Raw genomic sequence first — 1153433 nt, 5'->3', positions numbered from 1 at the left:
GGGCTCCGACATCACACAATCGCACAATTACCGTGGCCCCTCTTTACAAAGGGGTAACTGTGCCTCACCTAAAGGCACGTTGCACATGTCGAGTAATTTAGTGCTTGACCCATTCGGACACACTAGTCCAGTTGTAAATTAAGTGGAACTGCTTAGAGTGTACATTCAAGTGCATAATTTAACAGTTTTTCCACTTCTTGCATCCATATCACTCGACCTGTTCAGACATGATTATTTAGCAGAATGCATCAGTACTAAGCATCTGTTCATTTATTGGCTCATCTATTTTTAAGAGTGCTTTGTGTTGTGTAAAAATGGCAAGGTGGTTGAAAGGCACAGCTATTAAATTCACGCAGGAGTACACTAAGAACATCTGAGAGAGGTTCGTGATAAATCGTACAAAAACAAGTTGAAACAGTTGAAAATTCCATGGACATTGAATGTTTTGGACATCAAGAAATTATTTAAAAAATAAAATAAAAATTGATTCACCTATAGCTAGAGAAATGAATGACTGGCCGTTGTGAAGACATGGTGTTCACTAATGAACTAAATCGACTCATACACCCACTAAATTGCTAAATCACTCGACAGACTATTCCACTAAACTACTTGACAAGTTCATACGGGCCTTTATATTTTCTCTCCACCCACAGGTACCTACAAGCACTGAGGACATCTGTGGATCATTTGGAATGTATCTCTCTCTGACTGGTCACTTGGGCAATTTCTGTTGCTGTTCTGTAACTTGGAAGTACCTCTGTTTTCATGGTCTGAACTGCATACTGTTAATTTGTGTGATTTTGTAATGTTGCCCTAAATTCCTGTTGTTTGGATGTTTCTTTATCTCTACAAGTCCGGTTACATGGCTAAATGGTTAGCGGGCTAGCCTTTGGTCACAGGGATTCCGGGTTCGATTCCCGTCAGGGTCAGGAATTTTAACCATCATTGGGTGTAGGCCTATGGGACATCTTCATCACGACACGCAGGTCGTCAAATCGAAAGACCTGCACCTGACAAGCCGAACATGTCCCTGGACACTCCTGGCACTAAAAGGCATACGCCATTTCATTTAATTTATTTCTAGTTGGATTGAATTATCTATTCCCTTCATTATCATTCTTCAACATAAGACTGAGTAACCAAATGTAGGCTATATAGGTTCTTCATCTCTAGCAAGAACAGAATTCAAAATATTTTACTAACATGAGAGCTCAAATCAAATTAAATGTGTACAAATTTCCTTAAACCGAAACTTTATGGTTTGGTTGCTGGTAAGGATTCAGTTATTGGGTAATGATATAGTTTAACATGAATTTCCTTTTCTTTATAAATTTTCAATATATATATTTCTAATAAAGATTATTAATAGACCACAATGGATGTTCTTTCACTGTGGTGCTACCAGTGATTAGTGTGTGTAACAAAGTAGATTCTGACTTGTAGTGAATATTATGTCCCAGTAATGTATTTGTAACCTGACAGGATAGGCCTGCATATTTTCACAAAAGGAAAGACAATTGGTCAATTAAGATCCACAAGAAGAAGAAAAATTTTACAATCCTGTAATATCATATTTTAAAGACATCTACACGAATCCTTATTAGAGCCAGCAAAACAATTCAAAAATGCGTTCTTTAAATTATTGGGATTTACAAAGTGTTCCATACAGACTTGGTGGTTCTAACAAATATGGTTTAGTCCAAATAGCAAGGAATCACTTTTAGAGTATCTAATTTCAGCTAATATTAATCTCGTAAATACCTTACATAATATTTTTAAACCCCACGCATTCCTTTCTTTTTAAATATCAGCACGGTATTTTTTTTAAACTAACATTTTTAGGAATAAATAAATAAATAAATAAATAAATAAATAAATACAGTGAAACTTTGATAACAGACACCTCTAAATAACAGATATATTTTAATTCTCCAGCAGAAATACTCGATATATGGTTCTAAATGATACAGTCCTTCTAAATAATGAACATTCTCAATAACAGACACGGACATAAAAAACTATACCCCGACGTTAATTTAAAATTTCTACAGAACAGACAGAATGAAAGAAAACTCTTACAATTTCTATAATTCCAAGGTAACAGTGATGGTATGGTGGAGATTATCAGCATTGTCGCAGAGTAGTTGTTATGATTTGGTGGCAGATTTATCTATTGTCTCCCAAGAGGAGTATCTAAGAGCTGCAGCTCATTTTTTAGCACGTTGCTTTCTGTACTGCATCTTGAGAAGTGGATTAAAAATGGCACAGAAACACAAACAACATTAAATGAAAAAAGAAAAAAAAAAAAACTGAAATTATTAATGTGCACTTCAAGCCATCTGGATCCATCCAAGAATAAATAAGGAAACATTTTGTAAAATTTGGGTTTAGGGCATTTCGCTACAAACCAGGTCGTCACCAGTATAATCATAATTTATAACTTTCATTTCTATTTTGATGTGTAACTCGTCATATGTATGACTGGTCACGCGGTATATTTAGCTATAGTTCCTAACTCGTAACACGCTTTCATTCATCACACAGATGACTCGTAACATGAGGTAAATTCAGACAGAGTTATTAAAGAACTAGTGTAAATGTCATGTTGGAAATATTTCATAAAATTTTAAACCCTATGCCTCATAAAATCAGAAATTTTAACTGAAATTCACTGCCAGGTTGTGACCTATTGTTCAAAGAGAGTCCGGAACATTATAGCATTCTTTATACCTTGAGACTATCCATCGTATCCTATTATCCATCTCTCTGCAATTTTTTTTTTTTTTGTGAATGTCCAGCTTCCAGTATTTCAATTTCTTGTTGTACTCTTGCCTCCTCAGTTTGCAGAAGTTCTAGAACATGGCATATACTGGGCGAGTTGGCCATGCGGTCAGAGGCGCACAGCTGTGAGCTTGCATCCGGGAGATAGTGGGTTCGAACCCAACTGTCGGCAGCCCTGAAGCCCATTTTCACACCAGGCAAATGCTGGGGCTGTACCTTAATTAAGGCCACGGCCGCTTCCTTTTGACTTGTCAGCCTTTCCTATCCCATCGTTGCCATAAGACCTATCTGTGTCGGTGCAACGTAAAGCAAATTTTAAAAAAACATGCTACAGAGAAGGATGAGGTTTTCCTGTTAAGATAATGAGCCTCCTGTGCCAAGCTCGCAACTATTAATAGTTCTTGGAAGGTTTTGTAAATTTTGCTGATAACAATTCCAAGTAGTAGGAGGAAACATTGGTCATTGTCTTCTTCTCACACGTCTTCTTCCTTTAACTCGGTTATCTTCAACGTAGTCTAATACAGACAAAAGGTCATCAACAGTCTCTTGAAGATCTTTCAAGGCCTCTACGATGTCTTCCTCTGGAACAAAAGCTAGTACTATTAAGAAATGGAACTTTGCCCCCATATCTGTATTTTCTTCAACTAAATATTCTTCATCAAGTCCCTCAGCCTGCAGAAGTCTACAAAACGCTAGGCCCAGATGAAAAAGACAACATGTGATATTTGCTCTTGTAAATGTAGAGGAGACAGTGTTCATTACCATTCTCATAATCCACGGAAATTGTAGACGGGTCCAATACTCGCTCAACATGTTCCAAAACCTCAGCCTTCAAAACACTGAAGAGCAACCAATAACAGTGTGTGCTTTTTCTGTGCGTAAGAGCCAACACATTTGGAAACCGCTGGCCTTGTGTGTTGCAAAATTTCTAGCTGTTTGTTACTTGCCAATATTAGCATCTTCTTATCTCCTTTGGGATCGAAATGTAAAAGCCGTCTCAGTCCATCTACAGTTACTTTGTATTTTTCATCAATATCTCGCAGGTCGTGCATGGATTTTGGTTCTGGTAGCAAATGGGATCTACAGACTTTACATAATGTCCTTTTCATAGATTCTCCTTTGGGTAAGTTGACATTTGTCTCACTAGATACACGTTGACAATTTTGCAGTATCACAAATGTTGCTTCCCTAGAAGTAGTGGCAATCTGCTTCATATTTTCAACACATTCTGTAGCATGCACTCTTGCCCAATATGGAATATGATTTATGTGCTCTGAAGGTTGTTTAATCACCATGAGCCTGTCGTGGGACAATGACACTGTGATGTTACACTCACCATGCATATTGCATTGCCAAACTAAACCTGTTTTTTTGTGTTTGATGTTTTGTGTACATAAATCACTAATCTATTAACTTTTCTGCATTCTGTTGGGTTCTTGTAAAACAAAAATTTCTTCACCCATCACTCTTGATTTTGACTTTGTAGATGTGCTGTGAATTTCAAAAAAATTTCCAAATCCATAGCAACGCAACTACAATGCAGTGGCAATGACACGATTAATTAATCGTGAAGAGTTGTACCGGTTATTAATGTGTGGCTACTGCGGTCAGTTATTAATGTGTAACGACTGTGGATGGTGACCAGTTTGTAATGTGCGATGAGTATTCCGTCTGATTAATAATCGGTAACAACTATTCCAGATAAAATAAAATTTTACAGTATCTTTTTTTTTTTTAAAGTGAGAAAAACTGTGAAATTCTACAATTGAAAAATGTATGCTTCAATTAGAAAAATTTGAAAACTTCCATTTTCACAAAAGAAAATTGCTTAGCCACGGGTTTTTTAAATATTTATGTCATTATTGCTGTAAAACATTTCATAACAACATTTTGCTATGGAAAAATAGACTTACACTATGTTACCTAGCAACCATGCAGGCCGTGATGTGAAGTGTTTCTTTTGTTTTTTTGCTAGAGGCTTTACGTCTTATGATGACGATGGGATAGGGAAGGGCTAGGAGTTGGAAGGAAGCGGTTGTGGCCTCAATTAAGGTACAGCCCCAGCATTTGCCTGGTGTGAAAAATGGGAAACCATCTTCAAGGCTGCCGACAGAGGGATTTGAATCCACATCTCCCGGCTGCAAGCTCATAGTTGTGCGCCACTAACCGCACGGCCAACTCACTCGGTGAAAAATAGATTTTATAGCATTCTTAGGTTTCTACCAATTGCGGACATTTCTTAATAGCAGACATTTTACATTCTCCATCGGTGTCCTTTTTTTTTTTAAATGCTATTGTTCGGGGCATCGACCCATGTGGATCTTTTGTCCCTACTGGCACCATATTGTATGAACCCGCATGTAAGTGGAATGGCGGAGGTGTGGAATGTTGTGTGTGAGGAAAGGAAGATTAAGGATGTCACAAACAGCCAGTCCCCAGGCCAGGTATATTAATCATTATAATTAAAAACCCCTGCCCCGGCTGAGAATCGAACCCGGGGCCGCCGGGTGACAGGTGGACGCGTTGCTCCCTAAACCGCGGGGCCGACGGTGTCCATTATACGGAAGTTCCACAGTACCAGTCATAAAAATATCAAAAAGCAATACAGGTGTATTATTTAAATGCAAAAACAAGACAGTAATTCCCGCAGTAGCAACACTGACGTTTCGTGCTGCCTCCACACTTCCACCCAAACATCCTACAGTACGGAGCATAGTCAGGGCAGCCAGCTAGTGGCGATACTCCTTGCACGAGCCACAGGTTGCTCCTAACTGAACTCTTACCTAACCTGTAACTAACTGTGCTTTCTGGTAAACTAGAAATCTAAACAATCACAGATACTAAATCCTCTCTACCACAAATTTTGATACTGACAGTAAGACGTAGGAAGGTTGCTGTGTAACCTAATCCTGTTACCAACGGTGCATTTCAAAGAACCAGAATCTAACCTATCAACAATAGTAATCATCAGTGGTCATTAGGGGTCTATGGCTAGAGCCCTGCATAGATGCAGATACTTGCAGATTTATCCGCCAAGTTAGCGTCTTGGTGGATGCAAGCTGTATGGCTGTATGGATAATTTTGCTGATAATTTCTAAAAAAATGAAGTTTATTGATTTTCACTCAAGTAGGCTATACTCTTATTTTTGCTTGCAATTAGGTGACCTTTGACACTGATATGGGAGAATGGTGATTTATAAAGAGCCTTGAATTCACATAACTGTAAACCTGACCTAAGCTCCCCCTATGGGTGGGCACAGTAGAATAACACCCATGGTATCCCCTACCTGTCGTAAGAGGCGACTTAAAGGGTCCCAAGGGTCTCTCAACTTGGAAACGTGGGTTGGCGACCACAGGGCCCCAAGCTGAGTCCTAACATTGCTTCCACTTATTTGTGCCAGGATCCTCACTTTCATCTATCCTATCCGACCTCCTTTGGCCGACTCTTGTTCCTTTTCTGACCCCGACGGTATTAGGTTCCTGAGGCCTAGGGAGTCTTTCATCTCCACGCCCTTTGTGGCCCTTGTCTTCAGTTTTCAAAGTGTATGATCCCTTCTATTTCCCCCCCCCCCCTCCGTTAGTGTTATGTAGAGAATGGACAGATCTGTCCGTTCCAATACCTTGGGTGTAACATAGTAAACAGTTGTAATATCCGCGGATAACCATTCACGGATGAAGGAAGTGCGAATGAGGATAGTATTTTTGTACATCTGCGCAGGGCTCTATCTATGGCCCCCTGAAAGTGTTATGATTAATAGTAATACTTGTCCAGTGAGTGCACTATGCATTCAGTATAATGGCAGCCAGGTAAAAACATTGTCCATCAGTGTGCCAGGCGAAGAACAGCAGAGTGGGGAGAGAACACAAGGGAAGACTGTGAGACATAAATCATTTTACAATGACAACTACCCCCCTTGTCAACAGTTAGAACTAAGGAAGCCCTTAACAACAAAACATCATCGAACAGCAGGAGAATCTTGCATCTGTCATGGCTAGAGAGTGTATACTCAAGTTTTACTCAATAATTAGTGAAATTAAACACCAGACAGAAATGTAAAGAAAAAAAAAAAAAGAAGTCAAAATGTAATGGTTGTAACAGAGATGATGTGATATTTACTCATTATGGTAAGTTTTAGATGTAAGGTTTTCTATTTTTCTTTCTTTTTTAACCACAACTTAATACAATTCAGGGACTTAAGTTTCGAATTTAGTTGAAGTCATACTCAGCCTACAAGTACAACAGAAAAACATGGTAAGATTTGGTTATGTAAGAATGGACTCCATATACAATATCTGATCTTACAAACTAAAGGTAAGGGTGTATTCTGCACGAAGGCAGGTCCGAACCTCCACTGAGGTGTGCCTGAGCCGGAGTTTACGTACAGTAGGGTGGCCAGTTCCTTTCCGCTCCTCCATTCCCTTACCCCCACCAACAGCGCAAGGCAAGCCATCCAAATCTTTACCATGCCCAGTGTTGCTTAACTTCGGAGATCTCACGGGATCCGGTGTTTCAACACCCTACGGCCATTGGCTTACAAACAAAGGTACATTAAAATATCAAAAACATAAACTCTACAGTTCCATCCCGTAGCCTACTTCTGCTGTCTGATTTTGCTTTGTCGGTATTTCGTGTTGACGTCAAACCTTCACTCTGCAGAAGATATGCATAATGTGTTTTAACTGTATGTTTATAATATTTTAATGTACTTTAGTTTCTAAGATTAGATACTGTATATGGAGTCCGTATGTATATAACAAAAAATTAGCATGTTTTTCTGTTGCATTTGTAGGCTAAGGATGACTTTGGATAAAGTTGAAACTTAAGTACCTGAATTGGGTTAATTTATGCTAAAAAAACTACCTCTAAAACTCAACAAAAAACATTATGCTCATAGTCTACAGAAAATATGAGTATAGCAGGTTTATTAAGTTTGTGAACTTGGCAAACTTTGTTTCAGCAAAGAAAAACAAGATCTACACAAAACTGTGCGGCCCTGACTTAAACTCATTTTCGATTTTCTCATAGAAAGCAAGGTCACTGCATGTATTTAGGATGTATTCTTCGAAGATTGAATGACCTGTATAAGCAGAAATGTATCAGGATGAAGAAGAAAAAGATATTTCGAAAATGATGGTAGCCTACACGAAGTGAAATTGAATCAAGGTGCAGCAAAGTTAATGGAGTGAACTCACAGTTGTGATCAATGGTCTTTTGTAAGAAAAAAGGTTTCAGACCAACTCTGCAGTACTGGAGTGAAAACTGGGTGGGCACAGGATATCTTATTCATAAGCAGAAAGTAATGGACATGAAAGTAGCGAGAATTATTTCAGGCAAAAACAGATGGGAACAGCAGCCATAGGGTACCCAGAATGAGGATATAAGGCCAAGTGATGGTGGGGACATGTGAGGCAAGTGGAGGATGATAGGTTAGCAAGGAGAATAATGGACTTGGCCATGTAAGATAAGAGAAGCCATGGGAGACCATCGCAATAATGATTAATCCATTTTTAATGATCTAATCATAAAAGGTGTGGAACTAACCAAGGCCACAAAGCTAGTAGGAAACATTGGGCTGTGGAGATGCACAGTTAATTCACGGAGGCTTGCAGCCTGAATACTGGAAGGCGTAAGCAAGACTTACAGGTACAACGGTATCTCTGACAAGCTTATGGTCAAAAGAAGGTGATCCAAAAATGGCAGCCATCTACAGCCCTGTCCTCAAGAATTCCTTTGATCAATATTATATTACAAGTAATCTTCATCTATAAATTTCAGTCATTTCTCGTTTCATAAAATAATCTGAATGTGTCATCTTTAAATAAAACTTGTACGACATGAGAATTTCCTTTAGTTCTACTACTGCTTTCCTTGCTTCCTCTAACAAGTAATAAGGTAGTTTAATTTAAAAAAACCTACAGTATGTACAGTTGATGGTGCATTCACACCATATTCCAGGGTGTCCCTACAATGAATTTGAAGCTTCGCTGTCACTTGCAGTAAAAGTGATATCATAAAGTAATGGAATTAACCCATCATCATCTCACTCAGCTAACAAAACAAGAAAAACAAACAACCTTTACACAGATATCAAAATACAGTTGAAGTCCAAACACATACATACAATATATACACAAATATTCACACAAACACACGTGTATATATACATAAACATAATTCCTTTTAAATAATGCCACCAACAGAATAGAAAGGAAATGCTCCGAATTGAGAATTGATAGGAGTTTTGGGTGAAGCACACATATAGAGAAAATCATCGGATTGGAGTTGGGTTCGATTGAGTGTCGGTTCTGATGCCGATCGATGGATTTTGGGTAGAAGACGTAAAGCACTTTCTAACGAAGCAAGAATCTGTCTGAAGAGAGGACGCTCATCTCTTTTCATCTTAATACAGTCTTCTGTAAGTCTACGGAGAGCTTTTGGAGTGTCAGAGCGCAGGTTATTAAGATCTGGTCTTAAGTAACCTCGTCCAACCATAAACAGGATTTGATCTTTATTATTGATGTTTGAATATGGCAACTGTCCTGCTAATAATTCATACAGCACAATCCCAAATGCATATACATCAGACTGGAAACTGTACGGACTTTCCTCCTGCATGCGAATTACTTCTGGTGCCATCCACAGAATTGAGCCAGTAGGTTGTTGAAACTGCTGTGAACCAGACCAGCGTGTTTTCACAGTTGCTAGGCCAAAGTCTCCTATCTTAACTGTGAGATCGTCATGAAGAAAAATATTATTACTCTTCAAATCTCTGTGAATTATATTCTTCGCATGAAGGTAATCCATACCCTGGGCAGTCTGTCTACCAATCTCGATGAGGGTAAGCAATTCAAATTTGGTTTCAGAGACATGTAGATGTTTGTACAAACTAGAACCTTCACACCACTGAGTAACAATTGCCAATTGTGGTTTGCTAACACAGCCCATAAACAACAAAATATTTACATGCCGGGTCTTTCTCAGGACTGCAACTTCATTTTTGAATGCTTGCAGCTGAGTAGGTGTTGGATCTTTCACGTTCAATGTCTTAACAGCTACAGGTCCATGCCAGTGTCCTTTATAAACAGTTCCAAATGACCCTGACCCAATTCTAGGTCCAATAAGAATTTCATCAGCAGGTATTTCCCAATCCTCTATGGATTCTCTAGGAGTACGTACCTTATTGCTACTTTCATCTGCACTGCGTGCACGAGGACGCCAAGGTCGCAGCGTATTTGTGGGAGATGCCTGCGCACTCTGGCTGTGAGATGGTTTGGTAGGACTGCTACCCGGACTGCACATGACGAGTGTTCCTGCCGGTCCTGGTGGAACGGGACTACAGCGTGTCATCCGGCTGGCAAAGTCATCCAAAGTAGATGCATCTCCTGCATGGCTGACTAGGTTATAACACACATTAGGTGCAGAACTTGATCGTTCCCGGGTTCCAAGTGTAGGGGGATGATGTCTTCGGGGAATGGCCTGTGCTTGACTTGGTGATGAAGTATGTGTCGATGCAAATCCTGAAGGAGTGTGGAGGATCCCAGCAGAAGATATTGGATTCTGAGCCAGCAGAATCTGATAATAAGTATCCTGCATGCGAACCTGCTGACACAGAGCAGGAACTCCTGATGCACAGCGCTGATGGAAACGGTACCCACAAGTTCTGCAGTAGAATCCTTGGAATAGTAGACGGCTACAACACTCACAAAATGCTAATGAAAAAAATGTCTTCCGTACAAAGTTATGGGAAATGCTTGTAGTGATCGAGAACTTGTCCAAGATCTCAACACTTATCTCCTCACCTTCTAAAGAAGATATATCTGCTTCCCATGGTATATGGACTTTCGTCCCTACTTTATACACTACACACATTTCAGGAGTAAGCTTCCGTAATTTCATAGCTTTGGCTAAAGCTTCCCGCAAAGTCTGACCTGGCCTCACTTGAACACTAGTCCTTTGCTGATTGGGTAAGTGTGCTCGAACCACAGATTTCAGAGGAGATCTAGGGACCAGCTTGGGTGAACTATCACCACCACTTCCATGATCATGAACCTGACTGATTTCTTCAGGGCTCTCATGTCCATTGCTTATTAACTCTATCAGTTCTTGCTCTTTCACTTTGAAGTCATGAAGTTTACTAGTTAATTCATGGTATTCTGCTAAGTACATAGATGGTGGATGTTGGAACCCTGCAAATTTGGCATTCAATGCGTCAATATTTTTCCTTGTCAAACGAATCATACTTTGAATGTTGTGCAGTTCATCGTGTAAGGGATCTATGTCTTCAGCCTCAGCTGTCTGTGTTGGTGAATTTAGTGATAGCGTAGGAACTGTTCCGTTAAATCTCGCTTCTCTGATGACTGCCATTTCCGTTCCACAAACACTGCCTTGGAGATATGACTACTGTCTACTTACGATCTCACGAGATATGACTAGATTTTCAATTTATTTCATGCACGAAAATAATAATTGTTCACCATTTTCATTTCGCCAAAGAATAACTGGTACAATCCAAATCTATAGTCAAATTATGTCTTTATTTCTTAAAGTACCCCCTTGTAAATACGGCCAATCTGTATCGAAGTATCATTAATGAAAAAGAAAATTAATTATATTATTTTAAAAACATATACAATAGTATGTTCTAACTAATCCATGTTAAAGCCATACTTCATGAAACAAGTATCAGGTGTTCAGGTAGGTAAGAGAGTAAAAGTAGAACACTTGTTACTGCAATCCAGAGCATAAATTTTTGATTTCTGCGGTCTAATTTTATAAATAAATTGTATTTAGGATTAACAGAAAGGGAAAGGAAAGAATTTATTACAGACGCCTCTGCATGAGGAAATTACTTTCCAATTCGCATATTGTGGAAACAACATATCTAAAGTGGAGGGTGTTAGTTAAATGGATATTTGCTAAAGAAGCGCATCAACCTTACTAGGAACATTTTCAATGTTTGTTCTTAAAGTTATCGTGACTAGATAATTATTGTACAAGTTGAACTCCAATCATTAACCCCAGAATATCATTAGACGATGCCAGCAGTCTCTAGCGGTGTAATACTGTATTTTAGATATTGCCAGAGGATTCTGCAATTTCTCTTCTTGCAATAACATCGTTGAAAATAGGGAAGGGGTGGAGTTGCAAGTAAAACACTACCTTGTTGTGAAGTTATATGGCTTGTTTTGTGGTGCAGAGAAATCTGATTGATTCTGTTACTACTGTGTGTATTGTCGTACGGTACCATCGATTGTGTAAGGTAAGAAATATTGCTCGCCAAAATTCTTGGGCGTCTGTAGAAACATGGATGGTGTTTACTTTCATGAATTGGAATGTAATGACAAGTTAAAACACAATGGTACTTATGAGAATATTATCCGTCTAGAAAATAAATGGATTGCATCGAGCTGCTTTTCTTCCAGTGTAACCGTGTTAAATTAATGGAACTATTATATCATATCAAGTGCTACTCTTTTAGGCATACTTTTTCAGTTTATGGATTAGTAAGCTGTTTTTAAGGCGTAAGATTTCCACCTTTTGCTACGACTCCATATGAAATACATTTAAGTTTATTGCTTTGTATCTTTGTATCGACATTAATCGCCAATATTTTGCGAAGTTTTGGTTTTCATTGCAAATCATTAATCCTGTCAATATAACGATTGTGTAGAAGTTGCCGCTCTTTGGTTGTTACGTCAGGCGCATTAGGATCCTGGGCTCAATGGGATCCTGGGAATGGAGCTTTAAACAGCTGTTCCCGTGCGTCACATACAAATACAGAAGTTTAAAGTTGTCTGACGCAACTATTACTCACTTCCCGCAACAAAAAATTATTCATTTTTACGAAAATTTATACATGTTTATCTAATGTGCTCATAAAGCATTTCGAACGTAATCATTGTTTGTAAACAATAGCCCAGGATATTGTTGATTCGTTGTTGAAAGATTACACTATTTTGCTCTGGAAGAGGGAACGCTTCAGTTCAATCATTCCTCCAGCATATTTACGTCGTGATGAAAAAACGAAATTTCTGGAAGGAAGATCAGATAGCAAAAGAATTATTTGCAGGAACAAGCTGTAATGAGCGACTTGACCGTATTTTTACTGTACTTTAAATAGCGCCGTGTACTGTTTGTTTTTTGTTTTTCATTCTATTTGTGGTGATCTATAATTTGTCAAATAGAATATGTCGTCAGAAAGTATATTAAAAACAACTTATGTTTCCGATTGCGATTATTGACCTACATTGAATATACTCTTAACCTTGAACTTCTGTGGGTCTGACGAACCAAATAGAATCAATGTACTCATAACCTTGAACTGCTCATGTGGGTATGACAACCAAGTCGGATTGTCATCGACAAAATCTATAATTATTCGGCAATTCTGTCGAGTAGGCTTTACTTTTCGATATTTTCAGTTTTAATAAACGTAATCATTGTTTGCAAACAATAGCCCAGGATATTGTCGCTTCGTTGAAAGATTACACTATTTTGCTGTGGAAGAGGGAACGCTTCAGTTCAGTCTTTCAGCCAGCATATTTACGTCCTGAGGCTCTCATTCTGAGAAGCGTTTTGTAGCGTAAGTCAGAGTGAAACCCGGTGTCGGCACATAGCCTCCTCCTGTCGAATAACACCAAGGGGTCTGTTCGCGGCTTAACGTGTCCATCCAACGGGCGAATCGCAATCAACAGCGTCATATGCCCTCACTTAATAATATATGAACACTGCTGAGAGGTTTAGAATTGGATCCAGACTTTTGGCACGCAATCTAGTTATTAGAAATTGTATGATATCACCTTTCGTACCCTGCTGGGCAGCATCATGATAGTGATTTTTTTCTGTCTCTACAACTTGATCAAGTTGACCAGGAACCTGTTTCAAAAAAGTTACAATTTTAGAGATGAAATGTGACAGGAAATTACGAGATAGGTTTATATTTTAACAAATTAGTGTTTCATAAAAACTTACAAGTAATTTTGTAATATTTTTACGATTATTTTGCAAATATGTCTTTCATAAAACTTTTGAACTGACAGGTAAAAAGTTAAATTTGTCAAATTGTAGACTACATATAGTGTTATGAAAAATATATATGTCATTAGTTATTGACATGTTTACAAATTTGTCTTGTCATTGTGGAGGTGACAGGTATTAATAATCCTTCATATGTAGCCTGTAATGTGTAAGGGAGTTTATATTCGCGAATGTTTTGCAATGTAAAATCTCTTGTGGATAATGAACTCTAGTAACAGCAGTAATGGCAGTAATGAAGAAATTGAAATGAGACCATGCCGGGTTTTTAGGCAACAGATTTAACCTAACCTTCAATTTCAGTGACTTTGGGTGTATTTCATCATAGCAAGACATCAGCTGAATTCATTATACAGTAAATCATACAGGACAGCAATTGCATTCACAAACACAAAAGTTATTCATTTACACCTCAAGAACAAAGTTTGTTTCCTCGGCATTGGCTGTTTAGTATCGTAATCTTATCAAAATCACTTGTTATTCTGTCTGAATATGAACAAACTGTATTTTACATTTCAGTCTTGGATTTTACTGCTTTGTCGATCGTTTGTGCATCGCATTCAATGATCGATATCGCTCTTCAGAGCCATCTAGAGCGAAATAGGCTACATTCAACTTCGGATATTCCATGGCTAAATGGTTAGCTTGCTGGCCTTTGGTCCAGAGGGTCCCGGGTTCGATTCCCGGCCGGGCCGGGGATTTTAACCTTAATTGGTTAATTCCAGTGGCTCGGGGGCTGGGTGTGTGAGGCGTTTTCAGCATTTCATCCTCATTACGACGCGCAGGTCGCCTACGGGTGTCAAATCAAAAGACCTGCACCTGGCGAGACGAACATGTCCTCGGACACTCCCGGTGCTAAAAGCCATACGCCATTTCCTTTTTTTTTTTTTTTTTTTTCTAACGGCACCATTTATTGTCCATGTTGATTACCATAAGTTTCAATGATATTATTAACTATTCTTCCACTAAGTAACAATACTCATTTACCTCTTTTCTTACTCCGATATCTCGTGACATAATGTGACACAACTTCATTTGACTCCATTCCATTACTTCTGTTAAGCATTTATGTTCTCGTATGTACTTCTGAACATCAGTAGTTTCTCAAAGTCTATGCAGGCTTATATAAAATAGCAAGGCAGGGTCCATAAGTTCTGATTATTAGGGTTGTATTACTCATATAATAATTATGATAATAATATAATTCGTACGGTTATTGTTAGCCTGGTGCAGTCCTTAAAACAGGCCCTTTGACGAGAAAGTTTGTGTGGTGAAGTATAATGTTAACAAGAACATTGGGGACAGCACAAATACCCAGTCCCCGAGCTAGGGGAATTAACAGTATAAGATTAAAATCCATGGACCTAGCTGGGAACGGAACCCGGTGACCGAAGGCAAAGACGCTGATCATTCAGCCGTGGGCCTGACATTAGGGTTGTAATATCTAAGGAGAAGCATATTTGACCTGATATAATTGCTGTGTTATGATAAAAAATATCTTGACATGAGACACTTTGACCGGTGACTATTTGAAGGCGCTCAAATACGCCAGTTTAGCGTCACTAGATTTACCGGGACGCAACTCCCCGTAGTCCTTCAGTTATTCGAGTCAAGTTGGTTGGCAAAAATGGAAGATGATGATTAATGTATTGTTTCAACAACATACGAAATCGTATAAGTGAGAACAGATGCTGAACTCCTCCGTGCAGCTTCTGAACGCATGAAATTTCGATCCGTGATCGCCAACATGCAGTACATCTTTCGGGACAAAATTCCGGCCCCTCAGCTACTCCGATAACCGCAAAAATAGTTGGTGTGGTGAAAACCAATATTATTATTGTTATTATGAGATTTACACCCTCTCTCAACCACACAGTATAATGGGTGTGATAGAATCCAACAGACTGTGCTGGGCTGGACATGTACTGAGGATGCAGGATAACAGAGCACCAATAGATCTATACAAGGGATCTCTTAATGGGAAAAGACCTTCAAGATCACGAAGCGCCTGGAAGAAGGAGATCAGCAAGGTATGCCGGACCCTCCAGATTGATAACTGGAAAGAGCAGGCTCAAGATCGAAAAGGATGGACGAGGAATGTGAGATCGGCGCGGGAACTTCACGTCCCTCAGAAACCTAGTGAATTATTATTATTATTATTATTATTATTATTATTATTATTATTATTATTATTATTATTATTATTATTATTATTAGCGGTAGCGTGACTGCTTCTTACCCGGAGGCCCGGGTTCGATTCCGGGCCAGGTCAGGTTTTTTTACTGGTATCTGAAGGCTGATTCGAGGTCTACTCAGCCTACATGATTACAATTGAGGAGCTATCTGACGGTGAGATGGCAGCTCCGCTCTAGAAAGCCAAGAATAACGACCGAGAAGATTCACCGTGCTGACCACACGGCACTTCATAATGTGCAGGCCTTCGGTCTGAGCAGCGGTCGCTTGGTAGGCCATGGCCCTTATGCGACACACAGTTCGCACGCGCGACCCCACAATGTGAAAAAGCGGAGGAAGAAGAAGAAGATTACGAATTTCTGCAGTAAGAACTACCTTTATTATTCGAATGCCCGACTCTTTGGCTGAATGATCAGCATTGCAGTCTTCAGTTCAGAGGGGCCTCGATCGTATTGGGGATTTTAGCCACGTCTTGTTTAGTCTTCTGGCATGAAGACTGGGTATTTTTGCTTGCCTGAAGGCTATTTTTTAAACTGATCGGCTAGCCTCAGCTGCCGTGGTGCAGGCTTTCTGAAGTGGCAAAATCGTGTCCTCATCAAGAGGTGGTACGGCTATTTTCAGGCACACCACCCATATAGGCAAACTGAATGTATCATTTTACCCACATACCAGCTTTCCTGAAATGTTTAAATCTCTGGCAGTAGAGTTCTTTCAGTTTCCTATTCCCTCGTTAACGATCGGCACGCTTTTGAAGTCTACCCTGGACACCATGTGGAGTGTGTCATTGGCAAAGCAGGCATGCTATTGGTCGAGAGCGGGGGTGACTCCAGACAGTCGTAAATCTGGTTTTGGTTTGTGGGTTTTACTCCTTAACGTTTGAGTCGCCGGTCGTTTATTGAGACATGATGGTGGTGATTATCTTCTTGAGAGGAGTTATACCGTGCTCGATAGCTGCAGTCGCTTAAGTGCGGCCAGTATTCGGGAGATAATGGGTTCGAACCCCACTGTCGGCAGTCCTGAATATGATTATCCGTGGTTTCCTGTTTTCACACCAGGCAAATGCTGGGGCTGTTCCTTAATTAAGGCCACGGCCGTTTCCTTCCCACTCCTAGGCCTTTCCTACCCCATCATCACCATACGACCTATCTGTGTCGGTGCGACATAGAGCAAAATTGTAAAAATTAACTGCGAATGTTCCGAACTGTCAGTGGAGAGATCGCTTGAATTGACATTAGTAGAAGAATAAACTTGAGTGGAGCTTTTTAAGTAGGAAAGATGAAGATAAAATTGGAATTCAAGAGGAAAAAATGTTCGATAAATTACTAATTTCTTCGAAATCATTTCGAAAAGACGGAAGTAAACAGTGGTAGGGAATCTGCCACCTGGGCCCTAAATGCAATTTAGGAGCTAGGGTTGGTGACCACGGCTCCCCTAGCCCAGTCTTACATTGACCGGGCGAGTTGGCCGTGCGGTTAGGGGCGCGCAGCTCTGAGCTTGCATCCGGGAGATAGTGGGTTCGAACCCCGCTGTTGGCAGACCTGAAGATGGTTTTCACACCAGGTAAATGCTGAGGCTGTACCTGAATTAAGGCCACGGCCGCTTCCTTCCCGTTCCTAAGCCTTTCCTATCCCATCGTCGCCATAAGACCTATCTGTGTTGGTGCGATGTAAAGCAAATAGCAAAAAAAAAAAAAAAAAAAGTCTGACATTATTTCCAGTTACTTGCGTCGCGGGCTCCTCACTTTCATCTTTGCTATCCGATATCTCTTGTTCTCTTTCGACTCTACAAGGCCTAGGGAGTCCTCATTTTCACGCCCCTTGTGACTCTTCTCCTTCTTTTGCCGATATATTTATATATCGAACAGTCGGAACTCCGCCCCCCCCCCCCCGTCTGCCTCTGATCAGTGCTGATAGAGGATGTTTGCCCTGATTGCTTCCTCCTAAAACAATATCCACCACACCATCTTAACGTCCCCATCCGACGGCCGAATCGCCATCTGCAGGGATTCACTCACTCCGTATGAACACTGCGGGGAAGTTTGGAATTGAATGCAGGCTTTTGGCACGCAATCTAGTGATTAGAAATTGTATACTACCACCTCTCCTACCCTACCAGCCAAGATTCTGATAGTGAAAATCAATGGTCTTTCCCCAAGGCAGTATTAGGGTAAATATTTCGGAATTTCTACCTTTTTTTCCCATGCGCGTCTAACTTTGGTACTCTCCTTTGCTTGTTTATATATATACAGTGCAAGTGGCTCTGCGGTTTGAGTCACGGAGCTATCAGCTTGCATTCGGGAGATAGTGGGTTCGAACCCCCACTGTCGGCAGCTCTGAATATGGTTTTCCGTGGTTTCCTATTTTCACACCAGACAAATGCTGGGGCTGTACCTTAATTAAGGCCACGGCCGCTTCCTTCCAACTCCTAGCCCTTTCCTATTCCATCGTCGCCATAAGACCTATCTGTGACGGTGTGACGTAAAGTGGATTGTAATCATCATCCATGTATTCTGCCTTATGGCAGGTCTTGTCATGGGATGAACCTCTTCCGCTTTTGCCTGTTCTCCGCCAAGTTTTTCATGTCCGAGTATTTCTTTCCTTTCATATTGTCCAACATTTGATACCTTTTCCTTCCTCTTCCTCGTTTGCCTTTCACCATTCCTTCTAATCCTTCTTTCAGTAAATAGTCCCTCCGCAGACAATGTCCGATCCAGTTCATTTTTCTCCTGATGATTTGCAACATACTTCGTTCTTCTCCAACTTTTCGTAATGCCTCGTCATTCCTTACCCGTTCTTCCCATTTCACTTGTTCTGTTCTACTCCATACCTACATCTCTAGTGCATCCAAACTTATCTCATCTCCGGATTGTAAAAAATAAAAAAATAAAAAAAAGGTAAAAAATCTATATGTGATGTATACTTATTTCCCAGACACGCCTCGTAGTAATTCTTAGCACTCGGTAACTCGATTAACATAACTGAAACGATTAGTAGCGTAGAAGACTACCGGCGTTAGACATTTTTTCTCAGAATATTTTTCTCTTCTCTACAATGAGGGCGAGTTCAGGTAAATACAGTATCTTGTTTTACGAGGACATTTAATTCTGTTTATTTTGTTTTTATAGAGTGAACAGTCTGTTATGGCCATTATCAAAATGTTTGTATAATAGTGAATAAAAAGTCTCTTCTAAGCAATTTCTGGACAATTTTGAATTTATGTCTTATTTTAGGGGTTGGTGGCGGCGATTATTGTTTTAAGAGGAAGTACAACTGGGCAACCATCCTCTATATAACACTAATCAGAGGGAAACATGGAAGGTATCGGCCATAGAAAGGTAAGGGTCACGAAGGGCATGAATGGAAGATTCCCTCCCTAATGCTCTAATACCGTCGGGGTCGGAAAAGTTCAAGAGTTGATCAAGGGAGGTCGGATAGGATAGATAAAAGTGAGGAACCTGGCACAAGTAAGTGGAAGCAATGCCAGGATTCGGCTAAGGGTCCCGTGGTCGCCAATCCACGCTTCAAAGTTCCAGAGCTCCTGGGCCCCTTTTAGTCGCCTCTTACGACAGGCAGAGGATACCGTGGGTGTTATTCTACCGCCCCCATCCACAGGGGTCGGAAAAGAACACGAGTTGACGAAGGGAAGTTGAATAGGAAAGATGGAAGCGGGGAGCCTGGCACAAGTAAGTGGAAACAACTCCCGGACACAGCTAAGACCCCCGTGGTTGCCAACACACGCTTCCAAGTTACGGGCCCCTAGAGCCCCTTTTAGTCACCTCTTAGGACAGACAGCCTGTTTCCAGTTACAACCTGGTCAGAAATGGAATGAATGATGTTCCCAACTAGCGGCTAGAATCGGAATTGTGCCCGCTGCCGAAGTCTGTCGCACTCCTCTGGGGGAGTGATTAATTAATGGCACATAAAATAAAATTATATTGGAGAGTGTTGCTGGAGTGAAATATGATAGGGAAAACCGGATTACCCGGAGAAAAACCTGTACCGCCTCCGCTTTGTCCAGCACAAATCTCACATGGATTGACCGGGATTTGAACCCACGGAACCCAGCGGTGAGAGGCCGGCGCGCTGCCGTCACGGGGGCTCTAGACCAGGGATAACGAACCGGTGACACGCGTGCCGCTAGGCGACATGCGAACACGACTTTCGTGGCACGCCGCACAACATACTAACATATTTTAATGTTTTTAACATGTAATAAATAGGTCGCAAATCTAGCAACATAGAATATTTCAGCATTATGCTTTAATAAAGAAGTATGTCAAATCAAATCAAAATAATTTATTTGCAAATAAGGTGTCTACCTCGGTGGCAAGTGGTACACAAAAATACATTATTATCAAGCACTACATTTTCAGTTAATAATAATAATAATAATAATAATAATAATAATAATAATGTTAGTTGCTTTACATCCCACTAACTACTTTTACGGTTTTCGGAGACGCCGATGTGCCGGAATTTAGTCCCTGAGGAGTTACTTTACGTGCCAGTAAATCTACCGACACGGGGCTGACATACCTTGAGCACTTTCAAATACCACCGGACTGAGCCAGGATCGAACCTGCCAAGTTGGCAGCCACTCAGCCCGGCAATTAACAAGAGAAGAAGACAGTAAAATACAGTATTATATAATTTACACTAACAATTTTGATGTTGAACACACAGCTCATCCGTAATAAATTTATATTGTTTATAAAATTCTACTCATAATGTCTTCTGTACTTACAAATGTAATCAACTCATATGCAGTATGTAGAATCTGCTATAAGATTAACATTTTCATTGCATTTATTTATTTTCCCATTTTGGAACCTAACGATCAGTCTAGTGGAAAGCGATGCAGGTACTGGTTGAACCGCGTACCCTCCACTTTCCTCAGGAACTGCTCATGCCGGAGCCTCTTTTGATTTGCCAATTGCAAAATAACGCGACTCAACACGCACATGAGTGTTTTGTCACATCAATTTTTGATCGGCCGGGGTGACCCACACCTGTACCTTCGCACCTCGCCGAGCTAATAAGCATATCGGCTGGCACCAAGTTAGAGGCCGGCCTTCCCCAGCCATGTTTACTTGTATAATCCATGACGTTGACCCAGCGATCTCGGACGAGGACATTTACAGTGCCCTTCGCACACACGGTGTCTCTGGTGTCACCAGACTTTACGACGGCCCCGATCTCGCACCAGAGGTGCTTCTCTCTTTCTACACTTTGGATGCCTGCAACCATGTCCAGACTAATGGAGTGTTTCTTCATCGCAGTCTCTACCGAGTGATATCTACACCTTCACACGTCATCGTCCAGATCTTGGATGTTGGAGACCCTGTTACGCCTGCTGCAAGTACGCCTCCTCCGTATTTCTTACCCCCACCCCCTCCATCATCCTGCCCCACAACTACTACCATCACCTTCACTGTATCCGCTTACCCATCCCTCAGTATGCCTCTTACCATACCTGTCCTCACTACTACCACCATCATCACTACTTCTGCTCACTTCTCTCCCATCCTTCCTATTACTAATACCACTACGTCCCATCCTTTTCCCCTATTGACGTCCGAAATGGGGGAGGAGCTTACGGTCAGCTGTTTCCAATATGGCAGCGAGATAGTGACGGGAAGTAAACACGACAGTGATCGGATGTGCGTCTGTAGGATTTATTAATTGTTCAAAATGTCTTTGGTGTCGTATGCGCAATTGTTGAGAGTTGTCGGAGATTTCACGCGTTCATTAGTGGAAGGGGAAGAAAGCGTAATTACTTGATATGTGTAGGTAAAAAGTTTGAAACAGAAGATGAAACAGGTGTTGTAGCGTTGTGTTTACAATAATCCCACATCGATTCAAAACCGCACAAAGTTAATGTTGTCATGAACAAGAGGGTGAAAATATGGTGCAACTGTATATGTAAAGCGGGTTTGTCAGAGAAATGTTACCGTTGACACGCTAATTCACCTTAACAGTTAAGCTACTGTAATTTTCCACTGTTAGAGGTTATGGAGTAATTTCTTGTTGATTTGGCCCATGCCAAAGCCTTAGCCAGGTGACGGGGGAGTTACCTGTTTTGTAAACTGTAATTTTGGGGAAGAAAGAAAATAATAATTCTACTAAGTAAATGTTGTAAAGCAAATAAATCCTAGGCTTTATACAGGCTTGTGTTGGAACAGCCCACATAAACATAATGTTCTTCCATTTACGATCAGCACAAACTTTAGAACTTAGAACCGACAATAATAAGTATAAAAATTATAACTACCTACAGAACATGCAGAGCAAAGTTGAAAAATTATAATTTAAGAGTACTATAACCTCTACAGTCACAGCTGTTTGAAGTTGAAGAATACTTGGTTTGTCCAATTCTACCAAATAATTAGGTTATGGCTTCTAATTTAAGATGACCGGGCGAGTTGGCCGTGCGATTAGGAGCGTGTAGCTGTGAGCTCGCATCCTGGAGATAGTGGGTTCGAACCCCACTGTCGGCAGCCCTGAAGGTGGTTTTCCGAGGTTTCCCATTTTCACACCAGGCAAATGCTGGGGCTGTACCTTAAGGTCACGGCCGCTTCCTTCCCATTCCTAGACCTTTCCTGTCCCATCGTCGCCATAAGACCTATCTGTGTCGGTGTGACGTAAAACAAATAGCAAAAAAGTGAATTTATGATGGCAAAATACCACATATTTTCTTTCATTGATAGAAGTATTGTATAGGCAATTTAAATTCAGCGCTTAATTACTACCAGTTAAAGATATTATTCACATGTAGATAGTTAATTTACTGTCTGCTGTTACACATATGAAGTAGTTTACAAATAGCGGATTACATTCTAGGTGCGGCACAGAAGTATTAGGCTACAAGTTTATCAGTATTGTTGATGTAGCTAAATCTTTGTGAATACAAATTAGAGACAATAAGTATCAATGAGTACAATAAACAGTACCGATACCTACGCTGTGGAAAGAAGTCGTCTTCAAAAGAATGCAGACTGCACACTGTCATATATCGTGTAACGCGTTTTCCAGTTGACAGTGCGGAAACCCATCTTTCTCTCTAGACTTTTTGTACAGGAAAGTAGTGAACAGATTTCGCATCCGTTTTATACGATTTGCAACCGTATACAGAGCAGTACCTCCTCAAATTTGACAATTTTCTTTCTGTTTCCATCACGACGTCAATGCTTCGCCATGTAAATAAACCTCACCAGTCACTATGTTGCAGCTTCAACATTCTACCGCGTGGCTGCGCCATCCAACTTTTCTGACGTCAATTGATAACCTCTCTTCCCACCCCTCCCTCCCCTGATCCCCTAAATCGCCAGCCTACTTCTGTTCAGCCGTCTGCCGAGGGACCTACCACCGCTCCTCCTACGAACGTGGTACGTTCACCGCCACCTGAACATTCTTCCACCTACAGTTATGTTATTCGCGGTGTGGATCCAAGCATAGCGCCTGCAGCCATTGTTGATTATCTTCGCCAATCAGGCCTCCCTCTACGACGAGCTTCTCGCACCTACAATGCCGACGGTCCAACGTTCCTGGTGCGCATCGCAACTTCAGAATCCCGACGACATCCAGCGCCTCATCGCTCAGGGACTCTACGGTCACTATCATCGGGTCGAACCCTCTTATTCACCTCCACAACCCTTGCACCGTCCTCCCTCGCACCCGCAGTCGTCCCCGGCCTGTCCCTCCTCCTCACTCACCACGTCTACGATCTTCTACAGTCCCTTTTTTTGCAAGTTGCTTTACGTCGCACCGACACAGATAGGTCTTATGGCGACGATGGGATAGGAATGGGAAGGAGGCGGTCATGGCCTTAAATAAGGTACAGCCCCGGCATTTGCCTGGTGTGAATGTGGGAAACCACGGGCATCTTCGGGGCTGCCGACAGTGGGGCTCGAACCCACTATCTCCCGATTACTGGATAATGGCCGCACTTAAGCGACTGCAGCTATCGAGCTCGGTTTTTTATCTTCTACAGTCCCACCCCCGCCAAACTACCTCCCCCAACCACCACCTTACCTTGCCCTCCTCCACCTTCTCCTCACTTCCCTAGTTAACTTCTCCTCTTTCTAGCACATCCTAGCTTCCCATCTTCTCCCTAGCACCTTCGTCTAACTCTTCACTCATTTCTGTTTTTGAATGTACACGACATTGTATCTCTTTCAATAACGTTTCATCTCTACTCTACTCCTTAGCCCAGAAGCCATTTCTTCACATCTCCTTTTTCTTTATCTCCATTTATCCATCTCCTTCATCCCACACTTCTCCACTTTCCCGTCACCTCTCCTAGCCAGAGAGAGGGCGTAACCCTCTAGGTGGCCCGCCCCACCCCTTCAGGGCGGGGAATGAAAGCATTAGCAGATAGATAGATAGATAGATAGATAGATAGATGCAAAATAAAACCATGAAACATCCGGTGGAATGTACTGCAGTCTAATACCTAAACCATCTGGACATAGTTTTGTGAATAATTTTATGAACTTGAGAGAGTGTGTGTGTATATGTTTGTATTCTTGTACATATTTTGTAAATAGCTGATATTCCTCCTTTCATCATACGATAAATAATTAATAAATAATACCTAAACGAATCAAATGAGGGGGTTCATGATGATTTTAAATGAATATAGCCCCTGGCACTCTGGACAGTAAAAAGTAGTAAACAAGACCTTAACTGACACACTAGTTGGAAAAGGTTTGCCACCCCTGCTTTAGACAGCGGTTACCGTGGGCGTTATTCTACCGCCCTCACACACAGGGGGAGCTTATATTGGAAGTTTTAGGACATAACAGTACATGTATGCATATTTCCAGAGTTTATAGGTCACAGAAATCTGAGCCCTGTTTGCCTTAGGACAATAATCACAATCACTAACAGTATTTAACCCTCGAGCGCTCGCGTTCTTTGTTCTTTTTCATCACTCGAGCACTCGCGAGGCGCACTGAGTGCTCCATTAAGTATGTTAACGTTTTTATCGAAGTTAAGTAAATTGAGAGCCTGTATTCTATGTTTTATCGTTCATCAATTAATTCTTGAAATATTGTTGATAATATTAGTCTTTATTTTACCTCCCTAATTACATTACAATATAATATTGTTATCCCAACCTGGTAGCTATGTACAAATTCGTGAAGTTTACAATATATTTACGTCAATAATTTTGTGAAAAGCAGACAGTTCACTTGTTACACCCCGAGCTTCACCCTTGGGTCCTGGAAATATTTTGACAATTTTTTTTTTTTTTTAGCCTTAGAGGATCCACTAGAACATTGTTTCTTCCATACACAAACTTATATCTTCCTATGAAACAATCACTTTTGACTAACACAACTTCACCAAAACTTTCATCACTTGTACCCGAGTCATAATTCTGTTCACTTTCCGAGTTATGCTCATTGAAAATTATTTCCTCATTTTCAATTTAAGAATTGTCTTCCTCATTTTCACAGTCATCTGCTTTGTCGAAATCAGGATCATCATTCAGTAACCAGTTCAGCTGTGGACTTGACGGATATCTTGCAGCCCTAAATAAACGGAACGATTATTGGAGCCTCACGTAGAAATCAACAAACAGCCCACGAAAAACTAATGCAAGACAATTCTAGTGAATATAGAAGTAATTTGTAAATAAAAATATACTTACATGATGACGCGCGTGGCGCACTGAGTGCGCCAGTTCTGACGCGGTGAACTTAAAACGCAGTTTAATTCGCTTCTGTTGGAGAAATATTTATTTGACTTCTCATACAAATAGCTAAAACTGTACTGTAGGAATACCTAACAACACAGGTCAGCAGATTCTTGGTGTGACAGTGGACATCCGTTTATTTAAACGTGGCGCACTCAGTGCGCCAGCGCGAGTGCTCGAGGGTTAAATCCTTCATGACTAACCCAGGAATGGAACTTTATTATTTTCACTAGAAACTGCTATGAAACTATTCGATGCGAAAATTGCGCCAATTGCCACACATGGACTAGACATTATATGGAATAAATTGGGTCTGGCTGAGCTGAAGACAATTGAAGCAGTCAAGTCGCGCTTCCTGAAAGTTACACTGGGAATATCAAAATACACAAAATCAAGGCTTGCATATGAGCTTGCAAAGGAAAACTTATTCATCGAGGACCTCCGAATGAAGCGAGGGTTTCCATCCACAGATGCTTGGGAAAAATTAATGCAGGACAGAGTGAAGAAGAGGGAAGAAATCTGGCTCGATTGCTACTCAACGGAGGCGATGATGAATAGAACATGGACAAAGACCAATCAAGACATGCGACATTTCGTTAACTCGATGGCGGTCCATGGGTATCACCATAAACTGTGCAACACCGAATACTTCCATGACCCCGACGAAACCTGTGTTTGTAAGCTGTGCAATGAGCATTGCAGACGATATCACGTAATCACATGCAAAAACCGCGGATTATCTATTGTGAACTTTTGTAATAGTGAGAAGTGACAGTACATATGACAAACTTTGTTTATACAATGCACAATTTATGTGCTGTATCTTTATTAATTATGATGATTAATAAAGTGTTTATTATTATTTATTTATTTATTTATTTGGGAAACCAAAACAGCGAGAAGCCGAATTACAGAGTTCCGCAATGAAAAACATGTTTACAATAGAGTAGCACAAGGGAAACAAAAAATAAATGGAAGAACAATGACGAAAAACATCTAACGATAAAAATAGAGGAACAAATTAAAAACTAACAAAATAATTGTGGAGAGACAACAAATAACAACAAAACATAAAGGTTAAAGAAACAATGAGAAAAATTGAAGATTGAACGTAAAACGAAGAGAAGAACTTACAGCTAGGCACAGTAAGATAAATACAGATATAACACTTAAGTAACGGTATAGTACAGTAAAAAATAAATAAATATTATGTACAAAAGAGAGGACAGCAATGCGAAGAGAAAATAGGAATATGAGGAAAATGAACTAGGTTAAGTTAAGGAAGAATCGATTAAAGGAGGCATACGAAGAAAAAACGTCCAAGTTCCCGTCAGAAGATAAAGAGTTAAGGAGGGTTGGTGTGCGGATAAATAAACTTCTTTGAACGCGAGAGAGGCGGGAATACGGAATATGAAGGGGCGGATTAATCCTGGTTTTGCGAGTTGGAACACGTAAGGAAAAGAAGGATGCAGGTTCAGGAGAACGAAATAAACCGTTAACAGCGTTATGTAGGAATCTAAGGTCGGCTACTTTCCTGCGACTAGATAACGGGTTGGTTTTAGGTCAAACCCATAACTGAAAGTAGATTTGTGATTTCGAAGACGCCATGATTTCTGTTCAGATGGTGATCGACTTTCCTTCTCTTCGGGGTTTTAAAAAAAAGCAGCAGCTATCCTATCTTGAAATGTTGACCTTGCTCCCGAACTGACCTGTGTTCTGTCAACAATCGAAGGCTTACAGATAGTTGTTTATCGCGCTTTAGTGCGATAATGCGTAGCTCATACTAGAGTGTCTTTGACATAAGTTGGAGGAGGACGTATGTTCATCGAGATAGGCTTTTCTGTACATACCCAGATACGCCAAAGTGTACTTTTTCACCAGTATGAATGCAGGAGTTATATTGTCAGTAATAATAATGTTATTTGAAATACGTTCCATTGCTGCTTCTACTAGTAACGATAAGATCAGTATGGTGTATTGGATCTATTCTCAGAGCATAAACGAAGGGAAAATTTGTGACAGAAATGGATCATGTTCATATCTTCTCCATCAAGGACCATGTCAAGACACTGAGTGGTGGGTTTTACAGCTGAATGCCAGTTCCGAACTTGAAGCTGGCTGTCGTGCTAAACCATGTTCAGAAACACAACGTTATATGGCTATCGATAAACAGTGTCACAACATAAGTGAAGTGAACTCTGTACTGTGTCCAAACAATACTTTTTTCTACAATTTCTTCGGTGAGACAGAGTGCAATTGCTCTAATAACAATGCCGGGAATAGCAGTGGCCCCTTAATGCAGTTAAAACCTTGTGACGGATCCGAATTAGAAGTTGTACCTTCTATACGCATGGACGTTTTGAGCTTTGATTTCGTCAGACCGATTGGCTGCGCTGTAAACAACGAAGGGGATTGTGTTAAGTCTTTGTCTGGTCCTACTGATAAAGGGGATGAGTTGCTGTTTGATTTCATCTGATAGTGTTGCTAATATAGGGTGACCAGATTTTCAAAACCGAAAAACGGGACATTTCAAGATTTTCTTGACTAAACGAAGGGACAAGTGTGATTGGCTATAAACATTGATATATAACTTGCAGAAATACAGTGGACTTTATCATACAGTTGGTAATTGCACTACCATTTATGATTGCCATCATTCACATAATTTTCTGAAGAAACTACTACCTCCAAACCTTTTTGATCTTTCAACGGGATATTTTTATAATCACTGGAATAGAACCAGCTTTTGGGTGGTTAGGCCGTGTGCATTTTGCAGAGTTTCGCCCAGACGTGCCAGTTGGGCTCATCAGCTGGAATGACACGCCCCTCCAAGACTCTGCTTAGCAGTGGCAGACCAAACTGTGTGGCCCCGTCGTGTTATCAAATGGAGATACGTATTTTTGAACGGAGAATTCACTTCTCCTTTAGCAGGTTAGCAATCCCGGGAAATACGTATTTTTGAACGAAGAATTCACTTCTCCTTTAGCAGGTTAGCAATCCCTATTTGCTAACACGGCGGGGCCACACAGTTTGGTCTGCCACTGCTAAGCAGAGTCCTGGAGGGGCGTGTCATTCCAGCTGATGAGCCCAAATGGCACGTCTGGGCGAAACTGCAAAATGCACACGGCCTAACCACCCAAAAGCTGGTTGTATTCCCGTGATTATAAGATCTGCGGTCGTGAAAGCCATTTTTGGGATATTTTTACTTGTTGTTGTTACGACAGCTAATACAGCTTTGCTGGCACAAGTTGCAGCATCAGGTTTCGACTTATCGAAGAGAGAGTGTTTAGTATACCCAAATACAGTAGAGACAATACGCGACACTCAGCGAGATATCGAGGGACAGCTATTAGAGCTCTCTCTAGCGGATTGACCTGAGAACTACTGATTCTGTCATAAGAGCACGTGTATTTGTGTGTGAAGTTTTTGGTGTTATTTATGCCTTTTCAGTGAGATGACATAATTAAATAGCGTGTGTCATTCCTTGATATCTCCTCTCAACATGAGAGGAAAGGTATGTGCTGTGTTTGGCTGCAGTAACTATGAAGTAGAGAAGAATGCGCGGTCTTTCTCCCGTTTCCCTCGTGACAAGAAAATGTAAGTAAATACAGTGTTTGCATATATATTCTTCCAGTTACAAATATATTTTTATAGAAGGCCTACTTCCTAAACTTCTGACCTGCGGACCCATACTTTAATTGGGTTAAAATATAATAAGCTTATTTTATTGTATTAGTGCAGCAGTTAACCTTCAATACCGATGTGTTGTAGGTGCGATCTGTGGGTTTTTATTTAATTCAGAAGATATTTGAGGTGAAAAAGCTGTAATTGGCTGGAAAATATGTAGTGTATCTTCTCACGATAATTGAATCGATTTTTCTAAAACAGCACATGTCAGAAATCCGGAGTTTCGAGATATACAAAGATAACTATTTAAAACCAATATGTGAAGGGGTAAAGGTAATTTAATGTTATTGGCTTTACGTCCCACTAACTACTTTCACGGTTTTCGGAGAGACGCAGAGGTGCCACAATTTAGTTCCGCAGGAGTTCTTTTACGTGCCAGTAAATCTACCGACACGAGGCTGACGTATTTGAGCACCTTCAAATACTTCGGAACTGATCCAGGATCGAACCTACCAACGAGGGGTCGGAAGGCCAGCGGCTCAACCGTCTGAGCCACTCAGTCCGGCAAAGGAGTAGCAAAGTCCCTAACTAAGGGTTAGAAAATATTAATGTTAGCTTTTTTCTGTTTATGAAAACAAACTCTTGGTTTTCAATATTTTGACTTAGATTAAGGTTTTTGCTACCGAGACGTGTTGTTTTTCAAAATAGTGGGAAATTAATTTTAATTTATTCTAGTCCACTACATTATCTGACCTAAAATTATTTGTCTTGTCTTCTCTTCGCTTCTCTTCTCTTGTCTTGTCTTGAAGTAGGCCAGTTGAGAATCTCACTATAAAATTCTCTTTATTTTTACAGTTCGTTTTACGTCACACCGACACAGATAGGTCTTATAGCGACAGCAGGATAGGAAAGACCTAGGAGTGGGAAGGAAGCGGCCGTGGCCTTGTAAAAATCACTATACTCTGCTGGAATGCACTGCATTATTTTCCTTATGTCTTGCAATTTATTTTGATCAATCGGCACTCTTCCTTCTGGAGATGAAAATTGTGTAGGATGACTTGCGATATTTGAATTACTAGTTCCAACTTTGAAAGTATTGTACCACCATACCATCTATGAAGGATCAAATCGCATTCAACGGGTAGAGGCAGACATGTTAGAAATACATTGACATGTGTACTTTAGTCTGGAAACTAGCAGTTTCCCGCTGGCTCCGCCCGCAATGTACAAAGTATGGTGTTGTTCGTTACTATCCTCACGGATGTACGGTATTTGCAAAGTTTTGAGCTAATGAAATAAAACTCATGATCTGTTGTGGAAATAGAATGTAATATTATGTCAACAAAACACTTGAAAATACATCACACATAGAAATTGACACTACGCGCCGAACTCTTAAAAGTCCTTCAAAGATCTTCGTCACGGAGACAAATGTACTCATAACGTTTCTCAGAATCTACCAGTTTAAGTAGTTATTACCTCAAAAGAAAGCGCTTGTTTCACTGAGTGTTTTTAGGCCAAAAAGGACTGCGTACCTCAATAATAATATAATTTCGCGTGGCTATTTCTAGCCGAGTGCAGCCCTTGTAAGGCAGACCCTCCGATGAGGGTGGGCGGCATCTGCCATGTGTAGGTAACTGCGTATTATTGTAGTGGAGGATAGTGTTATGTGTGGTATGTGAGTTGCAGGGATGTTGGAGACAGCACAAACACCCAGCCCGCGGGCCATTGGATTTAACCAATGAAGGTTAAAATCGCCGACCCAGCCGTGAATCGAACCCGAGACCCTCTGAACCGAAGGCCAGTACGCTGACCATTCAGCCAACGAGTCGGACCGTACCTCAATTAGAACGAAAAATATGATTGCTTCAATGAGAAAAATGTTGAAGAAATGAGACGTCAAATTGAATGTGCACTCATAACTTTCCTCAGTTGCATCCGGGAGGTAGTAGGTTCGAATCCCACTATCGGCAGCCCTGAAGATGGTTTTCCGTGGTTTCCCATTTTCACACCAGGCAAATGCTGGGGCTGTACCTTAATTAAGGCCACGGCCGCTTCCTTCCAACTCTTAGGCCTTTCCTCTCCCATCGTCGCCATAAGACCTATCTGTGTCGGTGCGACGTAAAGCCCCTAGCAAAAAAAAAAAAACTTTCCTCAGAATCAACCAATTTGAATAGTTAAGAGCTGAAATAAAAGAGCCTGATCCACTGAGTGTATTTAGGTCAAAACGAACTCCGTAACTCAATTAGAACCAAAGATATGATTGCTTCAGAGAGACAAAAAATTCAAAAAATCAAATAATTTGAGGAAGGCGGAAGTTAAGTGATTTATAGTACCTGATGACAAATCTGTGCATGAATACCTTTCAGTTAAAAGAAAATGAAGGAAGTCGACTGGATAGAATGGCCGGACGGATTGATTTTAGTTTTCATTAAAAAAATTAATATAAAATAGTACTTAAAAGAAATGAACATCACAGAAGATATCATCAGGGATCGCAAGGCTTTTGGGAATCTGGTTGCAAAGCACACGTTCACGGAAAAGGCCACTGGGAAACAATGGATGAAAGAACGCAAGAAACAGCATAGCGAGTTCATGAAGAGATTTTGGGAGGAGAAGAAGAAAGGAAAACTATCATCAAGCTAACAAGTTCCAACGCGCTCTGTAAACGGGCATAACGAAGAAAGAAGATGATGATGACAGCTCCACACTTAATAAACGGCTTCCTGACCATAACTCCATTTTGGAAAACATGTGACGTGCAGTTTCAGTAAAAAAAAAATTCAAATACGCTTCACTTGGTGATCAGGTCTTCCCGAATGTTATACACTAGTTCAACTTGGAAGACCTTGAATTCATCTTATAAAGACTGGTGCGTTTTGACTAATGGTCCGTTTCATTTAACACGAATCAACTTCTGAAGCGTCTGATTTTCACACCATACAGCACAAAGGTTTACGCAAACAGGGGAGAGCTGGAAGAAAATAAACATGGTATTCTATAAATACTGGACATTGTGTTGGAAGCGACCAGATGCGGGAAATAATTGCGTAAAAGTAGTCGATTCCACTTTTAGTAATTTTTACTTGTAATCGTTACTTTCTAGTAACGGGGGGGGGGGGGGATGATAACTATTTCAGTTCTGCTACAGCAAAACAAATAACTTCACCCAGTTCCGGGTGGGGGTACTTTCTTACCTCTCCAATACTTCCAGAGACATCATACTGTCCGCCTCCATAGCGTAACGGTTAGTGTTATTAGCTACCGTCCTCGGGGGCCTGGGTTCGATTCCCGGTACTGCTAGAAATTTAAGAATGGCAGGAGGGCTGGTATGTGGTTGAAATGGTACATGCAGCTCACCTTCAATGGGGGTGTGCCTGAAAAGAGCTGCACCACCTCGGGATGAGGACACGAGTTTTTTTTTTGAGACATCATACTTATCCCAACGATGTTCTTAAAATACAGTGGAACCTCGATATCTCGAATCGCCTCGGTAGCTAATTTTATTTCGAGTTATCGAAATTTCGAGATACAGAGAACACTGTTTTTGAGCATGTTTAGCACATGATTGAATCATATGTATCTACGGGCGTATGCTGAATAAATTCATTTTAACAGTATTTAAAAATATACAAACAAACGTTTTTTTACGTCAACACTTTAATTTTAACCCTTATTATAGTAACTTTTTAGAGTAGCCTGCGTGACTCAGGCGGCAGCGCGCCGGCCTCTCACCGCTGGGTTCCGTGGTTCAAATCCCGGTCATTCCATGTGAGATTTGTGCTGGACAAAGCGGAGGCAGGACAGGTTTTTCTTCGGGTACTCCGAATTTCCCTGTCATATTTTGTTTTTCTTTACGAGTTGCTTTACGTCGCACCGACACAGATATGTCTTATGGCGACGATGGGACAGGAGAGGGCAAGGTGTGGGAAGGAAGCGGCCGTGGTCTTAATTAAGGTACAGCCCCAGCATCGCCTGGTGTGAAAATGGGAAACCACGGAAAGCCATCGTCAGGGCTGCCTACAGTGGGGTTCGAACCCACTATCTCCCGAATACTGGAAACTGGCCGCATTTAAGCGACTGCAGCTATCGAGCTTGGTGTCATATTTCATTCCAGCAACACTCTCCTATATCATTTCATTTCATCTATCATTCATTAGTCATTGCCCCAGAGGAGTGTGACAGGCTTCGGCAGCCGACACAATTCCTATTCTTGCCGCTAGATGGGGTCTTCATTCATTCCATTCCTGAACTGGTCGAATGACTGGAAACAGGCTGTGGATTTTCATTATAGTAACTGTTCAGAAGACAGGATACAGTACATACAGTAGTCCGTTAACATCTTTGAAAAAAAAAAAAAGAAACATAAGTCTCTTCTGTTTGTTACTGTTAAGCTTTTCTCCGTTCACGTTGAAACTTTTCGTCAATGTCACGCAGCCCAGATTCGTAAATGGAGCTTGTCATCCGCGACTTGGTGGGGGTTGCTTTCGTACGTGAACCATAATTAATTCACATCCGAGAAACAGCGAGGCTTCGCCGATGTTCCGATCACTAGAAGTTTTCGTTCTTCGGTTCCCGTCTTATTAGCTCCCAGCAACACTGTAACCCTTTCTTTACTTGTTAACTGCTCCTCACAAACCACAAATGCCGTATTGCACAGTTAATGTTACACAAAATTTGAGTTACAGAGTATGTTTTGCTTCAAGGGGGGAAAATGTTTGCTTCGAGAAATTCGTGTAACCGCATTTCGAGTAACAGAGAAATAAATACACGCGAAGAATAGGACAAACGGCCGGGAAATTTAAGTTACTTCGAGATAATGAAAATTCGAGTAATGGAGGTTCGAGATATCGAGGTTCGACTGTATAACACAAGCATTCCTTCAAGTGTTCCTGTACGGCGTCTTTTCAGTAAATTATCTTCATGGTCATCTAGAAAAAAACCGCTGTGTGAATATATTTCAGCTTAGAACTTTGACCTAAAAGGTTTGTAATCTAAGGTTCCGTAATTGCATGAACTACTAGCTTTAATACTCGTCGTTAACGGGCAGTCACATACAGGATGGTCGGAAACAACGTGAACAGATTATATGAGTAATCTAATTGGATGTTGGTATGTTTTAAGCTAATAGACTCAAAAATTACTGGACCGATTTCGCTGAAATTTTCACAACTTGTTCTTATTGCATCTGAGAGGGATTATGAAGTGGTTTGAACGAAATCTGATTGGTACTTCGGCACTAAGTGGTAAAAAATAAAATAGGGGAAGATAAGCAAACCGCAAGACAAATCCGATCAGCGGGTTGCCTACCCAATCGTATGTGAAGATTATAATATGTTCCATAAAACTTATTTCTGTTTTTATCTTCTATATAATTATATAAAAATGAAAAGTCCAAGTTCTGTCCCCATGGCACAGGGGGTGAGAAGGTGAGAAAATGTCGCAAATTACAGAGATTACGGGTGAATGTGTGTATGTTCCAGCATAACTCTCGACCAAATTTGATACTCATGTAACTTACTATCCGGAAAAATTACTGTAGGGGCACCAAACCCCTAGCACCCCTAAAGGAAGGGGGTGAAACTTAAAAATCCGAAAATGACGATATTAGTGACGAATTCATAGTCTTTGGGGTAACTGAGATGAACTGTGACACTCTGAATGCCGTTTAAGTCAAAGTTCGTTCCCAATCGGTACGGTAAACATATTAATGTTATTTGTTTTACGTCCCACTAACTACTCTTATACGGTTTTCGGAGACGCCGAGGTGCCGGAATTTAGTCCCGCAGGAGTTCTTTTACGTGCCACTAAATCTACAGACACGAGGCTGACGTATTTGAGTACCTTCAAATACCACCGGACTGAGCCAGGATCGAACGTGCTAAGTTGGGGTCAGAAGGCCAGCTCCTTAACCATCTGAGCCACTCAGCCCGGCAGGTAAACATATTATGACTTACTGTTTGGGAAAGAAAACTGTAGGGTTTTTAATTTCGTGTGGCTATTTCTAGCCGAGTGCAGCCCTTGTAAGGCAGACCCTCCGACGAGGGTGGGCGGCATCTGCCATGTGTAGGTAACTGCGTGTTAGTTGTGGTGGAGGATAGTGTTATGTGTGGTGTGTGAGTTGCAGGGATGTTGGGGACAGCACAAACATCCAGTCCCCGAGCCATTGGAATTAACCAATGAAGGTTAAAATCCGCGATCCGGCCGGGAATCGAACCCGGGACCCTCTGAACCGAAGGCCAGTACGCTGACCATTCAGCCAACGAGTCGTACAACTGAAGATGTTACCGACGTTAAAGCTGGTATTTGGAATCTTCTTTAAAAATAAACACATTTTTTTTATTTTTGGAAAATCCACTTTAATAGGGGTGAACGGCATTGACAAAGGGGGTGAGTTTTTTTAAAAGACTATACATATCTACAGTATTTCTCAGGAAGGTAACATTCTACACACGTGAAAATTGGTATTGGAATGTCCTGTGAAAGTAAAGAAACACAGGTAATTTGTTTTCGGAAAATCCGCTTAAAGTGAACTGAAAAGAGGGATGAATTTTTAAAATGAGCGTATCGATAGCACATATCAACACTTAACATGTTACAGAAGTGAAAATTGGTATTTTTTATCTGTTTTATAAAAATATAGAACCACATATTTTTTGTTTCCGAAAAAAAAAAACACTTATGAGAGGGGGGGAAAAAAAGGACTGAAAAGGGAGTGGAATTCTCTCAAAAACTGAAGATTTTACAGACGTGAAAATTGGTATTTGGAGTCTTCTTTAAAACTAATGAAGTACGTATTTTTTGTTTTTGTTTTTCGGAAAATCCACATAAGGGGATGAAAATTGAAAAATTAGTTGAATTTTTTTGTATGAGGATACTTATATTTCAAAAATTAAAGGTGTTGCAGACGTGAAAATTGGTACTTGGAATCTCCTTTAGAAATAAAGAAACACGATTCTTTTGTTTTTGGAAAACCCACATAGGGGGGAATAACTGAGACATTAGCTGAATTATTTTTACGAGGATACTTGCATCTCAGAAACTGAAGATGTTACTGACGTGGAAATATATATTTGGAATCTCCTTTAAAAATAAACATTTTTTCGACGTGAGAGAAGACTATTTCTCACACCTACAGTTCTAAGTCGCATCTTAGAACCCAAAAGGCAATAGAACAAACGTGGTTTACAAAGACTTTCTGGGGTAAATGAAACTCAATTCTTCGGTGAGTTTTTATACTAGGGATTTTCAGATAATGTCTTAGTACAGTACCGAGGAACGATTACTTTTATCAGATGACGAAATCCACGTGAGCGAAGCCACGGGTAACTGCTAGTAGTATATAATAGTATATGACTAATAGGTAAATTGAAAAAAAAACGTCGATATCTCGCGCCGTTGTAATTTTATCAGCTGCTGAAGAAGTTAGCCAATCAGATCACTTCACGGGCGAATTCAAATGGGCTTTACGAGGCAGTGTTGCTAAATCTCCACGTGGCTTGGTTGGGCTCGAAAGCCATGCCGAGAAATGAGCATCAAACACTAACACACCGTGGGTTTCAGCCATTGACACAGTAGCGTGCCTGCTGTGGGCCAAGCCTATCAGCAGGAAGGTCCTTGTTCAAGTAGCTCCCCTGGAGAAGTTTATTTCTTCTATTTTCTGATACTACTGGTACGTAACGCACTGGTTCATCATAGTATTCCAGCTATTCGATCTCTGTGGCTCTGATTGGAATGAGCAGTGTGCGCACTTACTGGAATAATGGCAGAGGAGTGTTCACGGCTGTCTGCGACCCGGTGATTCTCGCTCTGGAACTTTGGACTGTTAGATCGGCAGCCTGGTACTGTTCGTTAAAAGTGATTAAATGTGCTATTTTTCATTTGATCGAGTATTTCGTTTGATAGCATTGCTTTTAATCGCGACATTCCTACTGGTGTCATTGTAATGACCTATGTTGATTTCAGCTGGGACCAGCAAGACTGGGTGAAGTGATGCTGCTCCATAATAACGCCCAACCACACTATGTTAACCTGAAAAAAATTAAAGAAACACCCACTAAACAGCAGTTGGGTTGGGAAGTCATTCCGCACCTACCTTATTCACCTCATCTTGTCTCCTCAGATTTTCACCTTTTGCTCTAATTGTCCTTAGGTTGGCTCTATGGCTTTGTGTGCTCACCAGCCGCTAGATGGCGGCAGTGAGCTTGCATCCGGGAGATAGCGAGTTCGAATCCCACTGTCGACAGTCCTGAAGATGTTTTTCCGTTGTTTTCCATTTTCACACCAGGCAAATGCTGGGGCTGTACCTTAATAAAGGCCACGGCCGCTTCCTTCCAACTCCCAGGCATTTCCTATCCCATCGTCGCCGGCTGTCTGCGACCCGGTGATTCTCGCTCTGGAACTTTAGACTGTTAGATCGGCAGCCTGGTACTGTTCGTTAAAAGTGATTAAATGTGCGGTTTTTCATTTGATCGAGTATTTCGTTTGATAGCATTACTTTTAATCGCGACATTCTTACTGATGTCATTGTAATGACCTATGTTGATTTCAGCTGGGAAAACCACAAAGACAGTCTTTCTGAGGATGTAAAAAGGCAGGTGGTGAGCGAGCGTCTGCCATTATAATGAAAACTGCCCAACTTGATTGTGACTGTCAGTAGGCAAGTGGACCTGCCATTACAATGAAAATTCCGTATCCCAGTATTCACATTAATAAAGACTTCTACGTCGCATTTTTGGGGTAACGTTAAGAGCTATGCAGTTTGATACAATCTTACTCACAGCGTGTACACTACTTAACTTAGAATTCTGTATACAGTGTAGAATTCCGTAGCATTATACGGGTACATTAGCTAGTAATTTATATGTATACACACTGCCTGACAAAAAGTGAATCACCTAGAATGAGTGGTTGAAAGTGAATGAAACTACATATGCTGAAAGGCTGTGTGACTTTATTGAACTGATTACAATATGGGATGAAAGAGAAAGGCCGTTGGCAGTTAAAAGTGGAATGTTGGCGCCAGTTCAGTAGAGTGTCGCACCTCCCCTGGTTGCAATGCATGCCCTTATGCGGTTCGGAATGGTGACAAACAGCCTTTGGATCCTCTCCTGAGGCAAGGTCCCCCACAGTTGTAGCTGTCCCTCCAGATCCCGCAGGTTGGTACTGGGACGGAGTCCCCTTCCAATGTCATCCCACGCGTGTTCAGTGATGGAGAGGCCCGCTAATCTTGCTGGCCACCGGGGGAGCTCAGCATGCTCTAGGCAGTTGATAGACACACTGCTGTGTGTGGACGTGCATTATCTTTTTGGTACACTGTCCAGGATGTTGTACCATAAGGGGTAGGACGTGTGGACGCAGACTGTCTGTGACGTATCGCTGTGCCGCCAAAGTCTGCCGAAGCACTATTGAAGTGACCTTGACGGATATCCTATGGCCCCCCACACAATGATGCTAGGGATTACGCCTGTGTGTCTTTCCAAAGTATGGAAAGGATCTACCCTCGACGCCGCCAAATCCGCACACGATGGTCATCGGAGGTTATGGAGAAGCGGGACTCATCACTGAACATGATGCGACGCCAGTCGTCCTCTGTCCATGCCTTCCGGGCAAGACACCATCCCAAAAGCAAGCGTTGGTGTTCTGATGTCAGTGGCAACCGACGCATGGGGCGGTAGGACCCCAATTTGGGTGATGCGAGTCGTCGAGACACTGCGGGAACTCTCAGGATGTTGTCGAGTCGCGAATGGCGGGTGCCGAAGTTGTGGGATCCCGCAATGCTTGGCGCACCATACGACGAACCTCCCTCGGAGTGGCGTTTCTTGCTCGACCAGAACCTGCACGACGTGATTGAGTGCCCTCATGTACCCATTGACTCCAACATCGGGCCACTGTGACATCTGAATGGCCCACGTGCCTGGCAATTGCACGATACGCCCAACCAGCCTCTTGCTGTCCCACCATGAGGCCTCTGTCAAATGCTGCCAATTGGTGGATTGTCAGTAGCGGCGATTGGGAATTAGAAGTGGGTGGGGTGGGGTGGAGTGGAGTGGAGTGTATACACCAAAACAGAAAAAAATTAGCTACAAACTGGTAAGTTTCTTGAAGCTCTCTAAGCGAATTTCGACAGGGGTAAATGTTGACAGTTAACAGACTTAAGTGGGGGTAATAAAACAATAGTTTTTAATATTCTGATTCAGTATTATACAATAAAACTTCCACCAAAAGAACAGTATTACACATGCGTTACAAGTAAATGGAAGTACGGCGTGATTATACAATTAAAATCATTTAGTATTTGACTACACAGTAAGAAACGAAACTAAACCAGACTGACGAATAGGCGCGGCAAGTGGGTGAATCATACCTCAGTGTCCATAACCTCGGCTACCCTTCCTCACAGCACATGCAACGTGTCCACTACTTGCTGTGGCGCTATACAAATCGGTTAGCCGCGACGAACGACATTTTTGCGTATTTCTGCGAATAATTTTTTAAAAGATATAAAGAAAATAATTAGCTGATAAGACAACAGGGCTTGTACAAATTGCTTGCTATAATAATTCCTAGTTTCAGCCGGCTAAAATGGAGTAAAAATGTAATGTTTTCTGCACAAAGTGAGGAGGGGGTGGGGGAGCGAGGGGACAGTAGCCCCCTTCCCCAAATCGCCGCTACTGGATAGGCTGTCCATCGCGGAAACGTAGTCCTCTCTGCTTTCTTTTCCGTTCCGCTTCTTCCCACACCTGTGGGGTCGCGAGTGCGAACTGCGTCGCACATGCGATTTGGCCCTGTTTTACGACCGGATGCCCTTCCTGACGCCAAACCTATGTGGAGGGATGTAATCACTATTGTGTGTTTCTGTGGTGGTTGGTAGTGTGGTATGTTGTCTGAATATGAAGAGGAGAGTGTTGGGACGGACACAAACACCCAGTCTCCGCGCCAGAAGAATCAGTCAGAAGCGATTAAAATCCTCGACCCGGCCGGGAATCAAACCCGGGACCCTCCGAATGAAAGGCCAGTACGCTGACCATTCAGCCAACGAGTCGGACTGGGGGGGGGATTAACCAATTATGATTAACATTCCCCACCCTGCCGGGAATCGAACCGGGGACCCCTGTGACCAAAGGCCAGCACGCTAACCATTTAGCCATGGAGTTCTCTCTGAATGTCTTGCTTAACTGTCTGACTCAAAGCAGTTGACTGGTAACAAGTTATCAACAACAGGACGGTGCCATCACAAATGCACTCTGGTGGGTTTTCTACACATTACAGATCCTTGTAAATCTAATCATTTACTCATACACCAATGGTATGCTTGTATACCGAAATGGGATAATATTGGACCACTCCTTCTGGGTGCTGAACTTTTTGTCATGCAGTCTGTATACGAGATATCAACGAATTTTCATTCGAAATAGTGATGGGTAGTTCGCGAACGAACTAGTTCTCGGGAACTACTTCACTCCCACGAACTAAGAAGTGTTTACTCGTCTCTCGAGAACTACTTCGCGAACTGTAGAACTTCACGAGTGTGAAGGGAATGGGAAGGAACTTGTTGGCGGACGAACTACTTCAGCGGTTGCAGAGTGCTCTGGCGGGAAAATTACACATTTTAAAGTAGTTCGTGAAGTAGTTCGTAAAGTAGTTCTTTCTTGGGAGCGAGAGTGTTGGAGTCTGACGTTTAGCGCCACCGGCGAGAAAAAGTTCACCAACGCTCAGATGTTCTAAATTTGTTTGTCAGGGGATGAAATCACCACCAAGAAAAGGGTGCTCTTGCGATAACAGATCAGCGTTTAAAACATCTCATTTTCAAGTCGACAAAATTTCACAGACATTTTTATTATCTTTGAAAAGAAATAGATTTTTTCTATACATTCCTGAGGGTTTGGGGGCGGGGGAAGAGAGTGTGAACTGACATTACCGGTAATAGGAACGTTCATTTCTGTAGCATCTACGAATGTTATAGAGAAGTGCACCTGCGTGCTACCTGTTGTCCACTTCGTGTACTTCCTCGTTCTGGACAGCTCGCGAAGCGATGAAGCCTTGTATGAGGGGAATGAGAAGGAACTTGTTCGCGGACGAACTACTTCAGCGGTTGCAGAGTGCTCTAGCGGGAAAGTTAAACATTTTGAAGTAGTTCGCGAAGTAGTTCGTGAAGTAGTTCTTTCTTGGGAGCGAGAGTGAATGAACTAGTTCCCACAGGTGAACTGCTTCTTCCCATTACTAATTCGAAGTGATTCATCTGCTGCGGGTTATTATTTCTCCCTCTGTATTTCGAGAAGCAACGACGAAATGCAAAAGTATTCCCCCCCCCCCCCCGAAGAGATCAAAATTTAGCGATGAGAAGTTTAAGAACCAATTATTTTATTTGTAAAGTAAACGCTACAAGTCATTAACTAAAATAAAAATGATGGTAAAATATACATTCGAAAGTTCCAAGCTATCATATTTAGTCTCTTCTAGTGATGATAACCACTTAATGTCTCTAAATTAAAAAGAAAACACGCACAGAATAATATCCTTTCCTGGCAAACTTTGGTATTGTTACAGCCCCGTGCGGAAAAAAAAAAGGCCGTGATTTCCTAAAGACTGGCGTTCTGTAAAGTACGAGGGCAAGTCAATAGGTATCTGCAGTTTTGCTCTAATTGTCCTTAGGTTGGCTCTATGGCTTTATGTGCTCACCAGCCACTAGATGGCGGCAGTGAGCTTGCATCCGGGAGATAGCGAGTTCGAATCCCACTGTCGGCAGCCCTGAAGATGTTTTTTCGTGGTTTCCCACTTTCACACCAGGCAAATGCTGGGACTGTACCTTAATAAAGGCCACGGCCGCTTCCTTCCAACTCCCAGGCATTTCCTATCCCATCGTCGCCGTAAGACCTGTCGGTGCGACGTAAAGCCACTAGCATAAAAAAAAGAGAGAGAGAAAGAAAGAAAGAAATTACTAAAAACATTAGTGGGCTTACGGCCCAAAGATACAGAGGTTAATCTCATACTACAAGAGGGTGACTAAAGGAGGAACCTTTAAAGCCATGACGAGATTTATAAAATTTAGGGTTAGAAAACTTTAGTCACCCAATTGCAAGGTTGAATGGGAGACGGCAGAGGGTCACCACTCTCCTTTCCTTTACATTACATATTTCCCGGCAGGGAATGGAAACAAGAGTCGTCAGACTTCACCGAAAATCCTACATTTAAACCACCAGTTAACAAAATTACATTTTAAAAAACGGCTAAAAATTTCCTATCATACTACCCGCAGGTGCTATCACATGTTTAGGAAAATTCTGCCATTACCTTGTATCGCTGGATATTCTTCAAGCAGGCCGCGTCCCTGCCTCCTAGGCCTCCGTCAAGTCAGACTCCCAGGCACTGGAGCAATTTAGACATGACGGCCCTAAAGTGCCTTGCTTATGTAGTTCCGAAAGTGGAAGCTTCCCGATTAAATTGAACCACACTTTGCTGATAGGTTGGATTCCTGTACACGACCCCGGTTTTGATTGGCTAGAGAACATATTTACAAGCATCTGATAGTTAGGAGGAGGAACCACCTGAAGTGTTGACAACTTAGGTACATTAAAAAGAAAACAGTCTTCAGAAAAAGGTTTACTAATAACAAAAATGAAATTTCCGAAGTTCTAGGTTCGTTTTTAGTGCGTAAGTGTGAGCTAGCAAATCGATGTTAGAGCCATCTAACTGTAGAAGACGAAATTCTTTGGGAGTTTACAAGTTCAAGTCCGTTGGCATAGATGACCATAGACAAGGCGTGCAGTTTAAATGGCCGGGAACCCCTGGTATTATTATTATTATTATTATTATTATTATTATTATTATTATTATCGTCCGGCTCCATGGCTAAATGGTCAGCGTGCTGGCCTTTGGTCACAGGGGTCCCGGGTTCGATTCCCGACAGGGTCGGGAATTTTAACCATAATTGGTTAATTCTCCTGGCACGGGGACTTGGGTTATGTGTCGTCTTCATCATCATTTCATCATCACGACGCGCAGGTCGCCTACGGGAGTCAAATCAAAAGACCTGGCGAGCCGAAGTCTTCGGACACATCCCGGCACTAAAAGCCATACGCCATTTCATTTCATTATTATTATTATTATTATTATTATTATTATTATTATTATTATTATTATCTATGGCAGCTGTTGGTAGAGCTGTAGAGGATCAAACCAGCCTTCGGGCTGAATACCCAACATACAACACACACTTCATACACTTCTACAAAACACATCACACTGCCATCCACCACAGGAACACGTAATAGGGATGACGTCCCACCACATAGCGTTGACGTTAGGAAGAATATTCAGCCGTAAAATAAGATCTAACTACGGTACGGGCTGACTAATGAATTTAGTAATAGAACAGGTATAATAATGCTACTTTCTTCCTGTGTGTGAGGCTGGTAGAATACACTCACGGTATCTCCAGCCTGCCGTAAAAGGCGACTAAAAGGAGTCCCAGAGGCTTTCATTTTTGTAGCATTTTTGAGCCTGACATTGCTTCCAGTTATTTGTGTCAGGCTACTCGCTTTCGTATATCATATCAGAACTCCCTTGGTCAATTGTTTTATTTCGTCCCGACGGTATTAGGTTTCTGAGGCCTGGGGAGTCTTTCATTTTCAAGCCCTTTATGGTGCTTGTATTTCTTTGGCCAGTACATTCATTCTAAGCATTGTTGGAACTTTTCATATTTTGCTTAGGATGGTTGCCCAGTTATACTTTGCCTTGAGTCAATAGAAACTTGATAAACCGAATTCCTTCAGACCATTTATAAATGAAACTGACCAATTAAAGGGTGATGTACATGAAATACACGCATTAGTGTAAGTAACCACCAAACACACACTTTCCTTGAAATAAAGTATACTGGTGATTCAAATTTTGCACAGTGAATGATGATATTACATAGATAATAATAGTTTGTATTGAACCATTTTGGTCCATATTTAGGGATACCCACCTTTCTTACCTATCAGCAAAGTTCATGAAATCTGTCTCTTGGGTCGTATCGGGTTCTTCGTCACTTGCTGAGGTAAAGGTAGGGTTCAGTAATTCTAATCTATCTACTTGAATGAAAGGCATGTTTAAAAGATGCCTATTTATTCAGGAAATTCTGAAGCATTGTGATATGTCAACGGTATCACTGAAATCAATCGTGTCCTCTGGACACCACAATCATTTTATTACATAGAAGGTTAGAACACTGGTGAGCCTTTGACGTGTCTGCCTGATGGGCATTCTTACTAGAAACCATTGTCTCATTTTTTTATTAAAGAAAGGAAAGTCTGGAAATCCTTAAATTCGGCTTCCATGTGAGACCACATGTACCATCATTGTGATTCGTTATGGTCCAGCCCTCGTGTAACACGAACTCTGGACTCTGGGTATAATTAAGGCAGTCCAATCGGTGTGTGCCACACAGTGGTTCTACGGCATGGACCCTTAATTGAATCCATGTGACCTGCGTCTATGTCATGGACCGACATCTAAACTTCTAAGTTACTTTAAAGTCATTGTGGATGATGACCGCAAGGAAAATGATGCTACAGTGGCATATGGCCCTAATAAGTCACTGAGGTTGATGACCCTAAGACCGTCCAAGTTTCTAAGCTGAAGGCTAAACACAATTAAGTTACATCGGTTGATGACCAAAGTTTCCACTTTACTATCCCCAGCACATTCACCGCTCAATCAATCAAAGTTAAATAATACAACAATAGCAATGCTCACGAACTTTGTGGCAGTAAAATCCATTTCCTTCGGATATGTCCCCTTAATCGTTACGTTACCATTTACATATTTCCCAGAAAACAAACTAAGATTTCCAGAATGCGTCTCCAAGTTATTCGCTTGATTTAAAGTTATTTCAAAATGCGGTTTCGCTGAATTTAATAATTAAATAAGTTTAAATGATTTAATGAAATCTTAAAGGGCAACAAATTTTATCTCCGCGGACTCTGGTTTCTTCACAAATTCCTACGCAATTGTGTTCTCACAATTTTAAAATCCTATCGATGTTTATTTGTTGCTTCCTATTGTCTGGAAAAGAACTACATCATTCATGTCCAGTTTATATATCTCGTTTCATGACCTCACACTTTAAATCTAATCTAACCCTAGCCATTATTAACACTTGAATATCCTAATAATCTACGTACAAACCAAAAGCAACTCGCCATATAATTACGATGTCATATCTCGTTATAACATTTTATAAAGTTTGCGCACCCCTCACAGACAAACCATCATCACTACCATCGCTCTATATTTTGGACAACCCTGAATTTGGCTTGTCTTGTTCATTATACTCCAAGTCCGTCGTATCAAATGCACATTGCGTCCCCAATTAAACAAATTTTACAGTATCTAATAACACTCAGGTTATTACCGGATGAAAATTTCAACTAAATCCAACTTTTAACGTTCTCCCCGGCCGAGAAATACAATCTCAATTCCACGCGTGTCCCGTTATCTTGCGGTGAACCCGTATCAGCTGCCGGCCTCTCGCCCCCAAGCTTGCTTGTCAGTGATACGATACATCTGTTTCTACCTAACTGGCCTCTCTCTTTAAATCTTTAAACTCTGCCGACATAATTAAACAAATACGATGTTCTTACCAACAAATGCACATAGATTATACTTCAAGATGCCCACAATAATTATACGCGTCGCAAATTAATACCGCCATGGATTCCTATATATTGCTTTCCATTCTCAACATTATAAAATATTCCTCGGGCTTCCATGTCCCGGCTTCATTTGACAGGTCTCTAACCTGATTCACAAATCTCATCTCGACTCACACGACAACTAACCTCTGTTTCCCAACTCGCAACTATCACCGACAAAGAACTGGAATAAAATCCTTACTAGAATTCATGACGTCTAATACGCACAATGCATTAATAATGAACAACTTCGCATAAAATGATATCGTATTTTTAATAACTTCATTTCCACGAAAAATGACTGGAAAATTCTACTAGATCTTTTTATTGCCAGTCAGACGCAGTTTAAAATGGGCTTAGAAAAACGTTTCACTCCGTGACCAAATTTATCACACTATACTCTCACCCGACAGCGCGCTCCCACTCGATTGAAAATGGGTAACTATGGATTTCTTATATTATTTACGTCAAAATTTCAGACAAAAAATTTACGTCGAATGAACATCTTAATTTGACATCACAAATTATAGGCAGTAAACACACGAAAATGACTATCTACATTGGACGTGATATCACTTCGAAACCCTATTCAATAACTTTTTACAACATTATACGGCACTCGCAAGACTTCAAAAATTTATCCAAGTGGAAATAAAACAAATGACTCCTTTTTTTTAGTCGTATTCTAACATTTACAAAAAAACACATAGGGGTGACCACTGCGTCGTATATCCCCATTCAAATACACATTTAGAGATCATGAAACAAGATATAGTAGGTAGTAAGATGGAAAGTCACATACCTTATGTAGTTACGCCAGTACTCGTCATAGGGCTCACCTGCGACTCTGGCATTTTTATTTAGCCATTTTTACATTTCTGGCTTTACAAATCATTATATTTCTTCAGGTTTCCTGGAATAAAGCATAAAAAAAAGAAATGCCCTTCACTTTTCTTTTTGTTGAGCGCACACGATGGACTGTAATTACTTCCGCACACGAATTACTTTATTTATCACATGAGAATTTATTCAGTACTCTGACCGTCCTATCTGGTACAATTACTTCCACTCCACAGGGAGTCAAGACCCCAGCCATAATGGCTAAAATCTGCGGTTGAACTTAGTCTACTTTTGTTGTTTGGTTTCGCAGAGCAGCTCAACCCTCTTTCGTCTTCGTAACACAAAATGCAGGAGAAGGAGACTTCGTCATGGCGTCCCTTCATATTTATAGCAGTTACCCCCTCTCTTCGGGTATCTCCCTTTGCCGCCAAGAAAATTTCTATAAATTTTCTGACTTAACTAAACTGTAATTACAAGAGTTTTGAAGGTGGCTACATATTCGCTACATTTCCAGCAGTAGTGTTCATGGACATTTAAAATGTAAACGTGTTCGATTTGTGGGATAGGCACTATAGTTTTGACTTGGCTTTGGCACGCCATATACACGCGCTTTGAAATAGTTCACAAAAATGACTTAAGATTCTTCCGCCGTTGACACGTGCGACTGCCGTCACGTATCCCAGAGCGTGGGACCGAAGGTAATCACCCCCTCGTCACGTGTCAATTCCATGCTATCAAGAATCGAACTTCTCATCCCATTGATAATTTAATGCATAATATTCTTAGGGCACAAAGGTCATGGGTTCAGTATGTAGATACGATAATAAGCTTTCGGGCTTCTTTTTCACAGAGAACTTTGCTCTGCGTCTTGAAAAGATAATCTCGTCTGTTCACGAGCAAGACTTCTCTAAAAATGAATGAAGGTTTGAATCACTTGAACTTAAGAATGCGTTACCGTTGTCTATAGTAAGTGGTACTCTCGTTCGCCACTAGGTGGCTCCCTGTGCGCAGTGTGAACCATCTCGTGATAAGGAGAATACGAATTTGGAAAAAAATGGGAAAGAAATAATAATAGTGAAAGGACACCTATATAAATCCTTAATGGCTGGCAACCACGTAGGGCTATATACGTAAGTGACAGAGAGTGTCCCTGTTGAAATACGTATTTCCACAGCTTCCCGTATAATCCCAGACCTGTAGTGTTTAGTGTAAGAGCTCGAACATCGGATCGGCGGATGCAGGGTGAATCTGGGCCCACACGTGGGCACCGCTGGTCCGTGGTCCGACAGCTCTGCACTCTGACCGCCCAACCGAGCAGAGGAGTGTATTCGGGAGACGGATAGGGACTGGTCCCCACCTTCGGCTGTCTTGAAAATTATTTTCCGTGGTTTTCCATTCTTCTGCACTAAGGTGAATGCCGAGACAGTTCCTAGTATAGGCAACGAACGCCTATCCCCTCACTTTCTCCAAGCATCTCCTGGTCTGAGAGACGGCGTGACCGCCTAAGAGGCTCATCTCCTCCTTCAAGGAAGGAATGAAAACATGTTAGTAGAAGTCGCACATCTTGGAACGCGAGATAGATAGGGCGTGCTCAGCTATTGCTGATTTGTCTGGCAGGTTGAGACGGATATTACGTTGGTGTTCCTTGATACGAGTACCAATGGAACCAGAATGTTTGGTCAATGTATACCTTGCCGCAAGTACGGGGAATTTTGTACACCCTAGGGTGTATTTTCTATGCCTTATTACTAGGAGTGGTGCAGCCTTTGTAAGGCAGACCCTTCAAGGATGACGGGAACCATGTGTTATAAGTAAAAAAATAAGGAAACAAGATTTTGCACGGGGAAACTTTATTTTACAGGCACATCAAATAATACATAGTACTACATATTGCTATTCAACATACTCACTATTCTTATCCAAGCTCTTGTTCCTCTACATCAAGACATCGATGTTGGCAAGACAGAAATCCGCTTCCAGTTTCTGAAGCCACTTCATGACGTTCATCCTCGTGCTTCATCAACGATCCGAAGAGAGAGTATGTGTCCTTTTGCGGGGGGGGGGGGGGGTGCCGTGAGGCTCCGCCCCGCCTCACAGCCCGTGGTGACCTACCTGTTTGGACAAATGACCGACAAGCGAGTACTAACGCAGGAACATAGCCTAGTACAAGAGTACAGAATAACTTGAGGTGCAAAGGCTAGTCTTCTGCCAGCTACTTCCACCCCTCCGTAAAGGAGAAGTTATGAGAAACCTCCCTAAACCCACCAGGCAATCCCATATCTCCTTTCGGCACTGGTTACCCTGTCGCGGTCGTACCAAGACATCCCCGGCGCTAGACCACTGCCGCTCAAGAGCCACTGTCACCCCCGGTCCATGGCCGCCTGCAAGGCTTTCAAGGTAGAAAATGGAGAAGATAATAAAATAAAAAAGAAATTTTGACGCGCGGTCGAGAGAGAATAAGTAAAATGTAGTCTTGCAAACGACCATGCGGATGGCCAGTAATGCGAAAGCTCTTCCCAAAGGAGCTACTTTGCATACCCCCTTCAAATTAGGATATTATTGCAGCCACCACTTGTAACATTAAGGACGGACCGCATAGAGAATGTGGTGCCGCATCATTGTTGTCATATCGGTGGTGGTGAATATTGTTTTAAGTGCACGTACAACTGGGCAATCATCCTCCGATAACATTAATCAGAGGGGGGAGTGGAGGGGATCCGAAAATTAGAAAAATTAAGGTATCAGCCAAAGAAAGACAAAATCCACTACGGGCATGAAAATGAAAAACTCCCTAGGCTTCGTGACCTAATACCATCGGGGTCTGAAATGAACAAGAGTTGGTCAATTCAGGTCGGGTAGAACGATGAAAGTGAGGAGCCTGGCAAAAGCTAAAGACCCCGTGTTCGCCAACCCACGCTCCCATGTCGAGTCCCTAGAGCCCCGTTTAGTCGCCTCTTATAACAGGCAGGAGATATCGCAGGCGTTATTATACTGCCCCCACCCACAAGGCAACTTAACGTATATTAAAGCTCTCCCACAAACTTTACGTCTGGAAGAAGAGAAGTAACTGGCATGGCGAGCATCACATCTCGACTAGCATTCATCTCTGGTCTTCTGGAGGTAATTCCCCTAATATTGACGTTGTTACTACTGATTGTTTGACTAGAGACTAACGAATAGTACAGGGCAAGGTATATTGCGGAAATCATATTAAGGAGGTTGTCAAGAAAGGTTACAAATCTCTTTACATGGTTATGAGAGTATTTTCGGGGTGTAGTAAGGATGTAAAGGAGAGGTCAAGACCCCAACTAAAGTATGGTTTCAGTGTGTGGGATTCTCACCAGGACTACTTGATACGAGAATTGGAAATGATTCAAAGGAAAGCAGAACGATTAGTTCTGGGTGTTTTCCGACAAAGGAGTAGTATTACGAAAATGTAACGAACTTTGGGCTGGGAAGACTTGGAAGTAAGGGGACGAGATGCTCGACTATGTGGTATGTTTCGAACTGTCAGTGGAGAGTTCGCGTGGAATTATGCAAGTAGACGGAAAAGCTTGAGTGGTGTTTTTAAAAGTAGGAAAGAGTATGAAGATAAAGTTGGAATTCAAGAGGAACTTGGGGCAAATATTCGTTTATAGGAGGAGGAGTTAGGGATTGGAATAATTTACTAAGGGAGATGTTCAATAAATTTCCAAATTCTTTGCAATTATTTAAGAAAAGACTACGGGATATGCCACCTGGACGACTACCTTAAATGCAGATCAGTGGTGAATGATTGATTGACAGGTAGGATATATCGTGGGTGTTATTCTACTGCACCCACACAGGAGATTGATTGATTGATTGATTGATTGATTGATTGATTGATTGATTGATTGATTGATTGATTGATTGATTGATTGATTGATTGATTGATTGATTGATTGATTGATCAGTGGCTTATGCTGGGATCAAGACATGGGCTACCAGTAGGCTTGGGTTACCCCTTTTCGATGGTAGGTTTAGTGAACGCCAAGCCTTCACCGTTTTGAGCTGCAGCCAATAGCCAACGGAGAAGCCTGTTGTGTTGTCAAATCTGCTTCACAAGCTACTGCCGTGGCTTCTGCTGCTGCCAATGCTCAACCTCTGATCAGTGGAGACGGTAGCCGAAGGTTTAGCAAATTAAAATCCGGCTTGCCTTGGGTCCGATGGATCCGGTTCAATTCTCAGAATCAACTCCCTCGTACTCTTAATTCCCCTGGCTTGGGGACTGAGTGTTTATGTCGTCTTCGTCATTCATTTGATCGTCATTAGGTCACCACCAAGCCTTTACAGATGCCATGCATCATCATCATCATCATCATTATTATTATTATTATTATTATTATTATTATTATTATTATTATTGTTATTATTATTATCATTAAAGTAACATTTTGAAATTTACGGCATTACCAACAGTCGTACCCATCGTTCACTGGTTTATTAGCTTTCTCCATAGATCAGTGGTGGTGCCCGACCCATGACCAGGGGTTCGATTCCAACCAACCAAAAAGAACACTAAACCTGAAAGATAGCCGTTCATTTCAGCAGATCTACCTATAAAAATAAAACTGTATTACTCCTATAACAGCAGCCCTGCAGTGTCTTCTTAAAGGGAGTGAAATGCCAGCACTCTGTTATTTGTATAATTAAGTCAGGAATATGAGGTGAGGAAGTATATATGATGAGGAACGCATGTGTCAATTCGGAAATTTCCGGAGAACTCAAGAGTCTTTGAGCTATCTCTCCTCCGATAGTGGCGTAAGTCTAGTGATAGTCCATGTCTTGATTCCAGTATTCGCCACTCCACTCCACTCCACTCCACTCCACTCCACTCCACTTACTGCCATCCGTCCTGCAACAGTGTCAGAATTCAAATGCGGTCAGTAGCAGAAATGGGTACTTTTTCCATGTTAACCTCAATCTTACACTTGCTATCTATACACTACTGATTTTTACAAGTGATGTTTCACCGAGCAAGTGGCTGCGAGGTTTGGGCCACGTAGCTATCAGGTTGCATTCGGGAGATAATAGATTCGAATCCGACTGTCGGCACCCCTGAGGATGGTTTTCCATGGTTTCCCATTTTCACACCAGGCAAATGCAGACATTTCTAAACTGTGTGATCGAATACAGTGCTGCAGCAGGTTTGCGTTTAAACACGAAAAAGACCAAAGTAATGGTCATAAGCTAACGTGTCATTCAACATGTTAACTTGTCAATAGCTGGCACATCACTGGAGCGAGTCCAACGCTTTAAGTATTTCGGCAGTGTACTTGACCGCAGCTGGAACAGTGCTGTTGAAATTAGGTCCCGTATTAATAATAATAATAATCGTATGACCCCAGCTACCGTGTGCAGACATTTCGATTTGACGCCATCTGGCTGTCTGCTCGTCAATTTTGACGTTCTGTTTTACTCTAGGTCCACTAGATGGCAGACCGAGTAAACCGAAACTCTCTTGGGTGTCTATGGCTGATATTTAATGAATTTTGTCGGGTAAACACCAAACGTGTCACCAGAGATCTTTCACATGCCGACATGGTACGACATGGAGTGTCGAATGGACTTTTTTCCGCCCCTCAAAAATCCGACGTCCTCTGCCGGGTTTGAACCTGCTATCTTGGGATCCGGAGGCCGACACTCTACCACTGATTCACAGAGGCGGTCATTAGCAGAAATGGGCACTTTTGCCATGTTAGCCTCAATCCTACACTTGCTATCTATACACTAATGATTTTTACAAATGGTGTTTTTACCGAGGTCCCGTATTGAAAAGGCAAGAACTGCATTCAAGAGAATGAGCAAACTTCTCTATAACAGGGACTTAAAGATCAATCTCCGTATCTGTTTACTTCGGTGCTATGTATTTTCTGCCGAGACTTGGACCCTGACAGAGAACACCACCAAAAATCTTCGATCGTTTGAAAAATACGTAACACTGAAGTACTCTAACGCGTGAACAAAAAACTAGAGGTCCTGCACAACATCAAAAAGAAGAAACTTGAGTACTTTGGCCATACCAATCGAAATGATAAACATATACTCCTTCAGCTTATCTTACGAGGTAAAATTTATTGAAGGAGAAGTAGGGGAAGAAGGAGAACATCTTGGCTACGGAATCTATGAGAATGACTCAGTACCCCCACTCTTTTTCGAGTTGCTGGGAACAACAATCAGATCGCCCTGATGACAGGCGACATCCAATGAGGATATGGTATAAGAAGTAGAAGAAGAAGAAGAAGAAGAAGGAAAGCTTCCTTCCCAATTCTAGCCCTTTCCTCTCCCATCGTCGTCATAAGACCTATCTGTGTCGGTGCGACGTAAATCTAATAGTGAAAAAAAAAATGCTGAGAAAAACAAGTGATGTTGAACTGACAAATGCATCCCATCAGACTAATATTGAAATTTATATAGGTTTAAAGTCACTGTGTATCTTGGACATTGGCTTACAGTGCATACTGTAAACATGTTTGAGGTACCGTGGCATAGGCCTAGTAAACTGGTAATATGCAAGACTGTTTTAACCTTGTTATTTGTAACTTTCAGTTTGACTATACGATGGATCGCTTGCAGCCCGCGGACCGCCAGTTGACACAGCTGATCTATGCATGATGTTTTTTATTCACATCTAATTGCTTGTTGCCAGAAACCTACCTACGCTGTCATAGCAGGCGGAGGGATGATACTGCCACGTGGCGCGGCCCAGGTGGTGGATAGGAAGGGGTCCTAACCGGCCTGCCGACGGACTTGAGCGAAATAAAATAGCTTTCGCGGACCAAACACACATCCACCTGTGGGTGGGGGACGCAGGCGAAGAATACACTAATGGTGCCCCTGCCTGTCGTAAGGGGCGACTAAGGGATGCTGAATTTAGAACTATGAGCTTATAAGTGATTAGTACCACCACGCGAGGAATAACACGAGTCGACTTTTCTTGCGATTAGTACCACTATGTGAGGAATACCATGGGGCTGTAGGTGGATAACAATAGGTTTACAGTACCCGTGTGTAGTATCTGCCACTATGACGGAGGCTCCCCTCTGTCCAGGTTCTGTTGGAACACCCCCAGGAGATAAAAAGAGGCCAACGTCGCTGGGGTTGTAGACATTGTTACCGTGGTTTGGTGGATCAGCAGAGGTGAAAGAAGGTGCTGGGATGAATAGGTCTCAATATGCGAAATGAAAGTTAATTTAAAATTTAACAAGGTTATATTTTCTTTTCAAGATCAAGAAATAACAAATATAACAGGTACTTAGTAGCCTAGCAACAAATCGAGAATGTACAATTACAGTTGTTACAGGATTTGGGCTCCGAGAGCCAGACACACAATTCTTGAGCAATTAGCCCAACATTAGCCACATACCAGGTTTGACAAAGGGGCAGAAAACCCCAATCATGCCCAGGAGCACTTGCTCCCTATTACTCAGTAAAGCCTGCTCGAGGCACACATAAACCGCTTTAAGAAAGAGCAACCCGCTCTCAAAGTTCAAGCCTATCAAAGGCCACACCAAACTCCACCTTCAAGCTGACCTCCAAGCACATGAAAACAGGGGTAAAAATACCCAACCTACTGAGGCCTACACAATAAAGAAACAGGACAATTACATGGCCTCCAAAATACCAACTTCAAAGGAGGCGTACTTGCACTCCTAATACACTTTATTAAAACCTAATTTGGCCCTAGGCCGCTTATGCAAGGGCTAATCCCATTCTACGGAGGTGACACGATAGAAAACTTTATGACATTACGAGTAGAAGGGAAACTGTTATGAAAATGTAGTCACCTCAAAACAAAATGAATGGGAGCTCGAGAGGGTTAGGCACTCTCTATCCCAATTTGTAGTTTAAATAGACAGAATCTATACCCAGAGTCTATTACATTTTAGAGGAAAGTTACATGGTAAAAGGTATCGAACCTGCCCCGAGAGTTAAACTGCTGAGCTAGCAAGAAAAGAAGTTATTAAAAGGCCATTACCTTATTGATGAACTGCTGCCCGACGAAAGAGGCGCTTCCCGCCCCCTGCTACATAATTTACACAATGATCGATGTTACTGAAGTGGCCCGGAGACCCAAAAATCAGCAGTTTATATACCCTCGTGGAACATTCGAGACCTTTCATGAATGATAACACCCGCCCACGAGCTTTTATTGGTTACCGAACACAGTTACCGAGTAGGTTGGGGAAGAAAGCCCCGATTGGTCGAAAATTAATTTAAGAAATTCGGGATTGGCTAATTTCAAAACTGGCGGAACGAACGGATTAACATTGCCAACTCAAACAATGACAGAAAGAAATTTAACAAAGAGCAAACTTATGACTACAAAATTTCTTCAAAGAAAAGTTCCTTCACTTTGCACTAGCGTGCACAATTGTAGTTCTTAAGTGGTGCCATCTAGAAGAGAATGTTCACACTTCTTGCTACCGAGAAAACAAATATAAATCGAAAAAGACACAGTTCAGAACACTTCAAAATTTATAGTAATGACATCTTCTGATAAACTTTAGAATTAACATGGTTGTTAGAGTTCAGGCTTCCTCCAGTAGACGAGTTTCAACTGGCGCAGTTTGAATTAGCGGAGCGGAGGTGTACCGCCCGGTACAGACATCATGGGTCTGCGTTTCGAGGAACACCACGGGTCAGGATGTTGCCTATGAGTGGCGACATTATGTGAGAAACACTAAGTCTACGGTATTGTTAGGTGATCAAAAGAATGCACATTCCCGGAGAGGCGCGGGGCGAAGGGGTTTTCACCAGCAGAGCCAGTGACGCAATGGTTACCATCGCAACTCCGCTACTACCCAGGCGACTTTGTATTATCTTCTATTGGCAGCTCTTCGCTCTTGTCAGTTGTAATCCTTCAAACTGCAAAGTGTGAGTCAATATATTCGTGTAGCAGATAAGAGCCGATCTGTCTGGGGAGAGCAGGAAGTTCGTGCTTGCAGGCCACGTTCCTCATTCTTGCATTCTTCCCATCTCTACACAGTAATTGTGATTAGTACCGCTACATGAGAATTACGGTGGTTCTACTTTACTAGCGATAAGTACCATTATGAGGGGCCGTTGACCTGGATTTTGGACCCCTTTAGACAACAAGTATCATCGATTCAGGATTGTGCTTTGGAAGCAGCCCCTTAGTCAGTATATACCATTGTTTTAATATAGTTTCTGGGAAGGTGGGACATTGCGGGTCGAATCCACTGCTTGTTTTAAGTTCATAATCATTGTCCATCGTCGTCTTTTTGAATTCTAGTCAGTGGATCGATTTTGGAATTATGTTTAGCTTTCAATATTGTGAGTCGGATCGCCGTTATTTAACATTCATATTCATATAAACATTCTTCATCATCGTTTTGAATTCTGGGTTTGTGGTTGAATTTTGGAATTTTAAATTGTCATTACATTTCGTACCATTAGGGACCGATGACCTAGATGTTAATCCCCTTTAAACAAGAAGCATCGTCGTCATCATTAATTTCTTGTTGCTGTGGACGATTGGTAACTGTAGATGATAGTTATTCAAAATGTGTCATTTTCCTCTATTACTAGATGCTTTAAGAAAAATAGAAAACTGTTTAAATTACGAAAAATATCGGGTTAATTCATTTTAATTTTTAAGGCAGATGATATTCGTGCAGTTGACATGTGTTATTTTCTTTTCAGGAACGTTAGACCAGAGGAAGAGTGAAAATGGAGGCTGGGGCTACGCCTATGGACGATGAAGCTAATGTAACAACCGAAGAAGACGTCGAGATGGGTGAATCAACGTCGGACGTTGTGAAAGAAGAGGAGCAGAGACAGCTGCCAAAGCAACCAACACCAGAGAAATCTGCTCCTGAAGACAAAGCACCACAGTCTCATGATGTTGACGGTCAAGGCACTAAGAGGAAATCGCTCGCCAGTCGCGATCCGTGTGGCACTCCTAAACAGTTCAAAGTTCTTTTCGAGAAGAAGGTAGCCGAGCTTGATACAGGAGGTACGCGAATCGTGCCGTCAACATGGCAGGCAACAGACGATGGCGATGACGAAGATGAACAGTTAATTCCTCAAGAGCGTGCACCGGAAGTTGAAAAACCCCCGATTGTGGAAAGGCGTTTCGAGGAAGAGATTAAACATCTCCTTAAATGTATTGAAACTAAGTTCCCTACACGGAATAATAAGAAAGAGGCTGATGAAATTAACATCATGGACAGATCTTCCAAGCTTTTCGAAGTAGCAGATACAAGTGTTCCTTACGACCCCGATGTCTTGTTCCAGTTTGATACTCCAAAATCCGGAATTCTCGTTGATGATTACCTCACAGATTTCGACAAAGTGCTTGAAAGACTCAAGGAGCCAAACTTACGAAGGGCTGACAATATTGACGAGCGTATGATGGATTTTTCCGATCTTTTTGAAAGAAAAGACAGGCCGACTACTCTCAATTTGACTCCCAGAGATCAAGCTGGGCCATCTACACGGCCTGATAATATTGTTCAATCTGCCCGAACAATTGATAAAATGGAGGTTTCGGAAATGCCGGATGATGATAAACAGGAATCAATACCGCACGTGCCGACTGATTTGGATGATAAAGAATCAGTGCCGCGCGTACCGACTGATATGGATGATAAACAGGAATCAGTTCCGTACGTAGCTACAGATTTGGATGATAAACAGGAATCAGTGCCGCACGTACCGACAGATTTAGATGAAATGCTGATCCTTCCATCACTGGATTCTGAGGATGATAGGATATTGGTAGATATTGACAATGAAATAAAAGCATTACCGTTGTCACAGCCATCGCAGGATGAAACTGAATTCGCTGTGCCATCAACAGTGTCAGAGGATGGTGTTGTGTTACCAGTGGTACCAACTCTTTTTGATGACGACACGTCAGCGGTACCTGGAACGTTAGGTGATGAAACAACATTGTCAGGTACATTTTATGAAGAGGCATTCTTGCCTGAAGTTTCGGAAGAAAACAACCAGCCGGGATCTTTGAGTGACATTGGAATTGTGTCGTCAGATTTGAATCGTGAAGACGAATCAATCGAACCAAGGACATTTGAAAAAAGTGCAACGCAACGGGAGGATATTCTTGGAGGAAATCAAACCGTTTCGTCATTGGGCCACGTTGAAAGCAATACTTCATATATATTTCGGGGTAGAAGTGAGTCTGCGTTGTCACCGGTGTCGCTTATTGACGAAGCTCTGCCGGTTGCTGATGACCTGTTGTCTCCAGTTGACGGTGCATTTGCTGAAGATGGGGAAGAGGGTGGTTCAGTAGTGCCATCTAGTGTACAATTACCAAATCGTATACCTTCTTCATCGCCTTTGATGAATGGTAGTACAAGTCAGGAGGGTGAGGTGGATCTCCGTAGTGAACTGAGATTACCCGTAGTTCCCGATGAAGACACTGAGGAGCTGTTAAGGAACTTAGGGGCTTTGCCGAAAGCGGGAACTGTGAGTTTACCTGGCCAGAGAAGGTACGACAGCGAGTCCTTGGTCAAGTGGGAGGAAGATCAACTGAGAGAGTTCAAAGGGCACCGCAACGTAAGTGCAGAAGAGGTACCACCGTGGTGCTTGGTCGAACCCAGAACTCGAAGTCCCATATCCAGGTAGGTAAATCATTACCTCTCATTAAGAATACAAAGTGTTTGAGTTGGACCTGACAGATTGCAATTACAGGCAGGTGTTCTATCTCGTGGTTGTAGATGGAAGTAATGTCGTTGCATACGCCAGAATGGTGAAGCTCCACTGATTTCACTGATTGAAGGTACTTTCTCGGAGCTGTTCAGATATAACGGCCATCGTGGTATTGCTTTATACTGTTATCAAATAGAGAGCATGGAGGTGTAACACTTAGAGTTTTTTGTACCGGTCTGTACCTAGCTTCAGGTACTACTTGAATAGCTTGTTAGATTGTGCTGGTAGACTTCACAATCATCACAGACTTGACACACAACTTCATAGATAACAGGGACGTGTTATTGAAGTTGAGGAATATTTAATGGGTGGCTGACCATATATTGTACATTAGCGAGTAGCACCTCCACTTTTATGCCCATAAAATATTAAATTAGGCCCCCAGAAGCCAATTTTGCGAATATAAAAGGAGTTACTTGATCAGTAGGGCCCGGATTTTTAGGTTCTTAAAAACCACGTTTTAGTTTTTTAATAGCTCAAAATAGTTTTTATCCTCCTGAACTAGTTTTTAATGATCATTTCAATCATTACTAAAGTTATACTATTCATTCAAACTTTTTTTGCAGTCGCTTAAGTGCGGGCTGTACCTTAATTAAGGCCACGGCCGCTTCCTTCCCATTCCTAGGCCTTTCCTATCCCATCGTCGCCATAAGACAAATCTGCGTCGGTGCGACGTAAAGCAAATGATGACTTGCCTTTAGGCATCGCTACTTCTGAGATGCGCAAGCTTCTTAAACTACCTTCAATAATAACTTGATTTATAGGGAAAATTAATTTTAGTTTGTGGCATAATAGTGTGTATAGAGCTAAACAGCCGTAGCTGGCGGTAGTCGACTGTACACAATGAGAGATGCAGTGAAGCTGGCAAGTTAGGCGGGCTTGTACCTGCTAGATACAGGTCAGTGAACGCCAGGGGGTTGTCTCTTGTTTTGTGCTGTACCCTAGTGGAATAGTATCGTATCACGTTGTTTCACTCTCACGAGTTATACTTACAAACCACTTCCAGTTCCAAACCATGAAGTCATTTCAAAAAGTCGTGCATAATGTTTATTTTTTTAAAAATCATTCAGTTTCATTAATATTTGGTACTTCTATTTCAAAATAACGTAATACTGTCTGGAATAGCCCACTTAGTTTTTTTAGGTTTGAACGTCTTATTTAGTTATTTTTAGGTTTTATAAGATTCGAGTAATTTACTCCAATGATAATGAAATGGATAAGTAAATTAAAATACTGCAGTTAGCTTGCAAGGAATAAAATAGTTTAAAACCTAAAAATCCGGGCCCTATTCATCAGACACCAACATCGATTGACTTATGCTCGAACTTCCTACGGTCGATTTCAAGCTAGTGGTATTCCCCATGGTATCGTTCTCAACATACATGCTTATTCACTCTTTGTTTTGAATTTTTGTTCGTGCTGAAATTGTGTGTTGTTAATTTATTGTTTTTAGTGAATTACTGCCCAGTTAATAATAATAATTGTTTTTGACATTACTTTACCCTTATATTTACAGTCTTAGTTACCAGGCTACATTCCCGGTTTGTGCAACACTTGAAGGGCTGAAATTATATTGATTTAATATGTGTACTTTAGTGTATTCTCTAACACAGTGCTTTATAATTTCGGTAGGTATTCTCATGTGATATGTAATCTGATACGTGGGCAATTATGTGATGCCTTTCACTTCGTATGGGAAATTCTGCAGTCTGGCTCATAGTAGAAGCTGTGTATTATTTGACATAACATGTGCATCATTTTTTTTTTTTTTAATGTTTTAGTTGTTTGGTTTTGCGTGGTTAAACATTTTAAGGCAAAATGTAAAATAAAATAGAGGATTGATCAAAGTTTGTGAGTGGGGTCAGAACCTCGCTCTGCGGCATTCCCTATTTGATAACAGTATACTGTTTTTGTGGCAGCAAATCGTTAACGTCGTTGTTCGACTAGAGTGGATAGGAACGTAAATCCCTGGTCATTAACAACATTGTCGTAGATGGCAGGGCGAATATGATTAATACTTTGTCCGGGCAATTTCGCATTTTCCCAAACCTCCTTGGCCAACGTTGTAACGAATGTTCTCTTTGGAGTCGGCAAAAAGTAGAGAAATATTTCGGATAAGTGGTTTCCACTAACAGTCCTGGGCGATTCTAAATTATGTTCCCGATTTCAGTATGAATGCAAACAGGATTTTCACATAGGATACATAGAACAACTGAACAAGTTTTTATCTATCCCGCTCCAAACGATCTCGGTGAGACCCACGTGCAACGCGACAAACATCAAACCGATATTCCAGTTCCTAGCACACTGCATTAGGGATCAAATACGAATGCTGCTGTAATGCGCGCACTTAGGCCAGCCACTATTTTCGCAAGTGGTGGTACAACAACACGGTCCTTTACGAAACCCCACACAAATCGGTCACATGGATTGATATCCGGTGACTGCGCTGGCCAACGCAGAGTGCATTATCGTCCTCAGTTGTTCGACCAAACCATTGTTGAGGTTGAGTGACGTTCGGATAGTCCCGAACAGCTCGGTGGTAATTCGATGGTGCACCATCTTGCTGGAAAGTGAAGTCTGGAATGCCTTCCCTTGTTCTGGAAAAGGTCATTGCGTCAGTATGTCCAGATCGTTCCAGTCATAGTGGCTTCCGAAAAAAAAGGTCCATATATCTTGCGACGTGCAGTGGCACAGAACACATTCATTTTAGGGTACGCACGTTCATGTTGCGCAACTACACCGGGGTTGTCAGTGCTGCATATGATAATGTCTATTCGGTGTCGTGAATGTTCCGTTCGGTGAGATATCCGTTCACACTTTGTCACGCATACACATTCGTCGTTTAGCTGACCTTTTATTCCTCCCTTATGAAACGTATGAAGTTAAGGACTTCATTCCTGACCCGGTCGAAAGACTGGAAAGTAGGCTATAGATCTTCATTTATTTTGTTTCCCATCAGACTTTTCCTAGGCTTTGGACTTGCTAAATAATTGAAATACTTATAAAAATCGCCATTATTTTCTTAATAGAAAGTTTTTCTCCAAGTCAGTTATTTACATTTTATTTACAAAATAGACAGTATATTCAGCACAAGCATCAGGCCATACGACATGGGATGGGACTACGTTTCATCGAGTTTAGTCCATCCTTTGTAATTATGAGATAGCTTTGAGACACGCTATAATGTTGCCTGTATCTTCGTACCTTTTTACTGAGTTCTCAGTTCTTTCATCCAACTTTCAGTATGCAGTTTTCCTTCTCTTAGCATCAAAATTTAACTGAGATATCATGTACGCGAAGGCTGAGTTTTCAGTTTCTTTCTTCAAAGCAAAGCACGACGTCTCAGATTCTTCAGTCGTCCTTGCATATTGTTTAGGCGATTATGTTGTCCTTCAAGAGCATTCGTAGGTCGGTGTCGTCTCTTTTAGAATGGCAAATGTCGACAGGAATATCTGTTTTCCAGCCATCTCTCGAGACAATAATTTAGAAAAAACTCAAATTAGTTTTGCATTGACGGGAACATACGATTGGATCTCTTCTATCTTCAGGTTTTAGGAAAGCCAATGCTGGGCATATTTGAATATGATGACGAATTTCTTGGTTTTGTCGGTATTCTGTTGTTAAACAAAGCTCTTGGTCCTTCTGCCATAGTAATTTCTTCACTGGAAGTAGCAGCCATTCAGTGCGACGGAAGGAAACACTTCCTTCAGAGCTGAAATCGCCCCGCTTTAAAATCGATTTTTGCTTGGATTTCCATGCTGGCACAGTTTCTTTAATGTCCCGAAAAAATCTTTCATAAGTATCTTTATTTTTGTGCGCCAACAAAGCAAACACGAGCGGGTGTATATTCGTCTCCTCGTTGCTGCTCCCAAAATAACCTTGAATTGTGAAAATTTTGCAAGAACTGTTTGCTTGAAATTTCAAACGTTCTGTCCACGAAACAGTTGTCATGAACCTGTAAGCTCTGCCTTCATTTTTCACCGCTCGGAATAGTAATTCTTTCTCCTGAAATATATTTTAAAAGAAAACCCCGTCTGTAATTTTTAACAATTCTTCGTCAAATATATTTTCCTCGCGAGCCCTCGGCTCCTTCTGCTTGCCTTGTGCTGTTTAAAATACTAGTGTGTGTTTGGTATTTACCTCAGAGTTATAACCACTTTTTCTTCTTGGGGTATACTGGTTCTCAGACGAGTATTTTTCTTTATTATTTTTGTTTTTAGCAAATCACGTAACTCGTCGAAACAAGCGATTAACATCCGTGTGAAATTAAATAACTTTTCTTCATCTCTCGTTGCGTTTAAAATAAAAAGTGACCTTTTGTTACTCATTCACAATAAGATGGATTCACATTCCTCGATTCTTCCTTTTATTATTTGTTCTCATCCAAGATAAATGACACTGTGACAAAATAATTATAAACTCTTCCCCGCCAATAAATAATCTGTCAGTGTCTATATTCCGTCGCGTCAGCAATCACACTGCAGCTCGTTCACAGCCACGTGTGTTTTATAAAGTGTTACCGACTCGGCGAAAACCGCCTTTGTGCGTCATCGCCCTAATTCTCGGCTATAGCTCATACCATATTAAGAAAACAGTATTGCTCTTACCAAATACAGTAGAGACAATACGCGACACTTCCAGATTTAGCCTTGTTAAAATGGGAGAAAATTCGCAAGTGGCGCTCCTAGTGGCGTGACCTGAAAATTCGCGCCAAATTCAACTATCAATGGAAATGTATAAATAAATTACGTCTAGAAAGAAAGTGTTGCTAAAATATTAACTTCAAAGTTGCTAAAGCAATTCTGGATACATGAATGAATTATTTAACAGATTATTATTTAAAGACTGAAATTAGACATATAATCAAGATGTGAAATGGACTGCTGTGAAAGGCTTGATCTTTCATTTATGCATTACTTTTTTTAGCTTTAGCATACCTGCCTGAACTTTCACGGCTAGATTTGTCTTTTTTTTTCTCATTTAAAAGCATTGTACATCACATTAGGACACTTGTCAATAAAAATATCGGCACATTCCTTACACACATGATCCAATGAATTTACATTTAAGAGCTGGACAATTTTCCTTTTAACTTGAAGCCTACTAACAGAAAAAAATCTATAAATTAAGCCGCAAAAACATTCATAATTTCTCTATAAGCAATACTTGCCTTTACATTAGGGTAAAGCAAATTTGCCGTCATCATTACATTTGTTATATCACCCATATTTTCTTCAGTGCTTGACAACGCATTACGGCGTTCCAAATGGGGTAACTTGGAGCACAATCTGCCACACACATATGCATATGCATTTTCCCGAATTAAATCAAAACCCACAGATCACACCTACAACAACACATCGGCATTGAAGGTTAACTGCTGCACTAATACAATAAAATAAGCTTATTATATTTTAAGCCAATTAAAATATGGGTCCGCAGGTCAGAAGTTTAGGAAGTAGGCCTTCTATAAAAATATCTTAGTAACTGGAAGAATATATATGCAAACACAGTATTTACTTACATTTTCTTGTCACGAGGGAAACGGGAGAAAGGCCGCGAATCCTTCTGCACTTCATAGTTATTGCAGCCAAACGCAGCACTTATCTTTCCACTCATATTGACAGGAGATATAAAGGAATGACACAAGCTACTATTTACTTATGTCATCTTAATACCAACGCATAAATAACCCCAAAAACTTCACAAACAAATACACGTGCTCTTATGACAGAATCAGTAACTCTCAGGTCACTCCGCTAGATAAAGCTCTAATCGCTGCCCCTCGATTCCTCGCAGAGTGTCGCGTATTGTCACTACTGCATTTGTTCTTACGGACCTACAAGGAGTGAACACACCCCCTTTTAAGACACTCAATATTCCTTGTGATCAAGGAATATTACATTGTACTTTATATTGTATTATGAAAGAAAGAAAATGGATGGGGCATGTTTGTGCCCGTGAGTTATTAAAATAACTACTGCAACTTTTCTATTTCATAAATACATTCGCAAGGAGGAAGCACAATGGCGGAAACAGCCATCGCTTTGTTGGCTTCCTTTATTTTCCTTATGAGTTGATCTGGTGCGTGTAACGCGTAATCCGTTACTCTGTGAATCGCCGGCAGCTCATCACTGTTGTAGAGAAGTCATCTATTTATTTGTGTGTGTGTTCTAATATCCTTGTACTATACAGCAGTTGTTACTGAAGATTTTGATGGTGTGGTGTGTAGCGATACATCATGGCATGACTTGTACTGATCCAGAAATTCGCTACGATTTTTATCTTTGCTTGGTTTTGTTATTTAGTTTTTTTTTTCTTAAGCGCATTTTATTTTTGCCATATATTTACCACTTTTTCACGAGTGCACCCTAATTGTTACCTTTTTTTTTTTTGTGGGGCGATATGACGGCACAGTAGTACACGACGTTGCCCGGGCAAATGTATTAAATGCAATTAACTGCATCCCCCACCCCGAGCCTATAAAAACTATCTGTTGTCTATTTTCTCCCAGTTTGCCTTGAACTTCAATCCTGAAGTAGTGTAGTAGTTTACCCATGCTGCTATAAAATCCGTAAATAAGCCCCCCTCCCCTCCATTTACAACCCGTGTACCTTTGCTTTAAAAAATTGCAGGTTAGTTTCTTCCTTCTTATGCCACGGTTTTCCCGCGATGCTGTTGAGCAGAGCCGTTCGATATGGCAACCCTGTTGTCATAAGAGCAGTACTGTTTTCTTTACATGGAATGACATATAGCAGGGCCTCTCAAACGCCCAAAATATCACGCGTGCAGACTGACCAACGCTTCATCTCTGAGCTACTCTGGTAAACTCGGCTCAACTCGGCTCGGATTTGGAGCACTACAGAGCAGGTGAGGAAGAAGGAGACAGGCGTGGGGAAAGAGAGAGAGACAGCTCTATTGCTCCAAATCGAGGAGTGGGGGTCTGCACTCTGGTCAGCCAAGCGAAGTCATCTTTTGCACCGTGCACAGTGCAGTGCACTGGTGCATACACTCTGACAAGGGAACATCCACAATGGCGAAGTCGCCGATCGCGATGTAACTTAGCAAACACATTGAGGTACATGTAAAAACAATGCCAGCATCAATTTTAGGCGCCAACATTCATTAGCGCGTTAACTAAGGGGCCTAAAAGTTGCGACATTTCAAGTTCCGCGCGATCAGCGATGAATACCTGCTGGCCAATGCTAAGCCGGCACACACACTTTCCGTCTGGAGACACACCCTCTGCACCGCCTTTTACCCTCCAAGTGGTTCTCTCCGGCACGTTCCCCTCCCTTCTCCTCGCGCGTGCGAGGAGAAATAAAACAAATAACTAAAATACATGTTATTATGTGTATATGTATTGACAGGAATAACGGAGAACACAACTGTTCGTTTAAAAACAACGAGAGTGTTATAGGTAATGAAATGAAATGTCGTATGGCTTTTAGTGCCGGGACATCCCAGGACGGGTTCGGCTCGCCAAGTGCAGGTCTTTCTACTTGACACCCATAGGCGACCTGCACGTCGTGATGAGGATGAAATGATGATGAAGACAACACATACACCCAGCCCCAGTGCCGTAGGAATCAACCAATTAAGGTTACAATCCCCGACCCGGCCGGGAATCGAACCCGGGACCCTCTGAACCGAAGGCCAGTACGCTGACTGTTCAGCCAGCGAGTCGGACAGAGTTATCGGTATCAACATATCATAAACCTACAATTTCGCATGCAGCGCAAAAGACCACGCTTCAATCTACGTTATTACGGCCTATGTCCGCAGTGTGACATCTCCCCGTGAGCGTCAAAACCTGTTTGACAACACTTGACTGCTTAACACTCACCCTCAATCGCGTCATAAAGCTGCAGCTCCCGAAAGTTCAGCGGACCTTCTTCACCGTGACTTCCGTGCTTTGCTTGAAGATGAAAAATAATTTTTGACACGCGCAGTGACATTGCCCTTAAGGACTCGTCGCAAACGTTTTCATAAATATTTCATAAAATGTAAACTGCCTATACAATGTGGAAATTCCAAGGGAGAGCTATGAGGAAGGCTGATAGCGTACGCTTTGTAGCACAGGTTCTGTTCGACAGCTGAGCAGAAGGCAGCGTGGAGAGAGGGAAACGAGTGGTGCTGAACCAGGCCGGGTGGAGGGGAGGAGGAGCAGAGGTGTGGCACAAAGCAGTGTTCCGGCTAAGCATTGGTCAGGAGGAATTCATCGCTGTTCGCGCGGAACTTGAAATGTCGCAACTTTTAGGCCCCTTAGTTAACGCGCTAATGAATGTTGGCGCCTAAAATTGATGCTGGCATTGTTTTTACATGTACCTCAATGTGTTTGCTAAGTTTCATCGCGATCGGCGACTTCACCATTGTGGATGTTCCCTTGTGAGAGGCCCTGACCTATAGTATGGTGCGTAGACTTCTGCGGGCTCCTTGCAAACGAGTCACGCATGCGCTCCGCCGCCACATCCTCGACGGAAGGCCCGCTGACCTTCCCTTAGGGATGGGCTGCGAACGGAGTCGCGAAGAGTCGAGACTGCTACCTCTGGAACCGACACTCCCGACTCCAGTGTCGACTCCACTGATGCACTAACGCCATCTAACAAGTATTGTCGGAATTGCTTGGAATTATAGTTCCACGTTCGTCTCTTGGTAACTTGTGATACGATGAATACAAGATGATTTTATTAGCCAGCAAACATTAAATATTGTTTCGGGATTTTATCACCGTTGGTGTTAATGTTGTAGGTCTATTTTGGTGACGATGATGATAAAGATGACGATAATAGCAGTGGTAATAATAATCTGACAGTATACGTTTACATATTCGCCAATATTATCTTCAGTCAGTTCAGCCCTGCGGTGTAGGGAGCAAAGCGTCAGCCTGTCACCCGGCGGCCGCGGGCTCGATTCTCGGCCGGGTTGGATTTTTTAATTGTAAATGATTAATATCCCTAGCCTGGGGCATAAAACAGAAAAAAAAGCGAGTGCTTAGAGTATGATTTTACAACAAATATTTTACCAAACATTGTGCGTCATAACAGCCACCTCCGCAGTCTAGGGAGGCCCCGGGATCGATTCCGGCCAGGTCAGGGATTTTTACCTGTATCTCAGGTTTCGAGATGACGGTGAGGTAGAGACCGGGTCCAGAAAGCCAAGAATAACGGTCGAGAGGATTCGTCGTGCTGAACACACGTCACCTCGTAATCTACTGGCCTTCGAGCTGGGCAGGGGTCACTTGATAGGCCGTCGCGAAAAAGGGCTTTTGTGTATAGTAGTAATAATAATAATAATAATAATAATAATAATAATAATAATGCAACAAGACTTCACGTGGTCCTTGAATTATAACGAAAACCTACAACCCGTTTTCCAGTCACTGACCGGGTCAGGGATGGAGTGAATGAAGCCCCCATCCTGCGGCGAGGATAGGAATTGTACCGGCTGCCGAGGCCTGCTGCACTCCTCTGGGGCAATGATGAATGACTGATGGATGAAATGAATTATTGGAGAGTATTGCTAGAATGAAAGATGACAGGGAAAACCGGAGTACCCGGAGAAAAACGAATTTCACCTGGAGTGACTGGGATTTGAACCACGGAATCCAGCGGTGAGAGGCCAACGCGCTGCCACCTGAGCCATGGAGGCTTTAGATGGCTTGATCTATATTCGAATTATGTTAGTGGATTTACCCATATTAGATTTGTTTTCATCGTTCATGTGGAATTCATAATGATTTACCATCGATATCTGTTTATCAATTTCCTGATCACGACAAAGAAAGACGTGAAATTAAATGTCCGTGGTCTGTTATGACGGTACTTTCTGACTTGACACGTTTAGTTTTATTTCAACTACACCATTACGCTCGTCGTCTTCGTTAACGATACCGTACCTCACTCTACAATACTCTTAAAAAACCCAATGGGCAAATGAGCAGCAACACGTACGATATTTTCCGCGCCTCGACACGCAAGCGGCCCCGAAATGAGAGTCAAGTTCGCTTGGAGTCGTGAGGCTTCATGCGAAGCGACCGTGCAGCCCCGCAATGCGCATCAGGGTAACTTGGAGTCGAGAGGCTTCATGCGAACAGAGACCGGTGTTCGGAATCGATGGAGTCGACACTCTCTATTCCAGGCTTCAGTCGCGCCCATCCCTACCTTCCCTTACAAATAAATGCAGCCTGTGGCTTGAAATTCAGCATACCACTTTCAAATAGACTTACCAGAGGGTGCGTCCAGTCCCCAAGCCTCGTTCGCAAATGCCGTTGAACAATTACAACAAACTTGTTCAAATGGTAACCAAAGACACAGAAAGCTTTCTGCTGCCCGCTACTCGCCATTTTCCGCTATGCCATTGGACCACCGCTTGACGGAAGCCTGCGTAAGTAACACGGAACGATGGCGCGGAGATTGAAGTTTCTGTGATGCTTGGTCAATTACCGTCAGTCTCGTTACAGCTGATGTACTGCATCTCTGGTAATAATGACTTCAAATCTCGAACAAAATTTAGAATCGCCCTGTATATCAGGGTCATAAGAACCGACCACGTGGCTGCGTGATTTAGGTCACGTAGCTGTCAGCTTGCATTCGAGAGGTAGTTGGTTCGAACTCCACTGCCGGCAGCCCTGAAGATGCTTTTCTGTGGTTTTCCATTTTCACACCGGACAAATGCTGGGGCTGTACCGTAATTAAGGCCACGTTCGCTTCCTTCCTACTCCTGGCCTTTTCCTATTCCATCGGTGTCATAGGACCTATCTGTATCGGTGTGATGTAAAGCAAATTACAGAGTATGGTCATAGGATTATCAGAGATGTCACTGTAATGTAATATCAGCAAGTGTAAGTCCCAGATGTACACACACTTTAAGCCAGTTAGATGTTCCATGGGCGTTTATGCTGTGAAAGCAAGTGTTAAATGTTTATTCCATACAAAAGGAGATACATAACTAGTCTTTTTTTCTTTTTTACGAAATCACGACTTTAATTCCTTAATTTATCAGCATTGCTCAGTTGCAACTAACCATTAGCTTCATTGTTCGGGCAATGTTTTGTAATATTTTAATTTGATTTGATTTGTTCTGAATGTTGTGAGGTAGACAGTAGGCAATGGTATGGTGATAAACGGGGTTAAAAGTCAGGTTGTGAGTTTCACAAATAGGAAAAGTCCTCTCGGTTTTAATTACTGCATTGATGGGGTGAAAGTTTCTTTTGAGGATCATTGTAAGTGCCCAGGTGTTAATATAAGGAAATATCTTCATTGGGGTAATCACATAAATATGATTGAAAATAAATAGAACAGATCTCTGCTCATGGTTACGAGGGTATGTAGGGGCTATAGTAAGGATGTAAAGGAGAGAGCATATAAGTGTCTGGTAAGACCCCAACCAGAGTATGGTTCCAATGTATGGGACCCTCAGCAGGATTACTTGATTCAAGAACTTGAAAAAACAAAACAAAGAAAAGCAGCTCGTTTTGTTCTGGGTGAATTCCGACAAAATAGTAGCGTTACAAAAATATTGCAAAGTTTGTCCTGGGAAGATTGAGAGAAAAGAGACCAGCTGCTTGACTAAGTGGTATGTTCCGAGCTGTCGGTGGAGAGATGGCGTGGAAAGAAAGACATTAGTAGACGAATAAGTTTGAGTGGTGTTTTTAAAAATAGGAAAGATAACAATGTGAAGATAAAGCTGGAATTTAAGAGGACAAATTGGGACAAATATTCGTTTATAGGAAGGAGAGTTAGGGATTGGAATAACTTACTAAGGGAGATGTTCAATAAATTTCCAATTTCTTTGCAATAGTTTAAGAAAAGTCTAGGAAAACTGCAGAAGGGAACCTGCCACCTGGGCGACTGCCCTAAATGCAGATCAGGATTGATTGATTGATTTCTTTGATAATTTATAACTGTTATAAATTAATAACTGAGTCGAAATTGAAAAGAAATGACTTCCACGATTAAAATCAATTTTTTAAGTTACATAAATTCCGGCCATTGACGTTATTGGCAAGACGTAATCTGCACTATCTGCTTTTGACGAGAAGTCGCGGCAGCTTGTAGGTACGGCACTAGTAATAGATAATACACTCTTAGCTACAAACATCAGTCGTGACAATAAATCAATGTATATTCATTATCAAACTGTTCATTATGCAGTACATACAGAAAATGTGTAACTAAGGCACAATTGACCTTCCACTTTGAAACTTCTTGGTTCGCAAGAATCACCGCGGACGGAACGGATGTTTATTGCCAGACCTTGAGACTTGAGATAGGCACATGCGTGGCAGCCGTGCTTATCCCTCGCACATCTGGGAAATACTGTTAATGTCCGGTCAATAACCTTAATTATTTATTTCATTACTGTCACTACTGTTACTGGTCGGCGCTACATTGCATGTAGGTCCTTGGCCTCCTTAATCACTTGCCCCTATTCATGCCGGTCCTCGACTTTCTTTCTCCTGCGTTTAACTCCCATCTTTCTAAGGTTGTCCTCAACATCATCAGTCCATCTCTTCCTGGGCCTTCCTCTCCCCCTCCTTCCTTCCGGTTTTCCTATAAAAGGTTTTTTGACAGTACCGGCTTCTGACATTCTCTGAACATGACCAGTCCACCTAATTCTTCCCTGCTTTATTTTAACAATAATATCTGTCTGGCCAAACAATCCTTGCAGCTCTGCATTTGTCCTCATTCTCCATCCATCCTGATCCCTAACTTCTCCAAATATCTGTCTCAGTATCTTCTTTTCCCACCGTAACAGCCACTCTTCTTCTCTAGTAGTCATCACCCAGCATTTTGAGCCATACATCACTATAGGTCCTAGTACTGTTTATTTATTTCATTGCTCGTGGTCTATACTATATTGATTTCCTCACTTATTCCATTCATTACTGGTGATGCTAACTTTTTAACTGGAGTGCTCTCCGTCACCATTGACACCCGAGATGGAACATTTGACGTTTTCAGTTTGTTCTTGGAAAGCTACATTTTACATGGTAAAAAAAACAGTTCCAGCATGGAATTCTAGTGTACAGTGCAATATAGCTTGATGTTTCCAACAATATGTCAGTTATATTAGGCCAAAAATACCATTGTCAAAATTTAATTATTAATTATAGTGTTTCTCTTTTCGGCATATTAAGAAGACATATTTGCAGTCTTTTCTGCACAGAGACTTGAAACTACTTATATTCTGCCTTGATCTATTTCAGAACAAGGTTAATTCAGCCATTGTGACATAATGCCTGAAGTGACCTTTCTCTGTAGGATGTGTTGTGATTTACCTCGAGAAATTGGGCAAAAATAAGTTATTGATGCATGGATGCCACATTGATAGTATACAGTTGATGTGCGAGATTTTTGTGCTTCATATGCTGTTCTTTTTTCGATGTGTGTATGTGTGTTATGACGCAGGGAATCTTCAACCATCTCCAGAACTGAAAAGACACTCCGGCACCCTGGCGGTGGATTTGTGGATTAAGTGTAAGATATAATCCAAGAAGCAAGTCTCTCAACATCGAAGCAGAGGCCTTCTTCATCACCTTGTTCCTGTTCCAAGGCGTCTTTTCCACGTACAATTTTAGAAGAAACTTACTTCTTAGTTCTGTCCGACTGTAGTCTCAGCCGCTGTCTGCAATATAAACTGTGTCTCGTTAGAGAGAACGAAAAGACTGATTCTATTGTGTTCCTAGTGCTGTAGGTTTTATGACTTCTCGAATTTCGCATCGTGTATTATTTTGACTGTGATTGATAATAATTTTTAAATATGAAATCATTTTAAATAATGTGTTCCTTCAACCAATGATCCGACGCTTTGTTGAACTGTGAGCTACTAAAAAACTCCTTTTGTCGTGAATAAAGTGTACAGTGTTATTGTTGTACATGAGTGTGTGTTTAATCCCCTTTCTCCATAACGGCATAACTGAAAACTTTTTCACTGCTCATTTTTAGTTTGTAGTAGAAAAAACAGGTAAAATCAGGGATTCGTTGTGAATTATTCGGTTGTTTGACGACGCCACCGCTCCTTTTCCAGTCTTGATATAGAGGTGGTAAAGTTGCGCTAACTTTTGGGTCAAAAATATCACAACTTTGCTCGAAAGCTCGCCTGACTTCATCCCCTTGCCAAGCACATTGAATTCATATCATTTGTGTAGAGTTCTTTACCTTACTTTTTGTAAGTCCATGGTACGTTGGTTCTTAAAATTCTGTGCCAATATTTCGATCCCCTTTTCTTACCCTTTGACCGCCAGCCTCATACGCGGTGTCCATGTCCTATACCGCCAAGCCCTAATGAGCACTTTTACCTTGCAGTAAATAATTCGTAATAGCTTCTGTTCAATTTATGTAAATTGGATGGGCATTATTGATGTAAATTAATGCACCTTTATTTTATGAAGTGATAATTCAAATATTTCCTTTCTTTGAAAAAAAAGTATTCATGTTCAAAAAACGTTAAGAAAAAATATTTTTACTATCAAAAGCTGCATTATTTTAGAGAGGTGGTGTTTCCTATGCTACATATAAAAAAATAGAGCTTTATGTACAATATTACAGTTACAATATTTTTATTATTACATTAACGTGAAATTTTCTAATCTTAGATTATATGCAAACGTTGCAGTTCCTGGTTCGTTTTAAGTAAAAATATGATACAAGAAATTATTTTCTAATATTTACACATGTTTATAATGTGTTCTAGCAAATGTGCTTAGGGAGGCACAAATGACGTACACCCTTCTTACACTGTTTACAAATGTATCTGGTCTTTTTTCCATTTACCACCTTGACTAGTACTAATCTCTCTGAATACGGAAAAGTTGCATTCCTTTCTTTTTTCGGTAAAATAGTAAGGGTTCGTTACCCACCCGCGGGAGCTGAATTGCCGCTTGGCCACCAAGCCACTCGGCAGCAAGTTCCTCAACTAAACTTGTTGTATATAGTCTTATTTAATCCAATGCTAGTCGAAAACATGTATTATACATTATTAAAACGAAAAAATACTTGGAAAGTATTTTTTCCGGAACGTCCGATCACTTGGACGTTGGCGGTTAAAGGGTTAAATATAACCAGGGATTAAAAAACCCGGGCGCCAAATCGCCATGGTTACTGGAGATACGATTCTGGCCCCTGGATATTTTTGACATTGGTACTGTTAGTTTTTACCTGCCAGTAGATTTGATTGTTAGTGAGTTGACGGACGGACCAGTTCTTTCCTTCAAAGTCACAAAGAGGATTTGGTGCAAGATGGAGAAAAACGCCTAGAGGAAAGGTTTCTGAAGAGCGAACGTAGCACTGAAAGTGTACTAGGGTATTTGATACTTTTACCTGGCCAGAAGTGAAAGAACTAGACGTTTTGGAGAAAAAGATAGAAACATTGGTGCAGAATTTTAAGAATCAACTTGTTTCGATCTATTTTTTTTTTTTTTTTATAGTAAAATAACCAAGGTTTGAAAAATCCAGGGTGTCAGATCACCATGGCGATCGAACTTAGAAAAACTAAAGCAATAACTCAACACGAATGAGATGAGGGGGTGAAGTTAAGTGATTTATTGAGCAAAGTTGTGTTTAAAAGTAGGACAGATTTCCGATTTCAGTGAAGTTGTTTCGTATTGAATTATTATCTGCTTCGTGAGTGAGTGTTCAGTTTCATGAACCTAAGAAATAACAATATGAAATCATTAATTGGGTCAGACAGCTTTAATAATTTAATGTTTATTAACATTAATGGCCCATCATTACAGAATTTTGATCCAACTAGAATTTTCAGTGTTCAAGCTATAAGACATGTGCATAGTCATAAAGCACACACAGAACACACTCTCCTGTTTTGTAAAACTTCACTTACAATATATTGCCTTCAAGGGATGGCCTGCACAGTACTTTTAAAACTTGTATCTGTAATTTAAGGCCAAAACATGTAGGCCTATGCATCACACTGTATCCAGAAATTGGTCATTTTGTTTCGGAGATCAGTTACGGCAAGAAGCGAAGCGGTGGCCTGGGCTCAGATAGGATAATTGAGTGAATACAGTACCTTAGCACAGGATAGGATATCAAATCAATCAATGGACAACAAGATTTCATTCTTTTTAGACATCCATGTACTACTTTGAATGTTTGGTTTTATTTACTTCTTGCAAGAATGCCCGCAAGTTAACTGCTGTATGGGCATACATTTCCTTGGTGATCTACACGACTTCAGGTGCATTCCTCATGAACTGGAATTCATTTCCAGGAAATCTCAACGGTGATTTTTCAGGTACTTAAAACTGTGTTTTTAGTCCCGAACCCGCACTGCTATTGCATGTTGCTCAACTGTGCTTACCTAAGAATGTAAGATGTGGCATGCTTTTTCTCTCACTCTACGTATACAGTGGCACTGACACATTTCCTGCGCTGTTCCCCGATAATAATTTCTAATTTTTCTGTTAAATGAGAGTTCATGATTATGTTTGTTTTAGAATATGAAGGCTTTTCTGTGCGAAAGCCACAAATATCTTATATGAATATGTAAAACAGATCTTTCTGAACAGTTTTGATGTGGTTTTTTAATGTATTTTTATTTTGATGAAGAATGCTTGTGTAGTTTCGGAACAGTATTTGGGTCGGTGAGCGTTACAAAATTATTGACATCTTAAAATGTCCAGAGAATACGTGAGACGACATCTCATTGTCAAGAGGAAAGGACCAATGTACTGTATATAGTCACAATAGTCTGATCTCCGTATGACACCATCGTTTGCGAAATTACCATCTGGTTTGATAGAAGGCAGTTCCGGTTTCGGAAAGGTTATTCCAGTGAGGCTCAACTTTTAGGATTCCAGCAAGATATAGCAGATACTGTAGGTTCAAGAGGTCAAATGGACTATATCGTTATTGACATATCAAAGGCTTTGGTGGGGTAGATCATGGGAAACTGCTGATAAAAAGTGAGGGATACTGGATTAGACAAGAGTGGTTGAATGGATGGCTACAATTCTAGAAAACAGAACTCATAGAATTAGAATAGGTAACGCATGTTTGATCCTGTTACGATTATAGAGGGAGAGTTCCTCGACGCACTATTATTGGTCTCCGAAGACCAAAAAGTAGTTAGTGGGACGTAAAGCAAATAACATTATTATTAAACACTATTATTGGACCTTGATGTTTTTTATGTATGCAAATCAATCCGTTAATACTGATCTGCATTTAGGGCAGTCGCCCTGGTGGCAGATTCCCTGTCTGTTGTTTTCCTTGCCTTTTCTAAAATGATATCAAAGAAACTCGAAATTTATTGAACATCTCCCTTGGTCAGTTATTCCAATCCCTAACTCCCCTTCCTATAAACAAATATTTGCCCCAATTTATCCACTTGCTCATATCATAGAACTGGAATCATTGATAAGGCTATTTGCAGATGATGTTATACTGTATAGAGTTGTAAATAAGTTACAGACCTCGACGATGTAGGGAGCTGGACAAAATACAGTGGTATGATGGTAAACTGGGGGGAAAGTCAGGTTATAAGTTCCACCAAGAGGAAAAATCCTCTCAGTTTTAATTATTGCGTTGATGGGATGATAGTGCCTCCTGGAGATCGCTGTAAGAACCTAGGTGTTAATATGAGGGATTATCTTCATTGGGGTAATCACCTTAACGGGATTAAATTTAAGGTTACAGATCTCTTCACATGGTTATAAATTGATATAAGAAACGCGCACAGTTGTGCATACAAATGTAGCTAAGATCTACAAAGCTGGCTAATTAAAATTCTTCTCTTTGAGCACTTAATTGTATGGTACCTGTCACATATTCATTGTGACATCACACACACTTTCACGACTTGGTTCATGGAATGTCTTAGTCCTACATATTTTGTGATGATAGCCATGTAGAGCTAAACCTGTGATCATGTATCGAATTGGTTGATTAGGTTGCATCCATGTTTGGTCCATCATTGCATTTGTAACGTAGAATTCCGGCCATATTTCTTCTCTATTCTGTTTCCTTCCAGTAATTTTGACCAGTTTACTGTTGATGGGATTGAGAATCTTAGTCGTAGGTCCTCCATTAGAAAGGTTTCCCTTGCGAGTTCATATGCGAGCCTCGATGGGGCAAATTTTGATAGTCCAAGTCCAATCGTGATTTCATTCTTTCCATTGTCTTGAGATCTAACAACCTGAGGTTTTCCCAGGTCAGTTCTATGCCATAACACAATATTGGGGTAATTTTGACTTCTAGAAGTTTTATAGCGGTGCTTAAACTTAATTGTCTGAGATTATTAATATCAAATATTGCTTGGTCGCTGCTACAGCTCTCTCAGTATGCATAAGGAATTATTGAGATGTTGGTTGTAGGGTCATTTCTAGGTATCTGAAAGCATTGACAATTTTCAAAGGTTCTCCTTCGAAAAGAATAGTGTCATTCATTCTCTGTAGTTCTTCCACCTTTCCTGAATGCCATCTGGACTGTTTTCTCTAGATTTATGCTAATTTTGATTCATGTGACCCAATTTATTAAGAGATTGAATGAATCTTGAAGGGCGTTTTTGTTTGTTGATCCTAAAGCCACATGGCTATGAGGGTATGTAACGGTAGTATTAAGGATGTAAAGGAGAGAGTGTACAAGTCTCTGGCAAGACCCAATAGAGTATGGTTCAAGTGAGATCCACGCCAGGATTACTTGATACGAGAAAGGGCAAAGATCCAAAGGAAAGTAGCACGCTGTTTTCTGGGTAACAAAAGAGTAGTGTTAAGAAAACTTCGCAAACTTTGGGCTGGGAAGACTTAGGAACAAGGATACTAAGCGGTATGTTCCGAGCTGTCCGTGGAGAGAAGGCAGTGGTTGACGAACAAGCTTATGTAGAGATTTTAAAGGAAAGATAAAGTTGGAATTCAAGAAGACAAATATTCACTTGTAGGAAGAGAAATTGAAGACATCCCCGGAATAAAGATGTAACCAGCATTTTTTTTAAAACTGAGATTTCAGTGGAAATATGGTGTATCATCACGCCTGCATGGTATGTTGTCATCTTATGCCTTACATTTCAATTTCAAGCTGGTTTATAGCCAGCAAAACTTGTCCTCCGTGGCGTAACGATGGAACATCAGTGTTGGTTCATCACCAGGTGTAGGGTAAAGGTACGTAAGTTGGTGACATTTTCAGTTGATGCTTGTTTTAAGGCACATACATATGTTTGAAAACCCCGTAATTGATGTATATACATGATGCATGCAAGATTTGCCCCACAAGATCTAATCATTGAAAATAATTAAAGCCTACTCTAACATAGGTTTATTAAAATGTAATTTCCTAACAACTAAACAAACTTATTTGGTGATAAGGGACCCAGTTTGTTGATAGGGTACACCTAATTTGGTGACAGTACAATATTAACATTGTAAAGTAGAAAACATTAATTTACAAATCATGTACTACATTGATCACATATGAAAACAAGATCAAATTCTGTTTCATTCTGGGAAAATTACAATGAGCAGAAACTACTGTGGACATATCGAGCAGCTCGGAAATTCGGCAGTTCAAATGACTTGCTCATTCGTACACTGTTGCCACACGCGTTGGTTCTTTGTACATCATTTTTGTACAGCCACTGCATATGACACGCGTGAAACAGAAACTCAACTCCCAGTTTGATCACTCATTCCGTGACTGATCAACTGAGTGGGCTGTTGACACACACAGCTCGCTTTTTAGTATCGTCCATTTTGACTGAGCAGCAATCAATCTGGTTCGGGTCTGTCCAGACTCGTTCATTTATGAGTCTAGCAGCAGGCTCGTTTTCTGACCAAACGACCTGAGTAGGGCTATAACGTGATGTTTCGCTGATTGCACGGCTCTAGTCTGAGGTGGATAGCACAATCTGTCCTTTAATTCGAGTTGAACTGTGGTCCCAGAAGTTGAAATGGAATGTAATAGTTGTTCCCGGTATATTAGTTCTGAAAGTCGAAATCTATCGGGCACAATAATTAGTCATTTGAAGAGCTATGAGTCATTTCAAGACAGTCAAGCGTCGACTAGCAGATGTTTTACTTTATAGGTTGCTTTTGTAGCTTAAACTGTTCATTTCTATTTATATTTTTACAGTTAAATATAAAACTGATAATAATGAAAAAAAAATGGCGTATGGCTTTTAGTGCCGGGAGTGTCCGAGGACAAGTTCGGCTCGCCAGATGCAGGTCTTTTGATTTGACTCCCGTAGGCGATCTGCGCGTCTTGATGAGGATGAAATGATGATGAAGACGACACATACACCCAGCCCCTGTGCCATCGAAATTAACCAGTTAAGGTTAAAATACCCGACACTGCCGGAAATCGAACCCGGGACCCCTGTGATCAAAGGCCAGCACGCTAACCATTTAGCCATGGAACCGAACAATAATAATATAATAATTTCGTGTGGCTATTTCTAGCCGAGTGCAGCCCTTGTAAGGCAGACCCTCCGATGAGGGTGGGCGGCATCTGCCATGTGTAGGTAACTGCGTGTTATTGTGGTGTGAGTTGCAGGGATGTTGGGGATAGCACAAACGCCCAGCCCCCGGGCCATTGGTATTAACCAATGAAGGTTAAAATCCCCAACCCGAATGTATTAGCCATACCGAATATGATGGTAACTTGTGCATTTGCCTGAGGTCATTAGTTTAGTTGGTAGAAAGTTCAACACGTAGAGCCACAGTCCAGTGTGCCCAGCTGAGTTTGGTGGGGAAGGGTGAATGTGCCAGCGTCTCGCGCTGCAATTCTTCTGTGCTGTTCAATGTGTCAGTGTGCTATCACTCATGTATTTTCTAATTTCTGAGCCACTTAGTTAAGGAAATGAAAGTTATGTTTACATACCTGCCAACTTTCCCCATTTAGGCGGGAGACTCCCGATTTTCGACAGTTTTTCCCGCCTCCCGATTACTTTATTACTTCTCCCGATTTGAGCTTTTTTTTGTAAACTTCAAAAATATGTTTCAAATCCCGCCATTTCAGATTTCTACGCAAGTGGCAAATCGTTCTCGTATTCTCTGGATAATTTCCACTTCTCCTGATGCGAGTCGCATACACTGGAGTCATACCTCTAATTAGGATCTTACCAGAGAATGTTAAACTAGTAGTTTTTCTTTCATACCTGCCAACTTTCCCGATTTGAGTTTTTTTTTTTTTTTTTTTTTTTTTTTTTTTTTTTTTTTTTTTAAACTTCAAAACTATGTTTCAAATCCCGCCATTTCAGCTTTCTACGCAAGTGGCCGGAAGTCCTTCGTTCATTGCCGCCTTCATTTGAAATATCGACGTTTATTAATGCGAGAAATGTCCGACTCGTTGGCTGAACGGTCAGCGTACTGGCCTTCGGTTCAAAGGGTCCCGGGTTCGATTCCTGGCCGGGACGGGGATTTTAACCTTAATTGGTCGATTCCAATGGCCCGGGGGCTGGGTGTATTTGTTGTCTTCATCATCATTTCATCCTCATCGCGACGCGCAGGTCGCCTACAGGAGTCAAATAGAAAGACCTGCACCTGGCGAGCCGAACCCGTCCTGGGATATCCCGGCACTAAAAGCCATACGACATTTCATTTCAGTGCGAGAAATGCGCGCTAATGTGCGATGTTTATTGAAACTAGTGACTTTTTTTTTTTACCAAATATCTTGGATTCAGGAGGATGGACTGTATCGCGATCGACCTGTCTAAAGCATTTGATAGGGTGGATCATGGGAGATTACTCCGGTTCCATGGCAAAATGGTTAGCGTGCTGGCCTTTGGTCACAGGGGTCCCGGGTTCGATTCCCGGTAGGGTCGGGAATTTTAACCTTAATTGGTTAATTTCACTGGCACGAGGCTGGGTGTTTGTGTCGTCTTCATCATCATTTCATCCTCATCAAGACGCGCAGGTCCCCTACGGGAGTCAAATCAAAAGACCTGCATCTGGCGAGCCGAACATGTCCTCGGACACTCCCGGCACTAAAAGCCATACGCCATTGGTGAAGCTTTATCTGATCCTCAAGGCAGTATTATCGGACTTTCATGTTTTCTTTTATTTATATATATGAGTAAAGGAGTGGAATCAGAGGTAAGGCTTTTTGCGGATGATGTTATTCTCTATAGAGTAATAAATAAGTTACAAGATTGTGAGTAACTGCAACGTGACCTCGATAATGTCGTGAGATGGACAATAGGCAAATGGTATGTTGATAAACGGGGTTAAAAGTCAGGTTGTGAGTTTCACAAATAGGAAAAGTCCTCTCAGTTTTAATTACTGCGTTGATGGGGTGAAAGTTTCTTTTGGGGATCATTGTAAGTATGTAGGTGTTAATATAAGGAAAGATTTTCATTGGTGTAATCACATAAATGGGATTGTAAATAAAGGGCACAGATATCTGCAGATGGTTATGAGGGTGTTTAGGGGTTGTAGTAAGGATGTAAAGGAGAGGACATATAAGTCTCTGGTAAGACCCCAACTAGAGTATGGTTCCAGTGTATGGGACCATCACCAGGATCACCTGATGCAAGAACTGGAAAAAAACCAAAGAAAGCAGCTCGATTAGTTCTGGGTGATTTCCGACAAAAGAGTACCGTTACAAAAATGTTGCAAAGCTTGGGCTGGGAAGAATTGAGAGAAAGAAGGAGAGCTGCTCGACTAAGTGGTATGTTCCGAGCTGTCAGCGGAGAGATGGCGTGGAATGACATTAGAGGACGAATAAGTTTGAGTGGCGTTTATAAAAGTAGGAAAGATCACAATATGAAGATAAAGTTGGAATTCAAGAGGACAAACTGGGGCAAATATTCATTTATAGGAAGGGGAGTTAGGGATTGAAATAACTTACCAAGGGAGATGTTCAATAAATTTCCAATTTCTTTGAAATCATTTAGGAAAAGGCTAGGAAAACAACAGATAGGGAATCTGCCACCTGGGCGACTACCCTTAATGCAGATCTTGATTGATTGATTGATATCGCGTCGCGTATATCGATTGTCAATCTCTCGTTCTCGCGTGCTATGTTCGTGTTCGTTCACATCTGTCTAGTCGATTCTAGAGACTATCGCTAGGTTTGGAGTCTTTTTTTAAATTTAGTGACAGAATTTCAAATATAGCGAGTAGTGACTTTTCTATAGATTTTAGGAGTCATTCGGAGACGATGAATGTACTACTTGATAAAAAATAGTATTGCGCTTGGCATAATCGCGCGGGTGCGTGATGCAGTATATTCTATGCAATTGCTAAGTAATGGCATCTGATTCACACGTGTGGAGCATGAGTTCATACTATTTTAGGAAAACTTATCAAAGACCGATCATTTCACACATACTTCCTGTGACGGAATAGAGATGTGTAATTTTTAACCTAGTAGCATATAACAAAGAGTTGGGTTTTCAGACAGTAAGTGTTATCATTATACCATAGTACTCCTGTATTGCGCAAGACAAGTAGAACAAGCAGTTGTGACCAACTGTATCTCCTGACTCTTCCCGATTTTTCCTGATTTTTCATATCTAAATCTCCTGATATTTGGTTTTATAAAGTTGGCAGGTATGTTGTTATGTAATTATATAAGTAAATGTATTGGATGTAGTATACTTGCACTTCAAAGGCCGTAGGTAATAATTAATTCCTGGTCTCCTTTGGTACAGAAGGCTGAAAGTGCCAGTTTACTCGAAAACACGGTTCTGGCACTTTCACCAATTTCCATCTGTGGTCGTCAATTTACGAACGGTACTTACATCTGAAAAGTAGTAGTATTAAACTTCTAAATTCTATGTTGAGAGCCATGTAGCGAGTGAGGCATGAACTATGTGCCAATATGCGGGAAAAAGAAAGCAGCAGTTCAAGTGCCACTATTTTTTTTTTTTTCAAAAAGATCGACTAGCCTAGCAGCAGTCGTTAAGCAGACATCATGGCGTCCACTTTAAGTGACGTCACTTCCTTCAATATCGCCGATGCTTTACTTCAAGACTTGGACGTAGATGATCCTAGTAATTAACTGTTGTTAATTAAATTAATTTATCGGCCTATAAGAATATATGGTAATGTACCCTGTTTATAAAGCATTGGCTAATAAGTCATTGAAATTTTTCATTGCATTATTAAACAGTATTTTGAATACGTGTTTGCGATCTAGGTTATTATAAGACATTCGATTTGTGCAAAGAACCCTATTTACGTAAGTCGAGGACTGTCTATACCCTTGCGTGGGGTCTGTACAACTGGACAACCATTCTCTCTTAACGCTCTAAGTTGTTATACTTAGCCCGAAGGCTGGGTCGGATCGTCAACAACTCTGCCATCATCTGTCATAAATGGCCTCCCCGTAGAGTGCTAGATAAGGCATTCGGGCGTTCCCTGGGCAACGGTCGTACACCGGCTGATTCTTCCACGAAGGCGCTGCTACACAGCAACAAGCAGATGATAGCAAGTACTATGTCCACTAACGGTCCTTTTCAGGACCAACCGGAACACATACCGATCAGACTTGGTAACAATCTCCGCATTTGTCACTTAAATATCGAATCCATATCACCACCAAAGAGTCAGTATCTGTCTCGCCTTATGCTGGAGAACAACGTGGATTTGATAGCGCTACAGGAAACACATACCAGTGACAGTGAAGATCTCTACAGAAGAGGAAAAATAGGTGGTTACAATCTCGTTGGGGCAATCAATGATGAACGTTATGGGATCGCAACTTACATCAGATCCCAGTTAACTGATTTTAAAGTTGTTTATGAAGACAACTCAACAGATATCTGTTTTGTACATCGGAGATTTCAATAGTCACAGCCCAGCATGGGGATACGAATTCGAAGATGATAATGGGTCCAACTTAAATAACTGGATTGAAGCAATCTCCCTACAACTCGTCCACAATGCTTAACATCCTGGCACATTTCATACTGGCAGATGGCTAAAGGATTATTCTCCTGACCTTTGCATAGTGTCACAGTCAACTCCTGAGAATCAACACATGGTACAACGAAAGGTCATCAGTTCCTTTCCTCACAGTCAACACAGACCAGTTATTATTTACTATGGCACTGAGATCCCTCTTGTGTCTTCAGTACCATAACCTCGTTGGAATTTTCGACTAGCAAAGTGGGATAAATTTGCAAAAGGTCTTGATATAACTGTACAGTGGATACCATCAGTTCCTGAAAATTACAATAGATTTGTCAACGCCATAAAAGCTAATGCTAGGAAGTTCATTCCCCGGGGATATCGTAAGACGTATATACCAGGATGGGCAGAAGAATGTAATCAGCTCTACACCGAATATCAGAATTATCCTAATAAAACGACAGCTGATGAGTTGCTAAGGGCTCTAAATAAATCTAGGAGAGAGAAGTGGCACAGAACTACAGCAGAGATGGACTTCACACACTCCAGTCGTAAAGTCTGGAACCTCATAAGAAAACTTGGTAGTGACCCTACAATGAAACGTAGGAGTTTGCCAATAAACCCAAACACCATTGCCTCCAGACTGACACAGATCTCTAGAGCGAAGATGGACATGGTACACGCAAGGGGTGTTAAGAAGCAACTAAGAACGAGAAGATCACAGTTGACATCCCATCCGGAGTATTCCTGTGATTTCAGTACTGAAGAACTGGACAAGGCTCTATCCAAGATAAAGATAAATAAAGCTGCTGGTCTGGATGAAATCTATCCTGAGTTTCTGAAGGCCATAGGCCCTGGTACAAAACAATGGCGAGTTAACTTCTTCAGTGAAATTCTACGAACTGGTAAATTACCTAAGTTGTTAAAACAAGCCAAAGTAATTGCAGTCTTGAAACCAGGAAAGGAAGGAACTGATGCTTCACATTATCGACCAATTTCACTCCTTAGCGTAATCTACAAGATGCTCGAAAGAATGATACTTAACCATATCCAGGAAGCAATAGAAAGTCATCCCAGTTGAGCAAGGGGGTTTCGGAAAGAATCGTAGTTCTTGTGATCAGGTGTTAACACCGACAACAGAGATTGAAGCAGGATTCCAGAAAAGACTGAAGACTGCTGCAGCTTTTGTCGATCTTCCATCAGCCTATGACACGGTCTGGAGAGAGGGACTGTTGCTCAAGTTTGTTTAAGTCATCCCTTGTCAGAAGCTAGCATGCTTACTAAACAACATGTTATTCAACCGTCGACTTGCTGTTTTTCTGAACGGTGAAAAAAGCAGGTGGAAATCTCTAAATAATGGTTTACCCCAAGGGTCAGTTTTATCTCCCATTCTATTCAATCTTTACATCCACGACCTGCCAAGAACAACCTCAAAGAAGATGCAGTTTGCAGACGATCTAGCTTTAATTACTCAGAGTACGGATTTGGCACACTGTGAGGATGTACTTACAGTGGACCTAGCTACCATGTGTGACTATTGTCACAAATGGAGACTCCAGCCACATCCTAGTAAAACGGAAGTAACAGCATTCCACTTGCGTAACATGGAAGCTAATCGGAAGCTACATGTGGTTTTTAATGGAACAGAAGTCTCCCACAACTTCTTCCCAAAATATCTAGGTGTCACACTGGATCGATCCTTGTTGTTCAAACAGCATTGCTCGAATCTGTCAAAGAAGCTGAGCACAAGAGTAAATCTACTGCATAAACTAGCGGGCAGCAACTGGGGTGCAGATGCAAACACTCTCGCACTACTTCACTTTCTCTAGCATACTCGGCTGGTGAGTACTGCGCTCCTGTGTGGGAAAACAGCGTACATTCGAGCAAGATTGACGTACAGCTCAATGAAACCATGAGAGTTGTTACTGGTACAGTGGGGTCCCCTCCTACTCAGTGGCTGCCTGTTTTAGCAAACATTGCTCCTCCAGATCTGAGGAGAAAAGCAGCGAAAGTACAGTTGCTCAAGAAGACCTTTGCACACAGGAACTCACTTTTGTTCAATACCTTACGAGATCCACCTGTGATGAGGTTAAAATCCAGGAATCCACTCTGGACTGATCTACACTCCTATGAAAAATTCAGTGTAACAGCTGAATGGAAAAAGCGATGGGAACAATGTCCACCCACCGACGCCTTTCTGATTAAAGACCCAACGAAGAAAGTGCCAAGTTTCGATCTTCCTCGACATGAGTGGTCAAAACTCAACCGTTTCAGAACAGACCACGGCAGGTGCCGATATATGATGAAAAAGTGGGGATATTGTGAAAGTGCTGCGTGTGAGTGTGGTGCTGTGAAGCAGACATTGCTTCATGTTGTTGAGAGCTGTCCACTGTCAGCATTTAAGGACGGTTTACGGACTCTGCATGAATTGACACCAAGTGCAGTGGACTGGTTGTCGAAGCTGGACATTATAGTTTAATTACCTCTATATTTTAATTTGTATGTTAATTGTATATTTTTACACATTATGCTTGTAAATGCCATCCGATAATAATAATAATAATGGCCTAAGCGATACTGAAGAGGCGTTCGAGGGAAATGACGAGTACGCCTCTTCAGAGATGCCTAAGCCATCATTGACAGCTAAGGGTGAAGCTGTTGAGGATCCAGCCAGCCTTCGGGCTGAAAACTGTACGTACGTACGTACGTACATACATACAAACAATCGGTCATATGATAAACTAAAAATGTGTCGATTGAATAGCAGATTTTTCTTCTTAATCGATGGTGTGATTGGTTCTTTCTATACATATTGTTATTATTGAAAAATGAATGTCCACTGCCTGTTTCCACTCATTTGACCGGGTCAGGAATGGAATGAATGAAGCCCTATCTAGCGGCGAGGGTAGGAAATGTGCCGGCTGCCGACGCCTGTCGCACTCCTCTGGGGCAATGATAAGTGACTGACAGATGAAATGAAGTGTTAATGGAGAGTAATCGAAACCGACTTTCAACCTATTAGGTCGTGTTACTTACATTTAGTACGTGTTGAAGAGATGTTAAGTACAGAACAAAAATGGTCAACCGGACACCAGTGGGATCCGAACCCACAACCTCCCGATTTCGCGTCGGTTGCTCAACCAATTGACTGTGGTGGCTTAGGCCATTTTTGTTCTGTTGGAAAGGATCTAAGCTACAGGTCTGGCACAATGCGGTCGTGAAAATTCAATATTCATTAATGGAGAGTGTTGCTAGAATGAAAGATGGCAGGGAAAACTGGAGTACCTGGAGAAAAACCTCTCCCGTCTCCGCTTTATCCAGCACAAATCTCACATGGAGTGACCGGGATTTGATCGACGCTATTCAGCGGTGAGGGGCCGGCGCCCTGCCGCCTGAGCCACGGAGGATTATTATTATTATTATTATTATTATTATTATTATTATTATTATTATTATTATTATTGTTGTTGTTGTTGTTGTTTCGTATGGGCCGGCTAAAGGCTATGATATTCAACTGTTGCATTTGGGGAGGGTTTTGATGCTGGTCCAGTAATTCCGCATCCTCTGGCTGTTTTGTTCCTCCCTCTCCTTTGCGCAGAGGGTACCTGTCTTCCTTTCTTGGTGGCTTGTTCTGAAACCTCATTTGTTTAAGCATCCTCCTGAGAGATGTCCGGTCTTTTAAGTTTCTTTCTGATGTCCCAGTTCCTGCAGATCTTTGTTTACTTCCATCAACCATAGCGACTTTATCTTTATCTTCCTCGCTTGCCAGTAAGCGAGAAGCTGGTTGGTCAACATGGCATGATGCATCCTGTAGACGTGTCCATAAAATGCTAGGCGTCTCTTCCTGGCCATGTCCGTGATTTTTCACAGTATTTGTAGAATTATTATTATTATTAATATTATTATTAAAATTATTATTGCTTGACTTAGAATAGAATAGAGAATAGAATATCTATGTTCTAATTCCTGTTTCACAAAGGATTATGAATTCATCGATTCTTGCATACTTACTCTTGCTCTTTCTTGTCCACAGTAGTCGCACGGAATGTTAGTAGAGCATGCGGCAACTCACGGTAATTCCGAAGTCTAACAAAATTTTACCATCTTGGTGTAGGAGTTGAATTTCTTTTACTGCACTGTAGACTTCTTTGCATGCGAATGTCCTTCTCTTGGTGAAGGAAAAGACTTCTTGCTGTTTTCTAGCTGCATGCTGCCTATGGGATAGTGTTTTGCTTTTTGTTTTCAGGAACATCTGCGGCTTTCTCAACACCGGTATGGGTGGTACCGTATACGTGGGCATCCTCAACAATGGCACCGTACGTGGAGAGCCAATGACACTCTACCAACAAGATCACCTGCTTCTAAGCCTGAAGGACACCTTACTACGTTTCAGACCTCCTGTTCCCTTGCATCTAGTGAAGGCAACGTTTGTGCCTGTCCTGGAGCCATGGGACCGCTGTCCTGCCGAAGAGTAAGTCCACATGTTACACTTCCTTCTTACCTTACATTCATTAGCATAATGGACAGAAATTGTAGGGTCAGGCAGAAACAGTCTGCCATTTTCAATGGTTGAGGATGAATCCGAGGAGAGCCGTAACCATCGATATTGGGCAAACGAACGCGGAACAGGAGCTACAGAGTGTCATCAACAAGGTTTATTTCAAAATTGAAGACATGGATGGAAGACGGGCGTAACTCAAAAAACACTCTTTTGAGATAAATGAGTTTAAAGAATTACAACATCAAACACTTTTCTCAGAAATACAAAATTGTGGTATATTATACTTAACTACATTCTTGATTATTTCATAATATGTACATCAAAAATATTTATACATTTTTTGGTTTGTTGTCAATTTTGTATTTTGGAGTTACGCCTTTATTCCATTTTCAAGAAACATTTTCATTGAAAATTAATGTTTTTTACATTGTTGGAAGCATGTAGACAAGTTTTACAGGTTAGAACATTTGACAAGGCACAACATATTATTAGGGGAGTCACTACATCGAGAATTTCCTACTCCCACAGATTCAGCTCCCCGGAAAATATTTTCAAACCATGCACGTGCGCCTGCGCATAGAAAGCTTACTAAATCTTTAACAACTTTTAATTTTCTGGGTTCAGTACCTACACAAGGGACTGAAAAGCTATCCAAATTATCTTACAGACCTTATATCCTTCAATAACTGAAACTTGTCATGAAACGTAATATTATTATTCTGGCTTCCTGATACAGTTCCTTCAGGAGAGTGACATAATATGACATACTTTGGAATTGAGAACTGAAGTCCTTTAGTTTGTGGTGTTGCAAATGACAGTGGGCTGAGAACGGCAGATCATTCTGATAGTAAGGATTTAGTATCCGAATCATCTGAGGTTTCATTTGGTAAATATTCACTGTCATCTGCTGAAATATCAGATGTTTCTCCTCCTGACATTACTCCTGCGTCAGCTGTTTCGAGTCTGATGAGTGATGATTGCTGGCTCGCCCTAAGTCAGCATTGGAGCGTATTTTAAGTCGGACATGAGTAATATTTGGAAGAACAGCGCAACTCAATATAGCACATCACACGCCATCTATTGACATTACCGATAAGCCATTTAGGTAGTATCTAGAAGAGCCTCCAAGGAACGTATATATGCAATTAACCGAATAACGCCACAACCTGACTTAAGCCCTTCTTCCATCCATGACTTCAATTAATCCTACAGCCAACTGTCCCCCTGTTTCATTAAGTGGTCAATACCCTGGTCGTAGAACTTTTTGGCTGCTATTGGAACCAGTTGCGAACATTGTCCACGACTTCACTATCCGAGTAGAAGCGCCAACAATTCAAAAGCTTTTTTCGACGGAACAAACATATACTGGGTTGACAAAATAAAACTGGCCGGAATAGGACTGATGTGGGATTGACCCTTGTTAATGAACATCATAGGAGATGTTGAAAATGGTCTCGTCTGAAGAAATGTAAAGCTGAGGATCCAAAAGTCCTGACTCCTCTTCACTCAGAAACCACCGGCAGAACTCGACACGCGAAGGTTCGTCTGGACACTTTAACGCATGCACGACAGTAAATTTATAAGGATATAGCTGCAGGTCGTTTTTGATAATGTTTCGACATGACAATCTCTTAATTTTCCCACTTGCACAGATAAACGGCTTTGAGGTTTTGTCGGACTTCGTTTCAAGCTTTCCTTCACTCGAGCAATATTTTCTGGTTTTCGAACTCTTTTCGGATAATTACGGTTTTTAATTAATGAACGTAGGTTTTCGTGATTCATTGTATTAAAATAAAGAAATAAATACACGAATTGGATTAAAGCCACTCATATATATTTAATGAAGCCAAGCTTTCTGCCACATTGCATTCGCCTTCATCTGGGCATGCGAAGATTTCCCTCCGACAGCGAGCAAAGAAATTCTTCGAAGGAACGCGGAAGTCACGACCATACTACCTTCGAAGAACTTCTTTGCTCACCGTCGGAGGGAGACCTTCGCATGCCCAGATAATTCCTTCGAAGAATTTCTTTGCTCACTGTCGGAGGGAAACCTTCGCATGCCCAGATGAAGGCTAATGCAATTTGGCAGAAACCTAGGCTTTGTTAAATATATAAGTGGCTTTAATCCAGTTCGCATATTTATTTCTTTATTTTAATTGCGGTTTTTATTCGGTACAGAGACCGTTTCATGCCATTTTGCCACTAAGTTTTGTACTGCAGACTTTACTGGATGTTTTGCCCAAACAGTTCCAGTCTTTAACTATTGCACTAACAGTTCTGCACAACTATTGCACTAACAGTTCTGCACAGGTTTCCCCGAATCGTGCTTCGCACAAACACTCGACAAAGAACACGCAGTGTTTTATCGTGAGTACCATTTTGTGTTGCATTCAACTGGTCACTATAAAAACATCTACTCTTCTCATTCACACTTAATGACACAGAGACGTACTCGGGAGATGTGCACGCGTAGACACGTGACAGCAACCGATTGCTGCATCGAAATCTCGGTTTCCAGCATTTCCTGTGATGGGCTGTTCTGTTCATTGACAAGAGTCAATTCCACGCCAGTCTCATATAATATTTTTTCGGGCCAGTTTTATTTCGCCCACCCTGTAGAAGTCTCGTGGCGGTAGATCAGGGCTATACGGTGGCTGGTTCATTAAAAACAGGGCATTGGAGGTTCGGTATTTCTACCCGGAAAGTGAAGTATTTTAATACTATAATACTTGAGGGTAGCCATTGTAACAATATCAAAGCAATTCATCTGACTTTAAACTACTCAAACACAACCACAAAATACACAAATGGTCGTTTACTAAATTATTTAAAGGTAACCAGTGTAACAATAATAAAATAATTCGCCCAGGGGGTAACTGAAACAGGAGGGAAATGAAAATTAATGTAATGGCTGGTAAAATAATTGATATAACTTACCATTTGACCTAATACGTAGCTCCTGATGTTTCGAAAAGGTGTTTAAATTTCAGTCGGTTAATAACAAACGAAGAACGAGAATCAAGGACGACTTCTCCAACAGGTGTAACAGTCCCCAACCCGGGGAAGCCACTTTACCTTCTGCAACGACACTTTGGAGATCCATTCAATCAATCAATCAATCAATCAGTCAGTCACCACTGATCTGCATTTAGGGCAGTCGCCCAGGTGGCAGATTCCCTAACTGTTGTTTACCTAGTCTTTTCTTAAATAATTGCAAATAATTTGGAAAGGTGTTGAATATCTCCCTTGGTAAATTATTCCAATCCCTAACTCCTCTTTCTATAAACCAGAGGTGCTCACGCTGGGTATTCCATCCAGCGGGCGCCCAGGACAGGGATGGTTCACACTATGGGTACGATCACGGTCTGCTCACGCCACGGTCACAGTCCGATCACAAACAGTCGGTATTCACATTAGGACGAGCAGCCTAAGGGCAAGCTCCGGTCTTGACCACTCAGTTGAGATCAGGCCCTTGTTGCTGTACAATGTCACTTTACGAGAGAGTTAGCAATTATTGCGATTGCGCTGGATGATGAAGAAGAAGAAGAAATGTGAACAAAAAATGTAAAAGGAGGACATGTTGGATACATCCAAGTTTAATTCATAGGAAAAATGAAGGGGAATATTATACTCTCTTTCCCCATTTGATGGACGATGAAAGTAATATTTTTACAGTACTTTAGAATGAACATTGGTACCTTCGAAGTGATCCTGTCAAAAATTGCTCCCGAACTACAGAAAACAAACTCAACATTTAGAGAAGCCATAACTCCAAGGCAGAAGCTGGGGTGGGGACTGAAAAGCGCAGGCACTACTGTACGCTCGCATGTGCGTTGCTTGCACGTGGTGTATTCACACTGCCGGTCCGCTCATGGAACGGTACGATCACGCTCCGGTTAAATATTCTTTGGGAAGATCATTGCTTGCTCGTGACCGTACTGCGATCGCTAGAGTGTACAGTTCCCATCAAATCAGTTCAATAATACACTGACTGACAAAGCAAATGCAACACCAAGGAGGTGTGGTTCCAAAGGGATGAAAGTTGGGGAAAAAACAGAGTCGGCACGGAAGAATAATTGATGTTTATTTCAAACCGATATCCAGGTTACACAATGCGCACGGCATCGACTCAGTAGGATGTAGGACCACCGCGAGCGGCGATGCACGCAGAAACACGTCGAGGTACAGAGTCAATAAGAGTGCGGATGGTGTCCTGAGGGATGGTTCTCCATTCTCTGTCAACCATTTGCCACAGTTGGTCGTCCGTACGAGGCTGGCGCAGAGTTTGCAAACGGCGTCCAATGAGATCCCACACGTGTTCGATTGGTGAGGGATCCGGAGAGTACGCTGGCCACGGAAGCATCTGTACACCTCGTAGAGCCTGTTGGGAGATGCGAGCAGTGTGTGGGCGGGAATTATCCTGCTGAAACAGAGCATTGGGCAGCCCCTGAAGGTACGGGAGTGCCACCGGCTGCAGCACATGCTGCACGTAGCGGTGGGCATTTAACGTGCCTTGAATACGCACTAGAGGTGACGTGGAATCATACGCAATAGCGCCCCAAACCATGATGCCGCGTTGTCTAGCGGTAGGGCGCTCCACAGTTACTGCCGGATTTGACCTTTCTCCACGCCGACGCCACACTCGTCTGCGGTGACTATCACTGACAGAACAGAAGCGTGACTCATCGGAGAACACGACGTTCCGCCATTCCCTCATCCAAGTCGCTCTAGCCCGGCACCATGTCAGGCGTGCACGTCTATGCTGTGGAGTCAATGGTAGTCTTCTGAGCGGACGCCGGGAGTGCAGGCCTCCTTCAACCAATCGACGGGAAATTGTTCTGGTCGATATTGGAACAGCCAGGGTGTCTTGCACATGCTGAAGAATGGCGGTTGACGTGGCGTGCGGGGCTGCCACCGCTTGGCGGCGGATGCGCCGATCCTCGCGTGCTGACGTCACTCGGGCTGCGCCTGGACCCCTCGCACGTGCCACATGTCCCTGCGCCAACCATCTTCGCCACAGGCGCTGCACCGTGGACACATCCCTATGGGTATCGGCTGCGATTTGACGAAGCGACCAACCTGCCCTTCTCAGCCCGATCACCACACCCCTCGTAACGTCGTCTGTCTGCCGGAAATACCTCCGTTGACGGCGGCCTGGCATTCTTAGCTTGGCACACGACAACACGTTCTACAATGACTGTCGGCTGAGAAATCACGGTACGAAGTGGGCCATTCGCCAACGCCGTGTCCCATTTATCGTTCGCTACGTGCGCAGCACAGCGGCGCATTTCACATCATGAGCATACCTCAGTGACGTCAGTCTACCCTGCAATTGGCATAAAGTTCTGACCACTCCTTCTTGGTGTTGCATTTGCTCTGTCAGTCAGTGTATCTGACTGGACCGCGACCGTGGCGTGAGCGTACCGTGATCGTACTCATAGTGTGAATCATCCCTAAGCGGGCGGATTGGCAGGCGATAAGCGCAGCGTGTGCTATTCGGCCACAGTGACATTGTGGCTACGTCACAGACCGTGAAGGTTGGGCGAAGTTCTCCCAGTCACTCCATCACTGCTGCGATACACGAGTTTGAAAAGGAGGCAGAAAGTAATAAAATAAAAAGAGAGAGCAGATATCCACGTCATTTTCATTTTACGTTGTAAGAAATAAGTTATTTATGTTCATTGTAGTTCGTGTATTTTGACCGGATACAATAAAGAGCTAGGCCTACAGTCTGAAATATGTACGTACTGAATTACAATTTTCACTATTCAAATTTAAGAGGTGCTTTAGAAGCATTTTAATTTAATGCGGAGTTAAGGTGGATAAACTTTGGCTTGTGGTTGTTTGGGTTTAAATTATCTGATAAACTCGCCAACAATCCAATCATGCTTACCGTGAATAACATCAGTTAGGTTATTTCTTTGAAGGCATACTGTACATCTATCTGGTAGATATATTCACATTGTTGTACTTCAATCTTGGATAGTAAATATCTATGTCCTCACTCGTTATGAAACTCCCTCTGCCCATTTAGAGGCTAGCTATTATCATCGGACGCCTGTTAAATTTTAAATACTATTTTCAGAAATTCAGTGCACAGAGAAAATCACACAACAATACAACACAGTGCAAAATCAAGCAGTAAAATTGTAGAATTATGTAATTATATCACTTTTTGTTTAACGAATAACAGGAACTTTGAAATACTGTCATGTCCATCCAAGAAATTGTAAATCGTAGCATGTACGCTTAAACCCTGTACGTTTGTAGATTGTAACAAAAATATTATAATCGAGCACAGTATAAATCAATCCCGAATATCTTGATAAGGTCAGGGTTTTTTTTGGGGGGGGGATTATAGCGCTTTGTTCTAAATCCTCCACCCAATCAGCATTACGCTGAATAGTGGAGGAGAGCTTCGTAATCACCTCAATGCCCCCTCCCTTCCCTGCAAAGTGTGTTCGTTCTCTCGTTTCACTGTAACGTGTGCTTGCTACGTAAGCTGCCCGCATTTACGTCACGCCAGCCCGGCCGCACTGGGCTAGCCTCAGCGGGCGCCCAGCTAAGCACCTCTGCTGTACACGAATATTTGCCCCAATTTGTCCTCTTGAATTTCAACTTTATTTTCATATTGTGATCATTCCTACTTTCAAAAATACCACTCAGACATATTCGTCTACTAGTGTCATTCCACGCCGTCTCTCCACTGACAGCTCGGAACATACCATTTAGTCGAGCAGCTCGTATCCTTTCTCCTAAGTCTTCCCAGCCCAAACTTTGCAACATTTTTGTAACGCTACTCTTTTGCTGGAAATTACCAAGAACGGATCGAATTGCTTTTGTTTGGATTTTTTCCAGTTCTCGAATCAAGTAACCATACTCTAATTGGGATCGTATTAGTCTGTCCTTTACATCCTCACTACATCTTCTAAATACCCCGATAACCCTGTGCAGAGATCTGCCCCGTTTATTTACAATCCCGTTTTTTGTGATTACCCCAATAAAGATCTTTCCTTATATTAACACCTAGATACTTACAGTGATTACTATAAGGAACTTTCACCCCATCAACGCAGTAATTAAAACTGAGAGGACATTTCCTATTTGTGAAACTCACAACCTGACTTCTAACCCAGTTTATCATCATACCATTGCCTGCTGTCCATCTCACAACATTGTCGAGATCTTTTTTTGTTTTTTTGTTTTTTGCAGTTGCTCACAATCTTGTAACTTACTTATTACTCTATACAGAATAACGTAATCCGCATAAAGCCTTATTTCTGATTCCAGTTATTTACTCATATTATTTATATATTTAAGAAAACATAAAGGTCCAATAGCCTCCGTGGCTCAGGCGGCAGCGCGTCGGCCTCTCACCGCTGGATACCGTGGTTCAAATCCCGGTCATTCCATGTGAGATTTGTGCTGGACAAAGCGGAGGCGGGACAGGTTTTTCTCCGGGTACTCCGGTTTTCCCTGTCGTCTTTCATTCCAGCAACACTCTCCATTCTCATTTCGTAGCATCTATCATTCATTAATATATCACTTTGGGAGTGGCGACCCCATCGTAATAACAGCCTATATATGATTCATTCATTACATCCCTGACCCGGTCACTGACTGGAAAACAGGTTGTAGGTTTTCATTTTCAAAGGTCCAATAATACTGCCTTCAGGAATTCCCCTCTTGATGATCCGCGGATCTCACGGCTCCAGATGTCTCCATATGCGGCATGTTGAAAGAATCTGCTTTCAAGCTAATTAATGTTAATGGGTATATTTAAATTGTAAAAAAAGAGTTTAAAAACCTAACCTTACGTCATAAACATAACAAATTATAAGTTAACTGTTTATTCTTGATATGAAGGAAAGATTTCCTTATCGGTGAGTGGACTTTCGTTCCTTGATGGTTCACATTGTTTATCAGCTGTGTGGATACAAGGAAAGGGACTGCAAAATGCTTGCAGTACATCTCATCACAAACAGTTTGTATAGGAGTGTTTGCTGCTCACATTTCGGAGATATATTTAAACTAGCTCAAACCAGAAAGTGCGACTAACTTTCCGGGTAAAAGCAATGTTGTGAGATGGACAACAGAAAATGATATGATGGTATAAGGGGTGGAAAGTCAGGTTGTAATTTTCACAAAGAATCCTCTCAGTTTTAATGACTGCATTGATGGGTTGAAAGTACCTTACAGAGATCACTCTAAGTACCTAGCTGTTAATATAACGAAATATCTTCCTTGGCGTTATCACATTAACGAAGTTTTAAATAAAGGTTACACATCTCTTCATATACTTATGAGGGTATTTAGGGATTGTAGTAAGAATGTAAACGAGAGGGCATATCAGTCTCTGATAAGACCACAATTAGAGTACGGTTCACCCTCTCCCCCCCTACCCGTGGGTGGGGTGACGCATACGAAGAATACATCCACGGTATCCCCTGACTGTCGTAAGAGGTGACTAAAAGGGGCGACGATGAAATTAAAACCATGAGACTACTTGCGATTAGTACCACCATGTCCGGCTCCTTGGCTAAATGGTTAGCGTGCTGGCCTTTGGTCACAGGGGTCCCGGGTTCGATTCCCGGCAGGGTCAGAAATTTTAACCATCATTGGTTAATTTCTCTGGCATGGGGCTGGGTGTATGTGTCGTCTTCATCATCATTTCATCCTCATCATGACGCGCAGGTCGCCTAAGGGTGTCAAATCGAAAGACCTGCACCTGGCGAGCCGAACATGTCCGGCACTAAAAGCCATACGCCATTTCATTTCAGTACCACCGTGTGAGGAATACCATGGATCTACGTCACCTAGGAGTAGTACCCTTTTTATGTGAGGAACACCACGGATGCGGGCGTTGCCTGTCGTTAGTACCATCGTGTATATCCCACCGTGGCGGGAGGAAGTCGGGCGCTCTACTGTGCCGTACGCTGCGCTGGAATGTGTCGGTTCCTTTGTGTTCAAAATGGATCTGCGTTACCTATGAGTAGTACCGCTTTATGAGAAACACCATAGGTCTACGTTGCCTGTGATTAGTACCAGTGTGTGAGAAACGCCACGGGTTTGGTTGGCGCCCGTGATTAGTACCACAACGCAGTAGCGGCGATTGGGAATTAAAAGTGCGGGGGCAAAAAAATAAACAGACAACAAACAGTACCCGGGTTTGTGGGATATAGGTGGGAAGGGGGTATATACATCAAAACTAAAATAAGGCCACACAGTGGTAAGTTTTATATCTTCTCTCAGCGAACTTGGACAGAGAGGTAAAGATTGACAGTTTCCCGACTTAAATGCGGTAATAATAGGTTGTTTTTTAGATTTTGATTCAATACTGTACAACTTTCGCCAAAGGAACAATATTACACATTTATTCCCATTAGAAGGAATGCGGCTTGATTATACAACTAAAATCGTTTAGTATTTGACTATACACTAAAAAAAACTAAGAGACACTGAAGAGACCGCCAGACTGACGAATGCACGCGGCAAGGTGGTGTGAATCATACCTCATATCCCTAGTACCCTTCTTCATAGCACAGACAAAGTCTCCACTATTTGCTGTGGCACTATAAAATCGGTTAGCTGGGACGAAGGGCATTTTGTGGGTATTTCCGCTAATAATTTTGGTAATTATTTAAAAAAAAAGAATTATCTGATAAGACAACATGGCTTATACAAATGGCGTTTTTTATAATTCCTAGTTTCAGCCGGCTAAAATGGAATAAAAATATAATATTTTCTCCAAAAAGTTGTTGTTGTTGATGATGATGATGATGATGATGATGATGATGATGATGATGATGATGATGCTTGTTGTTTAAAGGGGCCTAACTACTAAGGTCATCGGCCCTCTCCAAAAAGTGGGGGGCTGCCTCCCTGCCGCTACTGCTAAGTGAGGAAAACCATGCGTCTGCATTACCTGAGAGTAGTACCGCTATGTGAGGAAAACCATGGGTCTGCGTCACCTGTGATTAGTACCGCTATGTGAGGAAAACCCTGGGTCTGCGTTACCTGTGATTAGTACCACTATGTGAGGAACACCTTGGGTCTACGTTACCTGTGATTAGTACCACTATGTGAGGAAAACCATGACTCTGCGTCACCTGTGATTAGTACCGCCATGTGAGGAAAATCCTGGGTCTGCGTCACCTGTGATTAGTAGGCCCTACCATTATGTGAGGAAAACTATGGGTCTGCGTTACCTCTGATTAGTACCACTATGTGAGGAATACCTTGGATCTGCGTCACCTGTGATTAGTACCGCCATGTGAGGAAAACCCTGGGTCTGCGTCACCTGTGATTAGTACCACTATGTGAGGAAAATCCTGTGTCTGCGTTACCTGTGATTAGTACCACTATGTGAGGAACACCATGGGTTTGCGTTACCTGTGATTAGTACCACTATGTGAGGAAAATCATGGGTCTACGTTACCTGTGATTAGTACCACTATGTGAGGAAAACCATGGGTCTGCGTTACCTGTGATTAGTACCGCTATGTGAAGAAAACCATGGGTCTGCATTACGTGAGAGTAGTACCATTATGTGAGGAATACCATGGGTCTGCGTTACCTGAGAGTAGTACCGCTATGTGAGAAAAACCATGGGTCTACGTTACCTGTGATTAGTACCACTATGTGAGGAAAACCATGGGTCTGCGTTACCTGTGATTAGTACCGCTATGTGAAGAAAACCATGGGTCTGCATTACGTGAGAGTAGTACCATTATGTGAGGAATACCATGGGTCTGCGTTACCTCTGATTAGTACCACTATGTGAGGAATACCATGGATCTGCGTCACCTGTGATTAGTACCGCCATGTGAGGAAAACCCTGGGTCTGCGTCACCTGTGATTAGTACCACTATGTGAGGAAAATCCTGTGTCTGCGTTACCTGTGATTAGTACCACTATGTGAGGAACACCATGGGTTTGCGTTATCTGTGATTAGTACCACTATGTGAGGAAAACCATGGGTCTACGTTACCTGTGATTAGTACCACTATGTGAGGAAAACCATGGGTCTGCGTTACCTGTGATTAGTACCGCTATGTGAAGAAAACCATGGGTCTGCATTACGTGAGAGTAGTACCATTATGTGAGGAATACCATGGGTCTACGTTACCTGTGATTAGTACCACTGTGTGAGGAAAACCATGGGTCTGCGTTACCTGTGATTAGTACCACTATGTGAAGAAAACCATGGGTCTGCATTACGTGAGAGTAGTACCATTATGTGAGGAACACCATGGGTCTGCGTTACCTGAGAGTAGTACCGCTATGTGAGGAAAACCATGGGTCTACGTTGCCTGTGATTAGTACCACTGCGTGAGGAAAGCCATGGGTCTGCATTACCTGTTATTAGTACCACTGTGTGAGGAAAACCATGGGTCTGCATTACCTGTGATTAGTGCCATTATGTGAGGAACACCATGGGTCTACGTTGCCTATGATTAGTACAACTATGTGAGGAAAACCATGGGCCTGCGTTGCCTGAGAGTAGTACCATTATGTGAGGAACACCATGGGTCTACGTTGCCTGTGATTAGTACTACTATGTGAGGAAAACCATGGGTCTACGTTACCTGTGATTAGTACCACTATGTGAGGAAAACCATTGGTCTACGTTGTCTGTGATTACTGTAGTACCGCTATGTGAGAAACACCATGGGTCTACGTTGTCTGTGATTACTGTAGCACCACTGTGTGAGGAAAACCACGGGTTTGGTTGGCGCCCGTAATTAGTACCACTATGTGAGGAATACCATGGGTGCGTTGCTTGTGAGTAGTACCCTAATGTGCGAAACAGAATGGGTTTGTGTTACCTGTCAATGGTGCCATTGTGTTTGACATACCATGGGTCTACATTACCTGTGATTAGTAACACCATGAGTCTACGTTACGCGTGATAGTACCACTATAGGAAGAGCACCATGGTTCTGGTTTAGCAGTGATAATTACCATTACGGGGGGCCGATGACCTGGATTTTTGGACCGCTTTAGATAATAAATATCCTCCCAGTAATTAAGGCATTGCGAATTGGATCCACTGATTGTTTTTGTTTCACGATTTTTTTTTTCATCATCTTTCGTTTTAGATTTTAGTCAGTGGATACTTTTTGAAGTTATTATTTTCATTCCGTTGCACCTTGTACCATTAGGGGCTGATAACCTAGCTGTTAGCCCCCTTTAAATAACAATCATCATCAGAGTACGGTTCCAGTGTATGGGGCTCTCATCAGAATTACTTGATTCGGGAACCGGAAAAAATCCAAAGAAAAGCAGCTCAATTTGTTCTGGGTGATTTTCGACAAAAGAGTAGCATTACGAAAATATTGCAGACTTCGGGTTGGGAAGACTTAGGAGAAAGACGAGCTGCTCGACTGAACGGGATGTTCACAGCTGTCAGTAAAGAGATGGCATGGAATGACATTAGTAGACGAATAAGTTTGAGTGGTGTTTTTAAAAGTAGGAAGGCTCACAATATGAAGATCAAGTTGGAATGCAAGAGGGAACGTCAGCCTCGTGTCGGTAGATTTACTGACACGTAAAAGAACTGCGGAACAAAATTTCGGCACCTCGGCGTCTCCGAAAAAATGTAAACGTAGGTAAAGTAGTTAATGGGACGTAACATTATTAGGACAAACTGCGGCAAATATGTATTTACGTCCTTTGCCGATCTCACGCTGTCTGATGCGGCACGCAAAAGCCTAAATGCGGTTTTTATTGATATCTCAAAAAGTAACTTTCCGATTTTGAAAAACTTACTCAGTTGAACTTTTAGGCCAGCTGTATGTATTCGTGCCGTTCTATTTTAAAAATAATATGGAGTTAGTATCAATATCTTCTTTTTCTACCGCTTTTCTCACACCTGTGGGGTCGCGGGTGCGAACTGTGTTGCACGTGTGGATTTGGCCCTGTTTGACGGCCGGATGCCCTTCCTGACGCCAACCCTATATGGAGGGATGTAATCACTATCGCGTGTTTCTGTGGTGGTTGGTAGTGTGTTGTCTGAATATGAAGAGGAAGGTGTTGAGACAAACACAAACACCCTGTCTCCGAGTCAGAAGAATTAATCAGTGGGGATTAAAATCCCTTACCGGCGGGAATCGAACTCGGGACCCTCTGAACCTTAGGCCTCAACGGTGACCATTCAGCCAATGAGTTGGGCGGAGTTAGTATCAATATCTAGGTTATGAATCACCCCATGAGAATAAGTAGTACATATTTTACAAGCCTCTGGGTATCATTTACGAATGTGAAAACAGAATACCGATATCTTTAATGGTTAATTCTGTGTAACATCTTAAGTGAATAACCCTGTATAGAAGAAGAAGATACCATGACCATAGGTCATAATGAAAGGAATATACGCATTTAATTACATATTTAACTACATAGTTCACTGATATTTACTATCTTCTTATGTACATATTTTGCACTGCGATATTACATAAAAATGCGAGCCCTAGTGATGAGTAACAGTCATGGTGTAGACTATCAGTTGACCATGGCGGGCTGATAATTTAGGAGTAGCATGGAAGACAACGTAAACAAAAGCTTCCACTGGTTTGTACACACGGTAGCGTCCGACTGGTGCTGTTGTCCATTGTTGAGTACGTCCACTCGGATATCCAGCATTCGGGCATTTGAATGTTATTAATTACACAGGTAACAGCATGCATCGATGATTTATTTATGTATTTATTTCTTTGGTGTCCGACTCGTTGGCTGAATGGTCGGTTCAGAGGGTCCCGGGTTCGATTCCCCGCCGAGTCGGGGATTTTAACCTTAATTGGTTAATTCCAGTGACTCGGGGGCTGGGTGTTTGTTCTGTTCCCAACATCCCTGCAACTCACACACAACACAGTCTTTCACCACAATAACACGCAGTTACCTACAAATGGCAGATGCCGCCCACTCTCATCGGATGGTTTGCCTTACAAGGGCTGCCTGTACCCGGCTAGAAATAGCCACACGAAATTAATAAATAATTTATTTGGTTTTCCGTGGTTTCTCATTTTCACACCAGCCTGTACCTCAGTTAAGGCCACGGCCACTTCGTTCCCACTCCTAGCCCTTTCCTATCCCATCGTCGCCATAAGACCTATAGATAGATAAATAGATAAATGTCTTTATTGGCGTAGTTAAGGCCATTAGGCCTTCTCTTACACTAAACCAATTAGTATACATTAAAGTCATAAGTAATACTACCGTAATTAATACTAGAAGACACAATTAAAACACAATCAAAATACAACTGAAATAAAATTCCACCACAGTAGGACATACATACAACAGCAATAATGATAATAATAATAATAATAATAGCTAGTAATGATATTGTAGTAGCACGATCACTGAAAGGCCAGAAATTCACAGGTCACTCGCATCCTGTTGCACCTCTTAACGCTCTCTTAAATGACACTGTAGTTGTTATTCCCCTGACGTCGTCCGGTAAACGATTCCATTCTCGTGCGGCAAACACCGAGAATGAGCTGTTATATGCGGCAGTTCGATGGTGAGGGATGATGAGCAGGTTGGATGTTTGAGCCCTTGTATGTCTGTCATGAACATTTGAGAAGTAATGGAAACGTGAAGAAAGGAAGGATGGGGAAGATGTAGTAAGAACTCGGTGGAGAAGAGACAAAGTATGATGGTTACGACGAACATGGAGTCGCGACCACTCTAATTTTAGGAAAGATGGTGACACGTGGTTATATTTTCTTAAGCTGCATATATATCTCACACACGCATTTTGAGCGCGCTGTAGCCTTAGGGAAAATTGTGGCCTGACGTCATTGAAGACAACATCACAATAGTCAAAATGTGGCATTACAAGGGCTTCAATTAATCTCTTTTTAAGCTTTATTGGAAATATATGTTTGTATTTATATAAAGAATGTAAAGATGAGTAAACTTTTTGACAGATATGTAAGACATGTGCAGACCAAGTCATGCGTTCGTCCATGATAACACCGAGATTCTTCACTTGAGATACAAAAGGAATTGGAACATCCTGCAGGATTACTCATGGCAACGGACGTTTAGTTATACTTGTTATTTGACTTTGATGGCCAAGAAGGATTACTTGCGACTTTGTAGGGTTCAATTTCAGGCCGTGCGCCGTTTATTTAGTTTGTTGTCAGTTTATGATAATTTAATTTTTGTAAAATTTCTATGGGGAGTTCTAGCCCCCCTCCCCCCCCCCTCCTGCTACGCCCACGAGTTGGAGCGTAACGTCTGGACAGTTTCCCTTGTCGGCCTGAGTTCCTGGGGGTAGAGGGGAGGAAATTTTAGGGATGACTTCGATACCTATATTGGTGGTTTATTTTCTTACTCTGTTTCAGCTCCCCGTCCTGTCTGCAATACGACGAAGAGGCTCGCCGCAGACCTCACAGGCTACGAACCTACGTCAGCTGCTGGTGTGACTGGGAGGCTACAGCTCGCCTCAAACAGGTTAGTGCAAATCAGTTCACAGATCGAGCTCCTAGCATTCCTAAACCAGAAATCGCACTCCACATTAACGTGGATATGTTTTTGGGGCTGCGAGACTATCAAGAATTAGCGTGGACAGTTTTGCGTCAGGAAAATATTTACTGACGCCGGATTGTAAATGCAGGAAATGGCTTCATCCGAAGAAATGAGAAACTGAGGATCCAAAAGTCCCGAGTCCACTTCACTCAGAAACCACCGGCAGAACTCAACACGCGAAGGTTCGTGTGGACGCTTTAACCAGTGGCTGCGATAACGACACCACAGACCCCGCGGGATGAGGAGCATGGCTTGTAAGGGGCCCATGACTGTTTCTTAATTCAGTAGCTGAAGAGTGATTTTACATATTGATAAAGCTACAGAACACAGTCCATATTTATTTGCATTATAGAGGGTTATTCCAAACTTTGGCCGTCCTAGTGCAGAGTTCCTTTTCGTTAATAAGATTACGGTACGGTAGTTATTTCTCAACGAATGTGGGTTTCCCAACCTGTTCCAAAAATAACCATCCTTTGTTGCCACTCATAACAATCAGAAAGGCTTTTGAAGTAATTAGCCCGTTCTGAGAACCCAGTAGTCAGCGAAGATACGACAACAAAGACATCCTCTTATCTAAACACTGAAGTTTGGAGCCTGTTTATAACTCTCGGCAGTCGGTGTATTAAGTAGGTCTACGATTATTAATATTGTGATGATCAGCGTGTTTTGATTACTATAATTGGAATATGCATTTCTTGTGTGTGTGTGTGTGTGTGTGTGTGTTCGTAGCATGTAAGTGTACTATTTTAATTCCTTCGGAATTGAAAACTAAATTGTGTAACTTATTTTATTATTATTATTATTATGTTCGGCTCCATGGTTAAATGGTTAGCGTGCTGGCCTTTGGTCACAGGGGTCTCGGGTTTGATTCCCGGCAGGGTGGGGAATTTTAACCATCATTGGTTAATCCTCAGCACGACGCGCAGGTCGCCTACGGGCATCAAATCAAAAGACCCGCACCAGGCGAGCCGAACTTGTCCTCGGACACCCGGCACTAAAAGCCGTACGCCAATTCATTTTTTCATTATTATTATTATTATTATTATTATTATTATTATTATTATTATTATTATTGACATGATGCTGTATAGGCTTTTGGGCTTATGCCGTGTCAAGAAAATAAGGTGAAATTCTTTACGTTTCGCAGAGAAGGTTTAGGAAGCCTTTCGCGCGGACAGTCGAGATTTCTTCTGAGGACGCAGGGCACAGTTCCCTGCGAAACATAAAGAATTTCACCTTACTTTGTATTTTCTTGACACGGCATAAGCCCAAAAGCCTCCTATACAGCATCATGTCTATAAGTACGGGCCGTGAAAGCATCAATGGCATTATTATTATTATTATTATTATTATTATTATTATTATTATTATTACCGATGTTGTTCATTGTAATAATATACAACCTTGTACTACAAAATAAACTTCCGTATCAAGAAATGAGGGGCCCATTTTTAATTATTGCAGTGGGGTGGGGGGGGGGGGGGCGAGCGAGCTTCTTAGCGCTGCTACTGGCTTTAACGCACGACAGTAAATTTGTAAGAATACAGATGCAGGTCCTTTTTGATAACGTTTCAACATGACGATCTCTTAATTCCCACTTGCACAAATAAACGGTGTTATGATTTCGTCGGACTGCGTTACAGGATTTCCTTCACTCGAGCAATGTTTTGCGTTGTTCGAACTCTTTTTGGATGGTTGCAGTTTTATTCACTACAAAGCGCGTTTCAAGCCATTTTGCCACTACATTTTGCACTGCAGACTTTGATGGAGATTTTACCGAAACAACAGATAGTTTGTAACAGTAGAGTTGTCTGGAATAATAAGCCGACTGATCACTTAATTTTGGCAAAGCAAGGTTCTTTTGGCAATCATAGGACATTAAAAGATAGTCCTCCTCTTTTTCCTTCAGATGTCGATAACAAATTTCTGCTTTTTTTTTTTTAAATTTATAGTTCTCTTCAAAATTAAGGTTGATCTTTCCTCTTCATTCTTTTCAAACTTAATACATTGCTCTAGTTCCAAGCATGTAGTGAACTCATCTGTGACTGGAGAAGAAAACCCTAAATTTAATCTGGTATTAAAAATGTGCCCAAAGTAAGCTTCCTTTACTTGCAATTCCACTTCTCTACCTTCATTATACATATGCAATTTCAGGTGGACGCTCCAAAACATTGTCTTCCATATGAAACAAAAGTGTTTTCCCAAATACTTACATTACAAGTAAAACACTGAAAAAACATGAGCACTAAACTTCCAAGCATGCACCGACAAGAGAATGTAAACAAATGGTCGTCTTGCCAGTTCGATGTCACTTGTAGCAATCTGATTGGCTGAAATGGTCATGTCCATTTTTGATAGAAACTTTGTTGGAAGTGTCCAATTATGAAAGAAACTGCATATTTCTTTGTTAAAAATAAAGTATAAATATTCGTTTATGAAAGACATGGGCCACTAATTCAGAGAGAGAAAAATACTATAATGATCTAGTGTTAACTCAATTTTGATATAGGTGGCGCATGTCCGTGTTTGATATTAGGCACCTCATGTATCCTTGGTAATTATGTAATAAGCCTAAACACATGTAGCTGAAGATGTCTACAAGGTATCGATCAGGTGGAACTGTTGTGTTTTTTACTTCTTTTAACAGTGTATAACATTGATATGGAAAATGTGGAAGATTGCTTGCAATGATGAATCCTCTTGGCCATTATTTTTGGCATTCGAGACCATGGCCACTAGCTCACTGTCAGATAGCTCTTCAATTGTAATCAGTTAGGCTGAGTGGATATCGAACCAATCCTCAGATGCAGGTAAAACTCCCGGAGTCTCTGAGTACGAGGCAGATTTTCTACCCCTACATCTTTGTGCCTTCTTGCATTGGTACAGTATGTGTTCAAAATTTGTGCTATTTATTCATAACGTTTCTGAAGATTATTGAACATGTTGATGAGCAAAAGATTGCTGTAAGGACATAAAAAATGATGTTATCTTCTTGCCTAATTCAGGAGCATTTCTAGGTGGGTCATCTGCCCTGAAAACTGATTCCTTCAACATGTCTTTTATGTATACATTTGCCTCACTTTTGTTATGGTCAAGTTTTTGAGCATGCATTCAATACTTCAGATCAACTTTAAGGGGGGATGTCAATGAGAATGGTTGAAAATTTCGATTTTTTGAAAATGGTGTTTTTTGAATATTTGGGATGTTGTTTTCATCTTGTGAAATTTTCATGGTAATATCTTTTCTAGAAGTGGCTGAAAGAATTAATTTTTATGTGGGTGCGCGAATGTATCGCACCAAGTTTCAACCTACTCTGTTGCTTTTGGATGCCCCAAGGATGACTGGTGTAAGTACAATATTAATCAGTGGCGGTGCGTTACTTTCATCACTGGGGGTTCAAAAGAAGAAAAAATTGCCTCCCCCCCAACCTCTCCTCTTCCCATCTCCGCCAGCTTCTCTTCCATCGTGGGCCGTAACCTCCTAAACTAAGATGACATAAGTTCTAGAAAGTGATCAAATACAAGAGGAGCAGAAAATACGGTAGGCCTACATGCCGAGTTTTACCACATGCAAAATAAGAAATAACTGCTTCATTGAAGTCCGCAGAGTCTCGAACAAAGTTCATTTCAATTGACAACATAGCAAGAGCAATAAGTCTATCCTCGGTCATTGTGCTGCGCTAGAAAGTTTTTATTCTCTTCAGGGTAGAGAAACACCTTTCTGCTTCCGATGTCATGCGAATAGTAACAACTATATTTAAAAGTTTTCATTGGTATTACCTTGCCGCTATTCTTTGCCTCAATGATTTTTGAGTTAAGTTTCTCTCCAAAAGGTAATTATTCCAAAGAAGGCAAATTAATAGGTATTTAGTAAGTAATGATATATTTGGGACAAGATATTAATTGGAATTTGACAGTTTAATGTGACTTTTGGTAGTAACGATGCTTTTCGACACTAGCGCTAGTTACGTGTTCTATTCTCTGTTGCCTAGTCAAATTCCCGTAAGGCCAACAGATGGCAGGCACATACCCCAACCCCAACAACACGACTAGCTAGTCTTGAGACAGTGGCCTATTGCGCATGCGTAAAGAACAGAGATCCGTTTCTGCGATATCCTGGTCTTGCCTTAGTGCTGGCTTTCGTCCCCCCGCACCTCGCCACTCCCTTCGCCTATGTACGGACGGAGAGATCGTCTTTGCAAGGGGGTTCATTCCAGACAAGTATCCAGCCACAGACCTTGCGCAGCTCACATGAATTGAAAGCCAGTGCGAGTATATTACGGATAGAGGGACTTAGCAAGAGCTTCGAGATTGACAAGGGAGTTATGAGAATCACGTAGTTGAGTACAATTTGATATAAACTGGAGGTTCATTGCTCCATTGCGCTATACCAGAAACCGCCACTGATATTAATAGAACTACTTACAAACAAACATTCACTCCCTGAGGCATTATGAATGAAATAAAGCCAACATTCAAAGTTCTGGCTGACCCAGAATTACTAAAAAAGTGTATTCATGGGAAGACACAAAATATTAATGAAAGTTTTGATAACCTAGTGTGGGGTCGGTGTCCAAAAACTACATTCTGTGGACTGAAAGTGTTATCTATTGCTGTTTATGATGCTCTGTTGGGGTTTAATGAGGGAAATAAAGGCAGAATTGAAGTTCAAAGGCAGGTAGGAATGGAACCAGGAGTACATACTATCTGGATATTGAATGAAATAGATCAGAAGAGGATTCCAAAAACTGAAGCCAGTCTACCGAAATTACAGCAGACTGCAATACAACACAGAAGATCAGAGAAGAGAAGGCAAGAGGATGATGAAGAACACTATTCTTATGGAGGACATTAATTCTCTGGCTTTAAGAAACAAGTATTTTCATACTGAATGCATAGAAAATATTTTAAACCTTCATTTCTCACAATCACATTTTTCAAACTATTTTGTACCTTTTCTCAGCAGCTATTAGAGCCAGAGTAATGTAATTTTCAGTACTTGCTTATAGCAACACAAAATCCCTTAGGAACTAGAATAAAGAGACTACAGTTATTAGAAACCAAATTATGGGGTTATTATGAACTAAAAAATGGGGTTGAAAAAATTTTGGAAATTAAAAATTTAATTTCTACCCAATCATTTCACTCAAATACAAAATTCTAGTTCCCAAAACTAACATATGTTTGTAAATTATGCACAACAAATTTCATAGTGATATGTCCATTGTCTTGGGAGAAAAGTGCACTTTTGTTACAATGGATTTTCTAAAAATGATATCAACTTTTTGACCACACTGTATAATATTTCTAACTGTAATAAAGCATTCAGACTCACTAAGACCATTTTATTACATATGCAAAATATGAAAATTCTATCTTGATAAACAAGCCCACAGTGATTTTTTTTTTAACAAACACTGAATTATTGTTGACATCTCCCCTTAAAGATGTATTGAAAAATCAGATTTGAGTAGCACAAGACAAAATGAAAATGAGTACATTTAACGATTCATTTCTTCAAGCAAGTGCCGACACTTTGACAACCTGCAGATGTAGTATTACTTACACTGGTTGCCTAATTGTCCTTATTGTAGCAACAAGCCTGCCATGTCGGCTGATACTCAGTTGTTGCTTTTCTGTCTATTTTTTATGACCAAGGTGCCAGTTAGAAAATAGCTCTTTAGGAATAACAATATTTTGCACATTTTGTGAAATAGATTCTTGAGGTGGAATTTGTTTTGTGTTTAGGGTATCCAGTCTCGAAGGTACGTCATAGAAATCACCGTTCTCCCAGTGGACCCTGATGATCCCCTTCTGAGCCACATGAAGCCCAATTCACTCATCAGGACTAGGCCCACCTTCCAGGCGGACGATGCTCAGATCTACTTCCGTAAGCATGCCAGTACTATCAAAGTGAGTATCTAGAAGATTTCTTTTCGCTGCTGGTGATTATTGTTTTAAAAGTAATTAGACAGCTAACCTCTGTTAATACTAAAGTCACAAAGTGTTTGGAAATGAAAACTTCCCTCGAGCTCACAAAGCTAATACCTGCTGAGCTGAATAGCTCAGGCCTTCTGAGCCCAAGTTGATGGGTTCGATCTCAGCTCAGTCCAGTGAGATTTAAAGGAGCTCAGATATGTCAGCTTCACGTAGGCAGATTGCCTAAGCATATAAAAGAACTCCTACACAATAAAATTACAGCACTTCGGCATCTCTGAAAAAACATAAGAGTTGTTAGTGGGATGTGAATCGTTATAGTCGTGCATTTTCCCCTATGTGGAGTACATAGAACCATTTAGTTAGCAATGGTCTTCTTATTCTTCATATCTTCCTTAAACATCCTCATCCTCTCGCTATGAGTCTGTCGTCTTTCTTATCTCCATATATTTTTGAGTTTCAGATTTTTTGCTGTTGGTTCCTTGGGTGTGAAATTGTGTGGGTAGATTTTCTGTATGTATGTATGTATGTATGTATGTATGTATGTATGTATGTATGTATGTATGTATGTATCAGTGGTGTGCGCTGAACCCCATCTACCCCAGCGCTGCTGGGGTAAATAACTTCGTATTTACATTTTCTTATTATTCCTTAGAACTTTTTTTATTAAAGTTTAAAAGGGTGCGAACATCTAAGCCAAGCCAAGCACAGCTGTCTTGACAGTCTGCTCGCACTACCACAGTTCAGCTTCTCCAGCGAACTGGGTTTCCTTGCCAGCGCGAAAGAGAGCTACCCCAACGAAATGTAAGGTCGCTTGGGTGACGCATGCACTTGAAGCTTCCTTGTCCTGGCAGCGGGGCAGAGCTGTGCGCAGTCCCCCGACAGCAATTTACGGCGACAGGCCAGCTAGCTTAGGCATGTTAGTTCTAATACTTGACACTCAAAGTGTTCAGCACCACATACTGGAGACTACAAGACAAATATCAACATGTTAACAGTATAGCCACTTGCACATCGTCTTGCTAATAAAAACAGAGCCAGTTTATGAAATCAATTGTAATATAGAAGAATATATTTTATTTTTGGATTTCGGCATGTATAAAGTTTTTCGAGCAATTCGTTGCTGGCACGTGTAGAATGTGTTTTCCGATAGCTTCAGAAAAATATTTAGGTTGCCCAGCACAAACAGAGAGCTAACCGCGAAGTAAAATAATTTTGTATTTGGTTGTCTGTAATGGTGATATATAGTGAATTTTTATAGTGTTTCTCTTGGATTATACGTGTTTTTGTGAGTTCTGTGCCATTCTTCAGAATATAACGTGTGTTATACGTCATGATGAATATTTTCCCTCGTTTGTCGTTGATGCACGTACACTCAGCGAGTGAAACTATAAAAGTTCGGCAATGGTAAAATACCAGTTAAAATTTGCTGATTCAGTTTAGGCTAGGCTTTTTAAGAAAAAACAAATAGTTAGTCCCCAGTGTATTTTTGTGGAAACCATGACTGTACTATCTCGAAGCATCACTGAATGAAACTGTAAGTACATTGTATTGTTTTGTTTTTTCCTAATTGCTTTACATCGCACCGACACAGATAGGTCTTATGGCGACGATGGGATAGGAAACAGCCAGGAGTGGGAAGGAAGTGTACAATTAAAGTACAGCCTGGTGTGAAAATAGGAAACCACGGAAAACCATTTTCAGTGCTGCCGACAGCGGGGTTCTAACCCACTATCTCCTGGATGCAAGCTCACCACTGCACGGCCAACTCTGCTGTAGATGAAGTTATCATGGTGTTGTCACTGCCATGAATATCAATTTGGAAATATCTGCGAGTGTGTGGTTGAAAATATTATTGAGAGACCTTTCTCAGGTAGACATTTCCACGAAAAATGCAGCCTTATAAAATGGTAATGTTGACTTTAGAGAGTGTAGTGGGGCTACGTTTGCTTATATTAAAAAAAAAAAAAATTTTGCAGCTGGGGTAACGAATGTGTTCACCGCACGCCACTGGCATGTATGTATGTATGTATGTATGTATGTATGTATGTATGTATCTATCTATGTATGTATGTATGTATGTATGTATGTATGTATGTATGTATGTATGTATATATGTATGTATGCATGTATGTATGGTATTCAGCCTGAAGGCTGGTTTGATCCTTCACTGCTCCTCCAACAGCTGTCATAGATAGCCTAGGCGTCACTGAAGAGGCATACTAGGGAAATGAGGAGTGAAGTAGCTCCGTTGCTCTGCTCACCAAGCCAGAAGTTGCTATTACATATTGTTCTGCCAAGCCCACTGAAATGCATGCACCAACCAACCTTATGAGTGACATTTTCGTACTATTCATGGCAGGGACTGGCTGAATAAGGAATGGTATTGCTAGTATCACACATACCTCAGTCACTTTCGTATTGCCAAAGCCATGGACGAGACTGAGACAGGTCATTGAAAGTAACTAATTTATTCTAGCCCATACCAGAAGTCATAGTGCACAGTAAACATTTCACCTCGCCAGCAAAGGCATTTTCTGTGTATATGTGTGTATGTAGTCTGTGTGGTTTATCTCGGTCAACCTTTAGTGTGATTTTTGTCTGTCTGTAGAGCAATTGACATAAAGGTTGGGATCTGAGTGGAAGGCATACAGAAAAGAAAACTTGGCTACAAATTATTACAAGCAGAGTAGGAGGCATTCAATGGGCGTTGCGGGTTAGGCCACTGATTGTTTTAAGTTCATGCTCATTGTTGATTTTAATCTTTTTTGAATTCTAGTCAGTGGACTGTCCCTCTGGCAAGCATCACTGCTGTAAAGATGTAAAAATCTACCCACTCCCAAGGGGATGGAAAAGGTCAATCTTTATCCCATTGCCAGAGAAAGGAGATGTCAGTGACCCCCCAAATTATTGTACTATAATTTTGATTCCATATATCAGCAAAGTGCTTTGAAAGATCATACAGAAATATCTTGCACCCATCCTTGAAGCTCAGTTACCTGATATTCAAGGTGGCTTCTGTCAAGATTATGGCACCCGTGATCATATTGCTAATATGCATATATCATGGAAGAAAGCACATGAACTCCAAAAAACGGTCTTAATGTGTTTCATTATTGACTACGGAAAAGCTTTTGACTGTATTGACCTTGACAAATTATGGGCAGCCTTGCTTGAATTGGTTGTACCCACACATTTGATTCAGCTAATACAATTGCTTTATGCAGATCAAGAGGCAACAGATCTTACACCATATGATGACACTGAATGGTTCAAAATTGAAAAGGGTGTCCATCAAAACTGAATTTTTTTCTTCATTCTTTTCAACTTATATACAGAAATAATGATACCGAAGCCCGATTTCCAGTGGTGTAAAGGTGGAGAAAGAACTATCAATAATTCTTTATATGCTAACGATAAAATCCTGTTGACAGAAACTGGAGATGTTCTAAAGCCCACCTTAAAAATGACTGAGAAAAAATGGTATTCTACTTCAGTATTAAAAAGACCAAAGTTATGTAATGGATGAATGTGGTACAGTTTGTATAAAGCTGAATGAAGAGGAAATACAGAGTGCAGAGGGCTTCACTTGTCTAAGAGTCAAAACCAAACAGAGTGGAGACTGTGGTCCTGAAATTAAAAGACAAATTTTGCTTGGTCAAAGCGTTACGATGATTATGTCCCCAATCTGGAAGAGCAGAGATATCAGATTACTGTAGCTAGGGTACATATTAATCCATGTGATCATCTTCCCATATATTCATGTATAAATGCGAGAGCTGGATCTGAAACAAGCAGACGAAAGAAACGTCAATGCTTTTGAGCTCTGGTTGGCAAAGGCTCTTACGAATACCATGGACTGTGAAAGGTACCAGGAAGGCAGTTTAGAGTGTGTCAAGCTACAGGCCCCGGTTAGTAAGATTATGAAGTTCAGACTTGCACATTTGACCATGTTTATGTGATCTGGTTTCTTGGAAAAAGCGCAATCATGCTTGGAATGACCAGCGGAACAAGAAGACGTGGCGACCAGACAACGCGTTGAATAGACACCATTAAAATGTGACATATTTAGTGTCTGTGTTTTCAAAACCCAGAGGAGGTTTTAATTGTAATTTATTTTCACGGGGTCAGTAGACTAGAAACTTTGGGAAACACTGTAATTAGCTGACTCATCCTGTGTATTAGTATACCTAGATAACATTTTCGACCATCTGTATTCCCCTTACCCAGTATTTGTAAATGTGAAGGTTATGCAAACAATGGGATACCACAATGAAGGGAAGTGCTGTCAGTTTGTTGTAAGATAATTGCTGTTTCTTGTAGGTACTTTGATCCCTCTGCCGCTCTGGATGACGCAATCCTCTCCTCGGGAGGAAGCTGTGCATAATATTACCAAACAATGTATACACATGATAATGGAAGTCAAACATTCCTTCTTGACTACGTATGAAAATCTTATCTGTCTGATGTTCAACATTAACCCTGCAAACAGAATCTCAGTGTACTGAGCAAGTGGCTGTGTGGTTTGGGTCACGTAGCTGTCAGCTTGCATTCGGGAGATAGTGGGCTTGAACCCTACTGTCGGCAACCCTGAAGATCAGTTTCCATGGTTTCCCATTTTCTCACCAGGCAAATGCTGGGTTTGTACTTTAATTAAGGCCATGGTCACTTCCTTCCCACTACTAGACCTTTCCTATCCCATCATCACCATAAGACCTATCTGTGTCAGTGTGACGTAAAGCAGACTGTTAAAAAGAAAAAAAGAAGAACTGTCTGGTAGAAAGCTTTGTTAGAGCGCTATTCTTTGTAAAACTTTGAAAATTATTATACCATCATCATGCATGGGTAGTGTTGTATGCAAAATTGTATTGGTGGAATGGGATGATATACTGTAAACACTGGCTTCTCACTGAAGTGATCGTGGTTTGAATCCCGGCCAATGAATGTGAGATTTTTGAAATGATTTCAATTCTGTATATTCATGATAGGTCCCAACAAACAAAACTAATTTAAAGGGACTGTCTACGTTTGACATACATACACGTGAACTACATCTGATAATGTCGTATCTCGCTCAGAAAAGGCCACATACAAGGTCTCTCATATAAACCCAGACCGAACTAACGGTGTTTGTACTCTGCGCTGCGGCAGCTGCAGTATGGAAGGCGCGTGCATAGTTCTTGACCTTGCAAGCATGAGTTGCCAGTCTGAATCTCATCTCTTAACATGGTGAGACATCATTCCAACAGAGTATTTTCATATGTAAAAGTTATTTTAAGTGCGAGTCTGCTCGATGGGTACGCGATGCATTTGTTCAGCAATTTCCTGGTGAAGTGCCACCTTCACGAGCACGAGTAAATAAATTTGAAACTACTGGCTCAGTGATCTATTAAAAAAAAAAAAAAAAAAAAAAAACTTGCATGCACACGGATAGTTCTAACAGAGGAAAAGCTAGATGACATTGGTGCGAGTCTTGAACGGTCACCGAATAAATCGCTCACAAAATTAGCACAACAAGTAGAGGTTTTGGTTTCTTCTGCACACAGAGCTACAAAGCTGTTACACATCAAACTGTACAGGTTTACATGGGTCCATTGTTTAAAACCTGTGGATCCAGCCATGAGAGTGAGATAAGATATTGTGAGTGGTGTCCTGTAGCATTGAATGATCGTTTATTTGACCCACAGCTTGTGTTCTTTTCGGATGAAGCCTGGTTTCATCTTAATGGTCATGTGAACAGTCATAACTCTTGCTGTTGGTGTGCAGAAAATCTTAATGGTGTTTATGAAGTCCCTCATTATGATAGGAAGATTGGTGTTTGGCGTAGTGATGGGACATTCGATTAATTTGATTCCGTTCACGTAACTGAATCGATACAGTGATCCAATTCGCGGCACATTAGAGTCACCGCTCCTACTGCATCTGTGTAGTATGTAATGGTAAGACAGCAGCAACAGCATTCATTGTTCGCTGCTGTCATCTGGTCTTCATACTATGAACTCCTTTCTTAGAAAAAAAAATGCTAGTCTCACTAATACATCGAAGGTTTCTGGTGATGCAGGATAGGAAGGGTCCTGGATTAGGAAGGTAGCACCCATCCTTAATTAAGGTACAGTCCCAGGATTTCCTGGTGTAAAAATGGGGGAACTACGGAAAACCATCTTAACAGCTGCCGACGGTGGGATTCGAACCCACCATTTTTTTAAATCGTCATATTTTGTATAGGCTACCCGAGATGTACAGTAGCCCGCTGGTTTTCTGATTCAACATACTGTTGGTTAAGTTATTGCATCAGTCGGCTCACTTACTGTCCACATATTATTGAAGCCTTGTGCAATGATGTGACATACGAACTGAGACAATATTGAGCCATTCTTCCCAATATAAAACAGGTACTTTTGAGTGGTCATGAGCATGACTCATAGTCATAGGGCAGGCTAGAGTCGAGTTTAATTAATTGTCAAATGTCCACTAAGTTATAATACTAAGATTCATTAAACTAATACGAGTAGTATAACCTAATAGCCTACCTACTTAATAGCTACTTTAGAATTATGTTTTGACTACCTTTTTAACACTGAAAATAAATCCATCTATTATTTAAACCTCCCTGTAAGAAGAGGACAGTGAATGCAAGTGGGTATTATTTTCAAATGAGCTGAGCTCGAGAGTCCATTATAGCATACGATTCTTTCAGTGTACTGCTTCAGAGGAAGCCCGGCTCTCCGCCAGTGTCCACTGTCCAGTGTGCCGATAAGGAGCCATGTGTATCTTGTGTCTCACTGAGCCACGCTCGTTCACGATTCTTTCAATGTGCCATGATGTCAACGTCCAGTGAGTGCGCCACTCAGCACTGTCCGCTGGGAGTAAGCTGAATCGTGTGCCGTGAGCTCGCCGTTCCTGTGAATCGATTCACTCGGACACTTGAATGAATCGATACACTGCTTCGAATCATGCATTCAGTAGCCAACACTAGTTTGGTGTGCTGTTAGTGCAAATTGATAAGTGTTTTTTTTTTTTTTTTTTACGACAGTAAATGCAGAGAGGTACCAAGATGACATTTTGATGCCGTTCTTCCATCAGTTAACGAAAGAAGAAAAATCACGTGGGTGGTTTCAACAAGATTCAGCCCCTGCTCATACAGCAGAAGATTCCCTTCTGACAGTCTCGGAAGTGTTTGCAGACAGAGCGATCCGTGCTGGTCTGTTTCCACCTCGTTCTCCAGATCTAACGGTGTGTGATTTTTACTTGTGGGGTAAACTGAAGGAAAAAGAGTGTCGAACAAATCCTCGCACATTGGAAGAACTGAAAGAAAACATTACGAATGAAATCAGAAACATTACACTGGCAGAACTCACTCACGTCAGCCAGAATGTGGTTACCTGTATAACCCAGGAAGGACGTCACTTCCAGCATCTTTTATAAGGTATGATTTCATATAAGATTGTATACATGCACACGATATAAAATCGCCTGAGGCAACTGCAATAGAGTACAAACACCGTGCATTCGGTCTGGCTTCATATGAGAGACCTTGTATGTGGCCTTTTTTGAGAGAGATACTACATTATCAGATGTCAAAAAAAAAAAAAAAAAAGAAAGAAATAAACCAGTTATCCATTTTAATCAAAGATTAAAACTGTAATAATGTACTCAAATAGTTTGTGAACATTTCATTAAAAATAATAACCCTCTTATTGTAGGAAATTTTGCATTTGGGAAATCGTATACTTTTAATTCAGCGCTCTCTTTTTCCTCCTCCTTTACTTTCATTTGCCTCATGCTTCTTTTGACCATAGCTAGGTTATGCCTTAAAAACCTTAAATTATTATGATAGTCTGACTCCTTGCTCGAATGGTCAGCGTTGAGGCCTTCGATTCAGAGGGTCCTGGGTGTGATTCCCGGCCACGTCGGAGATTTTAATCGCGTTTGATTAATTCTTCTGGCTTGTGGAATGGTTTGTTCATGTTTGTTCCAACACCCAGACTAAGTTGGTTGAAAACGATCAAGAACAGTATAATTAGAAGAAATTTGGATTGGAACACAGTTAAGGAGGAAGAATGGTGGTTGGATAGAGGAAGATGGAAAATTTCCATAAACATCAGTGTTCTCCCTAGGACCTTTTTTAGTGGGCCATGCCGTTTATACGGCCACCCAGCTAACATAACCTACATATGTGCTAGTTACATAATATTAATACATATTTGAGTCACTGGGTACTCCAACTTAAAATATAAATACTGTAAAACCTTCATTATTGTCAGCATAATTGCAACCATTATATTGGAGTTTAAATGTTTAGCTAGACTATCACGTAGTGACCTACACGAGCAGTGTCTGGATGGGCATGGAATCGCATGCGAGCACTCGATTCCGCAGGACATCACAAACCGGTATGGCAGTACACAGCAACCGAATGGTGAGCCCCAGCGTTACATGATTATGAACAAGCTGTAGAACACTAGAAATTCAAAATACTCTGTTATGTCTTGTTCGTGATAACACTAAAATAGTTCAGTTTAGCAGGTAATGTTTACCTATCCGATATTGTTAATGCCCTAAGGGGAATAAATTGAAATTTTATCATATTCATTTTTATGTAGTATTCCCCGCCTGGCTACTGATCCCTGGCACCTGACTGACAAAAATTTCTGGGAAGAACACTGAACATGCCAACCCAGAGGGAGCTGGATGAGGAAAATTGATGATGATGATGATTTTTTGTGTGCATGAAATGAATTTTACTCACTGCAAATCAGAAAATCTTCTTTTGGAATAGCGCGAGTGGTCAGTGTTGAGAATATGGAATGTCCTATTTTGGCTGTCTCTGCTTCTGAGCATTCAGTCTGTATTTGATGAGATGGTATGATGGTTTGTTGCAGTGCTCGATGCGAGACATTGAGGAACGTGCCAAAGACGAGGTGCTGCTGTACAAGATGCCACAGTTGATGTCCGCATGGAGGGAGTATCTCACTCACAAGAAATTGACCGAGGTGGTGGAAGAAGCCTTGGTCCAACACGGAGACGACGAGTTGGTGGAAATGATCCGCCAGCTGGAGAAGAAGGCTGACAACTGCACGTACCGGCTAGTTCAGGAGCGTCATCCATTGTACAGATACTGAAACATGTTGTCTGTGTACCCGAAGTATCTACGTCGATCTGGATTTAGGAATCTCCCTTTATTTCTGTCCAGGGTGTTTCAAGAACATGGCAAAATTTCAGGGATGGATTCCTCGTATGCAAAGGAGACAAAAAAATGGGTGAACTGTGTCAGGACTCAGCTGCAAGTTTTTAATGTAAATACGTCTTGTGAACAGAGACAGTTCAAATGAAGATAGTAATTTCAATCAATTGTTTATTATTTCAATATCACTTTTGTTTCAGTTTTAATATGTATTTATTACAATACATGAAAAAAATACAGTAGTTCTATACTATAATGCTATTCCTAAACATTTTTTTTTAAAGTCGCCAAGTGAACATAACAACTACACCCTCTCCCTGTAGATCCTGTTCCGCTGTTCTGTTTGGTACTGGTAAGGAGCACCTTTCTGGAATTGCCACAAGCTACTCCTTCTTCTAACTACCGTTTCCTGAAATTCCACTTGTATAAATTTGCCATATCTTCTTCTTCTGGTCCCTATCCGTTCCGGATGTCGGCAACCATCTTGGCTGTGTCTTCTCTTTTGTGAGCTGCCTGGAGTAACTCTGCCAATGTCTTGAGAGTCCAGTCTCTGAGGTTTTTTAGCCAGGAGATTTGTATCCTGCCAACACCTTTCTTTCCAGGTATCTTTCCTTGTAGGATTTCTTGCAGCAGATGGTACCTGCTTCTGTTTCTTATGATGTGACCGAGGTATTGTAGCTTTCTCATTTTTACAGTGGTCTGTACTTCCTTATCTCTTCTCATTCTTCGAAGAATCTCTGCATGTGTGACATGATCTGTCCATGACACACTTAACATCCTTCTTTATAGCCACATCTCAAAGGCCTGTAATATTTTACTGAGCGACTTTGTTAAAGTCCATGTTTCAAGACCGTAATAGAGAACAGAAAATACATAGCAGCGAAGGAGTCTCATTTTTGTAACTAGTGTTAAGTCACGACTTTTAAACAGTTTTCCCATTTTTTTAACACAGTCCTTGCTTTTTCAATGCAGGACTTCACTTCAGCCGAATTATCCCATTGATCCTTAATGATGGTGCCGAGATAAGTGTATTTCCGGACTCATTCAACAGGTTTATGGTCAATTACTAGATGACATGCAGGGATAACGTTTTTACTTATGACCATAACTTTGGTTTTCTTTATATTAATGTCAAGACCGTATTCATGGCTAGTGAATGCTACTCTTTCAATGAGGTAATGAGGTATTGTAAAACTTTGCCATATACTGCGACATTTTCATTCCTTTAAACTATATTTTTGTAATTTTATCCCACATTCGTTATAGAGTAATGGTGTTATTACTCTTTGAAAGTATTTTGTGCAGTTCACTCACTATATTCTACACAAAATGAATTTTATTTCGCTTAAATTGGTTAACACATGTTTCTCGAAATACTCTCAGCGCAGACTGGCTGCCCGGAACCGAACACTTGAAGTGTGTCAGTTCGTCGTCTTGACTTTTCAAGAACCGTTCTTATTGGCGGATGTGTAAACACTTGATCTACAGTATGTATCTATGCAACTTGACTGTACTGTTCCCTGTTTAGTATCACATTCTTCCCCATTTTCATCTCACTCAACGATTCAAAAAGGCATTCCAATTTACAAGACGCATTCACGTCAAAAGGATATATAAATATGGGTCAGGAAATTCATAATTAATTACTGAAATATCCGACTCTCAAGTATTGTAAACTGGAATGTTATTTGCTAGAATTTAGTTTGAATTTCCTGTAATGATGCACTCTGTTGATTACCAATAAAAAAGTGCCATATTACAGGTTTCTGCCCATCGTCCCTTTGCGTTATAAACACGCTCAAAAATGGCTGGTGTTTTACGTATCATGTGTCAAGCCTGCACAGTTCTTGCATGAAGTGTTGCTTGATTTCCACAGCAGCCGTCTACATCAACGACTTTCAGTACCCACACCCCAAAAAGTCCAAAGATCAGGTGAGTGTGGAGGCTAAGCGATTAGCCCATTTCTGCCTATCCAGTGACGAGTATGATGAGCATTGATGTTCACATAGACAAAAGGTTGCCATCGTGTATGATGTACTTCCCTTGACGGAGAGTTTAATAGTCTTTCAGAAATTATGAATTTCTGGACCTATGTTTATCTTTTTATCCGCATTACATATGAAGTATCCAGCCTTGCAATTTTGCCATGTATTTTTGAAAAACCCTGCATTTCTGTGAGGTGTTAATTTCTTTAGATTATATGATCAGTTTGTACTCTCATAGATCTGCACCCAACAAGCTTTACTGGTCTGTTTAAGACATCTGAGAATCTTCCATTAGTTATTTTATTTCACTTCAGTTTCAGCCTTGGGGCTTTATGTTCTCACTATGCACCTGAAGAATTTGTGTCCATCAGGGTTAACTTATCAATTTTTGACCTCTTTGAGAATCTGCAGTTTGTTCATTTCTTTTTCCTTTTTTGATCCATTTGTACTATCAACAATATGTGTCGAAGAAAATGAACTGATTCATTTGAAATTGATTCAAGGATCAGTTTTTATTTCAGGAGATTATGTAATCACTTTGCACCCCCAAAATATGTGTCCATATGGATTAACTAACAATTTTGTTACAATTACAAATGTCTAAAGGTTCCATAATGTACGTTTAACATCACATCAGAATCCATTCAGTGATTTTCGAGGTCAACCCACACAAACATGGATGCCAAACAGTAACTTTATTTTATAATACGTATAGATCAGACTGTGATATCTGACAGAGAAAGATCGTCCAGCCATATCTCACGCATGTGAGACGTCATTAACATCATTCTGAGTATATAAAGTGTTTTCCCTCTGGTGTTTATTGTGTGTAATATGCCCAACTAGTAGTTCTGTAAAAGCTGTCTAGAGCATAGCACGATAGCTGGATCATTTCGGGAAGCTTGCGGAAGACTCGAACTATCGTGAGACTACTTCTCTTCCCTTTTCCAGGCTTAGAATTTCTGGCTCTCACAGAAAACATCCCTTGTTAGAGGCAAAGTCTATCTTGCACTATCTTAGCACTGTTAAACATTAAATAAGGTAGACTGGTAATGTGTTGAAGGATAGGGGCCAAACTCGATGCAAACAGATCGTGTAACCCCAGTGGATGTCAACCATGGACTTAGTCCAACAAATACGATAACCTAATCTAGTCCAGCAACAAGACTTGTATATTAATAGTGACAATAAATATCTCATACTTGTACTCTTTGTATACACATCATTTGAAACCTCCTATTATGTGTTCCTGCAAGAATTATGAAAATCGAAAGTCTAAAGACTAATTTATGCACATAGAGAATGTTCTGAGGATTCAAGTGACAAGTTGTTCCCAAGCTTCCCCATGTAAAAAGGGGAGAACAGTCAATGGTGTACTTTCTTTCAAGGGATTAGGAAATTGACGAGCTGTCTACTTTTGTGTCCTCTTTTCTGTCACGTGACTAACGTCTGTCTCCGTGTAAAAGAACTCTTTACCAAGCTCGATAGCTGCAGTCGCTTAAGTGCGACCAGTGTCCAGTATTCAGGAGATAGTAGGTTCGAACCCCACTGTCGGCAGCCCTGAAAATGGTTTTCCGTGGTTTCCCATTTTCACACCAGGCAAATGCTGGGGCTGTACCTTAATTAAGGCCACGGCCGCTTCCTTCCCACTCCTAGCCCTTCCCTGTCCCATCGTCGCCATAAGACCTATCTGTGTCGGTGCGACGTAAAGCAAGTAGCAAAAAAAAAAAAAAAAAAAAAAAAGAACTCTTACTTACCCTTCACCTCACTTGACGTCAACTCGTTTTTTTAAGGCTTAACACATTCGCTCCGTATTTGTAGAGCATGACATACCCACCAACCTCAGCAAGATATATCTGTGGAACTCTTTAAAAGTTGTAATCTTTTGAATTTTTGAACATTGGTACGACAAGTTATATCAAACTCGTGGAGTTACCCCACTCGCATGCCTGGTACGTGATGTGTGCTGTCGTTGAAATCGAAAGGTAGCACTGGTCATCGGGCGGTTTACGTGCCAGGCGTGTGAGTAGATTACTCTGCATTATTTACCGTGGATAACAAACATTTGCATAAGTATAATTTCAAACATAAATATATTCATATTTACACTTCTCTATTATACAATTTTAGTCACAATGTCTTTATCATTGCAAAATTGTGAACTGCCGAGGCGTTACCTCTTCTGTCAAAGCGTGCCATTTGTTGGGTGGACTTCGTGATGTTGAAGGAACTGCATTGTCGGCCATCTGAACAAAATATAAATAAAATGATAGCTTATGTATCAAGACTCAGGCTCAGTTCTTTCATGTTACTCATAAATATGATGCAAGAATAAATGATAGTTACAAGTTCAGTCCTTTCACTGAATTATTGCAGTATGGTAGTGGAATTTATTTCCAAAGGGGATCACTCGTAATTCTCTTGAAGTAATAATAAACAGAAAATATAGTGTCGTACCTCACATGGAAGTTGCCGTGCTGCTCAAAGATCCCGAAAAGATTGATGGCATATGACAAAATCTGCAGAGAGGAAATACGTGGGAAACAGAACACACATGCGCAAATCTGGCTATGGATGAACTTGCTACTAAATTGGACTTGCACGATGTGCAGGATGATAAGGAGAGTCTTTCTTACCATGCAGAAAACCTGTAATTCACGTATTCTAGGACCCATCCCATGACACGCAAGGCGCACGATCCGCACATGCTTATAAAGTAGCATCATGCACCCAGTGTGTGATCCGTACAGAATGTGTTATTCTTGCAAAAACTATCAAATAGAATTCAAACAAATTTATTAACTTCTTAGCAGTGTGAGACTTTGTGGAATGTGCGGCATGGTGACTAAGTAAATAACTAGGCAATTACCTGCTGAAACATAAGAACACAGCGCAGTGCTTCGTTCCAAGAAACATTGCACTCAAATTTCTTCATATTTATGTAGCCAAAACTTACAGCTTTCACCTCTTTCAAGAGGCTTGTCAACCCAGTCCAATCTGAGTCCAACAAGAGCAATGGAACGCCACACAGCTTTCTGTGCATCTTCCCCTGTGTAAATTAGCCTTGTTGTGTTTGGGTCATCTGTCCATAGACTAGTTTGATGCAGTGTCGCATGCTACCCTATCTTGTGCTAATCTTTTCATTTCTACATAACTCCTACATCCTACATCTTCTCTAATCTGTTTGACATATTCATACCGTGGTCTACCCCTGCCGTTCTTACTGCCCACACTTCCCTCAAAAACCAACTGAACAAGTCCTACGTGTCTTACACATGTTCTGTCATTCTGTCTCTTCTTATGGTCAAACATAGTTCTCCTCTCACCAATTCTATTCAGTATCTCTTCATTCGTGATCCTATTCTCTTTCTTTCTGAGCAGTTGCGTATACTGAGGGCTACCAAGGCTATCGGCGAAGCCCAAACATCAAATGAGACAATGGAAATCTTAAAGCACATTGTAATGTAAGCACCTGACACATTGTTCCATTTACAAAACTTGAAAGCATTGAGAAAAAACGTCGCTTGTAATTCTGAGTGCAAGGCATCGGAGACCAACATTGCAGTACTGGCGATACATTCCTCTCCCCTCGACTCACCTCGAGCGGCTTGCTGTTGTATATCAGATAGGTGAGGGGACCGAGGGGATAGGTATGCAAAGCTTCGGTCCGTCAGATCGCCACTGCTAACCAGGGAGAGAGAGCAAACATGTGTTCCTTATCACATATACTTTTTAACCTCATACTTCTGACTTAATTAAATAGATAACAGAGTGCTAGTATTTCACTCCCGTGTACTTTTACATCCTTGTAGGAAGACACTGCAATGTCTGCTGTTGTAGGAGTGATACAATTTTCCTTCATACATACTGGAGATCTACTAAAATGAAATGTAATATTTCAGGTTTAGTATTCTCTTTTGTTGTTTGGAATCGAACCCATGATCATGGGTCGGACACCACCACTGATCTACCAAGAAAGTTAATAAACCTGTGAACGACGCGTAGGACCACTTGTAACGTTGTAAAATTCCACATATTCATTTGATAATAATAACAACAATAATAATGTGGTGCATAGCCTCTGGAAAGGCTTGGTGATGACTCAATGAAGATGTCATAAACACCCAGTTCCGAAGCGAGGGGAATTAAGAGTACTAGGAGGTTGATTCCGAGAATTGAACCAGGGCCATCGGACCAAATGCAAACATTCTACCCATTTATCCATAAAGAAGGACTTTAATTTGTTAAACCCGAAGCTACCATTTCCACTGATCAGGTGTTGAGTATTGGCAGAGGCCAGGGCAGTAAGTTTTGAAACAGCATTGACAGCGCAGCAAGCTACAGTACTCCGGTGGCTTGAAACACTTGAGGCTTGACATTCACTAAACCAACTATCGAAAAGGAGTAATCTAAGTTAGTGGTTGCCCACGTCTTGATCGCAGCATACGCCACTGTTTCTGAGCTACCTATCGTCTTATGTTTCACTTCCATACGATGCCATGCTCCAGATGAAAGTCTTCAATGTTTGAATGTCTTTTCTTAAGAAAGGTCTTCCCTGCCTGCATTTTACTTCTGCCATCTTAACAATATTCATCTACTTCCTTTAAGACTTAATTTCCTAATCTAATATTTTCTGCATCACTTGACTTCATTCGACTGCGGTCCATTGCTTTAATTTTGAACTTATTAATTTTCATCTTGTACTCCTTCCCCTAGACTCTGTCCATATCATTCAGCAATTTCTCCAGATCTTCTGCAGCCTCGGATAAAATAACAATATCATCGGCAAATCTCAAGAGTTTTGATTCCCTTTCCATGGATTGTGATGCCTTTACCAAATTCCTCTTTGATTGCCTTTACAGCCTGTTCTGTGTAAACAATGAAAAGGAGAGGGAAAAATCTGCAGTCTTGTCTCACTCCTTTCTGGATTGCTGCTTCTTTTTCATAGCCTTCGATTCTTATCACTGAAGACTGATTTTTGTACAACTAGTAGATATTCTTCTTTCTTGCTTTCTGATCCTGATCACCTTCAGAATCTCAAATAGCTTGGTCCAATCAACATTAGCAAATGCCTTTTCTAGATCTACAAATGCCATGTACGCAGGCTTGTCTTTCTTAATTCAAACCTCTAAGATCAGACGTAAAGTCAGAATTGCTTCATGTGTTCCTACATTTGTCCTGAAGCCGAAGCCAATCTGATCTCCCAACTCAGCTTCAACTTGTTTTTCCATTCTTCTGTGAAATTAACCTTAAGACTGTACTTGTTGTTATTGAAAATGTTCTTCATTTGGAGGTTGCCAAAAGGAAAAATGAACAAATAAAAAAAATACAGTAATACAACGCATATTGTCAGTTTGATGCAACTTGATGCCCGATGTAAACAGAGTGAATGAGCGAGCTGGCTGCATAGTATAAGTTGCGTAGCTGTGAGCTTGCATTTGGGAGATGGTGGGTTCAAACCCCACTATTGGCAGGCTTGAAGATGGTTTTCCATGCTTTCCCCATTTTTCACACCAGACAAATGCTGGGATTACCCAAATTAATGTGATTTAAGGAAATCTGAGTTTTATCTCTCGCTCCTGTCACAGTCTAAAAGCATTTAGTAGAAAGGTGACTCTTATAGTTTTAAGGGAAGTGCAACTAGATAACTAATCACTCACAAAGGAAAGTGACCATTCTAAGAATGAAGGAATCTGCAAAAGAAAAGAAACATCCATTAAGGATGTGGCAAAGAAAGACTCTCTAGGCCTCGCAAACGTAAAGCCTTCAGGGAGGAAGAGTTCAAGGGTTGACCAAAGGTGGTGAATAGGAAAGTTGAAAACAAAGAGGCTGGCATAGGTAAGTAGAAACAATACTAAACACATATAGACATGATATGGGCTTTTGGGGTTATGTCATGTCTTCTTTACGTTTCATGACAACTATGCTCTGCATGTTCAGAAGAAAATCCTGACTGTTTATGAGGTAGTCTTGTACAATAATGAGGGTTTGAATTTAAGAATACCTTACTGTTGGAGCCAGGGGCGTATTCTCCTTGAATGCAAGGCATTCATTGCATGCGTTATGATAACACAAAGAACTGTCTGATGTACGATTTAAGGTTGTTTCAAGTCAAATATTAACGATTTCATCTCTCAGAAGTTCAAAAGGTCCGCGCAACTGTACTAGTTCCGTTGGTTGACTACGTGTGGTGCTGGTGTAGTCTCGCCGTCTACTCCACTCTCGGAAGAAAGAGACAGCAAATGGAGGAGTTTAGGATGTAAGGCGCCGGGCTGAGTGGCTCAGACGGTTAAGGCGCTGGCCTTCTAACCCCAACTTGGCAGGTTCGATCCTGGCTCAGTCCGGTGGTATTTGAAGGTGCTCAAATACGACAGCCCCGTGTCGGTAGATTTACTGGCACGTTAAAGAACTCCTGCGGGACTAAATTCCGGCACCTCGGCGTCTCTGAAGACCTTAAAAAGTAGTTAGTGGGACGTAAAACAAATAACATTATTATTATTATTATTAAGGATGTAAGGCATTCAATCTTAAAATTGCATTCAGTGGCAGACGTAGTTCTGAAACCCTCCGAACGATGTCGCTGCAATTGAAACTTGGTCAGAATTTGTCACCCCATACCCGTGCTACCCTCTGCCATCTGTTAGCAACTTGGAGAAAATCGGCATGTTTACAGCGAACGGGAGACACAGATAACCCCCCCAGCGAGAACCCAACGTGACGAAACTGACCAATGCTACTGGGGTGACTTACATCCCGTGCTTGAGTTGTGGCTAACTGATTAGTGAGTTCATTCTGTGTGTGCTGTTCCTGTGCTATTCGTCGTTTTCGGTGTTTTATTATATTTTGGGCACATGCGGTATTGACGATGGATGAGTCTAAAACGGATATAATTGTAAATCAATTTGAAAAGCCAATTACTGGCCGTTCGTTTGATGAAAAGGGATCCCACCTCTACCGCCTCAAGGGCAGTGTCCTGGAGCTTCAGACTCTGGGTCGGGGGATACAACTGGGGAGGATGACCAGTACCTCACCCAGGCTGCATCACCTGCTATGCTGAACAGGGGCCTTGCGGGGGATAGGAAGATTGGAAGGGATAAACAAGGAAGAGGGAAGGAAGCGGCCGTGGCCTGAAGTTAGGTACCATCCCGGCATTTGCCTGGAGGAGAAGTGGGAAACCACGGAAAAACACTTCGAGGATGGCTGAGGTGGGAATCGAACCCACATTTACTCAGTTGACCTCCCGAGGCTGAGTGGACCTCGATCCCGCCCTCGTACCACTTTTCAAATTTCGTGGCAGAGCCGGGAAGCGAACCCGGGCCTCCGGGGGTGGCAGCTAATTACACTAACTACTACACCACAGAGGCGGTCCCTCGTAAATTTAAAAACAGAAACAAGAATTATGTACGCACGTTCAATCCAGAAACTTACAGTAAAACTGTTTGGCCTGAGTTCACCTACATGTAATTAGGGTGAGTAGAATTGAAATTTACTTAATACATTGTGTTAACTGCATGGTTACTAGTTGCATGCCTCAGTGGAGATTCCAGGATACGCCACTGGTTGGAGCTGTAGTGTTACGCTCATTCATCACCACATGGTTCGCTGTATGCTGGTACAGCGTTCCAAGCGGTAGCTGACGACACATTAAGCTCCAATTAAGATGTTCTATCACACTGTGCGTGCGTGTGTGTGTGTCAAAGAGGACATCAGGCAAATCAGGAACAAATGTGGTAGAAGAAATGAATACAAACTAACAAAATGAAATAAAATCAAGAAAAGACACCAGGATAGATTAGAACAGAGCTGAAGAACAGAAAGAATGTATGTGGAGAAAACCAGAGGATGATAATGATGTGAGACGGTGTAAGAGAGGGGGGGCACACGTTATGAAAGTATGACCTTAACACAGAACACAGCTTCGAATGAACCAACTGGTGATGACGAACATACAAATTTGAAAGACACCGAAATTAAATAACAATATAGAAAGGACCTACATAAATCCTTAATGGTTGGCAACCATGTATTACTTAATTGATAGCCAGTGTCCTTGTTGGAAACTGTTAGGATTTTTACGTATTACATGTCTATAAGTATAGGCCATGAAAGCATCAATGCTAACAATACTAAAGACAGCTAGGGATCTCATGGTTGCCAGCCCACACACGAGTGCCCAGAAACGTAATCTGTTCCACGAGGAACCTCTTTACGATCAGAAAACAGGAGTTTGGTGAGCAGTTACCGATGACAGAATAATAGGCCCAGTCATTGGCTTGCGACTCGTTAAAGAACTACTATGTGACAAAATACTGCCACATTGGAGACTCTTAAATACTACAGCAATTAAAGGGATGTTACAATAATACTAATAATAAAAATATGGTATTTGCAGGCATTTAAAAGAAAGAGAGGATGGTCAATGGTGTTGAGTAATTTGGATCAAAACCAGTGTGGTTTCAGACTAGATCACAAGAGAGAACTTCCTGTCGGTAAGTTAAACATAGGAAATCAAGTATGGTAAGTTTTATATTTCGGTACACTATTTTCAGGTAAGTAATAGTTAAATATTTTTTTTATTTTCAGCATTATTATTATCCAAGTATTAGTCTTAATGATGATACTATATTTTTCTTACATAATAAACAGAGAGTACATGTGAAATCTTACTTTTCCAGATGTTTCTCATCCATTATGTTTTGTCAGTCGCAAAGAGTCAATCAGGAATCTGGTCAGACTGTTTCGAAATTCAGCCAGCTTTATTTTTTTCCAAGCTGTCAGTGGAGAGATGGTGTTGAATGACTTCAGTAGATGAATAAGCTTGAATAGATTGTTTTAAAGTAGGAAGGATCATAAAACGAAGATATAAATTCAAGAGGGTAAATTGGAGCAAATATTTGTTTATAACCGAGTAAGTGGCTGCGCAGTTTGGGTCATGTAGCTATCAGCTTGCATCCAGGAAATAGTGGGTTTGAACCCCACCATTGGCAATCCTGAAAATGATTTTCTGTGGTTTCCCATTTTCACACCAGGCTTTAATCAAGGCCACTGTTGCTTCCTTCCCATTCCTAGCACTTTCCTATCCCATTGTTGCCATAAGAACTGTCTATATCGGTGCAACATAAAGCAAATTGCAAAAACCAAATACCGTATTTACGCAAATAATCCCCGCATCGTTTTTAAAAAAATTTGGATGCGGGTTTTATTTGCATCAATGCTAGCATTTATTTTTTTTCAAAATGAGCCTTGCTAAAGTTAGAGTGTAGGATTATTCGCATAAATACGATATATATAAGCAGACCCAGCCAACAGCTGGAAACTGCAGATGATGAAATATATATAAAGGAAGAGGAATTAGTGATTGGCCCAATTTACCAAGGGAAGGGAGATCTTCGAGAAATTTCCAACGTCTTTGAAATGATTTAATAAAAGACTAGGTGAAAAACTGAGAGGGGAATCTACCACCTGGGTGACAGCCCTAATTGCAGATCAGTGGTGATTGATTAATTGATTACAGAGGGTCTTCCAAGTCCAGATTTTCAGTATGCACCATGTAATTTAAAAAATTGCTACGAGAGGAAAGCATATGATAAAGTATCAATTGAGGGATTATGGGGTTTGGAGATGTTGTTATTGGCCATCAAAGCCATTTTTATTGATAATCAGGCCACAGTCAGAGTTGATGGTAGAATGATTTCCTGGTTCAAAGTAGTTACAGGGGTTAGATAAGGCTGTAACCATTCATCCTTATTGTACATGGTGCGTATGTATGTTGAGTGCTCAGCCCAGAGGCTGGCTTGGACCTCAACAGCTCTGCTATCAGCCAAATTTGTTAAATCCCATATCCGATGATATAGTGCACTGCAAACACTAGGTCTTGCCAGCAAAGACAACGTTGTTCACAGTATGCACAGATTATTTGATGAAAGGTACAAATGGCCAGGAGGGATTTAGTTGAGTGGAATTGTAGTAAATAGCAAGGGGCGCCATGGTTGCCAGCCCACATGGGAGTGTCAAGAAACTTAATCTGTTCCATGAGGAACCCCTTCATGATCAGAAAACATGAGTGTGATAGGCAGTCAGCGGTGGCACAATTTCATGTTATTAAAAGATTGTGCTGAAAGCTTGCAATGTAATATCTTAGAGCTTGAAAAGAATGTAATAAATGTGATATGAGTATGTGCTTTTTTAAGATTAAAGTAATAATAATAACAACGGCGAGGCGACCTGCACGTCTGTGAGGATGGGGCCCTACCTAGGATGATTTTTAATGCTTGAGACAAACACACACCCAACCCCCAAGCCATCAGAATTAACCTATTAAGGTTATAATCCCCGACCTACTAAGAATTGAACCTGGGACTGCCTGGACAGAAGGCCAGCACGCTAACCATTTAGCCATGGAGCCGGACTAAGACTAAAGTGATGTATGTTGAGAAGAGACGTAAGAGGACTGTACTGTATGCTAGCTGTATGCTGTATGCTAGTAGATCATTTCAGGTGTTTAGGAGATCGAATTAAAGTGTAATAAACCTAGTTCAGGGTGTTAGTGCTGTTCTGCAAGAAAGAACTGAGCTCTCAGGACGATTTTGCCAAAACGTGTGCACCTAGGTCGGCTCAGAATATCTTATTCATACTGTGGAAGCAACGAGAATGAACACTGGCACTAACAAGCGGGAACATCGGCAGATAGGCACTTACGAAAATGTTATGGAGGCTAAATTAGGAATGAGCTGTATGGATGAAGATGTGCGTTTGAACAGGCCTCAAGGGTTGGGTGTTGTGTGAGGTGAATGGAGGATAGGTCACCTAGGAGAATACTGGAGTTGGCCGTAGAGGACAAGAGAAACAAAGAGAAACCAAGGCGACATTGTTTAGACTCTGTTTTTAATTTTCCAAAGATAAGAATTTGGAATGAAATGAGGCTACAGATCTAATTGTTAACACGTTCACTCCCAGCCATTTCCTAGCAACTTCCATATATAATGTTTTCTGTGGACATTCTTCACACAATCAATCAGACACATATATCAATGATGCCTTGTTTTTTTTGGCGGGGGGTTTATTACATAACCGACTTCCACCCTGTCAACATGCACGCGTACCAGCCACCGTTTATTTACTGTAGGCCCTCCCCATCACGTTACCAAAGGCTTTAGGAGTACCTTTGGCTCAACCCCAAAGACATTATTGACCTACGGCCATGGAAGTATACTTGCGCCTTGCAATATGTAACCATGGCCAGTAGGCAGTAATGATCGATCTTTGAATGTTAATAGCTTAGCGTAGTAATGGCAAAAATTTGTATGTACATTGCATTATGGCAAACTACATCACATATGAGTGTTAATGTATTAGCTCCAAATAGGAATTATTGGTAAACCTAAGATTCTAAATGCATACTGAACTTTGAAACTTGATATTTTTCTCACCAAACGCCTTAAGGAACTGGTGAATTGTTATCCGCCTTAAGTCAGATATGGGAGTGAATGTGTTAATGGAGGATTGTGGAGATGCCTAGTTCATACACAGAGCTTGCAGATTGAATGTTAAAAGTCTATAAAGAAGATTTACGGTATTAACATTTTATGAGCGAAAATTTTTCTACACCACCGTCCCACATTTATGAAAAGTCAGCAGAGCACCATTCATGTTAATTTAGGACTTAGCCGTCCAGCTCCTTGGCTAAATGGTTAGCGTGCTGGCCTTTGGCTACAGGAGTCCCGGGTTCGATTCCCAGCGGGGTTGGGAATTTTAACCATAATTGGTTAATTTTGCTGACACGGGGGCTGGGTATACATGTCGTCTTCATCATCATTACATCCTCATCACGACGCACAGGTCGCCTATGGGGAATCAAATCAAAAAACCTGCACCTAGCAAGCCAAAGTTGTCCTCGGACACTCCCGGCACTAAAAGCCATACGCCATTTCATTTTTTAGGACTTACCATGAGTTTAAGGCCATGTGCCCAGGGGAGATATTTTTTGCAATAACAGTATTACATAAAATGCTCTGCTTTACGTCACACCGACACAGATAGGTCTCATGGTCACGATGAGATAGGAAAGGGCAAGGAATGATAAGAAAGTGACCCTGGCCTTAACCCTTAAATGCACAATTTATTACTTCTTTTAAATATGATTGCTTTTTGTTCCAAAAATGATTGTTACCAGAAAAATATTTTAAAATTATTCATCAAAATTTATTTGAATCAGTCAAAATGTTAAAAGTTTTGAATGTTTTACGCATTGGTATATGCAAAGCTGTACGATTACTGTAGCTACTGCCAGACGTCAATCTTAGGGATATCCTGGCTCACGAATTCTCTGTGGTAAACAACGTTTTATTTATTTTACCTTAACTATTTAAAGTTTACACCACTCCAGTTAGTTAGTCAGAAAGTCATAAAATAAAAGATTGTTGATTTTTTAATACACAAGCAACCCCTAGTGAGTTTGTCTGCAAGGCAGAAGTAAATGCACACCTGTAAACTCTAACCGTATAGCCATGGAGCCGGACCTGTTTGGTGATGAGAGAAATAGAATCACTTTACATATATGTATTTATATCCGCCATTGGCTGTATCATCCCTGATATTTATATCAATAAATAGACCAACTTTAGAAGATTTTCCAGCAAATTTGATTGCAACTGACTAGGCAACTGGTGGTGGTGATTATTTTTTTAAGAGGAAGTACAACTAGGCAGTCATCCTCTAAATAACATTAATCAGAGGGTAAAAATGGAAGTGATCTGACACTTCAAAAAATTAAGATATCAGGGCCAGGAAGGGCGTGAAAATGAAAGACCTAGCCGTCGAATGCTCTAATAGTGTTGGGGTTCAAAAAACACTAAGAGTTGACCAAGGGAGGTCAAAAAAAGAAAATAAGGATAAATGAAAGTGAGTAGAATGGCACAAGTAAGTTGAAAGCAATGCCGGGACTCAGCTAAGGGCCCCGTAGTCGCCAACCCACAATCCTCCCAAGTTGAGAGCCCCTGGGGTCCCTTTTAGTTGCCTCTTATGACAGGCAGGAAATACTGTGGATGTTATTCTACCACCCTCACCCACAGGAGGAAGACTAGGTGAAAGAAGGCCCAGCACTGCTAAAGACCTACGGTACCTCATAGAGAGGCAACTTCAAGAACATGAACTCATGCAAGCAAGTTATTGCACTTTGTAATGTACCTACTAAGTTTTTCTTCGTGATTTGTTTTCATAATTTCAGAAATCTACATCTTGAAAAGAGAAATTAAGTGTTTGCATGATAAAGTAAGAGAGTTTAAAATGGTCTATTTTATGTAACCGAAATAACGTTTAACAGAAGCTTGACTCGTTCTCAGCATAAACATAAGGGGGGGTATCACTTTCTTACAAAAATTCCTCAGCGATATACAACAGCATACGGACAATATATTGCATAAATAATCCTGAAAAACGACTTCTCCACAAAGAAAATATGAGGGCCGCGCTGCGAATTTAACGTAGATATTTGCAAAATTTAAATTTTTGACATAAATATACCCCATGGGTTTTGAGGGTGGTTCAGGGCAATTGCGCCTCTCCCATTTCAAGACGCAACTAGCAACAAAGATATATTTTCTGTACACAATGACGATTTTTCATAGCCAAATTAACGTACGTACCGGTACATCCAAGCTCGAGATATTACCCGTATTTTGTTTGATGTGTGTCACAAAATCGCGGTTTATTAAGACTTAAAAACATAGTCGAAATGGAGTATTTTGCATTTCCCTAAGTTAACCGACGTATCTGCTAAAATGTCAGTAACGGTGTCTCAAAACAAGTATTGTGCACATACGCTGAATTCGCTTAGGGCGCCAGCGCATAGCATAGTTCATCGTATTTTCATTATCGACAGTACAGGGCTACTTCTCTGGACTACAGCGCTGACAAAGATCAAAAGATGCTGGGCTGGTGCGCTGTGTATCTTGATCAGCTGATCTGTCGAACGGAGCGCCGGATTGTGATGTTGGGCACTAGCGCCAGCCAATCCTGGACCTGGCCATTTGACAACAGTACTGCACGTGAGTTTGAGTAGGTTATGGGGGGAAGAACGATCTAAATTGTCAACAAAATCTGAGGAAATGTTTTCCGAGGTCAGTTGCAGTCAGTAGGTGATCAGGTTCTGGAGCATTCATAACTAGAATTTTCTTATAAGACAGGGAGGGTATTGTATTGTGGTCGTTCTCTGCTTAAACTTTAATTTACAACATGTCTTTCGGAACTTGTATTTTGTGTTGTATATTTGTAGTGTTGTTCGTCTGTAAATCTCAGTCTAATGTAATTATACATAATGAAATCGACACTTCATCGGCGGAGTGCACAGGAGCTGTTGCTCCAGTTATGAGGAAAGAAATCCAGGGCTATTCTCCTGTGGTTAACAAAATTATCCGGTCTGTAATTAATGGAAGATTTAAAGGTAGAACATGGAAAAGTTTAGCTTATTTTGTAGATAAATTTGGCTCTAGAATAGCAGGCTCACAAAATTTGGAAAATGCAATTGATTTTATGCTGAACGAATCCAAACGATACGGTCTGGAGAACGTGCATGGAGAAGATGTGCTGGTACCTCATTGGGTTAGGTAAGTAAGATTTTTGTAAGCTTATTTGACTTATTTTAAAATGTATAGGCCTATAGCTTATGTCGTTCGGCTTTCTGAGCCTGAGTTGGCAGGTATGATCTTGCTCAGTACGGTGATATTTGAAGGTGCTGAAATACGTCAGCGCCGTTTCGGTATATTTATTGGCACGTAAAAAGAACTCCTGCGGGACAAAATTCAGGCACCTCTGCGCCTTTAAGCATTCAGTCTGTAAACTTCTGTGAATCCCTATCCTCCTCCATTTGTCTCGCACGAGATCGTAGGTTCGAATCCCACCATCGGCAGCTCAGAATATGGTTTTTGTGGTTTCTCATTATCACACCAGGCAAATGCTGGGGCTGTACCTTAATCAAGGCCATGGTCGCTACCTTCCCAATCCTAGCACTTTTCTATGCCTCCGTCGCCAAAAACCTTCGATGTGTTAGTGCGACGTAAAACATGATCAAATAATCATCTCACATGGCCCCACCCCACCAGAGTCTGTTAATTCCCACAGCTTCATCCATTGAGTCCTACCTAACTTAGTCTTCATTTTACTCGTTCTGAGGACCTCCTGACGTTGTTTCTACTTGTTTGTACCTCCTGTGGGTGGGGAACGCTGACAAAGAATATACCCATGGTATCACCTGCCGGTCGTAAGAGGCAACTAAAAGGGGCGACGAAAGGATGATGAAATTAGAACCATGAGACTACTTGATTAGTACCATTAGGTGCGGAACACCATGGGTCACCTTTACTTGCGATTAGTACCATAATGTGAGGAACATCATGGATCTATGGTATGCAGGAATGTACCTTTACGTGAAGAACAGCACAGGTCTCGGCGTGAGCCTATGCTTAGCACCATCGTGTGTATCCCACCAAGGTGGGCACTTGGCTGCGCGGACTAATGCCCATGTGAGAAAAGTTGCCGTATGCTGTGCTGGAATGTGTTGGTTCCACTGTGTTCAGAATGGGTCTGCATTACCTATGACTAGTACCACTAGGGCCTATATGAGAAACACCATGGGTCTACGTTGCCTCTGTGATTAGTATCACTACAGGACGAACACCATGGTTCTGCTTTACTAGTGATTAGTAGCCTACTCTACTATTATGAGGGGCCAGTGACCAGGATTTTGGACCACTTTTTATAATGAGCATCATCTCAGAAAAGAAGGCATTTTGAATTGGATCCACTGATTGTTTTGGATTCATGATCATTTTTTCATCATCTGTTTTAGATTCTAGGCCTGGTCAGTGAATTCATTTTGAAGTTTTAATTATCATTTCATTTCGTTCACCTTGTACCATTAGGGGCTGATAACCTAGCTCTTAGGCACTTTCTTTTGTTATTTGCTTTACGTCGCACCGACATAGATAGTTCTTATGGCGACAATGGGGCAGGAAGGGGCTAGGAGTGGGAAGGAAGCAGCCGTGGCCTTAATTAAGGTACAGCCCCAGCATTTGCCCAGTGTGAAAATGGAAAACCATGGAAAACCATCTTCAGAGTTGCCGACAGTGGGGTTCGAACCCACAATCTCCCGAATACTGGATACTGGCCGCACTTAAGCGACTGCAGCTAACAAGCTCATTTTAGGCTCCTGTAAACAACAAACATCATCATCATCATCATCATCATCATGATCATCATCATCTCCACTTGTTTGTACCAGCAATCGTTCTCATTACTTTGTCTGTTACTTACAACTTTTGAATAAGATAGCCTGAGTCCATATAGGCCTAACAAAGTAGGTCTGAAAACAGACAGATTCCCAATATCTTGAATTCATGGAACTCACATACCCGTACCCACTTCAGTGGAAATAAGGAGAAGAGGATCTACAAATCCATCACGGATAGGTTGCAGCATTACAGACAGAAATTTACGTGGGCAGGTGCATCCCATCATGTTAACTAATGTACCAGTGACACTCTGTAAGGATAAAAGTGTAGCATTTTCAACCCCCATAATGCCGATCTCTGTGAAATGCAACACTCCTTGGCCACTCAGCATGAACATTTCCTTGGGTTGATATCCATTTTCTTGCTTGAATATTTGGGGAAGCTTCTCCTCTGCTAATACCCTCTTGTGTGGTTCTCTCTTTTTGTTTGAAACAGACCTTGTTTCTTGCGATTTGCAGAATAACTTGACCAAAATAGGTCGTCTTTTTTGTTTGTTTGTTTGTTTGTTTGTTTGTTTGTTTGTTTGTTTGTTTGTAATATCTGAAGCCCTCTCTTTTCAGTTTCGACTCAGTCTGCTGAAACGAATTTTGAGTAATAATTTTATAAACTACCTGAAAAAGAAAACAGTGAAATGTCCTACTGGGTGAGATGGCTGTGCGGTTAGGGGCGCGCAGCTGTGAGCTTGCATGTGGGAGATAGTGGGTACGAACCCCACTGTCGGCAGCCCTGAAGGTGGTTTTCCATTTTCACAGCAGGCAAATGCTTGGGCTGTACCTTAATTGAGGCCATGGCCACTTCCTTCCCATTCCTAGGCCTTTCGTGTTCCATTGTGGCCATAAGGCCTATCTGTGTCAGTGCGACGTAAAGCAAATAGCAATAAATAAATTCCTGCCGAAGTTAATTGATAACATACCTATATGTTTACGTCGTCGTGGTTGTGGTTGCAGGAAATAAATTCTGAGGTACATTTCAGAGGACAACTCTGATTCTCTCCTCTAATTCGTCCAGAGTGTGTGGCTTTGTTTGGTCACTTCTTCTTTGGCCCAAACCCACAAAAAGAAGTCACTAGGGGTTAGGTCGGGATTTGTAGCAGGCCGCTCATGCGGTCCTTGCCGTCCTAGCCAACGTCCTGGAAAGTGTTCATCCAGCCAGTCACGAACGAATAAGGAAAAATGAGGTGGTGCTCCGTCTTGCTGAAAAATGCAACTTCTTTTTGTGGGGTTGGACCAAAGAAGAAGTGTACCGAACAAAGCCACGCACTCTGGACGAATTAGAGGAGAAAAACAGAGTTATCCTTGGAAATGTACCTCAGAATTTCCTGCAGAAGTCAATTGATAACATTCCTATATGTTTACGTCATTTGTTTGACAACATAGGACCATATATGAAATAAACAGCTCTTCATGACACCATCCAGTGTCCTTTTCCTGGCTGCAATATCAGTCTTGACCATATACATCCAGGCACGTCTAGGTCTTCCAACCTGGCATTTTCCTTTTTCATCTCCTTCATCCACTCAGACTGTTTTTGTAGGCTCCATTCTCTTCCTGTAGTTGGACTGTTCTGACTCTGTCTAGTAGAGATGTCATAGTCACAGTTTCCTGCCTCATCTCCTCATTTCTTAATTTCTCCATTCTGATATTCTGGATCTGCATCTCTGATGTGTGCAGTCTTTCATGTTTCAAAACTGTAGGTCAAGGTTGGTATGAAGAAGCCGTTAAACATTGCTGGAATCTTACATCCCAAAGAAGGGTTCTCACTTGTTGATAGAAGAGGGAACTGTTTTGCACCCTGTTGTTGTTAGGCTCTTGTGGCTAAGTTGTCTCTCGAGACTATACTGCTGAGGTAAATGAAACCGTTCACACTCTCCAACTGGTGGTCTGTTAGTTTGATGGTTGCCAGTCAGCCATTTCTGTTCACTGCCACCACCATCATACCAGCATCTTAGTCTTGCTGATCTTGAGGTTGAGCTCCTGGAACTTGGCTTTCCACATGCCCGCGTTTATTATTTTAACCATTATGGTTTGATTTTGATGCTTATTAACTTAAATCTAATACACCACTGAAAATCACTGGTAAAGATCAAATAGTATTGACAAGGCGGACATAGATCTTATCATCAGCAAAGGCAACTGTATTGAGTTCACTTGATATTTCCGTAATGCTCTTCATTATATCATCCATTATTATTGAGTTAAAAACATACATATTTACAGTTAACCTCTCAGTGTGGGAGGACTGTCACTACCTGGCTACCCTGTGCTGTGGGAGGAGTATAGCACCAAGCATGCTATGAATGCATGCTTTTAGTTAATCAAGCATAACTGACAAAACGGTTCAAACAGAATAATTTACCAGAATTACCTAAGGTCAGTGCAGTGGAAAAATCTTGTAATGCTTTCAAATCGAACAAGGAATATGGCTGAACCAAATATAGGAGTAGCTAGTTCCCAGTTTTTTGAGAAATAACGTCTCAATATAGGTTTCTATACTATGCTTATTAACATATAAACTACAAAAACCATGTACATTTCCTACACAGTACCTGGCACCCATTAATTTACCCTCTATCAGAACAGAAATAACATACCCTGTGACCGCATATGATGTTGAGCATAAATGTCTGCCTGTTCTATACCATCTTTACAAACTCGACAGTAAAAAAAGTACTGAAAATTTTTCATAGGATATAAGCAATTCTTTGCAGTATTCCGAGGTCCATAATCTGTTGTGATTTTTCCTCTTTGCCCTCTGTAATTATCCATGTCTTCCCAAATGAACCCACTATTGATAACATTATGGACAATATTTTCCCGCATATCACAAGCAACATCGCTGTCATGATCACTGCTTTTACCCTCATATTCTATATCCTAGTCCTTGTTTAACAAAACAAAACTTTCTGTATCATCATTTGCTAAAATATCATTAATTTTTGCATCCACGATCATGAAAAATATTGAGCTGGAATGGTGTCAACAACAGAACTTGTTGCTTTTTCAGACGCAATATATCATACATAATCGATAAAGACTCAATAGATATACACATGAAATGAAGCTCGATGCTTTGTCTAGGTGTATGTCATTTCATTTGTAGTAGTTCAAGAACTGTTTGCTAGATAGAAGCACAAAGCAGAAGCTGCTACGCACATTCAATGCACGTCACTCTGCAACAGAAAGCGTTAGGGGGTTGACGTGAAGTGTACGGCACTCCACATTGAGCGGTTCATGTATAAGTCAGTTTGAAGTATACCTAACATAACATGCGAGATCTTCATATGCCAGTATTTTGCAATGTCCAATGCACTCGGAGTGGCTTGTAGGAGATCATCCTATGTGCAAGATGTTGGCACAGAGGACACTGAAGCATGTGGCTCGTGGTTTGTTCTTGTCTGCATGTATCACTTGTGCTTGAACCCCCATTTCTTCAAGTTATCCCTGGATCTTCCCACTCCTGATCGTATTCTGTTCAGGGACTTCCACACCAGCCAGCTTTCATTATATCGAGGTGGTAACTGCTCAGCTTCTGACATCCGTTCCCCGAGCCTTCTTCTTCCACAGCTCCGACCTTGCCTTCTCTGGTGAGATGGTAAGTACCTCGGATGTCCTCAGGAAGCTCTTCTGAGATCTCGGCCATTGCTGAGGAGGACTGTGTGATGATCAATAGTGGGGGCAGTGCACTGCTCTGTTGGACTCCACTCTTGGTCCATTCCAACTTCTACACTTCTACACAGCTTGTACAGTCCCTGTACAGCATCTGGACTTTCTAAAGCATGCCATTTCAGTATCCAGAAATAACATGAACAGGTTGTTGCCTTTCTTCTTTCAGTCTGTGTTTACTGTATTGTGATTTTTATTTTTTTTTTTCTCAGAGGAAGAGAGAGTGCTACTCTCATGCATCCACGAGTCTACAAGCTGGCCATGCTTGGTCTAGGAGGAAGCATTGGAACACTACCAGAAGGCATTACTGCACAGGTCGTTGTCGTTCGCAGCTTTGATGAGCTCAAGGCTAAAGCTGATCAGGTGAGATAGCACAAACACCAGTTGCATGCAGATTTCTTCCTTTCTCATCTTCCTAATCTGAAAATTGCATAACTAAATCTTCTACATTGTTTCTTATACCTTAATTTTTTATGATCTAGGTCACTTCTTCCACTAGAAGGACTCAGTGGTGGTAATAATGATGATGATAGTAATAATGATGATGATGATAATGATGATAATAATGACAATAATAATAATTAAAAAAACCGGGCGAGTTGGCCGTGCGCGTAGAGGCGCGCGGCTGTGAGCTTGTATCCGGGAGATAGTAGGTTCGAATCCCACTATCGGCAGCCCTGAAAATGGTTTTCCGTGGTTTCCCATTTTCACACCAGGCAAATGCTGGGGCTGTACCTTAATTAAGGCCACGGCCGCTTCCTTCCAACTCCTAGGCCTTTCCTATCCCATCGTCGCCATAAGACCTATCTGTGTCGGTGCGACGTAAAGCCCCTAGCAAAAAATAAAAAATAAAAAACACATCATACATCTTCATTATAGACTGTTATGCCTTCCAGCGTTCGGTCTGCTAGCCTCTTTGAATTTACTAACTGCTACCACAATTCTCAATTTGTAACTAGTTCATTGGCCTCGATTAGTTCTATACCTCTTATCTTTAAATCTGTAGAAACTGAGTCTAACCATCGTTGACTGGGTCTCCCTCCACTTCTCTTACCACCCATAACAGAGTCCATTATTCTCCTAGGTAACCTGTCCTTCTCCATTCGCCTCACATGACCCCACCACCGAAGATGGTTTACGTGTACAATTTCATCCATAGAGTTCATTCCCAACTTAGCCTTTATCTCCTCATTCTGAACACCCTCCTGCCATTGTTCCCACTTCTTTGTACCCACAATTTTTCTTGCTACTTTCATGTCAGTTACTTCTAGCTTATGAATAGGATATCCTGAGTCCGCCCAGCTTTCACTCCCGTAAAGCTAAGTTGGTCAGAAATATAGTTTTGTCCTTCTTACAGCTTTACTGCACCTAATTCAATCTCGCTTACTATATTACCATCCTGGGAGAACACACATCTTAAATACTTGAAATTCTCTACCTGTTACAGCTTTGTATCCCCAATATGACATCCAGTTCCCTTGTATTTCTTGCCTACAGACATCAACATAGTCTTCAAAAAGCTAATTTTCGTACCATACTTATTGCACCTATTTCCAAGTTCCAAGATACTAGACTGCAAACTTTCAACAGAGTCTGCCATTAAGACCACGTTATCAGCGTAGGTCAAACTGCTTACTACATTTCCACCTAACTGAATCTCTCCCTGCCACTTAATACCTTTCAGTAGATGATCCGTGTAAACTATGAACAACAGTGAAATAATAATAACAACAACAACCACCACTTTTACAAACATAACCTGATTTCCGTAAAGGTCAACGATACATTATCAGAGTGGAAAACAGTAAACACAGGAGTAAGACAGGGTTGTAGTCTTTCCCCTCTCCTGTTCATAATCTATATGAACGCTCTCATATGAGAATTTAGAGAAACAAGACATGGTTCCATCCGCATTAACAGAAATCTACAGCTGGACACAATATTATTTGCAGATGACTTAATGTTGGTCGCCACCTCAGGAGATGATTTACAGCGTTCAATGTATAACCTAAACCTAGTCTCAGAAAAGTACTCAGTGGAAATGTCCCCTGAGAAAACTAAGATAATGGCTTTCTTTGGCAAGGAACCAGTAAGAAGCAAGATCTGCTTAAATAACAATATTTTGGAAAGAGTAAATGATTTTAAATACCTCAGCTACAAACTGTCTTTCTTTGATGAAATGGACATAACAATGTTAAAAAAGGAAAAATGTTCCACCTTTTCAATACAATAACACTGTTGCACGAATCAATGTAGCAACATATTTAATTTATTAAGGGACCGGTTTTGACATCTGTCCATGTCATCATCAGTCTACACATCTTTTTAACCTCCAGATCAGCAAGAGTAGCAAGAGTGCTCAAGAACCTCTACATGAACTTCTATTTGTAATTCAAGAAAAGTGTCATAGGTGCTACCATTGTGTTAACTTCTTGCCATTTTTTGTGTAGGCTGACGATGACATGGACAGATGTCGAAACCGGTCCCTTAATAAATTAAATTAAATATGTTGCTACATTGATTCGTGCAACAGTGTTATTGTATTGAAAAGGTGGAACATTTTTCCTTTTTTAACATTGTTACTATTTGTTCAATACGGATCAGTTATGAAGTTTTTAACTTTAAATGAAATGGACATACCCGAGAAAATCTCCAAATTCAACAGATGTTGGGAATCATCAATAAAGTTTTTAGACCATCATTACTTAAAAAACACACCCATACAAGAATCTACAAAACCTTGGCAAGACCTGTACTTTGCTATGGAAGTAAAGCGTGGACCCTGAGGAAATGCGATGAGAGAAGAATAACTACAGCTGAAATGAAATACATGCGGCGAACAGCAGGAGTCACTAAGTTACGGGAACACAAGAAATACAGAAGTACTGAATGACCTTCAAAGCAGACCTGTATTGGAATACATCTATGAATACCAGAGAAATTGGTTAGAACACCTAAACAGGATGGACAGAAGCAGGATCCCCAAAGCAGTCATAAACTACTGCCCTGGTGGGAAGAGATCTCTGGGACGCCCCAGGAAGAGACGGCGTGAAAACGCAAATCTTTTGTATAGACCGTAACAGTTCTTTTATAGGACTGATATATGAAAGGATGAGGATGATGATGATGATGATGATGATGATAATAATAATAATAATAATAATAATAATAATAATAATTAGAAGATAGTGAGGTCGAAGTCCACAGTCATCAGCCCTGAAGATGGTTTTCCATGTTTTCCCATTTTCACACAAGGCAGATGCTGGAGCTGTACCTTCCCTATCCTATCGTCAACATAAGAGACCTATCTGTGTCGGTGCAAGGTAAAGCATATTTTAAAAAATAAGTAAATAACCATATGGCCCCATGTACCATGTGGCTGCATTTAAATTTGATGCCATTTAGGTTGAGTTGGACATCCTTTGTCATCTAGCGGAATAAATAAGATCTCTGTTGGTTGATCTATGGTTGAGTTTTAACTAGATGTGTCAGTACAGATTTTGTACATCACGACATCGTATGACACGAGTGTCGAATGCATTTTTTTCTGCCCTTCAAAAATTCGGGTACATTTGCCGGGTTTGAACCCGAAGGCAGACACACTACCTATTGGTCCATAGAGGGAGCTGTAGTTCCCTTGGTTGTCATGGCAACTAGCAACTTCTGTGGATAGATTTTCAAATTCAAATTAATCAGTTATCAGGAAATCGAAAGTTTTATACCTCCTACCTTCTCTCTACAGTACAATCTCGATAATTCGGCGGTTGGTTAGTCTGGCACGTTTGGTAATCCGGTGCTCTCGGGAAACACGTATCATATTGTCTTCCCTCCCTCTTCCATTCACCATCTTTTCATTCTGTACGCCGCTTTCCCGCCATTAGCTCTTTCGCCATTGTTATCAAGTTTACAACTTAGTGTATACAGTAGTATGTACTGTATGTATGTGTAGGTACTGTATTTTGTAGTGTGTTTATCTAGTGTATTACCTGCAATGTCGACCAAAAGAAAGCACGTGACTTTAAGTTTGTGTCAAAAACAAGAGATAATAATTAAACTTGACAAAGGAAAAACCACGGCAAACCTAGCATGGACTTACAGCGTTGGACGATCTACAATCTACGACATCAAAGTCAACCGTGTTAAAATCCTGGAGTACGTTAGGACTGCTGAGGGAGACTTGAAGGGAAGATAGACAGCGAAAACAGGTGAGTGTCCTGAAATGGAAAATGCTTTATTCACTTGGTTTATGCAAGAGTGTGCCAGGCACACGCCATTATCAGGTGACATTCTTCGTGACAAGGCAAAATATTTTTACGAAAATTAACGAAAAAGGACGATTTTCAGGCTAGTGATGGCTGGCTTGATAATTTGAAGAAAATATTTGGGATTCGTTTCTTAACTGTCATGGGAGAAAAACTGTCTAGTGATGTTTCGGCCATTGACTCCTTTCAGAAGAAATTTGAATTAAAAATCCAAGAATTAGGTCTTCTGCCAGAGCAAGTTTACAACGTGGATGAAAGTGGTTTATTCTGGAGGATGTTACCGTGTAAGACCTTCGTACACTCTTCCGAAGAAAGTGTCCCAGGAAGAAAAATGTCAAAAGACAGATTGACATTCATGCCTTGTGCAAATTCCACTGGCACACACAAACTTCTGTTACTGGTTGTAGGAAAAGCCAAGCATCTGATGGCTTTTCAAAACGTATCTCATTCACCAGTCACCTATAAAAACCAAACCAAAGGATGGGTTACCCGAGTTGTTTTTACCGAATGGTTCAAGCAAGATTTTCAAAAGACCACAATTTACCTCCTAAAGCTTTGCTGCTTCTGGATAACGCTCCTGGACACCCTAAAGAAGAGGATCTACATTCCGAAGACAGGCAAATTCACAAGTCCTCTACATGCCTGCGAACACGACACTACTCTTGCAGCCCATGGACCAAAATGTAATCCAGCAAATAAGTTAATTACAAAAAATCACTCCTTTCTGATACAGTGGAACCTTGGGTTGTGAGCATAATTCGTTCCGGCAACATGTTCGTAATCCAAATCGCTCGTATATCAAAGCAAATTTTCCCATAAGAAACTATTGAAACTCGGATGATTCGTCCACAACACAAAAACATTTATTCGCATAACATTTCTAAAACAAAATATAACATAAAACAATTAAACTGCACTTTACCTTACAATAGAATCATTGTTGGTGTGAGGGAGACGAGAGATGACATGAGAAGAGTTACTGTGAAGCACGAATTTCACTAACGGAATCACCGCTATCGGTTGGCTCATTGGAAGTGTTTTCTTTTCGTGCAACTTTAACGAGGAACCTGTCCAATGACTGTAGCTTTTGCCTCTTTTTGAGGATTTCATGAAAATGTGACATTGCATTGTCATTGAACAGATCCATCCACTGTAATCATCTCCTTCTTCCGACCGAATTCCTTTTTAGCCTTCTTTTCGTTCACAGGGCCCATCGTTGCAGAACAGTTATATCACAGATGACAGAAACAAAACATGTACACTCGTACGGTGTTGACTATGCGAGCAAGGCACGCCAACTGAAGTCTAGCACGGGAAATGATTACACACACTTTCCCAGGAAAGAGAGTGGCATGGGGAGGGGAAAACAAAGGCACAGGGGAGGTGAAAACGTACGTAATCGTGACGCTCATATTGCGAAACCTCACTCTCTTATCAAGTCACAATTTATTTAAAATATTTGCTCGTCTTGCAAAACACTCGTAGACCAAGTTACTCGCAATCCGAGGTTCCACTGTATAATAAAACAAACTGACGGAGTAATACATTTTTTGAAAAAAAACCCATTAGAGATGTCATTTTCAATCTAGCTCACAGCTGGAGCAAAGTTAAAAGTGACACTATCCAGTGTTCATGGGAAAAAGTTTGGCCAACGCACCCTGCTTTCAAAACATGGTTGACCATTCTGAAGATGATAATTCTTCCTTACAATTGACCTCCCAATTTTTGCATGAGTTTTCTAACAAATGTAAAGTGGATGTTACCCTGACAAACGAGGATATCACTGATTGGCTTCAAGGGACAAGCGAGGAAAATTTTCAGTCCCTGTCTGACGAAGAAATCCTGAGCCAAATTCGATCCCCAGATGACGAATCTAATGACGACTTTGAGGTTTCGACTCGGTGAACTGTGACCAACAGTGACACATTGAATGCTCTCAAGGTCTGCACTCGATGGGCAGAAGAAAATGGCATCGCATGTGATGATGTCTTGGTGCTTAAACGGTTACAAGAATGTGTTTTTGATAAAATGTATAAATCGAAGGAACAAAAAACAATCAATGATTATTTTTCATAGCCAAAATCTGTGCAAGTATTATACTTTCCAGAAATACAAATGTACTGTACTTAACTGTAAATTTTTTTTTTTTTACTCCTGATAATCCAGAATTTGAGCCTCCGTGGCTCAGACGGCAGCGCGTCGGCCTCTCACCGTTGGATACCGTGGTTCAAATCCCGGTCACTCCATGTGAGATTTGTGCTGGACAAAGCGGAGGCAGGACAGGTTTTTCTCCGGGTACTCCGGTTTTCCCTGTCATCTTTCATTCCAGCAACACTCTCCATAAAAATTTCATTGCATTTATCAGTCATAAATAAATCACCTTGGGAGTGGCAACCCCATTGTAACAACAGCCTATATATGTTTCATTCATTGCATCCCTGACCCGGTCAAAGACTGGAAAACAGGTTGTGGGTTTTCATTTCATTTTCAATCCAGAATTTTTCGATAATCCGGCGGTTGCTCGGTCCCATATATGTCTGATTATCAAGATTGTACTGTATTTTATAAGAAAATATTAATTTGAAGTACAGTCAAAACCATTTATTCTGACATCACTTTTAATGACGTATTGGATATAATGAATCTAACAGTTCATATAAATCCTATACAAATGTAAAAAATTGCTTAGTATGACATCGCTTATTATGACATATCGTATAAAACAGCGCATTTTTATCAGGTTTACAGAGAAATGCATCTGCTATAAATCCAATATTGAATAATAATAAAAATAACCAGCACAAAATTAATAAATCGGGAATAAATAAAAGAAATCAGGTGTATATAAGTTGAATTGCAACCAGTGTTCTGCGAGCTACATTGGAAAAACCGGAAGAAGCTTTTTAATTAGATATAAAGAACACGTCAATGCCGCCAAACACAAAAATATTCCACCATGAGCAGTCATATAACCGAGTCCAATCATTCCTTCACCTCCATGGAGCAGGACTTAAAAATTCTTTATTTTTATGACAAGGGCAATTTATTCAACGTTTTAGAAAACATCTTTATTAATATAGACCAAAAATCCAATCCTGCTTACATTTTAAGTGAAATTTCAGAAACTGTGTACGTAATTTTCGAGGCATTAATCAACAGTTCCTATTTGAACAAGCCTCCACGCAGTCGCTCCCAGCTTATTGGTTCCAGCCTTCCCCTATTCACCCCTCATACCGGCTTCCATCACACACGGCCTCCACAGTTCACCTCCAGTCAACCATAAACATCTTTACACGCTGAGCTAGCCATGTGCCGCATTTTATTTTCATTTCATTCTTTTGTATTACAAGATGGTTCAAAAACTTGCCTACTTTTAATGCTAATAATAGCCGTCATTCTCGTTCTAGGGCACTCTACTGCACATTCCACTTCTGAAATCACGATCAGATATTCTGCCTACTTTTTTATCAAGAATTCTTAACATCATCACACCAACAAAACAAACTCGATACCATTTTACTGGAACCCTCACTCATGTTTAACATATGTTTAACTATTATCTTCATTCTAATGGAACTAAACATTGTGCTCCATATCACCAAGTTTCTACCGACGCATCGGCAAACTGTATGTCAACACAGCATCATCACGTTAAGGACTCTATTACCAATTTTATTGAACCATCTCATATGTTCAATATTTTAATTTTCATTTTTAACAGTATTCAAGTGCTCAGAACATTCCAGCATATTCTTCAACATTTGAACTGATGCATTCGGCAGCCCAAATTATTTTCAGTGTGTATTTGTCCTTGTCCTTTGTTCTTAATCTTAAAACTTTTCGGCTGATGATGTCTACAAGATAGATGAAACATGTTCAGTTATTTTTTAAATGTTATTTAAATAATTAAATTAAAAAAATTTTAGTATTGTAAAGGTGGAACATTTGACCATACCTTTTAAGTCTCCAGATTTTCAGCGAAGAACACTAAGTCGTCTGCAAATGCGAGATATTCATGTTTAAGTCCAGCCTTTTTGTGTCCTATCTTGATTCCATTTGGGATATTTTGCTGACTCGTTTCTTTTCGCCATTCCCTTATCACCTTCTCCAAGACGCATTTGAAAAGGACTGGGGAAATGTCATCTCCTTGCCTCACACCTGTCTTGATTTCAAACCGTTCCGATAGCTATACCTTTATTGGTTTGTATTTTGTTTTAAGTCTCAGATTCATCCCCCTCCTCCCTCCATGACACAGCTTGCAAGCTGATAGATGCTTTTGCTTCGTTATTAAAATTACACCTGTGTTTTCAGATTCGTGGAAAGATCGTCGTGTACAATCAGGCATATGTGAGCTACGGAGATACAGTTGTGTACCGCTCAAAGGGAGCCATCGAGGCCGCCAAGTTCGGGGCTGTGGCCACTCTGATACGCTCCATCACTCCCTTCTCTATATCCAGCCCTCATACAGGATGGCAGCATTACGAAGCCAATGTCACTAAAATCCCAACTGCTTGCATCACCGTGGAAGATGCCGAGATGCTGTACAGGATGTACTCTCGAGGTAAGCTATTTTTTGTTTTCCAGATATCGGTGGTTCTTTCCGTGGAACATTTGTCTGTTGATGTCTCTTCACAGAAGGTTGGCGACCGTTGTGGAACAATTTTTTCCTATTATCGTAGATGAATAATGAATAACTGTAAGTTTTTTCAGTCTGTCAAAACAAATTGAGGAGAGAGAAGAGAATACCTGAAACTTTGCAACATCTGTTCCCTGCTACTTGTGGCAACTCCCCTCTTGAAAATACCGTTCTTGCAGTTCTTGGCTCTTCTTTTGAAATGTGTTGGAAGTGGTTCTGAGTGACTGTTAGCAAAACTCCATTTCATCATAGAAGTCCACAAGTTTGTCCACTGCTAAAGCTTTTCATCTATGTGATAGAGAGAAATGCTGATGATAATTCTTGAAAATTATTTTCTCAGATATATTGTATCCTAAATATCTGATTTTCTCTTCTGGTCCTAAAGTCTTTATTATCCTCCCATTACAGCAATAGAAATATCCTCTTGATGAAGTGCTCCTTTTTGAAATTTGTAACATCTGAAGCCATCTCTTTTCAGTTTCTACTCGGTTAATTTATAACTGTTAGGTTCTTCTGTCTGCTGAAATTAATTTTGAGTAATAAATTTATAAACTGCCTGAAAACGAAAACGTATGGTAACAGAATTACACCTGATAAAGAAACAACTTAAATAAAATAGAACGACATGTTTTGTTCTTAAAAAAACATCACCAGATGCTATCAAATCACACTCAAAAAATACAGGGCCAATTGCAGAAACGATGACTAGTTTTAAGCCTTAGACAACGTCTTCCTAAACAACGTCTAAAACGAGCATGATCTTCCATTGCATAAACAATGTTTAGCCAATGTTTAACTAGACATTGTTTAAAGTTTCAATATTGGTTTGAAAATGGAGATCGAAGTATCTTTCATGCAGCTCTTTGCTTGTCGCAACCAATGAAATTCGTCACTGCGCCCGCCGAACGCCAGTCAGCTGTTTGTCTTCCTACACATTACTCAAATATGTCTGAGCATGAGCATTGGCCACAGTTAAGAATACCGCTTTCGGTGGAAATTAAATCTCATAATATTATCAACACTAAAGCAACACGCCACCGTATGGGGAAGTGTAGCTTTCATTATAGCCTTGTTACAGTGAGTGTAATCTACTCGTAAATACAGTAGCTTTGACGAAGAGAAGATGAAACAATAGTAATGTGTAACCGAGTGTATTGTACGGGCCATATAGATGTAGCTTGCATTCTGGAGATCATAGGTTCGAAATTCATCGGCGGCAGCCCTGAAGATTGTTTTCCATAGTTTCATTTTTTACACCAGGCAAATACTACGGCTGTTATTATGGCCACAGCTCTTCTTCCCCAGTCCTCTTTAAACAATAATCACCACCACTTGCCTTTTCCTATCTGATAGTTACCAAAAACGTATACGATTTTATATATATATATATATATATATATATAAACTACATACAACCTACTTTTTAGTTTTCACTGTTATGTGTGTTTACTTGGCAGTAAATATAAGTGAATCCCTCCCGGTTGATGTATGTGACAGCCCTCTGACGATCGGGACACGTAATTCTGATATGTATGTAGTCGAAGTGACCTATAATTCCATGGAAATTACCCCATGTATATAATAAAATATATCGCTTGCCAAGAATTGTATTCAAGTTGACAGTTCCCGGACTCTCCCTTTGTCAGTCTCAAGAAGCAAGTCTCTTGAAAAGCGAAACCTTATTTTAAGACCTATCTCCCCGTACATGTCAAATGAATTACAGCGATTTAGCGGACTAACCTTTCTTCCCTGAATCGTCTCAACATGATATTAAAAATTACATGTTTTATGGTACATAACCTCTGATTGTGATTCACTCCTCTCATTTGAGGTTAAACAGTGCTCTCGGCAGTGTTTAAACATGACCGGTTGAACATCGGTTTTAGACTGTGTCTAAGTGATAAATAACATCTCAATTAAGAGATGACAGTATATGATTTTCCACCTGTTCAATACAAATTCAAATGTGATATACACTGAAATGTCACATTTTATTCATAAATATTAGGGACCGGTTTCGGCATATTTATGCCATCATCAGCCTAAAGTTAGATACACAAGGACATAAGTAAATTACATACGTGTCATTACACAAATAAACTTTCTACCATATTGGCAATTCATAATGGCATTGATATATACAAAGTTTGGATGTATAAAAACTCTCAAATATACCTGTTATAAAATTTACGATAAAGGTAAAATGATCTATTTACAGTTCTGTGATATCTATTACCTAGTGATGTTTTGTGTTACAGTTGTGTATGAAATAACAAAAGACGTCTTTTAAAATACTCTTGTCTGAACAGCTTATACATTTAATAAAATTTTGAGTATTGACATTCTTATAGTATTAAAATTTTAGACGTTCTATCACGTAAAAATACTCATGTAAATAAAATTAGTAACAGTGTCTAGTATTGTTATATTGTAAAAGAAAACAGCTGTTCGTTTTTTAAATATAACAATACTGGACACTGTTACTAATTTTATTTAGATGAGTATTTTTACGTGATAGAACGTCTAAAATTTTAATACTATAAGAATGTCAATACTCAAAATTTTCTTAAATGTATAAGCTGTTCATACAAGAGTATTTTAAAAGACGTCTTTTGTTATTTCACACACAATTGTAACACAAAACATCACTAGATAATAGATATCACAGAACTGTAAATAGATCATTTTACCTTTATCGTAAATTTTATAACAGGTATATTTGAGGGTTTTTATACATCCAAACTTTGTATATATCAACGCCATTATGAATTGCCAATATGGTAGAAAGTTTATTTGTGTAATGACACGTATGTAATTTACTTATGTCCTTGTGTATCTAACTTTAGGCTGATGATGGCATAAATATGCCGAAACCGGTCCCTAATATTTATGAATAAAATGTGACATTTCAGTGTATATCACATTTGAATTTGTATTGAACAGGTGGAAAATCATATACTGTCATCTCTTAATTGTAAATCTTTTTTCAATACGGACCATTTATGAAATTTTTAACATTAAATAACATCTCAGCAATGTGGCAGCCATACTTAGGCATTGGTTAACCGTAAACATCGTCTAAACACCGTTTCTGCAATCGGCCCATAGTATTTAGGAATGTATAAACATTTTATGTTCATTTTTATTTAAAACCTTAAAAGCTTGAAATTTGAAAACTCATCTTAATGAAGTCCTCACTTCTCTCCACTCTAGTATAGAGGAGATGGTGGTGATTGTTTTAAGAGGAAGCCAAAGAAAGACAAGGGCCATGAAGGGCTTAGAAAAGAAAGACTCCCTAGGTGTCGTAAACCTAATACCGTTGGAAAGGAAGAGTTGACCAAGGGAGGTCAGATAGGATAGATGAAAGTGAGGAGCCTGGCACAGGTAATTGGAAGCAATGCTTGGACTCGGCTAATGGACCCATGGTTGCCAGCCCACACTCCCAAGTTAAGAGCCCCTGGGCCCCTTTTAGTTACCTCTTACAACAGGCAGGGACTACCGTGAGTGTTATTTGCAATGCCTTTCACCCACAGGGGAGACTCCTGCATAGAATGCAAGTTATTGCAATACTGGTACTCTGTCCTTGGTGCGAGTCCAGCTGGCTAGTCAGTCCGTTAACCTTCCCGCACGCCGCACCCCTCTCCCTGGCTAGGTCAGTGACATGCTGAAACTTTACTTTTAGATGTTTAATTTTAGTGCTCCCCTTATAATAATAATAATAATAATAATAATAATAATAATAATAATAATAATAATAATAATAATAATAATAATCATTTATATTATTATTCACTGTATTAATAAAATATTGCTTATTTTGTCGTGCATTGGACAGGCTACCTTACAGGGGCAGGCATGTACTCATATTCTAATGTCCTACTTGGGCATCCTACCAATTTTCATTGCAACCGGTGCCTTTTTTACACCATGGTTCATTTAAAATTGGAGTAACAAATTACTATTTTAAGTACCTAAATATTATTTTATCACTAAGTTCACTTCTCAGTGGTGATGAAACATGGTCCTTATACCACCGTGACATCAGAAAACTGGAGCATTTTCACCAGCAAAAACCACGCTCCATCAACAACATCAAGTGAAAGAACTACGTATCCAATGTTGAAGTTCTCAAGAAAGCATGTGTTAAGAGTGTAGAAGCATTAATCGTTAGCCATCACTTTAGATGCGCAGGGCACGTGTGCCGTATGAATGACACAAGAATGCCGAGTCAGATTCTCTGTGATGTATTTGACTCCAGCTCAAGACCATAGGGTACCCCTTCTAGATGCTTCAAAGACCAACTGAAGCAAAACTTTAAAGATGACAGAAATAAGCCCACAAACCTGGAAAGCTGGGAACTATCTGCACCTCAGTTCAACTCTTCAAACAAGAACACAGCAGACATGAAGAAATGAATCCAAACTTCGCCAAATCCAGCGAAGATCTCTCCCATCCTTAAGCTGCACTGTGTGTGGTTGTACTTTCTACTCAAGAATTGGCCTGTACAGCCACCAGAAATTTAAACACAGACAGCTTTAATTTTAAGCAAGCTTTTGGCCAGGAAAATGGTTTGCTCGGAAATGGGTAACTGCCGATGATGACGACAACTAAGTTTATGATGTCTTAATTGATCATCGTACCAAATTTCTTTGTAGTCGGTCTGACCCAGCCCAAACAGTTCACTTGTAAGCAATTCATTGAGATTGTTCATACCCTGTTCTGTTCTAGGAGACAAGCTGGTGATCCAGCTTAAGATGGAAGCCCAGAACTTACCTCCCGTTACATCCCGGAACACAGTGGCAGAGATAGTCGGACACAGCGAGCCAGAGAAGGTGGTCGTGGTGTCTGGTCACCTGGACAGTTGGGACGTGGGCCAGGGAGCCATGGATGATGGAGGCGGTGCTTTCATCTCGTGGAACAGCCTAGTCATTCTCAAGAAGCTTGGACTCAGGCCCAGGAGGACAATGAGGTATGTGCTCCTAGTCATTTATTTTATTACCCAAGTAACAGTATTAATCTACAGGGTTTCTCATGTAAACTTAAGACTGAACCCATGGTGTTAGTACTTTGCGCTACGGCAGCTGCCTCAGTCGAACGTACCGTATTCACGCGAATAATCCCCGCACCCTAACTTTAGGAAGGCTGGTTTTTGAAAAAAATGCTTCAAAAAATGATTCAAATAAAACCCGCACCCCAATTTTGTGCCTCAATTTTTTAAAAAAGTTATGCGGGTATTATTCGCGTAAATACGGTATTTCGCGGCCAAACGCCACATGACCCTGCTTTAAGCCGGTATAAATCTTTTGTGAAATATTACCTTATAAAAGATGCTCGAAGTGTTGTCCTTCCTGAGTTATACAGGCGTTGTATCTGGTAACCACATTTTGGCTGACGGAGTGAGTTCTGCCATTGTAACGTTTCTGATTATATTTGTAATGTTTTCTGTCAGTTCCTTCAGTGTGTAAGGATTTGTTTGATACACCTTTTCTTTCAGCTTACCCCACAAGTAAAAATCACACACTGTTAGATCTGCAGAACGAGGGAGAAATAGACCAACACTGGTCACTCTGTCTGCAAACACTTCTGAGAATGTAGGAAGGGAATTTTCTGCTGAATGAGCAGGGGCTGAACTTATTGAAACTACCCATTGTCAAAATGCCATCTTGGTACCTCTCTGCATTTACTGTCATCTTGAAAAAAATAGGCCCAGTTATTCATCTTGCACTAACAGCACACCAGTAGCAAGAGTTATCACTTTTCACACGACCATTAAGATGAAACCTGAAATTTTACATATGAAAATATAGTGTTACAATGTTAACTGTCTCACCGTGTTAACAGCTGGGATTCAGACTGGCAACTGATGCTTGCACAGTCGAACACGTGTAGGCTGCTTGCAAGGTCAAGAATTATGCGCACGCCTCCCATACTGTAGCTTACGTTTCGGAGAGTAAAAGCGCTGCTACGGTGGTCTTAATTTATATGAGAGACCCTGTACTTCCTTTACAACTTCATTTCGTAATGCCGGGCTGAGTGGTTCAGGCTGGCCTTCTGACCCCAACCTGGCAAGGTTGATTCTGGTGCAGTCCTGTGGTATTAGAAGGTACTCAAATATGTCAATCTCATGTCATGGCACGTAAAAGAACCCCTGTGGGACTAAATTCTGGCACCTCTGCATCTCCGGAAATCATAAAAGTACAGTAGTGAGTGGGACGTAAAATCAATATTATAGTAATTATTAATTTCCTAATCTAATACGTCCTGCATCACCTGACTTCGTTCGACTACACACCATTACTTTTGTTTTGGACTTACTTATTACGTACTTACTTGTACTCCTTGTCCAAGACTCTGCTTGTACCATTTAGCAATTATTGATGAGGAGAGAGCCGATATATTTGAAGACTGCAGTGTATGAAGATGTGGAGATTGCCCTTGTCCAACTGTTCTCATGTTTGTTCTCATCTCCTGTCATTGTGTTTATCCTGTTGTGTGTTCCTTTTTATGTTCTGTATAACTTGACCTTTCATTTTTGTATATAATTTTGTTTGTGTACTCTAAATGGGACTCTGCTGATATAGGCTAAGAGCAGTGAAGCTCCTACAGCATTAGGAACATTGTTGTAATTCGCTTTTAAATTTTATTTTTCAGAGCTATTCTGTGGACTGCCGAAGAAGAAGGTTTGGTAGGATCTCAAGCATACGTTAAGGCTCACGCTAACGAGACCAAGAACCTGGACTTTGTCATGGAGTCAGATGAAGGAACTTTCAAACCAATGGGGCTGTCCTTCAGTGGGTCAAAAGATGCCGGCTGTGTTCTGAAAGAGATTCTCAAGTAAGATCAGTTGAACTCTTTGTTTCTTGCTCATGTTCATTCACAGTTTCATCACCTTGTTCACATTTTGTTCCTTCCCATTCTTCCTCCTCTTCCTCATCATTTTGCATGGTTTCCACCCACTTGTGATTGGTGTTGATTATTTCAAGAGGAAGGAAGGGAACAGTACATGGAGGGCGGTCCGCGGACGACCAGAACCATTCATATAGATGGAAAAAAAAAAGCAATAAAGTAGAATAGTTTGTACCTTGGTCCTTTGGTCAACACTGAGTGACACTATGCCAGAAATTGGTGGCGATTAGGAGGGGCGAAGTGGGGTAGTGGAGAAAAAATTAAATTTATATTTCATTTTAGCCACCTGAAACTAGAAATTATAAAAAACGCAATTAGTACAAACCCTTTTGTATTTTCAGCTAAATGATGTCAAGAACAAAACATACAAAATTAAGAATCTCAATGTCTCGCATGTGAGACAAGAATCTCAACGTCTCACATGTGAGACTGCAAACCAAATTTAACCCATTCACTGCCGAACCCATATATACCGTATAATCTTGAATACCACCCACACTGTTTTTTTTTTTTTTCGAAAATATTGCTTCCAAAATTGGGTGAGGGTCTTATTTAAAATTTTTTGGGAAATTTATCTTTTCGAATGCGTGTAAATCGGGCATCACCGTCGGCACGGTTTGGCAATAATGCTCTCTCCGCCCTCAGTATACGCTACTTCCGTGCTTGGCGTCAGACTCTCGCACGTTCTTGTAGTATCAACATGAATTCCACAAAGCGTTTGTGATCTTTTACTGCGAGTGAGAAACTGAAAGTAGTTTGGGAAGCCAAAATTATTGGAAATCGTGCTGCCGGTAGGAAATACGATATTGACGAGTCGTGTATTCGCGATTGGAGAAAGAAGAAAAATGTGCTATTAACATGTAGTGGTGATCGTAGAGCTTTTCGTGGACTTGAGTGTACAGTTTCCAGAAAAAAAAAAGAAAAAAAACTTTATAAATATGTGACAGAACGTTGGGAATTGGGATATGGTGTGTCAACCGAAATGTGTCAACTAACGGCATTAGAGATCGCAAAGGAACTTTCATCGAAAGGGTTTAAAGTAAGCTGAGGATGAGTTAGTAATTTTTATAAAAGAAATGGGTTGAGCATACGAAGGCGTACCTCAATTTCACAGTGTCTTCCTGGTGCCTACAATGAGAAGTTATTGTCGTTTCAGCATCACATAATTCGATTGCGGAAGGAAAATGCATATTTGCTTTCCCAAATTGGCAGTGCAGATCAGACGCCAGTCTACTTTAAAATGCCAGTGGACAGGACTGTGAATGTTAAGGGTGCGAAAAGTGTTACCATTAGAACAGGTGGTAATGAAAAACAACGGTGTATGGTAATGTTGTGTATTCTCGCCGACAGAACCAAATTGCCGCCGTACAAGACCCTTCCTAAAAACCTACCCACTGGTGTTATCGTCAGATCTGAGAACTCCGGCTGGATGGACAGTTTACTTGTGGACTGGGTAGTGTGTGTCTGGCAACATCGCCCTGATGCATTATTGGGACAAAAGAGCTTGCTTGTTCTCGACAGTTACCGCGGCCACACAACAGACGCTGTGAAGAAACATATCAAGGATGGGAAAACCGACCTAGCAGTCATTCTGGGCAGGATGATGTCTATGCTACAGCCGCTGGATGTCTGCGTGAACCGTCCATTTAAAGCAGCCTTGAAACAGCTCTATACAGAATAGATGGCGGCTGATAATCACACACTGACGCCAACTGGTCGCATTCAGCGCCCGGAAGTTTAGCTGCTGTGTTCGTGGATTTTGATGGCATGCAATTGTATCCCTGGAGACCTCATACGGAAGAGCTTCAGGAAATGTAGCATTTCCAACGCTATGGATGGCAGCGATGACGACATTTTGTGGGATGGTGATGAAAGTTCCGAAGTTGGTACTGATGATGATGATGATGATCATGAGTGAACTCGTTGGATATCATTCTGGAAATGTTTGTTTACTTTTATTTGTATTTTCTAATCATTTGATGTGTGTTAGTAAAGATTGTAAGTAATTTTGACTTCACTTTTTTAAAATTTTGTTCTTTCAAAATAAGGGTGCAGGTCTTATTCGGTGGCGGGTGGTATTCGAGATATATGGTATACGTTATTGAATGCCGTGCCACGTCTGCCAAACCCGTATATATTTAAAGTTAAAAATTTCATTGTTCCGTATTGAAGAATATTAAGTTAAAATTGAAATAATTGATAATCTTTTCCTTTTCCTATGCATTGTTTTTCATGTTTTAATCGGCTGACGATGACCTGGACTAGGGTCGAAACTGGTACCATTTCTACTTGTTATTAAATGGGAATGTAATTTACTACATTTCTTATTCTTTTGTATTGAATAGGTTGAATCTATTTATCAGTTATTTCAGTTTTAACTGTAAACCCGTATATATACATTGTGGTGCAGTGTGTACTTCACCAATCTTACAAATGTACGCGATATAGTGTCGTGCTTTGAGATTCCGTGGAAATGCTCAAAGAAGTTCTGTACGGCTGATATACCACTCCATTTCGCATGTTTTGAAAGTGATCTGGTGTTATTTCAGCTTCGTTGGAGTGGAACATCTTTCCTGCTAACGTGTAGCCATCATGGCGTCTTGAAGTATACATTCATCTCTTGTTGATGAAGAAATTGAATGTTTCCTCATAAATAGTGATTCTGGAGAGCGGTAGTTCGATAATGAATATGGAGAATATCTAAGTGGCGATATTGAACTGTAAGAAAGTGCGAGACAAAGTAGTAATGATGAGTCTCATGCGGAATTGTCACCCCTTCCTCAGATAAATTATTTTTTCCTGGAATGTAAATGATTTTGATAATACCAGTTCTTGGATCAACAATTTTATGTTATATTTCAGTAATAGCATCACCGAGCGGTGTAGCCATGCGTATTAACATGCCACGTCTGTGGAGCCAAGGTTTGCTGTCAGCAGCGAGTGGGTTTCGAACCCCACCATCAGCATTCCTAAAAATTTTTTTTGCACTCCCAAGCAAATGTCACGACATTTCCTATTCATAAACCACAGCTGATTCCTTCCACTTCCTTATCCATTTTCATTCACCATCATTCATTTCATATTCATTATCTACTCAACTGAGGTTTGCATCGAGAAGGGCATCCAGTCGTAAAAATATGGTGTAAAATATAATCTCACTTCATCCCCATCCCCATATTGGGCTGCCGGGCCAAGGGGACGATATGCATTCCATTAATAGTATCAGTAAATATGTATCTGTCAAAGTGCTTCTTCCTTAAAAAAAGAACCCGGTCCACAGGGCTGGGCTGGTCATCAAAACTCGGCAGTGAAAAGGTTAGTAAACAGGTAAAAGGTAGTGTTCTCATCTGAAGAAAAGATGTCGGCTTGTCAAAAGTATCTATTATTACTGCACTTAAGTTGGTCATTTGTCAACCTTTACGTCTCTATTGAAATTTGCTCAGAGAGAATCAAAAACTTACCATTTTGTAGCTATTTTTAAAAATTTTGATGTCTTACCTGCCCTCCCATCGCTATATCAGTCAGACCCAGGTACTTTTTTGTTGTCTATAAATTTTTGTGCCCCCTACTTCTAATTCCCAGTCGCCACTAGTGGTTCCAGATACTTGTGTACGAGTTAATACGGCCTGGATGAATTGGCGGCAAACCACTGTGGTATTCTCTGTGATCGTTGGATATCAATCCGCCTGAAGTCCAAGGTTTACCGGACTGTTGTTCGCCCAATCACTCTGAAAGCTGGCCAGTAACAGTCAAGTTCGAACAAGCATTTCGTGTCATGGAGATGTGCATGCTTCGCTGGTCACTGACAGCTAGATCATGTCACCAACATAGAAACCTGGAAAATCGTGGTAGTTGCCTCGATTGTAGACAAGATGCGCGAGACCTGACTTCGGTGGTACAGCCACGTAATGCGTAGAGTAGGTACATCTAATATACAGATGGCACTTCGCATCACGACATCTGGAAATGGGACTTGTAGTCAGGCCAAGAAACGCTGTCTTGATCGCCTTCAAGAAGACATGTGCTATGTCATCTTGCTCCAAACGGTGCGCTTAATAGAACCAAAACAGCGATAATGGACCAACTATATTGGTGTTAAGGATGTCACCACTCATATCCTTGAAAGTCGCCAGAAGTCGCTAAACTATTTATCATATTTTGTAATATTTATAATTTACTATAATGATGTTTTTATTTTAAAAGCTGATTTAACCGAGGACCAAGCACCTTCCTAACAATTCCTGTGCTTTTTGTTCGATGCAGTTGCTTGGGAATCCCAAAATACAGTCTTACACATCTCACTTCAGTGGTATGTTGTTATGTTGTTAGCATGAACAATGTTCAGCAACAACAGTGACAAACTTCCCTTGGCAACTCAATCAATCAATCAATCAATCAATCAATCACTACTGATCTGCATTTAGGGCAGTCGCCCAAGTGGCAGATTGCCTATCTGTTGTTTTCCTAGCCTTTTCTTAAATGATCGCAAAGATATTGGAAAATTATTGAACATTTCCCTTGGTAAGTTATTCCAATCCCTAACTCCCTTCCTATAAATGAATATTTGCCCCAATTTGTCCTCTTGAATTCCAACTTTATCTTCATATTGTGATCTTTCCTACTTTTAAAGACACCACTCAAACTTATTCGTCTACTGATGTCCTCCCACGCCATCTCTTCTCTGACAGCGCGGAACATACCATTTAATCAAGCAGCTCGTCTCCTTTCTCCCAAATCTTCCCAGCCCAAACTTTGCAACATTTTTGTAACACTACTCTTTTGTCGGAAATCGCCCAGAACAAATCGAGCTGCTTTTCATTGGATTTTTTCCAGTTTTTGAATCAAGTAATCCTGGAACTATGCTCTAGTTGGGGTCTTTCCAGAGACTTATATGCCCTCTCCTTTACATCCTTACTACAACCCCTAAATACCCTCATAACCATGTGCAGAGATCTGTACCGCTTATTAACAATCATATTTATGTGATTACCCCATTGAAGGTCTTTTCTTATATTAACACCTAGGTAGTGACAATGATCCCCAAAAGGAACTTTCACCCCATCAACGCAGTAATTAAAACTGAGAGGACTTTTCCTATTTGTGAAACTCACAACCTGACTTTTAACCCCGTTTATCATCAACTCATGATGGATCTTCTACGAAAGCCTTACAACTAAGCTTATGTTACATTGGAGTAATCGATTTAACATGTATAACTGCACAACAGTGTTTGCAAAAGACCTGTGTTGAGTCTCCAGCCACGCTAGCAAGCCTTCCGTGATAATTATTTGGATCAGATGCCCATTCTTTTTGGAAACTATAAAACGCTTTAGAACATCACCATATGCAAGAAACTACAAATCACAAATGTCACTGGGCACTGACTGGCTGCAGCCTGCAGTTTGCTGATAAGATGTAATATAAATACAAGAAAATACACTACTGGCTAGGTCATTAATTCCTACGTACCAATGACAGCATTCGTCACAACCGCAACTTATTACCCTTCTCAGTTTTGTAATCGGGAAAGTACCTTTGTTTCTGTGTCGAAGGTGAATGCAATTTTTAAAAAAATCCTGGTCATCCAGCTAGACAAAATATTTGATAAAATGGTTTCCTGAAACTCAAAAATTCAAATTTCAACATTAGATTCTGTGAATAGATAGAGCTTGCCAGTTAAGTAGCTGGTCATTAAAGCTTAAATTTGATCATTTCCAACGATCACAAGTCGCTAGATTTAGTGACGGTCGCCAACTTGGCAACACATCTCCAGCCACCACCAAAGTCTGTTTGGAACATAAGCCTCACCGTCATTTCGTCATTCCACCAGCTCTCCCTAGACACTTTGTTCCAGTCCTCTTCTAACAGTCCTGCACCCCTTTAGCTATCTGTCTCTTGGTCTTCTTTACCTACTTCCATCTTGTACAATTTGTGAAGTAGTGATGGTGCACCTACAGAGAAATTCCACATAGAAATAATCAGTAACAGCTCATGTCTTGTGTGTAAAGAGATATCCTAGAACTTGCAAATCACACAAAGGTAACTTCCCCACAGTAGGGTATAGCATTAGGTGGTCTTGATATAAACATTCCCCGTTGGTTTACGGTTCCAGTTACCGAGCGAGTTGGCCATGCGGTTAGGGGTGCGCAGTTATGAGCCTGCATTCAGGAGATCATGTGTTTGAACCCCACTGTCGGCAGCCCTGAAGATGGTGTGAAAATGGGAAACCATGGAAAACCAGGCAAATGCTGGGGCTTTACCTTAAGCCCTTTCCTATTCCATCGTCACCATAAGACATATCTTTGTCCACATGATATAAAGCAACTTGTAAAAAAAACGGTTCTAGTTTCCCAGGTACTGTTGATTAGCCTCTTCCATTCCCCTTTATTCAATGTCATGTTCTTCATGACACCCAGTGTCTTTCCACTAGCTGCAGTGTTAGTATTGACTAAATCCATCCAGCAGGTTCTAGGCCTTCCAACCTGGTGTTTTCCCTCTGTCTCTCTTTCCTAGTGCACTCAGGTTTTTCTCGGAGTCTTCATTCTTTTCACATACCTTTGTCTTGATAAACTTAAGCATAATAGGTGTTGTATTTGATTCTGTATTGACTTGTCTAACTACTTTTGTCTTGACGTACTGAGTCTATCTAGTAGAGATGTCTTAATCCCAGCTTCGTGTGTCACCTCCTCTATGCTGTCCTCTGGCTAGTGAACCTCAGGAACGTCATCTCTGATACTGTACTTGCCGTCTTGAATTTCTCTTTGTGAGGGTGCATGTTTCAATACCATAGGTCGAATAGTTGTTAAACCTTGTTAATTTTGCTTTCTTTGCGATCTTAACATCTCAAAGAATGGTCCTCACTTGTTGGTGCTGATATCTCTCATTTGTTAATTTGTCTCTGGAGGCAATACCAACACGCTTTGTTGACCCATTCAAATTCCTCATTATGGTTGAAGCTGTTGGTATGCTTCAGGATTTCAATGGATTCCCTTTGTAGCCAGACGTGATAAGGTACACTAGTTGACAGTGCTTTGGTGTTGCTGTACAGGTGTGTCATGACCTGCTAGCAGCGAGTGTTCAATGACTGATGACCTTTCAGCATGTCCCAGTCGGTTTTGCCAGTTCTGCTCCTTCAGTCGGGTGACAATACTGCGTTTTGTAGTTCCTATACATACCTGTCCACAGCTGCATGGGAGTTACTTGACACCTACTGTGGAGAGAGGATGGTGCAGACCTCAGCAGTTCCTGGATTTTTTTCGTTCGCCTATATATGGTTTTTACTCTATGAGACTCCAGTAATCTTCCCAATGTACTGCTGAAAGTCTTCAGCTGTCAACTGCTCATCTTCTTTCTCCCTGGTTGGTGGAATGCAGTCTTCGGTGAAACGTCAGGACCATTATGTGCTCCTAGACCACGGCCTACTACTACTCAGGAGAAGGAGGTATGCGGAGAAGGTGAGAGGGTTGTTGGCAGTGGCCTATACTAGGAACTGTCCCGGCATTGGCCTTGGTGGAGGAGAATGGAAAACCATTTTTAGGACAGCCAACAATGCGAACCCTCTGCTCGGTTGAATGGTCAAGAGTGCAGAGCTATCGGAACATGGGCTTGCCGTGGCCACTTGTGGGCCTAGATCCACTCTGCATTCGCCTACAAGCCTGGAAAATAGACATTGGTCATGTGAAGTTTTCTTTCCCATGCTGAAACATTGTCTTTTTAATCAGTTCATTTTTGTCCAGGATTTGTATTCTTTGTTGTCTGAGTTTTCCTATTTTTATTCCCGGAGTTCGCTCACATTGTGACGTTTTGTGCAAGGTTGCTGGCTCCAGTGAATGCGACACAGTTCTCTACGCCGGAGGATGGTGGACCCGACATCCGCTTTTGGACGCAACTTGGTGTTCCTGGTTCCAGTCTGATCAACGCCAACGATAGATACTTCTGGTTCCACCACAGTAACGGAGACATGATGACAGTGGAGGATCCAAGAATGTTAGACCTGTGCACTGCCGTGTGGACGGCTGCAGCATACGTCGTAGCAGACTTGAAGGAAGACATCCCTCGATAATCTTATTTGCTCTCACGCTCTATTCTTTGTCCATTCAGACATTAAAGAAGAGTTGACAAGTATGAATAGAGAAGTGATGCGTCGCTAAGGTTTGAGGGGTACTGTATAGTGTATTTGTTCTTTAGATGTGTTCACTTATGGACACTTTGATGTTGTAATTTTTTCTGTATATAGTTGTTTCCCATGTGGCTAAAAATAACAACACAGTAGAACCTTGATAATTCAAAATCCCGCCTAATTCGAAGAAGCGCTCGATACCGGAAACATGAGATACGGTTTTGCATGTTATTTAAATTGTTTAATTCGAAATACGGGTAATTCGTAATTCGAAGAATAATGTCGGTCCCATTGCCGGTATTCAGACTTTTAATTCAAAACTGCCTTTACATTTATAAAATATTATTTTACAGTGTAATTTAAATTCAAAATCAATCCGTGTCATGATAGAACGCGTCCGGAATGTGGAGGGGTACCTTTCCGCACTTTCACCTCTCACTTCAGTGTGTCTGCAGTGTGCTTGCTAATTTAAAATTAAATCGTAATTATTTTGTATTATTTTGTATTCAGCATTTTTAGGAACGCCACAATATCATGTAGCAGGCAGTGTGTGGAGAAGCAGAATCTGCGTGAACACTGGCAATACCAACATCTGACAAAAAAATGTGGCTTATATAATCAATTCACATGCACCGAACAGTATTATCAATGCCGATCAAAAAGAATTGTTTTTTAATGCAGAGCCCAAATGGACTTTAGGTTTAAATGAGAGAAGTGCCAGCCAGGAAATCGTACAAGAGTGGAGGTCATTGTACTGTGTTGCAATAAACACGGAAGCTAGAGACTTCCTCCCCTCATCATAGAAAAGTTCTATAAGCTATGATGTTTTAAGGGCATCGGACACTTTCCGTGCAAGTACAAGGCATCTAAGAAATGCAAACAGTACAGTAATCCAAGAAATAAAGCATTTGCACAGGGGAGCCAGCATAATTTGTCCTCGTATTTGAATTGTGTTTTTTTTCTTTCGTTGTGTGAGGTTATGTTTGCCAGTGATTTATCCAAGTGCATTTATTTTTCCATGGCATTTGAAAAGTTTTTTAGTGGACCAAATAGATGGAAGTCGCAGGACTGTAGGGTGGATGCTCAAGCTGCTCACACTTGAACCTGGTCAGTATACTTTGTATGACCTTTGAGACGTGTTGACGAACGTTATCGTGGAGCAGAATCGCTCCCTCCATGAGCAGCCCAGGCCGTTTGCTCTTGATAGACTTGCGTAGGCTACGGAGTGGTCTCGGTGCATGTCACTGTTAATGGTATTTTTGTGCTCGAGGAATTCGATGAGTATTGGACCTCGGACGTTGTAAAAGATGGTGATCATCACCTTGTGTCATGTGAGAGCCCCGCGCAATACGCACTACCACGTTGGACACTACATTGGCTTCCCTAGATGTTTGCACTGTGTTATCCCAAAGCGGAATATTCAAATTTGGTTTTTATGATGCTTCATCATTTGAACACCCCTCATATTGTATTGAACATGTGGATACTTTTGAAAATTAATAAATGTTATGTAAGACATATAATAGATATCAAAGAGGTGTTTAGTACAGAAGAAAAATATCCTACCGGACACTTACTTAACATCTCTTCAGTATGTACGTAACACGACCTAATACGTTGAAAGTTTATTTCTAGTACAGTGCGGTCGTGAAAATTCAGTATCCATTAACTTGGCTCACAACGGGCAACTTGCATGCAGTCTACAGTTGTGATTTCAGTAGTGTCAGACCTGTAACTCAGTTCCTTACCAACAGAACAAATATGACCTGGCCCACCATAGCTCAACTGATAAGAGCATCCAACGTGAAATTAGAAGATCATGGGTTCAGATCCCGCTGATATCCTGTTGGCCATTTTTGTTCTGTACTTAACATCTCTTTGATAATTACTATATGTACTGATCATGACCTTATATGTTAAATGTTTATTTCTAATTGATATAACATATTTTACAAAAGACGCTAATTTAATTGCCAGATGTAATCATAAAAAGGTTGATGTACAGGATGGTCAGAAACAACGTGAACTGGATATAAGCTGGTTAGAGGGTTAGTCATACTGATGATTAATTTGAAAAAAAAAATTTGATATCTCATGCCGTTGTCATTTTATCGTCTGCTGAATTTAGCCAATCACATTGCTTCACGGGCCGATTCAAATGGGCTTTGCTACGTGGCATTGTTAAATCTGCATGTGGCTTATCACCGGCTTGAGAGCCATGTTGAGAAACCAGCATCAAACACAAATACACCGTGGGTTTCAGCTGGTGTCACCGTAGCGTACTTGCTATGGCACGATCCTGTCATCTCGGAGTCCATGTTCAAATCTCTACCCTGGCAAAGTTATTCTTCTTCGATTTGTGCTCTCATGTCGGTGTTAACCTTTTCATTGCTGAGATAAATTTTCTTTTGTAAAAGCCCTGTGCTGAATTATTTTTAATAATTAACTTCAATACATAAAAGTCGCATGTATTTTTTCGTCAAAAAATTGCATTAATTACGCGAGAAAATACGGTATTATGCATTTTGTTGCGTGTGTCGGTGTGGCATAAATATTATTATTCGCTTAAGTGTCATAAATGAGATTGATTAGGTACATTTTCTTGTAACCATTTTTATGTTTTGGTAGTTTAAGATTTTAAATTTATTGGTCAGTTCACATTGTAACTGTAGATATGTATGCCTTTTATCTTGACCTTTTTTCACCTAGACCGTGGTGGAATATATGTGATGAAATCCAAGAATTTAAAAATCGTCCTATTTTTGGTTTCTAAAAGTTGGCAGGTGTGAGAAGCTTTTGAAATGTGGTATTACAGAAGAATGCTGAAGGTGAGAAGGATAGATCGAATCACGAATGAAGAGATACTGAATCGAATTGGTGAGAGGAGATTGGTTTGACTAAATTTGACCAGAAGATGAGACAGAATGAGGTTGGTTTTTGAGGTGGTAAGAACAGTAGGGGTAGACCAAGGTATGAACATGACAAGCAGATTAGAGCAGATGTAGGAAGCAGTGGTTGTGTAGAAATGAAAAATTTAGCCCAGGATAGGGTGGCACGGAGAGCTGCATCAAACCAGTCTATGGACTGATGACTCAAACAACCTAATAAAGAGCAGCACATGCCATTTCTCCTAGCATTGCTGTCGGCTAACATAAGATGGGATGTGACGTCATTCCCGGCAATGATGAGAATTTTATTCCATTACCAGAATAAAACCACAAGTAAATAGCACTTGTAAAGGATTATACTGTCCACACGGCAAGAAAGCAAGGTAATTTAATAGCTGTAACGTATCTTTGCACTCATCTTAGTTCCTAAGTAGACAGGTTGGCAGCCTTATGCACCGTCTGATCACGTCGCCCACAAGAAAGAAACAAACAACGGTCATTCCACGCCTAGATGTTTGCAGTGCAAGTCGTGACTCATGCTACTACTGTTGCGCAGTGCAGGGTAAAGTTGTAATATGAACAGACCTGGCTCTTCACTATATTATGCACAGTATTCCTGTTTGCAAGATGGACACAAGGAAGTCTGTGTATGAATTGAAACCAGCATTCCTTGACAGATGAATACTTCATGTAACACATATTATTTTAATGTAAATGTTGCTTTTTAAGCAACGCTATCCTAAAAAAGAAAACATTCATACAGAAACAACTGTGTTAAAAAAAATGTATTAACACTAGAGCAATGGTAACAATACTAAACTCTTGCCGAATTTAGTAAGGTGACTTCATATATCAGTCTTGCATATTGACATCACATTACCGTGCTCAGCTGCTGGTGGTGGTGGTGGTGGTGGTGGTGGTGGTGGTGGTGGTGGTGGTGGTGGTGGTGGTGATTATTGCTTAAAGAGAAAGTACATCTGGGCAACCATCTCACTCACTCACTCCGTAAGCTTGTGAGGGACGTGGAGTTCCCGTGCCGATCTCACAATCCTCTTCCATCCTTTTCGATCTTGAGCCTGCTCTTCCCAGTTATCAATATGGAGGGTCCGGCATACCTTGTCGATCTCCTTCTACCAGGTGCTTCGGGGTCTTCCTGAAAGTCTTTTCCCAACCATCTATTAACAATAATTGCAGGTGAAAAGTGGAAAGGGTCTGACAAAAAATGAAGGTACTGACCAAGGAAAGACAAGGGTCACGAAAGGCATGAAAATGAAAGATTACCTAGGATTCGCAAACCTAATACTTTCAGGGTCAGAAAAGAACAAGAGTTGATCAAGGGAGGTTGTCAACCGCTGGCTTGAGGCTGCAGAGAACAGCAGTACCATAGCTCCATGTGGTGAGGTCACCCTTTAACTCGCGTCACGCTTTCCACGAAAAGCACCCTTTCGTATTCTTTTATTGTAATTTTGATTTTTAAAATCTTTTCTTGAGATGTTGATTTGAATGTTTTTGAAATATTTATATGATAACATTATCTCATTGTATTTACCTGTGATCTTGTTATCATTGTGTGTGCTCAAATAATGATGTCTCTCTTGTTTTACATGGTAACTATTTTAAGTTAAAAGCTATATTTTGTTGCTGTTTGTAATGTACAATTTTATTTTATGAGCCTCTAAAGAAGAAATACCCAACAGAGATTGAAACATATAGGATAAATGTGCAATTTTGATTAATAAATTATACCCTTTTATTAATAAATAAAACATTTTGTCCTTGTATTCCTTCCCTCTACCTATTCTGTATTCTGTAAATATTTCTCGTATGATTACCTGCAAGGTTCATAGCGTAATGGTGAGCACTATTACCTGTCATTCAATTCCTGATGCTGCCAGAGATTTAAGAATAGCAGGAGGGCTGCTATGTGGTTGAAATTATATATGCAGCTTATCTCCATTGCAGGGTGTGCCTAAAAGAGCTCAGGATGAGGATGCAAGTTTATCCGGCTCTGTGGCTAAATGGTTAGGAACCTGGCCTTTCGTCCAAGGGGGCCCCGGGTTGGGGATTTTAAGTTTCATTGGTTCAAGGGGAGTAGATAGAAATGTGTCAACTACCCTGAAATTACGCTTCTCTCTCATGGTCTAAAACGTCTGGAATAAAATCATAGAGAGTAAAGGAATTGTAGAGCCTTTATTGGAAGAGGAACAATATGGTTTTAGGCCCAGAACAACAACAACAACAGCCCTTTCTTTGTTGTTGGGATGTTTATGGAAGAGCATTGGGGGAAAGGGAAACCACTTTTCCTACTATTCCTAGACATCAGAAAGGTTTACGACAGTGTACCAAGAGAGTGTATCTGGGAATGCGTAAAAGAGTTAGGGGTTCATGGCACATTGCAAAAGTAAAGATACTGTAGGATAAAACAAAGTCTTATGCAAGTGGGTTGCGGGCTGTCCAAATAGTTTGAAACTGAGAGAAGAACAGCAAGGCAGTGCTTTATCACTCCTCCTATTTATCACTGTGATGGATGCCGTAATAAAGGAGCAGCAGGACTTGCAAGCTTTCATCTTTGCATATGTTGTGATCTGGGGTGAAACTGAAAATGTGTAGGAAAGGCTGCAGAAATGGAATAGAGAGTTTAAGAGATGGTTGAAATATCAGCAAGGCTAAGACTGGTGATGAAGAAAGCTGACGAGCTACAAATCAGACTAAAAGACAACACCAAACTGGACAGTGTTCCAAAGTTTAAGTACTTGGGTAGTACAGTGTCCAAAGATAGCCTTGCAAAATATGAGGTGGACAATCAAATTAGCAAGGCAACTCTATTTTACCACCAAGTAAGACAACTGCTGTAGAATAAACAAGTACCATTGAAAGCTAAGATGAAATTATAAATCCTATTACATTTCATCCTCACATATAGCCTGGAAACCGTCGTGTAACGAGACAAGACAACTCGAAACTTCAAGCTGCATAAATGAAGTTCTTATGCACCATGATACAGAAGAACAGGAAGGACAAGATCAGGAACAAAGAAGTCTGGGAGGAAGTGGGAATAGGAGGCTCTTGCTACAAAGGATCCAGAAGACAAGACTAAAATGGTTTGGCCGTGTAAAAAAAGATGAGTGCAAGCAGGACTACAAGAAGGGAATATGAAAGAAAAGTAAAAGGAAAAAGACTAGCGGACAGATCCAGAGAAAAATGGACTGATCTAGTAAAGAAAGATGTCGAGGAGAAGGGACAAGATTGGGAGAAGATTATGAGAGGACTGCAGTTCATGGACAGACAAAGATGGAGGGCGTTTGTACACCACACCCATGGCAACTTGAAATGGTCAACAATGATAATGATTGGTTCAAGGCAGAGAGGAGTGCAACAGATTGCTCACTGTCCCCATTAAGTTTTATCGCACTTACAGATGTGATTTTGAAGGAAATCAAAGAGGTTGGAAATGGGGATCCCACTGCTTCGGTATTTGTTGATTATATAGCTATGTGGGGGGAGATGGAGAAGATTAGATGAATGGAACTCCAAGTTTAAAGAGTTCTGGCTGACAAATAAGAACAGGTCATCTGCCTAGTGCAACCTTATGCTCGAGGGGAGAAAATTGTATACGTGGAAGCCTTCAATTATTACGTGGGAAGTACAATCTAAAGTGATGGTGGAAATGCAGAATAGAATAAGAAAGGGATACGAGTGTGAGACAAGGGAGTTCCTGTGAAAGCCAAACAAACCCTGTTTAAAACATCTACAACCTGGAGTGCGGTATATTAATCAAGGAGAACTGAGTAAATTAAAAGCGTCTAGTCCTCTCCAGAGCCCACGTGCCATTATTATTACCTGGAAGTTTGAGGTTCAAAACCACTAACAGAAAGATTTTGTTGTACTGTCTGTTATTCCTTCTTACCATTAATTTCTTGCATGTTATGATAATGCTACGTATACAACATTCCTTAAATAGCTTGATCAAAATTTAATTCTTTTATGACCCCTCTGTGGATGGGAGATGCAGACGAAGAATACACTCAAGGTATTCCCTGCCTGTCGTAAGAACTGACCAAGGGACGATGGCTTTTGAACCATGAGATTACCTGTGGATCAGTGGTAGAGTGTCGGCCTCCGGATCCCAAGATAGCGGGTTCAAACCCGGCAGAGGTAGTCGGATTTTTGAAGGGCGGAAAAAAGTCCATTCGACACTCCATGTCGTACGATGTCGGCATGTAAAAGATCTCTGGTGATACATTTCGTGACAAAATTCATTAAATCTCAGCCGTAGACGCCCAAGAGAGATCCGGTTTACTCTGTCTGCCATCTAGTGGGCCTAGAGTAAAACGGAACGTCGAAATTGACGAGCAGACAGCCAGATGGCGTCAAATTGAAATGTCTGCACACGGTAGCTGAGGCCATACGATTATTATTATTATTATTACCTGTGATTAGCACCATCATGCGAGGAACACCATGAGTCAATTTTTGTTGCAATTAGTACCATTATGTGAGGAATACCATGGTTCCGTGGGTGGATCACTATGGGTTGACAGTACTCGTGTATAGTATCTGCCACTATGACGGAGGCTTCCCTCTGTCCAGGTTCGGTTGGAACACTCCAAGGAGATAAAAAGAGGCTAACCTCGCTGGGGTGTTTCAGCATCTGGTTGTGGACATCATGGGTCTGCGTTTCGAGAACATCACTGGTCTGGGAGTTGCCTGTGATTAGTACCCACTATGTGAGGAACATCATGGGTTTGCGTTGCCTATGAGTGGCACCAGTATGTGAGGAACACTGTGAGTCTACATTACTTGTGATTAGTACCGCTACATAAGAAATACCATGGTTCTACTTTACTAGCGATAAATACCATTATGAGGTGTCGTTGACCTGGATTTTATCTTATCAGAACACCTGACACCAGAATTAGCAGAAGAATAATTGAAAAATTATGGAATAGCAAGACCAAGATTAAATGGATCACGAAAATTAAGGAGGATATTAAAGAGCTCCAAATAACAATAGACGACCTCAAAAACAAAACAAAAAATTAAGATACTTCAAGACAGGGTACCAGGGTACAAAAGTCTAATGGGAGGTATTTTCAACAGAACAAAGGAAGGCAGCATCACTCAGAATGAAAAAATATTGGGCTGATAGGAAATCAAGAAATCCTTTTGTATAATTGACTAGAGTGGTCCAATGTAGGCCATAAAATGTAAAATAAAAATAAACCTACAGAGTCCAGCTGAAAATAGTGTTTTTTGAAAAGCTGGAATATGGTTTGAGACTTTTCCTTTTCCTTTTACTATTTATGGATAAATAAATTACCCACTATTTGCACCAGCTAGTCTTCAAATTGTTGGAGTCTCTTTGGCCAGTCAGCAATCACAGAACAGACAGTATCACCGCCAAGAAAGTCTTCACCACTGAATAGATCTGTAACCACCAGAACGACCGTGTACATGTGGCAAATTGTAAAGCTTGTGAGAGATTTTCTAAAGTCCAGAGGAGCCATGGTTTGGTGGAGGGTGAGCTGTTAGGGCCCCACCAGGCTTCTTTTTTGCAAGAAAGGCATAGCATATGTGGAAACTGTTCTGGACTCCTCATGATGGACTTGATTCACGCCATGTTCAAGAATGAGCCCTGCACCTGCTCAGAAGACAAGGTGGTTGCAGGCCAACGTACGGGACATCATCTCCACTGCTGAGTGGCCTTCTGGTAGCCCCGATCTCAACCTTCTCGATTTCAAAGTATGGTCAGTGCAAGAAAAGACACCCTCTGCCTGAAAGTTTGAAGCGTTCCTTGGTGGCAGCAGTGACGTATTTCCCGATTGATACTATCCGTTCTGCAATAGATGAATGGCCAAAGAGACTCCAAGGCTGTGTGGATGCTAACGGTGAACATTTTGAAAACTGAATGTTGAAAATTGTGTTTAATATATGTCTATTACATATAAAAAAGAAACTTTAAAAATCTCAAACCGTATTTCGGTTATTCAACAAAATAGTTCATGGCAATATTTATGGCTAAACTAGGTGCATAATTTTTCTACAAAAACATACTAAATGGCTGCATTACCAAATTGAAATTTTTTAGTTTTTTATTATCTCTGTAAGACCTGACCATGTCAGTGCGATGTAAAGCAACTTGAAGAAAAAGAAGAAGAAGCAGAAAAAATCTTCTATTTTTCCCTCAGATTATAAAAATTCACTTCAGTAAATAAGGCAACAAGAGCTCGCACAGAGAAACTTTATTTTACTAGTATATATAAGGATACAAAGTTAAAAGGGCACTGATACGCATCAGTGTTCAACATTGTCACCATTCTTGTCCAAGCACTCGTTCTATTGGTTCATCAGGATGTCGTCGTTGGCAAGGGAGAAATCTGTGTCCAGTCTCAAAGCCTTGTCATGACACCATGCTGTCTTACACTTTCAGAATGTCCTGGACACAGATGAGTGCCATTTCAAGCACATGCTACATCCACAAAAACCAGGCATATTATGTGATATGTCAGTGTATTAAAAGTGTTTCATTAAAATTGCTTTACAAAAGAAAATATTTATAAAATCCTCCTATCAATACAATTCAAGTCATCTGTTAGATGAAGCAAAGCCCTCTCGAACTGGTGCCGTACTTAGAAACTTATCCCCAATCCACAAAAATGCAGCCACATGACCATAACACTACGTAAATCTCCTCTACCGACATCATATCCTACTCGACAAGCCCATCACCATAGTTACGCAACAGCGTGACCTAGGTGTAATATTCGATACAAAATTACAATGTAAGACCCATATAGAAACATATACAACCAAGGCTATGAAATTACTAGGCATTCTCTATCGCTTCACAGAAATTTCTGACCCCATTGCTCTTCGTCACTTCTTCCTCACGATCATTCAACCTCTCTTAAACTACTGCTCTCCTATTTGGACAACAGCCTCCCCCTCCAATACTAAGCAGTTAGACAGAGCAGTGTCCTTCTTTGCTGCAATTGTAAGGAACAGAAACCCCAAGCTCAGATTTCTGTCTACACAGCAGGTATTAATGGCAATTAATATGTCATCACTGCACATCAGGCGACAGGTAGCTGACCTGAGTTTCCTCCACGATATCTTAAATGGGCATTACCGCTCAGAACATCTTGTCTCACTCTTCTCTCTCCGTGTTCCTTCCCGCTCCACCTGAACCAAAGACCTTCTCCACATTCCCCACACTCAGCACTCAATACTTCAACGATCTTTCCTAATCCGCCTATCAACACTCTTTAACAATATTAATAGGAGAGAAGAGCTTGATATAGCATCAAATAAAAGTGTATTTGAGAGGTGTGTAAATAGTCTCTTAAAGATAAGTTGATGTGAAGGGATTATACCGCCATCTTGACCCACGACGACTTGGCTATGAACATGGATATTCTCATGGTTTTCGATTTGGACAGTTGTTATTAGTAGGCTGTGTACCTGATCTTGTTATATTTTGTTATGTTTGTTATATTTTATTATGAAAGTTTACGTTTGTTAAATAGTCTGTTGACAGTGCAAGTGAAATTTGCTCAGTGTAGCTGTATCTTGTGCTTCGTGAATAAATAAATAAATAAATAAACAAATAAATAAATTTCCATCCATCACATCCTTGGCAATGTTCACATTTTGTTTCATGTTCGTGCGACTGCTAATTTTCCACATAGAAACAGATAAATAGCGAAAGTTTTCATTGTAACCAGCCGGAACTAAGCACAAACTGATGTTTTCTTGTTGCTAGACTGTTGGCTCCACTGAACGCGACGCAGTTTGCTACGCCGCAGGACGGTGGGCCCGACATCCAGCAGTGGAACCAAATGGGTGTCCCCGGCTCCAGTCTGCTGAATGACAACGGTCGTTATTACTGGTTCCACCACTCTAACGGTGACACGATGAGCCTGGAAGATCCACGAGCTTTAGACTTCTGCACTGCCGTGTGGACTGCAGCGGCGTACGTTATAGCGGACTTGAAGGAAGATATACCTCGTTAAAAAATCTCCTCTCGGACACAAATATTTTTCAGCTAACTTCAAAATCTCTTAACTTAATTTTGGTAAAATTCAAATTATTTTTATAACTTTGCAACTAGAAACGTTACTTTAACCACATTTTGCACACTTAACATACCTTCCTTACTAGGGCCCATTACGTATTCCATTCCTTTACTTGTAGACAACTGAAAATGTCAACAAATTGTGGTTCTGACATGGTTATACCTGTTTTATTTTACATATTCTCAGTAATATTACATATTTTTACATATTATGTGAAGAAGGTAAATTTTTGTACATATCTAGGTAATCTATATATTAAAAGAGTTTACTAAAAGCAGCTTTGGCAAATTCGTACGTCCGTTCTACTGGACCGATTTGCTTCGTTTTTGTTTTATTCTCTCCAGAATTATCTGCCGGTGAATCATGAGACACTGACAGGTCTCTAAATTCAGCCAACATTGAGTGATCATAAAATCAAATCATTAAATGATCACTCCAATAACTGCGACTAACACTTTCATTAATATTCTGATATACAGTATGTGATTTTCATCCTTAGTAACGTCATTGCATGCAGCCATGTTTGATTACTACCTGTCAAGCCAGAGAGTATACACTTCTCTGATCACGGAATAATACTGTTCCCTGCTAGACACTCTTTGATTCTCTAACCTTTCCCAGCTTCCAGACATATTCAACAGATGGCAGAGCATTCCTAATAACTTACATGCTGCTAAGAGAAAAAGTCTACGTACAAACAGACGCCATCATGACATACGCCTTAGACATTATCTGGAATCACTTACGGACGGGTAACCTAACTACACTAGAAATATTCTCTGCCTCGTAAAACACGCTCCTTCGAGACTAAGCTATAAGTTCACAAGACAACTGTTCTATATGGAACTGCAATTAAAAATACCGTTGCCTTTTACGACACAATACCATGCTTTACATCAAGAAATGCAGGATAAAAAAGGCGAATATATGGATAGATTTTTACCAAACACACAGCATGATGACATCAAAATGGATGAATTCTGACGACGAACTGCGGCATACCATAACACGCTTCTTATTAAATCTTCATAAAACCATTGAAAAGGGCAGGCAAAACAATGCGACTATGACAGCCATATCAAGACGAGTTATCTGACCTATTTATAAAGAATGCTGCAGAGCAACACGGGTCCTTTAGCTATTTTAAAAAATGATAAATTGTGTCAATCTGTTTAATTTTCAGACTATAGTAAAATAATTGGTGAATTTCATGTCATTTAGAATATATTTCAATTACTAAAGTTGGCTTTAAAATTCCTTTAAAATTGGGATGTCCAACCCTTTGTCTGTGAAATACATCAGGTCCGAGTACTTCAACTGCAAATATAAAGACAGGAACTTTCCACCTAATCAATACATTTATTCTATTATAAAGTACTTAAAACATGCTAATGTGTCAGTACCTGTTTCGACCCTTTTAGTGGGTCATCTTCAGCTGAAGAACCTATTGTCTTAATAATAACAACTTATAATTCTAAAACACAGCTTGTCCTAATTATGAATGACTCATGCTAACTTAAGGTGATGTATTGTGGTAATAAAATTTGATTGGAAAAATGGTTTCTAAAAGTCTGCGAAGTTCTCAAGTTTGTTTTGATGCTGATCGTGATGTTCACTCATTTAAACCAGTGTTACGTTGTTGACACTTATTTGAAAACGTCTCAATGTTGAGCTGGTAAAATATTACTATGTTAATTGCGAATGACTAATGTTAAAATAATGATATGTTATTGTGATAATAAAACGTGCTTGAAGGAGTAACTTTGACAGTCTGGAAAGTTCACCACTCCATTAAAACACCGGTCTTGGTGTTTGTACAGTGTTATCTAAAACATAGAATAAAGATGATCTCATAGAATCAAAGTACATCATCCTCCTCCTCCTTTCCCCTTATCCAGCTCCTATCAGGTCGTGGCATTTATGACACTTCTCCACCTTCCTCTCTCCTTCCACCATTCCTCTTCCATCTTTTTGTTGCAGTCCAAGTTTCTTCTTCTTGCACTCCTCTTAATCGAATCGATCCACCTTGTTCTAGATCTCTCTCTCCCTCCCTTTCCCTTGAAACTTCATCTCCATCATCTGTTTTGGTATTCTTTTCTCTTCTATCCTCTTTACAGTCCAAACCATCTTAGTTTACTCCTATCAATTCTCTCATTTAGGTTTTCCATTCTGACCTCCTTTTTCAAACCTTCGTTTCACAATCTGTCTTTCCTATCATACTTCTTAGGTATTTAAGTTTGCTGGCTTGAATTCCACCCTCCTCCCTACTTGTTGTTGTCCAGATCTCAGCCGCAAAGTCAATATAGGTGCATGATACATGTTGTACATTATCTCTTTACACTTCCTTGGTACTTCCTTGTTCCAGACAACGTTTCTTACACTCTGGTAGAATACACTGCCCTGTTGCAGCTTCTTGCTAATCTCCATATCCAGCCTTGTATTCTGCATTAATTCACTTCCTAGGTATTTGAAACTGTCAACAATTTCAAGGCTATGACCACCAATTTTCACACTACTTTTCCCTTGTCTTTCTCCTCTTAACATCACCATGGTTGCTTTTCACTGCGCTAATTTTCATGTAAACAAAATACATCTTCTTCTTTAAACAAAGTGCTTGGAGGAACTCAAGGATCCATCAGAGCAAGGCCGTACCCCCTCCAAAGTGAACTTGGCACATTTAAACAGCATATATGAGTTTTGAAATAGCCTAGAATAAAGTAGAAATATTATTTAAAAAAAGAATTTGTAAAATAAACAATTGAATTTAACCCTATAAAATTGGTGCCATCTTCAAATATTTTTCTATGAATATATTTAAGAAATTTACTGAAAACATAAATGGAAATTTTAATTTGGTGAGATATATGGAGTGTTTCATTTTTATTTATTTTATTTATTGCTAGTTGCTTTACGTCGCACCGACACAGATAGGTCTTATGGTGACGATGGGACAGGGAAGGGCTAGGAGTGGGAAGGAAGCGGCTGTGGCCTTACTTAAGGTACAGCCCCAGCATTTGCCTGGTGTGAAAATGGGAAACCACGGAAAACCATCTTCAGGGCTCCCGACAATGGGGTTCAAACCTACTATCTCCCGAATACTTTTTAAAAATTTTTTATTACATTTCTCTTTATACATTTTGCACCATAAAAATAAATGTCAATAAACATGGAAATGTTTTCATGTTATCAGGCCGCTACAAGACTTTTTTCTTTTAATAAAAGAATCAAACCTCAAGCATTTTTCATATTTTCTATTTTTTTTTACACAAATAACAGAAATTTTTTGTGTTGCAAAAGGTAGTGCTCTAAAACTATTCCAAACTTTTCTTTCTGTAAAACCTATTTGAAAGTTTAAAAAAATTGTTACTATAGATTTTTTTTTTTTTCGGAAGGCCCCCCCCCAAATCATAATCTCCTCCGAAAAAATTTCCTGGGTACGGCCTTGCTTCAGAGTAACAGGAAATTAGTGATGAATGATGTACATCCGTGTGGTTGCATCAAGTAAAAGAAAAAAGTGATATGCTTTATCATGTAATGAGTTGAGTTTTGAGGTCACTGTGTTATGTAAGAAGACACTGGATAACTTTTTATCTCTGTGTCAGTTTGCAGCTGTGGCCTCTGCACCACACACATTAGGTAGGCATGTCATCTTTTACATGCTAGTGGAATTCAGGTATGGATGTGCTTCTGCTTTCTTCTTTGAGTGATTGCTTAAAATGATTAAGATTTTGTTTTAGAATACGAAGACAGGAGAATATATCATGCACAAAGGTAAAAAGGAGGAAATCAGGCATTGGTGGTAAAGAAAACTGGTGGTGTTATTGTTTGTTGTTTTTGTTCTTCTTCTTCTTAATTTTCTTCTGCAAAATTACTTAACCCTTGTCTAGTCGCGCAAAAATTATTACGTTACTAGTCGCGCACAGAGGTAACCTCCGGGGTTAAAAATGCGCATCATCTTCATCCTTTGAGATGTTTTTTGGCATGTTCGTTTGCAGTAGTCTTCGGTATAATTAAAAGAAACCCTTTTAAATACTTGTAGGATTTTTTACACAGTTTGTTTGATTGAAAAGCAGAATATTGTAGACTTTAAATATGTTGAATGATCTTATGATATTAAATTCGTGAGACTCGCCATTACCTACAACGATCACATCATATGAAGTATGAAATAATATTTTTCTAAAATAAGATTAGAAGAACAAACCAACAAGGTCATCGACCTCCAACATCAAATATTATGCACTAAAATATAAGATAATTTACTTAATTGAACACGGAAGAAACGTCCAGGCGATGTCACTCGTCAAAACAATGATCCCACACTCGCACACAGGATGCATGATCGAACCGGAATGCTGACAGGACGAGTCCAAATGAACAAGGAGAAAGGTATAGGGATGGGGAGACCCACAGTTCAACGGGGAAGTTCAGTACCGTGCAAAATGTAATCGGCCCGGAGGAAATGTCCGTGAGCGACTAATTAAGGGTTAATGAATGATGTGATGATATACACACAGCAAGCTAGAAAAAGAACCCACAAAATTCAAAATGCCCTTTGTTCTGAAATACATAGACATAAAATCCATAATATCAGAGTTTAAATTAACACCAGGAGGACTGGAATTAGAAGCATTCCTAGACGGAACATCACCCATCCTTTTGACAGGTGTGTAACAAGTGTAGGTTATGGTTTTGCAAATCACTAATAATAATAATATAATAATAATACAGTAGTTTATGCATCTGAAACTATTATGATTGGTGATAGATCTCGAATAAAGATGATCATGAAACAATAAAGTAAAATCATCACGAAAATCTTAGGACCAAAATGCAAAAAGTGGAATTTGCATGAAAAAGAAATCACATGAGATCTATCAAGTTACAGGAAAAAAAATTAGAGATACAATCAGGAAACAGTGATTACAATTTGATGGTCACTTATATAGAATGTATAATAAGAGGCTCACAAAGAAAATTTTAAACTTAGCCTTATCAATGAAAAATCACAATAATTGGCTAAAAGAAATCAGTGAAGACCTGAATGAAACTGTCATTAATGAAGAAACCATTCAAGATAGAATAAAATTCAGAACCTTAATTCAGAAACACAAATTTTCCATGAAGCCTGCCTGACTAAATAAGGATGGACTGAACAGCATAAAAAGGAACACAGCGAGAGGATTAAGAGACAAAGTAAGGAATGAGAAAATCCAGGAAGAAATTGGAGAGGAAAAAATGAATGATAGACTAGAGAAGAACCGATTAAGATGGTTTGGGCACATAAAGCGAATGAGTGATGAAAGAATGCCAAAAAAAAGGTGATGGAAATGCAAATGCAAGGAAGGAGAGGCCGCGGACAACCGCGATTGAGATGGAAGGACACAATCCAGTCCGGTATTAGAGAAAGAAACCTGGACAGGGACACAGTGTTGGAGGAGGAGTGATGGAAAGACCAAAGAAAGTGGAGAGGAACCATATTTGCCCCTACCCGGCTATAGCTGGATAATGGGAAATGATGATGATGAACAACATTCAAACCATACATTATGGGTAATATTTAAAATAAAATGTTAAATTATGTAAATGTGAGTTTTCCTTGACATATACTAAAGCCGGAAATACAGACAGAAATGTTTTTAATCACTCCAAATATCCTAATTCATAAACAAATGACAACATTTTAACTGTAGCTGATGAAAAAGCAAATACAATGGCTTTTTTTTTTTTTTTTAAGAAAGGTCAGTTTATCAATAAAAACAAAAGTAATAATGATTTTGCCAAACTTTTTTACAGAAGATCACTCAGGATCACTGGTGGCGAGTTTGAAGGCCGCTGGCAGTGCTGTTATCTACTTGAGCAAGTTAAAACGGGGAGCGATGATTCACGTCAGTACTGAGAACGTGTTTGGGACATTAGCTGTAACAATTCCAAAATGGATTGACCCTTACTGGGAGGGCTACATAACAGACCTTTCCTATGCTAAGTATAGGTATTCTGCAATCCAGGAAATGAGAAAAAAGCGTGATTTCTTGATATCAAAGAACGGGATCAGTGCTGTATTGGATAAAAAGGGCAGAGGATGACTGGGCTTAATTCCAGAGTGGAAAAACAGGCAAATCCACGACCAGCCACCAGCCGTACACCAGAAAAGGTGAGGAAAGTGAAGGCCCTTATCTCAGGTGATAACTCCCCAACAAAGGACTATTGCACATAAGTTGGGGATGTCTGTTTCAACAGTTAACATCATAATCAACAAGGACCAGTAATTAGAAGAGCAGCAGAAGAGCTGAGTTCACAAGCTGTTGCCTCGTCACATTTTGGAGCGTCGCACTAACGCAAGAAAGCTGTATGAGGGATATCTGGCTGGGGACAGATGGAAAAATGTGGTGACATTAGATGAAGCTTGTGTGTACCTTAGTAATTGTAAGGAACCCTGCCCAATGTACTACCACCCTAGAGACAAAAGAAATTATCAAACATTGTATAAAGAATGCCAGGAAAGTTTTCCAAGGGGTTTCATGATTGTCGCTCGATACTGCTAGAATGGCAAGTTAACCATTCGCTGTGTCTCTAATAATGTGAAGGTGAACTCTATGTACTATCAGCAAGAGGTTTTAACACCCATTTACAACCCAACACTGTATAGGTAGGTAAGGGTTATTCTGCCCGAAGGCAGGTCCGAACCTCTGCAGAGGTGTTCCTGAGCCGGAGTTTACATGTGGTAGGGTGGCCAGTTTCTTTCCGCTCCTCCATTCCCTTACCCCCCACCAACAGCGCGTGGCAACCCATCCAACTCCTGACCACGCCCAATGTTGCTTAACTTCGGAGATCTCACGGGATCCGGTGTTTCAGCATGGCTACGGCCGTTGGCCAACACTGTATGGGAGAGCGAAAAATCATGTATGGGTACATCAAGATAAAGCATCCAGCCACACCTCTCCTTCAACTCATCTGTTCTTAGAGCGAATGGAGGTAAAAACTGGAATCCATGCAATTCCTTTTACTGACATTCCGGTGAAGGCACTCGATGGGTCAGCCATTGCCTTCTGTGTATTTGGACTGCTAAAGAGGGCCTTAGGAAACAGATGTCCACGCCCTATCAATGGCCTCTGGAAAGCCCGTCAAGAGGAGTGGGATAAGATAGACATGCTAGCTCTGTGAAAAAGTCTGCTGCATTGGAAATTACATTGTCGGGCTATAGCTGGAAATGCTGGCTTTCCAAATAAGCATGATCGTTGGTGGAGACATGGCTTTGCATAAGCTAATTACCCTTCAAACATCGTCCCCAGACTTCCTGAATGACCTTCTGTATTATATCCTCTTTGCACATTAAGCTATTATTCTACATAGTTACTGTGTTTGTTTAAACATTTATCATAGCGTTCCATCAAATTTTTTTATCCCCTCGTCGTAGAACCTGCCGCCTGTGACTGAAGCCGATCTTCAACAATTGTTTTCACTTCTTCGTCGGTGTCAAACCACTGACCGGCGAGGAACTGCTGTAATGAAAAAAAAAAAAAAAACTATATTGCAGCCATATGACCATATATAAGTTATATTAAACTACCTCTTCTTCTTCTTTTGAATAAGCCATTTGGAGAGTACGATGAATCAACTTTTGCTACTTTTCATTGTGTTCGCTTTCCTTTGCTTCCAAATTTCCTTCATCCTTCGAGAGTGTCGTTCCTTCTCTTCTTGAGTCCACTTTCTTCTAGCTGTTGGTTTCTTCCACTCCTGAAATGCTTCTCTAAAAAGTGTTCTGTTTTTGATTGTCATCATCATCATCATCATCCTAAACCGTCTCCAGTTTCCCGGTTGTGGTATATGAGCCTTCTCCATCTCATCGCGTCCTTGTACCATTCCTCCTCCACCAACTTGTCCCAATCATGACCTCTCACCAGTACATCATTCTTAACTAAATCTATCCATTTCCTTCGTGGCCTTCCCATGGGTCGTCTTCCTTCTACCTTTCTGTCAAATTCCTTCCCTGCAGTTCTGTTTACTGACATCCTCTTCATGTGAACAAACCACTTCACTCTTGATATCTGAATCACTGAGGAGAGAATCATCTATTCCTACTTCTTCTCTAATTTTCTCATTCCTAATCTTGTCTTTCCTGGTTTTCTGGATCATAGTGTGTAGGAATTTCATTTCAGCTGCCTGGAGTTTGGAGTTATCTCTATTGGTCAGTGTTGTGGTTTCGAGACTGTTTGTAAGAATTGGTGTATAATAGGACTTGTACAATGTCATTTCTGTTTTCATAGGTATTTGCTCATCCCACAGCAGGTGTCTTACCTGGTGGTAAAATTGTGTTGCCTTATTGATTCGATTGTTCACCTCATGTTTTGCTAGGTTGTCATTTGATAGAACACTGTCCAAGTATTTGAAAACTGGAACGCTGTCCAGTTGGACTTCATTTAACATGACTATTGGTTCTGCTCCTTCCCCATACACTTTCGTCACCACCGCCTTGTTCTTAAACTCCTCATTCCAGCTTTGCATTCTCTCTCCCAATTCCTCTTCTGAGTCGCTCCAGATCGCAATGTCATCTGCAAATGTGAAGGCTTTGATATCGCCATGTTTTTTCCTTTTAATAGATTTCATGACTACATCCATCACAATAATAAATAGAAGTGGTGACAATGAGCTGCCCTGCTGCACTCATCTCTTTGTTTCAAACCAGTCCGACAAACCACGTATCGCATAGATATCAAGGATAATTAAATAAAAAACCACCTATTCAATACTTTCCACGTTTAATGTGGTTATTATCTACATGATTTTATGTAGACTTATTTGGTCAGGTACATGTTTCACCCATTATTTTGGGCATCTTCAGCCTGTAAACAACCTTTAGGTCAAGGTTTGGGACCTTTTTAACCAATATAAACATACTAATATATACACTATATACAACATATACATTATATACAATATATACAAACATAAGTCAATACAGTAAAGTTTTTTTTTGGTCCTAATCTATCTAATATGGAAAATGTCCAAAACTAAAATGGATCTTCTTTTCGGTGAAGAGGATTGCATATCGGGGTTTATGTGACCCCTATATCATATTAAGTACTTGACGTATCGTGTCTGGTGACAGGATGTGTCGTCAACAATAAGTGGAGATTTGAACTGATTGTAGGTTGGTCAAGATTGAAAATATAAATTTAAATTGAATGTGTTTTAACTTGGCAGTTCTGGTTAACTTAAAATGTTCAAAACTAAAAATAAAATGAAACGGATCTTCTTTTTTCTTGAGAAGGGGTGATATTAAAACTGGAGCTTGTTTGACCCACGATTTTCATTTTCATGTTCTTGACGTAACTAATATTTAAATGTGTTGTCGTGCACAAGTGGAGATTCAAAAGCCGATTGTTGTAGGTAGACTGGTCAAAAACGTTGTGAATGAAACTGTTAGCGTCTTGACTTTGGGTCTCATGTAACGTCAAGGAATTGACAAGAGTACAATATTTAGCTTGTTTCATAGTTTTAGGCTGCTGCTTAATTGGGAAGAGACATCCTAGACACTTGATACAGTCTTGTGTGAAAATTGTTCCCGTTGATGTGTTGCTTGGTCTTTGGGAGGGATCTTAAGAATATCTGTAATGAAGTAGAAAATAATTTTGAATTAATTTTTCTTTTTTTTTTTTTTAGCACGCGTTGTGATAAAATGTATTAAAATTAACACCTCTTAACTGTAAAATGACTTACTTGTTCAGTTAATACTAGATGGATCTGTCTGTTCCGGCAGCGCCTGTCTTGTCACCATTTCTACTCCTGGTGTTGTACTGGTGCGGTAATGGAGGGGCGGGGCATGGAGGGAGAGTGGGGGTAGGCTGGTCTATGGGCGTGTGTGCTGTTGCTGGAGGGGAGTTTCTAGAAGCAATATGGGCGGGTTTAACTTTTGGCATGATGGATGAAGCATTTGAGTGTGGAGATTTAAATAATTGAGGGATTTTGTTTTGATCTGAATTCACGATATTAATTAATCTAGGTGTTAATTCGTACAAAGGATTTTTAATTTCATTGACGTCGTTGAGATTTTTATTTTTATTGTAGGTTTGGTCTAAAAAGATGTGTAGGTTTTCCAGTTCATTCATTAATTTCCCTTTACCTATGCTTCTAATGATGGTAAGATCTTTCTCTATGGATGTAAAGTGATGGCCCGTTTCTCTCATATGTTGGCTCATCGCTGAGTACTTATTGTGTTTTTGAGCGTTATAATGTTCCAGATATCTCGTGTTAAAGCTGCGGCCAGTCTGTCCGATATAAGAAAAACCACATTGTGTACATGTTAGTTTATATATGCCGGACCTTGAATAATGGTTGCTATTGTGATTGACCTTGTTGTGGTTAAAAAACATGTTTCGATTAGTGTTAACTGTCCTGAAGGCTATATTGATATTGTGCTTCTTTAAAGTATTTGCGATCTGATGGACGGCTGGGTTGTTATATGTAAATGTGGCGAAACTAGTTTTTTTAGGTTTTTCTGGGATGAGGTTAGTGGACAATTTAATTTTGATTTTATTAATCAACAAACGGTTGACCATATCTATTTTAAACCCGTTCAGTTGAGCAAGATTCCTTATGTACTTCAGTTCAATTTTTAAATTGTTGGGAGAAAGAGGAATTTTTAAAGCTCTATAAATTAAATTATAGAAAGAGGCTTGTTTTTGGGACTTGGGGTGTATGGATGAATTCATAATAGTTAAGGGAGAGTGTGTAGGTTTCCTGTATATTCGAAAATCGAAGGTATTATGTCCGCGTGTAATAGTTAAGTCCAAAAAGTTTAATGAGTTCCTAACCTCATCCTCTTTAGTAAACTTAACATTGGGGTCAATTTTGTTTAGGGACTCCAAGATCTCGTCACTATTAGTGACATTTTTGTCGAAAATTATGAAGGTATCGTCTACAAATCTCAGCCATAAACATACGCCTTTTATTTGTGTTATAATTTTTGTGTGTTCTATTGTGTCCATATAAATGTCTGCTAAGATGCCAGAAAGAGGGTCGCCCATCGCTAAGCCTTTTTGTTGGTAAAACTTTCCATTGAAAGAGAAAAAGTTGTTGCTTAAGACAAAATTTAATATCTTCATGAATTCTTCAATTTCCATCTTACTAAGGCCGCTGTGTTTATTGATATTATCACTGATAATTCTTACAGTTTCTTTGGTAGGGATGTTTGGGTACATATTTACGACGTCATAGGAGCACATTGAGTGATTGGGGCGCAGCTTAAACTTGTTTAAAATTTCGCAAAAAGTGAATGAATTTTTTTAAAGGGTGTTTATTATTGAATACGTCATGTTTTTTTAGAAAGCCGTGAATGAATTTTGATACTTTATAGGTGGGGCTGTTTCTACAGTTTATGATAGGGCGTATTGGAATGTCCTTCTTATGAATCTTTGGTAAGGCTCTGGCTATAATACCAATATAAATGGTCCGTTATTGGACATTATAAATTTTCCAGCTAGCTCATTCTTGGTTGCCAGCGTTTCGCCCTCGTGTGCTAGGGTGGGCTCATCAGTTGGTACTTAGCACACCCACCAATACGCCGGCTAGTGCATACCGTGGAGGCCACTGCGTAGGCTAACTGGAGCCACCGGCAGTGCCAATGCACTAAGAGACTTTGTCTCATCACTAAAAATTGATGCCTGCTTGGCCATCAGATGATATAGATGTTGATTCCCATAAGGAATCTGAAATATTTGTCCTGAATGAGCAAATTTATAATACCAATATAAATGGTCCGTTATTGGACATTATAAATTTTCCAGCTAGCTCATTCTTGGTTGCCAGCGTTTCACCCTCGTGTGCTAGGGTGGGCTCATCAGTTGGTACCTAGCACACCCACCAATACGCCGGCTAGTGCATACCGTGGAGGCCACTGCGTAGGCTAACTGGAGCCACCGGCAGTGCCAATGCACTAAGAGACTTTGTCTCATCACTAAAAATTGATGCCTGCTTGGCCATCAGATGATATAGATGTTGATTCCCATAAGGAATCTGAAATATTTGTCCTGAATGAGCAAATTTATAATACCAATATAAATGGTCCGTTATTGGACATTATAAATTTTCCAATAACGGACCATTTATATTGGTATTATAAATTTGCTCATTCAGGACAAATATTTCAGATTCCTTATGGGAATCAACATCTATATCATCTGATGGCCAAGCAGGCATCAATTTTTAGTGATGAGACAAAGTCTCTTAGTGCATTGGCACTGCCGGTGGCTCCAGTTAGCCTACGCAGTGGCCTCCACGGTATGCACTAGCCGGCGTATTGGTGGGTGTGCTAGGTACCAACTGATGAGCCCACCCTAGCACACGAGGGCGAAACGCTGGCAACCAAGAATGAGCTAGCTGGAAAATTTATAATGTCCAATAACGGACCATTTATATTGGTATTATAAATTTGCTCATTCAGGACAAATATTTCAGATTCCTTATGGGAATCAACATCTATGTCAAGGCTCTGGCTGTCGGAATACTAGGGTTCATGTTAAAAAGTTTTTGTTGTTCTTGTTCATTGAAAAGAAAGTTAGAACTTCTTATTAGAGTTTTTAGATTTCGCTGAATTCTCGTGGTTGGATCTTTGTTGACTATTGTGTATCACTTTACATCCATAGAGAAAGATCTTACCATCATTAGAAGCATAGGTAAAGGGAAATTAATGAATGAACTGGAAAACCTACACATCTTTTTAGACCAAACCTACAATAAAAATAAAAATCTCAACGACGTCAATGAAATTAAAAATCCTTTGTACGAATTAACACCTAGATTAATTAATATCGTGAATTCAGATCAAAACAAAATCCCTCAATTATTTAAATCTCCACACTCAAATGCTTCATCCATCATGCCAAAAGTTAAACCCGCCCATATTGCTTCTAGAAACTCCCCTCCAGCAACAGCACACACGCCCATAGACCAGCCTACCCCCACTCTCCCTCCATGCCCCGCCCCTCCATTACCGCACCAGTACAACACCAGGAGTAGAAATGGTGACAAGACAGGCGCTGCCGGAACAGACAGATCCATCTAGTATTAACTGAACAAGTAAGTCATTTTACAGTTAAGAGGTGTTAATTTTAATACATTTTATCACAACGCGTGCTAAAAAAAAAAAAAAAAAATTAATTCAAAATTATTTTCTACTTCATTACAGATGTTCTTAAGATCCCTCCCAAAGACCAAGCAACACATCAACGGGAACAATTTTCACACAAGACTGTATCAAGTGTCTAGGATGTCTCTTCCCAATTAAGCAGCAGCCTAAAACTATGAAACAGCTAAATATTGTACTCTTGTCAATTCCTTGACGTTACATGAGACCCAAAGTCAAGACGCTAACAGTTTCATTCACAACGTTTTTGACCAGTCTACCTACAACAATCGGCTTTTGAATCTCCACTTGTGCACGACAACACATTTAAATATTAGTTACGTCAAGAACATGAAAATGAAAATCGTGGGTCAAACAAGCTCCAGTTTTAATATCACCCCTTCTCAAGAAAAAAGAAGATCCGTTTCATTTTATTTTTAGTTTTGAACATTTTAAGTTAACCAGAACTGCCAAGTTAAAACACATTCAATTTAAATTTATATTTTCAATCTTGACCAACCTACAATCAGTTCAAATCTCCACTTATTGTTGACGACACATCCTGTCACCAGACACGATACGTCAAGTACTTAATATGATATAGGGGTCACATAAACCCCGATATGCAATCCTCTTCACCGAAAAGAAGATCCATTTTAGTTTTGGACATTTTCCATATTAGATAGATTAGGACCAAAAAAAAACTTTACTGTATTGACTTATGTTTGTATATATTGTATATAATGTATATGTTGTATATAGTGTATATATTAGTATGTTTATATTGGTTAAAAAGGTCCCAAACCTTGACCTAAAGGTTGTTTACAGGCTGAAGATGCCCAAAATAATGGGTGAAACATGTACCTGACCAAATAAGTCTACATAAAATCATGTAGATAATAACCACATTAAACGTGGAAAGTATTGAATAGGTGGTTTTTTATTTAATTATCCTTGATATCTATGCCTAACGTCATCTTCAATACGGAACAATAATGAGAGTTGTTACTTGTAATAAACCACGTATCTGTTTTAATTCCAGCATTTTTCATGTCTTTCTCAATTTCAGTGAACCATGTGGGTTTTGATTTGTAACTATTCAGAAGGTTGAAGATGTGCTTGATTTGTCTGTTGCCATCGATTCTGTAAACATGTCCAAAAAATGGTAGTCTTCTTCTCCTCATTACGTCAGTAAGTTTTTTAATTTTCAAATATAGCTCTCTGTTTGGTCTTAACCTGTACTCTGCATTATTTTTTCGTCTAGATCTCAGTATTTTTCTTAAAATTCTTCTTTCAAACTTTTCTAGTTTTTCGAGATCTCCAGTTCTTGTTAGTTTAAGTGTTTCTGCCGCATATAAATGTTCAGGTCTGACTACTGTTTGGTAGTGTCTCAATTTTGTGTTCCAGGATAAGGATTTTTTTGTTATGTGAAACATCCATTCCATTTTGTGCACTCTAGTTTCTATAGCCGTTTTTTCTTTTGTGTCATTCGTTATCCACTCTCCTAAGTATTTAAAGCAATCTGTTTTACATATTGTGTTGTAATGAATTGTCATATTTTGCGGAGCATCGCTGATGTTTGTCATGAACTTTGTTTTTCAAATGATATTTGTAGTCCTATTTTAGTTGCTTGTTTTTGTAATTCTCTGAACTATTGTAATTATACTATTGTATTATTGTAAGTAAGCAGCGCATAATTAATATTATTTTAATTTTACAATAATCCATAAGGGATTTATGATAAGACTAAGAATCTATGTTAGACGGGAATTACTCATTCACATTTTTTTTTCACAGTCTGTTTTACATCGCACCGACACATGTAGGCCTTATGGTAACGATGGGACAGGAAAGGGCTAGGGGTGGGATGGAAGCAACTATGGCCTTAATTAAGGTACAGCCCCAGAATTTCCCTGGTGTGAAAATGGGGAAAACACGGAAAACCCTCTTCAGGGCTGGGGATGGTGGGGTTGGAACCCATGATCTCCTGAATGCAAGCTCATAGCTACGTGACCCAAACTGCGCAGCCACTTGCTTGATGACTGAAATTACTCCTCCAGGCAAAGTTTTCTTTTCTTTTTGAATTTTTTTTTGCTTGTGGTTTTATGTTGCTCCGACGCAGATAGGTCTTATGGCGACAATGGAATAGGAAAGGCCTAGGAGTTGGAAGGAAGCGGTCGTGGCCTTAATTAAGGTACAGCCCCAGCATTTGCCTGGTGTGAAAATGGGAAACCACGGAAACAAAATTTCTTTAAGAGTTACAGAGGTCCCTCTTTTATAGCATTTTCCTGTGATATCTCTCACGGGTAGGTTGAACGGTCGCATACACAGTCTTTCAGGTACACTATAGGTTTTCCTTCTGTATAACCACTGGTGGAAACCATACCACATTTGAAGAGAAAGCTCCTTCTGATCTCCAACACCAGATCAAAGTTTCAAGTCTTTCTCAACAAGCACCAAATTACAAATAAACAGAAGCCACTATGGTGGGAACTGAATTCAGGTACAACATTCTACTTACCACTGTTAGGTGTAGCAGCACTACATGTAACAAAGAGATTATAGCTGTAAATGTGAATAACCTATTTGTGAAACTACCTTCTAACACCTACTCATCACAAAGTAACCCCTGCAACCAGAAAGCCACCCCAGTTTACTGATAATACACTTACATATGATTATTATATTTAAGAAATAAAGGCACTGAACTATTTTTAATTATTTTTAATGGCTTCTGTAGAAAATTCTTGGGATCAGCCAAAAAGTGCATATTACCTGGGAGAAGTATTCGAAAGGAAGAAACAAAAACATATCAGATGTAAGGCTTTTCAGGCATTTGCTCTATTATTATTATTCGGAATTGCTAGGCGGGCAATAATTCCATTGTGGCTACATGTTGAAGAAATGGGGTTTCCGTTCGTCTGCTGACTGCGACTGTGGAGCGGAGGAGAAGACAATGGAACACATCGTTAAGGAGTGCACACTTCGAGCATTTAACGGTGATCTGTGGCTTCTACATCAAGTGACTCCGAGTGCTCTGGACTGGTTGTCAAATTTGGACATTTCCATTTGATATTTTTTTTTTTTTGTGTACTTGTAAAGCCATACGATATATATATCTCCCATATGCAGTTATCAGACTGTGCCTAAGACGAAACGCTGGTTAATAGAGCAAACGCCTGAAAAGCCTTACATCTGATATGTTTTTGACATGCTCTATTGGTGAAAAATATCTAATTACCTCCACGGGAATTTAGAATTTTCCATTAGGAAGAAGCAAATGTCAAATCAAGTCGTATATAGAGTAATAAACTAAAGCGTCTTATCAAGGTTTTACTGTACGTGTTTGTGGTAATATTTTTGATGTTTTCTGCTGTTAGTGAGACTCAGCAGGACTCATGGTGTTGTCGGAAGAGTTGGTGCGTCAGTTCCAGGAGGATGGAGCTGTGGTCCTCCGGGGGGTCTTCTCAAACCACTGGGTCGATGTGGTACGGCGAGGAATTCAGCATAATCTGGAGAAACCCAGCCTGAATGGCCAGTGGCTGAGGGTAAGTCTGAATGACCGGTTGTTAGAACACTGTTCGTGAGTTAGAAAGGGTTAGGAACACAAAAAGTACCACTTAATAGGATTGGCACATTGTCGTCATCATTTTCCAGCTTCAGTTCCCCAGCGCTCACCACTTCTTCCTGTCAAAGTATAGTTTTTGTTCCTCTATGTCCTACCCCTTGACATTCCTCCTGACCTCTGGTTTCACAGTGTCTGTCCATCGATTCCTCAGCCTCCTTACTGGCCCTCCCCTTTCACTTCTCGGTCAAAGTAATTCCTTGCTGCCAGGCTAAGTGGCTCAGGCGCTGGCCTTCTGACCCCAACTTGGCAGGTTTGATCCTGGCTCAGTCCGGTGGTATTTGGAGGTACTCAAATACGTCAGCCTCGTGTCGGTAGATTTACTAGCACGTTAAAGAACTCCTGAGCGACTAAATTCCGGCACCTCGGCGTCCCCAAAAACTGTAAAAGTAGTTAGTGGGACGTAAAACGAATAACATTATTATTATTAATTCCTTGCTGTTCTCGTTCTGTCCATCCTCATAACATCTCCAAACCATTATAGGCTGCCTCTTTCTAAAAACTTGGTAACAGGTATTTTGATGCTCTCTGAGCGAATTTCAACGGAGAGGTAAAGGTTGACTGTTTACCAATCTAAGTGTGACAATAATAGTTTTTTGAGATTTTGATTCAATGTTATACAATAAAACTTTCACCAAAAAAAACAATATTACGTATGTCATCATCATCATCATCATCAATGTCCCACTCCAGTCACTCGGGTGTGGTTAACAAGCCTCCTCCACTGCTTTCTGTCCTTCCACTTTTCCTGCTCCATTATTTCTGCCACATCAAATCTAGCTTCTCTAATGTCCTTCCAAATCTGATCCATCCACCTTCTTCTCGGTCTTCCAACTGGTCTCTTTCGCTTAACTTCTCTTTCAAATTCCCTTCTTGCTACCCGTTCCTTTCCCATTCTTTAACATGCACGTATGTATTACAGTTAAATATAAGTACGGCATGAATATACAATTAAAAATAATTTAGTATTTGACTACACACTAAGAAACTAACACACACTCAAGAGACTGCCAGACTGACGAATGCGTGCGGTAAGCGGGATAATCATACCTCAGTGTCCATGACCTTGGCAAAAACGATACCCCTGTTACCCTGGCTCACAGCACATGCAAAGTCTCCACTACCTGCTGTGGCGCTATACAAATTGCTAAGCCGGGACGAAGAACATTTTGTGCGTATTTCCATGAATATTGTTTTAATACTTATATAAAATAAAGGGAAGAATCAGTTGATAAGACAACAGGGCTTGCAAACATTTAAAAAAAAAAAATTCCTCTCTTAGTTTCAGCTGGCTAAAATGGAATAAAAATGTAATGATTTCTCTACATGGGGGGGAGGGGTAACTGGCCACTCTCGCCCCCCCTTCATTGCCTCTACTGGACAAATACACTACAGAGATGGGCAGAAGAAGAAGTAGAGTAGGAAAAATGTGAAAACACAAAAGGAAAAGACAATCTCCACATCTTCATGCACTGTAGTCTTCGTATAGATTAGACTTTTCCTAATCAATCTCAGTTGTATTTTGTATCCATTTCTAAGAGGGACATGGAGAGATCACATCACAAATGCAGAGATCGTTCAAAGAATGAGAAAAGATAAGGAAGTACTGACCAGTGTAATAATGAGAAAGCTACAATACCTTGGTCAAATCATTAGTAACGGAAGCAGGTACCATCTACTGCAAGAAAAGATACCTGGAAAGAGAGGTGTTGGAAGGAGACAAATCTCCTGGCTAAAAAACCTCAGAGACTGGACTCTCAAGACATCAGCAGAGTTACTCCAGGCAGCTCACAACAGAGAAGACACAGCCAAGATGGTTGCTGACATCCAGAATGGATAGGGACCAGAAGAAGAAGAATCCATTTCTTCTCAGCGCTTGACAAGCTCGTTCCTGCTTCCCAGCTTCATCAGGAAGTCAGGCTTCAACGCTCATTGAGAGACCATCTTGATAGATCTTCCCTCTTGATGTGGGAAGTGCGAGATAAGAAGAAGGTTGGATAAAGACAGAAAAAGGGAAGAGAGAAGAGATAAGTATAAATACAGATGAAACAGGACTGGAAATACAGGACTCATCAATTAATCAACCAGTCAGTCATCTGCATTTAGAGCTGTCATCCATGTGACCATCTTCCCTATCGGCTGTTTACTTAGTCTTTTCTTAAATGATTTCAAAGAACTTGGAAATTCATCAAACATTTCCCTTGATAAGTTATTCCAATACCTATTCTTATTTCTTCGATTTCGACCTACTTTGAACCACGGCAAACAATTGACTTGCTGGTTTGTCCTTTCTTCTTCTCCCTGAACTTCTTCATCATTTTGCAGTGGTTCCTCTTCCTCTCTTCTGACCGCATGCTCTTTGACTTTTCACTTTGTTTTTCCTGGAACCCCTTGAATTTATCAATTTTAGCTTGAAACATATCTCTATTAAATATTGATAACAACTTCCTCTATGTTTTTACTTGTTTCCTTTACCCATTTAATAGTCGCTTTTAATTTGATGATGTAGTTAAAGTTTTTTCTTTGTTAGTCAACTCTCGTTCATTCTTGTGATGTGCCCAAAAAACTTCAGTCTCGTCTATGACCTTCTCTGTCTCTCCGTATAGATCTTTTCTCCTATTCCTCTATGTACCATCCTTTCTTTTTTTGGGTCCTAAGATCTTTCTCAAGATTTTTCTTTCTTTCTTCTCTAGCACATCCATTTCTCCTTTCTTATTGAGTATCAGACATTCTGAACTGTAAAGTCCCTCTGGCCTGATAGCCGTGATATAGTGTCTGATCTTTGCTCTGTAAGATATAATTCTTTTATTGTATCTATTCTGTGCTATTCTATAGGTTAACTCCATCTTTCTGGTGGATGGTCCAATCTTACGAACCTGAGGGTCCTGAGAAGGACCTACTCGGGTATTTTTTCTCCTTAATCTTCTACCTGCGGAACAAACATGCAAATTACAATCCTACAGTCAGTTTCAGAGATGAGATTCTCCAATACTGCAGTAACCCTAAATACCTCTGGGTGACCCTGGACAGATCACTCATCTCAAGAATGTAGCAGCTAAAATTACAGAAGTTAACAGGGTGCCAATACATCAGTCCTTAGATCCACAGCTCTGGCTCTTTTGTACTCAGTTGCAGAATACTGCTGTTCTACATGGTTAAACAGTGCTCACACTAAAATAATTGACATGCAGCTCAACCAAGCAATGCGCCTCATCATAGGGTGTATTCGATCTACTAACACACACTGGCTATCGGTTCTAAGTAACATTCCACCCCCACCCCTAAGTAGATCTCAGTCATTGCTGAACACATGGAAGGGACTAAAATAATTGACACGCAGCTCAATCAAGCAATGCGTCTCATCACAGGGTGTATTCAATCTACTAACACACACTGGCTATCGGTTCTAAGTAACATTCCACCCCCACCCCTAAGAAGATCTCAGTCATTGCTGAACACATGGAAGAAAATTGAAAACAACCCACTGTTACCAATACATTCAGACTGTCCAGTATTATTACTGCAGCGATTAAAGTCCAGACAACCATGGTGGTGAACAGCAATCAATCTGAAAGACAATCACTTCAAAATACTAGATGCATGGAACAATTAATGGCAGAGCCAAAACTCCCTGACACATCATTACTTAATTAAAACTCCTTGGGAGCAGCCCGCAGGTTTTCATTCACCTAGACAACAGTGGTGTGTACTGAATAGGATAAGGACTGGCCACGGAAGATGCGGAGCAATACTGAACAAGCGGGGATGGAAGTCCTCTCTTCATTGCGACTGTGGTGAAGAACAGCAAACCATGGATCATATAGTGTTCGAATGTCCCCTCATAGCGTTTAGAGGGTCAATGAAAGATCTCCACAACCTAACACAAGAAGCCGTTGAGTGGATTAACCATCTGGACATAGTATTGTGAATATTCTTATGAACTTGAGAGTATGTGTATATATGTGTATTTTTGTACATATTTTATAAATAGCTGATATTCCTCCTTTAATCATACGATAAATAAAATAAAAAATCTTTCTGGTTCTTCCTTATTTGCTTCTTTATCAAGCCCATACCTATTATTTATTTACCTTAATCCAAACAGTTTTGGTTGTCAACTAGTACAAAGTATGCCAATATACATTCAAATTTTTTTTTTTAACTTGCTTAACGTTGCACTAACACATCGAAGGTTTTCGGTAGCGGAGGGATGGGAAAGGGCTAAGATTGGGAAGGTAGCAGTCTTAGCCTTAATTAAGGTGCAGCCCCAGCATTTGCCTGGTGTAAAAATGGGAAACCATGGAAATCCATCTTGAGGGCTGCCGACAGTGGGATTCGAACCCACTATCTCCTGAAAGCAAGCTCACAGCTGCGCACCCCTAACCACGTAGCCATTCTCTCGGTCATTTGACCTTAATTTGTGGCACAATTTCATATAAATTAATTTCATTGTTTAACATTTGTTCATTATTCACAGACTCTGCAAATCCTCTTGTTTTGCATTTTAGAATGTTGAGTTTTTCTTATTGCTGTATCTTCCAGTGACCCCTTGTACAAGACTGTTTGTCTAACATAATATGTGATCTCTCTGTAGGCTTCGGAAACCAGTGGTATATACTTCAATGACTACTGCAACTGGAGAAGAATTCCTGAGTTTGAAGAATATGTCCGATCATCACCAGTGGCTGAGATTGCAGGGATACTCACTAAATCAAAGGTACGCAATGTGTGGTTTGCTGTTTCTTCCTTCTGCTTGATTTTTGTTTCTTTTTGTTTGCTGCCTGCTTGTTTTTTAGTGGGTTTTTTTGCTAGATATTGTTTGTTGTCATTTGATTTTTTTCTGTTTATTATTTGCTTCTTTTTGGTTGTTTGATACTTTTTTTTTAAATCGAGCTCGATAGCTGCAGTCACTTAAATGTGGCCAGTACCCAGTATTCGGGAGATAGTGGGTTCGAATCCCACTGTCGGCAGCCTTGAAGATGATTTTCTGTGGTTTTTCATTTTCACACCATGTAAATGCTGGGGCTGTACCTTTATTAAGGCCACGGCCGCTTCCTTCCCACTCCTAGCCCTTTACAATCCCATCGTCGCCATAAGACCTATCTGTCAGTGTGATGTAAAGCAACTTGTAAAAAAATAATAAAGATACTTATTTTCATGTGTTTGCTCATTTATTTTTGTTTCATATCAATTTCATTGGTTTGCTTTTTTGTTTGTACATACAGTATATATATATTCGGTGTTTGTTTTCTTTTTCCTTAGTTTATTTGTTATTTCTTTGTTTTGTTTTATCTCTGGATTACTTGCTATTTCCTTACTTGTTTGATCTTTATTTATTTGCTTTGGTGTACTTTTAGTTTCTTCCTGATTTCCTTGTGTACTTAAATTTGTTTGTAGATTCATTTGATATGGTTCATTTTTTGTTTTGGTTCTTTGTTTTAGTTTATTTGTTTACTCTTTTCTTTCTTTCTTTCTTTCTTCCTCTTTCATACTTCCCTTTTCTTTCCTGCTTCCCTTCTTTCTTTTTTCTTTCTTTCTTTCTTTCTTTCTTTCTTTCTTTCTTTCTTTCTTTCTTTCGTACTTCCCTTTTCTTTCCTTTTTCCCCCCTTTCTTTCTTTCTTTCTTTTACACTACCAATATAATGGTCCGTTATTGGACATTATAAATTTTCCAGCTAACTCATTCTTGGTTGCCTGCGTTTCACCCTCATGTGCTAAGTTGGGCTCATCAGTTGGTCCTTAGCACACCTACCAAGACGCAAGGCTAGTGCATACCGTGGAGGCCACTGCATAGGCTACTTGAAGCCACCAGCAGTGCCAATGCACTATGAGAGACTTTGTCTCACTTCCAAAAATTGATGCCTGCCTGGCCATCAGATGATATAGATGTTGATTCCCATAGGGAAGAGTGAGTTAGCTGGAAAATTTATAATGTCCAATAACGGACCATTATATTGGTATTATAAATTTACTCATTCAGGACAAATATTTCATGTTCCCTATGGGAATCAACATCCATATCTTCTTTTACACTTCCCTTTACTTTTGTTCTTCCCTCCCTCCTTTCTTTCTTTCTTTCTTTCTTTCTTTTTTTTGTACTTCCCTTTTCTTTCATTCTTCTCTCTTTCCTTCTCCCCTCCTTTCTTTCTTCAGAACATTTAAGAATATCAGCAGCTTATCTACTTGAACACTTTCTAACTCAAATGTGATCAGGTGAAATTTTCTTAGTTCCTCTTGAGTACAAGCACGATTGAAACGATGGAGCATATTGTCACAGAGATTCCTTGCCTGGTTAATTCTTGGAAGTTTAAGTACATTTTATCAATAAAACGATCCACATCTTTGCTTTTAGAATTTTAAATGTTAAAATAACCTTTGCTTCAAATCACCTCAAACACTGCTTACCACTTTCCTAATGTAATAGAACTACACAAGTTTTCTGTCAAACTGTGTATTGGATAAATGTGTATTAAAGAGTATATACAAAGGTAATCCTTAAAATAAGGTCTCCTATTTTTTATAAATACGTAGACCTGTTTATTTCTACAATGGTTTATATCATTTTACAGCTTGAACATTTAGCTATTTTTCTACATAATCACCATTTTGGTCGATGCACTTTCTACCTTTGACAGTTTCCGTATGCCCATGTCATACCAGCTCGCCGCCATGCTGTTCAGGAATTTTTGAGCGGTGCTTTGGGAAACCTCAAGAACCAAAGTGCAGAGATCATCCAGGGTGATCCGCCGATCTTCACGCATGATTTGCTCAAACTTCACGACTGTCTCGACGGAAATTGACGGTCTCCCGCTCCTTTATTCGTTCGTCGTGAATTTCAATCCGAGAGGCTGCAAACTCTCTACACCACTTACGAACATTTTTGACATCCATACACGACTCACCATACACTTCCGTCAGTTGGCGATAAATTTCAATCCGTTCAGTATCTTTCACGTTCAAAAACCGAATAACTGTGCTCACTTCGCACTTGGCGGTAACATCCAACGGGAGCTCCATTCTCAACGGCTGCCAAGCCAAGACTGAGTGTCTCAGCGTGGCGTGCGCGTGTTTATATACGAGCGCAGGAAACACTCTTCACAATATTGTGACCAACAGCCACACAAACACAGTTCTATATTTATAAAAAAAATAGGAGACCTTATTTTTGGTATTACCCTCGTATATATATGATGTGTGGCGTTTGGAGAGGCCTGGTGCAGGTCTCTCATATTGATACCTATAGGCAACCTTCATGTCTGTGAAGCTGAGGCCCTACGTGTGACGAATTCTAATGTTGAAGACGGAACACACAGCCATTCCCCAAGTCAAAAGAATTAACCAATTAAGGTTGAAATCCCCGGCCTGGTCAGGAATTAAAGGCCAGCATGCTAAACATTTAGCCATGGAGTGGGATATACACCATGTATAATGTGTATAAATCATGTACATAATGATCAAAGGAAGTGGTTCTTTTTGTTGCAGAAAATAAGATTCTACCATGAACACGTTCTGAACAAGGAGCCTGGCACAGAGAAGCCCACCCCATGGCACCATGATCAGCCTTACTACCCTATAGATGGCGACCAGGTGAGACCTAACAGTGTGAAGCCTTGCCACTGATGCTTTCACGGCCCATACTTACAGACATGATGCTGTATAGGCTTTTGGGCTTATGCCGTGTCAAGAAAATAAGGTGAAATTCTTTACGTTTCGCAGAGAACTGTGCTCTGCGTCATCAGAAGCAAATCTCGACTGTCCACGAGAAAGGCTTCTTAAACAATGACATTTTGAAATTTAGACGTTATAATAGAAGTGGAAATGGTACGTTCATTCATCACCAGATGGCTCCCCGGACGTGGCACAGCACTAGCGCTCGTAGTAGAAGCTGACCGAACCATCAGAATCAACCTAAGAGGGTCACATAACATGCGTACGTAACATAAGACATTGACAGGTGTATGACATTGACACAAGCCTGGAATGAAACATCTGGTGATGAGGAACGTACGAATTTGGAAAACACCGAGACGAAATAACAATAGTGAAGGAACAGGGAAGGGAACTACCTACGTAAATTTTATAATTGCTAGCAACCTTCATTGGTCATAAAGAACAGAAGCACTCACTGGCCCTCTTCTTACAGGCCATGCCAGACACTGGAGGAGACAAGGTAAATAAAGACGTCCACTATTCATAACCTGGGATCGACCAGACATCATCATTTTCATTTTTCCCTTGTCCAGCTCCTGCCAGTTCGTGGTATTGATAGTACTTCCACTGTTGCCTCTCCTTCCACCACTCCCCTTCAGTAATAGTATTTCAGTCTAGTCTTCTTTTTCTCATACAGGGGGGTCCAGAAAAATGTAGACACTCTTAGTATTAATGGAACAAAATGACATACTGTTACAATTCTTGCACGGGTGGGGGGAAGGTTATTTTGTGTGTTCAAAGTGATCCCCTTTATCAGCTAAACAATGTCGATGCCGCTGAACTACTGACCGAACTATGGCTATCAATGTTGCCGGTGTGTTAGCCGCACAGGATGCCTCGATGGTTTCTCATAGCTCGTTCAGTGTAGCTGGCTTCTGTTGATAAACTTCATTTTTCAAGGTTCCCCATAAGAGAAGTCAAGAGGTGTAAGGTCTGATAACCGTGGTGGGTACTCAGCAGCCCCTCATCGACCTATCCATTGTCCAGGTAGATTTTCCTCCAAGTAGGCTCTGACACCTCTGTGGTAGTGAGGCAGAGCACCATCTTGTTGTAGGTAAAACCTTTCATTTCCAAACACCTCTTGGATGGCAGATAAAATCGATGTTTGCAGCACATGAAGATAGACCTCGCCATTTACTGTACCTTCAAAGAAGAATGGGCCAATCAAACCGCACGATGACAGAACACACCACACATTAACACCGGGTTTATCCACATGAACGTGAGGGTTTTCAGGAGCCCAGTACACGCAGTTGTGGTGGTTTACAGCACCGCTCAGTTTGAATTACACCTCGTCAGACCAGATAACCATCCCTGCAAACCGATCATCCTCGCGAAGCATGCCCTCAAACCATCCTTCGATCCGGGTTGTCCTCGTTCATAGCGTGCAGCGATCTTGGAATGTACACTTTCCGCTTTGCAGCCTTCAGAATTTGTTGTACAGTTGATGGGCTTACGCTGCTTTCGACGTGCACCCTGATTCACAGATTTTTGACTTGACCTACTACAATGTTGCAACACAGCAGCGCTGGAAGCTGGACTTTTTGATGTTTTTTTGGTTGGCCAGACGTTTTCTTACTATCAAAGGGTAGAGAAGGGTCCACCTATTCAGTGCTATTAACTTGTATGATGTCCTATATAATTGGCACTAGTTTCTACCCCATATACACTGGGTCATCTTCAGCCACTATCTGACTGGAAAAATATACGCTCACATACAACCAATAACAAAGTAAACAATCTGGTATGTCTCAATTTACAGTCCAAATTTAAAACATTTATGAAGTCCGACAACACATCCAAAATTGAAATCAAATTACACATTAAAACTGCTGCGGTTGGTGCAATGACGTGCAAGGGTCCACAAACATAGGCAATGGACCATGGAACAGTGGCGGCGTATGGTATGGTCCGGTGAATCACGGTTCCAGTTGTACTAAAGTGATCGACAAATGAGAGTGTGGTGTATGCCCCATGAAGCTATGGATCCTGCTTGTCAACAAGGTTGTGTCCAGGCGGGAGGTGGCTCAGTTCTGGTCTGGACAGTGTTCTCGTGGTCGCAATTAGGCCCCATTGTCTGGCTGCAGGGAGCTCTGAGAGGTGCACATTATATTGACATTCTTTCAGACCATCTGCATCCCTCTCTGACCCTAGAGTACCCTGATGGAGATACCATGTTTCAGCAGGACAATGCGCCATGTCACAGCTCTGTGGTGGCATGCAGGTGGTTGGAGGAACACTCCGGTGAAGTTACGACTATGGATTGGCCCTCCAGATCCCCCAATCCCAATCTTAATCCAATCAAGCATTCATGGGATGCTGTTGATGCTGGTGTATGCTCCATGTACCCCACACCAACTATACAAGACCAGTTGTGGATAGCTGTGCAAGGTACGCGAGTCCAGATCCTTCCAGAACAATTCCAACACCTTTTAGAGTCGATGCCTTGTCGTATTGCTGCCGTTTTGAGGGATCGCAGAGGAGCAACTCATCATTAACATCACATTCAGTGTCTTCCCACGACTTTTGGCCACTCAATGTATCAATTACAAAGCTCCAAGTATTAACAGCATAAGTCCAAAAACAGCCAAAATGAGTTATGATAATTACTTCAGTATTTTTTCCCCTGTATATAAAAACATATCTCCTGCGCCCCAAAGTTAGCAGCAATAATAGGTCTTAACATCATCTCCTAGGAGAAAGATAGCACAAATATAATTGTAACTGTAGTTATGATGTTTGAACAGGGAAAAGGTTATGATGTTAATACTTGGGGCCGTCATCATGAAAGTGATCATGCCCTGTCAAGAGTAGAGGATTGAGAGGAGGAGCTCGTCCCATTCCAAGACGCACCTTGACATCCTCAGATATTACTTTTCCCATTTATTCGAGTATTTCACTACAGCAGGCATTTTTTATCGTCTTTAGCACTTAGTGGGGGCCTGTTTTCAGGGAGGAGGTGGTGGTCACTTTGAACATTTCATCTGATATGTGAGAAATCCATTCCTGAAGTTTTGCTGTTGAGTTTTGATGCACCTGTACAATTTGATGGCACGAGCATGAAGAATTAGCATAAAGAATTACTTGAAGTGACAACTTATAACCTTATTAACAATTTTAGGTCCAGATTGGAGTGTATTTGTACTTATTTTAGTTCTGTTGTGCAAAAATATGTTGCACTACAACAAGGGTTTCCAAATGGTGGCCCACCAGCTGCATGTGGGCCGTGAGGGCTTAAAAAATTATTTAAAGAAATGTTAAGAAAATTTACAAAAACTATTTCTTAGCTCATTCAATCAAATATTCATTTTTATACTCTTTATAGACACAAGTAAGAACTAATTCTTTAATGTTATTTCCTATTTTTAAGTATTCGCTTGGGCTGAATAGATTATTTTTTATTTAAAAAATTGAACTCAGAACTCCGGCGGAAGATGAGCCCTGACAATTGCCACTGCTAGGTCTTAACTGTTATAAAAATGGCTATGGGATCCATACCAATTCATGAACTTCATGCCATCCTCATTGTGGACATTTTATGCAACGTAGCATGCAATGAATACCAAGAAATGCTTCAATTGCTATTGGTGTAAGAAGCAGTTGCAATTCTTCTCTCATTGGTAGTATCCCCCTGTGGGTGGGGGCGGTAGAATAACACCCACGGTATCCCCTGCCTGTCGAAAAAGGTGACTAAAAGGGGCCCCAGGGGCTCTGAACTTTGGAGTGTGGGTTGGCAACCACGGGGCCCTTAGCTGAGTCCTGACATTACTTCCACTTACTTGTGCCAGGCTCCTCACCTTCATCTATCCTATCCGACCTCTCTTGGTCAACTCTTGTTCTTTTCCGACCCCGACGCTATTAGGTTTGCGAGGGCTAGGGAGTCTTTCATTTTTATACCCTTCGTGGCCCTTGTCTTCCTTTGGCCGATACCTTCATTTTTTGAAGTGTCAGACCCCTTCCATTTTTCTCTCTGATTAGTGTTATATAGCTCGGCATCAGAACAAGACTATCGACTCTTATCAACCAGAAACAACTCAGATATTTTGGTCATATTGCCAGAAGACAGGAGGCAATGGAAATACTTATCATAGAGGGAAAAGTCGAGGGCCGAAGACGTAGAGGACGTGCGCCGTTACTATGGATGGACCAGATCAAGAACTTGACCAGGATAAGCCTACAGCAAGCAAGTCACCATGCCCAAAGCAGAGACTCCTGGAGGAAAATCACCAAAAAGATTGTCGCATGATGCCACTACACCCTTCCGAAGGGTTGGACTAAGAGAGAGAGAGAGAGAGAGAGAGAGAGAGAGTTATATAGAGGATGGTTACCTAGTTGTACTTCCTCTTAAAACAATAATCACCACCACCACCACCACCACCACCATTGGTAGTACTGGCTGCTACACAGCACTGCACACTCAAAGATATTTTCAGGGATGTACTCCTGCAAGTACATTGCTGGGATTTTAGGCTCTTACAACTGTATATCTTGTTCCCTTCACACTTCTCCCACGAAATTGTCCTTTTTTTAAGTTTTGTTTTGACTGCATTATTAATTTCAGTTTGTCTTTTGGTAATTTTTCTTTCTTTTTTTTTAAATTTATTTTTTGCCATTTGCCAAATATTAATTCAAATGAACTGACATTGTTGTGCGCTCTTCTTCAAAATTCAATAGTGTTTATTTTTCATTTTTTATGCAATTGTAAAATAGTGTTTTAAGCAATTAAAATTATTAAACCTTAATTTCGATTCTGTTTCTCTTCTATTTGTGGAATTTTATGAAAATTGGCCTATTATTAAAGTGTGGCCCGCGAACATGCCTGAGGTTTCCAACATGGCCCTCGAGCTCTTACAAATTGAAAATTCTAAGATCCCATGGAGGGAATTAGATATTTTTCACCAATAGAGCATGTCAAAAACAGATCAGATGTATGGCTTTTCAGGCGTTTGCTCTATTAACCAGTGTTTCATCTTAGGTCTGACACTAGACTCATCAGAGTGGGATGTGTCAGTCTCTACCCACTGAGGCTAGGGTCTGACACATCCCACTCTGATGAGTCTAGTGTCAGACCTAAGATGAAACGCTGGTTATTAGAGCAAATGCCTGAAAAGCCATACATCTGATCTGCTCTTACAAATTGGAAATCCCTGCACTCAAGAACAATGCCATTTTGGTGGATGAAAAAACTGCACAAGGAAGAATGAAATGGCGTATGGCTCTTAGTGCTGGGAATGTCCGACGACAAGTTTGGCTCGCCAGGTACAGGTCTTTTGATTTGACGCCTGTAGGCGATCTGCGCATTGTGATAAGGATGAAATGATAATGAAAACGACACACACACCCAGCCCCGTGCCAGTGGAATTAACCAATGGTGGTTAAAATTCCCGACCCTGCCGGGACCCCTGTGACCAAAGACCAGCATGCTAACCATTTAGCCACGGAGCTGGACTGCAGAAGGAAGAGAAAATGGTTTATTGGACATATAATCATGTGCCGTGGATCAATGGCAGGTCTTGTTTTAATTTCTCATAATGTCATAGTTATTAGAAAGTCCCTACTCTTTTGGAATATTAAATGGTAGCGATTTTCAATGTAAGCACTTATTGGCAACTTTTTCAGTACTTTTCTAAAGATGGACCTTGCTCCTTCATATATACTCTTTATTCTCGGATACACCCTTTATTTCTTGATGATCTTTTTACCAAGCGAGTTTGCCATGTGTTTAGCTTGCATTCAGTAGATAGTGGGTTCGAACTTCACTGTCGCCATAATACCTATCTGTGTTGGTGCGACATAAAGCAACTTGTAAAAAAATCTCTTTGCCATACATTCTTTTCCTCATTGCCTTTGTAATGGCCACCATTCTTCACTGCTCAATGACTTGCATGTGTATTTAATAGTATATATCACCTAAAATATCATCAAGAATATCACAATCCTGACCTGTACCCATGCAGGACATTACTATCTCTCAAAGGGAAAGCAATATCACCTCGTAAACATTCATAGAAACACTTGACTCTTGTACACCCCACACATTTTGATTTCTGACTGGTTTGTTTCTTTTCAATATTTATATTACACTATATGCAGGAAACTGAGTCAATAATAGACACTATGTGGAAAAGGAGGGTTGCATTTTCCTGTCACATATCAAGACTACCAGAAACCATGGTACTGAAACACCTTTTAAACTACTTTTGGAAAAGTAAAACCAAGAATAATTGGTTCAAAGAAGATCAAGATGATTTAGATGAGTTAGACTTGACAATGCAGCAAATTGAAGACCAAGAAGAGAAGAGGATCTTGAGAAATAGAGACTTGAGACTTAAACCAAAAAATTTTACACGCAAACAGTACACTATAACTGACGAAGAAAGGGCAGCCAGGTCGGAAGGTATGAAGAAGTTCTGGGAGCAGAACATGAAACATAAGCCAAATTTGTAGCTAATACTCTTAAGACTTAAATGTATATGGATTTATTAAAGTGCTCCAGTGTGGACATAAAATAATTTTTAGAAAACCACTATGGAGTATAGACTTGTGTTATGACACTCTTTTTATGTTCCTACAGGTTTGTTCTGTGTGGATGCCGGTGGACCCCATCTCTCTTAGCTCCTCTTTGAGGCTGGTGAAGGGTTCCCACCGCTGGGGTCGCCTGTTCAAACCTCGCCTGTTTGCTACTAGTGAGGACTATGACCTGATGAACCCTGACAACAAAGATGATTATGAGACCCTGTCTGATGAAGAAATGGACACCAAGCACCAGATATTGGAGTGGGCTGTTGATGTAAGTTAGCGAGTATGTATTTTTCCTGCTGGAATCTTCTAAACTTTGAAAGTTTATTTTTTAGATCTGTTGTAACTAAAACAAGTTTCACAAACTTATAATAATTATAATGTTAATAATGTTATTTAATTTACATCCCACTAAGTACTTTTATGGTTTTTGGAGACGCCGAGGTGCCAGAAATGAGTCCTGCATGAGTTCTTTTGCGTGCCAGTAAATCTACCGACACAAGGCTGATGTATTTGACCACCTTCAAATACCACGGGACTGAGCTAGGATCGAATGTGCCAAGTCGGGGTCAGAAGGCCAGCGCCTCACCGTCTGAGCCACTCGGCTTGGCATCACAAATTTATGAAGCATTCTTTGCAACCACAACATCCAGACAAGTCTGATGTTGCTTCCACGTTTTTGTGCAGGCTCTTGACTTTCATCTGTCCTATCTGACTTCTCTTGGTCAACTCTAGTTCTCATCCAACCCCTTCTTCTTCTTCTTCTTCTTCTTCTTCTTCTTCTTCTTCTTCTTCTTCTTCTTCTTCTTCTTCTTCTTCTTCTTCTTCTTCTTCTTCTTCTTCTTCCCTGTAGTTTCTTCATTCTCAGTCTGGTTTATATCCTTTATTCAATTCTTCTTTGTAACATACTTCACAGAAATTTCATTCCAATTCCCTATGTTTTGCTCTCCTCTCTGGCAGTTCCAAACAGTTTTTTTGTTCCGTATGTCAAAACCGGGACAAAATAGGTCTGTCACACTCTGGTAGAATCTTCCTACAAGTTGTACTCTGAGTCTTGACCTCCTGAATTATTGTAATTTTTCCTGTGGCTTTGTTCATGAATCACTTTATTTGCAAATGAGGTGTCCACATCGGTGGTAAATGATAAACAAAAATACATTATTATCAAGCACTAAATTTCAAATTAACAAAAGAAGAAGACATTTTCCTAAAATATGGTATTATACAATTTACACTAATGATTTTTCTATTAAACACACAGCTCATCCATAATTAATTTAAATTATTTACAAAATTTTACTCATAATATCTTCTGTACTTACAAACATAATCAACTTATATACAGTATTTGGAATTACTTCAAATAATGCTGTACAACTACTAGAAGATTAAAATTTACGTTGCATTTTTTCAAACCATTTTGGTAGTTAACAAGGTGCCTCTTAACCAGAGCCCCTTTTGCCACTACTTTTCAGAGTTCCTGAAGGGCCTTCACAGCTACCGTTGTGGTCCCAGGGCCCTCAAAGTCCCTACTGTACTTCACGCCTACAGGCAGTCCCCTACTTCGGCTGTCCAAACTCCATAGACCAGGGGATGGAATTAATTTATTTACAGTTCACAAAAATTCTTAATTTACAATAACCTGCACAGGTCGAATGCCCTTTAACATTTCTTTTCTTTGTTGCTGTTTATTCTTTTCTTGAATATCTGTTCAGATTTTGGAAAAGGATCAAACACTCCCCCTAGCAAACTGTTCCACTCGTTGATGCCCTTCCCAATTAATGAAAATTTATGTTATCAATTAATCATCTCCCCTGATCTGCATTTAGGACTGTCGCCTGGGTGGCAGATTCCCTAACAATGTTGTTTATCTAGTGTTTTTCTTAAAATGATTTCAAAGAATTTAGAAATTTATTGAACATCTCCCTTGGTCAATTATTTCAGTCTCTAACTCCTTTTCCTATAAATGAATACTTGCCCCAATTTGTCCTCTTGAATTCCAACTTTATCTTCATATTGTGATCTTTCCTACTTTTAAAGACACCTCTCAAACTTAGTCGTCTACTAATGTCATTCTACGCCATTTCTCCGCTGACAGCTCGGAACATACCACTTAGTCAAGCAGCTCGTCTCCTTACGCTCAAGTCTTTCCAGCCCAAAATTTACAATATTTTTGTAATATTACTTTCTTTTTGAAAAATCACCCAGAACAATCTGTGCTGCTTTCCTTGGGATAGGTCTTATGGCGATGATGGGACAGGAAAGGGCTAGGAGTGGGAAGGAAGCGGCCGTGGCCTTAATTAAGGTACAGCCCCAGCATTTGCCTGGTGTTAAAAATGGGAAACCACGGAAAAACCATTTTCAGGGCTGCCGACAGTGGGGTTCGAACCTACTATCTCCCGAATACTGGATACTGGCCACACTTAAGCGACTGCAGCTATCGAGCTTGGTATTTTTTCAAATCAAGTTATGTCATGAGAACTGTTAATTTTGACATGAATATGTCTTACGGCTGGAAATCACCCGAAAATTTGTATTACACGACAAAATGTGTGACGGAAGTGATGTCACATTAGTCGTCTAAGGCTACAAGTTATGTTCCTTTGACGTAGAGTTGCTGTTCAGTATTTGAGTTTCATTCATTGAAAGACGTATTCATGATCATTAGCTTTTTGTAAAGGATTTTTTTTTTTTTTTTCAGAAAGGCTGGAATGAAATGCAGAAATGAATTAATACAAAAGGATAGTATATGGTTATATGGAATGTGTGAACAATGCTGATTATGTGCAGTAGCAGCGATTCGGAGGGTCCAGGGGGGCACTCGCCCCCCTACTTTCTGAAGAAAATATTACGTTTTTATTCCATTTTAGCCAGCTGAAACTGGGAATTATTAACTTAATTCCTGTTCTCTTTGTGGAACATACGGCATCAACAAAGCATAAGGAATTATAGGAATGATTAAAAAAAACAATTGTACAAGTCCTGTTGTCTTATCAGCTAATTCTTTGCTTTAATTTCTTTAATTATTTAAAGAATTATTTGCAGAAATACACAGAAAATACCGTTCGTCCCGGCTAACCGATTTCTATAGCACCACATCAAGTAGTGGACAACCCAGCTTAATACCACAATGCGCATCATATCTGGCGCAATCACATCTACTCCAGTTTATTGGCTTTCACTGCTAACTGGTGTAATGCCACCTGATCTACGCCGATCTAATGCCCTTATGAAGGAATTCCACAAGATCTCAAGAAATCCTAGTTTACCCATGTATAGTGACCTGCCACTTCTGAATCTTAATAGACTGAAATCACGCCATCCAACTCTGTGTGATGCTGCTAACATGGATTTTAAGGATTTTAAATCTCTTGATGAGTGGAAAAGTAGATGGGAAGCAGCAGCAGATGTGCGCCTTCATACCTTCTTCTCAGGTCCCGAACTTCCAAGTGGATCCCACCTACCATGCAAGACCTGGACTGTCCTGAATAGAATCAGAACAGGACATGGCCGGTGCAGAGCCGCTCTCCATAAGTGGAAAAAACTACCTAATCCAGACTGTGACTGCGGAGCTCCACACCAGACTATTCATCATATCGTCAGGGAATGAAAGATTCGAGTGTATCACGGTGACGAAGATAACTTCCTGCTGGTATCTCCAGAAGCTGTACGTTGGATTGAAAAACTTGATATTCAATTGTGAAGCACAAATTAATTTGTTTCTCAGCTGTAAATATGTATATATATTACTGATATTGTCTGTATAAGCCATATGCTAAATAAATAAAGTAGTGGACATTTTGTATGTGCTGTGAGGAATTGTATAATCACACCACATTTCTATTTATTTGTAATAAATGTGTTAATATTGTTCCTTTGGTGAAAGTTTCATTGTATAGTATTGAATCAAAATCTTCAAAATCAATTATTACCACACTTAAATTGCCTCTCTGTCGAGCATAAAAACTTACCATTTTGTAGCTTTTCTTCTTCAGTTTTGATGCGTATAAACCCAGGGATACTGTTTGTTGTCTGTATATCTTTTTGCTCCTGCACTTGTAATTCCCAATCGCTGCTACTGATTATGTGTGAAAGATGGCAGGTCTGATCCCAGCCCAGCCTTTAGGAGTTTGAAGAAATGGGTGTAGAAAAACTGGGTTTGATGAGGAAAGAGTCCATCTATTTGAAGATGCCTGTGTATTAAGATATGGGTTACATGTGATACAAGTGTAATGGAGTAATATAACTTTGAAACAATTCACTAACCTATAGGTAAATAATGGCAATATCGAGCATTATTATTATTATTATTATTACCGTAAAGTGGGGTGACTTTGAACGGCGAGGTGACTTTGAACAGTAACTTAGCGTTTTTCTAAATTTAATGCTGCGCTCTACTGTGTAGACAAGTAACTGTAGTTACAAGTGTTAAAAATCGCCAATAATCTATACTTTCAGATGATTTAACAATCGATATGAAATAACGTAGTATACCAACTCCAGAAAATAATATACATTCTGGAAATGTCGTTCTTTTTTCTAACCTCAAATACATTTGCCTAATATTAGAAGTATTTTATGTTTCAGAATTCAAAACGAGTCTTTGTGGGCAAGGTAAACATCTTAAATGGACATTTACAGAAAGCAAAACATTTTATATTTATTCTTTGGTGACGTAAAAAAATAAAATATGAAGACTTGTCTTTTAAGGGGCGACTTTGAACCAAGCTTTGAACAGCAGTTCCGATGTCCTTTGACACTGACAGATCAGCTGTTCAGTGATGGCTGATGGTTTGTTATGATTAAAGTCATTCAATTTGTTTTCAAAAGGCCTGTTTTTATATAATTTTCTTATTTCATAAGTAGGTTAGCACTCATTTCCATTATTAGCAAAATTTATCCATAATTGTATGAAAAGATTTGAGGTCGTTAAAGAAAACTCATAAATAATACTCAAATTTTTAAAATAAGTTACTTTCAAAACTACATTTATATACAAAATACTATGCTCTTTCATATGATAGGGGTGTCATTGACCAGTACTTGGTATGACTTCCACAGAGTAGACAAATGTCTCTATGTTCAAAGTGACCCCGAACCATGGGGTGAAATTGAACAGTCAAAAATATTTTAAAATAAAAAAAGTGGGGGGGATAAAAATATATAGTTTGCTTTGTCACATTCAGTAACACCTCTTGCAACTTCCCAAAAAGTCTATTGTCAATATCTTGAGAAGTTTTGGTTTTATTTACAAAAATAATTTTAAAATGTTCAAAGTCACCCCACTTTACGGTATTATTATTATTATTATTATTATTATTATTATTATTATTATTATTATTATTATTATTATTATTATTATTATTATTATTATTATTATTATTATTATTATTATTATTATTATTATTATTATTATTATTATTATTATTATTATTTACGTAGTTATGTACGGACTTTACTTAGTATAAATTAGTATAAATTGTGATCATATTATTTGTGAGGTTATGTCATGAAATATCTGCTGTATGTATATTAATATAAGTTTATTTATGTAAGAACATGTAATTAATAGTATATAATTTATTAATACCTGTAAATATGATGTATAAATCCAGCATAAAGTTGTGCAGCACACTGTAATAGTGCAGAACAATGCATCTTGCCACAGGAATTGTGTAGAAAATTCCTTTCATTGCAAGTAGGCTATTGGAGACTCTCACAATTATGAGAAAACATGTTATGTCATATTCTTCTGCAAGCCTGGCCAGCCAATGTACAACCTGTGAAAATAAAGTTCGGTGAATGAAGTCAGCGTGCTTGATTCGGCAACACTGGCGACACACAACGCTGCACCTGCATAGTAGCAGGTTTTGACCACCTGCTCCCAACGTTGTTCAGTTGAGCATCGTGTGTGTGCCGTGTAAGACCTGTTTGACACAGTGCATGTTTAGTGCGTTGGTTCTGAACTGCAAACAGGAACATGAACAACCAAAAGATCAATGTACAGTTTTGTTTTAAGCTTGGCAAGACACCAAAAGAAATGCATGCGATGCTGGTATGTGTTTATGAAGATCAAGCACTGTCCTTGAAGTATGTGTACGAGTGGTTCGCCCGTTTTCAAGGAGGCTGGGAAAGTGTTTCTGACAACCCCCGTAGCGTAAGACCGGCGACCGCCGTCAGTGACGAAAACATTGAGAAGGTGAGGACATTAATCACAAACGATCGGCGATTAACTGTGCGCATGATAGCAGATGAACTGCAGATTAACCGTGAATCCGTGCGACAAAGCGTTACCCAGAAGTTAGGGGAGAAGAAAACGTGTTCTCGTCTTGTGCCACATCACTTGACTGACGATCAGAAGCAGGCACGTTTAGAGGCTTCACAGGATTTTGTCAAAACTGTGGATGCGACACCAAATTTCTTGAACTGTATCGTCACTGAGGATGAAACCTGGTGTCTCAGGTACGACTCTGAAACGAAATGGCAAAGCATGGAATGGCATTCTCCGGGATCCCCTCGTCAAAAAAAGGTCAGAGCCGAAAAGTCACGCATCAAACGATGCTCATCACCTTTTTCGATAGTCAAGGCATTATCCACAAGGAATTTCTACCTGAGGGAACGACATTGAATGCTGCACGGTATATTGAAATTTTGACCCGTTTCATGAAACATCTATGCAGGGTACGACCGCAGTATGCACACAATGTTCATGGTTTTTGGTCCATGACAACGCTCGCCCACACACAGCCAATATCATCAAACAGTTCATGGCAAGAAAGGGGGTGGTGCAACTTGAACATCCCCAATACTCGCCAGATCTCAATCGTCCAGGCTTCTTCCTATTCCCACGACTCAAACTCGCTTTGAAAGGAAAGAGATTTGAAATATTCCTGACATCCAGCGAAATGTGATGAGGCTTTTGAACACCATCCCAAAGGAAGCCTTCTTGCAAAGTTTCCAGGACATGTATCGCCGATCTCATCAGTGCATAGTTATGGGAGAGGACTATTTTGAAGGACAGTAAGATCACTGTCATGCATTGTTCATCTATGTTGATAGTACAGGACTATTCACCGAAGAGGCAGTCTTGGGAGTTGAGTTGAGTTGAGTTGTTTAGTGAGACTTGTAGTGGAAGTCGTTAGTCAAGTATTGAACTTTGTTGGGTTGGTAGTTGGTTGACATGCAAGTGTTGCAGTCTTCTTCTTATCCTTCGTAGCAGTGTTTTCTTCAAAAGGGCAGTTATTATTGTGTTTGTGTGTGTATATATCTTGTAAATAAAACTGTGCACAATTGACAGCATTTCATGTGTGCGTCTTTGTAGTTACAACACATGTTTGTCCTTGTATCATCTTTCTGCTGCTCCCTCTTTCCACACTAACGTGTCATTGTGCTTATTGTGTGTTACAGCCAGGAGACTGTGTGGTGTTCCATATGAAGACCGTACATGGCGCTGCAGGAAACAGCTCCATGTGTTCACACCGCAGAGTGCTTGCCACACGATGGCTAGGTAAGTACAGAACTTTTTAGGATCGTTATAATCATAATATTTAAAGAAGTTGGACAGAAGGAAGTAGGGGTATGATTGCCCTGGAAATGTGGGCGGACCCACTGCGATCACCATGGAGACGGTCCTGCTGCCCGCCTGGAGATGCTTGGAGTTGCCAAATCTTTCACTTTTCATTTAGATCTTGTCGCATGCTACAACAGAGTACAACACATGAACACAAGAGTGAGAAGGAGAAAGAAATGCTTGATTGTGGTAACACCACTCAACGGCACCACAGTAGGCTCTGCGTTAGCTCTCAGGACACTTCTTTTAATATTTGCTATTTGCTTTAAGTCGCACCAACACCGATAGGTCTTATGGCGACGAACGGACAGGGAAGGCCTGGGAATGGGAAGGAAGTGGCCGTAGCCTTAATTAAGGTATAGCCCCAGCATTTGCCTGGTGTGAAAATGGGAAACCACAGAAAACCATCTTCAGGGCTTCTGACAGTGGGGTTCGAACCCACTATCTCCCAGATGCGAGCTCTCTGCTGTGCACTCCTAGCTGCACGACCAACTGCCCAGTCTTTTAATATTACCACTATACTAATTCATTCAGGTATTACCATGAAGGAAGTCATTTTCATCAGTATCAAGGGTAAGGATCAATTTGTTTCCTCTCCATTTGCTCTCTCTGTCCACCACTTCTCATTCCATCACCATGCTCTTCGAAACCAAGTTAATTTATTGTAATCCCAGTCCCCTCTGACCACTCTTTCCTGTCATTTGTAATTCCACTGTTTTGGCATTCTTTGTCCATGGTCTACTTACTAGAGGCACTTCATATGTCTGGAAAAATATTAGAAGAATACTGACTAAGGGGGGATCACAGCTATGAGTTCACCAGATTTGGTCAAACTTTGGGAGGTTAATATCATCATGATCAATGGAAATCACTCGCAAGCAAGTATGATAGTCTTCCTAGACTTCCTACTCATTGATGTGTCTTCAGACGCCTGTTCAGTCCAATCCGTAAGCTACATACTCTGCTACAATGGTGACAAACATATGTTGAGGAAGCTGCTAGTAGTTAGCCATTTCTCCTCAAGACAACTCTGGGTTTTCTCCAAGTGTGCTGTTCCAATACAATAAGAAGTCTCTGTTCTTCTAAAACCACTACTCCTTGATGGAACGTGTTTCACAAGGCCGAAAGTTCCAGAGCCCGCACTTCCCAGTTGTCAGTATCGATGTTATATTTCTTCAACGTGTCTTTGATGCAGTCTTCATAACTCTTTCTCTGGTCTCCAATACGGCAGTGACCCTTCCTTAATTCAGAGTAAAGTAGGCTACTTGTTTTGGGATACGATGATTGGGCATTCAAACCCATTGTAGCTGTTGTTCGGCTAAAATCACCTCTTTACTCATATTTTCAGCTTCCTCCAGAACGTTGATATTCATGCGTTTATCCTGCCAGTTAATTTTCAAGATGTTTCAGAGACAAGTATTTTATGTGTCACCTGTACACTGTCCACATCTCGCAACCATATAAGAGGGCTGATTCTACAACATGTATGTGTACAACATGCATTGTTAGAGCCACTATTGTCATGAATATTGAAGACTCTTTGACAGTCTCCTAAAAACTGTACCAGCACATTTAAGATGGCAATGAACTTCTACATCAATATTGTCTTTTGCAAAGAGATGGCTTCCAAGATACAGTATATTGAACAGACTATCTACCTTTATTATTAAACTGCATAGCTATTCCACAGTTTCTTTGCACTGTAGTACTCATAAACTTCTCCAAAATTGATATTCATGCATTTATCCTGCCAGTTAATTTATGAGACATCTTTGATGGAACTTTTCAAGTATTTTTATGTGTCACCTGTACATTGTCCACATCTCGCATCCATATAAGGGCAAAGCAAAAATTCCACTACTTTATACATAAAAGCATGGCCTGCATGTTGAGAGAGTACACAACTTGCAACGTAAACATGCGCTGTTGACGTGAATTGAGAAATGAAGTGTTTCATCATCATTTTAACAGTTCCATTTTCCCGGGTACTGTTGGTGAACCTCTTCACTCTGTCTTATTGAGACACATTCTGTTGTTAAAGACGTCCTCCAGTGTCCTTCCTCGATCTACAGTGTCCATCTTTATGATGTCTATCCAGTGGGTTCTTGGTCTTCCCACCATCCGCTTCCCTGCCACATGTCTCTCCAAGTTGGATCCATCCTCATCACATGCCCAAACCACCTCAGTCTGAGCATGCTGATCCGGTCTAACAATGATGTAACAATCCCAGCTTCCTTCCTAACCACATCATTCCTTTGCGTGGTTACAGAGGCTCTATAGAGGACTTAAACTGTGTCTCGAATGAAGCTCTTCTCTGGCTATTAAATTTTGACATGGAACTTTAGTTATGAACTTGAGATGTTAGTTGTATATATTGTATATAATATTGCATTCATCATTCGCTAAATAAATAATAAATAAATTCCTTAATTTGTCCAGTTTGGTTTTTTTTTTTAATGTGGACCTCAGGAACTTCATCTTAGATGCCTGCAACCTTCTTAGTGAGGGTGCAGGTTTCGATACCATAGGTTAAGATTGGTATGAAGTACACCGTACTCAATAGCTACAGTCGCTTAAGTGCGGCCAGTATCCAGTATTCGGGTGATAGTAGGTCCGAACCCCACTGTCGGCAGCCCTGAAAGTGGTTTTCCGTGGTTTCCCATTTTTACACCAGGCAAATGCTGGGGCTGTACCTTAATTAAGGCCATGGCCGCTTCCTTCCCACTCTTAGCCCTTTCCTGTCCCATTGTTGCCATAAGACGTATCTATGTTGATGCGACGTAAATAACTAGCAAAAAAAAAAAAAAAAAATAGGTATGAAGTACTGATGGAACATCACCAGCTTTGATTTTGTTCGTACTTTGGGATCCCAGGGGAGTGTTCGTACTTGCTGGTAAAAGTGAGAGCTCTTCTGCACTCCATTTGCCATCGCCTTTGTGGCTAGTGTATCTCGAGATATTACACTGCCAAGGTATGCAAAATTTTCCAAAATTCCTAGTGGATGGTTTCCTAGCATGATGTTTGCTGGTCATTTGCATTTATCCTGCCAGTTAATTTTCAAGATATTTATGAGACATCTTTGATGGAACTTTTCAAGTATTTTTATGTGTCACCTGTACATTGTCCACATTTTGTTTAACCCCAGCTAAAGTTTTCATCGAGTTTATTCCCCATGTAACATTAAAATAATGTACAGTACCATTTTCATCAGTCACCTTTGATCGGCATTTAGGGCAGTTGCCCAGGTGGCAGATTACCCAATTGTTGTTTGTTAGTATTTTCTTAAATAATTTTGAAGAATTTGGGAATTTATCAAACATTTCCTTTGCTAAATTATTGCAGTCCCTAACTCCTCTTCCTATAAATTAATATTTGTGCCAGTTTTTCCTCTTATATTCAAAAATATCTTTCCACTGACAGCTCAGAACATACCACTTAATTGAGCAGTTTGTCCCCTTTCTCCCAAGTCTTCCTAACCCAAACTTCGCAACATTTTTGTAATGCTACTTCTTTTGTCTGAAATCACCCAGAACAAATTGAGCTGTTTTTCTTTGAATTGTTTTCCAGTTCTTGAATCAAGTAATCCTGGTGAGGGTCCCATACACTGGAACCATACTCTAGTTGGAGTCTTACGAGAGACTTGTATGCCCTCTCTTTTACATCCTTACTACAATCCCTAAACACCCTCATAACCATGTGCAGAGATCTGTACCCTTTATTTACAATTCTATTTATATGATTACCCCATTACAGTGATCCCCGTAAGAAACTTCCACCTCATCAACGTAGTAATTAAAACTGAGAGGACTTTTTCTTGTGGTGAAACTTTCAACCTGACTTTTCACCCCGTTTATTATCATACCTGTAGTCCATCTCACAACATTGTTGAGGTATATTTGCAGTTGCTTATAATCTTGTAACTTATTTTGTTCCAGGAGATGATGCTCGTCTTGCCACCAGGCCCTGGCAGGTCTCGCCACCCTTAAAAGAGACCTTTAAGGAAGGAGAAGAACCCTCACTTGATCAGCTGCCTATTTTGTGGGAGCAGAAATTATGAAACATTTCTTGATATTTAGTTTATCTAGGAATTTTCTTCTCTGTATAGTTTGATACTTCACTCTGTGATGGATGTTCCTCATAAATAGTTCTCTTACTACTAGTTTTTGGCCAGTACTAGTAGTACCACTCACCTATATGCTGAGCAGGCTATTGTATGATGTAATAATCCCTTGCTGAACTCATCCTGCATTGAGTTTCATCTTGTTCAAGTTCTTCACAAGTACCATATTTCTCCAAATCCAAGACAACGTTTTTTTTTTTCTCTCTCAGAATCTCATGTGAAAAATTGAGAGTCAAATTTCATATTTGGTCCGTATTGAAATGTACATCAATTCAAGATATTACCAAAATTTATTAGGATCAACCTATTCAATACAATAGAATTTACAAAATTAGGACTTACATCCTATTAAATTAAAATTTGAAGGGACATGTTTCGCACTTTAAAAGGGCATCATCAGCCTTTTTACACTCATACTTCACTCGAACTTTGATACGGCAACTTTAGCCATAGACCTTCTTGTTATTATGTGGTTAAGGCCTAGTTTGTCTTCTTCTTCTTCTTCTTCTTTTATGACCACATAGGATCACTTTAGTCAGTCCGTCGTTCAGGTCTCTTTGAAGGGATTGTTCGGGCTTTGCGGTCCTCCCAGTACTTCTTCAGACGCTCCGATCTTCGTGCCCTTTCCTCAGTTGAAAATGTGCGTGTTGTTGGTTTGTTTTGTGTAAGGGTAAAGCGGAGGTTTGTATTCTTGAGTTTTGTATTCAATTTTATCTTATTTTTGGTGTCTTCTGTTGTAAGGCCTATTTCCTAGTTTGTCTAATTTATAAAATCATTTTTTAAATTACTAATGTAATATCATACCAACTTAAAATTTTTCTTCACAAACATTTTAAATGAAGTTTCAATTGTAAATTATTATTTAAGAACTCATAACAATTTCTCACATTGTATAATTTCACTCTAATCTTATATTCTCATTTTATATTTTTTACCATGACAATCAGAATCCTGATTTTTATCTTTAAGTATGAGTGTAAAAAGGCTGATGATGCCCTTTTAAAGGGCGAAACATGTCCCTTCAAATTTTAATTTAATAGGATGTAAGTCCTAATTTTGTAAATTCTATTGTATTGAATAGGTTGATCCTAATAAATTTTGGTAATATCTTAAATTGAGAGTCATCGTGCATTCACGACCTAACAGTAACGAACACCACTGGCAGCTACCACAGCAACCATGCTGCTTCTTTTCACCCCCCGCGCCCGCACACACAAAACTCGTTGACAATTAATGTGCCTCTGTGTAACGTCACTGGATCTTGGGAAATAGTGAAGAGAGAATGGCATTCTATCAGCCTGTACAAAAACATTTCTCAAATCCACAGAATGGCATCGAAACACGCGAGCCTTCGAATTCTTAGAAAGGCCATGGCTACTCAGTGGGAGAGTTATAATACGTCTACTGTACCTGATACTTAGTAAAATTAAGTTTTATAGGCAGGTAGAATATTTTCGTGATGGATTGTCGTATTGTAAAGAAACGTGGAACAGATATTGCCGGCAAATTTTCAAGGGGTTCTCGTCAATATTATGATGTCAGTTTTAAGTTAATGGTCATTAAACATGCAGAAATGAAGAATAATTGTGCTGTCGCTAGAAAATATGGCATAGGCCTAACTAAAGCAAATTTTTGGTGTTAGTGTGAAGACAAAGATTGCTTAAAAATACGTACTGTACAAACAATACATTCAGTGGCTCGCAGCAAGGACGCTTTAAAGTGGTCGAAGATGAAATTGTGAGGTATGTGCGTGAAAAATGCAAGGGCAGAATGGCCATACCATGGCGCAATAAACTTGTTCGTTGACCTACAACATTTGCGTAATTATTAGGCCTATACATTGCTAGCCGCTGAAGTCGGCCAAACCCGGCTTGCGAGACGTGCGTGTAGTGGCAGCTGGTTGTACCTGACGCTGAGTAAAAGTAACAGTTTTATAGACAGCACGAAAATTTTCCTGATGGATCATCGTATGGTAGAGACATGTGGAACAGGTCTTTTGGCAAATTTTCAATGCGTTCTCTTTGATATTATGATGACAATTTTAAGTTAATGGTTATTAATAAAGAATAATTTGTGCAGCCGCAAAAAAAAAAAAAAAGGCATAACTAAAGCCAATGTGAAGACAAAGTTAGTCTAAAAATGTGTACTTTAATAGATCTGTACAAGAAAGGCGTTCATATGATTTTACAAAGCACTTTTTAAGCCTCATTTAATTTTTTTGAAGGAAAAAGCAGGGGTCATCTTGCATTCAGGATTGTCTTGGATTCAGAGGAATACGGTAATATTTTGTACTGCTTTCAGTGGGCATAAACTCAAGTAGTTCATGATCTGTAGTCGCCATAGCCAACAGATCCCTAACCAGCATCTAAGCGAGTGGAAGATCTTTGAACTAATGAATCTCATATTTGGTTCCGTAATGACTTAAATTTTTTAAATAAAATTCCTTAAAATTATTTGTAGTGGTCCACCTGTTCAATACAATGTTGATACAAGCCATTTAAAACTAAATGGTATGTACACTCATAAAACTAGGACATGTTTCAGTATTTTTTTTGGGGGTCATCTTCAGCTTGTATACATAGGTAAATGAAGACATCTTAAAATTCCCGAAGTGAAATATGTGGATAAAGAAATGTGAGTAACGGAACGGTTTAGCGTTGACACATTGCATTGTTTTTCAGTCTTGATAAAATTCTAATGTGAGAAAAGGGGCTAGTGTTGACCATTGTATAGGTCTGTCTAGATGAATGCAATCCAATGCTAATTGTGCAACATGCGACATGACCAGGCGAGTTGGCCGTGCGGTTAGGGGTGCGCAGCTGTGAGCTCACATCCGGGAGATAGTGGGTTCGAATCCCACTGTCGGCAGCCCTGAAGATGGTTTTCCGTGGTTTCCCATTTTCACACCAGGCAAATGCTGGGGATGTACCTTAATTAAGGCCACGGCCGCTTCCTTTCTATTCCTACTTCCTGTCCCATCATCGCCATAAGACCTATCTGTGTCAGTGTGACATAAAGCAAATAGCAAAAAAATATATATAGCAAAATAGAACATGTGACATGGACCTGTTATCATACAAAGTTTTTTAACTTGTCTATCCACAGATGCTCTTCCGCAGAAGTAATCAGTCAGAGTGTAACAATATGCTACTAGAAGCCCAGGCATGCACCATTAACAGATTTCAAGGATGTTAACAATTTGAACATGGTGGGCTCCCTTATTTACTGCCATATACGGTGCCGGTTTTCTCAACTAGTAAATCATCACATGCTGGAAATACATCTGTCTCTTTTCTGGTAAACATGAATGGCAGTGTTACAGTTATACTGCTTCTAGATTTGACCACTATCCTTGTTTTGAACAATAACAAATATATGTTCTTTATGCTATTTGCTTTACATCGCACTGACACAGATAGGTCTTATGGCGACGATGGGATAGGAAAGGCCTAGGAGTTGGAAGGAAACGGCCGTGGCTTTAATTATGGTACAGCCCCGGCATTTGCCTGGTGTGAAAATGGGAAACCACGGAAAACCATCTTCAAGGCTGCCGACAGTGTTCTTTATGCTTTGTTTTTTCGCTCATTCCTACAATGGGATCATGGTGTCTTGATTCTTTCAGTGATAGAGTGATAGAAACCCTCAGACTGGAATTCAGGATCTGAATTGGGTGACAGCGATGATGATGATGATGATGATGATGATGATGATGATGATGATGATGATGATGAATGATGAATGATCTCTACCTTCATTCAGTAATTCAGGTAAAGAAATATACCCAATAATGATGATAACAGCAGTAGACCTCACTGTTTACCCAAATGTTTAGAACTTTATCACATGGAATAAAAATTTTCTAAATTGTAATGTAGAGAAAAAGGATTACCTTCACCAATCACATTTTGCCTTTTAGACAGCATGAAGAATGAAAACCTACAACCTGTTTTCCAGTCAATGACCAGATCAGGGATGGAACGAATGAAGCCCCAATCTTGTGGCGAGGATAGAAATTGTGCCGGCTGCTGAAGCTTGTCACACTCCTCTGGGGCAATGATTAATGACTGACAGATGAAATGAAATGAAATGATAGTGGAGAATGTTGCTGGAATGAAAGATGACATGGAAAACCAGATTACCTGGAAAAAAACCTCTCCCGCCTCTGCTTTGTCAGAACAAAGCTCACATGGAGTGACCAGGATTTGAACCACGGAACCCAGCGGTGAGAGGCCGATGTGCTGCCATCTGAGCCACGGAAGCTTCCTTTTAGACAGCATGTTAATACTAATGTAACAGTATTAGATATGAATATGAAGAGCAATTAATTACCATACCCTACATGATTTGAAATAAATGAAAAAAAGAAGCTCAAAAACATGATTAGTGTGTTGGTCCCTTCAGGGACAAAAATAAAAGAACCAAATGATTTCAGAGCTCAGACAGATAATTATGTCCAAGTTATAAAGTCTCAAAAGAATGCTCTGATACAGCAGTTAGCTTGTTACAAATATGCCAGTGTTCAGTGAGTTAAGGAACAAAACCTAATGTTGCACCACGACTCAAAGGCTGCTGGCTGAGGTTCCATTGGCAGGTGTTGCTGTGGTCACTGTACCAACAGGTCTTTTCTCTTATTGTGATTCCTTATAAGCATTCTCATTATTCTTCAGACTCAGATGATGTCCAGTCCTCTAGAGTCTCTTGATATTTTTAATACTGAATGCTTATGCTTACTCTCAGCACTTTTCCTGATTTTATGACACTGTGACCAAATATGGCAGAGAAATTTATCTATAAACATTATATTGTAAAAGGTGTAATTGATTTTCATGATATTTCACATTTCTGCTCCATAAATTGTAATAAAACAGATAATTGGTGTTGTATACCTATAGCTTGGTATCCTGTATAAGATATTTAATCCAGAAAATGTATTATCACATGCTGAAGTTAGCCAATCAAATCTCTTCATGGGCAAATTCAAATGGGCTTTGTGAGGCAATGTTACTAAATCCTTCCCCTGGCAAAGTTTCCTTCCATTGGTGCTCTCAATCGTAGGATATGAATTTCATTATGATCTGTATTGACAAATATTCACAATTATAGGAATTGAATTCAAATTCAATTCAAATTAATATTTGATGCAAGTTATATTTACATTAAATACATCACAACTGGTTTCGACCCTTTAAGAGTTATCCTCAGCCATTACAACTTAAAACTGACTACAGTCAAATCTCGATATTTGGAACCATTTCCAGTATCTCAAAATCACTAAAATTTCCCAGCTGTTTCTTCTATTTTTCAAGTGTATTTATTTCTCTATTGCTCAAAATTCGGTTACACTAATGTCTCAATTTCTCAAATCAATCGTTTCTTCCCTTGAAGCCAAAAATACTCTAATTTTGTACAACATCAACTGTGCAATATAGCATTTGTGGTTTGAGAGGAAGAGTTAACAAGCAAGAAAAGGGTCACACTGATGCTGGCAGCTAATATGACGGGAGGCAAAAAACTAACAAGTAACATTTTGAGGCTTACGTAAATGTGGACTCTGGTATTGTAGTGGCAGAGCCTCCTATGGATACGGTCAATGCTGCTGATGAGCAACAACAACAACAACAACAACAAGAATAGCTGGAGCTGGCTTCTCCTGTACTGTCAGCAGACCAGGCGTTAAGTGCAGTGGCTATTCGTCAATCCTACATACAGAGTCAGTCGAATAAAAATGACAGATGATACAGATGTTGATTCCCATGGGGAACCTGAAATATTTGTCTCGAATGAGTAAATTTATAATACCAATATAAATGGTTCGTTATTTGACATTATAAATTATCCAGTTAACTCATTCCTGGTTGACAGCGTTTCGCCCCAGTGTGCTAAGTTGGGCTCATCAGTTGGTAAATAGCACACCCACCAAGACACACGGCTAGTGCATACCGTGGAGGCCACTGCGTAGGCTGCTTGATACCACCGGAAGTGCCAATGCACTATGAGAGACTTTGCCTCATATCCAAAAATTGATGCCTGCCTGGCCATCAGATGATGTAGATGTTGATTCCCATAGGGAAATATTTCATTCGGGACAAAAATATTTCAGGTTCCCTGTGGAAAAAAAGAACCATTGCGCAACAGCCCCAAAGGGCCATGGCTTACCAAGCAACCGCTACTCAGCCCGAAGGCCTACAGATTACAAGGCGTCGTGTGGTCAGCACGACGGATCCTCTCAGCTGTTATGGGCCGCTATCTCACCGTCAGATAGCACCTCAATTGTAATCATGTAGGCTGAGTGGACCTCCAACCAGCACTCAGATGCCGGTAAAAATCCCTGACCTGGCCGGGAATTGAACCCGGGACCTCCAGGTAAGAGGCAGTAACGCTACCCCTACATCACGGGGTCGGCTTTTGAGATTGACAAAAGGACTTAATTTTCTGGATGGAAGGATCTCCTACAGAACTTCTGACATCCAGAATCAAGCAAAGACTTTGTATTGTTAAAACAGATCTTTTTGATGATAACATAATTATTGCTCCACTGAGTAATCATTTGGCGTTAACGTCACGACTGAGGAAAAATATGAAAGTTCCCAGTTCGATTGAAAAGTATTTTTGGAAGTCTTTGCTTTCTTCAAAGCAGGTTGCTCCATTATTATGTTGTCTTGCGCTTATCTATTTCCCTGATAAACAAGCCGTCTATACCGAACGCTTCGTTGCTCTCAGCACACTACACTATCCGAGTCAAGCCGAGTTGAGCCGACTCAGACCGATGCACAGTGCACGGAGTCTCCGCACCTCGGTTTGCACGCGTGAGATTTTGGGCATTTGAGAGGCCCTGGGTTAGACCCTACTATGAAATCCAAAACAATGCTGGAGCACTTGCTGTGTGCCTTACTGTTGAGGAGATATTCTGATGTATTTACCTCTGCGACAGTTTTCCAATTCAACAAGTGCGTGACCCTGGAAGTAAATGTTAGTTTCTCGTTCATTGATCTGCTTTTGGGAATATGATAGGCCTATGTTAATTATTTTAGTATTATGCTTAGTGACAAAATAATATCACAAAAGACGAGGCTGTACGTAAGATCATCATCAGATTCTGTCGCTGTCATGACTTTGTTCCAAATAATGAGCAATTTGTCCGGGATCCAGTGCCGTCCTAAACCTGTTTCTTTTCCGTGCCACTGGTGTGTCAGAATGTAAAGGACGTGAACTTGCTTGTAAATATTATCTACGGATGATAAACATTTCAATCATTTCTTCAGTAAATAAGAATCTGAAAAGTTGAGATGTCAGAAGGGTGGTACCAGTACTCCTCGTATTAAACAACAATCTGCCATCTGAAGGCAGAATCATTGTAAGCTTCATTCACCGTAACCACGCAAGCGATTCCCGCATAAAAATATAGGTTAGACAACAATCTGAACACAAGGTGACCTGAAGTGATGTGAATGGAAGATGCAAAAAAATTCCTTTGGGTCACCGGTGGGCCGATCAAAACTAACAGTGTGCTTCTGTCCTTTATTTCAATAGGAACACTATGTTGCCATTAGTTATCGGAAATTTGTAACTAGGACGTAATTACTTACTCCACAATTTTGGGAAGTTCACACCGACGGATAAGAGTAACATGCTTCGGAACACATGGTGACCCGAAACCGTAAGGAACGTGTTGAGTACGTTTGAAACATGATCCACAAACTAATAACAAATGAGTCAAAAACTGAAGAAAAAAATGATCATAAATTTTAGGCATATAACAATTCAGTGCAATGAGTTGCTTTCCGTCTCACCGACACAGATAGGTCTTATGGCGACGATGGGAGAGGAAAGAGCTAGGGGTGGAAAGGAAGTGGCCATGGCCTTAATTAAGGTACAGCCTCAGCATTTGCCTGTGGGAAAATGGGAAACCACGGAAAACCATCTTCAGGGCTGCCGACAGTTGGGTTCGAACCCACTATCTCCTGGATGCAAGCTCATGGCTGCACGCCCCTAACCACACTGCCAACTCGCTCGGTATATAACAATTCAAATTTATAAGTAAGTTATTTCAACATCTATAGAGAGACAAGGATGTACAACTAGGCAACCATCCCCTGTTAAAATTAATCAGAGGGAAAAAATGGAAGGCATCCAGCATTAAAAAATGAAGGTATCGGCCAGAGAAATACAAGGGCCATGAAGGGCGTGAAAATGAAAGAAGACTCCCTAGACCTCGAGTGCTCTAATACATTCGGGTTCAGAAAAGAACAAACGTTGGCCAAGGGAGGTCGGATAGGATAGATGAAAGTGAGGAGCCTGGCACAAGTAAGTGGATGCAATGCCAGCTAAGGGCCCCGTGGTTGCAGACCCACGCTCCCAAGTCGACAGGCTGTGGAGTCCCTATTATTCGCCTCTTACGACAGGCAGTGGGATACCGTGGGTGTTATTCTACCACCCCCACCCACACAGGGAACCAAAATTAAAGTTTATATTTATGTTTTCAATTAATTTGTTAACTACAGTATATTCAGAGAAAATATATATTTTTTAAGAAAATAGAGTTTTTATAGGTCAAATTAAATTGTTTCATTCAACAAATACTTGTTCTCGTAATAGTTTTAATTTATTGTATTTCAAAACCCGTATATGCTGTTTAAATTATTTGTCAATTTAATTTTTGTTTGTTGAGGTGGGGTTGGGGTGTATCCCCCTCCTCCTCACTCATCCCTGCGGGCACGGCCATGACAAAAGGTATCTGTGAAGAGTGAGAAGGGTTACCAGATCATACGTTTTCTCCAGTATTTTTCTACGTACTCTTACGTTGTACGCTTTTATTTTCTTGTTTCATTCAGCAAATACTTGTTCTCGTAATAGTTTTAATTTATTGTATTTCAAAACCCGTATATGCTGTTTAAATTATTTGTCAATTTAATTTTTGTTTGCTGAGATGGGGTTGGGGTGTATCCCCCTCCTCCTCACTCATCCCTGCGGGCACGGCCATGGCAAAAGGTATCTGTGAAGAGTGAGAAGGGTTTTCTCCAGTATTTTTTCTACGTAGGCTACTCTTTCGTTGTACGCTTTTATTTTCTCCGCAAGACGGTGTTTATTAAACCCATTGATTGAACGTCTACTTCAAAAGAGTGAATCTATTAAACGCGGTTAAGTTTACTGTGCGAACAGGCCAGTAAATGGGAGGAATTTCTCTCTTTATGCTGGCTACAAGAATTTCAAAAAACCGCACGACGTGTTGCTGTTGTTCACGTCTCGCTTACTCTCGCCAGGTCTCGTTTAATCTCATTTCCGTCTCGGTTGTAAACATTGTGCAGTGCCAACGCGTGTTGTCGCCAGTTGCCGCGTACTTTTGAATCCTGTCCAGATATTACACCGGCTAGACACCGGTAAACTACTATTAAAAGGTAACTGATCAATTCATTTCAAGTTGTTCTGACTGACCACTTCATTAGGTGTGAGAATGCTTTTCTTGCAACAACCCGTTGCTGTATTGTACACGTATTATTTGGTACAGATTTGTGTTCCCTAATTTCTGTATATGAATACATACAGTGACTCCAAAACTCTTTCTTTTATCAGAGATAAAATCTGGCATATCTTCTCTTTTTTTCTTTGAAAAATCTGTCAAACGGGAGGGCGACGAAGTTGAGTAATGGGAAGAGTGTCAAGCTGAACATAGGACAGGCTGTCAAACATGCTATAAAGATACCCATTATATATATGTATATCAGTATTAATATGAGAACAGAAATAATATCTTAGGTTATTTAAATGACACCCCCTACTAAAACAAGTTGTGTAATCTAACTGTAATCAAATACAGTCTCTACTGTATTTGCTGTAATGTAGGCTATTGTACGATTGGTAGATTGGAACAACTGTTACAAGTAAGTTGCAAACAACTTTACGTTCGTCAGGAACTTGTTTTATTTCTTCCTCTTCTTTACGTATCGTACCCGTTACTCCGAACATTGGCGGTAAGTATGGTTAAAATAAGTTATATTGTTTGGTTGAAATAATGATTGGGAAGCGACTAATGTTTCATTCATTATTTTTTAACGTCGACCGACCATGTTCCTCGTCCATGCCTAAACACCGCGCCGCCTATCAGTCTTACCTCGCTAAGTATGATAAATGCTTCCTCGCGAGCAATGGAGTGCACTGAACCCCTGGGGTGCAGAACTTTGTATTAACATTTTCTAATTAGGCCTATTCCTTAGAACGCTTTTTATAATGTTTAAAAAAATTGCGAACATCTAAGCCAAGCCAAGTACAGCTGTCCCGACAATCCGTTCGCACTACCGCATTTCAACTTCTCCAGCGAGCTCGGTTTCCTTGCCCGCGCGATAGAGCTAACCCCAGTGAAATTTAAGGTCGCTTGGGTGACGCATGCACTTGAAGCTTCCTCGAGGCGGAGCTGTAGCTCCTCTCACGACAGCATTTACGGCGACAGGACAGCTAGCTTAGGTAAGGGGTGTTAGTTTTAATACTTGACACTCGAAGTCTTCAGCGCCACACACTAGAGACGGCAAGAAAACTATCAACATCTTAACAGTATAGCCACTTGCACATTGTCTTGCTAATAAAAATAGAGCGAGTATATGAAATCATTTGTAATATAGAAGAATATATTTTAGTCTTGGGTTTCGGCATGTATACAGTTTTTTCGAGCAATTCATTGATGGCACGTGTAGAGTAGGCTATGTGTTCCGATAGCCGCAGAAAAATATTTAAGTTGCCCAGCATGAACACAGAGTTAAGGGCGAATGGCCGTCTGTGATGGTGGAATATAGTGATTTTTTGTACTGTTCCTCTTGGATTATAGGTGAAGGTTTCGTGAGTTCTCTGGCATTCTTCATGAATATAACGTGTGTTATACGCCGTGACGAATATTTTCCCTCATTTGTCGTTGCACGTGCACTCGGTATGCGAGTGAAACTATACAACTTCAACGACGGTAAAATACCTGTTAAATTTTGCTGATTAGTTTAGATTAGCCTTTTTAAGTAAAAAAAAGAAGTCCCAGTGTACTGTATTTTTGTGAAAACCATGACTGTACTATCACGAAGCGTCACCGGATGAAACTGTAAGTACATTGTTTAAAATCTGTTATAGATTAAGTTGCCGGCCCCGTGGTGTAAGGTTAGCGTGCCTGTCTCTCACCTGGAGGCCCCGGTTTCGATTCCCGGCCAGGTCAGGGATTTTTACCTGGACCTGAGGGCTGGTTTGAGGTCGACTCAGCCTACGTGATTAGAATTGAGGAGCTAACTGGCGGTGAGATAGCGACCCCGGTCTAGAAAGCCAAGAATAACGGCCGAGAGGATCCGTCATGCTAACCACACGACACCTCGTAATCTGCAAGTCTTCGGGCTGAGCAGCGGTCGCTTGGTAGGCCAAGGCCCTTCAAGGGCTGTAGTGCCATGGGGTTTGGTTTATAGATTAAGTTATGATGGTGTCGTCACTGCCTTGAATATTAATTTGGAAGTATGTGCGAGCGTGTGGTTGAAAATCTTTCTCAGGTAGACCTTTCCACGAAAAATGCAGCCTTATAAAATAGTAAAGTTGACTTTAGAGAGTGTGGTGGGGCTACGATTGTTTACATTTAAACAACTTTTTTGCAGCTGGGGTAATGAATATGTTCACCGCACGCCATTGCCACCACCTTTCTTACTCTTCGGCTTCGAGAAGTTTCATTATACATTCTAACGTTTATTCAGTTTTCGCTTGATCCAGTAGGTTTTCATTACATCGCTGTGTCGAACACGGCATTCATCCGACAACATTGCACGTTCTGTCCATTGTCATGTCGGAAAGTCCCAAAATTCACGATGCTTGGTGTGAAAAGTTCTCGTTTGTGCGCGTCTTCTGGTCGTAGACCCATTTCTTCGAGACATCTCTTCACGTTAAAGTACCAGGGAATTGTTTTTTGTTTTAAGTCAATATGGTTTATTATTATTATTATTATTTAATTACACATGAGTGTGTCGTCAAAATGAGTTAAATTAAATTTAAATTTTAGCACTGATGATGGACCTTAGTGTCCGAAAACCGGTTATGTTTTAAAAGAAGTGTGTGTGTGTTGATACGACTATATATAATTAATAATAATAATAATACAATAACTACATCAGCACTGTTAATAAGAAATGGCTTTGATATTTTATAATGATTATAATTCAGTACGGTTGAAAATACCATCAGTCATAAGAAAGCATTATCACTCAGGACAACAGGTTCACCACAGAAATCAGGAGGATTGCTCTAGCTAAACAAGCCTTCAGTAACAAGAAACAGCTTTTGACAAGCAGGAACATTAAAATTAGGAGAGAATTTGCCAAAATGTTTGTGTGGAGTGTTTTGTTGTATGGTTGCGAAACATGGGTCTTAGCAAAACAGGATATAAAACGTCTGGAAGCAATGGAAATGTGGATATGGAGGAGGATGCTGAAAATTAGTTGGCCAGAGAAAAAGTCAAACAATAGGGTCCTTAAGGAAATAAACGAAACAAGGGAATTGATCAACACTGTAGAAAAGAGGAAAACCAAATTCCTTGGCCATACACTTCGACATAACACATTCCTCACGACTATGCTGGAAGGAAAAGTTCTGGGTAAGAAGGGGAGAGGAAGGCCGAGGAAGAAGTATCTGGATTCCGTAATGGACAGGCTGAATTTGAAAAAATATGTTGACCTGAAACGCTCAGCAGAGGAGAGGCAAATGTGGTTGCAGCGACAAGGCCTTGCCTTTAGGATATGCATAGATGAATGAATGAATGAATGAATGAATGAATGAATGAATGAATGAATAAGAAAACTAACCCCATGACACTACAGCCCTGAAGGACCTTGGTCTACCAAGTGACCGCTGCTCAACTCGAAGGCCTGCAGATTACAAGATGTCGTGTGGTCAGCACGACGAATCCTCTCGGCCGTTACTCTTGGTTTTCTAGACCGGACCATCAGTCATAGGTGATCGTTGAAGCGAGCCCTGCGTTGCGCAATGTGTCCGTGATTTCTCTTAGAGTAGACTTCTTGTGTGAATTTTCGTATGTAGATCCCGTTTTAGTAGTTTTGGCCAAGTATGTTGTGGAGAATCTTTCTCTCTTTTTACTCTAACCTAACGAGCGCACATTTATGAGACAGAGTATTATTATTACTACATTATATAAACCATATTATCCACCCATCCTCACGTATAGCTTGGAAACTATCACGTTAACGAAACAAGACAACTCAAAACTCCAGGTTGCAGAAATGAAGTTCCTACGCACCATGATACAGAAGACCAGGAAGGATAAGTTCAGGAATGAAACAGTCCAAGAGGAGGTGAGAATATGAGACGACTCCCTAATACAGAGGATCCAGAAAGCAAGACTGAAGTGGTTTGGCCATGTAAGAAGGATGAGTGCAAGCAGGACTGCAAGAATATAATATGAAAGAGAAGAAAAGGAAAAGGATCACTGGCAGACCCAGAGCAAAATGAACTGATCTGGTGATTTTTTCAATCTGTTTTACGTCGCACCGACACAGATAGGTCTTATGGAGACGATCGATTTGACGATGTCTAGGAGAGAGGAAAAGAATGGAAGATTACGAGAACACAACGGTTCATGAACAAATATGGAGGGGGCTCGTACACCACACCCGGGCAACTGGAGATGATCAGTGATGATGTATTATTATTATTATTATTATTATTATTATTATTATTATTATTACGGTGTTTCCGTGGCTCACAGAGGAATATGAAGCACCTGGGTTGAATGGGCAGACAAACAATATTCAAAATATAAGTTAAACTAGCAAAATTCCAGAAATATTATTTCCTTCTTCTCTAATAGACTTTGGTTTCATCATAGTAATTTTTCATTTCTTATAAGAGCAAGGTTGCTCGATAAACCCGCAACTCCTTGAAACAAAACTGGAGCTAATCTGCTCACAAAAGTAAAATGAGCCCATTGGCTCCTAACAGGTACAATTATCAAGATTTTTAGCTCCCATTTACATGAACTTGATCATGATAAGGTCGGGTTGATTAATTCTAAATTCAAGTAAAGGCTTGAGGAAGAGACCATGTCTCCATTATTACACTTCCGAATATGAGTGAGAACTCATTTCACAAACAAGATCAGCCCCATAATGGGCTATTGTTATAGTCCTTCAGTTTATTTAGTGACAACCAATTCACCTATTAGGTTGAAGAACACAGATCTAGCTTACTTGCTAAGGTTACCCTTCTAGAAACTTATATACAGAGGCCAAAGGCCTATGCTACTTGGCCACAGCCAAACAAATTTAGAAAAGGAAAACTTTACGATAGGCCACTGCATTACCGGTACTAGAAAGGAGGTGAACACCAAGCCCACCAAAATGAAAAGGTTGGAACCTTAAATGGGCTGATAGCCCGATGAAGTAGAGGCTAATCCCGTACTACGTGGTGAAACGTTTAAAGCCGAAAAAATTAAGTTCAATTTTAGAGTTACAAAGACTTTGTCACCCAATTTTATTTGAATGGGAGAATTACGAGGGTAACCACTCGTGCTCCCTTACATTCAAACAATTTCCCATAAGGTAAATAATTATTTAAGTTTGGAGACCACCCTACATTACGATGAGAAAGGAATGCCCTAACGGTTACATTTTAAATGAAAGTTGCGAAAATCTTCCCTACACTTCACACGCAGTTAAGTACACTTAGATAACTTTATTCCGCTATACCTTGTTAGTTGGAACTTCGTTCAGGCCGTAATTCGCGCCTCCAGCGATTCCCCGAGGAGAACTCTCTCTCTCTCTCTCTCTCTCTCTCTCTCTCTCTCTTTCACGACGCCCACGTAATTACAACAACAATGCAAGCTACTGAGGGTGAAAATGGCTCAACTTATTATATATATAGAGAGTCCGAAATGTGTAGATGTTTACAGTCCAACGATTGGATTGGACGGCTTCCATTAACCAAGAAAGACTCAGACTGGTCAGAAATATTACATTCTAGGTTAAGAAAGGTTGATAGAATTAGAGGAGGTGGTAGAGGAAGTATGTGCAACTTCGAAGTAAAAATAGTAACAACAGCATGAAAAACATTTTACCAACCTCTAAATACAAACTTAGGGGTTTTACCCTCAAGAGGTCGCTTGTATATCGATAGCAGAGCCGTCTTACAATAGAAGAAAAACTATTACAATATCTCAAAGTTCAGAGTCTTTAATAGAGATTGACATAGTAGAGAACAGCTCATGGAATACATAGAGAGAGACACTTTACGCCCGGTACAATTATTATTATTATTATTATTATTATTATTATTATTATTATTATTATTATTATTATTATTATTATGAAAATTAAATGGCGTATGTCTTTTAGTGCCGGGAGTGCCCAAGGATAAGTTCGGCTCGCCATATGCAGGTCTTTCGTTTTTACTCCCATAGGCGACCTGCGCGTCGTTATGAGGATGAAATGATGATGAAGACAACCACATACACCCAGCCCCCGTGCCAGCGAAATTAACCAATTAAGGTTAAAATTCCCGACCCTGCCGGGAATCGAACCCGGGACCTCTGTGACCAAAGGCCAGCACCCTAACCATTTAGCCATGGAGCCGAAGATTATTATTATTATTATTATTATTATTATTATTATTATTATTATTATTATTATTATTATTATTATTGATCAATAACAGGTCTAATTGGGGGGGGGGGTGTTTTCGGTTGAAGAAAGGAAGACAACATCTCTCAGAATGAAGAAATATTGGGATGATTTGAATTTTAAAAATTCCTTGTATAATTGACTGGAGTGGTCCATTGTAGGCCATACGATGTCAAATAAATAAATAAATAAATAAATAAATAAATAAATAAATAAATAAATAAATAAATAAATATTGAGATAGTAGTCACGGTCTTGAAAGCCAAGAGTAACGGTGGAGAGAAAATTCGTCGGGCTAGACACGTATCACCTCATAATCTGGAGGCGTTCGGGCTGAACACGAGCAGTGGTTGCTTGGTAGGCCACGGCCTATCCCACTAACTACATTTTTTATTTATTTACAGTTTTCAAACTTACCGTGTCGGAATTGTATCCCGCAGGAGTCAATCTATCGATAGGAGGCTGGCGTATTCTAGCACGTTCAGATACCACCGCACTGAACCAGGATCCAATACGCCAGCGGGCCCAGAAAGCCAACACATTATAATCATCTGAGCCACTCAGTCGACAATTTGTAATTAAATATGACTGTACGCCTTGTTTGTCGTAGGAAATCTCAATCATTAATCACCACTGATCTGCATTTAGGTCAGTCGCCCAGGTGGCAGATTCCCTAGCCTTTTCTTAAACAACTGCAAAGAATTTGGAAATTTAACGAACATTTCCCTAGGTAAATTATTCCACTCCCTTACTCCTCTTCCTATAAACGAATATTTGCCCCGATTTGTCCTCTTGAATCCCAACTTTGTCTTCATATTGTGATCTTTCCTGCTTTTAAAAGCACCACTCACACTTATTCGTCTACTGTTGTCATTCCACGTCATCTCACTACTGACAGCTCGGAACATACCACTTAGTCGAACAGCTCGTCTCCGTACTCCCAAGTCTTCCCAGCCCAAACTTTGCAATATTTTCGTAACGCTACTCTTTTGTCGGAAATCACCCAGAACAAATCAAGCTGCTTTTCTTTGGATTCTTTCCAGTTCTTGAATCAAGTAATATTAACCATTTTTAGCGGTAACAATATTACCTTTCATCACCAGTAGAAAAAAAAAATCTAGAACTTACTACGGTATCATAGTCTATTTAAATAATTTCGTGTGGCTATTTCTAGCTGAGTGCAGCCTTTGTAAGGCAGACCGTCCCATGAGGGTGGGCGGCATCTGCCATGTGTAGGTAACTGCGTGTTACTGTGGTGGAGGGTAGTGTTATGTGTGGTGTGTGAGTTGCATGGATGTTGAGGACAGCACAAACACCCAACCCCCGCAGCCAATTAACCAATGAAGGTCGGAAATCGAACCCGGGACCTCTGAACCGAAGCCCAGTATGCTAGCCATTCAGCCAACGAGTCGGACATAGTCTAGTTAATACCGTTGTATTTGAAGTTACGCTGCATACTACCACTCGTTTTCTAGACCAGCTCTGGCCCACAGCCTGAGTCAGAATTTGTTGCAGTCGTTACTGTAGTCTTGATGAGCCGGGTATTGTGTTTGATATCGTGTTTCTTTTGACATTTTTTTTGTTTGGTACGGTACGTCAATATGCCGAAAGAAAACGTTGAAAAGTACAGTCTGATATTTCGCAAAGACTGGTTAAATAATAACACTTTAAAAGACTAGTTAGTTGAGCTTCCCAGCGATCGCAACCACGGACGATGCATCTACTGGCAGCGCCATAAAAATGCTAAAATATTTGACATTATTTCTTTCCGCACTTATCATAAAAAATGAAAACAGTAATTAAAGTGAAAATAACTTTCGAAATAGATTTGAAAATTTTCGTATGTGCTTTGCTACTGTGAACTCTCAGCATGTATTTTGAAAAGGAATAGTACCATGTGGCTTCATATGAAACCACAGGACCTCAACCCAGCACGTCTACTTCAGAGGACACAGTGCTAGGAGGAAAAGATGATGACCTCCTGTTGTGAAACTGGCGAGTGTTGAGATAATCTCCTCTGTTAAAACAGCTGGTATATGCTATTTTACTTCAGTTCGAAATTTAGTGGAATTAAGCGGATTTTCATCTAAAATTTAGCGGAGAAAAGATTTGTGCGTTGGCAACACTAATACCACGTGCACTTGTTTACATCGGGGTTCAGCTGCACAGACAGGAGCATCGCTTAACTTCACACTATCGCAGCCAAGGCTGAGGTTGAGGCAGATCAATGAAAATAGCAAACTTGAGAAAGCGCGTAAGAGAGGAGATGGTTTTCTTGTTCTTGGGTATCGGAGGTTCAGTATCCAGGATAATATTCCCCGCCCACGTCCACATTTCCCTTCCATCTTGTTTCCGTCATTTTGAGAAATGTGACAGAAATAGGCTGTTTTCCTGCGTGAGTTAGGACTTCCCATTATTTCGCGACAGCCCGGCTGAGTGGCTCAGATGGTTGAGGCGCTGGCCTTCTGACCGCAATTTGGCAGGTTCCATCCTGGCTCAGTCCGGTGGTATTTGAAGGTGCTCAAATTTGTATATGATGGTGCTGGATTTAGAATGTTAAACCAGTAGAATTTCTTGTAAAAATACGTGGAATTGCTTGTTGTTGTTGTTGTTGGGTAATTATGTTTAAACTAGTAGTATTCTTCCTTTCTTTCGTTCTTTCTTTCTTTCTTTCTTTCTTTCTTTCTTTCTTAATCCATTTACCATCCAGGATTGGGTTTTCCCTCGGACTCGGCGAAGGATCCCACCCCTACCGCCTCAAGGACAGTGTCCTGGAGCGTTAGACTTTGGGTCGGGGATACAACTAGGGAGAATGCCCAGTACCTCGCCCAGGCGGCCTCACCTGCTATGCTGAGCAGGGGCCTTGTGGTGGGGGATGGGAAGATTGGAAGAGATAGACAAGGAAGAGGGAAGGAAGCGGCTGTGACCTTAAATTAGGTACAATCCCGGCATTTGCCTGGAGGAGAATGTGGGAAACTACGGAAAACCACTTCGAGGATGGCTGAGGTAAGAAGCGAACCTCCTCTACTCAGTTGACCTGCCGAGGCAGAGTGGACCCCGTTCCAGCCCTCGCACCACTTTTCAAATTTCGTGGCAGAGCCGGGAATCGAACCTGGGCCTCCGGAAGGGGGGGGGGCAGCTAATCACACTAACCACTACACCACAGACGCTGACATTATTATTATTATTATTATTATTATTATTATTATTATTATTATTATTATTATTATTATTATTATTATTATTATTATTATAAATTCATTAATATCTCTTTTATCATAGCCGGTATGGTAAAACTGTAGAAGACATACATGATCGGGAATTGTATTCTCTACAACTTTTGTTATGTTTTATTTGTCGATGGGAGCAATAGTAGCTTAGATATTTGAAAATTACATTTAAGGTCTCTCTCTAAACTACCATTTCACCCAGCGTGATTAAAAATTACTTATAGCCTATTATTATTATTATTCGCCGACTTTACATACCAATCTTTATTAACTTCTATTCTGCCATTTTCTCGTGATGTAAGAGGCGACTAAAAGGGAGCCCCAGGGGCTCTTAACTGGAGAGCGTGGGTTGGCGACCATGGGGCCCTTAGCTGAGTCCTGGTATTGTTTCCACTTGTGCTAGGCTTCTAGCTTTCATCTATCCTATGTGACCTCCCTTGGTCAACTCTTGATCTTTTCCAACCCCGACGGTATTATGTTTTCGAGACCTAGGAAGTCTTCCATTTTCAGGCCCTTCGTATCTTTCTTTGGCCGATTCCTTCATTTTTCGAATTACTGGACCCCTTCCATTTTTTCTCTCTGATTAATGTTAATAGATGATATTTGCCCAGTTGTACTTCCTCTTCAAACCGTAATCACCACCACCACTTTCCCGTGATGCGCGTATTGTATTGTAGTCCACGTTGCTCACATTGTATAAAACATGCTGAGACCGAACGGCTGTGATAATTTTCTCCACTATTTGTCTACAAACTACATGACACATGCGTGGGGTAAGCGGAAGTAGGTGCAGAACTATCCTCTCCAGTCTTGCCTCTGAACTTGCGATGATACAATGAATTGTGTGGATTACAAAAATTTGCTCTGCCTGCGTCCCATGTGTGTCCGGCCTCAACCTCCTCTACTGCCGCCTTACAACTGGTATCAGGATTGCCAGACGTCCCGGATTTTACCAGACAGTACCGTATTCAGTACTACCCGGGACGTCAGTTGTCCCGTATTTTGAACCTCGAGAGAAATACGCCGGTGTTTCCACCTCTTATAAGTACCAAGAGCTTTTGTTCTTTCTTTCAAAGAGGATGGATTTCTTCACTATTTGGTTCCTTTATCTGGTGTGAGTTCGTAGACGTTTACAATATTTTTTGCTTATTGTTTGCAGTTCTCCGGTTGTCCATCCTGGCAAATAGGACGCGTGATAGTGGACAGATACCTGAGGTAGTCCGAGTCCACCGCATGTTCGTGCGAAATTGTCACGTGTGAGGAATGTTATGTTCTGTTGACTTGATTATGTCTGAGCTGTTCTTTCTGTAAATTTTTCCTCAATGTCAAGAATGACAAGAATGACAAAAAACTGCCACTTCAGAGAAATGAAAATATACTGAAATTCAAAGAACAGGATAGTGTGATTAGCTGCCACCCCCGGAGGCCCGGGTTCGATTCCCGGCTCTGCCACGAAATTTGAAAAGTGGTACGAGGGCTGGAACGGGGTCCACTCAGCCTCGGGAGGTCATCTGAGTACAGGAGGGTTTGATTTCCTCCTCAGCCATGCTCGAAGTGGTTTTCCATAGTTTCCGACATCTCATCCAGGCAAATGCCGGAATGGTACATAACTTAAGGCCACGGCCGCTTCCTTCCCTCTTCCTTGTCTATCCCTTCCAATCTTACCATCCTCCCACAAGACCCTTGTTCAGCATAGCAGGTGAGGCCGCCTGGGCAAGTTACTGGTCCTCCTTCCCAGTTTCATCGCCAGACCCAAAGTCACACGGTCTAGTAGGACACTGCCCTTGAGGCGGTAGAGGTGGGATCCCTCGATGAGTCCGAGGGAAAAAACAACCCTGGAGGGTAAACAGATTAAGAAAGAAAGAAAAAAGAAAGAACAAGTATGAATAATTAAATAAACTAAGTTTTCTCCTATTTGTTTTACGTCATACCGACAGAGGCAGGTCTTACGGTGACGATGGAATAGAAAAGGGCTAGGATTGGAATCGGCGTGGCCTTAAGACAGGTCACAGCCCGAGCATCTGCCTGGTATGAAATGGGAAATCACGGAAAATCATCTTTAGGGCTACCGACAGTAGGGTTCGAACCCACCGTCTCCCGAATACAAGCTCATGGCTACATGACCCAAACAGGCAGCCAACTGCTCGGTATTGTAAGTTTGTCTGTGTATAAATGTTAAGGCATGTATTAACAAACTGCACTATGATGACAAAATAATAAACGTATCATTGTGAAACGAAGTTCATAACTTGTAGAATACGAGCCCGCTGATTTCCTCGATCGCACGTCTGTCCCGTATTTTGATTTCAGGCATCTGACAACCCTGACTGGTGTGGCGAGAAGACTGAGCTCCGACCTCAGGGTCGTGGTAAAACGAGAGTAAAAGTGAACAAAAGCCACCACCAGTGACACTAAAGCGAATGCCGGGACATTTCGTACTATAGGCCATGGCCGCCAACACCTTCTCCGAATATCTTCACCGTTACCGTCTAGGAGGCCCGCCGCCCCCATCAGGGATGGATTGAACACGTTGTTAGTAATAGTACCACCAGTGGCAGTTTATGGCGACACTGGTGTAGAATGAAAGAGCTGTTACTCAGTTCTGCTTGACGATGACACACCATTATTTGTAATGCGTTCTGATATCATCTCTACTCAACTGTGTCAAACGTTTGTTTGTCCACTTTATTAAGCAATAAGGAGAAGAAATTTCCTTCAGTTGTGACGTAGCTTTGAGTTGCGTTAAGTGAAGGGGACGTGTCACTTTCATGTCCTTCAATAAGTTAATACCTCGCACAACAAGAAGTCGTTTTCAAGAGCCACCACGCCCCCGTGAGCAATCGTCTCGTACAGTTGCCTTCATTTCTTTTCCTTTCACGTGCCGCGAAATATTTCTCTTAAATTCTCAAAGTTGGAGATGTATAATTCTCTTTGGCATACGGTAAAACTGCAAACATATTATTTTCTTTTCAAGAGAGAGCGATAAACATTCAAATACTTCAAAAAGGCCAGGGAATTGCAGTGTGAAGATACTTAATGCAAATATCTGAAATTGATATATATATAGTGAAACATCTCATTAGCGGTCACCGGTTAGGATTTACAATATGTCCATTATGTCTCCTATTCGGAAAAACTAAAACACGTTTGGTAACACGTATTCTATGTGAACACTCACAGCTGTAGTTCAAGAATGAAAATGTTGCCGGGCTGAGTGGCTCAGACGGTTGAAGCTCTGGTCTTCTGACCCCAATTTGGCAGATTCGATTCTGGCTCAGTCCGGTGGTATTTGGAGGTGCTCAAATACGTCAGCCTCGTGTCGCTAGATTTACTAGCACGTAAAAGAACTCCCGCGGAATTAAATTCCGGCACCTCGGCGTCTCCGAAAACCGTAAAAGTGGTTAGTGGGGCGTAAAGCCTATAACATTATTTATTAACATGCCCTCCAGAAGGGGTGACATCAGGAAGAAGGGCATTCGGCCGTAACACAGGGCCAAATTCACATCCAACTGCCACGAACCTGCTACGCTGGCGAAGCAGGGGGGAGAGGTGATACTCCCACGTGGTGGATAGGGGGGTCCTAACCGGCTTGCCGGCAGACTTGAACGAAATAAAATACCTCTCGCGGGCCAAACACACACCCCCTGTGGGTGGAGGAGGCAGACGAAGAATTCACCCATGGTATCCCCTGCCTGTCGTAAGAGGCGACTAAAAGGGGCGACCAAGGAATGATCCAATTAGAACTATGAGACTACTAGTAATTAGTACCATCACGCAGGGAACACCATGGGTCGCATTTACTTACGTGTAGTACCACTATGTTAGGTCCGCAATAGGTTTGTGATTAATAGCGACAGTGTGTGAATCAGGATGTGGGTCTTACAGTACCTGTGATTCGTACCCCTATATGAGCAAAACCATGGGATAAGCGACACCATGGTTCTGCCTTCCCTATGCTTAGTTCCTACTATGTGAGGAATTCCACGGGATAGTACGGGTCCCTGTGGTTAGTCCACTTATATGAGGAACGCCATAGGTTTGCGTTGCCCGTAAATAGCGCCGCAATGTGCGAAACACCATAGGTCTGTGTTGCATGTGCGCATTACTCTACCTGTGAGTAGTACCATAATGTGTGGAATACCGCGAGTCTCCGCTACTTTTGATTAGTACCGCAACATGACAAATAGCATGGTTCTACTTTCCTAGCGAAAAATACCATTATGAAGGGCCGATGACCTGGATTTTGGACCCGTTTCGCTATAAGCATAATCGATTCAGCATCGTGCTGTAAAAACAGCCCCTTGGTCAGTAATACCATTGTTTTGTGCCAGCTTCTGTGCATGTGAGGCACTGTGGGTTGGCTCCACTGATCGTTTTAAATTCATATCCGTCCATCCATTCATTCTTCGTCCTCACGCTTTGAATTCTGGTCAGTGGAGGATTTTGTACTTTTACGTTGTCATTTCATTTCGTCTCATTTCGTACCATTAGGGGCCGATGACCTCGATGTTAGACCCCTTTAAACAACAAACATCAATCAATCAATCAATCAATCAATCAATCAATCAATCAATCAATCAATCAATCAATCAATCAATCAATCAACTGTCGACCCCAGTCAACATCTTGGGGGTGGGAGCAACTGGTGAGTCCAAATGGGGCACCCTGGGTAAAACTCTGCTCTACACACACGCGGTCTGATAACACATTTTTTTCCTTACTTTTTAAGAAGCTTAATTGAGGAAAGTTCTTATAAAAACGTTGAAAAGCTTCATTTATTTGTGTCGATTACCTTGCTCTAATTCCAGTTAAACAAAAACTGTTATATCCTTTTATTTCGATGTCAAGCTGGAAGTTATTTACTTTTTTTTTACGCAGTTAACATCGACGTACTTTGGTGCATCATACGTCGATGGTCACGATTTTCTGGAGTTCTATGAGAATTAAGGCGATCTCTGAAGTGTCGTTGCAGAAGCGAAAGAGACTACCGCGCGATGTGGGCTATAACTCCACTTACTGCGTCCAACGGGGTAAGTTCATGGCGCGACAAAAACGGCGATCTCTGTGCTACCTGGTCCACTAGAATACGGTATGCAAATCCACACAGCACTTTAAACATCGCTCAAACCGTAGGTTACGCTTTGAGAACTGTAACACCTTCGCAAATATAAAGATAAGAACTTCCCACCTGGTCAATACATTTATTCTTTATAAAGTACTTAAAACATTCTAATGTAACAGTACCGGTTTCAACCCTCTTAGTGGGCCATCTTCAGCTGCTGAAGAACCTATCGTCTTAATAATAACAACATATAATGCCAAAACACAGCTTGTCCTAATTATGAATGACTAACGTCAACTTAAGGTGAAGTATTGTGGTAATAACACTCCATAGACATTCTCTATTAGTAAAATTATTTTTTCTTTGGTCACAGGGGTCCCGGGCTCGATTCCCGGCAGGGTCGGGAATTTTAAGCATAATTGGTTAATTTTCCTGACCCAGGGGCTGGGTGAATGTGTCGTCTTCATCATCATTTCATCTTCATCACGACGCGCAGGTCGCCTACGGGTGTCGAATCAAAAGATCTGCATCTGGGGAGCCGAACTTGTCCTCGGACACTCCCGGCACTAGAAGCCATACGCTATTTCATTTCATTTTTTCTTTTTTCTTTTTGCACCCAGATCTTTTGACACAATACAACGGACGCGAGTATGAAGAAGGGAACATTTGCACATTAACTTATAGAACTTCAAAGCCCAACAAATTGATTCTGAGATGAGCTTATGAAGACTATACAAGCTCATCAACATACATTTATACAATAATAAATCTCCTACTGACGCGGAATTTATAAATACAGCACTACACAACTTAACAATAAGATATTTTATATTTTAAAATAAGTATATAACATCAAAATAATGGATTGAATGAGTGAGAATATGTACAAACTTCAAGAACAGTGTTTTAATGGATTGGTGAACTTTCTAACTGTCAAAGTTACTCCTTCAAGCACGTTTTATTATCATAACGTATTATTATTTTCACATCAGTCACTCGCAATCAGTATAGTAACATTTTACTAACTCAACATTAAAACGTTTTTAAATAATTGTGTCAACAAAGCAAACACTGGATTAAATTAGTTAACATCAAGATTATTATCAAAATGAACTTGTGAACTTTGCAGACTTTTAAAAACTATTTTTCCAGTCATATTTTATTACCACAATACTTCACCTTAAGTTAGCGTTAGTCATTCATAATTAGGACAAGCTGTCTTGGCATTATAGGTTGTTGTTATTAAGACGATAGGTTCATCAGGCACCATATCTGCTTTGTCCATATAGGCTATTGTTACGATGGGCTCGCCACACCCAAAGGCATTTTATACCTACTGCCAGGTTCAAAATTAGGCCGCCCCTAACATGGAGACAGACACCTTTCGTAGCCGCCCCTCTGGAGTACAGACGCTACGGATATGCCCCTTCCGCCATCTCCGCCGTACCGAAGTCCACCTTCTCCGCCGTAGTTGCCATTGAGGTCTTCACTCGTAACCCTGAGCTGGGACCCATACCAGATGTTACACACCGGGTCAGTGTGCTCTGGGACTCACATAGGCAGGGGCGCCACTCCCTGGGTAGGGCTGCCTCCGAAGAGGGTCCCTACCTGCTACAGGAGGAGTGGTGGAAAGACCGAAGAAAGTGGAGAGGAACCATATTTGCCCCTACCCGGCTACAGCTGGATAAAGGGAAATGATGATGATGATGATGAGGTTCATCAGCAGCTGAAGATGACCCACATTAGAATGTTTTAAGTACTGTATAAAGAATAAATGTATTAATCAGGTTGGAAGTCCCTATCTTTATATTTGAGAATACTTTAATCATCAATACACACAATGAAGTCAAATAGATTACAACTGTAACACCTGTTGGAGGAGTCGTCGATGACGAGCGCTCGGAAGTTGAGGAAAAGTCTTTTTTTTTTTCCTCGAGTGCCTGAACACGAGGCCCAAAATAATATATGTTCATTCTGGGTCATTGTAGACCAGAAAGTAGCGTGTTTTGCTTGTCCCTTTTTTTTTTGCATTGTTCAACATGTTTTGGCTTATAGATCCTTGTCTAGCCTTTTTTTAAAGGCCTTTTAGCAACTTTGCATTCTTTTCACTATATCTTGCACTGCCCATTATCAGTTCGAATAATCATTAGTTCATCCTTTCTCTAGTAAGAAAGAAAATGCAATTTAACTAATGCTCGGAAAAAAAAAAACCCAGGGGTATCAAATTATGTGCAAGATAAGTGAAATATTAAAAGGAGAAAATGTTGTGTTTCTGACGAGGAAGATCTCACTTGCTTCAAGTATGAACCCTTAACATCCTTTGATGTTTTGCAACGTGCTGTCAGAAAACCAACGATCCTTTACACCTAAGAACCTGGAGATGACTATTGTGATACATTGCAAAGCCACCTGTGGTAAGGTTTTCGAATTCCAATTTCTCTAATCCTAGTGTGGTTAAGTCAAATATGATTCCAGTTATACTAATTTCAATTTCTTTCTCCAGGATGTCCATTGCAGGTTCGCTGAATTCATTCTAGGTGTTTAAAAAAAAAAAATTCATTTTAAATTCTGCAAGTACTGATTTGAACAAACACGAAATTCCTTTTTATTAAATTAACAATATATGATGTCTGAAAGAAGACGTATTTTCCTCATATATTTTTGCACAGTTTGTTGCATATCGCCAGAATTTTGCATTTTGAAACATTCTATTCCTTCATTAAATATGTAATTACAACTAAATTTATGAGAAGCCTCCGTGGCTCAGACGACAGCGCGTCGGCCTCTCACCGCTGGATACCGTGGTTCAAATCCCGGTCACTCCATGTGAGATTTGTGCTGGACAAAGCGGAGGAGGGGCAGGTTTTTCTCCGGGTACTCCGGTTTTCCCTGTCATCTTTCATTCCAGCAACACTCTCCATTCTCATTTCATAGCATCTATCATTCATTAATAAATCACTTTGGGAGTGGCGACCCCATCGTACTAATAGCCTATATCTGCTTCATTCATTACATCCCTGACCCGGTCAATGACTGGAAAACAGGTTGTAGGTTTTCATTTTCAACTAAAATTATGAATGAATTTGGATCGCATTTTGGAACCTTTTTTTTTTTTTTTTTTGCCAGTTGTAGGTCCTTTTCTGTATATTTTAGATACTTTTACAGGTCTGAGTGGTAGTTAAATTAAATGGCGTATGGCTTTTAGTGCCGGGAGTGCCGAAGGACATGTGCGGCTCGCCAGGTGCAGGTCTTTTGATTTGACTCCCGTAGGCGATCTGCGCATCGTAATGAAGATGAAATGATGATGAAGACGATACATATACCCAGCCCCCGTGTCAGTGAATTTAACCAATTATCGTTAAAATTCCCGACCCTACCGGGAATCGAACCCGGGACCCCTGTGACCAAAGGCCAGCATGCTAACCATCCAGCCTAGTAATGACGCATGACCATTCAGTCAAGAATCTAGACAATAATAATAATAATAATAATAATAATAATAATAATAATAATAATAATAATAATAATAATAATAATAATAATAATAATCAGAAAAAGACGGGCACGATTTTACGGTCATCTGAAACGAATGGACGGTAGAAAGTTAACTAAAGAAATCTTTCACTTTTTTTATTCAAACCCCAAAACCACAATTCCCTGGTTTAGAAAAACCAAAGAAGAGCTGCAAATGCTACATATCTCAGCTGAAGATGCCCTTAACAGAGATCGCTTCCGCAAGAAAATATTGACGAACGGGCTAAACCGAGGCGAGCAACCGAAGAGAAGACACGGTGCTCCTTGGACAGAGGAGCGTAAGCAGGCCCACTCACAAAGAATGAGGGACTCTAAAGAAGGTCAAGTTCAGTGTCAAATGCAACAAGACATAACGCGGTCCTTGATGGCCCCAGCGAATTATATATATAAAAAATAATAATGCCCGGCTCCATGGTTAAATGGTTAGATTGATGCTGTTTGGTCCAAGAGGTCGTAGGTTCGATCCCCGACCGTCTTCAGAACTATAATATTCTCATAGGTAGCGCCCCGTCCTCCCAGTCGCAAATCTGTACCAGGCCTCTCCGGAGGCCACATGCCATTAATAATAAGAAAAATAAGGTTTTATATAGCACGAACTACTTTTATAGTTTTCGGAGACACCGTATGTTTTCCCCGCAGGGTATCCACCGACACGAGACTGACTTATTTGAGCACCTTCAGATACCACCAGACTGAGTCGGAATCGAACCCACTAATTTGAGCACGGAAGACCAGTGCCTCTACTATCTTGAGTCGCTCAGCCCGACCGGAAATCGAACCCGGGCCCCTCCGAACCGAAGGTCGCTAAGCTGACCATCAGCTAAGGAGCCAGACTGTACTGAAGTTCACACGGATCTAATCAAACGCATTCCAACCTGCTAACAACAGGTCACATCTCCACTCAGATCGGCTTATCCATTTGCTTCCCGTATAGGTGCGAGCGGCACAGTACCCCAGGGACTCTCAACTTGGGAGTTTGAGTTGGCGACCACGGGGTCCCCAGCTCAGTCTGAAATTGCTTCCACTTGTGTCAGACTCCTCACTTTCACCTTTCCTATCTGACCTTCCTTGGTCAAATCTTGTTCTCTTCAGACTCCGACGATATTAAGTTCGCGAGGCCTAGGGAAACTTTACGCCCTTCGAGGTACTTTCCTTCCTTTAGCCGATACCTGCATTCTTTGAAAGGCAAGTCTCTTCTTCTTCTCCCCCACCCCCTTTTTTTGCTAGTTGTTTTACGTCGCACCGACACAGATAGGTCTTATGGCGACGGTGGAATAGGAAAGGCCTAGGAGTTGGAAGGAAACGGCCCTGTCGTAATTAAGGTACAGCCCCAGCATTTGCCTGGTGAGAAAATGGGAAACCACGGAAAACCATCTTCAGGGCTGCCGACAGTGGGACTCGAACCCCCTATCTCCCGGATGCAAGCTCACAGCCGCATGTCCCTGACCGCACGGCCAACTCGCCCGGTCCCTAATTGTTAAGAGAAGATGGTTGCCCATTTTTACTCGCTGTTAAAATAATAATCACCACCACCATTCTTTAATGTTGTGAACTCCTTGGAGACACTGAACTAAACGGCTACTGTCATTCTGGCATTTGCGTGTGGAGAATAAAGTTGGTGGACGCGAAAACCTTACGATGCGTATCTGAATTAGCAGGATTCCATATTCACATGAAATAATGGGTCGAACCAGATAAAAAGGAAAAAATATATTGGCTGGATGCAATAAAACAACCTGTGGACATTACTGGTCGATTTTCAGTGTGAGCGTGTCTCTTCAGACGACTCTACTGTAGAATTAAACATGTATTCTAGATATTTGTTCGTGAATATGAGAAACGTTACCAGACTTAATAAAGGAAGTCGTGTTATTTAGCAATACTTTATTAGAGAGAAGTGACAGAGCCAATATCACGTTCAAGATTCGTTCTTTTATGCAGGAAATGTAACAAGAAATTGAGTCAATAGCATGACCCCTGAAGGCATCAGTGTACTTCCTTTCATCATATATTTAGAATATGTATTTATTTACCTAATATACTTCTACATATCTCAATAATATTCTTTACAATTATAAGATTAAGAATTAGTACCTTCGTCGTGTAGAGAAAATAATTTAATGAGTGCGTAATTCAGTCTCTCGCTTGACTAGCTTCCCATGTGATCGATATCTGAGCATTCCCTGCTGGAGTGTAGGTCGGCTCGGAGCTGTTCCCCACCGCTTGACATTTGCAGACATGGCGGAGGAAGAGAATGTTGTTGACGATGCCCCCGGTTCGGGGGATATGAATACAGTATTTGGCCTGAGACTTCGTGGTCGAAAAGGTGCTTTGAAGAAAAAGAACGTGTACAACGTCAAGGATCACAAGTTCATTCCGCGCTTCTTTAAGCAACCAACCTTCTGCAGTCACTGTAAGGATTTTATATGGTGAGTTAACATTACAATTCTGTCGATATATACATAGACAATAAATGTCACCATAGTGACAGGTCGGTAAATAATGTGTTTTTAATCGCACTCTGCATATTACTGTTTACGTATCTCAGTGCCTGATTCAAGTGACCGATTGCCAGAATTAAATGACGAAGCTGTCAGAGGAATATACGTATTTTGTACACATGAATGTCACATATTTTGACAGACTGTCAAACGTACATTCCGATTTTGAATTTCTAGAATGCGCCAATTTATTTAACGTGTCCTTTTCTCGTGTAGTATATTATTTTCAGTTTCTACTGAGGAGGGAATTGTGAGTTTAATTGGATAAATGTGATACCAGTCGTGTCCTAGGGGATTATATTCCACCAATGAAAGCATCGGGAGACGTAACATCCCACCCCCCTTTCCCTTAACTTTTATCTTGGAATAACCTTGCTCTTTGGGGAAAGGGTGGGGGTGGGGGGGGGGGCGGTTTATTATATTGTCTGTGTCGTAATAATTACGCTTACAGACTCATTTAATTAAGAGAAAGTACTTTCTGTTTCATTTAAATTAAGGCTGCTATTTAAAACACGCCTAGTACTTATAGTTTTTGAAAGTTAAAATTTCTTTGCGTAAAACGTTAAGGTTATTATCCGTTCTTTAACAGGTTTTTCTTAGAGGTACTTGGATGAATATTTTTGTACTTGCACCCTGTCAACTTCAGTTATTTAAAAGCTTATCGCGTACCGGTGACTTCTGTCTTCAGAGAGAACTGTTTCACCCTTAAGGAAAACAAAGAAACAAAAAAACAACAACATAATCTTGCTTTCTGGAGAAACATATTTTTAATACTGAGATTGACGTTACCCGAGAGGGAAGTTTTACTGTTGATCATGGACTTAAAGTAATTGTGCGTATAGACATTTTCTGCCTGCTTACTGCCCATTTTTTATTATTATAGATGTAGTATTGTGATCAGGTGTTACTAGATCTTTAAAATAACAGATATTTTCCAAGACGTGTTGTTATATTGGGGCGGTGTAGTTTTTTACTGTTGCTTGCGTTAACGTGAGTGTTGTTGCCCGTTCATTTTACCAAGTACTTTTGTGATCGTGTTATTTTGTTTTGATAACCTGTGTAGGTTCTTTTTTGGGTTTGCTCTTAATTAGGGTTATGGTTGACATTCGTCATAAACTGGAGTACAAGAAAACGTTCTGTAATTCATTCATAACTGTGGATTGGTTGTGTGTACAGGAAGGCTATACAATTTCACATGCTGATGTAGAATACAAACTGACGCAGGAGATAATCAAAAGGTAAATGAATAGTAAGTTAGACAAGTAGACCCTACCGTACTACGTAAAGTAGAAAACGAGTAGATACTATTCAATCTCTAACAGGAATATGTAGGCGCATAAGAATATGACTTATAAAAAAAAAAAATCTTCCATAGTGTAAATACTGTACGTTATCTTATAATTATCGTGCAAGTTGTAATGTACACTTACCGGCAAAATTAATAGATCACTTGAATTTTCAAAGGAAAAAAGCATGTTTAATTGTGAAACATCTGTTTTATTATTTACATGAATTATTTTCATTAACAATTATGTAAGTAACTAAGGGTACAATAACAGACAGATAACATTACATTGGTCGGTGTTTATTCATCTTTTTTTTAGCCAAAGCGGCTAATTCTAAACGAAGATATGTGGGATTTTATAAATGAAAAGTCGCGATCATGTGGTCAATGAAGAACAAACTAGTGATCCTGTGATAACGATATGAACAGTCACGTGAAACTACAGTACTTTTTTCTTTTCACAATTTGCTTTTCGTCGCATCGACACAGATAGGTCTCATGGCGGCGATGGGATAGGAAAGGGCTAGGAGAAGGAAGGAAGCGACCGTGGCCTTAATTAAGAGATAGCCCTAGAATTTACCTGGTGTGAACATGGGAAACCACGAAAACCATCTTCAGGGCTGCCGACAGTGGGGTTCGAACCCACTAACTCCCGAATGCAAATTCACAACTGCGCGCCTCTAACCGCACGCCAACTTCCTCGGTACTTACCTTGTTTCTAAACAAGGATGTTTTGATAATGTACTACGAATTTCTAGGAATCAATCAACACTGATCTGCAGTCGCCCAGATGGCAGATTCCCTATCTAGTCTTTTCATAAATAATTGCAAAGAATTTGGAGATTTATTGAACATCTCCCTTGTTAAATTATTCCAACCCCTAACTCCTCTTCCTATAAACGAATATTTACCCCAATTTGTTCTCTTGAATTCCAACTTTATCTTCATATTGTGATCTTTCCTACTTTTAAAAACACTACGCAAACTTATTCGTCTATTAATGTCATTCCACGCCATCTTTCCATGACAGCTAGCAACATACCACTTAGTCGAGCAGCTCGTCTCCTTTTTTTCAAGTCTTCCCAGCCTAAACTGTGCAACATTTTCGTAATGCTGCTCTTTCAACAGAAATCACCCAGAGTAGTAGGTACCGTACCGAAGCGCTTATCAATGGTTCTAGTCTATTGGTATTTTAAACTTTTCCTCTTCTCTGTTGTCTCCCAGGACTTTCCGACAGTTATGAGTATAACACGGGAAGTTGCAATACTTAGACTGGTGGAAGGCAAAATGTCATATTATGTTTTAAATTTCATTTCGTTTGCAGTTCTCTGTACAGTGAATCCAGGCAGGAAGTTCTCTTTCTGAGCCTGTCAGTGAATAGAACACAGTGTAGGTGGATTATTGCACGTACTGAGTGAGGGGAGGTAACCGGTTTTTTTCTTCATTAATTTAGTTTTGGGCTCCAAGAAGCCATGCAGCCATAATCCGCTTTCATGTATAATGGCATAACAGCTGATATAACAAAACTGAAAAACACATAAATGAAAACAACTTTGAAAAAAAAAAGCAACGTATGAAACATTGATCAAATTAAAATCTTCTGTCAGAAATAGTCCTTGCGACTTTCTGATAACATTAAATTAAAACATTTCTCACAAAATTGATTTACAAATCTAAAATAAAACGCAACCGTATAACATTCCTCACTGAAACAGACTTAACAATATTGAACAAAATTGATTTTACAAGTGTAAATTGGACTGCCTTCGAAAATAAGCCACACACGCAGACTGAAAGAAAAAACCCAACTTGTTGCCGATAGAGGTCACACGCAAAGAAAATATGATTTGAGTCTTGAATTGATTGATTATCGCATAAACAGCAGGGAGAATCAGTGCGACGTAAGTGGCTTCTTAAATTAAAACTTCCATGATTGAACCGCTTACGCTTATTTTCCGTCGGCGTTCCATCGTCATAGTCATGGATAAGTGGCTGATCATAGTAGTAAAAAGTGATCCCATGAAAGTAATATGTCGAATGCCTGTTCTCCTCGATAAGAAACAACCAAAATAAATAAATAATGATATGTGAATTTAGTTGAAGTACGATCACCTTCCACGTTTGCTTTTGGTGTCGCCAGTAATGTTAAGTGTAAAACAAAAACCAATGTGTGTAAATATCAAACCAGGCTTTACCAGCATTCTTGTGGACAACCAGGCAAGACCACAGTGTTTGGAAACTTAGATCCGTAACATGTAACCATTAACATTTCCAAGTTAGCTGTAATCTTAAAATCTTCAATACCGTTGAGTAATCTAAATTCAGGATTAGTTTGCATAAAACCGTTTAAGTTAGGCGTCCTTTAAGGGTATTATTCAGTTTTAGTACAAGTAAAAGTCCTGAGTTTGCTATTTTGTTGTATGATCATGCATAAATATACATTCATTTAAAAAAATATTTCCTTTTTATTTTTTTATTTTTTTATTTTTGCTGTCGGGCTCAGACGCTTGAGGCGCTAGCCTTCTGACCGCAACTTGGCGGGTTCGATCCTGGCTGAGTGCGGTGGTATTTGAAAGTGCGTAAAAGAACTCCTGCGGGACAACATTCCAGCACCTCGACATCTCCGAAAACCGTCAAAAATAGTTAGTGGGACGTAAAGAAAAACAATAACATTATCTTTTTTGCTTTTTTGTACGTCTCATCGACACAGACCCCCTTCTGGTGACGATGATATGGGAAAGGGCTATGGCTGGGAAGGAAGTGAACATGTGACCTTATTTAAGGCACAGACTAGTGTGAAAATGGGAAAAAACGGAAACCCATCTTCAGGGCTGCTAACTGTGGGTTTTGAACTCACTGTCTCTCAAATTCAAGCTGACAGCTCCACGATTCAAACTACGTAGTCGGCTTATTATTATTATTATTATTATTATTGTCCGACTCGTTGGCTGAATGGTCAGCGTACTGGCCTTCGGTTCTGAGGGTCCCGGGTTCGATTCCCGGCCGGGTCGGGGATTTTAATCCCTTGTGATTAATTCTTCTGGCTCAGGGACTGGGTGTATGTGTCCGTCCCAACACTCTCCTCATCATATTCAGACAACATACTACACTACCAACCACCACAGAAACACGCAATAGCGATTACATCCCTCCATAGCGGGTTGGCGTCAGGAAGGGCATCCGGCCTTAAAACAGGGCCAAATCCACATGTGCGACGCAGTTCGCACCCGCTACCCCACAGGTGTGGGAAAAAGCGGTAGAAAAAGAAGAAGATTATTATTATTATTATTATTATTATTATTATTATTATTATTATTATTATTGAACATAAATTGTCTACCGCTATTCTCGGCTATTTCTAAGGCGGGTGCAGGTAATCATACTCGGTTTGGGGTTAGCCAGCAATTTAAAGCTGGGTGCTCTTCCTAAGGTCGGGTGCTTTTTCACGTAAAAATCTCAACCCCGTGGCACTCGAGGTCTATGGAAACCGGTTTTTGTGTAAAAAGGCGTGTAGTGCGAAGGAAGGAATAATAAACGGGACGCAAGACATTTTATGTTATAGGAGGGCGCGACATAAGTTTGCGGACCATTGCCGGCGGCTGCTGCTGTAACGATTTGATCCAGTATGAGTATCGGAAATAACGATAAGCCGTGATTTGAGGAACACACATTTATCTTGTGTAATCATTAGTGAAGAGTCATTTTTCATGTAAAGCTCTTAGCTGATTAGCTGATAATGCCGTCGTATTACTGCATACGACAACAATCAAGTGTGTTAGCTCGACTACAACGCGGCATCAGTAGTGTTTTAAGACAAATACGTGTTGTATTTTTCTTGATGGCTGCATTATTGAAAATATCTATACGATTAAAATATTGTGTTTTCTAGAAGAAGAGAGTTGTTATTCAATTACGTATGTGTAGATCGTTAAAAATGAGGTATAGACCTAGTGCTGTGTTTCTGTGGATTCGTAGTGTAGTAGATATTACTTTTTCCACAAAAGTATATATACTAAGAAAGTGACCTAATTTAAGATATAAGAGAATTTTGTAGAAGTGAGAATTAAGGTCTTCATATTTTATTTGGAACACTGGTTTCCGGAAAGGTGTACATAAGATAAATACAAAGTAAATAAGATAAATACATATTTCTAAAAGGCAGCGATCTGTGCTTTTTTTTTGTCGTGGTCAGACTAGTATAATTTGTTGATACAAACAGCATTAGAACATTTTAAAGTTTTTAGTCACAGTCTAAATAATTCGCTTGCAAAATAATGGATTCTGGCGATGAGATTGAGGGTGAAAACAGCGAACAAACAATAATTTATGCTTTATTGTAATGGTATTTCATTACAACATCATTATTAATAACTTGTTACAAATGTTCTAATATAACTGCGCTTTTTTTTTAAGGAAGCGTTGCGGGGGAAAAGTACACTCTAATTGTTGGAAAACAAACTTTCAGTAGCTCTCTTTCCGCACTATAATTTTTCTTATAAAAAATTAGCAACATAATATTTTAATGTTACATTTGTAGACTTCGCAAAAGCCTACGATTCAATAGACAGGAACACACTACTGAACATCCTACGCGACAGAGGATTGGATTCTACGACACATGGATTGGTGGGGAAGGATACAACTGCTAGAGTAAGATACCGGAGTATGTTGTCAGACAGCTTTGAAATTAAGACAGGAGTCCGACAAGGGGATGGGCTGTCGCCAATATTATTTAACCTAGTTTTGGATGAAGTGGTGAAGCAGTGGAGACAGTTGAATAGAACCATGGGAATTGAATGTGTACATATTGGATATAAGATCAAAAACAATGTCATAGTGGATTGCCTTGCCTTCGCAGATGATATGGTGTTGTTACATGAGAAGGAAGAAGCAAAGTTGGCACTAGCAAATCTAGCAGAAACTGCAGCAAAGGTTGGTCTGAAAATAGCCTACAACAAGACGAAGGTACTGAATACGAAGACCGATTGGAATGTAAAAGGCCAAGTGGTAGAGAGAGTCAACAGCTTCCGGTACCTAGGTGAGAACATCACGGGTAAAGTACAAAGCAACAAAAGTACCACAGACAGAGCTCAACTGCTGCTGAAACTACGATATGCAGCCATGACTACATATGGAAAGAAGAACCTCTCGAGGAACGCCAAACTGCGACACTACATGATAACCATCAGGAATGCTGCATTATATGCAACTGAAACGCTGACATTAGGCAAGAGAGCTTGCATACAATTGGAGAAGGAGGAAAGAAGAATCTTGAGACATATATGAGGCACCAAAAAGCAAGGTGAAATTTGGGTACACAGATCAAGGCCGGAACTATATGCGAGTATAGAACCAATCTCGAGTGTGATAAGAAAGAGAAGGTTAGGATTTGTTGGACATCTCATGAGGATGGATGACAGTAGGCTGACGAAGAAGATATGGAATGCAACCTGCTTAACTGGAAATAAGTGGATGAAGGAAGTCAGAGAAGATTGGGAGACTATTGGCATAAAGGAAAAATATCCACTGATGACAGTAAAGGATAGGTCCAAATACAAAAAGCTTGTGGAAGGTCACAGATGGACAGACACCAGGGTCCAGATTCAGATCACGGAAGTCGAGAGAAAGAGGAGGAGTGAGAGAATGAAGAGGTATTGGGAAAAAAGAAGACGTACCGACCAAGTCACTCGTGATCCTCAGGGGTCGTAACGAACCTAATAATAATAATAATAATAATAATAATAATAATAATAATGTTATTTGCTTTGGTATGGTAGGAAAATTAGCCTCTCGAAGACTAAATTGATGTCAGTAGGTAAGAAATTCAACAGAACTGAATGTCAGATTGGTGATACAAAGCTTGAACAGGTAGATAATTTCAAATATTTAGGTTATGTGTTCTCCCAGGATGATAATATAGTGAGATTGAATCAAGGTGTAGTAAAGCTAATGCAGTGAGCTCGCAGTTGCGATCAGCGGTATTCTGTAAGAAGGAAGTGAGCTCCCAGATGAAACTATCTTTACATCGGTCTGTTTTCAGACCAACTTTGCTTTACTGGAGCGAAAGTTGGGTGGACTCAGAATATCTTATTTATAAGTTAGAAGTAACAGAGCCGGGCTGAGTGGCTCAGACGGTTAAGGCGCTGGCCTTCTAACCCCAACTTGACAGGTTCGATCCTGGCTCAGTCCGGTGGTATTTGAAGGTGCTCAAGTACGACAGCCCCGTGTCGGTAGATTTACTGGCACATAAAAGAACTCCTGCGGGACTAAATTCCGGCACCTTGGCGTCTCCGAAGACCTTAAAATGTAGTTAGTGGGACGTAAAACAAATAACATAATTATTATTAGAAGTAACAGACATGAAAGTAACATGAATGATTGCTGGTACAAACAGGTGGGAATAATGGCAGGAGGGTACTCGGAATGAAGAGATAAAGGCTAATTTAGGGATGAACTCGATGGATGAAGCTGTACGCATAAACCGTCTTCGGTGGTGGGGTCATGTGAGGCGAATGGAGGAGGGTAGGTTACCTAAGTGAATAATGAACTCTGCTATGGAGGGTAAGAGAAGTAGAGGGAGACCAAGACGACGATGGTTAGACTCGGTTTCTAACGATTTAAATATAAGAGGTATAGAACTAAATGAGGCCACAACACTAGTTGCAAATCGAGGATTGTGGCGACGTTTAGTAAATTCTCAGAGGCTTGCAGACTGAACGCTGAAAGGCGTAACAGTCTATAATGATAATGTACGTATGTATGTATGTATGTATGTATGTATGTATGTATGTATGGATGGATGGATGGATGGATGTATTATGTATGTATGTATGTATGTATGTATTTGCTTTACGTCCCACTAACTACTTTTACGGTTTTCTGAGACATAATATTTTAATGGTGGGAAAATTAATGCGAGAGTTGCAACCGAGGATGAAAATTTTCACGAAATTTTAAATATATTTAAATCTCGTGTGCCATACTATAATTTATTCATTACCAATGACTAATTCAGAGTAAATATGTAGATTTGTAATTGCTTACATGGACGACGATGGGAGGAATGCTGGTTGTCTGGAAGATAAAAGGATATAAAGAAATTCAAATAGATCGCACATATAAGTGGAGTAAATCCAAATGTCTACAGAAAAGGAGGATATACTCGTATTTATTCCTGAAAATGTTTTGATCGATACTCATATTCCTGTGACATCATTGGTTCTGAAGAAGTCTGCTTCTTTATCTTATTTCTTTTAATTATCATTGATTGGAAGTGTTGATGGAGGAGTGAATTAAAATCTTTTCATTTACTTCTAAGAATAAACCCGTTGTTGCTAAGGACGATGAATTGAAGCGTATTTTGGGATATAGTTAGAAATAAATACAATGTATGTGCCAAGTGTTAGCATTACAAATAATCCGAATTGTAGTGATGATGATGGTGGTGGTGCTTGTTGTTTAAAGGGGGCTAACATCGAGGTCATCGGCTCCTGGTAAATTATATCAAGTGCACAAAGAGAAATTCTCAACTTACACAGCATTTGGCTGAAATAATTCGTCTTAAGCGTTCCTTGTTAACATTATCTAATTTTTATTCTATTTCTCCCGAACTGTGACATTTCTGTTTCGAGATATCTGGCATTCGCCAGTAGACTACTTTGCCATTTATTTTTTTCAGTTTGCTTTACGTCGCACCGAAACACATAGGTCTTATGGCGACGATGGGATAAGAAAGAGTTAGGAGAGGGAAGGAAGCGGTCGTGGCCTTAATTAAGGTACAGCCTCAGCAGCATTCGCCTGATGTGAAAATGGGAAATCACGGAAAACCATCTTCAGAGCTGCCGATAGTGGGATTTGAGCCCGCTAACTCCTGGATGCAAGACGACTTTGCTAATGGTTACGTCTCAAAACTCACGAGTTTCAAAACTCACGGGCTAAAATTAGTTACGAAATAGTATCAAAACTCGCGACTAAAAGTAAACAGTCTAATGAGTCTCAAAATTCACGACTCCGGACAGCAGGTGCTTGCGATGACCGCAGGAGGGACTAACGCTTCCCTTACGACAGGCAGAGGATATTGCGGATGTTATTCTGCCACGCCAAACCACAGGGGAAAAATAATGGTTGGTGAATGAAAGAGACGGAGGTGTATTATTAATATTATTATTAAAATATTTTGCTGTTGTCTTAAAGCTAATATCATGCATTTTTTCCCTTTCACATACATTTATAATAATGGCGTGTCGCCCCCGGGGAGGTCTGGTGCAGGTCTTTAGAGTTGACACCATACAGGTGACCTGCACGTCTGTGAGGATGAGGCCCTACCTAAGATGAAGTCTAATGCTCAAGACGGCACGAACACCCAGTCCCCGAGCCATAGGAATTAAGTAATGAAAGTTAAAATCTCCGACCCGACCGGAAATCCAACCCTGGACCCCTTGGACCAAAGGCCAGCGTGCTAACAGTTTATGCATGCAGCAGCCGGACGACGTACAATAAAACTAGGTATATTGCCCGCTGCTAGTTAAAAGAAACTGTCAGTTGGTAGTACTGGGGCTTAGTTCCATTATGCGGCCAGAAAGGGGCATTTACTTGAATAAGTAATCTCATTTATAGATACAGGTATTAAATATCAATACAGTTAATTCAGTCATTCAGTTTCAACACTTGGAGATTCGTTTGGGAAAAAAAAGGCGTATTTCTATTTTTCGTAAGAGTTCATCTATTCGCTTATTTCAATGGATTGTCTACCCGACATACTTAAACCGAAAAAAAAAAAGAAATCATGACGCATCCGATTATTCTGTGCAATATAACGGAATGATATTTGAAACTCATTCGATTATTTAAATTGATTATTCATTAGACTGTTTAAATAAACGGATGAAAGTTATTCGATTATCAAAAGTATCCCATTATCCCATCACTAATAGGGTGGACATTTATCCATTGAAAGAAAAACTGGCCCTGCTCGTGAGTTTTGAGACTGGCCCAGGTAGAGAAATCTGTTCTTACTATTCCTCTTCCTGGAATTCGTGAGTTTTGAGACGACACATTACTAATAGGCTATAGTCTACTAATACGTTGCAAACTGAATCTTCCCTATATTTACCATATTTGAGAGAGAGAGAGAGAGAGAGAGAGAGAGAGAATGTCTCCATCGCTCTATGGGTGGGGGTGGTAGAATACAACGGGTGTATCCCCTGCCTGTCGTACGATGCCACTGAAAGGCGACTCCAGCGTCTCTCGGACTGGGTGCGTGGACTGGAGACCTTGCTTCCACTCGTGCCAGTCTACTCTCTTTCATCTTTCCTGTCCGACCTTTGGACAACTCTTGTTCTCTTCCGATCCCGACGGTATCAGGTTTGCGAGGCCAAGGGAGTCTCATTTTCAGCCCTTCTTTTGTCACTGTCTTTATTCTTTTATTTTTTGAAAGATTTGGACCTTTCCCTTTAAGAGAGGATGGCTGTCTGGTTGTACTTCCTCTTAAAACAGTAATCAGCACTAACTCCACTGGAATTTCTTCTAGAATGGTTGCAACTAAGTGTTTTGACCGAGATTCGAACCATGGATTAATAATTGATAATAATAATACTGGTCTTGGTTTTACGTCCCACTAACTACTACGGTTTTCAGACACGCCGGGCTGTCAGAATTTTGTCTGTCAGGCGTTCTTTTACGTGCCAGTAAATCTACCAACACGACCCTGGCTATTATTATTATTATTATTATTATTATTATTATTATTCTATTTCTTGTTTCCGAATTTGGCCACATATGGACCGCGTTGAACCTGAGGCTTTCTCTTCTTATTCTTCGTCTTCTTCTTCTCCTCCTCACAGAATCTCTTCATCCTTTCACTTCTAATCTCCCTTTCTTTCTCAGATATGACCAATTATGGTCTACATTTTGATGATTTCTCCTGGAATGTTTTGATGCTGTCCATTCGGCTTCTAAACTATTTTCTGTTGTGAATTATATCCATTGTAAGTCCACTTTCTATTGCATCTCTTTTTACCTCTTCTACCCACTTCGTCGAAGCTTTCAGTCCAGTGATGTGCTTGAATATTTACTTAGCCGTTTCTCATCCATTCTTTCTAGATGCCCATAGAATTTTAGACTTCGTTTTCGATGGTGACAGTGATTTTTTCGGTGTATTTGTAGAGGTCATCATTTTTTCTATTCCTCCACTCTCTATCAGCATTTTTCTGTGGTCCTAAAATTTTCCTTAAGGTTCTCCTCTCCTTTTTTTTTTCGAGATCTGATTCATTTATTCATTATCAGGCTTTCTGAAGCGTAGGGACCCATCTGGCTTTACCACTGTGCTGTTGTGTCTAAGTTTCGCCTTGTAAGATATTGCTCTTTTTTGTATCTGTCATTATTATTATTATTATTATTATTATTATTATTATTATTATTATTATTATTATTATTATTATTGACCTTTTTTCCAATTATTCAGGGTCTGCACTAATGTGTATTGAGCCAAGTTTTTCCTGACGTCAACTTTATGAGGGTGGGGGTGGGGATATATGCTCTGTTGCATGTTTCTGTGGTGGTTGGTAACGTAGTACGTTGTACTGCATGCGAAGTAAGACGATCAAAAACACTCAGCCCCCGAGCTAGAAGAATTAACCAAACCCTTTTAAAATCCCTGATCCGGTCGGGAATCAAACCCGGGTCCCTTTAATCCAAAGGTCACGACGCTGACCATTCAGTCTGGAGCCGGACATTATTATTATTATTATTATTATTATTATTATTATTATTATTATTATTATTATTATTATTATTATTATTATTATTATTGGCCATGATAGCTGAAAAACATCGTCACAGTCTCAGAACTCGCAAATGTAATATTGTATACCGTTCTAGGCTTGCTAACCATTTATCCATTAATAATAATAATAATAATAATAATAACTAATCAGAAGAGAAAGAGATAGGGGTTCGACCCTTCAAACAATGAAGGGATCGGCAAAAGAAAAGAAAGGGAAAAAAGGTGCGAAGAGCGTAAACATTAAAGATACCTATCCGGCTCCATGGCTAAATGGTTAGCGTGCTGGCCTTTGGTCACAGGGGTCCCGGGTTCGATTCCTGGCTGGGTCGGGGATTTTAACCTTAATTGGTTAATTCCAGTGGCACGGGGGCTGGGTGTATGTGTTGTCTTCATCATAATTTCATCCTCATCAAGACGCGCAGGTCACCTACGGGAGTCAAATCAAAAGACCTGCCCCTGGTAAGCCGAACACGTCCTGGGATCTCCCGGCACTAAAAAGCCATACGCCATTTCATTTCATTAAAGATACCCTGGGCCTCACAAATTGAATACCATCGAAGTCTGATGCGAACAAGAGCTGACCAAGGAAGGTCGGATAGGAAAGATGAAAGTGATGAGCCTTGACACAAGTAAGTGGAAACAATGTCAGACTCCCGTGTAGTCACTGGCGTTCCATCAGGGCAAACATGCTTCGAAACCCGGCCAATGCTTGTTGGTTTGTTGAAATGAAAACTTCATCCTGTGGTTCACGGTGGACTGGAGGACCTGCAGCAATGATCTTGATATCAACAGTCACGTACAAGCTTAATTTTCATATTCATCTTAATAATAATAATAATAATAATAATAATAATAATAATAATAATAATAATAATAATAATAATAATGCATCTGACGCAATTAAGTGTTTGAAATGTGAAGACACAGCTAGAGATATTTGAATGCCACTCCTCAAGAGAAATATGAGTGGATCGTCCTTGTAGAATTAGTAATGTTTGTTTACAGTACTTCCATTATGGTGAAATTTCGGCGGGGGCGGGAAGAAGTAAGTGTTTTCCATGCCAAGCTTTTAAATCTTAACCAAGGTTCAGGAATCCCAGTTGGAAATACGAAGGCAGCCTGTATTGACTTAGCCAGCTCTTACATAACCGTACAGTAGAAGTTCTCCGACTTTCATTCCGCACCGACTGAAAAGGAAGGCATTATTAATTCAAGCCAACTGGGGGAAACGTGCAGCTAAGACAAATTTAAGTAATGAATTGCATGTTCTGGTCTCCCTGTACAGTCACAAAGGCTGATCATAAGTTACTCAACAGCCTTCTGAAACGAAAACGTTACATAAACCGTTTAGAGATATTATTTCAGGTGGTCGTGATCGAACTACGCGATGTTTGATAATATTATTACAGGCGCCATGATCGAACGGTGCAATGTTCACAGCATATTTTTGAGGTAGCTCCCTTTGTGGATCAGTGGTAGAGTGTCAGCCTCCGAATCCCAAGATAGCAGGTTCAAACCCGGCGGAGGTAGTCAAATTTTTGAAAGGCGGGAAAAAAAAAAGTCTATTCAACACTCCATGTCGTACGATGTCGGCGTGTAAAAGATCTGTGGTGATACATTTGGTGTTTACTCGACAAAAGTCACTCAGCCATTAGACGCCCCAGAGAGATTCGGTTTACTCTGCCATCTAGCAGGCCCTAGAGCAGGACCTCTCAGGGTGCATGCGCCAGTGCTCCGCACGGTGCAAGGTGCAGGAGACGACTTCACTAGGTTGACCAGAGTGCAAACCCCCACTCCTCTTTCCCTACATCTCTCTCACCCGTTCAGCCTGTCTACGCCTTCTTCACCTTCCCCGCTGATTTACCCCTCACTGGGAAATGTTTCTGTACGGTGAGCGGAGACGGTCAGTTGTATGGGACAATATTACCGGTGTTAAAACCTCGCCTACCGGGCGAGTTGGCCGTGCGCGTAGAGGCGCGCGGCTATGAGCTTGTATCCGGGAGATAGTAGGTTCGAATCCCACTATCGGCAGCCCTGAAGATGGTTTTCCGTGGTTTCCCATTTTCACACCAGGCAAATGCTGGGGCTGTACCTTAATTAAGGCCACGGCCGCTTCCTTCCAACTCCTAGGCCTTTCCTATCGCATCGTCGCCATAAGACCTATCTGTGTCGGTGCGACGTAAAAGCCGCTAGCAAAAAAAAAAAGAAAAAAACCTCGTCTTTCAATATGGTTTGAGCAGAAAATGTATCTTCTCTAGCTCTTCTTTTCCTATTTCTTTGCAATTATACCAGTAATAAACTGGAACAAGGGATCGGCTGACAACAATTCTTTAAATTACGATCTGAAATACTCGCACGCAATCTAGTTTTAGTACAAGTCAAAGCAGAAAAAGAAACTTTGACATATGCATGTGGAACCAAACAATAAACTTAGCTGATTCTCGATGCAGCTTAGGAAAATCTTCCTTCGACAAATTTTCGCAGAATTCGAGCAAAGCCTTTGTATTGAAAAATAGATCTTTATAATAATCATGTAATTATTGTCCCACAGATTAAGCATTTGGCTTTATCGTCACAACTGAGAAAAAAAAACCCGAAAGTCTCCATTTCGATTGAAATAGACTTTCGGAAATGTTTGCTTTCTTAGAAACAGGTTGTTCCATTATTATGTTGTCTTGCGCTTGTCTATTATGTGATAAACAAGCCGTCTATCACCGAACGCTTCGTCGCTCTCAGCACACTACACCATCCGAGTCAAGCCGAGTTGAGGTGAGTCGGACCGATGCACAGTCCACGGTGCCCTTGCGCCTCGGTTTGCACGCGTGAGATTTTGGGAGTTTGAGAGGCCCTGAAAAAGGAACGTCGACATTGACGAGCAAGCAGCCAAATGGCGTTCAATTACACTGCTTGCACAGATAGCTGATGGCATATGATGATGATGATGATGATTATTATTATTATGATGATTATTATTATTATTATTATTCATAATTTTACAATTGGGTTTATGTACTTGTTCGGTACAATGTACATAGAAGTACTATTCAGTACATATGCTCTACACGTATATACTTATATACAATATTGAAAAATAAATGTAACAGATATTTATAGGGTGTTTACAATACACAAATAGTCGAAATTATTAGCAGACGATTTTCATTAGTCCTCTGTATATGGTGGATGGTTCATGCCAATCAACTTCCTCATTATTATTCAATGCTCCTGTGTAGTGTCTGTGGTATAATACCATTACATCCAGTCACTACTGGAATGGTGATAATGTTCTCTATTAACCTTGGTGATTACATTGTTGAGTTTCCACATGGCCTTTATTTCTGTGGCCAGATCTGTGTACTTGGTTATCTTCTCTATATGTGGAGATTGAAGGTTGTGAGGATTTGGGCAGGCTACGTCAATTATGAAGCAGATTTTCTTGTTTTTATCTACAAAAGTTATTACAGGTAATATTCTTATCAGTGATGATACTTCTATCCCAGTAAAGTTTGTAATTTTCACTTTCCAAGACTGATTGGGGTTTGTACTTCCAACATGCCGCAGTGCATTGGATTAGGTTATTTTGTCGGGCTAATTTCTTATGAATAATTTTTGCAATTTGGTCATGTCTGTACTTGCCATTAATCGACAACCTGAGATTATGTGCTGGATGGTTTCTGGAGATGTATTACATCGTCGGCACTGATCTGAATAGACAGATGGATCATGCAGTACCGGTATATGCTTTCTGTAGTTCCTTGTGGCAATGACTTGATCTTGTACGGCGAACATGAAGCCCTCTGTTTCTAGGTATATTATTATTACTATTATTATTAGCACGCCTGGTGACCATGATTGTTAAGGCGTTTAAGTCTATACCGTGGTTAGTCGGTTTGAGTCCCGTTGGCCGAAAAAAATTCACCATCAGAATATCGGCCGACAGGGTAGGGGAGGTGGTGGTGTACAATTTATAACCGCTAGATTGCGTGCCAAAAGCCTGGATTAAATTCCAAACCTCTCCGCAGTGCTCATATGGAGTGAGGGTATATGACGCTGTTAGTGGTGATTCGTCCGTTCGGATGGAGACGTTAAGCCTTGAGCAGACCCCTTGGTGCTATTTGACAGGAGTAGGCTATCTGCCGGCACCGGGTTTCACCCTCTCCCTACTATCATGTATCACATCATTCATTTCAACTTATTAACTCCTCTGTTGAGGTTGACGTCAGGAAGGGTATCCCGTCATAAAATCCCTCCACGACAGATTCATCTCACCCCATACCCAAGACAAACGTGATGTCAGTTGGGAAGAAACGTAAGAAGAGTGGAAGTCAAACAAGGAATACGAAAGTGGTACAGGTACCACTTCAAGTACTTACGATGTGTGGTCTCCTACTGTGTTAGTATACGAAGTGAAACCGAATTAAAGTGTAACACAACTAATACACCGAGCTCGCATTTGCGGTCTACGGTTTTCTGTTCGAAAGAAGTCAGCTTTCAGACGAAACTATCTTTGTATCGGTCTCTTTACAGGCTGATTTTGCTGTACGTAGGAGAGAGCTGAGTGGACCCAGGATACCTTATTTTTAATCTGGAAGTAACAGACATGAAAGCAAGGTCAGGCAGGGTCGTACCCGGGGCGGGGGTCAAACCGACTCCGAAATAACAGTGAACTTGACAAATTTAAACAGCATCTACGGGTTTTGAAAAAGCCTTCAATAAATTATAAATATTATAAAAACAAGCATTTTCAAAATTAACAAGTGAATTTAAACTATACTGTAAAATCTGTGTCATCTTCAAATGTTTCTCTATGAACATGCTTAAGAAATTTACTGAAAACATAAATGGAAATTTTTATTTTGGTGAGATATACGGGTTGTTTGCTCTTTATGTTCCTAATACATTTTGCACCATAAAAATAAATTTCAGTAAACATAGCCTATAGAAATACTTTCATACTGTCGAGCTGCTAGAAGATTTTAATAAAATGGATCAAACCTAAAAATATTTTTAATACTTACATATTGTTACCTCCATTTTTAAACAAATGTTTGTGTCACAATGCACGCACTTGTGTTTAAGCGTGTTCTACCTACCAGACCGCTATGAATTTACCTTTCTAGTTCAGCCGTTCAATTGTAAAATGTACTGCTTTAAAACTTTTCTTTCTGTAAAAATTATTTGAAAGTTTAAAAAAATTGGTTACTATAGTTTTTGTTTTCGGAAGCCCCGCAATCTTAACCTCCTTTGAAAAAAATTCCTGGGTACAGCCTTGCATGAAAGTATCAAGAATGAATGCTGATACAGTCAGGAGGGCACAGGCTATGAGGAAATAAAAGACCATCTTACAATATGAATATACTCAATGGATGAAGTACGTATCACATAAACCGGCTTCTGTGTTGTGTCACATTCTCACGCAACTCGCCCAACAATTTTTTTTTTAAGCTGCCGTATCTTTGGCCGTATCCATAAGATCATAAATTACTCAACAGCCTCCTGAAACGAAAACGTTATAGCCTATAAACCGTTTTGAGATATTATTTCAGGTGGCCGTGATCAAACTACGCAATGTTTGATAATATTATTTCTGGCGTCATGATCGAACGGCGATCAGTTTAGTACTGGGTGAGCCTTTCCGAGCGTAGACTAAGGAGATTTTTCACTCATTTAAAAAATGGATTACTAGTGAGAGGAACGGATCAGTTTGGATCCATAAGAGTGTGACTAGCTGCCACCCTCGGAGGTCCCGGTTCGATTCCCGGCTCTGCCACGAAATTTGAAAAGTGATACGAGGACTGGAACGGGGTCCACTCAGCCGGGGGTTCGATTTCCACCTCATCCATCCTGTGGTTTTCCACTTCTTCTCTAGTCAATTACCGAGATGGTACGTAACTTAAGGCCACGGTCGCTTCTTTGCCATTCCATACCTATCCCTTCCAATCTTCCTTCTCCCCATTTGTATCCCCGATCAAATGTGTCACGCTCCAGGACACTGACCTTGAGTCTGTAGAGGTCCGGAGTGAAAACCAAGCTGGAGGGTAAACGGATTAAGAAAGAAAGAAATTTACAGTTTACATTCAAGAACTAAACAATGAACGAGGCCGTATTGCATGCATTTTTTAAAATGCTATTTGTTCGGGGCGTCGACCTATAGAGATCTTTTGCCCCTACTTGCACCATATGATATGAACCTGCGTTTAATTGGAATTGCGGAGGTGTAGTGTTTTGAATGTGAGGAAAGGAACTTTAAGGACGACAAAAACACACAGTCTCGGGATATTAATCATTTACAATGAAAAACCCTGACCCGGCCGGGAATCGAATCCGGGGCCGCTGGGTGACAGACAGACAGACGCGTTGCCCCCTACACCGCGGGGCCGGACTATTGCAAGCATAGTTGGAACCAAATTGTGCACAACGTGCTACTCGTATGAGTGAAAACCCTCATAGCTCTGATGTGGAAGTTCTGAAACCAACAGGAAAGAGTTGCATCTCGGGCGGATGGTTGTACAACTTGTATGTCTACCCTAATACCGTTTTCACAATACAGATTCGGGGATGAGGTGAGATAAAATTAGATGGCATGTTTTACGGCCGGATGCCCTTCCTGACGCCAACTTTACTTGAGCTGATGAAGATGCATGATGGCGAATTAAATTGGGTGAAGAGGTCCACTGAATCGACTGTGCCCTTTAAATAGGGACTGACGTGGCATTTACCTGGCTGTGAAAATGGGAAACCACAGAAATCCATTCTCATGACACCCGACGGTTGGGTTCGAGTGCGGCCACTCTCAGGAAAAAGAAAAAAAAACTTGAACCAAAGACTAATTTAATTTCGTGTGGCTATTTGTAGCCGAGTGTAGCCCTTGTAAGGCAGACCCTCCGATGAGGGTGGGCGGCATCTGCCATGTGTAGGTAACTGCGTGTTATTGTGGTGGAGGATAGTGTTAGGTGTGGTGTGTGAGTTGCAGGGATGTTGGGGACAGCACAAACACCCAGCCCCCGAGCCATTGGAATTAACCAATGAAGGTTAAAATCCCCGACCCGGCCTGGAATCGAACCCGGGACCCTCTGAACCGAAGGCAGTACGCTGACCATTCAGCCAACGAGTCGGACGAACCAAAGACTGCAGACAATAATTTCAAAGAACGACGAATTTAAAGACCGGAGAGAGATATTACAATACCTGCTTGCTTATGCCCATAACATCACAATTTAATATACAAGCATTCGATTTTGTTTTGCATTGTACAAGGCGAATAATATCGTGTAATCAGTTTATATTTTCAAGGAAAAAAAACAGTTTAAAATAATAAACCTGCTGAATGTGCTGACTCGATTATTTAAAATTACTTCTTGTCAAATGTCTTTTGGTGAACCTTCCTGGCAAGAGAGACTGAGGGAGAGCAAGGCGGCTCAGCTTTTCATTATATTATAGGTGTGGAACTAAACGAGGTCACTAAACAAGTTGCAAATGATTGATTGTAGAGGTTCCTACCTAATTCACAGAGGCTTGTGATATTTAGGAGGTAATCCTTACTAATAAATGGAAGTAATGTGTAATGGCAGGTTTAAAAAGATAGACATCCATTACTATTAATAATATTTGATTCGAGTAGAAGTATTCTTCTGAATATCAGCGTCAAATGCAAATAATACATTATTTGTTGCGTAGCAACGTGCTCACTTATTTTCAACGGTGGTTGTGAAGAGTATTCGTCTCTGCTACGTTACCGAATCACTACATTTCGGCGCAGGAAACACTCGATTTAACGGTCTAATTCGAAAATTCGTTAATAGCGAATCTTGGGAATTGTATTGGCGGTAAAAGGCTTTCATTGGTATTCATATTTTTTAAATATGAACCATTGTTTATTCATACCATTTTACAGTGGTTTCAGCTTCAAGTTTCGATTGTTACATTTGTGTATTGTTCCTTGATAATTGTTGATCGAAATTGCTGAAAAATTTCGTAGTAAATTTTCACCTATGGATTTGATGCGGTTCATATGACCGAAATAATATCGTCCATGTGTTAGCTAACCACCGACAGCTTCAGAACAGCTAAAACCGCTTCATTATCATCATCATCATCATCTGTAGGGTCCGGATAGTTATGACCTAAAAATGTTAGAAAAATGCAAGCATTTGTGACCTAGAAATGTATTAAAATATGACCTGATGTCCAACCCTTGTTCAGTGTCATTCTCACTCCAATTATCTCCAGCCAGATTCGAAGTTTCACGCAAGTCAGAGATTTCAAAACCTCATTATTATTTTCGGGTCAGGAATGGAATGAATGAAGCCTCCGTTTAGCGGCGAGGATAGGAAATGTGTCCTCTGCCGAAACCTGTCGTACTCTGTGACAGTGATTAATAACTTGACAGATGAAACAAAACGATATTGGAGAGTGTTGTTGAAATGGAAGATGACAGGGAAAACCGGAGTAACAGGAGAACAATCTGTCCCGCCTCCGCTTTGTCCAGCACAAATCTCGCATGGAGTGACCACAAAACCCAGGGTGGGAGGCCGGCGCGATGCCGCCTGAGCCAATTTTCGTTATCTGTATTTATTTGTCGAATTATGGTCGTTAAATCCGAAGTCCGCTGAATCGAGAGTTAACTTTATTTGTCGTATTAAAATACCAGTCCAATACTCCACCTAATACACGCGAAGTAAATATACTTGCCACTACAGATAATGTTCACTGCTTTATAGCCTACTGGGCCGGGCATTCCCGGCTCCATAACTCACGTGCGCGGAACATGGGCTCGTTATTGCCTACAGCACGTCAACAGGCTGCACCCTGCTTGAACACATTGGTCCCTTAGTACGAAACAGTTGTAACTCCAAGGCTCCACATCACGAGTCAAACAAAAGTATTGTAATATATAAAAATAAATGTCTGATTCTAGGAAGCGAACTCTTACAGAATCATATACTGTATATATATACAATTTGCTTTACATCGCACCGACACAGATAGGTGTTTTGGAGACGATGGGATAGGAAAGGCCTAAGAGTGGGAAGGAAGCACCCGTGTGCATAAAAGGCGCCCGGTGTGAAAGTGGGAAACAAGAGAAAGTCGTCTTCAGGGCTGCCGACAGTGGTATTCGAACCCACTGTCTTCCGGACGCAATCTCACAGCTGCGCACCCCCTAACCGCACGGCAACTCGCCCGGTTAATAAATAAATAAATCATCATCATCAGCGTCTAAAGGCAATGCCTTGTCTATGCAACCAATGTTATCTCTCCTCAACACCTCGTTTCATTTCATAATAGGAACCATAATGAAGACTCTAGGATCCTCCGTGGCTCAGACGGCAGCGCGTCGGGCTCTCACCGCTGGATACCGTGGTTCAAATCCCGGTCACTCCATGTGAGATTTGTGCTGGACAAAGCGGAGGCGGGACAGGTTTTTTCCGGGTACTCCGGTTTTCCCTGTCATCTTTCATTCCAGCAACACTCTCCATTCTCATTTCATAGCATCTATCAGTCATTAATAATCACCTTGGGAGTGGCGACCCCATCGTACTAACAGCCTATATCTGATTCATTCATTACATCCCTGACCCGGTCAATGACTGGAAAACAGGTTGTAGGTTTTAATTTTCAATGAAGACTCTGTGCCAGGCCTTGAAGGAATATTTTCGTCGGTCGGTCGTCCTCGGCCTTTCTTCCCCGTGATTTTCCCTTACAGCAGATTGGTAAGAAAAGTATTATGTGCCCAAGATGTGGCCAGTGAATTTAGCTCTTCTTCTCTGTATCGTTAGCATCAGCTCTCTCTTCCCTTGACTTTCTTGCAAACGCTTTTGTTTGTTCTCTTTTCAATCCATTTAATCCTTAGCATTCGTCTCCAGACCTACATCTGAAACGCTTCCATTTTTTTCCAATCCTGATCCCTGATTGTCTAAGATTCAGAACCATAGAACAGCACGCTCCATACAAAAGAAATCACACATTTCTTCCTAATAATAAATAAATAAATAAATAAATAAATAAATAAATAAATAAATAAATAAATAAATACTGATATGTACACGCATGTACAGAAATGGTGTCCAACATAAACAACCAACACTGCCCCACTCCAGTACTGAAAAGGAGGGGAAGGAAGTGAACGGGTACTGCTGAAGGTACAATGTGTGTATTGCTACTCGTATACGAGTACGAACGAATAAGTGAGCCTGAAGCGAAGGGAAGGAGAAAGGAATGCAGGAATGTGTCAACACCGTGCAATGGCACATGCAATGCTCCGCCCTCCAGCTCTATCTCTCAAACACATACATACATACATTATCATTATAGATTGTTATGCCTTTCAGCGTTCAGTCTGTAAGCCTCTGAGAATTTACTAAACGTCGCCACAATCTTCGATTTGCAACTAGTGTTGTGGCCTCATTTAGTTCTATACCTCTTATCTTTAAATCGTTAGAAACCGAGTCTAACCATCGTCGTCTTGGTCTCCCTCTACTTCTCTTACCCTCCATAAGAGAGTCCATTATTCTCCTAGGTAACCTATCCTCCTCCATTCGCCTCACATGACCCCACCACCGAAGCCGGTTTATGCGTACAGCTTCATCCACCGAGTTCATTCCTAAATTAGCCTTTATCTCCTCATTCCGACTACCATCCTGGCATTGTTCCCACCTACTTGTACCAGCAATCATTCTTGCTACTTTCATGTCTGTTACTTCTAACTTATGAATAAGATATTCTGAGTCCACCCAGCTTTCGCTCCCGTAAAGCAAAGTCGGTCTGAAAACTGACCGATGTAAAGATAGTTTCGTCTGGGAGCTGACTTCCTTCTTACAGAATACTGCTGATCGCAACTGCGAGCTCACTGCATTAGCTTTACTACACCTTGATTCGATCTCACTTACTATATTACCATCCTGGGAGAACACACAACCTAAATACTTGAACTTATCGACGTGTTCTAGCTTTGTATCACCAATCTGGCATTCAATTCTGTTGAATTTCTTACCTACTGACATCAATTTAGTCTTCGAGAGGCTAATTTTCATACCATACTCATTGCACCTATTTTCAAGTTCCAAGATATTCGACTGCAGGCTTTCGGCACAGTCTATCATTAAGACCAAGTCGTCAGCATAGGCCAAAATGTTTACTACATTTCCACCTAACTGAATCCCTCCCTGCCATTTTATACCTTTCAGCAGGTGATCCATGTAAACTACGAACAGCAAAGGTGAAAGATTGCAGCCTTGTCTATATTACTAGTATGAAGCTGTGCACCACTGCGCCCATTTCAATCACAACAGCCTTGTGGCGGGCTGTCTACATTCAGCAATGCGTTAAGTGACGAGATGCGGAGACGCCATGCTATGTTTATTTCAAGACACCATTTCTGTGCATGCGTGTGCACTCAACCGTACACAGAGTGGCCGGTAACGAAATATTTAATTTTATACATTCTGGAAACGCGAGGGTATTCGTAAACTATGAAAAGCCGGTGACCGAAAAGATGGTACTTGGATTCCTACCACCTGCACAATATGAGCATCCTATTTCAAAGAAGAAGATTGTAAAATAAGTTCATCTCAATTTTTGTACTTTTAGTGTACATCTGAATATTGGTCTGCTGTCGTTCTGTCTTTCTTTCACGCAAAATCTACGTGACCGATTGAGTTCAAATTTGGCAAGCTTATAGTTGGTACATTTGGTTTAGATAAAGGCTTGCTGAAATCACGCTGTATCTTAAGGGGGCCATGCAACGAAGGAAAAAAAGAAAACAAGAGTTGACCAAGGGAGGTCGGATATGAAAGTTAAAAGTGAGGCGTCTGACACAAGTGAAAACAACGAAAGATTCAGATAGAGGACCCGCGGTTTCCAGTACACGATCCCAAGACGAGTACAGGGAACCCCCTGGGACGGGGGTCCCTTTTTAGCCGCCACTTACGACAGGCGAGGAATACAGAGGATGGATTCTAGCGCCATCCCACAGCAGTATTTCTTCTGGTTCCGGCACGTCCAGTCTCAAACATTTGTTTTTCCCTTGCGACATTCTTGCGGATCAAGTGGCCAGACTATTTCAGTGACCTCTTATTAATGGCATCCACAACAGTTGTCTCATCAAACTCTTCTTTTACAGCTTTGTTCCGTATTCTATCTCTTAGTCGACATACAATTTCATTTCTGAGCTGTCCGGCTCCGTGGTTAGCGTGCTGGCCTTTGGTCCAGATGGTTCCAGGTTCGATTCTCGGCTGGGTCGGAGATTTTAACCTTAAATGGTTAATTCCCTTGGCTCGGGGACTGGGTGTTTGTGCTGTTCCCAACATCCCTGCAACTCACACACCTCACACAACACTATCCTCCACCACAATATCACGCAGTTACCTACACATGGCAGATGCCACCCACGCTCATCGGAGGGTCTGCCTAACAAGGGCTGCACCCGGCTAGAAATAGCCACACGAAATTATTATTTCTGAGCTTCTCATTCTGCTGTCGTCCTTCTTTGCACTGGAGTCATAATGCTACATTTCTCGGCAGAGTATGTCTAAGTAACAGAGTGAGTTGGCGACGTGTTTTGGGTCTCGTAACTATTCCCTTGCATTCGGAAGATAGCGGCTTCGAACCACACTCTCGGCAGCCCTGAAGACAGTTTTCCGTGGTTTCTCATTTTGACACCGGGCAAATGCTGAGGCTGTAACGTCCTAGCCCTTTCCTATCTTATCATATCCCAAATAATTGTGTCGATGCGGCGTAAAAAAACGTGTTTTGGCTATAGAAGGTACAGGCGCTGGAGTACCGCGCATGAGAAGTCTCTCATGCATTTTCATTAGAAATGATCGAGATTAAATTTTCTCATCGTGGTATTCATTTGTACAATGTTTAGCAATATTATACACATTTTACTGGACAGTGATGAATGATGTGTGTAGCAAGAGATGTATGATTAACAGTATCGTTAGTACGTCAGCCTACTTTTGATGCGCATTAGGTCACCTACTGTGGTCACGTCTTGTATATTCATCCTTCCACTTAAAAATAATATATAATACTGCTTGAGTTATAATTATTTGAAGTGTTTCATGAAGAGCGTTACAGTGTTTTTTCGCTCGTGGACCCTCCTCCCCCAACCGGATTTTTTTTTTGCTAGGGGCTTTACGTCGCACCGACACAGATAGGTCTTATGGCGACGATGGGATAGGAAAGGCCTAGGAGTTGGAAGGAAGCGGCCGTGGCCTTAATTAAGGTACAGCCCCAGCATTTGCCTGGTGTGAAAATGGGAAACCACAGAAAACCATTTTCAGGGCTGCCGATAGTGGGATTCGAACCTACTATCTCCCGGATGCAAGCTCACAGCCGCGCGCCTCTACGCGCACGGCCAACTCGCCCGGTCAACCGGAATTTGAAAGACATTTCACATCAAACCAATTTTTTTAAAAAGTGTCGTTAGTATGTGCGATAAGGTCATGGTCAGGCGTACACTGACCAGGTTTTAGTATCAACCATAACTTAACGAACGGTTTTAGAATGTTAATGACTGACGTCTGAATGACGTGTCGTTACGCGGCACGCCCGCCTCAATCCCCGGTGAAGCTCTTTATTATGCACCTCTGACGTGTTGGACCTACTCCAGTCGAAGTGTCACTACGAATTAGAGTGGGCGCTGACCAGGTTGGGGTTGGGTAAAAGTTTCCATCCTGTATCCGGACATGGTACGGTCCGCCTCCTAGACGGTAATACCGTCTCTCAGGGCAAGAAGATTTGTTTTGGTGAGGTGGGTGCGGCCGTGGCGTCTACTAGGAACTGTCCCGCCATTCGTCTTAGTGCAGGAGAATGGAAAACAACGGAAAACCATTCTCAGGACAGGCGACGGTTGGACCAGCCCTTCTGCCTCCTAAATGTAGAGCCGCAAGGCTAGTAAAACTAGCCGCTGTGCCGGCGGTGTTGACTGACCAGGTTGAGATGTCCATTGCACCTAGCCTTTACTAGACCAGTCAATCAATCAATCAATCAATCAATCAATCAATCAATCAATCAATCAATCAATCAATCAATCAATCAATCAATTAATCAATCAATCACTACTGATCTGCATTTAGGGCAGTCGCCCAGGTGCCAGATTCCCTGTCTCTTGTTTTCCTAGCCTTTTCTTAAATGATTGCCAAGAAATTGGAAATTTATTGAACATCTCCCTTTCCAATCCCTAAGTCCCTTTCCTATAAACGAATATTTGCCCCAATTTGTCCTCTCGAATGCCAGCTTTATCTTCGTATTGTGATCCTTCTTACTTTTAAAGACATCACTCAAACATATTCGTTTACTGATGTCATTCCACGCCATCTCTCCACTGACAGCTCGGAACATACCACGTAGTCGAGCAACTCGTCTCCTTTCTCCCAAGTCCTTCCAGCCCAAACTTTGCAACATTTTTGTAACGCTACTCTTTTGTCGGAAATCGCCCTGAACAAATCGAGCTGCTTTTCTTTGGATTTTTTCCTGTTCTTGAATCAAGTAATCCTGGTGAGGGTCCCATACACTGGAACCATACTCTAGTTGGGGTCTTACCAGAGACTTCTATGCCCTCTCCTTTACATCCTTACTACAACCTCTAAATACCCTCATAACCATGTGCAGAGATCTGTACCCTTTTTTAACAATTATATTTATGTGATCACCCCAATGAAGATCTTTCCTTATATTAAGACCTAGGTACTTACAATGATCCCCAAAAGGAACTTTCGCCCCATCAACGCAGTAATTAAAACTGAGAGGACTTTTCCTATTTGTGAAACTCACAATCTGACTTTTAATCCCGTTTATCATTATACCATGCCTGCTGTCCATCTCACAACATTATCGAGGTCATTTTTCAGTTGCTCACATTCTTATAACTTATTTATTACCTTGTACAGAACATCATCTGCAAACAGCGTTATCTCTAATTCCACTTCTTTACACGTATCATTGATATATATATATAAGAAAACATAAAGGTCCAATAATACTGCTTTGAGGAATTCCCCTCTTATTTATTACAGGGACAGGTAAAGCTTAACGTACTCTAATTCTCTGAGTTCTATTTTCTAGAAACTTAGCCACCCATTCAGTCACTCTTTTGTCAAGTCCAATAGCACTCATTTTTGCCAGTAGTCTCCCATGATCTAACCTATCAAATGTGATCTACCCTATCAACGCCTAGGGGCGTCTATTCGAAAGACCTGCACCTGGCAAGCCGAACTTGTCCTCGGACACTCCTGGCACTAAAAGCCATATGACTTTTTTTTTTTTTTTTACTTAATTCGAAAACTGGAAATCCAAAGGAGGGTTTGTTCTGGCTGATTTCCAACAAAAGAGTAGTGTGACGAAAACGTTGCGAACTTTCGGCTGGGGAGACTTGAGAGCAAGGAGATGAGCTGCTTGACTAAGCGATATGTTCCGAGCTGTCAGTAAAGAGATGGCATAGATAGACATTAATAGACAAATAAGCTCGAATGGACTTTTAAAAGTAGGATAAATCATAATATGAAGTTAAAATTCAAGAGAATGGATTGGGGCAAATATTCCTTTATAGCAAGAGGAATTTGGGATGAGATTAATTTACCAAGGAAGATGTTCGATAAATAATATCCAGATCATTGATGATGATTTAAAAACCGCAGTAAAAGTTAACGGGAAATTTATTTTTAAACACGGGAGTCTTCAAGAAATGAAGTAAAAGTACACGAGAACTCTGGAATGACGGAAGATCTGGCAACCCTGTTATACAGAATACGAAGCCGTGATAAAGTTGATAAGAACATTATGGACCAACCTGCTAACTCACAATTTCCTCACAATCAACTTGGTGGTGGAAGTAAAGTATGCGGTTTCACAACCATAATTTATCAAGTGAGAGCCCCTGCGGTCGTTTCTCCAACGACGATGTGACTGAAGGCGATTGCATTCGTGTAAACATTTGACATCCTCTTTATACGTTTGGGCCGAAGTCCTTGTCTAAGACTACGTTATGTTACTTGCGTCATTCGGATCTGGATGAATCTAGCGAGTTACATGGTTGGTTTCTATCCTCATTTTACTATATCACGGCTTGTTTTTATTATATGGCATTTGTCCTACACCTGTACAATATGTTACTAGTGGTATCTGAGCGCTTCGCTGCACATACAGATCACAAGAAAAAATGTCGACAATAACTACATAATACTACCTAATGCAGTGGAGTATATTACATAATACTATGATCATAGCGTATTGAAAGAGCTCCTGAGGCCCCCTTTAGTCGCTTCTTATGACAGGCAGGGGATGCCATGGATGTATTCTACCACACCCATCTACAGGGGAAGACCCAGAGGCTCTGAACTTCGGAGCTTGGGTTGGCGACCACGGGCCCCTCAGCTGAGTCCTGACATTACTCCCACTTACTTGTGCCAGGCTCCTCACTTTCATAGATCCTACCCGACCTCCCTTGGTCAACTCTTGTTCTTTTCCGATCCCGACGGTATTAGGTATCGAGGCCTAGGTAGTCTTTTATTTTCATGCCCTTCGTGGCCCGTGTCTTCCTTTGGCCGGTATCTTCATTTTTCGAAAAAAAAAAAAACAACAACAGTAATCACCACCACCACCGGAGGAGCCGCGTTCCTCACTGTTACCTTGTAGTGCCGGAGCTTTGTGTCTGCTCATACATTTCTTTTATTGTACACTCATCTGGTCCTCATCTTTTTCACCGTCTCTTTTATCTCCCCCCGCTGCTCCTGTTCTTTCCTGTTACACATTCTCCAAGGTACTTCAACTTCTGGGGCTAACAATCTCAGTCGCAAGACCACTTTTCAGCTCATGGAATAGATCGCAAATGCGTAGTCTAAGTCTACCGCAACTTTCCGAACGCTCTGCAACCCATAATCGACAACTTTGCTGCAATTATTATACTCGCCAGCGAAGGAATACTTACGATACTTTTTTTTTTTTTTGTAGGTAATCATTCACTTTTGATGGCGTCATTGCTACTGCTCGAACAGCAGCTTCGTAGCCTATCATAAATCTTCAACTGTCTGTAACTAGCGAGAGATCCACCCCTAATTGAAGTATCTCGGGCCCCTGTAATTGTTGTTGGGCTCCATCATGTATGGATGAATGCTTGATAAGTTCCTTGTTTAATTATCGGTCGTGCTGTTACATAGCACTGATGATGAATATTAATGATTCAATCGCAACTCAGCCTTAGAACCACGCTCCTTTGTTATTACGAGCACAAGGTATTGCTTCTGGAAGACATGGCGCAGAAACCAGTAGCCTCAAGTTGTTCATTGCATTGCTTAAATACTGCCTAAAAGACTTAGAGTCTCAGACTTGTCATCCCAGGTAGTTCGGCTCCATGGCTGGCCTTTCCTCCAAGATGTTCCGAGTTCGATTCCCAGCCGGGTCGGGAATTTTTACCTTCGTTGGTTAACCCTTGTCAGGCGGATTGCATTTTTGATTGTGAGCATTATTAGTTTCTGTGATGTTATTTTTATTGTTAACAAATACGAACACTCCGAAATATATAAGTAGTTAAGCATAAATAAGCCACTCATACCTAATTTCATCAGAATAGATTGCAGGTATCCATTTAAACTGGAAGAAATAAATATTCAGCTGCCTGTTTTCGTGCGAAATTGGCACAAGGCACGCCACGTAGTAGTTCTGACTAACGTCTCTTCCGGCTCCATGGCTAAATGATTAGCGTGCCGGCCTTTGGTTACAGGGGTCCTGGGTTCGATTCCCCACAGGGTTGGGAATTTTAACCGTAATTGGTTAATTCCGCTGGCACGGGGGCTGGGTGTATGTGTCGTCTTCACCATTCCATCCTCATTACGACGCGCAGGTCGCCTACGGGTGTCAATTCAAAAGACCTGCACCTGGCAAGCCGAACTTGTTCTCGGACACTCCCGGCACTAAAAGCCATACTCCATCAGTGGCGAATTTCCCATACATGCGATTGATGTGCTACATCCCTTGTATTTTCAACGAAAAATAAATAGGCTACTCATTGTTCATATTTTAATGGAAGTTAATGATGATACAAAAACTTGCATCCGGGAGATAGTAGGTTCGTATCCCACTATCGGCAGCCCTGAAGATGGTTTTCCGTGGTTTCCCATTTTCACACCAGGCAAATGCTGGGGCTGTACCTTAATTAAGGCCACGGCCGCTTCCTTCCAACTCCTAGGCCTTTCCTATCCCATCGTCGTCATAAGACCTATCTGTGTCGGTGCGACGTAAAGCCCCTAGCAAAAAAAAAAAAAAGATACAAAATTCAAACGCCCAGTTATCGATACTCAGAGACGGATCAAACGAGCCAAGACCATCTATAAAAAATACAGTATTATTCTAACACAGGTCTTGAACGAGCGTGGCTAGCTAGTGACTGCTACTAATTGCCAAACTACTCCAGAGGTGGCAGAACGTGCTTGTTGATCTCTTTCATGGGGCTGGAATGCGGAACGAACAGCCACATCCTCAAGAGGGTGGTGCGAGGTGGGGAATCCTGTAAGATATTGCGTATGACCGGGATTTATTTGCTATTTCTTAAAATACTGGAGTTCTTACTGGCAGTGGTTCTTTTGTTGTGCTATAAATAATGATATATGACGAATGTGTATTGTAATAATATAAATGATTCAGTTTCGTGTGTTTGTAGTGTAAATATCCAACAAGGAAAATGCGAGAATGATGCGATTTTGAAATGACATCACATGGATATAGGAGCGCCAGGGTCACGCGTTCTACCGCGCAATCCGAATTGAATTCTAACCAGTGTGTAACCGAACGGTTATTTAGAGAACCACTGAGTATACTTTTTTCTTTTACGGAGAAAAGCAGATTTATAAATGTAGGGCAACCGCGTTCAGTTCTGAATGTAACTACACAACTTAAGTCTTGTGTTCGTCATTTCAACAGAAATATTTATGAAACAGACCATTGGATTAGTGGATGTGAGATCTTAAATGCATTTTTCTGTTGGCGTTGTTTGTTGTTTTCTCTTTAAAAATGTGTTTGGAATGACGGTCTGTTTGCGTTGATTTTTGCAATTTTTCCCGGTTACATCCCCTAAACCAGAAGTCAGGAGTCGCCACTGTACGTCATTTCACAAAACTTTGTTGTAATTCACCTTCTTGCCTACTTCATAATTCATTATCACTGATATTACAGTGCAACTATTTAAATTGAAAAAAATCTTTAATAGATGTGCGCAGTACACTGTGTGTGTCGAAAAGGTAAGCAAATTGAAACTTTATTTGTGCTGTAAACTATGGCGATGATGGGGTAGGAAAGGGCTGGGAGTGGGAAGGAAGCGACCGTAGCCTTAATTAAGGTACAATCCCGGCATTTACGTGGTGTAAAAATGGGGAACCACGGGAAAATATTTTCAGGTTTGCTAACAGTGGGGTTCGAAGTCACTATCTCTCGAATGCAGGCTCACAGTTACGTGACTCAAACCGCGCGGCTACTTTCTCATTCTTCTTCTTATTCTACCGTTCTGGAAATACGAGCTCTACCATTCGAAAGAAAAGGATGCAGGTTCGTCGCCTACGTCTAATTTTACAAACAGTGACTTGGACGCCACTTCGTTAGTTGGATGGGACCAGCTAATCATTGCCAATCTCATTTCCGGGAGCTTAATGGCAGACACAGCTATCTCCAGCCGGCACACATTATGAATCTTTGTTCAGGTACGAACACACCTGCACCCATTACGTCCAGCTTCTCTACATTTGCATGCGGAGAGAAATTACATGCTGAAAGTTACGGGAATTGTACGGAGGACAAAATTAATATGAGTTACAAGTAGAGATGAGCTTAAATGATATTTCAGAATATCTATGACCGACGTATCTGTGACACAAAAATATCTGTGTGTTTTATCTGTGATTCAGTCACAGGAAGTACGAGCATATGATTATCGTCATGCTCACTTACGGGTCGCGGGAGGCCAGTATGGAAATACTTCTGCAGTTGATATAATGACAGTATCGGATAGTATTTTTCGGAAGATTCGGGTCATTAGAAAAATAATATTCACCTTTATATAGCCGACTTCGAATTCAGGAAATCTGTTAGGAATGTACGAGTTTTCCGGGGATTTTTCGATGATATAGAGCACTATCTGATCTGTAGTGAACTAAGTATCTCTAGGCCTAGGGTAGAGAAAGTGAAATCTGTCTGCAAACGAATAAGGGTAGAAAATCTCCAGGACGAGGAAATTAGACAGAAGCACTTGGATATGAGTAGTGAGAAGTTTAACAATGGCAGGAGCGTACTCGTAAGTAGGAGATAAAGGCTAAGATAGAAATGAACTCAATGGATGAAGCTGTACGCATAAACCGGCTTCGGTGGTGGGGTCATGCGAGGCGAATGGAGGAGGATAGGTTACCTAGGAGAATAATGGACTCTGTTATGGAGGGTAAGAGAAGTAGAGGGAGACCAAGACGACGATGGTTAGACTCAGTTTCTAACGATTTAAAGATAAGGAGTATAGAACTAAATGAGGCCACAGCACTAGTTGCAAATAGAGGATTGTGGCGACGTTTAGTAAATTCACAGAGACTTGCAGATTGAACGCTGAAAGGCATAACAGTCTATAATGATAATGTATGTATGTATTTATGTATGTATGTATGTATGTATGTATGTATGTATGTATGTATGTATGTATGTATGTTATAACGTGAAGTTTTAATAAGGCATAGGGAGAAGGTTGTTAACATGATGCGCAATAAATTAACAAACGGAGTGACTACCCGTGTCGCGTGTCCGGGTTTCCAATTATTTACAGTACTTAAATGTAGATTTAATAAAGAAATGACCAAAAATAATACATTTCTGAACTTATTACAAAGATTCCTCCCATGTACAGGATTATTCACCAAAGTCGCCCACCTCAAATAACTTTGTTTCCACTTTCAGTAATGGTACCAAATGGCTAACGATCGGACTAAAAGTACCGTGTCATTACGTTAATATTTTCGGAAATCATGGTACTAACTTCGAATTTTTTTAAACGGTACCGCACTATTTTGTACACATAGCCTTAAATCTATAAATATGAAAAAATCAGCACCGTGATTATTTTCAAAATCGGGTAAGTACTTCTCGAAAAATGATTATGTATTCAAACATGCCTCATTTGCCAGCGATTCGCGCTACGTATGAAATATGAGCTAGTTATTGACATATAGAGTTGCTAGATAGGTATTCTCTCTACTCATAAATACACTATGATAAAATGTATGATTGAACACCTTCAATATCGGCAGAGCTACAGCAGATAACCTAGCCCTGTGAACATCCAAGTGATTTATGACTATCTCTAGTTACAGTCTGTCCCTAAAGATCATTCTTTGCGTCTTAGCACCGGATGTTTTGTTAAGCAAAAGCAAATCCTGCCACCATATACTGTAGATAACGCGATACGATGCGCTTGTCTACGCGTACCAATCGCAGTGAAGTTTAAGAAGAAAGTAACAGTATTAATAAAGAAGTGAACCAGATTCAATGTGTAGTAAAACCTTGGATTGCGAGCAACTTGAACTGCGAGTGTTTTGCAAGAGAAGCGAAATATGTAAATTAATTTTAACTTGATAAACGAGCGATGTTTTGCACTACGAATAGTACAGATCTTATTCCTTTGATTCTGGAGGTTTTTAATGTCCGGCAGAGAGGAAACAACAGAACAAGATCGAACAGTTACAAATTTGGACCGAGGCCACTACTCTCGTTCGTAACCTACTCTCATCCATTCTCCATTTCAAATTTAAGGACCAAACTACTTCAGTAAATATGTATGCACTTTACTACTTTCCTTTAGATTTATTTAACATTTCTCTTGTTTTATTTCTTTTCCCACTGGATGGCGAGGTTGCGGGTGCGATCTGTTTCGTTCATGCGGACTAAGCCCACTTTTGTACTGCAGGATGGCCTACTGACGTCAACGCTACGTGGCGGAATGCATTTACTATTGCATCTTTCTGTGGCGTGTTGTGTGAAATAAGAGAAAAACCAGAAATGGTTAAAATCCTTGAATCGGCCTGGAATCGAACCCGGAACCGAATGCCTCAGTGTTGACCATTCAGCCAAATCCAAATATTCACTTAAAATATTTTTGTATTACTTTTAAGTGTCATTGGATAAGTACCGAGTTAAAAAAAAAAAGAAACCTGACATTATTCTTGATACAGATAAAAACATCCCTTCCCATGAATCCAGTTTAATGATGTTTTGCTGTGTACTGTAGGCCTATTTTTAGCAGGCTCTCTCGCCTATGGGATCACTTCAGTAAAGATTCCTTTACTGATCAGAGATGATATTTCCTTACCAGTGTTAGAAAGGTGTCTCCTGGTATGGCCTAACAGATTTGTTACTTTCTTTGACCTGTCTGTCTCAGTCTCATCCTTCGCTTTGTCAGTATGAAGGTGACTGAGTCGCGAATGAGGGATGCTGGTAGTCCCAATCCCTGTTATGAATGATGAGAAACTATTGCCCGTAAAGTCGGTTGATGCATGCATTTCAGTGAGTTTGGCAGACTGATGTGTAATAGCAAATCTGGCTCGGTGAGGAAAGCAACAGGAAACTAACTCACTCCGCATATCCCTCTTCAATGACGACGCCTAAGGCATCTGTGACAGCAGATGGCAGTGCTGTTGAGGATTTAATCAGCTTTCAGGCTGAGTACTCAACAATCAATCAGTCAATCAAACAAACATCTCCTTATTGTCTATAAAATTTCCGACCCGGCTGGGAATCGAACCCGGGACCTCTTGGCGAAAAATGGTAGCTGATGTATTATACGCGAACCTTTTCTTGAGCCCGATTTTTACGGGGTGAGGAGTAAGGAGGGAGTGCTGCCGGTTCCGGTTTTACTGCCAACTGGATGGAAATGAAATCTGAATTGAATCGATAATATGATCGATCGATATGAATTTTCTAAACGTTTATCATCTTACGCCAATAACTATGTCACACATACATTATTTAACATTATATAACATTTCTCGATGTGAATCTTATTCCTAGCATGAATTATATAGTTTGGCTTTGCTGTGTAAACAACAGTACTAGTTCGTAAAGTGTACGCCAGATGTCGCACAGCGATGCATAAGCGATTCATAGTTTGTGTTTCAAAGGTTGCCTGTAACGGATGCCGAAGATAACCGAGGTCTACCGATTCAGCACTAGGGAGCTCAGGGCTCAAGAAAAGGTTCGCGTATAGTAATGCTACTGACGTCATCACAAGATGGCCGCCTAGTTGAGGTAGTATCTGGCGGCCCAAAGCTAGTTACCGCGCGAGGAAATGTGGAAACGTATGTAAGAGAAAACTATACTCGATAAGGGATGGAATAAGGCCGAAAGTGCATCTGTGGGACGAATGAAACTACTACGGAAGCGTCGTAAACCTGAGCCTGTAGTGTTGGCCTTTAGAAAAAAAAATACGACACTGTAAATCATATATTTCTTACTTCTAGCATTTCTCCATTATTCAATAAAACGTTGGCGATTTCTCAGAATTACGCAAATGAATAGGCCTATTTTAATGCTGTTATTGTTTTCCAACTCATGTCCCATTTCTCTGCGGGGTCTGGTATGAAGTGAGATGAATCTTCGTAAGGAGTTTTTACTACCGGGTGCTCTTCTTGACGTCTCAACATCACCAAGGTGTCGATGTGATGAAATGATATATGATAGCAGGAAGGGAGAGGGTGAAGCCCGGTCCCGGCACCAAGCCTACAAATATCAAGGGTTAACGCCTCAACTTACGGACGAATCACCATCAACAGCGTCATACTGTATGTGCTCTCGCTCCATAGGAGCAATGCGGAAATGTTTGGAATTTAATCCAGGCTTTTGGCACGCAGTCTAGTGATTAGAAATTGTATACCACCGCCTCCCCTACCCTGACGGCCAGCATTCGAGATGGTGACATTTTTTTCAACCAACGGGACTCGAACCGACTAACCACTGTGTTAGACCACGTGGACTTGACGCCTTAACGATGATAGCCATCAAGCGGGCTTGCAATTGAAAATTGAAATGAATCCGTAAAATGGTCAGCATTGAGACTTTCGATTCAGTGGGTCCCGGATTCGATGCCCCTATTTTAGTCCAGTCTGGTCAATTCATCCGACTTGGGAACTGGATGTTTGTATTTGCCCCAACACACTCCTCTTCTTGTTCACATAACACACAGCACTTTATTTTTCTTTAGAATTGGCTTAACGTCGCACCGACACAGATAGGTGTTACGGCGACGATGGGATAGGAAAGGCCTAGGAGTGGGAAGGAAACATGTGAAAGTGGAAAACCATCTTCAGGGCTGCCGACAGTGGGGTTCGAACCCACTATCTCCCGGATGCAAGCTCGCAGCTGTGCGCCCCTAACCGCACGGCCAACTCGCCCGGTCACACACCCAACAACACGCAATAGTGGATACATCCCTCCACATAGGGTTGGCGTGAGGAAGGGGATTCGACCGTAAAACTGGGTCAAATTTATATATGCTCCACCTTTTGCACCTACGACAACACGAGCGTGTGGGAGGAGACGACAGTATAAAACGATGTAAAAATTATTCATTATTTCCAATTACGACACACGATAGACGTTTGACCTAGCGACTGTAGCTACTTCGTGCAGCCTACCACGTCTTTTTTCTTCTTTTCCCCCTTTCTTTGTGCAGCACGAATAGTCGCTGTTCTTAAACCCGGCACTGCATAAATGATGTATACCCAGCCGCCTTCGTACCCATGGTGTAGTGGAAAATGAAGGCTTCCACTTTTCTTAATTTTTTGTCAATGGCATGTCCAGAGGTGAGGGGAGGGGGAGGCTGTCGAACTCACTGAATAAAATTTACCTTTTTATTTCTGAAGCCTGTTTTACTTGTTAATAACTGTGAAATCTATTTACGTATAAATTTTACGTGCTAGCAATCTACTCCACCTAAAAATCACACTTTTTTCCTTCAAATGCAATCAACTACCAGTTAATGTGTTACGAGCTGTTAACACATACGGCATGAAACCGTCTTCACACTGTGCTTCGTACTGCAACTAGCACATCTTTGAAAGAGATGTGTACTACACGAGTTTCTTGCTTTTCACTTCTTTCACACATTCATGACAACGACCTCTTCCTTCATCTGGTTCTTCACGCATTTCACACTGTTGACTGAGCTTTTCCTTCAACACGGTTTCCATTGCAAGTACGTTTTCTTTGTGCAAACCATCCAGATGGCAATGGTCTCTCTGTAAGCTACAAGCTGCATTTCCCTGCAACTGACATCTAACATCTGTCTGACGAACATTCCAATTTAGAAAATACTAGGGTAATATTTTTTCTCCCAATGATCATAAAATAATAGAGTATGGTTGCCCAGTTGTACTTCCTTTTAAAACAATAATCGCCTACCACCACTATCATGAAATAAACTTCTCATTCCAGTCTATAAACTCAGACTAGTAGGGTGTGCCTGGAATCGAATCCGGGACTTCAAGGGTGCCAGATAAAACTGCTAATCACTATTCAGCGAGGCGCTCTGTGTGCACATTACCAGTGTTGATACTTCAATAAAATCCGTTTAATGCTTGTCCAAGGAGAGTGCTGCATGATCCCACAACGGGTTTTCGACGCCCTCCTTCAGATTTGTATAAATTATCTGAAACAATACTAGTGTTTCCTTGTCGGAAACAGCCTGACAAATTAAACATATCAGCGTTTCTTACACAATTAGGCCTGATAACTCTAAAATATCATAGCAGTGGGTTTGAGGAGCCTTCCTCCCCCGTTGGACTTTGTAGCGGTTAAACTCGGTATTATATGAAAGAGGATGGCTTTTTTTGCCATCAGAAGTTATCCTGATACTCTTCTTTTTGTGCTAGACTAGTGAACGGTAGGACTGTATGCCTCTGTAGGGAATCTGCTCCGTATTCCTCTGTATATTAACTACGCCTTAACTGTATCCGTTAGACGACGTCCGATTACTGGATAATTCATTGGAAAAAATCCTCTAAGGAATTTTCAATAATTGGTTCTTTATTTCTTCCCTTCTTTCCTGGTCGTATATGTACCCATAAAACGGATACTCCGAACCCACTTATAGTCGGCTAGTCTGACTCTTGCACCAGATCTAACGGCACTTCACTTTTCCTTAAGGCAGTCTCAGCTGTCAGTTTCCTTGTTGCCTTGCGACGCCCTCTTCCTCTCTTTGGCTCTTCGATGGCAAGAGCTTTCTGTACTAAATTCTGTCCATTACGTCTTCTGACCTGACCATACCAGCGGAGCTGTTTTCCCTCAATCATAGACTTGAAACCGGTGACTTATGCTTCTGATGAGTGATGTCATAAAGGAACCCACAAAATTAGTGGGGAAGAAATGTTTGCTCTGAAAGGGACTAGTGGAGAAGCGCATGGCGTGCTATCATGGATATTGTTTACTTACAACATAGCGGATAGGTCGTTATGCTGCGGGGAACATATGAAGGAAGTCACATGAGACAGGAAAACCAATCGATTCAGTGATAACTGAAGCTACAACAGATAATGTGTTATTGCTTAGAAGACAAGAAGAGATAAATTATAATAACTTCATTAAGTAGATTGTCCCATAGTGTAGGAGTATTATACAAACAGTAAATCCCGTCCCATGGAAAAGTATAATGGACTCTAGCGGAAAACATGCTCTTCGCAATTTCTTCAACTGAAAACCGAAAATACGTAATGGGTTGTAGGTTTCTCTAATGCAGAAAGAAGTGTGGATACCTTTGAAACTTTTCCGTTCCATTTTCCAATTTTAAAATAAATTAAACGCCAAAAATGTAAAAAAAAAAAAACCTCTTTCTTAGCTTTATAAACTCAAACGAATGGACATTGCAACATCCTCTAAGTGCAACTCACTGACTGAATAATGCTCCAATACCTCACGTTACGTCACAGTCACGTGATGTTACTTTATAAATACTGTTACTGTATCTGATTTTACGAAGCCTTCGTGGCTCAGGCGGCAACGCGCCGGCCTCTCATCGCTGGATACCGTGGCTCAAATCACGGTCACTCCATGTGAGATTTGTGCTGGCCAAAGTGGAGGCAGGACAGGTTTTTCTCCGGGTACTCCACTCCGTGTTTCCCTGTCATATTTCATTCCAGCAACACTCTCCATTAATATTTCATTTCATCTATCAGTCACTAATCATTGCCTCAGAGGAGTGCGACAGGCTTCGACAGCCGGCACATTTCCTCGCCGGTAGATGGCGGCTTCATTCATTCCATTCCTGACCCGGTCGAATGGCTGGAAACATGCTGTGGATTTTTATTATCTGATTATACGTTACTCGGCATGGCGTTTATGATTCTCGGTTCCGCTTCCACCTGACAACAGAAAGAGCGCTTTATTTAAATCAACCATTATCAATTCAAGATACTTTTGAAAAGTGTACGGAATATACGTTTTGACACAAAATGTCTCTATTTGTAGCGCCTTTGCACTAGAGCCTTATATCTAGTTGAGGGGTCGGCTGCAACAATGAATTTCCTCAATTTCTGTCTGTCTCTCGCATCCTCTTCCCGAAGTTGTTCCTCCTCTAGATCATCCACGATCCGGTCCCTCCTCCTGATCTTTTGTCTTCTCCTCGATCTCTTTCCCGTCATTGGTTTATTCCGTGCTCTTATCACAGTTTGTTTCCTCCTCCTTTACAACAAGTCCATACCATCTCAATATATTTTCCTTTATCTTTTCTGTGATGACAGTCACACTAAATCTTCGCCGAACATCTTCATTTCATTTCTATCAGTGACGCCCCCATCATCCATTTCAACATCCTCATTTCTGTTCATTCTAACATATCCAGTTCTCTTTTCCTTATTGCCCATGTTCCCGCTCCATAGATCAGTGGCGGTCTTACCACCGCTGTATACACTTTTAGTTGCAAAGACATTTTCTTATCACACACGATTCCAGACATGTCTCTCCACTTCCTCCATCCTGCTTTTTCTGAGTCACATCCTTTTCACTTCCTCCTTCCTCCTCATCTACCACAGATCCAAGATATTTCAAACTTTCTACTTGTTGTAGCATGTTTGATCTCCTGTCTAAAATGTGTGTCCTTTCGCCTTGTTAGTTGACTACCATCACTTCCCTCGTTTCTGTATTCACTTTCAGTCCACTTCTTTCCCGTGTCTCTTAACCATATCCACACTCTCTGTTGCAAGTCTTCCATTTTGTCTAGTGGAATGACCAAATAGTCAGAAAAACAATTCCCAGTGATCTTCCCCTCACATGTTCTCATTGAGGATATCTAGAACTACAGTGCGATGAATAAGAATGGGCTCAGTGCAGATTCCTGATGTAATATTGCCTTTATTCCAAAGTTATCTGTGTCTTCAGCTGGTGTACTTGCTCCTGCATACATCTCTTCCACTATTTTTACGATATTTTCTGTCACTCCTCTTTTTTCTCAGGTACCAGTAGACAAGGTATCTTGGAACTCCTATCATATGTTTTTTCTCTCTAAGTCCACGAAGGCACGATTCATCTTTTCATTCCCCACTAATTTCTTTTCTTGCAACTGTCGGGTAATAAACAATAGCCATACTCCAGGTCACTAACCACCTCAACCTATCACCAACTATCCTTTCCCATACCTTCATCAGATGTTTCATTAGTTCTCTACCTCTATAATTTCCACACTGCAGAACATCACCGTTCTGTTTGTAAATGGGGACGATGCTACTTTTCTCATGTTTTCAGGGATCATCTCATAGCTCCAGAGAGTTTCCGGTGACTCCAGTACCCAGACCACTCCTCCTCCATCATTTCAGTGCTAACGCCCGAGGGTCATCCTGCTTTCTCATTTCCCATAGCTTTTAGGTCTTGTCTCTCTTCTTCTGAATTTTGATGTCAGGTCAAGCTATTCTCCACAGTTGTAAATCATCACTCGCGTTTTCTTTATTCATAAGTTATTCGCAGTGCTCCTTTTATGTTCTTATAACTTGATCTCCACCAATAACCCTTTTTTACATCCCTTCCAACCAACCGGGTATTTCCTACCTCTTGCTTCCTTCTGTTTCTTTCCCTCGTTATCCTGCAAATTCATTTCTCTCGATCCTTCTTTCCCAGTGTACCGTAGAATTCCTTTGTTGCTTCATCTTTCGCCTCTTATACTGTTCCCTTTTGCTCCTTTTCTTATATCTCTGCTTGTCATGTTTACTTCCGCCTGTTTTCCAGCTCTTAAACAAGTCTTTCTTCCTCTTCAAAATATCCTTTATTTACTCCTCTGCACCAAGTTTCCATTACCTTGACTTCCCCCTGTTGTGAAACCTACTACATCCTCTTTATCATTATCATTTATCATTGATCATTTATAATTATTTCCTTAATTTGGGCGCATTTATTTTCAACTCCTTGTGCATTCTTCCATTCAGTTATTTTTTATCATATTCTTTTTTTCTCCTCTTTTAGTTCCCTACTGTTATCCTTTTCTTTTTCCAGGTTTCTGTTTGAATTTCCTTCGTCTTCCCGAAGTTCACCAGTGGCAGCCTGCGCTGCCTAACACATGCTTCATCTGGTATAACTTTCTCTTACTCTTTTCACTTTTTGCTTCGAGAATATAGTCTTATTCGACTGGCAGTGTTTCTAATTTTGTTTGTAATTAATGTCCTTTACTCTTTCTGAGCCGAGCTGAGTGGTTCAGACGGTTGAGGCGCTGGCCTTCTGACCCCAACTTGTCAGGTTCGATTCTGGCTCAGTCCTGTAGCATTTGAAGGTGCTCAAATACGTCAGCCTCGTGTCCGTATATTTATTGGCACGTAGAAGAACTGCGGGACTAAATTCCGGCACTTCGGCGTTTCTAATAACCGTAAAAGTAGTTATACTCCGCACGGCCTTACTTCTAAATTGAAGTTTCGCAAAACAAATGAGCATCGCTTTCCCTCTGTTGCCAGCGCGCTACGCCTGCGAGAACAGCTGATGCAATATGGCCGCGGTAAACATCCCTTTTAAATTGTAATACAGTACTCAGATAAAAATGTGAATATGGATTGAAAACAAATTCACAAGAACTAAACTTTCTAACAATATCTGGCACTAAAAGAGATTATATTATTAACAATAAAAGAGAATGAGCAAATAACACATCACTAACGGCTAATGGCTGGCACAGAAAGGTTATGGCCTACAAAGGGAACACACTACTGATCTCAGAGTCACTGGAACCCTCCAACAATATGCACAACACACTAATTACTGAAGGAAAATGCAAAAGATCGCGAACCATACCGAATACCATACACTTTGAGCGAGTTAGGTTAACCACGTGGTGAATGTAAATATTAGAGTTGGCAACTAGGTTTCGAGATCGATATAAATCGATATGAGTGGCAGCTTGGGATTGGTTGGATGTCTATGCTTCAGCGCATAACCACCAGACAGAGCTAAAATCTGCTAAAACGTCAATTTAGAAGTAGAGCCGTACGGAGTATAGTGAGACGTAAGAAAAAAAATAACATTATTACTCTTTTTGAAAGTGGAGTTTAATAATACCAGTTCTAAGCTATGTTCCATTTCCAAGTAATGCAATATACTATATTGTCGAGTTTTATGAACAAAGAGAGCATTCGTTGTTGTAAGATAATGTTAATAGGTTTTATTTGATAGCCTCCGTGATTTAACGGCTAAGTAGCTGAGCTGCCAACCATGAACCACTTAGATGTTCGTACTAATGTATCCACACAGGCGCACACAAGATGCTATCAGTTGGTACAATGAATTTTATTGACATATATACACAAATTAACACGCACATAACCTTGATCACAGTATCACAAAACAAAAACACTTCACTTGTAGAATATCAACAAAGCTGCCATCTTTAAACAGTTGACAACTGACACCGAATACCACCGAGGTTACACTTGGAAACACAGTTGAAAACAGATGACTACCGATCAATTCGACATGGAGACTGCCTTATTCGGCATGTCAGCCACGTGCTACTAAAAATAGCCCTCTTCCAATAGTTTCCAAACCACAACTTCAGTAACTCAACAGTAACTGACTTCACCGTCAAGATTGTCTCTTTAGATATATCTGGTCAGATTTCCAGAAAGATACGTTACAAAAGAACCACTTTCTTAAATATTCCAGAGTGTCCAATACATAAATTACAATGTATAGAATATTCTCAAACGTTTTAGTGCCTTATTACCATTCTGGAAGTGTGTTTCACAATTACGAATTACAATTTATATATACAGGTAAGAATAAATTATAATATTAATTTACAGGTATTTACATGAACTGATATAAATATCTATAGACATTGCCTCTTTCCTGATATAACCTCAAAAAAACAGTGCGATCATATCGTCCGTACATATAACTTAACTACGTAAATAATACTAATACTAAATGGATGTAACACTGCACAGCTATGCATAATATTAATAATAATAATAATAATAATAATAATAATAATAATAATAATAATAATAATAATAACCTGTTCTCGCACTTGCGTCAGTACTTTAATTGTTTTCATTTTTCATTGGCATTATGCACTCTTGTCGAATGACGTGTGACAAATGTGAAATGTCTGCAAAATTTGTATATAATACGATTTCTGATCATTTCTGTGCAGAGTGACATTAGGCTATATTTTTTACTATTTTTTTGAAGAATATGTGGGGCCCATTAAAGGCCCAGGCCCTAACGTTACGACCCTGCTACAATGTGATTGCGCCACAATGCTTGTGCGCCGGTTGGTAACGGTCTATTTGGAGCATAATATTCTGGTCCACTTTCTGCTACGATTAGTACTCACACTAGGCCTATTGTGTTTTGAGGTTTAAATACTAAATCGTGTTTCAGACTGCGGACTGACAAACTAATACACATTAATTTTCTGTATTAATCTGGTATATTAATATGTTCTTAATAATATAATCTAAGTATTACGATCTGCAAACTGTCGTAAAAATATCCCATCCTTGTTAATAGCTTTAGAAATAATTCACGAGGATCTTTCATGTAACTCATCAGCAGCATTTCTTTTGCATGATGCGCGAACTGTTTACGTATTGAGTTTCCCTCGTAAACATGTCTTTTGTTATTGGCCCAATTGTTAAAACTCGTACCAACATAACTTCCCTTTCCTATTGGTTTTACGTCGCACCGACTCAGACGGGTCTTATAGTGACGATGGGATGGAACATAGCTTTAATTAGAAAAATTTGCGTGGTGTGAAAATGAAAAACCACGCAAATCCATCTTTAGAACTGCCGACAGTGGGGGGTTCGAACCCACCATCTCCCGAATACAAGCTAACAGATACTCGGCCCGAAACGCTCCGCCACTCGCTGGGATTTCGTAATTTTCGAGTGGATTGTGATGTAATTCACAGACCAAAGGAAGGAACTATGGAGTGGATCAACATCGACAAGTTGAAAGTGATGAGGATATCGAGAAAAGACGGCCCGGATGAGAATCACGGTGGCAAAGTATGAACTAGAAAAAATCAACCAGTTCAAGTACATGGGAAATCTGTTGACGGAAGGTGCCCACTGCAGCAAGGAAATCAGATGATGAATCGCCATGGCTAAAGCTGCGTTTACAAGAAGAATTCTCTTTTAACCCGTAGACTCAAGTCAGAGTTACGGAAGAAACAGGTCAGTTGCAACGTGTAATTTTCGAGTGGATTGTGATGTAATTCACAGGCCAAAGGAAGGAACTATGGAGTGGATCAACATCGACAAGTTGAAAGTGATAGGATTCGAGAAAAGACGGCCCGGATGAGAATCTCTGGGGCAATAATTAATGAACGACAGATGAAATGAAATGATATTGGAGAGTGTTGCTGGAATGAAATATGACAGGGAAAACCGGAGTACTCGAAGAAAAGCCTGTCCCGCCTCCGCTTTGTCCAGCACAAATCTCAGATGGAGTGACCGGGATTTGAACCACGGAACCGAGCGGTGAGAGGCAGGCGCGCTGCCGCCTGAGCCACGGATGCTAATAAATAAATAAATAAATAAATAAATAAATAAATAAATAAATACGTCTCCTGGCGCAGTCGGCCCCTATGGGCCATTGGCCCACCAAGCGACCAGTTTTCAGCTCGAGGGCCCGCAGATTACGAGGTGTCGTGTGGTCAGCAAGACGAATCCTTTCGGCCGTTATTCTTGGCTTTCTAGACGGTGGCCGCTATCTCACCCTCAGATAGCTTCTCAATTCGAACCAGCCCTCAGATGCAGGTAAAAATCCATGTCCCGGTAAGAGGCAGGCACGCTACCCCTACAACACCGGGCCGCCTGTAATAATAATAATAATAATAATAATAATAATAATAATAATAATAATAATAATAATAATAATAATAATAATGAAAATCCACAGCCTGTTTCCAGTCATTCGACCGGGCCAGTTCTGCAATGAATGAAGCCCCCATCTAGCGGCGAGGATAGGGATTGTGCCGGCTGCCGAAGCCTGTCGCACTCCTCGTCTCGAGCAATGATTAATGACTGACAGATGAAATGAAATGACATTGAAGAGCGTTGCTGGAATTAAAGTTGGCAGGAAAATTGGAGTACCCGGAGAAAAACCTGTCCCGTCTCCGCTTTGTCCAGCAGAAATCTCACGTGGAATGATCGGGATTTGAACCACGGAACCCAGCGGTGAGAGGCTGGCGCGCTGCCGCCTGAGCCATGGTGCTCTAATAATAATAATAATAATAATAATAATAATAATAATAATTTAATTTTGTCTTGAGAGATTACTTAATGTTAAGGAAAGGCATCGACCTCAAGCGACCGGCTCGCACAAACGCGGGAACTAACTGCTGTTCGTGATAAACTTATGGATATTTTCGGTGGGAGGGGCTGAGTTTAGGGGCAACGTGCGCGGATGGGTTGGCAACACTGGTGAAGGCAGATGAATATTTATGACACTGTGAAGTTAGTTCTACTTTACTTTATATTCTGAGCACAGATCTGTGTGAATTGCCTCGCTGACAATGTTTGTACACAGCATTATCGCTAGACCAACAACAAGCGAAAAGGATGAATGGGCTTATCTCCCATTGATATAATCAAGAGAGTTATCTGCTGATAAAATTCCTGGCCGCAGATGCTGTCGCGAGCTTCTAAACAAGGCGGCCAGTCTTCCTCTGTGGATCAGGGGTAGGCCTATACTTCTTGTAACCTAGCATTAGGCCGTGAGGAAGAAACCTTTCTATTTCAAGACTGCGGGTTCAAGCCTGACAGGAGCTTGCATTCGGGAGATAGTAGCTGAAGCTGAACCCCACTGTCGGCAGCCCCGAATATGGTTTTCTGTGCTTTCCCATTTTCACGCCAGTTGTTTTATGTCGCATCGACACAGATAGGTCTTATGGCGACGATGGGACAGGAAAGGGCCAGGAGTGGGAAGGAAGCGACCGTGGCCTTAGTTAAGGTACAGCCCCAGCATTTTCCTGGTGTGGTAATGGCAAACCACGGAAATCCATCTTCAGGACTGCCGACAGTGGGGTTCGAACCCACTATCTCCCGAATACTGGATACTGGCCGCAGTTAAGCGACTGCACCTATCGAGCTCGGTATTATCACTATTATGTCCGACTCCATAGATAAATGGTTAGCGTACTGACCTTTGGTCACAGGGGTCCCGGGTTCGATTCCCGGCAGGGTCGAGAATTTTAACTATAATTGGTTAATTTCACTGGCACGGGGACAGGGTATGTGTGTCGTCTTCATCATCATTTCATCCTCATCACTTCGCACAGGTCGCCTACGGGAGTCAAATCAAAAGACCTGAATCTGGCGAGCCGAACTTGTCCTCGGACACTCCCGGCACTAAAAGCCATACGCCATTTTATTATTATTATTATTATTATTATTATTATTGTTATTAGTATTATTATTATTATTATTATTATTATTATTATTATTATTATTATTATTATTATTATTATTATTATTATTATTATTATTATTATTATAAGATATAATTCACCTCACATGTAGATGTAAACCATGTTGATATCCTATATGTGTAGAACAGCTTATAGAAGAGAAATTGTGATCACTATTTCCGCGAGCCCGTACGCTAGCCATTGTCTGCGGCAGACATCACAACGTCTGACCGAAACTGTGGCGTGGCAGTCGCTGGCTGATTTAGTTGCCGATGCAGTACCTGAAGTTCACTTTACTTTTAACGTTCGTGAATCTGTGAATGTTCATGTGACACTTCTTGATTGAAAATAATGCATCAGAACTCAACACAGAATTTTTTTTTAAAGGCAAACCGAAGATCATAATGTATTGTTTAAATGCATTTTGAACGGCCTACCATTCAAAAAAAAATAGCGCTGCTGTGCACCAGAACCACTGAAAAAGTTGAAGTGAGCACAATTTTTCTTCTATACGCTATGTCTGTTTCTGAGAAAAATGCACGCGAGAGAAACTTATACAATACCATGCGGTCATTTTTTGAGCACTTTACTAATAGCAGTGGATTGAACATCAGTACTGGGGGACCAACTCTTTTCGTGGAAAATACTTTCTGTTGCGTCTGTGTAAGTTTATGCCGGAACTCGGGTAGATTTGAAATATGCCGGAACGCCTTTCCGTCCAACTGCATAATGAATAGCTCTGACACGCTGAAGAAAGTTCATTGCTCTGTTTACTTATACGCAAGAGTTTATTTCCTACTCTCAATTTAATTTCTATAATGACCTAGATTGCATCACAAAAGAGCGTCTTCAAAAGCTGAAAGGCTCTCCCCCATCCCTCTACCAGAGCGGCACCGTATGAGCCGTCGCGGCGGCGCGTACTCCCGCCAGACGCGCATAATCTGGACTGTTCGTTCTGCTATAGTCTACACACACCGACCGCGCTCTCGAAGTAAAACCTAATAGACTTTTATAGTTCTTTCAAATAACTTGTTAACGACCGGCGACTCTACCGTTAATCAGGACCACCCTTCGGCTCAATTGTTCACCAATAGCAGATGGCTCGTGACTAATAGACTATTTTATTATTTTTTGTAAAGAAGGAAGCCATGTTTTCCAGTGTCGTCTTAGTTAAATGTAACATAAAATCTTTCTAGTCTGTCAAACACACAATTTCAATATACATTTTTCCGAAATGTAGGCAAATTATTCACAAAGCTCCATCCAGACCACAAATAAGTGCGAGGCATTTCATGCTAAGCTAAATGGACTGTTCTGTTCCTCTCACCCGCACATATTTCAACTTCTTGAAGTTTTAAAGAACATCCAGTGCTATGCATACATTCCCCCTGTGGGTGGGGGTGGTTGAATAACACCCACGGTATCCACTGCCCGTTGTAAGAGCTGACTAAAAGGGGCTCTTAACTGGGGAGCGTGGGTTGTGACCACGGGGCCCTTTAGCTGACTCCTGGCAGTGTTTCCATTTACTTGTGCCAGGCTCCTCCCTTTCATATATCCTATCCGACTTCCCTTGGTCAATTCTTGTTCCCTTCCGACCCCTGCGGTATTACGTATGGAGGCCTAGGGAGTCTTTCATTTTCACGCTCTTCGTGGCTATAACTTAATTTTTCGAAGTGTCGGATCCCTTCAATATTTTTTTCTCTCTGATTAGTGTTATATAGAGGATGGTTGCCTCGTTGTACTTCCTCTTAAAACAATAATCACCACCACTATGCACACATTTTTATCAGGTCGAAAAGTAAGAAGCAAAACAAGAAAAACCCGCAAAAATGAGACATTTATTTTAAACCAAATAACGGAATATATATAGGTGTACCATAACTTTTGTTACAAGCGTAGTTTTTAAACTTCTCCCGAAATGAAGAAGAACGCTGCTAATATTTCAATTATTCTTTTGGTACATATTCCTTAAAACTTCTTGCTGATGATGATGATGTTGCTTGTTGTTTAAAGGGGCCTAACATCGAGGTCATCGGCCCCTTAAAACTTCTTATAGATACCTTTAGAATATCACATTTGCTGCATTCCCTTTTATATAAAATATTGTAAATATACCTTTCAGATTATTCCATTAAACGAAGTACGTTTTAATTCCTTTTGTCAAGCATGAAGGCAGTCGGTACGTCATGGTACGCCTACTTTAAATTTTTAACCGTACCAGCAATATCGGTACCGACTTTCTTAAGTCGGTTTGAAACAGGAAAGAAAATATTTTTATCTCGACGTCCAGAGGTGAATTCGTGTGTTAAAATGCTATTGCAGTGGAAATTCCGGGGGGCGAATTCATGTATGATAACGGTGCTTGGAATCGAATTCGTGAGACCCCCCACTGCGGCCGATAAAATTTTGAAAAATGGAACTTTAAACAAGAGAAAAAATATTACAAAAGGTTGTCGCCAGAATTGATCAGCATATCACCACCAGGTGTAGGGACGATGTTATTGAATTGGTTACACTGTTAGTGGTGGACTATTGCTGCTAGAGCATACTATTCTGTACGGAACATCTTTTTTCATCGCCATCAACGTATGTGTGTGTGTGTCTCTATGTGTGGGGGCACACTAAACACAATTAGTAGACTGATGGTCATTCAGTAATGCTCGCCTCGTGTTCGCTCGCCTGAAACTAATTAACAACACGTCTCTGACGTAATAATGTGGGCTTGTGTCAGTAGATGTGGGATTAATGTTCTGATTGGCATAAACACCCTGTAAATAGAAACATTTGGTAACCACGAAGTTGATAAATAGCTACATTGATTGAAGATCCCATGGGTAGACCGAATCTGCAAAGAGGAGCTAGTCCAAGATAAAAACGAATTATGAGGCAAAAAGTTTGAAGTGTACTGAGGAAATTATGATTTTTACTAGCTTTTGTCCCCGGCTTCGCTTGCGTGTTAACTAATTTCTTGGTCATTTATAGAACTGATGAATACTGAAAACTGTATCAAAATTCGTTCGGTATTTTTTTTTTTGTAATGTTGGATCATGTTGGTTTCTGTTATTTTGATGTTCTGAGGTCTCTGGAGAGGCCTGTGCAGGTCTTTCTAGTTGACTCCTACAGGCGACCTGCTTGTCTGCGTGTGGTGGTGGTGGTGGTGGTGAGGATAACGAGGTAGGAAGAGGGTGAAACCCGGTGTCCTGTCGAATAATACCAAGGGATATGCTCAAGGCTTGACGTCCCCATCCGACGAACGAATCACCATCAACAGCGTCATATGCCCTCACTCATATGAACACTGTGGAGAGGTTTGTAATTGAACCAGACTTTTGGCACGCAAAGTGGTGATTGGAAATTGTATGCCATCACCTCTCGTACTGTGTCAGCCAGCATTCTGATGGTGATTTTTCCCACTGACTGGACTCGAAGCAGCTAATCACGATGTCAAAGCAGAGACTTAACGCCTTAAGGATCAGGGACACTCGGAGGGTTTCTGTGATTTGGTGACCGAAGTTGATTTTTTTTTTTTTCAAAAATAAAGTAGTAGGAGTGTAGAGAAACCATCAACGCATAGAAAATCATTACAATTTGGCACTTACAGCACGATCGCTAAGGCACACTAGTACTGGTGCCTCCAAGTGGAACAAGGCCTCAAAACATGTGTTGTCCTGGAATAAGGCACTTCGGACGGCTTCATATTCCACTCAGCGTGTAGAAGTCAAAAGTACAAAACACAACCGTTTTTGTTAGCAAGGTGCTGATAGTATATGTTGTATCGGTGGTCTGCGGGGAAAGTCGCTGAATTCATTGTTTCCTTCTCTGTCTAAGACAGGGCCCCTCAAACGCCCGAAATCTCACGCGTGCAAACCGAGGCGCAGAGGTCCTGTGCACAGGGTATCAGTCCCACTCGGCTCGGCTCGGATCAGCGCTTCGTCTCGGGGCGACTCGGCTCGGATTTGGAGCGCGACGGAGCAAGTGAGGAAGAGGGAGACAGGCGTGGGGAAACAGAGAGACAGCGCTATTGCTCCAAATCGAGGAGTGGGGGTCTGCACTCGGGTCAACCAAGCGAAGTCGTCTTTTGCACCTTGCACCATGCAATGCACTGGTGTATGCAACCTGAGAGGCCCTGGTGTAAGAGGTGGTATTCTCAAGGTCAAAAATGTTATTTTTCAGCCCCTATTTAACGGATTGAGATGAAACGAAGTGCAGGGAAATTCCGGATATCTCTACTTTAACTTGGATGAAAAATGTGTTATCTGTTTTTGCCTTCATTCAGTCTAAAACTAATGGCTGACAGATAGGCAGACGAAACTAAAAATCGTAAGCTCCAGAGAAAAGTGACGTAAGTAATTTCTGAGATACGTTCAGCTGTCCCTCTTTTCTCCAATCTAAACCACAACAAAATTACTTAGCCTATATCATAATTTCCCATAAGTATTTCACTATCTTTATACGTAGGTGGATCCAAAAGTTAGTTGTACTAACGCGCCGAAGCAGCGCGCTGTGTGTCGCAAACGTGGGCACAGCGGAGAAAGGGACAGCCACTGCCCACACGTCTATTAGGCAGGTCGCTGAGGTGTCTCGCCTAGTATTGTGTGAACAGCGGTCAAATGCAATGACGCGTCAACTGGACGTTCAATCCAAATATGAGGTGCGTGCGACAATCCGATTCCTATGGGCCAAAAGGAAGAATTGCACGGACATTCATCGTGAAATTAGTGCTGTGTATGGGGAGTGGGCCATTTCCCGGCAAGGTATCGTAAAATGGTGTCAGCCAAACGAGAGAACTGCTGCACCGTTTCAAGTGGGAGGTCTGGCAACATCCACCCTACAGTCCCGACCTAGCGCCATGTGACTTTCATCTGTTCGGTAAGCTCAAAACGGAGCTCGGTGGTCGACGTTTCCAGACCGATGAGGAGGTGAAGACCGCTGTCTCCGAGTGGTTGCAGAACGCTGGAGGAAATTTCTATGCATCCGGCATCGACAAGTTGGTTGTGCCTTTGCAGAAATGTTTGGAGTCTCTTGGAAACTATGTGGAAAAGTGACGTTACAGTGTATGTCGTTATAGTCGTGTTGCTGTTGTATAGGTGGTGTAATAAATGGCCATAACTGGGAAGTGCAACTTATTTTCTGATCTGCCCTGGTATTAACCTTTACTTATATCATTATTCTCACAGCAAGATATAACCTAAACGAATTTAATCGGATAATAATCTAAATTTGGCCAAATATGGACTTACGTCGTTCTTCTCTGGGACTCACGAAATAGAAAATGATGAATATATTTCCTGCATCACATATACAGTACTGTTAACCATCTCAAAATCGCGACATTAAAAAGTGTATTCGGATAGACGCTACATTTTTATTACACGAGGAGATTCGTAAGTCACTATACACATTTCGTGGGTATAATGTAGACGTAGAAATAAGACTAAAATGTTATATGCAACTTCTTCTGAAACTGCTTTACTTCAGAGTCAGAGCAGTTTTCAGAGTTAAGCAACGCAAACAAAACACATTCCCACCAGAGTTTATTAATTTAAGGATCACAAATTCAACTAATGTACGTAGTGTAAACATACAGTAAATGCAATCTACCAAGAATGGAATTCCTCCCAGTGCAACTCAAACAAAACAAAATTAATTGCTCCCAGAATTCAACTAAACAAAGGGATCACAAATTCAACCCAAACTAAACTACGTACAGTACACTGCAGACAGAGACGTGCTTGCCGTTGAACTGCTCTTGGAATGTCACAGACCTTGTTCTGACCTACACAGACGGACATAAGTGTTCAGACAGAGGTCCATTGACCCATTAGTAAGTATAAAATAGGCACGGTAGCAAACTGCGTACGTTGTTCGGTTCATCATGAATTGAAACATTACATATGCATGCGTACGCTAAAATACGTACAGTAAAATCCTGATCATACAGGAAGAGATGAGGAAAGTAAGGCCGGACAGTGGTGGTATGCCTGGACAGAAGTCTACACACACCGATGAAAGCTATGAACAAAACAGAGTAGTACTTATAATTTCTGACTTGAACACAGGAGTGAACACAGTTACGGGCCTTGTGGATACTGGTGATTCACGGCGGAATGGAGAAAATCAGGAAGGAAACTACAATTGAAGAAAGAAAAATAATAGTAACTCTGCATGAAGAAAGCAAATCGTACGCCGAAATTGCACAAATTATTAAACGAATCAAATACACAGTGTGCAGTATCATTTAGAAGTACAAAACTACTAAAACATTGATAAATAAAGTGAGAAGTGGACGTCCTCGTAAGCTCACTCTGAGAGAAGAGAAGACGGTAATTAGGACAGTGCAAAAGACTCCAAAATTTCATCTTCCGAAATTGCAGCAGAACTATGACTGGATCCGTGCTGTGATCCGTGACCTTGTTCCCACTCGTAAAACATCCGCCAGATGCCCACCTTGGAAGAAAAGTGACACCAAAATTGCAGAAATTAATAAAACGAAAGCCTGGAAAGACTGGAAAATGTCACCTTCTGAAGCCAGCTATAAAACTTGTTCTGACCTTCGCAAACGTCATAAACAGCTTCTAAAACGGGATTACCAGGACTACATAAACTCTGCCTGCCTAGAAGTGAGAAGTAATAGCAAAAAATTCTAGTCTCTGATAAACAGCAGGAAAAATAAAAAGCGTGTGCCAGACACAGTGACTTGGGATGATAACTTAGCCAGTGGTAGTAACAGACCGGAAATTTTCAACGATTACTTTGCGTCTAATTTTGTTTCACCTGTTCAGTTCCCAGATTTTCCGTGTATTGATTCTGTTCCTTCTCATAGTCTCAGTAATCTTTCCACCTCTGAGTCAGAAGTCTATTTTTTACTTTCCTCCCTGCCAGAAAATAAACCTACTGGTCCGGATGGTCTCAGTCCTATCTTCCTTAAGAATACCGCTACGACTCTTGCCCATCCCATTGCTGTTATACTTAAACGTTGCTTCTTAGCCGGCTACTTTCCTGACGACTGGAAAATCTCTAACATCACTCCGGTTTTTAAAAGTGGAAAGAGGTCTGATGTCAGAAACGATCGTCCGATTTCTATATTACCCACACTGTCACTCATCTGTGAAAAGATTATTCACCAGCGTCTTCTTTCTTTCACATTTCCTTATATATCATCCCAGCAACATGGTTTTCTTCCTGGTAGCTTCCGCCTAACTAATCTGGCTGTTCTTCTCCATCGTGCAACATCTGCTCTTAATGCCGGTTCTCAGCTGGACGTGTGCTACATTGATATTGCAAAGGCTTTTGATACCGTAGACCACGCACTTCTTTCCTATAAACTCTCAGAACGTTTTAATGTCCGTGGTCGCTTCCTAACTCTCCTGCAGAACTCAGCGTGTGGTTCTTGATGGATTCAGTTCGACTCTTGTTATGGTACATTCTGGCGTCCCACGGGGCAGTGTCCTAGGTCCGCTTCTTTTTGTCTTATTTATTGACGATCTCATTAATACTATATCCTCCGTTTCTTGTGAAATTCTATTATTTGCAGATAACTGTAAAATATTAAAACAAATCTATTCATTATCAGACGTAAACTCATTACAGAGTGGGCTTAACTCACTCTCTGAATGGTGCTCCACATGGCGTCTTAATCCTAATCCTACCAAGTGTTCCTCTATTTCGATCACGCTTCGTAAATCCCCGATTCTCAGTAAATATTCCCTCCTCGGTAACCCGTTTCCAACTCTTAACAGAACAAAATGACTTAGGAGTGTTGTTTGACAGCAAATTGTTATTTGTCCCCCATATACAAAAGATAACCTCACGAGCAATGTCACTTCTCGATTTGTTGTATAGATTTTCTGACATCACCGATGTCCACGCCCTCCGAGCCTACTTTGTATCTTGCATCTTACCGATTAGTGAATTCGCGTCTCCTATTTGGTCTACCTCTTCACCCACTAATCTGAATCACATAGACCGTGTGCAGTCATTCTTCTGTGCTGTTGTTGGAGCCAGAGCATCTGATTTTCGAAACTTGAGCAGTAATCAGATACTAGTTAAGTTAAACCTTCGCCCGTTATCTAGTCGCAGGAAATTAGCCGACCTTAGATTCCTATATAACGCTGTTAACGGTTTATTTCGTTCTCCCGAACTTGCATCCTTCTTTTCCTTACGTGTTCCAACTCGCAAAACCAGGACTAATCCGCCCCTTCATATTCCGTATTCCCGCCTCTCTCTCGTTCATAAAAGTGTATTTATCTGCATACCAACCCTCCTCTTTATCTTCTGACAGGAACTTGGACGTTTTTTCTTCGTATGCCTCCTTTAATCGATTCTTCCTTCTAGTTCATTTTCTTCACATTCCTTTTTTTCTCTTTTCATTGCTGTCTTCTCTTTTGTACATAATGTAATATTCATTTATTTTTTACTGTAGTATACCATTACTTCGTGTTATATCTGTGTTTATCTTACTGTGCCTAGCTATAAGTTCTTCTCTTCGTTTTACGTTCAATCTTCAGTTTTCCTCGTTGTTTCTTTTGCCTTTATATTTTGTTCTTAATTGTTGTGTGTCTATTGTTATTTTGTTAGTTTTTAATTTTTTCCTCAATTTTTATCATTATGTTTTTCCCTCATTGTTCTTTCACTTATTTTTTTATTATGCCTTGTGGTACTCCATTGTAAATATATTTTTCCTTTGCGGAACTCTGTAATTCGGCTTCTCGCTGTTTTGGTTTCCCAAATAAATAAATAAATAAATAAATAAATAAATAAATAAATAAATAAATAAATAAATAAATAAATAAATAAATAAATACATAAATAAATACATAAATAAATAAATAAATACATAAATACATACATACATAAATAAATCCATCCTAAGACCATTCGTAGAAATCTTCATAGTGCTGGATATCATACCCGAAGTCCCAGGAGGAAGGAATTTATCACCCCATTAAACAAAAAGAAGAGGTCGGCATTTGCTCAAGTGTACATAGCCTAATGAAGGATGACGACTTCTGGAAAAAAGCTCTTCTTTTTTTTTTTTTACAGATGAAACAAATTTAACAATTTTTCGCCATCATGGAAGAATGTCGGTGTGGAGGAAAATGAACACAGTTTGAAACAGCCAATCTCCAGGCTACAGTTAAACACGGTGGTGGAGGTGTTATGGTGTGTGGGCGCATGGCGGCTTCAGATGTTGGGGACTTAGTGTTTATAGATGGAACAATGAACCAGTATTCTTACTTGAATATTTTGAAAAACAATTTACGACATAGTGCCCAAAGACTGGGTCTATAGGCTGATTACTACTTGCAGCAGGACAACGACCCGAAGCATACTGCTAATCTTCTTCTTCTTCTTTGTCGTTTAGGCCTACTGAGGACCACGGGGCTCGTATCTACTCTTGGGTAAAGTTGTTGCTTTCTTCTTCTTCCAATACTCCTTCATTTGCTGACTATGAGCCAGCTTTCTCTCCTCGGTCCACTTAGTTTCTGTAGTCTTCTTACTTGTAAGGGACGTTGGGAAAACTCCGTGTTGGATGGCTTGACGGAACAGTAGTCGGTCATGAGTTTGTCCCGGTGGGATATCTAGTTGTTCCATATCTGACTTAACTGACGTGATCCATTTGTTCTTAGAAGCCTTGCCTCTTCCTGTTACTGTGAATATCCTGTTGGTGAGTCTTTCGGAATCCAGACGGGCCAAGTGTCCATAAAAGGTCAGGCGCCTTTTCCTTATAGACGTGACGATGTCCTCCTGGTGTTCATACAGTTCATCATTATGGCGGATTCTGTAAGTGCCTCCTTCCTTTCTGATTGGTCCTAATATCCTCCTCAGGATCTTCCTCTCTTTTAACTCCAGCTTTCTGAGTGGGCCCTTCCTAGCCATTACAAGGCACTCAGAAGCATACAGAACAGATGGTTTGACTACCGAGTTGTAGTGTCTGAGCTTGAGGTTCTTGGAGAGGCACTTAGATGAATAGATACTACGACACGAGTATTAAGCCCTTTCAAACTTGGTACATCTGGCATCTATGGCTGGGTTCTCGCTCTGATTCGCAGAGATCCATTCTCCCAAGTACTTAACCGCAGGTACTTTTCGTATGGTAGCGTCTGTGAGAGAAATTGTAGAAAGGGCCTCCTTGATATTGGTCATAAATTCAGTCTTCAGGATGCTGATTTTCAGACCAGTCTTAACCGCTACACAATAAAGACTCTGTAAGTTGTAGGTAGCCTCCTCTATATTGTTTGCCAGTAGAATGAGGTCATCGGCAAAGGCTAGGCACGGGACAATGAGGTTGTCTCTCTTGTACCCAAGCTTCAGTCCAGCTCCCGGTGGTAGCATAGTTCTCCATTCTCTAATGATCTTTTCCAGGACACAGTTGAAGAGAATGCAGGAGAGACCATCACCCTGTCTAACTCCTGTTCTGATTGGAAAGCTTTCAGATAGTTCACCTCTGAACCTGACCTTGGACGTCGTATTCCTCAGAGTGGCTTGAATCAATCGTAGGGTCTTCCCATCCAGACCAAGTTCCCATAGTATGGAGAAAAGTGTGTCTCTGTCCACAGAGTCATAAGCTTTCTGAAAATCTACTAGGACCACCACCCAGGGATGTCCACCTCGGCTTTTGTAATTGAGAACTGTCTTAAGATTGTGTATCTGTTCTGGACAAGATCTAGTCTTGCGGAAACCAGCTTGGTATTCACCTAACTGTGAGTCTAGCTGTGTAGTGACTCTATTAAGCAGGGCTACAGAGAGGATCTTGTAGGTAATTTGTAACAAGGAAATACCTCTATAATTGTTGAGATCTGTCTTACTTCCCTTCTTGTGGAGGGGGTGAATCACGGCAGACGTCCATCCTTCGGATAGGGACTCTGTTGTCCATATGTCCTTTATGATTTGATGGATGCTCTGCAAAGACTGGTCATCTGCATGTTTCCACATCTCGGCAACTATGCCATCTTCACCTGAAGCCTTGTTGTTCTTGAGACCAGCGATGCTGTCCTTTATTTCTTCTCTCGTAGGTGGTTGAGAATCAGGGTTCCTGTGTGAAGGCTCATGGAAAATAAGCTTTTCTTTAGGTTCCTCTGCGTTTAGTAGCTTCTGGAAATAATCTGCAAGAGTTTTGGTGCAGTCTTTATTGTTCAGTTGAAGTTTTCCATCTGGCCCGTGGAGGATGAGGGTAGGAGCTGTGTACTGGGTCGTTTGCTTCTTAAGTCCTTTGTACAGGTCTCTTGAGTTGTTTCTCTGAAAATTATTTTCAGCCTCTTGCATTAGGCTCCTGAGGTAATTTCTCTTGGCACTGCGGATGGTGTTAGCTGTAGCTTTTCTTTCCATGAGGAAGGCTTCATAATTGGCTTCAGTTTTATGTTGGTTCCACCTAGTCCAGGCTTTACGCCTTTCTTCTATAACCTCATCACACTTTGAACTCCACCATGGGTGTTTGCCTTTGGTTGATGAGGCAGGGATAGTTTCTTGAGCGGCATCCAGCAAGGCCTTTTGTAAGGCAGGCCATCCTTCTTTCTCTGTATTCTTCCTGAGGGTATCCTGAAAATCACAATCCTCACCGTGCAGTCGCAGAATGTTGAACCTGGGTATCTTACGACTACTTTGGAGAGTTGGTGTTTTTCTAAAGGGTTGCATATTAATCTTAACAAGTGAAAGGTAGTGATCAGAATCTATGTTGGCTCCTCGTAATACCTTGACGTTCTGTATGTCCGTATGATGTTGCCGTGCTATAGCAACATGGTCTAACTGGAATTCACCAAGTATAGGATTTGGACTCCTCCAGGTTTTGGCCTTTCTAGGTAGACGTTTGAAGGCTGTTAATTTCAGGACTAAGTTGTACTTGTCACAGAGTTCAATGAGACGTTCTCCATTTCTGTTTGTTCTCTTATGGGCTGGATAATGGCCTACTATCTTCCGGTACTTCCACTCCTTACCGACTTGTGCATTGAAGTCTCCCATGAGTATGATGGAATGGTGGGAAGGGATCATATCTAGAGTTTTTTCTAAGGTGGTCCAGCATTGTTCTACATTTTCCAGGTTTGAACGGTTTGTGTCATTTGTGGGTGAGTGGAAATTTACGATTGTGTATGCTCTATTACGAGACCTGAAGGATAACGCGGAGGTCCTTCCGTTAGGTGAAGTGAAATCTAAAATATGGTCAACCATCTTGTGGTGTACCGCAAACCCAGTACCAAATTGTGGAAGTGTCTTGATAACTCTTTCACCAGGTTTCCCCTTGTAGATTCTGTACACTCCGGAATCTATTGTATCCTCGTCGGTAAACCGAGTCTCTTGTAGCGCTGCTATCATAACCTTGTACTTTTCCAGCACGTCAAGCGTTTGTTTGAGCTTACCTACCTTCAGTAGGGAATTAATATTTATTGTAGCAAAGTACTCGATGTGTCTCTTTGGTTGTCGTTTAGCAGAATTAGATAGAAGTGGGAAGCATGAAGGTGCAGGTTCCCCAGAATCCGATGACCTGCTTGCCCCAGACTGTGTGGGGGTGGATTGTTTACCACCTGGGGTACATTTCTGAATATTCGTTGTCTCCATGTTTCGAGTATTACGAGAGTCGTAATGGTGGTTACCCAAACGGCAACGGGTTTTTAACTATCAAGGTTGTAAGCCTTGAAGCCACCAGCACTGATCGGCTCACCGACACAGTTTCTCGCTGGGATTGGTTACCCAACCTTCCACTGGGTTGCTCGGTTTAACAGGGACACCTCTTGTAGGTTACATGCTGGAGTTGGAGTGAAAGAGGCTAAGTTGGGTTCTCTTGCTGAACCCAATATGTTATAGTTGCAGATGACAAGCAACGACGCGTTTCACTCCCATTTGCCCAGAGCCATGTGATGACAAAAGCCACATGGACTCCTTCCAGGTTAATTCCTGGGACCAGCATACTGCTAATAATGTTCGTTACTGGATTGTTTATAATACACCTCCCAAGTCCCCCGAACTTAATCCCATTCAACATCTGTGGGATGAACTCGAACGGCGAGTCAGAAAACACCACATATCCAGCAAAAACCAGCTGAAAGAATTGCTTTTACAAGAATGGAATACTCTTGATGCAGAAATCACAAGAAAATTAGTAGCTTCAATGTCCAACAGATTAAGAAGTGTTATTCGCAACAAGGGAATGCACACATGTTACTAAACCGTATACAAATGGTGACAAACGTGTAGTTTAAGTTGGTGTGGGAACATTTATGTCCACCCATAAAAAGACTAGAAGACTATCTTTGTTTTTTGTTTTTTAGCAAAACACTTCTTTGAAGTTAGTGCATTCTGTAACTAAATATACAGTTATAAACGAAATATATTTCTATTAAATATCTATTTTAAAAAGCAATTACTATTGCCAGTGTGTGCATATGTCAGATGTCTTCAGGGCTGTGTGAACACTTTACGTCCGACAGTGTATGCTCAGAAAACAAAACTCCTTTCTTGTCAGAATCGGTTGTGAGTAATGGGGTGAACAAACGAGTAAAAAAACATCTGTTGTACTGTATTCGATAGTGAAGAGAACGAACTATTAAGAATTAAACATACATGAAGTGGTCAAACTTAGCAGGGAAGTTTACAAAATTCTGATTGATGTCACATGTCCTGTATTCTGGCCAAAGACTAAATTCCAAAGGGTGTAGAAATTGTATATGGGATAGATCGAGGACTATTCTGTCTTAGCAGACTGCGAGCAAACACTAAGGTACTTACTACTTCTATTCTTGAACTCCAATATGCAGACGATAAGGTTATATTGCCAAACTCAGAAGATGATCTTCAGCATACCCGGGATGCATTTAACGACGCATTTAGGTGTATTGGTCGACATAAACACCAGTAAAACGCAAATTTTATAACAACCTGCACCAACCTGTAACGCTCCTGCTATCACGATTAATGGAAGTGGCTTAAAAAATATTGAACACTTTCCCTATCTGGGCAGTCACCTTTCAACAAATGCGAACACTGACGCTGAAATTCAATATCGTCTCAAATGTGCGAATTAGGGTGTTTGACAACCATAACATTAGTAGGTACTTAAACTAAATTGTATGTATACTATGCTGGTGTTTTTCCAATTCAACTTTATGGTTGTGAAATTTGCGTTACGTACAGAAGGCACTTACTTATCTGGAAAAATACCATCAACACAGCGTTAGGAGAATCCTGGGAATAAAGTGGCAAGACAGACGCACTGACGTATTTTGGAGCAAGCTAATACAACCAGCGTTGAGACTCTCATAATAAAACACCAGCTTCGATGGACAGGTCATGTAATTCGCATGCCTGAGTGACGTCTCCCAAAACAAATAATGTACTGTCAGTTGAAGGTCGGACAGAGAAAACACAGTGGGCAACAAAAACACTATAAAGTCGTTCTGAAAACGAATTTAAAAAATGTCAAATTGACCCTGAAAATTGGGAGGTTGTGGCATCCACTCGTCCAGAATGGCGTCGCCTCCTCCACCAAGGGCATCTATCCTTTGAACTACAGCGGAGAAAGCTTTCTGACCGACAAACGCAATTACCGAGCTCGATAGCTGCAGTCGCTTAAGTGCGGCCAGTATCCAGTAATCGGGAGATAGTGGATTCGAACCCCACTGTCGGCAGCCTTGAAGATGGTTTACCGTGGTTTCCCATTTTCACACCAGGCAAATGCTGGGGCTGTACCTTAATTAAGGCCACGGCTGCTTCCTTCCCATTCCTAGGCCTTTCCTATCCCATCGTCGCCATAAGACCCATCTGTATCAGTGCGACGTAAAGCAAATAGCAAAAAACAAAAACAAAAAAACGCAATTTATTTATTTATTCGTGTCAGAAGCATACATTTTACATAGCATAATGGTACTTTATGACAAACATATCAAATAGTGTCTGGCCATAATTTTGCCAAATCACGGGCATTAGGTGTCGCAGTCATCAAGTCCTCCATTGTACAACTTAAAGGACACTTACTACAGTTCATGAAATAGGCTGTGGTTTGGTCTTCACCACATTCACATTGCTTGTATGTGCCAGGAAAGCCCCACTTTATCATATTGATGCTTGATCTACCAACTCCAGTGCGAAGCCTGTTCAACGATTTCCACGTAGACCAATGTTCCTCGTGTCCTGGAGGGAGATGTTCAGTTGGTAGCATCCAACCAGCAAGTTGAGGATTTCTAGTTCTCCATAATCTCAACCTTGTGGATTGATCAGATTTTTTTAATATCTTAGGTTGTATTCAGGAAACTCCTCCTAGACCTCAGTCTTCGGTGGGCAGGTCCATATCCATACAGTGGGTGTGCACATGAGGCAAGTGCGTTAGTTCTTTCATTTATGGATGAAACTTCTCTTGTTATATCTGGTGGGGCTATTCCAGCCAAACAGTAGATTCTCTCTCGTGGAGTTGGTCTCAAGCAGCCGGTAATGAGTCGACATGTTTCATTTAGAGAAATTTCAACTTCTTTAGTATGACTGGATCTGTACCAAACAGGGCAACGTACTCTGCATCGGAGTAATACAGAGTCAGGCCTGTAGTTCTCAACGTCTTTGGATGTGTACTCCAGCTGGTTCCAGACAACTATTATATAATGACAAACGCAATGCCAGGAAAGAACCTATGAATAACAGAAGTATCGACCCTTAAGGGCCAGTGGCTACCCAAGACACCGTGTGCCAACATTGTGGAAGAGTCTGTGGTTCCAGAATTGGATTATACAGGCATCAAAGAACTCATGTGATTTGAACTTTATTTATGGAAGACAATCATACTTGTTAACGATTGATAGCCTAATAATAATACATTCTGACCGTACAATAATTATTCTACAGGCCACGCGAAGACTTAGTTTTCTCTTAATTCTGGCAATTTTGAATCGCTATGTAGGCGAATATGACACGTCCGAAGGCTTACTTGCCCATGTTTTTATGTTCAGCAAGATAGGACGTTATACATCATAACTCTGAAATGAACACTTTCAGAAAAAAAGTTGTTTATAATATTTTAGTCTTACTTTTACCTCTACATTACATTCACGAAGTTTGTATAGTAGCTTATGAAGCACACTGTATTAGTTAGATTTACATAGGTAACCATGACTAAACCAGGTACTGAACTAATCGAAAGTAAAAATGTAGAGAACTATTCGAAAGAAAAAAAGGAGTAAGTTCCCATTTTTATTAAATCCAGTCGGCTGTTGGAGTTGTCACGAGGCTGGAGTGGGGTCCCGGCGGTACAAGGCCAGTTCATGTTAATAGCATGACCTTCGTCGTTAATACAGTACTGGAGTGTTATCGACGACCTGGGGAATGTGTTGCTGCTCCTTGCCTTCCCTTACTCACTTAATCTCATCGGGGCTGCAAATGAGGCATAGGAAATTTATAATTCGCGAGCTTGTTAGACGAGGAATTACCTTAAATGAACACGATCGAAGGCGAATATTGTAAACGATATCAGATTATGTGAAGATTCCTAGAAAACAAAAATTTGTCGCAAAAATGCTCATATGAAAATAATATGTTTGTGCAAATCGCGAAAAGCTTCTATAACCTACCAAATTATTGTACACAAAGATACAGTGAATGAGGTTTGCCGTAACAAAAGATATGTTATTTGCTGTGTGGAATTGTACTATTTTCAAAGTTACTCGATGACTCCCAAGCTGCTTGCACCCATGTAAACAAGTAATAGAGTATCACTTTCTCACTGAACCTTCACCACTCACACAGGGTTTACGTATGAAGAGAAGAAACGGTGTTGTAACGGTATGCATATACATATATATTACAATTGGCTGTTCGTCGCACCGACACAGATAGGTCTTATGGTGACAATGAGATAGGTAAGGGCTAGGAGTGGGAAGGAAGCGGCTGTGGCCTTAATTAAGGTACAGCCCCAGCATTTGTCTGGTGTGAAAATGGGAAACCACTGGAATTTTTTTGCTAGGAGCTTTACGTCCCACCGACACAGATAGGTCTTATGGCGACGATGGGATAGGAAAGGCCTAGGAGTTGGAAGGAAGCGGCCGTGGTCTTAATTAAGGTACAGTCCCAGCATTTGTCTGGTGTGAAAATGGGAAACCACGGAAAACCATCTTCAAGGCTGCCGAATAATTACCTTAAATTTATAAATTTAACCTACTATCTCCCGTATGCAAGCTCACAGCCGCGCGCCTCTACGCGCACGGCCAACTCGCCCGGTCCACTAGAAACTATCTTCAGGGCTGCCGACAGTGGGATTCGAACCCACTTCCTCCCGAATGCAAGCTCACAGCTCTGCGGCCCTAATCGCACGGCCAACTCGCTCCGTGGTAGGCCTATGTCTATCTGTCTATCTATCTATCTATCTATATCTATCTATCTATCTATGTATCTATCTGTTAGTCCCTTAGTCTGTTAGTCGAGGATGAAGTGATGAAATGACATGTTTTTTACGACCGGATTCCCTTCCTTACGTCAACATCAGTTGAACTAATTAGGATAATAATAACACAGATACAGACACGAAAACAGGGAACAAAACCCATCAAAATTAATCGCGGTGTGCTTCAAGGCTCCCCTTTGTCACCGGCATTATTTAACATCGCTACCAATCATATTGTGGAAGAACTATCTGAAGATTCTTTAGCAAGGAATTACGGTTACTCGATTACAAACGAGGAGCCTAACCTCACTATAATGTGTTTCGCCGACGATACGGTAATATTTGGGAAAAATACTGAATCTGCTGCCGGACTAGCTAGGATCGCCATAGAAAGATTTAAGGAACTCGGCCTGGACACCAGCGCTTCAAAATCAGCTTGTCTTTCTATCAAAAAAGGTCATCTAACGGAGGAGAATATCATCATTAATGACGACTGTGAAATTAAATCACAATGCAACGGAAGTGCCATTCGTTACTTAGGTGTGGATTTCATCAATGAACTTAAACTGGATCCACAAGCCGTACTTGACAAGACGCGAAACAAGATTGACACCCTTGTTAGCTCACCATTGCTGCAATCTGACCAGAAATTTTCAATTTTAAATAGTTCAGTATCACCTACTCTTATTTACCCACTCCAAGTTACTCCCCTAAACAAGATACCTCAAACTTTTCTATCAGATGCGGATAAAATACTGAAGAGTGGAACTAAAGAATTATTACAACTACCAGCAGACGTTCCGGATCACATGATATACACCGAAAGGAAGTATAAAGGCCTCGGTTTGTTTCGCGCCACTTGGGAAGCCAAACTACAGCATATTAACATCTGTAATAAATTATCGCTTGCAAATAATGGCTACATTAATGCAACTAGGAACCTGGAACAAGAACGTACAATTTGTTTGCAAGATCTAGGCATAGAAATGAATGATCGAGTTATGTCCAAATGTAAGGAACGTCCGACAGATATTACGAGACAGAGAATTTCAGTCATGGACGAAGTTGTCGCACAAAGGAAAGGGCGTTGGACTCTTCCAGGAATACACGCCAGGGAACAAATGGATAAGAGATCACCGAGGCTTATCCTGTGCGGAATGGAGAGAGGCCATCAAGATGACAGCGAATGTGTGCGCCGTTCGCTCCGTGCCGGGAAGGTCCCAGGACAACACCCTCCGTCGGCGTTGCCACAGAGAGCACGAAACTCTTGCCCATGTCCTGGGAGCCTGCCCTCACGGGGAGGTATTGAGAAATTCCCTGCCATCATACAATACGACACATGATTGCGACCTCGCTGAGGGATCACGGTTTCACGGTGCACGAAGAGGTCTCTGACCTAGCTTCCGACGGGAGTAACAGGCGTATTGACATGATAGCTTTTCAACCTGCTAGCAAGCAAGGACTAATCTTAGATCCACAATACGCTTCGAGTCGCACGTTGGCCAGGCCGAAGAGGTGGACGCCGAAAGAAGTCAGTTTATCAGCCAACTGTAAACTACTATAAAGATAAATATCACCTAGACAATATTTCCGTCCATTGACTCATGATCGGAGCTCGAGGCACAATCCCTAAATTTCTTGTACAGCTATGGGATTCTCTCGGCCTCAGCCGGACACGACTTCACGACATCGCTATCGCCGCAATACGAGGTTCAGTGACCATACTCCGCAATCATCTATATAGCATTTGAACAACAATATTGCAAATTTATTCCTGAGCCTTGTGATTTTTCTACCTGGCACAGTAGCAAAGTCAACAGTAACTTAGAAAACAAAATACGGTGCAGTCGACATACTTTGTCCTTGTGGCAGCCTCCGCATGGGGGAAGTTTGTAATAATAATAATAATAATAATAATAATAATAATAATAATAATAATAATAATAATAATAATAATCATGGGGTGTGGCCTCCGGAGAGGCCAGGTGCACGTCCTTTGATTTGAGGCCCATAGGCGACCTGCGCGTCGTGACGAGGATGAAATTATGATGAAGGCGGCACATACACCCAGACCCCGTGCCAGGGGAATTAACCAATTATGGTTAAAGTTCCCGACCCTGCCAGTAATCGAACCCGGTACCCCTGTGACCATAGACCAGCACGCTAACCATTTAGCCATGGAGCCGGACCTAATTAAGATGAAATGAGTGATCGGGAATGCAATTGGGTAAGGATGTGGAAGAAATCGGCTGTGGTCTGTGAATAGGAATTGACCCGACATTTGCCTGGGAGTGAAAATGGGAAACCACAGAAACCATTCATAGGGGAGCCGGTGGTGAGGGTTCGAACCCCGCATCTCCCGAATGCAGAGCTTGGCTCCACAGCCTTAACGCGTTAACAGCGCGGCCACTGCGGTCCGTAAACAAACAGTATGGATTCGGCAGAAAATTGGAGCATTTTTTTCCTTTACATTTACCATATTCTAAGTAGTGATTTATGCACAGAAATGAACTTCGCGCTTCTTGGCTTACGACTATCAGTTTGATGAAAGTGCACATTTTCGAGAAACTGGAAAATTGATATCATTTTTCATGCATGCATTTAAAAATAATGTATAATTGAATGCAATCTTTGAAACTATGATTGATGTATTGCATTCTCTGTAGGTATTCTGTGCATTTTTCGTATGTATTGCATTCCGGTTATGTTTCCATGTTTTTAATTACCTAATGCTTGTGTCAATTTGCGTATTTTAATTTTACAATTAATTGTGATGGGGCGCTCCACCCTCAACATCAACTTTATGCCAATGAAAGTAGAGTGCAATCATGTTACGGCAACAGTTACTATTGATGAATCGTGGTGGCAATACCTCGAAAAGTCAATCTTCTAGACCCATCGATACATACAATAAAAATATTGAAAAACAAGACAGAAGACAAAGAAACTATGTACAGTAATGTCTTCATACACATGCAATTCGTGGATATCCTTGGGAGATGTTTATGCGCAGCTCATGTATGGAAAAGTGGTCAAAATGGACCATTACATTGGTGCAGCTCTATATAGGTGTATTTTCGAGAGTTGGAGTTTGACGTAGGCTCTGGTATTGCGAAAGTGGCGTGTTGTTGTCAAATGTGGACTGCGGCGCTAAACCGGGTGTTAGTCATTGACACATGGTATCCTTTCCCTGCAAATTATGTTTTTATCCGTTTTGTGTTATATTATTTCATCATTGTGTGCGTATAGTATTGTATTGTACCGACCGAGTTCGCCGTGCGGTTAGTGGTGCGCAACTGTGAGCTTGCATTGGGGAGATAGTGGGTTCGAACCCCACTATCGGCAGCCCTGAAGATGGTTTTCCGTGGTTTCCCATTTTCACACAAGGCACATGTTGGGGCTATACCTTAATTAAGGCCACGACCGAGCTCGATAGCTGCAGTCGCTTAAATGCGGCCAGTATCCAGTATTCGGGAGATAGTGGGTTCGAACCGCACTGTCGGCAGCCCTGAAGATGGTTTTCCGTGGTTTCCCCATTTTCACACCAGGCGAATGCTGGGGCGGTGCCTTAATTAAGGCCACGGCCGCTTCCTTCCCACTCCTAGCCCTTCCCTGTCCCATCGTCGCCATAAGACCTATCTGTGTCGGTGCGACGTAAAGCAACTAGCAAAAAAAAAAAAAAAAAAAATTAAGGCCACGACCGTTTCCTTCCCATTCCTACCACTTTCCTGTCCCATCGTCGCCATAAGACCTATCTGTATCAGTGCGATGTAAAGCCAATTGTAAACAAAAGTATTTGTATTTTCAAGAGAGTTTTTATTATCTCATTCCACGTGTGCAGTTATCCTTTTTACTATTCATAATTAGCCGACCATTAGTTTTTTCTTAGTCATTAGTTGAAGGTTAAGATAGGATAGGATCATGTGTGTTTTCACACGTGGCTTTAGAATTAATACTTTTAGGTTAGGTTAGTTTTAGATAGTATGGGGTCGTGTGTGTTTTCACCTGTGGATTTAGTGTGAATAGTGTAATATTGAAAATATATAGTTATCTTTGGAGAATGAATCATGACTTTCAAAACAACGAGAGGGGTGTGGCACACACACACATATATATAGGATTACTTGATTCAAGAACTGGAAAAAAATCCAAAGGAAAGCAGATCGATTTGGTCTGGTAGATTTCCGACAAAAGAGTAGCGTTACAAAAATGTTGCAAAGTTTGGGCTGGGAAGAACTGGGAGAAAGGAGACGAGCTGCTCGACTGAGTGGTGTGTTCCGAGCTGTCAGCAGAGAAATGGCGTGGAATGACATTAGTAGACGAATAAGTTTGAGTGGCGTCCTTAAAAGTAAAAGTAGGAAAGATCACAATATGAAGATAAAGTTGGAATACAAGAGGACAAATTGGGGCAAATATTCATTTATAGGAAGGGGAGTTAGGCATGGGAATAACTTACCTAGGGAGATGTTCAATAAATTTCCAATGTCATTGAAATCATTTAAGAAAAGGCTAGGAAAACAACAGATAGGGAATCTGCCACCTGGGCGACTGGCCTAAATGCAGATCAGTATTGATTGATTGATTGATTGCGTATTCTTGGCAACATTATTGGGTGGTGTTTATTTTCTGTAGTTGAGCGCTTTGCCACTCAACTGTCAAGACTCTAACTCTGGAAAAAAGGAGTATAGTAGCTTGGATAAAGAAGAGAATAATAGAACTGTGCGCAATAAATAGTCCGTAACCAAATTTGTGTTTATGTAATATTTAAAAGACACTTGTGAACTAGTTTATATTCAGTACAAAATGCCCTAATTTATAGATGGTCACAGAAGACTCACGCCATTCTAAAGCTACGGGGCTTTGATATCGATCAGACCTGTTGCAAGCCACAACAGAGATTCAGTTGGTGTAGGCATCGTAAATTGCCGTTAGCAATGACAGCAACGCCTCTCGTGGTGAGATTTTCAGCGCTTAAGGGTGTTAGACTGTGTTTTCTGGGGGAAACTAGCATCCCCAGTCACTTCCTGAAAGGTCGTAACGAATTTTAAATTATTCTTCTTCCAGTGCCTCCTCCTCGCAGAAGGTTGACGACTATCTTGGAGTAATTATTCCATTTTGCGACACGCGAGTGGAGGTCATGGTTGCACGCAGTAACTAACACACTTCTTGCAGTGTTGATTCTGCTTTTGATTTTTACATCCGGATCCCATTCTTGAGTTAGCCATCCCCCTAGGTACTTGAAATATGACAGTCTTTCATCGGGTACAGTGGCCTGTTTTATCGTGCGTAAAAGTGTACCTTGTTTGCTTTTAATTTGCATTTATTAAGTACATTTTATTCCATTGATTCTGTGTGAATTACTGTAGTCTTTCTGTATTTTAATGTGTTTTTTAAATTTTAATGTTAAATCATACGGGCTGCCTGGCCGAGGCTGTAAAGATGTGTTCGGTTTGCCCGGAAGGACATGGGTTCGATTCCCTGTTAGGAAGTCGAAAAACTTAAGAAACGAGATGTCCACTTCCGGAGGTGCAGAGCTAACCACTCTATCCTATCAAGTGCCGAGGTTACGGATAGTGAAAGCCTTTACCTTTCACCCGTCCAAGGGTCTTTATAGCCTGTACGGAGATGACTGTTTTTTTTTAAAGTGAATTATATATATGATTTCGCTTCAAGGGTAATACCATCTTCTATTTTATTTTAAACTCAATTTTATGAGAACGTAAGGTATTGAGAATTAGATCCCCTGATTATTCTAAATTCATTTTTCATCATTTTTAAAAATCTGTTCACCGGATAAACTTTAAAATTGTAATTATTATTCCATTTCGTTGCATCTCGTACCATTAGGGGCGGATGACCTAGATGTTAGTCTCCTTTAAACAACAACAACAACAACAACAACAACAATCATCATCATACTCTTTCCATGGTGTTTTCGTCCGGGTAATAACAGCGTCGGTGATTTTTACTTGCTGATAACCCTGGATTTTGTTTTCTGAATATTTATTTTTGAAGACCATACTCCTTTTCCTCGTTGATGCTATCATAAAAGAATTGAAGGGCTTCTAAATTGTCAGCAAGTATCACGGTGATTCTGGATACACTCGGTAAAATTCTTAGACTGCGGATGGCACTTCCGTCTCGAAGGCCGATGAAATTTAAAAGTACAGACACACACGCGAACGAAGTTTAAACCCTCAAGGCCACGTAATAGAAAGCAGACCAATAATAGGACTTTTGCATTTTGCTAGTTGTTTAGCGTCGCAGCGATACCTCGAAGGCTTTCGGCGATGTAAGGATGGGAAAGTGATAGCATTGGGATGTTAGCGGACATGTCCTTAATTAAGGTACAGCCCCAGCATTTGGGTTAAGGTACAGCCCCAGCATTTTCGTGGTGTGAAAATGGGAAAGCATGGAAAACCCGTTTTCAGATCTGTTGACGGTAGGATTCGAACCCACCATCTCCCGAACCGCACGGTCAACTCGCTTGGTAAATGAAATGGCGTATGGCTTTTAGTGCCGGGAGTGTTCGAGGACAAGTTCGGCTCGCCAGAGGCAGGTCTTTTGATTTGACACCCGTAGGTGACTTGCGCGTCGTGATGAAGATGAAATGATGATGAAGACGACACATACACCTAGCCCCCCGTGCCAACGAAATTAACCAATTATGGTTAAAATTCCCGACCCTACCGGTAATCGAACCCGGGACCCCTGTGACAAAGGCCAGCACGCTAACCATTCAACCATGGAGTCGGACACTCGCTTTGTAATAACAGGACATTCGTCACTAATTCACTTGCATAATTTTGACATGTTTTACTCGGCACTCAATGCGAAAATGAAATGGTACTCACAGTCTGGAGGTGTTGCCATTCATTGTATGAAAGAATTTTTTTAAAAAAGGTGACATAAAATAACGAATACATGCACCAGATCTGTACAGGTTATCAGACAGACTTCGCACACAATAAGGACATGGCACTGTTGACCCATTTGTCTAAGGCCCGTTGTCAAAGCTATAATAACAACTGCACCGGCTTGATCTATAGAGAGGTGTCCAGTAAGACAAGTTTCACTGAATTTGATATATTATTAGACTTATTCTCAATCCCCGTGTATAAACAGGTTATGTCTTGTTTTATAATCATTTGATGACATACGTCACACTTTTCTTTTTGTTAAATTGACAGTAAAAATAAATTTCTGTCTCAATGCATCTAATGTTTTTATATCTTGTATAAAGACATATTAATGATGATATTCAACAATTTATTTTGCGTGCACATTTACGATGATGCTAGACAACATTAAAAAGGAGACAGAAATGCCAAGGACGTAATAATTTTGCTTGAGATGACTTCACACTCATGCACAAGACAGTAACAACAAAGACAGTGTGTTTTAAACGAAACTCTTGCGATGAAGATGGACGCATCTAGCGACATTCCACCCGACTGAGCAAAAACCTAAACTAACCTAACCTCATCTCATGTCTGTTAACCTCTAATATAACAGCCATGGCCGCTTGATTCAGTAGTCATGCTCTAGAGCGGCAAGTTTTCAAGGGCGAAACAGGAAGAATAGAATTATATTAGATTTATATTCGTTCTAGCGAAAGTTTGTCCGCTAAATGGTTAGCGTGCTGGCCTTTGGTCACAGGGATTCCCGGCTCGATTCCCGGCAAGGTCGGGAATTTAACCATAATGGGTTAATTTCGCTGTTACAAGGGCTGGGTGTGTGTGTCGTCTTCATCATCATTTCATCCTCATCACGACGCGCAGGTCGCCTGTGGGTGTCAATTCAAAAGACCCTCACCTGACAGGCCGAACTTGTCCTCGGACACTCCCGGCACTAAAAACCATACGCCGTTTCATTTCATTTCTGCGAAAGTTTCACGGTTCTGTTCTCTTTGACAAAGCCGTAACTGTTTCCACCGCTTCACTGCACGTAAAACTCGTAATGAGTTTTAAGAAAAAATAATGACAAATGCGTATTAGCAGTGGAATATGTTACAATATATATATATTTTTTGCTATGGGCTTTACGTCGCACCGACACAGATAGGTCTTATGGCGACGATGGGATAGGAAAGGCCTAGGAGTTGGAAGGAAGCGGCCGTGGCCTTAATTAAGGTACAGCCCCAGCATTTGCCTGGTGTGAAAATGGGAAACCACGGAAAATCATTTTCAGGGCTGCCGATAGTGGGATTCGAACCTACTATCTCCCGGATGCAAGCTCACAGCCGCGCGCCTCTACGCGCACGGCCAACTGGCCCGGTGTTACAATATTTAGACAGTATTCATGCAACTTAAATAAATTGCGTAGAATACTTTAGTTTCAAAAATATCAGAAGCTTAAGTAAGCAAATATAAATTTTCACAGAAACCTAAAAGAAAACGTTGTCAAAATTCCCTTAGGGAAAAATCAAATAATCATATTTATTATGTCTTTCAGAAAATGAAACTGTGATAATAATTGATTCATTTCCATCAAACGAATCGTTTTCGAGAGACATGTGTGTGGAATTCGGAATCGACAAGTGTGTATTAACAAATTGCTTTTACATCCCACCGACACAGATACGGCGACGATGGGACAGTGGGGGAAGGAGCCGGCCGTGGCCATAATTAAGGTGCAGCCCCAGCATTTGCCTGGTGTGAAAATGGGAAACCACGGAAAACCTTCTCCAGGGCTGCCGAATGCAAGTTGGGAGCTACGTGACACAAACCGCGCAACCGTTTGCTCGGTGCTTTTTTTTTTCCCCTCTTGAAAATTGTAAGAATTGAGTTACGGCTTTTGACCTCTATTAATAAATTGGTGAAACAGGCCTATAACATTTTTTCAAATTAAAGCAGTCTCATGTGGATATAGGCACGTAAAAATAACTCTTGACTGACAAAATTTCGGCACCTCGGCGGGTCTGAAAACCGTAAAGGTAGTTAGTGGGACGTAAAACTAATAATCTCGTTGTTCTGCCGCTTTTCCCACAACGTTGGGGTCCAGGATTGTGTAACACTTGTAGAATTCGCACTCATCGAGCTCGATAGCTGCAGTCGCTTAAGTATTCAGTATTCGGGAGATAGTGGGTTCGAACCCCACTGTCGGCAGCCCTGAATATTGTTTTCCGTTCTTTTCCATTTTCACACCAGGCACATGCTGGGGCTGTACCTTAATTAATGCCACGGCTGCTTCCTTCCCACTCCTAGCCCTTTCCTGCCCCATCGTCGCCATGATACCTATCTGTATCGGTGCGACGAAAGGCAACTTGTAAAAAAATCGCACTGTTTTCTTGACACCGGAGGGATGTATTCATTGTTGCGTGTATCTGTGGTGGGTTGCAGTGCGGTGCGGATATGAAGAAGTGTGAACTGAGGCAGACGCAGACACATAGTCGTCGAGCCTGGCTAAAATGCCGGACCGATCGGGAATCGAACCTAGGACACTCTGAATCGAAGGTCGTGACGCTGGCGGTTCAACAGAGGAGCTAAACAAGCTCTGAACTGAAGATGATTTGCTGTCAGTGGCGGTGCGTTCTATATGTTCAGTGGTTCAGCGAACCCCCTAGAAATAGATAAGTCTATGTAAAATGGTTTATTACAGCCTATTCCTTTAATAAGGTCTGTATATCCACGCGCATAGCGGTATTTTTGACATCAACATTCTGTTGCTCTTCGGAACCAGCGAAGAGGTTCAATTTCAGGACTGCAGGAGCGGGGCCGTGAGACGTAAGGAGGATGCACAAGGCGAGGGGCTGTGAGGGGCAGGGAAAACATAGCCCAAGAATCGCTGGCGACTGGACCAGCGATAGACACGAGTTACATCGAGCAGTTCCGAAGTTAGTCGAAGCACTGTCAGAGCGCGCGGTAAAAGTTTGCCGTTTGTGGTAGGTTTTGGAGGGGTTTTAATTTGACGATTTTGCAATTCTGATGTAATTAACCTCAATGAACCAGAATATTTTGGTAACTACGTTTTGTATAACAACAACAGGCGTACGTAGCCTAAGTTTATGTAATTAATGAAACGTAATTAATGAAATGTTTTAAGAGGAAGTACAACTAGGCAACTATATAACACTGATCATAGAGAAAAAATGGAAGGGATCCTACATTTCGAAAATGAAGGTGTCGGCCAAAGAAAGACAAAGGCCAAGGAGGGCGTAAAAATGTAACCCTCCCTGGGACTCGAGTGCTCTAATACTGTCGGGCGGGAGACAGTGGATTCGAATCCCACTGTCAACAGCCCTGAAGATAGTTTTCCGTGGTTTCCCCATTTTCACACCAGGTAAATGCTGGGGCTGTACCTTAATTAAGGCCACGGCCACTTCCTTCCAACTCCTAGGCCTTTCCTATTCCAGTGTCGCCGTATGACCTATCTGTGTCAGTGCGACATAAAGCCACTAGCAAAAAAATACTGTCGGGGTCGGAAAAGAACAAGACTTGTTCAAGGGAGGTCGGATAGGGTAGATGAAAGTGAGGTGCTTGGTGCAAGTAAGTGGACGCAATTTCCAGGACTCAGCTAAGGGCCCCGTGGTCACCAACCCACGCTCCCAAGTTGATAGTCCCTGGAGCTTTTCATTTGTAATACGTATTTTATGAGAAGTAAACAGCAAATTATGGCAATACATAAACAACAGTAGTCTGCCTAACACGTTCTTGAAGAAGTTATTTGTACGCAAGCAACGTCTCCAAAATGAGAGGGAATTGGACAAGCTTTAAGTAATTGCACATCAAGACATCATATTCTCTGTCTTTGATCTTCATTGTGCTGGTAAATTCTTCGAGCTGTAGCCGTGTCCCTTCAAAGGAATGTTGCGTTTCTAATCAAGCAATGTCACTATTTTACATCTATGTAAACACCAAGTAACAATAAATCTCAACACGTTATTTTCAACAGCAGTGAACCCCCAGACGCTTTATCCACGCGCCGCCACTGTTTGCTGTCGTGTCCTTTTTTCACACCAGGTAAACTCTGGGGCTGTACCTTAATCAGAGCCACGGACGCTTCCTTCCCTGCCGGACAGAGTGGCTAGTAGTATAATTGGATGGTTCTGCGGCACCTCCGCCGCCGCACGCCTCCGCCTCCGCCGCCGCCCGCGGGAAATTTGAATTTTGGCGGGAAATTTGAATTTTGGCGCGAGATTTGAATTTGTAAACAAAGCCACGTGCTTTTTGACAGCTGTCATCGACAACAACGCATCGCTAACCTCACTGCTGCCATCTTGACGGGCCTAAACCTCACTAGTGCCAACTTAACCTAACTAGCGTGAGGTAAACAAAGCCACGTGTTTTTTGACAGCCACGTGCTTTTTGACAGACAACAACGCATCGCTAACCTCAGTACTGCCATCTTGACGGGCCTAAACCTCAGTAGTGCCAACTTAACCTAACTAGCGCGAGGTAAACAAAGCCACGTGCTTTTTGACAGCCACGTGCTTTTTGACAGATTTGTAAACAAAGCCACGTGCTTTTTGACAGCTGTCATCGACAACAACGCATCGCTAACCTCAGTACTGCCATCTTGACGGGCCTAAACCTCAGTAGTACCAACTTAACCTCACTAGCGTGTGGTAAACAAAGCCACGTGCTTTTGACAGCCACGTGCTTTTTTGTCAGCTGTCATCCGCCATCTTTAAACTACAGAGCACCGTGCTGCCCTCTTTCATCACCTATCATCGGCAGTGCTGCCATCTTGACAGACCTAAACCTTAGTGCTACCAACTTAACCTCACTAGCTCGAGATAAACAAATCCACGTGCTTTTTGACAGCCACGTGCTTTTTTGATAGCTGTCATCCGCCATCTTTGAGCACAGTGCTGCCCTCTTTAGCTACTTACCTTTGAAATGTGGTGGCGGATAATTTGAAAAATGCTTTTCGACAAGCAGCCATCTTTAATCCAGAGAGAACAGTGCTACCCTCTATGTGGTGGCGGCAAATTGAAAAATTCCACGTGCTCTTGTTTGGAAACAAACTCACGTGCTTTTTCGACAGCTACCATCTGCCATCTTTAATCTATAGAGCACAGTGCTGCCCTCTTTAGCTACTTACCTTTGAAATGTGGTAGCGACAAATTCCACGTGCTCTTGTTTAGTAAACAAACTCACGTGCTTTTTTGTCAGCTGTCATCCGCCATCTTTAATCTATAGAGCACAGTGCTGCCCTCTTTATCGTAGTAGATGTAAATTCGTCACAGCTGTCATCCGCAGTGCTGCTATCTTAACGGGCTTAAACCTTAGTGCTACCAACTTAACCGTACTAGCGCGAGATAAACAAATCCACGTGCTTTTTGACAGCTGTCATCCACCATCTTTAATCTATAGAGCACAGTGGTGCCCTCTTTAGCTACTTACCTTTGAAATGTGGTGGCGGATAATTTGAAAAATGCTTTTTGATAGCAGCCATCTTTGAGCACCGTGCTACCCTCTTTTGTGGTGGCAGGCAATTCCACGTGACAGCAGCCATCTTTAATCATGAGAGCACCGTGCTGCCCTCTATGTGGTGGCGGCAAATTCTACATGCTCTTGTTTGGAAACAAACTCACGTGCTTTTTTCTGACAGCTGTCATCCGCCATCTTGCATCACAAACCTCAGTGCTGCGCTCTTTAGCTAGATACCTTTGAAATGTGGTGGCGGCAATTTGAAAAAATCTATGTGCTCTTGTTTAGTAAACAAAGCCACGTGCTTTTTATGACAGCTATCATCCACCATCTTTAATCAATAGAGCACGGTGCTGCTATCATGCAGGCAATTTCATCACCTGTCATCCGCCATCTTTTAATGAACAGAGCACCGTGCTGCTCTCTGTAGTAGCGGGCAATTTGAAAAGTTCTGTTAGCTGTCATCCGCCATCTTTAATCAAGAGAGCACCGTGCTGCCATCTATGTGGTGGCGGCAAATTCTACGTGCTACGCGCAGCTGTCATCCACCATCTTACATCGCAAACCTCAGTGCTACACTCTATGTGGTGGCGGATAATTTAAAAAGAAAAATTCTACATCAGTCCTCTCTCGACGCTAATTGCACAAGATGGTGACTATACATGACTCCTTAAAGGTGCTTATGCAAGATGATCGCTATACATAGACGCCCTTGGGATGCTTGCGCAAGATGGCGGTTATACAAGGCTCCTTATGAGGGATGCTTGCGCGAGATGGTGGTTGCTCTTATGAGGCGGCTTAAGGATCCATGACTAGAGACGCCCTAAGGATGCTTGCGCAAGATGGCGGATGCAAGATGGCGGCTATACATAGCTCCTTATGAGACAGCCAGTACTCGATACAACATGTGATCAGAACATTGATTGATATGTTCAGAACACTGTACTCGATACAACATGTGATTAAAACATTGTGTGGTGTGTTCAGAACACTACATAAGTAGAATCGAACGCTGTATTAGGGGATACCTTTGTTTAGATTGAAACATAACAAGACTAGAATTGAACACTGCACATTGATTGATTGATGTGTTCAGAACACAAAATAAGTAGAATCGAACACTGTACTCGATGTCGTTAACTTCAACATGTGATTAAAACATTGTCTGGTGTGTTCAGAACACTACATAAGTAGAATCGAACGCTGTACAACATGTTAGGGGATACCTTTGTTTAGATTGAAACATAACAAGACTAGAATTGAACACTGCACTCGATGTCGTTACATGCGATCAGAACAATGATTGATGTGTTCAGATCACGAAACAAGTAGAACCGAACACTGTACAACATGTTAGGGGATACCTTTGTTCTAAGAAGATCAGCTTGAAACATAACAAGACTAGAATTGAACACTGCACTCGATACAACATGTAATCAGAACATTGATTGATGCGTTCAGATCACGAAACAAGTAGAACCGAACACTGTACAACATGTTAAGGGATACCTTTGTTTAGATTGAAACTAACAAGACTAACACTTCAAATGATTTGCTTAGTACGAAAATAAAAAAATATATACCGCGTAGCTAACTCGTTCATCACACTGCTAAGACGCTTAGTAATTGTGAATACACTCATACGAAAATCAAGAAAGCACACTGCGTAGCCAACTCGCTCGGCTCACTCGCTTAGTATTTGCAACACACACGGATAAGAATGTTCCGAGATACTTACATGTTTTTTAAGGGAGGGTGAAAGATCATAAATTATATGTACACATGTTGTCTCCTCCAAGTTGTAAGATGAAATAGACGCAGTACTGCGAGTTTCCGCTCTAGCTGGCGAACGGAAGTAGCATGATATCTCAGCAAAAAATAATACGCGTGAGCTTGCAAGTCAGACACAATGATGGATACCGCGATTCAAATCCTGGTAACTTATGCCGTCGGGAAGGGTATCCGGCGAGCATCTAGCTGTAAATCCTCGATTCTCGACAGATTCTTAATCCGAGTTCTTTGACGTCAGGAAGGGCAACTAGTTGAAAACAATTATCGAACACGCATCGCGAAGGCAAGAGTGTGCAGCGATATGCTTGTTTAGACTTGCAGATTACGAAAAGAAACATAACAAGACTTGAGTCTTAAAACAAATTCTTGCGATTTAAAATCTTAGTCAGGAAGGGCATCCAGCAGTAAAACAATAGTTCGTGATTTAAAATCTAGCAGTAAAACCCCCGATTCTCGACAGATTCTTAATCCGAGTTCTTTGACGTCAGGAAGGGCAACCGGTTGAAAACAATTATCGAACACGCATCGCGAAGGCAAGAGTGTGCAGCGATATGCTTGTTTAGACTTGCAGATTACGAAAAGAAACATAACAAGACTTGAGTCTTAAAACAAATTCTTGCGATTTAAAATCTTAGTCAGGAAGGGCATCCGGTACAAGATTTGAGTCTTAAAACAAATTCTTGCGATTTAAAATCTTAGTCAGGAAGGGCATCCAGCAGTAAAACAATAGTTCGTGATACTGCGATTTAAAATCTAGCTGTATATCCCCCGATTCTCGACAGATTCTTAATCCGAGTTCTTTGACGTCAGGAAGGGCAACTAGTTGAAAACAATTATCGAACACGCATCGCGAAGGCAAGAGTGTGCAGCGATATGCTTGTTTAGACTTGCAGATTACGAAAAGAAACATAACAAGACTTGAGTCTTAAAACAAATTCTTGCGATTTAAAATCTTAGTCAGGAAGGGCATCCAGCAGTAAAACAATAGTTCGTGATTTAAAATCTAGCAGTAAAACCCCCGATTCTCGACAGATTCTTAATCCGAGTTCTTTGACGTCAGGAAGGGCAACCGGTTGAAAACAATTATCGAACACGCATCGCGAAGGCAAGAGTGTGCAGCGATATGCTTGTTTAGACTTGCAGATTACGAAAAGAAACATAACAAGACTTGAGTCTTAAAACAAATTCTTGCGATTTAAAATCTTAGTCAGGAAGGGCATCCAGCAGTAAAACAATAGTTCGTGATTTAAAATCTAGCAGTAAAACCTCCGATTCTCGACAGATTCTTAATCCGAGTTCTTTGACGTCAGGAAGGGCAACCGGTTGAAAACAATTATCGAACACGCATCGCGAAGGCAAGAGTGTGCAGCGATATGCTTGTTTAGACTTGCAGATTACGAAAAGAAACATAACAAGACTTGAGTCTTAAAACAAATTCTTGCGATTTAAAATCTTAGTCAGGAAGGGCATCCAGCAGTAAACCAATAGTTCGTGATTTAAAATCTAGCAGTAAAACCCCCGATTCTCGACAGATTCTTAATCCGAGTTCTTTGACGTCAGGAAGGGCAACCGGTTGAAAACAATTATCGAACACGCATCGCGAAGGCAAGAGTGTGCAGCGATATGCTTGTTTAGACTTGCAGATTACGAAAAGAAACATAACAAGACTTGAGTCTTAAAACAAATTCTTGCGATTTAAAATCTTAGTCAGGAAGGGCATCCGGTACAAGACTTGAGTCTTAAAACAAATTCTTGCGATTTAAAATCTTAGTCAGGAAGGGCATCCAGCAGTAAAACAATAGTTCGTGATACTGCGATTTAAAATCTAGCTGTATATCCCCCGATTCTCGACAGATTCTTAATCCGAGTTCTTTGACGTCAGGAAGGGCAACTAGTTGAAAACAATTATCGAACACGCATCGCGAAGGCAAGAGTGTGCAGCGATATGCTTGTTTAGACTTGCAGATTACGAAAAGAAACATAACAAGACTTGAGTCTTAAAACAAATTCTTGCGATTTAAAATCTTAGTCAGGAAGGGCATCCAGCAGTAAAACAATAGTTCGTGATACTGCGATTTAAAATCTAGCAGTAAAACCCCCGATTCGCGACAGATTCTTAATCCGAGTTCTTTGACGTCAGGAAGGGCAACCGGTCGAAAACAATAGGGTATGATGTAAGAGGTTAGATACTACCAGTTTTGTGTCAGGAAGGGCAACTAGTCTTAAAACAAAACAGATTCTTAATCCGAGTTCTTTGACGTCAGGAAGGGCAACCGGTCGAAAACTATAGTGTATGATGTAAGAGGTTAGATACTGCCAGTTTTGCGTCAGGAAGGGCAACTCAACAAATTCTTGCGATTTAAAATCCTAGTCAGGAAGGGCAGCCGGTCGTAAAACTATGGTGTGAGGCGGGGTGTGCAAAAAAGCCAGCATTAAGTAAGGGCTGTTGATAGGAGGCGTTAAACCATGTGCATGCTCCTTCATCAGGAGAAGCATACATGCCGGTACCGTGCAGGTTCTTTCGATAGGAGTAGGCACTGTGTGTGTTTTAACCTCTCCGTACAATCATGATATTTTACGTTAGGAACTTACATAGGCTAAATGCTACACATTCCGTGGCAAAGCCGGGAATCGAACTCGGACCTCCGAGGGTAGCAGCTAACTACTACACTACAGAGGAGGACTATTTCAGAATATTTTACAACCTTAATTAGTACTGTGTTTTAAGAGCTTGAATGGTACTCAGCTAAGAAGACGTTCGCGAGTTACAAGCCGCTTATCAGTGTCCTCGTTCAAGGCCGAGCCGGAAAATACGTGTACAATTTCAGCTAACACACGCATTCCGCTGCTCGCTCTGCGCTGATACGACTTCATGGACAGTAGAACAAACCCATAGCCTACAGTATGCATGCCTCTCACCCGGTAGTCTCGGGTTCGATTCTCTTGGGAATAAAAATGTGTTTAAATCGCAAGAATTTGTTGAGTTGTCCTTTGCACACTCTTGCCTTCGCGATGCGTGTTCGATAATTGTTTTCAACCGGTTGCCCTTCCTGACGTCAAAGAACTCGGATTAAGAATCTGTCGAGAATCGGGGGTTTTACTGCTAGATTTTAAATCACGAACTATTGTTTTACTGCTGGATGCCCTTCCTGACTAAGATTTTAAATCGCAAGAATTTGTTTTAAGACTCAAGTCTTGTTATGTTTCTTTTCGTAATCTGCAAGTCTAAACAAGCATATCGCTGCACACTCTTGCCTTCGCGATGCGTGTTCGATAATTGTTTTCAACCGGTTGCCCTTCCTGACGTCAAAGAACTCGGATTAAGAATCTGTCGAGAATCGGGGGTTTTACTGCTAGATTTTAAATCACGAACTATTGTTTTACTGCTGGATGCCCTTCCTGACTAAGATTTTAAATCGCAAGAATTTGTTTTAAGACTCAAGTCTTGTTATGTTTCTTTTCGTAATCTGCAAGTCTAAACAAGCATATCGCTGCACACTCTTGCCTTCGCGATGTGTGTTCGATAATTGTTTTCAACTAGTTGCCCTTCCTGACGTCAAAGAACTCGGATTAAGAATCTGTCGAGAATCGAGGATTTACAGCTAGATGCTCGCCGGATACCCTTCCCGACGGCATAAGTTACCAGGATTTGAATCGCGGTATCCATCATTGTGTCTGACTTGCAAGCTCACGCGTATTATTTTTTGCTGAGATATCATGCTACTTCCGTTCGCCAGCTAGAGCGGAAACTCGCAGTACTGCGTCTATTTCATCTTACAACTTGGAGGAGACAACATGTGTACATATAATTTATGATCTTTCACCCTCCCTTAAAAAACATGTAAGTATCTCGGAACATTCTTATCCGTGTGTGTTGCAAATACTAAGCGAGTGAGCCGAGCGAGTTGGCTACGCAGTGTGCTTTCTTGATTTTCGTATGAGTGTATTCACAATTACTAAGCGTCTTAGCAGTGTGATGAACGAGTTAGCTACGCGGTATATATTTTTTTATTTTCTTACTAAGCAAATCATTTGAAGTGTTAGTCTTGTTAGTTTCAATCTAAACAAAGGTATCCCTTAACATGTTGTACAGTGTTCGGTTCTACTTGTTTCGTGATCTGAACGCATCAATCAATGTTCTGATTACATGTTGTATCGAGTGCAGTGTTCAATTCTAGTCTTGTTATGTTTCAAGCTGATCTTCTTAGAACAAAGGTATCCCCTAACATGTTGTACAGTGTTCGGTTCTACTTGTTTCGTGATCTGAACACATCAATCATTGTTCTGATCGCATGTAACGACATCGAGTGCAGTGTTCAATTCTAGTCTTGTTATGTTTCAATCTAAACAAAGGTATCCCCTAACATGTTGTACAGCGTTCGATTCTACTTATGTAGTGTTCTGAACACACCAGACAATGTTTTAATCACATGTTGAAGTTAACGACATCGAGTACAGTGTTCGATTCTACTTATTTTGTGTTCTGAACACATCAATCAATCAATGTGCAGTGTTCAATTCTAGTCTTGTTATGTTTCAATCTAAACAAAGGTATCCCCTAATACAGCGTTCGATTCTACTTATGTAGTGTTCTGAACACACCACACAATGTTTTAATCACATGTTGTATCGAGTACAGTGTTCTGAACATATCAATCAATGTTCTGATCACATGTTGTATCGAGTACTGGCTGTCTCATAAGGAGCTATGTATAGCCGCCATCTTGCATCCGCCATCTTGCGCAAGCATCCTTAGGGCGTCTCTAGTCATGGATCCTTAAGCCGCCTCATAAGAGCAACCACCATCTCGCGCAAGCATCCCTCATAAGGAGCCTTGTATAACCGCCATCTTGCGCAAGCATCCCAAGGGCGTCTATGTATAGCGATCATCTTGCATAAGCACCTTTAAGGAGTCATGTATAGTCACCATCTTGTGCAATTAGCGTTGAGAGAGGACTGATGTAGAATTTTTCTTTTTAAATTATCCGCCACCACATAGAGTGTAGCACTGAGGTTTGCGATGTAAGATGGTGGATGACAGCTGCGCGTAGCACGTAGAATTTGCCGCCACCACATAGATGGCAGCACGGTGCTCTCTTGATTAAAGATGGCGGATGACAGCTAACAGAACTTTTCAAATTGCCCGCTACTACAGAGAGCAGCACGGTGCTCTGTTCATTAAAAGATGGCGGATGACAGGTGATGAAATTGCCTGCATGATAGCAGCACCGTGCTCTATTGATTAAAGATGGTGGATGATAGCTGTCATAAAAAGCACGTGGCTTTGTTTACTAAACAAGAGCACATAGATTTTTTTCAAATTGCCGCCACCACATTTCAAAGGTATCTAGCTAAAGAGCGCAGCACTGAGGTTTGTGATGCAAGATGGCGGATGACAGCTGTCAGAAAAAAGCACGTGAGTTTGTTTCCAAACAAGAGCATGTAGAATTTGCCGCCACCACATAGAGGGCAGCACGGTGCTCTCATGATTAAAGATGGCTGCTGTCACGTGGAATTGCCTGCCACCACAAAAGAGGGTAGCACGGTGCTCAAAGATGGCTGCTATCAAAAAGCATTTTTCAAATTATCCGCCACCACATTTCAAAGGTAAGTAGCTAAAGAGGGCACCACTGTGCTCTATAGATTAAAGATGGTGGATGACAGCTGTCAAAAAGCACGTGGATTTGTTTATCTCGCGCTAGTAAGGTTAAGTTGGTAGCACTAAGGTTTAAGCCCGTTAAGATAGCAGCACTGCGGATGACAGCTGTGACGAATTTACATCTACTACGATAAAGAGGGCAGCACTGTGCTCTATAGATTAAAGATGGCGGATGACAGCTGACAAAAAAGCACGTGAGTTTGTTTACTAAACAAGAGCACGTGGAATTTGTCGCCACCATATTTCAAAGGTAAGTAGCTAAAGAGGGCAGCACTGTGCTCTATAGATTAAAGATGGCAGATGGTAGCTGTCGAAAAAGCACGTGAGTTTGTTTCCAAACAAGAGCACGTGGAATTTTTCAATTTGCCGCCACCACATAGAGGGTAGCACTGTTCTCTCTGGATTAAAGATGGCTGCTTGTCGAAAAGCATTTTTCAAATTATCCGCCACCACATTTCAAAGGTAAGTAGCTAAAGAGGGCAGCACTGTGCTCAAAGATGGCGGATGACAGCTATCAAAAAAGCACGTGGCTGTCAAAAAGCACGTGGATTTGTTTATCTCGAGCTAGTGAGGTTAAGTTGGTAGCACTAAGGTTTAGGTCTGTCAAGATGGCAGCACTGCCGATGATAGGTGATGAAAGAGGGCAGCACGGTGCTCTGTAGTTTAAAGATGGCGGATGACAGCTGTCAAAAAAGCACGTGGCTTTGTTTACCACACGCTAGTGAGGTTAAGTTGGTACTACTGAGGTTTAGGCCCGTCAAGATTGCAGTACTGAGGTTAGCGATGCGTTGTTGTCGATGACAGCTGTCAAAAAGCACGTGGCTTTGTTTACAAATCTGTCAAAAAGCACGTGGCTGTCAAAAAGCACGTGGCTTTGTTTACCTCGCGCTAGTTAGGTTAAGTTGGCACTACTGAGGTTTAGGCCCGTCAAGATGGCAGTACTGAGGTTAGCGATGCGTTGTTGTCTGTCAAAAAGCACGTGGCTGTCAAAAAACACGTGGCTTTGTTTACCTCACGCTAGTTAGGTTAAGTTGGCACTAGTGAGGTTTAGGCCCGTCAAGATGGCAGCAGTGAGGTTAGCGATGCGTTGTTGTCGATGACAGCTGTCAAAAAGCACGTGGCTTTGTTTACAAATTCAAATCTCGCGCCAAAATTCAAATTTCCCGCCAAAATTCAAATTTCCCGCGGGCGGCGGCGGCGGAGGCGGCGGCGGAGGAGGAGGCGGGCGGAGGCGTGCGGCGGCGGAGGTGCCGCAGAACCATCCAATTATACTACTGTGGCTCAGACGATTGAGGCGCTGGCCTTCTGGCCCAAACTTGGCAGGTTCGATCCTGGCTCAGTCCGTTAGTATTTGAAAGAGCTCATATACGCCAGTCTCGTGTCGGTAAATTTACTGGCACGTAAAGGATCTCCTGCGGGACTAAATTCCGGCACCTCGGCGCCTCCGAAAACCGTAAAAGTAGTTAGTGGGACGTAAAGCCAATAACTTATTATTATTATTATTATTATTATTATTATTATGATTATTATTATTATTATTATTATTATTATTATTATTATGCTTTTCCTACTCCTAGCCCTTTCCTATCCCATCGTCACCATTGGACGATAGCGATGGGATGGGAACAACATATCGGTTTTTATGAAATACCTATATTTTTGTTTTAATTTATCGATATATCGATACCGAAATTTAGATTCAGTTTACCGCAGAATGTATAGTTTTATCCAAGAATGTATCGTTTTTCCTTGAATATTACTAATAATAATCATCATAAATCAAGATCTCACAATAGGAAACGAACCGGCAACACTTGGTCACAAGAAAATAAAGAAGCCCATTCCGAAATGATGAAGAAATACTAGCAATTTTGTAAATTTATATGACATTACGGTTTTTACAAAAAACATTATTTTTTAAAATTATTCATATAATAATGCTATAAGTAAATTCTTTTAAAACTGATATCTAGTCAAAGTGTTTAGGATTTATTATTTTTTGTTACTTCATTTAGTAATTGCATTAAAAGTACTAATGCAGTGTTGAGTGGAGATAATTTAAGAAGTTGATGACAGTTATTGCCTCTCATTATGTTGTTCCTTCTGGATATACAATTAAAGAGGAGCTTATGTATCCAAGTTTAAGACTAAAGTAAGAACTTTAGATCATGTTTCATTACCAACAGAAATATGGATGGGCATTCAGATGAAAAGATTTTTACGGGTAACTCTGCACTTTGCAAAGGAGCAGGAATTAAATTCAGTATATACTGGGGTGTATGAACAGAGTGAGTCACACACATCAGAATATATAGGCTTGAAAATGGTTTAAGTTATGAATGAATTTGGAGTTCCGAAAGAAAACCAGCTGCTATCGTTATGGACAATTGTGGAAATATGGCTAAAGCTGTAGTTAATACATTTGGAAAAGATCACCATTTAGGCCTACCATGTTTTGCACATACTTTGAATCTGGTGTGCGAAAGTTCCTTGAAAAATTCAGAAGGCGTTAATGAGGTAATTTCAAAATGCAGTGTATTGTTTTAAACGTCATGTAACTTCAAGTGATGATCTCAGGAAATTGCAACGGAATTCAGGAATTTCTGAGGGGAAGTTATTGAAATCCATTCTGAATGTAAAAACAAGATGGGACTCTACACTCCATATGATGGAGAGGATTTCGAAAGTGATAGGCTTTGTAGGACAAGTTGTTCTTAAATACGTACATGTATCAAAATAATGAAGTGTGAAATTTGTTAAAACTTGTAACATTCCAATTATGTTTCCTTACGTGTAAGTTACCGACAGGACAAATACATTTCTATTTGTCGATATCATTATAAAGAGCATCCTACTAAACTCAAATTATGGTGTAGGTGAGGTGAGCTTAAAAAATATAAAATGGAAAAATAGTTCATTGAACTCTACATGGATCTGTTTGTAGGCTATTGCTACGGGAACAGGATTCAGAAATTTGAATGTTATATAGGATTCAATCTAGGACACAAATACAATGTTTTCTTCTACCTAACATGTTTAAAAAATGCGATATATCGATACCACTTCAATGAAAATGAAAACCTACAACCTGTTATCCAGTCATTGACCGGGTCAGGGATGTAATGAGTGAAACATATATAGGCTGTTATTACAATGGGGTCGCCACTCCCAAGGTGATTTATTAATGAGTGATAAATGCAATGAAATGATAATGGAGAGTGTTGCTGGAATGAAAGATGACAGGGAAAACCGGAGTACCCGGAGAAAAACCTGTCCCGCCTCCGCTTTGTCCAGCACAAATCTCGCATGGAGTCACCGGGATTTGAACCACGGTATCCAGCGGTGAGAGGCCGACGCGCTGCCGTCTGAGCCACGGAGGCTCCTCACCACTTCAGTATACCGATATATTATGTTTTTCAATATATTGTAATATTAATATAGGCCTATCGGTATTTAGATGATTTCCTCCTTCCCTACCTACAGTATGTGTGCCGGTGTGACGTAAAGCAAACTGTTTTTGGACAAACAAAACAACGAATTGCATTATTATTATTATTATTATTATTATTATTATTATTATTATTATTATTATTATTATTATTATTATTATTATTATTATTAGAGATAAAATAATCTCCACAAAATCACACCCCTGTGGTAATGAAGGTGATTTTTTTCAAGGAAAACTCTGAATGAGAGTAGAAAATATATATAATATTTTCACCGGTAGACTATGCTGTAATCGTTGGAACAAACCTCCGAGCTGCGTGACGCAGCAGATTCCAAACGGTAAATTGTATAAGCGTGATGCGTGTCAAACTCTGGATTATACAGAGAAAAAAGGAAAGAAAAACTACTGTAACTCAGAACAGCACTGCCACTGAAGTGTAGGAACACATGCTAAAGGTTTATGTTGATCACACAAGTGTTCCGCTGGTTTTCTATTTTAAGCATTTAAGAGAAAATAGTTGGAGGCTAAATCACGATTCGGATGTCCCGATTCTGTACATGTGACATTGAAGAGAATGTAATAATGGTGCTCCTCGCAGCTAGCGTATAACCACTAAAATGTCTTGTTGTGTCAGGGAAGAATGTTTCCAGAAGAACTTAAGATTCATTTGCACAACAATGCGCCCGTGCATTGTGAGTTGCATGTGAAGCAGTGTTTAGTTCCCAAGTGCACGTTTGCACGGGCTAGATTGACTCCCGCATTTTTTTTACCTACAGTACCTACGTCAATAGTTTCAGAATCGTATTTGAGCTGGGGAACGTTACGAAAACATGACAGTGTTAAGGACGATGGCACACAGCGGTTTTCACCGAGTCGACAGCAGATTCGGCGCTCCCTACTTAGCATTTAAGTCCGTGAAACCACACACATCTCGCGGTGCTTGTGCCTACTCTGCACATCGTACTACCCATGCGTAGCGAGCTGTTTTATTATTCCAAGCGATTCCTCCGTCTATTGAGGTCAATACTACTAATCATACACAGCGGTTTCTGAGTCGGCGTGTGTAATATTTTCATGTAATTTGTAATTTGATTACTGATTGAAATAAATAAATCTAAAAATTCAGTTTAAAATACCAGTATGTGTTTGGTGTCTACCTCAGAGTTATAAATCATTTTCTCCTCTGGGGGTATACTGGTTCCCATGCGAGTACTTTTCTTTGTTATTTTTGTTTTTAGCATTAAGTAACTCGTCGAAACAAGCGATTGACATTAAAGAACTTTTCTTCATCTCTCGTTACTTGTCCGAATATATAAAATAAGAGTTTCGTCTGTACATTGCTCAGAATTAAGAAATAATAATAATGTTGACATGCTATAGGCTTTTGGGCTTATGCCGTGTCAAGAAAATAAGGTGAAGTTCTTTACGTTTCGCAGAGAACTTTGCTCTGCGTCATCAGAAGAAAATCTCGACTGTCCTCATTGTTTGAGAAACCTTTCTCGTGGACAGTCGGGATTTTCTTCTGATGACACAGAGCAAAGTTCTCTGCGAAACGAAAAGAATTTCACCTTGTTTTCTTGACACGACATGAGCTCAAAGGCCCATATTATGTCTATAAGTACGGGCCGTGAAAGCATCAATGCCAATAATAACGTTATTTACTTTACGTCCCACTAACTACTTTTACGGTTTTCGGAGACGCCGAGGTGCCGGAATTTAGTCCCGCAGGAGTTCTTTTACGTGCCTGCAAACCTACCGACACGAGGCTGACGTATTTGAGCACCTTCAAATACCACCGGACTGAGCTAGGATCGAACCTGCGAAGTTGGAATCAGCAGGCCAGCGCCTCAACCGTCTGAGCCACTCAGCCCGGCTCAGAATTAAGAAAGAATGGTATTTCTATATTGGTCGTGTCCACAGTAACAAGGACATGCATCAGGCACCCCGCCTCCTGTCTTAACACATACACTCAGTACTTCGACGATCAATAAGACAAGATAGCTTGAAAAAGCCGCAGCTTATATACCCGAGAGGAGGGGTTCGACAAGGTTCTGGACTAAATCCGGACACACCCTGCCATTTTTATTGGCCGAATAAAAATGTACAAGAAGCCTGTGATAGGCTGAAAAATAAATACAAAAATTTCTAATTGGCCAGATTCAAAAGCTGGCGGGATGAGAAGGAAATGTTGCAAACCTTGAACTAACAAAATAAATGAACGTTGATTTAGTTATGAAAAACGAGAAACACAAAACTTCTTCAAATCACAAATTCTTCCACCTTGCACCAGAGTGCATGACCTCAGTTTTTGTAAGGAAATCTATGGAGAAAAGTTCAGACTACTTGCTGTACACCAAAACAAAACAAATAAATCCAGTCAGCTTAGGAAACTTTAAAATAACACAATACTCTGTTATTTATGAGTGACATCTACTGATTAATTTCCCAACTTCATGCAGTAGCTGTTTAACGTTTTGTTTGATAGATAGAATTCCTTAAGGCGCTTCTTTTAAATGTGCGGGGTTGAGGTGTACCTCCCGGTACAATCTCAATGGTGGTACATTTCAGAGTCTATGTTCCAGCGCCGTACAGAAGCCCTCAATATACATAGCATCTGACGAAGTAGTGACGTGTTTCAAAGCTGAGCCTTCTGTCACACAGTAGATTCCTCATTTTCAGAAAGCTAGTACGAACCTTTAATTCATTCATGTACTAATTTATTTTTTGGAACAACCTGTATAAAGTTCAACCATGTTTCGCAGGTTGGTTAAGGCACATGCAGTCGTTCCTGGTTCTAGTCATGACGAAACAGCTATTTACGATTGTTTAAAAAACAAAACTGTTCTCACGTGTCGTAGCAACTCGAGTCATGGTAGAAGGGAAATGCATATTAGTCAACTTCCTGACTCTTCCTCATGAGAATAAACAACATTGACCAGGCCAAAATGAAAGGCCATGGGCAGGAAACGTCTATTAGAAAAATAAGTGCTCACTTCTGTTGTCTTTTATACACCTTCTAAGGATCGATACAGGAATTGGGTCGCCCTGGAAATACTGCAGTGTCTTTACTTGTGGGGTGCAGACCGACGGCCACAGGACCCCCAGCTGAATCTGGTATTGTTTTCATTTACTCATATCAGGCTCCTTATTTTCATCTTTCCTATCTGACAACTCCCTGTGGGTGGGGGGCGGTAGATAAAACACCCACGGTATCCCCCGCCTGTCGCAAGAGGAGAAAAAAGGCGCCCCACGGGCTCTTTACTTGGGAGCGTGGGTTGGCGACCACGGCTCTCTCAGCTGAGTCCTGTCATTGATTCCACTTTCATCCATCCTATCCGACCTCCCTTGGTACTTTTATTCTTTTCCGACTCTGGCGGTGTTAGAGCATTCGTGGTCCTTGCCTTTCTTTGGCCGTCATCTTCATTTTTCTAAGTGTCGGATCCCTTCCATTTTTTCCTCTCTGATTAGTGTTATGGTTGCCTAGTTGTGCTTTATTTTAAAACAATAATCACCGGGCGAGTTGGCCGTGCGGTTAGGGGCGCTCAGCTTGAGCTTGTATCCGGGAGATAGTGGGTTCGAGCCTCACTGTCGGCAACCCTGAAGATGGTTTTCCGTGCTTTCACATTTTCAAGCCAGGAAAATGCTGGGGTTGTACCGTAATTAAGGCCACGGCCACTTCCTTCCCACTCCTAGGCCTTTCCTAGCCCATCGTCACCATAAGACCTATGTGTGTCGGTGCGATGTAAAGCGAATAATAATAGGCCTAACAATATTATTGCTACGAATAAAACGCACGTTGTTATATCGATAACATTTAATTTAGGTTGGATCAGTTAGTACACGCACATACCAAGCAAGTGACTGCAGGGTTTGGTCACGTAGCTGTCAACTTGCACTGTCGGCAGGCATGGAGATGGTTTTGTGGATCCCAAGATAGCGGATTCAAACTCGGCAGAGGTAATCGGATTTTTTGTAGGGCGTAAAAAATGTCCATATCGTACGGCATCCGCATGTGAAACGTGTTTCTTTGACGCCAGGAAACGCAAACTCTGTGTAATATTTCAATCCCAGTGAACTGAACATTCCACAGCTGATTGCGTTATCGCAGGCAAGTCCTCCTCTGCTTGCCAGTTATCGCGTTCGTCATTGGCAGTAATTATGATAGGTGGCTTGTCTGAAGATAGCCTATCGTCATGGAATAGGAATTGTTGTAGAGAAGTCGATACACATTGTGTAATAGTGTGAGTTCTGTGGCAAAGGAGGAGTGCTGTGACCTTCGTCACTTCAGGGACATTCCGTTTTAATATATTATTTTAACAATCAGGCTGACGTCTGTCCACTAATCTATACATACAGGGTGTATCAGAACTACACCGACAAAAGAAATCAGGGATGCTCTTCATTTTATATTAAGAACGATGCTGCAGTCGGATTGGTGGAGAAAATTTTTCTTTTCAAGAAAATGTGGTTACTTTCCTTTTCTTTTCTTTTCTTTTCTTTTCTTTTCTTTTCTTTGGTTAAAAGCTACAAGACTGGAAGCTTGTGGCTTAATGAAGTACAGAAGGACTTGGATTCGGCTGGGATTTCAGATATTGATATAGAAGATCGTTCCGAATTTTGTGCTATGGTACAGTCTTGGACCCCACCACCTAGAGTTCCTAGAAGTCGGAAGCCCCTTTCACAGGAGAAAAAGGAGAAATTATCAGCAGGGCTCAAGAGATATTGGGAAGAAAGAAGAGCATCGAGGAAGAACAAGTCACCAGCGCTCCTTAGTGGGCTTAAATCAATAATAATAATGTGGTTACTTAATTACTTCCGGGCGCGCGATTCAAATTAACTGCAGTTAATTTGCTCTGCTTTACAATAAATATATGTCTTCCACCATCAAGAGAAATATTTATCAAGCATGTATTAGGTCCATGCTGCTGTATGGTTGCGAGGCCTGGTGCTATATCCCTAAAACTCCCTTTTCAAAATTAGAAACTTTTCAAAACAAATGATTACGGATAATGATACAAGCCCCCATCCTGAGATCTAACAGACGGATACGATCCGAACTTCGTATTCCGACTCTTAGAACTCAGGTAAAGAAGATAGCTAAGATGACCAAGGGTAGAAACCTGCAAACCCAGTCAACCGTACCGGGCATCTCACTCCTCAAACAGGTCATAAGAACCAAGAATCCCATTACTCCGCTCAAACATCGCGGCCCTTGGCTCACAAATGACCTGGTCTGAGTAATATTTCGGACTATTCCAAATTGCACCATCTCTCTCACTAAATAAAATCAAAATTTGACCCTGAAAGGGGCCGTTTGTTAAGAAGCTTGGTCTTCCCTCACCCACACTAAATAATAATTATTAACATTTTCCAAGTTATTAGCGAAGAGGGGTTTTCAGCTCTGATGGAGGTAATTATCACCTCCGTGACAGATTGTTTTATCCCCCGCCAGTGTAGAAGAACAGAGATTTTCCGACTCATCGGGTATCCTTCGGAAACAGATGAGTAAAAGTGCACAATTTTCGCCCTGGGACTCTCCATCTACTCGCCCCCAACACACACACACACACACACACAAAAAAACCAACCAAACAAACAAAAAAAAGCGATTAAAATTGGCGATCTGATGGCTGTAATCCATACCTTACATCACAGTCCTCATGGTTGCTATGGTTACACTTCCGTCATACATTTCGTCCGGTCACGTGACACAAATTTATGTCAGAAACGTCGCACTCAGCTACGAAAATACAAAATAAGTGGTGATTATTGTTTTAAGAGGAAGTACAACTAGGCAGCCATCCTCTATATAACACTAATCAGAGGGAAAACATGGGAGGGATCCGACACTTCGAAAAATGAAGATGTCGGCCAAAGGAAGACAAGGGCCACGAAGGGCGTGAAAATGAAAGACTCCCTAGCCCTCGCAAACCTAATAGCGTCGGGGTCGGAAAAGAACAAGAGTTGACCAAGGGAGGTCGGATAGGATAGATGAAAGTGAGGAGCCTGGCACAAGTAAGTGGAAGCAATGCCAGGACTCAGCTGAGGCCCCCGTGGTCGCCAACCCACGCTCCAAAGTTCAGAGCCCTTGGGGCCCCTTTTAGTCGCCTCTTACGACAGGCAGGGGATACCGTGGGTGTTATTCTACCGCCCCCACCCACAGGGGGATACAAAATAAGGAAAATCAACAAAATGTTGTGTATAAGGAAATCTATGCACTATAAATTCAAAATTGTTGACGTGCCAAGTCGGAACGGGCTGTCTGTTTCCTTATGAACAATGAGCCTATTTTATGTGAGTACTTTTTAATTTTTAGTATGATGTTCTTGTTCCCCACAGACTTGAAAAAAAAAGTTAAAGAAATTTTTCTTTGAACTTAGTTATGATATACATAACAAATAATATTGTCCGTTGCAAGATACCGGTTTATAACACTGTTGCCACGCTCCGAATTATGTTTTTCTTTTTCCTAAGGTGCCGTCAGCTCACAGAAGGTCGACGACCTATCTTACGTTTCACATGTCGGAATTGCTGTGTCTAATTTTTCAAATCCTAGTCAGTGGGTGATTTCAAAATGTATTTTTAAAAATTTCATTACATTTCATCTCGTATATTGGTGGCGCGTGGATAAAACGTCTGGCGGTTCACTGGAAAATAACTTGTCAAATGTATTGTTACTTGATGATTGCATAGATGTAAAATAATGACATTGCTTGACTAGCAACGCGACTTTCCTTTTAAGATACACACGGCTGCAGCTCGAAAATGTTACCAAAACAATAAGGAATGAAAGAGAAAATATACTGTGCAATTACTTTAAGCTGATCCAGTTGCCTGAGTAGAACGTGCTAAGTAGAGTACTGTTATTTACGCTTTGACGTATTTTGCTGTTTACTTTCCATAAAACACGCATTGATAATTAAAAGTTTAATTAATTACATAACCGTAGGTTGCATATGCCTATTGATGCTATTCTAATCGTAGTTACCAAAATCTTCTGGTTTATTGCGGTTAATTACTTTAGAAATGCATAATCGTGAAATTAAAATCCCTTCAAAACATGCGGCAAATATTAAACTCGCGCTCTGAGACAGTGCTTCGGCCAATATCGGGGCTGCTCGAGTAACTCGTGTCTATCTCTGGTTCAGTTGGCAGCGATTCCTGTCCGATTCCGGGACAGTTCCTAGTATAGGCCATGGCCGCCAACCCGCTCAAGTTCTCCGCACATCTCCTGGCCTGAGAGACGGCGACACCTTCTAGGAGGTCCGCCTCCCCATTCAGGGGAGGAATGAGAATACTTAGCAGTAGTGTGGGCTACGTTTTTCCCTGCTCCTCATAGCCCCTTGCCTTGCGTACCCTCCTTACGTCTCATGGCCCCGCGCCTACATTCCTGAAATTGAACCTCTTTGCTGGCTCCTGAGAGCAATCGAGTGTTGATGTCAAAATTATCGCTACCTGCGTGGATATACCATTTTGCTAAGACTTTTCTATTTCTAGGGGTTGACTGAACATATAGAAGGCGCTGTCACTGATCTCGCATCATTAGGGACCGATGACCTAGACAGGCCCCTTTAAACAATCATCATCAGTTCTGTGTCGTGGATGTCGAACCACTGTCGGGGGTTGCGCGCTTGGGATAATCTTCTTCATCCTGTTTACATTTCACTTCTGTAAGCAGTTGTATCAAGCTGCATTTGACATTTCGCAAGATGTGACCAACATCGGCTGCTTGCTTGTGTTTCGTGAGCGTTAGGACTTTGCACGATTTACCAACATGGTGGAATACCCCCTCGTTGGTAACGTTTTCTACCCCTGGGATTTTCAACATTATGCGGCACATTCATATTTAAATGCTTTCGGATCGTTTATGAAGCCTCTAGTCTCATCCTTGAGGATTCACCCCTGTTGTTAAAATGTCTTGGAGTTCACCTTCACCTGTCTCTTACTTTTAGAGAACATTGTTATTCTGTCAGCATGAAGGTCAGAGCCAGGAATAGTTTACTACGCATGCTAACAGGGTCAAGCTGGGGAGCGCATCCCGCAACTGTACGAACTACAGCCTTGTCACTTTTCTTTCTCTACAGCCGAGAATGCTTGTCCTGTACGGGTCCACTCTGTCCATTCCAAGAAAGTGGATATTACTTTGAACGATACGTACCGTGCAATTTCTGGCTGCCTCAAACCGACAAACGTAGAAAAGCTGGCCACACTTGTTGCATAACTCCTTCACTCCGACGGCGAGTACCAGCTGAAACTGAGTAAGTGAAAAACAAGAAGAGGACAACCGTAACAACAGCGTTTCAGGTCATGGGGGAGTTTCATTAATAACACCAGGAAGCTCCAGCTAAACCAAGCGTTCTTAAGAATCAATATTAACAGCAACAGTCCACACGATCCAACTGGAATCGGCCAACTGAAGGAACTCCAGCACATACTTCACAGTCTTGGTCTGTCTGGAAGACCCTTAATAGGATACAGGGGCGTACGCAGAGATGGGGGGAGGGAATTGGGGACATAAATCCGCCCTCAAAATGTTGAAGTTCAGAACTTGTGACTATAGTTGTGTGGTAACCATGTCAATGAAAATTTTAGGTGGTTTATTGTTTTTCTTTTCATATGAACTACGTATTTGCCAATAGTGTACTGATGCTACCATTCGTAAATATTGCAGTGAGCTTGATCTGGCATTTCATCTTCAGTCTGTGTCTTATTCTGCAATTCTTAAAACATCGTAGTTGGCAGGTAATTCCCATACATAATTAGCAAAAGTTGGAAAGTGTTTAATAAGACACCTGCCCATCTTTTGTTTTTAAAGGAGTGGATTTTATCCTCACCTTTACCGTGAAAGAGTTGAGTGAGAGGAAGTGTGGATCTCTGGAGAAAGGGTACAGTTAACTCGGAACTTGAATGACCCACAGCATAGGGCTTTGTGAGCAATGGATGACACGAAGAAGTAAAATATTTTTGATGTGACGAGTTCACAACTTCAGACGGAGAGAGTCAGACAACAGAGAGTACGCCTTCTGAAGTAAACTAGTGATGTCGGTTTCTTCAGAAGGACATAATTTAAAAAAAAAAAAGGTTATTTGCAGAATATGATTGCACAGGAAAGATTGAATGGGCTTGCTCTTTTGTATATACACAAAGAACATGTGACCTTAGAAAATATAATCCATGAGCTAGCCAAAAAACCCAGCAGACATCTGCTATTACAATCAATATGAACAGAAATGTGTCTTAATTAAATAATTGTGTTTCTTTGAAAGTTATAATTCAGTGTTTATAATTTAACAATATGCACCCAACATTATTTTACAGAAGTTCTTAAATTGTAATATTTAATATCCCACCTCCCGAAATTAATTTTCGCGTATGTCCCTGATAGAGTAAGAACTGTATTGCCTAGAAGGAAGGTTGCATTAACAGATGGTGTTATACACAGAAAGCTGATTGTGACTGTAGTGCAATTCAAGATCTAAATCATCTGTTTCACTGTTCAAACCGCCCAGCTTGAAGACTTCATTACAGCCAGTTATCAAGTTATTGCGGCTGCTTCATATTGGAGCGCTTTCAGCACTTGAGGATACTTAGGTATGATCATCAGTCCCATCCTTAGACATCATAAGGCGGGACCGATGACACACAGCACTTGACGACACGCCAGCGAGTTTAGAATTGGAGATCGGGTTGCACAAGAGATGTTTTAATTTTAGTAACTTACTTTTTACAGTGTTGATTATTACAGACTATAAATATCACGTTTGATCCGTATTGTCGGTTGAACTGTTTACAAATTGTCAAATTGTATTTAATTATCCTCCTAAACAATACATAATATACATCTAGTTAACATGGGCTTTCAATTAGACATGTTTCAACCCAAACATAGGGTCATCCTCAGTAAAACACAATATTATAATCGTTACAAAAACATTAGACACACGATATACAATTACAGTTGTGTACCTAATGTTTTTAGATTATTATAATGTATTTTGCTGAGGATGACCCTACGTTTTTGTTGAAACATGTCTAATTGAAAACTCATGTTAACTAGATGTATAACCGGGCGAGTTGGCCGTGCGGTTAGCGACCACGGAGTCCTTAGCTGAGTCCTGGCATTGCTTCCACTTACTTGTGCTAGGCTACTCACTTTCATCTATCCTATCCGACCAGCCTTGGTCAACTCTTGTTCTTTTCCGACCCCGACGGTATTACAGCATTCGAGGCCTAGGGAGTCTTCAATTTTCACGCCCTTCTTGGCCCTTGTCTTTCTTTGGCCGATATCTTCATTTTTAAAAGTGTCGGATCCCTTCCATTTTTTTCTCTCTGATTAGTATTATGTAGAAGATGGTTGACCAGTTGTCCTTCCTCTTAAAACAATAATCACCACCACCACCACCACCACCACCACCACCACCACCACCACTACTACGACTCCCATTCCTGTGTTAGGTAACATTCTAGGTATTTAAAATGTGACAACCTTTCAGTGGCTTTTCCGTCCAATGTGATAACAGCACCGGTGATTTTCTCTTTGATGATTACCATGAATTTGGTTTTCTAAATGTTTGCTTCTTAGCCGAACTCCTTGCTGACTTCGTTAAAGCCGTTCAGAAGGAAGTGAAGGTCTTCTAAATTGTCAGCAAATATTATTTGGCGTTTATTAGCCTCCCATTTATCTTCATACCTTTTATCAACTTCGTCAAGGGCAATTCGGATTGATAACACGAAACTCTCCTGGCCCATTATATCATGTAACAACTTCATGAGAATTAAGCAAAAATGATATTTTCCCGGCAACTGTATGAGGCTCACATAACAAGATACGAATGTGGCAATTTGTTAAACCATTTTCTATATTGGATGTAATTCAGCGGAAGGAATATTGCGAGTTGTGTTCTGTACCAATGCACATATCAGTGATAAAGTATCCCATTTCCCAACCAATATAACGTAATGCAGCTTACAATAAATTATTGTTTTCAGGCTGAAGCTATCCTCATTTCGGCAATTTATACAATGACAGAGAAAATGATATACTGCATCTAGTAAATTGGTGTAATTTTAGGAGAACCACCACTCTCAAGCACTCATTATGCTGAAATTACGAATCGAAATAGGTATTCATAAAATTAATAATAATAATAATAATAATCATTAAAGCCAATTTAGAAAACGTATAGAGTAACACGGTATCACTACAATAAAATAGTGTTGGCGCGTAATGCGAAACTTTGTCATTACAGGACAGTTGTTTTGCCGGAAGCATTATATGCCTCTACATCTCTAGGAGGTCGCTCTGAAACTGGTGAAATTGAAAAGCAAGAACAAAAAAAATTAGGAAAATATTTGGGAATGTATATGGTCTCAATCATATAAATTGCCTATGGATTAAAAGAAAAACTACAGATCTGTACACAGCAACAGGTAAGTTCACTGATACCGTACGCAGGACACGCTTGAAATTCTATGGTCACATCTGTAGAATGCACAGTAATAGATTTACTAAAAATCCTATTAAGTATAATAAATTCAAAGAATTCAACTGGTTGGACGAAATTAAGCAGGATTTACAAGAAGTAAACACTACAGATGACACCGTAAAAAATTGTAAACTTTCCGGTTGCATATCACACATTCGTAGGCAGAGCTAGGGAGACCATTGGAAAGCAGTAAATAGTAGAACAGAAAAACCCGACAGAGAGTTTACGAAGAGATTTGGGAAGAAAAAGAAAGAAAGGTTGAGAAGAAGGGGAAGCTGTTAGACCAAGGTAACAAGTTCATATGCGCTCTTTAATTGTGCATAACGAAGAAAGAAATAATAATAATAATAATAATAATAATAATAATAATAATAATAATAATAATAATAATAATAATAATAATCGGCAGCCCTGAAGATGGTTTTCCGTGGTTTCCCATTTTCGCACCAGGCAAATGCTGGGGCTGTACCTTAATTAAGGTCACGGCCGCTTCCTTCCCAACTCCTAGGCCTTTCCTATCCCATCGTCGCCATAAGACCTATCTGTGTCGGTGTGACGTAAAACCCATAGCAAAAAAAAATAATAACCTGGAAATAAGCATTATTACAGACACCACCGTCATCCTGGAACAACTAAATGAGGCAGTGTGAAACAGGACAACTTGGAGAGCGCTAATTCATTAAATCGTCGATGGTCGGGTTCGAGTGAACGGATGACATCATCTTCACATAAGAGTAGGCAAAAGAGTGAGGCACGTCAAACATTATTTGAGGTCTGCAAGCATGGTCCTTAGATTATGATGGGATTCTTGAGAATAGTAATGGCGATGTTATAGACGAAATCTCTATTCAGCCCAAAGGTATTGGAAAAGTTGACAAGAACACCTAACATCGAGCCGATTACAGAGATGGATGGAAGCTTATACTTGTGCTAAGGGTGCAACCTTACCCTTTCTCCCCTGTAATATTAAGGTATCGATTTATAGTTACTTTTCTTGCTGTTGGGTATTTTGCAGGTCTTTTTCAGTGTCGGTAACCATACAGTTTAGGGACCCTACTTGCCGATACGACGTCTTACATTAACCGTTAATCTTGCACGTTGGCAACGTTCAATCACTGTTCTAGCATGAATTGCGTGTTGCCACCGCATCGCCGTTAAAGTCACTAGTGATACATTTGCGAGAATATTTAAAGCATATTTTCTTTTTCTGTGGGATTGTAAATCTATTTGGCTAATACCAAGTAAGTAGAATTGTGGCATGTTCGGATAATGCATTTATTAACATTGTTTGCGTGAAATGATTAAAGTGCTCAAGTACGTCAGTCTCATGTTTAGATCTACCGGTACACGAAATAACTCTTGCGGGACGAAATTTTGGCAGTAGAACTTATAACATTATTATTTTCAAATCCGCAGTGAACTTGAAACCTGACCTAATTTCCGTTCACGGAGCTTGACACATTAGTATACCTATATGTTTCCTGATAAGCTTGAAGATATAACCAGCCTGCAAAGACTTATTAAATAAATTGCATCGTTTAACACGCCCCCTCTTGTCAAGAATATGGTTATAGTACGCCTAGTGTATATCAAAATAAAGACGGATAATTTGAGTGAGAAAGTGTGTTTATTTCCTTAATTCCTCATTGAGCGTGGAAATCGACGAGATATTCATAATTATCTTGATTTATTTGATCTTATCTTTTATCATTTACTAGGGTAGGGAAACATTGATTATCGGTGTTTCCTACATTGAGGTTAGTTTGTTATGGTTATGTCTGGTGATTTTAATATGTAACCAGGCAGGTTGGCAGCAGTGATCAGCCATTACAAAAAAGAGAAAAGAAGAGCATCGGGTGGCGATATTTACTTTCTGGGGTATTTCCTTACGTGGAAATTACTATATATAAGTCCACCGTTTCTTTATAAATTCTTTTCTTTCCGCATCAACCTCTTCTGGCTGGTTTTCGTTGGTCTCAAATCTAATTGTTGAATCAATGATGAAACCTTCAGAACAGGACGGCTTCTTCTTCTTCTACTTCTTCTTGAAAGGTGTGGTTGGACTCTTGTGTTATCGTCCAAACAGGACGGCTTAAAGCAATAATGTCAATGCGTCGGTTGCTTCTTCTGTTAGAGAGACCATTTATTTCTTCTCAAGGCGTTAGCTAACATTGATCTGGTTACATTATGGCGTGAGGTGCGGAGTAAATCACCATGTCGACATTCAAAATAAAATTGCCAATCTTTAGTACTTACAAGAGTGTTTGTTGTGATAACTAATTTACTAATTCATGGTTATCTTCTTTCAAATTCAAGTACAATAACAGGTACAAATTGAAAACATAAGTTTTTTTCACACAAACAAAGCAAGCGGAAGTTACTAAAACAAAACATTCGCGCCAAGACAAATGAACAGTGTAGACCATGCTATAATTTTAAGTCAGTCACAGCCTTCTGTTAACGTATCTCATAACTCATCATAGGTGTATTCTGCGTGTAAAGGGATGGCCACAGAACCTGGGACAAAATAGTATTCCGAAAGAATTTCCCCAGGACACAAAAAAACGGGAAAATTCCAAATTTTCTGGACTTTTGGTAATCTTAGTCTTAACCATCGCAAATCATAGGAAAACATGATACAGTGCTGTTATTTTATGAGAAACCTCACATCACTCCGCGGCCGGCCGACTTCCCCGCAGTGTGCGAAGCCAGGTGTACAAAATATGTCAATATTTCGTTACTTCTGAGAATTGCACCGGAACGTGCGTGTAACTGTTGCTTGTGTATTATTGTGTGTATTGTTTATATAATAAGTAATCGATTGGAAAATGAAGTACACGTTCAACAGCGAATTTATTTCTTGGATTGTTATACGAAAAAAGATAACTATAGAAGATACATTTGAAGATTTTCTCGAAAATAACTTGACTTAGCATTCCGACAAAATGTTGCGCGTGGAAGTTGATGAAAATGTAGCGTGCAACAGATTCAGTTTGTGATAGCTTATAGACTTTCGTCTGGAACGTGGCATTGTATGGAAGTGAAACTATGGGCAATAACTAGCTCATAAAGAAAGAGAATAGGAGCGTTTGAAATGTGGTATTACGGAAGAATACTGAAGTTGAGATGAGTAGATCGAATCACGAATGAAGAGATACTGAGTCGAATGGGTGAGTAAGAGAAAGATTTGAAGTAATTTGACCTGAAGGAAAGATAGGACACATCTTAGGACACCGAGAACTTGCCCAGTTAGTTTTTGAGGGGAGTGTAGGCGGTAAGAACGATAGGCATGAATGTAACAAACATATTTAGAGCAGATTTAGACTGTTGTAGTTACGTAGAAATGAAAAGGATAGCCCGGGATAGGGTGGCATTGAGAGCTGCATCAAACTAGTTCCTGGACTGATGATCCAAACACAACCATCTTTACTACACATAAAACAGACCGGAGCCACATTATATTTGGTGAATTCCTTATAACTAGGAACTGCAGTGCTTTCTTTTAATTTTCTTCTGTATTTTTTAAAAATAAAACGCTGTGGTTGTCGGCAGAATTACAGACAGGAATGGAATTAATGTTCATTACATGAAATTCTATTTTTGTACATTCACCCGATCAATACAATATCCACTTTTTTAATCCCCGTTTGGTCGTTAATTTCTATATTTACTACTGGCTGCAGAGTAATCAGTTTGCTGGGGATAAAACATCCATTGCAGTAAATGCAGTCTGGCCAATATTTGTGCGAACAGACTGAAACATGTGAACAGAAATAGAGACGTAATGTTTGCGAGACAAATTCCTTCTAGGAAATGTTACTCTCACATTGTGACCAGAATGTATTAGATAAATATTGAATTCTCCTTTTTTTTCTTTCTTTCTTTCTTTCTTTCTTTCTTTCTTTCTTTCTTTTTCAATTTGTTTCACGTTGCACCGACACAGATAAGTCTTATGACGATGATGGGATAGGGAAGGACTAGGAGTGGGAAGGAAGCGGCTGCGGCCTTTATTAAGGTACAACTCCAGCATTTACCTGGTGTAAAAGTAGAAAACCACGGAAAACCATCTTCAGCGCTGCCGATGGTGGGGTTTGAACCCACTATCTCCCGAATGCAAGCTCATAGCTGCGCGACTCTAACCGCATGGCCATCTCGCTCGGTCTTTCTTTCTTTCTTTCTTTCTTTATTGATCTAGTGGCATAGTCATTGGAATCTCACAAAGGCAGCCGCAACCCGAATCTCGGTCCGTGCAAGTGGGATTTTTTAACTAAGAATTAACGTCCCAGTGGTTAGGATTCCATGTAAAAAACAAACAAACAAAACAAAAAACAAGCAAAACGGGAGGTCCCGTGACTGTGATCACAAACCCGAGAGTTTGGATGTCTAATGTCTAGATCACTGCTCGAGAGGGTTACTTCATATATCTTCGAACCCAGGGTAGTAACGTCGAATGTCGGGTGATTAGATGACTGCTCCAGAGCGTCGTTCATTGGGACATCTCATCTTCGAACTCAGGACAGGAAGGCTGGATGTCGATTGGTTAGATCACCACTCCGGAGCATTCTCCATTGAATTACTTCATACTTCTTGGAACATAAGACTTTTTAAAACACCACTCAAACTTATTCGTCTAATTTCATTCTACGCCATCCCTCCACTGACAGCTCGGAACATACCACTTAATGGAGCAGATCGTCTCCTTTCTCCCAAGTCTTCCCAGCCCAAACTGTGCAACATGTTTGTAACGGTACTCTTTTGCCGTGAATCACCCAGAATAAATCGAGGTGCTTTTCTTTGGATTTTTTCCATTTCTCTAATGAAGTAATCCTGGTGAGGGCCCCATACACTGGAACCACACTCTAGTTAGGGTCCTACCAGAGATGTATATGTCCTCTCCTTTACATCCTTACTGCAACCGCTAAACACCCTCATAACCATGTGCAGAGATCTGTACCCTTTATTTAAAATGCCGTTTATGTGATTACCCCAATGAAGATCTTTCCTTATATTAACACCTAGGTGGTTACAATGATCCCCAAAAGGAACTTTCATCCCACCAACGCAGTAATTAAAACAGAGATGACTTTTCCTATTTGTGAAACTCACAACCTGACTTTTAACCCCATTTATCATCATGCCATTGCCCACCGTCCATCTCACAACATTGTCGAGGTTTTTTTGCAGTCTTGTAACTTTTTTTTTTTTTTGCTATGGGCTTTACGTCGCACCGACACAGATAGATCTTATGGCGACGATGGGATAGGAAAGGCCTAGGAGTTGGAAGGAAGCGGCCGTGGCCTTAATTAAGGTACAGCCCCAGCATTTGCCTGGTGTGAAAATGGGAAACCACGGAAAACCATTTTTCAGGGCTACCGATAGTGGGATTCGAACCTACTATCTCCCGGATGCAAGCTCACAGCCGCGCGCCTCTACGCCCACGGCCAACTCGCCCGGTGTCTTGTAACTTACGTATTACTCTGGACAGTATAACATCATCCCCAGAAAGCCTTTTCAAGTCCAAGCACCTCCCAGTTTCGGAATAGTATGTTGTATTTCTCTTCCAGATGTTTGAAGCACGGTTCATAGTTCCTCTTCTTTTCACATCAGCTTCTTATTCTTCTTATTCTTCTTGTTGTATTTCCGCCTTAAATTGATTACAGTTTATTTATTCATGGATAAATCACGTGGAATGGAAACTGTACAGAAGAAGAAGTAAGAAGCAGAATATCTATGCTATAGGAAAATAAGCTTTCAGAACGGTAAGAGGGCTTTTGACATCTAAGGCAATCCCTATTGATTTAAAAAAAGAGGTTCGCAAAGTGTTTTGTGTGGAGTGTGGTGTTATATGGAGTTGAAACATGGACATTAAGAAAGAAACAAACAAAGCATTTGGAAAGTTTTGAACTATTGTTGTAGAGAAGAATGGAAAAAGTGAACTGCACAGATTCAGTGAGAAATGATGAAGTGCTACAAAAAGTAGGAGAGAAGAGAAACCTGATGAAAACTACAAGGGAAAGGAAAATATCCTGGTTGGGTCACATACTACGTAGGAATTGTCTTCAACAGAGGGTGATGGAGGAGAAAAATAGATGGGAAGAAAAGGAAGAGGAAGAAGAAGGTTTGGAATGTTAAGAAATGTCAAACAAGGGAGAAGCTATAAACAACAGAAATAAAAATGATCAGGACAGACAATCATTTGATACCTGTTGATACCTGTCTCAAGACAGATCCACAGAAGAAGAAGGATAAGAATAAGAGAAACCACGTCGCCAGGAAGGAGGTATTCTACAGTGCCGAGAAATCATGCGAAGTGTTAACACTTATAAACAGCTTATTTCGGTTACTTCTTCAGAAATGACAAATACAGTCTAATTCAGCTGAAGGTCGAAGGTACAAAGAAGTTTATCCTGGGCATGGAACCTCCATCAGTGATTTTACTAGTGGTTAAACGACACACTAACACATCGAAGGTTTTTCGGCGACGCAAATGTGGGAAAGAGCAAGGATTGGGAAGGTACCGACCCTGGCCTTAATTAAGGTACAGCCCCAGAATTTGCCTGGTGGTGTAAAAATGAGAAACCACGGAAAACCACCAATAGGACTACCGATGGACGGATTCCATAACCGCACGGATAACTCTTTCAGCACGGCAGTTCTGATACTGGAAACATAAAATAGAAAATTACTCCATGAGGGTCGCCAGCCTTCTGTGAGATGATACAAGGAGGAGAAGGAGGAGGAGGAGGAGGAGGAGAAGAAGAAGAAGAAGAAGAAAAAGTAATTTATTTTATTTAAAGCAGTATAGGAAATGGACCTGATCCAGTTACAGCATAGCAATACAAGTTTATTTTACAAATGCTAATTATCTTGTTTTCTAAAACTTTGTCAAAGCAACAGAACGTACACACTTTTTTCTTTTTGTTTTGTTTCGAGTTCCAAGAAGCCATACAACCAGGCAATTCCATTCATACACAGTTACACGACGACAGATTAAAAAAAAGAAAAAAACAACACTGAAACACAAAGAAGACAGTACCATTGGAGAAACTACTTGTAATCTTCTGATAACATTTTAATCTTCTGTCGAAAATAGTCCTCGTAATGTTCCGGCATCAGAGAGATATAGTTTTCCGTTGCTTTCCTCACCGAGCTAGAAGTTACTATTACTACTATTGCATAGTCTATCAGTTTGCCAAGTCCACTGAAATGCATGCATCAACCGACCCTATCAACAACATTTTTCACACCATTCATAGCAGGGTGAGGCTGCGTAAGGAATGGCATTACTAGCATCGTTCATGCCTCAGTAACTTTCATATTGTCAGAACCAAGGATAAGACTCCGACAGGTCAATGAGAGTAACAAATATGCTCTAGCCTATACCAGAAGACTTGCCAGCAAAGGCATGGCATAACAATACTGAACAAAATTGATTTTACAGGTGTAAATTAAGACGGTCTTGAACGATGCAATGGTGCTATAAACCTAAAGATTGTTTGAGGAAAGTAAACACAGTGTTAAATAGGAACTGGAATCCCAACGCATCCAAACTGTTAAAAAACGCTCGCCGTTGTTTTCGATAGAGGTCACACGCAAAGACAATGTGATTTAAGTCTTGAACTGACTGATTATCAAAATAATTTTGAATGAAGGTAAAAGGAGTTTTTGGTGAAGAAGCGATGTAAAGGAGGACATGTCTTATATCTAAAATAAAATGCATTTCTCTTGCCTGTATATCAGTAGCGTTGTATGTATTAATTATTCTGTTGAGCGGTGATTTACTTGTGTGTTCAGAAGTGGATTTATCTGGTCACGCAAGTCACAATCGCGAAGGACCTCGATTTGTGGAGAGCCTCCAATCACAGTGTAGAGGGAAATAAAATGTGAAAGAGAAGAAGAGGGAAAAAGAGAGAGGAAAAATTTTATTGAATATAATCTTACAATTGCCTGAATTCATTTCTTAGAAAAGTAACCGTGGTTCAAACTTTATTACAGTGCTAGTCATGTGTTCTCTGCTTTAAGACATGAAAATAAGGTAAATCTGCTTGACCGATGGATAAAATCTTATTATTTATTAGTTATAGCTAGTTTCCATTTATGCGTGGTAGAACATTATAAAGTTAACAGCATAAACCTTAGACATCATCCACATTTTTGTAATGAACTTTAGCACTTTCGTCGTTTTGCAGGTCGCTTGGCATGAGATCAGTTCCCAGTTCGGTCAAAAGACTGCTACAAAACTACTTGTAGAAAGTGAAGGTTTGAAAGAGAGATTTTGAAATGTGAAAACCCTTCTCAGTTTTTTCTTACGTTATCAATTATACACGTGGCGAGAGATAATTTATTGATCTAATTAGATTTAAGAACTATCTCCGATCAACACTTCGTCAAAAGCACTTGAATTGCTTTCCGATATTGTACAGTAAAGTAGCTAAAAAAAGTGTTGTATAAATTCTTCCCAGGTACTCTTCTTTCGCAAACAATTGAACCTACAGATATGTTTATTGTCAGTATCGACCGTGTTTGTATCTACCTGGCCGGTGATTATATTTTGCTACTAATTTAAATTAGGTCTGATAAAATATTTAATGTGAGGAACAGACATTTCAGTGCGCTCAATTCCTTTGCTGAGGGACTGTAGCCTACATAGAGAGTAATAGGTTGAATCATGCCAATTATGATGAAGTCATAGACACTTAAAGCTAGGAGGAAGTTGTTGCGAGCATGAAGCTCGGTGTGTAAGCGAACAAAATAGTGTATTTGCTTTATTGGCTATAGAGAATGGTTTGATAATGATGAGCCGGACTGAGTAGCTCGTACGGTAGAGTGCTGGCCTTCCGAGCTCAACTTGGCAGGTCCGATCCTATATATATATTATTTCTCCGTTGGTTAAGAGGTGACTAAAAGGGGCCCCAGGGGCTCTTAACTTCGGAGAGTGACTTGGCGACCATGGGGCCCTTAGCTGAGTCCGGGCATCGCTTCCACTTACTTGTGCCAAGCTCCTCACTTTCATCTGCCCTCTCCGACCTCCCTTGGTCAACTCTTGTTGTTTTCCGATCCCGATGGTATTAGGTTTACCGAGCTCGATAACTGCAGTCGCTTAAGGGCGGCCAGTATCCAGTATTCGGGAGATAGTAGGTTCGAACCCCACTGTCGACAGCCCTGAAGATGGTTTTTCGAGGTTTCCCCATTTTCACACCAGGCAAATGCTGGGGCTGCACACTAATTAAGGCCACAGCCACTTCCTTTACATTCATAGCCCTTTCCTGTCCCATCATCGCCATAAGACCTATCTGTGTCGGTGCGACGTAAAGCAACTTGCAAAAAAAAAAGTATTAGGTTTACGAATCTAGAGAATCTTTCATTTTCACGCCCTTCGTGGCCCTTTTCTTTCTTTGCCCCATACCTTCATTTTTTGAAGAGTCGGATCCCTTCCTTTTTTCCCCCTCTGATTACTGTTAATAGAGGAGGTTTGCCTAGTTGTACTTCCTCTTAAAACAATAATAGAAATATATTTATTTAAATTTAACCACAAGTAGGACCAGAGGCCCCTTTGCTGTAACCAACTGCCACTGTAACTTAAATGTATCAGTTAATATACACAATCTAATAAAAAAAAAGACAATAAGATACAATTTCCTACGGAGGATAAAAAAAATATTATGTTTACCATTTCAGAAAACATTGCCTATACTAACAAGGAAGAGAAGCCTAAGATACATTTTAATGCCGAGGATGAGTTAAGAATAAAACTAAACATCTAAAATGTATCTAGGAGATTACGATTTTTAGTACTATTTAATTCATTTGGTGAAAATTCACATACATGGCTTAGTAAGTGGAAAGTGACACTACTTTGCTGTTGGTATAGTGCGCATTCGTATCCCTGAAATATCACTATAAAATTTATTACAAATGGAACAAAATAATTGCTTTTACACATATCAAGTGAAAAATATGTTCCATTTGTGACAAATTTTATAGCGATATTACAGGGATACGAATGCGCATCGTACCCCTTTGCTGTATTTCATATAGTTGAAGGTCACTGTATAATTGAGAGCCAGTGACGATAAACGACTTACTGCACTTTACCGTGCGATGCTGTGGAACCTGAAGGGTGTTGGCTATAAACTTAACTCATCTGAACAATGGATTTGGTCAAATATGAGCCAGCAGTTGAGTATGGTCGTTTATCCCTGAGTTTCAACCATTCTGCGGCTTTGTAGCAAGAAGTTACATTACAGTCTTTACGAATATTGATGACGAAACGCACACAGGCATTCTGAACTCGCTGGTCAGTTGGTCGTGCTGTGAGCTTGCATCCGGGAGATAGTAGGTTCGAGCCCCACTGTCGGCAGCCCTGAAGATGGTTTTCAGTGGTTTTCCTTTTTCACTCCAGTCAAATACTGGGGCTGTGCCTTAATTAAGGCCACGGCCGCTTCCTTTCCACTCCTAGCCCTTTCCTATCCTATCGTCGCCGTAAGACCTATCAGTGTCGGTGCGACGAAAAATTTTGCTTTCTTTGAACAGCCACCACCATCACCACCGCCTACGATCATCCGAAACTTCTTTCCTTTTAAATGTTCTCTCGCCGTGACTGAATATGTCTGTCCTAATTTTAGAACAAAGCATAGCTACTTGGATTATATGATCCATGTCTCCTATCGTAATACATTCTTTGTCTGTCCCGCCCACCAGGTTACTTGTCTCAAACACTGAACAGACACTGGCCAGCCAGAATGAGGCGTTCCAGGGCAAGTTTGCTCTGTTGGGCTGATTTGAACTACTGTATGTATAGGGTGGTCGTAACGTAATGTGCGTCATTTTATGGATTTATTCCCTGTTGAATTCTGCACAGATGTAACTCAACACACTGTACGTTAGTATACATTCTACGTAATAGTAGTTCGTAATTTAGGGGAGACAAATCTTAAGTTGGATACTTCATACGACGATATCTGCGATAGAAGATGTTTTCTCCTCTTTACTTTCTCACCCCGCGTGGGTGGGGACGCAGTCGAAGAATACACCCACGGTATCCCCTGTCTGTCATAAGAGGTGACTATAAGGGGTTGACCAAGGGATGATCGATGGCATTAGAACTATCAGAATACTTGTCCCAAGCACTGAACAGACACTGGCCAGCCAGAATGAGGCGTGCCAGGGCAAGTAGTCCCCTACTTAGCCCTGCAGGTTCTACCTATAATTTTGAAATACCCTATATATATACATTATACAAAAGTAGAAAGGTATATTTTTTGTCTGCCTATTTGGTTGTTTGTTATAATATAATGAGGTCAGAGCTGGGTGTAGTTTCACGAAATTCAGTGTTTCAATTGAAGGAAAGAGGGGCTTATAACTTAATGCTAAAAATAATTTGAATAGAACAGGAGTCTAAAAATGAATACGCAGATTTATCTTTGAATAATAGTACGTAGTGGAGATGGTGCGTATTCTTGTTTTAAGAGTGAAGTATAACGAGATAATGATTCCTCTTAGATCATTTCAATGCTTGTTGTTATTTCTTGATAAATGGAGTACTTCTGCGTTTGTCAGATCAAAACGTGGTTTCCGCTGAATTCTCCGTCTCATTGACGGCTGTAACAGTTTGGAAGACGCTGAGTAATGACATTCGGAGCGAGTCTGAGTGTTGTGCTGCCCATAGGACCAGTCGTCTGGCCCGGTGAGGAAAGTAACGGGAAACCATCGCACCCCTCATCCTGCCTAGTACACGTTATTATCACGCCGCTATCTGTTTTTATGGTTTCCCTACAATTGCCCGGTTCAAATAAGAGGAAGAAATGACCTTCGTCATTATAAACCTTTCAGACCCTTGCCACACACACATACAGTAAGCCTGTGTAGGCGAAGAATATATTTTTTACTGGGTTCATAATATTATTTTCCACTAGACACCAACCTGTTACAGCTGGTTGTTGTTCTAATAATCGCAAAGAGCTGCAGTGCTGGTTTTGAAATGTTGATGTGTGTCTGACCATATCAAGGGATGGAAAAAGGTTTCAGAAACTTTCGTGAAGTGAAGTAAAATATGAGTCCCGATTATCCGAGTCTCGGTTAACCGAGGTTCCATGTTATCCGAGCCCGATAAAAGAATAACGATCTTGTTTCCATCAGTGGCAAAGAATTCACTTGTTTCATGGCTCGAATCTAATCGGTTTCTTCTACTCGATATCGGACTGAACAAGGAACGACTCCATTGTTTCGCGACTTGATATCTTACTACTGCAATCACTATGTGGGCTGTTAGACAAATGAGTAAAAAAAAAAAAAAAAAACAAAAAAAAAAAAAGAAAACGTGAGAGTTTATTGAGAGTTTATATTAACCTGATTTGTCCCGTTTCTATTCAAAACACAGATTTTCAGTAACCATCCGTTTTATCCGAGTTTTTTGTTATCCGAGGTAGTCTTGGTCCACATTAACTCGGATAATCGAGACTCTGATGTATAGCATTAATGTTTCTTCTACTTGTTTTCGTAGCAACGACGCAGATTGGTCTTAATGGCGACGATGGGATAGGACAGGGCTTGGGCTGGGAAGTGAGTGACCGTGGCCTTAATTAAGGTAGAGTATAGCTCCAAGCATTTGCCTGGTGTGAAAATGGGAAAGTGCGGGAAATCATCTTCAGGGCTGACGACAGTGGGGTTAGAAACCGCTACCTCCCGAATTCAAACTAAGAGTGTAGCGAACTTGCTCTGTAATTAGAAAGTATTCGAGCCTTTAAAACAGTGTCCACCAACTGGCTGACGTGTGACGTCGGAGAGCCCGTGTGATGTAAGAGCGCAGAGTGGTCAGACGCTTCAATCGTAGAGTGGAACGAAGGGACTGCCTAGTAGGCACATGCTGTGGTGTTAGTAGTGGTACAGTACAGTACTCCTCAGCGGCTAGAATTAAACATTCCTTCACGAATTCACCATCATCGAACAATGCAGTGACGGTGCATTAGGAAATCATGTGCCTCCACTTGTATAAATGCCTGCCTTTGGCCTATATCATTGTCCTGCATAGGAGGCTTGCAGTAGTATCTCAACGGCGCACTAGCGCCAGCGTCTTGGAAAGGTGTAGCATTCCAGCTGATGAGCCCACTGCTACACTGGGGCGAAACGCGGGTAATTTCATGATTGAAAAAGCCTAAAGACTTAAGAGCTTAAATGTTTTTAACATTTGCAGTCGATGAAATTTAATTGTGGTTTACTTCTAGGAACCATTTAAAAAAAATCAAATATGTCCACTAAAGTGAGAAAAATATGACGAAAACAATAAAAATGGCCGAAGTATGCCTTTATATGTATCATAAAATTGCTTTAAACGGGGTCAGTGACCCATCATTCGGTTATTTTTTATATATAGAGTAAATGACCTCAGGAATGAAATATGACTCTATATTTTAAACACTATGCTGAGTTTTGTCACCGCGAGTCTGAGAGAACGGCTGAGCCGATTGACATCGTAAAGCATTCTGACAAAAGCTCTTGGCCTGTAGAATTGCAGTGTGTCTGTAAAAGAATGAAAAACTCTTGCCGTATATTCAATTTAAATCATTTTAAAAATTCAGCATTCCGATTGGCCAAAGCGCTCGCCAGTACTTCAAGGCTACCTGGACTGTGGGAGCGTTGAGTACTTACGCATACAAGAGAGGAGGTTGATGGGGACAAGCACGCATGCGCAGTCGAACGTCTTCCTGGTCAGCTGTTTCAGTCTGTGTTGTGTTGCAAATAGTCGCTTAGTCGAGAAAATGTTATTCAGCGCAATGCTACTGTCTCATTGTAGTTCGCTCTATATTTGCTAGCTTGAAGGGATATCGGAGAAATGTAGAAGTCCTTTTCTCCATGTGATTTTAACACTAAGGCTGTGAACGTCTTCCACTCCGGTAGTTAGGAAAGTGAGTCGATCCTCTGTGTCATAAATTACTGTCATGGAAACACGAAGGAGTTTACCTATACTACGAGCAAACTGCTAATGTGCCAATTTTCTATTTTGATTTGGCCGACGTTGTGACACTGTACATTCAAAATAGGCAGCGAGCTATAATGCCTCGAGATGATTTCACTCTGTCAAATAAAACACTTCGATTTTCTTTTAAGTGGCACCAATTCCCAATTCGCTTGGCGTTTTGTGTCACGATCAATAAAGCTCAGGGGGAAACACTGCAGCGTGCAGGTTTCAATTTACCTCAGCAAGTTTCCAGCCGTGCCATATGTTGCAATGCCAAGAGTGTGGACTTCTATATAAAATTTATTGCGCACAAATTGTGCATTACTAGGATACATTAATCAATACAGTGGTCTATGATTGATTTCACACGGTTTTTACACGACAGTACGTGATATCGGTCACAATGTTTACCACAGAGTTCACATATGCACATCGAGTCCGGGTCGTGGTTTGTCTTCGACCTACAGATTTTGTGATGGTAGCCATGGACTGCCATGGAATTTAAAAAATGTCTCAGCTCCTGGTTTGTGCCGGTCCATGCTCTGTTCATCATGGCCTCTGAAGAGTAGAACTCTGGCCATATCTCCTTTTTCTCCCTCTCTAACCGCAGTTTCTTCCAGTTGTCCGTACAGGGCAGATTGAATTTCCATCTCAGGTCCTCTATTAGAAATGTTTCTCTCGCGAGTTCGTACGCTAGTCTTGACTTGGTGTACTTTGAAATTCCGAGGGCTGCTTTCAAGAATCTAGCTTTCACTTTTTCCATTCGTATTAGGTCTTTATAGCTTAACGTTTCCCATGTTATCTTTATTCCGTGTGTTAGAATAGGAACGATTTTGGCTTCAAAGAGGGCTATAGCTGTATCCAGGGAAAGTTTGCTTAATGACATGATGTCGTAGATGGCTTTGGTTGCGGCAGCTGCTCGTTGTGTTGTGTGAATTCTGAATGAGTGTGCTGTTGTCTGGACTGTTACGCCCAGATATTTGAAGCTGTTCGTAGTTTGTAGAGGTTCATGTTTCAGGTAAATTTTGTCCCTTGCGGATAGGCGTCCTCCTTTCCACGTCCTTAAAATTGCAATACTGCCAAAAAGTAATTGTACAAATAATGTTTTATATGTAGAAGTCCTTCAATAAATATTTACCCCTATTGAGCGTCATGTTTAACGGGTTTCGGCTCATTCCATGTTAAGAAAACAGTATTGTTCTTATGACAACAGGGTTGCCATATCGAACAGCTCTGCTCAACGCCATCACGGGAAAACGGCAGCACATAAATTTGTGACATTCAGTATTTAATTTCAAGGCAAAAAGCGGAAGAAACGAAGCTACAGATTATTCTTATGAACTTAAAGGGGACGGGCGGTTTACAGGGGCTGATTTTGGTTTGTACAGAATCAGAGGTAAACTATGGCACATAAAATACCTCAATATTGAGAACATTCTCACCGGGGAGAAAATGGACAAATCATTTTTATGGGCCCGAGGGGTGAGGAGGGATGCATTTAATTACATTTAACAAATTTCTCCACGCAAAAAAAAAAACCCGAAAACCGACGCTACAAATAAATACTGTAGATGACTTCACTACAGAAGTGAGCTGCCCGCGGTTCTCAGAGTGAGAGACTACACGAGGCTTTTACCAGAGCGACATAGAAGAAGGAAAATGAAGGAAAGCAACGAAGCTATGGCTGTTCCCGCTATTGTGCTTTCTCCCTCCAGATGTATTTATGGAAAAGAAAATGTTATGTAGTTATTTTAATAACTCACGAGCAAAAATGCCTCATCCTTTTTTCTTTCATAATACATTACAAATTACATTATAATGACATTATATTACATTATAATATCCCTTAATCACGAGGAATTATGGGTGTCTCAGAGGGGGTGTTTTCACTCCTTGTAGGTCCATAAGAGCAATACTGTTTTCTTAACGAGGAATGAGCTATAGTTAAAATTGAAAATGCATGTATTCTAAAGGCAAGGAAACGCAGAAAAATTAACAGAGTTACGACCCATGTCACACAAATGTGCAGGTCGTACATTTGTGAGGAAGAACAGTGTTATATTTCCCCTGTTACTTGCATCCTTTTCCAGAGTGAAAGAATGTAGAGGTAATATTTATTTTAGCAACCATACCCTTTGTTCTCAAAGGACCGGGCGAGTTGGCCGTGCGGTTAGGGGCGCGCAGCTGTGAGTTCGCATCCGGGAGATAGTGGGTTCGAACCCCACTGTCGGCAGCCCTGAAGATGGGTTTCCGTGGTTTCCCATTTTCACACAAGGCAATTGTTGGGGCTGTACCTTAATTAAGGCCACGGCCGCTTCCTTCCCATTCCTAGGCCTATCCTGTCCCACCGTCGCCATAAAACCTATCTGTGTCGGTGCGACGTAAAGCAAATAGCAAAAAAAAAAAAAAAAGTTCTCAAAGGAATATGGAGTCCATGGGGTTTGATAAATGTACCAACCCATGGCACATGCAGTCCCTTAACCCTTTCAGACCGAGTACGCACAATTGTGCGGGTTCGTATTTTAGTTATCCCTGACCGTATTTGATGTTTTTTCGGCGCTACACCGGACTGCAGTGATTGTGCAGGACACGTGGCGTGTATTTCAATTGATTTTAGTATGCGCTTGACCGCCAGGGCGAAGGAAGAAGAGTTTAAAAAGCACAGTTGATCGGCGAGATGGCAGGAAGCAGTAGTGCCGAAAGTAAGTATTTATTTACTACGTTTATGTTAATCTAGAAGCTTTACTGAATACCGGAATATATTCAATGAAGTGTGTACATTGGTTAGTGAACGTAAATTTTGAAGCTACACCATCGTACGTGATACAACGAGGTTTTGAATTTTGATACGCACAATTGTGTGGGTCCTGTTTTTCGGATGTTAGTTTTTATTTTGTAAAATAAACTATTAATATGTGTATTGAGGAGCATTTTAGTCAGTTCTTGACGTACAAACAAAAATTCACACCTCCAGTTTTCTTTCAGGTCTGAAAGGGTTAACAGACTTGACCTGCCAGAAGGCCTGCAAATATTGGAGTGTCGTGTGGCACTGGTCATTATTACGAACTCCTCAGCCATATTGATTGGCTCCCATAACTGGGTCTGCTGCCTCTCATTAGAGGCGTGCAATGAGCCTGAATGGATGTCCAAACGCAACGCTTGTTCGAGCCCAAACAAATCGGCCCATGAGACGGTAGTGAGCCTCCGTGGGCTCGAGTTCCTTTGAGCTCTGTCTGAGCCTGGCTCACTGGGCAAGGTGACCTGCACTGAGACTCGTGGATCGATTTTACTTCACAGTTGTGGCCCAAACTCAAACGCATGGTGTTGTCAACTCAAGTCACTTCGCGTACATTAGTAGGTTTTCAGCGAACGTCGGAAATAGTCGCCAAGGCAAAGTTATTTGCGCACTGCTTTTTGCATATGTTTTGGAACGTAAGTAGTTTGCACTCATATGCAAAATAATATTCGTATTTTCCAATAACCCATTTATATTGTTGATAGTCCTAAAACTATGAGATATGATAATAATTAATGTTATTGGCTACTAACTACTTCTACTGTTTTCGGAGACGTCGAGGTGCCTGAATTCAATCTTGCAGGAGTTCTCTTGCGTGCCAGTAAATCTACCGACACGAGGTTGACGTATTTGAGCACCTTCAAATACCACCGGACTGAGCCAGGATCGAACCTGCCAAGTTGGGGGTCAGAAGGCCACGACCTCAACCGTCTGAGCCACTCAGCCCGGCTGAGATACGATACATATGATCATTGACAACATTACGCTTTTTCATCACTTCATTATCGGTATAGCCTAAGTGATTAACAGCACACGTATGTCCCACGTTGGTAACTCCCAGACTTGACTCTTGCTCCGACTTAGCCCAAACCCATTCCAAGCTCAGCCGATTCATTCAGACCAACGCACTCGAGTACATGAATTTATCCAGACAAGTCCAGACTGATTAGGCTCACTGGGCTCTGAGCCTGTTGATAACTCAGTTGTAGTTAGGTTCATGAGTTTGTTTAATCTGTCTCGGTTAAGCAGGCTGTTTTTGGGTCGCGACGGTAGGCAAGCAACCACTGTGGAACCCATTCCAGGCTCAGTGTACGTCTCTACCCGCCATATTAAACAGCACCGTAGTTAACTTCGCGAGGCACAATGAACACCCACCAAGTCGGGAATTGAACACGTGACCTACGAGTAAGAGAGAAACAATATCACGGAACTGGATGGTGGTCGATAACCTAATTGATATTTAATGGCTTGAGGAATAATGACAAGAATTAAAAAAAACACATGCAATATTTCACCCTCTCCTCTGCACGACATTCTCAGGTTAAGTCCATTTTTCTGACATTTGAAAATGTGAAACAATTAGTTTGGCTCGTTTGTCGTCGTCGTACTTTACTTCCCTAGATAGCGATTTATTTCGAATGAAGTCAGATGCATGTCAGGGTGTTTAAACACGACAACCTCGTGCCTGCTGCCTGTAAGCTTGCATTCGGGAAGTGGTGGGTTCGAACCTCACCATTGGCAGCCCTGAACGTGGTTTTGCGTAGTGTTACATTCATGCCAGTCCTAGCCCTATCCTATTTCATCCCCTAAAACCTTTGAGTTACTTTGGAAACTCCCACGGAACTAAATTCAGAATTCCTAGCACCTTATAATAATAATTTGATCCAGAACTGGGAGAGTACCAAGGAGGCCCAATTAAAGACAGGAATGGATATAGACGTCGGCATAACTATGAGCTGTACACTAATGTCCAGAAAATCTCTGATTTCATGCGGAGAAGGAGAATTGCAATTTTATGGCCACTTGTTAAGAATGAAACCAACACGATTATCGAACCAGATCTTCACCTATTTCAAAGATAAGAAGACCCAGCCAACGTGGTTCAAGGAGATGGTCAGGGGTCTACAGGAGATGGGGATCGGTTATGAAGATATACCAGAACGCAACCCAGAACGAAAGTGCAAAACCATCAGGGTTTTCAAGAAAAGCAAAAGTTGAAGACGGGAAAGACGGGATTTAGAAAAGGTAGATCTTGTCTACAACAGATTTCAATCTTAGAAAACAATCCTTGGATATCAGAACCTCGACACAATCGCCACTTTCATTGACTACAACAAAGCCTATGATTCAATAGACAGGCAGATGCTATTGATAACACTAAGAGAATTAGGTATGGATAAAAATATTAGAAAGCTGGGTGAATAAATGCTGACAGATACAACCTCAAAAGATATATTTCTGAACGACATTTCGGATCCCTTCAAAATCAAGACCGAAGTTTGGCAAGGTGACTGACGGACTTTCGCCATTTTATTTTTCAATTTGGTATTAAACAAAACCATGAGGGAGTGGGAAAATGCTTTAGATGAGAAAAAACATCGAAGGAATAATAATAATAATAATAATACTAGCGTGTGGCCTTCGGACGACTACTACTACTAAATGTCTTCATTCCTCCCCTGAAGGGGAAGGCGGGCCTCCTAGCCGGTGACGCCGTCTCTCAGGCCAGGAGATGTTCGGAAAAGGTGTTGACGGCCGTGGCCTACACTAGGAACTGTCCCGGCATTCGCCTTAGTGCAGGAGAATGGGAAACCATTCTGAGGAGACCCGACGGTGGGAACCAGTCCTTCTCCGTCTCCTGAATACAGAGGCGTAGAGCCGTGGCCGGTCGGAGTGCAGAGCTGTCGGACGACGGACCAGCCGTGGCCACTTGTGGGCCGAAACCCACTCTACATCCGCCGGCCGGCCTCCAGAGAGGCCTGGTGCAGGTCTTTGGAGTTGACGCCCATGGTCGACGTGTACGTCTGTGAGGAAATCTAATGTAGAGGTTGGCACAGACATGTTATGGCCGAGCCAGTGGATTTAACATCTCCGATCTGGCAGGGAATCGAATTTTGGAATCCCTTGGAATAACCAGTTAGCCATGGAACCGGACTTATGCAACTAATAAAGGGACATCATCATCTTAGCTCGCGACTCGTGTACAAAGACGTTGAAACTTCTTGAGTATGGCTGATATAAACAGTTTGCTTTTCCTCGTCGGATAATTCACCAAATTTGTAAGCTCGGGATTACATTACATTACATAGAAGTGACGCATGTTGCGATTAGTGATATACTGCAGAGCAGGAAAATCCCACATTGTAGAACTCAATCACTGCTCCAGATCAATGCTGTGTTTAAATAAACACGTGTCGGAATTGAAGGAGCCTTTTCCTCCTATTGTTAAATTGTTTGTTATTTACTGGTGCGTTGGCGCTGGGAACTGAAGGTTTCGAGTTCGAGTTCTACCTTGGTCAGCACTTTTTATTTTATGTTACTGATACATCCCTTACTTTTTTCAATAATTTACTTGCTGTGGTCTCTTTTGTTCTAGAGCTATTTGTAGTATTTTAAATTGTTATTCGTCCTTGTCACTTGAATGTGTGTACGTTAGTCAAGTTCAAGCGATTTATTGTCGGACGAACAATGAAAATGTGACAAATATTGTAAATAATTACATAGTAATGTACATATTTATTAATATTGTAAATATCCAGGCTGAACTGTGGGCGATCAAGTCTGCGATCGAATGGTGCAAATCTAACAAGAAATCTCGGTTATTAAGTGATTCGCAAGCTGCGTTGAATGCGATAAATAATAAATATAATCTGAATCCAACAGCTGTAGCTATTAGACACACAGATCAACCAAGTTCGCACATCTGTTTTGACAAGATTCACGGTCATTGTGTAATATGTGGAAACGAGAAAGCTGGTCTTCTGGCAAAAGCAGCGGCTACATCTAATTTGGAAATTACGTATGACAAAACGTCACCTAGCTACGCTAAAAACATCATAAAGAAGCACATAATCCATCAATGGTACAACATTTGGACTTCTTCCACTAGAGGCCAAGTCACCAGAGAAATATTCTTCCCTGAGGTTTTCAACCGCCTACAAAGTAACGTGTTGGTGCCAAGCTTTGAAATTACTAATTTTTGACTGGTCATGGCAAATTTGGTTATTATTTTCATCGATTCAGAATCAATCGTCCTGATGGCTACGTGTGTGTCTGTGGATCCTCACAAACAGTGGACCAGCTACTGTTTGAATGTGCTGCATTTGAAAGAAGGCGGCATGACTTGAACTCTCATTTGAATTATTGCAACATTGCATTATAAAAACCCCTGTATCATTTGTTTAAGAAGCCATGCTGTTACAAATATTTTATTAACTTCATCCACTTCATTTTCCGACGATTAGATACATGAATTAATTTTCATTGGAAAACTGAATATGTATTTTAACTACAACCCTAGTATACTATGTAAAATCGGGTTTCAAACTGCTTTGGATAATCAATAATAATATTGTAAATAAAAACGACAACGAAATATGTGATGCAATCTAAAAGAATTAAATATCGTACCAAAATAGAAAATTAAAATAAATAATGAACGTCGGATTCGAACTCGCGGACTTCAGTTCCTAATGCCAATGCGCTGGCGACTACGCCGCGGAGACAAGTAGGGAATGTCTGCGGGAATAATATTACAAAAGTTTGAGGATAGATTTTAAACGTTAAATTTTGAACAAAATGAGGCCAATTGACAAAAACTCTCGAACAGGCCTAAAATATTTTTAATGAAGGCCAAATCCTCAAAATTTGAACACTTTTGTAGAAAACCACATGGCGACCTCCCTTTGTAATTGGAGAAGACAAGACAACTTCCAATGTTCCGAGGTTCTTGCGGGCATTGCTCGGTTACCGGGCACTGTATGGTTAGATCTGGCCACAAATTGTTGAAAAAGCCACTTTCTTTTCGTAACTTGGGCCATTTCTAGCTGTATTTTCTCTGGACGTTTATATCGCAATTTTCAGTGTAGTAATAGGTTTTAATATTTCTAGTTTTGGCATTTTGTGAAATTCTTTTATCGATGAGATGACAGTAATAGAACATCTCTGCTTCGTAAATAACCTCCAAAATTTCGGATTCGACTTTTCTCACATGTTCGACTCCTTTGTCTTGGTTCGTTGAGAATGAAATAAAAATATCAATTTGTCGCATGACACAAAGGAGAATATAAGAGAAAGTGTATAAATTATATAAAAGAAAATTGAGAAATTGAAAATCGGCTGCCTAACAACTTCGAAATCCTCCGAAAATGTCACTACTCAGTATGAGTGAAATCTTGGAAACAGTTTAAGAGGCCATCCGAGAAGATTTGAAAGGAATGTTGACCAAGAAGAAAGTCAGTGGAAGAATATAAGTTTTCGGAAATGGGTAAACAGGTCCTCCACGACTGAATTCTGGCTAGAATTTAACCAGTATAACAATGCTGCAGTAGAAAATTGTGTGGTCTTTAGTGCTTACATTTGTAGGAACGTGTGCAGCTTACACGTCATCAGAAAAATCGACGGATACTACAAGTGCTTCTGAAAGGGGTGCAGTTGAAGACGGATGAGGATGATGTATGTTTTTATCGGATGAGTTCAGTATCATTTGAAACAAATTGTTCGTTTTATATTGTTCTCTCTGTCTCTCTTTTCGCTGCTACACTTTAAAAAAAATGTGTGAGTGAGTGTATGAAAGAAAGAAAGAAAGAAAGAAAGAAACAAACAAACAAACAAACAAAGAGGGAGAGAACCGACACTGTTTTATGATTTACAGAAGTCGGTATTCCGTGGTTTCCCATTCTCACGCCAGGCAAATGCTCGGGCTGTACCTTAATTAAAGCCACGGTCGCTTCCTTCTCACTCCTAGCACTTCCCTATCTCATCGTCGCCATAAAACCTATGTGTGTCTGTGCGATTCTAATAAATAAATAAATAAATAAATAAATAAATAAATAAATAAATAAATAAATAAATAAATAAATAAATAAATAAATAAATAAATCGACCGACTATTTGCAAGCTACTCCATATATTTAGCCATTTCTGGCCATTTTGGCAAACAGTTTTAGCTACCTACTTTTCGTCATCAGATGTTGGCGACTCTGTACCGACCGATCATCCGCGGTTCGATGTCTGCGGTGAGCAGCTAATTTTATGCTCCGGTACAGCAGTACTGGTAGATATCTGCTGTGTTCTAAATATTATGTTTATTGCATTGTATTCATTATACATTTTGAGAAAACGCTAGTTGTTCCTCGGTGCCACTTAACAACCTGAAACTTTCATTGGTTAAAACAAATTATAATCATTATAAAATATCAAAGCCATTCTGAACAGTGCTGATGTAATTACACTGACTGACAGAGCAAATGCAACACCAAGAAGGAGTGGTTCGAAAGGGATGAAAGTTGGGGAAAAAACAGAGACGGCACGGACGAATAATTGTTGTTTATTTCAAACTGATATGCAGGTTACACAATGCGCACGACATCGACTCAGTAGGATGTAGGACCACCGCGAGCGGCGATGCACGCAGAAACACGTCGAGGTACAGAGTCAATAAGAGTGCGGATGGTGTCCTGAGGGATGGTTCTCCATTCTCTGTCAACCATTTGCCACAGTTGGTCATCCGTACGAGGCTGGGGCAGAGTTTGCAAACGGCGTCCAATGAGATCCCACACGTGTTCGATTGGTGAGAGATCCGGAGAGTACGCTGGCCACGGAAGCATCTGTACACCTCGTAGAGCCTGTTGGGAGATGCGAGCAGTGTGTGTGCTGAAACAGAGCATTGCGCAGCCCCTGAAGGTACGGGAGTGCCACCGGCCGCAGCACATGCTGCACGTAGCGGTGGGCATTTAACGTACCTTGAATACGCACTAGAGGTGACGTGGAATCATACGCAATAGCGCCCCAAACCATGATGCCGCGTTGTCTAGCGGTAGGGCGCTCCACAGTTACTGCCGGATTTGACCTTTCTCCACGCCGACGCCACACTCGTCTGCGGTGACTATCACTGACAGAACAGAAGCGTGACTCATCGGAGAACACGACGTTCCGCCATTCCCTCATCCAAGTCGCTCTAGCCCGGCACCATGCCAGGCGTGCACGTCTATGCTGTGGAGTCAATGGTAGTCTTCTGAGCGGACGCCGGGAGTGCAGGCCTCCTTCAACCAATCGACGGGAAATTGTTCTGGTCGATATTGGAACAGCCAGGGTGTCTTGCACATGCTGAAGAATGGCGGTTGACGTGGCGTGCGGGGCTGCCACCGCTTGGCGGCGGATGCGCCGATCCTCGCGTGCTGACGTCACTCGGGCTGCGCCTGGACCCCTCGCACGTGCCACATGTCCCTGCGCCAACCATCTTGGCCACAGGCGCTGCACCGTGGACACATCCCTATGGGTATCGGCTGCGATTTGACGAAGCGACCAACCTGCCCTTCTCAGCCCGATCACCATACCCCTCGTAAAGTCGTCTGTCTGCTGGAAATGCCTCCGTTGACGGCGGCCTGGCATTCTTAGCTATACACGTGTCCTGTGGCACACGACAACACGTTCTACAATGACTGTCGGCTGAGAAATCACGGTACGAAGTGGGCCATTCGCCAACGCCGTGTCCCATTTATCGTTCGCTACGTGCGCAGCACAGCGGCGCATTTCACATCATGAGCATACCTCAGTGACGTCAGTCTACCCTGCAATTGGCATAAAGTTCTGACCACTCCTTCGTGGTGTTGCATTTGCTCTGTCAGTCAGTGTATTTTATTATTATTATTGATATGTACAGTCGTATCAGCACACACTTTATTAAAACATAACCGGTTTTCGGACACTAAGGTCCATCATCAGTGTTAATATTTAAATTTTAAATTTAATTTCACATAAGTGTGTCGTCAAAATGAGTTAAAAATTGTAGCCCTGTTGACATCGTGCTCAGGCTGTTGGTCGAGTACTAACCAAATATTAACACTGATGATGGACCTTAGTGTCCGAAAACCGGTTATGTTTTAATAAAGTGTGTGCTGATACGACTGTACATATCAATAATAATAATAAAATTGGTTAAAATAAGCAATTGTCATGGTTGATCGTGTGGATAGCGACCAAAGTTCACACAGCGACCAGCGACTCTTCTGCGCAGATTGAACTGCGGTGTTTCTTGTTACTGTCATGTGCCGCAGTTACTTTTCTGTAGCCGCGATACTTGTAACTGTTGTAGTGAAGTAACTCTTCGTCCCATCGTTAATTCAGTATTTATGGGGAGTATGTATAGAATACGGAGTGATGGAATGGAGAAGTAGCATGAGGTGGTCGGAAGTTTCTGTGATCGATCATACTACTGCACTCTCATTGCGGTCGATGAGGGAGATTTAGCTATGTTACTCTTGTTACTTTCATTGATCTGTCGCTGTCTTATCCTTAGCTTTTACAATATGAAAGTGTCTGAGGTATGAGCGATGCTAGCAATGCCATTCCTTCTGCAGCTAGTCCCTGCTATGAATGGTGTGAAAATGTTGCTCATAGGGTGCATGCATTTCAGTGGGCTTGGCAGACTGATGTGTAATAGCAACTTCTGGCTCGGTGAGGAAAGCAACGGGGAAACTACATCACTCCTCATTTCCCTAGTACGCCTATTCAGTGATGCCTCGGCCATCTATGACAGCTGATGGCAGAGCTGTTGAGGATCCAACCAGCCTTACGGCTGAAGACTGAACGTACCCGTTGAAGAAGTAAGCTGCAACTTTGCTCTGGAGATCAACTGCCAGCAAATAAGAATTATGAGAATGCATAGGAGTAACCAACTTGTTTGAAAATGAAATAGCGGATATTAATACCACAGCTCAAAAGTCACATGTAATGGAAAGTGCACCAAGGAATTACAGTAAGAAAGAAGATAATGTCGCAACATTCTTCAGTCTGGATCCGATTAGTTCGAACACTCACCTTTACCGTCTTCCTTTGCGTAGCTGAAACATAGACTGTCAAAACAACTAAAAAGATAAGAAATAAGACGCATTCGAAATGTGGTGTTGGAGACGAACTGTATATCTCTAAGAGTCTTTGGTCACATATTGTAGCCCGTAAAGGAGAAGGAAATATGGAAAACTTGGTTTTCGGCCAGATTCTTTGCATAAGACCTCCCAGTTCTGCTTTCAGGAAAACACAAGGACGTATAACGTGAAGGTCTTGCAGTTTCGCGATCCTCAGAAATGAGGGAGCCAGAGAGAGGTGTGTGTCTGTGGGGGGAGGGGGGGATATGAAGAATGAAGAAGGTATTCAGTAATATACCACATGACGAAAATCTCCACAAACAGGATGTAGCGTGGAAGAAAAAGAAGAGTTCTTCAATGAACTGGAAACACATATTGTTGGAGATGGGATCATGATAATGGGAGATCTGAATGCCCATGTGGGAACTGATAGAATAGGACATGAGAATGTTCTGGGCCCACATGGGTATGGCGATAGAAATGGAGAGAAACTGTTAGACTTCGTATCGGAAATAACCTGATAATAAAGAACACATGGTTTATGAAGAGGAAAAGCCATAAGATCAGCCGATATAATTGGGATGGACAGTATGGAACACTAATCGACTTTATAATAACAGACCGAGAATGGGGAAGATACGTCATGAATACGAAGATAATCCCCAGTGAAAGTATGGCAGGTGATCATAGATTATTGATTGTGGAATTAAAACAAGTAAAAATCCCTAAAATTGTAATGAAGAAGAAACCAAAGATCAGGATTTGGGAATTGGAGGAGAAGGATAAAAGAATGGCATTCCAAGGTTATATGAAAAGGAAGTTGCCTAACACAGAAGTACGAAGTGGAGAAGAATAGTGGGACAATTTAAGACGGACATTTGTGGAAGCAGCAATTGAGGTATGCGGGAAAACAAAAGCAAAGGTTAAGGGAAAGGAGACACGGTGGTGGAGAGACAAAATTAACAAAGAAATAAAAGAAAAGAACAAGGTGAAGAAGGAAATGGATAAAGGAAATCAAAAAACGAATCAGAGAGATGAGAATAAGATAAAAAGATTACATGTGGAATACAACAGATTGAAACTACAAGTAAAGAGGAGTATCAAGGAAGAAAAGGAGAAATGTTGGGGAGAGTTTACCAACAAAATTGAGCGAGATAGTCGAGGAAATCAGAAACTGTTATACAGAGTAATAACATCGAGTAATAACATCAAGAAAAAAAATCAACGCATTAGAGAGAGAAGACTGACCGATAGTACATGAAGGAAAGGGTCTTCAGAAGGTGATGGCAAACTATTTTGAAAAATTTTATAATGAGCATGACTGCTCAGAGGGAGGAGATAAGAAAATGGAAATAATAGATGGAGAAAAAGAAGAGAACCCGATAACATGGTTGGAACTTGAAAGGGCAATGAAAGCAATGACCAGAGGTAAAGCAAGTGGAAAAGACGAATCAATGCTGATATGATTAAGGCAGCAGGAAGCATTGGACTACAGTGACTACACCGAGCCCTCAATGCCATATGGAAGGATGAAAGGATACCTGAAGATTGACAACAAGGAAGCATTGTACCACTGTTCTAAAAAGGAAATAGGAAGAAATGTAAAATTATAGATGTATAACCCTATTATCATATGGGCTAAAAATAATGGAGAAAGTCATAGCCATACATACAGTAGTGAAACAAGAAACATACCTTTGGAAAAAATCCGGGTTTTTTTTACTGTTAACCTTCGTTTCTTCCACATAATTTTCAACAACATTTAGCAAAGCAAAGCAAAGCAAAGCAAAGTCATCTCCGTACAGGCCATGAAGGCCCTTGGAGGTATGGAAGGTAAAGGCTTCCACCATTGTTAACTGCGGCACGTGATGGGGTGGAGTTGCTAGCTCTACGCCCAGCCGCCTTTGCCCCAGGAATTAATCTGGTACTCATTTTTGGTGTAGGCTGAGTGAACCTCAGAGCCATATGCACCTCCGGAAGTGGAAATCTCGTTTCTTAAATTCCTGACTGGGATTCGAACCCACGTCCTTCCGGGCGAACCGAGCACGCCTTTACCGCCTCGGCTACGCAGCCCCTTCAACAACATGTATTGCTGTGAGAAACACTGTCATTTATATTCGACTGACTCTGTATGTAAGTTCGAAACTACGCAGCCAAGATTCTGCTTTCGTACGTGACCCTTAATAAATTCACACCAAAAAAAAAAAAAAAAGGGGCTTCGCCGATTTTCCGATCACTAGAAGTTTTTTTTTCGGTTCCCGTCATATTAACTCCCAGCATCACTGTAACCCTTTCTTCACTTGTTAACTGTTCCTCACAAACTACAAATGCTGTATTGCACGCACAGTCAATGTTGTACAAAATTCGAGTTACAGAGTTTTTTGTTTTTTGTTTTTTCTTCAAGGGAGAAAACGTTTGCTTCGAGAAATCGAGAAATTCTTGCAACCGAATGTCGAGTAAAATAAATACACATGGAGAATAGGACGAACGGTCGGGAAATTGAAGTTACTTCGAGATACTGAAATTTCGAGTAATGGAGGTTCGAGATATCGAGGTTCGACTGTATTGATTTATCTGTATGAAAATAGCTACATTTTTGGAAAGGGGATTCACCTTAAAATCCCATCACTACTAATAATATATAACAATAAAAGTGGAACGAAATTATTACTGTGATGTTTGATATTGTACACAGTTGGTTGAAACACTCTCTCCATTCAGAAGATGTATTCACGTTTTAAAATTTGCAGCCGTGTTGCGACTCAGCCTACTCCAGTATATTTAACCTCTGCTAACTCACCGCAGAGCAGAGTTAATGTCAAGTTTACTTGAGGAATGTATTGGTGTTTTGTTTGCCAGCCACTGCAACCTGTGTATGTTTTCTCCACAAGATCAATGATTCTCCGTTGCCAAGAGCGCTCTCCCACCTACCTGCGGCTGCAAACATCTGCGCGACTGCACATCTAAAATAACGTACGGTATTGGAAGTTGAATCACCAGAGGACCGAGAATGGAGCCTTGCAGACTCCAACTAGAGTATGGTTCCAGTGTATGGGACCCTCACCAGGATTACTTGATTCAGGAACTGGAAAAAATCCAAAGAAAAGCAGCTCGATTTGTTCTGGGCGATTTCCGACAAAAGAGTAGCGTTACAAAAATGTTGCAAAGTTTGGGCTGAGAAGACTGGGGAGAAAGGAGACGAGCTGCTCGACTAAGTGGTATGTTCTGAGCTATCAGTGGAGAGATGGCGTGGGAGGACATCAGTAGACGAATAAGTTTCAGTGGTGTCTTTAAAAGTAAGAAAGATCACAATATGAAGATAAAGTTGGAATTCAAGAGGACAAATTCGGGCAAATATTCGTTTATAGGAAGGGGAGTTAGGGATTGGAATAACTTACCAGGGGGGGATGTTCAATAAATTTCCAATTTCTTTGCAATCATTTAAGAAAAGGCTAGGAAAACAACAGATAGGGAATCTGGCACCTGGGCGACTGCCCTAAATGCAGATCAGTAGTGATTGATTGATTGATTGATTGATTGTTTGATTGATTGATTGATTGATTGATTGATCTTTCAGGTTTAGCGCACCTATTAGTGAAATTAAGTATTCATCTCGTTACGAGTTTAACATCTCGTAATTAGTTAGCTGCGTGCATCAGTGGTAGATTGTCGGCCTACGGATCCCAGGATTGCACTGTACATTCAAACCCGGCAGAAGTAGTCTGTTATTTGAAAGGCAAAATAAAGTTTGTTCGATATTCCATATCACCCTCTCTGGGTGGGGGACGCAGTTGAAGAATACATCCACGGTATCCCCTGCCTGTCATAAGAGGTGACTAAAAGGGGCGATCAAGGGATGGTTGAATTATAACCTGAAACTACTTGTTATTAGTACCATCACGCGGGCTAAACCATGGGTCGCCTTTATTTGCGAGTAGTACCACTATGTTATGTACACAATAGGTTTGTGATTGGCATCAGTAGTGGGTGAGTCACTATGGGTTTACAGTACCCGTGATTAGTACCAGTACATGCGGAACACCACGGGCGTACGTTGCTTGTGATTAGTACCCACTATGTGAGGAACACCACGGGATAGTACGAGTCCCTATGATTAGTACACCTATGTGAGGGACACCATGGGTTTGCGTTGCCTGCGAGTGGCGGCATTATGTGAGAAACACCATAGGTCTGCGTTACCTGTGCGACGTACAGTACTTGTGAGTAGTGCCGTAACGTTTGGAACACCGTGAGTCTACGCTACTCTTGATTAGTACTGCAACTTGAGAAATACCATGGTTCTGCTTTACTAGCGATAAATAGGTACCATTACGAGGGACCGTTGACCTGAATTCAGAATTGTGCTTTGTAAGCAGTCACTTGGTCAGTAATACTACATTTTCAATAGATTTTCTGGGAAGGTGAGACATTGCGGGTCGATCCACTGATTGTTTTAAGTTGATAATCATTGTTCGTCGTCATCTTTTTGAATTCTAGGCAGTGGATCGATTTTGGAATTATTTTTAACTTTCAGTATTGTGTGTTGGCTCCGCTTATTATTTTAAATTGAGAATTATCCTTTCATTCTCCATCATTGCGTTTTAAATTCTAGTCACAGGATGAATTTTGGACTTTTAAATTGTCATTGCATTTCGTCTCATTTCGTACCAGTAGGGGCCTATGACTTAGATGTTAAGCCCCTTTAAACAACAAAGCATCATCATCATTATCATCATCATACCGGGCGAGTTTGCCGTGCGGTCAGGGGCACGCGGCTGTGCGCTTGCATCCGGGAGATAGTGCGTTCGAATCCCACTGTCGGCAGCCCTAAAGATGGTTTTCCGTGGTTTCCCATTTTCACACCAGGCAAATGCTGGGGCTGTACTTTAATTAAGGCCACGGCCGCTTCCTTCCCATTCGTAACTCTTTCCTAATCTGTCGTTGCCATAAGATCTATCGTACGGTGAAGTGCAGTTAAGTCGTTCATCGTCACTGCCTTTCAATTCTACAATGTCCTTAAACTATATGAAATACAGCATAGCAATGTCGGAACTCAGAAAAAATGTCTTAAATACCGCTACCTTTCCACTTCTTAAGCCATGTAGGTGAATTTTCACCAAATTAATTAAACAGTACGAAATATCATAATCTCCTAAATACATTTTAGATGCTCAGTTTTATTCCTAATTCATCCTCGGCATTAATATTCTTAGGTTTCTCTTATGTCTTCTCTCCCTTGTTAGTATAGTCTATGTTTATGAAATGGTAAAAGTAATATTGTAATCTCCTAGATGTTTAGTTTTCAGTTCTATTTTTTTATCCTCAGTAGGAAAACGTACCTTACGTTTGTTTATGTGTTCTTCTTAGAGAATTGATGGTAGAATGAGTTCTTGGTTCAACGTACTTACAGCTGACGACTTGGTCTTAATGACATATTGTGCCGAAAGCCTGCAGTTTAATATCTTGGAACTTGAAAATAGGTGCAATTAGTATGGTATGAAAATTAGCCTTTCGAAGACTAAATTGATGTCAGTAGGTAAGAAATTCAACAGAATTGAATATCGGATTGGTGATACAAAGCTAGAACAGGGCGATAATTTCAAGTATTTAGGATGTGTGTTCTCCCTCGATTGTAATGTAGTAAGTGAGATTGAATCTAGATGCAGTAAAGCTAATGAAGTGACCTCGCAGTTGCGATCAGCAGTATTCTGTAAGAAGGAAGTCAGCTCCCAGACGAAACTATCTTTACATCGGTCTGTTTTCAGACCAACTTTGCTTTACGGGAGCGATAGCTGGGTGGACTCGGGATATCTTATTCATAAGTTAGAAGTAACAGACATGAAAGTAGCGAAAATGATTGCTTGTTCAAACAGGTGGGAACAATGGCAGGAGGGTACTCGGAATGGAGATATAAAGGCTAATTTAGGAATGAACTCTATGGATGAAGCTGTACGCATAAACCGGCTTCGGTGGTGGGGTCATGTGAGGCGAATGGAGGAGGATAGGTTTCCTAGGAGAATAATGGACTCTGTTATGGAGAGTAAGAAAAGTAGAGGCAGACCAAGACGACGATGGTTAGACTCATTTTCTAAAGATTTAAAGATAAAAGGTAGAGAACTAAATGAGGCCACAGCACTAGTTGCAAATCGAGGATTGTGGCGACGTTTAGTAAATTCACAGAGGCTTTCAGACTGAACGCTGAAAGGCATAAGTCTATAATGATAATATAGGTATGTATGTTCTTATTAGATTTCGTATATTAATTGATACATTTAAGTTGAAGTGGCAGTTAGTTACAGACGAAGGGACCTCTGGTCCTACTTGTAATATTAACTTTAAATAAATATATCGCTACCTCTCCTACCGTGTTGGCCAACATTCTGATGTGAGCTTTTTTCGACCAGTGGGACTCGAACGGTGTCAGACCATATAGACTTGACGTCTTAGCGATCATGCGCACCAGGCGGGCTGTACGGGTATCGCTTGGAAATAAATAACATAAATGTACAGGGTGGGTGGGAAGTAGCTCCCTAGTTTTAAATGTCCATAAGATTTTTGTTAACGAATATTTTCACACGGAACAAGTTGTGTTCGGTTCTCAGGACCATGAGAATGTGTATACCACACTAAAATTCCACATATACCCCTGCGTTATCGACCTAACGACGTGAACATACAAGAATGTCATGTTTTTAAACAGATCCGGTCAATCGTCTCCAACGATAACTCCTGAACATAATGGGGCTTCCATGGTCTCCAGACAAGGTCCTTCTTTAACACAACACGCACTGTATTCCACTCTCACGAGCTGCCTGGCGTGTTGATTTACCAGGACTGCGAGTAAATAACTCCCTCACTGCCGCTACGTTTTCTGGCAATCGCGCTACCGAAGATTGTCCTCTTCTTGGTTTATCCACAACTGACCCAGTTGTCATTAGCTTGGTGTAACAATTCCTAATGGTTTTAGCATCAAGTGTCGCATGAGGACCATGAAGACCCCGCCACCATCGCTGAACAAGGGCTACAGATCGCCACACTTCAAAACGCGAAGCGACCTGGGCGCGCTCTTTTAAAGTCAACCTTCCTGCCATCTCGTCGTTCACTGGAAGAAGATGCTACTGCAGGTCAGGGTATTCTCAGGGATACCGTAACAAAACAAAACAAAACAACTTTCATTAATAAATCTCAATAATTATAAAACTTACGGACATTTAAAATTAGGGAGCTACTTCCCACCCATCCTGTATAAACGACGTTTATTCTTACCATTGATGCTTTCACGACCCGTAATTGTAGACGTGATATAGGCTTTTTGGGCTTTTGCCGTGTCAAGAAAATACTGTAAGCCCAACGAGGTTTATTCTTGTTTGTTTTCGATGGACTTCGAGCCTCATCAAACACTACTTTCCTGACGCGGTTGCTTTTCATGTTGTGTGACTTTGGGAACTGGTGTCGGAGTTTGCAGAATATGAGTAGCACGTAGCCGCAGTGACAAACTCGCCCGTCCATTAAGACAGAGAAGCTGTTCGTGAGCGGAGTTCTAGGGCTTGTCAATCTCCATATATCATTGCTGGAGCCGATATTGTGACGGTCCAGCGCCTCCCGCGGGACTGCTTTACTGTCACCTCACACTTCTTCAGCGTAGAGATCTCTATTAGTTAAACTCAATCTCTAGAAAACACCTGTCTATGTCAAGATGAACCATTTATATACAGGGCGAGATGCCTTGGGTGTATGCAAATTCCTAGTAGAAATCGTGCGAGATTGACAGCTTGTGTAATAAAGTGTTCATTAAAATCCTAGAAATGTGCAGCTCTTTTTTAAGCAACAATGGGATGTTGGCAACATCGACTTAATTCCGGTAAGCTTATGTATTTACAGATGTTATTTAAAAAAAGTGCTGTCGGCAGCCCTGAAGATAGTTTTCTGTTGTTTCCCGTTTTCACACCAGTCTGTACCTTAATTCCCACGGTATCCCCTGCCTGTCGTAAGAGGCGACTAAAAGGGGCCCCAGGGACTCTGAACTTTGGAGCGTGGGTTGGTGACCACGGGGACCTCAGCTGAGTCCTGGCATTGCTTCTACTTACTTGTGCCAGGCTCCTCACTTTCATCTATCCTATCCGACCTTTCTTGGTCAACTCTTGTTCTTTTCCGACCCCGACGCTACTAGGTTTGCGAGGGCTAGGGAGTCTTTCATTTTCACGCCCTTCGTGGCCCTTGTCTTCCTTTGGCCGATATCTTCATTTTTCGAAGTGTCGTATCCCTTCATTTTTTTCCTCTGATTATTGTTATATAGAGGATGGTTGCCTAGTTGTACTTCCTCTTAAAACAATAATAATCACCACCACCACCTGTACCTTAATTAATGCTACGGCCGCTTCTTTCCCACTCCTAGCCCTTTCCTATCCCATCGTCGCCATAACACGTAACTGTGTCGGTGCGAAGTAAAGCGAATTCTAAAAAAAAAAGAAATAATAAAAAAGTAAAGTGCAAATTAGTATCTATATTAAAATGAGAACTTTCCTCAGAACGGCTCTTGTTAGATGTTCGTCTCATCTGGAGAAGAATTGCGACATGATTAAACATGGAGTCAGAAAGATATAAGAAGAATCTTATTTCAACAAGCAAAGAGAACTGTCAATTGCAGTTGTATTTGAATAAAAGCAAACCAAACCCCATGGCACTACAGCCCTTGAAGGGCCTTGGCCTACCAGGCCCGAAGGCCTGCAGATTACGAGGTGTCGCGTGGTCAGCACGACGAATCCTTTCGGCCGTTATTGCTGGCTTTCGAGACCGGGGCCGTTATCTCACCGTCAGACAGCTCGTCAATTCTAATCACGTAGGCTGAGTGGACCTCGAACCAGCCCTCAGGTCCAGGTAAAAATCCCTGACCTGGCCGGGAATCGAACCCGGGGCCTCCGGGTAAGAGGCAGGCACGCTACCCCTACACCACGGGGCTGGCTCTTGTATTTGAATGCAATGTTTTAACGACTGAAAAGGACAAATTTTAATTGCACCAGTGTTATATAGAATTTAGTCAGTAGTGACGGAAGAATCATACATGTTTAAACTGTTTTATTGATATTAGAACATATTTCCTTTTTTTAAAAAGCTATTTGTTCGGGACGTCGACCTAGAAATATATTTTGCCCCTACTTGCACCATATGTGAGGAACCTGCGCGTGTTTTGTAAATGGCGGAAGTGTAAAGTGTTGAATGTACTGAAAGGAACGTTAAGGACGACACAAACACCCAGTGCCTAAGCCAGGGATATTAATTATTTACAATTAAAAGCCCCTGACCCAACCGGGAATCGAACCCGGGGCCGCCGCGGGGCCGGACACATATTACCTAATCCACAAAATATGTCACTGGCTGTCTTAAATCTCGAAAAGTTAAGGATACCTTTCTGATAAAGTAAACTCGTGTCCTTTTTTTTTTTTTGCTAGGGGCTTTACGTCGCACCGACACAGATAGGTCTTATGGCGACGATGGGATAGGAAAGGCCTAGGAGTTGGAAGGAAGCGGCCGTGGCCTTAATTAAGGTACAGCCCCAGCATTTGCCTGGTGTGAAAATGGGAAACCACGGAAAACCATTTTCAGGGCTGCCGATAGTGGGATTCGAACCTACTATCTCCCGGATGCAAACTCGTGTCCTCATCCCGAGATGACCCATATGTTAGGCCCCTTTAAACAACAAGCATCATCGTCATCATCGTCATCATCATCATCGATCATTTCAGGAGGAAAGCAACAATAAACTACCTCACTCTTCATTTCCCTAGCACACCTCTTCAGTGATGCGTAGGCCATCTATGACAGCTGATGACAGAGCTGTTGAGGATCCAACCAGCCTTGAGGCTGAGGACTGAACACCTACAGGTATTTAGGATGTGTATTTTCCCAGGATGGTAGTATACTAGACCAAGTGAAACTGATCAACGTGCAGCAAAGTTAATACATTGAGCTCATAATTGCAGTCTACGGTATTCTGTAAGAACGAAGTTATATCTCGGACGAAACTGTCTTTCTGTCTGTTTTTAGACAGACTTTCCTGTACGGGAGTGAAAGATGAGTGGACAGTTATGAAAGTAGCGTGAATGATTGCAGGTACAAACAAGTGGGAACAGTACTCTGGAATGAGGAGATAGATGCTAAGTTAGGAATTAATTCGATGTATGAAGTTGTATGTACTAACTGACCTCGGTGATGGGGTCATAAGAGGCGAAGGAAAGAAGATAGGTTAACTAGGAAAATCCATGGAGGTTAGGAGAAGTACAGGGAGACCAGACGGCGATGGTTTGACTCAGTTTTTAATTATATTGTGATACGAGGTCCGAAACTGAATGAGGCTACAGAACTAGTTGCAAATAAGAGGATTGCCGAGGTGTCTGGTTAAATGACAGATGTTTGTAGACTGAACGTCGAAAATCATAACAGTCTATAATGTATGAAGGAAAATTTTGTGCTAGTAAACCTTGGTGAAAAATTATATTGTAGTGCAGTGTTGCACTTCACCATATTCTTCGGAGATTACATTATAACAACTTTAGGAGTTGACATTACGCCCCTAAGATTGCCAAGTAGATTTTTCAGATAGGTTATGTAGTCATTTTGTTGGCTTACAAAATTCCTCGGTTTTTACCAGCCCGAGATGTCTTTGGTAGAGTGGGAGGTTTAGGCTTCCACTATTCGTAACCCTTGGCACTCAGCAGGATAGAGCGATTAGTTCTATGTCGACGGGGAAATGAACCTACTACATCCAGCTCGTCCTTACCTCCTTTTTCTGACACTAAAAGCGATCGGCTCAAAATGTCGAAGGGCCCGAGTAGAAGCACTTCCGAAGAGAAGGAACATATTCTCGTAGAGATTTCTTGGCTAGTTCATAAATGCGGAGGTTTATCTTCATTTCTGTACATCTTATAAGACATATAGGGCCGATTGCAGAAACGGTATGTATACGATGTCTACGGTTAAACAATGCCTAAGTATGGCTGTCGCATTGCAGAGACGTTATTTATCACTTATACACTGTCTAAAACCGATGTTCAACTGGTCATGTTTAAACACTGGCGAGAGCACTGTTTAACCTCAAATGAGAGGAGTGAATCACAATCAGAGGTTATGTACCATGGAACATGTAATTTGTATTATCATGTTGAGACTATTCCGGGAAGAAAGGTTAGTCCGACGACCTCTCTGTGGGTCGCCCGCTGCTAAATCAAAGCAATTCGTTTGACGTGTACGGGGAGATATATCTTAAAATAAGGTTTTCGCTTATCGAGAGACTTGTTTCTTGAGGCTGACAAAGGGGTAAGGTAAGGGTTATTCTGCCCGAAGGCAGGTCCGAACCTCCGCAGTGGTGTTCCTGGGCCGGAGTTTACGTGCGGTGGGGTGGCCATTTCCTTTCCGCTCCTCCATTCCCTTACTCCCCCCCCCCCCACCAACAGCGCGTGGCAACTCATCCAACTCCTGACCACGCCCAAGGTTGCTAAACTTCGGAGATCTCACGGGATCCGGTGTTTCAACACGGCTACGGCCGTTGGCGCTGACAAAGGAACAGTACGGTAATTTTCAACTTGAATGCAATTCTTGGAAACCGATGTATTTTATTATATACCTGGGGTAATTTCCATGGAATTATAGGTCACTTCGACTACATACATATCAGAGTTACGTATCCCGATCATCAGAGGGCTGTTACATACATCAACCGGGAGGGATTCACTTATATTTACTGCCAAGTAAACACACATAATAGTGAAAACTAAAAAAAAATAGGTTGTATGGGTTTTATATGTATATATAATCGTATAAGTTTTCGGCATCTATCAGATAGGGAAAAGCAAGTGGTGGTGATGGTGGTGATTATTGTTTAAAGAGTACTGGGGAAGAAGAGCCATGGCCGTAATAACAGCCCTAGTATTTGTCTGGTGTAAAAATAGGGAAACTACGTAAAACAATCTTCAGGGCTGCCGATGTTGCGTTTCGAACCTACGATCTCCAGAATGCAAGCTACATCTATATGGCCCGTACAACACACTCGGTTGCATATTACTATTGCTTCTTCTGCCCTTCGTCGAAGCTATCGTATTTATGAGTAGATTACACTCACTGTAACAACGCTATAATCAAAGCTACACTTCCCCGTACGGTGCCGTGTCGAGTTAGTGTCGATAATATTATGAGATTTAATTTCCACCGAAAGCGATACTCTTATCTGAGGGCAAGTCATGTTTATGCTTAGCCATATTTGAGTAATGTGTAGGAAGACAAACAGCTGAATGACGTTCGGCGCGCGCACCGACGAATTTCATTGGTTGCGACAAGCGAAGAGTTGCATGAAAGATACAGTACTTCTATCTCCATTTTCAAACCAATATTGAAAGTTTAAGCAATGTCTAGTTAAACATCGACTGAACATTGTTTTTGCAATGGAAGATCGTGCTCGATTTAGACGTTGTTTAGGTAGACGTTGTCTAAGTCTTAAAACTAATCATCGTTTCTGCAATCGGCCCATAGCCTTTAATTCTCTAATACTATCGAAATTTGTGCAGTTAATAAATACGTACTAGAAAATACCTGAAAAAGAAAACATTTAATTAATAACAGAATGCCATGTCGTTCTTCAAAGAACATCAGCAGATTATATTAAATCATGAAGGTATTTTTAATATTGTCAACAAGTGTAAAAATATAAAATTATCTATTTAAAAATTATTTCTTTAAACCTGGATTGGAAACGTAGGTTTATTAGGACATAAACTGAAACATGGGGCACTAAGTATCCCATATTTTAAATGAAAATTTGCATAAAGCATCCTGCTGTATTACAACTACCGGGTTGAGCGGCACGTACAACTCCTGCGGGACAGCATTGTGGCACCTTGACGTAAAATCAATATTATTATTATTATTATTATTACATTTTAATAAAGATACCTTTTGATCATTAAAACAACATCGCTCAGTATTATGTCATTTGGAAAATTGATCTTGGTCCTTAGCTATCAGTAAGGCATAGGGCTCTATTACCTAAAATCTCTGAAAATATGCATACACTTACGTTCTAAAAGCAACAGTTGATAAACAAAAGAAATGGGATATTGGCCATAAATTTCATGGAAAACCTTTTGATGTTCTGTAGTCCGACTCGTTGGCTGAACGGTCAGCGTACTGGCCTTCGGTTCAGAGGGTCACGGGTTCGATTACCGGCCGGGCTGGGGATTTTAATTTTAATTGGTTAATTCCAATGGCACGGGGGCTGGGTGTATGTGTTGTCTTCATCACCATTTCATCCTCATCACGACGCGCAGGTCGCCTATGACGGGCGTCAAAGAGAAAGACCTGCACCTGGCGAGCCGAACCCGTCCTGGGATATCCCGGCACTAAAAGCCATACGACATTTCATTTTCATTTCATGTTCTGTAGTACTACAATGTTGTTGGATTGCAAAATGTTTCTGAGCTGTAACCCATTACATCGCAAATTTTGCAAAATAAAATTACCCTACCCTATCTGAATTCAAATATTTTTCACTTAATTCTTTTAACTAACTCGCGCAATTTCCCACTATCAGAGTACTTTACTTTCTAGCATCATAAATGTGAAATCGTATTTTGCACAACTGAATTCCTACTTCACTGTAGAGAAGAGAGAAACACGTCCAACGCCTGTCCTCTGTACAAGTAATGACTGCTTTCACTGTTATGTTAACAGTTTCACTGACAGCTCAGAATTACAACATGGTAACAGCGAGTTTGGAACACTTAACAGTGAATGTTTGAGTGTCTGTAAGGAGAGGCCTACCAGCAGCAAATTGACCACATTCTTTTGTCCTTGCTATTTTGACAAGTTACTTTTCGCGAAATCTATTACCTCCAAATTGCGTTAAACTACAAAGTATTTCGAAGGAAAGGAAATTCACAATAACCAAACACAAAGTCACTTTGACATTATGGCAAAAACAAATTAAAAAACGTAACCAATACTTAGAGAACAGTTAAAACAATTATAGTGTGACCAAAAATACGCACTTATACACCATGTTTTTTTCTCAAACATAATTTTTTAAATAAATAAATAATACGCATCATATTCATCTATATTACCAATAAGAACAGTGTCATCTTGTTCATAAAAACTTAATATATGTTTATTTTATACTGAGTTTGTAAAGAGTTACTAAGATAACAGTTCATGTCATTCAATGTCATATGTGATATGTATTTTGAAATTTGTTTCTTGTATTACAGGTAAGTGTTACTCAGTTTCGGCCGCCTGCTTTCACAACTCTCCAATTCTCGTGGGCGAAAGGGTATGTATGTATGCATGTATTTTTTAAATCATTTATTGATAGCATGCTCCATTACTACATGCATGATGAGGATATAGCTTTGTCAACTGTGTAGAGGGTCGTATCGTCCCAGGGAGGGCGGCTCCTTCTTTTTCCTCACCAGGTGGGGGGGGGGGGGGGGGCGGGACGGCAGGCCGGTCAGTAAGGTAGTTATAAGGGTGGCGCTTGTATGTGGCCCGGTTTTCCGCCCATGTGAGTGTCCACATAGTAGACTTAGTTTATGTAGTTATAAGGGTGGCGCTTGCATGTGACCCAGTTTTCTGCCCTGTGAGCGTCCACATGGTAGATTTAGTTTATTTTTTCTTTAACATTTTTTCTTCTTTGTAACGGGAACATGTATTTGGGCCGATAGCCTGTATTGTTCTTTATCAATAAATAATAAATATTACTACATGCTTGTATATAGTCTACATAATGACAGTACTAATTAATACCCTATATACAATGATTTACACATGACTTTTGTCAATATTTCACTTAACTGCTATCTCGTTGTAAGATATCAAAATTTACTTTATTTACAAATTTATAAAAATCCTTTAGGTGTTTGTCCACGAGTTCGTTTTTCTCCACTGGCCATTGGCCCACTGACTTTATAAAACTCCTACAAAGTTCATCTCTTTCGGAGTTGAGTAATTTACACTCCCAAAGAATATGGTCAGCTGTCTGATGATTTGTTTCACCGCACACACATGTAGAGTCATTTGTTATTTTGAACCTAACGAAGTATTTACCAAATTTTCCGTGGCCTGTTGTCATAGCTGTCATATTATGACTTAGGTTTGATTTACTATTCAGTCTACTCTGTACATTAGGAAAGTAGGCTTTTGTTATGTACCGTTTGTAGTGTTTCCCCACTCGCTCTCCCACAATCGAATGGTTTCCTCCCTCAGGTCCTGTTTGATATGTATGTATGTCCGATCCTTCGAAAAATGAAGGTATGTGCTAAAGAAAGGGGAAGGCTATACAATTGTTAAATTATTAAACAGAGTGGATTACACCGAGAAGAATAACAAAAATATTTGTATTTAGAAAAATATGTGGTAAAAGGAAATGAAAAAGAGGATCTCTAACTAAAAGAACGTGGGTACCAGGGCATGCAGGTATAGAAGGAAATGTAAAGGCAGATAAACTGGCCAGGAAAGGGGCAGAAACACATTTTGTAGGCCCAGAACATGTATGCGGGATTTCCTATGGACAAGCCCGACACTACATATGAAAATGTGTACAAAAGAAAGAAATGTAGAACTGGAAAATTACTCCAGGATGCAGGCTTGCAAAGGAACTGATAAAAGGACCAGACAAGAAGCATATTAAAGAACTGTTGAAACTCAGCAGAGAGAATATAAGATGGGTAGTAGGACTGTTGACAGGACACTGCCATCTAAAAAAACACCTACACAGAATTGGAGTAATAAGAGACAATATATGTAGGAATTGCAATGAAGCAGAGGAATCAGCTGAACACATACTTTTCGAATGTGAGGCGCTGGGTAGAATAAGACTCTCCACTCTAGGACTACCAGGTGAAGAGAGAGAAAAAATCCAAGAAGATCCGATAAGAACCACCTGCAGCTTTGTGAAGGGAGCAGGTATATCTAGGTGGGAATGAAGGAAAAACATGGTACCAAAATATCTTAACAGGTCGACGCTAATTAGGAACTAATATTTAGAGGCCACATGAAGAAAAGAAGAAGAAGAACTAATATAATGAAGAGTATGATACATGTGTGTCTTAGAATTAGTACCGTACTACATCTAGGACAAAAAGAAAGTTAAAAGAGAAGAAAAAAGGGATGATAATTTGTGGAATGAATATACGCATTATTAGCTTTAAATACCTAAAAACGGGGCGAGTTGGCCGTGCAGTCAGGGGCGCACAGCTGTGAGCTTGCATCCAGGAGACAGTGGGTTCAAATCCCACTGTCGGCAACCCTGAAGGTGTTTTTCCGTGATTTCCTATTTTCACACCAGGTACCTTAATTAAGGCCACGGCCGCTTCCTTCCCACTCCTAGCCCTTTCGTGTCCCATCGTCGCCATAAGACCTATCTGTGTCGGTGCGACGTAAGGCCACTAGCAAAAAAAATACCTATAATAGTTAGTGAAGTAATAGTCCAAATAATTGCAAGAAGATTAATTTAATGCCTGCATCAGACTTAATGAATTGCAATAAACGAATCTCCCCAGTTTCGAATGATCCGTAACTGGCGGATGGGGGTATTCTGTTCTATTCGAAAGGGGAAGGCCATGAAAGAGTCCCAATGCCTCGCTGACATAATTCTATGAGAGTCAGAAGAGAACAAGAGTCGACCAAGGAAGGTCGGATAGACAAGTTTAAAGTTAAGAGACCGCCGCCATTACGTGGAAGCATTATCAGCTTCAGCTAGTGGCCCTGCGATCACCAAAATTGACAGCCCCTGTAGAGGCTCCTCTTTTAGTTCCTTCTCACAAGAGACGAGGAATACCGAGGATATATGTACTCACAGAAGGAGCTTTACATGCTGGTCTGCCTAAATTCCTCAACACTATTTAAACCGTTTATGGTCCTGCTTAGAGAAGCGTACTTTTCAGTTTCCAGTATGTTTTTAGTCATCTCTATCGCGTCACTGGAATTTAAGAAAGGAAGAGAGTTCAGCTCATACACTCAGTAAACAAAGTATATGATTTTTGCACTGAAATTTAAGATTTCTCGTTGAGTCTCCTGACAATGCGCGCATAACGTTCTTAAACGTCTAAAATTGTGTGTTCCAAAATTCCCCTTATCAAGAAAAGCAATATGTTTCTTTTAAATAATTACAATATTTTGTTATAATTACTTTACAATTTTTGTTACTAACTATTAGTGATATTCTCGAAACTCGAAATGTCCACCATTCACTTCATTACAATTTTCACAACTTTCTTAAAAAAAAAAAAAGACATTCACAAAATTCTAAAGTGAAAAGTCATACATACATACATACATACATACATACATACATACATACATAGGAAATAGTATAATTATACTAATTATATTTATTATAATTAGTATAATTAGTAATAGGCAGCCTCAATATTATTTGTTGTATTGTGGTTGAGTGTAAGAGAGGGCCGGGTGCCCTAACTTCGCCACATGAAAGAAGCCATAATAAATAAATAAATAAATAAATAAATAAATAAATAAATAAATAAATAAATAAATAAATAAATAAATAAATAAATAAATAAATAAATAAATAACATACATACATACATACATACATACATACATACATACATACATACATACATACATACATACAGGGTGGTCGGAAACAACGTGAACAGCGGATATGAGCGTAAGAGAGTTGGTCATACTGATATCATTTAAACATATTCACCGTTATCGTTTTATAAGACACTGAAGTTAGCCAATTAGATCGTTTCGTGGGCGAATTCAAACAAGCTCTACAAGGTGGTGTTCCCAACTTTGCACGTGCCTGAGACGGGCTTGAGAGGTATGCGAAGAAATTATCATCAAGCACAAACACACCGGAGGTTTGAACCGTGTCACTGTAAGCGTACTGTCCGGCTCCGTGGCTAAATGGTTAGCGTGCTGACCTGTGGTCACAGGAGTCCCGGGTTCGGCAGGGTCTGGAATTTTAAAGATCATTGGTTAATTTCGCTGACACGGGGACTGGGTGTATGTGTCTTCATCATCATTTCGTCCTCATCACGACGCGCAGGTCGCCTGCGGGAGTCAAATCAAAAGACCTGCACCTGGCGAGCCGAACATGTCCTCGGACATTCCCGGCACTAAAAGCCATACGCCATTTCATTTTTATCATCGCAGCGCACTTACTTTGGCCCGACCCTGTCTACTCGAAAGTCTGTGTTCAAATCTCTCCTCTGAAGAAGTTCTCTGTGTTCGTTTTTTTTCCTAAAGCTGATCTCGTTTCGTGCAGATTTAGCAACACCGCCTCGCAAACCGGTATCGTAAAAGGGGACTAAAGGGGAGACCAGGGGTTCTCAATTGCGAAGCGTAGGTTGGCGACCACGGTTCCCCCAGCTGAGTCTGGCATTTCTCACTTTCATCTATCCTATCCGACCTCCCTTGGTCAACTCTTGTTCTTTTTCGACCCCGACCGGTATTAAGTTTCAGTTTCACGCCCTTCGTGGCTCTTGTCTTTCTTTTGCCGATACCTTCATTTTTCGAAGTGTTGAACCTCTTCTATTTTCTTTTTGACTAGTGTCAATAGAGGATGGTTGTCCAGATGTACTTCCTCTTAAAACAGTAATCACCACCACTACTGTCAATTTACTGAACGCCTCCACAATCCTCTATTTGTAACGCTCTGTGGCCTCGTTATTTAGTTCCAGAAGATGGTTTTCCGTGGTTTCCCCATTTTTACACCAGGCAAATGCTGGGGCTGTGCCTTAATTAAAGCCACGGCCTCTTCCTTCGCACTCCTAGGCCTTTACTACACTATCATCGCCATAAGACCTATCTATTGGTGCGGCGTAAAACAAATTGTAAAAAATAACAAAATGTTTTAAAAGTATTTAGGGGCTGCCTGGCCGAGGCGGTAAAGGCGTGCTCGGTTCGCCCGGAAGGACGTGAGTTCAAATCCCCGTTACTAAGTCGTAACATTTAAGAAACGAGATTTCCACTTCCGGGTGTGCACATGGTCCTGAGGTTCACTCAGCCTATACCAAAAATGAGTACCAGCTTAATTCCTGGGGGCAAAGGAGGCCGGGCGTAGATCTAACCATCCTACCCCATTAAGTGCCGAGGTTACGGATAGTGGAAGTCTTGACCTTCCACCCCTTCAAGGGCCGTCATGGCCTGTACCGAGATGACTTTGCTTTTAAAAAAAAATATTTAGAGCCACACATCTTGCCATTAAATCATTACACACGGAGTCTAACCATCGTCGCCTTGACCTCCCTCTAACTCTTCTTACCCTTCTCTGCCGAGTCCATTATTCTCATAGGTAATCTATCCTCCTCCATTCGCCTCACATGGCTGGTTTATGCGCACGGCTTCATCCATCGAGTCCATTCCTAACTGAGCATTATCTCCTCATTTCGAAAATTCCCATGTCATTACTCCCAATGGAATTTCTACCTGAAACAACCGGATACTTCTTCACTATTCTCGTTTGTTTTCCACTAACACTATACAACGAACACTTTTTTGCTTTGTTATCCGTTTGCTATTCATGCTTGCTATCCTTAAAGTTCGGCTGATTGCTTTTTCTTTGTATTTGAGCACTGATACCAACAAAAACATGCATGTTTGAGTAAATAACAATTAGCTCGGTGAAGCGACTTTTGGGGCACATTGTATTCTAATTTGTAGTTGAATTTTCTGGGCATAAAATTAGGGAGGCTACTGTGCATAGGATAATCGTCGACTGGTGGCCATGAGTATTAAGGCATCACGTGTATATTATCTTGACTCCGTGGTTAGCCGGTTCGAGTCCCGTTGGTCGAAAAAATATTCACTATAAAAATGGTGACCGTCAAGGTAGGAAATGTGATGGTATTCAATTTAGAACCGCTAGATTATTTTCCAAAACCTGGATTCATTTCCAAACCTTTCCGCTGTGTTCGTATGGACTGAGGATATATGTCGCAGTTCATCGCGATTTGTCTCTTGGATGGGGACGTTAAGCCTTCAGCAGATCCATTGGTGCTATTCGACAGGAGTAGGTTATGTGCCGGCACCACGTTTATCCCTTTCCCTTCCTACTATCATATATCACGTCATTAAAGTAATCCCATTAACTCATCTGAAGAGGTTGACGTCAGGAAGGGCATTCCGTCGTAAAAAATCGCCGTGAAGATCCATCTCCCTTCATACAGGACCTCGTAGATAATCGGGACAAGGGTCGGACTCTCTCTCTCTCTCTCTCTCTCTCTCTCGATATATATATATATGATAATCGCAACCTAGAACTCTGATTAGAAATTTTTCCCGTACTTAAGGTCATCATACCTTTGACCATGCTGCGGTATTCTGTGAATTTGAATTTATTGTCCCTTTCTTTCATTTGTCATGCTGTTTTAACCGCATCCGGCGTCGGTAATATTGTAAGTTCCCAGCTGTTACTGTCAAATAATATATTTCATGGCTGTCTGGAGTCGCTCCAATATTCCTGGTAATGTTGAACATCGCGTTAGTTCGACATTGAAAGTGGTTACGGTATTTCATCTTGCTGGTCGTTATGTGTTCGAATTATCACATTCCATGGCTGGTGATATCACACTTCTCATAGGAAGGAGTTTTCTTACTAACAGTAATTATTCCAGGCCTGTGATGGTGCATGCGTTATGCAGACCGCGACAGTCCAATCAATGTTGCTTGTTACTTTCTGGATTAGGTATAAACTAGATGAATGTCAGTCTGTTGAAGGATGATTTATTTCGAAAATGCGTTTTCCCTAACAACAAGTGTAAATTATATCATATTTTTAGTATTTGTTTTACGTCGCATTGACTCAGAGAGGTCTTATGGCGACGACGATAGCAAGCTGATAGCTACACGCCCGATTCGCGTAGCCAGCTTTATCGATATCGTGTTTTGAAAATCATATTTTATATTCATTTAGACTAATTGGAACAAAAAAATATGAATCCAGAAATTTCAATACTGTTGTACAGTATTTTATTTTGAGAATGTTGTGTCGATGAATCAAAGTTCGTTTTATAAAAATTCACAATTTAATAATGTTATTTGCTTTACGTCCCACTGACAATTTGTACGGTTTTAGGGGGCGCCGAGGTGCCGGAATTTTGTCCCGCAGGAGTTATTTTACGTACCAGTAAATCTACCGACACGAGGCTGACGTATTTGAGCACCTTCAAATACCTCCGGACTGAGCCAGGATCGAACCTGCCAAGTTGGGGTCAGAAGGCCAGCGCCTCAACCGTCTGAGCTACTCAGCCCGGAAAATTAACAATTTAATCATTTGTGATTTAATAATTATAACTTGTCAGAAGCAGTTCACACCATGACTAAAAGTACGGTAAAATTCCTTAAGGGTGAAGGGTGAAGGCACTGGGTCATTGCTGATAGAAATGACAAGTTGTTTTTAAGGGGAAGTACAACGACATTATCATCCTATTTTAACCGTACCCGAACGAGATGGCTGCGCGATATGTGTCGTGGTGTCGTGTAGCTACAAGCTTACATGCAGGAGATGATAGGTTCGAAAGCTATCTGTCGGTACACCCTCACGATGGTTTCCACGCTAGTCAAATCTTAGGGTTGTACCTTAATTAAGGTCACTGCCGGCTCCTTCCAAGGCATAGCCGTATTCTATTCCGCTGTCTCCGCAAACAAAAACAAACAAAAAAGAGCAGAAGAACTATAATCATAAGGATAAGAGAAAGGCTGCGACCCCTTAGAAGAATGAGGAATCGACAGAAGAGAGAAAAGTCTAGAAAGACGTGAAAGATTCTCTACGCTTCTCAATCCGTTTTGCCGTTGGCGTCGGAAGAAATTGGTAGTTGATCAAGGGAGGTTATCGCGGATGGAAGAAAGGAGGATGTTATCTAGAATACGACGTGCCCATTCCACTCTGACCGTCTATCTATCCAACTACAGGGAATTGATTTCCACGGGGGAGGTACGATGGTGAATCAGTTATGGAGGTTGAGTGTTGTAACTGTTGCACATACAGGATATCGTTTGCTAGAAGAATAGTGAGTTATGTGGTGGTGAAGTCAATAGCATGGTAATGTCAGAGGAACATTGCAGTAGGCGGGCAGACCGCCCACGTTCCTGTCCTATCGATTGTGCTACACCACTCACTCACTCCCTTCCCGCTCGCGAACTGCTAGCTAAACCCAAGAAGAGAAAATGATTTCATTTTCTCTACCCCCTTGAGGCTGTAAAGTTGATCAACCCTTGTTGCTTGTTTTCCACTTCACCCCGAAAAGCACTTTATGTAAGGAGGATGGTGTACGGTGGGGTCGGGTCGGAGAAGCGTAAAGCGATTACTTACTTCTACTTAACCAGGAAAACACAAGTGATTCAAGCAGCGCGAAACGTATTATTATTATTATTATTATTATTATTATTATTATTATTATTATTATTACCGTGTTTTTGTGGATCACAGAGAGGTGAAAGAAGGTGCGGGCTTGAATGGGTCTATCTACGATATCAAAATTCATATCAAGCTTTAAAATAAAGGTTATATTTCTTTTCAAATCTCAAAAGTTAACAAAGTCTTCGCTTAGTGAAGGAAAACCAATGTATCAGATACAGTGACAATTTAGATACCTGAATAGAAAACCCCAGAATAGGGAATTTAAGACATTTGGTCTTCAACCCCCTAATTTACAAATTTACAAGGCCGCCAATGTAGCGTTTACATAGATAAGAAGAGAAAACTCCAAAGACAGAGCACTTTGCTCCAACCGATACACATTTACAGCCTTCCAGAGGCACCCCTCAATATTACAGTAAAATTAGCAATCACAGAAAAGAGCTTACATGCTCTCCACTTTAACCAACGAGACTGCGCTCCCAATTCCTTACAGCCCACTCAAGGTAACATTACACCAAAAATCTTACAAATTTGTTGCCTCTCTAGGCCCAACACAATTTGTACACAGGGGTATCTATTACCGAAACTACTGGGCCTTCGTGAGAAAGAAAAACAGGTTAAATTACTGGCCCGAACACAAAATGTATGGAGGCATACACTTGCGCTCCTTGAAAACTCGGTTTTAAAAACCTACTTGGGCTTATGGCCCGACGATGCAGAGGCTAATCCCACATTACTGAGGTGACTAGAAGAACAAGTTACTTGGTAATTTACAGGAGAAAAACGGTTACATAATCGTAGTCAACTCAAGATTAATTGAAGGGAAACTCGAGAGGGTAACGCACTCTCTATTCCCGATTTACAATTTAAGTCTTTATGAAATGTTGCATTAGCCGAAAGAAAGTTTACATTTTAGAAAACAGGTGGTTACACAGTTAGAAATTAGAACTTTCCCCTCGTGTAAGTATGCGGAGATAGCTACAGAGATATAAAACTGGTGGCCATTACCTGGGCTCCCCGCTTCTTGTCTTAAAAAACAAACACACACACACACAGAAATTCGGCGATCAAAGACAAGGTAGCTTGAAAAATCCGCAGCTTATATACCCGAGGGGATGATTCGAGAGGGTTCTGGACTAAATCCGGATACAAATTCAAAAGGTACAAGAAGCCTGTTATTGGCTGAAAAATCATTACAGAAAATTCCTGATTGGCCGGATTCAGAAGCTGGTGGAATGAGAAAGAAGTGTTGCAAACCTTGAAACATAGAAATAAATGAAAGTTAGTTTAGTTGTGAAAACCTATAAACACAAAACTTTAAATCACCAATTCTACCTTGCACCTGAGTGCATTACCTCAGGTTTTTTTGTGATGACATCTATGGACAAAAGTTCAAACTTCTTGACGTAAACCAAAACGAAACAAATAAATCCAGTCAGTTCAGGCAACTTCAAAATATCACATTATTCAATAATTCAATGGTGACATCTTCTGGTCAATGTCCCAACTTCATGCATTAGTTGTTTCACGTTTGGTTTGATAGATAGAGTTCCTTAAGGCGCTTCTTTTAAATGTGCGGAGATGATGTTTACCTCCCGGTGCAGTTATTATTATTATGGCCTAGGCCACCATAGCTCAATTGGTAGAGCAACCGACGCGAAATCGGGAGGTTGTGGGTTCGGATCCCACTGGTGTCTGGTTGGCCATTTTTGTTCTGTACTTAACGTCTCTTCCACATGTACTATATGTACGCAACACGATCTAATAGGTTGAAAGTCGGTTTCGATTATTATTATTATTATTTATTTATTTATTTTTTATACATCGAGTTGAGCCTCTATGGAGTGCGTGGTAACAACCAACTTCATTTCAGTGTCTAGGTCTTGTTCTTGTTCAGGCTTTGACTTCCTGCCAGTATCTTCTGAGCACAGCGACGAGTGCCTGTTTATGCTCATCAGACAAAGGTCCTTTCCGTCTTCTGGAAGTTGATGCCATTTGGAAACCTTGATAGTTGTTCACCAATCTTCTGAATGTGCTCCTGTCATGAATTTCTTGGTCTGAAATACCAATCTGCATCAGATCTTTTTCGCATTCCTGGAACCATCTCGGCCTTGTTGCCTTAGATTGAATAAAATTCCATATTCTTTTTGTTAGCCGACCATCAGTCATCCTCAAGAGATGACCGTAAAATAATAGCCGTCTCTTCTTAATTGAGAGGTTCTGTCTTGCTGTACAAATCCTCATTTGGTCTCATTCGCCATTGTCCATCAACCCACCTATTACCTAGGATTTTTCTTAGTATCCTGCGCTCTCTTTTTTCCAGCCGATCAGCTTGACCTTTACAACTTAAGGTCAAAGTTTCAGATGCAGATAATCCCTCAGGTTTTACAACTGTGTTATAGTGTCGGAACTTGGCCCCTATACTCATAGACTTTTTATTATAGATATTCTTTGTCATTTGGTATGCCTGGTCTAACTTCCTCATCCTGACATTGATTGCTTCCTCTTCTAATCCATTCTGCTGGATGACTTCACCAAGATATCTGAAATTCTTGACCGATTTTTCCAAGATTAGTGATCATCCATTCTGGTCCATCACAGATGTTTGTCATTTATTTTGTCTTTGGAATAGAAATCTGGAGTCCTACCTTTTCAGCAACTTCTGACAGCCTATTGATCTTGTTGACTGCTGAATCTATGTTGTTAGCAAAAATGGCCAGATCATCCGCAAAGGCCAGGCAGTCAACGTACACCCCTTTGTGCTTAGGACCAAGTCTGAACTGATCTTCCTTTGTTTCTTCTTGGTCTAACAACTTCCTCCACTCTCGAATGACTTTTTACAAAACACAGTTGAAGAGGAGTGGGGATAGTCCATCTCCCTGTCTGACACCCGTTCTGATTGTAAACGGTTCTGAGATCTCAGCCATAAATTTTACTTTCGACACTGTGTTGGTTAGAGTTTGTTTGATCAAATTTCTTGACGTATCGTCCACTCCAAACTCTTCCAAAATATTCATTAATGACTCGCGGTCAGGAGAGTCATATGCTTTCTGAAAGTCAACAAACACAACCACGTAACTGTGTCCTCCTGTCTTCTTGTACCTTATGATGCTCTTCAGGTTAAATATCTGTTGTGGGCACGAACGGCTTTTTCTGAAGCCAGCCTGATATTCCCCAATCTGTTGGTCAATGTGAGCTTCAATTCGGTTCTGAACTGCTTTGGAGAAAATCTTATAGGGAACAGATACTAATGAGATGCCCCTATAGTTGTTGACATTCTTTTTATCACCTTTCTTGTGCAAAGGGTGGATTAGTGCCGATAGCCATTCAGTTGGTATCACCCCAGTTCTCCAAATATCTTCAAAAAGCTTGACTAGTACATCTAGAGTTTCATCATTTGCCAGCTTCAGTAGTTCTGCCACTATCGAATCTTCACCAGCTGCCTTATTATTCTTTAAGCTGTTTATAATCTGTTTGATCTCCTCTTTACAAGGAGGGGTTGAGTTGGGTAATTTGTGGATCGGGTCGCACACAGGGAATCTTTCTTTTGGTTCATCACAATTAAGAAGGTTTTCAAAGTACCGAGATATGATCGTACAGTTTTCTTTGTTGGTCAAGCCTAGCTTTCCATTTTCTTCTCTAAAACAAAGGCTGGGGGCTTGGTACCCTCTCAAATTAGTCTTGAATGTTTGATAGAAGTCTCTGAAATTGTTTTTCCGGAAATCCTGATCGATCTGTTCTAACTCCTGTTTCTCATATAGTCGCTTGACCCTTCGGAAGGTTCTGGCTGCTTCTTTTCGAGCTTCACGGAACACATCGAAATCTTCAGATCTTCGGGTCGAGTTCCACTTTTTCCAGGCATTTGTTCTTTGGGTCAGCACTTCATCACACACCTCATTCCACCACCTATGCTTTCTCTTCTTAGCTGTCGGGATTGCAGTATTAGCTGCTTGTTGGATCTTGGAGGCGATGTTCGTCCATTCATGAGATTCAAATGTCAGTTGCTGGTGGTATTGTTCTAAGACATTTTGATTGATTTTTAAGTTTCCAATGTCGTATTTATAAATTCTGTTTCTTGGTTTCAGGGCCTTATTGAGAGGAATGAAGTTAATTTTGATCTTGGAGAGGTAATAACCTGAATCAAACTTGGCACCTCTCTGCACTTTAACGTTCATTATTTCCTTAATCGCTCTCCTGGATATTGCTACATGATCAATCTGTTTCTCTCCACACACATTTCCTGGTGATCGCCAAGTTTTTTGTTTGCTTGGCTTGTGTTTGTAGAATGTTGACATTATCTGAAGATTGAAGACACGACATAGATTGACAAGTCTTATACCATTTCTATTAGTCATTTTGTGAGCAGGATAGTTTCCAATTGTTGACCTGAATTGTGGTTCTATTCCCAGCTGAGCATTAAAGTTGCCTAATAAGATCTTGACGTTCTTAGATGGTATTTTCTCCAACTGTTCTTCAAGAAGGTCCCAAAACTGTTCGACTTTCTCAGGATTACGTCTGTTGTCCTCATTGATCGGTGCATGCACATTGATCAGTGTGTATCCTTTGTTACCGCAGCTGAGAGTTAGAATGGAAAGTCTCTCAGAGGGGCTGAAGAAGTCCACGATTGAACTAACAACCTTCTTATGAACAACAAAAGCTGTGCCAAGTAAAGGCATGTTCTTTCCTATTTTCATAGCCCTTTTGCCTTTATAAATCCTATACCCCTCAATGTCCATTATGTCTTCATCTAGGTATCTTGTTTCTTGGATGGCTAAGATGGTTATGTTGTGCTTGTCCATCATCATCGTCAATTCTTTGTGTTTTCCCACTTTCAGTAGTGAATTGACATTCAGCGTCCCAAAGTAGTATTTCTGTTTCGTCTTGAATTTTGTACGTGTAGTAATGTCCTCAAAGCATCTTGGTTCAGGCTCCCCAGAATCCACAGGCCTGATTGCGCTCTTAGGAGCGGTAGATTCCCTCAACGAGGTACTACCTGGGGTAGTGTCCTTTTTGTGACGACATTCCATGATGCTTGGTTGTTCAAACCAGTATGGGTCGGAAAACTCCTTCCCGGTAGTAGAACCAAGGTTGTAAGCCCTGGAGCTCAACAATAGGCCGCTCCTCTGGAGTCAGACGCCTTTTGCAGCCGCTTCACTGAAGAACAGACGCTTATTATTATTATTACTATTATTATTATTATTATTATTATTATTATTATTATTATTATTATTATTATTATTATTATTATTATTATTATTATTATGTTATGCCTGTTCATAGAGAGAGTTGGAACTTGTTCATTGCCTTGAAGACTCTCGCCTTCCTGTTCTTCCGAAATCTCTTCATGAACTCACTGTGTTGCCTGTTCTGTTCTTCTGACCTCTTTGTACTAGTCCTGCTGATAGTTTTGACCACATATGTGTGTTTATTTACTAAGGTCCTGAAGACTTAACGATTTTCCATGATGTCTTCCCTGATGTTCAATTCATTCAGGTCCATTCTTGTTTTCTCCAACCTGTTTATTCTCCTGTTTTTGGATTTTATTATATTGAATAATTTTTGTGAGTCTATTATTATCCATTCTAAAAATGTGTGTCCAAAAATGTCAAATATCTCCTCCGTACAGCATTGATGAAACTGTCTGTGTAACTATAGAGGTATGCAGTTCGCCTTTTGATCCAAATTCCATTTTCTTGTATGGGGCCGAAAATTTTCTAAGAATTTTACGTTCTGGTTTTTCAATATCTGCAATTTTAGAATTACTTCCTGAAGTTTCCGATGCATATAAAGCTTCTGGTAGAACAACTGTTTTGTAATGTTTCATTACGTGACATTACTCGTTTAGTGTAGTGATCCCATGTTAGTCTAAATGCCCTCTGAAGTGTTGAGTAGTATGTAGTATGTTTTCAGTTATTGTGCCCATCGATAGAGCCCTGCACGGATGCGAATATCCGCGGATTTCCGCTCATTCCGAACTGTATGGCAGTGCGGATAATTTTGCTGATGAAAAATGAAATGTCGTATGGCTTTTAGTGCCGGGATATCCCAGGACGGGTTCGTCTTGCCAGATGCAGGTCTTTCTATTTGACTCCCGTAGGCGACCTGCGCGTCGTGATGAGGATGGCATGATGATGAAGACAACACATACACCCAGCCCCCGTGCCATTGGAATTAACCAATTTAGGTTAAAATTCCCGACCCGGCCGTGAATCGAACCCGGGACCCTCTGAACCTAAGGCCAGTACGCTGACCGTTCAGCCAACGAGTCGGACATTTTGCTGATAATTTCTAAATAATGACGTTTAAAATATTTTCACTCAGCTATACTCTTATTTTTGCTTTTGGTTCGGCAACCCTTGACAGTGGTATGACAGAATGGTGGTATCTTAAGAGCCTTGAGACCATAAAACCGTATATCTGACCTAAGCCTGTCTGTCTCCTGCCCGCATTTAGTGGAAGGAAGGAAGGAAGGAAGGAAGGAAGGAAGGAAGGAAGGAAGGAAGGAAGGAAGGAAGGAAGGAAGGAAGGTCAGTACGTCGGTAGTTGTTGCAAGAGAAAATCCCCCATACACCGGTGACTGTAGGGGTTCTGGTGTCAGGTATCAGCTCTATTGTATTATGTTAACATATCTGTCCGTTTCAGTACCTTGGGTGTAATATATATATACTGTAGTGAAATATTTACAGTATCCGCGGATAACCACCCACGGATAAGGATAACCATTCGCGGATGCGGATATTATTTTGTATATCCGCGCAGGGCTCTTACCCATCGATGGCTCATTAACGAGAGGGTTACAACTTCAAAATAATATCGAATTTTGAGTTATTACCATGGTAATGTCTGCATTACCAAGCGAGTTGTTCGTGCGGTTTGGGTCGCGTATCTGTGAGTGTGCATTCGGAAGATAGTGGGTTCGAATCCCGCAGTAGGCAGTCATGAAGATGGTTTTCCGTGGTTTCTCGTTTTCACCCCAGGCAGATGTACCTTAATTAAGGCCACGGATGCTACCTTCCCAATCCTAGCTCTTTCCCACCCTTGCGTCGTCGAAACATTCGATGACCGGGCGAGTTGGCCGTGCGGTTAGAGGCGCGCGGCTGTGAGCTCACATCCGGGAGATAGTGGGTTCGAATCCCACTGTCGGCAACCCTGAAGATGGTTTTCCGTGCTTTCCCATTTTCACACCAGGCAAATGCTGGGGTTGTGCCTTAATTAAGGGCACGGCCGCTTCCTCCACCTCCTAGACATTTCCTATCCCATCGTCACCATAAGACCTATCTGAGTCGGTGTGACGTAAAACCACAAAAAAAAAACATTCGATGTGTTAGTGCAACGTTAAATCGCTAACAAATAAAACCCCTGCATTATGTAAAGCAATTCAATCACTAAATATATTCTAGTGGAAACACTTATAAAATTACTTTCTTCAATTCAATAGAATTACATTCTGGGTTACAAAAATATTCACTTTTTTACCTTAAACAATCCACAGGTCAACAAGGTTATACCTGGCGTTACAGTCGTCGCAAGCAAAACTTTACCATGTGGCATAACAAAGATCTCTTTGTGGACAGTGCCGACCAACCGCGCTGCCCAATATTGTTGTCACGATTACATCAGTTACCGGGTGCATGCAGTTTCTATATAACAATTCATTCCTTCGTGCAATGTATCTTTTGTGGTACCACCATTGCAAAATTAATCGCCACTGATCTGCATTTAGGGCAGTCGCCCAGGTGGCAGATTCCCTATCTGTTGTTTGCCTAGTCTAGAATTTGTAAATTTATTGAACGTCTCCCTTGGTAAATTATTCCAATCCGTTACTCCCCTTCCTATAAACGAATATTTGCCCCAATTTGTCCTCTTGAATTCCAACTTTATCTTCATATTGTGATCTTTCCTACTTTTAAAAACACCACTGAGACTTATTCGTCTACTAATGTCATTCCACGCCATCTCTTCACTGACAGCTCGGAGCATAACACTTAGTCGAGCAGCTCGTCTCCTTTCTCCCATGTCTTCACAGCCCAAACTTTGCAACATTTTCGTAACGCTACTCTTTCGTCGGAAATCTCCCAGAACAAATCGAGCTGCTTTTCTGTGGACTTTTTTTTATCCCAGTTCTTGAATCAAGTAATCCTGGTTGAGGGCTCCATACCCTGGAACCATACTCTAATTGGGGTCTTACCGGAGACTTATATGCCCTCTCCTTTAAATCCGGAAGACAAGACCTAAATACCCGTTTATGTAATTACCCCAATTAACATCTTCCCTTATATTAACACTGAGATACTTACATCCGGGAGATAGTGGGTTCGAATCCCACTGTCGGCAGCTCTGAAGATAGTGTTCCGTTGTTCCCCATTTTCACACCAGGCAAATGCTGGGGCTGTACCTTAATTAAGGCCACGGCAGCTTCCTTCCAATTTCTAGGTCTTTCCTATTCCCTCGTCGCCATAAGATCTATCTGTGTCAGTGCGACGTAAAGCCACTAACAATGATCCTAGTAAGGAACTTTCACCCCATCAACGCAGTGATTAAAACTGAGAGGACTTTTCTTATTTGTAAAATTCACAACCTGACTTTTAACCCCATGTGTCATCATACCATTCATTGCCTGCTGTCCATCTCACACCTCTTGGTCTTCATCTCGAAGCCACTTTCTCTCAGCTGTATCATGAATTGGCTCTTTTTATCATTTGTTGGCTTCTTTTACGACATTCATGAATGTTACATATAATTCTTTGGAACTACTTGATTAATGGTCCTATATAATTGTGCTGCTTTCATAGCTTTCTTCACCTGCTTCGTCTTCCATATTACAATTTTTCCGTAGTTTACAATTTTTTAAACAGTTAAATGCTCAGGCTGTGTCTTAGTAATAAGCCCGCGGTCGCTTCCTTCCCAGTCCTTGGCCTGTCCTGTCCCATCGTCGTCATAAGACCTGCCTGTGTCGGTGCGTCGTAAAACAAATAAGAAAAAATATTGTTTAAATAAATAAATAAATAAATAAATAAATAAATAAAAAAGATTTGAAACAGTTTAAATAACTGGGAGTTATAACACAATTTGGACAAAAGCTCTAAAATTAACATGGCCTCCGTACAATAAAAGTGTCTATCGATCAAAACAAAATTAAAACATTACAAGACGGTCCTTTAACCAGAGGTGACATACGGAAGCGGAACTCTTTTTAAAGCCACTCTGAGAAACAGAATCGACAAAATCCTAAACGTGCAGAGAATAATAGCTAGAGCATGCATAAATAAATAAAAATATCAAAAAGATGGACAATGGTGGATAGTGCCATTGGAAGTGGTGAACAGAGAACTGGAGCACTTTACAGACACTATACGGAAGAAGTCAGATCATGAGAACACCAGAAACCAGATTGCCAAGAAAAATGATAGAGAAACTCTGGAATATGAAGCAACAAGTAGGATGGATCAAGTAAATTAGAGAGAATATGGAAGAACTAGGAATAACTGTGGACGATTTGCAGAACAAAACAGAAAATTTAAAGAAATTGAAAAACATAAAAATAGGATTTAAACCAACAAACGACATACAATGAAAAGGGTATTTACAGATGAGGAATGACAGAAAAGATCAGAGCAAATGAAACGCTACTGTGCAATACGGAAATAAAACTTACTGAAGAAGATGACCAGAAAATGATTGACTGAAGTGGTCCAAAGAGGCCGTAAAACCAGAAGCAGAAGAAATAAATGAAAGTGCAAGTAATAGTTACAGGACCGGGCGAGTTGGCCGAGCGGTTTGGGGCGCGCAACATGTACTTGCATCCGGGAGATAGTGGGTTCGAAACTCACTGTCGGCAGCCTTGAAGATGGTTTTCTGTGGTTTCCCATTTCACACCAGGCAAATGCTGGAACTGTACCTTAATTAAGGCAACGGCCACTTCCTTCCCACTCCTAGGCCTTTCCTATTCCATCGTCCCCATAAGACCCATCTGTATCGGTGCGACGTAAAGCAAATAGCAAAAAGAAAAAAAAAAGAAATAAACAGAGGGAAAATAAAACCTACAACGTACAGACAAAACCAGACGTTTTGGCAACCCTGTCAGAGACAATAAAAACGCGGTGTCATACAACACAAACTTCACTCACATATAAAGGCACGGAACTACTATAATAATGAAGTGGACTTCCTTATCCATAAAGACAAAAGAAGCCGCAGTTGGTCCACTCCCAAGACTTGTACTGTTGAGCGCTTGGCAGCCAGCAGTAGTGTGTCGTGACCTGTTGTTTAACGGATACATACCTCGCCGATAGCTGAGTATTTCTGGAACGTTATATCCTCGCCATTGATGAGACAGGCTGCTCTCCCTCTGGCATGCCGGGAACGTGCGTTCAGGAAGTTGCTTTAGAATCTCGCCGACACGGAGACCTGGCCTCTGTTTATCTATACAGTGCCATCGAATTGATAATTTGAAAGAAAGAAAAAGTAGTTCCGTTTTGGAAAATTGAAGACACGTGCCCTTGTACCTGTGGCTTTCAATCCTTTTACCTTTGCACCCCTTTTCCCTACGCCATCCGACCAGAGAATCAACTATTAGCCCCCACCTCTTCCCCAATCAATTTTCCTCGCAAAATTCCCGAAGGGCCATGGCCTACCAAGCGACCGCTGCTCATCCTCAACGCCTGCAGATTACGAAGCGTCGTGTGGTCAGTACGACGAATCCTCTCGGCCGTTATTCTTGGCCTGCCATCTGACCGTCAGATAGCTCCTCAATTGTAACCACGTTGGCTGAACGGATCTCGAGCGAGCCCTCAGATCCAAGTAAAAATCGCTGACCTGGCCGGGAATCGAACCCGGGGCTTCCGAGTAAGAAGCAGGTACGCTACCCCTTCACTGCGGGGCCGACATAAAAGTAGATAAGATTAGATATTCCTTTATTGGTGGCGAAGAGTTGCTCTGGATAGGATGACCGGATGGTCACTACTCAAGTGGACAACAGTTTGCCAAAATACAGGACACTTCTGTTTATCCAGCAAAATTTTTTTACCTTGAACGCTATTTGTCGTGATATTGCAGGCCAGTAAATCAGTTGCTGGTTTGTTCTAGAATGGATTACACAAACATTTAAAAATGATATTAGTTTTTACGTTCTACTACTTTTGACTGTTTTTGGAGACGCCGAGGTACCGGAATTTTGTGCCGCAGGAGTTCTTTTACGTGCTAGTAAATCTACCGAAACGAGGCTGACGTTTTTGAGCACCTTCAAATCCCACCGGACTGAGCCAGGATCCAACCTGCCAAGTTGGGGTCAGAAGGGCAGCGCCTCAAACGTCTGAGTCGCTCAGCCCGGTGAAAAGAAATAAATCATACTATAAAAAATAAAAAATAAATCTTACCACCACGTCACATTCTTTTTCTCATATTTGTCCGCCGATGTGATTCTTGTTCAATACATAATTATGAAATTCTGTGCGTTCAAAATATTTCAAATTGCACTTCACAAATAGCAAACCATTCATTGATTCAGTGTCTAAATGATTACGAATATTGGTGCATTGGGCAGACTTTAAAGAAAACATCTTGTCTTCGTTAGCATTATGGCCTGGTACAGAAAATAAAATAATACTCCGCACTCTTCTCGAATTCAGACTACTTTCAAAATTTGCATATTTTTGAAAATAATACCGAATTCTCTTCACTTGATAAATTTGCAATTTCAGTTTTGTTTTCATCTAAATACATAGGGTTAGTCACCTGACGTTACCACCGGTAGTATTTCTTCTTCTTCTTCTTCTTCTTCTTCTTCTTCTTCTTCTTCTTCTCCTTCTTAACCTGTTTACCCTCCAGGGTTGGTATTTCCCTCGGACTCAGCGAGGGATCCCACCTCTACCGCCTCAATGGCAGTGTCCTGGAGCTTCAGACTTTGGGTCGGGGATACAGGTGGGGAGGAGGACCAGTACTTCGCCCAGGCGGCCCTGCGGTGGGGGCGGGGGGGGGAGATTGGAAGGGATAGACAAGGAAGAAGGAAGGAAGGAAGCGGTCGTGACCTTAAGGTCGGTACCGACCCGGCATTTGCCTGAAGGATAAGTGGGAAACCAAGAAAAAACACTTCGAGGATGGCTGAGGTAGGAATCGAACCCACCTCTACTCAGTCGACCTCCCGAGGCTGAGTGGGCCCCGTTCCAGCCCTCGTACCACTTTTCCAATTTCGTGGCAGAGCCGGAAATCGAACCCGGGCCTCCGGGGGTGGCCAGCTAATCACACTAACCACTACACCACAAAGGCGGACGGAAAGCATTTTCACCATTTGAATATCACTAGATCGCGTGCCACAGGCTGGGTTCAATTCCAAACCTCTCCGTAGTGTTCATGTGAGCCGGCTCCTCGGTGTCGGGGTAGCGTGCCTGCCTCTTATCCGGAGGTCTCGGGTTCGATTCCCGGCCAGGTCAGAGATTTTTGCCTGGATCTGACGGCTGGATGGAGCTACGTGATTACAATTGAGGATCTGCCTGACGGGAAGATAGCGACCCTGGTCTAGAAAGGCAAGAATTAACGGCGACCACACGACACCTCGTAATCTGCTGGCCTTCGGATTGAGCAGCAGTCGCTTGGTAGGCCATGGCTCTTCGGAGCTGTTGCGCTATAGCTCTCTTAACCCAAGTTTGAAAACGGTAATTGAGGTAATTAGATTAACCCTTTGAACGGTATTTTAAGTTATTTTCTCGTAGTAATTTCATAAAATATTTACATCGATTTAAATTGGAGTTATCTGATATTTAAACAGAGAATTTTAATTTGCCCATTGTTTCGAAAAGTAAGAAAATGGGGCCACCCTTAGTGATTCGGTCCCCGGGCTTACCTTAACACGGCCCTGCTTACACCGAACATTTTACCTCTTTTCTCGCTCCTCCCGACAAGAGAAAATATTGCCAGATCCCCTTCCCCAGTCTTAAAGGCTTCGAATCCTAGGCTGAATTGTCAGCGCCGGGGACTTCGGTTCAGAGGGTTCCTGGTCGGGTCGGTTTTTGTTCACCGCATCTGGTTAATTCCTCTGATTCGGGGACTGAGTATTTGTGTTTGTCCCAGTACATACCTGTCAATACTCACACATCACATGACAGTACACGTAATGGTGACTAGATCTCTCCACATAGAGTTGGTCAGGAAGAACATCCAGCCTTAAAATAGACTTAATATTAGTGCTGACCCAAATAACTGGAGAAAAGACCAGGGAAAAATTATTATTATTATTATTATTATTATTATTATTATTATTATTATTATTATTATTATTATTATTATTCCGCCTCTGTGGTGTAGTGGTTAGTGTGATTAGCTGCCACCTCCGGAGGCTCGGCTACTATTCCAGGCTCTGCCACGAAATTTGAAAAGTGGTACGAGGGCTGAAACGGGATCCACTCAGCCTCGAGAGGTCAACTGAGTAGGGGGGGTGGTTTCGATTCCCTCCTCAGCAATCATCGAAGTAGTGTTCCGTGGTTTCCCACTTCTTCCCCTGCAAATGCCGGGATGTTACCTAACTTAAGGCCACGGCCGCTTCCTTCCCACTCATAGCCCTTTCCTGTCTCATCGTCGCCATAAGACGTATCGGTGTTGGTGCGACGTAAAGCAACTAGCAAAAGAATCTACCAATACACGACTGGCGTACTTAAGCACCTCCAAATACCACTGGACTTAGCTAGGACTGAACCCCTGTCAACTTAGGTTCAGAAAGCTAGCGCTCTACCATCTGAGCCATTCAGCCCGGCAATGCCATATCTATTAGAAGGCCTAATTTGTCTCCTTTTTAGAGTTCCTTCCACCTCATCAGTTCCGTCCATTTGTCAAGGCGACAGATTTTCGTCAAAAGTGGCGCTTCTGCAATGCGGGTTGGCCTTCCTCTTTGTCTGTCCTGTCGTGACGTGTCATTACGTGGCATGTGACGTAAGATGAGGAGTTTCCCGGAATGGTAATTGGATTGCTGCCATCCCAACTCCCTCAACTCCATTATGTGATAGTTTTAAATGAGAGATTGGATTTCGTTGCCAAGGTACGCTACCGGTGCTTCAATAAACGAACTCTCTTTTAGAATAATGAGTTGCTGACGCAAGCTTGGTAAAGCTTCTAACATATAATGGGCTATAATCTTCTCTCCTTTGGTAACAGTACTTATTATATGCTGTATAAATCGCCGCGGGAGGCTGTGGAAGTCAGTACAGCGACTTGTGATTTTATTCAACGACCTTGGATTTCCGCGAAGGAGCTTCAGTATATCCTTTCACTGGAAGGCCATACTTACATCGTTGACTAAAATAGGAGTCAGCGGTAGGCAGTGAAGGGCGGGAGTGTGGAGGAAAAAGATAAACTGTAGTTACAATTTTTTTCAAATCATACGGTAGAAATAATTTCAGTCTCAGTTTGCTATTTCCCTTTTTTTTTTTACGTCGCACCGACACAGATGGGTCTTATGACGACGATAGGAAAGGAAAGGCCTAGGAATGGGAAGGAAATGGCCGTGGCCTTAATTGAGGTACAGCTCCAGCATTTACCTGGTGTGAAAATTGGGAAACCACGGAAAAACATCTTCAGGGCTGCCGACAGTGGGGTTCGAATCCACTATCTCCCGGATGCGAGCACACACAGTCTCAATTTAGGAATAAGTGCAGTTAAATTCAGAAAAATATCATTTAGACGTTCACGGTCCGTGCAATTATTCATGATGTAATATTTTGGGGTTATGCCGTGTAATAAACTGTATAAGCACACTCAACGCGCGTTTCGAAAGGTACCTTGCCTTTCTTCATCAGGAGAAAACAGAAAACGGAAACACGACACATCAGTGGTTTGTGTCCGGCTCCATGGCTAAATGGTTAGCGTGCTGGCCTTTGGCCACAGGGGTCCCGGGTTCGATTCCCGGCACGGTCGGGAATGTTAACCATCATTGGTTAATTTCGCTGACACGGGGACTGGGTGTATGTGTCGTCTTCATCATCATTTCATCCTCATCACGACGCGCAGGTCGCCTACTGGTGTCCTCTCAAAAGACCTGCACCTGGCGAGCCAAGCATGTCCTCGGACACTCCCGGCACTAAAAGCCATACGCCATCATTTTTCAATGTTTGTTAAGAGAAAGCAACAAAGTTATTTTGGTAACAGTACTTACAGTCATGGGAAAAAGTATATGTACATCTTAAACGTTAAGCAATATTGTCGTTTGTAGTTGGCGCATTGCCCATAAGCCGCTAGAAATGTCATTACTTTTTTATATTTAGTTATTTTGCGAAACATGAATACATAGCGCAAATAACAATAGTACTTTGGGAATGTTTGTTTTAAGAAGCATAACATCCAATAAGTTCGAGATAAAGATGCATAAAAAGTATTCGTACAGGTGGTTTATCTTCACACCAGAGTTCTTGATGACATCCCTTGCAACGCAGGTAAGCAGGTCACGTCTTTTACCAAGTTAGTTGTGCTTCAGTCGTTCTAAACAACAAGTGATACAGCCAATCAGTAAGATGGGCCACAAAATGAAAGAAACAACAGAAGAAGAGAGAATAATTTATTGTAATCCTGCCTCATAATTCCTGTAAATCGCTCTCGGAAATATCGAAACTTGTGAAGAGACCAAGATCTAAAATTCAGGGAATTATTGACAGGTATGGTAAGAGAAAATATTTCAAAAATGCACGTAGATGCAAACTAGACTATCGAACTAAAAGATTAATCCTCAGGAAAGTTAAGAAAAATCCTAGAATCAGTGCAGCAAAACTGAGGTCTGAACTAGGAAATGATTTAAAACTTAATATCTGTGCTTCCACAATTCAAAAGTTTTTATACCGGGTGAGTTGGCCGTGCGGTTAGGAGCGCACAGCTGTGAGCTCGCATCCGGGAGATAGTGGGTGCGAACCCCACTGTCGGCAGCCCTGAAGATGGTTTTCCGTGGTTTCCCATTTTCACACCAGGCAAATGCTGGGGCTGTAACTTAATTAAGGCCAGGGGCGCTTCCTTCCCATTCCTAGGCCTTCCGTGTCCCCTCGTCGCCATAAGACCTATCTGTGTCGGAGTGACGTAAAGCAAATAGCAAAAAAAAAAAAAAAAAAAAAGTTTTATATACGAATGACTATCATTGTAGAAATGCTAGGCGAAAACCTTTAATTACCCCAGCAAATAGGAAGAAAAGACTACAATATGCTACAGACTGTAAACATGATTCTCTAGAATTCTGGTATGGAGCTATATTTACGGATGAAGGAAAAATTCACTATTTTTCAAGAACATGGCAAAAAGGTGTGGAGGAAAAAGAACACACAAGTCGAAGGAAAAAATCTGCTTCCTTCAGACCTATCTGTGTCGATGTGACGTAAAGTTACTAGCAAAAAAATCACTAAAAATAAAATGGCGTAATATCAATACCCTGAAAACGTATTTTAGAATCTTCGACTCAATAACAAATTCAAAAATGTCAACTGAAAATCATCGTAACATTTAGAGTTCAAAACACACACTGATATGAACATTTGTCGTAAACAATATGTAGCCCACGTAACATATCTGTTTGTTAACGCTATTTTCCAGAAATGAACACTATGATTCTCAGTATGCCGAGCAAAATGTAACTTCTAAATAACACTTACAGAAGTTCCAGTCGGGTCAGATTCGTTAGTTTTTATGTCTTTTATCAACAAAGTAACGAGGAGAACTACCTTCATTTGAATAGTCTTTTAATCACCGTAACACTGGAACTGGCATCTTTGATTTCTTCTTCTTCTTCTTCTTCTTCTTCTTCTTCTTCTTCTTCTTCTTCTTCTTCTTCTTCTTCTTCACTCAATTAACTGTTGGATTCATGATCACTGGTTATCACAGAATTCGGGTCGGGTCAGCGTCGGAATCGTCAAATTCATCATCGTATAACATTTCCTCTCTTTCACATGTTGAAATCCTTTCACTTGATGACTGCCATGTTTAAAACTTCATTGAAACACTAATGCTATTGTTTATTTAAGATATGAACCTTCGAAACAAACCACAGAAAATAAGCTTGCCAGCCTGTTGGACAGAATCAGGTACGTCAGCGGTCGCGCCCGCCCCAGAGCCTACTTCGCTCAAGTAAAAAAAAAAAAAAAAAGACTTAACAGATGAATCTCCTAGATAACAACGGCAACGCTTTTCTATGGCCATTACGGGAAGGTGCAGAGAAGACCAACTCTTTGAATGCTGAAACCTTGGGGTAATTGCTAAATGTCATACTGCTGGGGGGTAATTGCTAAATGTCATACTGCTGGGTCTCAGAGGCCCAGTTCAGCCGTTCTAGGGTTAGATGGTTTCTGAGAACTCGAAAGTGTATCGAACATTTTCAGGCCTTACTTCAACTCATGTTCTAGCTACATGTATCGAACAGTGAATTCTGATAAGCATAAGTTATTGAATGCATTATTTTAATTGTTATTACTAGAGATTGGATGATAGGCAAAACAAATATAATGCAGTACAAACGATGTAATATAAGTTAATTTCGGGACCTTAGGGTTGTAGACAACAAATATAATTTTGTCCGTCTCTGTTTAATTTAATGTATAACGGCATAATTGTCTATTTTCTTAATTTATGAAAGTGGCATTGTATTGCATTGAAAACGGCTAAAATTATATTTTTTAATTTTCGAGATTACGCGACACATCCCCACTAAAAATAAAATAAAATAGATTGCCCTGTTCTTAAAGGCTGGGTCGCACTATTACTATTTAAAGTGGCGGTCGGATATCGTTATTGTTGACCTGTAATCCTTCTGAGAGAAAGAGAGACTCAGTCTGTGTATTTCCGTACTCGTTGTTTGAATGCCGGGCCGAGTGACTCAGACGGTTAAGGCGCTGGCTTTCTGAACGCAGGATGGCAGGTTCGATCCTGGCTCAATCAGTTCGTATTTGAAGATGCTCAAATACGTCAGCCCTGTGTCGGTAAAAGGAACTCGCGCGGGACAACATTACGGCACCTCGAAAACCGTAAAAAGTAGTTAGTGGGACGTAAAAACCGTTATTATTATTATTATTATTATTATTATTATTATTATTATTATTATTATTATTATTATTATTATTATTATTATTATTATTATTATTAGCAGGAATAGATGAAATTAGACCTGAAATGGTGAAGTATAGTGGGAAGGCAGGGATGAATTGGCTTCATAGAGTAGTAAAATTAGCGTGGAGTGGTGGTAAGGTACCTTCAGATTGGACAAAAGCAGTAATTGCACCTATCTATAAGCAAGGGAACAGGAAGGATTGCAACAACTATCGAGGTATCTCATTGATTAGTATACCAGGCAAAGTATTCACTGGCATCTTGGAAGGGAGGGTGCGATCAGTGGTTGAGAGGAAGTTGGATGAAAACCAGTGTGGTTTCAGACCACAGAGAGGCTGTCAGGATCAGATTTTCAGTATGCGCCAGGTAATTGAAAAATGCTACGAGAGGAATAGGCAGTTGTGTTTATGTTTCGTAGATCTAGAGAAAGCATATGACAGGGTACCGAGGGAAAAGATGTTTGCCATACTGGGGGACTATGGAATTAAAGGCAGATTATTAAAATCAATCAAAGGCATTTATGTTGACAATTGGGCTTCAGTGAGAATTGATGGTAGAATGAGTTCTTGGTTCAGGGTACTTACAGGAGTTAGACAAGGCTGTAATCTTTCACCTTTGCTGTTCGTAGTTTACATGGATCATCTGCTGAAAGGTATAAAATGGCAGGGAGGGATTCAGTTAGGTGGAAATGTAGTAAGCAGTTTGGCCTATGCTGAAACCAATGGCAGACTGTGCCGAAAGCCTGCAGTCTAATATCTTGGAACTTGAAAATAGGTGCAATGAGTATGGTATGAAAATTAGCCTCTCGAAGACTAAATTGATGTCAGTAGGTAAGAAATTCAACAGAATTGAATGTCAGATTGGTGATACAAAGCTAGAACAGGTCGATAATTTCAAGTATTTAGGTTGTGTGTTCTCACAGGATGGTAATATAGTAAGTGAGATTGAATCAAGGTCTAGTAAAGCTAATGCAGTGAGCTCGCAGTTGCGATCAACAGTATTCTGTAAGAAGGAAGTCAGCTCCCAGACGAAACTATCTTTACATCGGTCTGTTTTCAGACCAACTTTGCTTTATGGGAGCGAAAGCTGGGTGGACTCAGGATATCTTATTCATAAGTTAGAAGTAACAGACATGAAAGTAGCAAGAATGATTGTTGGTACAAACAGGTGGGAACAATGGCAGGAGGGTACTCGGAATGAGGAGATAAAGGCTAATTTAGGAATGAACTCGATGGATGAACCTGTACGCATAAACCGGCTTCGGTGGTGGGGTCATGTGAGGCGAATGGAGGAGGATAGGTTACCTAGGAGAATAATGGACTCTGTTATGGAGGGTAAGAGAAGTAGGGGGAGGCCAAGACGACGATGGTTAGACTCAGTTTCTAACGATTTAAAGATAAGAGGTATAGAACTAAATGAGGCCACAACACTAGTTGCAAATCGAGGATTGTGGCGACGTTTAGTAAATTCTCAAAGGCTTGCAGACTGAACGCTGAAAGGCATAACAGTCTATAATGATAATGTATGTATGTATGTTATTATTATTATTCTTTCTTGCGAACCGGCCAAACTTAGGACCACGGAAGGAGTTTTATATGACCTAGATTTTTTTAGAATTTTGGCAAATAGAGGTAAAGAAATTACATTTTTTTCCAAATCTCCTAACTAAGCACAACAGTAGAACGAACGCCGGCACCCGTAAGAGTAACCGTGTGTTGCGGGAGGCGAGAGCAGCAGGTTGCTATTTTGAGCGTCAACGTTATCTCACCTGAGTCCACGGAACGAGGAGAAGGGAAGCGAACGTGTATATGAATGCGCGTCCTGCTCTGCCGTGCTCTTCACACGCCATTTCCGCCCCAACTGGCAGCAACAGCTCGACGCGATACTAGTTGTTCTGTTTTCCTAACAGGTGGGATTATATCGGCTTCAAGATTCAGCTCTACGAATTTCTCTTTGTTACTCCCGGAGCTCAATAGCTTTCTCTGTTCATCTTCATACATTTCTCTTTGTTATTTCCCTTCGGTTTCGCAGTTTTCATCTCTATACATTTTCTTCGGTTTTTTTCCCCCAGGGCTCAACAGCTTTCTCTATTCGTCTGTATATGTTTCTCTTCGTTATTTCCTTTTAGTTTTTCAGCCATAATCTCTATAAACTTCTCTTCGTTATTCCCCGTGTCTTCAGAGCTTTCTAAATTGATTTCCTTCAATTTCTCTTCTTTAGTTTAGATCCGTATCAGTCAGTTTCTTTTCGATATTCCCCTTGTCTCTTAAACCTCAAAGATCCATCTGTCAGTAGAATAACACCCACGATATCCCCTGCCTGTCGTAAGCCCCGGGAGCTTTTAACTTGGGAGCGTGGGTTGGGGGGTCCTTAGCTGAGTCCTGGCATTGTTTCTACTTACTTGTGCCAGGCTCCTCACTTTCATCTGTTCTATCCGACCTCTCTTGGTCAACTCTTGTTCTTTTCGACCCCGACGGTATTAGGTTGCGAGTCCTAGGGAGTCTTTCCTTTTCACGCCCTTCGTGACCCTTGTCTTTCTTTGGCCGATAACGTCATTTTTTGAAGTGTTGGACCCCTTCCATTTTTCCCCCTCTGATTGATGTTAATAGAGGATGATTGCCCAAGTTATATTTCCTCTTAAAACTGTAATCACCACCATCACCTGTCAATATCTCTTCGATGTTTTCAGAGTCTCCATAGCCTTCTAGATCTATGTTTATACTTTGTTAACCATTATCTCCTTTGTCTCCACAGCCTTCTACATCCATATCAGTTAATTTGTTCTCGATATTTACCATGTCTCCAGGCTTTCTATATCCATCTCTACCGAGTTTCAGTCGATATTTCTTGTGTCTCCAAAGCCTCCTAGACCCATCTCTACCGACGTCTCTTTAATATTGGCGTGGGGATGAGGGTGAAGTTCGGTCTCAGAAGTAAAACAGTATAAGTTTGCAAGTCTAAGCATTTTTCATCCAGTGGCAAACTTTGTCGCTAATGATGTAAAGTACATGTGCTTGAGAAGAAAATACGTTTATTCACAGTCACTTTTTACAATATTTTTCTAGCGTATGACGGCTTTTAGTGCCGGGATTGTCTTTGGACATGTTCGGTTCGCCAGTTCTCTAACTGCTTTACCCGATGAGTTACATGTACCGCTGTGTGATTATTTGGCTGGAGTTGAAATGGGAAACCACTGAAAACCATTTCGAGGGTGACCGACAGGGTATTCGAACCCACCTGTCTCCAGAGTAGACAGCTAGCAATATAACTGGCCATGCCACAACGCAGTCAGCTGACCTGATCGGTAGTTAATGTAATGAAATTGTTAAATAAAACTATGGGAAATAAATGTGTATACAGAGAGCCTTTTTTGCAAAAACGAAAGGTACTTGAAAAAACATTCCAATACCCTGTAAATTATGTGTAAATTTGTATGTGGCGGTACTGTATTTACGATGTTAAGTTTGTTTTTAAATTTGCTTACGTCGCACTGACACAGATAGGTCTTATGGCGACGATAGGACAGTAAAGGGCTTGAAATGGGAAGGAAGCGTCCGTGGCCTTAATTAAGGTACAGCCCCACCATTTTCCTGGTGTGAAAATGGGAGACCACTGATAAACATCTTCAGGCGTGCCGACAGTGGGTTTCGATCCCAGTAGCTCCCGAATGCAAACTCACAGCTGCGCGACCCTAACCTCACGGCTAACTCGATCTGTATACTTCAGTTATCTGTACTTTTGTATGTGATTACTCGGACCCGGATTTTTAGGTTTTAACCTATTTTTTTCCTCGCTATTTAATTCACAAATTTTGATATATTTGTACGTTTCACACTTCCTGGAGCAAAATGTGTGAATTTCATTGCACCTAAAAGAACCTAAATGAGGGGTTGATACCTAAAATAACCTAAATAGCTGTTTTACCTTCTTCAAATAAAGAATGTTATTTTCCCTTCATTGTAAAATTATTTCCACCGCAATTACAAGCAGTAGGACGATGGTAGTTCATGTTACTACCGTTAAATGCAGCACATCCCATGCTTCCCACTACATATGTGATATCTGGTGGCTCCTTGATGCATCTGATAGGTCAGGAGGAACGTAAACACTTTCGTCTCCAGTCGTCCATAGAGAGTACAGCCTGCAGAGTGTGTGGTGACTGCTTCCTGAAATATTTTCTAACCGTAATTGCTGTATAGTTCCAGCTGGGGAACTTGGCTGTCTGCTGCTATTTACTATGCTGAGCACCTAGAAGAAATTAAAAATGTCGTCAATGACTTGGATGAAACAGAAGCTTCCTGAATGGCAAAGGCCAAGAAATCGCTCGAGTGCCCGACACTCGTCGCTTCCCTAGCATATATCAAGACACATTTTTGTTTTATACCAGAAGCTATTCTCCAGTTGGAAGGTGCAACCTTGCCACTCAAAGATTCCCTGGATATCATTGGCAATGTTTCCAGAAGAGAAATACCTGGGCCATTGGGAGTGGCATGTTCTTCGAAGCTGCAGAAGATTCTTTGACGCAATCCTGGTTTTGAAGATATGAAAGTCATCAATTCAGTATTACAGGGTGAAAAGTATTCAGGAAAATTACCCCTACAACCTGCTGCATTAGCATCTATGTACTACGCTGCAATGCCGTCACGTTGCGTTGAAATAACTTTTTCGTCATATAAGAATGTGTTACGTGACAACAGGAAATCATTTAGGCCTGACAATTTGGGTATGTGCGTTGTTATTTACTGCAGTGCCAAAAAAAATAACTTACAAAGGAAATAGTACAGTGTATTCTCTGTGTATTTTTATGAATATGACAATGTAAACTTTTGTGAAATACGTACATATATAAACTTTACAGAACTACGAAAACTAAAAAATATTGCTGCCTGGAGACAAAAACCTAAAATAACCTATTATAAGAATTCAAAAAACCTAAAGTGAAGGTTTATGCCACCTAAAAATCCGGGCCCTAGTGATTACGTTGTAGTCATTATGCAACACGTAATGAAAAAATTTTCCGAAAATTTCGTATAAAAGTCTATGCAGTTGTTTTCAATTATTATATTGCACTATACTGATATGCACATTTTAACTGTCAAGTATTTTTGTGTTTTTTTAATTTTAATGTGTATTTATTTTGTATCTTCTTTCATTCTCATGAAACATCTTGTTTTATGAAATATTTTTTTGTAATAGTCTGACTCTTTGTCTGAATGGTTGCCCGCCCAGAATACCCCTCGTTCGATTCCCGGCCGGGGATTTTAATCGCGTATGTTTAATAACTCTGACTCTTTGGACTGTGTGTTCGAGTTTGTGTTTGTCCGTATACTCTCCTCGTAACACAGAACATAACACACTATGGACCACTGCAGAAAAATACCTAGGATAATAGTGAATACATCCCTCCATATTGGATTGGTGTCGGGAAGAGCAGTGGGTCGTAAAACAGTCCCAAGTGTGACACAGGTTGCACGAGTGGGGAAAGCGGTCGTAGTGGTTTTCATATACTTACTGTTTGTTGTATTTTTTTGCTGTTGTTATGTAATTTGTTTTAATTTAATGTCGTTGTTATACTATTGTATTGTAAGTAAGCTTTGCCACAGGGATATTTCCCTAACATGGGTTTTGTCTCTTCACTTTGAAGAACGTCAGAACTTGGTTCCAGTGATTATGTCTATCTTTGACATTTCTTCTAAACTCATTGCGATTTGTACGTCTAAAATACACGGGAACCACTAGTATTGTGTAGGTGAGGTTTCATTCCACTGGGTTGTTTCGTAGAAATCGTACCGCAGAGCAGGTGCTACCTGTTTCCAGGTATGAATATCATGAGTGGACGGCGAGCGTCAGGACGTAGGCGCGCTAGACCTCGAGTTCATGTGTGGAATCGATATGAAGCCACGTTAAAGCGAAGGCAGGGGTGGCACAGCCGCTGGTCAACACAGCCTGCTTTGTGCTCGGCGACAGCAGAGGCCCAGTGGGACTAGAAATGTAGAGATTTTTCTTTGTATTGGCCTTTATTTGAACAACATTTGTACATCTTCTATGTACAATTGATACAAATCAAAGGTATATAAACATATGCGTTGGCAGCACAAAGCACTTACAACTCCTACGTTCAGCATGTACATAACAAGTGTAGTTGGATTCCATATTTTGGAGGTGAGTGGGAGAGTAAACTATTCGATGCTGGTACAGTGAAAGAAAATTCAGGTTCTCAAGACAGCAGTCTTCAAAAAACTACTGGGTTGTTGTCCTTGCAACACCAGTGTAGCACTGTTCGGGAACAGCATTGGTAGATGCTGCAGTTTAGTTAAAAAGAGATATCAAGAAGCATCGTAGAGACTACACTGAAATAGGATATGGTTGAGATCGCCGGGCTGAGTGGCTCAGATGGTTGAGGCGCTGGCCTTCTCACCCCAGCTTGGCAGGTTCGATCCTCGCTCAGTTCGATGGTATTTGAAGGTGTTCAAATACGTCAGCCTGGTATCGGTGGATTTATTGCCATGTAAAGGAACTCCCGCACCTCGCCGTTTCTGAATACCGTCAAAAGTAGTTAGTGGGACCAAAAACAGTAACTTCAATTTTGGTTGAGATCGACAGCTGGGTAAATTCAAAACTTGTATACGATGTACATGCGAAGTGTATGAACCATGATGAGCAAAACAGTATTAGATCTCGTGATTGATAAAGTTTGAAAAGCCAAAGCATGAGCACTACTTTTGTGAAGCTGACATGTTTCCCCATTCTGAAGACTACTTGCGACAAATTTGCTGTCGAATTACGGGAATAAAATCTACTCATGGGAGTTGCAGCGCTGTAATCATACCACCACATGCACCACGTTTAGGGAGTACATCAGCACTCTCATTGCCAACAATTCCACAGTGTCCTTTGCCTCAAAGAAATGCTATGACGAGTAAATATTTAAAGCACAGTCCACGATGTCGTGCAGGTAATCGTGCATTTTGAAATCCCACTTAAGATTTTGTAATTTTTGCACAGCATTTTGTGACTCCGTCATGATGAGAGTAGAGTTGAATCGCTTGCGTTCACAAAATCGAAGCGCAGCTGGTATGCTAAAATTTCCGCTGTATAAAGAGAAGTTTCAGGCGGTAGTTTGAAGATACCATGTTCTCCCGACTCTGGATAGTAATATGCATATCCGACCGAGTCATCTAATTTGGAACCATCCGTATAGATGTAAGTACTTTTAGGCCACATGAAGCTAATCAGAGCCGGAATGTAGTTCTATGTATGAGTCTTCTTGCTCAGGTAGCAAGGTAAAGTAGATAGTATATATACAGACATTATGCAGAAGACTGGAAACAGAATCGAAACCGGGCATGCTTCCTGTTTTGAGAGTTATTGGGAAAATAGTCTTCAGTTCGCTGTGACAACGTAACGGAAGGTGTGGCCAGTATCGCGAGCACCGTCCATTTCTCTCGGACGGCTGTCAGTCGTTACAATGAAAAAAAAAGAAGGGGATACTGTGAAATAGCCGAACGCTTTAACAGAAATTTCTTGTTTAGCATTTGTCAATGGAAGTGCAAACGCATTTCACCCAAACATATGCGGATCGCTCGAAATTATACGATGTCAAATGTGTTCGTGGTGTACGAAGGAGCATTCGCATACAGAGTACTCCCGTTTTCGGTGATCCACCATATCGTGGAACGGTGGTAGAGTATCTAAAGTTTTACAGGATCAGCTCGCCATCAGGCACGGGTCACAAAACGGAGATCTTAATAGCACGTTCAATTTTTGGAAGAATGTGTGCAGTATGACAACTCGAAGTTGTGCAGACCTAAAAGGTGAATGATTTGGATGGAGACAATTTCAAGTCCTTTATTATGCAGCCATTTTACCAGATCACAAGCCACATGTTGTGTGGGTCCTCCGCGCTCAGCTCCGCGCCTACAAGCTCCGCAACCCGCCGCATCACCGATGTTTCCAGAGCCTACGAGAGGACTGCACTGCGCCTGGCATGCTTGTCTGTGACGTCAGCCCACGATATGCATTCCTCGCCTTACCGAGGACTACCCCTGTGTCCAACAGCCAGCCCACACCGCAAGTCAAACACAGAGGCATTCCTCTTAAAAATGTGTCTTGAACAGGTCGTAAGGTCTCACCTTCGGACATTGCCTCATCTTCCCTGATCCCCGTAGCCACGTCGAGCCCCGAGTCAAGCATTCTGCTACACTCTCAGATCCTCACCAACGCTCCGACGACTATCTTGGCATTCTGCGAATTAAGATATTGATGCAAGTTCCTTGCAAGTCTAAGTCCAATACTAGCATTATACTAACGCGACTCTCTCTACAAGTTACACTTGTTATCCCACAAAAGATAGTTTTCGACTATCCAAGGACATTTCCCAGTGAAATAGACTGTCTCCTCAAGATAGGTGTGAATGTGTATATAGGACTCTCTCTCTGTAAATATATGTTTGTGCCACAGACTTTCAGTCTATAATTTAATGACAGCATTAACTGCGTGCAATCAGTCAAGCTTCAAGATAAGTTTCATTTTATTTCTTGTAAATACTGTATAAAACTATTGAAGCAATAAATTTATGTTGTGTTACTGTATACCAAGTTCCTTGTATACAACACCACATGATTTAAGTGAAGAGATGTGACGTCAACGCTGCTGGATGTAATGTAAATACACACGTCGTCAGCGTTCTTTTTTTCTTTTTGCTACGGGCTTTACGTCGCACCGACACAGATAGGTCTTATGGCGACGATGGGATAGGAAGGGCTAGGAGCGGGAAGGAAGCGGCCGTGGCCTTAATTAAGGTACAGCCCCAGCATTTGCCTGGTGTGAAAATGGGAAACCACGGAAAAGCATCTTCAGGGCTGCCGACAGTGGGATTCGAACCCACGATCTCCCGGATGCAAGCTCACAGCCGCGCCGTCAGCGTTCTGTAAAACGTGCAACTACAGAGGTATCCGAGTGATTGGCTGCATATATCCCTTCCATGGCGCAACAGCCCCGAAGGACCTTGGACTACCAAATGACCGCTGCTCAGCCCGAAGGCCTTCAGATTACGAGGTGTCATGTGGTCAGCACGACGAACCCTCTCGGCCGTTATTATTGGTTTTCTAGACCGGGTCCTCTATCTCACCGTAACACAACTCAATTTTAATCACGTAGGCTGAGTGGTCCTCGAACCAATTCTCGGATGCAGGTAAAAATCCCTGACCTGGCCGGGAATCGAACCCGGGGCCTCCGAGTAAGAGTCAGACATGCTCGCTCTACACTGCAGGGCCGGTGGCTGAATGAAATGCGTATGATTTTGTATGTTTTTCGCATTTAATATTTATCAAATTTACTTTTAATTATAATCAAATATCATTCGCCTCCCATATAGAAACAAACCATGCGAATCAGTGGTGTAACTAATAAAGGACGCCCCCTCCTCCGCAAAGTGCTATTTTGTGCCCCCTTCCTCAAATGCGGACATAGTGCCAGAATGATGTTAACTACATTAATCATACTAGAGTTATAGGCTGCTACTGTGTGCACTTAACTGAAACATATCAGAACTGGTATCCGAAGCTTCGTTGTTCCGTGGATGCTGTTATGACCGGTAAATTGAGATAAAGTCGCAGTACTGTACAGAAATGAGCAATGGCCGAGTTTTCTACTATCAGAAGTTCGGCCAGTTCTTTTACAGTTCATGAGTCTTAGACTTTTATTTCCAAATATCTGACTCATCACTGTTCCGGCCACTATGTTTCAATTATATCTTTCGCACTATCAGTTCCAAAATCAATCTGTTTGTCGAAATGTCACAAACATACATTTCAAAATCATTCTGTACTGAAATGTCACAAACATTGCATGCTTCTGACTTTAGTGCTGCAATCTCACTTATATTTTCAACCGACATGGCGGATTCAGATTTATCATAATACCTAACGCTATTGGTACTGGAACCTTTATAGAATCTCCACCTACACATTTGAAGAGACAATTTTTTTCCAACTTTTTAATAGATTCTTCCTTTTCACGTTCTCTCTTGCGGTTCTGGAAAGCACTTAAATACTTAGATGTACCAGTTCTTCAACTTATAATATAAACTTGTGCCCACGTCAGAAAATCACAAACTGAACTGACTACAACTCACTCTGAATTATCATCCTGATCTGATTAATTGCGGGTCGGAGATTTCCCTTTGAATGATGCAATATGCGAGTTTCGAGTTGAACAGGAGAAGAGAGATGACCTAATCCGAGCCTGCAACTACAATAATTGCGGGAAAGTACCTCGGGAGACCTGGCAATGCTGACTGACAATCAGATTCACTGTGTTGATATTTTTGTGCTTTTGTGTGTGCATATCCCAGCCCAGCTCAGCTGCCAGTTAATACACAGCCCGGGGATTCAACAAATTGCATCGAGCCTGTGCCGCACCAGTATACGCAATGTTCTAAGAGAAAGTTTCAATATCATGTGCAACGTGAATCACATCTGTAAATAGGTGATTTTTAGATATCGCATCAGTACAAAGAAAAACAAGAAAATTACTTTACATCGCATAATTTAATTTGGCATAGAATAGGCTCCCTGGTTTTATTTATTTCGAATATAAACGAAATTACGTACTCATGTATACTGTACTATAGAATGGCGTTGTAGGCCCCCTGAGCCCGTTAGTAATGGCTCCGGTGGCCCCTGCTGCGAATGCCCACAACTAACATATCTATAGGTTGAGTTTTTTCTAAGAAAAGTGTACCTGCGAGGAACTTATACTATACAATGCAGTTTTTTGAGTGACTATACAGGGTGAGTCAGAAATTCGGCTATATGTTTGATAGATTGCTGATGTGGGTGGGGAACGCAGACGAAGAATACACCCACGCTTTCCCCTGCCTGTCGTAAGAAGGGACTAAATGGGGCGACCAAGGGATGATGATATTAGAACCATGGGAATACTTGTGATTAGTATCATTACGTGCGGAACACCATAGGTTGACGTTACTTGCGACTAGTACCACCTTGCGAGGAAAGCCATGGGTCTACGTTACATAGGCGCAGTACCATAATTCGAGAAACACTACGGGTCTGGGCGTTGTTTGTGATAATGTTCATCGTGTGTATTCCACCGGTCGGTTCCACTGTGTTCAGAATGGGTCAGTGGGTCTGCGTTATCTATGAGTAGTACCACTTTATGAGAAACACCATGGGTCTGCGTTGCCTGAGAGTACTTGTACAATTATGTGGGAGCACCATGAGTTTGTGTTTCCTGTGGGCGCTGCCCTAATGTGATGCGCCATGGGTCTACATTGCCTGTGATTAGTAGCACTATGTGAGCAACACCATGAATATACGTGGCCTGTGATTAGTTCCACTATGTGAGGAATACCACGGGAATACCGGTGCCCGTGATTAGTCCCACTATAGGAGGAACACCATGGTTCTGCTTTACTAGTGATTAGTACCATTATGAGAGGCCGGTGACCAGAATTTTGGACCCCTTAAGATAATAAGTAGGTATCATCCCAGTAATGAAAGCATTGTGCATTGGATCCACTGATTGTTTTGTTTCTCATCATTTGTTTTAGGTTCTAGTCAGTGGATATATTTTGAATTTTCGTTTCGTTCACCTCGTTCCATTAGGGGCTGATGACCTAGCTGTATGATTATAAGAGGAAGACAAAGTCACCATGGTTGATGGAAGTAAGCAAAGATCTGCCGGAGCTGGGAGGAACAGAAAGAGTCGTAGAAGGCCGGGCATCTCTCAGGAGGGTCCTTAAACAAATGAAGTTCCAGGGTAAACCGCCAAGAAGGAAGACAGGTACCCTCTGGAAACAGGAGAGGAGGGAACAACTCAGACAGAGGATGCACAATTACTGGGCAAAGATCAAAACCCACCCTAATACCAGAATGCCGTGGTTCTTAGTCGGCCTATGCGAAAGAAGAAGGTATATATAATTTGGTAGATGCTGGGTTCGAACCCCACTATCGACAGCATAAAATGGTTTTCCATTCTTTCCTGTTTTTACGCCGGACTGCTTGTCTACTTGTGCTGTTCTGCTTCTGAGCGCTCCTGCTGGGTTCTTTTGGGGAATTTTGCGAAGTTTCATTTTCTAATGATCTTTGGTTCAGCATTCATGATACCGCAACTCTGATGCAGAAAATAAGTCATAGGCTGGACTAGGTACAGCCGCTAGATTTTTTTTGTTACAATTTTACTTTACGTCGCACCGACACAGATAAGTCTTTTGGCGATGGTGGGATAGGAAAGGGGTAGGAGTGGGAAGGAAGCGAGCATAATCTTAATTAAGGTACAGACCAGGCATTGGCCTGGTGTGAAAATGGGAAACCGTGGAAAACCATCTTCAGGGCTGCCTTTTGTTGGTATAATCGAATACAAAATAATCGATTATTCGATTATATTTCCCATTCGAATATTTTTTCGATTATTCATTCGGAAATGCATTTGAATGAATGAGACAGTTGAATAGTGAATGTTTTCGAAATAAATGAAAAATATGTTATTAAGACAGTTATTTCACTCATTTAGTTCCAACATTTGGAGATACGTTTGGAAAAAGGCGCATTTCTATTTTTCGTAACAGTTTATCTATTCGCTTATTATAATCGATTATCCATCCGACACAAACCGAAAAACTGATTCATGACGCAACCGAATATTCTATGCGATACAACTGAATGATATTTGAAACTCATTCGATTATTTAAATAATCGGATGAAGATTATTCGATTATGAAAAGTATTCGATTATCCCTTCTCTAGTTCGAACTCACTATCTCCCGAATGTAAGCTGACAGCTATGTGATCCAAACCGCGCAGTTGTTCGCTCGGTCTGCTAGATTTATGAACCTGAAACGTCTCTCGTGTGTTGTAAGTAGAAATGGTAAACAAGTTGAGAATTTTTAAATCGTTTTATGTATTCATTTAAATTTTCTTTTGCACAAATTTTTTAGCAACTGTGAACATTTTATTGAACAATGGTAAAAGTTGCGAGAAGTACGAGAAGTGTAGTTTACAATATCGTTTGAGTTTTACAAGAGGCTCAAATTTGAGGCGGTCCCGTAGCCGTATCATTCTTTCAGTAGATGTACTTTCGGTGCCTTATTGAGGCTGTTTCCCTCACCGATACGTTTCGTCAATTTTCAGCCACAAAACCTCTATATTTGAGGCCACATTTTAAAATATCTGGTGTTTTTTTTTATAGATCTCGACGAGAAAAATCAAATTACATCTGACTTGGCACTGCACGACGTCTACGCGCCAAATTACACCGCGCGGTAAGTGATTTCCGACTGCCAAAAACCTTAATTTGGCGCCCATCTTGTGGTAGTGTCGTGTGATTAGGCTAGCTACCGTGATCGCGTCTCGTGCAATTATCTTTTTACTTTAATATTCAACCCGTTCCCATATATACAGCGTGTCCCCAGAAACACCGACAAAGCTTAGCGTATTGCGTGGGATGTCGGACTGATCGGTTTTCACGAAGTGCACGATTTGGGCGCTGGAAAGGATCGAAGTCTGAGGACGGTTGTGACACTTTGTTCCGATTTGGTCTCATAATACGGAAGGTATGCAACCCTTTAACCACCTGTGTACTGCGGATGGACGACTTCAGCCTAATAACATTTGTGCGCATGCGGTACATTCCTCCACACATTCCTTGGTGCGCATCGTACTGCGTTACTTGTGTACTGTAGTATGCCAGTGCAGAATCGTTGTCAACGGCAGTGCGACATAAACCAGTATACAACTGAGGAAATGACTGACATGTTGTTTGCATACGGCAAAGCGGATTGCAGTGGTAGAGCTGCTGCAAGATTGTATGTGGAGGGTTTCCCAAACAGACGTACCTCACATCATTCCACATTCGTGGCCATCGAGAGACGACTAAGAGACTCCTGGAACGATAGCGGAGGACTTCCACGGAACGATTGAAATTCTTCAAAGACAACCGCACGTATTGGGTCATGTGAATGAGGCTCTGCAATGACGAAGGAGGTACAAAATTCGAACGCCGTTTGTAACGAGCCCGATGTGCTACTCATGTTGAGCTTATTGACGACATGTGGAACGCACACCCATCTCACACTTCGAAGCGCTACGGCGTCCAAGCCGTGCGTTTCGGGATATGGGGTCCTTCTTGAAAACGGATTAATTTACCGTCCCGCACAACATACTAAGCGCTGTCGGTGTTTTATTGGGACACCCTATATTATACTTTTTGAGCTATAATACGAGGGCCACCCACAAATTAAGTTTCCTTATTTTTTTCTATAAAAGACAACATGGTTTCATGAAGAATTTTATTGGCACCTGACACAGCAGTATTGGAGCTACTGTATTTTTCAACATAATCACCACCATAATTTGTGGCTGAAAATTGACGAAACGTATCGGTGAAGGAAACAGCCTCAATAAGGCATCGAAAGTACATCTACTGAAAGAATGAGACGGCTACGGGACCGCTTCAAATTTGAGCCTCTTGTAAAACTCAAACGATATTGTAAATCACACTTCTCGTACTTCTCGCAACTTTTACCATTGTTCAATAAAATGTTCATAGTTGCTAAAAAATTTATGCAAAATAAAATTTAAGTGAATACATAAAACGGATACTTGTCATATCGTGGGATCAACTTTTGTATGCCGGTATCGTAGAAGTCTGCCGCCTGGGAATGGAACTAGCGTGTAACATTCGTCTTCAGCTCTTCGTCCCTGTGAAAATACTGACAGAGCAGGCATTACTTGAGGTGAAAGAAAAGATGAAAGTCACTGGGAGTAAGTTTAGGACTGTACGATGGATAATCAAACACATCCCAGCCGAACTCCTGCAGAACAGTTGCTGAGTGCCGAGCCGTATGTGGGCGGGCATTGCCATGGATCAGCACAACACCTGCACCGAGCATTCCACGCCTCTTGTTTTGAATGGCCCATCGCAATTTCCGTAGACACTTTATCACAGACTTAACTTCGCAGGTGGCGGGAGAAATAATACGAGCCGCCATTTCGAGCCATTACTGCTGCACTACTGACACCATGATTGCTACGTCATAGATCTGTCGCGCATGCTCGTATTTCCCGACTAAATACGTTTACAAGAAAAGAAAGAGAGAAACTTAATTTCTGGATGGCCTACGTATTTTGAAGTGTTTCATAAAAAGCGTTTCTGTGTTTTTTGGTTTGAGACACGCCCCCATCGTACTTTGTTGTTGTTGCTAGTGCTTTACGTCGCACCGACACAGATAGATTTTATGGCGACGATGGAATAGGAAAGGCCTAGGAGTTGGAAGGAAGCCAGCCCCAGCATTTGCCAGGTGTGAAAATGGGAAACCACGGAAAACCAGCTTCAGGGCTGCCGACAGTGGGATTCGAACCCACTATCTCCCGGATACAAGCTCACAGCATTCTAGTTTAAAGGAGTTTCACGTCAAAATAGGAAAAAATATTCCAAGGTGGTCGCCAACCTTCTGTGAGGAGAAGGCACCAATAATAATAATAATAATAATAATAATAATAATAATAAGAAGAAGAAGAAGAAGAAGAAGAAGAAGTTGTTCGAATATTATCCTAAAATTTGTCTTGCATTTATTCAGAAGTCCAGCATTTTCTGAAAGAATGCCTTGCATTTCAAATTTTTCTCATCCCAACCGTGCTCTACTGTATTATGCACTTCTCTTCGGTACAATTTAGTACAAATACCACGATATCTCAAGGCTTTAAAATGTAGATTTTCTTTGACTTCTTCTTCCCAGCCGCGTTTGTCCATCTCTCCAATTACTTCACCCGCTTTATTTAATATGATGAATAGAAACCTTATCTCTGAGCATTGTATTAATTTCTTTGATGATTCACTTTTTAAGTACCTCGTCGCGTTTCATGTTGTCTGAGACAATCCCTTTGCGGCGGAGTGTGTCATCTTTGAGGAGCGCTCATCTTTGCCATCCTCTTGAATGAAGATTTATTGAGACGTCTCGTAACTGGGACGTCGTCTATCAATGTTCATTCCTTTTATTGTCGTCGTTATATTGTGCTGACAGCCGTGTCCAGGGACGGAATTTTTATTTCAGAGTTCCCTTCTACTGCTTGCTCTTTGTTGTCATCTGCCACCTGGATTGTTGGTAACACTAACTTAAATGTTTTCAGAAGTTCTTAATGGCTAATTTCATCCCTTCGAAATTGTTCATAAAACAAAAGTTGAATTACATTTTAAGTTAAACCGTTTTGTTTCTTGAACATTCATTTGTAAATACAATATTAAGGCAGATATCGGGAAATTTCCGTATATTTCCTTGTGACTTAATTTTCAGTTTAATTTAATACGCTAGTCAATGATACATACAGCCCTCCAATTTGATCCTGGAGAAGCGATGGTTTGGCTGCACCTTGCGTCTTGTAGGCATCGCTGAAGCTGACACCCTTGATCGCAGGAAGTGGAAGATGGCATGTTTAAAAACGGGACCCTGCACCAGAGCGGGGCTGTTGTTGTTTGAGTCATCAGTCCATAGACTGATTTGATGCAGCTTTCCATGCCACCCTATCCTGTGCTAACCTTTTCATTTCTACGTAACTATTGCATCCTACATCTGCTCTAATCTGCTTGTCATATTCATACCTTGGTCTAGCCCTACCGTTTTTACCATCTACACTTCCTTCGAAAACCAACTGCACAAGTCCTGGGTGTCTTAAGATGTGTCCTATCATTCTATCTCTTCTTCTTGTCAAATTTAGCCAAATCGATCTCCTCTCACTAATTCGATTCAGTATCTCTTCATTCGTGATTCGATCTGTCCATCTCACCTTCAGCATTATTCTGTAACACCACATTTCAGAAGCTTCTATTCTCTTTCTTTCTGAGCTAGTTATCGTCCATATTTCACTTCCATACAATGCCACGCTCCACACGAAAGTCTTCAAAAACATCTTTCTAATTCCTATATCAGTGTTTGAAGTGAGCAAATTTCTTTTCTTAAGAAAGCTCTTCCTTGCTTGTGCTAGTCTGCATCTTATGTCCTCCTTACTTCTGCCATCGTTAGTTATTTTACTACCCAAGTAAAATAATAAGAAGAAGAATGATTGGGAATCTACCCTGGATCGTAGCCTGGATTAGCCTAAAAACCAAGTTTCATAAAAATATCTTGAGTGGTTATGGCGTGGCGGTGGCAGGTCATAGGCAAATTACAATTGGGGTGCTGAGATCCAAAACGGGACATGTCACTGAATAGTAGTTTTGAGATATATATCAATTATTGTATATAATTCTGAGTAATAATATTCCTACACCTTATAGTTAACCCTACATGCTCATTAGGAAGATTAAGGTCATATACGAAAATATATAATAAAGGCACATACTAGGAAATTGACATATTTAAACACTCATTTTACCCAAAATAAAGTGACTCAAAAAATTCGTGCAGTTTTATAGCAAAATGTGCTTTTAATCATTTAAGCATAGTATTAATACGCATTCCAAATAAGTGTATAAACATGAATCATATAACAAAATATACATATCAAAATCGACGCTGTCATGGAAAGACAAGTTAATAACCTTGTAGAATGGAAGGGACAATACAGAAGGATTTTCTTAATAAACATTTAGTCAGACAGCTATGTTCATATTTGATTTGGACGCCACATTTCATTCCTGATCACTGCCCCAAACTTCACTTTCGCACGGCACAAAATTTCAACACTGGTTTAGACAGGGAAAGAGTTGCCGAAGAAGTCCCGTTTTAGCATAAACAGATGCGGAATCATATAAAGATAATCACAGCAATAACTCATATACCACCAAAATAATGAAGCGCCTCAATTACAATTACTTCACAGAATGGCTGTCCTAAATAGATCACTCATATTCTTTCGGAATGGGGCTGGAATGATACCAAAGTTTGCAAAGCAAAACATATTAATTTATTTTGTGCGGTCTTCTTCTTTAACATAGAGACAATAAGTGGCTATCATGACTGAGTGAGAATGAGCATGACATTTTTGAATTTCCTCAATTATTTTGCCCATAATTAATTTTTGCTTGTTAATGGCTTCTAGAATTTCAAATATTTTGTCATTTACTTTACAAAATAGCTGGTTCTTAAAATTCTCTACAGGGGCACATGAAGGAATAACTCTGTTTAGTTTTAAGAAATCCTCAGCAGTGGTGGATATTGTAGTCTTTGGAAGTACTGGAGAGGTGAGAAAGTACCTTATCCAGCATTGGTGAAGCTACTGGTTTTGCTGTAGTTCAATTGAGACAGTTATCCACATCATCACTTAATTTGTTTCAATGTCACCCCTTGTGGGTGGGGGACGCAGACGAAGAATACGTCCACGGCATCCTCTGCCTGTCTTAAGAAGCGACTAATGGATGATTGAATTAGAACCATGAGACTACTTGTAACTAGTACCATCGCGCGAGGAACACCACGGGTCGCCTTTGCGTGCGAGTAGTACCACTATGTTAGGTACACAATAGGTTTGTCATTAGTAACAGCAGAGAGTGGGTCGTTGTACCTTTGATTAGTACCACTAAATGCGGAACACCACGGGCTTACCTTGCCTGTGATTAGTACTATTTTGGGAGGCACCATAGGTCTGCGTTACCTGTGCCTATTACATTACCTGTGAGTAGTACCATAATGTATGGAACATCGTAAGTCTACGTTACTCATGATTAGTACCGCTACATGAGAAATGTCATGGTTCTTACTTTCCTAGCGATAAGTACCATTATGAGGGGCCGTTGACCTGGATTTTGGACCCCTTTAGACAACAAGCACCATCGATTCAGGATTGTGCTTTGGAAGCAGCCCCTTGGGCAGTATATATACCATTGTTTTAAGATAGTTCCTGGGAATGTGGGGCATTGCTGGTCGGTTCCACTGATTGTTTTAACTTCATATCCATCCATTCATTCTTCGTCTCACTTCGTACCATTAGGAGCCGTTGACCTAGATGTTAGGCTCCTTTAAACAACAAGCATCGCCATTATCTCGAGCTAGAAGCCATCGCGCTGAGCTAACCTGGTCGGTGTAATGTTAGTTATGAAAAGGAACAAACAAGTATGAAATTGAGCCATATACGGAAAGAGAGGAATCTGAAAAGGATTGTACATAGTAGGATAAACACCATGTAAGAGGAGGGAGGAATAGAAAGAGGACACAAGCACAAACATGAATACACAAAAGAACAAAAGCTCAACGATGGTCTCCACATCTTTATGGTCCCTCATTGAGTGTTGATGCACGCCCTTCTGATTAAAGTGGGAGCTGGAACGAGCTCGCTGAGGAGAAATTGATGTAGAGCAACTGGAATTGATGAGCGGAGTGTATGAAAGTGTAGCGAATGTCCTTGTAGTTGTGTGTTTATATGTGCTCGCTTGGTTGCCATGATCGTTTATGCCTTAAAGTCTATTTGGTCTAACAGCGTGGTTAGCTGGTTCGAGTCCCGTTGGTCGAAAAAATATCACCATCAGAATATTGACCGGTAGGAGGGGTGGTGGTATACAATTTCTAATCACTAGATCAAATTACAAACCAGATGTTAGATTCAGAAATCAAGTGCTCGCGTATTCTAGTGCACCAAAATACGCCAGATAGAACTCTGACCTTCAAGCAACATCTCTCGTATGTGGCTGCTAAAATCAAAACTAGAAGTAATATTTTTTAAAAAAATTCCTGGTACATCATGGGGAGCTAATACTCACATCCTACGATCCACAGCCTCAGCCCTACCTGTCCAACCTGCATCAATAGTGCTCACTCTCTAAGAAAATACAGTACATGTTCAACTCAACCAACCTATGCGAATAATCACGGGATGTATTCGGAGTACGAACACACTATGACTACCTGTTCTCAGCAATATTCCACCTCTATCGCTAAGAAATTCAGAAGCACTTCTAAAGGTATGGAAAAACATTCAAAAGAATCCAGAGCTAGCCTACTCATTCATCATGATATTGCACGAACAGAACATAGACGCATGAAATCAAGGAAACCACCATGTCGCACAGCAGGTAAACTTGGAAGATCGTCCTTCAAAGTTACCATTTCGTGGAAAATTCAGTGGAAGCAATCTTCATTTGTCAATATACATCAAGCTGAAGACCCTTCTAAGCGAATACAAGGATTCGACCTTCCCAGACGTCAGTGGAGGATCATTAACCGTACCGGAATCGGACAAGGCAGATGTGAATATCTGCTACCAAAATGGGGATGGCCTACCTCTGCAAATTGTGACTGCCCACCGTCGTGCTTTCAGAGGAACGAAAACGGACGTCCATCATACATCAGATGAAGCAATGAAATGGGTCAAAGACTTAGACCTAGATTTGTAAGATTGTACGATCTTGTGACTGCACATTTGCCCACAAACTTTGTATATAAAATGCATATGTAAATAACTTTGATTCATCATACGATAAATAAATAAAATCACTAAATTGCGTGCCAGAAGCTTGGATTAAATTTCAAACCTCTGCTCAGTGCTCATATGGAGTGAGGGCAAAATATGACGCTGTTGATGGTGATTCGTCCGTCGGATGGAGACGTAAAGTTTTGAGCAGAACCCTTGGTGTTATTCGACGGGAGTAAGCTATTTTCCGAGACCGGGTTTCAATCTCTCCCTACATTATCATCATCCCACATCCAGACGCGCAGGTCGCCTATGGGAGTCAAATAGAAAGACCAGCATCAGGCGAGCAGAGCATGTCCTCGGACACTGCCGACACTAAAAGCCATACGATAAATAAAAAAATAAATGTGTTTTTGTGTGTGCCCGTTTCTCCTCTTTCTGTTACTCCCTCTTTCCACTCTGATCTGTAAGCAAAGAAAGCAAAACCACGGCCACGCAGGCCTTTGGAGGAGCGGAAGGAAAAGTCTTCCATTATCCGTGAGCTTGTCATGTTAGCTCAATGCTCCGTCATCTGGTCTGATCGACTTTGTCTTCAAGATTTGTAAATTTGCTTAGAATAAGCAAATAAAATGCGAAGAGTAAAATTTCAGACTCATACTGAATAACTTTAGAATTAGAGCTATGAATTTTAGGTTGAAAATTTTGCTTAAAAGGGTGCAAAAAAGTTGCTTTAATGTAATCGAAAATGGTGCACATTTTAACTGTAAATATTCATACAAACGTCACCAAAACTAATTTTACACCGTATATAAAGACAAAAATTTCACTCATATTATCATCTATTAAAAATCTACCTAAAACAAGTCCCAGAACACAATGTTATTAAAATCACATGTCCAGAAAACTGCCAAAACCGATAACATTTAACATTTCAATGTTATTTTCAGTGAGGTTGCATCTCCGGTCACTAAGTAAATACTTATATATAGAAAAGGTATGTTCAACGTCAACAGACACAAGTGGTCCACATTTTGTTTGCAGACGGTATTAAATGCATGTTTGTTGTAAAGTGCTTAACATGAGGGTTTTTAACTAAGCTCTCTTCTAGTATCTGCTTTGCAATACCATCCAGTGCTCCCTTCACATCCATCACAACAGCCCATCTAAGAAATTCATATAGCCTCCTTTATTATTCAGATGTTTTTCCCTTTATACCACAAACATTGCACCTCAGAACTGACCCGTCGTTCTGAATACCATCAGCACTAAACTGTTTAGCACTATCAGGTATTTTCTCGGCGTTCATTTTCTGTTTCAGCATACTTGATACTGATACTACAGTCATAGCAAATAATGCAATATTGAGCTATTTCCTAATAGGACAATGACAGACACCACACACGGTCAAAGCGTTTTCTAAACAGTCACGTACATAATAACAAGCCCGGCAGATAAGCAGCTGTTGAAGGGCAGCAAGCTAATAGTTCAACAATCACCAGGTTCGTACTTAAGCTAGCGATTAGTGCAGTATAGGGAGCTTTCGATTCTACCGACGAACTGAGAGACTACATAGAACGAAGCTGTACAGACGAAATGTTCGGCTTTTCTTGTTGAATTTCTTCAGGAATAAAATGTAGTACAAGAGCCAAAAAAAAAGTATTAAACAAAATGGAAAAACATGCTGACATTAAGCAAAGTTGCAAAAATAAAATACTAGCAATGAGAAAAGTTACAAAAATGGTGCAACTAAAACACAATTAGGTGTGTTCATTTTATTTTTACATTGCAAGAAAAGCTCATTTGGGCATTTTAATAGTGAAAAAGAATTAACGTGCAGCACCTAAAATTCCTAGCTCTATTTATAATACTGTGCGTATTTTATTTCGACCAGACTTGCGTCCGAGACTACGATACAGCCCCGTTCGTTATTTTTGTGAACCAAGTCTGTCCATAGGAAGTTAAGAGCCTCTGAACTTTGTGTTAATCTAGCGAGGCTGCTGACTCTGCTCTAAATTAATTCCGGACATGGTGGCGCTAAGTGCCCCTATGAAAAGTGATGCGCAGAGCCGCTGCTTGGAGCCCATCACCAACTGATTACATCGATAAATTCTGTACAGCCTCTCCGAGCGGAACCGATATCCATCACTATCGAGCAGCGCCGCGGGAAGCAGCAAACTGTGCAAGGGATATGAACGGACATAAACACACAGTATTTTTATTGCCCTGGCGATGGTGATAATGTTAATGATAACATTCTTCAGCTTATCTCTGATATTTCTACGGTTTCTGGAGCTTCCCACGCTCATTTTGGGTTAGGCTGCGCTGGAGATTAAGGCGGGATACCCCGACGCCACGGGTTATTTCATGTGAAAGTTCCAACCCAGGACCAACTGGAATTTGAATCTCGATACACCCTGTGAGTGGGGGACGCAGACGAAGTGTACACCTGCGGTATCCCCTGCCTGCCGTAAGAGGTGACTAAAAGGGATGACCAAGGGGGGATGAAATTAGAACCATGACACTATTTGCGATTGGTACCACCTTTTGAGGAAAACCAGAGATCTACGTTACATAGGAACAGTACCATAATGCGAGGAACACTACGGGTCTGCGCGTTGCTTGTGATAAATGTCACCGTGTGCATTCCACCGGTCGGTTCCAATGCGTTCAGAATGGGTTTGCGTTGCCTGTGATTAGTACCACAGGGTGAGGAACATCATGGATCTGCGTTGCTTGTAGGTGTTACCCTTATGTGAGAAACACCATAGGTTTGTTTTACCTGTGACTGGTGCCATTATGCCAGCCCCGTGGTGTAGGGGTAGCGTGCCTGCTTCTTACCCGGAGGCCCCGGGTTCGATTCCCGGCCAGGTCAGGAATTTTTACCTGGGCCTGAGGGTTGGTTCGAGGTCTACTCAGCCTGCGTGATTAGAATTGAGGAGCTATCTGACGGTGAGATAGCGGCCCCGGTCTAGAAAGCCAAGAATAACGGCCGAGAGGATTAGTCGTGCTGACCACACGACACCTCGTACTCTGCAGGTCTTCGGGCTGAGCAGCGGTCGCTTGGCAGGCCAAGGCCCTTCAAGGGCTGTAGTGCCATGGGGTCTGGTCTGGTGTCATTATGTGCGACATACCATGCGTCTACATTTCTTGTGATTAGTACATTAGTACTATTATGCTAGAAACACCATGACTCTACGTTACCTGTGATTAGTACCGGTGACCTAGATTTTGGACCCCCTTTAGATAATAAGTATCATCCCAGTAATTAAGGCATTGTGAATTGAATCCACTGATTGTTTTTGTTTCATGATCATTTTTTCACCATCTTTCGTTTTAGTTTCTAGTCAGTGGATCCATTTTGAAGATTTAATTTTAATTTCATTCACCTCGTACCATTAGGGGCGATGACCTAGATGTTAGGCCCTTTAAACAACAAGCAAACATCATCATCATTATCATCATCATCATCGAATCTCTACCGTCGGGGCGAAAAGCCAGCAGCTGAAACACTGCGCTAATCACTTCAATTTATATAAATTATTATTATTATTATTATTATTATTATTATTATTATTATTATTATTATTATCATCCATCCCTGATCCAGGAGAGTATTAAGGGATTCAGAAAAGGACGATCTTATGCTGAACAGGTCTTCAACCGGAAGTCAGTTAATGAGACATATTATGATGGCAGGCAAGAAGTACAGGACGTTAAATTGACATATGACTCAGTGGACAGGGCTACCCGAATGGAAATTCTGTAGGAACTGGATCAGCAAACCCACAGCCTCATACACCAGACCCTGTGTAGAACATCAGATCACGAGTGAAATTGAGAATATCTCTCGGAGAGTTTTGAGAACAAGACAGGAAATGAATTCCCCCTCTTCTCTTCAACTCTGCACTAAATTAAAAAAACCGAGCGAGTTGGCCGTGCGATTAGGGTCGTGCAGCAGTGAGTTTGCATTCGGGAGATAGTGGGTTCGAACCGCACTGTCGGCAGCCCTGATGATGGTTTTCCGTGGTTTCTCATTTTCACACCAAGCAAATGCTTGGGCTGTACCTTATTTAAGGCCACGGCCGCTTCCTTCCCATTCCTAGGCCTTTCATATCCCGTCGTCGCCATAAGACCTATCTGGGTCGGTGCGACGTAAAGCAAAATAGCAACAACAACAACAACAACAACAACAACAACAAAAACAAACCCAATCTCTCAGAAGGGATATGTGCTAACAACCCGGATTTACAAACTAGAGCATCATACACACTGATATATTATCCATGTAAACTATGGACATGGTGGGAGAAAAGTCCGAGCCTTGCTTGACTTCATGGATAAGGTGATCTATCCTGGTACAGTGGTTTATGTAGGGGCCTACACGTTTAAGAGAACTGGTTCGTCCTTTATGTACACATTTGTGAATTATTGTAGCCAATACTGATCTCATTAACACACTGTTGTCACCCATGTCTGTACAGTCCATCACTGTGTGATAGTTTCACAACTCTTCATTTTATCGTGTTGGTCTGGCAAGGCTGTCTCTACTGTACTGACATTGATTGGTGAATATTGTTGGCCAGCCATCTCATGGACAGAAACACTAGAAATTACGCGTAACTGGGTCGAGCTCATACACGATAATTCCATTAACGGCCGACTCACTCACCCCCCTCCCATCCTCACAACAAGAAATCCCACAAGAACGTCTGTTGGCCACCATTGCTTACAAATCCAGCCATGTTATAACACACCGCAGTGCGGAAATTGAATGCCAAGGTCCTGGGTTCATGGGCACTTGGATGACTATATTAGCGAATCGATGTCCATGATCAAAATGGTTTGAAATAAGCTTTTCATTCAGCCTACACGGGTTACCACTTTGAACTATACATCCTTTTTCTATTTGTTTTACGGCGACGTTGTGATAAGGCAGGGTTAGAACTGGGCAGGAAGCGACCGAGGCCTCAATTAAGGTGCAACCCCGTGCATTTGTGTGGTGTGAAATCTATCTTCAGTTCTGCGACAGTGGGGAGTTTCGAGTCCATTATCTCCCGAATGCAAGCTTAGAACTATGTGAACTAAACCGCGCAGTCAAGTCGCTCGGTTTAAAACAAATACTGGATTCTTGTTGGGGCAGTGACTCTAATTTATTGGGAATTTTTAAATATATTTAATTTAAGGGAGAAGACTTGTTTTTCTCTCTGTAGAATACATTCATGGTATTCTCTGCCTGTTGTAAGATGAGATTGATTAAGGGGCTCTCAACTGTGGAACATTAGTTAAGCGACCATGGGGCTCCTGGCTGAGTCTGGCATTGTTTCCACTTACTTGTGGTGCCACTCTCCTCGCTTTCATCTTTCTTATCCGACCTCCCTTGCTCAACTCTTGTTCCTTTCCGACTCTGTATTAGGTTTGTGAGGTATAAACATTCTCAATTTTCACGCCTTTCGTAGCCCTTCCCTTTCTTTTGCCGATGCGTTCATTTATCGCAGGGTCGGACCTCTTTCATTTTCACATCTGATTAGTGATAAGCGAGGGAAATTTTGTCCAGTTGGATTTCCTCTTAAAACGGTCAGAATGGGCCGAATTTGCTTCACGTTAAAGATGAAACAAATGTCATTTTGGATCCGTATTGACAATATGTTGTTTATTATTATTATTATTATTATTATTATTATTATTATTATTATTATTATTATTATTATTATTATGTGAAACTTACTTTTAAAATGGCGATTGAATCCTAACCCTAACGAAACAGAAGTGTCATGTTTTACCTGAATAATCACCAAGCTGGCATTAAACTTCACATACAGTTTTGTCATCGTGAACTTCGGCACAGCTGGTATCCAAAATATTGTGACATTGCACTTGATCGCACACTATCTTACAAACAGCATCTTAAGAATCTGTCCAAAAAGCTCAAAACACGTAATAATATCCCTCAGAAATTGTGTGGCTCAAATTGGTGTTCCTCAGCAAAGACTTCTACTCTGGGACTGCTTTTCTCGTGTGCTGAGTACTGTGTACCAGTTTGGCTGAATAGCCCATATGCAAGACTCATTGATACTCAACTGAATGCTAGCATGCGGTTAAAATCTGGTATTATCCAATCCACAACCCTTTATTGGCTCCCACTTCTGTCAGGTATAATGCCGCCTGATTTAAGAAGATCAAATGCTCTCATTCGAGAGTACAAGGAGATAGAAATGAACCCTCAACTGCCTGTTTTGGATGATATTCCTTTTCTCAAGATAACGAGGCTCAAGTCACTTCATCCATCTTTGCGTGATGCTGTCACATTGGCTGATGGGAATTTTGATCCTTTATAAGAATGGAGAACTCGCTGGAAAGTTACCACAGACAGTTCCTTACTCAACATCTTTTCTGGTCCTGTTGGACATCATCTACTCTGAATCGGGTGAGAACAAATCATGGAAGATGCCCTTTATAAGCGGAAATATATTTCATCACAATAGTGCGACTCTGGTGCCTCTCAGCAGACGATCCCCCCTATTGTAAGTGAATGTATACGATGTTCCTACACAGGTACCCCGACTGACTTTTTGGAACCAACAGAGGAAGCCATACAGTGGATCACCCAACTGGACATTCCACTATAACTAAATCTTGCTCCCAAGAAACATTTTTCTTGTCTGTGTATATTTGTAAATATGTACTTGTATATATGTATCTAACTTGTTGCTATACGCCAATAATAATAATAATAATTATATGTCAGCAAAGGAAGAACTAGTTCGTGGCGCCGACCTAGATTACTTTATATTGAGCTTCCTCAACCGCTTAGGAGTGGACGTCCTTCGATGCAAGACCAGTCTGAAGAAATGGGGTATCCTTCCAGCAAATGCAGACATCTCGTGTGAATCTGGTGCTGAACAAGATCCAAGCCACCTACTTATCTGTCCCATTCTGGACAACCCATGCACCGACATCACAACATTTTATAGAGGAAACAAGACGGCCATCGCAATGAATTTTTTCTTGTAAATACTGACCGAACACGGAAATGAATGAGTTGAAAAGCTAGTATACTGGTTCCACCTAGTCGGTACCTATAGGTTTATTAACAATTCGAAGTTGTAACAACAACAACAACAACAACAACAGTACGTGTTTCGGCCACATTAAGCCATCGTCAGCTGTCTAGAAATAACTTAAAATTAATGTATTGAAAGTTGCAAAACATGAGTAAAATTTACTTTCATGTGAAATACTTTTAAATTAAAATAGGTGCGTGCTGAAACACCATTAGATGAAAGAGTCGCTTAATGTAGTGTGATGAAGTCGGAATGAGTCTGACATTGAGCAATTCTACGTAATATATGACAGTGATGATGTAATTAAAATTTGTTTCACGTAAAAGTATAATAGAAAGCAGTCATCTCCGTACAGGCCATGAAGGCCCTTGGAGGAGTGGAAGGTAAAGGCTTCCACTGTCCGCAACCTCGGCACTTGGTAGGGTAGAGTGGTTAGCTCTACGCCCGGCCGCCTTTGCCCCCAGGAATTAACCTGGTACTTATTTATGGTGTAAGCTGGGTGAACCTCAGGACCATCTGCACCTCCGGAAGTAGAAATCTCGTTGCTTAAATTTCACGATTTCCTGACGTGGATTCGAACCCACGTCCTTCCGGGCGAACCGAGTACGCAACGTGGTGTATTATTTGATCAGTGCAGTTCCATTACGCCCTGGATATAGGGGTACATCGGGCGTCAAGCAACGTGGCGCATTATTTGATCAGTGTAGTTCCATTACGCCTTGGATGTATGGGTTCAATACAATACCATACGCTCATTTTTTAAATATATATTTTTTGAGCGACTTTACCATGTTAGATTCTCCTTCAAAACTTACCTGTTCTTTTTTTTCTGTTGCAGGTAAGTGGCGTCTTCCTTCGATTGCTCCGTCTCTCATAGTGCAGTCTCGACGAAGTGATAAGAATACTCGGCAGGTAATGACAAATAAATCTACCATTTGCTAAGGAGGAAGCCGTATTTTCCAGTGTCGACTTAGTCAAATGAGACTTAAAAACTTTCCAGTCTGTCAAACACACGAAATTTCAATATAAATTATAACACTATAAACATACCTGTAAAAACTAGACACTATTATACAAAGAATGACATGTTTCGTTCTACAAGAACATCGTCAGGTTCTATCAAATCACTTAAATCATGCGTATAGAGTATATATATGCTGTATTGTTTACGTTGCGTAAATTTGTCAGTTGATAGAGAATTAGGTGATAATAGAAACAAGTATTAACAAATAATGATGATTTTATAAGAACTCAACCATCACCGTTTTAACATAATGAAAAAATGTTGTACTTATCTGGATTGCCGAAGCTTAGTTCGTTGTCTCTAAACACTATTTCACCACTCAGTTTTGATAAGAATACTCGATTCAATTTACGCAAATAACGCTTACTCAAGTATAGAAGACGTTCACATCGCCACATGCTTAAAATCCTTGAACTTATCTCTTCTGTTTATCATCCAAATGTGCTGCAATTATTTCTTAGTCACCCTGTATAATGTGAAGGAAACTACTCAGGCTGAGAGTATGAGTGTTGAAAGGGAGTACACTTGAAGAGCAAGTACTCTGTGTTTTATTTGCTCTGCCAAGTCTCTCCATTCCCACCGGAGGTACGCTTCAGAGCGAAAGGTCACACTATTTCTCTGACATTCAACTCACTGGCCAGCCAGCCCATGAAATGTCTTCTATACTTGAGTAAGCGTAATTTGCTGAAGGAGACGGTATAGTTGTGGACTGAGCCATTTTCATGATGAGCATCAAAGACCTAATTAGAATACTTATAGAGTACCTTATGTTATGCTCAAAATTGAATACCTTTGAATATCACAATGATTTAAATAACTCTCAACGATAGTACGAGGTGTGTTCAAAAAAAGACCGAACTGTGGCTAGAAAAACTTTATTATGTAGCTTACATCATTTCACAGACTGTCCCCTTCAAAATAATCCCCTGCGCTATCAACAGCGCGTTGCCAACGTTTCTTCCACTTTTGGAATGCTTCCTGGAATGCACTTTCTTTGATGGCGCGAAGTTGCCTCGTCGCATTCTCCTTGATCTCTTCAATGTCTTGGAAACGATGTCCTTTCAAGGTGGTTTTCAATTTGGGGAATAAGAAAAAGTCTGCTGGAGCCAAGTCGGGAAAATAGGGCGGATGGGGCACAACAGGAATTTGGCGTTTTGCCAGATAACTGCGGACCGTGAGAGAGGCATGTGCTGGCGCATTGTCATGGTGCAACATCCAGGATTTGTTTTCCCACAGTTCAGGCCTCTTCCTGCGCACAGCATCTCTCAAATGCGTTAAAACATTCTGGTACAATTCTTTGTTCACTGTCTGGCCTCGGGGTACAAACTCGTGATGGACAATGCCTTTCCAATCAAAAAACACAATCAGCATCACCTTGATGTTTGAACGACTCATTCGTGCTTTTTTCGGTCGAGGAGAACCTTTCCCCACCCACTGTGATGATTGCCTTTTGGTTTCGACATCGTAACCGTACACCCACGTCTCATCTCCACAAACGTTTTCCCAATTTTGAACCAGAACTTCACGCACACGCGTTGTTCCTCAAGCTGTTTCATTATAGAATTCGACGAACATGTGACACACGCAATCACTTCAGAGGTTCTAACTCAACTGATAATGCAGGCAGTGGAATGCGGAAAGCAGCGGTCTGTTGTCAGAAGTTGCCGCTAGGCGCCGCCACAGTCATAACTCGCTCAATGTTGCGGTTTGCGCGCAATTTACAAAGTTCGGTCTTTTTTTGAACACACTTCGTATTCGAATCCAGAACAATGACACAACTAGAGATATTCAGTCTGACGCTTATTGCTTCTGAGAAGGTACAGTATAAGGTGTGATCAAAAAGGTTTCTGTTTGAGGGCGTTGCTGCAGTGGGCATGGAAAGTAGTGCTGCTCCGATGCGGGTATATAAGCACGGACATGTAGTCAAAGGAATTGGCGTGCCAGTCGTGTCGTACCGAGGTGTGTGCGTTAAATGCGGCCACGTGAACTTTGGTGACGTCCAAACAGGACCAACGTGCTGTTGTTCTGTTCTTGGCTGCCGAAAGACAAACACCGGTGGACATCCATCGGAGAATGTAGACTGTGCATGGGGCAGCATGTCTGTCGAAAACCACCGTTCTGGAACGGTGCACCAAGTTCCGTGTGGGTCGCGTTTCGACACAAGACGCCGGTCGATCTGGGAGGCCAGCCTCATCCATTACGGATTAGCAACAAGCGGACGGTGGATGAGGCGATTAGGGCGGACCGGCGCATAACAGTTCGTGCGCTAGCAATGGATCTCGACATCAGCGTGCAACACATTATTGGACGAGGATGTTCAGCAGGTGGTTGCGGACTTCTTCGAGCAGCAGGAGACGGTGTTTTACTACACGGGGATCTTCAACCTGGTGCGTAGCTGGGATGAGTGCCACAGTGTTCACAGCGATTTCGACTGATTGGCATCCCGACTCAGGGCTGTACGGCCGTCGAACGGAAACTTTTTCATCGCCCCTTTTACGATTAATTTCATGTATGGTACCTGAGGTTCACGGTTAATTACATGTTCTTGTACTTGCTTGTTGAATTTTGAAGTATTGGCTCTAGTACGAATGTTATTAATACGCAAAGAACCGAGCTCGATAGCTGCAGTCGGTTAAGTGCGGCGAGTATCCAGTATTCGGTAGATAGTAGGTTCGAACCCCACTGTCGGCAGCCCTGAAAATGGTTTTCCGTGGTTTCCCATTTTCACACCAGGCCACGGCCGCTTCCTTCCCACTCCTAGCCCTTTCCTGTCCTATCGTCGCCGTAAGACCTATGTGTGTCGGTGCGACGTAAAATAGATTGTAATAATAATAATACGCAAAGAATAATTGAGTAAATATTAACAGAGAAAAGAGGATCAGTATTCATAGTAGGCTACAGGGCCATTATATCTGCCCACACGATATCCGTCATGTTGGTGTTCATGCTCCGTTACAGCCTGCTATAGCTAATCCAACAATTTTATTGTGCTCTGGTCAATGAAACACACTCAGACGTCTTTTTATTGCTATCGGAGTGAAACAATGTGCTTTCTTCTATCCCCATCTCCCCCGTCCTACTGTTTATACAGTGAATACATCATGAGGGAAGTTTTGAAGATCGAATGACATCATAATTGGCGGTAGGAAAATCAACAATCTTAGATACGTGGATGACACTCTGATAATTGGAATAGATGAACATGAACTAGAACCCTCATGCGGAGACTAGACGAACAGATAATGTCTGAAATCAACAATATGAAAGAAAGTGGTCATTGCGGACCTTCTCAATAATAGCACAGATGACAGTATAAAAATTCCCGAATACGAGGTCGTCATTCGCTTCGAATACCTGGGATCGGTTGCCGAGACTGTATACGTATTGTGATAGTGACAAATTCAACAACTTACTCGGATTTTTATCACTACCAAGACGAAATTCAACCTGGCGCGAACTCTCATTCTCCCCATTGCGACCTTTGCGGCGGAAAGTGACGTGGTGATTGCTTTTATTTTTACAGTCGGCTTTACGTCGCACCGACACAGACGGGTCTTACGGTGACGACGGTGTGGGAAATGGCTAGGAGTAGGAAGGAAGTGGTCGTGTTCTTAATTAAGGTACAGCTCCAGCACTTGTCTGGTGTGAAAATGGGAAACCGCGGGGAAAACAATATTTCTTTAAGAGGAAGTACAACTAGGCAACCATCCTCTATTAACACTAAGCGGAGGGAAAAAAATGGAAGGGATCTGACACTTCGAAAAATGAAGGTACTGGCCAGAGAAAGACAAGGGCCACGAAGGATGTGAAAGACTCCCTAGGCATCGAATACTATACTACCGTTGGGATCGGAAAAGTACAGGAGTTGACCAAGGGAGGTCGGATAGGAGAGATGAAAGTGACGAGCCTGGCACAAGTAAGTAGCAGCAATGCCGGGGGCCCGTGGTAGTCAACCCACGCTTCCAAATCAAGAGCCCCTTCGGCTCCTTTTAGTAGCCTCTGTTATTTTGCTGCCCCCACCCGCAGGGGAATTCATACTCGGCGGAAACTTGGACGATGAAGATGACTGATCGCCGAAGACTGGACGTTCTAGAAATGTGGTGCTGTAAGAGAATATTTCGAATTCCTTGGACGGCACGCCGAGCTATAGTGAGGTATGATCTGCGGAGAAACCTGGTGCCGATCTTTCGAATTGACTCCCCTGGGTGGTCTGCGCGTTTGTAATGATGTGGTCCTACCTGGGGTGAAATACTATGTTGAAGACTGCACACACATACACGCACCCAGTTCCAGAGTAAAAAAAAAAGTCACCAATGAAAGTAATAGTAAAATCTCTGATCCGGCCGGGAAGAGAACCTAGGTAGCCAGTATGTTAACCAGTCAACCACACAGCCGGACATACCGAGCTAGCGAATCACTACTGAGCGAGCTAGGCGTCAGAACAAGACTGTCCTTCCTTAACAGCCAAAAAAACAACTCCAGCATTTTGGTCATCATCATAGAGGGCAAAGTCGACGGCCGAAGACCCGGAGGATGTGCACCATCGCGGTGGATGAACCAGGTCAAGAGAAAGACTGGAACGAGCCTACGTGAAGCAAGTCACCGAGCTCGATAGCTGCAGTCGCTTAAGTGCGGCCAGTACCCAGTATTCGGGAAATAGTGGGTTCGAACCCCACTGTCGGCAGCCCTGAAGATGGTTTTCCGTGGTTTCCCATTTTCACACCAGGCAAATGCTGGGGCTGTACCTTAATTAAGGCCACGGCCGCTTCCTTCCCACTCCTAGGCCTTTCCTGCCCCATCGTCGCAATAAGACCTATCTGTGTCAGTGCGACGTAAAGCAACTTGCTTGTGAAGCAAGTCCCATGCCTAAACAGACTCCTGGACAGTGTTGCCAACCCAGTTTTCATTTAATAAGCTAGATTATCATCCAGTATAAGCTAGAGCAGGCTAAATTAGAGCCAGAAAAGGTTTTTTTTAAAATAAGCCAAATATTTATAGCACTGCCCACCGGGTAGAGAATGGAATTGTTCTTTGTTCTGTTCAGTTTTAATTGAGGTACAACTCCAGCATTTGTCTGGTGTGAAAATGGGAAACCGCGGGAAAAACAATATTGTTTTAAGAGGAAGTACATCTAGGCACCATTCTCTATTAACACTAATCAGAGGGGAAAATATGGAAGGGGTCCGATACTTCGAAAAATGAAGGTATCGACCAAATAAAGGCAAGGACCACGAAGGGTGTGAAAATAAAATACTCCCTAGAACTCGTGACCTAATACCGTCGGGGTCGGAAAAGAACAAGAGTTGACCAAGGGAGGTTGGATAGAATAGATAAAAGTGAGGAACCTGGCACATTTAAGGAAGTTTTGTGAGGTCATCGGACGATAGTAAAAACTGAAGGATGAGAAGGGATGTCATAATATTACATCATAAATGGAGATTTCATGCTCCCGCTGGACCATTGGTGAGTCACGTACCATGACTAAGGCATTACACCATACAAGAAGGGGAAGAGAGAGAGAGAGAGTGAGTGTGTGTGTGTACCTTCGTTCATAACTGGCGGAAACACAACGCCACATCGCGTGAGGCACGTTGGATGATAGGTATAAGCTAGATTTAGTGGGGAATATTGTTCTTTTACCGATAAACGTTGGACTAAATAAGCTAGATTTAGCCGGCAGAAAGCTGAGTTGACAACAAACACTGCTCCTGGAGGCAGGTCGTCAGCAGGATTCCACTACACCCTTAGGGAGGGTTGACTGAGAGAGAGTTCTGGAACAGGGCTGTGTTGTTCATGTTACGACTTAAATATTGCGGTTGGTCGCGGAATATGAGGGCATTTCCTGTGATAAGTTACCGACACTGAACGTTGTATCTCTGCAAGGTCGCGCCTGTCCAGGCGATATTTACTGTTGTCAGTGAATCAGTATTGACGTAAACAGCTGTGCAAGAACCTGTTCCTTGTCCTGCTGTGTCACTCTGAAACAGTGTGCTTCTCGGAAAAGACTAAATACCATGGCAGTGTAGTGCTTCCTTATTATTATCCTTCTGTCCGTAAATAAATAATGTACGAAAGTGATAAAAATTGATGTCACATAGATTTTTAAGAAAACGGGAACATTTGATCAGATAAGTCTCTTGATCATACTTTGCATGATCTAGGAGTCGTCTTCATCGTAAAATGAAAATAAAAATCCACAGCCTGTATTCCAGTCATTGACCGGGTCAGGGATAGAATGAATTAAGCCCCCATCTAGCGGCGAGGATAGGAATTGTGCCGGCTGCCGAAACCTGTCGCACTCCTCTGGGGCAATGATTAATGACTGACAGATGAAATTAAATGATATTTGAGAGTGTTGCTGGAATGAATTATGACAGAGAAAACCGGAGTACCCGGAGAAAAACCTGTCCCGCCTCCGCTTTGTCCAGCACAAATCTCACATGGAGTGACCAGGATTTGAACCCCGGAACCCAGCCGTGAGAGGCCGGCGCGCTGCCGCTTGAGCCTGGGAGGCTACCTTCATCTTAAAATTTTGTCGGAATTGAGCTGCCATCTATTCACCTCGTATTTGGCGTCAAATCGCACTACACTATCACATTTTCTACCGGTATTTCTGCCTCTATTTTTGGATTTACATTCTAGTCAAAAGAGGGCGTAGCTCATGTCTGCTTGAATGAATTCTTTGCTGATTATTGAGAATCAGATGAAAATGTAAATTTATTTATTTTATGTGATTTTAATAGCAATTCTTTTTCGCTTTTTCCCACTCGGGTAACGTGGACTTTTCTGGTCGCCTTCTTCGAGTGGATTCTATTTTAGACTTCGTTTATATTGGAATTGGTGTTGTCCAGGTCGTTTCTAACGTAGGCTGTCCATCTTGTAGTGGGTAGTTCCATACCTGATAGACCATGTGCTGCATGCCTGTATGAGCCACATATTCCTCTGGTCATCGTTGAACGTGACGAAAGTATCTTAAACGATGTTGAGACCATCATATGCTCCTAGCCCACGGCCTACAAGCCCGGAAAATACAGACTTTTTTTATGAAGCCGGCCGTGAAACCCTGAACTGCTAGATGTCTTCTCATTTTCTCAGAGATTGCTTTTACTCTTAGAATTTTGGATGGCGCTGTATCAAATTATCGAGCCTGACCTTTCCATTGTTATTTTTTTCATTCCCAATTTTTAATCCTTTGTGACTGGATATTCTCTACTGTAGTATTTTGTTTGTCAGTTCATCCATGACTTAATTTAATAACCTTAATATAAATATATCTATATGGCAGTTCTGTTTTCTTAATGTCGGTTATTTTGTTAAATCTAAATTAAGCATAAATTCGAAAGAGTTATGCGTATTTTGTGAAATACCTGAAGTCCTACAAGAGTCTTGATCTGTTTAAAAGAAATCTATAATTCTCCATTAATATCTATAACAGGAAAAATGTAATATGTTATTTCTGACAGGTGTAATAATACATTACCTATGTTTTGTATAGTTAGTTATAAGTAGAGTCCAGATTTCCATGCAAACGCATGTTTCTCAATAAGCTGGTTACAATTCTGAAATTGTGCAAATATTCGTTTTATGACTAATCAATTCCAAACAACCGTACTTTTTCCGTGCATGTTTGCATGCTTTGTCCTTTTTGGGAGAAAATCCATGCATAATGCATATTTTAAAGCTTTTGGATTTAATAGCGAATAATTGGACATTTTATTGGATTATATGACATTTCTTCTGACTTTGACGCATATAATTATGTTAACTTGCATGATAGTGCATTTTTTGAACATGGGTTTGCAGAATTTAGGACCGCACGTCCACGTTATTTGTCTATTATTGAGAGAGAAAGAAAGAGTATTCCTGATATACTACTTGACAACCAAAGTTACATGCATAGAGGTCCTATAATCCAGTTAGCCAAACACTTTCTTATCTGTTACTCGAGTAAATATTGACGTAAGCGGGAAGCGCGTCGACCGCACTAAATTCTTAGAAATAAGGTGTCCCTGTAAAAATTGAACCTTAAATTTTGCATTACTAAATGCTATTTCATTTTTTTGTTCTATGTTAGACGAAGATATCAAAAATTGAATCACACTACTGTGACGCCGTGTTACTGAGATAGCAGCTTACAAACCTTGGTTTTGCACTGAATCCTGTTTTGTTTTCCTGGAATTTCCTACCCCGAACTCCGAACTCTCACTGTTCACACGTCTGAGGCCAAAATTATTGAGAAAAGAAGGGAGTTGGAAAGTAGCACGTTCACACGCTTCAAATTGTAATTTAGTGTTGGGCTGTGCTGTGAATTGTTGGTGTCATGCCACGTGTTAAGTCTGCGAAGAGACCTCGTGTCTAAACGGATTGAGGAAAGGAATTTCTAAGTTAGTTTTTGAAATGAGATAACTTCAGACACACTTCGTCCTAAATGTCTTCATTTAACTACGAACCTGCCATTTCTTGTGACGTAGAATGTTCATTTTCTTTATTCAGGAATGTTCTGTCAGATAAACGAATGAACTTAAATGAAGGAAATGTGGAGAGATTAGTGTTGTACAATGTTTCAGTAGGAAATGAAAATGTAACAATGTGGAACTGAATTTTGATAGTGCATATTTTCCACTTTATTGTGCATGTTCCGTCATTTGATAGTGCATGGATGCATGCATATTTTGAAATTTGACAGTGCATGGAAATTCGGGCTCTAGTTATAATATTCCATTGAGTGTATCAAGAACCTTTGTTTTGTTGAACGTTTTGCTTTTTATTCACAAGAATAAAGATGCCAGGGATTCAGAATTAGTTAGCATTGTGCAAAAAATGATTATTACTGGTGTGGCCATTTATGAAATCAACAAGAAAATTCGTTGTACTTTAAGACAGCAAGTTGTGGAAATTCTGAAGTTAGTCCAGGTGATTTGTAAGCATGCTTTCATTCTCGTCAACGACACGTCGAAAATTTGCCGAAGCACCGAATGCATTGCACTTTAAAATCCACTCCTGCATCCGCGTTCTCCTTTTCCTTCTTCGTTTTCCAACGTTATTAACTGACTCGACGACTAACATATCAGCAACACGCCATTTTCGTCAGGCGCAAGTGCAGCTCATGAGATGCGAGTACGCTCATTCGTACCATAAGAATCAGCCCGCTTTCAAGTTATACCTAACGATGGTTTACGGTGGCAGAAACCATGCATGCACTAGACGGCTGTTGATAACGCTGTCCATTTGTCGTCTATGACAGCCATCGTCAGTTGAGAGCGAAATGCCTTCGGAGCCAGTTTGCTCCCCGCTCTCGAGGAACGAGAGCAGCTTAGCGAGCAAGTAGGGGAAGTGCATGACGTAGTATGTACTGAAGGCCAGTGGCGCAAGTACAGTACGGCCACGGTATGCAACCCGCCTGACTGCTGCTCTCTTGTCACGTGACAAACACCCGTCCCGAGCGGAGCAAGTAACACCGACTCCCTAGAGCAACTACGTGATGACGCCTGGTCTATGAGAAAGTAGGTCCTCCAAAATTCCTATTCTCCGTTAAAAATTTTATTTTAAGAACACATTAGCATAATTATGGATGTGGTAGCTGGTCTTTCCTCAACCGGCGATTTTGATCCGAAACAGTCAGTGATTGCGTAGATTGGATATAGCTATTTCTTGACCTTAGTATGGTTGGTTTGCATGTTATATCCGAACAGGGGATGGCGCTGGTCAGATGTCTGTTAAGCGCCCTACACAGAAGGGAACCTGGTTCGCCAGTCTCGGTTCGCACGAACAAAGTTTGCAGTTTTTTGCCTGTGTGTGGAGTTTAACGAAGTTTTTGACGATCACGGTCTTACGTCGGGTTACAAAATATTTGTTTGGTTCACCGCCTGGGCTCAAGGCTCAGGGCTCGACAGCATTCAAAGGGAAAAAGACATTCTGGACGAACCGTTGTGGCATTTCCCTCTGCTGTGTGTAGAGAGCGACGCTCACGAACTTGGTTCGCCAAAAAGAGATCGGCGAACCAGGTTCCCTTGTGTGTTAGGGCACTTACGGGCGTTCCGCTTCGTCATGGCTTCTTATTACTGGTGGTGCTGCTCCTATAAAAAGGGTTGTTTATTCAGTGGCAGCTCGTTTTAAGCATTCTGTAATGATGTTTACTTACTTTACATGAGCAGAATTCCTCCATACAGATGCTGCATATTCTGCTGCTAAGAAACTACGCGCAATGGCTGATGTGCCTGTTACTTTCCAAATGATGTTAATTTCTTGCACAGACTTCTTTGGCGACATTGCAATAATGATGATAATAATAATAATAATAATAATAATAATAATCGTATGGCCGAAATGTAAAACTCGGTCCGGCTGGTGCATCACAATGTTCAAGTTCCTGTTGTCTCCATCATCTTTTAATTTCTCCTGGCTTTTCTGTTTCATAAATGAAGAGCACATACCTGGTTTTTACTAGGGTTTTGTTCAAGGTGATTCAAGTAACCCGCAAGTTCCTCAAGGGACTGGTCAGATTTTATTCGATCTCTTCGGATGTGCGTCTGTCTCATCTGGCTGACTTGGCTTCAGATATATCTTGTGCTTCAGTCGGTCAGTATAGTGTGGGGATGTTTATTTGGCACTTGTGTCTCAAACACTAGTTTGTTTATCTGAATTGTAGTAGGCTATTGCTTGCTGGACACAGGTTGAAAGAGCTTCTAATTATTTACACACAGCCAACTGGAGTGCTGCGGTACACTCACCTCTTGTCCTTCGAAATTTCAGAGAAGGTTGATTCTGAAAAGGTAAGATGTTGTTAGTGGTGGTGGTGGTGATTATTGTTTTAAGAGGAAGTACAACTAGGCAACCATCCTCTATATAACACTAATCAGAGGGAAAAAATGGAAGGGATCCGACACTTCGAAAAATGAAGATATCGACCAAAGTAAGACAAGGGCCACGAAGGGCGTGAAAATGAAAGACTCCCTAGCCCTCGCAAACCTAATAGCGTCGGGGTCGGAAAAGAACAAGAGTTGACCAAGAGAGGTCGGATAGGATAGATGAAAGTGAGGAGCCTGGCACAAGTAAGTGGAAGCAATGCCAGGACTCAGCTAAGGGCCCAGTGGTCGCCAACCCACGCTCCAAAGTTCAGAGCCCCTGGGGCCCCTTTTAGTCGCCTCTTACGACAGGCAGGGGATACCGTGGGTGTTATTCTACCGCCCCCACCCACAGGGGGTAAGATGCTGTTACACATGTAGAATTAAAGGCGACATTCCTTCCGAGAATCAGGCGTGTTCCGGAAGTATAATGACTATTAGATCAAGTAACGTTTTACATACCGAGTTCGATAGCTGCAGTCGCTTAAGTGCGGCCAGTATCCAGTATTCGGGATATAGTGGGTTCGAACCCCACTGTCGGCAGCCCTGAAGATGGTTTTCCGTGGTTTTCCATTTTCACACCAGGCAAATGCTGGGGTTGTACCTTAATTAAGGCCACGGCCGCTTCTTTCCCACTCCTAGCCCTTTGCTGTCCAATCGTCGCCATAAGACCTATCTGTGTCGATGCGACGTAAAGCAACTAGCAAAAAAACGTTTTACATGATGAGAAATACAAGCTTCTTCAAAAGTTAGGAGGGAGATGATACAATGAAATGCCGCTTTTATTCTTACTATGTTATTTTGTAATCCGGTCTAAACGGCCTTATCATTTAGATACTCAATAACAGATATTTCCTCCCAACTAATTTAGAAAAAAAGATATTTTCTGCTGTCAGTTTTAGAGATTTTAAACACAAATGATTTCTTATTTCTGCTAATTACGATTTTCCTCCCCTGGTATTTTCTCAGTTACTTGGGGTCGACTCCAGTAATAATAATAATAATAATAATAATAATAATAATAATAATAATGACGGGACGTGTAGCTTAGACGGTAGAAATCTTGCTTTCTTGTTTGAATTTTAGAAAGGGCTATAGGTACAATATATTTAGTCAGTATTGCACATATTCCGCAATTTTTTACTTGTGTTTTGTTAACTGTGAAACACCACAATGGGGTCTGAGAAACTCCACGTGAAATGTAGCATTGCAGACCCTTTTCTTTTTCTACGGGTGGAATTTAGGTTCAACCATGTAAATTAGGTTGGTGCCTCTCGGTACTGTACAATGAGTGTCTCCGATCTGTCATTCTGACGACACAAACAAAAATCCAAGCCAGGGTCCCAGAAACCCCAGTGTGGTATTCTTTCTTTCTTAATCTGTTTACACCAGGGTTGGTTTTTCCCTCGGACTCAGCGACGGATCCCACCTCTACCGCCACAAGGAGCATGAGACATTGGGTCGGGGATACAACTGGAGAGGATGGCCAGTGCCTCGCCCAGGCGACCTCACCTGCTATGCTGAACAGGGGCCTTGTTGGGGGATGGGAAGATTGGAAGGGGCAGACAAGGAAGAGGGAAGGAAGTGGCCGTGGCCTTAAGTTAGGTACCATCCCGGGATTTGCCTGGAGGAGAAATGGGAAACCACGGAAAACCACTTCCAGGATGGCTGAGGTGGGAATCGAACCCACCTCTACTCAGTTGACCTCCCGAGGCTGAGTTGGCCCCGTTCCAGCCCTCGTACCACTTGTCAAATTTCGTGGCAGAGCCGGGAATCGAACCCGGGCCTCCGGGGGTGGCAGCTAATCACATTAACCACTACACGACAGAGGCGGACAGTGTGATATTCACGGTTTTATTTTCCTTATGTATCGGTTGTTTCCTCCTGCATTATTTGTAAATTGTTAATGTGCTGATATAGAATACGTATGAGTGGTGATGATTACTGTGTTAAGAGGAAGTACGACCGGGCAACCAGCATCTATTAACACTAATCGGAGAAAAGAATGGTAGGGGTCCGTAACTTCGAAAAATGAAGGTATCGTCCAAAGAAAGAAAAGGGGCACGAAGGGCATGAAGATGAAACTCCTTAGAATTCGCAAACTTAAGACCGCTGGCGTCGGAAAATAACAAGAGTTGACCAGGTCGGATAGGATAGATGAAAGTGAGGAGCCCGGAAAAAGTAAGTGGAAGCAATACCAGGTGTCAGCTAAGGGTCCCGTGGTCGCCAACCCACGCTCCCAAATTAAGAGCCTCTGGGGGCCCATTTAGTCTTCTCTTACGATAGGCAGGGTGTACGGTGGGTGTTATTCTAGCGCACCCACCCACAGAGGGATCTGGTTTATGATAAGTATAGTGTATATTCTTATATATTCTTATTTGATGTTTCAAATGGCTAGTTTCGGATTAAGACTATCAGAAGAAACATAATGCAGATATTGCAAGAGGCGGTGATTGAGAATTTAGAGTCCGACAGAGTAATCGAGAACATAGAAACCAGCAATGAGCTGATGTGTTCGCAGTGTGGCAAACAATTTGGGCTTAATGACAGAGAACATCCTTAGCTCAAGGGGTAGCGCTCGGTCATTTTGGTTCAAATCTCAGTCACTCCATGTGAGATTTGTGCTGGACAAAGCGGGGGTGGGACAGGTTTTTCTCCGGGTACTCCGGTTTCCCCTCTCATCCTTCATTCATACAACCCATTGTCCTCGTTGATGCGACCCGTGAACAAAGTATGAAACTTCAACGAGCATTGAACTCTGGTCTTCGATTTGTTTTTAACTTGAGTTACGATGTTCACATAACCCCTAGCTACACATTTCTTTCGTGACTGAAATCCGAGAGGTGATGGAAATTACACGTACTTACGTTGATATATTGAACTCAGAAGGAAAATCTACCCAAATACATCTTTTCAAAATTCCATTTATTGTTCTCATTCCATAATTGTAACACAAGATATGGCACTTCCCTCGCTATTCTCGTCAACGACTCTTCAATATATAACAGATCCTTCGTTGTGGCTGGGTCACGACTTTGGAATTCGCTCCCAGCTGCTGTCAGGAACTCAAACTCCATATCAAAATTTAAGACTGCATGTAAAGATTACCTGTTGAATACCTCTGATTGTTTATGATGACGTATAATAGGTTGTGTGATTATTATTATTATTATTATTATTATTATTATTATTATTATTATTATTATTATTATTATTATTATTATTATTATTATTATAGTGTAATGTACATAATATTTATCTTCTTACTCGTGTACATAGAAGAATTTTATGGCCATACTTATATTTCCATTTACTTTATTATTATTGTCTTCTCTTTATTCATTGCTTATTTTTTTCACTTTGTATCTTATTTTTTCATTATGACTTTGTCTCTTTCTTATTATCTTTACGCTCCGAATTTTATTCTATTTTATTTGTTGAACTCTGCTTTCTTTCTTCATTATATGTTGTCCAAATCTGTAATTTTTAGCTTATCTTTGATTTTATAATAGAATAGCACATTTCTTTTATATATGTATTATCTGTAAATTAATTATATGGTTAAGTGTAAGAGAGGGCCACGAACCCTAACTCCGCCACTGCTAAAGTCAATAAATAAATAAATAAATAAATAAATAAATAAATAAATAAATAAATAAATAAATAAATAAATAAATAAATAAATAAATAAATAAATATTATTCAATTTCATCTGTAATTCATTAATCATTGCCCCAGGGGAGTGTGACAGGCTTCGGCAGCTAGCACAGTTCCTATCCTCGCCGCTAGATGGGGACTTTATTCACTTAATTCCTGACCTGGTCGAATGTCTGGAAATAGGCTGTGGGGCTGTGGATTTACAACAGACATATCTTGTGCGTCGAGTTCGAACACTAGCTCAGATGGCTAAATGGTTAGTGTGCTGGGCTTTTGTGCAGGCGGTCCCGAGTTCGATTCCCGGCAGGGTCGGGAATTTTAACAGTAATTGGTTAATTCCGCTGGCACGGGGGCTGGGTATATGTGTCGTCTTCATCATCATTTTAGCCTCATCACGACGCGCAGGTTGCCTTTTCGGAGGCCATATGCCATTATTATTATTATTATTATTATTATTATTATTATTATTATTATTATTATTATTATTATTATTATTATTAATGAGTTGGGGATCAGCGGATACTGTAAATATTTTACTACAGTATATTACACCCAAGGTATTGAAACGGATAGATGTGTTAACGTAATTCAGTAGACCTGATACCTGGCACAAGAACCTCTACAGTCACAGGTTTATGAGGGTCTTTCCCTTGCAACAACTTGCGACGAATTGACCTTTGTTGCTTCCAACCATTAATTGCGGAGAGGAGCCAGTTAGGCTTAGGACAAATTTACGGCTTTATGGTCTCAAGGCTCTTTATATATTTCCATTCTCCCATACTACTGTCAAGGGTTGCCTGACCACAAGCAAAAATAAGGATTTACCTGAGTGAAAATCAATAAACTTCATTATTTATAAATTATCCTCAAAATTATCCGTATTGTCATACAGTTTGCATCCGCCATGACACTAACTTCGCGGATATTTGCGGATAACCGTATCCGTGCAGGGCTCTAAGTATAACTAGCATAATAAGAAAGTGCAAAAAGTCATATGCTGTGATACTAATCACTGCTAGTAAATACTGATGTTTGTTAGGCCTCACTGTGGTATCAATGTATGAGTGTTACAAGTGTGGTGTTCTAGGGTTAAAATCATGTTTGTTTGAATATTTCAGTTCACTATGCAACACTGTACATTATGGCTTCTAGACCAGTCTTTTTTTAAATCAGACAACGCCCCTGTCAAGTACGAGCTAATTTATAACGCTTCGAATACTATCGTTAAAATTCTGTCTTGAGCTTGCATCCGGGAGATCGTGGGTTCGAGCCCCACGGTCGACAGCCCTGAAGATGGTTTTCCGTGGTTTCCCATTTTCACACCAGGCAAATGCTGGGGCTGTACCTTAATTAAGGCCACGGCCGCTTCCTTCCAACTCCTAGGCCTTTCCTGTCCCATCGTCGCCACAAGACCTATCTGTGTCGGTGCGACGTAAAGCAACTAGCAAAAAAAAATTCTGTCTCTTGCCATCCATCAGGCTGTCAGAATATTTGGCGGGGTGAGGTCGACTGCTCGTACTGTTATTGACCGTCGCGTTAAGTCCAATTGGATGGTGCTGTAATTGTATTAGCGAAGGAGGGAAGTCCCTCAGATACAAATCTGCTTAGGCGGCGGCTAGACTGTCCCGGTTCCAGCCGTTAGCAATTTGTCAGCGGAGGAGTAGTAATTGGAAAAAGCTGCCAGCCAATTACAGCCGCTCTTTAAAATATCCCGCGTGCGCAGGCACAGCCTTCTAAATTAAGTGTGGACAGCAGCTTGACCTTCGTGGATCAACATGTTTCGATGTAGCCCAGCCCCCCGAACAGCGTTTCCGAATTGGCTCCGAAACACTGCATCAACACTTCCCAGTTCAACAGACTTGCCGGGGCGAGCCTCGCCGCTTACATGGAGGTAGTGATTCGATTATTTATTTTATTCGATCATTCTATTGTATTTCTCATTCGGTTATTTTTCGATTATTCTTCCGAATGAATGAGACAATCGAATAGTGAATATTTTTCCATCCGAATATTTTTTCGATTGTTAATTCGAATGAATGAGGTAATTGATAGTGAATGCTTTCGAAATAATCAAATGAAAAGTGATGTTATTAATACAGTTAATTCACTCATTTAGTTTTAACATTTGGGGATACGTTTGGAAAAAGGCGTATTTCTATTTTTCGTAACAGTTCATCTATTCGCTTACTTCAATCCATCCGGCACACTTAAACCGAAAAACTCATTCATGACACATCCAAATATTCTATGCCATACAACTGAATGATATTTGAAACTCATTCGATTATTTTTTATTCGAGTATATAAATAATCGGATGGAGGTTATTCGAATATTAAAAGCATTTGATTATCCCATGACTACATGGAGGCCCCGGGTACGATTCATGGCTACGTCAGGGATTTTTACCTGGTTCGGGTTCGAGGTCCATTCATTGAGAATAGTCGAGAAAGCTAGGCGACGGTGAGATAGTGGCCCCGGTCTATAAAGCCAATGTTACCTCGAATCTGCAGATCTTCGGGCCGAGCAGCTGTTGCTTGGTTGCCAGACTTCCTTCAATAATATCAAAACTATACGAGCCGGGCTGAGTGGCTCAGACGGTTAAGGCGCTGGCTTTTTGAGCCCAAGTTGGCAGATTCGATCCTGGCTCAGTCCTGTGGTGTTTGAAGGTGCTCAGACACGTCAGCCCCGTGTAAGTCGATTTACCGGTACGTAGAACAACACCCGCGGGACAAACTTCGGGTAACTTCGGGTACCTCGGCGTCTCCGAAATCCGCAAATGTAGAAACAGGCTCGAAGGCCCAATGCCTATCAAGCGACCGCTGCTCAGCCTAAAGGCCTGCAGATTACGAGGTGTCGTGTGGTCAGCACGACGAATCCTCTCGCCCGTTATTCATGGCTTTCTAGACCGGGGCTGCCATCTCACCGTCAGATAGCTCCTCAATTGTGATCATGTAGCCTGAGTGGACCTCGAACTAGCCCTCAGATCCAGATAAAAATCCCTGACCTTTGCCGGGAATCGAACCCGGGGTCCCCGGGCAAGAGGCAGGCAGGACCGGCCAGTTGTAATATCACACCATGTGGGTGGGGGACGCAGACGAAGAATACGCCCACAATATCCCCTGTCTGTCGTATGAGTCGACTACAAGGGGCCCTAGTGGCTCTTAACTTGGGAGCGTGGGTTGGCGTCCACGGGGCCCTTAACTGATTTCTGGCATTGCTTCCACTTTATTGTGCCAGATTCTTAATTTTAATCTGTCCTGTCCGACCTCTCTTGGTCAACTCTTGTTCTTTTCTGACATTGACGGTACTAGAATATTCAAAGCCTAGGGAATTCATTTTCACGCCCTTCGTGTCTCTTGCCTTTCTTTGTCCGGTACTTCAGTTTGTTAAGTGGCCGACCCTTCTTCTCTCTCACTCTCTGTCTCTTTCTATACGCTGTGGGTGGGGGACGCGGACGAAGACTACATCCACGGTATCCCCTGCTTGTCGTAAGAGGCGACTAAAAGGGGCCACCAAGGGATGATGACTTTAGAACCATGAGGTTACTTGTGTTTAGGAGCATTACGTGTGGAACACCATAGGTCGACGTTGCTTGTGACGAGTACCACCTTACGAGGAAAACCATGGGTCTACGTTATATAGGAAGAGTGCAATTAAGTGAGGAGCACTACGGGACTGAGCGTTGTCATGTACATTCCGCCGGTCGGTTCCACTGTGTTGAGGATAGGTCTTCGTTACCTGTGATTGGTACCACTATGTGATGAAAACCAAGGGTCTGCTTTGCCTGAGAGTAGGCCTAGTACCATTATGTGAGGATCACCATGGGTTTGTGTTCCCTTTGGGCGTTACCGTAATGTGTGATACACCGTGGGCCTACATTGCCTATGATTAGTACTACTATGTGAGCAACACCATGAGTATACGTGGCCTGTGATTACACTAAGCGAGGAACACCGCGCGAATACCGGCGCCCGTGATTAGTCCCACTGTGTGAGGAACACCCTGGGTCTGCGCTGCTTGTTTGTAGTACCCTTATGTGCCAAACAGCATAGGTTTTTGTTACATGTGAGTAATGCCATTGTGTGTGACATACCATGGGTCTACACTACCTGTGATTAGTACCACTATAGGAGGAACACCATGGTTCTGTTTTACCAATGATTACCACCATTATGAGGGCCCGGTGACGTGGATTTTGGACCCCTTTAGATAATTAGCATCATCCCAGCAATTAAGGCATTGTGAATTGGATCCACTGATATTTTTTGTTTCACGACCATTTTTACATCATCATTCGTTTATATTGTAGTCAGTGGATACATTTTGAGTTTTTAAATTTCATTTCGATCACCTCGTACCATTAGGTGCCGATGACCTAGCTGTTCGTCCACTTTAAACAACAAACATTATCAGCATCATCATCAGTTGTAACATCACGTCCTCTATCTTCTTTCTCTTCTTTCTCTACCGCTTTTCCCACATCTGCGGGATCGCGGGTCTGAACTGTGTCGCACATGTGGATTTGGCCCTGTTTTAATAATAATAATGCTATTTGCTTTACGTCCCACTAACTACTCTTGTACGGTTTTTGGAGACGCCGAGGTGCCGGAATATAGTCCCGCAGGAGTTCTTTTACGTGCCAGTAAATCTACCGACACGAGGCTGGCGTATTTGAGCACCTTCAAATACTACCGGACTGAGCCAGGATCGAACCTGCCACGTTGGGGTCAGAAGGCCAGCGCCTCAACCGTCTGAGCCACTCAGGCCGGCAGGCCCTGTTTTACGGCCGGATGCCGTTCCTGATGCCAACTCTATATGGAGGGGAGTTAGGGATTGGAATAACTTACCAAGGGAGATGTTCAATAAATTTCCAATTTCTTTGCAATCATTTAAGAAAAGGCTAGGAAAACAACAGATAGGGAATCTGCCACCTGGGCGGCTACCCTAAATACAGATCAGTATTGATTGATTGATGTTTACGAAATTAATAACTGATTCGATAGAAGGCAGTTGAGATTTACAACTTTCTATTAATAATGTCCCTTTGTTTTGGACAAAGAAAATTAAATATCTCGGACTAACAATGGACAGAAGTATGTCCTGGAGATAGAATATAGAACAAGACTTACAGCGTGCTACGGCACGGATGAACTCTCTAAGACCTCTCCTGGGGAATAAATATATCTCTACAAGTATTAAGAGAAATATTTACCTGGCATGTATCAATCCCATCCTGCTGTATGGCTGTGAGGCCTGGGGATATATTGCTAAAACTCCGCTTTCCAAATTACAAGCTTTTCAAAATAAGACACTCAGAATGATGACTAAAGCACCAATACTGAAATCAAACAAGAAGATACGAACAGAACTCCGCATTCTGACTGTTAGATCTCGGATGAATAAAATTGTAAAGATAACCAAAGCTAGACTCCTCCTTAGCCATTCAACGGACCCTGGCATCCTACTCTTAAAACAGGTCGTAAGAACCAAGAAGCCGAACACACGTTTCAAACATCGCGGCCCTTGGCTCAACTAAGACCTGCTTTATCTTGAAATAGGAATCTTCTTCGGCCTTTTCCAAATTCTTTAAACCTGTCTTTCACTAAATAACTTCAAAATTAAACCTCTGAAAGGATCGTTTGTTAAGAAGGTAAGTTGTAGACATTTCCGACTCATCGGCATTTCTCGGAAGCAGATGAGTAATGGGTAGAGGCATGATTTTTTTGCTTTAACGATAAACGCGACAAAAAATATTTTGAAGCGATTTTGAGATATCCTAAAGAATCATATGATTCTAGTTACGAAATCAGTGATTTTGGTTTCGCGAATTACAGCGAATTAAAGCGATGAGGCCAGTTTAAAGCGAAATGCACTTATTTTGCGATAAGTGTGAAAATGCAGCGAAATTAATTGAAAATAACGATCTTGAAAGTGTATTCGAATATCACGCGTGTGAAGAAAAATAGATGACAGAAGAACGATTTCTCAGTTCGACAGAAGTATCTCTCCGTATTAATTAAAATTTTAAAAACCCTTAATGGTAAGGCGATATAGAGTGACAGCTGGGGCCATATATAGTGAAAATGGCAATTTGTTATTAATCTTGATTAGGCCTATATTATAGTTCTAATCAAGATTAAGTTACATAAGGCATAATGAATGATTAACAATTTTCTTTCTTTTTATCTATCTTTCACATAAATAATTCACAAATCTCACGAATTAAACATTTTGTGAATAATTTTACGAAATACGGAGAGATACTTCTGTCGAATTGAGAAATCGTTCTTCTGTCATCTATTTTTCTTCACACGCGTGATATTCGAATACCCTTTCAAGATCGTTGTTTTCAATTAATTTCGCTGCATTTTCACTCTTATCGCAAAATAAGTGCATTTCGCTTTAAACTGGCCTCATCGCTTTAATTCGCTGTAATTCGCGAACACATAATCACTGATTCTTTAAGATATCTCAGTGAAATTGTTTTCTTTTCGCGAAATCGAATAAAAATTAATGCGAAAAAAATCATGCCTGTAGTAATGGGGCATAGTTTTCGCCCTGAGACTCTCAGGTTCTCGCCCCAACAAAAAAAATGGGTGCTTTTCTACCATTTTCGTAAATGACTGATCGCCTTGGAGCTACCGATGTCGAGAAATCAGCACCAAACACAAACACACCTTGAGTTTCAGCCGTTTCACCGTAGCGCAGTTACTATGGCGCAAGGTTCAAATCACAGATCTCGTCGATTACTTTAAAAAATCAGGCGTCATAAATGTTCTTGCCCGCCATCTTGCTGGACGTATTTCCACGAAACAGACCAGACACAACGAGACTAACATGGCGCGCTGTTCTTTTATGTAGGGTTCATCGAGGTAGACCGGCCGGGCTGACACGTCCAGTTGGCTAACAGAAGTCATCTTTTGCTAGCCAAATAGCGCTCCACGCACGCTATTTACGTGACCAGATTAATGTTGTTTATCCTAGTAAACGGCTCTCTTTAAACATACCGCACCTCACTTTCGGTGATAGTCACTGATTTAAAAATAACTTGCCTTTGAAACATCTACTGTACCCACCGAGGCCGCACTTAACGGCGTGAATTTCTTTTGTAACCATCTTTCATTCATAACACTAGTCATAAAATCGAATGGAAGGTTATATAACTGTCATGGCATGCCAAAGGCACGTCATCGACTTGAGTTCATTCAAACAGTCACCGCTGATCTGCACTTAGGGTGGCAGATTCCCTATCTGTTGTTTACCTAGTATTTTCGTAAATAATTTAAGAGAATTTGGAAATAACGCCTTACTGTAATAATAATAATAATAATAATAATAATAATAATTGTTACTGGGATATCCGTGGTAGGTTAGAGGTGAAAGAAGGTGCGGGCTGGAATAGGTCTCAATTACAAAATTAATGTTAATTTAAAACTTTAACAAAGGTTATATTTTCTTTTCAAAATCAACAAATAACAGAGTATAACAGGTACCAAGTAGCAGATCAACAAATTAACAAATTACAGTTCGTTACAAGATTTGGGCTTCGAGCCCCAAGTTTAATTTCTGAGCTCTCAGCTCACAACCACAATTGCTAAAGGGCAGAAAACCCCTAAGTACAAGGAGCACTTGCTCCTAATTACAATGGTAAGGAGAAGAGCAGACCCGCTCTCAATTTTACAAGCCTATCAAAGGCTACAACAAACTTCACTACTATCTGCCCTTAAGGCACACAAGGAAACAGGGGTAATTAATACCCAACCTATGGGGCCTTCGCATGAAGAAAACAAAACATCAGGTTCAGTTACTGGCCCAAAGTACAGAAGGATTTGGAAGCGTGAACTTGCACTCCTAAATACACTTTTAAAACGTAAGTGGCTCTAGGCCGAAACACAGGGGCTAATCCCAAGCTAAGGAGGTGACCCGTATGAGAAACTTTAATATTTTAAGGAAGAGAAGAAACGGTTATGAAAACGTAGTCACCTCAATTTTCAAATGAAGGGGAGTTCGAGAGGGTAAAGCACTCTCTATCCCCGCTTTACAGTATAAGAAATAGCTGCCTCTGTGGATCAGCGGTAGAGTGTCGGCCTCCGGATCCCAAGATAGCGGGTTCAAACCCGGCAGAGGTAGTCGGATTTTTGAAGGGCGGAAAAAAGTCCATTCGACACTCCATGTCGTACGATGTCGGCATGTAAAAGATCTCTGGTGACACATTTGGTGTTTACCCGACAAAATTAATTAAATCTCAGCCATAGACGCCCAAGAGAGTTTCGGTTTACTCGGCCTGCCATCTAGTGGGGGCCTAGAGTAAAACGGGACGTCGAAATTGACGAGCAGACAGCCAGATGGCGTCAAATTGAAATGTCTGCACACGGTAGCTGAGGCCATACGATTATTATTATTATTATTATTAGTATAAGAAATTTATAGATTTTACATAGACAGAAAAGAATTTACATTTTAAAAAGGTAGGTTACATACTAAAGGTTTCGAACCCTCCCCGAGAGTTAAACTGCTGAGCTAGCAAGAAATGAAGATGTTAACAGGCCATTACCTTGTAGAAGAACTGCTGTTTGAAGAAAGAGGCGCTTCCCGCCCTTGCTACATTTCCACACACACTAAGTTAGATGTTACTGAAGTGGCACCGAGACAAGAAAATCAGCAGTTTTTATACCCTCGTGGAAAATTCGAGACCTTTCAGCAATGAGTAGACACACCCTTTCACTTTTATTGGATAGCTTAGAACAACATATCTATGTCGAAGAAGACGTACATGATTGGTTGGAAATAAATTAAAGAAATTTGCAATTGGCTAAATTCAAAACAGGCGGATAGAAAGGATTAATGTTGCCAACCCAAAGATAACAGAACAAAATATAGTAAAAACAAAACTTATGAATACTAAATTTCTTCAAGAAGGTTCATTCCTTCGCACCAGAGTGCGTAATCATAGTTTTTAGTAGAGACATCTGGTAGAGAACGTCCACACTTCTTGATCAAATATAAACAAAAACACATCAAAATTCACACAGAGCTATCTTCGGAGAAACTGTTGAGTTAATTCAGTTTGTTAAAGTTCAGGCTTTCTCCTGTAGAGGAGTTTCAACGGGCGCAATATTTGAACTAGCGGCGCGGAGGTGTACCGCCCGGTACAATAATAATAATTTTCAACAGTGTTCGGGAGATAGTAGGTTCGAACCCCACTGTCGGCAGCCCTGAAAATGGTTTTCCGTGGTTTCCCATTTTCACGCCAGGCAAATGCTGGGGCTGTACCTTAATTAAGGCCATGGCCGCTTCCTTCCCACCCCTAGCCTTTTCCTGTCCCATCGTCGCCATAAGACCTATCTGTGTCGGTGCGACGTAAAGCACCAGCAAAAAAAAAAAAAAAAAAAAAAATTCAAGACCTTCAAGGTCTTCAAAACACTCCCGAATGCTCTATACGGGCCATAAATGTAAAAGGCTGCAGCCTCATTAGCGAAGAGAATAATGAAGACGTATACAGTAAATTTTTGTAAATTATGATTCAGTTATATTTCATATAATATAATGTTATGTAAAATATAGAAAAACGAGCTATACCAACAAGTGGAAAGTTGTGAAATGAAGGATAATAACAACTCTATTTTTATTTTATTTTTTTCACTTTATGCAATTCAGATGTATTGTAAATATGTCCCGGTAATGTGATGAGTTGTGATTATTCTTTCGTTCTCCGTTAGGGTCTGCTAGGGACCACATGGCAATTTCAATGCTTCATTCTTCGTTGTTCCTTCTCCTCCAAAACTGCTTCATCTGCTCACTATGTCTCCGTTTCCTCTCGTTGGATCATTTTGAGCCTGATTATTACCCTCCCGACCCTGGAATCCTTCTTTCTCCCTCTCTGTTGCTGCTTCTTCATTTATATTGTTTCTTTCCAAATCTTTCTTGACTTCATGAATCCAGGTTGTTGTTGATTTCTTGTTCTACAGATATTTGAAGATCTGTTTGGTTATCCTGTTTTCATCCATTCTGTATAAATATGCAAAAAAATAGCAATCGCCTCTTTCGCTTTGCATCTGTTATGTACCGGTATATTTCATCATTACTTCTTAATTTCCAGAGTTCTGTAGTTCTTAGCGGACCGAGTATTTTCCGTATAATTTTTCTTTCCATAACTTCTAATTTACCGAGCTCGATAGCTGCAGTCGCTCAAATGCGGCCAGTATCCAGTAATCGGGAGATAGTGGGTTCGAGCCCCACTGTCGGCAGCCCTGAAGATGGTTTTCTGTGGTTTTCCATTTTCACACCAGGCAAATGCCGGGGCTGTAACTTAATTAAGGCCACAGCCGCTTCCTTCCAATTCCTAGACCTTTCCTATCCTATCGTCGCCATAAGACATATCTGTGTCGGTACGACGTAAAGCAAATAGCAAAAAAACTTCTAATTTATTCAGCTTATAAATCAGTACTGCTCGCGTTTATGTATTCCGGTGTGTTGTGTTTTGAGGTTTTTAGATAAACACATTTTGTTGTAAATATTCCTAGTTTACCGTATGCTCTTTCCATCTTGTGTGTCCCTTCTTCTACAGCGCACTTTTCCTAATCATTTTCTCGAATTGTTTCTCCCAAATATCTGAATTTCTTTACCTTCCTTATTCGACCAATTTCTGCTATTAAAAAACTAGAGCATTTTTTCTATTTGTGACTATCATCATCATCATCATCATAATCATCTATTTGTTTTTACGTCGCACCGACACAGATGTCTTATGGCGACGAAGGGATAGGAAAGGCCTAAGGGTGGGAAGGAAGCGGCCGTGACCTTAATTAAGGTACAACCCCAGCATTTGCCTGGTGTGAAAATGGGAAATCACGGAAAACCATTTTCAGGGCTGCCGACAGTGGGGTTCGAACTCACAACCTCCCGGATGCAAGCTCACAGCCGCGCGCCCCTAACCACACGACCAACTCGCCCGGTATAATAGTCATCATCATCATCGTCGTCTTGTAGATGGAACCTTTTGCCTATTTTAGTTGATTTTTGTCGCTAGAAATCTTAGTAGAATTATTACAGTATAGCTCTTTACGTACTTCAGATAATTAATTGGACATCTTCTGAAGCATTTAGAAGATTTTCTTCGAGGAGCCTGCGTAATGGATTAAAAATTAAGTATCCCACGTAGCTTGCGTGACTAGAAACGACCTTCAGCTTGTCGTGTTTCGTGTATGTATTGATAAACGTTTCCCTTTTATATGTTCCAAGAAGCAGGTCAGACCTCGTGTGTTTTTTCTTCAATGTAACTTCTGAACTGTGTTGACGTGAATCTGGGCCGAAACTCATCATTAGAGCTCGGTAGTCCAGGCATATATTTTAGTTAAAATGGGCAGGCAAATAAGCACTTACAATTTAGGAAATAGACAATAAAATAATTGAAATAGGAATTTATGACGAAAATGGGCACTAAAATAATAAAGATGGTTTAATGTAAGCTACGTAATGCACGTCTGCACCCCATTTTACTACTTAATCTTACGTCCTCCTGTGGGTAGGGGTGATAGAATAATATCAACGGTATCCGCTGTCTGTCGTAACAAGCGACTAAAAGTGGGACCAGGGCTTTTCAGCTTGGGAGTGTGGGTCGGTGACAACGGTCCCCCTAGTTGAGTCTGGCGTTGGTTCCACTTACTTTTGTCACGTTCCTCGCTCTTACCTTTCATACCCGAACTCCCTTGGTCAACTCCTGTTCTTCTCCGACCCCGATGGTATTCAGTTTTAGAGGCCTAGGGAATCTTTCATTTTCTCGAACTTCTCTTTCTTTGGCCGATACCGTCATTTTTGAAGTGTCAGAGCTCTTCTATTTTCCTTCTGATTATGTTAATTCACATTGTTAATGTTAAGGTGGTTACCAAGTTGTTGTTCCTCTTAAAACAATAACCACCACCACGGGACCTGACAACCCTCTCGATTATTTGGCTTGTGCAGTGAGTTTTCAGTAGAGATTTGTTTAATATTAAAGTACCAAATGAGTTCTGGTGGTTCGTATGAAATATACTGTATTTTGACGCGACTACCTTTTTAGTCACAATAATTTGTATTGTGTTGTTCAGTGGCTGTGTTACAAATTCCGCGGCAATAATGCTGGGAAGTTGCTTCTGTCTGGATTTGTCGCAAATTTGGCGCTGGTAGAAGTGTTTATCTAGCTAACGCAGGACAGTGTGAAAACATGTGATTTCCAGCACATTTTTTGGAATATACGGCACTGCTTTTCTATAAAAAATGTAGATATCATTGTTACAAATGTAATTAAAGGAGAACTGTTGAACTTCTGAGAAATGCAATCCAAACAATCCTTATAATTAACACTTCCTTGCACTGTCCGCACTGTTGTGTGTAGCCACCAATATAAGCTAGACTTCCAGTCTTCACAATTGGCTTTGCTGATACAGAATATATACAGAACTTTTTAAATAATTTGTAGCATCATAGTCATTATAACTTAATATTGTTTACTTCTGATTATATACCAATATTTTAATGTACTGTACCAATATTAGTGTTAGCATATCAGTAACACTTGTCATTTCACTTTGTACTTCTCTGAAAGGGACAAGTGCCCTAGCGGGATTACGGAGAAAATGTTCAATTTCAGCTTTATGATAGGCTTCACAAGCGATTATCTAGGCCAGTGCAAAGAGCGTAGCGTAGATCCGGTTGGCAGTGCTCGTATTGACAAGCTTCACGCACAGTACTGTTCGCATGGAGCGCTGAGACAATCTCCTTTGTACACAGAGAAAGCAGTAAAAAAGCGCAGTTGTTTGGTAAATGGTTAGAGTTACGAAGAAAACGCATTTGGACTATTTTTTGAGGAAATATATTTATACATTCTGTAGATCTGCTCTTTTTTTTGTGAGACTGACAGTTCACCGTTTTTTTTTCGCTGGATAAAACATGCGCGAAAACATAGATACATATTTTTCCTAGAAAACTGTCAAGAGTTGGCAAGAAAAAATGCATTATGACATTTTTTGAAGGATGTTGAATCTAAGTGAAAAGTTAAGGGTGTATTCTGCCCGCAGGCAGGTCCGAACCTCCGCAGAGGTGTGCCTGAGCCGGAGTTTACGTACGGTAGGATGGACAGTTCTCTTCCGCTCCACCTGCAGCGCGTGGTTACCCATCCAAATCTTGACCACGCCCAATGTTGCTTAACTTCGGAGATGTTGCGAGATGCGGTGTGATGTTAAATCTATGTACATGTAATAGGCTCCAGTTTTAATGTGTCTATTCAGGCAACGAATTCACTTTTTTTTCAATTTGCTTTACGTCGCACCGACACAGATAGGTCTTATGGCGACGATGGGCTAGGAATGCCCTAGGAGTGGAAAGGAAACGGCCGTGGCCTTAATTAAAGTACATTCCCAGCATTTGTCTGGTGTGAAAATGTGAAACCACGGAAAACTAGCTATTGTAGGCGTCATTGACGGGACAGTCATTTAACGTGCGCATGATTACATTTCTGTCGACGTCTCATGAAGTTGCTGATGTAGTTGGACAGCCTCTCCCTGTCAGTGGCTTGTTGTGAGGTGCCAAGTTTCATGATAATCCACCAACTCTTACTCCCGTGATGCTGTAACAGACAAACATTAAACATTATTGAATCAGGTATCTGGGATTCATTGCGGCGGCGGGCGGTGCATGAGTCAGTGCTAACGGAGAGCATTTTGAACATTTCATATGTTTTATGTGGTATGTCGGTACGTTCTGTTTCTGTGTGTTTCCCATGATTCGTGCACTGTGTAGAGATGTAGAAAATAAATTCTAACATGGAAATAAAGCGTTTCCAGACCCATGACTTGTAGGATTCCAGCAAGATGTAGCAGATATATTGGATTCAGGAGGTCAAATATACTGTATCGCGATTGACCTGTCTAAAGCATTTGATAGGGTGGATCATGGGAGGCTACTGGCAAAAATGAGTGCAATTGGACTAGACAAAAGAGTGACTGAATCGGTTGCTATATTTCTAGAAAATAGATCTCAGAGAATTAGAGTAGGCGAAGCTTTATCTGACCCTGTAATAATTAAGGGGGAGTTCCTCAAGGGAGTATTATTGGCCCCATATATTTTCTTATATATAAATGATATGAGTAAAGAAGTGGAATCAGAGGTAAGGCTTTTTGCGGATGATGTTATTCTGTACAGAGTAATAAATAAGTTACAAGATTGTGAACAACTGCAAAATAACCTCGATGATGTTGTGAGATGGACAGCAGGCGATGGTGTGATGATAAACGGGGTTAAAAGTCAGGTTGTGAGTTTCACAAATAGGAAAAGTCCTCTGAGTTTTAATTACTGCGTCGATGGGGTGAAAGTTCCTTTTTGGGGATCATTGTAAGTATCTAGGTGTTAAAATAAGGGAAGATATTCATTGGCGTAATCACATAAAAGGGATTGTAAATTAAGGGTACAGATCTCTGCACATGGTTATGAGGGTGTTTAGGGGTTGTAGTAAGGATGTAAAGGAGAGGGCATATAAGTCTCTGGCAAGACCCCAACTAGAGTATGGTTCCAGTGTATGGGACCCGCACCAGGATTACTTGATTCAAGAACTGAAAAAAATGCAAAGAAAAGCAGCTCGATTTGTGCTGGGTGATTTCCGACAAAAGAGTAGCGTTACGAAAATGTTGCAAGGTTCGTGCTCGGAAGACTAGGGAGAAAGGAGACGAGCTGCTCGACTAAGCGGTATGTTCCGAGCTGTCAGTGGATAGATGGCGTGGAATGGCATCAGTAGACAAATAAGTTTGAGTGGTGTCTTGAGGGTAGGATAGATCACAATATGAAGATAAAGCTGGAATTCAAGACGACAAATTGGGGCAAATATTTGTTTATAGGAAGGGGAGTTAGGGACTGGATTAACTGGCCAAGGGAAATATTCAATAAATTTCCAATTTCTTTGCAATCATTTAAGAAAAGGCTAGGAAAAGAACAGAGAGGGAATCTGCCACCTGGGCGACTGCCCTAAATGCAGATCAGTAGTGATTGATTGATTGATTGATTGATTGATTGATTGATTGATTGATTGATTGATTGATTGATTGATTGATTGATTGATTGATTGATTGATTGATTTTCTTCCACTACATGTGAGGAATGTGTCGTGGAAGTTTGGCAATACGTTAGTGATACAACCTGTATATTTATTACTACGAACTAAATAGACAATTATTATTCGACTTATTATTTAAATTACATAAATAGATCAACGAAATATGACATTTTTTCACGCACTGAAATTCTGTTTAACAATGGTTTATGGTGATTATGACCACGACAGAATACACGCATGGGCTATGCGGCTGTTGATATCTCTGTCCGCATGTCGCTTTTGACCAAGTAAGTCCTCTGGAGAAAAAATGAAACTTATTCCAGGTTTCGACGTGTACAGGCAAAATTATAATTGTATTTGTATAGACATTGCTAGCACGCCTGGTTATGACGTCAAGTCTGTATGGTCAGACAGCGTGATTTTTTTTTGGTAGTTGCTTTACGTCGCACCGACACAGATAGGTCTTATGGCGACGATGGGGCAGGGAAAGGCTAGGAGTGGGAAGGAAGCGGCCGTGGCCTTAATTAAGGTACAGCCCCAGCATTTGCCTGGTGTGAAAATGGGAAACCACGGAATACCATTTTCAGGGCTGCCGACAGTAGGGTTCGAACCTACTCTCTCCCGAGTACTGGATACTGGCCGCACTTAAGCGACTGCAGCTGTCGAGGTCGGTGACAGCGTGATTAGCCGGGTCGAATCTCGTTGGCGGAAAATATTTTCACCATCACAATGTTGGCCGGCAGGGTAGGAGAAGTGGTGGTGTACAATTTTAACACTAGATTGCGTGCCAAAAGCCTGAATTTAAATCCAAACCTCTCTGCAGTGTTCACATAGGTTGAGGGCATACGACACTGTTGATGATTCGTACGTCGGATGGAGACCCTTTGGTGCTATTCAATAGGAGCTGGCTATGTGCCGGCACCGGGTTTCACCATTTCCTTTCTTACTATCATATATCGCGTAGTTCATTTTACCTCAATAACTCCTCTGATGAGATCGGCGTCAGGAAGGGCATCCGTTAGTAAAAACTCGCTACTTCATACCCGACGCCGCAAACAAACGGGGCAAGGGTTGGATAACAAAAACAAGAACAATGACATTGCTAAGGTATTTTTTTTTGATCTGGTTTGGTTTGTTAACCTTGGTTTAGTGTAATAGAAAAGTTCATACTTTTAACTACTACTATCCAGATGGGTAATAATAATTCCGGGACCTGTTCGCCAAGATACGCTCTACACACTACCATAAGTACTACTGGACTCTGTTATGATGAGACATCAGGAAACGGAAATGGATTGTCAAAGACCAGGTACAGGAAGTAAGCCTGTTATTTCATTTTCTCTGCTATTGTAACTTGTTAGTGGTGAACAGAACTTTTACCACAGTTCCACTAACGTAACCTAGCAGAAAGTGAAACCAGAACATGCTGAAAGACTTGTAATTTGGTAGAAAGCCACGTAAAATCTTGCCAACATCAGGTCGTAGATGCTGCAAATTTATGGACAAAGAGCTGTGCACTGGTTCATTTAAGACGTTCACTTTCATGGCCCACAAAACCGGCTGTGATAACGTGTGTCTTTATGCCTCGGAAACGACATAAATTGTGCCGAAAACTTGACGTTTCGCAAAGACGATGTTTCATGGTTCACTTTCTCAGATGAAACCACCAGGATTTCATCCTTAAGCGGAAGCGCCAATGCTGTTCAACCATTTGCAAGATGGAGCTTTATTGCTACCAGCTTAATTACCAGTTACTTGACTGTTAAAAACCTGATTGTGCTGATAAATATTCAGATGTATTCCTCATTGAAAACTGTAGAGTGCGGTCGTTTTGCCCTGTTACAACGTCGGTCTCATAACTCCAGCACACTCATTCATAGACTACCGGGCGAGTTGGCCGTGCGGTTAGAGTCGCGCGGCTGTGAGCTTGCATCCGGGAGATAGTGGGTTCGAATTCTACTGTCGACAGCCCTGAAGATGGTTTTCCGTGGTTTCCCATTTTCACACCAGGTAAATGCTGGGGCTGTACCGTAATTCAGGCCACGGCCGCTTCCTTCCCACTCCTAGGCCTTCCCGATCCCATTGTCGCCATAAGACCTATCTGTGTCGGTGCGACGTAAAGCAACTAGCAAAAAAAAAAAAAAAAAAAAAAAAAAAAAGACTATGACATTTACTAACTATACTGCCGTAAGTTATCACAATTAGAGGTACCCATGCGCTTCGCTCATCATCATCATCATCATCATCGACTAACTCCAATTGCCCTCTGCATCTTTGTCCATGAATCACTCTTATAACCTTCTCGTCTCTCTTCGATATCTTTCTTTTCTAGATAGGGTCCTTTTTCTCTGTATGAAATGAAATGGCGAATGGCTTTTAGTGCCGGGAGTGTCCAAGGACATGTTCGGCTCGCCAGGTGCAGGTCTTTTGATTTGACTCCCGTAGGAGACCTGCGTGTCATGATGAGGATGAAATGATGATGAAGACGACACATACACCCAGCCCCCGTGCCGGCGAAATTAACCAATCAAGGTTAAAATTCCCGACCCTGCCCGGGACCCCTGTGGCCAAAGGCCAGCACGCTAACCATTTAGCCATGGAGCCGGACTTTCTCTATATATAACCACTGGTCTTTTTCCTTTTGCTTCCCTTGCAGTCCTGCTGGCATTCATTCTTTTTACGCGGCTTAACCACTTCAGTCATGTCTTCTGGATCACAAGTTCCTCTCGGATTATTATTATTATTATTTTTTTTTTTTCGTTCTTGATCTTGTTCTTCCTGGTCTTCTGGATCAGAACATTTCTGCACCTTGGAGTTTTGAGTTGTTTTGTCTCGTTAACGCGTTAGTTTCCAAGCTATACGCAAGGATGGGGGTGCAATGGGGTTTGTGTCATCTTAGCTTTCAGCGGTTTATCCTAGAGCAGTTGTCTTGGTGGAAAAATGGTGTTGCATTGCTAATTCGATTGTCTACCTCAAAATGTGCAGGATTGTCTTCTGACACTTACTATACTACCCAAATATACTACTTTGGAACACGGTTAAGTTTAGTGCGATTTAGTGTAATTTGTGGTTCGTCATCTCCCGTCTGTATCTTCAACACCCATGCCTGAGCGTTTGATTTATAAATCATGTCTCTCAAGCTCTCGACTCATTTTCTGTAGCCTTTCCTCCACAACCTTTTCGGTTTCACCCCAGATCACCGTGCAGTCTACATTGTAAGTACTTCTGCACTTTCCTTTTCCGTGCCTTAATTATGGCATCCATCACGGTGATAAATAGGAGGGGTGACAAAGCGCTCGTCTCTTTGTTTCAAACCATTTCAAAACACTTGCACACAACTTCTGTTTTTTTTTTTTTTTTTTTCATACAGTATCATGCGCTTCGCTACAGGAAAAAATCACAAAGAGTTTTAATTATAAAGGCATATTACAAATATAATGCACCCGTAAAGATAATCAGGTGGATTAGGTCCTTATCAGTTTTCAAATTAATAATAATGTTATTGGCTTTACGTTCCACTAACTACTTTTACGGTTTTCGGAGCCGCCGATGTGCCGGAATTTAGTCCCGCGGGAGTTCTTTTACGTGCCAGTAAATCTACCGACACGAGGCTGACGTATTTGAGCACCTTCATATACCACCGGACTGAGCCAGGATCGAAAGTTTTCATATTAAAGGGTCAAAATACATTCGGTAAGATGTACGGCCTGTCTATATTTACGTTTTTCTTTTTCGCGACATTTTGTGAAAGTAGATTTCCTGCAGTTCTTTTTGCACCACAGTTATCTCCGATTTGTCATTGTTTGATTTAATTTTACCTGTAGAACTCACTGAGACGAATTAAACGACACCCCACACGGCGAGCTACACTACCTCAATATAGGGGAGCTATTACATCATTCAGTGATGTCATAGGAAAGTCAGACTCTTGTTTCTAGGTCCATTGGCCCTTCCCCTTCATAATAAGGTATTGAACATTGTCGTAGGTCGTGTTGTCCAGAAATGATTTCTGTTTTTTAAAACTTCCATGTTTTGTAAAGCTCACCTGCCCGATCTATAGAAACTATAGACGTATTCTAAAGCACATCAAAACATCTGCTGGATAAAAAATGCGAACCCTTACATACTTATGCTATTTTGATTAGGAATCCCAATTTCGAGCATACCCCAGTTTGCCTGGGAAGTTTTTGGGGAAAATTTATTTTTCTTGGGATCTTGGAGGGTTCGGGTTCTCTGGTACCGACTTTTAATTTTTATGGGCTATCTGGAAGTTCTCATTAATTCATAACTATTTTCTTTTTTATATCTGCCTTTCTACATGGTTTCACTTCGACTTCAAGTAGATAGAAAATATATAGAAATTTGGGCTTCAGTCTTGTGGCGAGTTTGTTGAGGCATGCAGTTCTAGCTGGTGACATTGCTTATTTGGGAAAGGATCTCTCTCCTAGTTCAGCAAATGGAATCTCCCGCTGTGGGTTTGGAAGTTTGCTGAATGAGTTAATGGATCGTAAAGCGATGGAGTTACGAGGTCGTAGCCGTCGTTTCCTCCTCCTTAAATGAGGGGTAGGAGGGTGGATGGGTAGGAGACACTACTATACACGTACAACAGCATTTACCAGAGAATAGGAACGTTTAACGTATTATTATTATTATTATTATTATTATTATTATTATTATTATTATTATTATTATTATTATTATTAGTGTATTCCGCAATTGCTGCAGTAAATCATAGTTTCAGGGTACCTGGACGAAGCTGCAGTTGTTGTTGTTGTTGTTGTTGTTGTTGTTGTTGTTGTTGAAACTCTGTGGGTTCAGATTCTCTGAGATGGGTCCCTGTTTGATTGGCTGCATCTACTGCGACGTCCTGTAGCTGCCAGGAAGTTAATTCAGTAAGTTCTTAACAGTAAAGTTCCAAGCAAACAACTCGTAGCATCTTCATGCTACCGTCTTAACAGTATACTAGCTCGCCACTTCATAAAATTGATTATTTTCTCCCTATAGCGGTAGTAGCGATGGTGCCAGCTGCCATGCGGTACATAGTAGAGGGCCTTGGAGCTACGCTGGCTGCAGTGGTTTTCTCCCTATAACTTATACTATCCCTAGGGGTCTTCTTTTTCTTTCCTGATCTTTTTCCCAGTTATCTGGAGTCACCGCTAATGTGGCTTCAGCCCAGTTTTACGACCGAATCCTCTTCCTGGCGCCAGCCTAATGGGAAGATTTTTACAATTTGCTTTGCGTCGCACCGACCAGACAGGTCTTACGACGATGGTGGATAGAAAAGGGCTCTGAGTGGGAAGGAAGCGACCGTGGCTTTAATTAAGGTACAACCTGGTGTGAAAATGAGAAACCACGGAAAACCATCTTCAGGGCTGCCGAGTGTGGATCTGCCGAATGCAAACGGACAGCTACGCGATTCAAACCGCAGTGCAACTTGCTCGGTGAAGGAATTTATTCACCATTGCGTGTTCTCGGGATGCTTAATACTGTGCTGTATTGTATGTCAAGAATACAGTATGTACCTATTCTATTCGTACGGGCTGTTTCCTTTAGTACTTCAACGCACTGCCAGAAAATAATGAACTGAAAAGGATTTTATTCACTGAACCTGTATTCAACAATGCCTTCAGAAAACATATATCTACTGTATCTGTTTGCAATCATGTTAACAAAACATACAGTTTCTAATAAAGAAAAGCGCGCCCATAATCTTGTATCTTTCCTATTCGTACAAACAAACTGAACACTTGAAATAAACAAAAAACACATGGTTTCTGGAACATGTTAGTATCTAATGGAATGTTCCCTAGCATTTATAACTACCTGACATCATCGTCGCATAGAATACACTAATTTCTTGCACATGTCCGGGCTGATTTTCTGCCATTCTTGAAGAATCACACTTTTAAGTACCTCCTTCGTACGCACACGTTGCCTACGGAGATTCCTCTTCAATGTAGCTTAAATATGTTAGATGGGATTTAAAACCGGGGACTGGGGAGGTGTTCTAAGCTGCTTAGGAATGTTCCAGATCAACCTTGTCTTATTAATATCAGCAGTGTGTTTTGGGTCATTATCATGCTGGAACATATAAACAGGTGGCATCCCCATTTTTTCGGCACTCAGTTTCACGTTCTCACTAAGGATTGCATTATAGCCCTCCTTGTTCATTATTCCGTCAATGAAATGTATGTTGCCCACACCTCTGGCCGACATACAGCCCCAAAGCATTACAGACCCAACAACGTATTTTACAGTTGGTAGTGTATTCGCCACATCATTGTCCGTACTAATTTTTATCCATATTCTGTGGATGCCATCTGACCCAAATAGGTTTATTTTTGTCTCATCAGACCAGATAATATCATTCCAGAATTCGTTATCCTTACTTACATGCTCCTTAGCGAATGTCAGTCTAAGCCTTCTGTTTTTTCCTACTTACATATGGCCTTTTCCGAGGGATTCTTCCATAATACCCATGCCGATACAGGGTCCGATGGATGGTGGAGTTGCTGATCTTCTTTCCAGTTCGTTCCTCCGTGAGTTGTCTCAATAATGGTGCACTTAATTTGGAATCTGACTTCATCAGCCGGATAGCAAACCGTTCTTCCCTTTCAGTTAAACACTTTCTCCTCGGTTTCCTTCGCGTGTTCTTAACAGTGCCTTTGTATTTAAGTTTACCAACCACATATTGCACCCTAGAATGTGTTCTATTAACCGGCTGTCCAATCTTTCGTAATGAAAATCCTTTAAGTGCCAGTTTAAGTATAGTGTTCTTAAGCTCTGTACTTAACTCTGCACTCCTACCCATGTCCACCAAAGATACACTAGGAAGGAAAGTAACGCACTTGACCAGTCGTATGCCATCACTGAGACTTTTCCGTGCATCGCAAAAAAACAGTGGGCATCATCCTGTCCATGTGTACGAATACAACTGGTACACGCATTTGTCGATGCCGGCACATTCATATCAAATATTCTTGCCTGTATGAAAATAAGTATGGTTTTCACTAGCGAATTATCATTGACAAACCATGTTTATACCCGTAAAGTACGTTTTATTTCAATTTTTTAATCGTTAATGTGAATATACGAGACTTTATAAGAAATTGAAGCCTGTACGAATAACAGAGCCACATACTGTATGCATATTAAGACAGACAAAAACACCGAACTCCCAAACTAGTGGGATTAACCAAACGCGGCAAAAATCGAACCTGGGGCCGCTACGCCAACCTTTCAGCCAAGAAGCTGAGTAATGTTCTCAGTTGCCAACAGAGTCACTGCAATTATACTTTAGTTTGGGTTCTCAAAATCTTCCTATAATGAGACGAGCAGTCTTAGAGATGTTGCATAAACATCTGTGGAGTTCACTTAATTCCCTACTGGATCGCTCAAATGGATTTTTACTCTCTACGTTGCAAATGTGGTTCTCGATGCATTTAGAGGGTAATGGAAAATGCCGTGTTCACTGTTTGTAGAAGGTTCGATTTGCTGCAGGAAGAGTCATTAAATTCTGTTTACTTACAGATATCGAGCGTGAAGTCGGCACTGGAGTATTCTGTAAACTAATTACCCGCTCAACTGTCCGGATATTTGCGGTTAACGCCACTCAGCTGAACTATCTGATTTGGTAATTGAATATTAGCGATCCCTCTTGAAATAATGGAACCTGGCTTGGAGTACCCGTGACGGTACGCGAACAAGTACTTCCGATCATTCAAGACACACTGTTGAGGGGATGATGATGATAATAATAATAATAATAATAATAATAATAATAATAATAATAATAATAATCCATCTTACGAAGAACACATACAACAAGAAACCGATCTCAATTAAGACTAAGGGCCTTATTTACCAACGCGAGTAAAAGCTTTTATCTTGATTTAAAGCTAAGGAAACCGAAATAGCAGTTAAATTTGTGTTGGCCAACAACATTATCTCGGTTTAAAATCTTACCGACCGGGTGAGTTGGCCGTGCGGTTAGGGGCGCGCAAATGTGAGCTCGCATCCGGGAAATGATGGGATCGAACCCCACTGTCGGCAGCCCTGAAGATGGTTTTCCGTGGTTTCCCATTTTCACACCAGGCAAGTGCTGGGGCTGTACCTTAATTAAGGCCGTTAGACCACTTTAAACAACAAACATCATCTATAATAATAGTAAAACAATCCCCGTACGACTACGGGCAGTTTGATTAATTGCAAAACGTGACTGCCAAAACTGGAAAGCCGCATGTATGAACTTGGACAAGATGGATTGAAAATAAATTTGGAGAAATCCACTACGTTCATGAATATAAGTAGCCGGGAGAAATTTTCACCCTCGACGGGAATGCAAGGAGAGGTAGGGTACTAAATGAAAAGGGTAAGAAAGTTGGAGATGGCTTTTAGACTCGATTTCTAACAAAAATGTTCCAAATCCATCTCATTGCAATTCAAATTAAGGCATTATTGTACAATGTTCAGAACGGAGTGTGTTGTCTGTGTGGTGGAAACTCTGACAAGAGAGACGGATCAGTCATTGATATAAGAGAAGGAAGATTCCTTCGAAGCATGTCGGGTCCAAAGAAGTCACTAAAGGGGCCACTTTGCTTGCGATTGAGACCAAATCAGGAGCTTAATGGAAGAGTGGGGGGAAATAACTACTATTATCTGGAAAAAGGAGATTGGCTTTCTTTGGACACTTTCAGAGGATGAACCCGGAGAGGCTGGCGGACAAAATACTGACCCTGCGGAAAATCCAACCTCTGTGACTGAGGTGGTGGTGATTATCGTTGTAAGAGGTAGTACACCTGGGTAACCATTCTATATTAACACTTATCAGAGGGGAAACAATGTAAGGGATCAAACATTTCGTAAATGAAGGTATTGGCCAAAGAAAGACAGGGACCACTAAGGGCGTGAAAATGGAAGACTCCCTAGGCCTCCATACTTAATACCATCGCGGTCGGAAAAGAACAAAAGTTGACCAAGGCAGGTCGGATAAGATAGATGAAAGTGAGGATCCTAACACAAGTAAATGTTGACTGAGCGAGGTACATGAAGTGGGTGTCGAAGAGGTTCTGCAATGATTTGTCTTTAGGAAGAAAATTGCAAAAAATGCACTCGAGGAACAACTTGCCAGGGCACGAAACATCTCGACGGGAAAGCCACAAAGAAGAATTCAAAGTCTTGAGGACCTTAGACTGGAGTATAAAGGACTACCCCCTGTGGGCGGGGGGCGCAGACGAAGAATACACCCACGGTATCTCCTGCCTGTCGTAAGAGGCGACTAAAAGGGGTGAGCAAGGGATGATCTTATTAGAACCATGAGAATACTTGTAATTAGTACCACCACGCGGGGAACATCATGGGTCGGTTTTACTTGCGCTTAGTACCACTATGTTGGGTAGAAAATAGGTTTGTGATTAGTAGCAAACGAGTGCGTTGCCGGCTTCTACAGTACCTGTGATTAGTGCCCACTATATGAGGAACACTACGGGATAGTACGAGTCCCTGTGGTTAGTACACTTACGTGATGAACGCCATCGGTTTATGTTGCCTGTCAATGGCGCCGCAATGTGCGAAACACCATAAGTCTGTGTTACATGTGCGTATTTCATTACCTGTGAGTAGTATCATACTGTGTGGAATACCGCGAGTCTACGCTACTTTTGATTAGTGCCGCAACATGCCATATACCATGGTTCTACTTTCCTAGAGATAAGTACCATTATGAGGGGCCGCTGATTTGGATTTTGGGCCTCCTTTATACTACAGGCATCATCGACTCAGTATTGTGCTATAGCAGCAGTCCCTTAGTCAGTAATAATATTGTTTTACGTCAGTTTCTGTGGATGTGAGGCATTGCGGGTCGGATCCACTGATTGTTTTAAATTCATATCCATCCATTATTCTTCGTCCTCACGTTTTGAATTCTGGTCAGTGGAGGATTTTGGACTTTTAATTTGTCATTACATTTCGTCTCATTTCGTACCATTAGGAGCCGATGATCCGACTCGTTGGCTGAACGGTCAGCGTACTGGCCTTCGGTTCAGAAGGTCCCGGGTTCGATTCCCGGCCGGGTCGGGGATTTTAACCTTAATTGGTTAATTTCAATGGCACGGGGCTGGGTGTATGTGTTGTCTTCATCATCATTTCATCCTCATCGCGACGCGCAGGTCACCTACGGGTGTCAAATAGAAAGACCTGCACCTGGCGAGCCGAACCCTTCCTGGGATATCCCGGCACTAAAAGCCATACGACATTTCATTTCATTTCATCTAGATGTTAGGCCCCTTATACAACAAGCATCAGCAGCAGCAGCAGCAGTATAAAGGACTGAAGGACAGGTGGATTGTGTATACATAGCACATTGATGGCCGTAACGATGAATAATAATACCGAGCGAGTTGGCCGTGCGGTTAGGGGCGCGCAGCTGTGAGCTTGCATTTGGGAAATAGTGGGGTTCGAGCCTAACTGTCGGCAGCCTTGAATATGGTTTTCCGTGGTTTCCCGATTTCACATCAAGCAACTGCTGGGGCTATACCTTTAATTAAGGCCACGGCCGCTTCGTGTCGTCTCAAAATTCACGAGCCGAATCAATTCTTCTTTGAATGAGTAAATGCACACCCTACCCACGTAACGACTGTAGATATTTGAAAATATAATTGGAATTGTGCGAAAAGGTCCATTGTTAGTGTCAGCTAGAACTGCGTGCCCTCTTGTAATTGGCACCTCTCTCATCAGGAGCTGGGCCTGTCGTGTAGCCTCGCACGAAGTATACGCGACAGGGGGTTGATAAACCCACGGACGTCAGGTACACATTTCACTTAAAACTCTATTGTCACTTGCAATGTGACTTTACCGGCAGACGCGGATGACAGTCTTTTATGACAAAACCATACTATTTCGCCCTATTTTTTTTTTTTTCGCTGCTTGTAAAACCATAACCGTCGTAAACTAAATTTAGTTTACTCTTTTTGCGAAGTAATGAGTTCTATGTTCTGCACTGCTCGATGATACCAAGCAAAATAATTGAGTGAAGATCAGTGCTATACATGTAGAATTTGGTCTGTGGTAGGGTGATCATTCCTGTTACCGATACATGGGAAGAGTGGGTGGACTGGGTTGAAGGGCAGCGTGAGTCACCGCACACTTCATCCCTGCTGCGGTCCTTGCTGGCACCTGCTGTCCGTAATCGTGAATTTTCAGACTCATTAAAATGTTAAGTTAGCTACTAGTTTGTAGTTGTGAGTTTGGATACTATTTTCTACTAACTTTAGTCCGTGAGTTTGAGACTTAACCGGCTGCTTCCTTCCCACTCCCTTTCCTATCCCATCGTTGATAAGCTTATAATAATAATAATAATAATAATAATAATAATAATAATAATAATAATAATAATAATAATAATAATAATAATAATATTGAGTTCACGTCTCATCAACTATTTAGTTCCCTTTGTGGGTCAGTGGTAGAATGTCGGCCTTCGGATCCGAAGATAGCGGGTTCAAACCCAGCAAAGGGAGTGGGATTTTTGAAGGGCGGAGAACAGTCCATTCGACACTCCATGTCGTACGATGTCGGCGTGTAAAGGATCTCTGGTGACACATTTGGTGTGTACCTGACAAGATTCACTAAAAACGCAGCCATGGGCGCCAACGAGAGATTCCGTTTCCTCTGTCATCTGGTAGGTCCTAGAGTAAAACGGAACATCGATACTAGCAGCCAGATGGCGTCAAATTAAAACGCTCGTACACGGTAGCCGAGGCATTATTATTATTATTATTATTATTATTATTATTATTATTATTATTATTATTATTATTATTCTTTGGGGCCATCTAGGACCACGTTAAGTCGTTACATTTGGCAGTTTGCTTTGCTATGTTTTGAGCCCAGAATTCCCCATTCTCTGTGAGTGAGCAAGCTTGCGTTCCTCTGTCCAGATGGTACCTTGTCTTCTTTTCGGTTGCTTGTCTCGGTTTAGCCCATTCGTCAGCATCTTTTTGCGCAAGAGGTCTCTATTGAAGGCGTCTTCGGGTTTTTTATATACAGCATTTGGAGGTCTTCTTTGGCGTTCATAAACCAGGACATTGTGATTTTGGGTTTGAAGTCAAAAAGTGAAAGATCTGTTTAGTCAGCCTGTTTCCGTCCATTCTTGTGAGACTGGCACGATATTATGGTAGTCTCTTAAGGATTGTTTCTATAATTTTCTTTATTTTACTGTACACTTCTTTTTTGGATTTTTTAATAATGGGTGCCATTCTTGTAATTGGATCCCATGATACTTCTGATTATTTTGCGCTCATTTTTCTCCCGTTCTTCGAGGAGTCCTTTAGTAGCATTTAGGGGTAGGGTTTCGGTTGCATACATAACTACTGGCTTCAGAACAGTTTCATAATGATGTAGTTTAGTATTTTGGGACAGACATTTTTTTGGTTGTAGATTAAACGCTAAGTTTGATAGGCTATTTCAAGTTTGTGTACTCGTTCCGTAAGTGCTTCTTTGTCCAGTCCATTTTTCATTATGATCTCACCCAGATATTTAAATTTTTCTAGTCGTTTTGATCTTCCCGTATTTTATATGCAGTTTTGCTGGGGTATTTTTGTTGTTAGGCATTATTTCGGTTTTTCCATAAGATTATATGCAAGCCAGTTTGTTCAGCGATTTCTTTTAGAAGGTCGATTATTATTATTATTATTATTATTATTATTATTATTATTATTATTCCCGGAATGTTGTCTTTCAGGATGTCTTTTATATGCCGGTAAATCTACCGATGCGAGACTGTCGTATTTGAGCACTTTCGAATACAACAGGGTTGAGCCAACTTGAACTAACTTGTGAGAAAGTGAACGCTCTCCGTCTGATCCAGTCTGTCCGGCACTTTTCATTTCAAATATTCCTCTTGTATTTACCAATATTTTAACCGCGACCAGGTCACGGAGAAGCCAGCCACGGTGTCACCCGGTTATTACGCCCCTCCCAGCAAAATAGTAGCACCATCAATATCTGAGGTAGAAGGGTGACACATTGCGGGACCGCCAAGCCTTAATGTGTTTACCTGGAGCTCTTGCCTTAGACGTAGGTCTGTGTACACTGGCACGTTAAAAGACAGGGGTATAACAGTACATAACTTCAGTGGCGGCACCACCCCGGAATGACCATGAAATTCTCAAACCTTTTTCACTTGCGCTGCGGTGATCGTATCATTCAGGCTGCAACATCAACCAACGCTCATTACAAGAAAGTATACGAGTTCGAACCTGGAATAATGTTTGGTGCTGGACGGTTGGGGGGATTCAGTTATTGAAATTGTGGAGACTTTTATTGGTCTCTATTGGTTGGGAGTAGGGATGATTGACTTTAAGCGGTGGTCATCTGGAGAAGTTCCACTGTATTTGATATATGTAAGCATAAGCTGTCTTTAAATAATAATAATAATAATAATAATAATAATAATAATAATAATAATAATAATAATAATAATAATAATAATCATATTTGGCGTAGGGATGTGGCGAACCCATCGCCCAGTGGGAAACCACTGCAATCAGCCACCCGAGTATTGGGGGGAAAACCATAACTATTCGGGTAAGGAGGAAATGCCTGAGCGCAGCCGGAGAACATATTGAGGCCCTCCAGGGCTTGGTTGTATTCAGAATGAGCAATTTGCTCCAAGCTAAGCTAAAGCTTCTCAAGCATGATGGTAAAACGAAGACATGAAGGTAATACCCCAGGTGGCAACTTTTCAAAGAAATCCACCGTCGCCGACAAGCGACGCATGCATCCCGTTCGGATTCTGGGAGAGGTGATGCAACATCATGCTAAAGACGAGTCGGAGCGTCTTGGAAATCCTGAACAGTTACGAAAGCTGAAACCCATATCTAAGACTTTTTTGGCAACGTTCAACATAAACAGTCTAATACAAACTGGTAAGATGAAACAGCTGACCAATACCCTCCACGAAAATAAAATCGCAGTAATGGCTCTGCAGGAAACTCGATTCACTGACGAAGATACATTTGAGTCTGAAGGGTAAAGAAACTTCAAGAGCAGATCCCGTAAGAGAGTAATGAAAAACACCTCTATCTTCGGTACAGCTTTTGCTGTCAACACCAAAATCCTTAGGTCAGTCTCAAATTTTGAAGCTGTTAATGATAGGTTATGCCTACTATCCCTTCGTTGTGCAAATAAAACATATACGCTAGTCAATGCACATGCTCCAACTAATGAACAAAACAAAAAGACCTGGAAAGCACAGATAGATTCTGGAACGTCCTGGATGCCAGATTAGCGAAAATCCCGAAACACCACGTCAAGATCCTAATGGGTGATTTTAATGCACAGGTAGGACGTGAACGGAAACACAGGAAAGTTGTTGGGCTCTACCCAGCACACACAAGAACCAACAAGAATGGAGAACGCCTCTTTGAACTATGTGATAACCATAACCTCCAACTGATGTCAACACACTTTGTCACTTACCAAGAAAACAGATGACATGGAGATGCCCAAACAAAACAATAGGAGAATTCCAAATAGACCATGTTGCTATATCTTGAAAAGGGGGATAAACATAGAGTCAGATCACTACGTATCAGTAATCAAGTTTCGGCCAATCCCTCTCAACAAAAATAAGAACGAACCTACCATAATTCGCTTTGACACAAAAAAGCTCAGAGAAAGAGAGAATGAATTCAAAGAACTTGCCCAACCAGTGGAAAAAGACTTCAACAGCTCGAGAAAGCAGATGGTACAAGCTGTAAAAGGAGTAGCCGAAATCAAGAAGAGGAAGAAGCACACCTGGTGGAACGACAACTGCGAGAAGACCTTAGGGGATCGTCTGAATGACTGGAACAAGTATTACACCTCGAAAAAAAGAAGAAGATTGGAAGATGTACAAAACACAACAAACACAAACAGCAAAAATAATTCGCAGTGAGAAACGCAAGTATGAAAAGGAACTACTGGACAAGATTGAACAAGACTTTCATAGGGGTGAGACCCGTGAATACTTCAGAAATTTTAAAAAGAAGGTACAAGGATACAAGGCACCTTCCCTTTGCTTTCTAAGAAAAGATGGAACTCTTGCAACATCAAATGAAGAAAACTGCGCAATCTTAGCTAAGTATTTTAACGACCTTCTAAACTGTGAAAAACCAGCCAACCCCATCAAAACAAACAAACCAGTGAGCCAAAACCTGCCAACCTCTCCACCAAATCACGATGAAATCAAACGCCACATAAAGAAACTGAAAAATAACAAGGCTCCTGGTGAAGACTCTATGATTGCGGAACTGTGGAAACATGCCCCGGAAGAAGCAATTGACATCCTATACCAAACCATTGTAGATATATGGGAAAAAGAACAACTACCAGAGGACTGGAAGCTAGCCTTGATCCATCTTTACACAAGAAAGGAAATATAGGAGATGTGAACAATTACCGTGGAATTTCTCTTCTGTCAGTAGCCTACACGATCCTGTAACTATCCATCCTTGAAAGACTAGAACAGCAAGTTGAATGCAAACTCGGGGAATACCAAGCAGGTTTTCGGAAAGGTCGATCAAGTACAGAACAAATACTTAAGGTTAAAACCATAATAAGATACCATATGCTGAGAGGTCGAACCTATGTATCTACATTTGTAGACTTCGGGAAAGCATACGACTCCATCGACCGTGGTGTGTTGCTTAACATCCTTGCAGAAATGGGAGTCAATGAGAAACTGATGGCGATAATAAGGGCAACACTAACTAATACAAAATCCAAAGTAAAATTCCAAGGATGTCTCTCTGAACCCTTTGAGATCAAGACAGGTGTTCGACAGGGAGATGGTCTGTCACCTCTTCTGTTCAACTGCGTACTAGAGAAGATAATACAGGAGTGGCGAAAGACGTTAAAAGAAAGGAACCTTTACAAACCCATAAGGATTGGGACAAAGAAAAACGGAGTGGAAATAGATTGCATAGCGTTCGCTGATGATATAGCCCTTATGACAGAAAATTTCGAAAGTGCAACAGAACAGGTCAATGTGTTGAAGGAAGTAGCAGAACAAACAGGTTTACAAATTTCCTTTCAAAAGACAGAAGTAATGTCAAGTATCAAAGATGATACGGCACAACTAAACAGCAAATATAGAACGATAAACCATGCTAATAAATTTAAATACTTTGGGGAATGGATCCAGCAAAATGGACTTGACAAAGAGGCCATAGCAACAAGAATCAAGAAACTGGAAGTCACTTTCCAAACCACCCGCAATATATACACAAAATGTGCTTTTCTCTGAATACGAAAATTCGTCACTACAACGCTGTTATCAAACCAGTATCACTGTATGCTTCTGAATGCCTTATCCTGTCCGAGAAATGTTTGCTCGCGGGTTTAGAGAGGAAATAAAGAAAGATCATACACACCATACTCGGCCCAAAGTCCAAAAATGGCATCTACATTAGAAAATCTAGGCAAGAAGTATACTCTAAGATAGAGAAGATCACAGACACAATGTGTAAAGGCAGAGTTCGCTTCTACGGTCATATACGACGGATGATTGACTCACGATGGAGGAAACGTATCTTCAGTATATTTGACTCAAAACCTAAATCGGCAAAGCCATGGTACGTAAATGTCAAGAAAGATCACAAAGAACTGGGCCTACAAGCAGAAGATGCACAAAACGGAAGTCTTTTCAGAGCAGCCATGAAGACTTTTGGGACTTTCCGGGACGAAAAACGGGCAACGGGGGCGAAATGGACAGAAAAACGTCGTGCTAAACACAGTGAGCTGATGGAGACGATGTGGATCAAGTGAAAAATGAACAACTGCCAAAATGTAAAAGCGAGGCTTATCGTGGTCCCTAGTTGGCCGATTAGCGAGGCTGAATTAATGAATAATAATAATAATAATAATAATAATAATAATATAGAAATTGGAAACAAGAAAGGAAAATTATGCGGAAAATGTATGGTCCCACGACAGAAAATGGAATGTGGATTAAGAAGAGAGCTGCGGACCTCCAGTCATTAACTGACAGGTTCAGTGATGCCGTACGCAAGAGACGCCTGAATTTCTATGGGCGTATCTATAGAATGGACAGCGACAGACTGACCAAGTAATCAACGCAAAGAAGGCCAAAATAAACCGACTGGAAGAAGCTAAGGCGGGTCTCCAATAAATTAATATCACGAAGACGACATAGAGGATCGTGGAGCCTTTAGTACAATAATAGCCATGCACAAATTCGTAGAGATACCTGGGAAGAATACTGGTAGGAAGTGGTCCACAGAACGCAAGATGCAACACAGTGTACTCATGGAGATTTTGGGAGGATAAGAAGGCGAAAACCATCAGGCTAACGAGCAAGTTCAAACGCGCTCTTTGAATGGACAAAACAAAGAAATAGTAATAATAATAATAATAATAAAAACAACAACGTAAACCATATTCTTTGCTGTATGTGGAACAGAAACATAGAAATAAATGCTGTCGTCTTTATTTATTATTATTATTATTATTAGTATTATTATCAACATCATCATTTAGACTTTAGATGGCCTGTGTAACTATTCATGGTGTATATTTTGGGTTTATGCCATGTATTGAACTATATAAACAAAACGCGTTTCGAAAGGAACCTTGCCGTTCTTCGACAGGTTCCTTTTGAAACGTATTGTGTTTATGTAGTTCAATACACGGCATAAACCCAAAATATACATAATGAATTATTATCATCATCATCATCATCATCATCATACCAATAACAAAAATAAAATCATATTTATAATGTTTAGTGTATGTATGTATGTTGGGTATTCAGCCCGAAGGCTGGTTTGATCCTCTGCAGCTCCGCCAACAGCTGTCATAAATAGCCTAGGCGTCACTGAAGAGGCGTACTAGGGAAATGAGGAGTGAGGTAGTTTCCCGTTGCTTTCCTCACCGAGCCAGCCGCTGCTATTACATATCAGTCTGCCAAGCCCACTGAAATGCATGCACCAACCGACCCTATGAGCGATATCTTCATACCATTCATAACAGGGACTGGCTGCATAAGCAATGGTATTACTAGCATCACTCATACCTCAGTCACTTTCATATTGTCAAAGCCAAGGATGAGACTGAGACAGGTCAATGAAAGTAACAAATTTGATATAGCCCATACCAGAAGACATAGTGCACTGTAAATACTACATCTCGCCAGCACCGAAACAGACGTCCATTATTCACACAGCGTCCATCTCTACTCATTGTCGTCTTAGAACTCGGGGCACGCAGAGATGTGGGTATAGGCTTGTAGCGAAACGAGAACGAAAGTTACTAGTTGACGTTTCTGAAAACTATAATCTAGGCAATCTAGAATTCTGGGGAGAGCAGAATGAAGTTTGTTCGGAATAAAAACAAGACCGAGTACTTGACTGGGATGTCTAACTTGTGAAGTGATGGCGGGCGGCGAGTTGTTTACTTACGCTTTTCAGGTCGACTTTAACGCCCACCAACTAAGTAAGTTTGGAGTGGCTGCTTGAAGGCCCAGGAAGAATGAGAAAAAATTGAGGTATTTTTTTAAATATATAATTTAAGGATATGAAAACTGAATGTTAATATTTAAGGGATCCTGAGATATTTGAGTTGGACGTTACCATAGTCTTTCGTTGTATTCAATAAGCGTTATTTATTTACATTTTTCAAGATATCGTTTTCAAGTCTCATATTACCCGCTGCCTGTGAATAGGAGGGGTGTGTAACCAGAAAATTACGAAGAACTAATCAGCTTCAAGTAACATACAGATGAAGTATACACCCACGGTATCCCCTGCCTGTCGTAAGAGGTGACTAAAATGGGCCCCAGGGGCTCTCAACTTGGCGACCACGGGGCCCTTCGCTGAATCCTGGCATTGCTTCCACTTACTTGTGCAAGGCTCCTCACTTATATCTATCCCCTCCAACCTCCCTTGGTCAACTCTTGTTCTTTTCCGACCCCGACGGTATTAGAGCATTCGAGGCCTAGGGAGTCTTTCATTTTCACGCCCTTCGTGGCCCCTGTCTTTCTTTGACCTGTACTTCATTTTTCGGAGTGTCGGGTCCATTCCTTTTTCTCTCTCTTCCCCCCTGTGGGTGGGGGACGCAGACGAAGAATACACCCACGGTATCCCCTGCTCGTCGTAAGAGGCGACTGAAAGGGCGACCAAGCGATGCTGAATTTTAAACCATGACCTATGGTTAGTACCATCACGCCAGGGACTCCTTGAGTCGACTTTTCTTGCTATTAGTACCACAATGTGAGCAAAACCATGGGTTTGCGTTCCCTATACGTGGCGCCATTATGTGAGAAATACCATAGACCTGCGTTACATGTGCGTAGTACATTACCAGTGAGTAGTACCACAATGTGACGAACACCGTGAGTGTACGTTACTTCTGATCATTACCGCTACATGAGAAATACCATGGTTCTACTTTACTAGCAATAAGTACCATTATGGAGGGGCCGTTGACCTTGATTTTCGACCCCTTCGGACAACGAGCATCATCGATTCAGGACTGTGCTTTGGAAGAAGCCCCTTGGTCAGTATATACTATTGTTTTAAGTTCCTTCCGGGAAAGTGGGGCATTGCGGGTCGGATCCACTGGTTGTTTTAAGTTAATAATCGTTGTTCATCATCGTCTTTTTGAATTCTAGTCAGTGGATTGATTTTGGAATTATTTTTAACTGTGAATAGTGTGTATCGTATCCGCTGATTATATTACATTCATATTCGTCCATTCATTCTTCATCATCAAGTTTCGAGGTAGTCGGATTTTTGAAGGGCGGAAAAAAAGTCCATTCGACACTCCATGTCGTACGATGTAGGCATGTAAAAGATCTCTGGAGACACATTTGGTGTTTACCCGACAAAATTCATTACATCTCAGCCACAGACGCCCAAGAGAGTTTCGGTTTACTCGGTCTGCCATCTAGTGGGCCAAGAGTAAAACGGAACGTCGAAATTGACGAGCAAACAGTCAGATGGCGTCAAATTGAAATGTCTGCACACGATGGCTGAGGCCATACGATTAATAATAATAATAATAATAATAATAATAATAATAATAATAATAATAATAATAATAATAATAATATTTGTTTTACGTCCCACTAACTACTCTTTTACGGTTTTCGGAGACGCCGAGGTGCCGGAATTTTGTCCCGCAGTTCTTTTACGTGCCAGTAAATCTACCGACACGAGGCTGACGTATTTGAGCACCTTCTAATACCACCGGACTGAGCCAGGATCGAACCTGCCAAGTTGGGGTCAGAAGGCCAGCGCCTCAACCGTCTGAGCCACTCAGCCCGGCATACGATTATTATTATTATTATTATTATTATTATTATTATTATTATTATTATTATTTTATCACGTTTCGAATTCTGGTCAGTGGATGAATTTTAGAATCTTAAATTGTCATTACATTTCGTCTCATTTCTTACCATTAGGGGCCGATGATCTAGATATTAGGCCCCTTTAAACAACAAGCTTCATCATAACATACAGAAAAAAAAAATGAATAGCTCCCTTTCAGGCGTCCTTTCAACAGAGAAAAGAAAATCTTATTCGTTTTTACATACGTATGATTTGTAGGGAGAAGAGGATATTCTCTAAATATGTATATTACTTCTCACCTTTTGACGGGTAAGCGTTGCTTGCATAGTTTCCACTGATGCTACCTCCCACGATGATGACGGGGAAGACAGTGAGAAATAACTATGATCCCTGACGTTCCAGAACCGGACTGACTTATGAAATAAACTTGGTGGGTAGACGGAACTTTCGTGGAGGGAGATAAGGCAGTCAGGATGCCATCTTCCGACGCGACGGCTGATCGTACCTCTGAGTGAGAGAGTGCTTGCTTGCTGATTATATTATACAACACCTCCCTAGCCGAAACCTGTCGCAAAACAATCAGACTCTTCTCCACATTTGTACAACCAAGTAGTGCATCAGGTTATGCTTCCTTGGCGACATTTTCGTTGTGATTCCGTTTATCAAATCAGGCTAAACACATTAGAACCTTGGTGTCACAAAATTATGTGCTCATGTTATTGTGTTTATAGCTCCGGAACCGAATATCCGATCTGAATGGTTAAGGTATTATTTGACTGGACATGTGGGTATGAAATGAAATAAGACAGCTTATTCTTGGAGGGATATATAGTGCCTTTTTTTTAAAATGTGTTCGATTTGATTTATTATTAATAACTCCAAAATAGAAGGACATTCGAAGGTGATTAAGATGCTTAATGATAAAGCATTTGACGTCTTACATTTACGAGGGTAGCCCACAAACTAATGCAGTACATTTTTTTCTTCAACAATTATTTATTGAACACTTTGAAACTTACACACAAGAATGATGTTTCTTCTACACTTCATATATTTGAGTTAACGATCAACAGTCATGTCAATAAAATAACAAAGGATGAAAACCGAATGGTAGGATTTTTGTTAAGAAATTAGAGACCTCTTACCCAGCCTTCTGTACTGGATACATTGTTACTTTGGTAAGGAACTTATTGGAATATTCTGCAATTATTTGGAGCTTGTATACAAAGCATCAATTGAATGCTATTGAAATTGTACAAAACAAGTTCCTGCGTTATTTTTTCTACAAAACCTTGAGTGTGTTTTGTCTTTTCGACACATCAACCCGGTTACTGACCAATACATTGCATTCATTGAAAATAAGATGGGTCTTAATTTATATACAAATATAAACCTAATGATACATAACTATGGAACTTTAGTTTTTTGCATGGATAGTGCTTCTTGGCTATAGAGCAATTAAACCTCGAAACTAATAATATTCAAACCAGTTGTCCTAACTGTTCGAAATGTTCTTTAGCCAACTGGCTCGTTTATACACTTTTACTATCGTGTAACGAGCATGGTACATAGTTCTACGCTCACGAAATTATCTTTGTAAATTACTAGAATGTCTTCATCAGCCTTTTGCATACGATCGCATGGGGAGTAAATATGCTACCTTTTAACATTTTATTTAGTGCAGCGCCATTGCATCAGTCCATGTAGTTTTGCACATCATATCCTTCGTATTCTTATTTTGGTCCCTTTTCCTTACAGAAGGTAGGCGACCAACATGGAGTAATTATTTCTATTTTGCGCTTTCCTAGCACAGTTGCTGTGCCATGAATGTCGAACCACTGCTACAAGTTCCTAACCCAGGTTAATCTTCTCTGTCCACGTCCACTTTTTCCTTCTTTCTGTGTTCGCTAGTATTAGGCTGCGCTAGACCTTTCTGAAAGTGTTGCCGAAACAGGCAGCTTTTCTGTGTTTCAAGAGATTTCGCACGATTTTGTGGCAGGACGGAGTATATCCTCGTTGGTTAAGTGGAGTACCCACGGGTTCTTCAACATTCTGCGATACATCCACATTTCCAAAGTGTAATGGATTCATAGACGAAGACAATACAGTCCTGCCTACAACAGCATAAAGCAGCAACGGTAACACACTACACTTTGTACATTCACCTGCCGAAAATAATGGGATAGCAATCTGTTCTACGTCGCACCGACACAGATAGGTGATATGGCGACGATGGGATAGGAAAGGGATAGAAGAGGGAAGGAAGCGGCCGTGGCCTTAATTTACACCCCAACATTTGCCTTGTGTGAATATAGGAAACCACGGAAAACCATCTTCATGGCTGGTGACAGTGGGGTTCGAACCCACTGTCTCCCGGATGCAAGATCACAGCTGCGCACGGCCAACTCGCCAGGTAGTAATGGGATAGGATGGTAGTGTAGACCCTCCTCTAGCCCTTAGAAGTGCAGTAGCTCGTTGTGGCATCGTTTCTACAAGCAGGTGAAACATCTATGGAGAGATTTTGGCCCATGCTCTCTGGATAGCTACCCCGAGCTCCTTGCTGTTTGTGGGTGCAGGATACTGGATGCGAATGGACGTGTTCAGCACGTCCCGTAAGTGCTCGGTAAGGTTCATATCGGGTGAACAAAGTACCCATATCAGTGTTGAGACTCTCGAGAATGTTCTTCGAACAGACAATGTCCATCCTGTTGGAATATCTCATCTTTGTTAGGGGTTCTTGAAGTCCATGAAGGGTTTTAAGTGCTCACCAACAATTCGCTGTGGCGGTCATCGTACAACGACCTGTTCGGGTGGACCAGCAGATCCAGCCAGCTCATGCCTCGTGAACGCATCATACCATTACGGAGCCTTGTTGAAATGAACTGGCATATGGCTTTTAGTGCCGGGTGTGTTCGAGGACATGTTCGGCTCGCCAAATGCAGGTCTTTTGATTTGACACCCATAGGCGACCTGTGATGACGATGAAAGGATGATGAAGACGGCACATACAACCAGCCCCCGTGCCATAGAATTAACCAATTATGGCTAAAATTTCCGACCCTGCCGGGAATCGAAGCCGCAATCCCTGTGACCAAAGGCCAGCACGCCAACCATTTAGCCATGGAGCCGGACACGGAGCCTTGTTGGCAGTTAGGGTCCATGGCTCCATGAGGCTTGAGCCACACCAGAATTAACACCATCAGCTCTAACCAATTGGAACTGTGACTCATCGGAGCGCCAGTCTGCAGAGTCCAATTAGCAACGTGGCGCGTTCAGGTGAGGCGCTGTGCCCGATGTCGTGATGTTAACAAGGACACTCAGGTGCGTCTTCTGCTCCTATACCTCATGGAACACTACATTGACCTGCTGGACGTGCGTCTGGTATATCCTGCGCTGAATGCAAATGTGATTCGAACCACTGTGGATTATCTGTTACCATGGACGGACAATTCTAGCTAGGCGCCGCTGATCACGATCATTAAGCATTCGTGGTCGGCCACTTTGCTGTCCGTCGAGTGATACTAAGATATTCCCGATACACTGCCGACCGACCGAGGAATGTTAAATTTCCGCACAACTTCGGCAATGGAATGCCCCATCCGTCTATCATGCGCTGTTCGATAGCCGATATTACATTGCATTGTCATTAGCAGCACCGACTATGTTTTACACTCACTTTCCAGATATCAGATCACAACTGATTAAGGTCTGTGTACTTTCAAGACGTCACAGTACGATGGCACCACGATTTTCGGCCCGACAGTGTATATAGTTACGGCATAACGGCTTTGTCTATGTTTTAATTAATTCTTTCCATAAAAGTTTGATTATCATTCTACACTGACCAACTAAGTGTTGACACACATATCCGTTCCGATACAGACTAACTCCGGAGACACTGTGCTTCGCCTCTCGATTCATACGGGTTACCACGGTACTGTATGAATCTGGAGGAAGGCCCGCTCACTTTTATTTGACTTGCCCCTATACGTTTGTCATCAATACGTCATGGACATCAACATGAAAGGATTTGGGTAAAAAGAGTGCTATTAAGACAAGCCATCAAAGAGAGAGAAGTTTGTGAGTTATGCCCGCAGCTGTGTCATGCGGGTAGTGACCGACAGAGCTTTGGTTCAGCTAAGAAGGGGGCGGGAGGAGAAATGATAGTGGTATTATCGTCTATACAAATAGTCTTCTCTCTGTCGTGTGTTTGGTTGTCGCATTGTCTTCACCTCAGCATCGAAGTGTGTGGGTATACAACTCCCAGAATAGCCGGCGTATTTATTTATTTATTTATTTATTTATTTATTTATTACGCGCTACATAGTTTCTATGCGACTCTTAGTTAACATCATTACATAATGTTAATACCAATAATATGCTATAATATAATAATAATATTTTAAACTAATAATTACCGGGCGAGTTGGCCGTGCGGTTAGGGACGCGCGGCTGTGAGCTTGCATCCGGGAGATAGTGGGTTCGAATCCCATTGTCAGCAGCCCTGAAGATGGTTTCCGTAGTTTCTCATTTTCACACGAGGCAAATGCTGGGGCTGTACCTTAAGGCCACGGTCGCTTCCTTCCGACTCCTAGCCCTTTTCTATCCCATCGTCGCCATAAGACCTATCTGTGCCAGTGCGACGTAAAGCCACTAGCAAAAACAAAACAAAAACAACGAATAATTACACGTTATATTACTGAGGAGTTGGCCGCGCGGTTAGGCTTGCTGCGTAGCTGTGAGTTTGCATTCGGGAGAAGATTGGTTCGAGTCCAACCTTCCGCAAGCCTGAAGATGGTTTTCCATTGTTCCCTATTTTCACATCAGGCAAAAGCCACGGCCGCTTCCTTCCGACTCCTAGCCCTTTCCTATCCCATCGTCGCCATGAGACCTATCTGAGTCGGTGCGATGTAAATTCTTCTTCTTCTGCCGCTTTTCCCACATCTGTAGGGTCGCACATGTGGATTTGGCACTGTTTCTCGGCCGGATGCCTTTCCTGTTGCCAACCCTATATGGAGGAATGTAATCACTATTGCGTGTTTTTGTGGCGGTTGGTAGTGTAGTGTGTTGTCTGAATATGAACAGGAGAGTGTTGGGACAAACACAAACACCCAGTCCCCGGGCCAGAATAATTAATGAGCCGCGATTAAAAACCCAGACCCGGCCGGGAATCAAACCCGGGACCCTCTGAACCGAAGGCCTCAACGCTGACCATCCAACCAATGAGGCGGACTCGGTGCGACGTAAATCGAATTTAAAAAATCATCTGAAACTCCCTCCATGTTTAATGGTGGACTCAGAAATAGGCATCATATTATATTTTTGGTATTATTTAAATAAAATACAGAAACGGCAGACAGTCTTCTTATTCTTTATCTGTTTACCCTCCAGGGTCGGTTTTTCCGTCGGACTCAGCGAGGGATCCCACCTCTACCGCCTCAAGGGCAGTGTCCTGGAGCTTCAGACTCTGGGTGAGGATACAGCTGGGGAGGATGACCAGTACCTCGCCCAGGTGGCCTCACCTGATTTGCTGAACAGGGGCCTTGCGGGAGGATGGGAAGATTGGAAGGTGTAAACAAGGAAGAGGGAAGGAAGTGGATTTGCCTGGACGAGAAGTGGGAAACCACGAAAAACCACTTCCAGGATGGCTGAGATGGGAATCGAACCCACCTCTACTCAGTTGGCCTCTCGAGGCTGAGTGGACACCGTTCCAGCCCTCGTACCACTTTTCAAATTGCGTGGCAGAGCCGGGAATCGACCCCGGGCATCTGGGGGTGGCAGCTAATCACACTAACCAGTACACCACAGAGGCGGACAACGGCAGACTGCACCGGTATGTTAAAAGAGCGAAAATGTTTCACTTGTCCGTTTCAAATCTCAGCTGTTGTGTAAATCTCACTTTCTTCAGCCCTTGTGCAGTAAATAAATGTTATGGGAAGTTTTCACTTTTACATACTGTAGTTCACGTTCGTTTACAAGCACATAGTTCACACACACACAATTACAAGCGATGATGTAATAACCTGGCTGCTTGTCCAGCGTGGAGTGGGAATTGAGACTCAAGGCCGGCTGTGTGCTACTTCCGTAATGTAAGCAAAACATAGTGCAGGCGCTACCAGCAGACGACAATACGTGTGTGCATTCCTGTGGACAGCAGATTGCGGCTGCACTTGATACTGCTCACTAACACGGGGATGTTCTTTATCTACTCTAACTAGAAGTGTTCGCAAAGAACTCATGAGGTGAAGAACTATTTAAAGTTTGGTGCTGAATATAGGGTTACGTACTCTTCAAAATGAAGGCAAACGGGTCTACTTAATAATAATAATAATAATAATAATAATAATAATAATAATAATAATAATAATAATAATAATACCCTCTGTGGGTGGGGGACGCAAACGAATAATTCACCCACGGCATCCCCTGCCTGTCGTAAGAGGCGACTAAAAGGGGCGACCAAGGGATGATCAAATTAGAAACATTAAACTACTTATGATTTTTACCACCACGCAGGGAACACCATGAGTCGCTTTTACTTGCGCGTAGTACCACTATGTTGGGTACCAAATATGTTTTCGATTAGTAGCAAACGAGAGCGCGACGGCTTTTACAGTATCTGTGATTAGTAGCGCTATATGAGCGACACCGTGGGATGAGGGAACCCATGGTTCTGGCTTGCCTATGATTAGTACCCACTGTATGAGGAACACCACGGGATAGTACGAGTCCCTGTGGTTAGTACACGTATGCGATGAACACCATAGGTTTTGCGTTGCCTGTAAATGGCGCCGCAATGTGCGGAATAGCATAGGTCTGTAATACATGTGCGAATTTCATTACCTGTGAGTAGTACCATAATGTGTGGAATACCGCGAGTCTGCGCTACTCTTGATTAGTACTGCAACATGACAGACACCATGGTTCTACTTTCCTAGCGATAAGTACCATTGTGAGGGGCCGCTGAATTGGATTTTGGACCCCTTTCGACTACAAGTATCATCGATTCAGTATTGTGCTATAAAAGCAGTCCTTTGGTAAGTAATACTGTTGTTCTACGCCAGCTTCTGTGCATGTGAGGCACCGTGGGTCAGTTCCAGTGTTTGTTTTAAATTCATATTCATCCATCCCTTCATTCTTCGTCCTCACGTTTTGAATTGTGATCAGTGGATGTTTTTGTGGCTTTTAATGTGTTATTTCATTTCGTCTCATTTCATACCATTAGGGGCCGATGACCTAGGTGTTAGGCCCCTTTAAACAACAAGCATCATCAATAATAATAATAATAATAATAATAATAATAATAAAGGCGCACCACCAAAATTCCTGGTGAAATACGGGGACACCAGCCGAGTATAAAAATTTAAGTACCTGGGTGAGACGATCATGAAAAATAGACTGTACCAAGTAAGCACTTACAAAACGAATACACAACTTGAAATAGCCTACCAAACGTTACGTACGATCTACAACAACAGCAAAAATGCCTTTCTCACAACGCTAATACACGTCACTAGGAAACGATTTTGAAGCCATTAGTTATGTATGCAGCCGGGACCCTATCTCAACATGCCAATAAAGAATTCCTCGAAGAACTGGAGGAAAAAAATTAGAGGAATCATGGAATCAAATTATGCGTATGGCGTCCACAAATAAATAAATAAATAAATAAATAAATAAATAAATAAATAAATAAATAAGTAAAATGCAACAAGTATTTTTTTTTAATATTCACAACCCAGAGTCACGAGGAAAGACCAGAGTAGAGGACTGGAACAACCTGGTCTGAAGATAGAAAGGAAGCCCACAGTAAAAGAATGAAAGAAATATGGGCACAAAGGAAGATAAATGTACGCCTCTTAAGTACTTTGCGTACCAAAGAAGACCTCCAAATGCTCTATGTCAGAACCGAAGACGTCTTTGACAGAGGTCACTTTCGAGAAAGATAAAGAGGAACGGGCTAAAGCGAGACGAAATTCGGAGCTGAAAACAAAGCAAATGTAACGCGACTGAACATGGTCCTAGACTGCCCCAACGGATAAATAATGATGATAATAATAATAATAATAATAATAATAATAATAATAATAGGCGCAAAACATACCAACGGACAATACCAACTTAGAGACAGACAGGAAATCAAACAATATACAAATATTCTCATTGACATCAGAAAACGCAGGCTAAAATTCTATGGACATATTAAAAGAATGCATCCAAACAGATTTACTAAACAAATAGTTGAAGTCTATGAAAACAGGAATAAAGCTAAAACAGGCACAATGAAATGGACTGGGACACCACGTATGAGCATGCGTGTACAGGCCGATGAGAGAGTAGGAATGCGTCGCCAGGCGCGTGGAGGCAGAGGAGCCCTCTAGCCAGCAGGCTAGATTTCAGACTGCTGGTGGTGGTATTCTCGTATGGGGACTGTTCATATGGGATTAAATGAGGCCCCTGGTATACCTGATCATGTTCGCCTCCGGTATATAAAAGGAGATCTGTACTTACAAGACAGTGCATCGCTCCCGAATTGTGACCTGTTCGTTCGATGAAACCTCCACGCTTGCCTGGCTCCTAGGTTCATTGAACACGAGTGGGATGCTGTCGAGAGGAATATTCGCACCCTGGATTCTCTTCCAACCAATCTCCGTGCATTGTGCGACGACGACGACGAACCCATCTTTCGTCGGCTCTGGGGCGGTGCCCCAGCAGCCGCGAAGTTTATGGCTTGTCGACCTCTAAAAGGTCTTGAATGCCCTGTCTTAAAGATAATTTACTGCAGTTGATGGTGTTGTTGCTCGGGTTTTTCTAGTATCCTCAGTCTTCATTGGTCAGTGTGTGGCCTGGCGCGTGAGCGCTGGGTGTTGTGTTCGTTAGTCGTGGTCGCCATAATTGCCTTGAAGTTAGGAGACATGGCAGGTATTGGTCACCCATCCAGTGAGTGACCACTCCCGATGTTGCTTAACTGTCGATCATTGCTTGTGCTGTTGTTCCAGATCTTTTAATAGTGGGTTTGGGAGGCTGTGCAGTGCGCATGGACTAGCACGTCTCCCCAAAGCTTCCGGTGTGTTGTAAAATCTATGTCACTCCGCATCGCCGCCATCATCCGGTAGAAAGTACACACTACTAATTCAATTGCTCATAGGTGTTCGTAATGCGCCATTTCCATATAAGGTGTCGGGGAGTTTGGTTTCTGTCGCTCTCATTGTCGGCACGAGAAACTATTTTGTACCTATGTGAAGGATTGTGAACATATTTGGTTCCGATGTCGATTTGGATCGAGTATTTCAGTCACGTTCCTGACGCGCTAGGTGTAGTGACTCTTGCTCAAATGGGAAACATTTAAAAAAAAAAATGTATATGCGCTGCATAGCAAGAGACAGACTGTGTTTGATAGCGAACACCCGACTCTCCCATATATGTACAAAATATTGAAAGGGGCTGTGACACAATAGAACGTAATCAAACGGAACACTTATTTCCACTCTTTGATTACCATTCTTGAGAAATACGAGGATCTGTCAGTGTTCATAGAAAATTTCTTGTGTAGTTTGTTTAGAATGAATGCTAATTTGGAAGAAAGCTATGTGTAGTGAAGACAGTATAAAGTCGCCATAGAATGGTGTCCCAGTATCTGCAGTTTTTCCACAATACAAAACAGTTTTAAAAATCTTGTTTCATTACATCGTTGTGGCTATACGAGGACTCCAAATCGTTACGTGGAGACAACGTAACAAAATATCGAATAGAATTGTTTAAACTTACACCGCTATGTCGTATATTACGACACTTGTCTATAGATACGTATCACTTGAAAGTGAAAATCTGAACTAAGTGTATTCTTGTATACTGGAAATCTTTAGTATCTCGTGGCCAGAAATATTCATTTCAGGCAAGAAATCAGTACAGCCCTCAGAACCACCCACTACATGCTTTCACACTCTCTCTTAGTGGTCACATCCATTAGACGCGTTAACACATGCACACATCTGAAGAGTGAGGGGAGGTGGAGGAAACGAAATACGAGGATGTCTAGCATAAACGAAACACACACCTGGAGGGGAAGGTACTTGCTTTCCCGCCTGCCCTCACGTCCCACTGGCTCAACAATGAAGGGAGAGGGGAATGATGGGAGGAACTACATGGCTCCTTCAAGGCAACAGACGTAATGTGTATGTCAACTCATTGAGGGTCAAATTATCCAGTTTCTTTGTGATTCTTGTGTGCGAGGTCTGGCTGAAATGTTAGCGCTCTCGACTATGACTTCATTATCAAATGGCATCGCGCTCAACCACTGTAAGAAAGAATGACCCTTATTTTCGTCAATATAGGCCCTGTTAAATACTACTACTACTACTAATAATAGTAATAATAATAATTTTTATCCTCAAAAACAAAAGTAAAAATAACCTGACATTAAATAATTATGATTATCAGAGACACAATGGCGTTTGGAGAACCGTTCCTATGAAGTTATATTCAGTGCTGATGAAACAATTAAATGCCCTATATTGGGGTGGGATTACATCGTGCACAACTTCATCGCAATTAAATTACAGTTGATTGTTTTCATTGATTAGGAAAAGCTAGCATAGCTAGAATGTTTAACTATAGAAACATCTTAATCAGTTTACGAAAAAATGGAGTTGGGAGTGACCTCTGAGTGCGCAACGTCGCAAGCCACACCTTCTGGAAGATGAACACATGTGGCGTTGTCTTGGTTACTTCTCCTTCATCCTCAGGGTTGGCCAAAATTTCCGCCCATACGTTATCTGTTTCCTTTTCCACCCGGAATTCTTGTGATCGCGATTGTACCAATCAGTATGACTGTTATTTAATTCATAATTCGTAATTGGCACAGTTTGTTTTCCACTTTCAACAGCATAAGGCAGGTTTTCCGCTTCCCCCTAAAACCAGGTTCTTGTGTTTTACGAGGTCTCCAATAGATGATAATAATAATAATAATAATAATAATAATAATAATATATAATTTCGTGTGGCTATTTCTAGCCGAATGCAGCCCTTGTAAGACAGACCCTCCGATGAGGGTGTGGCGGCATCTGCCACGTGTAGGTAACTGCGTGTTATTGTGGTGGAGGATAGTGTTATGTGTGGTGTGTGAGTTGCAGAGATGTTGGGGACAGCACAAACACCCAGCCCCCGGGCCATTGGAATTAACCAATGAAGGTTAAAATCCCCGACCCGGCCGGGAATCGAACCCGGGACCCTCTGAACCGATGGCCAGTACGCTGACCATTCAGCTAACGAGTCGGACAATAATAATAATAATAATAATAATAATAATAATAATAATAATAATAATATCCCCTTGGTGTAGGGGTAGCGTGCCTGCCTCTTACCCGGAGGCCCCGGGATCGATTCCCGACTAGGTCAGGCATTTTTACCTGGACCTGAGAGCTGGTTCGAGGTCCACTCAGCCTACGTGATTAGAATTGAGGAGCTATCTGACGGTGAGATAGCGGCCCCGGTCTAGAAAGCCAAGAATAATGGCCGAGAAGATTCGTCGTGCTGACCACACGACACCTGGCAATCTGCAGGCCTTCTGCCTGAGCAGCGGTCGCTTGGTAGGCCAAGGCCCTTCAAGGGCTGTAGTGCCATGGGGTTTAATAATAATAATAATAATAATAATAATAATAATAATCCTCTGTCGCTTTTCTCACTCTCTGGTAGGGTCGCTGATGCCAACTGTCTGTCACATGTATACTTGCCTCTGCTTTACTGCAGGATGCCCTTCCTAACGCCAATCCAAAGTAGAGGAATGCAGATTTATTCACTATTGCGTGTTGGCAGGAAGGTATGAGAAGGTAAGGGCTATATTAGGAATAAACTTCATGAATGAAGCTGCTCGGCTTTGGAAATGGGGTCATGTGAGGCCATCGGTGGAGGATAGTCTGCCAAGGAGAATAATGGAGTAGGTCATGAAGGGTAAGATAAGTGGCGGGAGACCAAGGTGGCGATGGTTGGACTTTGTAATGGATAAGAGATGTGGAATGAAAATAGGTACACACTAGTTGCAAATACGGGGTTGTCGAGGCCATCGTTAATTCACAGAAGTTTGCAGACTAAGCGCTTCTGGTCGGTAGGTTCCGTCTGGGGGTGTATTTTCTGTCTTACTTTATGGTGTCGTGACTTGGACCCTAATAGAGAACACCACCAAAAAAACTTCGATCCTTTGAGATGTGGTGCTACGGACGCCAGATTACGTACCACTGAAGTTCTCCATCGCCTGAACAAAGAGCTGAACAAAGAGCCTGAACAACATCAAAAAGAAGAAACTTGAGTACAGTGGTCATTGCAAGTGATAAATATCATCTTGAGGAGGTACAGCGACTGATGATGCCTTCTATGAAAGGCGAAACATGTCTCGCATTCTGATGGTAATAATGATAAATTCCGAAGTGTTAGAAATTTTAATGACCGAGCTCGATAGCTGCAGTCGCTTAAGTGCGGTCAGTATACAGTATTCGGGAGATAGTAGGTTCGAACCCCACTATCGGCAGCCCTGAAAATGGTTTTCCGTGGTACCCATTTTCACACCAGGCGAATGCTGGGGCTCTACCTTAATTAAGGCCACGGCCGCTCTGTGTCGGTGTGACGTAAAGCAAGTAGCAAAAAAAAAGTGTTAATGTATTGAATAGGTGATATTATTAATAAACTAAATAGCATCCTCCAATACTGTGGTCATATCATTCAAAATGATAAATATAGACTCTTTCAGCTTATCTTACAAGCTAAAATTGAAGGAAGGAGAAGTAGGAGAATATTTAGATTATGGAATCTAAGAATGGTATGGGCTTTATTTTTATAATAATTAGAATTAATTCGGATAAAAAATTAAATGTGATGAACATACAGTAACGTGCGCTCATTTTTCTTAGTGTCTATACAAACCATTGGATTTCTGCAAATGAAAATACTTTTCTAACAAGCGTCTGATTCCTGTTATATACAGCTCTTCACCCTGAAAAGCCCAGAGTGTGAAGCAGAGGAAGGTCTTACTGGCTAATCCCTATTTAGGAAAAAGCACATTGATCGCCCGCAGCTGCTGCCGGCTCCACGAAGTTGTTCTGGAGTTGCCGTGTTGTGGTAATGTTCTCGCTACCTCTCTCCTGCGGCTTTATTGCGAGCTTCTTATTTCATAAGGATATTGAAAACTCTATAGAGAGGAAGTATTTAGATCTTCGGACAACTAGTGACGACAGAGCGTATACTATACTGGGTTCAGACAGAGCCTTCTTTAACTTGTACAGGGCTCCTGAACCAAAAATTAAACAGGCTGTACCAAAACTCCACGGCAAAAGTTTAGGAATGGATTCCTCACATAGGAAGAAGAAAAAAAGTTAATGACAACATGGGTACATATGTATTTAAACTTTGTGTCATAAATTAATTTTAGTAATAATTTACATGTCCTCATGCAATCATCCAACCGTCTCGTCAACAGAGGTTCGCCATTAACATCTGGGCAGGCATTGTTGGTGATTACTTGTTGAGACCCTACGTTCTTCCGAATAGGCTTACTGGAAAGAAATACACGAATTTTTTGCGTACTGCATTGCCTGGTTACTTGGAAGACATGCCACTTGCATCCCGTCGACAAATATTTTTCATGCATGATGGTGCTCCCGCACTTTTCAGGTACCTGAATACCTATTTTCCTAAGCGCTGGATATGTAGAGGAGGACCGATTGCTTGGCCACCGCCACGCTCTCCTGACTTGAATCCCCTGGACCTTTACCTGTGAGGACACGTTAAGTCTCTCGTGTATGCGACTCCTGTTCCTGATGGAGCAACTTTATGTGAGCGCATTGTGACAACCTCTCAGGCAGTACACACTACACAAGGCATTTTTGATCGCGTGCGTAACTTCATGCGACGACGAGCGGGGGCTTGTACTCAAGCCGAAGGTCGTCACTTTGAACATTTCCTCTGGTACATTCTCAAAGTGTTTCAGCTGACGTTACAGACTACGGTGTAAATGTACAAAAGTTTGAATAAATCTGTAAGTATACGTTTCCGGACCTTTCTTTCTTCTGTGTGAGGAATCCATTGCTAAATTTTTGCCGTCGAGTTTTGGTACATCCTGTATAGAGGGCCCTTGACTCAGTTTTATGAATGTGTATATGAGGGAAGGTTTAAAAAATAAAACAACACAATTGATTGAATTGAATACTCTATATTATGTATTTACTTATTTTACGCCCACACTGGAGCACTCAAATAAAACCATACATCTAAGTCTTCAAAGAATTAACTGGGAATGTAGTCTCCATCATCTTCCTCCTGTCCCAAAACCACCGAGCGAGTTGGCCGTGCGGTTAGAGGCGCGCGGCTGTGAGCTTGCATCAGGGAGATAGTGGGTCACGGCCGCTTCCTTCCCACTCCCAGCCCTTCCCTGTCCCATCGTCGCCATAAGACCTATCTGTGTCGGTGCGACGTAAAGCAACTAGCAAAAAAAAAAAATAATAATAAATCTGCAGTAGAAGAAAGGGTGCACAAGATGGAAAGAGCATATGGTATCACAAATAATTTTTATAACAAAAAGTGTCTATCTAAAAATCTTAAAATAAGGCACTATACTACAACCGGAATGCTTATATGCAAGTGAATACCTGGTACTAAACTATAGATTAGATAAACTTGAGGTACTAGAAAGGAGAATCATGAGAAAAATCTTAGGCCCTGTGAAAACAACAGAAGTATGGAAATTAAAATCTAATGATGAAATATACAGGAACATAGAAATCATAAGAAAAAGGAGATTGCAAATTTTCGGACATATTTACAGAATGGATGATTCCAGATTAACAAAAAGGATTTTCAAGGAGCTTTGGGACAAAAAGGCAACAACTAGCTGGATTCAAGAAGTAAAGAAAGATTTAGAAAGAAATAATATAAGAAAAGAAGAAACTATGGACAGAGACATCTTTAGAAAGAAGGCAGTAAGTATGGAAGGATTCCAAGGAAGATTGAACAAAAAGCCTGGTGCGAAGTGGTCCGAGGACAGAAGGTGGTGGTGGTGATTATTGTTTTAAGAGGAAGTACAACTAGGCAACCATCCTCTATATAACACTAATCAGAGGGAAAAAGGGAAGGGATCCGACACTTCGAAAAATGAAGATATCGGTCAAAGAAAGACAAGGGCCACGAAGGGCGTGAAAATGAAAGACTCCCTAGCCCTCGCAAACCTAATAGCGTCGGGGTCGGAAAAGAACAAGAGTTGACCAAGGGAGGTCGAATAGGATAGATGAAAGTGAGGAACCTGGCACAAGTAAGTGGAAGCAATGCCAGGACTCAGCTGAGGGCCCCGTGGTCGCCAACCCACGCTCCAAAGTTCAGAGCCCCTGGGGCGGAGGACAGAAGGAAACGGCATAGTGAAAGGATGGAAGAATATTGGAATTAGCGGAAGAGAAAACAAAGTATGAAGAATTGAATTGAAATTGGCACGTGGTCCTTAGCAGGCCTCATCGGAAAGAAGAAGAATAAGAAAAATTAAAAATTAAAAATCGTAGCCCGGATGTGCTGATGTATCCCTGCGACGGTGAACATTACATGTGGTACGTTCTGTTCCTGTAAGTTCCCATGATTAATGTACTATGTAGGGTGTAGAAAATGAGTTCTAACATGAAAGTAAAGCGTTTACGGACCCATGTTCATATAACATATTCTTCTTTTTCTACATGTGAGGGATGTGTTTGGTCGTACAGTATTCTTATACCCTGTATAATTCCCAAGAGATAGACTGGGGCCTTGAGAACGAACAGGAAAATTGAAGTAAGTTCTGGTGCACCGTGTATCGACGGACGAAGCACCCAGCTATTTAAAGCTGGAAATGAGTTCAGATACTTTGAGGGGTGGGAATCCTTAACAGATGCTCGTGTGACCAGCAATCCTGAGACAATCAAATAATTTAATATCGTCCTATATATATAATCCTTTATTCAGGAAACTGACCCTTAACGAGTTTACCATAAGACACATTATTGTAAGATTGTTACCTATTACCAGGTGTATGCATAAGTTTTTGCCGCCTTTTGTGGTAAAGAAAACACGTAATTTTCAAGGGAAATTCATTGTTTGTGTATTCAAAATATTGTCCATCGACTTCTACACACTTTGCCCATCTTTCAGGTAAGTTATGAATACCATGCCAGAAAAGTTGCTTGTGTCTTTCGGCAAACCATTCGTCGAACCATTTTCCAACTTCCTCGAAATTGCTGAAGTGCTGCTCTGCGAGCGCGTGCCATATTGGTGCGAAGAGGTGATAGTCAGATGGCGCCAGGTCGGGGCAGTACGGCGGGTGCAGAAGGATGTCCCATCCAAGCGATTTCAAGGTGTCTTTCACTGGTTTTGCTGTGTGAGACGACGCATTGTCGTGTAACAAAATCACTTTGCCATGTATTCTGGCCCATTCCGGTCGTCATTCGATCAATGCGTGATTTAAATTAATCATTTGTTCCGTTGTGCTGTTGATTTTGAGTTAGATCATCATCCAGTAACGCCTGCAATTGCTCGTCTTCGCACTTTAGTGGTCTACCAGAGCGCACTCTTTCACATTGAAATCACCACGTCAAAATTCTCGAAACCATGTCTCAGGTCTTCTAATCGCCGCATGTTTCTACCAGCAAACGATGACTTTCCACGGCCTCTTTTCTTTGGTTAAATAAGAAAAGCAATGCGTGCCGCAGATGTTCTCTTTCAGGCACAAATGTCGACATGATCACTGAACGATACAACACAGACCCTAATGTTTGGCGGACTCAACTTGGAGGATAGTGTTATGCGTCGTGTCTGAGTTGCAGGGATGTTGGGGACAGCACAAACACCCAGTTCCCGTGCCATGGGAATTAACCATTTAAGGTTAAAATCTCCGACCCGGGCGGGAATCGAACCCGGGACCCTTTGGAACAAAGGCCAGCACGCTAACCATTTAGCCATGGAGACGGACGACGATGAGATAGGAAAGGGCTTGGAGTGTGAAGGAAGCGGCCGTGGCATTAATTAAGGTACATCACCAACATTTGCCTGGTGTGAAAATGAGAAACCACGGAAAATCGTCTTCAGGGCTGCCGACAGTGGAGTTCGAACTCGTATGAGATCTATTCCATGTGACTGGGATATTTTACTTCTGTGCTAACACCAGTACCTAACTCTGACAATTATCTTCGAAGCTTCAGGGGGAAAAATGAACTGTTTCGGAGATACTGATTTTTAATCTAAAGATGTACTTCCGTCACGCTAAATATTAGTTCATTTGCCCGTATTTGTTTTGCCTCCGGGAAAGAAAAGAAAAGACAGTGAAGGAGCAAGGCTTTAAATAAATGAAAGGAGAAGTCGGTGTTGAATTAAGCAGAGCCTGCTAATGACCGAGCCGTTGTCAAGGGAAGCGGCCATTCTAAATAAACGACGATTTTGTTCTAACGAAGCCAGAGAGCGCGCGCAACTCACACCTAAGTGACGTGAGTATGACGTAACAAGTGTGCGAGTGAGCGAGAGAATGGGGTCATTCACTGCACTCTAAATCTAAATCAGCCTGACAAGGTCAATAGTGTGTGTTAAAATTTCATACTTTAGTTAACTTCGAGGACAATCGCAAGCGGTACAGATACGAAAAATACTTTAAAACCGAGATACAATATTAAAGCAGGAGTGTAGTAACTTGAAGACTGTATTCTATCGTAGAATACTTTTTTTTAAGGACCGCACAGCTGTGGGTTCGAACCCCACTGTCGACAGCCCTGAAGATTGTTTTCAGTGGTTTCCCATTTTCACTCTACGCAAATGCTGGGACTGTACTTTAATTAAGGCCACGGCCGTTTCCTTCCCACTCCTAGCTCTTTCCTATCCTGTCGTCGTTATAAGACCTCTCCGTGTCGGTGCGACATAAAGCAAGTTGGGGGGAAAAAAATGTTTATTAGAGTAAAAGTAGGCTACTGACTTACTTCTTACAGAATACTGTTGATAGCAACTGCGAGCTCACTGCATTAGCTCTACTGCACCTTGATTAATTCTCACTCATTATATTACCATCCTGGGAGAACACACATCCTAAATACTTGAAATTATCTGCCTGTTCCAGCTTTGTATCACCAATGTGACATTCATTTCTATTGAATTTCTTACCTACTGACATCAGTTTAGTCTTCGAAAGGCTAATTTTCATACTATACTCATTACTCCTATTTTCAAGTTGCAAGATATTAGACTGCACGCTTTCGCCACAATCTGCCATTAGGACCAAGTAGTCAGCATAGGCCTAACTGCTTACTACATTTCCGCCTAATTGAATCCCTCCCTGCCACTTTATACCTTTCAGCAGATAATAATAATAATAATAATAATAATAATAATAATAATAATAATAATAATAATAATAATAATAATAATAAATATATAATTTCGTGTGGCTATTTCTAGCCGATTGCAGCCCTTTTAAGGCAGACCCTCCGATGAGGGTGGGCGGCATCTGCCACGTGCAGGTAACTGCGTGTTATTGTGGTGGAGGATAGCGTTGTGTGTGGTGTATGAGTTGCAGGGATGTTGGGGAAAGCACAAACACCCAGCCCCAGGGTTACTGGAGTTAACCAATGAAGGTTAAAATCCCCGACCCGGCCGGGATTCGAACCCGAGGCCCTCTGAACCTCAGGTCAGTACGCTGACCATTCGGCCAACGAGTCGGGCTTTCAGTAGATGATCCATGTAAACTGCGAACAGCAAAGGTGAAAGATTACAGCCTTGTCTAACCCCTGTAAGTACCTTTAACCAAGAACTCATTCTACCATCAATTCTCACTGCAGCCCAATTGTCAACATAAATGCCTTGGATTGATTTTAATAATCTACCCTTAATCCCATTGTCCCCCAGTATTGTGAACATATTTTCCCTCAGTACTCTGTCATATGCTTTCTGTAGATCTATGAAACATAAACACAACCGTCTATTCCTCTCGTAGCATTTTTCAATTACCTGACGCAAACTGAAAATCTGATCTTGACAGCCCCTCTGCGGTCTGAAACCACACTGCTTTTCATCCAACTTCCTCTCAATTACTGATCGCACCCTTCCTTCCAAGATGCCAATGAATACTTTGCCTGGTACACTAATCAATGAGATGCCTCGATAGTTGTTGCAATCCTTCCTGTTCCCTTGTTTATAGATAGGTGCAATACTGCTTTTGTCCAATTGAAGGTACCTTATCAACACTCCATGCTAATCTTACTACTCTATGAAGCCATTTTATCCCTGCCTTTCCACTATACTTTACCATTTCAGGTCTAATTTCATCTATTCCTGCTGCTTTATGACAATGGAGTTTATTTACCATTCTTTCAACTTCCTCAAGCGTCATTTCACCAACATAATTTTCCTCTTCCCCATGAGCTTCGTTGTTCGCGACACCACCGTGAAGATTTCTTTTTACGGTAAGAACATTTAAAATATTCTCTCCACCTCTCCAGTGATTCCCTGGGATCTATTATGAGTTCACATGAATTACCCAAAACACTGTTCTTTCCTTTTTCTGTCCCTAAGATTCTTTATTACTGTCCATAAGGGTTTCTCTGCTGTTTGACCCTAGCCTTTCCAGGTTATTACCAACCAAAAAAAAAAAAAAAAAATGACACACTACGCTTACTTTCCGTACACTTTTATTTAAAGAGTCTTTGGTCGGTTGAACTCCGGTTCGCTTACAAACGGCTTCTCTGATTGGTTCAAATTTCCCCTCGAGTATTTTTCTGAAATTCTCTCCATGTTTATAATTCATGAACGTACTGTAGTATCGATTGTGTTTGTCTCGGCCGCCTCAATCATGCATGATTTGCGTGGCGACGTGTCTAAATTATATACAATACGCTTCTGTTTTGTGGTGGTTCGTGTGATTAGCTGCCACCCCCGGAGGCCCGGGTCCGATTCCCGGCTCTGTCACGAAATTTGAAAAGTGGTACGAGGACTGGAACGGGGTCCACTCAGCGTCGGGAGGTCAGCTGAGTAGAGGGGAGTTCGATTCCCTCCTAAGCCATCCTCAAAGTGGTTTTCCGTGGTTTCCCACTTCTCCTCCAGGCAAATTCCGGGATGATTCCTTCCATCTTCCTTGTCTATGCCTTCCAATCTTCCTATCCTCTAACAAGGCCCCTGTTCAGGATAGCAGGTGCTGTCGCTGTGGCGAGGTACTGGTTCCTCCTCCCCAGTGCTCTACCCACGACCCAAAGTCTCACGCTCCGGAGCACTGCCCTTGAGGCGATAGAGGTTGGATCCCTCGCTGAGTCCAAGAGAAAAACCAACCCTGGAGAGTAAGCGGATTAAGAAAGAAAGATATTTAATTTAAAGTCAGTTATTTAATAATGTTATTGCTTTTACGGTTACCTGGCGCATACTGAAAATATGATCCTGACAGCCCCTCTGTGGTCTGAAACCACACTTTGCCTGGTATACTAATCAATGAGATACCTCGATAGTTGTTGCAATCCTTCCTGTTCCCTTGCTTATAGACAGGTGCAATTTCTGCCTTTATCCAATCTGAAGGTATCTTACCAAAACCCCATGCTAATTGTATTACTCTATGAAGCCATTCCATCCCTGCCTTCCCACTATACTTCACCATTATTCAGGTCTGGCGTATTTCAGCACCTTCAAATACCACCGGACTGAGCCAGGATCTAACCTGCCCTCCGAGCTACACACACAAAAGAAATCCATATTCCAATTATAGTAACCAACACACGCTGACCGTCACAATATTAAGAAATAATCTCGTTCCTAGGACCAAGTAATTTACTACTATTTACAGCTCAACCGTAAGCTTTAGCTACACTGACTGCCGAGAGTTATAAACAGGCTCGAGACTTCAGTATTTAGAGTTTATATAAGGAGGATGTCTTTGTTACCGCGTATTCGCTGACTACTGCTTTCTCAGAACTGACTAATTACTTGAAAAGCCTTGTTGATTGTTGTGAGTGGCAGCAAGGGATGGTTATTATTGGTACAGGCTGGGAAACCCACATTCTTTCAGAAGTAACTACCGTACTCCTATTGACACGAGAAGCTCTGCACTACGACGGCCTATACTTGGATTAACCCCCTGTAATACAAACAATACTGTGTTGTGTGTTGTAGCTTTATCAATATGTAAAAATCACTCTTCAGCTACTGAAGTAAGAAACAGTCATGGGCCGCTCACAGGCCCCTGTGGGGTCCTTACCGCCACCACTGTCCCGTGGTTATTGTGTAAATAGCTGTTGCAGTCGCTCAACGCGCGATGAAGTTTTAAATTAGAAGTAGTTTGGGCAGGTGGTCTGTTTATTTAACACTGGATCACAGACAGAGTATCCAATTCGTGTCCTAATTATCGGGTTCGATCCCTGTTGAAGTAGCCGATCTTTGATGGCTGGACAGAAATCTTGCCACTCTGCCATAATTGGTGGCATGTTAAAGACCTCTGGTGGTACACTCTGCATCAGAAAACAAAGAAACCAAATCCCAAGCCTACCAAGCGACCGCTGCTCAGCCCGGATACCTGCAGATTACGAGGTTTGTGATGAGTGTGACGAAAACCTCTCGACTGTTGTTCTTGGCTTTGTAGACCGGAGGTGCTATATCACCGTCAGGTAGTTTCTCAGTTGTTTACAGTTACGCTGTGTAGACTTTGCTCCACCCCTCAGATCCAGGTGAAGTGCACTTTTATCGTCTGCACTCTGCTTTCAGTAGAATTTTGCTTTGCTCCTAGACAGCAGCACAAGCGGAATGTCTAAATTGGTATGCAGGCCGTTTATATGGCACCACTTCAGGCGATCTCCAACCCGATACCTGAAACCGCACGAAAATTATTATTTTGATGTGCCGAGGATATTATGCTACATTTCGCCAAAATATTTTAAATACGAAATTCATTTTTATACGTTTTTACTAATTTCCGGAAAATAGCTCTCATATTTCAAGAGAGGCAAAACATCTGTACATGTGTGTGTACCAGGTGTATGCATAAGTATTTTCACCATGCGAGTTGGCCGTGCAGTTAGGGTTCGAATCCCACTGTCGGCAGCCCCGAATATAGCTTTCCGTGATTTTCCATTTTCACACCAGGCAAATGCTGGGGGCTGTACCTTAATTAAGGCCACGGCCGCTTCCTTCCCATTCATAGGCCTTTCCTATCCCATCGTCGCCATATCATCTATCTGTGTCGGTGCGCCGTAAAGCAATTAGCAAAAGTATTTTCCGGTTTACTAAGAGATGACGCCAGCGAACAGTTCGCAGCGTATGGATTTGAAACATAGGTCAGTTTGTTCGTCTGACATTAACCTACCAACACACACAAGTTGAGTCCGCCAAACACTAGCGTCTGTGTTGTATCGTTCAGTGATCATGTCGAAATTTGTGTCTGAAAGAGAACATTTGCGTCACGCATTGCTTTTCTTATTTAATCAAAAGAAAAAGGCTGTGGAAAGTCATCGTTTGCTGGTAGAAACACATGGTGAACACGCTCCATTGATTAGAATATCTGTGACATGGTTTCGACAATTTAAACGCGGTGATTTCGGTGTGAAAGACAGTGCGCGCTCTGGTGGACCACAGAAGTGTATTGTGAACTCTTGAAGCTCGGCGAAACCATTAATGCACAATGCTGTCGTCAACAAAATATTAATTTAAATCACGCATTTATCGAAAGACGACCGGAATGGGCAAGAAGACATGGCAAAGTGATTTTGTTACACGACAATGCGTCGTTTCACACAGCAAAACCAGTGGAAGACACCTTGAAATCGCTTGGATGGGACATCATTCCGCACCCGCCGTACTGCCCTGACCTGGCGCCATCTGACTATCACCTCTTCGCATCAATGGGGCACGCGCTCGCAGAGCAGCACTTAAGCAATTTCGAGAAAATTGGAAAACGGCTCGACGAATGGTTTGCCGCAAAAGACAAGCAGTTTTTCTGGCATGGTATTCGCAAAACTTACCTGAAAGATAGGCGAAGTGTGTAGAAGCCGGTGGCCAATATTTTGAATAAGCAAACAATGAATTTTCCTTGAAAATTACGTGTTTTCTTTACCACAAAAACCGGCAGAAAGGTATACATACACTTGGTATATATCTCTTTGCTTTACATCGCACCAGTCCATTGTGCCCTCAGTGACGTTTTAGGTTTCTTGTTCAACACGTCATATTTAAGGGAAGTTAGGACTGAATTTATAAAAAATAGTAATTATTGATAGAATTTAATGAAATTTGGTTTTTGGTCTCCTAATGGTGGAATAAGGCCATATACTAATTTTCAGGAAAATAGCAACAAAACTTTCTGAGAAATTAACACTTACAATTTAAAATTTTAAAAAATCGGTAAGCATAAAAAATGCTCCGGCTGAACAGTTACTTCAAATATCACATTGAAAACTGGTGTACAGGCACTTCAAGGTATGGAAAGAATTTTTTTTTTTTTTTTTTTTTTTGCTAGGGGCTTTACGTCGCACCGACACAGATAGCTCTTATGGCGACGATGGGATAGGAAAGGCCTAGGAGTTGGAAGGAAGCGGCCGTGGCCTTAATTAAGGTACAGCCCCAGCATTTGCCTGGTGTGAAAATGGGAAACCACGGAAAACCATCTTCAGGGCTGCCGATAGTGGGATTCGAACCTACTATCTCCCGGACGCAAGCTCACAGCCGAGCGCCTCTACGCGCACGGCCAACTCGCCTGGTGGAAAGAATTTTAACAGAGAGAAAGTCTGCATATGTAGTCCATGAATGTGAGGAAAAAATGTGTTTTGTGTGTTTATGTTTTTCTCAAATTATGCTAAAATAATTACCCCGTTGAAGGCTACTATCTTTTAAAGTATCAACATTATAAAAAGTTCCTTCTGTTAATATCAAGACAATACAGGTGTTAAAAACCTATGAAATTCTCATGGAATTTGAAACCAAATTGGTTCAGATGGAACATTTTAAATACCTGAAAATATATATATGAAAAAAACCTACATTTTTGTAAGTAAAAGCTAATGGATGGGGACTCAAACGGACATTTAAATGTCATGCTAGTACTTTAAAAATGGCGGAACCCGAAAAATACCACCGCCAAATGAACCGAAGGAGTCCGGCGTACAATAATATGCACAAATTGAAAAATCGATAATTTTTACTTTTTTTTTCACCAAAAACTCAGTCCCAGCCTCCCTTAAAGAAAGAAGTTAAGACGTGTTGTAATTTAGGAGGCGGAGAGACGGCTGATCTAGCTGGCAGTGCAACCGTGTGACGCGGGCGAGGCTTGTCTGCACGTCCGGTGCGATCAATGGATTAGACACAAAGCTCGCTCGCTGTATCTGTCAGGCGGCTTTATCAGATTGGCTGCCTCCTCAATTTCTCCACGGCTACCACTTGCTCAAAACTCTCTATTATTGTGTTCGCATCGCAATTGGAAAGAGAGCGTGCTCTTGTGGATTCTATTTTCCGTCAATGTATAGGATTGGAAGTTCCTTGAGAACACTACAAAGAATATCCAATTGAAAAAAAAAAAAAAAAAAGAGGAAGAAAAGTATTGAAAAGAACGAGGAAAAATGTACAGAATCATGGTCAGTCTGCACTCAAGGTTACGACACTGGACCTTGGCAAGATGCCTTTAAGTAGCTTCTTCGAATTTACCGGCATCATCACCTTATATTTCTCAACAGCTATCGTACTTGGAAAAACCATGTACAGTCGAGCCTCCATTACTTGAATCTAAGTAAAATAAATTTCCCGGTCGTTTGTCCTATTCTACACGTGTATTTATTTCTCTTCTTCTTCTTTTCCTACCGCTTTTCCCACACCTGTGGGGTCGCGGGTGCGATCTGTGTCGCACAAGTGGATTTGGCCCTGTTTTACGGCCGGATGCCCTTCCTGACGCCAACCCTATATGGAGGGATGTAATCACTATTGCGTGTTTCTGTGGTGGTTGGTAGTGTAGTGTGTTGTGTGAATATGAGGAGGAGAGTGTTGGGACGGACACAAACACCCAGTCCCCAAGCCAGAAGAATTAATCAGAAGCGATTAAAATCCCCGACCCGGCCGGGAATCGAACCCGGGACCCTCTGAACCGAAGGTCAGTACGCTGACCATTCAGCCAACGAGTCGGACACGTGTATTTATTTCTCTATTACTCGAAATTCGGTTACACGAGTTTCTCGAAGCAAACATTTCCTCTTTTGAAACACTGTAACTTGAATTTTTTGCAACATTTTACTGTGCAACACGGCATTTGTGGTTTGAGAGGAAGAGTTAACAAGTAAAGAAAGAGTTACAGTGATGCTGGGAACTAATATGACGGGAACCGAAGAGCTAAAACTTCTAGTGATCGGAAAATCGGCGAAGCCTCGCTGATTCTCGGGTGTGAATTAATTACCGGTCACGTACGAAAGCAACCCCCGAAGTCGCGGATGACAAGCTCCATTTACGAATCTCGGCTGCGTAGTATTGATAAGAAGTTTCAACGTGAAGGGAGGAAAGGTTAACCGTAACTAACAGAAGAGACTAATGAATTTTTTCCAAAGGTGTTAACGGAGGTATGTATCTTGTTTCACTACTGTATGTACTGTATCATGTTTTCTAAAAAGGTACTATAACAGGGTTATTATTAAAGTAATGCCGTAAAATAGAGTTTTTGGGCCAATTGCAGAAACGGTATTTAGACGATGTCTACGGTTAAACAATGCCTAAGCATGGCTGCCGCATTGCAGAGACGTTATTTATCACTTAGACTCTGTCTAAAACCGATGTTCAACCGGTCATGTTTAAACACTGTCGAGAGCACTGTTTAACCTCAAATGAGAGGAGTGAATCACAATCGGAGGTTATGTACCATGAAATATGTAATTTGTATTATCACGTTGAGACTATTCCGGGAAGAAAGGTTAGTCCGACGGCCTCTCTGTGGGTCGGCCGCTACTAAATCAAAGCAATTCGTTTGACGTGTACGGGGAAATAATCATAAAATAAGGTTTCGCTTTACGAGAGACTTGTTTCTTGAGACTGACAAAGTGACAGTCCGGTAACTGTTAACTTGAATACAATTCTTGGCAACCGATATATTTTATTATATACATGGGGTAATTTCCATGGAATTATAGGTCATTTCGACTACATACATATCAGATTTACGTGTACCGATCGTCTGAGGGCTGTCACATACATCAGCCGGGAGGGATTCACTTATATTTACTGCCAAGTAAACACACATAATAGTGAAAACTTTTTCGGCAACTATCAGATAGGAAAAGTCAAGTGGTTGTGATTATCGTTTAAAGAGGACTGGGGAAGAAGAGCCGTGGCCATAATAACAACCCTAGTATTTGCCTGGTGTAAAAATAGGGAAACTAAGGAAAACAATCTTCACGGCTGCCGATGATGCGTTTCGAACCTACGATCTCCAGAATGCAAGCTACGTCTATATGGCCCGTACAACACACTCGGTTACACATTACTATTGCTTCATCTTCCCTTCGTCGAAGCTACTGTATTTATGAGTAGATTACACTCACTGTAACAACGCTATAATGAACGGTGGTGTGTCGCATTATTGTCGTTAATATTATGAGATTTAATTTCCAGCGAAAGCGATACTCTTATCTGTGGGCAAGTCATGCTCAGCCATATTTGAGTAATGTGTAGGAAGATAAACAGCTGACTGGCGTTCGGCGCGCTCACCGACGATTTTCATTGGTTGCGACAAGCAAAGAGTTGCATGAAAGATACTTCTGTCCCCATTTTCAAACCAAAATTGAAACTTTAAGGGATGTCTAGTTAAACATCGACTGAACATTGTTAATGCAATGGAAAATCGTGAAAGATTTAGACGTTGTTTAGGTAAACGATGTCTAAGACTTAAAACTAGTCATCGTTTCTGCAATCGGCCCTTTATATTTTAAAATACTGTTGAAAATAGTGTATAAGCCTGTAGATGCATATGATTCAATTATGCATTCGATAACTCGAAATAAAATTTAGCACCCGAGGTGATTCGAGATATCGAGATATCGAGGTTCCATTGTACTGTATAACCGACAAGACGAGGCCGCCTGTCCTGCGGAAACAACTCATCTAAGTCCGGCTCCATGGCTAAATGGTTAGCGTGCTGGCCTTTGGCCACAGGAGTCCCGGGTTCGATTCCCGGCGGGGTCGGGAATTTTAACCGTAATTGGTTAATTTCGCTGACACGGGGGCTGGGTATATGTGTCGTATTCATCATCATTTCATCCTCATCACGACACGCAGGTCACCTACGGGTGTCAAATCAAAAGACCTGCATCTGGCGAGCCGAACTTGTCCTCGGACACTCCCGGCACTAAAAGCCATACGCCATTTCATTTCAACTCATCTGTATTATAATATAAGAGTTTCGTGTGTACATTGCTCAGAATGTGAAAATAATTGTATTGCTGTATCAGACGTGTCCACAGTAATAAGGAAATGCACTTTATAATTTTCCATCATTTCTGTCTGTCTGTCTGTCTGTCTGTCTGTCTGTCTGTCTGTCTGTCTGTCTGTCTGTCTGTCTGTCTGTCTGTCTGTCTGTAGCCGCATCACGAGAAAACGGCTGAAGAGAATGTTATGAAAATGGGTATGTAAAGTCAGAGAATGAAGCTCTACAATCTAGGGTAAAAAAAAAATTACTCACGCTGGGTGGAATGATAGTTTAGGGGAAGGTATGAAATGTAATTCACCGGGCGAGTTGGCCGTGCGGTTAGGGGCGCGCGGCTGTGAGCTTGCATCCGGGAGATAGTGGGTTCGAATCCCACTGTCGGAAGCCCTAAATGTGGTTTTCCGTGGTTTCCCATTTTCACACCAGGCAAATGCTGGGGCTGTACCTTAATTAAGCCCACGGCCGCTTCCTTCCAACGCCTAGGCCTTTCCTATCCCATCGTCGCCATAAGACCTATCTGTGTCGGTGCTACGTAAAGCCACTAGCAAAAAAAAAATAATGTAAATCTCAAATATCTATGTTATTAGTGGCCCTATCGATAAATAGTACGTAACTAAAGTTATATAGAATTAAATTTGCGATCATTTGCGTCGTATACATTTTTACCGTACTGGGTATAACAAAGATGTTCATTAATTCCGATTTTTGTTGCTAAGTCAATAACAGTGTTGATCGACGAGAAAATGGGTGAACAGAATTTAATGAAAATCGATATGTAAAGTCAGGGAATAAGACAGTACAGTATAGGATATACATAATTTTATTCTCGCTGAATGAAATCGTAGCTTAGGAGAAGGGGCCTAATTTTATTTTTAAATACCTATGTTACTGGTCCTATCGAAAATAACTCCACGGCTATTGTGCTTTCCGCCAATATTCAGGCAGGCTGTTTCCCTCGGGACGAAGCAGTACACCCATCCATCGGAGATGAGTGGCAGCAGAAGAGACAAATCGCATCACAACAGTGGTCAATGTAATGTTATTATCGATCAGTTTTATGAGATTTTGATATTGTAGGCCTTCACATACAGTTTTCTTCCAACTCTGTGATATTAGGACATCTAATGTAAAAAGAGTCCCTGCTTTCTTTCGTGACTCCCTCTTGTTTCATTCTTCATTCTTCATTTATGTTTCATTTTTTATAATCATCTTCACGATTTTCCTCCTCGATATGGACCGATGACCACGCAGTTTTACCATCGCTAGTTAACACAATTGAATAATAATTCCATGTTAGCAGTGCTCGGCGTTAATATGGACTAAGCAACAAAAGTCTAAATTCATGAATTCTATAATCATAGCCGGTAGGGACGTATAGTATTTGGTATTTATTGAACATAACAGGCGTTCAGCCCAAATAGATGTTGACATGAAAACATCTTACAATAAAAGGAAAAAAGAAAAACACGAGACTCCTTGGGCATGCCATGAGGTCCATCAGATACTCCGGAAACGTCACCACAGCAGTCATCCTCACTCCCTACATGGCGCGTCCACCGACTCCGCTGGATATTAAATAAATAAATAAATAAATAAATAAATAAATAAATAAATAAATAAATAAATAAAATAAACTACCGACCCACTGCTGCTGTTGTCCGGCCAAGTCACCCCTGGTGAGAAAAAGGCCACCCTCCCAGTGATGACACGACCGGCCCTATCCGTGGGGCCCGAAAGAAGCCCCCAACAACCTCTACCAGATGACAGCGCAGCTTTCTCACCATTCCATTTGCGGTCGGCCTTGTGAGGCTGAAACCGCTCCCCTCCTGTACCCCGCATCTCTCCTCATTGTTCAGCATTTCTCTCTCTTTTACTTATATGGGATAGGCCCGTCCTACCCCATCTTCTTACGGGTATGCCGGTATGGACATATGGTAAAACTGTATAAGACATACATTTCCGCAAATTGTATTCTCTACAACTATGGCTACGTAGTACGTGTCAATAGGACCATTAACATAGGCATTAACAAATTAAATTTTAGGCGCCTTCCCTTAAACTACCATTTTATCCAGCGTGAATAACATTATTTATAGCCTAGATTGTAGCGCCTTATTCCCCGACTTTACATACCGATTTTCATTAAATTTTCTTCTGGCATTTTCTCATGATGCGCGTACATACAGACATGACGGAAAATTATAATGTGCATTTCCTTGGTTTTTTGTTTTTGCTAGTTGCTTTACGTTGCACCGACACAGATAGATCTTATGGCGACGATGGGGTAGGAAAGGGCTAGGAGTTGGAAGGAAGCGGCCGTGGCCTTAATTAAGGTACATCCCCAGCAATTGCCTAGTGTGAAAATGGGAAACCACGGAAAACCATCTTCAGGGCTGCCGACAGTGGGGTTCGAACCCACTATCTCCCGGATGCAAGCTCACAGTCGCACGTCCCTAACCTCATGGCCAATGCGCCCGGTCATTTCCTCGTTACTGGGGACACGAACAATGCAGAAATACCATTCTTTTTAAATTCTGAGCACTGTACAGACAAAACTCTTATTATATATAGGGCCTATAATGAAGTCGCAGCATGTGTCTGTTTTTATGTTGGCTTATTTTGAGAAGAAGCGAAAATATATAATTCTGCTGGATCGAGGATTTTAACTGCGTACGGAGAATTCCTCTGGACCAATAACTGGGCGCTTGTGTTTGAGCAGCGGTCGCTGGGCCAAAACCCTTTCAAGGGCGTTAAGTGCCGTGGGGTTTGGTTTTGTATTGTAAAGTTAGTCATTCATTCTTCCGTGACTCGCCCGTTACTTCATTAAGGCCACAGCCACTTCCTTCCCACTCCTAAGCCTTTCCCATCCCGTCGTCGTCGCCGTAAGACCTGTCTTTGTCGGTGCGACGTAAAACAAATTGTAAAAAAAGATTATTACATTTTTCATAAACTTCAAAATATCTCAGTTCTGTCTAAAAACTGTATATAAAAAAATTATGGAAAATCTAATTTCCAAACTTATATACACGATAGCTCATTTGATATGGCTTTGCCTTTTTTCGTACACTTAGCCGTATTCAAATGAAATATTTGAAATGCTTTCCATGGCCTGCTGCACAACGACGTAGTCGTTGTAAAGAACTTGCAGTGGCGTTCTGGATAGCTTCAAGTGGAATAGTGTTCTAAGCTTCAGTCAACACATTTTTTAAGCAGTCAGTGTCTGTGATTCCTTGTACTTGAACTTGGTATAACAGTAGACCCCCTGTGCTAAAATGCATTACGTTGAGATCTGAACTTTTTGACGGCCAAGCGTTGGGTTCACTAAAGTTAGGAGTGTTGGCTCTGAGCCATGCCACAGTGTCCCTAGCTGTATGGGCCTTTCCTCTGTCCTGTTGCCACCAGTAACGGCGACTGGTAATTAAAAGTTGTGCGGGTTGGAGGGGGGGGGGGGGGAGTCACAAAAATGTATGGACAACAAAAAAGACCCGGGGGTGAGAGAGGGTGTGTAGACATCATAAATTTTTAAAAAATGCTGTAAAATGATCTTTGATGTTCTCTGAGCGAATTTATATAATAATAATGTTATTCTGCTTTACGTTCCACTAACTACTTTTACGGTTTTCGGAGACGCCGAGGTGCCGGAATTTTGTCCCGCAGGAGTTCTTTTATGTGCCAGTAAATCTACCGACACGAGGCTGACGTATTTGAGCACCTTCAAGTACCACCGGACTGAGGCAGGATCGAACCTGCCAAGTTGGGGTCAGAAGGCCAGCGCCTGAACCGTCTGAGCCACTCAGCCCGGCACGAATTTATATAGAGACGTGAATGTTGACATTCTGCCAACTTAAGTGCGGTAATGATACTACTATACAATAATACTTTCACCAAAGGAACAATAATTATGCATGTATTACAATTAAATAGAAGTTCGGCGTAATTGGGAACATGCATCATTTTCAAAAATATTTTTTTGAAAAGTACACCAATGAAATAGTACGTAAACGTATTACATTGTGGTATGTTGCCTTGTTTTCTACCATTAAAAAAATATTTAATAGTGCCTTTCCGCAAGGCGAGTGAAACGGCCTCTGACGTAAGCGGCGCGCTGTGACGTCACGATCCAGTACCGCATGGAGCTCTGCCAGCCGTTGTGCATCAGCCGTTGCTAAAAGCCGATTGTTTATTATTCATGATCGCGAATAACTTCGAAATGACAGAAGAAAGGTTCAAAACAGCACAGTCAGACAATCTACCATGTATAGATGTCATCATTCTTGAAAAATGTGACTTTTGTGGCCGCAGAAATTAGCGGATAACAAGCAAGTTTGTAAGTGGCGTCCTTTATATACGTGCAATGTACTGTAAACCATAGTATTAGGATAACAAAGAACCTGGGTAGATATCACATCACTTTCAACATTTCCTTCTAGACTGATTCCCCTATTAAAGAATAACATTACATTTTCGGGCTTTCAGCATTAGTAAAGTAAGAAATCGGATTTCAGCACTAACATAAACATATAGGTAGCATTATAGTACTAGTCCGCTTCTGTGGTGTAGTGGTTAATGTGTGCCACTCCCCGAGGCCCGGTTTCGATTCCCGGCTCTGCCATGAAATTTGAAAACAAATAGTACGAGGGCTGGAACGGGGTCTACTCAGCCTCGGGAGGTCAACTGAGTAGAAGGGTTTCGAATCCCACCTCAGCCATCCTCGAAGTGGTTTTTCGTATTTTTCTACTTCTCCTCCAGGCACCTAAGGCCACGGCCGTTTCCTAAATTTCTTCCTTGTCTATCCCTTCCGATCCTCCCATCCTCCCACAAGGCCCCTGTTGAGCATAACAGCTGAGGCCGCCTGGGCGAGGTAATGGCCCTCCTCACCAGTTTCATCACCATACTCAAAGTCTCACGTTCCAGGACACTGCCCTTGAAGTGGTAGAGGTGAAATCCCTCGCTGAGTCCGAGAGAAAACCAACCCTGAAGGATAAACTGATTAAGAAAGAAAGAAAGATCATAGTACTGTAGGTCTATAACCTATCATTTCTGAAAAAAATATATATTTATGGTTGGGGCAACTGGTCTACCCACTTCCGGGGCCCATGAAAGAGAATTAAATATCTTTGTGGAGGGAAAAAGTTAAACATGATAAAGATAAATATGACTTCATCTAGTTTTCACAAGTTGGGCTGAGTGGTTCAGACGGTTGAGGTGCTGGCCTTCTGACCCCAAGTTGGCAGGTTCGATCCTGGTTCAGTCCGGTGGTAGTTGAAGGTGCTTAAATACGTCAGCCTCGTGTCGGTAGATTTACTGGCACGTAAAATAACTCCTGCAGGACTAAATTCCTGCACATCGGCGTCTCCGAAAATCGTAGAAGTAGTTAGCGGGGCGTGAAGCCAATAACATTAATTACATTTGGCTTTTAACAAGCTGAGCATATCAGGAAAGAAAAGTGTCCTGGTGACATTTTAGTCGCTCAATACAGGAATGTCTTTGGGTGCTGTGACTTTTAGTTTTTTTTTTTCTTTTTTCTGTTTGCTTTACGTCACACCGTCACATATAGGTCTTATGGCGACGATGGGACAGGAAAGGCCTAGGAATGGGAACAAAGCGGCCGTGGCCTTAGGTACAGCCTCAGCATTTGCCTGGTGTGAAAATGGGAAACCACGGAAAACCATCTTCAGAGCTGCCGGCAGTGGGGTTCAAAACCTTCTATCTCCCGGATGCGAGCTCACAGCTGCGCGCTCCTAACCGCACGGCCAACTCGCGCGGTATTTTTACCCTTCGGTTTATTGACTTGGCTTGTATAACCTAAAACTTAGGCTAAGTTGGATAATATTTTAAACACCTACATCACTATTTTCACCTGTGTGCAATTATGTTATTTATTTCATTAATATTATGATAATTATTATAATTGAGCATTGTTAACTTATAAGACCCCAACAGACAAGCATTGGTTTTGTGTAGAGTTATACATTTGTTAAATTCACGTTGTTTCCTTTCATGATGTACACGCCTATTCTTTGTTACATTATAGAGTATTTAGATATAGCCTAAATTTACCAATTAAGCTCTCCAATAAAGACATACATAACTGTCCCATGCCAAGATATATTGGTAGAATTAGAGCTGTCAAAATGGTTCATAACCCCTTTGATTTATTATCGTGACATGGATCACCCAAAACATAGCTTAGGTTTGGAGAATACTTTAATAATCAGCATTATTTAATGCACTGTTTATTACTTTCATATTCCAAGATGTAATTGAAGCATTTAAATAAAGCCTCATACATTAAAATTTAAAGTTTTACCACTAGAACAGCTGACATGGAAAAGTGATTTGAAAATTCAAACAAATTCATCTTACGTTAAAATCTTCAAAAAAGTAAACTGTAGACTTTTCCGATATATCACCAGCATTTCTCCGGCTCGCCAAAATCCATTTCTCCCTAGTTTTAGCGTCTTTGAAACATGTATAAACAATTTGTTTGGTATGGTATGCGATGTGCTATTGCACATCGGATCTCTACACCATTTACAAGTTTTCTGCCTCACTGTCTGCGCAGGATTCATTTTAAGTCTAAAATATACCACTCAGATTATTATCCAATGTATAGACCTCGAATTTAACCATACTAGACACTAACGTAAAGAAGAAATACGCGAAGTGTATCCTGCTTCTCACAGCACACTATGTGTTATTTCGTCTGCTAATTCAGTCAACCTGTACGATGACGTCAGACCAATGAGATCGCGTACTTGCGTGACGTGACATTTTCGTAGATTTTTATCATGTTTGGAGTTATTATTTGTACATTCTGATCACATTTTTGAATTCTGCATGAAATTTTGAATCAGATTAGCATATTTTTAATTAAAACCCCGGATCATGCATGTTCCCTATTATACAATTAAATAAAAAGTAATATGGCAGTAGCGGCTCGTGGCACAAATGGCAGATGGGGCTAATGTATGTATTTTTATTATTAATGTAGTTTTTGTTTCTTCTGGTGTTGTATATACACCCATATTAAACCTTGTCATTACGTTTTTATTGACAGTATCAGTACAGTTAAACATGGTTGATTCTAATGCATTTTAATAATAAAATACTCTAAAAGTGGAGGCCTACCTCATTTATAAAGGAACTGCGCTCCTTGATTCTTCTGCGGTGCAAACTATTCACTATTTTAAACGCTACGTCCTAATCACTGTTGAAGAAAAACTGTCCAGAACTTACGCTCTCCACTCCGCAGCTGCTAAAAGCGAACTGTAAACTAAAATTCGAAACGTGTCGAAAGCTTCACTCTGTGAATGATCACCAGAACATTTTACCTGAGGTTAGAAGAATACAAGTGAGTTTGGAATAACATCGCCATAACAGCCGCCGCTACAGCTTCGTCTATATTGTTTTTTTTATTGCGGGAATTAAAAGTTGTGGGGGAAGGGGGAGGGGGCACAAACATGTATGGACAACAAAAAAGACCCGGGGGTAAGGGAGGGTGTGTAGACATCAAAAATTTTAAAAAATGCTATAAAATGATTTTTGATGTTCTCTGAGCGAATGTATATAAAATGCATCGAAATTTTCGCTCCCTCAAAGGTCAGTGAACCTTCAAAACAGTTACCAATACTCACTGTGTGGACTGAAAGCGAATTAGCCCCAGTGACAGGATAAACGTAGAAAACATGCAATACAATCATACTTTTATTTTTTCATATTATTAATTACTTCAAAACAGTGGCCCCTGTAATTAAGTATTTGACTATACACTAACAAGGTTAACAGGCACTATATAGAACTACACACACAAACACATTGAGCGAGATTGCCAGACTCATGAATGCGCGCGGCAAGCGTGCGACCTTGGCAACAATATATCCATTACAAGATATTAGAATCATTCCGTATTGACGGTTTTCACTTTACAAAGGTGAAAAATGAGAATATCCTAATTCAATACAATAAATATTCCGTCATTAGACGGAGTAAACAAATTCAAACATGTTTCGGCTCGTTTGAGCCATCTTCAGTGAAAAATGAGGGGAGAATTGAAATAATTTACATAATATAAGTTGAAAAATGCTAAAGAACATAATGAAGGAGCAAATGAAAAAACAAACAAAAGAGAGCCTAGACGGAAACAAAATTAGCACAAATATACAATATTTACATCAATATGCGGAGCAAATAACAACTCACTGCGATAAAATTCAGTGAAAAGGTGTTAATTTAAAATAATAATTGAAACTAAAAACTGTGTTAACCTAAGAAAACAAAGGAATGAAAAAACAAATGATGCAGACGGAAATGAACAATATATCCGCTCCTGTTGGCTGCTATGAACCAGAAATCTCGAAATTTCACTTGTATACTGAAACCTTTTTTTTTTTTTTTAAAGTTTTAAGGGAATTGTGGAACAGGTTTTTAAGTACAAAATGTTTGATCTGGGGTTGTAACATTTTATTAGTCACGAGGTAAAGCATGAAAAGTGCTATCTATGTTAGGCCTCCAACTACCACTTACACTTACGTGCATGTGATAGTGTAATGCAGTTTTCTGATAAAGCATGAAACGTGACGTCTGTTTAGAGTAAAAGTAACTTAGTCTACCATATATATGTTTTGTTATGCAAATTAATGTTTAGACATAAAAAATGACTGTTACAATTTACATACAGCTGTAGACCATGCAACCTTATTTCCATTCAGTTCCATTATTTTATTGCATTTAGAGATTAGATATGCACAATGACAACTGTGCAATACTATATTATGTAGATCCACATGCGCATTAACATGAAATCACAAAATAATGGGTTATTTTCTGAAATTTGACATTTTTCCTTTCCTGTTGACATGTATAGGAATTATTTCTTTTATTTAAAGAGACTTTGTTGAGGAATTCAAAGTATTTAAAAGAAATAATTTATGACACGTGTCATGTCATGTACAATAACATTTCCTTTTTTTTTTTTTTTTTTTCGGAAATCTGTGTAAAGACTTTGACGCACTTTGCTGTCTGTAATTATTACAAACATATGACGCACATTCTGCCTCTTCCAGCCAGTTTTCCTTAATTAAATATAACTCACACTTGACATTGTATTACTTCATAGCTGTTGATATCCGGTTGTTAGTGCGCACTTTCAGCCACCAGGGTGAGTCACAGTCACGTTTTAACGCCTGCTTTCCGCTATTCATGATTATTATTGCGAAGTCCATTAGCATTTCAGTCGCCATGGTAACGAACTAACTGTCCATGGTAATTGTTTTTGCCATCATTTATTTATTGGCTAGAAGAGCGCATGGTCATTAGCTCCTATTGATCAGGAAGACTACGATGATGACTATTGAAATTAGAAGAAACGCTTAAAGGATGATGATGATGATGGTGATGATTGTTGTTTAAAGGAGCCTAGGTCATCGGCCCGTGCTTCAATGGATGATCACTCGAAGAATTACGAACCAAGGAATCATAAATAGGGGTGGGGTGGGGTGAAAGTTTAGGTTTGAAATACCGTAATATCGCCAAACAAATTGTGATGGCGAGTCGCCTTTGTGGTGTAGTGCTTAGTATGATTAGCTGCCACCGCCGACGGCCCGGGTTCGATTACCGACTCTGTCACAAAATTTGAAAAGTGGTAGGAGAGCTAGAACAGGGTCTACTCAGCATCGAGATGTCAACTGAGTAGAGGGGATTCGATTCCCACCTCAGCCATCCTCAAAGTGGTTTTCCACTTCTCCTCCAGGCAAACGCCAGGATGGTACCTAACTTAAGGCCACGCCGCTTCCTTCCCTCTTCCTTGTCTATCCCTTCCGATCTTTCCATCCCGCCACAAGGCCCCTGTTCAGCACAGCAGTTAATGCAGCCTGGGAGAGATACCGGCCCTTCTCCCCCGTTGTATCCCTCGATCCAAAGTCTCGCGCTTCAGAACATGAGGCGGCAGAGATGGAATCCCTCGCTGAGTCCGAGGGAAAAACCAACCCTGGAGGGTAAACGAATTAAGACCGGGCGAATTGTCTGTGCGGTTAGGGTGCGCTCGGCTGTGAACTTGCATCCGGGAGATAGTGGGTTCGAATCCCATTGTCGGCATCCCTGAAGATGGTTTTCCGTGGTTTCTCACTTTCACACCAGGGAAATGGTGAGGCTGTACCTTAATTAAGACTATGGCCGCTTTCTTCCAACTCCTAGGCCTTCCCTCTCCCATCGGCGCCATAAGACCTATCTGTGTCGGTGCGACGTAAACCAACTAGAAAAGAAAAAGAAAAAACGAATTAAGAAAGAAAAGAAACTTTGATGGCAACAATGTCCCAAGCCTCTAAATGTTAATAACAATAAAATTACACTGACTGATTGTTGCCACTCGTTTCCATTAAATGGCATTACAAAAATGAAAAGTAAAAAGTTAACGAAGATTGTACAGGAATAAGTTACTCAATAAGTTTCAACAAAGGTCATGTGCTTAAAAATAGACACTGATGTCTCATCGAGTTAATCTGCGTCAGGTAATCATTTATCGTCATCGTAATATCCGGCTCCACGGCTAAATGGTTAGTGTTTGGTCACAGGGGTCTCGGGTTCGATTCCCGGCAGGGTCAGGATTTTAATCATAATTAGTTAATTTCGCTGGCATGGGGGCTCATCCTTATCACGACGTGCGGGTTGCCTACGGGCGTCAGATCAAAAGACCTCCACCTGGCGAGCCAAACTTGTCCTCGGACACTCCCGGCACTAAAAACCATACGCCATTTAATTTCATTTTGTTTCGTCGTCATGATCATTTTATTCTTCTTCTTGTCGTGCTCTTCTCTATTTCTTCCCATCGTCGTCGTTTTTAGTAGGACATATAAGCTTGCAGTTAAACCATGTTAATTAAACGATCTGATATCGTTTACGTGTCCCCGAGATATTTTGTGGGGGATACAAAATGCGCCGTGTTTTAAGAGCCTATTGAAAGGGAGAGCTCAGACATGTTGAATCAATAACAAGTCCGTATCTTGTAGGACATAAAACGTGTTTATAAATACATCAGTTGACGGCTGTTTTTATGGCTCTGTCTGCCTTCCCTACAAAAAATTTGTATAGATGTGCTGAGCAGTAAAACGAGTTCCATTCGTTAGCGACGGTAGATGACTTCGTTTCGCTGATGTTGCTAATATCCTCGCAAATTACCCCAACGTCCAACAGGTTTCTCGCCCGACTGTATTAATATCTGGGGACAAACTGCATTGAGTTTAATATACTGGTGGGGCCGATGACCTTCGATGTTAGGCCCCTTAAAACAACAAGCATCATCATCATTAATATACTGGTCGTCTGAGAGTCTTTCTTGAAAAGAAATAGCAAGCTGGTTTGTTAGAGTTCACTGTGTTTGAGATTCGGTCCTATCGTCGCCATAAGACATATCTGTGTCGGTGCGACGTAAAGCAAATAGAAAAAAAAAGAGAGATTCAGTCCTGGAACGTAATGAGCGGGTGTACTCGTCGAGAAAACCGCGCAATACAACGCACCTTGAATATTAAAGCGCCACAAATCAAATAGTGCACCTATTATCTGCTGGAAGGTGATTAAATTATTGGCATTGTGGTTCCTATGGATAGTGGTGACTGTTAAAAACTCACGTCCAATTTGGTGATCAACCATGCATTCATTCTTATTTAGCATAACAATTTCATACTACAGTGCTCAAGAAAAGTTTTTTATATTGCCCTGATTATGTATAGTCCCTAAAAAAATGCATGCATGTTTTTGTTTGTTTTTCGCATTTAATATTTAATCAGACTTAATTTGAATGATCAAAATATAATTCACCTCCCACGTCAATATAAACCTTGTTGATACCCACAACAAACGTTGTATGTAAAGGTTCCCTTATCATCATCATCATCATCATCATACAAAGTTTCCATTCCCCTCCCTGAAGGGGAGGATTGGGCCACGTATAAGGTTACGCCGTCTCTCAGACTTCTTGTCCCATAAGTTACTGTACCTGATTAACAGGTGTAAATATTCCGATCTTTTCGTGTTTCTGAGAGAAGTGTACATGTGAGGAAGTTACACAATATGGGCCGATGACCTATATGCTAGGCCCCTTTAAACAACAGGTAGATAAGCGTGTGTTCTGCCCGAAGGCAGGTCCGAACCTCCGCAGAGGTGTTCCTGAGCCGGATTTTTTTTTTTTTATCGGGGGGGCCCCCGAAGCCCGCTCCCCCCGCGTGACCAACGACTCAATCTACTTGGCCTCCGACATGCTATTATTTCTAAGAAGAAGAAAGAGATAGCAGGGAAGAGTGGGAAGTGATACAAGGAGTATCTGCCTGTTTCCATGTCAGACACGCTACCAGGCGAGATTGTATTAGGTATATGGTGTTGAAGTATGGTATTGAAGGGTCAGGGAAAAACCACATAGGCAGAAAGAAGAAAGAGCCTACATGTAAAACCTGACATCTTGTGATAGCACATGCAAGGATGTGGGCTGGAAAAAGACCAGAGGTTGTGTTAGTTAGGAACAGGTAACATGCACAATACATAAACCAATTCCTTGCCTTTCCATCACCTGGGGATCAGTCCGTCTGGGCACTGCTGTGACTAGCGCGGTCCTTGCCGGCTGCGGAGCCATGCGTCAAGTACCACTAGGGCCTGTCGCACGACTCCACCTCCTTGGGGTACCTCGTACCCAGTCTCCGATCCCGGAGAATGAGGCCAAGCCCGCCGAGGCGGGGGCCTCCTGGAAGGGGGTGGGTCATGGCGCCGGGCCTCCTTCCTCTCTGCCCGCGCCATGGCCCGGTAGACAGGGCAACTGCGATGGGAGGCCGGGTGGCCCCCCGAGCAGTTGGCGCACACCGGCGCGTCTCTAAGTGTTGCGCAGGCCGTGTAGTAGTGATCACCACCACAGCGGTTGCACCTCACCTCGAGCCCACAGCTAACCTGACGGTGGCCCCACCTCAGACAGCGGAAACACTGCAAGAGCTGCTGAGGGGGACGTTTCACTCTCACCTGACTGCCGCTACCCGCTGAGGTCCTCTCCTGATTGGCTCCTCGGTTGGCTGCTGTCCTGGGAGCAGTCCTGGGTTGCTGCTTGGCGGTCCTCTCCTGGTGAGCCAGCGTCGCCTTCTGCTTCCTGGTGCGGCGTCGTCTTCTTCTTCTTCCCGGGGGTTGCTTCTCGGCGGGGGAAGAGGCCTCGTCCTGGTGGCCCTCTTCCCGGCCTGGTGACCCCGGGGTAGTTGGTGGCTCCGCTGCGTCGCCATCTTCTTCTTTCCCCTGGCTGGCGGCGGCGTCGGTCGTTCCCGAGGTTTGCTTCTCGGCGGGGGAAGAGGCCTCGCCCTGGTGGCCCTCCTCCCGGCCTGGTAACCCCGGGGTAGCTGCCGGCCCCTCTGCGTCGCCATCTTCTTCTTTCTCCTGGCTGGCGGCGGCGGTGGCGTCGGTCGGTGCTAACACTCGACTGCGTTCCCTGTCCTGGGGAGCGCACATCGAGGTCTGCAACTCGACAGACGTGCAGGCAGGCTGGACCTGGGCAGCAGTATCAGTACGCCAGGGGGCGTCCTTCTCCACCGCTGTGCTGCTCTCCACCAACACGGGCGCGTTCCTGGTTTGCGCCCGGGTAACAGGCCCTTCCTGGTAGGCCTGCGTCTGCGACCACTTCGCCCTGGTTGTCGCCTTGTTGGTCTGCGTGTACTTCGTGGAGTACAGCTTTCCAACTGGAGTCGCGCCGTCGCGGCGCTCGGGAGCGACGCCGTCGTCCTCGGTCGTTGGCTCCGTCTGCGAGGCTGCCTCCTGGTAGCCCGAGACGTCCAGGTGCTCCCTGAGTCCTGGTAGCCGGGCAACCTGGAACTGCTGGGACGCGCGCTCCTCGTAGACCCTGAAGCTGGCTGCGTCGTTAGGGCGGATGATGATCGCCCAGGAAGCAACCATAATGCCGATGATCGGCAGGAGTGGCTCTCCGATGAACTCCGCAGTCGCATTCAGGTGGTCGAAGACGCTCAGTGTCCCTTGGTAGTCGCTTTCCCCCGGCCGGTTGAACACCACCAGTCCCGGGCGTTCATAGCTGGGGACATCCGCCGTGTCGAGCGCGTCCAGCAGCTTCTCGACGGCTCCCTGGTAGTCGTAGTCGACCAGTCTCACTGGTAGGGTCGGCTTCTCCATCTTGGTCCTCCTGTAAAATAACCTGAAACAGAAGAAAGAGCGAGCACTAAGAAGTGCTACAGCTCAGACAATGCTCCTTCGAAAATGTACTAACAAGTACAGCTGCCTGACTAGTACTGGGAAAGTACAGAGCGCCTGGCAAGGAGAGAGAGAGCGAGCGGGAGGAACACGTCCTTCCACTACGGCTGTCGAACTCGTCCTTCCTGAGCCGGAGTTTACGTGCGGTAGGGTAGCCAGTTCCTTTCCGCTCCTCCATTCCCTTACCCCCCACCAACAGCGTGTGGCAACCCATCCAACTACTGACCACGCCCAATGTTGCTTAACTTCGGAGATCTCACGGGATCCGGTGTTTCAACACGGCTACGGCCGTTGGCTTTTAAACAACAAACTAATACAATACCCTGCGCTCGTTCTTTTTTTTCTTTAGTGACTGCACGTACATTATTTTACTAAGAAGGAAGTCACACTTTCCAGTGCCGACTCAGTTAAATGTAACTTAAAGGATTTTCTGTCTCGAACACACAAGTTCACTATAAATATTCGCCTATTACCTGTAAAAAATAACTAAACAAGGAGTAGAAATACACACTATTAAACAAATAATTGTGTGTTCCGTTCTTAAAAGAACATCATCAGATACTCTGAAGTCACGCTCAGCATTAGGAAATATTTATGTGTATTTCTGTCCAACGCCTCGCATTACATGCTGGAGTGGAGACAAAGCTGGACTTCATTAAGATTAGCTTAAAATTTCAAATTCCTAGGCGTCTGTACAGAAATAAACCTAAATATTTCCAAATATTGAGTGTGACGTGTATAGCCACCTCGAGCCCTGAGGTGTGCTTGAACACGATGAGGCATACTCAGCACCGAGGAGTCCAACTTGTTTTGGGGCAGATTATCCCACTACTGGATAGCAGATTCAATCAACTGCTGAGTGTTAGCTGGAGAGTTAGGACGGCGGACAGTTGTTCTCTTCTGTTCACATCATGTTCATGTCCGTAGATTATGCTGGTCACATCATATGTCTCAAGCAACTGATTGGCCAATCTGGCTCGATAGGCACGAGCATTATCATCGCCTACAATGGCAAATCCTGTAACTACAGGTTGGAGGATGTTCGTTCGAAAAGTCCCTCCTTTCTTACAGAATATTGTTGATTACAATTGCGAGCTCATGGCATAAGCTTTGTTGTTACATCTTGGTTCGATTTTACTTGTTATACACTCATCGTGAGAGAAGAGCTTGAAATGATCCACCTGTTTCAACCTGACATTTAATACTCTTAGGTTTCTTCCCTACTGAAATCAGCCTAGTCTTGGAAATTGTAATTTTCATATCAAGGCCTGCTGTCATTTCTTGATGGCTGCAGTACTTTTGCACCCATATCTTGGCACAGGCCAGAGCAAAGTGTAGCTTCCACCGAAGTCTCAGTCCCATTCATTGCTGTGACAGTGTGGTAGCTGCTCGGGTATGGATGGTACTGAGTAATAACTAGATCTCGGATTTTAGGTTAAAAAAAACTATTTGTTCCTGAAGAGATAAGTTAAAATGAAATTGTATTTACATGTTTCATTTATTTATAAGGTTAAAAACTGTGGTCCTGCAGTGCTTAAATTGACGTTAGAACCTATATTTGCCTATGTTCCTATAATCACTATATTTGTTCCTTAATCGATTGGGGCCGATGACATCAGATGTTAGGACCCTTTAAACAACAAGCATCATCATAACCTTAATCGATTAAAAATGCTTTTAATTTAATCCAATAAACTGTAATATTTGCCGACTCCTTTTCAGTATCTTGAACAGTATGTTCTTGAATGTTTTACAAACAAAATCTTAAAAATCGGAAAGCTATAAACCACACTCTCCGGAAGTCCGTAAGAGCCTCCCGCAGTAAACACGAACGTAGTCTATGTATCACGAGGCGGGGAAGAGTGTCCATTGACCTTCTGGAAACAAACCTCTTCATTTCATTGTCTGAGAACATTTCAGTTGTCCATTTGTACAGTTTTTGTGCATTATTCGGAAAGTATAAACTTCCAAGTCGTCTTTACTTAAACAGTGGTTACAGGATTATTCCCCCCCCCCCCCCTATTTCACACCGTATTGTACAATAATATTGTATAGCGTTCTTGCAAAGAAGTGAATGAAATTTGTTTTATATCTCCCCCAAAGGTTTATTATCAATTTAGCAAAATAAAAATGGTATTTTAATTGATAAATGCGTATTAAAATATGTAAAATTGAATCTGCCTAATATATATATTTGCTAGTGGCTTTACGTCGCACCGACACAGATAGGTCTTATGGCGACGATGGGACAGGAAAGGCCTATGATTTGGAAGGAAGTAGCATTTGCCTGGTGTGATAATGGGAAACCACGGAAAACCATCTTCAGAGCTTCCGACAGTGGGATTCGAACCCACTATCCCCCGGTTGCAAGCACACAGCCGCGCGCCCCTAACCGCACAGCCAACTCGCCCGTTGCCTAAAATATTTATTTATTTATTTATTTATTTATTTATTTATTTATTTATAACTGGCTGTACGTCGTATCGACACATGTACTGTAGGTCTTCTGGCGACGACGGGATAGAAAAGGGCTAAGCGTGGGAAGAAAGTCTGCGCTCTCCTAAATGCACGGCCAACTCGCTGGGTAAAATATATTTTTGAAACCTTTTTTTTTCATATTTGAGAGCCTATTAGCATATTTCAGGCACCTAAAGTAATAATTTTAGCACCAAAAATTCGGAGGTCCAGTAATGACGTTCGGGGTTAGTGGTGCTACACTAGCACTGTCTGGCCCAGTGAGGAAAGCAATGGCAAACTACCTCACTCCTCATCTTGCCTAGTACCCCTTATTTCGATGCTGCCGTTGGTTTTTGTGGTTTATCTATAATTGCATAGCCTCTGGTGGTGATATTTGAGAATCCAAGCAGCCTCTCTGAGCTGATAACCTAACATACACATTCCTTTTCCACCCAACTAAATTCCACCTGTCATTTTATCTTCCTGTAAATGATTCATACAGTATGCCAAAACATGGTTTTATACTAACGTAATTTTTATCTTTGTTTTCAGGTGAGTACAGCTGCTAAATGACTGGAAGTTCAAGAGGCTTTGTCTGATAACTGTGAGTTACTTTTTTTTTCTCGAGCCTAGACTGCTATGTCGATCTCTCATGTTAATCACCAATGGAGGCCTTGTGCCACCGACAAAAGGTACACATGTTAGGAATCATGGCGAATCGTGCATAATTTCAGTTGTAAATACATTTAAACTTGTACACAGTGGAAATGTACGATACCATAATTCGTTTTCCGTTGCGCGCAGGTTTTTTTTTTTTTTTTTTTTTTGTTGAGAACAAGTAAATGTGTGGTCCATGCACATCGGCACGAGTTCATAGCCCGTGGTGACGGACCGTTTGCGATTTCCGTTTATTTATGCACACCATCCTTGGTTGCTTAGTTAGTTACTCCTTGGCTCAGTCGCGAAGACCATTATGGATTTGTTACTAATGTCTGCGTGTTATGTGTTGTGTGATGATGACCCTGATAGGAAGAAGGTAAAACCCAGTGTCGGCGCATAGCCTACTCCTAACGAATCGCACCAAGGTGTCCTCTCAAGCCCCAATTTCGCATCCGATGAGCGAACGACCATCTCCTCATTCCAAGTCTTGACACAATTCCCCTATTTTGTACAGTCTAATAATAGCCCACTCCTGATCAGCATCTCTCTTTCTCCGTAACCTGAACATCAGGGGCCGGTGATACGTAAATCGTGAGAACAAATTGTTGTACATTGCGAGCTTTAAGGAGAAAAAAAGTTTTCCAGAAAAATTCAAAACTCCACGCGGACGCTACGAGAATTTTGTTTTGCGCTTGGCCCTCTCTTGTTTGCGTACGAACAGATTATACAACGGTTGCAAATACTATTTCACTAGTATATGAAAATGAAAACCTTACAACCTGTTTTCCAGTCATTGACCGGGTCAGGGATGTAATGAATGAAGCACATATAGGCTGTTAGTACGATGGGGTCGCCACTCCCAAAGTGGTTTATTAATGAATGATAGATGCTATGAAATGAGAATGGAGAGTGTTGCTGGAATGAAAGATGACAGGGAAAACCGAAGTACCCGGAGAAAAACCTGTCCCGCCTCCGCTTTGTCCAGCACAAATCTCACATGGAGTGACCGGGATTTGAACCACGGTATCCAGCGGTGAGAGGCCGACGCGCTGCCGTCTGAGCCACGGAGGCTTTCACTAGTATACATCTGTTGTATTTGTAACGAGGCTGTACTGAATAACAATTGCCCAATTTATCGGTGCTAAACAAAGGAACAAAAAGCGATGCGTAATGACGAGCAATCTTTTTTTTTTTTTTACAATTTGAATTGATACCGTGATGTCAGTGATTTTAATATGTGACGTCATCACGACTTCTATATCCTGATGTGGCATTAGGTTTCGTGAACTGCACCGCACTAAATGAACCGGTGACACAAGGTCAATCAGCTGCCCCTTACCAATATTTTGTTCTGCAGCCCATCAAACTTGGGAGATCGTCGTGAGGTCGAAATTTCTCTGCTAGCATCTCGTGTGCATATGGTATTGTAAGCGCATCATGCAAACGATTCTGAACGTACGTAATTACAGCAAGTTGAACTAACGCAATATATTGTCTAGTTAAAATTATGAACGAAGGGGTTATTCATTATTGTAATTTTTTAAAATTATGTTTTTATAGGTATTATTTGGCTAAGCTGTCAACGCAACCATACACCACTTAGATATTCGTTCTTAAAATTGGTATCATATTTCAATAAGTACACAACCGTACTCTGTAACCAATACTGAAGTCACAGTTCTAATAATTGTTCATTACAACCTAGAAAAATAATCTGACAAAATTAAATAGAAACTGTTCAAATAAAGTTTGAAAAATAGCAAACCGCACAACTGATAAGCCTGGTGTAAGTACACCTTTGCGCAAAGAGGGGTCGTTCGAAAGTGAGTTAACTGATTGTTGTTTCATCAAGTTATTAGAATTATACATTGTCGAATAAATGTTTGTAGAAAGTTAAATGATAAGCACATTTTGTGCATAATGCGATCTCAGGTACACTACAAATGAGGAAAGTATCATTTTATGACAAAAAATATGATATTTTGATATCGACTTCCATTGCTGTAATTATTTTTTGAATAATTTGGTACAGGTGTTTTGCGAGGCGCGTGTCGCAGTGTTGCTGTGTTACATTCAACACAGTTATAATAACGGCTGGTAGATGCAATCGAATGGGAATTCTTCTACGTACAAATTGTAATAACAAACTATTTCGTCGTGATCTGGTCTTCTGACCATCTCCGTGCAGAGTGAAATTAGGCTAGATAGGTATATTATGTCTAAGGTAATTCCGGTAGAGTTGCCGCACTTTTTATCTCTTTTGTTATATCTCAGTAGAATTACCTTAAAAATGGTTGCAGATTGATAGAGCATAAATTGGACATATATACATTTGATCAGAGATGAGAAAACATTGATAATTGAAAGTAAGTGGGAGAAAGAAGACAATAAAGGAATTGTTGCAACAGCGGCGTCTCTCCCCGGTACCCGGAATAGATGCCGACTTTGCTCGGGAGAGATGCCGCAAATAAAATAATTAATAACAAAATAAAATTTAAGCTAGTTTCTTCAACGTTAATATAACTAAACATTAGAAGATACTACAAGACAATTATATCTATCATTCAGTGGTAAAAGAATCTAACTCATTATTTACAACATTAAATGGATCATATTTTAATTTCAATTTACTATGAATGTTCATGTTATATAAAGAAAACATCAAAATCAAATTCTGTCCCGACACAGTGATTTGAAAACATGCCTGAGACAGGATTCCTGAATCAAAAGCTGATATTTATCCTTTTACAAGTTCATACATATTGTTTCTCACGACTTTGTTCTCTAGCAATTTTGCTGCCACAGTCTACACATCTGTCGTTATATGTTGAGGAAGATTCGTGCAGCCACTGGTTGCAGCTGAAACACTGGATCCAGTCATCCTTTTTAGAATATGAATTTGACTTCGGTGATTATTGAAGTATGTAGGTATACCTGCTGGACCCAGTGAGCCTTCTTTTTTTCCAGATTTGCTGACTCCATTCTTCGTTTCACTGTTCGTGCCGGAATTCTATAGTATCATTCTGCCTCCCTGATCAGTACTTCCTTTGCTTTCAGTCTTTTAACAGCTATGCACACCATACACTCTGCCATCTTAAATTTTTCTCTTTCCATTGAGGCCTTCTAACAGTGCCCTCACATATACCTAGTGGGCATATCATAAATTTTTATTTCTGAAAATAATGAAAGCAATAAACATAAGTTATGCATTTTAAGAATCGCGAGACGATAAAATATTCGAATAAAATACCGGTACACTCTAAATAGTATCGAATGTTTCAAGATAGTAATGAGACACCTCAGCCGGATTGTTCTGCGGCAACTGTCCCAACTATCAGGTAGAGACGCCGCACCCTCCTGTTGTCGTGCCTCAAGGCTATCATGGCCCAAAATAAGCTTACTGTCAACTACAATTATGCTTCTGACTTCTACTGTACTAAAAGCGGCTGATTTAAGCATTTGAAACCAACTTAAATACAATAAATGAACACAAGGAAAAACTTTGTCTGGAGGAAACATGTACACGCCTCAAGATATCGGCTATAAGTGGCGTAATATACGAGCAGTTTTCATCACACCCGCAGACAGTAATCCTGTCTTAGAGACTGAAAAACCACACACACTGCCATCTAGCTGACACGACGGGGACTTTTGACTACAGTGTATGCGGTATCTGTACCGGATTTACCTTATGTTTTTGCGCGGAGTCTACAGTGATTACATCCCTCCACATACCATTGGCGTCTGCAAGGGCATCCGGCCATAAAACCGATTATTTAGTAAAGTAAATGGCAAAGGTTCGCCTCTGTGGTGTAGTGGTTAGTGTGATTAGCTGCCATCTCGCAGGCCCGGGTTTGATTCCCGGCTCTACGAGGGCTGGAACGGGGTCCACTCAGTCTCGGGAGGTCTAGTGAGTAGAGGAGGGTTGGATTCCCACCTCAGCCATCATCGAAGTGATTTTCCGTCATATCCCACTGTTACAGGCAAATGCCGGGATGGTTTTAAGTTAGGGCCACCGCCGCTTCCTTCCCTCTTCCTTGTCTATCCCTTCCAATCTTCCCATCCCTCCACAAGGCCCCTGTTCATCATAGCAGGTGAGGTCGTCTGGACGAAGTACTGGTCTGCTCCCCAGTTTCATCCCCCCGGCCCAAAGTCTCACGCTTCAGAACACTGCCCTTGAGGCAGTAGAGGTGGGATCCCTCGCTGAGTCCGAGGGTAAACGAATTAAGAAAGAAAGAAAGAAAGAAAGAAAGAAAGAAAGAAAGAAAGAAAGAAGGAAATGGCAAATGGTTTGAAATGCTAAAACATTAACTTAAAAAAATTATGGGATTAATTTCTTAAGTTTCAGTGTATCATGTATTGTGCCGCTTAATGTCTCTGTGCCTCCTTCAAACAACACAAAATGAAGTAATATTTTTCTTGCAAACTTTGGTATATATCCTATAATACTCTGGAAGAAATAAGCTTTTTAATAGTGTAAGAATAAAATATAACAAACATAACAAGATCAGGTACACAGCCTACTAATAACAACTGTCCAAATCGAAAACCATAAGAATGACCATGTTCATAGCCAAGTCGTCGTGGGTGAAAATGACGCTGTAATCTCTTCACATCAACTTATCTTTAAGAGACTATTTACACCCCTCTCGAATATGCTTTTATTTGATGCTGTTGTCTCCTATTAATATTGTTAACGAGTGTTGGGAGGCGGATTAGGAAAGACCGTTGAAGTATTGAGTGCTGAGTATGGGGAATGTGGAGAAGGTCTTTGGTTCTGGTGGAGCGGGAAGGAACACGGAGAGTGAAGAGTGTAACAGGGAACTACTTATGAATTCCCCTGTATTTTCGCCTCAGTTCAATATCTGTGACCCGAAGAATTCCGAGATGCACCTTCACAAATAATATTGGCTGCATGCCAAAGCTGTTGAAGCGTCACCAAATAATGATGGGGTTGGTCCTACAGGTTAGCAAGTCAGACATAAACTATCACATGACGTCACTGTTCATAAACGAGCCACAGTTCTAGATGGCTCTGCTCACGCGATCCTCCCTTCACTTGTTTGCCGACACGTTTAACAGGTGGCTCTCTCTGGTCCTATCTCCCCATCGACAAAATGCTATCGGAAGGGACTTCGCATACAATTACATTGTTCCACATGACATGGCACACTGTTTCTCTACGGGCTGGCCGACGGATCAGTTCTTATTGGACCGTTTGGATTTTTAATACCTTTGGGACAGGCACCAACCGTTAATATAAACGATATGACAAATGTTGACGGGTACGCGAAGGCATCTCTGTCGGTAAAACCTGTGTAAGCGGTTCTAATCAAACTTGGTCTAGAAGACGGGTGGTCAAGTCAAACACGGCTTTAATGAACATGCCAGTACACCTTGGAGTACAATACAATGCAACATTTGAGAATTTTTTTTTTTTTTTTTTGCTAGGGGCTTTACGTCGCACCGACACAGATAGGTCTTATGGCGACGATGGGATAGGAAAGGCCTGGGAGTTGGAAGGAAGCGGCCGTGGCCTTAATTAAGGTACAGCCCCAGCATTTGCCTGGTGTGAAAATGGGAAACCACGGAAAACCATCTTCAGGGCTGCCGATAGTGGGATTCGAACCTACTATCTCCCGGATGCAAGCTCACAGCCGCGCGCCTCTACGCGCACGGCCAACTCGCCCGGTATTTGAGAATTTACTCCTCACTTAGAAAACATGTCTTTGATACTGTACGTGTCTGCTTCATGGTCATTTAGGAAATGAAAGGTGGTTTATTTCACCGCACACAGCTTGTTTCTGACCTCTTACAAGTTTTAAAGTAATTAACAGAGCCAGAATACATTGCATCTTGGGAAGAAGAGGGCCAGAGATGTAAAAAATGATACTTCTGACAAAAGTGCAATATATGAATGTAAACATACATTTAAAAACAGGCGTGCCAACTCTCCCGATTTAAACGGGAGACTCCCTATTTTTGGTCCTCCCTCTCTACTGACCACAGACTTATCTCCTGATTTTGAGAGCACATTTAGTATTCGTGTATTTTTTTAATCCCAGGTTTTTCCTCGTTCTTTAGAATCTGGAGAGAATTGATGTTCAATGGGCTCAGGAAAGGCAGAGAGCAATTAGCTGGTGGTGTTCTTAAATATGGCAGAATCTCTAAATGCTTTTTTTGTTATCATTTGCGCAGAGCAATGCCGACTGTGAGACCTTTTTAACCATATTTACAAGCGCAAAAACTCAATTCAGATCAAAACTTACCGAAAAAGAATTCTGGAAATAATTAAACCTTAACCCGTTCAACCAGGCCATTGCTTTGAGGATAAATCTGGTTCAGTTTTTTTTTTTTTTTTTTTTTTGCTATTGGTTTTACGTCGCACCGACACAGATAGGTCTTATGGCGACGATGTGACAGGAAAGGGCTAGAACTGGGAAGGAAGCGGCCGTGGCCAAAAACCATCTTCAGGGCTGCCGACACTGGGGTTCTACCTCACTATCTCCCGAATACTGGCCGCACTTAAGCGACTGCAGCTATCGAGCTCGGTAGTTCAGTAATTTATGAAGAGTCATCATGTGTTCTAAAGCTCAGATACCTACCGTATTTCAGTATTTATAAAATGCAAGCAATATTTCAGTATTTATAAATAAGTAATTTAAATTAATTAATAAATAAGAGAAATTACATAATTGGGTAGTATATTTGAAAGTTGGCACGTCTGAATATAGATAAAATATATATTAAGAACGTAATTTACTAGATCTTTTTAAATCTCACAATTGCAATTATCTCAGAAGTATGATTTTGCACACTTGTGACCCTCTTCTTCTCAAGGTGCGATATATGAAATGAACATTCCTAAATATACATATGGGCTGAAAGATTTCAAAATATGGAGTGAAATATAGACTTTTTTTGTAAACTAGGTGAAAAATAATGTAAAGAATAATATTGTATAACATTTTAATATTTATTTTAAGAAGTACAGTTAAAATGTATTGCTTAAAACATGAAAGCCACTAACATAAGAATTAGTGACAGAACAAGAGTTAGGATATGGGTCACAGCGGCTTGAATGACTAGGCCAAAGCAAACAAGGAAGAACACATGTGTATAGGTTGAATTTTCTTTCCATATTTATTTTTTATTTTCAAAATCTTCCTCCATTGGACGCTGCCTAAGACAAAGAATACACCGAAACAATTTCATTCAAAAATAAGCAATTAAAATAAGTCTCAGTTTGGCGAATACAAGTGGTATCTTAGTATCAAAAGTGAGCCCCTCACTTCTGCGTCGTCCAGCTCGTATTTATTCATATAATACGGAACTGTATGCACTGCACCAGAATCCAGATTTGAATTATTTATGCTAATAAACTAAATGTTAAATTGCTATCTGGGAAGAGACCGACTCGTTGGCTGAATGGTCAGCGTACTGGTCTTCGGTTCAGAAGGTCCCGGGTCCGATTTTAACTTTCATTGGTTAATTCCAGTGGCTCAGGAGCTGGGTGTTTGTGTTGTCCCCAACATCCCTGCAACTCATACACCACACATAACACTATCCCCTACCACAATAACACGCAGTTACCTACATATGGCAGATGCCGCCCACCCTCATCGGAGGATCTACCTTACAAGGGCTGCACCCGGCTAGAAGTAGCCACACGAAATTATTATTATTATTATTATTATTATTATTATTATCTGGGAAGAATAACTTCGAAACCGTGAACTATAGAAGATATTTAAAACAAAATAATAAATTACGTAAATATATGAGAATTTTCCTCAAATATGTAAAAAGATGTGCTAAAGCTGGAAATATCCAAAATAAATAAAATTCGTAAAGTTGTGACAAAATGTTAACTCTTTGTGATGAATAAAAATATATGTATTTACATAGAAATTCCAGCTATGTTAATCATTGTGGCTGATAACATCTTCGAATCTCCCTAGCCCAGACCACTTTTAAGTTGCGAAACTCAGTCATTGTCAGCTTACTTGTACGTCGTGATTTAAAGAGACAGTTAAGAAGAGTGGCAGGATGCTTATTACATTGCGAGTAGAGCACGGATGTTTAGGGAGAAATAGGTTAAAATACAGAAATAAATGACTAGTAATAAGTGTCGTCTACCAGCCTGCATGGCTCAGGCGGCAGCGCGCCGGCCTCTCACCGCTGGGTTCCGTGGTTCAAATCCCGGTCACTCCATGTGAGATTTGTGCTGGACAACGGGGAGTTGGGACAGGTTTTTCTCCGGGTACTCCGGTTTTCCCTGTCATCTTTCATTCCAGCAACACTCTCCAATATCATTTCATTTCATTAATCATTCATTAATCATTGCCCCAGAGGAGTGCGACAGGCCTCGGTAGCCGGCACAATTCCCATTCTCGCCGTCAGAAGGGGGCTTCATTCATTCCATTCCTGACCCGGTCAAATGACTGGAAACAGGCTGTGGATTTTCAAGTGTCGTCTAGCCTACTCTTCCGTCACGTAACGAGAGTAGCATAGCTCGTAGGGGCCCCTAGTGTTTATGCAAATCTCACAGCAGAACTGTTGTCCGGGTAGAGTATACTTGTTACTCACTTCAGCAAGTTTTGCATTCTAACCTGCAGTATAAATGCTATGAGGAAATATATGTGTACACTACCACACCAAGTTCGAACTCCAGTGGTCAACTTACAGTATGTCACTTTCTTATACAGTTTCATATTGTGAAAAGAGCAGTATATTTTTGGACATTCAAATGGATGTTACAGTAATTGTCTTTAAGAAATTTATTATTGGTAGATTTCTTTACAATACCACACAAAAATAAAATGTATAACAACATATAATAAAAATACTGGAGAATATAACAAGACATGACCTTTTCTACGTCACATTGTTATTCATACAGATGCCAGTTCTTCAGCTAAAATATGAATGAAATGAACCATAGAACCAATCCTAGTACTTTGTGGAGTAACCCTTGGCTTTAATGACAGCTTGACACCTACGCTGCATGGAATTTACTAGCCTCGCTCACGTTTCATGGCTGATACTGTACCATTCTTGGGTCACCACTCGTTCTAATTTATCTTTGGATGAAACCTTTCTATTGTGAACCCTATACTTCAAAAACTCCCATAAATGTTCAATAGGTTGTAAGTCAGCAGACTGAGGAGGCGTTTTAATTGTTTTGGAATGTTCCAAATTAACCACTCCTTGTTCAGAGCAGTGGTATGTCTGGGGTCGATTTCCTGGTGAAACGTGATGTAGGTCGGTAGCATTCCCAATTTTTCAGCACTTTGTTTAACATTGTTCTTCAAAATATTATTGTACACTACTTTGTCCATCGTCCCTTCAATAAATCGAACATTCTCTACACCTTGTGCCGACATACACCGCCCACATCATAATTGATCCACCTCCGTGTTTCACTGTGGGAACTGTATTGGCCACATCGTTGTCCGTATTGGTCTTTCTCCACACCCTACGGGCACCATCGGAACCAAACAGGTCGATTTTAGTTTCATGTAACCAGATGCCATGGTTCCAAAACTCCTGGCCCTTGTTTACGTATTCTTTCGCAAAAGAGCAGTCTTGCAGCACGGTTCTTCTTACTAACATAGGGCCTCTTTCGTGGTACACGGCCATGGTAACCGTGTCGATGTAAAACTCGCCGGACCGTGGAGTACATATTTTCTTCCCAGTAGCAGCTTCCAGCACTGCTCGCAGCTTTGGAGTAGTTATGAGAGGGTTGGATATCACTTGCCTCACAATAAATCTTTCTGCTTGTAGGCTTAGTTTCTTTTTTTTTTCTTGGCACATTCTGAATAATAATAATAATAATGATACTTGCTTCACGTCGCACTAACAACGTTTACAGTTTACAGTTTTCGGAGATGCCGAGGTGCCGGAATTTTGTCCCCCAGGAGTTCTTTTACGTGCCAGTAAATCTACCGACACGAGGCTGACATTTGAGCACCTTCAAATGTCACCGGACTGAGCCAGGATCGAACCTGCCAATTTGGGGTCAGAAGGCCAGCGCCTCAACCGTCTGAGCTATTCAGCCCGGCTGGCACATTCTTCACCGACCCTTCGTACTTTTACTTATTCACGATATATTGAATAGTGGCATGACTTTTCTTCACCATGACTCCTATTTTTCGTATGGTGTACCCTGTAAGTGCTAGATTGATAATTGTCTGTTTCAGCTCATATCCAAGCTCTTTACCCTTCCCCATTTCTGCCAGCACTCTCACAGGTTTAAGACGAACACAACCAGCAATAGTTCCCGTTTTTTTGCCGCCAATTTTGGAAACAGGCGTCTCTGCCAGTTAGGCCTACAATGTTAGGGGAAATTACCATCATAGCCTAAGGAGGTTTATTAATAATTCTAAGAAAAAATGTTACAATTAGGTTAACATCTAAATTTCTCGAGTGTATCTATTTATCTTCTAAAGATATACTTTTTTGCAAGCCAGCCTCTGCATGAGAGGAAGTATTTCATAAAATAAAAAATGTATGTATGTTGAGTGCTCAGCCCGGTCTTTGTTTTGAACTTCAACAGCTCTGCCATCAGCCGTCAAAGGTAGCCCAGGTGTCATTGAACAGGCGTACTAGGGAAATGTGGAGTGAGGTCGTTTCCCGCTGCTTTCCCCACTGAGACAGAAGTTTCTGTTACATATCAGTCTACCAATCCCACTAAGATTCCCACACCAACCGATCCTACGAGCAACATTTTCGCACCATTCATAGCAGGGACTGGCTGCATAAGAAGTGGTATTACTAACATGCTCATACTCGGTCGCTTTCATGTTGTCAAAGCCAAGGATGAGACTAAGACAGGTCAATGAAAGTAACACATTTGTTCTAGACCACACCAGAAAACAGAATGCATTCTAAACACCAAGTCCAATTTACAATCTGATTTTGGGCGCAATATCCGGAGAAGCCTGTTGCTGATCTTTCGAGTTGACAATTATAGGTGCGTCTGTAATGAAAACGATACTTTCACTCAGCTTCCGAGCCGTCGGAATTAACTAATTAAAGTTTCAATCCCCGACCCTACCGGTAATCGAATCTAAGACCTCATGCGTCAAAGACCAGCACGCTAACCATTTGGCCATGGACCCGGACAGCTTATTCTCAACACCTAGGCCTACCTACATACATGATGTGGTTTATAGCTTACCAAGAGTGTAAAGTTAATGTTTATTTACAATGTTATATTTTTCTTTCCCATCTATATATAGGTCATCGTTCTCTTCCTTTCCCTGTTTTTCTTGTTTCTTTGCAGTCTTTCACTTTATAGCACTTCCCTATCTTTATTGCATCAAATGCATTTATTTTACTTATCTTGCCTTATTCTCCCATTCTTCTTTATTATTATATTTTTACTTACGTACTTTACGAAAGTTTACTTGTGCTCTCTTGCTGTTATATTATGTCCTTGTTTTTTTATGTCTCTCACTCTTTGTAACACCTCCTGACACACACACGCACGCGCGTTACGTCGCACCGACACGGACAGATCTTATGGCAACGATGGAATAGGAGGGGGCTAGGAGTAGGAAGGAAGTGGCCATGGCTTTAATTAAAGTACAGCTCCAGCATTTGCTTGGTGTGAAATCGGAAAGCCACGACAAACCATCTTCAAGGCTGCCGGCAGTGGGGTCGAACCCATTACTTCCCGAATGCAAGCTCACAGCTGCGCGCTTCTAACCGCACGACCAACTCGCGCGATCAGCCTCCTGTGATCCCTTGATAAATATATTTCTCATTAGTATCCCATTTTTATTGTATCCATTAGTTCCTTCACCCTCTTCAAGAGGGAAATAGTTTGGCATTGCTTTCCTCGCCGTTGAAGTTCTTCTTCTTCTTTTACTTCCTTCCATTTCATTTGGGGTCGGCTCTCCTAGTATAGAGCAACTTCACATGGGATGTATGTCAGGTAAAGCTATTACCAATACTTCCTGTATGAAGATGGAAAGTCAATCGATTGTAAGGTGAAGTTGGGACGGCGAACGCCTTTCCAGGCGGCAGTAGTTGTGCATGGAAAAGCGGCTGTGATAATAGCTTAGAACTGTGACCGGAAAGGTTCTCTCATCTAAGGTTCACTATTGCATAAACTATAGAACAAAAATTCGTCGATGAGTGATAAATGCGCTGCGGGTCAGTATTTCGCCTCTCAACATTGTCACGTAACGGTATTCGAGGCGCAACGAGCTAAGCCTGTTTTAGTTTTTAGCTAAAACGGGGGCACAGTTCGGGGCATAGTCAGGCATGATGTTACGGGCATTGCTGTACTTCGCCAGCGTGTAGAACACGGTTCCATCGAAAGCCTGCACTGTCTGGAGTGTTCGAACGTGTCCGACAGAATGAGGCGGCCTATTCAGGCGCCTGGTGGACATTGAGGACTTCTTATATTAGAATGCAGTGCCCCTGCGGGTGGACCGACATGGCGACTGCAACTCCACATCAGATGTGTGTGAGGTAAAGCTATTACCAATACTTCCTGTATAGAGTCGGAAAGTCAATCGACTGTAGGGTGAAGTTGGGATGCCGAACGTATCACCAGGCTGCAGCTTCTGATCCCAAAACGTGGCCCGACCTTGTGAGAATGAGGTTTGTCATTCGGTTACTTTCCTCTGGACACAAAACGCGCGTATCCTTTGTAAGGCAAGTGAGACCTGTCAAGTGCATGGTTGTCATAATTTGCGTCGATTATTTGAACATGTTAGCATTTAATTTATTCTTAAAGCAAAATATAAATATAAAAACCTATATGTGGTCGCAGATGTTAGAGGAAAGAAAGAATTGGCTAATAAACTCGACAGAAAACTTTCAGATAGCCGTAAATGATCGCCGTGAGTTATTTATACATACAAATAGCAGGTCTCCCAAAATATTAAACTTAAATTCGAATCAAAGTAGGCCTATTAAAATATTACTTTTATGTTGCCAATATCAGTATCTCGCTTTCAGTAAAGAAAGTAAAATCAAGAACTAGGGACTGGGATGATGATAATAATAGTAATTTGGCAGGTTCGATCCTGGCTCAGTCCGGTGGTATTTGAAGGTGCTCAAATACATCAGCCTCGTGTCGGTAGGTTTACTGGCACGTAAAAGAACTCCTGCGGGACAATATCCGGCATCTCTGAAAACCGTACAAGTAGTTAGTTGGACGTAAAGCAAGTAACATTATTATTATTATTATTATTACTATTATTTATAATAAACGTCGGAAAGTGTAGTTCGGGCATAAAATAGCCAATAAAGCTATGTTTAAAAACAAAATGCAGTATTTACCTTACCTATGTCCGTCGTCCTCGTCATTGTCTGCCAGGTGAGTCACAAATCTCTCTTGATTGCATTCCGTGTCATGTTTCATGTACCGGTACTTCTCTTCTAAGATGTGCATTGGTAACAAGAGCTGCGAGGAGGATTTCTGTTGGGGAATGACAACTTGAGTTTCGAAACCCATTATCGTCATAAATCACCCCCTGATGGGGAAGCGAGGGACCAGGGGATCAAAGGTATGCCGTTTTCTTTACTGTCGGCTGTGGATCTGCTGCCATTCTCAACTATGTATGTTCATAGGGGCGTTTTGTGTTGTTTTGTGGGTACTCTCCATCTTTTAATTTTTTAAACTTGCTTTACGTCGCACCGACAGAGATGGGTCTTATGATGAGCGTGGTGTGAAAATGGGAAATAACGGAAAACCATTTGAAGGGCTGCGGACAGTGGGATTCGAACCCACTATCTCCCAAATGCAAGCTGACAACTACGTGACCCAAACCGCGCAACGACTTGCTCGGTACTATCCTCCCTCTCCCGGTTACTTCCCGCAAGTAGCCTATAAGCAGTACTGTACAAAATTGTGAAATTAAAAATCTAATCTACAGTATCTCAAAGGAGGTGTAAATTACAGTAGTCTCTTGAGTTGTCTTCGCTTATCCGCGATAATGTCCGCTAGAGCCCATGGACTTGGCCGTGTGTCTCGACCGTTGGGTTACTATGGCCGATATATTCTGTGTGTTGTAGGAGTTAAGTGCGGAGAATTGATCACCCACCGGTGGAGACAGGTTTAATCGATTGTGGTGATTAAAATACCTTTATTATGCTTTTGGCAAGCAGTTGAGGCGTGACTAGGCATATGAATTGGCTCCGTTTATTACATTATGCAGATGATGCTGGGGACCGTTATGTGTCCGATCGTCATCTTGACTCGCACAGCAAGCTACAAAAGATCAGGCTGAATTTTCTCCTTCTCCAGTCATTTACTTCTTGTTGAACTTATTGCACGCGTTGTCTACCCAGTGGCTTTTTTCATGCCTATGGTTCGAAACCTGATAAAACTCGGCTTGATTCCTACCAGTGGATGGCGTCGTTAGAAAGAGGACCCATAGCTCAGTCTGACATTGCTTCCGCTTACTTGTGCCAGGCTCCTCTCTTTCATCCTTACTACCCAACCTCCCTCCGTCAACTCTTGCTCTCCAACGCCAGCGCATTTAGGTTTGCGAAGCCGCACATGCTCTGGCCATCACGTGACTCACACCTTCAGTGTTGTTATTTCTCGCAGCATTAAATTCTTCCTCGAAGTAATTGTAAACTTTTCCGATAGTTACTCTGGCATCGGAAAGTAAGGTTTTCCCACGACCGACTCCAGCAAAAGTTGTAACGCAGACTAAAAAGTGATTTTCGGTCTCGCGTAGGGACATACCAAGTATTGGTTTCTCGCATGGAGAGGCGTAAATTGAGCTTTATCCAGTCTTTCTCTGACAAATTCGGTATGTTTCTTGTATTAGCCTATGCCCGAGTGTCAAAGGACCAGTTTCAACACTTAACCATAAAACATTGGAATGAAACATCTATACTTTTCCTATTAGGTTATAAAGAACATCTGTGCCAAATGTCAACTCTCTAGCTTCGAGGGAAGTTGTAACTGTTCCACCTCGTCAAAACACTTAGGGAGATGAAAGTTATTATCTTGGGACACATGAATATTAAATAAACTATTCGTGGCTTGCCCGCAAATTGCCACGCAAATAGAAACAATTAACATTCCATGGTTCCCCATTTTTCTATGTAATGTTTGGGCGCCATGGTTACAGTCTTAAATAAAACTGTAAACCAAAATTTATATTTACTAGCATAGAGACTTATACTTAAATCACAGGGGTAGGATTTTAAATAATTAACCATTAAGTATCGCTTAAGAAAGAAAATTAACGCAATATAAAATACAAATGAATTTATTATACAAAAAAATGAGATGAATCGGAAAAGTTTCCTTAAAGCGTGGAGGGATTTAGAATTTACTGAATTTACTATTGCTTGCTTTATCTAATTGAAGCTCACCAATTGCAGCTTTCGTTGAAGTCATCCGGTTTCCGTGGTTACTCGTTCTCTTCTTCTCGATGTAGAATTTGCTCCATGGGCATCCTTCCTTCCTTCTCTGATGTAGTATGGGCTATCTGGACTAACACTCCCTACTTGCCTAGTCTTTAAATTAGACATTGGCCCTATACTTGTAAAAACTGATCAGCGTTGATCGTATGAGGAGAAAATTCAGAGATATGAATTTTTCCATATTAGTAGAAATCTCAATCCAACTGAGCTATACTATTTATACGGTACAGACTTGTACCAAATTTCCGTAGACTTTAACTAAACATAGTTCTTCGTCCACAATATTTACTGAATATAACACAAGCCATAAGCTTGTTTCGTTTCTCGTAGATCCGATAACATAACCGAAGCGACAACACATTGTACAAAAGTAACTATGTCGCGGAGCGACCACACACTGTATCAAAAATCAAATCACGTCGTACAAAGTCGATGTTCACAGTAGAAGTAGTAGTGATGGAGTACACATAGTTAGGTTGTAAGGTCGTAAGGTTCTGTTCTCGTGTTGAGAATCAGTATATATCCGGGCTCACCCCCACTCTTGGTAACAGTTCAATCTCAAAACTCATATACAACGAAGTATCTGATTCGATAGATCGAAGCATCAACTCCCCTTCTCTTCCTCGACAAGTCCAGAAGGCGTGGCGACGATATAGCTGAACAGCTTGCAAGCCTCGCGCACGGGTCGCTGTTTACTAGCCTTGGTCATAAAAGAAACCCATGACGCACACAAAATCCCAAGCTTCAAGAATAACCCTCCGTATACACAAACATGAGATGAAATGAAAACAACTATGTCTCAACATATTGACCGTATTTACAACATAATGAATTCTTATCCTACATAATATAATAATTTAAATAATAAAACGATGTTATCATATATACAATATGATTCCAGAAAGCCTTGATTACAAATGATTGACGTTGAATAAATATGTTATTACAAATAATTGCCGATGGCGGATCAACTTGATATCAAATGATATCGCGTTAAGTGATATTATATTAAATTAGTATGGCTGGAGAAGCCTGGACGGTTACAAAGTGTCAGAAATAAAACGTGAATCGTCCTCGGGGTCTACATTAGCCTTTTGATGATGATGATGATGATGATGATGATGTTGTTGTTGTTTAAAGGGGCCTAACATCTAAGTCATCGGCCCCTAATGGTACGAAATGTTATGACAATTTAAAAATCCTTAAACCTCCAATAACCAGATTCGAAAATGTGAGGACGAAGAATGAATGGATGTATATGAAGTTAAAACAATCAGTGGATCCGACCCGTAATGCCCCACATTCCCAGAAACTAGCGTTAAATAATAGTATTACTGACCAAGGGACTGCTTCTAAAGCACAGTACTGAATCGATGATGCTTGTAGTCTAAAGGGGTCCAAAATCCAGGTCATCGGCCCCTCATAATGGTACTTATCGCTAGGAAAGTAGAACCATGATATTTGTCACGTTGCGGTACTAATCAAAAGTAGCGTAGACTCGCGGTATTCCACACATTATGGTACTATTCACAGGTAATGAAATTCGCACATGTAACACAGACCTATGGTGTTTCGCACATTGCAGCGCTATTCACAGAGAACACAAACCTATACAGATAACGCAAACCTATGGCGTTCCTCACATAAGTGGACTAACCACAAGGACCCGCACTATCCCGTGGTGTTCCTCACATACTGGGTAATAAACTAATAAGCATAGGCAAGGGAGAACCATGGTGTCGCTCATATAGGGGTACGAATCACAGGTACTATAAAATGCATCCTGAGCCACATACTGTCGCTACTAATCACAAACCTATTTGGTACCTAACATAATGGTACTACGCGCAAGTAAAAGCGACCCATGGTGTCCTCCGTGTGGTGGTACTAATCACAAGTAGTTTCATGGTTCTAATGAAATCATCCCTTGGTCGTCCCTTTTAGTCGCCTCTTATGACAGGCAGGGGATACCATGGGTGTATTCTTCGTCTGCGTCCCCCACCCACAGGGGTCGTGTGTCTGGTCCGCGAGAGGTATTTTATTTCCCGTAAGTCCGCCGGCAAGCCGGTTAGGACCCCCCTATCGCCACCTGGGAGTAACACCTCTCCCCCTGCTACGCCAGCATAGTAGGTCCGTGGCGTTAGCCTTTTATATTTAAGGATTACGTAGTTTACGTACTATTCAATGGATGAGAAATATTATCTCTGGTTGGGATGGCTCCTTAATAACTAGAGGGTAAGGAAGTCCCGGACAGAGGGTTACAATACTCGTAACTTTCTTCATATCACACACTGCTTTCATGATAACATACGTTATCCCGTAGCCACCTGCCCTCCAGACTGCCTCCTTATTCTGTTGTTCTGCTAAACGTTTGTCTGTAAGCCACGTGCTGTAAGTGTCGTAAAATTCTCTCGCTCTCTCTTCCACCTATTGTATTTGAGATCGCAACATGAAAGAGTTCACAATAATTAACAGACGGATGTTTAGAATTTGTCGTTCACTATATTGGGCACACGTCCAATAAGATGGCGGAGAGAAGTAGGCGATGGTTCTTTTGCTTAACGGAGAGGAAACAATACTGTGAGCTCTAAACTGTGCGGAGAAACTGTCCCGTTCATAGCTGTCTTAATACTGTGACGTCACAAGGGTGGTGCCATGTACACTAACTCACCCCATACTCATGTGTAGTTCCTTAAAAAAATGATTAAAAATCATAAAATCGTTATGTCAAAAGGATGCAATAATAATATTATGGTTAGAAAATTGAAGATATACTGTACAGTCATTGTATATAGCACATTATACAAAATGTTCGAATTAAGCTTACTAAAATGATTGTCATTAGGCGAGTATCTTTTTCTTTACAAGATGCTTTATGTCGCACCGACACACAAATATGTCTTATGGCGACGATGGGACCGGAGAGGACTAGGAGTGGGAAGGAAACGGCCGTGGCCTTAACGGAGGTGAAAATGGGAAACCACGGAAAACCATATTCAGGGCTGCCGACAGCGGGGTTCGAACCCACTATCTCTCGAATACTGGATACTGGCCGCACTTAAGCGACTGCAGCTATCGAGCTCGCTGAAGCGAATATCTATACAGTACTTGTCATTATTTTGCGCTTGTTTGAGCGCGTGATGGTGTTGATTATTTGTGAATAATTTTATTGTTACCAAAACTACTTCACAATATATGACGAAATTTAAGACAACAACCATTAACTCTACAGTGCGCGCGCGCAACAAAAATTGACAGTTCTTACCATTTTTATTTTAAAATATTGATTAAAAACCTTTGATCTCCATTCCTTAAAAATACACCGTAAAACAAGTAACGTAGATAAATTACTTACGTAACTTTTAACTGAAAACATTTGAACTTTTAAATTGAATGTACGCACCAGAAAATGAAAGTAAAATAAATAATAAATATCTGGTGATAATTTGCTTCTCAACACACACTGAGGTCAAGTTGTTTTTAAAGCTAGAGTTTTTGCATAGGTGGCAATGTGTCATCACAGTCTAGGTTTAGTAACGCACAAGTACAATGATTTAAAATTAAACACAATTTGTTAATTATTTCTAGTGATATAAAATAATTACTGAAAGCATTTAAATAGCTTAGTAAAAATGATATCTTTAGAAGTTATCTTGCAACACTTGCAAACGAAAAAGAAAACATAAAAACAACTCCTCCTTCTCGTCCCGTAAGTCCTCATGATCGTGGTCTTTTAGGTTAATTCTTTGTATCCGCTTCCATCTTTCGCGGTCTTCTGCCGAACGGCTTGTCCTGGTTGTCTGTCCAGCGTGTACAAGCTCGACCATCTTCCCAGGCACATTTACTTATATGATGTCCTTTTCTCCGCGTCGCATGATGTGACTAAAGAATTGTATAATTCTTTGCTGGCACCTGATATTGATGCTCATCTCCTTCAGGACCGATTCCAGGAATGCTAAGCATTCTTCTCCAGCATCCCATCTTAAATGAGTTTATCATCTTCATATCTGCAACATAGAAACATCAATTATTATCCGTTAAAATGCACTTATGTTTATATTGTATCTTTTATCTTACCAAACAAATCATTATAATTTAAATGTTTTACGTTGTTAACACCGAAATTTTAAATTAAATTCTTCCCTCTGCAATATTTCCTTTCTCCTTTCTTTTGCAGATTTTCATTTGGCATTGGTTGTTGAGTGCGGGCTACCCTCGAAATATATTGTTGGGAAGACATCAGCAAATTTTGATTTTCCCCTTGGCACAATTAAAGAAGATCCGTCTCTAGTCCAATGTCTACCGAAGTTGCACGATTTTTCAGAAGTATATCTGAAACAGGGACAAGCACGTTTACTGGGTTGAGAATCAGTTCAGTGTGTAGCGTCTTCTCATTTCACCTTATCTCTAGGAAACGCAAATTTTGAAATGGCTGCTTCCTTATTTGAGCAGTAATTAGACTTAGGACCAGGCACACTACACATTCGCACCATTTTGTAAGGAGGGGTCTATTGTATCTTTCTTTCTTTCTTTCTTTCTTTCTTTCTTCGGAGTAAGCCAGGTATTTCTGTGGTTGCTGGAACCACTCAGCTTTTTTTTTACGAGGTGCTTTACGTCGCACCGACACAGATAGGTCTTATGGCGACAATGGGATAGGAATGGCCTAGGAGTTGGAAGGAAGCGGCCGTGACCTTAATTAAGATACAGCCACACAGCATTTGCCAGGTGTGAAAATGGGAAACCACGAAAAACCGTCTTCAGAACTACCGACAGTAGGGTTCGAACCCACTATCTCCCGGATGCAAGCTCACAGCTGCGTGCCCCTCACCGCACGGCCAACTCGCTCGGTAAATATGTTTTTACAGAAAACAAAAGTTTACTGGCACTTTTACGTAGGCTAATATTACGGTATTTCTTGAAAACATCCAAGCGCGTTCTAGGGGTAGTGAGGCACTGTGGGCGGGAAATCTAGGTCCACTCAGTCTGCGTGAGAACAATTGAGGAGCTATCTGACAATAATAATAATAATAATAATAATAATAATATCACTTGCAACCAAATATGGCAACATCACACTGCTTAAGCACTTCAGGTACTTAGGTGAAATTATCGGGAACACTGGAAGTGACAAAATAGCTAATATAACAAGTCCAAAAAAATAACGTTAAGCCTACACAATCGCTTGGAATATGTACAATAAGAAATCGCTTTCCACCAAAGCCAAATTCCGCCACTACCACACAGTTGTTCTCCCAGAAGCACTCTACGCAATTGAGACGTCATCCTTAACCATCAACATCAAGGACATAGAGAAAATAGGACGGCAGATACTCAGAAAGATATTTGAACCCCAGATTCAAGACGGTATCTGGAAGCGCAAAAGCTCAGAAGAACTGTATTCTGTGACCGAGTCATTCTTCTCAGCTGCACGGAAGAGGCGTATGAAATTTTATGGACACACAGTTCGAATGAACGACTCTCGACTGACCAAAAGAAAAATCTTTTTCATCATTAACGGAAGCCGACAAACCAAATTATGCTGGTTGGTGGACACTCAAAGTGACCTTGCAGAAATTAATATTGACCCACTGGCAACTACACGGACCACAGTCAAAAAGAAAAATCAGTTCAAATAAGTTAACATCTAAGAACCCAGCAGCCAGGAATTTGCTTGGACACAAGAGAGAAGACAAGCCCATAGCGAAAGGATGAGGAAGTTAAGTAGAACAAGAAGTCCAGTGCTAAATAATGGTTCTACGTGCTCCTCAGAGGGCAAAATATATTATATATTATATGATGGCATTTGGCCTCCGGAGAGGCTGGTGTAGGTCTTCGAGGACCGTGCGGTTAGCAGCGTGCAGCTGTGAGCTCGCATTCGGGAGATAGTGGGTTCGAACCCCACTGTCGGCAGCCCTGAAGATTGTTTTCCGTGGTTTCCCATTTTCACACCAGGCAAATGCTGGGGCTGTACCTTAATTAAGGCCACGGTCGCTTCCTTTCCATTCCTAGGCCTTTCCTCTCCCATCGTCGCCATAAGAACTATCTGTGTCGGTGCGACGTAAAACAACTTTAAAAAAAAGGTCTTTGAGGACGGTGCGCTACCCAAGATGAAATCTAATTCTGAAAACGTCACGAACACCCAGCCCATGAGCCATAGGAATTAACTAAATGAAAGTTAAAATCCCCGACCTGACCCACAGGCTAGAACACTGACCATTTAGCCATGGAGCCGGACGAAGTTTACGGTATGATGACGTTTTTGCAATATGAAGCTAAAATGCCCGCCATTTTGTTGAATTTCATGGCCTGATCTAGTTGCCAACACTGGAACGAACTATTTTCACCATTCTTGATTGTACATCGTGCTTGTGCTTCGCTAAATGAGTGAATCTCCCACGGGAATGCACTCTGCTATGATATTAATGGATGTGTGTGCATGTGTATCTTCGCGTGCATCCACAACATTAACACTGAGGCCCGTACCAGCCCCTAGTCCGCCAGATGAATAAAACAATACAACTAGCTTTACTAGTTGTCGGTGTTGGGAACGAATCCAGCCATAACATACCGTGGAACAATGTATTATTAAAAAGAGGCGCAGTCTGTATGATATGGGAATAAGCAGTAGGGAAGAAACCTAAGTGGATTGAGTGTCGGATCGAGAATACAAAACTGGAATAAATAGATCATCTCAGGTATTTAGGATCAGTATTTTCCTAGGATGGTAGTATAGTAAGTGAAATTGAATGAATATGCAGTAAAGCTAACACAGTTTACGTGATTTGAATAATTCATTGTACTTGGGCATTAATGGCGAGAAAGATTGGAGCCCTCAACTTGTCTGACAGATTGCTTGATAAGATGGACAGTTAGTATTAAGAAGATGTTCTTTTTAATTTTCTCCCCATTTGGTGTTGCTTTTAGATCAGTCCATGGCAGTTTACGTGATTGTAATCGGATGCTGTAAAAGTCCTTAAAGTTTTACACCATATTGTTATATATTAATAACAGTCAGATTTCGCAAACGAAGCATTGTGTGGGAGCCTATGTAATACCCTACAAAACGACTTGATAATTTCAATTGGCTAATCCGTTAGCGACGGACCTCTCTTTGAAAAAGACATTTTCGACAAATTCCCATAATGTCCAGCTTTAAACCAGAACAAAGTTAGCAAAAACGTCCGATTCCTTCACCATTGATAAGACGACTAAATTCCGAACGAAGTGAGGCCAGAAACAGCTCTGTAGTAACAAAATTGAGAGTGCAGCGATCAAAACAAGTACAAATTTAATATTTGCTAGAAACATTGATGTAATCACTAAATGTTATGTCCCATACGTCTCGTATCATTACCCTATATTTAATAAACGTTTGTTGAAATAATCTCAGTTAAATAATGAAAGTATATAGACATAAAGCAAACATAGATGCATAATGAAATAAAGAATAAAGTAAATAACGAAATAAAAATATTTGTTTTAAATGTTTTCACACTGCCTCCGCCCGTTTATTGTTTTGTGTATGCTGAACAAGGGCCCATCAGTATTGTTCCGGATGCACTGCAGTCTGTATAGGCTTACTGTACTACCCCGTTTGGAATTAGGACGTCCATAGTTCCTGTGTTCTGAATTATATATATTCCCAGTAGTGAGTCTGCATTTAATTTCTTTTGTTCAGTGATTGTATTCCCAAATACATGGAACCTCTTGCAAGCTATAGTCTCGCATGTACAGATTATATGATAGGTTGTTTTCAACTTTTTCCTGGATAATCTGATTTCTAGTTTCTTTAGAACCTATATTTTATTTAAGTGCTGTTTCACAGGTGCATGCCCTGTGAGGAGTGATACTTTATAAGAATCTTAACTGAGTTCTATTGCGTTTATAGTGTTTCAGACGTTTCCTCACATAGTTATTTAATAAATCGTTTCCCATGTTGTTGTTTTCTACCTTTTAAGGAGTTCATTTCTGGACTTCTACTTGACGGATTGAAATAAAACCAAATGCATGAAATCTCTGTATCGGCAGGTTTCACGAACAACGGATTAGCAGCTTCTGTGTCTGTTCAATTTCAACTGAAAGACAGAATTTTTAGAAATGGCGAGTATCGTCTCCGCATCATGCATATCATCTATCAAGCCTCTGAAAGTTGTGTTCGGACAGACACTATATTCTTATTGTATGAGTAAGATGATGGTCGTTCATCCTAGTCGAATCAGCCAACAGACGGCTGGACAGAGGGACACAAATTTAGATATAGACACCATCCGACATAAAATGAACAAAACACGTGAATAACCTCAAGTTGACGTGCGATTTAGGCTGGTGTTACACTACCAAAGAAATTTGTAAAATATTTCTTTTTAATATATGGCAGTTTAATGGAGGGATATTTTATAAACTGTCCTTTTTATAAAATTTATTTGATAAAAGGTATGAGCATCGTGCTATCTTTTGCAAAAGATTCTATTTTTTATATCCAAAATAGCATCTCGTAAGTACATTTGGAATGTTGCTACAACAAAAGCGCTTATTTCCGAGTATGAAATGTACAACACAAGACATCAGGAATGTAAATATGGAAATTTAAGACAGCAAATGTATTTAAACATAGCGGAGGCGGTAAATACTATACAGGAATGATTGACATTTTTAGACTCAAAAAGGAAATTTAATGTATTACGTAGCCAGTGTTTGGCTGAAAAACTGGAATTGAATATGATGTTTACATTATAAATTATATTTCTCCCATTCATTTAATTTTGATTATTGTAAGCAACTTCTTTTATTGTTCTGATAAGTCACGTAAGGTAACCTAAACTTGTATGAACAAGCACAGACAGATGTAGAACTTGTGGTGCACTCTCTTATGATGGTTTAATTTAAAACATACCGGTTCATTTTATGAGAATTTTTTTTCATTAACAATACCAGTAAAAACGAAATAGCAGCCAGACATGCGCACAACTGTCCATTACCAAATTTTGCTGAAATATGCTAAAATATTTTGTGTAGTGTAATGGTGTAATGGCAGTATGTTATAATTTTTTTTTTAAAGGTAACTTGCAAAAAAAAATTTTACGTAAAATCTTTGACAAATTTCTTTGATAGTGTAAATTCCAGCCTTATAACTGTCCGAATGCGATCCGGCGCTTTGGCTGAATGGTCATGGTTTCGAGTTTGACTCCCGGCCGGACAGGGCATTTTAATCCACTCTGGTTAATTCCTGGAGCTCTGGGGCTGGGTGTTTATGTTCAAATACATACAACATATCATTTTCAACCCACCACAGGGACACCCAATAGTGAATACATCTCAGACGGCTGATGCGCTGACCTTCTGACCCCAACTTGGCAGGTTCGATCCTGGCTCAGTCCGGTGGTATTTGAAGGTGTTCAAATAAGTCAGCTTCGTATTGGTAGACTTAGTGGCACGTAAAGGAACTCCTTAGGGACTAAATTCCGGCACCTCGGCGTCTCCGAAAACCGTAAAAGTAGTTAATGGGACGTCAAACCAATAACATTATTAGTTAATACACCCCTCCACATAGGGTTGGCGGCAGGAAGAGCATCCGGCCGTAAAACTAAGTTAAATCCTTTCAAAGGCCGACTTCATGCAATAGGGAAACGGCCAGGAATAATAATAATAATAATAATAATAATAATAATAATGAAATGGATTTGATTCAAGAAGTGGAAGAAATCCAAAGAAAAGCAGCTCGATTTGTTCTGGGTGATTTCCGGCAAAAGAGTAGGGTTACGAAAATGTTCCAAAGTTTGGGCTGGGAAGACTTGGGAGAAAGGAGACGAGCTGCTCGACTATTGTTTACAAGTTGCTTTACGTCCCACCGACACAGATAGCTCTTGACGATGGGGCAGGAAAGGGCTAAGAGTGAAAAGGTAGCGGCCGTGGCCTCAGTTAAGGCACAGCCCCAGCATTTGCCTGGTGTGAATATGGGAAACCCCGGAAAACCATTTTCAGAGCTGCCGACGGTGGGGCTCGAACCCACTGTCTCCCGAATACTGGATATTGGCCACATTTAAGCGACTGCAGCTATCGAGGTCGGTGCTCGGCTGAGTGATATGTTCCGAGCTGTCAGTGCAGAGATGATGTGGAATGACATTAGTAAGCGAATGAGTTTGAGTGGTGTTTTTAAAGGTAGGATATATCACTATATGAAGATAAAGTTGGAATTCAAGAGGACAAATCGGGGCAAATATTCGTTTATAGGAAGATGAGTTAGGGATTGGAATAATTTACCAAGGGAGATGTTCAATAAAATTTCAAATTTTCTGCCATTATTTAAGAAAAGACTAGGTAAACAACAGATAGGGAATCAGCCAGCTGGGCGACTGCCTTAAATGCATCTTTCATTCCGTGGCTCACCAGTAGGCGGTGAATTGGCTAAATTCTCTGGACATTAAATTATAAGTTATATTACCATCCATTGATCCTTTGTCCGATTGTTGTTCTACATAGTTTTAAGTGTGTGTGTGTATATATATAGTTTCTCTGTACGCCATATGAAATAAATAAGTGGTGATTGATGATGAGGATGATGATTGAATAATAATATATTGTCCGAACACATCGATATGGGTATCAAGGGCGAACGATTGAGGTTAAGGGGACTAATACAATGATAGTATTTAACAATTCAGTCTTATAGCTTCAGAGAAAATTTAGACACAAAGAGAGAATTTATTAACGACGCCTTAGTCTCACACCTGCTCCAGATCAGTACAACCTCGACAATTTGCTAACAATAGTCTCTTCTTTTCTGTGCCATGGAATGTGTGGCCAAAATTGTAATGAGAATTTATGACCATACCTGTCCTTTACAGTCGGTGACACAGCTCACTGGCTGCAATTGGCGACCTTCCAACTATAACAATGTAGTTTCCCCTCCGCTTCATATATTCATAAGGTGAGAATTTATGGACATATTTCACTTAACAGATGACCGCCTGTAATATGCTAAATGGGCCGCTCTTGAATATAAAACAGATCCGGTTAGGTGTCACTAATTATTGTTATTAACTTATTTTTATATTTTCTCAAGGGCTGTCCAGATCTTGGGATTGTGTTTGATTCTGAATACGTTGCCAGATTTCGGAGAAAAATAGGAACTCATGCACGCATACAATGAATCAGCAAACCAAAAATTGCATTGATATTTTAGTTATATTCTTTATTTTCATACTGGGACATAACACAAAGTACATATTATTTTATTACTTTATATCACGATAATTAGTCTTCGGATCTTCGATAGATATAGGCCTATAAACAAATGGCCATTTTTCACTTGAGTGAGCACTTTTCAACACTATACTTTTATGAATCCATCCTTCCGTACATGGGTAAAGAATGCTCTGGCGCAAGGACCCAGACCTACCTACGTTATTGGTGGAAGTAGTTTTGACGGGAGTCACCTTTATGCTCTCCATCTGTTGATTGATGGTTCGTGTTCTTGGCTTATCGGAAACATTAACACTTTACTTGTAATGTCCGGCTCTATCGCTAAATGGTTAGCGTATTGGCCTTTCGTCACAGGGGTCCCAGGTTCGATTCCAGGCAGTTTGGGAAATTTTAACCATAATTAGTTAATTCCCCTGGCACGGGGACTGGGTGTATGTGCTGTCTTCATCATCATTTCATCCTCATCACGACGCGCAGGTCGCCTACGGGAGTCAAATCAAAAGACCTGCTCCAGGCCTCACCGGAGGCCACACGCCATTATTTTATGCTTCTGATGCACTACTACAATCAAGGCTTTATATTTCGTCGGAAATCTTTCGTCTCTTTCTAAAGATGGACAGAATGTTTGTTTGTTATGACAGACCTACCGCTGGTTAATGAAACTAATTCGTTATACGTAATTTCCTAAACAAAGCTCGTAAGTGAGAGGCGGCAGACAACTGTCTACAAACGACGCCATGTCGCCTGCTGGCTTGCACCAGTAGGCGCTCGCTTGTGAACCAGGATTCCTGATGGGGAATATGATGTAGTGTTTGTGACTGATAAAACTACGGCTCCAATTTTTATGTTAGTGCGAAATATGTACATAAAATATAGTAAATATTAGTGAAATATGTAATAGCCTTTGTAAATATGCAAAAATTATCGTTTATTCCTTTCATTATGACTTTGTTATGGTATGAGACAATACAATTGTTTTAAACTCCTCCATATTTTATGACAAAGTCATCATTAAGTAATTAATATTAATTAATATAGTCTACTGTTTACAACAGCTTCCGTGGCTCAGGCGGCAGCGCGCTGGCCTCTCACCACTGGGTTCCGTGGTTCAAATCCCGGTCACTCCATGTGAGATTTGTGCTGGACAAAGCGGAGGCGGGGCAGGTTTTTCTCCGCATCCTCCGGGTTTCCCTGTCATCTTTCATTCCAGCAACGCTATCCGATATCACTTCATTTCATCTGTCAGTCATTAATCATTGCCCCAGAGGAGTACGACAGGCTTCGGCAGCTGGCACAATTCCTATCCTCGCCGCTAGATGGGGGACTTCATTCATGGCATTCCTGACCCGGTCGAATGACTGGAAACAGGCTGTGGATTTTCATAAGTAGTCTACTGTTTTCTAATTTTGACAGTATTAAACAATCGATTTAAGGGCACAATCAATAAACTTCAGATATTTAAAAATAATGTTGTGCAGTGTAAATCGCAGAGTATATTACACATTGTATTGTCATAGCGAATTTGTTGTTGCACTCGTGTCGTGAAATTGAAACAATAAATAGGGGTTTAAAGACTGTTTATTTATTAAGTAACTAAAATAGAACGGTAACTTTTTTAATCGCGATGCGCAGTGTGTCACCAAGTAGTTTTCCATTGTGATATTTTGACGGTTATCCGATAAAATTCTCTTGAGGTTGAGAAAAGAGAAAAGGACCGTTCAGCATCGCAGGAAGTCAGATGAAATTCGCCAATCAGTTGATTGTAGACTGAAAATTAAACGAGCTGAGACAATTTTTAATTTTTTAAATAATTACCTCGATATGTATATAAATGTTACATTCTTCACATAATATGTAAACACATGTACTGTCTCTAAAAATATGTAAAATAAAACAGGTATTACCCTGCCATAACCACAATTCGCCGACACTTTTTATTTTTATTTTGAGTTGTTTACAAGTAAATGAATAATAATGTTATTTGTTTTACGCTCCACTAACTACTTTCACGGTTTTCGGAGACGCCGAGGTGTTGGAATTTTGCCCTGCAGGAGTTCTTTTTACGTGCCAGTAAATCTACCTACACGATGCTGACGTATTTGAGCACCTTCAAATACCATCGGACTGAGTCAGGATCGAACCTGCCAAGTTGGGGTCAGAAGGCCAGTGCCTCTACCTCAGGCTGGCACAAGTAAATGTATGGGGCATGTAATTACGTAAGAATGAATCCCGCCCTACTGATAACATATGTGTATTAGATAGTTCACATCTAATTTGTAGAGTTATAAATGCACAATAGACATCACAAGTTTTAAAAATTCGGAACATTCGTTGTAGAATGTCAGTTTTTCAGCGATTTTCTTTTAAATTCTGTCGCCCACGTTACCGGAATATTTCGGGCCCGTGGAAAATAATTTAGACGCTCGATGCATGTGGGCGTCCGCTTCTTTTCACCCCTACTTTATTCTTCTAAGGGTCGGGCCTCTTCTTCTCTCACCCCCTCCCCTTCTGTTTGGAGTTAATAGACGATGGTTGTTCAGTTGTACTTCCTCTTACAACAATAACCACCAACACTACATGTACAGTGATGATGACAATAATGTCTGCGGGATAAAGGTCATAGCAATAAAAGAAGAAGGTGTTGTCGAGCATAATTTAATGCCTCATCCAAGCCAAGAAAAGAAGGCTGGTTTTGGTGGTGTGAATACTTCTCACCGTCTCTAGTTGAAATAATGTAAAATCGGTCCCTAAAAAAGAAGCAGATATGGTGGACCTTTATAAGATGCGGAGGCTCCGGGTTCGATTCCCAGTTCATTGTTTTTTTACCTTGATCTGATGCTTGGTTCGAAGTCTACTTAGCCTACATGATTACAATTATTGAGGAAGTGTGTGACGGTGAGATAGCCAAGGATAACGGCCGAGAGGATTCGTTGTATGACCACACTGGAGGCCTTCGGGCTGAGCAGCAGTCGCTTGGTAGGCCAAGAACCTTCGGAGCTGTTGCGCCATGCGGGTTTGGTATTGCTGCCAAGTTGAATATTTACTTATGGAAATCACCAAACACTAAAAGAAAAATCACAACAACAAAAAAGATGGAAAATATTCGCGTGTTAATCGTGGAGTTGATAATTAGAATGTTTTACCTGCATTTAAAGTAAACTTTCGGCTTCTTACGTTGTGTAGTGTACAAAATACACACAAAAGAAGTGTTTAGTACAGAACAAAATGTTCTATTGGACATCAGTGGGATCTGAACCCACAACCTTCCATTCAACCTGTACCTCACACGTCTCTTCCAACAGAAGAAATATGACTGGGGCCATCATAGCTCAGTCGGGAGAGCAGCCGATGTAGGCCATTTTTGTTTTGTACCTATCATCTCTTATGTACACAACACGACCTAATTAACTGAAAGTACCGGGCGAGTTGGCCGTGCGCGTAGAGGCGCGCGGCTGTGAGCTTGCATCCGGGAGATAGTAGGTTCGAATCCCACTATCGGCAGCCCTGAAAATGGTTTTCCGTGGTTTCCCATTTTCACACCAGGCAAATGCTGGGGTTGTACCTTAATTAAGGCCACGGCCGCTTCCTTCCAACTCCTAGGCCTTTCCTATCCCATCGTCGCCATAAGACCTATCTGTGTCGGTGCGACGTAAAGCCCCTAGCAAAAAAAAAAAAAAAAAAAAAAAAATTAACTGAAAGTTTCTTTCAAGCACAGTGTGGCCATGAAAGCGAAATATTAACGTTATCTGCATTATTACTCTATACAGTTTAACATTATCCGCAAAAAGCCTCATCTCTGATTCCAGTTTTTTTTTTTTTTCATAAGAAAACGTGTATAGTGACTCACGTAATTATTCGGACATGTTAATTATAGCCTTTACTACACACTGGGATCCTTCGTGGCTCAGACGGCAGCGCGTCGGCCTCTTACCGCTGGATACCGTGGTTCAAATCCCGGTCACTCCATGTGAGATTTGTGCTGGACAAAGCGGAGGCGGGACAGGTTTATCTCCGGGTACTCCGGTTTTCCCTGTCATCTTTCATTCCAGCAACACTCTCCATTCTCATTTCATAGCATCTATCAGTCATTAATATATCACTTTGGGAGTGGCGACCCCATCGTACTAATAGCCTATATATGCTTCATTCATTACATCCCTGACCCGGTCAATGACTGGAAAACAGGTTGTAGGTTTTCACTACACACTGGCCCTATGTTTCAGAGAATATATTGTACACGCAAACTAGTTTCTGATAGAACCCAGTTTGACAGATTCAACACGGCGTTAAAATATGTACTTTTAGAAAATAGGAGAGAACCAGTGACCCTGGAACCTCAGAACTCAGTTAACGTGCTTCAACAAAATTATTCGGACACAAGTCAGTTGCCATTCAGAGATCGTGTGTAGAAGAGCCATGGATAGCATGAACGTAAATATTCAAAGAGTTAGAGTACTGTGTACAACTTAAGAGAAAATGGGCCGCAAAGGAAGAGAGAATACAATCGAACAGCGGCAACTACTCATTTTTCACCATGCTAAAGGTAAAAGTTGTCGTCAAATTGCTGAAATGTTACAAATGAAGAAAATTACAGTCTCTGATATTATCACAAGTTTCAGGAAGGGAGATAGGATTGGACATCTACCGCACACGGGACGTCCAAGAACTTTTTCTATGACGGAAGAGTGTTATCTTATCAGAAAAACAAAAAAGGAACACAAGTTTAGTGCTCCAAAACTCGTTACGGAGATTGCCGCAGACACCGAAAATAAAGTGCATCCCGAAACAATACGGAGAGTTCTCAGAAGAGATTACTTTCACAGTCGTATTGCAAGAAGGAAGCCCTTCATAAATCAAATAAATCGAAGAAAAAGAAAGCTGTTTGCCAAAGACAATGAATGGTGGAATGACGTTATATTTGCTGATGAGAGTAAATTCAACATATTTCACTCTGGTGAGAGGATAACCGTTTGGCGGCGTCCTAATACTGAGCTTCAAGAGAAAAATCTGAAAGCAGCTGTGAAGGATGGCGGTGGACATGTAATAATGTAGTGGTGCATGTCGACGAATGGAGTTGGTGAAGTGGTTTTTATTGAGGGTAAAATGGACTACATTCAATACCTCAGAATACTGACGGACAATATGAAAAGAGTGTCGAAAATATGGGGGTTGGTAAACATTTTAAGTTTTATCAAGATAACGATCCAAAGCATATGGCCTGGAATGTAAGGATGTGGTTATTGTTGAATTGCCCAAAGGTGCTTTCATCCTCCCCCTTAATCACTAGACTTGAATGTGATTGAGAATCTTTGGGACAAACTTGATAAAGAAATTAAGAAAAAATCCCATCTAGAGAACAGCTGAAGAACCGACCTCAAGAAGAGTGGCAGAAGATATCTCCCGATTATACCCCGAAATTAGTGGAGAGCATGCCAAGTCGACTTAGGGAAGTAATTAAAGTGAAAGGAAAGCCCACCATACCCTGAACCAAAAGGATCATAAGGGGAAAGGCAAGTGTCCGAATAATTGTGTGCAATATTGGATTTTGTTTTCTAATTATTCTATTTTCATTGACAGTGTTCATTAGAAGAATGATGGACGTTTAGTTTTTATATTCCTTACAGAAACTTGTATTTAACTTGTATCAGTATTTTATTATTATTGAAATGATTAATACAAAGGAAAATGTAATAAATCATGTCTGTCCGAATAATTATGCGAGTCAATATAGGTCCAATAATATTGCCTTGAATTCCCCTCTTAATCATTACGGGATCAGATAAAGTTTCTCCTACTCTAATTCTCTGAGTTGTATTTTCTAGAAATGTAGCCATTCATTCAGTCACTATTTTGTGTAGTCCAGTTGCACGTATTTTGCCAGTAGTGTCCCTTGATCTATCCTATCAAATGCCTTAGATAGGTCAGTCGCGATACAGTCTATTTGACTTTGTGAATCCAAGATATTTTGCTGCAATCCTACAAGTTGAGCTTCAGTGTATTGATCTTTTCTAAACCCGAACTGTCTTCTATCGAACCAGTTTTGCAAACATGTCTAATATAATCAGAAATAATGTTTTTCCAAAGCTTGCATGGAACACAACCGTCTGTGGTGTACTGCGTGTAGATAAGGACACGTGTACTGAAGCGAACACAAAACCCCAGTCCCTGAGTGGGAGGAATTAACCTTATGAAGATGAAATCCTCGGTCCGGCCGGGAATCGGAATCAGGGCCTTCTGACCCGAAGACGAGTACAATGACCTTCCAGCCACAAGGAGGTGCAGTAAAGCTAACGCAGTGAGCTCGCAGTTGCGATCAAGAAGGAAGTCAGCTCCCGGACGAAACTACCGGTCTGTTTTCAGGCAGACTTTACTGTACGGGAGTGAAAGTTGGGTGGAATCAGGATATATTTTCATAAGTTAAAAGTAACAGGAAGGTACTCGGATTGAGGAGATGAAGGCTAAGTATGTATGGGCTCGTTTTCCTGATGGGGTCATGCGATGCGAACGGAGGAGAATAGGTTACGTAGGATATTAAAGCACCCAGACGTGGAGGGTAAGAGAAGTAGAAGGAGACGAAGACGACGATGGTTTAGACTCGCTTTGTAATGATTCAAAGATGAGAGGTATGGAACTAAACAAGGCTAGAGTTAGTTATAATTACGGGATTGTGGAGGCGTTTAAGCCTTTATAGGACAACATTTTTCTTTTCAAAAAACTTTTTGTTTCGTTTTGATACCTACAAATAGGTCTAGTTTCTAGTAAAAACATTGAGAGGAAGTACAGTTTTAGTGGTCACAAGCAGTCGGAATCAGCTGCCTGTTCATCACTAATGCAATTAATTCATCTTGAGTCATTGATTTATATCTCACCAAAAAGTCCCCAACCCGGCCGGCAACGAACCCAGGACCCTCTAAACCGAAGGACAATGCGCTGACCATTTATTCAACGTGTCCTACATATAACTCTTCGAATTTCACGTGATGTGTCACAAGCGTATAGCTTGTAATACGAGGAATGATTATGGGCTGCAGTACCAAAGTTCAAATGAATCTCGTATATTTATTTACTAGTAACATCATTCTGTTACAAAACTACTGTCACATATGCAGCAGTAGTGCACGTAAGCATAACAGCATAGTTCTCAATTTTAATTCTAATTGTTTTGTTTAGAAACGCTATTCAACAAGAACAAAATCGGACAAAGATCAAATCTGTAGTGAATAGGGGTACTCGTAAGAACCACCTTCGTATTAAAACAGTGCTTCCAACTGTATAATGCAGAGGTGAATGTATATACCACCACAATCCATGTCGGTATATCCGAACTCGTCTGTAATGGCCATCTCACGTTAACTAAAGCATGTATTTTGACGCTTTCGGTAGGTAGTTGCTCTATGAACCACTATCGTATTTAGGGTTATTAAATCCACAGAGGCTTGCAGACTGAAAACAGTCTATAATGAGGATGTATGGATGTGTAATAATCAATTTGACGTTCCCTTTCACTGTACCAGATGGCAGTGGAAACCAGAACTCTTGGGCAATCTGTGGCTGAGTTTTTCATTTGTCGTCGAGTAAAGTCCAGATGTGTCGGCAGAAATCTTTTACACGCAGACATCTTACGACATGGAGTATCCAACTACCTCTACCTGGTTTGAACCCGCTGATACACAGAGGGAGGTACAAAGTAACTGTCTTGTTACTGGCGCGTTCTACTTTTTTCTTGCCTACGGTCTCAATAATTGCTGCTGCGTGCAGAATTGCGCGCGCTTCTTTTGTTGTGCACAAGGCGACATAAGAGCCCTCGTCGTCCCGCGGCGCGGAAGGCAGTAGTTTTGTGATCGCTCTATGATGGGGATGAAATGCTGTTGTAATTACACCCACAGGGCTTATACCACTTCAATATCCGCCTTCAGCTCATCTTCTCGTGTAAAGATTTCGCTTTTGACGTAGAATTCGACTTTAGTTTCGGATCGGTGAGCGTTAAAAAACAAGGACGTTATAAAATAGAATTCATAAGACGTACGACGACGGTGTTCACGTCACTTTGTGTAGTGACAAGTAGAACAGTGCAGACCCGCTCGTAGTAGAACCCGAAAATTCAGACAGTTCAAATCGATCAATCACTACTAGTCTGCATTTCGGGCCGTCGCCCAGGTGGCAGATTCCCTGTCTGTTGTTTTCCTAGCCTTTTCTTAAACTATTTCAAAGAAATTCATTGTGATCTTTCCTACTTTTAAAGACACCTCTCAAACTTATTCGTCCGATAATGTCATTCCACGCCATCTCTCCGCTGACAGCTCGGAACATACCACTTGGTCGAACAGCTCGTCTTCTTTCTCCCAAGTCTTCCCAGCCCAAACTTTGCAACATTTCTTTAACGCTAGTCTTTTGTCGGAAATCATCCAGAACAAATCGAGCTGCTTTTCTTTGGATTTTTTCCAGTTCATGAATCAAGTAATCACGGCGAGGGTCCCATATACTGGAACTATACTCTAGTTGGCGTCTTACCAGAGACTTATATGCCCTCTCCTTTACATCCTTGCTACAACGCCTAAATACCCTCATAACCATATGTAGAGATCTGTACCCTTTATTTACAATGCCATTTATGTGATTACCCCAGTGAAGATCTTCCCTACTATTAACACCTAGGAACACCAAAAGGAACTTCCACCCCATCAACGCAGTACTGTAATTAAAACTGAGAGGACTTTTCCTACTAGTGAAACTCATAACCTGACTTCTAACCCCATTTATCATCATACCATTGCCTGCTGTCCATCTCACAACATTATCGAGGTGTCCGGCTCCATGGCTAAATGGTTAGTGTGCTGGCCTTTGGTCACAGGGGTCCCGGGTTCGATTCCCGGCAGGATCGAGAATTTTAACCGCAATTGGTTAATTCCGCTGGCACGGGGGCTGGCTGGCTGGGTGGGTGTGTGTGTGTGTCGTCTTCATCACTATTCCATCTTCATCACGACGCCTATCTTGGATACTCCCGGCACCAAACGCTACAGTATATGCCATTTCACTAACGTGCTGAGACATGGTGTTCATTGCTTTCTTAAGCATTGAATATTTCATTGAAAACGGGTAGCGAGTGTAGAAAATATATTGACAGAGGAATATATTTAGATAGTTTATTTGGACAGAACAGTGAAGACTATTCTCCGTCAATTTGGACCCCTTCTAGGTGCTGAACTTCAACTTAAACGACATCCGGTGTGTCACTATTCGTCTGAGTGACCCCGAAAATTATGCATTCGACTTTTTTACATGTCACCCATAGAGGTGTTTTACCTCTACAGAGCGTCATATGGATAGCAGAATTTCTCCTTGGCTCTAGCCTAGCTGACGTTGCCATGGTCGTTTCTTCATACGATTCCTAGAGCGGGGTAGTTTGATGGTTGGTTTCCCTTAAAACCGAGTTTTGATCTTCGCGCCGACGTTTAAAGTGAGCTTTGTCTCATCGTTGTACGAGAAATTCGATATTTCGCTTCTTTTACGTTAATGTGTCAAAGGCCCTAAATCTAAATTTCTTGTAGAATCATCATCATAGGTTTTCTGCCATCCGGCAGGTCCAGTCATGGCTGTGACCTCCATATCTCTGAATGTTGTGCCCTTTTCTTCACTTCTTAATAACCTTCCTTTCTTTTTCTAATGCTGTCTAATAACTAGTATTGTCTCCTTCCTCTTCCTCGTTTTCCGTTTATCGTCCCTTCAATTGCTACTCCCTATCTAATTTTTCTTCCTATATTGGATAACGGTCAGCATGCTCCTCACTTCTCCCACTCTCTTCAGAACTTCCTCATTTGATATCTTATCTTCCCACTTTACCCCAATTCTTCGCCAAATCCACATCTCAAATGCCTCTATTCTTCCTTCCTTAACGTCCATGTTTCAGCGCCATATGGAGCTGTACTCCATACGTAACACCTTGCAAGTCTTTTTCTCAGTTTTAATTTTTGTTTGTTGTTTGTTATAATTTATTTTATTTAGCGATTTTTGTTGAGTGGGAAGTATTAAATTAAAGTATTTAAGTATTAAATTTGACATTATGACATTGTCACTTTTTTTATAGGGTTTGTGTTTTTAACTATTAATCGATTTATTATTTTGGTATATGGCTAATTCGAGCTTTTATGTCTGTTGTAGAGTGAAGATAGTTCGAAGATACTTAAATTTATTCAATAATTTCTCCCCTATCTTTTGCGGAGGTAACGAACGAACAGACTTAAATATTCATTTAGTTTTTACTTAAACTACTTTGGTTTCAATTAAAGGTAAAATAAGGATGTAATCATTTTTTTTTTTTTTTTTGCAAAACTCTCTTTCGAGAGAAACCTCTGAGGGTGAACCCAGGGTGAAAGGGGAAGGGGAAAGAAATTACCCCGGGTTCACCGCCCAGAGATTTTTTCACACACACATTCACACAGGCCGATTAAGAAGGTTATACAACGGCGATTTCCATGAAGGATACATGGCCGCTATATCCGACACGGAAATCTGGAGATTCGAACCTCTGAAGTTCTCACTCCCAGTCGTATAACCAACACCTAAACCGCTCGGCCAAAGCAGCTAGGCGATGGGGAGGGGCGAAGCGCAGGTACTTAGCTACAACCTGCGTCACTTCGTAGTAGCGCTACTAGAGGGCGGGCTATGTATTTCTCCGTCAGTTCTGAAGGGTGGTACATTTTATGTTTCAGGGAAACAAGTCGTGGACAAGCAAGCAAGTTACTAATTTTTATCGAGAAGGCTACAACAGCAACATTATGTATATCATATAACCATAATATTAGACTATTATTTTAGTCGTTCGCTCCAGGACACTGTCCTTGAGGCGATAGGATCCCTCGCAGAGTCCGAGGGAAAAACCAACCCTGGAGTGTAAACAGATAAAGAAGTAATAATATTTGAACTTGTGAATTCAAAGACGTCCGAACTCCGGGCTGGAAAATCGTCAGCGGGAATAAGTTATCATGAAATTTATTTAAGCAGTGAAGGATTAAGCTCTCAACGTACCGATTGCATCTAATATTGAATTAAACATATTAGAAATATTTGAGAGCCTCCGTGGCTCAGACGGCAGCGCGTCGGCCTCTCATCGCTGGGTTCCGTGGTTCAAATCCCGGTCACTCCATGTGAGATTTGTGCTGGACAAAGCGGAGGCGGCACAGGTTTTTCTCCGGGTACTCCGGTTTTCCCTGTCATCTTTCATTCCAGCAACACTCTCCATTCTCATTTCATAGCATCTATCACTCATTAATAAATCACCTTGGGAGTGGCGGCCCCATCGTAATAACAGCCTATATCTGATTCATTCATTACATCCCTGACCCGGTCAAAGACTGGAAAACAGGTTGTAGGTTTTCATTTTCAGAAATATTTGACTGGAGTTGGGTCGCTCTTGAAATGTATAAAAAAAAATGCACAGGGAGCCTTGTCTGTTCATGTTCGCTGTTTCCATTCCAAATCTTCAAATTCTACGACTTATCTGTACTTTTCTTCAATTTTCTTCTTCACTCGGATCCACCTCTACTCAGTTGACCTCTCGAGGCTGAGTGGACTCCGTTCCAGCCCTCGTACCACTTTTCAAATTTCGTGCCTATCGAACCCGGGCCTTGGAGGGGGGGGGGTGGTGGCAGCAAATATTTTTTATTCCGGTTACTTTCACTTCTTTTCATGCCGTGCATTTCAGAACAGTTTTCATTCATATTATATAATATCATCACTAGTAGTAGAAACACTCAAACAACCCAGCTTTAGCGATATTTGATGGGAAGCTCTTCAATGAATATTGAATTTTCACGACCGCATTGTAATCGAAACCGACTTTCAACATATTAGGTCGTGTTACGTACATTTAGTACGTGTTGAAGAGATGTTAAGTACAGAAGAAAAATGGCTAACCAGACACCAGTGGGATCCGAACCCACAACCTCCCGATTTCGCGTCGGTTGCTGTGTCGGTAAAGAAAATAGCAAAAAGAAAAAAAAGAAGAGGAGTGAACTAAGTTACAGGGATTGATTAGTAAAGTGAATTTTGTACTTCCAGTTGACTGATGTGGAGTTACTACTAATGTGTTAAGACATTGGTTTGTTAAGCATTGAACATTTGCCTGAAAACGGCTAGAGAGTGTAGAGAAGTAATTAAGTTAAAAACTATTTCTAGAAATGTGTCCTTCAGTGTTTCATTTAATACTTTTGGTTAATTTGACAGAAGAAGATATTTTATTTGGACAAAACAATGAAGAGACAAGGGGAAATTGATGACAGTTCCTTTCTCCACCGACTGATTCAGGTGAGGCCATGGCCGCTCCCTTCCCAATGCTTGACCTTAACCATGTTTGCATCACTTAGAATCCTTCCTGTGTTAGTGCGAAAAAAGAAAGTGGAAAAACTATATATTCGCCTCTGTCTCAGTGGTGTAGTGGTTAGTGTGTTTAGCTGCCACCCCCGGAGGCACGGGTTCGATTCCCAGCTCTGCCACGAAATTTGAAAAAGTAGCACGAGGGCTAGAACGGGGTCCACTCAACCTCGGGAGGTCAACTGACTAGAGGTGGGTTCGATTCCCACCTCAGCCATCCTCGAAGTGGTTTTCCGTGGTTTCCCACTTCTCCTCCAGGCAAATGGTACCTAACTTAAGGCCACGGCCACTTCCTTCCCTCTTCCTTGTCTATGCCTTCCCCCCGCAAGGCCGCTGTTCAGCGAGGCCACCTGGGAGAGGTACTGGTCATCCTCCTCAGTTGTATCCCCCGATCCAGAGTCTGAAGCTCCCGGACACTGCCCTTGACGTGGTGTAGAGGTAGGATCCCTCACTGAGTCCGTGGGAGAAGCCGACCCTGGAGGGTAAACACAAAGAAGAAGAAAAACCATATGCTCTAAGTGTTGTATGTATCTTTTTCTTCTTCTTCATCATCATCATCAATGGCTAAATCATTCCTTGTTTATCTACGTTTCCTCTAAATAAAATACAATACTGAGTTAGTTGAAAGAAAATACGGTTCATGTTTTATTGCTGGCATAGCGAAACCCTGGTATTCCCTACAATTTTAAGTGAATGACATGAATATCAAGCAAAAAAAAATAAACAGACAAGTCTCTGCGTACCGTAGATTTGGCTGGGCATCGCACACATAGACCCAGACACTTCCGGATATCGTGGACTGAATATGGCTTCCTATGCCATGGACTTAAGGTGGCTCCTTGACTTCTATTTATTATCTTATGTACGTTGCCTAGCGACAGTGAATCCATGCATTTAATCCTGGTTGTCATAACCTAACACACGTTTTCCGCTGATTTGTCGTTCATAACTCACCAACGAACGCGAAAATAAAATATCACGCACAGACAGATACTTATTTTTATTATAATAGACTAGCTATATCAACCGGCGTTGCCCGGGCACTTTATTGATTGTTTACTTCTAGGTATTTTATGACATGTTAATTATGTGTGAAGCGAATATTTGTACATTTTTATTGTGGCGTTGACTGATATTTTAAGAACTATTTTGTACTTTGTTATTGTTATGTGTTTAATTACAAGTTTTTATATATTTTTTCGTTAATTAAATTAATTTCGGTCAGTTTAGACATTGTCTTCATCACCACGCCTACACAGCTGAACTAATATTTTAACGGCATCCAGAGTGTCACAGTTCATTTCAGCGACCACAGAATGTATGGTTCCGAGGCTAATATTGGTCGTTTTTGTTTATTCTTGTATGTCAGTCCCTCCCCTAGGATTTCTAGGAGTGTCTTTACACCTCCGGTATCTTTTGGAGATATTCATTAATTCGTATTTGTATTAGAGCCATTCTCGAAGGTACTGTACCTCTACACTCGCGGTCATTTTGGTCATTTTTTCTTTCATACCTTTTAATTTTAGGATTTGTACTACCTGTTTGAAGTGATTTTTAAGTTTTCTTAATTGTGACATTGATTGATAGATCATGAATTCTTTTGTAGATTTAGAAATAGTGTTGTGTGTATTATTTTACGTTTTAATTTCGCATTAAAGTGTTCCCTTGTGGCAACCCAGATTGTCTAGAAAATAATTGATCCGCGTCGCATTATAGATATCGGCCGGGGGACGCGGAAAACTGTGTAATCAGTACTATTCTCAGTCAAATTGGACCGCTTCTGAATCACCATGCCGATGGGTGCTGAACTTGGACTTCAACGACATACGGTGTGGCACTATTCGTCTGTGATCCCGAAAACTATGGATTCGACACTAATATCGACTGTTTTCGATTATTTTACATGTCACCCATAGAGGTGTCTTACCTCTACAGTATATTTTCGAGATAGTAATTCATATCCGTACAGAGTTTGTTTGAGAGGAATTCTGGACCATACTCCCATACATACATCCATAATCTTGGATATTTTCTTTGTCGGATCTTCTCACGGCCCCCCCCCCCCCCCCGTTGCCTTCAACTTAAAGGCATCCGGAATGTCGATATTTATCTAAGCGACCCCGAAAACTGTGCACTCGACAGTAATACGTTTAGTCGTCTTTTTCTATTATTTTTAAGGCTCTTCTAGGAGTGCCTTACCCCACATATTTTTTTTTCTACTTAGTATAGTAATTCATGTGTTTACCAAGTTTAGTTGGCAGCTATGCTAGAATAACATCCAATATTTCGGCCGTTTTGGACATTCGTCCATTCCGACTGGGCGTGAACTATGACTTTAAACGATATCCCGAGGGTTACGGTGTTACGTGAGTTCTGCCCGCACAGTAATATTTTTCAGATAGTAAGCCATTTGTTGTGTACACACTTTCGTCCGTAATGTCGGTTATTTTGGGCATTTTCTTTTTCACCCCATGCCGATGCGGCCAAAGTTGGACTTAAACGACATGTGGAGTGTCACTGTTCATCTCAGCGACCCCGAAAAGTATGGGTTCTACTTTAATATTGGTCGTTTACTAATACTTTTATACTTCACCCCCTTCCCTCCCCCAACCAGAGGGGTGCGCGCGCGCGCGCACACACAGGACCTTAAAAGTTTGTATTTTTACAATTACGATTACAGTAAGAAATAAGTAGTTTACCAATATCAAGGTAATAAGATGATTTGGTTTATTATAGAGTTTAATTAAATGAGGGGTGGCTTCTGTATTTAGAGAGTTATGTTTTAGATGAATAGGTATAAGGTCCATATTTTGGTAAGTATGTTGGTAAAATATGGATCTCTTATCAATGAAATTATTAAAATTAAAGTGATATAGAAGTATAAAATAGCTCATTAGAGATAATACATGTTTGTACAATGATAAATAGGGTTATAGCAAGAGGGTGATTAGCTTGTATAAAAATTAGACTATTTCGGACTTCGATATACAGTGTCACTGTTCCCCTCAGCGACGCCGAAACCAATGCATTCGACACTATTTTCGATTACTTTTATATGCCACCCCTAGGGAGTGGTATACACAGCTACAGTGCTTTTTCTTCAGACAGTCATATGGGTAGCAGATTCTCTCCTTGGCCTAGCCTATATGTACGCACGTGCCTATTTCGAACACTACGCCTTGAGCTGACGTTGCCGTGACGGCTGATCATTTCTTCATACGATTCCTAGAGCGGGATATATAACGGTTGGTTTCCCTTAAAACCTAGTTTTGTTCTTCGCGTTGTGACGCTTAAAATGAGCTTCGTCTCAATATTTCTTTTTCACACATGGATTTGACACGTATTACCCACCTCCACCCCTTACTACTTACATTAATTTTTTTTTTTTTTTTTTTTTTTGGCAAAACTCTCTTTCGAGAGAAACCTCTGAGGGTGAACCCAGGGTGAAAGGGGAAAGGGAAAGAAATTACCCCGGGTTCACCGCCCAGAGATTTTTTCACTCACACATTCACACAGGCCGATTAAGAAGGTTATACAACGGCGATTTCCATGAAGGATACATGGCCGCTATATCCGACACGGAAATCTGGAGATTCGAACCTCTGAAGTTCTCACTCCCAGTCGTATAACCAACACCTAAACCGCTCGGCCAAAGCAGCTAGGCGATGGGGAGGGGCGAAGCGCAGGTACTTAGCTACAGCCGGTGTCACTTCGTAGTAGCGCTACTAGAGGGCGGGCTATGTATTTCTCCGTCAGTTCTGAAGGGTGGTACATTTTATGTTTCAGGATAAGGGAAATAGTTGTTCTCTTATTAATTCATTATCGAAAAGAAAGCTTTATATAACAATAATATTATTTTAGTCGCATCGCGCTTGAGGCGATGGGATCCCGTGCAGAGTCCAAGGGAAAAACCAACCCGGGAGGGTAAACGGATTAAGAAAGATTATTATTATTATTATTATTATTATTATTATTATTATTATTATTATTATTACAGTATCGAAATATTTTCTTCTTCTTCTTCTTCATCTTCTTCTTCTTAATCTGTTTACCCTCCAGGGTCGGTTTTTCCCTCGGACTCAGCGAGGGGCCCCACCTCTACCGCCTCAAGGGCAGTGTCCTGGAGCTTCAGACTTTGGGTCGGGGGATACAATTGGGGAGAATGACCAGTATCTCGCCCAGGCGGCCTCACCTGCTATGCTGAACAGGGGCCTTGTGGAGGGATGAGAAGTTTGGATGGGACAGGCAAGGAAGAGGGAAGGAAGCGTCCGTTGCCTTAAGTTAGGTGCCATCCCGGCATTTGCCCGGAGGTGAAGTGGGAAACCACGGAAAACCACTTCGAGGATGGCTGAGGTGGGAATCGAACCCACCTCTACTCAGTTGACCTCCCAAGGCTGAGTGGACCCCGTTCCAGCCCTCGTAGTGTGAGATAGCTACCACCCCCCGGAGGCCCGGGTTCGACTCCTGGCTCTGCCACGCAATTTGAAAAGTGGTACCAGTGGCCAAGGTCGCCAGACAGTATGAGTATGATTGTCATAAAATTTAGTTTAGTCCTAAAATGAAGAACAATTTTGCCGATTTCTAACAGCTAAGGGACACGTTGAGAAATGGCTCAATATTATTTTGGATGACGGTTACATCCTAAGAATTAAAGTAATATTTTTCCTTTGCTTTTCCAAATTACCTGCGGTCGGCATTACGCATAGTTTACAACCAGTTGCCTTTAAGACAAGGAGACTGTTTGTATCCATTATTGTTTCATCTTATGTTACAGAAAGTAGTCTGAAGTTAGGGGAAGCAGACAGAAGGGATTGATATCGGCAACCTAGTAAGAGACGAAGAAGAAAAATCTACTGCCTTTTTCCAGTCATTCGACCGAGTCAGGAATGGAATGAATGAAGCCCCCATCTAGCGACGAGGATAGGAATTGTGCTGGCTGCCGAGGCCTGTCGCACTCCTCTGGGGCAGTGATTAATGAATGGCAGATGAAATTAAATGATATTAGAGAGTGTTGCTGGAATGATATATGACAGGGAAAACCGTAGTACCCGGAGAAAAACCTGTCCCGCCTCCGCTTTGTCCAGCACAAATCTCACATAGAGTGACCGGGATTTCAACCATGGGATAAAATGTTTGGCCTTCACAGATCATCTTGTAATTCTATCCGACAATAAACATGAAGCAATTTAGTTCGTGGGAAACTTCGTGCAGTTGTATCTAAAACTGGACTCCAAACCTCATGAGAAAACCCGATACATGGATGGATCTCCTCGATACTTCGACAAACCAGCTGTGGTCACTCGGTTTGGCAAAATCCCACAGGTAAATCATTTCAAATACTTGGGGGAAATCATCCAACTATCTGGATTAAATTGTGAAGCCTATATCATCACATGGACCAGGTACAACCAACACTCACGTTAGTAATCCTGGAACATCGATCTCTGGAATCAGATCACTAACTAACGCTTAAGAAAAACAAGAAAGAAAAATCCTTCGGTAGTTCTGTGGCCCAGTGGATGAAAAGGAGGCCTCCTGAGTTGTACTAGGATTATGAGAAAATATCAGATATTAAAGACGATTGAAATGTTATCGCCGTATGCAAAGAATGAACAATTAAACACTCACTGAAATAGATTTGTAATTATGCCTTCTCGTTAAAAGTTAAGAATAATTTGGTAATTGAAATTGGAAAGGGTCCGCCTCTGTGGTGTAGAGGTCAGTGTGATTAGCTGCCACCCCCGGAGGCCCGGGTTCGATTCCCGGCTGTGGTACGAGGGCTGGAACGGGGTCCACTCAGCCTAGGAGGTCAACTGAGTAGAGGTGGGTTCGACTCCCACCTCATCCATCCTGTACGTGGTTTTCCGTGGTTTCCCACTTCTCTTCCAGGCAAATGCCGGGATGGTACCTAACTTAAGACCACGGCCGCTTCCTTCCCTCTTCCTTGTCTGTCCCTTCTAATCTTCCCATCTCCCCGCAAGGACCCTGTTCAGCATAGCAGGTGAGGCCGCCTGGGCGAGATACTGGTCATTCCCCCGAGTTGTATCCCGACCCAGAGTCTGAAGCTCCATGACACTGCCCTTGAGGTGGTAGAGGTGGGATCCCTCGCTGAGTCCGAGGGAAAAACCGACCCTGGAGGATAAACAGATAAAGAAGAAGACATTGAAAAGGACTTTCAAGATTTGAGCGTAACAGGGGAAGGTTGGAGAACAAACATTTTGCTGAAAAAAAAAAAAAAAACAAGATGACCACCAACACTGCATGGACGGAAGAAAAATTATAGCGGGAGGATGAAGAGATTCTAAGAACAGCAGAAAGCAAATAAATTTATCTGCTAAACAAATTCAGTCACGCTCTTTATTTGGGCACAACATTGCTAAATTACGAGAATGATTGCTAGCGCAAACAGGTGAAAGCAATTGCAGGAAGGTACTCCGGATGAGGAGATTAAGGTTAACTTGGTAATAAACTCAGTTTTCATAAACCAGGTTCGCTGGTAGGGTCATTTGAGACGAATGGAGGAAGATATTTTACCAAGGAGTGCAGGAAAAGTAGTGGGAGACCTAGGTGACGATGGTTAGACTATTCCTTTAACCATCTCAAGATAAGAGTTACGAAGCTAGTTACATATAGAGGGTTGTGGAGGCATTTTCTTTAATTGGGAGCGTGGGTTGGCGACCACGGGGCCGTTAGGTGAATTATGACATTGCTTCCACTTACTTGTGCCAGGTTCCTCACTTCCATCTCCTATCCGACCTCCCTTGGTCACTGTTCGTTTCTGACCCCGACGGTATTACGTATGGAGGCCTAGGGAGTCTTTCATTTTCATTCTCTTCTTGACCCTTATCTTTCTTTGGCCGATACCTTCATTTTTCTCTCTCTGATTAGTGTTAGATAGAGGATGGTTGCCCAGTTGTACTTGTACCACCACCACCACCACCACCATCACTCTATAATGATGAGCTATGTACTTTCTTTTTTGCTAATGAGTGTAATAGTAATACGTATTTCGTATGTGAACTATGTGATAAATGAATACAATAGGGCGGGCTGAATGGTGCAGACGGTTGAGGCGCTGGCCTTCATTCCGCAACTTGGCAGGTTCGATCCTGGCTCAGTCCGGTGGTCAGCCTCGTGTCGGTAGATTTACCGGCACGTAAAAGAACTCCTGCGGGACTAAATTTCGCCACATGGGCGTCTCCGAAAACCGAAAACCGTAAAAGTAGTTAGTGGGACGTTAAGCCAGTAACATTATTATTAATAATAAATACAGTAGGCCTATTTACCTTATTTATTCATTTATTTATTTGATCAAAAGAAAGACAGAAAGCAAAGCAATCTGCGTACAAACTGTGAAGACTCCAAAGAGTAGGAGTTTTCGATTTCCTAACGGGCAATCGAAATTTCGTCCCTCCACGTGCAGAGAAATATTTGAAAAATTCATCTTGTCCTGTCGGTAACGTGAGACTCGTGTGATGAATACTTATTCCACTGACGTGCTCGCCGCTCACTCATTCTGATACACACACTAGCGCCACCTCGGCTTACTTATTGACAACTAGTATGTACCTGTGACTTCGCCCGCGTTTATTCATTCAACCATTAGGTGGTTTTAAACCATTTACTTAAAAGCGAAATTTAAAAAAATTATTAACACACATAGTTTTTACATAAATTACACGAAATATTTCTATATTTAAAAAGTTTACTAAAAACAGCTTTGACCAGTCCGTCCCTCCGTTCTACCGGATCGATTTGCTTGAATTTTGTTTTATTCTCTCCGGAATTACCTTCCGGTGAATCATGAGGCATTGATAGGTCCCTAAGTTCATTCAGCTTCGAGTAATCCTAGAATCAATCACTAAATGGCCACTTCAGTAACAGCAGGCGAAAAGCTCATCCTAGCCTGCAGTACATTCTGCACTTAGTGGGTTGCACACATTTAAGGAGCAATCTCTTTAATCGTTTAGCTACGCCGATGACAGCGGCTGTAGGCAAACCTGCATTTCAACCAAACGTTCTACACATATGACTTAATACTATCTGGAGAAAAATATGGCAAGGCACACCTGCGGTAACTCCCTGGGGGTGTAGTGCGAAGGGAGTGATATGTAAAAATAATGGAAAACGACCCTGTATTAGTGTTGAATTCATAATTTTCGGGGTCGCTAACCCTTCTTTTTTTGTTTGCTATTGGCTTTAAGTCGCACCGTGGTCTTAATTAAGGTACAGTCCCAGCATTTTCCTGGAGTGAAAATGGGAAACCACTGAAAAACCATCTTCAGGGCTGCCGACAGTGGGGCTCGAACCCACTATCTCCCGAATACTGGCCACACTTCAGCGACTGCAGCTATCGAGCTCGCTAATAGTGACACTTCGGATGATATTTAAGTCCAAGTTCAGCCACCATCACCATCGTGGGTGAGAAGGGGTGAAATAAAAAAAATCCAGAATGATCGAGATTAGTGTTGAATCTCCAGTTTTCGGGTTCGCTAGGATGATTGGTGACAGTCTCAGTGGCAGCTGGCATCATGCACATATCTATAGGGCGACGCGTTAGATACACACAGTTATCACTTGTTTTTATTATTTATCTTAAGGGGTCAACTAATTCCCAATCCGGCTCCATGGCTAAATTGATAGCGTGCTGGCCTTTGGTTACAGGTGTCCCGGGTTCGATTTCCGGCACGGTTGGGAATTATAACTTTCATTGATTAATTTCCCTGGCACGGGGACTGGGTGTATGTGTCGTCTTCATCACCATTTCACCCTCATCTTGACGCACAGGTCGCCTGCGGGAGTCAAATCGAAAGACCTGCACCTGGCGAGCCGAACATGTCTTCGGACACTCCCGGCACTCCAAGTCATCGGCCTCTCATAATGGTACTTATCGATAGGAAAGTAGAACCATGGTATTTTGACATGTTGCGGTACTAATCAAAAGTGGCGTAGACTCGCGGTATTCCACACATTATGGTACTACTCACAGGTAATGAAATTCGCACATTAATACAGACGTATGGTGTTTCGCACATTGCGCCGCCATTTACAGGCAACGCAAACCTATGGTGTTCCATCACATGCGTGTATTAACCACAGGGACTCGTACTATCCCGTGGTGTTCCTCACACAGTGGGTACTAATCATAGGCAAGGCAGAACTATGGTGTCGCTCCTAAAGTGGTACTAATCACAGGTACTGTAAAAGCCGACAACGCACTCTGTTGCTACTATTCACAAACCTGTTTGGTACCTAACATAGTGGTACTACGCGCAAGTAAAAGCGACTCATGGTGTTCCCCGCGTGGTGGTACTAATCACAAGTAGTTTCATGATTCTAATACAATCATCCCTTGGTCGCCCCTTTTAGTCTCCTCGTACGACAGGCAGGGGATACCGTGGGCGTATTCTTCGTCTGCGTCTCCCACCCACAGGGGGTTCTGTGTTTGGTCCGTGAGAGGTATTTTATTTCCCTCAAGTCCGCCGGCGAGCCGGTTAGGACCCCCCCCCCTATCCGCCACCTGGGACGTGCCACGTGGGAGTATCACCTCTTCCCCTGCAACGCCAGCGTAGTAGGTTCGTGGGGAACGAAATGAATATCGCGTGAATATGAAATAGTTAAATAAATAAAATGATTAAAATTAATATAAATTGATAATTATTGTAACTGCCTGCTGTCAGTTCTTGATGGATACAGTACTTTTGCTTCCATCTCTTGGCACAGGCCAGAGCAAAGTGTAGCTTCCACTGAAGTCCCAGTCTCATCCATGGCTGTGACAATATGAAACCTGCTGGGGTATGGGTGGTGCTGAGTAATGGCATTCAGAACACAATCAGTGCGTCTGAGTTTCATGAAAGGTGTTGCTCATAGGGCCAGTCGTGCTGCAATAGCACTTTCTGACCCAGTGAGGAAAGCAATGGAAAACTACCTCACTCCTCGTCTTGCCTAGTACGCCTCATTTTGGTACTGCCATTGGTTTTTGTGGTTTTTCTATAACTGCATAGCCTTTGGTGGTGCTATTTGAGGATCCAACCAGCCTCTGGGCTGATGACCTAACAAACAATTAATGTAACCTGTATAGTGATTCGTCTAAGAATACGCCTGCCTGCGACAGATTTGGCTGGGTATCGAACATTTACACACAAATACTCCCGGGTATTACGGGCCGAATATGGCTCCTCGTGTCTGGGACGATCTGCGATATGAGATAAGAGCCATAATTTAAGAGTTCGGGACTAATATAACAAGGAAAATTAAGACCAATAAATGAATTGGCCAATGTGCTGGGGTAGTTGTTGGCACAACATTCAAATTAAAGTGATGTTTGAGAAAATAATTCTCCAACTGAACGCGCGAGTCATTACAGCGCCACCTTATAACAGAATATGCCTGTGACGTCAGATATTTAGCGTAAATGTTGCCGTACTTCGAAGCGCCATTTCAAAACTACGTTTCAGATTATTATTATTATTTTATTTTTTTTGCAACAGATAGCCTGTTCTTTTTATCTGTCAATTGAGACATTAAAGATAATTGTAAGTTATATACGCGTTTTACCTAAACACTAAAAGTGTCTTAAAATTTTTCTTTGTCGAGGAATGTAAGTCTACGATAAAAATCCGGCTTCGAGGTGCATTTGGACCTCCTTCAATCTTTCTATGTAAAGAATTTCAGATCTCTGTGCCGTAGATTTGGCTGGACATCGCGCACACAGACAGACACTTCCTTTTATTATTACAGATGATGAGAAGGAAGGTTTAATGTCACGGCGACACGCTATCTCGGAAACAGAAGAGCAACGATTAACCGACTGTCTCACAGTGACAAAGAGAGGGATGTTTCATGGCCCCCTGTGGTGTCGCGACGTTAAGAAGGTCAGTGGGAATGTTTGCGGTATCCGTTCGTTGTAGGAGGACAAGGCCCCCTGTGTTAACACGCAATGGCGGGAATTAGCAGCTAATTGTAGCGACATCAGCCGTTCATTACAGCATTACACGCCTCAAGAAAGCGCCCTTTGTCACTTAGCTTGTGTCGTCAGTTGTGAACGCTGTAAACTGAGCCAAGTAGACGTAAAAGGAGGAAAGACAAACAAAAGTTCAGATTCAATTAAGAAGCGAAGATTCGCGTTGAGAAATTTAATTTTCTTTCCCACGTCATCTCAAAAGTTAAACGGATTGATATAAGATTAATCGTCTTGTTTAATTTCTGTGGCCGGAGACGTAGAGTGCATTACTCCTGCCTGTTAAGAGGTGACTAAAAGGGGCTCTCAACTTGGAAGCTTGGGTTGGTGACCTCGGGACCCCTAGCCGAGCCTGGTATTGCTTTCACTTGTGTCAGTCTCCTCAATTTCCTATCCGACCTCCCTTGGTCAACACTTGTTCTCTTCCGACACGAATGGCATTAGGGTTGTGAGGTCTAGAGAGTTACATTTTCTCAACCTCTTTTGCCGACCTCTTCATTCTTCGAAAAACTGGGTTTCTTCCTTTTTCCTCTGTGATTAGGGTGAGGCACGATACGATGATTGCTCCAATTGTACTTCACCACCATCACAAGATGGAAAGAGCATACGGTGTAACTAGGAATACCTACAACAAAAAGTGTGTATCTAAAAACCTCACATTACAACACAGCAGTCAAACCAGAATACCTATAAGCGAGTGAATGTCCAGTACTTACTTACAAGCTGAATAAATTAGAAGTTCTGGAAAGAAAAAAAAATATGCGGAAAATACTCGGCCCGCTAAGAACTACAGAACTATGGAAATCAAGAAAATTAAAATCCACAGCTTGTTTCCAGTCATCTGACCGGGTCAGCAATGGAATGAGTGAAGCCCCCATCTAGCGGCGAGGATAGGAATTGTGGCGGCTGCCGAAGCCTGTCACACTCCTCCGGGGCAATGATTAATGAATGGCAGATTAAATGATATTGGAGAGCGTTGCTGGAATGAATGACAGGGAAAACCGGAGTGGAGAAGAACCTGTCCCGCCTCCAGTTTGTCCAGCACAAATCTCACATGGAGTGACCGGGATTTGAACCACGAAACCCAGCGGTGAGAGGCCGGCGCGCTGCCGCCTGAGCCACGGAGGCTCACACTGGAAATCAAGAAGAACCGGAACGTAGAAAACATAACAAATAGAATGCGGAAGAGGCGATTGATATTTTTTGGACATTTATACAGAATGGATGACAACAGGTTAACCAAAGAGATCTTTGGAACAAGAAGTCAACAACAACCTGGATTCATGAAGTCAAGAAAGATTTGGAAAGAAACAGCATAAGGAAAGAAGCAAAAGAGAGAGAGATTTTTCGAAACAAATGTTTAAAATGGAATGATTTTAAGGTCGTGAGGGGAAGAAAACAGGCTTAAAATGATTTGAGAAAAGGAAAAGGAGACATAGTGAGCAGATGAAGGGATATTGGAGGAAGAAGGAACAACAAAGGATGAAGCATTGAAATTTTCTCGTGGTCCCTAGAAGACCCTAACGGAGAAATAATAATAATAATAATAATAATAATACCAAGTGAGTTGGCCATGTGATTAGGGTCGCGTAGCTGTGAGCTTGCATTCGGGAAAAAGTGGGTTCGAATTCCACCGTCGGCAGCCCTGAAGATGGTTTTCCGAGGTTTCCCATTCTCACACCAGGCAAATGCTGGGGCTATACCTTTATTATGGCCACGGCCGCTACCTTCCCAATCCTAGCCGTTTCCCATCCATCCACGACGAGAAAAAAGAATCAGTGCCAGGATTCAGCTAAGGGCCCTGTGGTCACCGACAGATGGGGGATACCGTGATTGTTATTCAAACGCTTCCAGCCACTGGGGGAAAACAGCGTAAAAGAAGGAATGAGAAACACAAAGCTTGTGCCAGTCAGAATACTCGCGACTTAAAAGAATTCAATTACTTTGCCGTGAGGGTTACCTTTGATATATGTTGGCAGTTTCGTCCGTTAAACGCTATCTACACCGCTTATCCTCCAGAAACCACATACCACATACCACATCAGTATTATTAAAAAAATATATGAACTCTAATGACGTGGTTCCAGAGCAAACTTCGTATAGGTCCCTCACAACATGGGGATACCACAAAATGAATAGGCCTACGTAGATGCCTTAGCGAAGGAATCATGTGTCAGTGAATAGGTCATGAATACTACCAGCAACTTCATGGATTAAACAGTGACTGTATACAACAGAGCCTATAGTCAGCGGACAAAGAAGTGGGAGGAACCAAAGAGCTGTAAAGGTAAAATTACTCAATGAACGAACAGAATCCCCCGCGACGTCCTTGGTTCGCACAATGGAACACTCGACGACGATTCATCGCGGCAATCACTCGAATGCGATCCCATCACGGAAGTTTTCGAAGTTACCTTTGTCGCACCGACGTAGTGGACACACCATACTATTCATGTGATGGCCAGTCTATTCAAGACCTAAATCATCTCTTTTTTATTCATGTGCTCATTTCCACGAACAGCAGAATGTGTTGATCACATCTCTGATTCACAGTAAGCAGCGGTTACAACCTGTGTAAGTACACTACTGGCGATTAAAGACACACTGGCCTAAAGTCAAATCTTTAATTTTTATAATGTTGGCAGTTAGATGACTCATGTGGGATATGTCGCACTCTGTGAACGCTTGATTTTACACAAAGGAAGACTTGTGGAGATAACGGCCAGGATGTCTTCCTCGTGACTCAACTTGGAGGTACCGGGATGGACAACCGATATGGAGCCAGATAGCAGAGTACCTCGTGGTCAGTGTGACATTTTCAGACGTATTGTTTGGCTTCGTGACCGGGTTAATCAGAAAAGCTACTACTTAATCATATCTTCTTAGTCCCTTAAAAATAATCACCTGTCGAGCTAAGTGTAACCTTGATAGTAACTGCTACTTGTGTTGTTCTTGAATATGGATATATTTTAGGCTGAACGTCTATCTGGAATTAGCGCAAGCATTTTAGCACCGTAACCAGCGCATGTCATGTGGATGGAAGAACGTCGCCATTTTGTCAGACGAAAAGGCGTGATTTTGTAGTAGTTTTTGCTAATTGCTTTACGTCGCGCCGACACAGATAGGTCTTATGGCGACGATGGGACAAAAAAAGGCCTAGGAGTGGGAAGGAAGCGGCCGTAGCCTTAATTAAGATACAGCCCCAGCATTTCCCTGGTGTGAAAATGGGAAACCACGTAAAACCATCTTCAGGGCTGCCGACAGTGGGGTTCGAACCTACTATCTCCCGAATACTGGATACTGGCCGCACTTAAGCGACTGCAGCTATCGAGCTCGGTGATTTTTTAGTAATAATAACAATAATAATAATAATATTTGCTTTACGTCCCACTAACTACTTTTACGGTTTTCTGAAATGGCGAGGTGCCGGAATCTTGTCCCGCAGGAGTTCTTTTACGAGCCAATAAATCTACCGACACGAGGCTGACGTATTTGAGCACCTTCAAATGCCACCTGGCTGAGCCACTCAGCCCGGCGCATGATGATGGACGATACTGTAAACAAAACAATGGTGAATAACTTTAACGAGAAAACATTAATTGAAATATGAACGTGCTGTATCTATAATGCTAAGAAAATAGTTAGTAGTTTGCCGCTCAATCTTGTGTAAGTCATAGTGTAGAGTTTTGAAATACTTGAGGTACGTGTGAATTTCTATATGAGGGTGTTGTAATGTAAGGTCAACCTATAGTACTGTACTGTAAGCCGTAGTGTTAACCACTGAAAATACTTAAGTTGTGTGTGAATTTGTATACGATGATGCTGGATTTAGAATGTTAAACTAGTAGTATTTATTGTAGTATTTTCTTTGCAGGGAATATCCTGTACTTTTGTTGTAATTGTTGTAATCATTGCCACCGGGATATTTCCCAGTTCCGATGTATTTGTTAATAATAATAATAATAATAATAATAATAATAATGATAATAATAATATTAATTCTGAACACTGCTGAAGAAGGAGAAATTATTTATTTATTTATTTATTTATTTCGATTTATCGGAACTCTGGGAACCTCCGTGGCTCCGGTGGCAGCGCGTCGGCCTCTCACCGCTGGGTTCCGTGGTTCAAATTCCGGTCACACCATGTCAGATTTGTGCTGGACAAAGCGGGTACTCCGGTTTTCCCTGTCATCTTTCATTCCAGCAACACTCTCCATTATCTTTTCATTTCATTGTCTGTCATTAATTATTGCTCCACAGGAGTGCGACTGGCTACGGCAGCCGGCGCAATTCGTATCCTCGCCGCAAGAAATATTTAAGGTACTCCTGACTGGAAAACAGGTTGTAGGTTTTCATTTTATATCGGAACTCGGAACTCTGCATCCTTTCACTCTGTCCATGGGGGAGATATTCATCATCTGTACCCCCTGCATATCGTAACAAGTTACTAAGAGGGGTTGCTCTCTCGTCTGTTTTTCCGTGTACCGGAGGAATTTATGTGTCTTTTTTCGCTACTTGTTTAACGTTTCAGTAACACATTGAAGGATTTGGCGACGAAAGGGTGGGATAGGGCAGGATTGTTGGGAAGGAAGTGGCATGACCTTAATTAAGAATCCCAGCATTTGGCTGTGTGAAAATGGGAAACCACGAAAAAATAATCTCCAGGGCTACGGCCGGTGGGATTCGAAGACCGCCAATTAGAGTATTGTTTCTTCTGTATGGGACCCAGAATACGATTACTTGATCCAAAGGAACGTTCTGACTGATTTCCGACAAAAGATTAGTGTTATGATAATGTTGCAAACTTTGGAGACGAGCTGTTTTTCAGTCTATGTTCTCTACAGATTGTTGGGAGAATGCGTATAAAGTACTCGTTGCTTCCAAGCTCGTTTCCCCCAGCGAGGGACCATCGCCCTCGCATCCGCCCGAGGGAACACAGCAAATGGCTCGGTTATCGCACCATCTACACACCTTACTAGAAACAAAACAGCAGCATATCTTGTAACTAGCTGTGGATCGATATCACGACATCTTCATACGAATACACGTTTTATTCTTTTGGATGCTCAATCCTCGCCGGAGGCTCTGAACTTGAGAGCTCCACACTGAGGTTCAGACAACCAATCCGGCTGGACAGAATTATTGCCTAGAGATATGCATTCTTTGCCACTACTTTATCATTGTGTCACTTCTCGGTGTATATTTAAACATGAATGTTAAGCTAAATAAAATTTGAAGTAAACCAAAGTGTTTTGATGTAATGACCAGTTTGTAATATTTACAAAACGATTAAGTGAAATCTACTCCATTATCACTGTGTGTGTGTGTAAAATTCCACTTTTATTTCTCAATTCTTCATGCATGTTTTCGCAAAAATTATACGAAGAGCACTAGGAAAGTTTTGCAATACGCAAAAACGGTTGGCTGGACACCCCTGTTATGGTGAGGGATGAAAATAAGAGTGAAAACCGGTCTAGAAGACAGCAAGGCGCGACCTTCACACCAGTTGTTACCAAGTGGTGGGATTGAAAGCAAGTTAAGATGTCAGTATCATCTAAAGGTGAATATCGCCCAATTATCCCCTACAATTTTGCTCGTTGATAAACTGTTGACCAGTGCCCGGAGGAAATGACTCCTGTGCTGAGGAAAGACTGTCAACATCGGACAACAATTTTCCGCTGGTACAAAGAGTTCCAGAGGGGAAATTTTGGGTTTGAAGACGATCCTCGTTCTGGGCGACAGTCTGAATTAGTGACTGAGGAAAACATGGAAGCTGTGAGGAAAATGTTGCAGCAAGAAAGCGGTTGACATATCGGCAGGTAGAAGAGACCCTCCACATCTCTGCACCAGCTATTCATTTAATTCTACACGACCATCTCCATGTTAGAAAGGTTTGTTCCCTTTGGGTGACCTATTCACTTTCAGAGGAACAAAGGGAACACCGAGTTAAATGGTGCCAAAGATGGTAAAACAGTTTACAGGTGATGAAACTTGGCTTTATTATTACGATGTCCCAACAAAATCCCAGAACAAGGTGTGGCTGTTTTAAGATTAGGGTACTCCTGTGACTGTGCGAAAGTCAAGGTCTGTGAAGAAAAGGATGATTGCAGTATTCTTCACTAAACGGGGCATCCTGACTCGGGTTTTGTTAGAAACATAAAGGGCAGTTACTGGGAAGTGGTATAGTGAGACTTGTCTGCCTTAGGTCATCCAGGCTCTTAAGCAGCTGCGTCCAAGGTCACGGCTCAACACTTGGCTCTTGCATCACGACAATGCTCCAGCACATCGTGCTAATGTAACAATGGATTTTCTTGCCAGATCAGGGTTGACTGTGCTTGATCACCTTCCATACAGTCCTGATCTTGCCCCATGTGACTTCGCACTCTTCCCAGAAGTGGAGATGAAGCTGAAAGGGCGGCGTTTTGCATCCGACGAGGAGCTTCTGGGAGCATGGGATCAAGAGTGTGAAAATGTAACAGAAGAAAAGTGGCAGAGTTGGTTCAGTGACTGGTTTCGACGTATGGAGAAGTGTATTGAGTGTGGTGGAAATTGTTTTGAAAAAGTCTAAAGCGTTCACTCACATTGCAACACTTTCCTAGTGCCCTTTGTATTTAACATAACATTCTTCTTTGAATGCCCTCTTCATTCAACCAAACATCAAAAAGCTCCCTCCCCTGAATGCCTTCATCCATGACTAAAAAGTAAAATAGCAAAAATAATTGGTTGAAATTGAATGCAATTAAATATTCTTCTGCCTAAGTTAGCTGATAAAAGTAATCCAGAAACACACTTCCACGACTTTTACTTTTGCATGCTACTGAGTTAATGAAAAGAAGACTACTAGTGGCTGGCACAAGTGCATCATCAAATACAGCACAGTAATAACAAGTGCAAAGAAATAAAAACATACTAGATGTACGGTTACATACCCGTTGAATATTTTTACGAACACTCCAAGTAAAGTAGCATCACCGTTGTGCGATCGACTAAACCGGAGCAGAAAAGTTTCGCTAAATCACAGGAAATCGACATGTTCTAGGACAGACCGTGTTAAAAGTTTTATACAGACAACCATTTAAAATTATGTTAAAACAATTATTTAGAAGTACATTTTTTTGTACATCCAGATTTACTGACGTGTACAGGGCCCCTAGCTGAATCTGGCGCTGCCTCCACTAACTTGTGCCAGTATCCTGTCGTCTAGAGTATCTTCGTGCCGGGCTGAGTATCTGGGACGGTGCAGCGCTGGCCTTCTGGCAGGTACGATCCTGGCTCAGTCCGGTGGTGTTTGAATGTGTTCAGATACGTCACCCTCGTGTCGGCAGATTTACTGGCACGTAAAAGAACTCCCGAGAGACAAAATTCCGGCATCTCGGCGTCTCCGAAAACCGTGAAAGTAGTTAGATGAAAGATGATAATAATATTGATGATAATAATAACAGTATCTTCCTAGTTGTTACTTTTCTTTGGGAATACCTTAATTTTGCGAAGCGTCGTACCTCTTCTTTTTCTGAGGTTGGTTGAAATCACCACCACCATCATCATCATCATTACTCGTTGTGCTCATTACTCAGCGTCGTGACCTCATAACTCCATCATTTCCGTGTTGCAACCTTGACGAGATGTCTCCATTCCGAGCGGTTTTTACATTTCGTTAATATGACCTGAAGTGGTAGCCCAGTGATCTTCTTCGCCTGATCTATCCATCTGCTTGCTGTTCTTCCTCGTGGTCTACTGCCTTCAATTTTGCCTTGTAAAATTACCTTTTCCAAGTTCTCTCCATCTCGTCTTAAAATGTGGCCAAGGAACTGGAGGTAACGCTCACTCACACGGGAAGATAGGCGTTTCATGATGCAGAGTTCGTCCAGAATGGAAACATTAGTTCTTTCTGTCCAGAGTGCACGTAGCATTCTCCGCCAACACATCAATGCGCTTTTTGTCTTTAGCATTCACGGTCCAGGTCTCACAGCCGTACAAAAAGACGGAGAACACTAGTGATTCTACCAAGCGCATCTTCGTGGCTTTTGATATTGCCCGGTTCTGCCAGATCTTAGTAAGTTTAACCATTGCAGCACGACCTAAGACAATACATCTTTTTACCTCTTTATCACAGCTTCCTGCCTGCTGTCATTTCTTGATGGATACAGTACTTTTGCATCCATCTCTTGGCACAGGCCAGAGTAAAGTGTAGCTTCCACCGAAGTCCCAGTCAGCATCCGTGGCTGTGACAATATGGAAGTTGCTGGGGTATGGGCAGTGCTGAGTAATGACATTCAGAGCATGACTAGTGCATCTGAGTGTTATGAAAGGTGCTGCTCATAGGGTCAGTCATGCTGCAATAGTACTTTCTGATCCAGTGAGGAAAGCAATGGCAAACTACCTCACTCCTCATATTGCCTAGTACGCCTCATTTTGGTGCTGCCATTGGTTTTTGGGGTTTCTTTATAACCGCATAACCGTTGGTGGTGCTGTTTGAGGATCCAACCAGCCTCTGGGCTGATGACCTGACAGACATCACAGCTTCCCGTGTCATTGATGACAGACCCCAGGTATACAAATTCCTTAACTATATTCAGGTCCTTAAGGTATCCCATAAGTTGGATTTGACCTTGCCGATCAACTACCATTAGTTTGGTCTTTTTTATGTTTATCTCTAGACCATCTGAAGACTAGTGTTATTCACCCTTGTAAGCAGGTCATGAAGTTCCTCTTCACTAGCAGCGATGAGGGAAGTGTCATCTGCATATTCATTTATAATTCTGACCTTTTAACATTTTTTGAACTGGGGATGTATCTGAAGTTAGCATCATCAGTTCCCCGACACTATTGTAACCATGGCAACCAGCGTTCGTCTATGTACACTAGGTCAGTAGCGTCACCTTCCCACAGCTTGAGAAAATGTCGTATCAAGTGAACCCCGTTCTATTCATCAGTCCAGAAATAAAATCCTTGAACTGGCCGGAAAACGAACCCAGGGCTGTTTATTAATAATTAGATCGATTATATCTACGACGTCTAGAATGTCTTCATTTTCTCACAATTTATGAGCCTTTGTGGATACATTCGATTCGTCGGAACTCTTATCTCACCTGTGGATTTAGTCAAAAAGCTGTACCCCCTGCATGCCGTAAAATACCACTAAAAGGGGTCCCAGGGGCTCTCATCTTGGGAGCGTGAGTTGACCACCACGGGGCCCTTAGCTGAGTCCTGACATTGCTTTCACGTAGTGATGGGATAATCAAATACTTTTACTATTTGTATAACCTCCATAAGATTATTTAGGATAATCGTATAAATAATCGAATGAGTTCGAGATATCATTTAGTTGTATCGCACAGAATATTCGGATGCGTCATTAATGAAGTTTTCGGTTTAAGCACGTCGGATGGATAATTGATTGAAATAAGCGAATAGATGAACTCTTATGATAAATAGAAATACGCCTTTTTCCAAACGTATCTCCAAATGTTGAAACTAAATGAGTGAATTAATTGTCTTAACATCACTTATCATTCGATCATTTCGAAAGCATTCACTATTCAATTGCCTCATTCATTTGAATGAATAATCGAAAAATAATCGAATAAGCGATTATCCCATCTCTACTTCCACCTACCTGTGCCAGGCTTTTCACTTTCACTGTCCTAGGAGAGCTTCCTTGGTCAACTCTTGCTCTTTTCCGACCCCGATGGTATTAGGTTTGCGAGGGCTAGGGAGTCTTTCATTTTCACGCCCTTCATGGCCCTTGTCTTTTTTTGGCCGATACCTTCATTTTTCGAAATGTTGGAACCCTTTTGATTTTACCCTCTGATTAGTGTTCTATAGAGGATGGTTGCCCAGCCGTACTTCCTCTTAAAACAATAATCACCACCATACCTTCCCAATCCTAACACCTTTCCTATTCTGGCATCGCCGAAAGTCTTCCATTTGTTAGTGCGACGTTAAATTACTACCAATAAATAAATAAATAAATAAATAAATAAATAAATAAATAAATAAATATTTTCTCAGAAACAACAATCTATGGACACAATCTGAGTATGCACAGATTTCGTTCAAGGTGTCCAAAAAGTAACTATGCAGTTTAGAAGTGACATATTTGTTTTGTCTGTCCGGATACCTTAAGAGTCGGAACAGTGTCAACCATCGTGGGTAGAGGGAATACCTTCTACAAGATCCGAAGATCGGGTATGGTATGTCTTTAGCCGGCAGCGTGTTATTGGGCCACGGCACCATCAACACAGAACGTTTCTACATGAAATTCTGGAACCTTTCGTGGCCGAACTCTATGAGGGTAAGAGAGCTGGTTCCAACTGCTCCCTCTAGAATGTGCTCAAAAAAATGTAGAGTCGTGTGAAGATATGTCCATAGGCCTCAGGACGAAATTTCCAACATAATCTTGAGAGAAAACTGCACTGCAGTATCATTTCAAATGCCACTGCACAGTTACTTTTTTAAACCTGCACCACACGTTTGAGCAGGCTTTGCTCTCTCTGTTTCAAAAGGTGAATGTTGCAAAAGTCGCAAGGAGCTGCAATGCTGGTTGTGTATCTGCCCCGCGCGGCCAACTCACTCGGTTTCTCATGAAGTACACTAGAATATCCAATATGTCATTTAACTGGAAAAAATATGTAAGTTATATTTGAGCATCTGAGAAAGAGTGCAAACTAATCAAGGAAATCTCAAAAAGTGAACTAGAATTATGCGTCACTCTTAAACCTGAAGGTCTTAAGGAATGTGTGTCATTTACTTGATAAAATGTTGTGTGATTAAAATGGAAGTTATACCACCTTAAAAGCAAAATGATTGATACAAATTAACGGTTATGATTAACATCACATAAATGTGTACCGAGGAAGTGGCTGTGCAGGCTATGAGCTTGCATTCGGGGGTTAGTGAGTTCTACCCCACTGCCGGCAGCCCTGAACATGGTTTTCCGTGGTTTCCCATTTTCACACCGGGCAAATGCTGAGGCTGTACCTTAATTAAGGCCGCAGTCACTTCCTTCCCACTCCTAGCCCTTTCCTATCACATTATCGCTATATCACTTTCCAGTCTGAAATGGCCGAGAAAAGGGTAAAATAAAATGAAAGTGGACCGAGGACGGGATGAAGATGGCAATAAACTACATTATTTCTGACAAAATGACTATAAAGCAGGCTGCTGAGGCTTTTCGTGCGCCAAGAAATACGTTAGGAGATCGTCTGAGAGCACTTAGCGTTGGTGTGGCTGTGGATCTAACTCCTCAGATGGGACGAATTAAAAAATCATTTGATTACGATATGTAAAATCAGTTGGTTACTTATATGATGTATCTGGATGACCTTCATGTCCCTGAACAGGAAAAAAGTACAATTAGCATTCGCTTCGTCCGACAATTCAAAGGTACCCCACCATTTCAACAAGGGAAACAAAACTGCCGGAAAGCGGGTTTATTATGATTATCATGTAAATACTAAGGAAATGGAAGGAAACACATTATACATTATTTGTTGTGATTCATTGGATGAAGAATGGGTGCAATGTACCAAATGCAAAGACTTGACGCATGTTGGATATGTAGACCAAGGGAATATTTTGTATTTTATTTGTAATAATTGCAAAAATTAAACTAAACTTGACGTTAGTGGATGTCAATTCCAATAATTATGTGTTGTCGGGTTCATTCTGTATTTGATGTTAGTAATTTATTAGACATACATATCTTAGAAAATCGTACCTGGCCGGTACTGGAAGAAGATTTTTGTAGTCCTTGGAAATTAAGCTTTGTTGTATTTTTAAATTGTATAAACTTTTGGTAAGATTTTATGGAAATCACACCCTGACTTTGCAAAAGCATTTAATGAAGTACACGATTATTGTATGAAAATCTCATCATTTTATTTTTTATAAGGGAAAACGTTAAGGTGGCCAGTATTGTAGGACTCTCTCCTACCCTCAGAACGGAAAGCCACCCGTGATCAAGCGATTGTTATTATTTAATAATAACAATCGCTTGATGAAGGACAAATGCCTCCAAAATATTCCGGTACAAGTTCAGCCGACCCGCCACTTAGCTGTATTCAGGTTAAGGACAGGAAAAATAAATTAAGAAAGACCATTGTTTGCTCTAGCGAAGAGAGCTAGACGATACGGTTATGTGTAGGGAGGAAAGGGAGGAGGCGAGAAGGCGGAGGAAGCTGGTACTTGATATTAAATTGGAGGGCAGGTGCCCTGGAGAAAGCTTTCTGAGATACATCGATCGATCTATCGAAGACGGGTGGGCAGGAGAATGAATGCACGAGATAAGAATGGTCCACATAAGCTCTCCCTTCAGGTAGGGATGGCGCACTGGGGAATAGGATTCGCTGGTAGCCCTGCTGAGAATATCTGAATCTTTTCCTAGTGCGCGGGATACACGTATCACACAACAAACCTAACCTCGCTTCAGAATGAGCCCCGCCATTGTTGGCATATCATATTTGTCGAACTAATTTTCCAAGTTGAGATTTCACAGTTGAGCGAATAGATAGAGCCCTGCACAGATGAGGATATCCGCGAAGTTAGTGTCTTAGCGGATACAAACTGTTTGGCAGTGCGGATAATTTCTAAATAATGACGTTTATTGATTTACATTCAGGTATATTCTTATTTTTGCTTGTGGTTTATGACTCTTGACATTGGCATGGAAGAATGGTGATACATAAAGAGCCTTGAGTCCATAAAGCCTTAAATCTGACCTAAACGTAACTGGTTCCTGGTCGCAGGCTAATGGAAGGAAGGAAGGAAGGAAGGAAGGAAGGAAGGAAGGAAGGAAGGTCAATATGCCGGTAGTTGTCGCAAGAGAAAATCCCTCATAAACGTGTGAATGTTGGGGTTAACAGATCTATCCGGTGCAATACCTTGCCTGTAATTAAATATTTACAATATCCGCGGATAATCCTTTGCGGGTGCGGAGTGGTTGCGGATATTATTTTGTATATCCGCGCAGGGTTGTACCCATAGACTGAGTGCTCTACTACTCGTACATTTTAAAAAATGAAAGTGAGGAGCGTGGCACAACTGGAGGGAATGCCAGACTCGACTAGAGGTCCAGTGGCCGCTAATTCATTCTTATTTCTACCACGACTCCGTTTTCTGGTGTTTTAAATAGCGGGGTCCCTCTAGGTCCTAGAAGAAATCGTGAGTTTTTTCCATCATTTCTTTTTAGTGTTAAGAACATAGCAAATACATTCGGTATAAGAAGAAGTCTTCAAACATTAAATAGAATGATGTGATGTTCAGTTACACAACCGAGTAGGTAGCGTGTCTGGCAACGTCAGGCTGCACTAATTAGAGTAGAGTCGGACAAGTCACGCGATCCCGCCGTGAACTGCAGTATACTGCTTCAAACAAGTACTTTGCTCAGGCATCATATTATACATAAAAGATGCTGTGAGGAAAACCGGGCGATGAGTTGCTGTTGTGAAAAATTAAATTACTCTACAAGTAAGATGTTCATAACAGAACTGTTTGTAGTATCTGAAGCCATCCCTTTTCAGTTTTGTAGCAGTTAGGCTTTACAGTCTGCCAAAACTAATTGGGAAGTAAATCAGTTTATAAACTTATCTGAAAAAGAATGCATATGGTAACAGAATTATACTAGCCTTTAGTGTATATGATATGATATTTAAACTACCTGAAAAAGAAAAAAATATTTCAGAATGAGTTCCGGCAAGCCGAAGAACCCAACATTCATTCATGTCGTTTCGGCCAGCCAAGGTCCACGCCATTTCAACTGTCTCCTTTCACGGGCTTTAACATTTCCGTAGTACTACCGCATTCGTTGTCCGCATTGTTTCTTTCTTTCTTTCTTTCTTTCTTTCTTTCTTTCTTTCTTTCTTTCTTTCTTTGGTCCACGCCTTCCCTGTTTTCAACTTCGGCTTTTCTCGGAAATTTGGTGGTCTTGAAGTTTTTTGTTAAGTGGGTTGCGCTTCAGGATCTCATCATGTGTGATGCACACCTCTTGTAGATCTTTTCCTACCTCAGTGAACCAGGCCCCCTTTGTCTTCTTATCTTGGAAATAGGAGACGATCCGCTTGGTTGATCTTACAAGGCGCACTCATGACACGTGACAGTAGAAGGCAAGAACCTAACAGTTAACAGATCTAGCAACAGGAACAATGCTGAATTGAGGGTTATATGCCCTATAAGCTCTTCTTGTAGAAGACAGTAGTTTTCGTCCTGATGTACGTATTAGGGTTGACCCAATGGAAGCCCCCAGGGGCTCTTAGCTGAGTCCTGGTATTGCTTCCTCTTACTTGTCAGGCTCCTCACTTTCATCCATCCTATCCGACCTCGCTTGATCAATGCTTGTTCTTTTCCGACACCCGTGGTATTACGCAGGAAGGTGTCTTATTTTCTCGCCCTTCGTGGTCCTTGTCTTTCTTTGGCCGATGCCTTCATTTTTCGAAGTGTGCGCCCCCTTCCATTGTTTCTGTGCCATTAGTGTTAAGAGAGAATTGTTGCCCAGTTGTAGTTCCTCTTAAAACAAGAATCACAGCCACCGTCCTGAGAATGGTCTTCCGTGCTTCACTGCATCGCATATCACCACACATCTCCTGGCCAGAGAGAGGGCGATACCCTCTAAGTGGCTCGCCGTACCCCCATAGGGTACGTAATGAAAGGAAAATGACAAATCTTAAAGTTCAGAAAATCTGCAAAATATATTACGCATCTGTTCTAAAATACATCTTGTTCTTTTTGGCGTTAGGTGTCGCTTTCTATTTAAAAGAAGCTTAATATGATTTTGTTCTCTTCTTTATGTCCATTTTATGATTACTACTACTAATAATAATAATAATAATAATAATGACAATAACAATAACGCTCCATCGATTAGAACTTGTGAGACATGGTTTCGACAATTTAAACGTGGTGATTTCAATGTAAAAGACAGTGCGCGCTCTGGTAGACCACAAAAGTGCGAAGACTCATGAAGCCCGGCGAAACTGTTAATGCACAACGCTATCGCCAACAAGTGATTAATTTTAATCACGCATTTATCGAAAGACGACCGGAATTGGCCAGAGGATTTTGTTACACGACAATGCGCCGTCTCACACAGCAAAACCAGTGAAAGACACCTTGAAATCGCTTAGGTGGGACATTCTTCCGCACCCGCCGTACTGCCGTGACCTGGCGCCATCTGACTGTCACCTCTTCGCATCAGTGGTATGCGTGCTTGCAGAGCAGCACTTCAGCAATTTTGAGAAGTTCGAAAATGGCTCGACGAATGGTTTTGCCACAGAAGACAAGTAGTTTTTCTGGCATGGTATTCATAACTTACCTGAAAGATGGGCGAAGTGTGTAGAAGCATGGCCAGTATTTTGAATAAACAAAAAATGAATTTCCCTTGAAAATTACGTGTTTTCTTTACCACAAAAACCGGCAAAAAGGTATGCATACACCTGGTAATGTGACACCATGTACTGTAGGTTATCCGCGCGACAGTTTCGATGTTGTGTTTTACCCTACCACAGTTTGAATTTGTTAGAGTCTGCCTGCGAATATAATACGCACCCTTTTTTTTTCCTTCAAGACGACATTTTCTCAAAAATCTACCGTCTTTTACTGCCTACCGTATCTCAATGTATTTATTTATTTATTTATTTATTTATTTACTGAGTGCTTAGCCCGGAGGTTGGTTTGGACCTCAACAGCTCCGCCATCAGCCGTCATTATAGAGGCGTACTAGTTTCCCCTTGCTTTCCTCACTGAGCCAGAAGTTACTATTACATCTCACTCTGCCAAGCCCACTGAAGTGCTCTCACCAACCATCCCTATGAGCGACATATTCACACCATTCATAACATTGACTGGCTGCGTAAAAAAAATGGCTAACTAGCATTGCTCACTCCTTGGTCACTTTCATGTTGCCAAAGCCAAGGATGATAAGACACGAAAATGAAAATAACAGATTTGTTTCCCACACCAGAAGACATAGTGCACTGTAAACACTAGGTCTTGTCAGCAAAGGCATATGTCAATGTGAAAGAGTTCCGTTTGCACATCGGACTCGCACTGAACTTAACTGGGGGACCTGAAGTATGATTCAGTATCGATTGCATAGTGGATTTTATGCAGGCAACATAAGAAATGCCGATAGAGGGTAGAGAATCGTATATGTAGCCCGAGAGAAATTTATGTTTTGATATAAACGATATGGTTTATAAAGTTAAAATTTTACAAATGTTTCTTTTAGGAAAGAATGAACAGTCTTTGTGTCCCTTTTCAAAGAAAATGACACTAAATTCTTGGGCGAAGTTTCTAATTTCTAAGTTAACGAATACACCGAAGTCGTTTATTTAATGTTGTGTAATCCGAGACTACAACTCTTAAGCTGAGAGACAGAACAGACACTACAAAAAGAACAGGGAGTATTGTTAGATGCAACTGTAAGAGGAGCTTCACATTACAGATCTAGGAATTGGATAGTTTCTTCGAAAGAAGCATGTTTAAATGTAGTGACGTTTCTTGCTCAATGTCCAATTGAGGCATTTTCTGCTTGTAGAGCACTGTTGTAACCGCTTCCAGATTCTCGTTGATTGCAAATGTCCAAAGTTCAATGCAGGTCTGTTTACTTACTAGGGGTTTATGTAGAGTTCTAATAGTTGATGAATTCCATGATTTTATGTACAGTATAAGTACAACTGGAAATATTGAGGATGAATATTGCGTCATATTTTGTATGCTTCAAAACCTTCCTAATATTTGTAATGTTAACGGCACCCGTGCGTTAGGCAGACCAACGTTACGTTGCGCCGTGATGTGGCTGGAGTATGCAACACACCGTACAGAGTAGTAAGGTGGGTTGTCTAGTATGCGACTGTGTTGTTATAAGGGAAATTATCCCGGATGTACTGTATTTGCATTGTACTTTTCGTTGTGTACCAATACTTAAAGATGACTTAACAGTAAAAATGACGCGTTGTGAATACAAAAGCCGCTTATATCAACAGGTTCTCAGTTTGAACCACGAGGCTGAATGAGCCTCGTTCAGGTCTTAACCTAGAATTATTAAAATCCCCTGGACTGGCCGACAGTTGAACCAAGGGCATCCGGTTAAGAGACAGATGGGCTACCTCTACACTAACAACAGCAGCAGCAGCAGCAGGAGCACAATAATAGCTGTAATATGCTGCACGAGTATAGTGGATCACCAGACAGAATATATTCTGTGGGATAGATATCATTACGTTATACAAATTCGTGTTGGCATTTTATTAAGATAAGTGTCCGACTCGTTGGCTGTACGGTCAGCGTACTGGCCTTCGGTTCAGAGGGTCCCGGGTTCGATTCCCGGCCGGGTTGGGGATTTTAACCTTAATTGGTTAATTCCAATGGCACGGGGGCTGGGTGTATGTGCTGTCTTCATCATCATTTTATCCTCATCACGACACGCAGGTCGCCTAGAGGAGTCAAACAGAAAGACCTGCACCTGGCGAGCCGAACCCGTCCTGGGATATCCCGGCACTAAAAGCCATACGACATTTCATTTCATTAAGATAAGCATGTAATATCCATCGTTCATTATAGTAAAGTCCTCCATCCATCTTCATTATAGACTGTTGTACCTTTCAGCGTTCAGTCGGCAAGCGCCTCTCAATCCTCTACTTACAAGTAACTCTCCGGCCTAGCCTCGTTAGTTCTACACCTCTTAGCATTAAAACAGTAAAAACCTAGTGTAATCATTGTCGCCTTACTTTCCCCTTCTACTTCTCTTACTCTTCATGGTCGCGTCCCGTATTCTCCCACGGAATCTACTTCCTCCATTCGCCTGACATCACCTATCCCCAAACTAGGTTTATATGGACTGCTTCGATCACAAAGTTCATTCTTAACATCCTTTATTTCGTCATTCCATGGACGTAAACGTTGTTCAAGCAATCATTCTCTCGATCTCCATCTTCATGTCTGTTACTTCCTACTAATGAGTAAGATATCCGAATCCGCTCAGCTTTAAATCCCGTAAAGTAAAGATAATGAAGCGTTTCGTCTGAGACATCTTTCTTACAAAATAGTGTTCCTAGCAACTTGCGAGCTCATTGCATTAGCTTTGTTACTCTCTGATTCTTTACGACCCTTCTGGGTGTGAACTTGATCCTGTTTTGTGTTCCTAACCTGACATTCGATCCTCTTAGGTTTCTTCAACTGACATCACTTTAGTCTAGGAAATGTTAAATGTTCATGTCATCTGTTTTCTGTCTCCGAGATGCTTTCAGCTACAGGCACCTGTGCGTTAGGCAGCCCTACGTTACGTTGCGCCGTGATGTGGCTGAAGTATGCAACACACTTTACAGAGTAGTAAGGTGGGTTGTCTAGTATTGAAGTTGAAGTCGTCGGCGTAGACCAAACTCCTTACTACTGTTCCACGCACCTGAATCCCTCATTCTCCCTCTGTGGATGGGAGACGGTAGAATAACACCCAGGGTATCCCCTGCCTGTCGTAAGAGGCGACTAAAATGGGATCATGGGTTGGCGACCACGGGGCCCTCAGCTGAGTCCTGGCATTCCTTCCACTTACCAGTATTTGTGCCACGCTCCTCACTTTCATATATCCTATACGACCCCTTGGCCAACTCTTGTTCTTTTCCGACCTCGACCGTACTAGAGTACTCGAGGCCTAGGGAGTCTTTCGTTTGCATGCCATTCGTGGCCCTTGTGATTCTTTTTTCGAAGTGTCGGATCCCTTCCTTTTTTTTTCTTCTTTGATTAGCGTTATACAGAGTACGGTTGCCTAGTTGTACTTCCTCTTGAAACAATATTCACCACGGCCACAATTCCTCATTGTCATTTTATAACTTTTAGCAAACGATCGTGGACAACAAAGTTGAGAAATTACAGCTTTGTCTAACACCTGGTACTGCTTTGAGCCAAGAATCATCAGTTCTCACTGCGACCTGGTTGTTAACGTAAATTCCTTCGATTCCCTATAATAACCTTTGCTGAAATGAAATGAAATGAAATGAAATGAAATGGCGTACCGTATGGCTTTTAGTGCGGGGAGATCCCAGGATGAGTTCGGTTCGCCAGGTGCAGGTGTTTTGATTTGACACCCGTAAGCGACCTGCGCGTCGTGATGAGGATGAAATGACACATACGACACATACACCCAGCCCCCGTGTCAGGGAAATTAACCAATGATGGTTAAAATTCCCGACCGAACCCGGGACCCCTGTGACCAAAGGCCAGCACGCTAACCATTTAGCCGTGGAGCCGGACATAACCTTTGCTAATCCCATAATTCGTTTGGTACAATAGTATTTATAATTCCGGCGATAAGTGTTAACGTTGTAATTCTGTTTTCTTTTAATTTTAGGATATGGCAACCTATGTAGGGGCTTATTAGTTCAGATCAGGTACAACAATGAGGGACCTGTTGTTATAGAAGATGGTGGTCCACATCCCGGACAATGGGATATTGTGCAGAGGGATCAAAGGAGCAGGGTGGAGACGGAGCGGGAAGTCGGCAAAGTGGAAGTCGTTATATTGCCGGCTGGCTCCCTCAGCGACTGGGACCTATTACGCTACATCCTAGGACACGTCGTTGTCAGCTCCTCTGATCGGCCATTTGGAAAAGTGAATTTTAGAGCGAACTAGCTGATCTGTACTGTGGTTGACCGGCTAGTTTCTATAATTGCAACACTAATACCGTTTAGTGGAAATGAGTAGACGATCAGTGCAATGAAAAGTTTTAGGGCTTGGGGAATTGTAGACCATCATTTTTGAGATAAGTATGTCTGATGACTGGGGGTCATCTGAAAATCCCCCTGTGGGTGGGATCGGTAGAATAACACCCACGGTGTCCCCTGCCTGTCGTAAGAGGCGACTAAAAGGGGCCGTAGGGGCTCTGAACTTGGGAACGTGGGCTGGCGACCACGGGGCCCTTCGCTGAGTCCTGGCATTACTTACACTTACTTGTGCCAGGCTCCTCGCTTTCATCTGTCCTATCTGACTTCTCTTGGTGAACTCTTGTTCTTTTACGACCCCGACGGTATTAAGTACCCAAGGCTTAGGGAGTCTTTCATTATCACGCCCTTCGTGGACCTTTCCTTTGTTTGGCAGATACCTTCATTTTTTGAAGTGTCGGATCCGACTAGTTGTACTTCCTCTTCACCACCACGTCATCTGAAAATCAGAGTCACGAAATTAGCGATACAAAATATGTGACGTTATGTTACCTAGCAACCGTGCAGACTGTGTTGTTAAGTACTGATAGATGGCCATGACAGAGATTTATAGAAGCCTCTTTTTTTATTATACTCTAGAGGACTCATCATTTCCTTCATGGTAGTTTCTTAGAACCGAAGTCGGTCTCCACCTTTCGATGCTACACTTGTTGACTCCGAATTACGTACAGATTCTCTCGAACACGATTCGTTAGATGCAAATAAATTCATCGTTATCAATTTGAGTTTCATTTTATTATTATTATTATTATTATTATTATTATTATTATTATTATTATTATTATTGAGTTTCATTTATTGAAGAACATATTTATGATCAACTGATTTTTCCTGAAGTGAAATTTCACACTTTGTTGTCTTTTTTTTTTCTGGCCCTTCAATAACAGGGCATTCGAAGCGTAGGCTTCCCCAGTCTCCTTTTATAATTTATTTTTCAAATGTTAGTTCCTTCACGTCCTTATGTTCATTTCGATAGTCTTAAATATCTTCCTGATCAGTAGGGGCTAATGACCACGCACGGTCACAACCACCAGCGCCGGCTAGTTAGCTAACATAACTAGAGTCCGGCTCCATGGCTAAATGGTTAGCGTGCTGGCGTTTGGTCACAGGGGTCCCGGGTTCGATTCCCGGCAGGCTCGGGAATTTTAACCATCGTTGGTTAATTTCGCTGACATGGGGGCTGGGTGTGTGTGTGTGTGTGTGTGTGTTGTCTTCATCATCATTTCATCCTCATCACGACACGCAGGTCGCCTACGGGTGTCACGAGCCGAACTTGTGCTCGGACACTCCCGGCACTAAAAGCCATACGCCATTCCATGACTACAGAACCATATTTCCAAGTCGGCGATGCTCGTCGTTGATGAACTTACCGATAAAATCGAAATTCGTGAATATCTCCATCATTATAGCTCTCACGCTAAAAGTGAAAAAGGGACAGAAAATTGGACATTGGATTTTCTTTTTATTTATGTACACGTTTCAGACAGAATTAATAAGTTTTAAGTCCTACTAACTACTTTTACGGTTTTTCGGAGACGCCGAGGTGTCCGAATTTTGTCCCACGAGAGTTCCTTTACGTGACAGTAAATTTACCGATTCCAGGCTGACCTATTTGAACACTTTCTGATACCGTCGGGCTCCATGGCTAAATGGTTAGCGTGCTGGCCTTTGGTCACAGGGGTCCCGGGTTCGATTCCCGGCAGGGTCGGGAATTTTAACGTTAATTGGTTAATTTCGCTGGCACGGGGGCTGGGTGTATGTGCCGTCTTTAACATCATTTCATCCTCATCACGACGCGAAGGTCGCCTACGGGAGTCAAATCAAAAGACCTACATCTGACGAGCCGAACTTGTCCTCGGACACTCCCGGCACTAAAAGCCATACGCCACTTCACTTCACTACCTTCTGATACTACTGGACTGGACCGAGCCAAGATTTTTTTTTGCTAGGGGCTTTACGTCGCACCGACACAGATAGGTCTTATGGCGACGATGGGATAGGAAAGGCTTGGGAGTTGGAAGGAAGCGGCCGTGGCCTTAATTAAGGTACAGCCCCAGCATTTGCCTGGTGTGAAAATGGGAAACCACGGAAAACCATTTTCAGGGCTGCCGATAGTGGGATTCGAACCTACTATCTCCCGGATGCAAGCTCACAGCCGAGCGCCTCTACGCGCACGGCCAACTCGCCCGGTTGAGCCAAGATTGAACCCGCAAACTGTAGCTTAAAAGGCCAGCGCTCTACAGTCTTTACTTACTCAGCCCGGCTAGAAAAGTAACAATCCCGAGTATATCCGTCGTTATTCCGCGAACGTTTAAAAAAAAAAAAAAGCATGAAACATAAATGTTTGGAAATTATATTTTCCTCATATCTTTAACTGTACACTTTTTCGATAAAACTTTTATTATTGGAGAAACTTCACATTTCTTATTTTGACCCCCTTAACATTGCCTCGCCTCCCTCACACTAATATAATAATATATAGGCTAGTGCACAACCCTACCATCCCTAAACTTAAAATAAAGAGTTTTAAGAAATTCTTTAAAGTCGTTTTCCAATCGTGTCAGAGTAGATTGACAGAAATGAAATGAAATGTCGTATGGCTTTTAGTGCCGGGGTATCCCAGGACGGGTTCGGCTCGCTAGGTGCAGATCTTTCTATTTGACATCCGTAGGCGACCTGCGCGTCATGATGGGGATGAAATGATGAAGACGACACATACACCCAGCCCCCGTGCCATTGGAATTAACCGATTAAGGTTGAAATCCCCGACCCGGCCGGGAATCGAACCCGGGACCCTCTGAACCGAAGGCCAGTACGCTGACCGTTCAGCCAACGAGTCGGACAGATTGACAGAATTTGAGCTAAACGTATTTTCGACTTCAGTGTCGAATCTAATTCCTATTTCTCATTGTGGAGCAAAGGGCATCCAGGAAAGCTCCCCATTCGATACGTCCTGCAGCCAGGTCTTCTACATCTTCCCATGTTTTCCCAATTACAATCAGTTCATCTGTAAGTGTTCGCCACTAAGTGTTCATAGGTCTTCCACGCTTCCCCTTTCCTACTGGATTCCATTCTAGGACCGACCTTTCAACAGATCCGTCCTGTTTTCTTAATGCATTTCCTATCCATCCTCACTTTCTTTTGCTTATTTCAACATAAACGAGTTTTTGGTTGGTTTCCTTCCGCCGGTTTTATTTTGTGATTTCTTCGGGACACCAGTTTAGTTTAGTAATGTTTTATTTTACCTGACAACATTAAGGTATTCAAGCCTTCTCTTCCATCTGACCAGGCACCGAAATATACATATATTGTATTACTTTACACCAATTAGATTGAATACTAATTCAATTAATAATAATACAAGAATGATGAGTGATGAGATCAAAAATAAATAAGATATAAACATGAAAAATTCTTAAAACTAATACCCAACATGTTAAAAGTGGTAGTACATAACATTTTTATAATATTTGAAAAACAAGACGGTTAAGAATTTTAAACTAATCTTCTACCAGGGCATCTATGACAAGAATGGTTGTGAGTAGCAGCATCAAGTTTACAGATGATCCTCACTGGTGCATAAAATGTCTCCAAAGTGCTTCCTTGCAAATCCCAATACGCCTCAGACGGCGATTAGCTAACACTTGTGGAGTCGGTGTGTGATTTGTTCAGTGTCCTTCCATGATTCACAGCCGTAAAGGAGAAGATTACACGATGGTATTGAAAAGTCGGATCTTGGTTTTCCGTGAGATGTCACTGTTCTTCCAAATAGGGTATAGTAGAACGAATGAACTGTTTGTTTTCCTGATTCGAGCCTTGAGACACAGCCGACACATCGAGAGTTCGAATTGAAGAACTACTTTTTCGAATCAGAGTAAAGGGAATTCACTTGAATAAGTATATGATGTAGCCGGCCCCGTGGTGTAGGGGTAGCGTGCCTGCCTCTTACCCGGAGGTCCCGGGTTCGATTCCCGGCCAGGTCAGGGATTTTTACCTGGACCTGAGGGCTGGTTCGAGGTCCACTCAGCCTACGTGATTAGAATTGAGGAGCTATCTGACGGTGAGATAGCGGCCCCGGTTTAGAAAGCCAAGAATAACGGCCGAGAGGATTCGTCGTGCTGACCACACGACACCTCGTAATCTGCAGGCCTACGGGCTGAGCAGCGGTCGCTTGGTAGGCCAAGGTCCTTCAAGGGCTGTAGAGCCATGGGGTTTGGTTTGGTTTTTTAAGTATATGATGTCCGCTATAACAATGAAGACTAATTCAAGTAGCTAGAGACATCTGTCGAGAACTCAGGAAACTAGTAGTAATGATACTTTTCCCAATCTACTTTACGTCAGATGGCTAGGAGTGGGAAGGCCGCCCTATCATTTGCCTGCTGTGAAAATGGGAAACCACGGAAAATCATATTCAGAGTTGCCGACAGTGGGATTCGAACTCACTATCTCCCGAATGCAAGCTGATAGCTACGTGACCCATACCGCGCGGCGACTTGATCGGAAGTAGTAATATTAAAATGCTTAGTCTGTCACGAACTTGCCTGTATTTTATACCTCCCTGTACTCTACCACTGGCCTTGGACTTCATCAGAAGTTTCTCCCATTCTTTCATATTGAGTGCTATGCTCCTCCAGTTCTTAATTGCAAGACGTTCCTCACACTGTCACACTTAAGTTTCCAAGCTGCCTTTATTTTCTGGATCCAATTTTTAAACGTCGCCATAAATAGCTCAGTATGACTAATCCTTCTTTGGAATTCGAAACGAGTTTGACGGGTTGGGTTATCAGCCCTCTGCCAACCCCCAGCAATCCCCGGGACTGATGTTTTCTGTTAGGCTTACCTTCCTTAGCTAATGGTTCCCTATTTAAAGGGTAGGGAACTCGCTTTTCCGCCCTTGCGTGACTTAGCCGCATAAACATTACCCAAGAGCCATGACGTGGACATGCATCGGACTGGATAGGACTGAATGGTGTTTCCTGAATTTTATGAGTGCACTTTTATCAGTAAGAAGAGCACCCTCAGGACCACATACTACCCTACTAGAACCCCGAAGTATGATGTTCAGTGAATATCAAAAGCAAGACAAGTACATTACGTCTAATTTTTTTCACTCCTGAAGACCCTGCAAGCGTGTGAGCCATGCAAGAACATGCAAGTGTATTAAGAAAATGAACGATGATTCTGGGACGCCGTTTCAATATGTGTTGCTCCAGTAATTGAGAGGTTTGAAATTGCAGGATCGATCATGGCTCGCAATTTATTCCTTTCGCTTGTTAATCTCCACTGGCTTTTTATCGGAATGTATCACCAACCTCATCTCTCTCAATAAGCTTGTCTGGACTTCAGGAAGGCTATGCGAATGTGAAGGACAAACCTCATGCGTTCCTTATCGAACTAGCTGTCCTTGACGGGTTAGTTTTCGTACAGAAACTTCGCTAGCCGGCCCCGTGGTCTAGGAGTAGAGTGCCTACTTCTTAGTAGAGGCTTCAAGCTTACTTACTCGCCTAACTGTCTGTGCACGCACAAAAAGATCACCCACTGACATATTTACTTCGAGCCAAGCCTACGATGGCACAGGGATGATTTTTTTATTTATTTTTTTATTTTTATTTTTTGCGTCACCGACACAGATAGGTCTTATGTCGACGATGGGATAGGAAAGACCTAGGAGTGGGAAGGAAGCGGCCGTGGCCTTAAGGTACAGCCCAGCATTTGCCTGGCGTGAAAATGGGAAACCACGGAAAGCCATCTTCAGGGCTGCCGACAGTCGGGTTCCAACTACTATCTCCCGATTACTGGAAACTGGCCGCACTTAAGCGACTGCAGCTATCGAGCTCGGCCGACGAAAATTCTGCCACACACATTCCGTCTTGCCTGTCGTCTTAGAACTGCGCAGGCAAGAGGGACCATCATGGGGTAATCACATAAATATGATTGTAAATAAAGGGTACAGATTTCTGCACATGGTTATCAGGTTATTTAGGGGTTGTAGTAAGGACGTAAAGGAGAGGGCATATAAGTCTCCGGTAACACCCCAACTAGAGTATGCTTCCAGTGTGTGGCATCCTCACCAAGATTGCTTGATTCGGGAACGGGAAAAAATCCAAAGACAATCAGTTCGATTTGTTCTGGATGATTTCCGACAAAAGAGTTGCGTTACAAAAATATTGGAAATGAAGAGGACAAATTGGGGCAAATATTCGTTTATAGGAAAGGGAGTTAGGGATTGGAATCACTTTCTAAGGGAGATGTTCGATAAATTTCCAATTTCTTTGCGATAATTTAAGAAATGGCTAGGAAAACAACAGATAGGTAATCTACCACTTGGGCGACTGCCCTAAATGCAGATCAGTAGTGATTGATTGATCATAGGACTCTAGCGCAATGGAGCAACGCGTGAACAGGAAGTTATGCTACAAATTGGCCAAAACTGCGACGTAGAAACATGAAATGTTTGTGAAAGTTTACGGGATGGATGCCGTCAGCAAAACAATGCCCGTGCACGCAATACGATCCATGTGCGCCAATTCCTGTGTCTTTTCTTCAGCATCCACCGTACTCTCCTGAACTGGCTCCCGTGGACCCCCGCCTGAAGGAAGACATTATAGTCGCGCATTTTGCGAATGTGGCAACCTCCTAGCTGTATGAACGTCGCCAAACGTGTGTTGTAACGGATGGTGATTATTTTGAAGGGCAGCGAAGAACATTTATTTGTATCTTCTGTTCTGTTTGTTTTCTGATAGCCGAGGTGAGTGGCTCAGACGGTTGAGGCGCTGGCCTTCTGACCCCAACTTGGCAAGTTCGATCCTTGCTCATTCTGGTGGTATTTGAAGATGCTCAAATACATCAGCTTCATGTCGGTAGATGTACTGGCTCGTAAAAGAACTCCTGTGAGACTAAATTCCAATACTTCGGCGTCTCCGAAACCGTAAGAAAAAGTAGAAAGTGGGACGTAAAGCCAATAATATTACTGTTTTCTGATAGCATTCACCGAAACTTTCTGGTCACATCATGTCACGAAGGTATGAATGATGATCGTAACATCATTCCTTGTGCGTTAAGTCTGTGGTGGACGGTGTGAAAGTGTCGCTCATAGGGTCAGTTTAGTGTGCATTTCAGTGAACTTCGCAGACTGATGTGTAATAGGACTTTCTGGCCTAGTGAAGAAAGCAATAGGAAACGACTGTACCTGTCCCCTCATTTTCCTATAACGCATCGTTTGTGACGCCTAGGCTGTCTATGACATCTTATGGTGAAGCTGAGAATTGAAATACTAAAATCTCAAAAATTGAAGCCCATTCGATACAGTTGCCAAATGGGTGCTGATTTTATAGCCATGTAGAGTAACCGTGAGAACATTCTTTTATCTTCTACAGCATACATTCCACCTGTAAGCCTAAGTAGTATTGCAACTGACTGTTTACTGCCTAGGTAAATGAACCTTCAGATATTCATGACGTATTGCCTTATTGATCCACAGCCTCCTCGATCATTGTTACTACAAAGAATTGAGAACACCTTTTTGCGAGATGTCAGTTCGTGACACCAGACCATTTATCACTTCCAAGTAGCGCTTACAGCGAAGCGTGACAAATGCAGATGGCTGTGACAAACTATAAACCATTCCTATCCAATCTCCTTGGCGTATGATGTCGAGGTATTGTTGAGAGTAGTATAACACCTCATTTATTTCTTCTTTCACTTTTGCTGTCACTGGCATCATCTGTCGGTATTTAGAAGATACATATTTCTACCTTTTGGTGCGTTCAAAATACGTTTTTAGTTTTAGTGAGCGATATCCGTCAATTATTCTGCTAAACAAATATAGCTGTAAAAAATTGTTTAAAGATTAATTAACAATATAATGTTCCAATCGTTGACAGGCTAGTGATCAAATGATGATGATGATGATAATGATAATAATCTAGAAAAAAGGAACAGACTAGAAAAAAGGAAAGGATGGTTCATGTAGGAAGATAAGAGACAAAATGAGAAGACTGCAGACACAATGCACAAGTAGAGACTAACGTTTTATGGAAACAAAACAAGGAAGAAGGCGTAGTTATTTCCAAGGAGGCCTTGTAGGCCCTGTGAGGTGTAGAAGGTACAGGTTTCCACTATCCGTAACCTCGGCATTACGGGCGGGGGTTATAGATGTGTTAGCACTACGCCAGGCCGACTTTGCCCCCAGGAATTAACCTACTACTCATTTTTGGTGTAGGCTGAATTGATCTCAGGGCCACGTGAACCTCTGGATGTGGAAATTTTTTCCTTAAATTTTACGACTTTCTGACGGGGAATCGAACCCAGATCTCTCCGGGTGAACGTCTTTACCGCCTCGGCCAGACAGCCCCTACTGTAGCCTATAGACAAAATAATTAGGACGATTGACGTCATGACATCATTATGCTCTCGTATTGCATTTTGTAAACTGTATGTAGAGAGTCAAATAGATATATAATTCTGCTGTTGTTCATTAGCAAATAAAGTCCAAGGGGCACAAATGCAACACGCTTTTAGATTTACTCGTTTTTAATAGGTTTAATATGATATTTTTTTTTCCTTAGTACTTAAAGTTGCATCTTCCCCAATCCACTGCCGTATCAGACACGGTTTTGAGAACTTGAAATTACTTTTCAGTATGCCTGTGCTGGCAGGACCTAGTGTTTACATTGCACTATGTCTTCTGGTATGGGCTAGAGCAATTTTGTTACTTTCATTGATCAGTGTCTGTCTCATCCTCGGCTTTGACAATATGAAAGTGACTGAGGTATGAGCGATGCTAGTAATGCTGTTCCTTCTGCAGCCAGTCCCTGTTATGAATGGTGTGAAAATGTTGCTCATAGGGTCGGTTCGTAGATACATTTCACTGGGCTTGGCAGACTGTTATGTTATAGCAACTTCTGTCTATGTGAGGAAAGCAACGGGAAACTACCTCACTCCAAATTTCCGTAATTATTAGGTACCAACATTATTAGCGGAGCTGTTGAGGATCCAACCAGCCTTAGGGCTGAAGACTGAACATACACACATCCTTTTCAGAATTTTTTTGATAGAGTATTTTGTTGGTGGAGTGATTAGCTGACACCCTTGGAGGCCCGGGTTCGATTCCTGGCTCTGCCACGAAATTTGAAGAGTCGTACGAGAGTTGGAACGGGGTCCACCCACCCTCGGGAGGCCAACTGAGTAGGAGGGGGTGTAGATTTCCTCCTCAGCCATCCTCAAAGTGGTTTTCTGTGGTTTCTCACTTCTCCTCCAGGTCAATGCCGGGATAGTACCTAACTTAAGGCCACGGCCGCTTCCTTCCCTCTTCCTTGTCTATGCCTTCCAATCTTCCCATCCTCTGTTTTCAGCATAGCAGGTGACGACTTGGGCGAGATACTGTCCTCCTCCCCAGTTTTATCCCCTACTCAAAGTCTCACGCCTTAGGACACTGACCTTGAGGTGGTAGAGGTGGGAACCTCGCCGAGTCCGAGGGAAAACCAACCATGGAAGGTAAACGGATAAAGAAAGAAATAAAGAGGAAAGGTTAATGGCAACCCTACCCCTTATTCTTTGCAGAGAATACTGATTCCATTCCTTTGTGATTCTGCCAGCAGCCCCCAAGAATTATACAGCTTTCATATTTCGTGTGCAGTCTGTGTTTAAAACTGAAGAAAGCTGGTATCTCCTCAAGCATTCGAGAAAAATTAAGAATTTTAAAAGGGCCCTTTTAGTCTCATTAAGTGTCAGTCAAATATATCCCTTTTTCGGTTCAATAATATTCCTCACTTAATGCCCTCTCCTCATATGAACATGTGGAGAGGTTTGGAATTGAACCCAGGTTTGTAGCACGCAATTAAGGTACAGCCCCAGCATTTGCCTGGTGTGAAAATGGGAAACCACGGAAAACCATTTTCAGGGCTGCAGACAGTGGGGTTCGAACCTACTATCTCCCGAATACTGGATACTGGCCGCACTTAAGCGACTGCAGCTATCGAGCTCGGTACAGTGGTACAAATTGTATTAGAGAAAGACCTCAATGAATTAGGATCGAAAGGAAATACAAAACATCATTGAAACACGGGGATTTGAGGAACAAGAAAGGAAACCCACACGATCGGCATGGTCGGAGGACCGGAGACGTGCACAATCATTGAAGTTGAAGAACTACTGGGCAAAAAAGAAGGCCGAAAAATGTTGATGCCGCGTGGTCCTAGGTGACCCATTCGCGATGAAGAAGCAATTTGTACAAGCCCTGTTATCTCATTAGGTAATTATTTCGTTTAATGTAATATTACTGACATTATTAGCGGAAATGCGCACAAAATGTCGTTCGTCGCGGCCAACGGATCGGCATAGCATCACAGCAAGTAGCGGAAACTCGCACAGCATGTGCTGTGAGGAAGGGTAGCAGTTTTTTTTTCTTTTTGCCAAGATAATGGACACTGATTCACCCGCTTCCCGCGCGTATTCAGCAGTCTGGCAGTCTTTTTAGTGTCTGTTAGTTTCTTAGTGTGTAGTCAAATACTGAAGAAAACCTACAACCTGTTTTCCAGTCATTGACCGGGTCAGAGATGTAATGAATGAACCATATAGGCTATTATTACAATGGGGTCGTCACTCCCAAGGTGATATTAATGAGTGATAAATGCTATGAAATGAAAAATGACAGGGAAAACCGGAGTACCCGGAGAAAAACCTGTCCCACCTCCGCTTTGTCCAGCACAAATCTCACATGGAGTGACCGGGTTTTGAACCACGGTATCCAGCGGTGAGAGGCCGACGCGCTGCCGTCTGAGCCACGGAGGCGTAGTCAAATAATAATAATAATAATAATAAGAAGAAGAAGAAGAAGAAGAAGAAGAAGAATTGCTTTACGTCCCACTAACTACTCTTTTACGGTTTTCGGAGATGCCGAGGTGCCGGAATTTAGTCCCGCAGGAGTCCTTTTACGTGCCAGTAAATCTACCGACACGAGGCTGACGTATTTGAGCACCTTCAAATACCACCGGACTGAGCCAGGATCGGATCGAACCTGCCAAGTTGGGGGTCAGAAGGCCAGCGCCTCAACCGTCTGAGCCACTCAGCCCGGCAGTCAAATACTAAATGTTTTTTTTATTATATGATTACGCCGTAAGTCTATTTAATTGTAATACATGTGTAATATTGTTCCTTAAGTGAAAGTTTCATGGTATGGTATTGAATCAACATCTAAAAAAAGTGTTATTATCGCACTCAAGTTGGTAAACTGTCAACCTTTACCTCTCTGTCGAAATTCGCCCAGAGGACATCAGAAAACTTACAATTTTGTAGCTTTTATAAAAAAAAGTGATGATGTATATACCTCACCTCGCCCCGCAAACCCGCGTACTTTTTGTTGTCTGTACATTTTTTGCCACCCCCGTTCCCACATCTAATTCCCAATAGCCGCTACTGCCACCAACGATACTCGAATCAGCTAACCACAGTGTCATACAATGAATACTTGGCGCCTTATCGGCCGTGGGCACCAGGCTCAACTCCGATATCTTCTTGCAGGATTTATTCAATGATGAGTGTATTTTTTTATGTACATAGTAATCTTCCCCTTTTATAACTTGTATTCACATTTTTTTCTCTCTTTCTGTTGCAGGGGTTTCGGGAAACAAGGTTACCAATGTCAAGGTGAGTGTCTGCTTGAGAATTATTCCTAATACGCATCACTTTTGAAGGGCAACCAGCACTTACTGTAATAGCATGTCTCATGATAAGTTTTTTACTCTTCATTTCCTTGTGCAAAGATGTAAACTCCCTCTCAAAACTGTCTTCACATCAGTCTGTTTTAAGACCGACTTTGCTGTTTGAATGTGAAATCTGAGTGGCTTTAGGATATATTTTTCGTAAGTTGGAAGTAATAAACCATGAAAGTAGCGAGAATGATTGCTGGTACAAACAGGTGGGAACAATGGCAAGGCTACTCCGAATGAACGGATAAAGGCTAAGGGCCGAATTCATAGACCGCACTTATAAGTATTCCTTATAAGCCAGGTTTCATTTCATATTACCTACTGAAGTGTCCCACTTACTGTTACAAGTGGACCTCCTACAAATTCTTATGTTGCAGCAAGATGGAGGATAATGATTTTGCTGAATATGTTGCATTTCATGCACAGAATGCTTTCCGTGCACACAGAAAAGATGGAAAATCCTGTCGAAATGTATTGTGACCAATAATGTAAAGAAGGTTTCGTTTTAGTAACGTGACAGTTATGAATATTCTTGTTCCTTTGGTTGCGAGAGTGAACATAACCTGTAGAGGACTCACTGTTGTCACCATTAATGAAGATGTTTTGAGATTTTATGCCATCTCTTAATTTCAGGACATTATTATTATTATTATTATTATTATTATTATTATTATTATTATCATTATTATTTCGCTTAATTATTTGGAAACGTGTTGCAAGTTGACAAATGATCAAGACTGTAGGCCCATACAATACCGACTTATCAGAAGAATGAACATGCTGAAGTACCACCATTTATTTTAAGGTTGGTTTGTGTTAATGACAGTATATCGGGTTAGTCAACCGGTCGTTTGTCGGATTATATCAGAAGTTACTGAAATCATGGCATCGGGTATCAAAAATACTACTGTATTTCCATTTTATTGGGGAAATAAGTAGGCCTACTACAACGTAAGGGCTCTGGATATATTTGTCAAATCATTAAAAGCGTTGTAAGGCTAGATATTTTACATTTGGAGGAACATTGGTATAGGTTCGAATGCCTGGATAACTGTAAACATATTATATTAATACGAAAATTACGCTCTGGGCATTTTCGTAGTTTGCATTACTGTCATTCCCAAGTCATTCATATTCTGCTGAGAAACTGCGTCGGTCTGTATTATGTGCATGTACTTCGACACAAGTTCTTGCAGGTGACGTCTCAGCTCGCTGTATTCTTATCCATTCGGATAAAAAAATACAATATAGACAATTTTCTAACCTCAAAAATGCCAGCAAGTGTTGCGCGATGTCCTTCATTCAATAAACAAAATACAATAGATCATCCCACTATTCGGTAGCCAGGAGTGTACGATCCAGGAAGCATGGGCATAATATGCAGCATTGCCACATCTCCAAATACTTACTCTATCAGTGCGTGTGCTCTAAGTGTTTTCTATGAAATGTAAACTCTTATAAGTGAATACTTAGTGATCCCTTATTACTTAAGGGTTCCACTAACACGTAAGTGCTGTCTGTGAATTCGGCCCCAAGTTACGAATAAACTCAATTGATAAAGCAGTATGCATCATCAGACTTCAATGTGAACTCCCAGATTCTTCTGAATTTCTAAGCCGTAACCTGTCCCCCGTTTTAATTTAATCCCGGAGGTCACAGCTCCCGGTTTTTTTTTTTGTTTTTTTTTTTCAGGAAATGACACCAGACTGACAAACCTGCCGCCCATTTAAAAAAATCTCTTTTCTGGGAGATCATTGTACCGGGTAGCATGAATTCTTCCATAGATACGTAGCGATGTCAGCTATATCAACAATACTGTTCCACCGAGTAAGTGGCTACGGGGCGTGGGGTCGGGAGATGGTGGATTCGACGCCTCTGTCGGCATCTCTGAAGATGGTTTTCCGTGGTTCCCATTTTCACACCAGGCAAACGCCTGGCAAGGACACGGCCGCTTCCTTCCCACTCTTAGCCCTTTCCTATCCCATCGTCGCCATAAGATCTGCCTGTAACGCTCCAGTCGGCGTCCTTGCGCTTCCTCGTTTCGTTTGTGACTTGATTTTGTTAATGATTTGATTATCTTAACATGCAGATATTGTAGTTTGTTGACCTGCTTTAATTGAAGTGATACATACAAAACTCTTCCTAAAAAAGAGGAAGAAAAAATACTGATGATAGGAACCGTTGAAATTTAAATGTGATGAAAGCTGAGTTACAAATAATAATTTTAACTACACTTGTAGAACATGTCAAGCTTAATCATTTAACTTCCATTATATTTGTTGACAGTTTTGCTAAGATTTATGTAATTAATAACTGTTATGCAGTTTTTGTTTTATATACTTATCTATTATTGTTTTTACAATCATGATGTTATCTATTGTTCTTCTGCGTTTCCTGAAACCACTTTGATATTTCGAGAGGATAGAGAATTCTTCCGCCCAGTTCATCAGTTCAGTTTTTGTTTTTGTCTGTGTGATGCAGCCTGTTTTAAGATTTGTTGTTGTTGTTATACATATTTAGTCATTTTCTCGCATCGATTATCATGATGCTTGTTGTTTAAAGGGGCCTAACATCGAGGTCATCGGCCCCTAATGGTATGAAATGAAATGACAAATTAAAAGTCCAAAATCCTCCACTGACCAGAATTCAAAGCATGAGGACGAAGAATGAATGGACGGACGGATATGAATTTAAAACGATCAGCGGATCCGACCCACAGTGCCTCACATGCACAGAAGCTGGCACAAAACAATAGTATTACCGACCAAGGGACTGCTTCTATAGCACGATGCTGAATTGATTATGCTTATAGCGAAACGGGTCCAAAATCCAGGTCATCGGCCCCTCATAATGGTATTTATCGCTAGGAGAGTAGAACCATGCTATGTGTAATGTTGCGGTACTGATCAAAAGTAGCGGAGACTCGCGGTATTCCACACATTATGGTACTACTCACAGATAGTGTAATGCGCACATGTAACACAGACCTATGGTGTTTCGCACATTGCGGCGGTATTTACAGGCAACGCAACACAAGCCTATGGCGTTCCTCACATACGTGGACTAACCACAGGGACCCGCACTATCCCGTGGAATTCCTCACATAGTGGCAACTAAGCATAGGCAAGGCAGGACCATGGTGTCGCTCATCCCATGGTGTTGCTCATATAGGGTACGAATCACAGGTACTGTAAGACCCAGTCGGAAGCGCACTCTTTCGCTGCTAATCGCAAACCTAGTGTGTACATAACAGTGGTACTGCTCGCAAGTAAAGCGACCCAAGGTGTTCCCTGCGTGATGGTACTATTTACAAGTAGTCTCATGGTTCTAATTCGATTATCCCTTGGTCGCCCCTTTTAGTCGCCTCTTACGACAGACAGGGGATACCGAGGGTGTATTCTTCGCCTGCGTCCCCCACCCACAGGGGTTTTTCCTCTCGCATCAAAGTTTCCCTTATTTGGACAAGAAAAGTTGGCAACCCTAGTAGGATCATGTGAAGTGAGTGGAAGAGAATAGATTACTAGGTGTATAATCGACTCGGCCGTGAAGGGTAAGAGAAGTAGAGGGAGAACAAGGCGACGATAGTTAGACTGAGTTGTTAATGATTTAATAACAGGTGTGGTGGTAGTAGTAGTAAATAGAGGATTTTGAAAATGGTTGGTTAATTCGCAAAGGCTTGAGGACTGAAACCCGAAAGTCATAACAGTCTATAATGAATATGCATGCATTTATTTTTACCATTTATTCACATGTCCCATTCTTCTTAATTCTCAATCCGAAGGTTGGTTAACAGAAATTCTCCTTCACTCCTGTTTGTAATCTGGTAATTCCTTCATTTCCTCACATGAACCTGTTCCTACATCTTCTCTGATCTGTCTAGAGTATTGCAGTCTATTCCCTTGAACCATTCCTTCCACTACATTAACAGTAGAGATGGCCAAATAATTGGTCTCTTCTCTGTCTTATTGTTGATAGTACAGCTAGATCTTTTTTAATCTATTATCCTAAGGATTTCTTCATTTCTGAGTTTTGCTGTCCATGAGATCTTTCCCATCCTTCTCCAGCACCACGTCTCAAACGCCTCCAGACGTTTATTATTGCATGCACCAATAGAGGTGGGGACGGAGCAAGTAATACCGATGAGTAATCCGGTTGTAGCGGTAGAGCGCACCACCGATCCCCTCCGCTTACAACTGCGAGTACTCGCGGAGGACCTGAGCACAGTGTAGCCCACAGCACACGTACGAAAGTACCTGTATTCAATCTGAGTGTTTCGAATGAACGTATATATTTTCTACGCTTGTTATGTTTTGTAGATAATGTAAAGTCTGTTAGATTCTATTTGTGGTGTTAGTGTGATATTTAAACATATTCGTAGATAACTTAGTAGTTATATTTTTAGAACATTTAAAGGAATTTAAAGAAATTTTTACAGAACGTTGTTCCACAAATGCCACGAAAACCGTCGGATGCCTGGCAGTTTTTTGACATCACTGATAATAGGAAACACGCAAAATGCAAATTTTGTGGCCGCACATACGCGACGGGTGGTGGCACATCTAATATAATATAATATAATATAATATAATATAATATAATAACTGTATTTATAGAAGCATTCTACTGATAGCTGTTTGGCATTGGGACGTGTAGTAGTTTGTTGTCAGATATGTTTTGTAATCACATTTGCAAAGAAGGACATTCCAATCAACGTTCATTTACGTAATTACTTTTGTCATCCTGTAGATGAAATTATGTCAGTGTTTGTCATTATATTCTTATAAGATTCTTTATATTTAGGTTATTCTTCTCATTAACAGTGTACCGTATCACATGAACTTACGAAATAATTGTTAATACATTACTTTTCTGTTAACTTCCAATCCCCTTGTATACAAACCCTTTCGGTAGGTATGCGCCATACTTTGTTTCACTATTCGAATGAGTTAACTATACGAGTTACTAACATTTATTCCACATACTACCTCCTACTCCCTAGCAGTTACGTATATAACAATTATAGTGAATATATATGCAGTTATTTACAGTTGTTACGTTGTGAGAGAAGGGTATTAATAGGGGGATGCAATACCTTCGCAGTGCCATACCTATAACGTGTTTAAACGTCCCGCGTCAGGACATTCACTCGGTAGTTCACTCGGTACTACCGGGTGATGACGTCACAACAACTGCTCCGCTCCGTCCCCAGCACTATGCACCAATAATGCACGTTTCTGAGCCATACAAGGCCACACTCCAGACATAGCACTTGGCAAATCTCTTAGTCTGCACATTTAGATTCCTTGATGTGAACAGCGCTCTTTTCTTCTAATAGATTACCATTGCCTGTGCAATTCTGCTCTGTATGTCGGCTGAACTTTTGCCATTTGAAGTGATTTTTACTACCTACGTATAAAGGCATTTATTTGTCTGAGTGGTAAATCATCAATTCTAATGTGAATGCAATATGTTGGCACATGTCCCATTACATGACAGAAATACTACATATTGTTAGTAATCATATTACAACAATTAACTTCGTAACAACATTTGAAATGCGTTGATAATTCGACGATTGTTGTAATGTACATTTAAATGTGTAAATAAATCTATATGCTCTTTTTTCACAGTTTTCAAAGATTATTGATTTCGTGAAATGTAAGAATATTTAAAATGTTTGACTAACATGATTTTATTCATTGGCCATGACTCTGAACCTAAAATACTTTTAATTAAAATTAATATTGTGTCTCTGTCTCAAATAATTCACACTGATGTAATAAACGATCCAGTGTTGGTTCACTGAAATTGCACGGTCGGCAATCCTGAAGGTGATTTCCGTGGTTTCCCAATTATCACACCATACAAATGCTGGGGCTGTACGTTAATTGAGGCCACGGCCACTTCCTTCCCACTCCTACACCTTTCCTGCCTCATCGTCGCTATAAGGCCTACCTGTGTCGGTGCGACGTAAAGCAAATTTTAAAAAGGTATAACCTTCTGCAAACAATTTGTGAAAGTTTTCTGTTGCTTGGATCATGCCTCTTTTTTAGATCATGCATATCGGTTCTCTCCCCCTCTGCCCCTACAGTATTACGAGTAGATTTGCGAAACCTGGCGAGTCCTTCACTTCCATACCTTCCATGTCCTTCCAGTGTTTTACGGTATTAATCACGTCATCAAAGTTTACATACGTACTTTCATTATAGACCTATTATGCCCTTCATCGTTCAGCCTGCAAGCCTCTGTGAATTAACTAAGCGTCTCTACAACCCTCTGTTCCCAACTAGCTCTATGGGCTCGTTTGGTTCCACAAGTCTTATCATTCACTCATTAAAAACCGAGTCTAACCATCGTCACCTTGATCTAGATGAGGGGTTTCCAATTGGCGGCCCGCATGTGGCCTGCGAGAGCATTTTAATAAATAATGTGAAGAATAGTTACAAAATAATATTTTATAGGTCGTCAGAAATGCATTAATTTTTATATTCGTTATAGACCCAAGTCCGACCTAGTTCATTCTTTAATATTATTTTCTCTTTTTAAAAATTTACTCGCTTTGAATGGATAATTTTTCATTAAAAAAAATTAAAATCCAAATTTCAGATAATAATGATTGGTTTTTACGTCCCACTAACTACTTTTGATGTTTTTCGGAGACGCCGAGGTGCCGGAATTTTGTCACGCAGGATTTCTTTTACGTGCCAGTAAATCAGTCGACACGAGGCTGACGTATTTGAGCACCTTCGGAATGATCTAACATCGAACCTGCCAAGCTGGCTTCAGAAGGCCATCGCCTCAACCATCTGAGCCACTCAGCCCGGCTCCAAATTTCACTCTTTTATGCAGTTGTAGAATAATGTTTTACCTAAGTAATTAAAATTATCAAACGATTTCAATTCAATTATGCATATTATTTTTTCATAATGGTACTTCTGTAGGCCTACTATATGCAGAATTTTACGAAAATTTGCCTATTATTCAAGTGCGGCCCGCGAACATGACAAAGCTTTCCAATATGGCCCTCGAGCCCTTACAAATTGGAAACCCCTGATCTAGATACTTTAGTCTTTGTCCAGTGGCTTTTCGGGTGCATTTCTCACTCCCGCAACTTTTTTTCCTAAATGTTGTTCTGGCATGTATCTCTTCCTCCTTGACATCTACTTCTGCTAGGTCTTTGTGCACTTCAGGCTGTTTTCCACTTTTCTTGCAGAAGGTATATTTTCCTGGCCAACCTCTTGATTCATCCTTTTAATGTATCCATCCATAAAAGGTCAGCCTCCTCCTCATCATCATCGTAATTGTTTCGGATATTTTGTAGAGTTCCTAGTTCGATCTCAACCAGAAATTTGGTCCTTCTGCAACTTATTTATTATCTCTGAATTTTCTTTTACGTTTTTTTTTTTTTTTTTTCAAGGACCGAGTCTGCCACCCTCTTCAGTGTTTCCGCTCCTTGTATATTATTTGTTTTTACGTTCCACTAACTACTTTTGACGGTTTTCGGAGACGCCGAGGTTTTGTTCCACAGGAGTTCCTTTACGTGCCAGGAAATCTACCAACATGAGGCTGACGTATTTGGGCACCTTCAAATACCACCGAACTGAGCCAGGATCCAACTTGCCAAGTTGGGGTCAGAAGGCCAGCGCCTGAACAGTCTGAGCCATTCAGGTGGGATGTAAAAACCCTTATCATCAGTACATTTCCGTCGCAGCTTGAACATCAAGGCAGTCATGTCAGTATGAAACGAAACCTTGTAAAGGTCCTTGTTTCATGAATCAGGTCCTCAGAGGAAGAACTAGAGTGTTTTAATCTTCGGCTTCATCACAAGAGCGGTGTATTATGCTCGTGAAATACGGTACAAGAAGAGAACATCACGCGCATGCGTTTTGTATAACATTCTGTTCGCCTTCAAGAATAAAGGAGCCAGTGAGGACTCCCCGCACAGCATCTGTGCGTAATCGAGAAGCCTACCACTAAACTTCTTCCCCTCACAAATTCTGATCTTAAATACCATAACCGGTCTAAGAGAATTAATTAGTACTATTGTCCTCCTGGCCTCTAGATACGGAGTTCGATCCTGACTGATGTCGATGGCAGTTAAGGGTGTTTAAATGTCCCGACAAAGTTTCACCACCCCACGTCTATTTTTTTAAGATTTGCAATTGATAATATTATTATATATTTGTTTCTTCGATCTTTAGCGACTGTGGTCGACGTTAAGTAAGTTGATAATTTTCTCCGTCTCCTTGCTTTTTTTGCCTTCCCAGTGTTTCTTCATTCTTTAGCTATGTTCCCTCTTCCTTTCCTACGTCCAGACAGATTTTCTTTGCTTCTTCTCTTTTTCTTGGATCCCCCAAATTTCTGAAGTGTTTTCCTGAAAATGGTTCTATCTAATATGTCATTTCTTGTGATACCCATCTCTGCCATATCCTGTTTCTCTTCGATTGATCATCGGATTTGTGTTTTGGGATTATTATCAAAATGATCCAATGTTGTCTTCGTTAGCTTCTGTGGATTCATCCAGACCAAATCCTCTTTTTTTCCGATACTGTCTGAAACCTTTTTCATTTTTCAGATGAAGTTCTTTATTGATTATTTTCCTCCATTTTCAGTTTTCTTTGGACCATGAATTTTTGTTAGTGCATTAGTTTTCTCCTCTTCTAAGTCATCAGTTTCTCCTCTTTTGTTTAAGACAAAACATTCAGCTGCATGCAGGCATTTCTTTTTAACGAACAGTAACATTGCCCATCTAACAGTCCAAAGTTCCAGAGCTGTAATTGCCAGGCCGCGGACAGCGTGAACACTTCCCTGCCATTATTCCGGTAAGTGTGCACACTGCTCATTCCAATCAGTGCCTCAGAGTAGGAATACTCTGACGAAACAGTGTGTTATGTGCCAGTAGTAATCAGGAAATTTATGAACCAGAGGAATTTCATGCTAAACAAGAAAGTTATCTAACTCCCCAGCTACTCCCAGCCAGTAATCCCATCTATCGGAGATGAGTGGCAGCATAAGACACAAAGCACATGACAACAAACAATGGTCAGTATTATTTAACATATTTCCTTCTTCTACGTGCGAGGAATGTGTCCTGAAAGCTTGGCCGTACCTTTTTGTTAAACCTGTATTATAGTGGAATTAACATGATCTTTGTAAGAAAATCTGCGATGATGTTTTGATGTTATACACAACCATATTTTTCTCTCGAAGTTAACTTGCATGCCTAAGCCTGCATATACCACGAGGTAACCTGTGGTATCTGAAGGCGTCTCATCACTTAGCATGCCCGGCTCCATGGCTAAATGGTTAGCGTGCTGGCCTTTGGTTACAGGGGTCCCGGGTTGGATTCCCGGCAGGGTCGGGAATTTCAACCATCATTGGTTAATTTTTCTGGCACGGGGGCTGGGTGTATGTGTCGTCTTCGTCATCATTTCATCATCACGGCGCGCAGGTCGCTTACGGGAGTCAAATCTAAAGACCTGCACCTGGCGAGCCGAACATGTCCTCGGACACTCCCGGCACTAAAAGCCATACGCCATTTCATTTCATCACTTAGCATGACACACATTTTTTATAAATTGTTGAATACTACACAGAGATGACATTGTATATGTGTAGTTGTCTTCTGCATATCATTCCGTACCATCAAACCCCTCTAAATATGCAGTTTACATAAATACCGCTTCAACGGTCAAGTCATGTTTCTCCGTCGCGACAAATGGTGGACGCGGCCTCACTGCACCACCCCAGTCGGCGATCTACTTAGTTGCGAAAATCTTTGGGCCCGCTGTAAGCAAAAGAGTTCAAGGTCGCAGTTCTTAGTTGACCCATTCGTAAGAAGTAGAAGAAATATACTTTTGTCCCGTGTTGAGGTTGGGCTTTGTTTTGGCAGCACCTCATATGCAATTCTTTTCTTAAAAGCTCATTGCGGTTTGTACGTGCACTGGTATAAGGAACCTCTGTAATCACAAATCTGTCTCGTAATCTGAGCTTTTGTGATGTGGGGCACGTTTTGCAAGCGACGTTTAGTTTCCTAACGTGGACGTGCGAGCATTACACGTCTCCCGACCCACATTCTAGTGTTGTAAACATGTGTTAGAAAGCGATGTAATGACATTATAAGCTAAGTGCATTATCTGTGCGGGCAATGACATCTTCAAACTGATTAACGTCTCATGGAAAGTGGGGAACATTGTTCTTTAGCATTATCACCAACTTGAGCAATTAAAGTTTCTAGGTGGGTTCGAGCAAGGGATAACATCTTGTTGGCCTTGCCAGGAACATGCGACGCAAGGTATAAAAACTATGTTAGATTTTTGTGTCATGACGCAAGACTGTCAATATCTAAAACTTTGTAATTTGTACAAATGGTATCAGATTTCCCTTTGGGAAAATTAAATGACCATAAATATGTCAGTCAATAAATGAAACTCAAATGATTCATTAGATCGAAGAAAATTAATCGTCTTCGAGAGAGACATCTGAATGGAATTTGGAGTCGACAACTGTAGGGTTCAGTGCATCGAAAGGAGGGATATTGACTCTGGGCCACGAATTAAATAATCTGTTCTCTATAGAGTGAGATAAGGTGAGGCATCTTTGATAAAAAGATCCTCCTATATGTCTGTGACATGGCCATCCATCATTAGTTCACATCACAGCTTGCACGCTTACTGGGTAGCATCATGTCACAAATTTTGTATCGCTAATTTCAGATGACTCCCAGCTACTTGACTTGTGGCACTAGTCCAATGGTGTTTCTGTCCGGGGTGATAACTACGTTGAGGATTTTCTGCTTGCTGATTTACCAAGAATTTTATTTCTGAATGACCATATAATAAACGAACTCCTTGCTTGCTTATTTCGTTGATGCTGTTCAAGAGGAATGGAAGGACTTCTAAATTGTCAGCAAGTATCAGGGTGTCATCTGCGAAACGTCCGGCTCAATGGCTGAATGGTCAGAGTCTTGTCCTCGGGACCTCGGGTTCGATTTCCGGCCGAATTCAGGGATAGTAATTTTAAACTCTTAATTCGGAGATTGGGTGTATGTGTTGACCTGATGTTTCCTGTCACTCGAACGTCACACACAACCCTATTCTCCAGCACACCAACTCGTACTGTACACACAACAGGTACCGCGCACCCTCGTCGGACGGTGTGTACGAGGCTAGCAATAGCCATACATTATTATTATTATTATTATTATTATTATTATTATTATTATTATTATTATTATTATTCCCAACATAATTACTTATGCAGTCTACGCAATCTTATAACGATGATATTATTTGACTATTAAACTGAATGCCACCCTCTCTTTGCAATATTCCTAGCAGAGCGCGTTAGGCTATAAAGAAACGCTTGAAATGCATACTGGTAATAGTCTACCTCCATGATTATACCAAAAGTGAATTCGCCAGGAACCTTTAAAGAGTTAATCTGGATGATGGAACTTCACGGAACATCTCGAAAATTTTTCGGTGCACTGAAATTACCATTACAACCCTTGTAATCCGAATTAACTGGGGCTGTGGTATATTCGGATTATCAGAGGGAAAAAAAGCGCTGAGATCACCGCGCTGTGTCGTATTAGCAAGCATGTTTAGTTCCTTGCGCAAAACTGAGATCACCGATTTTTCTAATGAAGATTATCGCTTTTTCATACAAATTTGAAAGTTGCTTAAATTAAGAGGAAAATATAAACAGTGCGTTACAAAATGCAGTAAATGAAATGGCTTTTAGTGCCGGGAGTGTCCGAGGACAAGTTTGGCTCGCCAGATGCAGGTCTTTTGATTTGATTTTGCTGGCGAGATGTAGTGTTTACAGTGCACTATGTCTTCTGGTATGGGCTATATCAAATTTGTTACTTTCATTGACCTGTCTCAGTCTCATCCTTGGCTTTGACAATATGAAAGTGACTGAGGTATGAGTGATGCTAGTAATACCATTCCTTATGCAGCCAGTCCCTGTTATGAATGGTGTAAAAATATTGCTCATAGGGTCGGTTGGTGCATGCATTTCAGTGGGCTTGGCAGACTGATATGTAATAGCAGCGGCTGGCTCGGTGAGGAAAGCAATGTGAAACTATCTCACTCCTCATTTCCCTAGTACGCCTCTTCAGTGACGCCTAGGCTATTTATGACAGCTGTTGGCGGGACTACAGAGGATCAAACCAGCCTTCGGGCTGAATACCCAACATGCCCGTAGGTGACCTGCGCATCGTGATGAGGATGAAATTATGCTGGAGACTACACATACACCCATTCCCCCGTATCAGCGAAATTAATCAATTATGGTTAAAATTCCCGACCCCGCCGGGAATCCAACCCGGAATTCCTGCGACCAAAGACCAGCGCGCTAACCAGTTAGCCTTGGAGCCGGCAATGAAATGAAATGGCGTATGCCTTTTAGTGCCAGAAGTGTCCGAGGACAAGCTATGACGTCTTTATGCAACAAACCTCTTTTGTAAGTACAGTATAGAGTACAATATACAAGGTAGCTCTAAACAGTTCGGTGAATGGACCATAACGCACAAGAAAAGAAGTCGCCTTCAAAGTACCCTCCATCGACCACAACACACTTTTGGAAGCTGGCTCCGAAGGCGTCTTTTGGAGTGGATGAAAGCACTGATGTTACACGTCTTTGGATGTCCGATATGTCAGCACAATGTGTGCCTTTCACGACTCCTTTGACGCAGGGAAACAAAAACAAAATGTCTGCAGGCGTCAGATCCAGGCAGTGCGGCGACTGTTCGAAAACAGTTGCGCACGTGGATCGCAGTGTGTGGGCGAGCGTTGTCGCTTCCCAGTCCTGTACAACTTAGGCCGACCACGCCGGATGCGTAGCAACAACCGTTTCAAGACGGTCTCATAGGATGGGGCGTTAAGAGTTTGACCCTCCAGTACGAATTCGTGGTGGATCATGACAAGGCGATCAACAGCGTCTTGATCCTGGACTTTTGGGACGTGGGGAACCCGGTAACACCATGCAATTGATTGTCGCTTGGCCTCTCATCGCCTGTGATGATGGTTTTCAGAAAAGTTGATCTCTGTTAAACTTGTCAATGAAATCTATAGCAATATCCGTCTGTGTTACCTTCTGTTCGTCAGACAGTGTGCTCGGCACAAATGAAGAACAGATCTTCCGCTTACCTACATTGACGGTGTTTACATTGTCCTTAATCATCCCCCAGTCATCGTATATGCTTCTCAGAGACAGTCGCCGATTTTGTGCCAGCATCTGTCGCACTTGCTGGATGCTTTCTGCTTGTTGACGGTCCATCAAGAGATTTCCGTCCATTCCGAAGGAGTTTGATCCAGTCGTAAACACATTTTCTATTCTGTATACTTTCACCAACATCGCATGCGTCCCAGTCGCCGTTTTTCCTACTGTGTAACACTTTATGTTTAATGCGTTTCTCCATTTGCAATATGGCACGAGTCTTCAAGACGTGCCAAGTTCGACTGGCCGCAACAGACTAACCTGCTTCAGCGTCTCTTTATTCGCGGGCGTATGGACGCAGTGTTACCACACGTTGCCATTGCGATATCAGTCCTTTCACCACACTCTTCAGACACGCCTTGTAAAATACTTGCTTATGGAATGTGGCATTTCTGTTTTATAGCTTAACTTCTGTTAGAGCTACAATATAGCAGAATCTAATTAACAATGTATCGCATTGTATTTGGTTTCTCTTCTGCTAAATTATAGCTTAAATAATAATTTTCAAGTACAGTTTCTATTATTAAATCCTTCCTTTACATTGCAAGTAGAATTTTAATTTTCTTGTGCTCTATCGCGGATTCTGATCATATTATCCGAAATGTCGGATTTCCGGGCTACTACTGTATATGAAGAAATAGTTTTCTTATTTATAAAATATCCTTATTGTGCATTTGTTGTGTATAGCCCTTGTGAGTATATATCTTAATGATAGCTTTCTTTTCTTTTTGTAGTTTGCAGCTTCGTCGTCCACAAACGGTGCCACGAATACGTTTCCTTCACCTGTCCGGGGGCTGACAAAGGAGCAGATTCGGATGTGAGTATTCCATTACAAAATCTACCCCTTCTATACTTTGCTTTGAATATTTTAACATTTTAAGACAGTTATTCGCTTCTTTCATTTTAATTTTAAATTTTCAGACGAAGTTACATTACCTTTCTGGCCATAATTTCATAATATTCTTGAATGAAGTCTTTACGTTTAATATTCAGATCTAATTAATAAAATGTGATATTTACATTTTGAGTTTATTTCACAAATCAGAATACAGAATCGTTTTACAAATGCATAGTTTGTTTAACAGTTACTAAACAAAAACCGTTTTACAAATCACTAAACAAAATAGCTTAACAAATTCAAAATTTCACTTTTTAAAATACAACCTTCTGGAACTCTTGTGAAGAATAACGTTAGATATTGTTCGTAATAATGCTATTGTCTAAAATTTATTTATTTGAAGAACATTTTACTGTAGAAAGTGTTAATAATTTCAATTTTTTTTGTATCAGAAAGTTTTATTGGTCTTTTTTCTCCTATATAATAAATTTTGGTTTGTACTTTGCCAGCTATTACAAGGTAATCTTGAGCTCTCCCGAGTAATAGTGAGTTTCCGTTTGTGCGTATGGAAATGGATATGTTCAATATTTCTCTTCCTTATTTTGAATAACACTCATTTAGTTTCTTCATTCTGTTTGATATTTGTCAAATTATATGAAAGTAAGAGCTTTATTTGTATAACTTCGTTGCGTTTCTCTTTTGAATGATAGTGTTAATATATATTTATTTTTCAGTTTTATCCAGATTCCAGTTGGCTGCCAAAGGGAAGTGCTATCAAATTCTTCTTGTTCTGTCCATATTCAATCTTTACTTCTTCTGATGGGAGGTGTTTTTGTTAAATTATTTATTTGCCTAACAGTTGTTGAATGATGATTTACAATTGAAATGTTATGTTCTTTTTCGTTACTAGGCCGTGAATGATAGCTTTAAAACTGTTTATTTCAGAGATCACCATGTGTAATTTGTGCTGCCAACTGTAGTGGAATTCTGCTGCACGTAACGGAACTTCGAAGTTGGGGAGAAGCCGTGGCGAAAATTGAAAAACATAGACCTGTCGCGTATTTGAATTACGATATAATTATAATGTTTTTTTAAGTTAATACTAAGAATATCGCATAGTAGGCCTACATCTTTCCAGTCTGATTCTGTTGGACTGATGTCAGACCTTTTAATAGATGTACACTATTTGACATTGATAATTTAGTTAACTTGAGTTTGGTGTAGCCACGCAGGAATGTTGGAGAAGAAGTAGTGTTTGTCTACAGTAGGAGTTATGTAAACAAACATGAGAAATACAATGATTAAAATGTCCGAACACCTACTCGAAACTGAATACACTGCCCACTAGTGGACGGGTTTTCGGGCCCCTTGGTCCGTGGAATATATCTGGGGGAATGGCAGACCATTCTTCCTCAGCGCTGTAACAAGCGTAGTTAGTGAACGCGGGTTGTTGGTGGTTTGGCGCGAAGTTCATCCCAGTATTGACGTTGGAGCTCTGGGCTTGCCAGTCCATTTCCGAAACACAAAGAGATCTTCTACCGCAGACAACACGCAACTGGTCAAAATGTCCTTTGGCTCTGTGTTATTACGAGAGGACCAAGTCCCTTCCAAGAAAAACATCCTCACACTGTCACCCTGTCTGTTCAGTCTTCAGATCGGAAGGTGGTTGGATCCTCAAATGATTATACGATCATGAGGAAATTGCAAAGGTCAATGACACACTCCTAATGAGGCGTACTGGGCGTGAATAAAGAATGAAGTAATATGTCATTGCGTCCCTCTCTGGGCCAGAAAGTGCTTTTGGCCCTATGAGTAGTACGTTTCGTAACATTCAGATGCATTAATCCTGCTCTGAATAGTATTACTCAGCGGTTTCCATATTATACTGAGACTTGAGACTTTGGTCTGCGTCGAGAGACAGATGCAAAAATACAGGATCCATTAAGAAACAACAGGCTGTTACCCTACCTCCGCCAAATTTCACTTTGGGCACAGTGCAGGCCGACTTGTATCATTCGCTACACCCAAACGCTCCATCTGACAGACACCTTGTACATCGTAATTCAGTAGTCATTAGACCAGTCGCGGCGCTTAGATTAGCGTTCACCAGTGAAATGTGCGGGTGTCTGAACCCTTGCCTTCATGTCTCCTGGTGAACAATCATGGCGCTAAGTGCGGAATCCACGAATGATTGTTTCACACGATGTCGTGGGATTTTTCCATTGGATCAAAAAAGTGATCATTTCTTAATTTGGTTCATTTCGACACCTGAATATAAATTCTGACCCATGATGCGAGTATCATTAAATGGAGGATATTACAATCGACCTAAATGTAACATTGCAGTAAACTTAGAACTATTGGAACAGAAGTTACTTGGTGTGCGAAATTGTGTTGAAATTACTATGTTGTCACGAAATTACTCAACCGCTGTTTTCCCCCTTGGTTTTAAGTTTATTTTAGTTAGTATTGTTTAAACTACTTATTTGGGAAGTTTTGTGACAGTGAGCATTTCAGTCCGAGTGTTGTTTTTTATTCAAGGCCCCATTTGCTTGGGATTGAATAGGGAACAATTATTTCCTATTAATGTACTGTATCTTCCTTGGAAAACCTGTCTCGAGTTCCCGCCAGGTAGCTCATATGACTTCTGGCAGGGAAGCCCTACGTTCACTCCCTATTTGAAGCCGTATTAGCCCATCCGAACAGTGTTCAAGATATTAAGAAAGAGCATTACAGCCCCCGTGTACCTGATCTCACAGTATATTTTCTTATTTAAAAAAAACAAGCAACACATTCTTGTTTATACTTCATCTCACTTCAAATCACCATACATATCTCGTCCAGAGAAAGGGTATCACCCTTTAAGAGGCCCACTTTAACCTTTCAGGATGCGGAATGAAAAAGTAACGTGTATTCTTCCACAGTAGGCTTCTGGACGTGAACCTGGCATGTTTCAAGGTCCAATCTGTAGGTTCATAACAAAGAAATTATTTGTTGCAAGATTACCAATTACTAAACTTTGTTCATCTTTTAACATCAACTAGGAAAAAAAAAATACATGCGTAATATCAACTATTTATCTCACTCCTTTAATTCATCAGGAAGGATGCAAATATTTATAAATAGCATTTAAACATTCAAATCCCTGCCACAAATCTGGATTCAATTATCATGGAAGATATTTCTTAACGAGTCATAATTCTTTTCGTGTTAGTTATTTACTGATATAAAGTCAAAATCTTCAACTTACAAGGAGAGGCCAGACCCTGCGTCCAATCGATTTCAACGAGCTTCAATGTACCTGTTGGGGAACACTCAACAGTAACTCGTTAGAAGCGTTTAGGTCAATACGGTATCGTTTTCGAAAAAAATAGAGGTCAAATGTCATGATCCAGGATCCGTTTTGGACCAAGTGGAGGTGATAGAACAGTATAAGGCGAACAAATTTTATTTAAACATGTCAACCTAATAATTTCCGAAAAAATGATGAATCCCCGAGTCGAATGCAACGCACATAGACTTTACTTGGAGAGTTACACCGCAGTCAATCAGAACGGTGGCCGACTGTTACCGTACTTACCTGCGAACTTCGACGACGTCCGATTCCAGTCGCAGCTATATTTTTGTGCAGTATACACGTCGCACCGACACTGGTAGGTCTCATGGGCTTGTAAGAACGTTCAGGCCTAAATTAATTTCAGGCAAAACTAAAGCGTGTTGCAATTTGCGTAACATTTTTGTTCCATTTTTATCTTCACGTTCTGTTGAGTCATATTAGGAAGAGAAACTTTCTTGGTGCATGGCATCTGTATAGGCTTGGTGGTGACCTAATGAGGATAAAATGAATGGCGAAGAATCATAAACACCCAGTCCCCAAGCCAGGTTAATTAACAGTATGAGGAGGTTGATTCTGAAAATTGAAGCGGGGTCATCGAACCAAAGGCAGGCATTCTATCCATTTAGCCACAAAGCTAAACCTTACGTTACCATCTTGACTGATCAAGTGTTGAGTATTGGCAGTGGCAGAGGCAGTAGCTTGTGAAGCAGCCTTAACAACACAGCAGGCTTCTCCGTTAGCTATTGGCTGCAGCTCGAAACGCCGACGGCTTGACGTTCACTAAACCAACTATCGAAAAGGGGTAACCTAAGTCTAGTGGTAGTCCACGTCTTGATCCCACCATATGCCACTGAGCTGCGACAAGACTCGAACTCGCGCCGTAACATTGTCAATCACCGAGATAAGGACACCAACTTTGCTTGTTTTAATAGGAATATACTCACTTGACTGCGTTCATTTCGGTGATTATTATTTAAAAACATTGGCTGCCATGTCGTTTGCCAATGAATGGCACGTGTGTTTCCGAAAGTGGCCCATGACGGATGACGAGCAGTAAATAATCATAAGGTAGTGGAGATTCTTATGAACATTTCAGAGCATGGATTTCGGGGAACATTTATAACACTAAGAATTTCACAGGAAACTGTAAATAAGCATTTGTTTACAATATTGAACCAATCTAAACACAAATTACGCTTATTTATTCAAGTTTTGCGCCAGGTGAATATGATTTTTCATGCTTTCTAGCCATCTCGCCTCCTTGTTTGTCCTAGTAGTTTGTTAAGCATAAAAGGAAACAAATTTTATAAATTAAATGAACAGCATAAAGCGCAAAAATTATTCACATACATAATTTAAACATACCCAACTCAAAATCCTTGGCCACACACTTCGACATAACACATTCCTCAGGACTATGTGGGAAGGAAAGAGGAAGAAGGGTAAGAAGGGAAGAGGAAGAAGTATCTGGATTCCGTGATGTACAGGCTGAATTTGCAAAAATATGTTGACCTGAAACGCTCAGCAGAGGAGAGACAAGGCCTTGCCTTTAGGATGTAACTCAAGTAAGGTTTATCCAGGCAAGTGTTGTAGAAGACGTATACCATTTGTGCATGCTTCTTGGCTTCCTCACAGCCTTTTCTTCTCTTCGCAGTTCATCGTAGCATTGAGAACATTTCCTGTGTCATTTCTTGCCATCCTTGGACCAAATGATTGATATCATCAGCATATTTTGAGCGTCCAGGCGATAGTAATATGCCACTCATACTGACAAGTTCTGCGGCTAATCACTGTTCTCGGATTGTACGAATTTGAATCCTCTTTTTTTGTGCCATGCTTGAATATATAACCCATCCATTGTTCACTACGGTTCATTTTTCTTTAATTCATTTTTCTCTCACTGCCTGTCGGCACAAAACTGAGAATGGACCGTGCGTATTGCAAGAGGGGTGGAAGGTTCAACGCTACTCAGTAGGATCAGGAACCTTTCGTAATCTTCTTAGCACAAAGGAGAAAAAGTACTCTGCCAGGAATACTGTGAAATCCTCCAGGACCCTTCAATAAGACAGTCACCGACGGTAAGGTTAATGGTTCCTGGAAGTCCGAGTAAACACAGTCTCAAAAATAATGCCTTGCTTGCAGTCGCCATAACGAAATTGAAAATGATTCGATGGAGTTTTTAAGCATAACTGCAACGATTGTCCCGTTTTCATCTGGTTATTTGCACGGATGATATCCAGAAATGGTTTCGTTTCCACGTTAGAGTGTTTTCCGTTTAAAAGTATTGACATACGAAATTCCTCCGTTCCGAAATGTATTTTTCAGTCTTGCAGGTATCCGGTCTAAAGAAAATCCGGTTTACGCAGGTTTACTGTATTTCTTTACTTGAAAAACACCTCAGATGAAAAAAAAAATTATAGGTTACTTGTGCTGACAAAAGAAGCCCACCAATTAATATTTTCTAAATGATCCATGGGGCGAGTTTACACATTACCGCTTGGCAGTCAACGGGTTAAGGAGACGGACAACTGGTCAACTAAGTGTATCGCACGCATTTAAGCCAAGAACACACAAAACTGTCTTTCTAACAGTAACGTTAGCAACGGGCACAGAAGATGAAGTGTTCGTGTTCCAGAAAAGAGTTGCTGAAGATGACCGAACAGAAAGCGGTTGAAAGCAACCCAATGGGATTTACAGGTGTCGGGCAATGATGAAGTCCGTTTAAATTGTACAGGTGATGGTGATAGGTATATTCAAACTGTCCGGCAGATTAGGACTGGGTGTTTGTGCCGTCTCCAGCATTCTTGCAACTTATACACCCCACCCAAGACTATCGTCCACTACACGGTAAAATTGAAATTAATTTATTGTGCGTTCTTAAAAGTTACAAAAAGTAACGGTGTCAAGAGCAGAGGTCTGGAGAAGGCAATTGGTTTGAGGGTAAGCAAAGACCTATAGGCCTACAGCATCCTCTGGAGACCAACTTAGATGTGACAAAATGTTAGGCTATGGAGCAGTCGCATCCGGCGCACGCTGCGACAGCTTCAAACAGTGCGGTTTTCTTAATTTCATAGCCCTATAGCCAGACACGACGAGAACTCTATCGAAGACAACAGCAAACTGGTTTTCATCACAGAAAATGGTCGCATTTCCCAGATTTACACGGTCTCACTTTTAATATTGGTCTTTATAAATGAGAATACTTCTAGAGGAGACGCAGTGGGTCCCTAGCAAGCATAAAGGCAGGATCTCTCTCTAAGCTAGTTCAGGTATCTGTTCATGACATTTTTCTATGTTTTCTCCCCTGCCTAACCATGCGAATGGTCAACGGAAGCCCGCCCCGCCCACTAAACGCTACATTATGTGAAATTTATTAGCTACATCGCTTCTAACTACTAGATTGTTAGGAAAGCACTGAACACCAGCTGATAAACACTGTCTCCGAATATCTAAGAAAATACTCGGCTTATAAGGGAACTGTTTAGGTTGAACCAGAACATCACTGCACGCCTGGCTTTGTTACATAGGCTGTTCACAACATGAGTGGTTCTGAACAGGAATCCGGCAGTTTCCTCTTTCGTGCTACTAAAATATTATACCTTATTAATAATATGCACTTCAGATCACCAAGATTCCATACTATCGGGCAATGATGAAGTCCGTTTAAATTGTACAGGTGATAGTGATGGTTGTATTCAAATTGTCCGGCAGATTAGGACTGGGTGTTTGTGCTGTCTCCAGCGTTCTTGCAACTTATGCACCACACCCAACACTACTTCAGCTTCTATTATATAGGGCGTATCCGTGATGATGTTACAAACCTTCAGGGATGATGGAAGACGGAAAACGGATCAATTTGAGATAAGGAACCATATTCTGGAAACGATCGAGTCAAAAGTTAAGCGAAATTCTGATCATTTAAGTCCGTTTACCTGCACAAGTTTCACAAGCCGCTCCATTTAAACAAATCTTCGAAATGGCGTCCCTCTGCGTCAATGCAGGCATGGCATCGTCGCACAAAATTCTGTCGTACCCGTTCGAATATCCCCGGTGTCGTTTGAACAGCGTCGCAGTCAGCGAGAATTCTTCAGTCTCGATAGGTGTCTCATACACAAGGTCCCACAAGAAGAAATCAAACCGACTTTAACTTTTGACTGCCGGCCGCAGTGGCGTTGGTCTGATAATCGCAAGTTAACGGTTTCAAACCCGACTGAGGACGGTGACAACCCTATGTCGTTGGCTTCTGGCACTACTGCGGGACGAAATTCAGACAGCTTGGCGTCTGTTAAGAACGGACGGGCGTTAAACAACTTGGATTATTAATAAGTTTTGAGTCGAACGGTTCCTTATCTCAAATTGATCCATCGTCCCTGAAAGTTGGTATCATCACGGATACATCCTGTATAGTAAAACCTGTTTTCAACGAAACCTGCATTAAGTAGGAACTTGTCTCCAAGAATCATCATTACCATCCTCATCACGACGCGCAGATCGCCTGCGCGAGCCGAACATGTCTTCCGACACTCCCGGCACTAAAAGCCATACGTCATTTCATCAGCAACATTATCCGCACTGCCATACAACCGCCCAGACACTAATTTCGCGGAAATCCGCGGATATCCGAATCCGTGCAGGGCTGTAGTCATCGGAAGTTTAAAGGAACTACACGATTTTCCTCGACGACCGAATGTTCGTTGCGATTTCTGACGCTCTAGTTTTAGAGGAAAGTCAGACAATCAAGAGTAAAGCCTCTGCAACCGAGAAAACCATTTGTCTGATGGATAATGTATAGTAGGTCTACTGTACCAGTTATTATCAGTTGTATTTCTGATCATATTTGGCGTATTTTTTAGTTTCTAGCCGAACCGGGCCAGTGATAACTTTTCTTACCGGTAATCACTGGCCCGGTTCGGCTCGAATCTTGTTGGTAGAAAAAACAAAACTATGATAATTCTGGTGGTATACAATTTATGATCACCAGATTGCGTGCCAAAAGCGTGGATTTAGTTCCAAACCTCTCCGCAGTGTTCGTATGGAATGAGTGCATATGACGCTGTTGATAAGTGATTAGTCCGTCGGATGAAGACGTTAAGCCTTGAATAGCAGACCCCTTGGTGTTATTTGATAGGGGTAGGCTACGTGCCGGCACCGGGTTTCACCCTCTCCATCATCATCTAACTGTTCTGAACCACCCAGTATTTTTCGGCTATTAATTATAACACGTTAATTTACTTACAATTAAGACATGTTAATTGATCATTCACCCGAGTTCCACTGAAATGTGTTTGATCCAACGCAAACAGTTCCCCCGTTAGCATTTCCGACTTGGGCAAGTATTTGCAAATTTTTGTGAGTGACGTGGGGAGAATTTTGACCATTACATGAACTTTGTTGGTGAGTAGCAGAAATTTGTTTCTAGTTGTTACATCTATCATTTGTTAATAAGACTCTTTATTTCAGATCCAGAACACTATGTTTGTGCTTTTCAGTATGACTTTATTACATTTTCTTCTTCGGATTGATGTTAAAGTGTATTTCTCTGACATTAATATATACATTTCTTCTTATACACACTTTATTTCTCGTGCTTTGTGGTGTGTTTTTTTTCTCTCCTCTCTTTTGTTTTGTAGGTCATCAGGTATCGTCAGCTTCCAAAGAAATTGGTATGAAATCATTCATTCTAAAATATTGTGTCACCATGTTGCACTTCTGTAGGCCCGTGTCTCACATATGCTGAAGACTTTGGAAACAACACTGCCATAGATAAACATTGAGTACCTGCCTCCCGTGCCGCTTGGGATGTCATTCCATCAGTTCAGTTTACTTTTCTTTTTTTTACCTTTTTTTTATTGGCAATTGGCAATTAAACCATACATTTATTTTACATTTATGTTTCTAAATTTCTGGTTTCTGATAAAGAAAACCTCAACACAGTAAATTAGCTTATGTCTGTAAAAGAAACATCAACCCAAAGTTTACAAATAGTGTTAAGACAAGTAACAGAAACAAAATACAAGCACAAGGGAACAGTTAGATTTCCAGACGAGTGTCGCTAAGATTTGGATTTTTGCCGGGTAGGTCAGTTTTCTTATTTTACCTTGTCTTGAGGGGAAAAAAGATACATGGCGTGCAGTCGCCCGTGTCCAGCAAGGAGATCTGACACCACAATCTTACTATAAGTATTAGCTCAGAAACTCTGCTCTACTGAAAGCTGATTTCGAAAAATATTTTCTATCATTGCGCCAAAAAATACATGCATACTGTATAGTTAATACGCTGCTGACTAAGTATATACGGGTGGCGACAGTTGAGAGACTGTCCACGTATTTTCGCGACGAAGTCTTGTGACGGAAATCTGAGATAGGATGAACTGAAAGGCACATTAGAGAGTTTAATACAGTTTCTTTTTCTTACAAGTCGCCGATTGATAAGTACAGTAAGAGACGAACGATGTGGTAGTTGGGGATGTGAAGTTGATTGTAGTATTGCTTATCGTGTGCAAACTGAGCTGGCCCGAGCATGCGCGAACCGTAGCCTATCTACCACTACGTAATCATTCCATACACCGAGCTCGATAGTTGCAGTCGCTTAAGTGCGGCCAGTATCCAGTAAACGGGAGATAGTGGGTTCGAGCCCCACTGTCGGCAGCCCTGAAGATGGTTTTTCCATTGTTTCCCATTTTCACACCAGGCAAATGCCGGGGCTGTACCTTAGTTAAGGCCACGGCCGCTTCCTTCCACTTCCTAGGTCTCTCATATCCCATCGTCGCCATAAGACCTATCTGTGTCGGTGCGACGTAAAGCAAATAGACAAAAAAAAAATTCCATACGAATTGGCGTGCGCTTATGCAAGTCATGTGATTTTCTGGTTATTATTTGCGAAATTGAAGCCTGCGAAGAGTCATGATGCACAGTTCAATCCTATTCCAATTCCTGTTTCCAGTGATTCCAAACAGCTAAATCTTTCATAACCGTTCGTGATTTTCGAAATTCCGTATACCATGCGTTTCTGCCCTAATTGACCTAAGTCTGCCTCAATGGTGCCGTTATATCGAGCCAGAGTCTCTATTCTGTGGCGCTTCATAGGTCGGAATTTATACTCAGCAGTCGTTATGAAACAAACTAAGAAATTCGCATTTTTTCGAACCCCGCGTAACATTATCCCTGAGGTTCGGAGGGCAACCGTTGTGGTACCATCATCTCAGGCCCAGAGATACCCCACACGAATGGGTCGGCATTTATTTTTTATCGTGTGCAACACACAATGCGAAGGCGAGCGGAGGCCACTGAACATTTCATCTCGTACAGCTCGCGTTACAGACGTATTCAGTGTGTCTTGAGAGTGTCGGACTGCACTAACGTGGTCTGATAACTCTATAAATATGCATTTCCTGACCCATGTTGTATTCTTTTTTTTCCTCCGTATGAGGAATCCTTTCGTGAAGTTTTACCATTGAATTTTGTATATAGTCATTGATACATTTTGTATATAGTCAGATTCTATAGACGTTATCACGTCAAAAATATAGGCGTTCAAATTTCACTCGAAGGGTTTACTCTCCGGTATGCATGGCGTGATTAGCATTGCATTCTCATTGGTATAAATATAGTGGCTTTAGACCAATGGTCTTGACCAAACCAGTTCTAACCTATCCAGACGAATAGTCTTCTCTGTTGATAGCCCTGAAGATGGTTTTCAGTGTTTTCCCCATTTTCACACCAGGAAAATGCTGGGGCTGTACCTTAAAGCCACTGTCGATTCTTCCACATTCTTACCCCTTTCTTATCCCATCGAAGCGGTCGTCGCCTTAATTAAGGTACAGCCCCAGCATTTGCCTGGTGTGAAAATGGGAAACCACGAAAAACCATTTTCAGGGCTGCCGACGGTGGGATTCGAAGCCACTATCTCCCGGATGCGAGCTCAGAGCTGCGCGCCCCTAACCGCACGACCAACTCGCCCGGTAGGGCATAAATAAATGTAAGCCTATTTATAGAAGACATGTTCGATCCTTGAATGGTATCACAATATTTGTAATAATAAGTCGTAGTAAATGAAATGTCTTAATTTTCCAATATTTCTTATAGATAGGCCCCAGTAGAGAAAATGGCATTTCAGCAAGATTTGATAGCACGTTGAGGTATTGTGGCAATTCGATGTCAGTCTTAGAATTGTCAGCGGACAGTTTTTTTAGTAATACTAAAAAGGCTTCAGTGTGAAGATAGGAATCAAAAATGAAGTATCGTTGGTTACCAATTTCACAACTTCGTAAAGCTTCCGTTGACCCGTTAAGAAAGATTAAGAGATCCATCATGCTGTGGTTCGAATGGTGTCATTTGTAATAAATATGTCTTCTGAAAACAGTGGGACAGGATAGGGCTAGGAGTGGGAAGGAATCGATCGTGGTCTTGGTTAAGGTACAGCGGCAGCATTTGCCTGGTGAGAAAATGGGAAACCACGGAAAACCATCTTCAGGGCTGTCGACGAGAGAAAACTTGGTTTGGACAAGATCATTGGTCTGGATAGGTGGGGATATGGCCTGGACAAGACCATTGGTCTGGGGGCAAGCAATAGACCTCTAGCATCCTCTGGATTCCTGCTCAAGTGTGGCAAAAAGTAATGTCACACAGCAATTTGAAACTGCGCGGTTTTCTTGTTTTCAACGAAGCTGGCAACCTTGTGGGAACACATGATGTGATTTTATCGGAACCAACAGAAATCGTATCTTTATCACAGCAGCCACAAGCCGGCCAGTAGCAACATAGAAATATTCGCAAATATCAGATGTACACAGTCTCAGTTTTAATTTTTGTATGTAACTAAGAATACTTTTAGGGATGGGTTACGTCGATAGATGCAGAGTGGATCTCTGCCCATAAGTGGCCACGGCTGGTCCGTGGTCCAACAGCTCTGCACTCTGACCGGCCAACCGAGCAGAGGAGCAGCCACGGCTCTACCGTGGCTCTACGCCTCTGCATTCGGGAGACGGGACAGGGCTGGACCTCACGACTGACCCCAACCGTCGGCTGTCCTGAGAATGGTTTTCCGTGGTTTTCCATTCTGCTGCACTAAGGCGAATGTCGGGAGAGTTCCTAGTATAGGCCACGGCCGCCAACCCCCTCACCTTCTCCGTGCATCTCCTCCACCGTAACAAATCTCCCGGCCTGAGTGACGGCGTCATCGTCTAAGAGGCCCGCCTCCCCCTTCAGGGGAGGAATTAAAACAGTTTAGTAGTACAATAGTAGTAGGAATGGGTTAGTGGGTCCCTGGCAAGCATGAAAGAAGAGTCTCTCCTCTACGCTACTTCAGGTATCGTTTCACGTCCTTTTTATATGCTTTTTCACTCGCGAAGGATCGACGGAAGTACCAACCATAACTTAACACAAAAATAAATGATCACGTTCCACGGCGCCTTTTTAAAACAAAGTAACCGTACGTCAGAGGATTAAAGAAAGTCCAGGCATACCGGAAATGAAAATTAGTAGAAAGAATTAGTCAGAATCAAACAAGTCCGAGCTGTCCGATGCAGGGCGTACAACGTAGAAACGTCGAGGTGGCCGAACGTCATGATCCGTCTAGCCTGTGGTGATAGATAAGCCCAAGCCCAAAAACACCTAGAAGATGTAATCAGTTGGAAATAGCTGGCCATGGCTAAATGCAGGCTAATTCTCGAAGTCAGACTTGCCTTGCTGCTTCGTGCATGCTCAGGAAACTAATGGGCAGAGCGTGGAGATAAGTTTCCCAAATCACCGCTCTGCTAAACTCGTTGCGCTGTTGTAAAGGAATGAAGACGGCTGTTTCATCCTTTAAAGGTTCACTGCAAATATCCAGAAAAAGAGTTTTCATTTGAAATCATTTCGAGTACGATTGGTTAAGTCGTTCCTTCAAACGAACTGTTGCAAAGATTGCTGCTCCGTATTAATATTTGACTTTCAGTATTGTAAACGAAATGCTATTGGTATCACAATATCATTTCCTTTGTTTAGCGTTTAACTGTTAGTATGGAATGACATCCCTCGCCATTTGTGTAGCGAGTGGCCCACTGCTTGGTGCACATTGGCAGTTAGTGTGTGTGGTGTCTGCAGGATTCTCGGACCAAGCACCGCTTCAAGGTCCACACGTACAGTAGTCCGACGTTCTGCGACCACTGCGGTTCACTGCTCTATGGCGTCATACATCAGGGCATGAAATGTGAAGGTAACCCACTGGTGTAGGAGGTCTGCCGCTCACAAACTGCCAGCAACAGAAAGCCAAGCATCTTCAAACCTCTTGTTATGAAGGACAGAACCTACCGCAGTGTGCCAGAGCAGTCTCACTTTGCTACTGCTGATTGGCTGATGTGCTTTCTGCTTTCACTGACCAAGTGAATGCAAGGTCTTCCCAAAAATGTGGGGAGCAATCGGCATGTAGATAGAACACATGCAGCCCTATGAACATACGTACGTCCTATAATCGATCGTTTACAAGTTATGTCTGTTTTAATTTTGGAGTCAGAAATTCTGTCTTAAGAATACTGGGACGTGAGAGCATTTTACACCTTTGAATAGATATATTTCAAAATTCTATTTCATGTACCGGCACTTCCAGTCAAAGGGTTATGCAAAGCACAACATGCAACGGACAATTATTTATAATTGAAATAATAATGATAAATATGAAGTAATACTGACTGATTTCATACAGAGTGTTCCAAAATTAGCTCAGATTTGTTTACGTGTTTTGCTACACTTTTCTGTGAAAATACTAAGTTAGAGGTACGATTTTTGTTAACTGTTGCAAACCGTGTAATTTTATAGGATAAATAAATATATATTTATCAAAACCTTGATTTTAAGATCGTAAAAATGTTAAAACCTTGCATTTTATGATGACAATATGTTCATTTTTAATAGTTCATTTCACATATTAGAAAAGTAACACACTAATTTTTTTGTGTTCTCGACATTTCAGAATTATAAGTGTGTAATCTAAGTGCACCTAACTAACAGAATGTTTAAATCATTTTAATTCAGCTAATTTTGAAATACCCTGTACGAAATTGGGCAGTATTTACTGTAGATTGCCCATTGCATATTATGATTTTCATAATCCTCTGGAAAATCAATCTAGGTTTAGCGAGCCTTTCTCTCACCCGGAGGCCCCGGTTTCGATTCCCGGCCAGATCAGGAATTTTTACCTGGATCTGAGGGCTGGCTTGAGGTCCACTCAGCCTATGTAACTATCTGACTGTGAGATAGCAGCCCTGGTCTAGAAAGCCGAGAATAACGGTCGAGAGGATTCGTCGCGCTACCACGCGTATCCTCGTAATTTGCAGGTCTTCGTACTGAGCGGCGATCGCTTGGTAAGCGAGGGCCCATCAGGGCTGTAGCACCATGGGTCATAAAACACGAACATGGCTACAACTAGTCGAAGGTGAGATGTACTGTGGAATATCTGTAACGATCGATCTCAGGACGTAGGGGACGGTTTGTGTTGTACCACCCACGCCCCGATTACTTCCCACGTTTTTAGGAAAACTCTGTATGTACTCCACAGCCGAAACGCCTGCCACCTGCCCATTTCCCATCCTACTTACATTCTACAGCTTCCTGCAGTCCACATCAATTACCCTTCCTACCTACTGGCACGCTATGCACACGTACCTAATTTATAGAAAAAATTTTGATTCAATGAAACACCACCTCCCGTGATAGTCTACATCCCATAACTAAAATTCACTGTATAATACTCAGTGGTTCACCTTAAATGCTTTCAAGTGAAATGTAAATAATTCTACTTACTTGGTTAGAACAATGGGTCAACTAATCTCAGGACTATCTCTTATCCCGTTGAAATGGCGCAGTTGGTTGCTGACCTGCATTTATTTCCATGTTTACGGCATAAGAAATCCTCCATCACGCATGGCGAATGTTTTTATATAGTGCTTCGTATGCACACGGAAACCTTAACGTCCTCGAAAAGGCTCCAATACTAGCATCATTCTTGCAGCACATGTTGAACAGTTCAAAAATGTGAGTCGCACCGCCGGCAGCACTGAAGATTTTCACACGAGGCATATGCCGCTACCTTCCCAGTCTTACCACTGGCCCATCATTGCATCGTCGAAAACCCTCGAAGTGTTAGTGCGACGTTGAACAACGAGAAAGAAACCTACATGTTTTCGTGACATGACTTCAAAACACCTGCTAAGTACAAAATGTCTAATAGGGTCTTAATTGTATTATACTTGTATTTTGGACATTTTCCCTACAATAGTTTTGTCTGTGTGCAGAAATCCATTGGTTCGTGCGCTGAGTAATTTCTTCCAACATGCTGCCTGGGAAAAAACATACTCTATGACTCTATAGGCGTTCTTGTCTCCTCTGCAAATTTCTTTACTCCTGGTAAGAGTGTCACAGTATTCTGCTGCCTTGCTTTAATATTTTAGTGTGGGCAGTGCATAAACTATCGTCATACCAGGCGTATGCATAAGTTTTTGCCGGGTTTTGTGGTAAAGAAAACACGGAATTTTCAAGGGAAGTTCATTTTTTTTGTTTATTCAAAATATTGGTCATCGTCTTCTACACACTTCGCCCATCTTTCAGGTAAGTTATGAATACCATACCAGAAAAACTCCTTGTCTTTTGCGGCAAACCATTCATCGAGCCATTTTCCAACTTCCTCGAAATTGCTGAGGTGCTGCGCTGCGAGCGCGTGCCCCATTGATGCGAAGAGGTGATAGATAGCGCCAGGTCGGGGCAGTACGGCGGGTGCGGAAGGGCCCATCCAAGTGATTTCAAGGTGTCGTTCACTGGTTTTGCTGTGTGAGACGGCGCATTGTCGTGTAACAAAATCACTTTGCCATTTTGTATGGCCCATACCGGTCGTCTTTCGAAAAATGCGTGATATAAATTAGTCATTTTTTGACGATAGCGTTATGCATTAACGGTTTCGCCGGGCTTCAAGTGTTCATAATACACAATACCGCTCTGATCCAACCAGACACAAAGCACCTTCTTACCGAAGCCATGATTTTCTCCGCTAAAGGGTTTCAAAATAAATCAATTTTTCGTTACCCTTCACAGTTCAGTACAGAAATGATTTTCTTTCGTGGTGTTGAAGCAGCATTTCACAAAGGACTTTGCGATTTTCAATTTGCCGTTTATTCAAATAGTGCGGGACCCATTCACAGAGTTTACTGATCTTCCCCATTGCTCGTAAACGTCTGCTGATTGTTTCTTGTGACATTAATGCTTGTGCCAATTGCTGTTGAGTTTGAGTCGGGTCATCATCCAGAGCGCACTGTCTTTCACATGAGAAATCACCACGTTTAAATTGTCGAACCATGTCTCACATGTTCTAATCGATGGAACGTCTTCACCATATGTTTCTAACAGCAAACGATGACTTTCCACAGACTTTTTCTTTTGATTACGTATGAAAAACAATGCGTGCCGCAAATGTTCTTTTTAAGGTACAAATGTCGACATGATCACTGAACGATACGACACAGACGCTAGTGTTTGGCGGACTCAACTTGTGCGTGTTGGTTAATGTCAGACGAACAAACGGACGTATGTGTGAAATTCATACGCTGCGTACTGTTCGCTGTCATCATCTCTTAGTGAAGCCGGAAAATACTTACGCATACACCTGGTATTGTCCTTCCCCAGCAAATGTAGCATCTGTGTCTACGGGCTGCGATCATTATTGACCTGGCGGTGGCAAACGAAATTTCGAACACAGCCAAATGCCGATTCTTCACTTCCAGAATTGTGTGTAGTGCCATTTACTTTATCGTAATCGCTTTGTTCTTCTTCTTCCATTCATTAGAGATTTCGACTTTGAGTAGTAATTTTCGAAGCCTTTCTTCTTCTCTGCTATAATAATCGATTATTCTGCTGTTATAAATCCATTTCAACAACAACAACAACAACACAAAGGCACAGTCATTGTCTGCCGAACGCAGTAATGAAATTCAATGGCCTAAGAATAGCGCTAACGCACTTCATCGCATGCGGAATTTCACTCCACAGCAGTGGAATAACGCAACAAATACTGTCAAACAGTTCGTGCAAAAATAAAAACTATGCATTGTAGCCAATAAGAAAATATAAAAAGGCAGCTATCCTAGAGTTGAAGTGTCTTCAATAGAACCGAAAGAAAACACTGTTGAAAATATTTGAATGCGAAAGAAAATTCCGCGCGCGAACTAATTATGGGTTTAAAATGAAGGGATGAGCGAAACAGATCTGTGTTGATCTAATGAATAAATTGAGTTAACACGTTTCTATTACGATGAAAGATGCGGTGAGTTTTACTCTTAATAAAAGAAGTGTTTAAAAGTGCACGCTTAAGTGAAAAAATAATTTGCGTATGTATCAGAAATCTGAAGTCTAATCATCGTCTTAGCAAGTGATGTATGGTGTTATGTCTCAGTATGGAAATAAATAAGGTATAAACAAAAGTTAATGTAATGTTGACCTGCTGATTCATTGTAGTAGGTACGGTGCCAAAAGCTAATGCTGATACTCGTCAACTATGATCGTATGAGCATCTGAATAAGAAACCACACCTTTTCCTAAAAGTGCAGTTATTACTGTAACTTACACCGATTCCACTAGTGAAACATACAGATACGTTAGTACCTTGCGAAATATACCGCTATAGTGCATAAAATACATTCAGTAAATACAGTCTCAAGCTAGTATGTCAAGAACTTGTTTTTTCTTAAAAAGGAGGTCTTCAATTGATGTTGAGTTTCATCCTAATACTATCATTTTATATTATCTATATATTTAAAAAATTGTGAAATCTAAAGTCAGTTAGTCCGGCCATTCTGTCCGGTCGATTTCCTTCATTTTTTTAAAAACTGAAAGGTATTCATGCACACATTTGTCATCAGGTCCTATAAATCACTTAACTTCCGTCTTCCTCAAATTATTTGATTTTTCAATTTTTCGTCTCTTTGAAGCAATCATATCTTTGGGTCTAATTGAGGTACGGAGTTCTTTTTGGCCTAAGAACACTCAGTGGATCAAGCTCTTTCATTTCAGCTCTTAACTATTCAAATTGGTTGATTCTGAGGAAAGTTATGAGTGCACATACAATTTGACGTCTCATTTCTTCAACATTTTTTTCTCATTGAAGCAATCATATCTTTTGTTCTAATTGAGGTACGCAGTTTGTTTTGGTCTAAAAACACTCAGTGGATCAAGCGCTTTCTTTTCAGGTAATAACTACTTAAATTGGTAGATTTTGAGAAAAGTTATGAATAGATTTGTCTCCATGACGAAGATCTTTGAAGGACTTTTTAACAGTTTGCCGCGTAGTGATGTTCCAAGGAACGTTTAATTCAATTTCTTTGTGTGACGTATTTTCAAGTGTTTTGTTGACATAATATTACATTCTATTACCACAGCAGATCATGTGTTTTTATTTCATTAACTCAAACCTTGCAAATACATCCATGAGGATAGTAACGAACAACACCATACATTGCGGGCGGAACCAGCAGGAAACTGCTAGTATACTCTAAAATTAACTTCGCAGTTTCGTGTCTTGAGTTCTATTCCTTCTATAGATTCATCCCCCTACGCGTTCTTTTAAGTGGTATTCTTCATCTTCTACCCATCAGTTTAATCAAACTAATTCGAGATGTCACAAATATTGTGGACATTATAGACAGGTTGCAACGCGGCTGGTTTATGCATGTCTCATTTTATTATTAGTATATTAAAAAAAAATATATCACGTACTATCCTAATCGTTCTTATATTTGTCAGTTCTCAAAATGTGTTCCACAAGATTTTCTCGTTCGGGGGTGATGCTAGAAATTAGCTACTATCGTTTTTCTTATATTAAATAATTTCCTAGCAATAAATACAAGACTTTTAAAGTAGAACTTTATAATAAAACTAAAGAACCATCCTCCAAAGTGAGTATCAGGTTGGCAAGAACAGTCCAAGAGTCTTGTCAGATCACAATATTCCGGTTAAATGTCGTGAAATAGGTACTGTAGATTTTCTGAACCCAAGACCAGTTTTACTTTGACTTATATTTGCGCTGACGTTTGAATAGAAACAAACCCCAAAGAGTTATGTTGTCATAATATATATTGAGGAATGTATTGGTTTTTTTTTTTTCGGTTTTCATAAAATAACGAACTTTCGTAACTCTGCATGGAGCTGGAAAGGGAGTGTAAACATTGATCCTCGCGTTAACGCGCTACAAATAACATAGAATATTTCTTTTTTATATATTTATATTTCATTTCCTTTGTTCATAACTGCCGTAGGCTCTTAATATTGATTTTAAGTGTTTCTACTCTGTACATTGAAGGTCTTGAGGGGAAATGAGGAGGTAACCCCTCTTTCATAACTTTTCCCTCGCCTATATGTTTGAAATTTTAAATTTTGTTTTACGTACAATAACTTTGATCCTCAACCGATTCATAGTCAGCAAATGTCATCCTTGCCTTGTTCTTACAGCATTGAAGGGGATCAATAAGGATATCGAGATATCATGTACATTCTTCCTCGTGTCAACGCACTCGATGCGCTAATCTTAAATCTATTCTTTTCGATATTTATATTTCATTTCCTTTGTCATAGCTGCTGGAGACTACTAATTTATAAATTTCTCGTAGTGTTCTGGCTCTTAGTAGTCATCTGTAATCTCAGGTGTAGTAATAAATACAATATTTTTAAATGATGTAAGCATACGTGTTTGTTACGTACATCTCCACCAAATTGAATCGTCGCAAATATTCCTGATAGAAATAAGTATTAGCTCCTGTTTACTGCAAGCCTTCAAATTATAAGGCTGTACTCTTACTGAAACCACAATTGAGACAAGTTTAAAAAATGTATTTTAGTACTATCATATGATGCTCTGTCTGAATCTGAAGCAACACTAGTTAACCTTTTAGTAAAATGAATGCTAAATTGCTTTGTATCGTCATAAATACGTTTATTTATCGTATTTCTCATAAGTGATACTAAAACGATGATGACAGTAAGTACGTTCATGTAATGAGGCACTAATTACATTATTATTATTATCTTTGTTCCATTAATGGCTATGGATATAAAGTACAGAATAGAATACCGACTTGTGCACCGATGTATATTAAATTTTATTTACTGAAGGTAAAGCCGTAAGTTCGTAACAACAAGACTAATAGCCGTGGCCTCGTAACGTCACGCTCCCGCCTTAACAGTGTGCGGTTCTCCTGCAATAGCGATGGCAGCGACGATATCAGCTGTCACACGGTACCTAGCAGAACACCATGAAACTACATGAAAAAAATAAAAAATAGGAAATAGTGTAGGAACATTAATTTTATAAAATTTATATTTGTCGATTACCCTCAAGATTGTACGCTTTAAAATTAGGGTTTGCTTACTGAAATGCGTTCTGCCATGTACTCGCAATTTCCACTGCAATCAGATTTATAGAATTGTAGTGGTGAAGCATGTATTATATAACTGGATATTAACAATAATACCACGTTATTTAATTATTTTTTAAAACATTTAACATAACATACTAGAGTGTATTGACTCTGTCGAGGAGGCAAAACTTATTCATTCATGTTTTGCACAAGTTAATATTTGAATCTTTATTATTTTTGCCATATACAGAGCTACTAGCTTAATTTTTTTAAATAAAATGTTATTGGATAACGCAATAGCTGTGTGACGTTTGCTATACGATAATGTGCCGAAATGGTACAAACATTGTCACTTTGTGCACCGTGATTTATTTGTTGTTAACGTATAAGATATCGAACATTTCTATACTTAGAAATAATGTTTGACAATGCAAGCTATTCTGTTAGAATTTGGAATAATAGACCTTTGGAACATATGCATCATCAACTAATATATGAAGAGCCGGGAAGTGATAGAATATAACTAATCTAATTACTTGTAGAGATTACTTCTAAGTTAAAAGTAACTATTACAAGTAAAATTAACGAAAATGTAATTCTTACTCGTAATTCACTTCTTGAAATAAAATTGTAATCCTTACATAATATTAATAGCTACATTCCAGTAATTTGCATACAACTTAGAATCGAGTGTTTGACAACGTTGGAACCCCAGCACTCGGAAGGCGTCGCACCAAGAACATAAATTATTAAGCCGGGGATACATAGGGACGTTACGATACTACATTCGATGCGATATTTTGGTATGGACAGTCGAGTTACACAAATATTGACACTTCGATAATAACGGAAAACAAATAGCAATAGGCCTACCAATAGTATCGTTCGATAGTGACAGTATTATACAGTGTGTTTCAAACCTGGAGATAACGAAAGAGTTAATAATCAATAAAAAAAATAAAACCTTCAAAACTCTATTATACGCGGATACATTATGTGAACATTCCGAACAGTAGAATACTAACACATAATAAAAATATAAAATAAACTAACAGAACGTATCCATCGTTGACAGGCCGATAGTTGGTGATGTGTTTCTATCTAACGTAAACATGTAAGCTGTCGTTTTCAAGTCACTGGCAACGAAATTAGTTTACTTAAAAAAATCTGTGAATTAATTTCCAAAGGCCTCTTTGTACAACTACGAAAAAAGGACTAGCCTATTGCATTATAATCACCCGCGACCCGGGAACATTTAGCGCTCCTGAAGCGGACAGAGTAACACGTGACATGCTGGTTCCATGGTATAAAAAGGCAGATCAACTGGCTTGCTGTTAATAGTATCTCTGGCATCAGGATGAGAAGAGCGGCCGATCTCTCCGCGTTTGATGGGCGGTGCCTTGGTACCAGCATCTCTGAATCGGTGCGGCTTGCGTGCTGCTTTCGTGCCGCTATTGTGAGCGCGTATCGAAAGTGGTGCAGCGATGGGCTCATTGATGCCAGAAGTCAACACTGTTCGAGGCGACCGCAGGGCCACAGTTCGAGAAATCGCCAACGAGTACAACGGTGAGGACTAGGCCAGTGTTTCCCAGCACAGGGTTCATCGAACATTGCTGCGCATGGGGAGTCAACGACCCAGTCGTACCCAAATGCTGACAGCACTCCACCGAAAGCAGCGCACGAGATGGGCTCAAAATCATTGTCACTGGACTTTGGATGATTGGAAAAAGCTAGCCTGGTCCATTGCATCGAAGGCCGAGCGCGTGTACACTGGTTTCCATCGGAGGCTATAGTACGTTAGTACTTAGTTGCAAGGTTGGGCGGAGACAAGCTGGTGAAGGTGTGAAGATCAGGGCTATTTTGTTTTCAAGGGACACCCTGGAGCCCATTATTTTGGTACACCAGTCCCTAACAGCTATCCGGTATCTAGACATTATTGGGAACCAAGTCCACCCGTTCGTGTCAACAATGTTCCTGATGGTGACAGCCACTTCCAACAGGACAGTGCGCCATGTCATACTGCCAGGAGTATGAAGGACTGGTTCGAGGAACGTGATAGTAAATTTGATGTAATGCCGTGGCCCCCAAACATCAGCTTTTGTGGCTCGACTTGAGAAGCTGGCTCGTGCTACATCACCATCGTCCAGTAGTGTACGTCAAGTGGAGGACCTGCTGTTGCGCTTGCGGTACCAGATACCCCAGGATACCTTCCGCCAGTTCGTTGAATCGATGCCTCGCCGTGTAGCCGCGGTTCTACGGCCAGAAGATAGTCCTACATCGTATTAGATAGGTGGTCGCAATGGGAGGGCTCGTCTGTGTGTATTAAATGGTCAGTACACTTGGGGCAAGAACCAAGCTGCACAATACTCAGCCAGCGGTTGCTCTGGAATGTGTGCTTTGACACGAAAAGCGTAATTTTTGCAAAACCCTTCTAGCTACAGAAAGAATGCATATTTTAATACTGAATTTTAAGTGACATGCTGGATTTTTCTTTCTGACAGCCCTGACGATTTGCCCATTATTGTGGTTTTCAGTGAACAAGCGTGCTAAATGCTGAAAGTCACTAACAGAAATAAAAATCATTTTGAAAGTTCAAAGGTATTATGATTACTCTCACATAGGGATAATTGCCACTTAATACCTCCGTGCGCAAAGTGAAGTTCATAGCCTAATAAAAGTGATCTCTGTGAAATAATCGTAATTTCACTGATAATTTGTTGAAAAAGAAATTTGTAACCGAGTGAAATATTTCTCAGATATCTGTAATTAATCCCAATTACTTTTTTCTTGTGCTTTTCCCACCACTGAGTAAGCGTCACTGAAACTAGAAGATATCTAAAGAAGAAGTTAGTGTTTTCCCTTTGAGTAATGTGACCTGACCTGTGAAATGTTGTGAATCACTGAGCTACATAAACGGAACAGCTCTCAAATCACTTGGAATGAAGAATTGCCATGGAACATGCTTGGCTGTGTTGCTGGCAGTTTCTGTGACACCTGTGTGCAGTTCCGTTTTCTAAAAGAGAAGGTGTGGTGGTGTTGTTACTATAATAATAATTCTTATTCTTGTCAACTTTTTGTTTTTTCTGTCTCTTTCACTTACACACACACACTCTTTGCTTGTTATTGCTTGTTTTCTGTGTTCTGTGTCCTGCTTGCCAGAATCACCGCCGCGCCGGACGGCAAGCTCACATCTCACTGGACGGCCTCTACAGCTCAATACTACGGCAGCTTGCAGTTTGTTTGTGTGTTAATAACTGTCTGTGTTCTGTTCTTACTCTCCTGACATCCTGTCCTCCTCGAGAACGTTATCATTCCTTTCAATACTGCTTACTCTTTTAGAGCTCTTTTAGAATAGCCTAGTGCTTATCGATAGTCGTGCTATTGTAATCACTTCAAAATATAAAGGTGGACTGTCAGTGTGTGTTTTACTTCAGTCATTGGCCAACTGAGATGAAGACTCGTTTACGTTCCTTTCATACATGGCCCACACGCTAAATAATCCGTTGAAGATTAAGGACAAGCTTCACAGCTATTTAATTTCATGTATTCTTTGATTCCATATCATATAAGACATGATTGGTAGATTTTAAATTAACGATAATGATCACAATTTGCAGTTGTTTAGCAGATCCCGGCAACTGGCTGTGTAGCTGGCCAAGGAAGCGCAGTGCTAGGGGTGGTGCTTGTGTGGAATACGTGTCAGTTCGAAAACACTGATGCGAAGTAGGCCTCCAGGAGGTAGGATACAGGTGTGAGTGCTGAACGGCACGTGCTTAATTTCGTTCAAAGGTAGAGTGTCACATGGATAAAGTAGAGAACTAGGGAGTAACGTGTAGACAAAATCCACAGTTCTAGCTCTTCAGGCAAGCAACTCCATGTTGAAAACATCCTAGAGATATGAGCTACGAATTTTAGGTAAATCTATATTATATATATATAATTGGATGTTGGTATGCTTGAAGCTAATAAGACTCAAAAAATACTGGACCGATTTCGCTGAAATTTTCAGTTTGTTCTTATTACATCTGAGAGGGATTATGAAGTGGTTTGAACGAAATCTGATTGGTAGTTCGGCACTAAGGGGTGAAGAATAAAATAGGGGAAGATAAGCAAACCGCAAGACAAGTCCGATCAGCGGGTTGCCTACTCAGCAGTATGTGAAGATTATGATGTGTTCCTTAAAACTTATGCGGGATCGTACAACTGAAGATGTTACTGACGTTAAATTTGGTATTTGAAATCATCTTTAAAAATAAACACATTTTTTTATTTTTGGAAAATCCATAAACTTTATTGTCGGTATTAAGTGTTTATAAAATTATTGAAATGGGCAGGAAAAACAATATGACTACGACAGGCATATCAAGATGAGTTATATCTGACCTATTTATAAGAAATGCTGTGGAGCAGCGCACGGGTCCACTAGTAAAATATAATCAAGTGTGAGAATATATCCTTTAGTTATTCCTAAAATTTATAATCCTCTTCTTAATCACCGTAATCCGGTCGATGTGATTAGCCGTTTGCTTTTTTCTACCTCTACGAGCGCTAATGTGAGTCAATGCAGAGTTTCATTTAAGCCCTTATAACTACATTCGGTGTGGACATTTAAAAAAAAGCCTGAGGATATTGAACCAAGGAAAACATTACACAAAGGATTATGTAAATAATTTAAGTTGGCTAGGATTTGAATAAAGAAGAAAAAGAGTAAAGAAACAAGCGATTTTAGGCTGTTTTTCTCGAACTGCATTTAGGCAGGAAGTGATTTTCGAAATATGATTTTTGTTTTTAGTTTTATAGTGCTATCCAAGACTCACCTTTCTGGGCCCTTTACCCCTTCAACTTTCGGCACAATTGAGGAAATGGCTTAATTTTACGTTTTTCGTAAGGAATGATTTCAGCATTGAAAAAATATTCCACTAATTCCCGGCAGTAAAGCACGAGAACGAACAGCTGTGTGTACGTATGGTCACAGAAAATCGAAGAGAACTTGACAAATTCAGGGTGTAAGCAACAAGGTAGGTCAAACTTTCAGGATATATTCCTCACACGAAGAAAATGTCACATGGGCATGGGTCCAGAAACGCAAGACAGAATCTGCCAGAATATCACATAAAACTCTCTTACGTGGAATGTTCAAAATGTCCTCCATTAGCATCGACGCAAGCATACGCAATACTCCAGGGATACATCAGCGCATTCGAGATTCAATGCGACGGCGAGTTGATGCACACACATATAAATGGATGGATAGTTCTGGAACGCATGGAGACATTTCAGCCAAACTGGGTATACACATGACTTACTATCTGGAAAACAAATACTGCAGGGGTAAGACTCCCTACGGGATGGGGAAGGGGTGGCATGTAAAATTAATCGAAAACTACCAATATTAGTGTCGACTCCATAGTTGCACAGTGACGCTTTGGATGCCGTTTAAGTCCAAGTTCACCCCTCGTCGGCGTGAAGGGTGAGAGAGGGGGGGGGGGATAAACAAGAAAATATCCCAAATGACCCAGCTGACCTAGACTATGGATGTATGTTACGACGTAGCTTGTTACACATATGACGTACTGTGCTGAAAAAATACTGTGAAGTTAAGACAGTGGGGGTGAGGACGGAGTGATATGTAGAAATAATCGAAAAGAATCTATATTAGATACGAAAATTTAATGTTCTGTAAGGGCGGGCGAACGACTTCAGATACAGATTAGGCGTATTGAATTGCTGGGCCAGTTAAAGCACCCATGAAGAAAGTATACCCGATTTAAAAATTCAGACGATTTCGTACGTTGATTTTTTTCCTGGCCAAAACAGGAAGAAATATCCCTACTTTCTGAATATTTCAGTTCTCTTGCTACCGAACGAGTTGGATACGCGGTTTGAGTCACTTAGCTGTCAGATAATGGGTTCGAGCCCCACTGACGGTAGCGCTGAAGATGGTTTTCCGTAGTTTCCCCAATTTTACACCAGGCATGTGCTGGGCCCACTGGCGTTCCCTTTCCGGTCTTAGTCCTTTCTTATCCCATCGTCGCCATAAGACCTGTCAGTCGGTGCGACGCAAAAAAAGAAGGAAAATTATCTTGTTTTTGATGTGTTATTTAAAAATTAATATAAGTGGTTTGTAAAAATGATAATTACACTTTGAAATCAGCGGTATCTCCAGAAGCTAGCAGTGTAGTTTGTTGCAGATTACATTAGGAGCTGGGGCGCAGGGAAATAACAATATACTTGGTGGGAAAACATGACGGCCTCAGTTCCTGGAAGCGATCTGGAAGCCAGCTGTCAATCACACTCTGCACCCTGCTGAGTTGACGAGTTCTTCTTCTTCCTCTTGTTGAAAGGCTTGTGTTGTCACCCAGTTACAATACTTATAATCATTTTACATTGTAGCACTCGCACAAACCACAGACAAAGTTATATGCAAATCATAGCCTCAACGTTTTCTTATGGACAACACTTGTATAAGGAAATTAAGCAGATATAGGAAGGAATTAAATATCTACTTCAAGAACACAGGAAGATGTCACTATATAGTAGAAAATGTGAATATTTTAGTGGGGAAAAATACTTATCATATTCGCTTGAAACACACGAGGATACAAGGTACAAATCTTCACGCTAGAGTGATCCACCTCGGCGACTTAATACTAGACAAACATGACCGGATCAACATTTAAGGTTAGAATAGGAATGTAAGCAGAGTTACTGGTGTGTATAAAACTTTATCGGGAGGGAAGATTCCATACTGAAGGAATACAAAGAAGTTCTAACCGATGAATAAGACGTAGAGTCATGTATAATATATGTATGGCTGTAGCGAAAAACGTAACAACGTAACACACCTGATATGAGTAAGACGGTTAAAGGAGTACGCGCAATCTGCGAGTTGAACGAATGACAACAGACAGTCGCTATGTGCAAGAGGGGCGCAGCAGGAGTATTAATAGAATCTAGTCTAAGTTTATGGTAAAAGTAGAATTAGTGTGCGTAATGTGTAGTTGAATGTACTGTGAAACAAGAACGATATGCCAGAGAATGTATCGAATAGAGAGCTTAGAAGTTTGTATTTGATTCTTCTAAAAACAGAACGAGTTCTAAGTGATTCTTGTTTGGTGTGAAGAGGTTGCCAAACTACTTTCTTCCACACTCTTCAGTCTTTACCCTTTCAGGTGCAGTAGACAATTTAGCACTACAGTAGACGTATAAGCCGCTAATAGACACCGGGCAACCGCTGGAGAGTAGTGATGTGAGGCGAGGTCCTCGCGCTTTGACTATCGTATCCAACCAAATTTTCTACGCCTGTGTCTCGTACGTAGCCTTGACATAAAAAACTCAAGCAGCATACAGGAAGAGTGGAATGGACACAAGTGTTTAGCTAGCTGCTAGGATCTGGACATAGAAATGAACTGCTCGTAAGCAAGGTAACTGGCTCGTAACAACGAGGTCGACCATATGGAAGAGGTGATGCACGCCGCTTACGGACATAATGTCTTATTGACGTTTCATGCAGTTAAATATGACAAAATATATTATACAATGTCTTTAGCTTCCGAACACAGTATTCCGAGTTGTAACTGTGGAACTCTTTATTTTTAAAGCTAATAAATTGGAGAGAAAACAGCTTTGAAGTGAATATAAAGTTTTAGGTTATACTGAGAAATTGACATTCGTATTTACGTTATTTTTAATTATCTTGAGAGGGATGAAACATGATGTTCTATATTCATAATATGAACAATAAAAAGTCACTAAGGAGCAATATTGGTAACCGGGCAGCCCTACTTGGCATTTTCAGAAAATATCTATCCCATTTTACTACCTCTAAGAGATAATAACCAGACCAAGTAAAACTTCGTATTTTGTAAGAATAAAGAATGAAAATTGTTTTTATAATTATTCCATGCACAATGGAAGCGAGAGGAGAGAATTAATGCTTTCACAACCGTCTGAAGAAACGCATGTAACTCGACAATTTGCTTTTGCCGGCAGGTTTTGTGCGGGAAGCACAAGCAAGTCGTATCTCAGTTGGCCATGACTTCATTTCAGTTATGAATTACAAAAATGACTCCGTGATTTACGTGTAAGAATAAGACAGGGCAGCATCTATGAGAAATGTATGTTTTACTGAGTTGAAACCAAAAACTGGTTTAGGAAATGTGATGATTGGCAATCTAAGAAGTTGAGTGGCTTCCCTATTAGGCTATACAGCTCCACACCGCAAATAATGAGCATGTATTTACTAACCAGTCTTGCATTTATTACAACCATGCTTTCATACATCAGTTGAACTAATGAAGCGCAAATAATTTCTGGTTAAGAATAGAACAGAATGATTTTGCAACTACGAACATTAACATTACTGATTTTTAGTTGATGTTTAATTATAGCATATATGTGGTCGTGACTATGGAAAATGAAAATCTCAGTTTCATGTTTGTTAGGTTCTCTATCTAACATTGCTAATGTAGTTTCAAATTACATTTAATAGAATTTTTGTATCATATGAATTAATCTAAATGAAGCTTTAAACTTGTCATTTTTGTTGTAAATTCTCCATCCCACATAAAACTTTTTTTGTTACATTTTGTATTTATTAAACATACATTTTTGGCATTGATACGAGGTCTATGAAAAAAGAAAAAAAACACTATTAGAATATTTCTGCCATACATGTTCTGGAAAAGTACTAGCCTAGTGGTGCTGGTTAGATATGTATTGAGCTACTCTTTGTGCTATTCGATACTAATATAAAATACAGTAGTCTCACAAACTCGACCTAATGTGGACTGAGAAGATGTTGAGTTACGAACATTTCGAGTTTTACGGACTAGTGTAAGGATTATATAAAATTCATTTCATATTATATTAAAATACCGAAAACAAATATGAAACCTAATCTAAAATAATTTATTTTTAAAACTTTCATGTAGCATAGTCAAATGGTTATGTTTCGTCATCTTTTCACTCGACGTTTTCACCGGTAAAACAACACCGCACTGAACTTGAAAATATTCACCACAAGGATTCAATTAGAAAAGCAAGTCCAATCAACGGAAAGTTTAGCAAAAACAGAAAGGATTGCAGTGTGTGATAATTAATAACCTCCAAGGGATACGTAGGAACTTCCGCTGTACAGGTCACTTGTCACCAGGAAATTATTTGTGTATTACAGTATGACAGGCTTAATTGCGATGTTTAATGTAGTAACAGTCACACTAACTGTAGTAAGGAAAACCAAATACAGGTATTAAAAAAATTGGATGGTAATAATTGAAACCTCCCTCCCTAGGTTTAGGTGATCCGGAACTGGGGGATGGGAGTATTCTATTCAGTTACAGAATGTTCCAAATTTACTGTCCTTGGTAGTATCGCTCGACCGTGTAAGTACAGAAATAAAGCAATAAGACACTATTTATCCGCCATGGAATAAAATGAAAACTATGTTGAGTTTCAAGGAATGTCGAGTTATTGAGAGTCCAGTTTTCGGGACTCAGTTATAGACCACTTAAAATACAACAAAGTATTTGCGGAGGGTATACCAGATAATGACAAAAAATTACAGTGCTGGCAGATTTTTGTATAAGTGGAACAATGTATGTGAAAAAGACTGTCGTATGTTCCATTTAATTTGTTTTGAGCAGGTCATTTCTGAACACTAGCACCTGTGCATGTGTGGAATACTTCAAAACAGTTCTCGTCACCGGCGAGGTACAGATAGACGCCAAGTTTTGGTTCTACTTATACATCGACAAATTCTAGGCCTGGCACCGCAGAAATAATTTGAAACACACACCGCGAGACGAGACCCGCACTGTCATTGCAGTTCGGCTCGACGCGGCAAAAGCGATCCGTTTGTACGTCCTGCAGGTCAGGTGAGAAAGGGTATTACTTTTTGTCAAATATCATATCATATCGTAACGTGCAATTTTCTTGTAAGTCTAGGCAACCTCTAAATGTGAAGAAATCGGAACACTGTTCGTTCAGAATGAGTACAGAACTACTGTGAAGTATGTTCAGAATAAGTACGGAACTACTGTGAAGTATGTTCAAAATAAGTACGGAGCTACTGTGAAGTATTTCTCCGTTATCTACGTAGTGCTCAACCCGAAGAAACTGTCTACAGATATGAGGTTTACAGCAGAATCGTAATAAATTATTGTTTCAGAGTGTCCAAAAATACTTTAAATATTTCTGTATGAAGCTTGAACTAAAGAAAGTACGCATCTCCCACTTGTGGGAGTTTTGATTGCGGACTCCTCACTACCTGCGCGAAAGGTCGTCACTTACCCTTATTGTGCAGTTTAACTATGAATTATTGTGCTCTGTTTAACGTCTATGATAATAGGGTATAGGAAGTTATATGGAATAAGACTGAACATATTTCATTTCTGAAGAAAGCCAATCAAACCAATGGTTCTAAAGTTTCTACTTTTGTGATATCGGTAAAAACATACTCTCATCTCAGAATCTGAAGTGATTACAAGATGCAAGAAATGTAAATAGTATGTAGAAAGAAAAAAATTGTAATTATTTCTATAAATTTATAGCTGCACATTTTAATCTATATTTGTAAAATAATTTGTGCTAATGTTAGATATAATCAAATTAGTTAACTTTTCTCATGGCATGAATTTTTCTATTTTAGTTAGGTTACTGAATGTCTCTTTTAATATATTATTTAATAATCTCTTTTTTCTTTCAGAATGAGCCTGTAGATATTAAATAGCATGGAGGATAGCCGCTGTGAAATGCAATCATTTTTATTCTTGTGTTTTTTAATGATTTGTTTGGTGGCTTGTCTCATGCATGATGCCTGTTTGCCAAAAAAAAAAAACACTGGATAGGGTTGGCGTCAATTTAATTCTCACTAAATTGAAGAGGATAATTGATTTGTCCTTTAGCTTTAATTACAGATTTAGTCTTTTATATGAGATTATGTCTACAGAAAAACAAAGTAGGAGAATGTGCTTTATTTACCTTTGTCGGATAACTGCTGTATTGTGGTGACCAAGATTGGACCTCCCACGAGTTTCTCTACAGATGTCTGGTCTCAAGTGTGTGTTGTGTCCTGTTTCATGCTAATCAGGGAACTCAACAATAATGTTTTTGATATTTCTGTTCTGTTAATGTTACCAGACGGAATTTCTGAGACCAAGAACATCACAAATGAAAACTTACGACTTACCAGAACACTGCAATATAGATATATCCTACAATAAGAGACTTGTGTTTAATTACCTACATCCAAAGCTTTTGAGGCCATTGTGAGCAAATACTATATATTTTTAAAGTTATTAATAATTCAGTATAATGTACAGTGTTAGTAACTTTAGTTGCTACAGCAGATTAACTAACAAGCCGTGTATCTGGTGTCAAGAGACTCAAAGTACGTTTGGCTTAGAGGTTACAAAGAAACTTTAAGCAATATGTCTACGAAACATTCATGTAGAGCAAACAAAAGTAACTTATAAAAATTACTAAAGAGCCTATGAAACATTATTTTTATTATATTCTTGACATTAATAAGAGCTAGATTCTCCTTATCTGGTCTCTCTTGGTCACTTGTGACTTCACTGCCGTACTTTCCATAATACAAATAAGTTAAACTACGGTATGTCCATTTGAAGTATTTTCCTTGCTCACCGCTAGATGGTGTGGAAACACCATGTCAAAGACGAATGCAGTACATTCACTAGATAAATATTGCAGTACAGTATGTTGTCAGAATTGGGAAAAGAAAGAATCCAAACTTTGTCATTCCTTTGCAGTCGGAGGATTCAGAAACACGGGCAAACTTGAGGCTATTTCATAAAGAGAAAGCAAAATACTGAAGAACTACCTACTAGTAAAAGGGTGGAAATTGGGACAGTCACTTTCCACAATAGTAATATTGTTGTTGGAGTATCAGCACACTTGCAAAGAAGAAGGGCTGTTCGAAGTCATTGAGACAGGGTTGTAATTGTAAGAGAGCTTCTCTTTAGAATGTAACTCTGAATGTCCTACATCCAAATGATCATCCTATCGAAAGAAAGAGAAACTAGCTGATTTTTATACATCTCCTCCAGTAGCTTCCTGAAAACCCTCATCGCAGGTTTTATAGAACCTTAATGAGTATAGCTCTGGAGAGACATTCGTAGATGTAGAAAACATCCAGTCAAAGGGTTCATAAATAATTAAAGTACACGATACATCTTAAAAGTTTACATACAGTAGTCAAGCTGTGAACATGCCTGAAACATGATCTAAGTACTTCATTATCTCAAATTGTAGCATCTATAAATAGCACCAAGTCCCCTTTTCTCAATGAATCATTGTGCATCATCATAAGTGATTATATTTAAGAATTATTTCATATTTATCACATCAGCTTTTTTTTAATTAGGCCTAGTATGTAGAAACTGTAAATACACTTTTCTCAAAAGTAAAATAATATGACTTGGACTACTTACGTTTTCATCAGTACTGACATCTCTCACTGTAGAAATTAATTGATTCTACTACCTCACAACCAATAATGACAGGACAGAGTGCTTGCCTGCTCTCAAAATCTGCCTCTGATTGTAATAAGATATTTTGAAAGAGTCCTCATCTGGTGGTGAGCAGTTAAAATCTACTGTATCTTTTGCCTCTGGGCAAATTTTGTTATTTTTTAGGTACAGTACTACAACAAGACGCTGTATATGTTTCCAATTTTATAACATAACCCAAGTCTCTTTTGACATGTATTCCATTCTGATATGAAGTTGAATATGCTTAGTTCTGGAGTTTGTTCTCTGGGAGTGCAGCCATCTGTGCATGTTCAGTTTCACTTCATCTCAACCAAAGCCTTTGACATCCAAAGATATGAAAGTCAGCCAATGCAAGGTTGGGACAGTTTGTGCAAAACTTGTGAAGTATAACTGGGGGGTACTTACCATCATACACTCCATACATTTCAGATGAAGAAGTGAAATCGGTCATGTGCAGATGGGTATACTCCCAGAGGATGAGACATATTCAACTTGGTGCCAAGATGGGAGGAATGCCTAAAGAGAATGGGTTCATATGTTGCATATTTTTTTGTTTTGTTTTTCCTGTTCACTTAATATTTCATGGGAATGATGTCGTGCATTGCTTGGCAATATAATTATTACAGCACTGTTTATGTAGTAATCACATTTGGCTAGTTTTAGCATCTTGAGCTATCAAAGTTGCATTCCTGTAAAGGTAAGTTCTGCAAATTGTTTTTCCTTCCAATCTTTTAATGCATTTCTTGCTGATGTACACTTTGTCCGTGATCACTTCTTTGAATGACTTGAAGTTGTAATTCAATCATTATCGCCACCTTTTGCAGTGTTTTTGGAAACAGTTTTCTTTTTCTTACCTTTGTTTACGAAGGCAAATCAGATGAAGACCTTAGATATTTTTTCAATTTATGTTATTGATTGAAAGTGGTTCAGAACTGTATTATTTTTCTACATAGTCTCAGTTACATTCAATGTAAGTCCTCCAACGCTTAAAAGTTCATGGATTCCTCTCAGAAAAAGCTCCTTTGTGTATCTGAGCAGCCAACCACCTTCATCCTACATCTTCATCAGAGTGAAATGTCTGTCTCCTTGAGTGGCAGAGGTCTGGTGAACATGATGGATGTGGAAGACATTCAAAGTGCAAATCTGGATGGTCACAAATGTTAGATGGGTAGTATGAGGCTGAGCATTGCTATGTTGCTGCTATCACCATACTGAATAGTTATTCATCAGTAAATTTTAATTGGTTTCATTACTTTGAAAATTACATATATCAGACCACTGGAGTTCTTTTGCGCATGTCTGAAGTGGAGAAGCCATTGTTTCACTGGTATTTCAAAGGTGTATGTTTGTATGCATGGTGCTGTCACCTTTAGGATATTCTTTAAACTATCTGTAGCAGTACTGCAACAGATAGAACCACGGTACAACATTTCAAATTTTTTACATTTTTAAGGTTTTCATTTGACTCGCTCTCGTAAAACTTTCTTTAATTCTCTCTTTAGCAATAGTGCTTGTAGTAAGCGTCTAGTTGCTGATATTTTTTTTATTCTCTTTTATTTTTGTTAGCATGACATTTGCTTGTATTAAAGGAATGATCTTGTGTTTGGAGGAGGTCTCTTCCCTCTTCTCCAGCTGACGCAGGCAGCCATCACTACTGCACCATCACTGTTTTGTGCGCGTGTGTGTGTTTTGTGTGTATTGCATTTTTGTTCTTGCTTGAACGGCCGATGATCACCATCCATATGCTCGCCCGCCCACCATCATCATTAATCTGTGTTGTGCTCACCAGGCGGCGGTTGCCATGCACAAGTGGGAGGTTTTCTCTTACTTGACTCCAACTTTCTGTGACCACTGCGGCTCCATGCTGCACGGCATCACGCAACAGGGGCTCAAGTGTTCAGGTCAGAGTCAAAAAGAATACTTAATCGTTGGTTGGTTCATTCACTCGTCTCTCCGTTGGATCTTCGACATCACAACATCACACATCTCACCATCACTCCTAAGTTAAGAAGATTGAAACTTTTCATGCATCTTCCGTTTTGTTCAGTTATACACGATGGTACACCTAAGAACATTTTATTGAATCTGGCATTCTTTCAAAACACTTATGTACAAATAAAATGTCAGTGGTCTTAACATTGATCCTTGTGGAACTACATATTAAACTATTGTTTCAAAGTACTCCTTACCTTCAGTACAAATCATTAAAACTAAAATTTAGAATTTTTCAGTGTATAGTGGACGTTCTTTTGCAGTCCTGTGCAGGACGAAATGGCCGGTTAAACCAATGGTGTTTGAAATAAGGGACCTATCCAGCAAATTATAGCATAGAAGTTTTAAACAATATTTCAAAATATATCAGGCTTATAAAAAAAACTTAAAACTGCATCTGCTATTGTGAGCAATAAAAACATGAAACAAGTTGTATCTTAGAGTATTTAAACTTGTCCTTGAGTGGGGCAGGGTGGGAGGCAGTACAGATGCTCGTGGAGCGTCATTGTTCACCGAATCTGTCAGATAACCCAAGGCCTCCAATGTACCTTCATTTACGATCACAATTTTTAAGAAAGACCTCTAATCAATCATATTACCAAATTTTTATATGAATTTTGATGTGATATGAGGTACCTAATAGCAGCGTTCAGTCCAAATGCAGTGCTTTATAGCATAATGTTAAAGAAGTTATTTGCAAACTGATGTACTAAAGTCAAAGTTTTGCCACTAAAACATTTTTTTTTCTTCTTCTATGAACTAGACAGAACACAAAAAGTGTCAATTGACATGTGTTTCAATGATGTTTGCTTCAACATAGTTTACAGGACACCTACTTTATTAATTTTCATGACTGATTATATTCTGTAAATAAGGTGAACATAAATAGCATTTCTCAGAAAGTTAAGAATCACTTGGGCTCAAGGATTATTGTTGTAATTCAGTATCACTATCAGATGTCATTTATTTTTATGGTTTACAACATTAAGTGTACTACTCTTAATACTATTATTCTGCATCTGATTCTTTTTGCGAGAGGTATTGCTGATCTATAGAGAATATTGATCAGAACTAGTCTTATACAAGACCATGCATTGCTATTTTGTAGCCTCTAAACCATCTGTTACAAATGTAAATGCACTCTTACAAAATTTAAATCTTACGGATGTACACTGACTTTACAAACATTTTATATATTGCGATGATACTGGAAAGAGGCACTTGTTGGGGTAATGGGTGTAAAGTTACACAATGGTCCTAGTTGCAATCACTAAGAAACTTGCACTCAACTTTTGCTTCTAAGGGCCCTAATTCCAAATACAAAGTACCCCTTCTGAACAACAGTATTTATCTTTTATGTGTATTTTTTGCAAGTTCAGAAAGGAATTCTTAAAAACACAAAGCCTCATTCTGCAACAGGCGAGTGTAACAAATTTTAACTGCAAACTTATATTTTCTTTTTTAACTTTTTGCCACATACAGAGGCAGCGGTACCAGTACTTTAGTAGGAGCTTGTACCTATGTAATGACATGTCTCAACAGGACTTTGAAAATTGCACAATTTGTAAAAAGTGCTTAAAGCAGACAAGCAGTCCACATCCAGTTAACTGTAATTCTTTGGAATCGGTAAGGCTTTGACTTTGCACAATAAAATTTGCACATTTCTATCCTTAATATTCTGCCAGATGCAGTGATAAATGTTACGATAGTTTGAACATCATTTCATTGTGCACTCATTACTGCTCTCAAGATGGAAAAATAAATGTCTACACTCTGGCAATCTAAACAAGAGTTTTGCCAGTTACTGTTAGGACATTCGTGAAATGACTACTGTAATGAAAATCTGAAAAATAGCTAGTAAAGTTTTAAATAAACAGAATGTTAAACAAGTTATTTACCATATCCTAGTTTCTTACTTGTACCTGGAAACTTCCGAAAGAGTGTGATGCGCACAACATGAAGTTGGATGTCCACAAGAGTTCTGTGATATTGTTTAAAATTAGTGTTCACCGTACCATCTAGTGTAATGAAAAGCAAATAGGAAGGTGCAATGAAAAAGCTAGCTAGATATACATGGTAACTGACACAGTAGTTGTGAAAAATGCCCACCACTTGTATACCTTTGGAAAAAAATCATACACAGCTGGTGATTAAAAACTAAACACATCAAATTATACTTTGCACAATCTCTTGAGGTAGAAGCCCATTCTCTCTTTTCAGAGCTTCAGACATCCTGGACCGTTCATTGCCACTAACTCATTCCTCTTGTCACAACACAAGCACTTTCTCTCACGTCACTCATAACTAACCTTCGCTTAAAATATGGCACAGTCACAAACCCACTGTTGCTCTCTGCATGCTACATTAAAAACTAAAATATAAATTTTGTGTCGTACAGCAGAGGTAAACTTCAACTGTTTTGTTCTTTAGTAAGTAGTCAGCTGAAAGTTAACTGTCTCAAATCTAGTAGTCAAAGAAGACATGTGACTAAAACAAAATAGTACGGTATTAGATTTAAAATGCTGAAACCTATAAATACTTCATACTTTTTATTATATTGTGTCTGTATCACCAATTACAATAAAAATAAAATGATTTAATGCTTATAACATATGTATCCAAAGCAATAAACAGCAAACTAATACAGTAGTGAATTCCTGGGCTGGAACAGGTCCTGTTTGACTGACAGCACACCCGGTGTCACCAATAAGAGCTGTAGCTTAACTGACAATTGATACTTCACAGAGGGTGTTGAAAATATTCAATATCTGTATCCACACACAAGTTGCACCAGTGCAACAAGTTCTGAAAAACTCTACAGTTCATCTTGGCTTATAATGCATATTATACTTGAGATCACTTGTTCAACAAACTGACTTTCTTTTTGAGACTACCCCAAAAATAATAATCACAAGCAGTTAAGTATGGCAAATTGGGGTGGGGACAAGGTCTCCAGCTAATTATTAGTTCATAAAAAATCTTACAAACAATTTCCATTGAACGAACCAACGTACGAGCAGTTGCACTATCCTGCTGGAGGCATGTGAACTGTGTTTCTTTTTCTGTTAGTATTTGAACTAATGGACACAAAATGTAATTCACACAATGCTCTGAATTCACTGTGTCATAAAAAGAAATATTAGACCATTATCTGTCTTGCACTAATCGTGCACTGCACCCCAACATTTTCATCATCTAATGAGAACCAGGCTTCATTGGTCATTAAAAGAAGTGTGGGATCTACAAATCCATAGCATACAGATTTAACAATTTGCCTACAATTATCAGAGCACCGAGCTACAACAGTTCAGATTAATTTAGTCACGAACTCTTTATATAGAAAAACTTGAATGTTTCTTCTTGTTCACGCCACCGAGTCGGGTTTATTTTGCACCCATTTCTATTCTGAATTCTCTTATCAGAAATGCATCCTATTTCTCTCCACTTCATAATCGCTGCAAGTTATAAATTTCATTGTTGTTCTGTACTGACTTTGAATATTCAGAATATATAGAGATTTGAGGATTTCCAACAAATCAACTGCACCACAGTATTCTTCAATAACCAAGCGGCCTTTAGATATCATCTGTGAAAATTATGAGGGCTGTTTCTTTATTAGTGGCAAGATAACAACCAGTAAAAAAGAGATACTTCTGTGAAAAGTCTACAGCCCCTAGTGTTGTGTAGAACCCATTGCCAGCAATGTGAAAGGTGTAATATGCCTATAGCAGTGCCTGTTCTCTGAATAGTGTGAATGGAGTGGTTTATCATCTGCAGAACTTCAGGAACAGTTCAGAAGCAGATGCCCAAAGTGGTTGATCTCTTTCCAACAAATTAATTTTATTTTTGCTCCGTATTGAATTACAATTTTAAGATCAAAGAATTTCCACAAGGAAATTTTGTTTAAATGTATATCCACCTGTTCAATACTGTACAACTATTTAGTTATTAATAAATAGGCAATCTAATCTTACATTAGGACATATTTCAGTCCTTCTACGGACCATCTTCAGCTAACATCAAAAGTGCAAGGTAAAATTAAAAGAGTGTAAAGACATTTAAATAAAAAATAAAATACACAGACACATTTAAAAAAACATAAATGTATACATCTAAAAAATGAATTGTGTTCGAAACAATAATAAGTAACTATACAAATTTTATACAAGTAAATTATTGGTTAAAAGGAAGGTTTTATTATAAGATTTCTATGATCAGTGATATTTTTAATGTGATTTTTGAAATAGAATTCTGCAAAAACACCAACAGAGGTGGTTATGGAATAGGAAATACCACTGTAATACATTGTATAATGTAAAGAATGAGCAAGATCTGATTACCATGATACAACAATGTCTTAAGACTTTCGTGATAATTCAGAAGAGATATCATATTAAAACAAAATGAAGGAAAATAACTATGAAGTCAAACGGAGAAGTTAACCTCTGCTGAACAATTAAGTCTTCAAACGCAAAAATGGTGCTTGCGAAGTATGAAATGTGACAGGAAAATTCAACAGATATGGTTAAAGTATAACCTTAAGCAAAAGAGTTCAGTGAAATCTGTTGTGTTATTTACTCCCCTAAATTTCCTGTCAAATTTTGTATTTTGCTTCTACCATACATGTGATGAGAGACATGCAGACCACATGGTGATGGAGTTAAGAATAAAACCAAGGATGTTTTGTCCTTTCAGATACTTAGGTTGCATGCCAGTTTTCCTTTCTCTGATTGGTACTACATTTTTTGGTTTTAATTTTTTTTGACTTCATTGTCATGCTGTGGTTTATTAACTGTAAACTAGTTAAAACTGTATAAACTGTAATGACTAACAAAGCATGTAATTAGACTAAAACTGCTGTACTGAGCTAAATAATGAATTTGGTTTCATGTGTTTTATAACTTTGTTCCCTAGGGTTGCCATCACTTATGGAATAATTAGTTTGGTTTTGGTAATAAGTTGTTTGATATACCTGCTTTTTCAAAGAATATGTACTTGGAATATTATCAGGAAGCAGGATAGCAGCAAAGATGAACATAATTACACAACTAATGGAAACTAAGTGACAATTCAAGTCGGATATAGAAAGATAGGAACATAGGATGAATACAATGATAGTTCAGTGTGGGAAGAGGAAGAAATAGAAAGTAAATACAAAAGGACAAAGATGATCTTCAGATAGATCGGCCTCCCCCCATCAATCCAATTTAAAAGTCTAAAATCATTCACTGAGAAGAGTTCAAAACGTGATGACGAAGAATGAATGAATGGATGGATATGAATTTAAAACAATCAGTGGATCCAACCTGCAATGCGCCACATTCCCAGAAACTAGCGTTAAACTATAGTATTACTGACTGAGGGACTGCTTCTAAAGTACAATGCTAAATCGATGATGCTTGTAGTCTAAAGGGGTCCAAAATCTAGGTCATCGGCCCCTCATAATGGTACTTATTGCTAGGAAAGTAGAACCATGGTATTTGCCATGTTGCGGTACTAATCAAAGTAGCGTAGACTCGTGGTATTCCACACATTATGTTAGTACTCACAGGTAATGAAATTTGCACATTTAATACAGAGCTATGGTGTTTCTCACATTGCGGCACCATTTACAGGCAACGCAAACCTATGGTGTTCCTCACATAGTGGGTACCAATCACAGGCAAGGCAGACCCATGGTGTCGCTCATATAGTGGTATTAATCACAGGTACTGTAAAACCCACCCTGATTCATACACTGTCACTATTAATCACAAACCTATTGTGTACTGAACATAGTTGTAATACTCGCAAGTAAAGGCGACCCATGGTGTTCCCCACGTGATGGTACTAGTAATTACAAGTAGTCTCATGGTTCTAATTCGGTCATGTTTTTTTTTCATGCTATTTGTTCAAGGCATCAACCCATGTGGATCTTTTGTCCCACTGGCATCATATTGTATGAACCTGCATGTAATTGGAACAGCAGTAGTGTGGAATTTTGTGTGTGAGGAAAGCAAGGTTAAGGACATCACAAACACTCAGTCCCCAGACCAGGGATATTAATCATTACAATTAAAAAACCCTGACCCAGCCAGGAATCGAACCCAGGGGCACCGGGTGACAGGCGGACGCATTTTCCCCTACACTGCGGGCCCGGACCGGTCATGCCTTAGTTGCCCCTTTAAGTCGCCTCTTACGACAGGCAGGAGATACCGTGGGTGTCTTCCTTGTCTGCGTCCCCCACCCAGAGGGGAACGCAAGAAAAGGGAAGAGACCAATAGATAAAGATGAATGCAGGCACAGACAGGACAAACATAGAAGGAGAAAAGGAACCCTATAGATCAATACAAGTAAGAGGATGAAGTCTTAGGCAGTGGGACAGGAACATCAAATAATGTAACACTCAACAGAATAACTACAATGACAGATCACTGTGGGAAGAGGGAGTAACAGAAAGAATAAACAAGGACAGACAATCTCTACAGTTTCATACACTACACTCTTCAAATAAATAGGTTCTCTCCTCATCAAACACCAGTTCTTCTACAATTTCCTCTCAGCTCCCATGAGCTAGTTTCTCCCATAGTTGAAAGTTACAGAGAGAAATGATTATGTACGCCATGAAAAATACTGTCTTGTGTGTAAAAATGTTAGATAAGTCAGAATTTTTCAAGTGAGAAATTCAAGGAATTTGAAAAAAAAGAAAAGTTGAAAATCATGTTTTTAACACATCAACATAATTTTCAAATGTTCATTGCAATAAGAAATCAAGTTTTCTGTCCCTAAGTTTTACAGTGATGTAAGCAGGTCTTGGCGACATAAGAGTAATATTCCAAGTGTATAACATACTGTAAGCACAAGATGGCAGCCCTAACGATAACACACCCTATAATGTTTTAACTCGTGTGCTGAATAATTGTTTGTTCACTATCTGATATCTAAAATATGCAATGGTTCATTTAAAAATACTGTATAAATCATTTTATATCCCTGTCCATTTCACCGACTCATGTGTTTTTCACCCACGATTGTCTACTTCATGGATTGTAAACCTCTTCTTTCTCTACTCCTCTACTTGATGGTTGTCGATCAAAGTCTCTGTACATTCATTTCTTCAAATTTGTTCTTTTGCAACAAAATGTTTAGATCTTTATTTCTTTTTGGAGTAATTATTCAACTGTGCAAATTTACTAACAATCCTGTTCTGATTTGAGATCTGTTTATAGAAAAATATAACTCTCCAAGTATCAACAAATTATGTAAAAATATTCTATCCCTTTAGGTCTTTTCAGAAATGAAATTACCATTTTTTTTCACCACAGTGCGACAGCAGGTGTGCAGATATTTATATAAGTGGAAATACATGTCTTCCTTGCCACTGTACTCTCCTACAAAAGAGGCTTGCAATGGTGTCTCAATGGCACGTAAGCCACCAGCATCTTGGAAAGATGTGGCAATCCAACCGACCAGTCCGCTGCAGTAGTGTGGTCAAGCACTAGTAGCCTAAGTTCATGATTGAAAAGGTTTAGAAAGCTTATTTGAAGTCAGTGAAATTAAGTTAGGTTCCCTCTTGGGAACTTATTTGTTTCAAAAATGAATGTTGGCTGCACTTTGTGTTTTGTCTTCCAGGTGTAAGGAAGAGTCGTAGAAGACATCTTCATTGTGAACAACATAAACTTGGATAGTGGCAAAAATTGGTCATATTATGGGAATGTTTATTAGTCTCCTGTTCAAAAGCACCTTGTATGTAATCATGTAGGGGATTTAGGTCTTGCAAGTCAGGGTACCACATGTTTAGTGTGATGTGCTTGTGCAGATTGGCTGCCATCCAATCTTGTGTCATCATGTAGGTGCAGATTGCAGCCTCTATTGTTAGGCTTCACAACTGTCTCCAGCACCTCAGTGTAGCCAACAGTGTTCACCTAAAGGCTGATGGAAAGAAGCGAGGTGCCATGACATGTCCTTTGCTACTTTACCAACTCCTAAAACAGTTACAGTTGTGGAAAACTTTGTGTGCATATCATATGAGACTACTAGAAGCATCTGCACATAAACCACCTGTCATTTCTCCTATCCATCTTTTAAAACTGATGGAATTTTCATCAGAATAGAAAGAAAAAGCAGCAGGCAGGCACATTTTTTCAGGAGGTTCAACTTGTTCAGCAATTGGTTTATTCAGAGCAACCATTGTTCGTGTGTGAGTGCCAACATGAACTACCCTTTCTTTACAACATACAAGTTATGTTGTATACTTTCAAGCACCACGGTATGAATTGTGCCCTTGACCTCCTGAAAATCTCTGGCAATGGGCCTCAAGGATATTCCAGGGTTCTACACTTGACTGCATACATTTCACTGCTAGAGGCTTCCAACTTGTTCCAAACATTGTGCACAAATGACCTGTTGACTTTTAAAAATATTGCAAAACAATCACAAGAGTAACTTTTCATCTCTTGCATTAGCTAACAGTTGCTCTGAAAATATAAAACTATAGCAGTTAATTACCTCATTAAATGCATCTGATTTATTTGCATTTCATTTTTCATCCTATTGCCCGAAGATAATATCATTTCTCCCTGCTCACCAACAGTTGTTACTCTTAAGACTAAAAGTGCAGCCGACTATTAGGCAATGGATACTTGATGAAAATCTTGTTGGCTATGTATAACATACATTTATTCAAAAACTAAATTTTTGGTCTGTGTTGCAGATATTCGTTGGTGGTAAATGTTTTGTTATCATGTTTTTTGGTGTATGTCTAAGATATTTGCTCGAATACGTTCTTTGCATTTCTTCCTTCCTCTCGAAATAGTTGGTTGGGGGGTCGTCGTTATCTTGAACTTCATCAGCTCATACTTTGGGCACAAGCTTTGTGTATGTCATGCCATTATTAATCCCATCTTGTCATAAATGCTGTTTCATACCAACATTTCATCTTAGTGTTTGTATTGCTGTTGCATAGAAAAATCTATTATTTCTCTCTCTCTTTCTTTATGTGCTTTGACAACATTCTTCTTGAATAGAGGAATTTCTTTTCCTCTGCTGTCTGGTGGAGGAGATTTGCATGCCATTTGGTTTTATATATACATACAAATATATACTGTATATTTGCTAATTGCTGTGATTTTTTTTAAGTATTTTATGTTGTACAAGTAAATATATATATCTGTCCAATCTACAGCTACATCTTCTGTTAAATTGTTGCATGATTTCTTTTCCTTGGTCGTTTTGTGTGTTCCTGTATCTAATTTCCATGACTTAAAAGATTTGACATCCAATGTATTCCTTGGAATTGACTATGAATATGTTATTTTATGTAAAAAATGTAATTTAAGATTGTATAGAAAGATAGGAACATCAATATGAACCCATGAACAGAATGGTAGGTCAGCAACGGAAAGAAGAGACAAGGACAGTTGTAACATCTTCAGATAGACGGGCTCTCTCTTCAGCGATCTCAGTTCTTCTACATCCATTTCTTATCAGCACCCGATGAGCTTGTTCTTTGTTCCTGACCACATCAATACTTGTCAAGGAGCAATCTTGGCAGATCTTCAGTCTTGGTGTAGAAAACATAGGAAGCCAAATAAAAATAGGAAAAGGACAGAGTTAAAAAAGAGAGATGATAGAGGAGATAAAGACCAGGAACACTAGATAAATGCAAAGAAGGCTAATGGGTCATACAAGTGTAATGGAAAGATTCAAGTCATCTACAGAAAGATAAGAACATGAATAAGAGCACATAACAGGATAAACACAATGATAGCCCAGTATGGGGCAGTCAAGATGGCCCCCACCAATTAGTGTTGATGTCTGCCCTCCTGATGAAGCAGAAATGAGTTCATCAGAGACTCTGAATGAATGGGAGTAGAAGATCCGAGTTTGACGAGAAGAAAGCCTATTTATTTGAAGACAGCAGTGTATGAAGGTGTGGCGATTGTCTTCGTTTTTGTTTGTTTGTCATTGCGTCTTCTTTCTTCTGCTTCATCTTTCTTCACTGACCTGCCATTCCGTTTATCCCGTTATGTCTCTCTATTCACATTCTTGCCAATGGTATACCTATGTTGAAACACGGGATCTTGTGGGATTTCTAAAATTAAGTAACATAGGGCACGGTCAGACACTTGCTGTTTGCTGCAGGAGTAAAAGGGAACTGTCCACCCTACCACAAGTAAATTCCCTAGCTGGGGCACTGACTAGGTCGCCAACGTCCAGGTTTGGATAAGGCATATGCTTTGATTTGATTTATATGTCGCTTGATTCCTCAGTTGTTTGTTCCTTTCCATTACATATATTAAGAGTGTGTGTACTTCAAATCTTTCTTCGAAGATTTACTGCAGCAAGGCAATGGAACTAGTGGTGAATTAAGGTTGAAGACATTTACTCATTTTTACCAGCTTTGAATCATCTGATAATGCTGCAACACAGAAAATCCACAATGTATGTTGGACGGCCAAGGCAATGCAAGTCTCGGTGCTAGCATCAAATGGGGTCGAGTACAAGAGCCGACAGCAAGTGGGGAAGTTGAAAGATCCACACATAGATTGCAGTGTTGTATTTTATTATGTACAAACCAAACACGGACGTACTTTAGGGTGTCAGCACATCGTTGCCAACATGAGGAAAATGTTGATAAATGTTGGCAATGTTGGTTGCATCAATGTGTACTACCTGTTGCTACATCCTTCAGTTTTAGAATGAGACAAGTCACATGGCTGAAGATCTGATGGGGTCAGAAGTCTTAGAACACCTTCTCTATTCAACTGCTGTACAAGGTCTCTGATGGGAGCCATAGTGTGGGCTGTAACATTATTATGGAGGAGTATAGCATTGTTCAGTAGTACTGGGCATTGATGGTGTAGACCTCATAAACAAGATGACACTCAAGAACACCTCGGCTTTCATACACAAAAATGTGAATGACCTTCATGGGCAAGGGATTTTGTTACAGCTTGTGCTGTCAAAGTAATGCTGGATGGCACCATTCAACTGACTGATTGGATCTGCTTCTGCACCTTTGTTGACAGATGTGGGACCCAGTTTGAACACGTCTTGCACAGCTGCAGGTTGTAAAAGGCAGAACAGTGTCAACCCAGACATACTCATATGTGTGGATAATTCCTGCATAGTCGAGCATTGATCTTCTATTAAGTACTGTTCGATAATAGCCACAGGATCTCCACCTTGGAAGGCTGTCACCTATAATGCAACATTTCAATATAGTACCACTGTATCACCCATAGCTTCGCATGACACTGATAGCTATTTCTATCACAGAGAACTGCAATATTTATGTATGGACTGATTGACTGTGTCAGGTGCTGGTACTTATGCAACCATGCCCACAGATATGATCTGTTGGTGGCCTTTGGTAGCATGTGCAACTGGGTTTCCAATTTACAATGGCGAAAAATGAAAGTATCCTCCTATTCAATACATCATATATTCCGTCATTAGACGGAGTAAACAAGTTCAGACATGTTTCGGCTCGTTTGAGCCATCTTCAGTGAAAAAAATTAGGGGGGTTGGAAAAATTTACATAATATGAGTTGAAAAAATGCTATAAAACATAATGAAAGCGCAAATGAAAAAACAAACAAAAGAGAGCCTAGACGGAAACAAAATAGTACAAATATACAATATTTACATCAATATGCAGAGCAAAAAACAACTTAATACGACAAAATTCAGTGAAACAGGTGTTAATTTGAAATAATAATTGATACTAATTAACAATTACAAATTAACACCTGTTTCACTGAATTTTGTCGCATTAAGTTGTTTTTTGCTCTGCATATTGATGTAAATATTGTATATTTGTACTATTTTGTTTCCGTCTAGGCTCTCTTTTGTTTGTTTTTTCATTTGCGCTTTCATTATGTTTTATAGCATTTTTTCAACTCATATTATGTAAATTTTTCCAACCCCCCTAATTTTTTTCACTGAAGATGGCTCAAACGAGCCGAAACATGTCTGAACTTGTTTACTCCGTCTAATGACGGAATATATGATGTATTGAATAGGAGGATACTTTCATTTTTCGCCATTGTAAAGTGAAAACCGTCAATACGGAATGATTCTAATATCTTGTAATGGGTTTCCAATGTAATGCTGGCCTCACTGTGTTCCAACAGGTTCCGAGAGGTAACATTGTTGCCGTGAGTTACAAAATGCATATGTTCAAAGTAGTAAACCATGATGATCTAGTCAAAAGCTTCCATGTCTTAAATGCAGGTTGCCACTCCCTGTATACTTTAGCAGAATGGGACCAGTTTGAGTAATTGACTTTCTGAGGTCAGTGTGGCTCATTCGATCCCATTTCAGTCTGGGCCCATTACATATCAGATCACACAAATCTAGTATTTCACTCTCTACAACAACGTTATGAATTTGAAAATATTTTTCCTGCATTTAAATCTAAGTAATCAAGGAGTCTGAACTTAAAATAAACATTCAGAAAACAAAAATTCATGGTAGTCAGCAAACAGAAAAATCACCTGCCCTGATGTCACCCAGGACAGAAACCCACTGAACGGGTGTCATAGTACCTAGGATAGAATGAGGCCCAGATGTGGAAATCAAAACCTGAGTCAGCATTGCAAGACATATGTTTCTGAGATTAAAACATCTATGTGCAACCGTTACCTCCGAATGCAAGCTCATTGGTGTATCATGAAGTGTTGTGTGTTACTGGTGTCAAAATATGGATTCTTGAAGCTTCATCTGCAGACCTTTAGATGTGGTTGTATCACAGAATGTGGAGGATCCCATGGGTAGACCACCCCACCTCTGAGGAGGTACTCCCTTGTGCTGGGAAATCCTCGCAAATCCTCGCAAAACATTGGAAATTTACAACTGATAGGCTCTTCATTCTGCCGAAACCAACTTTGAGTAAATACATTTATAAACTACTGTACCTGAAAGAGAAAACATATGGCAACAGATTTGAAGCCGGTGCCCGTTGAAGTCAATGAAGAAAAACGAGGATATATTCACCAACCAGTCCATATTACCTCAATAAGTACAACCTTGAGGACATCAAGGTCATAGGACTCATGCTGGATGCAAGGGGCACCATTCCTAAATTACTAGTCACCTACTTACGACTGTTTGGTGTGCCGAATAAGACCATTGTGAACTGAGGCGTTGCTGTTTGTTTGAGTCATCAGTCCATAGACTGGTTTGATGCAGCTCTCCATGCCATCCTATCCTGTGCTAATCTTTTCATTTCTACGTAACTACTGCATCCTACATCTGCTCTGATCTGCTTGTCATATTCATACCTTGGTCTACCCCTACTGTTCTTAGTTAGTTAGTTAGTTAGTTTGTTTATTGCCTTTCTTATATGACGGGGCTCAGGCTATGAAGCCTGCTATTATGAATCACCTACACTTCCTTCAAAAACCAACTGAACAAGTCCTGCGTGTCTTAAGATGTGTCCTATCATTCTATCTCTTCTTCTCGTCAAATTTAGCCAAATCGATCTCCTCTCACCAATTCGATTCAGTATCTCTTCATTCGTGATTCGATCTATCCATCTCACCTTCAGAATTCTTCTGTAACACCACATTTCAAAAGCTTCTATTCTCTTTCTTTCTGAGCTAGTTATCGTCCATGTTTCACTTCCATACAATGCCATGCTCCACACAAAAGTCTTCAAAAACATCTTTCTAATTCTGATATCAATGTTTGAAGTGAGCAAATTTCTTTTCTTAAGAAAGCTCTTCCTTGCTTGTGCTAGTCTGCATTTTATGTCGTCCTTACTTCTGCCATCGTTAGTTATTTTACTACCCAAGTAACAATATTCATCTACTTCCTTTAAGACTTCATTTCCTAATCTAATATTTCCTACATCACCTGCCTTCGCTCGACTGCACTCCATTACTTTTGTTTTGGACTTATTTATTTTCATCTTGTACTCCTTACCCAAGACTTCATCCATACCATTCAACAACTTCTTGAGATCTTCTGCAGTCTCAGATAAAATAACAATATCATCGGCAAATCTCAAGGTTTTGATTTCCTCTCCTTGGACTGTGATTCCCTTTCCAAATTTCTCTTGACTGCCCGTTCTGTATAAACATTGAAAAGGAGAGGGGACAAACTGCAGCCTTGCCTCACTCCTTTCTGGATTGCTGCTTCTTTTCCAAAGCCCTCGATTCTTATCACTGCAGACTGATTTTTATACAGATTGTATATAATTCTTCGTTCTCGGTATCTGATCCCTATCATCTTCAGAATCATAAATAGCTTGGTCCAATCAACATTATCCAATGCCTTTTCTAGGTACGTGGGCTTGTCCTTCTTGATTCGATCCTCTAAGATCAGACGTAAAGTCAGGATTGCTTCATGTGTTCTTACATTTCTTCTGAAGCCAAATTGATCTTCTCCCAACTGGGGCGTACAAACATTGAAAGCCTTGATTGTGATCTTGAGGCATCACCTCTATGCTCCACCCACTTAAGTAAATCAATTAAAGTAATTTTTCTGCTGTTTCTTTGTTTTCTGTACATTATCAGTAGAATGGTGGATTTTTTTTTTTTTTTTTTTCTGTACTCTGTACTAAACTTTTATTGTATGATATTCTTCGTCAATTTGGCCACCTCAGTTATTTGAGAAAGAATAAATATTATTATTACCTGCAAAAGAAACAACAACAAAAAAACTTTAGAAAGCAGCCTGTTCTGGTCGTATCATCCGAAATGGCAAATACAGTCAATGCAGGAAGATGGACCTGCATTTATTCCAGCTTTCTTCTTTCTTACACTTCCCACATAATAAGATCTGTCAAGATGACTTCTCAGTGAAGAAGCCACCAAGCAGAAACGAGCTTGTCATGTGCTGAGAAGAAATTGATGTAGAAGTACTGGGATTCATGAGAGACAGCAGTGGAATTTGTCCTTGTCACCAGGTTTTTCCACACTGACCTATCACTGTGTTCATTGCGTTGTATGTTCCTAGCTTTCTATACATGGCTTGTTTTGTCACTTGTTCATTCCTTTCCTTAGATTAGTTAATAGTATATCAAAGATCAAACTAAGATCACATCATTCATATTAAATAAGCAGATTGCAATATATATATTATTTTTAAGTGGTGCATGACAAAGAATGTGGTTTGTGTGTTGCATTTCTGAGGACAGGTTGGTGACGTACATTTATGATAGTGTGGTAGTTGAATGCTGCAAGATGCTGTGGTAAGTAAATGAAGGAGTGTATCAGAGCTTGGAGTCTTCAGTGTGGTCCTTCGTCCATAGCGAGGAGTAATTTTAAATTGTTCATCTTGAATGACTTTCTGAAAGTGCTGAGAGCTGCCTGTGAAATACTTCAAAAGCTTTTGCTCTTTGTCATTTGCTGATAAAAAGACAAAACTGTTTACTTCCAGCTTTGGTAGATCTATCGTGCCTTCCCTTTTCTCTGTGCTGCTCTCTTCTGGACTTTTATTCTTTCCTCTTCAGTAATCTTAAGTGACATTTCTTCATGTCTACCAGCTTTAAAAAAAGGTTCTGTTCATGTTAATATAATTATGCTGTTGATGATTTTAATAACTGAAGCATTGATTTCAACTGGAATTTAGATTAGTAACAGCCTTGATAACACAGGTTTCTTTCTCTCATTTCTTAAAACATTAGCCCTACTTGTCTGTGCTTCAGTTATATGCTAGTGTGTCTTTAACTGTATCAGGTGAGTTAATATATTTTTATTAGTAACTGCAGAAATGTATAAAGGAGAGTAAGACGGTATATGCTGGCTGATTCAGTGGTACAGTTATTAAGCGTTGAGATCACGTGAAGAAAATAGCTATTCAGAAATTCTCATACATGGAGGATTCTGGGCTTTCATAGTTTCAATCACATCAGTAGATTTGCTGGTTCCATCTGTAGATCAGTGGTAGAGTGTCAGCCTCAGGATTGCTAAATTGCGAGTTCAAACCCATCCAAGGTAATTATATTTTTGAAGGGTGGAGAAAAGACCATTCGACAGCCATGTCTGTAAGTAAAAGATCTCTGGTGAAATGTTTGGGGTTTACCCTACAAAGTTTATTAAAACATAGCCACAGGTCACCCAAAATAAGTTCTAGTTTCTTTGTCATCTAATAAGAGTAAAACGGAATGTCAAAATTTATAGGCAGGGAGCCTGAATGGAGTTGAATCAAAATGCCAGCATACATTAGCTGAGGCCATACAATTATTATAATAAACTGATGATAAAATGTTATGTACACTGCCAGTTCATAAAGACTTCTCCCTTCTCTGCCGTTAAACTTTAGAGACCACATGGCATTCAAGGGTTTTAACACCTGTCACCAGCACAGGTATATTTACGAAGTAAAACTGTCCAAAATGAAGTAGCAGTGTGCCTGTTCTTTGAAGTCATTATGAGAAGTTAAGTACAAAGGAAGGCTGGTGACATGACATTCAGGTAGTAAATACAACCTTTGTCATAAAAATTCCAGGACTGACAGGATAAGAAATTGAATTTGCCAACTTACGATCATTGTTTCCTCTGAAATCAATATAGCCTCCCAAACTTTGCCTGACAAAACTGCTTTTGATCTCAACCTTCAATGTTTATACTGTCTTCATTTTATTGATTTTGTTTTGAAATACAAAGAAATTGCATGGTGACAGATCAGGACAATTTGGAAGATTTGGAATTTACCAAGAAATTCCTGGGCTGACCGTGCAGGGTCGTGTATCTATAGAATACATAGCCCATTGCTGAATACTTAGGGGAACAGTTGTATCCTGGAACTTTCTTGACAACGGTTGTAACACACTCTCCTGTAATTTTAGTGAGGATTATAGCTGGAATTTGTCTACTCTCTCTAACTACCATCATCTGATGTTACAGCATGTGACATGAACGTTCACAAACGATGCGTCGAGACAGTACCTAACCTGTGCGGATGTGACCATACGGAACGGAGAGGTCGCATCGAACTGAAGATAGTGTGTGCTGGGAGTAAACTCACTGTAGAAGGTATGTTGTTTCATATTTTTTTAATTAAAAAAAGAGAGAGAAAGAAAAGACAAGAAATCCAGTAGAATTTCAATTATCTGAACAAGTTGGGACCTGTTAAATTTCGTATATTCCATTGTTCAAGCAGCTGAACCTAGAAGCCACAGAGTGCATAAAATTTAAAGACTCCTTTAAGAGAATGTTACTCTCACAATGCAGTACCGGACATACTGAATGCAGTACTTACTGTTGTGTTTCTATTATCTTATTGCATGAAGTAATAAAATAGCTAACTTTTCGTTCTTTGAACTTAGACCTCCATTTTCTAGCAACGAGATTTCTAATTCCCTTCAGAAGTGACTAAGTGGAGCAGCATTCAAGCTGTCTTTCAGAGCACATCATCGTCATGTCCAAGGCAGCAAACCCTAGTGCAGTCTTCGTCTGTTTCATTATCTGTAGCGTCCAACATTTCCTGAACAGATTTTTTTATTTCATCATCATTTTAAGTTTGAAAACCTGGATTAGCATCACTTTTTAGCCTCTCCTTTGCATCTTCTTCATCACAGTCTTCAAATCCTAAGATTGAGCGAATAGTATCTGATTGACAGTAAATAAAGGAACTTGCTCATGGGAATTTCCAAAACACTCTAACATAGGTACTGTATTATCTTTAAACTAAGTGCAATATTGGCATCCTTCTCAAACTGCTATAGGGTGAGAGAGAAATTAGTACATTTTCACAGTTAACTGTATCTTCTTTAGAAAAGTAAAAATAAGATAAAATAAGGTAAAAAATTTGACGAAGAAAATGTGGGTTTGGGTTAACATTTTACATGACAAATGTTCAGATAACTAACATTCCACAGTAACGAATATTTTTTTTTTCTTTTCTGGAGAACAGAAGGCATCACACCTGTTAATGAACTTGGCTATTTGTTTTGAATCTCTTGCTCGAACACCAATAAAACAGTAGATTTCATATATTAGACAGCAGTCAGCCATACATAAAGTGAGTGAAGTCCATCATGTTTTTAATCCCATGTGTTATTTGCCTCGCCAGTTCGGCAGGGCCGTAACCTGATACCAATGGATCCAAACGGACTATCGGACCCATACGTGAAGCTTAAACTCATCCCCGACTCTGATAACGTGAAGAAGAAAACGAAGACCATCCGCTCATGTCTGAACCCTGTCTGGAATGAGACCATCACGTTGTAAGTATTGTTGTTAAGTTCTATGTAATATGTAGTTTAGAAAAAATAAAAATATAAATACCAATATAAATCGGACACAGGAGGATAGGAATAATAGACCAAGGATAAACATAATGACAGGTCAGTGTGCGAAAAGAAGAGATAAGGACAATCACCGAAGAAAAAAAAAAAAAAGAAGAAAAAAAAGGACAATGACAATCTCCACGTCTTCATACGCTGCCATTCTCAAATGCATAGACTCCCTCCTCATTAGTACCAGTTCTTCTACTGAGCAAGTGGCTGCACATTTTTAGGTTGCGTAGCTATCTGCTTGCATTAGGGAGATAGTGGGTTCAAACCCCGCTGCCGGCAGCCCTAAACATTGTTTTCCATTTTTACACTAGACAAGTGTTGGGGCACTACCTTTATTAAGGCCACAGCCATTTCTTTCCCACTCCTGGCCCTTTCCTGTCCCATCTTTACCATAAGACCTATCTGAGTCAGTGAAATGTAAAAAATAATAGTTCTTCCAAATGCATCTCTTCTCAGCCCCTGATGAGCTTGTTCCGGGTTCCCAGCGTCATTAGGAGTGTGGATACTAACATTCACCATTCATTGAGATGTGATGTTGACAGATCTTCAGTCTTAATGTGAGAAGTGTATGGTAAGAAGAGAGCTGAATAAATACAGGAAAAGGGAGGAGACATAAGATTTTATCTTCTTTAATTTTTTTATTTGCTTTACGTCGCACTGTCACAAATAGTTCTTATGCCAACGATGGGATAGGAAAGGGCTAGGAGTCGAAAGGAAGTGGCTGCGGTCTCAATTAACGTACAGCCTCAACATTTGCCTGGTTTGAAAATGTAAAACCATGTAAAATCATCTTCAGGGCTGCTGACAGTGAGTTTCCAATCCACTATCTCCAAAATGCAACCTGATAGCTACATGACCCAAACTGCTGAGCCACTAGCTCAGTAGGCATCAGATAAGCAGGAATACAGGTGGTAAAAGATTAGCAACAAAGGGCAAACACATGAGAATGAAAGAAACCCACACAGTCTATGCAAGTAATGAAACCATCAAAAAAGTTATAAATGAAGGCATACCTATAGATCATTCCATGTTAAGAAAACAGTATTCTACTCTTATGACAACAAGATTGTCACATCGAACGGCTCTGCTCAGCACCATCACGAGAAGCTGCGGCACGTAAACATTTGAATCTCAGTATTTCGGGGGGAAGAATATAAGCTGCAAATTATATTCATGAACTCTACGGCATGCAATGGGGAGGTTGGGGGGGGGGGTGTCTCGTTTTGATGTTCACAACATAGCGGGAAAACGGCGGTAAATAAATGAGTAAAACTCTGTTAAATTCAAGATAAAGGGGGAAGAAAGTAAGCTTCAAATTAAGCACAATTTACTTTTGTTTCTTCATCAGCCTCATCGATAAAGTAAACATTAACGTTAAAGAAAGAAATCGCACAGGTAGGCTAATTAATCACATAACAATCACTCAACACAAGACAAGTACACCCTGATATAAGGACTAAAAACATATGCATCATATTAACAGACGACTTCTCTACTACAGTAATAAGCTGCCAGGATTCACAGACTAACGGTTTACACGTTACATGTACCAGAGCGACACAGAAGGAAAATGAAGGCAACAAAGCAGTGGCTGTTCCTCCCTGAGAATGTATTTATGAAATAGAATAGTTCACTATTTATTTTAATAACGCATGGGCAAAAAATGCATCATCCTTTTTTCTTTCTTTAATAATACAATATACAGTATGTTAAAATATTCCTTAATCACTAGGAATTATGGGTGTCTTAAGAGAGGGTGTGTACGCTCCTTGTTGGTCCATAAGAGTAATACTGTTTTCTTAACATGGAATGATCTATAGAAAGATAGGAACCTGTTCTAATCTTTAGCTTTGTCTTTTCACAGCGTTTTCCTTCTTCTACATTTCCCACATTAAACTGAAGATCTGTTAAGATGACCCTTCAGTGAGTGCCCCCTCCCATGAAGCAGGGAAGCAGAAACGGCCTCGCTATGAGGTGGTGGTGGTGGCGTTTTAAGAGGAAGTACAACCATCCTCTCTTAACATTAATCAGAACAGAAGATGTAAGAGGTCTCACCCTTTAGAGAGTGAAACAGAAGGGCCACGAGGTGTATGAAAATGAAAGACTCCCTAGGCCTCGGAAACGTCATACCTCCAGGATCAGACGAGAGCGAGAGTTGATCGAGGGAGGTCGAGTACGATATATGAAAGTGAGGACCCAGCCAAATACAAAGGGCACTAGGAAAGTTTTGCACTGTGAGTGAATGCTTTAGACTTTTTCAAAATAATTTCCACCACACTCAGTACACTTCTCCATACGTCGAAACCAGTCACTGAACCAACTCTGCCACTTCTCTTTGGTTACATTTTCACACTCTTGATCCCATGCTGCTGGAAGCTTCTCGTCGGATGCAAAACGCTGCCCTTTCAGCTTCATCTTCACTTCTGGGAAGAGTGTGAAGTCACATGGGGCAAGATCAGGACTGTATGGAGGGTGATCAAGCACAGTCAACCCTGATCTGGCAAGAAAATCCATTGGTACATTAGCACGATGTGCTGGAGCATTGTCGTGATGCAAGAGCCAAGTGTTGAGCCGTGACCTTGGACGGAGCTGCTTGAGAGCCTGGATGACCTGAGGCAGACAAGTCTCACTGTACCACTTTGCAGAAACTGTCCTTTGTGTTTCTAGCACAACCCGAGTCAGGATGCCCCATTTAGTGAAGAATACTGCAATCATCCTTTTCTTCACTAACCTTGATTTTCGCACAGTCACAGGAGTACCCTCATCTTCGAACAGCCATACCTTCTTCTGGAATTTTGTTGGGACATCGTAATAATAAAGCCAAGCTTCGTCACCTGTAACGATGCTATCGACATTACATGAAGTCCCATTTTTAAACTGTTTTAGCATTTTTCGACACCATTTCACTCGATGTGCCCTTTGTTCCTCTGGAAGTGAATGGGGCACCCAAAGGGAACAAACCTTTCTAACATGGCGATGGCCATGTAGAATTGAATAAGTAGCTGGTGCAGGGATGTGGAGGGTCTCTTCTACCTGCCGATATGTCAACTGCCACTCTTGCTGCAACATTTTCCTCATATCTTCAATGTTTTTCTCAGCCACTGATTCAAACGGTCGCCCAGAATGAGGATCGTCTTCAACCCCAAAATTTCCACTCTGGAACTCTGTACCAGCGGAAAATTGTTGTCCAACGTGGACAGTCTTTACCCAGCACAGGAGTCATTTCCTCCAGGCACTGGTTAACAGTTAATCCATGAGCAAAATTGTAGCGGATAATTGCGCGATATTCACCTTTAGACCACACTGACACCTTAACTTGCTTTCAGTCCCACTGCTTGGTAACAACTGGTGTGAAGGTCGCACCTTGCTGTCTCCTACACTGGTTTTCACCCCTCTTTTCATCCCTCACCATAACAGGGGTGTCCAGCCAACCGTTTTTGCGTATTGCAAAACTTTCCTAGTGCCCTTAGTAAGTGAAAGCAATGCTCGTTCGCCAACCACGCTCTCATGTTGGGAGCCCCTGGATTTCCCTTTTAGTCACCTCTTATGACAGGCAGGTGATACTGTAGGTGTGTTATATTACTACTCCCCTCTCACAGAGAGATCATTGGGGGCTGAAAAGGACAAATATGTAGAACTCAGACTAATGAGGAGATTGTCCTTGTACTTGAGTGTCTTTGTACTTGACTTCTTGTTATTGCTCTTTCTTCCCACACTGAGCTTTCATTGTGTTTATGTTGTATGTTTTCCTCTTCATGGTCCTATCTGTGAAGGCACTTGTCTGTTTGGTTTGTTATCTATCACAGGGAAATGAATGAAATATTTTGATGAAACTCTTATCTAGAATCTTCCTATCCAGGAAAAGGTTTTAAGATGTGTGTAATTTCAAAACAGCTTAGTTAATGTTTACCGATGTTGTGCCAGGAGTGACTGGATCCTTTGCATCTCTGCACTAAGTCTGCCAATCGGCAATGCTAACTTTTGCCCGTTCGTATAATTCATCAGCAAAACTGTCAAGGTGACCAATTATTTTTTAATTGATGAACACTATCTCTTCTGATGCTATTTAACTGCTTTCTAACCTTAATGTTAGCTAATGGATTCAAGAGTTCTTATTCCGAAAGTTAGTTGCTGCGAAAAGCTGTTCAAAAGCAGATGAAAGCATTCCTATGAGACAATTTATTTACTGTTAAAACTGTAGTAATGTTAAAGTTGTATTATGGGATGGCGACTCTAATGCATTTACTTGATTTTTGTCCACCAGTGAACTGAAACCTGAAGATAAGGACAGGCGCTTGCTCATCGAAATTTGGGACTGGGACCGTACGTCTCGAAATGATTTCATGGGCTCCCTGTCCTTCGGTATCTCTGAATTAATAAAGGCCCCCGTCGAGGGCTGGTATAAACTACTGACGCAAGAGGAAGGAGAGTTCTACAATGTTCCAGTGCCAGAGGAAGGAGCAGACCTAGCTAACATCAAGTCGCAGATGAGGGTGAGTTGTTATTGTTGTTATTATTATTATTATTATTATTATTATTATTATTATTATAGTAGAAAAATCAGGAATCTAGGTGCAGCAATATTTAGGCATTTACATTTCCTTTGCCAGTCTGTACTTTGTGATTTTATTTCAATATTTTGCATGTACATTTCTTCTTTAAAGATTTCTCAGTGCAATTCTTTTGATCAATGTCATATTCTGATTATTAACAATATAAATGACCAAGCCATATGCATCACTAGGATACAATCATTTCAAATGAATTTTAATTAGAAAATTTAGAAAATTAAAAAATCTTATAAAAACACAAAATTCAAAATAAGATAGTGAAGGTCTCATTTGTGAATTTAATGTCTTCATTCATCGAAGTTGGCTGATGCTTGTATCTGAGTATTCATATCTGTCCTCTGATTCATCCAATTTTTGAATTGAGGAATTCAAACGCCTTTGATGGCTATGGAGACCAATTCTGGCATGAAATATACGACCACATTGGTTGCACCTTACAGAGGGTTTTTCTACTTTCTGTCTATAATGTTTTGCAACAGCAGCTGCAGTAGTTGTGCCTCAGCAGTGGCATACTAAGTACTATCCTAGACTAAAAACATTGCACTGAAAATGTCCCATACTCCTGAGCAAAAATGTCAAGCGGGCCAATTATTTTTAATTGATGAATACTATCTCTTCTGATGCTGTTTTAACTGCCTTTCTAACCTTAATTCATATGTACATTAAATTAGACATCTAAGTTAGCCTTAGATACAAAAGAAAACAGCAATATTAATAACTATGTGCAATATTTTTAGGCTATGATAGTGAAGAGACTGTCCTAGGCCAGGACAAAACCGAACTTCTACTGAGGTTCCAGTCTCATTCTGGCTGTGACACTGTGGAAGCCGCTGAGGTATTATAGGCTGTCGGTAATGACATTCAGAACACGACTAGTGTGCCTGGATGTTATGATACGTGTTACTGATAAGACCAGTTGTGCTACAATAGCACTTTCTGGCCCATTGAGGACAGCAACAGCGAAACTACCTCTCTCCTGATCTTTCCTTATATGCCCCATTATGGTGTCACCATCGGTTTTTATGGTTTCCCTGTAACCACATACATTTTGGTGATGCTATCTGAATATCCAACCAGCCTCCAGGCTGATGACCTAATAGACAGGCAAGATACTGTTCTGTTTTAATTCTTGTGTTATAAACATTATTTTTTGAGTGGGGGGGAGGGGTGATATTATTGTGTGTGTTCAGCTGAAATGATTGTATACTAGTGATGTTTATGGTTTGATCATTTATACTGTTAATTATAGACATGATATTGTATAGGCTTTTGGGCTTGTGCCGTGTCTTTTACAGGCCATGAAAGCATTAATGGCAACATATGCTGTTAATTGTTTGAATATGTCATTGATCTAGAATCACATTGCTGAGGAAGCCCTTAAAAATGGAGAAACATGTATGCAAAATATTGAAATAAGATTACAAAGTATTTACTGGCAGATTAAACGTTAATCTTTGTTAAAATTAATTCACCAATGTAGATTAATATGAGTTTCCTCTTACTTAAAGTATATTTCCTCAACATGTCTTTATACACTGGTCAACGGCACATTTGTCACAAAGAATGGTGTTCTTAGCTAAGTCATGAGTGATAATTTTGAAAATGAAACAAGTGGTTGCCTATCCAGCTCAGTTTTCTTGTGACACGCCAATCTCTGTCTATCAAAATAATTGAAAACGCTGCATGTTGGTTGATCTGCTGTGGCTTGATTTAATTATTCTGCAGATGTAATTGGTGAGAAACAATAGATATTTGTAGAAGGAATTGCATTACATGAACCTCGGTTCAGAAATTCACCACCAGAAAATGGTGGGTTGTCAACATTGCCATTGATTCATGCTTGAACAGGCTGCAAGAGCGTGCCATTTTGCCACACATATTAATGCATAGGCTGACATAAGCATTTATGAAAACTATTATCACATGAAAACAGAGGCCAATCCAGAAATTCTGAAATTACATCTGGATTCAGGGATGAATTGCCTTCCAGAAAGAGTCTTTTTTACTTTTTAATTCTTGTGACAGAATTATTCCTCATACTCTCCTTTCATTTGTACTTCCATTGTGTATTTAGATACTCTTTTATTTATTCGTCCATTTAATATATCCAGGTGATCACTGTCTACATGGCCAGAAAATATCATCACTCACTTCTCACCATGTTAGCTGACGTTCATTTCCCTGGTAAAGCAGTTGGATTTTTTAAAAGGAAAATTCACATCCCCATAGATCACATTGCATGTAAGACTGTAGCTACAATGACAATATTGTGGCAGGTTATTTAGGTCCTGGAAAGTAAAATTACTACACAGACAGGTAGCGTGTTTCACTCTCTGTTAAATTTACTGAACTACTATATACAGTTAATTCCGTTTACATTTTCATTTGACACATACATATATACACACACATGCGTCAAACTCCAGTTCTCCAGTCAGCTTCTCACAGCACAGTGTCATTTCAGAACAGTTCACAGCAGTAAGCCTCAAACTCCAAATAGCCATCTGACAAACTCGCTCCTGATAAATGACTCAAATACATGCAGCTGTCTCATATAGCAAATTTTCACATGCAATAGGCTCACTCAGGACTACGGCCGTTTTGCGGATGATGTTAATCTGTACAGAGTAATAAATAAGTTAAGATTGTGAGCAACTGCAAAATGGCCTCAATAATGTTGCGAGATGGACAGCAGGCAATGGTATGGTGATAAACGGGGTTAAAAGGAGGAGGAGGAGACAAAAATATAAATACAAATACTTGGAATTCTCTTCATGTTTTTTTTTCTTCTCCTTTTTTGCCTACTAAGGACCATGGGGCTCATCTTAACTCTTGGTTATGGTCTTCTGCTTTTTCTTGATCCAGTATGTTTTCATTTTCTGGCTGTGTGCCTGCTTCCTACCACTCGTCCACTTAGGTCTGGTGGTCCCTGTAATCTCTTTGCTTGTGAGGGACAGTGGGAAGACTCCCTGTAGGATGGCCTGTTTGTACTGATAATGGTTCTCTGTGGTCTCTGATGGGATCTACAGTTCCTCTAGGTCTGATTTTACTGAGGTGATCCACTTGGTCTTGAAAGCCTTTCCCCTACTTGTCACTGTGAGGATTCTATTGGTGAGCCTGCAGGGCTTCAGGCGGGTCATGTGCCCATAGAAGGTCAGTCATCTTTTCCTCATGCACGTGACTATATCTTCCTGATGTTCGTAGAGCTGATCCTGTAGGTGCCATTCTCCTCTCATGGGCCCTAATATCCTCCTCAAGATCATCCTCTCTTTTAAGTTCTAGTTTCCTGAGTGAACCTTTTGATTCATCAAGAGGCACTCAGAGGCGTAGAGTACTACTTATATTAGTGCTCATTTTTGTTACTCCTTTTTCTCTTGGCTTCACCCTTACCATGCTCTTCTCCACACTTATTCTTATGTCTTAAATCTTTCCATTCACCCCATCAAGCTGTTTTTGGATTTCTCTCTCATCCTTTCCCTGAATTACATTATATGAAAAAGTTCATCCATACACCTCCATTGCTCTTTGTACTACCCTCTGGATGTCATCCATACTGATTACAAACAGGGTGTACTTATAAGAAAAGTAAGAAGCAAATGAAAGATCCTCATTACCCACTAAACGACCACCAGCTAAGGTCCAGGAAGAGCTGCTTTACTAGATCTGAAGCTCTTTAAGGATCCCAAGAAGCTAACCATATGACTATATGGAGGATAAACTGAATATTCCAGACATTAAGGAAGAGTTAGCTCCTGGATGTGATCTGCATTATAAACTTAACAGACAGAGCTGATTTATCGAGGTGGAAGACAAACCTTCTCAAGTGGAGGAAGCAGTGCTGAGTGCGATTGTGAAGACATCAAGGATCAATCTCATCATCTGGTCTGCAGGAGATGCAACAAATACTGCACACTCTTGAAGGCAAATGAATAGGCTGTTTCAGTTGCTGAATTTAGGAAATATTGCACTTGACCTGGACAGTAGATAAACCTTAGATTTTGTTGGACATTGATTGATGTTGTGTATCTCTTTGCAGAAAATGTCGGTCACGAAGAAAATTCCCATCAATACGGATAAGGATGTTCCTCACAACATGGGCAAGAAGGACGTCATACGCGCTTCGGACTTCAACTTCCTCATGGTGTTAGGAAAGGGCAGCTTTGGCAAGGTAAGAAGCAGACTAATAATATTTTGAACTGTGTGCCACTTATGAGACCACAGCTGACTTAACACTGCTTATTGGTGGCAGGTAATGCTTGCAGAGAGGAAAGGCACGGACGAGCTCTACGCCATCAAGATCCTGAAGAAGGACATCATAATCCAGGATGACGATGTCGAGTGTACCATGGTGGAGAAGAGGGTGCTAGCACTGTCGAGCAAACCTCCATTCCTTGTACAGTTGCATTCATGTTTCCAGACCATGGTGAGTCTTCTGCTACAGTTAGTCCAGCTTAATCATAAGTGGTGAGAATGATAAATGAAAGAAAGGAGTCATTAAGTATGTTCCATATATCAGAACCATAAATGTGCGCACACACAAACTCAGAATAATATGCAAGTTCAATTTATAACAAAGTCATTAATTTCAAAGTATTCCTGCATTGAGCGAAAAGGATACATGATTTCTCTGCTTATCCCAGTTATTTCTGGGGTCACTGGAGCCACCCAGGCTCATGTTCGTTTTGACCAGGGGTTTAAGGCTGGATGTCCTTCCTAATGCCAAGTGACTTTTAAGATGAAAAGCTCAACCCAAAATCGACCAGGATTCGAACTTCAGCCTTCTGGGTGGCAACCCAGCAGTGAAGCCACAGAGCTAATCACCGGGCGAGTTGGCCGTGCGGTTAGAAGCTTGCATCCGGGAGATAGTGGGTTTGAATCCCACTGTCGGTAGCCCAGAAGATGGTTTACCGTGGTTTCCCATTTTCACACCAGGCGAATGCTGGGTCTGTACCTTAATTAAGGCCACGGCTGCTTCCTTCGAACTCCTAGGCCTTTCCTATCCCATTGTCGCCATAAGACCTATCTGTGTCGGTGCAATGTAAAGCCACTAGCAAAAAACAAAACAAAAAACAGAGCTAATCTCATCCCCCCCCCCCAGAGGATACATAATTAATCATTTTTAAGTTTACATCTGAATATATCTAGAGTGTTAACACGCTACTGCTATGGAGTCGAGCTTTGCATTCAGAAGAACCTGACTGTCCTGAGAATGGTTTTCAGTCGTGTCCCATTTTCACTACCAGGCAAATGCTGGAAAAGTGTCTATTCATAGGCCACACTATTGTTCATTTCATCTTCATTAGCTCCTCAACTGAGGTTTGTACCAGAAAGGACAACCGGTCTTAACCCTTCCCGGGTGAAAACCCATATATGGGCTTGCGCAATACTTCAAAAGTTTTACCGACTCTCTGAGTTCAAATAGTAACACGAGTTGTCAACAGATGACATAAGCTGCACATACAAACATTTTAAAGCTGAATTGTGGCGTTACGATTATATTAATGCACATTTCTTTGTGAGTTATCAGCTGAGTTTGTTGGTCGTGCGTCATTGTAGAATGCTGCAGTTCATATTTTCCGGTTTTTCTCCACAAGTGATCAGATAGTTAATGAAATGTCATTTAGCAACAGTGAAGGTCGATCTCCCAAGACTTCTTGTGGCAGCGGTAATGAATGCAAGAGCGGCACAAGTGATCGTACAGACGGTAGTGCACATGCACTCGGCGCTGCCTGGACTGACGTGAGCAATTTTGATCTGGCCCATCAACTAGGATTCCAGTATGTAATATTCAGCAGGGGGCTATATTACCATCATATTTTGATCAAGATACTGATCCACTAGAGTATTTTTTATCTTTTCTTTGCTGATGAGATTTTGAGATAATTACGAATGCAACTTGTATTCAGGGAAACACAAATAAAAAGAAGAAAGTAACATCCTGGACTAAAAGGTCAAGAATTGCATCATGGATTCCCCTAAGTGTTTCAGCATTTATTGGTGTGGTGATTAGGATTCTCCTTCTTCTTACTGTGTTGTCTCTTTCATATGGTATTTATTCAGTGAACAATTATTATTATTACAGTAATAACAGGATTCAGAACTGTACATAGTTTCTTCTTCTTCTTCTTCTTTTATGACCACATAGGATCACTTTAGTCAGTCCGTCGTTCAGGTCTCTTTGAAGGGATTGTTCAGGCTTTGCGGTCCTCCCAGTACTTCTTCAGACGCTCCGATCTTCGTGCTCTTTCCTCAGTTGAAAATGTGCGTGTTGTTGGTTTGTTTTGTGTAAGGGTAAAGCGGAGGTTTGTATTCTTGAGTTTTGTATTCAATTTTATCTTATTTTTGGTGTCTTCTGTTGTAAGGCCTATTTCCTTCAGATCCTCTCTTACTTCTCTGATCCATTTACATCCTGTTGTGGTATTTTTTGAGACGAGATTGTGTTGTACTAGTTGTTTCAGAAGTCTCGAGTCCTGCATCCTCATGATATGTCCAAAGAATCCCAGTCTCCTCTTACGCATAGTATCTGTAATGGGTTCTAGCTCTTTGTACACGACTTTGTTAGGTATTAACCGCCACTGTCCATCTTTCTGATATTTTTTGTTGATACAGGTTCTTCCAATCCTCCTTTCAATTTTCTGAAGTCTGTCAGTCTTTGATTGTTTATTCAGGTAAAAGAGTGTTTCTGCTGCATATGTAGCTTCCGGTTTTATAACTGTGTTGTAGTGTTTTATTTTTGTATTTATTGATAGACATTTCTTTTTGTAGATATCCCATGTTAATTTTTGTGCTTTAGCTAATCTATTTGTTCTTACTTGGATTGAGATTTTTTCATTTAAGTTATGTGTTATTACTTCTCCAAGATATTTAAACTGAGTTACTATTTTGATTTTATTACCATTTATGATGACTTCTTTTAGCTGTGTTGGTTTTTGGGGCATAATTTCTGTTTTTTCAAATGATATTTTGAGGCCAATTTTATTTGCAATGTTTTGAAGTTCTGATATCTGGGTTTTTGCTTCTTTTATGTCCACTGCTAGTAATGCTAAATCGTCAGCAAAACCCAGGCAATTTGTTTTGATTTTTCGGCCAATCTTTATTTTGGGGGGACATTTTCTAAACCATTCCCTCATTACCATTTCTAGAGCACAGTTAAATAATAGTGGTGAGAGCCCATCTCCCTGCCGTAGTCCAGTTTTAATTTCAAATGTCTCTGATGTTTCACCCCTAAACTTCACTTTTGACTTGGTATTGGTGAGAGTCAATTTTATCATGTTTATTAATTTGGGGTGTAGTCCAAGGTGTCTTAAAATTTTAAACAGAGATTCTCTATGGATGCAATCATAAGCTTTCTTGTACATAGTTTATTTTTAGGATTATTATTATTATTATTATTATTATTATTATTATTATTATTATTATTATTATTATTATTATTATTATTATTATTATTATTATTATTATTATTATTATTATTATTATTATTGTTCACCTGTCTTCTTGTATTTTGTCAGTGAATTGTTGATTACAGTAATAGAATTTTAAAAATTACATTATACTGGTTAAATTATTTAGTGACACTTGTGCCATTTTTGTGGTAAATTCTCGTAAAATAATAAAAATTCATTCCTGGAGCACATCAGTTCTGAAATTCAGCGAAGCCTAAATATATGTTGTTCTTATAGATGAATGCATACTTTAGGATACTTTTAACAGTATTTATATCAAATTACTTTTTTCCAAAATTACCCTTCGCCCACAGCCGCAAAACATTGCCGCCCGCGAAGGGTTAAAAGTGTGCCATGTAATTTCATCTCACCTCATCCCACAATAAAGAATAAAAACATTGCCTGTGTTAAGAACTTGTGGTTGCTTTGTGCGAGATGGCCCAAAAGAAAGACATTCAGTTCAAAATGTGGGGTACCTTTCTTTGATCGATGGGGCTAAAGGGCAGACCTACTACAAGCTTACGATTGAGAATGTAATTGAATGGTATAAGGCCATCATTCTGATGATGAACATTATTTCCACCAATGGGACTCGTACTGGCTAATCACAGTGTCGAACTGTATAGATTGTTTCATGTTAAATATAGAACTTGGAAGGTTTTCCGTATTGAATATTGTTTGCATATATTTGTACAGCACTTGGGAGTGCTGTCTTGTTCTAACTGCAGAGAAATAACAACAGGAAGTTTAATGAACCGTCTATTACAACAATGTAAAATTTGTTGAATCATCTGAGCATGAAGAAGTGTCTACATGATTGGATGCTTGTACAGAACACAAGGGAAAATTATACCGAACAAATGAGGGTATACAGGAAGTGTATTTGCTACAATGTAGTACAGGTGTCAATGTCCTGCTGTTGTCCAGAAGGATGAAAGTTTCTTATGTTTTCAGTTTTGCTTTACTGCACATCCGTGGCAAGTATTTGTGAACACACACACACTCACTGGGCATGGGTGACTGTCAGACAACCAAACCACGAGACTAGGGTCTCTGAGAGACAGCAAGTGTTTATAAACATCAAGTTACGTAACCACTTCATGTGCTTGTTGTGATTCTTTCTGGACCTTCATCCACATTCACAGCAAACCACTGTAGTGTGGCACAGATTACCCATTGTATTACCTTACACAAAAATATTATGTTTTACAACATACTATCCCAGTAACTTACTTACATTATGTTCGAAAAATTTAAATGGTATTCACACATGCCTTGAAATATCACTCTCCGCTATCCCATATGATCGCATTACAACATTCCCTTTCACCCCTGTATAAGGGTTATTTAATGTGATCAGTTTATTGTCTGTGTACATGGTACAGTGTCTATTAGCTGCAGTCTGATATCTTGGCTGTGTTGCTGAACTACTTTTGCCTATTGTCTGTTTTCTTGGCCTGGACGAGTTGTGAGGAGACTTGTGTTTAGTAAACTGAGCAGTAGGCTATATCTAAAATAGTGCTAAAAGCTGTATATGATGATACAGTACTGGAGATACTACACGGATCAGAATACTATGTGTCGATGATACAATTTATGAGGCTTCTGAACTTGTTTGTCATTGCCGTTATCTTCAGTCATCAAAGAGGAGTTGCTTTGCCTTGTGGCTGTGCAGTTTGAGTCGCGTAGCTGTCAGCTTCTGTTAGGGAGATGGTAGGTTCGAACCCCACCATCGGCTGCCCCAGCATTTGCCTGGTGTGAAAATGGGAAACCACGGAAAACCATCTTCAGGACTGCCTGCTATCTTGCTCACAGCTGCGCGACCCTACCCGCAAGGCCAACTAGCTCAGTGTCTTTCAGTTAGGAAATGACACTATCTAATCATCCGAGGCACTTCCTTAGGGGAAACGATGCACATTGTCAGTAGGTTTACATGTCCCTATTCTCTTATCATTGCAGGACCGGTTATACTTCGTGATGGAGTATGTGAATGGAGGTGACCTAATGTTCCAAATTCAGCAGTGTGGGAAGTTCAAGGAACCCGTAGCAGTGTAAGTAGATACCTTGTAAATCAGTGACACTTGCCTCCTGCAACAGCTTCACTATCTTAACGAGTACAGAGTTTCCACTTTTGGATGGATTCATAGGGTTTTCAAACTAGATATAGAATACAAGCATACAGAGAGAGTTGTAGTTAACTCCCATTCAACTATTATTATTATGATTAGTTTTAGAATTTGCTTTACGTTGCACCAACACAGATAGGTCTTATGGCAAAGATGGGATAGGAAAAGGGCTGGGAGTGGGAAGGAAGCGACCGTGGCCTTAATTAAGTTGTGAAAATGGGAAACCTCGGAAAAACCATTTTCAGGGCTGTCGACAGTTATTATTATTATTATTATTATTATTATTATTATTATTATTAGGCTCAGTCTTAGGCCTTCTGCACACGGAGCAACATATTTGCGATAAAATTTCTCTGCGATTTCAGTTGGGAATATGTTGCATTCCACACATGGAGCTACCCCCAATTGACGGCACTATCAGTCATGTTGTGTTTATGAGCAAGAAAGGTGGTAATTACGATGTTATTTTCTCTGGTTTAGTTTCCTTTTGTGTTCTTTTTATGTTTTCTTTATAATGTCATAGAGTTCCAAGTTGCCAGGAAAACATTTTATTATACTACTATTAATATATTATTATTTACCTAGAAGGGGGTGAAAATGATCTTGAGTCCACCCATAGATACATACAGAGAAATTTTAACTATTTATTGTCTCCAATGAGCTGAACTCACTTCAAATTCACTGCTTTCTATGAAATGTCTAAAGCATCCTACTTTCACCTAGTGAAAATAATTGCTCCAACTTAAAAGGAGTTTCTCGACCTCGCCCACAAATTTAAGGTTACAAGTAATTAGATTCATTTTCAGGTTCCGTGTCAGAAGAAGTATCTATTCAATGCTTTTATAAATTTAAGAATCTCTTACATATTTTACTTGGGTACTGGTATATGTTTCAGCTCTTTTGAGCCATCATCAGCCATTAAATCTTCACAATAAGTTAAGATAAAACATAGAAATATAGAATTCTTATGTAACCCATGCGATGTGCATAGTCCTACTTAAAATTAATGAAGATAATCCACCTGGTAGCTGCCCCTATTAAGGAATCAAAAGATCAGCCTCGTGATAAGTTCATTGAACAATATTTCTTTTATACGATGTTTGGATGCAAGTGGGGTTAGAGTTAAAACTGTCAACCATCAGACGGATTTTCTCTTTTGGATTTTATTGGAAAAAAGAAAATCCAATACATGGTATTTCAGATCAGGGAGTACAATCGCCAATGAATTTTCCAACACAGAGTCTGCTATGGTCTGGATGATGGTGTCTGGGATTTTTTTTTTATCTTAGGAGGTTCAGCATCTCCTTAGGAATTGTCCCTCAAGTGCCAATCTTAAGCCCAAAAAGTTTAAGTACTGAGTAAATGAATATATTCAAGAGAAATGTTATATAAACATGATGTCAGATAAGTAAGTAACTATTAAAATTACTGTTGAAAGTCACTTGGCCGAGATCGACTACCTATATGTATAAAATAAGAGTTTTGTCTGTAGATTGCTCAGAATTGAAAAAGAATGGTATCTATGTATTGGACGCGTACACAGTAACAAGAAAATGCACTTTTTAATTTTCCGTCATCTGTCTGTCTGTACGCGCATCACGAGAAAATGGCTGAAGATAATTGAATGAAAATCGGTATGTAAAGTTGGGGAATGGCTACAATCTGAATCGTTCAATTCACGCCGAGTGAAATGGTAGTTTAGGGGAGGGCCTAAAATTTAACTCTCAAATATTTATGTTATTAGTGGTCCTATCAATAAATACTACGTAACTAAAGTTATATAGAATTAAATTTCCCATCATTTATGTCTTACACGTTTTCACCATACTGGCTATGATAACAACAAAAATATATGAATATCTCTGTTAAGTCTATATCAATGCTGAGCCACGAGAAAATGGGTAAACAGACTTCAATGAAAATCTGTATGTAGAGTCGGGGAATAAGAAACTAGTGTCTAGGCTATAAATAATTTTATTCACCCTGGATAAAATGGTAGTTTAGGGGAAGGCGCCTAAAATTTTATTTTTAAATACCTACAGTATTAGGCCTATCAAAAAGAAGTACATAACATAAGTTATATAGAATACAATTTCCAACCATTTATGTTTTATTCATTTTTACCGTACCAATTATGAGACGAGTGGTAGGTCAGAGTCGGAACAAAGCTACAATATCGAAAGCTCATAAAATTGATCAACAATAACATTACATTGACCATTATATGTTGTGATGTTCTTTGTCTCTTCTGTTGCCACTCATCTCTGATAGATCAGATTACTGCTGTGTACCGATATTGGCGGGAAATAGCTCGAGACTTAGATAACTTTCTTCTTTAGCATGCCATTCCTCTGGTTCATACATTTTCTGGTACTGCTGGTTTGTAACATACTGGTTCATCATATTCGATTCCTACTCTGAGGTACCAATTGGAATGAGCAGTGTGCACATTTAAAGGAATAATGGCAGAGGAGTGTTCACGGGTGTCTGCGGCTTGGTCATTCCAGCTCTGGAACTTTGGACCGTTAGATCAGCAGTGCAGTACTGTTCGTTAAAAGTGAGAAAATGTGTTGTTTTTCATTTGATCGAGTATTTCAAATGATAGAATTGCTGTTAAATGCAACATTCCTACTGAAGTTATTGTAATGGTTATGATGACCTCATTTAGGAAAAGCACTAACACAGTCTTTCTGAGGATATAAAAAGGCAGGTGAAGAGTAGTGTCTGCCATTATAATGAAAATTCCCCAACTTGATAGTGACTGATGGTAGGCAAGAGGGCCTACCATTACAATGAAAATTCTCTAACCCAGTCTTCACATGTGAAAAATATATGGTGACTTCCCTGTTGCGTTTCTGGGGTAACATTAAGAGCTATGCAATTTAATACCATCTTACTCACAACGTGTACACTACCTAACCTAGAATTCCATAACGAAGCACAGGTACATCAGCTCATATATATATAATATAAAGTTAAATGTGCTCTCCTTAGAGGCGGAAATTGTGAAGTACAGTGCGGAACTTGAATGGTGATGTATATGTGTAGAGGATGTAGCGATATGCAAGATAATCTAAAAGATGAGAAAGAGGAAATGAAAAGAAAGGTTCTCCCAAGAAATACTTATTGGAGAATAGGAAAAAAAAGATACGATATAGTTTTATATTAAAAGAGACTTGCAAGCAACTTCATGTTGCTCCAAGGTAGGGTTGAGGTAGCTCTGTGTGCAGAAGACCTAATGATGTTCTGTGAATGCCCTCGGTTCTTGGTTTCTCTTCAGAGAGATCTTTCACCTCTGAATTTTTATTCTGAACAATTCTGTCTTTGTCTTGGTAGATATCTTTCGCCCATGGAAGGTGTCGTCTTCTCCCTGGCATTTTCCCAGTTAAGTGGGGTCGGTACTTTGAATGGGTTTTTCTATGGGTTTTTCTAACTTTGTGTCTGAAAGCGTTTCCTGATGCCAACCCTATATATAGGGAGTTTCTCATTTGTTATGTAATGTAATGTATTGTATATATTATGATGAACCCAAACACCAAGGCCCCGGGTGGGAATCGAACCTATGAACCGGAGGCCAGTTACACTGATGCTGGATGGAAATTGTGTCTTTCTATTCACCTAAATGGCAAGGATCTCATTTGAAAACCTTTCTGGTTCTGTTGTTGTAATTTGATCATTCTCCTTTCCTTCACTGAGGCAAAGTTCATTTCAAACTTTTTGTATAACCATGGGTTTGGTCTGATGAGGAATTTAAATTAGTCTGCTGATCTTTTTTTTACATTTTTTATTGCAGGATCTTGCTTAGAAACTTTTTTTCTTTTCTGTTTCTGTAAGTCCCTATCTGGCTGGCTATTATCTCCACTGCATATAAGCACTTCAGTGTGACTGCAGTAGAGTAATATGTAAATTTGGCCTGATAAGAGAAAAATTGGGCTTTGTATGTCCCCTGGCATAACCTGAATATTTTCTCAGGCCTTTCTCAAACCTTTCTCAATAGTAATATAAAATGTTTTACGAGGGAAACCCCCATTTTTCTTCCCCTCCTACATCCCTCCAGGAACACTCCTGTAAGTTACATTTAATTCCAGTAGAGTAGTATTTCCTTCCATACTGTTTGTTACAGCTATGAAATTTCTTTTTTGTCCTCAGATTCTATGCAGCTGAGATAGCGATTGGCTTGTTCTTCCTTCACGTTCGGGGCATCGTTTATCGAGATCTAAAATTAGACAACGTTCTGCTGGATCAGGACGGACATATTAAGATAGCTGACTTTGGAATGTGCAAAGAAGGAATTACTGGAGACAAAACGACCAAAACTTTCTGTGGTACACCAGACTACATTGCCCCTGAGGTGAGACAAAGATGTTCTTCAAGCGTAGGACTAGGATTTCTCTTACATATCATTTTTATCCTGGTATCTCTTCGTAAAACTCATTTGAAATTTTTTTGAACATGACAACATGGTGTTTATTAGTCATATATACACTCATGTTCATAAAAACCAGAACACCTTGAAAGACTAGAGATAGGAAGTTCATATTCACAGGACATGTGCATTAGTATGTTCATGATTAGCATTTCAACCATGTCGGCCCTCAGGTTCAAGGTCCACATCAATATCTCAGCGCACCACCACCGACTGGTAAAATGTGCCTGCGGCTCTTGTCGGTATAAACCGAAGGTAATGGATCAGTGCGATTTCAGCAGACGTGCAGGATGCTTAGCAGATGTATGCGAGAACCATACCGTCAAATGAGTGAGTTGGAAAGAGGGTGCATTATTGGCATGAGAGAACGTGATGCACCCATCCAGGAAATTGCTGCAGGTGTGGGACGGAGTGTGTTGGCAGTGCGACGGGTGGGTACAGAATGGTTCACAGAAGGCTGTAGAACACAACGAGATGGGTCTGGTTGCACCACCCAGACCACCCCCCGAGAAGGTAGACACCTCATCCGAATGGCATTGCAGGACAGATTTGCGTCCTCCTCGGCTCTGGTGGAACAGTGTAACACATCATACACTATCAGGAGTGACAATCCATCGCCGTTTATTACGGTCTGGGTTGCCGGCGTGTCGTCCACTTTACCGCCTACCTTTGACTAATGTGCATAAACATGCTAGACTGCAATGGTGTACGGAACGATGTTAATGGGGACAGGAATGGCAGCAGATAGTGTTTTCGGACGAATTTAGGTTCCGTTTGTTTGAAAATAATGGCCGCATTTCGGTTTGCCGCAGACAGGGGAGAGGCATTACATTGACTGAATTTGCACAAGATATACGGTGCCAACTCAAGCCCTGATGGTGTGGGGTGCTATTGGGTACAACCACAAATCACAGTTGGTGCGTGTCCAGGGCACTGATCAGTTTGACCTACGTGAATGACATCCTGCAACCCGTACCCATACCCTTTCTGCACGACACCCCAGACGCCATGTTTCAGCCGGACAATGCGCGACCACATATTACTGCACGAACACATGCCTTCTTGTTGTCTCTGGATGTCAGACTGTTGCCCTGGCCTGCTCTATCACCGGACTTGTCGCCAATTGAAAATGTGTGGGATATGGTGAAACAACGGGTGCGGCACTGTAACCAAATGCCAACCACCAAAGATGAACTGTGGAACCAGGTGAATGCAGCATGGACGCCATTCGCGCCTTATACCCGTCAATGCCATCACGCATGGAACAAGTTATCAATGCCCCTTGTAGAACCCAGTCCTACCAGGCAACAGGACACATGCTGAACCTAGATGACTGAAGTGCTAATTATTTCTGCAGAACATACTAATGAACATGTCCTGTAAATATGAACTTCCTATCTCTACAGTAGTCTTTCAAGGTGTTCTGTTTTTTTTATGAACATGAGTGTAAATGCATATCTTACTTCATTTTATTATTAAAGACCAAAAAGAGGTATAAAAACTTATATTTTTAATAATATATTAGCTGTTATTACAAGTTTTGTAATTTTGTTTCTATTTGGTTATTTTCAATTACCTTTTCTTGGAAATATTTTGTGGTTAAAGGAAGTTAGAAGGTAAATGGGTTGTGAAAGAAGAAAGGACAAAAGATTATTAGGAATGTGGTCTGTTAGCTGATAGTCTTCTAAACAAACTTTGGACAATATTTCCAGAGATTTTAGGTCATAGAAATATGTTATTTAACATTTTCAATGTTACCGTACTTTTAGTTTTATTTTTGAAGCATTAAATGTAAATTCATAGTTTTGGTTAACTAATGTAATTAGTGCTGTATTATTATTATTATTATTATTATTATTATTATTATTATTATTATTATTATTATTTATAAAATGTTTAATGCAAATGGACACCAACAAGTGCTGATTTTTTTTTTTTTTTCCTTTCTTGGTTGTTCTTGGTGATTGGTAGAAATAAACTATGCAAATTTCAATAAATCCAAACCACTGGTATATGAATAGTTAACATATTGTGTCCCGGCCCTTTTTTCAATCCTTGGTTCCAAGAAACACAGGCTTTTTTTTTTTTGACTATTTCAAATCATTGTATACACTATTTTTATGAACATATTCATCTGAAAAAATTAAGATCAAAGATGTTTTAAAAGGTGAAATTAAGTGTCATCACCAGACAAAATTTAGACTGGGACAAGATTGTGGAAGAAGAATGATCGAAGGAAAGAGGAAGAGGGACAAGTGCCATAAATACCCTGACCCGGCAGGAGCTGGATAAGGGGAAATGATGATGAATCTATTTGAAGAAATGCCTGATGGGCTATCACCCACCAACTAGTATGATTGCCTTCTTCAAAAACTCAATTTTGTGGGTTCTTAGACAACTGTAGAGGCCAATATTGGAACAGCAGATTCTGGTCTGGTCTGGTGGGGTCTGATTGTATAGTGTTTTTCTTCAAAAGCTCCTGTTTCCTAGCTTGTCAGTTTCTGTATTCTGACGTTGTTGCTCAAAGCGCTCAGTTCCCATACTGGACGATAAAGAGCAGCCGCTTTCTAGTTGTTAATTTTAATTTGTTATTTCTTCAAGTAGGTTTTTAGGGGATCTTTGTACTGCTTCCATGGTCCTCCATGTAATCTTTGACCACCCTTTAACTAGGAATATATAATATTTTTTGGCACAATGAATTCAGGCATACGAACAATGTAGCTTGTCCAACTGAGTTGGTGTTTGATGATCATAGCTTCAATACTTGTGGAGTTTGTTTCTTCCAGAACACTAATCTTGTCGTTTCACTCAGGATTCTTCTCAGGCAGTGCTGGTGACAGTTTTCGAGGCATCGTATGTGCCTTCTGCAGGTAGTTCATGTTTCACACCTATATGTAAGAAATGGTATGAAATAACTTGGTGCATTTAAAAGCTTGGTCTGAGCACTGAGATTATGCTTATCAAAGACCCTTACCCGAAGGTTACCAGAAGCCATGTTAGCATATTTGAGACAGGGTTGGATTTTGGCATCAATATTTACATTTGCTGAGAGATGGCTACCAAGGTACAGGAAGTGTTCAATGTTGTGCAGAATTTCTCTTTGGACTGTGATAGTAGGGAACATGGTAATGAGTTGGGTGCATGTTGTTAAGAGGATCTGCATCTTCTGGATATTAAGGCTTAGACCAATGCTTGTGTAAGCTTCATCAGACACTATTAAAATTCCTTGTAAGTCTGTTTGAGTTGGCAAGAACAACATTGTCATCTCTCTATTTGAGTTCAATAATAGAGGTTTTTTGGTTTTGGCTCACATTGTACTGAGATTGAATATACCTCCGTCAGTCCTATATTCTTTTTTTCTACACCCTTTGGTAGTTTTCAGTCAACAAGATGAAGTCTAGTCCCAACAAATATTGAGAACAAAGTGGGAGCTATCACGCAGCCTTGCTCCACACCTGCTGTGATTTCAAAGTTCACTCCAGGACTATTGTTGGTAAGAAGCTAGGCATTCATCATGCAGCTTACCTTAGCTAGGATCTTCCAGAGGGCATCTCTTTTAACTGAGTTAAAGTCTTTGTCAAAAATCCATGAATGCAATGCAGGCTACAATAAATAATGTTATTTGCTTTACGTCCCACTAACTACTTTTACGGTCTTCGGAGACGCCGAGGTGCCGGAATTTTGTCCCGCAGGAGTTCTTTTACGTGCCTGTAAATCTACCGACACGGGGCTGTCGTATTTGAGCACCTTCAAATACCACCGGACTGAGCCAGGATCGAACCTGCCAAGTTGGGGTTAGAAGGCCAGCACCTTAACCGTCTGAGCCACTCAGCCCGGCATGCAGGCTACAGAGGATGCTGTTCTTTGCACTTCTCTTGTACTTGTCTAACACAGAAAATCGTACCTTTGGTACTATGATTGGGCTGAAACCTACACTGTGTTTCAGAAATGCCTAATTATGATACGAAAAATCTGCATAATAAGCATAGTCAGAATTGTCAGTACTTTCTTCTACAGGATCCTCACTTTCATTTACAGTTCGAATTATTCATGATATACGTGGCATATACTATGTGGGTAAGTCAAATATAAATGAGCCTTTTTGATTTTGACATATGTTTGGTGCGCATGTGGTTTGAGGCCATTACAGCACGCAAGGAGGGGTCTCTGGGAGGGCCATCATAGCTCGGGATGTTTCGTGCATGCTGTATTCAGTCGTTCTCATGACGAGCGAGAGAGAGAGGTACACCCGCATGTTGCGCAACGCATCATCATAAAATGTCTTGTCCGAGAAAATGTTAAAGCTGCTGAAATTCACGTTGGTTACATGCACTGCTCGGAGACAAAACACTCTCATGGGCTCCCCAGATGAAGTACTAGTGTAACAAGTTCAAGGACAGGCATGAGAGAGTTGAAACATGCCACACCCATGCCGCCCCTGAAAACATGCCACACCCACGCCGCAGAACATTGTGGCCGTTCAAGATCTTATTGAAGGTGATATGCGAACAACTGTGCTTCATATCTGCCATAGGAGTCTTCGACAATCATCTGGAAGAACCTGGGATTCCGAAAGGTGTCAGCTCGTTGGGTCCTGAGGCTGCTGAATGAAGAGCAGAAGGCTGTACCGCTTGCCATTTCTTGCGCGCTTCTGGTAAGGCACAAGGTGGAAGGCGACACATTTTTGAGACTAATCATCACTTGTGATACGACATGGGTCCACCATTACACTCCCCCGTCAAAGAGAGCCAGTATGGAGTGGTGGAGGCATGGCATGAAGCCGCTGATGAAAGTCAAGATGCAGTTGTCTGCAGGCAAGGTCTTGGCCATGGTCTTCTGGGACTACAGAGGAGTACTGCCGGTTGATTTTCTCAACGAATATCAGACCATTATTGCGGCCTACTACCGCAATCTTCTTTGCAGGTTCACGTTGCCTACAGGTCAAAAAGACGTGATATCCGAATCAGATCTGTACTGCTCCTTCATGACAACGCCAGACTCCACACCGCAAGATTAACCCAACAAACCTGCGCACAAATGCACTGAACTGCCCTAGCCCAGACTTGTCACAGTGTTTAGGTCACTGAAAGGCGGTCTTGGTGGAGGACGCTTCACAACCAGCAAGAAGGTGAAACAGTCAGTGTGCAATTGGCTTCAGAAATGCCTGGCTATATTCTCTGAAGATGGGATGAAGAAATTGCCTATCTGGTGGCAAAAGTGTACAGATAGGATGGGCACTTATGTCGAAAAGTAAGAACAATGTAAAATGTCCGTACTTTTGATAAGTAAAATAGTTACAACAAAAGGCCCATTTATATTTGACTTACTCACATGGTTCAATAAATAATGTGCATCATTGTTTTTCTCATTGGACATTTGTTTATTTGCAAGACGGAATATACCACATTATTCTCCAATTCATTTAGCTACAAACGCCTTTCAATTGACATTGTCTCAAGTTTGAATCTATAAGCTCCCTCCATCATGATGTGAGAGCCTGTATACCACTGTGGTACTATTCAGCTGGTTTCCTACTCAGCCACGTCCAGACTTCGCCTGTGACCTCCCACAGAGTACATCTTTAAATAATAGTCAAATGGTGCAAGATCTGAACTGTAAGGATGGAAAAGGAAGAACAGTCCACCCAAGTTTTGTGACTGCTTCAGGAGTGTGCAAGCTTTGTGTTGTCACATTGAAGGAGGATGTTATAGACATCTTTACGAGGACAAACACACAGGAACTCTGAAAAGTGGTGACAAAAGGGGCTCTGGTTAAGACGCAGCAGGTCGTTATGCTACTTAGGTTCCAAAATGGGTAAAATATAAATATGTAAATAAATTCAATGTTAATTTTAATCTTATACCAGTTGTATATTATTATTAGAAGTCATTTCACATACTGTATATGAGTTGACTATGTTTGTAAGATATTATAAGTAGAATTTTGTAAACAATATAAATTTATTAAGGATGATGTGTGTGTTTAATAGAACAAATTATTAGCATAAATTGTATAATATTGTATTCTAAGAAAATTTTCTTCGTCTCTTGTTAATTTAAAATGTAGTGCTTGACAATAATGTATTTTAGTGTACCATTTGCCACCGAGGTAGACACCTCATTTGCAAATAAAGAGATTTTGATTTGATTTGAAATAGTCTCAAATTTTCAGATTCTCAATGTAAACTTTTGAGGTTATTGTGTGACTAGCGGGCAATTTGTCTGTCAGAATCCCAGACGGAGGCCATAACCTTGCCTGCTGATCATCCTGACTTGAACTTTTTCTTCATAGAAGAATTAGTGTAATGCTGCTCCATTGACTGCCATTTGGTCTCAGGTTCAGAATGATGAATCTGATAAGTCATGCTTCATCCTGGGATGATTTTGGTTAAGAAATCATCATTAGCCTCATGATGTTCAAGCAATTCTTCACAAATCATCCTCCTTTGTTCCTTATTGTCATCAGCTTAGACACCTATGGACTCACTAGGAACAAACCTGTGAATAGTCTAGGCGGTGGATCATTGTGTTGGCACTACGCATAGAGATGTCAAGTTGAGTAGCCATGTCTTTCATTATTATTCGCCTATCATTTCGAATAAGCCTGTCTGAGCACTGAAGTTGCTGGTGTCACAGCTCCGTGAAGCTGTCCCTAGTGCTGAAGATCTGACAGTCTTGCTTTACCTTGTGATGCTGTTAATCTGATTGTACTCCTATCCGTTACCTGATTCCCCTGGACATTTTTTTAAGCACCTGTGAATATTCACAACAGTCTCGTGCCTCACAAAAATAAATTCACTCGCAGGTCTTTCATAACACTTCACGTACAGTAACCATTTTACAAAAAAACTATTATATAACCACAGCAACAACAACAAAAAGATGTGCATTACTTATTGAACCACCCTCATAGATGAATAAATACCGAGCTCGATAGCTGCAGTCGCTTAAGTGCGGCCAGTATCCAGTATTCGGGAGATAGTAGGTTCGAAGCCCACTGTCGGTAGCCCTGAAAATGGTTTTCCGTGGTTTCCCATTTTCACACCAGGCAAATGCTGGGGCTGTGCCTTAATTAAGGCCACGGCCGCTTCCTTCCCACTCCTATCCCTTTCCTGTCCCATCGTCGCCATAAGACCTATCTGTGTCGGTGCGACGTAAAGCAACCAGCAAAAAAGATTAAATTACAATATTTTGCTTCAACTTCTAAGATAGCACAAGGAGACATTCTTGCTGCGTGATTCTGCTGCACCTCATATATTTCCTAATAATTCTCCATGTAACTGACAGATGACACAAATCAAGAGCATCAAAGAGGAGAGACCAGTGATTATATCCATGGTAACACAAACCTGAGTTCTGATCATACACATAAGCTTACAACACAGTAACGCAGTCCCCAACCTATTACTGAGCATGGAACATAAGCACAAGCATTGTTCGAAACAAGTTTGAGCATGAATTTCAATTTGTTTATAATAACTGATTTTGAAGTCAACTTGAAACAGTGTTTCAGCTTGGTTAAGTGTTTGTCCATTATGTCTTTGATATTATTGGCTATTAAACTTGCTTTCAGACAATTTAGTTTTTTTTTTAAATTCAGAGACAAGTTTATTCAACAAACTATTTTTCATTCCCCTGATATGTTCTAGATTATTTTATATCAACCATATGGGAAGTCTGTCGATTGGTGGGCGTATGGCGTGCTGCTATACGAGATGCTGGTTGGACAACCTCCATTTGATGGAGAAGATGAAGAGGAACTGTTTGCAGCTATCACCGATCACAACGTATCGTATCCTAAGAGCTTATCCAAAGAAGCTAAAGAAGCCTGCAAAGGAGTAAGTAGTCTAAAATGTTAGAAAGTAAAGTACCTGTGCATCACTATGGATTTTATTCAATTTCATATCGGTATCAGTATTTAAAAACAATTTCAGGTGCCTTCCACTAAACTACCATTTCTCTATTCACCCATTTTCTCATGGCTCTGCATTGATATGAACTTATCAACAAAAATCAAAATTCTTAAATATCTCTCTTATCATAGCCTGTACAGTAAAAATGTATAGGACATAAATGATCTGAAATTTAATTCAATACAACTTTTGTTATGTAGTATTTATTGATAAGACCACTAATAAATTTTTGTAAATTGAATTTTAGGCTTTCCTCTGAATTACCATTTCACTCAGTGTGAATCAAATTATTTATAGCCTAGATTGTAATGTCTCATTTGCCAACTTTACATACCAATTTTCATTAAATTCTCTTCAGCCATTTTCTTGTGATGCATGTACATACAGACAGAAATGATGGAAAAGAACATGACCGATACAGAAAAACCATTCTTTTTAAATTCTGAGGAATGTACAGACAAAACTCTTATGTTATATATAACTGCATTTTAAAAAATCCTATTACTTGTATTGATATAGGGTTTGTTACAGTCCCACTACTGATCAAGTAGCTCCATGCTTTGGGTCTCACAGCTATCAGCTTGCATTTGAGAGATAGCGAGTTCGAACCCCTGCTATAGACAGTCCTGAAGGTGGTCTTCTGTGGTTTCCTATTTTCACACCTGGCAAATGCTGGGGCTGTACCTTAATTAACCTTTCCACTCGTAGCCTTTCCTATCGCATCATCGCCATAAAATCTATCTATGTCAGTGCAATGTAAAGCAAACTGTAAAAAAAAAAAAAAAAAAAAAAATCAGTCCCACCAGCAGAATGAAAACCTTCATTTTTATATCTCATTCTAAAATTTGAAGAAAGAAACTTCCATATTTTTATTTTTGATAAATCAAATCATATATAGAAAGAGGAATATGAAAAGGAATGCACAATAGGGGAGGCCAATGTGAGAAGGACTAATCTGAAAATCAAAAGACTAGGACAATGTCCACATCTTTGTTCACATCCAACTTTACACTGAACGAGTTCATCAGTAATAATAATAATAATAATAATAATAATAATAATAACCATAATAATAATAATAATAATAATAATAATAATAATAATAATAATAATCATCATCATCATCATCAATTCCTTCCATGCAAATCGCATAGGGAGGAAGCTTCCGCCAATGAGTCCTGTTTGAACCAACGTTCTTGATATAGTCCCACCTGATGTTAACTATTCGTAGGTCGTCTTTGAACATTTGACGCCGTGGTCTGCCTGGCACTGACGGGTTCTCTCATCATTAATTCAGATACTTCACACAACCTCAAATTGCCTCCAAGCTTCAGGAAATGAACAGTTTGAGTTGGCAATACTTGATAGATTGTTGTTGCTTTTTTTTATATTATTTTTTTTAAAAAAAATTTTTACATAGGAAATTTATGATTAGAAGACAACTGGATACACCAAGAAAAGGAAGAGACAAATGGATAAAAGATATATAAACATGGTAAGAGAATAGGAACGCATGACATTGTGTTTACCTAGGGTTGCCATATCAGTAACATAAAAATTCAGGAAACTTTGATGCAACAACTCTGGGCATGTCTTTTCATACCTCTCATTTCAGAAAGAAATAATTAGCAAACATTTTTGAGGAAAGTTTATTATAATAGAACCAAAATTTTAAAAAACATTAAAATGAATTTATTTTGTGCAGTTACAAGTTATTTACACTACTCATTTGAGTACCACTTACTTTTACCTTCATGTTGTCCCCATTTTATACGTGGAAACTCATTCACCATCCTAATTACTTAATCTAATTGTTGAAATGAAATGGCGTATAGCTTCTAGTGCCGGGACTGTCCGACGACATGTTCGGCTCGCCAGGTGCAGGTCTTTTGAATTGATGCCCGTAGGCGACCTGCATGTTGTGATGAGGATGAAATGATGATGAAGACTACACCTACACCCAGATCCTGTGCTAGCGAAATTAACCAATGATGGTTAAAATTCCTGACCCTGCCGGGAATCGAACCGGGACCCCTGTGACCAAAGGCCAGCATGCTAACCATTTAGCCATGGAGCTGCCTAATTGTTGAAAATATATGGTGATTGTCCATCTGAAGTAACAAATATCCACATTTACTTATTGAACAAATTAACAAGCACAAAGAAGAGAAAAGGAAATAGGAAATGGCATATGGCTTTTAGTGCCGGGAGTGTCCGAGGACATGTTTGGCTCGCCAGATGCAGGTCTTTTGATTTGACGTCCGTAGGTAACCCGCGCGTCGTGATGAGGATAAAATGATGAAGACAACACATACACCCAGCCCCCGTGCCAGGGAAATTAACCAATGATGGTTAAAATTCCCGACCCTGCCGGGAATGGAACCCGGGACCCCTGTGACCAAAGGCCAGCACGCTAACCATTTAGCCATGGAACCGGACAACATCTAATGATACCCATCAATTCAGAATCAAGGATACAGAATGTAGGACTATGCTTGTCTTTAGAAGCAGATCACAAACTCTGTGCTGTCTGTGACAACGAAATCGTTCTCCACTGCTCGTTGCTGGTGAGAGTTAATAAAGAGCTGTGCTGGCCTTTTGAGCCAAATTTAACAGGTTTGATCCTAAGATGCCCAAATAAATTAGTCTCGTCTCAGTAGATCTACTGGCATGTAAAAGAAATCCTGAGGGACAAAATACTGTCACCTCGGTATCTCCAAAAATGGTAAAAGTAGACATAAAACCAATAAAATTTTGATGAATTTGAAAGCTACTAAACTGAAAAAGAAAACAACAAAAACCACGAGAGTAGTGCGCAGAGAGCAGCCTTACTTTTTATCCCCCCATAACAGTAAAAATTCAAGACATTTGCAGGAAATTGCAAGACATCTTTCTTGAAGCTAAAATACAGGACAGTCCCACATTTTCAGGATATATGGCAACCCTATGTTAATCTTCTTACCTACCTATCTTTGAAATGTATTTCTAATTATCTTTTTCCATACGTGTCTAATTGTACATGCACATTTCTCTCACAAACATTATTCCTCTTAGCAATAAGTCTCCGAGTTGGAGTAAGTGATCTCTCCAGAAGTTAGTATGTCTGTTGCCATGGTTTCTCAAGTATCATACAATATTTATTTTAGTTTCTCACTAAGAATCCCATGAAGAGGTTGGGATGCGGAGCTCACGGGGAAGAGGATGTCCGAGGGCATGCGTTCTTCAGACGGATCGACTGGGAGAAGATTGAGAACAGGGAGGTTCAACCTCCATTCAAGCCAAAAATTGTAAGTGGTATTTTAACAGGCTTACTAGACTAGACTTATCTTGGCATTGCTCTTATAGAATCTTGGTAGAGTAACAAGCATTGCATCAACTGAGCTAATAACAACTTAGAATTTCATTCATGCTTGTTCTACTTTGCAACTCCCTGAAATTGTTTATTTATTCTCTTCCTTTGGAAGGGAGACTATGCTTAGCATTGCAACCTGACTGTCGGAATTTCCATCCTGAAATGGGCAGAACAAGATAGTCACAGAAAGATATCCCTGGAGAAACTCCAAAGGGGAAAGCCAGGGGATACTGAGTGAAGTTTCACATTCACCTGAAAAATCTCATACCATCAGGAGAGATGTCCAACATTAAACTGCTAATCAAAACTGGAGACGAGTCAGTCTGACTGCAGAGGGGTCCAGAAATAAATGGATTAGATCAAATCGAGTTTACTCCGCTCATTTCCATTATTTTCACTGTGTTCGTACTGAACGTTTGTCCTTTTCAATGGGGAACAGTATAACCGGTTCTTCTTCTTCCAGCATTTAGTAAAAATAGATATTACATAATATTAGATATTTTCCTACAACACTTGCAGGCTGCCACAAGAACTAAGAGAACCATAACCAATAGATATTAATTCACAAAAATTGTGGGTTTAAAAAAAAAGAAACTGAAACTAGGGCAGCTTCAAGGTGGTTGTTAAGGTCAGTACTTGGTCTTAATATTTTCAAGAAGTCTACGAATAGCCAGGGAATGGTCCCTCGAACACTAATCATGAGGCGAGTGATGCTTATGGACTCAAGCTTGTATTTGTCTTTGTAGTACCTACGGTATTGTGGTTTCACGGATTAGTCTTTTTTTTTTTTTCCAAGGTCAACTTCCGCAGGTTGGTTTTCATTTGTCTTGAACCGGACCGTTGGGTTGATTATGTAGCCTACTGATGTGCGAGGGTCAATGGCGAGGATGTCTATTCGTCTGTTGCTCCAGTCAGTCGAGAGACCATGCATCTCCTCATAGGTTGCGTAGCCTTTTAGTTTCCTTCAACAGTCAGGGATCTGATGGCATGATGGTGAGAATTGTGCAGCAGTTCACCATGTTGACAGGATCACAGGACATATCGCTGTAACACATTGACAGAGGCTACTGTCTTGAGATCTGTCCAGCACAGAACGTACGGCTGACACATTAGCAGTCATCCTGATCACTTTGCTCCATTCAGTGCATGTCAAGCCCTTGTGGTCCCTAATCCATTTGTTAGATGGTGTATTTTGCTTAAAAAGGATTTCTCCCTTTCCTTTATGAGGCTTATTACTTCAGTTCTTGAATGCCTTGAGTCATAGCTCTTGTCTTGTTTTCCTTGTGTCAGCCCAATTATTACATGGGCATAGTGAGGTGTTCCAGATGGTGGTGAACTACTGATCCACTTGTAAAAATCAATCAACTGATCTGCATTTAGAGCAGTCCTCCAGTTGGCAGATTCCCTATCTGTTATTTTCCTAGCATTTTCTTAAATGGCAAAGATACCAGGAGCTGCACAGTTAACTAAATGTGTCAGTACTTCCTTTGATTTGAACACTCTCTCTTGCTAATTGTGAAAACAGAGGTATCAAATCAAGTCATTTTTCTTTAGGCATTTGATTTCTATCATACAGTTCGCTTCTTGCACTTGAGCCTTTTCAGTGTGTATCTCCTTGCATTGTGTTGTGTTAATTTCAAGATATGTCTCACTGAACAGCTGGAGAGCACAGTTTGCCATTAGTTCTGCCCTTCATACAAAGGTGGCTAATGTACAGAGAAATGATAAGTGAATATTTGTGTCTTCAAGCAATCCAGCCACTTGTATATCACCACATTCATCACTTCTGTTGGATTGGAACTCCTGTCTGCACCAAATTTGTTTTTAGGAATACTTAAAAACCATTTCCTGGTATTCAGTTCAGACATTCTGTAGAATTAAACAGGCTAATGCTAAAATGTCCACATTCTGTATCCTTAGTAATTAAACAGTTGCCATAATTATAATTCAACCCACATGACACTTTCTGTGGAAATATTCATCACCACAATTAAGACATTTGAGTATTTGATACGAAAATGTACTGCATTGCTTCAAGATCTAGTGATGGTTGTTAGCCATTGTCGTCCCTATGTTAGGCGAAGGCCTTTCCCAGTTGTTTCCACTGAACTCTGTCTCGGGCTGTAATTGACCATAATGATCCCGTGTGGATCTTTCAGCTCATCACACCTCTTCTTCTCTGCCTTCCCCTCATCTGAGTTTCTCCAGAGGTATCCATTCCATGATTATATTTCCACCTGTCGTGTGAACTTTTTGTGACATATCGTGCCCATTTCCATTTCATGGCCTTAGCTTGAATCAAAGCATCCTTCACACCAATTCTGCTACGCAAGTCTGTATTTGTGATTCAATCTCACCGCTCATTCAGCATACTTTTTTACATCGCTTTCTGTGCCACTCTTATTTGTTCTTGTTTTGGCGATAGTGTCCAGGTTGATGCAATTGTAATAGGCTAATATAACTGGAAATAATATTCTTTAACCCATGGATAAATAATGCAAATATTATTATTATTATTATTATTATTATTATTATTATTATTTACGTAGTTATGTCTGGACTTTGTTGGTATAAATCACAATCATATTATTTGTGAGGTTATGTCATGGAACATCTGCTGTATATATAGTAATATGAGTTTATTTAATGTAAGAACACGTAATTAATAGTATATAATTTATTATTACCTGTATATACGATGTATAATCCAATATACCATTGTGCAACACACTGTAATAAGTCCAGAACAACGCTACATTCAACCAGATTTAGGTAGAAGATCTTTACATTGTAACTAGGCTATTGGAAACTCTCCAATTTATGAGAAAATATGTTGTGTCATATTCTTCTAGAAGCCTGACCAGGCAACAAATAAAAAGAGGTAGTCTTGATGGTAGAGGGAGTTTTTCTAAAATGAGACTTGTGTGGAAGTTGTGGTAACTGAGTGTTTGAAGTCAAGTATGTGAACTGGTTTTGTTGGATTGGTAGTTGACTTGCAGTCTCTCCTTATCCTTCATAGTAGTGTTTTGTTTTATGATAGCAGTTCATTAGTGCATATGTGTGTGTGTGTGTGTGTGTGTGTGTGTGTGTGTGTGTGTGCGTGCGTGCGTGCGTGCGTGCGTGCGTGCGTGCGTGTGTGTGTGTGTGTGTAAATAGAATTTGTGTAATAATTTGTGAATAAAATAGGGTACACAACTGACAGGCATTTTGTGTGCATTTTTGTGAGAACATCAAAGTGTGTGAACCATATGTGAGGTCCAGTATTTTTTTCAGCTTTCATACTTCAGTTTCTAAATGCTGACAGTCATGAAATGATAGGATCTGTCCAAGGTAATGTATATTCAAGCGTTAAAGCATTTAATGTTAACTTGTGGTTCTGCTGGGTCATTTGTCATAAGCTTTGTTTTCATCTCTCAGCACTCCCAACATTTTCTGCAGTTCCTCTGAACTTTCTGCAAAGTGTAAAATGTCATCTGCAAATCTTAGATGTCTTAATTTCTTCCCTAAAATGATATTTTTCTTTGATTCTTTTGCCATCACAGTCAAGTTTCCTTATTATATGTTCTAAAGATGATGATTTGTCTTTCAATTCTGAATTTTTCTCCCAATTTGTATACTTTAATTTGAGCTGAACTATTCTTGTACATGCTTTATATCAGATTGGTGTAATTTGTATATATGGTACCTTGTTGATTTAAGGCTTCAGCATTTTGTGGTACAGAGAGTCTAAGGCATTCATATAATCAATAAAACGTACATAGATTGTCATGTTGTACAGATTGTATTTTTTTATTACCATATTTGATTCATGGTACGTATTTGATAAGTTACCAAGAATCCCTTCCTGAATTCTGTATGTTCACTGTTGGTTTTCTTAACCCTTGAACGCCCAAATTTTTTATTTTTTGAAATGTTCAATTTTTCTTAATAAACATTCTTAGGATAGGGCATTATTCAAGGAAAATCCATTATTTTGAAGTAAACATGTTTAGTTTCGGAAATATAAGGTGTTGCATATATGCAATGCTAGGCGCTTAAGTAGTAGTCTGCAAGGTACCAATACATATGTTGTTTTCGAGAAAATAATGAAAATAAGAGGACAATGAGCATGGAGAAGAAGATATAAGTTTTTGTTGAGTTGATTATTTACTAAGAGACAAAATAAAATAGTTTATATACAATAAGACATTATTTACAGTACCTATTATATATATACAGTAATCAAAATAAATATATTTATTGGAAAATTATATTGAAAACTGACAGGGTATTCAGAGTTCTTCAGTTTACTGGTGTTATCATTTGCTGTGGGTTTCTCTGAAGACTCTGCGATCTGTATGTCCCTTTGTGTAGAACAGAATGAAGCAACTTATGCAGAGCCCAACGTCACACTTTACACACGCTGTACGGACTATGCTAGAACATTTCTCATATGCACACCATCTTCTTTTATTGTCTGGGATATACATCACAAGGTGGTCTCACCCACTGTACCGTACAACTTCATGTACGCTACCTTCACCTGCGAATAAATGGCGCTATTCTACTATGATTTCCTCCTATATATACGAGATAAAATTTCCTACCACCACTTATAATAATAATAGTTTAATAATATGCATCACAAAAGTGGTATATGAATTTCAATTGCATGCACAGGAACGAAGGGTTGTTACATCAATAACAAACCATTCAATAGCAAATTGGTACATAAGGAAGTGATTTGACAACGGATCCGCCTAGCGTTGCGAATATGCAACGCCGGGAATATGTGGATCTCACTCGCCCACGAGTTATTTATTTTAAAAGGAATCGTGCTACATTCAAACTCTGATGAATTTACTTCCTGGATTTCCTAAAAGAGGTTAATTATTTCTAAATCATAAAATTATATGGCGAATCTTACCTCTTACGGTATGCCATTGTGATAGCTGGAACACACGGGGAGCTTCAAACATACACCTCGTCAACAATTAAGCAGTGACTATTGATTAACCGACTTGTAACAAAGCACAACACTTCCTTTTACCGAATACGCGAGCAATGTTCATTCTTTTAATGGAAAACAACTTCACACATTGAAAGAAAAGAGCACCAGCACGCTGTTGCACATATGCAACGCTAGGCGTTCATGGGTTAATGAAATATTAAACAATTGGAGATTTGGTTCTGAATGTTCTAATAAACGGTTTGTGGTTTTGCAAGATCAGTCTGCTGTATATTTTTCTTCTTTTTTTAAAAAAGGGTTATGTGTCACAGGAGGCATTGAGATGGTGTAATTTGCTTCTCAAGGATTTTATTATAAAGGACCTGTAAGTGGGGAAGTATTTCTGTGTGGCCCACTTTTTTCAGCTCCTTCATTGCATATTGTATCTCTTGAATTGTGAATGGTGGAAAATCAGCTGAGTGCATTTCATCATCCTCTATACTAGTACCCTCATTAACAGCAACCAGGTTGTTGTGTAGATCTTGATAACATTGTGTGGTAGTTTTCATTTATCACTTCTCGCAGTATGAGAAACACAGTTAACCTCTTGCAGATATACTATACATTTTCTACCTGGAGCTCTGTTGCACATAGAGCATTTCGTTGAGGTATTTTGTTCAAGTGCTTACCTGATTTCATTAGCATTTCTTTGCCATACAAAATTTCTTATACTCCTTTGTCAGCTTGTCCATCTACGGATATTCAATCCTTTTCTTTGTACATTCAGATCTGTTTGCTTTCATTGTATCTCTCTTTTCATCATGGCTGTGATGTTCTGAGGTAAATGTTTGGTTCTACTGGGTCTGCCAAACTTTGTTGCTGTTTCCACTGTAACCATGTCAATCTTATCACAATTTTTGCAGAGAGATCTAGTACCATTTGTTAAAAATGTAGCTTTTTCTCTGATCTTCTCACAGTTTATTTTAAATTGCACTCTTATGTGTAATGAGTATTTTGCTGACAGAGATTTATTAGGCATAATAAATTTCATCAGGAAAGTACTGGTGTAGTTAACAAGCTGACTTTTTATCTGTTTCAGAAACACCGTAAAGATGTGAGCAATTTTGACAAACAGTTCACATCAGAAAAGACAGACCTCACTCCAACCGATAAGCTCTTCATGATGAACTTGGATCAGACGGAGTTCATGGGCTTTTCATTCCTCAATCCAGAGTTTGTGCAGCATGTGTAAAGCCGAAGAGATGTGGTAAGTTATACTGGTCTACAATCATCTGCTCCTATTACAGAGAATGCTCTCCAGGTAACCACTCCTTTAACCAGACCCCTGTTTCCACATTTTCCTCTAGTGCTGGTGATTATTGCTTTAAGAGGAAGTACAACTGGGCAACCATCCTCTATATAACACTAATCAGAGAGAAAAAATGGAAGGCGTCCGACACTTCGAAAAATGAAGGTATCAGCCAAAGGAAGACAAGGGCCATGAAGGGCATGAAGATGAAAGACTCCCTAGGCCTCCATACGTAATACTGTTGGGGTCGGAAAAGAACAAGAGTTGACCAAGGAAGGTCGGATGGAATAGATGAAAGTGAGGAGCCTGGCACAAGTAAGTGGAAGCAATGCCAGGACTCAGCTAAGGGCCCCGTGGTCGCCAACCCACACTCCCAAGTTGAGAGCCCCCGAGGCCCCTTTTAGTCGCCTCTTACGATAGGCAGGGGATACCGTGGGTGTTATTCCACTGCCCCCACCCACAGGGGGACATTTTCCCATAGAACAGAATTTTTATTCTGTTAGGCTTATGTACTTGTCTTTATAAGATGACCACCCCTTTTCTCACTCGATGACCACTAATTTTAAACTAAAAATATCTTATATAACCCCTTGAAGACATACCTTTGGCTTGCAACCCCAAATTGAAAACCACTTGTACAGCATCAATTCTGTTTTTTCAGAAATACGCAGTGGTGACAATGGTCTTTCATGTGCTGCCCTGTAATTCCATGCATACTGTACATTCACCTACTCATCTGCCCTACACAGACTCAAGGCTGCTAGAAATCATCTCTGTTATCAGAGCTTGCCCTGCAGGTGTTTTGTGTTAAATCCTTAGGAGTAGGTCATTGACCATTGACTATGAGTAACCTGCTCTTGTAAGGGTGTGGGAGCAGGTGAGAAGCTACTGTACTTCGTTAGAAATGAGACCAAAGTAGTTATGTGAAAGAGAAACATGCATGTTCTCTCTCCAACAAGGGAAGGGTGCACACTGGGAAATCACAGATCTTATGTAAATTTTGCACACGCGTTAAATAAGCCACAAATAACATAACGGCCAAAACAATTTTTTCAGAAATTAATGTATGTAACCTGCAGGAAGCATTAAAGTTTGCATGTTTGAATTGGCGTGCTCGGCTACACAGTACTGCAGCGCATGCTGGGTTCACACATCGAGGGACTGTGCCTCTGATCTTCTTTCTTATTCTGTTAGTAATTGCGTAGAACTTCGCGAAGATGATGTAGCGGCATTAAGAGAATTAATGCAATCCCTGCATTGACTGTGGGTCAATAAAAGCAATAGCATAAGACTGTTACGGTGAAAATAAAGGTTAACCCTAGAATCATAAAGTCCCTTCAGTGTAACACGAATCATAAACTTTCGTCTGTCAGACTACCAAAAAGAAAAGCACTTTAATATGTATAAACCCAACATTTTACACAAAATACAGAATATTATACTTAAAACTACCACACGTAGTGATGACAATACACTCTGGTCAGTTTCTCTTCAATAGGCACATTCAATGCACTGTTTTGCCTGGTGATCAAGACAAGTGCCTTCGGCATGTCTTACAAAAGAATCGGGTCATTCTTCATTTATTTGATGGACAAAATGCACAAATTATTCTTCCTTCAGCAGTACCTGATTGAGGCTCTTCAGGAATGCCATCTTTTCCAAGAATTTAAGCGATGGTCCTCTTCAGGCTGCGCCTCAAAGTTGGTGTCTGAAGTCTCTCTTGCAGCTTTGGAGCCATTAGCATTTCGGATATATCCTTTGCAAACTCTCGCCTTGAAAGCGGCTTTTGGCCTTTTTCAACCATCTTATGCACATAAATAATGTATCCATTGACAAGTGATGTATTAATCATACAATAAAAGATACACACATTGGCCATCTTCTCGTTTTTCTTGAAGAGGACATCAGTGTTGACATTTCATCGAAAGTGTCCACAGCACCTTTAGTCCCACTGTAGTCTTCCGCCATATCTGGTTTCTCACTGGCTGCTATTGTTCCTACTTCATGGCATGTAGAAAGGAGGATTACTTTCTTGTTTGATTTTCCTTTATAGGATTCCATTGCTTTTATACTATTATAACAAAACATGGAGGACCCAAGCTTTCTTACTTTGACTGTTTTCATCTCTGGCGGTATCTGTGGCTTGTCTATTCTCATTGTTCCAATGATTGTCAGGTTATTGTCGCAATGCAGATAATTAGCCAGATGAATTGAGGTGAACCAATTGTCGGTCATAATATTTCTGTTTGATCCATGTATTGCCCGGGTAATTTCATTCACGAAATACAGTACATTACCACTAATGTCTCCTGAAGAGAGTGGTTCTCTGTCTAATTCAGAAAGAACTGCTGCTATCAATTCATCATCGTGCGCTAGATTTTCCATTTCAGTATCCTATTAAGCTTACGTATTACGTACAAAAAACATTACTGTAATAAACCAAATATTCACACTATTTACAGCTATGTACAAATCACGAATACTTTCACAAATCATAAACTTTTGTCTCTCAGACGATGGTCATGTCGCAGTGAACAAACAACTGGACCTTTATGCTTGAAATCAAGGTCAGCATTTATTGTTGATAGCTGGGGAAGATTAGATGGAGGGGAAGAGCACAGTTCATTAGCGTCTGGAAATTCCCGCGGAAACTACAGGGGTGCGTAGTCTGGGAGACGAAAGTTTATGATTCTAGGGTTAATCATTATAACAAGGGGCACTACACACAAAAGCAAGTCACTCCTTATAGTTTCTGCAACAGTGATACTCATGGTAGAAATGTTAAAAGTACAAAGCAGTTCTACACCAACCACACCTAAGAAAGCAAGGTTAAGGGCAAATGGAACATTTTAAGTCACCGCTGTAAAAACAATATTGCACAGGATGCTCAAAGGCTCCCAGGTTTTTGGAAAAGTTTTGACTTCAGTACCGGGCATGTTGCCACATGGGATGAAAACGAGGAGATGATAGTTAGTGGTACGTTAGTGTCAGATAATCTTCGTACAAAGCCTTTCCATACTCTAAACTGTATACATCTAGTGGTTGACACTAAGCTGCGGCACCACGAGGTATCATAATCAGCTGTACGGTATCTTCATTTTGAGTAGATTTATGTCCAGAAAAGCCATCCAGAATAAGCACAACTTTAATGGACTGTGTATATTGCTTGAATACGCTATTGTGCCATACATTCATTTGTATAGATCTCATTTTTCAGGATTTAGTGGAACCAACTTCCATATTTTCATGTGAAAACAGGTTCTTTTTCACAGTCTTATGAAACACACCTTTAGACTCTCTTAATGTAATGCATAAAGACCCCATAAGTTCTGCCACCTGCAGTAATTCTTGGCAATATCGTGTAACTGTGGGTGGTGGACACAACAGATTGCACTGTGGCGGTAACTGACTTTTCCCCTTTTAAAGTCAATGTCCTTCCCGTACACAACTCCAGGCTGAACCCATTCTGATCACTGTTACAAGGCATGTTTTTGGGGCTGCAGAACTCTAAAACAGATCTAACTTCTACAAATATTTCTACTGCTGTCATGGTTTCTACTTCTTTGTTGGTCTGCTTTTTCGTCACTAAAGATGTTATTTTCCATGACAATACCATTGCTCTTCTTGAAGTTACGTACCCACTAGTGGCATGCTTTAAACCCTGGGCATTGTTCTTCATGAAGGACTTGCATAGCCCACTGCTGGATGGTCACATCATGAATTATATAATTATTTTGATGGGCAAAATTGATGTGGGTATTTTTCTGTAAGTACATGCTATTTCTCTCAGTTTGTTGCAGCAGCCATCCCACTGTTCATTACATGCTTTTCCCCCAAATATAATTTTTTTTTGCTTTTGGCACGATGGAACTTTAGTTTCACTGACAAAAACTAAAGCGGGCCCCCGCTTACCACTTCTTCAATATTGATCAGCCTTCCTTTTTAAGCATATGTCAACGTGGTCTCAAATCAGCTGTTGGATAGTGCGAGTTGCGGATAGGGTATGGAGTAACGGCCTGTAGACAAGTGAACCGAGCACTCGCTGCAGTCCTGCATAACTAAGCACGCCATTTCAAACATGCGAACTTTAACGCTTTGTCTAGGTTGCATTAAATTAATTTCCAAAAGAAATGTTTTGGCCATTGTGTTATTAATGGCTCATTTAACGTGTGTGCAAAATATACGTAATATCTGCGATTCCCCGGTTCACACCCTTCCCTTGTAAGAGAAAGAATTTCTGGATTAAAGAAAATTAAAAAGGATGATCGCAACATGATTTAGCGAATCATTTTAATTGCGGGAAAAGCCAGTTTTAAAATACAGTTGCAAATCATGACTGTTACATGAAGGAATGAGAGAAAAATGTTAAGAAAGACCAAGAAAAGACTGTGGCAACCATATGAAGGTGTAAATGATGCTGTGTGCGAGTGGTTTAACCGCGCTCATGCCAAGGGATTTCATTAATGGAATACATGAGGGAGGAGAATTCTTGTTCCTGTACATATACTATAGATTACATCTGATATGATTTGTAAATAACATTCTAAATACTGTGCCATATTGTTCACTAAAGTATTGTACTGTAGTGTAGTTGTAATTATGCACAGTGCTTGTGTTTACATTAAGACAATCATAATTCATTACGTCATATTGTATTGCTATGTGCATTATACTGTAGTTGGTAACAGTAGTTTGACATTCCCGTTTAAGAATACCACCCCCTCGAAAAGACCAGTTTTGTGGGGTTTTATCGTCTGGTCAGCTTGAAGGGGTTTCACTGTATTAGGTTGGCTGAAAAATATTTTATTTCGTGCTATGTTGAATTTCAGTGGTTTATTTACTTCAGAATATTGTGGAAAGTGGAGCTTCATGGAATATTGTAGTTAGTTACTGCAATCAACTTCTACCAGCATAAATACATCAGCAGTTAGCTGTGCACTTCCCCATCCCACTCTTCCTGCATACTACTTAGTATAAAACATTTTCGATGCTAAGCAGCGTTAGCGTAGTAATGCCCGATTGAACACACTAGTCAGAGTGCAAGAAATTGTATTCTCCTTCAAGCCCCTGATGTTATCAGCAAAAATTTTACAAAACAAATTACATTACTAGATTCTGGAAAAAGTATTTATTTCAATGATTTAATTATATTTTTGTAAATCACTTTTAATAATTTGAAATAGAAAAACAAGAACCAGAAGATTTAAATCAGACAATTGTGTATTGGATTGTTGCGTTTAAAGTTTGTGAAATGTGTGAAATTGTCTGCAGAACGCTGTATCTATCATTAATCTGTATCAGTTTTATTAAAATATTAACATCATTTTCTTCCCTCTGCATAAATGTATACACGTTACTTGCTAGTTCGCTATTTTGTCCTTATAACACTCTACCTTCGACTTTCATAGAAACACCAGCCATTTCATTAGCATTAGGTGAAGGAACCAAACTAAACATGTAATTTCGCCTGTGTCCGAGAACGTACTGTCGTGCGTGTCAATGTTCACAGACAGACACGCATGTGGCGCAGTTCTTGCACCGTGTGTCACACCTCTCCCACTGCTGCGTGCTCAAACAACCAAGTGCACAACCAGCTACCGGTATCTGTACATACTTGCCATATAGTTACACTGTGTAATGTGGACTAGTCAGCACATGTGCTGACATGATTCTTTAACTGTCAGAACTAATGCAGGATGAAAATAATTAGAAAATACCTGAGAAAGAAGTCTAATTATTTTAGTTTATGAATGTTATGAACAGGTGTAAAAACATTTATGTTAAAATTCTGTTGAAATGTTTGAGCTTATGTTCATGATGTACTCGTGTTGTGCTTCCACTCTCCTCACTGTCCAGCTAGGATCTGATAGAATCTCATGATGTTCTTTCAAGAATGAAATAGGTCTTTCTGTTTATGTTTTCTTTTTCAGGTATTTTCTAATTTTTATAAATCCTGCATTAATCTTGACAGACAGATACACTTCACAGTTATAGAAATTTCATGGTTGGTGTCAACAATTTGAATGGTGGACCCTGAAATGAAGATGAATTGTCAACACGGTAGGAAATAAAATATTGTACATGACATGGGCAAAAGTAATATAATAGAGTTTGAGGGATGTTGCACCATTCAACACAATGTGAAATATTTGAAATTTATTAAGTGAAGACCGGTTTCGACACCCTTGAAGTCATCGTCAGTTTTTGTAGATAATTAAATCAATGAGAATCTGATAACAATCATCATGGGGATTGTCTACATACATCTCCATAGGTTGACAAAAAATCATGACCAAATTATACATACAATGGCAATTGCCTGAACACTTATCAATAGGTTGTCCTAAAACATAATGACAAATTATGTACACAATGACATGAAACACGTGGCACTTTAAGAAAGATCTTGGATCTGGGTTGACATGTTCTCAAGTTGATTGTAACAAGACTTACAATTCTATTCGGTGTTCTACAAACACACAGCAGTATACTTTTAACCCAGGTCCAAGATCGTTCTTGAAGTGCCACGTGTAGGACAACCTATTGATAAGTATTTAGGCAATTGCCATTGTGTGTATAATTTAGTCATGATTTTTTTGTCAACCTATGGAGATGTATGTAGGCAATCCCCATGATAATTGTTATCAGATTCCCATTGATTTAATTATCTACAAAAACTGACGATGACTCCAAGGGTGTCGAAACTGGTCTTCACTTAATAAATTTCAAATATTTTACATTGTGTTGAATGGTGGAACATCCCTCAAACTCTATTATATTAGTTATATGTCAACACGGAAATGAAAATCATAACCTATGATGGGCAAAAGGGTTTCACATATTCATTTCAAAATTCTGTCTGAGACTTCTTGTATGGAAAGCATAACTATTCATTCATCTTTTAATAATTGATAGACAACTAATAAGTTGTATTTTTGGTTAATATTATTTCTAAGAAAACTAGCATTTGCAAAGACTGAAGTGGTGTCGACAGCAACAAAACTTAGAAGATTGAATGTTGGCTCATACAAAATTGGAACAGTTCTATCTTACGATCTATATTCTCCCAGGATGGTAATATAGTAAGTGGAATTGAATTAAGGTGTAGCAAAGCTGCTGAGTTATCTTGCTGTTGTGATTGATTGACTGTATTCTGTAAGAAAGAAGCAATTTCTCGTATGAAACTATCTTGGGAGAAAAAGCTGGCTACACTCAGGACATGTTGTTCGTAAGTTAGAAGTAACAGACGTGAAAGTAACAAGAATGATTGCTGGTACAAACAGGTGGAAACAATGGAAGGAGGGTACTCAGAATGAGTAGATAAAGGCCAGGTTAGGAATGAAGCTTTGCACATAAATCAGCTTCAGTGGTGGGGTCATGTGAGGAGAATAGGTAATGAATAATAATAACTCAGCCACAAAGGGTAAGAAATGTAAAGGAAGATCAAGGAGGCAATTGTTAGACTCAATTTTTAATTATTTAATGATAAGAGCTGTGGAACTAATCATGTTTGTAGTTTAGTTTGAAGGGGCCGAACATCTAAGGTTGGCCCTGGAACTAATCAAAGCCCTTGAGCTAGTTGTAAATAGAGGATTGTAGAGGGACTTAGTTAATTCATGGACTCTTGCAGACTAAATGCTAAAAGGCATAACAGTCTATAATGAAGATGTCCATATATGATATTGAAAGGGCACGCAGTAAATGACGAAGTTGCTTAGAATCGAGATCTCGTACATAAAAGAAAAGGAATAAAAAAAAAAACAATTTTACAGGAGAGTGAAAATACTGTCCTATGGTTGGTTGGAAAATGAAAAAAATGAAAAAAAAAGATTGAACAAGTTACAAATTATGAATTAACTTTGATAGCAATGATTGATATGTACAATTTTTTTTAAATTTAAGATTTTCACTTTTCACTTACAAGGGATCTCTAGACAAGTTTCCTATTATACAAGATGCCAGTGTTGTTTCATTTTAAACAGTTCTATTGTATATTTCATCACGGCCTCCACAGATTGACCCAAAGCTTCACGTAGCCGCAACAAAATAATCGTCGCCATAAGACCTATCTGTGTCGGTGCGACCGAAAGCAAATAGAAAAAAAAAAAAACTAATAATTTAGAAAAATTTCAGATATGAGGTTTTCTTCTATTTGTACAACTCAGTAAATGTTATTCAAAGAAAAGATGATTTTATCTAACCAAATTCCTGTTTTTCCCACTAGACTGACTCTGAAGGAAGTACGACCACGGAAAGAAGCTGGAGAAAGCTTGTCAGAGCAAACGGACTCCTGCACAGCGGAATGAGCCAGCTTGTCATTGTTCATCGTATGTAGCAATGTGAATCTCTTGATTTTCCTGCTGGCATCATCGCCATTGTCTACTTCTATCTACTGCTCGACCCAGTCCTCTCAAGTAGCTTGCTTGGACAGGCCAGAAAGCAATAACCAAAATAGGGCCGATTATTTTATTAATAAATATGAACAATCATGAGAGATGCCGATTATACAACTTCTCTTTAAATAATAATAACAATTTTTTGTCATTAGTAGGAAATAACGTTGTTATCTTAGTTGTAGGTCATTTTAGCTTTTAATGTTCTGAGTAGGGCATTACAGTATAGGAAAGAACATAGTTTATTTCATAACCAGACCAAGATCAATTCTGTAGATTTATTTCAAAGAAATCTTTTCCGCTCTTAACCTCTCAGCATGGAAGAACCTTTGCTCTGCTGATGGCCTGTTTAATGAGAAGGAAAGAGAATATTTTGCTAGAAATGTACACGATCAATTCATTTGGTCAAAGTAGACATACATTTTCGATATGTTGTGATCAGATATCAACTTCTCTTTAGCTTCTTCTGAGGATCAGTGGTAGAGTGTCAGCCTCTAATATCCCAAGATCATAGGTTTAAATCCTCTTGTGGGGCAGAAAAAAGTCTATTCAATAATCCATGTCATACGATGTTGGGATGAAAAGGATCTTTGGTGACACATTTGGTGTTTTCCCAGCAAAATTAAATAAAAAGCAACCATACATTGCCAAATAAAAGTCTAATTAATAGCCTGCACATTGTAACAGAAGCCATATGATTATTATTAGTCTATATCAATTATTAGCTGGCCCTGTGGTCTAGGGGTAACAAGCTGCCTCTTATCCGGAGGCCCCAAGTTCAATTTTCAACTAGGTCAGGTATTTTTATCTGGATCTGAGGGACAGTTTGAGGTCCACTCAGAACAACTGAGGAGATCTTTGACAGTGAGAGAGCAACCCCATGATAGAAAGCCAAAGATGTTCATCACAACGACCTCACTTCAAACTTGAAATCTGCAGGCCTTCGGGCTAAGCAACGGTCACTTGGTAGGTCAAGGGCAATCAGGATTGTAGCACTATGCGTTTTAATTGGACACGTCAATTATTGACACAATCTAAGAACAGTGGTCAAAAAAAGAAAGACATGTTATCATGTTGCAATAACTCCTGAAATGTGTCAGTACGTTTACTGACCATCTAACAGGTGGAGTAGCAAACATACAGGTGCAACCGAAAGGTTAAATGTCTTGTATGACATGTAACAAATTTATTCTGTTTGGGAAAGGTTTAACAGATCTTTGTAATGATTGAAGAAATGGCCTCTCCAGATTGAAGTATAAAGCGTTCTTCTTATTAATACGTCTCCTACAGAGAGACCATAAAGAACTCCACGCCGAGTGGTTAACGGAAATAACAAAAAAAAGAACAATACTCTTTTCCTCTCTGACTGTGGAACTACCTATAATCTAACAACGCAGGATCTGATTGATGCTATGTCTTATGCTCGACTCAGATGAATGTTGGCAACTTCTGTGATGTCGTATTAATAATGTTTCTTTAAAAAAAGATTTTTTCCAAGACAATATGTATTATAATAATATTAATAATAAATAATAATTATAAGAATATATCTGACCTATTTCTCTTGTTGGTAGACTTTAAAGAAAATATAAGATGGTTTCATACAAAATATGACATATCTAACATTCCATTACATTAGGATATTATATAAATACTGATTCATGAATTCTCATTGTTATGTAATTATCCTGTTATTATTCTATTTATTGTATTTGTTTGTTTTCTTGACAATATTCTCACCCTACTTAAAAGTATAATTGAGGAGTCCCTGCAAGAAACCCGCTAACCCTAATAAGAGGTTTTATCCACTTCCTTCATGATTGACATGTTATTCCTTACTACATGCATACAAAATTAGAAATTTCTACTACTGATATAGGCTGCAGAGCTCACGATCATTTAGGGGGTTATTACATGCAGCCAGTAGATCGCATTAACGTTCTCTGGCTAGTGAGACAAGAATATTCATTCTTTTAGAAATTAAATTAAATTTACATTTATAAAATATTAGCTGAAGTATCTAGGAACCATTTTAGCTCATTTCTTTTACATATTAAATTTTCACTTGTAAAATATTAATTGAAGCTACCTTGTATCATTTTATTTAAATTATTTTAAATATTAAAGTAAACTTATGTTTGTAAAATATTATTCTGAAGTAATTGAAATATATTTAAAATATTGAAATTTGCATTTGTAAAGTATTAATCGAATTAGTGTGGAACCATCTTATTTCATATCAATGCGAGAACTTTTTCTTTTTACATTTAAATTTGTTTTGTTTAATTCTCTGTCCAGTAAACCTAAAAAAAAAGTCTGAAATGATTAATTGAAGAATTTTATTGATCTCTACGAAAGATCTCCTTAACTCCCCCATCATAATTCATTAATATCTTTTAGAAATTAAAACAGAAAAAAAAACAATATTTGTGCCATTATCTTCCCTGTCATTTTCTTTAAATATGTTACTAATTTGAGAGTTCTAGCACACCTTCATATAATATATTTTTGTACCTCAAAACTTGAACTGTTCAGGGTTAGGAGTTTATTGCTGAGAGCTCCTCAATTGTTCCTTTTGTAAATTATTATTGGGGGGGAGGGGGAGTGTAAAGAAAAAGAAGCAATTTCTGTGTGTTACAGAATAACTTACTGTTTCTATCCTTTGTTGTTGTTTTTAATAATGTATGATATTGTTGTTTGAATAATAATAATAATTTTAAATACTTGAGAAAGTAATAATACTACTTGAAGTAATTATTTCTTTTCGTGTGTAGCTCAGCGTTACTAACACTTCATGAACAGTACAAAAATGCCATAATATAATATACAGACTTTCTCTACTAACTTATGAAATAAATGTCTTATTCTTCTAGGTTTATTTTCTAACCTTCTTTTCTTCTTAATGTAAGAAAGAACCTCCAATATGGCCGATATTTAATTTTTGATTTATCTTAAGTGTCCATTAATATTATGATTTTGTTTCTCCAATTCTGCAAATATCATTCTAAAGTAATTGAAATATATCTACAGTATAAATCCTCATTATAGACTGTTCTGCCTTTCAAGCATTCAGTCTGTAAGCCTCTGTGAATTAACTAAGCACCTTCATAATACTCTATTTGTACTAGCTCTATGACCTTATTTAGTTCCACCCTTCATATTTAAATAATTAGAAACTGAGTCCAATTTTTCATCATCATCATTCTCTACATCTGTTCAGTTGAGGATGGCTCTCGATCATATGTCTCCATAAGAGCAGCTCTTTCAGTTCAGCGATTACCATGCCATTATCATCTTTTACCCTATCTAACCAACTTGATCTTGACCTTATGGTTCCTCCTTTGCCACCCTTTTTGGCTAAACCTGGTCGAAGATTCTCTTATTACTGATTCCCAACATTGTATTGTTGGGAGATGTTGCCAGTACCGAAGGCTCAAATGCATCAACCCTTCACCTGTCAGCTTTCTTCAGGGTCTGTATTCCTCAGCTGTAAATAGCTATAAGGATAATGATGGCTATGTCCAGTCCAAATTTGGTTCCCCCATTTATGCCATTGCTTTTCCTGATATTTTTCAAGCGTATTATTGTCTCCTTCCAATTACCAGCTGCGATTTGACCTTTGCAATCGTTTTGGAACTAAGAAAGATGAAGTCCTTAATCAGCTCTGTTTCTTCATAATTATTTTCAATCTTAACATATGTGATTTCTGCTTGCCATTTGTTTTACGCCACACTAACTTGAGAGATCTTATGGTGACTATGGTATACAAAGTGACTGTGGCCCTAATTAAGGCACAGCTGCATTGTTACTGCATCAAGTCTTTATGGTCCAGCACCATGGTTAGCTGGTTTGAGTCCCATTGGTGGAGAAACAAAAATGTCACCATAATGTAGGGAAGGTGGTGGCATATAATTTTTAATAACTAGATTGCATGCCAAAAGCCTGAGTTTAATTCTAAACCTCTTTGCAGTATTCACGTGGAGTAAGGGCATGTGATGCTGCTGATGGCAATTCGTCCATCAGATGGGGCTGTTAAGCCTAGAACAGTCCCATTGGAGCCATTCGACACAAGTAGGCATTGTGCTGAGTTTCAGCCTCTCCCTGTTTCACCACACCACCAGCACCACACACATGCCCAGATGCACAGGTTGTCCATGGGTGTCAAACAGGAAGACCTGTACTACAACTTGCTAGCAGCCACATACCATCATTCATCTCTCAGCCCAGCATTAGCCTGACGTGAAAATGGGAAACCAGAGAAAACACTCTTTAGGGCTGCTGCTGACGGTGGGTTTCAAACCACTATCTCCTGAACTGTGTAGCCAACTCTCTCAGTTGTCTTCTGCTATCACCATGATTTTAGTCTTCTTGATATTTAAGTGCAGCCCAATCCTCTCACATTCGTGTTATACCTTCCTGATCAAATATTCAAGGTCATGTTTGATTTCTGCCAACAAGATGGTATCGTCAGCATACCTGAGGCTGTTAATATTTCTACTACCAGTTTTCATACCCATCCTAGAACCAGCATTAAATGTGATATACAGACAGGAGCAATAATATGGGCCATACTGAAGGTTCTTTCTTACCTCACCTACAAGTATTATATTGAAAACAAGAAAAAGAAAAGAAGAAAACCTCTGGAAAGTGTGTTGTTTTATGTGTGTGTATATAATAAATATATCACAGTATATTATTACAAACTATTTTATCAGGTTTTAAAATATAGATCTGTGCTTTTTGTTTGTTTCTGTAAATCTTACTAAAACTGTACAGGATGCTCAAAACTTAATGTGCATCATTTTAAGAACATATTTTCCTTGTTCAATTCTACATTGATGTAACCCAGCATACCTTAGTGTAAATGACATGGCACAGACGAATCTAAATTTGGGAATTTTAGGATGATGATTCCTATCATAGAATAATAGAATAATAATATCATAGTAATAATCATAAAATATGGTATTCATCTGTTTTTATTATGAAAACTAGCGTAGTTGACAGGTCAGGTTTTTGTAATACTGTATATACTCAAATAATCCCTACACTCTAATTTTAGGAAGGGAAGTTTTAATAAAATGTGTGTTTCTATTGTAATTGTATTGTTTTGTTAAATATTAACGTAAATACTACAGTTCAGTAAATATGTTTGATACGGATTAGCAATTTGCAGCAGTAAATATGAACTTCTCTGGCATAAACCAGCAACAAATCTGTTGAAATACACAATCTTTCTCTCTCATCATTATACTCATGACTGAGTACCGTGACTCAAGGACTTTGTTGCTTTTCCTATTTGATGCCATTCTGTGCAATCTTGCATCTTCCAGACAGTAGTTCTCCATAGCAAGTTATTGAGGAGAGATCAGAAAGATCACCACTATCTTCTTCATAACTGGCTGGGAGATATTGTGCACTGCTATTTTTGCTATGAAAACTGAACTTATTTCATTCAAATTCATACAAAGGCTAGCCTTCCAACCTGTAATTTTTAACTCATTCGCTTTTGTTATAGCTTTCATCCGACACATTTCACTCATAACTGTATATCGAAACTCTTTCCAGCCACATTTTCGTAACCTGTAGGTTTGTCTATCTCAGACTATTAGAATTTGTACTAAGGTACATTGTGTTAAATCAATACACAATTAAACGAGGAATATGTCCTTACAATACGCGCATTACCTTATGACCAACCTGAACATAATTTTTACCAAATGTTTAAAACAAAACGAGTCATGCTCCGAGTGCAAGATGGTGCAGGCTATGTAGTATTTACTTAGAATTAAAGCTTGTTCCTGGTGTCGTGTCGACCTCCAGTTCCGGTTAGAATAAGCACCGTCTTGTACGAATGGTGGCAATATAATATATTCAGAACAATGTACATACCTCTGGTGCTATACTTAGAGCCATCTGTGCTATTATGTGAATTTTCCTCTTTCCATAATACTTTACTATGTATAATGGAGAACTTTTGAACTTTTTATAATATATTATTAAAAAAAGGAAATTTATTGTACTGAATGAGAATACTAATTGTATAAAGTGTGAGCTGACTGGGAATCTTGTCTGGATAGTAAGGTATGCCAGAACTTTGACTGTACCAGATTAAAGGTTTATACTGTCCATTGTAAATTTATCATCGTCCTCATTTATTGTCTTCCCATAAACCAGTGCAAGCTGGATTGGGGACAATCTCTCTTTTATTTGACCACTAATGAACTTCTGTACTGTCCCTTAGTTAGTCTATCAATGTTGTAATGTGTCTTTTGGAAACAGAGTTATAAGGCTGATAAAACAATGTTGTACTTCCTAGAACATGTCTCACACTGATGGACTGTAAATGTATAGTGTACTTCTTAAATCTGCAAACAAAATTATCTGCTTAACTGTGTATTACTAAACTTTTCCTCTTCTTTTCTGTCAGGGAATGCAATGTCTTCAACTGTTGAATAACCAAATCAGTTGAAGTAATGACAGATATTGAATTATTTTTATGAACAATGGAAATGAAACAACCATCCTGATTGAGATGCAGGGCAGTCTTGATGACTGATTGCTCATCACTACAAATGACACAGCTGAATCAACATAAACGAGCTGCCTACATTGTTTTTGGGTTTGGGCTAACTCCCATTATCTTCCAGATATTCCCGTTCTTGTTATGATCAAGGTGCATCAGACCAAATGCCCTACGAAGCATATGCGTCTCCACAATATGTTTAACAGAGCTGGCCAACATTCAGAATCACAGAGGGCAACTGGGCGTCTGATGCTCCTGTAAGCCTTGGCCTTCAGGTGGATGGGTATCCTACAATCAAAGAGGACTCTGCCGACATGCCTCAACTTCAGCCAGCTTGTGCTGATACAACTGCGGGCATCAGGTAGCACATCATTGTCTGAAGAGATTAGGAGATCCTGGTTACCCACATGGATGGTATTAGGGCATTGTACAACAAAAATATTATACATTATTTACATATATACTGTACTTGCATTTACTTTCAAGAACTGGAGCAAACCACACAAACATTAAATTAGCTCTATGGATGTTCAATTTGTCCAGCCACTGTACGGCCTGTATCGAAGTTCCCACAAAGTCTGCCAGTGATCCAGAGTACACTCTCCTCTGATATTCTACTACGATGTGGTGGATAGTTCAGTTCACTGCACCGCGGTCACAGTTGGAGGAAATTCACATACCCCACTTATAAAGCAGCGAACCACATCATTAATTGTTGGTTCAGATTCTGTTCAGGACTACCCAAGATCAAAACCAGCAGGAGGGTCTTTGTGTTCAATGATATCCACCTCTCGTTTGGACCTGTGCTGCTTCATTATAATTTCTGCTGATGAGCATCCCTGCCATCTGAACTGGTGGCTCTTGTATCCTACAGCAATGTCCTGATGGATAGGGAGAGCAGTGTTTGATGATATCCTTTAGTATCCTCTTAGTCCACCTCCTCCACCTCCGTAGTGTAACGGTTAGTTTTATTAGCCGCCATCCTCGGGGGAGGGGGGGTTCGATTCCTGGTACTGCCAGAGAGTTAAGAATGGCAGGAGGGCAGTTTGTGGTTCAAATGGTACACACAGCTCACCTCCATTGAGGGTGTGCCTGAAAATAGCTGCACCACCTCGGGATGAGAACACAAGTTTATTTACTAGTATCCTTTTGCCGGGTTGTTAAGCTGTCTTACTATTTGAAGTTCTATTTGACACAGCACAGGTCAGAAAAACATGGGAATTTTGGTTTGCACACAGTTTTACCAAGAATTTTTTAAGTTTATTCCAATGGATAATTTCACTAATTGCAATCCATCTGAGTGAGAAATGAACCATGGAGTTCAAAATGTTGTTATTGCTGCACAAACTCTGTCACTGTCTGCTTCTCCTACTTTCTATTTATGTCACCATCTTTGCCTTATTTTTCTGTGCCTTTTTTTTAACCCCTCAAGCCAGTATTTTACTGCGTGGTTCTACAAAAGCAGTACTTATCTCCTGAAAAGTGCCCTGATTTACATTATAGCATATAAACTAATAATATCTGAAAACTTTACCAATCATATTAAAAATTGTACGGAAATACTGTATTATTTATGGGTTTTCAGCAAGGACGTTCAGCCTTTTAAGAGTGGTTTCTTGGATTAATGCTCATCAGCTTATCTCAGTACATACATGCCATAAAAGTACAGAGGTATGCATTTGAGAATCAGCTGAATTCTCAGTCATATAAACAGTAAAAATCTATTTCTATATGGTGAAATAGGTGGAATTCACTTATGAAAACTGCAGCAATAAAATTGATGTATTTGAATTCTAACACCTTCCTAAAAAAAATCTAACTGAGACTGCCCTTTGGACGTGATTCAGAATGGTCAGCTATGTTAACTAATTCTCATGGATTGGTCTTCAATGCTGAATATTGTCTGTGGAGCATTCTCCTGGACAAGGACTGAACTACTATTTATCTTATTATTTTTGTATAGTTCTTAAGGTATCTGTATTTTAGTTAATAAATTTACAAACCAAATTCTATCATTTTTACTGTTGTTCTGTTACTGTGCTTGAAGATAGCCATCTATCCTTTGGCATTTCACCGATTGCATATTTGTGTAATTACTCTATCGTCTTCAAATAGAATGCATTGGATTACTTCGACGAACAGAAATGATATATGGAACACTCTGATGAAAATAAAATCCTTGTACATTCTGTAAATCCCCAAATAAAACAATATTTTAGTGAATGTGAAACAATGAATGCACTAACCTAACAGAAATTCAGACCCATGTATTGAATCTTTCAAGTATGCATGCCATTATCAGAATCTATTAATTGATTAAATTGTCATCAACTTTCTTTCCCTCAATGGCAAGTTACAAGGAAAAGAAATGTAAATACCAGTACACGAAGATCATTTCTTATACTGGTAAGTCATGGAAACTGAGTTATATCTTGCAGCAGTAGTGTAAATCCACTCTGTGTGTTCAAAGGCCACTAGAATGTGCTTTTCAATGCCCAGCACCACATTAGGTGAAGGTACAGGAGGAGTTAGTGACAAGAAGCAATCCAAAGATACATTCAGTATAAATTGTGTTATTATGGACAAAATGAACACAATATTTGTGTATCTCTAAGGCCTATCGTAACATTCAGAAATATGGATAGTATGTGTGGATAATTCCTGCACAGTTCATTGCCTATCTTCTTTTAAGCACTTTTCATAAATGGTCACCGACACTGCTGTGTGGGCGTATGTGAGACATCTACTCTTTGACATTTCAACTGTCGCTGTGCATGTATGTTTGACTCTGAGCTTTGCTGTATCAAACTACAATCACTTAGCTCCACATGACACTGATATGAATTTCTGCCTTGGCCAGCTGAGTTTTCACGTATGGCTGCTATCCAACTTTACTTACGTCCATCTAGGAATAAGGACGATAGCACATGAACATTTCTGTGCATGATTAACTGGCCATAAATGTCTGTAAAACGTGATCTATTGGTGGCATTCACTAGAGTGTGACCCAGATTTTGAAATTTATATACTGGATTTCTTGTGTTCCCACATCTTCAGAAGATTTAACACGGATGATATGAGTTATCAGATGACACTGCTTCCAATTATAGGAACTGTGAGATATACAATATTCAACATGGCGACTAAAGATCCTTGTTCCTTTCAAAGCAGTTACTTGTTCAATCAATATCAACGTTTTGGAAAGTATTGGAAGCATCTTAAGAAAGCTCCCTTCCTCACAGGGTTCCTTTTGACTGGATACAGGAAGAACTGGCATAGTGGCATGTCAGTAAAATACGGACAACATGGAACCACTACTCTCTGTGTTAAACAAGAAATTTGCAGGCAGGCTGCAACAAATGAACTGAGAAGCAAGTCAGAATCAGATTCCAAAAACCTACCACAATGTTAGTAACAGCATATTGATTGTGGTGGGGGAAGGTTTCTGAAGTGAATAACTCCTTCCAAGTAACGAATCACAAGGAGTTCTTCTGCTTACATTGCTCATTCTGGATGATACATTGAGTAGAAATTATAATGTAAACCTGGGTTCTATTTCTTTATAAGAATTAACTCAGTTTGAAAATTGAGTACAAATAGAAAAACCAAATCAGTGTCAAATCAAGTACAGAGAGAGGAACACACAATAGGATAAATACAATGGCAGTTCATTGTGGGAAGAGGGAGAAATAGAAAGAGGAGATAAACTTGAAAACACAAAAGAACAATCTCCACTTCTGAAAAATTGGAAGATGAAGAGAGAACCCACCTATCTTAAGAGTAAAGTGTCTTTTAGTGTTTTCATGTTTGTCCTCGTCTACTCTTTCTGTTGTTCTCTCTTCTCACACCAACGTGTCAATGAGTTACCCTTTTATGGGTTCCTTTTAATTTTCCTATCTTTCTGTAAACAACTTCCATTTTAAAATTGTTTATAAAAGACTAATTACTTTAGTTCATGGAGTGAAGCAAAGGTGGAAATAAAGACCAATGGAGGAGACTGTATCAGTTCGTTCACCACAAATATAAACCTTATTCTGCTTTTGCCTCCCTTGTTTGTTGTGATCATCTGCCTATCTCATCCTACACCTTCAGCATCAAGGCTAAAGATCTATTAAGTACGTATATTGCCACACCCCTGGTAAAGTTAAGAGGCAACAATAAACTTATGGATGCCGAGAAGTGCTAGATCAAGACCTGAAAGTGATGCAAAAGATCTCAACCATGATGACTACAGTTTTTAAAGATGCAAAATTTGTGCTTGTCCTGCTTGTGTTTTATGTTGGTCCTTATTTAATTTTTCTATTGATCTCTCCTGTGGGCTCAGGTGGCAGTGCGCAAGCTGCTCACCACTGGGCTCCGTGGTTCAAATCCTGGTCACTTCATGTGAGATTTGTGCTGGACAAAGTGGAGGCAGGATACTCTGGTTCTCCTTGTCATCTTTTATTCCAGCAACAATCTCCAATATCATCTTATATGTTAATCATTAACCATTGGGCCAGAGGAGTGCAACAGGCTTTGTCATCATAGGTTATATCATAGGTTATAAATCACAATTCCTATCCTCGCCACTAGATAGGGGCTTCATTCATCCGTTCCTGACCCATTCTAGTGACTGGAAACAGGCTGTGGATTTTCATTTTCATTGCTCTCTCCTTCCACAGTAACCTACTTGTATTTGTGTTTCTATCCCCTTTCCTAGTGCCCTGTCTTTGACATATATTCAAGCACTCTGTTGTTCCATTTCCATTTTATATACTCGCATACAGGATGTAATGAAGTCCGACTCCTTGGCTGAATGGTCAGCATTGAGGCCTTTGGTTTAGAGAGTCCCAGGTTCGATTCCCGGCTGGGTCGGGGATTTAATCACGTTTGATTAATTCTTCTGGCTCGGGGACTGGGTGTTTGTGTTTGTTCCAGGACTTTCCTCTTCATATTCAGACAACACACTACACAACCAACCACCACAGAAACACGCAGTAGTGATTACATTCCTCCATAGGAGGTTGGCGTCAGGATGGGCATTCGACCGTAAAAAAGGACCAAATCCACATGTGTGACACACTTCGTACCCGTGATCCCACAGGTGTGGAAAAAGTGGTAGAAGAAGATGATATACAGAATGTAATAAAACCTCTGGAATGAAGTTCTCATATAGACAGAAGAAAAAGTTAAATCAACATGCATCCAGAATTGTATAATTTTTTATTTGTGGTGCACTCCAACACATTTTAGTGTTACAATTACATTTTTTAAATGTATCGTGAATGATGTAGTACTGAGTAGATCTAACACCTGCTGGCACACACTGTTGACATTTCATAAGAAATGTTCAAAATATCCTCTCACTTAAATACAAGCCTCGGATTGTCTTTGCGTTATGTTTCGAATGCATTCAAAAACGACTGGTGTAGTGCATGCTGCCTGGCAGGCAGCTACAATTCATACACAAGGAGCTGCTGTATCATCCACAGCAGTTGAATACACCAAGGATTGTAAGTACCCTCACAAGATAAAGTCCAGTAGGTTTAAATCAGGTGACCCTGGGGGGCAAGGAATGGATGGATCTGCATCTACCTAACACATGGAGGCACGAAGACTGAAATGGGCACGAACACTATCACGCACTGAGTACAGCCATCGCCAGGTCGCTAGTGGTATGTCGTCGGAGAACGGAAGACGATTATTGTTTTAAGGGGAAGTGCAACTAGGCAGCTGTCCCCTACCTGTCGTACCTGGATTAGTTTTTGGATAATGGCAGCAGTAACTCCATCTAGCTGTCGGAAGAGAGATGGCGTGGGAGGACATCAGTAGACGAATAAGTTTGAGTGGTGTCTTTAAAAGTAGAAAAGATCACAATATGAAGATAAAATTGGAATTCAAGAGGACAAATTGGGGCAAATATTCATTTATAGGAAGGGGAGTTAGGGATTGGAATAACTTACCAAGGGAAATGTTCAATAATTTTCCAATTTCTTTGCGATCATTTAAGAGAAGGCTAAGAAAACAACAGATAGGGAATCTGCCACCTGGGCGACTGCCCAAAATGCAGATAAGTAGCGATTGATTGATGACTGGCAGTAGAAGAGACAGAGCACACCTTAACTAACAACAGTTAGTGTAATGTTATTGTTGGCACGTTTTAGGGGCTCGGGACATATAGGCTATTACATATTAAAGCATTTAAGAATGAGGCTTCCAACCCCTTCTTTTATGATTCTGTTTACCCTTATTCTTTCGAATGATTGTTCTTCCACTTATTTCAATGCTCATCTTATCTTACTGATCAATAGGGACTTATAAAAATAAAAAATAAATAATAATAATAATAAAAATCACAATCAGCAGGCAGGCTCATTACCATGACAAGTGAGCAACATTTCTATGTCAGCGATGCTCACCCTAATGTTACACAGGCCATGGATCTGTATGTCATGACCATCCATCAGTACTTCACATCACAGCCTGCCCGGTTGCTAGGTAACACTCTATCACACATTTTACTGAAAGACATTTACAATCATTTGATTTTTTCCACAGGGAAATTTAACCCGTGAGGGGTCGCGTGTCGAGTGTAACGTCAGGAGTCGCATACGGTTGTTTCTGCTGGAAATCAATAAAACCCCAAACGCTTACTTAATATGCTACTTATTGTTACAGTGATATAAGATAATACTATTTAAACACAGACAAGCACCTTTCAACATAATTATAATAATGAGAGTGCCTTTTGCTGATGAAATTGAAAATAAAAATTGCAAGTTCTGTTTAGGAAAATTACTTATAAAATGATGTTTAATTTCATTTAACACACATCCAGACAATGCTCCTTCTCCCTCTACCCAACAATAAATGGTAACAGTGCACTTTCTGTATTATAAATAAGTCTATGCCATGAGTCGCGTGCGAACAAAACGACCGGATAGCCAGCTTGTCACTCACAGAAGGAGTGGAGAGGGAAAACAGTGGTGTGACAGAAGTGTGGACGAGTCCATTGAAAAGTACTGAGGGGTAGGAAGTATAATAAACGGCGTTCGTGGAAGGATTGATCAAAATAAACAGAAATGGTTGAAACGACCTCACAGGTAAATGAAATGAAATGGCGTATGGCTTTTAGTGCTGGGAGTGTCCGAGAACATGTTCGGCTCGCCAGGTACAGGTCTGTTGCTTTGACACCCGTAGGTGACCTGCGCGTCGTGATGAGGATGAAATGATGATGAAGACAACACATACACCCAGCCCCAGTGCCAGCGAAATTAACCAATGATGGTTAAAATTCCCGACCCTGCAGGGAATCGAACCCGGGACCCCTGTGACCAAAGGCCAGCATGCTAACCATTTAGCCATGGAGCCAGACACCTCACAGGTTAATAACTCGTTTAGATAGGACTAACATTCCTGGAAATATTTGAACGTTTGTGAAAAATGCAGTAATCGCATGTAACTCCATTATTATTCATAATGAATAAGTGCATAAAACAATGGAAATTATATCTTACACAACTTTTATAAAGCACTTTTTCAATATTTTTTTCAGATAAATTTCAAGTTTCCTGTTATGGTCCCTTTAATATAGCTACGCCCCTGTGTAACAATCAAATAATGTATATCCCAGAGCACTCTCCAGATATCCCTGGACTAAAATAGCACATTTCAAGAAATTCTGTCAAGTAGTTTTATTGTGATGTTGAAACAAACATAGTGACAGACAAAAATTGAACTCTGCATATTTTGGACTTTTCAAGACATACACAAGACAACAATATCTTAATTTGACACCTGTTTTCAACTTTTGTGTACCTAACATGAAATGAAGCCCACCATCCCAATGCAAATCTGGTTCAAGAAATTGAAAACTAACAAGCAGACACCTTTCATCTTTTAACAATAATGCGTCTCAGTCATGGATGCTATCAAAGGCATCTACACACACCCCTCACTGCCCAGAAGACCTTCCAGAAATAGCCGACTTGAAACACTTCCTACTGTCATGTAAGAAGTACTCCCAACAGCAGAACCATCTGCACTCTTCTATAATGAAGTTAAATATCCCACTGCCAACCTCAATTATCATCCTCTTATCAACCTAACTCCACCATTATGCTCTGTAATTTGTCAATATTTATCAGACTGTTGTATGAAGTTATAAGTTATGACTCGTTTTTTCAACCACGAAGATCTATCGATATGTGCTCCTTCACTCTGTAAATGCTGGCTGCATGGTCTTCCGATGCCAAACACCATTAAAATAATAATATGAGATAAATATTAAGGCCAAAATATTTCATTTGTATAGATGATGGTAATTTTGTATCTCTGGACTCATACCGTTCTAAAATTTTCTGTTTTCTCTTCTCTCTACACGAGAAACTCATTCCTGAAGGGGGTTTTGTTAAAGGTGACTGATATAATATGTCAGTGTAATACCATAGTTCTTTGTCATATACTAGTTAGGCTTATGTATATTGTACTGGCTTGAGGTGCAAATATGTCCAAACCATTTTTTTTCTTTCTTTTTTTTTTTTTCTTTTTTTTTTCTGTTTCATCTTCCAGCTTTATCACATATTACTTTCCACACATCCTATTTTCTCACTCCTCTATCATAGGTCTGTGTAGCATGCTTCCTATATCTTTCTGTTTCTTAATCATCCACATTTGTGCTGCACAGATCTTGACTGTCATATATAGAATATTATTTGTATATTTAAAAAATAAGAAGGAATTACTACTTACTAATACGAAGGGTGGAACTTAAATAGTGGCAATTATTTATTTACAACAGATACAAAAGAGTTACATGTTAGCAACCTTTACTGTCCTTTAATGTAATCACCAGCATTGTGTATAACCTGTTGCTAGCGATGTGGAAGTCGTAGTATACCTTTAGCAGAGCCTGTTCTGTTGATGGTGCGAATGGAGCGGTCTACTGCCTGTCAAATCTCTGGAACAGTTCTGAGCTCACGAATAGTCTGGTTTCGATCACTGTCCAGTAACGCGGCAAGAGCATGCATGCACTTCTTCACTGACGCTCGTAGGCGGACCTGCCCGATGAATGTCCGCCACAGTTTGCCGACCGTCGTTGAAGGCTTTTACCCAATGTGCTACTGTTCTGTAAGGCTATGCAGATTCCCCGCAAGCCTCTTGAAGACCTTGATGACACTGCCGTGCTGTACGACCTCTGGCACATTCAAGCTTGATCCAACTCCGTTGTTCCTGTTTGGAAAACATAGTGACAACGTTACGTTAGACCGCTAGCTCACAAGTGACTGTGTTTCTCTCGCTTGTGCGCACGCAGGTGATGTGGGAAGGGCGAGTCCATTTGCTCTGAGGTAAGGTAGGTATGTAACCAACATCTGCTATCAGCGACAATATTAGATTCCGTTGCATAGCGCCTCCACAGCAGTGTTGCCACTATTTAAGTTCCAACCCTCGTATTTTGTCTTTACATATGTATAGCAGAGCCGGCTGAGAATTGTGCGTATTGTCATCCATTGCTAGTGCACACATTCAGAAAAAGTCCATTCAGCACTCCATGTCGTACAATGTTGGCATGTAAAAGATCTCTGGTGACACATTTGGTATTTACCAGACAAAATGAATTAAAACTCAGCCATTGATCACCCAACAAGATCTGCTTTACTCTTCCATTGGTGGAGTAAAACAGTGCGTTGAAACTGACGTGCAGGCAGTCTAGACGGTGTCAAAACAAAATACCTGCGCACGGTAGCTGAGGCCATAGATTATTATTACCTATTAGTGTGTACACTTTATCTCTTGTGCATTTCCTCACACTCCCTACTTCATAACCAGCAGAAAGTGTTGCACTGTGTCAGCTGTGTGGATTTACACACCGTGTGGTATTTGGCCGGCCCTGATATACAGGATGCTTAAAGAAGAAAATTCACGTTTTTGATGGAAATTTCTTGGTTTATTATTATTGCTTGCTGATTTAACAGTGGTATGCATTTGAAAGATTAAAAAAAAAGATTGTCACAAACCATTTTTATGGAGTGTGAATATGGTAGAATTTGTATTTTAAATAAACAAACAATACCACTGAAGTTGAAATCAATGAAAAATTAAGAATATCAAATAAACTTGAGTTAATAATAATAATAATAATAATAATAATAATAATTTGATTCACACTGAAACATTTTCAATAGTAATAATTGTTTGGTACTGTTTATATCGGAGAATCTGTAAATCTATAGAGATTTTACAACTGCATGTACTTATCCATGGAACAGAAGCAAAATTATACAGAAAAATCTTTGTAAATCACTCTCAAAAACCTGAACATTCTTCTTGTAATAAACTAATGCCTATATACCTTACATCTCTCACATGTTTCAATACTTTTTTGATAATTCATTCTCAGGTCTTTGTTTTAAAGGTTTTGTGATCTGTTTGCTCTAACTAAATACGTACTGTAAAGTTTATGATCTGGAAGACATATTACTCTATTCATTTTTTGTACAGTAGTCATTATAAAATTTAAGAATATTGTTATATAAATTTAATTGAATAAAATTGCATTACATGAAATGTAAGGTATAAATAATATTTTATAATTTTGTCAGTATATGGGGATTTTCTTTTCATTTAATTCATTCTGGTGTTTAGAGAAATGATATTTCTTCACTAGTAACCTCAGAGTTGGAATATGACAGCAATTACAGTGTTCCTGCTTTGAAACATTGTTTTTATTCTCATGTGACTGCAAAGATAACTGGAGACTATATGCGATTTACATTAAGACAGAATCAGGTTTTACTCTGACCACAAGTTTATAAATATATAAAATGAGAATGTGAGAAACACAGCCTCTTGATTCAGTGGCCAGACTTTTCCTGGCAAGAGAGTAATAAGACTACAAACATCATAATACTGTATTTCAAAGCTTTCTTAAAAAAGTTTCAGCTGAAAGCAGTGGTTGCAAAATGTGGTCTCATGTGACATGCTGCTGAACACAGAAGAGCGGAAGTTGTCACAACATACCCCTCTACGGTATTAATTAGTGCTGTGTAGAAATTACCTGTCTTCTAAAATTTGATTTCTTGTTGTGAACGCTGACGGTAGAGACTGTGTTCACAATCTAGCTCGTGCGTTCTTGCTCTCTACAATGAACAAACCCCACCTGTAGCTTTCACTCTGAGTCAAATGGGAAAAATTCACAATATGTCCTTAATTTATGATGTTTTAAAACCACCGATGGCAAGTTACTAAACACAGTATTCTGAACATTTCAATATTCCAATAATTACTTCTTTAAATTCTGAAACTGGTAAGCATCGATCTTTTGGAAGTTTGTCTACCTCTGCAGTGGCTTTGTCAGTTCAACAACATTATTATTTCTTTGATTAGTTATTATGTCCTAACATGGTACGAAATGATATAATTGTAATCTGAGGAATAGGCTGATGTTTTATACTCTTATTTCATACCTGAAGATTTAACTGTACACAAGGTCTCTTTAGAATAAAATGAGCAACTTGCTGTTACAACAGCCAAAATAAACTTTGTTCTTATATACTGGTGCAACTTTCATCGCCAATATCAAATGACAAGTTTTGATGTTCTTCTAGGGTATTAAGATATGTTCGCATGCCAACGTTTTAATTAGCTGTCCTCGGGGGCTCGGATTCGATTCCCGGTACTGCCAGAAATTTAAGAATGGCAGGAGGGCTGGTATGTGGTTGAAATGGTACATGCAGCTCACCTCCATTGGGGGTGTGCCTGAAAAGAGCTGTACCACTTCAGGATGAGGACACGAGTTTACTTTCAGTTACTCTATGGCACTTGTCAAGATGAAATGACGCGAGTTGATGGTCATCTGCATTTTTATTGCAGAAAAAGGGCTAGCTGGTGTTGCCATCTCCCAGATTGGTTTTCGTAGGACCTGTGCAGTGCAACCTCATGGATGAAGCTTGGCTTCTTTTTGTTAGACTTATTAATATAAAGTGGCTTTAATATTTATTTAAAAGTTTCATGACTCATTACCTCCACAGCTTCCTGGTAGATACAAACAACCATGATACTAATAGGTGGCAGCCAGGACCGTAGTTTCCTCAATTTTCATTTCATGGTCAAGGGAAGGTTTCTTCTACTATTGAAGGTTTTTCTGGTTGTATGAGATGACAGTGACTCTTATGTTCTTTCAACATAGTGATAATGCTGCATTTATGGTCCAAATATAAACCTTTCTGAACGAACAGGAAATTTGTGCATGTCTGTGTTGGTGATGTTTGAAAATCTTGCCAATCCTGTAAAGCAAAGCAGAATAGTTAAATTATGCTTTCCCTGTGTTTTTTTTTTTTTTTTTAGTTTTCTTTATGTCGCACAAACGCAGATAGGTCTTATGGCAGCGATGGGATAGGAAAGGGCTAGTAGTGGGAAGTTGCTATGGCCTTAATTAAGATACAGTATTTGCCTGGTGTGATAATGGGAAACCACGGAAAACCATCTTCAGGCCTGCTGGGAGTTCAAACCCACTATCTCCCAAATGCTAGCTCATAGTTGCATGACCCTGTGTTTTTATATGGAATTGAGTCCCGGACACTGACCATCTGAGAAGATATCGAAGTTTTGCTACTTAAAATATCATGGGTTCATCATTTGACTAGCCATAACATACATAGAGTCAAGTTGAAATGAATGAAGAGACAGATCTACTTACTCAACACCATCAAACAAAGGAAGCTAGAATACTTTTGGAATATTATGAGGAATGAAGGAAAGTACTCAAACTAGTCATGCAAGGGAAGATCTACAGGAAGGGTGGTAGTGGATGCTGACTGATCTGTTGAGAGACCGGTACCAGATGTCTTCAGCAGACTAGCAACAAAATTGAAATCATTGCACGATAGCAAACATCCATAATGGATAAAATACTAGAAGACGAAGAAGAAAGGGTATTTAAGGGAATTTAATTTCTATCACCAGAAGGTTCTAGGAATTTGCAGAAATGTAAGCATTGTTTACCTGCCAAGCTTTTCCAGTGCTACCAACCAAATGCTAGCACCAAAAGATAAATTACTGTGATGTCACCATTGAAATCCTTCAGAATTTTCAGTGCATTGAAAACATTGAGGAAGATCATTATTCGTTACGCCATTGCTGGCCTTAAATGGTTAAATTTCTCTGGAAAGGAAAGTTCAAGATTGTAGATGTAAGTATTTTTATTTTAGTTTGAAAGGAGTAGAACAACTTTTTAGTCTTAAATAACAATACACACATACTTTTCCAGAAGAATAAATAAGTGAAGAGGTTTTTTTAATCATTCAAACCAATTTGACAACAAAGTGAGGGTTAAAAATGAAGGTTACTTGTATGTTATTCTGTAAATTATACAGTGAAACTTCCCTATAATACACACCAACAGGGAATTTTAAAATGTCTGCTAATTAGAGAAAGCTTAGAATGATACGAGAACTAGTTTTATGCAATGTTTTACAGTAATAATGATATACATTTGCTACTAGGGTGGATCCAGATGGTTTGAAATAATCCCATTTGTCTTTTACATACACATTGATGGCCAACTAATTCATTCAATGTTAACTGTTAGCATTTCTGTACAGTATTAACACATTTCACAAGCAATGAGCTGGAACACTATCATTTAAATCCATGAATTTCTGCTCAGCAATTAAGAATGCATTTTATTTAGAGACTAGCTGATATACCCGTGCTTCGCTATGGAATTCTATATTGTATACAGAATTCTAGATTAGGTATAGAGTGTGCATTAGTCGTCTGCTGGTCCATTCGAACTGAACAATTAACTTTCACATCTGCTTTCTACTTGAAACAGACTGTCAGCTTATTAGGACTTATGGTGCTGTAGCTCAGTCCAGAGAGCTTCGAATGCAAAATCAGAAGGTTGTGGACTCTTGTTCCCTTGGGTTTATCTGGACATTTTTGTTCAGTACTTAACATCTTTTCAACATGTAGCCTACTACATATAGTCGACATAATCTACAAGCAGATAGTAAGTACAGTGTGGTTGCGAAAAGCTATATTCAACTAGCTACCCGCCCCACCTTCACACCGGAGCAGTTATGAACTGAAGTCAATAGGTTACTTTTAACTGAGGACTTATAAGATTTCCTTTTATATGACAGATTTTCCTCCAATAATGAACACAAAATGATTTAGTTTTGATCTGAAACATGAAAGAGAAACATAAAACTGTCCATGAGAAAAAATTTTCACCTGAGATCAACTACAGCCACGCTAAGTGTCTGACCCTGTGCTTTATTTATTGTCATACCAAAGCAACTCTTCCCAAGAATTGGATTCTCTTAAAATCAAAAGGCAAACCTGAAGAAATCATAGGAATTGTCAACATTAAGACTGCTTCCCCTGTGCCACACCCAGTTAAATTAGTAGCTTCAATCAAATACGGTTTCAAAATTTTCACTACCAATCACGTCCTATTGCATAACTTGAATGGGTGTAGATTATGCACCTACACTTACAAAATCAGCTTGTGTGGTGGCAAGCCGGAAGGATGTAAAGAATTTTAAAATTCTGTAGGGTAATGAACAACTTCTTCACTATCGACTGCTGTGGGTACTGAGTAATATTCTTGAACCTGGGCAGTGAATTTGGAGAAAGATTACTCCCTTTGTCTTTGTAAAGTCATTCTCTCTTTGTCCTGTGACATTTGAGAATTCCTTTGTTGGTCATTTTCATTGTTACATGTTAAACGCACTTTTTCAAATGCAATGTACTACGACCTATATTCGTTTTCCATCTCAGCATGATGGGTTATCATACTTACTGGCTTGCAATGTACTCAGTCGCTCTGAAGCTGGTCATTTACATTTCCATATTTCAGAATGCAGATGCGCGAAAAAATAAATATGACGATATCTCTGAATGTATATATGGAAATAACATTCTCTAAGTTAACCCTTTCACTCCGGCGTTGCGAGTATGGTGGCGGGACTCTCTGGGCACAAGCAGCGGGTGGTCCAACCAGCCCGCTGTTCAGGATACTTGTCTCGCTCCGCTCTCCAGTCCGCAGTCGGCTCATGACGTGAGGAGAGGACAGGCAGAGTTTAAAAGTATTTTATTTTATTTGTAATGCATATTCAGTGAGAAATGCTTATGACTATATCTTTAGCACTTTTCATCCTCCTCACACAGAAGAGTTCTGATACTCACCCATGTTAAAAACAGCTGAAAGAAACATAACATGCTAGCACTGTCCACTAACCTCTTCAATCTGGAACTAGCTGCATCAAAATTATGTTTCTTCGGATTCAGGTTCTACTTTTTCCAATTTAGTTTTCTGCTCGGTGGTTGAGGCACCTGATCATCATCGCTATCTTCATCTTCAGTTGAATCATCGAAGTAGGCCGACCTTTTAGACGACGAAGCGGTAACTGGAGTAGTAAACATGCCCAAAGTAGAAGGTGTGACTGAAGTTGTTCCGTCACCAGAATCAGATGAGTCACTATCATCGTCACCTTCTTCAAAGTCACTACCCAATATGAGGGCAAGAGCTTCCTCCACAGTATATCTTTCTTCCGTCATCAGACCTTTCAAAATTTCAAAGCGGTTGAAAGCTAAGTCAAGAAGCACAAGCATGTCAGTATAGACATGAAGTGAGTAGCATACTGGACACATTGCTTTTGTCTTCAAACTGGTTACTCCTGCCATCTGGCGATTATAGCTGTAACTATAGACTCGCAATACAGCCACGAGAGACTTCCAAGGCCGAACTTCCACAACAGGCTATCGTTGTGAAATGGAAAACAGCCGAAAGACACGCAGCTTCTACAGCAGTCTACCGGCTATGAGGCACAGCTCCAGCACAACTGGTACAGCAGTCAACCGGAGTGAAAGTGTTAAATTATAGTGTACATTAGTTACTTAAGGGGAAATAAACAATTTATTTTAATTAAAGGATGAACTAATTCATTTGAAGTGTTGTCGTTAAATTTTGTGTATTTTTACTGCAAACTGTAACAAAAATAATTGTAGAGGGTTATGTGTTAAAGATAGATATATGCTGTCCCAGACTTTTTTGTACAGGAGAACTTTCTATGCTGAACAATTCTTACCCTTCATAGTATGGACGTTCTTTAACGGTTTACCTAGTGTAAGCTATAAAGGCACACAACCAGCCATTTTTTCTTCATCTTGCTTCACCGAAATCATAGATGGTCATGGACGAGTGTTTGTACGCATAAACCTTTCGAGAAATGATTGATAAAGGGGTGAAAATCACATCAAAATCCATTCAGTGGTTCTTGAGATTAGCCGTGACAGAAACAGACAAAATTGAAAACTTTATTTTATGCTAAGTGGAGATTATTCTGACATTGTGTTATCTTTCTTGTATGTTCCTACCTTCCTTCTTTATCATTTGTTACTCTTTTCTAAGTACAAGTCGTCTTCTACATGGTTTGTTCGGTTAAAGTATTTCTTGAACTTAATTGGCAGATTCTCTCATGAAACATGTTTTAAACCTCAAACCTTGTGCTATCTTTCAAAGCACTCATTATTGTTAAGGAAAACAGAAGTTTTCATGAAGTACAAGAAAGAAATTCACCATAAGTCATGGTGTAGGCTGGAATGAGTGCAACACACATTTTTGGCTTTTTTTTTTTTTTTTTCAAAGTTCCATTACTGTGCCTGTCTGAATGATGGCTGCCACAAGTTGGTACTGAAGACACCAAGATGGAGTGCCAATGCATTTTGCATTGTAAGTGTGTCATTCCCAGCTGGTGGATTGGAAGACAATCCAGCTCTCTTAATCTGGTTCCAAGAAGTCCTGAGCTCACAACACCTAATAATGTTTGCTGGGGATATCTCAGAGAGAGAGCCTAAAAGAAGCAGTATCGTACAATGCAAGAGTTGCGGAAGATACTTTAATGGATGTGACCCCAAATTATTTCCATAAAACATCTGCCAGGACATGCTGAATAATTCAGCTGTGCTATGAAAATGACTGTCTTCATACCAATTTTCTTAAACCATCATGTAAGAAAAGTGTCCATATCAAGCATTCAACCAATACAGTCGCAGTGTCGAAAAGGGTGGGTATGCCCACTTTGTGGCCACCCTATATAAGTACATTATATCTATAGTCTTAATGTTCTGAAGTCTGCACTAAAAGATTCATTAAACATTCCGCAATCCAAAGTGTCATGCCTGTATCGGGAATACCCGATGGAAGGCGTACCACCCACATTGAAGAGCACAGTGGCAGACCACAGATAATGTAACTTGCTTTACATCCCACTAACTACTTTTTTACAGTTGCCACTGGTGCTTTCACGGCCCGTACTGATAGACGTGATACTGTATAGGCTTTTGGGCTTATGCCGTGTCAAGAAAATAAGGTGAAATTCTTTATGTTCCGTAGAGTATTGTGCTCTGCGTCATCAGAAGAAAATCTCTGTCCACGAGAAAGGCTTCTTAAACAATGACTCTTTTAAATTTAGATGTTATAATAGAAGTCGAAATGGTACGTTCATTCGCCACCAGATGGTTTCCCAGACGTGGCACAGCGCTAGCAGTCGAAGCGGAAGCTGGCCGAACCATCAGAATCAGTCTAAGAGGTTTACATAACATGTGTACATAACATATGACATTGGCTATCAATTAAGTAATACCTGGTTGCCAGCCATTAAGAGTTTACGTAGGTAGTTCCCTTCCCTGTCCCTTCACTATTGTTATTTCATCTCTGTGTTTTCCAAATTCGTACGTTCCTCATCACCAGATGTTTCATTACAGGCTTGTGTCAATGTCGTACATCTGTCAATGCAGTTTTAACCAGGGTAATGACTTTTAATAACAATATGGTTAAAAATACCTTTACAACTCATTTATATCCCAAAAGAGAAGATTAAGAGGGTAAGCCCCCCACCAATATATCTATATGTGTCACATACTGTATAAACGGTACAATATTCCAAGACAGACTACAGCAATGGCTTGCCAGTAATAGCTCAGGTCCCCGTTAGGTTGACGACAATAAGGGAGATAATGGATCAATCGTAGATCTACTCACAACACAGAATTAAAAGGATAAAAGCTCTCTTTAACTCAGTTCACACTTTGCGATGGACATGACATTCCATAAGATATTTTACATAAATATAGATTTAGTCAGCAGAATAATGATGTGTAACAACAATCACCACCCCAATGGCGCAACACCTTCCAAGGGCTATGAACTACAAAGCAACTGCTGCTCAGCCCGAAGGCCTGCAGATTACGAGGTGTCGTGTGGTCAGCATGAAGAATCCTCCCAGCTGTTATTCTTGCCTTCCTAGACCAGGGCCCATCAGGTGTTACAAATACTGTTAAACATGTGATTCTGTCATATGTAACAGACACCAGTCGGACAGAGTGTGGATCACAATACCAGAAGTTTCCCTACCTTTGTTTTAGACCATACCTGAAGACTTATCCCTTTCAGACCTAAATTCTTCCATAGTTTAGTTTAACTGGCGATCAAGAATCCTGAAATCATGATGTGCCGACCTTGCCTCCAGTAGTATGGTTTTGTGCTGCCTGGATCCAGTCTCATGGGCCCCAAGTTTTCTGAAGTTCTTTCAGCAACCTATGTTCCAATTGTATTTGTAGGCTACCGAATGGACAGCTTTCTTTAGGTCTTCCTAGCAGGAGTGTTTTGGTCCGAATGTGGTCAGACAAGCGAGCCACATGTCCCATCCATTACATTCCTCTAGTTTTCATTCTTTGTGCAATGTTGGGTTGGTTCAAAAAAATCATACAATTCTTGGGTCTCTGTGCGTCTCCGGCCATTCTCATCACACACAGGTCCAAAGATCTTTCTCAGCAATCTCCATTCGAAGTGTCATTTCTCCTTTTACTGAGGGTCTGTAACCCCTGCCATAGTAATACAGGAACTATTATGGTATTCTAAGCTTCAAGTTTGATCTGAATTAAGGTACAACCCCAGTATTTACTTGGTGTGAAAATGGGAAACCACAGAAAAACATCTTCAGGGATTTGAACCCACTATCTCCCAGATGCAAGCTCAAAGCTATGCAATCCTAACCACACAGCAAACTCACTCACTACCTCCCCAATCCTAGCTTTTTCCAGTCCTTGAGTTGCTGAAAACCTTAAAATGTGTTAGTGAAAAGTTAAACTAGCAGCAAAAAAAAAAAAAAGTTTGATCTTTATCAATCACGGCTGTGGTGTCTACATTGCACATGTTGCCAGTGGCAACATAGAGAAAAATAGAAATTATGTATATTTCTTATTACATTAATTAGTATTTTCTGTAACCAACCTAAATCCACCAAATTCGCATACCACGTCAGAAAAGATACGATCGCCATCCAGTGCCGAAGAATTAAAGTGATACACAGTACACACAAAAAAAATGTCTTCGCGAGTGTGTGGTTTTTTTTTTTACAATTTGCTCTGCCAACTGTGGGATTTGAACCCACTCCTGGAATGCAAGCTCACAGATGCACACACCTAACCACACAGCCAACTCGCTCATTTGACTCAGATTTACACCATATGTTGTGCACAGTGCTTCAAAGGCAGACTCGTCGAGGCTGGAAGTCTACGACCTTCAGTGCCATGGTGAGTGTGCGTTTTGCATTATTTGTCGGTCAGACACAAAGGCAAGTGGTGTTTTTCTTCCTTTCCCTACGCTCCCCATGCATGGCTTCTAAGATGATTGGTGAAGTTTTCACCTATAATTGAAACTGTGTTATAAAGAATCTTTTAAACTGTTCCTTAGGATCACGTACATTTAGAGAGATAAGTAATAATATTTCGAATGACAGACCAACTCCCGAATAAAATACTTTAAAACTAAATCACATGCAGGTTTCAAAACCACATTTTAATGTATCATAATATAGAAAATCACTGTGACTGTGTGTACATTTTTGTCACATCTTCCAAAAAAGACACACACACATTTATTATTACTATCCTTATAATTCTATTATTCCTTGTATAATTCTACACACTGGAAAAACTTCACACCACCGTGATCAATACTGTGTGCCAATGTCATGATCTGTTTCAAACTGTAGCCTATATAAATGGTGGGGACTGGCAAATATTCCAGAAAGGGCAGGTAGGATGTCATAGGTGAAGGGGAGAGGAAGCTGAAATATGCAATCAAACTGTCAGGACAAGCGAGGCAGCTGGTCTAGACAACATCTACAAAAATTATTCGGAACATAGATCCAGAAAGTTCAAATGGTCTATAAAGATAGCCATTCTCAAACTTAGCATAACATTAAAAGTTACTGCCCAATAGCTCTGCTTATCTGCTACTAAAAACTTCTGGAACAAGTTATGCTTACAAAGATGGTGCCATTAATCAAGGCTGAAACCCCATCAGAAGTGGATGTAGCTGCATTGACCAAGTTCTACCCATATACTGCTTTGTAAACAACTGCATGTGCTAAGTGCTGAAAATGATTTCTAGTCAAGAAATTGAGGATTTTATATCCAAAATGCTCTGTGAAAGAGAGTTTGGGGTTGTAAGAGTGCCAAAAGATTACTAAATAGTGGCCAACCCCAAGGATCAGTTTTAGCTCCAATTCAATCTCTACATCCATGACTTGCCACCAACTGAAGCAACCATTCATTTACATTGATTCCATCGTGCTAACAGCTCAAAGTAATTGTGAAGATGGAGAAAACATTGTTTCATCAGGTTGGGAAAAATAGTAACGTTATTGAAGTCTTCGGTCTTTGTGATGCTTAGGATCAGTGTCAAAGTTTCCTAATTCCACCTCGTCAACTGCCCTATGAACTATGGACCAACTGTATTATTCTGTATAATCCTCTCCCAAAATATATCGAAATCATTCTTGATAGAACTGTGAACTATATACAGCACCTTGTAAAGTTGCTGCAAGCAGTAATATCCTGCATAAGCTTAATATCACTTTCTGAGGAGGTACCGCTGACAGTCTGCGCTTAACTGGCATCGGTCTCATCAACTCTTCTGCCGTATATTGTGCCCCTTTACAACTAGAAAATGTGCATGTATGGAGAGCAGAGGTGCAACTAAATATACATGCTTTGTATCTCTGGTAATGCACCCATACCACAGGTATTCCATGCTCAAACATATTCAACCACCACACTTAAAGGGGAGTCAAGTACTCCTCCAAGAAACAAAGATGATTGGACATCACCCTCACGGCCACTCCACCATGGCTACTATCACTCAACACTACAATGACTTAGAACTAGAAGACCAGCACACATCACTGCAGAAAACTCACTGGGAATTGCTGTGACTTGAACCAATGCTGAAAGGACGAGTGATCTAAGAAAACATCTGGATTTGACCACTGTTTTCTTATTTTTTTAAAAATTTTAAAATCTTTCTCCACTTGGAGGCTACCTAAGACAAAGATACGGAAAAAGAATTTCATTCAAAAATTTAAAAAAAGTAAATTATGTCTTAGTCTGGTAAATATAAGTGCTGTCTAAGTATCCAAAGAGAACCCCACCGAGCAAGTTGGCCGTGCGGTTAGGGGCATGCAGCTTGCATCCGGGAGAGAGTGGGTTCAAATCCCACTGTCGGCAGCACTGAAGATGGTTTATCACGGTTTCCCATTTTCACACCAGGCAAATGCTGGGGCTTTACCTTAATTAAGGCCACAGCCGCTTCCTTCCCAGTCCTAGCCCCTTCCTATCTCATCGTCACCATAAGACCTATCTGTGTTGGTGCGACGTAAAGCAAATAGTAAAAAAAAAAAAAAAAAAAGAGAGAACCCCAGAGCACTTTCAGCCCCCAGTCGAACTCCTTGGTACTGATGTTGATGATGCCTGTTGTTTAAAGGGGCCTAACATCGAAGGTCATCGGCCCCGGTACTGATGTTGAAGGTCTTCATCAGCTCTATCGTCTTCTTAGGGACTGTCCCTCTAGCACCGATCATGAGACCCCTCACTTCTACGTTGTCCAGCTCATATTTATTCTTATAATACAGCACTATAGGCAGGTAGATAGACTTCTTTTCTCTACTTTGACTGGTTGGTTGGAGTGAGTTTCAAACCTTACTGTGGCATCTAATATACATCCTTTCTTCCCTTTAATGGCGATCATATCTATCCTTCTTGTGCTGCTATTTACTCCAATGCCATGGACTTCCTTATGCACTTGAAATCCTTTCTCACAGAGCATCTGTGCTATGGACGACCTGATGTTGTGATGTCTGGTGTTTCTGAGAACTTCACCAAAGGCACAGGAACCCAAGATGTAAACTCAGATTTCAACAAGACTGGTGGTGATGGTAGTGGATTTTGTTAAAAGCAAGAACAACTGGGCAAACCACTCCCTACTAACATTAATCAGAAGAAAATGGAGAAAGCTGGAACCTTTGGAGAAGGAAGGCATTGGTAAAAGAAAGGAAAGGGCTGTGAAGGTCATGAAAATGAAGGACTCCCTAGGCCTTGCAAACCTAATACCATCAGGTTAGAAGAGAACATGAGTTGATCAGAAGAGCTCAAATAGGAAAGAAGAAAGTGAGGAGAGATGGACGAGTTAGTGGAAGCAGTGCCAGATACAGCTAGAGGACCATTTGAGTCACTTCCTAAGACAAGAAAGATTACAAACTCATAGCAAGAGGAGGATGAAGTTTTGGGAAGAAAAGAAAACTACATGCTCCTTGATGCTATGATCATAATCATTGTTTGTTTGTTTGTCCAACCCTACGGGGTCGGGTATGGGGTGAGGTGAATCTGTCGTGGCAGGTTTTTATAACCGGATGCCTTTCCTGACGTCAACCTAATCAGAGTAGTTAATATTAAAGGAATGATGTGATATATGATACTAGGAGGGGAGAGGGTGAAACCTGGTGCCAGCACATAGCCTACTCCTGTCAAATAGCACCAAGGGCTCTGCTCAAGGCTTAACATCCCCACCCGACGGACGAATCACCATCAACAGCGTCATATGCCCTCACTCAATATGAACACTGCAGAGTGGTTTTGAATTTAATCCAGGTATTTGGCACCCAATCTAGTGATTAAAAATTGTATACCACCACCTCCCCTACCCTGCTGGCCAACATTCTGATGGTGAAAATTTTTTCAAGGCCTTAATGATCATGGCCAATTTTTTAAAAATTTTTTTTATGTCGGAGTGTGGAAAAATCTTTCATGAGACACCTGTGAGTGTCCGCACTCCAGAAGCATGTGAGATTCTTAATCACCAAAACCCACACACCCTTTTTTCATGATGTATACTCCGCCCCGGAACCACTCTCGCATTACTTCAGGGCAATGTCATGCTTGTAATTTCTCAGGTTTCTTCTTCCTTTATTTCTTCTTTACTGCCATTCATGAGCATTCAAATCCTCTTTTTCTGACGCAGGATTCCTTCTACATATATTGCTACCTGCTTCCAAGATTCTTGGTTTTGTAGCATCACCTGCACATTAGTTTCTGGTGTCAATTCTCCTTGCACAGCTTCTAAACATCGTCACTGTATTGACCAATGAAATTACCAAAAAAATGTGTTAAGTACATAGTCAACATCATTGCAATAAATACACGCCGGATCACTCACTCTACCTACTCTGTGAAGAAATTTCTGGAAGTATCTGTGACCCGTCAAAGGCTGCTTAAGATAAAAGTTAACCTCACCACGAGCTCGTGCAACCCAATCAGCTAATCATGGTATCAGCCGCTTAGTCCATTTCCCTCGAGGATCCTCCTCCCATCTTTGCTGCCATAGTTCCATTCATTGCCTATAAGCTAGATCCTTAGCATGCTTCTTTCCGAGCTCCCCTTGAGTTTGCCAGATTTCCTGTGTCTCCAAGGCAAGTAAATCAATCGGTGCTACCGCTACTACCATAAGAGCTGCAGATTCGGATACTGTGTGATATCCGCTTGTAACACACAAAGCTGATCTTCGCTGTACTGCAGCTATCCTTCACCAGAATTTTTCGAACTTCAGAGATTCAGCCCAAACTTCAGCACCATATAGAAGTGTCCAATGAACTATCAACATCAGAAGTCATCGTTCGCTAGACTTCGGACCTTTAACATTGCTCATTACTCTACTCAGTGAAATCATTTTCACCGCCTTATCTGTCACCCATTTGATATGATCATAAAATGTAAGTTTGGTATCAAGTGTCACACTGAGGTACTTTATACTTCTAGATGTTTTGATTAGTGTTTGTCCAATATACATTGGAATAACAGTCGTGATTCTTTTCCTTATCAAGAGAGCTATCTTTGTTTTATGATCTGTCAGATGTAATCTGTGATTCGCCATCCAATCTTCACCTGTCGCATCTTGCGATTTAGCTTATACTGAGCCAGCTCCATATTTCAAGCTACTATCAAAACAGCTATATCATCAGCATAGCCCACTAGCATCATGTCTTCCGGCATCTCTAACCTCAACAATCCATCACACACAATGTTCCACAGATTTCGGCCAAGGATGGACCCTTGTGCTGCACCAGCTGTGAGCCGCTTCACTCTCTGCCCATCTTTTGTGTGATATACTAGAGTACGATCTTTCAAATAATTTCTCATTATGTGCATAAGATACTCTGGTAGTTTAAAAGTTTGTTGAAGTGCTTCCAACATGTCAATAATAATAATAATAATAATAATAATAATAATAATAATAATAATAATAATAATAATAATAATAATAATAATACCGGGCGAGTTGGCCATGTGGTTAGAGGTGCACGGCTGTGAGCTTGCATCTGGGAGATAGTGGGTTCAAATCCCACTGTCGGCAGCCCTGAAGATGGTTTTCCGGGGTTTCCTATTTTCACACATTTTATGATCATATCAAATGGGTGACAGATAAGGCGGTGAAAATGATTTCACTGAGTAGAGTAATGAGCAATGTTAAAGGTCCGAAGTCTAGCGAACGATGACTTCTGATGTTGATAGTACCTTAATTAAGGCCAACTCCTAGGCCTTTCCTATCCCATCTTCGCCATAGAACCTATCTGTGTTGGTGTGACATAAAGCCACTAGCAATAATAATAATAATAATAATAATAATAATAATAATATAACAAGAGACCCTGCAATGTTGGAATTATTTCCTGTAGGAGTCCTTTAACATGCAAGCCAATGACACAGTGTTATTTTTAAACTTCTTCAAATGTCACCACCCTCAATCACAGTAAAACTTGTCATTTTTGGAAACGGAAAGATAATAACTAATTGACCACTCAACCGATGAGTCGACAGTAACCAAATAGGCAGACAATAAATGGATAAAGTATTACAAAACTGTAGCAAAATTCAAGTTTGACAGATAGTCAAGTTATGGAGCATTTGAGGAGCATCATTTCAAGATTTATGAAATGCACTTGAGGCCAGAATATGCTTTGATGCAGTTTCCCATCAATTATGACATGCGCATTAATGATGTTGAGCTAGATCAGGTCATTTTGTATTCTTCCCCATAGAAACGTAGTGCTGAAAATCATGATTCGGATCAAATCGCATTATGTGCACTACAGCGAACAGTTCAAAACGTATTATGCTCACATTATGTTTCTCAGCCTGTATTTATATCACTTCCTTTGTTGGCTGTTCCTGCTGTTTTTATGTTGTAGTTTACAGTGTGGTGTTGATTACATTCCCGTACACTTTTGATCACCGCTGAGGGATACTTACTCATAGGAGAGCATTCGAAATCAAGTAGGAAGCGAATTTGAGTTGCAAATACTAAAAGACAATGTGATCAGGAAGCTCGGTAAGTAAACACTCCTGATGTATGTTACGAATGATCATTATCAGCAAAATTTCTGATGTTGGTGTATTAGATGTGCTTTTCACGTGGGAAAGATTGCATAAATGGATGTTTTTATACATTGCATAAGCTTTTCTTCCCATAGTCCTACAACGAGGAAAATGTGGACCTCTTTATTTGAGGTACTCGAACAGAGATCCGTATTTAAGTAATTTCAAGCCACCATGTAATCACAAGGAAAGCATATTCAAGAGTGGGAGCATCCCAGTATTCTACCTGGCGAAAGCACCCATTAACATTTCCAGGATTGTTGTCATCTTTCCTGTGAGAGGACATTCCTCTGGCATCGTTACACCCGAGGAACACAGAGATCTATCAGCCTGTGGGGATTATAAAACATCAGGCAAAGAATGGGTTGTAAGGGACTACAAGATGCTCGTCAACCAGTTTAAGAAATTGGACAGGACTGAAGGTGATTCTGAAGAAAAGCTAAAAAGGTGGTCAATTCCACGTACAGTAAAGATGGAGCTGATGTACAGTTTGATGACCCATCAAAGTGATTCATAACCCTTCTGAAACAAGGCATTACACTGGACCAGGTACATAAACCAAGAGCATTACCTGATGCTAAAAAAAAGTGGGTGTCAAGAACCTGCTGAAAACAAGAACTGGAGACAACTGGAAAGAGTTTGATAGTTTGCAATTTTATGTTACAGCATTAAACATTGGTTTAACATCAGATACTGGTAGGCAGACTCCTGATGACGACTGTGACCGTTTGCACGGGGAAGAAGAATTACTTGCAAGACTGTAAAACATCCATATACCTTCAACACTGGCTCACCTTAATTCATCTCTCACTCTTCCATGGGATGTGTTACTCCAATAGGAGCACAGTCAATTAACCTTTTGTTCTTAAGATAGTGGGTTTTGATCCTGGGGTCATTAAGGGTGTAAAAGCAGAAGTTCCAAGGTCTCACAAACCTTATACTGTCAGGATCAGAAGACAACAAGAACCAAGCGAGATGGCTAAGCAGTTTAGGTCATGTAGCTGTGAGCTTACATTTGGGAGATAGTGGGTTTGAACCTCACTTTTGGCAGCCCTGAAGATGGTTTTCTAGTTTCACACCAGGTTGTACCTTAATTAAGGCCATGGTTGCTTACTTACCAGTCCTAATCTTGTTGCCATAAGACCCCTCTCTGTCAGTGCAACATAAAACAAATTTTTCTTAACCATATTGCTTAAATATTTATAATTGGTCCATATTGACTACAATCTTTTTATCATTAAAATCACACATACATATACCATCAGCATAATTAACACTTAAAATTATATGTTAAATGTTTATTAACACATTACATCCCTTACACGGGATTACCAGGATTCCATCATCAAGTACGTGTTGAGGAGAAATATTATCATACTGACAATCTATTCATGTGCAAACTGTGCGGCAACTACTGTGGCCGATATCACATAAAAGTTGCTCTATACAACTATTTTCATTATCAAAACTCTATAAAGATTGATCCCTTACATGGGATGTAATGTGTTAATAAACATTTTTAACATATAATTTTAAGTATTGACTAGGCTGATGGTATATGTATCTGTGATTTTAATAATAACAAAAGTAATTTTTTTTTTTTAAAAAGCTGTTTAAGTGGAAGCAGTGGCAGACTCTGATAGGCCCCTGCAGTCGCAAACGTACGTTCCCAAGATTAGAACCCTTATAAGTTCCCCTTTCAGTCACCCCTTCCTCAGGCAACACCCACAGGAGCGATCATGTCAGTACAGATTCCTTTTCTGCCTCTACTTCAAGTGAAGTCTTTCCCCATTCAGCGAGAGCAGTGCAGTCTGGTGAAGTCCACTTCAATTATTGGAATGTGTTTCAAAAAAAAAAAAAAAAAAAAAAAAACATACTATATACTAGGTATTTACCAAGTAAGAAATTTCTTTCCAGTACCAGGAATATTTGAAATACGACATAGATTAACTAAAGCTTTAAATAAAATGTGTCTTCACATTTGTACAGATTCCAGGTGTGTGTTTCAATATGACAGCTACTGCTAAAGGATGAGCTGACTTGCCATCACACTCACAACAATAAATAACACCCCTATTTTTACCAAGTTTATTCATTGTTCTGAGTCACAGCTACTTCAGAGCCAACACATTAACTGTTCGCTCTCCTTGGTTCTTACTTAATATTTATGAGAATGGGGAAAGCACTCTGCACAAGAGAAAAACCATTTGTCTTTTGAAAGGAGACTATCAAAACATCTACAGTAATTCTTATTTCCCCTCATGAAAATCTATATTAACAACTTTATTTTTGATTGTTTTTCACTTGCATTTGAAATGTATTTACTTTTAACACTCAACTAGCTAAGAAACTCGACACTGCTTAAGGAAATTTATCGATTGCAATAGTTAGAACGAGCTAATCGTAAATAGAGCTAAAACAGTAATCATGACATTCAGGAATGGAGGAAGACAAGACACAAAGACAGACTCTACTATGGGACTGAACTAAATATCTGGGAATAACTCTTGCTAATGAATGGAGCATCTTCATGGACTATATTAAAGAAAGATCATCGGGCGAGTTCGCTGTGTGGTTAGGGGCGCACGGCTGTGAGCTTGCATCCAGGAGATAGTGGGTTCAAATCCCACTGTCGGTAGACCTGAATGGGGTTCTTCTGTGGTTTCCCATTTTCACACCAGGCTGGGGCTGTACCTTAATTAAGGCCACGGCCGCTTCCTTCCAACTCCTAGGCCTTTCCTATCCCATCATTGCCATAAGACCGATCTGAGTCGGTGCAACGTAAAGCCACTAGCAAAAAAGGAAAAGAAAGAAAGAAAGAAAAAGACCAGCATCGGTTATAATAGCTACGTCTGGGATTTAAAATATCCCATTTATCACTGCTCTGGAACTTCTCAAACTTTACATCTTGATAATAATAATAATAATAATAATAATAATAATAATAATAATAATAATAATAATAATAATAATAATAATAATGTACAGAACACATCTGTGATCTCCTCACCAAAAGAAATCTGACTATCGTCGCCATAAGACCTATCTGTGTCGGTGCGACGTAAAGCAACTAGCAAAAAAAAAAAAAAAAAAGACATCTGACTGATACAGACTCAAAGCCACTTTCTTAAAAGGAGTTCTGTACCTTATAAGATATACTCCTTCACAGTTGATAGACATACTAGCCCAAGAGTCATATGCTACCAAATGCTACATCATATGACTTTCTGGCTTTGATGTCTGCCCAGTACTTCTGCATGCATTCTCTGTGTTGTTCTTTCCTCTTTTGTGTCCATGTCTTTCCTGTTTTTAATTTTGGCTTGTTTTGGACACCCTGGAATGCTTGAAGTTTCTTCTTGTACATGCTTCTGGATGTCATTACATGTGATTCCCACTTCTTCAAGGTCTCTATACACCTCAATGAACCAAGCCCCTTTGGTTTTCTTCTGCTGAAAGAAGGTAATGATGCGGTTGCTCAGTCTTGTTTCGTGCATTCATGTCACATGCCCATAAAAGATAATTCTGCATTTCCAGATGGTATCGGTAATCCTCTCTACATGGGTGTATAGTTCGTTATGCCGTCTTCTGCACTCCCCACTGTCTTTGATGGGTCCTAAGATCTTTCTCACGATCTTCCTTTCTTTGGCCTCCAGTTTCTCGATCAGGCCTTTTTCAGATCCAAGAACATTAAAATGCCAAGTGTTTTGCAATGGTGTATACACATTCAATCAATTAATTCCAACTGCGTTAATGCATTAGTTTCCAGTAGATAGAAGCAGGACCAGCAGTTCTATTTTGTGTTCCACGAACACATGACAATTTTTGAAACCAAAAACCAGAACTTTTTAATACCAAGTGGTATATCTTTGTACATTCAATGTATACAGTATATATTTCACTAGTTTAGTCAGGGGAAGGACAGTCAAACCCATAAACGTTCCTGCAATGCCAATATTTCATATGGTTATAAGTGTTTTTATTTGAATGTGTGGTTTTCAAACACTACATGTGTTCCCAGTGTTCCGTGTACATGAACAACAGTTTAAGTTAGAACTATGTTTTTGTACATATTGCTTCATTGTGTGTATTTCATCCAATCTTTTTCAGACAGAAACAGGACTGTCAAATCCAAGAATGCTCTTAGAGAGCCAAGTTTCCACACCATTATAAGTGTCCTTATTGTGTTTTGTATATATTTTCAACCAGTACATGTACGTAATTCCAGTGTTCCACGTTCTATGAACACAAGACTGTTATAGCCAGAACTGGAAACTTTCTAAGCTCCAAATTCTGCTTGCCAAGTGTACGTTGCATTTCAAGGTAATGTCTATCAACTCAATGATGTGTTTCCATGCAATCACCTATAGGTGCATGGTTTTTCGTTATGATGATTGTTATCAGATTCCCCTTAATTTAATTTTCACCAAGAACTGATGATGACGCCAAGGGAGTCGAAACCGGTCTTCTTATAATTTGACATATTTTTGCAATGTGTTGAATGGTGGAACATCCCTCAAACTCTACATTATCTGCTACAACTGTACAGTAGAGTTTGCTGTACATGATCAGTTCTTTTAACCTTGCACTATGTACATGGATGTAGCCGACAGGTGTGAAAGAAGAGGCTCTGGAGATAAATTGGGGAGAAAGGTATTTCTTTCAAAAAATGGTTGAAAGTTTGAGATGTTTGATATATTGTTACGTCATTGTCAAAAATAAATATAATGTAGAGCGACACTGTAAAAACAGACATTCTGCTATGCATGATTCAATCGGAGACACGGATCATGGAAAAATGGTTGAGGACCTGAAAAAGAGAGGTAATTTGGCTGCATTCAAGTAGGTGGATCTGTCCAGATATTTCACACGTCATAGCAGACACACAGATAATATATAGATCATTGTAGATTAAGGTGTATCCTTATATGAGTAATTCCACTTTTATTTATTTTTTTAAAACTGCACAGATATGATTAGAAATTTAATACATTCTTTGTAAAATGTCCCTTTCTCTATTAATGTAATTATATCTTCATGATATGTTATTGTGAAAAGTAACCCTTCATTTCATTCTTGGAAGAATTCATCCAGAAAACATAAAAATACTTCACAGGAAACATACTGCATTGAGCACTATCTTCGCGCCCAGGCCCTGGGCCAAGTTTTATGGCAGTTCCTGTGGACTTGCCAGATCATGGCAACTCCAATTCTAAGATATCCATCTTCTCTTTTTCTATTCCTCCCACTCTTCCCATACTAACATGTCATTATGTTTATCCTATTATGTCTTTATATATACAATTTTATTTGTTACCTGTCTATTTATTTCCATTACTTAACTGAATGAATGTACAGGATTACTAATGATACATAAGTAACCTACAAGATTGCATGATAATTCAAATATAGTCTCCAGTTTCTATCACAAAGGATTGTGACCAAGTCTGACAGAATACACTCTGTTTGCTGTCATATTGTGATACTCATAAAATTTATAATTTAAGAAAATACACCCCTACTATGTAATCTTTGTGTAAAAACTAGATTATTATAATATTTCTAAAATAATAAATGAATGCTATTCGTAATTTCCCCAGCAGAAGCCTTTGTAATATAAATATATTTATACTCTATGTATATTTACTGTGTGGACTGTACAGTTTTAGATTACATTCTCCTTGCTGCCCTACTACTTGACTGAATATTCATGGTTGAATTTTTACATGCATGAAATAAAGTACATTTTATTCCTTACACAATACTTTATTTTTATTGTTCTTTCTTTCTTTCTAGAACTCTAGAACCGCACAGTCAAGAAGCATTATTATGACCTCCCTGCCCGATTCCTGGCCCGCGCTAACTCAACAGGCTAGCAGCCCAGGCAATTTCCCCCTCAACAGAGCTCAAACCATTGTGTTTGCTGCCTCAGTCCACACGGGACGACACATCTGCTGTGGGCTAGTTCAAGACATAATAGTAACAGATGCTGCATGTGCACACTGGCCTCTGTGGCTCAGACTGACCAACCGTATTCGTTTATAACAAAAGCGGGCACAATTCGGCTCAGTGAGCAGTGCTCCAGCTCACGCAGGTAAAGGAGCAGAGTATGCGTGCTGATCACTGATCTCTATACATGGATCGCTGATGGCAGGGCTCCGCTGCAGGAGAAAGTACGCCAAGTTGAGCGCGCGGTTCGCCGTGTTGGCGTACCCAACCTAGTGTTCTCCTTATGGGGAAGCAATGATAATATAGTCAATTTTAAGTCGCAATTAATGGCGCATTGGAATAATTAAAAATATAGAGACATGTTCACTCAAAGCATAAGAACATTGGGATCACTGACACGTCATTCCAAGGTCAGTAAATCTACGGGATAGCAATAAACATGAGTGTATAATAACGGCCGACAAATATTAACTTAGGTGCTGAATACATGCAATTAGCGATCGGTAACACCAATACGAGTGAAAACAAGTTTCTGGAAACAATGCTGTAAATTGTATACATGTATGCCTCGAAATTATGCATTCTTAAAATGATGTACCTATAAACGTAGCTCACTATAAAGGCCTAGATTCGGCATATCGTAATTGGTGCTTGATAATGAATTTCTGTTTCCTGTTTCCATGAAATAACGCGCATATTATCAAATTAAAATATCATTGAAGCAAATGTACACATTTATAAAACCAGCAAATATTCAAAACTTGTCAATATATCACATTACCTGCAGCTTAATTTACTATTACAGACCTCTTTAATTAAATTCAGCTAGCAAAGCAATATTGATAGTCATCATCAGAAATATGTAACACCAGTTAAAGGAGTCCCAAATACCACGAATAGTATATAGCCCTAAACACCAACCACACTTTCCCTTCTCCCACCACTCCAGTGTCTGAAACCCATTATTATTACTGATGTAAATAAGGTCTAGAATTCCTCCAGACTTCATTTTCTAAGATTGTTATAAGGTCACGTCAATTATTTTATCGAAACCGTCAGTTTAATTATGAGAAATAAAAAAATATAAATCTTTACTTGCAATTAATGTTCAGTAAAATTGAAAACAGTTGGCTGTACATCACTTCTAAGGTGTACAGTTTGTCCATTTCTATCAAAACAGTCTTTCTCTAAGTGATCCGAGCAGAGAACAGCTGTTTTAGAAGGCTCCCAATTCTCCCGCCTGATACTCCTAATCGATGATCTTAGATGTTCGGGTCTCGAGAAAGGAAACCTACAAAAATTAATTGCCATTTTGCTCCCGGAATATGCGAAATAAGATACAATAAACCTAAAACTCAAAACACTACCCTAGGAAGATTCTTATATACAGTATAAAACTCCCCGATGAAATGACTTCTCCTTCTGCTGATCGGTTCTGTTTGTACTGTACATCCATAAGCTGAACACTGCGATATGTTAATACCCCGTAGAATGTTTCTTCATTCATATTTCAGATAAACACATACATATTTAAATTGAATCTTGTAATCCACAAGTATACTACAAGGCAACGAACCTAAATTCGTAAAATACACTACTATTTACTTTGCAAAAACACAGCACAGAACACTCGTGGAACTACAATCAAGAGGCCTGGTGTCACTGAACTAAGCATAAACAAAGCAAGCACGCTCCTCGTGGTCTATTGCACCATGCGCTCGCTGCCACCTTACTACGCCAGTCATCTTCTATTCGGCTTACTGCTACCCAAGCTACCAGCCATCCAGGTATAGAGATCAGTGGTGCTGAAGTAAGGTACAGCCTATCAACTGCTTGCATGGCTCTCATTTACAACTAGTGAAGCGGTACTTTTCTAAACAGATTTAAACTTTTAACATTTTTATTGTACCTAATGTCTCGTTCTGTTCAGTGCATTAGTTTCTGGCGAGGAAAGAAGATAAGTTTTTTATATACAAACACCAGGTATTAAATAAATGATGATGATGATGATGATGATGACGATGCTTGTTGTTTAAAGGGGCTTAATATCTTGGTCATCGACCCCTAATGGTACGAAATGAGACGAAATGTTATGTCAATTTAAAAATCCATAATCCTCCACTGACCAGATTTGAAAATGAGGATGAAGAATGAATGGATGGATATGTTAAAACAATCAGTGAATCTGACACGCAATGCCCCACATTCTCAGAAACTAGTGTTAAATAATATATTACTGAGCAAGGGACTGCTTCTAAAGCACAATACTGAATCGATGATGCTTGTAGTCAAAACGGGTCCAAAATCCAGGTCATCGGCCCCTCATTGTGGTACTTGGCTGGCTCTATTTTCCTAGCGATGTTTGTAATGTTGCGGTATTAATCAAAAGTAGCGTAGACTCGCGGTATTTCACGCATTATGGTACTATTCACAGGTAATGAAATTCGCACATGCAAGACAGACCTTTGATGTTTCACACACTGCAGCGCTATTTACAGGCAACTCAAACCCATGGCGTTCCTCACATATAACTCTGACAGAGGACTTCAATTTTAGTGTAAAGACTGACAGTGAGTGTAGTCAACATCAGTTGGAATACTGAGAAGGAAAGAGTTTAAATCCTACTCCTGACCGTCCTTGAAGTAGCCTCCTATGGACATCTTCAACAGCTGGTGAATGCTTGATGAAAGCCGACATACCATTTCCTTTTCAATCATACGACCAAAGAATTACAAGTATGTAGACCAGTACAGATATACTGGTATCAAGCACGACAAACATTAGTGCACTGGACTAATGACAAGAAGAAGCCTGGCCAAACTGCGTTCCTTGGGCATAGCACTCTTCGCGCAGTGGTATTGGAAGTTGTAGGGAGAGGAGGGTGGGGGAGGAGATAAGCAGTCTGGCCAAACGACAGCAACATGGTTGCTTTGCCAGCCTGTCACCTAGTCTGTTTTCAAAGAGGTTTGAAGAATTCAGAGGGCTCAAGACAGACTTACCTATTTATCAGACCTTTCATGCTTTTGTTCCCCATTGCTCCCAATTGAACTGATAAATATGCAGTGCAACATCCGGTTCAAGGACGTATTTTTGCAATCCCAAAATGTGCTTAATTTTTTATGAAAACATTTCAACAGCAATATCCTAGACTGCATAAGCAGGCTGTCCAAGTTCTTTCAATGTTCAATTTCATTTATGTATGAGACAGTTTTTTCTCGTTTTTTAATTTTTTTTATTAGGAAATTGATGAAGTCTTCGCAAAGTGCAGGTTTAGTGGACTTCAACCTGTGCAGCTCTGTGCAAACCCTTGTTCCAAACATAGAACACATGATGCAGTCCAAATGTGAATAAACACACACATCCCATCTCCAAGTCTTATTGTTCTTTGTTTTGCTGAAAACAAGAATTCACAACAATTCTTTGAATATGTGTGCATGTAAAATGTTAAGTTAGGCCTTATGGCACAAGCTGTGCAACACAGGAGCGAAATGCTAGCTGTATGAAGGTAGGCTACAGACTTGCTGCATTTACAGTATGCATCCCCCAACGGAGTGACACGACCTGGAAAGAGATCAGGTGGTTTGAATATTTCCGTGCTGTAAATTTGCATACCTACTTCACTGTTGTTCCAGATTCTTTATAGTGTCGAGTACATCGAGTGACGAGGAAGATATGTTTTTCTTCTATTATTACAATACACTACAGCGGAGGCGAATGAAATTGAGAAAACAATGGGTTCAACCTTACTTAGGACTAAATGTACATCGAGGACTATTTGCAGCAACAAAAGACCTTAACACATTGAAAATCCACAGCCTGATTCCACTTTTAACGGGTCAAGAATGGAAATAATGAAGTCCGCATCTTGCAGCGAGGATAGGAACTGTGCCTGCTGCTGAAGCCTGTCGCCCTCATCAGGGGCAATGATTACTGACTGACAAATGAGATGATAGTGGAGACTGCTGCTGGAATGTGTGATCGCAGCAAAAACCAGAGTATCCGGAGAAAAAAACTTATCCCCCTCCGCTTTGTCCAGCATAAATCTCACATGGAGTGACCGGGATTTGAACCATGGAGCCCAGTGGTGAGAGACCAGTGTGCTGCCGCGTGAACCATGGAGGCTCTGCCAAAGAACTTAGCACATCGCTTTCAAAGTTCTTGGCTTTTTACAGAATGTCCAAACAATTAGGTATCTACACTTACTGAAAAAGGTTTTCCTGATCATGCCTGCTCAGTTAAATCCTTCCTTGAACAGCCGAGGTTTGAGAAATTTTACAAATTATCCCCTCTATCAACTTTCTTGACAAACCGGGCTTCCATGGTGCCTGACGTAATGCTTGACCCCAAAGACGACAATCAAGCGTAGAGGATTCATTGTTTCAAACTTGTGGCTTGCACTGCATGTAGCGTGATATGCATCCTCCATGCCTCCTCGTACCCTCATAACTGCCTGCATGAAGCTATATTGTTAGATCCTCTTTCCCTAACAAAGGAAGTGTCGACTGAGCTAAAAGGTGTCACCAGCTTACCGCTTGCATGAAGCTTCATGTGTAAAAAGCCTTATTGTTACATATATTATTTTTGTCGACATTATGTTTGATTACAAATGATTTCATTACAAACAGATCGTCTTAATAACCCCACCTGCCTAGACTGTAGGCGTGTCCTCTCTCCCTCTCTCTCTCTCTCTCACACCAAATACTGCAGAAGTGGGGGATAGCCGGAGCACTGGCCAGACTTGTTTGCGCTCCTAGGGAGCAAGTCTTGGCCATCACTGGACACCATCATCCTGAACACTAATAAATGTAGCAACACAGGAATAAATAACTAATAGTAAGGTAGGTCATGAGTAGTACCAGGTGGACAGAATACGAGCTTAACCAACCGTGTACTGTAGCGTTCTTCGAAAGAAGAACTTTACTCAATGATCTGGAACTCTATTGTTGTTACAGAATTTCACAGTATGGCTTCTGTCACTGTCAAGGATCCTGGATTCGAGATACCCACATACCTGTGGGCTAGGCCGAATAGAATTTAGACCAATCATGGTGTGTGCACTGATTTCTTCCACAAATGAAGCAAGTCAGAATCCAAGTACGACTGTAGTGCCGAGAGATACAGCATCTACCATACTGTATGAAAGTGTTACCCGAGGGCTTGCCATGGTACATCTTCATCACATGGCCTCAGATACTGTGTGCAGGCATCCAGCTAGTCTGCCTGCATGTCAATTTCAATGTTCTGTTTAGCTCTGCCAGATGCCAGACTTAACCCACACTTCTCTTGGGCAATCTATAGCTGAGTTCTAATTACTTTTTTGTAAGTAAACAAAAAAAAAAAATTTACACGCTGAAATCTTACAACATGGAGTGTCGAATGGACTTTTTTTCCACCCTTTTAATATTCAACTACCTCAAGTGGGTATGAACTCACAATTGTGTGATTCAGAGGCTTACACACTACACCAGGGCCTCTCAAATGCCCAAAATCTCACGCGTGCAAATCGAGGCACAGAGACTCCATGCACTGTGCATCAGTCCGACTCGGCTCAACTCGGCTTGTGTAGTGTGCTGAGAGCGACGAAGCACTCTGTAATAGACGGCTTGTTTATCAGTGAAATAGAAAAGCTAAAGGCAACAACATAATAATTGAGCAACCTGTTTTGAAGAAAGCAAAGACTTCCAAAAGTCCATTTCAATCAACTGGAACTTTCATAGGTTTTTTTTTGTCAGTCATGACTATAAAGCCAAACGCTTTATCCGTGGGACAATAATTATGTGATAAGTTAATCAAAAAATCTATTTTCCCATACAAAGGCTTTGCTCAAATTCTACGAGAATTTGTCAAAGGAAGATTTTCTTAAGCTGCATCGAGAAGCAGTTAAGATTATTTCTATGTTTGGTTCCACATGCACATGTGAAAGGTATTTTTTCCTGTATTGACTTGTATGAAAACTAGATTGCGTGCGAGTAGGCCTATTTTTGATTGTAATTTAAAGAAGGCTCTCAGAATTGCTGTCAGCGGTCCCTTGTTCCAGGCATAACTGGTATCATTGCAAAGATAATGGAAAAGAAGAGCTAGAGAAGATAAATTGTCTGCTCAAACCAAATTGAAGGAAGAGTGTTTTAACACCAGTAACATTGTCCCATACCACAGTGAGGGGAGAATCAGCGGGAAAGGTGAAGGTGAAGACAGGCTGAACGGGTGAGACAGATGTAGGGAAAGTGGAGTAGGGGTTTGCACTCTGGTCAATCTAGTGAAGTCATCTCCTGAACTTTGTGTCGTGCAGCGTATGGGTGCATACACCCTGAGAGGCCCTGCTCTACACTGATCCACATACAGCAGGGAACTTTACCATCGTCATAGTGACTCAATGTACTAAGGAACTTTGATATTACCGGTAATATATGAACTACGTTTATATTCATATATATAACTGTGCATGCCACACTCTTAATAATAATTTACACACCATATGCACGTACAGTACCAGGTCGTGCAGTCAGGAGTATATTTCAAGAACATTTTGCTGATGATTGGGCACCAAGACGTATGTACTGTGATTCATAAATTAGTTAACAAATGTTGGGAACTGGAAGTGTGAGAGACAGGTAAGCAGGGGTTTAAAAAATTGTGTAAATAATTGTTTCACCTCTTCTCCCCCCCCCCCCCCACACACACACATATACTTTTCCAGACGCGCATGTCGCCCATGGGAGTCAAATAGAAAGACCTGCATCAGGTGAACCGAACATATCTTCGGACAGTACCGGCACTAAAGCCATATGATAAATACCAGGAATAAATAAACTTGGGTATGCAGAATATAATAGGCTACATATCATAACCTACATGTGAAACATCCGAATAAAATTATTAAGTTACGTCATTTTAAGCAATCAGATGCTTCCACATGCCGTTTCCTTACTTCGTGAGGAAAATACGGTCGTTTTAGAGCGTAGCGCAAGTACATTTTTAGAACATCTTATTCAATACACATTTTGTTTTATCAGCACAGTTCGATAATAAAGTATAAAGCGAGATTAAATTAGAGCAATATACACACTTGGGCTGGAAAATGTGCTACTTACAATTAGGAACTCTTAATCCTCACAACGATGTTGCAAAGTTCCAAACGCTGAGCATACGATACACTAATAAACCTACAAAATTCACTTTGAATGTTGTAACCGAAGATATACAGTATGATTCATATGACTGTCCAACACTGATATCTTATATTTTATATTTTATAATTACTACTACTACAACATATATTTACGTTTAATTCATTCATTTCTGCGATCCGCCCTTTTAAACCTGACCGCTGCACTCACTCGATAAATGCACCAGCTTTGCCAACGTCATGCCAGAAACTTCCACACTAACTTCCAGAGTAAAATTTCACTAAAACCAGAAATCACAGAAAATGGACATCTTAATAAAACCCACCGATATTCTTCTTTTTAAACAAAGTAACATTTCTTTTAGCGGTACCGGTAATGTTTTTATCCGTTACTACCGCAAAATGTCAAAGCAGATAGTAGAGTAATGCTATTCGGTTAGTAAAACTACATTTCAGTAGAAAAAATTTGACGTTTAAAAAACAATTTCACAAAGCATATTGCTGAATCATTTTTCAACAAAAAAATCTAATAAACGAGCAACTTAGACACAATAAATGTAGACTTACCTTTAATATTACACCGGTACTGGTGTTTCCTCGTCCTCACCACTTATCAGGATCAACAGCAGAAGTATCCATAGAAGTCGTATCTGCGATATCTTTTAACGCGTTGTCTCTTACAAATCACCAAACAAAAGTCCCTCCAGATTTCTCAACTAACTGGCATTTATTTTCACCACCGTACGCTATCGATTTAGTTGGAAACCACTGACATTGGCGACTCGGACCAGCACACGGGTTCATAGAAGAGCGCGCACGGGCACATTAGAAAACGCCCCGATTAAACGCCTACTGCAGGACACACTCTACACTCAACGCAATGTACAGCTCCGTACGCGTACTCATACAAATAGACACAGGACACACATGTACGCAGGAGGGGGATAGTATGGCGGGGAAAAGCGATGCGGTGGAAGGGAGCAAGCACGTGGTGGCAGGCAATACGAGCATGCATAGGAGAGTGTAAACGTAAACAAGGGTACTTTACAAGCCATATGAAACAATCTTACTGTAAATCAGTGTTGCCAGATCTAAAAAAATAATACCGACAATTCAGAAGTTTCAGTCAAAATTTCGGAAGATGTTTGAAATACCTATATCAGTTTTTATTACGTTACTGAAAATTAAATGATCATACAATTAACATCGGACGATTGATTATTCAGCCATCGAGTCATTCATCTATTGATCTTCCTCTTTCCGACGATAACATCTAGGCAGAGACTTTACTATAGGACAACAACCCGCAAAAACTGCATTCATTCCCCTAGCGGAGTGACAGTATTAATAGATTGACTGCAGTCTACTATGGTTTGTAATAATTATTAAAGTCGCTCTTATCAGAATTTTTTTTAAGCTTCCTATGAAGTCCTCTCAGCCAAGACAAACTACAATTACTACAGCATGGCTGGCCATGAGTGCAATGTATCTACAAAAGGGTAAGGTATTTATGCTCTCTGAGCGAATTTCGACAGAGACGTAAAGGTTGACAGATTTACCAATTTAAGTGCGATAATAATCGTCTTTTTTGATTCAATACTCAATAATAAAACTTTAATCAAAGGAACAATATTACACATTTATTACGGTACACTTAAAAAGTACATCGTGATTATACAATTAAAATAATTTAGTATTTGACTACACAGAAAGGAACTAACACACTAAAGAGACTGACTGACGAATCCGCGCAGCAAGCGGGTGAACAATACCTTAGTGTCCATGACCTTGGAAAAAAATACCCCTGCTACCCTTCCTCATAGCGCTGTGGCGCTATACAAATCGTTTAGCCGGGGCGAACGATATTTTTGCGTATTTCCGCTAATAATTTTGTTAATAATTAACGAAAATAAAGGAAAGAATTAGCTGATAAGACAACAATGCTTGTACAAATTGCTGTTTTTATTAATTAATATAATTCCTAGTTTCAGCCGGCCAAAATGAAATAAAAATGTAATATTTTCTCCAGAAAATGGGGGGGGGGGTTTGACTGCCCCCCGCCCCTCCTTAATCGCCCCTACTGCATGGTGAGTGCGACAAATCCTATCGGTCGTTATTCTTGAGTTTTCTAGACGGGGCTTGCCATCTCACCGTGTCAGATAACTCCTCAGTTGCAATCACGCAGGCTGACCTCGAACCAACCCTCCGTTCCAGGCAAAAATCCCTGATCTAGCCGGAAATCGAACAAGGGGCCTCCGGATGAGAAGCAGAGAGGGACATTACCCCTACACCACAGGACTGGCTATAGTGCATGTGTGATACCAGCAAATGCCTTCTGCCACATCCCTGAGTCCCTTACAATGAAGCATTTTGCAATCAACATCCCTAAATTACCATTGTAGAAAACCTCCAGAAATTGATATCACTCCAAATCCGCTAGATGACAACACCGTCAGTCTTAAACTTGTATTACTGTGCTTTAACACAGCACTGTCCTATCTTATTCTAAGAGAAGATCTTTGATCTAGAACGCTCTAACGTGGCTCTACACCTCTACATTCAGGAGACGGAGAGGGTCTATTTCACACCGTCAGCTGTCCTGAGAATGGTTTTCCATTCTCCTGCAGTAAAGCGAATCTGGGCAGTTCCTAGTACAGGCCACGACCGCCAACCCTTTCACTTTCTACGTTCCCGAAATATTTTGCCTGAGAGAGAGCGTTACCCCTCTGCGCTGCCCGCCCTACCCCTTCAGGGTACGAAATGAAAACTTTTTAGTAATACTGTAGGTTTACACTGCTCTTGAGGCGGTAGATGTGGTGATGATAATGATGATGATGATGCTTGTTGTTTAGAGGGGCCTAATATCTAGGTCATCAGCCCCTATGGTACGAAATGAAACGAAATGCTATTACAATTTAAAAGTACAAAATTCATCTACTGACCAGAATTCAAAACGTGATGATGAGGAATGAATTGATGAATATGAATTTAAAACAATCAGTGGATAAGACGCGCAATGCCTCACATTCCCATAAACAGTATTAATGACCAAGGAACTGCTTCCAAAGCCCAATCCTGAATCGACGATGCTTGTCTAAATGGGTCAATATCTCTGTCAACGATCCCGCATAATGGCACTTAACGCTAGTAAAGGAGAACCATGGTATTTCTCAAGTTGCGGTACTAATCAAAGGTAGCATAAACTCACGGTGTTCCAAACATTATGGTACTACTCACAAGGATTGTAGGTCGCAGACCTATAGTGTTTCTCACACATTGGCGCCACTCATAGCCAACGCAAACCGATGAGGTTCCTCACCCAGGTGTACTAATCACGGGCGCCGGTATTCCCGTGGTGTCACCTCTCACGACAGGCAAGGGATACCGTGGGTGTATTATTCGTCTGTGTCCCCCACCCACAGGGGGTAGAGAGAGAGAGAGAAAAAAAAGAAGACGCAAGGGATCCGTCACTTCGAAAAATGAAGTAACGGACGAAGAAAGGCAAGGGCCACGAAGGGCGCAAAAATGAAAGACTCCCTAGGCCTCGAATGCTCTAATACCGTCGGGGTCGGAAAAGAACAAGAGTTGACTAAGGGAGGTCGGACGGGATATACGAAAGTGAGGAGCCTGGCACAAGTGGAGGCAATGCCAAGACTCAGCTAAGGGCCCCGAGGTCGCCAACCCACACTTTCAAGTTGAGAGCCTCTTGGGCCCCTTTTAATCGCCTCTTACGACAGACAGGGGATATCGCGGGTGTATTTACATGTGCGTCCCCCACCCGTAGGGGGCGGTAGAGGTGGGATTCCTCGTTGAGTCCGAGGGAAAAAAACCGACCCTGGAGGGTAAACGGATTAAGAAAGAAAGAAAAGCAAAGAAGTGTAGGTTAGGGATGGCGAACCTGCGAACACGTGGCACGTCAAACATACTAATACTAGAATGTTTTTAACTTTCTTTTTTAATGTGTTTACCCTCCAGGGTTGGCTTTTCCCTCGGACTCGGCGAAGGATCCCACCTCTACCGCCTCAAGGGCAGTGTGAGACTTTGGGTCGGGGTTACAACTGGGGAGGAGTACCAGTACCTCGCCCAGTTAGCCTCACCTACTATGCTGAACAGGGTCCTTGTGGGGGGGGGGATGGGAAAGGATAGACAAGGAAGAGGGAAGGAAGCGGCAAACCACGGGAAACCACTTCAAGGACGGCTGAGGTGGGAATCGAACCCGGGCCTCTGGGGGTGGCAGCTAATCACGCTAACCACTACAGAGGCGGACATGTTTTTAACATGGGTAATAAGTATTTCGGAAATTTAGCAACATAACACACAGTAATTTATATTACACTTCAATAAAGAAGCATGCCTCAATTCTGTGGCCATATTTTTCTTAAAAATTGTATTAGGTTAAAGCAACCTCCGTGGTTCAGGCGGCAGAGCGCCGGCCTCTCACCACAGAGTCCCGTGGTTCAAACCCCGGCCTCTCCATGCGAGATTTGTGCTGGACAAAGCGGAGGCGGGTCAGGTTTTTTTCCGGGTACTCCGGTTTTCCCTGTCATCTTTAATTCCGGCAACTTTCTCCAATATAATTTCATCTGTCAGTCATTAATCATTGCCCCAGAGGAGTGCGACAGGCTCCAGCAGCCGGCACATTTCCTATCCTCGCTGCTCGATTCATTCCATTCCTGACCCGCTCGGATGACTGGAAACAGGCTGTGGATTTTCATTTTTCATGTTATTGTTATTAGGTTAACGCAAAAATATGCCTTATTCTTAACATTTACATGTTTTTAAAATTTAATTTTCAGTGACGTTTACAAAATAAAACCATGAAACATCCAGTCGAATGCAATCTAATACGTGAATTAAGTCAGATGATGATTTCATGATGATTTTAAAGGAAAATAACAGATGGCACACTAGATGGTAAAAGGTAACATACAAGACCTTGAATGACACGCTAGTCGGTCATGGTTTGCCATCCCTGCTCTAGGTCATCGCCTCCTATCCCTCTTTTTCCTTGCCCTTGTATATGTGCTTTTTTGTCAGACACAGAAACACCATACCAAATTCAAAATCCTAACGGAATTTTACTCTTCGATTGCCCCTAGAAGTCAGCTGTCATATTAGATAATAATGTTATTGTGTTTACGTTCCACTAACTACCGGTAAGTTTGACGGTTTCCGGAGAAGCCGAAGTGCCGGAATTTTGTCCCGCAGGAGTTCTTTTACGTGCCAGTAAATCTACCGACACGAGGCTGACGTATCTGAGCACCTTCAAATACCACTGGACTAAGCCAGGAATAGAACTTGCCAGAAGGCCAGCTCCTCTGCCGCCTGAGCCACTCAGCCTGGTCTGTCATATTACGAGGAGGATGCTTAATGTATTTTTATGCGAGAAACTCCTATCATCCGCACCTTAAAGTAACTCATCTTCACACACCAAATTCCCTTAAAACTGATAGTACATGAACGGAATTTAAAACATAGGCCCTAATACTGGATTGATGTGCAACCTGCGAAATACTGCCTAATAGCTTGCTTGCGTCTATAAAGTGAGGATGGAAAAAAAAATCGGGAAGATCTCCATCTAATTTCATATTTTCTGGAATATTGTTTACACATCGGAAGTTCGTACGGAGGATCTGGCAATACTGCTGTAATTCTTCCCTCGAAACGTACCGGTACTGGTCTTCAATTTTTCTTTACGTGCTCACAGCTTCCAGTCCTTTTTTGTAACGTAAGCATCCGTAAGTTTTAATTACGCGTCCATTCTGAATGGCACATATGTTCAACGCCGTTCTTGACACTTGCCCTTATTCGCTCAATATGATTCAATTCTGAGCGATAGGGATGAAGACATGACCATATTCGGCTAAAATATTGTCTATTTTATGAGTCCGCTCTAACGCACGTACGGTAGGAAGATTCAAAATATCTAAACTCTGTTCATTTTATAAGAACAGGTTTAATTAAGTAAACTGACAGTCTTTCACTAAAATATCATGCCATATTTTCTTGGCTAAGAAGCCTGATTTTCATCTTATCGACGATAGTCTCTCATGCGACTAGGTTACAAAAAAAGTGTCAAGCACAAGGAAATTAATTTTTATTGTACGAGAGATGTTGAAAGGTGCAAAATAGATCAAGAGACAGGCAACTCGATTTATTATAATATTACTTTTTGCTCTACCATATCTACGCGAAAGCCTCTTTCACGAAAGGAGTTCCGAAATTACCATATCGCTGTCAGAGTTCAATGGAGGCCTAACTTGAGAGCTTGGTCTACAGTATAACCGTATTATTGTACATCTAAAACATGGCTTCTTCTCCTCCTTCTTCTACAACTTTTCCCACACTCTTGTGGGGTCGCGGGTGTGAGCTGATATACATGGGGACTTGGCCCTGTTTTACGGCCGGATGTCTTCCTGACGGCAATCTTATGTGGAGCGGATGTATTCAATATTGATTGCATGTTTTCGTGGCGGTTGGTAGCATGGTGTACTGGATAGGATTAGGATAAACACAAACACCATGTCCTCGAGTCACAGGAATTAACTAGACGCGATTAAACACCCCGAGCTGGCCGGGAATGAAATCCAGGCCCTCTAAACCGAAGACCTCAACGCTGACTACTTAACCAAGGAGCCGGACTGGATCTTCACGTATTTATATACATAATATTTTAAACTGAGACATAAAAAACATGCAAACTGTTTCTCTACGGGATCGAAAGTGATATGAATCTTCGTTGCAAATTTACGATCGGATGCCCTTCCTGACATTAACCTCATCAGTGGAGTTAATGAGATGAACTGAATGGCGTGATATACACTGGCGGGTAAAAATATCCAAGCACCCAAAAGAGCTCGTACTATATGCGAACTTTTTCTTGAGCCCGATTTTTACGGGGTGAGGAGTAAGGAGGGAGCATTGGGGGTTCCGGTTATACTGCCAACTGCATGTAAATAAAATCTGAGTTGAATCGATATGATCGACCGATACGAATTTTCTAAACATTTATTATCCTACGACAACAACTGTGTCACACATACATTATTTAACATTATATAATATTTCTGGATGCGAATCTTGTTACTAGCATGAATGAAATAGTTTGGCTTTGCTGTGTAAACAACATTACTAGTTCGCCAGATGTCGCACAGCGATGAATAAGCGATTCATAGTTTGTGTTTCAAAGGTTGCCAATATGGATGTCTAAGATAACCGAGGTCTACCGATTCAGCACTAGGGAGCTCAGGGCTCAAGAAAAGGTTCGCGTATAGTACTGGATTAACGAACGTTGGTAGGCGCATTTATACGTCTAAAAGATGGCGCTGATTCAATTTTCCCGCAAATAGCATTAGCGTGGCGCTAGTAGCGGCCCCATGACGTTGCACATCAGGTTTGCTTTAAATACGAGCTGTACTGTGCGAGAGCGTTAGTTACGTTAGTTGCCGGTGAGATTGGACGGAGTGACTGAGTGAGTCAAGACTGCATTTACGACGACGAAGAGGCCAGTATCAACAGCTCACAGCGGTTGAACGAGGTCGTATAATAGGGCTACGTATAGGTGGATTTTCCTTCCGCGCTATTGCAGAACGACTTGACAGGAATGTCTCCACCGTGCATGCGTACTGGCAGCAGTGTTCACGAGAAGGTACGCTCGAACGAAGACCGTGCTCCGGACGTCTCCGTGGCACCATCGAGAGGGAGGACGGCCGTATTCGGCGTATGGCTGTGGCGCAGCAGACTGCGTCTGCAACAGCAATTCGACTTCAGTGGTATCAAGCGAGAGCTCCCTTGATGATGGAGTGGAGGTCCGTTGTGTTTTCCGACAAAAGCCGGTTCTGCCTTGGTGCCAGTGATGGCCGTGTGTCGGTTAGAAAGAGGCCAGGTGAGCGCCTGCATTTCACCTGTCTTCAGCGTCAACACACTGGACCTACACCGGGAGTTCTGGTCTGGGGAGCAATTTCCTATGACAGCAGGAGCACTCTCGTAGTTATCCCACGCACCCTGGCTGCAGATGTGTATGTCCGTCTCGTGATTCGACCTGTTGTGCTGCCATTCATGAACAGCATTCCCAGGGGCGTTTTCCAACAGGATAATGCATGGCCCCATGCCGCTGTTGTAACCTAACATGCTCTACATAGTGTCGACATGTTGCCTTGGCCTGCTCGATCCCCGATCTGTCCCCAATTGAGTAAGTATGGGACATCGTTGGGCAACTCCAGCGCCATTCACAACCAGCATTAACCGTCCCTGTATTGACTGAAGAAAATGAAATGGCGTATGGCTTATAGTACCGGGAGTGTCCGAGGACAAGTTCGGCTCGCCAGATGCATGTCTTTTGATTTGACTCCCGTAGGCGACCTGGACGTCGTGATGAGGAAATGATGAAGACGACACATACACCCAGCCCCTGTGCCAGCGAAATTAACTAATTATGGTTAAAATTCCCGACCCTGCCGGGAATCGAACCCGGGACTCCTGTGACCAAAGGCCAGCACGCTAGCCATGGAGCCGGACCCTGTATTGACTAACCAAGTGCAACAGGCATGGACCTCAATTCCACAGGATGACATCCAGCACCCGTTCGACACAATGCATGCCTGCACTCAACAGTCTGATGATTACACCGGTTATTAATGGACCAGCATGGCACATTAGGGATTGCTTTTCTTGTGCGGATATTAACCTGTAGTCTTGTACCTTTAATCAAATATATTACCTCGACAAATGTATTGCCAAATTTTCCGTATTCTACATTCCTTATGTCAAGGTTGTTTGGATATTTCTTTTTTTTTTTTCTGCCAGTGTATGATAGTACGAACAGAGAGGGTGAAATCTGGTCCCAGCATATAGCCTACTCCTGTCGAATAACACCAAGGGGTCTGTTCAAAGGTTAACGTCCTCTTTCGACGGACGAATCGCCATCAACAGCGTCGTTCCATTTGAACATAGCGGAGAGGTTTGGAATTGAATCCAGAATTTTGACACGCAATCTAGTGATTAGAAATTGTATTACACCACCTCTCCTACCCTACCGGCCAACATTCTGATGGTGAAACTTCTTTTCGACGACAGATCTTGACTGATCTTCAGTCTTCATAAGGGATAAGTGCAAGATAAGACGAAAGATGGGTAAATACAGAAAAAGGAAGATATATAAGACCAAAAAAACATACAGATGGTAACAGAAGAGGAACACAGGACAAACACAAAAGGAGAACAGGACACAAAAGAGCTCACTGGGGGGCTGAGAAGAGATGGATGTAGAAGAACCCAGACTGATGAGGAGAGAGCCAGTCTATTTGAAGATGGTGGTGTATGAAGATATGGAGATTGTCCTTGTTCTTTTGTATTTTTTTGTATTTCCATGTGCATCGTCCTCTTCTGTTGTACCCTCTTCACACACTGATCTGCCATTCTGTTTACCCTATTATATGTGCTCCTTTCTTATTTCCCCCCTCTCTCTTTTTCGAACAAATATAAGTAGTTATAGAAAATATAAGTACGATTTTTGAACAAGTGACAGTGAACATAGAAAATTTGCAACACATTTTTGAAAAATTGGTGATATGACTGTCCAAATATCGATTCCAACCCCTTACATAGGAACAGCTGGAAGGCTTTCTCTGAGTTTGAGATTATGGTACTACAACAGCTGTCCTACGATTCTTAGGGACAAAAAATTATGTTGGGTAAAAAAAGTGAGAATTTCTTAATTAGCTTCATTCGACATCTGAATGTATATTCTGACCCATGAAGAGTGTGAGAGAGAGAGAGAAAGAGAGAGAGATAGAAATATATCTAAAGTTGATTACAAGTAGAACCGGGGCCAATAAAGAGATGGCGCCAGTGAACAGTACGCAGCGTATGAATTTGACACATACGTCCCTTTGGCTGTAACTAACTGGCATTTTTACTTAAATGTATCAATTAATGTACAAAATCTAATAAAAAGAATACATAAAATGCGCAAGATACATTTTCCTACTGCCGATAAAAAAGAGATTAAAAACTGAACATCTAGGAAATTACAATATTACTTTTACCATTTCATAAACATAGACTATACTAAAAGGTAGAAGACATAACAGAAACCTAAGAATTTTATTGCCGAGGATGAATTAAGAATAAAAATGAGCATCTAAAATGTATCTAGGAGATTATGATATTTTGTACTATTTAATTAATTTAATGAAAATTCACTTACATGGCTTAATAAGTGAAAAAGTAGCAGAATTTAGGACATTTTTTCTGATTTCAGATATTATTTTGGTGGATTTCATTTAGTTTAAAGTCATTGTATAATTGAGAGAGAGAGAGAGAGAGACAGTGTCACTGAATAGAGAATCTTGCGTCCGGAGTTGGTGTCGGTGCCAACCAAGTTAAACAACAGATCACTGCATATGATGAAAGGGAACACTTATTCAAATTGTGAATGTCACCTTCAAGCTACATATAAACCATTGCTCATGTTACTATTCAAAAAGACATAATTTATAAATCAAATGGCTCAACTATAAGGAATACCAACTCCCAGATCGACTCGAGAACACTTGGTTACCGTAAGGACAATGACATGGTTCAACACCAACCACAACAGTTTTGATGTGTCATTTGGGTTTCAATTTTAAATGCAGTGGCATGCGGTGAACACATTCGTTATCCCAGCTGCAGAAATGTTTTTTAAATGTAAGCAATCGTAGCCCCCACTACACTCTGTAGTCAGCATTATCATTTTGTAAGGCTACATTTTTCGTGGAATGGTCTACCTGACAAGGTCTTAAAGAATATTTTCAACCACACACTCGCACATATTTCCAAACTGATATTCATGGCAGTACATAAAATCAGCTTCATGGTCCGTATCGCACTTCAATAGATTCACAATTAAGTATTTATTTATTTTCCACCTAGTCGATACAACATGAAACATAGTATTTTCAACCATGATACAATAAATCTCTCGGAAAAAGATAAATTTTTTGATTCCGGTATATATAAACTCACATGCTTTGAATGTAAGAATACATACATAGGACAATCTGGCCGCAATTTTAAAGTTAGATATTTGGAACATGTGAATGCTGAAAAACATAGAAGATTCTCAGCAATGGGATCACACATGACTGCCACAGGTCATAAATTTACCAACATAGAACAAGACCTGACCATCATAAAAAAGTTAAAAAAGGGCAGCTTAATGAACACATATGAAGACCTGTACATTCATCTAGACCAACTTGTAAAGAAAAATGATAACCTTAATGAGGCTGTAGAATATAAGAATCCATTATATTATCAAATTCTAGTATATTTGAAAATGCTTGAGAAGGATCAAGAAAAAAGAATTGGAATTTCTCCACCTACAGACAGCCCTACAACTTATTCCTCCTCAGTTGAAGCTATAGGTGACAGCAAGGAAGTTCTTGACACACCTATATCCCCCGCGCCTCCACCTCCTCAGGTGCAAGAGCGAGGAAGAACGCATCATCAATATTACAGCCGGCGCAAAACTGTGAAAGAATGACAGGAGTTACTGTTCCAAAGGAAAGCAGGCTTAATAAGATTTGACAACTAGGAATTAGTTATATTTTCATCTACATTAATAATAAGAGCCGCACTGTGATATCAGGATTTCTTCATTTCGATAATTACTTATAAATTGTATAATTTTTAATTTATAAATTGATCTTTTTTCATGAATTATTAAGAAAAGAATATTTATTAGGACAATTTCTCTATGGAATATTGTACAAGTGTTTCCTTGACGACTGCTTCCTATTGTAGAAATAATTTATATATTTTCTCTTGAGTTATTTGTTTGTTTTAATCTTGTCAATCTTATGTTAATTTTAAGGACACTTCCTCTAAAGCATTACTTTGTCAATTTTATATATTTTTCATCTAAACAGTGTTATGTGGCTGAAGATGTTGATAATATACGAAAAATGTACCACTTTTGACCATTAAAAATTGCCTTAAGCAATCACTGTATCGACTAGGTGGAAAATAAATAAATAAATACTTAATTGTGAATTCGTGGCAGTGACGACACCATCATAACTAATCTATAGCAGATTTTAAACAATGTACTTACAGTTTCACCCGGTGACTTTGTGATAGTACAGTCATGGTTTTCACAAAAATACACTGGGACTATTTGTTTTTAACTTAAAAAGCCTAACCTAAACTGAATCAGTAAAATTTAACTGGTATTTTACCGTTGCCAAAGTTTTATAGTTTCACTCCCTTACTGAATGTATGCACATCAACGACAAACGAAGGAAAAAATTCGTCAGGATGTATAACACACGTTATATTAATGAAGAATGCCACAGAACTCGGAAAACCTTCACCTATAATCCAAGAGGAACAGTACAAAAATTCACTATATACCACCATCGCAGACAACCAAATACAAAATTATTTTACTTCGTGCTTAACTCTGTGTTCATGCTGGGCAACCTAAATATTTTTCTGTGACTATCGGAAAACATATTCTACATGTGCCATCAATGAATTGCTCAAATAAACTTTATACATTCTGAAATACAAAAATAAAATAAATTCTTCTGTATTACAATTGATTTCATAAACTGGCTCTATTTTTATTAGCAAGACGATGTGCAGGTGGCTATACTATTAACATGTTGATATTTTTCTTGTAGCCTCTAGTGTGTGGCGCTGAACACCTCAAGTGTCAGGTATTAAAACTAACATGCCTTACTTAAGCTAACTGGCCTGTCGCCGTAAATTGCTGTCGGGGTGGGCCCACAGCCCCGCTCCACTCCCAGGACAAGAAAGCTTCAAGTCCATGCGTCATCCAAGAGACTTAAATTTCACGCCAGCAAGGAAACCCAACTCGCTGGAGAAGCTGAACTGCGATAGTGCGAGCGGATTGTCGAGACAGCTGTACTTGGCTTGGCTTAGATGTTCACAGTTTTTTAACATTATATAAAGCGTTCTAAGGAATAATAAGAAAATGTTAATACAAAGTTCAGTGCACGCCACTGTTTAAATGTGTAGTCAGGCTTCATCAATGTTTGTTTTAGACTCAGATTTAAGACATACCAAATCGTAATCTTTATTACTGGTTGTATGTAAACATATGTTTCCAGTTAGATCTTGGCTGAAGATAACCGAATGTTTGTAGGGTTGAAACTATTACCAATTATATAGGACACTATATGAACTAATGGTACTGAACAGATGGACCTTTCTCTGCCCTTTGATAGTAACAGTACCAGTGCGAAAGACTTAGGACAATTTGGGAATAAGTTACATGGTATTAAAAAAATTGAAAATTACCATGTTTCGAAACATAGGCTTCGGCTATCAGCCATCTGTGTCACTAGGCGACCAGGCAGGTAACAATACATTAAATTTAAAATAATACATGAACAGTTCTAAATTATGTTGATAAGAGTGTTGCGGTGTATTTGGACATTAATGCAATTTAGAGAATCGTTAACACCATATCATAAAATAAAATTAAACAAGGTAAAACACAAGGAAACTAATGGCAGGATGTGGACGGCGGGAGAAACCCTACGATGTTGTGAATCGAAGGACTTTTGTGGCCGAAACTTCAAACAAAGAATAATTTAGTTAATATCTACTTATTGTAAATAATTATTTACTATAAAAACATATAAATAGGAAATAGTGAACACTACCATTAACATAAAATACCAAAAGTTGTAGTAAAAAGGAAATAATTAACTCTACCGTTGCTAGTCTTCACAGAAAACACTTTAAATGTGAAGCAACCACCTTCACTATTAAAAAAAAAGGTCATTAGAAAACATTTAAAAAGAATCAGAATTATAGAGGTCAAGCATAATGAAAAAATAATTTATGTTACAAAATGTTACATAAGGCTTGCCTCATGGCAACCTGAAGATAGACGTAAAACCTCTTAACACCATTGAAAATGAAAACTGATCACTGGTAGAAAAATGACGGGTAAACCCCCATGGCAAATTAAAAGGTGAAATAAAATAAAACCTGGTATTATAAATTTACTCATTCAGGACAAATATTTCAGGTTCCCTATGGGAATCAACATCTATATCATCTGATGGCCAAGTAGGCATCAATTTTTGGTAATGGGACAAAATCTCTCATAGTGCATTGGCACTGCCGGTGGCTCCAAGTAGCCTATGCAGTGGCACATCGCTCTAGCCACCGCAATTGTAAACGACAACCGCACTCCAGAAAATTCCCATATTTTCCCACCTCCCATCACCTAACTTCCACCACCTTCCCACTGTCACCGCCACAAAGTCTCAACAATCGCATATCATAATTGAAAGGATGCTCCTGACCACGGTGACACATCACCAGAATAGTGTACCGGCCGACTCAGGCACCACAAGTGCTGTCACAGATAACAAGTGAAAGTGAAGTGAAGTGAAATCTCTAGTAATTCTCAAAGATAGTGAAAAATTTCAGTGAATTTACCAAATAAATGTTTCAGGTTGTATACGTGAAAATGAATAATATCACAATCACCACTATTATTACTAAAAGATTATTACTATTATTATCGCTTTTCAAAATATTATTATTATTATCACATTATGGCTATTAATCAAAACTATCACTACTTCCCTGGATAGCAATAATATCTAAACGGACAACATAAACATTTGGTTAACATAATTATCATTATCATTATTAAATTACTATTATTATTATTATTATTATTATTATTATTATTACTATTAACCTACTAAAATATTTTATTTCCATCCTATGCAAAGATAAGAATTCAAAATATAAACCGCCACAAGACGAGACCAAACCATCAATGAACACATAGTTACTACTACCGCATTGTTGACAACACTGACTGACCCTCTAACACAGTGACCACCACAACTATGAATGACATTCCAAACAAACATGTGACTAGTAGTACTACCACAGATGTTTATAAACAAACAAATAACACCAAGACAAGACAGACCATACCCCGCAAAAGACGTACTAAGTAGTATAATACATATGTTACAAATACAAAACAAAATGGACCTAAAAACTATAGCCAAGCAAGAGGCTCCACGAAACAACAAATTTACCTTTAAAATTGTGTAAAATATATAACTTGTGCTAGATATGTAATTATTGTAAATTGATGCATATGTAGTGAATACGATCAGCAAGGAGGACTTAAAGACTCTAACCAAAGAAGAAGCTCAATGAAACAATTACCAAATGTAAATATATGTAAATATAAATGTACAAAGAAAGAATTCAATAAACGGGGTCTAGCGGGGGAAGACTATGGGGGGGTGTGGTGCGGGTCCTCTCCGTGGGTTGGTTCGCCTTGGTGGTCCGGCGATCTCTGCGCCAAGTCAACAATAAATAATGACGTATGTACAACACATACAATCACGTTTAAAGCCAAAGTATCAATAATCAACAATCAAAGGCCAAAGAGCTACTAGTTTAGCTGACGGCCCGCCTGTCAAAGGACAGGAACGAAATAACCTCAGCAGCAGCAGCAGCTCATCGCTTCTCCAAATTCAGAAAAAGATCCACGCCTGTTTTATTACAGCCGGGAAACGACTCAACTTTATTCCCGGACCCTGCCGTGTCAAAAACGCATAAATAGGCCGATACCAAACTGGAAGCCGCCTCCCCCACCATGCCCAACTGTATTATCCGCGGCGTGGATCTCGCCTTCACTGATGGAGTGCTCCTCCGCTACCTCAAGGACAAAGGCGTGCCAGTCCTAAAAGTGTCCAGGATATTAGAAAACCTAATACTTACAGACCGGGTCCTGATACAACTAACAACCCAAGAAGCTGTCCAGAATGCCATGAACGGGGGAATATATATCAACGGACTGCCACGCTTTGCAGAACTATGTCCTCAGCACATGGAAGCAGATTGCTCACCGAACCTGGTAACCAAGCCACCCCCATACACCCCACCGCCACAGTCCCCAAATGCCGGAACCAAGCCACCTCCACATACCCCTCCAACACAGCTTCCATCCCATGTATACACCACCCCCAGTACCACTATAACCACTACCATTGCCAATACCCCCGCCCACACTCCCATAACCACAACAGTCACGATCCATCCCTCCCCTATCATGACATCACCCCTTACCCCTACTCCCCAAAATGCAACACTCCGGTCATCAACCGAGGCGGAAGCCACCAACATGGACATAGAAACAGCAAGACCAACGCCGATACCACCAATAACACCAGCTGCGCGATACATGGCCTGAATCATCCTTGGATACCCATGGAAGGCATCACCTACGAGCTGCGCCAATCAAGACTTCACCCCAAGAAAGCATCCCGAATCCACAATGAAGCCGGGCCCACCTTCATGGTGAGACTCCAACTCCAGCCACCCGATGATGTTCAGCGCCTCATCCACCAGAGAATACAGCTCTTTGGCCGACATCATCGAGTGGAACCATCACGCTCTCGCCCACAACCTTCCACCCGCCCTACGACATCTCGCAATCGCCCCCGGCTCCCTCTCCAGCACCATCTACCTAACCCACATAACCATTCTTACCTTTTCCACCTTTTCCCTGGTAAACATATCTTCATTCTACCAGCAAATCCTGCACCACCTCCTCCCCAGCACACCAACCTAAATATAATCACGTAAATTGTAAAAATTGTACTTGTAACATGTTGTCTGTATAAAAGCCTAATGAAAAGCACAAGAGCAGATGCACACCCCTTAGCCAAGAGGCCAACCCCACAACACCCCCAATAAATACATCACTGTTTTTTCCCTCAAACCCCGCCAAATCTCCTGGCCAGAGAGAAGGCGTTACCTTCTAGGACCTTTTCTAGGTCCTAGGGACTACCCCCATCTCCTCGCCAGCCAGCGCCTCCTAGCGACCCAGCGGGTACTGCAATCGCCAGCAAGCAAAAATCTCCAGGCAGAGCGACCTAACAGGACGACAGGAACCACTACGCCTCGCCTAACCAAGGACTAGTAAGACTGGTAAGCTGCCTCGTTTCTCTATCTCCGTCCAGCGAGGGCCCCTACACCGTACGCTGGCACGGCTCCCCAGTGGAGCTTAAAAAAGCGTTCGGACAGGTGAACGAAGCGGCCCCTCGAGGGGTGTCACCCCAGGACTGTTCGTTTGGTGTAGGGGCCTACGGAGGGTAGCTAGAGGTGTCTCCCGGTCCAACTGGGTGCACCCAAGGCCCCTCAGGTGTTTCTCATAGGGCTGGAGTTGGGCCATTTGGCGATGGCATGGGAAGAACCGTGGTCTAGGGCTGGGGTTATTGGTAGTTGGTGATGACTGGAGGTTGGATAAGCCTCGTTGTTTGGGCACATGGCTGTGGTTTGAGCTTGGCTGTATAATGGCTGGTCCATACTGGCCTGGGAGATGGTGGTGGTAGTGGTGGTGAATGTGGTAGCACTGGTAGAAGACATTATGGAAATACTGTCAGCACACGCACAGAGAGATGTTAAACGTCGTAGCACTGTTGACGGGCATTCACACTAGGTACTGCACTAAGCCAATTCTCAACTTCTCCAAAGCCGACTGGCCCTCCTACCAAGCCACGCTCAACCAAGCACTCAAGAACCCCCCTCCCCCTCCGACTGACCAACCATCCGTAGATAACCTAAATACATTCATTCTCTCTGCCATAGCCACAGCGTCAGATTCCAGCATCCCCCCCCCTCGTACACCTTCAAAAAATGTCCCATTCTTACCACTGAGAATTCATGCAATCCCGAGACCCTTACTTTCTTCGCTACACCACCAAATCCCCCGAAACATCCGCAATTACCTAGCAGACCATACCCGTCGCTCCTGGTCTCAAACTTAATGCCCTACAAACCCACCCTGCTAAGATCTGGGCCAAACTCAACACTCTCCTCGGCACCAAAACTGCACCACGTTACCCCATCATCCACAGAGGCATAGCCCCAGCAAATACCGAGGAAAAGCTGGAAGTCTTCGCACATTACTTCCGCCAACGTTTCAACACCCACGGAGATCCCCAATTCGATAAATCTAACACCGACCTGTACTTAAACCATGCCTCCTCCCCACCACTCCCTATCAAACCACCCTCTAGACACACCCATCACCCCAGCCGAAATATCTCCAAATCCCGGAACACTGCTCCAGGACCAGATAAAACCTGGTACCTTCATATCCGATACGCACCTCCCAGACTACTATTCCTACTGGCCGATCTCTACACCCACATCCTCCGCACCCCTCATCGTGGAAACACACCACAATGCTCCTCTTTCCCAAACCAGGCAAACCTCCTTCTGAACTAAGCTCCTACCGCCCCATAATCCTCATCACAGTCCTAGCAAATATCCTATACAAAATCCTGGTCCGTCGCCTCCACCCCCACCTACAATCCCACCAACTACTTCCCACATCTCAGTTCGGCTTCCGTCCAAAACTCTCCACAGAAGACCAACTCCTCTGACTCGTCCAAACCACCGCCAAAAATTTTAATCGAGCCCGCCCTACCCTCCTAATCACCTTTGATTTCCAGCTTGCCTTCGACTCCGCCTGGCACCCCGTTCTCCTATTCAAACTCAGGTTCTTTGCCCTCCCTATCTGCAACGTTCGCTTCATCACCTCCTACCTCACGAATCGCACAACCCAAATCTCCCATCAGGAACCAACTCTCAACCTCCTCCTCCACCCTCACACTAGGCGTCCCACAAGGATCACCCCTTTCCCCACTCCTATTTATCCTATTCGTGGCTGATGTACCCCAACCTCCTCCCCCCATCCCACTCCTACAGTTCGCCGACGACACCGCCATCCTAGCACCCTTACATGCAGTCCAAAGCCATTAACCGCTCATTCCAACCCTACCTCAACACCTTTCTAGCCTGGTGCGACCGGTGGCACCTAAAACTAAATCCTGAGAAGATCCCGTCCATCCTCTTCAGACGTAGACGGGGAAAGACTAGCGTATCCCGAAACCCTGATAACCTCCAACTCCAGAACCGCAGATCCCCTATCCGAACACAACCCACCCTAAAATACCTAGGCTTCCTCTTCGACCAACATCTCACCTTCCACCCTCGCTTCCAATACCTAAAAACCAAGACTGCCGCCCGAGCCCGGTTAGTGTGCCGCCTAGCCGGGACCCAGTGGGGTTTCAAATCCTCACTGCTCCTTCACACCTATAAATCCTTCGTACAACCCCAAATGACCTACGGCCTCATCCCCTGAGCGGCTGTCGCCAATTCCCACCCGAACCTGTACCACCCCTTACTATCTATTGAACGCCGCACAGTCCACCACGCACTCCGACTCCCGTTCCGATACCCCACGGCTGAACTCCTCGAAATATTCCCCTTCCCACATCTTGACTCATACGTCCTCACACAATTCCAACGGACCTACCGTCGAGCCCTAGACCGTGATAACCCGTACCTCAACCAACTTACGCAGAGACCCACCCCCAACCCCCACTTCACCCAAACGCCATTCCATCTTTTCTGGTCTCTCCCCCCACCCGATGGGGGTGCCACTTAAGGAAAACTGAAGCTGTGGCTCAAAAAGACCATCACTCTAACTCCCATTATCCTATGACCCCCTTGAAGACTCCCACCCCCAGCAAAACACCCAAAAATACCCAGTGAGCCCTCGTCGAACTCCTTCCCTCCATCAGATTTCAATTTTAAAGTTAAAGCCTATGTATTAAAGTATCTCGTTATGTTTCACAAGCAGTGTATAGCATCCGAACTAACATATGACCTATAAGAAAATAGGGTTCCAGCCAAATAGCGATGTTCAACCTTAACATCCATGTAAATATTCTATAAGCAGCTGTAAATAATGTAAATAATTTTGTAACCAATGGTAAACACTGTAAATATTGCAATAACATGTAACTACTGCATTCTATATTGTAAATATCCTAATAACCCCCCATTAAAGTTTAAAAAAAAAAAAAAACGGGGGTAAGGGATATATTTTTAAACACAAACTTATATTGTAACAAGGAATATCACATGCATGAGATCAAAAATAACCCAGCAAAAAGATGAAAAACATGGAACAGTCATTGTTATAACACTGCAAAATCACATTGTAAAACCACAAAATATGTAAATTGTAACCAAACTGTATATACTGAAAAGATCAATAAAACACTTAGCCAAGAGGTCGGGACCCTCTTCCCACTCCATCAATCCTCCAAACCCGCCAAATCTCCTGGCCAGAGAGAAGGCGTTACCTTCTAGGTGGCCCGCCCCTTCACTTTGGGAAGGGGAATGAAAACATTTCCCTTGGTCCTTGGGACTACCGAATTCTACAAAACATCTCTTTTTTTTTTTCGCTAGCCGGTTGACGCCTCAATTCTAATTCGCACCTAGCCGGCCGCAAAAAACATATAGGCCTGACGCCAAGAAGGCAGTAGGCCTCCCCTGAACCAATATGTACACCTGCATAGTGCATGGCATTCATCCTGCAATTACTGACCCCAAAATTGAAAGAGAGCTACACAATGTCGGCGTGTACAGTGCAACCAGCCTCCTCGCAGGCTGCGAACCATCCAACGAGGTACTGTTACACATCTCCGAGCCTCGAGATCATCAGTTCATCCTAAACAACAGAGTAATGCTTCATGGCCGCCGCTATAGGACTGAATGTACTCCGCAGAATATCCTAGATCAATTATTGGACCCCTCACCAGCTCACCATGCGACAGCGCCACTTCAGGAACCGCCGCAACAACAGACGCCGCCTCCTCTTCCCTACACCCCAGCAACCACTACTACCACCACTACCACTACCTCTACTATACAGATCTCCTCTCCTGCTAACAGCACCACCATGGTCACGACCCATCCATCCTCTCTCATGGCTCCCTGTACCTCCCACCCCTCAGCAAACCGACCCCACAGTAAGAACACCTGCACCCACCTGGAGAGAAAACTGCCACTGCTACTACTGACACAGCAAGACCACCATCACCCTCATCAATGCCGGACAACACCACCATCCATAGCTGCGTTATACGCAGAGCGGATCCCAGCATCCCACCAGAAGACATCGCCAAAGACCTATGGAGGACAGTAATCCCCGTACAACGCGCCTTCAGGATCCGGAACGCAGACGGGCCTACCTTCCTAGTGCGACTCCATCTTCCGAGCCACGAAGAAGTCCAGCACCTGGTTGACCACGGACTACACCTGCACGGCTGCCACCTCCGAGTGGAACACTCCTATTCCCCTATTCGCACTACAACCCGTCCCACCTTATCCAGACGTCGCCCCCGACTCGCCCCACCCCCACTAACTAGTCCACCTCCTTGCTACCGCTTACCCCCTGCCCCCTGAATACCCACCAACCAACCACACCACCTAACTCCGAACTTCTCCATCTACTCCTTACATCACTTATGAACTTCTCGTCACTATTCCATATCCTCGCACTCCACATTAATCCGCACACCTTTCCCAGACTTTAAACATCATCTATCTTGTAGCACCATTGTAATCACAACTGTAAAATCGAATCTGTAATAACTGTATATGTAATCACTGTATATTCCAATAAAAAGCACAGAGCAGACTACACCCCTTAGCCAAGAGGCCAAATCTTCACATCTCCAATAATCTCTCCTCCATTACCCATCTCCTAACTCCATCAAATCTCCACAACCCCATCACCTCTCCTGGCCAGAGAGAGAGCGTTACCCTCTAGGTGGCCAGGGAAATAAAAACGCCCCCCTAGGTCCCCCCTACGCCTATTTTTTTTTTTTTTTGCTAGGGGCTTTACGTCGCACCGACACAGATAGGTCTTACGGCTACGATGGGATAGGAAAGGCCTAGGAGTTGGAAGGAAGCGGCCGTGGCCTTAATTAAGGTACAGCCCCAGCATTTGCCTGGTGTGAAAATGGGAAACCACGGAAAACCATCTTCAGGGCTGCCGATAATGGGATTCGAACCTACTATTTCCCGGATGCAAGCTCACAGCCGCGCGCCTCTACGAGCATACGCCTATTTTAATATGGCTGGGGAACGCCTCAACTCTACTCTTGTACCCCGCCAATAAGCATAATAGGGTGACCCCAAACTGGAAGTCGACCTTCCCATAATGCCCAATTGCATAATTTGTGGCGTAGATCTCGCCCACTCTGACGAAGATCTCCTTCGCTACCTCCAGAGTAAAGGCGTTTCAGCTCAAAATCTGTCCCGGATACTAGAAAATCTCATCCATACAGGACGGGTCCTGGTCCAACTAGTACAGAAAAGGACATCCAGAAAGCTGTGAGATGGGGTATATACATCGACGGATTACCGCACCTAGTGGAACCGTGCCCTCAGTTCATGGAAGATTTTACACTGAAACCAGGAACCAAGCCACCTCCATACACTCCACCACCACCAGTCTCCGAAACCAGGAACCAAGCCACCCCCGTGCACTCCACCACCACAGCCTCCGTCCTATTCATACACCACCCCTATTACTACCACCATCGCCACTACTCCCCCAATATTCCCATAACCACTATAGTAATGACCCACCCCTCCCTTATTATGCCGTCTCCCATTACCCCTACTCTACCCAGTCCGTCAAACTCAACACTCCGGCCACCCGCCGAGGAAGATACTACCAACATATCTACTGATACAGCAAGACCAACTCCGTCACCACCAGCGCCCACCAACTCCGCCACCACCAGCGCTCGACTGCATCACCAACCCCAGCTGCGTCGTGCGTGGCATGAACCCCGGGATACCAATGGACCTCATAACTCACGAGTTACGCCAAGCAGGACTGTAAGTGAAACAAGCTTTTCGGATCCACAACGAAGCCGGGCCCACTTACATGGTGAGACTTCAGCTCCAGTCATCTGAAGACACTCAGCGCCTCATCCACCAGGGGATACAGCTCTTTGGCCGACATCACCGAGTGGAATTGTCTTGCTCTCCCCCGCAAGCTCCCACCTGCCCCACCGCATCTCATAACCGTCCCCGGCTCCCCCCCCCCACAGCCCCATCTACGTAACCCACATAGCCGTTCCTACCATCTCCACCTGCTACTCACATCCCTGGCCAACATCTCCTTCTACCAACAAACTGTACACCTTCTTCTCCCCAGCACTTAAGTCTAAATATAAGCAACTTTAGAAACAACTCAACTGTAATAATGTAACCATGTATGCTTGTAAAACCATGTTAAATACCAATGTACAGATTGAACCAATAAATAAAACACTTACTTAGCCAAGAGGTCAAAACTCCTACCATCTCCACCAATAAAACAAACCTCCTTTCCCCCTCTCCCAAATCTCCTGGCCAGAGAGAAGGTGTTACTTTCAAGGTGGCCCGCCCCTCCCCTTTAGGGAGGGGAAAGAAAACTTCCCCTAGGTCCTAAGTCCTCCACGGCACAGAGATCTTGAGGACGTCGGATGTGACATACGGCTGCCTCCGGTGAAGCACAGTGGGACAATTGGTAAGCTCTTGGTGAGTGATTTTCAGATATTTTTCTATGTCCAACGAGGGCACCTACACCGTAAGCTGACGCGGCTCAACAGAGCTCTGAAGCGAGTTACAAGTATTCGGGAATATATTTCCCAGCCATGATTGAGTGGACCATTTCAGTGCATATAAGTTTGGTAAACTGTGATCTTCACTATGTTTCAAAACACCGCCGCAACCACCAGCACCACCACGGCCACCGTCACCCAGGCTTCAACGGACTACCTGCTCTACAGTCTGGCTCACTCTCAAGCAGTAATGTACCCATCAACTGACCAGCTACAGCTCTCGTCATTGCACCATCTACCGATAACACCAACTCCGAGGGATTCTTCACGAGTGGTGGCAAAGCACCCCAACACCAGCCCCGCCAGCAGACAGAAAGTACTCGTCACTGACAACGCAGCAACCTCATTTACCTCAAACACTACCTTCTCCAGCACCTCTCCCCCTCCAACATCCAACACCACCTCAAACACAGAATTCCCTCTGCTCTCAGGAGCCCGGCGACCTATTACCAACCCCAGGGCCCTCCAGAAAGCTCCCTCTGGCACTCGCACTTTCTTCCTCCTACAGCCATCCTCAGTATTGAAACAACCAAAAATTATTCCTCGAACTTCTTGTTTAATTTAAAGGGAGGAAATAGCCAATATCCGCCCTACCAGCAACGGGGTGATTATCAAAATCAACGGTGCGGACGCCACACCAGCTCAGTGGGGTCAGCCCAATTTGGTTCAGCAGATCCCCTCAAGCCCCCCCTCCCTCAGTCTCTTCAGCTGTGTCATCCGTGGGGTAGACCCCGACATATCAGAAGATATCATCATACAAGAGTTAAACGAGGAGGTCATTCCGGTAAGGAAGGCCTTTCGGATCAAGAACTCCTTGGTCCCAACCTTCATGGTCCGAATCTTCCTCCCCACTCCCCAGGATGTGGATCACATACTGGAGAGTGGGATATCCATATTTAGGCATCATCACCGGGTGGAACCCTCCTGCGCCCCCGACGCCCAACCCCTCCAATGGGAGCACTGCTTATATAAAAAAGCAATACTGCGCACTGCACCGCCGAACATCCGGTGTGCAGCCACTGCTCGCAGTCGCATACCACCACTCGATGGCCCAACGTCTTGCCCCCCCCCTCCAAATGCAACACCTGCAGAGAATCGCACCCCACATACTCTCTTAAGTGCAAAGCCCGCCCCCAACCACCTGACAACCATCCTGAACTGGTCACACCGGTCCAAACCATTGACGCCCCCACTCATCTATCCCAATCCCTCATCACACCCCCAACCCTTGAAGATATCATCCGTTTTCTAACCATCTCTCTCCTTATTATCCACCCCTACCACCACCTCCTAGTCCTATCCCAACTCCAGGCTGCCGCCAACCAGACCCTGAATGTTCATTTCCAGACCTCCCACTCTGGCCTCAACACATACTTCCACTTCACCCGTCTCGAGACCCTAGTTTAACCAAGGACCCTGTCCCCACACGAAGAACCCAGCCTCCTGACTCCATCTCTATCATCTTCCTTAATATCCAGTCTTTTCAGTCCAAACGCCTACACCTGAAAGCCCTCAGCACTCAATACCCCTCACACGTCATCATCCTCAATGAAACCATGCTCCGCCTGCAGCAATCCACCCCATTCGCAACCACACCCCTCCCCAACCCGTCTTTTTCCCAAAACCACTAGCCATCACAGTCTAATTCTGCTCCCGAATCCTAAACCTAGCCACCATCTGCCACCGGTCCCACCTCCTCCTAGATTTCATAACCTACCTGAGTGACACCTTTCCCCATTTCCTACTACTAGCCGACCTCAACCTCACCTTTAGATCCCGCCGCAAAATGAACGACCTCCAAAACCACCTAAGTGACAGAGACTGCCCCCTTATCCCTACACCCAGCCACACTCACCCCGCCTCCAATACCACTCCAGCGCCATAATAGCCCACAACTCTCAAGCCCACATACTCAACATCCAACTACTCCCAAGTATCGGAAGCGACCACCTCGCAAGTCCTCCTTCAAATCCCCTTCTCAACCCCCCTCCACCACCAATTCCCATCCCCAATTTCGCCAAAGCCGACTGGCCATCTTACCAAACCAATATAAACCAAGCCCTAGAGAACCCTCCTCTCCCCTTCTCCGATCAAACTTCAGTTGATACCCTCAACACATTCATCCTCACCGCCATAACCTTCGCCCCCCTCCCCGTTTTCTCCACCTACAGAAACTCTCCCAATCCTACCTTCGAGAATTCACGACTACCCGGGACCCCTACTTCCTTTGCCTACACCGAAAAATCCTCAGAACTATTAGAAACTACCTTACTGCATAGTCCCGCCGTTCCTGGGCCCAAACCTGCACCAACCGGAACTCCCTCCACACCCAACCTACCAAATTATGGCGAAAACTCAATACCCTACTCGGGACTAAATCCACCCCCAAATACCCAATAATCCAACATGGTGTAGCTCCAGCCAACACCGAGGAGAAACTGGAAATCTTTGCTGAGCATTTCTCCCACCGCTTTAATACCCACCTTGACTCCAACTTTGATAACATCAATACCCCACTATATCTTTCCTTAGCCTCCTCACCCCCTCAAATAACCACATCCTCTCCCACAACCTCCTTGACACCCCAATAACACCTACCGAAATCCAATAAGTTCTGTCCAAATAACGGAACACAGCCCCCGGTCCCGATAAAACCCATTACCTCCACATCCGACATGCCCCGCTATTCCTCCTTACCCTACCTCTACACCTTCATCCTTCGCACAGGATTCTATCTCACTTAATGGAAACATACCACAATGCTCCTGTTCCCTAAATCTGGTCAACCCTCTTCCGAACTCAATTCCTTTTTTTTTTTTTTTTTTTTTTTTTTTTTTGCTATGGGCTTTACGTCGCACCGACACAGATAGGTCTTATGGCGACAATGGGATAGGAAAGGCCTAGGAGCTGGAAGGAAGCAGCCGTGGCCTTAATTAAGGTACAGCCCCAGCATTTGCCTGGTGTGAAAATGGGAAACCACGGAAAACCATCTTCAGGGCTGCCAATAGTGGGATTCGAACCTACTATCTCCCGGATGCAAGCTCACAGCCGCGCGCCTCTATGCGCATGGCCAACTCGCCCGGTGAACTCAATTCCTACCGTCCCATAACCCTAATCGCAGTCCTAGCCAAAATCCTGGTCCACCGCCTCCACTCCCACCTGCAATCCAATCATCTCCAACCCAGCTCTCAATTCGGTTACCGGCCCAAACTTTCCACCGAAGACCAACTCATCCGTCTCATCCCAACTACATCCAACATCTTTAACCGTGGCCACCCCACGCTCCTTATCACCTTCGATTTCTAACTAGCCTTTGACTCTGTCTGGCACCGCACGCGCCTCTTTAAAATAAGGTTCTTTGCCTTCCCCATCTCCTACATCCGCCTGATGTCCTCATACCTAATCAACCACACTACCCAGATATCCATAAACAACCAACTCTCCCCACCCTTTCCTCTCTCTCTAGACATTGACATAACAAAATTATTTTTATCATGAAAAGTTTAGGAGTTTCATACCTACTTTTCCACGTAATAGCCGAAATTATTGAGACATTTGCCATATCGCAACACCAGCTTTCTGATGCCCTCTGCAAAGAAGAGGCAGTGAGTGCCTGGACAGCCTCCTGAAGTTCTTTGTTTTTCCGTCACAAATGGAGGTTTATGAACAGTGAACTTTCTACAGCAATCCCAGACATTTCAAGCTCTTTTCTGTACACAATTGTGACTCAACACTTAGGATACCGGAAACTTTGTTCACGTTGGGTCCCAAAAATTTTGACTGAAGATCACAAAACTCAGCAAATGACGTCAGCCGTAATGTTTCTCACACGTACCATAGTGGTGCGGAAGACTTTTTGAAGTCTATCGTTACTGGTAATGAAACCTGGCTCCTGCATGACACTCCAGAAACCAACGAACAGTATAAGCAGTGGACACAATAACAAGTCAGTGCAGGAAGAGGAAACAACAGAAAAGAGGAGATGAGGACAAATATGAAACTCTGCCCTCTTCCTGTATTTATCCAGCTTTCATCTTGTCCTTCAGTTCCCACATCAAGATGACCCTGCAATGACTTGATGCTCACCCTCCTGATGAAGTTAGGAGCAGAAACAAGAATGCCTGTGGCTGAGATGAAATGGATATAAATGAACTGGGATTGATGAGAGCTCATCTATTTGCGGAAAGCTGTGTATGAAGATGTGGAGTTTGTCTTTGTTCTTATGTGTTTCATGTTTGTCCTTGTCCCTTTCTTCCAATTTCCATTGTGTTCAGCTTTTGTGTTTTCTTAATCATGTTCTTATAAAGACAATGAAGGCTGAGAGTACAGGGGGAGGTGGGGGCAAGATGGAGCTACAAGACAGTAGGCTACACTGCTGACGCAGCAGCAACAATGCGGGAAGGGCCAGTGACGAGTATTACAATTCAGCCCCAGCGAACTGTTAAGGTCCATGATAAGGAAGCTCCTTAGAATAAACTGGCTAACAATAGAGAATTTGTCCACACTGATCTGGAAGTGGAAACTCTAGCCTTTATAAAGAACAAAGCCAGCTAGATTCAGTCTTACTCGAGTTATTTGAGAGTGTCAGTGAATAGCAGGTACCGCAGCTACATTCAACGTGGTAGACTCCAGGGGCCAGTAATTTTATTATGTCTTTGACAGGGTTGACTGCAGGTGTGGTTTATATGTCATACAGGGTGAGCGTAATATAACTAGCCCGGAAAATATTTACCACACAACTGACGCGGGATTGACCTGTCAATGAATATCACATAAGTTGCTTGAAATGGCCACCGTTGACTTCGATGCTGTGAAAAGAGGGAAGAGGGAAATTAGGGAGGAGTAGTAGTAGATTTAAGGCGGAACAGGTGGGTGAGGTATTGGTGCTAAAGGCCTTGGTTAGGAACTATGCAAGGCGGTGAAAAATTGAATTAGAGTTTATGGATTTAACATTTTTAAAAATTAGGATGAGAAAATCGAAGAGAATATTAAGTTTCTCAGAAATGTCGTTTAAATTGAAATTAGGATTAAAATACTGGTCAAGGTGAATGGAACAATTTTCAGTTGTGTTAAGAAGGGAGCCTTTGTTAATTATTTCAAGTATTTGCATGTCCTGTTCTATTTTGGTGAAGTTATGTTTAGAGTCATGTATGTTATCCTACTGCAGAGAATCGGTTGTAATTTAAAGCGTTGTCATACCGTAGAGGCCACTGCGTAGGCTACTTGGGCAGTGCCAATACACTATGAGAGACTTAGTATCATTTTCATGGTATGCGCTAGCCATGCATCTTGGTAGGTGTGCTATTTACCAACTGTTGAGCCCAACTTAGCACACTAGGGCGAAACGCTGGCAACCTTGAATGAGTTAGCTGGAAAATTTATAATGTCCAATGACGGTCCAACTATATTGGTATTATAAATTTACTCTCCATCACACTTTCCGCTCTATTATTAATTTCCAAATTCAACCCCTTACTATATATAATGCTGTACAATATGTATTATATACTACATTTTTTACCCGCTTTCTTCATTGCCTTTTAAAGTCTATCCCCACCTATTTTGACTTCAATTAACCTCTTAATTTCCTTTTTTTTGCAATGAACTGGGAATTAAAATTTCATTTTTGGTTCAGATCAATATGACTTTCGAATTTATTCTCTTCGCCACCTGAAGAGCTGCATGCGCACTTGTCTTCAAGAAACCTTTGTTTCTCAATTGTGATTCTCAATTGTTCTAATACTATGCTTTTTTTACTCATTTCTCTTCACATTTGTTTTTTAATGTCAACTGTTTCTGCATTACAAGACCAATCATTTGCATCTTCATACATCAAGCATACGACTACAATACTGATCCTTGAGCTATTTATTCTTCTCCCTTCAAGATTTTAAAAACTTTTAAAGCACAATGCTACACTCACGTGTTGTACTGCTCCGCATGAACTTACGTCTGTTAGCGATTGCAAGATTATCCCTCGAGCTGTTGTTTATTCTTCTCTTCAGGATTATAAAAACTTTTGAGACACGGTGCTACAGTCACATGTGTTATACTGCTCCACACAAGCTTACGTCTAGTGAAAAAACTATATCTTCTACTTTACTGTTTATTTACCTGTGCATTGTTTTTCCTGTTTTTGAGTGATCGGCTGATGATAACCCGGAACTTAGGGCCGAAACCGGTACCGTTTATGATCAAATAGTGATATAACCTTACATTACTAAGTTTACATGTATTGAAAAGGAGGAACCATCACATAATTTTATTAATTTTAATTGTGATCTCAGTTCAATACGGACCATAATGAAATTCTTATCTTTCAATGCCTGTTCTCCCACGAACATACTGAAGAAAGAACAGCATGCAAATTCAGTTGCATGTTCACTTTCCAGATGTGCTTCAGCTCTCGCCAGTAAAGTGAATTATTTGACAAAACCAAAAGTGTGCAAGTATCAAGACGATTATGTCAAACTAGGTTTCACTAACATCCTTGTGAATAACCAACAATGGCCACAAAGTGTTATTTGCTTGGATATTTTAACCATCTATACTCCAAAACCTGTAAAACTTACAAGACACTTCCAGACAAAACATCCAGAGCACGTGAATAAGCCTATCGACTTTTTTAAGTGTTAGGAGTAAGTGTCAAATTCCTAGTCAAGCATGCTACAGTTCTTAAGAAAGCACTAAGAGCACCTTACAGGTTTAGATTAGCATAAATTGCTGTCGCAGGCCAATTAATATTATTTTTAACAGAAGTTCTTGCGAGGTGGATTTTTGTGCAATCTGATGAGTAGTGAGAGGGAGGGAAGGGAGAATAAAGGGGGTTGCAAGAAATTTTAGATTCCAGGAGGAGGGCACAATATATAAAGTTTGCAGAGGACGGGTCTAAAGACTAAAAAGTCTATATATACATGTTTGTCCCTAAGCATCCAGTATATCTAAGTAGAACCTCAGTACTGTACAACGAAGATCAAACAACAGGGGTGTATAATAGATGGAACTTGGAATCACTCCATCAAAATCAGAGGCTGAATCAAATAAGTGAGAGCAGCTTTCAACTCCATGAAGTCAGTATTCTGTAGTCATGATCTTGAGTTGTCCCTGCGAGTATAAATAGATGTTATGTCTTTCTCTAGGGTGTGGAAGCCTGGACACTCAAGAGTAACATCAATGAAAAAGTTGGCCTCTTCTGCCAAATACTCTGCATCAGTTGAAATGAGAAGTTTTGGAATGGTGCTCCAGAGGTTCTGAAGACTTCTTGTTCACAAGTTTCCGACTTGCATGAACGTTCTAGTCAACAGCATGTTCCATTAGAACTGCAGATTGTAAATGGTCCCTAATGCCTTGAGACTTCCACAGTCGATAAGCCAATTTACTTGCTTTGTTCTCCTGCATTTCACTGAGATCCGGACTGGGTTCCTGAAGCCTGCTGAGTAGATGAAGGACCCTGAAATCAAAAACATTATTCAGGTTTTAACAATTTCCCTTCCAAAGGTACGAGGACAATCATTTTCATTAGAGTTTATCAATCTTGTATTCACAATGTTCTGTACTGACGATGTATAATACAAAAAATTCCCTTCAAAAATTAAAAAAAAATACAATTCAATATATATTAAGAACACTTAAAAGGTCATGATTAAAAACTTTTGATACATGTTTTGGCCAATATTTAGGCCTTCTTCAGCCACATATCAAAACAATGAATGGAAAAGATGTAAAACTGAAAATATGTTCATTTAAAAATATCAATCTTGATGAAAGGTGACAAATAAAAACAGAAATAAAGTTTTTTTCCTCAAGAACATATGTTGGGCACTTAATGAATCACTTCTTGAATGCTGGAGACAATACTTTCTTGCATAAATCTATCAATGTTAAAAATTGAGAACAACGCCTGATGATTAATATGTAAAGCAGCACACCTGTTGGAAGAATAATTGTGTAAAACAAGCTCTTCCTTTTTGAAGCCAACACTGTACATTGACGTGATAACAGGTACGACATTCTATTAAAATTTATAAAGAAAATAAGAATACCTACTCATTTTTCTCTCCGCCCCCCATCTTTATATTCTGATACGCTCATATTATTAATAGCACTGTGCATGGCATTACTGTCCTTTAGGTTTGTGTCACCTAAACAGGATGGACTTTGAGTTGTTTGAAAAAAAAAATTATCCTAAATTTCAAGTCATATACAAGGGTTGAGGGTTGAAAATCAGATACAGGAAAATCAGTTTGGTTTCAGAAGTGGAAGGTCAACAATAGAGCCCATTTTCAGAATGAGACAACTAATGGAAAAGCAATGGGAGTATGGGAATGATATGGTATGACAGTTTGGTCAGTCTGGTGCAAAAAGGAATTGGACAGGGATTAATAAAAATGATCACGGCAATGTACAAGGAATGTTGTAGTTGCGGGTAAACACAAGTTGGCAGGACAAGTTGGTTTAAATTCACTAGTGGGCTGAGACAAGGAAGTGTTCTATCACCAATCCTGTTAACAATAGTAATGGATGACATCATGAAAACAGCAAAAGCAGCATGTGGAGGAAGAGAAATGAACACATTATTTGCAGATGATATTGTGATTTGGGGAGAAGATGACATGAAGGTTCAAGAATATGGATTGAAAACAAGTGTAGAAAAAAGTAAAACTCTCGTTACGACTAGAGGGAAGAAGGAAGGGAAAGGTCAGATTAGACTCGCAGACAATCCCGTGGAAGTACTGGAGACGTTCAAATACCTGGGGAGTGAATTAATGGAGAATGCTCGACTGGATTCTGAAATTAGTACGAGGATTCAAGCTGGAAGCTGTTGCTATCATACTGTAAGAAACATGGTATGGGTCAAAGACGTGCCAAAGGAAGCGAAGGAAACTATATACAAGATGTATTGTGTACCCATAACAACTTATGCAGCAGAAACCTGGACAATGACAAAGAAGGATGAGAGTCTAATACAGGCAGCCAAAATCAAGTTCTTGAGGAGTATGATACAGAAGAGTAGAAGAGACAAAATAAGGAATGAGAAAATCCAGGAAGAAATTGGAGTGGAAAAATGAATGATAGAATAGAGAAGAACCAATTAAGATGGTTAGGGCACATAAAGTGAATGAGTGATAAAAGAATGCCAAAAAAAAAAAAAAAAGTTGATGGACATGCAAATGCAAGGAAGAAGAGACCGCGGACAACCACGACTGAGATGGAAGGACACAATCCAACGCAATATTAGAGAAAGAGACCTGGACTGGGACAGTGTTGTAGGAGTGGTCGAAAGACCGAAGGAAGTGGAAAGGAACCATATTTTGCCCTTACATGGCTACAGCTGGATAATGGGAAATGATGATTATTATGATGATACGACTTCCATTATGAGTCCTGTGACTAGGTAGCAGATACAGTGTACTGCATTAAATAGTGCATCATTTGTGGTAAGGCAAGCTCAAGGAAATAGAGGAATATCATTCTACCTTATGAGTGTAGTTATTACTACAGCCCGGATTATATGTAATATAAAAATATATACACAAATATGTAGCTAAAATTGACAAAATATATAGTTAAATATACCATAACTTAAATCCATATAAAATTAGTGAAAAAAGAATTGTTTTTTTCAAATGTGCTATATACTTCAAAATATTTAAAATATGCAATATTTATCAAAATATTTACTATGCATCAAAATATGTAAAAAATATGTAACCTTAAACTCCTGGAATAATGGTCCTTTTAGTGTGATTTGCTGACATTTTAGTTGTCCTTGTAGCTATATGTATGTAAAGAGAATATGTAATTACATACAATCTGGGCTCTAGTTATTACACATTCCATTTCTGTATGGCTGACCTATGAAATACAAATAAACAAAATCATACAGCGATTATAGAAAGATAAGAACATCACGTTGAACATATAGTTGGTTATACATTACCAAGTCATACATAGTCCCTGGCATGTAAGTCTATACTCTAAGGGTACAACCTTACTTTTTCTTCCCAGGTAATACTGCAGGTAGCGATTTTTAGTTATTTTCTAACTGCTGGGTTCGATTCAGTGTTGCTAACCATACAGTTCAGGGACCCTACTTGCCGATACGACATCTTACAGTTACTGCTAATATGGCACGTTGGCACTGTACAGTCATGGTTTATTTGCGAGAATTAGGTATTGCCGCTACCGTATTGCTAAAATTGTAGGTACAATTAGTGGGATTGTAAATCTGTTCGGGTAATGCCAGATAAGTAAAACTGTGGCATATTCGAATAATGTATTTAATAACATAGTTTGTGTGAAATGATGAATGCAGCATTTTATTAATTATGGTCATATTTCGTTCAATACTTAAGTACAGAATTTGACCAGGATGTCCAAGAAGTAAGAAAAATCTGCAAGAACACCTCCAAAAAGGGAAGCAACATTACCTCCTCTATAAAGATCAGTTCAGTTCAAATGGAAGGAAATTTCAATATCAACCTAACTAAACCTAATCTTGTCTCGTCATGACTTTGGTATGGTTTGCAGACTTAGCCTTTGTGTATTCTAATTGACTCACTGCATATGTACATGTAATATATTTGCTTGTGTGTATTAATACAGCGTGGTTTCTCTTTAGTCCGATTAATAATAGCAAATTTCAAGAAAGGAACTGAATTATTTACACAAAGCAAACACTGAAGAATACGGTTATAGTAATGCGTATATCGAATATCTTGACTGATCATTTATTATTATTTACTTGGATATGGGAACCTCCATTACTGATACATCAAGGTTAGTTTGCTGATGGTTATGTCTCATGATTTAAATATGTAACTAGTCAAGTTGGCAGCAGTGGTGAGCAATTAATAAAATAGAGAGAATAGGGCAGTGATATTTGTCTTTTGTTGTATAGCCTTGTTATTGTAAATAAATTAATTCCATCCCCTGGTCTATGGATATTGGACAGCCGAAGTAAGGGACTGCCTGAAGGGGTGAAGTACAGTGGGGCCTTCGGGGGCCCTGTAATCTTGAAATAGCCTTGCGTGACGAGTACTATATACCGGTAGACACAGAGGAGGAACACAAAATTGGGTCAACAAAAAAAGGCACGTCAATGTGAAGAGGGAGCAACAGAAATAGGAGACAAGGAAAATACAAAAGGACAAGAACAATCTTCACATTTTCATACACTGCTGTCTTCAAATAGATAAGCTCTTTCCTCATCAATCATCATCATCATCATCATCATCATCATCATCATCATCATCATCATAAGTTTTCCACTCCAGTTGCCCGGGTGTGGTTTACGAGCACTCTCCACTTCTGTCTGTCCATGTACCACTCTTCTCTCAAGACGACATCCCAGCTGATTCCTCTTGTTCCTATGTCCTCTTTCACTTGGTCCAGCCACCTCTTCCTAGGTCTTCCTACCGGTCGTTTTCCAGCCACAACTGTGTGTAGCCATTGTTTTGCTGTCCTTCCATCGTCCATTCGTTTGACATGGCCAAACCATTTCAAACGGGCCCTTGTCACTTTTTCATTCAGGGATGGGTACACACCAGCTTGCTCCCTTATTCTTTCATTCCTTCTTACCCTGTCCCTTTTTGTCTTCTGTACCATAGTTCGTAGGAACTTCATTTCTGCGGCTTGTAGTTTGCTGTCCACTTGTTGGGTTGTTGTGCAGGTTTCTAGGCCATATGTTATTATGGGGGTGAAGTATGATTGGAATAGAATCTGCTTTGATCTTAAGGGAACTTGTTCGTTCCAGAGGAGGTTCCGAACTTGATGGTAAAACTGAGCTGATTTTTGAATGCGGTTGTTAATCTCATGCTGTATTCTGTTATCACTTGAAATGATGCACCCAAGATATTTATATTGGTCTACTGTTTCCAGCTGTGTACCTTCCAGCATTATTTTTCCTTTCTTCTTCTGCCTGTTGACAGACATAGTAACAGTTTTCGATTTATTTATTATTAATCCGTGTGCTTTCAAATGTTCATTCCAATTCAAATTCAAAATCAAATCAAAATCACATTATTTGCAAATGAGGTGTCTACCTTGGTTGCAAATCGTACACAAAAATCCATTATTATCAAGCACTAAATTTTAAATTAACAAGAGAAGAAGACATTTTCGTAAAATACAGTATTATACAACTTACACTGACAATTTTTCTATTAAAAACATAGCTCATCACTAATAAATTCATATTATTTACAAAATTCTACTCATACTATCTTCTGTACTTATATACATGATCAACTCATATATAGTAAGTGGAATCACTTCAAATAATACTATAAAACTCCTATAAGATTAAAATTTACATTGCATTTATTTTTTACCCATTTTGGAACCTAACAAGCAGAATGAACTGCTGCCTCGTAACCAGAGTCCCTTTTGCCACCGCTTTTCAGAGTTCCTGAAGGGCCTTCACAGCTACTGTAGCGGTCCCAGGTCCCTCGACCCCCCCCCCCCCCCCTACTGTACTTCACCCCTTCAGGCAGTCCCCTGCTTTGGCTGTCCAATCTCCATACACCAGGGGATGGAATTAATTTATTCACAAAAATTCTTTATTTACAATAACCTGCACAGGTCAAATGCCCTCTAACATTTCATTTCTTTTCTCTGTTGCTGTTTATTCTTTTCTTGAAAATCTCTACAGATTTTGGAAAAGGATCAAACCCTACCCCCGGTAAACTGTTCCATTCATTCACGCCCTTCCCAATGAATGAAAATTTACCCCAATCGCGTCTGCTAAAATCTCTTCTAATTTTATACTTGTGGTCAGCCCTGCCGATGTAATTATTTTCCTATTGAAGCCTCTCACAGATTTCCCCTATGCTTCCTCTCCTGCATAGGCTCTATATAATCCTCTAAGTCTAATCTTCTCCTTTCTTTTACTTAAAATTTTCCTAACATTTATGCTTGTGCCATGATAATTTCATAGCCATGAAAAGAGGCAATTCTTCTACATTAATCTCATCCTCAGATGAGCTCCTTTCTGCTTCCCAACAGCATCAGGAGAGTGGGCATCAACACTCATTGAGGGGCCGTCTTGACAGATTTTCAGTCTTCATCAATGAAGTGTGGATAAGAAAAGAGCCAGATAAAAGCAGAAAAAGAGAAGAAACAAAAAGATGACTTCATGTGGTAGAAGACTAGGAACACCACACAAATATAGAGGAAAGAAATACCGGTACTAATGGTAAGAAACAAACAAATATAAAAAAATAGGAACATCAGGAGAAAGACGGTGTTACCTTTTGAAGTCGATACAGCAAATCTAATGCGTGAGGTAGAAGAGGACGGACACTGCAAATCTCTAGTGTTGTCAAATGATCTACTTTGGCGTGACTACCGCCGGCTTTGATGAAGGCATCAACTGATGACCGCAATTTGGACATGCGCATGTCCCAAATATCCTGAAACACAAGACAACGGATGCATTTAACAACTAAAAGGCTCCTTTCACAATGCAATGGTTTCTTACTGTTGCAAGCTCAGTGCATGTCTTGATGCTAGTCATACAAGAGTCTTGCAATGAATTACAAACAAATTATTATGTCATGGTAATTACACCATCACCGAAACAGCCAAAGACGAAATCCCCGTCTTTGGTTGCTTCCTATCAATCAGAGGAGGGAGGAAGTGGGATTATTTTACACATTGTTTGAAGATCTCATGAACAATGATTTTTTTTTATGATTGGCTTTACGTCGCACTGACACAGATACATCTTATGGTGACAATGGGACAGGAACGGGCTAGGAGTGGGAAGGAAGCGACCATGGCCTTAATTAAGGTACAACCCCAGCAATTTGCCTAGTGTGAAAATGGGAAACCATGAAAAAACTGTCTTCAGGGTTGCCGACAGTGGGGGTTTGACCCCACTATCTCCCAGATGCATGATCACAGCTGCACGCCCCTAACCGCATGGCCAACTTGCCTGGTAAAATTCTTTTTTTAACCACTTCTGTATGTCAACTGTCTCCTATGATGAATTACATAAATTACATGGCAAATATAAGGATATTTCTTATTTTTCTATTCCAATTTCTATTACAAATTTGTATGCAAATTATAGCAAATTTCAATACGGGTCTAAACATGAGATTAGTTTCATGTAAAATTTACGGATATTCTTCAATGTCAAAACATGCAATTCAGCAATCGTATACAACCAACTGAAATGCTGGTTGTAATGTTAAGGTAAGTAAAGAAATAAAAATCAGTGAAATTAATTTGTTTTAAAAATGTTTGTTTTCACTTTATGCTAATGAGGTTAACTATATTAGGAAGTTCTGCATTGATTTCTTTGGAATATATTAGTCTATTTTTAGTTTGCTATTAATGTGCTGTTATAACTGTATATATAAAGTATTAATTTGGCATGAAAGAGCATACAATTTTCTTTTAACAGTGCCGAGTTAAGTGCTGTCCGGTGGAGCGACTGTGCCGCAAAAGAAATTTTGCCCTAGGTCTGGCTTGGACCGAGCCATCAAAACTTCAGAAACAACATCAGCCATTTTACAAAAACCAACAAAGCAATGCACTGAACACTACAATATTTTTATATACGTCTATAAACTAAACACAAATTATCTGCCATGATTTCTAAAGGAATGGAGTAAATTTTCCAGCTAACTCATTCGTGGTTGCCACTGTTTTGTACTAATGTGCCAATACGGGCTCATCAGTTGGTAACTAGCACACCTACCAAGACAGGTGGCTAGTCCATATAATGGAGGTCACTACGTAGGCTACTTGAACAGTGCCAAGACACTATGAGAGACTATTATAAAAGTTGATGGAACCTGAAATATTTGTCCTGAATGAGTAAATTCATAAATGGAATAAATTTTCCCGCTACATTTACATCTTATGATGGGGCCATACAGTTTTATGCTATACAGCCAATACTGCGCAGTCTAAAAAAGAGCCTAAGAATCTGAAACAGAGAAGTCTACGGAGATAGTTTGGCTTACCTATAAACAATCTCGGAAAGATATGCAACCAGTGGGACTCCGATTATGATGCATTATTTATGAAGATTTTTAAAAAATTTAGCAGTCTGTCACCCAGCAGTATTTTGGTTTCTCTGTCCGTCTGCTAGGGTAAAATGGAACATCAAAATTGACATGCTGGTAATGTTTGTAAGCAGTAGCTGTAACTATTAGAGTAGCAGCAGCAGCTGAAGGCTGGAATCTGTTCATAATGATGACAATTCAGACTGCAGATCAAGCTGTACCTTACCTTGATTATCGTTCTGATCTCATCTGAACGTGGAATATCTTCGGCAGCAAGTTTCAGCAGTACATCTCCCTCTATCATGTAATGTTCACTAGGCATTTTGGTGAATAATCTGCAAAAAGAGGTCAATGTTTCACTTGTAGTCATAGTTGTGAAAGTACATCCACACATTTATAGCCAAGATGCATGCCAAAGATTTCCCTTTGGATTAGTAGTAAGAGTATCAGCTGTGTGTGTGTGTGTGTGTGTGTGTGCGCGCGCATGCGCAGTAAAATGTTAAAGGTCCACCTTTTCAATACAATGAATGTTTAATGATGTTAGTATATATCACGTAACGTTTAAAGAGGATTGGTCCCAGTTTCGACGCTCATGGCGCGTCGTCACCCAACGAATCAATTGAGCAAAATACAACTTATCAAATAGCAATATATAACACATGATAGTACCTACAAGACAAATGTTAAACTATGACTAGTTAAAATATAAAACACATGACAGCAGATACAAGGACTAATGTTAAAAGTTAAATTGTAACAAGTTAAAAAAATGAAAGCAAATCAGAGAAGGTAACACATTTGTTAAGGTATGATACATGAGAAAATAGTCCAGCTTGAGGTTTGTAGAACACAAGGTGCATCTATATACAACACTTGAATGCACCTACTAAGGCAAATTTTAAATGTAACATTAAAATGATTTCTTAATTAACTTGTTTAAAAATATCAGATTTCCAAACACTAGCGCTATCTTTCAAGCCATGTGCAATACGCATCCCTGTCTCTTACCCCCACTACCTCATTCCTCTGCCCCACCTCCTTTTTCCCCTTCCCCTCCGCTACTCGGCCACCATTATTGCTCCCTTCATTAGCCCAGCTCCTCTCCTTTCAACAACTCTCCCATCACGCTGCTCAAGGTGAGTTCGCCCCCTTTTCCCTTATCTTTCTTTTGGCTATGTACAGTTATATCACGCCTAATTTGGCTTTCAATCTTTTCGTCAGGTCTCCACGTTTCCATACTGAACTGGGAATCGTGACGTTGATTCAAATTATGATCTTCACACGATCACATTGTTGGCTTCAAAACCACCTGAATTAGGCTGTTAATTACCGCAACTTAAGAGAACAAGGTTTATTCTTCCCACTGATAACATATGTTACCTTATGATCTATGCACCTCAAGCTGGACTATTCTCTTGTTTATCAAGACTCAACAACTGAGATATCTTCTCAAAAAAAGTTTATATTTTACGGTCAGACACACCTCATCATTTCAACTGGTTATAATCTAACAGTGACTTTATAGGTGCTGTCATGTGTTTAAGATGGGCATACGCACCATACCCTCAACATTTTAACGTTACATTTAAAATTTGCCTTAGTAGGTGCATTCAAGTGCTGTATATAGATACACATTATGTTCTACAAACCTCAACCTGGACTATTTTTTCATGTATCATACCTTAACAATTGTGTTACCTTCTCTGATTTGCTTTCATTGCTTTAACTTGTTACAATTTAACTTTTAACATTAGTCCTTGTATTTGCTGTCATGTGTTTTATATATATATATTTTTTTTTTTTTTTTTTTTTTTTTTTTTTTTTTTTTGCTAGGGGCTTTACGTCGCGCCGACACAGATAGGTCTTATGGCGACGATGGGATAGGAAAGGCCTAGGAATGGGAAGGAAGCGGCCGTGGCCTTTCGGTACATCCCCAGCATTTGCCTAGTGTGAAAATGGGAAACCACGGAAAACCATCTTCAGGGCTGCCGACAGTGGGGTTCGAACCCACTATCTCCCGATTAATGGATACTGGCCGCACTTAAGCGACTGCAGCTATCGAGCTCGGTGTTCACACAATGCTACTGGCTGTTTAATTCTGGGATCTGGCACATCCTGGCTAGTGATAAAACCCACAGGTTAAACACATCAGGGGTGCATAGAAAAGAGCCTTTTGAAGGGAGGCTAGCCTAGCGGCGAAAAAACTGCTTTAGAGTTTTTATTGTGCAGAGGTTTGAAAATAACTGTTTTTGAAGATTTTATTGTCCAGGGGTTTGTAAATAACTGTTTTGGAGTTTTTATTGTGCAGAGGTTTGTACGAAGGATTTTGTTTCTTTTTTTCTAGTTCAGATATGCCATAAATAATAGACGTATTGAGATAAGATGATTTTATTACCAAAAGATTTGTACATTCTTATTTATTTTTCTACATAGTCACCATGAAGGTTGAGGCATTTGTCATAACGAGAGACCAGCTTTCCTATACCCTCTGCAAAGAAGTCTGCCACCAGTGACCTCAGGTAGGTCCTTACAGCGTCTTGAAGCTCTTTGATAGAGGAGAAGCATTGTCCACCTAACAACGCCTTCACATCTCGAAAGAGGTGTTAGTCACTGGGTACTAGGTCAGGACTATAAGGTGAGTTGTCAAAGACTTCCCACTTGAACTTTTGGAGACGTTCTTTTGCCACATTGGCACTATGCAGTTGTGCATTGTCGTGGATCAGAACCACATCAAATGAGAGAATGCCTCTTTGTTTCTTTTGTATCGCTCTCCGGAGGTGACGTAGGGTCTCACAGTAGACTTCCCAAGAAGCATGCCTTTTTCATCCCAAAACACTGTGGCCATTGTTTTCCTCTTGGTCAAACTCTGTTTGAATTTTTTACGTTTGCTGGGGGAGTGCGCATGCATCCATTGCTTTGACTGTTCTTTGGTCTCTATTGTCATAGAGGACCAGGGTCTCATCACCAATAAAAACAGTCTTTAAGAAACTGTTTCCCTCATGTTGTACCATGTGAGAAACATTAAAGCTGACACCATTCGCTTAATTTTGTGGCTCTGGCTCAATATTTTCGGGACCCAACGGCACACAGTTTTCAGTATCCTAGCTCGGTGGTCACGATTTTGTACAGGGAAGACCATGAAAAGTATGGAAATTGTGTGAAGAGTTCACTAATCGTAAAACTCCGTGTCTCCTGGATCACTTGGTTAACTCTGTCAACCAAACTTGCAGTAGTGACCGACTTCCGCCCTTGACCACCTTCGTTATGGACGTCTGTTCGACCTTCAGCAAATTTCCTACACCCTTTTCTGACAGCACCGTCACTCATACAGTGTTCACCGTACATTTCACTCATCCTGCAATGAATTTCAGCAGCAACGCATCCTTCAGCTTGAAGGAAGCGAATCACACTTCGCAACTCACAATTGGCGGGAGCATCAATTGTAGCGGCCATCGTTACTCGCCTGTAGCTTGGCAACGACTGAGGGATTGGAGCCAGCACTGGCGGCAGTTGTAGCGAGGGAGCGGCTTAATCGTATAACGCACAGACCCACTTCCTGCTATTACGCAATTTACTTTTAGAAACAAACTGAACTTTGAAAAAAAAAAACAGCCCTCGTGTTTAATTCTGGGGGTGATGCTAGTTTTAATAAAGTTCACCCAGTAGCAGTGGATGCTGACACTAGAGATATTAACAATTTTGCATACTTCCTGATATTTTCCTACAAAAGTTTTTTTTTTCCTTTTTGGAAACTTGCTTTATGTCGCACCGACACAGACAGGCCTTATGACGACGACGGGACAGGAAAGGGCTAGAAGTGGAAAGGAAGTGGCCATGGCCTTAATTAAGGTACAGCCTGGTGTGAAAATGGGAAACCACGGAAAACCATCTTCTGGACTGCTGACAGTGGGGTTCGAACCCACTATTTTCTGAATACTGGATAACGACCGCACTTAAGCGACTGCAGCTATCGAGCTCGGTCCCTATAAAAGTAAAGTAAAGTAAAGTAAAAGTAGGTCTACAGCTTTGGAAGTGAACACTTCTCTCTCCATGTGCACTACGCAAAATTAATACCAGCAGGAACTACTAGGCGCAGTATGAGAGTCTTCTGTTTCTTCCAGATGACGTGACAGCATGCTGCCCAAGGCTGCCAACTTAAAAACTACAGACAAGAGCAGTGGTCAACACTGTTAAGTCCAGCTAGTGAGAAAAGTATTGCGCTGGGAACAAGCAAAGGGGGGATTAGGCCATCAGGTCTATAGCATTATCTAGGGCAATGACAGTAAATTAATGAAGTGCAGTATGTGATAGTGACAAAGCCACCGGTCTGGACTGGTTAGGTCTCGCTAGTGACAAAATCACTGGACTGGAGGCAAGGGGTCTGGAGGCATAAGCTCCCAGGTTAGGGCTAGCATTCCCTACAATTACAGCAGTGGATTCTACATTCAAAAGGGGAAACAAGAAGAGAATGGCTAAAGATCTGCTGTCCATGCAGCTTTTATTTACACATGTGTGCACCTCCTGACTTACAAGTTTTTGTTCTGTGCGAGTTGTTAATGAAATCTACGTGTGTTGATTTATGGGAATGTTGTCATTTCCCATTATATCTCACCCAATGCCAGTGCTACAAGCCGCTGAACTAATGGATAATGACACGTGCAACATTTCAGTAGGATATGAAAGTACAGTAAATAGGCATCTGAGGGCGGGTCAGTGGGTCCTGGGCTATCGTAATAAACACCTCTCCTCCAAAAGCAATTCCAGGTACGATTCGCATCATTTAAACTTTGTTATAATGTTATTAAGCTTGAGTAGCAGATGAAAATAATTTTACCCCTAGTTTTACCATGAACTGTGGACTCATAGTTTGAAATCATCAAATACATATTCTAGTCATTATCTCCAAGGTCTCACTCTGTTTACTGTAAAACTGCCCCCCAGTCAGTTCCATTAAGTATCTACATTTGAATCATATTCATTTTGCTAGCCATTTGAAGTCTTATAAACACACTGAGATAGGGAAGAGCATTAGCTGATGGTAGTGGGCTTGATTTAGGTAGTCTCAATATTGGCTGCCTGCATGAAAATGGGAAAGCATGGAATATAAACATTAGAGTTGCCAACAGAGAGATCTGAACCGATCACCTCCCAAATGCAGCTTCTAATAACCTAACAGGGTACAAATTCCTTGAAGGACCCGCAAGTTAGTTGATAGATAGCAGCGCATTTCATCTTGCTGCTCCACAATTGTTTTCTATTGCTAGCTGCTTAGTTACTTAATGACTGATCAGAGTGGGAGGAGGGAGTAGCAGAAAGAGTTGTGTGCATACAGCATTTACAATGCCTGTTATATTTTCTGGCACTGCAAGTTTTCCATTAATTATTATTTCCCAGAATCATGGTTCTATGTAAAGAGAAATTTAATTTCATTGCCTTAATATTTCGAATCATATCTTTCTATGCCTGCAAATAAAATAAACTGACTTTTAGAATACATCCTCGTCAAAACCTATCTGGATAGATTACCTTTGTTCTGTTCTTGAAGTTGATTTGGGCTCGTTATGTCGCCCAGACACAATACTTTATTATATTTGTACTAGTTCGACACTCTCACACAATTCCGATAAAGTAGGACACCAATGCAGTTCGCAATGTTCTCTGATTGAGAAGTACTTGAAGATTGAGTAAAGTAGATCGTGCAGTGGACTCACAAAATGGTTTCAAAGCACTTGAAATAGTTCATTAGAAGATGTAGCACCTAGACAACCGAGAGCGATTAAAATATGTATACAATAGTAGGAGATATAGGAAAATCACAAGGACACAAGGTATACTAATCTTCACGCTAGAGTGGCCGATCTCAGCGACTTCTACAAAACATACAACACCGGGCCAACATATAAGGGATAAGTAGGAGAAGGCAGTGTAACTACGGAGGGGTGAATATATGTAAGAGTGTGGGACTTTGGACAGAGGGAAATTAATATCTGATCAACGTATATGGGGGATGTAGAGAGCGGAAAGTGTTACTGAGATCGTAAACAAAAAATTAAGAGGGGTGACAGTGTGATAATATGACGACAATGAAAATGTACACGCGATCGGTGGAGGGGGACAGATGACAATATACGGTAGCTATGTGGCTTGGTTTAAAAGCAGGCGGTAGGGAGGACGTGAGTCAAATGACAATATTATGAAATAAGTAAGTGATGTCAATGTATTGTGGTAATGAGGGATTAGAGTTGTAAATTAGAGTGATCTAAGAACTGATTTAATATATTGATTATTGTGTGAGAGGGCTTGTATACCAGACATGCAATTGACGTGGGGAGAGGAAAATTGAAATGTATTAAGCTTGAGTACAGGCTGCGTCCAGAGAAGTTACACAACGGACATTGAAAAAAGAGATGATTGATATTGGCATCTACGGATCCACAATGACATAGGGGATGCTGTTGTAAACAAAAGCGAAATTGATATAGTGGTGTAAGAGCATGATTAAAGCGAAGGCGTAAGATATTGATGATATGCCGACGAGTGTAGGTTCCGTGTTGATACCAGAAAGTAGTAGGTGATCGTGGTTGTAGACTATGATAGAAATTGCCCTTCCCACGTGCAAATGTTGTCCATATGTGTTGCCATGATTGTTTTTGTTGCGATTTTAAGAGAGATATGAAATCTGTGGTGGGAACAGAAAATGTAGCTGGGGTTGTAGATAATAGTGAAGCCTCTTTCGCTAATCGATCAGCCTTTTCATTACCTGGTATGTTTTTATGTGCCGGTATTCAAATGAGGATAGATTACCTTGACTGTGATTCTTCTTCCCGAACTCTCTCAAGTTCCTCCACCGTCATCCAGTCAGGCGCTATAATACGGCACTTCTGCTGTTGTCTGAGGTTAGTAGCAATCCACATGGGAACTCTGACCGGTAGACCAGCACGGAAAGGCCCCACATCTCCTGATATTAAATGAATAATACCCAAGTTAAAATTTGGGACTATAGACACAAATAGTTTCTCCGCAAGAAACTCAACTTCAGACGGATCCATATCGCATTAGTTCTTTAAAACTCATCGACTTCGCAATAAAAGTAACAAACAAATCTTTCGCAACTGTCAAACCAATTGTCAACCAAAGTACTAAACTATTTCTTCGTTCTTCTTTTTCTTTATAATCTTCTTTGTCGTTTAGGCTTCCCTAATACCAGTTTACCCAGCCACTGGTCCTAGAATAGCCTAGAATGATCACCGAAAACAATCTCCTTCCTCCTTGCAAACATCTGTAGTCTCCCGCCAAAATCTCTTGTTGTGCTCCCTGGTGGCCATTTTAATTAAAAAGTGAAAGGGTAATGGTGCCAATATATGTAGTTTATCGCTAAACACTGTTAAATGTTAATCAGTGGAGACCGGCCTTTAAGGGGCATTATTTGGCTTCTTCTACCAGAATAGTGGGTTGGGGATATCTTGAACTCTATTTAGCACTGAAAATAAAACTGTCTCTGCTTATCATCATATCATGAATACAAAATTCGCAATGTTATTCGTAGGGACATTCCTCCATTGCTAATTTAGTGTAGTTTACGAAAAACACTATCTTTGAAAAACACTTTAGGAAGAAATTATTGTGTGATATGATTTGAGTTTTCTTATATAACGAACCCTTCACCGAAAGGTTGCTTAATGAAATAAGTACAGTGACGAACGGCGAATTTTATTGCAACATATACTGGCACAGTGCAACAGGCAGAAGTGCATAGAAGACCAAATAGAAGACCGCTGTTCATTTCTATCTGTATTTGTTTCTGTTCCTCTGTTCTCTTCTATCCTCTTTGGTTCAGCGATCATTTCTTGTAAAATTTCATTCTCTTTGGACTTCGGTTAATTTGTTGTGGTTGCTGCTGATAGTATTGAAGTAGTGTGTGTGGCTCCAGTACTTTTGTGGTTGTTTTGAATGGTCTTCAATTGTAACTTAAAATGAATGTAACCGTCGGTGATGTGGTTTTACCCGGAGACTACGTTGGCGAAATTTCCACTGAATGTGACAAATCTCATTGTATATTGGGACCTGGTTTAAGACTTCACTCTGATAAGGTTATAGTATGCAAAAGTGGAATTTTGAAGAAGAAATCACCCAACACGTATTACGTGGACTGTTCGCACCAGAAAAGATATGTGCCTGCCAGACGCGAATCTGTTGTCGGTGTAGTTACCAACAAAGGTGGCGACATTTTCAAGGTGGACATTGGTTCAAGTGAACAGGCGTCTCTTTCGTACCTAGCGTTTGAAGGTGCTACAAAGAAAAACAGACCAGATGTCCAAGTTGGAGATGTTATTTTTTCAAAATTGGTTATGGCTAGTAGAGACATGGAACCCGAAGTTGTGTGTGTTGATCATTATGGAAAGAAAGGGAAATTAGGTGAATTACCTGAAGGGGGCTTTATATTTACTTGCAGCCTAAATCTGATCCGAAAAATACTCCATAAAAAGTGTCCTTTACTTAAGTTACTGGGAAAGGAGATACCTCATGAAATAGTGATTGGAATGAATGGTAAAGTATGGGTGAAAGCACCAACAACTGAAAAAACAATAGCTGTGTGCAATGCTATATTGGCTGCTGAACACATTACAAATGAAGAAATTGTGTACATGTGTGATGATCTGGTGAATGTTTTGGCTAAAATGGAGTAACATAGTGTGAATGTTTCATATTTTTAAGAATAAAGCTAAGATATATTTGAGCATATTTCTTTTGAAGTGAAGCTTTAATTAAGAGATAAGTATTTCACACAATGTGCATGGATAAAGTTACAAGTTATTTAGTACAGAGTTCAGTCAATGTTATCCTTCTTCTTTTGCACTCTTTCGCGGGTAAAAATATAGAAGCGGGTACTGAAGGATTGTTACATAGAATGTTACTTGAAATGCTTCCAAGTTTACCTTATAATGATCGAGAGGAAGAGAGATGTGTTCAATACGCTTGCCAGGGACCAACCCTCCTGCCCCTAGAAGTACATTTACTTTTATAACCAGAAATACTGTTTTAGACGGCATACTCCATTGCTTATAATAGTGATTGGTTCACGTAACGAAGAGGATGACTTCACTGACACCTAGGATGAGACCGAGAATTTGTTACCAACCATTGCCACACTCCCTTCGAGAGGCTCTTTTCTATCGCCGCGGCGCATACTGTCCGCACGGCAGGAAAAAAAAGTATAGCCATATCAACCTAACAGTTCGCAGCACTGTCGTTCCTCTCGGTGCTCCCTCTCAGCGCTACTAGTGCGACAGTAAACTGGCGTGCGCCACCTAGTGGTCGCTCATGTTACTAAACCATGAGTACCTTTTTCTATAGTTTCGCCCTTTCGCGTGGTAACGATCGCATTTGTTTCCGCATAGTGTACATATGCAGCTTTCGTCCGGATTATGGAAAGATTTCCTATGGCATAGTTTATAATGGAATCCATGGATTGCGAATCGTGTTATTCTGTGTCTCAGTTCGTACCCTTGGTTTTTCCACTCAGATGTCATAATTGCATCTGTTAGATAAAAGTCTCTCCAGATGTCAGCATTCTTCACTCAGAGTACGCTCTGATATGGGTGTGTAGATGGTAAGCACATTTTAATTCTTATCTCCTCGATGTTAAAAGGTTCTCTCGTGAGCTCATATCTTAACAGTGCAGTCTTTGCTATGCATAGGGTTTTCTTGAGATAGGTGGCTTTGATTTTTTCTATGGCCATTAAGTCTTTTTTGCTCAGGTGCTCCCATATGACGTGTATTGCATATGTAATGATAGGTGTAATCTTGATATGAAGCAAGTCTATTGCTGTCGTTGTGGAAAGTTGTCGTAAGACTTTAATCTCGTTCATCGCCACGATTGCCACAGTTGTCCTGTCATTGATGTGAGATGCAAAGCTTTTGCCAGTTGTTTTTAATGTCAACCCCAGGTATTTGAATGTGTTTACTCTGGTTAGTGCTTCGTTCTTGTAGATGATCATGGTTTTATTATTTTATTATTTCTTCTTCTTCTTGCGTTCCGGCCTTCTAAGGACCACGTTACAATTTCAATTGTTCCTCCTTAGTTCTTTCCTTTTCTTCCAGTATTCTTTCATTGTTTCACTGTGTTTCTTTTTCCTGTCTTCAGTCCACTTTGTGCCTGTTTTCTTTTCCTTCCTCCCTTGGAATCCTTCCATTTGTAAGACTTTCTTCCTAAAAATCTTTCTTTCCAATAATTCTTCTTCTCGTATGTTGTTCCTTTCCAGGTCTTTCTTGACTTCTTGAATCCAGGTGGTAGTTGATTTCTTTTCCCAAAGGTACTTGAAGATTCGTTTAGTTAGTCTATTGTCATCCATTCTGTAAATGTGTCCAAGAAATAGCAATCTCCTTTTTCTTATTGTTTCTGATATGTTTTCTACGTTCTAGTAAATTTCATTGTTACTTCTTAATTTCCAAAACTCTGCAATTCTTGGAGGACCTAATATTTTCCTTATAATTCTTCTTTCTAATATTTCTAATTTATCAAGCTTGTAGTTCAGTGCTAGACATTCGCTGGCATAAAGGCATTCTGGTTTCACTACTGTGTTGTAGTGCTTTATTTTAAGTTTCCTTGATAAGCACTTTTTGTTGTAAGTATTCTTAGTTATACCGTATGCTCTTTCCATCTTTTGTATCCTCTCCTCTATAGCAGATTTTTCTAAACCATTTTCTTGAATTGTCTCACCCAAATATTTGAATTTCTTTACCTTTTCTATTCGACCAATATCCGTTGCTAAAAACTTTGGGGCACTTTTTATATTCGTCAAAAATTTTGTTTTCTCGGCAGAGATTCTCAAGCCTGTCATGTTGGCTGTCTTTTCAAGGAGATTGACTTGCATTGCTGCATCTGTAAGGCTTTCTGAAAGTATGGCAAAGTCATCTGCAAATGCTAGGCAATTTATTGCAACACCTTTGCTCTTCTTCCCTAGCATGAGTGGCAATATTTTATATTCTTTCAGTTTTTCATTCCAAATTCTTACAATTTTCTCCATGACACAATTGAAAAGGAGTGGAGATAGACCATCGCCCTGCCTGACACCTGTATTTATTTTGAAAGGTCGAGATACTTCACCCATAAATTTTACTTTCGAGATAGTGTCTGTAAGTGTTTCACGAATTAGGTTTGCCAATTTAGTTTTAACTCCAAATTCACGGATTACTTTATCTAGGGTTTCCCTATCAACAGAGTCAAAGGCTTTTTTAAAGTCAATAAATGTTACAACTATGTCTTTGGTGCAATTGAAATTGTACATTGTACAAGGTAGGAAATTAATTCCAAGATAAGATCGGATTGTTAGTCCGAAATGATTTTTTATTCGTGCTTTACTCCACTAGGTTCTTCCGCTCTCTCCACCGTTGGGACATTAAATTCCTCATCCGCCTTCGAGACCGTTGACCAGGTTTCACCTGTAACCCTAGGCAGGGGCCCTTACAGGGTGCTACCATCCGGAGCCAGATGGACCCAGGTTTTTTTACGAGGTTGTTACTCCTCCCCCTCCTCCTTCCCCATCACTTGCAAGATGGGGCCCCGGGCTTGGGTTATTATTATTATTATTATTATTTTATTATTTATTTTATTTGACACAGCAAATCTCCAAACATATCGGTACACAACCTCCACAGCAACAACAATAACAACCATATAACGTGCATAGACGAGAGAAGTGTCGCCACCAACTGCTCTAAAATTAAACCCTATCTTGCTGTATATATAAATCTTACCTGACAACATCAACAGTTGAATTGCACAGGACTCAATTTTCAAATTTTAATGACAAGAGTTCTTATAACATACCAATACAAAGTATATCAGCCATAGAACATTCTCGATATTCAACTTAATCAACACAAGAACTAGAAGAGGATTGAAGAATGAATGCAACGCAACATGAACTCAAATTTTAATAGACGTTTTTAAAATATACCATGTTTTAATGTGTTTAATGTGCTATATTTTTTAGTGTCTTATGATGTGGCATATATATTTTAATGTGTTTATGTGCTCATGTCCATGCTCAATCAATAGGTTTTAGTTTATTCTAACCATCACCACTTTTAATCAGAGATATTTTAACGCAACATACTGCAATATATTTTACTTCCATTTTTCATTAGACATCCGGATGCTCTTACATAACATCTTTGTAATTTTGTCCTATGACTGTAAATTTGTGTGCTAGCTGATGATGGCCAAGATAGGTCAAAACCGGTACTAGTGCAATAATTCATTCACAATAAATGTATTGATCGGTGGAACATTTTTCTTGTCTATTACGATGATCATGGTTGACGATGGAATACTTCCGCTGCCTTTTCTGAATATCATGTGTACCGTCGTTTTTGGGTTCAGTGTCATGTTGTTGGTGTGTGCCCAGCTTACAAGCTTATCAAAAGTTTCTTGCAATTTTTGTTGTGATTTCGATACCAACACCATGTCATTTGTATAGATGTATATAGAGACCTCTGCTGTTGCTGTCACTGGAACTACGTCCGTCGTTTCAATGTTGAACATTAACGGGCTTAGTTGGTCTCCTTGAAGGACCCCTACTGTCTGTTGTATTGCTTCTGATCTGGAGGGGTTATCATCATCATTACTTTACTTCTCGCAGCCCAGTACTTGCTACATTCAGCTGCGCACGGAACGACTGTCGTTTGTTTACACGCTCGCGGCCTCCTCGGGAAGGATGTTGTGAAACGGTGCTCTGAGCTGCCAACCTCTGTACTGAGGAACTAATGAGTGAGGTGCTTCAATAGCTGGTAGTGGTGATTATTGTTACACGATTGCTCTGGACTGGTTCTTGCCGTGCGGACGGTTAGGATAGGATCTGGACAAGACCATTGGTCTGGATGGTTAGAAGCCGCAAATTGGGCCTAGGCCCATAGTTTCGTGAGGAAATACGATTGGTCTAGACGGAAGATGATTGGTGTGGACGGTTAGGATTCTTGCCTAGGCATGTTAAGTTTGAAGACAGTCGGGCAAAAACTGTTGCACTTACAACATTTTGAGAACTGAAAAGCTACTTTTGTATAAAGGGATACTGCTAACAGTAATGATCGACCTTTGCATGTTGAAAGATAAGAATAGTTTTTAGTATTCCATTATGGTAAGCTGCATCATATACAAGTTTTCACACATACTGTATATCATCATTATAGACAGTTATGCTTTTCAGCATTCAGACTGCAAGCCTGTGTGAATTTACTAAATGTCGCCACAATCCTCTATTTGCAACTAGTGCTGTGGCCTCATTTAGTTCTATAGCCTACCTCTTGTCTGTAAATTGCTAGAAACTTAGTCTAACCATCGTCGTCTTTGTCTCTCTCTACTTCTCTTACCCTCTGTAACAGAGTCCATTATTCTCCTAGATAGCCTGTCCTCCTCCATTCGCCTCGCATGACCTCACCACTGAAGCCGGTTAATGCATACAGCTTCATTCATCGAGTACCCTCCTGGCATGGTTCCCACCTGTTTGTACCAGCAATCATTCCTGCTACTTTCATGTCTGTTACTTGTAACTTATGAATAAGATATCCTGAGTCCACCCAGCTTTTGATCCTGTAAAGCAAAGTTGGTCTGAAAACAGACCGATGTAAAGATAGTTTGGTCCGGGAGCTGATTTCCTTCTTACAGAATACTGTTGATCGCAACTGCGAGCTCACTGCATTAGCTTTACTAATCTTGCACCTTGATTCAATCTCACTATATTACCATCCTGGGAGAACACACATCCTAAATACTTGAAATTATCTACCTGTTCGAGCTTTGTATCACCAATATGACATTCAGTTCTGTTGATTTTCTTACCTACCGACATCAATTTAGTCTTCGAAAGGCTAAGTTTCATTCCCTACTCATTGCACCTATTTTCAGTTCCAAGATATTAGACTGCAGGCTTTTGGCACAATCTGCCGTTATGACCAAGTCATCAGCATAGGCCAAACTGCTTACTACATTTCCACCTAACTGAATCCCTCCCTGCCATTTTATATCTTTCAGCAGATGATCCATGTAAACAACGAACAGCAAAGGTGAATGATTACCTAAAGCCTTGTCTAACCCCTGTAAGTACCCTGAACCAAGAACTCATTCTACCATCAATTCTCACTGAAGCCCAATTATCAACATAAATGCCTTTGATTGATTTTAATAATCTAGCCTTAATCCCATAGTCCCCCAGAATGGTGAAAATCTTTTCCCTCGGTACCCTGTCGTGCTTTCTCTAGATCTACAAAACAAACACAACTGTCTATTCCTCTCGTAGCATTTATCAATTACCTGGCGTATACTGAAAATCCGATCCTGACAGCCCCTCTGTGGTCTAAACCACACTGGTTTTCATCCAACTTCCTCTCAACCACTGACTGCACCCTCCCTTCCAAGATGCCGGGTATACTAATCAATAAGATACCTCGATAGTTGTTGTTGCAATCCTTCCTGTTCCCTTGCTTATAGATAGGTGCAATTACTGCTTTTGTCCAATCTGAAGGTACCTTACGAACACTCCAGTTGCAGTCCTTCCTGTTCCCTTGCTTATAGATAGGTGCACTTACTGCTTTTGTCCAATCTAAAGGTACTTTACCAACACTCCATGCTAATCTTATTATTCTATGAAGCCATTTGATCCCTGCCTTCCCATTATACTTAACCATTTCAGGTCTAGTTTTAATTTACGAATTACCGGGCGAGTTGGCCGTGTGGTTAGGAGCGCGCAGCTGTGAGCTCGCATCCGGGAGGTAGTGGGTTCGAACCCCACTGTCGGCAGCCCTGAAGATGGTTTTCCATTTTCACACCAGGCAAATGCTGGGGCTGTACCTTAATTAAGGCCACGGCCGCTTCCTTCCCATTCCGAGGCCTTTCCTGTCCCATTGTCGCCATAATACCTATCTGTGACAGTGCGACATAAAGCAACTAGAAAAAAAAAAAATTACTAATTTCAGTTAACAGTTATTAGTAAATCTAACACTATGAACCCAAGCTGAACTTTGAAGATTGAAACATTCCTCAGCAAATGCTTGACATGATTTGCCGTCTATAACGGGGAAAGGGTTAATCCAACTATTTCTAAACACAGATCAGTACGCCAGGAATTGTCAGAAATTCAAAAGCGGAATTATGAAATACAGTGAAATTCCAAAGGTATTCGAGGAAGCGGGCTTGGCTTTTCGAAAGAATTTTTAAATACCTCAATAGGACATTTAAAAATGGCCAAACACGGAGAAGAAAAGAATACCACCATGTATCAGAGAATTAACTTTTAGGGCAGACTTGTCAATGTTTTTGGACCATTTTGGCTTAAAAACTCAGTAGGATCTCCCCTTAAACACATTTAATTTGTTCACTACTGTGATTTGCATCTGTAGTTGAATATATATGTGGTTGAAAGGAAGTTGGATAAGATACATGATCACCTTTTATTGGAGGAATGTGTTGTGGTTATGAAACTCATAATTAGGGTTTTACCTTTTGTCATTACTCAAACTTGTGTTGATAGTATGCCTTTTCTGGTGGGATCTAGTGTGCACCGTGCACTATGTCTTCTGGTGTGGACTAGAAAAAATTTGTTACTTTCATTGTCCTGTCTGTCTCATCCTTGCCTTTGATAACATGAAAGTGATCGAGGTATGAGTGATGCTAATAATGTAATTCCTGATGCAGCCAGTCCCTGTTATGAATGGTGTAGGTATGTTGGTTGGTGTGGGTGTTTACAGTGGGCTTGGCAGACTGAGATACAATAACAACTTCTGGCTCAGTGAGGAAAGCGACAGGAAACTATCTCATTTCCTCGGTAACACCTAGGCCACCTATGACAGCTGATGGTGGAGCTGCCAAGGATCAAACCAGCCTCCAGGCTAATATCTCGGTATGCATACATGTTGATAGCAATTCAGTTACATACGGCAGTGACAACTTTCGTAGCAAATACAAATTACTTGGCAATGCCATCTGTCTTATGGTCTTATCCCGTTTCTCTACGGGTCAAGTATGAAGCAGATGAATCTTCATAGCAAGTTTTTACGACCAGATGCCCTTCCTGACATAAATTTGTCAGAGGAGATAAGGAGAATGAAATTAATGACGTGATATACGATATAGGAAGGGAGAGGGCAAAACCCAGTGCCAGCACATAGCCTACGCCTGTCGAATAGCACCAGGGCTTAGCGTCTGCATGCGATGGACAAATCACCATCAGCAGCGTCATATGTCCTTGCTACGTATGATCATTGCAGAGAAGTTTGGAATATAATCCAGGATTCTGGCATGCAATCCAGTGATTAGAAATTGTATACCACCACCTCTCTTATCCTATCCTGCTGGCCATCATTCTGCTGGTGAAAATTTTCTTGACCAATGGGACTCTAACCGTCTAACCACGGTGTCAGACCATATAGACTCAATGCCTTTAAACCGATCATGGCCACCAGGTGTACAACCTATATACACAAGACTTTTAAATCTTTACCTGTCGAGTGATGTGTTAGCTGAGTGGTGAAGCTAGTATGCTACGGACTTCAAGATTGGTCATCGTCAGCAATTTATAACAGGTAAGTTAAAATCGCATATGTTTCAAATTTATAAGATGTAAATACATGTAAGATAGGATAGGAGGAGACAGATGGAATGAAAAATATAAAAGTAAACACCTTGAAAGACTAGAGATAGGAAGTTCGTGTTCACAGGACATGAGCATTAGTATGTTCTGAAGAAATGATTAGCGTTTAAACCAAGTCGGCCCTCAGGTTCAAGATCCACATCGATATCTTGGCACACACCACCGACTGGTAAAATGTGCCTGCGGCTCTTCTTGTCGCTATAAACCAAAGGTAATGGATCGGTGTGACTCTAGCAGCCTTGCAGACGTATGCAAGAATGGTACCGTCAAATGGGTGAGTTTGAAAGAGGGCGTATTATTGTCATGGCAGAACATGATGTATTCATCCGGGAAATTCCTGCTCGCGTGGGACAAAGTGTGTCTGCATGCAACGGGTGTGTACAGAATTGTAGTCACGTTCAAGGGTAACGGTTACAGCGATTTGCAGATTCATAGAGCCCTGCATCCCAGAGAAATGACCAAGCATAGCTCACGGAGGAAGGAGTGAAGGAAACTGTCTACCTGCCTTACATTCATTCACAACACCACAGACCGAATTACCGAGGTCCTCCGCAAACACAATATAAAAAAGTGTTTGGCAGAGTCACTAAAATTGCTCAGTCTGGGTAAAACCGAGGACAAATTGTCCCCACTTTTACATCCTGGGGTATACGAAATTCCCTGTACTTACAGCAAGGTATACATTGGCCAAACATGCCGGTCATTGGTACTCATATCAAGGAACATGGAACAAAATATTCGTCTCAACCAGCCAGACAAATCAGCAATAGCTGAGCATGCTCTATCGTCGGGTCATGATGTGTTCCGAGATGCTCGAGCTCTTACCCACACTAGATATTACAGGTCCAGGCTTATACGGGAAGCTGTGGAAATACGTAGAAATCCTAACAAATTCAACAGGGACACTGGCTATTAATTAATACGTGGTTGCGAGCCATTAAGGATTTACGTAGGTAGTTCCCTTCCCTATTGTTATTTTGTTTCGGTGTTTTACAAATACGTACGTTCTTCATCGCCAGATGTTTCATTCCACGCTTTATGTCATACCTTCATATGTGTAGTCATGTATGTTATGCGACTTCCTCTCAGATTGATTCTGATAGTTCTGTCAGTTTCCACTTCGAAAGCTAGCGCTGTACCACGTTCGGTGAGCCATTTGGTGACGAATGAATGTACCACTTCAAATTCTATTACCTTACCTATGGCGCAACGGCCGTTTTCGGGTCATGGAATCCCCAGTTGCTCTCCGCCAAACTTGTCGATCTCGCGCAGCAACTTTCCAATTCCAGATTATTAAATCCACAATTCCGAGGCATATTCTCGGACAGTTTCTTTTCCGGAGCGAGCTTGTTAGCCTTGCTCCAACCTCCAGCAATCCTAGAGGACCGATGTTTTCTGTTAGGGTTGTCTCCTTTAGCTGATTGGTCCCCATTTAAGCGTCGGGAACTCGCTTTCCACCCTTACACGTCTTAGCCGTGTACCTTAAAGAATGTACCCGTTGCCCAGAAGCCACGGTGTGAACGTGCATGTATCGGACCTGGTAGGAATACATGGCATTTCCTGTGTTTTACTAGTGCACATCCATCAGCAAGAAGTGTACCCACAGGACCACATACTACCCCTTTGACACCCTCAAATTCTATTATAACGTCTAAATTTATATTTATTTGTATTTATTTATTATTTTTCTCCAGACCTGCAGTATACAGATACCAAATTGATCTTATAAATTAGAAAAATAACAATGTCCAGCCTATAGCCAGATTTAAACTACAAAGATATGAACAACGGATATTGATGAATGGCTATGTACAGCTCCTTACCGGAGATCCACTGGCCCTGGTACTGCGGCATTAACGGCACACATATTTACAGACAGGCAAATTTAAAATGGTAAATTATAATGGCAAGGTTAAATACAATAAAACAAAATGAAATGAAATGCGCCACTGAAAGGTGCAAAATTAAATTAAAATGAGTGACAAATGCTGATAATCGGTTGACTTGACAATGTTGCACACCCGCTGGGGTTATGCAACATTAACTATGTCCCAGATTTGCCTGCCTGAGTAAGCTAGTCTGGAACACAATTCCACACTTAGCGAACCCAGGCAAGATCACGTTTACTGCTGAGTGCGCTGACTTTTATGTTTACACAGGACAGTCCTCTAACATTTAAATTTCTTAATGACATTGTTCCACTTACTCAATCTGGTACGCTGTACTATCACTGTTGCCACACAAGCATTGCATTGTTTACAGTTCCATACTGCAATTAATAACAACTCTAAGTAATTCCAATCTGTTCTAATAAATACACTACGAACATCAAATACCAACTATCTATACACCAATTAACCACTTTTCTTAGCCTTATGCCATCATAAACTCTCCAAGCCCATACCTCCCCCTCGTCTCTTATTCATCAACTTACTAAACATACCAAACACTTATCACGCACAAATATCGTCTATCATTACGCTAATTATTCACTCCTCATCCTTCAATTACTTTCACGCTTTCAACATCAATACACCAAATACTCACTTTTCTCAACCTTATACCATCATATTCATCAGTTCATTACTCATACCAAACATATTTCGCCAACGAATAACGTAAGATTTTCATGCTTCACTCCTACATACAATAAACAACTCGCTAATTACTTTTCCAGATCTCCTTCGCATTTCCAGACTCCCTAATCTCATACCTCACCTTTCACCTCTTATTCATATATCATACTAAACACAAATTCACATACAATTAACATCCACTGTTAATACACCAATTAACCACTATTTCAAGCCTTGTACCACACTAAACAAACCTCGAAACAAATAACACTATCAAATAACTCACTAATTACCGTACTTATCCAAATTACTCGCCAGATGCTCACTTCTCTCAGCCTTATACCACCACATTCAATGGTTCACTATTCATACCAAACACAATTCACATACAAATAGCATTATACTGGTACCAATTAACCATTTTTTTCAGCCTTAAACCACCATAAACAAGCCTCCAAACAAATAACATTATCAGATAACCCATTACTTTCCCAAATTACACAGCAAATACTCACTTCTCTCAAATTTATACTACCATATTCATCAATTCACTATTCATACCAAACTCAGCTCATATGCAAATGGCATAAAATTACCATACTTCACTCCTGAATCCAATAAACAACTCACTAATCACTTTTCCAAATTTCCTTAGCCCTTTCAAACTTTCTAACCTCATACCTCTTATTCGTACATCGTACCAAGCACCGATACACATACTCTTAACGTAACCATCGCCCATTTCAGAAGGATACCATGCTCATCCCTTATGTTGTCACCCTACCTTCTGCAACAATTTTCTTACTTCTTACTAGCTTTATTAGCGTTTTTACTTCTTGTAACAGCACCCTTCTCATTTCCACATATTCTTCACATGTCACTTAAGGTTTTACGCCTTCCTTCGCCCCTTAAACTTCTGCTCAACCCTCGCTTCATTCTCTTCCAGTTTGCCTCCGAGCATTCTCTTTCTCTCTGGGCCGCCATTTCTTCAATGTTTCCACTCTGCTGACTTTCTTTGCCTCTAGCTGTGTCTTGTGTCCCTACTCTCGTCTCATTATCCACTGCTCCTTCCTTATCGTTGTTTATAACCGCACTTTCACTTGGTAACTCTCCCTGTCTCTCTTCGCACATCACACTGATACTTTCGGTATTTACATTTCTACCATCCCCATCTTCTCCAGTATCACTATCTTTCACTTGTCTATCTTCCCCACTAATCTCTACACTTCTCTCTGTTTCTCCGTCTTGTTTCATCCTCATTTCTAGGTCCATCAATCTATTCACAGACCAGATTCTACTCCAGCTGCTGCTTGACACCACTAGTCCCTGTCCTCTGATGAATGCTCTCAGCCCATGATGTCTAGCACGTACCACATGTTTTCTAAGAATTTTTCGTTCCTAATTGCTTCAGTTCCCATGCCTCTCTTCATCCATATTTTCCCCTCTGTATGTTACCCGCATTGCCAACCACAATATCAGCCATCAACGTAGGAAATAGTTGTACTTTGATAGGCCTGTTGCCTCTAATTCTTCCTACTCTCTGCACATCATCTACGTCCGCTTCACGAAAATTGATTTTCATTTTCCCCTGAATTAGATCCACTACTTTATAAATTGTAAGCACTTTGTCCTCCCTCTTCTCCTCAGGCGTGCTATATATAAATAGGCATTTCTTTCTACGATTTAGAGTCTTGGCTTCCACTTCTGGTTTCAGTTTCAGCGTCTCCTCTTCTAATCATCCTATTTTCTCTCTTAATGCTGCAACTTCTTCGGCATTTTTCCTTACTTGCGATGCTGTGTCTTCTGCCCTTTCTCGGAACCATCCCTTCATTTTTTCAGACTCCCTCATTTGCTCTTGAATCATATTTTTGAGTTGATCAAAGGGGCAGACTTCTACAACCACCTCTTTTACAACTCTTCTGATTGCTTCTATGTCTTCCCAGCTCATATTTCCACTGAAAGTCGGACCTGGGTTCAGTTCTACCCTCCTGCCCCCCCCCCCCACATCCATAGCATTATCATAATCACCGCCGCTGATAGCATTAATTCTCCTTTCGTTTCCATTTCTATTTTACACCCTCTTGTCTTCACTTCTTCTTTCTTCCCAGCCATCTTCCTATAATCGCCCTGTATTGCTCCACACCGATCAGTCTGTAAACTCCTCACTACCTTCCTGCACTCAGCACGTACACTCCCTTCTCCCACTCCAGCGACCCTCCGCTCAATACGTCTGCACTCGCCAGTGGCTTAGGCTGAAGTGATAACGTCTAAATTAAAACCTCATACTGTAAGAAGCCTTTCTCGTGAACAGTCAAGATTTTCTTCTGAAGATGCAGAGCAAAGTTCTCTGCAAAACGTAAAGAACCTTATTTTCTTGACACGGTTTTCATTGTTGTAATTTTGTTGATAATAAGACTTAAATGCCACATGAAAGGGAAATTCTTCAAAATCTTACCCTTTTTGTATCCTGTTAACAAGAAGTGCCAGGAATCATGCACGCCACAGGAAAACATTTGTGTAGATGAAATACTAGTGCTGCGGAAAGAAAGTTTGCAAGGGGAGGAAACAAATTCATACCATCGAAAGAAGTCGCGTTGGTTTCAGATTGTTTGCTCTTTCTGAGAGTGATTCATTGAAATTTTATGGTATTACTGGGAAGGGTACAAACTTAGGGAACTTGTATCCCGATACTCCTGTATCAAGTAGAGTAGTCCTGGAACTATCATTATTGAACAAAGGATATATTCACATTGTAACTAGATAACTGGTATTTCAGTGACCAGTTAGTTGAAACTTTGGGTAGCATGGATGCTCATATAGTGGGAATGATACATATAAATTGCTTTGAGGTACCTGATGTTCTCTGAAGAGAAAACTAGTGATGGGCAACGTTCTCGCTCCAGATTCCCGAGACTGACGTCGCAGATCTTGAGACTCTCGCGAGATTCTCGAGACCGATTCTCCTGTAGTGCGAGCTGTGCGACGTTCTAGTAACTACGAGTGTAAACTTGATAGTATATTATCAACAGTTATTGCGTGAAATAACGTTCACATGTGAGGCAATAAATTTTGTCAAAAGCCTGGAAAAGTTTTAACTATGAACCCCCTTAATACCATTAACGAAAGTCAAAACAGAATGTCAGTATTTTAAACTGTCCAGGAGTTATTTCAGGCGGACTTCTTGGCTGAATAACACCTATAATTTGTTAGATAGGATGTACATTTACCTGGCTACCTCGCAATCGTTGCCGACAGGGTAGCTTCTTGTGAATGCAGACCGGGCCGGAGGTGTTCTGTTCTGTGTCGATTACGGTACTCTTCATTGATATGACTTTTTAACTGCCGGATCATCCCAGAAGTATTTCTGCCGACATATTCTACTACTTTTGAACAAGCAAGTACAGCGGGCTGTGCAATGTGACATCTCTTCAAAATAACCGACATCCACGACTTACGTTGCACGGTCATATATCGAAATGCCTAATTATGACGCGAATAATCTATAACATTGTAAGGAATTATTTCCTTCGTCACCAAAATATCGGTAAACAAAAGCAGTGGTCATATGATATTGAATGTGGGGTTTGATAACGATGTACACCTATAGTACCTGTCGAATGGAGCAAACTCAAGCATTTTAGATTACACATTCCACTCATGCGTAATGGTGGTTGCATATGCAGCTAGGCGCATCTTGCCTCGTCTCGATTTCGAATAATGCACGCCTCTATAGGCACCGTGCGTGTCGCTCTAGCGGCCGGGCGGAGAGCAACACGTGAGGCAGACTCCAGACTCGCAGTAGCTGTTATGTTATGACTGAGAGTCTAGTTACTCCGGTGATAATGGCAGAGGAAAGGAGATCAAATAAACGCAATTGTTGTGTTGTCGGATGTTCCAGTACTTGCGCAAATACGGGAAGTGAAGTACAATTTTATTGTTTTCCAAAACGAGCGATAGAAGTGGACCGAAGGAGGCGATGCATACAAGCAGTTAACCGAAAGAAGTAAGTAGGCCTACATATACGCACTGCACATGTTTGCAATAAGTTCAATTGATCCCATTTAATTTAATTTTGGTTTTAATTTTTAGTACTTATGGATCACTTTGGCAACCTACGACTTACTCAAGAATATGTGCAGCCTATGTTCCGACAATATTTCCGGATGAATAGAAGAAGAGGAATGTGTCGCCGGGACCCAGCTTACAGCGCTTTCACAGACAACTCAAACGATTAAAAAAGGAAGAATCAGACGGAAAATTTTCAAGTACAGTTTGCCCAAGTAACATAACCAAGGATGCATCCGTGGGAACAGATTTTCATTGTTCAGACTTCATGTTTTCTTGCTCAACAAATGAAAACGACGTAAATATACAAGCATCAATTCCACTTAATTTCGATCTGGGAGGGAACATTAAGAAACATGATAAAATGTGTGGGACGGAAGAAGGTCATGCAGACATCAAGGGTCCAGGTTTCCAAGGCTTCAGTTCCGTAAGGAACAATACACAAATGCGTGATTTAACAGGTGTAAACTTCAACGTCTTTGCCTTGCTGCTTGCTTTATTACCAAACTGTAACGTTTCGAAATTATGTAAAGAAACCAGATTATTGATTCTCTTAGTGAAAATGAAAACTGGACTGTCCTATTCTGCTTTGGGGGTGATATTTGGTGTTCACAAGACAACAATTTTTCGTATTTTTACGACCGCGCTTATGCAACTGGCACTGCGTACGAAACATTTCATATTCTGGCCTAGTAAGGAAAGTGTTCAAGGAAAAAAGGCCTCCAGCATTTAAGAGAAATTACGGTAATTGTCGATTTAGGGTTAAACAGCCTCCCCAAGTACGTCAGAGAGTGTATTTCTATCCTCAATACAAGGGTTACTTCACTGCAAAAGTTTTAATTGCAATCACTTCAGTGGTATGATCGCCTTTAAATCTTAATGTTACAGTGGAAGAGCTAGGGACTTATTCATAACCGACAGTGGTTTATTAACTTTCCTTGAACCTGGCAATGAGATAATGGCTGATAAAGGATTTCCTGGCATCAGACCTAACTTATCTGGCCGCGGTGTCGTAATCGTGACACCACCGTTCTTACATGACGGGAGATTAACAGCTGAGGAATTTGAGAGTACTTACAATATTGTGTTAGAATTCATGTAGAAAGGTGTATTCAAAGAATCAAAATATACAATATATTACAGAAATTGTCAACAGAGCTTTTTCAACACGTGGATGACATCGTGCATATGTGTTGCGTGTTAACGAATTTGCAACCTCCAATAATCAAAGAATAGTTTGAGAATTGTTCTACCATCACTTTGTTTTATATATTCTTTGTTTGTATTTTGACCTGTTCAACGTTCAACAAGCAGAATTGACAAATAAATACTTAGTTGTTATTATTATTAGGAACACCGCTAATTTTTGGCAAGTAATTATTGAAATAGAACTTTGTCATTTTGGTGAGACATTCCTCGACATACTTATTGTCCTGATAAATAGGTATTGTCAACTGGTGTGCTTTGCTATATACCCAGTACATATAGATCATTTTCCCAAGCCAGTTACGTACATCAGTATTTGTGTTTGTGTGTGATACATATGACATGTCTTTAACTGTAGGTTATTTTGCTCGTCAAAGTAAAGATAACGTACTCGCACATTTCCTGACTCATCTACTATTGGTTTATCTTTACAGGAAGATGGACACTTCTAACACTCTCTCAGCTAAATTTCCTTTGAGGACTATGCCATCTGGAGATCCACAAATCCAAGGTTGTTTCTTGTGAATTATTAGCCCACATCGAATAACACGAACACCAAATTAACTTCCATAGCATTCTATTGCTTCACTTTCCATGTCATTTCCGTGAGAAAGATTGTTCAAAGCAGCTCTCCCAATTAGAGATTCAGTTACAAACGCGAGAGCTGAAGTATCAAAGTTATGTCGCCTAGTTTTGATCCGATGCGCTTTCTTGCTAGCAGATATTCCTATCTTTATTTCTTGAAACCATCGAGGGCTTCCTGATTAAGATAGAGTGTCCAGGGAGATTTTAATTATACTGTATGATCTGTATCAACCTGCACTTTGCTGGTAAAACATTTCATCATTCACAGTGCGAAAGATGTATTTGTCTGGCAAGCGCACGTCGTTAGAGAGTTGTAAATGTAATAGCTGTGTCACAATTTCCTCACATTATTCTCTCTCCACATCATTCACTACCCTGTCTATCAACGAGGTGACTACGGCCCTGCACGATTTTTCAATTTCAGTACTTGCTTCTGCTCGAAGCATTGTACGAAGACTGCAAGGGATGTGTTTTAAAATCTCCCCACTTAATTCGAAGGTGGGGAAGAGATGTCTCCAGAGTCTTTTTACCGAACAGTTTTTCTACGCGTTTGCCTTTCCTACATTTTTCTGTTGACATTGTTTTCAGGCTCGGTTTTCTCCATTGTTGCGGACGGTCTGTTTTGGAGACAATACTTTCATTATTTACATAATACACTACCGCAGATACGTGTTTGCAAGTTCCTCTGGGGCCGGCAGGACAGGACCATTCGCTGATAGAGACATTACGATTCTGGTCAACCTGAAGACAAAATAAAAATGCGTAAAACTTAGCAAACATGCATTAAGTAATCCTTACTAAATAAACTTTATAAATTGTTGCCTAACTACACCTTGCCTACCTCAAGTTTCACGATATAAGGCGGCAAAGTGACAGACGTTTGTCTGGTGACTTTTCCTGTGATGTATCCGAACCATTCGAAATTAACTCTTCAACGCCGTTCACGTGGCCACTGACAACAAGGTTTCTTCCTTTATCGCATGATGATTCACTTAAATCCCCGAATTGAATCGCTTTAAACCCGCAAATTGTTGGAATGTCATACATGTTGTACCGAGACTCCCGCACTACGCCTCACCTCTTGTTTTAGAACAGGCCACTATGTAGCGCTAGTAGTAGCATTTCGATCTACCTGCACGGTGCCTATAGTATCCAGGTACGGTACGCGTACCTACAGTAGCCGTCAGTTTCTGTACTTAGCCTATTTATTCGCGTACCTACCAATGCATACAATGCCAGAATGCGTATACTTTATGTTATATTGAGTCAAAATAGACCTCGGTAGAAATGAACGCCCTAGTCGCTTGTTGACACACGTTTACAGAATGGAGAAGGCACGTGGTTGCTCTTCGCATACTCGGCACAAACAGCACTCAGCTCCAACTACCTGTAGGCCTAAGACACGCTGCTCGCCACACAATGCGGGGACAACGCTCTCGAAATATCTCGCGAGAAATAGTGCTTGCGCTAGTCTCGAGAAATCTCGAGAAATCTCGAGAAATCTCGAGACGTCGTCTCAGACTGCCCATCACTAAACGCTTGAAGCAAGGTGAGCACATTGCCAGACATAGGGACAAGATTACGGTCCTGCACTAGAAAGATGAGAGGGAAGTTCCTATGATAAATATACCGGTATTTCATGATAATACCTTCATAAGATGTAGATTTTAATTCATGTGTATATATAGATGTATATAAGAATGAGTGAGCTGGAAAATTTATTCCATTTATATCGGAATTAGGAATTTGCTTATGCTGGACAAATATTTCGGGTTCCGTATGTGAATCAAAATCTAAGTCTTCTGACGGCCTAGCAGGCATCAGTTTTCATAATAGACACCAGGTCTCTCAAAGTGCATTGGCACTGCTGGTGGCAACAAGTAGCCTACGCAATGACTTCCGCTGTATGCACTGGCCATGCGTCTTAGGTGTGCTAGTTGTCAACTGATGAGCCCAAATTGTCACACTGGGGTGAAACTCTACCAATCATGAATGATTTAGCTGGAAAATGATTCCATTCATATTAGAATACCTTAATAACGTAGAGGAAAGGAACAACGTTAAACGAACACGTAGTAAGAATATGGATGGATGCAGTAGATAAGAGCAACAGGCAAATGGATGCATAGCCTATTGCACAAGAAAGCGTAAAGAAGTGCTACTACAAACTCTTCATGCATTTGCTGGACATAGGCTCAACGCTTATCAGCTGTACCGTACCAGAAAAATGAAGGAACCACAGACAGCTTGCACTTTTTGATTGAGCTCGGCAAACTGATAGTTGAAGAGAATCTTGGAGAAGCCCACAAGTAAGGCCATCATTGAAACCTGCCCCAACATAATTTACAGAGGCATTTCCCAGGCTTCATTCTAGTGACGGGAGGACTCGAGACTAGCACAGGCACCTGTTTCTTGCGAGATATGTCTAGAGATATTGAAAGTGTTATCGCCGCATTGTGCGGTGAGCATCGTCGTGCTGGAGCTGAATGTTGTTTCGGCCAAGAATGCGAGTAGCCAACCACGGGCCTTCTCCCTATCATAAATACCTGTCAACAAGCGAACAGGTTGTTCATTTCTAGAGGTCTATTATTGAAGTAGTAGATATAACATGAAGTATACGCACTCTGGCATTGTATGCAGCAGTAAGTACACGAATGAGTGGGGTAAGTACAGAAAATGACAGCTAGGCGCACCGAAGAATACATCGTTATCAGACCCCACTTTCAATATCCATTTGATCAGTGCTTGTGTTTACCAACATTATGGTGATGAAGGAAATAATTATTTACAATGTTAGAGTATTCACGTTGTAATTAAGTACTTGGGCGTGTGACTGTGCATTGTGTATTATCTGGGCACTTTTTATCGATAGATTTGTGTACGGGTTTGAGGAGTAAGGAGGGAGCAGTTCCGGTTCCAGTAGTACTGCCAACTGAATGGACATGAAATCAGAATTGAATCGACAATATGATCGATCGATCGATATGAATTTTGCTAAACGTTTGTTATCTTAAGCCAACAACTGTGTCACACACACACACATACACACACATTCATTCATTCACCGTCTTACTAATAAAAAGTCCTTATACAGTTGTTTAACTCTTGTTTAGTTAAACAGTGAATAAACCCTGTATAAGCGTTTTACCTTTTTCTTACTAATAAACGAGGTATACGCATTGTATTATTATACAGCACGTATACACTCGTTCCAAGGCGTAGGAATCTCTTCCTGTAGTTCACTGACGTATTTCGCACGTTCACCGCCTTTATGATCGCTTCTGCTGGTTATCTACGAGCAAAACTTTCCGGAAAGTCGCACAGTAGCACGGTATATCGAAAAGGCAGTTGCAACACTAAGTGAGACAGCTGGAAATTGGCTTATACTGATATCAACATTTCTTCACCTTGCTTGTGTAATGAACGCCAAAAAAAGAAATGGAAAGGCTTAAGAAAAGATCAATAGCTCCTAACTGGGATAGTACGGAAAACGCAAGCAATCGTAATTGAATCGGCGAGTTGAAAAGGGTACACATTCCAAAATCCTTACTTATCAGGAGAAAGGAAAACCTGTTTTGTAGCTAAACGAAAGGTTTGATCAAAAAAGTTTCTATTAGGCATCTATACATCATATTTCTGCGTATTCAACTACAAAGTATGGAAATTATATTACGTATGGTTTTCAAGTTATGCCATTTTTTATCTCGAGGAATATGTCCCATTTTATAGATACCTACTTAAATTTGAGAAAGATCTTTGTAGGGGCAGATAATGTATAATAAACTCGCAATTTCAAAAGTCTATTAAGCAGTAATACATTATTACACAAACATACGCCCAACCATAATTTCTTTTATAACTTAGTTATTCATAGTCATTCCATGAGACAGCTGGATATTGACTTATATTGATACGGTATCAACATTTCTTCAGCTTGCTTGTGTAATGAACGCCAAAAAAGAAATGGAAAAGCTAAGATCAAAAGCTCCTAACTGGGGTAGTACGGAAAACGTAAGCAATTGTAATTGAATCGGCGAGTTGAAAAGGATACACATTCCAAAATCCTTACTTTTCAGGAGAAAGGAAAAACTGTTTTGTAGCTTAAAAGAAAGGTTTGATCAAAAAAGTTTCTATTAGGCAATTATACATCATATTTCTGGGTATTCAACTACAAAGTATGGAAATCATATTACGTATGGTTTTCAAGTTATGCCATTTTTATCTCGAGGAATATGTCCCATTTTATAGATACCTACTTAAATTTGAGAAAGATCTTTGTAGGGGCAGATAATGTATAATAAACTCGCAGTATGAAAAGTCTATTAAGCAGTAACACATTATTACACAAAAATACGCCCAACCATAATTTATTTTATAGTTATTCATTGCCATTCCATCTCTTTAAAGTGTTTTACTTTACGAAGATGTCTAGCGTCCATAACCTCTGAACGGTGTATGTCTTCTATGTTTAAAATATCGTGAAGATCATCAACGTTATCGTCCATTCTTTCAATGTTAAATGGATAAGTTGAATATTTCACCTCGATTATATTACTGTAGACAATAAATACCACGAACATAAACTGCTCACTCGTTTCTTTTTCCGCTACTCGCTGCTATACAACGCTTATACAAGGGTCCTGGTCTGTATAAGCAATCCAATGAATAACTATAACAGATGTATACACAGGAGGCTTATACACGGTTTATTAGTAACGAATTTCACATAAACGGTGTATAAACCTTGTATAAAAGTTACACACCGTTTATTAGTAAGACGGTCATTATATAACATTTCTCGATGAGCATCTTATTCCTAGAGTGAATTCTATAGTTTGGCTTTGCTGCGTAAATAACAACGAGCTAGCTCGTTGGTAAATAACAACAGTACTAGTACGTAAAGGGTACGCCAGATGTCGCACAGCGATGCATAAGCGATTCATAGTTTGTGTTTCAAAGATTGCCAGTACGAATCTCGAAGATTGCCGAGGTCGACCAATTCAGCACTAGGGTGTAAATCTATCCAGAAAAGGTACGCAGATAATAATTGTGTGCAATTTTACGCAACTTAGGGCGTGGACGTGAAATCAATCTTCTATTTAATACAGCGACTATTCTCGACCATCAGTTCAAAATGTTCCCATTCACGGATATACGTCATGCGACAAGCGCAGTATTAGATGACAGTGTACGGCTATACCGACCGATAAGGGGTTGTATATCACATACTTCAGCCAGTGAGCAATGCACATCATCTGATATATTTTCGGTATGTGCATCTTATGATAGCGTAGTAGCAGTAGGAAAAAGAAAAAACATAATACTGCAGTGCAGATACAGCATTACCTTGGAGAGGCCCATATTCAGCGTACAGAGAATCCTCTATAATATTGGTGCTGCAACGGCAGCAGATATTCCAAATTGTGTGTTTTAGCCTGGAAATACCGCTCCATACGGATTTCCCTATTAATAAACAAAGAAATAGGTTGCACAGGAAGCTGGTAAGCAAACATATATGAGGGCAGATCAGAAAATAAGTTGTACTTCCCAGTTATGGCCATTTATTACACCACCTGTACAACAGCAACACGACTATAACGACATACACTGTAACGTAACTTTTCCACATAAGTTAGTTTCCAAGAGACTCCAAACATTTCTGCGAACGCACAACCAACTTGTCGATGTCGGATGCATAGAAATTTTCTCCAGCGTTCTGCAACCACTCGGAGACAGCGGCCTTCACCTCCTCATCGGTCTGGAAACGTCGACCATCGAGCTCCGTTTTGAGCATACCGAACACATGAAAGTCACATGGCGCTAGTTCGGGACTGTAGGGTCAATGTTGCCAGACCTCCCGCTAGAAACGCTGCACGACGCCGAGTTGATCGTCGTTCCTTTCGGCATGAATTCCACGTGCAGCAAACCCTCCATGTCAAAGAACACTGTCGCCATAACCTTACCGGCTGAAGGTTGAACCCTAGCCTTCTTTCACTGTGGTGATGAGGGGTGCACCCATTCCATTGATGTTCGTTTCGTTTCGGGAGTGAAGTGGTGGACCCATGTTTTGTCGCCTGAGACGATTCGCCGCAGAAGCCTGTAGCCGTCTGTGGCATAGCGTTGCAAAAATGCCAGGGAGGATTGGAAACGTTGTGCCTTGTGCTCATCGGTGAGAAGACGTGGGACCCATCTTTGACACAGCTTACGATATCGAAGGTCCTCGTGAACAATAGCGAACACACTGCCATACGACATGTTCAGCTGCGTCGCGATTTCTCTCAGTTTAATGCGCCGGTTCTATCTAATGATCGCATTCACACTGTTGACCTTTGCACGGGTCCTGGACGTTGCGGGCCTGCCTTAGCGATGCTTGTCCGTGATATCCGTGCGTCCGGCTTCGAATTGCTGACACCACTTTACGATACCTTGCCGGGAAATGGCCCGCTCCCCGTACACAGCACTAATTTCACGATGAATGTCCGCGCAGTTCTTCTTTTTGGCCCATAGGAATCGGATTGTCGCACGCACCTCATATTTGGAGTGAACGTCCAGTTGACGCTCCATTGCATTTGGCCGCTATTCACACAATACTAGAGGAGACACCACAGCAACCTGCCTAACAGACATGTGAGCAGTGTCTGTCCCTTTCTCTGCTTTGCCCACGTTTGTGACACACAGCGCGCTGCTGCGGCGCGTTAGTGCAACTAACCTTTTGATCCACCTACGTATTTTTTTGAATAAGAATTACAGTATGCAGCCGAGGTCCAGTTAATTTGCGTTGTGATGAAAAGGGCCATATTATTATTTCTTCATTCCAGAGAGCAGTTTGCTTGCACAAAGATATATTTTTTTTTTTTGCTAGGGGCTTTACGTCGCACCGACACAGATAGGTCTTATGGCGACGATGGGATAGGAAAGGCCTAGGAGTTGGAAGGAAGCGGCCGTGGCCTTAATTAAGGTACAGCCCCAGCATTTGCCTGGTGTGAAAATGGGAAACCACGGAAAACCATTTTCAGGGCTGCCGATAGTGGGATTCGAACCTACTATCTCCCGGATGCAAGCTCACAGCCGCGCGCCTCTACGCGCACAGCCAACTCGCCCGGTCACAAAGATATTGTAAATGCGTGGAGCATATATGGTATACTTTCATAATAAGGTATATCAACATATCACCATCAAGTAAGGACATCACTTGCTCAAGGCCTGAGGCAGCAATGATGGCAGGTGCACAAACAAGTTCACTGCACCTCTACCAACAACTCGACGAGAAGGGTGGATATCATAGCCATCAATAAGAGAATAAAGTGAAGGTGTTAGATCCTACCATTTGCTTAGAAAGGAATCTGCAACAGGATCAAGATGCCAATCTGGAAAAACAAGCAATTTTTTTTGCCATATCTGCCATATCCAGCAGCCAAATATAATATTCATCTTGAACAGAAGCCTTCTGTTTGCATCCAGAGGTAACCTGCCAAAGAACACAGCCACTTCTCTCCAAAAATTAAAAATTCCATTTTATGAGAGAAAATCTTATTACAGATTGTACGAGATTTTCTGCAAATTATGCAGTTGCATTTATACCTGAAATCTTAATTTCTGGCTTACAATTAATTTTCCAGCAAAAATTATGAAGTATATTCAATTATTATATACTGTAAGTTATGTATTCCAGACCTTTATGGTCACCCTCAATGGAGGACAGACATGTTTCTAATAAATCTTACTTCTACACTATTATACAGTAAGTATGTGTGTTGTTGTAATCTAATAAAGGATAGTGGTCTGTGGTTTCATGTGCAAGACATTTACCTGCTAACATCCTTTATCACATCTTGTTTCGTTGAGGCCCCTTGGATTACGTGGTTCCTAACTAGGGTGAGCTTTCTTCTTAGCCCAGTACTCTTCATCTATGCGCTGTGGGTTGCTTTCCTTCCCCGAGTCCACTTCACTCCCACTCTAATGCCTAGCTTTCATTGTGCAGTTAATACTGCGGCAAAAAGCTTTATTTAAATTGTATCGTAAGAATATGACACTAGCCAATTATTTAACATTGAAACGCCATAATACATGTATCAAACACATATTTAATGCAAAGAGACGCGAGTCTTAGAAAGCCTTCATCTCCTCTCTTAATCACCGCATATCTGCAACATCCCTTTGGAATGCCATTCGCACACTCACCTGTGTTACTTCTGTGCACCCTGCGCATTCAATTATTCTGCCTAATGCAGTCCTTTCTTTCCTATATACTTTAACACCTGACTTCACAATTCCTCCCGTCCCACATCTTCTCAATTTTCTGTTTTACTTCAACCCATCCAGCTGTCCGAGTTACAGTCCGTAGTTCGTCTCCGCGTCCTGATAATATCACACTATGCTCCACCTTTTACCCATTCCGGTCATCTTGTTTTACTTTCTCTTTTTAATAATATCCTCCCCACCTAACAGGTGCCGACACAGTGGAACGACTTTTCATTTAGTCCCAATTCTTAAACCTGGGAAAGATCCCATTTCTCCTTTAAGTTACTGTGGCATTGTTTTAAGTTCCTGTATTAGGACACTTTCAGAAAATTCTACTACAGTATCTTCTATGGGTTATGGAGAAACATCAAATCCTTCCTAAATATCAATGTCCCTTTTTTAAAGGACGTAGCACACAAGATCCACTCAATATTCTGTTGACCGATCTACTAGCTAGGCATCATAAACATAGTACTATTACCATTTTTCTTTATATTCAAAGGGGCTTATGATTCAGTTCCTTTACACCCGTTTTGGACTTGCCTTGATTCCCTTGGTTTTCCTTCTGCTTTTATTTCTGTATTAGAACGCCTATATATTTCTCATACTGTCATTCTCAAATCCCCCTGCTCCCCGTTTCCGGACAGACACGTTTCACATGGAGTTCCACAAGGTGATATACTAAGCAGTATCCTCTTTGTGCCTTATATGCAAGATTTAGAACGTATAATTACAAAGACCGCCCGAGTATTAGCTTATGCCGACGACTATGTTTTATATGTATCACGACAGTGCTGACGTGTAGGAGTAAAATGGAGTGTGGCCTTCGTGAGGTTGTTCTCTGCTTACATGAACATAGCTTCTCACTCTCTCCTTTTAAATGTGCTACAATGATTTTTACCCATACTCACGCACCTAACCGTTCTCCTCTCCTTCTTGATCGTCTTACCATTCCCTTTGTCATTCAGCATCCCCACCTTGGAGTCATCTTAGACCACAAATTATCGTGGATTCCTTATGTTGATTTGCTTTAATGTAAAACTAATAATTTTATTACTATACTACGTACGATCACCTGTCGAAGTTGGGGCGCTGACCCCGTTATAGCTATTCTCCTTTATAGAGCAACTATTCGATCCTTACTAGATTACTGCGCCCTTTATATAGACATCACTTCTGTTACTACCCTAGCACGTTTAAATACAATAGAATACAATACTGAGCACTACGTGTCTGTTTAGGAGCACTTAAAACTACACCAACCAACGCCTTATTAATAGAAGCTGGGGAATATCCTTTAAAGATGAGGTGACAGACACTAGCCGCTAAGTAATCCTCAAACATTTTACTGTCACCTGGTCTCAGTTTATCCCCAAGCTACGACTTTTACATTCTTATTCTTCTTCTCAACCTCCCCGTGGAAATCGTGTCCCTACCTTTTGTTCCCTTATGTAGAGAGAAGTTGAGCTCCTCCGGTTACCCACATTGCCCTTATACTCTATCCCTTAGAACAGTCAAGTCTTTTTGTCCTCAAGCCATTATATCAACTTCTGAATCATTTTCTTGTGTAACAAATTCTACTCATCTTTCCCCCTCTTGCAATTAAACGTATTCACCTTTCCCTCTACACAAGGGAAGTATATATATTGACGGGCCAAAATCAGTACATGGTGTTTGAGCAGCCTTTTTAACCCCTCAACCTCTCTGAATTTTCCATCCCTTCTGCCTTTTCTGTTTTTACTGCAGAACTGTTTGCTATTCGACAAGCTCTCTTTACCATCAGGTCACAGGCATACGATGGGGTTACTATTTTCACGGATGCACAAAATGTCCTGCACACCTTATGCTCGCCTCTTTCTTCCCCTAATTGGTACTTATATGGCGTTCAGTATCTCTTATATATCCTTACTTGTTTACGTAACTCTGGTTTGGGTTCCCAGTCACTCTGGTATCATGGGGAACGAGACTGCTGATAACGCAGCTAAACGAGCATCACAACAATCTTCCCCTCTTTCTCTAACGATCCCTCTTCCTGATCTCTTGCACGAAGTATGGACTATATCGTATCAACAATGGCAGTCCAATTGGAATGCATCGTCACCCGAGAAGGGACGTTTTTATTATCAATTACAACCAGTTATTCCTCCTAAACCGTGGTTTTATTATGGCACGTACTCTCGGCGACATATCACATCTATTATACGGTTACGTTTTAATCATGCTCTTACCCCCACCCCAATATAAAAATCGTTTTCATCTTTCTCCCCCAACTTCCTGTGCTTGTGGCTTGTCTGATACAGACAGTAATCACCTCCTGTAACAATGTCCTGCTTTTGATATTCCCTGCCAGCGCTTCCTATCCTCTTTGCTTAACAAGAACATCCCCTTCCCCACAAGTATTTCGTGTTTATTACCCTCTCTAACTCCTACTCTTGTTAACAGCCTAAATCAGTTTCTTGATGCACATATTGTATTATAATCCTTTGATGGCCTCTTTGTGTTAGCTCTTGCATTGCAAAATGCTTGTCATAATTTTCGTGGGATACAGATCTCCTTAACCTCTGTCTTATATGAGGTCATGTTCTGTGCGAGTCCTATCGTGTGTTCTTCCATCAACTACAATTTCACTGTTCATTGCGAGTGATACATGTGTCAGTGTTGAAATTAATAATCTAGTTTTGTGACTGGATGATAACACGAGTCCAACCACACCTTTCAAGAAAAGGAAGCTTTCATTGTGCAGTTCACAACATATGCTTACATCTTATTTGTAGTCAAATCTACTGTTTGTGATACGGTCCAAGCTCCCGGCCAAGTAAAATAATAAATAATGCTTCGTTTGTACGCAATATTCTCTAAGATAAGACTAAGTTGGTCGTAATGTTCTTATTCAAGTTTATGCAGTAAAGCAGCGATTTATGTCTTAAAACTCTTTGGATTATAGACGTTCTAATAAATTAAGTCATGGCTGGAGGCTGGGTATGGTGGTACAGTATTAACGATATTCGCGATTCGTTTGCCTTTTATACCGAGCGTGGTACGGCACGGCAGTTAGTTCGTCCTCAGTTCTTCGTATTCGGTAAGTGACTTTTGGGTTCGTTGATATCACAAAATATCATCACAGCTGAATAAGCCATAAACAGCAGTGTTGTGATAGCGAAAAGAAGGCCGATCTCTAATATTCGTTGGTTTGTTTTTATTGAAACAATCACACAATTAAAGGGTATAGAATTTGTTTGGTTTTGATCCTTCGTTTTATGTATTATACCAAAATACTGCTAGTGTATATTACACATTTTGTAATATCAGTCATCAGTTCTAAACATTAATCATGGTTCATATACGATAAATAACTATTCAGAACTCGGGCTGCAGGCTTTTGACAAAATATATTTTTACACATTTTTGTATGAGAATGTTATTTTGTGCAATAACTGCTGATGCTATATTATCAAGCTTATGTTCATAGTTACCGATACATTGCACAGATAGCAGCACAGCAAAATTGGTCTCTAGAATCTCACGAGTCTTGAGATCTGGGACATTGGTCTTAAGAGCATTGACCACCACTAACATACAACACTCATCACATCGTACTTTCTTCCAGCAGCACAATAACCAATTTGCTCTGCCTCTCTTCTTTAGCTGTGAATGACCTTCGACGAGAACTCTCACCAGCTATCCTAAAAATGTGCTACTATTTAAACTGACAACATAGAAATGACGCGTTTTTCATTCGTATCAGGAACCAAGCGGATCGAAAAACGCAAACATCCAGATTTCTGTAGGTCGGGAGTACTGTACCAAACTTAACGCAAGTAGGTAATGCCTCCAACCCTACTTTTTGCAGCTGAATTTTGAAAAAATGAGACTATTATTTGTATGTATATATACACTATGTGACCAAAAAGTATCCGGACACTTGGCTGAACATGACGTACAAGTTAGTGGTGCCCTCCATCGGTAATGCTGGAATTCAATATGGTGTTGGCCCACCCTTAGCCTTGATGACAGCTTCCACTCTCGCAGACATACGTTCTATCAGGTGCTGGAAGGTTGCTTGGGGAATGGCGGCCCATTCTTCACCGAGCGCTGCACTGAGGAGAGGTAGCGATATCGATCAGTGAGGTCTGGCACGAAGTCAGCGCTCCAAAACATCCCAAAGGTGTTCTATAGGATTCAGGTCGGGACTCTGTACAGGCCACTTGATGGCAGGGATGTTATTTGTTGTGTTACCACTCCACCACACGCAGTGCATTATGAACAGGTGCTCGATCATGTTGAAAGATGCAATCCCCATCCCTGAAGTGCTCTTCAACAGTGGGAAGCAAGAAGGTGCTTAAAACATCATTGTAGGCCTGTGCTGTGATAGTGCCACGCAAAACAACAAGGGGTGAATCCCCCTCCATGAAAAGCACAACCACACCATAACACCACAGACTCCGAATTTTACTGCTGGCACTACACACGCTAGCAGATGACTTTCACCGGGCATCCGCCACACCCACACCCTGCCATCGGATCGCCACATTGTGTACTGTGATTCGTCACTCCACACAACGTTCTTCCACTGTTTACGCTGTTTACAAGGCGTCGTTTAGCATTGACCTGCGTGATGTGTGGCTTATGGGCAGCTGCTCGACCATGAAATGCAAGTTTTCTCACCTCCCACCGAACTGTCATAGTACTTGGAGTGGATCCTGATGCAGTTTGGAATTCCTGTGTGATGGTCTGCAATCGCCTGCCTATTACACTTTACGACTCTCTTCAACCATCGATCAACAGACGAGGTCGGCCTGTACGCTTTCGTGCTGTATGTGTCCCTTCACGTTTCCACTTCACTATCACATCAGAAACAGTGGACCTAGGGATGTTTAGGAGTGTGGAAATCTTCTGACACAAGTGACACCCTATCACCTGACCACGTTCGAAGTCCGCGAGTTCCGTGGAGCGCCCAATTCTGCTCTGTCACAATGTCGAATGACTACTGAGCTCGCTGCTATGGAGTACCTGGCAGTAGGTGGCAGCACAATGCACCCAAGATGAAAAACGTATGTTTTTGGGGGTGTCAGGATACTTTTGATCACATAGTATGTATGTATGTATGTATGTATGTATGTATGTATGGTACAACACCAGCATTTACCTGGAGTGAAAATGATGCAAACATGGTAAATATATTGTATGTATATAGGACTATTTTGCTGTCAAAAGCTCAAAGGATTTACACATTGCAATTTCTGCTAAATGGGAAAAGTAAAACTCCTTTTTATCCATCATCAATTGGTCACTGGGTAGGGAAACAAGTTGTACTTCATAAGGAAATACTGGCAATAAGTTAACAAGGGGGTTTGAAACCACTGAAGACTCTAGTAATGAACAGCCTCGACGGTTAATAACATGGCAACCATACAAATTATTTCAGGTATGAATTAAGACTTGAACTGTTGTCAACACTGTCACACCGGGCGAGTTGGCCGTGCACGAAGAGGCGCGGGGCTGTGAGCTTGCATCCGGGAGATAGTAGGCTCGAATCCCACTATCGGCAGCCCTGAAGATGGTTTTCCGTGGTTTCCCCATTTTCACACCAGGCAAATGCTGGGGCTGTACCTTAATTAAGGCCACGGCCACTTCCTTCCAACTCCTAGGCCTTTCCTATCCCATTGTCGCCATAAGACCTATCTGTGTCGGTGCAAAGTAAAGCCCCTTAAAAAAAAAAAAAACTTTCACGAGATCAAAACCCTCATGTCTTAGGTCAATTACTGTGCACTGAAACTCTAATCAATGTCAGATATCACAGCATTTGTTCCATCCTGGCCAGGAGCTATCAAGATTCTGGCATGGTTGTCCGTGAAGTCCCCTCTACTGGCAGGACTCATTAAATGAACTCGGCCAGAGCCACAATTACATCCTCCCTTGTAGACTTCTGCAGGAGATTTAAAATCCGCAAAAATGTTGACCCCGTTAGTTCTCACAGCACTGAAGGGTTTCATTAGTCTATTGAGACTATTGAGACTATTGAGAAAAAGAAGCGGACAAAACGGCGCGCAGCAGCTTCATGCAGCACAAACGCATATGAAGTATCACCGAGGTGCAAATCAATCTCAGTTAGAAGGCAGTCATAAAGACCTCGCAAAAGGGTTTCAAGATGGAACAAGTATTGTTCTGACAAATAATTGAAATCGATTCATTCTTAGTACCTTATGAAAGAAGATTGCATTTTGAAAGAAATCCACTTAGAAGCAAGAAGTATTCATTCAGCGGACAGGAATAAAACTGCGAATTAAATATATAAATATTTTTGAAGGATTCACACATGCATAACTACAGACCAAGTCAAGTTGTGGAGAGAATCGAGTATCTTCCAAGTCAAAAATATTAGAGAGAAAAATATTCAAGCCCGCTGCAAGATTGGAGGGAAAGGGCGAATTCCTGTGCTATAAGCAACCGATAAGTCAAGAATACTTAAAATAATAACTAGAACCAGCAATTATCCTGAGGAAAAGATATACGGTATTTAATAAAAATAAGCCAAGTTTGAATAAATATACAGGCGCAGTTTCGAGATTAAAAAAATAACACATATCTGTTAAGAGGCTTAAGATGAAGGACTCTTATTTATTCTGCCCATATAATATCGTTTCTACTTTCATGAACGTCTGCAACATGATGACAGCTGCCTAAACTAATGGGGAGAAAATTGCCCAGGCCACCATAACGAGGACAACTATTGCCATGCCGTGAGACCAGCCGTGACGTTTCCAGAGGCGGAATCCAGCTACATGGAGATGGCATAGCAAGCAAGCAGAAGCCAGCAGCTGCCAGAGACGAGATATGAGATAACCTTCCAATATAAAAATATTAGTAGTATTTGTTGAAATTAATTTATATCAGTGGAATATTTCCTATAAATGAATCCTATGTGCCAAATTATGAATATTAGTGGTAGGTCCTAAGCATATAACCGCGATGAGTGCTAATTTAAGTAACAGATATACTCAAATGTGTAGTGACAGGGTCAGGTTAACATATGTGATGTGTGTATATTGATTTAACATATCAATCTACACAAAGTTTAGTTAGCTATGAACTGGGAGATATTGAGAAGAATAGATGTATTGCAGAGCATAGTCTAGTTTTAGAGGAAACTAGATCGACTGACATGACCATATTTAAGTAATAAGAAGAAATGGTTCACACTTAGAATGTGTGTTTATTACGAAGAATATATCGCCGAGGAAGTTTCGGACCGTAACAAAGATCATATTTAAAGGAAGAGAAGTGAGATTACATACGCAGAAGGATTAATAAGAGATGGATTTGAATTATGTGGTAATAAGAATGTTGAGATGTAATGTTTGTTTCGTCATAAGGTTATATGGAGAAAGTTGTTACGGATTCGTATGATAGATGGTGATGGATAATAATTGAAATGAAGGTTACAAGGTTAGGTCATATTGAGATGGACATGGGAGCAAGAGTCTAGCTGATGTCGATTTGTGATGTAACGCAACAGGTTATATGTGTAGTTATTGAACTTCATATGCTAATTGGTGCAGAGGTAGGGATATAAAGAATTATCGTCCTACAGAGTTAATATCTCCCAAGTAAACAGTAGATTGAGGAATTAGATTACATTGAATTATTGGCACAGTGGTATACAAAATGAGATTATTTATGATTGATGGTAGGACATATATAAATGATTGGCACAATTTCTCAGTTAATATATATTGATGGATTATTTTATGAAAGGCACTGATTGACTTATATATGATTTCCACTGTCGTGAACGTGTTTATATAGCAGTGTTAATACGGTATTTCTAATTGTGATTTTTTTAGGGTGTGGTAACAATTTTTTAGCCACAATAAGGAAACTTGTTGAATATCTCATATCTAGTAAGTTACATACGAAGCCCCAAATATGAAAAATCCTCCTTATCCATATAAAATAAAGATAATGATCTTGTATAAGAATAATCCAATGACAAATTATGAATTTTACTAATCAATTTTGAACATTGAATATTAATATTCATGTTGTTGAAGTGGTTAGACTAACTTTCCATTAGTTGAGCTGAATCACAAGTTTGGAAGGCCTGAAATGGATTTAATAAATTGAGTGAATCGTTTATTGGCAAATAGTGTATGTATAAAACGAGAGACCTCATTTCAGCTATGTTGTCAACACGAATCAATGTAAATGTGATCATTAATTATCAAATATCCATTTCCTTTTCTCTACATATTTAATTCAGTTTTGTTCCCTTTTATCAAGATTAGCATGCTAATAAATTAGTGTAAGAATTGTTTTTAGGTCATTATTTTGAAATGTAGGTTTAGATATGTAGCAGTAAGGAATGATAACCATTGATGATAGTATTTATTCACAATACAGTATATGTTGTATGTAGACGTCCACCGGCAGAGTTTTTTCGAATTGAGTGATATTTAGTGGACATGCCTTTACTGTTCAGCGGAACCTGTGATATTATAACATTTAATGATAAATGTAATATCTTAACCTGAGAAGCTACCGGGACTTTAAGCAAATGCCTACTTGGACGCAGGCATGGTGTATTATCTATATTTAATTTCCTTTGTTCAATAACTACTTTAGGCTGTTAATTTATAAATTCACCGGGCGAGTTGGCCGTGCAGCTGTGAGCTTGCATCCGAGAGATAGTGGGTTCGAATCCTGCTATCGGCAGCCCTGAAAATGGTTTTCTGTGGTTTCCCATTTTTATACCAGGCAAAATGCTGGGGCTATACCTTAAGGCCACGACCGTTTCTTTCCAACTCCTAGGCCTTTCCTATCCCCTCGTTGCCACAAGATCTATCTGTGTCGGTGCGACATAAAGCCACTAAAAAAAGAGGTTGTAGTACGCTGGTTGCTTGCAATCATCTGCAATTTCAAGTACAGTACACTGATTAAAAAAATATTTCAGTACCTTTATCTTGATTTAACATAGGCTATTTGAGAGCCTGCCAGGTGGCCATGATCGTTAAGGCGTCAAGTCTGAGTTCTAACACTGTTCGAGCCTCGTTGGTCGAAAGTGTAGCAGAGGGGGTGGTACAACTTTTTTTAATCACCAGATTGCGTGTGGAAAGCCTGAATTCAATTCCACACCTCTCCACAGCATTCATATGAAGTGAGGGCATACGATACTGTTGATGGAGATTCCTCCATGGGATGGGGATGACAAAACCTTGAGCTCACCTACTGGTACCATTCGACAGCAGTAGGCTATGTGCGAACATTGGGTTTCACCCCCTCCCTACTATTATATATGTCATTTATTTCATCTCATTGACTCTTCTGATGAATGTTGTTTATAAGTTTCATTTCCGTATTGATAGATATTACTTTACAAAAACAATATATTCTTCTGACGAAGCCGACGTCAGGAAGGGCATTCAGTCGTAAAAACTCCCTAGGAAGATTCATCTCACTTCTTTATACCCGACCTAGTAAAGAAACGGGACAAGGGTTGGACATACATACTAGGTTAATTGGGAAGGATGAATGCTGGGATAATACGGTAACATCTTTTAAAAGTAGGAATTTCAAGCATTTACTTTTTCTTCTTAAAGCCAATATTTCTTTAATGGATCAAAAATTATAATACACATCACTGAGAACAGTCATTTAATTTGGGATAGTGACTACAATATGAGCACATCTAACTATAAAACTTCATATCATAATTATGGTAGAAAAACATAATTAACAAAAACATGACTGAATCATTCAGGCTCTGAAATTAAGGAATCCGGGTGACACTGAATATTCACAGTGGTAGATCGTCCAATTTACAGGGTAGCCACCCATTTCCAGTTTTATTTCCTATTTTTGGAACACATTCAAGTACACTAATTATCAATTTTGTTGGCAACCCGTAGCTTGACGCTACACAAATCCTTAGTATAATTTCACACAATTTCGAAGGATGGATTAAAATTGTACAGTTAAATATTTCAGACATTTTATACCAATTTGCCTCTGTAGTAGGTTTAACAATGTCAAATATCATGCTGCCATAAGGTCAAATTTTGAAACTGCATGGCATGCCTTGGATCAACTGACAAGATGAGCCAACAGTCAAGTAACTACTCATGGCAGAAAATACGTTGTGCGACAAATCTGGTAAGAGATGAGAAAGAGTGGGTATGGAGGGTATCGCTGTATGGTTAAAGAGTAAAGCAGTTGAACCAAAGTACAAAGAGGAAAAATATGAGAAGGAAGAAAACTAGATCAAAAAGAGTATGGCATCATGAATAACAGAAAACTACATCGAAAAGAGTATGGCATCATGAATAACAATTTATGAAACACATGAGAATTCTGCATTGCATGCCCGATGAGAAACATGCGGTTAAGTTAGTTCCATGGCCATCTTAAGGTTGGCATCAAGTATTCTAAAATTTTAACCCATTACCCAGAACAATAAGATGAATAACATGGTTTGGCTTTATTCATGATCAAGTTTACAGTAGAAATGGCCTATTAGTACAGTATCGTATTACTAATAAAGATGGGGAAAATATAATCTGCAGTCTATTTTATCAACACATTTCTGACCCCTGTTAAATGCGATGGAAGTCCAATTCTTGATAAAACTACAAGATTAACAATATTGATAAATAATTACCTACCATCCTATGCTCTACGCCAACACAATAAAAATTTTGATACAATTTTCCTCACAAGTTTACATTCCTTATTTGACTTTTGTACTTAGTTAAATTGCAATGTTTGTTCTAGATATGAGGGGTGGCCACCCTGATTACCCTGAAATTTCACAACAGTATCAACCATGAAGTAACTAGGCACTACATCCAAACAAAAACTTATTGGCATGTAGCATTACTGTCCAGATTCTTTTTTCTACCTAGCCAATCGTCAAGGTCTCAAAAACATGGTACATGCTGTCATACATGTTAGCTTTGCTGCCATCACAAGTCTGTCAAAAAAAAAGACAGGTCTGAGTCAAATAGTTTGTTAGCAACAGCAGAACCTGCCACAATTTCTAAATTCTACTTTTCAGTTCTTAAAGTCAAAGAGACAGGAAGTATGTTCATAAGCAAGAAGATGGTGAAGTTTAACTATCCTCACTTTTCATACGCAGTACAACCTGCTCTCTAACTCAGCAAATAATCCTGGAGGTAGGACAGTCCAAATTCTTCCATTTAACAACTTCAGTAACATGCAGCACAGTCCTGGACACAGATGAAAAGACAGTAAATTCCAGGCCGGAGAGATGAAATGTTGAGGAAGTATGATAAGAAACATAAGAAAGGACAGAGTAAGATATGAAGTCTGGAAGGAAATCAGAGAAGAAAAGCTCTGACAGAATGGAGAGAAACTGAGATGGTTTGGACATGTTAAAAGGATTTTAAAAATACACAACCCATGGCGTCACAGCCCCGAAGGGCCACAGCATACCAAGTGACTGCTGTTCAGCCCGAAGGCATGCAGATGACACGGTGTCATGAGGCTTGTAGGATGAATCCTTTCGGCTGTTATCTTTGGCTCTCAAGACTATGGCGCAATCCCACAGGCAGCTTCTCAACTGTAATCACGTAGGCCGAGTGGACCTCGAGCCACCCCTCAGATCCAGGCAAAAATGCCTGACCTGGCTGGGAATCAAACCCGAGGTCTCCGGGTAAGAAGTAGACACACTACCCCTACACTGCAGGACTGACATGTTAAAAGGATGGTAGAGGGAAATAAACTGAAATGGATGATGGAGACTAAGAACAAAGAACAAGAAGCAGGCCCAGATTGATGTATTTGGCCTTTGATCAAGAACAGCGTAAGAAGTAACTTGGATTGAAACATACTTAAAGAGCAGCAATGAAGGTTGGACAGTTACACAGAAAGTTGTCATTAAAATCCCAGTCTGGCTTAAGAAGGAATTTGTTGATTACAATTAACAAAGAAATATGATGGGACAGTAAATTTTCAGCCTTAAAGAGCTTCATCCCTAACAGCAGTATTCTCCACAGGCTAGTTAATCTGAAGTTCAAGTTTGTTTTCTTCATGCGATAGTCTTGGTCTGTCTCCCCCCCCCCCTCTTCTCTCATTCTCCAAGTTTAAGTATCTTCCACTGCCATTTGCATCTCATTTTGTAAGATAACTTGTCTTCTATAAAGCTAATATTCCCCAGCCAGTCAATACGATATAATACATGTTCATTATGTATTCAGTGATAACACACACACTGATAATAACTCAATAATAATAATAATAATAATAATAATAATAATAATAATAATAATAATTACATAAAACACTGTATATGGTGAAAGATAGTACTGAAGAACTATTACATACTTTGATGACTTTTTCAGCATCTTAGTCTAAAATTGCATATATTTACTGAACCACATGATGTACATAACTGAAGACTGATTTAAATACTCTTTCTGCTACTTGCTTTATGTCGCACCGACACAGATACGTCTTATGGCGACGATGGGGTAGGAAAGGCCTAGGAAGTAGAAGGAAGCGGCCGTGGCCTTAATTAAGGTACAGCCCCGGCACTTGCCTGGTGTGAAAAGATTTAAATACTTGTAGAGCTTATAAACGGTAAAGAGTGTATGTGTGAGAGGCACTCAAAACGTTACCTAAACGGATGTCATTCTTTCAACTTTTAAGGTAAAGTAACAATATGTAATTTTAAACAAGAATACTGAAAGCTTATGAAAACATGTAACAGTCCAATTTTCTATCTTTAATTTTAATTTTTGAAGATTTTAAATTTGAAAAACTTCTTGCATTAGTGTTATATATAATTATTGAACTACATCAGCGTATATATGCAAAGTTATCATTGCAGCAGCCCTAAAAATAGGGCAATATGTATATGTTGCATAACGAATATGTAATAAATGGTATTGACTAGTTGACAATGTTAGCTTTATTTAAGAATTAGTCAATATGATTTAATAAGACTTTCTCCTTTTAAAGAAGCTTTACTCACAAAAATTCCCGTTTAGTTGGCTCAAAAACTGCTAAGTAGAATATCCTATAACTGGAAATCAACAGATCAAAATATACGGCTTGATCTGTAGTTTCAAGAGGTGTGCAGCATGTTCTGTCTGTCCGAGCTTCATGGCGCAGCATACCACACAGTCGTGAGAGCCAGTTAAGATCAATGACAGGCACTGCATTATGAGCATTCTGATTGATTATCTCTTTAGCATCCTTTCCTCTATATACACAAATGTGCTCCACAATAGGAGCATTTTCATTCAGCTGGGCTCTTCTTACAAAGATTTCAAAAGCAATGATGAGTGCATCTTTAGTTAAAGTCTGTTCTGACATAAAATGCAGAAGCATGTGTAAATATTAGCAACCTTATATTTCTTTTTCAAGCACCTACAATACAGTACACGAAGATTCTAAGCTTTTTCTTTTATAAGTGTCTAAAAAATGTTAATTCAGAAAGGAAATTAAGAGGAATAAAACAAAAGCATCTGAACACAGTTTTACGAAAAACATTTACCGTATTTCTAGAAGAGTATAGCTTATAATTACGAGTTCCACTGCATTAGGTGACTTCTGAAAATGTACAGCACTGGAGGAAAAAAAAATCCCTGCATTTCCAGTTAAAATTACTACAAATTACAAGACATGAGGTGTGTGTATTGTAATGTATTAAATATAATAGTCATCATCTCAGTCACAAGACATAGTTACAACAGTTCTACAAACGTGCCATTCTCTCTCGCGCGCTCTTTCTTCAGTAATAAATTGGCATCATATTAGGACGAACAATGGTAGAAACGTATAGGACACTGAATTCCTATCTGGCATTTATATAGCTTCACGTAATTCATATTTAATTTAAAATTATATAAGTATTCTATCTTCTTTCAAATAGAAGTATATATAATGTTCTTTTATTCTACTTTTTCCATTGCCATCATGTGGAAAGAAATAAATAAATACTGACATAGTAACTTGAAAAAAAAAAAAACACATTAATTTCTTTATGCTACAAAATATAAGGTTAGGAAATATCACAAAATTAAATAAAAATCTAATATAGTAAAAGTGTCAAAATAAAATGAAAAAGAAAGTACCATGAAAATTAAAACAAGAAGCAACTGTAACCGCTTAGTTCCTTATTTCTTCTGTTTTTCTTTCTTTTTTTTTTTGTACATAGTATTGATAATCTACAGGACGTTAAATATACGAAACAGAATTGCAACAGGGCGCCACACAATTTCAGCAATTTATAAGTAGGTTTCAAAATGTATTTTGTGGGACAACACAAACCAGCGACTCAAGAAACCTACTACAATATGGACTGAGGCTAAAGAAGAAACCATAAGAGATCCAGCAAAAGTGTTGAATCACAAAGAACAGCAGTATGTTGATGAGCCAGTCAGTTCGTAAGTTTTATTACTGTTCCGTAAGTGTCTAATTCAGTTTTCAATCCACATAAATAGTGAATTTTCTACACCTACTTCACTGTACGCAGGAAGAAGACGATGTCTAAAAGCTGCACTTGTACAGTCATATACATGTGTTTAGTGTTGAAGGAGTGCACTAGAAGAAATAAAAAGGTGGGACAGAAAAGAGAAGGAGGGAGAAGGTAAGAGTTGAAGGTAACAGAAAAGTGCAAGAACTGACAACTGGAAACAAAACAGAACGGGAAGAAACATGATTAGTAAATCATTTGCTGGCTCCCTTCCAGGTTCTCTTAAAAACCTGATAATAAGTGAAGCAGTAGGTGAAATACAACTGCCACAAAACTTTGTGCAACAAATTATCTTTCCTCTAGGAAGTAGGGGAGGAGAGGTGGTACTATACAGGTAAGGTGGCCTCCCCACCGACTGTCCGAGTCGAGGGAGGACGAATCGACTCAACTCAACCACAAGCAAAAAATAAAAAGTTCTTATCATTAAGGTTTTGTATATAAATTAGGAGTAACAACTGTATATGCACAATGATGGATGCTACTCTGCGTGACTGGCTTCTTCCACCACACAGCAGCAGGAGGAGGAGTAGTTGGGGCAGCGATGGAGAACATCCAAGTTAGCGACATTCCCACACCTTCACTGTCTGATCTACACTGCCTGTTATTACACAAGGGTGAGTCTTGTGGAAATCTGAAACATGCAATATCATTAATTAATATCATTGTCACCATTGTTTGCTATCTTACTTAGAATATAACAATAAAATACTGATTTCTCAGCATGGCTTCAGAAATGTTAATGCTGTAGTTGATACTATGAACAGGGCATGAATGTTTGAAGTCTGAAGGCAGTAGCTACTCTACAAATTTTGTTAATACTCTCTTCCCATACACTTGTCATCAATGTATCTTGGATAGACGAATAAGAAACAGAGTAGAGGGAAAATCGGCAGAACACCAGTATGGATTCCAGAAGAGGCAGGTCCACATTTGACCCAATATTTACACTGCATCAAATGGAAAGGTATTGGGAATATGGAAAGGACATAGTAGTAATGTTTCTAGATATTGGAAAGGTATATGAGTGTACCATGGAATTTGGTATGAAAAACATTGACAGAGGCACAGATTGGGAATGAAACCATGCAGATGGTAATAGCATTGTATCAAAATTACGAAAGCTGTGTTAGAACCAAAATGGGTCAAACTGAATGGTTCAGAGTTGAGACAGGCTTAAGACAGGGAAGTGTATTGTCTCCCTTACTCTTCATTATTGTCATGGATAGAATTCTACATAATATCAAGGAGAAGATGATGGGCGAGCAAGTAAAGTCCATGCTCTTTGCTGATGACATAGTTTGGGGAGATAATGAAGAGGAAGTACAGACATAAGTTGATGTATGGAATGAGGAGATAAGAAATTTTGGAATGAAGATTAGTACTGCGAAAAGTAAGACTTTGATCATGACAAGAGGTAATAGAAAATCCAGAGAAGTGATAAAAATAGGAAATGAACATCTTGAAGTAGTGAACATTTTTAATATTTGGGCAGCGTGATATCACAGGATGGAAATTTGGATGGAGAAATTGATTTAAGAATACAGCAGTCTGCAAGTTTCTACCAGTGTGTGAGAGACATTGTATGGAACAAAGATGTGCCAATGAAGTGCAAGAAGGTTTCATACTCCTATTATAAACCTATACTGACCTATGCTTCAGCAGCCTGGACTAAGCGGAACCAACGTAAGATACAAGCAGTTGAAATGAGGTTCTTGAGGAGCATACAGGGAAATACAATACGAGATAGAACACAAAATGAGGAAATAAGGAGAAACGTGGGAGTGTGTGAACTTCAAGAAGAGACTGATATAACAAAGCTAAAATGGTTTGGACATATGATGAAAATGCAAGTACAGAGAATACCAAAGAGAACATTCATGTATACAGAGACTGGAAAGAGGCCTAGGGGATGTCCTAGAATAAGATGAAGGAGCTCTGTTGTGGACTGTATTGCAAATAGAGGAATCGGCAGCAATGAAGTACTAGAAGAGGAATGGTGGAAAGATCGAGTAACGTGGAGGGCTTTGGTACACTACCCTACCCAGAGAGAATCTGGAAAAGGGAATGGATGAAGAAGAAGACTCTCTTCCCATAGAATTTTCACTGTACCCGTGGATATACATTTTCACGGTGCATTTTCCTCTGGTCATGCAAAACTAAGGATTGCTTTTTCAACCACACAGAGAAACCCATGACCCATTTCTTGTTGATGCTACAGGACAGCATCTGTTAACAATATTTGCACCTCTGAAAATGGTCTAACCAATCTTTGTTGAACTTCCTTTTAAACCGAAAATATGTTTTAACGTCTTGATGTTTTCTTTTTTTTTTTTTTTTTTTTTTTTAACAGGAAGGTGAACCAGTTTCAACACTGTTACATTCTTTTGTACTGGAGATGCAATTGCATATGGGATAGAGTCCAGTTATCACTTTTTACAATCTGCTTTATTTTGCACCGACACAAGATAGGGATAGGAAAGGGCTACGAATAGGAAGAGAGCGACTGTGGCCTTTAGGTACAGCTCCACCATTTGCCTGGTGTGAAAATGGGAAACCAGTGTAAACTATCTTCAGGGCTGCCGACAGTGGGGTTCAAACCCATTTTCTCCCGAATGCAAACTGATAGCTACATAACCCAAACCACAAAGTCACTTGCTCGGTCCAGTTATCACTAACTTCTCCATTTTGAATATTAGTCCTTTTACAAAAGGACATTAAGATTACTTTGTTTTTCTCCATAGCAGTAATTTTATTGCAATAGAATATGAAACACTTCTAAACTGTAGACTTTACTGAACATACAACTCACGAAAAGTACTAGTGACGAAAGATTTAAGCTGTTCTAAATACAGTGAAACCTCATCAAGACGTTTCTACATGGGCAAGAAAAAAGAACGTGTTAAGGGAGAAAACGCACTACTGAATACATGAACAAAAACTATCCAACAGGGATATTGAAGCACTAAATACAATTTTTTCCCGACATAAGGGATTGTATGTCATTTCCACGGGTACAGTGAAAACTCTATGAGAAGAATCAGAACTTACTCCGATAGGGCTTCTAACATAACAATAGTGCACTGAAAAGTGTTAAAAACACCAAACAACAAATATGAAAACATCTGATTGGAGCCCACAAAAATATTGAAGTATTATTGCAGATCATACTCTTCCTAAAACAAATGTTAGTGGAAGCCTTTTATTTCAGACCAGTGGGTTATTACAAAATTATCTCTCTCATCACACACTTAGACAATGAATTGGAGGTTATGCACGGCCATGTGACGACTGCAACAGAATGACTTCAGCCACAGTTTTGAATTTAAAAAACTTCGACTGACCAAGTCAGATTCGAGTGATCGAGCCCGAACTGGAAGGTGCAAGTTTCAGATTCTTGCCACCTCTGTGCGCTTAAAGATGTAGATGTCAGTCAACTTGCCGACAGACTTTAATTTTGTTTTCTTTAGTAGGGAATTTTACGACTTATCTGTATCCATAATTAGGCTATAAAAAGACAAATATGCACCAAGCTGATCAACTTCAACGTTCATGTTCCAGATGTAGGCTATCGCGCGCTATTCTCTACGTATCACTGTGCACCTAAACACGAAATACAATTTCTAACTTCTGAATGGAATGTGAAATACAAGCGCAAACAGGATTATTGTGTTATTCTGCAGTTTCACTGCTAACCGTCAAGCAAAACTAAGCATTTCTGAGACTAATGGCTTGCTCCCCGAAGATGCAATTTATCCTGTGAAGATTAAGAATTCAAGGCCTTTTCTAGTTATCACGCAACTGCGGCGAGGGCTCTTACTCGAGTTGGAAATCGCGTTCCTTCCACAAGGGATGACAAAATGACATTTTCAGGGCTAGGAAAAATGTAATCATACTAAGCAGTAACAGCGAAAATTAGTGATGTGATAAGTGAGGTATTTTTATATAGATTTAATACGATGAGAATAGGGACTTCGAATTTATGACGATCTAAGCAGGAAATCGTGTTAATGAGGAACGCACTAACGAGTTTTCACTGTACTCAATAAGGAAACAAGATTTTTAATACTGGAACACACAATAAGAAATGTAAACTAGTACATAATCACTACAACCCACTGTCATTATTTTGTGAAGCGCCAATATTTTATAATGTTAAAACTTTGTCACCTGTTTCAAATTCTCAATGCATTTGCACATGGGATACAGTCTGGTTATCACTAACTTTATTGTGAATATTAGTTCTTTTAACAGAAACTTTAGGACACTCCATAGCATACTTAATATATAACATCCAAAGCATCTAACTGTATATGCTAAGAATTATTATAAAAATTAATTATGGTACAAAAGACATTGACTTTAAAGGGTCTGAATCTCATTTTACTGATAATGTTATGGCTTTCTGCCCCACTATCTACTTTTACCGTTTTCGGAGACGCCAAGGTGCCGGAATTTAATTCTGTGGAAGTTCTTTTACATGCCAGTAAATCAACTAACACACGGCTTCAAATACAACCAGACTGAGCCAGGATCCAACCTGCCAATTTGGGGTCAGAAGGTAAATGCCTCGACTGCCTGAGCCCCTCAGCCTGGTGAATCTTACTTTAGAGGCTGAAGGTAAACAACATACTTTCAAGAAAATACAAAATACAATCAAACTGGAGTGATATTACAACAGGTGTACCCCAAGGTATGGTCCTCAGACTACTACTATTCATAATTACCTGTTGCTTCAGATGTGTGGGATTCATTCCAGTTTGATAAGCTTGCTTCTACAAGTCTTCTGTATACGACTTGATTTGTCCCTTGTTTGTTCCTGAACATTACTTTTTTTTTTTTTGGGTAATTAAAAACTATTCTTAAATATTACTCCTCTGAGACATAATAGACTATTTTCCTGGACTAGAAATAAAACACCAGGCTACAAAAACCATCTCTGTTATACCTAGAGTTCCTTTTCTTTCCTCAAGTCTTTATTTCGTTACAGATAAATACTCACCGACTGAAGTACAAAAATGCTGATGAGCCTCAACGATCTTGAGGCATCGCTTGTTGCGTATGTCCCACACTCGCAGTGTCTTGTCGTCACTGGCACTCACCAGGTACTTTCCGCCGGGGTGGAACACCACGCCTCGTACCCAGTTGTCATGACCCACTAGAGTAAACAGGCACATCCCAGTACCAACGTCCCACACCTTTGCAAACAAACAAGACAGTTTGAGGTAATTCCACAACATAATTACAACTACACTGAAAGGAAGCAAAAATGCTCTTATCTTACTTCTAAAACAGGCAAGTCATTTATCATATCCAAACATATTCACGGGTCCAGATCTTCCAAGATTCAGCCTCTTTTGTTAATTCAGGCTACTGAAGCTGAAGAAGGTGAGACACTAAGTAATGAGATGTTACATGTCATTACATGTCACTTGCACTATCAGGCCCTATTTTAATAGTGATGGCAGATTGTTAGATTCTGCTTAGTCATGAGCATGTAATTAGTAGCAATATCTACAGTACAGCCCTGGCAATTCAACTTTCAATGTAATTTGAGCAGGTCTTAAGAAAATAAAGCTTTTACAAAATACAGAAAATCTTGTTTATACATTTCTCACTAGTATGTTCAGAAACCTACCCCAAACTATTACTATACATTAACAGGCATCTTTATGCTGATTTTAGAAGAGCCTGGACTATGTTTCTTCGTTCATTTCTTCATTAATTGAGGTCGCGAAAATCAGTAGCCGGCTGATTGTTATTGCAAACAGTAGTACATATGCCAGTATATCAATCCTCACCTTGTTTTAATAGTTAAAATGCTGAGCGAACCCGCTGAAGATAATGATGAAGTGCCTGAAGAGACTGTACCAGTGACGACTCCCAGCGAGGGTTTAGCAGGGCTAGACGCAGCCTTACGTTACTTCAAATAACAAGGGGAAGCTTCCTGCAAGGTGCAGTGACACTGCAGCTCCAAAACGAGGCTACTTTAAACCAAATGGATTGGACAATTTGTTTACAATTTAGCTTTGTGTTTCTTTCAAAAATCCTGAGGGCCTATATCTAACAAAGTTATATACTGCATCCTTAAACCTCTTTTGTATGCATTAAACATTTATTCACACATTACCATTCGATTCGCTCTTATTCCCGTGAAAGCCAAATATTAGTAATTCGAGATAGCTCTTCCCTCAATTAGATCAAATTACCAAGGTTCTACTGTATACATAAACTTCTATAGACTATACTATCACAAGACTGAATGGGTATGTTGTTATTCTTTGTTGCAACCAAGACTATGAGAGGAAAAGGCAGAAAAGTTTCTGAAGTAACAGTAAATAATAAAATTAGATGATGGCACACACCATCTTTTAAAAATTAGCTTTGCAAAATGCAATAATAATAATAATAATAATAATAATAATAATAATAATAATAATAATAATAATAATAATAATAATAATAATACCAATAATAATAATAATAATAATAATAATAACAATAACAATAATAATAATAATAATAATAATAATAATAATAATAATAATAATAATGGTGTGCGATATCTGCAGAGGCCTGTGTCTGTAAGGATAGGGCCTTCCTAGGACGAAATCTATAGCTGAAGAAAGTACGAACCAGAGAAAATAACAAATGAAGGTTAAAATCCTCAAAACCAGGAAAAATCGAATCTGGGACAACTTGGATCTAAGGCTAGCGTGCTAACCAGTTAATCACAGAGCCACAAATGTAGCTATCATTTTGAGTGGAAAGAAATTTTCTCCCCGATGACTGATATGGTTATGAAAACTGCAATAGGAAATGGAACAAATGACACATTTTTCAATGTGCATATTTGCACAGCCTGAAAGAAACCCAGAATTCCATCTTGGGTAGACCATTTCTTAAACAATATAGGGTGGCATAGGGTGAGGACAGGGTTGAAAAGTAAATCATCAACAATGTTACTCCCTCGATGAGTGTTATAATGGCTAATAGCTTGCAACAAGTAGTTGTCACTTTTGAATATCCTGGAACTATTAAGTCCCCGGTTTAATGTCTCACTAACACACAGAAGGTTAAATGATGTAATGATATGAGGATGGGAAGGGCTACAATTGAGAAGGTACCTTAATTAAGGTACAACCTCAGCGTCTGCCTGATGTGAAAACAGGAAACCAGGAAGTCTATAAATGCATGTACTAATGATGCAATGAGAAGAAATAATTTAGTTTTATGTGACAGTTGATACTGTGATTGTAGTTGCAGGATCTCCAGACCTATGTGGAGTCAGAACTACAGGAATGAGACTTTATTTCAAACACCCCACATTCATTGGACAAGATTTATACCATGTATACCTTGGTTAAGTCGTCAAGACACCAACTGACAAGGTCTAAATTTCAATCACAAATTCAGTATCAAGATTTATACTAATACATATCACATAAATAATGTTATAGATATTAATTGTATGCCCATGAACTTATTTCCCATTAAAACAAAGTTATTCACTAGATCAATAGCTAACAGACAACATTCTTATGTAGTTATTTACAATGTCATTTACGATGATGATGCTTGTTGTTTAAAGGGGCCTAACATCGAAGGTCATCGGCCCCAATGTCACAACATCTAGATTATCAGTGTTAAACTTGATAAGTCAAAACTGGTTAAGACTTTTTTTTTGGGGACTGAAAAAATGTCATGAAGAGGGAACGTACAAAAAAATGAAAAACAATTTCGCTGTTAAATTTAAGGTTAGGTTTGAACGTAAAAATAAATATGATGAAAACAAAGAACAAATGAAATAAAGAAATAATACATTTTAAGAACACCAACATAATAAAACTTCAAGAAAAACCATTCTTAGAAACGCGAACTATACACGTCGCTAACAATTATCTTTAAAGTTGTAACAGGAAGTCCAACATCTGGGCGATTTGCACACGTTTCATGTGTGGTTTAGCATCTACAGTCTCAATAAACTTTTATTTTTCATCATCTATAAACTGTCCAGCTTTCTTCTTCTCCATAACTGAATGTCCTGCAAACCACTTTGCATAAGAACAGTAGGCCTAATTTATGTACGTTGTTACACAATTATTTTACGAACGTTAAATTAAGCACCAACACATCAGCTGTATATGTAAGAACAATAGGCCTAATGTATGTACATTGTTTCACATGTAAGTACAGTAGGCCTGATTTATGTACACAAGTCACTCAGGCCTCTTTCAGATGGCACGGGAGTAAAACGCCCCCATGTGTATGCGCGGGTTCCCCTGCTTCTGCTGACTCTTACACGCACAACGGATCGAGTAATGCAAAACACCCCGGCTTTCCAGCAGATCCTTTTCAACACTCTTTACAGTCATCATCATCATCATCATCATCATCATCATCATCATCATCATCATCATCGATGTCCCACTCCAATCGCCCGGGTGTGGTTACTCTTTTCAGTGTGGGTAATAAATATGGTCCATCATAGTCTCCGTTTACCTTCTACATTTAAGAAAATAAAAAATAGTTCACGTATACTATGTCCTTCACATTTCGTTAGAGGAGATGAGTACAATTTAGAGGATACTCTCTCAATAACGGGTCTAAATGATATCACGCTTTCCGAAACAAGGGACCACTGGTATTTCCGTCAAAAGTTATTAAGTTCTCAATGTCTATTTCGGGTTCCATAACTGCTTTAATCACATAGGAAAAGAAAAAAAAAAAACCCCCACATGAATAACTTTTAAATTCAAAATGAGAAATAAATACGTCAAATGGGTGAGAACGGATCTATTTTTGTTTATAGTCTAAATCCATTTCTACTTCCTTATCGATACTATCGGGTTCTGATATAGGTCGCAGAACTCATGTTGCAAGTATGGCCGATCCACCGTGTATGATGGATGACCTGTATAAAACCTGATGTCCATTAACAGGTAACTGTGGGTGTGGGACCGCAACTCGCCATGGGCTGCCCGCTGAAACATTTCTCCCGCGCGCTGTTACTCCCCATCTATGCATCATTTGAAAGATTCTATTTGAACAATTTGTTCTTAGTTTAGGCCTAGGTGGACTGGGGGCTAAACACTGAAGCATGTCGAACCCACGCCGTCTGAAAGAGGTCTCACGAACGAAAAATTAAGCAGTTTCGACTGTATGTAAAGAGATTTTGTGATTTTCTCCAGCAAATTGTGCAGTGGTATGAAAAAACATCAGAAATGTAACATCACATCAAAAGTTAAGCATAAAATATATTTGGTGCAGGCAGGAGAAAATGGATGCAATTTCTAAGAATTGACCCATATTTAAGAAGATACAGCGCTCTGTAACTTTACAGTAAAGAACATCTCAACTCGGGTTAGTGTTACGTATCCCAGTTGCCATTGTTTAAAATGTCATCACACTATGTCAGCAGGCTTGGATAGAAGGCAAACACGGTCCAGCAAAAGATTGTATATGAAGAGAGGCAAAAAAAAAAAAAAAAGTATTGCAACCAGGATATAAGCAATGATTCTTTTAGACAACTTTTCATTCCACCTCTTCATAATGTTACAGTTCCACTATAGTAAATTAATATAGTAAGTGGATATTAAGATGATGAACTACATTTTCAGCAAACCACAATGCATAATCATTTCACATTTAAATGTGAACAAAAGTAGGCATTTCATTCTTTACATTAAACATGGCTGGCAAGTATCATGAAGTCAGCTCTTAGCTGATTAATAGGGCCCGGATTATTTAATAATGTTATTTGTTTTACGACCCACTAACTACTCTTTTACAGTTTTTGGAGACGCCGAGGTGCCGGAATTTAGTCCCACAGGAGTTCTTTTACGTGCCAGTAAATCTACCGACACGAGGCTGACGTATCTGAGCACCTTCAAATACCACCGGACTGAGCCAGGACCAAACCTGCCAAGTTGGTGTCAGAAGGCCAGCGCCTTAACTGTCTGATTCACAATTAAGTATTTATTTTCCACCTAGTCGATACAATGATTGCTTAAGGCAATTTTTAATGGTCAAAAGTGGTACATGTTTCGTATATTATCAACATCTTCAGCCACATAACTGTCTGAGCCTCTCAGCCTGGCCCGGATTATTTAAAAATGCATATGCAAATGCACATTTTGAACGTTAGTACATATACAGGTATATTTTTCTCTTATGTGTGATCGATTATCTCAGATTTCTGAACGAAATGAAAATCTAATGAACTCTATATGTTGTACATCCCTTGGCAACACGAGAAGCCTTCCCTGATGAAGAAAAATGCTTTCAGTGTCGCAATACGAGCAGGTATACAGGCATTGATCCTTTTCACAACAGCTATTTCCTTCTTTCTGACATTCCTTCCTCCTTACAGTAGCCTCCCAAGGTTTGCTTAAACAAGTGCGTTTATCTGTTTACTTGCTCTTCATCTACTGCAGTGTATTTACGAAATGAAAATGTAAAAATGCCTAAAGATAAGAGTTCTAGGTCTTTTTTAAATAAACCGTGGATATCAAGCAATAGTGACTATACAAGTGAGGGTGATGTACTGTACTGCCAAGTGTGCGACAAGAGTGCAAAATGCAATAAAAAAATTTCAACTGAACAGCATTCGAAAACAACTTCACATCTCAGATCAAAAGAACCCTGAATGAACATATGCTTTTAAAGAAACAGAGCGAAACAAATAGTTGTTGAATCCAAAAGGAAGTCGTGGGAAGATTTTGGTAATAACCTGGAAAGGCTAGGTCAAGCAGCAGGGAAACCTTTCTGGACAGTAATAAAGAATCTTCGGAAGGGAGGGAAAAAGGAAATGAACAGTGTTTTGAGCAATTCAGGTGAACTCGTAACAGATCCCAGGGAATCACTGGAGAGGTGGAGGAAATATTTTGAACATCATCTCAATGTAAAAGGAAATCATACTGGTGGTGTTGCGAATAGCCAAGCTCATGGGGAGGAGGAAAATGATGGTGAAATTACGCTTGAGGAAGTGGAAAGGATGGTAAATAAACTCCATTGTCATAAGGCAGCAGGAATAGATGAAATAAGACCTGAAATGTTGAAGTACAGTGGGAAGGCAGGGATGAAATGGCTTCATAGAGTAGTAAAATTAGCGTGGAGTGTTGGTAAAGTACCTTCGGATTGGACAAAAGCAGTAATTGCACCTACCTATAAGCAAAGGAACAGGAAGGATTGCAACAACTATCGAGGTATCTCATTGATTAGTATACCAGGCAAAGTATTTACTGGCATCTTGGAACGGAGGGTGCGATCAGTCGTTGAGAGGAAGTTGAATGAAAAACAGTGTAGTTTCAGACCACAGAGCGGCTGTCAGGATCCGATTTTCAGTATGCGCCAGGTAATTGAAAAAATGCTACGAGAGGAATAGGCCGTTGTGTTTATGTTTCGTAGAGCTAGAGAAGGCATATGACAGGGTACCGAGGGAAAAGATGTTCACTATACTGGGGAACTATGGAATTAAAGGTAGATTATTAAAATCAATCAAAGGCATTTACGTTGACAATTGGGCTTCAGTGAGAATTGATGGTAGAATGAGTTCTTGGTTCAGGGTAGTTACAGGGGTTAGACAAGGCTGTAATCTTTCACCTTTGCTGTTCGTAGTTTACATGGATCATCTGCTGAAAGGTATAAAATGGCAGGGAGGGATTCAGTTAGGTGGAAATGTAGTAAGCAGTTTGGCCTATGCTGACGACTTGGTCTTAATGGCAGACTGTGAGGAAAGCCTGCAGTCTAATATCTTGGAACTTGAAAATAGGTGTAATGAGTATGGTATGAAAATTAGGCTCTCGGAAGACTAAATTGGTGTCAGCAGGTAAGAAATTCAACAGATTTGAATGTCAGATTCGTGATACAAAGCTAGAACAGGTCGATAATTTCAGGTATTTAGGTTGTGTGTTCTCCCAGGATGGTAATATAGTGAGACTGAATCAAGGTGTAGTAAAGCTAATGCAGTGCTTGCAGTTGCGTTCGGTAGTATTCTGTAAGACGGAAGTCAGCTCCCAGATGAAACTATCTTTACATCAGTCTGTTTTCAGACCAACTTTGCTTTACGGAAGCGAAAGCTGGGTGGACTCAGGGTATCTTATACATAAGTTAGAAGTAACAGACATGAAAGTAGCAAGAATGATTGCTGGTACAAACAGGTGGGAACAATGGCAGGAGGGTATTCAGAATGAGGAAATAAAGGCTAATTTAGGAATGAACTCGATGGATGAAGCTGTACGCATAAACAGGCTTCGGTGGTGTGGTCATGTGAGGCGAATGGTGGAGGATAGGTTACCTAGGAGAATAATGGACTCTGCTATGGAGGGTAAGAGAAGTAGAGGGAGACCAAGACGATGATGGTTACACTCGGTTTCTAATGATTTAAAGATAAGAGGTATAGAACTAAATGAGGCCACAACACTAGTTGCAAATCAAGGATTGTGGCGATGTTATTAAATTCACAATGGCTTGCAGACTGAATGCTGAAAGGCATAACAGTCTATAATTGTATGTATGTATGTATGTATGTATGTATGTATGTATGTATGTATGGGACAAAAATTAAGTGAGGAAAGGGGCATTATAGGGGATTGGGTGTCATAAGCGAGTAAATATGGTACCTCTTAATTCAAATCTATGAACTAAACTCCAAGCATTAGTGCCATAAATAACTTTTTCTGCCATGCTATTTTTTTTTTTACAACGATATTGAAACTAATACACATCTAGTTAACATATTAATATTGGTTAGGTAATATCATTTACTCCTCTAGTTTACATCTAGTTAACATATTAATATTGGTTAGGCAATATCATTTACTCCTCTCAAATAAAATAACAAAACACGTTATAGCTAATAAAAGCTATTTCTTCGAATAATTTATGCTATAAAATGAACAGCTGGGAAGAAATCAGAGTCAATGACCAAAGTTGATAAAGGTCTGGGAAACCAGTCAAGAAAATTGAAACAGATGGTGGAATGAAAAGTGGAACAAAACTCTTGAGAGAAGACTACAAGCCTGAAAGAGGTAGCACTCCAAGACCAAGGAGAAATGGGAAGTTTTCGGGGAAGAAGAAAAAGCAGCAGTCAAAATCGTAATATCCAAAGAGAGAAACTATTAAAGAAATAGAGTGGAGAAGTTAAAACAAGAGTTTAGGAAGAACAGCACTCAAGAGTTTTACCAGCAACGAATGACAAGGAAATCTGTGAGCTTTTGGCCAACTGTTTCAAAGCCCTCCTAAATAGCAAAGAACCCATGGAAAATTGGATACTTAGAACTTCTACCACCAGAATCAGGATTCCAAGCCACCAAGTCTAGAGGAGATCAAGCTTAAAAACAACCAAGCACCAGGTGAAACCTGCACCATCGCAGAAATTGCAACAGAACACTGGTAATATTTGTTAACTTCAGGAAGGCATACTACTCTATTGACTGACTGACTTTATTCAACAATCGAGAGAGTTCAGGACTGACAGGAAAACGAGAGGAATAATAAATCAAACCCTGAGGGACACCATTCGAAAGTCATGTTCTTTAGAGAAATCTCAGGTCCTTTTAAGATAAAGACAAGGATCTGAAAAGGATATGGCCTATCAATGATTAACTTCAAAATCTTCCTGGAGAAAATCATGAAAACCTGGGAGAAAGTTTTGGAAGTGAAATACATAAAGGGAATACACCTTGGGAGGAAACGGCAGAACCTGGATGTTAAACGTTTAGCTTTTGCTACTGGCATCTTAGGCAATAACTGAGATGTCAACAAAATGGTAGATAATTATCATGAAATCACTGAGAAAACCAGTCAAAGTCTCTTATGAGAAGACAAGAGTATATGGAACACAGACACCAAGGGAAGAGAGGCATGGAAGTGAAATATGAAACTCAAAAGAACTGAGAAGTTCAAATATCGAGGGGAATCGATACAACCAAATAGAATGGATAAAGAGGCAAATACGGCAAGAGCTAGAGCACTGGAATGAGCCAAAAGAGTAACTCAGAACAGGTACACCTGGAGAGCAATATCCTACAAGGCTAAAATCAGACACTACAGCACAATAGTAAAACCAGAGGCTCTGTATTCCTTGGAGTGTCTAACATGGAATAAGAAAGGGGAACTGCAGAAAATATAAAAGAGAGAAAGAAAACCTTGAGAAATATTTTGGGACCACTGAGAAATACTGATAAGACATGGAAGACAGATAGACTGAAAATATCTGTGTCTATGAGGAAACACAGGTTGAAATTCTATGGACATTAGTGAGAATGGACGAGAACCGACTGATGACGAAGATCTTAAAAGTACAACGTAGGACTGAAGGCTAAAACGAAGTGGGTGGAAGAGGTCAAGAGAGATGTTCACGAAATTGTACGAACAGGAGATGTGATCAACAGAAAGGAGTTAAGAAAGCAAAGCTGACATCACAATATTTGAAGAGAAACCTTCAAACATAGGCCCAAACTGATTATATCCAGTTTCACATGTGAAAGAATGAAGAGGTTCTGGGAAGAGGAGGAAGGAAAAAATACTTAAGTTGTATATGGTCTATAGTTGGCCAAGTTTGGATTTAAAAAACAAACTAATTTACTAACATTTTTGCTATAAACAGAAATAATTGATGCTAATTTCTCAACTCTACTTACGACTTGCAAATAGTCTCTTAACACAGAATGATTTTACATTACATTTAAAAGAATTATTCAGTAAGTTTTTTTTTCTTTACAAGTTGTTTTACGTTGCACTGACAAAGATAGGTCTTATGGCAATGATATAGTTCTTATTATATATTTACAAAACTGAATAAGCCATTTTACCTTTATAGTCTTGTCTCGGGATCCAGAAGCGAGGAAGGGGCCAGCATGTGCTCCCTTCTTGTTGTCGGCACCAGCTGCCTCATTAATGGCCGAGCTGGCACTCTCTGGCGCCCAGGCAACACACTCCACCACATGGTCGTGATCTCGTAGCTCCACTTTACACTCCTTGCTGGCCGTCATCCACACACGCACCGTCTGATCGTTTGAGCACGACGCTATTAGCGACCCGTCGTGGTATACCCTCACCATACGTACCCACTCTCGATGCCCCGTAAAAGTCTTTACACAGTACCTAAAACAAGTAAAGCAGTCATTTTTATAGTCAAACCACAAATTAATAATCATCATCATCATCATTATATATGTGTACAGGTTAAACATTTTAAAGAGTTGCAAGACTTATTTGTAACTCTTTCAATATTATGCAGTATCTCACTTTTGGACACAGCTGAGTTCTCAATGGCGACATGGATGCCGAAGTATGGAGGGAGCAAGTGTTCCAGTCAACAGTAGGAGGAAACAGCTTACACCAGTTGAACAACGACAATAGCATGCTGTGAATCAGTTTTGGCATTTCAAAGACATTCACAAGGCGACATGGGTGTATCCAGACGAAAAATCAATTAACCATATTGACTACTGAGCCCAGAATGAAGAGCTGAGAAACATGTGAAAACAGCATGATGGGTGGAGTATAGTAGTGGTTATGTCTGAGCTAACAGCCGACTTCATCAAACCACAACTAGAAACAACTTCTTGGTAGTGGCTTTACGTCCCACCGACACAGATAGGTCTTATGGCGACGATGGGATAGGAAAGGCCTAGGAGTTGGAAGGAAGCGGCCGTGGACTTAATTAAGGTAAAGCCCCAGCATTTGACTGGTGTGAAAATGGGAAACCACAGAAAACCATCCTCAGGGCTGTCAGCAGTGAGATTCAAACCCACTATCTCCCGGATGCAAGCTCACAGCCACGCGCCTCTAACTGCATGGCCAAATCACCTGGTAACGCATCTACTGAACTTAACACTTGGTAAAAGTAACCGTTTTATAGACAGAAATATTTTTTGCGATGGATCGTCTCATTGTAGAAACACATGGAACAGGTATTGCCGGCAAATTTTCAACGGGTTCTCGTCGATATTATGATGCCAATTTAAAGTTGATGGTTATTAAACATGTAGAAATGCACAATAATTGTGTAGCTGCAAGAAAATAGGCATAACTAAAGCCAACGTTCGGCATTAGCGTAAAGCCAAGATAACTTTTAAAAAATGCATAATGTACAAAAAATGCATTCAGTGGCCTACAGCAAGGAAGCTTTACAGAAGTTGAACACGAAATTGTGAGGTATGTGCGCGAGAAATGCAAGGTCGGAATGGCCATAACGAGATGTGACATGACTGCAGGCTCGCGAAGAGGAATTACCTGAGCTTTCAAAGGCAGTATGAAATACCAGTACCTCTGATGAAAATGATTAGGGAAGTAGGTAGGACTTTTTTTTACTTTACAAAAGAAAATATTTATAAAATCCTCCTATCAATACAAGTCAAGTCATCTGTTAGATGAAACAAAGTCTATACATGTTTCAGCCTAATCTCAAGGCCATCTTCAGTAGTAAAACAATTACATAATATACAAACTACAAATCGTAATGATGTGAAGTGACAGTGATCATGATTAGCGAGTTAAAAACACATTGAGGTACAAAGTCCTCTCGTCTAATAGATCTTGCTGACTGTTAAATAAAAACACTATGCTGAGGAGTGTAGTGAGACCGTCAATACTACGAATAAAACGTGTATAACATCTGTAATGAGAAAAAAGGAATATATGAGTGGATGAAGAACAAATTAAAAATGATGTACGAAAAGAAAACTCATATGACTTACTTGTAACTAAAAGTTGTCGTCTCGAATGGAGATGACCTTGTCGGTCTCCTCAGCATAGTGTTTTTATTTAACAGTCAGCAAGATCTATTAGACGAGAGGACTTTGTACCTCAATGTGTTTTTAACTCACTAATCATGATCACTGTCACTTCACATCATTACGATTTGTAGTTTGTATATTATGTAATCATTGTTTTACTACTGAAGATGGCCTTGAGATTAGGCTTAAACATGTATAGACTTTGGTTCATCTAACAGATGACTTGTATTGATAGGAGGATTTTATAAATATTTTCTTTTGTAAAGTGATAACCGTCAATACGGAATGAGATTCATAACTTGCAAAAGTAGGTAGGATTTAATGATACTTGTGTGTATTTTATTTCTCAAATTAAAATTGATATAAGTAAAACTATGATTTTACAAAGCACTTTTTAAGTCTGCTTTAATTTTTTTTGAAGCAAAAAGTGGGGTAGTCTTGGATTTGGAGAAATACGGTAGATAACTATGACAATGCTGAGAAGTGGAAAGAACACTTCTGTAACATCCTAAATTATTAAGAGACACCATAAGTTGTTCAAGTTTCAGCCATCAGCCTCAGCGGATTCCGAGTACCCACACCAAATCTGGAAGAGACCAAGAAATAGGTCAAAATGCTGAAGAACAAGAGTCCTCAAGAAGATGAAATTCCAGCTGAGCTCATCTAGGAGGTAGGCAATAGGCTCCATGAGAGATTGCAACAATGAATCGAACCGAGCTGGACCTCAGAGAAAATCCCAGAAGAGTGAAAAACTGCTGACATGCCCGATTCACTGGAAATTATATAAAATGAACTGTGATAACTAGCCTGGAATCGCTCTGCTTAACAGCTGTTAAGAGCCTGAGTAACTATCTCCTTGACAATACAACGCAACGCAGATACATATATGGCAAGTATCAAGGCGGTTTTCAAGCTGGTCGATCCACAGTGGTTCACACTTTCGTTCTACGGCAGCTGACTCAGAAAATTAAAAACATCAAAGATATGCACGTGTTCTTTGTAGACTTCAAGAAGCGTAATATAAACAGAGAGAGCCTGTTCAAATGCCTCAGCGAGCTGGGAGTAGCCAGAAAGATGGCCAATCTCGTGCAAGTCTGTCTGACCAGGATAAAGGGTTAAGTTGGAGCTCAGGAACCGTATGACCATGAGTTCTGGTATAATCACAGGATTGACAATGGTGGCGATTACGGTTTTAAGAAGAAGCACAACTATGCAACCAATCTAGGATTGAGATAAGGCAACAGACTACTCTGTTCTATTCAATCTTGCAGTTGAGAAGTTCATGCATAAAACGTTCTATGACAACTTCCAACTGCATCAATATCAGAAGACAGACCATCACGCACCTTGTCTCTGCTGAAGATTTAGCTCTACTGTTTAAATTTCAGGAGGAGCTAATACACACGTGCAAGATGCTGGAGACCATGGCGAATAAGTTTGGCCTGCTCGTCAATGAGGCTACGACAGAGTACCTTTTGCAGAACAAGAGACAAGTAGGCATGGGAAGAGGGTTACAGCCGATTTGAGTCAAGAACAAATTATATAGGAGAGTTTGTGATTTCAAATACCTGGGAGCCATGCTTATGAAGGAAGCTGGAAACTGGCCAACTCAAGTCAAAAAGACTATTGAGAATGTTCAAGATCTGATGATGATGCCTGTTGTTTAAAGGGGCCTAACATCAAAGGTCATCGGCCCCTGTTCAAGATCTGACAGCATGAAACACATGGAAGCAAGTTCTCAACAAACTGCTTATCTTTTCTCTACAATGATAAGAACATTGTGGGCCTGGTACGAAACGGACAACTCAAGTGGGCTGGACATGTTACATGGATGAGCAACGGTTGATGGTCCGTTACAGTGATGGATTTCATTCTTCGTGGAAGGACGACTCTGGGTAGGCTGTGGAAGAAGTAGAGTGATGGATCTGCTGCAGATTGGCATCAAGCAGACTGACTGGCAATGAAAAGGAGGAAACAAAGACCAATGGATGAGAAACCTTGGCGCAGCACACAGATCTCTGGACTGAATAAGTGTAAAGATAAATCATGCTGATGAATTGTGTGGAGCTGAAAGCCTGATACCTACTTACAAGCGACTTAGTGTTCAAGTCTAATAACAGAGCAAAATATCGAAGACAGAAAGTTAAAGAAAGTCAGGATATGAACATACCACCACCACCACCACCACCACCACCACCACCCAAATTTTTTTTGGATCAGATATAACACAGATGAGGGGGGAAAAAAATGAAAATATAGTGAAAATATACAGGTTTACATTATTAGCTTAGATAAAGCTCTTCTCAGCCCCCTTAATGAATACAAGGATATGAATTTCATGCATCCATGTGCTGGAAGTTATCACAGGGCAGGTGCCATTAGACGCAGTCGTAAGAGGCTCATGTTCGGTTCCCAGTACTGCCAGAAATTTAAGAGTGGCAGAAGGGCTGGTATGTGTTTAAAATGCCACATTCAACTCACCTCCATTGGAGGTGTCTGAAAAGACCTGTACCACCTCGGGACAAGGACACAAATTTACTTTACAGGGTAGGTACATTGTTTGTCGATTGTCTTTCGAACAAAGGCTGCTTAGTTGACTTCATAGACAAACAAGGCTTAATAGATTACCGTAGTTTCTATCTTTCAGTATGTTGGCTCGAGTTAATGGAAAGTGCAGTTAAATTGGAAGTTACACGACTTGAAAGAAGCAATGAAGTTTTCATCCATCAATGAACCAATCCAAAATACCATTCTGAACATCAAGGTAGCAATTCTCATTAGGACAAGTATTTGCTATGACTATAAATAAAATTGGAATTGGAAAATTGGAATTTCTCTGTCAATGCCCATTTTTACTCTTGGACAGCTGTGTGTGGTCTCCAGATGGTTAAAGGTTCCACCAGATTTAAACGTAAGTCATTAATGAAACAAGCGAGTAAGGCTAAGTATGGTAATATGGCACTTTTCCTACTTCACTGTCTGTATGTGGAAAACCAGCAGTTATATGAACATGAAACTTAATCCAAACATTGCCACGGACATGCAGGAGAGAATGCATAAGCAAGTCAATGAAGCATTTTGAATGTGTTGCAATATGATTAGTTATGGATGTACCATTTGTAAGCCCACAAAGAGTGCTTGAAATGGTGTCCGTCATAGCCCAAGACAATCTGAATGCATAGGAGAGCACAGTGCACGGCTGCGAAAACATACCCTGATAAACTCTGGCTTTCAAATCTTGTAGCCCATAATCAGGACATTATTTCTACAGAGTTTGGTATGTGTATTATAAATAGTTTTCTGTCTAGAGTGAATTAGGTAGGGAAGTTTTAAATAAAACGTGATACAATAAGCATTGTATGCACAGAAACACCATTACAAAACTATGCAAACACCAAGGCTACTTACTTGACTTTACTGACAAACAAGGTTTAATATAAGTCACTGTAGTTTCTCATGACACAAATATGATTAAAAATTCCGAACAATTGAGGCAGTTATCCCAACAAGCCACTAATAATGTATACATGAAGAATTGGGCATTTCTTTTGGAACTGTATTTTTTTAATTGTTAAACTGTTTAAGAGCACAATAGCAACAGTTTATAAGCAAACTAAGGTGTCAGAACCCTAACTCCATTTCCAAGATTGCCCACTAATTGTCTCTTCATGTGTCCCTTAACACAGTGGTTTAGAATACCTTTGAAGAATATAAATAATCAACAAAGAAAAAGCTCCAATATGAAACAACAGGATTTGATCCAGCGATCCCACACCTACAAAGCGGAGCTCTTTCTGCTGCGCCACAAGCTCATTGTTTTGGTTCCCCCCCCCCGCAAATATAGCTTGCACATAAGCGCACTGCAATTTTTCATTAGTTAATTTCTCGGAAACGGCTGAGAATTGTGTCTTGCTACTCGCACCTGTCATACTCCTGGTAATGGCCTACATGTGTACCAAAGGTGGATCAAATTAGTCATCCATTCGCCATAGCCCCCTCTTGTTAGTTTGTTATTGTGTGCTTCGTGTGCTGCTAACAATTTCTGTGCATAATTTTGTTGGAGTTATAGGCCACGCAGTTTTTTTTCTAGCGGTTCTGTACTTTTCCTCCTGTCAAAGTCGTGTGTTAATGAATGAGACATATTGATCTGCTTTGTGTAGGGTAGTTTCGAGTATTTCAGTGCATTTATGTTCATTTTTAGTTCATAATTTTAATGACTTGAATGTACGTCAGAGAGTTGTGTTGATGACAGTTTCTTGTATTTTCTCGTTACATTATGGCCACAAAATATAACGAACGTTATCTCCAAGTGTTCAAAGGTACCTACAAAATTTAATTTCTGTTTATTTTAGTCTGATAAAAGACACTATTATGCGTTTTGTTCCGTGTTTGTTACATTTTCTTGTAACCATTTTTGTTTTCTTAGTTGAAGATTTAAATTTAATGGTCAATTCACATTGTAACTATAGATATGCATGCCTTCCATCTGGTCTTTTTTTTACCGAGACTGGGGCGCAATATACATGATGAAATACCACAACTAAATCTTCCTATTTTTGATTTCTGAAAGTTGGCAAGTATGGTATAAGAAGACTACTTGCTAAAACAAGGCAACATTCAGAACGGTATTGCTTACTCACGTAGTATGTAGCTGTGCAGTCAATTCAGAGGAAGGAGGCAAGACTTCAATATCGACCACCAGATTGCATATAAATAAGCAAGACTTCAATAAAGACCACCAGATTGCATATAAATAAGTAGATGGATACATTTTTGCAGTATGGGACAGGTAACGAGCTACGTATAAATGAGAAAACTTGTTTTAATGGAGAAAGATCAGTGTGCTGTTGTCCTTTTGTGTTTGTCCTCATCTCCTCTTTTTCCTGCTCACTCTTTCCACAATTACTTCTTTTTTTACTTTACAGACAGGTCTTATGGCAATGATGGGATAGGAAAGGACTATGAATGGGAAGAAAGTGGCCGTAGCCTTAAGGTAGAGCCCCAGCATTTGCCTGGTGTGAAAATGGGAAACCATGGAAAACCATTTTCAGGGTTGCCAAGAGTGGGGTTCAAACCCATTATCTCCCGAATGCAAGCTCACAGCTGCGCGCCCCGTAACAGCACGGCCAACTCGCTGTCATGTTTATCCTATAATGTGTTCGAATCTTTCTAAGTACGATCTGATTTGTTACCTGTTCATTCTTTTCCATTATGTATATTGAGTGGCTGGGTTACTTTCCTCCTTCAGTGTTTCTCCTGTGTTCCAAGTTGTTATCAACAGTACTTTTTTTGTTTCTTCCCTTTTCCTGTCTTAATCTGGCTTCCTCCCTTTCCTACAATTCCCACCTCAAGACTGCAGATTTGTCAAGATGGCTTCTCAATAAGTGTTGAAAGCCCACTTTCCTGATGAAGCTATGAGGCAGAAATGAGCATGCCAGGGGCTGAGAAGAGGGATGTGGAAATGGATTGGTGAGGTGAAAGCCAATCTATCTGAAGATGGCAGTGTATGAAAATGTGAAGATTGTCCTCGTCCTTTTGCGTTTTCATGTTTGTTCTCGTCTCCTTTTCTAGTGTTCCCTCTTCCAATCCTGACCTGTCATTGTGTTCCAGTATGTGGCCTTATCTTTCCTTTCCATTACTTCAAAAGTTTAACCAATATACACAAAAACACAGAAATGAATAACATAAAACCAAGGTTTCAATGAAATGGAGACAGCAGAACTACACAGTGGGCCCTGCCATTTTGCAGGACAAACACTTATGATATATACATACAGTAGCCCCCCCCCCCCCATTTCATTTTACATAAATAAATCTTTCATTTTATATAAATAAAGCTGAACAAGACACGCAATAGACTTACCCAGTGGAAACTTCCCACATCTTGATCGTCTTATCCCTTGATGACGAGATGACAAAATCTCCACCGGGCATGAAAGTTACACTCGACACGTTGTGATCGTGACCGTGCATCGTTTTAACACACTCGAAGTTTTGGAAGTCCCATAACTTGATCGACATATCTGCACTGCATGACACTGCAACCATTCATTAACAGTTTAGTTTCCTTTTTTACAAGAACAGCGCAGAAACGAATACATATTTAAAAACTAACATATTTTAGTCTGTGATAATTACACAAAATTCACAATGGGCAAGTAGTTTTATTTAAAGGATCACAATCAAGTTTGGGCGTTCTGACATTACAAGTGTTTAGATGTGCTTGAAAATTCATCCTAAATGTCCTGAATATTTTTGAAAAAAAAATTTTCAAGTATATTTTGAATATCAACGACAATGCAACCACTAGAACAGGTGATTGCCATATCCAGCAAAGTACTCTCAGTTGGTTCAAATTTTCTTTATGTCTGTATATTTTGATTAATCCATCCTAGCAGACTGTGCACAAGATTTCTGCCTCCTCATTGCTTGATCAAGAACATTAATTTTAATTATGTTTTATAAATTGATATGCTTTTTGGTATGGTATAATTTATTGTTAGAAGTGCTCTAATTCCCTTAGGGCCGGTTGTATGAACATTGCTGATCCGAGGTCAATTTTGATTCAAAATCAGAAAATGATCCTTTCCAAAGTGCTCATTGTGTTGTATAACGTTTACCTCTGATCTCATGATCCGAATCAACTTTGATCCGTCATCATAGAATTTCATTTGGCAACGTCGTAAACAGCGTGGGAAATTCGTACCAATCGGCAGTATGTTGGTACTAAATTCACGTTATTTCCCTAGCAGAAGTTTTCTATAATGAGAAATGGTTGGCAAACATGTACATAGTCATTTCAATTAATCTGATCCAGCATGTAATAACCTCTCATAATATGAACATATCTGTTCTAATAATGCAAAAATTAGTTATATTTCCCCTTCTTTCATTTTCACAGTACGCAGACATCATCTTAAATTTCACCTTGATCGTTGTCAGTAAAATTATACAAATACACCGCAACGACCAAACAGATCACTTTTCACTGATCCAGAACACAAGAGTAAACAAAAATAATACTAAAATAAATGAAAAACGTACATGGCACAACTTGAACAACACGAAAGCGTTACAAATTGCAATCTCCAATAGCCAAAAGAAAATGGCCATACCACTACATTTTCATTACTAACTCCCTAATGTATTCCTCGAACTGAGGATTTGTATTTCTTAATAACTGCAACGGACTAGTCATTTGAGATGTTTTACTTACACTGACCACGCAACATGCATTGACAAACATACTCTTGTAACTGCTGACGTGAAGTCCACGGATAAGAAGGTAACAAACTACAGCTCCCTGCGAGATTTTTAATTAGAGATTCCAGATGTTTTATGTTTATTGGGAGTCTATTAGACCTCACATCACCGGTTAAATATACAATAACATTTTAAAAACAACAAAAAATCAGGATTTATTATTCAACAGGCTTATATTAAATGCATACTGGTACCCAAGATATTTATTATTTAGTACAAATGTAAATATTAATGGTAAATACTCCATAATTTCCGATTTGGTGTTAACTGTTTGTAGGACTCATGATTCAAAGCCTGACGAAAGAAATCTTAACATTATAGCTGCACTGAAAGATCAATTTGAGCCTGATGAAAAACCGTTTGATTCGAGTTCTATTTTATTTGACAATTCATTTCCCGTATTGGAAGATATATCTACAGTAGAGGAGTCATGCTCTGAGGAGATTGTAACCGTAACAGCTGGGACAGATTGACACCATACAGGTGGAATCAGTGACTAAAGCCAGTGATAACATGGAAGTGAACGTACTGACCGAAACATTGTCAACTCCAGCACAACCAAACACGTTAAAACTACAATGAATGACTAAATATACTATAGTCAGTTCATTATCACTTACTAATGTTTACGAAATTAATTTGTTGGAATCAGTTCTAAAAGAGGTAACTACAGCACTAGCTGCAGCCAGTCATTGCGCAGATAACTGTGAAGAAGCCGATAACTGTAGTTTCGGAAACTCATTTTAAACGTATCACCATGTTAAGTCACTGATAACTACGCATCTACAGATAACTGAAATTCCAGAAACCGACCATAAATCAGTGGAAAATCAAGTAAGTGGCTCGTTTCTATATGATCATCCCATTAGAGAGTTTCGAAGTCTACCTCCCATAACCTCAACACTGCGTTTGGTTAGACGAAATCTGATTTTAAAAGCTTTGTCACTAAGTTCTAAGAATGAGTTTCTGCTTTCTTGGAATACTCAAAGAGACCGCTGAAATTCTTCATTATCGTTATATGAAGAAAAATCAGAGAAGTCGGACATCTGTAATTCAAAGACAGAATCGCGATAAAAATCCCTTCATCAGATTAAATACCGGTAATGATGCAGAACCTTTTTTTTTTTAAATCTTCTTACCACGATTATTGTTACGGCACTATTTTTTACTACAAAAGCCTTCTTTTCATGTTGATAAATGTGGCCTACAATACAAGAACACTACTTGATCCGGATCACAAGGCTGGATCCAAGGAATTTGTTGGATCAATTTTGATTTGAGATTAAGGAAAAATGACCTCGGATCAACGTGATCTAGAATCAGTTTTATGCCTTGATCTAGGATCAACTGCTTTATACAATTGGGCCTCAGAGAAATAAATTGAATACCTTTAAATAGTTATTCCTATTAAGTAGTCATTTCTACTCAAGTAAATCTGGCCGTGTTCACAGTTCTCCAACTTCCCACAGCTACCACAAATCTCTTTCTGTTTAGCAGCTAATATTCTGTATACGAATCCAACTTTACATACCCTATCAGATGTGAAGAGTCTTTTGGTTTCTCATTTTAGACCGTTCCCTTCTGAGTAGTAACAAAAGACTGAGAAGTATTCTGGCTAGAATTATACTAGTGAGACACTAGGAATATGCCACGGTTAATGTGTCACAGAGTTCTGTTTAAGGTTTGTTACCATTGAAGCATTTCAACACTTATAGCTTATAGAAAGAACATTCGAGGAGCTCATTTCGGCTGTTGTATTTAGTTATTTTGGTCATTTGAGAGGCCGCTAAATTGCAATAAAGGATCACAATGGTAACTTACAGCAACAGCTTGAAATTTACTCATCAAATCAATCCTCCACTCCTATAAAACACTTTCATCTTCGATTAACACAATCTGGTGACCGCGAGTGTTTATGTTGTGGCAGTTCAAAGTTATCACTGCATCTATCTGTTTTTACTTTATTTAGAATGTTTATTTGTTTTTGTTATCAGTTTAGGAGTTATTTTTTTTACATTGATATTCCATGTGTTAACCATTTTTTTCCCTAAACCATAATTGCATATATATATTTATTATTCTGTAAAATGCGTGCTTATAAGATTGGGCTAAGTTAAGGTTGAAATATAAGAGAGGTTTTCTTATTTGTTAACATTGTTTACATACTGATGATTTTTAAATATTCTGTTTGCAAATTCACAAAAAATACTCTTAGGTACTTCGAGTGGACTCCTGCCAACAGGTTGAGTCATTAACATTATTCAAAGTGCAACTAAAAATCTGTCGTGATATTCCATGACAAGAATATACTGAATGGTTATACGACTTTCAGATGAAACTGTAGCCTTCTTTTCAGATGAACTATTGAAGCTCTTGCTCAAGACAAATTGGAAATTTCAGAATAGCCTAATGGATAAGGGTTGCTTCTAATATCACGATTTTAAAATGAAGAATCGATGGTAAATGTCTAGCTGATTAACACATTTAGTAAGACCCTTGCTGGTTAACCCATACCAGAATAGTTTTGTCAAAGCTACCTCAGGGCCATCTTGAAGCAGAAGGAGACAGAGAAGGTGGAAGCTATGAAGTCATCAAGTTCTCTTCACATAAACTCTGAATTTGGGAGTATGTTATCATAAATAGTGTCATGAATACCATCAATATACATCAGAAGCAGAGTAGTTTTACATCTGGTACATCTGTACACCAAGTAATGCAATCTTGGTCTTGGTGAAGGAAACAACATATTACTTAAGGAACTCCACATGATGTTCACCAACCTGGAGAAAACCTTTCACCGTGTTGACACAGAGATCACAACGGTAGCGTTGTGACACAAATCCATGAGGTGTATGTGAGGCCTGATTCAGGACATTATGTCTGTCCCTCTACCAAGGTGAAAGCTAGATCAGGTGTGAAAATTTTCAGTTGAAATCACATGCATCAAGGACTGGCACCAAGTCAAATTTTATTCTGATTACGATTGTCATTTACGACTTGATACATCATCTGCTCTCAGAACCACTATGGACCTTGATATATATATATATATAGATATTGTTCTGGTTGGTGAAATGTGTTAAGATGTAGGAGGCAGCCTCGGAAAAGAAAGCAACGCAAGAGAGAAACGGACTCGGGATTTAACTATAAAAAGACAGAATACATTATCTCAACTTTGCAGAGCCAGAGTTATTTGGCCTGTCCTACACTCTTCTTCCTGGCTGGCAAACCACCGAAACCACCGATGATGACCGACACGTTCAAGTATCTTAGCTTTGTTGTCACCAGTGATGCCACAGAACTACGAAAATATCAAGCATTGCATCAATGTAGGTTGTATGGAATGGTGATCGCTGACAGATGCCTTGTGCAACAGACTGAGGCTCCTAAAGCTTACAAGATAGTCATCAGATCTCCCCTTCCGTATGGCTCTAAATGCTGGACTAGGCAGAAGGAGGAAGATCAGCATATGAACACCAGGAGGTAAAAAACTCTGCAGTACCCTGCAGAAGATACCCTTAACTGACAAAGTGTGTAATGGACACATGCAAGGATTCTTTGATATCACCATTATCGGCGAGAGACTGGGGGGGGGGGGGGAGAGATGTACGGGCAAGGCAAACATGCATGATAAAGATTAACCTGTACAGAAAGCACTTGCATTCACGGCACCAAGGAGAGGCCGAGGACGTCCAAGAACAATGTGGTGGCGAACAGCTGAAACTGCCTTGCCAGGATAGATACAAAAGCAGAAGAGCTGACCCTAAATGATTCTTGGGAATGCCCACACTGTGGGTATATTAATACAGTCAGGAAAGAAAGAAAGAAAGAAAGAAAGAAAGAAAGAAAGAAAGAAAGAAAGAAAGAAAGAAAGAAAGAAAAGCAATATTTTTACTATTTTTCTAAGTGTTTATAACTGTGTATCTCATTTTCAAATAGTACAAGTTTTGTAACAATTATAGAAATTTATATATTTACAGGAACAAGTTTGAAGTACCTAGCAATTTTCCGCTCTGGTCAAAGGCTATGTCCTGGACCGAGTCCGTATGACCCTTGAGGGACTTCTCGTACTCCCCGCTTTCGAAATCCCACACCTTCATGGTAGCATCCTCACTCGCGCTCACCATCAGGCTGAATACGGGGTGGAATATTACCTGGAACAGGGTTAAATTAAAACCTCCAGGAGCAAGATCTTTAAGATTGACAAAACTGCTATAAAACAGTTTACATATAGTTTATTGTAAGGAAGGCATTTCTTGAACAATCAATGTACTATACATTTAAAGCTCACAATAAAAGCACACCTGGTCCCCACCCTTCTTAATAACAGATTTGCTTTCTGAGGAGAGGAGATTATTACAATAATTGCAAATTTATTCACATGCTGACTTGATTTTCATTTATAATAGATACACTGTTGTCACTCACCTTTGTTACTGGGTTGCGATGCCCTGTGAGGCAGAATTTCTCCGGGGGTCGTGGTATCCATTCGCTCGGCGATCGTTTTCCTCTTGTCGGCGCTCCCTCAATGTATTCCTTCTCTGCTTCTGACAGTTTTAACTCTAGTTCCATTACCTGAAAAGAGAATGCAAACACCAGAAAATCTATTAAGAAACGTAAGTAAACCAATGACGTATGTACTGAGCATGTGCTTTCTCTCTCAAACAGCATTAAGCAGTAATTTCTCTAATCATGAACGTTTCAGAAGATGTTCTGAACCACTTTAGAAAACATTAAAAAGTCCAGCAGAATATTACTTGGAAAATCTTGCCATTGATTTACAGTACAATCATAATCTAAAACCTATTTATCCCATTAAAACTAGGCTCAAAAGAACTCTTTCGAGTATACACATCTGAAAAGATATTTTTCTACCAACACAAGGTATTGGCAAATTTTACTTACACCTAATGCTGTACAATATTCAAGTACTGAAAATCAGATAGTAAAAACCACATTGCTCTACATGAAAATTGATGAGCTGTAAATATGAATAATTGTAAGTAGACCTCAGCAGAATGTTGTGGCACCAGGGGGGAAAGAAGAATTGGGTACCCCACTGTGTTGGCAGAAAAAGTGAGAATAGCAAATTCTGTACATATTCTATAGTGAAGTTACTAGCTCAAATAGCTTGTTGAAGACCGAACTGACACACCTCGGGAGGAGGACTGTTATGGACAAGTGCATTCCACAGACCAAAACAAAGTGTGTGCGCCAAGAGCCACAACTTTCCTGCTGAACCCTACATTTATTTATAACCAACTAGTCTGCTAACATACTTTATCATTTTCTAGTGCTCTGGATGCATAACGAAATTGACAATACTCCACCTACATCACTTGTCCAGATGAAACTAAGTCGGAACAAATATGATTCCATTCCATTTTACTAGTCTTTTTTCCCTCCTCACCCATCACCAGATTTCAGTCCACTTCCAGTTCCCTCGCGCCGTTCACTAAAATTAGAGTCTTCCTCGACTTCTGTTTTTTCACATTGAAGTTTCAGATTTTGCTTGTGCATTTTTTTAAAACTTATTCATGTATGATATCCAAACCATCTTAGACTAGTTTCCTCCATCTTAACCCTTCACATTCCCATCTTTATTTCTGTGTCTCTTTTATCCTAACTCAGCCACTTCTTGTCTTTAAGATTTCAGGAATTTAATTTCTGCTGAATAAATTTTATGTTCATCCTTCCTCGCCTCTAGGCAGGCCTAGGCCAAACATCACAGCAGGTATTTTATTTTGGAATTTCCTATTATTATTAATGAACACATTTAAATTCAGAGATATTCTGGTGGCAATACTTGCTTACAGCAGTATGACAATGAAATGAAATAAAAACAAATTACATAATATTAACAACTAAAATACAACAAAATTCTACAAAAACCAAATATTAAAAGAAATTATCTCAAAAGAAGAACTTTCACAATAACAAAGAAAATGATACATATATTAAAACAAAAAACAAAGGAAAGTCAATTTAAAATTACCGTATGTAAGAGCAGAATAACATATTAAAAGCAACTGCATAGAAATTAATACATAATTTGAAAGAATTCTGTAAGTATTCAAAGTTTTGCATCCTTAAGCAAGTTGCTAGATCAGAGCAGCACTGAGGTAAAAAACATAGTGGGGAAAGACCTTTTAAACAAGACTATGAAATGTCGTACCACTGCATCTCAGGCTACACAATATTTCAACACAGATCTTAGCAAAAGTAAGCCTTTAGTTCTAGAGCATTCTTCAAATCATAATCTTAACCACATCTATCTTAGCATATTTTCCTTACTCTGTATCGCAGAGAACTTAAGTCATAGTGAAGTGAGAAAGAGAGACTGAGGAAGAGGGATGTTAGAGTTGGTTGCCACTGAAATACATACCCCCTCATGTTAGAAAATGCATAAAACAGATTCAAATGTAGTTTATACCAAGTGGAAATAATGTGCACGAAATATATTTTTTCAGATTTATTAATTTAATGATCATGTTATATTTCTTTAAAAATATGTGTGCTTGTGAAGAAATTTAATAATAATGTAATGGCTTTATGTCCCACTAACTACTTTTACAGATTTTGGAGATGCCAAGGTGCCAAAATGAAGTCGCACAGGAGTTCTTTTAATGTACCAGTAAATCTACCAACACGAAGCTGACGTATTTGAGCACTTTCAAATACCACTGGACTGAGCCAGCATCGAACCTGCCAAATTGGGGTCAGAAGGCCAGCATCTCAACCATCTGAGCCACTCAGTCCAGATCATGAAGAAATCTGTTACGTAAGTTAACTACAAACCTTCAGAAGACAAGGGTGTTATTAACCAGCTAGAATAGCCCTCACTGAATTTCTGTCCCAACTGCACAACATTCCTGCAAGTTGATCAGACCCAACGCATCACTTTGTATGCATGTGCATTATTCGAGTCTTCATGGAACTAATAAAATTTAGTGTTAAATAATGTATTTCTGTTAGTTTTTTCTTTTCAAGGTAATAACGTACTGCAGTACAGAGAACTGCAACAAACGTTTCTGCAAAAATTAGTAGCATCATACACACAGGGTTAGTCTGAGTTTATATTGAATCTCGAGCTCTGAGACAGAGGGTAGTGATCAGAAGGGCTGATAAATCATTTTCACCTTAAATTTATTAATGGAGTGTGGCCTCCGGAGAGGCCTGGTGCAGGTCTTTCAAGTTGAAGCTGAACAGGGGACCTGCACATCTCTGAGGATGGAGCCCTATCTAAGATGAAACCCAATGCTGAAGACACCACAAACACCCAGCCCCTGAGCCACAGGAATTAACTAATGGAAGTTAAAATATCCACTTCCCTACTGAAAACAATGAATCTAAATAAATTAATACGTTAGTATTTAGAATATCAACGATGCTGCTGTCAACCACTTTGCTGCTAATTTCCAATATCATGGAACTTTGAATTTAAAAAAAAAAACCTATAGATTACTGAGCAAGTTGGCCGTGCAGTTAGGGGCGCACAGCTGTGAGCTTGCAATTGGGAGATAATGGATTCGAGCCCCGCTGTCGGCAGCACAGAACATGGTTTTCCGTGGTTTCCCGCTTTCACACCAGGCAAATGCTGGGGCTGTACCTTAATTATGGCTACAGACAATTCCTTCCCACTCCTAGACTTTTCCTATCCCATTGTTGCCAGAAGACCTTCCTGTGCCAATGATAAAAATAAAACTATGAAATTGAAAATAGTCTTCTTCCAGCCTAAAAGTAAAAAAGTAAAACCAACCCCTCCTCTCTCTCTCACTCTCTTGCTTTTCTTAAATCAAACACCTTTCTTGAAATGGCCAGCATTATGATACACACCTTCTTCTGAAGCCTGATGACAGACGTCCATTTCTTCTCGAGCAGGCCTCCATACTTCCGCTCCACCTCTCCTGGCATATCAGCTTCCTTCTTGAAAGCCTCCAAAGCATCCATGTAGCCATTACTGTTCAGGTAGTCCGCAATCGCCTTGTTTCTGAAACAAGAAATGAACCACAATTTAGGAAAGCTGAACAAACTGATTACAAATCGAAGACAGGAGAGATATTCTAACACATGTCTTATAACTGATAAAAACTAATCCATTAGAACAATCAATCAATCAATCAATCAATCAATCAATCAATCAATCAATCAATCTTAAAGTAAACACTATTATTAAATCTTGTCAACCAAGAAAAAGGCCAGCATTAGGTAAGGTATTCAACACAAAGGTCTTTCGTAACATTCATATAGCCATTAACAGCTCAAATTCTATGTCAACTTTGTATAAAAGACATTCCAGGAGGCTCCTTGGCCAAATGGTCAGCGCTGAATCCTTTGGTTCATAGGGTCAAGAACTAGCTCCAGATCCAGGGTTTCATTCTCAGCTGGGCTGGGCATTTTAACAGTGTACGGTTAATTTGTCATATTCATGGACTAATAGACATGATAAGCCTTTGCGTTTTAGTTTTGGAAAAAAAGGTGAAATTCTTCAAGTTTAAAAACAACTTTGCTCCACCATCTTCAGAAGAAAATCTCATCTCTTCAGTCACTAACAAGACTTCTCTAATAAGGAAGGTTTCAATTTAAGAATGCTTCACCGTTCACCTATAGTAAGTGGTACTCTCGTGGTGTAGTCACCTCCCACTCTTGAAGGCTAGGGCATAGTGAGCCATCAGTTATTTACTTGCCCAGTTTAATTAACTGTCCGTATAAAACATTTCCGGACCCATGTCCATATGACATTTTCTTCTTATACATGTGTAGAATGTGTCCTGAAAGTTTTGCTGTACCTTACTGTTACGCTATGTACACTGTGTCCAAGTGAGAGAGGCTTCAGAAACACACTGAACCATATATGCCACATAACAGAAAGTAGAAACCACTCCTGGTTCAGGTTCTTCTTCAGGTAAAAGTCTCTGAGAAATGAAAGTTCAATTGCTTGCACTGGATGTGAAAGGTTAACAAGTTCAATTCTGCTTTACTAGCACAAGCCTCATGAACATCTTCAACTTGGATGCAGAACATGTTGAAAAGAAACCAACTTAGTATATTCACAGGATACAGAGTAAATGTTAACAGACTGGATGCATTAGCCAACCACTACAACATTAATCCTGCAGTGCATGACCTAAGTACAGTAAATGCTGGTATGGTATACTGTATAAAGTCCATGGGCATTACTATCGACTTTCTTTATCTGCAGGTATTGCGACAACATTCTCCAGAATAACAATTTAAGACTTTCGCACCCAGCATCTCAAACACAGAAGAAACTTTCCAGGTTAGCAGGCAGTGGTTCAATTGCATTTCTGGCTCCCAACGCTTCACCAAAAACTGCACCTGGCAATTATCAATGACTGCTACTGACCTTTGAAAAGAGCCCCTCTTTGAAAAGCCTGGTGTATTTTTCAGTATTGGGAGATGAAGCACAAGCCAAGGAAGGGACCTGGAATTTTACTTAAGAATCTTGAACACTAAGATATTACCTTCCATACTAAAAATCTCACATGCATTGAGCTCTATTCGAACTATGGCCATCTCGAGTTAATCAATTCAAATAAAAGATGTTAGGGAAGTTCACCTGTACGGCAGACGCCACTTGGTGAAGCAGGAAGGATTTACAGAGGTACGGCGTGAAATGGTCACCCCAAGGAGAGGTACAGTTCCGGATACTAGTTCCTCTTATTTCTGTACAAATTCTACAAGTTTGTAATGGAAATTATAAGCCATTCAGCATTTAAACAACAGCTCTCTCTGCAGATCGGCGGTAAAGTGCCGGCCTCCAGATTCCAAGATCGAGGGTTCAAACCCAATAGAGGTAGTCTGGTTTTTGAAAGGCGGAAAATAGTTCAGCACTCCACGTGTACGATGTCGGCATGTAAAAGAACTATGGTAATATTCGGAGTTTACCCAAAAGGAAATATTAAAACTCAGCCACAGACAGTCCAACGGAGTCCTGGTTTCTCTGCCATTTGGGCGAGTATAATGAACGTCGAAACCAATGGCAAATTACCTTCTCCCTCGTTATGCTTGTACGTTTCACTGTGGCACTGCCATAGGTTTTTGTGGGTTTCCTACACCAGATTTAACACACACATACCGGGTGAGTCACCCGCCCCTATTTCTTCTGATTTAAGCAACTCAATGCCAATATGTAATACAACGTGATAGTGATAATAATAATAATAATAATAATAATAATAATAATAATAATGGGTTTATGTCCGACTACTTTTACGGTTTTCGGATAAGCCGAAATGCCGGAATTTAGTCCCTCAGAAGTTCTTTTACGTGCCAGTAAATCTACCGACATCAGACTGACATATATGAGCACTTCAAATACCACCGGAATGAGCCAGGATAGAACCTGCCAAGTTGGTGTCAAAAGGCCAGTGCCTGAACCGTCGAACAGCCACTCAGCTCAGCAACGTGAAAACATCTCCCTATCTTGTGTAGGTGCACGGCTTGAAATTATTGATATGTACTACCTCATTCCCAGTTATTCCTTGTATGCCTCATTAGAGCGCCGCAACAAGGAGGTAATGAATCAACGCACTGTACTGATCAGCAACCGCGCTAACACGTCGTCTTATTCATGACCATTTCCCAAATTGTCGAAATTGACACGCGGGCAGTCTAGATAGCATCAAATAAAAAATGCCGTATATCGTAACCGATGCCATATTATTATTATAGAATAATATGCCTTATTCAGAACCAAATTCGAGGTCAATGGAGCGCATCAAGGTCACCATCCTGCAAATAACTGCTGCCTAGCCAAATGACCCAAAAACATTGCAATGTAACGTGGTCAGCGAGACTGTCAGACTCGTGTCGCTGACTTAAACGACCTAGTCCGCAGCATATTATTCAAGCCATCGGTCTAGCATTCATATCTTTGGAAGAGCCGAAACTTGCACCGATTCCTTCCTGACGATCATTCTGACCATCTCAGAAGGGGTTGATACATTTCGTGCAAAAAAAAGTTTATATACGACATGTAAATTTCTAAAATAATTGACAAGAAAAGTTACCTTATTGGTAAGATAAGACGACGGTACAACCTGTTCCATACTAGTGCGTAGGTGGGTTGGAATACCAGTACACACTCCTACACAAGTATTTGCAGTTACTTTCCTTTCTGACATACTTGCACTTGCAGCCTTTGACCTGCACCGATTCGGGAGAGAGCTGGAGCACCTAACGATTATCTATATTCATTTCAGAATGACCACAAAATATCACCTCACGGCTCCTGAAGGTGTCTCCACACCAAATTCCATTGAAAACGAAACTACTGTCCATGACCGAAGTACGATATACAGTAAAAGAAAAACAGGCGTCCAGACTCGGAACTTCGCTAAAACAGAACTATCCTGCTTTAATAACAATACCACAGTTTTGGAGAAATTTTAGATAACTGGGCACCGGAGGTGTGTTCTGACGAATACGATAGATATGAAATCCAAAACTGAGTACTGCAACCAAATTGGGGTGAAATTAAAGCACTGGAATTTAGTTATTGAATAAATTGAATAACGGTAGGATGAAAATGTTTAAATCAAACGTTCTCACAACCTGGTGCTCTTCAGATATCTAGTGCTCTGGTCATGCAAGTAAAAAGTGATCACAACGCTCTTGACGTCCTTCAACTCGAAGTTTGTTTTACGAACCAGAATAATACTGTTGCTATCCAGTCATAGCATTTTAGCATTTGGCAACTTCAGTGTTTCTCGCTTAAGAAGAAATATATCGTAAGCAAGATCACTTTTACGGTAGGTGCAAGTGTTATATGCGCGGTGCTGTGTAACCCAACTAGGAATGTATGTGCGTATGGGCGGGAGTCCAGCACACACAAAAAACATTACAATAATGCAGATAATAATCTTACCTGGTTGATGTTAATTAATGAATGGTTTACACCGCCTCCTTACGCCATTAACGCTTGCATCTATAATTGATTCACAACTGCAGGGCTGTTTACGTGAAGCTACAAGTGACTTCTCCCTTCATTTGATCAACTGGTACCCCGAATTTTTTTAACGTAGCTGGTTTCATGACGTCTGTCAGGCTCAACTTTTGTTGTTTAAAGAACTGAATTTATTTTAAAATGTGTTTTCAATCAAGTTTAAACAAAACTAAAAAGAAAAATACGAAAAATGAAGTTTAAAAAATCCCCATTGAGTCAAAAATCAAGGAAATTTATGATCATTTCTTTGCTCAGTCAGTCTTTTAAAAAGAACTTGGAACCGAAAAAAGAAACAAAATTACTGGAAAACAAACTCCAAATTTACATGCTGATGTCCAGAATTAATGTTTCTTCGAGTACACATTTTACCTCAACACAGGGTATGTTCCATCCCCCCCCCCCCCCCCCCGCAACTACAAATTCAATAGGACTCCGAAAGGAGATGGCGTGTGATACAAGTTGAGGATTAAGACTATTCGGGGACGTCTGATAGACGCTACAATGTCTTCAGATACGACTACTCTGAAATAGTCCAATTTACAGAACGTATCTTTATGCCTTTGCCGTGGGCCAATTAATATCGAGATTGGAGAATGTCGCCGAGTGAAGTATGGACCTCGGGGAGTCTGATTCGATCCAAGCCAATTCTGAATTGACTGTACCAAGGCATATCTTCATCTCGTTATTGAGAAGGATATTATGATCTCCCGAGTAAACGGTTGCTATTATTTAAGGAATTCCAGCACGATCGCTCAGTGGTTCACAGAGGGGAAAATGTACATCAGCTCTGAATTCCACCGAGAATATGCGGGCCGACGTGAAGCGGCTGATGAGGTGCCGCAGCCGAGTCCCTGTAGGAGAATAAATGCCATGCATGGGAAAGATAAAGGTCTAATTCACAGGACTGGGAGGCAGCGAACTAGAATGACTTTTGGATTATATAGCAGCACCAGAGATCCACAGCAACCATGCTCGGTGAAAACAGATATGATATTTAATGTGTTATTGAACCTCCCCTTGCAAGCGGCGTAAGTCAAAGTTCAAATTAGGATCCTTGGGACATTTCCTCGCGGCAGTGTATCTGCAGTTAGATGTATGTTATCTGCAAAAAATCTTTCATTTAATAATAATAATAATAATAATAATAATAATAATAATAATGCATGGCCCAAGCTCCAAAATGCAAGCATTTTTATCTAATGCCATTCAGACTGCCCGCGTGTCAGTAAGGACATTCCGTTTTACCCTATCGGATGACAGAGAAACGAATCTCTGATGGGCGATTTATGGCTGAGTTATTTTTGCCAGGTAAACAAAATGTGTCGCCAGAGATCTTTTACATGCAGATATCGTACATGGAGAGGAGAATGGACTTTTTTACGCCAAAAACATCCGACTACCTCTGACAATTTCAACCCGCTACCTTACGTTACGAAAGTGTACACTACCACCGATCTAATATTTTTATTACAACCACTAAGCCCGTCGCCTTTAAATCTTTACCATATAATGGTTAAGTTGTTTAATTAAGCCTGTTTAATAGTCACACACACAAGAAAAAGCAATTAGCCTGGGTCAATAAGTTCTGTTGTGGCTTCTTGCCCTCCAGTCGGAGGTGAAGGTAGGAGGGATTCCGCCTAGAATGATCTGATACTATCCCCTTCTGGTGCAGACACTCACAGGACACCTCAAAAAACGCTTTTAAATCTCATAAAATGCACAGCGACTACATTTAATTAGACAAAAGAAAATAATCCTAGTATACGGTGGAGCCAGATGTGAATGAACCACCGCACCCAACATGCAATAAAATAAGTTTTTGGAGTGACACTTCTGCTGTGTGTATCTATAATTGGAAGATGAGGATTAGCAGCAGTGTTCGTGGATTTGTAAAATTAAAAAATTGCAATCCCAGAATTTGAATGACCTAAAAAACAACTTCCAGAATCATGGAAATGTAATGCTGCCTTTAAATACCGTCGAGTATACACTATTTGGAAGTTTATATTCCCTCCCTAATCAATTACAATCTTTTTTGGATACTGAGCATTTCAGGATATAACTTTCTTACAAAACGGGTTGAAGTTATTTACAAAGATGTTAAGAATAGCCTATTTAGTCTTCACCTTGAGAACCCCTGCCAATTATGCAAACCGCTCCAAAGAAGCGCACTGCGGGTGCGTCAGTTCGGAGTGTGTCCACCTCAGTAGCTATTAACTGGTAAAATTAAAAGGCGTATGGCTTTTAGTGCTGGTAGTGTCCGAGGACAAGTTCGATTTGCCAGGTGCAGGTCTTTTGAATTGACTCCCGCAGGCGACCTGCGCGCCGTGATGAAGACGACACACACACCCAGCCTCCGTGCCAGCGGAATTAACAAATTACGATTAAAATTCCCGACCCTGCTGGGATTCGAATAAGGGACCCCTGTGACTAAAGGTCAGCACGCTAACCATTTTATTAGCTGGTGACGTCTTCAGAGACCCACGTCATGGTAAATGTTCTTCGCATTTTATATTTTACCAGACATTTTTAATTATTATAAAGATATAATTCACCTTCACGAGAGTTGCACCATCTCGTGAAATGCGAGTTTTCTTCTTCAGTTCAATGTTTGAAGACTGCAATGTAATCTTTTAAAAACAATTATTTATTATTTTGCTCTACGTCGCACCGACACAGATAGGTCTTCTGGCGACGATGGGACGGGAAAGGCCTAGGAATGGGAAGGAAGCGGCCGTGGCCTTAAGGTACAGCCCCAGCATTTGCCTGGTGTGAAAATGGGAAACCACGGAAAACCATCTTCAGGGCTGCCGACAGTGGGATTCGAACCCACTATCTCCCGGATGCGAGCTCACAGCTACGCGCTCCTAACCGCACGACCAACTCGCCCGGTGCAATGTAATCTATTAAATCTAAAATAGCCACATGTGCAGGAAAATCGTGTATTCTTACTTGCCTCAGGTGTCAGCTTCTGGAAGACAAGCTGGCAAAACTCATGGTAATACACAAATGTCGTTGGTGTGGCATTTATAGTGGCGGTGCGCTTAACGTCACCCAACAGTATTTATTGCTCGAGCTTAGACACCGTTCAGAATTCCTCCAGAACGTCGAAATTAATAGGCAGGCTGTCTAACTGGCACCACTTCAGAAGGTCTGCAGCCTTGATATCTTTAACAACCCGCTCTTGAAACAAAATAATTGTACGCAAAACGACTATTCGCGTATGCCTTTTTTCTTCCAAATTTTGCTTTCCGTCGCACCGATACACACAGGTCGCATGGCGTCGATGGGATGGGAAAGGGCTAGGAGTGAGAAGGAAACGAGCGTGGCCTCCATTAAGGTATAGACCCAGCATTTACATGGTGTGAAAATGAGAAACCACGGAAAACCATTTTCATGCCTGCCGACAGTGAGGGTCGAACTCACTATCTACCGAATGCAAGCTCATAGCTACGCGACACTAACTGCACTGCCAACTCACTCGGTCACCTAAGTTTACAAGTACCATTAGCACTAGGATCCAGTATGTCTCATTCAACGTGTTGTCAGATACAAGCTACATTAATAATGTCGTACTGGACAAAATACACTGAAAATAAGAGAAGTAGTTTCAATAATATTAGGCTCGTACATACGATAGGAAAAACATGAGAAGACTAAAGAATGCCTGCATTTAAAAGGGACTATAATATATAAAATAATAATTACATCTCTGAACACAAAATCGATCGGCTTCTAGCCACCTACGTGGCGCGACATTTTAACTATTTTGTGCCATGCTTCAAAGATGACTATTCTTCAAGATGCTAATAATGTTAGTCGTTTTTACGTCCCAATTACTATTTCTACAGTTTTCGGAAACGCCGAAGTGCCGAAATTTAGTCCCTCAGGAGTTCTTTTATGTGCCAATAAATCTACCGACACGAGGCTGACGTATTTGAGCACCTTCCACTACCACCGGATTGCACAGATTTGAAGTCTTTTCAATTTGCTTTAGTAACAAGTGAACGAAGACTGAATTTATCAAATTCAAGACACTGCTAGGTACTCAGTTACTACGTATACCAATAAGACCTCACCACCGACAAATAAGGACGTTAATCGCACACAAGCAGTAGATTTCTGGCTATTTGGCTTAATGGTATACGTACTAGCCTTCAGTTCAGAGGATCTCGGGTTCGATTCTGGCCGGGACGAGGATTTTAGCTGCGTATGGTTAAATCCTCTGGCTCGGAGGCTGGAAATTTATGTTCGTCTTAACATTCTTCTTTTCACCTACATCAGGGACATTAACTTTTACGGAGCATAGGAGGAGATAAGTACGTTGTACGATAATGCCGAGATTAAGCAAGAAATTTAGGGGCAGAACCATCTATTGCGTCAACTCCAGGAGATAAAAAGGATATGCCACGACCTCTCAAGAGACAATGTGAGGAAGCACAACATGAAGTTTCTTTCAAACTATAGCACAAAAAGTAACATGTCCTATTGTCTTGGAGAAACTAATATCGTCGGAGTCGAAAGAGAAACGGCGTTGACTAGGAAATATTAGAGAGGAAGGAAAACATTCGGTGAGTTACTGTGACGTTAAACCACTACAAGAACATTTTCTGGCCTAGTGAGAAAAGTAATGGCGAACTACTTCACACCTAACCATGCCTTATACGCCTCATTATGGCACCGTCATCGGGCTAACATAACCTTAGGTGGTGCCTTCTGAGGATCCGGGCTGAATACAGTACTTGACAGACCAACTATCTTTCTTTCTTTCTTACTTTCTTTCTTTCTTGCTTCAAGCGCCGTATTGATATTATGTAAATATTAAACATAGAATCCCGGTGCATGGCATTCATTGATTACACTTCTTCAGTAAAAGGTCGGATTTCTTCGTAAATCAATGTCATTAAAATCCTAAAAATGATGAAGTTATAGAAAATAATTGGTTTAAATGAAGTTATGTCGGTATTACGCATCATATAAGCGATGGGGATTACAGAACGACAAGGTTAATGACTGAAAATAAAGTTTTATATAGAAAGAAACATCAGAAGTACCACTGTTAGCAATACAGCGTAAGACGTAAGGAGATCACATAACTTCCCAACGACTATTCCTTCATCTGCGACATCGATACAGAATAGTGTTATGGCATTTCTCACAAAAGGGAGGAGGGAAAAAAAACAATTGATGGAAAAAAAATCTTTTGAACATCTACTGTACTCGAAGTGAAACTAACTCTGCCAAGGCACCGTCACGATGTTCCTGAAGGCTATCTGGATCGAATACTTAATATAAACTATGTAAAAGAAAACTGTAATCATTGCTGCAGTAACTTTCCAGATTGACTACCTTAAGCATAGAGATTAATGATAAAATCCTCTCGGCTTACCTGGGATGCAACGACTTTCTTTAAACGGAACGCAAAGCTCTTCTCTCAGCGGACTACAAAATGGATACAGTCGTCCTTTCCCTCCGCCTCTCACTACTGTTCACTTGACACCATTGTTCATCTCATTTCATGGCTCTTTCGACAAGACATCCAGATCTCCAGCTAGATAGGTTCTATGTTAAGTGGTTAAGTGCTTTATCTTTTAACCCCCACCCCCTCAACACACTCAAGCACACACATCACAATGCACGTGGAGACGCAAGACAGCAAGTAGTGCACACAACAGGAATAGCGTTTCATCTATATAAATATAATTTTGCCTATACACTCCAAATAATTGCCTCATACTTCGTTATCTTGGATTAGACATACAACAGTCGAAAATGGACCCTCTGTAAAATTTGTATTCCTGTCTTTTTCTTTTTACATCACCGGAAAATGACAACACAATTTCTGGAAATATTGTACATAATCTAGAGATAGCCTGTGTTCAAGGCTGAAAATCATTTGAAGTGTACAGTGATTTTTATTTATCGTACATAGTAGCAAACTGAAGGGGGCAAAAAAAAACAGGAAACATCAAATATCTACTAGACATACTGTATAGGCTTTTGGGGTTATGCCGTGTCAAGAAAATAAGGTGAAGCCCAAAAGCCTATACAGTATCATGTCTATAAGTACGGGCCGTGAAAGCATCAATGGCATATCTTCGTTAATTTCTGTATAGCTGTGCAAAATATGTCCTATCTTATGTTACATGCGTACGAGAAATAACAACGGCGATATTTGTGATTATCTTTAACAAACTTCTGAATATCTTCGGAAATTATAGGTCCATCTCAAAAGTGTACACAACAAAAAATGAGAGGAAATTTGATTTACAATCACATTACCTGATACATGGAGATATTCATGAATTTATATTTTTATTGTTATGTCTATCAACGTCGATCACAGCTGACAAAATATTGCTCAGCCGCCAGGGCAATAAAAACTAATAGTAGATGGTGGTTGTTGCTGCTGCTGCTGTTGTTTTTGTCGTTATATGATTCAAACCACACTTATCTCCTATTGATCAAGCAGATGAGAAACTATGAGAAATAAAAAACTTAAAAAATGGGATCGCGTAAAGAATTGGGAGGAGGGGGGAGGGAGAATAATCACAAAAGGGCGCGGGTTTGGAAGCCTATTCGAATGCTCTAATATCGCCGATCCGGAAGAAAGCATGTGACGACCTACAATGTGGTAAGTCCCTAAACTTCTATCAAACCAACTGACTACTGTTGTTAATTGTCTTTTCTGTCACTCATCTCCGTTTGATTGCATTATGCAGCAGTTAAAAAAACTAACGCGTCAACGACGGGTATACTAAAAACATTCGTTTATCCAAATTAGATTGTACTGAACTTGTTTCATATATTACGGTCTAAAAATAATTAAAACGCACAGCGTTGCACATTTAAATATACAGAAATCAGGATGCATTAATAATTACGGCAATATTGTAAAAATGCACCGCACTATTGGAGTGTTCTGTGGTAACTTATTTTATAAAGACAGGAACAATTCTGTCGAATGTTCAGGATTCATACTGAACTCAATGTTACAGCATAATGTTATATTACGCGGAATTGACAGATTGTTGACTACGTGGTACAGATCGCGTAGGTGTAAGCCTGCAATCGAGAATCGGGGACGAACTTAACCCTCGACGGTCTTGAGAATAGTTTTCCGTGGGATCCCGTAACTTCCAAACTAAGTAAATCCCAACGCAGTACATCGATCAAGGCCACAGTCGCTACCTTCCTATTCTATCGTCGCCGCTCTACAACGGATTATTTTGCTAACAAGGGGAGTATTGTTACCATTTTAAGAGGAAGTACAATTGGGCAACCATTCTGTCTATAGTGTGGCGGACACCGATTTTGTGAAGCTTTCACAGGGTTAATCAACACGGGTCTAAAAGCAATTCCTATTTCGATATTCTCTCGAATTTTCGAGATTTTAAGTTTCAATTTACTAACACCAGGTATAGAATACTCCCGCCATAAACTGAGGAGAGAGTATTCAGTTTATTGGCAATTAGTCATATGTCTATTACAGCGTCCCCTTGTGAGTGAGGGCGGTAGAATAAAACCCACGGTATCCCCTGCCTTTCGAAGAAGCGACTAAAAGGGCCCCCACGGGCTCTGAACTTGGGGAGCACGGGTTGGCGACCACGGGACCCATAGCCGAGTTCTGGCATTGATTCCACTGTTGACAGGCTCCTCACTTTCATGTATCCTATCCGACCTCCCTTGGTCAACACTTCTTTTCCGACCTCGACTGTATTAGGTTGCGAGGCCTAGGGTGTCTCATTTTCACGCCCTTCTTGGCCCTTGTCTTCCTTTGGCCGATACCATCATTTTTCGAAGTGTCGGATCCCTTCCATTTTTTCATTCTGATCAGTGTTATATGGAGGATGGTTGACTCGTTGTACTTTCTCATAAAACAACCACTACCACCTATTACAGCCAAAACGAATCAACTACCAGCCCAACATAATTTAAAAACAAACTACGGAGTACATACCAATGAACAGAGATACTAACAGCTAGAAAATATACAATACGTTAAATGATATGATCAAAACTGGAGAAATAATAAAACAAGATATTAAATCTAGAATTATTGTAGACCTTAACCATTAAGGTCTTTGACTATTCCAAATTTGAGTAATTTTGTACTGTGTATATGCATGGTTACGAAACCTCATTTTTACTTCCCCACACAGAGATGATACTTAAGAAATGAGTTATTTCCCATATATTTTCAACTCAAATGTGACCAATTAATTGTTTATTTACTGTACAGGAAAACTATTAATGTTTGAATCAGTCTGCCCCCCCCCCCCTCTCTCTCTCTCTCTCTCTCTCTCTCTCTCTCTCCAACCTCGAATGACCGAGGCAGAGGGACCAGCCTTGGCTTATCGTGAAACTTTAATAAGCATTTCTGTACGTATAGTATATTATATTTAAACATGCGTACTCTTCCTACTCCCACTGTATTTGGATTGTTACTTCCCAAGTGAAGTATCTGAATTATTGCACCTTCGATTGCATGTGCCATTCCCCCATTCATCATCTTTTTTTTTAAATTCTTCCACAACCTTGTTTACCAGCACTATAATATTTATATTCTCTATTTTATTTTTCTCTCCTGTTTCTAAATATTTAACCCGTAATGCCCTTGCACTTCCACACTATCTCAAATGTGCATTTCCAATCACCTCACAGAATAAACGTACTTTCTTTTTTAACTTCTTAAAATGCCTCATTTGTATAAACTCCCACCAGCCAACGTATCATTCACTTACATTCTCTTTTCCTTAATTCTTCCCCAAAGACTATTTCTAAATTTCTGTCCCAACAGTTCTCCATTCAAATTCCTTCTAATAACTGTTTTCAAGTTACCCGCCGAGTACATTTTTTTACCAGGGGGTCACCTTAGAACTTTTCCTTATTGTTTTCCTTTCTGAACGTAAAATATAAATGCAAGGAAGTACGTAGAGTGTTGGTTAAATTTAAAATGAATTGTTAGTTTCTCTATCAGTCATTCCCTTTCCTCTGTAGTAGCCCGAAAAGAAGTCGGGTTTTCTAGTGATTTAACGTCGCACTAACACATCGATGGTTTTCAGCGTCGCAAGGATGGGATTAGAAAGTTAGCGGCCATGGCCTTAATTAAGGTACAGCAACCGCATTTGTCTGGTTAGAAAATGGGAAACCACTGAACACCATCTCTAGGGCCCGAGTGGGATTCGAACCCATCGTCTCCCAAATAAAAGATCACAACTACGCGACCCTAATCGCACAACCAATTCGCTCGGCGAATGGAAATCAGTTGTCTGCGGAACTTGCTACTTTAAAAAAATCGGAATGAAATAATCAATAAAAGGACTCACGAGAAAAGGACACTGTTACAAACAGCAGAAAGTAGAAATGAAGACAACTGGATTGAGATTCGAACCAGTGTACCTTAAATTATGGAAGCAGCTTCTTGACCACTAATAAATACTACGAGAATGCCGGTTTAAATGACTGGTTACAGCTGGTGTTCGAAAACTAAAACGCCAATATCTAGGAAATTCGAGAGAATTTCCAAATAGGTGTTGATTACGTACCTACGCAAATTATCCTTATTATTCTGCCACCTTTCCCACAAACTTGCACTGTATCGCACATGTGGACATGGCCCTGTTTTACGGCCGGATCCCCTTCTTGAGGCCAATCCTAAGTGGAGGCAGGTATTCTCTTACGGGTTTATGCGGTGGTTTGTATGTGATGTGTATATGAAAAGGAGTGTGTTGGGACAAACACAAACATCTATTCCTCGACTCGGAGGAATTAACCAGACGCGGTTAAAATCCCCGACCAGGCGAGGAATCGAACGCAGGACCCTATAAATCGAAGGCCTCGATGCTGACCATTCAGCCACGGCGCCGGAGTCTGTACCCGCGCAGACTAACCTAGCAAAAGCTCGAGGAAATCGGCGTCCGCCAAATTATACAGTAGACTCACCTAGTAAGTTTCCTATTCCGCTTCGTGAAATTACAGAAATTCGGTGAAATTGTTACTCCATAGTAAAATCTCGTGCTTCATTTACATAAATATGGAATGACCACGAATTTGCATTAATCTTTCTCCGCGCTCATAAAAATGATGGCCTGACTGCTTAATGCAATGATTCGATGCAAAGGATTTTTTAATCCGCAAGCCATCGCTCAACAAATGCCCATTTTGTGCATCTGGCATGAGCAGTAGCGTCAAAAAACAACTTGTATAAAACCCAATTATCCATATAACCTATTAACCCACGATAACACGGCGTATAACCCATATAGCAATGCCGCACAACAGCAACAAACACGAACCTTACTTTTGACTACGTAACAGGTACACAAAGCGTCCTTAATTTTTATCGTCAGTAGCTTGTCAGAATCATGGAGGGAAAAGTTGACGGGAAAAGAGGGAGAGGACGAACAAAATTTGGAATGCTGACAGATGTGAAGAGAGGAAGAAGTTACAAGCAAATGAAGGAAGATGATCAGGACAGAGAGAAATGGAGGACATCCAGTTGATACCTGTCTAAGGACAGATTTACTGAAGAAGAAGAAGAAGAAGAAGAAGAAGAAGAAGAAGAAGAAGAAGAAGAAGAAGCTCAGTGTCAGCCTCCGGATCCCAGCACTCCATGTTGAACGATGTCTGCATGTAAAGTATCTCTGTTGACACATTTGCCGTTTAGATTATTTTTTTTACAAGCTGCTTTATGTTGTACCGACACAGATAGGTCTTATGGCGACGATGGGATAGGAAAGGGCTAGGAGTGGGAAGGAAGCGGCTGTCACCTTAAAGTACAGTCCCGGCATTTACCTGATGTGAAAATGGGAAACTACGGAAAACCATCTGCCGAAAGTGGGGTTCAAACCCACTACAGTATCCGACAAAATTGACTTTAAAACTCGCACATATCGCTTACCACAGATACGTTTCTCCGCCATCTGGTAGTGTACAATGAAACGTCGAAATTCTCACGCAGGTACCACAGACAAATCAAAATGCCTGTACACGATAGCTAAGGCCACACGAGTGTAGTATCATCACCACCACCATCATCAATAGTGTTACCAACATCATAAAATTGGCATGTGGAAAGTTTCAGTGCCTAGGGACTTTGTATGTAGTGATGACACCTACGTGTTAACATGTATTTTCTCCGACTTAAGAAGTATGATAACCGTAACTAGAAAGCATTTTCGATTGAAATTTGATCTAATAACGAAACCGAGCATACCTCTCTATTTAAGACTATATTAAAATAAATAGAATTTGACTATAATTGCATAGCCTATACGTACAGTAGTTCCTGCATAAAAAACTCGCCCTGGGAATCACAATACTGTTACCGTAATTAGATCATTGGAACCTCCTGTTTTCCGTAGATGGTGGTGATTGTTGTTTTAAGAGGACGTACAACTGGACAACCATACTCTATAAACACTAATCAGAGAGAAAACTCAAGTAGTCCGGCACTTCGAAAAATGAAGGCATCGGCAAAAGAAAGGGAAAGGCCACGAAGGGCGTGAAAAAGAAAGACTCCCTAAGCTTATCAAACCAAACACCGTCGGAAGAGAACTCGAGTTGAGCAAGGCAGGCTGAATAGGAAAGATTGAGAAGTGACAGGCAGGGGACACAGCAAATATATTCTACCGAACCACGTGCATATGTCTTAAAATTTGGAATATCCAACATGACTGACTAGAATTCGAAACGCTGCCATCTCGGTGACAAGCCCGTAACGATGCAACTCAGATATGGCACACCTAATCGCTGAAGTACGAGAGGAGTATGAAGAGTGATGGGAGGGATATGAGATTCCAGTCAACTGGTCTTTTGTGGTCAGTCAAAAAAGAATGAGAGCATGGTATAGTATGTTCAGTCTCATTTAACATTTTATCAGACTAATCATTATCAAAATATATTTCACCTCCCACGTAGATACAACTCTGTTGATACCTACAGCAAATATAGCCTATCTAGAGGTTCAATTGCTTCTGAAAAAAATGTAACTGCGAGGAACTTATACAATGGGCTCATTCTTTGAGGGGCTTTACATTTACAGCAGCAGTCGCACTAACATAACTTTTATGACACCCTATTACTCAAACTAATCTTAGTGAAAGGAATTCGAGCATTTTCCAATATACAAGATGAGCCAGAAATATGGCTCAACATTTGATCGTATCGTGTGAAAGTAGTAGGTATGACCAGGAGATGCGACATTACGGTTGAAAGGGCTGTTATTCAGACTGATGATTATGATTATGCTTGTTGTTTAAAGGGGCGTAACATCTAAGGTCATCGGCCTATTATTCAGACTAAAGAATACACACTACCATCGGTGAGTCACTTCATTGCCTCAAGCTTTTCGCCTTTCACCTCCATGCATAATCAGTATATAGACTACTCTTCTCGACGATTTGCATTCGTAACATTCCCTCCCATGCGCCTGTTCAGTAATACAAGGATTCTCTCTAGCATAATAATGACAGCTGTCTCGACTAATACTTCCGTTCATGTAGAACACAGCTTTCTTGCACAAGTGCAATTTGTGAAATCAAGGTTCGTCGTTTCCACATTCCCATGAAATAAATTCACAAAGTTCCAATCGTCGGTCAGGGTCACGCTCGCTCAGTTCGTGGACACAAATCGGTTGAAGGGACGGCACTGCAGGCTGGACTGACTGATACCAAGCGGGCTCTTAGCTAAGTCATGGGATTGCTTCCACTTGTGCCAGGCCCCTCACTTTCATCTATCCTATCCGACCTCCTTTGGTTAACTCTTGTTCTTTTTCGACCCCGACGCTATTAGGTTCCGAGAGCAAGGGAGTCTTTCATTTCGTGGCCCTACTTTCTTTGGCCGATACCTACATTCCAGCTTTTCTCGGGTTGCCTAGTTCTACTTCATCTTAAAACAATCACTACCACAACCCTGTCTAACTCTTCAATAAACATCTGCCCAATATACACACTGGCAGAAACTTACCTTGTTCTGGCATGTTAGGTGACAAGTAGCGTCCAGGGCAATTCATAGCGAATGCTGTCATTTGAATTCGTTCTTATAAATATGAAGTGCATCCTTATAAAGGTTAACTCCAGATGAACCTCGAGCATAAACTAGTCAAGATACCTTTATGAGAATGTGCCCCATTCGTTCAATCAGGCTTGTATCCCCGGACTTAGGATTTTTTTTCTATCACGACGTGTACATAAACGCATGGCAGATATTCATACATATATATGCCTTCCAGCGTTGAATGCAAGGCTCTGAATTAACTACTCGCTTACACAATCCTTTACTTCCACTCCGCAGCTTCCTTTAGTTCTACAACTGCTACCTTTAAAAAATTAGACCGAGTCTAACAATCGTCGTCTTGGTCTCCCTCTGTTTCTGTTGCACAATGGTTATGACCATTATTCACCTGGGTAACCAATCCTCCACTCGTGTCACATCGGAAACCGGTTTCTATGCACAGCCTCATCCAAGGAGTTCATTCATAAAGTAACATTTATCCTATGCCATTGTTTCTTCGCAGATTTGATCGATGTACATTTGTCTGATCGCCACGAAGACTTGTCATGGCCAGGACGAATAAACGAAACACATGAGAGTGCGCAGCCCGAGGTTCGAACAAGGAGTGGTGCGGCTCAGCCCACACCACATAGCGTTGCCAAGGCAACCAGGCAGCAGGAATTTCCTGTGGCTTGGCGGATCAATAGAGGGGGACGGGTGACGTCACGTGGGTCCAGCAGTACGGTCGATACTATACATCTCCACTCCCTGCATCTCTAACTCCCGCCGGTTCCTTTCGCTGCACGTCTTCTTAGCCGCACTGCAAGTCCACGAAACAGATGAGGCAATGACACATTTTTATTCTCATCTATCCACTCCCAAAGAATAAACTAAGGATTCAGTGGGTCCGGTGGTTGTGGTGATTGTTTTAAGAGGACGTACAACTAGGCAACCATCCTCTAAGTAACACTAATCAGAGAGAAATAATGGAAGGGGTCCGACACTTCGAAAAATGAAGGTATCGGCCGAAGGAAGAGAAGGGCCAGGAAGGGCATGAAAATGAAAGACTCCCTAGGCCTCCATACGTAATACCGTCGGGGTCTGAAAACAGGAGTTGACCAAGGTAGGTCAGATAGGATAGACGAAAGTGAGGAGTCTGGCAAAGTAAGTGGAAGCAATGCCAGGACTCACCTGAGGGCCCCATGGTCGCCAACCTACGCTCCAGAGTTCAGAGTCCCTGAGATCCCTTTTAGTCGCCTCTTACGACAGGCAGGGGATACCGTGCGTGTTATCCTACCGCACCCACCCACAGGGGGATCAGTGATTCCGGCCCCGCGGTGTAGGGGGCAACGCGTCCGCCTGTCACCCGGCGGCCTCGGTTTTTTTAATTGTAATGATTAATATCCCTGGCCTGGGGACTGGGTGTTTGTGACGTCCTTAATCTTCCTTTCCTCACACACAACATTCCACAATACCGCCATTCCAATTACACGCAGGTTCATACAATATGGTGCCAGTAGGGGCAAAAGATCCACATGGGTCGACGCCCCGAACAAATAGCATTAAAAAAAAGGTTCAGTGAACAATTATTGAGAGAAGTACGAAGAACTCGACACCACTGAGGTTGCTGCTCAATAACTTTTTTTTAAACTGATATTTTCTTATTTTTCTCATTCTTTCCTCGTTCGTTTCATTTTCTGCTTAAAGACGACACACACACACACACACACACACACACACACACACACACACACACACACACACACACAGAGAGAGAGAGAGAGAGAGAGAGAGAGAGAGAGAGAGAGAGAGAGAGAGAGAGAGAGAGAGAGAGAGTCCCCGAGCCAGCGGAAATAACCAATTAGGGTTAAAATCCCCGACCCGGCCGTGAATCGAACCCGGGGCTCCTTAAACCAAAGGCCAGCACGCTAACCATTCAGCCATGGAGCCAGACATAACTAGACGTCGGATTTATATGCTGTATAAATCACCAATATTAGCATGCACCTATGCTGCACAGAGTGCGGAAATATGCATTTAAGTATGCACTTATTTTCATGCTGCTAAACACTTGTCTGAAATGAAAACGTAACACTCCTTTACTAGACAAGTGATTCACCTACACCAATACGCATCATGATCGTGAATAAGCAACTGAACGAAAAAGAGATAAAATCACACTTACAGCTACGGCTGTTCCACTAGTACAAATAAACCGTGCACAGTGTCTCCTCACTTTCGTCTATTCTATCCGAAATCTCTGGGTCAACTCTTGTTCTTATCCGACCCCGACGGTATTAGGACGCGAGGCCTAGGGAGTCATTTTCACGCCCTTCATCGCCCTTGCCTTTCTTTGGCCGACACCTTCATTTTTCGAAGTAATTTGGATTTAAGTTTGTTGAGAAATGTAAGTTTGTTTAATGTTATGTTTTACTTGGTTTTGATTTTGGCTTTTTTAGTAAAAATTCCAATATTTCTCGTTCATTTATGATTACCCCTTCCATTTTTTCTCTCTGAGGATGGTTGCCCCAGTTGTACTTCCTTTTGAGATAATCACCACCACCAGTGAGACGTATCAATTCTACACTGTTAAAAGTATATGCACACTTTTTCTAGGTAAGACTACGTCCCTACACATGATAAATCAATTATTACGATTTTACGAAAACCATGTTAGAAGTGAAGAAGTGTGAAGAAACACTTAAATACGCATTCCTCGTATTTCACACTGTGCACCCTACTTTTACTGTCCATAATTTGCTTTGCAGTACACTACAACAGTCTTCTCCCTAGTTTTCTGATTTAAATCTGTGGCGTTTGTTAAAACTAGCTACAATACTGAGAATGAACTCTACATCTACGGATGTGAGAGGACAGTACTTTAAACTGGGGAGCGAGTGTAGGTGTTACACATTCTGGTAGATCCACATTATCAGTACCAGCCAAATATTTGTTTATAGCTATCATGATGTAGTCCGGATTTCGTGTAAGGACATCGCGATATTCAGTTTGCAGACGGAGTCCGAGGTTTCGTGGGATACCGGTACCTTCCATTTCACGCTTCATTTTCTCCATGTCTAGCGAATCACCAAGACGTAATCCATGTTTTTCTAGCTTCTTGATTTATTCTGGTATGATTTGGAAGTGTGTCCTGGTAAGTGTCAGTTCGCTTTGAACCGTTTCATTGCCGAAAGAATTCACGGCATGCGTAAATATTTTGCTGAAGGCCGCCTGTAAAACACGTTAAAAATGCAAAATAAAAGTTGAAAACATACACAAATTCGAAATATGAAATGTACGCACTAATCTCAAATATATGCAAATATGCATATATATGTACTGTTGTTTGTCCAAACCTTGTCCCGTTTCTCTACAGGGTCGGGTATGAGGTGAGATGAATCTGTCGTGGCGACTTTTTATGGCCGGATGAATGACGTGATACATGATAGTAGGAAGTAAGAGGGTGAAACTCGGTGCGACACATAGCCTACTCCCGTCGAATAGCACCAAGCGGTCTGTCCCCATCCGACGGACGAATCACCAGCAGTGCCATATGCCCTTACTCCATATGGGCACCGTGGAGAGGTTTGAAATTTAATCCAAACTTTTGGCACGCAATCTAGTGATTAGAAATTGTATACCACCACATCCTCTACCCTGCCGGCCAACATTCTGATGTAACTTTTTCCACCAACGGGACTCGAACCGGCTAACCGGCTAACCACGGTGTCAGACCGTTTACACTTCAACGCCTTAACGATCATGACCACCAGGCAAGCACATATACAGTAGGCCTCTATGCACTACTGAACTTAATAATTCGTCCAATGTCATCTTCAAACGCACTTCCTTGTCGGTTTTGAAAGTCTACATGTCGGTAAACAAAATATGCATTAGCATACAAATCCGATGTCTACCTACGATAATGTAAACGAAGCAACGAAAAATACTGCGTAAAAAAAGGAATTCTTCAAAATTCCATAAAAACAGACACTATAATGACTAAAGTATCAGGATAAAGGAGTACGAGGGGGGCTTACGACGATACAAAAATAACCTGTGAAAACTCGTACGGAAGAAAGCAATCCTCAAACATTCTACAATCTCATGAGACCCCACAGTAATTCAACGTCAGGATATAAAGTGTATGAGAGGGGAAGCCAAGGAAGGAATGAAACTGAGTTTCACCATCTACTGTAAATATTGCTGGTATAAATCAAATCTTCAAAGAAGTTTAGATTTAAGATAGGCTAATAAATAATATGTCTGCTACCGTGTGTAGACATTTTAATTTCACGCCATTAAGGCTGCCTCTGCGTCAATGTCGCCACGCTCATTATTATTATTATTATTATTATTTTTACAATTTGCTTTACGTCGCAACAACACAGATAGGGATAGGAAAGGCCTAGGAGTGGGAAGGAAGCGGCCGTAATCTTAATTAAGGTACAGCTCCAGCATGTGCCGATGTGAAAATGGGAAACCACGGAGAACCATCTTCAGCGCTGCCGACAGGAGGGTTCGAACCCACTATCTCCCAGATGCAAGCTCACAGCTGCACGCCCCTAACCGCACGGCCAACTCGTCCGGTGTTTTGTTTCAGTCTACCAGGTCGCAAAGAAAACCGCATCTCTACTGGGCGATCTATAGTTGAGTTTTTAATTAATTTTGTCGGGTAAACAAATGTATCACCAGAGATGTTTTACATGCTGACATCGTACGACAGAAGTGCCGAACTACCTCTGCCGGGTATGAACCTGCGATCTTTGTATCCGAAGGCCGACACTAGCAGTATTCTAGGTAATCGGGCACTTGAAATAATATGTCTTTGCTGGCAAGACCCAGTGTTTACTGTGCAGTCTTCTGGTGTAGGCTAGAACAAATTGTTACTTTCACTGACCTGTCTCAGTCACATCCTTGGCATTGAAAACAGGAAAATGACCGAGATATGAGCGATGCTAGTCATGGCATTCCTTACGCTGCCAGTCCCTGTTATGGATGGTGTGAAAATATTGATCATAGGGTCAGTTGGTGCGTTCATTTTTGTGGCCTTGGCAGACTGATATGTAATAACACTTCTGTTTGTTGTTTTGTGGGATTCTCACAACACCCCAGCATTACTATTTGTGATGTTGTAAAGTTACTAAGTTGGCTATGCTGGTGGCGGGCTCAGTACCTTCTTATCGAACATTGTCATTTGAAAGCAGCTCATTGTTGGCCATAACAAACTGTTTGAATGCTATAAACTTTTATTACAATTGGGGTGCTGTATCAGGGACAAGGCTATTAAACACTACTATCAGGGAGTAAAGAATACAGTGAGCTGCCCGCTACACTACTGTCTGTGGCTATCGCTTGAGGCCAACGGCCACGCCCCCCATGGTTAGCAAAACATGGCAATCCTTACGTTGTGCATATATACAAACTAAGTCATTTTCTCGGGAGTAGGGAAACTTCAAATAGCTCAATTAAGTACAATTGTTTTCAAAATAACACGGCGATTAACTGTAACAAAATTTTCTGGCAAACAGACCTATGTTGTTTTTTCTACGCTCTAAGGAAGCGTTTCTCCTGACCCGCAGCCTTAAATCTATTCTCTCGCTAGTTGACTACTGGTACTATAAACCGAGTATACTAAAAACAGGAGATGCAAATCTTCACCAGATATCAGTAAAGATGAGTAGGCTATTAATAACGGCATACCGCAATCTGAGTGCTATAGGGGAATGCGCAATAAATCACCAAACCGGGCTAAGTACATTACTTACTGCATATTTTGGAGTGGTGGTAGCGGTGATTATTGTTTAAATAGGAAGTAAAACAAACAAGTAAACCATCCTCTGACAACTGGAGACAATGCAGGACTCAGCTTAGGGACGCCAACCCACACTCCGAAGTTAAGAGCCCCTTAGGCCCTTAATCGCCTTGTACGACACGTGGTAGTGATTATTGTTTTAAGAGGAAGTACAAGTGGGCAACCGTCCTCTAATAACACTAATTAGGAAGAAAAATGGAAGGGATCAGACATTTCGAAAAATGAAGGTATCGGCCAAAGGAAGAGAAAGGCCACGAAGGGCGTGCAAATGAACTCCCTAGGCCTCGAGTACTTTAATTCTGCAGGTAAGAAGGGAATGCTTCAAAAATAGTAGATAATGCATACTCCTTCAAAACAACTTTCTTCATTGACCGATCAAACAATTCCGGTTTGAAATGTACTGAACATATTATGGTTCCCCTATAATGGCATTAATCCATTTTGCTCTCCTTCATGAACAGGAAACCTCAGGAAAAATTGACGACACATACAAGTCCAACCTAAAAATTCTTACGAAAAGTGGACGGTGCTTCTGAGACGCCGAAATACTAGCACAATAACAATGGAGGTAATATAATATACTGTACTATATATTACAAACCAGTCTTAGAATCTTACCTGTGAAATGTTATTCCACGAATATTTTTGGATTTCCGATTCGTGCTACCGTATGCACAACACGACATTGTAAGAGCTACGCCAACTAAATATATCTCTTACGTTTTAACGTGTCGTATAGTGTTTGCATCTGAAAATTCCCGCAATTACAATCTGCGTTCACCGTATTCACTTCAATGAGATGTGATAGATTTGATTATCAAAAAACAGCATGCGTTCTCGCGCCTATTTACGACCGCGCCCCCTATGTAGACCACTGTCGTTGGGCTTCACTCTCAAAGTTCCAGGGCATCTCCCTGTATTCTTTACTCCCTGTGCTGTATACACCCCACTTAACAGCTTGTGTAATATATTTGTTGGTAAAGTCGTTTTTTAGATTATACAGCCAGTTTAGTGTGGAAGCTTTGTTTACCTTGCCATGTATTGTGGGTTATGTTAGGTCCTCAGCCCTAAAACTGGTAGGATCCTCAACAGCTCCGCTCAGCTGTCACAGATGGCCTCGGCATTACTGAAGAGGCGTAACAGGAAAATGAGGAGTGAGGTAGTTTCCCGTTCCTTTCCTCACCGAGCCAGTAGTTTCCATTTCATATCAGTCTGCCAAGCCCACTGAAATGCATGCATCACCCGACCCTATGAGCAACATCTTCACAACTTTCATAGCGGGGACTGGCTGCATAAGGAATGCTATTACTAGCATTGCTCATACCACTTTCATATTGTCAAAGGAAAGGATAAGACAGGTCAATGAAAGTAACAACTGCTCTAGCCTATACCAGAAGACATAGTGCACTGTAAACACTAGGCCCCGCCAGCAAAGGCATTGCCTTGCCATGTCTCCCGAAAAGGAGCAACAGCATGTAAGGAGAAAGCTTGAAGAAAAAAAATTAAAATTCATGTGGCGATTCAGATTTGCAGGAGTCAGATGATGGTGAGTGGGATGATTGTGAACTAAGTGAGCATTTGACTGAAACTCAGCAATCGAATGGAAGTGCGGCTGATGAGCGTGAAAAGAGTTCATCTCCCGTTATGTTTACTCTTCCTTCCTCACACTCGGTTGCAACAGGAGTGACGAAATTTATGCTTGGAAAGGACGAAACAAAAAAAGTAGTTATAAAATATACGAATGAACAATAACGTACGCACCAGGGCACAGAATATCATAACGCATTTACTAAAGTTGCTAAAACACCACACGATTGTTTCAGTGTACCCATGTGCGATGTTATAATCAGAACAATCACTCAATGTACAAATATATATTGAAAAAATTCGGGGTAGTTACGTTACAAACCAGAGTGCGTGACGCAAAACTGATGAAATGGAAATTCGATCATTCTTGGGATGACTGATCATATCTGGGTCCAAACCGAGCAGCGAAGTTAAATTTATAGGATTTATTTTCTACAAATTACCTAGGAATAGAAATATTCCACACTACCATGTCACGGACAGGATTTTTATTTCTTTTGAGATGTGTAAGGTTTGACGACGACGTAAATGATCGTGCACAGCGTAGACAACTGGATAAATTACCTCTGATCAGAGAACTGTTTACAGTGTTTACTGAGAACTGTCAAAAGTTTTACTGCCTTGGAGAATAAACATGTATTGACGAACAGGTGGTGCCGTTTAGGGGGAAATATCTCATCCGGCAATACCTACCGAGCAAACCAGCCAAATATGGCATCAGGATTCTAACACCGTGATGCGATAACTTTGTATACATCATTCATGGAAATTTACTGCGGAAAACAGCCCGCTGGTCCTTCCAGAGCCTGTAATTCAGCGAAAGATGTCCTCAGGCTCACAGAGCATATCTATGGTACAGGCAGGAATATCGCGGTTGATAATTGGTTTACCAGCTAGGAGAAGAACTACTAAAGAATAGACTATAGCTTGTGGGCACTATGAAAAAAATAAACCTCAATTGCCGAATACACTGACTGATATCAAGGAAAGAGAAATTTACAGCACTGAATTTGCACAATGTAACGATATCACATGCTCATCGTACATTCCCAAGAAAGCCAAGAATGTTGATATCAACCATGCACCCTCCTTCATCAGACATTGACTTAGCAAATGCCATGACAGTCACCTAATAGCGTGTGGAGCCTCCTCTGGCCCTGCGACCTGCAGTGAGACGCCGTGGAAGTGAGTCGGTAAGTCCCTGGTAGTCCTCTGGACGCAACTGACACCAAATCGTTTGCAGAGCGGCCGCCAATGCTGGTCTGTTCGTGGATGCAGGATCCATGGCACGGAGCCTGCTTTCAAGGTCATCCCAGATATGCTCGATAGGGTTCATATCGGGGCTCCTGGGTGGCCACTGCAGTCGTTGGACCTCCGCTGCATGTTCCTGGAACCATTCCCGGGCGACGTGGAAGAGATGTGGCGGCGCGTTATCATCTTGAAACACCGCAGAACCGTCTGGGCGCTGGAAGGCCAAAAATGGGTGGAGATGGTCTCCGAGCAGCTCAACATACCGCGTACCATTCAAAGTCTCTTCCAGAACAACTAGGAGGCCCATTCCATACCAGGAAAATGCACCCCACACCATAACAGACACCAGCGCCCTGGACCACACCTTCGAGGCAGGCGGGATCCATCGCTTCATGTGATCTGCGCCATACACGGTGCCTCCCATCGGAATGGTGCAGTTGAAATCGTGAATCGTCCAACCATATCACGTTACGCCATTGTCCCAGTGTCCATCCCTGGTGACTGGCGACAAATGCGCGTCGTTGTGCCCGATGACGTTGGGTTAACAGTGGCACCCGTGTGCGGCGCCGGCTCCCCATAGAACCCAAGTGCCTACGGATTGTCCACTGGGAGACGTGTCTAGCACGGCCTGTGTTGAATTGAGCCGTGATTTGTTGCACGGTTGCCCGTCTGTCACTATTGACAATCCGTCCCAGATATCGCCGGTCACGGTCATGGAGGGTGGCTGGACGGCCGGTACGTGTAGCAAGACATGCGAAAGTTTCATTCTCTTTCATCCTAATGAGTTCACAGTCTTCTTGATGTGCTTGCAGAACTGTTTCAATCATATTAGAGGGATATCCCTGTCTGAAATTATTTGACATGTTCCAGGAAAGTTTTACACAAATAGACTACGTGTCCGTCAAAATATTCCTCGCTATCTTTGGAACAGAATAATTCACGGAATCTCAACAAAGGGATTGCGATGGTAAATTTATTTTCAGTGAAGAAGAAAAAAACCGAACGAGATTATAATTTTCTTTTAACATTCATCGCAAGAGAAACTAGGAGTATTGGCCAAAGAAACAGAACGGCTGTAAAATGCAATAAAATAAAAAACAATGTAGGCCTCGTAAACGTACAACGGTCGATGTGGGCAAATAATGAGAAGTGACTAAGGGATATTTGAATAGGAAAGAAAAAAGATGGAGGCTGGCACAAGTGGAAACCATGTCAGCCGCGACCTTGAAGTTACCAGTCACATCTACAAAGAGGCGATTCTCTGGAGAACATCAGCAGTCACCAACACAGCACAGTCAAGAATAATAAATTCTTCCAGCATAACGTTAAGAATAAAGATGAAGTGTGCTGCAGTTTCTAGCGGTTAATTTTGTAATCAAACCACCGGACCTACAGTTTCATGTGGAATCTAACCAAAAGGACATAACTTCTGATGATGGCAAAGTTTATTGTTCTATAGAGGAATAGAAAATATGCATCCCCTTCTCTCTCCCCCTCTCTCTCTCTCTCTCTCTCTCTCTCTCTCTCTCTCTCTCTCTCTCTCTCTCTCTCTGCATAGGTGAAGGTGGTCTGAACCTCCGAAAAATAAATATATCGGTAACGGCAAAAAAGTCCGCCCTGTAGTGTAGGGATAGCGTGCCTGCCTCTTACCCGGAGGCCCCGGGTTCGATTCCCGGCCAGTCAGGGATTTTTACCTGGACCTGAGGGCTGGTTCGAAGTCCACTCAGCCTAGGTGATTAGAATTGAGGAGCTATCTGACGGTGAGATAGCGGCCCCGATCTCGAAAGCCAAGAATAACGACCGAGAGGATTCGTCGTGCTGACCACACGACACCTCGTAATCTGCAGGCCTTCGGGCTGAGCAGCGGTCGCTTGGTAGGCCAAGGCCCTTCAAGGGCTATGGTGCCTTTTTTTTAACGGCAAAAACATAAAAGGAACATAAAATGCGTGAAAATGATACTCTCCAGTTTCCGCAAATCTAAAACGTTCGGATCGCTGGGCTGGGTGACTCAGATGATGGAACTCCTGTCAAACAACATGCCGTCACCTCGGTGCCTCCGGGAAACTGCAAATACAGTTATATTTATACTATCGAAATCTGAAGAGAACAAAAGTCTTCTAAGGTGAAGTCTACCTGTAAGTGGGAAGTCCCAGGCCCGCGGTCAAGGGACACAGTACCTTCTTACCCAGAGACCCCGGGTTCCATTTCCGTCAGGTCAGGGATTTTTACATGGACCTAAAGGCTGAATCGAGGTCCACTCATTTGATATGATTGTAACTGAAGAGCTATCTGACTGAGATAGCGGCCCCAGTCTACGGTGCCATTAATAATTGATGATGATGCTTGTAGTTTTAAGGGGCCTAACAGCGAAGGTCATCGGCCCCTAATGGTACGAAATGAAAGAAAAAAAATTGCAACGGCATCCACTGACCAAAATAAAAATAAAATATGGCATGAAGAATGAATGGATGGACTGGAACTCAACAAAACACAAAACAAACAAACAAAAACCAGTGGATCGGACTCAATACAGATCGAAAATAACATTATTACCGACCAAGGAACCACTTATAAAGCACAATGATGATTGGTGTCTAAAGGGGGTGCAAAATTCACATCTAAGGCCCCACAGAATGGTACATGTCGCGAGTAAAATAGAACCATGGTATGCGTCATGTTGGGGTATTAATCAGAAGCAGCGAAGACTCACGGTGTTCCACAAAATATGGTACTACTCACAAGTATTGCAATACGTACAAGTAACGCAGACCTATGGTGTGTCTCACACAATGGCCCAACTCAGAGTCAACGCAAACCGAGAAGGTTCCCCACCTAGGTGTACTAAACACGGGCGCCGGTATTCCCGTGGTGTTCCTCACATAGTGGGTACTAATCACAGGCAACGCAGACCCACGGTGCTGCTCATATAGTGGTACAACTCACAGGCTACGCCCAGACCCGCGGTGTTGCACACATGGGTACGGCGCACGGGTACTGGAATCCACCAGGCCAGGCTTTAACTGCTACTAATCACAAACCTATTTCGTACCGAATTTAGTGGTACTACTCGCAAGTACAGGCAACCTATGGTGTTCCCCGCGTGATGGTACGATTCAAAATTAGTTTCATGGTTCTAATTCAGTCAGCCCTTGGTCGCCCCTTTTTGTCGCCTCTTACGACAGGCAGGGGATACCGCGGGTGTATTCTACACGTGCGTCCCCCACCCGCAGGGGGTCATTAATAACTGACCGAGAGTATAGTCACGCTGACCACGCGTCAGGTCAAAACCTGCAGGCCTTCGGGCTGAGAAACGGTTGCATGGCAGGCGAATCACTAGCACTGTTACAGCGGCGTCGTTGAGAAGTTAGTGGCTATGTTACTGGACTATTAAGTCTCTTACATTTCAAACGCTGAGGAGAAATCAACCGTCAATACTTCAAATCGATCGTTGACTAAAATGTATCTAGGCTTATACGGGATGACCCAGAAACCCGTTAACATTTACGATGCAATACTTCACGGAATATTGGAAGTAGAGAGGTAATAACACATACATGATTGGCGTGACAGGGATTTTATTGGCACAAACATAAACTATACAAAATGACCAACAGGTGACGCTGGACAGCAACACGCCAGTGATGCCGCATGAGACCTGTGTACTGTATAAAAGCTGTCGTGAGCGAGGGCGTCCGAGCGCAATCGCGGCATGTTGACGTTACCACAGAAAGCACTGTTAGTGAAGCTTTATTTACTTTATTTTGGTTTCAAATAAAACCCGATGTCATGCCAATCGTGTATGTCTCCAATATTCTGTGAAGTATTGCCTCATGTATTGGGAGTACGATGATAAATTTGCACTGCATTATTTCATTTAATACTTCTGGTATGATCTAGAGCGGTATTTTAAACCACGTCACTTCTAAGTGTTCTTGGATGTTTGCAAATATCAATAACAGAGTCAAATGTTAATCCGATGAAAACTTTGAATCATTTTTTCGTGAACGGAGCTTGGAACACAGTAATCGATCCTGTGCATACGGTGCACTTGTTCCTTTAATGAAATAATAATAATAATAATAATAATAATAATAATAATAATAATAATAATAATAATAATAATAATAATTGTACCTGGGGTACACCTACGGTCAGTTAAACAGCGCGTCTTCTATAAGGCCATTTATGTAATCTAACGTGAACTCATGTAGTACAATATAGTTTGGTTTTTCTATAGTTAGGTGTCTGTCACCGGTTTAAGTGCCCCCCCTGGCGGGATCAGCGATGATTATTCTTAAAGGAAACTTAATTTTTAGTTGCCAAACCTTAGGTTTTGAAGATTGTTTTGTTTATGTATCAAAGTTGTCAACATTTCGGCTGGTTGCTTCTTCAATAGCAATCTATCAGAATTTTGTAAGTACTTTCGCTAGCAAATTAAAATCGGGGGTGTGTACACGAATCTAGCCTATCAGTAAAGGGTTCTGGAATCTTCCCCTCAAAAATTATAAAAGCTGGGCGCGTTAGGGCGGTATCGTCTTCTTCACTGCTCCAGTTGAGTGCGGCGTGTCCTAAAGGAGACAGGGGCCGCGAGCGGCGATCGGTAGGCCCAGCAAAGAAAGGTAATGGGCAGAATTTTCATAAACATGTGATAGCTTCTGCAGAGAGTTTGAGGGGAAGGTTTCAACCTCTTATTTCATGTACATTTCTAAATCTGCTGGTTTAAATGTAGTATTCTCGGCCAGTCTGAGGACTCTGTTCTACTCCCTACTGAGAAATATGTAATGTAAGGGACCAAAGAGTGATTACCTTCTGTTGATTCCCATTCAACTTCGTATGTGGTGACTAGTTTCTAAACCTCTAAAATTCTTAATATTCTTTAGGTGACGTAAAGAGTTTCGCCTTGTTTTTTTGACATGGCATAAACCCAAAAGCCCATGTCTGCAGCTATATTTTTGCTTTAACCTAATAACATTTGCAAAAAATAAGGCCATGTAATTGAGACACACTTCTTTATTAAAGCATAATGTTAAAATATGCTATGTTGCTAGATTTTCGACATATTTATCACTTGTTAAAAACATTAAAATATGTTAGAATGTTGTCTGTCGTGCCACAGGTTCGACTTTCTGACGGGGATCCGAGCGAACCCAGTTTACCCTTCTAGTCAGTACAAATATATAATGTGTTTAACAACGACCCTTCAATTGCTGTAGATTTTAAGAAGCGTCGGCGTGCCGGAATTTCACCCAGGAAGAATTTCACAACGTGACACTAAAGTTACAGAAGTAGATTACTATCTGATTGCACGAAATGAGTTTCAGATGCGGGCGAGTCGAGAGAGAGAGAGAGAGAGAGAGAGAGAGAGAGAGAGAGAGAGAGAGAGAGAGAGAGAGAGAGAGAGAGAGAGAGAGAGAGAGAGAGAGAGAGAGAGAGAGAGAGAGAGAGAGAGAGACGTTCACTTCATTAGTTGCTACCGAAGTGTCCACGTCGGCTCGTCGTAATTGTTTGTTGGAATTAAGATCTCACGTAAGCAGTACAGCAGTAGTTACCCCCTCTACTACCTTCCTTCACTTACTCCCTCCCAACCCTGGAAGTTCTAGGCTCCGCGCAGGCTTGAGCCGTCAGGTAGTGAAAATCCACAGCCAGTTTCCAGTCGTTCGACCGGGTCAGGAATTGAATGAATAAAGCTCCCATCTAGCGGCGAGGATAGGAATTATGCCGGCTGACGAAGCCTGTCGCACTCCTCTGGGGCAATGGTTAATGACAGATGAAATGATATTGGAGAGAGTTGCTGGAATGAAATATGACGCGGAAAACCTGAGTACCCGGAGAAAAACCAGCCCCACCTCCGCTTTGTCCGTCAGGTAGTATTCATATGCAATTCACAAGTGTGTCTCATATTTCGTTTTGTCTCTGATTAGGTATAAAAAACTCGGAAGAAAAACCGCCAAATTCAGCGACAGCCGAGTTGTGTACAGGTTGTGCACTACATTATATATAATTTGATTAGTTTACAGTAGCGTAGCAATATTAAGAGAGCCCAAACAGGAACTGTCTTTCCGTTGCCGTTGCTGGCAAGATGTGTTTACAGTGCACTATACCTTATAGTAGGGGTGTAGGGGTAGCGTGCCTGCCTCTTACCCGGAGGCCCCAAGTTCGATTTCCGGCCAGGTCAGGGATTTTTACCTGCATCCGAGGGGTGGTTCGAGGTCCACTCAGCCTAGGTTATTAGAATTGAGGAGCTATCTGATGGTGACATAGCGGATCCGGTCTAAAAAGCCAAGAATAACGGCCGAGAGGATTCGTCGTGCTGACCACACGACACCTCGTAATCGGCAGTGCCATGGGGGCTGGGTGGGGTTATGTATTCTAGTATGGGCTAAAATAAATGTTACTTTCATTGACCTGTCTCAGTCTCATCCTTCGCTTTGACAATATGAAAGTGACCGAGGTATGAGCGATGATAGTAATACCATTCCTTATGCAGCCAGTCCCTGCTTTGAATGGTGTGAAAATATTGGTCAGTGTCAGTTGGTGCATGCATTTCAATGGGCTTGGCGACTGATGCAATACCAACTTCTGGCTCAATGAGGAAAACAACGGGAAACTACCTCACTCTTCATTTCCCTAGTATGCTTCTTCAGTGACACTTAGACTATCTATGACGGCTTCAAACCAGCCTTCGGACTGAATACAAAACAAAAATATTAGTTGTATCGCAAAACTGTACATACAATGGTGTGAAATTTCCGATCTTTCATGATTGTGTATTTACAAGCCTTATTATCGAAAACACTATTCACTCGCCGTGGTAACCAACTGGCGATAATGAAGTGGTGGTGGTTGTGATCGATTTTGTACGTTGCAAAAGCAGTGGTAATTAGCCTCTGTTGATCAGGAGGATAATTACCATCAACTATCGAAATAAGAAAAACGCGAAGGAATGATCACTCGAAGAAAAGGGCAGGAGAATTCGGGAGGGTGGGGGTTGACAGCCAAGACCTCGAATCCCGACATCGCCGAGCCGGCAGAAAAATAACTTCGCACTGATTCATTTTCTCCCCTACAAGGAAAAGCATAGAATCAAGGATATGTTTCGGGGCCTAAAAGACGAGAGATCGAGTACAGAATCTTTGTTCTTTTTTTCCCTCTTAGTACAGATACTGTACTCGTTCTCTTGTCTTCTAGGCCTAGCCTCTTACACCCCTGTGGGTGGAGACGGTAGAATAACACCCACGGTATCCCCTGCCTGTCGTAAGAGGCGACTAAAAGCGGCCCCAGGTGCTCTCACTTGGGAGCGTGGGCTGGCAACCACTGGCCCCTTAACTGAGTCATCGCATTGCTTCCACTTGTGCCAGGCTCCTCACCTTCATCTCTCTTATCCGACCTCCCCGACGGCATTAGAGTACTCGAGGTCTAGGGAGTCTCATTTTCACGCCCGTCATGGCCCTTGTCTTTCTTTGGCCGATACCTTCATTTTTCGAAGTGTCGGATCCCTTCCATCTTTTCTCGCTTATTAGTGTTGTTACATAGAGGATGGTTGCCTAGTTGTACTTCCCCTTAACCACCACCACCACCACCTGGCCTCTTATGGAATGATTGCCATGGTTTCGATGGTGTCTGGAAATTGATGACACTATCTTATTCCAGTTAGTCCACAGCCCAAACTACAATGCCATTAGCCCTTAAAAATTTAACAGTAACAATAACAGACTTTTACCGTTAGTCAAAGTGTGATCCGTCTCTACTGTGCCACTTTATCTCCAGAGGATGGCATTACTGCTGTAATTATAAGAACTAACCCGGTAACGAAGGGTACACAACAGCTAGAGCAGTCAATTTGTAATCCATTGGCTTCGATTGTAGGGCGCAAGTTCGGCACCATCCCAGCATTATCCAGAAAGGAAAGAAAGATCATAAACACGATTTTAGTTGGACGGTGAGATAACGATTAAAACCCATTTCACTCCTCGGTTGTATTCCCGGGGCTGAGTTAATTACACTCCAGAGATTTAAGACCAGCCAATTACTATCCTCCATGGCTTTCTGGCCGATATTCTGAGCTCAAGCTGTGAAATATGGCAAAGAGAACAGGTGCATTCAACCATTCCCACTACTTACAAAACCCGTCAATGAAGTCATGTTGATAGACTATGCTAGAAGAAGGCACTCAAGGTCCATCATGACGTCAGACCCTCTCAGCCACCCACCATCACCAAGAATCTCGAGCGCGCAGCTTCATCATTCCGTCAAGTGCTTCGCCTACATCTCCAAACATTACATAATCACAGGTACAACAAAACACGATATGGCACACAACCGTCCAGTAATATGGGAACTAACTTGCTGCTCAAAAATGTATTTACTATCAAAGACATGCCAGAGTTATAAAGACCAATTTTGTACCATAAGCATGAAAGAACTGCACACTGCTTATTCGGAAAATTTTATTTCTCAGCAGTGTTTCTGGCAATTCGTCGTTAACCCCAAAACAAAGCAAGGAAATAAAAAATGAAATCCTCTCCGTTTCTGAATTTGTTTTTTAAAAAGTTGTAAAAAAATATGTTGTTATATCAAGGCCGTATGGCGTGTTGCTGGCCACAACGTTCCCTTTCAAATCAATAAATAGGGCTGTGATCAGGTTTGCGTAACACCAGTGTGAGCGAAGTAAATGCAGTTAACTCTGAAAACTGACCCGTATTTACCGAACAACCAGATCCTAAAACATTTCGTGGTCCAAATATGTGAAGATCTAGCAACCTCAATCTTCACATTGTTTCGTTCCTGTGACCAGTTCTCAGATAGTGTCAAATTCAGTCGACGTTCTAACATTAGTTGACCGAAAAATTTTACGATCACGTTCTAAAGGTTAACAGCTCAATGCTCGTCATGCATTAGTGCAGGGCCTCTCAGAGTGCATACACTGTGCAAAAGACGACTTCGCTTGGTTGACAAGAGTGCAGACCCCCACTCCTTGATTTGGAGCAATACCGTTGTCTCTCTCTTTCCCCACGCCTGTCTCGCTCGCTCCCCCTGTCTCCCTCTTCCTCACTTGCACCGTAGCGCTCCAAATCCGAGCCGAGTTGAGCCGAACTTAGCCGAGTAGCCCACAGACAAAGCGTTGGTCCGAGCCGGTCCGAGCCGAGCCGAGCGGGACCTATGCACAGTGCACGGGGCTCTTGCGCCTCGATTTAAACGCGTGAGATTTTGGACGTTTGAGAGGCCCTGTTCTACAGCTTGAAGTACGCAGGGAATATAATTTCTTGGTCGAAATTACGGCGATGCAACGTTTAACCCTTAACCAAACGTAGGGAAATATAAAATAGAAAGATAGATATGCTATATTTTTAAAGAATGCATCGGAACAGCACAAATCTCCACAAAAGTGCTAAAATTCAGGATAATCATATGAAAAAGAAAAATTCCATGGAACAATCCTGTGCAACATTTATGGTCCGAGAGAATTACCGGTCACGTAATCGTCGAGGGCGTCCGTGTCCTTTCTCGTATGTTATCGGTATTATATTGTGTTCCAATTAAGCTGCTGCCAGCTAACTAGACTCTGTTCGACTGATTTCCATTCTGAGAGGACGAACTGAATGTTAGATCTTGGAATAAAGTTATGATTGGATTTGTGCAATTACTATATGGCTATCTATAAACTGATTGTGCCATTAAATGATTTTGATAACGCCCATGTCCATTTTCGAAGATTTAATTACAAATTCTTTCAACTATGGACTGATGTCTACTGTACATAATGTGTTATCCTTTCATATACCTTGAAAATGATGGGTGAGGTCTGGTCCTATCCTGTATATCCTGAAGATTTATTTTAGCCACTAGCTATTACCCGCGGCTTCACTCGCGTGACATTATCTGGCAATCCCTAGAGTATACTCAACGAAAAATTGAGTTTCATCTACCCTAGATCCTCTTTGTAAACCACGTTTGTGGTACTGGCTTTTGGGGCTAAGATGGCCAGGCTATTGGCAGAGCTAACTTTGCAACACGCGACGTAGAACTGTACACGTGAGAAACAGTCCTCTCAAGAATCGAAAGCAAAAAAATAAGTGTTTATTTCTGTTTAAAGGAGATTCCAAACACCTATTTCCACGTCTGCAACATCTTCAGTTTTCTAGATAAGTATCTCCATAAAAGGAATTCAACCCATTTATCGGTCGTTCACCCCGCCCCCGCCAAACTGGATTTTTTGTTAAGTTTTTGAGATATACCGTACTGCAGATAAAATCATTTTAAAAATTCACCCGCTTTTTCAATTCTTTATCACCCCCTTAAGTGGATTTTCCAAAAACAATTTAAGTGTATTTTAAAAGTAGATTCCGAACACCAATTTTTACGTTTTATAACTAGTAAGTTTTTCACCCCCTTAACGACGGAATATCTAAAAATCCTCGCTTAGTGAGCACCTACACTGTAATATAAATGTTTACACCCGAAATTTCATGTATATGTCCAGTAGCTTTGGTTCGGTGATAACGAATCAGTCAGTCAGTACATATTTTATATACATATATTTATTATGAGTAACCATCAACTGATACCATATCTTAAAAAGAGATTGAAAGAGATTGTACAAACCAACAAAACATGTGGGTTTTTTTTTCTTTTCAAAGTGCTGTATATAGATATCCAACACACAACCGACGAATTTCACTAAAGGCTACCAATGTGCACCTGAACACTCGGCGGCCACGGGGTCCTTAGCTGAGTCCTGGCATTGTTTACACGTACTTGTGCCAGGCTCCTCACTTTCATATATCCTATCCGACCTCCCTAGGTCAACTCTTGTTCTTTTTGGACTTCGTCGCTATTAGATTTCCGACGGCTAGGAGTCTTATTTTCACGCCCTTCGTGGCCCGTGTCTTTCTTCGGCCGATACCTTCATTTTTCGAAGTGTCAGATCCCTTCCATTCTGCCCCTCTGATTAGTGTTATATAGAGGATTGCCTAGTTGTACTTCCTCTTAAAACAATAACCACCACCACCGTAACACGGTAACCACGATTTGAAGACCATTTAAGGCAAATGGGATATCTGAAATTAAGGTTCTGGATGTACAGTATCTCTGTAGTTAGGGTTCGGCATAAAACTGGAAATCTGTGTTTATGAGCAAAATATCAAAAATCCCAAGACTGCCAGCTTGTTAGTTTCAGAAATATTAGAAATACTGTAAGCAAATAATTAATGTCAAATGAATTTAAGTTCAGAGGAACATAAATCTTAATATAAACTTTCTCTATCTTTCAAGAATTCTCTGGCAGTACATCTTCCGTTACAGTAAGTGGCCGTCTAATGGACCATGTGGCCGGCCGTCCTTCACCTCTCGGTGATCAGTGGAACTGTCGAGCACTGCCGGGCGCTCGAGAACACTGTCAAACAGGTTTCATAAAGTTCCTAAGTCCTTAAAAGTGCTGTCAAACTTTAACCGCCTCGAAGACGACTCCAAGGATGATTTCTTACTAGATTCTCTATAAGCTGTCGATGAGAAGATTGATATCTAAATTTAGATACATATGCCACGTTGTGGAATTCAGGGTCAAGGTTAAGAATTTTAGGTTCGTAGACTCATCAGTATTTTACGCTGATTGTTCATAGAAGTTCATTAGTTACGACAGGGTTGGCGACAGCTAGAACAGTTCCTTCTCATTCATATTTCCTATAGATTTCGAAAGTTAATCTACACATCAACGTGACAAATCATGACTTGACCACCTGTAAATTTCAGTACGTAATCTGTACCCTTCCAGCTGGCCTCGCATACCCACTTCCTGGCCGAATGTCCCTTATCCTTCTTTAATCGATACCCTTATTTATCCAAGGGTCAGAATAGGGTCTCTAGCAGAGGAGCTGATATGAAATTAATAAGTCGCTCAGGAAGTCGACATGTTCACACCTTCCAGATCCTTCCCTTTCTTTCATCGACACTTTAATTCTTCGAAGGTTCGGACCTCTCCCTTCTTTCTCATCTGATAAGTGGTAACAGGAGATGGCTGCTTAGTTGTAATTTCCCATAAAACAACCACCACCTCCACCTGAAAGTCGGTGGGTTTCTTAATGAAATTGCCGGTTTTTTGGGCTGCAATGATTTAAAAGATAGATTTAAAGTCTTATCAAAGGATGGATAGCTAGCTGCCTCAGTGGAAATGAAACAGAAGAGATGGTGGTCTACTTTTTAATTTAAGGGCGGGAAAATTTCGAAGCTCTCCACATCATGACAAGGAAAAATTGTATTACTCAGCTTTCGAAGGCGTCCATTAGACTTCTGCTTTCGCCACAAGATGCAACTGCATTTCGAACAGCTAATTAGTACACACGCAGCCTAAGCGACACCCCTTCAGAAAATCTGCAGCTGAAGTTTTTCAGTCATTGAAACAGTGTAACTTAAATTTAAAAGAGAAAATGGAAGCAGGCGGTAAGAGCCCATTCCTAAATGATTCAGTAGAGAAACGATGTGATGAAAGTCTTAGGATATCATATCTACCCCAGATATTATCATACTAACTTCTAACACCTCATCAACCTACTATTTATGACAAAACATAACTACCAGAAGTTCTCCAACACCGCGAACTAAGACGATTTTTGAGTCAGTGCACCTGGAGCCTAATTTCCATAGAATTCTGTCATAAAGATATCCCCACGGAGAAACGAGCAATCTGCCGGCTACTATTACGAACGGCACATTCCAAAACCTGTCGAAATTAAACCCACTGGCTATAATCTTATACCATTCACCACTGCTATGGTAAGGGCAGTCTACCTCAGGTCTTTTCTAGCCACAAACCCATATCGGCCTTATGCAACGGTTGTACAGATTGTAGCTGGACATGCTCAAGCTCGTGGGCAGTCTCTGGAGACATCCCAAAAGCCAAACGCAGGGCATTAAGCCGCTCTCCCATGGGAGCGCCAAGGCAGAGAGTTGGTGCGTCACGCATGTGGCTAACTTATCAGGGAGGGAAAATTTTATTTGAGTGCTTTTGTTTATGAAATCTAAATCTCGAGTGGAGCAATAAATTCTCTACTATGTAGGTCATTGGTCTAGCCCAGCTGCCGGGAACGGGAGACTCGAGGGAATGGGGCTTACGATCGTGTGCATACTAACGGAGGTCTGAAGTACAACTGCTGGCCGAGGCGCTAAAGGCGTGTTCGGTTCACCCGGGAGGACGTTGGTTCGATTCCCCGTTAAGAAGTCGTAAAATTTAAGAAACGAGATTTCCACTTTCGGAGATGCATATTGACCTAAGGTTCACTCAACCTACACCAAAAGTGAGTATCAGGTTAATTCCTGGGAGCAACAGAGCCAACAACTCGAACCCATCAAGTGCCGAAGTTACGGATATTGGAAGCCTTTACCTTCCTTCCACCGCTCCCAGGGCCTCTTCATGGTCTGTACGGAGATAATTTTGCCCTTTTTTTCTTCTTCTTCTAAAGTACAAACCGCACTAGTGCGACGACTATACTTACAACAGAATAGGAACCAAGATCGTGCTGAAACCTACAATGGAATTTAACATACAGTGAGAACAGTTCAAGAAGTGATAATGCCTATGAGAAAAGGACTTCCACGTGACAGCTAATAAGAGAAGCACCTTCAGTTGCTCATAGCGATCACTAAGTGAAGGACTTTCAGCATTCACAGCGACCAATACGAGAAGAACCTTCAGTGTACGAAGTAACATCCTGAAATAGCGGGTTTCAAAACGTATTTTAAGTTTTGTAATTAAAGACTCCCGATCGGGAGAAACAACTGACTGATCGTGAGGCCGGGAAGCTATGTAAGAAGCAGGGAGAGTAGGCATGTATGGATGGTATAAACGATAGGAAAGACTCTGTTCTCGTCAAACAATGACCTACAGCAGTTCTCGCCCTGAATGGTATACCTTTATGTCAATAGAGGAATTTAATTTGATTCGCCCCAATATATTAGGATCTCAGAAGCAGAAGGGTGGGTTTTTTTTTTTACAAGCAATGAGGTAATTGCCACTATTGAACTACAAAATACAGTCCTCACACATGAAAAAAGGCGGTTGCCCAGTTGCGAATATTTTTTAGCTTGTTTTGAAATGGGTGAAGTCCACTATTTACATTGAGTCATATAGGCTGAAGTCCCACTTAGCGCCATAGAAACAAAATTACATGCATCATAAGTTTGTAGCATAAAAGCTTTAGTCCCATAGCTAAATAAGTTGTGGCTTTTAGGACATATGCCCAATATATTGGCTGCGCTGTTGCAGAAACAAAAAGGCAATATCTAGGACCAGAACTAAATCTATCAATCATGTATAGACTGTACTTACAACAGTGAGAACGTGACAACACAGATAAGAAAAAAAAGTACGTTGCTAAAGAGGGGTTCGTATCTGAAGAAAGTTCCCCGGTTTGACCACAGTTGCACGTGGTACGCTGTTCCGTCAGCACTCGGCGCTGCCTGGTTAAATCTCTTTAATAAAAGCTGGTTTTCTGGGCGTCCTTTCGTGCCCAGTGATTTAACAACCGAGAGCCTAGACTTTAGTAGTAAACGCTGGCATTATTTGTGAATTGGGTTGTCCGTGAAGCTTTGAACGGTTTCCACACAACAGTAGTGTTTGAAAACGCATGTCGAAACTACCTGCAACGTAATGTTCGATATCGCCTCAATCATGTTGGAATATTACGGAATAATAGACTATGCGGGGAAAGAAAAACCATCACATTAAACTGGATTACTATTATTCTTTACTATTTCCGTAGAATAGTTGGTTGGACTTGTGCGATTCATTAAAAGTTAAAATTCTATGAAATAACTCCGTTCCTAAATAGACTGAAAAGAGCTGTAATTAATAAGCGTGAAGAGTTACTTTGGAACTAATTTGTAATCAATACCCCTGGGTCTGGACATGATTTACAATAGAAACATACCTCCCCTCCACTTCACGCAGAAGCTCCCCGTATGGATCTGTGGTAGTATGGGCCTCGTAGGATGACTGCATGCAAAAGATCTCTGGCGACTTACTTGGTATTTACCACAGAATTACTTAAAACTCAACCACAGGTTGTCCAAGAGAATTCACGCTTCTCTACCACCCGGTAATATAAAACGAGACGTCGAAATTGACATCCAGGCAGGCTAAATGACGGAGAACTGGAAAAATACTCCAGGATGCAGGCTTGCAAAGGAACTGATAAAGGGACCAAACAAGAAGCATACTAAAGAACTGTTGAAACTCAGCACAGAAAATATAAGATGGGTAGTAGAACTGTTGACAGGACACTGCCATCTGAAAGAAACATAAAAAAATAAAAAAAAATAAAAAAAAACGCCCACATAGAATTGTAGTAGTAAGAGACAATATATGGAGGAAGTGCAATGAAGCAGAGGAATCAGCTTAACACATACTTTTCGAATGTGAGGCGCTGGGTAGAATCAGACTCTCCACTCTAGGACTACCAAGTGGAGAGAGAGAGAAAAAAAAATCCAAGACGACCCAATAAGAACAACTTGCAGTTTTGTGAAGGGAGCAGGTATATCTAGGTGAGAAATGAAGGAAAAACATGGTAGCAAAATATCTTAGAGGTCGACGCCAATTAGAAACGAATATTTATTTATTTTTTTTGCTATTTGCTTTACGTCGCACTGACACGGATATGTCTTATGGCGATGATGGGATAGGAAAGGCCTAGGAAGTGGAAGAAAGCGGCCGAGGCCTTAAGGTACAGCCCCGGCATTTGCCTGGTGTGAAAATGGGAAACCACGGAAAACCATTTCAGGGCTGCCGACAGTTGGGCTCGAACCCACTATCTCCCGACTACTGGATACTGGCCGCACTTAAGCGACTAAAGCTATCGAGCTCGGTAAAACTAATATTTAGAGGCCCCATGAAGGAAAGAAGAGAAGAAGCCTAAATGGCGCGAGTTCGAACTGTTATCCGAGTACCGCCCGACTTAAGAGCAGACCTTTTTATTTTGCAAGTTTGCTCTCTATCAGTCCGCATGTAAACCACAGGAAATAGGAGGAATCTGGGAACCTCGACAAGATGTAGGTATCAGCTAAAGAACGGGAAGGACAAGAAAAGATTCACATTGTCGGGATCGACTGAAGCTATCGTCATGGGAAGGCCGATGTAGATATGGCGAATGAAAAGCGTATCGGAAATGTAAATGTCACCTGGTCAGCTGGCTTCCCCTGAACGCCACCCTACGTTACGTTGTGAGACCCTATGGCAGATGTTTCAAGAAACATCATCTTATGAACAAAGTTGTATTTTCTGCATGCGTGTTATTTTTATAGCTTTTTTAAAACATTACAGGCGTACAAAATCTTTCATTGCGTGAATAAAGAGGGTGGGTAGGCAAAGCAACCATTTATGGTTTGCAAAGCCCATACATTGTTATGAGTACGTAGTGAATGGGTTGCCAGACGCTGTTGGTGGGGGTTAAGGGAATGGAAGAGCGGAAAGGAACTGGCTACCCTACAGTACGTAAACTCCGGCTCAGGCACACCTCTGCGGAAGTTCGGACCTGCCTTCGGGCAGAATACCCCCTTTCCTTACCTGTCTACTGTAATTATGAAAGCAATTCTAGCGTGTACTGCAGTCTACTGGAAAAATTACTCCAAACGTTTAAAAGAGGAGGCGACACATGTGAACATGTTATCAAGACAGCAGGTGGCAAACTGTGCCATTTAATATTTGCCGGAAAGATGGATTTATGTCTAAGAGAGAAATATAGGAAGAAAAAAAAGAAAAAAAACCCTCTGAAAATGAAATATTTTTAAATGGGTAAGACGTGTGACTTTCAACGCGGTGGATTTTGCAAAAATACTTTCTGATTTTGAATCCTAATTTTGGAAATTAGCCTCCAAGGACTTTGAACGTTGACTACTAATGGGGCCAGTGGAAAACTACCCTTGCCAAATTTATTGCTACCATTACGAATTAGCGTTTCTTAATTGGTTAATATGTTTGACAGAGGTTGCAAAATGTACGAATTTAAGGGTCTACTACAGCTTGTATCACATTTATGCTTCTTTCATCAGTTACTGAAATGTAATTACAATTCAGGAAGGCACTGGAAACACAGGCGATAAGCTGGATTTAATCTAATGCGGTTCGATCATTAGATCATTCGAGGCCTAGGTAGGTTTGCCTTTCTTCGACCGATACCTTCATTTTTTTGAAGTGTTAGACCCCTTCCAATTTTCCGCCTTTGATTACTGTTAATGGTTGCCTGCTGTACTTTTAAAACAATCACCACCACTGTGTGTGTGTATGACTAATTCCGAAATAAACTGATATCTATACTGTTATTTTCCTGAATGGTGAAAAGTCAAGCAAGACATGGACGTAACAAGACAAGTAAAAGGGTTTCAATTACCAGCAGCAAAAGAAGGCTGAAAAATGCCATTCGGTTTATCCCCGTCACCTAGTCATGACCCAACACGGGATGCAGCCCACTGACATTTCAACTAAATGCCATTGGAGCAGCGAGAAGCGCAGTGGGCTGCTGTTATCCGATATTAAAAAATCCCTGCTTGTGAGAATACTACGCATTAGTCTGTATTCAAAATTAATAGTTGCCATTACCACCTATTTTGTATTGCCTAGCTGTACTAGTCTGCGCTCAGTACCCACGAGGAAGGTAATCACATACCACTCTTGACACGAAAGTCCTTGCCACATGCTCATATGGTATTCTTCTGGTCAAGCACTAATGTAGGAAAACCACCAGATATTTTCTAAAAAAAAACCTACGTAAACTTATTTGTCGGCGCACAAATAGTAATTCAGATACCCACGGTACCAAGTTGCAAATGCTTTCCACGAAAAATAATCTGGAAAGGGAATTTCATCTACATTATATAAAACACTAAAATGAACTCAGTCGAGGCTGATAGAGGAAAAGAGGTAATCAAGGTAAGTTTTTCCTACAGTGTAAAGGAACAACAAGCATCACCAGTTAACTCGATAGTATTACGACTGAGCAATAATGTCCATATCCGTGATGGACTTGGCATACAAATCTTAATTCGTGGATCTCAAGTTATTAGGCCTCGTAGGGTAAAATGAAATTGGAAATTATATTTTTTATTATGTACAGTTTTTCCATGCAACTGAAGTTACAGAGAGTATCGTATGGACTACATCAGCGAATTTTCGTTCTGTGATACACGTGCTGCGGGTCAATATTTCTCTCCTCAACACTGTCACATAGCGGAGGCGCAATGACGATAGCCCAATGCACAACTCAGATATCCCCGAACTTAAATACAGAGTTTCGGTACATTCTGTGTGAAGTCGCTCTTCTGTTACAGTAGACTTTGTTACGAAAGGCAAGCAACATACTGTGGGGGGCGTCACGCTGACCGAATGGGGCACTCCAGTATCTGCAAGCCACCAGACTGGCCAGTAGTCAGCGCGACAGACCAAGGCCCTTAATGGGCTATTTCGCCACGGGCAAGTTTCTCTGTTACATTTCAGAGTACGAATATCTATAACATAAGCTTTTACTGTATTTCTTTCCAGTCTCAAAAAATTAAAAAACCAAGTTCAATAATTAATACAACCACATTGATGTCTAAACTTAATCTTTGAAGGGGCTCGAACAATGTGAAGTAATGCGTCTTGCCCGCCTGGTGGCCATGATCGTTAAGGCGGTTATGTCTAAACGGTCTGTCCACGTGGTTAGCCGGTTCGAGTCCCGTTGGTCGTAAAAAGTGTTCATCAGAATGTTGGCCGGCAGGGTAGGGGAGGTGGTGGTATACGATTTCTAACCACTGGATTGCGTGCCAAAGGCCTGGATTAAATTCCAAAACTCTCCGCAGTGCTCATATGGAGTGAGGGCATATGCCGTTGTTGATAGTGATTCGTCCGTCGGATGGAGACGTTAAGCCTCGAGCAAACCCCTTGATGCTACTCGAAAGGAGTACGTTATCTGCCGGCACCGGGTTTCACCTTCTCGCTTCCTACCATTATATATATCACGTCATTCATTTCATCTTATTAACTACTCAGATGAGGTTGACGCCAGGAAGGACATCCGGTCATAAAAACCCGCCACGACAGATAAATCTCACCTCATACCCGTCGCCGTAGAGAAACGGGACAAGGGTTGGACAAACAAAACAAACAAGTCTGGCGTCTGCAGTCGATTGAGTCTAGCTGTATGTCTGCGAAGTACCGCGAAGAAAAATATATCTTTCAGTAAACTATCTTCAATGTTTTCCTATTCACATTTCACTTTAATAATAATAATAATAATAATAATAATAATAATAACGTTCTTCACTAATTACGGGTGGTACATACAGAATCAAACGTATGCACTCTCTCTTCTGACAGAATGGCTAACACATTAATACAGCCACTGATCATACACAAAGCAGCAGCTAATTACGCTCTGAAAGACCCCGTGTTTCTCCTTATACACGACCGTGCAGCAAGCCAGCTTGTACAATGGAGTGTGTAACAAAAGCTCTCAGCCGATCGTTATCCAAATGAGGGTGTGGTTCAAGCCTCGTTCAGAGACATGCTCTCTTCCTATGACCTAGCAACTTGTGCTATACACGTGCAGTTGACATTATACTGCACTAAGGGGTGGCAGTACTCAGCGTTAACCTTTTCTCGCGAGAAAATAAGGGTGTGGGTGTCATACTCTTGTTCAACACTGAGAGCCACCACTCAGAGATGCTGCTGTTCTTAGTGAAACTAACGGAACGAAAAAATTGTAAAATATTAGTACAACCAATAAAGCCCACTGCTTGGAAAAATACAACGGGTTCTAGGAAGAAATTTTCATGGAGCTTAATTTTGGCAAAATGGTTTTTTGTTTGTTTTTTTGTTTTTTACAAGTTGCTTTACGTTGCACCGGCATAGATAGGTCTTATAGCGGCGATGGAATAGGGAAGGGGTGAGTGGAAAGGAAGTGGTCGTGGCCTTAAGGTACAGCCTCAGTATTTTTCCAGGTGTGAAAATGGGGAAATCACGGATAATTATTTTCAGGGCTGCCGACAGTGGGGGTCCGGAACCCACTGTCTCCCAAATGTATGGTCATAGGTGTGCGCCCCTAACCGCACAGCCAACTCGCTCGGCAAAAACAAAATATCTAGTTTTCTGGGTCGGGGAATCTATCTTTAAGCGGTTAAGACATTTATTTCCATGATATTTCCATGTTCCGGTGGATTTTTCTCCCCGAAAACCATACCCTAAATTATTTTTCATGAATCCACTGAGCAAAAGCTTTCGAACGACATAAAAATTACAGAAATCAACGCGGTAGAATTTTACAATTAAGCGTACACGTATGAAACCTTAGTCGTTAACACCGATTGTTATTAAATGAAAGAGATTCAACAAGTTAACTAAATCAATGCAAAAAAAAAAAAATACCAACTGAGTCAAGGTACTTACAGAAAGAAGAATCGTTCAAACAAAATAAAATCAGACACTACCATACAGTAATCCAACTAGAATGTGTCTACACTACAGGAGAAATAGAGGAGATAAAAGGGAATTAAAATTCTGAGAGAAATCTGATCACTTAAAAAAGGAAAAGAAGAGCTTGGGCAAAGAAGGAATAAGATCTATACGATGTCAGATACAATCAAAAAGGGGAGAACAAGGTTCTTTGATCACATGATGAGAATTGCTAACTTTTTTTTTACCGCGTTTAGAAAGCAAGAATGGCAACCAGGAGATTCAGGGGATACAGAAAGATATGGCAGAGATCGTGGTAATATAAGACAAGACGGAACCATTTCAAAAGATCGTTACAAAACCTCAAGGTTTTCTAGGAGAATAGAAAAGAATCCAACATCTGGACGGAGAGAAGAAGAAACAACAAACTCAAAGGATGTGGCAAGTACGAAAAACAGCACTAAGACAAGTTAATGAGGTTGCTTTAATTGGTACCTGGACGACGAAATTCGATAAGAAAGATAAAATTGCCGAATGAACAATATATCACCAGAGACCATATACATGCTATCGTACGAATTTTTCTCTGGATTTCAAACACCCGACTACTTCTGATCGTATCAAACTCGGGATCTTGGGATACAATGATCCACAACGGTAGCTAATTATTTTAGTAACTAACCGTATCATTGTCGGAAGAATTCACCCGTGGGAAAATAAGACTGGTACGAGGTCCTTGTCGAGATTTCTTGATCATGTTTCAAATCATGTACCTTCGGAATCGTCTTATCAACAATGCGTCTTCCCACAAATCGAACCCATGTCCAACTGGACAGCAGCAGTCAATTACAATGATCATTAATCCAAAACAGTTGCCGATAAAAGCAAACCATCCACGTCCTTCTATGCCCTACTTTTCGTTCTACAGTTTGTGGGATCAGAACAAGAAGTCGACAGTAACTGTACACTGTAACATTTATAATTGCTATTGTATATCTGAAGAAAAGAATGAGAAAAATTTGTTGAAGCACTGTTCAACTCTCTATATTAATGATTATATAATATTTCAATCACTATTTAAGCCTAGTAATAATTTTCACATTCGTTAAGAAAAATATCAAGATCACAATACAAGCGTACGTATGTTTTAATGATCCGAACTTTTAGATGGTATCTACAAACACAATAACGGAATAAAGAAAATTAAAAGACACCGCGAAGCGCAAGACAATTGAATCTCAAGCGTTGTACTGGGCTAAGCATTGACGTTTGAGTGAATACTGAGCTAAATAATAGAACTCGGGTCGCTCTAGTGCCTCGTCGATATTTTCATTTATATATCTCCCCATAAGCAACAGTGAATTGTTCTTGAAAATCGGGAGACTTGGAAGTTTTTTCTTCTTCCTGAAAACGCAATACAATAAATTGCTCGAGATGTAACATCACCTCTACTGACGGCTGACTCCTGCATATTCGCAAGAAAGTGGGAAAGCAGCTCCGAAACATTTTCCAGTGAGTTGATGGTGGCGTCCTGTTCGTCATTTCCTGTGTGGATAGGCATTCTGGAGCCTTAAACAATAAAATCCAAAACACACTGCTACGCCTGCTAGCCTTCAGAGACCGAGTTGGAGGACTCTATCCTGGTTGAGTCCAATAGTATTTGAAGGTATTCAAATACGCCAGACTCGTGTCGGTAGTCTGCACACGTAAAAGCCGTATTGTCTGACGCTTATATTAGGACACGTGGTATCTCGTATCAGACAGAACCTTGCTTGGCCTCAAGAGGATTCATTGTGGGTTTTTAAATTTGTTTTACGTCGCACCGACACGGATAGGTCTTATGGCGACGACGGGAATGGAAAGGCCAACGAGTGAGAAGGAAGCGGCCGAGACCTTAATTTTAGTTACAGTCCCCAGCATTTGCCCGATGTGAAAATAGGAAACCACGCAAAACTATCTTCAGGGCCGCCGACAGTGTGGTTCGAACCAACCATCTATCGAGTGCAACCCTCACAGCGGCTACAGTCGCACCTTGAAAAACGCACCTTAACGGAGTAAAGCGTTCGTTTTGAACGGCTCATTCACGAACTACCTATCACTTATAGTTGCAATGTCTTCGAAGCAACAGCAGAGGAACTGGATAAAAACAATATGTTAAAGGTCGCAATGCATGCCAGTGTCACCAAGTAGGGCCTACTGCAGAACCACTCAAAAGACCTGAGCCAGATCTTACGAAACCAAAACTGAAAATACAATCACCAATGCGAATTTTTTAAAAAATCTTGCCCACGACTGGGATGGTATTATCGTAAAGCATACAAGACAGACTTTATGCGGAGTAGGGCCTACTACCGTTTAGTTTCTACAGAACAATCTGCGAGCATCGCCGAGAAGAAAACGACGGCACTTTAAGGATAACCCACCCATCATTCTGCACGACAACGCCAGGGCGCATACAGCAGGAGCGGCGTCTGATGTGTTCAATCGATGGGGCTGGGAAGTCTTCTACCACCCCCATACTTCTGGATTTAAATCCCTGTGACCCCGACCTAATCCGTAGAAGAATGAACCACTGCGTGGGATTCGCCACCGAACAGTTGAATTTCTGCAGGCAATCGATCGCTCTCTTCGCACCTCGCAAGAGATTAGGCAGTGCTGACAGCATCCAGAGGCTTCGGCATCACTGGCAATACGTACGCAACGCGTTTGGCTCCATTGAAGGGTTGTAAAATGTAGAACTTTGTATGTATGCTATGTGTCTAGAAAATACACAGTTACAACTATTAGAAGACTAACCTAACTTTCCTTTTAAAGTAGTTTAACGTCGCACTAATTCAAATAAGTTTTCAGCGACAATGGGGTAGGAAAGGACTATAATTACGAAGGAAGTGACCGTAAGGTACAGCCATAGCGTTCACCTGGTTAGAAAAATGGGAACCATGGAAAATATATCTTCGGGCCTGTCGATGGCGAAATTTAAATACATTATTTCTCGAATGTAAGCTTCCACCTACACGCCTTGTACCCCACTGTCAACTAGCTCGAAATGGAACAGTAGTTGACGAAGGGAGGACGGCTACGAGAGAGGAAAGTGAGCCTTGCAAAAGCGGAAGTAACGTCAGACTCAGCTAGGGGTCATGTGGTCGCCAATTCAAGCTCCAAAGCCCCCACCCTCTTCCCAGTCAACGTTTACAACAGGCAGGTGATATTCCATCCACTACTCGCGAGAGGGGAAGGAGTTAATAAAGGCTCTGAATATTATTTTATCCCAGCAAATTACCTTCGGTCAAACAGTTGACTTCGCATTTCGGAGAACTAATTTCTCGCGTGCAAACAATTTTACAAAAAAATCATAAAATATATTTCACGTCTGTATTCTGGGCATCCGATTATTCCGTCACACAATCGCACAAGACATCTCGATTTAGTTCAGTATGCCAAACTCGTGCTAGATGACCTTGGCCTGGATGATGGCATCCACAGGCGCTACACATGCTCTCTACTCGAACAGTTTACTATTACCATACACCGAATTCCCATGCCAAGAAAATTACGTAAAAATATTCAAGGTCGATAATCCAGACTATGTAAATAAACTAATTTTCTTCTTCATACTTGTTTAAGACGCTAGGAACGTCAATAAGTGCTAAGTACTTGATTATCTACTGTAATTGCTGCCTACTAGTCCGTGTAATTTTAGTGTCACTGTTATAATGTATTAGCTGCTGGGATTAGCAAGCCCCGAGTCTTGAATTATATTTCATCTCCACACCCACCAACGAAGTGGATTAATGGCGGCGTGAAAGGCCAAAACTGTGGGTTTAAACTGGGAAGACAGAGTTGGGTGTTTGAAGGGCGGAAAGTATTCCATTCGACATTCCATGTCATACGATTTAGAAGATGTCTGGTAATGCATTTGGCGTTTGTCGGGCAAAATGAATTACAACTCCTAGATCTGGAGTAAAATGCGAACGTCGAAATTGTCAAGAAGGCAGCCTACATGGCGTCAAATGGTAATGCCTGGAGACTGTAGCTGAGGCCCTACGGCGGTATTATTTATATTATTATTGTTACCATTATCATCATCATTTACCACCAACAGAACAAGTCCTGTACTGGGATATTCAAACCTCGGTCATGTACCCCTATTCTTATTCCCAGAACTTACACCAGCAAGAACAGACAAGGCCAAATTATGCTAAAATAGGATTAATTTCAAACTATAAATTTCGCATTAAATATTTTCAAAAATTCTATCATGGCTATCATGAATACAAGAGGTATGATTGCATTATAAAACACTAAATGCATTGAGAATTCATGGTACGTATTTAACGCTCGTTTGATTAAAAACCAAGATCGTGGTTGAACTGTTGATATCATGATCATAGCCGCGGGACTTTTGGTTTTACGCGAAATCCGAGTAGGGGAACGTGAGTTTTCATTTTAAAACCTGCATGGGACGTGATTTGAAACGCGGTCGCTTGGTTAGAAGCCCCTGTGATGGCACTCGACTATGACGCCGCTCTGAGGTAGACATACAGGTTTTATATTATGATATTGTTTACGTTCTCTGATATTCAACAAATACCGTATTGGCACTAAATGATGACAGAACAATTCCAGCTGAAGACAGTAATCCGGCTTTCACGACATTGGACACAACACAGACAAGGGAGACGGCGTAGTGCACGGGAGGGCGTAATTATCACTCAGTGCAAAACTGCTACTAAACAGGATAGCAAACTATGCGATGTGCTAATAATGTCATGCAATGGCACCGTACATACTGCACTTAAACCTAGAAATAATAATAATAATAATAATAATAATAATAATAATAATAATAATAATAATAATAGAGAGGCCTAGTGCAAGTCTTTCGAGTTGACGCAGAATTAGAATAACTAGCACAATTTCTGTGCCATTATGATAATGCTGAAGACGGCACAAACCCAGAGCCCCCGGGCCAGACGAATTAACCAATTAAAGTTAAAATCCCCGACCTCGCCGAGAATCAAACCCAGGACCCCTTGAACCAAAGACCAGCTCCTCTTAACTTGGTGCGGTAGCGCAGTCTACCTCAGAGGGGCAGCTTACCCAAGACGGATCATCCGCGTGATATTGGTTTTACGGCCCACTAACAACTCTTAGTTTTCGGAGACGCCTATGTGCCGGAATTTAGTACCGCACAAGTTCTTTCTCGTGCCAGTAAATCTACAGACACGGGGATGACTTATTTGAGCACCTTCAAATACCACCGGACTGAGCCAGGATCGAAGTTGGGGTCAGAAGGCCAGCGCTTCAACCACCTAGGCACTCGGTCCGGCCATCCGGAATGAGGCAGGGCGACTCAACGCCTGAAAGCTGAGACATTAAGAAGCAAGCCTTCTATTTATGAAAAGGCGTATGACCCTGAGTTCAAAAAGCTAATTTTACAAGTTGCTTTACGTAGCACAGACACATATCTTAGGCGACGATAGGACAGGAAAGGGCTAGGAGTGGGGAGGAAGCGTCCATGGCCTTAATTAAGGTACCGTCCCAGCATCTGCCTGGTGTGAAAATGGGGAAACGAGGGAAAACCATCTTCAGGTCAGCCGACAGTGGGGTTCGAACCCACTATCTCCCGAATGTAAGCTCACAGCTGCGCGCCTCTAACAGCACGGCCAACTCGCCCGGTAGTTCAATAGGCCTAAAGTAAGTGAGTGAGTGAGAAGTTAAATCTCAGGGGCAAAGGTGGCCACCGTACACGACGTGATCTACAGTGATTTGATGGATCCAACAAACCCTGTAGCTGATCATTCAATACACTATCATGCTGAAACACTGGTCAAGTGGTTACAGTAAAACTGCACACCGACCATGTCGAGAATCTCAAAGAAACCCTCCGCATACTTTGGAACGGTGTTGATCTTACAAATCTGGTATCTGACATGGTCCAGTATTTTGTTGTACTGTACTTTATGTTTCATCCCTTTTCCCACAACCTGGTAGGAGTGCGGGTGCGAATTGTCTTGTTTTACGACCGGATGCCCCTCCTTATGTCAACCCCAGATGGACAGATGTAGGTATTCACTAATACATGTTTTTTTGTGGTAGTTGGCAATGTAGTGTGTGTAATGAAGGGTGTACTGAGATAAGTACATCCTGTCTCCAAGTCGGAGGAGCCAGACGCGCCTAAAATTACCGACCCTGTTAGAAATCAAAGGCTTCGAAGCCGACCATTCAGCCACGGAGCCAGATGTTCGATTCTATTTGCCGTATTGGAAATTGCTGGATACGCTAAAGCGAACTTACCAAAGTATATGATTTATTTTCGTAACCCCATGTTCATTATCGAGCTATGTTATCACCCAAAAGAGCTTCATTGCTGTGTCATCTAGCAGAGTAAGATGGAAAATTAGGGGCAAAAGGTCTTTCTAGGTCGACGCCCCGAATAAATAGCATTTAAAACAAAGATGGGACATTACAACTGACATGCAGCCTACATCAAAAGGCTGCACAGAGTAGGCGAGGGCATTATTATCGACCTGTCAAAGAATGTAAAAATGGAGAAGAATACGGTTCTTCACATTTCCGAATTCTTATTTTTAAGTTACCGTATTCAAAAACCACAAACAGCGGTATCGAAGCCCCGGGACATAGAAAGTCTTGAAGCGAGCAAAGAATGATCCCACCTCTTACTAATCAGTGACCGAGCTTGATAGCTGCAGTCGCGTAAGTGCGGCCAGTATCCAGTATTCGGGAGATAGTAGGTTCGAACCCCATTGTCGGCAGCCCTGAAAATGGTTTTCCGTGGTTTCCCATTTTCACACCAGGCAAATGCTGGGGCTGTACCTTGATTAAGGCCACGGCCGCTTCCTTCCCACTCCTGCCCCATCGACGGCATAAGACCTATCTGTGTCGGTGCGACGGAAAGCAACTAGCAAAAACCATACCAGTGAAAGGTGGCGATATTGTGGTCACATTGTGCCATCGTTTTTCCCAGCAAGGTAGTCGTTCTGCGTGATCTACCTGCGTGCATATGTGTGGTTAATGGTCAGTATTGGGTTACGTTTTCACTAACGGCATCGATCACAGGCCGATGATTCAGGGTCTTGCCGTGACTCGACCAGTAGCAGCCGTGAGGGTTATACAAACAGTTACCTGTAGACACACTTGTCCACTGAGTACAGCACCAGCCTGGGCATCCCTAGCGGTGTCGTGCCAGGAATGTAGTTCGCGTGACCACAAAACATATTACGGTTTAAAAGTGTATCGATTGACAGTACTCACGCTGGCCGGCTGCTATCATTATGTCTCCAGCACCAATATAGATTTTATTAAAATATGTGCCTAAAAGTGAATCCAGCCCAGAGAAGATGACATACGCTTTGTCCACGAGCATTATTATTATTATTATTATTATTATTATTATTATTATTATTAACAGCTGGCATGCCTTTCAGTGTTCGATCTGCAAGCCTCTGGATTAACGAAACGCATCCAAGCCCCTCCGCTTTCAACAAGCACTGGGACCTCGTTTAGTTTCACACCACTCTCTTTAAATCATCAAAAACAGTCGTGTTCCGTTTCTCTTACCCTCCATGACCTAGTTCTATCATTATTCTACAGATAATTCGCTCTCCAGCATTCACCTCAAATGAAGAGACCGTCGCCGGTTCGTGCGCACAGTTTCAACCATCTAGCTTACTCCTCACTTTTCTCTATCCTACGTTATACAACCCGTGACAAAGTGAACAGTCCTGTACTATCAACATACATGAACAATGCATGACAGTGACCGTACTGTCCTTCGAAATAGTCCCCTCCCATAAATAAGCACTGCTGAGATCGGCGATACATGTCCTGGACACTTTGGAGGAAGGCTTCCTTTGGGATAGTGTTGTTCAAAAGCTTCGTCATGTTTCGTTGGATGTTGGGAATATCGTCAAACCTCTTTCCTTTCAAAACGAGTTTGAGTCTTGGGAATAGGAAGAAGTCTGGAGGATTGAGATCTGGCGAGTATGGGGGATGTTCAAGTTGCACCACCCGTTTTTATGAACTGTTTGACGATATTGACTGTGTGTGGGCGAGCGCTGACATGGACAAAAAAAAAAAAAAAAAAAACATGAACCTGTTGTGCGTACTGGGGTCGTACACTGAGTAGACGTTTCAAGAAACGGGTCAAAATTTCAATGTACCGTGCAGCATTCAACGTCGTTCCTTGTGGATAATGCCTTGACTATCGAAAAAGGTGATGAGCATCGTTTTGATGCGTGACCTTTCGGCTCTGACCTTTTTACGACGAGGGGATCCCGGAGAACGCCATTCCATGCTTTGCCGTTTCGTTTCAGGGTCGTATCTGAGACACCGGGTTTCATCCTCAGTGACAATACAGTTCAAGAAATTTGGTGTCGCATCCGCCATTTCGACAAAATTCTGTGAAGCCTCTAAACGTGGCTGCTTCTGATCGTCAGTCAAATGATGTGGCAGAACACGAGAACACGTTTTCCTCTTCCCTAACTTCTGGGTAACGATTTGTCGCACGGATTCACGGTTAATCTGCAGTTCATCCGCTATCATGCACACAGTTAATCGCCGATCGTTCGTGATTAATGTCCTCACCTTCTCAATGTTTTCGTCACTTACGGCGGTCGCCGGTCTTCCGCTACGGGGGTTGTCAGAAACACGTTCCCGGCCTCCTCGAAAACGGGCGAACCACTTGTACACACACTTCAAGGACAGTGCTTGATCTTCATAAACACGTACCAGCATTGCATGCGTTTCTTTCGGTGTCTTGCCAAGCTTAAAACAGAACTGTACATTGATCTTTTGGTCGTTCCTGTTCCTGTTCGCAGTTCAGAACCAACGCACTAAACACGCACTGTGTCAAACAGGCTTACCTGCCAACTTTACAAAACCAAAAATCAGGAGATTTTGATATGAAAATCAGGAAAAATCAGGAGAAACAATTGGTCAAAACTACTTATTCTACATGTTTTGCGCAATACACTACTAGGCCTACGGTATATTTATAACACATTGTCTCAAAGCCCGACAGTTGCTATACGAGGCTGCTAGGCTAAAAATTACACATCTATATTCCCTCACAGGAAGTATGCGAGTGAGACGATCGGTCTCTGATAAGCCTACTGAAAATAGTATGAACTCATGCTCCACGTGTTAATCAGCCATGCACTTAGATGCCATTACTTAGCAAATGCATAGATTAATATAGTATTGCATCAAGCGGCCGCGTGATTATGCGAAGCGCAATGCTATTCGGATCAAATAACTAGCTGATGTACCCGTGCTTCACTACGGAATTCTCAGAAAGACTGCCCTTATAGTTTTTCCCAACCGAAGTCAACATAGGTCATTACAATAATGCCAGTATGAATGTCTCGATTAAAAGCAATGCTGTCATATGAAATATTCGATAAAATGAAAATATCACATTTTCTCACTTTTAGCGAAAAGTACTACGGTGTTGACCTAACAGTGCAAAGTTTCAGAGCTAGAATGACCAGGCTGCAGACAGCCGCGAATACTCCTGTAATTATTCCGTTTAAGTATGCACACTGCTCATTCCAATCACTGCCTCAGAGTAGGGATCGAATAGTTGGAATACTATGATGATCCAGTGTGTTACGTACCAGTAGCATCTGAAAATTTATGAACCAGAAGAATGGCATGCTAAAGAAGAGAGATCTAACTCCCCACTCCCCAGCTACTTCCCGCCAATATTCGGGCAGGCTGTTATACTCGATACGCAGCAGTAATTCCATCTATCAGAGATAAATGGCAGTAGAATACACAAAGCGCATCACAACAAACAAGGGTCAATGTAATTTTATTGTTGATCAATTTTATGAGCTTTCTATATTGGAAGCCCTCACATTTAGTTTTCTTCCGAATCTGTGATATTAGAGCATCTAATGTCAAGTGAGTCCTCCTTTCTTTCATGACAACCTCTTGTGTTACTTAAGCAATTGTTCCTTCATGGCTTTTTTCTCATTTTTATAATCATCGTTACAATTTAATCCCCATCACCACCAATATCATTACAGTCGGTACGGTAAAACTGAATAAGACACAAATAATCGGAAATTGTATTCTCTATAACTTTTGTTATGTAGTACTTTTCAATATGACCAGTAAGATAAGTAATTAAAAATTTCTACCATAGCCAGTACGGTAAAAATGTATAAGACGTAAATGATAGGAAATTTAATAATATATATAACTTTAGTTGTGTAGTATTTATCGATAGGGCCAATAATAACAAATATTTGAGAGTGAAATTTTAGGCCTTCCCCTAAACTATCATTTCACTCTGCGTGAATAAAATTATTTATGGCCTAGATTGTAGCGACTTATTCTCGGACGATATATACCGATTTTCATTAAATTCTCTTCATCCGTTTTCTCGTGATGACCGTGCGTGCGTGCGTGCGTACATAGATACATACATACATACATACAAATTACGGAAAATTAAAACATGCATTTCCCCTTGTTAGTATGGTCACGATAGGTACGGAAATATCATTTTTGAATTCTGAACAATGCACAGACAAAACTCTTATTTTATTTATACTGAATCGTTATCATTGAAAATCTGTCACTAAATTACTAAGAAAGACTCAATATCTAGCGACTAGTCTCTAGAATCGACCAAAGAGAATGCAATGACTAGACGAACACGAACATAGCAAGCAAGAACGGGAGATTGACAATCGATATACACGTCGCGATATATAGGTTTCAATAAACATCGCACATTCGCGCACATTTCTCGCATGAATAAACGTCGATATTTCGTTTGAAAGCGGCCAATGAGCGAAGGACTGATATGACGAAGCTGATATGACGGGATTTGAAAACAAATGTAGTTCACCAAAAAAATAAGCTAAAATCGGGAAAAATAATAGAATAATCGGGAGGCGGGAAGAACTGTCGAAAATCGGGAGTCTCCCGCCTAAATCGGAAAAGTTGGCAGGTATGAACAGGTCTTACACGGCACACACACGATGCTCAACTGAACAACGTTGGGAACAGGTGGTCAAAACCTGCTGCTACGCAGGTGCAGCACTGTCTCGCCAGTGTTGCCGGATCGACCGTTCTGACTTCACTGACCTTTACTGTCGCAGGTTGTATTTCCCAAATGGGGGTAGCCTACTCTCCAGTCGTAAGTTCCCATATGTTTGTATCAACGAACCATTAAAAAAATGGTGGTGCACAGAATCATTTCGTCCGACAGCACGTTTCTTTGCTACTGAATAGCATCGCAATTTTGAGATCACTGTATTTGCCTTGCTACACTTTCATTCTATTTAATTTACTATACTTCAATGTGAGGAACACCCACATCGTAAATATTTGAAATGATTCACCTGTTCCAGTTTTGTTCCGGACTCGACAAAGGTTTCTTTCCAACTGATATAACTTCAGTCTTGGAAAGTGAATTTTTAAATCAAACTCGCCGCAACTCTTTTCAAACTTCACAATATTAGCTTGCAAGTTTTTAGCACTGTCTGGCATTAACAGCAAGTCGTTGGCATAGACCAAATTGCTTACTATATTTCCATCCAAATGTATCCCTCCCCACCATTATAAACCTTTCAGTAAGTGATATATGGAAATCTAGCCTAGATTATCACCCTGTAACTACTCTGAACCGAGAACTCTGCCTATAATCAATTCTCACAGGGGTCTGGTTATCAACCCCTGCATGACCAATAATCCCTCAGCATGGCCAATGTCATTTCGCCCATACTCCATAATACACATCCTAGATTATTATTATTATTATTATTATTATTATTATTATTATATCAACGAGTACTGAGAAATTAAGGATAAGCTCCAAGAGGTCTGTACGCCACAGCAAACAAGATTCATTCATCACCGATTATTATTATTATTATTATTATTTCGTATGGCAAAAACAAGGATACATTATAAGTACATGTAAATACATATTTCTTAAATAAGTATGTGATTTACAAGTCAGCATTCAAAAATTAATGTCCAGACTTTTCAGCCAGTCCACTGCTTCTGTAGAGGCACTATGTAATTCTTTAACACTAGAACGGCCGGAGCGGTCATTTTGACCGTTAGCGAATTTCAAGATATTTCCACGCTCGTAATTTTTTACGCACAAGGTTGTTGTTTTGTGACTTTTAGTCTTTTAGGGTTATGTACATTCACGCCAAAAGTTACATCCGTAGATAATAAGGGAACACCGATATTGTCCCTTATACCTAGGAAGGCCGTAAGCGGTCATTGTGACCGCTTCACTTCCTTGATACGGAGAGTTCTATTCTGCTCACTGCTTGATTCCTGTGATATATTTACAAGTGGCGCTATAGGGGCGTATGATGTAACTAAATAGTATGCCTCCAACAGTGGTTGCGAGTGGACGAGTTAGTGCCTGTCCCTTGTGTCGTATAGTGCGTAATAATGGCTCGGCAGCAAAAACTTACTCCTGTTCAATTATTAGCAGAACTTGAAAATCTAGGAGAAGACGAATCAGGTGACGAAGATACATTATCAGATATAGACGTAATGAGTGACGATGATGATTTTATACCTCCACAGTGTGCTAATATGTCAGATAGTGATGAAAATGTCCACACAGTGGACTTCGCACCTACGATAGACGTAGTTACTCCTTCAACCAGCCGTGATCAAGCTTGCAGCAGAGGACGATCTCTTAGCAGCGGGCAACCTGTTCGAAGAGGAAGGGGACGAGGTGGGAGAAGTCATGAACTGGTAAAGTCTTCTTCATTTGCACCAGGGGATCAGTTATGTGGTAATGATGGAACAACTATTTGGACTGTTGTCGACAGCAGTGGGAACCCTCCCCCATGGAAGGATGGCTGCTCAGAATGTACTGAAAGAGGCAGCAGGGCCTACTTCTCACGCTAAGCGTAACGTAGAGACTAACAGCAAGGTTAGTGCCTGGCGTTTATTCATTGAGACATCCATGTTGAAGCATATAAAGATGTGCACAGAGACCGAAGCTCGTAGACAGACAACGGATAATAATTGGTCTATTTCTTTGGAAGAATTAGATGCTTTTATTGCTTTGTTACATGCCCATGGAGTTAATAAACTTACTAGTCTAGCTGTAGATCATATGTGGTCTTCTTTATAGGGTCACCCTGTTTTCACTAACACTATGGCAAGAAACAGGTTCAAAGAAATTCTAAGGTGTTTGCGCTTTGATGTCCGTAAAACTAGATCCACTCGTTTGCAGACAGATAAATTTGCTTTGGCGTCGGCTATTTGGAACAGATTTATTGAGAATTGTTATGCGTGCTATAAACCAGGAGCGAATGTCACAGCTGATGAACAACTCTTCCCCAGCAAAGCTCGGTGCAGGTTCACGCAGTACATGGCCAACAAGCCAGATAAATTCGGCATAAAATTCTGGCTACTGGTAGATGTTGATTCTAAGTATGTGTGCAATGGGTTTCCTTATCTTGGGAAAGATGAAATGCGACCCGCCAATGAGTCACTGCCTGAAAATGCTGTCATGAAACTTATGGACCCATACCTCATGAAAGGACGTAACGTGACCACTGATAACTTCTTTACATCGGTAAAGTTGGCTGAGAGACTGAAAGAGAAGAAAACTAGTATTGTTGGAACAATCAATCGAGTGAGGAAGGAAATTCCGGTGTCAATCAAAGCACTACGTATGAATCTGTACGAGACTGTCGTACTTCAGAAGGAAGATCACACTACTCTCACAGTATATCAAGGAAAAGTGAATAAGAATGTGCTTCTGCTAAGCACTCTACACCCAAGCGTTCAAGTCAGTGAAGATAACAAGAAGCTCCCTAGTACTACAGAATTTTATAACGGAACTAAGTATGGTGTGGATGTAGTTGATCAAATGGCGTGTAAATACTCCACTAGAGCTGGATGCCGAAGGTGGCCTGTACATGTATTTTACAACGTACTTGATCTACCAGCAATAAATTCATGGATAGTCTACAAGGAAGTTACGGGACAGAGAATCTCTCGACATGATTATATTCTTGAAGTAATACAAGAACTAAGATCTGATTTTGTGAAGACAAGATCCCGGTTGATTGAACTCCCTACACTTCAGCCTGAGCCTCAGATTCAGGTTCAATGTGCCAGTCGTAAGCGACGACAATGTCAAGTGAACTCCAATTGTAAACAGAACAAAACCTCTGACGCATGTTCTTCGTGCAACAAAGTAGTCTGCGGAAAATGTTCCTGTAAGGTAATAACTTGCATAAATATAATGTCAAGTGCCTAAATAGGCTTGTAAACAAAGAGAGACTTATTTTTATCATAATTTTTCACAAAGGCATTCAATAGCAAGTCCGCCGAAATATTTCATTGTTACCTATTAGAAGTGAGAGAATATGAACAATTATTAATATTTAACAATGGATTGATCTGTATACAATACATCCTAATGGTTAACTGTTGTTTTAAAATAAATTATTGAACTTTCTCATGTTTCCCAGATCCTGGATCCTAGGTATAAGTCAGTAAGTGGCAGCGGTCAAAATGACCGCCTGCGGCCTTTATAGGTATGAGGAATGTTCGGCCGTTCTAGTGTTAATGGATCCACTGAATCTTCTTTTTGGGCAGTCCATAACAACGTGCTGGATGGTCTGAGGCACATTATCACAGTCGCAGAATGGGTCTTCAGATTTTCCCCACTTGTGAAGCCAAAATTTACACCTTCCATGGTTTGTTCTGATTCTGTTTAGAGATGTCCATTCCCTTCACGGTAAGTTGAAACCAGGAGCAGCTCTACAAGGATGGTGGATTAAACCCAGGTGGTCAGGATTTGAAGAGGTCCATTCTTCGCGCCAGATCTCATCAGCATCAAAATGTGTTTCCAGGAGCTTCTCGCCTAACTTCCATGATGGGTTTCTGGACTTTAATCTCTTCGGTTTCTGAGGGTTGCAGTCCTGATGTAGGGGCAGTTGAGGGTTACTGCGACATTTCTGCCATTCTCTTACTAGAGCCAGTTCTCTTCGTTTGTGAGGGGGATGGATGTTGGATAAAACGGGTAACCATTTTAGGGGTGTCAATTTGATGGTGCCTGATATTGTCCTCATGGTATCATTCAGTTGTGTATCAACTTTTGAAGTATATACACTGTTAAGCCACACAGGGCAGCAGTATTCTGCAACTGGATAGATCAAGGCAAGAGCTGATGTTCGTAGTACTGTCGCATTTGCTCCCCATCCTGTTTCACTGAGCTGGTGTAATATGTTGTTCCTTGTTTTTATCTTGGCTGCAGTGTTAGAGAGATGTTGCTTATATGAAAGTGTCCGATCCATTGTGACGCCCAGATACTTTGAATATGGGTTATACTTAAGTTTTTGGCCTTTGAATTCGACTTGAGGTACATAGTTGGCTTGTTGGCTTTTTGGTTGTCTAGGTGGAAGCAGCTTACTTCAGTTTTGTTCAAGTTAGGTTTGAGTCGCCAAGTACTGAAATATTTGTTCAGGTTATGGAGATCCTTTGTGAGTGTAATTTCTGCTGTTTTGAAGTCACTCGATTGGGCAGCCAGAGCTATGTCATCTGCATATATGAATTTCCTGGAAGTAGTTTCTGGAAGATCTGCAGTATAGATGCTGAATAGTAGAGGAGCAAGAACTGATCCCTGGGGTAAACCATCGTTTAGTATATAGGGCTTACTCTTATTGCCGTTTAAGTGTATTTCGAACGCTCTATTGCATAGCATGTTGTTCAGCAGTGTTACGAGGTTCTTACAGGGAATGATCTTCAAGAATTTCAAAATCATCCCTTGTCGCCATACGGTGTCATAAGCTGATGTCAAGTCCACAAAAACAGCGATTGTCTTCTTCTTGTCTTGAAATCCGTTCTCAATGTGGCTGGTGAGTGCCAAGACCTGGTCACAGCAGCTTCGGTTAGGTCGGAATCCTGCTTGTTCAGTTGGTATGCGTTGGAAGGCTGTGGTTGAGATTCTGTTGTAAATCATTCTCTCCATTAACTTGTAGCAAATACTTAAGAGTGCTATTGGTCTATAATCTTCATCACCGATGTAAACGACTTAAGGCAGCACCATCCAACAGGAAGTTATAGAAATTCCATGTACTGAGATATCTCAAACGAAATGACATCACCTATTCCTAACGTCGGACAAATCAAATTAGAAATGCGCTTTAAAAATCTACTAGACCAAAAACTTCTAAAGACAGCATATTGGTGTTTTACTGAACTTTCGGTATTGATTCTAACCATTCCAAGTTTGAAACCGCAAAATTTTAAAACTGAACACACTTGATGTGAAAGACGACATTGTTTCCCGGGTCTATATGATTATTCTACATGCATAATACTTTTAGGACTAATTTAAATATATATTTTTAAACCAGAAAAGCAAGGAAAATTACTTAACAAAATACTGTCGGTGGTAGTGTACCAAACAAACCAAACCCCATGGCCCTGATGAGCCTCCATCTACCAAGCGATAGCTGCTCGGCCCGAAGACCTGCAGATTACGAGGTGAAGCGTGATCAGCGTAACGAATTCTCTTGGCTCCCTCGACCGGAACAGCTCTCACTGCTAGATGGCTTCTCGAACTGTTCTCACGTAGCTTGCATAAACCTCGATAATGACTTGTTTTAAGAACCTAGGTCAATATTCCCTGAGTGGACCTCCAACCAGCGCTCGGATCCATATAAAAATCCCGTTCCTGGTAGTGAATCGAACCCGGGTATGGCGGTAAGAAGGAAGCTGGCTATCCTTAGACCGCCGGACCGGTTCAGTACTCTATCATGAGACATATTTTATCCCACGACAAACTAATCTTATAAAAAAACAAGCAAAACTGTCGGCGCACAGAGATTCTGTGACGTAAATCGAGACTATCTGTAACAATAACCAAGACAGAGTAAGATTTAAGAGTTCTACAACCTATGGTGAGTAATTTTATTCGAGGAAAGTTGGATTTGGACAGAGATGTCTCATGCAACTTGTGAGTCATATAGTTCATAACAGCCTCTTTTTTTTTCCTTATACACTACACTGACTGAGCAAATGTCATGGATAGCGGAGTACTGATGCGCAGGTGTGTTGTCTGCGCACCACACGCCCCCTGTGCCAGCGGCAGTTGTATAGGAGATCTTGTGAGCAGTGGATGTGCATGTGACAGGTGTAACATGGAACGACGTCGTGAGCTGACACCGTTCGAATGGGGTATGGTGGTCGGTGCCCGACGGATGGGAAGTGCGATTTCGGAAATGGTGCGGGAATTCGGCGTCACACGATCAACCGTATCCAGGGTGTATCGTGAATGGTTGAATGCGGGTGTCACCGTGCACAACAGACGAACGACCGGCCGTCCAGCCACCCTCGATGACCGTGACCGGCGACTTATGAGACAGATTGTCCATAGCGACAGGCGGGCAACCGTGTAACAAATCACGGCTCAATTTAACACAGGCCGTGCTAGACACGTCTCCCAGTGGACAATCCGTAGGAAAATGGGTTCTATGGGGTATGGGAGCCGGCGTCGCACACGGGTGCCACTGTTAACCCAACGTCATCGGGCACGACGACGCGCATTTGTCGCCAGTCACCAGGGATGGACACTAGAACAATGGCGTAAAGTGATAGGGTCGGACGAATCACAATTTCACCTGCACCATACCGATGGGAGGCACCGTGTATGGCACAGACCACATGAAGCGGCGATGATGCTTGTTTTAAGGGGCCTAACATCTAGGTCATCGGTCCCTGATGGTACGAAATCAGACGAAATGCAATGACAAAATAAAAATACAAAATCCTCCACTGACCAGAATTCAAAGCGTGAGGACGAAAAATGAACGGATGGATATGAAGTTAAAACAATCAGTGGAGCCGACCCGCAATGCCTCAGTCTCAGAAACTGACGGTAGACAATAGTAATGGTTTTCATCACATAAGTGTACTAACCACAGGGACTCGTAGTATCCCGTGGTGTTCCTTATATAGTGGGTACTAATCATAGGCAAGCCAGAACCCTGGTGTCGCTCATATAGTGCTACTAACCACAGGCACCGTAAAAGCCTGACCGCACGGTGCTCCTGACTGCTACTAATCACAAACCTATTTGGTACCTAACATAGTGGTACTACGCGCAAGTAATAGCGACCCATGGTGTTCCCCGCGTGGTGGTACTAATTACAAGTAGTTTCATGGTTCGAATCCAATCATCCCTTGGTCGCCCCTTTTAGTCGCCTCTTACGACAGGCAGGGGATACCGTCGGTGTATTCTTCGTCTGCGTCCCCCACCCAAAGGAGGTCATGAAGCGATAGATCCCGCCTGCCTCGAAGGTGTGGTCCAGGGCGTTGGTGTCCTTGTTATGGTCTAGGGTGCATTTTCCTGGTATGGAATGGGCCTCATAGTTGTTCTGGAAGAGACTTTGAATGATACGCGGTATGTTGAGCTGCTCGGAGAACATCTCCACCCTTACAGCCTTACAGCGCCCAGACGGTTCTGCGGTGTTTCAAGATGATAACGCGCCGCCACATCGCTCCATCGTCGCCCGGGAATGGTTCCAGGAACAAGCAGCGGAGGTCCAACGACTGCCATGGATCCTGCACCCACGAACAGACCAGCATTGGCGACCACTCTGCTAACGATTTGGTGTCAGCTGAGTCCAGAGGACTATCAGGGACTTATCGACTCACTTCCACGGCGTCTCACTGCAGTTCGCGGGGCCAGAGGAGGCCCCACACGCTATTAGGTGACTTGCTGCTAGTTGCTTTACGTCGCACCGACACAGATAGGCCTTATGCCGACGATGGGACAGGAAGGACTAGGAGTGGGAAGGAAGCGGCCGTGGCCTTAATTAAGGTACAGCCCCAGCATTTGCCTGGTGTGAAAATGGGAAACCACGGAAAACCATTTTCAGGGTTGCCGACAGTGGGGTTCGAACCTACTATCTCCCGAATACTGGATACTGGCCGCACTTAAGCGACTGCAGCTATCGAGCTCGGTAAACTATTAGGTGACTATGCCATGACATTTGCTAAGTCAGTGTAATAAAGGCTGCTGTTCACGTTCCTCAAATCTTATATTGGATCAATAACTATACCCGTATATTTTGCGTGTTTCAGAAATCTGTGTAGTTCAGTAGCTAAAGTATCCGTTCTTCGTATGGATTTATGAACAAGGATTGAAGGGGTTAAAGAAGCAAAATGAAATGTGAGTTATACACTCACTAAATATGAATCCTAAACCTATGCACACAACATTAAAAAAATCGAAACGCGGAATATAAATATAATACGATGACAATGAAAATGGCTTAGTAAAATGACAGTCCACAGCAGTTCTCAAATGAAGATAAGCACGCTTAGCACTCTCAACAATGCAACTGTAGCATCCAAAAGCTTTTAGCAGCGCGCCCCTAACCCCACGGCCAACTCGCCCGGTCAGCTGGCCTATTAACAAACGAACTACGACTTCGCACGAATGATGATCATTGTTTCACGTGATCCCTATTGATGCCTGAAATGAGTACCCCATTCATTAGGGAAGGCGCCCACAGCAAAAAAAAAAAAGTTTTCGGAAACAGTGTTACGAAGAAAATGTATATGGCGTTCTTTATAGGAAATTTAATTTTAAGGCCACTAAGTGTACTTCAATTTGCGATTACACCGACCGTTTACTCGTTATTTCAGTTGATCTAGAGCAAAAAACCCAAATATGTGACATAACCTTGTACAATCCTCCACTACTCTGAAACGGTCAAATTTATCAAAATCAAAAGTATCCTTTGCGTAACGGGGAATTTCAGGCTAAACCTTACGAATTTTAGCTCAATCTATTCAGTAGTTTCCGAGTCTATACGGAACAAAACCAAAACAAAAAAAACACCATGCCAATTTTTAATAATAATACTAGCTGAAGTCCTCATTCTTCGTACGGATTTAAGAACGAGGATTAAAATTGTTAAAGTGGGACTAAGCGTGTGTTCATCTTACAACGCGTTCTTGTAGAAAATAAACAAGACATTCTCATCGGGGCCCGTGGTAGTCGCATCACGTCTCACAAAATATTAGAAAAGTTCTGACTATAAATAAAAACTGGAGACTGGAAAGAATAAAAATTAATAAAACATATATGAAAACTAAACCTACACAATACTAAAAATACACAAAAACGGAATATAAATATTGTATGATGATGCAAAATGAAATGCGAATTAAAAACCCACTAAAATATGAATCCTAAACCTATATCATTTTTAAAAATATAGAAATACCGGAGAAAAATGTCATACGATGACGATGACAATGAATGAATAAACAAACTCTCAAATATGCATAAGCACGCTTAAAACTCAATTGTAACCCCAAACGAACTACCTTTTAACAACTAATGATGAACATGGCTTCACGTGACCATTACTTACGCGCGAAATTAGTGACCTAAGTGAAGGCGACCGTAAACTGATTTCCTTAAACATTATAGACACGATGCTGTATAGGCTTTTGGGTTTATGCCATGTCAAGAAAATAAGGTGAAATTCTTTACATTTCGCTGAGAACTATGCTCTGCGTCATCAGAAGAAAATCTGGACTGTATAATATTATAACGTCTAAATTTAAAAAGCCTTTCTCGTGGACAGTCGAGATTTTCTTGTGATGACGCAGAGCACAGTTCTCTGCGAAACGTAACGAATTTCACCTTATTTTCTTGGTACGGCATAAGCCCAAAAGCCTATACAGTATCATGCCTACATTTACCTGTTATTTCAGGTGACAGACAAAAATTGCCAAGTTTTGACATACGCCTACCTTTGAATATCCCCTAGGTCGAAACTGAAATATGCCAATGTCTACCATATCAATTGCGTCAATCGGTCCAGTAGTTTTCGAGTCTATCCAGAAAAAACAAACGAACAAACACAATCTATTTTTTATTAATAGTAAAATACATTATTTTCAAATCTGTTTCCCCTCATAACTTCTGAACTATACGACATATCTTTATTCTTTCCCCCGACTTGCAGTTTGATTATGTCTACAAAACCTGACCAGAATCATGTGCCTTGGATTAATAGTTGCTTGGACAAAAGTTATATGCATGAAAAATATTAACCAAAATGCGTATATATTAAAAGTCTCTCAAAATTAAATGACTAATTTTGCAAGTATATTACTGGAAACGAACAGTTTCGTGGCCATGACTTTAAACAACGAAAAGAGCAGAATGCACGTACTATAGCCTATATTAATAAATGGGGCCAACTCTGAAGGAACCAATGAATAGTGACACGTAGTCACCATTCTGAACAATTAGGTAGTGTGATCATGCCTACGTCAGTTCAAAAATATGCGATTCTAATTGAAACATGCAATATTTTTTATTTAGAAAGTAGCATTGCTGTAGTCCGGTTTCGCGGTGAAGGTGGCAACGCCTCCGCCTGTCACCCGGCGGCCCCGGGCTCGATTCCCGGCCGGTTCAGGGTTTTTAAATTGTAATGATTAATATCCCTGGCCTAGGGACTGGGTGTTTTTTTCGTCCTTAATGTTCCTTTCCTCACATTAAACACTTTACACTTCCGCCATTTCCAAATACATGCAGGTTCACAACATATGGTGCAAAGTAGGGGCAAAAGATCTTAGGTCGACGCCCCGAATGAATAGCACAAAAAAACAAAAAAAAACAAAAAACATTGCTCTATATGTAGTAGGGATGAGTTAAAATATTTAAAATAAGGGACTTTAAAGGTTGTGACATACATCACGTACACTTATAGGAAACGCCCGAACGCGAGGAAGCGGTAGAAAGACATTCGCGCAGGACCAATAACTACACCGTGCGAACAGGAGCAGAAACTTCTCACAGTTAAAGATACTCTCACGCACAAGGAACGGAAGCTCCGGCCACTTCCTGACGAAAATCATATTAACAAGAATAAACTAGTGTAAAGAACGCATTGAGCGTTGCCCTTAGAGTTAATAATTAAAAAAAAAAAACGTTTAGTTTACATATACTAAGCTACATTTGCTATAGCAAGTTTCAGTTCAAATAAATACAACACAAGTTATATTTTGAAACGAGAGAAAGGAGGATCAAAAACGAATGAAAATATGAAATCGATCTAAAAAATCTCAGGCGTAACAAAATCATTCAATAATGAAATTACGCGAATATATGTAATACAAAACCTCTCATTCTTTCTTCTAGTAGCTTTACGTCACACCGACACAGATAGGTCTTATGGCGACGATGGGATAGCAAAGGTCTAGGAGTTGGAAGGAAGTGGCCGTGGCTTTAATTAAGGTACAGCCCCAGCATTTTCTTGGTGTAAAAATGAGAAACTACGGAAAACTATTTTCAGGACTGTCGACAGTGGGATTCGAACCCACTATCTCCCGATGCAAGCTCACAGCCGCGTGCCCCTGACGGCACGGCCAACTCGACAGGTAAACCTCAGACAGGACGGGAAAAGCAAGGGAAATGATAAATCATCTTAGTAAACAAGACAATACCTAGTTCTGTTGGTATCCTTTCAAGCACGACTACGAGAACTGCTTCTGTTGGACAAGACTTCCCGCAATTCAACTCTGGAGGATGATCAATGAAAACATCACGGTAAGTACTTAAATAATAACTTCTTGTTGAAGTTCTAAATAGAACGTAGTGTATCGAAGGCATGGGCTGTAATGAAACTTAGTCTGCTGCTGCTGATGATGATTATGAAATGTCGTATGGCTTTTAGTGCCGGGATATCCCAGGACGGGTTTGGCTCGCCAGGTGCAGGTCTTTCTATTTGACGCCTGTAGGCGACCTGCGCGTCTTGATGAGGATGCAATTATGATGAAGACAACACATACACCCAGCCCCAAGGTTAAAATCCCCGACCCGGCCGGAAATCGAACCCGGGACTCTCTGAACCGAAGGCCAGTACGCTGACCGTTCAGCCAACGAGTCGGACGATGATGATGATTTAGGACTGAGTTTTAATTAACTTCGTCGGGTAAACACCAAATAACTGTCACCAGAGATCTATCACAAACATCGTACATGGAGCAATGAATGGTCCTTATTCCACCATTCAAAAATTATCACTACCGCTGCCGGGGTTGAACCCACGATTTTGGGCTCCGGAGGCCAGCACCCTACCACTGATCTACAGATGGATGGTTAATTATTGAGAAATTACAAAATCGTTGCCGACCTATCCTTGTTACACAGGCTATTAACAATATAAATGAGCTGTTATGAACGGAAATCCGGCAGTTTTCTTATGTGTAATAAACAATTATAGCATAAAATACAAGTTCATCTATATATGTCCCAGATTCATATTGTGTAATGTGTTATCTTTCATTATAAGCGATAGAAAATAATGAAAACATATTTTCGTATACCAATATACGTGTTCGTGAAATAGCTTTGTAGAATGTGAAAGTCTGTTGGTGTTGCCAAAATAGCATATTCGATATGAAGTGTTTTAGGTAGTAACTTCAAAAATAGAACTATCGATATATGCAAGGTCATTGTACGTCAACTATCTGCTCCGAGCTACCGAGCTATACTTCAGCAATAATTATAACACCGCTGTTGATTTTACGGCAAACTGATTATTATTAAATTTATGGTACGTTACTTGATCATTCAAAGTTTCTCTGATATTGTCTAGTCCAAGCCAAACAGTTTCCTTATGATTTTACCGGCAGGCAAATAAAGGACACACACCTCAGACCACACCAACTTCACCGTCAAGAGACTTGTCAACCTCAAAACACAAGGATTCAACCAGGACACCTTTGCGTTGTCAGAACATGAACAACAGAAATTCCACTTGGAAAATGAACAAAAGTAATTTAAGAACAGTAGCAATTTTTCGTCTTGTCACTGGTCGTCTAGCAGTACACAACAATCAAAATTTTAAAATAATAGCTCCAGCACAATATGCAAACAGATCGCACTATTCAGCAGCTCAAAAACTTCACGAAGCTGTACTGGGATGCCACAAGATTAATCTAATAAATCCAAAACCTGCGATTAAGAAACAGCATGTATGAATAAAATTGGTCTAAAAGTAATGTTAGGGTCGTGCTTACGATCAACTAGCGTCTGAATTCTTAGTCGAATGATCAGCGTAGTGGTCTTCGGTTCAGAGGGTCTGTAATTCTTCCTGGTAAGGTAAAGGGTTTTAGTCGCGTCTACTTATTCTGGCCCAGGGATTAGGAGCTAGCGATAATACACAGAGCACTGCTAGCCAGCGCCAGCGCAGAAACACATTCCCTCCACGCAGAACTGCCCCTGCGGATCAGCGGTGGTGTCTGCCTCCAGATCACAAGACTGCAGGTCCAAACAGACAGATAGTCGGAATTTTGAATAACGATAAAGTCCATGCGGCATTTCATGTCGTACAATACGGCCATGTATCACCATCACATTTTGGTGTATATCCAACAAAATTAATTAAAATCCAGCTATAGATCTTCTAACAAAATATTTTGTTGATTGTTTTGAAAGGAGCTAACAGCTAGGTCATCGGCCCCTAATGGTACGAGGTGCAACGAAATTAAAATCAAAACTTCAAAATACCTCGACTGACTAGAAGCGACAACGAATGATCGTAAAACCAAAACAATCAGTGGATCCAATTCACAATGCCTTAGTTACTGGGATGATGCTTATCTAAAGGAGTCCAAAATCATGGTCACCGGCCCCTAGTAATGGTACTAATCATTAGTAACGCAGAACCATGGTCTTCCTCCTATAGTGGTACTTATCACAAGTAACGCAGACTAATGTTCCTAGCAAGATGATGCTAATCATAGATAATGCATACCCATGGTGTTCCTCACATTGTGGGACTAAATACAGGGCACGTATACTCATGGTGTTACTCACATAGTGGTACTAATCATAGTCAATGAAGACCCACGGTGTATGATACAGTATGGTACCACCCACAGGCAAGGTAGACCCATTGTGTTCCTCACATACTGGTACTACAGTAATCACGACGTCCGACTCGCTGGCTGAATGATCATCGTACTGGCCTTCGGTTCAGAGGGTCCCGGGTTCGATTCCCGGCCGGGTCGGGGATTTTAACCTTCGTTGGTTAATTACAATGGCACGGGGGCTGGGTATTTGTGCTGTCCCCAACACCCCTGCAACTCACACACCACACATAACACTATCCTCCATCACAATAACACGCAGTTACCTACACCTACACTCTCACTGGAGGGTCTGCCTTACAAGGGAGAAATAGCCACACGAAATTATAATAGTAATCACGGATGATGCACGAACCCGTGATGTTCCTCACAATGTGGTACTAATCACAGGCAACGTAGATCCATAGTGTTCCTCACGTAATGGTAATAATCACAAGTAGTCTCATGGTTCTAATTTCATCATCCCTTGGTTACCCCCTTTTAGTCGCCTCTTACTACAGGCAGCCGATAGCATGGGTATATTCATCTGCACCCCCCACCCACAGGGGGTACAAAATGTTTCTCCGTCATCTGGTCGAGTAAAGCGGAACGACGAAACTGATAACAGGCAGCCTCAATGTCGTCAAATCAAACTATCGGCTCATTGTAGGAGAGTTATTATTATTATTATTATTATTATTATTATTATTATTATTATTATTATTATTATTAATCAAGGACCTAATCTGTCGGTTATTTACCTAAGTAGGTTTTCAAATAATATGCAATTTAATGCCATATGAAATAATAATGTAATTCCCTGACTAAAGAGTCGGCGTAGTGGCCTTCAGTTCACAGCACTCGGGGTTCGATTCCCGACCGTGTCGGGAATTTTAACATTTCTCTACTTCCGAGGCTGGGTATTTGGGTTAATCTAAATATACATCCCCATCACCACACTGCTATCACAGAAACAAGCAATAGCGAAGGGAATATCCCCCCCCCCCCTCCAATTAGGGTTACCGCCAGCAAAGTCATCCGTCTTTAAAACTCAATTAAGTCCATACAAAATGCTGACCCCAGGTAATCTGGAAAATACTAGGCATGATAATACTACTAAGAAAAGAAGATTGGCTTTCTATGGACATTAAAAAGGATTGAAACAGAAAGGCTCGCCAACAGGATTCTCACTTTCCAGGAAAACAGAAAAACTCAAGTCCAATGGGTGAAAGAAGTCCAACAGGATCTAGAAAAGTGTGGAATCAGGGCAGAAGACATACGAAACAGTGAAGTCTTCAGAAGAAAGGTTGCAGAGGTGAACGATCTGTCCGACGAGAAAACGAGAAGGAATGGAGTATTTTCGGTAGAAGAACGAACACGAATGGCTCATGTTTGTGGGTTACTGTAGTCACGTCCTAGTTCGTGAACCATGGGCAACGGCTGAGTGGCCTAGTAAGTGGTCCTGAGAGTCGGGATACCAGTTGCTATGGAATGGGAGTGGGCATCTCGGACATATTCTGAGTCGTGGTCCTCCTTGTGCTCAGGCGGCTAGGACTATACAATCCACCACTGGTCCATAACCCGTTAGAGGAGAAATCCTCACTTGGACTATGTGCAAGTAGGGCAGCATCCTGCTTCATGAATCGACCGAGCTCAGAACATTTTAAGCAAGCCTCGGACCTATGGGAGTAACGGAGTCCCACTCCCATTTGGCAGGCGAGGGACTCCTTGGAAACAACTTGGCGAACGAAATGGAATTCGATGGGGAGCTATCAATATTAATGGGGCTTATGGAAGGAAGAAAGAAAGTAGAACTGGCTGAGTCAGCAAAGAGGATGCATCTGGATGTGCTAGGAGTAAGTGATATTCGGGTAAGGGGAGATAACGAGGAAGAGATAGATTATAAAGTGTACTTGACGGGTGTTAGAAAGGGAAGGGCAGAGTCTGGGGTAGGGCTCTTTATCAGGAATACCATTGCACGGAACATAGTTTCTGTTAGGCACGTAAATGAGCGAATGATGTGGGTAGATTTGTCAGTTGGAGGAATTAGGACTAGAATTGTGTCCGTGTATTCACCATGTGAGGGTGCAGATGAGGATGAAGTTGACAAGTTTTATGAAGCATTGAGTGACATCGTGGTCAGGGTCAACAGCAAGGATATAATAGTGCTAATGGGCGATTTCAATGCGAGAGTTGGGAATAGAACTGAAGGATACGAAAGGGTGATTGGTAAATGTGGGGAAGATATGGAAGCTAATGGGAATGGGAAGCGTTTGCTGGACTTCTGTGCTAGTGTGGGTTTAGCTGTTACAAATACATTCTTCAAGCATAAGGCTATTCACCGCTACACGTGGGAGGCTAGGGGTACCAAATCCATAATAGACTATATCTTAACAGACTTCGAATTCAGGAAATCTGTTAGGAATGTACGAGTTTTTCCGCGGATTTTTCGATGATACAGACCACTACCTGATCTGTAGTGAACTAAGTATCTCTAGGCCTAAGGTAGAGAAAGTGAAATCTGTCTGCAAACGAATAAGGGTAGAAAATCTCCAGGACGAGGAAATTAGACGGAAGTACATGGATATGATTAGTGAGAAGTTTCGAACAGTAGACATTAAGCAGGTTCAGGATATAGAAAGTGAATGGGTGGCATATAGGGATGCTGTAGTAGAAACAGCCAGGGAATGCCTTGGAACAACTGTGTGTAAAGACGGGAAAAGACGAATATCTTGGTGGAATGATGAAGTGAGAGCAGCTTGTAAACGTAAAAAGAAGGCTTATAAGAAATGGCTCCAAACAAGGGCCGAGGCAGATAGGGAGTTGTATGTAGATGAAAGAAACAGAGCGAAACAAATAACTGTTGAATCCAAAAAGAAGTCATGGGAAGATTTTGGTAACAACCTGGAAAGGCTAGGTCAAGCAGCAGGGAAACCTTTCTGTACAGTAATAAAGAATCTTAGGAAGGGGGGGGGGGGGAAAGGAAATGAACAGTGTTTTGAGTAATTCAGGTGAACTCATGATAAATCCCAGGGAATCACTGGAGAGGTGGAGGGAATATTTTGAACATCTTCTCAATGTAAAAGGAAATCATCCTGGTGGTGTTTGTGAACAGCGAAGCTCAAGGGGAGGAGGAAAATGATGTTTGTGAAATTATGCTTGAGGAAGTGGAAAGGATGGTAAATAAACTCCATTGTCATAAAGCAGCAGGAATAGATGAAATTAGACCTGAAATGGTGAAGTATAGTGGGAAGGCAGGGATGAAATGGCTTCATAGAGTAGTAAAATTAGCGTGGAGTGTTGGTAAGGTACCTTCAGATTGGGCAAAAGCAGTAATTGCCGCTATCTATAAGCAAGGGAACAGGAAGGATTGCAACAACTATCGAGGTATCTCACTGATTAGTATACCAGGCAAAGTATTCACTGGCATCTTGGAAGGGAGGGTGCGATCAGTCGTTGAAAGGAAGTTGGATGAAAACCAGTGTGGTTTCAGACCACAGAGAGGCTGTCAGGATCAGATTTTCAGTATGCGCCAGGTAATTGAAAAATGCTACGAGAGGAATAGGCAGTTGTGTTTATGTTTCGTAGATCTAGAAAAAGCATATGACAGGGTACCGAGGTAAAAGATGTTCGCCATACTGGGGGACTATGGAATTAAAGGCAGATTATTAAAAGCAATCAAAGGCATTTATGTTGACAATTGGGCTTCAGTGAGAATTGATGGCAGAATGAGTTCTTGGTTCAGGGTACTTACAGGGGTTAGACAAGGCTGTAATCTTTCACCTTTGCTGTTTGTAGTTTACATGGATCATCTGCTGAAAGGTATAAAATGGCAGGGAGGGATTCAATTAGGTGGAAATGTAGTAAGCAGTCTGGCCTATGCTGACGACTTGGTCTTAATGGCAGATTGTGCCGAAAGCCTACAGTCTAATATCGTGGAACTTGAAAATAGGTGCAATGAGTATGGTATGAAAATTAGCCTCTCGAAGACTAAATTGATGTCAGTAGGTAAGAAATTCAACAGAATTGAATGTCAGATTGGTGATACAAAGCTAAAACAGGTCGATAATTTCAAGTATTTAGGTTGTGTGTTCTCCCAGGATGGTAATATAGTGAGATTGAATCAAGGTGCCGTAAAGCTAATGCAGTGAGCTCGCAGCTGCGATCGACTGTATTCTGTAAGAAGGAAGTCAGCTCCCAGACGAAACTATCTTTACATCGGTCTGTTTTCAGACCAACTTTGCTTTACGGGAGCGAAAGCTGGGTGGACTCAGGATATCTTATTCATAAGTTAGAAGTAACAGACATGAAAGTAGCAAGAATGATTGCTGGTACAAACAGGTGGGAACAATGGCAGGAGGGCACTTGGAATGAAGAAATAAAGGCTAATTTAGGAATGAACTCGATGGATGAAGCTGTACGCATAAACCGGCTTTGGTGGTGGGGTCATGTGAGGCGAATGGAGAAGGATAGGTTACCTAGGAGAATAATGGACTCTTATGAAGGGTAAGAGAAGTAGAGGGGGGCGAAGACGACGATGGTTAGACGAAGTTTCTAACGAATTTAAGATAAGAGGTATAAAAATAAATGAGACTATAGAATTAGTTAAAAATAAGAGGATTGGGGTGGCGGGTATTAAAGTTAACAGCATCACAGTGTATAATGAATATGTTGGCGGATAATTTTAACAACTCATGCATAGAAGACCACAAACAGGATTCCAATTTACTCTCTATCAGTTAAGAAGAGCATACCAGATTATGAGGAAGCGAAGGTCACAGATCGCTGAAGAACATTACAAGAGCATTGTCCCAGTTCAATTGCTGAACGCAGAGCGCGAATAACTTCTTTTACTCATGTCATGGAACGGGCAGGTACAACAGTACGACTGCCTACGCTTTAACAATAAATGCTGAACATGGACTGTTACTTCCTTGTACACAAGTGGGGGAGAAAGTGGCCTACGGCAACACGAACTCGAGTCCTTCGCAGGTCAAATAACTGTCTTTAAAGGCAGTAATAAGGTATGGAAACGGGGTACTGTATCGGAAACGACGAAGAGTGGATGCTACGCAAGAGAGAGTTAACAATAATTTAAGAAGAAACGACGCCAGAAAATATGTTCACCTTGTAGAGAGAAGATGGTGTATAAGGGCAAAATAAAAGGATAATCGGTTGACCCCAATCTCAATTGTGGGAGAAAGAGGCTCTCCCAAAGAATGAAGGCATTTGCAAAACGAGTGACTATGGAAATACACACACGGACATATGTGTTCACACAGAGGCTCACTGATCTATTAGTCAGTATAAAATAGACACGGTAGCAAACTGCGCGCGTTGTTCGATCCACCGTGAATTGAAATGATACGTTATGCATTCATGCACTAAAATACGTGCAGCAAAATCTTCATCATACATGAAGAGATGCGGAAAATAAGGCCGGGCAGTGGCGGTATGCCTGGACAGAAGTCTACATACACCGATGAAATCTATCCACAAAACAGAGCAGTACACAAGTTCTAACTTGAACATTGAGGAGTGAACACAGTTACGAGCCTTGTTTACATCAGAAGTGAATACTGGTGATTCAAGATGGAACGGTGAAAATTAGGAAGGAAATTACAATTTAAGAAATCAAAATAATAGTAACATTGCATAAAGAAGGCGAATCACACGCCAAAATTGCACAAACCATTAAACGAAGCAGATACACAATGTACAGTATCATTAAGAAGTATAAAATCTCAAAAACGTTGATGAATAAAGAGAAAAGTGGACGTCCCCGTAAGCTCACTCAGAGAAGAGAAGGCGGTAATTAAGAGAGTGCAAAAGACTCCGAAAAATATTTTCCAAAATTGCAGCAGAACTCTGGAGTACCATGGTAAACAGGTACATACTAAGACCATTCACGTAACTCTTCACAGAGGTGGACATCATGCCCGAAGTCCCAGAAAGAAGCAATTTATCAGACCAGTAAACAAAAAGAAGAGACTGGCATTTGCTCAAGAGTACATAATGAAATATGACGACTTCTGAAAAAAAAAAACGCTTTTTTTTTATGAAACAAATTTAACATTTTTCGCCGTGATGGAATAATGGACCTGTACGTTCATTTGGATATTTTGAAAAACAATTTACGACACAGTGGCCAAAAGCTGGGTCTACAAGCTGATTACTACTTTCAGCAGGACAACGATCTGAACCATACTGCTAATAATGTTCGTTATTGGATTGTTTATAATACACCTCATACCCTGAAAACCCCTCCTAAGTCTCCCGACCCTAACCTCATTGAACATGTGTGGGATGGACTCGAACAAGGAAACAGAAAGCACCACATATCCAGGAAAAACCAGCCGAAAGAATTGCTTCTGCAAGAATGGAATACTACTGATGAAGAAATCACAAGAAAATTAGTAGGTTCAATGCCGAACAGATTAAGAAGTGGTTTTCGCAACAAGGGAATGCACACACACGTTACTAAACCGTATACAAATGGTGACAAACGTGTTGTTTAAGTTGTTGTGGGAATATTTATGTCCACAGGACGACTATATTTTATTTTTTAGTAAAGCAGTTTTTTAAGCTTGTGCATTCTGTAACTAAATACACAGTTATAAACGAAATATATTTATTTTAAATATCTATTTAAAAAACAATTACTATTGCCCATATGTGCATATGTCAAATGTATCTACTGCTGTGTGAACAGTTATATCCGTCAGTGTATGTCAACAGGAAATATATCATGAAAGTATTTGAGTTCTCTCCATGTAATGCCACAGCACGTGCTTCAAAAAAGACTTGCGGCGGTCTCTCACAGGCGCACTCGCCGTCATCGTCTTCGAGGGGTGTGGCAATCCAACTGATGAAACCCACTACCATACATACACTGGTGAGCAGTGCTGATATCACGACTGAAAAAGCCAAATGCCTGTAGCTTGAAAAATTATATAATGTCAGCAATCTGCGAAATAAAAGTGTAATTCCCTTCTGGAAACTTCGCCCTGTGGCTGCATTTTAACGATGTCATTCTATACATAATAGTTGTGAGGTTTCGCTCGTGCATGCGAAACAGAGCGGAAACTCAAGCTACAACGATATATGCACCACTTCAGACGAAACATCTGAAGGAAGGAGGAATTCCAGAGGACCACGACTTCAAAACTAGGCTCTCATACCACAACAATGAAAAAGTAGTTTATCTTTCTTGGGGGAATAATGATAATGATGATGATGAAGGAAGTACACCATTACTGACAACCAAAGGGCAGATGTTTTGGGAGCGGAATAAGCCGAAAAGCTGACTAATACTATTAGACTTTAAAGTATAAAGCTGATTTAACGTGCTCCAATGGGGTCGTAAAATATCTACTAATAATAATAATAATAATAATAATAGTACCGGGCGGTACACCTCCACTCCGCTAATTTAAAATGTGCGCCTGTGGAAACTCCTCTGCTGGAGGAAGTCTGAACTTTATTTACCCTATTAATTTTCTAGTTTCTCAGAAGATGTCACCACCTGGAAATTTTTGAGTTTGTGAACTGTGTCATTTTCGACGTACTTTTGTTTTGCTTGAAGTAAGAAGTGTGAACTTTCTCTTCTAGAGGACACCACTGAAAAACTACAATAGTGCACCCTAGTGGGAAGAAAAATAACTGTTCTTTGGAGAAAATTTTATTTCAAAAGTTTGTTCTTTGTTAAATTTCTTTCTGTTATTGTTTAAGTTGGCTGTATACCCCTCTCTTTCCCCTTGTTTTGCATTTGACCAATCCCGAATTTCTGTTATTAATTTCTGACCAATCATTGGTATCTTCCCCCAACTTGAATATGTTTCTATACCCTAGCCAATAAAAAGTTTGTGGGAGGGTGTTTTCTTTCCCCTAACACCTAGAACCTTCCGCGAGAGGATATAAACTGCTGATTTTTGGGTCTCCGGGCCACTTCTGTTCCATCTTTCAGTGTATTAAGTACATAGCAGGAGGCGGGAAGTGCCTCTTTCTCCAGCAGCGGTCAACTATAAGGTAATGGCCGATTAATATATTCTTTCTTTGCTAGCTCAGCAGTTTAACTCTCGGGGCGGGTGCGAAGCGTTCCACCATGTAACCTTTTCCTAAAATGTAAATGTAACTACTCTTTTCATCTATTCTCTTGGAAAGCTACATTCTGGGATAGAGAGTGCTAACCCTCTCGAGCTCCCACTCATATTGTTTTGAGGTGAACTTATTTTTCTCAACCTATTCTTCGTTAATGTAAAACAAATTGTTCTCTTCTTAAGTCACCTCTTTAGTATGGGATTAGCCCTTGTATTAACGGCCTAGCGCCAAGTAGGTCTAAATCTAGTGTATTAGGAGTGCAAGTTCGCCTCCTCTCAAATTGTTATTTTAGTGGTCATTTAATTAACATTCTTTTCGTTTAATAGACCTCAGTAGATTGGGTATTTTACCCCTGTGTTTATGTCCGTTGAGGACAGCTTGAAGGTGGAGTTTGGTGTGGCCTGGGAGAGGCTTAAATTTGAGAGCGAGTGGCTCTTTTGAAAATTTGTATTTTGTATGCCTCGAGGAGGCTTTTCAGTGTAATTTGGAGCAAGGGCTCCTAGGTATGAATGGGGTTTTTGCCCCTCTGTTAAAACTTGTGTTTGGGGTAAAACGGGGCTGATTGCCCAAGCATTGTGAACTCGGGGCGCGAAGCCCAAATTCTGTAAATATTGTAACTACCTTATTTTGACTTGCTATTCTGTACCTGCCATGCTTGTTACTTATTTATTTTGAAAAGAAAATATAACCGTATTAAATTTTAAATTTACTTTACAGGCACTATAATTTCGTAGCTTGAGATCCATTCACACCCGCACCTTCTTTCACCTCTACCTACCGCTAAAACACGGTAACAATAATAATAATAATAATAATAATAATAATAATAATAATAATAATAATAATAATGTGATCTCAGCTAACGTGTGCGGACATTTTGATCCGATGCCATTTCGGTCACCTACGTGTCAATTTCGATTTTTCCATTCATTCTACCCTATAGGGAGGATCTGGATCTCTACCGAGCGATCTACAGCAGATATTTAATTTAATGTATTGTGTAAACATATAATGGACATCGTACGACACGACGTGCCGACTGTATATATCGGGTTTGAACTAATATTCTTTGAACCCCGGGGCCGACACACTGCTGCAACATCTCCGATTATGTTCATATATCAACTTCCACTGGATCACAGGTAGTAAGATGGGTGTGAAGTGAAGGTCATTTGTGATACTGATAAGATTACACCGGCTATAGGTGCCTTGAGCAGATTATCTTTCAATCTGTTAGAGAGTAATTTCTGTATTGTGTACTAACAAAGGCAGGTTTTCATCGAACCTGGGATAGGAAAGTACTAAAGCATAGATAGTGGCTTAATTTAGGGTACAGTTCCATTATTTCCCTGGCGTGAAAATGGGAAAAAACGGAAAGCCCTCATCAGGTCTGCAGACGGAGAGATTAGAACACACCGCGCATATATTACGGGTACGTTAAAAGAAGGAACGGCTGAGAGAGAAGGGGGCTAGGGGAATATTGCGCTCTGTTAACTTCAGTTGAATATACAAATAAATATTGCAACTTACTACCACTTAAGAGTACGGAAAGATTCTACTCATGATAAACTAATGCATACATTAGTATACACAATTATTTACTCAACCTTAAATTCAAACGTACGTACAATAAGAGAAGATCACTGTAAATCAGTAGGTTAAATAATAATCATAATATTAATACAAAACAGTCATGCGAAAACATCGAATCTCGTGACTTACGTGGTCTCCACTAGGATGGGTTACAGTGACGGACGGGTAACCCATGTGCTATTTATTAGTCGATGAGTGGGGGGATGGGGGTGGGAGAGGGGCATGGGCCTGGAAATTCTGACTCAGCGAGTCTGATCAGTTGTCCCTGGGTTTAGCTGGGGGCAATGTCTAGGTCTGTAACGTCCAGGTCTGGATAATGATGATGATGCTTGTTGTTTAAAGGGGCCTAACATCGAGGTCATCGGCCCCTAATGGTACGAAATGAAATAACCAAAAGTTCAAATTAATCTACTGAACAAAATAAAATAAAAAATGTCATGAAGAATGAATGGATATAAACCCTATAAAAAACAAAAACAAACAAAAACAGTGGATCAGACACAAAAAAGGTCGTGAATAATAGTATTACTGACCAAGGGACCATTTATAAAGCACAATAATGCTTGATGTCTACAGGGGTGCAAAATCCACGACTAAGGCCCCACAGAATGGTACATGTCACGAGTAAAGTAGAACCATGGTATTTGTCATGTTGGGGTACTAATCAAAAGTAGCGAAGACTCACGGTGTTCCACACAAGATGGTTCTATTCACGCGTATTGTACTTAGTACAGGTAGCGCAGACCTATGGTGTTTCGCACACAATGGCGCCACTCATAGCCAACGCAAACCGGTAAGGTTCCTCCCCTAGGTGTACTAGTCACGGGCGCCGGTATTCCCGTGGTGTTCCTCACTTAGTGGGTACCAATCACAGGCAACGCTGACCCACGGTGCAGCTCATATAGCGGCACAACTCACCGGCTACGCCCAGACCCGCGGTGTTGCTCACATGGGTACGACGCACGGGTGCTGGAAACCACCAGGCCAGGCTTTTTACTGCAACTAATCACAAACCTATTTCGTACCAATTTAGTGATACTACTCGCAAGTACATGCAACCCATGGCGTTCCCCGTATGCTGGTACGAATCAAGAGTAGTTTCATGGTTCTAATTCAATCATCCCTTGGTCGCCTCTTACGACAGGCAGGGGATACCGCGGGTGTATTCTACATGTGCGTCCACCACCCGCAGGAGGTAGTGTGTTTGGTCCGCGAGAGGTATTTTATTTCCCTCAAGTCCGCCGGCAAGCCGGTTAGGACCCCACTATCCGCCACCTGGGACGCGCCACGTGGGAGTATCACCTCTCCCCCTGCTACGCCTGCGTAGCAGGTTCGTGGAGGTCTGGATAAGACACTTGGTTACCATACCAAATACTTTTATGACCGGGCTGAGTGGCTCAGACGGTTAAGGCGCTGGCCTTCTAACCCCAAATTGGCAGGTTCGATCCTGGCTCAATCCGGTGGTATTTGAAGGTGCTCAAATACGACAGCCCCGTGTCGGTAGATTTACTGGCACGTAAAAGAACTCCTGCGGGACTAAATTCCGGCACCTCGGCGTCTCCGAAGACCTTAAAAAGTAGTTAGTGGGACGTAAAGCAAATAACATTAATACTTTTATGACCATACACGACTACGTAACTAAATACCATTCATTAGGAGGCCTAACAGTTAAAACAGCTAAAGCTACACTGAAGATCAGCCGACGACGTTGGGAGAAGTAGCGCATGTGTTTTCAATGTCATCGCGAGTATGTGGTGGCCAGCACGGAGAAAGAGACAGTTAGAAAGCAAGGCCGTGGGATAATCATCTCCATATTTAGCATATTCCGTTGAGCATCTTTTACTTTCTACCAGACATCTAAGCGCTCCCTCTTCTCGGATACAACTGAAGCAAGACGTTACGCTCAGTAGAAACTTGCAAAAGATAGCATCCCAGTAGTGTAAAGAGTAGATCAAAGGTTCCTTACTTGTCTGTCTACAACAGACAGAACGCACTAGATATATGTATGTAAAGAACAGATGTATTCTTTCCTACATGGTTTATGTCCAGATTATCACAAGGCACGCTGTAAGACCCGAGAATATAGCCTCGTAATTTGTATTTCTTTGCTACTTGCTTTACGTCGCACCGACACAGATAGGTCTTATGGCGACGATGGGATAGTAAAGGGCTAGGGCTGGCCTTAAGGTACAGCACCAGCATTTGCCTGGAGTGAAAATGGAAAACCACGGAAAACCATCTTCAGGGTTGCCGACAGTGCGGTTCGAACCCACTATCTCCCGCATGCAAGCTCATAGCTGCGCGCCCCTAACCGCACGGCCAACTCGCCCGGTGCCTCAGAATTATTCTGAGTTACTAGTACCATTACAAGTGGGCATCGGATATCTTCTGACCAGAGCTGGGAAATAAGAGTAAAATTAATAAAACTATTTGTATGTGACTTGGTATAGTTACATTTTATAAAATGTAAGTTTCGCTCGTAATCGTTATATTCAAGTAATTCATGAGATATAAATCGCATTGAGAGTTCGGCAACTAACTTGTAGTTACCACTGCTGAATGAGGTACTTTCTTCCTGTCCACTGCTTGCAAAGACATCAAGCTTACACTGCAATGTCCATAACTGCCGAAGACGTTCCTTAAAATTAAACACAGGTATTCCTTTAAGTAGAGCGTACGTAAAGTTGTGCCTTGTAATCTGTACTCCCATCACTGCTTTTGACAGCTTCTTTGTGATAACAGAAACTAACAGAGAACTTGAACTAATAAGATGACTGTGATTATAGTGTAACTGTAATTAAATCTCCAGTCGGAATGTGTCCTGGATTTGACAGTTGTTGCACTATCATACCATGTACAACAATGTTAACAAAAACAAGGACGTGGGATGAAACAATAATGTAGACTGAACTATATCAAAATATTCATGTAGGAGCAAGTAGAAATTGATGATTATGATGATGATACTTGTTTAGAGGGGCCTAACATCTAGGTCATCGGCCCCTGTGGTACGAAATGAGATGAAATGGAATTACAATTTAAAAGTACAAAACCGCTCCACTGACCCGATCTCAAAACGTGATGAGGAATGAATTGATGAATATGAATTTAAAACAATCAGTGGATAAGACGCGCAATGCCTCACATTTCCAGCAACAATATTACTGACCAAGGGACTGCTTCCAAAGCCCAATCCTGAATCGATGATGCTTTTCTGATTGGGTCAATATATATGTCAACGATCCCTTATAATGGCACTTATCGCTAGTAAAGGAGAACCATGATATTTCTCAAGCTGCGGTACTAATCAAAGGTAGCGTAAACTCACGGTATTCCAAACATTAAGGTACTACTCACAAGTATTGTACGTCGTAAAGGTAGCGCAGACCTATGGTGTTTCTCACACAATGGCGCCACTCATAGCCAACGCAAACCGATGAGGTTCCGCACCTAGGTGTACTAATCACGGGCGCCGGTATTCCCGTGGTGTTCCTCACATAGTGGGTACTAATCACAGACAACGCAGACCTACGGTGTCGCTCATATAGTGGCACAACTCACAGGCAACGCCTAGACCCGTGGTGTTGCACACATGGGTACGACTCACGGGTACTGGAAACTCTCACTGAACCCAGCTTGAGTGCTACAAATCACAAAACTATTGAGTACCTAACAGAGTGGTACTACTCGCAAGTAAAAGCGACCTATGGTGTTCCGCGGGTGATGGTACTAACCAAAGGTAGACATGGTTCTAATACAATCATCCCTTGGTCGCCCCTTTTAGTCGCCTCTCACGACAGGCAGAGGATACCGTGGGTGTATTATTCGTCTGCCTTCCCCACCCACAGGGGTGTGTGTTTGGTCCGCGAGAGGTATTTTATTTCCCTCAAGTCCGCCGGCAAGCCGGTTAGGACCCCCCTATCCGCCACCTGGGACACGCCACGTGGGAGTATCACCTCTCCTTCTGCTACGCCTGCGTAGCAGGTTCGTGGCAAGTAGGAATTAAAGAACGCAAAAACATGACAAAAATTCTAGGAACAAGAACCTAAGACGGAGTATGTTACCCCAAACTCAATGCAGAAATCTACGAACAAAATCCTAAAATCACGGATACAATGCGCATGCGCCGAATCCAATTCCCAGGACACGTAGAAAGAATAGAGCCAAACATGCCATCAAACGAAACTGGGGGTGGGGGTGCGGGGCGTGAATAGCTCAGTGGCTTAGCTGCTGGCTTCCCACCCGGAAAGGTTCGAATCCCGGTGAATTCTGGGTTGAGATTTTCATCTCAAAAATCATGTGGCTTCTGGAAGGGCATCCGGTCTTAAACTCCCGGGCAAAACCAAAATGAGCTTGGGTGGCTTCAGTGACCCCAGACATAACTGAGATAAGCTGAAGAAAGTTTTTACTATCAAACGAAATTCACAAATTCCTGAAAAACGAGACTACTAGACCAAACTGATATAAGCAAACAGAAAAAGACACGAACGTGGATCGCCCATACACGTGACTGAGATGCCACATATTCGCGATGAAAAAGAATCATATGTCAGCAAACTGCCAACATCATACTACTGTTGTTGCACATCCGAAGTATCGATAAACATGTAACTAAATTACTTCCACCCCTGTATATGTTAAAAAACAACATGTTGCCTTTAACAATTAAACCAGTGCTTCAGTGCATAAACATTCCAAGACAAAACCGGATGATACATGTTACGAGAATGGACAGGAAGATACCGGAAAACGCTCTACCAGTTGTGCCCAAGGGTAAAAGGTCTATTGCACATTCAACAAAAAGGCAGATAGACTAACGGACCACGCGGTTTGATGCTGGCTAGAGGATTATGAATTCAAGTGCACAGGAACAACTCCATCTTCTCTACTCATCAGGCCACATGTTCCTCTCCTTCTGAGCAAGTTGCCTGTACCTCTCTTGTAAATCCCTCACTCTCACCCACCCTCCAAGTTTGAGAACCACTGGACTACATTGTCAACGCTCGGATTCTAACTTCGGACTTCCAACTATACAACTTCCCAGTTCTGCAGTACAATATAGCTCAGCATACTTACCTTCAGAGGCGAGTGGAAGCATTTGAATCAAGCCAGTCTTTCCATCATGTTTAAAGTGATGATGGCATTCCTATATCCTCGATAATAATATAAAACATCTTTAATTTCGATATATCGATTTTACATCACGAATGAAACTACTTCTAGTGGCTGGCAATGAGCGCTGATTTATGAAGACATTCTTTGCTTTAATATTTCGTTCAACAGGACCACTGTATTTGGAACCAACAACATTTTCTCAAAAAATAACCATTTTAGTTTGATTAAGATAACTTACAGTACCTCGTCCATTCGCCTTACATGATCCCACAATCGAAGCCGGTTCATTCGCACTGCTTCATCCAATATCATTCCAAACATACCCTTACCCTCTTTACTGCGAATACCCTCTTGAAATTATTCCGAACTGCTTATAAAATCATTATCGCTAGCTTCATGTCTTGCCGTACAATCTACCGCATAAAAAGTGACTGGCGAATATTTAATTTCAAACATTCTCGAAAAAGCGAGGATATTCGTTAACTGTAGATAGCAAGTGGCCGAAAAGATACTTGTAATCCTACCATTTGCACAATATGTTCATTCTATTTCAAACAAGAGGATTTTTAAAAAGAAAGTTATGTTTACGGTTGTGTGTACATTTGTGAATTTTCGTCTTTATTTCCTATCTGCCCGTGTACGGTAGTGCAGTAAATGCACGTGTCCGTGCACGGATTGTGATTTTGTGCCTACAGTTTGGGTTTGTTGGAGACACCCGTTTTCTAACTTCTTATTTACGCCCGTTGCTAGACTCCTTTCTGTTGGGTACATTAAGCAACATTTTAGGTTATATTCATGGGCTTCCAGGTTATTGTAATATTATACCTAACAATCAGTTATATTTATGCTAATGAGAAGGCTGTAAATGTTACGTCTAACATAACATGTTCTTCGTATTTGTGTTTTTTCGTCCAGTCTGCCTGTCTATAGTTATGTCTTTAATGTACGTTTATGTGTACGGATTATGTTCTGTTTCTGAATAGATTTGTGATGTTTATTTTTAATTGATAAATACGAATTTAACCATTTATTTACACTCGTTAAACACCTTTCTGTTGTGTACGGTTATATCATAACATATTGTGTGATGGATGCACAGGTTATTACGCTATTGTATACTACAGTCATATTTATGTTTGTGAGAATGTGAATGTAATCCGTGGATAACATAAATGCGCCTAGTTCTATGCATCCACATGCCTTTCTTCTAGTCCTTTCTTGCCTGGCCTTCTAAAGTTGAGCCCTATAATGCACGTTTGTGTGTGTAGATTATATTACTGTGTTTCCAGTGGATTTTTGGTGTTTTCATGGGCTGATTAAATTTGCATGTCTTCTAACCTCATGTTTTCTAATATCCTATCTTCCCTATGAGTGGGGCTGTAGCATAGACCAGTGGTTTTTTTCCTGCATGTCACAAAAAGGCGACTAGAAGAAGACCGAGTGGCCACCGGTATAAGTGTCCCACCTGCCTGCCTCTCACTTTGTACTTCTTGCGGTGAGAAATCACCCCTAAAGGCGGATGAACCAGTGCTATTTGGTCAGCGACATAGGATGTGTAAGGCAATGAAAAACCATCACATAAACACAAGAGAGGTCGCACCCGCGGCAGTTTGCCGCACTTTTAAAATATTTGTTAATTTCGTTGCTAGCCGCTGTAGGGCTTAGGGCGCTCGTTTCATCCCTCCCCTCCATCTCTAACGCCTGACGATTATCGTCAGTGCATTGCCTGCTGCGTTCCGGAGTAGTTTTAAGTTTTCTTTCATTCTCCCATCTACCGCGGCCAATTGATGCCGTGCGACCCCTCGCGTAGTGCATTCCAACATGACTGCATTTCCAAGATAGTTTAAGTTCATGAGTTTTTTTTTTTGCTAGGGGCTTTACGTCGCACCGACACAGATAGGTCTTTTGGCGACGATGAGATAGGAAAGGCCTAGGAGTTGGAAGGAAGCGGCCGTGGCCTTAATTAAGGTACAGCCCCAGCATTTGCCTGGTGTGAAAATGGGAAACCACGGATTCATGAGGTTTATGGCGGCTTTCAGTGAAGTGTGGTGCTGTAGTTTTATCTTGAATTATGACCAAATTATTCATTGAAATGTACAAATGCGAACGTTGAGGCAATTTACTGACGCGCGACCTCTCGCGCTCTTTAAAAACTCACGTAATTTTACCAGATTTTGCAAGAAAAATTGTTTACACTGAGAATTTTTTTTTGCTAGTTGCTTTACGTCGCGCCGATACAGATAGGTCTTATGGAGACGATGGGACAGAAAATGCCTAGGAATGGGAAGGAAGCGACCGTGGCCTTAATTAAGGTACAGCCCCAGCATTTGCCTGGTGTGAAAATGGGAAACCACGGAAAACCATCTTCAGGGATGCCGACAGTGGGGTTCGGACCCACTATCTCCCGGATGCAAGCTCACAGCTGTGTGCTGCTAACCGCACGACCAACTCGCCCGGTAGAGAGAAAATATTATTACTGGATAATTATGTTAGTACTAGTTGAAAGGGTACATATTTATATATTTTTTTCCGAACATTCACGACAAAAGGAAAATAGCAGTTCAATAAAATATTAAGCGTGAGCAATTTGCTTCGCGCCACCTCTCGCGTGTTAAAGATTCCAAGGATAAAAACCAGCAGCAGGGTATGGAGAATGGCAACTTCTTATAAAATACTGCAGAGGTAAGAGTGTCCCCCAATAAGATAGAGTGGGGATAACAAAAGACGGGAGGAGATGAATGTGTAATCAAATAAGACAGGAACGTAAGAAATTTGCTGCAGTGTGGCAAACTAGGAAACTTGAAATGAATCTATTGAAGATTGATATTCTAGGACTATCTGAGATGCGATGCCCTAAACGTGGTGACTTTTATTCTGGAGAACACAGTTCTAGAATCATTCTAGTTAAACCGGAAACAAAATCAAATGATACCATATATACAAGTGCATATGGCTACATTAGAAAAAGAGGCAGAAATTGGAAGCAGTGTATGAACCATTTTTAACATCTAATAGCCTCAATTCCAAACTAAGGAAGACACTGTTTAAGGTGCATGTTGTTTAAAGGGGCCTAACATCGATTGATTAAGGCATATATTATGTTTGTAGTGTTGTATGGCTGAGGGGCATGGACCGAAAGGGCAGCGGAGAAGAGGAGCCTTGAAGCTTTGGAAACCTAGTGCTACCGAGAATGCTAAAAAATCGCCTGGATGAAGTGAGTAATGAATGGTGTGGTGCTCACTAGAGCAGGAGAACTGAGATGTCTTTGGCGTCAGATTCAGATTCGACGAGATCGGCTGGTCGGCCACGTACAATACTAATAACAAAAGTAGAACGCTTCACAGAAGGGCACAGTCGCCGAGGAAGGCAACATCCGGAACACATGCGCCAAATCATGCCAGATATGGAATGTGTGAACTACACGGTACTGAGATGATTAAGTTGTTTACAGGGGCTTAACAGCTAGGTCATCGGACCCTAATGGCACGAGGTGCAACGAAATCAAAAGAAAAAGAAAACTTTAAAATGTCTCCACTGACTATAATCTAAAACGAATGATGACGAAATGAATATCAATCCAAAACAATCAGTGCATCCAATTCACAATGCCTTATTTTCTGAGACACGGAAATTAGGTCAAAAGGAGAATGGAAGGCTGCTGCAAATCACCCCCACGGAACCGAAGAAGAATATCCCTTCAATTCCTGTAGACTGTAATGCTGGTAGCTTGAACAACGGAGCTGTCGCAATTAAACCCCCCTATTGCCAGAGACCTCAACTGAGGTCGAACCTGCTATTTTGTGAACAGATGGACAACGAATCAGTGTGACTGAGGTTGGAAGGGTACAAGAAATCCCTTTAACTGACCCTGGTCAAAAGAAATGTCCTTGTCAGAATCCTACTCTAATAATGAATTGTCAATAAATCTACTGACACTGCATTATAAAATAGTTTACCATTGTACAGAAATTCGGTTCTGTGACCTTGAGCATAGGAAGCGAGCATCTAACAAGTGCACTGATGAATATGCCGTGTGGAGTAAACCACCACCTTGTAAATAGTTCCAGAATTTATTCAATCTTGAGTGGAGGGAAACATAACGAAAAACAAAATAATCAACGAACTAAACAGTATAAGAAAGAGCCGTTTTCAACGGCTACTGTTTATAACAATACCGATCATGTCCAAAGGAACTATGACTAAGCGAAGTGTCTTGAGATTTTCTCCGCAAAATCATCCTACCATCCATTACACTACCTTCACTTAGTCATGTCTTGTTCCATATACCTGAACAACAGAAGAATACGTGGCAAGAGGGCATTATCACCGTTCCCAATACGTATGGGAGGAAGAAAATGACGGACACACTTTCCTTGCGAGAACAAAACATGAACTGCGGTTGAATCAAAAGTGCAAATCACAACAACGTCCATTCTTTCATTGCTTGTTCCAGACTGCTTTGACAAAAAACTACAGCTAAGAAACTAAGAGAAACTGACCGATACTAGCATATTACATCAATATCTAATTCACAAAAACAAACCCCGGACTGTTAAATTACCTTCTACCTCTCGACAAAAAGTGAGGGGGAGGAGGAAAAGACCACATCACTTTCGTATTTCTACTCATTTGCTAAACGAAGTATTGCACTTTGGTATACAGAGTAGTAGTTCAGCGCAATCTATATGTCAAAACCGCCTCTCTTGCTGCAACATTTTCCTCACAGCTTCAATGTTTTCCTCAGTCACTGATTCAGACGGTCGCCCAGAACGAGAATCGTCTTCAACCAAAATTTCACCTCTGGAACTCTTTGTACGGAAAATTGTTGTCCGATGTGGACAGTCTTTCCCCAGCACAGGAGTCATTTCTTCCAGGCACTGGTCAACAGTTAATCCACGAGCAAAATTGTAGCGGATAATTGCGCGATATTCACCTTTAGACCACACTGACATCTTAACTTGCTTTCATTCCCACTGCTTGGTAACAACTGGTGTGAAGGTCGCGGCCCTTGCTGTCTTCTAGACCGGTTTTCACCCCTCTTTTCATCCCTCACCATTAGTACGTTTACATGGGGACTGAGATCGATTTGAGTACACTTACCGTATTGAATACGATCCCCGTTTACATGTGGTATTTGAGTATCGTATTGAATCCGCCAGGCAACATCGACGTATACATACGATGCAGAATTGTAAAATCGATATCACCTCTTAGAATTTAAAAACGCCAAATGAAGTAGAAGCCTAGGAGATAACTTTCAGTTTTAAAAGTATGCGTGGTATTCCAAATGTAATTGGCGCAATAGATAGAACGCACATTCCAATTTTACCCCCAACAGAAGGTTACCGTGATTTTCTTAATCGCCGGGGCTGGCCGTCTTATAAATATGATTGCAGTTGCTGATCATTTATACAGGTAATATATTTACTGGCTTATTATATTTGTCATTTCGACAGAACTTTAATGATGATTTTGTCAGAACAAACATGGAGTGTGTGCGCAGTCGTTTTCAATACGATCTCAGTACGATCCGCGTTTACATGGAACTCAATTCGAACTGAGTACGATACGATCCCAGATTTTACCGTATCGACCTTGAGACTCAATCCGAACTGAGTCCCCGTTTACATGGCGTTTTCAATACGGGAAGTGTACTCAGATCGATCTGAATCCTGCATGTAAACGCAGTACATAACAGGGGTGTCCAGCCAACCGTTTGTGCGTATTGCAAAACTTTCCTAGTGCCCTTTGCATGTTGACAATTAAGCTGCAGTGAGAATTGATGTAGAATGAGTTCTTGGTTCAGGGTACTTACAGCAGTTAGATAAGGCTATAATCTTCCACCTTTCTTGTTCGTTGTTTATATGGATCATCTGCTGAAAGGTATAAAATGGCAGGGAGGGATTCAGTTAAGTGGAAATGTAGGAAGCAGTCTGGCCTATGCCTTTTTTTTCTATTTGCTTTACGTCGCACTGACACAGATAGGTCTTATGGCGACGATGGGATAGGAAAGGCCTAGGAGTTGGAATGAAGCGGCCGTGGCCTTAATTATGGTACAGCCCCGGCATTTGCCTGGTGTGAAAATGGGAAACCACGGAAAACCATCTTCAAGGCTGCCGACAGTCGGACTAGAACCCACTATCTCCCGATTATTGGATACTGGCCGCACTTAAGCGACTGCAGCTATCGAGCTCGGTCTGGCCTATGCTGACAACTTGGTCTTAATGGGCAGATTGTGCCGAAAGCCCGCAGTCTTGGAACTTGCAAATAGGTGTAATGAGTATGGTATGAAAACGAGCCTCTCGAAGACTAAATTGATGTCATTAGGTAAGAAAGTCAACAAAATCGAGTGTCAGATTGGTGATACAAAGCCGGAACAGGTAGATAATTCTAAGTATTTAGGTTGTGTGTTGCCTGCTGCCATTTCTTGATTGATACAATACTTTTGTATCCATCCCTTGGCACAGGCCAGAGTAAAGTGTAGCTTTCACCGAAGTCCCAGTCTCATCCATGGCTGTGACAATATGGAAGCTGCCGGGGTATGGGTGTTGCTGAGTATTGACATTCAGAGCACGACTAGTGCATCTGAGTGTTATGAAAGGTGTTGCTCATAGGGTCAGTCGTGCTGCAATAGCACTTTCTGACCCAGTGAGGAAAGCAATGGCAAACTACCTCACACTTCGTCTTGTCTAGTACGCCTCATTTTGGTGCTGCCATTGGTTTTTGCGGTTTCCTTATAACCGCATAACGTTTGGTGGTGCTATTTGAGGATCCACCCAGCCTCTGGGCTGAATACCTAACAGACACAGACAGGTTGTGTGTTCTCCCAGGATGGTAATATAGTGAGATTGAATCAAGGTGTAGTAAAGCTAACGCAGTGAGCATGCAGTTGCGAACAACAGGAAGTAAGTTCACGGACGAAACTACCTTTACTTCGGTCTGTTTTCAGACCAACTTTGCTTTACGGGAGCGAAAGCTGGGTGGACTCAGGATATCTTATTTTTAAGTTAGAAGTAACAGACATGAAAGTAGCGAGAATGATTGCAGGTACAAACAGGTGGGAACAATGGTAGGAGGATACTCGGAACGAGGAGATAAAGGCTAAGTTAGGAATGAACTAAATGAATGAAGCTGTAGGCATAAACAGGCTTCGGCGGCGGGGTCATGCCAGACGAATGGAGGAGGATAGGCTACCTAGGAGAATAATGGATTCTGTTATTGAGGATTAGAGTAGATTGAGACCAAGACGATGGTTAGACTCGGAGTCTAACTATTTAAAGATAAGAGGTAGAGAACTAAATGAGGCCACAGCATTAGTTGCAAATAGAGGATTGCGGCGACATTTAGTAAATTCACAGAGGCTTGCAGACTGAACGCTGAAAGGCATAACGGTCTATAATGATAATGTATGTATGGTAAACTACAGTATTCAGATTTGAATTTAACCTTCTAAACTATGTAGCATATGTTAACGATTTCTTTCATTGTATTCTAAGGTATATCTACCTAATTACCAGAGAATATTTCCGAACATTTATGTCATACAGTTTCACCATACTGGCCATGATATCAGAGGTGCTCATGAATTTACATTTCTTACACTTTTGTTGCTTAATCCATGTCAACGCAGAACATCGCTAACATGGAAATATAGCGTTCAATCGTGTTAACTAGCGATGGTCGTAGGTTTTGTCGTGATGACAAGGTGAAAACCATATCGACAAGGCAAATAAGTAACTATCAAAATAAGAAAAAAATCGTAGACGACCGGCTGAAGAATGAGACAAGAGAGGGTCATGAGGGGAGGAAGGACCTCCCTCGACATAGGTTGCCCTAACATCACAGGGTTGGAAGAAAAATAAATGTGAAGGCCTATAATATAGAAAGTCTAAGTTATAACACTGATCAATATCAACATTGCACTGGCTATTTTTTTCTTTTGCGATGTGCTTTGTCTCTTCTGTTGCCACTCATCTCCGATAGATGGCATTACTGCTGTGTGTTGCGTGCGTAAAGGGAGTTACCTACCAGAGTAGAACAGCCTGTCAGAATATTGGCGGGGAGTACCTGGCGTATTAAGATAACTTTTTTACTATGCCATTCCTATGGTTCATTTATTCTGATAACTGCTGGCACGTGGCACACTGGTTCGTCGTAGTATTCCAGCTATTCGATCCCTGCTATGAGGCGCTCATACGAATGGAAAGTGGGCAAACTTAATGGAAAACGGCAGAGCAGTGTTCACCGCTGTCTGTGGCTTTCCAGTTCTGGAACTTGGCATTGTTAGAACACCAGCGTAGAACTGTTCGTGACAAGTGGGAGTTTCTCATTTGATCGGGCATTACAGATGATAGGATTGCAATTAACACGCACATTCCTGTCTTAATATCGTATTCTAACAAGAATTGTGACTTCATTATAATGACCTATGTCGAGATCAGTTTAATATTTGTCTCTCTTCCAGCATCACCGGGAAATGGATGGGTAGATTATAATGAAAGTTGGTATTTCAGTTTAGAATAAGATCGAGTAAAATTTTAGCTGTAAGTTCTTCAAAAAATTATAGCAGGAGGGGATTTTTCAAAAGGGGGACTAAAGCATAAAACTCAAAGTATCTGTTTTGCTGTTGATTTTACACGAACATAGGTCATAACAACATGTATTTAAAACTTTCGTTCTACACCTTTTTCAGATAGTGAAAACATAAGGGAAATATCAGTGTCAGTAGTTTGAAAGTTTAAGAGCTGGTTATTTTATTTATTTAATCGTATGGTGATTATAACTACAAATTTATAAGTCCGGGTCCAGGTGTTTCAGCCACTCTACAGCAGTTTCTGAAAGATGAAACAGGTCGCTGGGGCTTCCGGAGTAGGCATGAAGAGGGCAGCACAGGATGACATGGTCCATGGTCTGCTCCTCTTCACTGCATTCACACATTGGAGAATCCATCCAACCCCACTTATGGCGTAAGAAATTGCAGCGTCCATGCCCAGTTCTCAGTCTGTTGAGGCGACACCATAGTTTTCAATTGAATGAATGAATTAATTAAGAGCCGGTAACAAACTCTCTAAACTGTAAGGAAAGTTGCTATGGAGATAGTTCTGGCAACGTTTTAAAGGACTTCTACATTAACAGTATGAACATTAACCCGATACTTAGTTTTCTTCTATACCGGCAGGAACAGATTAAGATCAGCACTAATGCAAAAATTATAAAACTGCAAAGGGCCACAGAGAGCAAGGAACCGAGTGCGCCATGACAAGCAGCTGACAGACCGAGGCACGCCTACTTTATGCGCCTCAAACTGGGGAATACGGGTGGAAAAAAATGTAACCACTTTCGTCGAACATCAGCGTTATAAAGGATTTGATGCGAATCAAGATCCACAGCATGGGCATCGCTCTCAAAAAGAATCTATTCAATTTTAGATCGCGAGAGCTCAATATTGCAGATTTCATTGAAAGCGCTATCAGCCGCCTAGTTCACATGCAAAATATCAGCCACTACCGGAAAACCTTGTCCACAGAAGAACGACGAAAATTTTACATCTGGGTGGTGCCAGAAGTATTAGAGTAACAGAGAAAAATTGTCCGGCCCCGCGGTGTAGGGGGCAACCCGTCGGCCTGTCACACAGCGGCCCCGGGTTCGATTCCCGCCGGGTCAAGGGTTTTTAATTGTAAATGTTTAATATCCTTGGCCTGGGGACTGGGTGTTTGTCATCCTTAACGTTCCTTTCCTCAAATTTAACACACTTCCACAATTACACACAGGTTCATATCATATGGTGCAAGTAGTGGCAAAAGATTTACAGAGGTCGACGCCACGAACAAATATATACCGTATATATATTTTAACAGGGAAGTTACGTTTCATGAAGTGGACATCGTTAAAGCCCAAGATATCATGAAGACATTTTAACTTTCTCCTTAAACAGGGAATGAAGAAAGTGTCACAAAAGTTCAGATCCTTTAAATCAAAAGCGAACTCTTTCGGTGTGAAAAACCATTCAATACGATGTTCCCCCAGAAAAGTCATTCGAGAATGGTAACTCATTGTACTGAATGATTTACTGTACCGGTGGAGTTATGTTTTGCTAGATCGAACTTCTTTAGTCAGTGTTGTGACAAGTTTTTCATATGTGCGAGTTTGAAGTCTGTTTCGATCATTTTCTTAACTCTAAACGGTGATCATTTTGTGAAATATAACTCCTGTCTCCCAAAGATCATCTTCCTATCGGGAGACAGATGCGTTTTGCTCTACCCACCCAAGATAAAGTTTCCCGTGTTCTCGCGTGGAAAAGGTTTTCTATTAGCAGCTAATTCTGTGTATGTAAACGAGACATTGTATACTGATAACATTAAGCTTTCTTGACCTCGAGGTGGGACAGGTCAGTTATGACAAGCTCAAATGCGATACAGGGCAGATGGCGATGTCCGAATGTAAAATTAAATCTGGACAAATGTGCTAATAATAATAATAATAATAATAATAATAATAATAATAATAATAATAATAATAATAATAATGTTATTTGCTTTACGTCCCACTAACTACTTTTACGGTTTTCGGAGACGCCGAGGTGCCGGAATTTAGTCCCGCAGGAGTTCTTTTACGTGCCAGTAAATCTACCGACACCAGGCTGACGTATTTGAGCACCTTCAAACACACACCGGACTGAGCCAGGATCGAACCTGCCAGTTTGGGGTCAGAAGGCCAGAGCATCAACCGTCTGAGCCACTCAGCCCGGCGGCAACTGTTTTAATCCAATCGATACAATTATAAATACGATAATAACATCGTCCGTTGAGCGGGAAATTGCAACAAAAAAAAAGTGTTATTGCCTCTGTTTCGTATTTCCTTTAGTGCGCACAGCCATAATTCACAGTGTCAACCTCCACTCACCGCCGTCTTACATTGGCGCGACAAGATGTTTAACTGCGAACTCTGAGCAAGAAGAGGTATGGGCGCTCTCTTGACACAAAATGAGGGCGAAAGCCAGCTGTGTCCAGGTTAATTTTGACAACGCTGGAATAGGTTTTACGTCGGACAAGAGTTAGGCTAACTGAAAAGAAGGCCGCAGTTTTACGCGGCTATTAATTTTGTGTTCATAACCCACGAATGTAAACAAGTTCACGGGGAATTTAAATCGCAGGAAGTGCTATGACATACAAATCTGCGTTCCGGAATTGAACGAGATTCCTATAGTGACCGCCTTCGCTGGATGCTATTGACTACAACGCGCTGTCAAATGAACTGGACCATAGCACTGCTGTTTCTTTTGAACACAGGAAAGTGTTTTGGCTAGTTTGAAACTCGAGTCTCGACATCGCACACCAGCACTCTGTTCCATAAAATAAAGGCTCGTTTCCGACGAGGAAGGTCGGTGTAGAAAGCGAGATGCTACGGCAACATACCACAACTAGGTTATAGTACGGAACAACATGTCCTCTTACAGGAAGACTAAGGCAAGACCAACTAATCCAGAAGAAACATGGCGGACATCGGTGTGCGATATGAGAGGTTGAGGGGAAAGTTATGCATGTTTATTTCGAGTCACCTAAAGAAAATAACACAAGTCAAACGTCATTAAATGCAACTCACTAACTCAAAATATGAATAATTAAACACCAAAAGTAGCGTTATCGCGTATTGTAAGTCTAAATGTAATTTCAGGGGGGAAAATAATTTTATCAACGTCAGATTGAAACACAGAGTATAAAAATATTTCACATATGAATCTCCGGTCAGCAAATAAGATATATAGATGTCAACAAAGAACATTATTAACCTTACACGAAATACTATGTAACACTACAATTAACCACAGCCCATGATGTAAAACACGCAAACAAATTTCTCCAATAAAATTTCAATCCCCCAGAATCCACCTGTATTGTTGAGTAGGTACACGCACGCACATTAATGGTGTCCCGACATAATCAACACTCCCCTACTCCAGTACTAAAAAGGAGGGGAGAGAGTAAAGGGATAATGTTGAAGGACACTCCAGTACAGAAAAGGAGGGGAAGGGAATGAACAGGTAGTGCTGAATACACAAGCGTGTGTATTCCGGCGTTATACTGTAACATTGTAATAAGATGGCTCCTATCCTATCACAGGTGAATCGAGGACATATTCTCGACATGTGGGAGGCTCACATGGCCCCCAAGCAATAGCACAAGCAATACCATGCAGTCTTAAGACAGACTGGAGATGGATAGAAATATGGCAAGAACGAGGTGAAGAAGGATTGGTAGACCCGATATAACGCAGCTACAAAATATTCCTAACTAGTATAAAATACTTTTCGGTTAAAAACCTTCTTTACCTCTTAATACTGTAATTATCAGAGTCGGTTACTTTTCATTTTTTAATGTTAAAATGCTATTTGTTCGGGGCGTCGACCTATAGAGTTATTTTGCCCCTACTTGCACAATATATGAACTTGCATATAATTGGAATTGCGGAAGTGTTGAGTGTTGAATGTGAGAAACGTTAAGGACGACACAAACACGCAGTCCCCAGGCCAGGGATATAACACGGGGCGGCCGGACGCGTTGCCCCGTTCACCGCGGGGCCGGACGAGTAGGTAACCTAATGCTGTACTTCAATACATCCGCCACTGTGCCCATTTCGATCACAACGAAGCCTTGTACCGGGCTGTCTGCATGTAGTCCATGCAGCATTGCGTTAAGCGAGAAGGTGAGTCATCGTGCCTTCGACACTACCCCTTCACTCTCTCCCCTTCTTTTCAGTACTGGAGTGGGGCAGTGTTGATTGTTTATGTCGGGACACCATTAATGTGCACGTCTGTACAAGCGATATTTGTATGATACACATGACCATCTAAAACACTCGTCAACTTAAAACACACCAGAATTGATGGCATAATTGTATTTTATATTTTAAAAAAACATAATCCTCACGTTCACTCACGGGAAATGGGGTTAGGTTTAGTTTACGCATGTTCATTGTAAAACGTTTAAAATTAATTACATCATTCTTGCACCACCGTTTAAGATTAATTTAGTCTCTAAATCATAAATCTTGGTCATGATTTTCCGGATCTTTCTGGGACTGATTTAATTTTCTCGGTAGTAAGGTACGTTGGCTGATAGGGCAAATGCTAGGATAGGCATCATTAGTTTTAACTTCGGAAGTTTGCGCGGCACTCGAATGAGATCACCATCAATGGGTAAATAATGTCTTCCCTGACAATACATTTGATTTCAAAAATGATAAAATGATTAATGTACACAACATTATTAGTCCTATGATTCGGGTCGAAGTTTTCCTTACGAATACTCTTAACCCAATTTTGCCGTAATACTAGGTCTTCTGGAAACGGGAACACTGAAGTTCTTACTTACACCCAGGCACACAGCACATTAAACTATAAACATATTGCATACGAAACTAGAAATGAATAAAATACTTTCAGAGAAGAACACGAGAATCAACATTAACCTAATCACCAGCGATATTGTTAGAATAAATCAGCTCTTTAAGAACAAACAACTTATTACGGCACTGAAAGAGGATCTATAACCTTCTTAAGACTAAAAATAAATATAATGTACGATTAATAATATTAAAATTTTCGTAAATATTTGGTAACACGGCATACACAAATCAAAACAGACACATGCTAGCACTCCAGCTGCCGCCATTATGGACAGTTTCATAATAATACTAATGTTATTTGTTTTACGTCCCACTAACTACTTTTTAAGGTCTTCGGAGACGCCGAGGTGCCGGAATTCAGTCCCGCAGGAGTTCTTTTACGTGCCAGTAAATCTACAGACACGGGGCTGTCTTATTTGAGCACCTTCAAATACCACCGGACTGAGCCAGGATCGAACTTGCCAAGTTTGGGTTAGAAGGCCAGCGCCTTAACCGCCTGAGCCACTCAGCCCGGCATGGACAGTTTCGATAGGTCGGTTAAGGTCTGATATATTGTAGTTGGTCTTGACTAAGGTTTCCATTATCGAAGCAAAAATGAAACAAACTGGTATCGGACTTATGTTAGCACCTCCTCAGCCCCATTCATTATACTAGTCACTGCTTTCTATGCAAAGGTATGACACAAGCAATTCCAAACAACAGGTGTGTAATCAGATATAGATCCGGGCGCTCCTAAGGGAATCCCACGGAGTCGATCACGTTAATCTTTAAACGAGTTGTTAATAATAATTTACATTTTATTTAACGTGCGGCAATTTAAACAAATATTTACAGCTATTTACACTGCCACATGACAAACAGGGGTTATAGCCTACGAGCTAATGCACAGGTCTACTCTATGACTGCACCTGTTACCAGCAGAAAAAAGGTCGAGGCCCCTTGTTTTGTATTCCGGCACAAAGTGCTGAAGGGAAACACCGCAGTTGTACTGAAACGATGGAATTTTGTCTAACCTGAATACAGATTCAGCAAAGATTCAATGACTGGGTGGCGTGGGTTGATTCCTGTACGTGTTGCCACCTATACGTACTCTGATTAGGTTTTCCAGTATTGAACCAAACTATACCATTTGGCAGCCGAACTATATTTTAAAGATATCTTGGCAAAACAAAGTATGCAGAATCATTCTGCATCCGAAGGCTCTTTTCAGACAAGGAAGCTTGCACAATGCCTTTATATCTGCCAATTAAACATTGAAGGCACAAGTCAAAATGCGACCAATTATTATTATTATTATTATTATTATTATTCATTTGGCCTCAGCTCCTCTGCAGTCATGTTGATTCCACGCCATTTAGGTTACCTGCCTGTCAATTTCATGTTCAGTTTTAATTCATGTTGCCGGGTAAATACCAGTCATCTTTTACATGCCAACATCGTACGACATGGAGTACCGAATGGAATTTCTTCCACTCTTCAAAAATCCAACTACCTCTGTTGGGTTTAAACCAGCGATCTTGGAGTCCGGTTGACGCAATCACTGATCCATACAGGGAGCTATTATTCCCATAATTTCATCTAATCGCTTTAATGTATGGTTAGGATAAGTATTTACCATTACCAAATCAAGTTTAGACAAATCTGCACAGGGCAATCTATTTAGATAAACGTTTTCTGATACCAGAGGAAAGTGAGGCATTTAATCAAACTGTGATAAAGATGGAAGGCAGTGTTCCATTAAACATCACGTGCAGTAAACGACTCTGTGTAAACGTAAAGCTTGATGTAGACTAATTATGTTGAAACCAACTTTTAAAAATATAATCCTGTTAACACTTCCAGTTTTACACCGAAACAATTCCGCGACTTTGTCATATATAAAAACACCCATAATATAACAAGTGCCGTACCTGCCTTAGCTTAAGTAATACTTTAACAGCGATTTTTTTTTTTAAAGCTAGTGTTAGACACTGGCTCAAAACTTCACCTTACCTAGTAATCCCCCTTACAGCAATCCAGATATAGAAAGCGAAACATTTCGTGATCCGCGAACAAATGAATCTGTATAGCTCAGAACTTATGTAAGACATAACCTTTGATAGATTGCGTAAGCTTTATATACCGCTAAATTAAACCAGAAAATACACAAATAATCTAGTTATTAAGGCACAAGTAATCTAAAATAACAAAATATTATTATTTTGCGTACAAGGAAAGAGATATTAGTACTTTCGTACTCCCGTTGGAAGCCTTATCGAAGTGTTAACGAGACAGTCTCTGAGAAAGTCCTATATAGTAAGCTTCTTTCTACCCTCGGTGACAGACTAGAAGTTGACTGACCTGCTTTTGAGTTTGGGACCATGTCTCAGCACAGTATGTGAGTACAGGCAGAACAAGTGCCCATTACTTACCACAAGGTGTTAAGCGGATCATCCTTGAGAATGAAACTAACATAATTCAATAAAGTTACCATGGATTTTAACAACGCGGATATCCAATTTGGTCCTAGAGATATATTGTGGAAAATATTATTGGTTTTACGTTCTACCAGCAATTTTTACGATTTCCGGAGATTTACGAGTGGCGGAATGTTGTCCTTCAGTAGTTCCTGCATGTACCAATGAATCCCCCGACACGAAGCTGGCGTATCTCAGCACTTGCAAATACTATCGGATTAAACCGCAATCTAACCCAGCAAATTGGGCTCAGAAAGCCAGAGATCAATCGTCTGAGCCATTCAGCCCGGTGAACATGAAACAAGGTCGACTGATGGATACAGTAGGCATCGTATATACCAGTAGCGAAATAAGAGACCGGCGTCCTTCTTTCACTTAACCACCATTACATTGTAAGATTATAATGCTATAAAAATAAGAAATTAAACTAATAATAATAATAATAATAATAATACACATTAAAAATATCTAACGCAGCTATTTATAGCCCGGTCTAGCAGTCTACTGGTACTACAATGACAGTCGGAAGTATATATAATCAGAAAGAACGAGCGAGTACAGTAATCCCGAAATGGCTGTTCAAATTCTTAAGCCTTTAGACCCACTAAGTTTAATTTCGATGTTAGCTCATGCACAATAAGTCGCCACTACAATTTACCAATGGGTGCATCTCTCGCAGCGAAACCAAGAATAATTCCTATGTAGGCAGATGAGTATGTTGAGCAAATTTTGTCGAATGGAAACCCAATATATTCACTGGGGTTATCTTAGACGGTGACACGAATAACGAAGTGCTATGGATTTTTCCGTCGTCTCAACCAACCTCGGCCGGAATAGACCTTGGACATTAGAAAACAAGCGCTAACCACTCGATCACCGACGCCGGCATACAACAGATAATATTTAAACTATCAAACATTCACGTACGTAAGGCATTGTGAAAGTACGATTCCTCGCCAATACGGAGATGCCAGCCAGTCAGAATTTTGCTTTTAAAAATGGGAGGACTTTGAAGGAGCCAGATTTTCCAGTCGTTAAAAACTGATCAACCTCAACCAAGATAGGTCCTGGGCGCAAGACACTATCCCGCTAACAACTCTACTACCGGTGGAGCATCCAATCTGTAAGGAGATCCTGACTGACCCAATACCTAACCCTAACGACTAAACCTAGAAAACCGAATTTGGGTATTGTGTTACTTGTAAATGATGTTTAAAAAACCCACCAAAAAGCTTTTTTTTAAATCATTATCTAAAGAATGTAAGGGGATTGCATCCAATAAAGGGGCTTAAGAAAGCTGCGTCCTGTCCGCCGTTTACTGTCCACATTGCAGGTTGCGTGCTCACCCCTGCTAACAATCTTCCTCAACCGTTTTTCTCACACGCTGGTAGGGTCGCAGGATCAAACTGTGTGGCACATAGGCCTAGTGACTTGCTCCTGCTTTACGATCGGAAGCCCTTCTTGTCACCAACCCTGCGTAGAAGGATGCATTCTCTATTGCGTGCTACTGCAGTGGTTGGCAGTGTGGTGCATATAAAGAGGTGCGTATTGAGACACCCAGTCCCTGAGTCAGAAGAATTAATCCGACACGGTCAGCCTGAGGGTGCTTCTACGGAGACCCCGTTCGACCACTACCCGTACGATGCTGAGTATGCTGATGGAAGGTACGTGAGAAACGACAGCAGGTTTTGGTTGAGGATGGAGCAAAATTCCGACACCACAAGAGGGCAGTTCTGTTTTCTCAAATGTTAAATGTGTATGTCTACTGTCTTGGTTAAAATGGCTTGAAATAATCATACACCAATATTTATTCTCTGGAATTTAAAGACGGAATATAATACATATGTATAGGGATTTATAATCATGATATGGTTGATGGTGTGCGTTACTGTAGTCACGTCTGTGAACCATAGGCAACGACTGAGGCCCGGTTTCTTCAACGAATGTTAAGTGTTAACACTGCTGTTAAGGAGACTTAACACACAATTTAACAAAATGGTCGTCTCATCAAGAATTGTTAACTCTAACAATTGTTAAATCTTGTGTTAAATTAACCTAGCAGCACCCCTGTGTTAAACCTCGTAACAGTTGCTAAAATTTCAAAATGGAGACATGCAGAAGACGTAAGTTTGAAGCTTTACTGCTGTATGAGGACTATTTATAAACTGAAGAAAGCAAAGGACGACCCATACTAAGAAATAACGACCTTTTAGAGTTGTCAGAAGAAAGATTTCTAATTACCGAAGCCATAATGAACAAGGTACCTACTAGACGATATAGGTTAGAGTTTCCAACAGATTGCTACTTACCAATCTCTCCAGTGCAGCAGTTGCTTATAGATTTTACAAGGATGGGTCAGACCCTGCGTCCAATCGATTTCAACTAGCTTAATGTACCTGCTGAGGGATACTCAACAGTAACTCGTGTAGAAGGGTTAGGGTCAATACCGTACAGTTTCGGTTTCGAAATAAATGAGGACAAATGTCATGAGGCAGGACCACGTGGAGGAGATAGAACGCTAAAATGCGAACGCATTTAACTTGAACTTGTTAGGTCCGCAACGTAATAATTTCCGAAAAAATACGAATTTCCGATTGTAAAGCACCGCGTATATACTTGAAAAGTTGCACACTAGTCAAGTGTAACAGTGGCTGAGTGGTCATCGTACTTGTCTACGAACAACGACGATGAGAGTTCGAGTCCCGCGTTAGATTACTTTTTTTTTAAATACAAATTTAATTAATTATTTCAGGGAATGTGAAGATAAAAATGCGAATAAAAGTAATGAGTCCGCCTCTATGGTGTAGTGGTTAGCGTGATTAGCTGCCACTCCCGGAGGCCCGGGTTCGATTCCCGGCTCTGCCACGAAATTTGAAAAGTGGTACGAGGGCTGGAACGGGGTCCACTCAGCCTCGGGAGGTCAACTGAGTAGAGGTGGGTTCGATTCCCACCTCAGCCATACTGGAAGTGGTTTTCCGTGGTTTCCCACTTCTCCTCCAGGCGAATGCAGGGATGGTACCTGACTTAAGGCCACGGCCGCTTCCTTCCCTCTTCCTTGCCTATCCCTTCCACTCTTCCCAACCCTCTACAAGGCCCCTGTTCAGCATAGCAGGTGAGGCCGCCTGGGCGAGGTACTGGTCATACTCCCCAGTTGTATCCCCCGACCAAGAGTCTGAAGCTCCAGGACACTGCCCTTGAGGCGGTAGAGGTGGCATCCCTCGCTAAGTCCGAGGGAAAAACCGAACCTGGAGGGTAAACAGATGATGATGATGATGATAAAAGTAATGATCAAATTGCAGTGGAACTTTATTTCCTACCTCAAATTAATATAGTCCGTCTCTGTGGTGTAGTGGTTAGTACCCCCGGCTCTGCCACGAAATTTGAAAGGTGGTATGAGGGCTGGAACGGGGTCCACAAATCCACAAATCAAGGCCCCTGTTCAGCATAGCAGGTGAGGCCGCCTGGGGGGGTACTGATCATTCTCCCCAATTGTATCCCCCGACCCAAAGTCTGAAGCTCTAGGACACTGCCCTTGAGGCGGTAGAGGTGGGATCCCTCGCTGAGTTCGAGGAAAAAACCGACCCTGGAGGATAAACAGATTAAGAAGAGATCCAGCAGTAACTGTGAGAACGTTTAGACCTATATTAATTTCAGGTAGAAAACAAAGTGTACCTGTACTGCAATTTGCGTAATATTTTTGTTCCCATTTTTAAATAACGTTCCCTGAAACGAGACTCGAACTCACGTCTACGACGCTCGCAGACAAGTACGATGACCACTATGCCACAACTCCTAAATATATACGACTTGCATTGGAATCGGGGTTTCATCAATTTTTCAGAAGTTATTAGGTTGCGGACCTGACATGTTTAAGTAAAATTTGTTCGCCTCTAGTATTATATCACCTCCACTTCGTCCGAAGCGGAGGTTTGTAACGACATCTGACCTCGAGACACTTTCCATGTAGGCCTAATTGTAGGGGCAAAAGATCTTCGTAGGTCGACGTCCCGAACAAATAGTATTTTTTTTAAAGAAAAAAAGGCCTAATTGTAGGCGACTATGTTCACGAGGGCAAGAAAAGAGTGTGCAGAATTCTACAAAGAATTCTTGCTGCCATTGCAGCATTAACAAGGTACTACATTATTTTCCCCGCAATAAAAGAATGCCCGAAAATCATTCTAAACATATCAATTATCACATTTTCCCGGTGATGTAGGAACCTTAGATTGCACTCCTAGAAGAATAGGCTATATCGAATGTTGTGATATAACAGTCCGTTATTTCTTTTTTTTTTCTTTCTTTTTTTTTTCGCATACTCGCATAATTTTAAATTAAAACTATAACAACATTTGTCTCGCATTCATCATAATAACGCTGTTGTTGCCTCTTACTTGACATGCTTACTTCTTAGCGGTCTCCGCTAACCATAACCTATAATAATGTCAACCATGTGTCTGTGTGACAAAATACTATTTCAACACGCCACTAGGAGCGCTATATGTAAAGAAACAAAAGACGCTCACTGCCAAACGCGTTCAGAAATCTTACGGAAATGTGTTAATTTGTCTAACAATTGTTTCGTAACAAATGTTGGAAATGTGTTCGTGAAACAGGGAACTTTTAAACGAACTGTTAAATTAATAACAATTGTTAGATAACATTTGTTAAGCAGAATTTAACATAGAGTTGAAGAAACCGGGCCTGAGTGGCGTAGCAAGTGGTCCTAGATAGTTGGGATACCAGTTGCTATGGGCATCTTCGACATATTCTGAGTCGTGGCCATACTTCTGCTCATATGGTAAAACTATGCAATCCACCGGTGGCTCCTAACCCGTCAGAGGAGACATTCTCATTCGGACTATGTTTAAGTGGGATAGCATCCTGCTTCACACAATGAACCAAGTTCAGAATATTTCAAGCCAGCCTCGGGCCTATGGGAATAACTGAGTCCCATTTCCATTTAACAGAGAAGGGGCTCCTTACTTTGCGAAAGAAATGGAATTCGATGGGGAGCTATAAATATGATTAGGGTTCATGGAAGAAAGAAAGAAAGAAAGAAAGAAAGAAAGAAAGAAAGAAAGAAAGAAAGCAAGCAAGCAAGCAAGCAAGCAAGCAAGAAAGAAAGAAAGAAAGAAAGAGAGAAAGAAGTGGCTGTGTCAGCAAAGAGAATGCGTCTAGATGTGTTATGAGTTAATGATATTCGGGTGATAGAAGTTAACGAAGATTAGATAGTGGATTTTAAAATGTTAACAGGTGTCAAAAAAGGAAGGTCAGTGTGAGGGGTAGGACTGTTCACCAGTAAACAAACAAGCAACAAGGTATGTTAGACACGTAAATGAGCGAATGCTGTAGGCCGATTTAATGGTTGGAAGCGTTAGGAGAACTGTCTCAGTATTAATTCACCATGTGTGCAAGATCAGCTGGGAATGAATTTGACAAGTTTTATGAAGCACTGAGTGGCATCATAGTAAGAGCCAACAGTAAGGACAGGATAAAACTAATGAATTATTTCAATGCGTGAACTGGAAATAGAATACGAAATGGATATGAAAAGGTGATGCACACATTGGGGAAGGTACGGAAGCAAGTAGGAACAAGAACTCTTTACAGGATTTCTGTGTTAGTGTGGAATTAGCTATGAATTCATTCAAGCACAAGGCTATTCGCCGGTACAAGTGAGAGGGTAGGGACAACAGATCCGTAACAGACCATCAACTGACGTTGAATTCGGGAAATTGTTAGGAACGTACAGGCATTCTTTATGATCCTGAACGCTGAAAGGCATAACGGTCTGTAATGAAAATGGTATAATACGGACATATTTTCATAAACTGTGAGCCAATAAAACATATTTCCCTTTTTTGTCTTCGAGTATTATTACAAGCCAATTGACAGGCTAAAATTTTTCTCGCAGTCCTGAGTGCAGGACGCAATAGCTTAAACTGCGTTACTCAACAAGATTAAAATTAAACACAACAAAGCAAAAAGTTGGCGCTACAGCCCTGATGGATCTTGACCTACCAAGCGACAGCTGCTCAGCCCGAAGGCCTTAAGGATTGCGAGGTGACGGAGTGATCAGAGCGACGAATCCTCCCGGCCGTTATTCTTGGTTTTCTACACCATGGCCGCTACCTGACTGTCAGTTAGCTCCTCAACTGTTTTACACGTAACAAAGCTTTAACAGCTTCATTTCTGTAACTGTTCTCACTCAGGGTGAATGGACCACGAATCTGCCCTCAGCTCCATCTACAAATCACGGACATGTTCGGGAATCGAACCCGGGCTTCCGCGTAAGAGGTAGATTCGCTACCTGGAGATCGCGGTGTCGCTTAACACGAAATAACGGACAATATTTGAGTGGTAATACGTTTATTCTCTTCGGAATCTCCGAGAAAGACCAGTTTGTGCTATCTTTGCAGGTGAAGAGGATGACCTTTAAAAGTACTGTAGATACACTGTAGATTCAATACAGTCGCCCAAGATATCTTGAGTTTATAACCACTGATAATCCAGAATCTTACTAATTGTAAAATAGTACCCGATTTCCCCACAACAGTTAATCACTCGTTGGCTGAATGGTCAGCGTACTGGCCTTCGGTTCAGAGGGTCCCGGGTTCGATTCCCGGCCGGGTCGGGGATTTTAACCTTCATTGGTTAATTCCAATGGCCCGAGGGCTGGGTGTTCGTGCTGTCCCCAACATCCCTGCAACTCGCACACCACACATTACACTATCCTCTACCACAATAACACGCAGTTACCTACACATGGCAGATGCCGCCCACCCTCATCGGAGGGTCTGCCTACAAGGGCTGCACTCGGCTAGAAATAGCCACACGAAATTATTATTTATTATCACTTAAATAATATATCTAATAAATCTGATTAAGATTTGCCTACGGAATACGCAATCCTGTTTCGGTGTTGCAGGATATAATGACGTTTCGGTAGTAAACACCGCGGTTCATGCGGCCGGTACCGAAGACATGTATTTTACGAATTAACTTTTGAACGTAATACAATTCAGTATTTTCAACATCTCCACACTACTTATTCTCTTGGACTGGTAAGGAAGTGATAGTGGCTTTGATTAAGGTTATCCAGCATTTTATCCAGTACGAAAATATGAAACACGGGCTGCCGACCGTGAGGTTTGAACCCAAATCTAAAATGCAAGCAGCTACGTGACCTGAAGGTGTAGCCAACTCACTCGGTACGGCAGATATCGGCGCATTGGAGTCTCACACGCACAATTAGTACGATATTGGAAAAGCATTGCTCGCTCAAAGCTACAGAGTTATCTGATAACACGACGACCCACTGAAAAAATTTGCAACGATGCAACGAAATCAGATCTTCAAAATATTTCACAAAATGACAGCGAGGAGAATGTTATCACAGGAATTAGGGACAAAACTTAATCGAGTAGAAAGTGGTTAAAAATTCCGGTCTGACACAAAATAACAGTGGATAGTGGGGTTTGACTTCTTCTTCTTCTTCTTCTTCTTCTTCTTCTTCTTGACGGAAGACTGGCAACTATCATGGAGTAAATTTTCGTATCAATATTGTCGTATCATGGATGTCCAATCACTGTACGAGGTTCCACGCCCAGGTAAAACTCCACCCACGTCTACTAATCATTCCTATCTTTCCTTCTATGATCAGTAGTAACAGGCTGTATTCGCCATTTCGGAAGATGCCACCGAAATGGATTGCTTTCTATTTGGGAGAGTTAAGATGTCGTAGGGGTACCCGGCACGGCGGTGGTAGCATGAACTTTTAACTTTCTGCGATACATCTACATTCGGTTCACTGACGAAGCAGCACCTGTAACACACAACACTCCAGAACATGCCAACAAGTTTCGAATCGGGAGGCCATAGTTGCACACAGCGTGTTTTAAGTTCATTCAGAGAGGGTACCGATGATGATGATGATGATAATAATAGTTGTTCCGCGGATTTTGTGGAACGCGGAGGTGTAAGAAGGTGGGGCATGACCGAGTGGATAGAGAAAAGATCAAATTTTAATTTAAAATTCTAAAATTTGAAATTTTATTTCTTTCCTAGGTTTTTCTTTTCAGACTTTAAACTCTGTTAAACAATAACAAATAACAATAGGACAAAGGTTAACTCGTGAGCTCGATAAACAATACTACAGCCTAGAACAACCAGTCAACAACGATTTAACAAAATGAGCTTCAAGCTCCCAACTTACAAACTTTACAAGAGCACCATTACTCCCTTCTATAAATCCTCAAGGAGACTGAGCTCCAGAATACATTACATTCAAAAAGGAGTGTCTGTTTCACATACACATTTCTCTCTAGAAGACTACTCTCCAATATTAAAAGATGTCAACCTTCAAAGGGCACAATTCAACTATTACATAAGGTAAGCAACAAATAGTTTCCACTGTCTTACTCGCTCAACAGTCTACATTGCATTAAATAGGAAATGGAATAAGAATATTTAACAGTGGCAATAAGTGCCCATTCTACCTGACCTTAGTAAAAAGAAAAAAAAAAAAGTTATTGGCTGGAAATCAAAATAGGCGAACACTTGCACTCCTTTGCAATACACTTGAAAAATACCTAAAACCCTATTTGGGCTGATGGCCTTAAGTTACCTTATACTACGGAGGTGACTAGATGGAAAGAAAGTTTACATTACAAAGAATGATCAATTTTGAAGTTTACGAAATCATAGTCACCTCAAGACCAAGTTGAAGGGGAATGAATACAAGAGAGTTCCCACTCTTTATTCCCTAAGTTAGGTTAAGATGTTAAACCAGATTAAAAATTTATATTGCAAGATTTCATTAAGAAAGAATTTTGAAACCTTCCCCTCGAGCTAGCTTTCAGAGACTATTACATGATTAAAAGATGTCTGCCATTACCTTGAGCTGGTGGACCTTCCGGAGATGGACGAGGCAAGCCGTCCACTCCTTCCTCTACGAACACACTCTACCGCTGGACTGGAGCGATCGAAAGACAACATGGCCCGAAAGGTCCCAGCTATTATAGCGGAGAGGAAGGTTCCAGAATTCTCTAGGCCAAAGCCGGACAAACCCACAATTCCAATTCGATAATCAAATAAAAACAAAAAATTCCCGATTGGTCAAACATTTAGAAGAAGGAAGGGATAGCAGTGCTAATAACCTAAGAACACAAAATAGTTTACAACCATTCAGTGCTGAAAACCTCAAAATTACAAATTTCTTAGAAAATTGATTGTTCATCCTCTCACCAGAGAGAGCACATAAATCGACAGTAGAGACATCCGACGATAAACGTTTAAACTCCTTCCACTAGAGGTTTCACAGTTCGTGTTAGAGATGGCCTTCTAAAAGGAGCTCGTTTTAAATGTACGGAGTTGGTGTACTTCCGGTACAACAACAATGATGATGATGGTGATGATAATATGGTCTCTGCTACCGGGGTAAAGCATTTTAATATGACGCCATAAAGCCGAGCGAGTTTGCCTGCATTCGGGAATTGGTAGGTTCGAACCCCACGGTCGGCAGTCATGAAGATAAATTTTATATGATACCCCACTTTCACACCAGACAAATGCTAAGGCTGTCCCTTGACTAAAGACACGGTCGCTTCCTTCCAAGCCCCGCCGTATACCATCGTCGCCATTAGAACAGTCTCAATCGGCGCGACGTAAAACTAATACCAATGACCCCCTTTAATGTTGTGTGTGTGCGTGCCGTCAATTTCGACGGTCCCTTTCGCTCTACCTCCTGAAAAAAAAAAACACCGATCCCTGACGGGCGATCCATGACTGACAATTCTGTCGGGTAAACTCAGAATGCGTCACCAGAGAACATTTACATGCCGAGATCTTAACTGGAGTGCCGAATTAACTTCCTTCCGCCGTTCAAAATCCTACTCCCTCTCTCGGGATTGAACGTCCGGAATTCTGAAGGGCGGAAAAAAGCTAATTCAGCACCCCCTGACGCCGACACTCCGACTCATCCACAGAAGAGCTAGAGTATCGGCTTTTTTTTTTAAGTAAGGGGAGGGGGAGGGGGTGTCGTCACACAAAACTGAAAGGCAGTCTAGGTATCACAATTGGAATACGTCGCGACCCGGAAAAAAACTAGTTAACCAAAGGGCAGTTTGGCATTTTTAAAAAGCCAAAGAGAGAGAAAGTTATGCCAAACTCAGTTAAGATCCAGGGCAGGTTACGTATGGGCCGCTGAGAGAAGATCGAGTTGTAAGCCGCAGCTTTTAGGGGGCAGGAATAAACCTCAAGCGAGTTTGCAAAATAGCTGTGATTTCTTAATGGGTGGTGCTTCAGCACGCCAACTAAGTAGTACATTTTGAAGGGTTTATCACGATTCTCAATCCGATAATCTTATGTATCGAAAAGAAAGCTTACTCCAGACACCAGTTACCTCCAGCAAGCTAGGAGAGTCGGCGAAAGCAACGAGCGCTCCCGGACAGACAGGTTTTCTACACGCCTCACTTTCAACCTGACCTGACTCACTGGTGATCATAATTCTGCACCGCAGCTCACCTTCTCTTTCTTAACTTCACATTCTTTAGGAAGGCGAAAACGAAACAAGCTCCTGGTGAAGATAGCAAATGATGTCCCATAATCAAATAACGTATCTTGAAAAAAAAAAAAATTAAAACAAAATAATAATAATCATCCTAGTTAAACGCCGTCCGGTTAATCCCGGATTCGGATTGAATGCGATACTTAGTATGTCTCCCGGAAAAAACAGTAACATTCTTATTTTTGAATGTGGTAACTGCATGGAGGGAAGCTGCATTACAATCTATAACCGTTTCAGACTCCGCGATAAACAGAACTTCAAGGAGTGACTTGATGCGGTTTAGAAACGGCGTGCCCGTCTATTCACAAAAATAACGGGGCGTGGACGATTGGCCAGCTTTTGTGTACACAAGAGGAAGTTAAGATGAACCCCCACCCCCCAAACTTAAACATGTTTGCGTGCACCCGCACCTACAAAACAAGTTACCGTGTTGTTTATTAACTTTGTCAGACAATATAATAATTAAGCCTTGAGTTCGGTGCAGGTCTGTGATGTCACGTACTCTTGAACGATAAATTTAACAATCGATCGTGTGAAGAATATATTAATGTCGAATGTGTGTATTTTAGGTACGGTAATTTAATACACAATTGTGTTCTCTTCAGCCCACTACCTTTTCCCAAACTGTCGCCTTATAGGTAAGGTAAGGTAAGGTAAGGCAAGGCAAGGCATACCCCTCGATAACAGCGTTAAATCGATCTTTTACTGAATAATAATAATAATAATAATAATAATAATAATAATAATAAACAACAACCAAACTCGAAGGCGCTACAACCCCAAGGGGCCTTGATGTACACGCCACCGCTGTTCAGACAGAAGGCCTGCACATTACGAGGTGACGGATGGTCAGCGTGACGAATACCTGTGCAATAATTCTTTGCTTTCTGGACAGTGGCCGCTATCTCACAGACAGCTCCTAAACTGTTCACACGTAGGCTGAGATAACAGAAAACCAGCCCGCAAATCCAGGTAAAAATCCCTGACCTGCCCGAAAATCGAACCCGGGCCCGCGGGTAAAAAGCAAGTTCGCTACTCCTAGAATACAGAGCAAGCAATTTACTACTACAACAGATAATAACCTTCAAATGCTGCCAGCCTCAGCTCAAATGACACTGCAAACATGAGAACAAGACGACTACTGCCTGCGGCACAGATCGACGACAATAAAATTCGACCCGTGCCAAACTGATGGGAAAATACAGTAAGCCGGAGACTAGGGCGATGGGATCATGAAGAGGATTTAAACCTGTGTAAACAGGAAAAGATCCGCTGACTGAGCTTGGGGTCTAAGTCGGCAACACTCCGACACGGTCGATGGCCCTCTCCCACCCTAATCCGCACCCCACCCCCACCCAAGAAAAAACAACTTTCAAAATATAGTTCAAGCACTGCCTAAACAGGCCATACCAAAAGGAACGGGCGTGACCTTGCGAGCGCCACATTTCAGTGCCACTTTCATAATTATATTAAACGTGAAGCATGAACGAAATCAGTTCGCCGTCCTTCACGGTCGAGACAGTGTGTGTGGAGCGAGGTGACGTGGCTAACACGCACTGTATCGTCTCTTAAGAGCATTCCGCTCTATCCGGCATGTGATCCGGATGTAAAGAACACGAGCTGCATTATTTACACTTCTTGGGCTAACTATAGAAAGCCTTAATTGGTTTTGTGAGAACGGAAGCCATTTTTCGAACTGTCTGCCCATATACTGATGACACAAGATAACTCAATTATCCACTCCAAGATCACCAAAAACCAAAATACGTCTGAGAAAGGCACCACTGCCATAAACAATGAAAAAATACAGTACCTAATTTGGAAATAAGCTGCTCATGACTGTCTAGTGACACGCCATCATCGAATAAAAAAAGTATATTGCACAATGCGCACACAGTAAAATTCCACAATTAACAAGGATATAGACGGCACCTGTCAGCAGAGCAACCTGTCGATGTCATACTGGGATGCCAGATCAATGGAAATACATTTAAAATGTGCCATCCTAAAATGACATTTCTTCGTCGACAATAATAGTAACAATGACAAGATTAATACTATATTAGAACTAGTAATGGTTCGTGGTGTGGGTTACTGTAGTCGCGTTCTAGTTTGTGAACTACGGCTCAGTGGCCTAGCAAGAGGCCCTGCGAGTCGGGATACCATTTATAACGGAACAGGCATCTCGGACATATGACCCTCCTTGTGCTCGGGCGGCTAGGACTTTACAATCCACCGGTGGTCCAAAACCTGTTACAGGAGATACTGTATTCTCACTGGAACTAAGTGTAAGCAGGTAGCATCCTGCTTCACAGTGTTTACAGAGCACGCTCTAAACGTTTGAAGCAAGCCTCGGACCTATGGGAGTAAAGGAGTCCCATTTCCATTTGACAGGAGAGGAACTCTCTGGAAACTACTTGGCAAACGAAATGGAATTCAACGGGAAGCTATTCATATTAATGGGGCATGTGAAATAAATAAAGGAAAACTGAGTCAGCAAAGAGGATGAGTCTGGATGTGTTAGGTGTTAATGATATCCGGATAAGGTGAGATAACGAGAATGGAGGAGCGTAAGTTACCGAAGAGAATAAAGGACTGCATGTAGGGTAACAGAAGTAAAGGGGGACCAAGACGATGGTTAGACTCAGTTTGTAACTATCAAGGAATAACAGCTAAACGAGGCCACAGAGGTACAAATAGACTGTGGAGACGTTTAATTCATTCACAGAGGCTTGCAGACATACCGCTAAAAGACATAGAAGTCTATAACGAAGACGCATCATGTAGTTTGGTACAATGAGAAAAAATAGTTTACGAAATATTTAATAAGCGTGCTAGAAGCAAAACTAGGTTTTCACGGCCAGCATCACAATTAATATAGAAGCATTTGTCCGTGCGTGTAGGTGAACCTACGGAGAGTGGGCCCTTGAAAAGTCCAGGCACAGTTCCCGGTGAAACGCTGGGTGCACTATCTATAAGCCCGTACAGTTTATTTCATATTCAAACCCATTACACTTCGCTACAACGTATTATGAGAGCAGTAAGAATGATGGAATGCAACCGTACTTGTAGTAAAGGAATAATTCACGAACAGACCAGTCAAAACAGAGGACGATAATGAGAAGATAGTATGAGAAAAAATAATAACTACATAAAGTACAACATTTAGATCACTGAGGTTATTAAGAAATTCTTTTACCTACTTCCTGATAAGGTAAACAGCTGAAACCAAGCACGCATATTCCTATTGTGGTTTGAACGGCAAAAATGTTAATTTCATGAGAGTTCGACTGGTATTTCTAAGCGCCTGAATGCGAGAGAGAAGGAACCAAGCCCGAAGGTTTATTGGTACGTTAAAGATAATCTTCAGAATATCAGCAATATCGTCTCTTAAAATCCAACAACAGATGGAAATACGTTAAACATGCGGCATTATTTTTGAAGTCATTAATAGCCAGCTTGGTTATAAGGGCCGTGAAACAATTATATTTCATTTGGTATGACCCCAAAGATGCACGAGTAGAACGTTTTAACCTTAGACTGAAAGAACGTAATGGTTTACACAATAACAATCTGATACCTACTTATGAACATTCAGTTGGCGCAGCCTGAGCGTTTCTTCACACCAGCACCGATTCTGTGAACTAATCGATCACTGGTGCGGAAGAAGCCAGCCAGCTCTGACTCCAAAAGGGTCACATGTAGGCCACTGTTCATCAAGGAAGCCCTTCTATTCACATGATTGTAATGCCAACTGTAGTAAGGAAGTATTACAAGCAGATACCAATTATATAAAATGATCAATATTTAAGATTCTAGTACTAGTCGAAACCTCCACAACTGTATACAGGATAAAACGTTTTTGAATTGAACCGTACTTTCTGGATGAAAGATTTTTTTCGTGAAGAACGGAGGGGGAATCAGGATAAAATTTCCATTAATCGTAAAATCTGGAACATCTCCAAACATGTGAAATATGATGGCATTCATCTTGTTCAATTTTCGAAGCCACTCCTCGATTCGAAAATGCTTTTGCCCTAGAATGCTAATTTATAATCAAACAATTACCTGAGACAAATTTTGAAGTAGAAGCGGTTGACAAACTGGACTCTAGCATCGAGAACATGCTTTTGGATACTTCATGCTTAAGACAGAGAAATAAATTGTAATCACAGTCCCCGCAATTGAGCAGAAGGCTGAAGCATGGTTTACAAGGAAATAAATTTTGAAAAAATCCTTAAATAGTACAGCAAATGGAACATAAGACCACTTACGAACCATAATTAAACTGGTTAGACTATTTATTCTATGATCAAGACAGTGACAATTCCGGCACAGATGGCTGGCATTTAAGAATGCTCTGGGAGACGTTAAAAATAAATTATATATGCGATCTCGAACAATTTCTTTTACTTGAATCGAAAGTAACTACGTAGGTTGCTTTCTAGCCTGAATTAAGACGACGTTCAGGAATGCGTAAAAAATTCCTAGAGATGAAAGGCCTTCAATAGGATTCTTCCTGGTGTGCTATTTCGTTGAATATGACGCTGGTACGATAGTTCATCTCCTTAACCACCATGTGGTCATACAAATCATCAGTCTCAAAATGTCGCCCTGAAGGAGGATTATATCGAGCAGATGTCTTAATTTATTCTTTCGAGATATTCCAAACGAACTAGAACATATCTTCTACAAAGATTTGCTCTCAGTGAAAAAGAAAGGAAAATGTAAATCCAGACTCCAATTCTCAAATAATATTTTCTATAGAATCACTACGTCGTCACTGTCCAAATACAGTTAACGAGGAAAGTACGTGGGGTAACTGTTAACTGACAACGAAATATAGCTGTCACTGACTTCGACTGTTACCCTTGAGTAACATCGAATATGGATGGAGCATTGCACCGTTTAATTTTCTTTCTAGTGATAATTTAATTCGACGAAATACGCTCGCCTAAAATTAATCCGCTTTCCATCGTTTCATTATTTTACACTAGCGGCCCTAAACCACGTCGCAGAAAATTTCTTTAGGCACTGGCCGAATCACATTTGTAACGTTCTAAAGAGTAGTCCACAATACCAGCGCTACTTCTTCCTTACTAATATTATGTAGCGAAGTACGATGATTTTTAATCTCGTTAGGTATTGTCCACCAAGTGATGGAGGTTGTTTACCGGGTGGGTGTTAGCAGCTCTTAGCCAGTCCTATCACGTTGTTGGCAAGCCTTGCCCACGTTAGATCCGGTATGACCATAACATAATCTCCTTTCTGTCCACCCAGACGCCAGTCTAGGAGTGTTTCGAACCGCAACTCTCAGTTTTCTATTACTAAACTAGAAGTTGGTGTGTTAATAACCGACGGTACATTTTGAACACTAAATTAATACGTCGTCCTATTTAATAAGGAAATGAAATACCGGGTACGTTCAGGATACGAACATCAAGCAGGGGATGAGTTCAGACATGAACTCTACACGGGCGCAAAGTCATACCAGTAGAACGTTTACTGTGTCATAGCACCGCCATTTGATTCAAAAGAAACGTTCGGCAAGTGTCTGACAATTGGTATAATACTGAATAAGACTGAAGTCTAGCTCTTGGGTTGGACAGCAAATAGGCCTTCCTTTCAGAGGGCCCCGAGTTCAATTCCCAGCCAGGCCGGGGATTTACACGAGAGTAGGTAATTCCTCTGGCTCGGGGAGCGTGTATTTGATATAATATATACTTATTTCAATCTACATACAGCCCAACACATCACCAACCACAAAACATGCAATAAATAATACATGCCTCCATATAGATCTGGCACCAAGAAAGGCACGAAAAGAAGAGGGCTGAGTAAAACAAAGTTCAATTATAAACGGTGGTCTACGAGAAAAATAAAGCCCCTAAAATTGAACAGTTGAGATGCATACCGGTAGGAAAGCACTCAAATTGCCGCTTCCTTTCAGTTACGATTTGCACACAGGGAAAGATTCTTTCCAGTAGGCCAGACATTCATCCAAAAATATTAGAATCATCTTTTTTAACACGCTGCTTTACGTAGCATCGGCACAGATAGGTCTTATGGCGATGATGGGATAGGAAAGGACTAGGAGTGAGAAGGAAGCGACCGTGGCCTTAATGTACAGCAATTTGCCTGGTGTGAAAGTAGGAAACCACGGAAAACCATCTTCACGGCTGCTGACAGTGGGGTTCAAACCCACTATCTCCCGAATGCAAGCTGACAGCTACGTGGCCCAAAACCAAGCAACCACTTGCTCGGTTGTGTTCTTCCTGACCATCATCTCAATTTACTGGTAATGGCACTAAGTGCATTTGACACTGTTACAGTGCAGTGTGTTGTGTGTAGATGGTAAGTATTAAGACGAACACTTAACACCTAGTCTCCGCGCCAGAGTCCCCATGTACAACCACCTAACGAAATGGAAGAAAAGGAAGGAAAATAAGTGCCTACCATCCTCAAGGACAAATGCACGTTAGAAAACATCTGATGGGGAACACCAAACAGATAAGTCGGCATTAGCAGTTCATGCCTCGTCACTCGGAACGTCCGCTTTTTCTTCATATTTTGGATAATTTCTTCCATATGGTGTAGCCCAAGAAGAATATAAGTATGTATTTACTTCATTTTCTCTTCGATTTCGGAGCAACGACACAGAACTTACAGGTATTCTGCCATTTCTGGCAGCCTCGAGTGAGGAAGAATAAAATAAAATCTACCATTACATATTCAGAGACCATGAGTAAAATGGACAAACGAAATACATTTGAATCAAAGCCATAGTGTGACGGGAAAATTTTCGAGCGGTACAGACAAATCCAGGAAAATCTGGACAATAAATAAAACAATTGAAAAACGTGCAATCAGGCGACGCCATGACCCAAATTGAACATTCCTTGATAGAAGTATCGTAACAGTGCAATGAACAAGTGCTCATTAAAAAAAAAAGTAAATGTATTATCGAGGACGTGTAACCTAGGTAAAAAGTTCCGCATACTTACAACTCCTCCCGCTGCCGTTGCGACAACACCATTTTCATGATCCACTGGGTGTTGGAAGCGGAGATGGAGAGAACAGCCTACAACGTCATTACCTATAAAAATATAATCACAAATTAGAATAATATCCATCAAGAATAAAGTAGTACATGAGCAAAGGCTACGTCAAAAAATTTAAAATCGACCTTGTCACAAACCAATAACCCTCAATCATATTAATCTATTTCCAGAACTACTGTACACAGAAGTTTGATTTTACGCCATTTAGGCTGCAAGCGTGTTAATTTCGATGTTCCGTTTTACTCCACCCAATGGCAGAGAAACCGATCTGTATAGGGCGACTTGTTAGGTCTATTCTACACGAGTTGTTGAAACGCCCGTCAAGCCACTATAGATCATTCCATGTTAAGAAAACAGTTCTGCTCTTATGGACCTACAAGGAGTGAACACACCCCCTCTTAGACACCCTTAATTCCTCGTGATTAAGGAATATTATAATGTACTACTATATTGTATTATGAAAGAAACAGGATGAGGCTTTTTTTGCCCGTGAGTTATTAAAATAACTACTTAACATTCTCTGTTTCATAAATACATTCGCAGAGAGGAAGCACAATGGCGGGAACAGCCAGCGCTTAGTTACCTTCCTTCATTTTCCTTCTGAGTTACCCGGGTAAATGCAACCCGTAATCCGCTAGGCCGTGAATCGCAAACAACTTATCACTGTTGAAGAGAAGTTATCTATTTGTGTGTGAGTGTTCGTGTTCTAACATTCCCGTACTGTACAGTTATTACTGAAGATTCTGATGCTGTGGTGTGCAGCAATACATCAAGGCATGACTTGAATTGATACAGAAATTTCTATGATTTTCATCTGCGCCTGGGTTTGTTGTTTTGGCTGTTGATTTTTAAGCGCATTTTATTTTTATCTCTTTTTGTCAAGCGCCTTTAACTCTTACAATTCTTTTCGTGGGCCACTAAACACGAATACTGAGGTATTGCTTGTGAAGTCGTTTAGCCCTATTGCTGTAATCACCTAAATAAACGGTGGTGGTGGTGTTTACTGTTTTAAGAGGAAGTACAACTAGGTAACCATCTCCTATATAACACTAATCAGAGGGGAAAACGGGAGAGATCCGACATTTCGAAAAATGAAGACATCGACCAAAGGAAGCAAGGGCCACGGAGGGTGCGAAAATGAAAGACTGCCTAGCCCTCGCAAACCTAACAGCGTCGGGGTCGGAAAAGAACAAGAGTTGACCAAGAGAGGTCGGACAGGATAGATGAAAGTGAGGAGCTGGCACAAGTGGAAGCAATGCAAGGACGCAGCTAAGGGCCCCGTGGTCGGCAAACCATACTCAAGTTCAGAGCACCCGGGTCCCCCTTCCATCGCCTCTCACGACAGGCAGGGGATACCGTGGGTGTTATTCTACCGCCCCCACCCACAGGGAGAACCTAAGTAAGCCCCCTCTCCATCCCCAGTCACCTTGAGATAATCTGCAGCTTAGTTTCTTCCCCCCTTTATCTTAAAATTAAATACCGAGTTCACTAATGTTTGTGGCACTAGCTTCCAGTTATGCTGTGAAAACTAAAATGACGCCCCTTTAATCTCCCAGTCCCATTGAGTTCTTAAAATAATTCGTAGCTTAGTTATGTCCCTTTATATTGAACATAATTACCGAGTTCCAGAAATATATGTGCCACAGCTTTCCCGTGATGCTGTTAAACATAACCGTTCGATATGGCAACCCTGCTGTCACTAGAGCAAAATTGTTTTCTTAACATGGAATGATCTACAGTAATCCGCGCCTTCAAACATCCCCTAGCTATAAACACGGAAACTTATTTTTCGTCTACACGATCGGTTTCACGGCGGGCTCCGTTGGCGTTCAAACAGCTACAGGTGCAACTACTGGCTGTAGGAACGCGAACTGATCTACACGAGGAAGTAACAGGCCGACGAACAGCGTCTGCACTATTATCTATCGCATGCTGCAGTAATAATACTTTTCCTCATGACTGTATCACATTTTGCAATATCATTATCACCCACAAAATGAAGTCGTTCACCGAATGAAGAAACTGACATTCTTTAAAACAAAGAACATTATCCTGTTGAAAAGCCATTAGACAGCATGGGGTGATTCCATCTACATCTCCTTTCACGAAATGTTTCTTTACGAATTTTTTCAACCAAAATAAATACCGCAATACACCTGATCTAAACAGAGTTCATTTTCTAAGTGACCTGCTCAATAACAGCATTTAAACTGCTCGCGTAGGATAGCCAAGCATTTTGATTGCAGTTTAACAGCCGCGATTTGCCTGACGGTCATGTGTAGTTTGTAAATTTTACAGGTGGTAGCAGGTGGCCACGCAGTGGCGTTCGAACAGCTCGTGTAGATTGGGCCTTACTGATGAGTTAATAAATATTGTTTGGATGAACATTCAATGTACCACCGAAGATCTCTTACATGCAGACCTGGAATGACACGGAGTTCCGAATGGAATTTTGCGTCTTTCAAAAATTTCACTCCTGTCGAGCATGAATCCGCGATTTTGCAATCGAGAGGCTGACAATCTACCACTGGTCCACAGAATGAACTAGTTCAAATAACACACATCACAAACAGAAAGATAGTATTGTTTCCCGCCTATCTGGCGCTTCCACGACCTTAAAGAAATAAAATGGGTTGCGCACAGCGTAAATGAGAAGAGGAATGAGTTAAAATTCAACATAGCCTATCCTAGAAGAAAGTAGTTACCACTGAACATTTCATAATCGGCAAGTGCAGCGAGACGTCGCCATCCGCAGGGTCTTCAGTAGTTATATAGTAGAGAGGTAGCCAATAAGAATCCTTCCATGAACAATCGACTTGGTTTCCTTTCTCCGGCCTTGTGCCTTAGACTTTGCTTTGTAAAACAGCATTTTCAATTCTAAAAATGGTCAAAATTTGAGACTCTTATAAAAATACTTTTCTCATAACGTTTCTCAGTATAGTTAACGAAGTTGCGGTTTTGTGCAACGTGACAGGATTATCAGTTTTTATTATTATTTTTTAAAGAAATTTGAACCTAGGAACCAATGGATATGTACAGTAAGCAGCCAACAGCTACAGTTAACGAAGTTGCGGTTTTGTGCAACGTGACAGAATTATCAGTTTTTATTATTATTTTTTAAAGAAATTTGAACCTAGGAACCAATGGATATGTACAGTAAGCAGCCAACAGCTATGTTTCAACACCACACGATCAGAGCTCAATACGAGAAGGTTTTCAATACGATTATTTTCATGCTGCACCGTAAATAGCACATCATGTTAAATACAATCTTTTCTTGGAAACATATTCGATAAAAAACGAATAATTACGCTATCGCTCCCAAATGCGTGGCGAATACAAATTTATTTCTGGATGAAGGATAATGAGCAAGCTATCATCGACAACGTCAAGTGGAGCATATCATGAGTCGAATCAAACATGTTTCGTAGAGTAGCAGAACTCGCTTCAAATCTGTCTTTGAAAGGAGCGAAACTAGGAGCACCATACTGGTACCGTAGTCTGAAGGATGGAGGAAAAAAAGAATAATTCGAAAACCGTTGATTTGTCGAAAGGTAAGGTAATGATGCTCGACTGGAATTCACTACTCTTATTTCTCTTGTGCGTTGCCTTCCAATAACAGACCAGGAAGGTTTAACTTTAAAACACCAACGACTTCCTCCAATTAATGTCCAAGCAACACGTCTCGACCGGTTCTTCCCAAATACTAACTCAAAATCATTTTTAAAACACTAAATGCAGGGGATTGCAGAGCGATATGACTCAGGCGCCTACGAAGGCCCTTGGGAGGTGTGGAAGGTAAAGTCAAGGCTTCTACTATACGCAATCTCAGCATTTGGTGGAGTTAAGGAGGGGTTGTCTCTACACCCGGCCGCCTCTGCCCCCCCCCCCCCCCCCCGAGAAATAATCTGGTACTCGTTTTTGGTGTAGGTTGAGAACCTCAGAGCCAAGCCGGAAGTGGAAATCTCGTTTCTTACATTTTTCGACTTCCAGACGGGGCATTATCCTCATGTAGGTGCTTTTTTTCTTACATTTTTACTGCTGATGCAACAGCAATCAACGAATAGCTATGAAACACTGGCTATGTCTCGGAAGTAGTTTACCGTCACTGTCTCAACTGGACAAATGGAGTAAGAAATGTTCTACGCATGACGGCGAGACGTGGAGTAATGATATATCAACGGGAAGAACAAAACTGACAAAAACACCGAAGGGTTGTACACAATTTCTGTGCATTTCTTTTAAAACAACGTGCTCTTGATTTTGAAGACTGATAATACCTGGAATGGTTAACTAAGGCTCAACTACACGGTAATTTATTTGCAAACGGCAGCCACACGTAAACAAGGAGTTATACAGAAGAGTAGTAACCGCAAAATATGAAACAATTCACTTAAATTACATGCATGGCTAAACACGAGTTGTTACAAACAAGAACTTCGAATGAACACACATACTAATGAGTACTTTACTCTCTTCACCAGAGAGAAAAAAGAATTACAATACTTTTTCTCTTCCTTTTCTCCGCTGAGTAACACGCACGACTAATTCACCTGGCAGGCAAACAAATGGAATGAAAGCTCACAATCGTTTCGTCAAACATGGCTAGACCATGACAGCAAGAAATATAGGGAGAATATTACACCGTAATTCTAGGGTTTTATAGTGAGCTTTATTCAGACAAAGGAGGATAATTGGACAGCATTATTCTAATATTAAATGTTCTTGGCTTTACAAAGAACAAGATGGTACAATACAGTATATCTCAAACATGAAATTCCGCAACACAAGATCATTGAAGTAAATATAAATCTGTAACGAAAGTGTTGAAATATTGATTTAATCATGTTAGTGGTTTTATTTCCCACTATTTCTAAGGTTTTTAAAGACGCCGAATTGACCAAAATTTTGTCGCGCAGGGATTTTTTTTACGCGTCGGTAAATTTACCGACACAAGGGTGCCATTTTTGAACCTCTTCAATTTCTGGTTACATACAGTAAACTATATATTCCGGAATACGCTAGAACAGATTTGTTACTTGTTTGTTACTGACTCAGTCTCATCCTTGGCTCTGAAAATATGAAGGTGACTCAAGTCTGAGTGATACTAGCAATGACGTTCCTTATGCAGCCAGTTCGTGTGGTCGATGATGTAAAAGTGTCGCTCATTGGGTCTGTTGGTAGCCTATAAGCATTTCAGTCGACTTGACGGACTAAACTACCTTGTGGTGTAGCAAGAAAAAGAATGGGACATTACATTACGTCTCATTTCCCTAGTACAGCTTTTCAGTGACGCCTAGATTATCTCGGGCAGCTGAAGGTGGAGCTGAACTAACCTTCGAACTGATCCCGGCTCGTAACCTCCAAGAAAGCCGCAGTTCTACCGTCCAAGTCCACGGCTGTTGCAGATTGCTGCACATGACCAAATCACCTTATTTACTCATTAGCGGCATTTCTGCCACAGTTCTGGAGCATATGATGCCAGACCTACCCGAGTGGCAGAAAGTAGTAAACTGATCTGCTTAAGAAAGTCACCAACTTAATTTTCTAAATAGGCTTCTAGTGACCATTTGGATAACTGCGTTTTTTTCTCGATGAATTATGTTTCTTCCTTTTTTAACGCGTTGTTTTACATCCCACCAACACAGATAGGTCTTATAGCGACGATGGGATAGGAAAGGCGTAGGAGTGGGAAGGAAGCGGCCGTAGCCCTAAGGTACAGCCCCAGCATTTACCTGGAGTGAAAATGGGAAACCACAGAAAACCATCTTCAGGGCAACCGACAGTAGGGTTCGAACCCACCACTCCCGGATGCAAGCTCACAGCTGCGCGGCCCTAACCGCACGGCCAAATCGCCGATGTGTTTCATCCTCAGATTTTGAACAATGTTTCTTGGATAGCTATACATTTCGATCACTGGAAACTAAAATGGAGCAAGGTCTGAGAATACAGATGAAGAACATTATGCGATCGCTTCTTTTCCCAATATTCTCGAACCAATTAATTACCAATCAGACGTCCGGCTCCATGGCTAAATGGTTAGCGTGCCGGCCTTTGGTCACACGGGCCCCGGGGACGCATCCTGGCAGGGTCGGAAATTTTAACGATCAGTGGTTAATTTCGCTGGCACGGGGACTGGGTGTATGTGTCGTCGTCATTTCACCCTCATCACGACGCGCAGGTCGCCTACGGGAGTCAAATCAAAAGTCCTGCACCTGACGAGCCGAACATGTCCTCGGACACTGCCGGCACTAAAAGCCATATGCCATTTCATTTTACCAATCAGACACCGTATCAAGTCTTTACACAACCTGTGCACAAAGGTGGCATTCTAAGTCCCTTACATGAAGCAATGACGATTCATGAAGAGTATAACGAGAGCAAATCACTCGCAATTGTTCACTTGATATCAGCAAATCCATGATTTGTTTACTATGCCGGCCTTGCTGTGTGTCGCAAGCCTGCCTCTTAACTTGACAACATTGTTTCGATTCCCGGCCAGGTCATCTGAGAGCTGGTTCGAGGTCTATTCAGCCTACGTGAGAAGTGAGGAGCTATCTGATAACTAGCGGCCCCTGTCTAGAAAGAAAGAATAACGGCTGAGGAGATTCGTCGCGCTGACCACGCATAACATCGTAATCATGAGGTAGGCTATTCGGGCTCAGCAGCAGGCGCTTGGTTCGCCAAGTCCCATAACGATAGTAGGTTTAATATAATTATATATAGTAGTACGAATTGAATTATGACTAAGTGAAATTATGGATGTGGAAATTTTATCATGGAACGAGAGTGTTTATCGTAGAGACATTTAGGAACGAAAGGAGGGGGAGCATTCATAGTGGTGAAAGGAGAATTTGTAAGGTGCGAAGAAGTTAAGGATGAGAAACATGAAATAGTAGGTGTAAAGAATAGGCTACTTAAGATTTTTGGGGTGTACAGAACAGTCAAGGCTGACGCTGACTGGTAAGTCTCGGGGGCTTACGACATTATAGGACATAATGTCACCCATTTGGAAGAATATTAAGACATTCGCGGCCTAGGCCTACAAATTCCGCCAACACACCCTCGCCACTGGTGAGCCATCCTTCAGGTTTCTCATATTTTGATCGTCATCTCCTGTATCTTCTTGATCACAAGGTTTCGCAGCTTATAAAGAATCACAACGACAATCATCGCGTGGTAACTTAATACCACGGTGATGCTCACCGTTGATGAAATTAAACATTAAAATTGGATAATATCTGTAATTCGGTAAAAATAGGTCAGATATAAACTATTGGAAACTGGATTTTCAACTTTTATGTTTTGTTATGGTCACTTTTAGATAGAACTAATATTTTCGTGGGAGGGGGGGGGGGGGGGAATTAATACAGGAGATATTTGCGATTATTACTTCATCAATGATGTTTAAATGGGGTAATGAGATCTTATCTGGCCTGTGACTGGTGCAGTTAAGCAGACCATCGACCATATTGTCACCGAATGCATTGGAAGGGCATTCGCTGGATCCAGCCAGGACTTTGTGGTGGCCTCTGCTGAGGCCATACATTAGCTAGAGAATTTAGATCTAACTCTTTGAACCCTTTTGCTTGCATGATTGTTTACAATGTTATGTGTATATCTTGTAATTTTGTATTTAATAGTTTGTGCTTGCTGTTCATGTATATTTAATCTTTGTATTGCTAAGTGTACGTTACCATACGCTAATAATAATAATAATAATAATAATAATAATAATAATAATAATAATAATAATAATAATCGTACGATAAAATCACCTGAAAGTAAAGATAGGATTTTGTATTTTCACAAATTAGGTACATAGTTTATCGAGACTATACAGCCTACCAATCCCGAAACTTAATGAGTATAAAATTATGTTAAGCCGCTTTACCGTGATGTAACGGTAACATGGGCAAAAATTAAGCTGAGCGAATTTTCGACTTTTACACAGACCTACCTACTCAGAGATTAAGTATGAGAAAAACTTGACGGGCACCGAAAAAGAAGTTATTTATAGAGACGTATCTTATATGAATGACTACTAGTACTCTACTACACTTCTAAAGACATCAGTTGAGGCACCTCTAGCAGCTACTCTCTCCTCTTTTCCGTAAACTAAGGAACATGCTGCGCTACACCGGTTTGGACAGCGAAACTTGTACTAAGTGCATCTGGGACACACAACAGACCATTTTCACTTTCTTCGTGGATCTTGACCATCAGATAAGAAAACAAAGCCACCAGCCATCCAGCGGAAATGAAACACACATTACTCACAATGGGCCTGAACTATCTCCCTACCCGCTCTCTCATACAACATTGGCACACGAATCTTCGTTTAATGAAATTGAAATGACCCTCAAAGAATGATTGAATTTTTCGTACTCTGCTTGTAATTATAGTATCTAATTCTTAATTACAAATTACTTCCCCGGTACGCTCGATCAAACTGGATCTAGTCTCATACCTTCCCATCTCCGGGATCCTCGCAAATCAGGAATCGAAATGGAGCAGATCCAGCAGAATTTTCCCCGGCTAAAAATTAAGTTGGAAGGCTCATACTGTCCACAAGGTCAAAATGAGGTAAAATACCGAAAAAAGTGCATAGTATCAGATATATGATTTTACCTTCACCCACTATCAAAAATTGCGCAAATGTGAAACTTAAACAGATGTGTTATAACGAAATGCTATTTTCGTTTACACTTTTTAGACTTACACTAGCACAAAAAAAATCACAATATATTGTTAATAGGTTTTGATATTACTTGGGAGGTTTAAAAATTATTCGTTATAGTTGGTAGAGTTGGATATTTTCATGAAGTTGCTTCTCTCGGGTTGTTTACGATTTTTTGTCTTGGTTTCTTGCTGTTAACTAATAAATATACAACTATGAGACATACTCAAAATGACTTCTTTCATAATTTTGGTCAAATATGTAAACTGTATTAAACAGTGCCATGTTGAAGAGTATTGGTAGCGGTATGATTATTATTTTAAGAGGAAAAACAAATGGGCAACTACTCACTGTTAACACTAATCAGAAGAAGAAAATGGAAGAGGTCCGACTTCTCGAGGAATGAAGGCACCGGTGAAAGAAAGGTAAGGATCATGAAGGGAGTGAAACAGACTTCTTAGAACTCGTATGACTAATACCGTTCGGGTCTGAATAGCAACGAGTTGGCCACGGTAGGTCGGATAGGAAAGGCATAACTAACTGAAAGCAATGACAGTTTCAGCTCCGAAGATGAGAATCCCCGAGTTCCCCTTTCATTAAAAAATAAAAAAAGATCAAACTTAGGTTCTTCAATCTTTGAGAAGTAATTTTTGAATACATACATTTAGAAACTACCTGAAAAAAAGAAACAATTTAATTAAAAACATAATTACATGTTTCGTTCTTGAATGTTTATACATTTCCAAATATTATCGTATGTGCTTTGATAGACTGACGATGGTTTTTAAAGTTTTTTTTTAAAATGTTCCTACGACGACAAAATCCCACTCTCTTCGGCTGTATTTGTCCCAGTTCATAATACGTCGGTGAGAGATTAAACGAGTGAAACAATTCAATAAAAAGTCATATTAGACATTTTCTGTGGCGTGCACACTGTCGATACTACAGGTTGCAACTACACTTTTAATTAGCACATCACTTAAAAACTAACTTTCGTGACGAATTATCAAGATCAGCAGACTTCACGCAGCTTACCCACCAACGAAAATACACGCGAACATTACTCCACCGAAATAGTGCATAAAAAGATGCATTTTGCACCTAACTTGACTCAAAAATGAACGGGCACTTTACTTGCAAAATGTTGGTGTCTTGATTGAAAATAAAACTTGAAACTCGAAATGATGCCAAGATGTTATTTGGACCTTCTGAATAATTTATGTAACCACACTAATGTAATTCAGTCAAGCTATAGACATGCTTCGGTACAGACGGAAAAAGCACTAACACTGCCTGGCTTTAATATGTAAAAGCAATCTGACATTATTGCTGGATAACTTCCTTTTAAGGATATAATTCTGAGGAAAACCCCGGTGAACAAACTGAAATAATTCAGCCATTGCAAGCATTGGAATTATTGCATCAGAACTTAACAAATGTTATGTCCAACCCTTGTCCCGTTTCTCTAAGGAGTTGGGTAGTAAGAGAGATTAATCTTCGTAGCGAGTTTTTACGACCGGGTGCCCTTCCTGATGTCAACTTATTCAGGAGAGTTAATGAGATGAAAAGAATGGCGTGATGTATGACAGTAGGGAGGTACAGGGTGAAATCCGGTGCCGGCACATAGCCCACTCCTGTCGAATAGCACCAAGGAGTCTGCACAAGGCGTTACGTCCCCATCCGACGTACGGATTACCATCACAGCGTCATATGACCTCACCGCGGAGACGCTTGTAATTAAATCCAGCGTTTAGGGACGCAATCAATTATATACCATCACCTACCCTAACTCTGCCGGCCAAGAGAATGGTTACTTAGTTGTACTTCCACTCTTAAAAAAAATTACCACCGCCAGCCTCCCTGCCAACCAGATAACCCGGCGGGCTTATAATACGCTCTAAAATTACGACGTCCACTGCACCTTACATGACCTATCCTAATCCCGTTCTGCCCGGTCCATTTTGTGCGCAGAAGTCTGAATCCACTAGCAATTTGCTATCCAGTGGAGATTATGTGCAGCATCAAGTCTGCAACAGTTCTTTCAGCGGTCCTCCCACTCCTTCAAAACAAAGACGACGACTTCACAGCAGCATCACGAAGGGGTGGTATTCGTAACTGGAGTCTTTGCAGGCTAGGAGCGGATGTCTTTTTTTTTTTTTTGCCAGTGGCTTTGCGTGCACCGAAACAGACAGGTCTTATAGCGACGATGGGATACGAAAGGGCTAGGAGTGGGAAGGAAGCGGCCGTGGTCCCAGCATTTGCATGGTGTGAAAATGGGAATCCACAGAAAACCATCTTCAGGGCTGCCGACAGTGGGATTCGAACCCACTATCTCCTGGATGCAAGCTCACAGTTGCGCGCCTCTAACCGCACGGCCAACTTACCCGGTGATACGTCCTCTAGGACAGGTCTCCGAGGATTAATTCAGATCTAAATATACTCTCGAACAAGATCATTAAATCTTCGTAGACTAGGATGCCTTATTTCCATACATCAGCAGGAAACATTGGGTTGAAGTATATCTGATGGGGCCAAATACTGAAACGCATGCTGCGACTCAGTTGTGTCAACATACTCCGTATGCGGGCCGTTTTAATAACCGTCGGAGCACAGTACTCGGCAGCAGAAAGACAGGTAAGACAAGAGCCCACAATGTCACCAGCAAAACCCCAGGTTCGCGTAATAATGCAAAATGGAAAAACACATGTTGAAACATACAGTTATTCCTTTTAACTTAATGGTAGTTCCGATGAACTAAAAAAGTAATAAACCTTTAGTAAAATTCCAATGCGTACAATTATGATATTTATAAATATTATCTAACTGAAACATAATATTCAATTTATGAGAGGTGATTTTATTTATTTATCGTATGGTTTTTCGTTCTGGGAGTGTTCAAGAACATGTTCAGGTCGCCTGGTCCAGGCCTTCCTATTTGAAGCGCATGGGCGATCTGCGCTTCTGGATGTGGTATGATTGTGAGGTAGGGAAATGGTGAAACCCAGTGCCGACTCAACTTATTTCTGTCGAACACACCAAAAGGTCTGCTTACGGCTTCGGCTTGACGTCTCCATCGGACGGACGGACGAATACCCATCAACAGCGCCATATATCATCCATCACCCCTTAGTAACACTGCGGAGACGTTTGGAATTTAATCCAGGCCTTGGGCGTGGAAGCTAGTGATTAAAAATTGTATACCACCACCTCTCCTACTCTGCCGACCAACATTCTGATGGAATTCTTTTCCACCAGCGGAGCTCCAAACAGCTAACCATCGTGTCAGACCCATAGACTTGACGCCTTAAGGATCGTGGCCACACGGGGCAGCCCATATTGGGGGGGTTCGGAAGAGCGATATCACACGAAATATTCGCAAGGCCTTTTACTTTAGTATTATTCATTTTTCACGACCTGTAAAGACATGTTTAAGACATTTCATCGCATGCAAATTAACTAAGTGATAGAACAATATGTTCAGGTATGTTCCATTACTACATTTCCTTCAACAGAGTTACAGATTTACGAACATTTTTATACTCTTTCTCTTATGCTGATTTTCCATTAATATAACTGATATATTTTCCAAGTTATGTTTTCGTACAAAATCAATTTAAAATAAACTCGAGAACCCGTGCTGCTCCGCAGCATTTGTTATAAATAGGCCAGATATCTCGCCTTGATATGCCTATCGCAGTAGTTTTGCCTCCTCTTTTTAATGGTTTCATGAACACTTAATATGAAGCGCGTTGTGGTATGCCAGAGTTCGCAGTCTGAATTCATTCATTCGGATGTCATTATGCCGTCTACTTTGTAAAAATTGATCCATATATTGGCTTTTTTATCCTGCAGTTCTTCAAGTAAACCTTGGTATTGTGTCATGGAAGGCAATGGTATTTTAAATCGCAGTTCTATATAGAACGGTTTTCTTGTAAGCTCTTACGTTAGTCTCAAAGGGGCGTTTTTTTTGTTTTGTTTTGTTTTTTGCCAGGCTTTAAGATGCAGGGCCTTCACTTTTTCTAGTGTAGCTAGGTTATCCTTCGATAGGTATTCCCAGATAATGTCTAAGGCGTATCTCGTGATGGGGCCTGTTTGTACGTAAGACTTTTCTCTTGGCAGCATGTAAGTTATTAGGAGCAATCTGCCGTCTGTTGAATATATTTGGAAGCCAATTATAGTATTCTTCCGTGATCAGAGGAAGTGTATACTCTCTGGCTTGACAGATAATAAACATGGCTGCATGCAATGACATTACTAAAGGATAAAACTAGCATACATCAGAATATTAAAAGGAAGTGTTAGTCGCTCAGCAACCTGCTATGTACAGAAATGTATTGCGGGTTAGTCTTCACTTGCAATTATTGGAGTGATCAATCAATGATTTGATTTCATGATTACTCAAAGTTGGCTGAACTTCGAGACCTATCAATGTATCATAATTCACCGGAAGGTAATTCCGTACGGAATAAGACAAATTGAAGCAAACCGGTCCTGTAGAACAGATGGACGATTTTGTTAAAACTGTTCTCAGTAAACTCTTAATATATAGATGTACGATTTTTATATAATTTATGCATGTTTGTTTTACTATTAGCTCTAGGGAAATGCTATTTTAATTTCACTCTGATATCAAAGGGCATTGCCTATTGTCATAATTAACTCAAAACGCTATAAAATGCTATATTTCTGATTTCAAATTGCTAAAATTCACCGCCCCTAATCATGTTTGCAATGCAGCTAATTTTCCTCATGAAGTACCGAATATGGAAAAAAATATTCTTCCTCGTCCATTCCCAATTTATTGGAGTCGGCACTTTATGTGTACGTGGTCCAGTTTTATGGCCGGATACCTTTCCTGCCGCCAACACTGTGGAGGAATGTATTCACTATTGGGTGTTTCTGTGGGGTTCGACAGTGTGATGTAGATGAGAAGTGCATTAAGACGAACACAAACATCCAATACCCGTCCGAGCCATAGCAATTAACTATACACAGTTGAAATCCCGGCCCGGCCGGGAAAGGAAACCTGGACCCCTCTGAACTGAAAGTCATTCTGCTTATCGTTTCACCAAGGAGCCGGACATAAAAGTAAATACAATTGTTGTCGAATTTCACGATCCTAAGAAAAATGCGATTGTGGCAAATAAGAAATAATTGATTTTTTAAAAGCTTCCTAACACTTTATGAGGGTGTATTTCAATTGCTGAACTAATATGTTGTCGTTACTTTAGTGTTATTTATATTCAGAAAAAAAGTAGGCCTATCTTCCAAACTGTGGTGGAAAATGTTTCTAGATTTGTGATTTGATATGAAATCACCATATCGTGAAACCAACACGCCAGCAGATATACCCCTCATTTAAAGAGAAACAACAATATATATTAGCTGTCATTACCGCTAGCAGGTGAGAGTGCTCAAGTTTGTTTCACCAGGCACCAGAACTGTTGGTAAAGTAAGGGAGCCGGCACATATACTTCCTTCAAAGCACTATTTTACAGTAGGGATTATTAGCAAGCTGTAAATGCAGAACTAAGATCACATGTTTCACTGTTAATACTAATATCAACGTAGAACTTCATGTAGTATACGTTACAGTATATTAACGTGCGGCATCTTAAATAGAACATCCGGCGTCGAAATCATCCGCTGTATCGTTTGACTCATCAGCCGAGTCGAACTCCCGCTGAAGTCGTGGGCTGCCACACCCACAAAGTTTTAAAATTCATTACCGGTACAAGGAAGGTCTCCTCAGACTGTAGGTATAAGTGAGAAAACTACTAAGTAGTGTGGAAAGGCGGATCACTGCTTTCCAAACCAGTATATTTGACGACACCAATAGAATCCCTCACCCTCACCCCCCCCCCCCCCGCCCAAAATTTACGAACACTCCACGAAAGCAGAATGTACACCAGTTTTATCAAAATCGTAGAGTTCTATCTTCTTCGCAAGCGATCGACGTTTTCCTGATTTCTATTGTTATCTGACTGAAAATGAACATTAACAACAGCAATACTATTACTGTACATCTCAATTTTTTCCTTCATTACTTCACAAGAAAAACTGGCAAATCTTGTCAAAGATAAACATCGCTGAAGATTTGGCAAGGTTAGATAGATTTTTTAGAAAATGGAGGAAGGCAAGTAGTTGTGATTCTTGGACTACCATATATCTACGGAACCGTATAAAAGTGTTGGACTCTCACGTGTGAGAATGACCCTCCGTGTGTCGCAGATTTGAACCACATTATATTTGTTCAAAACACAGTGCAGCACGAACAATAATGCTCTCAAAATCGATTAAAATTGGAATTCCATTCCAACAAGTGTGCCAGTTCTCTCTCTCGTCAACCAGAGAGTATATATGATTTTGGCCGAATTTGTCAAAAACAGATTTAAATATATAGTTGTCTTTTTTACATCTCTTATGTAAAAAAATGCACTGATGTTAGCAACGTTAAAAAAAAGTACAAATCATGAATTGTGAATCAGAATGTCAGAACATCCAGGGAGTGAGGTGTGTGAAAGAGACTGTCTCAGGTGATAATTTGTCATTTCTGGCATTCCTTTCCTGTGTGTCTGTCATATGTATACCATACATATATTGTTGTGCGACTTGTAAAGTTGTACTAGTTTGGTGGCTGCATGGCTGATTGGACCAAAAGCCAAATAAATGAATGTATATATATTTTAAAAAGACAAATGCGCAAATAAGTATAACTTGCATGGGAAAAGGATTAATGTGGTTACCTCCAACATATTTTTTGCAAAGTCTTTACTGTCATAACATAATTTGCAGATGTTATATAGTCTAGCATTTACTCACATGACCAAACATTACAGCAATGCTACCGAAAATCATATCAAATTCGCATGAAAACATCCGGACTTCCAGAAGGAGACAAAGAAGCTAAGATGGCTATAAAGCGACCGCTGCAAGTGTTTATTACCGTACGGAATCCTGTAAGTAAACATAAAAGGTGTTCACTTCTTTGATATATTTATCTTGCAATGTCCTCGTACGCTGTCCGACTCGTTGGCTGAACGGTCGGCGTACTGGCCTTCGGTTCAGAGGGTCCCGGGTTCGATTCCCGGCCGGGTCGGGGATTTTAACCTTAATTGGTTAATTCCAATGGCACGGGGGCTGGGTGTATGTGTTGTCTTCATCATCATTTCATCCTCATCACGACACGCAGGTCACCTACGGGTGTCAAACAGAAAGACCTGCACCTGGCGAGCCGAACCCTTCCTAGGATATCCCGGCACTAAAAGCCATACGACATTTCATTTCTCGTACGCTGCCATTTAATTCATTTTGTTGTGGTATTCTTATGAAGCCCACTGAATACAGGCAGGTATGTGCCTCTTACTTAGCAATTAATAAACTACATCCCCCGGCTGAACATTGGGACAGCGAAGGGACGTACTCGCTTTAAACAGTGTTACACAATCTGTTAACTGGAGCGGCACAGTCACGTCTGCGGGAACACATGTGAATTGTTTTAAGCCTGTTGTACACCATCAAATTGTAATTAAATTTGAGAAATTTACAAGAATGTTCAATACTTCACAAGTTTACTTGTCAGATCGCTTGCAAATCTTCAGAATGTTTTGAAAATGAATCAAAAAATAGTTGTAATCGGACGAAGATTTACCCAAGTCTTTAACGGAATTAACCATTGAAATTAGATTATTATCGGTGCGCGGTAGGAATGTAATGACATGTCATGTAATGACAAATTGAAAGTCCAAAATCTTCCACTGACCAAAATTCAAAACGCGAGGACGAAGAATTAATGGATGGGTGGATATGAATTTAAAGCAATCAGTGGATCCGACCCGCAGTGCCCCACATTCACAGAAACTGACACAGAAACTGACGTAAAACAATAGCATTACTGACCAAGGGACTGCTTCTAAAGCACAATACTGAATCAATGATGCTTGCAGTCTAAAGGGGTCCAAAATCCAAATCATCGGCCCCTCATAATGGTACTTATCACTAGGAAAGTAGAACCATGGTATTTGCCATCTTGCGGTACTGATCAAGAGTAGCGTAGACTCGCCGTATTCCACACATTATGGTACTACTCACAGGTAATGAAATTCGCACATGTAATACAGACCTATGGTGCTTCGCACATTGCGGCGCCATTTACAGGCAATGCAAACCTATGGTGTTCATCACATAAGTGTACTAACCACAGGGACTCTTACTACCCCGCGGTGTTTCTCATAGTGGGTTCTAATCAAAGGCAAGCCAGAACCATGGCGTCGCTCACGTAGTGGTACTAATCATAGGTACTGTAAAAGCCGACAGCGCCCTTTAAGTGGCGGGCTGACCGCACTGTGTTCCTGCGTGCTACTACACAAAACTATTTGGTATCTAACATAGTGGTACTACGCGCAAGTTAAAGCGACCCACGGTATTCCCCGCGTGGTGGTACTAATTGCAAGTAGTCACATGGTTCTAATTCGGTCGTCCCTTACGACAGGCAGGGAATACCGTGGGTATATTCTTCGTCCGCGTCCTCCACCCGTGGTTGTGTGTTTGGTCCGCGAGATGTATTTTATTTCCCTCAAGTCCGCCGGCAAGCCCGTTAGGACCCCCTATCCGCCACCTGGGAGTATCACCTCTCCTCCTGCTACGCCAGCGTAGTAGGTTCGTGGTTAATAAGTACGCAACTCCAAAAACGATAAGAGACATTAATGGTGAGAGGTCGTCAGTATGATAATTTCAACACATTAAGCTCCCAAGCCTGTGAAGAGAACACGAAACAGCTCTCAGCTCGACCCCTGAGGAGACACTTTTCCATTACGCAAACCAGCCACTCCACAGGGAGAGGGCATCACTACAGGTTTTAGATTAATATAGCCAGAATACAAAGCACACAAGCTACGCTGCATGAAAAAATAAGCAATTCTGAGACGATGACTCACATCAGAGGTTGGGAAAAAGACCGATCATTAACTCTATCTGTATGAGGAGTAAACGTCAGTTTTAAGAATAGTAAAAGGAAGCTCGCACTTGTACAGGGCTAGTGAACTAAAATTACAAGCCAAAGGGTGTACGGATAACTTAACCACTCGTACGCGACTTCGCATTACGCGAAATCTCGCTTGCGACTTAGATATTCAAGTTAGCTACGTTGGTAAGAACATGGTGAAGTCACACTGTCATCACATCTAATGAGTTTTGATTTTGATCAAGAACTCGAGAAATATTCCTGAGGTAGGAATTAAGAAGGCATTAAAGTATCGTCACTGCGGCAAGAAAAACTGCTATGTTGTAATATTTCGGCTTAGAACTCGTACCAGAAATGTTCAGTCATCTAAGGTTCAATATTGCATAAACTAGGCCTATATCAATGAACTTTCGTTCTAAGTGATACACGTGCCGCGGGCCAGTATTCCTCCCCTCAACATTGTCACATAACTGTATTTGGAGGCGCAACGACAGGTCATGAATGATCGAAGAAAGAAAAAACATGCTCAATATACCCGAGTTGCTTTCCGTATGTACAGATCTTGATTATGGATTGATTTCTTACCACTGGTTTGTTAATTTGACCAGGGAAATTATTCTGCTGGAGTTCAGAAAAATTATGTTCCAGATCTCTTAAAATCCGTATCTGAACTGATATGCAAGCTGTTGAAGTGCATGAAAAAAAGTTCTACCATTTTTAGGAACCAGTGGGTAATGAATCTGAATCTATATATATATATTTGGAACTATTAACGGAACAAAAGTGATGGAAAATTTGCCTAATTTGCTTAACCGACCTTCGCTTATCCGACACAACGTGCAAATCGCCGAAAAATCGTAAAGTGACGTGTCAGAAATTAGTACGGAACACACTTAACACATGTTGCCTTTGCTGAAACAAAGCCCTGGATGTGCAGATGCAATTGATGAAGACATTATCGATTTTATTAAAAAACGCAGAAAAAAACAGAAGAAAACGTAGCTGAAAACGGCGGTGTCGAAATAAAACACAACTAGGCACTAGAAACCCTAGAGCACAAATCCATGGAGCAACAAGAAAAATCCACCCAGCACTGAAGTGATACTTCAACAGGAAATACGCGACATAAAGGCGTCAAAAATTCAGACGGCGAGAAAGTACAAGTCCATTACAGTGCAAACGATAGTCGGGAGGCAAGAAAAAGCCTATTACAGACGTTTTAAAACAAATTTAAATCCGTATCAACATCACCTCGACAATATAAGATGGACGGCAGACGATGGTAAATGTGACGAAAATGAGTTTTAATTCGAGTGTTATTGAGAGTTGAAGTACCTCAATGGGGATCACTATGTGTTAATATAAGGATAGTTCTTTATTGGAGTAATCATATTAGTGGGGTTTTAAGAACTTTGGGGGTTGTAGAAAGGATGAGAAGGAAAGAGCGTAAAAGTTATTGGTAAAACTCCAATAAGACTGATTTCAGTGCATGGGACCCTCAGCAGTATTCCTTGATTCGACAACTGGAAAAGGTCAAAAGGAAAGCAGCACGATTTGGTCTGGGTGTTTGTCGATAAAAGAGTAGAGGTACGAAAATGCTACGAAACTTGGGCTGGGAAATCTTGAGAGTAAGGAGCTTCAATGCTCGACTAAGCTATATGTTCCTAATTGTCAGTGGAGAGCTGGCATGAATGACATTAGTAGAATAATAGGCTTCAATGGTGGCTTTTTTGTTTACAATTTACTTTACGTAGCGACGATGGGATAGGAAAGGGCTAGGAGGGGGAAGGAAGCGACCGTGGAGCACAGCCTCAGCATTTGCCTGGTATGAAAACGAGGGAACAACGGAAAAGCATCTTCAGGGCTGCTACGAGAACTGAACAAATCGAGTTTGTAAGGGCATATAAAACAATATGAAGATAAAGTTCGATTTAAAGAGGACAAAATTGCGCAACTATTCGTTTATAGGAAGAGTAATTACGGATTAGTATAATTTAGCAAGGAAGATGTTCGATAAATTTCCAACTTCTTTGATGTCATTAAAGAAAAGACTGGATTAAAATAGGGTATCCGCCACTTGGGCGACAGCCCTAAATTTAGATCAGTGGTGACTGGTTAGGACTGTTCTTATCACCAGAAACTTCTCCATGTCGCGAAAGTTCCCTGCCACATTCGATGCTGCACTGAAAACTCACTCTGGATATTCCTTCCGGGTGAAGAAATTACTGTTACGGAAGTTTCTCCGCAGTCCATGGTACGGAAATAGGAGAAGGGTCAAATTACATCAGATGGTCGGGAAGACCGTCGAAGAACTCAAACAGAATATAAGATCAGTGTAGTAACTGTGGATCAGACGGTGTTTCGAGTGCTACGCTGGCTGTTAAATTGGGTGGGGATGAAACTAGTCCAGATTTTACAGTTGTTATCTAAAGAAGGAATTCGGGTTGTTCGTGACTGAAGATCGTAAGGAGCGGGGTATTGATCTGCACATTCCTCGCATACCATACCACCCGCACGACACACAATCAGCTTTCGCTTTCCATTTCCGATGGGCACAAGTTCATTCGCGGCGGCACGCACATCCCCCAGGAGCAACAACAGTTATTGTGTTTTAACATTTTAAGTCTCTGTAAAATAATGTTACATGACATGCAACTAAATTAATTTATATTGACAAAAGAGTCCGGTGTGTTTAAATAGAAGATATAGCTGTCACATTCATACACAATGCGTGAAAATTTATTTAAGGGCATACAATTACAAGATGGAGATAAATTACGAACATTTTCAAGATATCTGGTTTATGTTAGTGGCTAGTGTGTGGTGGCAAACTGCTAAAATGTGTAGTTCTACACTGTGGATCTTAAAAAGAAGTGCGTCAAGTATGCCACAATAATCTGTATTCTCAAACATGAAATAATAATAGTCTGGCCTACGGGTATAGGAAGTGCACTAGGGACAGGTGGAACATTTAATGGACTCAAGTTATTTAAGAGTTCGCAGTTACGTCAAATGGTATAGTAGTTCGTAATAAAGGAGCGAGTTGCAGTTACATTGCTACTTCACAGAATTAGGTAAATGTAATTAAAAAGAATGAATACGGTAACTTATTTCTCATTGATAAGCTATAAATAACGAATGAAACTAATAAGAGGAGAGTATTCACAGTGACGGATAAAGTTATGAACGAACAATGTGCAATTTGTTCTCCATATTTGTTTCTTTTACCGCTACAATAATGTTACTTTGTTTTCGTTGCAATGACTACCTTTACTGTTTTCGGAGACACTACGGTGCCAGCACTTTGTCGACTAGTTTTCTTTTATGAGCCAGTAAATCTCCCAACACAAGATATTTTCGCTATACATCACACCACACCTCCGCCATTAAAATGCTTAAATCTGGATTATCCATCTATATTTAGAAGAGTAATCATGTGCGATAAACAAACTAATGAACAGTTCAAAAGTCTATACACAAATACACCATTAAAGACTGTTATGCCTTTCAGCGTTCAGTCTGCAAGCCTCTGTGAATTTACTAAACGTCGCCACAATCCTCTATTTGCAACTAGTGCTGTGGCCTCATTTAGTTCTATACCTCTTATCTTTAAATCGTTAGAAACTAACCAACCATCGTCGTCTTGGTCTCCCTCTACTTCTTTGACCTCCGTAACAGGGTCCATTATTCTCCTAGGTAACCTATCCTCCTCCATTCGCCTCACATGACCCACCACCGAAGCCGGTTTATGCGTACAGCTTCATCCATCGAGTTCATTCCTAACTTAGCCTTTATCTCCCCAGTCCCAGTACCCTCCTGCCATTGTTCCCACCTGTTTGTACCAGCAATCATTCTCGCTACTTTCACGTCTGTGACTTTTAACTTATGAATAAGATATCTTTAGTCCACCCAGCTTTCGCTCCCGTAAAGCAAAGTTGGTCTGAAAACAGACCGATGTGAAGATAGTTTCGCCTGGGAGTTGACTTCCTTCTTACAGAATACTGTTGATCGTAACTCCGAACTCACTGCATTAACTTGATTCAATCTCACTACATTACCATCCTGGGAGAACACACAACCTGAACACTTGAAATAATCGACCTCTTTTAACTTTATATCACCAATCTGACATTCAAATCTCTTGGATGTTTTACCTACTGACATCAATTTAGTCTTCGAAAGGCTAATTTTCATACCATACTCATTGCCCCTTATTTTCAAGTTCCAAGATATTAGACTGCAGGCTTTCGGCACAATCTGCCATTAAGACCAAGTCGTCAGCATAGGCCAGACTGCTTACTACATTTCCACCTAACTGAATTCCTCCCTGTCATTTTATGCCTTTCAACAGATGATCCATGTAAACTACGAACAGCAAAGGTGAAAGATTACAGCCTTGTCTAACCCCTGTAATTAACCTGAACCAAGAACTCATTCTATCAATTCTCACTGAAGCCCAATTGTCAACATAAATGCCTTTGATTGATTTTAATAATCTACCTTTAATTCCGTCTATTTCTATAGGAATTATATGCAGCCTTCTGGACTTAGGTATTGTCTAGTCTTCGTACAGTCTTAAGAAATAAAGGTTTCGTAAATTAATACAGGCCTACTTATTAATATGATTTCGTTTACACACACTCGGACTATCTTAACGTTCGAGGAATCAAGGAATAAAACCAATACCATCCACAGACATGTTATCCAATCATTTCGCGGCAAGCGTAATTGTGGGGAATAAATATCGTTATTAACCCACGACGAAACTGTAGCAATGCTGAAACATTTTAAAATGGACTACCGCTAGATGACAGGGAAATCCAGCATTCCCAGAGCTAAAATGCAGACTGGAACGAGTTATAGTTGTAGGATTTAATACGTCAGTCACCCAAGGTTTGTCAGTAAAACAAACTTTATGCCATCTAATACATAGGGCAAGTGACCTATCGACCAAAAAAAAAAAACCACGCTGTAGAATTGTTAAGATTCGTTCAGGGTAATCAAGACTTTTACAAACACCTTTAAAAACAAATCTATACATTTTATAAAATATAGTCCCCAGAAGGTAGGTGTGTGTGTGTGTGTGTGTGTTTGCGGGCTAACCTCGAGACACCGAATGCATACTGACGCGATTTTCACTCCTTTAGCCTACAGAACATTTACTGTCGACAAGGAAATCTTACTAGGACTATCACCACAAATTCAAAACTGTTCCAGTGCAAAGCCCGGGCAGGTCGCTAGATATGAAATGTAAACGTGATGTAGTAATATAGTATTCGTTTCTCCAAATGGACTAAAGACGCTGGTCAAAGGAATATGTATATTTCGTATGGAACAAATGATCTACATTGTTGAACACAAATATGTACGTAATCAGTTAAAAATGAATATCAAGACTCTTCAGCCAGGAAAGCGCTGGAGCTGATGCTTTCATGAACTCTTCCCAAACACCTGTGAAGCTACGTTGTGGACACTCCCGAATGATGTGGTTCATCGTGTGTTCTTGAGCTCCACAGTCGCAAGCAGGTGAATCTAGCCATCCCCATTTGTGCAGCGTTGCTTTGCACCTACCATGACCAGTTCGTACGCGGTTTACTTGGCACCACGTAGCTCTTGGTAGATCAGTTCCTGGAACATGCTTGCAACGATCATCTAACTGGATTTCACGAGATGATGAGAAATCTCTCCTCCCTTCCTTCCAGACTTTGCTGATGTTGAACGGCCCTGGCTGCTTAATAATGTTATCTCAAATAGGCTTCCTGGATTTCAGACGCAGGGTTGGTGGATTACTCAGTACTGAGTGAATCGGAAGGTGTTTAAAGTCAGGACAGATGTAAGTTTTCCAAGTTTGATCAGCAGCTTGTTGTCTTCTCAGTTGAGAAGGTATACTTGCCAGTGCGTGAAACCATGGCACAGGGGTTGATCTTAATGTGCCCGTTATGATCCTTAAGGTCTCATTGAGCTGAGTATCCACTCTGTGGACATGAGCACTTCTGTACCATACCGGACCACAGTATTCGGCAACAGAGTAGACCAGTGTAAGGCTTGCCATACGAAGAGTACATACTTGCATCAGCACCCCATGTTGTGCCGGCTAGTTTGCGAATTATGTTATTCCTGGCCCTAAGTTTTCTTGCGGTATTCTCGAGGTGTCTTCTGTAAGTCAGAGAGCGGTCCGGAGTAACTCCCAGGTATTTGGAGTTAGGATTGTTTCTCACCATTTTTCCGCAGAATGTAATGTCCATGTCTTGTTTGGCGATTCTATTGTTAAGGTGAAAAGCTGTGACCTCCGTTTTTGACGGGTTTGGGCAAAGCCTCCACTATTTGAAATAGTTTTCTAGTTTTTTTATACCCTGTGTCAGGATTACTTCTTCAAGATGGTCAGTTTTAATTGCTATGGCAGAGTCATCACCATAGCAGCACTTAGGGGACATTGTTACTGGAACATCACTTGTACAGTATATAGGTTGAAAAACAATGGGGCTAAGACAGATCCTTTAGGGAGGCCATTCTTGATGGTGTAGGACTTGCTCATTTTGTCACCTGCGCACACTCTGAAATAACTATTCCTTAACATGGTAGATAACAAGGCAGTGAGTCTTCTACACGGTAGTGCTTGTTTTATCTTCAGCATTAATCCATCAATCCACACTGTATCGTACGCAGCAGTTAAGTCGATGAAAGCCACGGATGTTTTCAACCCTCTTTGGAAACCTGATTCTATGAAGGATGTTAAAGCTAAAACTTGCTCAGTCACAACAGCTTCGTTCTTCCCTGAATCCAGCCTGTTCTGGTGGTATTCTGTTGTCTAATGTGCAGTATATTCTGCTGTAATTTAGGCATTCCAGAATTTTATAGCAATGGAATAAAAATAGACAATTCACAATTAATTTATGCCCAATCAGAGCATAATAAATTATGGTACCAAAATACAGGATAAAAGAACGCTAAGATCACGATTAATTTATCAAGCTGTGTTACCGTTTTCAAGCACCGCACCGAACGATTAGTTCTGCTGATGACGGAAGAAGGAGTACCGTTAAACATCGTCGGCTCGTATGGCGTGAGTGATGGTGGTGGTTACTGTTTTACGAGGAAGTATAAGTAGGCAACCATCCTCTATATATGTCTTATCTATTTGACAGCCATGGGCGATCTGTCCGACTGGATGTGGGGATAATGACGTAGGTAGAAGCTGAAACTCTTGAGTCTGAACATACCCTACCTTTATCGAATAACACTAAGGGATCTGCTCAGTGCTTAATGTCTCCATCCGACGGATGAATCACCATCAATAGCATCATATGAACACTGCGGCAATCTAGCGAACAGAAATGTTAAACCACCACCTCTTGTACCCTGCCGTCCAACATTCTGACAGTTTTTTTTTTTTTTTTTTTTTTTTCCGAACAACTGGCTAACCACGGAGTCCGGCCGTAAGAGATTTCATGCCTTAACGATAATGGCCACCAGGCGGTCTACAGTAAATGGAGGCGAGTATTGTTTTAAGAGGAAGAACCATATTTTTTTATACTAATGAGAAATACGATCCTTCAAAGAATGAAGATATCAGCAAAGAAAAGAAGAGCCAGAAATACTACAAAAATTATCACGTCCTGCGCCTCGCAAACCTAGTACCGTCGGAAACTGAAGAAAACAAGAGCTGAACAAAGAAGGGCTGGCAGGTAACAGTGAGGAGCCTGGCACAAGTTAAAGCAATGTCAGACTCAGTAAGAGAACCCGTGGTCACAAATCCACGCTCCCAAGTTGAGGGCGTCAGGGCTTTCACATTTTAGTATCCTCTTTTGACAGGCAGAGAATACAGTGATATACTCCACTGCCCGTGACGATAGGGAGAAATCGACTGAAAACAGAAAGCATAGGACATCACTTAAGAACAATGGATTAGTAGTGCCCTATGACCTACAGTACAAACTTAGAGACGAGACATCCGTATGGAGGGTGGGCGAGTACATACCCCAATTAACTAAACTTTCCCACGCTGGCTATGAAGTATAACATCAAGTAAACATGATACCCGGTGGCCCCAAGAAGTCTCCACCGCGGTATTGATCTCAACATTCCTCGCATACCTGAGGCGAGTCAGGAATGCCCCTCCCCCTAACAATTGACGCAATCTTTCATGGACACGAACATGCTTGAACTGATTCTCGTGCCATTCACACTGCGGACGAAATGATAATAATAATAATAATAATAATAATAATAATAATAATAATAATAATAATAATAATAATAATAATAATAATAATAATAATAATAATAATGTGAATGAAGTGATTCATGAATGATGTATAAAGCCCACGTTCATGTCTGGCCGACATGGTTCAGACCACGAAGAGCGATAGACGACGACAACCAAATATAGGTGCGAGTTCGCAGGAAATTGTGCAATAGTGACTTCACCTCATTATCACATGGTATCAAGATAGATAAGAAAGACCTATCAAATGATCTGAGATTATGGCCAGGAGTACCGTCGTTCTCTGGTGTGGGTTAGAAGAACGATCGTGACTTTCGACAATATGAAACATACTCGTCCAATTCGAAAGTACTGTACAGTTTAAACGTCATAGAAAACAACAGGCAGACTGATCTCGCAACTTAATTACATCACATTATAACAGTATTCTCTCTACGTTTAGCGGTGGTATTCAATAAGAGTTTGCAAGTCCATTGTTTTAGCTATTTTAATCGCAACGGACGAAAACACTGATTTTCTCCCTTTTACCGTCAAACCTCGACTCTAAAAATTCCATAAAATATATACGTTCCATAAGAACAAACACTCGACGAGTCAACGCTGTAAGTGTTCTGAATAAGTTTCCAAAATTAGAACTTCAGTCCTCACTGCTTAAAATGTTATCAATTTAATGCTGGCTATCTTAGTACTGTGAAATTGGATTTAGAATCATCATGAACGCCATGATTACCAATTTCTTAATCACGCCTGGAATGAATGATGTGAAGGTACAATATGTTTTGTACGGCAAGTTTCAGTATACTTTTTAATGACTTCACCAGTCATGTAACAGAACCTTCAAACCATCAAACACAGTAATTTCCCTACTACACTTCTACTTGTTCGGGCTTTTTATACCTGGTAACGGAACACTTGAGAATTGGACCAGCCAATACATGGTATTCCCTAACCTTCACGACTCAACTGTATTTCGCTTTTGGTCAATCATATAAAAACAATCTTCGAAACTGTGAATGATGGACTTACGTCTGCTCAGATTCATCAGGTCGGCAGTCACCGCCTGTTATCGATTACGATGCTTGTTGTTTAAAACGGCTTAACATACAGGTCATCGGCCCCTAATGGAACTAAATGAGACGAAATGTAATGGCAATTTAAATGTCCAAAATCATCCACAGGCCAGAATTCAAAACGTGATGAGGAATGCATGGATGAATATGAATTTAAGACGATCAGTGGATCCGACCCGCAATACTCCACCTTTCCAGAAACTGTCTGGATATATATATTATAAACCAAGGGACTGCTTCTGAAGCTATTCTTGAAATGATGATACTTGATGTCTAAAGGGGTCCAGAATCCAGGTCAACGGCCCCTCATAACTCTACTTATCACTAGTAACGTAGAACCATGGTATTGGTCATGTTGCGGTACTAATCAAAAGCAGCGTAGACTCACGGTGTTCCACACATTATGGTGCTACTCACAAGTATAGTATTTGTCACATTATGGCGCCACTCATAAGCAACGCAAACCAATGGTGTTCCTCACATAGGTGTACTAATCACGGGAGCCGGTATTCCCGTGGTGTTCCTCACACAGCGGGTACTAATGACAGGCAACGCAGATCCACGGTGTCGCTCATACAGTGGTACTAATCACACATACTGTAAACACACAGTGAAGCCACTCTCTGCTACTATTAATTAAAAATCTGCTGTGTACCTAACATAGTGGTACTACTCACAAGTAAAGGCGACCCAGGGTGTTCCCCGCGTGATGGTACTAATCACAAGTAGTGTCATTGTTCTAATACAATCATCCCTTGGTCGCCCCTTTTAGTCGCCTCTTACGACAGGCAGGTAATTAGGTCTGTTGATATCGATCTTCGCAGAATTGTATGATTTGGTTAATTATTTTGAAATCATTTTTATGCGACGGCAAGTCAAATTAAAACTTAAAAATGTAATCCGACCTCAGAAATGACAGGATGAGAAGGGAAAAATTAGACTTCTAAGTACCTACCCACAGAAGAACATCTGAACGACAGAGAAAAAGATCACTGAACATCCTTAGTAAAGATTCCACAGCATTTTCTTATGTCTATCCAGTTGGAAAGGGACTTCAAACAGTTCAGAACAGTTGGAGAACGGACTGGACGTAAGCAAATGCACGGTATCGATCATTCAGACGAACCCTCGTCTGGACGTTTTCCTCAGTGCGCCACTACCCCGGGATTAATAGTTAACGGAGCTCTAGATAATTCACCGAGCACTCCCTCTAGCACAGAGGAGTCTAACAAGCTCTCCAGACGGCATGTCTCATTATCCCTTTCAAAATGGTTCTGTTTATTCCATACAATCGCATCGTAAATAGTGAAGGAAAACTCGAAAGAGTGGAAAGCACCCCGTGGACAGCAAAGATATACTCTGTACCTGAAACCTCTCATATCCCCTCAGGTGAAGGGAGAGCCTCCATCAAGATGCTTATTACCGAAAACTGCCCATCGTGCTTCCTTCTGACAACACTGTAACTTTCCCTCCTAATAATGGCTCTCCCTGCAGTGGCTCAGTCGACATTACCAAGACTTGTCCAACATCGTTGCGCGTATTTGACAAACTCTCCACTATCAATTTGAGAAAACACTCAAGGACCTATTTAGCTATCCTTTTTAGTCGTTTATAAAGGGACACATATTTACTCAGGCCCAGACACGTCGGTAATGGCTTTGATGGATTTCATCTCATAAAAACGATGGAGTAGCAGAGTTCATAATTAAACAGAACTCGCAGGAGGCTCGTGCACACTCATTAAGTAGAAGAGCGTATCTATTCAATTAAAAAATAACAATCGAAGCAGTCACCAGCGTACAGATAGAAGTTAAATGGTTCTTACTGAAGGTGGCAAAAATTATGCAGCGAACATCGTACAATAGTTTGCAGAGCTGATCACTGGTTGCACAGGTCGTCTGTAATGGCAAAGTACAGGGTGGGCCAAAAGTCAGATAACAGTCACACGAAAGGCAGTGTTTTGGTACACTGGCCACATAAAAAGGGCGCCGGGGAAGAGTGGCGAGGCCAGCAAACCCAAGGACACACGAGACCACTCCGCCGCCTTGAACGTAACGGAAGTTTAACGATAGGCATCCGACACACCATTTCCACCTGTTTTCTTCCCGAGGAGATGAATGCCGCACAAAACGATTTGTCCTATCGTGCACCGTTCCCTAATTACGGCCCGTTTTATCTTTGCTGATATCACCGACTGAATGATGGTGCTGAAGACCATAACACGCGCGGAGAACATCCTCGTGTGTGGAAATCAGAGTTCTCGTGAGATGAGCGCGGAGCCCATTTTTCACAATGGTGCGGCCAAACTATTAAATTCCGAGAAACGGGGTCTGTGACCGATAACGCTCGCTGCAGTCGGCCGAAAACGTATAAAGATAAGTTAACCACTATCGCTATCCTCGCATCCTTCTTTAAAAGCCCCAAACGTACCACCAAACGTTTCTGCCTTGAATCTAGAGTTAGCCGAGTGTCCATAAGGAGGATAAGGAGGATACTTTCCGTTAACAACTAACACCCACAAAAAATATCTGACATGACGATCCAGACAGCCAGGTACAACTTGCCGAATGGGTGACAGACCAACCCCGATCTCCCCTTGCAGGCGTTTTCTCGTATTAGGCAAATTTTTACGTAAAAAGAGAAGTTAACAAACAAAAGCACCGTTACCGGAGTGACCACAATCTACACTGGATTGATGAACCGCAGATGGAATGTTCCGAAGAAGTTATGGTGTGGTGGGCGCTCCCTTTGATGAAAGTCTGATTAACTCAATCACGCAGCAGATCACACCTTATAAGAAATCGTGGCACGAAAATGATTATGTAAAGCCTTGGCAGCAGAAATAGGCCTTGTGAACTGACATCTGGACAACATGTGCATCGAATTCGATATTCCGTTCTTGCTGTGTGGTTTGCACCATAAAGTGTTCGTAATAGTAAGCAGAAAACTGAGCAGAATAATAAGTGTAATTACTTCTTCCGTCCGCCTCCTTGGCTGAATGGTCAGCGCAGGGCCGGGAATTTTAACCGGGTTTCATTTATTAGTTCGAGGGGTGGGTGTTTCTGTTCATCTTAACTCACATTTTCATTGATATACAACGCATAACACTAAAACTACCATAGACACACGCAACAGTTCCTATATAGCGTTGGCGTCAGGAAAGGCACCCGGCCTTAAAAACTGGCTCAATCCACATCAGTGCCGATGCAGATAATTGGGAAAAGGACAGGACGAAGACGAAGTTTTCGGAATCATCAATCATCAAGCACACTGGGGACGAGGAACTGGTGAGGCCTCTCGCCGTCATCAGCCAGGAATGCGGGTGGCGGTCGATACCGACTCGGCGCCACACCACTACGGGCTTTTCTTCATCAATACACGCAGATCCCTGTATTAGAAGCATGCTGCAGTTCACAAGTGCATATAAACCAAACGTCTGTTCACAACAACATGCAAGAGAGTCTTAACATCCTTAAGAATGAATACCAATAAACTGTCACATCCTTTGCTTCAATGCATATTAGAAGTGACCTCTTTCTCCTTATAAAAAGAGGGCTATCTGCCACACAGGATCCCTTCAGCACAGTGATAGCTGTCAAAATGAAATGCGAACCAGGGTCAAAATGCCTGATGGAAGGAGGTAAGAGTCCTTTGCGACGAACGAATGCCGATCAATCAGAAATCGAAGAGCTATTGGACCTTCGAAATGGGCAATTATAACGAGAGCTGCAATATGACCACTTCTGGAAGTGATGAACGTTCCCTTCATGCAATGGAAATGCGAGGGACTCAAACTGGAAATGTCCCTACTCAACGACGTCTGGAACACCCGTTTAGGAAACGGACCGATGAGGTTCTAAACAACGCAGACACGTGCAGGCTACTCGTTGGCTGAATAGTCAGCGTACTGGCCTTCGGGTAGAGGGTCCCGGGCTCGATTCCCGGCCGGGTCGGATATTTTAACCTTCATTGGTTAATTCCAATGGCCCGGGGGCTGGGTGTTTGTGGTGTCCCCAACATCCCTGCAACTCACACACCACACATAACACTATCCTCCACCACAATAACACGCAGTTACCTACACATCGCAGATGCCGCCCACCCACATCGGAGGGTCTGCCTTACAAGGGCTGCACTCTGCTAGAAATAGCCACACGAAAAAAAAAAAACGTGCAGGCAGACTTAAGTGATATGGGCATGTGACAACAGTGGCAAGACAGCGACGTGAAATAAGTCATTTGTATCCAGCTGATGTAACCAACAGCACTAAAAGGAGTTCTATGAGCCTAAAGCATACACTCCACCAACGGGATAACGAGACGATGATTCTTAAACCCTCCAAATGGTCATTTAAAGTGATTTTCGGAAATAAAATGTTTTAATGAAAAAATTTCATACAAGAGAATGTAAAGTTTCTGTGAATGGATAATAAGAATGGTTAGTGTTTCAAAATAACTACAGCACTGTAGATACATTTAAATGTCAACACCCTTTGTAAAGAAAGTTCATTTATATGTTTTAAAGGCAACTATAGATTTTTCTAAGCGAGTTTAAACTTATTACAAAATTTACACAAAATAAAGTTCAATGTTGTAATTTTACAATTGCACAACTCAGACCTGACTAGAGCTGTGTATATGCAATTACCGATGGTTACCCTCTATTGACTCGAACTACAAGCAAGCTTGCAGTTTTACGTAATTCGTATTATCGTGATCATAGAGACAGGACCTCCGATTTACATTGAATTCAACCTTTTTTATAATTTGCATTACATGACAGCGACACATATAGGTCTTATTGCGACAATGGGATACGAAAAGGCCTAGGAATAGGAAGCAAGCCACCGTGGCCTTAAGGTAGAGCCACATCATTTGCCTGGTGTGAAAATAAGAATTCAAGAAAATTGATCTTCAGGGCTGCCAACAGGGAGGTTCGAACCGACCGTCTCTCGTCCGGGAGACGACTTCCTTCTTACAGAATACTATTGATCGCAACTGCGAGCTCACTGCATTAGCTTTACTACACCTTGATTCAATCCCACTGTATTACAATCCTGGGAGAATACACAACCTAAATACTAGAAATTATCTACATGTTTCAGCTTTGTATCACCAATCTGACATTCAATTCTGTTGAATTTCTTACCTACTGATATCAATTTAGTCTTCGAAAGGCTAATTTTCATACCATACTCATTACACCTATTTTCAAATTCAAAGATATTAGACTGTAGGTTTTCGGCACAATCTGCCATTAAGACCAAGTCGTCAGCATGGGCCAGACTGCTTACTACATTTCCACCTAACTGAATCCCTGGCCATTTCTGATAAGCCACCTTTTTAAGTTTACAAGCTGCTCTCACTTCATCATTCCACCAAGATGTTCGCCTTTTCCCATCTTAACACACAGTTGATCCTAGGCATTCCCTTGCTGTTTCTACTACAGCATCCCTGTATGCCACCCATTCACTTTCTATATCCTGAACCTGCTTACTGTCCACTGTTCGAAATTTCTCACTAGTCATATCCATGTACTTCTGTCTAATTTCCTCGTCCTGGAGATTTTCTACCCTTATTCGTTTGCAGACAGATTTCACTTTCTCTACGTTAGGCCTAGAGATAGTTCACTACAGATCAGATAGTGGTCTATATCATCGAAAAATCCGCGGAAAACTCGTACATTCCTAACAGATTTCCTGAATTCGAAGTCTGTTAAGATATAGTCTATTATGGATCTGGTACCCCTAGCCTCCCATGTGTAGCGGTGAATGGCCTTATGCCTGTAGAATGTATTCGTAACTGCTAAACCCATACTAGCACAAAAGTCCAGCAGACGCTTCACATTCCCATTAGCTTCGATATCTTCTCCACATTTACCAATCACCCTTTCGTATCCTTCAGTTCTATTTCAAACTCTCGCACTGAAATCGCCCATTAGCACTATCCTATCCTCGCTGCTGACTACGGCGTGTCTCAATGCTTCATAAAACTTGTCAACTTCATCCTCATCTGCACACTCACAAAGTGAACACACAGACAATTCGCGTTCCAACTGCCAAATCAACCCACATTTTCTCGTTTACGTGCCTTTGCGTGCAATAGTATCCCTGATGAACAGCCCTACCCCAGACTCTGCCCTTCCCTTTTTAACACCCGTCAAGTTCAATTCATAATCTCTCTCTTCCTCGTTATTTCCCCTTACCCGAATATCACTTACTCCTAGCACATCCAGATACATCCTCTTTGCTGACTCAGCCACTTCTACTTTGTTTCTTCCATAAGCCCCATTAATATTGATAGCTCCCCATCGAATTCCATTTCGTTAGCCAACCTGTTTCCAAGGAGTCCCTCGCCAGTCAAGTGGGAGCTTGCTTAAAATGTTCTGAACTCGGTAAATTCATGTAGCAGGATGCTACCCTGCTTACACACAGTCCAAATGAGGATCTCTCCTCTAACGGGTTAGGGACCACCGGTGGATTGTATAGCCCCAGTCGTCTGAGCACAAGGAAGTCCATGACTTAGAATATGTTCGAGATGCCCACTCCCATTCCGTAGCAAGTGGTATCCCGACTCTCAGGCCCAGTTACTAGGCCACTCAGCCGTTGCCCCATGGTTCACGAACTGGGACGTGACTACAGTAAGCCACATTTAATATTTAATGTAGACAAAACTGCAAGCCTTCTGGCTGAGCAGCGGTCGCTTGGTAGGCCAAGGCCCTTCAAGGGCTGTAGTGCCATGGGTTTAAGTGCCAAGATCATTATCGACATTCGAACAAAATATTCACCTTAACACTACCATTAAAAACCTAATATGTACGGTATTTAACTAGTTTGCTTTCTTGTTTGTTCTCAATGAAGGGCGAAAGAACATACACAAGAACTATGCGAAGTCACAATTCCCGACATCCCAGATCGTAGAGTCAAACATCACCAAATATCAATATGCCAAGAATATGAAAAATAATTTACACCCTAAATACAGCAAAATAAGAAAAGTAAGTTCTGCCTTAAGTACGGGAAATTAGGACAAAGCACTGAAAAGGATAACCGAACCTGCTATTCGAGAGGTTATGGAGACGGGTTTAATATTATGACTGAACTCCGGAAATAGCTCAGCATGCGACTTCCAAGACACGCGAATGGTGTATTTTCATTCCTATCAGGCACCAACTATATGTTTTTGAACAAAACATTCCTTTTGTGTATGGCTGATATCCCCCGTGGTGACGTGTGAAATAGTGGATTCATTGAGTTTAAATTTGCATTTGCATTCAGCTTAAAAGAATTGACGTGGTTAGCAATATTTCTTGCTAATGATTATATTCGTATGGTCTCAGCTACAGTTAATTGCGACGCTATCTAGCTGCTTGCTCGTCAATTTCGACGTTCCGTTTTACTCTAGACCTAGTCTAATACAGTAAACCGGAACTCTCTTGGGCGTCTATGGCTGAGTTTTAATTTTGTCGGGTAAACACCAAATGTGTCACCAGAGATCTTTTACATGCAATATCGTAAGACATGGAGGGTCGAATGAACTTTTTCCGCTATTCAAAAATCCGACTACCTCTGCCGAGTTTGGGATGGTCGGAGAGTCGGAATCGACTAAACGACTAACAACAACAACAACAACAACAAAGTTGACAGTCCTGGGTTCCCCATTCAACGCCTCTGACATCAGGCGGGGAATAATAATAATAATAATAAGAAGAAGAAGAAGAAGAAGAAGAAGAAGAAGAAGAAGAAGAATGGCCTAACATACCGTTAGCAAGTATTTTTTTAATTTGACGCCATGTAGACTTCCAGTGGGTCAATTTCGACGTTCCATTTTACTCTACCAGCCGGCAGATTAATCGAATCGCTCTTGGGCGATCTATGGCTGAGTAAATTAATAAACACCACATGTGTCACCAGAAATCTTTTACATGCCGACATCGTAGGACAGGGAGTACCTAATCATTTTTCCCCTTAAACAATCCTACTATCCCTGGTGTAGTCTGGGAAGAATCCAGAGTTCGACTTTCAACCATGGATCCACAAAGAGAGCTTAGCAGGGGTTGCCATGATGTATTTACCTTCCCGCCCACGTGGGTATTTTTCAGAACAGGGGACAGGGAAGAAGAGATGCCATAGCAAGCATAATAGCTGTTTATTTAATAATTAGATACCAGCCAATGGAGGGCTATTTTACACTAAATAATGCAACAGCTTTAAATAAGCACAATAAGAAAATCGGAATAAACAACAATATTAAGCATCAGTATGCATGATTTGTAAGTTATAAGCAGGTATATATATTTTAGTTGTATTGATACCACATTATTAATGCTAGGATATAGCCTACACATACCACAGAAGTCTAAAATGTGAAAGAAAAACACAGTAATATACCAAAGCTTCCCATTGTTAAAGCCTTGTTAATAACCAACTAATAAATGAATTCTTCGTAATTCATACCGTACTTGCTATATTTATCTTAGAAACAAATCTAACTTGCAGATTATGATAATAGAGGGTTTTCTGGCAAAAGCAACCAATGTCAAAAGATATTGGCAGAATGGGTATAACAGGCTGCTCATATCTCTATGCACATCACAAATTCTACAAAATCAGACAGAGTTACAAGGGCATGGAATATTGGTACTTCTGTAAAACCGACCAATGCCAGTTGGGTTTCCAGAAAGAATAACCACAGTCAAACGACACTGGTTGTCTTTGCTTGCAAGCCATAATATATTGTTAGTGTTGCATTAGGTCAAAAGCTGTGAGGGATTCTGAGTGCAGTGTAGCATGGCCACTAACACCACTGTATGAAAGTCCCGTTCTTCTTCCAACAAAGTTACAGGAATTCAAACGATTGCGAGCATTCATTCACAATCCAGACAGTAGGCTATTCTGAATATAGCTGGAAGAGAGCCCAAAATGTATTGCTGATGGTGATATTGATGTAGATCAAGATGACAATAGTGATGCATGCACCGAGTGAAAACGTTCTAGTGAAGCATGACGTAAACGTGTTATTTTCTTAATCCATGATGATGATTGTTGTTTAAAGGGGCCTAATCTAGGTCATCGGCCCCTAATGGTCCGTGATGAAGCACAATGGTATGATTATAAAAAAATCCTAAATCCATCCACAGGCTAGAATTCAAAACGACGAAAAATTATTGTGATCGAAAAGCAATCAGCGCATTCAAACCGCATAAAATAACTTAAAACAATGGTGTAAACTGTCCGGCTGTATGGCTAAATTGTTAGCGTGCTGGCCTTTGGTCCAGGGCGCCTTGGGTTCGATTCCTGGCCTGGTCGGGGATTTTAATTTTCATTGGTTAATTCCACTGGGTGGGGGGGTGGGGGGCTGGAGTGTGTGTGTGCCAATGTCAGTACTAGAATTCATCATAGGTAGGGCTCCATCCTCACAGACGCACAGGTCTGTTTCGATTACTGGTCAGGTGAGATTTTTTTTTAAAGCTGGCTCGATTTAGTCTGCGACAACAAGCCTATGTGAGAACAACTGATATGCCTCATGGCGAGATGGCGGCCCCAGCCTAGACAGTAAAGAATAATGATCGAGAAGATCCGTCACGCTGACCACGCGACTCATAACCCGAAGGCTTCGGACTACGCAACGGTCGCTTGGTAGGTCAAGGCCCAACCGGGCTGTAGCACCATGAAGTTTGTTTTGTTTCAACAGTCACACTTCATTCGCGAGGATATAAGGCAGAAAAACCATGTTCATATTTATTGTCCTTCCCCGCCTCCCAGATTAATGCCACTATTAACTCCATATTTAAAATATCGCAGCAGTTGTACCATATGAATAATTGCCGCGGTTTTCCTGCTGTGCACTTCGGGAAGCTGAGATTTTATACAACGGAGCAAGTTGACCGCATGGTTAGGGTCACGTAGTTGTAAACCTGCATTCAGATGGTGGGTTCGAATCCCACCGTCGCCAGACCTGAGGATATTTTTCAATTCACACCAGGCAAATGCAGGAGCTGTACCTTAAGGTCACAACTGCTACCTTCCTATTCCCAGCTCTTTCGTACCCTTGCGTTGCCGAAAATCTTGTGTTAGTGCAACCTTTATAAAGAACCACTTCACCGTGCTCTTATGTTATCTCGATCGAACGATCCTGAATCTCTAGCCTCCATAGCTATTGCTCTCGAGTAAACTAAATCAAAAGAATTAAAGACAGAGCCGCATCATATGTTTAAAAGCCTCATTATATTAGGTGACGTTTGTTTATACAACTACGGTGTTAGCTGAATATCAGGGTCAGGTTGCGAGATGCGTCTCAAACGGAGAGCCATCAGTTTAGCGGGTAATAAACTTTGTTCACCTGCATGGCGAAATCTATCTCTCAAGTGATTTACACCTCCCTTGAGATCCGTCTGACGAAATCATTTTATTCACATCACCCAGTCTACCTCAGCTTAATGAGGTGGATATGTTATGGTGTGGGCAGGTGTAAGACTTGACACGAAAACAGACCTGATCATACACAATGGGTTCTTAAATGCTCGACGGTACACAGGCAAGATCTTAGTGTCACATGTGACTCTTCATATGGGGTAACTTGGCGAAAACGCAGTATTCGTTGACGACTGTGCTAGAGCGCGTGACAACATCGTTTGGAGATTCCTGCACGAGGTGTAACGAATGGAGTGGCCAACCAGACGTTCCGACTTGAAACTGATAGAACAAGTCAGACCAACTGGAACAACGCATCCGAGTGAGAAATCCACCACCCCGAACACTACAAGCCCTTGACGACGCCCTTTTCGAAGGATGGAGACGTCTGCCCCAACTGAGCGTGGGGCGCCTTGTTAGTAGTATGAAAGGCGTTGTGAAGCTGTTATCCAAGCGAGGGGTGGCAACACAAGCTTAATTACCACGTAGCCAATCTGGTGTATGACCAGGGATCACTTGTTTGTGACACGTTGTGCAAAGGCATGTAATGGGTGTCCAAAGAACGTTTTTCAGTTTTAATTCTTAATTGCTGCAAAAAATAAAAAATAAAAAAATAAAAAAAAATAAAAAAATTGGAACCATTGCGTTTCTCGTTTCATATCAGTATGTAAGCGTATGTGGAGGTGTGAACACACAAAAGAGTGCCCAAATTTTATTTCTGAACCGTATATAAAAGGCATGTTTTCAAATTGAAATTTTAATGCATGTGGAATGTTTTGATTACGAGGCGTTTTTAATAATCATAAGAAACACGAACTTTATGTCAAAACCTAATTGTCCAAACAACATGAAAATCAATATGGTATAACTCCACGCATTTAGTCAATAAAAAAAGTTCAGGAATACCGAAGTTCCAACATTCAGTCCCCACTGTTCCTTAAGCATTTTTAAACATCACACGACTGTGGTGGTGTTCGATCTCGCAACTTTCACAACTAGAGGCGAGCGCTTCTATATATTTAACATGGGCCAAAACGATAGAGAAGAATAACCACAAGGATATGTACTGAACAATTACTCTTACTACAATATATTCAGCCGGACAACATATACGGTATGTTAGGAAGGACCAAAACAAGAATTCTTTTTAATAAGTCCCACAAGATGTCAATTTATTTTCTGATTGGTCCCGAAAGCTTGGCCAGCTCACAGGAACGCCAGTTTGTTACACACCTGCTAATTAAAACTGCACTCCAAACAAAGAAGTACATGCCTATAATACCTACCAGTTGCGTTGCAGGAAGGATGCATTTGTTTATTCTCTCGGGAAACAATGTTAATCGAGCAATGATCTCTAAAATAATTTGTGGAAGCCATGCTTTTCTATGTAGAGTTAGTTAATTTAACATTTAAGTTTTTCAGCCTGTCGAGTTCAATACTGTACGTAATTTTTTATAACACTAGTACATACCTGCAAAAGAAAGTTCAATAATACAGAATGTCACGTTTCGTTCAATAAGACACATAAACCTTTCATTAGTTAGGTATTTACTAGTGTTACATAAATGTACCCGTGTGCGATAGACAAATATTTTAAGGTTCAAAAACAAATAGGAAGTATCTCTTGCTGAGCGATTCGACTGCTAGTGAATCAAGGACTAGGCATGCGCTAGTTATCGATCCCCCCGAACCAGGTATAAAAGGGCATCAACACACGTAACACTTCTAAAGATATCTATACCGTTTGCAAGGCTTTATGGAGCGTTAACTTGGAAGTAGCACTCACCTTAATGCCGCACTACACTTTTCGCTGTAAGTTACACAATTCGTATCACATCAAGAGAGTGGGAGGATTAGGATAAACACAACCTACGACTTCAGGAACAGAAAGGACGCGCACATCAACCCAAAACTAAATTTTCCTTCTTACCCACAAATCTCAAGAAACCTGATATGACGAGCAACACAGGTTTTTTATTTTTTATTTTAGAATTGGCTTTATGTCGCACCGACACAGATAGGTCTTATGACGACGATGGGGATAGGAAAGGGGTAGGAGTGGGAAAGAATTGGCCGTGGCCTTAGTTAAGGAACAGTCCCAGCATTTACCAGGTATGAAAATAGGAAACCACGGAAAACCATTTTCAGCACTGTCAACAATGGGGTTCGAACCCACTATCTCCCGAATACTGGACGCACTTAAGCGACTGCGGCTATCGAGCTTGGTGAGCAACACCGTTTTAAGGAGAGTTTTACCCACGTACCTTTTCTACGTGCAGGAGCCTGAACGCCACGGGCACAGAAAAAAGAAAAACCGGGTAAGAGTTTTAGAGTAGATTAAATCTGTTAACATACTTGGCATACATTTCTTTAGCCACCGTCATTACAAAAAATCCCGTTTTCTGCAAATACATTCAAAATCTGGCAGACTACTCCATTTTAAACCTGCTCTGGAGATTTTGAAATCAGACTTCCGGAGCGTGATCGACCAGCCTTCATCTGGTGAGTTCAGTTAAACGAATTCTGGATTTGTTGCCATTGATGCTTTCACGACCCGTATTTGTAGAGATGATATAGGCTTTTGGGCTTATAAGGTGAAATTCTTTACGTTTCGCAGAGAACTGGATTGTTCGTTCCTGCCTAACAATCCTTCACATCAGCTGTACTGCACGAACAAGCTGTTCTTTTGTAATTTTCTTAAAGTAGCAATGAAAATGTATGAAATGGCGTATGGCTTTTACTGCTGGGAGTGTCCGAGGACATGTTCGGCACGCCAGGTGCAGGTCTTTTGATTTGACACTCGTAGGCGACCTGCGCGTCATGAGAATGAAGTAATGGAGAAGAGCCCCACGTGTCATATATATATATATATATATATAATTATATATTTGCATCGCACTGACACACGCAGGTCTTAGAGCGACGGCTAAGTAGAACAACAACTCTGTACCACGCAGTCAACTGGCTTGGTCATATATTAGGTAAACACTGCTAGGTATTTACGTGGAAGTTGTAAACAGAGTAGTGAAGATGATTTCTCCTGACGTAACAGACTATAATTCCCGGCCTCAAAGTTTACTATGTATACTGAACGCATCAATACAGTTTATGGTACGGCTGTCCCTTACAACCATCACTCATCGGGTTGCGTTGTTATAAGATATTCCACGAAGTAAAGAGAATGTGCTACACAATAATGCCGTGCCCCAGTTACAACGTTTATCAGATAACACGCTGATAAACATGGAGGGCATTCTGGGAATATACAAAACTTTCTCCACTGACTACTAAGGCGTTCAATACAGCTATTTTCACGAGATATTCAGTCACAACACAGAAATATTAATGAACACACTGTAAAATACAGTCGAGGTGAAGGCAGTTGGAAAGATGAAATTTAGGAATGTTTAACCCATCTCGCTTCTAAGATAAGTAAGTCAATACGGAACCGGAATATCATTACTTGTAACTATCTCAGTTGATATTCTTTCAAATGAATAATATAAGTTTAGCTACGGCGTTACATACATTTTGATTTGACCCCACTTATGCTGCATGTTGGTCAATTTCGACGTTCCGTTTTTTCCACCACAGAGCGTAGTAACCGGAACCTATGGCAAACTATGGTTGACTTTTAATTCAATTTTTCGGGCAAGCACTGAATGTCTGCCAGAGATTTCACATGCCAACATCGCACGACAGGGTGTGCCGATTAGACCTCCTTTCGCAATTCAAAAGGTTGACCATATCTGCCAGGTTTGAACCAGCAATCTTGGGATCCGGAGTTTGCTTTCACAATTTTCTCCCCTGGATATGCTAAACTATTAAAATAAAAATCTCACGTATATATTATTTCAACTCGTGGAACTGTGTAGGTAATTTATGATAAGCTGCCGTATTTGTCTGCATGGAATGCGTAAAAAGAGCCTGTCCACAACTTAAGATAGTAGTTAATGAATATAGTACATGCTGAAGCAAGTTTACCCGGTCATCAGAAGTCCACACCTGCAAAACCGGCTCAGCGTCAGGCTATCAAAAGCATTAGCATGTAATAAATATGTGGACAAGTTTATTACAAATGTTGGCCAGTCCGAACCGTGACTTCATGCCTTGCTGCGTACGTCATCACCTCAGTCTGTCTCATGTGTCTAGCACCCAAATGGAGTTCGTCATCTTACACAATTTTCCAGAACAAGATTCTTTTGTGAAATTTACTAATAATATACTGTTATACAGGCCTGCACGCATCCGAAAATACAAAACTCAATGAAGGTATCTTATTTCAATAATTCAGAAACTTACAAACTGTACCTAGTTTAAGCCCTTATTCAAGTGATCGAGCTAGTTGGCTGTATGGCACCGCACCGTACATCCATGCGCTTGCATTCGGGATATGGCGGGTTCGAACCCCACTGTCGGCAGCTCTGAAGATGGGTTTCCGTACTTTACCCATAAATAGGGCTATGACCGCTTCCTTCCCAATCTTAGCCATGCCCTCTCCAATCGTCGACGAAAACCTCTGTCAGTGTGACAAACTGCTTCAAAAAGAAAAAGAAAAGAAAAGGGATCATAAAATCCGTGACAAGCATGACAAATAGTCTGGCATCTCTAAATGTGCCAGTTTCAAAGTTATCTTTCCTGTCCGTTTCCCTTCGGTCATGTATAACACATAAGAGTCTCACACCATAATTTTCGTAGCTAATCCCTTCCTTAAGCTTTGTTTCTCGTCGAGTTAGGAACGCCTGCTCTTCCTCTAATTACAATGGGCTGATGAGCGTCATCTAGGTGAACTATTTAGCAAATCATAGCACGTGCCTACAAACGAACAGCTGACATCGTCATACCTCAGTTCATGGACATTCTGCATCACGTGTAGTTGTATTGATGCTCCATGAACCACGTCGTCGAACTCGCATCCTTCCGTGGGCAAATATTTTAAAATCTTGAAAGCATTAATGTCAGCGAAGCAGAGACAAATACTTTTCGATACGTGTGAAACTAAGGAAACCTCAGACTCGCCGATGTTTTCCCTACATTAAAATACCAGATACGAAACACCCAATCCCACCTAGCTTCACGTCCACAATGCTAATAACAAATGCTGTATTTCTAACTGTAAACAAAAGCGCTTCAATCGTTGAAGTAGCTGGAGGTCGGAGATTTTTTAAAACATTAACTTCAAAATGAGCCCCAATTTACTGCATGAACACCTCGTCACAGGCACTCCATATCTTGAACAGTTATATGTTTAACTTACTCATGTCGGCAATATTAATGCACACTAACAACGAAGTATAGGCCAGTTTTTGTGGATACATTCAAGCTTAATGCTTGCTTGTATGGTGGAGTTTAAGGACGAGTTCTATTGGCCAACGTGCACAGGTTATACTGACGTAAGTTCATTTCTTCCGCGAACAAAGATCTAGGGGTTCCACATAGTTTCCTTATTGAGTACCACCAATCGCATCCATTTAACTCGTAATATTGAGGAAATCGAGGAAGTGGATGGTTTAACTTACTTGGGCAGTGTACTTGATAAAAACTGAGGAACTACACAAGATGTCTGAACGTATTCGAAAATCTAACGCCGCTTACGAGATTATATCCTGTATGGAAGAACGACAGAATATCCATCACGACCAAACTCCGCAACTTTCGTAGAAATGCAATGCAAAAACAGCATTGCTACATGGATCAGAGAAATATTTGGTTGTGCTCTTAATATACCTATACCAGGTAAGTCTCAATTCTAGCATCTTTTCTACAAGAGAAGCCACTCCCATCTCAATATGTTCGTTTCGTCGGGTGGTTCTCAAGGACCATCTCAGATTATCCATTTCCATTGCATGGACTCTCTTCATAATGATAAGTACAATATTAAAAGAAATTTTACGCCCAACATTGACAGAACATTTTTTTTAATTCTTTGCTAGTGGTTTAGCGTCACACCAACGCATAGGTTTCAAAACAGCGTAAAGATGGGAAAAAGCTAGGAATATGAAGGTAGCGGCCTTGACATCAAGGTACAGAATTTGCCTGGTGTGAAAATGGAAAACCATGGAAAACCATTTTCAGGGCTGCAGACGGTGGGATTCGAAATGCACTCTCACAGCAACGCGACCCTCGCCGCACGGCCAACTCACTGTCAAAAACGAACAATACGAACTCCGAAATAAACAGGATATCAAACACGACAGACACATTCGCAATGCCATTAAAATGTTACGGACATATCAAATGAATTCTAACACTCGTAATACAAAATATAGTCTAATTCTAATAATGCCAGAGTAAAACAAAAATACATTATGAAATGGATCGGCTAATTTAGAAACAGCCTTAAAATGGCAGGAAAAACACAAGAAAACACCCAAAACAGAGATATTTTAGATCCAAAAGTTAACAAATCGCAAGTTGAAGGAAAAAAAAAAAAACTTCGGCCATGAAAAGATTGAAAGAAATGTGGACACGAAAGGTGGGCAGACAAACGCCTCAGCATTTTGCGTGGTCCAAAATGGGCTTCAGCAAAAATAATATTTTATCCACTATCCTACCTGCAAGTAGTCATAACACTCGCATGGGTGACGTTAATTCTGTCAAGAATTACACTTCCCAGGAGCCAACAAAGAGTAGTCTCACGTACATACATTTGAATGTTACCGTGCCAAAATCGAACCTGTTATCCTACAAACGGAAGGAAAACGAATCGGGTAGTGATTATCTTCGTTTTAAAAGGAAGTACAAGTAGGCAAACATCCAGACTGGTGTAAGGTCTGCGTCAGTGACGTCGGTTCGTCGATTAGATTTGCCAGTGTGAATGAGAAATTATCCAGACAATACTGATATCTGAATAGCTATCCACAAGATAAATTTAATCAGCTCATAATGTGCGCTTACTGTCCAATAGGAAATTAAGTGTAATCTTTATTCCCTGTAGGCCTCCGTGGCTCAGGCGGCAGCGCGCCGGCCTCTCCGCATTTCTTAACATTTTTTTAAAGACTGCGTTCTTGTACGGGAGACCACATCAGAATGGAATGTTTGCATACAGATATAGGGACAACTTACTGCTGTTTTTTATGCAAGACGGAGTACGTCTACCAAAAACTGACTGGAATACTTCCCACATTCCGTGTCTGGGACAAGAGGATGACCCCACAATTTACCTCTCACCTGACCCAAAGTACTCGGCATTCTGACAGTGAGGTAGCCTACGAGGTACCAGTCATGCTTGCCACTTTGCTGGTAGAAGCAGTCATACCGACAGGAAGTGCTATAGATTCAGGGATTAAAAACAAAATTTTGGCCGAACAATATCAACCCTCCCTGATTCTACTCTACACTGGCCTCACAGCTGACGAATAATTATATTAAAAATAATTATTAAAAATGTCTAGAAGATTTTAGCGTCGGGGGTCACCCAGAATGGAGCCCTCTAATTTAATTTTTAGGCACCCTGAAATCAATCATATCTCTCTCCGCGTTTTGTTATATATCTGACCCGGACCTTACCTAAACTTTCGAAACTGGATAAAAGGGACGTGAACAGGTTACTCTCCTGAAACGAATTTCCAGTACTGTGATCACAGTACATCCCACTAATGACCTTTATAGTTTGCGGAGAAGCCGAGGTGGCCGAATTTAGTCACGCAGTTCTTGTACGCGTGAGTAAATCTAGAGATAAGAAGCTGACGTATCTGCGCACCTTCAAATACCACCGGACTGAGTCAGAATCGAACCTGCAAAGCTGGGGTCGGAAGGCCATCCACTCGGCCCGGCACATATAAACAAACCGTAATAAAAAAAACCACCTTGATTCTACATTTGACGTACTGAAATTTTCACAGAACAGGCGTAATAAAATGTCTCGGGGCAATGATATCTGTACTGTCACAACATCAACTGATTTTTTCACATTTCAGGTTTAAACACAATCCGCTGATTAATCTATTAAACGATGGCATTCATATCTGACGCAAAGATCTTGCATTTTTATCTGCTAATCCATTTGCGAGGAAAGGTATACGGTATTTGCAATAAATCTGAATTCCAGATTCAGATCGACCCAGTGATCAAGACTCAAACTCTTAAGTTTGAGCTCCATCGACCATGGTTCGACTCCATATTTGTGGGAAGAATTTCATCCAGGGTATCATAAGGAGGCTACGCTCCACCGGAAGAGGGGGTGTTCTCTCGTTTTCAGTTTTACACTTGTAATGTCATTAACCGAGACGTTCAGTGTACGACCTTTTGACCCAGTAACTAACAATGGTAACAGCACTTTCTCTTGTTTCACCATCGGTTAAGATGAAACAACGGAAACAGGATGAGCGAGGCCGCTCATGTAGTACGATGGGAAAGGCGATAACACTAAATATTGATTCCTGCTCTCCGACCTGCTGGAGACAGGGAGTCACAGAAATAACTTTTCAAGGATTTTAACAACTTGCAAGACCTTATTAAAATTAACGAATTGCATTTAGAGCAACTGCCTACCTTCTAGCATATTCTAGTTTTCTCCTTAAATATCACGAGACTGTGCGATACTGTTCAAGTTTCCCGAAAGAATACAATCTCGCTGGATCCGAAGTTATGTTATAAAAGTTCCTCACAGATATGCTTAACATCGACTTATGCTTAAAAGCAATACCAATATTAAGGAGACGCCATGCGCTATTAAAATGTGCGGAAAAAATAAAAGATAAATGACCAACTTTCTGGGCTCGATCCAAGCCGAAATAATCTTGATTCCTGAAACCACCGCACTGAGCCGGGTACGAACCCATAAACTTGGGCTTGGAGCCGTCCAAGCCATTTAGCCTGACATGAAATTACACAATGCCCGACATCTCTGCTCTCCAGCGCTACTTGAAACTCTGTTATGGCATGTTGTGTACAAAATTAATTATGAAAAACAAAAGTGGAATTGAATGAATGAGCAACTAAAGAGTTTGGAAAGAAGTCCGGTCATCTTTCAATCATACTGAGTGGGCTGCGCATAGCCATGTTAGCACAAATAATGCAGGAGCTAAGTTATGCATATTAATCATTTATCATGATTGAGAAGATAAATTGTCATTTTCTAGTCATCGCTCCATACAAAAAGTTATTGGTAAGGGTCGACAAAATCTTTAAGTTGGAGGAATAATATTCCCTTACATTACACAACTTCATTATTTTTAACATATTTCAAGAAACGAGAGGATCCCATCTATAATACTGAAAGGAAATTACCACGCAAGTTGTTTTTATCCCGTTCTTTATTACATATGGTATTTTATAACCATAAAAGATTTATTTACCACTGCGAACAAGAAAACTGTCTAATGATAATACCACAGGAGAGAGAACATTACATTCTCGTTCATTTAAAGGCAAACATTTCTTCTGCTTCGTAATAGCAGAACAGAAAATTTACAGTCCAATAACCGGTTGAAAAATACTTCCGTAAGGAAACGAGACTGCAGACTGCAGGTATAAAAGCAATTGCAGCCATCTTGTAAGTAATGTTCAAGGAGGAAACATGTGGAGCGAATGACGCATCTGCAGATCAAGGCCAAAACAGCTGACAAGTAATTCAGTGCTATTCTAGGCAGTACAACTGACCGATAAGCTTGCCTCCCAGAACTTACTCTGAAATCACAAGGACAATATAAACTGCGACCTGGAAACATTCAATTATTTTTTAACAATAACTGTGACTATGTTAGGGAAGATCCATATTAAAGGATTTGTTTATTGAACGAGCTGTTAGACATGTTTGTGAAATTAATAACTGGTTCGATAGAAGGCAATTCGTTTTTAGGAAAGGTTATTCCACTGAAGCTCAACTTGTAGGATTCCAGCAAGATATAGCAGATATCTTGGATTCTGGAGGTCAAATGGACTGTATCGCGATTGACCTGTCTAAAGCATTTGATAGGGTAGATCATGGGCGACTACTGGCAAAAATGAGTGCAATTGGACTAGACAAAAGAGTGACTGAATGGGTTGCTATATTTCTAGAAAATAGATCTCAGAGAGTTAGAGTAGGTGAAGCTTTGTCTGACCCTGTAATAGTTGAGAGGAGATTTCCTCAAGGCAGTGTTATCGGACCTTTATGTTTTCTTATATATATAAATGATATGAGTAAAGGAGTGGAATCGGAGGTAAGGCTTTTTGCGGATGATGTTATTCTCTATAGAGTGATAAATAAGTTACAAGATTGTGAGCAACTGCAATGTGACCTCGAAAATGTGAGATGGACAGCAGGCAATGGTATGTTGATAAACGGGGTTAAAAGTCATGTTGTGAGTTTCACAAATAGGAAAAGTCCTCTTAGTTTTAATTACTGCGTTGATGGGGTGAAAGTTCCTTTTGGGGATCATTGTAAGTATCTAGGTGTTAATATAAGGAAAGATCTTCATTGGGGTAATCACATGAATGGGATTGTAAATAAAGGGTACCGATCTCTGCACATGGTTATGAGGGTGTTTAGGGGTTGTAGTAAGGATGTAAAGGAGAGTGCAAATAAGTCTCTGGTAAGACCCCAACTAGAGTATGGTTCCAGTGTATGGGACCCTCACCAGGATTACCTGATTCAAGAACTGGAAAAAATCCAAAGAAAAGCAGCTCGATTTGTTCTGAGTGATTTCCGACAAAAGAGTAGCGTTACAAAAATATTGCAATGTTTGGGTTGGGAAGAACTGAGAGAAAGAAGAAGAGCTGCTCGACTAAGTGGTATGTTACGAGCTGTCAGCGGAGAGATGGCGTGGAATGACATTAGTAGACGAATAAGTTTAAATGGCGTTTATAAAAGTAGGAAAGATCACAATATGAAGTTGGAATTCAAGAGGACAAACTGGGGCAAATATTCATTTATAGGAAGGGGATTTAGGGATTGGAATAACTTACCAAGGGAGATGTTCAATAAATTTCCAACTTCTTTGAAATCATTTAGAAAAAGGCTAGGAAAGCAACAGATAGGGAATCTGCCACCTGGGCGACTGCCCTAAATGCAGATCAGTATTGATTGATTGATTTATTTAACAAGGGCGGGAAAAAGTTCTTTCGCCCTATTATCTCGCATGATGTGCTTACCCGACAACATTAAAACTCAGCCGTAGATCACCCAACTAAGATCCCTTTCTCTGTCATCTGGTAGAGTAAATTGGAACGTCGAAATTGACAGACAGCCCACAAAGCGTCAAATCCGAATTCCCCAACACTAACCGAGGCCACGCGATTATATGTGCATACGTTTAGCTCATATCTATTTCTGACATGAAAAAGGCACGTCCATCAGGTTTGGATCCGAAATAAAGTGGAGGTCCCGTTGTTAACATCACGATGTCATGTAAATGCTCCTTCTGGAGTTCTTTCGCACTGATTTCCGGTACCCCGATAGAAGTCTGAAGTTTACTTCCCGTACTAATCCTAGTGCGTTTTTTTTTTTAATTACTCTATCAACTGATCAAGTATAAACATTCACCTACGTTGGACAGAAGGATGGAAGGAGCACAACAAGACGCCTTGCATACGTTCGTTTGGACAGGTCTATACGCTCCAGAAACTTCGAATATAAAGAAATATATTTTAACAAGGCGTAGGCCTTCAAAATGGGGTTCTCTTCCGTAGGATCTTCAAAATTTCATGGACAGAGAAACTGACAAACCAGAAAAGACCCATCATTAAAATAAAACGCAAACTATGCCTCTGGTGGGGCACTACCTGCATTCCTCGTTCCCGATAATCACAAGGTCATACTGTCCGGCTCCATGGCTAAATGGTTAGCGTGCTGGCCTTTGGTCACAGGGGTCCCAGGTTCGATTCCCGGCAGGTCAGGAATTTTAACCATCATTGGTTAATTTCGCTGGTACGGGGGCTGGGTGTATGTGTTGTCTTCATCATTTCTTCCTCATCACGACGCGCATGCCGCCTACGGATGTCAAGTCAAAGACCTGCACCTGGCGAGCCGAACTTGTCCCCGGACACTCCTGGCACTAAAAGCCATACGCCATTTCCGTTTCACAGGTCATATTCTTGGGAAGCAATCTCGAAGACCACGGATAACCCTGAACACATACACAGGATGATCCTACGAAGAATCAAACAGTCCAGAACCGAGAAAAACAGCATTTCATGACAACAGACCAGTCCTAGGACGGATTACTCGAGTTATCTGGAGTCCGAGTAATGTTTCAACGGGAAGGTTCGCTTATTTCGAAAAACAAAGTCCGATTTCACACTACATCTACTCTGTATCCGGGAGAGTTTGCGTCATTGAGAAGTCGACATGAGACACTGATTAAGAGATAGAAAGTTGGTTGCCGCAGAAATACCCACCCTCTAAAAACAAGAAATGTCCAATTAGATTAATCTGAATGAAAATGTGCAAGAATATTGTTTCGCTTTTATTAATAATTATCACGTTACATTTAATCCAATTCATACTCGTGAAGAAATTAGTTACAATAACTACTAAATTGCGGAACGCCGAACTAGTACTAGCAGAACATTTTCACAAAAATAGCTGGGATGTGAATCATCCGTCTGTGTGCGTTAACGGTTCTTCCGTTAAACGAATAAAAATTTGTGAAAAAAGTATATTTTTGTTAGGTGTATATTTTCCGAAGGCTTCTTGTAAAATGCAATATGTTGTGTAGTGTAACGTGGTGTAGTGTAAGGTAGCAAATGTGTCCGGAGTCGGTCAGCAGCACTATACGCACGTGGTTACCGGTTGGCTGTTTCTGTTGAGTCTCAACCTCCTGAAGACAGGAGTATAGTTGAAAACGTGTGATATTCGTTTACTACATCCAAATATTGAATACCGAATGTTCCAGCAAAAATAATGAAATACAAGCATAAAGGAGTTCTTAAACATGCCAGAAAAGCTAATTTCAACAGTTTTGCATGCAAATAGCGGTAAAAAAAAAAACTCAATCCCGGATGGAAAACGAGTGCTGAACCAACTGCACCATGCAGTCTGAAGCCTCAGTATCGATCCAAAAAATATCACGCCTGCATTTAATAATGTGTCCTCCCTCGAAACAAACACAAGGGAATTCACTGGCTGTCAACATCACGAGTTTCCACCTAGCAGCCCGCGAGGCATATTCCTGTAACCCCAGAATTCACTTTAAAAATACATTTACTCAATACATTTTTATACAAATATCCGGAAGAAACAGATCTCTAGTTTGACTCTGCTGAAAAAGAAATATCACAAGTAGTGATGGGCGAAGTTCTTTTTCCGGAACATTTCCGGTTGTTCCGGTTCCGAAGAAATACAATGTTCCGAATAACAATTCCAAAATAACAGTCAAAGGTTTCGGCAGTGGGGAATTAGAAAATATTAACGAACCTCGTAAATGCTCAATCGAAAATTGTTTCCTCACTGTTAGTTTCATACTTTACTTTTAATGTCTGTAGAAAACGCAGAAAAATTGTTTTTATCACAAAAAATACGTGTTAATGAAACCTTAATTAAATTTAATTTAATCATCTGTTGTTAAATGTCTCATTTTCAGGTACCTTATAGCCTAATAAATAAATCAGTTTCGACAGACAGAATAACAGTTATAGATTAACTAAGGAGACAGGTACCGGTAAAATATGGAATACGTAGGTCTTGTTCAATAACATTTGGTATATTGATATCGCCATGTTTTCATATACCGGTATGTATAATAGTCTATTTCTAACACTTCTTATTAACAAATCGTAGTGGATAGCACAACACAAACAGCCGTAAATCGCGGTAAAGAATACTTTGACGATGCACGTGGTTTCACACAGCAAGAATTCATACGAATAAAGATTAAAAATCAGTGCCATGCATACTTTCGCTGTCTGTCAAAATGCTGACTAAGATGCGCGTCTCTACGTCTTACAGTTTCATATTTCGTGGGTACCAACGTGGGTACCCTTCCCCTTCCCTTAATGCTCCAGTGCAGTCAAGTTTCAAAGAACTTCTAAACCAGTGCAGAGACATAGCACTCACGTTCGCCCGGAGTCGGAACAATCAGTCAACGAGCGGAGCAGAACATGCGCGGTTCTCAAACACCTAGATCAATCAGGACCGCTGGATTCGTTCATGGACAAATCCCGCCGAATGCAGGCTATAAGGAACGCTGTTCTTTCGGAACAGGGTGTTGCTAGACCAGTCCCGCCGAGTGCAGGCGATACGGAACACTGTTCTTTCGGAACAGGGTGTTGCTAGACCAATCCCGCCGAGCGCAGAGCCCCCTTTCATAAAACATTGTTTACTAACATTAGTAAGAAACCAATAATATTAACTTATATTATGAGTAGGCCTATTACGTTTCACAGAGTTATTAGGTAATAATATTAGTTTACGAGTTTATGTTATGCCCCTTTAAACAACAAGCATCATCAAGATATCCCTAATAATATTTGAAAATAGTTTCAAGGACAATATGACTAATACAAGTTACTCATATTATTAGGACTATTTCCATGAGCTTTTTTCTACTCAATCTATATTATTAGTGAAACCAAAGTGAGTGGTATTGTAGTATTCTGGCATAAAATTGTGCGGATAAGTGAAATGGTTGACTGATTCAAATAGCGATGAGGAGCGAATGCACGGTATATTCACTGTCCAATAAATTTTAGGCCAAGAACAACCTGTACTGGTAGGGAAGAAACATGAATACAATGAACGATTTACGTTGGATTACAGAACATTTGAATATGTGCTTGATAGGAGATGTAATACCTTATAATGCTCCACTGAAAGGAATGAAGCACTAACCTCAAGACAGCAGCTTCATATTGCACTCAACTGGTTAGGTAGTGGTACACAGTAGCATTCTGTTTCTGATATAGGCCTACATGATATTTCAAAAAGTACCGTCTGCAGAGCTATGTCAGCGCCAGTTGATACCCTTCCTCATGATGTCGCATGTTGGTTGGCTGACTATGGAGAAGTACCGCATTTGTCATATTCACTGAACTTGGCGGTATTCCTTTAGTTTGTGTAGTACTTGGTGGAACGCTAAAAATGCATGCACCAAGTGCGTATGAACCAGCATTTCCTAACCGGTATGGGAAACATTCCTTGAATGTAACGCTCATATGTGGACCAAATTTAGAAATTACAGTTGAGAGCGCGGTTTGGCGACCACGTGGCTCATAGCCGAGAACTGGCATTGCTCCCACTTATGCCAGGCTCCTCACTTTCATCTATCATATCCGACCTCCCTTGGTCAACTCTGCTCTTTTCCGACCCCGATGGTATTAGGTTGCGAGGCCTAGGGAGTCTTTCATTTTCACGCCCTTCGTGGCCCTTGTCTTCTGTTGGCCGATATCTTCATTTTTCGAAGTATCAGATCGCTTCCATTTTTCTCTGTGACCAGTATTATATAGAGGACGGATGCCTAAATGTACTTCCTCTTAAAACAGTGATCACCACCACCACTTAGAATTCTGCTATGTTGTGAGAATTGGCCTGGTAGTGTCAACGATGCTAGGGCTCTAAGGCCAAGTGACATGAACAATAAAATTACTAATGGTTAGAGAACTTTTTCTGGTGCAGTTCTGCTCGGAGACTCAGTCTATCCTTTTATGCATCGCTTATTCCATCGGTAAACCAAGATTTTTCTAGTCCAACTCAGAGATTTTCTAAGAGCACGTAAAAAAGAAAAAGCAAGGATGGTTATATAGTGTGCAATAGGCTGCAAACCAAAAACTTTTCTCAAAGAACATTTCTTCTCTCACATTAATTTTTTTTACCGGTACCCATTCTCCTCAGTATCGAAAGTCAGAACAACGAAAATATCAAGTGAGCCTATTGAACATATGGATTAATATCCAGTTGTAGTCAAGCAATAGCCTACTGCTGGGAACAAACACAAACCAAGAACATATGCAACAAACCGATTCTAACCTCCAATTGATCACCTGACTAATTAACTAATATTATGAGTGAAGAAATTTTATTAGTCATGTATACATCTTTATGAAACAGAATTTGGTTAACCAATAAATATTTTTATAAGTTCTAATATGATCAGTTAGTTTTATGAAACAGGGCGATACGGAACACTGTTCTTTCGGAACAGGATGTTCCGACGTACTGTTCATTTAGAGACCCGTTCCGAGTCCGGAACAGTTCCCAAATAACTGTTGTGTTATTTTTTTTGCCCATCTCTAATCACGAGTCAACTTGATGCGCTTGAGAACCGTTGGCTGTTGAGAGAGCTCTTGCATCATTGTAGTGATAAAGTAGTTAAAGCCTATTGAAATAGCTTAATTTTGTGTATTTGGGATTCATTTAGTGCTATTTATATAGTGGTGTTTAGTGCTTATTGGTAGAAATTGGGAGTAGTGATATTTATTTAAATTTTATAACAAGTAATTCAGTTGGTCTTCAGTAAATTAACGTTTCTAGGTTAAGTAGGCTAGCTAGGTGTACCTTGTTTCGAATTTAGGTTTAAGAAATATTTTAGGTAATAATATTAACTTTAAAAATATTTGTAAATATCTGTAGGTTCATTGGTATAATACTTACAAAGGCAGATTATCATAAGGAATAGTACCGTAACTTCCGCCGCAAACTCTCCAGTATTTCGTATATATATCCGTTGTTCAAACTATCGCGAAGGTAATAATTTATACAACATTAAAAAAACACGATACGCCTGTAAACTTCCATTTAAAAAGAAGTTAAAGAGATTACACGGTAATAGTTAACTGTCGTATTATTATTGTCGCTCTTTATATTCAAATACTGCATTGTTGGCTACAGTTGTGAACAAGTAAATATAAATAAAAATCAGCTGATCTTATATCCCAATCATTCGTAGTTCTGAGTAGGTAGTTGAAGTATCCGTAATTTACATTTCGCTCCCTCAATCTTTCAGTATTTATGAGCGGTTAGCTAATAATAATAAAGTTCATATATCCCATTAATTGCAATTCAAGTGCCTGGAGTAGTCGTAGTAGTAGTTCTGACAGAAATATTTGAGAAATTATTCTAGACAACCTCAAATTTTTCAGTAGGCGTAATTAAGAACATTTTTATTCTCCGTCCCGTGGAGTAAGGAAAATAATAGTAATCCACCAGCTGTAATAATCACATAAGATAAAGTATATTAGATAGTATCTTGCCTGTTATATTCGTGTTTTTCTTTGTGTACGCCAATCCTTTCGATACTTAAGCATTTAACCAAACGCAAGGTTTCATTTCTATTAGAGCGTAGTAGGATAATGTAATACTAAAGAAATAATCATCTGTCTACGCGTTTAACTTTGTTGGTAATCCTTGAGTACGGCAGTTCAAGCGAATTTCAAACTTTAGGTCTAATTGCAATTTTCATTTCTATTTGTGCTTAATAATAACCTATTGTAATTAGGATACGTCTGAACGTAGTTTAAAAACTGTTTTATTGTATTGTAGTGACTTATTAGAAATTAGAGTGCTTATTCTATTATTTTGAGTAGTCTTGCGAATTTCAAACTTTAATTGTAATTACCATTTCAGTTTGTGCTTAGCAATAACCGGTTGTATTCTAATTAGGATACGTCTGAACGTAGTTTAAAATCATTGCACCGGTAGTGTATTATAGTAGGTTTCTTATTATAAATTAGTGTGTTTATTCTATTACTGTGAAATATCTGTATTAACTCTCTTACTAGAATTCTGTTGCAGTAACTAAGGTAGACTTAACTGCAGTTTAGAATTGTGTAGACCTAATTGTGTATTACTTTCGGTTTTCAGTAATTAACAGCAATTTTTGATTCTGTTAGGGTGCTGTAGAAAAAAATCGTACAACTAAGTAGTATTGTAGTGTAGTAGTAGCACCTTATATTAATTACCTTGTTGTTGTGTGATCTTTGTGAACTATCCTAGACAATATTTCTTTCCTTTAATTTTTATTTGCACAGAGTAAGATTTTATTTTTCCATTTTCTTCCCATTATTCCGTAAATAATGGCTATGCAGTGCAAGTGTAGGAACTGTGGGTGGGGCCAGGCATTAAGGAGTATGAGGGAGGAGTTAGAGAGTTTGAGGGAGATAATTAGGATTCTCTCAGGACAGGAAGGAAAGTAGGCCTCCCTCAAAAAATGTACAGGATACAGTAGGTGTAAGGAGGGATGGGAAGGAAATGGGGGAATTGTAGAAGACAGGTAGTGTAATGTTTTAATCAATCAATCAATCAATCAATCAATCAATCAATACTGATCTGCATTTAGGACAGTCGCCCAGGTGGCAGATTCCCTATCTGTTGCTTTCCTAGCCTTTTCCTAAACGATTTCAAAGAAATTGGAAATTTATTGAACGTCTCCCTTGGTAAGTTATTCCAATCCCTAACTCCCCTTCCTATAAATGAATATTTGCCCCAGTTTGTCCTCTTGAATTCCAACTTTATCTTCATATTGTGATCTTTCCTACTTTTATAAACGCCATTCAAACTTATTCGTCTACTAAAGTCATTCCACGCCATCTCTCCGCTGACAGCTCGGAACATACCACTTAGTCGAGCAGCTCCTCTTCTTTCTTCCAATTCTTCCCAACCCAAACTTTGCAACATTTTTGTAACGCTACTCTTTTGTCGGAAATCACCCAGAACAAATCGAGCTGCTTTTCTTTGGATTTATTTCCAGTTCTTGAATCAGGTAATCCTGGTGAGGGTCCCATACACTGGAACCATACTCTAGTTGGGGTCTTACCAGAAACGTATATGCCCTCTCCTTTACATCCTTACTACAACCCCTAAACACCCTCAACCATGTGCAGAGAGCTGTACCCTTTATTTACAATCATATTTATGTGATTACCCCAATGAAGATCTTTACATATATTAACATCTAGATACTTAGAATGATCCCCAGCAGGCTAAGAGCACTGTTCAGGATCAGAATTCAGGACAGGTGTTATTGCGAAATCGGTACGAGTCACTGCAGGAAGAACAAGCGAGGGAAGATGAGGAACAGGGAAATGTAGTGTAGTGGAAGGAAATGGCAGGTGGAACAGGGTCATGGGAGGGAGAAAAGGGAGGAGGAAGTAGCTTCTGCAGCAGTGAGAGAAGATAGGGCTGACCATGAGAGGAGGGGATCAAATGAGGTGGGTAGGGTTGAGGCTATGGTCATGGGGGATTCCATCGTTAGACATGTGGGGAGAGTGTGTGGAGGAAAGGAACCAGGGTAGAGTTATCCAGGAATTAGGTTGAGGCAGATGTTGAGGAAAGTAGAAGAAGGAAGAGAGAAAGGAGCAGGTGGTAGTGTTTCATGTTGGTACTAACGTAAGGCAAGCAGGTATAAGTACCAACATAGTTGGGGATGTGTGGGATCTGGTAAATGCAACACGGATGAAGTTTAAGGAAGCGGAGATTATCAGTGGAATATTGTGTAGAAGGGATACTGACTGGAAGGTGATTGGGGATTTAAATGAGACTATGGAGAGGCCATGTGGGAAACTGGGAGTGAGATTTCTAGATCCTAATGGGTGGGCAGAAGACAGGGATCTGCGCTCAGATGGCCTTCACTTAAACCGCAGTGGTATATATAAGTTAAGGAAACTTGTTTAAAAAGGTTATAGGCAAGTACATTCACTGAAACGGGGTGGCCAAGGGAGCGGTGTTAAGCGAACAGGGAACTGGAAATTAAGTAGGGATGACAAAAATGTTAGTGCTCAACTGTAGAAGCATTGTAAACAAAGGAATCGAATTAAGTAATTTAATAGATATATACTTACCAGATATTGTAATAGGAGTTGAATCATGGCTGAGAAATGATACAATGGATGCAGAAATATTCTCACGGAACTGGAGTGTGTATCGTAGAGATAGGATAGGAATGCTGGGAGGGGGAGTATTCATTCTGGTGAAAGAAGAATTTGTAAGCTACGAAAAAGTTAAAGATGAAAAACATGAAATTCTGGGTGTAAGGGTCATCTCTAAAGATAATAGGCAACTTGATGTTTTTGGAGTGTAGAGACCGGGAAAGGGTAGCGCTGACGCTGATTCAGAATTATTTGATAAGATAATCAGCTATATTGGAAATGATATGGAAAGGAATGTGATAGTAACAGGTAATATCAATTTACTAAATGTCAATTGGGAAGGTAATGCGAACGACAGGCAAGCATGAACAACAAATGGCAAGTAAGTTAATATGGGAAGGACAGCTGATCCAGAAAGGGATGGAACCAACTAAAGGGAAGAATATTTTTTTTTGCTAGGGGCTTTACGTCGCACCGACACAGATAGGTCTTATGGCGACGATGGGATAGGAAAGGCCTAGGAGTTGGGAGGAAGCGGCCGTGGCCTTAAGGTACAGCCCCAGCATTTGCCTGGTGTGAAAATGGGAAACCACGGAAAACCATTTTCAGGGCTGCCGATAGTGGGATTCGAACCTACTATCTCCCGGATGCAAGCTCACAGCCGCGCGCCTCTACGCGCACGGCTAACTCGCCCGGTGAAGAAGAATATTTTGGATGTGGTGCTGATAAAACCAGATGAGCTCTATAGAGAAACAGAAGTAATAGATAGTACCAGTGATCACGAAGCTGTTTTCGTCGTAGTTAATAAATGTGAAACAAACGAAGGTCTATTAGGCAGTACCAGATGGCTGACAAAACAGGCATGAGGAAGTTTTAAAAAAGTAACTATAATCGCTGGAAAAGGGTAAATTTTTGAGGAATGTGAAAATAGGTTTTACCTTTAAAGGTGGTAAGGAATGGTAAAGTTCTACTGTATTATAACAGAGAAGTAAAGGGATTAAGAAGGAGGTGCAGGTTGGAACGAAATAGAAATGGTTGTGGAAGTAAGGAGAAATTGAAGGAACTTACTAGGAAATTGAATCTAGCAAAGAAGTCAGCTAAGGATAACATGATGGCAAGCATAACTGGTGGTCATACAAATTTTAGTGAAAAATGGAAGTGTATGTATAGGTACTTTAAGGCAGAAACAGGTTCAAAGAAGGACATTCCAGGAATCATTAATGAACAAGGGGAGTGTGTATGCGAGGATCTTCAAAAGGCTGAAGTATTCAGTCAGCAGTATGTAAAGATTGTTGGTTACAAGAATAATGTCCAGATAGGGGAGATGAGTAATACTAAAGAAGTATTAAAATTTACCTATGATGACAATGACATTTACAGAAAGTTGAAAACTAGAAAAGCAGCTGGAATTGATACGATTTCTGGGGATATACTAAAGGCAATGGGTTGGGATATAGTACCGTATCTGAAATACTTATTTGATTGTTGTTTGGTTGAAGAAGCTATACCAAATGAATGGAGAGTTGCTATAGTAGCCCCTGTGTATAAAGGAAAGGGTGATAGACATAATGCTGAAAATTACAGGCCAGTCAGTTTGACATGCATTGCATGTAAGCTTTGTGGAAAGCAGTCTTTCTGATTATGTTAGACACGTTTGCGAAATTAATAACTGGTTTGATAGAAGGCTCTTTGGGTTTAGGAAAGGTTATTCCACTGAAGCTCAGCTTGTAGGATTTCAGCAAGATATAGCAGATATCCTGGATGCAGGAGGCCAAATGGACTGTATTGCGATTGACCTATCCAAGGCATTTGATAGGGTAGATCATGGAAAACTACTGGCAAAAATGAGTGTTATTGGACTAGAAAAAAAGAGTGACTGAATGGGTGGCTATATTTCTAGAAAATAGAACTCAGAATTAGAGTAGGCGAAGTTTTATCTGACCCTGTAATAATTAAGAGGGGAATTCTTCAAGGCAGTATTATTGAACCTTTATGTTTTTTTATATATCAATGATATGTGTAAAGAAGTGGAATCAGAGATAAGACTGTTTGCAGATGTTATTCTGTACAGAGTAATAAATAAGTTACAAGATTGTGAGCGGCTGCAGGGTGACCTCGATAGTGTTGCGAGATGGACGGTGGGCAATGGTATGTTGGTTGCGAGTTTCACAAATAGGGAAAGTCCTCTGAGTTTTAATTATTGCGTCGATGGGGTGAAAGTTCCTTTTGGGGATCACTGTAAGTACCTAGGTGTTAATATAAGAAAAGACCTTCATTGGGGTAATCACATAAATTTGATTGTTAATAAAGGGTACAGATCTTTGCACATGGTTATGAGGGTATTTTGGGGTTGTAGTAAGGATGTAAAGAGAGGGCATAGGAGTCTCTGGTAAGACCCCAACTAGAGTATGGTTCCAGTGTATGGGACCCTCGCCAGGATTACTTGATTCAAGAACTGGAAAAAATCCAAAGAAAAGCAGCTCGATTTGTTCTGGGTGATTTCCGACAAGAGAGTAGCGTTAGAAAAATGTTGCAAAGTTTGGGCTGGGAAGAACTGGGAGAAAGGAGACGAGCTGCTCGATTAAGTGGTATGTTCCGAGCTGTCAGTGGGGAGATGGCGTGGGAGGACATCAGTAGACGAATAAGTTTGAGTGGTGTCTTTCAAAGTAGGAAAGATCACAACATGAAGATAAAGTTGGAATTCAAGAGAACAAATTGGGGCAAATATTCGTTTATAGGAAGGGGAGTTCGGGATTGGAATAACTTACCAAGGGAAATGTTCAATAATTTTCCAATTTTTTTGCCATCATTTAAGAAAAGGCTAGGAAAACAATAGATAAGGAATCTGCCACCTAGGCGACTGCCCTAAAGGCAGATCAGTAGTGACTGCAATTGATTTTGCAGTCAGTAAATAAAGTAAATGGAACAATGTGTTTAAAATACTTCGTATCATCGTATCGGTTAATCCCTTCGGTGAGTAGACTGGAACTTTGTCCACCGCTGCTGTGGATTTCACTTTTAACGTTTAAGTTCTAATTTTACGCTGTGTTTCTTCACTTATACATCAATACATATGTGTTTTAGTGAAATGAATTTTAAGGTCATAACTTTAACCTTCGACTGGCGTTGTGAAAACTTTAGTGCGTAAATGGCGTTGTGGGGTCGAATATGATACCATAGAATGGATGACCTCAAACACCCTTTTATTTAAGTTTCAAAAATAAATACATGTCAATTATATTTCCTTATACCTTTTGCCCTACCTACAATGAGAAATTAATATCTTCACTGATTATAGATTGAGAGATAATGCACAATTGTTTTACAGTCACTGATTTTAAAAGAAAATCGCACTCCCATGCATTAAACTTAAATGAAAAATTTTGAATGTCCATTGCTCCAAAGCAAATTCAAAAGTACATTTAAATATTATAGTATACAAAACTCATAAAACTTTCGAATTTTATATTCATTTAGGTCATTTTCACAACCACTTAAGGGTTGGAAGTTTGACAATGTTCTGACTGACGTCTTACTTGCCTGTTGGGTTCGGTACCTGACCACTTCTATCTGTTCCTACCAGAGAAAGATGACGGCTTGTTATGGACGTCTAGGTTGTCCGTGAAACTTCCCTCTTCGTCTTCCTCACCTTGTTGTTGCGAATCCGTGTCGTGCTCGGAATTGTAATCTGGATCATTTTCATCTGAGAGATAGTTGTCCTTCCTTCGGCATCTTCCTCTAAAACACTGTGATCCTAGGATCACACAGTGACATGCCAGGGCGAGATGTGGAAGCCATAGCAAGGCTTACACGAAGAAAAGGTACCAAACACGCACTTCGAATGAAATATGAACACTTACAAAATTTTAAGTCACGACAAACTTCGTAACACAAACGCCGTTGTGGGGTCGTAAACGGCACCACACAATATTTAAATCAAGTTCCTGAGAAAACCAATATTTACTAAATGCTACAACTCTAGATAGCAGTTGACCTTGCACTAAGTAAGAACGGAATAGGGAGGGAGCGGCAGGGTTGTACAAAGTCACTGGTATTTTTAAAGATCCCACAACGCCAGTCGAGGGTTAAACGGAAATGCATTTTCCCCTTGCACACACCACTAACAGTCATTTCAGGGATTCAGATCAGGCTAAAATGATTTAATTATTTTTTAAAAACTAAAATACCGGTAGTCTTTGGAAAACAGACTGTACACTACGTCAACATAATAAGTTATTTCTCAATTTATTTTTTAAAGGTCTTACTTTGTGAAATGTACCTTGCATCTTGAATGTATTTTCTCTTCACATTTAAACACATTTTCTCATTCAACACAGTGAAATAATTTCTGCGACCCACCACTCAATTTCCGGATACAGTTATGGTCCTTTTGAAGTTTGTAACACTTCGTCTACATAATCTTACATTACATATTTGGCAGGTTCAAAATTATTCTCAAATCGTCATCCTCAGAAGAGAGTGGAAGGATAGACATTGCTTTCCCGTAGCTGCAACTCTATAATGATGGCTAAGTGTTCACGGTCTTGTCCAGCTCGGGGAGTGTCGAAAGGAATGCGCTCCAGGAGCAATAACAGACGAGGTTACCGGAATAATCAATAACAAGCAAGTCAAGGCCTTGGCACATATCGCAACCACTACAGAAACATCAAAGTCAGAACTCTTTAAAGAGGCACTGTGGAGGTGTCTATTCGTCTCGCATCTACCCACGGCGAAACATTTACGAAATGAGAATAAGCTCGTAACAATGCGTGTGCCGAACAAGAGTTTATATATATATATATATATATACAAGACGGCAAAGCGTTTCTCTTCATACTAAAAACTTTGCACATTTTACACAAGACTAATTTTTATTCTTTCTGACCTTATTCCAAAGTTCAGGTAGGCACTTGAAAGGGAATCGCCCGAGTTTTACGGCCGGATTCCCTTCTTTCTTAATCCTATTTGGAGGGATGTTCAATCATTTACGTCCCACTAACTACTTTTACAGTTTTCGGAGACGCCGTCGAGTTGCGGTAATTTTGTCCCGCAGTTCTTTCACGTATAGATCGACCGACACGAGGATCGCGTATCAGAGCAGCTTCAAATACCACCGGACTGAGCCAGGATCGAACTCCCCAAGTTGGGATCAGAAGGCCAGTGCCAGTCCGGCTATTTGGAGCGATCTATTCATCGTTTTGTGTTTCCGTGGTGGTTAGTAGTGAGGCGTGTTATATGTAGATGAAGAGAAGAAATTAAAACGAACACTAACTCCCAGTCCACGAGTCAGAGGAATTAACCATACGCCGTCAAAAAACCTTGGCCCGGCTGGAAACGGTACACGGGGCCCTCTGAATCGAAGGTTAGTACGCAGACTTTTCGGCTAGACTTAAACTCCAGACTGTTTGTATATACACGAGGTAGCGGTTTGCTGCACGTATAGTAGCTCAAAAGAACGAGTGCATGGTATTGCATATTCGTCGCATTTACTATTTTATCACACTTAATTTTCATTATCAAAATATATTTCGCCTATTATGTAGATACAAGCCCGTTGGATGCCCACAACAAACATCTATAGAATCACCTGTTCCTGACAAAAGTGTACCTGCGAGGAATTTAGACAATACAAAGCTTTTTTTTGAACGACAGTACGAACAGCAACGAGTTTAAGGGAGAACAATAATAAATGCATTTTACCAATGAAATGGACTGAGACGTACGCGGACTACTTTCACGAATGGACAACAATCTGCTTAAGATGAACTCACTGACTAAAAGCTAAAAAACTGGACGGGCACCTTTGGCTCAACGAAATTCAAAAAGACCTAAGAGCTAATTTTTATTAATAGAGGAGCATTACTTACATTTGTTTTGTTCCTAAGGACACTGTTTATCAGTACTTACACATACTCGGGTTACTTTGACTGGTTGGGACATTTGAAGATCCAGACAGTAATGACCCCAACTAATCTAGATTGATGGGTGTTTGCCATATACTGCATTTGTAGCAGGCCCCTTCTACCAGCCAGCCAGCCAACCAACCAACGTGTTCACTTCAATGGTGCTTCCTTCATCGATCAATTATGTTTGTTTTTGTTTTTTGTCTTTTGTTTTTTCCTAGTGACTTCACGTCGCACCGACACACGTAGGTCTTATGGCGACGATGGGATAGGAAAGACATAGGAGTGGGAAGGAAGCGGCCGTGGCATTAAGATACAGCCCCAGCATTTGCCTGGTGTGAAAATGGAAAACCACGGAAAACCATCTTCAGGGCTGACGACAGTGGGATACGAACCCACAATCTCCCGGATGCAAACTCACAGCCACGCGCCCCTAACCGCACGGCCAACTCGCCCGGTCAATCACATCTTAATAATAACAATAATAATTATTATTATTTTACGTCCCTCTACTGTTAGTGCCGAAAGTTAGTCCCCGAGTTCTTTTACGTGCCAGTAAATCTACTGACACGAGGCTGACGTATTTGAACACCTTCAAATATCTACGGACTGAGCCAGGATCGAACCTGCGAAGTTGGGGTCGGAAGACCAGCGCCTGAACAGTCTGAACCACTCAGCCCGGCTGCCTCGACATATCGAAAAAATTCAACCAACACCTTTTCGAAGATTGATGTTAAAAATGAATTTTACATCCAGGAAACCAACTTCATAGCTTTGGGATAAACGTTCACCACTGATTTTAAAAAAAAGGCCTATGCTTAGCACAATTCTGTTTACGAGTCCCCATTTCGACATCCCCCTCCCCCAGTTCCACCCAGTTTCGGGAGTTTTGGGGATTGTATATTTTTCTACGAGCCGTAGAAGTATCAAATAGACACTACAGAGATCATTAACATAGGAACCATCATCCAACAGAGTGCGTAGATTTTTGCCCACCCTACACACATCTACTACCTCACCCAAGATCGAAATCGCTATGTTGTTCAGAGTATATCTTGCGAAAATGGCTCCAACTAATCATTTTCGTCGATTATTTTCGGTTTTGGGAACAGGGCACTGCTTGCATCATTGTACACGGGGAAGCTATTTATGCAAGACCGCTCACTGCTTTACATAATGAGCGCAACTAACAAGGTTTGGAGCCTGACCTCAGACTCTCTTCGTTAGCACTAACAGAAGCCCCCTTGGAGGGGGGCGGGGGGAATTCTGTGTTTGATCATATTGAATAAAATTAAATCAGTTACATCCTCATATTCAATCAGAAAAAAAACCGAAGTGCTGGTTATGCACAGAAATAGCCGTGCAGGATTTTCGACTGAAATGCGAAGTATTGTAAAAGGCTTACTTAAAATATATAATTGAAATTCCTTTAATTAGAAAGTATGTCAGCAACGGATTCCATAAATAAGGGCATTCCGAATAGGATTAAGCAGAGGACTGCTCGATATCCAACATGGAACCATAAAAATGGCACTGAAATGCAAGCAAATGATCTACCAAAATGATTACGTGCCAATAACTCCACGTAGTGGCATGCACACATGCAAACGACGGACGCTGGTAAAATACCATAATAATGTACGAACTGTAGTTGGAAGACCGGAGACCACAGGAACGGCCAATAATGAGGCAGACTGGAAAAGCAACGGCACAACTTAAAAATTAATTTACTTCCACCTGAACAACAAAATCACACACCAACTTCACAAAACACGTTTCAAAGTAAATCCCTTCACAAAACAGACGAACAATTGGGACATGAACTAGTAAATGATAATTATGTCATTGGCTTTACGTCCTACTTAACCATTTTTACGGTTTTTCGGAGAAGTCGAGGGGCCGGAATTTAGTCCCTCGGGAGTTATTTTACGTGCCAGTAAATCTACCAACATGAGGCTGATATATCTGGGGCAGAGGGCCAGCGCCTATACTGTTTGAGCCACTCAGCCCGGCGACATGAACTAGTCTCCACTAACGCAAACTGTGTTGAGACCCCTCCTCACACTCGTGAATGATCAAACAGTGCAGGTGAAATGTATACCTACAGGCCATTGTATGCAAATACAGCTTCAGCTTCCATTTGAATGCAAATAGCACCATTACGGTACATTAGTTCCTACGATATGATAGGGTATTAGCTAACGCACGTCGAGAGTTTCAGGATTCCTTTCTGCAATCAACTCTGGTATTTACGAGTTATTTAACACCTCATCTCTCCAAAAATATGACCTACTAGAGCCTAGGTTCGACCTCCATTAATGAAAGCAATTTCAGAACCGAGTTCCTTCCAGTTAGCAAGCGGCTCCTCGTCGACTCATCCAGCAGTATTCAAGGGATTTTTTTTTTTTAAATTAAACGGTCGTGGCAACGTTAACCCCAACTTCCTTCACCTCCATGTGGCAAGTACAAATCAAATCTCCCACTGCTCATTTCTAGAGGCGGGCTATCAAACATGATCCACCCAAAAGAACACAGTAAGTAATATTTAAATTCAATCTTCACCTGTTATTTCATCGATGCACAATTTTGGCATTTCTTGACGGGCCAGAGCAAAATCTGAAATCTCAGTCACATTTACAAGAGACAATATGGAAACTGTTGAGTAATGACATTCGGAACATGACTAATACAGCCATGAAAAAAAAAAAAAAAGATTTAAGCAGTATGCGCTGCAGAACGAAGTGAGTTTTTTAATAGTAAATCCAAAACTAATCCAAGATGATAGGTAACATGATGCAGCTTCCTTCAAGAGCCTTTCAAATGCCACGGGAATGTTCTATGAACATTAAAGATTTCATTCGCACGGCATTCGACCGGGAACGAAGTATCCATATACCAAACTAGTTGCAGCAAAAAACAGCTGATCCTACTCCGTACTGCAGGGAACACTTGTGTAGGCCTGAGGTATCAACTGGTAAGACGTGCGTACTGTGGAACAGCAGAATGGGCCGCAAAGGGAAGGACACAACCGTTGAGGAAAGAAATACTTATCCAATATTTTGAATTCATATTCTGAAAAAGTCCAGCGACAGTGCAATCCATCACTAAGCGATAAAGATAGAACAGTAGTCAACGATAAAAGAAGAGGTCGTCCACAGAAGCTCAAGAAAAACTAGAACTCTCCTAAAAACAATCAAGGAAAGTCCCAAATTGGCAGCGTCTGCACATGTACACATGTGAGACCAGTTCGGAAAGGATATCGCTCCAGGGGCAATCCGTACCATTCTCAACCGTTCGGGCTACCTACAAGAAAACCCTACATTAGTAAAGAGAACAGCAATGGAATTCGCGCAACAGTCTGTATCCAAGAAAACAGATTCCTGGAATACGGTATTAGTTAGGGATGAAAGTAAATTTAATATCTTTCACATCGACAGTAGGATACTTGTCTGGAGGAGACCGAATACAGAACTAGATCCTCGAAACTTTCAAGCCACGGTGAAGCATGGAGGTGGAACATCGTATTGGGTGTTGGGAAATGTGTGTTTATTGATGGTGACAGATTTGTGTATTTGAATATTCTCAAAGCCAACAGTCTTGATACCTTGGATCATGCGAGAAATTATTACTTTCAACAAAACAGTAACTCAAAACCACATCGGGCATTGCACGTCCGTGGTTGCTGTACCACGCTCCACATATTCTCAGAATTCCAGCTCAGAGTCCGGACCTGAACCCAACCGAGCATCTGTGGAGAAAATATGAAGCAAGAGTGAGAACATACAAAATTCGTAATAAGACAGCATTGAAAGAATGAATGTACGGGAATGGCAAAGTACTGCGTCACAGACTACAAGATTGGTCCATTTCATGCCAAACAGGTTGGTGAGGTGATACATTGGAGGAACATGCATATGAAGTATAAAATCAGTTATAACTTTGTTGTAAGTTTTATTTTCTGATGGTATGGAAATGTTGGGGGAATTCCGATCGGTAACCAACTAACATGAACACCAGGGTTCTTAACCATAATATGCATGACAGTTGTGGATGGTCGCGATAAAACTGCACAGCATGTTACTCATTGCAGACAGAAAACTTGGCTTTCCCATGTTAAGAAAAAATAAACAAGCTAGTTATTGTAATTAATATCTTACTTCACCATATGAGCTGCACCTTGCCCGACAAATTTAAGTGTAAATTCAACAAATTACCCATCCCAAAATATTACGACGGAGGTATACAAGCTGAATATAAAATAAAATATAAGATGTACTATCGATTACAGGACAAATTCCTCTGAAAACAGCAAAACACCGCCAAACTGAGTCATCGATTGAGTAATAAACTATATTTAAAAAACTGGGCATCTAATTTAATTTTAATATTTATTAATATGGAGTTTTGAAATTTAATTAAACCTTGCATTATAATAGAATTCTACCATAAAAACTAAAGGTCCTTAAGTAAGATTCGGGTCACCCTTTCAACAGGTCGCTCTCGCTACTCTATTTTGCCGTCATTAGTCCTAACACTAAGGATCCATGTGATAGTGCTTTGAAAATGGGAGTTTTTCGGTGAAAACCAAAGTGTCTGTCTTTAGCCATTACTTAAGGGCATAAGCAACTTTTGGTTACACAGCCAAAAAATCAGTTATATTACGGGAAAATATATCTCCTGATTCGTTAAAGTTTAGTACGTACGATGTACTTACTTAGGCCCGGCATGAATAAACTTCCCGACGACACACATTTTTTCTAAGTTTATTCATGCCGGGCCTAAGTAGTACTTACTACTTGTGTGTCGTCGGGAGAGAGTTGATTTGTTCTTAGTTTTGAGGATTAAAGGAAATTAAATCATGGAAGACAAAATCGCTCTTAATTTCTTTACATCACGCCTGTGATGCTATCCGTGTGTTCAAATGAGTACTAAACCATGCTAGTACTGCTGTGCCACTATTTTAATAGCTGCCTCTATGGATCAGCGGTAGAGTGTCGGCCTCCGGATCCCAAGATAGCGGGTTCAAACCCGGCAGAGGTAGTCAGATTTTTGAAGGGCGGAAAAAAGTCCATTCGACACTCCATGCCGTACGATGTCGGCATGTAAAAGATATCTGGTGACACATTTGGTGTTTACCCGACAAAATTCATTAAATCTCAGCCACAGACGCCCAAGAGAGTTTCGGTGTACTCTTGTCTGCCATCTAGTGGGGGCCTAGAGTAAAACGGAACGTCGAAATTGACGAGCAGACAGGCAGATGGCGTCAAATTGAAATGTCTGCACACGGTAGCTGAGGCCATACGATTATTATTATTATTATTTTAATGAACATGCACAATGTTTATATTAGTTCTAACTAGCTGGTGTACCGTGCTTCGCTACGGAATTCTACACTGTATACAGAATTAAGTCTTGAACACATTGTTGATGATGATGCTTGTTGTTTAAAGGGCCCTAACATCGAGGTCATCAGTCCCTAATGGTACGAAACGAGACGAAATGTTATAACAAATTAAAAGTCCAAAATCCTCCACTGACCAGAATTCAAAGCGTTAGGACGAAGAATGAATGGATAGATGGATATGAATTTAAAACGATCAGTGGAGCCGACCCACAGTGCCTTACATGCACAGAAACTGGCACAAAACAATAGTATTACTGACCAAGGGACTACTTCTACAGCACGATGCTGAATTGATTACGCTTGTAGTCGAAACGGGTCCAAAATCATAGGTCAACGGCCCCTCATAATGGTACTTATCGCTAGGAAAGTAGAACCATGCTATTTGTCATTTGGCGGTACTAATCAAAAGTAGCGTAGACTCGCGGTATTCCACACATTATGGTACTATTCACAGGTAATGTAATGCGCACATGTAACACAGACCTATGGCGTTTCGCACATTGCGGCACTATTTACAGGCAACGCAAACCCATAGCGCTTCTCACATAAGTGGACTAACCACAGGGAATTCCTCACATAGTGGGAACTAAGCATAGGCAAGCCAGAACCATGGTGTCGCTCCTCCCATGGTGTTGCTCATATAGGGGTACGAATCACAGGTACTGTAACACCCTCATCCTGTCGCTACTAATCACAAACCTACCGGGCGAGTTGACCGTGCAACTGTGAGCTCGCATCCCGAAGATAGTGGGTTCGAGCCCCACTGTCGGCAACCCTGAAGATGGTTTTCCGTGGTTTCCCATTTTCACACCAGGCAAATCCTGGGGCTGTGCCTTAAGTAAGGCCACGGCCGCTTCCTTCCCATCCCTAGGCCCTTCCTCCCATCGTCGCCATAAGACCTATCTGTGTCGGTGCGATGTAAAGCAAAAGCAATCACAAACCTGTTGCGTACCTAACATAGTGGTACTACGCGCAAGTAAATGCGACCCACGATGTTCCCTGCGTGACTTAAATTCTGCTCAGCCATTTTCTCGTGGCTCGGAACCGATATGGACTTAGCAACAAGAATCGAAATTCACGAATATCAATATTATCATTGCCGTACAGTAAAAATGTGGACACAAATGAAAGGAAATTTAATTCTATATAACTTCAATTATGTAGGATTCATCGAGGACCACTAACAACAGATTTTTGAGCATTGAATTTTAGGCCTCCCCCTAAACTACCATTTCACTCCACGTGAATGAAATTATTCACAGCCTAGACTGTAGTGACTTATCCCCCCCCAACACACACACACACACACACACACACACACACACACACACACACACACAGTTTCGACAAGGCTTCGTGAAAAATGCATGAAGTATTTTTATGACTTTTGAAAACTTTCATCTACGGTGAACAGGAACGCACGCTTGGAAATTTGTATGCAGCGACGTCACTGACTGAAAGACGCATGGGGACATTGTTTTCTCAGACGTATCTCTCCCTGTTACTTCCAAAGGGAAAATGTTTCGTTTGACGCACAAAGACAGAAAATTTCTTGTCTGCATGCGTAGTTCCTGCCGTCGAACAGGGTGGAAAGGTCAAAACTCTGCACTAGGCTGCACACAGTAAAAAAAGCATGTATGGAATACCAAAGCTACGAGACTGAAGTTGAAACCAAACAATTTGGCTGAATTGAGGTTCCATGTCACTCAGCTGTGAAAGGACGTTTCTAAGGTAGTGTGTCAAACTCTGAAGTCATGCCAAATCGCGTGAATAAGGACTAAGGGGCCAGAGTTGGCCAATTGACTACCGGTACTGATAAATTAGTTTTAAGTCGTAAAGGTCTGTGATGGCTTCTACATTTATTTTAATTTCAATTTCTCACTAGTGTCCGTAAACTTACTAAAAGTATTGTATGTCAAAACTCAATTTCAAAAAAAAAAAAAATCCACATGCCACACTAGCAGGGATTTGAGCACAGCGGCTTAGTAAGAAATTAACGAGAGGTCGTCCGAAAAACCTTTCAGAGAAAATCTATTTACCAAAATCGGAACGAAAAACAATGCTCCACTCCGCATTTCTCCTAAAACAGTATACGCTATTCTAAGAGCATGTCATTACCTGATCTACATCACCTCCTCCTTAGCTATTGAAAAGCCTGATACCCGTGTTCTTGGCTCGTAACTAACTGTACTGTCTCTCTGGTGTGGTGGCGTGACTGGCAGGTATTTATCGTTCGCAACAAGTTTCTGTGTGGCAGGCACAAACGACTGAAAGAGCCTTCTGAAGACTTCAGATGAACTGTTACAACTACGTGAACGGCAAATTAAGGATCGCTGTCACGACGAAATCGTATCTGAATTTATCATAGTATAAGTTTTTCTCGACAATCACCTTCACAGCCATCAAAATGGCTTAACATGTTTACTTGAAAGTTGCGCGACATATTGTATACTCACACGATTTGGGTTCATTACATTAAAAAGCAGCAATATACCTGGAATATACTGTAACTGATAAAGGAGCAAAGAAATGAAAGTGGGGCTGAAGCGGGGTAGTGGCCAAAGTAATTGGAAATCATTAAATCCATATGAGTATACACTGACTGAACAAATGTCATGGGATAGCGGAGCACTGATGCGCAGGTGTGTTGTCTGCGCAACACACGCCCCCTGTGCCAGCGGCAGTTGTATAGGAAACCTTGTGAGCAGTGGCTATGCATGTGACAGGTGTAACATGGAACGTCATCGTGAGCTGACACCGTTCGAACGGGGTATGGTGGTCGGTGCCTGACGGATGGGAAGAGCGATTTCGCAAGTGGTGCGGGAATTCGGCTTCACACGATCAACCGTGTCCAGGGTGTATCGTAAATGGTTGAATACGGGTGTCACCGTCCACAACAGACGAACGAACGGCCGTCCAGCCAACCTCGATACCGTAACCGGCGACATCAGAGACGGATTGTCAATAGTGACAGACGGGCAACCGTGCAACAAATCACGGCTCAATTCAACACAGGCCGCGCTAGACACGTCTCCCAGTGGACAATCCGTAGGAACATGGGTTCTATGGGGTATGGAGGCCGGCGCGGCACACAGGTGCCACTGTTAACCCAACGTCATCGGGCACAACGACGCGTATTTGTCGCCAGCCACCAGAGATGGACACTGGAACGATGGCGTAACGTGATATGGTCGGACGAATCACGATTTCAACTGCACCTTGCCGATGGGAGGCACCGTGTATGGCGCAGACCACATAAAGCGATGGATCCCGCCTGCCTCGAAGGTGTGGTCCAGGGCGCTGGTGTGTCTTATAGTCTGGGGTGTATTTTCTTGGTATGGAATGGGCCCCCTAGATGTTCTGGAAGATACTTTGAATGGTTCGCGGTGTGTTCAGCTGCTCGGAGACAATCTCCACCCATTTTTGGCCTTCAGCGCCCTGACGGTTCTGCAGTGTTTCAAGATGGTAACGCGCCGCCACATCGCTCGCACGTCTCCCAGGAATGATTCCAGGAACATGCAGCGGAGGGTCCAACGACTGCCATGGCCACCCAGGAGCCCCGATATGAACCCTATCGACCATATCTGGGATGTCCTGGAACGCAGGCTCCGTGCCATGGATCCTGCACCCACTAACATACCCGCATTGGCGGCCGATCTGCAAACAATTTGGTGTCCGCTGCGCCCAGAGGACTATCAGGGACTTGTCGACTCACTTCCACGGCGTCTCACTGCAGTTCGCAGGGCCAGAGGAGGCCCCACACTATTAGGTGGCTATCCCATGACATTTGCTAAGTCAGTGTACATCACCTTAGATAAGCTTATAATACGGGAACCCGGGGTAATTTGTCATGAGAACAATATTTCTGAAATAAAACAAATCTCAAACTAAACAAACGAGACACACCAAACAGGGCTTAATTAACTTATTGTGACCTCTAGATTATTTAATAATTTTGACAACCTGTAAATGCTAATACTTTACAATATTTTTTAAATTTCCACCCGACCTGTACTGGAGTGTTCTATTTACCCCAACCGGGGTTATTGGAACAAATACGAGGGCGTAATAGGAACATACTGTACCTTCTGTTCATCTGCCCTGAAAATATCACTGAAATTAAATCACTTGTTCAGGAGTTATCACGATAAGACTAAAATCCGTACACACGTTTCACTTTTTCACACAGTGCTGATTTCTTTTAAGCAACACTGTCATTATCAGACAATATTAGATTACACAGAAATGTGTAGAAACCCTTGAAGATTAACATATTTAAAAGGAATTGAAATAACTTCACATGTTTTTGGGGAACATTAATTTGAAATTGGGTAAAATATGTCACATTTTTAGAGCATTGCATAATAACAAAACACCACTATTTTCATTTTAACAAAACACCACTATTTTCATTTATGGTTTTTTTTTTTTTTTTTTTGCTATTTGCTTTACGTCGCACCGACACAGATATGCCTTATGGCGACGAGGGGATAGGAAATGACGAGGAAATGGAAGGAAGCGGCCGTGGCCTTAATTAAGGTACAGCCCCGGCATTTGCCTGGTGTGAAAATGGGAAACCACGGAAAACCATCTTCAGGGCTGCCGACAGTGGGGCTCGAACCCACTATCTCCCGACTACTGGATACTGGCCGCACTTAAGCGACTGCAGCTATCGAGCTCGGTCATTTATGGTTTAGTGTGTTTCATTTCCATATAGGCCTACTTATGTTTTATGATTTTTGTTGATCTGATATATATGGTCAAAACTTCCTGGAGAACATCTTTTCTTGGCCAGTCATACAATCCTGGCATCACTTCTTTCAAAACTCTGTGCTGTAGATTCATCATTGTTTGTGCACAAAACCCTACCAATATACCACTGATGGTCATAATACACACGGTTATACTTATCATTACAAATGTTTTCCAAATAAATGTTGCAATGAGTGTCTCTCGCCATCGGATGACTCCATCCAGGCAAAATCATCACTGAATCTACATATGGAACGTGATCACTTTCAGATGTTGAGCTGGAATATTTTTGTTTTACCTTCCTGGTTTTCTTAGGAGGAATGGATTTACAGTTTGTTTTTTTACTGTCTGACTCCTTTGATTTTTGGCCATTTTTTATTCTCTGTAGAGCTTCTTTGAAGGTCGGAATTTCATCATACTGTGAACTTAACTTCGTTCGTTTAGGCCTAACTCCTTGTTGAGATGTTGGGTTATTCTGTGCCTGGTTAAGCTTCTTGCTTAAGGATTCTCTAATGAAACTTTCAAAATATTTTTCTGAAGGCGTGCTTGAGGTTTCAGGTCTGGAATTTTGAGGGGAATTTATTTCAGGTACAGGTACTGATACTGTTTGATGTGGAGCGTTTGGAATCTCAATAACCAATACCAATGGTTCTGGAGTATTTGACACTTCAAGGACTGGTACTGATGGGACGAATGGTTGTGGAGAATTTGACACTTCAGGGACTAGTACTGATGAGATTTTATTGGTGCCATTAGCAGCAGAAACAGCAGGAATGTTTGTCACAGCTTTTGTCTTAAAGCGGATTAAAGCCAAAGGATCATACTCTTCTTCTGGAAATGTTTCCCTGTTCAAAGGGAACCCAGAAGTTAAATATGATCTCTTGAAAGTGCAGGTCCATGACTTTCCAAGGTATGGACCAACGTATGCTTGTCAGTCTGACTCCAGGATTTCTTCTGTTCCAATCCAGCAAAATGTTATTCCATGCTTGTTTCATGCTGTGGTTGATAGCAAAGAACTTAGCCCAAAAGATTACACACTTTACTTGGTCATGTTCTAATTACCCTGGGAATGTTCCATTTACTCCCTGTAAATTTATTGCAGATCCTTAACGTTCCAATTAACCCAATGTTCAAGTAAATACGGGTAATTATACCGCTTTTCAGGAGAGTTTAATTCTGATATAAACAAATAGTCGGAGCACCTTGCCTATACACGTGGACATGGACGTAGTTGATTGGAGAAGCAACCGTCGTACTCACTCGACTGTGAGCTCGAAGAAAAGTAGTACGTCGCATTAATTTTATTTTAGTTTATTATATTTAGAGAGTCTGGAAGAGCACGTAATCAAATTAAAATATGGTTGTCATATATACCGGTATATATATGGCTTTTTAATAAAATAGTGATTAAATAACGAGAAATGAAGGCACAAGGCGTGGTGTACAGGAAGTATTCTCGTAGTCCCAAGGTGTACGGCGTGGAGATGAGGTGTTGCATCTTGCAGCAGCAGTCAGTCTCAGTATTCATAGTGAGAGAAATGGAACAAGAGGTAGGACCATCGCGTGTAGTGAAGCACAAAAGTTGAAAACCACTCAGAAGTGACCACTGGCAGTGCATCGTGAATGCACTAAGTGAACAGAATTAAGGTTTAGTCATTTATTCAGAAGTTCAGATCTTCGCTACGTGATGCGCAGCCCTGTACGTCCAAACACGAGACGTTGACGAGGTGGAGGTCGGTGCTACACGCTCAGCGAATCACAACTTTCTTTGGCGGAGGCGTGGACATACCACGTTTACATCACAATAAAACTCTCGTGAAATACATATAGAACACATTTCAGAATAATTAATGTAAAACAAATTGAACTCTGCCAGTCATAACTATAAAACGGTACTTAACATAAAAACTTGAAAAAAGAAAAAACACTCTTGCACAAACTGAGTAACACACTATAATATGTGGGAATGCAGAAATATCATTACTTTTTGGTCATGCCAAAATATGAATACTTATATATTAACAAATGAAATGTGACATACAGATTGTAAAGAACCTTAAGAAGTAATTGCCTATCAATTTTGTATTTTTTTTTTCCCTACATGTGGTATTTATATGATGTTCTAAATACCCCAGGTTCCCCTAGTTGATTACACAGGTCACTTCGAAAACACATGTACATCTAAAGAACATAGACAATTTATTCAGTTTTAACATTCAATAGGAATCCTTGTAAAGAATGGTTTAATTACCGTATGGCTTTTAGTGCCGAGAGTGTCAGGATAATTATGTCCGGCTCCATGGCTAAATAGGTTAGCGTGCTGGCCTTTGGTCACACGCGCCCCGGGTACGCATCCTGGCAGGGTCGGGAATTTTAACCATCAGTGGTTAATTTCGCTGGCTCGGGAGCTGGGTGTATGTGTTATTTCATCATCACGACGTGCATGTCGCCTACGGGAGTCAAGTCAAAAGACCTGCGCCTGTCGAGACGGACATGTCCTCTGACACTCTCGGCATACGCCATTTCATTTATGTTCGGCACGCCTGATCAAGGTCGTTCATGGACCATCTGCGCGTCTGGATGTGGGACGATGAGAAAGGCAGGGAGAGGGTGAAATCCGGTGTCGGCACATAGCCTACTCCTGTCGAATAACACCGAGGGTACGGATGAATCACCATCGACATCGTTATATAGCCTCACTTCAAGTGAACACTGCAGAAAGGTTTAGAACTGGTTTCACACACTCAATCTAGTAATTAGAAATTGTATACCACCAGCTCCTCCTATTAAGCCGGCCAACATTCTGATTTTTTTTTTCAATTAACGGGTCTCGAACCGATTAACCAAAGTGTCAGACAATATAGACGTAACGCTTTGTACTGTACTTCGAGAAACATAAGTGGATGGAATGTTCCTTTAATGGCTGTAAAATGTATCAGGAAATTTTTCATTGGCAAACTGAAGTCCACTGAATAACTCCTAGCAACTGCACTGTAGTTGTAGACAGCTTTCACCAACACAAGTATCGCTACAAATATTCAACAGTGCCATTATCCTTTCGAGACCATGTACGCACAATTGCATGTTCGGTTTTATTTCGGAACTCAAATGTGTTCTTGGCATTCTACTGGTCTGTAGTGTTCGTACAAGATATGTGGCACAACCTTCACATATATTTCACTTGCAACCGCTAAGTTGTGGTCCGATTTTTTTAAAAATTGCGTTTGGCGCGATGACTACTTGCAGTAATGGGAGAAGTAAATGTATGTGTTTTCTGACAATTCTTAATGGTTTAGTAAGTATTGGCAACTGATCACTGATACCTGTAGATAATTTAGGAAATGCAAAACTATGAAAGTACGTTAACGTATACAAAATTACGTGGTCAAGAATATCAATACGCAAACTCGCTTTTAAATCATATGAAGCCTGTGTATTAAATTATATGTTAGCCCTTTTTGATTTATTGATACGATTGCACATCACCAGTTTTCGTTTTCATTCAGGTCTGAAAGGGTTATAGAAACATTTACCGTACATCTATTTTTTTTATTTTTTATTTTTTGCTACTTGCTTTACGTCGCACCAACACAGATCTTATGGCGACGATGGGACAGGAAACGGCTAGGAGTGGGAAGGAAGCGGGCGTGGCCTTAATTAAGGTACAGCCCCAGCATTTGCCTGGTGTGAAAATGGGAAACCACGGAAAACCATTTTCAGGGCTGCCGACAATGGGGTTCGAACCTACTATCTCCCAAATACTGGATACTGGCCGCATTTAAGCGACTGCAGCTATCGAGCTCGGTAAAGTACATCTAGTTCACGCGTAGAATCAGGAATATCCTAACACGATAATGACAGTGAAAACGTTCTAAAAAGAGATGACAGTTTCGTTTAAAAATAAACGTGAATCATCATTATCAAAATCATAATCATTCACAGCTTTTCCCTATTTTTATTAGGGCCAGATGTTGAGGATTTGGCCCAGTGTTATAGCCGGATGCCCTTCAATGCCAACCGCATGGGGAGGGATAAACTCACTACTGTGAATTTCTGTAGCGGTAAACAAATACCCAGTCCCACAGGAATTCACCAGACGTTGCTTAAAAAACCCGGTTGGGAATCGAACCGGGGTCCTCTGATCAAAAGGCTACGACCCTGAACACTTAGCCTAGGAATCTGAATGCAACAGTCCCATTACAGAAATGCTGACATCTGGTTTTTCGTATTATTAGCAATATGATACGAATCAAATCCCCTAAAAAGGTAATTTTGTTTCCATTTTCTTTACATACTGAATTTCAGTAACGAGTCAAATTGTATTGGCATAGACCACTTCTCTGGATCAAATTCCCCATCTCGTGAGCCCGGCACGAGATCCTAGAGTTAATATGAGGCCCGTCCAACCGAAGTTGTAAATGATACGCACTCGTTTCGAGAGTTATCCAATTACCGTACTCTTCGAACTACAACACGGCATGCTTGTGACGTAAGCCATATTCCTGTTGGACAGTTGAACACACGAACTTGACTCGAAGTTGAGGGGGTGGAGCCGTCCCGCCCCCACTCCGCCAGTCTCGACGTCGAGTATTGATTGTATGGGGAGGCTGCGTCACTAACGCGACACCACTACTGCCGCAGCCTCCACACAAAAGAGCAGAACAGGAACAGACTTACGTCACGAGACGATCGGTGCGTCTCTATGACAGCTGTTCCGTTGCACCAATTGTCACGTTACACTAGCCTCAACTCGTCGGACTCATTCACAAACATTTGCTCGTCTTATCAAGGCGCTATTTGCCGTCCCTAGGATTTTGTTTTTAAACTATAGTAGTAGAAACTATTATCGGTCAAGGATCGTGACGGATAGAGGGAAGGGAGTGACATGGTTAACGGACAGACAGTTGAAAGTGTGAAGGATAACCAAGGTTTTATTGTATATAGGGACAAATGTGCAATATAGGTTCCATTTTAGATCTAGATAAGAAGTATAGTGCAGTTCTTCTCGAATTTAGCGATCTAAGGACTGTACCCTATGCATGCATCTTCGTACTCCTTTTCTTGTGTTTCTACATTAACCGTGGACAGATTATGAAATCCCTCAGCTCATAAATCAGTACTACTACGATCTACCACTTCCGATCAAAATATGAACGTGGGCTGACCAAAGATACAAAACAGCAAACAAAAATGTATTTTCAAGACAAAGAGTACCAAAGCAAACAATAATAGTTTACAGATGTAAACCGGTGAAAAACCGAGCAGAGTACTGATGTAGCCTAATGTTATAGAACTCTAAAAATACGCACGATTGTAATTAACCGCTAATGACAATCACACCCAACAGGTTCCAGCCATGTTTAGGGGTTCGTGAAGTTATAAGATCATATCACTTTGGGTTAAATTTAAAGATGTTAAACTACTGAAGTATATAGATGATAAACAACTGACAATAATTCGTAACGTAGTCGAGATTGTTGTACTGAAACAAAACTGTATACGAAGGGGTACCACGAGTGCACCGAATCTACGTTGAGTACTACCGGTGGGGCCATTCGTCCCAGCAGCCTTTTGACTCAAATTCAGTCGCTCCTTATTTACACTCTTGAGTCAAATGGTGGATGTGATTCCAAACAGAGATAGCACTGGCCAGTTAGGTCATGTGTATAGGCCATTGTAACACAGATTCCTCATAAAATTGCACGCACTCTGAAGGAGCATGGTATTTCATGGCAAGAGCTGTACGTAGTCTACCGATGAATGAAGAACTAATCCCCCAATAAATTAAAGGGCTCTCGCACACAAAAAAGTCGCCTTGAGCAACAGTAGAAGGTCAAAATAGTATTGCGTAAGATCTGAACAAGTTGAAACACATTACTGGGACAATCCTTGAAGTCAGAAAGCCGGTCTGTTACGTGTAACTTCTTTTAAGTTGAATACATTCCGCTTCGCGTACAAATGTGCATTACAGACACAACTTTCCTTTTCATATGGTATGGTACCGAGCAATGGACTAACTTCTGTATAAGAGTACAAGTAGCATGTTTTAAAAACGACGCTAATAAAAAAAATCAGATTAGTTCAGAATGAATAACGACTCATGGGGTGACGTTTGTATAGTTGGCCTCTTATTAATGTAATATCCTGCGCCACTGAATTAGGAATGAACCAATATCATTACAGGAAATTTGCGAGCAGAAAGTACACCCGACAGATGAAAACCGTTTTTAAATACAAACGAAGGAAACTTAATGAACAGTTTTCAACAAAAACACATACAACTACTATGAACTTTTGTCAATACATGCAATTTCTTTAACATCTCAGAAAGCCAAGCTAAACAGCGAAAATGTTTCTGACGCAAAAAACGTATTTCTTATTGGTTTCAGTATGTTACAATGTTTAGTTAGTTCTCACTCCCAAGAAACAACCCATTTACGATTCTTTAGGATGTGGATATAAAATATTTAACGTCTTTCTCTACAATAATGGGTATAACCAATCATGCTTTTAATAGGAAATTTAGTCCTGCAACTTTTTATATAATTTAACTGTGATTTTATACATTAATTTTACGTTTGCACGTAGCGCTAGTACATTACTTACTTGGCATCAGTACGGTTTCCTGACTAATTGGCTAGCATGCCAGCTTTTGGTTCAAGGGGTTCCGAGTTCGATTCTCGGTCGAATTTATTATTTCCTCTGGCCCGATACCTGAGTGAGTTATCTTCAACACTAGATATCCCAAGTAGCACCTCATTCTCGCAGACGGGAAAGTCACCCATGAAGAACTCGAAAGACCTGCACCATGGCCTCTCCATAAAACTGCTGCTTTTTACTTATGTATAGGGGTACAAGTAGCATGTTTTAAAAATGATGTTAATAAAATATCTGATATCAGATTAGCTTCTCACGATCTCAAATTAGCCAAGTATAATTAATTTAACAAAGAAACAAATTCAAACTTCCTACTACCAGAGTAACGAAGTTATGCTGTGTTTTTTAGTAGCATCTTCCGCAGATGAAAACTGTTTTCTCCTGAAGTTCCCGTGAAGCAAAATTAGATTTGCTTCCTGTTTGAATGTTTAACAAAATGTAAAACAGTTCGGATTTTCTCCTCTTTACTTTTGTAATGTTCAGCGACCTACTTTCAGTATCACTGAATTCTTTTAAAATTCATAGCTACCTTGAGCTTTCCGGCACAAATTCCCCTCCCCCCCAACTTTCCCTACAATTCACACTGTACTTATATTGACTTTTATGTCAGGCATATCCCTGCTTAATGGGATATTACCGTCCATAGTTTTCACCAGGGAGCTGCTAGCATCATATACCACACTTTCCAAACCATGTTCTACTGTTCTAGAAATTGTTCACTTTAATAGATTTTTTTTTACTAAAGCATCACGGCATTCATATCTAACTTAATTGTCTTCGAGATAAGGTGCTATTCTGCCTTTTTCCTCAAGGTTTAACATCGTTTACGGCGGCGGAAAGGTGACAAAGATTTAATACCAGTATATACACAGTGAGAAAAAAGGAAAGCCCGGAAAACCATCTTTGCGACTGTCAACGGTGGGCTCGAACCCATCCTCTAATGCAAGCTATAAAGTACACGTCCCGTACCGCGTAGTCTTGCAAGTCCTGTGAGGAGTGCCGTATAAATCTTAATTGAATTCCACTGCACTTAAGCAGTGTTTTAGATGTTTTCATTAAACAAATAGCTTCCCATGTTCGATGACTGACTATTTCCACCTGTGTAAGCATTCGTCCCTGGACCAGCTCCTGATAACTTCCCTAGTGGAACACTTGGGTATTTCGAGACCAGGTTCTTATGCTATTAAGCACCATGGTGACCCTTATTTAACAAGTGCGCCAGCATTTTATTTCCCCTCAATACCTTTGTGACCTGGTACCGAAACAGACTGATGTTGTGTTCTCCAAGGTTCAACAGTGCGTTTAGAAGTCACAGACTAAAAACTATTCAGATATGGTCGAAAACTTTAGCGTAGATAAGTATCACATTACTGCTTCACCACTCCTCCGACGCTTGCATAACTTATGTCACAGTGCTGCAGCCTATGACGCAACAGGCAGTTTTGAAATTTAATTTGATCGACGACCTCTCCATATAAAACTAAAGTAACCTGCAGGAAAACAGAAATACCGCAACAGTTTATGATGAAAATGACGCTTAAAACTTGTTTGTAAATAAGGGATACAAAGCTAATAAAATATATAAAATTAAATTTACGAAATTCATCCATTTTCCTCGCTATAAAACATTCATAGCTAAACGCAGCTCTTCGTCTGAAACATCCAAGCCAGTCTGGATATTTCACAGACGATGGTTCTAATGGACGCAGTTCGGCTTTACTCCAGCAGTTTGATTCCTTCGGCCGTTGAAGTGCGTGTTCGTATGAACTCCTCTTCGCAAGTTTCGCCCGCTAAATATTCGTCGAACACTAAAGCGCTCATCCATACAATTAGACTTGGAGAATCGGAGTAATGCGTTTACAGCTTTCTGCTATGATGCAGGAAGCATTTTTTTCACCGAAGCAACAAGTCCACGCCTTCAATCATCAGCAAAGTTGCTGCGCAGCGCCCACTTTAGAATGGCAACGTTGAAGTGTTATGGCTGTCTCATATCTTTGACAATTTCGTGGAAGCCCGGTCGGGAATCGCTTACCAATCCGTTAATACTACCATAGCAGAAAATGTACAGCCCGTCTCTTGAAATCATAACAGATGTCTGGGGTAAATCATACCTATTACATACTGGCACAGACTTCATCTGCAGTTATTGAAGCAACGACCTGACAATAAGGAATGGAAGCGATCATTCTGACATCATGGCACGTAACACGCTTGTGACAGTCCCAAGCATAACACATCGGGTCACGTTATCACCCACTGAGATATGCACGAATTCAGCTGACAAGCTAGGGGCAAAGTCCTATACAATTTTAGGTTGGAGTGGTAGTTTGGTCGATAGCATGCGAGTTTCAGATGGGATCGTTAAAAGCGTTAACCATTCACATGTGATAATGGCAATGAACCGTTATGCAGGCTACGCTAAAAATAAGTCTGCGGCTATTCTAGTACCTTTAAAAAACCCATCCAATTTGCAAAGAGCCTAGGTTCTACGAACTGTCACCCGCGATCACAAAAGGGAACAAAGATATACTTCGATTAAAGCGATCATATTAATGTAATAATAATAATAATAATAATAATAATAGCAATCGTACATGCCCTTACCAATGGCAATTTAACAAGTTAATTCTATTAAGAATGAAACATTTTAAGACCAAGGAAACCCGACACATCGGAGCAGGACGAAGTCCCTCGAGCATCCTGTCATGTGTACAAAGTAGACTGGTTGCTGACCTTCCCGGCGAATACCGCCAACATTTAAATTGGTAATACATATTAATGGTGCCTTCAAGCTATCTATGCGCTCCCAGCATATAAAACGCGCTGAAATGAAGGCTAATTAATTCCTCGCCGATGGGAAAAGCTGGAAACATCCCAATATGGAACATACAAGGTTAGAGAAGTAAGAGTAATTGGATCCAATTTCAGGAAATAAGTATACGTTCAATCTCCTTACGAATCCCTGTTGACAGGAAAGCTTTGAAGTCCGCATAGGCTTTTAAGAAACTCTGCATCACAGTGGAAAACAATTCTTAAAATTTTGTACCGATCACTAAATACAGGGAACGACAGAACGTTAAGTTATGAATTTGTATTTTATTTATTAACTTTAACCAAATGTATGTTTAATTTCTGAGATAATCTTCGAAGCGAGTTTTTACGACACGATGCCCTTCCTGAAGCCAACCTCGCAGGAGTTAATGGGATGAAATGAATGACGTAAACTGAATGTTACTGGTTTTACGTGATACGAAATAGATTCTTTTTATGGTTTCCAGAGACGCCGAAGTGCCGAAATGTTGTCACACACGAGTTCTATTACATGCCCGTAAATCTACAGACATGAGGCCTTCAGCACACCTTCAAATACCACAGGACTGAGCCAGGATAGAATTTGCCAAGTTGGGGGCCAGAAGGACAAGAAAGACATGGCCCACGAAGGGCGTGGAAATGAAATATTCCCTAGGCCTTGGCAAATCTAATACCGTTGGGGTTGTAAAAGAACACGAGTTGACCAAAATAGGTCAGATAGGAATAATGAAAATGAAGAGCTGAGACAAGTAGAAAAAATGTCAGACTCAGCTTGGGAATAGAGATCGCCAACCCCTCTTAGTATAGCCTCTTACAAAAGGTAAGGGAGAGCATGGATGTTATTTTACCGCATGCACCCACAGGGGCAGGAAGAATATTCTGTCGATCATTTGTCAAGAAAAGTTCACCAAGTGATCTTTACCCTCATAGAGCTAGATTAAATCTTCACTAAAGCCAATATGTTGCCACATTCATAGCAGTAAACTGACTGCCGAACAGTACTGGAAGTCACCTGGCAATAGGTACTCCCATCCATTTAACATGTTTCCGAAATACTGATCAGGTGATCAGATACCGCAACTATCCCAATCGCAGCAAATCAGAAATTACCTAACATCGGACTTGAAACTAGGATATCATGCCCTTATCAAATCCGCCTATCGTACAGAACCCTCCGAGGAAAAACAACAAAGGAATAGCGAACAAACGAGGACGCGAAGAAGGTCTAACCCTTCTGGGCGAAGACACTAGAAATTTCCTGACTGAAGCATTTAAAGCACAGCTGATGCCGAACTTAACAGTTCTATACACACGAGATCCTGATAACGTATACCGATAATAAGGGCACAATAGGTTCCCCAAATTGTTTCAAGTATTAGCCTACATTCCTAACCTACAGACAAGGAATAAAATCTGTTTACAGTTTTCCTAATGTCAGCATGTCTCAATTCTTTAATACAGCTTTGTCCGTAAGCTAAATCACCTGCCAGAAAATCGCTACACCAACATGTGTTGAGGGTGGATCATGAAACATGCATTAACGTCCTCCAAAACATAGTTTGTTGCTGTTAAATAAAAACAGAATGAACTGTAAAAATGCGCGGAACAAAATATTCTTATACTTGAAATCTTTGAAGATTGTGTATAAAATAGCAACTGGGATTTGGATCCCATTATTTCTCTCGGGCCAGAGGCGACACCAAGTTTCGGTTATCATCAACGAGAAGAGGCTAGTAACTTATACACATCCCAGCAGGTGTGGACTGACACTGGAATCAGAACACAATCTTACTTCTTATAATCACGAAGGAAAGTCCATCCTAACGAAGCAAAAGTATAAAATGGATGTGGAGCAGTGTTTCCTTAACAAGTGCAAGTGAAGGCAGGTAGACAGGAAGGAAGAAGGCCAGTAGGCCAGTATAAACAACTTTCACGGTTCACATTCTCTCTCACTGCTGCACTTCCCAAAGAATGATCACCAGTTCACGGTCACTTTCAAGATGATATTGTGCCCCAAGACCTTAGTACCAACAAATAAGAAACAATTATATTAATGTTACATATCAAGAAACTACCGTTTAATAATAGAAACAGGTCTGGGAACAATCATAATAGCTTGACTACTAAAGTATAATTTGTCCCTCAAACTATTCACCTTTAAAGGTCTTCCTTTTCTTTCTGTTTTGCTACTTGCTTTAACGTCGCACAAACACATCGAAGGTTTTTCGGCGACGGAGGGATGGGAAGGGCTAGGATTGGGAAGGCAGCGGCCGTGACATCAACCTTTTCTTTTTGTATAATTCCAGTAACAGAATTTATTGCAGAGAGGTCATTCAGCAGACCGGGCAACTCTCTCGAACCCTCGCACTGAATCACTACTGACCAAAACATTCTCAACGATTTGGCAATTATACCCACAGAAAACGAAATGGCAAAAATTTCGACTTTTCTGATGCTATTGACCATGTCAGCAGAAAAAAAAAAAGCCAGGAATGTGTGTAATTTTGTGTATTATTCAGAACGTTCGGTTCAATTTTGTACATGTCATTTTTGTAGACTTTCAATATTCAACAACTTTCTTCTAATTCCAGTTGCAGTATAATTTTATATTCACAGTTTTCAATAACGAATTTGCATTGCTACAGTAGTTCTTTAGATAACTCTCCTGATTTTACCTGGCATATGTACCGTAATTAAAAAAAGGAAACAAAAAGGCTTGAGCCTATAGATTTTTAATTGTCGACGTCTTACATTTGTAAAATAACCCCAAGAGAAGTACACTTGCGTTAAATGACCTATAGACATGGATGAATGGATAAAATGTTTGATCCACATATTTTTAAAAAATACCGTAATGACAAGATTATGAATTCGTCCAATAATGATAGTGGCCGGGTCTCTAGAAAATTAAGTGACGTCTGTTTGTGGAAGCGACCTCACGCCAAAAACCACACGGTGGAATTTCATGAAATTATGGACAAACATTCTCTGAGGGAACCGATATGTTTTATTTTAAAAAACTGAACTGAAAATACATAATTTGTTATTGGCACAGAAATAGAGCAATATTTTAAAATGACACGGCGTTTGTTTACCGGTTAATCACGCCTAACTACTGGACCAACTGAGTTGAAATCTGGTATGATATATCCCGGCAACTGAAAACATCCGCCTATTCTGATTCAGAATGGCAGCCAGAACCTGCGCAAATTCTGGGTGTCCAACACAGGCTACAAAATGTAACGTTCATAATGGCCATTTTAAAATCCAATGGTATCACACTGAATACGTAAAATATAAATCACAAGTAAGCTCGTGTCGCACTGCATTGTCTTCAGAGAACACTGTTAGGATAATGATGAGGCCAACTGTGTTCGAGCCAGACTTGGGGTATGAGTCATACAAGCAGGCATCAACAAGAGAGGATGACAGAAGGCATCGACCTTCAAACAGGCTGGCCGGCAATTTTAGAACCTGCGCTTCGGCGTACTAACGTTAGGAACCACGTGCAGCAGGTTCTGCACAAAATAAGAAACCGTGGGAATTTTCCCATTCGCAGAATTACTACAACCCGAAGTATATCCAGAATAAACATCTTCATTACAGACTGTTATGCCTTCCACCGTTCAGTCTGCAAGCCTCAGTGAAATAAACGCCCCCACAAACCTCTAGTAACTAAACCTCTGGAATAAACACATGGGAAATTCCAAATATTGAGAAGTAGGTTTCACTCATGTTCTATAATCCTTAGTTGTGATTATTTATAAACATAATAGTTGTGCGCCTCCGTCGCTCAGGCAACAGCCTCTTTCTGTTGGATTCCGTGGTTCAAATCCCGGTCACTCCATGTGAGATTTGTGCTGGACAAAGCAGAGGCAGGGCAGAATTTTCTACTTCTGAATATTTGGAATTTCCCATGTGTTTAATTCCACAAGTTTAGTTACAAATAGAGGATTGTGGGGGCGTTTAATTCACTCCTATTTTCCCCAGTCATCTTTCATTCCAGCAACACTATCCAGTATCATTTCATCTGCCAGTCAATCATTGCTCCAGCGGAGTGCGACAGGCTTCGGCAACCGGCACAGTTCCTATCCTCGCCGCTAGATCCTGGGATACGAAGGCTGGCACTCGAATGACTGATGCGCCGAGGGTGCTACGATTTTATTCATACGTGTTCATGCATTATTTTACAAATTTCTATTGTAAATCTTTCAGTCTGTAGTATCCGCTACTAGCAATCGAAAAATCGTCGGTCAACATAACTTACCATGAAATTATTGGAAACCTGACCTTAACACTGCATCCAAAGTCTTCTCTTGGAAAACATAACCTGATACTTTCGTCTCAAATGATAGGGCCGATGACCTAGATGTTAGGCCCCTTTAAACAAGAAGCACCACCAAATGGTGATACTTGTTTTACGTCCCAACTACCTGCAGAGTTTGCAGACTCGGTGAGGGGGTGGAATTATCTCTCTGCAAAAGACATTATGTGCCACTAAATCCACCAACAAGAGGCTGGCGTACCTGAGTGCATTCAAAAACCACCGGGCAGACCTGGAATCGAACCCACCAAAGCTCAACAGGCCAGCGCTCTACTATCGAAGCCATTCAGATGATGATAATAATGATTGTTTAAAGGGGCATAACATCCAGGTCATCGGCTCCTAATGGTAAGAAATGAGACGAAAAGTAATGACAATTTATAAGTCCAAATACATCCACTGACCAGAATTCAAAACGTGATTACGAAAAATGAATGGATGGATATGAATTTAAAACAATCAGTCGTTCCGACTCGCAATTCCCAGAAACTAGCGTTAAGCAATAGTATTACTGACCAAGAGACTGCTTCTAAAGCACAATACTGAATCGATGATCCTTCTAGACTAAAGGGGTCCAAAATCCAGGTCATCGGCCCCTCATAATGGTACTTATCGCTAGGAAAGTAGAACCATGATATTTGTTACGTTGCGGTACTAATCAAAAGTAGCGTAGACTCGCGGTATTCCACACATTATGGTACTATTCACAGGTAATGTGATGATCACATGTTACAGACCTATGGCGTTACTCACATTGCGGCGCCATTTACAGGCAACGCAAACCAATGGTGTTCCTCACATAGTGGTACTAATCACAGGTATTGTAAAACCCACGCGAATTTACACACTGTCACTAGTAATCACAAACCTATTGTGTACCTAACATAGTGGTACTACGCGCAAGCAAAAACGACCTATGGTGTTCCCTGCGTGATTGTACTAATTACACATAGTTGCATGGTTCTAATTCGATCATCCCTTGGTCGCCGCTTTTAGTCGCCTCTTACGTCAGGCAGGGGATACCGTGGGTGCATTCTTCGCCTGCGTCGCCCACCCACAGGGGGTTCCAAGCCATTCAGCCTAGCAATGACATTAGGCTACTTCTGATGCCCTCACAGATGTGTCATAAATTGTAAGGATCTCCCATAATCTCGGAAACCGCATTGCTAGGAAAGATCACAGTTCCCATCTATACACAATCAAACGTATCACGCGATCTTAATAGTCAACACTGTATAATTTAAGGCATCGTATCCCGTACAGGAGAAAAGTGTACATTAGCAATAAATACGGCTATCGTCGTTGTGGCTGCAGAAAATAATTTTTTTTAAAAAAAACGCTGTCAAATACAGTATTTCAGATGAGGACTTTGGCCGGGAAGATCCTGTCAATTCTGGACGTCAGAAGTAAACTATCGTAAATGCAAAGATGACGATTGAGGCTTTTATCGCATGTGACTTGTTTTAGTCGTGTCTTCTTATGAGTACACACACTATTGTATGTTCCGCAGGAATGACGATAAGCGATGGAACATTATCGTATATGGAATGAGCACCTAGCGATAAACAATAGTAAGTGGATCACACAACTGAATGATGTCCGCCGCACTCTATAGTATTGGCTCTTATGATTTTTTTCTTTTTTTGCTATTGGCTTTACGTCGCGCCGACACGGATATGTCTTATGGCGACGACTTATGATAGTTAACCAGGGTCAGAACTGTCGATTCGACCTGCCTTAAAGGTAGAAACTTATGAGCCTCAGCAGCTTCTTTATGCTCTCCTATCAGATGTCACGATAGTTTACCCCTGACGTCCAGATTTAAGCTTCAGCACTGCGGGAGTATTTTCAAAGAATTCTCGCTCTTGATTATGTGCTGCGGGTCAGTATTTCTCCCACAACATTATCACATAGCGGTTCTTTCAGGCGTAACGACAATATTCAACAAGGTCAACCCGCACTCTTGACTGTCGATGAAGGGGGTCATGTCCACCCTTTGCGCACATACCCGAACACACAAAACATCTACAACATTGAAACTGTGGAAATCTGAAAAAAGACTACTATATACTATTTGGGTCAGATTTCCGTAAATGTGCAGGGTATATAAGTATCAGTCGCTGAGGAGGGAGGGGGATTTCAAAAAAAAAAAAAAAGACTTATTCACATACCTGCTTCAGGTACAATAACTCCACTTGTCACTTCACATAATTTCTACACTAAACTAATGAGGATCACACACGATGTAAAAACAGAAGACGGTCTTCCAATTAATGCCGCATGAAAAAACACGAAGAGAAGCGATTCGAACAAGCCGAGCAAGTGCAGTTACACATTTGAATGAATGAAGCATGTAGGTAGAGAGCCAATGGGACAACCACCGCCTTGGTCACGTGGTATATCACAGTGAGTCACACTTCGCAAGGGCCGCGGTATTGACGTGGTCGGGCACTGGACTAAGCAGTGGAGAAAGGAACATTCGCCATGTGCAAGAAACCGAATCTATAGATCGAAATTTTCTCTTCGTAATCTTTGAAATTCTGCCCCGTAATTAAAGTTAATCTCGGAGTATGCATGTTACCATTCAGCACCGAGACTGACTTTAGCCAAGTTTATCCGGAGTATGCTGACACTATCCAAACAGTGTGGCTAGCGTCAACTCAGTGTTGACTTTACTCGGATAATCGTAACTTCAGCCAACGAGCACTGGACAATGCTAAGAAACACGTGCTTAACGTTAGATTTATTTTTAAATTACAGAAGTTGCATCGGAATTACATAATCTGAACTGAATATTTTGCAAGTAGGTTAATTACAGTTAATTTGATATAATCAAAGATAATCTTAACATAACGTTACTTATGAACGATACAGAAGCAAACATTCAACTTCCGTAAATTTCTTTTCGACTTATTGCCTTTTCACACCTCGTACTTTGATTGAAGCTCCTTGTTTAACACTACACCAGAATATTTCTACCTACAGGAATAATTAAATGTGAAACTTCTATCACACATTCTGTTAATTATTTCAACTCAATTCTGTATTTGTTACGGCTAATGACGGAAAATCTGATATTATGGAGATTAGCCGGATGTTTTGTCATCCAAGGAGTGTAGATAATGTGAAGCTTTTATACAGACGTCACACTTTATCCGACAGTGAGAGGATATCTGTTTTGTATTTGGATAATGTCAGAACAACGTGGTTTCTTTTCCCGAAAAATTAGAAGAATGTTTGCCCTGAAAAGCTTCTTTTACTAGACGACACAGGGAAAAACACTGCAAGAGATAGCTGATGTATAGTGCTTGTGAGGCGGCCAGCGTTTCAAGAAATGCCATTGTTAAGCTAAGTGTGAAACAAACTACAGTATATGGGTGCAATGCTTCAAGTGTACTGTGCAACAAAGTATTTCAACCCATATACTGTAGTTTGGTCCGACTGCATTTTTAACCGTTTATCATATCGTGTGAAAACAGCTGAACATAATTTTACCAAATTCAGTATTTTTCTACAATTTGCTTTACGTCGCACCGATACAGATAGGTCTTATCGAGACTATGGAACAGGAAAGGGCTAGGAATGGGAAGGAAGCGCTCGTAGCTTTTAGGTACAGCCCCAGCATTTTCCTTACGTGAAAATGGGAAACCACGGAAAACCATCTTCAGACCTGCCGACAGTGGGGGTCGAAAAGTTGGGGACAAATCATGACGACCTCGCCTCACACCACTACTTTCCAGCGGCAGCGCGGTGTCTATTAGCGACTTATAGGATTTACTACCTCTACTGCAGCGAGAGTTGCCAAATCGGCTACTGCATTCTACACGAAGAAAGGGTAAATACTACAGAGAGTGGTTTGGCAGCCTCTCCAAAACAAACAAGGATCGCTTAGAACTCGTTAATTCAGCAGGGTGCAATTGATTACTGGCTTCCAGCTCGCTTCCAGGAACTAAGGCCGTCATGTTTTGTCTCCAACTATATCTCCCAAAATTTAATGTAAGCTGACAGATACATAACCCAAACCGCGGTCACAATCAGTATTTATTACAGAAAGAGGGACTGGAAGTTTAGCTATTAATAAAACGAGTACAGTACAATGTGGACGAGAGGTTTAGATCGAGGTCCGAAAATTAACATTTAAATACAATACTAATATACCGTAAGTTTTACGCCTCAATAACTGCCGTCCTTGTACGGTTTTGAGAGACACCGAGGTGCTGGAATTTTGTTCCCGAGTTTTTTTGTGCTGATAAACTGCCGCTGCCGCTGGAAAGTAGTGGTGTGAGGCGAGGTCGTCGTGATTTGTCCCCAACTATACCGGAGGCTGACGTATCTAAGCACCTTAAAAAACAATCGCTAATTATATTTATCAAAAACTGTGCACAACCGAAGTACTAGGAAATATATTTTGTAAATTTATCGAAAGACAAATAACACTTTTTTAATCGTTTGGTCTTATGCGCCAAAGGGCAATACTCCATTTTATAAACTATTTCAAAAGTGGAGCTGAGAGGCTCAGACGGTTAAGGCCATCTTGGCAGGTTCGATCCTGGCTCAGTCCAGTTGTGTTTGAAGGTACTCAAATACGTCAGCCTCGTGTCTGTAGATTTACTGGCACGTAAAAAGTACCCCTGCGGGACTAAATTATCTCGGCGTCTCCGTGAACCGTAAAGTAGTTAGTGGAACATAAAAACTATAACATTATTATATTTTAAAATATGATTAGAAACTGACTCGAATGAATGAAGCTCTACGAACAAACCAACTATGGGAAGCGGATAAGGGAATTACCTGGGAGAATAATGGACTAGGACAGAGGTTAATAGAAGCAGATGGAGATCAAGGTGACTAATTAAGACTATGTTTTTAATAATTTAAAATAAGAGGTGCAGAACTAAATGAGGCCACAACAGCCATTTCTAAATAGAGGATTGATGAGGCGCTTAGTTAATTCAAAGCAGCTTGCAACACACCCCCATACTCCCTACCCACGTAACTATCGACAATATTTTATTAATAATAGGCTAATTTATATTTTGTTTTACACTTAATTTAACTGCTCAATGTCTAAATATACGATCAACATTGGCAAACAAGATTGTGGAATCACTCTCCCTAGCGTGCACACGTTCTGTAATTCGGAGCCAGTGGATCTTGCCAGTGGCTTGGTGCACAATGTATTCTTGCTTTTAGCCTTGTGCGAGATGGTGGCTTGCAACCCTCTTATAGGTGATTTCTGGAGGTAGATCAGTTCGCAATCACGGTCACGTTACTAGAAAGTTGCACTGTATTTAACTACAGTATGGATAATAATGTAAGTAGAGAATCATATTTTGTTTTCAAGAGTGTTTGGTCCTATTTTCGAGTACTGTAAAGTTGTATCACGTGGAAGTGTAACGAAGTGAAGAATTTAAACGGTAAAGTTTTACACTATGAGGACAGTTTTCGCCGCGAATTAGGACCTTCGAGGCCAGAAGTATACATGAGACAAGTAACCAGTGACAACACATCTTATGTCTGAATCTTCACTAGCTCATTACATAACAAATGCGAGTGGATATGTGGCTGTTAGGGAGAAAAATCCTCGTAGTGTGTTTGTGGGTGAAGATTCGCCGTGGACTGACGTCAGGAAGGAATTCGTTTCAGCCAAAGAGAAAAAAAGTTGATTTAATATACAAATATTAAAATCATAGGTATGGCAACTGTTTTAATTACATTTCTATAGACATATTTCATTGTTTCCTTTCTGTGGCCCCCGACTTCCCATAATCCGCCACATAAATGCGTTATTTTGTGTTATCTAGAAGCAAGATCTACAAGCTCGCTAACAAAACATCCGACCCAAAAGAAGTAGACCACCGCTCACGCCGAGTCACAATGACGAACAACAGACTATGTATCATGCGGAAACCCACAATTAAAAGCAATTGCGTGAACTTACAGCGATGCATAGGAGGAATGGCTGGATACAAGAGCGCACATCAGCATGTAAGTCCGCATACTCTACACAAGACAGCGTGGAACACTCCTGAAAGTGACATCATAGGTTTACTTTCCAAAATTAGCCGAGGCACTAACGTACGTCAGCCTAGTCGCTCACCCGAGAGCGCGTCCGCAAGAACACAGTGAGAAGGTTAGTGGCCTTGAACTTGACGAAAACGAATAATGAAAGGAAAGCCTGGTCGTTACCCGGACTGAAACACAATAAACACCTTAACTGTGACGCATGGCTTTCAAGTTTCGAGTACACGTCGAAAAAATACAACTAGTATTTTTCAGGAGATAGCTCCACCCAATGGTACGAATGTCACTGGCTGGCGTGGATTATATAAACAAAGGAACAATCTTCAAATTGAGCTCGCTTCACTGTTATGGAATAGGTGGGAATATCTGAGGAAGAAATTAAACATACAAGCCGTACAAAGAAAGAAAAAAAATCCTCTAGTTATTAAAATGTAATTGCCTCTGCTTACAGCTGATCACAGAATTGCTAAGATAAGGTTAATAAAATTGCAAAACTGGATAGAAGTGTAATTAAAAACTTCGTAATTAATTTACCCCCTCACCTTTGACAATATTACGGAAATGTACTAACCAATGAGTAATGACACTAGTCTTCCTGTAAAGAATAATAACGTTATTTTCAGTCTTCTTTGTTACATATTTATATGATATTACACAACATTGAAAATGAAAATCCACAGCCTGTTTCCAGTCATTCGACCGGGTCAGGAATGGAATGAATGAAGTCCCCATCTAGAGGCGAGGATAGGAAATGTGCCGGCTGCCGAAGCCTGTCGCACTCCTCTAAGGCAATGATAATTGACTAACAGATGAAATATTAATGGAGTGTTGCTGGAATGAAAGATGACAGGGAAAACTGAAGTATCCGGAGAATAACCTGTTCCGCCTCCGCTTTGCCTAGCACAAATCTCACATGGAGTGACCGGGATTTGAACCACGGTAGCCAATGGTGAGACGCCGGCGGGCTGCCTGAGCCACAGAGGCCCTATTACACAACATTCCAGGCTTGAATTATACCACACCTGCAACTGTCAGCCACATGATCAAAGTCCCTTACCAAAGGCAAGTGTAGATGTGTGCAAAATTCCACTGTTTGTGGATCAAAGTAGGTGGTGGCAATGCCAAAAAGACAATAAATGGATTTAATTAATTTACAATGCAATCATCCTTAGAGTCAAACTGACTAATGAGTGGCTCAGACTGTTAAGACACTGGCCTTCTGAACCCAACTTGGCAGGTTAGATCCTGGCTCAGGCCGGTGGTATTTGAAGGCGCTCAAATAAGTCAGCCTAGAGGCGGTAGATTTACTGACACGTAAAAGAACTCCAGAGGACAAAAATCCGGCACCCGGTGTCTCCGAAAACCGTACTAAGTAGTTAGTTGGACGTAAAATGCAATATTATTATTAAACTGGCCACTGAAGATAATGCTATTTATCAAACTTAATACATTTCAGTACAAGTCGTAATAGGGTCTTATTTCAAATACAGTGCATACATTACACAAACATTGTGACACACAAGCCGCATGGCTTTCATCTGTCCTACTCAGATGTGGAAATAATATCCCAACTTTGAACAATGCCCATTAGATTTACAATTATACTAACAATAAAATTACCAACAAATTAACCTAAATCTATAACTGTGAGGTATACAAAATTAGTCTTTCACAAAGCATTGAGACACATAAGTCTTCTAAACTTCGAGCAACTGACGAGATACACTAAAAGGCAATACCAACCTTGAAACCGAAAGCCAGCAATAAGCAAGTACAGCTGGTCTACATTCCTATACCTACTGGTCACAAAACATTTATAACAAGTAGCATTATATTCTGTATCAAACACTACACTTACTGAATGGATGAAATACACTGTTCTTTAATACTGAGATACAATCAATGATACTTTCATTTTCAAGCCCTTCATGGCCATTCTCTTTCTTCTGATAATTCCTCCACATGCCAAACCTCTTCCTCTTTTCCCTTCTGATTAAGAGAGGGTAGTTGTCTAGTTGCACTTTCTCTTAGAACAATAACATCCTTCTCCACCACAACTTTCAAATATTCCGTATAATATTTACCACTATCCCCCATACTAGGCCTTTTTTTAAAATTGATCTTCCTCTGCTGCTTTTCTCACACCCTGACAGAGAAACAGATGTAATCTGTGTTACACGTGCATTTGACCCAGTTTTACAATTGGATGTCCTCCCAAATTGAATGAGCTCTGTGTATGTTTTCCTTTTCTGCTAGTGGTTAACTTTGCATAAATTCAGGTAGGTTCTCGGTGATGATGGGATAGTAAAGAGTTAGGACTGGGAAGGGAACAACCGTTGTCTGAAGGTGTAGCCCCAGCCATTTTCTGGCTTTGAAAGTGGGAAATCGTGGAAAACTATCTTCAGAGCTGTTGGCCAATGGTGGGGTTTGAACCCACCATCTCCCAAATGCAACCTTACACCTACGCAACCTATACCACACCAGTGTTCTCCCTAGGACCATTCTATTGGCCGCACCGCCCAGCCATCAGCTATCATAACCTAGATATCTGCTAGTTACATAAGTTGCTTTACGTTGCACCGACACAGATAGGTCTTACAGCGACGATGGGATAGGAAAGGGCTAGGAGTGGGAAGAAAGCGGCCGTGCCCTTAAGGTACAGCCCCAGCATTTACCTGGTGTGGAAATGGGAAACCGCGGAAAACATCTTCAGTGCTGCCGATATTGGGGTTCGAACCCACTATTTCCCGAATGCAAGCTCACAGCTGCGCGCTCCTAACTTGCTCGGTTTACGCAATATACTTCTGTCATTGAAAACCTACAACCTGTTTTCCAGTCAGTGACCGGGTCAGGGACGGAATGAAGCCTCCCAACTAGCGGTGAGGATAGGAATCGTGCCGGCTGCCGAAGCCTGTCGCACTCCTCTGGGGCAATGATTAAGGACTGACAGATGAAATGAAATGATAGTAGAGTGTGTTACTGGAATGAAAGATGACAGGGAAAACCAGAGTACCCGGAGAAAAACCTGTCCCGCCTCAGTTTTGTTCAGCACAAATCTCCCATGGAGTAACCAGGATTTGAACCATGGAACCCAGCGGTGAGTGGCCGGTGCACTGCTGCCTGAGCTATGGAGGCTACACATATTTCAGTCATTGTGTGTTCCAAATTAAAATGTAAACACTGTAAAACTGTTTATTTAAATCAAAAATCTTCATTATTATCAGTATAATTGTGCGAGTTACATCGGAGTCCCGCTTATGTAGTGTCGTACGCGAGCGGTGTCTGGATTAGCGTGGAATCACATGCAAGCACTAGATTCTGCGGGACGTAACAAACCCGTCTGGCTCTCCACAGCAACCGAGTGATTATGAATGAGCAGTAGAACACTAGAAGTTCAAACTACTCTGTTACCACAAAGAAGAAAGTTCATTTTGCTGTTAATGTTTACCTGTCTAATATCATTGTTAATGGCCTGAGGGGAATAAGTTGGAAAAGTTATCATATTTATTTTTTACGTAGAACTGACCACCCGGCTACTCATTCCTGCTACCCAGCTGACGAACATTTTTGTGGAGAACACTGCACACAGCCAGCTCACTCCTACATGGTGTAATATCATGCTTTTGTGCGACGTAAAACAACTAGCAAAAAAAATATTCCTTTGACATCAAAACAGGAGTCCGACAAGGTGATGGGCTATCCCCGATACTCTTCAACTGTGTTCTTGAAAAGATCATCAGAACATGGCGGGTGAGATTACAGGAAACCAACTACAGTCCATTGAGAACAGGAACCAAATCCAAGGGGATCGCAACAGACTGCTTAGCATTTGCCGATGATATTGCTGTTCTCTCAAACGACATAGAAACCGCTAGAGCTCAAGTTGAAATTTTAAAGGAAATTGTCGAACAAACTGGTTTGCAGATATCGTTTGAGAAAACAGAAGTAATGACTAACATCAAAGAGGCTCCACCAAAACTCCATACAAAATACGGGGACATCGCCCGAGTAACAAATTCAAATACCTGGGTGAGATCATCATGAAAAATGGACTGGACAAAGAAGCACTTCAGGAGCGAGTACGCAAACTGGAAATAGCCTACCAAAACATCCCGCACAATCTACAACAAAAAATACCTTTCCAAAAACACCAAGATACATCACTATGAAACAGTTCTGAAGCCAGTAGTTCTATATGCAGCCGAAACCCTGTCTCTAAATGTCAACAAAGGACTCCTTGAAGAACTGGAGAAAAGAGAACGCAAAATTGTGAGAGGAATCTTGGGATCAAAGTACAGAAATGGAATCCATCAAAAGAGATCCAACAAGGAAGTCTACAGCAAAATAGAGAAAATTACCGACACAATCAGAAAAAGACTGGGACGATTTTATGGTCATCTGAAAAGAATGGACGGAAGAAAGTTAACTAAAGAAATCTTTCACTTTTTTCATTCAAACCCCAAAACCAGAATTCCCTGGTTTAGAAATACCAAAGAAGACCTGCAAATGCTACATATCTCAGCTGAAGATGCCCTTAACAGAGAGCTCTTCTGCACAAAAATATTGACGAATGGGCTAAACCGAGACGAGCAACCGAAGAAAAGACACGGTGCCCCTTGGACAGAGGAGCGTAATCAGGCCCACTCACAAAGAATGAGGGAAATTTGGGCTCTAAAAAAGGCCAAGTTCAGTGTCAAATGCAACAAGACTTAACGTGGTCCTTGATGGCCCCAGCGAATTATATATATATCATGCCTGGATAATAATGTTTCTCATGCACCAAATGTTCTGCCACTATTCCAATAACTACAGTAGAATGATCAGTACAAAGTAATGCCCTGATTTCAGAGTACACTGTTATGTCGTATACAAGCTGCTGCACAACAGCATACCTTGGTTGGAAGTGTAATGTACTGTTTGAATATGAAGAGAAACATGTTGAAACAAACACAAACACCCAGTCCCCGAGTCCAAAGAATTAGATGCGGTCAAAATCCCCAATCCGGCTGGGAATCAAATTCGGGACCTTCTGAATCGAGGACCTCAATGCTGACTATTCAGCCAAGGATTCGGACAAAACAAAATCATTATTCAGTTTCATTATTTCTATTAGTATTAACATTCAACTTCCTTAGTAGAACAAACCAAAGATCAAACTTTTGTACCAAATTAGAAGATACCATACGCAAGCTCATTAAGCTTAAATGTACCACACCTGTTTATGTGTAGATACTGAGACAAATACTGCAGGAAATTCATGAAGCCAGGAATAGGATTACTATGTTCAAGTATGACCATACATTTTTGGCATAGTGTGTTATTCCTCTCAAATTCTAGTCTGCAAGCCTCTGCAAATTAACCCAAGTCCTCCACAACCCTCTATTTGCAACTAGTTCTGTGGCTTTGTTTAGTTCTATGCCTCTTGTTAAAACCCTTGATTCAATTTTACAATGTAGGCTAGGTTATACTACCATCCTTGGAGAACGCACATCCTAGATGTAAGTTAAAAGGTTAATAATACTATCAAAATATTTTGTATGTTATCCAGGAATTCCTAGTGAAATAAATATCTACCAAACCCTTTACATACTATAGGTCAGATCACTATACAAAACAAAAACCAAATTAAAATACTTCAATAACCAAAATAACTTCTGAAACGGACACCATAAGTTAGTTGGGCTAATTCTACAGATTTATTGCTGTTACATCATTCCATACGTGGTCCACTGAATTTCTCACACTGACCTACTCCAATGAAGGCTATGTTCAAGTCATCCATCCATACACAAACCAGTCAGTTGTGATTAGGAACACACACACACACACACACACACACACACACACACAGTATCTACGAACGGATACATGATACTACTTCACTCGTCCAACCGTGGTCCAAAAAGCGTCACACACAATTCAGGAGCAGAACCCGATGTCCAAAGAATTTCTTGCATAGCCTTTCTATACAACTCCACATTTAGTATAAATTAGAAGGGGATCCAATCATAATACAGAACCACAGCAAGACAGTGACTGTCAATTTCTCCCAACCCCACCCCCAATAAAAAAAGGTATGAAAAGATCTTAATACAAAATAAATGACATAAAGAGTGCTTTCAAAGAAGTAGGAGACCTTTGGTCATTACAATAATGTTTTCTACTGTATTCTGCAACTTAACATAGATCATACATCTTACAAATCTTACATGCTTTCTCTGTAATTTTACAAGTATGTTCTAAATCTAAACACATTTTAAAGGTCATAATTCGCAAAATTTTCCAACAAGATAATTCTCGGATAATGAACAAGAGCCGTCAAAGTGAAATGTCAACCTTCTTTTTTTCAGGTACTAAAAAGAGGACTATTTTCTGCTTGATTTAACAGAGAAAAGAGAATGACAATCCATACGCAACGTTTTAAGATTTGCAAGTTCAGTACGACTGCTAGTATCATGCTGAAGAAAAACAGGTAAACAGATTGTAGAGAGAGAGAAACACCAAGTGAAGCAAATAAAACAATCCCTTTTTCACCTGTTTTTCTCCATTCACATAATGTAGCAGGTAAATGCGAGCACCTGCCTAAAAGCCAAATGGCAGTCCCATAGAGACTCTCATGACACTTCTTACGCAATAAAACTGAATGTGGGCTTTATGAGTTGCACCGACAAATCTCACAAACTCAGCAGGAAGGAAAACGTACTCAAAAAATTATATATCTTCTCCATTCATGTAAACGGCCATTTTGGTAAAGACATTTGACGGTTTATGTACTAACCCTCACAAAACATCGAAACAACTTATTGATTATTACTCTAAAGGGCATAAATACATAAATCTTTAAGTTTTAGAACAAAAATCACATGTGTGAAAACTTACCAAAAAATCACAAAGCTGTAACAGGCAGCAAATGCACAAATCAACTCTCACTACAAATAACAACTTTCGTCCACTAACGTTTGCGCAAACTGCAGGAGTTTCTCGGTATTCACGAGATAGGACATGAACCGGAAGCACGAAAATTATAATTACTACGCATGCGCTGAACTTAAAAATTAGGCTCATGTTGATTCACTTGTTTCTTGCACAGCACATGTGATTCCTTGTTTGTTTACAAAATGCATGAAACGTGGTTGACATGTAAAATATACTAAATAATACATTCCTGATTGCGATGACAGACCTTCATCGCTCTTGTATACTAATTATGTGTGCCATAAAGTTTTAGTTTTTGTTATAGGACATAATTACTTATCTATGCTAAGTTGTGTTTAAACTAACCTATACAGTAGGTTCTATTTTGTCTACAGACATTTCATTTTAATACACGTACTTTTGTGTAAATGTATTTGCTTAGCATTCGCTTCTTACAAACATTCCCCTTTTATTTCATGGACTGAAAGTAACTATGTCATTGAATAAATTTATGCATCCTCGTAACATTTATCGAAAACCTCCTAACTTTAAGGAATTAGCTATTAAATATCCAGAATTCAGAGAATGTGTTAAAGTGGTAAGATTATTTTATTATAATATGGCAATACATTTTTTCCATTACTGGCAGTTTTAAGAGAAGCAATTAATATGACGTTTATGTTTGTACTGTTTGCTCACAGGAGTTGACGGGAAAGGTGAAGCTTGATTTCAAAAAACCTGAAGCTCTTCGTGCATTGACTTGTACTTTGCTCAAAAAAGACTTTGGTCTAGATGTGGAAATTCCTCTAAATCGACTCATACCTACGTTACCACTGCGTCTCAATTACCTCCTTTGGGTAGAAGATTTGTTAAAAGTTTTGAAAACAGACTGTGAGAAAAATCAAGACATTGTGCGAGGAATTGATATAGGTGAGTTTTTATACAGTTAGCACGCAAGAAGTTATCTACTTTATTGTTAAGTTTTCTTTATGTACTTACTGGATAGTCTGGTCTCGTAAGTCTTTGCTTGTGTAGTTTAGATATTTCTTCTGCAGTGCAGGTGAATAAAGTATAATTAGTAGTTTTAAATCATGCTAGTTGTGACATTTCTGGAAAGAAGACCGTAATGCCAGGAATTGTCTAGCTTCATTGAATGGTATCAATAAAGGTACTTGGCACAGTAACAGCATTGATGTTAAGCACTCCCTCCACTCCTCCACCCAGGCATCATACAGCATGGATTGCTGTCAAAGCTGCCAACATGTGGTGATGCTCCTGCGTGAGCTATAGGTTGCTCATAACCGAACTGTAACCTAACCCTTCCAGTAATAGTGCTTTCTGGTAAATCAGAATCTAACCACTCACTTTCAGAAATTTTGTTGCGATGTGTAATCTAACCGTGACTATTAGTAATTTTGTCACTAACGTAACTTATCAGTAATTTTGACTCCGATAGCCATAAGTAACTAACAGCACTGAATTGGCTGGTCCGATGGCATATTTGTCCTCCTTTTTAGAGTAATGTTACTGATATGTCCTGCAGATAGTTTTTACTGCGCATAATGTAGATTTTGGTCACAGACCACCTGGAAAAATACATAAATAAAATTGCAGTTTACTGTAGGCACAATGTAGGTCTATATATAGTACTTCATAATGAGCAGGGTATGTTATAAGTTTACCTAATTCTGGCAGACTGGGCAGAATATAACTTTGCCATCAGTGGTGAAGTTCAGATCATTACCAATCCACTGGCAAATCAGTCAACTGCAAGATGACTTGATTTTAGGCATGACCATACCAAGACCTGTGGATCCTTAAATTAGCTTCAATTAATTTCTAAGGAAAATTAGCTTTAGTCTGTCATGCAACAATGTGTATAAAGCTAAACATTGGACAGTGCAGCACCGAATGTACGCAGTAACAAGTTTGCCGTAGTAGACTGAACGCAAAGCTAGTTGCGCTGAAACTGATCTTTCATGAATATTGTGTTTGTCCTATTTTAAAATAATATTTCTTCTTGAATAGCAGATTTAGCCCCAGCTTTATTTTTTTAGGTTTTAACATCTTATTTAGCCATTTTTAGGTTTCATAAAGTTTTAGTATTTTACTTCAATGATAATGTTTTATTTCTGTCATCACTGCACTTGGAATATTCTTTCGTACCAGTGCCATCTCTGATGTTCAAAGTCCCTTTTGATTTATTACCTTGATTCTTTCCCCTCTGAAAAACACGAGGTCTATGGAACTGAAACTATTTGGTTCTATGTAAGTTTTTAGGGTAGAATTAATTATGAGAGTGAAACCCTCCTCTATCATCATGTCTAGCATAATTTCCATTTTAAGTTTTGGTTTATCGATCCTGCAATTTATGTCACCCGCATGTGTAATCCTTTTGTCTTCAGCTGTTTGAGAAAGTACATTGTTTATTACACCAATTGCATTTTCTGTCACCGTTTATGGATTAATGTACGCCTACATACCAATAATAGCTGTATGTGTGGTTTTTATCACTACTGTGTTTTTGACTTGGATAATTTTCTTAATTGTTCCTAGACTGGATTTGAGGTAAATTGACACTCTTACCGCCGGCCTTCCCGCCGTTGGTTGAGCAAAAGAGTGTATTCCATAGTATCCTTGTAAATTGTATTCTTCTGTTTTGAAGGTTTTTGTGAGTACGATGACATCATATATTGTTATTGATATGGCTATTTGCTATTGCATTTCATAGTTGATATTCCGTAATAATATGGCTATATACAGAATTTAATTGAGGTCCACTCCTTTGTCTCAAAAGGTTCCTTGGAAACAAAATCTTTGAACTATTCTTTGTTGCCAGAATTCCGAGGATAATTAAACAGATAAATAAGTTAAACGGCTGCATTTCACTAGCTTTAGTTATAACAGTAATAATTTTGTCCCCAACGTGGTTACTGCACTATTCATTTGTTACTTAGGCAGCGATACCTGTAAAGTTTACATACATACATACATTTTCATTATAGACCGTTATGCCTTTCAGCATTCAGTCTGGAAGCCCTCTGTGAATTTACTGATCGTCGCCACAATCCTCTATTTGTAACTAGTTCCGTGACCTCGTTTAGTTGTATATCTCTTATCTTTAAATCTTTGGAAACTTTGATAACCATCGTTGTATTGCTCTCCCACTACTTCCCTTACCCTCCATAACAAAGTCCATTATTTTCCTTGGTAACCTATCCTTCTCCATTTGTCTCACTTGACCCCACCACCGAAGCCGGTTTATGGGTACAGCTTCATCCATTGAGTTAATTCCTAACTTAGCTTTTATTTCCTCATTCCGAGTACCCTCCTGCCATTGTCCCCACTTGTTTGTACCAGCAGTCATTCTAGCTACTTACATGTCTGTTACTTCTAACTACCAAGCTCGATAGCTGCAGTCACTTAATTGCGGTCAGTATCCAGTATTCGGGAGATAGTGGGTTCGAACCCCACTGTTGGCAGCCCTGAAGTTGTTTTTCCGTGGTTCCCCTTTTCACACCAGGCAAATGCTGGAGCTGTACCTAATTAAATCCATGGCCACTTCCTTCCCACTCCTAGCTCCTTCCTGTCGCATCGTCACCATAAGACCTGTCTGTGTCGGTGCGACGTAAAGGAACTTGCAAAAAAATTTGTTACTTTTAACTTATGAATAAGATATCCTGAGTCCACCCAGCTTTCACTTCCATAAAGCAAAGTAGGTCTGAAAACAGACCAATGTAAAGATAGTTTCATCTGGGAGCTGACTTCCTTCTAACAGAATACTGTTGATCGCAATTGCGAGCTCACTACATTAGCTTTACTGCACCTTGAAAGTCTCACTTACTATACTACCATCCTGGGAGAAAACACATCTACAAAGCCATTTTATCCCTGCCTTCCCTCTATACTTCACTATTTCAGGTCTAATTTCATCTATTCCTCCTGCTTCATGACAGTGGAGTTTATTTACTATCCATTCCACTTCATCAAGTGTAATTTCACCAACATCATTGTCCTCCTTCCCATGAGCTCGGTTGTTCGCAATATCACAAGGAAGATACTCTTTTATGTTGAGAAGATTTTCAAAATTCCTTCTATCTTTCCAGTGATGCCCTGGGATCTATTATGAGTTCACCTGATTTACCCAAGCTTCCTAAGCTTCTTTATTACTGTTCAGAAAGGTTTCCCTGCTGCTTGACCTAGCCTTTCGAAGTTATTACCAAGATCTTCCCACGACTTCTTGGATTCAACAGCTATTTGCTTTGCTCTATTTCTTTAGTCTACATAGAGTTCTCTATCCGCATTAGTCCTTGTTTGGAGCCATTACTGATACGCCTTCTTTTTATGTTTACAAGCTGCTCTTACTTTATCATTCCACCAAGAGGTTCGTTTTTTTTCCATCCTTACACACAGTTGTCCCTAGACATTCCCTTTCTGTTTCTACTACAGCATCCCTGTATGCCACCAATTCTCTTTCTATATCCTGAACCTGCTTACACTGAGCAAGTGGCCGCACGGTTAGGGTCGCACAGCTGTGAGCTTGCATTCGGGAGATAGTGGGTTCGAACCCCATTGTTGGCAGCCCTGAAGATGGTTTTCCATGGTTTCCCATTTTCACACCAGGAAAATGCTGGGGCTGTACCTTAATGAAGGCCACGGCCGCTACCTTCCCAATCTCCCACCCTTCTGTCGCCGAAAACCTTCGATGTGTTAGTGCGATGTTAAGCAAATAGAAAAAAAAAAAACCCTGCTTACTATCCACTGTTCAAAACTTCTCACTAAACATATCCATGTACTTCTGTCTAATTTCCTCATTCTGGAGATTTTCTACCCTTATCTATCTACATACAGATATCAGTCACTTTCTCTATCCTAGGCCTAGAGATACTTAATTCACTACATACCAGATAGTGGTCTGTATCATCAAAAAATTCCTGGAATACCCTCACATTTGTGACAGATTTCCTGAATTCAGAGTCGGTTATGATATAGGCCTAGTCTATTATGGATCTGGTGCCCCTACTCTCCCATGTGTAGCGGTGAATAGCCTTATGCTTGAAGAATGTATTTGTAACTACTAATCCCATACTAGCACAGAAGTCCAGTGAACGCTACCCATTCATATTAGCTTCCATATTTTCCCCACATTTACCAGTCACCCTTTTGTATCCTTCAGTTCGATTTCCAACTCTCACATTGAAATCACCCATTAGCACTGTTGTATCCCTGCTGTTGACCCTGACTAGGATATCACTCAATGCTTCATAAAACTTTTCAACTATATCTTCATCTGCACCCTCACATGGTGAGTACATTGATACAATTCTCGTCCTGATTGCTCCAACTGCCAAATCTACCCACATCGTTTTCTCGTTAACGTGCCTAACAGAAACTATGTTGCTTGCAATAGTATTCCTGATGAACAGTCCTGCCTCACACTCTGCCTTTTCCTTTTTAACACCCGTCAGGCACACTTTATAATCACTATCTCCTCCTCATTATCTCCCCTTACTCAAATATCATTAACTCCTAACACATCCAGACGCATCCTCTTTGTTCTTTTCTTTCTTCCATAAGCCCCATTAATATTGATAGCTCCTCATCAAATTCCATTTTGTTCGCCAAGTTGTTTCCAAGGAGTCCCTTGCCTTTCAAATGGGAGTAGGACTCCGTTACTCCCATAGGTCAGAGGCTTGCTTAAAACATTCTGAGTATGCTCGATGAAAAATTCTGTGAAGCAGGATGCTACCCTTACTTACAGATAGTCCATGTGAGGATCTCTCCTCTAATGGGTTAGGGACCAGCAGTGGATTGCATGGTCCTAGCCCCCTGAACACAAGGAGGGCTATGATTCAGAATATGTCCGAGATGCCCACTCCCATTCCATAGCAACTGGTATCTAGATTCTCAGTATCACTTACTATGCCACGCAGTCGTTGCCCATGGTTCACAAACTAGGATGTGACTACAGTAACCCACACCATGAACCTTTCTGTTTTCTTTCTTTTATTCTCCATGCAGTGTAGACAGTGCGTAATTGCCAGTTGCAGCATTTCTGAAAAGAAGTACTAAGGCAAAAAACACCACAACATTTCAACCTATCCAGCTTCATTGGGTGGTGTCAGTAAAAATGGGACGTTACTCTTCACCCCAAATTCCAGGTGTTTATTCGAACTTCTGTCAATAACAACACTTAACTCTAACTCAGTCTGGCAGAAACTTTGGTCCCAAAAAACCCTCCTATTTCTGTATTAAAAGAAATTAAAAATGGTTGTATGGAGTATGTGAAGTTATACAATAGTTCTTCATCTTTGACATTTAGAGCATGTGCATGTTGATATTCTGTTGTTGCTAGCAGCTTACCTTGTTCACACAGTGATCAGTCAGGATACCAACTGTTGATGAAATACTCCATGCCCTGAACTCTATACCCCTCTGCACTATGTTCAGGTGCACGTGTATATTTATTTGCGCCATTGGTTTGTATACGGCATACGTTCCAAGCAAAGCAAGGCATACGCGGTTAGACTTTGTTTAGGAATTTGTTATTATTCTATCATCATTGGTTTGTGTGCAGAATTAGACATCAAGGGTTATGAACTTCATGTTATTGGTCCATATTGAACTGAGATAACATATGAATTATAAACAGGAAAGTTTTCCACCTATTCAATACATACTTGTATTTACAATGTTATTTACATTACACAGGACTAGTTTCAACCCTACTCGGGGTCATCATCAGCCATATTTAAATATACGCAACATTTGACGAAATCCTAAAACATGTTTCTAAGCAGTAAGAACCTTATGAATATATAATTTACAATATGATGTGTGGTTGAAATAGGCAGGTGCTATCGCACTCAAAATGTTGCAAATGAAAGTGAAATATTACGAGTTCAACCACACATCATATTGTAAATTATATATTCATAAGGTTCTTACTTCTTAGAAACGTTTTAGGATTTTGTCAAATCTTGTGTATATTTAAATATGGCTGATGGTGACCCCGAGTAAGGTTGAAACTAGTCCCATATAATGTAAATAACATTGTAAATACAACTACGTAATGAACAGGTGGAAATCTCTCCTGTTTATAATTTATATGTTATCAGAATAAAGCATATTACTATACATTTATGTGTGTGGGTATATATTATTTTACCGCCATTGTTTTTTTACTGCATATGCAGGCTGTCCCAATAAAACACCGACAGCGCTTAGTATGTTGTGCGGGAAGGCAAATTGATCCATTTTCAAGAAGGGTGCCATATCCAGAAACGCATGGCTTGGACGCTGTAGCGCTTCAGAGTGTGAGATGGATGTGCGTTCCACATGTCGTCAATAAGCTCAACAGGAGTAGCACATCGGGCGCATTACAAACGGCGTTCGAACTGTGTACCTCCTATGTCATTACAGAGCCTGCATCTTCGGTGCTGAGCCTCACGCACATGACCCAATACGTGCAGTTGTCTTTGAAGAATTTCAATCGCTCCATGGACTCGAGCAATAAGTTCCTCCGCTGACGTTTCAGGAGTGCCATACACCATACTCTTCATACTACACTACCTACGCGGAACTGTCCGGCTTCTCTTAGTCATCTCTCGGTGGCCATGAACATGAAATGATGTGGGGCTCGTCTGTTTGGAAAACGTTCCACATACAACCTTGCAGCAGCTCTACCATTGCAATCCGCTTTGCTGTATCCTAGCTCCATATAGGTCATTTCTGCAGCTGTGTACTGTTACATGTTGCACTACTGTTAACGATTCTGCACTGGCAGACTACAGTACAGAAGTAACGCAGTAGGATGCTCATCAACGACTGTATGGAAGAATGTAGCGAATGCGCAAGAATGTTACTAGGCTGAAGTCGTCCATCCGCAGTACACAGATGGTTAAAGAGTTGCATACCTTCTGTATTAAGACACCAAATCGGAACAAATTTTCACAGCTGTCCTCAAACTTCGATACTTTCCAACGCCCAAACTGTGCATTTCCAGACAGCGGCTCCTACTCGCAAACCGATCAGTCTGCCATCCCACACAACATACCGGTACTAAGCCATCCAGTCAGGCAAGAAAGCTAACCTTTATTGCAATCTCAAAATAAAGGTTGCCAAATTAGGGCAAGACTTATTTCACTGATGATGACTCAAACGAGTCGAAACATGTTTGAATTTTATTGCTCAACCTAATGATGGAATTATGTTTTGTATTTAATTAGGAGGATAGATTTAATTTTTCCTTTGTAAAGTGAAATATTAAGCCATGTCAGTGTTTTTTGGTGACACCCTTTATTTAAGATTTGAGAATTAGACTGTGTTCAGGTATTGTTATTGTGATGCAGTTGCTAATGACACCTACCTGAGTTCAATTCTGGGAGTGACACTATCTATAATAAATTTTAATCAATAGCAGATCTCATTTTTTCCGTGAGAATACTTACTGAAAAGTCCTGGGAACCTGGAAAGAATCTTATGATTACATTTCTGAACACTGAAAAGTCCTACAGCAGTGTCCCTCGGAACAAGGTCTGGAAGACCTCAGTGTGCCAAAGTACCTGACTAAAAGTAAAGATGGTATAACAGAATTACTACAGCTGTGTTCGAATAGGCAGTGGACAATCAAAATAGTTTGAGAAAAAGAGAGGTGTCCAATAAGGAAATGTCCTATCATCAGTCTTGTTTATTATAGTAAGACATGATCATAACATCTATTAAGAAGATGGGCAACAGACCAAAATTTGATATTTTCTGATGATGTGCTGTTGTAAGGAGAAACAGAAGCTGAAGATCAGGAAAAGCTGACTGACTGTAAAAATATGTTCATTAAGTTTGAGCTGAAGATGAGTAAAATAAAGACCATAGAAATGACCATCAACAGAAAAGGAACAAACTCAAACCTCTTTTTGGAAAGAGTAAAATTGGAGTCGGTTTCTCACTTGAAGTACTTTTGGAGTAAAATTTAAAAGACGACAATGTCAAGTGGAAATACTCAGCAGGACACAGAAAGTATCACACTTTAACATCAAGTCAGAAACCTACTCTGGGACTCAAAATACCTCAAAAAGTCAAAGCAGCCCTGGACCACACCTACTTTGTATTGATTTTTCCATATAGTTTAGAGGCGTGTACTCTACTAAACCATTACTGTAACAGAATTCAGGCAGCGGAAATGAGATTTACTTGAACTATGAATCAAACTACTTGAGCCGGGCTGAGTGGCTCAGACGGTTAAGGCGCTGGCCTTCTAACCCCAACTTGGCAGGTTCGATCCTGGCTCAGTCCGGTGGTATTTGAAGGTGCTCAAATACGACAGCCTCGTGTCGGTAGATTTACTGGCACGTAAAAGAACTCCTGCAGGACTAAATTCCGGCACCTCGGCGTCTCCGAAGACCGTAAAAGTAGTTAGTGGGACGTAAAGCAAATAACATTATTATTATAAACTACTCGAAAGGACAAAATCAGGAATTAAGTAAAAGGGCGGGTAGCTGGCATTGAGGTCCCTATTGCCAATGTATAAAGAAGTGTACACATCAGTGGTATGGGCACATTATGAGAATGAAGAGCCAAAAAATACTTCAACCTTAATGTCAAAGGGGAAGGCCAAGAAAATGCTGAATAGAGACAGTGAAATCAGATGTGGAGGGGAGAGGTCTCGGATGGGAAGATATCCTGGAACAGAAGATGTATGCAGACAGGAGATGGCAAGTTTTTGTACACCACACCCGGGAAACTGGAGTTTGAAGATGATGATGAGTAGCAGAGGCTGTTGACATGGGTGATATGGAAAATTTCTCATTATTACTAGGGTTACCATACGTCCTGGTTTTGCTGAGACCGTACTGGTTTGGAAGCTCTGTCCCAATGTCCTGCCCAGTCCATAGTTTTGTCCCAGTTTTTATGGAAACCACTGTTCAAAAATAATTCACACTGCTTCATTCTTTATAAGTGGTCTTGTGGTGTTGACGTATATTCACAACACATTCACCTTTAACATCGACTAGCTAAAATCTATATGATTATGTGTTGTTCCATGTGCACTACTAATGATCAAGACGGCAGTAATTCTTTACACCATATACGTCGTTCAGCTACGGAAAAACATAATCACTGTAATGATGCAGAAATGTGCTTAGGAAGTTTCATTCCAGTGAGAAATATACGTGGTTTTGTAAGAAGAGTGAGGCTCCCCCTACTAGTAAAAAACTCAAAACTGATGGTAATCATAGAAACTATCCTACAAGGTTAACGCAGTGAAGTGATAATTAATGGGGGGGTTGAAAAATCAGCTGTTGCCACACATTTCATCTCTTGACCATTTTCTAAAGCCGGAAACTTTATTAAGTAAACACCAGGTGAGTTGGCCGTGGGGTTGGGGGCGCGCGGCTGTGAGCTTGCATCTGGGAGATAGTGAATGAGAAAGTGAGGAAGCATTCTTGATATGGTTGGTGTAAGATAAAGAGAAAATGATGCACTTATTTCATGTGTCATTTGCCATGAACAATCTGGAAAAGTGTAGACATTTAGTGGATGGTGAAATTTATTATTGATGAACATTATTATATTTATCTATTTTATTTTTGTACAGGTACTGGAGCTTCATGTATTTATTCCTTGTTAGCATCTAAGCAGAATAAATGGCACATGCTGGCTACAGATGTAGATTCAGAGATCATTGCAGTGGCTCAGAGGAATGTTGATAAAAATGACATGGCACACTTCATAACAGGTAAATTTTGGATTACTGCATTTCTTTCTTTATTTTCTTGTATTTAGTTTACAGTCCTAGAACATACAGATATGGAACATGAGGACAGTTTAAAATGTGTCATTGCAGTTTAACACATTCACCTCCAAAGAGGAGGCAGGCCCACTGTATCTTCCATTACCTTCAATTCAAATGACGGGTCTTGCCACCCGAGCTTGAGCTGTTGTCATACCAGATCTGTTTGTTGAGGCATTCATTACAAGATTACAGCTGTCAATTTTTTAACACATTACGAGACGCTCTGATTCATTGGAAAAGACTGTTATGCTTGGGAAGGTGGAAGGGTCCTCTGATAGGAGGGCGGCCACCATTGAGTTGGATAGACTCCATCATATGCAATATGAACATATCACTGAAGGATCTGAAGTATATGGTTGAAGGCCGAAACATCTGGAGGCACTCCATGCATGCAGTCGCCAGGTGTGAGCATCAACTTGATGGCCCCTCATCATCATCATCATCATCAGTTTACCCAGCCCAGAAAGCACCTCCCATATTTAAGGTTCTATAAATAGCTAAGAAATGTGGCTCTCGTATTCTCATGTTTGTTATGCTCTGTACCATTATCTTTTGTTTAATGTAGCTGTAGGCAACGGTATGATAATAAACGGGGTTAAAAGTCAGGTTATGAGTTTCACAAATAGGAAAAGTCCTCTCAGTTTTAATTACTGCGTTGGTTGGGTGAAAGTTCCTTTTAAGGATCATTGTAAGTACCTAGGTGTTAATATAAGGAAAGATTGATTGATTGATTGATTGATTGATTGATTGATTGATTGATTGATTGATTGATTGATTGATTGATTGATCGATCGATCGATCGATTTATTTATCGATTGGCTTGGCTTGGCTTGGCTTGGCTTGACTTGACTTGACTATTGCAGTGGCGAAGTTAGGGCTCTCTCTTACATTTAACCACATAATTCATTTACAGATAATACATATATAAATGGAACTAGCTGTAGTACTTGGCATTGGCCGGATAGTTTCTGAATATTTCCCTTTAAAATTTGCATTACCAATTAATTAATGAACGTAAGTTTTCGTGGCTCATTGTATTAACATAAAGGAATAAAGAAATAAATGAACTGGATTAAAGCCACTATATATATATTTACTAGCAAGATACCCGTGCTTCGCTACGGTATTATACTGAAATTTATAATTGAATGAATTGAAATTCGCGATCTGACTCGTTTTCTATTATTTTACGGCACGTTTCCTCCAATTTTTCAATCTTCCTTTCCAGCAATCGATTTCGTACTTCCCGGGCTAGGCTCAGGTATTCCTCCCGGTCAGTTGGGTCCGTAAATCTTTGCCATCTTTTGCCTATAATCATTTTGAATATGGATAAAATCCTTCAGGAAATCCGGCGTGGTGTCATATTGGGTGCCTTGCGGCACTGAACCCGCGGCCGGACTGCATTCTTAGTCATTACCCGTCCAGGAGCCGTTTCCAGCGCGGTCCGCACATTTGACGACGGTCCGGAACATTATTATTATTATTATTATTATTCTTCTTTCGAATGGGCCACCAGAGGACCACGTGCCAATTTCAATTCCTTCTTCTTTGTTCTTTCCTTTTCTTCCAGTACGCTTTCATCTGTTCACTATGTTTCTTCTTTCTGTCTTCAGACCACTTTGAACCAGTCGTTTTTACTTTCCTACCTTGAAATCCTTCTATTTTCAATACTTTTAACCGAAAGCCTTCTCTATTATTTATTTCTTCTGTTGTTATATTGTTTTTTTCTAAATCCTTTCTTACTTCGTTGACCCAGCTTGTCGTTGATTTCTTACTCCACAAATATCTGAAAATCTTACTGGTTAATCTACTATCTTGCATTCGATATAAATGTCCAAAAAACATAAGTCTCCTTTTCCTCATTACATCTGATATATTTTCTATTTTTTGATATATTTCAGCATTACTTCGTAATTTCCAACCTTCTGCTGTGTTTTGTGGGCCTAATATTTTCCTCATGATTCGCCTTTCTAGTATTTCTAGCTTATCTAAATTATAGTTTAATGCCAGACACTCGCTTGCATATAGGCATTCTGGCTTCACTACTGTGTTGTAATGCCTTATTTTTGCATTTTTGGATAGGCATCTTTTATTGTAGATATCTTTGGTGACACCATAAGCTCTCTCCATTATTATTATTATTATTATTATTATTATTATTATTATTATGTATTGCTGGAATGGCTGATGACAGGGAAAACCGGAGTATCCGGAGAAAAACCTGTCCCGCCTCTCTTTTGTCCAGCACGAATGTCACATGGAGTGACCAGGATTTGAACCACGGAGCCCAACTGTGAGAGGCCGGCGTGCTGCCGCCTGAGCAACGGAGGATCCTTATGAGTACATTAATAACAGTAAAATCAATTGGTCTCACCTCCTTCGACACCCCACCGCCGTTAAGTTTATTTACCGCCAACCCCCCCACCCCCCCAAAAAAAAATTAAAAGAAGGCTTGTTTCTTTATGTTTAAGGGAGATTCCAAACACCAATGTTCACGTCTATTAACTTCAGTTTTGAGTTATAAGAATCCCCATAAAAATAATTCACTTTTTTCACTTCATTTCACACTACTACCCCTCCCACCCAAGTGAATTTTCCCGCAAAAATACTTGTTTCTTTAATAGTACAGGATCTTCTAAATACCAATTATCACGACTCTAACTTCTTCAGTTTTTTATTTTGGTGTCATCATGAAAGGAATTCAACTCCTTTACACTCCCGCCCTCCAAGATGGTTTCCCCCCCAAAACGCGTTTTTCTTTGTTTTTAAAGGAGATCCAAATACGAATTTTCACGTCTGTAACAACTTTAGTTTTTATTAGATGTTTGTATTCTCATACAATTAAGTCAATTAATTTTTCAATTCTTTCACACGCACCCCCCCCCCCCCCCACTTCATTGTATTTTCTGAGAATACGTGTTTCTTTACTTTTAAAGCAGATTGCAAATATCAAATTTCACGTCTGTAACATCTTCATTTTTGAGATATCAGTAGCCTAATTAAAATTTCAACACCATTTTCAGTCACTTTTACCCCCCTCCACCCAAGTGGTATTTCCGAAAACTAAAAATACACGTTTCTTTATGTTTAATAGAGATAAAAAATACCATTTTTCACTTCTGTAACATGTTAAGTTATTTTAGATATACTGTAAAAATTCTCATTTTAAAATTTCACCCCTTTTGAGTTCCCCTTATGTGGAGTTTCCAAAAACAAATCACCTACCGGTATGTTTCTTTACATTTACAGGAGATTCAAAACACCCACTTTTTACGTCTTTAACATTTTACGTTTCCAAGATTTTCTGTAGATATAGTCTTTTAAAAAATTCACCCCAATTTGTCACTCCTGTTTAACCGCCATTAATTGGATTTTCCAAAAACTAAAAAATATGTGTTTCTTTATTTTTAAAGGAGATCCCATATACAAATTTTCAGTTCTGTAATATCTTTCGTTTCTGAGATATATGTATCCTTTTTAAAGGCATTCAACACATTTTCAACATTTACCCCTCCTATTTGGATTTACAGGAAACAAAAAAAAAAAAGTGTTCCTTTATTTTTAGAGGAGATTCTAACTACCAATTTTTACATCTGTAAATTTTAAAGTTTTAAGATGTAGACACACTCATTTTAAAAATTTCACCCCCCCCCCTTTTTTTCACCCCCCCCCCTCCTCAATATTCGGATTTTCCAAGAACGAAAAAAATACGTGTTTCTTTACTTTTAAAGTAGATCCCAAATACCAATTTTTAGGTCTGTAATATCTTCAGGTTCTGAAATATAAGTAGACTCATGAAAGGCATTCGACCCCTTTTTCAACCTTTTTCACCCTTCCTATTAGGATTTTCCGAAAACAAAATATACGTGTTCCTTTATTTTTAGAGGAGATTCTAAATACCAATTTTCACATCTATAACCTTTAACAGTTTTGAGATATAGATACACACATTTTAAAATATTACACCCTTTTCACCCCGCCTTAATTGGATTTTCCAGAAACAAAAAAATACGTGTTTCTTTATTTTTAAAGGAGATCCCAAACACCAATTTTCAGGTCTGTAATATCTTGTTTCTGAGATATAAGTAGCCTCATTAAAGGCATTCAACCCCTTTTTCACCCCTTTTCACTCCCCCTATTGCAATTTTCCGAAAACAAAAAAATACGTATTTCTTTATTTTTAATGACGATTCTAAATACCAATTTTTACATTTGCACACTTTAAAAGTTTGGAGATATAGATTCACTCATTTTAAAAATTCACCCCCTTTTCACCCTCCGATTAATTGGATTTTCCAAAAACAAAAATATACGTGTTTCTTTATTTTTTAAAGAGATCAAATGTACCAATTTTCAGGTCTGTAATATCTTCAGTTTCTGAGATATAAGTACCGGTATCCTGATTAAAGGCATTCAACCCATTTTTCCCCATTTTCACCCTTTTTCACCCCTCCTGTTGGGATTTTCTGAAAACAAAAAAATACGTGTTTCCTTATTTTTAAAGAAGATTCTAAATACCAATTTTTACATCTGTACACTTGTAAAGTTTTGAGATATAGGTACACTCATTTTAAAATTTCACCCCCCCCCCCCTTTTCACCCCCTTAACGACGGAATATCCAAAAATCCTCTCTTAGCGAGCACCTACATCTTAATATGAATGTATCCACAAAATTTCATTCCTTTATGTCCAGAAGTTTTGGCTCGGCGATAATGAATCAGTCAGTCAGGACAAGTTATTTTATATATATATAGATTAATAATAAAGCCAAGCTTTCGGCCAAATTGCATTGGCCTTCATCAGGGCATGTGAAGTTTTGCCTCCGACAGTGAGCAAAGAAATTATCTGAAGGAACATGGAAGTCATGCCCGTACTATCCACGGCCTACCCCCACTAACTGGACTCAAGGATCAAGTAAAACTTTGTCCTTTTGGAAGCTCGAATCGACTGGGAAGTATTTGATCCTGTCAAAAATTAATAAGTGATAACTATATGTATTTAGCCGTCGCACTATAGATACGATGTACAGGATTTCAAATGTCAATGAGACTGTCCCCCTCTCACCCCCCACCCCTAAGAGATAAAAAATCTGGATTGTCACCATTCATCTTGTATCGAATATTACACCTAGGTCACGCTGTTGCGTAACTACGGTGATGGGCTTGTCGAGTAAGTAATATGATGTCAGTAGAGGAGATTTAGGTAGTGTTATGGTCATGTGGCTGTATTTTTGTGGATTGGGGATAAGTTTCCAAGTACGGCACCAGTTTGAGAGGGCATTAAGTGAGGACTGTAGCAGAGCTGCATCTGCTGGATTCCTGATCTCCCTAAATATCTTGCAGTCGTCAGCAAAGAGTAGGGTATTCGCTGTTTCGTTGATTTCGGACGGCAGATCGTCCATAAACAAAGAAAACAGCAAGGGACCAAGAGTACTGCCTTGTGTGACACTGGAAGTGACTGGTAACCATGAGGATGAAGTGCCTTATATTCCCACTCTCTGCCAACAGTTATGTAGGAAGCCAGCAAGAAGGGTCAGAAGACTGCCATGTATATTAAATCGTTCGGAGAGTTTATGGAGCAACAGAGTATGGTCTACAGAATCGAAAGCTTTCAAAATGTCTACGTAGCAGATATCCAGCTGTGATTTAGCTGCAATGGCATGTGATGCAAAGCTATGCAGAGTGGCCAGGTTTGTTAGACAAGAGCCACCTGGTAGAAAACCATGCTGCTTGGTTGAGATATACGGCAAAGTGAATGCGAGGAGACGCTGGTGTATAATTTTTTCAAAGATAAAGGACAGTGTGGGGAGAATAGAAATCGGTCGGTAAGATGAAACATTAAATTTGTTGCCTGATTTGAAAAGTGGAACAATAATTGCCTGTTTCCAGGTAATAGGAAAATAGCCCGCGGCAAAACATCTGTTAAATAATTTAGAGAGAGGGACACAAAGAGTGCTGGCAGTATTTTTTAGGAAAAGAGGACCTATAGTGTCGGCACCGGTAGCTTTGTTGCTATGAAGAGTTTGAAGAAGGTTATGAACTTCACTTGGTGTGGTAGTTATGCTTGATAGGGTTCTGTTTGAAGTTGTACCTACGGGAGGGAGCGGTTGGTTTTGTAAGGGAGGGGAGAAGTTGGAGAAGAAATACCTGTGGAACAGTTCATTGCGATTGGCGCCGTCTGCTGTTGCATCGTTGTGGTTCACGCTGACAGGAATCCGCTCCGTCCTTCTCCGTGTGTTGATGAGACTCCAGTAGCGCTTGGGATTGCTGCGGACGTTTTCAGTGACAGTGTCTATGTGTGTTTTGTAGTCTCTTCTGACCATAAACCTCGCATGGCGGCGGATTTTAACGAAGGTATTGTGAGTGTGTGGGTATAAACAATATATAGGCCAACAAATAAAATCCACAAACTACTTAGGTCTGCTGATGACACCACTCTCCTTGCCAGCAGTGAAGATGAACTTTCAGAATTACTAGCAAAGGTAAAAGATGCAAGTTTAGAATATGGGCTAGAGATCAACCTGAGCAAGTCCAAACTATTGATAATTGACAGAGCGGCACAGATCCAGCTGACAGATCGATTAAGGGAACTGGAAATGGTAAATGACTTTATATACCTTGAGTCGTCCATCTGTGATACTGGAAGTTCTGACAAAGAGATTAGGAGACGTATCACCTTAGGGCGCGTTGCCATGAGCAAACTCACAAAAATATGGCAGAGCAGAGCAATTACAAACAGTGCAAAGATTAGACTAGTTGATTCTCTTGTGTTCTCTGTCTTCCTTTATGGTTCCGAGACCTGGACCCTCAAGGTAAGAGATAAGTACCATATCGACGCCTTTCAGATGTGGTGTTGGAGAAGGATGTTCCATGTACCTTGGACGGAAAGAAGAACTAATGCATCCATTATTCAAGAACGGAATATCTCCGAACTTCTCTCCTCTCGCGTCATAAAGAGAATCGTCCAATTTTTCGTACATATTGTAAAACGTGATAGTGAATATCTGGAGAAATGTATCGTGGAAGGCAAAGTTTTCAGCAGAAGACCACGAGGAAGGACATCGAGTAGGTGGATTGATCAAGTTCTGCGTACCACCGGTCTGACTCTTCAGCAGACTTTAAGAGAAGCTGAACATCGTCAAAGTTGGCGCCGCTTAATCCAGAATATTGTGTGAAGTCAAATGGGGTCACGACGCTCAGCAATGAGTTACACGACTTATGGTGATGACTTAAGTCTGCCAAAGACAAGTGCTATCCCCTCTCCTCAGCAGGTGTCTACAAGATCCCATGCAGTTGCGGCCAGGTGTACGTAGGCATTACAAAACACAGCATTGCCACACGACTGAAGGAGCATAAAAGACGCAGCTGTCTGGTACAAGCAGAAAGATCAACAGTCGCTGCTAGCAGGCCGTCACATACAGTGCAGCGACACCAAAGTACTGTCAACCACTGTATCGTATCATGCCCGGCTACAAAGGGAAGCTATTGAAATCGTGAAGCACACCAACAGCTTCAACCATAAGGAGGAATCTGAACGGATCAACAAATCTTGGTTTCCTGTCCTGAAAGCATTATATCCTGAAAGACACGATCGCCTCAGCAGAACAGAAAAAGCTACGGGTAATCAGTTGCCTGTCTCCTCCAAGGCAGGTCTTTGTATCTCGGGCTCCTTAATGCTTCAACCATTGGCCATAGGACAGCCAATCAGCGACCGCCCCTCCAGCATGGTGGACCAATAGGCGAGCAGCGCACCGCAGCCTGCACTATATTATGAGGTGGTATTACAACACAGCTTCATTCCACTGTTTGGTTCGCTGCTATCGAAGTCAGTCGGAAACATCACATGCTCCTGGACCACGGCCTAAAAGCCCGGAAAACACTGACGTGATTTGTAACGCCGGCCGTGAAAGTCTCGATTGCTATAGTTTAAGGTTGATTTAGCTCAGTCACAATGAAAACGCCCAAGAAAGAATGAATACGACTGGATATGGGCAACAGGGAAAAACTGTCTAATTGTTCCTTCAGTCACTGGAAACTGTGAAGTATCATATATGCTTCAAAATAATTATTTAGATCGTCCTCCAACAGAGCTTTCAGAAATTTTAAATTATATTCTTTTCAGTTCCACAACAAATGATTGTGTTAGGAAACAGTTGTCTGACCACAGTTTAGAAAGAGCAAGGGGGATGATGTTGGGTGATTGGAAACTAATGAAGATGAGATAAAGTTTTATTTAGTTCCCTGTATTCTAATGTCACTAGTTCAAAAGTCCCATGTTTAATTGAAATGGGGCAAAAATTAGTGTCTCTTCATATCTTAGATTTGTTTATCACACCAGATTCTCATTCCAGAGTGTAATCACTGGTGAGTACAAATTCTATGCATGCTTCATTAAGGAGCATCATGAAAAAATTCCTACTGTGTTATCTGCGATAAATTTTGTTTTCATGTACCACCATGTGGTTTAAATTGGACTCAAATTCAGTACCAGATTAAACAATTGACATGGTTATTTACCTCATTTTCCATGTAGATTTTATTTTTGAAATCATTCTTTGCCTGAATTTTCACATCAAAACAATTGTTCTGTCAAAATGATGAGAGCTGTTTCCAACAAGGGCATTCCAAATGTTCACTAGATTAGTGTAACCTCTTATGTTGTAGAACTGGATTTAACAATGCAATGAAAATCTCATTCAGTATAATGTAGACGAATGGATTTCTGTAAACACAATGAATGATTTCATCCATTCATGTAGTCACACGTTGACCAGAGCACTCATTAAAAATTCAATGCCACATGTACCCTTTTGATTTTGCTATTATACATGCTGCATTTAAGTTCTGAAGTCTCTTAAGTCTTTTCTCAAAAAATACCTACACGAAAACTCAGAAACTTCTGTCACCACTCCACGTAGTCTCCCATTACACTAATACATTTTTTGCATGTCACCATCGTGATTGCATGGCTACTGCAAAGGTTAATTTAGAGGTCTCTCTTGATCACTTGAAAATTGATGATGTAAGAGGAGCATAACTGGAAAATGTGTGACCCTGTAGTGTGCCCTTAACAATGAGAAGAACCAAAAATTGCTGGGCACACAGTAGACAAGTAAGGAGTATAAGGAATCACTTTGAAATTGTTGTTGTGAAGGAACAACAGTACTTGAGGAAACCTTTTGCATGTTCAGATCACCATGAAGAGTGGTGTGTACCAAACCTACTAAGCATTTAGCCTTTTATTACCTGTATTCATCTTTATCTCATGTTCCTTCCCTTTTCCTATGCCTATCTGGCTTTCTTCTTAACCTATGTTTCTTGCGTCAAGATTGATGATCTGGCGAAATGGCCCCTCAGTGAGTGTTGAAGCCCGCCCTTCTGATGAAGCTGAGAACTAGAAACAAGCTCATCTGGGGCTGAGAAGAAATAGATGTAAAAGGCCCGGATTGAAGAGAAAAGAGCCTGTCTATTCCAAGACGGCAGTGCATGAATATTGTCCTGGGGCTGTACCGTAATTAAGGCCAGGGCCACTTCCTTCTCACTCCTAGCCCTATCCTATCCCATCGTCACCATAAGACCTATCTGTGTCGGTGTGACATAAAGCAATTTGTAAAAAAAAATTAAAAACCAACAATATGCTTTCATCATTCAGGGATTCTCATAACATGGAGCATAATGAACATTATAACATAATTAAGAGGTTTTGGAAAATCTTAGCCAGACCAACCCTTTGCTATGGTAGTGAGGCATGGATATTAAGAACTCATTTTCAGAATTAAAACGTATGAATGACCACACAGTTTGGGTCAAGTAGCTGTGAGCTTGCATTCGAGAGATGGTGGGTTCAAATTCCCCTGTTGGTGGTCCTGAATATGGTTTTCCATGGTTTTGCATTTTCACACCTTACCTTAATTTTAATTAAGGCATGGTCACTTTTCCCCCAATCCTATCCCTTTCTCGTCATAAGACCTGTCTGTTTCAGTACGACGTAAAACAAATAGCAAAAAGTACCTACCTATTCTTGAATCAATTCTCAAATAAACAATTAAGAATTTTCAGGTAAATTTGAAAACAACTTTCTGAAAAATATCTATGTTCTAAAGGGTTGGTGAAATGTTACACACATCCTTAATATAATAAATGTTATTAACTTGAAAACCGTGGTAATTCTAACCTTTTCATTTCTACATAACTATTATACCCTTTATCTATTCTATCTGTTTTTACTTTAATAGAAAGACTAATATACAGGAGGGTACCATTAAGGACGAAAATAAACTTACTCGTCTCTCTGAATCATTGGATGTTTGACAGTGTCTTTCCACTCCTCCTCTCCCTCTACCTGTCTGGTCGAGCATGCATCTGTGAGGATTGCATCATTAACTTAGAGTGCACCCATAATACTTCTACTGTTTTGTCTAAAAATGCCATCTTTCAACTGAACTCAATTGGAACAGAACATTTATTTTGGCAATACCAAGCTCAATAGCTGCAGTCGCTTAAGTGCGGCCAGTATCGAGTATTCAGGAGATAGTGGGTTCAAACCCCACTGTCGGCAGCCCTGAAGATGGTTTTCTGTGGTTTCCCATTTTCACACCAAGCAAATGCTGGGGCTGTACCTTGATTAACGCCACGGACGCTTCCTTCCCACTCCTAGCCCTTTCCTGTCCCATCGTCGGTGTCAGACCTATCTGTGTCGGTGCGACGTAAAGCAACTTGCAAAAAAAAAAATATATTTTGGCAGTGACCACTGATATTTGCTAATCAAAAGAAGTATTTGTTTTCTATGCATCAAGAGAATTTCATTTAAGACGAAAGTTTATTTTAGGAGTTACCACACCATGAAAGAATTAGACTTGAGCATTTATTTGTTTTAATTATATATGCATATTGCCAGTTAACAATGACCATTTCCTGTTTTCTGTTTCTAACTAAACTGTTTTGATGCCGGGACTATTACTGTGGGTGGTGATAGTTTTGTTCTTCTTGTTTTCTGTGTGGCAGTGAAGGCTGCAGGAGGCGATACTCTTCTGAAAGGCGTTCTAGAACCAGATGTAGTGTACGACTTCTGTATGTGTAACCCTCCTTTCTTCAGCAGCGAGGATGAGCTGGATCCTGTGAGCAAGTCAAGATCGCCTTCCAGGCACCCTCCACACAATGCACCAACGGGCAGTGTCGGTGAAGTTGTGGTGGAAGGCGGTGAGGTTGCCTTCATCGTCAGGCTCATGAAGGAGAGCAAGGAACTTGGTACTGCTGTCAGGTGAGGCTTAATGGTGTAATTATTCATACAGTGGTTGTTATTAGCCAATTGGAGTGGCTACGCGTCTTAACAAGCTACGGCTATGGAGCCAAGCTCCGCATTCATGAGATGACTGGGTTCGAACCCCAGCGTCAGCTGTCCTGAAAATGGTTTTCTGTAGTTTCCCATTTTCACTTCCAGACAAATGTTGGGACAGTTCCTATTTATAGGACACAGCCAGTTCCTTACTCAGTTTCATTCGGCATCATTCATTTCATCTTCACTTGCTTCTCAACTGAGGTTGACAGTATGAAGGGCATCTGGCCGTACTAAGTGTATGCATAAGTTTTTGCCGGTTTTTATGACAAAAAAAAACACGTAATTTTCAAGGGAAATTCATTTTTTGTTTATTCAAAATATTGACCATCAACTTCTACACACTTCGCCCATCTTTCACGTAAGTTATGAATACCATGCCAGAAAACTGCTTGTCTTTTGCAGCAAAGCATTCGTCGAGCCATTTTCCAACTTCCTCGAAATTTCTGAATGCTAGCAATCCCATAACTTGCCTATATTGCAAATTCTTTGTGAGCACGAGCCCCATTGATACGAAGGGGTGTCAGTCAGACGGCGCCAGGTCGGGAGCAGTACAGCGGGTGCGGAAGGATGTCCCATCCAAGCGATTTCAAGGTGTCTTTCACTGGTTTTGCTTGTGAGATGGCGTATTGTCATGTAACAGAATAACTTTGCCATGTCTTCTGGCCCGTTCTGGTCGTCTTTCAATCGGTGCGTGATTTAAACTAATAATTTGTTGGCAATAGCGTTGTGCATTAACAGTTTTGCTGGGCTTCAAGAGTTGTCGAAACCATTCCTCACGTGTTCTAATCGATGGAGCATGTTCACCATATGTTTCTACCAACAAGCGATGACTTTCCACAGCCTTTTTCTTTTGATTAAATAAGAAAAGCAATACGTGCCGCTGATGTTCTTTTTCAGGCACAAACGTCGACATGATCACTGAATGATACAACACAGACGCTAGTGTTTGGCAGAATCAATTTGTATAGGTTAATGTCAAACGTACAAACTGATGTATCAAATTCATACGCTGCATATTGTTCGCTGGGGCCATCTCTTAGTGAAACTGGAAAAGACTTATGCATACATCCGGTAAAAACATGCCATAGAATTTCATTGTTGATAAACTTAACCATTATAGGTATCTCTATTTGTCACTGTACTGATATGTAGGCAGTAATACATAGGACAGTCTGGAAGAATTTTGGTTATAAAGTACAAAGAACATGTTAATACGGTCAAACATAAAAGCTATTCGGCAATGGGAGAGCATATGGTTGAAAAGAATCATAAATTTACGGACATTTCTAATGACATGGAATTAATAATACACAACACAACAGCAAAACATAGTACATACCTGATTTTTGTATCATATGAAGGTGTCAGCCCTTCAAAATGAAGATGTTAATTCGGGAGTACATATCTAAAGTAGTTTAATTATACTAGTCTTATGAAAAACATAAAAAATATACAGGAAAAAAAATTTACATTCAGGTTTTACCAATAAGCCTGCTGAGACAAAAATGAATCATTTAATGTGGCTACTTAAGCCACAAATAAACACAATTATATTTGAAATAAAAAATTTACCTATTTAGGAGTAATTTGTTTTGTTATAGTAGCCCTGAAAACATCAGGCTATGCACAGTCCAACCTTGCACCACCATCTACTTTCTTTTCAAGGTACAGATGAATCATCAGTCTGCGTCCAAGATATCACTTTCATTGAGCCGGCATGAGGACATGTTTGAACATAACGCAGCTGACGCGACAGAACTGGCGCGCTCAGACCCTGGCACATTGAATGCTTCAGTAGAGGGCACGGCAAGAAGAAACCACCCTTTTTATCGTTTCAATTTGAGCTTCCCATTAACTGCTGCATTCTAGTGGACGCTAGATAAACTACTACCTCCAAACAAGGGACGAGAACCGCATGGGATACGTGCAGCTGCGTATAAACACGCAAGAAAATCACACCCATACCTGAAAACTTTATAAAACCAAAAATCAGGAGATTTTGGTATGAAAATCAGGAAAAATCAGGAGATACAATTGGTTAAAACTGCTTTTCTACATGTCTTACACAATACAGAAGCACTATTATAACACTTATTACCTCAAAACCTGAATGTTGTTATACGAGGCTGCAAGGTTAAAAATTACACGTCTCTGTTCCCTCACAGGAAGTATGTGAATGAGATGATCAGTCTCTGATAAGCCTTCTGAAAATATTATGAATTCCTGCACTTAGATGCCATTACTTAGTAAATGCGTATGTTCATCACGCGCTCGCGCGATTATGCGAAGCACAATGCTATTTTTATCAAGTAATAAATCAAAATTTGCCAGAATTTTCTCCAAATGGCTCCTAAAATCTCTTAAAAAGAAAGTCACTAGTCTCTTTCTTTGAAATTCTGTCACTTCATTGGTAAAATAGACTCCAAATCTAGCGACTAGTCTCTACAATCGATTAGACTGATGTGAACAAACACGAACATAGCACGCGAGATCGAGAGATTTACAATTGATAGGCTATACGCGTTCTGATATACAGGTTTCAATAAACATTGCACATTCAAACGCATTTCTGATATTCATAAATTTTTATATTTCAGTTGAAAGCGGCCATTGAGCGAAGGACTTCTGACCACTGGCGTACAATGCTGAAATAGAAGGATTTGAAACAAATGTTTGAAGTTCACCAAAAAATAAGCTAAAATCGGGAGAAATAACAGAATAATCGGGGGGGGGGGGGGGGAACTGTCGAAAATCGGGAGTCTCCCGCCTAAATCGGGAAAGTTGGCAGGTATGCGTATGGTATACAGACGCTGTCCACAACCAGGAAAGCAGTGCGCCCGTATCCTGCATGGGCATAGTGTTGAAAGTTTTGAAATTATAGAACGAACTGATACAGGATTGGACATAGAGATCAGAAAAAGGATTCAACAGGGAAATGCGTTCTACCAGAGTGCGAGAAACCTGGTGTGGAGAAGGAAGTTCCAAGAGGTGATGTATAACATATACTACCGCCCAATACTGACACATGCAGCAGAGACCTGGACACTGACAAAAAGACAGGAGAATAAAATCCAGTGAATTGAACCTTTTAAGAAGTATGATAGGAAAGACAAGAAAGGACATAGCAGGAAGTGAGGACAATAGGTAAAAGAAATCAGAGTGGAAAAGCTTTACAAAGAAATGGAGAGGAATGAACTTAAGATGGTTTGGACATGTTAAGAGGATGAAAGAGGGTAGAACGTCAATTTGGATGATGAAGACCTAGACTAAGGTGGTCGAAAGCGATCAAGAATAATATAATTAGAAGAAACCTGGATTTGAATATAGTTAAGGAGGAACAGTGTGGTTAGATGGAAAAAGATGGGAAGGTGCTGCAAACATCCCAACCTGGCAGGAGATCAGTGAGGGAAATAATGGTTTTAAGTGTCTGTATTGTAATTATTTTATGCTATATGGAAGGAAGTACAGTACTTTGTTTTTCCTTCAAATTTTGTATGGATTTCTTTGCAGTTGCGTTTAATTATTATGTTACTCTATTTATATGACATTTTTAATTATCAGGTAATTTTTGTTTCTTGTTTTAATGTTCTTCCTTTTTCTTATTTTGTTGTCATTAACACGTTGAGTGCCATGCGACCCCATTTGGGTACGTGAGAGTAGTCAAGTTTTTGAACTTCACATCCCCATATGGGGTCGTGCGTTCGTTCTAACTCGAGAACTGTGCGAACCCATTTGGGTGCGCAGTAAGTATGTGTTTCGAAGATCTATAAAGTCTCTTCCTGCCATCTGATGGTCGTCTATTTAAGTACATGCGTAGTCCACCTTCCATTCCTCAGTTCCTGTTTTGGCGCGACCCCATATGGGTACGTCAAAGTGCTTTGTAGGGTGACAAAGTCATTGTCTATCTAGCGCACGGATTGTTTATGTAAGTGTGCAGAGCTGTGAGTTTCCTTTTCTTTTTTAAGTCGTTACGAGTAAATCCAACAGTAAGAGATTTAGTGCAGATAGTCTGGACGATATATCGAACAAGTCGGACAATGATGATGTAGACTAAGTATATAGTTACTGTTGTATGTCCGGCGCTCCCTTATCGCTCCGCCAGCCAGCGGTACGCGCGCCTGTGTATCATTCTGCTAGCTTCGACGCGCAGCCCTCAGTGCGCGTGCCTGACCATCGAGTGTACTATAAATAGGAGCTCCCGGCCTGCTCAATTGCCCACTTGCCCCGGTGTCCAGCTCCAGAATACACCCTACGTCGAGCACGGAGGCTACTCCTCTTGAAAATGTGCTTCGACCAGGTGGACTGAATTTCTGGCAGTACGAGGTTTCACCTCTGGTCACCGCTCCCTTACCTGTTTCCGCTGCCTATGTTCCGTAATTCTTTTACAAGCCATTTTCATTCCCTAACTTATGCAAGCTCCCTTAGTTTCGCTAGGTGGAATTTCTTCAATCAATTGAACTTGCTTTTTTAGGAATTCAGGCACTTCAACAAACAAGGACTCTCATGAACATTTATGTTAGTGTGCCAGATAGTTCTCGACTATCAACGTGTCAATTCACAAAGACTATCTTTTCAAGATAGAAGTGTATATAAAGACTGCAAACCTGTACATATTGTATAAAGACAGACTTTTCTCAAGATTCAATATTCCTTTTTGCTTCAAAATAAATTTCAGTTATTTGTGTAAATATCATAAAGTGAAGCAATAAAAGTTGTGTTTTGTAAACTTCAACCTTGGTTACAACACAACTCTATGGCGACGAGGTAAAAAAGCGACACTACAATTCATCGGCCCCAGTCGCCAACTCTATGGCGACGAGGTAAAAAAGCAACGTACTACAATTCTTCGGCCCCAGTCGCCAACTCTATAGCGACGAGGTAAAAAAGCAACACACTACAATTCTTCGGTCCCAGTTGCCAACTCTATAGCGACGAGGTACACACGAAACCAACACTACAATTCAACGGGCCCAGTTGTCAACTCTACGGCGACGTGCTAAACAGCAACGACACTCCAACCAGTTCTGACACACAGCTTACCTTCCTCTTTCCTGCACGCATCTCGCAATGGCTACTGCGGAACAACTTGCTACGGTCTTCCAAGCCTTACAGCAGCAACAACAACAGTTTATGCAACAACAACAGGCAGCATTACTTCAGGCTATTCAAGCTATTTCTGTCTCTACACAGCCATCACCTATTCCTCCGTTCTCTGCTTTTGATCCGGCTAAGGAAGAATGGTCAGTTTATTTAGCCCGCTTGCAACAGCATTTCATCTGCCATTCTGTCACAGATGATCAACGCCGCCGCGCACTATTTCTTAGTTCGGTTGGCAATGCTACGTGTGAATTACTACGTAAATTAAGTCCAGAAGAACACTTATCTGAGGTACCCTTCACACAGCTCTTGGCCCGTCTCACGGAACACTATGCCAAAGCTCCTCACATAGTGGCTGCTCGCTATAAATTTTTTCAGAGCAGAAAGCAACCCCATCAGACACATACTGAATGGATAACTGAATTGCGTGGTCTAGCTAAACCCTGCCAGTTCATCTGCTCCAAGGACGGTTGTGGTTCATCCTACACTGATTCTCTCATTCGGGACATGATAATTTTACATACTCCTGAAGACAAAATACGTTTTGACGCTGTCAAGCAGAGTAACCCTTCTTTAGAAGACGTCCAGCGTATTGCTACGGTTTATGAGCTTACTACCAAGACTGCCGCAGCCATAGCTTCTCCACACGAAGTTGCACAAGTCTCGCCTCAGGCCCGCAAGTCCTCTGCTACAGTGAACCGTACGGATAAGGCGCTCTCCACCAAGCATTCTCGCCAGGTTCCCTCTCGTCATGCTACACGGAAGCCCAATTCTAAAAACACCTCGAAACTCCTGCCTTCCTGCCGAGGTTGTTTCAAGCATCATGAACGTCGTGACTGTCGTTTTTTCAAAGCTACTTGTGAACGATGTAATAAACTTGGACACATTCAGACCGTCTGTCAAAGTTCGCCCCGCCCTGCTAAAACTACTGCAGCGCGCCGGAAGCATATACAGCCCCGCCAAGACATGGAAGTTGATCAGATCAATCTTATTCTTCCCACAAAGGATTCTCACAAAATCATCATTCCTCTCTCATTCTCTGATCGATCTGTCGATTTTCAATTAGACACTGGATCACCTGTCTCTATTATTAACCTGACTACCTACCACGACTTAGGTTCACCTTCATGCTCTCCAGCTGACATCCAGCTCGTGACATTTAACAAGAAGAAAATTGACATCAAAGGTCAAATTAAGCATCAGGCTAGTTATAAAGGAATTCAGAAGGCCATTCCTCTTCTCGTAGTTAACAACTACACTGCATCAAACATTATGGGCATGGATCTATTTAACTTATTTGGTTTCCAGATACATGACAACATTAACGTCGTATCTACATTGCATCCTACTTCTGACGTTACCGCTCTCCTAGCGCAGTTTCCTGAAGTCTTCGACTCTCAGCTCGGAACAGCAAAAGACTATACAGCTCACATACAGCTGAAATCCGGAGCTAAGCCTCGCTTCCTCAAAGCACGTCCAGTACCCCTAGCACTTCAAGACCAGGTCACGAAAGAATTAGAAAGATGGATACAAACTGGAATTGTAGTACCAGTTACTTCTAGTCAATGGGCTACTCCACTCGTGGTAATCAAGAAACCTGATGGTAATGTTCGACTTTGTGGCGATTTTCGATCTACAGTCAACGCACAACTCGAAACCGATATCTTTCCTATTCCACGTCCAGAAGACTTATTCCGTCGTCTCTCTGGTGGACAATTCTTCTCTCGAGTTGATCTTAAAGAAGCATATCTCCAGCTACTTTTAGACGAAGAATCTAAGAAATTTCTCACACTCAACACTCCTCTCGGACTGCTCCAGCTCCAGCGGCTCCCATTCGGTGTTTCATCCTCAGCGGCTATTTTTCAGCGCTATTTGGCTCAACTCACCGCCTCCATTCCCGGTTGTGCTAACTACCTGGATGATATTATTGTTACTGGAAAAGATCATCAGGAACATCTCACCAATCTACGCCTCCTTCTCCAGAAATTGAAAGACAATGGCCTACGAGCGAATCTCGCTAAATGTACCTTCTTTCAGCCTCAAGTTCACTACCTCGGACATATACTTGATAAGAATGGAATTCGTCCTAGTATGCAGAATGTCTCCGCGATAGTAAACATGCCAGCACCTCAGAACCTCAAGCAGCTTCAGTCCTTCATAGGCAAAGCGAACTATTATAATAAGTTCATTCCACGCTTCGCTACAGTGGCAGCTCCATTAAACGCTCTACGTAAAAAAGGTGTTAAGTTTCAGTGGACTCCGCAATGCCAACAGGCATGGAAAACAATTAACAACGCCTTAATTCAAGCTATACAACTCACTCATTTTCAGCCCGACAAGATCATCACGCTAGCTACTGACGCTTCAGACTACGGTGTCGGTGCAGTTCTCTCCCAGAAGGATCGTCATGGACAAGAACGCCCCATCGCCTTCGCTTCGAAAACACTTAATGACCATCAACGTCGATACTCACAGATAGAGAAAGAAGCTCTAGCCATCATCTTTGGTATTCGCCGTTTCAATGAATATCTTTATGGCAACCATTTCCTGATCATTACCGATCATAAGCCTCTCGTACACTTATTCCATCCTGGTAATAAGATCCCAGAGAATTCCCTCAGAAAGCTTCAAAGATGGTCCATGTTCCTTTCTGATTATTCCTATCAGATTGTATATCGAGCCACATCCCAGCATTGTAATGCTGATGCTCTCTCCCGCTTACCCGTTGGTCCTGATACTGCCTTCGATTCTCAAGAATCTGAATGTCTTCAGTTGGACATAGAACTTGAAGATACTGTATCCAGTTTTCCTATTGATGCTACCTGCATAGCTAAAGCTACGGATAAGGACAGTACACTTGCTACTGTACGTACTTACATCCGCAACGGTTGGCCTCTTCAGAGCACACTTCCTGCCCACCTGGCACCTTATCATCGTATGCAGCATCGTCTCACGACTCGTGCCGGAGTTGTACTACTAGAAGCAGGCACCATCTTCCGAGTGGTTATCCCACTTAGCCTACAAAAACAAGTTCTCGAATTATTACACCAAAGCCATTGGGGTATATCCAGAACAAAGCAACTCGCCCGTCAGCACTGCTACTGGCCCGGTATTGATGCCGCCATCGAAAAGCTAATACGTCATTGTGAGCAATGTCAAACGAATCAGAACGCCCCGTCTTCTGATCTTGCTTCATGGCCTCCTGCTACTACTCCATGGGAACGAGTTCACATCGATTTCGCAGGTCCTTTCCTCAATTCCATGTGGTTAATAGTCATCGATTCACTGTCAAACTTTCCATATGTCGTGGATATGCATTCGACTACTACAACCGAAGCTACCATTCGTGCTCTCCAGAAAATCTTTACTACAGAAGGTTTACCGCAAGTACTCATTTCAGACAACGGACCTCAATTTACAGCTACTGCTTTTCAGAACTTTTGTACACATAATGGCATTCGTCATATCCTAGCACCACCTTTTCACCCTCAATCTAATGGTGAAGCTGAACGCTTCGTACAAACATTTAAAAGAAGTATGAAGAAAGCTGTCTCTTCAGGCTTAACTAAAGACCAAGCCTTGCTCCAACTCTTAAACAACTACAGAACTCTACCCGGCGCTGATCATATCACTCCTGCACAGAAGCTCCATGGACGACCTCACAGAACTTTACTTTCTCTGTTACAGCCTCTCCCGGCCCAGCATAAGACATCACCAACGAAGTTCTCCCTCAACGACAAGGTCTACACCAGGACATTCAAATCCAACCCACTCTGGATACCTGGAGTCATCTGCAGATCTTTGGGTCATCGTCTCTACGAGATACAGACTACGGAGAAACGTATCTGCCGCCATCAAGATCAGATACGTCTGCGCTACCGCCCCTGTCCAGCTATTGATGCTATCGCTAAACCAGATAAATCTATTGCTGAACGCGCTTTAGATCATTTAATAACAATGGGTTCCTTTCAGGACGAGACAGCGCCACTCCGCCCAGTTCCAGCTCCGGACAATACAACAGAGATATCAGCAGCTCCGCCCCAGCATCGCAGTCGCCGCCAGCGCCGCCGCCGTTTCACGCCGTACCGGCGCATTTAGGAGGGGAGGGTGTTGTATGTCCGGCGCTCCCTTATCGCTCCGCCAGCCAGCGGTACGCGCGCCTGTGTATCATTCTGCTAGCTTCGACGCGCAGCCCTCAGTGCGCGTGCCTGACCATCGAGTGTACTATAAATAGGAGCTCCCGGCCTGCTCAATTGCCCACTTGCCCCGGTGTCCAGCTCCAGAATACACCCTACGTCGAGCACGGAGGCTACTCCTCTTGAAAATGTGCTTCGACCAGGTGGACTGAATTTCTGGCAGTACGAGGTTTCACCTCTGGTCACCGCTCCCTTACCTGTTTCCGCTGCCTATGTTCCGTAATTCTTTTACAAGCCATTTTCATTCCCTAACTTATGCAAGCTCCCTTAGTTTCGCTAGGTGGAATTTCTTCAATCAATTGAACTTGCTTTTTTAGGAATTCAGGCACTTCAACAAACAAGGACTCTCATGAACATTTATGTTAGTGTGCCAGATAGTTCTCGACTATCAACGTGTCAATTCACAAAGACTATCTTTTCAAGATAGAAGTGTATATAAAGACTGCAAACCTGTACATATTGTATAAAGACAGACTTTTCTCAAGATTCAATATTCCTTTTTGCTTCAAAATAAATTTCAGTTATTTGTGTAAATATCATAAAGTGAAGCAATAAAAGTTGTGTTTTGTAAACTTCAACCTTGGTTACAACAGTTACAGCGATTTTGAACCCAGTACAGAGCAAATAGCGATCTCGCACGTTCATCCACACTGATGTTACTGTCTTCAGCATACGTATCCCCATTGTAATCCGGGTTCTATGCCAGCTGTTGCAAAAATTATGACTGTCTTCAACAATATAGTCACTGGTTTCCCATGTTGCACAATCATCGCTGCTAGGTTCTCTTACTCAAATTAAAATTTATACAAACAAAATTATATACTTGTTCAGTATTACTTAACTACTACTTCTTATAATATTATTCTGTTACATCCTAATTTACCAAATTCACATGATTTTCATTACTTTATATAACTATATTCTATACGGAAATTTCCTAACCTAAAATCGGAAGATCGTCATTTACAAACATTTCCTGACCTAAAATCGGGGATCGTACATTTTTACGGCTCCAGTAGTAACACGCTAACACATCTCTCATAATCAACAGCATTTAACGCGTCCCTGCAAAGGAAAAGGTAAATATTACCGAGGTTTGTGTCAGTAACTACTGTATAAGTATGACCCCATATGGGGGTGCGTGTACGTGTACATTTGCGTGATATTTTACCAATTATACATAATAATTTAACCTAATATATCATAAACACATCCTTATTTCAGCGATCATTTGCTTGGTTAAGCCTGTGAACGTTTTGACACCAGGGAGTAACTCGATGTTATTAGCTCACGGCACTAGACGGCAATCCTATGAAAATCAGTCTGGCACTCAACGTGTTAAATTACTTGTTTCGATATAATTTCCATAATATTTGCTTTTCATGGAATTGTTTGTTGTATTTTTTGTGATGTAATTTATGTTTTAATTTTATTTGCCGGGCTGAGTGGCTCAGACGGTTAAGGCGCTGGCCTTCTAACCCCAACTTGGCAGGTTCGATCCTGGCTCAGTCCGGTGGTATTTGAAGGTGCTCAAATACGACAGCCCCGTGTCGGTAGATTTACTGGCACGTAAAAGAACTCCTGCGGGACTAAATTCCGGCACCTCGGCGTCTCCGAAGACCGTAAAAGTAGTTAGTGGGACGTAAAGCAAATAACATTATTATTTATTATTATTATTATTAATTTTATTTCATTGTCATACTACTGTAAGTAAATATTGCCACTAGGATATCTTCCAGTTGTGATGTATTTGTTAATAATAATAATAATAATAATAATAATAATAACAAAAGTAAGGTGTAGGCGACCCTATCGCCCAGTGGGAAACAACTGCAGTCAGCCACCCGAGTATTGGCGGGAAACCATACCCAATTGGGTTAGCAGGAAATGCCAACCCAGAACCCTGAACATTTGGGGTTGTCCCTCTGCGGTTAACAACCTTAGTTGTAAATCGGAGCTTGCTCCACCCAAGGTTAACTACCTTCGAAAGTCAACACAACTAACACTGCACATATAGACAAAATACTCAAGAAAGAGAGAAGAATCATTAGAACATTCATCAGCAAATCATACGAAAAAGATGGACACTGGAGAGTAGCATCTAATGAAACAGTCTATGAGGAAATAGAACCAGTAATGAGCACAATCAGGAAGAAACGGATTTCATTTTTTTGGACATCTAATCAGGACACCAGAGAACAGGATCACCAGGAGAATAACAGAAAAATTATGGAATAGTAAGTGCAACATTAAGTGGATTACAGAAATCAAGGAAGATGTGGATGAACTACAAATTACAGTGGAAGACCTAAGAAACAAAACCGACAAAATCAGGAAACTCACAAACATACCAGACTGCAAACCAGAATCAATGAACAGACAGTAGTAAGGGTGATTCCGATAAAGAAAGATAAGATCCAAGAGAATGAAGAAGTACTGGGCTAACAGGAAACTGAAAAATTATTTCTATAAAATAGGCTAGAGTGGTCCAATGAAGGCTATAAAATGTACATAATAATAATAATAATAATAAAATATATGAACATATAAATGTCCATAAATATTAAGTGTTACGCTAGAAATTGAAACAGATTAAAATGTTGCTCTGAGAGACCAAAGTCACAAAGGTAGACACTAAACATCATGTCACTAACGGAATAATAAACATGTTTCAGAATCTACACAACCAAGGTTGGTCAGAAGAGTAGTTTACTGCTGCTGATGGTTGAACTGAGGAAGCTGGGTGTTACCAGCAGTGCACAGACAGAGTTCTGTCAAGGGAACACGGCACGCTGGGGACTGGCATGGACTTTCCTGCCTGATGTAGACTTGAAGTCAGCCTTCAGCATCAAGAGCGGACCACGCAAGAAGAACCAGGTGCCCATGTCCTTCTGTGTTCCAAGGGAAGCTGTCGGCGAGGATGAGATGTACTCTCTCGATGTGATAGCAGAGAAAGTGATCAGCTTACTGCAAGAGCTGCAGGTGAGGACTTTCGCTAATTTGGAACTACGATGATGTATCTATATGCTTCTTAAATTTGAGTCCATATGTCCAATTCCTGGCTAATTGGAAGGGTTTTATTACTGGTCTGAGGGTTTGAGTATAATTATTTCAGGATTTTTAGGAGCTATCTGATAGAAGAGGCTGCAAGCTTGGTCAGGAAAGCCTGCCAGTACGGCTGAGGAATTATCGTATTCAGTACCACAGCTCATGTAACCAGGCAGCTGTCATCTTGGTCTCCAGTCCTCTTTTAACATGGTTGTGGTGCTGATGATGATTGTTCTTTTAAGAGGAAGGTGTAACAGGGCAACTGTCTGATACTTCCGAAAATGAAGACATTGGCCAAATAAAGATACGGTTCTAGGGTGTAATAATGAAAGGCTCCCTAGGACTCGGCACCTAATACCATCGGGGTGGGAAAAGAACAAGAGTTGACCAAAACAGGATAGATGAAAGTTAGGAACCTGGCACAGGTCAGTGGAAGCAATATCAGAACTCAGCTAACGGCCTCCGTGGTCGCCAACCCACACAGAGAGAGAGAGAGTGTGTGTGTGTGTGTCTGTCTGTCTCTCTTCCCCCCCCCCCCCCAAATTAGGCAAGCCTGGGGGTAAGTAACTTTCTGTCCTGTCTGACTGTACTTGTTTTGATGAGTACAGAGCTATAACGTGGCTTCCGCACCTCATCAACCTCACCGCTAACGATCATTTCTACAGAATTGCTAATAAAGAAGGGGCTTTCTGGTAGAAAACTCTGTTCATCGAACCTGGATGCAACTAGGAATCAAGGCAAGTTACAGTATCTTCACACACTTCTTGGCTGGACATGTTCTCAGTCCTACTGAAATGTTGCCTTGAACCTTTTAAAGACACCGTAGATGGGTGGCACACTTAAAATTAAAATGCTCGGGTTCAGTTTATGATCCCACGAGTAGCTAGGGAAGTAAAATGCCAACCCTCACCAGGCCCCCTCATGCCAAGATCAGCCTCAATTCTCCAGAGGGCACCCAGTGTCTGAAGGTAGGTCGCTAGCAACTACTCTCCCAGAAGCAACATATCACCTCGTCATGACCCAAACCTTGTGATTAGGAGAGAAAGAAACCTCCATACAACCCTACTAACCGAGATAGAGAGGCTGGCTAGGCAATAAGAGAAATTAAATGTAAGGAGATTAAGACTGAACCCACTATCTCCGAGGCCATTGCAGCTTGGGTAACACTGAGCTGGACCAGCCTGTGGGATCAAAGACCACATAAGTCCCCACACAGACATCAAGGTTACGGTGTCCCTAGAGGGGTTCTGGGAAAGCATTCTTGCTGATTAGATTAGATACAACTGGTTTGATAGAAGGCAGTTCAAGTTTAAGGTGAGAGCAAGGATACCTACCTTGAACTTTCTGTGAGGAACTCGATTTGAGACAACTGCTGTTAAGTGACTGGCAGACAAACCATCTGTCCCACTTTAAAATTGGCCATGTAACTGTTGCATTTACAGGAGTCTCCCGCAGACCACTCATTTCGTCATGAAACATACTTGCAAATACTCTCACGAAACTAAGTCGCATAACAATGGCAGTGGTTGGCGACTGACTCCAACTAAGTTGCTGTTGTTTTTTTTTTTTTTTTTTTTTTTTTTCCTGGAAATTTTTCTGGAAATTTGATATGTTATGCATGTTGCAAAAAATAAATTTTCAGTCACTGTGCATTGTTGAATTATAGTGATTGTTACCAGTAAGTGCAATTATTGGATTTGTTTTCTTAAGGTTTTCTTTCATTACAAACTATTTTCAAATGTAAAAATTACTTGAGAAGAAAAGAATCTATAATTGGCACTTCAAAACTGGTGCAAAAATTATGCGAGTAAATGCAAAAATAAATCTATTGTTGATCTGCCCTTCCTGAATCTACATTGTTCCTGTGAGAGCTTCACTTCTGTCAGTGGTCTAATTTTCCCAATCCTTCCATACAGTTTTCCCATTTGAGATGTTAATGAGATGCTTTGGTAGTTAGAAAATTTCTTCCTGTCACTTTTTTAAAGAGTAAAATGTTAATACTTCTTACCAATCTGTTAGTGTCTCTCCTCCTTCCTAGATCTTATGAGATAGTTTATACATCCGCTGTTTTCCTGCAGTTCCCATCGACTTGATCCGTTCAACACTCAGTTCATCAGTAACAGAAGATTTTCCTGTTTTGATATACCATATATATGCGAATGATCCCCACTTCCCCAATTTTAGGAGGGAAATTTTGCATCCTGGAGATAGCAGGTTCAAACACCACTGTCGGTAGCCCTGATGTGGGTTTTCCTATTTTCACACCAGGCAAATGGCGGGGCTGTACCGTAATTAAGGCCATGGCCGTTTCTTCCTACTCCTAACCCCTTTCCTCCCCCCTGTGGGTGGGGGCGGTAGAATAACACTCACGGTATCCCCTGCCTGTCGTAAGAGGCGATAATAGGGGCCCCAGGGGCTCTGAACTATGAACGTGGGTTGACGACCACAGGGCCCTTAGTTGAGTCCTGGCATTGCTTCCACTTACTTGTGCCAGGCTCCTCACTTTTATCTATCCTATCCGACCTCTCTTGGTCAACTCTTGTTCTTTTCCGACCCAGACGCTATTAGGTTTGTGAGGGCTAGGGAGTCTTTCATTTTTACGCCCTTCGTGGCCCTTGTCTTCCTTTGGCCGATACCTTCATTTTTCGAAGTGTCGGACGCCTTCCATATTTTCCCTCTGATTAGTGTTATATAGAGGATGGTTGCCTAGTTGTACTTCCTCTTGAAACACAAATCACCACCACCACCTAACCCCTTTCCTATCCCATTGTCGAAATAAGACCTATCTGTGTTGGTGCGACGTAAAACAACTTGTTAAAAAAAAAGATAGCTTTGTTAAATATTGATACAGTAGCAAGAATTTATAATGGCAAAAAAATATATTTGCTATTGCAGATTATCATTACATCCCATTTTTTGTAAGTAGGGAAATTTAAAAAAAAACATTAAAATCGGTATGAAATGGCAATCAGTTGGTTCAAAACTTTCATTTTCATGGTTAATTTCCATAGTATGGTTTACTGGTTAGTTATTTTCTAATTCTGATATGTGAACATGCATATTGTTTGATGCTTGTTGTTTTCCTTACTCAAACATGTATAATAAGTAGTAAATTTTCAAGGGGTATAAGAAGAACTGCCCTTACCATGGGGTTCTCACTGTGTGCTGTACTAGCTATAACGGACTACTACTAATACTACTTCTACTTCTTCTTTTATTACCATAGTGTATTGAGAACCTAATACTACAGTACAATAAATACGCCTGATTTGCATTACCAATTTGCAAATAAAAATAGAATTTCTCTGGCGCAAACCATTAACAACTTAGTGAAAAATTAATAATATTTTCTTTGAAATTGGCTGGGAGACATTGTACAGTGTAATATTCTTGTGAAAACTGAAGTTATTTCATTCAGAAACATGTGTGAGCCTTTCACAGCTAGCCTTACAATCCATAATGTTTAACTCTCTTACTTCTGCTTTCAGCAGACACATTTCACTTGTAACCGCATATCCAGACTGGATCTTTTCAGTTGCATTTTGCATATCCTATTTTTAATTTCTGGAAACTTTGCTTTTCTTCCACAAAATGCACGGCGGTTTCTGTTTGCCTCCTTAAGGTAAGCCTTATTTTTCCTCTCGTTTGCATAGTTCTTTCTTCAGATCAAAAATTAGATGTATGACTTTTCAGGCGTTTGCTCTATTAACCAGCGTTACTGAATTATACGGAAAGAAAGAACTAAATGGAAATTCTAAGTTCCCATGAAGGGAATTAGATATTTTTCCAACAATAGAGCACATAAAAAATCAGATAAAAAATTAGATGTATGGCTTTTCAGGCGTTTGCTCTATTAACCAGCGTTTCGTCTTAGGTCTCATCAGAGTGGGATGTGTCAGACCCTACCCTCTGACTCTGATGAGTTTAGTGTCAGACCTAAGACGAAACGCTGGTTAATAGAGCAGACGCCTGAAAAGCCATACATCTAATTTTTTATCTGATTTTTGATGTGCTCTATTGTTGGAAAAATATCTAATTCCCTCCATGGGAACTTAGAATTTCCATTTAGTTCTTTCTTTCCGTATAATTCAGTAATAATGTGGAGCTTTTCTTTCGCTTGCACAACCTAGAATGAGAACTCATGCTGGCCTTCTCCTCCTTTCGTCACTTTTGTCTGGGGAGTTTCTGGCTCAGGCACTGGATCACTGACCTCCATTTTGTCCCCTCCTTCCACCACTCTTCTATTTACATTTTCCTCCTCCATTTGTCATCTTCCAATAATCATCATCATCCATTTCCCTTGTACAGTCTTCCAATATCCTCTGTAATCTGGTCCTAAACATGATGTTAAACTGACGCCACGTAAATGATGTGATATGTAAACGGAACCCTTCTCAGTTTTGGCAAGAACAGATTTGCCAACAGAGTGGGCGGAAAAATTCAACTTCCAGATTTCTGTATGTCAGCAATTCTTTACTGACCTTGATGCAGATAATACCCGCACCTTAATTTCTGTTACCTAATTTTGGAAAGAATATGCAGGAATTACTTGCTTATATACTGTATATTACTTCCAGACATATTTGTCGTTTTGTCTTCCATCATTACTTCACTGGTAGTTTTAACATTTTATCTTTATTGTTACATTTCAATTTATTATTTTGACAAGCTGTTAATTGTGAAAAAAGAAAAATATCCATACTATTGTGCAGCACAATTGCTCAAATGCTGTTGAAATATTTTTCTCTCTTAACATATTTCTCTATAAAATACCTTTTTCTTTACTTTTTTCAGATAACCTACAAAGTCCTATGTGAAAAGCAACACATGAAGACCTTACAGATATGTGCAGTAGCCAATACATGGTCAAACCAGAGAAGAAAGAGGAGAGAAAAGTTAAGACAGAGAATGAAAGGAATTAAAATGGACGAAGACAATAAGAGTGATAAAGAAACCACATTGGCGAGTAGTACTAGCATGGGTAAGGCAACATCAGAGGTACCTCAACAAAATATTAGCCCCAGTGGTATAGAACAGGCAGCAACCACTGATATATTATTGCATAATGAAGGCAGTGAAGACTCACTGCAAAGCACAGGCCGCGAGAAAACAAATGGTATGCATGGAAGCGAGTCGGAACTCTCCCAGGATGGATTGTCATCTGTAAGTGGAAAACGTAGCCGAGATTCTGAGGAAGAGGAGGAAGAAGATGAAGAAGTAGGTAGCCACAGAACAAAGAGACTCTGCACTTCGTCAGAGACTGAAGGACAACTGGAAAGTTATGTTTTGAAGGCAACTCTGTTCCTTCGATTGTTGGCTTCCAACATTCACATTGAGTTAATATGGCTTGAGGGGAGTGGGGGGAAAGATGCGATGCATCAGATACTTCAGTATCTGAAGAACAGGCTGAAATAATTACTGTGTGATATGTAAAAGTGTAAATACAATATTCCTCTTCCTATGGTGTGAAATGTGATTGTTTCTGTCCATTTATCCTCACCATTTCTTCAGTTCTTCAGACTATCAATGCCTCTTGTATGAATTTTATTTTTCTCCTAAAATCCCTTTTAACAGAGCAACTCTACCATAATTCTTCTTCATTGTAATTGTTGGTAGTGTCAAATGTGAGGGAGGTGATAGAGGTAAGTTCCACATAACTGTTCGGGTTCTCCAAGGATTAGCATACTCTCCATCACTACAAATGTATCTCTGCACGTTTACTCATTTTGACTCATTGTCTACGGTGAACCTTTCACAACTGTTGCAGTATTCAATGATGCACTCAAACTTCTGACACCATCAAGCATTAAATGTGTTCTCATGACCTCAACAAATGCTGCACCTTACGTATATAAAATCATGTGAGATCTTGGGATATTACCATATTGGCCCAAATATAAGATGGGAATTTTTATGCTAAAACATCCTCATAAAAACCTCAGTTCTATAAGCACAGTCAAACATATAAAAAGTTTGTATCATTCTCACCTGTGCTGTCTTGTGCAGCAAGTGTCTCAACACACTTCACAGTTGAGCTCAAGCTCACGGTAAACCAAAATATCTTAATTTTTTTTATATCCCCCCCGCCAATTTGTGGCTTGTGATTAGTGGTGGGCAGAATCAAATATAATGCATTCAAGAATTTTGAGAATCTATTTTGGATTCAAAGCCATATTTTTGTGTGCAACACAACCTTTAAAATGATGGCATGCAATGTCTTGAAAAGTGAGTACACTGTCTGTCCAAAATAAGACATACTAAGTACCAGATGTAGGAAATACAATAACCCGACTCTCCTCTGGGCGGAGGAGATCCTTAAGTTGGGTGCTGGTCCCCCAGT

At 40.8% G+C, this 1153433-nt stretch overlaps 9 protein-coding genes across 13 annotated transcripts; 6 read left to right on the top strand and 3 right to left on the bottom strand.

The window, feature by feature from the left end:
- Positions 1 to 8400: 8400 nt before the first annotated feature.
- Positions 8401 to 11232, bottom strand: Raf (Raf oncogene). Its single transcript, XM_067155081.2, has one exon. It carries the CDS (start codon positions 11147 to 11149, stop codon positions 8966 to 8968), a length of 2184 nt encoding a protein of 727 aa, XP_067011182.1. The 5' UTR covers positions 11150 to 11232; the 3' UTR covers positions 8401 to 8965.
- Positions 11233 to 11910: 678 nt separating this feature from the next.
- On the top strand, positions 11911 to 118802 carry LOC136882161 (uncharacterized). Of its 2 annotated transcripts, none has more exons than XM_067154713.2 (6): positions 11911 to 12044; positions 56545 to 58484; positions 87630 to 87854; positions 103238 to 103346; positions 109169 to 109333; positions 118240 to 118802. In XM_067154713.2, exons 2-6 carry the CDS (start codon positions 56572 to 56574, stop codon positions 118477 to 118479), a joined length of 2652 nt encoding a protein of 883 aa, XP_067010814.2. In that variant the 5' UTR covers positions 11911 to 12044; positions 56545 to 56571; the 3' UTR covers positions 118480 to 118802. The 2 variants fall into 2 exon arrangements, with proteins under 2 accessions (XP_067010814.2, XP_067010815.2); XM_067154714.2 differs by lacking the exon at positions 11911 to 12044 and adding an exon at positions 28897 to 29308.
- Positions 118803 to 134581: 15779 nt separating this feature from the next.
- On the top strand, positions 134582 to 177217 carry LOC136882318 (carboxypeptidase Q). 2 transcript variants are annotated; one of them, XM_067154903.2, is made up of 6 exons: positions 134582 to 135129; positions 140687 to 140837; positions 149048 to 149297; positions 154101 to 154341; positions 156024 to 156206; positions 175048 to 177217. In XM_067154903.2, the coding sequence occupies exons 1-6, from the start codon at positions 134759 to 134761 to the stop codon at positions 175295 to 175297; spliced, it is 1446 nt and encodes a 481-aa protein (XP_067011004.2). In that variant the 5' UTR covers positions 134582 to 134758; the 3' UTR covers positions 175298 to 177217. The 2 variants fall into 2 exon arrangements, with proteins under 2 accessions (XP_067011004.2, XP_067011003.2); XM_067154902.2 differs by lacking the exon at positions 175048 to 177217 and adding an exon at positions 164091 to 169035.
- Positions 177218 to 178867: 1650 nt separating this feature from the next.
- LOC136882384 (uncharacterized) lies at positions 178868 to 219140 on the top strand. 2 transcript variants are annotated; one of them, XM_067155011.2, is made up of 7 exons: positions 178868 to 178996; positions 191864 to 192031; positions 196703 to 196825; positions 199590 to 199694; positions 206392 to 206607; positions 213744 to 213843; positions 217842 to 219140. In XM_067155011.2, the coding sequence occupies exons 2-7, from the start codon at positions 191882 to 191884 to the stop codon at positions 217961 to 217963; spliced, it is 816 nt and encodes a 271-aa protein (XP_067011112.1). In that variant the 5' UTR covers positions 178868 to 178996; positions 191864 to 191881; the 3' UTR covers positions 217964 to 219140. The 2 variants fall into 2 exon arrangements, with proteins under 2 accessions (XP_067011112.1, XP_067011111.1); XM_067155010.2 differs by having other exon boundaries at positions 178919 to 179033.
- Positions 219141 to 247700: 28560 nt separating this feature from the next.
- LOC136882155 (protein kinase C, brain isozyme) lies at positions 247701 to 738337 on the top strand. Its single transcript, XM_067154703.2, has 15 exons — positions 247701 to 247919; positions 617737 to 617768; positions 631789 to 631871; positions 645312 to 645423; positions 683940 to 684068; positions 685108 to 685261; positions 689598 to 689826; positions 693941 to 694072; positions 694154 to 694327; positions 699309 to 699400; positions 703625 to 703826; positions 711550 to 711738; positions 714960 to 715100; positions 721192 to 721359; positions 729626 to 738337. Exons 1-14 carry the CDS (start codon positions 247729 to 247731, stop codon positions 721342 to 721344), a joined length of 2013 nt encoding a protein of 670 aa, XP_067010804.1. The 5' UTR covers positions 247701 to 247728; the 3' UTR covers positions 721345 to 721359; positions 729626 to 738337.
- A 63958-nt stretch (positions 738338 to 802295) lies between these two features.
- Psf2 (DNA replication complex GINS protein PSF2-like protein) lies at positions 802296 to 820961 on the bottom strand. Its single transcript, XM_067154365.2, has 4 exons — positions 820512 to 820961; positions 813934 to 814042; positions 811941 to 812102; positions 802296 to 806140 (listed from the first exon to the last, which is right to left on the bottom strand). Exons 1-4 carry the CDS (start codon positions 820754 to 820756, stop codon positions 806090 to 806092), a joined length of 567 nt encoding a protein of 188 aa, XP_067010466.1. The 5' UTR covers positions 820757 to 820961; the 3' UTR covers positions 802296 to 806089.
- A 278-nt stretch (positions 820962 to 821239) lies between these two features.
- On the top strand, positions 821240 to 823719 carry Rrp40 (exosome complex component Rrp40). Its single transcript, XM_067155009.2, has one exon. The coding sequence runs from the start codon at positions 821681 to 821683 to the stop codon at positions 822392 to 822394; it is 714 nt and encodes a 237-aa protein (XP_067011110.1). The 5' UTR covers positions 821240 to 821680; the 3' UTR covers positions 822395 to 823719.
- Positions 823720 to 860621: 36902 nt separating this feature from the next.
- Lis-1 (LisH and WD40 domain-containing Lis-1) lies at positions 860622 to 1112703 on the bottom strand. 2 transcript variants are annotated; one of them, XM_067154626.2, is made up of 9 exons: positions 1112587 to 1112703; positions 1012707 to 1012798; positions 893362 to 893515; positions 889954 to 890100; positions 889523 to 889679; positions 884126 to 884300; positions 876334 to 876625; positions 866520 to 866715; positions 860622 to 862151 (listed from the first exon to the last, which is right to left on the bottom strand). In XM_067154626.2, the coding sequence occupies exons 2-9, from the start codon at positions 1012742 to 1012744 to the stop codon at positions 862078 to 862080; spliced, it is 1233 nt and encodes a 410-aa protein (XP_067010727.1). In that variant the 5' UTR covers positions 1012745 to 1012798; positions 1112587 to 1112703; the 3' UTR covers positions 860622 to 862077. The 2 variants fall into 2 exon arrangements, with proteins under 2 accessions (XP_067010727.1, XP_067010728.1); XM_067154627.2 differs by lacking the exon at positions 1112587 to 1112703 and adding an exon at positions 1101855 to 1101916.
- Positions 1112704 to 1112787: 84 nt separating this feature from the next.
- On the top strand, positions 1112788 to 1152613 carry LOC136882099 (U6 small nuclear RNA (adenine-(43)-N(6))-methyltransferase). Its single transcript, XM_067154625.2, has 6 exons — positions 1112788 to 1113220; positions 1113324 to 1113552; positions 1123217 to 1123357; positions 1134419 to 1134674; positions 1146721 to 1147027; positions 1151888 to 1152613. Exons 1-6 carry the CDS (start codon positions 1113116 to 1113118, stop codon positions 1152506 to 1152508), a joined length of 1659 nt encoding a protein of 552 aa, XP_067010726.2. The 5' UTR covers positions 1112788 to 1113115; the 3' UTR covers positions 1152509 to 1152613.
- The last annotated feature ends 820 nt before the right edge of the window (positions 1152614 to 1153433 follow it).

Source organism: Anabrus simplex, chromosome 10, assembly GCF_040414725.1.
Source record: "Anabrus simplex isolate iqAnaSimp1 chromosome 10, ASM4041472v1, whole genome shotgun sequence".
Taxonomy (NCBI): Eukaryota; Metazoa; Arthropoda; class Insecta; order Orthoptera; family Tettigoniidae; genus Anabrus; species Anabrus simplex.
Note: the sequence above shows the minus strand (reverse complement) of the source record. Positions and strands in the feature narration are given on the sequence as shown.

Coding starts and splice junctions, on each gene's coding strand:
- LOC136882384 (XM_067155011.2), top strand. CDS start 191,882: ATGGTGTTGTCGGAAGAGTTGGTGCGTCAGTTCCAGGAGGATGGAGCT. Junction 206,608..213,743: donor TATTGGAGTGGGCTGTTGAT/GTAAGTTAGCGA, acceptor TGTGTGTTACAG/CCAGGAGACTGTGTGGTGTT. Junction 213,844..217,841: donor GCTTGCCACACGATGGCTAG/GTAAGTACAGAA, acceptor ATTTTGTTCCAG/GAGATGATGCTCGTCTTGCC.
- Raf (XM_067155081.2), bottom strand. CDS start 11,149: ATGGCAGTCATCAGAGAAGCGAGATTTAACGGAACAGTTCCTACGCTA.
- Rrp40 (XM_067155009.2), top strand. CDS start 821,681: ATGAATGTAACCGTCGGTGATGTGGTTTTACCCGGAGACTACGTTGGC.
- Lis-1 (XM_067154626.2), bottom strand. CDS start 1,012,744: ATGAAAATGGTGTTGTCGCAACGGCAGCGGGAGGAGTT. Junction 889,680..889,953: donor ATCGCAACCCAGTAACAAAG/GTGAGTGACAAC, acceptor ACCCTGTTCCAG/GTAATATTCCACCCCGTATT. Junction 884,301..889,522: donor CCAGAGCGGAAAATTGCTAG/GTACTTCAAACT, acceptor GAATGGTTGCAG/TGTCATGCAGTGCAGATATG.
- LOC136882155 (XM_067154703.2), top strand. CDS start 247,729: ATGGCGGAGGAAGAGAATGTTGTTGACGATGCCCCCGGTTCGGGGGAT. Junction 694,073..694,153: donor GAAAGGGCAGCTTTGGCAAG/GTAAGAAGCAGA, acceptor TATTGGTGGCAG/GTAATGCTTGCAGAGAGGAA. Junction 703,827..711,549: donor CAGACTACATTGCCCCTGAG/GTGAGACAAAGA, acceptor GATATGTTCTAG/ATTATTTTATATCAACCATA.
- LOC136882161 (XM_067154713.2), top strand. CDS start 56,572: ATGGAGGCTGGGGCTACGCCTATGGACGATGAAGCTAATGTAACAACC. Junction 58,485..87,629: donor ACTCGAAGTCCCATATCCAG/GTAGGTAAATCA, acceptor TTTTGTTTTCAG/GAACATCTGCGGCTTTCTCA. Junction 109,334..118,239: donor AGCATGCCAGTACTATCAAA/GTGAGTATCTAG, acceptor GGTTTGTTGCAG/TGCTCGATGCGAGACATTGA.
- LOC136882318 (XM_067154903.2), top strand. CDS start 134,759: ATGTCTTTCGGAACTTGTATTTTGTGTTGTATATTTGTAGTGTTGTTC. Junction 135,130..140,686: donor CTGGTACCTCATTGGGTTAG/GTAAGTAAGATT, acceptor TTTTTTTCTCAG/AGGAAGAGAGAGTGCTACTC. Junction 154,342..156,023: donor AGGCCCAGGAGGACAATGAG/GTATGTGCTCCT, acceptor TTTATTTTTCAG/AGCTATTCTGTGGACTGCCG.
- Psf2 (XM_067154365.2), bottom strand. CDS start 820,756: ATGGATCCGTCTGAAGTTGAGTTTCTTGCGGAGAAACTATTTGTGTCT. Junction 814,043..820,511: donor GAAGAAGAATCACAGTCAAG/GTAATCTATCCT, acceptor CTCTTTTTGCAG/ATTATTCACCAAAATGCCTA. Junction 806,141..811,940: donor TGCTGTATCGACTTCAAAAG/GTAACACCGTCT, acceptor TTTTGATTTCAG/GGTCCTTCATCTACTCAGCA.
- LOC136882099 (XM_067154625.2), top strand. CDS start 1,113,116: ATGTCATTGAATAAATTTATGCATCCTCGTAACATTTATCGAAAACCT. Junction 1,113,221..1,113,323: donor TCAGAGAATGTGTTAAAGTG/GTAAGATTATTT, acceptor GTTTGCTCACAG/GAGTTGACGGGAAAGGTGAA. Junction 1,134,675..1,146,720: donor GAACTTGGTACTGCTGTCAG/GTGAGGCTTAAT, acceptor AACATGTTTCAG/AATCTACACAACCAAGGTTG.